The 1,153,433-nt window shown below is 41.1% G+C and overlaps 1 protein-coding gene across 14 annotated transcripts; it reads left to right on the top strand.

Moving 5' to 3' along the window:
* Nucleotides 1-387,697: 387,697 nt before the first annotated feature.
* ADGRL3 (adhesion G protein-coupled receptor L3) lies at nucleotides 387,698-877,412 on the top strand. Of its 14 annotated transcripts, none has more exons than XM_030948012.1 (27): nucleotides 387,698-388,517; nucleotides 476,605-476,671; nucleotides 562,156-562,400; nucleotides 614,180-614,200; nucleotides 614,936-615,149; nucleotides 668,435-668,544; nucleotides 702,416-702,430; nucleotides 704,191-704,991; nucleotides 734,672-734,752; nucleotides 772,575-772,880; nucleotides 774,568-774,671; nucleotides 784,241-784,426; nucleotides 787,121-787,159; nucleotides 799,720-799,903; nucleotides 800,722-800,844; nucleotides 802,114-802,322; nucleotides 803,019-803,192; nucleotides 812,617-812,826; nucleotides 813,329-813,549; nucleotides 820,337-820,403; nucleotides 821,830-821,921; nucleotides 837,990-838,158; nucleotides 840,910-841,035; nucleotides 843,644-843,740; nucleotides 859,313-859,441; nucleotides 862,834-862,851; nucleotides 864,915-867,344. In XM_030948012.1, the coding sequence occupies exons 3-27, from the start codon at nucleotides 562,346-562,348 to the stop codon at nucleotides 865,718-865,720; spliced, it is 4,557 nt and encodes a 1,518-aa protein (XP_030803872.1). In that variant the 5' UTR covers nucleotides 387,698-388,517; nucleotides 476,605-476,671; nucleotides 562,156-562,345; the 3' UTR covers nucleotides 865,721-867,344. The 14 variants fall into 14 exon arrangements, with proteins under 14 accessions (XP_030803872.1, XP_030803870.1, XP_030803883.1 ...); XM_030948010.1 differs by having other exon boundaries at nucleotides 803,016-803,192; XM_030948023.1 differs by having other exon boundaries at nucleotides 803,016-803,192; nucleotides 862,834-862,885; nucleotides 864,915-865,118.
* Nucleotides 877,413-1,153,433: the final 276,021 nt, after the last annotated feature.

The following is a 1,153,433-nucleotide window of genomic DNA, read 5'->3' as shown; positions in this document are numbered from 1 at the left end:
CCCAAACAAGGAAACAAGCAACCAAACAAAAAACCTCTAAATGTAAGCTGTTCCAGTCCTGAGTCAGCTCACACATTCATAGATGACTGAAAACAGCATTTAAATCAGCTTTTTAATATAAAATAGAATTTCTTTTTGCCTCATTTCTTTATTTATTTCATGTGTTATTCCAAAGTCACCAGCACTGGCTTGTGTCACTGAAGTCAGCCCAGACAGACAAGAATAGTGTCCATGTCAGGTCACAGTTGGATCCTGTATTCCCACTCTACTTTTTCCAGTCCTGCTGAAAAGTAGTGCTGTGGTTACTCCATTCCACACTATTACAGCACCAATTCTCATGTCTCACAATTGATTGAGCAGAAATTCTGGCAGCAATTTCTGTTACTTTTTTCTCAAATCTCCAGCTCCTAAAGGCCTGCAAGAGAAGGTGCTAGGGGTTGTGGTATGAAGCTGTAGGACAGGAGCAGCTCTGAGAAAGACATGGACTTACTGAACAGAATACACAAAAGATATTAGATTATCTCTCCTATAAGGAAAGGCTGAAATAGGACTGTTCTTTGTTGAAAAGGAAACTTTTGGGGGGATTATTATTAATGATTGATCTAATCAATCTTATTAAAACTCATTAAATCTTACTAACCTTATTAACTGATTAATCTGACTAAATCTAGATAATACCTGAAGGCAAGGTATAAAGATGACGTGGCCAGGCTCTTTTCAGTGGTTCTCAGTGACAGGATCAGAAGTGGTGGACACAAACAGAAACACAAGAGGTTACTCCGGAGCATCAATAAACACTTTTTCCCTCTGGGGGTGGTGGCCAAGCAACCAGCAGCTTACAGTGTACCACAGCCTTTTTTCTGTGCTCTTTCTGTGGAAATAGCAGCACTCTAAATTCTAAAGATATCTGAATCATAAATCAAGCTAGAGGTTGCTCAGAAATCCCTCCCCCCAACCCCATCCCCAAATCTCAGTTCCCAAGTAAATATGCATTAAACTCTGGCTTGTGATATTTGACAGATTGATGTGAATCCTGACAGTTATATTAAAGATAGAAGAAAGAAAGGCAGTTAGTTATCAAGCACTGAAAACTGACACAAATGTAGCATAAACTGGCAAAAGTTAGTCCTGAAGAGAGGAAAACAGTGTCCCTGGTTTTCCGATCCTCTCTTCACCATTCACAGGTTTTATTGTTGGCCAAGAAAAGAGGAAGAAGGGAAGAACAAAGGCCATTGGAAGTCAGGGGATGAAGAGAGAAGAGATAAAACTGAAGTGCGGAAATCACAAGCCTCACTTTCAGCATCTCAAATTCAGAGTCAAAGACACTTTCCACTCTATCACAACACTTCACAGATTTAACTTTTTCCATTAACCCTTACATTAGCTTACATAACAAAAGTGGTAACAGTGCAAAAGCCTTGTATTGTGGTCCTAACTCGAACTGCAGTCAGCTTGTGGCAACCTGTTTACCTGTGATTAAAATGGCAAAGTCCTGACCCTTGTCCTTACTGTCCTTCAGCTTTAAAAATGTCCTGTGTCACTGGCATGCTCTAAGGATAAGCATTTGAAAGGTCATGAAATACTCAGATTCTACCACAATAAAGATAAAAATGGATTTGCAGGCAACATATTCTGTCTTCTGTTGTATTTTTAGTATGGATAGAATTAATTTTCTTCATAGTACCCTTTAAGGTACCATGTGTTGGATTTTTTTGCTTTGCTTGTGTGCACAGCTTTCACTTTACCTCTTAATCTGCACCTCAAACCATTTTTTACACTTTTTCCATTCTGATCCTCTCCTCTATCTCCCTGTGGAGGAGAGGCTGAACTAGTGTCTATGTGAGGCCAAATTCCCTGCTGGGGTTAAATCACAATCAAAAGCAATTATGTAATCTTTTTCAATTAGGTATTGATGTACTGCCAATAAATAAAAAACTGCTTTTGACCACGGACTGTAATTTTTTCTGATTTCATATGGCTTGCTTAATTAAATTAGCATCGCAATTTGCATTTGTTGGATACAGTCAGTTCCAAAGTCCTGCCAGAAGGAAAAATAGTAGCAAGTTGTACCTCTCACAGTAGGGACAGCAAAGATTTCTTATTTTTATTTCACCTTGACCCAGTGTGAGTAGCATTCCCCAGCAAGCCTACCATTACAGCAAGGTTTAGAGGTGAGAAAACATTAGCAGTTGCAAATTCTATCCAAAAGGCACTTAGCACTTTCTGCACAAATCTGGCTGTGTTCTTCCTTCACTTGCATCCTGCAATAAAATTCCCTGAAATCAATGGAAAGGCTTCTTCCTGTATCCTGAAATGTATCCTTTCAGTCAGCTGAAATCTATTCATAGAAGATCTATTACATTTTGTGAGCTTCCCTAAAAGTCCCTGCAACCGTGGAGACCTCTTTGCCCTAGAATTTTAGAATTGTCTGCTGCATTGTAAGAAAACCAAACCTGTGAATTCTTCCATATCGTTGCAGTATCTCAATATCCATTCATCATCTGGCATTCTCTCCTGGAAAAAAAGACTTCAAGGAGCCCACACTGTGTCCCCCAGTTAGGCCAACACGGCCAAGGAGGCCCTCCAACCCCACAAAGCATGAGATTCATTTATGCCTTGTAGCCTGTTGGCAGCTTCACTGATAGGGAATAGTGTGTGCTAGCAGGGTCCAGGGGATCCCAGCCGGGGGTACCTTCCCTGCTGCTGCAGAATTGTAATGGCTTTGATGGTAGGAAAGTCAGTAATATCACTAGCAGCCAACACAGAGCCAGTTCAGAGCAAGCACACCCTGATTTTGCACTACATTTGCCTTACTGTTAATTGTAGTCTCAGTCTGAGTGCGGGGTGGGAAGTGAATTTCAAAGTCTCTGCCCAGCACGTTCCTATCTCTTGCTTCTGACTTGTCTATTTGTTGTGCAAATTGGTCTTTCCCAGTATTTTTCGAGTTCTCTCAGCCAATGCATCAGAGCACTCTGTAACCTGCAATGTGTTTACCCTCACAGCACCCCTGAGGGCAGTAGAGTGCAATTATCCCCGTTTTACTGATGGAAAACTGCAGTATAAAACAGATTAAGCCATTCACACGAGGATCAAGAGCTCTTTGCTCTACTTATTGTGAGCAGGTCATCTTGCTGCTAGTTTTCCATTTGGCCTGAATCCCAGTCAGCAGCTGAGCATCACATCCAGCCAACCAAACTCTGCTCCAGGAAATCACCATGAAACCCCAAACCTTAATAAGACAATGAAGGTGTAAGTAAAAGCTTTCTCTTGGGAATATTTTGAGCCCATGAATGCCACAGAAGGCAGTACCTGTTGCAGCTCAGTCTCTCAACCATGGTAAAGACACTGTGGATGAGCTGTCCTAGGACATGAAGTTGTTGTTCTGTGCTCCTTTCCCAGCTCACACTGCTGGCCCCTGGTTCCAAGAGGGCACGGTTCTGGTGCTGGTTATGGGACTGACCTGCTCCAAGCAGAAAATTCTCATTACTGAGAGCAAACAGCAGTGATCTGGTTATCACACACAGCCCTGGACAAAGCAGGAAACACCACAGAGCTGCTCCCTGGTCTGTCTGTCAGAGAGCTATGAACTTTATGTATTGGGGATATAAATTAAATCTTATGCTGGAAGGATAAAGTCCATCACACATGAACAACCAGGAATCAGTGTCATATGGGGCACACATTCTGCTCTAGAATCTCCCTCTAAAGCATCTCTTATGGGCCTTTGGACAAGTTTGCCTTTCTAGAAAGCTTAGTGCTGAACCATTTTAACAGTTTTGGAATTTGTTCTGCTTGCTATGAACATTTTGATTCGAGTTCTCTGTAAGACCACCAAGAAGAACCTCATGGGTCAGGAACCAGAAAAAATGAAAAGCAGATTTTCTGCTGAGGAGTGACTAAACAGTAAATTGTCCAGAAGCAGAACACATATTTATTAGTTTTATTTATCAGTACCATGGACAGAAGAATAAAATGTTCATGTAAAGAAAAGTCAATTTATTCTTCATTGGGTTTTGCTTTTTTTTTTCTCTCTTATTTTCTCTTTTAACTTAGTGCTGCTTAGCACAAGGACATGAAGCTGTGAATGATTTTTTTTGCTGGTCTAAATCAACAAAGAAAGGACAGTTTAGATGTGTTAGTAAAATCTTCATCTCAGTCTGCTTCAGTGCATAATTATAATAGGAGTTGTGACACTGTTTATATCATAGAGAATAAATTTTGCTTTCACATCCCAAACATTTCACATTGTAAATCTTTTCACACTGTAAATCCCTTCACAGCTTGCTTCGTGTCCTGGTCTCAGTCACTCAAGCTCTGCCATTCTGAGTTAGACCATGGAATCACTGTGTGACACACACTGGGAAAGGGGTTTGTTGTTAGCACTCCCTGTGCAGAAAAAAAAAGGAGGAAAATAAAGGAGGCAGTTTTTACCCTTCCAAACTATGTATGACAATCTTGCATAAAGGACTGGAATTATTTTCATGAAAGAAGGCATCTGTGGCCCACGACCTTATTCTCATTTCCCTTCCTCCCTCTGTTCATTTTCATCACTTCCCTGCTTTCTTGACAACAATTTCACATCTAGAAATAGTAAACTGTGTTCCAAAGCCTGTTACAGATGTGAGCTGTGCCTGGTCTTGCTGGGGTAAGATTGCCTTAGAAGTCATAAAACATTTCCCACCTTTTCCAGAAAGGAAAATTTTTATTCACGTTTAAACACTAAGTTTGTGCTTAAGTGCTTTCCTCAATAAGGTAGATTTATGAAGTACCCAATTGCTTCCCTGGTTCGAGGTACTAAATGACAGTAATACCTGCATATCCACTCTAAAAAACACCCAGAAAAGAGTTTTCCTGTGAAATTCACCTCATTGTTTTGGTTGGCATCAAATTCCACACCTGATAAAGAGCTGATTCCTTTTCCTTTGGGAATTGCACGGATCAATATTTGCTGTATGAGTTTCTTGCCATCAAGTTGGCAGCAAGTGTTCTAGTTAACTGTACCCAAGCACAATTAGGTTTCAGACACACTCTAATGCTATTCTTTTTTTCAGGTCAGTGATCAAACGTGGTAGAATGAGTTGAAAGGCAGCAGATCCAAGTCTTTTTCTCTAACTCAAGATTGGCATCTATTCCCTTGCCCTGCTGCAAACTTATGTACAGCAATTTTTTTTTTTGGTGGACATTAATACTGTTACAATTGCTACTTCAATAACAATAGGAATGACCTTTCCCTCATTCCTCCATTCATATAAAAACCTGGTTTTCTGCAAAGGATCCCCTTCACTTCTTTATGTGTGACAGTGGAAATTCTTTATGATCTTTCTGTTCCATGAGGAATGGTAGTAATGCCTGCACTCCTCTGCCAGCAAGACAAACACACTGATTTGCTTCATAAGAGGTATTTTTGTGATTATTTAGGACCTTGCCCAAGGCTTTTGTGTTTTGCATCACTGAGAGAAAGGGGAAATATTTGTGTGAGTTCATATACGTATCCAAGTGGAGAGCTATACCCCTCTATTTTAACCTCCAGTACTACAGAACTATTTAATATGAAACTAATTTCTGACCCTTGGTGCATGTCTACTTACACACATGAACACCTACTGCTATTCTGTGCCAACAGCTGCTCATCTTCTCTTAATTGTTTATGCATTGCAAAATTAGACCATAGAGCTTGATGCTGATTTAAATCTCAGTTTCTGTAACAGTCCAAGGAGCTGCAGAGGGAACAGATTAATGAGTAACATCACAAAAAAATATGCAAAACCAGAAAATCTGAAATAAAACACAACACTGAAAATGAATGCACACACTATCAGGGGTTAAGCCATAAACTGAACAAGGAAGTAGCACTGGAAACCACAGAGCACTAAAGGTGACATTTCTCATACCTTCAGATATGCACAGCAATTCCTGCACATTTCAGACTTATAAAACAGAGCAGGTTTGTGCAGTAGGCCTTCATCTTTATTTCAGTAATTTATAAACACAAAATTGGAGAAAAAATAGTTTTTAAAAGTTTTGGCAAGACTCATTCATTAGCAGTAGTTCATCCTAGAAAAGGGGCTGTGCACAAAGAGAATAAATTTGATATTCTGCAAGAAATATTCAAGACAGCCACTTTGGAATGGAAAATGCATTTTAATCCCAGTAAATACACCAGCTGAAAAGTCACTTAAAAGGCCTTCTTATACTTCTGAAAGTCCAGTGAGTCTAGTAACTTCTAAGCTCATGTTGAATTCTGGAGTTTATCCTTTAATGATTTTGATTATGCATAGGAAGATGCAAATAAAAGGAGCAAACAAAGCCAAGCTGACCAAACACAAAACTTTCTTTTAATTTTAATTCAATTTTTTAAAATTAGTTTTATTTTTTATTATCCTTTATTTTTTATTTATTCAAAATTTTAAATTTTATTTCAAGTTTAATTTAGTTAAATTTTTATTTTATTTTATTTTTATTTAGTTTTATTTTATTGCTTTTAAAGTTAATTTCTTTACCTTAAATTATTCTTATTTTTATTTTTTTTACAAAATCTCATAAAATAAAAATAATTTTAAACTAATGAAAATAAACTAGAGGAAAAAGGAAAAGAAAAGAAAAGAGAGAAGAGAAGAAAAGAAAAGAGAAGAAAAAGAGAAGAAAAGAGAAGAAAAGAAAAAGAGAAGAGAAGAAAAAAAAAAGAAAAAGAAAAAGAGAAGAAAAAGAGAAAGAAAAAAGAAAAGAAAAGAGAAGAAAAGAGAAGAAAAGAAAAAAGAAAAGAAAAGAAAAGAAAAGAAAAGAAAAGAAAAGAAAAGAAAAGAAAAGAAAAGAAAAGAGATAAAACTAAAAATTGAAATTAAAAGAAAAAAGAAAAATAAAACTAATGCAATTTCATAGAAAAAAATTAAAGTCAAAGCAAATAAAATAAAAAAAACAAAAGAAATGGCTCTGGGATGCAATTGCTGTCATCCTTCTCAGTCTCTTCCTTAGCTGCAAAATACATTTCTCATTTCAATTTTTCAAGTCTGTTATTCTTCCCTCCATGATCATCAAATATTTTCTTCCCTCATCCATTTTCGGTCAGCCTTCTCTTTCAACATCCCACTCCTCAAAATTCACATCTGTGTTAGAGCCATTTGCTCAGTTTCACATCAGTATTAGCAAGTCTTTCCAAGACATGGAGATCAACAATATTTCATTTCCTCTTTTCTCTTCACACTGCACTAAGTGGGACTGAAAGCCTTGCTTTGTCAATCAGTAATTTCCAAAGTCCAAATCCCACTGATGTGACCAAAGTCAAACCACTTTGCCACAGACTTATTAGCAATATTACCATGATGAGTGAAAGCATGATGATTTATCTGGGAGGTCAGAACGTGGCATTCCAGGACACTGGAATGTAGTTTGCATCTTGGCAGATAATAAAAATGTAGATGAAATGCAGACATCAAGTTTACAAATCACCTCAGCCTGACAAGATTTTAAAGGCTGATCCGCAAAAACCTACTCCATTAGCTCTAATAACAAGCCCAGAGTGAGAAAATGCCTAAATGGCCCCCTGAAGGAGTTCAGAAGAACCTGAAATGTATTTAAAAATAAGTAGATCAGTACCATTACTTTCAGTGCAGGCAACAAAACTCATGGCAGAAGAGAAAAATCAATTCCCATGACATGGATTATCCGAAGACATTTCTGGAGAGCGCAATAGTCGTAACCTCAGTTGAAATAAAAAGCAACTTGGTCTGAACTGTGGCTCCTTTACAGTCAAGTAATATTGAAATGCACTTAACTTAGAGAAAGACTTCAAAAACTATAAGGCTTCACTGCACAGAGAGTGAGGTAGGACAGGAATGAAAGGAACAGAGCAGAAACGGGGCTTGGTTCCAGCAGCTTGGAACTGCCAAAGCAGCGCTCAGCTGTGGAATGCCAAAGTTCTCACAGACATGGATCCATGCTAACTGGGAACTGCATGTATAGAACCAAGGAAACAGAGGAGCTCTGGCAAACACCTGAAGTTAAGGACAGTTTGTTAGAAGAAAGGGTAATGAGGGAAGAGGGTATGGTGTGTGTGTATGTGTGGGGCCCAGAAGAGGCAGTTCAGTCTCATCCTCTGCATGCAATATTAACATCCTCTGTCAGGTGTCATCATTTAAGTCAGATAAAAATTATTAACTTTGTGCTTTTTCTAGTTTGGATTGTTTTGGGTTTTATTTTTTTGGCTTTTTTTTTTCCTGAAAAAGTACATCATGCATGCCTGGCAGAGACCTTAGTTTTGACACAACCTTTTTTATCCCAATGCAACAAAATGAAAAATACATGTCCAGGGCTTCCTGATCTTTCAGTGCTGATAAAGACTGAAAAATTCATCACATCTCTCATTCACTATGATTGTCAGCTTCTGTAAGTGAATAAATTAATTATTTCATTCAATTCATAATTTAGTCTAGCCCTTTATGTCTTTTTTTTGATCCCTCTTGAGCTAGGATTTTGTTTTGCTGTGGTACACTTCAGTTGGTTTGAAGATGACGCTGAAGCCACAAGCAACATTAAAAGCTCCAACTATAGTAGGCTTGCTCTTTTCATGTTTGCTGCAACTTGTTTTATATTAAAATTCCATTTGGGCATTACTGTCTCAAATCAAATGAAAACGCTTCAGAATCACCTGAGTGTTCTGCAAGGTAATATTATATTCCACATGTAAATCCCTTTCTTTTTCTTTTCCCCTGGATTTTTCTAGAAATCTCAAAGAAAACATTTGCCTTGCCTCAAAGTAGTTAAAACCTATAAAGATTGCCTTTAAATTATTTATCTACCACACTCCCATTTTAAAAACTTCCTCTGTCTGAAGGGTTCTGTGAGGTCTTAAGGGATCATATATAAATTACCCAACAGCAAGAATTTCAAAAACTGATTTAAAAGCTGGAGAAAGCATGGTTTCTGTTCTATCCAGTTTCTATGTGATAAAATAGAAGAATAAGATATAAACCAGTTGGAAATCCATCAAAGGGATTCTAGAGCTATAAGTGGTGGTTCTAGATTGGAATTCTAGAGCTGATTCCCATCAATAGAAGTATTCTCCTCTGCAACCTTTGCATATCCACTGACTCTAATTGTTAAGACTGTGTAAGAAGCGTACAGGTGATAATAGAGCCTTGGGAAGTTGTCACCATGACTTAAATTGCAGATTTATCAGTTAAAACAAATTCCAATTGATGCTTGCAGATTTGTGACCTGGTCAGTCAGATCTTATACTCCTATGCCTGTACAGCAGCAACCAGAGTGGCACCTACCTTCAACAGAGGTTTCCCACACTCTGTGGAATTGTTCATGATTAAGAGCACAAGTTCCAGGAGCTGTTCAGAGGGATCTCTGCTTCACATGAGCATGCATTGTATACGCACTCATGTAGTGTAGAAAAAAAAGAAGTTATCAAATTTGGGAGGAGAAGAGGGATTCTTTCACTCTACATTTGAGTGACATTTTCACAGTGACATGGGTCAAAACAAAAAACAGAAAAAGAAATGAAGATTTTTAAAATGACAACATGTTTTATGTACTTCAAAACTGTCATTATCTTTACGTTTGTTATTGCCAGCTTGGCGCAGTTTCAAATGCAAAGGAAACTGGTTTGGGCAACGTGACTGCTAAAACTTTATTTGATGCTTCCTATCGTATGCTGCTCCTTCTTCCTTAACTCTCTGCCCCTGTGCTGACTCACAGAAGTTATTCTCTCCCTCCACCTTGCCCTTTTGGGATGAGAAGGAATAGCTGTGGATGGGCAGCCACTTAAAAAACTTAGTCCAAAACCACACCACTGCAGCATGATAAACAAAGCGTGCCGTAACAACAGCAGAGCAGATCAACACAATACCTTGCACATAAATCCTAAGCTTAGATCCTCTGCAGCCAATCAAAACCTTTGACAATGCTTTAGAATCACAGCCCCACATGTTTACCTGCACAGCACTACATAACTGCAGACATGAGATTGCCTTATAGAATCTACTCATCTCCTTTGGTCGTGGCGCTGCATTATTTGTAAGGATAAGAAATGCTATGGAGATTTTCCTGAATGATTAAGTAGAACTGGAACTAAATGTAAACATACATTTATAGGAATTAATTTCTTGTTTTGTTCACACTGGGAGTTTTCATCTGAATATTCACACTTATTTTTAAGCACGCTCTGTATATTATGCACTACACAAGTCATAGACAAGGAAGACCTGGATAATATTGATTTCAACAGACATCTGAATCCTTTCCAGTCACATAGAAAAAGCAAAACTTAAGATCATGGAAAACATAACCATAATTTCTTTATTATTTGTAGTTGTTCCTGTGTCACCTATATCAGGTGAGTCTGCCATGGCAAGGGGTTGGATGAAATGATCTCCAGAGGTGCCTTCCAACCTTAATGATTCTATGACTCTGTAAACAGCAAACTTAAAAAATCAGAAGATAACTTTAAAAAATCATCTAATATGGATAAATTAAAGCTATGTATATTAACATATAATCATGTTCGATACCATACTACTTCAATTTGAGAAAATTTTGTTGCCTAGAAAACTGATCATAAAATATTGAAAATACTTCATATTATGCTATAGATTTCAAATAGCACAGGCAAAACTCAAATGTAATTATCTTGTGGTAGGCCAGCTGATACAGCAACCAAAACCAGACACAATTTTGCAATTAGTGTTCTCTCATAAATTCATAGAAAGAATAGAACAATCCCCCTTAACTGCAGGTTAATGATTATAACTCTTAATGTGATCTAATTACATAAATCAATTGGACCACTAGAGAAGGGGGGTAGTTAACCTCTGTCAATAGAGAGGAGAGGAAGCTGTTGGCATCTGTGCCAAAGGGAGCCAGCATGAAAATTTCTGCGAGCAATAAAACCAGTGTCTCTGTCTTGTTCACAGTTTTAGTATCTTTGTTATGAATTAATATTCTAAAATTCGGCTTTTCAAAGTATTTTATACCACCTATCTCCAGTTTTCCTGATTTATGTCTTTAGACTATTGGGGATTTAGTGAAATGATAACACTGCCATTTTAAACTCACAGTTCTGGAATAAGACACCTAACACTTAGCTTTAGTCCAGACAGATTATTGAAAGACCAAAATCCTCCTGGACAAAGGAATGGATGCTACCAAATGCTATGATTAAAACAACAGAAAAAATGCCACATCATTTGATTACCTGAAAAAGGAAGCAAACCTAAACACTGCTTACCAAGCAAAGGCCAGGAAAAACTGAACTGTAAAATCAAAGCAATGGTTGCCATCATAATTTGCTTGAACTTTTGCTTTTCTCTTCCTTGTCTAAAAGGAATTGTGTGCTCAAAAGCTTGTCTGCTTTCCCTGCAATCATATCAAATACCACTCTTCTAACAGAACTTCATCTTGCTTGTATTCCCACATCACAAAAACTGCAACAACCTTACTATCCTGAACTTGATTTTTTTTTTCTGAACCATCTAAATTATAAAATAAATTAGTGCAGATTCTATTAAAATATTTTACAAATATGAAGCAACATAACTGCAAATGACAGTATGTGGCAACAGTACCACTCCACTTCTAAAAATGTTTTCTTTCCTCTGTCTTGCAGGCCAACTGCTGGAACTAAAACCCGAGACTGTTACACATGCTCCAGGCTCAGGAATTATGACACATTTGATACTTAAGGAAGTTTTCCAAGGAACCTGACTGTGAACTTTAGCTCCTAAAAACAGCTTGCTATGCTAAGACTGTGAAAGAATGGTACCAAAAAGTATAAAAAGTCTAAAAGGCTATGAAGTAGGGTTTATGCTTCACAGAGCAGTGTATAGACACACAGAGAAATCATTATACCTTTGCTAATCCTCACTAAACATTCTGTTGGTTTTCACAGCAGCAATGAAGAGGACTGGACTTTGAACACCAGTGAAAAATACCCTGAGCTTTCCTTACATTAGACAAGACCACCTTACTCCCCTGAGTAAGAACCACCCTGCTTGTAGTACACTTATAGCCTGGTATTAGGCATTTGCAAACTGAGAAATATTGAAGTATTAGATATGGTTATGTGCCAGTACTAATTCCATTTTTCAAGGTATCCTTAAGGAACTTTATACTTAATAAGAACAGTGGCAGAAACACTGCCCAGAGTAACAAGGTACACCTATCACAAAACTATGAAATGAGTCCACACAGTGCACATATATGAGCATTCCATAAATTAGGGATCAAGAGAAACTTTATTCCAAGGTGGCACTGTCAGCACCTTCTCACCACTTTCTAATTCTCTACTTCATTGTAAATATAAAACGCTTTAATATAAATAACTACTAGGAGATTTACTTCTTAATTAATATAGTCTTAAACTAAGTCATTGTTATAATCCTGTCTACTAGAACAAGTTATCACTTGAAACATCATTTATGAAGACTTGATGGAACATGCTAATGTTAATAACAAATACTTTGCAAGCAGTATATCCCAGAGTGCCCAATATCCACAGGAGCACATCTGACTATCAAAGTTCGCTGACTGACATATCTTCAAGAGTCTGCAGCTAAGTCAAAATGAAAGTATAGCAAAAATTCAGAAATTATGCTCTAAGGATCTGCATCAGAGATAATAAATTTCTGCACTTGATATGAACTCTCCAAAGAAAAACATTATTCCATTTCAAAATAAAAACCGAATACTTTTTACTGAATAGAATGTCAATTCTACATGTAAAACAGAATCTTAACTCGTCAAATTTAGCTTGTTTTGGAAAGCAGATTAATTTTTCAGTTTCATTCTCTAATCTTTTCATAAGCTATTTTTCAAAATCCAAAAACATGTAAAAGCAGATGAAATAGAATAGAAACAGGTTTTATTAAAAAAAAAAATTCACCCACCAAAAAGCAACTTCTTGCCTAAGCATCTACCTGAGTATATAAATGAAGGTAATATAGGAATTAACATTCCATGGTGTCATACTCAGAGCTAGCTAAGTCTCCCAGGGTAGTGCCATTCCCTATCTAGCAGCAGGGAATGCTTCCTTTGCCCTCTTCTGTGCTAGCCACATCCAGCCACAAAAATTTTCAGTTTAACCCAGTGTCACCCTGGTTTTTTAAGATTTTCTAAGCCTTCTGATGTTGACATTCTTGTAGTGAGCTTTCTCACACACTTTCTGTAAATAACTCATTGTTTTGCATTCCTTTATGGAGGAGGAGAGAGTTGATGGACTGTTGGTTTGACCAGTGTCATTGGAGAGGTGTCACTGTCACCCTCCAATCCGCTGTCACTTTTGTAAAACTATAAATATTGGAGTCAGAAATAAAACTTCCCTTTTTCCCTTCACCTTGAGAACGGTGTTGTGTTTGTGTTCTTTTGTGTCCTATAGCGACAAACCCAGATAAAAGTAAACACACAACTTTTGTATCATGTTAGGTCAATTTATACCAATAGACCTTTTCTGACCAGCTCCACTTTGGAAGTCAACCCACGCCTGTGCTAAAGAAAACGTGTGCTCCTAAGTGTCATTTTTGGATGTATTTTTCTCTTCACACATCAGTCCCCAGTACATAAATTGAAACAAACATCCTTCATTCCTCTGTCTTGTCAACTAAGATTTTAATTTTCTGAGTGCAGTGACTTACGTGTATTTCCAGGCCTCCCTGCAGAGAGCTTTGAAGTCAGCTAGAGCTCTTGGATGCTGCTGGGGCTCCATGGTAGGTGTCAGGCACACAAAAGCACAGTGCAGGATCCAAAGCAGAAGTGATTCATACTGAATTAGAGCTCATAAGACCTCCTCATTAAAAAATTTCACAGTGGCTCTGCTTACCATGCATGTCATTCCCTAAAGTACTTGCGTAGCATCTGCCACCCACGAATAATGAACTGCCTAAGAATGAGCAAGTCAGATTGGCTGTTGCCCCGTGTTCTGCTGTTAAAGGGATGTGGAAAGGGTAAAAACACCAAGGCAGAGCAGCAATTACTTCACCACACAAAAGCACAAGGCAGGAAAGAATGTTTGCACCTCAGCACTGACAGAGCAGATGAACACAGCGACCACAGAGCAGCAGTATCAGCTCTAAGATTTGCATTTAAGCGCATATTAAACTCCCCCAGAGCTTTCCCGCCAACACAAATTGTGCTGGCTTGGCTACAGTGGGACTGTCAGAGTTCTGCAGCCCAGTCCACATGTCCGTGTGGCTACAGGAGCACGAAGATGCTCACACAAGCTGACACAAAGTCACACAAGGATAAGGGATGGTTACAGCAGTGAAAACGCATCCAGCCTAGCACAACCGTGCTGCTCTAACAGAAAGATCACAACTAGAAGCAGCATATTTTCACACCAGCAACCTGCCTTTCAGAGAACTGATTTGCTCAGTCAACACAATGCAAAGGGGCTCAGAGAAATATGAAACAATGGGATTCTGAAATAGGAGCAGCAGCTCACAGAAGATGAAAAAGGGGAGGCACTGAGTGCAGCCATTATAATAAAGCCACCATATTACTGACCAAATATTATTGCATTAAAGCTACAGGGTGTCACAGAGTCTTTTCTTCGGCTTAATAGCTGCTAAAAATATAGAAGAAAATGATAAAAAATATGCAGAGATCAGATCCTTGCAGAGAGAAAGAAGACATGAAACATTCCCCTTACAGTGGCAAATACCTTGTTTACATATTGGGAGAAACAAAACTGGAAAACCAGGATATAGTGTGAGAGAACAGTTCTTGTGTGTAATACATTGGTAGCACCAGGCCCTAGCAGTTCAGTAAACACAATCAAAGCAGCACAGCTGGAATTTGTAGCCCACTGTGTTATCAGTTTATGAAAAGCTGCTTAATAGAGACAGTGCCATCTGGGCAAATTACAGACAGCACATCTTAGGCAGGATGGAAAATGATTCCAAGTCACTGTGTTAAAATTCAACATAGTTTTCTTTTGTCTTGCTTTCCCTTTGATTTTGCCTACAGAACAAGGAGCAGTAGCAATGACTTTGGCTTAGACTAAACATACTAAAATGTTCGGGTAATTTCCTATCCACTTAATTGAGGGGATTTGGATGCAAAGATTTATAAGGGAAGAAATCAGCATAATTTTCTGAAAGTTTCAATATAAAAGAATAAATCTCAATTTTGGGCTTGTCTACTCCCTCCCACATTATATACAAAGTACTTGGGAAAAAGCAGACCAGTTTTCACTTCTTCACTGTATTCAGATCACATGGAATAAATAAAAAGAAAACATGCTGTAATGCCAACAGCACACCATTACAATAAAGCCTATGCGATACACCAGAATAAAATAGAACTATAAGGATATGAATATTATTGCACTCCTGATGCCCTATTTGCCGACATTTTGCATTAGCACAACTGACACATACTTTATGTCTTTTTGTTTGCTTTTCTTCGAACAAATTCTCCTTAAGCAAAACTAAATCATACATGGGACCTGTCCTTTGCACTCCCAGCAGAACTGTAATGTACGCTTTGTCCAGCATAAAACCAATCTCTGTTTAAGAAAAACATTAATGGACATAGCCACCAGGTGACATTTAAAGGAATTTATTCTGGAAAAAATCCTATGTTTGAAGTGTCCCATTGGTTGTAAATAACTTACTGGATATTCAGCAGTAAAAATTTCACTGGGCTGCATAAAACTACTTAACATCCTAAGGGGGAGTTATCCTCTCTGCAGAGAACACTGAGATCTTTTCCATTCCTGTGAGGAACACTGCAAAAAGAGCAATGAATCCACAGAAGTTGGCCCTTTAACCCCCCCATGTAGCTGCTATTGAAGGCTGCTCCTTTTTTGTCTCTAGCAGAAGACACAGCAATGTCATATGTGGTAGATATGCTCAGTACATGTTCAAATAGGTACCAAAAATCACTGTGAGTAGCTCTGAGCCTTCCTGTTATACAATTGCTTCAGAAAAGTGCTTCATTCCAGTACTTCAGTTAGAATTTGTAGGAACTCACCTGGCAAATGTAAAGACAGAACTGCTCAGCAGGGAGCTGTTACCATCTACCTTCCATGATTGGCTTTATAAAATAATTGCTTCTTTCATTACTCTCCAGGAAAAAAAAAAAAAAGAAAAGCTAAAAAATTATGAACGCTCCTCTCTTGCAGTAACTTATATGACAACAAATAAAATCTGTTTTTATTATACTGAGTAAGGTTTGTGTTGTTTAAATTTATAAGCAAACAGGCACAAGGAGGGTATAGAAAAATGACGGGAGGCAAAATTAGAGAAAACTGGGAAGTTAAATTTACATTCCAACAGAAGTTATAATAGTAAGGGGATTCTAGGGTGAAATGTAGTGGCTAAATGCAATGCCCTAAACCTCTGTGACACTCCCCACACATCACATGCTAAGGGAGATTAAACAAAGGTGGAGCAGAATGAGGACACCATGGCCAGGTTCTGTTTCAATCCCTGCAGGAATGGGAACTTGATGTTCCCAGGTAGATGATAAACCACACAGCAGCTGCCAACCAAGGGAGAGAGATGTCCTGCTGCTGAACCAGCAACTGTGATGAAATCACTCTCCTCAGGTGAACTTTGTTCATTGTATTGTCATTGTCAAAACTAATTCACACCTGCATCCCTGTCCTAAGGTGACGTTATGATGCTTGTATCCCCATTTGTGTGTTCTGTTTATGCTGGATATTTTGTTCTGTGCCTTCAAGACTGGCTCTGAAGAGCAAGTGTTTTGGTTTGGTTTTGTTATCAGCCTGCTCCCCCACAGCTGGTGGGACACAGAGATGGGGCAGGACATTTGCTTGGCTTTTTGCTTTGCTCTTGCTTTTTGCTTCTGCTCATTAGTTAGTTTAGCTAAGCAGTCCAAATTTTTCCCTGGACTGTTTTTCCTTTCCCTTTTTTTTGACGTACTCGAACCTGCTCCAGACTGGGACCTGGGAACACCGAGAATTTTCACCCTGTGGCTGCAGCAGCTCCCCAGCACCAGAGGAACTCATAAAAGAGTGACTACTCCCAGGAGAGACTTTCTGAAATTGTCATCTTTTTCAGAGCGGTGAAAGAGTTTTGTCATCTAGTATTGTTCGTTCTGTGTGCTGGGGGGTGCTGTGCCTGTTAAATAAACAGGTTCTTTCCACTTCTCTCCAAGGAATCCTTCCTGAACTGGTTGGAGGGAGGGGCCATGTGGGTTTGCTTTCTGGAGAGCCCCCTTTAGAGGTTTTCTCCCAAATTTTCCCTAAGCCAGGACAATCCCAAAGATCTCTTCAGTGGGCATGTGATCTTTATTTTATTGACTGCACATCTGAGAGCCAAGGGAGAGATTTTTACATCTTTAGGCTGCCCTCTGCAGGGTCCCCATGAGGGGACATAGACTGGTTTGGCACAGGGGTCTCAGCTTTCCTGAGGCACTGATAGCGCATCAGACACAGAGGGTTTGAGGAAATTCTCCCTTTCTCAAGACACAGGGCTCCTGTTATAAAGAAAAATTTCATTCAAAATAACTTGATGAAGCATCAGGACACACTGATCATTGACTGGGTAACAGAACAGCAGAGAAGTAAAATCTCACAGCGCACTGATGGAAACATTTCTGGAAGCAAACACGTATACAGAAAGACACTGCTTTATGGTAGCAAGATATTTTCATAACCAGAACCATTAGATTTAATCTTTCATTTTGAAATGAATATTCTAGTTGGATGTTGGTATAAAGCTGAACCCAATGAAGCACGAAATTACAGGAAGGTATTCTTATTCTATTTGCTGCTTAAGTGCATCTGCATTTTTTCACTGAGAGTACTCAAATTACTTTATAAATACCAGTACTCTATTTTACAGATGAGGAGACTGAGATGCTGAATGGTGATGTTTGCTGCAGAGGAATAACAAGCAGTTTAGCAACAGAGGTTTCACACCTAGTGGGGCTCAATTCAAACAGTGCTTTCTCATGAGCCATGCTCCCAAAGCATGACTATGCAAATAACTTCTGTATGTTTTTGTTTCTCTGGCAAATCCTCTCTCTAGTCAGAGACTTCTAGGTTGTCAAACAAAGAGCAGTAAATTCTCTTTGTTGCAATAAAAAAGAGAAGTGTTTTTTCAGAGTTCAAGCTAATCAAAAGGAGGTGGTTTTGGGGTGTTTTTTTTTTTTTTTTGCTTTTATGGGAAGGGAATCAAAACAACTTAACCATAGAAAGAATTAAAAAAAGGTTAAGGAAATTAGAATTAGTTTATTGGAGACCAAACCTTGAATTTAGTAGCTAGACACCCTGGGAGCTGGGGAAAATGGAAAGAGTCACATTTAGAGTCCTTGCTCAGGGACTCTTTTCACTGATCAATCTTTTACTGTAAAATACAGAAATAGCCCCAGGTTCACAGAGCAGAACAAAACATTGATTCTAAGTTTCTGAATGCTATCTGCTTTTGAGCTTTTTTCAATGCTTTTTGAGGTCTATAAAGATTTAACAGATAACAACAAAAGATATAAACAAATAATCTTTACATCCTAAGACAGAAAAAAACCCCTACCTAGAATTTTCCCAGCCTAAATCAGTACTTTTCAGAGCTACATCTTAGCAGTTTATTTTATAATTAACTTAAAAGTTGAGGTATACAACGGCATAGCAAAATGAAGGAGATACCTTCTTTGCTGGTTAATTTGCAGAATAATTCATAATGGTGGAAGAAACTTTGTTTCCTAAGAAAATTTCATGTCAAAAATATGTTAAATTGGAAAAATATCTGGAGAGATGGAACTGCAGTGACTGCATACTGAGTGGAAAGACTTTGGGATTAATTAAAAAACTACTTGCTATTTCTACCAGCATGCATTCTCAGACATTGCAAAAATTCACCAGATATTATGAAGTAGCAGCGGTAACCAAGAACAAACAAAGCAAAAATTAAAAAAAAAAACACATCAAAAAACCTCCTCCCCATAGCAAATATTTGCATCTAAAAGAAGTGTAAAAGCTCAAAGTATGAGAGAGAACAGACTTAAAAGAAATAGAATTTTACTTCAGTAGATTTAATGAAATGTACTAAATATCAAAAAAAAATTTGACCAAAAAAAGTTATCAGTAATGTTTGTGACTGTCATTTTAGTGGAAAAAGTTGAGTTCAAAAATGTGAGTTTAGGATAGGAATTTCACTTTATTTACAGTATTATTGGTGTTTCACGCTATGAAACAATTTATGCTATTATTATTATTTTTAACCTACATTTCCCCCAGCTGGAAAATGAATGCATCTCCAGTGCCATTGAAAATCTTCAATCTATTTTATTTCAATCTACAGGTATTCTAATTCCTGAGCATTTCCCTCAGTTCCTCATATGAAGCTCCTCCATCAGCACTTTTACATATAATTTCTAGCTGATCCATCACCTTTGGTAGAGAACAAGTAAAACGTCACAACAGGCAAAGAAATCTTTGCAAAACCTTCAATCCAGTACTTTAAAATTTGGGATGTCCAACTAAAGAGACACTCAACTTCAAGAAGTGTTGGGGCCTGTGTGATAAAAAGAATTAAAAACTTCCCTGAGTAAATTCTTATACCATCCTGAACTTATATAATCAGGATTTTTAGATCAGGAGAATGGCTGGCAACTAAAATTTTTAAGATTCATTAGTCTCCACCTCTGCACCCTTTCATCTACTCCTCTGTGCATTGTCAGTGAAAAAATATGAAATTTATTAATTCTTCCTTGAGAACACAGCGTAAATTCCTATATAAAATAGGAGAAGCATCTACCCAGAAAAGGATTGCCTTTTTTTTAACTCAGAAAACAAAAATTAATCTCTTATGAATCAGAATACTCATCTTTCAAAACATGGCATTAAAAAGTAGGTTAAATGTGCTACTTCTGTTTGTTTGGGTTTTTCCTTTCTAGCAGGAAAAGTAGCAGGAACAGGCAAATTAAGAAATATAGATTTCTTACTTTGCTCTACAACAGAGGAGAGCAAACTGAGGCATGAGTTAAACTCACACATTTTATATACAAATAGCAACCAGGCAATGACATATATTTTGTGTTAAACAAAGACAAAACAATAAATCTATAGGAAATAGGAAAGTACTGTATTTGTGGGGGACAAGGGTCACCTTATGAATTCTAGAGACCAGACGGAGGAGATAAAGCAGCTTCAAAGACAGTCTGGTAATGTTTTCTCAGCTAGTCCTGTCACAGAAGGTCTTCCAGTAGAAGGCTGCCCAGGAAATACAAGTTTTATCTGGGACATGAACTCAAAGATCCTTACTGGTCACTTCCAACTTGAGATATTCTATCATTTACAAAATTATTGCATTTTCAGTATCAGCTTCAGCAGGCTACCCTGGAGTTTTATGACACCAGTCTCTCTCAACATAGTACTTTCATTTAGACTATGGTAAGCCCATAGCCATGCAAAGGAAGAAAATCCCAGATTTTATTTCCAGGGGGAGTTCTTAAATCAAAAGAACCCCGAGCAGACTAAGATCTCAAGGGTGCAACAGAAGGAAAAAAATAATTTAAATTGCTGCTTTTAATTAATTAATAAACTAATTTTGAAAGTTCTTTGATTAAGCAAGGCAACTGGTTCATATGAAGTAATCATTGCTTGAAGGGTGCTGCTCAGCAACAGCATGTCAGTGTCCAGCCTGGAGCAGCAGAACACTCAAGCAGTGGCAAGAACATCTTCAGTACTGCTCTCCCACACATCCTGAGAAGTCCCTTTGACGGAAGATGCTGCAGCACATGGCAGCACCGTGCCTCTTATTGTCCTTGCCTTACTGGTGCCTGTTCTGCAGCAGTTTAGAGGCTGGAGACACAGGCTGAAATAAAAGACCTGCATATTTGTCTGCTGGAGCAGGCAGGTTTTTGATCTCTGATGCATTTGGTAAAAGGAGCACACCACAGATGCCCCCTCAAGGCAGCCCAGAATTCCTCTCTGCCAATGGCACATAAGCTTTAATCAACATATGGGAAAGAAGGAGGGAAAGCATCTGCTGACCTGCTCTAGCCAAAACACAGACAATTTCATTCTTCTTAAGATAAAGTAGCTCAGCAAGCAATTCCCTGTTTTATTATGGGGGAAATGCAAGGCAGCCAACCATCCCTACTAAATCAAGCTATCCCAAGCTGCCCTCTGAAGCTGCAATCCTTAGGACTGGAGTTTGGGATCTGCCAAATTAAACCATTACTTAAGTAATCACCATTTTATAAATAGGAGAACAATTTCCCCTGTAGCCAGATCTCAATATGTGAGACAACAAGCAAATGTTTCCATATTTTAAATATTAACTCTCTTATAGACACACCTCATTTAAGATGGTATCTTGTTAGCATGCCAACTCACATATCTGCACTATTAGAATATTGGCTTATATCCTCAGCTCTGTAAGTCATTGACTTCAATAGAAATAACTCAGTGCACAACAGCTACAGATCCAGCATGCTCTTTTTTGCTGAACTTGCATAGAAAGAAGTGCTTTGAAAAATATGATGTCCCCATCATGTATTTCAGAAATCTATTTTCAGGATAATCTATTTTCAGGATAACTGGTCAAAGCTGGCTTTTCCCTTGTATTTTCCCCGCTTTAATCGCAGCTATTATGGGCAATTTTATTTATTTTAAAATGTTTGTCCTCATCCTTCTTATAGGCTCCCTTTGAGCTTGGAAAGGTCACAAGGTCTCCCCAGAGACCTCGCCCAGTCTCTCGAGCTTAAACATGCAAGAACCCAATGTGCAGCTGGTATCCAAAGATGACTATAAGTCAGTCATCTTACTCCATAACTAGGAGACAGCCTGGTGAACCCTCCAGCATGGCAGGAGAACTCTCCATGCACACCAGGATCTCCCCTTGACTGGGGAAGCCTCTCAAGATTATTCCTTGAGGCAGCGCAATGCCTTGCAACTGATTTGAGTTACAGCATGTTAAACTTTGAAATCTTAGATAAATTGTATAAAGGGTGGATTGTAGACATGTAATCCTTTAGACACAAACTTTTGACCAAGTCTCAGACTAATTCTGGATCCTGCTTCACCCAAATTCCCCTCAGAAGGGAGTTTAAAAAGCAAGGGAGTCCTTTCTGAAACTAATGACTCAGTGGGGGGTGTCTCCTGCAGTTTTATCTATGCAGTAAATTATTAAGTGTACCTTGCCACTGGGTCTTATGAAACCCCTGCCACATGAACAACCAAACTTTGTTAAATCACTGTTTTATATCAATAAATATGTCGCTACTTCTCTGTTACAAGAGAAGGCACAGCTTCATCCATGACATCTGGGCGTTAAGTTTCAATTACAATACCTGTTTTCAACAGATTACCTCCTGAGCAATTAATTTGCTAGAACTTTCCTGCCCAGCCAGATGGATATCTTAAAAAATATTCTTTCAAGCATCTGCAATGAAAATGTGGTCATGTGAATGTGTGAATCAGGAATAGGTGTAAAAAAAATACCACAAAAAAGAGAGACGTTGAATAGGACTTTCACCTAAGAACTATGGATAACAAACTCAGTTTTGACATCTAACTTGGTTTCTTTTGCTTAAGCTCTCATGGGGACCTTTCAGCTGGGGCAGAGGTTCAGACTAATGGTTCTGACAGTAATTGGCTGGGACAAATAAATGTTGAAACTGAGTTTGCCTAACAGAGAAACTGTGCCTGAGAAAGAAGTAAGAGGGTTTATGAAGGTGCTTATGTGTAAAAATAATATTAAAAAAACACATGGGCAGTTTTACTTCAAAGACCAATGTAAAAAACGAACAGCCAAAGTACAGCAGAAAGTTATTGTGTGGCTTCTTTGGTTTTCTTTGGTTTTTTTTTTTTTTTTTTTTTTTTTTTTTTTTTTTTTTTTTTTTTTTTTTTTTTTTTGGTTTTTTTTTTGTTTTATTGTTTAAGTAAAATTAATCTAGGGACAGGGAACAAAATGAAGCATAAGCAATAAGTTCAACACAAAAATGTTTTTCTAAATAAAAGGGCAAGTCTCCCAGTAACCCATAACTTTTATTATTTAGACTGTGTAAAATTACAAATAACACTGATTTCCATCCAAGGAGCTACAAAAAATAATAAATCAATGGACCTTTTTAAGGCAAGCATTGTTACCTTTATTATAGTGGAGGACAAAACACTGCACAGCATGATAAAGGGACTATTCATATCCATCCAATATTTACATAATATCTGATAATGATGAGTTTTATCAGATTTCAATGTGTGTCCAATTTGCATAGTCATAAAAATATCTGAAAATACAGCCCCAGTTTATGGACTATTTATGGACACCCTATTTCCTTGTTACACACAAACAAGTCCTCCCTCGAGCGCACACAATATGCACCAAGGGTGGGTGGAGAAACAAGCCACACTTGGTACTCCAGGCTTTTCTGTATGCAAGTGATAATATCTTTTAATTCATAATCCAAAACATAGGAAAACACTCCTGGTGTGCAGACACAAAGCTGATTAAAGAGTCAGATTGTCAGTGGAGCAGCTTACTGGCAATTAGTTACCTGAATAAAAAGAAGGTGGTCACAACAGAGCAGCCTCCTATGAGTTACAATCACCTTTGTACTTGGACTAAATTTGCAAAAAAGCACAGAAATATTTCACAGTTTGTAAGAAGAACTTGCAAGAGTTCGAGGGCTACATTTAAGGAGAGGAAAACTATGAATTCATCACCAAGTGTAGACACTTAAAAGCTTAAAGCTTAAACACAGAAGGCAATAAAACCTCAGGAAGTTTGTGGTGAAAAAACTACTATATAGATATAGATACAGATCATATAGATATATTTTCTCAAATACTAGCCCTGAAGTCTAAGAAACAATTCACTGAAGAATGCCAGTTGAAGCATACCACAAATCCTACAGAGTTTGTGAAAAAAGGGCCAGTGGAGTTAAATTGCATATTTTGTACCAACAGCAAAAAATGCTAAGATGCAGAATATGAATGGTAGACAATTTTGACAGAGAAAACAAAAATATACAAGAAAAACAAGCATTCAAGTCCCCAGAAAATCATGTATTCATTATTGGTGAAGTAACAAGTTTACTTACTTAAGTTTCCTTAAGCTGCTTAATCTAATTCATACAGAGACTAAATCTGAACTGTCACAGCCTGACTGCAGAACTACCATGAGGTGATGGGAATGACAGATTCTGATTACATGACATCACATCTTAGATGAAAAGAGGGAAAAAAAAGAATTTGAAACTTGGGCCAAAACGTTCCCGCTTGTGTGCCTTAGGTTGTCACCAAGAGAAATCTGTACTTTGGCACCTAAGTTGAAGTGTCTTTATTTCATCCCTCACAGCTTCTAAATAAAGCCTTTGATGTGAGACCCATAGAAGATTCACCACCTCCATAAATCTCAACATTTTGCACACCTATTTTCAGTATAAAACCTTAATGAAAAAATCTCCTGCAAAAAGGGAAGTGCAATTGTCCACATTCATATCCAAACATATCATGCAGTTAAAAACATAAAATCCCCATGCATGAAGGTATTTTGTAGTACTTATTGCTTCAGAGACAAATACAGAAGTCAATTCAGGGCTCTAGGTGAAAAATCACACTGAATTAATTAAATTTCAAATGTTAATATGTTAACATGTAGCATATATAGGCTATAAAGGATTAAAATAGTCCAAATATTTCAAGACAGATCACAATGCATTAGACATAAAGTAATCTCTTAGCTATCCATTACACAGATGGAGTTTTCTTGCTGGAAAAGCTGAAACAATAGTAAGAATCAACCAAAATATATAACTCTAGATAAAATCTATTTTTCAACAATAAAAAAACCTGCTTAGCTAAATAGGGATTCATCTAGATATACACTGATATTTTCTTAATATCAAATAAAACGTTACATAACTCCATGGGGGAGAGAATATACATCTCATTTCAAAGTGTTTTGTCCATGTACAGATCCATGTTGGTCATAGTAGACAGGTTTCTCCTTCCTTTCTGCTTTTGATAAATCACAGTTAACTTTTACAGGATTATTTCTCTATGCACTGTGTACTATTAGAAGCAGAGGCAGTGACATCTCTCAAGGTACTTTTGGCTGCACAGGAAGGAGGAAACAAGAGAAGATTTTTTTTGTCTGGTTTTGCATTCCAAAGAGGTTTAAATACCTGTCTATTCAGATAGGCAGGTGCTTAGCCAGCCTTGCCCTGAGAATGGCTGGTACATCTCCCTGCAGTAATCAGAATGCAGAGTTTAGAACTCATTTGCAAGGATCATAATTAATACAGTAGAAATCTTTGTTTAAACGTTGTCTTGGCTGAGCATGTTCAAAATTAATGTCACATTGAATTCTTGCAGTTGATGCTTTCATTTACATTTGATCTGGGACTCAGATTCCATGTAAGAATTTTGGAAAAGGGTGTATGCATCTTCATTTTTTGAAAAAGCTCTTAGTGTTCAAGGGTTGTTCCCTCCAAGTTTCAAACTTGGCAAGCAGTTGCAGGTGTCTCAGTGATTTCCATTTCAACATTTGATTTATTTAAAACACCCTAGATATAGTTTAATTTACTTGCAAATTTTTTTCACCTGTCCTTAAATGGAAAACCTATGCACTTGAAAATTGTTTATTTCCACAGCAGCATCTGTGAATATCTGTGTAATGTCTGTTGAAATTCTATTCTATAATTTATTGCAGCAGTATTTCGTCAGGCACCATAGCTGATATGCTTGTAACTTCTTTATTAGCTGCTTTAAAGGAAAAAAAATTTCTTTGCCTCTCCCAGCTCTGGATAAAGAAAAGCCCCAATGTCACTAAGTTTTCCTAAATAATTTTCATTGTGTATTTACTGATAAAGGAAGTGAGGAGAGGGCAATTGTAAAAAGATTGTTCTTTTTATGATGTAGCAACATGCTGCACATGTTGCTTGTGTCACAGAGACATGTATTATCACAAAACATTTCTTAATGTACACTGTTGGGAATTCTCTGGGATATTTAATTCAAAATGATAAGGATCTTGCAATCAATAATTAGTTAAGGCAGTCTAAAATGAGTTCAGTTTTTTGGATGATAAAGTTCTCATAAGATCAAAACCTTTCTAGTTTTAGTCAAAATACTGGCTTCTCTTGGCTTAGAACACAACTTGAACCCAAAACTCTGTAGCATGTTCAGATCCATGTCATTCAGCAGCTCCCTAAAAAGGAGGGTTTATGAGTAACTTGAAACAGTGATTCATTCCTGTAGTGCACAATCAGAATACTTCAGTAACTGCTGCAAATGTAACTCTCAGGTCTGTTTTCCTGTGGTCCTGGTAATTGGGTAATCAAAAATTAAAGTTAAAAAATGCTCATTCTTCAAATTATGTGTTTTTAATGATAAGTACTATAACTGGATAGAGAACCTCTCAACCTGTGTGTTGTAAAGTTCACAATATTTGGTGTCCATTAGCCTTCAAATAAACTTATTTTCTGTCTGCATTTGTACATGCATGCAAATTAGGCTATGACAAACAAGATGAATTCTATCTGATGAAAAGTGGTCTGCACGGAAAGTTATGCTGCAGATATTTTCCATATGAAAATACTTACCAAGAAAAACTTTCATGAAATGTACTTTGCATTAAATCCAAAATATAAGAAATTGCTCTGATAACTTCAGCTGAGAAAAATCTTAATGATTCTTCCTATGTAACATCAGGAAGTATTATAAAACACATTTTATTTATATGTTACTGTTTTGCCAGACTATCTATTAAATTGCTGATTAAAAAAGAAAAAAACAATTCTAATTTACTAAGTTGCAGGTTAATAGTATTCTGAGTTTAAAACACATTTTAAAGAGAATGAATTCTGATTAATAAATTTCTATCAAATGATTAATCTCTTGATTATTTTAATTAGAATTTGCTAAATGTACATTATTTCTACTACTAGAGTAGGCAATAAATTATATATGCACTTAGTTTTATATGGCTTACAGGCTTGACAAATTGCTTATTCAGGATGACTAACTAATCTGTCACTTTTTTAGCAAAGAGTACAAAGTATAAAAAGAATCCTAATAAATTTACTAAACACCGTCTATGTACAGAATGAAATTAAACAAATTAAATTAAAATTTCATTTGCACACACAGTTAAGCAGGAGAATGTTCCCAGGTACTAGAATCTAACAATTAAATGCAATGAGCATAATAACTAATTGTTTCCATGTTCTAGAAATTTCTGCATTTTAAAGTAATTACCAGCACAAGCTCTTTTTGCTTTTCTGGGACACTTGTTCAATAAGAGCAGCACAAAAGACAGAAGGTACTCCACCGTAAGCCTGCAGTGCAGGACTGCTTTAAGGTTTCTGGAGAAAATGAATTTATAATTTCCTGAAAATGAAGGCCAAACACTGCAAAGTTAACTCATTCATGCACAGTGGCTGCCCTGGGGTGGCAATGCCACACTGCCAGAACCTGACCTGATATGACAGCCTTTAGGCCATTCAGCCTGCCAGGCTTAGTGGGCTCTAAACTCACACTGCACCAGGTGCACTCCCAACCACCAGCTCAGTGTCTGCCAGCAGTCACTGATCCCACACATTCTAAGAAACTTACAGAGCTTTTCATCTCCCGATTTCCATTTCCAGTGCACAGCCCAAATTTATCTGAGCTCTTCTTTCTGGGGGTCTGACTGTGGAGCCATGTTGATGAGAAAAGAAAGTTTTGGATATGTTCTAAATCATAACTGAACCTGTGGTTTTTTTATACTTTGTGGATCTCCTAATGGCTTCCTCAAGAACCTGGTGAAAAGTATTATACAGAGAAGTCATCTGTACAGCAGGGGAAGCGGAAGATTTCTTTGTGGTATTCACATTCTCTAAACAGAGGGAGACATAATTCTCTCTCCCAGGACTTTTCCATGTTCTCTTTAACATGGCTACACAGAAAGTTCAGAGAGAGAAGAGAAAACAATTCTTATCTCTACTTGCTGTTCCTGTTTTTTGGCACATGTGGAATGTGTTATGGAGATTGTTTATTGAGAATGATTTGTTAATTGGACTCTGCTGATGTTGTTTGGATTGATTGGCCAATTGGATCAAAGCTGTGTCGTGACTGTCTGAAAGGGTCACGTGTTTTTCTGTAGTATAGTTTAGTGTTAGTGTAGTATAGTATGTAATATAATATAGCTTAATAAAGCATTGTTCAGCCTTCTGCAATCATGGAGTCAGAGCACGTTATTCCCTGGAAGGGGTCACCTTGCATCGATTCTTCTGCACTACATAATTCTCACCCAAAGGCCTGGGTTCACATTTCCTCTAGGTCCATGCATGAATACCCACTTATGCAAATTGATTCTGCAAGGAAAATATAAAAATGCCCCTCCATCACAGATGCTTTTCCTTTGTGGCACCTCTGGGTGGGAATCACCCTTCAAAACATCCCATATTGTTACTTTATGGTTACAAAAAGGGTTCTTAAACAAAGATCCTTGCTGGTGTCTGCAGAACTGCAGTCAGGTAGGAGAAAAGTTTTCAGACACTTTTGCAGCTTACTCCAGCCTAGATTTAAACCAGCCTATTTTGTACTACAATATTAGTAATTACTGTTAGTTTCTAACAGCTCTAGAAGGCTGAACCAATAAGGGAAGGCCTGCTCTTCTGTTCAAGACAGCCAAGGCAGTTCAGCGCTAGCAAAAACACAATTGGTGGTTCTTGTGAAAAAATGCAAAATATCAGAAGTCCTTTGAACCTTGATCAAAACTTGATGTCTGTCAATTGTTCTAGACTAAAATGTGTTAAGATTTTTATTTTGTTATCAACTTCTGAATAAAACTAAACTAACATTGACACCTTTTATTATATAAATTCCCCAAAATCAGAGGTTAGGGTGAAGACATTTACATGTTTCATCTCTCATGTTAGCACTTCTGTTTTTGTTTAGCCTCTATAATTTAAGTCTCAGTTCAATGCCTGTAATCATGTAAGCTGTGAGCCCTAGATCTCAGGCTAAAGAATAAAGAACCATGACACAGCTGTCATCACTGGAGTCTACAGGATTTTTAATCTTCTCAGAGTCTGCCTAATAACTGTTGTCTGCTTCATTGTCTCAGAGCTATAATTTGGCCAAGCATATGAGTGCAATTTTGACATCCACCCCTTAAAATCCATTATCTCTCTTCAACAGTGTACAAAACACTGAAGCATTCAAAGCAGGAGGAAAATCAATAACAGCCCTATAATGATATTATTCCAAGGATCTATATTAAGTCTGCACATATCCTTTTCCATCCTCAATTTCCTATCTGTTGTTATCAACAGCCTGCTGAATACCACAGGAAGTGGGAGAGTAAAGATGATAAATGCATACAGCTTTCTCTGTAAGCAGGCAATATTGTGAACATACTGATGGAATAGCACTGAGATCAGCAGGCCTCTCCATTGCTAAAGATTTTCTTGCATGTTTACAGAACAAGAACTGATGGCAGTGAATGTTTTCCACATTCTGTAACAGCAGTCCACCGCAGTATGTATTTGTGTAACTAGAAAAATGTATGTATTTATGTAACTAGAAAAAAGAAAGCTTAAAGTGTTTATCAAGTGTTGAAACTTGCTTGAAGCTTCATGGGAGAGTGGTTGATGAAACAGTTTAGGATTGAAATAAACAAGTTTTGTGTAAAAAAAAAGGGAAGTGTAATTGTACAATTTTAAGAGCAGAAATCCTGTCTTAATGACAGACACAGAACCTGAAGTTACAAGAGGAAACTTCAGCTCCATGCTTATTCTTTTTTCTCTCTAGAGACAGACAGCTGCTGACATGGTTTGACCAAAATATTAGCAAAAGCACGTGCAAGCTAATTGCCAAGATTGTCCAGACATCTGCCTTTTACAGAAACAATTTTGTTTCTTTTTATTTGCATACCTCAACACATTCTTAGATAATTAAGTTTATTTAGAGGACATAGTCTTTTAGACCAAGGCTTTGCCTCTCACAACTAACAAGGGATCCATTTCTTGAGCATTATTTTTGTACTCCTGCCAATCCTCAACCTGCAGCAAGAGCTTCACCTCCCCACAGTGCCTTTCCTCAGTGTTTTCCTCTAAAGCTTGGTGATAGAAAGAATAGTTTTCTTTTTAGCAGCTCAGTCATCAATGGCCAGAGTCCAAGCACGTTTCTGCTAACTCACTTCTTCCTTCTTTTCTTTCCTAGGTACAAGTTTTTGCAGCACCTGGATGCTTCCTTACAGCTTAGGCTCCCTTGCACATCATACAGTGTGGCTTCCATGTTCAGACAGCTCTCTTTAATCTTTGCTGTGCAAAAGGACCACAATTTTCCTTTCCATTGCATTTCTCTTCTCAGCCTTTGGCTCCCCTCTGCCACTTATTTTCTCTTTTTTTTATCTTTACTTCCCTTGTCCATTGATGTTCAGCAGTTCTTGACACATTTCTGATGCACAGAAACCCCATATTCTGTCTTTGGATCCCAGTTTTGTGAAAATATCCATAGAGCTGGATGACGCTGAAGGTAATAAAGGCATATAAACAAGGTGCAGAAGGGTAAAAAGAAACTGCTTGTTAGTGCCATTTTATGACTGCTGTGTCCAGGGAAAGGAGGAAAAGCTCCAACACAGTGGTTTTATCATCCAAAATTATTTAATGTTTTACCATCCTTGGAAGATGGATTTAAGATACATTATGTTGCACATTGTTATGTGTTAGCAGTATGCACCCTTTTTACTAGGGAGAGTGGTATTCTATTATATTCCACTGGTGAATAGGCACTAAAATTTTCCTTTCCCAGTTGCACTGCATGTGAGTGTGTTAGACCCACTATATTGAAACCCTAATTCTTTTGTTTATGGAGTTAAATACCATTCATCCTGTCTGGAAATTCCCAGTTCAGTCCTTGTTGTTTTGGCCATCACAGTTCAGCCAATCTGTGCATGATTCCTTGTATAAAGGAGGCAAGGGTTATAAGGAGCTGTGGTATTATTTTTAGACCAATTGATACATCTACAAGATGTATCACAGACTGTCTTTCAGGGAGTCTTTAAATTTTATCTTAAACTTTATTTTCCACAATTTATCTCAAGTAGGATATCCTTTCAGATGTTTTCTTGGTTATATCTTTAGAACATCTTGTCTCTCCTATTTCTACCACACCAAACATGAAACCTTCATGCCCAGAGGAACATGGGCAGGATAAAAAAATCCTACTGTTTAAAGTGGAAGTGCATTTTCTTCATGCTTGTGTTCAAAGAAGAAGAAAGCACCAGCTGGAAAACAAAATTCTGCTAAGCCAGCTTGAAACATTTATATTTTGTTCTTTGAAAGTGTGCCATCTTGGGAACTCTTACTGAAGGGATATAGGAAGGAAGGAATAGAGCATTGGAAAATAGACTAGAAGGAAGATGAACACATCAGTAATTTATAGACACATGTTTAGTTTAGCCAACTAGCTTGGATCCAAAATTTCTGCATGACAGTTGTTCCGTGGAGGGCCTATGAGTCTGAAATCTGAATGTGGAAAGGAGAAGATTCACTGCTCCATAAAATTGCTATTGCCTCAAAACTGAGTATCTCCTCATGTGAAATAAGAAGAGCAGGCAGAGGTGCTCAATTTCTGGAGGCATAAACCATTTCTGAGTCTGGGCAGGTTTGTGTCTGGTCCCCTACCACCATACTTTTGAATATTGCTATGCAGAGGTTATCCGTCAGCCATTCAACTGGTTTTACATTGATACTCTCGTGACATCTGCACATCTCCCAGACTTTCATATTCAGCTCTGTGATGCAGGAAAGAACAATCTCCAATGGGATCACAGGTCCTGGCAGTGCAGGCAGGTTTAAATGGCTTCCCAAAGATCAAGCAGCTCTGTGGCAGAATAGGGATAGTTACAAGTGGAGCTTTCCAGAAGAGATAGGTACAAGCAGGAAACAGGGATCCCTGTTTGTAGCATTTTGAGGCACTTCCATGTAGCCTAGAGTAATTGCTTCAGGAATTCTGTAACCACAGAACCCCATGAAGACTTGCCAATCAATTGGTATTAAATGGTCTCTCTTCAGGATTCAGCACCGGATGCCAGTGCATACTCTCTGAAACATAAAATGATTGGAAAATGTTTGGGTTTTTTTTCACAGAGGAAACAGGATCAACCTAATTAAAATCATATGAGTGAGGGGAGACTAGATCATGAGACCCTTTCACAAAAGACTCCTTATCCTTTCAAAAAACATATTGAATTAATACCCACTATTTCAGAAATGTTTAGTATCAAGCCGTGTTTTTGTTTCAGTCTATAGGACAGGAAACTCATCACTGCAGAGAAGTTGCTCATCATCCAGGGAAACAGAACTCTGAAAATTTATTTAAATATTTGGGGTGTTGTTTGTTTTTTTGTTTGTTTTTTTCATAAAAAAGTCCATCATAATAATTTCTTTTTCCTAACTGTGCAAATGGCATAACTCACTTGAGATATTTTTTTAGTTTAACACATATATTATTCCCTTGCCCACTGTTCCCTTCCTCAAAAACTTCCTGTCCCTAAGGAAAAGCTGTGTTGCAGTGTTAAAAGAGGTGTGAAAAGTACACTATTTCTAATGAAACATTTGATTTTGAAGTATATTTAAAAATGCAAAATCCTTCTTGGAATGGAATTATAACCTCTTTGAAGCTGTGCTGGATTGGGCAGATTCAGGTAAAAATTAAATTAGCCATCGTAAGAGCAACCTTTCTGTTGAATGCACTGCTTAAAGCAACTCTGAAAGAGCATAACAAAGAAATAAAGACATCTCTTGCTTCAGAAGGAGGTGATTTAAAGCCTGTTTTACTCCTTCAAAGCTCAGCTCCATGTAGATTTGAACAGTTCTGCCATGTGTGGAGGGAGCATCCTTGACATCTACCAAGTCTTAAAGAGAGCAGGAGAGATCACTGGCATTTCAGAAATGAGCACACCCTTTCTAAGCAGAGACTTCAAAGAGGACAAGACAGAATGCTTTCCCTTCTTTGAAATATTCAGCTGCTGAAAGAAACTGTATTTCTTATTGATTTTCATCAACTCTACTCATCTTACAGCTCAAACCTTGAGCATAAGGGCTATTTTGGAAACCATTATTAAAGACAAAAATCCCCTGGAGTGTAAGAGTGCATTTTAAATTATTGCAGTTATTTATTTCTTTGTCACTGTGTCTGATTTTGCTTTCTGTGAGGTCTTTCACAATTTTATCAGTTCTTGCCTTCTGTAGATTTTGTGCTTTTTCCAAAGTTCGCATGAATGTTCGTTGCAATATTCAAATCTTTGTTGAAGGTTCGAATCTTTTCAAGTCCTGTTCTGGCACCCCTGTATTTAGTGGCACTTTCAGTCATGCAAACACTGAAAACAATGTTCTGTTGTTCATGGCTGTGAAGAAGGTTCAGAAGAGACGGCCAAGGGAGATGTGTCTGTGAATCTCAGTTCATTGAAACAGTGTGACTGCCCTGGCTTATCTGGCCCACAAGCATGGAGTCATTTTGTGGCTCCAGACAATACAGAGCATAAAATCAGACCAAAAAAATTTGGAACAGAGCAATGGCTTCAAGCCACATATGTGCAGCATCAAAAAGATGGACAGTGGGAATCACAGTGATATTGTGATTAAATTCTATATTGTGATTACTGTGTATTTTTCTAAGTGTAACTTAAAATAATATTGTTTTATGCAATATATTCTATCTTTAAATAAGGTAATGTGATATTGAACATTACACCCTCCACACGTTAAATGCCTAAAAGAAAACTGATCAGTATTGAATTCTAAAGATGAATCTAAATAAGCAGATGAGAAAAACCCCAAGAGGTTTAAAAACAGTTTAAAGGAGTTAAAGCCTAGAAGAAAGAAATGTTCAAATCCTTCATTTAAGATTTTATGGTAATTAAATTAATGATTAACAAAATTATTAATAATAACATAATTTTTTGAGGCATGAATGATAGTCCTGGGGAAATAATCTTATGCCTGGTGGAGTCTGATTTATGGATATGTCATTTCCCCACACCATGAGAAGCAAATGGGACAAGAGAACATGCCACTTTTAAATTGATTCTAAATTATAATATATTTTCAGAGGCACTCATACCCCCTTTATGCCTACTAAATTTTGTGTATTGTATCATTAATATTTTTGTCTATATTGTATTATTAATATATAATATATTATTATACATTGGTATATTTCTATTTTACCAGAGCATTACTGCTTAAATAACAGATGGCACTGTAACTTCAGGCATAAATATGTTACCTAGCTAATTTACCTAGCTCTTTATTTTATTCCTTGGATAACTAGAGTAATCTAGACAGATCTGAGCAGAAATGTTTGTGTGCAGGGTCTGAAGCAAGTCCTAAGCAAATTCCACCACTTTTCAAAAAAAAAAAATTTATGGGAAAAATGTCTCTGCATGGCCTAGAGTTATTGTTTATTCATTTGATTTCTTGCCAAGTAATGGGGCATAATTAAAGTAAGTTCTAGCTTGTTGTATGGGAAGGGGAGAGTTTGTGAACTTCGGATTTGATTTATTTATCACAAGCCTGATAATTAATTCAATATCTAATGCAGGTCTTCTTATAATATTCTTAAAAATAGCTTAAAAGAAAATTCAAAGTCTGTTAGACAGTTGAACAAGGTCCTCAGCATTATTCCATTGAAGTCAATGCAGAAGAGGGTCAAAGAGGATTTGCTATCTGTGACTTGGTTTTCATGTAAATTCCCACCTCTGTAACTAGCAGCACATACTGCTCAGGGCTTTTTTGCTTATTTGGTTACTCATACCAATTAAATAGAATGGAACTAGAGTATTTTACATTGTTTTGAGAGTGGAACATGGCCTCATTCTGCTGAGACCTTTGACTTAGCATTGGTTCAAATTAATTTCATGGTGTGACTAAAGTTGATTCCTAAAAGGAACATGAAAGAGGTAAAGAGAAGTGACTCCAACTCCTCAAAATTCTCGATTTTGAGACCACATCCCAGACATTTGGACGGTGCTGTCACTGCTGTCAACTTCTTACAAATACATCCTGACACAGAGAGACTGTGATAAGGGAGAACCTTATCACAGAATGCACACATCTCTTGTCAATATGGTACCCCAAGGGAGTTAGGCTGCCTAAACATTTGTGGAAGCAGGATTTTCTGTTGCTGACCATTTGTGAATGGTCATGCCTTAAAAGAAAATAAATGGAAACCAAAGGTTGTCATTATAGTCTACTTTCTGCCTTGTCTATTTATCTGTAGGACAAAACAAACAACATTAAACCTGAGAACTTGTCTAGTTTCATTTAAGGAAAACAAATACTCAGCACTGCTTTTAGTAAGTAGGTCAGAAAACTCTCCAGGGCATCCAGCACGCATTTTGTGTAAACATGAGTTGTTAGGCAAATGAACTTAAAAAAATGGACACAGAAGATTTTAGCATTTACGTCATGATCTCTTCTTGGGATTAAAAGGAAACAAAAGAAGCTGTAAGAGTCTTACTACTATCTTGGCTCAATATTTCTCTTCCATGATGTGAAAAGATGTCCCAGAAATCTTGGACTTTGTAAGCTTAGGTGTAAAACCAGTGTGCATTTATTAAAGCTTTGACTCTGTCACACCTCACCCCAATTGACGCAGACTTGGGGTATTAGCAGCCCATTTGAAAAGGGATTGAGCTCAGCTTTCACACCCAAAGCACAAGGACAATTTGTGTTCCTCCAGATGCTCCTGGGTTGTTAGTTCAGGAGACAGGGCAGAAATCCTCAGGCTTTTGTATCTCAAGTAAGGACTATCAGTCAAACTTCTCAGTCTCTCATACAGTGTAGGGTTGCCACTGGATGGTAGATACAGGGGGTTGGATGCTTTTTCCAACAGCTGGGTATTGTGTGGTTAAAATGATCCTCTTCTTACTCCAGAAGAGCTTAATGAGAAATGTTTAATGAGATGAATTTCAAACTATGACGCTCCCCTCAAAATGTTCCTTCTGATTTGCAAGGTCTTTGGGGTGATCCAGCTCTCTTTGGATTTGGTTGCTGGAAGTTGTGAATTCCTCATGGGCAGTCCATCCTGACCTAGCTGGACTGAGAACTACAACTTAATTATTGGAATGAATGGAGCAATTAATCATCACCAAAAATTTAGCTTTTTTCTGGTAAGTGTATTGTCAACAAGCAAGCTGCAGTTCTCTTGGTTGTATTTGGTATTAAGCATAATTCAGTAAAGAGATTTTGTGGGTAATTCTGGTTTTATTATAGGTGATCCCCAAGCACTTCCTAGTGAATATTCAATAGTTGGAAGCAAAGTTGTTTTGCAGTGGGTACTGAGAAAATGTCTTTCTGGGCAGATGAGTTCAGTTCTCGAAGTTGATTTTCAGTGTGACTACTCCATTTCACTTTATTTTCTTGTGGATGCACAAGACTTAAATGTCATATCATTTTCCAAGCAATATGACATCAATATTTACTGATGTCAGCCATTTACTAGGCTTGTTCTACCAGCATTATTACTTTCTGGCTATCTAGAATGATGCATTTAAGCACAGTTTTAAGTTCTCCAGGATTTTTAGACATCCACAGTTCCTTCTGCACCATTGCATAGATCAGCAACAGAGTAGTATGTCAATAATTACCCCATCATATTGCCAGAAAAAAACATGTGTGTGATGGATTGGAAACTCATTACATAGTTCCCTAAAATTAAGTAAAGCTTCTTCTAATGGAATTTAATCTCATCAAACCTGCAGAGAACTATTGCCCTAATAAACCATATCAACTGTAGTTCTGCTCTCTAGCATGGAACTCCCTCCTCAGTGTTATAATAGGTTTGCACTGTTATTCATTAGCTTTATTGTCATTGACCTGCTAATTGAACCCTTCGCCAATTGGGAATAATCTGGTAGCTAACTCATAAAATACTAAATGTTCAGAAAGACAATAGGATAAAATATATTTTGTCTTGGTAATGAAGCTGTAATTAGGCACATTACAATTCCATATCTATTCATAATAAGGGCATATAATGACAAGCAAGCTGGGAAATATACCAACTTTAATTTCCAGACAAGTGTTATCTGTCAGACATTTTTTAAGCATAAATGCAAAAAACAGAGAGACATTTTGTAAGTATGCAACTTGGGTCATTACTGTGCTCTTCCACCTCTTTCATGTTTACTTCCAGAATTTGGTTTTTAGAGGAAAAAAGGTTCCCTTTTATTTTAGGGTAGAGATTCAATCCTAGCTACTGTTTGTAATATGCTTTTGAGACACTTGGAGAAAAGCTAGTTTATAAATGCTAACAATTCCTATTTGTTTTCTTTGTTATTGTAATATTTCCCACCACTTTAGAAAACCAGCCACCTTTCCCCACTGAAACAAAAGGTTCCCTATTAAATGTATCTATTCTATGCTTAAAAAGCATCTAATATTCAGGGAAGAAAAGAATAGAAATGTCACAGCATAAAATACAATCTCTTCTTTGTGGAAATTTCTGTCATATTTTATCTGCATCCTACATCTACATATGAATGGACAAGTATTCATCGTGAAACCATTAGACCTTCACAGGATGAAAGGAAATATAAATAGTTTGAAAAATGAATACAAATACACATGCAATATGTGTGCTTTTTCCAGCATGATGTATGGTATTTTTCTCCTCTGCATTAGACCAAAATGTGAGCACATTAAGGGCTTAAAGAACTGGATGTGTTCAAAAATATTCTGATTGGAACCAGAACTAGATCAGAAATATGAGCAGGCTTTGAGCTACTGTACCTTAACTCCAACCAAACTCAATAAGCCTTTTGTGAGATCATTTAAAGTGCACGTGTAAATCCCTGCTTGCCCAAGTCAGTCCTAAGTAGCCAGAATTATAGATCCCCTATCTGCTTTTCATCTTGCCCAGACCAACTCTTTAGCCCTCTCTTAAAGAAAAAAATTAATATTTTTCTTATCCCAGATCTTCAGAGCATGACTTAACAAGTGTCTCCCCTCCTTTAAGCTGTGTCCCCATAGCCGTACCATAGCTGCAATGCAGAAGTGATTTTATCAAAATATCAGCACCCCATCTTACCTAAAAAACTACATCAGTCTTATCTTGTTCTGAACTCTAAATAAAATGTGTCCAGCCTGTCGAAAAAATTTAGGTCAGTTCTTCTGTTAGAAAAACCTTTTTAAAGTATTCATATTAGTGGATAGGTGTAGGGAATTCAGATGGTTAAGAATCCTACCCTTTAATTGCTGTAATATTTGTGTCCATTTCCCTGGTCAATGCTCACAGTCCTACTAATCTGGAATGGATAAACAGCAGTTGATTTTACCTCAGTGATTTTATTTACCATATTTGAATATGGAACACATATGAAACAATCTACCACCTACTGGGAAAAAATAATTCTGAGATAGTCATGCACAACATCTGCAATATGTAAGGAATAAGAGTATTATCCTCTAAAATATACTGCCAGGTATATGAAACTGAGATTCACTGTGACCTTTTTACAGCTAAAAGTTTGAACTACCTACAATAATGTGTTATCTGATCTTACATGGCAATGGTAATTAGTGGTACTTGTGTAAAGATTTTTAAATTATTACTTCATAGTATGAAAAAAATACTTTCCATAAGGTGCATTTGAAATCTGGCCTAGGAATTAATACAACCTCCAGTGTAAATAAGCTTGATTTTCTGCCTGCAAAGGGTGCTCTCTAACCACGATTTATTATCTCCTCTGAGAGATTAATCATGTACATGCTCTTCCTACACTTACTTTTTTTTCTGGGAAGCAATACATCTATGAGATAGTGGTCAAGAAATCCAAGCTCCTTGGGTTTGGTTTTCTCAAGCCTGCAGCACTGAAAATCTTAACTGAAAGCCCTCCTTAGGGTTATGCAGGGTGTCCAGCATAAGAGATCTCTAATATTCCTATTTTGTGGACAATGTGAGCCCAGAACTTAAAACACCTGAATCCAAGTCTGCAAGAACATAGGTGTCATACATCTTACCAGCTAAAGAATTGCAGGTGCTAAATACAGCAAACTCTTATTTCACCTAGATCACGAGACAAAGTTTGGCTCTTTACATCTTTATCTGTTAGCAGCAGAAAGGAAGTTGTGTTTCAAATGTAGCATTGTGCTTCTGTTTCCTTGTGGATGGAAGAATTCAAGTCCTGGAAAATAATTCCTTTGTCCACAACCTTAAGCTTCTTATCAGGCATCCTCTTGAAATGTGTTCTTGCTTTGTCTCATTGTTGCTCCTTCTCCCAGGTGTATTTCTAAAAGCTGTGCAATTCCCTCCTCAGCATCTGGGGTTTGGGCAGAGCCTTCTTCTGTGTTGAGTAACTGGTTACACAGCTGGGAGATCCTGTACAGAGCAGCTTTCTGTTGTTCCTTAGTGGAAAAGAGGTCTTAGACTTCCCAGACCACAGGCTCTGCCTCAACCCTTGCACTCAAAGAGTGAAGAACAGTGTCAAGGGTAACCAAGCATTGGAACAGGCCACCCACAGAGGTTCTGGAGCCTCCTTCTCTCGAGGTATCCAAAACCTGCCTGGATGTGTTCCTGTGCAGCCTTCTCTAGGTGAGCTGGCTTTAGCAGGGAGGTTGTGCCAGATGATGTCCAGAGATCCCTTCCAACTCCAGCTGTTTTTTGATGACTGATTCTGCAGATATCTTAATAAGATCTTTCCCTATTGCCCCTGAGATGAAGTTGTTCAGCCCATTAGAAGAATCTCCTTTTCCCACATCTCTAAACAAAGAGTAACTCTTTTGTATCTTTATAACCAACGCAAGGAGCAAGTTCCTGCCTGCAGTTAAAGCTGAAATATTGATTTAAAACAGGGGTCAGCATTGTCTGGCATAAAGAGACTTGGTTTATCCTGGAACTTTGATGATGTAAGCCAGACAGCTCTGCAACCTACCTATTATAGTTTAATTCTGTTCAAGGATTTTGGAAGATATGTGGGGAGGATGATGAGAGTTTTTTCTCAGTCAGTTTTTTTCAGTTTTTTTTCTCAGCTGCAGTTTTTTTCTGTCTTTCTCAGGATATCAAAAGCACATGAGGTCAGCCCTCCTTGCCATAGTAAATGGAGATAATGAATGGACAGTGCATGTGTGTGTGAAAAGAAAATTTAAATAAAGCTACATTGAGATAGTAATGGGAAAAACTTCAGGAAAATAATCTCCTCTTATACTGTGTTCTGAAAAAAATATAAAGCATTCTGTTATGTGTGGCTTTCTGCTTGTTAATAAGAATGCTCAGATTACCCAACACAATCAAGTCATAGCTGAAATGTCAACTGTAAGAAAGAAATGAAAATTTTCCCTTCAAAGAAAGTCACTGGTCTCACATTCTGATTTTGACTCAATTACCATTTCTCCATGAAGGTCTGGAGTGCCAATTCCACATTTTCATTAATATGCTTCTGTACTTTCACAGTATGTTTCCATAGCTTACTTCTACCTAGCAGATTTATGTTCCTCTGCCTTTTATATTTCTGCTTTGGGGTATTAGCTTTGGGGTTTTTTAGGCAAATGTTAACATGTGCTGAGAAAACATTCATTTTCCCTGCTATGATGGTGTCCTATATGCGCCCTTTTTTGCCTCAAAGATTTTGGAGGTGAAGAGTCCTCTGTCTACTGGGGAAGGGCTGGAACCAGCTTCACAGCATGCGCAGAAAGCAGTGAAGGAGAAAGATGGTTCTGGACACTGAAGTGCCTTGGGCTCCCATGCTGGTGCCCTTGGGCACAGTGTTGAATTTTGCCACCCGTTTGCTCTGTTTCTGTCTGCCTTTCAGCCAGATGTCTCAAGGCCACGAGGAATCACAAGGAATTTTGTGCCTAAGGTGTTCAAGGGCATAAGAATCAAGTGTGGCCCTTGTTCTTTTAGAAGCATGGTCCTACCCCTTACTGGATTAATCTTGCTGAACTACTAAACCTAGGATCAAATGGATTTGATGGGTGTCACATTTGTCTTCTGAAGTTTGCTTCAGAGTAATATTGCTCTCTTTGCTTTCAGTTAGCTTTCTCTTAGAGAGCTAAAACAGTACATCAGTGAGAGACCTTCAACCCCCAATAAACAGGAATTGTTTCCTCCCCTGAGACTGAATGAATCCAAAGGCACTGTAGCCTTCAAAGAGCCTGAATTCTGAATCCATATTGAGGTAATTCCATCCTGCCTGCTTCCTCTTCCTGGGATAAGTGTAGCCACATGGGAGGAGTGGTGGTAGTAAAGACACGCATATTATTATCATCCACATATGCTTGAAGAATATTCTTGGTTGCCTGTGGGGAAGAATCTGAAATTAGACTGTTTAGACATATTTAATGCACTAGACTATTTTCTGAAATGCTGAAAGAGATGTAGGCAAGTCATTTCACCCCTCTGTGCCTCTGAGGCACCTCATGCTGTCAGACATTTTTAGACAAATGGGATGCATTTCATGCCAGTGCTAGACTTGACCTTCCTGTTGCAGCTAACCTGCAGGAATCCCTTTCTTTCTGATGAATTACAGGATCAGGAAACCATTAAACTATTTGTGGATTAAAAAGAAGGCATTGGAAAATCTCACAGAAGGCACTGTTTTCTGTATATCAGCTGGTTCACGGCTGAGATCATTCCTACTGCTAACTGGTCACCTCTGCATCCTGAGCTGCTCCATAATGCTCCACTGTGTCTCTACCCAAAGTAATGAGTTGATAGCTTTTGAGGTCTCAAGACACTGACAACTTGTCTTTGGAAAGCTGTAAGTGTCTAAACTTATTCATCTTTCAGGTAATCTGATCTGGCTAGCGTAATTTTGTTCCCTTGGTCTTTTTGTCCATATGTCTCTGTATTCAGCCCCCTGGCTTGGTTTCCTGTCTCACTGTCACTTTGAATTAAATGTATCCCCTCCCATTAAATCAGTCATGTTTGTGCTGTCATTCTCCTGCACGTCTGATGATCCTAGTCTTCACTTAACTTGATTTGCCATCCACTCTGGCTTTTATAGATGAGCTTTCCTGCCTTCCTTTGCAATAATGCTCATACAGGTGAGAGCACATGTAGCTGCTTAATGGCACTTCATTAATGTAAAGTCTGGAGGCTCATGTAAATTCACAAGATTCCCTGTTTTCACCACGTTTCCATCAGCTTATGTCAGATGAAGAGCTAGTTGAGAGTTTTTCTTCCCACCTCTCTCCTAAAAGCCTCTGGAAAATCTCTTGTGTGCAAGTCATGAAGGAACACCTCACATTGTTACTCTTGAAATTGCTGTTTAGCATAGACAGGTGACAAAAAAGGGAATGTCTAATTCGCACTCCTAAAATGATGCAAGAGAAATACTGCTTCCATATGTGAGCTGACTCAGAAAGAAACTTAAAGGTGGATTTTAGTTTCATCTTGAGCCAGAAACTCCAAAATCTGGAAACCAAGCCTTGCTGAAAGTCTGGGGGACTGTGGCTCACAACACTGGGGTTTGTGAGTATTAAGTAAGTGAGAATTAAGCCTGAGTTCTGCTTTGTTTCAGTATTGTCCAGGCTTCTCTTCCACACAGAGCCTCTCTATTACTGAAGTAGAAAATCCTCTTAAAAACAACAGAAATTATTCAACAAAATGTTTACTTTAAACGTATGTCAGAGTCCTAAAATTTAGATGCAGTCAATTAAATCACTTGCAAACTCTGAAAATCTGTGTCTCAGTGCCCACTGAACAGATTTTTGTCTGACTTAAAAATCACAGTGAATACAATCATGGAGTGTAGCAGTGTGCATTTACATCTCTGTGTCCCAAACCCACTTTCAAACCATAATGGTTCCATCAAAATTGACAGAGTAGATGATGTAAAAATGTTTTATTTGGCATCTTCCATGAAATTATGGGCTTAGGCACTCAAGAAAGAGCCTCCTAAAACCTGCAGGATGGAAACACAGCAGTACCCTTTCTTTTCTGTTTTGAAATACTTAGAGAATACTCCAGAGAGGAGACTCACTGAAGACATGAGACTTCACTAGAAACTGGAACTCTTTCTGCAGCCAGAAATCTTGTGGTAAAATTAGGCATTTAAAAATGAAGGCACAGGCCTCTCGAAACATTTCATTTGCATTATTCCTGAGCTCCGCTGAATACCTTGGGGAAAGAGTTGCTAGATCTTTCTGGAAAAAAGTGCTTCTGCAAGTATTTAAATATTTACTCACTGAAAAGTGATTAGTTAACTTTCTGGGATTTTTTTCTATTTGGTGTAATTTACTGTAATGCATCCATAGGACAGTTAATTTAGTGACACAAGCACAACAAGAAGAAATGCCACGTCAGCCAAAGCTAGTGTCTTTCCCTACCTTATGCTGGAGATCACTACTGTTTACAAGATGAATAGTATTTACCAGAGGATGTAGTGTCAGGACAAGGGGAAGTGGCTTCAAACTGAAAGAGAATAAGTCAAACTAGATATTAGGCAGGAACGTGTTTCCCCAAGAAGTTGTGGCTGTCCCATCCCCGGAAGCATTCAAGGCCAGGTTGGATGGGGCGTGGGGCAACCTGGTCTAGTGGAAGGTGGCCCTGCCTAGGGAAGGGAAGTTGGAACTAGGTGATCTTTAAGGTCCCTTCCAAACCAATTCATTCTAAGATTCATTCCATAATCCATTCTATGATTCCTGGTTGTTGTGGTCCCCAGAAACACCACAGCTCATTGAGGAAGCAGAGGTGCTCACTGACCAGTGCTTGAGTGCTGCTTGACTCAGACCCCCTGGCTTAACTCTCTGTCGCATCTGTGCTTCGATTTATGTATCTAGGCATTAATTACCACACATACATGAGTTTTATTGTTCTCAGAGTTATTTGGTTGCTGTCTTCCTTTAGTTTCATCTTCTTCATAATGGCAAACAACGTTTCTTCCCTCCTTCAACACCCCATTAATATAATTTTTCCAGAAAAGAATTTTGCCTTCTGCAATTTCTTTTTCAGTTGTTGAGAGGAAATATAATTTGTCTCCAAATCTATCATCTTACACTCCTCTTAATTAATGAAAGCACAGTGGCTATGAACTGCCTTCTTGAATAGCGCATTTTAGCCTTTACTTCCTACATTTTCTGAGGAATTTTGTAGAATGATGAATGTGAAATCAAAAATAGGACAAAAGTTGGACTGTTATCACATTGCTTTGCTTATTAATAAAAACTGGCAAGGCAGCCACTAATATGTTTTAAACCAATTCACATTTTGGAAGTGTTTTATAGCTGGAAAATTCTGTTTCTTTTTGTGTAGTTCAGGTGCAACATCTTCAGTGAGTTGAGTACAGACTAGAATGCTCTGTGTAGCCATTCTGAGTGGAGACAGCCAGAACAGAAGTCCTTCAGAAGTTGTCCATTGCCTCTCTCTTTGGAGGAATGATGCCAGTGTCTCAGTTCTCCAGGACTCTTGCCTTAGTGCATGCCACGACAAGACCTCCTTCTTCTCTAAGCAATGTCTTTTAAACGGACTGAAAATCACCCACAGCGACAGCTCCTTTATTGCTTCTAGAAAGTATGAAAATACATACCCTTAAAAAACAGTTCTCCTGTGGTGCTTTGAATAATGTGCTTCTACTTTACAAATGGTTTCCAGATAATGTACCACAGGGGACACCCTTTATGCCCTTGAAGACATATCCCTTGCATGCTGTATATCAGCCCTGAGATACATAAAATTTTTAACAGTATTCCTTGTGCTTAAACTTTCTTCCATTCACACAGCATTTCCTTATTACTTACTTTTATGGGCAGTGAATTTGTGGTGTCCATTACATAGATCAGTGTTTACTATCCCTCTTAATGTATTTCATTTAGACTTCAGCTTTATAGTGCATCTCCTTTTTTCTCTCCACTGTCTTACTATTAAATACTGCTGTTTGGCCTTTGTTTGTCTATGCATCTTTTTTTTTTTTTTTCCCTTTAAAAAGCTTTCTAACAGTTGTAATGTCCTGCTTTTTAAAATACATTTTTCCAACACTGTAAGTCAGTTTTCACACGAATTTACTGAAAAGATAGGTGAAAACACAACTAAATGCAATTTGTGATGAAATGGTGAAATGTCAGGCCTGTTGTACTGTGCTAGAAATAGTTTTCAGAAGTTGAGAGCAAAAGAACTTACAATCCTAATGTGAAGAAGCTGAAAAAGTGAATTGCAGCACAAAAACCTCCCTGTGTGTGGGCTGATGTTTCCTCTCACCACATGCTGCTGTCTTTGTATTCACAATCCACTAATCTGGTTGGCTGAAAGAGGGATGTAAGTGTTAATATTTACCTAAGGAAAGTAATGATTTGTTCATATTTACATTATTTTAAACAAAGAATGACACAAACCAGAGATAGTACTACAAATGCAGCTAGCCACCCAGCCATCATGGGCATGGAATTCTATGAAATAACTATGTGCAAACTTTGAGATATGAATGCTTCTGTCTGGTTTGAAGCAATATGCCTAGAGTAGGTAGACTTTTCCAGAAATGGGAACTCCCACTTTCCACACAGCTGTGCTGGCTTTCTGCTCCATCACATTCTCTTACCCTGGGGTAGAACATCTTGTTCAGCTGCTAAATCTCTCCTGAATGGCCCAAAGTCTGTTCTTTGACACAAGGTATCTCAGGATATTGCTATATTTTGGTTACAACTGTGAAAATGTAAAGCCAAAGCATTTTCTACAGAGAAACAACTTTTCTCCCAGTTGCTACTGTGGACACCAAAAAAAGCACATTACAGATTAAAAAAACCAAACCACAGCCCTACCTAACTCTAGACAGAACACTAATGTGAGGACTGGAATACATAAAAACAGTCTAGAGCAATGTGTCTGTAGAGTGAATTCATCACTGAAAGTTGTACTATGCATATTTATTACTAGCAAAACACAGAGTGAGTTAATAACTGCCAATTTTGCTATTTATTAAAAAAAATTGAGGAAGTATTTCATGCCTCACTTTGTCTGAAGGAGCAGAAAGTGCAGTGTTAATGTGGTAGTATAGGAGAATCCTGAGAAGATGACGCCCAGCACAGCTCTGTTGTTCCGTGTAAGCTAGAAGGTGTAAGACCTTAGGTGACTTAAGGAAAAAAGACATCTTGTGTCAAATACTACTCTCACTAAAGGACAGTGTGTTGGCCTGGTCTGTTGTGTATAAGTTTTGGTATAAAACTGGGATATGTCCTGTTATATACTTGTTAGCAGAAGAAGAAAACTTCTGATGCCATTGTAGCTCCCAAAGCCTTTCCAGAGGCTGTAGTAACAGCAATGGAATCCATCTAAACTCCTTTTTTTTGCCTTCTGTGATGGAACAGGGAGCAATATTAACACCTTTAATTATTTCCTTTAGTTTCTCAATAAGACTGAGGCTTTGGAGTATTCTCATCTTTCACTGGAAAATTTTCTGTTGGAAAGTTTAATGACCAGCTCCATTGCCTATCAGCGCTAATGTTTTTAGTGCCATTATTAATGAGTTTGAGAGTTTCTTCTAAATGGAAGGACATAAAAATCTTGTCAGTCTAAGCAGTCTTCATTTTGGGTTTACCAGATTCTCAACAGCTCATCAGCTGGCAAACTTTTTCAAATAACCTCTGAGATCAAGATCAAAAGATCTGAAACTGTAATGTAGATTCTAATTAGGCTGTCAAAAGTTATGCAGCAGGGAAGGCAATTCAGCAATTAATCCGCATGTATCTAATACTAAGAAAAATATATTTATTCTAACTCAGATCTTACTACATTTCCATTGAAGTTTTCTCCACGTTTTCATTTTCAGTAAAATGTTCATAGCAAAATCAAATAATTTTAGGGTGAATAGTTCTCATACTTTAACTAGGACTTAAAGTATTCTTTAATACTGCAATTTTTCAGTTTTGAAGAACTGTGTGTTTCAGTTCAGTTTCAGAAGAGACAATCAGGATAAAAACTATCTGTATGAAATGAAATTTTAAAGATGAGAACAGAAAAATTTATTTTAAAAACTGATATCACCCTCTAAAACAATTGTTTTTGAATGTCTACACAAAAAAAGTGTTTTATGTTTCAGTTCTCTTTAAAAGACAATGAGTTGTGAGATTTCTATATACTTATTCATGTAAAAAGCCTCACTTTAGCTGCCCACAATTGCAGCTAGTATTAGGCTTGAATTCATCCACTGGTTTATGCACGAAGTTGAGATATTGAAAGCAGAGGACCAGTCATTTGAGGCTGATTCCATCAGCGCAAAGAGATTCACGTATTCATTTTCATTTCCCCTCTGTACATGCCAGACTCTCTCAACTCAGTTTCTAGGAAGCTGAGGACAGATATTTTTTATCAGCTGCCTAAGCCTATATCAGATATGTCTAGTCCTTGGTCACCTCCTTGGTCTTGGACTTGATTTTTTAGACACCCTTTATGTGAATACCCAATTCCTAATACTTGATTCTGTTATCAGCCCCTGGTTTTTGCTGGGGCAGGGTTTCAGTATACAAGCTGATGGGTGAATTAAGGCCCTTTCTGTTTCAGGTTAGGTGAAGATGGTCCTGTCAACAGCTTCCAGGCAGAGTCTAATTCATTTGCTAGGCTGGAGAGTGTTGAGAAAGGTTTAAAACAGTCTACTCCTTATCTGAACGTTGTCATTAAATTTGGCTTCCACATATTTGTTTTAAGACTGTCCAAGCAGCCTTAAAGCATAACCTGAGAGCATGGAGAAAAGGCAAGAAGCTCTCCTGGCTGAGGGAGAAGGGTTACATGCCTTGGTGTGTAGATGCGCTTTCCTGATCCCTGCCTTTGGGAGAAAGCAGAGGATAACAGCCTGACTACCAACTTCAATGCACATCTCTTGCTTGTTTAGTGGTATTAAGGTTCAGCTGGCACCTGCTGTGTGAGCAACCAAGGTCTCTAATGTCCATCTGCTGTTCAACTATTTTATTTGATAACATCTGATGCCAGACTCTGGGGCACCTCTCTGGCATACTCAGCCTTTGAGCACAGAGAGTTTCCCATAAAGAAAAGAACAGAAACTGGGACTGGATGATGAAAACAGATACAGTGAGTCATCAGCATCCTCACAGAGTGAACAAAAGGCAAACCACAACTCCCTGCAGATTGCAGGTGGGCCAGAATCCAGTGGTCTGTGCCAGATGATAACAGAGATTTGGAGCCAGCTTGTACTTATTTATTTCTTTTAAGATGTGCTGAATGCTTCATAGAATCTGAAAAATATTCCGTGAGAATGCAATTCAGCTAACATACAGCTTTGTAATTAATTGCTCTCACTTGCTTTTTTTCCCTCTTAAATGGACACATTTGCATGCTGACAGCATCTCTCTTTATGTAAACCCTTCTGTTCCTACCAATCACTCAGCTGAAGCCATAGCCCTTTTTTTGTGACACCAACATGGGTTGCTGTGTGATTATGATGTTAAGGAGAGTACATTATGGCTCCAGGTGAGGAATGAACAGCAGGGCCAGACAAAATTGCAACTCAAAAATATACTGCTTGCATGCAAATACTGACATTGTCATATCACAAATCTCACAGCGTAAGATTTGCAGAATACAGGACATGCAAATAAATTGTAAGCAGAGTGATTCTCCAGGCTCTCCAAAGTTCTCTAGAAACCATTTTTTTTTTAAGGTGAATGTGCATGATTTCTTTGGGTTTACTGACTTGTTTTTCTCTACTGTGAGGAAATATCTCTTCTGTTCAACTTTTTTAATTTCCCATGTGTTCCCACTTCTGCAGTTACCAGTTGTTAGCTGTGTGCCTCAGTCAGCAGGCATTTTGGTTTGAACACAGCCTGGCTGCTCAGAGTCTTTGCTACCAGTAAGAGTTCTTAGAAATGAAACTTCAGAAACCAAGCCCAACTTCAAACAGAAGTACATCAGTGTGTTGGGTGTTTGGTCATTCTTGCACACAGAAAGTGCAGGAAAACTGTCAAAATTATTTCAAATGTGTGCTTTTTAAGATGTGTGACAGGGATTTTGTTTCAACTGTGATGTTTTGATTAACAATCATACACCATCTTGAAAATTCAGGTCAAAAGGACCTCTGATGATCCCTTACTTAGCTGTCATACACTTTTGATCCTTTTTGTCATATTTCCTTTCTATCAGTAATAACAATTAATAGAAATAAATGTGACTAGAAAGAACAAGGCCTCACTTCACTGGATACAGAGAAAATAATAAATTGTTGCCTTAAATAATTTAGGATTCTGAGGATACCAGAACAACAAGAATTTACTACAAAAACATTCTCAGCTGAGGTTGAGGTTTTCTGTTTTTATTCCTTGACTTTGAATTAAGGCCAGTCTGAAATCTACACAGCTGGAAAATACAGCTGGTGAGAAAGTCAAAAGGAATAGGGTCTGTTCCCTGTCCACTAGTGAAACAACAAAGATTTTTGCCCCCTCATGTTATCTGGATAGCTTGCAAAATACTTGCAAACAAACTGAAAAAAACCCAAATGAACAAACATGAAAAAGTCAGCACTTTTCATGTGTACTTGTAGTCCCAAAAGTTGAGTGGAATAAAATACTTCTACCTTTAACTTTCCTCCTCCTTTAGGTGAACTGCAAGTGTTCTCCACATTTAAGCATTGTGAAGTGACTCTCTTTTTGCAGCAATACTCCTTACTGAGTTGAGAAGCTCAACATGAGCCAGGACTGCATTCTTACAGTCCAGAAATCCAACTGTGTCCTGGTGTTGTGGTTGAAGCCCAGGTGGAAATTAGGCAGCACTCAGACACTTGCCCCCGCCACCCCAGTGGAAAGGGGAGGAGAATCAAAGTAAAACTTGTAGGTTTAGATAAAAACAATGTAATAGTTGAAAATTAGGTAAGATACAGTAATAATGGTAAATAATGATAATAATAATTATAATAAAAAGGGTAAAACAAGTGATGCACAATGCACTTGCTCACCACCCACTGACCAATGCCAGACTCCCCTTCTTGAACCCACATCAGCCCCTCTTTCAGGGTAGCTGCCCCCGGGTTATGTACTGGGCATGACATCCCATGGTGTGGAATATCCCTTTGGTCAGTTGGGGTCACCAGTCCCAGCTGTGCTCCCTTCCAGTTTCTTTTGCAAACCTTCCACTGGCAGAGCATGGGACAAGGAGGAAAAAAACCATCCTTAACTTAGGATAAACGTGACTTAGCAAGAACCCAAACCATCAGTGTGTTATCAATACCATTCTCATTCCAAATCCAAAACACAGCACTGCAACAGCTCCTGAGAAGAAATTAACTCTGAAACCAGGGCACCTGGGCTGCATCAAAAGACGGATGACAAACAGGGATTAAATCTCTCAACTCTGCTCTCATAAGACCCCACTTGGAGTTCAGCTCTGAGGCCCCCAACAGAAGGAGGTCATGAATTTGGTGGAATAAGTTCAAAGGAAAGCTACAAAGAAGATCAGAGAGATGGTGCATCTGCTATAAGAAAAGGTTGAGAAAGTTGGGGTTGTTTTTCCTGGAGAAGGGAAACCTCTGGGTAGACTTTCTAGTACACTTTCAGTACCTAAGGGCACCTACAAGAAAGCTGGAATCTTTGTCTGAGGGCATGTAGGGATACAACATGGGGTAATGGCTTTAAACTTGAAGGATGTAGCTTTAATTTAGATATTTTTCACATCAGATTGGTGTGGCCTTAAAACAGGTTGCTAGAGAAGTTATGATACCCTGTCCCTGGGTGTGTTTTTAGGTCATGTTGGACAGGGCTGAGCAACATGGTCTAGTAGAAGGTGTCCCTGCCCATGACCAGGGGCTTGGTCTAGATGGTCTTTAAGGTTCCTTCCAATCCAAACCATCCCGTAATTCAATGGTTCTAGGTTTGATTAAACCAGAAATTTTCTCCTGATTCCTTGAGGAATCTGGAGGAAGGCCAAGATTTAGTGTTGTGCTAGGATGTCTTTAGCCTCCTACAGTTAATATCATTAATTTATACCTTTTATCTAAGTCAGAAGTAGCTTCTTTGGAGGAAAATGCATAATGCCTTAGATGCCTTTACCCATAAAGTCTCCAGTATTAATATAACTGGACCTGTGATACAAAGTATGCTATTGCTTACTCCTGCTGTTAAGATATATTTAATCTCTTTATCCATATATTAGACACCCACCATATATCCCAGTAAAGACCTGGGAAATAGGATCTTATGGGAAATACAGTTCAGGGATCATTAGGTGGTTGAACTATAGCAGGCAGGAGGTCCCACAACAGCATTTCAGAATCAGCTCAGGTACAGTTACACAGCAGAATATATATTTATAAAAAGATGTATTCATGATTATATAGAGAATATTCATTACTCAGGGTCAGTGACTTTCTATAATCTACCAAAAAACCCTATCACTGAAACCTGATTTGCAAATGACCTGCCAGCAGGACTGGACATAGGGCAAAAATATTTGCATTTAAAATATATTCAGAGATGGTTAGCTCATGCTTTCCTTAGCTATGTAATATTTTCTTCTTGTACAAATATTTGCTAGCCATAGATGATGGGGATTGGTATATGTGGATGTGTTGCACCATTGGATTAAATGTTAAATAGACCTCCTCATGGGTGTGCTCAAACTAGTTTCAGAACTGAATAGTATCTACATTTTCCATTTCATTGGGTGAGGGTGTTAGGGGGACCAGTGTGGAGATGAGAAGAATGGTTATGGCAATGCTAGTTATTTTTCAGTTGGAAGGAAAGGAAAGAAAAGGAAGTTTGTTGTGGAGACTGAAAGGAAAACTTCTCCCAGCTTGACTGAGCTGTAATGCTCAGATTACAAAGGAGACAGGACTTAATTAATGAATAGCTATATTCTTTCTTATTATTCCCAACTCCTTCTGGCCTTGAATAGCTCCACTATTTTCTGATGCCCCTTGAATTGTGTAATGGAGAAAAGAATGAGCAACTTTCAACTTAAAAAAAGCAGAACTCCCATTCAGCTATACTTTGAGTAAGTCACAGCAAATGGGGTGAAAACCTTTTCAAAAACTTCCTGGGAGAATCTTGTACCTCTTCTTCTCCAGTGGAGAGAAAATATTTTTTCCTCTAAAAGAAGCGAAGATATCTACAAGCTAATTGAAAAAGTTCCATAGAAGACAAAAAAAAAAAACCCCAAAACAAACAAACAAACAAAAAGACAAGGTTTTTCCCAAGAGCTGCTGGAGAATTAATGTTTTTTTCAAGTTGGATGAGTTATTTCTGTTTCTAAGCACAGACTGTTGGGACATATCTCTTGGCATTTCCTTTGGCTTCCTATGGCTAGACAGAACAGCAAGCCTAACCAACCAGAGCTGTGGGATGGTTGGGCAGCTTTATCAACTTGTCTTGAAATTTCTGAATATAACCTAATCAGTGCAGCTATGCAGAACATTGAAGACCTTCGGGGCTGCTTTTAAAAGCTATGAAATTAATTTTCTCTTGTTGTTACTTGGTATTTTTTCCAAGACTTTATATCCTGATTTTAGTTGGGGTCAGTAAATTCTGTAAATTGGGATAAATCTGGCAAAAATTGGAAGATGAGCCATGTTGTGTGAATTAATAGGCTGGACATTTCAAAACTAGGTTTAGATCCACAAGATTTACATCCTAACTTCCTGTCTACCAACAGTCCTGGTTAACTGGAGATGTCCCAGTTGGCTGGAAGTTAGCAAATGTAATGCCCACCTACAAGAGGGATTAGAAGGAGGATGCTGGGAATTGAGGCCTGTCAGCCTGACCTTGGTGCCAGCAAAAGTTATAGAGCTATATAGGCTACAGAGAAGGTTATCGAGATCATCTTGAGTGTCATCATGTAGAAGGGATAACCAGGGAAGCAGGGGCAATCAGCATGGAATAAGAAAAGGCAGATCTTGATAATTTTTTCCTATTTATTATTTTATTTATTGTTTTATTTTCTATAAATTGCTGACAGGTCTTTTGCCCCAATTCCTGTGGAAGCTTACACAGAGCAGCTCTGTTTAACTTACCTCCTTTTCTGCCTCTTGCCTGAAAGACTCAATTTGTTGTCTGTCTGAAGTTGCCTAGAGGACCTGGCAGTAACATTCTCCTTAGTTTTCATAGAACCATAGGATCATTAAGATTGGAAAAGACTTCTAAGGTTGTTGAATTAAGCTAGCTGCACCTTGTCCACCACTGAATCATATCCCAAGTGACACTAGGGTTTAGAACGGTTCCAGGGTTGGTGATTCCGCTGCTCCCATGGACAGCCTGTTCCAAGGCCTGACCTGACCACACTTTCAGTGAAGATATTTTTCCTAATATCTGATCTAAACCTCCCCTGGAGATCATTGCTGTACTGGTTTTTTTCACCTGGGAGGAACACATTCACCACAGGGCTTGAAAAACCAGCTCAGTTGTCAGGGTACTCTGCCATGTTAGGCATAGTTGCAAATTGTCCTTTTCCTTCTTCCTAGCTGTAATATGTTTGGGTAGACAAAAGGTGTGAGAAATGGTTATAGTGGAAGCAAAGTACTTGTTTTCCCATAATTCAAGCCAGCTCTGTGATCATGACAATTGGTTTTGTGAGAGTTTGGATCTGCTTAGAGGGAAAATTAATCTTTCAAAAGAGAGCAAGAAGAAATGCAAGTGGCATTTCAGGATTAACCTTTAAAGGACTTATTATAGATCAGTATAATTAAAGTTACGGTAACCAATAAATAAAATTATTGCTATGCCCTAGACCTCCTCAGTCCTGAGAAACACAAATAATTTCTCTAAAAATAGACCTTACTTATTTTAACTTCCTTCACCTCACCTATTTAGACTGATGATTTCGTTTCAAAATAAGACAAGAGATACTTTACACTACATCATTAATTTAATACTTATTAGGTCTCAGTAACTAGCAAATACCTACAGAAAACATGATATACTCAGTGCCCAGCAAATAAAAGGGAGTTGTGGAGCAGCCAATCTAATTACTTAAATCCCTCTACCCAGGGAAGAGCCTTCCCATCCTTCATTAGGTTTCTGAGCCACGTCTGTAGCCTGAGGAGAACAAAGACATGAGATGAAGGGGCAGTGAAAGGAAAGTAGGGAAGTATAGACAGTTCTTTATTTTGCTGAAGGAAAGGAGGATAAATGACATAGCCAGGAGCCACAGAGGTCCAGGTGAAAGTTGTATTCTGTCCTTTCTGTGCCGCTGCCACTGTGTGCCGCTTGCTGTTCAGCACTTCTCTTTGCTGTCATTTGCTGTTGTCACCTGCTCTGCAGCTTGCCTAGGCAAGGGTGTCACGCTGGAAAAGTGCCTCTTGTGCAGTGACAGCCTTTGGCCAGTGAGTCCTACCTCTGCACAGGCAGTGGGATTATGGCAATTCTTGTGTTTTCCTCCCAAATCTTGTATCATCCTCTCATGGCCCCTTTTTAGGTACCTACCATGCTGTCCAGCAAATCCTGTTCCCCTCTTTCTCTTGACTAGGAAGAGGTGCATGCCCTCTCTTCAAACAGAATCCACACACTGAGTGTCGCTGTATCTGACTGTCAAGTTGTTGGCAGCATAAAATTCCTGTCCTTTTCTGAACGCATCTGTGCAAAGGAAGACCTACAACTTGATAACAAGGCCCTGAGTTGAGAGAGGACAGACAGATGTCCACTGTACTGATTTCAGTCCTACTAACAGATGAGGTGCCAGGAGGGCTGCTTAGATGTGGAAGAGAATAGGTCTTCAATCTTCCTTGCAGAAGAGGAGAATGGCTAAGTGGGATTTAGGAAACTGGAAATCTAAGAAGTTAAAGCAAAGGAGGACATGACCCAGGATATGGAAAACAGATGCCATCTGTCCTGGGATCCAGAACTACCTGGATTATATGCACCTATTCCATAAAGAGCATGCATGGAAAGGACTTTAAATTCCTAAAATTATCGTATTGGATAAGAAATAGGGAAAATTCAGATGTGCAGTGTGAGATAAAAAAAACAGTGTAAAGTTCCTTACAGAAACACAGTTCAAGGCCAGCATAGCAGCTCCCTGAGCAGACCAAACTCCACCAAGTCTACTCAGGCAAATCTGAGGCAAATAGACAAACATATTAGTTTCAATCACATAAATTTCTTTGGGACTATGAAATGTTTTCATAAGCCTATATCCAAACCACAGGTTCTTGTCATTCAAGCAGTTGTCACTGGAATAAATAATTGTACAAGTACAGAGGACAATCCTGAGGGTTATTTTCTGAATGGAGAACCTACCTTGACATGCAGGAGACTAAATCTATATCTGTTAAAAGGTGTAATTTAGCCATTGATCTTGAATGATTGATCCAGACTCCCACATTTTTGGTTTATGACCTGGCTCATTTCATAAGGATGGTTCTCCAGGAAACCTGGGCACTGAGCCAGAAGGATCATATTTCACCATCCACACAGAGACAGAGAGATCAGGAACTTGATCCCAAAGCCCAGCACAAGCATCATCATGTTAGTGAGAGGTTCTGGGGAACCTCTCAAGTGTGAGAGATGGAAAGTAAGAAACTCAGGAAATATTGAGGTTGAATGTCACTGTTTTTCCAAGAAGGTTATGGTTTGATGATTCCATTCAGATGGATTCTGAATGACTTGAGAAATTGGTCCACCCTGTGCCCCGTGGACTGTGAGAATCCTCCCTCCTTGGTGCTGTCTGTGAGTCTTCTCTGATGTAAGAAAAAAGAGTAGTATCTCTATGGCATGTGACTCTTGAAAGGATTTAAACAAGTAAATAATTTTCTGTAGTTAAATCAGTGTTTTTCAATGTGTGGGAGCTAGGATTTTCTTTTCCTAGTCAAGTCTTTAACAAAGGGAGCATGAAACAGGAGGAAAGCTGGCTTGCATCCAAGAGCAGGGCTATATAAAGTTCAATATATTTGCAACTTTGGTGCTATTCTTGAATGACAGCAGTTTTTCATATCTATTACTTTCCTTTAACTAAATAACCTTTGCATTACATCCTACTTAATTCTGTATAAAAAGTTCTGAATAATATATTATGTCAATTATTTTTAAAATAAATAAATCAAAGTTAATTTAAATAAGTAGATGAAAAGACAACTTGGTTTCCTTTTTTAAAGCTTTGCCAATGACAAGAATTTTAAAAAATATTTTTGTTTACAGAAAGACTTAACATTGAATATAACTGCTTGAAATGTATTGCTTGTGGGTTCTGAAATCATTACAATTTTATTGGCAATTGTGTAAAATGCACCTGTGCTGAAGGGTTAACAAATCATTACAGACAAAATGACTGAAATAGCTATTCATTGTGATTGCAGGGAAGCATGGAATTGCTTCACCATCCTTGAAGAATCCATTTTGTGTATCTGTGGGACTACTGGGAGCACAGAAAGTGCCAAACCTGCTCTGTCCCTCTGCCTGGCAGTGCTTGGTAGCAGTGGATTCAGAGCACAGTTCCCAAAACCTCACAGTAGGGAATTGTGTGTTATCAGGCAGTTAATTGGTGGCCTCTGAGACTTACACTGTTCAGGACTTGGAAAAATCATACTGTAAAGCCACAAGGTGATTATCCACATGCACGTGCCTGCACTTTTTTATAGGAATCATGGAAAAGATAATAAACATATTTTTAATATATTACTCATCTCTAATTTTTTTTCATATGTATTTCCTCATTTAAATTGTCTTTTTGACAGCAATGGTGAGCCAAATGATGAGCAATGGTGTTGCCTTTGGCGTATATAATGGAATCTGTGGCATTGAAGTACATTCAGATGATTAAAATCTCATATTAACACCATGGAAATATCTCAAGACTGTCACTTTCTCTACTTGAAAGTCTAAAATATGTGTTCATTGCAATTTGGTTATCCAGTCATCTGTTTGGTCTCTCCAGGGTTTGGCAGTGTGATTGAATTGCTCCTTGCAGCCCATAACCAGGCTTGGAGCACCACTGGCAAGATGCTTTTGTGCCAAAGGCTGAAAGAAGCTTATCTAAGCTCAAACTCTTCCTGGTAAAGCATTGGAAGGTGTCAGAATCTTCTTAAGACTGATGGAAGCCTCTGGTGATGCTGTTTGGCTGCTTCCTTTTGGCTTCCCACATGGGAGTTTTGCCCTTTCAAGAATCTGCCTTCCAGAAAGGCTGGAAAAGGAATTGCAAGGCTGTGTTATAAAGTGAGCCAGGACATACAGCTGGACAAGATAACGGTGCTTGTGCTGGCAGCAATCAGCTCTCCTTAAAACATTTTTTAGTCTTGTAGTGAAGATACAAAAACACTGATGAGTTTCTGAAGAGTTTGGTTTGTACAGCTGCAACAACTCTAACTGGTTTTGACTGTTGATTAGGCTGATTTTTTTCTCCAAATAGCCCCATATTATTTCACTCATTTCCTTTTCTCCATTTCCTTGACTAGTCATCTTAACAAATTCCTTGAATAATGTAACAAAGATTTTTATCTGGTCTGTTCCAGAAAGGATGTTTTTCTCTGCTATAGTTCTTAATGCTGTTCTTGGACACTGTAATATTTGAACTTGTCCTCCTTGCAATAAACTATCAGAATAGTGGTTCATCCCACAAGAATGTAAAGAGCAAAACCTTTTAATAATCTTTAGAATCCTACACAGATAGAGGTCTCAAAATTGATGGTGATGGATCAAGGGGTCCTGCTGGATTCTTTCTTCATCTTGACAATACTACTTTAAATGTCACAATTTCATTGCCATCTCTCATTTCTAAAAACCAGAACTAAGTCTGATAAGCCAGTGTTGTCGTATCTTTTTTTGCTTTTTTCTTCTTTCTGGTTTAGCTACTTGTCTGTCTTGGTTTTAGGTTTGAAGACTCTGCCTGTGTGTGTTCTCCTCCCCCAAAAGTCTCCTAAATTAAGTGAGAGATATTTTGTCCATTGAACCTCAGTTTATTGCTTTGACTCAGAAGTCGTATTTCTCACCCTTCTGATTCTGACGTGTTTCTCCCTGTGTACCTTCTACATGGACTGGGGAAAAAAGAAAGGAAATTCAGCCACTTTTCAAGACCTTTATACAGCACTGAGGCAGAACCTGTCTTGAATGGAACAGCAGCTTAGGGGTCATGAATGTCTGACACTAATATCCTGTGGAATCTGGACACGTTGGTATCCTGGATTTCCCTTCCTAGGATTAGGGTTAGGGGTTAGTGGTAGAGGTTAGGGCCAGGGTTAGTTAGAATAAATATTTGGATTAGGGATTAGGTTTAAGTTTAGGGCTAGGTTCAAGCTGAGCATCAGTCTTAGGATCAGAATCTGGGTTAGGGTCTGGGTCTGGGTTTGAGTTATGATTATGGTCAGGGTGGCTGTTGAGTTAGGATTTAGAGTTAGGACTTTGGCTTCCTTTCCTTTAGCAACAAAAATTGTCATTTGCTTTAAAATCAGGTGGCTTCTGGTTGTGGGGTCAGCTCCATGCTGTAGGCAGTAAAAGTGTTCTTCATCTGGGTAGCAAGGTCTGTGGAATTTCTGTGTAATAGCATATCCTGTGGGCAAGTCAATAAGGAAGTTTGCTTATAAATCCTTGTCCAGCTCAGATCAAGGAATGTTTGGGCATAAAGGTTGAGTAAAAGATGCCAGTCAAGCACGTGTATACAGTATGGTGGTCATGGTTTGGTATCCAGTGCTCATTTGGACTTATTAATACAAGATATTAAGAAAATTACTGTAAAAATCAACTTTTATGAATTTACTTCTTGAAAAAAAAAGAAGAGAGACCCCAGTGGTTCTGTTTGGCATGTCTGTCTTTTTTGTTCATTCTTGCCCCTTGGATTTTACCACTCCACTTATGCTGATGTTGCAGAAAGTAGCAGTGTATATATCTGTGATCAAAGTATCACAGAGGGATAATCTAAATGCTTTAAAATAAGTGGCAAATTACCTGCACTTCATTTGATATTGATTGCAAAAGCACTAATCATGTTGAATTTTTTGCTATTATGCATTTGGATGTAAGAGATACTTTCATCTTAAGCACTGAATAGTTCTAAGGATAAATAATCTAAATACCATCCTGATTGTGTCTCAGAGCTCTGTACTCAAAACACAAGTATACAGCAAAGAAGGAAGAATAAGCTTTAATTTATTGTTTTTTAGCAGAACAGCAAAATTGTTTTTGCTGTCAGACTAAGCTGTTCATCCGCTCTGCTGATACACAGGCTGAACACTGTTTTCCTTTCCTGGAGTCTGTTTTTGTTGTAATAGGATGCACTTTCATGTAGATGACAGGAGAGAGGTGTTAAAATGCTATACATGACTGTGCAGCATGCTCGTATTTCCTTCTGTTAGCCAAGAACATCTATTTGGCAAAGCTGTTTTGGCAGAAGTTTCTTACTCAGAAGTCATTTCAAACAAAAGGAATGGAGTAACACGGCCCACTTACATCTCAGGGCACTTCTAGTGAATCAAGAACATTCCTTTACACAGAATAATCATCTCTTTCCTGAAAAGCATGGGATGCTGAGGATGGTTGCAATGTATATGCTTGCCCACTGGGGAGCAAATCCCTGAGTGGCTCATTCCTAAACCTCATGCTGTTTTATCTCCAAGTGGAATGAAGTATGGCTCTGCTGAAACATGAACACGCAAATGATACCAATCTCCAGTTCTCAGTGAGCAAGTGCATGAGAGGAAAGTCCTGTGCAGCAGTTTTCCCTGGCTCTTGCTGCTAGGTCTCTGCATTAGTTAAAAATGCTATCTTTTAACCATCACAAAGCAGAGCTGTTTTAAGAGCAAAAATTCTTCAGAGCTGTAGAAATTCAAACTTAAACCTGTTCTTTGACTGGCTAGCATACACCAGGCAGCACACTGGGTCTGTGTGGACTGACAGGACAGCAGATCTATGTGCTTTCCATCCTGTCACACCTCTGTTACTGCTGCTTGTGTCTGTAACACATTGTAACAGCACAGATCATCATCAGGCGACAGCAGGTATAGGCCATAGCTTGAAATTCTTGAAAAACTGATGTGGGATATCCCAAGGGAAGATATTTATGTCAGCAGTTGAAGCACTTCCAGCAGCAAACCACTCTTAGAGGTGCGTGGGCCAAGTGTAGCTTTAGCTTTATTGCTTCATCCATAATCTCAAGGAGAAAGTGCGCTAGGCTCTCTTACATGATTTCTGACTGGTTGCTCTGTTTTTCTTCTCAAGTTTTGAATAAAGCAGTTCTCAAACTTATCACCAACACTATTAAGCACATTTAATTTACAAATAGTGTCCAGACAACCTGTTTATTAGCTGTCAAACTCCAGTAAACTCAGCAACTAATTAATTTAATGCTTAACTTCAACAACAGCAATTTAAACTCTTGGTTTATATGGATGATACGGTTTGGGCAGGATGCAGGTCAATTAATGTAGACATGCCAATGGCTGTAAATGCTCTGACATAACTAATTTAGATAATTCTGGCTGTTGCACTTCTTTAGGCATGCTCAAGCAATTACTATATCTTCTTTTGGCTCATATACTTACCAGTGTGAAGTGTCATTTAAACTTGTGATGCTGAAACAGACTTGGGTTATGGAGTTTTGTACATAAACTTTGTGACTCTTGACCCAAATTTGCTATGAATTTGCTGCTGAGGCATACATATATGTACATAGTACAAGCATTGGGAAGTGGTGCCATGAATCACATGGCTGTTTACTGTGCTACCCTTTTCTGAGCCACTTAGCTGCTGGATAAGATACACTTGGTATTTTGTAGCTACAATTGAAAAAAATGTCATGGATGAACTGAAAACCCCAACATTTTCCTATTCTTCTGCTGTGTCTGAAGGTGCTTCCATACTTTATAGCTCATTGGGGTTTCTAGTAGGCTGCTTGTTGTTTCCAGATTCTGAGAGAACAAGTGAGGGAGAGCACAGGTGTGCCAATCTGTGTGTTGTGAAGATGTTTCTCATTTTCTTTTGAGAGCATGTGTCTATGGATTTGGTTGGATTTCCTTAGGGTAGCAATGGAAACCAGCAGGCATACAAGTACCTGTCTACACAGCACAAAGTAGCTGCTCTCTGTCACCTCTCATGCTTCAGGTATTGTCACCTCATCTCCTGGGACCTGAGTACAAGGGAGAGGTCTGACCTCTTCATCAAGCTCTTGTAGATTTGCCTTTGCAAATAACTAAACAGAGATGTGAGCTCAAAGTTTCTCACTTACGAAATTGAGATTATAAGGCATGTTTGAACCCTGCATTCCCAGATATATTGATCCTGTGGGACGTTCAGAGTGAACTTCCCGACATGTAGTACTGAAAAGTAACTGCAGGGAAGATGGAAGACCTTATACTGGGTTTCTTAGTACACCAGAGGAAAATAAGTGTCACAAAGAACTATTTGGGGAAATAAATTCAATTTACTGCCAATCAATAACAAAGCAGTAGAATAGCAAGAAATAAAACCAAAACTTCCACTACTCCACCATGCATAAAACCACCATTTCCACCATGTGTTTCCACCACTTCCTCTTCTTGCCAGGCTCAACCTCTCTCCTAACCCAGCAGGCAGCGCAGCAGGATGAGGAATGGATGTTGTGGTCTTCTCACAGCACTTCATCTCTGATGTTCCCTTCTCTCCATGCTGTTCCTCTACTTCAGAGTGAGATCCCTCACGCAGGAGACAGTCCCCCATGGCTGAAGACCATTGAGGGAACCCGAAGGTGCACAAGTCCACGGGACCTCCTGAGAGAGCTGGTCAAGGAAGTGGCTAAGCCACTGTCCATCATATTTGAGAAGACATGTCAGTCTGATGAAAGTCCCATTGACTGGAAAAGGGGAAATATCCTATTAGTGCTGTGAGGGAGACATTGCAGAGTGCACTCATTTTTTATAGATGCTATTGGATTTAAGTCAGGCAGAGATGTAATGAATACTTTAAATACAGGAAAAGCTTACCAGAAAATTCAGCAAAGAGATGCAGGGCCAAAAGAACCAGATTGAGATGATTCAGTCCTCATAGCAATATGTTTATTTTTGGAGATAAGTAAGCTGTCATTTAAGTTTTGGTTAGAAACATTCACTTTATTTGATAAACAAGTCATCATTCATAGCCAAAAAAGCTCAAAAATACTTCTCTATGAAAACTAGTTTTCTGTAGAAAATTGAGACGCTTTATGAAAAACAATTTCTTGTTGGTAAGACACCTATTTTGACTGAATTTTCATTAGAAAAAAAAAATAGGATAAAGTCCCTCATTGCCTTTGAGTCTGAATGTAAAAGGTGGAAACCTGAATGTTAGGAAAGCCATAAAAAGACAAAAGGATGCAGAGGATGATGAAGGAAACTGAATGGAAGTAGGAAGGGTGTGTCAGGTTGAGAAAGAAAGAACTTTGATTTCTTCTGTGTTTTGCCTCATTCTGACATATATTTCATTTTTAGAATAGAAGATCTGAGCCATATCTTCCTTATGATATGTATAATATGAAATAAAAATTCAGCTCAATTCAGAAGATAACAAGTCAAACTTGGCAATGGGAATGTTTTTCCTGTTTAAGTCTCCTGATTGTTGCCTGCATTTATGGAAGAAACTTGAAGCACCCAAGTTGATTGCACAATGTGGCTGCAAGTAAATTGCAAACAGCCTGAGCAATCCACATGGAGACTACACGGTGAAAAAAAAAGCCTTTGGACATAGATAATGGAAGCAAACTTGCTCTCATGAGCAATTATCCTGCTGATCAATTTCCTCTAGACATAGAAGCTTCATTTGGGAATCATATTTATGTCCAGATTGGCTTGTTTGTTTGTTTTGTCAGAAAAGGTTCATATGTTCCTTACAGCTTTATAGGTAGTGTAAGGCAACAGATTTTTTTCAGCCCACACTGCGTCCCTGGGTGAAGAGAGTTTGTAATTTTTATGGTTGTTTGTGTCTTCATATTCGATGTCTATGTTAGGTTGTTCAGGTTTCAAAAACAAATTATATTTGCAGCGTTTTCTGTTTTCCATGGGAGTTGTCACCTGCTAATGAATCTTGCCTCATTATGACTCAAAATCAGTCAGAACTTGGTCTAACCATGACACTTCAAGGTGTGTAGATTCCAAATGTCCAGAAAAAGATCTGTGGCCTGTCCCATATATATGTGTGTGTGTATAAATATATATACACACATCCTTTTAAATTTTTTTTTTATATATCTAGTAACCTCCATTGAGTGAACTTATGGTTAGAGAGGCTTGCTGACATGGAAACTCACCTACATAACAACTGGTTCCTGGTGGAGCAACCTACTCATGCTGGATACTGGTCGTGAATGAGCAGTGAGAACAGTCCAAGAAGCCCAATGAACTCTTCGCTTCACAATTAGGTTTCCAGAGTTGTAAAAGTTCTCTGAGATCGCTACATTTTACGTGATTGCCAGTGTAGTGCAGTTGAACGTACACTCCTGGGCTACTTGATATATTTAGTGCAAAGATGGTGTCAGAAGAGTGAACCTTGGACCCAGATCTGAACAGGGCTTTTAAAGGAATTGAGAAATGAAGAATTGTAATTGGCATCTGTCATTTAGGTTATTTTTCTTGGCTTGCCAATGAGATGAAAGGCAGTCAGAGTGCAGAATGGCAACAGACATCTTTGAACTAAGTATCTTGGAGGTAATACTAGTTCTTTTGCCCAGAAGATGACATTTCTATTATCTAGGCCACCAAAAGATGTGATATTTCTTTTGGAGGCCTTCCTCCCAAGCAGAACTTCTGAGTAGTATTTAAAACTAAAAATACAAATGTATCTGTTTGTAATAAACACACTTTTCTCTCTCAAGCTGTAATGTTTTATTAATTATTGAGAAATAGTTTTATTCACCCATTTTCATACAAGAAACACCAATAAGTAGATGAAGCCTTTGAGAACTGCTTAACAGTGAAAGTTGGATCAGGCTTTTATATGTTTTCCAGGTTATGAGAAATACCCACATTCAAACTGGGGAGCCAATCTCAGGCCCATTGAAGGTTGGACGTTTTAAAGGGCTTCATGTTGGATTATTGTTGCAGAGGAAATTCCATCAAAGTGGGATTTGGTGTATTTTTTGTTGATGAGTCAACAAAAGAAACTCCAGCCAAGAACTACAATGGGAAAATGGGAAGGTATGTGATTAATGAAGTCTCCTGACTTTGATGAAGCAGAGGGAACTATCTCACAACAGAGGCACTGTCTCACACACCACCTCTGACACTACAGCAGTATTGCTATACTCCTTGAGCTTCCCGGGAGCTGATTTCAAAGCGCATCACATCAACAGTTAAAACCTGAAATTCAGGCCAGAAGACCAGAGTGCTGGGACTGGATTAAGCCACTTTCCTCTCCTGCAACTGCTTTTTGGGAGGAGAGATGTCCCAAGATCTCTATATACCTATGGCTGTGGCCTTCCAATGGCTCACGTACTTAAACATCTTGAAGACTGATGCTTTCTTGTAGTGAGAGGGCAAATAGCTATAAAATACCTTCACAGTTTCATTAAAAAATCTTCTTCCAGCATTCTTCAGGTGCCTTATCTTGCCCTTAATTTACTGTTGACGGTGAAGGACATAGCAGTGTCAAATTTTAATTATTTATTTATTTAACCCTCTGGCAAGCTGGCTGTGGTTATCTGGAATACATTTCTCCCTATGACAGCCACTTTTAATTTATTTGAGTGAGTGATCTCTCCTTTCTGATGCTTTTGCTGTTTGATAAATATGATGCTGTGTGATTGAGGAGGCAATGTAATTAGCCATGGTAGAGCCAGAATCACCAGATTTATTTTTTTTTTTTAGCTTTACACAAATGCAGCTCTTCCACTTTGGGCCTATGCATCTCTCTGCTCAAGTGCTAATTCTAATGTTTTGCCTTGTTGGGTTTTGTTGTTTTTTTTTAATGAAGCTCAGGATTGTAAAATACTGGAATGTCACAAAAATATTTTTTATATATATTTCAGTAGTACAACAGTCTACCTTGTGTTACAGGACAGGAGAAAATCCTAATTTTTAATCATTCTATTTCAGAAAGTTTCACCAATAAAGTTTGAAAGAAAAGATGTGTTATTCTATTCAATGTTTTACAACACTGAAGAGTAAAATAGGCAGGATTCCTGAACACAAGTTTGTACGTGGATAGGAATAAGGGTGTAATTACCTTTATTCTGACAATCTCCTGACTGGATGTCTCACACTTCGTGCTACAACACTGTTCTGGTCCTGACAGAAAGGTACCTACAGCTACTGCTCAGAAACTTGCCTCTGCCATGGGGATGAACAAGTGCACTTTGTGATGAACGTATAATAAAAACAAGAAACTTTTTAGGACAAGAACATTTTAGGGTCTGATTAATCTAGGTAAAGACTGGAGTAAGGGGAAGATGTTGAAGGGGATTAATCCATTTCAGTGAATATGCAAGACAATATTGCTGAAGCTGATGAAGACAGCTTTATATTTAGAGAGATCAGGATTCAGAGCACCTTTTGTGACTTATTAGGCAGAGAAAATTATTACTGCCCATTAAAAAATTAAATTTCACACAAAATGGAAAATCTGATTAGTGCACATCAGAGTGGCTAGCTTCTAAAATTATAAAATTAATGAATATATGAAATATTTAATTTCATACATAAATATCTGTCAATAGAAATTAATGACTGCATATGATAAAAGTCATTTATTGCACATAGAGGAACAAATGTTAAATATGAGATGAAATAAAAATGTGAGCATTTTCATTGCTTGTATGTAAGTGATTTGCTTCTCTGTTGAAGATTTTTTGTTACTGTATAAACAACATAGATCAAACTCAGCAATAAGATAAACTCTCTCTCTATTTTCAGTGTCTCTCAAATGGTAATAAAAGAAGTCCTTGTTCATGGAGAGGATCACCTGTGAATGCAATTGATCTCAGATATCATTGGGAGTGCAAGAAGTTAATGAAATGAAATAAAGTATGTGCTTGAGAGTTCAGAAAACCTGTGCTTACATCATAATGAATTTTCAGGCTATTGGACTATGAGAATAAGTACATCATCTGCAGCTTTTGCATCTGTCCCAGATAAACAGCACTCTCATATGTTGATTTTTGATGCACTGATCCTCTGATCTGGCAAACACATATTTGATATCCCATGATTTGCATTTATCTTTCAGCCAGCTCCTGTGACTTGCACTGGATTTAGTGGCTTCTTTATTGTGCTTCACCTCATCTCCCAGTTTTCCTCTACCTTGTGGAAACTTCCTCTGTGTCCATGCAGCCAGGCCATTCACTGTTGTAATCTCGTCAAGCTGCAGCTTCTGCTGACAGTTGTTTTCTCCTCCTGGTTTAAGCTTCTGGTGCACCTGTTTGACAGCAGAGTATGACAAACTAAAAAAGCCCTAGAGCCAGAATAAACATTACTTACAATCCAAGCATCAGTGTGTTATCAGGATTCTTCTCATAGCAAAGCCAAAACACGGCACTGTACTAAGAAAATCAACTCCATTCTGGCTGAACAGGTGTCTAGGTGAAAGTTCCCAGCTTGCAGCCTGAGGCTTCAGCAAATCCAGCTAGTTGTGGTAATCAATTAAAATGAAGCAAAGAGCATGTTAAATCCCATGGTATTGTAACTGTGCAACTCATTCTATTTAAAACATACTTATTTAAGCTGAACAACTGATATCCCTCAACAGTAGATGGAAATGTGCAGGAATAAGGTAGCATTCTTTTAAATAGTTGAAACCAGGTAATGCTGGTTAATGTGTCTTGTGAAATGTTGAGAGGCATTGGTAGGAATGGCATGTCCAGCTGTATTTAATTAGCCATGTTATTTGGAATTCATCTGTGCTAGTGTCATCCTTTATTGTGTCTAACAAAACAACTGGAGGTGGAAATAGATACAATGGTCTAACAAAAACAGAATTACTGGCTGAAGCTACTCAGCATTCAAGGAAATAGCTCATTTTCGGGAGGAACAGGATTACAAGATGTCTGATTGCTCAGGGAAAATGGATTTACTGGGGTGTCCATCCTCTTCTGAAGTAGACAACAGAAAAAAGGCTTTGAAGGTTGTTAGCAATTAATAAAGGAACTGCTAAGAAAGGGTGATTAGGGTGGGTGGCAAAAATTGGTAATTAACAGCTACTTTTAAGCTTGAGGGTAAAAACCACTTAAATTGTAGACTGTACTTGCCCAATGCTCTGCTGCCTAAAGCCTTGGAGGTCCCCTTTATAAATAAATTCATAAAAATAAATAGTTTCTGGCTGTCTTTTACTTAAGAAATCTAAAAAACCACTGCTGATTTGGATGGTATTTGAATAATTTTCCAGATTCATCATTAGCCTCTGCAACTTAGAATAGATAAATTATTTGCCTTATTGACTGATGGCAATCATATCCTGAAACTTACTTAATTAAAGTCTCTCTGAAAATGTTATAACATACTTCCAGTCACTGTCTTCAGAGGACAACTTTGGCTGTACTTAGGAGCTGTCATTTGAGGAGTTGCATGAAGTCCTTTTTTGAGTGAGAGACACACCAAGTATCACAGAATGCTAATAACCTCTGTTAAAATTACTATGTACAATTGAAAGCTAGCAGGAAAAACACCCTGAGAAGCACCAAAATAATTTTTGCAAGTTCTTGGCATAAAGCAAATGAGACCAAAATCTCATTTTTCCAAGGTGTGGTTGTGTTCTGTGGTAATGCCACTTTTAAAGGCAACTTGAACAAGTCATTTAAGCAAACTTTTTGACATGATCTCAATATAAAACCTTAGCTGTGAGGTTTTTTTTTTTCCTGAGAATAGTGAATTATTGTCCTGATATATAACTTAAGAGGATTATATCCTACAAAAAAGCTGTCATGGCAGAGAGTTGTTCTGCTTCCATGATCTGCTTTTTTGATGCTGAGCTCAGAACCCTTGGATGGCAGACATTCCCTTAGGAAGTAGCTTGCAATGATTCTCATCCGTGCTTAAAGCAGTCAGTGGTGGTGGGTGGTCATACTGAGAGTCCTATAAATACTGCTTTACAAATTTCTTGCCTCCTCACAGCATCACTGAGCTTCAAACCATAGACAAGTTCTGAGGCTAATTTTCAAGGAAAAGTTTTCCCACTCTCTATTTATGAATTGCTAGTCTGAATCATTAGTGCAGTGAAGAGAAAATATGTATGGATTATTGCCTCTTGGCAGGGATGGGGAGATTTGGGGATAATTCCTGCAGAATTGTCATCCAATTCTTTCAAGAGGTGATTCTTTATAGACAGTGGTGATATAAGAACTGTTTTCCCATACTGATAAAATAGAAATGAAACTTGTTACCCCTCTACAGAAGTATCATGGTGTCCTGAAAGAAATGTTATCAAAATTTTCAATTAAATGTCACATTACTACAAATGGTGGAAAGGTATCAAGAGGTAATCAAGAAATTCAATGCTGTGTTATTGGAAAAAATAGCCTACAATATAATGCAATCTCCTTATTAGTTTATATAAATTTATTGTGAGCAGTGATTTTACAGAATATCATTTCAGGTTCTAAAGTAAATGTTACACTGAAACTTAAGGGGTTTATTATAAATATGAGGAAGAGGGTTTGATTAAACCTGGAGTGAAGTGAGACAGGAAATGGCTTTCCCACCTGGAGTGCATGTCTGCAGGAGGGAACCAGCAACTGCCAAAACACTGTGGAAGATCTCTCCCTGGAGTGCCAGAAACTCAGGGATTAGCATGGTTACCCACTTGCCTTGCAGGAGACTTGATTTCAAACCATGTTTTGACAGGCTTGTCAGGTGGAAAAAGACCAGAGATTGCACAAGCTTGCTTTCAAAGCTCAGTTTCCCTTTTTTTTTTTTTTTTTTTTTTTGTTTATTAGTTTGTTTTTTCAAGTGGTGAAACACCAAGCGACCTTAACTCCTCTTTTCCTCCTTTTTAATCCATTCATAGTTCTGTTCTGTTTAAGAGAGCTAATTCTTTAGGAAGGGGATTTATTTTAAACTACATTTACATCAGCAACTGGACTATAAACCTGCTTGTTCAAACAAGGCATTGAGGGAATCAAGAACCCACTGACAGGGTCAGTGAGTGAGGATATGGCCATGCTGATCTTCCTGATGATATAATGCAACCATGACCACTGGGCAGAGAAGGTAATTGATGTCTGGCCTTAAAATCTGAGGGATTTTAATCAGAAAGTTGATCTTAGAGGATTAAGTAATTGAGAAAAGAATGATAGAGCTTCTGCTATCAAAGGACTCAACATAGATTTGCCTTTTTAACTGTTTTAGGAAGCGTGCAGACATAAAAAATTAGACATCCATGTGGTTTCAGGTTGCTCAATACACTGGATACTGGTTTGGGACTTAGAATTTCAATCTCAGAGACACTGAGAGGACTCATAAGTACTGATAAATGCAGCAAGGATCCCCAGTACAGTGTCTCATTGGGATGATGCAAGCTTTTGAAAAGAGGTTGTTTTATAAGAGATACCATTGCTGACATGTAAAACTAACTGCAAAAGGCCCGCAGGAATAAACAAGGCTCTGACTACTGATACTGACCATGGAAATGCAAACCCAGTGGCCTCCTGGAGATGGATTTAATCTCTTTCTTTGCCCTTAGGTTTGTCTACTTGCATCTGGGATGACTTTCAGAGCAGGACATCTGAAAAGACTGTCCCAGCAGTATTGGAAAGGTTTATACTTGCACAGTGGTTTGTATTGCAGGGATAAAGCTATGCATACCATTATGGTTTCATGTCAGCTAAAAGTCCTCTGATCTAATGCCATTCTTCTCTCTGAATCTGGAAATTATGATCTTTGTCATGTCTTGTTAGAGAACATGAAATTGTATTTGCAGATACTTATGCACAGTATAATAGCTCTCTGTTAGTAAAATGTAATGCAATACAGATTCCCTCTCACACCCTCCCTTTACTTTGAAATGGACTCAGCAAAGATTCAAGAGCAAAAAGAATCTCAGGCCATTTCACTTGCAGTTGTCTGCTTCTTAAACTTGGAAAGCAACAGACATGTATGATTTTATTAACACCCTATAGATACCATCTATGAGAGGCATTTCCTATATGCATGCCTAATCAAATCCTACATGTAAAATAAAGCTCAGTGAGGGATGATGAAATGCACCTCTTCTGTGGCATTCACATTCTCTGAAAAAATTTCTTCACCCAGGTTTTTCCCCTGGGAAGCTGAAAGGCAGAGAGAGGCCTCAGAGAAAAGGAAAACAATTCTTATCTCATTTGTTTCTCCTCTGCTTTGCTTGCGTGGAATGTGTTTGGAGATTGTTTACCCACAGGTAATTGTTTCACTGGATTCTGGTGTGAGTTGTTTTGACTCTTTGGCCAACTGGGGCCAAGCTGTGTTGGGACTCTGCAAAGAGTCACGAGTTTTCATTATTATCTTTTTAGCATTCAGTAAATGTCTTTTCTGTGTTCTTTAGTATAGTATTGTATAGTATTCTTTAATATAATATAGTATAATAAAGTAATAAATTAGCCTTCTGATAAGATGGAGTCATTCCGTCCTTCATCAGGGATGCCCTGCAAATACAATACTCTTCATTGCAACCATCTGCCCTGCAGTGTCTAGCACATCCCAAATGTGATCTACTACTACAAAACGAGAAGTACTGTGTAAATGGCATGAAACTGAGTCAGGAGAGGTTTAGGTTGGATATCAGGAAAAAGGTTTTCCACCTAAAGAGCTAAAAGACAAGCATTGTGCATTAATGGGTTTAGACCACACTTCTTGTGTCCACAGTGAGAGTGAAGAGAAACCCAAATTTTATTTCCCTTTTATTATTTGCGCCTGGTGGCAGTTATTTGCTATCTCTTCCTTTTTTTACAATCACATACCATAGCGTAAGTGTGGTGGAATTCACTTACTTCTACTTCCCTGATTCAGGACTTCCTTCACTGCAGGCTTTGGAGCCGTGCTGGCAACTCAGGCTGTGTGTACTGACACACAGATATTGCAGTTAAATAGCGCTATGCATTTCTAGATGTACATAGTAGCCATAATGACCTCATGCCTGAGTTGGTCCTAGAATTTGCATGTGAGATTCAACTACAATTTAGAGATGGCTTTTGCTCTCTCTCCCTTCCTACTTCAAAGAGATATGTCTCCACAAAGAATGAACAACCCTTTGAAGTAGCTTGTTGAATTCTCAAATATGTTACACTTCTGAAGAAGAAGGAAGGACATTGAAAAAGGTCACAGCAAAATACTACAGTCTATCACAGAATCATCAGCCTTATCAGAAACTTGTAAATCTTACTTTGGTGCTTAAACATTTGCTCCAAAATTAGCAAATAATGCTTCAATATTGAGCTCTTCAACATTCAGTCTGTGTCTGAATTGTTCAGCAACTCGTTGTTCAATATTTAGGTTCCTTGCTTTGTAGTTTGTTGTTTTTCTTTTCTCCAAGAGGAAGATCTAAAGCATCCTTCTTTTTCAAAGGTAAAAATCTTCACACAATACATGGAAAGAATGGAAACTGAAGCCCTTTGCTCAATTGTTAAATACGTAAAATTAATAAAAGATGAAGTGTTTGCTTGCCTGAGCCTCACATAATTACTGCCTATGTTGTTTCCCTTATGGCAGCTGCTTAGAGGATTTAAATTTGTTTTTATTAGAAATTGTGGCATTAGTTATCAATTATGTCAGGTATCAGGGCTTTGGTTGGAGTTCACTCTTTGGGTGGAGTTCACTCTTTGGGTGGAGTTGCAATGAGATTTTAATTCATTACTCATGTCTGAGTTTCTGTTTGACTGTCACATAGCAAAAGTGTCACATTAAGCACTGAAAGCAATATGGGCATTGGAGCTCCTCCTAAGCCTGGGTTGCCATGTCCCCCCAGTCTCTTGCAGACCTGGGTACAATTTTTTTTTCTTACAGATGATTTGTGCAAGAAAAAAAGACATTTACTTTAGGACTGTCTCAACTCCACATTCTCAGAATGACTTTGAAAAACAACTTGTATCTATCTCATTTATGTTGATCTAAATCAAGAGATGTGATATTAAAACAGCTGAAATCAGAATCTGGCCCTTGGCATGGGGAAAAATATCATGGCTTTCTCATGAGTTTTGTGAGTTGTTACAGAGACTGTCCTTCAGAGCATAACCTGACCTTTTTCCTTGAGAAATGTTTATGCAGCATATGACTTATATACAAAATTATAGCTACAATGAAATTGTGCACAGAGCTATTCATTTGGTTGAATACGTGGTAGACAACAATAAATCTAGCTGACATTATGAGACCCTGATAATAGTCCCTGTTGATGAGTTGCAACAAAAAGGTTTACAGGCTTCTTCATTAGTAAAAAGTCACTTAACAAATAAAGCTAAGTAAACTTGATACTCGATTCTGTTTGGCTCAGATATTTGTGCTGTGTGCTACCCACTGTGTCTATTCATTAAAAAGGGAGAGAAAACAGGGTTCAAAGCCTATTTTACAAGCCAGTGCTTACTGCTGTGGGAGTATCTGTGAGCAAAACAACTTTTTCTGAAAGGGTCTGTTGACTCATTTCTTTCATCAGTGAGAACAACAACTGTACACTTCATTTGCACAAGAAGTTTCACATTTTAAGACTTTCGTCTAATAACACATTATACTTCTCTGTAGAATGGCTTGGGATGTTGAATGTATCTGTTGTCTTGAGGAATGAAGTTGTTTTCCAGGATGGGCATAAACTTGGTGTACAGATTTGCTCAGGAGCTACACAATATGGAGGAGCATTTGTGTAATAATTTCCACAGCTGGGACTTTTTGTATTTGCTTCAGTTTTTCATTGCAGTTCTCTGTTCTGCTCAGCCAATGATGTGAAGCAGCTGGGGCATTAGAGATGTTACAGAAATTAATTTTTCCCCTTTTTATCTTTTCTCCAGTTGTCCTCCCTTTGCCCCACATTTATATAAATACTTGTGCACTTGTTTCAGCTAGTGCATATCCTGCAGATAGGCAACTGCTGCTTTCATCAAGTAAAACCCTGTGGTACTTTGGTTTGTGAAAGTATCTGCCATCACTTGATATCAGAACTTAACTCCTTCTGTTAGGGAGCTATGAAGAAACAAACCTTCTCATGCCTAGGAGTGCAAAAAGAACTAGAATTGCCACAGCAAATGGCTGTGGAGTCTGCATGCTTGGATAGAGCCCTAAGCCATCTGTACACAGTCCTGAACAAGTTCTAAATTTGTGTGGCTCTATATGGTCATGCTTGAGCAGGGGGGTTGGACCAGAGGACATCCAGAGTTCTGTTCCAACCTTAATCACTGAGATTTTGTGATAACCTGCCTCTGGATCAGAATGAAGAAGGATTGGGTATCATTATTGCAATTACAGTTAGGAGAGACAGGAAGAAAATGTTGGATATATTTATAAAAATATATATTCATATACTCAGGTTCAGTTAAATCTATACACACTTATTTTCTTTTTTTTTTTATTCATAGCATCATAGAATCACCAATATCCAACACTGAGATAAATGAGTAAAATAGTTTAGCAGCATGTCTTACCCTGCTCCTGGGTTTAAATATCTGAATGGTTATTTTGTCAGTGATCTCAGTGATATTAGATGACTAAGTGCAACTTTGGAAGTCTGAAACCTAAAGAGTTTTGGATTTACTTTTGAAGGTGTAGGTTCTAGAATTTTTAAAATTATGTTTCTTCAAATACAGGTCCTACCTTCAACTGACAAGAAGTTTTTAACCTAGTAAGTACTATAAAGACAGTTAAAAGCATTACAGGAAAATATCCCCAATATTCTTTTTTATTCTCTGTGGACTGCTAAGACAATAAGGGGCCATGCCCTCATTCCAGCATCTCTTTTGTTGTTGGCAACACTGTATACACCACTGACTGGAAAATGAACACTGCAGGAGTCAAAATGGATGGTGTCATTGCAAAATGTTTGGTGGTTTGAAGTTTTGTTACATCTGGTTTTATTCCTCCAGAAAGAAAATGGACAGGTGGTCACAAAAGTAGTTGTTTGATGTGCCATCTGAATTTGTGTGGAATAAAAGTTGGGCATCAGTTGCATCAGGTTTTAGTTTTCTGTCTAGAAGAACATATTTAAAAATATTTACTGCTGTGGGGAAAGAAACATACCTAGTTGGTCCTCATTGCAGTTTTTCACATTTCTGTCCAACTAAGGCAAAGTAATCACAGTAAATCACAGATTGCAGTGTTACTTTGATATCATTGAGTCTTCTTTGGGAGCAGTCACAGAGTCAAATGCCAAACCTTGATTGACACAATATGCTGACTGGCAATGTCATAGAGTCTCATTGCATTTGCTGGATTTGCTCTGATGCAAATGAAGATACCTGAGACTAAAAATAAAAACATGGCTCTGCTGTAGCCTCCAGCCTTCTCAGTTTACTTCAGTGAGACACAGAATGTGAAGTTGTTAGTTGCAGAAGGTCAGACCAGGTCCCCCCCATTACTCTCTTAGCATGATAGCACAGCATGGCATGTTGCCACAACACAGTGAGATGCCTGCCTTTTTCTGTCACAAGCCTTATAAAAGCCCTATGAAGGGAACTTTCTGTATCTATTCCTCTCCATCTTTTATTCTTTGGAAACATTGCCTCCTTCAGCAAAGCAATGGATTTTAGATGAAAATGTCTTCTAGGACTGTGGATGTATGACAATACACCCTATATACATGTGTATGAATGTATGAGTACATACATTGAATTTATATACTGTCATTTAAAGTAGCTTAATATTTCCTGGTATGCATTTTTCTCTGGTCTATCAGGGCTACAGACTGCAGCGTGCTAGAGGCTGTAGAGTGATGGATATGTAAAGGTGACCAAGCTGCTCCTTTCTTCTTTTTACATCTTAGCATGATTTCCTTAGATAAACTCTGAAATGAAAGGAGGTGTCTTGTCAATGGATTATTCTGTACTTAGCTGAGGCCCAGACAGCTCTGTTAACAAGTAAGGGGAAGTGTTATAAAAATAAGCCAAGGAAAAGAAAGCTTCACTAAAGTGGCTTGGTTGGTTGAGGTTTTAAAGAGATCTGGAGTTACTGGGAATTACTTAGGTACTGCTAGTGATGGGTGTAGGGGCGCAGCATCTGTTCCATCCTCACAGTCCCAGCCCCCTCTGTGCCTCGTGCCTGCTGGGTTTTGTAATGCTCAAACCTGTCAAGGTGATCTGCTGCTTCTGCCCTTTGGGGAAGCTGAATATTTACCTCAACACTTCCACTGAACCTGACTACCAGCTCTGTGTCAGTGCAGGACACCTTTTTAATCAATCTGATTTTCTCAGTGAGAAGCGTTCCCTATTAAGTTTACAGGATGACAAGAAAAACAGATTTATTAGCAAAGTTAATGTTGTAATTTCTGTGGAGTAAAAGCACTATGGCTAATGCTATGATGAGGTATCACTCACAGCATTACTAATTATAACTGCTGCAAATTTATAAATAGCTGAAAAATATCATTAAGCATGTGAATCATTAAGAGCTAGCTTAATTGTGTCTTGTCTTGTTATCAAAGAGAACTCTTTGACTAATACTTAAAAGTCCTTATCCATGAAAAACATCAGGATTTCATTACTTAAATATTTCAGTACTGATGCAGTGTAGATACTGTGGTTCCTTCCTCTCCTTCCTCTGCTCTACAAATGTGAGCCTTGTTTTTATACATTAATGTACAGATTAGCTTCTGTTTCACACAGGCTCTCTGAAATCTTTCATGCCTCAACTCCCAGCAGTATCCTTTGCCTAATTTTGTTTCATTCACATGAGAGGCTGTGAATGTGGTTTGCAAACACCCTTCCAATGTGTGTCTTGATCTCAGTAGGGTTTCAAAAAGAGCCTTAGATGCAAATGTGATACCAAGATTGTTATTTGCCTGACTGCTGTTCGAGGTTACTTTAAAATTTGCCCATGGGCTTTGGGATTTATTCAGTGTATATCCTGCATTGTTCATGAGCTCCTCGGAGCCAGCCAGGAAGTAGATTGCAGGATCATTTACACTGTAAGTACAAAAGACAATTTTAGATCTTTTCTGTGTACAGCAGGAGCTATTTGGTGATAAGCAGGGTCCAATAAAGAGTTTGGTTTAAGGTTGTAGTTAATATCTGAATTTTTTATAAATGTTGTTCGTTTTTTTCCTCTTTTCCCTTCTTTTTTTTCTTTTAAACTCTTTATTATCTTTAAATATACTTTCCAATGGCTTCTAGTCTTTGAATACCTGCTCTGAGATTAGGATATGTCCTTATTATGATTATTTTTCATTAAAAAAACCCAAAAAGATATGTGAAGGACAGGCTGGGGCTGCAGTTACACACTCTGAATTTACTGTGCAGGCTGATTCACAGTTACAATGTATTTCCTGAAAAACACTCGTCTCAATGTCAACTGAGGCATTTCCACCAAGAGCGCAATTTAATCCAGCCACCATCAAAAATCTTGGTCAATACATTTTAGAATTATGAAGCAAAAGCTGCTCTGCTATCTTGGGGCTGCTGTCCTGGAGGCTGAGCAGTCCCTTTAGATGGGACCCTTCCTTAAAATGACTTCCGCCACCTAACCCTGAGCAAGTCAGTGAGAAGATTCATGGTGATTTAAATAGAAGGCATGAAAGCTCTCTCCTACAAATCAGCTTTACAGCTCCCCTATTTATGAACTTCTCACCATGTATTGCCCTTGTGGTAAACAGACTCTTAAAAGAACCTGATGCTGGCAAATAAATTACATACAGACAACTATCTGATGGCATTTTCCAGTCTGTTCTTTAAGCCTGGAAACACCACACTTTATGTGGTTTATTTGAAAACTTCAGAATGTTTTAAGATTCAGTGTCTTCTCTAGCAAAGTAATGATAGTCACAATTCTGAATATTCAGGAATTGAAGATGGGAAAAAAGAAGAAAACCAGACAGGTTTTTTGTATAGACATTGCATCCCAAACACAGAGAGCTTTGAATAAAATGTGCCCTGTGGTCTGGGAAGAGAGAAAGGCTTCACACAACCAAATATCATTTGTGTATTTGCACTAATGCCTGTATCATAAAGGGTGGAGAAGTGGAAGTCAAGGTTTCAAAAATCTTGTGCTAAATGATCATTTAGCATCTTTTTTCAAAGACTTAATCTTTAAATGCAACCATTGTCTCAAAGAAATGAGAATGATTATGTAGTGCATAGATTCAGTTCACAGTAACTTAATTGGTAACCATCTTTCATACATATTGTGCCTGGTAACAAGTTCTGACAGATTTTTTGCTTTACTTGCTACAATATAATTGTAATTTTGCAATTTATATATATTTACATTTTGATTTTTTTTTAGAAGAGTGACTGTAATCAGTATTTTTTTAATAATTGCTATGGAAAAAAGATAAAATATCTCGGGCAGGGCATTTGGTATCAATATGTAATTTGGACAAAACCATTGACTGTAACCTGAAGATTTTGGTCTTCTTCCTAACAAAGCTTTTAGTGCTGCTGACTTTAGTAGCAGAACCTCCTGTCCCCCTTCTTTTCCCCCAAGCCTGATGTTTTTTCATGTAAGCACTGCAAAATAGGCTCTGAGAAACTCCAAGCCAAAGAAATATTCCCATTCAAAGAAATACAGTTGCGCATGCCACACCCCCAGCCTCTCTGGGAAGGAAAGGATTTCAGGGCTTGGCAGTCATGTGAGTGTCCAATCTTTGCGCCTATTTTGAAAGAATATCTGTTCTTCCCAGACAGTAGTTTGGATTTTGCTAGACATGCTCTTTGAAAGTAAAAAAAGGAGAGATGCATATTTTAAAAAGCTCCAAGTATCCTCTCAAAGCATTTACAAGAATTTGAAGCTCAAGAGTCTGAAAGCATTTCATGCGTGGCAAAAAGAAATGTAACTGGCTAACTGTAAGCATTATTTTTTAAATATTGATATAGCAGAGTAAGCAGGCATGATGCTTAAGCACATGAAAATTTAGGTTTTTAAGAAGATAGATTTGAAAATTAATTTGCACGCTATAAATCTTTTCAATTTTTCAATTTAAAAATATGATTGAATTCACACTTGTGATCTGATCCAGAATATAGAATTTAAGCCTCAAAGACTGCTATATCTTCAAAGAGCCTTAGAACCCAAAATTTCCACATCCTACCTCTAAGATCCAAGCTATTGTTATTCTCAAAATTGCTAAGTCTGAAACAACTGTATCCTTTCTTCTTTCTCATATGTATTCTCATTGATGGCACAGAAGAATTGAAAGGCCTCTAAAGAAGTTGCTTGTGTGGGTTGCTGCACTCCTTTTCCAGGCTGATGAATCTAATTCTTAAGTTGTTCCTGCTGCTAAAGCCTTTGCTCACTTGTCACCATCTTGACCTCTCTTTGTGTTGCTCGTGTCTTTTAGAAAAGATTAGAACTCTGCACAGTGCTGCAGATTCAGATGCTGCACACATTTAATGCCATAATCTGCTTTTTGCTCCTTTCCTAACAGTTCCGAACTTCTTTTTTGCCTACTGAGTGTCACTGAACACTAGACTCATATTTTCATGTAGTTAACTGTTTTTGCCTTATGACTCCTTCCTAAGTGGTACCAGTCAGCTCAGAAGCTGCCTTTGCACATTTATATCAGGATTGTTTTTTCTTGTTTCACCTTACACTGAACGCTCTCTGCAATTTCAGTGCCCTGACACTCAGTGTCATTCCCCCGCTCATTCATTCCTCAATATATAATTTGATTTACAAGGCTGTACTTATCAGAAATGGATGTTGACTGCAAAGTGCATTCCTTAAGTACAGGCTGTGTGCCTCTAGATGGAGTCGGGAGCTTTCATCTGCGTCAGGCTTAAAAGTGCAGCTGAGTTGTTTTGCTTCCCATAGTTTTGGATATGATGCTCCCTAGGAGGATCTGGACACTGAGTGATCTGAGCAGATCTTCTTTTGCCTTTCATTTCTTCTACTCCTTTTTTTGTGACCTTTCATAAGAACTGGATTTGTGGAGAGAATACAGGTTAAGTTTGGAAAAGGCAGGGTAGATGTTCCAACACATTACTCCGGACCTCAGATGTAACTTAAAGAGGATTAGAGCTCTGAATTAGAGCTGCCCTTAGGGGCTTGCCACAGTCATCCATTTCCATCTTAATTTGCATCTCATGCTTCTTTGTTTCTTGTTATCTCAAATTGCAAATTGCAGTAGATGGGCTGAAACTTCCACAGTAGGTGTGTCTGTAGTGAATTTTTTGTCACAACGATAAGTTTCCTTACCAAATTATTTTTTAAGACCAACTTTCAAATGACATTTTCACTTAAAAGTATCTAGTTGGAGGCCTGTCAGTAGTGGTGTCCCCCAGAGCTCAGTACTAGGCACAGTGTTGTTTAACTTATTAATCAAATATGTGGATAAAGGGGAAGATTCCTCCTCAGCAAGCTCACGACGACACAAAGCTGGAAGGAGGGACTGATTCCTCAGAGGGATGCGCAGCCCCTCAGCAGGATCTCAATAGGATGGCGAAATGGGCAAAGAACAGTCTAAAACTCAGCAAAGATAAGTGCAGGGCGTTGTTCCTGGTGAAGAACAACCCCGGGCACCAACACAGGCTGGAGCTGACCTACTGGAAAGCAACTCTCTGGAGAAGGACCTGGGGGTCCTGGTGGAAAACAAGCTGTTGTCATTTTCTGCCTTTGGTTGTCTGAAAAATGATGGAAACTTTTGCATGAATTTTCATAATTTGCTACGTTTCCACAAGGAATAATAGTCCCTGTGCTGTTTCAAGCAACGGTGTCTAGATAGAATAATGCTAATTTCCTCTGGGATTACAGGCATCCTCAGAACATGTGGATTTAACACATTTATTTAAAGCTGTCAATAAAATATTTCCTGTCAGTGGAAAAAAAATACTTGACATTCATCTGTGTTTGTCTTCCCTATTTCTGTCAGTGTATTCTTTTCTCAGTCCTGTGTCTTTACAAAGAAAATTTGTTCAGATGAACCCACTTTCCTTTCATAACCAAGGCCTATAGCAACATTAAGACATCCACAATTAAATTAATTTAGGTAATTGACCTAATTCAAGGAATTAACTAAAAGTACTGATGAAGCTGCCTATCTAAGGATCACTTTAATAGGAAGACTTGTGTGCTCTGACCTGTGGGTGACAAGGGCAAAGTAGCATCTCAGAATACTTGCATTGTCAGAAATATCTTTGCTGTTTTATACTGAGCCAAAGGCAGAAGTCAGATGCTTTTCTTGAGCAAGACACTTAATCCAAGGTGTGTTGGTTTGCAGACAGAAAACAGAACTCAGGAAGTCATTCTTCTTCTTCAGAGAATTGCCTCTAACCAGTTTTTTGTGTCTTGCTTTTGCTATTATAAATTGTCCACACACCATTTTTGAATATTATTTAGCTGCAATTCATTGAAAATATGTGTCTGTACACATATAAGTACATATAAAGGCAGAAGGCAAAGAGAAGGTTTGGTGAGACACATGATATTTTTCTCTTTATTGCTCTGCTTTCTAGCCCTCTCACCAGCTTTGGTATCCTCTGGATGCATTCAGGGACCTTCACACTCTGCTTAAACTCTGGGGCCTAGAAACGCACTCAGGGTGAGGCTGTCTCAGCCCTGGGATAATCACTCTTTTGATGGGATGCTTGTGCTGGGTTTGATGCACCCCAGGATGGGGTTTGCCCTTTTGGCTGCTGGTGCACATGCTGCTGGCTCGCTCTGAGCTGCTGCCAACCAATATTCCCAAATTGCCTCCTGCAGGGTTCCTTTCCAGCCATTCCTCTCCCCATTTACATTTCTGCCTGGCCTTGCTTTGTCCTGGATGCAGAACCTGGCACCTGGACTTGCTAAATTTCATGCCATTAAGCGTGCCAGTACAAGAAGGCTCAATTTTACTTTACCTTAGGGGGTCAGAAGATCCAATGAGTCTTCAGGTTTGGGGTTTTGGCATTGTGGGTTTCTTTTGGAATTTTTTAAAATATTTTTTTTCTAAAAAATCCACATTGTTTCAGGTTCTTGTACCAGCCCAAATATTTCCACAGGTGCCTCAGGCAAAAACAGGCAGCATACAGTAATCACCAGTTTTATACCAGCCACTGCAAACAGCTTGAAATTGCTTATTCCAAGCCAGCCACACTACAGGGAGGCAGGAAAGAGGAGCAGAAAGCAGCCAGACATCTTTTGGCAACTGGACCTCAGCACTGGCCACATTGGAGACACGAGCAAGGCTGGTTTTAAGCATGTTCTTACTGCCTGTCCCCAGCCAAGGGCAGATATCTGCCAAGCCTCTGAGAACAAGAGCAGCCAAGAGCTCATCCCATTTCCCATCTCCCTGTGGAGATGACAAAGGCAGGCTGACAGGTTGGTGCTGTGACATGGTGACTCCTGTAGCACTGCAGATACCGGGATCAAAGATCCTGAATATTTCAGCGGTGTCCTACCTAAGTCCAGGCCTGGTGTATGGTCTGGAAATCTAAGACATGCAGAGTGTCAGTAGAAGTTCTTCTGTGACATTCTAGGAAAGGGCAGAATGGGATTTTCTAATCCAAAAACATTCCCTGGAAAACCAGACAAAGTATGCACCAGTAAAGTAATGAGCACAATAAATATTCATAGACTAATAAGCAAAGGCTTTCTATATCATGAGCACATTACAGAAAGAAATAGAAGTTCCTTAAGAGTGTCTATAAAGAAAATAAAAATTAATTGTTGGATTAGCAAACAGAGGAAAAATGTTATACACCACACTTACCGAAGTCTTATTAATGACCTAGAAGAAAAATCTGGCAGAATCTAGTGAAGTTAATGAAGTTTGAGAATTACGCAAAATTACTTCACAACCTTCTTACTTCCCCAGATACCAAAAGCCCAGGAGGCTGGCTGTTAGCTCTCTATGCTAATATCTCCACAGACCCCTAGGCTTTGGTTACTGAGCTGCTCAGCTGATGAATCAACACTTTTGATGCCTTGTGTGTGAGAACAATAGTGAGGGAACCACGGTTGTCCCCACACATGATCTTATTCAGACATCCTTACCCAGTGAGAGCAAACTGAAAAAGATCAGTGCTCTGCTCACAGGAACATAGTCTATGAAATTTATTAAGTTCTGGTGTTGCTGTTGCTCCTGAAAGTGTTTTAACATAAAGCAGCGTTTGCACTCTAGGAGAGTAGTCTTGGCTAGTCCAGTTTTAAACTAGAACGGATTGAGGAGCTCTTGTCCTGCAGCATTGGATGTTTTGAGCCTTCAGCTGCCTTGCTGTGAGAAGTGCTTAGCTCTGGGCAGTCCCAAAATGTACCAGGCTGCAAAGTCTGTCTTTCTGAGCTGTTAAATTTAAGTTTCTGCAGCCATTAGTCAGCTTCTATTTGGACTGCGTTATCAAAATTATTACTATAAAGAGAAAAGCATGTGGGAGGGTTTGTATTACTGTTTTGTGAGTGTGTGTTGGGTTTTGTTTTCCTCAAACAAAAGTTAAAATTTATAGGGCTGCTATAGATGGTCACTGTAGAAAGGCCTCTCTTTCCTCACTCATGCCTGCCTCTCTCTCTATACATGTGATTTCTGAGATATATAATGGTCCTTTCACACATTTCCCTTCTTTGATTTTAGAATTAATTCTTTTAACTTTTAAGCATTTGTGTCAGTCCTTATGTTGACAACAGTGAAAATTGTATTTCTTCCTACTGATACATATATATTTATTCTTCCTGCAATATACTTTATTTAAAAAAAAATGTAAAAGACAGTTCATCAAAAGTAAAGGGTTTTCTTAAATTGTTTCCTGAATTTAAAATTGAAAAAAACTTTTCAGAACGATGATGTTTTATTTTGATCTTTGTGGAACAAAACTTTCTCATCTTCTGTTTTGAAATAACTAATTTCAGTAGTTTCTTGACTTCATATTTATAAAACAATATAAAGAAAAGCCTAAAAAATGAAATTGAATATATTGACTTTTCAACACTAAGTACATTACTTGATAGACTTTTCAGTTAACAGAATATTTACATGAGAAACTTTTATTCTGCTGCTGCAGAAAAGGCATTTCAAATTTGGGAAACTTAGCTGAAGACATGGACACCACATGGCTTTAATGAATAGACAAAAAACGTGTTATAGCATCAGGAGATTTCACCAAGTGCTTCATGATTCTAAAGCTAAAAGCTGATGGCTATTTAATAATGAATTTACCAGTGCAAAACAGCTAATTTTGTGTCTCACAATTAGTTGTCCATCCTCTATAAGCATGTCAGTTTTAGGAACTAGAAAGTTTTAAGCACTTAGATTGCTTCTGTGAACTGACAGCCTATGCCCAACAGGTGCTTTCAGAGTGGCTGTCACAGAGCAGTGAAATCATAGCTCCTTCAGCTGTTAATGAAATAGGGAAAATTCCAACACATTTTTACATACATAATATTATTAGTAGTAGTTATTTTTTAAAATGTTAGTCTTCCTCTAACTTTTGTGAAACAATTTTTTCAGTCTCATACAAAATATGAAGATAAAAGCACATGGGAAAGCTTCTCTTGGATCCATGAATAAGACACCACCTCTGCCAAAATCTGACACAAAAGTTGATCTTGTGACTTTGCTTGTTGACACAGCAGGGAGAACATCAGCTCGCTTCTCCAGCTAGGAACAATACTTAGAAAACAAATCATCCTGGCTTTTGAAAGGCATCACTGACAAAAATCACAAAAAATCTCAGCATATGCATAATCCTGTAACACGGATGATGGTAATGCTCTCTGTCTTCATCTTGAATGGAAATACATATTTGTGTGTAATTTCTATTTGAGAATGGTGTGGTATGGAGGGTGGGAGACCTGAAGACCAAAGAGTTATACTACTAATACAACAACAACAACAACTACTACTACTATAAGAACTAACAAATACTAGTATCTTGGTGCATTCAAAAGTGTCTTATATTTAGAGCTGTAGTAAACAAGTAACCCCCTTTACAGCACCTAAAGTTGAGAATTCAGAAATCGCTGTCTGCAAAATTGTTATTCTGTTCAGAACTGGCATGAAAATTTGCTCATTTTTGGAATAACAATATGAAGCTTAAAAAATGAAAAAGATGAATTCTTTAAAAAAACAATGAAAGGAGAAAGAAAGGCTCATGGTCTGCTGGACTACAAAATGCAAGCAACAACTGCCTATATTCAAGATGTTGGTCTGTGTCATGTTTTCTGTAGCCACGACACTGGTCCTTCAGAATGATTTCACTACAATGGAATACACCTTTTATTTTTTAATCAAGCTGAAAACACCAGAAAACTAGCGAAAAACCCATAGTAGCAGAAAGCTGTTTTACATTGTCATAGTAACAGAAATTTAACAGTAACCATATTTGCCAGAAATTTGTGAAACATTGCTCTGGGCAAATTTACATTGAACAAATTTCTAATTTCTTGTATAATTATGAAATAATGCTATTCAAATATAATGAATAATGCAATTCTCATTCATATTCACTAAGGACTTAACTTTTAATAACTCTCATCAGTCTGGACAGTTTGATTTTTGGGGCAGACAAGTAGGAATTAATCTGAGAATTTTTTAAGTGTTTTATGTTCTGGAATTCAGGGAAAGGGAAAATAATGAGAGTCTGTGTTATCATGGAAGTCAGTAGCAGAGGCTTAGACAAAAGAGTACATAATTCATAACCACAGTCTTTTATTTAGGATGAAATGTTCCTCTCTGAAACAAAGACAACAACAAATGCTTTTAGCCATGAAAAAGTCAGACAGCTTGCATAAAGAGCCCTCTTGGTCCAATTCTCCGCTGTGAAAACAATCAGGAAAAAATTCTACTCCAAAGAAATCCAGTGACTGTTTTGTTAAATAGGATTAGGATTGGGATTAGTGCTGTAACCTCAATTTCTATCCATAACGTAGAAAGGCAGTTCTGACCAAGTCAGGGATATCTAGCTATTCCAATCCTGCTGTTTACTGTCATGCTATCACTCCCCTATCAGATCATTTTTCCACCTTTAGGGGCCTCTTCCTGTAGTGAGAACGTTTCATTTCCTCCTGCTAACTGAATTCTAATTTCCAGATAGCAATTTGTGTAGGACAGACAAGGTGTAAGACAAGATTCTGCCAAACAGAGGCACTTCAAGGGTTTTTGTGCACATTTTCTGGGTGCATTGCATGGATTTAAGGAAACTCAAACACTTTCTTCCTCACAGATAAGAGTGCTGAGCTTTTCTGGGTGCAAGAAAAGGAGAAAAGGAAGTAAGGGAGCATTGGATTTAGCTAGTGCATGATCTGTCAGTTATGGAGGAGTTATGGAAAAACATGGCCACTTTCTTTCCACCAACTCATTAAACTTAAGGTGAGATTGCAAAGGGCTCAATATCTTGTCTTAAAGATGGAACTGAGTCAGGTGCCCATGGGATATACGCAAAGAGTGTGGAAAACACACCTTACCCAAGAGAGGTTACAAGCTCAGAGGCACAGCCATCCCCTGGGGTAACTGGTGTGACAGTGGCACAGTGGTTGACATACAAGGAGATGGAGTGCACTGGGAAATCCTGGCAAATCCTGGACCAGAGGCAAAACAAGCAGGAATACCAAGAAATGGTATTGTGCATGAGTGAACCAGAGAAAGGCTGTTGTCTTCACCTGCTTTCTGGGTGTAAATTTATTCACAGGTATTAAAAAATAAATATTAAAATGATTTCCACATCTGCATACCTACCCGCTACGGTGGGAACAGCTGGACATCAAGACTTTTCCATAGAAATCTCTCTAACTATTTAGATGTTAAAAATATTTTTGTTTCTTATCTGCAACTTATATTAATTTTCCTTGTCTACATTTCTTTTATAGAAAATCAATGGGCCTCAGCACATTGCAAACATTGTAGCAGTTTCCCTTTAAGCTTGCAATATATTTCTTAATCATCCTTTCAATTAATAATCCTTGTACACATACAGTTAATCAATATTTAAAACCAAAACTGTAAATGCAACATAATGCCTTACTTCAGCTTACAACTTGTACAAAACCAAAGTTGCTTTTTTTCAAATCATTCAGCTCTTTTAGGATCCATTAAAAAGTACCAATTATTAAAGACAATTATTTTAAGCTTTATTATGGCTTAAATATTATCTTTCTTTACATTGAACTTTGGAAGAGAAAACCTGTAAAATAAAACTTGTGTTTTCCTCTTCTGTTCTTCAGCATTTATAAACAGAAGAAAGGTATCCCCTTTACGATAACAAAAAAACCCACAAAATTTTAACCAAAAAACAAAATTTATCAGCATTTTTTTAAATCTAAACACATCTACTCCATGTGTTTTAATTGTATGATCTGGAGAAAGATTATTTCTTATTTTTAGGAACTAGAGAGGAAGAAAAGCTAGTTAGCTCTTCCCTAATTTTCAAGAGTCGTTGTCTTTATATGACTGCTATCCAAATTTTGTCCTAGCAACCAGATGCTTATGAATCTGTACATCAAAAGTCCCTCCAAAAGACTTCTGCTTTAGATATGGATAATTTTAGACTGACTTTTGAAGCTTCTGAAATAAATCATCACCTAGTGTCTAAAAGGGACACTTTAGGAGAAGAGCTCTTTATCCAGAAGGGTACATCTCCTTTTCCACTTTATCCTAGTAAATCACTACATGTCTCCATCCCTGACATTTAATTGCAGCTAAAGCAGGTGGAGAAGGGGTGTGTGTGGGGAGGCAGGAGGTGTTTCCATTGCAATAAATGGCTATGCTTCTTTTTCTACACTTAGTTCTTTGAAAAACAAGGAAGGCTAATTGCCTTTGAAAGAAGTGCCTAAAGTTATTTTTAAGCTAAATTTAAATGTATTTGTTGAAATGTGTCACTCTGCTGATCTGATTCCCTCTTCGGATTTCACACAGGTATGAAATTATTTTTTTTCATGCTCTGTTACTATTCTAAAGGGAAAGAAAGCAGTTTTCAGCATTTGTTTTTCCTTCTGCAATATTTGGAGAATATATTTTTGTGGCAGGTGGATATAACCTGTGTCCTAGCCCTGACTGAACCCAGCCTTCCGAAATCCAGAACAGGCTATAATTACATTAGATCTCCTCACACGTGTGAATCACAGTACAAATGGGTTAAATTTAATTAGCCTGACATCCCTAAGATGTAACACGTGTCACTGGCCTTGTGACATCTGTGATAATTAGTAGACAGAAACTCACTTATTTTGCTGTCTCATTCCTCATGTAATAGCGTTGGATTGTTACTGCTTTAAGAGAAGGAATTGACAAGTGGTGAAATATACAGGGTGGCAAAAATTGTAACCATATTATCACAGAATGATCCAGGATGGAAGGAACATCTGGTCCCACAGCCCTGCTCAAGTAGGGCCAGTTGTCCAGGATTGTGTCTAGACTGCTTTTAAATATCATAGAGGATGGAGATTTCACAGCCTCTCTGCTCAACCTGTGCCAGTTCTTGGTCACCCTCACAGTGAAAAGGTGTTTCCTGGCACTCAGGAGAAACCTCCTGTGCTCCATTTTGTGCCATTGCTTCTGGCCATCACTGAAAAAAGCCCAACTTCACTGTGTTTACACCCTCATGTCATGTATTTTCACACATTGATAAAGCCCCCTCCAAAGCATTCCCTTCTCCAAGGTGAGTTGTCCCAGGTCTCTCAGCCTTTCCTCATATGGGAGGTGCTTCAGTCTCTTCACCATCTTTGCGCAGCTTCACTGGAGTGTCTCCAGAATATCCTTGTCTGTGTCGTACTAGGCATCCCAGAACTGGCCACAGTACTTTTGGTGAGGCCTTAAGAGTGGGGAAAGTAAAAATGATATTGCACAGGGGAAGGAAAACATAATTTCTGAACTTTTAATTCCTAAATTGGATTAAAAGGAGGGACTCTCTCCACTTTTCAAGTTTCTATTTAAAACCGAGGAACTAATTTTTAAATTTTATTTGCCTTTTAACAACTGCAAGAGAGGTGTTCCTTTTTTTCCCAGTGAAGAGAACTTTTTTCATCACACTCTTTCCTAAGATCTATGCCAAAAGAAAAAAAATCTTGTTCTTTAAAAATAACTTTTTTGAGAAGATGAAGCACATCCTTTTTCCAAGACATTAACTTGAGGTGCCAACAACTTCTGCAAGCCAACCTCCACGCTCACGTAAATCTGCCCCATGCTCCTGATGTCAGGAGAGCAAACTTTTTATTGCTGGAATCTGCATGACTGATGTCCAAATTCACTTGGAAAAAAGAAAAGGACAAAGAGCACAGCAGAGAGTGAGGATATTCAGCTCTGCTGGCTGTGCTGACATGGGGAATGTGCTTCCAATGATTGTCTCAAAATTGTTGGCACTTCAGAGCTACCTTTTATGGCTTGACAGGCACAGTTGAAGGAATCAATACTTTTGGTATTGATAATTTTTCAAAACCAAACAATTTAGCCACTGAATTTCTGCATGGTGATGAGATTTGTGGCACCTCATCTCTTTATCAGTAGCAGTGCTTCAAAATACACTCTTTGCACATGCATATTCCCAGTCCTCATCTTCCCTCCTTCTCTCCTTCAGGTCATTCAGTAAATTTCCAGACATTTGAGTCTGACCCCAAATCTATACTCATCAGTGGATCATGTAACACCTGAAAGTATGCTTTATTCCTCAAAGAATACAGCTAAGTAGGGAGTAAATTGAAATTCCTGTTTTCCAGTTTAACCTGACCCGTGACAGCAAACAATCACTTCTGAGAGGGTTAATTTTGTTTGATTTGCAACTAAGCCACAGAGAAAATAAAGCATTTCCATAAGATCCCGAGTGCTTGAGTATCAGTGAGTTGGGGCATTTTCCCTTGCCCCTCTTCCTGAGTTAATGTAATTTGTTGAAGTTACAGCATGCTCCATGGAAAATAAGATGAAAATATTTTCCAGCAAAGAAACCTTTATTTCAGGGTAAGTTTCTTTAGGAGTTTTTATTAGTTCCAAGTGTTCACTGAAGTTATGGCAGAACTAGCCTGACTTTACTAATCATCACTTCACAGCAGATTGAAATGCTTCAGTTTTGTAACTGAAATGGCAGCTAAAAGGAGCATCTGAACAATGGTATAGATAAATATTCTCAAGGGTAATTCCCTATAATTCCCTTCAATTTATGCCTCCTCTAATGAACATACAGAACAAAAAAATAAACTCTTATATTCTCCACCTCTTGACTTTCCAGCATCCACACACTCTACAAAATAAGATGTTAGCAAATCACCTATTTGTCTTCACATTGAAAAAAAAAGTTTTTCTTTATAATTTCTTCAGAGTTTTTTGAGTTCAGGGCGCATTTAGACTAAGCTTTAAAAGCTTTTTTCCACAACAAAATTAAAATTATGTTTGATATAAAAACCAAATAAAAATAAATATTATTTGCAAGAAATCACCTGATATCCAGGTTTTGGTCTTTAAGGTGGTGTGGCAGGGAGAAATAACGCTTTTGCTTGAAACACATCCAAATTGCCAAAACCTCTTAAGATGCATCACTAGGAAAGGAAGAGATTCTCTCATTTGCAAGAGACTCTCCACAAACACAGAAATTTAAACTGTAAAGCATGGTTTGATTGTTTGTTTCTTTTTTATTTGGCCACCAAACAAGAAAGAAAATGAAGAAGAAAAAGAAAGCCACTGTTCACTGAGCCTGTCTCTGCATTTCTGAACTTCCAGCTTCACTTCATGGCCCCAATACATTTAGCACAGCATCCTGTCTCCTGCACGGGCTGTGGGTCAGCTGCAGAATGTGAATGGTATATGTGTTTGTCTTTTTCCCCAAGGTCAAGAATAAGAGGTAGTTTCAAATGCAGGTTTACAATGCTATTGTCCTTTGTGAAAAACAGAGCCATTTAATCTCCCTAATAGTGACTCTAATTAAGGATGCAAATATTCAATTAATTTGGAAAACGCAATGGGCTTCACAATTGAGTGAAATAATATGAATGAAATAATTGGCCTGGGACCACAATTTATCTTTATACTCTCTCCATTTCACAAAGGCATTACTTTGCTAAGAGTTATGTTTTATTCACACACTTGAGTACCAAAGCCCTGGGGATCTGGGATATTTAATTACATCACAGCAGCACACACAATGGTTACAACTCACAGGATATGTTTTCTATATTCCCAGCCCTGTCAGCACACAACCTCCTGCTTTGCTGTCCTGGGAAAGAGGTATATGGAAGGAAATGGCTCTGAGGAATGTGTATTTATGAAGTGCTTAGAAGCTTGTATCTCAAAACAATCTTTTTGCCTGAGCAACACTGGTAAATTATCGTCACTCTGAAAATTCTTTGTAGTAAATAAATTACGCAACGTGCCAGGATGGAGAGAAGCAAAACAACGAGGAACAATTTACTGGTGGGAAGATGCACAGCACCATGCAACAGGCCCAGACCTACTGACTGGGAATGAGGAGATCTTAATTTGTGCTCTGTTATGTTGTATGAGCTGTTGGATGAATCTCCTATATATCTTGCAACTCTGCAGTGCCTTGGTGATTGTTGGAGCAGTTTCCTTTTCCTCCCTAGCTCATTGATGCTAATGACAGCCTTTCCACTCATCATCTGGATCTTGCTCTGGGTCACAGTGGAGACAACTCATTCCAGGTGTAACACAAAAAACCACCTAAAAGCCAGAACAGCTCCTTAACTCACCCTACTCTGGCCACTACCACAGGGAAAGGCCTTGCAAAATAGGCTCTCTCATGGGAAAGGATTTTTGTACAAGACTAGCATTTTAGGAGGGTTTTTCCCAAAAAATATACAGGCGTCTTCAACTGAAATACCAGGATAAACTCTCAGAGTACCCCATCTCACTGCTTACTGATAAGAGTTAAATAGAATGTCTTGTCTCACAGCAGCTGCTGGGTGAGGTGGTATCTTTTTCCAAACAAATAAAGAAAATGTCTCAGGAGTTCTCAGTCAGAGATCTGTTCTGTCTGTCTGGAGCACAGAGCCAAAAATCTGGCTATAGTGCCCAGGAAGAGGCACATTCAAATGATTGGTAAGTGCTAAATATGAAGTTCCAGGGCATCTCTCACCACCTTAATGCCCTTTCACCTCCAGTGCACTGAGAAGTCCTTATAAAGGATAACATTGTGTGAACTCTGTCAGGTGATGCATCCCCTCATTTTCTCTTAACTACAAGGCACAGATTCAGTATTCCAGACTCAGCATCAGAAATCAGAGGCTGGACATGAGTTGCCAATGTATGCCCATAGCCCAGAAAGCCAAATGTGTCCTAGGCTGCATCCAGAGCAGTGTGGTCAGCAGACCCAGGGAGGGAATTCTGCCCCTCTGCTCTGCTCTGCTGTGCTCTGGTGAGACCCCACCTGGAACCCTGCATCAACTCTGGGGTTCCAGCACATGAAGGACATGGACCTGTTGGAATGAGTCCAGAGGAGACCAAGATGATCAGAGGGATGGAGCACCCCTCCTATGAGGAAAGGCTGAGAGAATTGGGGTTGTTCAGCCTGGAAAAGAGACCTGACATGACTGCAGCCTTCCAGTACCCAAAGGGAGCTGACAAGAAAGATGGATTTTGTGTGCAGATATTTACTTTGTTTGTTTTTCTCAAAACTGTCTCAGCAGCAGAGCTAAATTCAACTTTGATAAAACCTGTCAAAGGATTAGGGTTGTAACCTGTAACCTTGTCAGAGTAGCATCCTCATATTTTATGTCTTAAGGTTGACACAGGCATTGAAATACTTATGCTGTATTTCCTTATATTTTTTCCGACATATTTTTCATAACTTCCCTTGCCCCCTGAAAACTAATAGCCAAATTGTAGCCAGGTGCTTGGCACTCTTGCAACAGCAAGAAAATGTGTTCTTAAAAAAAGCTGAGGCGAAATCAATTTCAATAATAAACCATATTTCATTTTCAAGTTCCTGAGATGTTATTAAAAGAAGGAGCAGAACAAATAGGCAAGGAAACATGAAAGATATGTTGACAGAGTTCTAGCAAGCATTCAGCAGGAAATTTGAAGTTAAACTGATGCTCGCATTATGCCTTTTGTAATGGCATCCATTAAGGATTCCCTGGGCAGGATTTTACTTCTTCCTGAAAGCTAAAGATTACTATAATTTTAATTTAATATGTGCTCTCTCTGGTTGTAATGTCTATTTAGAATGCAAAAAGTCTTACATAGTTACTTCCCTTTCTATTTAGCATTGCATCAAACAATTGAACAAATAACACAAAAAATTGTTCTTAAATATTAGGCTTGCAATATCAGGCTGTTACAAGGCAAAACCATCAGAACTTATTTTACCCCCATTATGTACTGGAGGATAATGACAATGCCCAGGTTCATCTGACTGCTTTCCCTCAGAAAGCCTCTCCAGTTCCTGCAGAGACAGAATAATCTCAGAAAGTGGCAGGACCGAGGAAATTTTTTGTTTTGTATCAATTGGAATTGCATTTGAGGTAGCACTTCTCTCTTCATTTAGCAGCCTAAGACAACTGCCCAGCTGCCTTAGCCAGGTCACATAAGGCCACACAAATACTCTCCATATCTGAAGCAATGGAAGCTGCAAAGGACACTCCTCTGACAAAGATTTTCAGAAGTTCTGTTTGCTGTCTTTGCTTTGGCATTGAGTTTGTATCATAAACCTCAACTTTCTTTTGGAGGGTCTGCTTAATCACACCTCACAATCTTCTAAGCTGTAGGAGAAAGGAAGGTCAGTGGACACAAGTTGTTATTTCAAATATTCTAAACTGGGATAGAAAGGCAACTCTGGTTATTTCATAATTTCTGTCTCTGAACGTGTCTTTTCTCCTCTGTAATTGCTTGTTTATTTTTAGTATCAATAATTCTATAGCAACAAGCAGTCTGTACTCCATATACAAATCAGGAATACTTTAAAATGCAAACATCAGCATTTTAACAAGCTAAACAAGGGACAGCGTGTTAATTCTGTATAGGATTTTCAAGTGAGCTATCCTCAAAGGACCATATAATCATTAAAACAAAGAGGTTTGAAAAGTGAAATTAATATTGTACTTCAGCACATCAGAGAAAATTCTATCATGGCTTAATGTATTTTCCCTAGCTCAAATAATCTTGCTTACTTTCCTATGAGTTTAACAACTTGGCTTTAACTTGTTATTTGTTGTGGCTATTAAGTTCTTTGATAATCACTTGATTTTGCTTTTAAGCTTTGGAGGCAGGGGGGCTCCAGGTGAAGTATAATAACTGTCAGAAAGCTCAAAGGAGAAAAAAGAGACAAGAATAACATCACTGGCAAATCTTTAAATATAATGTCTGGTTCCAAGAATACCACCTTTTCTAACTGAAAGATTAGTGGAATTTGCAATTTTACTTATCATAAATGCCAGACATATTTGGATGGGACAATGAAAAACACCTGGGGAATTAGATACTAAAATATCATTTAAAAAAACCCCAAAACCAAAAAAACTAAACACCCCCCCCAGAAAAAAAAACAGTTTGGTTATTTTTTTTTAACCCTGTCTCTCAAGCTTAAAAATAAATGTTTCTATTTGGCTTTTCTCCAGCTAGGTCCTGCAAAATATTGTGTATGTGTATGGCACATCATAACTAAATCATACAAAGAAAAAAAAACCCCAAAAATGAATAGAAAATCATTTATGTCTTCTGGAAAGGCCTAAAGGGGACAGTTCTCCATCTCCAGTTTGCAGTGAACTGCAGACACCAAAATGCAGCCAATCCAGTGGAATTTCTATCTTTTGTGTTCCAGAATTTCTGGATTTTCCAGCAGCCTCTTCAAGCTAGAAAGTCCCAGGCAGTTCAGCCTCCATATATCTAATGGTAACAGAGTACAAATGTTTCACTTGGAAAACAAAGATGTGGTTAGTATTATTTCAATAGATATTGCCTAAGAGATAAATTTAAAAGCTTGAATTTTTCAAAATTACTGTGCCTGAGAAATTAATTTATGCAGAGATAATTAATTTTTGGTAAGACACCCTAAAGAATGTATTTGCTTGATTGACTGGTTGGCAACATTTTTCAGACCCATGTGGAGAAATTCCTGGGATCAGACATTCAGCAAAGGAAAAGGGTAGCTGTTGGACAGCTCCTTCGGTGGTATATTCAGTAATCTTTTGTGAACTTTTCATGAGCTGTCATCATTCTGAAATCAAAGAAGATGTCTGGGGCTATTTGTATATCTATATATCTTTTGAGGCTACATGAAAAGATAAAGAACCAGCAAATTTTCTTTGCACACTCAAGTTGTGACCATCCAGTCCAGTTACCATTTGCTCTGCCATCTAAACTTATTATTCTTTGAAACTTCAATACCTGTACTGCTTTACTATTTCCTGTTTCTTGTATTCTTCTCTTTTCACCTCCTGTAGTGTATCTGTCTCCCTGCTGCATCTCTTTTCTCCTAGTCTTTCCTGAGTGTCTTTGCTGAAGTTATATATACATATATATATATATGTATGTATATATTTGTATGTATATATATATATATATATATAGCCTAAGATAAAAGAGAGCCCATTTTCAATGAAGGCAAGTTTTACCTTGTTAGAACCAACAGGAGAGAAGCTGTTTTTACCTAGAGACACACTGAAAACAACAGCAATCTGACCCCATGGTGTTGTGGCAACCATGAGCCAAGTGACTGATTGGGGTGCAGTGGAAGAAAACCAGCTCAGAAGAGGGAGGACAAAGCAGGCTTGCCTGCCATTTATTTGCAGCCCTGTCTTCTGCTTGCACACCTCTGGGTGAGTGAGGAGTTTGCCTCCTCAGCTGAAAGCACATCTATTTCTGTACACTTTTATTAGAGCTGGCAGCTTGTCATGCCAGTGCATCCTTCTGTTGCAGTGCATTGCACAGCACAACACAGCAGCGTGATGAGATGAAATGTCAGAGCCACATCAGATATATTTAGAGTTATATGTGCCTGTGTCCAGCAGGGGAAAAACACTGTTAGATCACAGAGCCATTTCATTTCAGGTGGTACATGTGGCGAGGAGTCGCTTTTTGCCAAGCTCAGCTACTCCTATCATAATGGGAAGCTCATCTTTGTCGTTTACCTCTTCGGTGCCACAAAATCAACATGAAACAATCAGATAATTTTGTCTGTCTATCATTTTGTCACCTGCAACATGGAAGTTGCATAATGAATGCATGGATTGATCCAGACAGCAAATAAGATGAGATTTCAATCTTCACAGCATTTTTATTAGGGATTTGCAAGAAGCTGAAGTGCAAGAAGCATTTTTATTAATAAATTGTGCCTTGACATCATTTGGGTAGATTTCAGTCACAGGAACACCAGAATGAATGAGGGTTGCACCATCTAGCATGTAAATCTGGTCTCAGAGAACTTATTCTTTGTTTCTCATTCAGCTGGTGACCTGCCCTGAGGTCTAGAAGAAGCCACTCAATTTTCTGAGAGGGAGATTCAGTTGCAAAGGAAATTTTATCAGTATTTTTAAAAGGCATTTTTAGTCCATTTGAGAACCACAAGCCCATTTCTTGATAAGGATTACATTTTCTTATTTTCAACAAAATATTTTCATGGGATCTTAATGTTTCTGTTGGGATTTTTTATTTTCTTCTCTTTTGATTTTGAACAGAAGCAAAATCGTATTTTTCCAAGTACCTCTATTTTCCAGCTATTGAGACTGCAAAGAAAGTTTTGCTTTTTATAACTCCATATGAGGACCAAGCATCAAGACATTCTTTCAAAAATTATTGTAATCCTTCAGAAGACCACAGCACCCAATATTAAGAGTGGGGATGAGTAAGGAAAATACATTTTCTAGGACAGTTGGACATGTGCCTTCCTTCTCATCAATGGCTATAAAAGCAGAAAACCAAATTGCATCACTTATCAATTGTAAAGATTCATTGAGGACACACCTACTTGGCCTGGTTGATGAAGTTCCAGCAGTTTTATATGTGCTTAATTTTCATTTTCCAGGAGACAGCAGGAAAAGGGATGTGCTCCATCCTCTCCTTAAACTGTGGGGTTTTTTTTGACCTTCTGGGTTACACATTATCTAAAGATACCAGATTGTGTAAGAAGAAAAAACATTAGTATTGTAACATAACTCACTAATAGTATCACATTCTTGAGAGTTTACATTGTAGGGGGGCTCAAGTTACAGACAGACCCAAAGAAAAGGAAATAATGGAAATGGAAATGGAAATGGAAATGGAAATGGAAATGGAAATGGAAATGGAAATGGAAATGGAAATGGAAATGGAAATGGAAATGGAAATGGAAATGGCCTCACTGGGCCCCATATACTTGCTTGTGCTATCCTGAGAAACATGGATGTTTCACCTCTAACAAACACTTTCTTTTCTTAAGAGGTAGTGGTTCAAAGGTCTTTTTCTGCAGACATTTCATCTTGACTCTGTGAAGGGAAATGACAGTTACTATGTAATAGCCAAAACCTGTATAAAAAGGAGTAGACAAAAGTATGTCTAAAAGTAAGCATATTCAGAAAAATGAAACTACAGGATAGCAGAATTCCAGCACTTTGGAGTGCCTTAAACTCTAACATTTATTAGCTTTTCAACTTTGCAAGTCTTTTGGTTATAGATAAATAGATTGTTCCATTTTCCCCTTCTCTTTCAAATTTAGGTAAAAATAGCCAGCTCACTCCTCCTAACCTTCAGATATAAAGATTTCGTATTTTAATCTCTTTGCCATAGAATGTCTCTGATCATCACATAAATGCCCCAAGGCATCTTGTGCAAGTGTATTTATGTATGTGTCCTATTCTGAACTGAATGGAGTGCTTTGAAGATGACAAACTTGGGAAGCTCACCCAGGACATAATTTCATAGATTTCTGTATAAAAAGTGTTACAAAACAAAGCAAGTTTGTATATAAAACAGGAAAAAACTCACTCCCCTGATTCTCTTTTCTTACAGATGTAAACTGCATGCCTTTCCATTATTTTCTCTTCAAGAGAAAACATATTTATGGCAGCATTAAATTTTCTGTCATTTCTGCAGTCCTTATAAATGAAAAGCATGCACGGATGTAATTTAATAGGGGATGCATTTGTCCACAAATTCTTAATTATATCAATAATGAAAGGCTTCTTGTTGATCATGTTCTGTAAATATGGAAGTGTGAAATTTTACTGACTTAAATACAGTATTGGTAGATATCAAAAAATTGATGTGGCTATGCTCAAATTTTCACCAACAAAAGTATTTTTTGAAGTCGGGTTTGTGAAATTTTCACTTGTATCATGCTCATTGCTCACATAAGCCACATAATTAAGGAATTTCATATGAAACCCCATAGCAGAAGTGATTAATCAACTGACTATTTGGCAGTGATTAAAAGACTGAATAATTTCAAAAACTGGATTACAATCCAAACTCCAAAGATTTTCAAACATCTTTGAATATTATGATGATAATGGATAAAATATTGGAAAATATAATTTGTCCAAAATCATATTTACTGGTAACTTTTGCTTTCCTCAGCTCACAGTATGTAAATGGAATTTATTACCTGCTCTGAAATCAGAGTAGAAAGGTAATAAATGCATGTTTATTTGACTTCATTCAACTCTCTTGTTCTTTTCAGTAAAATGTTTCCCTCTTAATACTTTCAAAGCAACATAAGGAAGTTAGTTGCAATTCCATTAGGTCCTTTAAAGTCATAGCATATCAAATAAATAGATATTAAATTCTCAGGTCTTGGTAGCTTATGTCAGTTTTGTAATTTCCCATTAAAAAGAAACAGAAATTGTTTTTAAAGAAGCATGTCACCCTGAGAGCCACTGCACAGCTCATAAATCCAGTCCTTGTTTTAATTTAGTGTGTCAGAAAATGACTCATTTGTTCATTACACCATTAATCCATTCAGAACAGTACTTTGTCAGGGAAGTGCAGCTACTGTAAAACTAATCATCTCAGACTATCTACTGTCTGGAAAGACAAGGATACCTTCTTCTCAGGATGAGTGGAAGCATACCTGGGTTTAAAAAAGGCTTATGCTTTCAATTGTATTGGGTTTAATATACAAGTATTCTTAGAACCCAACCAAAAAACATCAGTGACAAGTATTCTTGTCACTTTAGACTAACCTCCCCTAATGAATTACCCCAGTTCATTAGGGTAGGTTAGTCTAAAACACCCAGAGTATTCACAGAATCACAGAATGGGTAAGGTTGGAATATTTATATCACTTCCAAATATTTCTAAATATAGAGAATGAGGAAAAAAATTTGTGAATATTGTCACTTCTTTGCCTTTACTGGGGCACAAGGTGCATCACTCACTGGGGTAGCTACTTACACTCTGCTAAAAATCTCTGCTTCATGAGGGCTGCAACTCCAGCAGCTATCCCTGTGCAGTGCAGTCAGTTGTGGAAACCAGAGCTCATGACATGGTAGTGCTGAAACTACTCAGTTCCCTTGGATCCTCCTGCTTACTAAACCTCCAGTGTTAGGGATCCCTTATTCTTCATCCTATATGGTTGAATTGCCTGGTATGGGAACTTCACTGTCAAGGGTATCAGACCCAAGTGCAAGCAAGTGAAAGGACAGTCCTGGCTGTTAGAGTGAAGAATGGACAGGACACAGAAATTTATAATTTCCTAGGTTATGGATTCAATTTTGGATTTTCCACTGCCTTTGATGTTGTTTATATAGGCTGTTTATTTATCTTAGAAGAGCATCTACGCATCTCAGTTGGGGTTAGAGCTTGTTGGTGATACATGGAGTACATTGGAGTGTTGTTGAAGCTGGTGACCATCTGGTTCTGCTTGTCAGAAATCCAAATCATTATCTCCACAGCCACATTCTTCTGCAGCTACTTGGAGCAATTGTGAAACACACCAATAACTTCTACCAGAAACACCGAAGAAAATGCAGTGTTTTCTTTGAAGAACTCTGAAAACAGTTTCCTGAGTGTCTGTCAGCCCTTCTAAGTTTCAGGAGCCATTTTTTCTTGTAGATGAGGAGAGGTTATCTTCTTCTGCTTAAGGGTTGTGGGTTAGAAAGGTTTATTGTTCTTATTATTGTAACATATTTGTATTTCCAATTTGCTTAATTTGCCTGGAGAGTTGTGAAGGGCACTCTGCAAATCATGTACTAAGATTTTTATATTAATTAATTAAAGATTATGGCAAAGATTGTTTTCCTCTTCTTCTTCTCCCACATTGATTCTCTCTGCTCACAGTGCTACTCTAGTTCCAGATATATTTGAAAAACAAAAAGCTGCATGGCTTGAAACAAAGAATAGGAAGGAGCCTGCAACAGTTAGGGTGATGAAAGAAATGGGTTTTGTCACTAAACAGGATAGTTCAGGCTCTGACAGAGTTTCATTAGGTGTGTTCCTGTTAAAGAGGTAAGTGCTTCAGCTGAGTTTTTATATTAAGAGTCCTGAGGCTACTTTTCTACCTTGTTGTAAATTCAGTCATAATGAAGATTGTAGTTTATGTTGACAAAAGCTGAAATTAAGAGTAGACATGGTTGTGTATCTTACATTCTAGGAATTTTCAGGGTTTTCTTTCAGTACAATAAGGTAACGTGCAGAGACAGAAAAGAGAGATGAAATTAATTTTTTTTAATGGAGTATTTCTAAGACTGTTCTGTATACATTTAAAAAGTGGGGTGTTTTTTTTCTTCTTGTTTGACTTTGGTTGGCTTGTTTGTCAGTTTGGTCGATTTAGGGGGGATTATCTTCTTTGCATCATTAATTTCTGTCCTTGTGCTCTTTGAAATGTATTATCCAGGACTGCTTGCTTTTATTGGAGGCCAGTTATTTTCATACTATTTCAGAGCAATGGCATCCTAACCAGAAGCAGACTCAAAGCTAAATCACAGATCCAGCCACTTCCTCTCTACTGTGGATATTTAGTATCTGAATATTCTCCTACTAGATGAGCCTTCCATTTTTCGGTGTATGCATTAACCTTGAAGGTGATTTTGAATGAAAAAACATATAAATATGCCATCTAATTGAAGTCTGTCCTTCAGAGAATTAATACCTACATTTGAGTGTTAAATGACCCAATACAATTTGTCAGCATGATGTTTATTCTGCAGTAGTACCGACTGTAGCGAAATCACAGCAGAAGTGAATTTGCAAATAAGGGCTTTGTTTAATTCTCTGAGTTGATGTGATGCCAGATTTCAGTAGCATTAGATGGGCTGTAATGGAAAACATGTTTTCCTATTAGAAGAACTATATTCTGTAGCTGTAGGATACAGGAGAAAGGTGGTCCCTCATTGCCCCTTGCTACAGATAAATCCATGGTGTGTATTCACTGGAGTTTATTCATATTGATTTTTCATTTTATAAATCACTTTACCATTGCAGCACCTTGACAAGCTTACATGTTAAAGCACAATACATTAATATTTACTTGCTGCCTAAAAGCCACATACAGGCTCTCTTTGCTTTCTAATGATATTCAAGCACGAATGAAAAGAGTTTGCAAAAAGTGATCTCTACAATAGGAATGCATCTGATTTATACCCCAAAATGGGAAATTATTGTAGCTGTAATAGTATACTTTCACATAAGCTGTCACAAGTGGAGCAAAGCTTGGCCAACAAAGACCCATTTTCTGAAATGGAAAAAGTCAAATGATCAGTTCTTCAATGTCCAGCCAAAAGGCAATAATCAAAACTTGGAAAAATTTCCTCAAGACTTCAGTGAGCGGGGAAGGGAAGCTGCTTAAAGAGCCCAGTGTTTGTTGTGCGCCCATGGGGAGGGAGTAAGGAAAGATCTTATTCCTCGATGTTTGCATTAGATATGAGCTGTGTCTAAAATAACAGATGGAAGATTTATTTCCCTGGAGCTTGCACTTAGCTGTTTAAAACAAAATTGCACATGGCACAGATACACTGAGTGTTGGGACACTTAGGCCTCAATGAGGCTGGAAAGATTCTCCAATTGTCTTCTGGAGGATTGTCTGTCACTCTCTCTTGTCAGGGGCTGAAGGAGGTTGCAGTGGTTTTATTGCTCCTTGGTAGGAACGATTACACATTCCTTTCACCAAGTGGTTATGGCCTGGTGAGGGGAGTGTTGTGGTCTGTTCCTTCCTCCAAGGAGAGAAAGTTTGGCAAAAATGTTGCCTTTTGCGCTAGGGCATAAGGTAAGGATATCTTCTGGGCCCAGAGACAGCTCTAAGGATTTCCAAAAGCTTTTGTGAACATGTACCCAAACTATTCCCCCACACCTTTGTATTTTAAAATTACTTGTGGATGTGGAAGGTTTATTTTGAGTCTGTGTTAATGCTTCTGTGAAGTGAGTGCTTTGCTCTAGAATGATGTGTATGCTCTTGGGAAATGTAGGGGTTTCTCTTTTTCAAGTATGTAAGGGTTGCAAATTAAGCAGTTGGATTGAGATGCTGCTTTTATTTGGTGACTTCTAGCTATTTATAAATTTGACAAGATTTCTGCTTCTTTGCTTTTGGGTTTTTTTAATCAGTACTTTTCTCTCTCTTGGCTTGCTATGTATAAATGAATGAAAATGTAGTTTTAATGAAATGGTGTGAGTGGTACTATGGTTGAAAGGACTGTGAAAGGCTTTGGTTAAACTGATAACAGTGGGGTCAGATCTTTGTAAGCCCATGGAGTACTGTTAAAAAGGGTATAAAGTGCCTGGACAGAGTGTAAGCTAAATCAGACACAGAGATGGCACTCTTTTACCCCCTTAACTGAGATTAGCCCTGCCTGAAGTTTGTCTGTCTTAGACTCCCTCTGCAGCTGACAAATTAGGACAAACTCTGTCCAGAGTGCAATTCCTTCTAACCATGCAAAGAAATTTGCTTTTTAGTAAATGGAGGAAGTCTAAAAGCAGAAGTTCAGAGACAGAAAGCTTATGCCACTAACTTGGGGAGCACATTTGTGAAGCAGGAGAGTGGATGAAAAATCTGCTTAGGAGCATGCTTTTCACTTAAAAGGTCCTTTCTTATCTATAAAGCTAAAAGCACTTTTAAAAATCTGTGCTCTGTGGCTTTTTTTTTTACCAGTCTACATATGCAGAGAGCCTAGAAGCAATTTGTACAAAAGCTGTGTTATAGTGAATAAAATCTTTCTATTAACTTGACAATCAAGCTCTTATTACCAGTCCTGTCACAAATTTTTGGCATCATCTTTGATGGGGTGTTTGGGGCCACGCTCTCTGCAAAGTATACTTCCCACCAAAGCACTTGAATGAGGTGATTGCTGCTCATTCTCTGCACCCAGCAAGGATTTTTTAGAAATATTCTCAACTTCTTCTGCTTCCTAAGAAGTAATAAAGTGCCAGCTGACCTACAGCTTTTCTGTCTCTTCTGTCTTGCCCTGCTGGGAAAAAAATATCTCCTCGCACAGAGAGTTTTCAGGCTCTCATTTCTTCATGAATAGCTAGGTCCACAGGGCTCTTTTATGGCATAAACACTTTTTTATATATACTTTTTTAAAATTAAATCTCTGCAATTACAGGACTTTTATTGTGGGTGCTGTCAGCACTTTTTATCCTTCCTAGATGCTAAAAATGCTCAGGATTTTTCTCACAAGTGTTGTGATCCTGGTGTTTTTCATTCTGAGAAAGAGGTCTTGCACTCTGGAAACAAAGAAAAGTTCCTGCTGCCTGAGTTATCTGTAGTTATCTCTTTGATCACTAGAGGTTGTTGTGTACATGCAGGCTTAAAAACTGCCTGCTCTTCAGAGATGCCGTGGAAGGGCTAAGGAATTCAGGGGTTGAGGGAGAAGAGGAAAGGGATTTTGTTCATATGGACTGGCAATCCTGGCCTTTGGGTCAATGCTCAGTAACACACTCTGAATTTTGTGTTCCTGTCCCCCAAGATTGAAATTCAAGCTCCTCACCTCTTTGTTGACACATAACTCTACCAGAGCATAAACATACAAGTTACAAACTCCAAATTAGCACTTGCTTGCTCTAAAAGTCCCTAGATTTATAAGAACTCAGTGGGTTTAAAGATTATTTTCTCTAGAAAGGACCCTGAGGCGTGGTGTTTCATTACTCAAGATTGAAAATATTCTTCATTAGTCACAATTTCTTGTGCTTGTACCAGCCTCTTGTGGACTCTCCTCGATTAAGGGGAGAGATTGGATGTGATAACATCATTTCAGATGAAAAGGTTAATTTTTTTCTTAATGACTAATATATTGAGCAGTAAATTCCAATTAGTACACAAAAAAAAAAAAAACCACCAGAATCCCCCTCAAACCTGCATTCTCATCTTTCCATACACTCACTCACACACACTCCTAGGCAGAATATAGACATATTACATGCCAGCCTGTCGTGGAAACCCAAAGGTCAAGACTTGACAGGGGAGAAGCTTTCATCCATTAATGGGGAAAAGACAGATTCTGTTGTCACGAACTGGCACAGGAACAAGCCATTTGCAGTGATGTGACAGGCTTAATCTTTCCAACAGTCAGAGGGATCTACCTTTAATGTTGCTGGACTTTAGCCCTTCTATTCTTTTATGTTTCCTCCCACCATAGGCTGGTGTTTCTTATTTAGGGGTAGGAAGAGTTTAGGAGCTTCTGAGGAAGCCTGAGCTAAGGAATGAAGTGACACCTGGTCACCAGAGGAAGAACAGCAAGAGATCTGTGTCCCTCCCTGAGCTTCTGGCCACACCAGAGTTGTCACCCTAGCTCAGTTGGAAATTTCCATTATAGCTATCAAAGCAGGTGTCTCTTGCCTAATATTGAGAATGGATTCACTGAGAGCTCAGCTGCAGCCTCTCTGAAAGATTTTTATTAGATAATGGTTCTGATTTGTGGTTTAATTTAACTAAGTTGGATCAACACCTAACAAGGCTTCCTCTGATTTTTCCCTGCAAGTACAGCTAGGACAGTTTCTGTCCTGTCTCTTCTGAGGTGTCCACTTCACTGTGCCAGGAAGGGCATGCCTATTTTGCAATGCCAAAAAAGCCCAAACCCAACCCAAACCAAAACCCCAAGCAAAACAAGCAAACAAATAAATTAAATTAATAAAATAAACAAATTTAATTTTAAAAAAGTCATTCATAGTTCTTGCTTGCAAAGTGAATGACATCTCAGGAAAACATCTCATATTTCAGAAGAGCTGTGCCTGATCTCTGAAGAAATCCTTCTGTCTTGCTCAGGAAATAGGCTAATTTTTTAACCACTTTTGTGACTATTGGGTTGCTAATATTTATAAATGTTTATTAAAAAACTAAACTAAGTCTTACCAATGTCTGCCACTTCAAAGTGCTATCAAAATTGAAGGTCCTTCTTTTCCATACTTAAACTGCAGGTGTTGGGTAACAGAAAGAAACATGGAGTAAACTTGAAGTGAATGGTGACTGAAGAATGCCCACAAAATAAAATAAATGTGGGAGTGAAACAGGGACATAACTCATGTGGTCCTCCCTCTACTTGCCCTTGCTGAAACTAAGAGGAAAAAAGAGACCAGATTAGAGTTTTTGTTCAGCAAGGGAACAGGCTGCCATGTGTTATGATGTTACTTTGACCTTGCTCTGGCAAATTGAAAAGAAACACTGTGTAATGAATATCAGGTGTCTGTATTTTGATGCAGTTTGCACACTTTTGCTTCACTTTGGTTTTCCTTATAAAAACACTGCTCACAGAGAAGAGTGTATAAAGCATGATATAACTTATATGTGGAGAAATGCTCTATATCTCAATCTGAATGGTAAATCACCCTTCTAAATCAACAGACCTTATAGTGGACCTAAATTGGTATAAAGGATCTTGCATTCTATTTTGTGTTCATTTTTATTAATGCTCTGCATAATAAATGCCTCCTTTAAATCCTTATGCTGTTAGTTTATACATGTTTAACATTTTAAATTTCACAGAGCTTTTTGTGATTTTTGGTCCTTTAACTGTGAAGTAGTCAGGGGTTTATGTAATTATGAAGCCTTGTGTTTCCTGAGAAAACTAGGACACAAGTTTCCCAGGAGGAATTAGCAAATAATTAAAATACTGAGGAAAAGAAAACAACAGTGAAGCATCAGCCAACTGGTTTACAGATCTCTGATCTTTGACAGAATTTTTGTTTGGTTTGGTTTTAAGTATTTTGGCTAAAGGATGTCCTGTGCTTGATTCTTGGGCTGCTGTGTTGGGGTGAAGGAAAGTAAATGCAAGAATTGGACCCACTGAGTTCTGCCCTGCATCTGCCAAGGTTAATGCACATGCATCTGCTGCATAATTTGTCATCTCTCTCCTATTCCATGTTGTTCTTTTGTCCTCCTTTTTTTTTTTTTTGCCTCTTCCCTTTGTCCTCCCTTTCCCTTCACTTTAGACAATCAGTATTCCTACCATTGTTTGATACCTCCTGTGCCTCTGCCAGAGGCAGAGTGACACATTTGTGCCAGCTTTGGCTTTCCTTGTGTCTGTAATTCCAGAAAATAAAGTCAAAGGTGACCTTTCTTCCTCCGGAGTCTGAGGTCTGAGATCAGCCTCGTGTCTCAGGGAGCAATTTTCTCCCCCAAAGTTCGGCTTCCTTTTTGGAATTCTTCCCAAGGGAGAAGAGGGAGCAAAGGCTGGAGACGTAAGACCTCTGAACTACAGTCTCCATATGCATAGAAATAAACTGCTACCTTAAAAGTGCAGCTCTTGTACAAAACTTGCTGTGATTGTATACTTGCATCTGGGGGTTTCTTTGCTTTGTTTTGTGGGGTTTTTGTTTGTTTTTTGTTTTTTTATTTGTGGAACCGAAGGTCATTTATTTAATCTTTTTTTGCTTATCATATTATACTCGGTAGTGCTTAATTTCTGTAGAAGTAGAGGGAGTGGAGATCAATATTACAACACTTACACTTTGCTGAAGAGTGCTTATTGACTGCCTGTTCACCTAATTACATGTGACCATCTAGGCTCCATCTTAAAAAAAAAGGGAAAGGGAGTTCTTAATCCCATTTGGAGATGGCAAGAAAATATCTTCCCATGCTTTGCAATGGACTTCATATTACCTGTTAAACCACAGCACATCTGTGATCAGAAGCCATTTGAAAGGCAGTTAAAGCTAAGGGGCCTGTGTCTGTACTATATATAAATCTCTGAAGTTGGCTTTTGTGCCAGGAGTACCTTTCTCCTCGAAAGAATTATCATTTCAGTGATCACAGTCTAAGAAGCAATAAACTTGAAGAGCAGGCTCAATTAATGACCTTAATTTCTAAACTGAAGTGTCTGTTTAGGAGCATATGAGTGAATTATGCTTAAATTTAGTTCTGAACTCAATATATGGTATTAACTTCTGGAAGCCAACCTGTCAAACACCAGCTGTGTGTTTTCATGACAGGTTTTGATAGGAGCCTGGAGCTTTTTTTTTAACAGATGAATTTATTGTTCACATCATGGAAAAAGGGGGTGTCCACAGCTGCAGCATTCATATGAGAATGCTGCTGGTCTTCTACTTCAGTTGTGAAAATTTGTACCTGAAGCTGTATTACATGTTTTAGTTGTCATTGTTTTTTGTACACTATTGAAATTTCCTTGTTTCAATGTTTTTTATAATACCCCGAGTAACCATTGTTAGGAAGTTGAATTAAATTTTTCCTATATCTGAATAATCTTTGAAATTCCCTCCACACTAAATAAAATCCAGCTCATCTTGATTCCTGTCTGGATTATTAATCAAGTTGGTGAAAGAAAAAATGGCTCCAGCTTTCATTGAAAGCTGTAGGGATTCTGACATGCTGTAAGTAAAGCAGAGAGGAATCTGCTTCAGGGGCCTGATAAAATGAATGCTGATTCACTGTTAGCTTTGATCTCTGGCTGGTAAGGTTGGTTTATTCCTTACAAACATTCTTTTTCATCTCCTTTACAACTTCTTTCCTGAAAGTATGGCTGTGAGTTCTCAACTGAGCATAATTGAGTTATGGTGACTTTAGAGGTGCTGTCTGTGACTAAACCTTGGTAACCAGCTGTGTGATTATTCTGCCTTAGCTCCAGTTCTAGGGAAAAATAGTGTTAGCCCTAATGACATCACTGTTTTTTGAGATAAATGCAGACTGAATGTAGACTATTATATCCTCCTTTTTGTGAGCAAGGATACCTACATGTATCCTGAGGATGTGTTTTATGTGACAGTAATTGTGCAGCCCAGGATGGAAAGAAAGGTCTGCTGAACTGCAGAGAACTGTAAGAACACCACTGAGGATGCTTATGGGATGCTAAATCACACCCTGCATGAACATCCACTTTTTGATTACATAAAACTTAAAGCATCCTTCACCCCACTTGTCTTTCCTTGACATCTGCTTTTCCCACATGCTTGAGCAGTGATATGTATGTCATCCTGAATTTTTTTCTTCCTTTTCTTCCTTCCTTCCTAATCAAATGCCACAAACTACCATTCAGGTACTGGTGATCTCTGCATATGAACCTTCTCCTGGTGTACTAGGTGTCCTGTCAGGAGTGGTAAGGGAGTCAATGTGGGGGTGATTTTTTTTGTTTTTGTGCTGTCTCCTCTGATATACCACTACGAGTTTGTCCCATGCTTCATGGAAAACACGTGGTCTTGGAATAACTCTCAAAGTTGTGTGAAATTAAGGACTAGAAGAATACCTGAATAATTAAAAGAATACCACCAGCACCTAGCCCTCCAAAGCAAATATCAGAAAAGGCAAAATATCTTAATTTATGTTCTTGCTACAAAACATCGGGTGCAGGTTATTTGCTTGTGGACTTGCCAGCTTCTGGAGGAAGAACTGTGGTAGAAAACTTGGAGCTGTTGCAAACAAATATGACAGCACCTAGTAGAAGCTGATGGGATGCTGCACAGCTGCGGCTCCAGTGCAATATTTGGAGTCATTTACATTGAAAGATTTCCATGTAATTAGGGGAATGCAAGACATTTAATGGAGTCTGCTACTTGTGAAGTCCTGGGTAAGAATTTGAATGCCAGCAAGAGATGGAAATAGCTTTCTTTATTAAAAAGCTAGTGAGTAATGGGAGAAGTATTTCAGAGTAATTATTGTTTTCAAAGGCATCAGTAGGGCTACTATTTGTATGTCCTGGATGAAGATATATTTTAGACAATAGAATTCAGTTTTTGTTATGGAATCCAGTAATGGAGACAACAACAAGGCCTCCAATGAGAAAGTCTGCCATCTGCAAGAAATGAACTTGTTCAGGTATTGTGCAAAGCAGGGTTATTTTTGAGGACATTGCAATCCATAAGCTGGTAGTGAAACATGCGTTGCCCCTGGTCTGTGATAGTCAAAAGAGATGGTGAATGAGAAAAAGTTGTAGCAATTTCTTTTTCTGCTTCTTCATTAGAAGACAGCACAATAAATCTCATCTTGCCAATCCTCTCACTCTCCAGAAATTAGGTTAGTGTTTCCTTGGCTTTGGTGCTGTCTGGTGTAGAAAGTAGAAACTATAAGAGAGCAGACCTGAGGAAAATACCCCTACAGTCTGAGTGGTAGATCTTTTGTAAAAAAAATGTTAAAAGTTGGTTGGAAAGCAAAAAATAAATCACCCAGGTTCTTTTCAGAAACAGCTGATATTTGCTTTAATGCCCAGTGTTTTATCTTCCTGTTCTTACCTTGTCCTCTGGTGAAGACCTCTCAGGGTGTCTAATATAATAATACTTCAGAATGGAAGTAGAAAGGGCAAAGAAAAATATGAAGAACAAGGCACCAAATTGTATTACACTTTCTTAAATGTGTTAGGAACAAGAACAGAGTCAGGAGATTTTTATGTTACTTCAGAGGCATCTGGATGAGCAGGCAGAGAAGAGGAGGGGGTGCTTGCTCTCAGCACCCACTGAACTGAAGATCCAGTGGCTTGCCTTGAAGACAGGAAAGTTTCAAGTTTTGCTGTATTGGCTTCAATTCTCCTTTTGAAGGAACCTTAATTTACCTGCTTTAATTTCAGTAGTACAGATTAAGAGCCTAATTACAGACACTAATGACCTGTTTAAGAAAATGTGTGGCTGAGCTCTGGGCACTGGGAAATATATCATAGTCCTTCTGTTGTCATCATGTGGAGTTTCAGAATGGTGGCATTTTGGAAGATTTAGTTTCAGTCAGGCTTTCTATTTTACCTGAAAAGGACTCTCTGGGGGAATCCTTCAAGATGTCAAATGTGGACAATTTTTGATCTATCTGCTCTGATTGGAACTGTTTTCCCCAGGAGACTGACTGGATGACCTCCTGAAGTCTGTTTCAAGCAATGTGACTGTATGATCATGTGGGGTGTCTCCATTTTTTTGTATTTTGGGATGGGAGAAAAGCTTACAGATAGCACCAAGGGATAGATAAATGGGAGTAATGGCAGGAGTGAGATATGGTCTCCACAGACCTCGGCTGTTAGGAGCCAAGACTTAAAGTTTCCTGGAACTTGTCAGTCTCTACCTCTGCCTTACTAATTCTGCAGGCAGAAAAGCTGAAATTCCCCTCTCAGGAGCCAGTTTTGATGGTGATTATTGCACTGTTCAGACTTGTCTCTAACGCTGCTCTCAAGTGCAACATGGCTTCAGATAATGTCTTTTTGGGGGTCCAAACAGCTTTGCATTACATCACATTGTGCTCTAAGAATTTGTTTCTGAACTGAATACTCTCCACAAAGTGACACAGAAAACCAGGCAAGGGGTGCTATTCCTACTATGAACACAAGTGTTTGTTGCATGCATAAAAAGATTTAGGGTCTTAAATTCTTGTTTTTAAGCTTGATCGTACCCCTTGTTGTGGCAGGCCAGATACTTCATACAAACCTAAAGGAAAGGAGTCCTCCTTTAGACCTCCTATTTTTTTTCTGAAAGGAAATTAAACTGTTCAAGAGCACGAAATGCCAATCTTACAGACTTCTAGATCAAGTTAGAAACCAGTGTTTGATGTGAAACCTTGAATTTGTCTTTTTTCTTCTTCCCCTTAAGCAAATGAATGGCAGGATGGCAATAATGCAAAGCAAACCAGTTTCCTTATTTCCATACCAGAACTAAGAAGGCAGGAGATCATAATAGAAATTTGCTATCATTTTTGAAATCCTTTGTGCTCCTGAACAACTACTTGCCATACTGCCTAGTGGGTCTCTTTCCAACAGATACAAATTTACATATGTTTAGAGTTTAAAAATATATAATTTGGGGTTCATAAACCATCAAATCATCTACATTCATCTGCCATGTTCCTCACAATCTCAGACTGTCTTCTGCTTCTGTGACTTCCCCATTCTCCTCCCATCGTAACTCCAGTTATGTTACATTTTTGACCTTATGTGCTTTTTCTCCCCCAAAAATATAAAATATACGCAGCTGTCTACCCAACCTTGTACTAAACTCCTGCTTTACCTTGAGGCAGAGACTAATATGCATGTGTAATGCATTCCAGGGCTGAAGCTCCTATGTAGTTTATACTCACAGCCCAACAGTGTTATGGAGCTCTATTTTACAGGGTGTTGACAACTTTATGAGTTTGCATTAGTTTGTATTCCAATGCAGTTGCTTAAACTGTGACTTTGCCTTGTTTGCCTACAAATAAGCAATTTATTTTTTAAATGAACTCTTTTTGGCACTTTACTGCTATTCCCTCACTATGGTGTGCTTAACGTCTGTCGTGGTTTCATCTTGCTATCAGGAAATATCATAGGAGAGAGACCACTTCCTTAAAATAACAGACACCAAGATGGCCATTTGCAGCCCCAGGTCTTCAGCTGACTTCTACTTACTTACATAAGTAATTTGATTTCAAAATACATAAAGAAGATAGTGCCCATATGAGTGTTTACATGGCTCAGAATATGATTAGGTACCCCTGCAAGCAGTGTTATTTTTTTCCAGCTCCAGTTGCTGAAGCCACTAATTGCCCAATGAGACAGAGAATTGTAGAGCAGACCTTCATAAAATATATCCTCCATGAAAATATTCAAGTATTATATGTGTGAAAATCTATAATAATGAGAAAAAAATAGATTCTTGGTTCTCTCCTGAAATGTAAAACACATTTTGAGACATCTGGTTTTCCTGGCAATACAGAATAAAATCTTAAAATGCATGGATGTGTTTCTTTCAATAACATCCTAAATGGGATTATCAAAATTAGAAATTTTTGGGAAAGTTCTTCTGCAGTATTAGGCACACTGTGCTTGACATAAGAGCTATGCTGATACAGTGATTGTTTTTCTCTCTATTTATTTCCTTATCAATACTAAAGATTGATGTGGAGGCAGGGGAATAACCCTTAGCAAAATCACCATTCTAGGTAAAACTGGGGTCATGCTCAATCTGAGTTAAGACTCCCTGAACTTTGACAAAAGGGCCCATCACTGGCCTTTGATAAACTTGCTGCTCTGAAAATGGTAAAAGGTTAATTTGCTGTTGCTGTATTAAGTCAAATACAATATTGCCTTTCCACACAACTTTACTTATCCTGAATTGGATTCTGTCTTATCTTTCAGCTAGAGTAAACTTCACATAAACTTTGAATTACTAGTTTGGCTAGCTAATGTCACCCTTGTGTTTTATATGTCAGATCTGAATCAAATGCATATTGGAAATGCACCTGTTGGAGGGTCACAATTACAAAGGGACAGCCTGGGAATGGAAAGGATAAAATTGCTTGTTGGCAATATCAATCCTTTTTGAAATCAAATAAGCAGGTGATGAAATGACTCAGAGATGTCTGATGATGGGTTTATGCCAGGCCCTAGGGGAGTTACTAAATGCACAACTTAGAAGTCCTTGAATTAGTCCCATTCTGTCAAGGGACTGCCTCAGGCTGGGTGAAGTAGTTTTGTTTCATAACATTTCCGGAGTACTGAGCTCCAGAACTTGCTGATCTGCAAGTTGGTGAAGGAAATTAGAATAAACATACACAATTGCCTGCATACTTCTGAATTACTGTGTGCTGCACTGAAGCCAGGAGATCTCCTCCTGCTCCTTCCCAGCCCCCTCACTGTTCAACACTTTATCCTGTGTTTTCTTGATTGTACCAGCACAGCTGTTTGTGCACCTGTATGAAGAACTAGACCCAGGAAATTGCTCTCAGTGAAATGGTGGGAGGAAAGCGTCTGAGTGGGTGGGGGGTGTGCTGTTTGTGGGATTGTTTGTTTGTTTATTTTTAATGACCCTGCTTTGAGTAAATTCAGCAGTCTGTTCAAAATGCACAAGTGACTGAGAGCAGTTTTGCCAGCTAAAAGAACAAAAACCTAGAAGCCTTAAATGTTGATTGATCAAGTGAAAGTTGAAGATGTCATATTCTCTCAGATATAAACAGTTTGTTAAATGCATTTTCCCTCTAAAGGATTGAGGATTATTATTATTAGCTTAAAACTCGACAAGTGGCCAGCTACATTTTAATGTCAGTAAAGGTGATGTACAAAAATGCAGTCATTTACACAAAATGTATGGGGGTGATTTTAGTTTCCTTCTGTCCCTCACTATCAGGAGGTAATGGCAGCTGATACAGCTGCTAGGAAATGAAAGGACCATTTAAAAGCAAGCTAAGTAACCTGCAGCTACCATGTACATGAAAAGAAAGCACTTTTTACTTTCTCATCACTGTTAAAAGCTCAGTATTTACTTGAGGTGATTTTTGAATTCTGGAAGCCTGTTTAGTTTGATTTATTTGTGGCTTGAGAGTTCAGATGCAAAGGCATATTTGTCATTTCATTCTTGCTTCAAGGCTTGCCAAATACCCTGTGACTCTAATGAACCTGGAGGGGGACTTCTTTACTTATGAACATGCTTTAAATTAAAAGCACCAACTGGCAGCTGAATTTTGAAGGTTGAGTGCACAACAGGGGGAAAGAGCAAATGGTAGAGCACCGCTCATATCCACAATTGAGGACAGTTTTCCCCTGGAAAGGTGTGCCCTTATGGAGATTTCGAACAGCGTTTTCTCCACCATGCTGCTCCTTGTCCTTTTTCCTGAATGCCAGAGTTAAAACCCAGCTCTATTTTTTCTCCATTTTGATGTATGCTGAGCACCTCTGGCAGTATACGTTTGGTTGCCAATGCAATGGGGAGCAGAAGGAACTTTGGAAAAAGCTGGAAAATAATTTAAAAAAAAAGGGCTCTGGAAATCATCTTCCTTCTAATGATCTATTGAAAACCAGAGCAAAACAATCCAATCCTAGCAAAGATACAGGCAGGGTCCTCTTTGTGGGCAAATCTGGTAAGGTCATGTTTCCTTTGGTAATTATTAGCATAGAAATTACTTCTCTCCTAAGGCTCACATAATAATGCTTCCTCTCTGCAGGGCAAAGACTGAACACTTCTTTTCCTCCCTTCCCCTTGTTTGGAGCTCCACCTTGAAGGAAGCTTTAAAGCATGTGCTTGGTGCCTCTTGCCTTGCGTTAGCCCTCACCGAGGAATTACCACAGCATGAGTTGCAGTCAGGAGTATTTGCAGGCAGCAAGCCCTGTGCCCAGCTCCTGCAGTGAGGCACCTTTTCCTCTCCTTTTTGGAGAAAAATTCCTTTTGGATTCTGGCTGCTCCTTTGGGCTGCTGTGGATCCCAGTGTGCATGCAAATCTCTGTGAATGTACTTCGACCTCTTCTGCCTCCCTGGAAGGTGCACTGAGCTTCTCGCAGCACAGCAACCCTCCCCACTCCCAGAGGGGTCAAATGGTCTTTCTGTGCTTCTTGAAAGGAATTCAATGAAAACATTGAATTTTTGCTGTTGCAATTCAACAGCATAGTTAATATAGTAGATCTATGATGAGGAGGGGGAAAAAAAGATGGTAAAGAAAAAAATAATAACTGTATGGATAATTAATAAAACAGGGATCTTTGTATCAATTTACCCCATGGTTTCAAGGAGGGGTTTTGGGAGTGTTTCTATGTTAGTGTGTGTTTGTTTATTTGTTTTATTCCTTTACTGAAATGATGTTTGTAAGCTTAAATCACAATTTAGGTTAAAGCCTCTTCTTTCCCTTTATTATAAGGAGTTATGAATGAAAATTAAGTGGCTGGTGAGCTGATACACATATGAGGTTAGAATCTCAAATGCTCTGTGCTTCCCAGCTTGAACTGGAAGGAAGTGGAATGACAGGGGAAGCTCTGATACAGTTTTCATGGCTGGAGAGAATTCAGCATAACAAAAAGCTGAGCCCTTGGAACAGAGGAAAATGGGATTAAGTTGCAGACACTTTGCCAGACCTGCATACTTGTGGTTTAAATGAGGCTTTCATTCATAAAGGGGTACAATTTTGTATTTATTTGTGCATTTTTCATAAAAATATTTGGGCTTTAAATTGAATAAATGCCATAAGTTTGAAAGCAAATGTGGGTGATGTAGAATATATTTTCATATAAACTAGCATAAAGCAAATCCTGAAATCTCTAGATGTTAACATGTCAAGACAAATAAAAAACAGCTACCATTGAGTGTGATAGTATCCATCCTTTATTAAATCTGTCTACGTTTTTAATTTGAGGCAAAAGTGAACAAGTGAAGACATTGGGGAGAAATCTTATTTTTTGGATGGATGTTGTTTCTCAGTAACAGTTAAGGGTAAGATTAACTTGTACTCTGCTTGAAGTCAGGCATTCTAATGGCCTTTAAATTTAGGGACATTCACCTTCATCCTGCTAACCAGGTTCATATTGCACCTGGATTATGGCCTGAGCAAGCAGTAAGGATGAAGAGGAGAGTTTTGCCTCACTCCTGTGAAGCATTTCCTCCTCCATCAAGGCACTCTGGTACTCCCAAGCAGCCAAGACCTGGCCAACAGGTGATTTTCAGGGTCAAGGTGTCAGTTTTGCAACACTAAAGAACAGTAGTGAGGTTGTGCATGCTTTGCAGCTTTCAGATAAACATTTGGACAATGAACTGAATTGTTAGTAGCCCCTCTGCACTTTCTGTTGTACGAGAGGCTGTCCTGTAAAAACAGACTAGGTTGCTACCTTTTTTCTCAAAGCTGGTGGCTCTTAATTTCCCCCCTAACTTGTAATAGAAGAACATCTAAAGAGTTGCATCAGTTGTCTCTATGTGATTGGTTGACTGCACACAGCTGATGAATCCCACTTTTAGGGACAACAGGATCATCTGCAGACATTACTTTCCTGCCAATTTTCATCTGTTCTATTTCACTGTAGTTTCATTCATCCTCATGCAAAACAGTAATTCTGTGTTTTTTACCATCAAATATCCCAGCTTCCAAGCATCCAGCTCAGATTGAAAGGCATAACTGAAATCTCCAGTAAGCATTCTGTGGAAGAAATACAGACACATTTAAGTGGCTCTAGGAAAACTGCCTTGTGCATAAATCTTCACCAGATGCAAAACTTCCCATTAAAGATACTTAAGGCTACAGTAGTTGCAGCTTCAAAGACAGGGAGGCATGAGAGCTGAATTATCCATTTCCACGTGCTCCATTTGCAGTCTGCTTCCCTTTAACATGCTATGTTACCATCTGGGCCTGCTAATTGTGCTTCATGAATGCACATTGTAACTGACTAGCCAAAAGCCAAGGTATTAATCTCTCTAATCTTCCACTGAGGTTTATGTTCCCAGAGTTGCACTGAATTTCAAATTGGCTGTTGTGTGGCCACAGTAAATGGTGGGACAGAGATTGTCTATGAACTTTTACACAGATTAGTAAATATGGAAACTAATCTATTGTCCATGAAAACAGCTACTAAACCAATTACTGCTTTACAACCTTACTGAGGTTGGTCATACCTCATACAATTGATCTTAGTCCCTCAATCTGGCCGGTCCAGTTCCCTCTGCAGAACATTCCTACCCTTCAGCAGACCCGCTTGGTGTCATTTGCCAAATCACTGAGGGTGCATTCAATCCCCTTGTCCAGATTACTGATAAAAATATAAAACAAAACTGGACCTTTCAGTACTCAGCCATTTCAATGCAAGGTAATTGATTGTTCTAAAACACATTTATAGAATCACAACCATATATAATTTTGCATTGCTGACAACTTTTCCTCAAGGTGTGAATTAAGGAGTTTTGAAAACCAAGGTGCTTTCTGTTACAAGTTGGGCTCCATTCCTTTTAAATTGGGTTTTAAATATGGAGATCTGCCTCTGCCTGTGTAGATGATGAGCAGAGCTGCAGCGCCACAGGTTAGAATGTGAAACTTCACAGCATCCACTAAACTAAGGACAAGCTCCCCCCCATCAAACTTCATGGGGCCTGTAGTTTCACTGATGCCCTCTTCATAAATTCTTTCTTGCCTTGCAATATGTTGGTGAGGTTCAGCATGAGACTTTTTTGCTTGTTGGTTTTAATCTGGTGCTAACCTTGTTCTTTGACCCACAGGATCCTTCTATGAGAGGTCCCTCAAGCAGATATGAACTTCCTCAGGACTGCCTTTTACCCTACTAATATAGAAATCTGCATTACTAACAGGCAGGCAAAGAAGCTTGTGCTGTTATGAGCTCATCTGGTCAGTAAGTATTTAATTCCACTGCTGAACCTCACTTTAATCTGCTCTAAATTATTTATACATGAGAGCTCATGATAGAGATCTCCAACAAATTACAGACAGTATTGAGGGCTGTTATGCCTATTTGTCATGTACCTCCATTTATCAATTTATTTCTTCTGAACAGCAATATTTTACATCTCTGTTTAGTTCTCTTCCTCCCTCATGCACTCTCTATTTTCTCTTATTTATTTTCTTGCCTACCCAAGAATCTTCTCTGTATAAGAAAATGTACAGTATCCATGTCTCTAGTCATAAGTGTCTGCAGCATGAAAGAAGGATTAAGATATTTGGGAACTCCTCTTTTTGTGCATAGATACAGCATATTTACTTTTCCTTTTTGAACTTTATTCAGTTCTCATGGGCTCACTACTCAACTTTGTCCAGGTCCCTCAGGATGGCATCCCATCCTTCTGTTGTGTCAACAGCACTGCTCAGTCCCATGTCAGCAGCAAACTTGCTGAGGGTGCACTGGATCTCTCTTTGTCATTGATGAAGACATTAAAGAGCACTGGTTACACACCACAGCCCTGAGGGACACCACTCATCACTGACCTCCAGCTGGACATTGAGCCATTGAGCACATCCCTCCATCCTTATCCTCTGAACAGCCTGCCCTTAAATTCCAGGTCTCTCCAGAGAAGGATGTAGAGTGACAACATGGTTATGCTGAAGGCCCTGCAGAAGTCTAAATGTGTGACCTGTTGCTCTTCCCTTGTCAGTGGTTACCATCACTCCATCATAGAAGGCCACAAGATTGGTCAGGCAGAATTTGCCCTTAGTGAAGGTGAGCTGGCTGTCTCAGAAAAATGGGAGAACTTCTTGGTAAAACTCCTGAGCTAGTGCTCTCGGTGGGGTAACAGCAGAGAAGAATTGAAGAGGAGGTTTTGCATATCCTGGAAATGCTCCACTGTGGTCAAACATCAATCATGGCACTACCCACATATTTTTTATTAATTAGAACTGATTTTATACCACCAGTCAGCAGGAACTGCTTCATATAAAGAGATGTGAACATCCATGTTCTAATCCCATTCTCTGCTTTACACATCCTCAGCCAACATGGCTCAGTTGTGCCAAGGTTTTGGTGCTAGTACTGAGGGCTATCATAAAATCCCATGGGAGAAAACATATTACTTTCCAATATCTGCTTTCCCAACAGTCCCAAGAATAGAAGTAAAACAATGTAATTAACGCATCTGACTGTTTTATTTCCTTTTAATCACTTCAGAAATCCAAGACCAAAAAAACCTTCCAGAAGGCTTCAAGGACTGCTAAAGAGAATGAATAAGAACTAGCTAATTTTTGTAATCCAGGCTGGATTAGCTGTTAGGTTTAAATCAACAAGGCAGACAGAAGACATACCCTGTAACACACTTCTGCACAGTGGAAGAGGGAAAATTTATCTTGAAAACACACTAAGGTTTTAGACAAGAGAATGTCTAGAAGTTTCTAATGTTAGAAACAGAATAATTGACAGCTAAGAGGCTGAGGCTTTTTGAGAGCTGAAGGAATTTATTCATATTTTGGAAAGCCTGTATTTTGGCTGTAAATTTTCAAGGAATCATATAGATATATATAGATATAGATATAGATATAGATATAGATATAGATATAGATATAGATATAGATATAATAGATATATATGGCATTAAAGCAAGTAAGGTAATTTTTGCTGTGAATCTAAAGAACGGGAGGGAAATTGTGGAGGAGAGAAATGAAGTGATAAAAGAGATGAGGATTACAGATTAAGACTGTATTACTTCTGAGGCTTTCCTGTGCTTCACACCTTGTCTTTTCTGCTGAAAAATAAGTGGCTAAGTGAAGGAGTTAGCTGTGGAGACATGGGCAAAGGCTGAAGGACTTTCACATATTTCCATTTTTATTGTAATTAATAACTATTCCACACCCAAGGTCTGGCTGCATGTTTTATGCAGTCTCATGTGTTCCATGCACCCCACTAAAGGGAATAGCTGCAACAGCCATCTGTAGGAGCTTTAAATGATGTGTGTTGCTGGATGCTTAACTCGTCCTGTGCCACTGTCAGGAGCTGGCTGAGATCCTTCCCCAGGATGAGCTGGATATAGCAGGGCTAAAAGGAGCACCTGGTGTGCAGCAGCACTCTGTGCACTGCAGCCAGCTCCTTTCCTTGTAGCTGATGATAGCCAGCAGCATAAAGCTCTAGGAAAAGAGTGTTGTGCATGGGATTCAAAACCAAAGGGCAACAGGCAATGATAACCTGCATGGTGCATTTTCACACTGAAAATGCAGATGAAAACCATGCTATCTGTGCATTTTTCACCATTTTAGTGAGGGGTAGGGAACTAATAATTCCCTCATGTGCAGGGGTTGAGGATGATCAGAGGACTTTCCTCCCACCTGTCCTTTCAGCCTAGGTGTGCTTGAAGGAGAGACAAGTATGCTGATCCCTGGCAGAAGGGATTATCCATGTGAGGACAGGTTTAGTAATCTGAATATGGAATTTAGCTGCTAATTTGTCCTTCTTGGAAGAAAGTAAATTGGATGACATTCATTCAATATCATAAGATCTGGTAGTTGAGAAAGGGACTGGATCTTTCAGTATACATCATGAATTGTCACAGCTAAAAGCAAAGCAGTTTGGAAGAGATGCCAAGCCTGGAGTTTGAGTCTCTGTTTTTAGGTATCAGCAAACAGAGACAGATGTGACACCTAAATCCTTTCACAGAGTAATCCAGTTCTGTCTCCAGGAGGAAACTGTACACACACACACAGAGAAAAAAAAAAAAAAGCCTAGGCCAGGCATGTGTTCAGTGACTCCAGCTTGTGGATTTACCTGTCTGGCAGGAAATCCTTGACATTATGTTGAAAACTGAGGAATGGTGAATGCTTCTGCCCCTACTCATCTGGTTGTTTCAGCCCTTTCTTGGGGCTTGATTTTTGGTTTGATATTTATCTTCACCTGTATTGCGCTGTTGGTAGTCTTTGGAAGGAGGAAAGTTCTTTGGGCAAACAGATCAGCATTAATGGTGGTTGATGACTGCCAACTTCTAATAACAGAAATTGAAACAGAAATTCAATAACACATTCTTGTAATCACTTTTTCCAAGTTCAACTACAGTATTGATAAAAAATGTGCAACTTCTGAGTTGTTGAGGAGAGTGATGCTACTTTTGATCCAAAACTGCACACCAGTTAAACACTTCTGAAGTCTGCAGCATAAAGTCCCTTATGTAACTGTTTTTTGTTTTTCCTTGCAGGACATAATATTACAATGGAATAATTGGATAATCTTGTACCTGAATATCACTGTGTGCATCACGAAAATATAGATAGTGGTAACTCTGTAATTCTAAAGCACTCATCTTATGTTTTCCTGCAATTTTTCATTAACATACAATTTGAAAAATTTATGTAATGATCTTCACATGTAAATTCTTCAATAATATCTATTGAGGAAGAATAGAAAGTTGATAAATGGTATTTCCCTCGAAATACTGGGGTTTTTTAATAAAAAGTGGATAGATTGGTTTGGTCTTCTTTCTGTACAAAACCCCTCACAAACACCAAAATACAATAAACTATGCTATCTCTCAGTAACCTGGAGCACATTTAACATTGCTCTTAATTCAAATGTAAACTTTAGGAGTACTGTACCATGCCTGTTCCCCAGCACATTTCTGACACTGAATGGGCCAGAATTCAGCTAACTTTCCTACAGTTTTGCTATGATGAATCATTCCTCCCTTCATAGCAGCGCATTTTTGGACAATGGCATGTCTTTCTCCATGGAATGTACAGCTTTAGGTCCTGGAGTGCACCTCAGGCACAGATCAATCTGGACTTAGCTTGAAGGCTGTATTTCTGTGCATGTGCTGCTCTCCAGGTTTATACAGTTATTGTAGGATGGGTTAGAGATGCCAGTGTGCAAGACAGTCAGCTATCTTCTTTCCACTTGGCTCTCTCCCATCCAATAATGTAGAATTTATGGTTTTAATTAACTTGCAGCAAATTCATTTCTTGTCTATCCTGTAAAAGAGCAGTAAAAGGGTGCGGATGTGCACACAGACGAGGCTTTGGGTTTTCTCAGAAGCCAGAGGAGTGTTCATTGCAAATTTGTAGGAGCTATGCATCTACCTGGCATGCTTTCAGGAAAGTTTATTTTAAGTGTTGCTCAGTGTTTTTTTCTCTAGAACTTGAGGTTTCTGTGGGGTACAACTGGCAAGATGTCAAGCCTGTGGCCATGCCTGATGCCTTAGTGTTGACAAAACCTGGGATATTCTCCTTTATGATATGAGCTCCATGTTCATGTGTCAGATTCTTTTTAAAACTTCATACCCCCCTTCATGTCTGTCCATTATAAGTAATCTGATTAACTATTTTAATTAACTCTGATTTCTATGCAAAGACAGCACAAGTGCATGGATTGTGGACTGGATGAGAGGCCCACCAGGAACTGGCAGCTCTCACGAGTGAGGGTGACACGGCTTGGGCATTGCCATGGGCAATTTTTGTGTAGATTGCCCAATGTGACTCAGATGCATGAGGTAAGTTTTATTTTGCAACATATAAGCTAGAAGACAGGAAATGTTGCATATCAGTATGCATGTGGATGTGTGTTTGTAGAAACATCTCCATAGATAGGTACACACAGAAAATTAACAGAAGAATCCATGCTATAGGCATTTGTCAGTCCTGAAGTGTGTTAACACTTTAAAAGTATTATACAATAAATGTAATGTAATATAATATAATATAATATAATATAATATAATATAATATAATATAATATAATATAATATAATATAATATAATATAATATAATATAATATAATATAATATAATATAATATAATATAATATACCTGTAAAAAAGAGTTTAAATGGAGATTTCAGAGTGTTCAATAAGAATATTTAGATGAGTGTTGTATCCAAGAAAATATGGATATGACAGATCATGCATTACCTATGAAAGGCCTGAACACATCATGGTCTCTCTAAGCCAATCTAGGAAGCCAAATTAAGGATGAATAAGAAGAGTAGAAAAGACTGCATTGAATGAATGAATGAATGAAGATATGTTATCAAATGTCAGATTATCTCAAAGAGGCTAGGTATTGAGCTACCATGTCTAATATTTTTCTAGCTTATACCTAGTTGAGAGATAATAGCTTATACCTTTTGGAGATAATGATCTCATAGGTTTTAGAAAGGCTGGGAATTTCTGAAGAACAGGAAGACAAAGAAAGATTTTTTTTTTTACTTTGTGGAGTTTTTTTAATCTAATATTTTTGCCCTGAAGTTCAATTTATCTGCAACTTGATTCTTCATGGTATGAGGGAAAGCAAGAGGTAATAATAGGTGACTACTTGGGCTTAGCTGTCTTGTGGTGGGACAGTGTGCAAAACGCCCCAATTCTTTATATTTGCTGCTGAAGCTCCAAGGACTATTCGCTGGCTGTAGGTAGCTGAGGGCACATATTTTCTGGACTGCTAAATCAGTTGTAGCTAGTTGTACAACTTAATTAGAATGAAAGACCTTGTGGTACAGTGTAATTTGTGTGGTGGAAAGAGCTTCTCTGGGAGTCAGGTGGAAGACACTGAAGGTGACCACAGATCTTGCCAAAAGTGTGGAAATATCCTTTATGTTTGTTTTGAAATATTTACTTGGTAACCAGGTATTTCTTGCAATCATGGCAATACCATCTGGTTCTGTGTCCTTAAACTCCCCTGGGTACTGGTATGAGAGATCAGTGGTTTGTTTTGAGCTCAAGGCTAGAGTAACTGCATCATTTCATGCCTGAAGTGTCATGAAAACTAATAGAAAGACCACTGGATTTCAGGAGAATCATGATAAATTCATGGCCATACTACTGTCTACCCTGTGTACCTCGTCTGTATTCTGTGCTTCAGTTATCCCACCAGAAACAGCCTCTTTCTACAAAGCCTTTGAACAGCTCTAGAATTAAAGGTTCTTCCAAATATTGCGTGTTGCATGCAGGTGAACGTGAAGCTGAATATTTGTTTTCAAATAGCAGATTATCACATTCCATATAAAGGAATGTGATTCCTTTATATGAACCTAAGGCAGAACCTCTTGGGTTGTTCCTGTGGCATAAAGTTCCCTACAAAGAGAAAGTAAGATGCTCAAATGGACCCACTGCACAGGCCACTGAGTGGATAAGCTGAAGCACCTCATGCTGGGGTGCCCATCTAAAATAAATGATCTGACTCCAGCTCTGGAAGCACCAGTTTGTCTCTGCTGAGTAGAAGGGATTCTAGAGGACTACAGCAGACATTCCCAATGGTGTTTGCAGTATCCTCATTTGTATCTTTGCTTGACACTTCCTCCTTTACCTGACTGTAGTGTAATCCTCCTCTTGTGTCAGTTTTTACTCTGGAGTTAATTTCATACTAATGTGAAAGTCTTGCAACAGAACAGAATTCAAGGGACCTCTGTGGTTTGAAGGATCAAAATCCTACCCTGTCCCCTTACTTTGGCTCTGTCTGCAGCAGACAGCAACACCAAATCTGAAGAAGAAACTGGACAAGTCTTGTCTTTTATAATTTTCCCCTCTGGGAGGGAAAGAAGGGTGAAGACCAAGTTCTAATAAAATACAGGTAAAATTTGAGTGTATAAATATAGGGGGAGTAAGATTTTTGCTGTTGTGGGAGTTTACATATGTGTGCCACTAGAGATTGTTTTTCCAAGTTCAGCAGTCCCTTACAAACATCCAAAATATTATTTTTGCATGGTGTTGTGTAATGAAAGATGAAAACTTGAGGATGCATGTCCATGTGTGTTCTCAGAGCAGTTGTCTGCATACCAAGGCTATGGATTGGATGCCAAACTACTCTGGTATTTGATGCCTATTGGTGTCTTCAATACAAGAACAGCAGTTCAGATTTCAGTAGGAACAGTGCATGTATATATCCCTGGGAAACAGTTGTCTCTTGGGCTATCAGAATCTATTCTATCCTGTCCTCTCTTCAAACCAAAACAAACAAGTGCATCAGGGACAGTATATATGATATTCTAATAAGAAGAATAAAACCAAATCTGTGGCTTTGTGCTCCTTTGCTAAAGTATGGGCTTCAGAAAGAAATTAGAATTGATTTCTTTAAATGTCTTTGTCAAGAGACATGTAGGTCTTGCATACAGGGGTTTTGGGTCTTCTTTTTCTTGTAGCTCTTTTTATCATCACAAACCAACACTGAAGTTTCTCCCAAATAACTTTGATAACTATGTTAAAGGCAATTTAGTAGGATCTATATTGCTAAGGCATAATTTTTCCCAGCAGTGTAATTTCAACTTCATCTAAGGCACAAGACTGCTCCCTTGGGCCTGCTGAAAACAAATATTGCTATGCTTTTCACTGTTAAAAGAAGAAAAAAAAATGAAAAGATGAAAAGGGAGAAGAAAAAGGAAAAAAAAATCACTGTAAGAAACTTAACCCCTGCTTGTGGAGCTTTTGCCTAGGCAAATAGGGTGAATAAGTTTCATTAGAAGTAGTTGCAAAAAGATTGCCAGAGGTTCATGGGAAGGTAGAAAGATAAATGGAAGGACTGTATAAGGAAGATAAAGTAATATTCTTTTACCTCATGTAACAGTTGTTGCTTCTGCATGGTGTTTGAAGGAGGAGGACTCTTATGGAGGGGTGGGAGGCTGGGAAATGACAGCCTGGATGAAAATACTGAGAGCAACTTGGGAAGCTGATGTGAAATGGCTGCTTAGAGTGAAGAAGGAAGGATGCCCTGTGCTCCAGCCCTGCAGGCAAGGACCACTTGTGAATGAAGTGATCACCTCTACTACACTTGTGTTGATGTGCAGGTGAAGATTTCATTAAGCTTTACATTCTGATTTGGGTGATTTTTTTTTCCAGTGATAATGTTATTTCTATAGGGATTTTAACAATGTGCATGTTTAGATTTTCTTATGGTGAAGGTAGGCATTTGCATGAACCATTCAAAGAGCTGAGACAGGTATTAAATGTCTTAATTAAATGAACACATATAGCAACATATCACTTATGTAAATGCTATAGGGTGTCCCAGTCATTAAAGAGTCACACTCCTAGCAGTGTGTCTTGGTTTGGAAAGACAGGAGTCTGCTAAGGAAGGCAGGAGTCTCCCCTGAAATGGAGAATGTAAATCCTCCCCACCCCTCCGAATTGCTATAAATTTTAAATTAAGGGGCTCTCGGGCAAAAATATGGGAGCAGGAAATAACAGTTCTTTAATAGGGAAAAGAAAAAAAGGATAAAATAAACAATGCAGTCCACTAGAACAACACTGACAGAGTCAGAACCCAACCTGACACCCTGTGGTTCAGGGTGTTGGTGGCAGTCCAATTGGAAATGTGGCTGCAGTCCTCCTGAAGTATCAGGTGTGGTTCTGTTGGAGCAAGGGGAATCTGTAGAGAAGGATGTAGTCTTCCTCTGAAGATCCCGTGGAGGAAGAGGCAGCTGCTGCTCCTCTGGGGAATCCCGTGGCGAAAGCCGTGCTGATGTCTCAAAAACTCCTGGACTATATCTGGGTAGCAATGCTTGGCTCCTCCCTCTGGGCAGAGCATCTCACAATGGGATGTTATAGTTCTTATCAGTCATGCACTGATATTCAATAGTCTGTTATCAGTAATGTCCCCTCCCGAGGGAGGTGTGAATGTGGCCACTCAAAGAGAGAGATAAAGCAAACTGCCCACTTGACAAAGTGTTGAAGATTGCATGCAAGATGTTTTCCATTACCATCTGTATGGCTGATGATATTATGCTACCCCGATATAGTCTGAGATTCTAAAACTCCAGCAGAGCTTCTCTCCACAGGATTCACCAGAGGAACAGCAGCTGCCTTTTCCTCCACTGGATCTCCAGAGGAAGACTACATCCTTCTCTACAGATCCTCCTTGCTCCAACAGAACCACACCTGATACTTCAGAGGACTACAGCCACATTTTCAATCGGACTACCACCCACACCCTGACCAACAGGGTGTCAGGTTGGGTTCTGACTCTGTCAGTGTTGTTCCAGTGGACTGCATTGTTTATTTTATTCTTTTTATTTCTTCCCTATTAGAGAACTGTTATTTCCTGCTCCCATATTTTTGCCTGAGAGCCCCTTAATTTAAAATTATAGCAATTCAGAGGGGTGGGGAGGGTTTACATTCTCCATTTCAGGGGAGGCTCCTGCCTTCCTTAGCAGACTCCTGTCTTTCCAAACCAAGACACAAAGGTAATCCACCCTACAGATGGTAATGGAAAACAACTTGCATTGCAATCTTCAACACAGTGAGAGGAGAACTTCTTGCAGTCAGTGATTTAACCACAGTCTGTCATGTACAGTGGTTGGCAAAGATGCTTTAGCACATATTACCATTTAGAGGCTAAAATATAAGCCAGCTGACAACTGGAGTAGCAAATATACTTCCATTATGTGGTAGTAGCAGCAAAATTATCATCTTGGAAGAGCCTCACAAGCAGGGATACTCATACTAGAGCTTGTACAGTCATGCATTCCAGCACTGGTTCTTACCCCCTCATCCTTTTCAGACAAACTCCAGAATAAATAAGACACAAACTTTTAGACCTATTCTGAGGTCAGCCCTGAAGGATATTTTCATTAGGAGAGCAGCAAGATCTGTCTCATTGAAGTACCTCTCAGCCAGGCCTTGCTCTTGTGAGCCTGAGGGCTGTTAGGTTTAAATGTCTCAGCAGCTGCTAATTGCTGCAGTGCAGCAGGAGGAGAGCCAGCCTCCAGAGCGCTGCTGCAAGATAAATACTAGTGCTGATTGTGGTGTGTGAAATAGCTAGATGCCAAATCAACACTAGGGTTTACCTGCTTTGCAAGTGTTAAGAGGATGGAGTTTTTCAGTTTTTTTTTGGCTATGATTCTGGCATTAACTAGGAAAGGAAAAAGTTCACTGTGTTTAACCATGACTGTCTCAGCATATATAGATTTATATCCATTTACTTGGAAAGTGGCGCTTGCAAAAAGCCTTAATTCTGGAATTTAAGGTTTTATTTCCCTAGGAAATGCCTGTACTTGTTGATTGTTGGGTCATGGTGAGAGCTGACCTCTACTGTTATTATTCATTCATTGAGCAAATTAGAATTAATCATTTTGTCTTCAAGTCCTAAATGAGCCTGGACTGATTTTTGTGCAAAATCCTGCTATTCCCTGACATGAGAAAAAGATGTGAACTTGTTAGAATGAATCCAGAGTAGGACCATGAAGATGATCAGAGGGCTGGAGCACTTCTCCTATGAAGACAGGCTGAGAGATTTGGGGCTGTTGAGGCTGGGATGAGAAGGCTCTGGGGACACCCTATAGCAGTGTTCTGGTACCTAAAGGCGGCCTACAAGAAAGCAGCACTGGGACTTTGTTCAGGGGTATGCAGTGATAGGACAAAGGGTGATGGCTTTAAACTGAGAATAGAGATTTAATTTAGATATTAGGAAGAAATTCTTTACTGTGTGGGTGATGAGACACTGCAACAGCTTGCCCAGATGCCCATTCTGGGAAATGTTCAAGGCCAGGTTGGATGTGCCTTATTTTTGACAGAAAACTTTTGGAGTTACTCTACTGTGTACAGATTTAAAAGCTTAACTTCACTGCTGTGTTTTACAGTCTTAACTTACATTGTTTCTGAACTGCCTGGAGGCAACATGATAAATATTTTTCATTACTATGTCCAAGTATAGTCCTGAAGGATTTCTTTTGTCATCAAATTGTTTCTAGGAATATTGCTGACTGAATTGTATAATGTTAGGTTGATACCATGGCTTTCTACAATCAAATACTGTCTTGCCGAATAACTTGGGGTTAAAGTTAACTTTGAGAGCAAAAACATACAATAAGTTGCAGATTGTGTTTGAATGAGTCCTGAAGCTCAGGCTGTAGTGTTTGGCAGATTGCTTCTGAAAAAACAACTTGAATAAAATCCACCCAGGCTTCTCTGAGTCAAAATGAGCCCTGGCCACTTCGGAAAGCTCTTCTCAGCAGGCTGGATAATGTCATCTCACACTGTTCCTGGGAGGAATTAGGGAAGGAATTTAGATACCGTCCTATATTAAACCATTTTCTAATGGGTATTAAAAATTGCTTTACTCATTACTGTTATCGCTTTGGAAAATACTTCGTGATAGTTGTAACTTTGTCACTGAATTCTCCAAATTTTTAAGGGCTGGATTCTCAGCTCTGCCTACCTGCACTGCTAAATGATCCATATCGACAGTCTGGGAACACTCCTGTGTTTGGGGTTAAATCCCATGCTTGCTCCATTCATTTCTGCTCTAAGGGATCAATTAAAGAAGGTTTTACTTTAATCTACAGCTGACTCCAGCCCTTAGGAACACATGCATTTGGGTACTCTTGGGCACAGATGTACCTAACCTAGCATATAAGAGATCTGAGTATCAAGTAAAATGAATTTTCATTTCCAAATTTGTCATCTTTGCTAATTAGCATAGCCGCAGGCAAACTCAGATAGATCTTTAAGGAAACCTAGAGAAAAATCTCAGAAGGCATAATCATTAGAGAGACTGTGTCATTCCAGCTAATCAGGGTTTAATTTCCCTCCCCTCCACTTCCTAACCTATTAACTGAACTGTGCTTGTGGATTATGGTTTTAGAAGTCGGCCTGTAGTCAACTATATCTTGCCAAAAGAAATCCCACTCAGTGTACAAGAAATTCTGTTTGGAGATCACATTTCTGGATATGGAGTCTTTGAAAGTGCAGCTATTACATATTTAACAGCCAGTTACTGTTACCTGGATGCATTACCATAATACACTGACTTTGATTCTGTCCCTTTACATTGCCTGCCTACTTCAAAGTCTGTTGTTTTAAGGCAACACAGAACACCAACTGATGTGAAAGTGATTTGGAATCTTTATTGCTCAACTGTCACACAGGAAATGACCATAAATGTGTCATTCAAATGGGAAATTTTTTGCATATTTTTCCAGAATACTACACAATATGTAAGTGATAATTAGCTTTGATGCACAATTTTTTAATGGAACAGCTGTCCATCACCACTAGTGTTATTCAAAGTAATTTTCTGATGATGAAGCAATGAAGTATTTGGAGGATTCTCTGATGCTAAGTGACCTGTAAACCAGCTGCACCTAGCATATGAACCATTAAATGGGAAAGGAGATAGTGCTTAACTTCAGTAAGATGTGTGCTGCTTTGTGAGCTGTCAGCCTACAGAAGAGAGCAAAACAAAAGGCGCACGAAAACAGCTGCTGAACAATGCTACAGGGAAAAAAGTTCTCTGCATGTGCAACAAAACATAGGCACAAAATATCTTTCCAGGTCCCTTCTTCCTGTTTGTCACCATATGACATTTTCATGTTTAAGTGACCCCATCACGTCATGGGTTTCACTTCACAGCATCTGCTCCAGGGGTCTATTTCCTGGTCTGAGATATGGGAATGGGCTGTATCCTCCTACACTTGGTGTAGAAGAGGCAGGACATTAAGACAACCATGTCACCACCCTGATGTGAGAGTTTGCTGCACCTCTTACTGCAGGAACAACTAATTGACCTGGGAGGGGGCCTCCCAAACACGCTGGTACCTGTGGCTGTGCCTCAGAGGCAGAGCAGCTCTGCAGTACTGACCAGGCGTGCTTCTGTGTTTCAAGCAACCCCTGCAAACTGCATCCAGTGGCTGCAGTGCTGAAGGAGGAGTCTAGGAAAGCAGTCTGACTTTCTAGGTTTGACCCAAGCTTCCTCTGTGGCCTCAGTGCTGTCTTTGAGACCCAGATATTCCAAAGTGTTTGAGAACTTAACGGGCTTGGGACAAGCTGAGCTCAGTCTTCATTCACTCTTCATCCAAATGGCGCAGGATCAAAATTAGCTATTGTTTCCCTTTACCTTTCTTGGCACACCTATTGTAATGCTTGCTATTTCCAGTGCAAACTGAAAGCTTTTCACTGAGGAGGACTCACATTTGCCATTCTTTTCTGTTTGCCAAGAGACAGCAACTAATGCTTCTGGAGACTGATTTTTCCTCTTCCTTTGATATCTACCCTGCCTGAAGTCCTGCAGTCTCCCCAAGCAGGACAACACACAAATTTGGATTTAAACTCTGACTGCTATATGACAGGTTCAAGCAAATGTTCAGACTGCTTGAGTAGTTCCAGATGCAGGGACTGCCTCCTGTTAAAATATATAATCTGCAAATGATCAGTGGGGTATGGAATTGACTGGGCTGTCCCACTGGGCCACAATTAGACAATAAAACAATACATGCAGAAAGAGAAAAAAAGGTAGATTTTTTTTTATTCTCTGCTGTTGTTCTTGCTGTGATTTCCTCTTCCCCACACTCCACTCATCTGTCCTGAGCTGACTGCACAAACTATGACCTTCTATTTCTCTAAGCAGATTTCAGTAGACAACTGCATGAAAAGGCAGTGTGGGAGGTGCATGACATTCCTTTCTGCTATGGTGACTCTAAGAGCTAAAAAAAAAACCCAGACACTTTCCAATACATCTTCAGCTGATGGAAATTGGAAGAAAAATGCCCCAGTTTGCTATGTCTGGTAATCTGGGATGGAATATGAGCACTATTTCATCCCAGCTAGCCTGCTTATATATTCATTCCATGCTGAAAAGTAGAATGGCCTCTCTTCTTTCACTAGAATGACTGCATGGAATTCCCAGTTCTGGCAAAAGTAGTGATCAGTTCTTTAAATGTCTGTAACTGCATTTGATGATGGTGAGAATAATCTCATTCTCCACAGTTTACTTGTCAGACATGTTCGTGTTGGGAGCAAAGGAGAGCAAAAGTGTTTTGTGCTTCTCCCAAGAACACATTTTTGTGCTAAAGCAACATCTGTGTATTGATGTCACTTTCACTGCTCTCCTTCTCTGTAATCATCAGATCAGGCTGTATCTGGCCTTGTAATGTAATATCAAATTATATTGGTTCATAAGACTGCTTAAGTGATCTAACTTGCTTGCCTTAAAAAAAGACGAAAAAGATGAAAAAGATGCTTGATTTCTGTGGTCACCTTTTCTGATCCATGACAAAACCTACAGCTGAGTAAGAAATACCTTCCCTACCACTCAGAGACAGGGAATGTTTTGCTTACCATGCCAGCAGCCCTGCTAAATAGTTTCCTGCATAGCTGGAGCAATTGGCAAGCTTGGTGGCTTGTGCTCACTCCTGGTGCCTCTTGAGAAGCAAGAAGATTTGCAATTCGGAAACCCTGTAAAAGGTAGATGTGTGTAAGTGTTATGACTGGCTCACTGCTCGTGTAGAGTTGTTGGACAAAATGTATAAAAAGTATAAAGAATAAAAAATGTAATTTTATTCAAGCCTAATCCTTTCCCTAAAGGAAAAATAGCTTTGGATCTTATACTACAGATACCAGCACAACTCTATAAAAGTGTTTTGATTTAAAATAACTTAATTGTGCCTGTATTTCTTTCCAAAAAGCACCCCTCAGCTTTGTGGATTAAACAACACAACACATACACACAAAAAATAACCCAAACCAAAAAATCAACATTTTTTTCCTAATAACCCCTTCTAAATGACTCGAGGAGGAAGCCGTAGATAATCAGCTAGATTGTTAGCATTACGTGAATACACTGTGTTCACATTGCTCTGCAAGCACAGGACAGGCAAAATCCTCCCAGTGGATTACTGGGAGCCCTGGTAATATGTTTTTACTAGAGTTCCTAGGTCTGAGCTGACATTTCAGTCACCTTGGCTGAAGAGTGACACAGCACCACTAATTTAATGTAAGTTACATAGCTGTAAAATGTGAACAAACCAATGATGACTCAGAGCTCCTATTCTAGCTAATAAAAGTTGGACTTTATAATGAGCTTTTGGGGTTTTGGAGGTTTTTTGAAAGGAACATAAGAAATGAGGTCTTCCAGTTAGTCAAGGAACAAACAAAAAAGTTTCATCAGACTTTCCTGTCTAACCACTCTCGAAAGAGTAAATGGTCACAGATTTGTACTCAGTAAATACAGATCTATATTCATTTTCTTATATTAGAAAAAGATGTCATTGAAGTGAAGCAACTCTGCTGTGTAAGTGGTCTGAAATCAGTTTTGAATGTTATCTTTTGATTTTTTGTTTTGAAAAAATAAATGTTTCCAAGCTGAATCTGAGTGTAGCAGTAGTCAGAGCCCTCAAAAGGAACTGTCCTTAATTTGTGTAGCATTGCAGGGGGCAGTCAGTGGTTTTAGATCAATGAATCCATTTTGAAAGTTTGCTGCTCTTGCATGTCCCACGGGGAAGCATGGCCTAGAGTCAAATCCATATCCTGGCACATGCAGGAAGGGAGCAAGCCGCTCTGTGGGGCTTAGCTGCCTCCTGGGGTGGCTGAACCACGGCAAGCAGGTTCTAAGATATAGTCCACACAATTAATTTTGCCTTAGTGTTCATAGTTACAGCCAAAATATCTGACACTTGAGGTTTTTTTGAGGGTAAATTTATTGAGTATTGAAAAATGTAGACCAACACAATAATGTTGAAACTATGCTTGAATCAGGAGCCCTTTTGTAGTGCTACAGGAAATTCTCCCTGGCTGTGTTAACTGGGTTTTTAAGTAGATTCCCATAAGGCAATACCTGCTGGTGTCCTTTGAACTGGATTAGACTTTGTGTCTGAGATACAGCTCAGTAAGCTTCACACTGCATGGCACAGAGCTTAAACACCATCCCATGTGCTACCGTGTTGCCTTGCATATTCATAGGGTTTAACACCTTTTGGGAGAGGCAGGTTTTTTATGGAATTGGTGACATCAAAGCTGTCCCAGGACTTGAAGTACTTGCTGATTTGAGGTGGTTCTGCAGTATTACCAGTACTGGTAACAAATTAAAACACTTTCCTATATATGTGCCATTGTTAAGGGGACTTCATTTGCTTTCTTTCAATGACTTCCAACTGTGCTGCTCTCACCATGCATTATCCATGTGCAATCTTGTAAATAGCTTCTAGTTCTTACAGCACTGATATAAATCAGAGGGCCATTTTCTCTAGGGGACTTCAGCCTTAAGCTCTACAGCTTGTTTTGAAATGAAAACCGTGTTCAATTAAGGTGATTTGTTTGCTGCACAAAGATTTAAGTGTCTCATACTGCCATTTATAGAGAGGCAGAGCTGGGAGGATATAAACACAGCATGAGTATTTCTTGTGTGCTCTGCTTTCCACTTCCACCTATCTCTTTTTCAGATACCTCCAGCTGAGATACAGTCTGCTGGAAGTGGGGTGTGATGAGAGGGCTACCAACAGTGTAGGCTGTGAGATTATCTATTCATAGATGGTTCTGTTCACAGAGTGGAGAAAAGACTAAGGTGCATCTCACATACACTGGCTTGAAGTTAAGCTCCTAGATAAATAACCTTCTTTCCAAGACAGCTTGCTAGATACAAACCAATTTTTTGGCAGAAAAAAATGCTTTTTTTTTCCCCCTGCTTTTGAGCAGGAAAAAATGCTCCTGAACCAAGATTCTTGGCTTGAGGGGGGATAACATATACAGAATTGCTTTGAACCAAGATATTTTCTTGGGGGGTTTTGTGTGTCATTCTCAGAAGGAGTTAGAAGGGTATTTGGCAAAACAAAGTTCAGAGTGCTCTGTGGTTTTGTGTACTCATGATCCCATATGGGTCTGTCACTGTCATATTTTCTGAAAAATCTCTTTGCCCAGGATTTCTCTCCTGGGAAGCTGAGAAGCCTCAGAGAAAAAGGAAAACAATATTATCTCATTTGCTTCTCCTGTGTTTTGCTGCTTTGGAATGTGGTTGGAGATTGTTTATCCAATGTGTGAATTGCTTTTACTTATTGGCCAATCAGGGGCCAAGCTGTGTTGGACTCTGAAGAGAGAGTCACAGGTTTTCATTATTATCTTTTAGCCTTGTGTCTGTATCCTTTCTCTATTCTTTAGTATAGTTTAGTGTAGCATTCTTTAATATAATATAGATCATAAAATAATAAATTAGCCTTCTAAGAACATGGAGTCAGATTCATCATTCCTCCCTTTGTTGGGGGACCCCAGAAAATACCACATGGGTCCACCCATAAGGTTTCTGCAGGGACTGTGAGTGTCTTAGCTCATTGTCCTGCTTTGCACAGCTCAGCCTCCTGTACTGGCCTTGCTCTATATCCCTCTGGTATAACTTCTGGCTCTCATTCCTGTAAAACTGGTCAGGCTGACACCACTTCTAGATCTAGCCCCAGTAAAAAAGCTTATTTTGCCGAAAACAGTTGAATTTCTCTTTCTGCAAAGAGGCCAGGAGACAAGAAATGCTGCTCCTGCCACAGGGCACATCGGGCCTGTGACATGCTGTGGGATGGGGGACACATCTGACATGTCTCCCTGACATTTTTCTTTGCTATATGAAGACTTTTCAGACAATACCATGAAGATTACCAGAAGAGAATCCCACATAGCTTCACTCAAACTTTCAGCAACCCTATTCTTGGCTCTCTGTGGGCAAGCTTTTTGCTTCTCCTGCTGCAGTGGAGCTTGGTTCTCTGTTCCATTTGTGCCCTAGTGAATGACTGCTCTGGGGTAGGGACCAGGGAATAGGACCAGGGTATCTCCCTGTACTAACCTGTCACAGGTGTGATCTCAGGGCCAGACCTTCAGGAACTGAAGCAACAAACCCTGAAGGCTTTCACTTCCCCATTACACATATCCTGTGGGATTTACTTCTGGTTACATTCTGTTTGGTCCCAAACTTCCTAATTCAATATGTTTTCTGGAGCTCTCTCAAGGAAAACCATCCCACGAGTCTTTACTTGCTCTATCACAGAACACAGTTTGAGATGTTCTCTGAAGTGCCACATGAAGATGTGTGATACCCTCAGGTAGATGAGGGTATCACGCATCCATCCATTGAGAGCACACATCCATCCCTGCTGATAGTGCCCATGCTGAATTTGGACAGCATGTGTTGTTTTGTGTCTTGAAAGGAAAAGTGAAAGACTTAATCCCAAAATTGTATCAGCTCATCCAGAATAGGCAAGGAATGATAAGAAAAAAAGAGCTGAGAGGGCACAGAGAGAGCCTAGTAAAGTAAAAGGGAAGAAAATCAGATCAGGACCCTGCCATGGAAAGGTGATGGGGCCTGAAGACCCAATTGCAAGGGGGGAATTATGCATGAGGAGGCTGTGAAAGGTCTGCATAGCAAATGATTCTTTCAGCAACTGGTGTAGAGAGGTCATAGTGTAAGAGAAATGAAGGCTGAACAGATATGGGGTGAGGGGAAGTGGGAAAGGCAAGAAAATCTCTTGTCTGCAAATTTCTCAGAGTGGGTGATGTACCTTGAGAAAGTGTTCCTACAGACTTTCTGTGTTCTTAAGCCTTTCCAGTCATTCATTTTTGGCTCCAGCAAAGATGTTTTTCCTTCTCTGGAGGAAGTGGTCATAGCATGGCATATACAGAGGTAGCATTGGGATATACACGCATAAAACAAGAAAGGGGATGACCAGATTATGCATCAGCAGAGAAATGAGGACAGTTAAGGTGTGAAGATGGTGTCACTGGAGGTGGAAAGTACAGAAGTGGATGGTAGGATGCAGAAGAGAAGCACATATGATGGCCAAATACTTGGACAAGTTTCTCTCTGTATGCTGGGAATAGTGAAGCTGTAATATTCAGGTCACTGTTGCAGTCCTGGTTTTGCTCCTCCTGCTGTCTCCATTTGCTTTGTCTTTGAATTTTTTCTTTCACAAAAGCAGCCAGCCTGCATCTGGGGGAAAAGCAAACTGACCTTTACGGCCAGGGCTGCTCTTGGGGGCTTCTTGTACTTCTATTCAATTGTGCAGTGCTCTTTAGCTAACAACAAAACTGAATCATAGCAAAATTAATTGCTGATACAGTGCAAGGGAACACATCACTTACACATGCAATTTCAACGCTGAAGGTTTTTGCAGAGAGAGGAGAAAAGCAGTGGTGTGCACAGCTCTGTGGCTGTAGAGCTGTTCCAATACTGTTGCAGCCTGAGTTGCTCCAAATCCTTTGGGTACATTTTCAGCTTTTTCACAGTTGTGTGAACACTTGATTACTGTGTTCGTGCAAACCTCCAGTTGAGAGAGAGAGAGTCAGTAATTCTGGGAAAGCAGGACAAAACCGGTAAACTGTGGGAGTCTTGACAAGGCCATTTATTGTCATAGTCCCAGGAGGATGATTGTGGTCTAAGACTAAAAGGGTGCAGGGGAGGGAGTGGGGGTAGAGAAGGAAAATGTGAAGAGTTTATTGGGGAAATGCACAGATGGATAAGAAGCTGGCTTATAACTGATATATAGAATTACTACAGAATTACTGCCTATTGTGTGTTAAAAGGAAGATAATTAGAATCCTGTAATTAAATATGTATTACACATATGGAACTGGTATTTTATCTTTCAGTAGATGTGATAGATATGAGTTTAATGAATATGTTTCTGTGAAATTTTGCTGTCTAGATGAGTCATGGTGTTTATGTATATGTGTATGTATATTATCTGTTCTGTGTTCATAATCTCATTTACATGACCAAAACTTATAAACTCCAGTCAGGGACTGGAGGAAAATTTGTAGGGTGCTAGAGTTTGTAGAGAGCTGAAGGGAGTTACAATAGAGTGTAAAACTCCCTGCCCCAGGGGAGGTCCCTGGGCATTCCCACCCAAACCTGTGAGTATATTAACCCATTGAACTCAGTGTTTTGTGGGCTTCCCTCACCCCTGAGGGATCAAGACTGTGACCATTATTTTGACCAATAGCCATCAAAATTGCAACAAGTCTTGTCAGGGGATACCCAGGTGGTCACTGCATACCTTTCCAATCTTATTCTATGTTTCTCTTTCTTTCTTTTCCCTTATACTTTTCTTAGGTGTTATTTTTATGCTTTTATGCTGTTGCATTCCTAACCAAAATGACTACATTTTCAAATTTGCCACGTGCCTTATTCGACCTTAATGTTCTAAAATGTGCAAGCAAAAGTTTATCAAAGCTCCTGAGAATTTTGTTGTTTCTTCTGCACACTGCCCAGAGTAAATTGAACAACCTTCTGCTAACCTGAAAAGTGGACCTGGGTATAACAATAGTAGTACTTCTGTATTGATGTATATTCTACCTTTAAAAAGTATTGATGCCTTCAGCTTTAGACAATTGCCTCTAAAACCTGACATGTTTGAGAAGGAATTTCTAAGAGAAGGAAAATCCACAGTCCATTTTCAAGTTTGCAATAAAATTGTGCTTATTTTCAAGATTTGGAGAAAGAAAAATGACAGAAAACAAGAGATTTTCATTACATATTGGTTCCCAGAATCAAATTATGGTCTGTGCTGTATTTCTCTTTTCCTGCTGGTTTTACAGGAATGTCAGCTGTAACTGCACAGCAGAATTTGTTTTACTTTTCTAAAGAGTAACTAACTTAAAAACCAGAGGTTTGCATTCATATGCAGTACATCTTCACATATATGTCTGTGAATACGCACATATCTAGATTCACACGTTCTGCTTCGTTTTATAAATGGAGTTTTAGAATAATCTCACTCACTGACTAAGATAATTGCCACAACACCCAAGGGCTGGTTCAGCTTTTTCTGTGGACATGCTTGCTTTGAGCAGCTTGACCTTTAGGTGCAGAGTATTACCCTCTGACAGGGGAAAGGAAGATAAATTATACAGAAGCACTGCTGGATTTCAGCATGAACCATTTGAGTTCTAACATTTTAAGCACATAACTTAAACATCGCTGTCCAAAGAGAAAATAATTTGGTCATGTCTTACATTTCATGTCACATTCATAACTTTAAAAGGCAGCTGCTTCCTAACACTGATGAGAGCTCAGACAAGTTTAGTACAATCCCTGTGCATAAGCAGCTCTTGTCAGCTGTTCTATAGCAGGTGTCAAAACATTCAGTGACATCCTTTGCAAAGGGTAAGTAAAGTCTGAACAAGAGTCCCTGCTCTGAATCTGGCCAAAGCAAGCCAAGGAGAGGATGAGAAGGCCAGGCCAGGGCCGTGCAGGTAGCTGGCAGCTCTATGCTGACAGCCTGAAGTAGCTAATGAGAACAGCTTTGGAAGAACTTGGTCCAAAGGAGACATAAACATCCCTGCACAGGAATATTTCTGGAATGTTTAATGGCATTACTCTACAGGAGCCTTCTAAGGTAGAACAAACTGGTCTAGGAGGGCTGCTAGAAAATTAACATAACATTTCTGCTTCCTTTACAGTGACCAAGGGGACGCCAGGGTGGGTCTGTAAGGCCATGGTGCCATTTGATGTCAAGTCCCATAGTTATGATGTTTTTCTGCAGATTATCACTCACTCTGATTCCAAGGCTGCCATAATTTAAAGGGTGATAATCCATTTCTACACCATAGGTGGCCTAATGTCCTGACAGCTATTTTGTCATTGATTTGTGGTTTGTGGTTTGTTTTCCTTCTGAGGGCTGATGGATGGCGGGATGGGACTGGGGTAACAAGGTGATTCCTACAATAATCAGAGATCAGGTTCATGACCACCTGAGGAACCTGAATGTGCATGATTCAAGCCAGAGTGCTAAGGGAATTGGCTGATGTATTTGCCAAGACACTCTCCATGATATTTGAAAAGCCATGGCAGTCAGGTGAAGTCCCAGGTGACAGGAAAAAGGGAAGCTTTGTACCCACCTTCAAACAGGGCAGAAAGCAGGATCCTGGGAACTACAGAATTACTGTCAGCCTTACCTCTGTACCTGGGAATATCATGGAACAAAACCTCCTAAGGCACATGGAGGAGAGGGAGGTGATACAAGTGCTGCCTGGCCAACCAGGGGCCTTCTGGGATGAAGTGATTTCCATCAGTGGACAAGGGAGGGGCTACAGATGTCTTTTATTTCGACTCCTGTAAAGTCTTTGACAGGATCCCCAACAACATCCTTTTCTTTACATGTTGTTCTTCTACTGTTCTAGACCCTGCTTTAAACTGGAAGCTTTTGTCAAAACTAAGAAAACCAAAAGTCTTCCTTTTATTAAATTATAAAACAAACTGTACTGAATAAATATTTATTTTAAAATAAGCAGTACCCGCTTCATTGCATTTTCCTGGTAAAACTGACTTCATTAGTTTTATTGCACCATTTTTACTCATTAAAATTTAATAACATTTGTTGATGAAACAAGGGAAGCTAAATACATTTTAAAATAATACAGCACTAACTTACTCCCACTAATATATGAAGATGCTACGTTGCTTTCTGGAATATTTTGAGCTTAATTCCTAAAGGCATTTCAAGATTTTAGTGAGTTCTCTTGAATTCATTTAAGTAGGAGTTTTTATCCTTCATTTAGGCCTCACTTTGTGGCTGGTTCCATTAAAATATGTAGTCTCTCTAATAAACTTCAAATAAGAGATTGTGCACAAATATGCTATGTTGGTTGAAAAAGGGCAATGTAGGATGTTTTCAAAAAGGTCTACTTATTAATTAACTCTCCTGCGTTATTAGTAATCAGTTATGTTGCTTGTTTAGAGAACTTGGGTTCCAACATGGCAGGATTTGCAGAGTTAACAGTGTACACTTTCACTTTAAGTGAAGCAAATAGGGATGAAAATTGAGGTAACAACATGAGGTTGTTATGTTAACTGGCAAAACTGAGTCTATTTGCTGGGCCTGAATTTAGATCTTTGGAGACTGACAAACACTTCTAAATTAAAGAAAATGTAATATTAAGTTATAAGGATTTAGAGGGACTCAAATGCATTCTGCTTATATTATTTAATGCCAGTGGCAAATTAACAATTGTGTTTCTGGCATCCAGGACAAGTGCTGCATTATTCTAACTGTTGTATTCTAGAATTCAAAACATTTGGTAATTTTAACAAGACAATTTCCATGCAGGCAGTGTTAGACCTTCATCAGTGCTTTGAAATATGCTCTTTGTTTTCTATTTGTTTAGACAAATCCACAGGCTTGTGCACTAGAGTTCTGGATATCCTCTGAGGGTGTTGAGGTGACTTTTTTTCCCCCACTTCTGTGAATGCAAGACATGGCAAAAAGTCTATAGGTGGCAGCCACTTTCAGCCTAGAAGGGGCCTCCACAATAATTCTTCAATGAAACATAAAAACATTAACAGAGTTGTGATGTTGACATGGCTGTGACACCATAAAAACTGAAGAATTAAGTCATAAAATCTATGGCTCTCACCTCAGGCTTTTCATTTTCATTATGAGGAGACCTCTTGAATTAAAATAGTTTGAAATGAACCTCTGCTGTGTCCAGAAGAGTAGATCATCTGGAACTAATGACTACTAGTCTACTGGATATTGCTACTGCCAAAGCTTTCAGGCTGAGCTCTGGGTCTCTTCAGGATGTATTTTACAGCTGACTGCTAGTACAGTCACTGCTTTGTCAGGGGCCCAGATCCAGGGCTTACTGTGGAAGTGTCCAAACACCCTCATAAAGGGCCTGCAAATGCATTTGGTGATGATTTTTCCAAGCACAGCAGCAACTTCATTTATTGTCTTTATATTGCAGAAAGGTTTTATTTGGCATTACTAAAGAAAACAGGTATTTTATCTCATTTTCCTCTGTTTTCCTTTTGGTTAAGAACAAAAATTCTTATACTTTTGAATCAGTAATTAAAGATCTCCTCTGCAAAGACCCCTGCTTCTCCCAAATGGCTGTAACCTGGCACAACTAAATCAAAGCCTAAAACTAATTTTTTTCCTCTAGCATACCATAGTAGATATCTGTCACAAAATTTGAAGGAAAACCTTCCACAAAGTGATGTTGTCTTACTACTGCTAATCCAATAATACAATTATACAGGCTCCTGTTTCAGAGAAAGTGATAAATTGCAGCTTGTGTGTCTGAAAACTTTGACAATTAATCTAAAATTTGATTAAAGCTGAATATTAATATTTTAAAGCCAGATGTTTAAGTGCATAGTGATAAAATAACTGGGTGCCTGGGTACAAAGCAGATAAAAAATAGGTTTCTTTTTCACAGATCTTAACAGGTATTGAGTGCTGCTGAAAATGTGGCTCCACTGGGGATGGTAAAAGGCATTTACCATCTGGCCCATGAAGATATACAGAGTGCCCTGGGAGGCTGGGAAGATCAGGTTTTTCTTTCTGTGCTAGGCTCTGGGTAAGAACCTGCATTGCTTGTTAATGTGCTTCCCACCTGCAGAGCCAGGGCAGGGGGAGGGAAATGGCCATTCATCCCCCTGGCTATGCTGGGGAGGGGACAGTGGCCTTGATCTCCTGGTGTGGTGGTGCTGTGCACAACCTGCCCTAGGATGCAAGGCTGCCTCTTACGTCTGTGGTGGGTTGTGTGTCTTTTCTCCAGAGAGGTGATGTCCTGCAGGGGCAGATTTAAACACATTTGGGGTGTGCTGAGTGATGGCTTCACATCAGATACACTCAACTCAGGTTTTACTGAGTCTTCTGGTTGCACTAGAGGTGGACAACAAAGGAATCGTGGCATTTAAACTCATCTGAGATGGGAATTTATTAAAAAAGGGTCAAAAATAGTGAGACAATGTAGCCTGTACAGCTCATCTGTCAGGAAGGAGCTCTGTTAGAAGATGAGTGTGTCTGCCAGTGCTTCAAATCATACAATAATGAAGATACAAGTGGTGAACATGGATGGGCATTGCTATACCATAACAAACTGTGTAAGTTTTGATCTGGAAAGTGCTGGGGGCCTAAGCAGTGCTGCACAGGTGTATTTGAAAGGTAATTCAGTAAAGCAAGCCCACTGTTGGCAGACATGCCCTGCAGTGATTCACATCTCCACTGGAGAAATCCTGTGAACTGCAAAAGTTTGAAGATCAGAGCTGCAGTAAGCACAAGCCAGCTTAGGATGAGTCTCTGCTGGGGTTTGAGATGTGGCTGACTTTGTGTCTCCACTTCTGGCCTCCTACCTGAGAGCTACACAGAACGTAGCACCCACGTTTTGAAAACCTGCCTCTGTGGGCCTTGCCACCTCACAGTGTCTTCCTGTTCAGAGTGTTCCTGGGATTAATATTCCCACACTGTGCTGCTCCACACCCCTCCAAAAGATTTACTTCACTGTCAACTCACTCACTGCCCATCTGTGGTGAAAAGTTCCTTGGATGACAACAGGAGATGTCATCAAAAATACACTGACAGCACTGCCAATGGCTCAAGATATAACAGCTTTCTCATGGATTATTTACATCATTCTCAACAGCTCAGGGTGCAGTTAAATTTTTTTCTTTTCTTTACTATTTCTTTACTTTCTTTACTTCTTCTTTACTTTTTCTTTACTCTTTTTTCTAGTATTAATTTAGACTTTTGTCTGGTGAATATTCCTACAATGTCCAGCTGCCCTTTCACCTCAGCATCCTTGGAAAATTTGATATACAGGAAGGGTAATTCAGCTTGGTGGGGAATATTTTATATGGACAGAAGACATATGAAAGAAGGGGACAAACAATTGATATCAAATATGTATCCTTTAGTTGGTCAAGGCACTGGATCATGTTTTTCTGAAAACTTTCCACATGCTGCAAAACAGTTTTCACTTGAAATACTGAAGGGGGGGGTGGTTTGTAAGCCAATGCAAATTTTTTTCACTTTTAAAAATTATTTCTGAGATGAATTGGAATTTTGGGAGGTTTTGTGTATGTTTTATAGTATACTTACATTGGCCATCCAAGAAAATAAGTATTTAACTCAAATGTAATATGTTTCCTGGGAGCTATGGTTCTATATTCCCCATCTTTTTTTCAGAGTTCTTCCTGAGATCAATTTTTCTGTGCCTGTCTTTGATGCAAATGTCCTGTTGCTATGACTGGAATTCTGCCTGCAAAAGTCAACAGCAGATGACACTCAAGCCATCTTGGTTCATCAGATGCCATGTGGCAGCTTTCTGAAATGACTGCTTCAATTTTCAAACTAATTGGGGGTTCAAACTGTCACTGGAAAGAAGAAATTTCTGTTCAGTACATGGAGAAGCAATTTTTTTTTCCAAATGGTTTTAGTGGCATGAAAGCCATACAAGTCATTTGGATTTTGACAGCTATAATTCTTAGAGAATGCATTAGCTCTTACTGTAAGACTTCCCCCCACCTCTGTTTTGTTTGGTTTTTTTTCTCATTTCAGAAGATGTCCATAACAGTTTGTGGCAGTCTGGCTGAACCAGACTTATCTCTGAGAGTGTTAGCAGGCATTTTTCAAAGGCTTCTTTTTTTTTCCTGAGAATGTGACCTTTAACACAGGCTCCTCATTAACTGCAGTCATTTAACACAAAATGCCAGTAGCAGGGTATTTTTTCCAGTTACCATAGCAATATCATAGGATATCAGATGGTGTCAATAAACAAAACTCCACTGAAACATTATCGTTTTTGAGCCACCTCTATTAAGACAGTTTAATTTATCTAAGATCAGGTGGTAATGAGTTCAGCTTATATTTTTGTACCTTCATGTGACATTTGGTTAGTTTGTGCATGTGTGGCCCTTACATTTCTTGCCTACACATCCTCCTACTCCCCTCAAGGACTGCTGTGCTAAAGTGGGTTTGCAAAAACTCATCACTCCCCCTGCCTTTTGGCCACCTGCAATCTCTGCAGTTCTCCTGCCTGCTGGCAGGGAGTGTCCTGGTGAGGGGGTACATTTAATAAACCTTTTATTTCCCTCTGCCACTTAGCATTTTGTAAGTTCTTTTAACCTGATGAAGAAGTAGCTGTCTGTGCATTCCTGCAGACCTCATATCTCACCAGGGCCCCAGGATGCTTTTACCCTTATCATGACTATACTTGTCTCTTTTGGTGTTTATTTTGGTGCAAGACCACAGACCTGCTTTTCCTTCTGGCATATGGAAGAACAAAGATAAAAATACCTGTATAGTTCTCCATATCATTTTCTCCTTCCTTCTTCACTGGAAGAAGTGAAAGGAAGAGGGTTATACCTTTTTCCTTGAAAGTGTTTGAGCCAACACATCTTCAGCACAGGCCCTCTGACAGTGTCAGTTCCTATATCGGAAAAGCTGTGCAAAAATTTACAGAAGTGACCTCACTTGTTTTATGAATATTTTCCTTGCCCATTGACTGCATCTCATAACACTTAGGGTCTCATGGAAACAGAACTAATTAAAGCAACACTCACAAAACCCAGTGTACATCTCACATTTCAATGAAAGCATCCAGTACATGGATACAAAACCACAAACAGAATTTAGACTACTACAAAAAAACAGGGGCATTTAATTTTAATTTTCTGATGTGCATGATGCTTGGAAAGAAAAAGTCACTGAATAACTAAAACTGATACATGAGTTCCTTATAGACACTAGATGTTCTTTAGGAGAAAGTGTTTTCCTCCCACTGTCATAAGGCAATACCATGCTCAGAAATCCTAATTAGTGGTGGGCCATGAGGCAACTTCAGTATAATTTTGTGTCCACCTACTCCCAGATATCAACTAGTTCAGTTGCAAAATCGTGATGCTGAGATCATTTCTACTGACTTTCCAACAGAAGTCCAAAACATTAGAACTGTGTACATCTGCACCTTATTGTCCATGTTTCTACCATTTTCCTACCTGATCCACTTCATTTTCTGTATTCTAGATGTCACATTTTCAGCTCATGGGAAAGGTGTAGCCGATTTTTCCACTACTTTACATGTGCCTCTTTGAATATAGAGGGACAATATCCCCTCTGAGACAGAGTTTATTGCCAGCTTTTGTTTCCCTAGAATCAAAAATTTCAGTTTAAGAACTTTAAGTCTCTTGAAGTACTATCTGAATGAGAAAGTTTTGTCCATTTGCAAAAATAAAATGCTTTTATTTTGTATTCTAGAAGTTTGTCTCATGGTGCACCAATATAAACAGGGAAGAACTTAAAATGTTCTTGTTCAGAAGTGTGCATGACTGTAATACAATGGGGCACAGCACACAGCAATTAAAATGAAATCCTCTCATCACAGCTGGAAAGAAATCCTAATAGTTTAGGACTAGGGGTTAGAAATAAAAAAAAGCTCATTTTCCAGTTAGTCTCTAGATCCCCCATGTGTATTTCTTGCCTGTAGATATATATATAAAAACAAGCATCAATAACAAGCAAATTGCCATACAGATAATGTGTAGTCAAAACACTCTGTTATTGTTTAATTTGATCTGGAGAAATATTTGGAATTCAATTCAAGTGGTCACAAGTGGTTTGTGTTTCTGCAGAGAAGTGCACCATTATGACTTGAGAAAGCCTCCCTACTGAAAGGTTGAATAAATTCATAGTTTGAACTCAAGCTGGATGAAATACTAAACAAATTGTTTTTTCTACAGATAGACTAGAATATTAGTCTGCTCTTGTGTAAGTAAATTTGCAAAAGTGAGCTCCATTTTTTTCTTTTTTTTGGTGTTTTTTTTGGGTTTTGTGTTGGGTGGGTTTTTTTGGTTGTTGTGTTTGTGGTTTTTTTTTTTTTGTTTTGGTTTGGTTTGGTTTGGTTTGATTTTTTGTTGGTTTTTTTTTTTATGCCTGCTTAACTGAAGAAGAAATAAGTTGCAATTGAGATTTTAGGTGGTCATAGAGTCATCCAGGGGAGGACTGAAAACTGATCTTCAATTGTAGTTGACTGAGTTAATTGAGACTGTCATTTATTGAACAAAGGAATTTGGAATCAGTGTCACACAAATACTTGAACAACTTGCCACTACCAGCTTTACACAAGTGCAAAGTTTTCTGTCAGGATTAGTTCTTCCAGGAGCAGTTAGTGTTTGGTGAGGATGGCCTTTTCTTGGCACATAGAAGGACAGCAACAATCATAAAACAGTGCATTCATGGTAATTTTGTGTGTTCGTAGTATATAGGTTTTGAAGAAGTAAGAGAATGAAAAAAAAAAAAGGATCTGCTCCTTCATTACACTCTTTGTTACATTTCTAGTTCACTGAATATGTCCTCTAAATACAGAGCTAAGAGAAGTACAACTCACTTTCCCTAAAACATTCATGGGCAACAACCACTTTTTATGCTTCTACCTCTCTTCTCTTGTTACTTTAGTTCTTTGATGTGAAAGAGTCCCCATATGACCTTCTTCAATGGTTCTCCAGCTGATTTAATCCCTCTTTTCAGAACCTCTTCCGTGTCTGCCTCTTCTTTCTTTTTTTTTCCTCCCTGTAGATAACCATAATTGAATGGGATTCCCTCAGAGAATGCAATCTTCATATTATCCCAATGCATTAAATAATTTCACTATCATTTTCTGTACCATTTCTGTTTCACAGTCTTGGAATATAGAGTGAAAATATATTTTGAAAAATATGCCCTCACTGTGTTTATTCCTTCTGTTCCCTTCTCCCTTCAACAGTCCTTTATTGAACTGTTCTGCCAGTTCATCCCACCTCCACCTAATTTTGCCAGCTGCTTCTAGAATTCATCACAACTTTTTCTGGTGACTAATCTGAATATACTGTTCCCATCTGTTTCTGTGATATGACATGACTATGATAAGCAATAACATTTCTATACACTCTTTTGGTGTTTATCTTCCTTTCAGAAGAGGTGATCTAATGCTACTGTATGACAAAACAGCTGATGTGAGACCACAAGGGCTGTGGCCAGTAGATTGAGGGAGGTGATTCTCCCCTCTCACTCTGCCCTTGTGAGATCCCACCTGGAGTACTGCATCCAGCCCTGGAGCCTCCAGTATGAGAAGGATGTGGTTCTGCTAGAGCAGGTCCAGAAGAGGCCATGGAGATGACCAGAATCCTGGAGCATGCATCCTACAAAGACAGGCGGAGAGAGTTGGGGTTGTTCAGCACAGAGAAGAGAAGGCTATGAGGGACCTCTTTGTGCTTTTCCAATACTGCAAGGGAAATTTATGAAAAAGAGGTTGGACTTTGATGGTATTAAAGGTCCCTTCCAACCCATGCCATTCCATGATTCTATGATGGGGAGACAGAAGACTGGGAGAAGTTGTTCATTCTTTCAAAAAAAAAGGGAAAGGCTAAAAGTCTTCTATGAAATTGCTACATACAGTAAGTTTAAGATGAAGGAAAGGGAACAGCTTTCTCTGCACAATAGAGTTAACCTGTAGAACTCCTTAAAGAACAGCTTAAGAATAAATCAGTTCAGGGAGATGTAGGCCATATCCAGTGTCCATGAGCAGGATGACCTGAGTCTTTGTCCCAGGATGACAATATAAGCTGGTTTTAGGACATGAGACAGCACAGGTGAGGAAGGATCAGCTATGCTTATCTTAAGAAACAACACCGGCTTGGACTAATCTTTGATTTCAACAATCAGAGGTATTCTTGTATTTTCTCATCCTGAACATGGACATTTGTATTATTTTTCTGTACTTTAGCCACTGTCTTTAAAATAGAGGAATGATGCCATGAAGATTCCCTTCAAATCTTGCAGCTGAGCTGTGAGCACAAAGGCAGTGCAGACAGCTATCCGCTGCTGCACAAAACAAACAAAAAAAGAGCCACGAGAATTAGATGTGTAAGTTGACAACTTATTTCCTGCCTTACACATAATGTTGTAGAGAATCCTCTGAGTCATAAAGATGCCGCCAAATTTGTAGCTTTACAGATTGCTTAGGATGTGCCACCTGTCCTCAGATCTGTAAACATGCTTCTCACTGTGGAAGAGCTTTGCATTAACATAAAGATAACAGAAAATATCTTTACATGATACAGGACTTTTTTGCATTGCTATAAAGATTGTACATTCAGATATGAACATTCACTGAAGGAGACAGGCTGTACAGAGTTTTCATATAAGAAGTGCTGTCATATATTCTGCTAGCCTATAGACAATATCCAACTGACTGTATCACTTTATGCCAAGGAAAGTTTCAGCACATGCATATTTCTTCCTATCTTCTTTCCCCAAAGAAATCAATTTAGATGGATGCTGAAATGAATAATTTCATTGGGGAAATCATTGTAACTGCTGGAAATCAATCTAGGTAGACCTATAATTTAATTCTTAGAGTGACAGTGAATCTAGTTACATTATTTAATGTAAACTAATAGTTTATTGTAACCATAGGGATTGAATGGGATAACAATAACTATCATACAAGTAACTATTATTGTCTGTGTGCCTAAATCAATGCAACCTATTATTTCCTAAAGCTATAAAGCTGTACAATTATAATATACCAATGATATGAAGTAAGAGAGGAGTTAGGGATTTTCAGGTGCAAAATGTGGGAAGGAACACTAGGGGTGCCCTCCACCCAATAAATGTATTCAACAGAAAATTAAAATATTATATTCCATTTTCTTTCATAGAAACCCTTTTATTGGTGAAGGTAATAAAGGAGGCATTCTGGCATTCAAGAGTATTGTCCATCAGCAGATGTCTAAACTGTTCTTGAAAATTAACCATGGAGCCTGAATAGATGAGCTGGAATCTCTGCTGCTGTTCATGATGTCATATTTAGAATTCAATTACTATTTATTTTTTATTTTTCATGCTACATGGGCATGATCATCATACACACATTGATTTTGTCATGCCTTTGCTCATGCTTCGTGATTATGTTTTGTACGATTAAATAAAATCCTTTTCCTATGTTATCATGAAGACCCAGGTTTTGTGGACAGGCTTTCTCTCTCCTGATTTTCTGGCTAACATCTGTCCAGGTGCTCTTCTGTGGTCTATGTGAAAGTATTCCAACAGATAGGTTAAAGGCAAATTGCAGGAGCTAGAAATGTGCCCACGGGGGGCCCTAGGCTCTGGTAGACCACACATCATGGCATGAACCAGGAAAACAACTTTTTGGGCCCAGAAGAATCTGGTTCACTGTAAGAAGCTCTAAGTCTGAATGGAGGTGCCTGCCCTGCCTGAAGCCAATAAACTCTGCCACACAGTGTAGTTCATAAACAAACACCAACCAAACAAACAAAAGAAAGCCCTGCTAAAAGTAGCTATAAGTGCTGTTAAATGTCAATGGCTACTGCACCTAATAGTGAACTTTGTTCTGAATACTTCTGTGTCTGCTTGAGCCTTGAGTCCAGACATATCTAAATTGAGTTATTTTCTTAATATTTATGAAGCTGGACTGCAATAATTAATTGCTGTACTGTTTGGAAGAAACAAGCTGAGCAATTTTCCTAAGATTAAAGTAGGGTCATAGCAGGAAGAAAGGGCAAAAATTCAAACCTACATATCAAACATTAAGCTACAGCTTAAATAATACAGATTTTCCCTATTAAGAGATATCACTTCCCCCCCCATCCATTTAGGACAGTCTGAATTTTATGTTACATTTAAAATTAAGCTCAACCTTTCACATTAAACTGAAAAAACTTGCATCCTCCTCAATTTACAACCCTTCTCAGGGTGGAATTAACTTCTTTTAGAATTTACAAGTAAGCCATTAATTAGTTTAGGACTGAAAATTGAATTTAAGTTATGTCTTTTAAGAAATTTAGCATCTGTGCTACTGGGTTTTTTGTCCTGAAGGTTCTTAGTTCTCCTAGAGAGTAACCAAATTTCTTCAAGCTATTCACACCATTAAAAATAATTGAAAGTGTGTATGGAAGTTATATTTAAGGAGGAAACTAGCTTGCAATTAAGTGAAATTATTGATGATAATTTCTTGACTGTGTAATGATGGGTTTTAGGACATACATAATGTCTCAGTAATGTTTTATTTTTACCCTTAAGTTAGTCTCATCCTTAAAACTATCTTAGCTTTATTTGTGTGGTAATTGGCACTGCAGGGGAATTTGAAGTGCATCATCCAGTTGAATTTGCTCCAGGCCCTTCTCTCTCTCCCAGAAATGATCACAGTACTTATTTTGGGGTTTGGAGTAAAGGTGGATTCATCTGCATAATACTCCCTCCTGTCCTTTCTTCCCCTAAGCAGCTCTGGGATGCAAAGCCCCACGTTCTGCTATAAGGAAAACAGGCTGGATTTCTTTCAAGTAGCTTAACAACAAAATAGTCTGCTCCTTTGTAAGCATAAGCTTGGGCGGATTACTTCTATGACAGGGTTTGCACTCAGTGTGCTGAGACTTCCCCCTTGTCCTGCCCTACAACCTTGGGTTTGCTGCATAAAGGGTTCACAACTTGACACTGAGCTTGCACTCAAGGTTCTGTGCCTTAAAGCATGTGACTGTCACACAGCCAAACCCCTCAGGAAGCTGAGTCCATTTGGCCTCCTGGCACACGGTGCAAGCCAGGACTTTTCAGCCTGTCATGCTGAAATGAGGGTGATCTTTCAAGGGTAACCATGGAGGAGCTGCCCCAGACAAAACAGAGCATGTTTGCTGCTGTGTGCTTCACAAGCCCCCCACTGAATAACGTGAGGAACAGAGGATTAGGATGGGTCTGGTTGCTCCCACTGAAAAGCTGGAATGAGGAAGGAGCCTTTTACCACCTAGGAGGTACAGGCCAAGGGAAAGCAGGAGCTGCTGCTCTCTTTCTTGCCCCAACACCACAGAAACATTTTCTCAGGACATGGGGGCTATAAAGTGTACAGATTTTCTTTGACATTAGGAGGTTCAGTTAGTTGGCATGACTGATGCACAGAAGTTTCTGCTACAATTCTGAATACTGATGACCATTTGCAATATTGCATCATTACTGTTCCCCTCTTACCCACAATATCAGCTTCAACTGGGTCAAGAGAAGGTGGCCTCTAAGAGAAATTTGAAATTTGGGGTGTTTTACATTTCACATACTTGAAATCCTCCAGTGGCATGGCTCACCTGCTTGTTAAAGGTGAATAAAAGCCAAGGCCCATGTTGTTCTCAGCACAGATATGTTTTACAAGACCCACATCACTTTGCAGCTTTGTTTTGTGTCACAAAATGTCAAATACAGCCTCTCTGACTGTTAGATGCATTATCCTTATTGCAGTGGAGTACTTAAGAAGCCACTGTGCCAAGCATCTCCCAAGCTTTCATGGATCATTGCACCCATGAGGATGGAGCACTGAGTGATAGACCACTGAAAATGGAGATAATTTGTATCTTTACCCCAAAATGCTGTGCCAGTGAAAATAGCACATTTGGGAGATTTACAGTAGAGCTGAACCTTTCTTTGCGAGAACACAACTTTGCATCGGAAGGTTTTGGGCTAAGGGAAGACTTGTCCCAGGTCAGAAAGCTCTCTTCCTTCCAATAAAATATAATAGTGGTAACAAGCGGAGTGCTTAATCTGTGAGGGTGGGCCAAAGATTAAGGGTAGTTTAATTATGACATGCAGACCAAGAAATTTTGCCTCAGTTCTCTCTAAAGACAGTGATGAAAGCTCATTATGAGAGGAAGAGGAAAACAAAAAGACCAGGGAAATAGAAATATTTGCTAATAGAAATCTGCTATATTCAGAATGTATAGGAAGCACTAAAGTTTCAACGATTGTATGGGGTGCTCAGGTGTTCACCATCTCACACCACACACTTCTCCACTACCAGCAGATCTCAAGAATGGAAGGTCCCCTGAGGAAGATGGAGACAACACCAGTGAAATACAACCCAATTCTGACTCTAATTTTGCTATTTCTTCACATCCCTTGGAGCTGGCTGCCCCCCCACCCCACAGTGTTAGGAGAGGTCGCTATATTATTTTTTTATAGCATTCCCTTATTTAAGCATTCCCTTATTTTTTTATACACAGTTCTGAACACCTGTTTGTGGCTAACACTGCAGGGGCAGTGCACAGGGGAAGGACTCCGATTTGCCCTTAAACTGAGGTGTGCTGTGACTTGTGGCTTTCAATGGGACAACATAAAGCAAAGTAATGCATCTCCAGACAAAAGGTGACAGATTCGGAATTTAGGGAGTTAATCTGTGGCGTGCTGACATGAGACATACAGAGAAATAACAGATTAGTGGAGGAACTCGCTTGAGACTAAATGTAGGATGGATGGTTGCATCGAGTATATCATATAGTGTCTTATCTAGATTTCTGTCACACCTGTGAGCACAGTACTTGAAGAAGGCTGTAATTGATAGCTTAAAAACTACAAGTATGCTGTCAGCTTGCAGCTTCCTTATGCATATCCAGCGCTAAGGAATGAATTTTCTAGAGTTTCTATTTTTTTCAAACCATTAAAATAGTCTGGTTTAAGAAATAAGTGCCCATGCCAAAATGGTGAAGAAAAAAGCCGGTTGAAAATTATCTATAAAATTAATTCCAAAATTAGGACTTCCACTTTAGTGAAAAGTTGTCAAAGTGCTCTGAAATTGATCTTGGTTGATGCAGTCCTATCTCCCCAAAATCTGAATTACTTTTCAGTGAGCAAAACCAAATTTCTAATGAATCCTATGAAAAACTTTTGACAGGCTGTTTCCCTAGAACCATATAATTTCATGCTATATCTTTCATCCAAAAACAGCAACACATTTGAACTTATGACATTGGATAAAAAGCACCACTTTCAGCCAGTGAAAGATATTTGAGCATTGTGTTGTATTTTTATATGTCTTCTCTGTTAACACTAATGATTCCTATTTGCAAGAAGGCTAAGAGTATACATTTGAAATAAATAAAGAAGCCTGACGAAGAAAGAAGTCTGAAAGGCTCTCTGAGAGCCTTTTAGAGTGTTCAGAAAAACTATAAATATTGCTAGGCCTGCAACTGAACTGTGATAGTTAACAACACTGGTTGAGTTTTTTCTCTCTTGGTGCTGTGATATCCAATGTCCTTAGTGCCCATTCCATCTGACACATGGCATTTTTTGCCATAAAAAGGCCATGCTATGAAAGCCCACCATCTAACCCCTGAATGTGAGTCAGTTCAGAGTTTAGAGCTAGATGTCTTGATCTAAAGCTACCTCAGGAAGACGGTAAAAACAACATTGGTTTAGAAGAACAAAGCAAAAAATAGGGGAGGTTGCCCATAAGGCTGTCGGTTCAGCTGAACTCACTTTTCACTTGCCCTGAGACCTCACAGTTTAGTACAACTGGTACAAAGTTGTACCAAATTGTGGTACAAAGCTAAATAGACTTAGTTCTGGTTTTACACAGGTAAATCTGATAACAGCTTACAAAAGCCAGAAGACCCTAAACATCCTCCATTATCAATATTGCAAAAACAACATAAAGGCAAAATAAATTCTGGTGTTAGAAACAGACAGTTCAACTTTCCTAACCTTTCTAACCTATGTAGGATGTTCTTAACAAAAACTTGGGAGATATCTTTCTTCCTTGTGTGTAGGGATTTTCACATGTATCAGGCTGTTTTCTCATCTGGAATAAATCATTCTGGTTGCCCGAACTACATTATTACATGCGGAGGCAGAAAAGGGTCCTGCAATTCTTCATAACAGGACATAAAACTTTCTGTTTATGCTGGAGTGTAAACATTTGATTATAGGGAAATGAGGGAGTATATGCTGCAAAACTAAATGTACTCTACACCAACAAAGAATCACAGCCAGTTAACAGCAATTGCTGATGCTCAATTTGGTGTCTTCAGGTAATCAAGAGATATTTGTATCTGGCCTTAGCCATGCTTCTGGCCAAAAAACATCTCTGATCACTGCTTTGGATAGGAGGGGCAGAAGACTGCTAAAAAATATTTCTCAGAAAACTCAACAAAAAATAATAACTCCTGCAGGAAAAAAAAAAGTGGATGGCAACTTCCTTTTCCCACTATTGTAGACCTGAGCCTTACCAATGAAACAACATCTCTTTCTCTTGCTGGATCTGTGGCTTTCTGTCACAATCTGCAGTTGGCAAAAGAAACATCAATATATAGTCAGGGAAAATTTTCTAAATACAGATAGATATTTAACTCAGTGTTAGTTTTATGCATAAAGTTGGTTCTGGAAGGGTGGTTCTACTACACCAAGTGGCTTCACAGTCATGCAAACTACAATAAGTACATGCAAAAAATTTAATTCTAAGCCATTGGGGCTGGTGATGAAAAGAATAAAATTAGATACTTGAAGTAAATATTTTTCCTTTCTGAGCTGTGAGATGGAAGTTTCAGACTTAACTTATAAACAACACAAGTAGGAGTGTTACTATTTTTTGGAGATGTTAAATTTGGTTCAAAGCTCTAAGTGCAAGAGCTGGGTTAGTAACTGATGCATATAGAAAACGTTCATCTTGTAAATATTTCAGTGACAATAATGATGAAAGTAGTTTGTAGTTATCATGAGGCTTCCCTAGGAAGGTCTCAAGGATCCTTGACAATCAATAATTAAGTCTAGTAACAGCCTCTGTGCTGCTTAAGAATTTTACTAGATTTGAGAGAAGGAAACTGAGATAAAGACAACTTTCTCCCCAAACTTCTCTGTATCCATCCCTTCTCTCCTGCCATGTTGTAAGGACACTAGAGAAGGGCACATCGTCAGAAGATACTGTGGATATTAATTTGAAGGAATAACACTCTCTGATAGGACAGAGGGGTTTTTTGTCTCATTTGACCTGATGGAGATTTGTGTGATTACCCAGACTTTGTACCAGAGAAATGAGCTGCCTGTGCTATGCTGGTTCCGGCTGGAATATAGTTAATTTTCTTCCTAGTAGATGATAAAATAGTGTGCTTTGGATTTAGTACGAGAATAATGCTGATCACACACTGATGTTTTTCATTATTGCTAAGCTGTTTCAACCAGAGTCAAGGACTTCTCAGCGTCTCATGCCCTGCCAGTGAGGAGGCTACAGGGGCACAAGAAGTTGGGAGAGGACACAGCCAGGACAGCTGACCCAGACTGGTCAAAGGGATATTCCATGCCATGTGACATCCCCTCAGTACACAAACATGGGGGAAACTGGTTGGAAACCACTGCTTGGGAACTGCTTGGGCATTGGTCAGTGAGCGGTGAGCAATTGCATGGTTCATCACTAGTTTTGCATATTCTACTTCTTTCATCACTATTAGCAGTATTGTCATTTTCTTCCTTTTTCATCCCATTAAACTGCCTTTATCTCAACCCATAAGTTTTCTCACTTTTCCCTTTCTCTGCCCCATCCTGCTGGGGTCAGGGCAGTGAGAGTGGCTATGGGGCTTTGCTGCTGGCTAAGCCAGCAAGCCCATTATATAAACTCAATGGAAAGGAGACATTTGAAACAGGCCAGAAGGGCTAAAAGTGAATGTTCTTCCTCACTGACAACTAATATATCTAGATCAAAACCACAGATATCTAACTTTTACACATATCACACAAAGTAACACAACTTCCACATACTAAACTCCCTCTGTCTTGAAAGTCGTTGTTGTTGTCTGTAAGCTTTAGTGGACCTCAAAGTAATCCTATCTTACACTACCAGGGAAGAAGAAGGTGAAAAAATACTGAAACATGGACCAGAGTTTTTAAAAAATGCATTGCTGGTAACTTTTTCTTGGCCCCACTGACACCATGGGGAGTTCTGATAGTGACCTTACTGGGGTCATTAATTCTCAGTGTCTCTGGAGACAGAGTCTGTACCAGCCCAATTTAATCTAGGTGTACCTGATTGAGCACAGTCTAGCACAGCACATGGCCATCTATCCATTGCCAAAGGGAAGTTCCATTATACACAGAACAGAGATGCAAATTTTATTTTTCACTTGAAACTTATTAGACAGAAATATCTTACTTCAAAACCAGTCCAGGTCCCCTCTCAACTCTGACACTGCTTGTTATTATCAATCCTTTTGACATTTTCCAACACTCGATTTACCTGCCCCTGCTGAACTGTAATTAAGTCAGAAGTAAAATGGTATTTAAAACTTTTGATAATTTTAAAATAGCTTTTTTCAGGTCCAGTAAAGAACATAAAGCTTATAGGGGATTTGATAAATAAAAATCCATCAAGGCCAGCCAAACACTTTGCTTGACTCAAAAGTGTCAGTGTGGTTTTCACGGGTCATCTCCTGAGCCCAACAAATTTTGGCATGGCCAGTCATTAATGTTTCATTGTAATCTCTAAAAGCTGGGAAAGGGCTTATCCTCTGATTCGTGATGGCTTTAATGCCTTGCATGTTCAGGGTTTTTTTCTAACACTTGACCTCACTTTCACCATTTTTTTCCCTTTCTTGGTCACATTCTACATAGCAGTTCAAGGAGTTGCTGTCATCCTTGTTTTGCAAGTGGAGACTTTGAAATGCAGTTATCAAAAAGAGAGCAGCAGCACTGAGCATAGGCAGACTCCCCAGCAACTTCTGTTCCCAGTTAGTCCAATGACCCAACAAAATGTGCAGAGGGGACTTAAACTAAGTTTACAAAAATTGAGCACCTCACAAAAAACAAGGTATCTAGTTGTCATGGGAGAATTTACTAAACAGGGTTTTAGTATCTAATGGCAGTTAGAGGCTGTAGGATAGTAGTATCTCAGAATACCTAACATTTTCTGTCATTCTTTTGCCTCTGTGATGCTGATCCAAAGCAGTAATACTAATTTTAAAACAGAAGCATCCTTAAGGATAAAAACGCAGAGAAAATTTCCAAAGGTAAGAGGAAGAATGAAAAGAGAACATCAAGATGGAGGCTGGCTATCTGGCAGTGCTTTAGGAACTTGGGAGACTGGGCTTTCTGAAGAGCAATGGAAGTTTCCTTTTTTGATACCATTTTCTTTCTCATTGGTACTTTGAATGAAAACATGCTGGAAGCGTGTGCGTAAACAAGCTGCAGCAAGAGAAAAGTGGAGTATGGTTGTCAAGGCAGGGATTTCCAGTGTCCTGAGAGTTTGTTTCAAACTTTCCCTTCAGTGGGGAAATATTTACCAAGTTTAAAAGCTCAGAGGCTGTGGTCAAGATCTGCAGCCCAGACAGCTCACCCAATCCTAGTCCCAGTGTAGGAGAAGTTCTGAATGTGCCAGAGGGTTAAGAACCACAGCACAGTGGTGCTGTGTGCTCTTCATCTCCCTGGGACATCTCAGAGCTGAGGATTACCAGCATCTGCAGCCAGGAGGGTTTAAATTCATTTGAAATAAACCTGAAGGCTTTCCCCCGAGATATTTAGGTATTCCCTCCAAGGAAAAGCAGCTTTTGCAAAACGCTTGTGCAAAGAATGATCCCTTTCTTGGAGGAGAGGGAGAGAAATGTTGAATGAAAACATGTTTTATGGCCAAAACAAAAGCAAATTTTCTAAGCTTCTAGCTGTCTCTGGCCAGAAAGGCTTTTATGGGTGTTTACCTTCTTGGCAGCTGGTAAATAAACTGAACAGCTTTATGAGAAATTAAATTCTAAATGTCTACAGATTTAATATTTCTGCTGCTGTTATCAAACTACTATTTCAGGCCAACTTAATTGAAACTTGATGTGATAAGAGTTTTTACTTCAAAAAGAGTATTATTCTGTTGTTTGGGGGGGTTTCTTTTTAGACTGCTGTCAGCCAGGAATATAATGTGGAGGGAATTTAAATTAAGAGGAAACATGCTTTCACAGGGATTAAGACAGGGAGGAGGAAAAAAAATGTTGGGGAGAAGTAGAGTTAATAACAGCATCTATATTAGTGTTTGTGATTGGAGTCTAAAGTTACACTTCCCTGCTCTACAAAAAAAAAAAAAAAAAAAAAAAAAAAAAAAAAAAAAAAGAAAGAAAAGAAAGATTGGCAATAAGGCAATGACAGAGCAAGAAAGCAAGATAAACACAATGAGGTACAAGTACAATTTCTTTAAAGTAGACTGCAGATTTAGATAATTTGCAGGCATCTGGGCATTGTGGCTATCAACACAAATATCTTAATTGCTTTCCCACAGGTCTTACACAGTAGTGCTTCTTCTTTATCTACTTTTTCTTGAAGGCATCTTGTTGAACCTTTCCTAGCCAATTTTCTTTCTACCAGTTTGGAATATTTTGCACTCTTAAAAGTTATTCAACTTTCTACAATCGCTTAATCCAGTAAATTTTTTGTTCTTCATTCAGTTGTTACTGGCAGGGGAAAAGCTCACATTTGTGTGGTCCATTTATCAGTCTGAATAAATGAGAATTAATTTTCTACAGGTAATGTGTCTGCAATTATTATTTTCTCTGCTTGAAGTTGTGAATACATCACAGAAAGAATCAGATCATGTTGATCATGAAACCTTATTTCTTCTACTGAATAAAGAGCTGAACAGAGAAAAATTTCTTAGCTGTAACAAACCCCCCACAGAAGAAATATAGAAGTGCACACATGAAATGTGGCTGACACCTATTCCATGTCCTTAAGTGCTCTTTGGGTTTTGTACCTTGACTGCTGTGTGCTGTGTTTGTCTGAAAAATCCAGCTACTCTACTGAGATGAATAAATATGGAAAGATTTCAATGGGATGTTGGAAGTTTTGTTCTGTTTCTGTTTTCTCTTTGTATAACTGTGCAGTGGAATGGAATGCTACTGGAATGGAACTGTGGAATGGAACTGTGTAGTGGAATGCTACAATTTTTGTGTGCAGTAATGCTGGCTCAAAAAGATGTTAATTATTTGTTAGTTTTGTATATGTTTGTGAAAAATGTGTGGTTTATACTTGAAAAAAAATGTACCAGATGAAATCCCTTCTTTTTCATTTGGTGCATTTTTTTGTGTGAAAAAACACAAGAAAGTGAACATAGGGCAATAAAATTTTCCTCATCCTTGAAAAACAGAATAAATTAATCAAAATTGTTAGTAGAAATATTCTTCAAAGTCACTACACTAATAGAAACATTCAGTAAGATTAATCCTTCCTGTCTCAGCCCAACATGATGGAAAAAAGACAATTAAACTGCTGAGAAATGTCACAGCATTGCTGCCTGTGTGTTTGCATAGGCAGGGAAACAAAAGGAGCTTGTAAAGGATTCTTGCATATAAATGTTGAATCAGAAAATATGTGTCCTTATAGTGAAAGCATCAGAGAAGGCAGAGGCAGGGGCTGACTGGAATAACAGGATTTCTGTTCTGTGAACAAGTGCTCAGCGCTTGTTAAGAGATGGACAGCAGCTATTGGAATACTGGAAATGGTGTTTTGGCAATGACAGAGTCAGCTTTCCTGCTGGTTGGTACTAACCTAGAAAGGACAGTTCTGCTTCAGCATTTCAAATGAGCTGCATTGCTACTGCTGCCACCTCCTCCTCTTCTCTGAACCAGGTTTTCTGACTATTCTCTCTCACAGGCATACTCCCATGTACAACCTTGTCTCATGAAGACCAAGTAAACAGAATTTGTGTCAAAATGCCAATTTTGCTCAGTATTTTCTGCTTTCATATTTGCCTGTTACTCATTCTTGATACTTTTTGTCAATTTCCATTCCTTGTCTTCTATGTAAAAATAAAAATTAAAAAATCTGTTAATTGAAGAAAATAAAAGAAAAAGGGGAGAATGATTTTTGAGTGAATATAACAGGCTTTTATTCAGTGATTGAGAAGACCATAGTAAAAAGCCTGATCTTCTTGCCAACAATTGAACTGTGGGTGAAAAACTATGTTTGCAGTGGAGTGGTGTTGTATAGTGCAGCAGAGAAGCTGTTATCCAAGGGGATGATATTACAGCAAAAGAGTGTTTCCATCAAATGATGTGTTGTCATAAAACCCAGTGCTGTCTGTATGAGCAGCAGTTCATAATAAAAAGTAATGGGTGTATAAAGTACTTAAACCACGTTTTGATTTTGAAATGGGTTACGAACAAATACATGGGAAGGTATGTTCAGCTTTGGGAAGGTATGTTCAGCTCCACAACAGTTCTATAAAATGAAATGGGATTAATTTAGTGGCACATAAAGCCACGCCACCAGGATAGGATATGAAGAACACCATGTTCATCTGAAATTTAGGTTCCCAGGTGGTTCCCAGGGATTCCCAAGATAGATTGGGTGGTGCCTTTGCAGCTTTGTTTTACCAGGTGCGTGGAAATCCTTTTTTTGTTGTCCTTAATCTGGTGGGCTTGAGTTGGATGCCATAGACCTGCCTTTCTTCCCATGAAAGCTGACCAGTTTAGGCGTGTGGGGAGCAAGCCCAGAGCATCAAGATCTGACCCAGGTGTTTTCACTTGAAAATATGCTTATGAGGGACCTAGAAATACCCAAACAGAGAGAGCAAAATTGGCACCTCTCTACTGGAAACATGGTCCTAAAGAGAAATGTTTACTGTATGAACAAAGTAACAGGAAGAAAACCCATATCTGGCAATGCCAGTTGTTATCTAAATGACTCAATAGCAAATTTCCAGACTTGCAATGCTTCACTCAGCTTGCTTTTAGACAGATTTTTTGCTGCTTTGAAACAACTCATAGTCATATTAAAAGGTTATTTAATTTTTTCAAGAATTGTTACTGGATTCAAAAATATTTGAACCATGTTGTGGTAAAGTGGACTTATTTTCAGTCCCAAACCATGGCAGAGACCAGATGTGCTCCCTTGAGAATATTTCTGTCAAACTCTAAACAGACAAAGCAATCCTCAAAGTCCAGGAGTTTCCAGTGTTGAATGACACTCTTTTTCACTTGGTCTCACTAAAAGAAGGCCTGCAGTTTCAAGGGGGGCCACCATTTCCCACCATTTTTGTTTTACCCTATACTTGGCACATCCAGTCCTGCAAAACATTTTCCTACTTTCAGCCCACTCGGAGGTGGTAGCACACATCTCCAATGCACTCAGCTAATGCACCATTAGCCACTGGCATAACTACTGAGCAGTTGCTGAAGTGCTCTGAGAATATTATATCCTACAACATTTGCTCTGCCAAGGCTTTTGCAGATTCAGTTTGTGCCTTTCAAGCCACTCAGCAAAGGGAAAGAACCTCCCCCCCCCCATTACACGCAGAACTTTTTAGGTCTCAGAGAGCAGAAACGACTCCGGCTCTCAAGGGACTCATTCTGTCAAACACACACACCACCATTACCATTTTGATATCACTACTGTGGTGCTGATTAGAGTTTTTAAGCAACTCTGGTGGTTTTAGCATCTGTGACAGGGAATTTAATTGGTGCAGCAGTGCTGTGTTAAGCAGCTGAAGTGTCCACAAGGGACTGCCTGGCTCCCAGCTCTCTGTGAAGACAAGGAGGAGATCCTCAACAGCTTGTCCACAGTATCTGATGATCTTATCCCTTATGTTCAGGTTTTGCCAAGGCTTATTGCTGTGGGCAAACATGATGTTTCAGCTTCAGCTGTGCCTTGTGAACAGGATACTTCCCTGAGTCTGAAGGAAAGCTTGTGAAAGGTTTAGCTAAGGACGAAAGTGCAGGCCAGAAAATAAAGCCAGAAATACAGCAGCCACACGACAAAAATGCACTAATCCAGTTCCAATAGTTTGGCCCTGCGAGCACAGCTGTAATGTCAGATCAGGTCCCATCAGCTGAGGGGAAGCAGTGTGGTGCTGCTGCGTGACCCAGCAAGATCCTGCCCTTATTCTGAGGACTTTGTGTCAGGAATAAAGCTGTGATTCCAAATCTGTTGCTGGCTGCATGGTTCATTATTTTAAATGTAAAATAAGTACAGAAATCACTTAAAAAATAAAAGAAAAAAAATCAGGCCAGCTGTTGAATGTTTCTGCTCGTATTTATTCCATTCTGATTTTCCTGAGACCATTAAAAAGTGATTTTTCCCAGCCATGAAAAGGTTTTGCTGTAGATCAGCTGCTTTTTTCACATCCTTGGCTTTACCAAATCATCAGGTCTTGAGGGCATTGCCCTGTGAGAACAGCTGAACAGGGAAGGTGAGCTCATACACACCATAGAAAGCTCAAGACCAATTCCCTGGTAAATAACAGTTGCTGACAATTTCCCATTACTACACTTTTTCACCACAGGGGATTTGTGTGAATTTTTTCTGACTGTGCAATCAAGTAAAACCTGCAGTCTTGAGCACTTGGTTAATATTGTTTCTTTGGCATATCAAATAGATAAATAATTTTTTTTCTGCAAAATTCATGTTCCAACATTATACTCTCACTTATGATATTATTTGTAATGTGCCTCTTAAGCAATTGCTGTTCAGTTGATGAGCTAGAGACAAATTACAGTTTTCTGTGTCTTATCATTCTTTAAATTTTCTTTCCACAAAAAAATTAGAGGGCTGAATAATCTTTTCAGAGTCCTAGCTCAGCTTCCATTGCTCTTCTTTCTAACCAAGTATTTTAACAAATACTATAATCAAGAAAATATAGGTGGTTTGCACAGTGCAGCCTCCTGTATGATCACATCTCCTTTATGGATAACAAATGCTGACAGGGCCTGCAGGCTGTTAGACCCCTCCCCAGCTATTTCTGTGCCCTGGCTTCTTAAGTGCTGTTGGAGCTGATTGCATACCCTTTCCTGACATGAGATGTGTTCTCTTCTCCAGCAAAGTGCGAACCACACAGAGGAAAGAGTGTCTCCTGATGTTGCTCTTTGTTGCATCTTTTTTACATTTTTACTATAGCAAAACATACAGTGAAACAAGCATCTCAAAGATGGCAAGGAATTTCAAACGAGAGAATTTTTCAGATTGAAAAATCAATGTTGCAATGAACTAATTTTCAGAATATTTTCTCTCATCAAAGAGAAATTTTTTTTGCTCTGCACTTTTTTTTCCCAGAAATGTGATGCTCAAAGCCTTTCTATCTTATGTTTGAATTGCTGGATAAAGGGGTAGTTTGGAAAGTTGTAATGTTTTCGTATGATTCAAAATAACTTGACAACCTGAACCTCTAAAACCATGAAATAAAGCAAGATCATGGGGGGATTCTTTCGTCATTTTAATTTTTTTCCTAATTCAAGATGGCCTCATTTCTCAGCAACTTTGGGATTTGTGATAGCCTGGATTTTGATCTCTCTCTCTTCCATCCAGTAATTTTCTTCACGCCATAATTACTCTTGTGTGGAACTACTAATTTATTATGTGGACTACTAATACTATTTAATATGGAACTACTAATTTATATGAACACATAAGCTTGTGGCCACATTTCTCTTCACAGAGAAAAGCAAAGCACGATTTTTCCCAAGGATTTTCTGGGAAATGACAGAGAGAAGCCTCAGAGAAGAGAAAAACAATTCTTATTTGTATTCTCTGCTCCTGTTGTTTTGCACATGTGGAATGTGTTGGAAAATTATTTACCTGAAAGAATTTAGTAATTAGATTCTGCTGAAGATTGTTTTGTTTCCTTAGCCAATCACACAAAACTGTGTCCTGAGTGTCAGCAGACAATCATGAGTTTTTCAATAGTTGTTAGAAGTAAATATAATGTAGTATAGTATAATATATATATCTTTAATATAGTTGTAATGCAATATAATATGGTTTTAATAAAACAAACATTCAGCATTCTGAAGACTTGGAGTCAAATGCTAATCATTTCCTGCCTTGGGGGCACCTACAATTATTATATAATCTTCTGTACTAATCACCAAGACTTGAAATGTTTCACTGCAAATCATTCCTGCTCTCTCTGCCAGCAAGGAAGCCACACAGTCCTTTCGTCTCTCCTACTGAAGCAGAAATGGTGCACATTACAAGATGGTGCTCAGCTCACCCTGGGTCAGGAGCAGAACAATTTGACTTCAATCAAGGAACTCTCCAAGCAATCCTGCAGCAGAAGACAAAGTTCTTGTAGCTCCAGTTGTGTGTCTGAAATCTCATCACCACACTCTCTGGCAGATCTTTGGCAGATTGGCTTGCAGGTTTAATATGCTGTTCTCCCTCTTCCCTCATGGTATGTCTTGCCCTCCTGCCTGGGACTGCTCCAGGAAGACCATTTCCCTCTCTACATCTTCCTGAAAGGAGATTGTAGACAGGTGGTGTGGTATTTTCTGGGTCCCCTGTCATAGGAAGGAAATTATGAATTTGACTTTATGTTTTTAGAAGGTTAATTTATTATTATATTATACTATACTATACTCTACTCTACTATACTATACTAAAGAATAGAGAAAGGATACTTACAGAAAGCTTAATAAGATACTGAAGAAAAACTCATTACTCCTTCCAGAGTCCTGACACAGCCAGACCGTGACTGGTCATTAAGTCAAAACAATTCACATGAAACCAATAAAATAATGACCAGTTGGTAAACAATGTCCAAACCACATTCCAAAGCAGCAAAACACAGGAGAAGCGAACCAGATAATTATTGTTTTCCTTTTTCTCTGAGGCTTCTCAGCTTCCCAGGAAAGAAATCCTGGCCAAGGGATTTTTCCAGAAAATGTGACAAGGTGGGGGTTGGCCTCAAGCTGCACCAGTGGAGGGTCAGTTTAGAGACCAGGAAGAATTTCTTCGCCAAAAACAGTATTAAGCATTGGGAAGGGCTGCTCATGGAAGTGGTGAAGTCACAATCCCTGGAATTATTGAAGAAATGATTTAAAGAGGCACTTAGTGCTGTGGTTTAGTTGATATGGTGGCGTTTGGTCGAACATTGGTCTCAATGGTCTTGGAGATCTTTTCCAACCTCAGTGATTCTCTGAATCTATGATACTTGTCTTTGTGCCACGCTTCCCATCCCATGATTCCCACTTCATAGGCCAGGGTGTGGTGTTCAGCCCCCACAGCATGAGGCACCATAGTGGATCTGTGGGATCAGGGCAGGATCAATGGGGGGGCAAATTTGCCCTGCACTGGTTCTTCCCACCTCTGTCTGAAGGATCTTGTTGGATGTTGGCTGCTCTTAAAAAGAAAGGATGAGCTAGATAAATGCAGCCTGACATATCCTGTGTTCACAGACAACATTGTTTGTTAATGAACAAAGCTGGATATGCTGTTTGTTCACTTTTCACAATGATTTATCATTGGGGATGCATTTTTCATGGAGAATAAAAAATTGAAAACACCTGAGGCATTTAGACAGGCTCAAAGCTCCAAAGAAGCCTTTTTACTTAGATGTTCTGCTAGCTGAATTAAATAGAGTAATAGAGGTAATAGATATTAATTCATACCACAGGGTGTGCATGCCAGGTTGCCTCCAGGTATTTAGTGAAAAACACAAAATTCAGTTAAATCCAAACTCACTTGTGTAGAGGCAATCCATATACCAGAATCTCACAGATAACAAATCAAAAGTAAAAGACTTGATAGTAGTTAAAGAGGGCTTTTTCTGCTATGCACTTGCAGTGTGTTTGAGGGTGTTGTGATGGGAGTGCCATACAACTTCTGAAAGAAAATTGACCTCTTCCTGACTGTTTGTGAGGCTTTAGCATTGTTTACTCCCCTCTGAATCAGGTGCCTGCTGTATGGACCTGGTACATGCTGATCTCAGTGCTACTTCTGGAAAGAGGAGGGTGATAGAGGAGGGAAACTCTTCTGAAGGTTGAACCAGTGCTCAGACAAGCTCGTTGTGTGTTCTGGAGGAGGATGGCTGCTTTTCTTTGCAGCCATCATTGCAGGGACAGTGTCCTAATCCTACTGGTATCCCTCTGCTCCAAAATCCTCTCTTCTATTTAATTGAGATTTATCCTAAGCTGGCTTTGTGCCCAGGTCAGGCACTCAAGGAAAGAGTTTGCAGCCCAGGCTGCACCCCAAATGTGATGAGCAGAATTTGGCTATCTAAAAGTCATCCTGCAAACTGGATTTGTCCCCAGTTTCTTTTCTATCCTGGAGGCTCAGGTCAAAATCTCTGAAGTTCCAAAGGGATTTAAGGAATCCTGGGTTTAAGCTATGTTGGTTTGGAAACAGAGCAGGATCCACATCCTTGTGGAGCATCAGCCTGATGTTGGGTCAGGGGTTGCTTTCAGTTTTGCTGTTCCAAGAGAGTTTGGGAACTGTTTGAAATACATTCATAGCCCAGGCCAGATGAAGATGCTTTATTGTGTGTGAACTATGATCACATTTCTGCTCAAGGGAAAAAAAGATGATTTTTTACTACATGAAATTGCTTCCAGCAGTAGGACACTGGAGATGCAGATTTATGCCGTGTTGTATTTTGGTCATGACTGCATGAGGAAAAGTGAGGAAGAACATAAAGGGATCACATTTTAGGACTAGGACAGATGACACAAATTTAAAAAAAAAGAATACTTCATAATATATGACATCAGCTCAGATATAAAAAACAAGAGAGTGACAATGGCATCCCTTCCTTCAAATGTGTCATCCCCAGCTCTCTGTTTGGTATTGTCAACAAACTCTCTGAGGGTGCACAAAAGAATGTGAAAAATCAAAATATGACATCAACATTAAGTACAACTTTTTTGAGTTGAAATAGAATTTCATCCCAATGATGCAGAAAAAAACCAGCCAAATCAGTTAAACCAGTGGCATACAACCATTCATATGAAAATGGGAACCCAGCTGCTGATTCCACTTAACCATGTCTCTTCTTTGGAGAAATTGGGAAATCTGGATACTGTAAAAAGAGTCCAGGAGGGCTGGGATAGAGCTATGTGTGGAGAGACAAACAGCAAAAGAAAAACTTGCCTGGTTGAAAAGCATTTGGTTCAGCTTAAGCTCATCTGCAGAGGACTTTTTGCTCTCTAGAGAGTTATGAGAAACTGTGAGGAAAAGGGACTGAGTGATCCTGTGAGAAACTGAACGCACATCTACACTTTTCAGGAAGGACTGTTTTTCTCCTCTCTCTCTTACTATCTAGGTGATAATTAGAATACATCTATGCAGAAGAAAACTTCTATCTCCCTGAATAAGAGGAGCCTTGAAATCCTGGGAATTCTTGAAAGTGTTAAACAACCTTAATGTGACACAAAGCAATTTTTAACTTGTCAGTGCCTATGGGAGGAATAAAGCCTGAGCACTTATTTTTGATTTCCTCAAAATTAGTATATTCTTGCAGTTATTCAGAACACTCAAAAGGATGAGAACCAAAGGTCAGGATGATCAAAAGTTCAGAATGTCATGAAGGGATGAATAGGGATACTACAAGTGTGTTTAGGAATGGCGGTTTATTGGCAGTGAAAATAATGGTAGGGGATGTCTTAGCTGGCACATAGAAAGAGTGTTCTGTGCTGTGACAAAAACTTGTGGGGCCAGCCTCAACTGAGAGCCACATAACAGCTGTCACTCTGCATGTCTGCCTGACTGGATTTCTCAAGACTGAATTAAACAGCCCTTGGCCTATGCTTCCATTTCTAAGCAGCACGAATATTTATGTGGCAGCTTTCAGACTCATCTCCTGCAGCAGGGATAGCCTGTAGGCAGGCTCACTGTCATGGGGGAGTGCTCTTCATCCCAGCAGCAGCTCCTGCACCAGAGGGAGAACAGCCCCCATGCTCAGGAGGACACTGCACTGAGGCAAGGTGAAATGCAAGACTTTCAGTCTTGCCACTCAGCATGTTTGTGCCTATTGACCTGTCAGTTCATTCCAGCAGCAGAGTTTCCTAAACCAGGCATTAACTCAAGATTTCAGGTGGGTGACCTGCAGGTCATAACCTAGATGTGTGTGTTTTTCAGAAATACCTTTCATGCATTCCTGTTTGGTAGGCTGGCAGACTGTCTTTTATTACTACCAATTGCTTTTATGGTGTTTTGTTTCAGCTGTTCTGTCATACCAGGAAGTTTTTCTCACCTGGCTCAGGAGCGACGGGAACTCTGTTTGAAACAGTCTGTGACAAACATGCAAATAACCTCAGCCAGACTTGGATGCGAATTTTCATCTCTCAAAAAGGCAATCTTCTTTCAAACTGGGGCTTTTGCTCTGTCCTTGAAAGAGACAGGAGCTAGCCGCAGAATGCAGATCTGTAGGAAAGTTTTCAACATCCTGCTGTGTGATGGCCTATACCTTGGATTTAATTTCAGGTCACTTTCTAGCACTGGGTATTTAATTTCTCATCTGTCCTATGAGTCCTACTTTACTTTACAATTGTTGATGCCTCTAAAGCTCCTGCCAACAGTTTGCCATCTGTTTTAAACTAAAATCATTTCGTTTCTCTTGATGTGAGACAAAACCATCTGATACGAAAATATGAACAGTAGGTGGCCAGCTTATCACTTTTTAATGTACATGAAAACTCACAAACAGTATGCAGGGGCTTTGTTAATGTTCACCATCCATAGATCCTTCCACAGAGCCTCATTCAAGGCTCAGTGCAGTCATCTCCTAGATGTGCAGGATTATGACTCCTCTTCAGCTCAAGAGACTGTTCTTTCATCATCACCACTCTTCATCTAAAATATGTGTGAAACTGTGAGAAAACTTTGTTTTCTTGTTTGAAAGGATTATAACTTTTCTTAATGTATGAGTCTTTAAAATGTTTGTGCTTTGTGCTCCTGAATGTTCCTTAAGTGCCCCTGGTGTGAGTGGAGAGGGAAATGACTGCTCATTATGCCTCTTATGAGGGAAATGAGGATGTCAGGTGAAAATAGCAGGAGATGGATTAAAAACAAGAGGTCGTTCTTGTGTGTGGCACTCCTGGCCAAAGCTTGGCTGCAAATAGTTTAGGGGATTCAAGTGGAGGCAGGAAAAGCTAATGAAGAGAGCTGCACTGTGAGGCTTTGTTAGATGTAAAAACAGCATCCATCTTAGGAAGATGGAGGCTGGGAAGCACATGATGCAAATGCTGCTGTGTGTTTGACTGCTAATATTTCTCCTTAGGATGTCTCTTCTGGCCACTCTCAGGACCCAGAGGTCTTTGTACGCTAGCACAAACTAGAGACAAGGGGTGGGATGCTGAACACATGGAATGTGTTATACCTTTGCTATCATCAGGGTGAAGAAAGTTTTTCTTCTGATGAACTGACAGTGACTGCCATGTGACAAAGAAATACCTTCCAAACCTGCATAGACTGAAAGCAGTCTTGGTTTTCAAAAGTGCCTTTCATTACTTCAGGCCATTTTCTCAAATTACAGATCTAAAATGGAGACACCAGTGAATCACCTTATATCAAAAATACACATTTCAGTTGAGATGAATCAACGTGAAGCAGCAGAGAAATCAATAATGATGCATCATAAGAGCCAAAATCTGTAGGAACTCTGTTTTGTAATGGAGCTAGTTTTTAGCTGAAATTTAAACCACTCCAGCATTGCGGGAAAAACCTCAAAGCAGGTCTCAAATGAATTAATTTTGCTGTACCTCTTATGTAGGACTACCTGCTGGTACAGCTGGAACAAGAGGCAGGACCAAAGCAGAATGTGAGGAGGGCACAAAGGCAGCTGAGGATGGATGAGGGAAAGTTAGGAAACAGTGACAGGAACCTGGGATGGAAGATAAGGAAGCAAGAGGATCAGCTGCCTAGAAATTTACAGAGAAACAGAAAGGTTTACAGAAATGTGCTTGTTCAGAAAAATAATACATCCAGGAAAAGTAGCTGTATAAGAGAAGATGCAGATGAGTCTGTATGTTGGAATGGAAAGGCCAGAGTTTGCAAACCCTGGTCACTTAGGAACCAGGTCAGACCTGTGGTTCAGCATGATACTGACCTTTATACTTTTTAAAGTGATCTAATGACTTAAGGGAATATTTTTCAAGGATTGTGGGGGGGGATTTAGGAGTACACAGCTCAGTTCCTCTCAAAGACTCTTATACTCCCAAATTAAGCTCTCTTGAAATCTCCCTAGTAACCATTATTTATAATACAGCCCAATTCTAACAGTTGCATCTTAATTTTTCCCTTTCATTTATGAAATATTAGTGATCATTTTAGCTGCTTGAAAGACAAAGTACAATGGTACAAATTGTATTTCTTCCAACTTGCTTTTTTATAATTAGTTCCCAGCCGACCTTTTTCATCATTCCTGAAATGTAGCTGAACCAATGATAGAGAGAAGAAGGAAACAAAGGAAAATCAAAGCTGTGTTTGATCAGTATTGGATTATGTATCAATCCTAAACTAAATGCTTCTGGCAGCTTCCAAAAGAAGGAATACAAAGAAAGAAATTGTATAAGGGGACAGTCATCTGCAGATCACTGTTAACAATAATTAACAGTACAAAACAAGGGATTCTCATGGGAATATGCATCTTCCAAAGATAAGGTAATGGTGTTGTAGCTCTAAGTGATTACATGAATTGATGCCTTGATCACAGCACTTCAGATAAGGCACTGACAAATCAGTGCTGCCACTGGCACTTAGGAGAAAGAGGAGCAATTGGTGCAGTTTCTGGGACCATTCTCAGTGTACAGATCCTGCACAAATATGACATCCATAAAAAGTTTTCTAATCCAACCCAAAACATACCGGGGGAAAATGAGAGTGCCCGTGCAGGACAGGGACCTTGCCTTGTTTTATTGGAGCTTCCACCCAGAAAAAACTGAGAACCAAATTGGACCAGACACCACTGTGACTGTATCCACAAGTTTTTAGTTTAAGAGCAGTATATAGACTCTAAAAGAAGAGACTAGCACTTCCCAAAGGAGCCTGGGTGGCATTAGAGGTCAGGATTGAAAATGTTTTAACTTAAAACCTTGAATACCACCCCACTAGGAAACAAAGGAAAGCTTTTTTGTACACTAAGGGAAACTTTTTTTAAAGGGAAATTTTGTTTTAAAACAGAGAAAAACTTTTTACTGAATTTGGGGCTGCAAATTCATTGTATTTTTCCAAGACATAGTATTTTAGTCAGCCTGGTGGTTGCACCTTACTTTGCTGGGTTTCCCATTTGGAAAGAGGGTATATCTTTCCTTACATCTGTGCAGAACAGGCCAGACTTGCAGTTGTCTGCACATCACATGTCCTTCTGTCTGGTTATCCCAGTTCATTCCAGAGGAAGTTCAGGTCTAGTACAACCCTATGCAATCCCTGTAGAGAGACTCACCTATTATTAAATTGTGTGAGTGGAAACAAAGACTGATTCAATGTAAATATGGTCCATAAAATTCATATTGATAACCACTTTCATGTCAAGCTAGATTATTTTCCCTACATGTAAATTGAAAGAGTTGGTTCTGCAGCACCTTTTCATTCACTCTCCTTTAGTAGATGAAAAAATAGTTTGTTCTGATGATTGCAGTATGAAAGACTCTTTTTCCAGTAGGCTTTATGCGTAATCTCTCCAGATGGCCACTCTGTTAGCAAAGGGGAATAAAGTAGGAGTTGAAGGTAGGATGTGAAGTTCAGCTGTTTGCCAGCTGGATTTTCAAAGCACAGGCTGCTCCCAAGTTCACCCACCTTTGCCTTGACACATTTTGTGCTGCACCTCTAAAGCTTGTCATCCACAGCTGCCATGCCTGACCTCGCTGTACAGTCAGTATGCAAACAGCTTCCTAGAAAACAGTGAAAAGGAGTGAAAAAAACCACCTCAATTTTCTCATCATAAGCACATTTCAAATGAACAGTTTTGCTGAGGGTATTTGATGAAAACTTCACTCTTAAACTCATGCGACTATTCTCCCTTCCCAGCACTGAGATCATATTGAGGACTAATTTTTAACTGCTTTAAGCATTAGGAAAAAGAAAAGCATGAAAACGTGAAGAATAAGGCCACAAGCCTTAGCTGTGCTTTCTTGTTCATACACATTCATGACACAAGTTTTTCAGAAAGGCAGAGAGGCAGTTTGTGGTGCAGGATATTCCACCTAAGCAAAATCAGGATACTTCTGAAAGATTTCCATTTGGTAGTTATGAACTGAATTGCAAGTAGTAATTAGCTAGGAAAAAAAAAAATCGAAATTTAGGCGGCTGCTTCTAGTTAGATAAAAGTTAAGCATATGCTTAGATTTAATGGGATACCTTGAAAAACCCACTTGTGTCAGCATGAATGCTTATATTATGCATATATTTACATTTAAAAATATATTCACTGTGGAACAGAAAACTTCAAGAAGTTCTTTAAAGTAAATTGTGATCCCATGAAGAAATAAAAGTTCTCCATGTGAAAAAAGTGGTAAAACTCCCATGTGTTTAGATTTGCTGCTAAGGCAGAAAACTGTCTTTCTGCAATATCACTACTACATTGAATGTTAAAAATACCATGTAATCACCTTAATTTTCAAAATGTCTGTGAAAGCATCATAGTGAAGACATGTGGGAGGAAAAAATCTGGTCAGATGAACACTCAGTTTTCACTTTACACAGAATTTTAAGCCAAACACTTTTTGGAGGTATGCAACACAAGGATAAGAAACAACACTTTACAGACTGCAGCACAGGCTAATAATTATGAGATGTAACAAAAAAGAGTCCTGGCAGTGGGAGCAGCTGAGAGCTGGAGCAAGCTGTGGAGTCTCCATCCTTGGATAATTTTGTAACTAATCTCTACTAGAGAAGACAAGATTCTGCAAAATCTCATTTGATGAAGCTGCGCTTTGAAAAAATTTGAATCCAAGACCTCCAGAGAGCCCTTTCCAACCTGAGTTATTTGGTGATTGAGATGTTAACATCAAGCAAGTAAGAGAGAACCAAGTGAAGGAATGAAAGATAATGCAGTAGGAGTGAGTAAAACCTTGAAGGTGGTGGATTGATGGCCATAGACTTCATTATTGAGAAGAGCATGAGATACCTGAAATTAACCCCTTTCTGAAGAATTTGGGCTCCTCAAACTGTGCAGTATGTTCCAGGTGGGATTTTCTAAAGTACTTAGATGTCTTTTGCTGGGATTCATGCCAAGGGGCCCCTCTGCCTCTGGGTCTTTCAAATGTCTTTAAATGTATTTGGGATTCATTATTCATTTGGGGACTGCTGGAATCTACCTTGCTCTTAGACTCAGGTATTGATAAAGCATAACTTGAAGTGTAGGAGTAAACTCAAGATTGCTGACTTTGGTTCTTTAACATGAGGTCACACACAACTAAAAGAGGTCCTAAGGATGAGTCTAGAGCAAATTTTCACCATCTACAGAGGTGTTTCCCAGGATCATTCTGAAATGCTTTTAGGAATGACCCAAAAAAAGTTTTACCATAAACTGTAAGATGTTGAGTAATGGTAGGAAATAATTTTATGAATCTCACTTGAAGCTTTTATTTTAGGATCAATTGCTCCTGGTGAATTAATGTAGAAAAATACTGGGAGGAATTTCCAAAACTGAGAACAAAACTTTGCTCTGACCTTATTCACATGCCTTTTGATTTATTAAGTCATAAACCAAATCTATGCACGTGTCCATTAAAAGCTGGTTTTTAACTAAATCCACCAAATAAACCATCCCAACATGAGCATAACTAATCAGTATTGCATCATCCAGTTGGGGAAACAGAAGCTGAACTGTGTTACCATGGTAACTGTTCTGTGTTTGACTACACACTTGGGAGTATCACATTTTGAAAAAGACTATTTGCATAATTTTTGGCCCAAACAATCCTCTCTTTTCCTGTTTTAAAAAGGAAAGTTCTTATATTTAATGCAAATATGTCAAGAGAAAAGCTGATGCTACCCTTCTAAAGTGGCCTCAACATCACATCGGGTAGGCTTGGACACAATTAATTGCAAGTGGAATGTGAAGGAATGGCATGCCAAAAATCTTTAACATAATTGCTAATCCTGCCTTATGCCAATCTCTCAGTCCTGCCAGTGTAAGCTAATGATCCTAGGGATGGGATTTGATGTACTCTGGCACCTGAAAGGAACTGTCAGTAGTTTTTGGAAATAAAAATGTGAGAATTCTTAATAGAATTCACCAGCTCCAGGATATCACTTGCTGAAGGCTGTTTGACAACAAAAATCAGTGCGTGCTCCAGGAGAGAATGGCAGCCTTATCCAGAGAGGAGACAAACCATCCAAGTCCCAGACATATCCCCACCTGTGTTTTACTGGGAGCAAACTTTCCTCCTTTTATTTTCTCTCTCTTACGGCAGTCCATCCTCTTGCTCCCTTGAACAGCTGAATGGTCAGATTCCTACCAAAACTGTGGGCCTGGATGAAATAGCCATGGCCTGAACCATCAGACAGGTTCTTGAATCTGAAAATCTGCTCATTCAAGTGGACATCCTGGGTAGCAGAGAGCAGCAGAGCTGCTTTGGAGTCAGGACGAGAGCCTGGATCAGAATAACTTCTCTGGAGATCTAATCCCTGTACTGCACAGGTCAGGATTCAAACACCCTGTCCAAAAATGGTGTTGGTTTTTACTGAAGGGGAAGCCATGTGTGTGCTCAAAACCACATTTCTCTCCTTTTTGCTTAATATTGGGGCTCTGTGTTTAGTCCAGTAATGATGACATATCCCAACATTCAAGAAGCTGGGAAGCCCAGAAGGGACCAAAGTATCACTTCCCAGAAGAACATCCTGAGCTTGAACTGACTCAAGACTGCATAAAAAGATCACATGGACACTAGGGATGTTTGCCTTGCAAGCCATCCACCTCTTTTCAGCATAGCTGTAGCCACTATGTACACCAGAAAAAAATTAGTAATTCTCATCAGTTTTGTATGAGTTCTACATGGTTGTCTTCTTAGGTTTCTCCCCCACTTTCTGTCACAAGCAGTCTGGCTCCACATTTTTTGTGATAACTCCTAAACCTTAGCTACAACTCTAGTGGTGACAGCTCCTGGGGAAATGGGAGCCACTGTCACAGGGGTAAGCCAGCACCAAGGAGAGGGTAGGTACCTTCTGCACCACCATGGCAACTCTGGGAGACTCAAATAAACCACATTTCCTCTAACCCTACCTCCCATCTTGTGACATTAGACACCCAATTGGGAAGCTCTCCCCAGTTAAAAAAGCATAAACACTTCATGTCCCAGGGCTCTCTGAATATAGATGAATATAGATCTAATAAAACTGCAAAGGAAGAGGTAGTTGATGCACAGCTGATAAAAACAGGAACTGGAGCAGAGCACTACAATGACAAGAGCCATATCTGGTTCAACTTCTGAAGCTTAAAGGGTTCTGAATATATCAAAATGTGGGACATCACCTGGCTCATCCTTGATAACACCAGCAAGATACCCAGAGAGTTCACTTTTTGCCTAATTGGCCAGACTGGTGAAAACAGATGTCCAGGTTTCTATATGTGGATATCTGTGGCTACATTTGCTCCTGGTATGCAGCCAGCCTCAAACCTTTCCTCACTAAGTAGCACATGGCCCCTGGAGCACAGGCTACCAGCTGCACCCTGGTATATCTTAAAATACATTTTTAAAAAAACTCAAAGATCTATTTGGCAATACAGAAAAATTTCCAAAAATTTTCTCAGCTTTTCTGAATTGTTCCTGTAAAAATAAAGTAGAAAAAACTTTTTAACCAATATCCATTTTGTAATTTTTAAGTGTAATGCACTTATTTTTCTGTTTAGAAGAATTTTGTCTGCTAGAATAAGAGGAAAAAGTCTAGTGGAATGTCCTACATGGGGCATCAGGAGATAGTTGCCCCCAAACAAGGAGGAAGGCAAGCCTGTTTGGCTCTGAGACTGCCCCAAAATGATATTTTTTCAGCTTTTTTTTTCCATGATGGTATAGAAGAGCATGTCACCCTATCATCTGGCAGAATATTGAAAAGTCCTGAAAAATATCACAGGCCAATTTTTTTCAAGGAAGTTTCTTTCAAGTGTATCTGACAAAAACTTTTTTACATCTGGCTGCTTTCTAAGGCACGTGTGAAAGTATTCTTTTGAAGATCTGTCCTTCAGCCCCAAAAGAAAGAGCTAACCACTCAGCCAGTATCAGAGCTACTTGTACACAGCAAAAGAACACTAAATTAACCATTTGCTATTTTGAAATCATGAGCAACAACCTTACCAAGACTTCTTAGGCTTGATAAAATATTTATTTTCAATTTAAATTGCATCTCTGCTCATTATCTCATTTCTCCTCCTTGTCACTGTGCAACAGATATTTTGCCTGTTGAGGCAAATCCATCAGCTCCTGGTGCTGCTCATCTTCACCCTCATTCACCATGCTCACGGTGACTCAGTGCTGAGTTACCCTGAATGTAAATAAAGCTCCTTCACTCCTGTGTGTTGATGAATTTCTCTGATATGCTGATGATGTGTTATCTTTCTAGTCACTGTGGCATCTCACATGATTTTATGTGCTGTGTCTCTAATGCCAGCCTGTTCCCACAAGCATTGATGACAGCCAGGAACAGGGAACCTGTTTGCATTAAATCAGGAGTGTGTTGAAGTCTGTCACTTCAAGTGACTGAGACTCTTGGTGCTCTCTTCTTCATGGAGTGTCTGTTTGAAAATGATTGGTCTTGCACCATGATACATCAATGAAGGGATTTCAGTTCTGTAGTTTTACCATATGACGGTTTTCTGGGGCCACAAAAAGTTTTTGGAGGGAAGTTCCTTGTCTTCAAAGTAGCTGTTAACTGCAATGGCCCACATATCGTTTTTATTTTTGAGAAATATTTGTGCTCTATGGCTACAATTTTGATGAGCAGATGAGGAAAGATCAAGCAAGCAGCAACACAAGGTTAGGATGTTAGCCTAGAGGGGATGAAGCCTAGATTCATTCCTTGTCCCAGGAAAGATTTATTTGCAATTTAAATAAAAGACTTTGAATCAAATGCAAAACAGGAAGGATCTTTCTCTCTTTAATTTCAGGGTCTCTTTCAGTATGGCTCTAGGTCTGGTCCAGATAATACTCTCTAGTGCAGCATCACCCTGGGGGAGGCCCAAATTCTGCATGCAGACAGAACCCAATAGGACTGAGCACGAGGTGGGTGAGGGGACAACTACTGACAGCTGCAGAGAAGTCTGGAATTTGTTGCTGCTCACTCAGTGATGTATGTAGGGACTGGGCAAGTCTTAGAGGGAAACAAATCAGCAGTTGTAGAAATGTTGCTCCCGGTTTTAAAAATCTTGACCTTCTTACTAACTTCCAGTTATTTTGATTTTCCTGGGCTATGATTCTTGGGCATATTTGCTATACTGTAGAAAGTGTCTCTGTGCTGTTTCAGGTAGTTAGACCATGTTGTGCCCTGGCTTCCTGAATGCTCTGAAGCTGTTAGTTGTTGTGCTGAGCCTGAGGTTTGTAGACTCTGTATCAGATTGCCTTTATACACTCTAGATGTGGTACATGAATGAGTTGAAGAAGACTGGGAAAATGATATTTTACATTCTAATAGGCTGTGAAATCCAAATCTAGCATGAGAGAAAGCACAAAGACTGAAAGCTTGCAAAAAATATGGTTCCTTGAAACATCTCATCTTCAAAAATATATTTCATTTTGATTTGAAGATGATTTCATCTTCAAAAAAATGTTCTATACCATTTCAGAAGAAATTGTCATCAGATATATGATAAGAGATTAACTTTTGCTGACTTCAGTCACAAAGCACTGTGTTCCCCTAAGCTCAGCCTTGCTTTCTTGGTTTCCCTCAGATCTGTAGGAATTGGTTGAGACAAATGCATTTATCTGACTGTTCCCAGTCAGACCATGAGAGTGTGTATCAACAGAGACTATCATGTAAATCCTCATGTAGTCTTTCCTCAGCCAGTGATAGCTCCAAATCAGATTATTGTACAAAATGTGGTGCTTTGAAATGCTTCTCAATGCTTCTCTACATGGCTTATGTTAATTCCATTATAATGGACCACAATCATGCAATTGTGATGGTAATATTTTTCACTGCTGTTGAAGATAGCTTGGCACAGGCCCAGAAAAAATGCTTCTCCAGACAAAAACAGATACCAGCTCTTACGTTCTTGATAAGAATAAACATTCTAAACCCTTCCATAAAAATGTAGCAGTGAAAGATTGTTGAGACAAACATTAGAAACGGCTGTAGGTTTGGGGTGGGGGAGATCTTATTGAGTAATATATTGAGTAAGGATTGCTTTCATAGGTATGTGAGAGAAAGAAGCCCAGATAGTGAATGAAAATTCTCTTTATGCTGACAGAGAATGAGAAGACTGAAATAACTCATATGGTTTATAGTTAGCCTGAAATAATGTCAAAGGATTTTCAGGAGTCATCAATACCACCTTCACAAGGGACAGAATCCGATTGTGAGCTACACAAAACTTCCATGAGACAGTGAATTAATATTGAGTGAAGAAAATAACACTGTGTATTAAATTAAATGGAGTTAAAAATACATAACCTGCTTTTATATTAATGTGTGAGAATATGTCACTTCATACACTTAAATATTCTGTGACGCCAGCGCCTTGTTTCAAAGCCTTTTCAAAATGAGGAAACTGAGGCAAAGTGAAAATCATTTGACTTGTCCACGGTTATTCAGTTGTTAATTTCAGGTCCCAGGCCACTGTTGGGACAACAAGCTTTCTTCTGAAAAACCCAGGGTATTCCTTTGAAAGACTGTCACAATTTTTATTAAGCTGAAACACTAAAGGGAAGCATGCACATACTGAGGGCACAAGCCCAGGAAAGTCCATGTCCTAAATGGGGTGATGGCAGAGATAAGCAGAGTTTGGGGCTTGGGTCTTTCAGTTGTGCAATTGGTCTTTTGCACATTGTCTCATTCTGGTTTATCTTTCAAGGATATTCCATGCCTGATTTGATTAAATCAGTGCAAGGAGAATATGAAGAAGGAATAAGAAGAATAGGAAGAAATTAATTATATTTTTTCTATGGGAAGGCTAGACAATCAGCCTGATAAATCCAGGAGAACCTTGGGAATAACACAGAAGCAGCTAAGGTTATCCATATTAAAGTCCATGGCTACATATCTGCTGTCTGGTGTGTGTGAAAAGCCAGAATGCTTTGCAGACAGGTAGGGTATAAAACCAGATTGGGCTATGACAGTCACAATTCATGTTACGTGCATGTTCCATCAGCTCCTGCTGGAGGGATTAAGAAACCTTCCTTCCTATAACTTTGCAGCCACACAACTTTACAGTGAAGAGTCAGCAAATATGTGGTGGTCTACTGTTATTTGTCCTGGATATAGCACACTCAGCATGTCTACACCACAGCTGATTTTTTGTGTTTCAGTCCGTGCAAAGGGGTAGCAGATTTCTACTTACCACTTTCATGCTATGAAGTTTTTATCTTGCCTTCACTGCTGCACAGTCAAGGTTAGGGAGAAGTAACGTCACAGGAGTGGAGATGTTATCTTAAACTCTTTGTCCTTCAGTCCTTCTAAAAATGCAGGCCTGGAGGAGTAGGAGAAGTGTGATTTGATCCAAAAGATGATGTAAGACATGCATATATTTTCCTTAGGTCAATAGATGACAGGTTTTTTAGACTATATATATGACAACTGAAATGGAGAGGGGCAATAACAAAAAAATGGGGAACATTTTCCTTCTTGTGCTTTAATTTCACAGTGTTTTGCCTGAAACGGTGGGTTTCGTGTTACTGTGATCAAGTATTGTATAACTGTACAGCTATACTAAAACTTCCATCAGTTGCTAGTGGAATCCTTAGGAACTGTACAGCTATACTAAAACTTCCATCAGTTGCTAGTGGCATTCTTAGCCAAGAACATGTTTTCAGGGCCTTTTTTTTTTCTTTCTTTTATTATTATATTTCTTAATCGGGTAATTGGAGAGGAAAGCCAGGTCATCTTCCTGCTTGGGCAGATTGGGAACACTCTAAGTATCCTGCAGATGAAAACTGCTCCTCACATACACATTGATATTCACCCTGTCTGGAGTCTGTAAGTGAATGTGTGTTTCTAAACCTAACAGTAACAGAGAGTAGATGCAGTCTGCCCCTGAAAACGCCACTGGTGTGGTGGGCTGGTGCTCAGGGAGGAGGTTGAGACAATGGATCAGTTATACCCCTGTAGCTGGGAGAGTGGAGGGGGAAAGCACTTGGAGCTGTTTTCCCTGTTATGTAAGTCCAAGCACACTGGAGACTTTTCTCCTTGTGGCAGAACCCAGCTGCTGGGAAAAGCAAACCTCCTCTGATGAGCAGTCAGTGCTGGAAACAGCCTTTTCCTTGTTGATTTTCTCTCAAAACTAAGCTTCCTTGCTCTCTAAGAACAAGAACCTTGTGAAGATTTTAGGAAATGGAAGGAGAAGAAAACCTCAGTTGGGCGCGAAATTTCGGGCTGACAAAATTTAAAAATCAAAATTAAATCGCTGGAGCAGGGTTTCAGCAGACTGAAGGCAGCTGGAAGTGAGGTAGCAGGCAGACTGAGCCCAGGAACACGCTGCTCAGGGACTAAATTGTGCTGCGTTTAGCTAGGACTGAGCTCTGAAGAGAGAAAAGGCCATCTGGGATACACCCTAGTGGCGGGATTTTGAATACTTCCCTCCAGATTGCCAGAGAACCTGCATACATTTATATTTTGCTGGCATTTCAAGATTTATCTATATAAAGACAAAGACCATGTACGTACAGAACATCTTAATGGAAAAGGACTCCATGAAAAAAAGGAAAATCTTCATGGTCATTAATTTCTTTTGAAACTGTAGTTAACACTGGTTCCAGCAGCAAAACTGTGACTATATTTACTTGAGGAAACGAAGACTGTAAGAAAAAGTAGACATGTATCATTTAGTAATTAAATAAATTTTCAAAATGCTTGAAAATGTGGCTCTCCTAATAAACTTGGAAGGTCAAATACTTCTTCCAATGATTGTAATTACAGAGTAAGGATTTCATGTTACTATTTTTTTATTCTTAAATGGTCATTGTTTTCAGGGTACAAATCAAAAAAATTAAAAGCCACAATGAATCAATTCTTCTTCTATAAAGTAGAATAATTCTTATGCCTAAAATGGGATAGAAATGTAGATATTTCAAATATTCTGACAAGTCAGTTTGCAAATCCTTAGCAATTAATTTTTCTCATAATTAATCTCTAATTTTTATCTCAAATTGGAAAGATTTTTTTTTCTTTTTGGGAAGAAAGCAATCTGAAAAAATGTCGGTTAAGGAATTTCAAAAACTCTCAAGTGTCTTCTCTTTGAAAGATTGAATAATCTCAGCAATACATGATATGTGAGGAATGTGGGTTGTTTTCCGTTTGCTTTTTTTAGCAAGGAAAAGTCCCTTTAAAAGAAGTTATACTCATGGCTCTGTTTGTAACACTGAAAAATTATTCATATTTCAAAGTCTTGATGGCTTTTGAATGTACCCACCCTTTGTTAAAATTACACCTTAGTGAGCATTGGTTCACAGCCTAGCTCTGTGTAAAATAATCCCCTTCTCCTAAATTATAATCCCTCTTTATTCTTTCATGGCTTCTTTCAGGCATAAGGGGTGAAGAAAGAAACTTTATCTCATAAGTGTAAGTGACAGTGAACTTTCAAGCTGTATCTAAGAGAGAGATCGATCAGAAGTAGGTCAGCAGCTCAGGAAAAAACCCAACCAAAGAAACAGAAAATCCCACACCTTGATACTGGATTCCCTCTCTGGTGAACTGGGGAGTCCTTCTTACTGGCTGCTTTAATGTATTTTGCAGATCTCTGTCTTCCTGTGTGGAGAGTTTTTATCATGCATTAGTCTTCTAGTGAAATATTTTTCTTGAATTGCACTGATTCTCATGTCTCTAATTTTTCAATGAGCTTCTGAAGTTTTTTTATTAGTTACTTCTGATTTTCTAACCAGAGAAAAAATGAAAGAATGAATCCAGTTCAAATCCAAACCCAAAAAGTCCTTCACTTAACTTCAGATTTGCAAAGAAGGTGAGATGGTCTGGATCAGGAAAAAAACCACACCCCCGCCCAAACCAAACCCTTTGTGACAGATTTTACCAATGTCCTCATTGAGTATTCTTGCTGAAATTGGGAGTATTCTTGGTGAAATGGGAATTTACTGATTCAGAATCTGACTCCAAAAAGAGAAGTAAAGAGCAGCTGAAGCAATTGTGACTTTAAAGGATGTCTCCTTGCATTTCCTAGAGGTTCTTTAGATGTTACAGCAGATTAAATTGTAATGTATGTTCCCATAGTAACCATATTTTTCTTAGTCAGTTTTGTCCCTGTGTACATTTATTAACTTTCTGAGCTTTAATGCAACAATAATGAAATATATTATACCATTCAAATCTAACTGTGGGAGAGGGTAAAAAATATTTTTAAAAATGTTATAAAAACAAAGGGAGAAGAGGGACAAAAACAAGGCAATTTTAGGGATGGGCAGCTTAGAGAAAAAGAGTTGAACATATAAACATATGTCATACAGCATTGTGAACCTCCCACTAAGCATTTTTAATGTGCAAATTGCCAAAGGATAGCGTGGGAGCAGGACAAATCATTGGTTTTAGGAACAATGGGATTTCTTACTGTACATTTTGTATGTAAACAGCAGTTGATAGAAAGTAGCAAAGATGTGCTTTTGGACTTGGTAGGTCTAGTAAAAAGAATAATTAATTTATAGTTCTGAGGAAAAAATAATGCAGGGCTTTTGCATCCTTTTGGTATCCATAGAGCTTGGTATCATTTTCAGTGCTTTGTAGCATTCAACACCTGTAATATGAGAGAAAAAGACAAGTTCCTTCCACTCAGTAGCCCCTAAGTAACATTGCAGGTCACTACTATAAAGCTGTTTTTCAGTTGTTTATCTTTCCCTGACATGTGGAGGATAGTGCTAGGAAAGTGTTTAAATAACTGTTAAAAACATTTTGCTTCTGTTTCGTTTTTTACTTTCCCTTTGAACTCTGAGTTTCCAAAGGCTTTTATATTGTCCTACATGTCAAAACCAAAATGTAAAAATGAGATATGTTTTCTCTCAAAAATAAGCAAATCTGAAAGCCTTGCTTTTTTTGCATTGAGTTTGCTAACATTCTATATTTCTTTGAACATTTCTCTGTTCAGTAGCAAGGGAACACAATGTAGAAGCTATGCCAGAATGCTTTACTGAAGTATGAAAAACAAGGCAGTGGCTTACAAATACTGACAAAATGGTACCCCATGTCTCCAAGCTCATAAACAACACAGCCTTCTTTAAAATTTACATATAAATCGGAAAATAAATCTACATTTACCTGATGCAATCTATGAAATTAATCAAGTGAAAAATGCTCCAAGCAGGTTAGTGTGCCCTTCACCCCAGAAGATGCAAAATTAAATATAAGAGATATTTAAATCCCATGTGTTTGCTGGTGGAACATTGCTCTATGATGTTTCACTGGAATAAGGCAAAGACAACAGTGATTTACATCGCCCTAAATGGTACCTCCCATTTCCCTTGTTATTCTTTCTTCTCTGTGCTCATAACAACACATTCCAGCATCATGTGAGTGAGCTGAGGACATGATCTAGGACCACTCCACCTAAACCTCACCTTTCTGAATTTCTTGTTAGATACAGGGTGCAACAGGACTGTCAGCTTTCTACACAGTTGCCCAGGAATTAGCAATTGGTGCTTGGGACTAGGGAGATTAGGAAATGGGTAGGGACACAGAGAATTGTCCCCCTTTGTCCTGGCTGGCAGATTGGCCTTGTGTGATGTGCCACAAAATATACCCAACAGCACCACTGAAAATGGCAAGCTCTCAAGGACAGAGAAGCAGTTTTGAGGTCCTCTGGGGCAGACCAAATTCCTGCTACCTGGTTTTCTGTGGTAATTTCAGTTATTTAAGTAAATATCTGTGGATGGCACTGTAAATTTTTGGGTTCTGTTATACTTGTGCGTCTTTACATATATATATATATATATATATATATATATATGTATGTATGTATGTGTGTGTGTGTCTTTGTATCCATATATGTGGTTGCTCAGCCCTTCAGTGTTTAGTAATGCCACAGTGGAAATTACTGTTGCAGAATGTTGTGCTAAAAAAGAGTGTGGAAACACTTATATATATGTAAATATACGTCAGGGAAAAAAATAAGCTTGAAACATTCCCATTCATATTTAAGGTTTAAGAATGAGAGCTGAGCATTCTCTCCTAATGTTTCAAGGTATCACATCTAGATTTAGTTGAGTTAGGCTTTTATTCCTACTGATTTTCAACCTCTATTAGTAACACACAGGCAAGTGGTGTTGTCACATTGCTCACAGTACTAAAAAATGAGTCATTTTATGTCAGTGGTTTTGTTCTAACCAAGCACCTGTTTCTAGACAAGAAACAAATCAGCTTACCTACAAAATCTGGTGCACTGAGTTCCCTAAATTAGGCAGACATAAGTATGCATGGCCAGGCCTCCAGACTTTTTCAAAAGCTCACATCATCCGCTCAGCCTCCTGCGAGTTGAAAGGCTCTTTACAAAAGCACTTGCACCCCTTGGGACTGACATTGAATCAAAAGGCCAGAGAGCTGGCACACAGCTTGGAAGGTATTAGGCGGGATGCTCTACAGAGCACAGAGTCAAGGCATAAAAATTCTGCCTTCAGCTGATGGGAAAACCTGCTGGAATCTCATCCTCTTCTGTACTCTTCAGGACACTCACTTTGTACCAGGTAAATTGTGACACTAATCCAGAGCCCCTGAGACTGTAGCTTCACTCCTGTGGCTGATGGTTTGTTACTGTGGCTGAGGGATCAGGTATTTTATCATCTCTTTTGTATAGCTGTAACATGACATGCAAATAGAGGAAAAAATGGGATATCTTCTTCCTGTTTAGCATATGCAAACGCTGTTTGCACATCTTTCCAAAACTTTCTGGTTTTATTTTTTTTTAAGTTTCAAATTGCATTCCCAGAAGAATGCAAAAAACAGTAAGCTGCTTCCCTGCCCCTAGCAGATAATTGTTTCCAGACCAAAGGTGGTTATACAGTAATTACAATCTTTCTGTCAATAAAAGTTTCATATCCTCTAATGAGTAGGTGGACATGTACACAGTTATGTTCCCTGCATAAATATGAGCATTCCTATCCTGCCCCAAAACAGGCCAATTAGTTTTGCTTTTGTTTTTTTTCTCAGCACATATGTCTGTTTTAATTATGAAGCATCCTTCAGGAAATCCCTCATTTTCTTCATAATTTTATTTATCAAGTGTTTCTTTGGTATCTCTTGGCTGTAAAACTCAAACCTTTTTCCTGATGTTGGTGCATTTCTTTTATTCTATATTCTGATGGTGTCTGCCATGGCAGTGCCATAGATCATGACCATGCAGCATGTGCTGCCTTTGCAAGGGACCAGTGGGAAAGCCATGAAGCTCATGATCCAAGCAGTGGAAGTGGAAGTGCTGGAAGTGGTGCAAGCAGTGGAATCAGTGCTGCAAAGCGCCCTTCTAAGGCCCACAGGAACCACTTCTGACAATTTTCACAGGGTACAGGTCTTTGAGCACAGTCCAAGGACAGCACTTTTGCCTTTAGATGGCCAACAGTAAATAATAAACAGTAAATAGCACAACTTCCATGCTGTTTTCAGGTAGACAGGGGTAGATTTAGAGCAGAGATTCTTTTCAGGAAGTCATTTGTCTTTGTGGAGGCCAAAAATCTCAAAGGACATCTCTTGTCCTGCCTAACCAGACAAGGCAGCTTGATGTGGTGCATGGAGCAGGGATCTTAGGCCCTCAATTTAGAGGCCCAAATTCAATACTGGGAGAAGAAGGGGGTTTGTACAGCCAGCCAATAATTTGGTTAAAAGTCTTGCATGGGGCTTACCCTAATTGATTTGCCCAAAATCAATCAGTTTTCTAAGAGAATCCTCCAAATAAATAAATCTAAGCAGTCCCATGATCATTACACAACCACCTCTGCAATAAAACACCAATACTACAAAAGATGAGAAATCAAACAGTACTTCAAAGAGTATTTTCCTCTTCCTCTGCAAGAAGACTGTGACTAAGGCTGAGTAAATAATTTATAATTAATTTATAAATGTTGGCTGGTTTCCATTAGTGAAGTGTTCACAATGTGAAGACAATTTTCTCAAAGGTACTCAAAATTATTCACTGAGTAATGTCTGCAAATAATCCTTAGTCTTTAATATATTCATAAACACTTTCTTGCAAATCACAGATTTCAGAAAATAGAGCAATTTTGACTGGATGTCCCTATCATAAGACATGTTCCTCTTTGTGGATAAATTTTTGGAATACTGAGGATTTTTTAAGGAAACTATGAAATATTCTGTATCCATCTGATGAATATTCTGGTGCATTTACAATTCTGAAACATCAAATTTTGTTGCAGATAAACTGATTTGCAAGCCAAAATAATGTCCAATTAAACCACTGGAAGTCCCACTTGTTTGGAGTGTCATCTATGAGATGGTTCCTAGCTACCAGCCGATGGGTGTGGAAAGAGCTGGATCTCCTGTTGTGACAGACAGTGAGGAAAGGGTCAGGAGAATCCACTGATTCCTCCTCCACCTTTGGATAAATCAGAGCTTCCTTACACTTCTAAGAAACCTCAATACCTCAAAGAAGGGGCACTTCATTGATATGCCCCAGAATGAAATGATCTGGCAAGCTATTAAAGGTCTGGGTTCCAGGAAGAAGAGGTGGACAGCTTATTCTATAAGCAGCTGGAGAATGTTTCAGGATCACCAGCCCTTGTTCTTGTAGGTGACTTTAACCTACCAGACATCTTCTTGGAACTTAACATGGCAGAAAAGAGGCAGTCCAGGTAGTCCTTAGAGTGTGTGGAGGACAACTTTTGTCACAGCTGGTGGGTGAGCCCACCAGGGGAGGGACTGTGTTACACCTGCTGTTTGCAAACAGAGATGGGCTGGTGGGAGATGAGGTGGCTGGAGGCCACTTGGGGCACAGTGATCATGAAATTACAGAGTTCTCGATATTTCGTGACATCAATAAGACTTTTACATTGGACTTCCAGAGGGCAGACTTTGGCCTGTTTAGGGGACTTATTCAGAGTTTCTTGGGAAGTAGACCTCAAATACAAAGGAGTCCAGGAAAGGTGGGCATGCTTCAAACCAGAGATCCTGAGGGCAGAGGAACAGACTGTCCCTGTGTGCTGAAAGATGAGTTGATGAGGCAAACCTCCAGTCTGGATGGAAAATGAGGTTTTTAAGAAGCTTAGAAATAAAAAGAGGATGTATCATCTTTGGAAGGAGGTTCAGGTCTCTGAAGAAGTATTTAAGGGGGTTGCCAGGGCATGTAGGAAAAAAATTAGGGAGGCTAAAGCTCAGTTTGAACTTAATTTGGCATCTTTTGTAAAGGATGATAAAGAATGTTTTTACCAATATATTAATGGCAAAAGGAAGGGTAAGACCAACATTTGTTCTCTACTGGATGTGGGAGGGAACTCAGTAACTGCAGATGAGGAGAAGGTGAAAGAGCTTAACTCTTTCTTTGCCTTGGTCTTTAGTGGGAAGACAGTTTGCCCTCAGGACAACTGTCCTTCTGGGTTGGTAGATGGTGTCAGGGAAGAGAATGGTCCCCCTGTTATCCAAGAGGAGGCAGTCAGAAAACTGCTGAGCAGCTTGGATGTTCATAAATCCATGGGACCAGATGGGATCCATCCCAGGTGATGAGGGAGCTGGCAGATGAGCTTGTGAAGCCGCTCTCCATCAGTTACCAACAGTCCTGGCCCACTGGTGAGGATCCGGATGACTGAAAGCTGGCCAGTGTGATGCCCATTCACAAAAAGGGTGGGAAGGAGAATCCTGGTAATTATGGACTAGTTAGCCTGACCTCAGCACCTGGTAAGTTAATGGAGCAGTTTATACTGAGTGTCATCCCACAGCACTTACAGGATGGCCTGGGTATCAGACCCAGCCAGCACGGGTTTAGGAGGGGTAGGTCATGTTTGACCATCCTGGTCACCTCTTATGACCAGGTAACCTGCCTGGTGGATGCAGGAAAGGCTGTGGATGTTGCCTATTTGGACTTCAGCAAGGCCTCTGACACGGTCTCCCAGAGCACACTCCTGGAAAAGCTGGCAGCCCACGGCTTGGACAGGAGCACTCTTTGCTGGGTTAGGAGCTGGCTGGGTGGCTGGGCCCAGAGAGTGGTGGTGAATGGTGCTGCATCCAGCTGGGGCCAGTCACCAGTGGTGTCCCTCAGGGTCTGTGCTGGGCCCAGTTCTGTTCAATATCTTTATTGACAACATGGATGAGGGCATTGAGTCTTTCATTAGTAAATTTGCAGATGACACTAAGCTGGGATCGTGCATCAATCTGTTGGAAGGTAGGAGGGCTCTTCAGGCAGATCTGGAATTGTTGGATGGATGGGCAGAGTCCAATAGGATGAAGTTTAACAAGTCCAAGTGCCGAGTCCTGCACTTTGGCCACAATAACCCCCTGCAGCGTTATAGGCTGGGGACGGTGTGGCTGGACAGTGCTCAGGTGGAAAGGGACCTGGGGGTGCTGGTTGACAGTCGGCTGAACATGAGCCAGCAGTGTGCCCTGGTGGCCAAGAAGTCCAATGGCATCCTGGCCAGTATCAGGGACAGTGTGGCCAGCAGGAGCAGGGAGGTCATTCTTCCCCTGTACTCGGCACTGGTGAGGCCACACCTGGAGTGCTGCGTCCAGCTCTGGCCCCTCGGTTTGGGAAGGACTTTGAGATGCTTGAGCGTGTCCAGAGGAGGCCATGAGGCTGGTGAGGGGCTGGGAACACAAACCCTGTGAGGGATGACTGAGGGAGCTGGGAGTGTTTAGCCTGGAGAAAAGGAGACTCGGAGCTGCCTTTATCACTCTCTACAGCTCCCTGAAAGGTGGCTGTAGTCAGGTGGGGGTCAGTCTCTTTCTCCAGGCAGCAATTGACAGAACCAGAGGACACAGTCTCAAGCTGCACCAAGGGAAATATAGGTTGGATATTAGGAAAAAGTATTTTATGGAAAGAGTGATAAAGTACTGGAATTGTCTGCCTGGGGAGGTGGTAGAGTCACCATCCCTGGAATGTGTTTAAAAAAAGATTGAATGTAGCACTTGGTGCCATGGTTTAGTTGAGGTGTTTGGGCATGGGTTGGACTTGATGATCTTGAAGATCTCTGTCAACGTTGTGATTCTGTGTGATTCTGTGATTCTTTGTTTCATTAGTGAGAGACAAAGAAAGCAGTTAACTTTGAGAAAAACAACTGTACTTAAACGTGGCTGTATTTTTGAGAGAGAAGAGAGCCATGCTTTTGTAGTAACACCTAGTCAGGCAGAGTAGAAAATTATGTTTTCTCCTTGGACTCTGAGGGTCCAGGCTTTAGAAGGCAAAAGCATTTTGGCTCCTTTCCATAGCAGGGAACAGAAAATGATTACAAGTAAAACCTTGCCTGTCCCTTTTCATGCCAGCACAGAGCTCTGCAGATAAGATTTCCCTACTGACCTAATTATCTGTTTATCTGTGCAGAAAAAAAAAAAGCAAACAATGAAAAGTGGTTGACCCCTCAGGAAAAGATTCAAGAGATCCTTTGGAAAGGCTAGACCAGTTCTGTAGCATTCTTTAATCTTACAACTCACCTAGTCATGTCTGTCCGTGCTTTACAACACTCTTGCTTCATGACTCTTTCCAAGCTTACACTGACTTAGTAACTAAGTTCCTTTCATAGCCAGTCTGGAAGTGTTTCTTTGCTTTGCTTTGCTTTGCTTTTCTCATCTATGTTCTTTGAAAGTGTTGAAGTGCTTGGCTGGAAATTTCAATAAATGAGTTGTTGGGAAGGATGCTCCTTTTCTGCACAGAGAATTGTGTCAAAGCTTGGCATAGCCAGTGAGAAGTGTGCTTTTGGCCGAGGTTCTTAGTGGTGAAACCTAGTCTGTTCCAGTGAGGTGACATGGCTGCCAAGCAATCATGTAAACTGATCATTTGGGTCACAGAACAACGCTGACAGATAAAACTGCATCCTTCTTATTCTGCCACTATGACAGGCCACTGACCCTTGAACAAAGTTGAAAAATATCTTGGTAGAGCAGGTGGAAATTTGTGTGGTTTGGTTTTTTGGGGGGAATTCTGATCAAAAAGAGGCCTGTGGCAATGGTATTTCTTCCAATTACCTTTATTGCAAAAGAACTAATGTTCCTTTGAATGCCACTGATTCGCCGCAGCATTCAAAATGAAATAATTTCAACAGTCATCCTTTGCCCTTTATGAATGTTTTTGCTTAAAAATTAAACCAAAATAGCTCATTTTATCTCAGCTTTTCATTTCTTTTCTTGGAGAAAGACAGCCTAACAATGGAAAGGTATTTAAAGAAAAAGGAGTAGGTCTTGCCCATTAAAACAAAGTGAGCCATATTTAAAGAACCCTTTATGAATTAAAAACTTCCAAAACTCTGAGCTATTAATTTTCTATATAAAATTTCTTAACCTTTTTAAACTACCCTTTTTTATTTTTTTGAGTCAGTGAGGACACATCAATAACTTTCTCATTTCTTAGAAGTTAAATGAGGAAAAATCATGTTTTTAGTATTTACCTGACTTAAAAACAGATTTTTCAGAAAGTCTGTCTGCCCTCCAAATTTTAATGTGTACCTGTCATCAGATGAAATAATTTGAAATCTGTATGGAGCTGCAGGATTGAAGTTACCAAATTGACATTATTTCTTTTTAATTTTTTTAATATTTATATATATAAACATTTGCATTTTGCAATTTTGTGGGCGGCCTTGTGAATTGCTTTATTTTTCCACCACAGAATCTCTAAATATTTGCAAGTAGCCCAAGTGGTATCTCCTAGGGATGTAAGCAACAAGGGAAGTTTTGGTGACTGCCTAGAGTGGTAAATTGTGTCTCCCTCCTGTGCAGATCAGCAAAACTGCAGTGAGGTGAAGTTCTCTGTAATGTAGAGAAATAGCTTGGATTTCCTCTCTTCTCTAAGCAGAGGTACGATGCTAATTCCATTTGTTCCAGTCTGCAAACACTAAAAATTGTCCACTTTTAACAACATATCAGTGCTTCACTAATGGCTTACTGTAGAAGGAGCTGAAACTGACAATTCATCTTCCAGCAATTTCCTTTGCAAAGGAAGAGTTGATGAGGACTCTCAACAAAGTAGACAAGCTTGTCTTTTAAAAGACAACTATCTCCCCCTTCAAAATTTTCAGGCCAAATATTTCCCACTGATGAATTTTTACAAGGGTATCATGACTATTTATGAAGCATCATTACATTTATGAGGGTCTCATGAAAGTAGCATTTACTCTGCATCTGTTGTGCTCCTTGCTGAGAGTGAAGGAAAGAAATAAAGGAGCTGGAATAAAGGAGCTGGAAAGGGTGCCCCTTCCTATACAGATATGGATTTCCCCTCCAGTGATTTAAATGTTGGCATGAGTGTGGTGTAGCTACGGATTGAGGAGGATGTTCCCAGGTTTTTGTGGTAATGTGCATACACCTGGGTGACACTTATTAGAACAAAGACATTGAGGAGCGGAGCGTGTTCAAAGAGCAGCAAAGTAGGAGAAGGGTCTGGGGCACAAATATTATGAAAAGCGGATGAAGGAACTGGGATGAATGAGTCCAAAGGGAAGGGGGCTCAGGGGAGACCTTATTGCTCTCTACAGCTATCCAAAAGGAGGTTGTGAAGAGCTGGATGTCATTCTCTTTTCCCTGGAAACAAGCGATAGGATGGGGAGAAATTGCCCCAAGTTGCAGCAAGGGAAGTTTAGATTGGATACTATGAAAAATTTTTTCACAGAAAAGGTTGTCAAGCACTGAAATAGGCTGCTCAGGGAAATGCCTGAGTCACCATACCTGGAAGTATTTAAAAGACACATAAATGGGGCACTTGGAGACACGAGCAGTGGACACTTGCTGTGTTTAAGCTCAGCTGGAAATTAAGCACCACACAGCAACTCACTCTTTCTGCCCCTACTCTAGTGGGAGGAGAATCAAAGTACAACTTGTAGGTTGAGATAAGAACAATTTAATAGTTGAAAAAAAAGTAAAAGACAGTAATAATGGTGAATAATGATAATAATAAAAGGGAAAAACAAGAGATCCACAATGTAATTGCTCACAACCCACTGGCTGATGCCAGACCATCCTTCGCCAGCTTAGATCAGCCACTCTTCTGGGTAACTCCTCCAGTTTATGTACTGGGCATGACATCCCATGGTGTGGAATATCCCCTTGGTCAGTTGGGGTCACCAGTCCCAGCTGCGCTCCCTCCCAGTTTCTTTCGCAAACCTTCCACTGGCAGAACATGGGACAAGGGGGAATAAAAGTACTTGATTTAGGATAAACATGACTTAGCAAAACTCCAAACCATCAGTGTGTTATGAACACCATTCTCATTCCAAATCCAAAACACAGCTCTGCAACAGCTCTTGAGAAGAAATTAACTCTACCCTGCCTGAAACAAGGACAGCATGGCAGTGTTGGCTTAATAGTTGGACCTGGTGATCCTAGAGGTCTTTTTCAGCGTTAATGATTCTGTGATTCTATGGCTGTGGTCTCCATATTTGTGTGTTTTCATGGGTAGGAACAGATATTGGTTAAAAATAACCCTGCCAGAAAGCCACATGGCCCAAGTTGTGGCCCCATGCTAGCTCAGCAAGGGATGCAAAACTAATACCCTGTGTCTTGCTGTCTGGTTTCCTAGGATTGTGCTATTTGTCAGTGCTAATTACAAAGATGGTAATGTTAAATTCATTGGGAGATAAGAAAGGCAGATGGCATATTCATTTAATAAAAAACCACTGACTCCTACTTTCTATAGCTCTTTGTGCATTCATTAGGATTTACATTTTAAATGACACCTGGTCTAATAAACCAGCGTGGCACCTCATTATCAAGGATGCATCTTCAAGTCTCTACATGAAGGGACAGTTGAGGATTTTTTCTGCTTCATATCCCTTGGTTTAAAAACTTGCTGAATTGCTTTATCTCAGTTTACTTCAAACTTTCCAGTTGTGTCGATGCAAACTTGGCAACTTGGCAAAATGCAAATTCAAAACTTTCTCCTGATTCCAAACAGTATGCAGGGAGGAAGATGTGGATTTACAAAGCTCTGGCTTACTCAATGGAAGTGTTTAATTAGCCATTAACCAAATATCTCCTTTTGATGCCTAGGACCAGAAAGGAGGGGAAGGCAAACAAAGCTTTGTAGGCTTACAGCTTATTCTGGAAATCAGTGGAAACACATTTAGTTCTTTTCTTAGACACATGCAATAACATTAGTTATGACTCAGATACGAGATGCTGAGAGCAACAGGGGAGGGTGGGACTATACATGTTCTCTGCAAAGATCAGGTGCAGGGCAATAATTAAGGCATAATCAGAGTATCTTCCTGCTGCTTTTCAATCACCACTCAGCTAATAATGACTTTATAGATTAAATACCAAGTTGCAGCTAAGTTAGGCAAGTGCAACATAAAAGCAATTCTGATGTTTAAAGAAATTAGGTAAACAGTCAATGAAGCATAACATCTTCCTTCATATTAATCTCCAGCAGAGACCTGGTTGTTCCAGTCACTGATTCAATCATTTGCTTGCCTAAGTATTTTACTTCCCTCTGTGCATTCCCCATTACATTCTTCCCTTCAGCATTCACCTCCTTCCTCTCAGGTGCTCCCAAGGTTAAACACCTAGCCCTCAGCCCCTCTTCCTCATGACAGTTTCTGTATGAAAGGGGTTAACTGGAAATAAAAAGAAAACAGCAGCTAGAAAACTGCCAGAAAATATGTGCGTACACATATACATGCACACATATACACATATTTATATTAAAAATTATCTGCAATTAGCTGTTAACCTCTCCTATCTCTCTGTGGCAGAGCTACAACCCTGGCAGAGGCTGGCAGCACAGTAAAATGCTGCTGTTTTCAAAGACTGTTTGATAGTTAATCCTGCTGCAGAGCTCCACAGCAGATTGGGCTGTGCTGCCAGGAGAGCAGCTGGAAAATCAAGCATGGTCAAAGCTGGGCAGGCACAGGCCCCCAGCACTGTCCAACTTGTCCTTGCACAGGCTATGTAGGATAATGGGGAGCAGCTCAGAGTGCAGAGCAAGTCAGCATTTGCACATCTCATATGCACAAGCCCCTTGCTAAGCGCTGCCGTAATCCAACAGCATGAAAACAGGCAACTACCAAAATCAGGTTAGTGATTGATTGGCATGTTCCTTGCTTCTCTTGTCATTATTTTTGCTTCTTCAGTAAATGTACTTGGCAAGTTTGTGCAGGATGTCTTCTTGTCAGGCAGTAGGACTGGGAGCAACTGCACACGACTTTTAAAAGGACACAGTTCTTTGGGCAACTATCAGGGACCAGCCTATGGGTATGGAGGCTCAGTTCTGGCGCAGGTCCTGTTAAGGAGCACATCACTTCCACTCAGTCTGTGCTGCCAATAAGGCTCTGTAATTACAACTCCACGCTCTGACAGAGCAGTGGAAACATAAGAAATATTAAGAGGTCTTAGCTCTGAATGCCTCCCTTTTGCTGGTTTAGATACTTTGTTTTTGTCTTTGAACTCATGAAGATTCTAACTACAGTCAGAGGATTAGGAAGATTGGTGACACTCAAAATAGATGTTATTGAAATGTGAGCGGTTTGAGAAGAATTACAAATTGTAAGAGAAGATTCGCTCTTTCTGCCATCCTCCTTTTCAATATCAGTCTTCTTGTATGTGAATTGTACCAGTGAGGACTTTTTTTTTTTTTGCCAAGAGGAAAGAAATTACACATAAGCAGAAGTAAGAATGGCATTAAATTAGCAAAGATAAAATATTAATTTTGTGAAAATGCAAAGCAGGGAGAGAAATCAATTGTGAGGAAACAGCATAAGAAAAGAACCTCTTAGCCTCATCAGATGCTTTGTGGCACAAAGCCTTCAATCAGAAATGTGCTGATACTAAATTATCCCTGGATCTGATCTAGCTCTCGTAATTGAAAACTCCCACTGCTGGAATAAAACCAGTTTGCTGAATGAACACTAATTTCTCAGTCTGGATATTAAGTAGACAAAGCTGTTGCATGCATCTAATCAGATTTGTATTTTTTTTTCCATGACTACATCCTACACTGTTGTGATGTAAAACTATCACAGCCTGCCCCGTGACATGCATCAGGGAGAGTTGCATTTTCTTTAGCACTTTCTGTCTTCACAGCTGTGATTATAAATTCTGAAAGCAGATTTTCAGAAAGATATATTAGAAAAGGTGTGCAGATTAAATAATGTTTTTATTGAGTGCCTTATTAACTCCACCATGCCCTAGATTTTGTAGTTGTGTCTGTCACATAGCTCAGTATGATTTTGCAAATAAGGCTTGCATGTGAAGAGCACTATTTACTTTCTCTCCTCCTGTTGTTTGTGTGTATGGTTTCCCACATCTCTGAAAAAGAAAGGTTGCACTCTACTAAGTGGGGTACCAAGCCATCTGACCTGACTTTTTCTCTTTCTTTTTCACCAAAAGGAGAAATATGCTGTTTGAAAGACAAACTGTGAATTTTGCTTGTGAAATAATATGTAGGAAAAGGGAATAGAAATAAGGACAACAGACCAAATTAAAACCTTGCTCAGGGTAAAATACATTTAAAATTCATTAAATATTTTACCTACAGTGACTGTATTAAAATGATAAAATTTTAGTAAATAATTATTACTGATGGGGGACTTGGTGTTTATCGTTTTTCTCCCCAATAAGTTGTTTTAAACGTTTCTATAATCTTTTGGCTTATTCCCTTGGACTTACTTATTGCTTATTTCTTTGGGTATACCAATGGCTCTTGTTGCCCAGTGTGGTCACTGAAAATTGTCCAGCATCACCACTTAGAGCTGGATTTGTCCTTTGTGTCCCTATTCAGGGCAATATATATGCACAGATATCATCACAGATCGGTTTTAAGGTGATAACTTTTAGCACGTAGTTATGTGCATGTCTGACACTGGGTAGCCTGGCTGGATAACGATTTGAGGAGTGTATTTCAATGACATTCTTTATTCAATGAAACACGAATCTACACTGGAAAGCAGTCTGGAAAACAGGACATCAAGTACTGCAGCTGAGCAAAACTTCAGTGCTGTAGCTCAATACTAAAGTGTTAAGACTCAGGAAAAGAGAAGTAGTTTTCCATCAGGAAAACTACTTCAGTGCTGGTTTCTGATTAGCTGGTTTCTGATTAGCTGGTTCTTTGAGGGAGTTATACACTTGCTACTAATCCTCCTAATGTGAGTGGTTGAAACTGGGGCTTTATTTCACAGCCTAGCAAGAGACTCTCATTTGAAAATCCTTTAGAAATAAAGTTGTTTTCTTGTAAGAAATTTTGTACAATTGCTTGATGGACAAAAAAGAAAAACCCTCTCTGTCCATGAACCAAAAAGATGAACCAAACCAATTGCTATGCAATTGCAGTGTGAGAAAATCCATTCAGGGTTTGCCCAATGGTGCACAAAAGCAGAGTTCCCAGCATCTGAAAGGATGTAAAGTTTTCTATATTTATCTATCTATCTATCTATCTATCTATCTATCTATCTATCTATCTATCTATCTATCTATCTATCTATCTATCTATCTATCTATCTATCTATCTATCTATCTATCATCTATCTATCTATCTTTTAATCTATTTTATTAAAACAGCAGTTTTATTAAGCCAGCTGCTGTTGGACCTTTCTAACTGAGATCCGGGAAGAATTATTATCATCATCATTGAACCATCACAGCGAGTGGTTCGGGTGAGAAGGCACCTTCAAAGACCACCTAGTTCACACACCCATGGCCATGGACAGGGACATTAGAGAGGGTTTCTCAAAGCCCCATCCAACAAGACCATGAACACTCTCAAGAATGGGTCTTCCACAACTTCTTTGCTGTGGAGAAGGTGTGTTCCAGTGTCTCACTAGTTTCAGAGCAAAGAATTTCTTCCCTAAGTCTAAGGTTTAGACCCACACTATTTTGGTTTAAAGCATTACCCATCATCCTATTGCTATAATCCCTAGGAAATCCTCCCCACCTTTCTTGTAGACCCCTCACTAGTACAGAAAGGCTGATGTAAGGCTTCACAGAGCCTTCTCTTCTCCAGGCTAAACAGTCCCAACCCTCAAAATGTCCTCATGGAGGAGGTGCTGCAGGCCCCTGATCATGCCCATGGCCCTCCTGTGGACCTGCTCCAACAGGTCCATTAATTTCCTGCACTGGAACCACAGAGCTGTTCACAGGACTCCAGCTGGGGTCCCAGGAGAGCAGAGTCAAGGGAGGGAATCGCCTCTGTGGACCTGATGGCCACAGAAAACACTTGGCTTTCAGGGTTGTGAGTGCACAGTGCCAGCTCATCTTAATGGGTTTTTTAGCCACCAATATTCCAAAGTCTTTCTCTACAGGGCTGCTGTCACTCACTGCCCAACCTGTTTGGGATTGCACTCTTTGTGTCTCTCACCCTCATTCCCATCAGTACAGGACAACCATCCTCAGGGAAGTTCTGCTGAGAGCATAAGAAACACTCCATCATGCTTTCTGGCACGCAGCAGAGCCAAAATAAAATTTAATTATCAAATTTAATTTTAAAGTTAAATGTTACTTGCTACTAAACTTTTATGTCAACTTTGATAAGCACATTTTTCCTTAAATACTCAAAGGAACGATTCATGACTACAAAGACAGCTTTCTGAACCGGCATTTTTTCACCTGCTCTGCAAAAGAAAGTAGTTTAAAATAAATACAGGGCATAAAAATTATACAATCTTCTAACTTTTCTGCTTAAGAAGCATGACTCTATCAATGGGAAATGGAAGAGGGTTGCTGGCATGTTCTTGGCACATGGCTGTTACAAACTCTGTCTGTAGTGTGTCTACTGCGGCTGACAAGTTCCAAAAGCCCTGTCCATTTGATGTTCTCCCAACCCGTACATGGAGGCCTCTCTGGGCCTGACCAGTGCTAAACCAAGGCACAAAATTAAAACATATTTTCAATTCCAACTGACATCAACACCTGGAGAACTACAGTTTGCACAGAGATTAAGTCTGGTCTTTACAACAGATTTAAAATTATCCCCAGGATGTGATGTGGCTGTGCCTGGATGTCAGTTGCTCATGTAACTGGAAACATTTCCCGCTGAAGAGTGATGCATGGAGGAGGCAGAGCACAAGAGGCAGAATATGCACACAGAGCAATCAGCAACAACAGTTATGAACCAATGCCTAAAATCTAGGCTCTAATTATGCCTTTGCTGCAGTCTTGAGTGCAATGACAATTGTGGTAATGAGGGTCAGCACTTGTGAAGTTACATAACAGCCCTTAAGCCATGCCCTACATCAGCTGTAGGGTTTTAGAAAAGCCTCAGACCCCTTAGCTCCAGGCTGCTGAGTACCCCAGTAAGGGCTTGGTTTGTAGCAAAAGCCACAGAGCTGTTTATATTGGAATACTGAGGCTGGAATTAAACAGAGATGGAGGAACAGCAGCAGGGTATCAAACAAAATTGAGCTGTTACATTTCATCATTTTCCCTTTTCTGCTCAATAGACCAAATCTGCTCCATTTGTATTTCTGCTAAAGCCTCTTTGCTGGATGAAATGCAGATAATTACCTCTGCAATGAAAGTAACTTGGCCATTTCATTCCATACCTTGGGGGACATGCTGAGGAAAGGGATAGTACTGCATAATGAACTTCTCCTGTGGTGCCAGGGGAGAAGGAGTATTCAGAGCTTGAGATGGTACTGGATGGCTCAGGCTGAGAACAGATGCATGCCTCCAGGGCCTGCCAAGCTGGAAACTGTCCTCCTCCTTTATCATGGTTCAATCTCCCACATATGTAACATGCCAAGGCTGCTTCAGTTTTATGTTTGCCAGTTGGTAGAGGTGAGGCCACAATTCTCTTTCAGTCTGTGAAGCTGATAAAAAGGTGTTTTACTTTGATTGACAGGATGCTAATGGCACAATCTCCCAGCACAACTACCATTATAATTTGGTCTATCAAAAATACAGTTGCTCCTGTAATTCTGAGCAAACACTGCCCTGTTTGCTTCTCTGTTGAGTGCAGAGCTTCAAGTGACCAGACAGTGGGAATGTTGGAAACTGTGGCTACTGTAGAGCTAGCCAAAACAAGGGGCTGGTGAAATGGGTCCATCCAGGCTGGAGGTTTTGAGAGATGTTCAACAACTACTGCTTCATCTTTACCCTGACCTCCATCATGCTATTCTGCCTGCTCCATGAGGAGATTCGGAGAATAAGTGGTGCATGGAGAACTGTGTAACAGTAGCTTGTGTGATAGTGACCCAGGTAGATCTTCTCTGGTCAGTTCAGGCTGGACTTGGTGGGGTTTGTTAGGTAAGGGATTATTCCATAGCACCATATGGAAGGTACTGAGCAAAGTGGAAGCACCAGCTGATCCACAGCAGGCAACGTAGCAGAGTTATTGTCACACTCCTGGGCCTCTCTGTAATATGGGGGTGGCGCCATCTGTGAGACAGAGCTTGCAGCTGGGAATGTTGGGTGACATTCCTTGTGAGCCAACAGCTAAGCAGGAGACTGGATGGCTTCCTCCCTGGGAAGCTCCACATGCTCCACAACCTGCAGCTCCAAGATGGCCCTGTCTGACTCTCTCATTCCAGAAATCTCCGTGTTCTCTGAGCTTGCGGACGCAACTGTGCTGCAAGATTTCCCTGTCAACAAACCTCTGTTCCTTATCACAAAATGTGTCACTAGAGCCACAAGTGTTGATTGCTCCAACTAAAAATAAGCCATTTTGAAAACTCAAAGCCACTGTGGGAAAAATTTTTCTTCATAAACTGGAATTTGAGCAAGTTAAGCTTAATAAAATTTTGAAAATTATTTCTTATACTCCTTCTCACTTTGACTCTTGTGAACACAAGGTCCTTCATATTTTACATGCAACATTCAATGTCAGCATCCATTTCTCTCCTTAAACATTTGAACCATTACTGCCCATCTATTTCTAGACACTATTTCTCTAACGTGACCTTTGATGTCATGAAACCTAGCTATGGGAAAATAAGGAAACAAATCTCTGCCCCACAGCCATAAAATCAAACCCAAATACCATTTTTTAAATATCAATTTTCATCTTTCCAACAAATTATATTGTTCATATCTCAGGATCTGTTAGGCCAGAAGGACAGAAGGAAGAACACCAGAATATATTGCCAAATATTCCAGGAAAAATGGTTCTTGCCAGGTAAACATTTTGAATAAAATAGCAATATAGCTAATTGGGAATTAATTTTTATAAATTCAGAAAATATAAGGTTTAGAGAAACAAGCAAACCTTAGTGTCCTTTCTGATGAGGACTACACAGAATTGCTGAGGTTCTGACATCAACTAGCTTATCTGAAGAGTGGAGGCCTCAGGAGAAAACCAATCTTCTTAATAATGTCAGTCCAGTATTTAGTACAACAGGATGCCATCAATTACTACAGTACAGATGCATTAATTAATTTATTACTGATATATTTTTATCATCATTTATATTGTTATTATATGTATCGTATAAAGCTATCTCAAGCGTCAAAAATAATAAAGTGGAAGTGTTTCATAATTCCACTGTGAAAATCAATGAAAGCTACAAAATGTTACTTCCTAATGATTTAGAATGTGTCAGATCATATCCAAAAAACAAAGCTTCATCACTATCCATGGGATAAGTGCCCAGAGTCCCCAAATAATTTTTACTGTGAAACTTTTTTCCACACTGTGATAATACCTTGCTCTTTAAGTATCTGGGAGCCCAAAGTTGAGGAAAGGACTGCTAGTCCTTCAGAGTGCCATGGGATAGTAATAGGAATTGAGAAAAATAATGTGTGGTGAACTGCAAGGTTTGTGTCTTGTCAGGACACAGCCTTATATTTCTTTGTTCTTCCTGCAACAAATGATGAATAAACATGGTATTGTTGTTTGCAAAATCGCCAAACGTGGTAACACTGGTATTAAGCAGTTGACAGTCATGCTTTGTTTCCAAACCAAGGCTCCTCTTTTCGTGATCCATTATTACTATTCATGTCTCTGCCCTTGATAATGGATTGGAATTAGATGATCTTTAAAGTCTCTTCTAACCCTAATCATCCTATGATTCAATAAGATTGCACAGCTCAATGGATTCTTTAGTGGTGGGGAAAGCACCACATCCTGCAGGTGTTTACCACTCCTAAGAATTAGCACCACATCTTTAAACACTCCTACAGGTGACAAAGCTCCTCAACAGATCTGTGAAAAACAAACTGGCTGTGTATCAGGATGCTCTTTTGTTGCTTATCAGATATGCTCTAACATTTTTTCCTTTGCAAGAAGAATTTCCCAGCTAGGAGCTGAATACTGTAATCACGGTCATAATTCATGAAAGTCACTTGCTTTGAAAAAAACAAAAACGTTATCATAATTGTCAAAATGATGGTTCAGTGATCTAGGAATGCTTGTTATCTTGCCGGCTGTAAGTTGTGGACCTGGTCCAAAACGCAGGAATATAAATGAGAGGCTTTTCATTGGCCTCAGCAAGTCTTGGATCAGGCCTTCCATTAAGACTAAGGAAGGAAACAGCCATTGCTGTAGTGCTGAGACAGGGTGCATGAATAAAGAACAAGTGCTAACATCAGAGAAGTGGTTCCTGGACGCCACATGTGGAGTATAACAGCATCCAAAATGGTCCATCAACACAAGGCAAAGTTACTATTCCAGATATTACTAACTGGGTTTCACAGGCATCTCTACCATTCATTGGATGTGCATTCTGCTTTCTGGCAGCATTTTAAAGTTCATTTAATAGAATATTAAGCTAATCATGATGAATGATAAGCCAGGTTTTGTTACGTTCTGGTTAATTACAAAATCATATCTACCTAGTCTAATAGAAAGCAGATTAGTTGAAATGCGATGTGTCTTCACTGAATAGCCATGGAAGGAATGAACTAAAGAGAAAAGACAGGAGGCAAATCACCTAAGTCAGTACAAAAAGATTTAGGTGCACCCTTTTGCTGTGACCCATAATAAAACTCCCCTCCCATCAAATATCAGGTGAATGTAGCTCTTTAAAGTCTGAAACAACCACTCATTTTTATACTGGGATTTGGTTTTATGACTGTATCCTAATTCAAGCATTTTCTGCACTGCCATTCTGCTGATTTATGACTGAATTGCTATTTATTTAGTGGAAAGGCATCCTATTAGGAAATGATTGTGTCCTACTCCGAAGGAATCAGCAGACAAATCACACCAAAACCTTTCTTAGCGATTACTCGGTAACACTTACTAGTGAAATTAAAATTCATGAGAAAAGATTTTGATAACTGCTGAAGCAGCGGCTCACATTTCCAGATGGTCTGCACAAAAGTGACATCCTACACCCCTCGTGATAATACGATGTGTTGGCAAGTGATTGTGGACATTTGCTTATTTAATTAATAGAGAGTTACAATCATTCAGCAATAAAGCCTCTGTGCTCAGCTCCACCAAAAGTCATATGTGCTTCGAGCAGGGATTATGGAGGATTTAGGCCCTACTGTCAAAACCTGCATTCCTCAAAATCATATCAGCTCCTATCTACCACAGCAAAATCCACAATTTTCAACTGAGGGAACAAGGGAACTCTTCTGGCATCACAGATGGATAAAAAAACATTTTAAAGCACAGGAGGGGATGGACCCCATTAAAAAAGACAACAAAACCCAAAACCCTAATCTGGGTGCTGGAACATGCATATTTCTGGTAAGAACCCTCGGGTACACAAATTTCTGTGCTTTGTTGCAGTCCAGCCACACAGCCACTCCCTTTTAGGTGTGTTGTTTCCTTACAAAAATGCTTTTTGCCAGTGTTTCCACTAAAAATTATTGAAGCAGTTTGCAAGCTGCCCATAGACACACACCCCTAGTGAGTGGAGTAGACTTACAGAAGAGGGAAGAGTGATATATTTTGGTTGCAATAACATGTGTTATGAGATAGTGAAGAAAAACCTGAGTGCATGTGCAGCTTCCATCATAGCTGTATCAACGGCATGTACTTCCACACCTGTTTTTGCCTAACAGATATCTTCTGTTCCCTGTTCCTTTCTTTGCTCCCCTACTTCACTCACATGTACTGCACAGTTTGCTTTCAGTGAGTTTTATGTGCTGGGATTTTCAAAGTGGCTTGAGGTTATTGACTTTCAATTGGATTTGGGTAGTTAATTGACTTTTCCTTTGTACTTTACAAATTCCAGGCATAGCTTTTCTGTGAGTTCATTTTAGTCTTTTATGACTGAATTTCCTGAAATGTTATATCCCTTTTGAAAGGGAAAAAAAAAAGAAAAGAAAAGAGAAAAAATAGTGCCCCTGTCTCTTTTTAATGTAAACCAAAGGAAATAGTTGTCCTTTTTCCTCTAAAGGTCCAAAGCTCTTGGTCTCTTATCTATTTAAGTTAAACAGTACAGACATCAAATGCATTAATTCAAGTCTCATTGAGTTCTTGATTGCAGCCTGGCAGCTGATCTGGGTGACAAAGATTCCCCATAAACCCTTCTCAGTGTGTGCCATGCAGTGGTGGCCTAGAGCCTGTTAAGGGCAGTGAGAATGCTGAAAACACAACAAATAGCCTTGGGCCTGCCCATTCAGGAACTTTGGTTTCATTCTTTCTTACCCAGCCTGTATAAGTCTGCCAGGGCTGACATGCAGCTCTGACCCCTGGCTGTCCAGAGCACCTTGTCTTTTGTCTCAGTCCTGTGGTCAGCTCTGGGTTGACAGCAAAAGGCAAGAGATGGCCCATGCAAAACAGAAGCAAGCCATTCACTTAACACAGCAAATAGGCCCATAAACATTAAAGGAAAAACAGATAGATATTTTGTAATGGTAGCAGAAGTCTGCCAAAGACGATCAGAAAAAACAGAATGAGTGCAAGGAAGAAGCAAACTGCAGCATGAGACTTTGTGGATGCTACCTCAGCAAAAGTGAACCAGGCAGATGCACAGCTGAGAGAGCTACATGTAGAAAATGAATTAGGAAAAACCAGAGCTCATAGGTAATGGGTAAAATGCAGGGGGAGAGGGAGAGAAGCATTAGTCGCTGGTTACAATTTGTCCTTTTTTCTGTTTTTCTGTCTCTTTTGAGTGCATGGACTCTGCTCTGGCTTCAGGCATCTCAATGCCCTTCTCAGCAAGGGGTGGGAATAACTCCACAGAGCAGGTGTGCTGTAAGCTGTTTTAAAAGTAATTTACACACAAGGAAACTTCACTGGAAATGGAAAAGAAGTAGGAATCGAAAAACAAATAGAATATTCTGTAGCAGCCTTTTTTGTCCAAACAATAGTGCTGTGTGACTGTCAGAAGAAGCATTAGGACAAAAGCACCTCTTTTAGAGATTAAAAATTGCTTAAACTCCTTCAAAAAAGGTGCTAAATAGATGTAGCAGTTTATTAAGGTCATACTAGCTTTTGGAGGACATTTGCCTAATGAAAGAAGCTACTGAGCTTCCAAGATTATTTTGGTCAGTACACCTTCTGTCAGCTATAAGTTTATTGTTTCACCTTCCAAAATATCTCCAGACACATGCATCTGCAGGAAAGCTACTGTACCTGAACCTGTGCCTAGAAAAGGCTCTCCTAAAATCCAGCTACAGTGTCAATACCACTAAAGGATGGGTATGAGCTGTTGCTAGATAAGTAAATACTGATGTCAATACTGGCTCCCTTTCACTTCCAGGATTTCCTGAGTAATGTGTCTCAGGATTACTCCTCATAAAATTTGGGGTCATGGTTGCTGCTTCTCAGCTTCCCTAGGCACAAAATGTGACTCTTGCTGATTAAGGTATCAAAGGAATTTCTTTAGAGTTCCTTATGCTTTCTAACCACTGTGACACATATTCAGGAAATCATCTGTATTCAGCAAAGTGTGGTAGCCCTTTCTGGCTGTGTACTTCTTTATTGCAAAGGTTTCAAGGCATGTATTTCCAGCAGAACTCCACAGTCTGAAATAAAGAGCCAGATTCTTGTCTGCTGGGTTTATCACGGGTTTGGAGTTCTGGCAAATTAAACTAAGAAAACAAGTTAAATACATACTGCTTGGCCTTTTACAGGGCAAATGTCCAGGACAATAGAAGCTCAGCTAGGGGGGAAAAAATTGGAAAAAAACTCCAAGAAGATACCAGTTAGAAGATAAAAGCCCAGGTGTTATACTTTGCATTTGGACTTGTTGAATTTCATTAGGTTCTTGCTGGCCCAGTTGTTATGTCCATCAGACCCCATAGACTTGTGGCTATTCAGATCCATCAGGTGGTCTCAAACCTGCTCTTTGCTTACTGTGGGAGGCACTTCTATCCCCCAGCCACCACCTAGGAGCCCAGGGACTCAGAGATGGGGGAAGCCTGACTGCCCGTGAACACTGGGGCAAAGTACCTCAGTCTTCTACCTATTAGTTATCGCCAGCTCTCCCTTCTCATTTATCTCCTTGGCACAACAAGGAACATGGATAACTGCTAGGCTAAACTTATTCTTGAATCAGAGACACTTTAATACCAGGAAAGGTCCTGTAGTTTCTGCTAAGTGAACTGCAGACAAGTTGATTGCACAAAAAACCAAAATCAGGTACATGATGTATAGCAGATTTCACCTTGATATTATTCATGTTGGGAAAAAATGGTCAAAGATAAGACAAAACAAAAGCAAAATAGTTTTCTACAAACAAATATCCCCAGGTTATAAAGCTCACCTTGAGCTTTATCTATTATATATATATAAATACTATATATTATATATATTTTTATATATTGACACAATTTAATTACATTATTAAGGAATTTCTTGCAAATCATTGTATACATAGGCAAAGTTGAGTAGTTAAGTCAGCAATTATCAGCACAAATGCATTCATAAGTTGCAACCTAATTGTTTTATTGAGTGCCATTGCTCTATATTTGGGAAACTATCACATTCCAGATAATTGTAATGTGCCATCGTGACAGAAAACTAATAACACATGTAAGCCCATTTCTTGGGTTTTTTGCAATATTGTAATGAACTATGAGACTAGAAAAAGATGATAACCATTTCTTGGTTTGTGCTCATGTATTGCCAATCCATACAATGACAGTAAAAGTAATTCAGGCTGTTAAAGATAGACCTGAGCAACTCAGACAGATGAAACTTCTCTCCTTCATCCCCATTTCATCTGTTTCAGTCGCTTAGAGCATCTCTCTGGAGTTTCATGTCTCCTCATCCCCATGACAGCTTGGGGCAGGAAAAACACCTCTACTGGCACTCACACAGGACCAGTGGCTCCAGGCTGGTCCATGTTGCACTACACACTGCAGAGCAAATTTTGTCAGGGAGGCTGTCAGGGAGGTTTTGAGTCACTCTATTTTCAGCTCTAGAGTCAGCCCAGCCTGCTTCCTTGGACAGCTGTGCTGAGATGTGCTGCATGGAGAGGAGGCTTAGCAAACTCACCTTCTCTCTCTCCCACCACATTCTCTTGCTTCCCAGTCATTTAAATGTTACTGTTCAGCCTTTCAGATGAAATGTTTTTGTAGGACCCCTAATAAAAGCAAGAGAGCACAGTATTTTCTCATGAGTAAACAATTGGATTTTTCTCAGGATGAGTTTCTGAGGAGGGCACTGTAAAGACATCCTTGTACTCTTGTGGAATAGGGAAATTTTTCTCCAAGTCACTGAGTTCCAGCACACCATAAATGCAGAGGATATTGGAATCCTTTTTGTTTTGGAATTGTCAAGGCTGGCAGGAGGGACACTTTAATACACAGTCACCCAACAATATTTCACATATGAGGACACCAAATCCTTAAGATATATTTGAAAGTAAGAAATTAGTTCTACAGGGGAAAAACTGAGTTTCAGAGGCCGAACTTATATAGGGACAGTTAAAGGCTGAGGGTAGGGGCCAAGACCAAGCCTTCAGTCACAAGTCACAGTCTCATGATTTTCTTAAAAAACATTGTTTCATCAAAGTAAAATAAGCAGTTATTTCCTCTCAGTTCAAAAATGTTTCATGGGAACAATTCTTTTTCCTTGCCAACAGAACTATACAGATGTGACCAAAAGTCAAACCATCTCAATCATGTGAATCGCTTTAGGTTACTTGGTTCTATCTTTCTCTTTGCTTTGCTTCTTGGTAGATGTCTGCCTGACCTCTTCCAATCCTCTGATTTCAAATAGAAATTCTAGCAGTGCCCCACAGAGGCCAATATTATTTGAAGATTGCAGGAGACAGGAAGGATAAAGCTAATAAAATTGTCAGACTGCAAATAGCCACTTGATGTTATTTAATGTTTCTTCTGTTCAAAAAGGTCACAAGGATCATCTTCCAGTTCTCTTAGGAGGAAAATCAGGCACTAAGGGAAGGAACATTTGTGTCAAGTTCACTTCACTGCTGAAGTGCAGGAAAAAAATGCAGAAAATTCCTATCACTGGTTAATGACTGCGTCATACTTTGTTGGACTCTGGCTAAAAATAGATGTCTTAAAAAAATACTCCTAATAAGAATCAAAATGTAAAGAAAGCTCTAACTCCTTTCCCTCTTCAAAAAGGTAAGAAATAAGAAGGTGTCCTCTGACAACTAATCACCACACAGCTGCTACTTCATTCCCCACCAGATGTGGTGGGGGAAATTATAAGAAGGGCAAAACTGAGAAAACTAGTGGATTGAGATAAAGGTACTTTAATAGGTAAAGCAAAAGCTGTGCAAGCAAGCAATATATAACAAATTCCTTCAGTATTTCCCAAGTGCTTGGCCATCCCTAAGAGACCAGGGCTCAATTTTCAGCACAAATCCCTAACATAGCCCCACACAATCTACTATGAAGAAATTTAAATCTTTAATCTAAAAGTAGCATTTCTACCTATAAAAATAAGAAAAAATAAGCTTGACTTCCATATCCACTTTTTTATTTTCCTAGTTTTTTAAATATCTTCCACCATATAATGAGTTTCTACATGGTAACAAATTGTGATTGCATCTTTCAGCCCAGGGGCAAATCAAAGTCCAAAGGTGTTTCATCTTCAAGGCACTTAACATGCAAATAATCTGATTGAAGTCTAAGTTAGGAAAAATTACATATATGCTTTGTGCATTTCTGACCCTACCCAAAATTTTTGATCTACATATGCCTGCTACTTACTCAAAATCACACATTGTCTTTATGTCAAAAAGCATTTTCATTAAAAGTCTGAAACTTCTATTATAGATATGCCACCTTTGTGTCTGCAGGCTGAAATTAAAGTTATTTAAAGCGGCTGAAAAATATGACTGGAGATTTTACAAGCAATCAGAGGCAGGTAGGAGGTGTAAATTAGAAAGATTATGACACAAATCACTGTAAATTCTTGTACTAACCAATTACCAGCATACAAAGTACAATCTTTTTTCTGTACTACTTTCTGCAGAACAGTATCAATGACCTGGCAAAAATTTATGCTCTAGGGAAAGGTGTATTGGAAAGATAATTGCAGAGAGAGAAATATTAATAGCCTAAAAAATCCTCTTCTGTAAGGCTATGGATAAAAATTTGGTCCATGATCAGCTGCCACTGAAAAGATATTGTCAGGTTAGTAATGTTCATGGACATTGTAGTCTTCAGTTTATTTCCTGGAAGTCATTAATTAATAAGTCTGCTTTGGAGAGCTGAAGAAAAAAGATGAAAAATGTAACTGGAAGTCAGTCAGGGACTACCTGGCTACTCCAAACAGGTTCAAATCATACAGATATTAAAGAAATACTTTGATAGTGAGTTATAAGTACTTCAAGACCCATTTGACATCCATCACTGCCACTTTCTGACGAGAACTTGATATTTGTATTTGTCTAATGAAGTGTTATGCAACTTTGAGGACCAAAAGATCACCTTCACATGAAGACTGTGCTTTATTATGTAGCAGTATCTAAAATGGAGTCTCTTCTCTGAGGACATTTATTGTTCCATTTTCCATTACCATCACTACACATCTCTCACACTTCTTCCAAGGATGGAGCTCTGATTGTAACTTTCATATAACTGGGTAATGCCAGACATCTGATGTTCTTTGTGAAGGAATTGGGAGTTTGTTCCAAAGTGAAAATTCTGCCAGTTTTCAGAAATACTTAAATTATTATAATCTTCCTGACAATTATTTATTGAACCAGGAAAGATAATTACATCACCATTTGTGTCCATAGTTCTCATACCTTTTTAATAAAATTTGGAAATTGGATGAAGCCTAACAAAGGTAACAAGGGATATTGAAACTCTGGAGCAGCTCTCAAGTAAGGAATGACCAACTGAGTACACTGAATTTCTCCACTCCTGGCAAGGGACAGCTGAAGAAATGTTGGATAAAAAATGTCAATAACGTACAGAGGATAGAGAATGGTCAATTATTCACTCTCTTCCAGTATAAGCATCAAGAGTATTAAATGAGGACAGCAAAGCCACAAATTAAAGGAAGTGGTTCTTCAGGCAACAGGTGGTACAATTACCTGCTCAACATCCTTCCAAAGGACCTTGTTTCTGAAAAAGGTTGTCAGGATTTTAAGGATAGATGGATTGAAAGGTTTGGAAGAAAGAACCATGAAGACCTTTGTAAACAGACAGACAAAGTATGTCAGGAAAAGCCCTGCTCTGCATGTGGTCTAAAAGCAGGGAAATGTCATATATGCTTTGCGGTGGCAAAATGGCACAAGATTGGACCCTGGGGCAGAACTAGTACAGCTGTGTTTATCAATGCTTTCTATGCTCCATATCTCTGTATATATTTCTGTCCATATAGTGATACTCCATCATTTTTGGAGAGCTCAAAGAGCATCTCCATCAAAAAAAGCCACAGGCAATAATCTTTGCCAGGTTTCAATTTAAGCTGTTTTGCCACAGTGTTCTTGCTTACCCCTCTCAGAAAGAGTGCCACAGCAAGGAGATTCATGTGTCCTAAGACCTCCTGAACATGTGTTAACTCCCTAACACCCTGGTCAGAATAAATACATTATTTTTATTTATGATGTTGATCCCCTAAGCACTTTGTTCATTGGAGGTCATTCCCTTCCACTGAAGTAGAGTGGGGGAATAATCCTGTTTGAGGTGATACAAGAAAATATTTTTTTATTCTTACTAGAGGATGGAACAAATAAAAGTTATGCAATATTAATCAGTTATTACTACTATTATTATTATCAAGTGTGCTCAGATTTTACCTCAGGCACTTTTCAGAGACTCCTTTCATTCACATTTTGCAAGGCTAACAAAGCACAATTAGTAGAATTCTACAGTAGTAGTTTTTCCAGATCTCCAGATCTAGAAGCTTGAGTTGGTGCAAGAGCACAATGGGAGAATCTTTTGATGTAAAAGTGAGGGAAAATGGAGTAGATGGATGCCATTAGTTCCTAAAGCTCAATGTTTTTGCAGAACATGCCCAGCATCCAGTTCCTAATGAGATATGCAATGCTTAACCTGAATTCTAAACATAGTGTCGGGAGGGCAGCTGGATGTGTGAGAATAAATGTTTTCATAGAAGGTTGTCCTGTCAGTCATAAATTTCTTCACATGCTCTTTGATCATGGCCCTCTCCTAACACATCCAGTTTTAATCAGCTGTAAAGGCTAATTAACCTCTACATGTTTTGAAGAATAAAGAGAGTTTAAAATAGCACCTGTGCCAGTCCTGTCAGACACAGGTTTCTTGCTCAAAACTGAGTTACTCCTGTTGAAGCAGGAGATAGCAGGGGAAAAAAAACATGGACAGAAAGAGCTCTAAACCATGTGTTGGACAGAACACCCCCCTTCCAAAGTGTAGTGGTTACCAAGTGTAAAGGGGCTACAGAGGTAAATGGCAATGAGACCTAAAAAACATGTGTTCTCCTGTTCATCCCCTGATGAACAGAAAAGGAGCAGTAGAGCAGCTGAAAGGAGTAGCAGGATCCTGGTTTTTATGGGAAGTTTGAGTGGTCTATAAAATCATGTTGTGGAACACAGAAGTTACATGTGGAACACAAGATGAGGTTTTAATTGTGACAGTTGTGATTAAACTGCTGTAGGACAGAGACCTTTGCTGACATACGTGTTAATGCTGTTAAGCTCTACTGACAAATGTGTGGAATCTTTCAATGTGTTGTTTTATAGTTTTCTTTGTTATTTCTTAATTTGCCACTCACAGCTTCAGAATTCATTCTGGGAAAAAAATTACCAGCCATGATAACTCCTCATTTTATCAAGGTGCTCATCCTTGACTATTTACCCTGAGTTCCTGGATTCATATATTAGCTGAAGACTTTTTTTTTTTTTTGTTATCAATAGAGGGTTTTTTTGTAATCTGGTGACAAGATTAAAAAAAAAAAAAAAACAACAAACCTGCTGCCACCAAAGAAAAACTCACTACACTTTGAAAATTGGCATAGAGAGACAATTGAATTCCTGGGCACTACTATCCAAAAACAGGAAGCATGGGAGCTGTCTTCTGTAAAATGTTCCCCATATTTATATATTCTTACATATTGAAGTACTTAATCTATTATTTCCTAAACATATCACATGGATGAAGCTGCACTTCAGGTTTTTTCAGGAACAATTGAAGAGATTTTTTCCCCCTGAAACCTACACACTGTATTTGCAATGAAGATTCCTTTCTGTGAACAGGAATTTAGAATAAAACCTGTGTGCCACCAGTTGTCATGGTGCCAGGATTTGACAACTACAGCTGATACAGCATAGTATCACTTTCAAGCCAAAGTTTTTGTAGAGATGGAAGAGTCTTCAATCAGGAAACCTGATGAATTGATTCCACTGTGATACGTGGGCAGAGAGTGAAAGCAGCAATACCAGCCATTACTGAAATGAGATTGTGGAGTTAGAGGAGATGAGGTGGAAGGGAAGAGCAATAAAATCAGGGAAGTTAAAAAAAGGAGGGGATGAGTGGGAAAAGAGAAGGAAGGACAGGACAGCGAGTGTTTGTTCAAAAAGACACAAGAAAAGACCAGAGGGAAAATAACAAAAACAAACAGATGAAGAAAAACAAGAGAATGAGAAGATAAACAGAAAAACAGAAGAGGAGTTTACATGAGCATAATTTTTTAAATTTTACAATTGATCAGAAATTATCAGTTATTTACAGTGGGAAATCAGGAGTTTTCTGCTTTTGTTTTGTTTGGAGGAAGGTAGGGGACTTTCTCTGTAAGGGAGTAGAAGCCATGTGAGTATTTTTTAAAGTAGGAGTACACAAGTTATTTAATCACATCTATTTCATAATAAAAATAAGCTTCAAATAAGCTTGGCTTTTCTCAGAGCAAAAAGATACATTAATTATCCTTAATTACAAACTCTCAAAACAAATCTAAAACAAATTCACATGCATGTGTTCAGTGGGGCTCTAAATTAGGGCTGCATCCATCCAGGTGCTTCTATCTTTCAAGCAACTCAACCCAGCTCTGGGATTTGAAGCTGTAATGTGCCCAGTGAAATTAAATTACCCACTGATAAATGTGCATCCAGTTACTTACTTGAAGGAGCAGCATCAGAATTGTCAGCTGGGGTATGAAATATGTGTTGCTTTGTGCCCTCTCTCTAGCAAGTCAGCATTGGCTCATGAGGTACCACTGGCAAGTGTGGCTGCTGGTTCTCACATCTGTCTCAGGCCAGTGGCCATGGACATGAGCTGAAGTTCACTGCAAGGGAGGATGTGCTTCCCCTGGGAAATGTGTAGATTATCCTGGGAAATGTGTAGATTCAGGGGAAATCAAAGTCCACCCAGACAAAGCAGGATATGCTGAGGGACAGTGGTCAAAAACATCCTCAGCAGAAAGCCAAACCAATTTCCAGTGAGGCATCTGGAGTGAGGAAGGGTTTGTGAAGCACATGGACTTGATTCCTAAAGGAGTTTGAAAGGTAATAAAAAGAGTCATAAGGGGTTGAAAACTTTATTGCAGTCTAAGCTGAGACATTCTCCCTGCATAAATTAGAATAAAGGTCACTCTTTCTTTACCAAACCCTTGAGACATGTACAAATCAACTGCACAGCATTTAGCTCTATGATAATTTATATTCTGATATTAAAAGTAAGAAGGTTAAATATACAAACAAACAAACAAACAAAATTTCCCCTGAAACCCCCGAAAATGCAACACAAAAAAAAGCAATGCATAAAAAAGGGCTTCCAAAAAGAAATTGGAGAAAGGCTTTTCCAGGGGATAGCTCACCATGGAAAACTGAGTTAATAAATGAACTGAACACACATCCTTTGTTTTAAAGTATATATTCATTCCATATTCATCAGAGAACTTAAATCTGCATTACGCAGTGATTCAACAGAATCAAGGTGTACATACAAGATTAAACATGGGTTCAAATGCTTTGCTGAATCAGGGCACAGTTTAGGTATCAAGGAACTGTAATTCTGCTCTCTCTGCGCTTGCTAAATTTGATAGTGATGTGCAAGTTATACCCCTTCCATGCCTCTTAAATTATCATCTGTGGGAGTACCACAGTGTGACTCTGACATACAGAGAACTAATGAATACTTCATGAGACTCTCAGTTATTATTTAATCACAGCTCCTTTATGAGCTGATGGAATTTGTGTTGATATGAAGGCAAAATAGCACAGCACTGAAATGCAATAGTGAAAACAAAGCTAAAAGTAAATGAAGTTACTATTAAAAGTAGGAGAAGCACAGAAGAGAAATATGAAGTAATGATTGAAAACACAGATATTTGAAAGATTTCATCAAAAAGACCAATGCAAAAGAATAGACAAAGTGCTCAGTTCTATGGTATGACACTACAATTCATTCTTATGTAAAAGTTCAATTTTTTCCACAAATGTCCCATTAAATAATCTGAGAATCAGGGCTAAACTAATCTACAAGTAGAATGCATAAGAAAAAATAAGCATTTAAAAACCTGGACTAAACTGCCATTTTTTAAAATAAACCTTTTTTTTCCCCTAAGAATATGTGCAGCAGAATGGAAACTATGGGTAGTCAAAAATGAAATCTTTTCTTTGCCTACTAAACTGCTACCACCAAACTTAACATCCCAATCAAGATTATTAACTCTAAAGTTAACAACATTAATAATTTTGTTACTTAGATTAATTGTGTCTGAGATTTCTTTTTCCAAACCATTGTTATTATGACCAATTTTGTGCAGAACGAGTCAATATTCCAGATTTCATAACACCCATGTGCCAAGTCCCAATTCTCTGTGCTCATGCTGCATTATTTATACTGTTGTAATAAGGTCTGATCTAAAGCCTTTTGAAGTAAATGAAAAGACTCCCACTGACTTCAAAGGACTCTCTATAAGGCCCAGAGTATTTTCATTGCAGGGCTTTTGTACTTGATAATATCTGATATGGCAAAATTTCTGCCTCCTCTCTCCCCTTCACCCTCACCCTGGGTGCTATTTTCTATGTTTATAGGTTGCTTATTATCTGGACAATCATTTGTTTTCAACAAGGATAATTTTTAATGAAGAATAACATTTTAAAAGCAAAAGATTGAAAGTTGAACTTCAAGAGTGTCAAATTCAAATATTTTGGAAATAAAAAATTAATTTTGTGAAGATGGAAATATTTTAAATTTTCAGTAAAATATTTACTCAGTATTTTAGGCTCTTTTTGCTGCAGGTCTCAATTGGATTTGAATAGGTTTATCTTCCTCAAACTATACTTTTATTAATGAGTTTTCAATGGATGCTTAAATCTAATGCTTAGCCATAAAAATCCAACTGCTGATAATTTCAGAAGAAAACAAATTTTTGCAATTCATAGAAATCATTGTCCCTATTAATCTTATTGCCTATGATAAAGATTTTGAAATAAATTTCTCTGGATCTGCTCCAATTCCTGTGTATCACGACTGAATTTTATAAATTTTATATTTCACAGTGACTCCACCTTTGTTTGAGACCTTTTGGATATACAGCCCCCTATCTTTTCCTTCCCTTCTTCTAAATTAAAGTACAGGATTCACAGTCTTCCACCTTGTCTCTCTTTTTTCTTTTGTGTAGTAAGATGTAGGTGTTAGCAAGAACATCTAACTTCCTCTTTTTATGCAACTAGGCCCTCCAAAATAATTTGGAACAGTTTGTTTACCATGAAGTATACATGTAATCTTCATTACATTTTCATTATTTTTCACTCATTAGAGGATATCATTGTTCATTAGCTTTTTTCGGGCCAGCAGCTTCTGGTTTGGGTTTTCCTCTCTGTATTTCCTCTCTTATATACAAAATCTTGAGCAAATGCAGATCAGTTCTTTTAAGATCAGCAACAAATAACTATGTGATAAATAATGACACTATGTGGTTTGTTTTCTTTTACTTTCACTAGATAGACACCTGAATGCCCTGATGTTTAGATCAGTGTGCTACAGTTTAAAGGGTGTAAACCAAAGTGTACTGAAATCAATAGAAATCTTTCAATGGATCAAAATGAAATTTTGGACTGAATTTACACATCCAACAAATTAGTTTTACTTACTGTCAATCTGATACTACAGATTAATTTCCCTAATGGGGAAACTGTGAGCTGACAATTTCAGTTTGAATTTCTTCAAAGATTTATATATCATTTATAATGAAACCATGACTACAAGGTATTTATAACAGAAGATGAAAGTCAAGAAAGAGATGTAAGATTTCACAGACCCTTTTGGAAGGTAGTTGCCTCTGGGTAGTGAGCAGTGTCGTGCAGATCAAATGGCACAAGAACCTCAGTTTACCTCCACTCCCATGCTAAAAGCAATGTCAGATAAAAGGCACCCTTCAGAGCACTTGCAAAATAATGCTGAGCCCAGCAAACTCCTTAAATAGAGCAAAGCAGAGGAGTGGAAATATGGATATTCAAGGACTCAACAACCCCACGTGCTGCAGCTCCATCCTGGAATTAACTAGAGCCCTCCTTTCTCATGCCCTTAGAACCTCACAAGTGTGCTGGCTTCCAACCAGCATGGTGCCTCCTTAACTTGGAATGCAAATGACAAGCAAACACTGTTTCCAAACTGTTCCTGTAGCACCAGCTGAAGGAACAGTGCTTGAAGCTGGAAACCATCTCTGATGAACAGACACACCATTCTGGTCATCTGGCTGGGCTGACACCAACTGATTCAATGCCTTTGAAGGATTTGAAGATGACAAAAGTTTCAGTTCTTCAGTGTATTGATATTATTCTCTGTCCTAAAGGCTGTCATCTGGAGGGGAATTATTACAAGCAGCCAACCTAGAATTGCATTTGAGACTGTGGAGCCTGATATTTGTTCCTGCTGAGCACCAGGACAGTGCACACTGATTCATGGAAGAGAGAAATGTCATTATTCACAAAGGGTTTCCTCCAGCTGCATATGCCATTTATCGCTTTCAATCAGTATTACTCACAAAGAGAGAGAGCAAGCTCAGGACATGGCCACCATGTTCATCCTTTTAACAATTTCTAATTTGCCAAACACAAGATATTTGTTCCTACTTTACAATGGCCTTGCGGTGAAGCAGGCAACTAAAAGCACTCATTTCATGTTAGGTATTTCAGGACCTTAAACGACTCTATTATCATCACAACAAAGGAACATCAAAAGTAACTTGTGGGTACAAAGAGTTGGAAAATTCAGCAGAATAGACATATCCATCTACAATACCTGCATGGCCACACAAATCTAATAAAAACAGAAATATATATAGGGCTGGCAGAGATAATTAAATGCAGGTCTAACACCTGCATTTGCAAAAAAATAATGCCCAAAACCATCTGCAGAATCAAACGATAACTGAGGTGGGAAGGGACTTCTGAGGTCATGTAGTCAACCTCCCCTACACAAAGCAGGGTCAGCTAAAGAAGGTTGCCTAAGACTCCATCAATTACTTTTTTTCAGATCTCCAAGGATGGAGACTGTACTATCTCTCTACACAGCTTGTCCCCATGTTCAATCAGCCTTAGGATGACAGACTTTCTTCTTTGCACAGAATTTTCTATATTTCAGTTTGTGCCCATTGCCTCTTGTCCTGCCACTGGATACCTCTAAGAAGTCTCTTGCTCCATCTTCCTTAGCCTTCTCCATCAGGTGTTTATACACCTGTCATCCCTTATCATATCCTGTCCCTTTTTCGAACAGCAAAGCCCCAAACTAGAACGGGATTTAAACTAGGACCTTGCTGCTACCAACAAGAAGGAAAGACTTATTGAGAATACTCTCCATGTGAAATCCCTTCGTGGAGCACCAGATGTGTCCTGCTAATAGAGCAAAGACGGAGAGCCTTCAAAAATGAGCAATCACCTGTTGCTCTGGCTCATGAAAGAGATATGATATCAGCATGCACCCGTACTTTCACACCTCTACATGATGAGGAGGGTGTCAGTTTTCTGAAAATGCATGGAATTTGAGTAGAAGCTGCTTCTAAAGCACCATGAATCACTTTTTTTTAAGATGAGCAATCTCTCATCCCTCAGAATGTTATAATGAGATGCATCTCAGTCAGTGCAGAAATACAGATTAGCCATCACAGACATCTTCATCCTTCCTGAAGGAAAAAATATGTTCATTATAAACCCAGTTTACCAATCCCTACATAAACTAGGCAGATTAGCAGCAGAGCGCCCAGCAATACAAACTATGTCACACATATTGCAAGACTCCAAGTACGTGCAAAAACTCATTGTGGATATCAGTGGTTAAAGAGATCAGAGCTGGAGTGGGCACCGCTTTGTTTGGTTGGGGGTTTTCTAAGATTCTGATGATGAAACTTCAAGCCCTTCTGCAACGGCACATGAAGATGAGACCACATCAATAAGAACAATCTTGTCTGTGAGTGGGTACATGAATATATAAATACCTTTTTACTTTTTTTTTTTTTATTCTCAGACCCATCTAACTCGAGAGTGTTTTCTAGCCCAGTTTTGAATAAATAGAGGAGCAACAGCTATAACACAAGTGATCCTCTCCATAAGCATGAAAGTGACTCCAAGAAGAGTTTTTTGTGTCCCATTGAAAATACCTTCACCTTTCTCATCTTGACCCACAAATTTGCTTCTTCAGGTCCTTTTTTATGCCATCATGATTGTGTCCTTGTATCATCATGCACTGCAGTTTTTATAGTACAACCTTGCAAGATACACAGAAAGTGAGTTTCCCAGGAATAGGATAAAGAAGGAATGCTCTGATTTGCATGTAATGAGCTGGAAAGGACCTTGCAGAGAGTGTCAAAATGAAATACTGCTTGTCCAAGTAATATGTTTTTTCTTTTTCACCCTGGCAGTGAAGAGGAAAGGTTGATCCCATTGTCTCCCATCACAGGAGAATATCAGTTTGAGACCACCTGAGGAACTTGAAGTTCATAGGATCCTAGGTGCCAGGGCCCTGAGGGAATAGGATTATATAGTTGCCAAAACACTCTCCCCTGTATTTGAAAAGTCACAGCAGTCAGGCAAAGTCCCTGGTGAATGGAGAAGCAAAAAACCCCACACTCATTTTCTAGAAAAAGTAAAAAAGAACTACCAGCCTGTCAGCCTCCCCTCTGTGAGATCATGGAACAGAAACACTTAAGGCAGGAAGGTGATTAGAAAAAGCCAACAGGGTTTCACAAAGAGTGAATGGTGCCTGACAATGGAGTGGCAGCATCAGTGAGCAGGGGAAGAGGAACTCTGAATGCCATCTACCTGGACTTCTGTAAGGCCTTTGAAGTGGCAATCCACAGCAATCTTACCTCTGAATTGGAGCAATACGGTTTGATGGATGGCCTGTTAGATGGATAAGGACTTAGCTGAAAGGCTTCATCCAAAGAGTTAAAGTCAGCTGCTCAATGTACTGGTGGAAACCAGATATAGAGGAGGTTCCTCAAGGGTCCGTACAGGGACCAGGGCTATGTTCGTCTTCAAACCAGGTAATGAGACTCAGGACGTCCTTGGCAAGCTTGCAGGTGACAACAATATGCATGGTGGAGTTGATTCCATACAGAGAAGGGGCTTTCAGAGGGACTTTAAAAGGCTTGAGTTGGGCCCGTGTGAACCTCATGAAGTTCAACAAGGCCAAGTGCGAGGCCAGGTCGGATGGGGCTATGAGCAAGCTGGAGTAGTGGAATGTGTTCCTGGCCTTTGCAGGGGTTCAGGAATAGACGATATTTCAATGTCCCATCCATTCCAACCCATTCTATGATTCTAGATGCACAAGTTTGATCTGGCCCATGTTTTGATTTATTTCCTTCAGGAAAACTCCTACCTTCTGTTTACCCACATGTATTCTAGAAAACAGGATTTTTAATGAGGAGAGTAAATGTGACATATTTGTGTTTGCAGTAACCAATCCTCCTCCACAGATGAGATGGGGACAGTATTTAAATGACTTTTCTGCATCAATAATTTGGATTTCTGTAGCAGAAAATTAATTTGTCTCTTCTCTGTTGAAAATAACTCAATGCATATTCCTGTATCCCAGCTGGACTAGCAACAGAGGAGAAAGAAGTAACAGCACACCTAGATGAAGAAATAGGATACAGAGCTCTTCCAAAAGACAATTATATTTTCATCAGATCCTTATGTGTATTTCCCTGTTGTGTTAAACACAATACAAGCAAAACTTGGAAGACAAAGAAACAGAAATAGTAATGAGCAAAAATAATTATTATATTCATACAACATGGGAGAGTGCAGTGCAAGTAAATAACAGAAGTGGTGTAGCTTTTCATCTGATCCCTGTAAGAATATCTTCTTTCCTCTCACTTTTCATATTCCTATGTAAATATCTGCTGCTGATCAGTAGCACCCAGGACAAAGAGAAGAATACTGGCCTAGATGAACCTTCTGCTGTGAGCCACTCATATTTAGCAAGACCATGTTCATCCTTAGGTGCAGAGTCATGGCCATATGAATAGTTCAGTTCTCTTTGAATCATGAATTAACATAACAGACATATTCACAATCCTGCTCCCTTCCCTGTAGGGATCCTACAGTCCAACTTCTGTTTCCCAAAATAAAAGAAAAAAGGAATCACACCTATACTGGCAAAATTTGCACCCAAACCTTTTTACCTGGGTACTGACTTGCATTTTCAAAGCAGAACCTGTGCTTGCAGATGTCTATCTTGTGATTACAGTCAGAACATAAACTTAAAGCCACACTGCTTGGCATTTCTTATTCAAAGCCTGGGTACAAAGCTACAGGTGCTGATGCCAGTGGCACATAATTTGCTCCCGCAGTGATATTGCCTGATTAGCCATCTGCTACTGCATCAAGAATTTTGTTACCTTCAGTTTTACCATGTCATGTTTTCAGCTGATCTGCATTTTGGTTTATGAAGGAACAACTGCAGCAAAAGCACTAGTGGTTTATAAAGCTGCTAAAAACAGTGATAATTGTAGCAGGAAACAAAAAATGCAAATGAAAACATTTCCCTGTTTTCTGCTCTCTGAAAATGACAATACATTTAAAGGTGAACACTTCCTATTATTTCTGCTCATGTAGACATCATTACTTGGAAAGGGGTACTTGAGGTTTCTGTAAAAATTAAGCAAGTTCAGACAGTGAGTAAAGAATGCATTTGCTTCTGATAATATTCAAAAACAAGGGCAAAATTCAGACTAGCACGCAGGTAGATACCTCATGACAGGGAGGTATAGCACAGCCACAAGGAGCCTAAAGAGATTGAGAAAAACTGTCCTGTCCAAAGGAACAGGAATATTAATGTTCACATCAGAGTGAAGTCAACCATTTTCTTTGGTAGTTTCAGCTATCCCTATAGCCCTTGCTTGCCTGTAAATTTACTCATATTGTTGAACATATTTGTTTCAAACCATCTGCTTAAGAGCAGGGGCTAATGGAAAATAGAAATGGCCTTGGAACAATTAATGGAAGGCAAGTGCCATTAAACGAGAAAAGACTGAGGAGCCAGATGGCTGGCGTCGACGCTGACTTACAGCTACAGCAACTTGCCTGACTTTCCCTGCAGAGAGGAGTGATTAGCTCTGGTGAAACTAGATTGTTAAATGTTCTCTCATAGCCTGTGTGTGTCAGAGGGGAGAGAGAAGAGACCTGTGTAGTTCACCCTAGATTTAAGGACTGTTGTGTACTTTCAGAGCTTAGCAGAAAGTCACAGACTAATCCTCACAAGGTGGATGAGCAGCACACTGAGCAGAACATACAGTGCTCAGAAGAAAGCAAAGCATCATCACAATTTGCTCATATTTACCTCACACTCTTCTTAAGATATAGGTCATTGTAGAGTGGTAGAGAAGTTGGCTGCTCTCAATCTTTACTAGCTGAAAATTCAGACTTTATATTGGACCAGATCCTTATGTGGACACCAATTGAAACCTTTCATGACAATTTGAGTTGTATTGTCTTGCAGGTAGAAAACCCTGTGTTGTTTTCAGTCCTTTTGGTAGAGCAAATTCAGAATAAAACCAAATCCCATCACACAGAATTGCACACTTTTTTCCTACTTTTTTGAACTTCCTTTCACTTTTCCTTTTATTTTTTCATAAGATTCTCAAATGTCCTTCCTCTGGTCAAAAGCAGGGAAAAAAGATCCATAACAGAGATAGTTCAGACAACAGAATTTGTCTCCCATCGGGGGCATTGAGGTACCAGAAATCCAAACTGTTGCTGCTGCATGCTCAAGGAGATCCTGTTTGCCCATATGTTTCAATATGAACATTTATTCTTCCACTCATAAGATTCTGCCTGAATCTTAAATACTATTTATCATTCTGCAGGGTCCATGACTGAAAGGCAGATTATAGCCTACAGATCCAATAAATCTTTTGGAAAAGAATTTTAACTGCATAAGAAATTTAATATAAATACAGAAGAATATATTTTTTCATATGTGTAATGAAATTAAGATTTCACTAAAAGAAATTCTGTTACCTGGCAAGTACAATCTTAGCTATTAATGTGTCACAGAATGTGTTAAGATACAGATTAGGATTCTTATGCAAGGAGGATAAATTTTACACATTTGTGTTCATAGATTTTAAAGTGATACCTGAATCAACTTGTTAGGCTATGACAAAATTTCCAGCTGGATTTCAAACACATCCATTTCTAGAATCAAAAATATGTTCTTTAAATATGCCATGGAAAGAAATATAAGGGGCAAAATAAAAAGAAATAAGATTTTTTTTTATTTCCAACAGAGAAGAAAGACCAGGAAAACACTTGATTTTTTTTTTTCCAGTAATGCAAACATTAATATTACAGAAGTGGCAAGAAGGTAGTCACTTTTCCCATGGGTAAAAAGGAAGAAGGAACAGAGGAAGGAGCCCAGAAGAACCAAATTGATAAACATCTCTAGCTACTAGAGAAGTACTGTAAGCTAGTATAAGCTATTAGCATATCTAAAGTATGTCTTCATGGGGAAGGGAATCCATTTTTCTCCCATGCTTGACCATCTAATTGAAATACCAGCAGGTTAAACAGATATGAAAACAGAGAAAATAGGAATCTACCAGGTGCTGCTCTAAGTAAATATTGGTCCAGTGAAAATTTGAGTAAATTATTCATGTACCTTTGTCATGACCAAAGGGCCACAGGAACTAGCAGTGCATGCTCTGGGTGTCCTTGTGTTCCAGGGACAAAATGATTTTCATCTGCCACGTGATTTTTAGTCACCTGATTTTGCTCACTAGCAGTGATCAGCAGCTACCCTTGTGGGAAGCTGAGCTGAGGCACTTGGAGTACCTGAACATTTTGGCCTCCGTAGTGGTATTTATGCCATAGTAGGCATCATGAGCAACAGCAGCAAGAGACATGATATGTAGCTTAGTTCTTCCAAAGAACAGTTTGAAGGTCTGTGGGGGATGTAAGGGAGACTCACCATGCTAAAGCATGTCTTACTACCTTCAGTTATGTGTAGTGTGTGCCTTCATCCACAGCAATATTAGAAACCACCCACTGCAGATCCTGAGGAAAAATACCATGGAGATCATGAAAGTATTCCACCAAAATGCTCTTATTTTTCCTCTAAAAGTTGAACCCTCTGAGTTATATTTTAATGGTTCCAATGACATGATTCCAAACAATCTCTGTTGCAAACTTAGCAGTTTGAGTCCCCTCAATTTGCCTGGGCCAAACCCAAGAGTCTCAGCAGAAGTAAGGGTTTGTAATTGCTAGTTGCTACAGGAGCAAAATTAATGTCTTCTGCCATGCCTGCAAGACAAGGGAACATGGGATGAAGGCAAGGGCAGCTTAATGTAACCTGTAAAGGTGAGGAATTGAATCTGCTGTAGCTTTGTCTATTAACAAAGGAAATGTGACTGATTTGAAAAGAATCACAGCATCATAGAATTATTTAGGTTGGAAAACACCTTCAAAATCACAGAGTCCAACCTAACACTGCCAAGTTCACCAGTATGTCCCTAAGTGTGACGGTGTTCGCAGGGATCTTAGGATGAGGGAAGAGACGAGAATGTTGACTCCATGTTTCAGAAGGCTTGATTTATTATTTTATGATATATATTATATTAAAACTATACTAAAAGAATAGAAGAAAGGATTTCATCAGAAGGCTAGCTATGAATAGAAAAAGAATGATAACAAAGGTTTGTGACTGACTGAGACAGTCCGGACAGCTGGACTGTGATTGGCCATTAATTAGAAACAACCACATGAGACCAATCACAGATCCACCTGTTGCATTCCAAAGCAGCAGATAATTATTGTTTACATTTTGTTCCTGAGGTCTCTCAGCTTCTCAGGAGAAAATATCCTAAGGAAAGAATTTTTCATAAAATATCATGGCTACACCTAAGCGCTGCCCCTACACATCTTCAGGGGTAGTGACTCAACCACTTTTCTGGACAGCCTATTCTAATGCTTCTTAACATTTTTGGTGAAGAAATTTTCTTAATATCAAATTTAAGCCTCACTTGGAACAACTTGAGGCCTTCTCTTCTTGTCCTATTACTCGTTACCTGAGAGAAGGGACCAGTCCTGACCTTGCTACAACCTCCTTTCAGATAGTCCTAGAGAGTGATAGGGTCTCCTCTGAGCCTCCTGTCTTCCAGGCTAAGCAATCCCAGTTCCCTTTTCTGCTCCTCAAAAGATTGTTCTCTAGATCCTTCACCAGATTTGTTGCCTGTCTGCGGATGCTTTTTTTTTTCTTTCTTTTTCTTAAACTTGATTTGAAGTGCTGAAGCTCAGCCAAAGAAGTTCATTACAAGGATGGACACACATGGAGGATGCATACAGGAAGAAAGAAAGCTGACTTTGGTGTTAGATGTTAAAGATTTCAGAATGGACAGGATCAAACAACACTATTTGATATGGTCAGTGCTATCTAAACCAGAAGTACTTGAAAATTCACTTTGACACAAGGAACTCAATGTGCTGAAAGAGCTTTGTTCCAGGAAAGAAAAGAAAACTCATTTACTGTGTGTGCATACAGGTTTGTGGGTATGCCTGCACATTTGAGGCACATTTGTCCCACACACTTCAAACACAAGTTATCTGGCCAGTTAGCACTCACTTCATATATTTAAATGCCTTTATTTATATAGGTGATTTTCAACTATGGTTGTTATAGGAGGTACCAGAAGAAAGTATTACAAAAACATTTCTTGATTCCAATTCGTAGCTTGCAGACAAGTTTTGATTTTTCAGCAGACTTGTTACATTGCATTTTTGAGCTCTGATAAAACTTTCAGAAGAGTGAGGCAACACTATCAGTGGATTTTTCTCCAAGCTCTGACTTAGTTAATACTCAAGGCTGAGTTACTCCTGAGAAGCTACTGTTAGAATAGAGTTTAAATTCCTGGAGGAAAAGATTACCCTGTGTCGTTCTGGACTCTTTTCCTTCCTTAAGTAGTAGTATCTAGCCAAAGCAGAACAAAGCCCCTTCAGGCATTAAAACCTTTAAAATCACAGCAAGTATTTTACACACCTCTTCAGAATTGCTGGATTCTATACAGACCTCTTATGTGGAAAAGGTCTTTGCTATGGAGAGAATAAGCCCACAGTAAACTGCAGAGGTGGTTCAGCTGCAGGATTATTCTTTTAGGTTATCTTCAGCCTGTTTGGGAATGGAACAATAGCATTGAAAATGGAGAGAGAAGGAAGGGAAAGTTGAACAGGCACAAATAACCACAGTGAAATTATTGGTTATAATTTTATTCTCAGACAGGTTTTTGCATCAGTCATAGATTTTATCAATGCAGCTATGTTAAGGTTAAAACAATTTCTGCCATAGATTGTCTGCTGAGGTCCCATATGTGAGTAATCACCACCAATTTTACATTGTGGTGTTCAAATTCAGTGTGAAGAGAAAAAGTCTAGTGTGTCTGGCATGGACAAACCATAGATATTTTTAAGTAGTATTAAATATACAAGCATCAATACATTGAAACAAAAATAATTTGAAACACTTTTGACCGCTAAGAACAGCAGTGCCTTTCAGCAGTGTACTAGCCTTAGAGCTTTTTCTTCTAACACCTCACAAAGTCTTTTCTAGACTAAGTCAAGACAAGAGCAAAATTAAAGCCAACTGTACACTGACCTTTATTCACCTCATCTCAGTGCAATATGATAAAAAATTATTTTGTTTGAATAGCAAATGATCCACTGGTTTTCCTTCTTTGTCAGCCCTTCACAGAACATTGTGGACATTTTCTCCTAGATTTGTTCTTGCAAAGGACATAAAAGTTTTCACTCCCAAAGTGAATTCTCTTAGATCAGCAGAAAGTTTACCATGTGTTTTAGACTATGAAGGCATCTATCTTCCCAAGACTGAATTTCCTGGTTAGTATTCATTAAGGTGGTCTGAGGAGACTTCCAGAAAACATTTTTGAGGTCTCTAAATTGGATAACAGTGTGATCCTTCCTACTTTTCTTTCAACTTACCGAGTTTACAAAAAATCAGCAAATACGTGGGGGCGTGCAGCCACCAGTGGAGTATCTGGTAGGGCAGAGAGAAGCAGACCAGGAGAATGTGAAGTGGTGAGTCTGAAAAATTAAATATCTCCAGAAAACCTCATCTGTGAGAGTGAACTTAGTTGTGCCCACATCAGTAGCAGCCAGGCTCAAGTGTCCACTTTAAAGAGCACCTCTGGGCTACAAGAACCATCAATTTAAGCCAGTGAAAAAATTCCTATGGGAGTTCTATAAGCAAAAATTATTACTTCACCCCTAAAAGGAGAGCTGTAAAAGATGAACTTGAAAATGTTCCACTGGAAAAATACAGAAATTTTGCAAAGTTCTTTTCCCTTACTGTGTCTAAAAATATAATTGAAGCTTGTGAAAGTTAAAAAGGGATGGTTTTGAAGGATTTTATTAGAAACAATTTATCAGTTTGCAGCCACGGAAATTAAAAATTTAGCAAATGCTTATTAACATGTGAGGAAAATTGGTGGAACATCCATTAACTGCAACTAAAATATTAATAAAATGCTCATAAACATCACAAAAGAGTAGAGTATTACCAGTGTCCCTTGAGTCACACATAAGTATAGATAAAGATGTCCTCTGCAGCAGGATTATTGGGGAACTGTTCAGATTCCAACTCCATAAGCATTTTACCAAACACTACTACTATTCCAAGGAACAGATCATGTTTGAGAACACACACACTCAGACCCTTCCATAAAACATTTATACACACCAGCTTTTGTTTTTGCTTCAGATGGTTTGGATCACTGTTCTTAGTGTTTGTGTAGTTTCTCTAGTACTTTCTCCTAGACCATAACTCATTTTTTGAGAAAACTTTCTTCTGTTTAATTTGACCATCCAATTTAATTTGATACAACTTTTCATTTGTAATGTTTGACTTTCAAGCTATGTGCAAGCAAATAGAAATGAAGTTAAAATCCCCTTTAAACTTGTACGCTCAGACATTGTATGAGAAAGTTTATATTTTTATATGTATTTTTATATATAGTTTATATTTTATATATATTTTTATAGATATTATACACTGGATTTCAAGTAACACTACTTAATGTCGTATTCTCCATTTTTTCATGAGCATGAATATCTGTCTGGGAAGAAAGACTTCCAGATTTTATACCAAGGAATAAACCAGTTACATTTGCTCAAAACTATCAAGCCAAATGAGTAGAGAAACAACTACTTAGGAATGTAGTAAATCCACACTGAGATCCCTGTAATGAATCAGGCAGAGGTAAAAGTTGACACTGTCCTTCACCCCAGATGAATATACCAGGCGTTCTAATCACTCTGCTTCTTCTTGTCTAAATTATTATTAATTACTTATGAAATAGGGCACAGCTGCAACAGGGAGACAGAAAAAACTCATCCTACAGCAGTCAGCAGTCCAGTAGTTCAACACCTCCAGGGAGGTTTGTGCCCTCTGAGTTTCCAGGTGGGTCTGCCATTTCCTCCCTGGCCTTCATCCACGCCCATCAGATCCTCCTGCGGAACACGGTATGGAAAAATTCTCCATGGGAATTTTTGGTTTGGTGTCATTTAATGAGGTCTCTCAGGCCTCTCTTCTCATTATCCAAACACTCAGCATTTGGAGAGACAGAAGTCCGAGATACAGAAACATCCTACTCCACCTGCCCAAGCTGCTATCCACTTTTTCTTACAAGGCATATTAATTTCTAGGCACTGAGCCTTGCCTGCACTACTGTTTGTCAGCACAGTGGAGGATGAAGATGGTCACTCTTTCTTCCCCACTGCTGTGACAAGGAGGAGGTAGTATCACACAACATGGTGAAACAGAAAGCCCTTTTCCTGAGCAATACACAGGTTTTGGGGTGAGGAGGGGCAGGTCAAGCACCATTTCTCAGTTCCTGGCATTTCTACCATGATATCCAACAGGTAACACCTTCCACAAATCATTTGCTAGGGTTCTATGACCACCAGCTGCTCAGAAATATTACTTAGAGACCACATTTTCAAATTCCCCCTGAGACTTCCCATGTGAAGCTAAGGGATCTGTTAAACAGGCAGAACACATGGATTTCCTTAGTCTCACAACTTGCATTTGTGAAATGTCCTCATGCAAAGCACTGATGAGATATCACAAAGGAGCAATGGCATATATTTCAACATAAATAAATACTAGTCACAGGGAACCAGAAACAACCTCAGAGTCCCAACCTTGCATGGCCAGACTGGTGTTACCAGAGACAACACTGAGTGGCAGTTCTATGAAATTATCTAGTCAGACAAGGTATCTTCAGTGCCATGGCATGAAATGCAGAGGCAGACTGGTCACTCAGACCCTAAAGAGATGGACAGGTCTGCTCTTGAAAAGACTGTCTCCACCTAGCCTAGTCAGTGGGCTCTAAAGCACACCAAGTCCTGGTGAAGAGAAAAAGTGAGCCTTAGGTATGTAGAGGCAAAATCCCACAAGTCTGCTGAGTAAGTGGATCCTTCTGCTGCAGAGGTTTTCCCCAGATTCATCTAAATTAGGCTACCACTTTCCAGATTTAGGGAAAAATATTGACCATTTCCAGCAGGAGTAAATTTCATACCATTATTGTAGATGCATCTGTATTTTAAGAGGTGTTTACTGAGTGCATAAGCTATAGCTGTATGGATTTGGGCAAGCAAATACTGCTGTGAAATGAAATTTCCATTTTACTCCCTGTCTTCCTTTTATTCTTTCCCCACAAAGAGTAAAGCTGAGCTGTTTGAGGGATGCTGCTGTCCATCAGACATTATAGCTGGAAGCATGCTTTCCCTTTTTGATAAAACTGTTGTGAGGAGGTTATTGCAAACTTTCTGAGTTTAGTGGAAAATGGCAAAAATAGTAGATCATAGGAAATAGCTAAAAAAACCCCAAACCTGCATCCTGGTCTTATTTGCCCCTTTCCTCCTTTACCAATATTTTTTTCTCCCTTCCTTTTTTCTTTCCCTCCACCTCACCCCTTCCAGTTATCAAATAAATCCTTTCAAAACTATCCCTGAGGTAAGCATTTACTGAATAGAAATTTCCTGTTTCAGTGGAAACAGAATAATGAATGACCAAGGAATTGCTTATTTGAAAATACAGAGAAGACCCTCCAGCTCTTATGCACGTGGGAGATTCCCATTAGTATTAATGGGCATATTGTGAGTGCACTGAAAAGTGACAAAATGTCTATAGTCACTCAACTGCTAATTCTTCCCAGCACAAAAATGGGAATAGTGCTGAAACCTCTTTAATCCTATGTCCTGAGCAAGTGGATTTCTAAAACACTCAGCCCTTGATAAGTGCATGTGGCAGGCTGTAAAGCACTGATCCCATCTTCTGGGCGTTTTAAGATCTACTCTTTGACATTCTTTAAAATGGTAAAGGAAAAGAAATAAATAAGAAAAAAAATTAAGAAGACTCTCTACATGTTGTTCTTCTCTGTAGGGAAAATGGCCATTGGTTTTCTGAACTGTCTTTTCAGTTGCCATTTCCTCAAAAGAATCTTTACCAAGGCATTCAAAGAATTATCAAGGAAAGTTCTCTATTCACTATGGAAACTGGGAGTTAAGTACTGCTTTATTCATTATTTAAAGATACAACATCTATCTAAAACACTAGACAAGCTGTTTTGTATGTTCCTGGAATGGATTGCTTAGAAACATTGGTTTCTCTGCCTTTTTTTTACATCTTTTTGCAACTCAAAGGTTTTTCCACTCCTACTTTGCTAAAATCCTCAGGGTATCAGCAGAAACGAATGGAACATTGAATCATTTCCCCCTGAGCAACAGAAACTCTTGTGAAAAGAACAGGACAGGCAGTCTAAGATGCAGAATCCAGATCCACTAAAGGTGTGCTGCTCCACAGAGTCTGCTGCCAAAATATTAGACCGATAAAGCATAGAAAATGCTGGGGGATCCTGGGTTTTGAGGCACTTAGCCCACTAATGTCCTACATACTGGGAACTTGCCTGGCTCACTCCTATCAACAGTAAAGCTACTCTCTGCATTAATCTTCAAGCCAGCCTGTGCCAAAGATGAGAAAGCCTATTCGCCTCAAGGAATGCACGGTTTACTAATTACTTATTCAAACAGAACAGAGGTGAACACTCGATCAACTAAAAGGATATTAGCAATGCCAAGAAGACAAAAATGGTAAAAATTCCATGGAGAGAAAGCTGATTTTGTTATTTTGGAGCACTCCAGTTAAAAGTATATTGATCCAGTAAATCCTGTGTCCTGGTACTGCACTGTTAAACTTACATTTATAATCATGGGGTGGCTTAAAGAGTAAACAATCACATTGACATAATCCTTACCTCGAGTTATATTAATATAAAAGAAATAAAAATATTTATTTAGAAAATTGCTGAAAGAAAATACAATTGTAAAAGTTCCTGAAGTCACAGGAAGAGAAATCGTAGAGCTACTGATCAACTTAGTAAATTTGTCCAAGCAAATTTTTTCTTTGCTGAAGGCAGGTGATGACTTGCAATGTCATGCACACATTCACTAGAAGGCATTTCCAAACCTAAACGACTATGTTTCATCTCAATGGGTTTTTTCCTGTCTACAAGCATGAGATGGTATTTGTGTCTCATTATTGGATCTTGACAGAAACCAGTCAGGATCAATTAACACAGATGGGATCATGAAGATCTTGGGGTGAATGATCTCAACCATGGTTCTAAAGAAAAAACAGTAATCCAAAAATGACTAACCCAGGCAAACTCACATATCTAGAGAAGAAATAATGATATATAAAGAAATGAAACCACGGGTCCCAGATTATTTAATTCTTTTAATGTTTGCAATTGTTGTATCTCCATTGAACTTGATGAACACTCATGTGCCTGTGAGAAAAGACAGTAGGCTGTCATCTGAGTCAAGATTTGAATCAGGTCCACTTAGTCTTTAGGTTGTTGATCTTCTTTTATAATCAAAAGCCCTTCCACTGCAGGAGTTGCTCCAAGAGGCTTATCAAAGTAAAACCTCAATACTGGAGTACTAGGTGAATTTCTGTTCCTACATGCACAATTCTGTGAAAGTTCTGTGATTTTCACAATATCTGCAATTCTGTTGAGGGTTTGAAGCCTAAGCATACCATCCCTGGCATTAAGCAGCAGGAGAAAAGCCAAGAAGCACTCTGCCAAATAAGCAACCTCAAAAGAAAAAAAAAATCATGCAACTTTTAAGTAATCTAAGGCAAATCTACTGTAAGCTTGGGATATTAATGTATAGAATATGCCTCTGAGTGCATCTCAGATTTGCAATCAAACCGCAGCTCTGAAGTGCGTTGTCATTATAACCCAATCATAATGTCGTATATGAAGAGTTTTCTTAGAGCAGCTTGGAAATAATTTCCCCCTTGAGTCTTCAAGCTCCTTTGGAAGCATTTCAAACAAGGAACTGTGAGGAACCATCTAACTTGAGTAACAGAGCACTCCTCTGAGACAAGAGCAATACAAGGCAGCCATACAACGTAAAGAAGATGAAGATTCTTAATGTTAAAACTGAGATGCTGCAGCTTTATTGGAAATGCTGTAGAATAGGTGGGCAGCTGGATCAATCAGTTATTACTATTTATATACTTCAGAGCACAGAGAATAGGGGGGCAAGTATATGTACAGTGTTTATATATTATGGTTCTGAGGGTGAGGGTTAGACTCTTCACTGGAAATCTCATGTTCAGATGACTAAATGGAAACATTTTTATCTTTTTTTTTTCCTCAGATACCTACAAAAGGGAAGATTTTGTAAATATAACATCAAAGAATTCGTTTTTATGGAAGATGACAACTTATTTAGAAGCATCACAGAATCACAGAATCACAGAATTTCTAGGTTGGAAGAGACCTTTAAGATCATCGAGTCCAACCCATGCATACTAACTATTGCTTGAAGTGGAAAGTTGGAGACCAGAGAAGAACCACCAAATTCCACAGCCACATTCAAACTCTATGGTGACATAAGATAAAATGTTATAAGAAAACTCAAACATTAAAACTTGAGATAAAGAGTAAGATGGAATCTTACCATACCAAGACACGTTGTGTATTATTGATTAATGAGTCTAGTCCAAAGAATAAATGGTGATAAGAAGGCATTTGGCCACATTCAAATTCCCTGACTGATATTTTTTCCACTGTGAGGAAAGTTATCTTCCTAAATTATCACAAGAAAAGGACATTTCACTGGGTTTGCCTTCCATGCTTCTAAAATGGCCACAGAAAAGTCATAATCCCTGCAGAAGGCACAACTACCCTTGTTTCTGTTACGTCTTTAGCTGGATTGCATTTTTCCAACACGATCATAGACCTGGAAAAGGTTCACTAAAATTCATTAGTAGCTCCTTTCTTTGGGATAAATGTATAGAGCATGCAAGCTGTATGACTGCCACAACTTTTTGGGATACAAAATGCCAGCTTTGAAGACAAGAGAAAGGTGGCACCTCTAGAACTCATGAAAAGAAATCACACTTACAACATCTAGACCAAACTGGGAAAAGAATGAGAGCTCTTACAAAAACTCTTTCCCACCTTGCAGAAACTCACTTGCATTCTGTAATCCCATTCCAGAACACCAGCTGGTGTCACTGAATGGCATTATCAATTCTGCAAGCAAGGATGAGGAGCTTGGCTCTGAGCAGCTTCTACCTTGCAAACGCTGCAGCAGATTCTAGCACGTACTACACATGTGGCATGCAAGTCATCGAGCAAGGATGCTCTGTCTAACAAGCTGTGGCTGGGTGATTGTTGCCAAAAAGGCTCTGAATCATCAGCAGACTGGGACTACTGGCACCTACAGTCATTGCAAACTTAACAGATGACACTCCTGTGGAGGCAATGAATGTACATGTGTTGGGGATGGTCTCCTGCACAGACTGTGGAAGTTACAAAAGAGTGCTCACCAAAACGTTAAGGTTAACTTTTTAACACAGTGTGCAAGGTCCTTTCAATCGATGTTTTGAGGGACAAATAAAAGAGATTTATTATGTAATTTATAATAATCTGAATAGGCTGGGATTTACCTCCCTGAACCTTAACTTTAGACTTTAGAACTTTAGATGGAAAAAGGCATTAACCCTCCAGATGGTGATTCATCCCATCTCTGTTGAAAGGGAATGAATCAACCTCTGGTTTTAGTGCTTTCTCTGTTGATTACAAGAAGGGCTGAGATGATAAGCTTATACTTACCACTCTTTTGAGCACAGGTTAATCCACCCATTCTGTGTTCCAGATGCCATACAGTTCATCCAACATTTTTTCATTATGGAAAAATACTCCTCATGTTATCTACATTGTGCTGTACAGAACCATTTAGGACAATAAATGTATTCCTTAAGCAGCAAATAATGAGACAATAAAATAGAGAACAAAACATTGTCTCTGCTCATCTATTGTTCTACAAAATTTACTCTGGCCAACAAAAGTCAGGTTACAAAATGCCTTTGAAAGCATCATGGTGACTTCATCTCAGGTGGCACAAACAGTTAAAATTTCTTGCATGGGATCACTGACTGCAGAAGTACATAAATTCAATAGTGTTTCATCCCCACAGAGAGTCTGGGAATCTTGAAAGGTGCTTCATTAGCAGCCATGGTCACTTGTCTTTCCCTTTTCTACCCCTTTCAAATTAGGAGTTCAAATAGGAGTTCAGTAGGAATATCTCCTGTAGGAGGCTGGCAAGCGTGATCCCAGCAAGTCACCTGCATTGCTCACTGCAATTAGAAGGAAATGTGTGCCTTTGAAAAAAGTAAACTTCTTTACCTAAGCAGCAACTATTGGAATATCCTTTTCCAATTTTTGTCTATTCTTCTGCTCTGAATAGTTTCTATCTCAATATTTTCCATATTTATTCAATCAAGTGTTATTTTATCGAGATTTATGGTAGATAAACTAGTTATACTGAGAAGAGCATGATTGTTTTCTCATGGTTTAAAGCATTGCTGATTTTTATCATACACTCTATATAAAAAATCATCTCTCTATTGTGAACATACTCAAGTACTTGCTTTTAGTTATTTCCATTTTTCTCCTGGAGTTTAGGATGCATCTCCTCAAAATGGATGACATTTATTTTCTCTTCTTTTCTTCTAACTTAGTTTTCCACTTCAGCTGCACCTACTGCAATGGAAATTTGAAACAGAACAGTGAGAAAATGAAACAGAATATATTGAGCTTCCTGCTATCTCACCTTTAGGCTCCCTCTCTAATTTCTTTACAAAAGGCAGGTCTTCTGCTCCATTATTTAGTGGTTTGCACAGAATAGATTCATCATCTCTGAAACTGGTTCTGCAAAATAGGCATTCCTCAAAAAAAGTCCTCCATTAAAATCTCTTATATAGTTTTCATTCTGTGAGACTTCTTGACAAGTAAGTACTTAGGAAAAAAAGCCTTGCCACCCATTCCAAAGCTCAAGTTACACTGCAAAAGTTGCATCTTCCACAATTCACATGGCCTTTAAAGAGGATTGAATTAGGCCACCTATAGAGACAGCTATTGTTAAGCAATACCATGGGAGTTTGTATATTTACAAGGTAAGGAGAACACAGGCAGTTGCTTCTCTTTCCCTCTGCCCCTACCTCCTTGGATTCTTCTCCTTGAACAATTTTGAACTTCCAATGAGATATGGTGCCTTACACATGTGGAATGTGGCAGGAAGAATGTGGGAAGAACATTTAGGAAAGAAAAACTCTCTTTAGTACTTGGGACTTTTGTTTGGAGGGCTTTTTCAGGTATTTTTTTGGTGGTTTTTTTTCTGTTTTGTCTTGGTTTCGGGTTTTTTCTTAAATTCCCCTGGTTGTTGAGGATAGATATTATAGTCCCTCTGATGTTTCTGCATGTGCAGTTCAAAATTAAAAGTTTCCATCTAAAAGTCTGAAATGTTCTCACTGGAAAACTGCAGTTGTGCTGGAAAAAGTTTTTATCTGAGGATATTGGAATCTGGCAGGTTGCTATCTGCAACCTTGATTGTTTCTATTTTCTTATCTATGGACAGACTCCTGGAAAGTCTGTACATCATGCTCTATCTTTCTTCAATGTAGTTTCCAGGAGAAGGTGGAAAAAGGCATACAAAGCCATGAGAGTCAGCATTTGTCTCCTGGAATTTGCCCATGGATTTTTATTTTCTGTTGAAGAGTGAAAAGGCAGTAAGTTGTAAACAGAAATTGTTTGAAAGCTTTCTTAAATTTAAATATGCATGTGTTTCATGCATATTTCACAACTTTTTCAATTAGCTATATTTAGCTAAATGGGGAAAAATTCACCTTGATGTAATGCCATTACTACCCCAGAGTTTCTGCAGTATTGAATTTGGCCCCTAGGAATTCGTAATTCTTTTGGATAGATGGCTGCAGTTTATGAATGACACTTTCAATGTGGTCTGGAGAGTATGCTCTACGTAGTTTGGTAGGCTATCTCCCTTTAAACCCAAAAACTAGACAAGTCCCTCCATGCAGTGAGTGTTTATAGAATCAGAAATCACATAAGGTTATGTTATTCACTATATTCAGCCTAAATTCCACATATGCGCTTGATGATAGACTTTGCAGTTACTTGAGAGGCAAAGCAGTGCTAATGATTTTGCCTGATGATTTTAGAAGAGTTGCTCAAAACTGTACAAATCCATGAGGCTGTTAAAAAAAAAAAGCATTCCCATTTTCTTACATTTTCATTTGCTTTTTCACTCCATACTGCTTTGTGCAAAATTTGAAGCTGTGACAGTGTGACCCTAAAGTTGATTGAGCTGTGCTACTGACATTGCTGGCTCAAAAGGACAGGAATCTACGTGGAGTCATCTAGTACACATGAGGTAATGTAAATGAGTTTTTGATTGGATGGTTTTCTCTGAATCAGAGAAATCAGATTTTATTTTGAAATATCTCAAATTTCTGTTCTTAAATTGAGGCTCCACCCCTCATTTATTGTGGAGTTTCTCCTTCAGTTATAAACCAATCTTAAACTTTTTAATTTAGTCACAAGAATAAATATTTTGTTCGCATCTTTCTAATCCTGATACTCATGCATACTCTAAGGAATTTTTTAATACAGCTGCAATACAGAAAGTCCTAATATAAATGTTGTACAAGGTAAATTCTGTCCCAAACTCAGTGCTTCCCTCTTAGTGAAACAATTCCTAAAAACGGGATAGCAACTACAGCAGAATATATGTATCTCTAAGAAAGAAAATTGAAAGCAGACTCTATATCCTGTAGTCTATTACTATTTTCTGAGGAAGTAATTATGATGAGACACCTAGGAGCTTTCATGTTTCTTTTTTTTTTCCTTGCTAAGAACAGCTTCTCTCTGTTATGCTACTTATCTGGTGGATAGAGCTAGAATAAGGTGTTCAATGAAAATTGTCTCTCTAGAGGAAAACACTTCCTTAAAAATCTTCAATTCATTAAATCTTCTACTTCAGGGCTCTGATCACAATATAAAGTTGTCCTTGTTGGCACAGCTGCACCTGTTGTGTACACAACACAAATAGGCATAAGAGGGAGCTACAAAAACAAACCATCTCTCCTGACCAGTGTGGGAGACAAGCAGCCCATTACACAAGCTGCTAAGCATCTTCTTTGGACGGGCCGCATTCACAAGGATTCTTTTCTTAAATGCTTCTGACTAGCCCTATTAAAATTATTCAATAAAAGCAAAGGGCGACATGAAGAGGATGAAGAGGTAAAATTGGTGTCCTTTATTACTGGGATCAAAGACCCAGTTTCACAAAGCTGGTCTAACAGCTTGTTCTCCCTTCTTTATTCACAGCATCCTCTCCTTGGCAGACAGTATACACACATTTTAAAGGTATCATTTTGAAAATGGTTATATCCCCTCAGAGACACTCTCTGGTACCTTTTCAGCTTCATACTAAATTAAAACACTATATTGTCATATGTGTACCACTATATACACATATATAGGAGTATTTATTGCATGGAGGAATATAAGTTCTTGTCTGTTCATCTCACTTCCATATTAATACTACTTGTAATTTCACTAACACCTTATAAAAATCTCATAGAACCTCAGCATCAGAACAAGTACAAAACAAATTTGTAACTGTTTCAAGGAAATGTTTTCACTGTGCAGTTTTAAGCGACTTCTAGTCCAATAATTCTACATACCTCAAGGCGGTCTTGCCTTATCATCCCATTGAAATAAAGGAAGAGTTGCCTTCTGAATCAATGACAAACCTTTACTAGTCAACATATACAGCCTCCTTTCTACATTTTGAGAAACCTCCCAAACAGCCAGGCCTCCTGAGGATCCATGTCTTCTTTACATGCATTGCTTCAGTGCCAAATTTGGCAACCAAAGAATGGTTTGGGTTGGAAGGGACTGTACAGTTTAGCTGGCAGGTGCAACACTACTGGATGTGATAAGGATTTGCCTGTATTCCCATATTGTCCTTACAATTCAGTACTAAAAATGAAAAAGAAAGAAAAACCCAAACAAATGCACAAAATCAATCAAAACCAAACCAAAGCACAACAGGGAATTGATCATGTCTGCTATTTTGTTTTTTGTTGAAAGAGGCATAATTCTGAGAATTTTGATTCATTTCAGTGAATAAAGCAGTACTATAGAAATTTCTCACTGGCATCAGCTTCCTGCCCTTACCTAAGAAAGATAGGCCCTTAAAGACATTTTCCATAATCCTTATGTTTTCATGTAGGCCTAGTTTCACTATATATTGTCTAAGAAGGGTAGTCATCACAGTGGTTGCAAGAAATGGCCAATTATTACTAAATTTGGGCAAGGAAACAACCCTTACAAAAGGACAGTAACATTTCCAAAATTTTTCCTGTCATAAAATCTTAGCATTTCTGGGCAAGGACATATATGTAGCAATATACAGAAAAAAGACTCTTAGAGGTGGCCAGTGAAACAAAGGAGAATGCTCCAGCCATAATTAGCCATAGCTTTTTTCTTTAACTGTAGACCCCAGAATATTTTTTCAAAGGCAAATCATCATCACTGCTATTTTCCAGGCAGGCAAACTAAGGCAGAGCTATGTTAGGTGACTTGTCAGGAATCAATAAGCAGCTGAGTGAGACACAGGTTTCTCTGCCTGATCCTTCTACTGCCAGGGAGGGACATTATAGGGGAGATACAAGTCCTCATCAAGAGTACCAGTGGGAGAAATATGCCTGACATACGACTCAACTCTAATATTAATTCTGTACCTCAGTGTTCTTTCACAGAATATTTCGTCTTGCTCCTGATAAAAAACAGGACACAGGGCTGGATGGACACTTGATCTCATCCAGCTTCTCTTGGGCTGCAGTCTTAGACCCACCTTCTTTAAAGTTTAAATTTAACAGTGTATGACTACTTCATATTTTAATAATCACAAATCTCAAAATCTTGAGACCCATCTATTCTGATTTCTGGGAAAATGCTAGTAGCATTTAAAGCCTGAGGAGAAAAATCAAAACAGATTCCTCATTGCAATGAAAATAAATATAGAAATGGACTTAACAAAAATAAATTCCAACAAAGTGACATTTCTCCCTGTGTTTGGTTGTAATCTGTATAAAAGAGAAGGTAATTTTTTTTAAATCATCTCAAAATAGTAAAAAAAGGGTAATGGTAAAGGCATGGGTTTACTCTGAAGAGTGCCGATTTGGTCTGTGGTGAAGACAGGACCCTGGAAATACATCTCATGGTTTCATTATGTCACAGATTTTGGGTGACAAAAAGGAGTCACTCGGTTTGCAGCAAGCCTTACTGATATGTTAGAAATAACCATGAACTCAGATGTCTGAGAGCAATGCAGGCCATTTCTGGCAGGTAATTTACAAGGATGGGAAGCTCAGCTTGTGTTCAGGGATTAGATATGATATTACACTTATATTAGCTATACAGTGCTTCCTAAATAGTACCAGCAAAGTGCTTTCTTTATCAGGAATCTCAGCTGATAATCTGCCCTAGTGCTACTTTCTCGTTTCAGATAGGAGCAAACACAGTGCTCTTAGTAATTTTTTTCACTCATTTTAAGTGGGTATTTTAGTTTTCACTCACCCTACCCATTGCTATTTTACCTGCCGCAACACCTTTTTGCCCTGATCCTGCACTGCAGGGCAAGAGCAAAGGGCTGTAGCCTCTTTTATTTTGGCCCCGAAATTCTGAAAGCTATTCACAAAAAAAGACAATGCTTCTTCAGTCCCTATCCTTCTGCCTTTTTAAGTGCCCCTCCAGCCTTGTTTCTGAGCGGCTGCAGGTACGCCTCCCACCCTAATGGTGGCAGAAAAACCCTGCACTTCACTCCATTGACTGCAGATAAAGCAGGCTGCCGTGGGGGAAAGAAACGGGACACATCCTGCCACAGTGCAGGGGAAAAAAAATAGAGAAAACCATCGACAAAGTGAGAGATGCTCAATAGATCATTGTGCAGGAAAAGACTGCAACTGTTTAATTTAGAGATGAACTCGGAAGTTGCATAAAAGACTGAGCCAAATCTATAAAGGATAAAATCAAGAGGGCTTATTGCTCACATACCCCAGACTAGGGGTAGAAAATGCTGGAAGAAATGCTATAAAATCCTTTCCTAAACCTTGGAATTCTCTGTCAGAAGACTTGGTATTTTTAGCGTGAAATAACAGCAAAACAGATTTGGTATATTTGTGGATGTCTCCTAAACAATTATAGTAGAGGTGGAATGAAATGAGTGTATTCGTATAACTGGCTTAGAGGTAAAATGGGATTGCTTAAGAGCCAAGCTAAAATTTGGGTAATGTTTTTGAAAATTCACTTTCTTCTAGTAGACAATTATAAAATTCCCTTGGCACAACCAGCTTTGAGTCAGCCAGAGCCAGTCATGCATCTCCTACACTTATCCTATGGTTACATTACACAATCTGACAAGTTAAACTAAACTGGAACCACATCAATCACCTGATTCTAACACAGAATATTATTTTTAAAAGAATACCAAAGCAAAACAATGTTTCTGATTACAAGTAGCAGTCACAAACTTAAGGCTCTGCTATAATAAATCAAATGCATCATCCTGTGTTTCATGGGACTAAAAAAGAACTTTTTTTTTTAAGCAAAAGACAGTCCAGCATAAGCAACTCAGGAATTTGCTTGTTTTAGATCCACCTATGGTGAAATGCAGTCATCACTAATTAATGTTAGTAACATTTTCATTCCTCCTACTTCCTAAGTGTGTACATCTGTCAGAACAATTGATCCCTTGCAGCAGTGACAGGAGGAGCAGTGAATTTTCTCATCATGATCAAAATACACCGAGTGATTATAACTTACCACATCTGATACCAAGCCTTAGCTCCTCAAAATTTATTGATATGATTTTTTTTCAGAAATGCTGAAAATGGGTAACAGGCAATCAACACAAAACTGGAGCCCCTTCACATCAGTGATATGATACTGCTCCTGCAATTCTGTGAAGACTCTCAGAATTCATGAGTAAGATTAAGTTGAAAAAAAAATTAATTTTTTTCAATTGAGCGGAATGTAAAGACAGTGTGCAAAAGAAATCTTTGTCCTCTTGCCTGGGTAGTATCCATGCTGCCATAAAGCCCATGCAACAACTCTATGACATGATGAAACACAGCATCAACTAAAAAGTTACTTTGGAAGGGATTTCTGGAAGCTGCCCAGCCTGACATGGGACACAGTGTTATACAGATTGAGTCATATTTTTTATTCCTCACAGTTCCTTTTCTTCCAGATAATGCTTTCAAAACAATCATCTTTACCCTCTTTTTAAGTCCATCCTATTTTTTACTGTTTCTGCCTCCTTTTCCATATCCCACTTACTAAAGGCAAAAAATTTCACAATTAAAAACCACATTTGTGAAGTGGACAAAACGGTTACCAAAGACAGAAACAGTGCCAAGGCAAGAGTCAAAAAGCACCAAACCCCTGGAAAACCCCAATCTGGTTTAAACATACCTGCTACTGTAGGTTGTCTTAGGATCACTGGACAGGAAATAGGCATTTGTCTCCAGTCATGGCCGTGGGCAGAGAGAGCCCCCGTGCGTTACTGAGCAGGAGCCTGCAAAGCTGACATCAAACAATGCCTCACCCGTGTCTGAAAGGTGCAGACAGGGGTCAGCTCTGTGACTGCCAGGGGTGATTTAAAGCACATGTGTAATTGGAAACACAAATGGGAGCTTGTGTTGTTTGGCTTTAACAGGGAGCTTTGGAGAATGGCACCATGTGACTGCGCAAAGAGCAAAAACACCAATCAGCCCTGCAAAGAGTTACAGAATGGGACAGGGGAGTTTTCCTCCACTAGGCTGTAGAAACTCAAGAGCTCCTGGCAGATCCAGAACATCCAGCATGAGCTCTTGTCCTTCGAGAGGGACTGTCACCTTACATGTAAGAAGACACAAAGAAAGAGGTAAATTTGAACCTTAATAATATTTATCCTCATCTGCCATGAAGAGGATGTCAAATGCCTCAAGGTCTGAGTGTTTGAAAGATGCCTGAAGCCTTTACAATCTGATGCTGCTTTAGAAGTGCCACTGCAGCTCAGGTTCTTGGCTTTCTAATAAGGAGGCCGTTCTTCTCCTAGTCCCTGAAAAGGCTGAAGGCCTTCAAGCTTCTGATGGTTGTGAGAAGCATAATTTAATGTGCATCTTATGCAGAAACATTCATTTCATCAGGTGGTTCAAGCTTACTTGCTCCTGTCTAGAGTTCCTAGTTGCTCCTCTGCCCAGCACTTGCAGGTTTCCCCTTTATGATATCCTTTTCTTATTTTCTGTGATTTTATTGTGTCACATTTGATTGGTTTGGCCATTAATTTTGTTCAATTAAGATCAATGGCAGTTTCAGCATTATTATGAATTGCAGCAGTCACACACCTTCTTTGTAAGTTTAAATTTATTCAACCACCCTTTTTATTAGCATTTTCCCATACCCCTCTTCATTCTTGTTGAACCTCAATTAATTCTGCATTATCCTTTTAATGATTAAGTACCTAGAACTGAACATAGCTTTTAAAGTAAAGTAGAGCTACTAATATAAATAAATAATGGCACTTATAATTGTTCCTATAATATTTTTATCCTCCTGCATCCTCCTATTTTTTTGTCTTCTCTTACCAAAGCTGCAGATCAAACAAAAGACTGTATGGATATGCCAAAAATTCTTTGGTTAAATTGTTTCAAGATTTCATTCTTCTAACTTTACCTCATAGCCTAAGGCAGAATCTTTTTGACTCTGAATTCCTAAGAGGACCCCTAGACAGCAGCCATATGTAATGTTGCTGCAACATTCGTGCAGAAGATGGACAATAGAGTTGTACAAGCTAACCACAACATTTTGAAATATCATCCCTTGTTCCATATGACTAGAGTAGAGGCTGCCAAACAAGAACAGAGTGTAGGAGGAGGATCTTCAAAAGCTGTTAGCTTTAGACTGAAATCCATAATACCCAGTGGGAAGCTCTTATAAGTGAAAGGTTCTCCATGTTTACTGCACGCTTCCAAAGACTTGCCAAACGAACATGCTGCTAGAAAGACAGAAATTTGTTTCTTGAGTTCTTTCCTCTTTCAGGAAATAGCTCTGTTAAGGTCAGGAAATTTTCAAAATTCAAATCTAACTAGTGCTTTCTCAAGGGACGATACTAAAGAATGCTGTTTTCTGAAAAGATAAGGAAGTCTTCTTCACCAAGAACTTGATGGATATTACTGTTCAACACCAAGGGCTTTCTCCCATCTCACAGTTTTCCATGAATGTGAATTCTTGTCTCAAGTCACTTGAGTACTTTGGAGAGGAAAACCAGACTGAGTATTAATTTGGCTTCTCCAGGCAAGGATATTCTTCAAGTATAACTTCCAACACTGTCCTGCTTTCTATTGGTTTATTTTTGATCTGAATAAATCAAAGTGATGTACACAGTTTTATACCCCTGGCTAGCTTTAGAGAAGCCCAGTGCTTTGCTCAGCCCTGCTGGGATTTACTTTTGTATGCACACTTGATTTTCCTGGAAATTTGAATTTCTCTTTGTCTGATACAATTTCATGGCTGTGGCAAACCCACACAGTTCAGCATGAGGTTGGAAACTGTTGCTATCATAGTGCCAAGAGATAATTAGCTCAGCAATGTTAACACACATGCTTGGCATTCATTATCAGACAGGGTGGGAACAGAATGCAGCAAGATTTCCACCACAGTTGTCCCCTGACCCTGCTGTCTGCTCTGTCCCAGCTGCCCACGCTTCCGCTCTTCCTCTGCAGCCCTGGCATCAGTTTGCGCAGGTACCAGGTGCCAGGAAGCTCTAAACACATGCATCCATGCTTCTTCCTCTTCCCCTCTGTCCCCAACATCTCTGCACTGCCCAGCTCCCCTTCTATCCGTGCTGACCAGCAGAACCCTTCAGGCTTGTTTCCTGCTTTCTAGGAAGAGCAAATGGAGCTCAGAAGGGTGCACATGGATATCTCCATCCTTGAAATGAAAGCTCACTGACAAGGCCAGCAGAGGTGATATTTAAATGCCTGTGTTACAAAAGCTCTGTGTTGGAAAGCCACTGTTTTCCATGTTTGGTGCATTTGACCAAGGAAGACTGAAGAGAGTTGTCTAAATCAGAAAAAAGTTTTGCACACAGGGTGTCTAAATAGCTGGCAAATATTTCATTATTGACAAAGTAAAGCAATGCCAAGTGCCTCAGAAGGGCATGAAATCCACCTTCTTGGAAGCAATACCTGTGGGGTTTACGGACTCCAGCCACAAATCTTTCCTTCCAAGCAGCTCCTTTTAGCCCTTGATCATAATGTTAAAAATCCCAAGTGAGGCCTGACACAGTAATTGTTATTAATTATCATTATTTCATCTCTTTATGACCTTTTTCTCTGAGAAAATGGCTGCCCATTACTCGGTGAATATTTCAGATGACAGTGCAATTTCCTGGACAGCCTTGATGTTGTAACAGTTACTTGAAAGAATAATTTATGTACAGTTCTGCCTATCTGGAGGACATTTTATACAGTAGAAAGGAAGAAGATGATTCCTTCAAAAGAAAAAAAAAATCACAAAACCCTACAACAAAAGAAGAACATCCTCACTATTAAAAAAACCCCAAACCAAAACCCCCTAGCCTGACATATGTCCTTGAACGGAAGATATTTGATATTATTTCCATTGGGACTGTGGTAGGTTTGGTTAATCCTTGTGAGTATTTCATATTATATAAACAGTTGTTATTATTACACAATACATTTTCTAATACATCCCAATTAAGCAGTTCCCCAAGGGAATAGAAAGAACTCTTTCTTACTTGGAAGTACAACAAGTAAGCCAGATTGAAAGTCACATTATAAATCTCGAAGCAACAATATTTTTTAAAAACAACACACAACAAACCTTCTCTGGCTCGGGAGCAACAGCAAATATGTTAATATATAACAGCAAGTATGTTACTATGTATGGGAGGAAAAAGAAAAAGGAGAATAAACCTAATGCTTCTGCAAAAGTTATGTGGAAGATAGATTTTAAAAAACATACAGCAGTCCCAGAAATTCCAATGTTAATTTACTGGGCTAATCTGAAATACCATTGAAACCCTTTGGACACCCAGGTCTAAATGTTTGTGTCTGATATGTTGGACAGTTATTTCATTTGGAAAGTCAATCATAAATCCTAATTTTTGAGGCTGGTGTGCACCTACAGGTTTTACTTACCTACTTTATCTTGGATAATGAAAGTGTGCTTGCAATTTAACTCTTGCACATCTTTGGTTACCGAAGCAATGACTGCCAGTAAACTCTGAGCCTAATTTTATCAATATTTTTGAACAAAATGTACAGAAGTGAAAGAGATTCATAACATCTCAAAGAAACCAACCCATTTATATTCATGTGTTTGACTGTCTTAACCCTATAGAACTAATATTTACTGCTGATAGAAGGAAGAGAGAGAATTTCAAAGTGAAAAGGGAAGAATTAAAATGCAGAAATGGAAATTACTCTTGCTTGTGTGATGAAAAACATTCTCACTGCATGTCAAGAAGGTCAGTCTAGTTACCATCAGTATGTGAAAGATTTGGAACAACTGCAAATCTTGTACCACTACCTGTAGGGCTGAGGCAAAACAGAAGTGAAAAAACCCTCTAGTAGTAAATCCACTGCCATTTTATTTGCAGCGCACCTTCTTTAAATTCCAAGCAGATACAAACAAACTGCATGTTAGTCCTCTCTGTAGGAATATTTGTTTTGGAGTGGGATCAGCAGTATTCCCTAATCCCCATTTTTATTAGTAGTCCACAGAAAAATTTCAAAGTGACAGTTATAAAGTACTGAACCCCACTACATCAGCAGAAAGCACATCAACACACCAAGGAGCAATTCTTCCCCTAAAGCCGCACTGCTTTATGTAGGAGACATTTCCTATTCAGGCAGCCCCTTAGAGAGCTGGACAGCATTTGGGATAATTCCCAAATATCAAATACAAAGTAGGCAGAAGTTAAAGAAGACAGTCAGCCAAAATATTTCTCTTTCTTTAACCCTGAGAAAGAATCCTTTGAAAAGTGCCAGGGCAGAATCTGTCCACCCTGATTATTTTGAATAATCCTTTGTTCCACTGAGCCTACCCATTGAAATGAAACTGGAAATACTGAGAATCTCCATTTACTCTGTTGGGCTGAGGGGAATAAATATGAGAAGAAAGAAGGAAAATCGTGTTATAAACTGTAAAAAAAATCCAAAACAAACAAACAAGTAGTGAATGGACCAAAGACAAATATGTTACAGGGTAAAATAAAATGAAAATCATCTTTCTTTTCATTTTTTCTTTTCTCTACTTCCTGTATTAAAAGCAGAAGGCTGTTTTTCCACTCAGAAATGCCTCTTTACAATAAGCATGTCCAGACCCGATTAGAAAACTGTTTTTCCCAACATCATTTGGCTTTAGTTGAATTGCTATGGTTTCCCACCCTTCCTATGAATCAGCACTCCTTTTCCATCATCCATCACTTTCCACACAGTCTGCACTCTTCTGGCTACCCAGGGCCTAAAAGTAATAAAGCACTGGCTTATACATCTGCCTTTTTATGTGGTCATTTACATCCACTAAGAAATGTACATCTAAAAGAGCAACAAGATGTACTTTTCTTACTTTGGAGAAGTTAGGACATGTTGAATATTAAAATATTTTCTCAGAGCTATGCAAAATATCTTAATGTTTAAATATTTACATATTTTAATAGAACTCACAAGTTCCAAATAAGTTTTAGAGATCCTTAGCTTGGGGCTCCATATGATGCAGCCAAAACACAAAGGGAACGCCATAGAATATCAAGCAATTGATGGATGGAATAGGAAAAGTAATGAAAAAGAAAATAAAAATTTATGGAAGAATAATTGGAATGCTAGTGAGTTTAAAACCTTGTTCTTATTATTTTTCAGTACTCTGTCCTTAACAAAATAGCACAGAAATAGAAACAAAGGTATGGAGTGGATTTGTGGCATCTGTGATCCTGCCCACAAATTATAGTCAAATGAGAGAAGCAATTCAGAGGACAGGACAAACTGAAGCAGAATCTCTGGAAACAAGGACAAAGGAGATTAAAGCTTTTAATGGAAAGGAGAGGAAGTAGAAACAGCAGAACAGGTGATTTTTCCTTATAAAATTCATCACTGGTGCTGCCAGGGTGAAACTCTTTCACCCTTCACAGGCTCAGCCAACCATAACGAGGACACGGCTCAGCCTGTGAAGAGACCAGGAGCAGAAATATTCAGTATAGTACGGACTGACTCTCTAAAGGGCTGAAACAAAATCTAGAACACACTTGGGTCTTGTTTTAGCTGAGTGCTGACTGCTGCTCCCTGAGAAGCTCAGACAGGGCCCCAGATTGCATCCTGCAAACTTCAGTGGGCAAGAAAATCAGGATGTTGTGAGAAACACAGCCAAGCATAGGATGGGTTAGACCAAAATGAGAATAAAAGGGGGGCTGTACCACAGGGGGAGGTTTCAAAGAAAAGAGCATCCAGTGTGCCACCAGGCCCCTGTACTGCTGAGGGCAGAAAGAGAGAAAAAAGCTATAGGTCAGCTTCTACAGAAGTAACAAATGGCAGTAGCTAGAACAAAAGAAAATAGAAGGCATAAAGAGGTAAATAAACTCTCTGTAAAAATTAAGTCAGGCTTGGCATTCAGATGTTATTGCTGAAGGCCATGCTACTGACAAAGGCCACTGATAGGCATCTTTTAAAATTTATCTGTTTCAAGTTAAAATCACCATTAAAAAGCCAAAATACTGTATTTTATTTTCATGGGGACCTAATAAATATCAATATGCACAAATATCTGAAGGAATGGTGCAAGTTAGATGGAGCTAGGCTCTTTTCAGGGGTACTCAGTGACAGGACCAGAGGCAGTAGACACAAACTGAAACAGGGAGTTTTTTACCCTCTGAAAACAAGAAATCTCTTTTCACCTTGATTGTGACAGCAGTAGCACAGGTATCCCAGAGAAGCCTCTGGAGTGTCCCTCTTCAGAGATATTCCTGATATTCCTGTCTAGAAAAGATCCTGAATCATCTGCTGAGGCAGGGGGGCTGGTCCAAGATGACCTCCAGTGGTTCCTTTCAGCCCCAACCATTCCATGATTCTCTTTTACAATAATGAATCAGTTAATAACTTTCATTTTGCAGAACAAACAGTAATATTCTCAGAAAATCCTTCTTTGTACCTTTAAGCAGCTTGTTACTTAACACAAGTTGCCTTTAGACTCCTTAGTACTGAAAACAGAGACAAAAGAACATGTTCAGAATGGATGAAAGAACTGACACTAAATGCCTACCCCCACAGGTCACTGGAATTTTTAGTTCATATATATTTTCACATGGTGACTGTGCTGTCTTTGCTTTCACTACATGTTGCAAAGAAAATCATAAATGCGTTTGAAGGGTTAATAGTTAGTAAGCAGATATTTTAGGGCATGCTACCAACAAGAGCAGCATACGTAATGTGTGTTCATGAAAATGTCAGTGGGAAATGTTACATGCAATTATAAGCAACCTATTGACTTCTTGGAACTTAAAACAACATATTAAACATCTATGAGTAATTATTATCTTTAAATAAATTATTTCTGTACACTATCTTAATGCCTACTTTCTCATACCAATAGGTGAAACAAACTTCCATTTCTTTTGACATCCTCTACTCATTTCATGCAAGAGATTTAAAATAAGTGTTTCTAAGTGGACAGGTGAATACCCCAGCTGAAAGGTTTTTCACTTCTTTTCTTTTCCAGACCTGGTAACATTATACTTCCAGTGCACCCCCAAACCAAACGCAACATCCTTGAAAAGTGAAACAGGAAGTAGCAACTGTCCATTACAATTATGGACAAAATGAAAATACTGTGTTAAGTATTACTCAAATATCTTCCGCTTTTCCTTTTAAAAATATGTTAATTTAGCATGACAGCATTGAGAACTGCTAGAGTTTTCATGATGCTTCATTGTATCTGAAATTAATAATAAGATGAAAAAGTGTTTAACCTTTCTCTTTGGTGAACATAGATCTTACTGCCAGCTTTAGAAGCAATAAAAATATGATTTTTCAGTGAGCTTGATTGGTAGTGACAGAATACAGGAATCGTTGGGGTTGGAAGCATAGATATTGTGTGAGGTTTAAGGGGAAATGATTTCTAAATTAAACTAGCCAAGGTGACAAATATTTAACTAGTCATCATCTAACTGATATCCAGGTAGACAGGAGAGAGGGGGGATGTGGATGAATTTTATGCATAGAATCTAAATAGAATAAAGCTGATCCAGGCATTGTTTTGAACATTATCATTTCATTCTTTCCTGATAAGCAGGACAGCTGGGACAATTCCCTCAAAACCTAGAAAAATGGGAATGCTTCTTTTCTTCAGATGTTCATTGCAGATAGAGGTACCCAGGGAGAGATACAGATGCATAAATGTACTTACACATAGAAACTCACAGAGAAAATATGTGATAAAGTGGTGTGATAGAAAATGTTGAATTCATATGCTACTCCCACGTGGCAGACACCAGCAAAGTGGCCATAACATTCCAAACACATGCACACAGATTCCTTATTCTACATAAGTCTCATTATGAGTTCTGCATATGCCATCCTTTTACAGTTCATCTATTTTAAAGAATTTCAAGCAGTTATAGCTATTATGTGTCCCTCTGCTTAATCATCAACTGCCTTTGTTACTATCAGTTCAGATACTGCAGCCAGGCAAACAAATATCAGTCCAACATGTTTTAGACATCTCTGACTTTTTGACACCTGGCTAATCGGTAATGGTGTGAACATACCAAACCAATATCTTCGATGCTGACAGGGTCAAAATCATATGCAGTGTACCTGTGTGTGGTGTGCACTTCCACCGCCTGTCAGAAATCCCTGCCCTTAGCATTTTGGCCTTTTGCTATGTTACTAGGCAAGGAGCAGATTTTGCCTGTCTTGGGCCTCAGTGAGCTTTGGAGGGAGAAAAAAGGGATTAGAAAGAAGCTGCAGTTGAAGCCACTGTGAGGGAAATGTCTGGGTAGATTTTAATTAGAAATGTTAAATGCAATTATGCAATTCTTCTTCTGGCAGCCTTGCAGCTCATCATCTCAGCCATTAACAGAGAGGGGTACAACCTATTCCTCTAGTTCTCCATCTCCAATTGTCTCTCCCCACAATCAAATCAGGAAAGTAAGGATTAAAGTCTCTCTGCTTTCCATGTCAGTTGCCAGAGATTCTCTGGCAGCCCTGTGGAGGAGTAGCCAGGAAAGTTTTGTTCAGCCCTGCATGTCAAAGTGCCTCTTTTGGGCCGCTTGGAAGGCAGATGGAGAATTCATATACCCACCCCTCCTTTGGCTGTTCCTGGGGCACTGCCCCTGTGAGTGCCCAGAACAGGGAGACTCCTCAGGGGATTGCACTGCAGCACACAAGGAAACCTCTATCAAGCTCACTCCAAGGCAGATTTGTCAGACACTTTAAACTTGGACACAAAATTTGTCTGAAACACGTCTCTCTGAGACCAGACAGCCATGCTGTAAGTTCTCTTCAGAGGCACAAAGTGCAGTTTTTCTGGGAACAGCTAAGACTTTACAGAAAAAAAGAGGAAAAAAAGGCCACAGAATTAATTCCTCCCTAATTTAATTAATCATTTTAGCTGTGACTTAAATATAAGGCAAATGTAATAAAAACATCAGGTTGAGACAAACTGCTGTCAAAAGTGTTGGCTGGAGGCCTTAAAATGTGGCAAAGTTGCTCAGAGCTGAGTATTGGCAGCTGTACTTGTTGTGTCTGTTTATTGCACCACTGTTCTGTACATCACAGACATTTTAGACAACTGCTCGCTCTGTGCCCACCACAAGCTCAGCTTTTGGAGGCCTGAAGCCTTTCCAGTCCTGAAATCTCTTAACAACAGTTCCCATGGAGCAAATATGTTTTTGAAAGTGGAAGGCTGTTTAAAAATTTCCAGAAAGTGACAATCCTCCTGATATCAGCCATGCAGCCACCTTGAAAATATTTGTATTCCCACTGAAATAGAAATCTGATCCCTGAAAATGCATTTTTAACAGCTAAAATTCCTGAAAGTAACAGGAAAATTTAAAGTGTGTTAAGACAACTTGAGGAAGAGACCAAGCAAACATCAGAGATTCACTGTAATTATTTCAACTTAGGTCTTATAAATCCGGGAAATTAATAAGTAATTTTTAATTCAAAATAAGTAAGCTGAGTTGTGGGAATGCCCTCCCCAACAAAATAAAAACTGACTGCTTTTACTGAAACTATGACATAGAAAGGAGGTGATGATTAATGTACAATAAATACTGTGACTTCTGAGATCTGAATACAGTTACTGTAAATGATACATTAGATTAAAATAAAATTATAATTTTGCCCCATTTTGACACTAGAGCTTTCAGTGAAGTTGAATACAAAGAACATTTGAAGATGCATAACAGTATTTATTTTTCTGGCTAATAAGGTACTGATGCTTAATGATACATCTAGAATGCTGCATCCAATTTTAAATTAGCTTCATCAGATAAACATGTTCATGTATTTGTTTAGAATTTAATGTAAAATTTGTTCTTTGCCCAGTCTTAGTTGATATTCCAAAGAAGCAAGATATAGTCCTCTTCATTAGTGGAAAGACCAAATCACTGTTAACCACACAAACTCATCTCACCTTAAAGAAGAACCAAAAGTTTTTAAAATTTGAAAAAGTGAATAAACCATCACATGAAAAAAATGTGATGGTCCCTTGTCTATATCAGACTTTATCAGTTTCCAAGACACATAAGCAAACTAAAAACCTGGGAACTGCAATGGGAAGGGAAATTCAATATTGACAAAGTAACATATGCAGTAGGAATAATTTGTATTTTTAATAGGCTTTAAATTTGCTATTTAATCCTTGAAAAGAAAAAAAAAGCTAGACTGTTCCCCCAACCCAAGATAAGCACAGCTAAAATAATTTAAAGATAATTAAGAAAGCCTATACTAAAAATGCTACTTCAGAGGTGCTTCTTCACAAAGAACTATATGCCAAAGATAGAAATTGCCTCTGAGAATTAACTAAGTGTAAAGAAATGTCTCTTTAAGGAGAGTCAAACATTCATGTTATTAATTTTAGAAAATAAAAATGCAGAATCTGCTATGAAAAAGGTACCCACAGTGTCCAAATGTGCTGTAAAGGGAAGAAAATCTTCTTCACAAACAAGACTTGAAATCTAAATATGGAAAATTGAAAGCTGATCATGAGAAAAGCTTTCCCATCCTACACATTCCCTTATGAAACTCCTTGCTACAAAGTGTTGTTAGAATCAGTAATTCAGAAGCATTCAAAGATATGGATATGGAAAATGCTCAGGGTTTTATACCATATCAACAACAAAGTGTTTTAGAAGGGATATAGGTCTGACTGTCTGTTCATTAGCCTTATCTCCTGGTGAAATAGAAAGTAAAAGCTGCTGCTGAGTGCAAATACAGGACTGAATGGAGAAATCATCAGATTCAGCTCTACAAGACAGTGCCCACACTGCCACTGCTTCCCTGGCACCAGTGGCCTTCCTTAAAAAACAGTTTTTTAAAGTAACAGTAACATTCACAGTAACATTCTCACCATTCACATATTCACATATACCTTACATATGAGACTAATTTCTCATACTGATATCTTGGATTTTTGACATGCTTGCAGCCTATTTTTAATGATCTGTCATCTAAAGCACAAGTGTAATGGGGTGAAGCCTAAAGTTTTCCTAAAGTGCATCACAATCACAGATCTGCTTCTTAAACAAGAAGAGACCATTAGATAATGTAGATAATGTACTTGATTTATTACACAGATAGATAGAATCAGTAGGAGCCTGTTTTGCAGTCCAGTTGCCTTTTTTGGTTCAGACAACTCTCATGTTCACAGAAGAGTTTAGCATATTTGGATATTGGCTTGTGTTAGTTACAAGCCCATTTGGAGAGTTTCTTTTCCTTTGATATGTGTATGGCCCAAGGCTATCCTGAAAGTAATAATCTTGCTTAACAAAATATATTTCAAATTGAAAGAGGAAAAATATAGGTTAGATATATGGAAGAAATTCTTTACTGTGGGGGTGGTGAGATGCTGGAACAGGCTGCCCAGAGAAGGTGTGGATGCCTCATCCCTGGCAATGTTCAAGGGGATGGGACATTAAGCAACGTGGTCTAGTGGGAGGTGTCCCTGCCCACATCAGGAGTACTGGAACTGGATGATTTTTAAGGTTCCTTTCAACTAAATGGGCACTCAGAGCCCAGAAAGACAAACATATCCAGAGCACCATGGTCAGCAGGGCAAGGGAAGGAATTCTGCCCCTCAGCTCAGCTCTCATTCTATGATTCTATGACATCCATATTTGAAAATTGTTTGTGAAGAGAAATTTAATAGAGCCTTCAATGTTATATATGAAAGAAACTTGAATGACCATAAGAATAGACATTTGTCTGTAAAACTGGAAACTTAGATTCAGTTCCCTGCTTTAAGTGATATAAGATTTCTTAACTTAAACTCAGAGTTATGCTAATGTGTACATCTAATCCTCAAGAAGCTGGTCTCCTAGCATGGATTCCCTGAAATTTTAGACTAACTCCAAGACAAATAACCAGCCTCTCTGTGATGGGCTTCTACCAGTGCCTTATTTTGATGCCAATAGAACTGTAAAAGTGGGACCTGTGGGAGAAGCAAATTCAGAGAGCACAGCTAAGGTGTCTGGAAGAAGAGACACTGCAGGCTGCCTGCCACAACCTTGTTGCCACAGCACCTCCCTCTGAAGGTGTGTTGGTGCACCCAGGGTGAGAATGAATCAGCACTGCAGCATCAACAACCTACCACTTCTCCTATTAGGGACACCTGTTGATAATTTAACAGCCTGGAGAACAGCTGAAAAATGAGTCTCAGTGCTGGCAGTCAGCACATCTATTCAGCAGCAAATCTTTCCTCTTCAGCGGTTATTCAAGGCTCTTGCTCCTACACTCTTGTTTACAATGGCTTAGCTCTGTTGGTATTTGTGTGTGGAGAGAACACAAGAAAAGAAGAAAAGTAGGCTGTGTATTGTCACTTAAGGCAAGAGAAGGCTGCCTGCCTCCGTGGCACTTCAGAACTAGGATTAATCACACATATGTAAAAACAAAACAAAATTAAAAACAAAACAAACCCAACAACAATTTCTGGAAAAACCTGTTTTCATTAAAAAAAAAATCAACCAAAAAACCAGAAGATCCCTAATAGATATCTTACATGGAGGACAGACTGAGAGGAAAAACAGGATACTTTCCATCAGAAAAGAGAGAGCACATCTAATCTTCTAGTCCCAGACGAGAGAGAAGTGGACATGCCTCTTTTACTGGGGGCTAGATGGAAAGCATCGAATGGTTTCACTTCAATTCAAAGGTGCAATGAGAACATGTATGAAATAAGCTTCAGTTCCTTAATGCTGTGGACATGTTTACCAGTTTATCAGTTTTCTATCTCACCAGATGAACAGGGGGCTGAAAGGCACCTGAACAACCCCACCTAGTTGTAGCCCTTCACGAAGATCCTTGCAGTTGTGTCCAAGAGTAACAAAAATGCAGTCCAAATATGGTATCTATTTGGAGGTTGCTGTTGTGGCTCTAAAGATGTTAAGTTAAATCTAACCAGATTTAATCTCTGACAATTCTGGACAAATATGCTGTAACATTTCACCAGAGCAGATTTTTGTGACCTAAAGGAGGGAAATTTATTGTACAGATAACAGTGAGGGAGAGAACACTGACACAAATACTCAGCAATAATGGGTGTATATCATGGCAATATTTGCTTGTGATTTCCTATGTCAGGAGGGAATCATTGCTCCTCTTCTTGAAACCATCCTATTTCAAAGGACACAGCCACAAATTTCATCATGGCAATTACAGTCAGCATTAAGAAGGTCTGAACAGTCTCTGACATATAGCTGAGTTTAGAAACAGAGCACTAAAATAATATCCTGCCTAAATGGCTTTTTGACAATGCTAGAAATTGTTGTCTATTTATGCAGTGAAATTAAAAATAAACAAAAATATTCATAAAAGAATACTTGAAACACTTTTCAAAGCTTTATAAAAGTCACAGTTCCAGCTCTCACATATAAATCTTGGTGATTTGACGAAAAAAATGAAGAAAAAGACAATACTTCAGGGAGTGTTTTGCTCCAGCTGTTGTGATACCTTCAGATATATCCCTGTTCTTTAATATCTCTTCGTGATAGAAATTATTTCATCCTCTATTCAGAGTATGGGCTCTTGGAGTGTAGACTGGTGAATTTCCTCATTCCCACACACTTTGGACCCTCTCTTTAACTGTTTGTTCTAATGAAGAACAAGGACAAATTTCATACAATCATGGCATGGAAAGGACTTAGCTTGGAAGGGACCTTAAAGATCATCTAGTTCCAGCAGCCCTGCCACGGACAGGGACACCTTTCAGCAGTCCAGCTTGCTCAGAGCTTCATCCAACTTGGCCTTGAACACTTCCAGGGATGGGTCATCTACAATTTAACTGGGCAATCTGTTTCTGTGCCTGGAAAAGAATTTCTTCCAAACTTCCCAACATCTAGTCTAAACCTACCCTCTTTCATTTTAAAGCCCTTTCCCCTTGTCCTGTCACTGCATGCTCCCAGAGTCACTCTGCATCTTTCTTGTAGGCTCCCTTCAGGTGCCGAAAGGCCATAATTAGATCACTCAGAAGTCATCTCTTTTCCATCCTGAACAATCCCAGCTCTTCTTAGCCTTTCCTCATGGGAGAGGTGTTCCATCCTGTGAGAGTCTGTCCGAAATCCTGCATTTTTCTGCCTCACAATTGCCAAAAAGACCACCGAAAAACCTGCTGAGCCAGTGCAGGGTGGGGAAGTTGCGTGCCTCGTAGCTACCTAGGTAGTTACCTGTCGACTTCATGGGGCATTCTGCCCCCTGATTCCAAACAATGGATCTGGACTCCCCGCCTCTCGGCCTGGCTGGCTTTGGACTGTGCCTATGGCCCCTTTCCAACAAGGAGACCCCCCCCGGCCTGCTTTCAACCATCGTGACAAATAAACAGAGATGCGGGCTTCTTCATCGACGGATCAAGACAAGAAGACCCTGTATCACCAGACCCCCATGTACCTTCTTCTAAAGACTGGGACTGAACTACCAAAACTTGACCCCCCCCGCGCTCGGCGGTGGGGAGGGAGAGCTGTGCTGTTGGGAGGGGGGAAAATTGCCCAGAACCGAAGCGCGGGCACTGAAGCACGAAAACAATGGTACAATGGTTTCTGTTAGCCATCTGGACTCTGAGTTTCTGTTAGTCATCTGGACTCTGAGTACCTGTACCCCGAGTTCTGTGTTCCTTCCCCCCCTTTTTCCGTGATTTTCGGTTGTGAAACCGCTTCCCTTCCCTCAACGAACAACGGTATAATTAGGGTCCCTGAACAGCCGTCCTCCGAGATCTCCCCAGGACCTGGTACCCTGCTGAACTTCCAACGGCTGGACCGCGAGGATCAAGACCACGGTTTTGGTAGCTATAGCCCATATCCCTTCCTTCCTCCTTCTTTTTCCTTGTCTTTTCCTCTTCTCTCCGGTTCCCCCCTTTCACCAACGCCATTCTGCTGTGATTTTCAATAAAACTGTATCTGATTCGTTGCCGTAAATCCTCTGTGCCTTTCTGGTTATTTTGCACCCAAAAAATCAACCCCATCATCTGCACCCCCCTGGGTCGGATCGGGACACATCCCTCTGGTCATCTCGGTGGTCTCCTCTGGACTCACTCCAACAGGTCCCTGTCCTTCCTGTGTGGGACCCCAGAGCTGATGCAGCCCTGCCGGTGGGGTCTCACCAGAGCAGAGCAGAGCAGAGCAGAGCAGAGGGGCAGAATTCCCTCCCTGGCCCTTCTGGCCATGGCACTCTGGATGTGTTTGGCTTTCTGAGCTGTGGGTGCCCATGGCTGGGTCATGTCCAGCCTCTCCTCCACTAGCACCCCAAGTCCTTCTGGGCAGGGCTGCTCTCCATCTGCTCATCGCCCAGCCTGTGCTGAAAACAGGGGTTGCCCTGACCCAGCTGCAGCATGTTGCACTGGAAACCCCCAACAGCGACACAAAAATGTAGTTCTTATTTTCTGGACAGCTTTTCTTGTAAAACAAATTCAGCTTAAAATCAAATCCAAGAAAGAAAAGAATTTGTCTCAAAGGTAGGACAGCACACACACTGGCTAAAGACATTTACAGATACACTTACAAGGCCATGGTTTTCAAGTAATGTTCTATAAAGTTTTGGATTTCAGACCTCTGAATATTTAAGCTAGGAAAGAAACAACCCACAGCCCTCACTATAATGGAGAAATTGAGGGTTTAGGGAAAAAATAAAGGTAGTCAAGACACTCAGTATGCAAGAACTATAGAAAAAGCAGTGTAAGAAGCTGTTTCTTCTTCCACATCCAGGTAGAGGTTGCGAGAAGTCTGCTTGGATGAGAAGCAGAGGCCATTATGATCAGTGATGGGTTCAAAACCTTAAACCCTTAACTTAATAAGATCACTGAAGATTTAAAGAAAAAAAAAAAAGAGAGAGGGAGGGATAGAGGGACACAGTGAAAAATTTAAGTATTAGAACATAAAGACACCCTGATTGACATCTATAATTACATTTTGAAACCCATGCCAGAGCAGTATGTCTACTCATCTGTAGCAAGGTCTGTATATTTAACTTGGTAACAGGGATTTTATTTGGAATGTTTTACTGTGTCCCTAATTGGGTTTTATTTAATAAGCTTTTTCTCAAATGGCTAATCTTAGAGGAGTAATTGTGATTTTTTAAATCTTTTAACTTATTTTATATTTTGTCATCTAATATTCTAATTGGATGTTTTTGATTGAATCATGAAGAACTGAATTAGGAATGGTTTAGTCATCTTGAATATGCTGTGGTAGTCCAGGAAGAGGATAAAACAGAAAAAGTTCCATTTTAACATACTTTTTAATATTTTAGAAGAAAAATATTCTAAAGTAACATTGAAAACTGGTACGTCATTGTAGATAATGATAAATCTTATTCCTGCTTATTCTCCCAACAGAAGTATATTTTTTTTAGGAATGTATGAAATGAACTGTGACCCATTTGAGTAAAATGGAGATGCGCCAGTTTTAATAAGTGGATTTTGTTCCCTTCTTTCATTTCCATGAAGACCATGAAAAATTGGACCAAAATAATTGGCTGCTTCTTTTAGCTGGATTTCTATGCATGGAAAGGATAAATAGCACTTATGCCTGGTACTAGCACAAGGCCTGAAGCTACAAAATGAGCTCTTATATGTTTCCATTGGAGGCCAACACCAATTTAAACATCAATGACCTCAATGGATTTTTGGATCAGACTACTTGGAAAGAAAGCATAGAATTAGTTTGGACTATCTCTGTCCAAGCTAGAGTGAGCACATTTTTCACCACTCTTAAATGGCAGCAAAGGGAGAATTAGGAAGGTAAACAAGAGCTTTTTCAATGATCCCACCAGTTTTACAAAAATACCTCACATGTTTGAAGACACTCTTCATATAAAGTCACATATAAAACAGTGACGAGTAGGTTTACTTCACAAAAGTAAATAACACCATTTAATAATAAGAGTTTAAAAATACTCTGGAAGACTCGATGCAATTTGTGCTTGTTTATGATAGGACTCATGTTGTCAATCTAAGTTTTGTCATCTGAGAACTGGTGTTTTGCCTCAGCTAGACACTCTTTGGACACTTGTTCAAGGAATTTTGAAAATTACAGAGGTAATTCAGCCTGCTGAGGCATGGTGGGTTGCTTTGTCCACAGACCTTAAAATTAACAGGAGAAAGGAATACTTTGGATAAGATGGCTAGCATTCACATTAACACAGAAAAATCATGTTAAGCAAAAAGAACCCAGTTCTCCATGCAGAGGGAAAGGCCTGCTTGAAGGTGCCAAACAGTTACAATTGAACTCCTGTCTTATGGTTGTGCCATTATAGATGAAATGGAATAATTAAATAATAATACAGGAAATTATAAAAGTTCTTGGAAATCTTTTTTCAGTCTGTTCTTGTTACAGGAAAGTCTGTTATCTCAAGCCATTTCAAGGCTTTTAGTAATGTACAATTTATGGATTGCCTTGGGTCATGAGGATACACACCTTAAAAATAACTAGTGAGAGACAGAATTGAAGCTTACAAGCATAGGGGAAAGAGTTTCCTTCTGATCTCATTACATAATGGCCTGTTTCAATTTTGAGACTATTCTCATTTCTAGACACAGAGACAAAAGCCTTTATTGGGAAAGTGGAAAAAATTGACCATGTGGAGAGTTCTGCCAAGAATAAACTTCTCTTTCCATCCATACCAGGATACGAGGAAGGAAACTAACCTCCAACAATGGGTGGCTGTTTGCAAGAAATATGAATCTCTTCAGCCGTCACAATTTGTTCTAGAAGAGAAGTGCTCACAGCACTATTCTAAATACAGGGCAAAGGAATTTATGGGTAGCAGCAGAAAATCAAAGATTTGTGTTCAGTGGAACAAATCACATGATTGTGACCTCCTTAGACGTGACTTGTATGAGTAGCTGTTGATAGGAGAGAGAAATTATATCACTAAACTTAGCATAGTTGATATTAGTCACCCCCTATTTTACTTATTATTATTATTTCTTCAAAATATTTTGTAGTGTTTCCAACAGAAGATTTTCAGCCAAGACAATAGAGTATCAATCATAGTGACAAAGAGAACAAGTTCTAATTAGTCTCTCTCGAGTCAAAATTAATAACATCAAAATTATAATTTCTTAAATAATTTCAATATAACTTCATGGATGACTTAATGATGATTGTGTTCTAGCAAATTTTACCATGCATGCTGCTTCTATTTGAGTTTTGATATGGTTTATACCATATCCTCTGCTAACTTCTGTCTGGGAAAATAGGATTGATAGTGTGAATCCTGAAATATTAACAGATTGTTAAAAAAAAATGAAAGAGTAAATGAGCTTTAGACAAAATAAAAAGACCAAAAATACACTGAAACTAGGCAGTTCATGATGAGCTCCAGTCCTTGGGAAAAGCACAGTAGGATGTATATCTAGTGAAAATATGATACAGTGAAATGGGCTGGTGAAAGGTGTCCCTGCCACAGCAGTGGGGTTGGAACTAAGTGATACTTAAGGCCCCTTCCAACCTAAGCCATAATACCTGTGGTGATTCTGTGATGATCCTATGATAGTTCTATGATGATTCTGTGATGATTTCATGATTCTATGCTTCTATGGCATAATACCTTCTTCCACATTAACAGCTCCCTGGCAAGTTATTACCATCTGACCTAGAAAAGAGAGCAAATAATGCTCTGAAAGAGAAAGAACAGATAAAAATGAGAACATCCAGGCCAATACTAACATCAGTTTTTCTGGCATTATAGACAGAAATTTCTCTAGTAAATTGAAATTAACCCTATGACTTCACATTCACCAGGGTCTCTGGTGGAGTATTTGCAAGCCAGAGGTTTTCCACGCTGTGCAACCTCCTGAATTTAGTGGCAGTGGGGCACTATAGCCAGATTAGACTACATTTGCCACCCCACTGTATGTTTGTCTAGGCAACCACAGAACTGCTTTGAAACTAATGGGCAATGACAGCTGTCTCAAAGGGTTCTGCAAAACCACAATCCAGGTATGACACCAGGATGGCTTGTTTGCACAGAAAAGTTGGCAGTTGTAGCTACTGTGAGTGAGGAGAAAACAAATCTGATTCTATTTTAGTTATGCTGGTATAATGTCCACATCAGAGAGTTCTATTTTACAGAAAAAGTCACTCTGTTCAGCAGTGACAACACTTTACCTCGCTGGAGTAAAAACAGGCCAACATCTGTTTTGCTCAAATTGGAGTGTGAAGGGCTTTCCTTGCCACTTTTGTTATTTTTCTCTTTTTGAAAAAAGAAACAAACCAAAAATGGTTCTGCAAGTTCACCAAGAGGGAAAAAAGAAGGGGAGAAAAATGGATTTTTTCTGGGTTCTTGCCCTTGCACCCACACACTAAATAAAGGAATACAGAGGACAGACAGTTCTAAATCATAAGAGAAAAGCATCAAATGTAAAATAAAATCTTCTGACTGAATTGCAGTATTGCCACTTCCCATGCCCTTTCTGGAACACATTGGAATGAAAATGTTTCATTCAATTGTTCGGGGGTTTTGTTGGGGTTTTTTGTTTTGATTTGAGGATTTTTCTGGTCGTGAACAAAACTGACAGGAATCTGGATGGAACATTTTTCCCTTGGTGGCCCTGGGCCAGTGGGGGTGATGGGGCAACCACAGGTAGAGAGGAGAGAGGAAGTTGTGCCCTGAGTTTAGTGTGCCACCACATGTTGGTAGCATCCATGGTTATACACAGGCAGTACCCCTTGGATGTACAGTCAGTGAGGAGGGAGAGGAGAGAGAAATGCATGGAAGCCCATTTAATATATGCTGGCTGGTCCATGCTGGCTAACTAACAGGCCAGCATTCCGATGGAACACGGCGTACAAAGAAGCTGTGCAGTGAATGCATTTGCTGTGGTAGTGAAATTAGGGTCACTCATTTGATAAGAGGGTCTGTTAAGGACTGCATGTCTCCCTGATGACAGTTCAGTTCTGTGGGAAGCTAGAAAAGCACAAAACTGCTGCTAAGAGTAGCTCTGACAGGAATAGGTAAGTGTGGGTAGAAGCAATCATGATTCATGATTAACTTATGGGAGCTAATCAAAAATCCTGTGGGCAACCCCCGGACCCCTACTGTCTTCAAAGCCTCTCACAGCAGTCTCTCAGTATGAAGAAGGGTATTACATAAAGATGGAGAATGATTTTTAAGAGACCTGAATGAGAATTTGATGGAATGGGCTCCTGTGCATTCCTGTGGTTGGCAATATCGTCGCCTTTCCCGTGACATATGCCTGTGATGTTGGCTTGCTTGGTGAGTCTGCTTGAGCAGGTTAGGATATCCTTGCAGACACAAAACCAGATCTGAATAACAAATGAGAATTATTAGTACTCGTCAAAAAATTCTTGCCCTGGCATGCCTAAGAGCAGAGAGATGCTGAGGGTCCTGTCCTTCTCCTCCCACTTCCCTCCTCCCCTGCTGCAGCCAGATGCATGTGAAAAGTAGATATGGTCAGACAGAGAGGCTCCATGTGGGTCACAGTGGCAATGCTCTTGAACTGGGCAATATTAAGGTGATACAGCAGGAAACAGGAACAGCAGTTTTAATTTAATCATAATCCATATATTTTCCTTTGAAACATAAGAATCTGATAATACTCAGTGCTTGCTGAGCTTCCCAGTTTGGCCACAAAGCACACAAGGTTTATGTGAATCACTGTCAGAGGGCAAGTTTAAATTGTGATAAGTAGCCTATATGTAAAAGCAGTATTTCTGCATCAAGTAATAAGGCTATGTTTCCTGGGAAAGGAGTGGTTGGAATCCATCCCTTGTCACACAGTATCACGAACAATAAATGTAATTTTAAATCCATTAAAATGCTGCCAAATACATTAAACAAAAATATACAGAAGATTTATTCACCAGAAGATTTACAGATTTCCTGAGTAGTACATCATTATCGGAACTGTCAATTTGAAAATAAAAATTGTCAAGCCATCATTGAAACACCGTAAAAGCTGTGACAGAAATAGACAATAACTACTAAGATTTTTAAAAATAAAACCCTCACAAAACCCACTCTACACACAATTATCACCTCTGTGGACTACCAAGGAGACAGAAGTTTGGTAGCATCAGCACTCTCCAACTATTAAGTGTACTGTTGAAAAGCAGATTGTTGTGCATTTAATGATGTGATCCAGAGGAGCTAACATCCAAAACAGATAAAATCCCAGCTAAAAGATGATCATTTGTTGTCACATTGCTGTGGTTTGGATTTGGACCCCTCACTGGGCTCCTGACTGGTCAGCCTCACACTTGTTAGCCTCCTTGGTTAAGCTGAGACAAAGACAAGTAGTTCTGTCACAGTCTGCAGGTGATTATTAAATAGGAGGCTTTTGGTAAGCCTTTCCTACTTACAAGCTTACGTGACTGTTGCGTTTGAATTCCAAGAAGCCAGTCCCATGCTTTGCTTTAATTTGAGAATGCCAAAGTGCCATTTTTCCCTTCCACATCCTTTATGACCACTCCGCCCAATTATTTCCTGGTAGATACAAGATTACGTTGCAATATTGACCCACAAGTAAACTCTAGGGCTATCACAGCCTCATGGTCTAGCAATTTAAGCACACCTTTTTCACCTCCCATATCTTGCAGGTTCTCCAGATTTATAAATTGACCCTCAAAGGACACCTGATAGTTAAAAACGGGCACAGAGCCCACAGAAGTGATTCTATACATAGCTGATCTGAAACCCATCTATAACATCTATTCTGTGCTGTCCTATTTCCCTGCTTCTGTTTCTTCATCATACCTGTCCACTTTCTTAAGACAGAAGGAGCCTAGGATCATTCACTTTGACATAGCTCCTTCTTTGCACCATGTGAGCTCTCTTTCCCAAGAAGCCCACTTACTGTCTTGCTCACTAGCTGAGTTAGACCCATTTGCAACAAAAGTATGCCTCACTTGCCTTCCCAGAAAATGGTCCCTTATCACATCTTTGCCATTTTATTTTTAAGGTGCTACACCAAGTAGTGTTTACAAAGAAATCCTTGTGCTGGTCCTTTGCAGGGAAGGTCTGTGCTGTTACCATCTCACTACTTCACAGGGCTTCTGCTTGCATGAAAGTCATTTACTCCATTATTCTTCATGTTAATTACATGTCCACTCTTGATAAGATTTCACTGACCGCAGATGTAAAAGATAACAGAGAAAGTAGCCAGTGTTCCATTCAAAATGAGTTTGCAGTTTCACACTTGGAAGCATAAAGAGATCTGAATAGGTGGCTTATTAACAGATCAGGAGGAGTCTTAATGAGCTCCTATGGCTGAGAGATGAAGCAAGACTATCCCAGATTAAAAGGAACACTTTATACACTAAGAAAACTTAACCCTTTAAATGACTTAGCAGGGACCATGATTCTGTGCCTTTTGAAATCTTCAAATATCTCTGTTGGGTCCTCTTCTCAAACTTATACTCAAAAGGAGAAGGGACTGATTATCAGAATACTTCCTAGCTTAAAAACAGTACCTTTACTTTATGGAGGGGTATGGCAGTAGTTTCACTGCAAAAAAAACATTTCAGAGGAACTTGGTTCTTGGATATCATGGTGCATCTTGAAGATCAACAATGAAATAGAGACACCCATAGAGAGCTTTCCTACTTAATGACTGACCAGAGTGAAAGAGAGTGAAGGGAGTGGTTTTGAGCCAGTATTTCTTCAAGATGGATTTGAATGTGAGGGTCTTCATTCTGGAATCTGATGAAGGTAACATTGAATTAGGTGTCTCCACTGAATCCCAGTGTTGGGCATCTGGAGTTTTGAAGCCAGTGACTAAACCTGCATTGGCTTAAATAAAACGTAGCGAGAAGTTGGAGGGCTTATGACACAAAATTGAATGGAATTAGTGCAGTGTAGCAAGATCATTGTGATTTAGATTAATGCATTAGTTTAATGCATTTTACATAGTATTTGCTGGTGGCAAAGGACGCTGCTCCAGTCAGTTCCTGCAGCTCTGCTGATGTCATTAAGCTGCGGTAATTCATTTGTCTATCACCATGCTAAGCTTTTCCCGGCTGCTGGTGTACCCTGGATTATGATCAGCTCTGTATTATTAGATGGCAAAAACCGACCTTCTGTTTGGTTGCACCTTTATTCAGCTTTGTAAAATGCTATTTGGTCACTTAATACCATGCCTTGTTAATATGATCCTTAAGCTGTGGTACTCTATAGACTGATTTGAGCTGATGCCCTGAATGTCCTTAGCTGGTCTGATTATTTATTCTTGCTGGATCTATACCCAGACATCTTTCTTTGTATTTTGCACTGTTACCCTTACAGTATTATTATTTATTAACCTTATTTTGCAGATGGTGAAGAAGTGAAATTGAAGAAGCAATAATGAGTGAGACTTTGAAGAACCCTGCAAACTCACTCCTGCTTTAAAAAGGAAAACTGCAGTAGGTATGGTAACAAAACCAGACTCTCTCAAGCACAAACACCACTTGTTTATGTTATTGGTCCCTTTTGCAAAGGAAAATCCCAAAAGCTGAAATAATTTTTGCAGTACAAACATAATTTGGCTTGATTTGCTCGTTGTTGTCCTTTTGAAATGCTGGCAACAAAGAGATAGGTGTCCTGCTTTGGCTGTGGACATCTGGTCACCCCCAAATGGAGCCAGTAATGCTAATTAATTCTAGCAGTACACAATGCCTTGTTCTGTACTGTCATAATTCACTGAAGGCAGTGAAAGCTATACCCCTCTCTGTGAGGTTGCAAGCAAGCACGTGATTGGAATATTATTCCATCTGTATTTCATGTTCTTCATTAGCCCTCATTTACTGCAAAAGAAAGTTCAATTGCTCATGCTTGGGAAAAACAGCAGGTTAATTTAACTTGCTGAATAGACTTTTTACCACTAGGAAAGCTTAGTATTTTCTGAAAACACCACCAGTTTTGTTTATTGCATATTAACTGCAAAATAGTTTAAATAAACAACTATCTTTTCTTCCCTTATCTTCCAAAATCTCACAACTAAACAAAAATCCAAGCTGATACCTTTCAGTTCCAGTGAGGTTTAGCTGTTTAATAGCCTTTAGTGCCTTTGAAAATAGCCTGTTTAATGGAAGAAATGTTATAATATGAGAGGTTACAAATACTTCACATCTGCAGAAAAAGATAGCAATTTAAGAGTCCCAATTGCTTTACTTTAAGAATCTGGGGGCTAAGTGACATTTTCAGTACAAGTACCAATTATCTATGTATTCAACTTCTATATATTCTTCCATCACTGGATTTATCTCCATTCCAGATTGTTGCATAACATGCTTTTAAGAGAAAATGTCATCGAGTGGAACCCAAAACTAGATGGCAAGGCCCAGAGTGAGATACTAGATTTGGTGGGGTGGGGGTGATGACAATGGGGGGGACTCAATAAGTGCCTCTACAGACTTCATTCATATACACACCGGATCATATCTTTAAAGCAAATTTACTGGCTTTCCACACTTTTCCTGTTGGATATCACCAGGTACTGTGATGGCAGCAGCAAGGGAAGGTTGAGTAATAACTCAACAGTAATTTCCCTAGTGCCTGTAAATAACAAACATTGTTAACAAATGAGTGATAGAGGTCAATGGGCCATAGAGTCGTTAGATGGTTTAATGATATGCTGCAGGTTATCTCAGGGCACGGTGCTCTAATGACATTCTCAGCCTTCCCTGCAGCAAATAACCTCTGCAACCCCAGATAAGCAGTTGCATTGAGCAATACAGTACAATATCAAATGACCCCAGCAAGAAAATTTCTCTTTCATTTAACATTTAATGTGCAAGTATCCATCAAAATCTGTCCTGGGAAGAGAGCTGTCCTACTTAAATCTGGTTTTGCTAACTGAGAAGCTATTAAAGGGCAGAACCCAAAAGTCCTCAGACGTGTGGCTTATGGATAGGAGGGTAATAGTTGGAGAAGAATGCCTAGCAGGAAATCTCTTGTCTTGCTCTCCTGGCGGTTGCTTGGTCTTTGCAAAGGCTTTGTCCATTGAGTAAAAGTTTGAACAATATGGTTTGTTTCATACTGGCGGTAATAGTTGTCTTGGTTTAGGGCAAATTTGGGAGAAAGCGTCTAAAGCGGTTCTTCTAGAAAGCAAATCTAAGTGGCGCTTCTTTCAACTGTTATAGGAACAGATTTTCTTGGAGAAAAATGGAAAAAACCTGTTTATTTAACAGGCAAAGCATTCACCATCACAAAAAAAATTAAAATATTAAAAAATAAAACCTTTCTCTGCTCTGAAGAGGCAACTAATTTAGAAAGTTTTGTTCATGGGCTGCAGCTAGGCTCACTCAGTCTCTTATCAGTCCCTCCAGCACTGGAAATGCCGCAGTCCAGGCCCAGCCTCGGTGGGCTACAGGTGGGAGCTCCTGGTGCTCTTCTGGACTTTTAGTTTACAGCAGTTTCAAACAGTTCTAAGAAAAACAAAAACTACAATCTAGGGAACTTCTCTGCTTCAGCTAGCCAAAAACTAACTAAAAGTAAAGGAGAGCTCCTCTCACTGTCTGTACTGCAGACAACACAGTCCAGGAGAAGGATGTGGGGGAGCAAGTGCAGTTCCTGATAACAAACTCTGTGCTTCTCCTCTCCCCACTTTTGTTCTTGGAACCAGTCTTAAAGGTGCAAAACTTATTTCTGGGCTAAACAGAATGAATGGGGATACAAGAATCATAAAGTCACACCAGGACAACAGTAAAAGGTCATAGCAGACTGACTAACCTAAGTCTTTGAATTTATGAGATCTGCTGGGTCACTTGTCAATGGGAGGTTTATGCATACGATAGTAATTTAAGTTATCTTGATTTGACATCAGTGTGTTGTCGCAGACATCTTTTTATGAAAATCCTTTCCTTGGGATTTTTTTTCTCCTGAGAAGCTGAGAGGCCTCAGGGACAGAATGTAAACAATGATTGTCTGCTGCTGTGGAATGCAACAGGTGCATCTGTGATTGGTCTCATGTGGATGTTTGTAATTAATGGCCAATCACAGTGCAGCTGGCTCAGACTCTCTGTCCGAGACACAAACCTTTGTTATTCATTCCTTTCTATTCTTAGCTTAGCTAGCCTTCTGAGATTAAACCTTTTCTTCTATTCTTTTAGTGTAGTTTTAATGTAATATATATCATAAAATAATAAATCAAGCCTTCTGAAATATGGAGTCAAATTCTCGTCTCTTCCCTCAACCTGAGACGCCTGTGACCACCGTCACAGTGTGTCACGTAAGTATAAAAGGGTAAGGAAACTTCAGTGTTACCCCAGAGCTTAAAGCAGCCCAAAACTAGGTGCCAGGTAGTGAAATGCTGATTTTTTTCAGCCTGACTATACCACCAGTAGCACCATACTGTGTGCATAGCCAACACTGAGCTTAAAGCAGCAGACCACATTCAGTATTTTCTCTTTGTTAACCTTCTGTGCCAGTACAGAGAAGTGGTTGCTCAGACCCTCAATTACTGAGAATGGTATAAGATAAAACTAGAGATGTAAAACCATGTTAAACAAAGGCATGCATTACATTTTGTCAAAGAAAGGATAGGGCATCACAGACTTGCAGTTTCTCAGAAGATACACTATAAGTGAAACAGAAAATATTCACCTGAGCTTTCCCATGGCAAGGAGTTTAAATGTAGACAGTATAGCTATTATTTAGTTCATTTAAAGTTTAATCGTTATTTCATAAAACAGTGTTTCTTAAGCATTAAAAAGTTTGTAATTTAAAAGCAAAAAAAAGCAGTAGAAAAAGTGTCACAAGGGAAATGAGGAGTAGAGGCTGGAGCACCGCTGTGAGAGTTCCAGGAATCCCCTTTCTCTTGGGAAGGCTAAGGCAAGGTCATGAGCTGGGAGCCACTCACTTCATCTGGCTTGTTACTCTGTTATGACTTACTAGTATGTCAGCTTTTAATCTGGTGATCACTTTAATGTATGATTGCAGTGGTATGAGTTCCTACCTATTATCTCTGCCTCACCACCCAAAAGTATTATGTATATATAGCAAGGACACTTAATAGGCTGCAGTAGTTGTTACCACCCTAAATTTACAACCGCTTAAAACAAGACTAGAATTGTGAATTTGAATATAATTGTGTCAAAGTCTTAAAATGAAGAAGCAGTATTCTGATGATGAAATACAGTCTTTGCTCAGAACATAAAGGTACTTTGAAATTTCCTGAGCTCAGATTACTGGGAGAGCCAAGCAGGGAGCATTTCTACAGTAGCACTCTCTGTTACCATCACCCTGATTAACAATTATGTGAATAATGGACAAAGTTGTAACACAGGTCATCTATTTTTGATAAATATTATGTTAGAACATTGCTGGTAACACCCATATGCAATTTGCCTGACTTTCTGGGAGGAGAATCAGGAAAGGAATGTGCTCACACAACATTTTAAACTCAGAGAGCTGGTGAGACAAATATAAAGAGGACAAAACTTCAAGTGAAATTCAGCATGAACTATGGAGCAGATTTGTGCATTTATCAGGCTTCTAAATGGGCAGGACTTCCAAAGGGATCAATGGCCCTCTCATTTAGAATAGATGAACCACTTCCCTTTGGGTCAGATAATGTGCTTCCTTTCTTGAATTCTCAGTTGATTCATTTGATCGCAAGCCTTTGAAATTTTCCTGAATACACCAAGTAAAACTTTTGCTGCTTTTTTTTTTTTTTTTTTTTCTTCTAATGGCACCATAAATTGACAGACCAGCCCATCCTGGGCGCTGTTGTGCATTTGTAAGACTTTGACTTCCTCAGTCACCCTTCACTGACATCAATCAACATGTACAAAAGCTATCAGAGGACAACGGACAAATAGATATGGACTGACAGCATGATCACCCAAGTCTTGCTTTCACAGGCTGACAGGCTGCAGAGTTGAAGTCAGGCGTCTGAAAGCTAGAGACTCGTATAACCTCTTTACAGGGCAAAAGAACTGTAGTTCTCATACATAACTGTAGTTCTCAAGCATAACTAGCTTTTTCTACTCTGTTTCTTAGCTATTCTGAAGTTTTAGAATGCAGCACACAGGGGCACTCAAATCACCACTGAAAATCAGAGGCCCCCAAGCCACAAAGCACCTTTCAGGGTCCATTTTTTAAACATACAACAGACTGGGGACATCATGAAAGTCCTGGGGTATTAAGTCTTGCAGGATTAATCCAATTACTTGAAAAACAGCTGGGAGCAGATGAGAATGTGACTTCTAAAATAAAACCTGCATCATGTTTGTGGTTATGCACTGTCTATCTCTCGCAAGTGAGATTTCATCCTACTAAAACTAATGAGAGCCAGCAAAGACTCAGCATCAACAAAACATTAACATACTGCAAGCAGGTTGCCAGCACATAAAATAAGGGCTTAAGGCTGGATAGTCTGCAAGCATTAGACTGCTTGGCATGGGAAGTGGAGCTTCCATGTCAGAATACAAGCAGGGAAGACACTTAGACACACCCGTCAAAACACTTAGCTCTCAGACCCAGGAGCAGCCTGCTGCAGAGAGATTATTTCACACTGTGATATGCACAGACACCACCCAGCTCCCCTTCGCCTCTCCCCTCACAGACCTTTACTCTGACCTGTTTTTCTCTGTAGATAATATAAATCTTTCAGAGGCTTCCAGAGCCATGCCAGACCTCTGCAGAGCGGGACTGTGCCCCTGAGAGTGCTGCTCTTTTAACACGCCTGAGGAGTCAGGGGGGCCTGATCTACACCCAATGTACACCACAGCAGAACAGAGTGCAAGTGGATGTTTCTTACTTCAAGAACCAGTGTGCAGCTCTAATTATGTGGAACAGTCTTAGTTTTAATGAAGTCCAAATCCTGGACTTCACCCAACTATCCAGTCACAGGAATGAAAGGCAAAGGTACCTTGAAGTACCTGTTTTTAAGTGCTAGAAGTTCTCTCTTTCCTCCCTCCCCCATTTCTCATTAGCTAAGGATGGGGCACCAAGTGCAAGACTTGCTTCAGAAAGGCAGATTCACACTGTGTACTATGGGGTTTGGCACTTTCCAGGACACAAAGTGAAATCCATTGAAACAGCCACAGCTTAGGAAGAACAGACACAAAAAGAGGGTTTTGTTTCTGGATGATGATTGCTGTCACTGTGAATGGAAAAGAGGACAACCCAGTGTGAGTGACACATGTATGAGACAGTAAACAGCGTAGTGCCAGCTGTAGCTGTTTCTTCTAGTTTGGATGGGATTGGCTACAATAATTTGCTGTCCTGCCCTGGAACTTACTCCTTCTTCTTTTTTTTTATTTTCAACTTTCTTAGCTGCAGGCCTTAATTAACTGGGATTTTATTTGGGGCAGGGGGGAAGAGGGAGATGAAGGAGGAGTATGAGGAGTTGTCTTAAAAGGGAGTAATTCCCTTTAAAATCTGTTTTACTCTACAGCAATCACTCACATAATTATGTACGATACATTCTGGTGCAACTCAACCTTTGGTCTGCTCTACACGGGGGAAATTAACCAGCAGAGCTGTTCTGTAATAACTTCTATTATTGCTATTTTGGTATAATTTAACTATTCTGGAATACCTCCCCAGTGCAGACATTCAGCTCCAGAATAAAAGCAATTTTACTCCAGAATAATTACTCTGCTTCCAGGAGGGAATAATCATTCTAGAATAAAGTCACTTTTATTTCAGAATCAAATATGCAGGGAGTTCCTTGGGCATAGCTCCCCAACAAAGTTATTGTGGTGCCAGTTAATTTTCTCATGTGTGCAGAAATGTTAGTAGCCTTCAGCAATGATGTGTCTTGTTACATTTATCTGTGTTTATGTGCTAATCTCCATAAAATTAAGCAGTAAGATCTGGTGGAGAATGTGTTAAGCTACATGAATTTTCTTTTTTACCTTGTCTCACACACAGAGAGTTCAATGTTTTGTAATAAACACTATCTCATCTGAAGAAAAGAAAGAATGTTTGAATACTTTCCTCTGCATAAATTGCATGACATGTCAGTGCAATCTGAAGTTTATTTCCAACAGTTTGCAAAAATACTCAAACAAAAAACAAGTATACATGCACACACAAAGCTATTTTGAATTTCAGAATTGACTTGCTAAACATGTAAAATGACGGCAAAGGCAACTTTAAAGTGATTAAATGGAACAGATCTTCCTGAAAGCTGTGCTAAGGCACATGGAGGATGGGAAGGTGATTTGAGACCCCCAGCAAGGCTTCACCAAGGGCAAATCCTGCCTGACCAACCCTCTGGCCTGTGATGGAGTGACTCCATCAGTGGGCAAGGGAAAAATTATGGATGCCAGCCCTCTGGACTTCTGTAAGGCCTTTGATACTGTCCTGCGTGCTATCCTCCTCTCTAAATTGTAGATATATGGTTTGATGGGTGGGCTCTAAGATGGATAAGGAATTGGATAGATGTTTGCATCTGGAGAGCAGTCAACACCTCAGTGTCCAGAGGGACATCAGTAATGAAGGCTGTCCTTCAGGGGTCTGTGTAGGTATCTGTACTGTTTAATACCTTAGTATCTGTTAAGATAATTAATGTTAACTTAATATCAGATTCTAGTTCAGACTACAGAGGGTCAGCAGAAGTTTGGAGACACTTCCCTACCTGGTTAGGCAGAGACTTCCTCTGAACCACTTTGATGTCAAAAGAAATGTTCTCATTGCATCTCAGTCAAATCCTAACTCTGGGACAAGATGCAAATTAATAAGCATTTCATGAGAATTTTTCAGTTTCAGTTATAGGAAACTGAACATAAAAGCAAACAAACAAACCACAATTTTACTTAATCTTTAACAATTTTTTGTCTATAAATTCAAAGATTAAATACAAAAAAATTAGAAAAACTATAGGACATGTCATGTATAAACAATGCTGTGTTGTTTCAATTCAGATCAGAAAGTGAAGTGGGTAAACTGGTATTTATTTGAGGTTAGGAATGTTCTTTCACAGTTATTCTGCTGTCTGTGAAAATCATCTATTTTGAGTAGGATCCTGACAGTTTCTGAGCTTCTTCTGTCAGGCATTCAGCACCTGTCAGAAGCACACTCTTAGGTACTTCTTTTTGATACACAAATTTATATATACTCTATGTTAAGGGCGTTGACAGATAGACAGACTGGTATGTATTTTCAAGAAATAGCAAATTGTTCTTCCACAATGTAGTTGTAGGCTGCTTTCATGGTCATTAAAGCCTATTTTAACTTTATCCAATAATTTTCTTCCATTTGTATTGGAAAATCTTAGACTGGAAATTGTACCAATCATGCTGAAAATGAATAAGGACACTTCTGCAAAGTCTGAGAAAGGATAGTTAGGATTATTCTGGATTTATGGTAATAACTTTTGCCTGGATTTTAACCATCTGTTACTTCACATTTTAACTTCAGTTACTTCACATTTTCAGTCCCATCATCTTGGGACGAAGTGACTGCATTCAGAACACAGAGTTTATATTTAAATTAATTAAGGAGCTTCATTGGATTTGTTTGGGGTCTTTTGAGGGAGTTGATTTTGGGGGTGAAATGTCCAGCTGTATGTCTGATGCCCAGCTTCTTTTTAAGTTTGTCAAGACACGGGGCACACTACTGCCACATGACAATCTAAGTTGATTTGAAGCACAATCAGCTCCTGGTCTCCACATCTAATCTCGGGCCTGTCTTCTGCACATCTGTCATTATATAATTAATTCAAAGTCCATTTCACAATGTCCCACCTGGAAAACATGAGACAGTAAGCTGATAAAAAAATCAACACTTTATAACACAAGGAGATTTCCTGTGGATAATCAGTAGAGTTACAGGAGTATGGAAGAATGTATGCATGTGCATATTTAAAACTATTTACTTTCTAATCTATTTTGTTCTGAGTTGTTTTCATTTGACAGATGGAGAGAATTTTGTAAACAGTTTTTGAACCAGCAGTATGAAGTAGTGCTTTCTGGCTATACATTTTGGTGAGAGTAGACCTGCAAAACAATCTTTATGACATTATTGTGCTCTCTCAGAAATAGCTTTCTGAATGTTAAAAAAGGAAAGCTAACTTTCCAAATTAAAAAAAAACTCAACCAAAAACAACTAATAAAGCAATAAGATGGGCCACTCCCTTGTCAAATTATATTTTCTGTTTTTCACAATGAAGTCTGACACTGGCACATTTGTTCTGGTTTTAGTTCCATCATTCAAAAATGAAAAGTAATTTCTTTTGAATTTTTTAATTGTTTTCATTTTGCCTGGGAATTTTGCATGCCCATTTCAAGTGAGAATATGGAGTTTTATGCCAGATTTAAGAGACAACTTGAAAAAATATCATTCTTGCTGCAATAATTTTACTTTAAAGCTGAAGTAGCATTCATTACCTTTATAAATCATTATTTTTACAAAGCTTGATATTAGCTTGCTACGCCAGTGAGAAAAGGTAGCAAATGTGCATGTACTGAGTAGGTGCTCTTAACAAAGAGAAAATATAAATTTTAGGGCAAAAATAGTGAAAAATCTAAGGCCTGATAAGGGATTTAGGGCTCTTTTTAGACATATGGTTTTAACAGCTCACTCTAAACAGTGATCCTGCCATCTGCAAACACAGTCCTGCACTTAGACCTGCTAAAAAGCACAACAATTCTATAATCCTTCTCTTTCAGTAGCTTGCCTGAAATATTCCTGTGCATTTCCAAAGATAGCAGAATTGCTGCATTTCCAATGCATGCTGATAGTGATCCTAGAGTTCAGTGAAGTTGTAGAGCAGACACACATATTCTTCCAATGTTTTCTGTCTAGAAATATGTTCTTGTGTTTTGTACTTTCAAGTTCAGTGCTTTGTGAAGTATCTGATTTGCTGTGTTGAGAGCACTACATTCACAGGAAATCCCAAAAATGGATTATAATGCAGTTACCATTTGACCGGCATTTCTGCATGACCAAAGTCAAGCCAGAGCTCTGCTGATGTGGCAAGTTGATGGGATGCTAGCAATGCCAGCCAGCGTGCCTAAACTCACATTTCTCCTTCCAAATGGCCAAAAATTTCAGCTGGAAATAAAACCTAGCTATGTCATTTAGAAATATCTGAATGTTCCGTATCCAAAATTCATGAGTTTGTATTATTTAACAACTCTTCTTCTAAGTCACCATCATTCTTGAAAGCTTTGAGTCAAGCCATGAAAATATATGTGGTAAAGTGAGGAAAAAAACCAGATGTAACTAGATGGAAAAAAAAAAAGGAGAAAAGCTAGTCCAGAGACCAGAAAGATAAATCCAACTCCATTCAGACCACACAAGAGTGCTCCTTTTCATCTTTATCACATTCAGATCTCAAGTTTAACCCACTCAGTTGTAGGTCGTGGTCATATGTTCATAGTGCCTATGAATGCTCACGGTCGAAGTGTGGGGCTAGAGGTACTCAGACAGCAAATAACTGTCTGATTTCTTCCTAAGTTTCCCCTAAACTCTTGGCAAGGGATATGGGGTATACTGCTGGCTGATATGGCACAGCTTATCCAAGTGCTCTCTCTAATAGAGGCAGCACCACCCTTGCTACACCTGCCTCTGAAAGCAATCAGAAGCATAGAGGCACAAAAGGTATTTAAAAGTGTTTGACAAAGGAATCCTGAACCTTGGACAAATCATAATTTCTTCAATCCCACCTCCAAAGCCTATCTGGATACGTTACAGGTTGAAGAATGGAAGAGACTGGTCTGGTTTGGACTCTGCTCACTGTGGATATTTTTCCCTCATACTTTGGAAAGGATTTACAAGAAGGAAATTTAGCAGCTGGCTGGAGCTGCATTATCACAGCAGTGGGAAATTCGGTGGGTATCATCAGATTTCTGTGAACTAACGTCAGGCTCCCTGAACTGCTGCTTTATTTGTGCCCTGTGGGAATGCAGCCAATATTGTCGTGGTATCACTGAGGCAAATCACAGAACAAAACCTGCTGATGATTTCCTGTTTCTCACTCCCTGTATGCCACCCTGTTGCCAGTGATTTCATGAAAGAGATACCACAGCCCATCCAGATGCACTGGACTCCTGATTTATACTTCATTACAAGGCACCCCTGTCACCCCATCTACCTGCCTTGTCCTACCATGCATGCATTATTTCAATTGAAAAAAAAAAAAAGAAGAAAAAAGATGCTCCACTTTCAAAGGCACTCTGCATGTATGCATTTTCAGGCAGTTTGCCTCTTAAAAATTTCCACTTATCTGCACTAAGCACACCTAAAAAATTGGGACCTTATTGGGGAGAAAATTAATTTTAGATATTCTGGTCCTGTATAGTTAAACCCCAGATGCCCCAGACTGTGGAAAAACCACCCCCAAGTTTTCGATTTCCCTATCTAGTAACAAGATTTTACTTTTGCAGACTGCCACACATACAGTGCACCTGCCTTTGCTTCACATCCTGACTACCCTGGTGAAATTAAAATGTGTATTTCCTTTCCTCTTGATGCCTCTCCCCCTGTGACAATTTGTCGTACTAGTTGAAGAAGCAGCCTGTGCAATAGAGAGTGACATAGAATAATGTGTCATGTCAAATATATTAAGCATTTTGAGGCATCACAGACCTGGTGGATTTCAGATAAAAAGAAACAATTGTTTGAATACTAAAAAAATGTTACAAAAACCACAGGGAATTTGATATTTATACCTGAGCTTTCATAGAGCCTGTGATTTCTGTTTAAGGTGGAGGTATGTGCACAGTTGTGGCTGTAATGTTAAGATTGTAATTGCCATCACCTTTTTAGTAGCATTGTTTTGAAATACCAGATGTAACATTTTATGCTTTGGGGTTTTTTCCACTATTTTTTTTCCTATGGACATTGATGACAGCAGCAGGGTTGAGCCAAAATGAATCAGTATCTTCTGGCAATCACCTCTATCAAGAGACAGTGCAATAGGATTTTCTTTGCTTTAGTTTTGTGGGCTCCCTGATTGTGTTGTGATGCTCTGTCACTGCTGAACACACTGAGTGCTGGGGGCGGCTGCACAGTGGAGCTCTGGAAAGATGAACCACCTAGGTTTGAGGTTTTTAACCCAAATTCATGTAGAAGTATGAAGGTCAAAGGCCTTGTGGTGTCCCAGTAACTTACATGGATAGGCCAGAAAACTCCCACAATATTTTCCTCTTTCTTTTTGCCAGGAAATTTACTCCCAGAATCCACTAACAACAGCACCAGTTTTAATTAGAGTAACTAGGAGACAAAGCCACATTCTTACCCTTTACATTTTTTTGGTTGGTTTTTATATTAGTGAATCTGCTGCTCTGATGAAGACTCATTTTTATTGTGTGGTAAAACCCTAAATCTTGCCACAAAGACACTGCCTAATCACAAGGAAGAGAACCACCAGGGAGCAAGAGGTGAGGAGAAGTTCCAGCGCAGCTGTAGAAATCCACTGCTTGTTCGGGTATGAAAATTAATTGATGTTTGAGAGAAAAGAGGATTTGTTAAATTTAGCATTATTAAGGCACTTCCACTGGATTTGTTCAACAGCCTAGCTGAGGTAAGAAAGAACAATTCTGTTTATCAGATGTGGGCCCCAAAATTTCCTGCATGACCAGAAAGAACACCAGCTTTGAGAGAAAAGTTTTGTACATGAAACCAAAGCCTTTACAAAAGTCCAGGGGTTTTACATTTACACAAGACATGTTACTATAAAGGTGGAGAGTTTGCAGCACTCATAATTTAACATTAGTTGCCCAAGGACTGTTGAGAAGGCATACAGAAAATATTCCTAGATGTCATTGACTGAAGCTTAGAAGAAAAAAAGTGAAGTGGTGTCAGTTTGCAGAAAAGAGATAGGTCAATCTCAACATGTTGGAAACAAAGCTCAGTGCTCAGTGGACTAGATTATCAGATCACAAATCACACAGTGAAAGCTGTGAGGGCAGGAGAAACCTTAAAAATTCAGACAATACTGGACTAGAGCAAGGAGCATAAGAGACTTTTTTTTGCTTCTTGCACTCATCTCAAAGAAAAGTAGCATCCAATCTTGAGACAGGGCTGAAAACACATCTTAAAAAAAGCAAAGGTTGTTGCTTCCGTAGAATATGGAGGAGGGTGAAAACATGCCTGAAATCAGGCTTCATAGAGATGAAATGTACTGTAGAAGGACAGGAATCCACATTAAATAAAAATCAGACAAAAGCACAACAAATTGTAAATCTGAAAATAATAAAGATACGGCAATTTTCCAGTATATATGCAAGTGCATAGGGAGAAGTCTTAAAATAAATGTTTCCAGCATGAATAAAGTTTTGGAATCAGGATAAAAAGGAGAATAAAGAACACACTAAGATTATGTGCATAGAACTGTGCTGAAGAGAATACAGGACCCATGACCCAATATTGTCAGATGTGTGTATGTTTTGTAAGGTCCCTGCAAGGTTTTCCCAGCAGCTGGAGTGACACCTGAGTGTGAATACAGGTGCTTCTCCTGGAGATTTGCCTTCTTTGTAGAAGCAGCACTCAGAAGAAGGGAAAGACTTCAGGAAGAAAAAGAAATGTCTTGTGCTTCTTCCACAAGGCAGATGGAGAACAAGGGTGTGTTTCCTCTAGCCCAGTCTCTGCTTCCCCAAAAAATAAATTGTCCAGACTGAAACAAAATGGATTCATTCACAGTCAGTCCTAGGGAAATGCATAAATTAATCTGTGAAGAGAGGCACCTACCAAACTTCCTTGACAACAAAGGGAACCTAGAGGACATCTTAGGTTGTGTATATAATATGAAGATGAGCAACATAATCTGGGATCAATCCCATGAAGAGTTTTGAAGGTTCAAATCTCATGTAAGGAGCCAAAGTATCAAACAGCATTGGCAGAGGTTGCCTACCAGAGCAGTATGGGACTGAACCCCACAAGTTTCTTCAGATGTACCCAAGAGTGATCATTGCATGAAAAATATTTCTGTACTAGCTTTCACTGCTAAGGGTAAGTGTAAAATAATTCCTCCATTAAAAGCTTAAAAGATTTTGATTTGAGGCAGTAGCTATTAAAGTTCCAACTTATTTTTTGTGCTCTAAAATAAGTGAAATAACACATGAATCTCCTTAGTTATCATCCACAATGAACAAGCCCAGCAAATTCAGCGTTAAACATGAGAAAGCTCAAACACACCAAGACTTGGCAGTGCATCCTCTTGGCACAAATGAAATTTTAACTTGTCCCTTTGGAATATCATGCAATACCACTGTCATTTCAACAAGAGCTCTTGAATACCTTTGGCCCAGATTAAACCAAATCACTTTGGTAAAGACACCATGGTTTATTTCCCTGTCTTCCACTGGCATCAGCAAAGAGAAATTATCTTGCATGGCTGCTCTAATTATGCATGCCCACACCATGAAACTTCCCTGTCTTTTAAGTAGTCTAGTTTAATTCATTGGAACACATAAACTAATAATTTACTTGTAATGCCTTGAAAAATTCACCCTGTGCCCAGAGAATAAGTCTTGTCAGCTTGCAGAGGTTTCACTGTGGTTTTACAATCCCAGCCCTTTGTTGAGAACAAAACGCAACTGCACGATGCTGTGAGCGAGAGCCTCCAAAGTCTCGGGCAAGGTTTCTGTGCTCAGAGTCCACTGCAGTGCCCCCTCCCCGAGCCTAATATGAAAGAGTTTATTTTCTGTAAGTCTTTTGCTGCTGTTGACTGCCCATGCCATGTCTTCATTTAATAGCTGTGGCTTCCACCACATTTATTTACTTGCCCCTGAAGCTTTGAATGAAGGACCGCTTACATTTAATTACTTTCTAATGCAGCTTGAATAGTAAATGTGTGTCTGCTAATTGATAGCTCCTTCTCAATGAGGCTTTTTCTCTCATCCCTGCCTGTCCCCTCGGGTGCCCTGGGTAGCTTCATTGTAAATCAGGATTGCTGATTCAAAGAGAAAGGGTACAGGAAATTCAGATTCTATACTGTACAGTGTAGCTGAGCAAATGTGATCCACATCTGATTTCTAGGGAGATGTGCTCAAAGGGGAATAAACAACTGTGCTGAAAACAGAAGCACATGGATTCCATGTCTGAGGCTAGGTTGCCATTGCTTACTCATCCTTTACAAAATAACCTTTGTTCAAAATAGGTGTGGGTGATTTATTCAGGTCAACTGAAGACTGAAGCAGATGATCAAAAGTTCAGCACCCCAGAAGCATTCTCAAGGGACAAACTGTCCAACAGAAGAAACACAGTGTGAACTTTGCCACTAAGCTGAGAAACAACAAGACATTGCAAACAAAATTTTGGAATTTTGAAAAATTCTCAACCACAGATTGGCTTTTTTCAATATACACAACCATCATGGCTCTACCCAGGAAATGACTGCTGTTTTCTACTCCTGCCTGGGATGGGGCCCTCTCATACCTGTCTTCTACTTCCTAGACTACACTTCTACTTCCTGTCTACACTGGACTTTAGGCTGTTCAGGAGCAAACAATCTCACCAATAGTTTTGGAAGAGGGAAGATCAGTACTGCTTGGACAGAAGATAATTAATAATTTCGGGCCCATGCATATGGCCAGGTTTTTGCACAAAGTGAAATGATCTTGCTGAGACAGAAATAAGCCTTGTGCATTGTTTAAATGGGAACTCAATACCTGAAAATAAAGTCTTTGCTGCAACAAGTCTGGGGAATTGTTCAGGTAGAGGCAGTGGCTGCTGAGTGATGTTTCAGGATATGACACAGCACCCAGGGACTTGGATGAAACTTTTCATGTGAAGTGCTAGAGATGGGCTGTGCAGTAGCAGAGACAGACTATTTAGTATGCCTGTTGCTGCTACAGGACTCAAAATGTTTTCCCTTTGGGAAAAAAAAAGAAAACCAAACCAAACCAAACCAAAGAAACAAAAAAGTGTAAGTTTCTGGACATGTCACACAGACAAGCAAGGTACATATGTTATTCTTGTACTCTGAAGTTTTGGACTGAATGCTTGATAGGAATACTTTAGGAAAATCAGAAGTGCAAATATAAGCCTTACAACAATTTCCAGATGACTGAAGGTATCGTTCATAGTTTCACAGAAAGCCTATTATGTATTCCTTGTGTTATTCCAATAGATGTAAAATCAGCATTGTGCCAGGCATTGAACTAGAGATTATTCAAAGGCAATTGTCCAAAGTTATTTGGGGGATTGTCATAAATTGCACTCTTGAAGAAAGGGGAAAAGCTTGCTCTTTGTGTCATAATATAAGAAGTAGCCTGGAAATTGCATCCTTATAATGTGATCACAAGCTCCAAATACATGGCAGTGTATCCTTAAAGTTTTGGAACCTACTTCCTTTACACTGGAAGTTCATAGAGATTTATGTAGCATCCTTTCTTGAACTGAGCATAACATGAAATATTTCTGGTTTGCTAGAGCAACTGATAAACAATACCAAGTTTCCATTTGTATATCAGGATTTTCAGTCTTCTATGCTCATGTACAGAAAATTATTACTGCATAAGGATTTAACCAGGCAACATTTTCAAGCAAAAGCAGGCATACATTCTTGCCAGAGATCAAGATTGGTCAGAAACACACTCACAGTTTATTTTACTATCCTTTCTAAACTTTCTGCAATTCAGATGAATTGCCAGGCAAGTTTCTGTAGTTCTTTTTTTAAAAAGCTGTTCTTCAAAAGCCCTCTTTTTGCTTTGTAGTTTCAGTGAAGATAAAACAACTGTGCACATCTGTGCTTTTCTAGTTACTGTATTTATTTGTTTTGTTCTTGCATTTCTTTCTTATTCTTTGCATATCGGCCTGAATTCTGATAGAAATTGCTGTGCTCAAACAAAACCTTCCTGTCTCCTTGTCTTTCTCTGTTTATCCTTTTCATATGACCTTGGCATATTTTCTTCTCTGTTGTCATTCCTAAATATTGTTTTCTCTTTCAGGTTCAACTTTTTTGACTTCTTTGCTCCCATCATCACTTTTATGATTCTTATTTTAAAGCCCATCATAAAAATCTTTGTTTTCTGTCTTATGTCTCTGTCTTCCCTTTCCTTCTTGTAAAAACACTGACTGTTTTCTTGGGAAGCTATTAGGTGTCATTTATTTTCCCTTTGTTTCCCCTACACTATAGCTTTAGATATCAGAGGATATGTAACAAAATATACATGGTTTTAAAACAACTACATACAATTGAATTAAAATTACAACACAAAAATGAGGGGAAAATAGATTCTAGTGAACTACAAGACAAAGGGCAGATGCTATTCGCTTGCTTTGGTATTGGACCTCACTGAGATCTAACTTTGTAGGTCTAGCCTTATAGACAGGAGGCTTTGCAGCATTCAGCTCTTAGAACTTAGCATTTTAGAGCTCCTGCTGACAGCCTCTCCTCCATCTACTCTGGTTTTCACCCTCTGGTTTCTGAGCTGTAGTTATTGCTCAGTCTTTCATTTTACACTGATCATTATAATTAAAGGATCTCTGACACCAACAAAGCGCAGTCACAATAAATCACAGGCATTGACCCTTTGGTCAGAAGACACCAGAAGCTTTTGAATTCATTCCTTCCAGTGGCAAACATCTTAGCATGTCATCCTCAGAACATATCTCTATCAGAAAGTTAAGTTCTAAGAGGACACCATTTCTTTTGTTACTAGTGATCATGACTGGATAAATGGAACAGAGTATTTCAGATGGGTATTCAGCATTTGCAAGGATGTCTTTTGATTGTTTTCTAACACAATTTTTTTCTACACCAATCATCAGAAATGGTGACAAATGGATTGGAAGGAAAAGGCATGTTACATGAGTTGGGATTTGCTTTGTTTTTGGGTTTTTTAATTTTTATTTTCAACAACTAGATGAATTTAAATTGGACCTAGAGCTCAAACTGTCACCTGCCCTCCATTAAGACCCTATTCTCCAAGTGGATCTACTGGAGTGGATAAAGAAATGCAATTGAACAACATAACCCAAAGTCTAAAGCTCAGCATCATGTAAAATATTCAGAGTCACCACTTGAAAAGTAAATATTAAGCAAGATTTTTAAAATAGCATTAATTCATTAATATTTTCTGTAATCTAACTGAATACTTTCTAGTAATCAACAGATTAAACATTACACTTTACAAACTGCTCCACTTCCTGAATGAATCATTACATGAAATCATGCAAGCTAGTGTACTTCATAAGCTCTTAAAATTTCACTTTCATGGTATTATGCAGTGATTGTTTACTGTAAAAAAAGAGAACATCCTCACTTAGAAAGCCTGCACCCATTCCCCAGCTGCTGTACATCACTCAGCATTAGCTATCCAGGACAACTGCCTGAACCATTACAAGAGAAGGTCACATCTGATTTCAGTTTCTTTTATCTGGTCAAAAGAATCTTACAGGCTTTGCTGCATAAAGTGAAAAAACCCCAAAATATACCCAAAACAACAACAACAAAAAAGAAATGGAAAATATCCTTTAATGTAGAGCAGCACCTTTCTGAAAAGCAGATAGCCTGATGGGCATGCAGCTCTGTTGGGCAATAAATGTTTAATATTCATCAGCATCTTCTGCACTCTGTGGCATTCTGTACACACTTCACAGGCATTTGATTCTCTCACGTTTTAGGGGGCTACCTGGTATACTTCCCCTTGTGAATCTTTGGGGAACTCACACAGGTGAGTACTGATCTCAGGACCAGGTTTAGTTGTGACAAGATAGGTGCCCTATTCAAACAAATCCATCTTCACTTTCCACATATAATTATCCCCTTCTGATTTAGTCCCCTCCAGAGTCCTGGGTTTCTTTTTTTTTTCCTATGGTGATTGGTATTTCCTGGCACAGGAATTTCATTTGCTGCATTGTCTATTGCCTTGAAGGCCTTCGTTGAGCAGTAAAAGATCACTCTGCATGCACTGAAAGACTCATTTACCTCAGCTGAGCTGTACTGCTTTGTGCCAGCTGAGGACCTGACCTACCTTTAAGAAGTGTAAGTTGACAGGAGGCACTCTTTTAACAAAAAAATAATAAAATTGTTTGTTACCTATCTGTACACTGATAAGTTCTTTCATTTCTGCAACTGACATCTAAACATCCGAATTCAACACCCAGAGATAACACAGGCAGTGATACTAAAAGGCTTTATGTACTCCAAGTAGTCCCCTGACATAAATCTTTGAAGGCTCAGAGCCCTAACAAATACAACTGATGTACATGTATTGGTTCATAAATTCTGTTTATTACATCTTTGGCTGCCCTCTATTTGTTTTCCATACTCTCCCCTGCATACTGAAAAAGATGTTCCCCTACAGCTTGTGCCTGCTCTGGTCCATTTTTTGCTGTAACAAACTGAAATACCGGAACAGGTTTGGTAGCAGCGATTTTTTGAGTTTTGTCTTTGCAGTGACAACAAACATCCTAATGAATAGTCAAGTAAGCAGACATAAATAATTAACAGATTTTCTTATTATTTTTAGAACATGCTAATTCTGGCTGGATCCTGGCATATAGAACAAGGAAATGCTTTGTAAAATCCCCTGTTGTATTACAGAAATGTTACAGAAATGTTGCAATTTTTTTTCTTCTTGCTCAACTTTCAGATTCTTATTCCCTCTTGAAGAGCAAGACAACAAAGTCAACGTACCACAGCAGAATTTTAACCAGTGGTTAATTAGCCATTCAGCTTCAATTTAAAACTAAATTGCTTTTCAAAATACTTTTGTATATTTCCTGAATTTCCTGGAAGAATTTTTCCTTTAAAAGAAAGGAAGGTTATTTAATTGAGCACCACAGGTTTTGCTTTCCAGGTTCTTGTAATTTTTTTTTTCTTGGATATGGTCTTACTTACAGTGGTAACTGGCAAGCAATCCTGTCTTAATAAATCAAAAAGTACAGCTAGGTGCCAAAAGAGAACACTTGCAATGAGTCTCTCCTATTGAAACCACATGATTTTAACTGGAATTGACAAGCACTACATTATATCTTGGTCGAGAAAATTTAGTTAATATTGAATCACACACCCAAAAAATTAAAAATAAAAAAAATAATTTTAGAGATCCCAGTGCTCTAGCGGTGACAATATTTCTACCTTCACACATTCTAACAATTACCCAAAGGGGCGCATTTGAAGGTAGTGTGAGCAGGACACTGATATTTAATAATGCTGGACTCTAATTCTGACCGGCTGTCGAGATTTCCTTTTCAAACCCCTGCCCATCTTTCATTCACCAGTGCTTTATACACTTTGGAAAATAAGAGATGATTGAATATATGACATCATTGCTGCTAAGACCAGGAAACAAAAGAGGCCCATTTGCATGAGAAAGGTGGCTTTTGTGCAGCAGGGAAGGGAGGGAGGGTCACAGGTTCACTGCTCTGTTTTTGGGCTATGGATATTGCTATAGGCTTACCGTGCCTCACACTGTGGGGCTCCCATCAGCAGAAACAGCACCCAGCCCAGAGCGACTACAAAAACCCCATTATCCCCTCAGAACAGTTGTGCTGTCTGTGACTTTTGCATGGCACTAGGAGTTCATTTCATGTTCAATGGCTCTCTGAGAGGAGAACAAACCCGTCTGCCTCTTCTTTGTACGGGTTTGTTCTGTCAGGGCAGTGGACCAAGAGCAGGGGAAGTTGTTTGGGGACTGCTGCTGTCAGCAAGTCTCCCCCACACAGTTACTAACTTCATTTGACCTCTTTATGGTAGCAAACGCCATGCACATGCTGTGCAGAAATTAAAAGATGAGTCTTTGGATCGCAAGAGTTCCTCAAAATGCCACAAAGCCCCCAAATTAATTCCAATATATTGTTTCCTGCAGCTCAAGAGGTCCACAGTATACATAACCCCACATTAACAGGGGATATTTTGACAATTAAAACATATCAGAAATCAAGTTTTCTTTGAGTATACTTCTTCTAATACAGAATTTTTGGCTGACACAACAGCTTTAGGGCAAAAAACCCAAACACTAGGATTTTGCTTTTGATTTGAAAAAAGAAGCAATTATCTGAGAGTACAAAGTTATGGATGTCTGGAAATATTTTTACATCACACCACATGCTCTTCTTAGTTTCAGGGAGAAAGTGGGAAGTGTGTTTTTCCTCATGATGACTTGTGAGACTAGCAGGAAGGGGAGCACTTTTGGAGATGCTCTGCAGGCTCAGGGAGTATGTTCCCTGGTTGTGGAAATAAGCAAAATAAGCCACCCCACTCCTTTCAGCAACATCAGTGTGATTGATTCAGTGTTGCACAGGGTATATTAAAAGGACTCAGAGAAATTGCAGAGATACATCTAGGCTTTTTCTATAAAGTGAAATAGCTAATAGGAAGGACTATAGATCCTCATGAAATTATAGATAAAACCAGTGCTATTTCTTTAAAGAGATATTGAACAGATAGGACTCTTTTAAAGTTCAAATCAGGGAGCTCTAAACCATCAAAAGACTAATCTCTTCTTCCTGCTTACTCTCACGTGCTGGAAATATCTGTCTCTTACTTGCCAACAAAATGGCACAGGCCTTACCTTACCTAAGGTTTTTAATAGATAGCTGGCCACAGAGCAGCCCAGAAATTGCTGCATCAGTAAAGCGCTCTGAAAGGGACACTGTTATCTTAAACCAACAAAGGCTGTGTCTAAATGAAGGGGCACAGAAATATTGTACTCTAGTGTCTCAATGAAATAGCATCAGCGATTCCTCCCTACGCGCAAAAATCCGAAATGTGCCACGAAATCCCCTTGCTTTGCCACTGCAGCTGAGGTGACCCTGCCACAACAAACCAGCTCATGTTGTTGTTGCTGGAATCATAAGCAGCAGACAGACTGTTTCACAGAGCAGGATATTTATATACCCAATGTGTTCGACAGGCTGCTCAAAAGAGCAGATGAGCACAGCATTCCAAAACACTGGGTGTGTTTGTGTGATATGCCTGTGCATGTAGCCAACTCAAAGCACTATTCTCTTGAACTCAGACAGTTTCCAATATCAATTTATCTATTTATTTATTTATTTATTTTGGTGATTATTTGACATTCCTTCTTAAGCTTAGAAAATTAAGCCTCATGCTTCATCTTTCAACTCCCTCCCAGCCATATGGTTGCTCTGATTCATCCCAGCCATCAGCTGGTACAGTGCACAGTTCAGGGATGTTTTAAGTTTTACCATATTTAAGGGCAGGAGGACTTAAATGTTGCTCATCTTTTTGATATTCTGGACTTGGATGTGCCAACTAACAACACTCATCACTGTCTGAATTAATGATATTCTTTTTTCTTTCAGACAACCAAGCTTTCAGTCAATGCAGGAGATGGGAAGGGGAATAAGTATTTCAATTCCAATTCTCCCATGCCCAAGGCTGTGAAACCTGTAAATGTAATGCAGTGTACTTTCTCTCTTGCAAATTTAGCCCAATTCCCTCACAGCAAGTGCAGATACATTAAGAAAAAAATAGACCACATTGTGTACAAGTGATTTAAGCTGCAACTGCTGGGCTTTGGTGTTATATTTATTCCCTGAAAGGTTTATCCAAGTGTGTTTGACATGTAGAAAATTGATGACATTAGACAGCATTATACACTGGCCTGCCCTTTAAGTACCAACAAATCACTCAAACAAATAGCTCTACAGAGGGAAGCACAGGCAGGAAAAGCATTTTTATGAAGGCATAAGACAGGGCATTCCCACTATGGAGCCTATACCCACAGTTTCTCTATTCCCCAGAGACAAGAAGACACTTGTCTGCCAAGCCTCAAAAAACCTATAACCAGTGCTACCACCAAGGCCATCCCCAATATCCTCAAGTAAACAGTAACTAACAGATAGACCCACCTTTGTACCCACAGCTGCTTCAGATAAATGTTGAGCACATCTGCCAGCCACAAAATACACAAGAAATCAAAATACATTTTAACCAACCCATTACAAAAACATCAAGTTGACTATATTGGGCTTTTTCTTGGTCATGAAACAAACCACAGAGAAGATAGAGTAAGATGGATCAGAACCAAGCAAATAAGTGCAACCACTGGAAAAAAATGTGTATTTTCACTCTATTTAAAAGCATAGGCCACAGGCAGCTTTATCCAATTTAGCAAATTGTTTTCATGTTCAGAAATATTTACAAAGGGAAGTCTAATTTCTGGTGATTAAAATCTGTTTGAATGGTGTGATGAATAAACACTGTGTAACATTTACACAATACTTTTTACATACATTTGAGTGTTTAAAAGGTTGGGGTTTGGATTAGATGATCTTCGGAGGTCCCTTCTAACCTTAACTAATCTGTGATCCTGTGGCTTGCATGTGTTAAATTGCATCTTATATAACTGACTCTAAAAGAGCATTCCTAAGCCAGGCAAGATTTGAACCAGAAGGAGGTTTGTGTTTTGGTGGTTTTCTCAATTACTGGCATAGCCAAAACAGAAAAGCTTTCAAGTGTACAGGCTTTTCTTCAAGCTTGAAAGAAAAGCAGAAGTCTTTGGAGTTTCATGGAGTCTGAGAACAACCACTTTGAATTTGTTAATCAGTTAGATCATTTGACAGAAAATGCAGCAGGTACCTCAGAAACATCTGCAACAAAACAGATTATGAGATAGGTATCTCCTGTGAGAAAAGGAGAGGGGTGATTGATCGTGAATTGAACTTGAGAGAATTAGCAGTCATGGAAACAAGAAGTGCTATGAAATGTGCTATAAAAGTAATATTTTGTCTAATCAATTCCTTATTTCCAATAGTATTATGAGTTCTAGTTCCCACATATTTATTCTGAAACATTTCCCAGGCTTCCCTTCAAAAACTGAATAGGAAAAAACTAAACGAAGGGTTTGTAAGAAATATTCTTTCTCAAATCTTTGAGCGTTTTCCATCAGTTATTCATTCATCCTGGTGTTTGTGTGTTGGTTGGTTTCACATGCGCAATTTCCTTGTGGATGTTCCATGTGCTTGCTAAAGTATATTACACACTGGATATGAAAGCTCCACGTCCTGTAATGATCCAGTGGAGGACAAGGCATTGTAAGGGTGGAGATGTGTGGGCAGTGCTTACAGGTGATGTTCATATGTTATGAATCTGTTTATGTGTGTTTGTCCCTCAGAGTGCTGCTGCAGTGTTCAGTAAAGACCCACACTGAGGGCTGGAGGGCTGTTAGAGGCGACAGGGACTCATACTGCATTTGTGGTGGACTTCAGGGAAAGAATCCAGATGATAAAGGTGTCATTTCTATAATCTGAGGTACAGCCTAAGTGTAAGCAGGAGCATGATGGAATAGACATTAAAATATCTTTTTCAAGGTGGCTCATTACAAGACTAACATACTGCAAAATCCTCTGCATGAGGCAACTGTGCCCTCACTGTCAGATACGGAACGTGAAGTTATGTGTGAAAATGAAAAGGAGTTGACTGGTTTGGATTTCTGAGGATTACTCTCTGTGTTGTACATACTCAGGGTAGTCTTGGAGGCTCCCATCATGTGTGGTGTTGGTATGTGAACAGGTAACACATGTCAAAACCACGCTGGTCCTGGCGAAGTTGGCTGTGTGGTTTATGAAGGAGGCTTTCTCTGTCCTGCAGGCAGGAGAAAAAGGATTTCCTTCAAGTTCCATCACCCTGTTCAATGTAGTCTTTGCGGATGAAGACATTCTAGATCTTTGTCTTTAGGCCCAATCACAGGATTGATTGAATGAAAAGGACTGTTTTAAGCACTGCTAAGGGACGTTTTCAGAAAGACACTGTGATACCACATTTTTATGCTGAATATTTAAATGATCATTCTTATCCTAAAGTAGTTATTCTAGCAGGCCCACGTGGGATTTTGGCTCACTTGTCAACCAGGTTCCTTCTTTAGACTATGGAGACATTTCCCTGCAGAGGCAGACCATGCCACTTTGTGTAAGGCAGGTGGGATGTACCATTTGATGATATCCATGGTACTCCCCTTTAGTTAATACAAGGACTTGAGTTTTTTATCAGACATTCCCTTTCCAGTCAGCTTTTTCACAAAATAAATGAACTGTTGTTCCTTCACGGGGTGCGATTCACAGGTTTCTTTTTCCAACCCATTGGCATGAAAATGTTTAATGGTGGTATTGCTACAAACTCCAAGGAATTTCACAAGAAAATGCAATTCTTCAATAATTTCTGATAATTAAAAAAAGCTCTCAACACTCAAAAGTCCACCAGAAAGAGGACTGAGGGAAAAATTGACACAAAAAAAGAAAATGCAGGAGTAAATTCCTTCAGCTCAGCCATTCCTATAGTTCCAGAGAAGTGAATGTTTCCAATACAGATCTTGGATGAGTTGGGCAATCCATCCACAAATATTTACTAAAGATGTGCGAGCTGGCACTGGTGTTTGGGAGTCAGTTTCTATCCAGATGGTCTTGCTTTAATCACTGGACCAGGACTGTTGAATTTCTCTTAGTTTACAGCAGCTAGAGTCAAAATAGGACAATAAAAGTTTCCTGCTCATTTTTACATCCAGGCTCTCTATTCCTGTTCTTGCTGCCTTGGCTCAACTGCTCCTGTTTCAGCAGCTTCCCAGCCAAGAGCTTCCTCTTCTGGTGGTCTCTTGGGACAGAGTGAAAGCAATGGGCAGCTAAGCACAAGCAGCTCAATCACCACACTGTTATCCATGACAGATTATGGCAGTGTCACCCCTACAAAACACTGGCACCACACAGAGCTGTCTAGCTCTGCCCTGTTGTCATGTCTGTGCAATCGGACTGACTGAAGCATTGCCCAGCAGCCCATTCTGGCCATTTCAGGCTTTCTGCGGGTTCAGACAGCACCTAATATGCCTAGACGACATGTTTTAGATTTTCTGGATAAAATAAGACAAAAATCTGACTGTTTTGCTTTCAAGGGAAGGTGAGTTGAAGAAAGAGATGTAACCTTAGGAAGTGCAAGGCTTCTGAAGGACCTACAGTTTATATCAATCCAACTCAGCAGATCATAATTTCTTTCCAATGACCATTTCTTTAAAAACCTGAGATGCTCTAGAGGTAACAATGTCAAAGTAATCTTATTCAACCTATTCTGCATCAAATGCTTACTAAATACTGCTAACCACAAACAAATTTTGCCAGTTTGTCTCACTATCAGTGATCAAGCTGCTAACACAGCAAGGCACTTGAGTTCATTAATGCTGAATATGATACTAACAAGTACCTCAGGCAATTAAACCAAGCACAGCATTATATTAGGGTACTTGCTGCACTTTGGACAGCCTGGTGAATATGTATTTCATCCAGTCCATGCAGCAGTGCCAATGATCCCAGATTGAAAACCAGCTATATCTTTGGTGCTTCTCTTTCTTTTTTGGCAACAGAATCCTGTCAGGTCTGCGCAAAAATCTGCTGAACACAAGCAAAAAAGGTAGGTGGGTGCTAATAAGAATGGCTTGAAAGCCTGTTAATATAAAATCCAGAAGTTTCTTATTAAAGAATTTAGAAGTATTCCCAAAGCTAGCACCAGCTGCCAGTGCTGCTATGCCACAATTGTTTAGATGCTATGGTAACAGACCATGTGAAAAACACTGAGGCAGTTTTACAACACTTTAGTTCATCTGACCATTACATTTGCTTTAAATTCATATGCCATCCACCTACCTGTGGATGTTTTAGGTTGAAGCTCCAATGAATTCAAAATCTGAAAAAAAGCTTAGTTAAAACGTCCATGTTTCACTCAGTTAATACAGAAATGAAGCATACACTGCCAGTCTGTGCATTATCTCTTAGTCACTTTCATCCCCTTTTCCTCTAACCCAAACACAACTTTTTTATAGCTTCAAAGAAACCTCACCAGAAGTTTTGATAAGTGAGTGTGAATGAAGACATGATTCCAAAATTAGGTCAAACAGTTCACAGAGACCTAAGAACTGTCCTGTTACTGTTCTACTAGCAAAAAATAATAAATAAATTGGAAAAGTTAAAAAAACCCCCACCAACAAAACAATAAAACTTCACACATTCTTCCCTAGGTATATTGATAGTAACACTTTTGCGACAAGTAAGGATTGCACATATCCCAGATTTTCTATATGAGGCAAATTACAGATCAAATATTTACCTAACACCTCACCTTCAGTATCTGAAACTAACCCCATCATCCCTTTAGCTCTGCCTCTGGGGACTAAAGAAAGGCTCTGTTAATAAAACAAGAGCAACTAGGATAGCTGCTATCTACACTCAAACAGGACTAAATAAACATATCAGCAATGAGGTTGGGTAGCAGCTACAATTTAAATTAGATAAATGTGAAGTGATATGGAGTGCAAGAAAAAGCCTAATTATTTTTCACACACTGCTGGGATCTAAATTACCTAGAGATCTAAATTACCCAGAGTGTTTCAGGAACAGATCTAGCACTTATCATTTGCAGGCTGGCGTGCTGCTGAGATTTCAGAACAAGGAAGTGATTGGGCAAAATTATAAAAATTGCAAGAATTGCTAAAACAAATAGTGGAGCAGACTAGGATTTTATGATTTGGTGGTACTTCCCTCCCCCTTAATACTGTGCACAGGGTAGTCTGTCTCCAAACTCCTGTGTGCCACAGATGGTAAAGTTTTGCATGGACAGGAGATAAGAGAGTGGAAGAGAGATTAAATTTTGAGAAGAATTAAAACAACCAAGGCTATTTAGTTTAGGAAGGAAGAATATAAAAATGACCACCCAAAATAATAGTTCAGGGGAAAGAGATCTGGTATTCCTCCATAGCCAGTCCCAGCCCCATAACACAATTACAAGAGACAAGTTGATTACATTGACAGGCAGAAAATGTGAAATGAACAGAAGGGAAAGTGTTTTAAAGTAGCACATTATCAGTCCATGGAATTCAATGTCACAGGAAATTGTTGAGGAAAAGAATTTAACAGGATTTTAAGAGGGTTGAGTTATTTATATTGACAAGTAAAACTTTTATGCCTACATGAATTTAAGAGTGTGAGGGACTTTAACCCTTCAGACAGCAGGAAGCTGTGGGCAGGGGTTTGCACAGAGGCATCAGGATGCACAAAGCCAAGGGGAATTCTCCTTCCTTGGAACTTCAGAGATGGCAGAGTGCCTGTCAGAGCAACCTTCACATTTACAGTATTTGGTGAGGAAGAAAGAGAGAAGAGGGCACTCTGGCATTTGTTCAGATTTTGATTGTGGTCAGGATAACATGTAAGATCCATGTGGGTTCTTCCTAAAACACCAAACCTCCGGCAATATTTAATACACAGGCACCAGAATGCACTGGACATGGGGTGCTTGCTTGCAGGAGCTGGACAGCTGCTCACTGTAGCGCAGTCCCTCCCTGCTCTTTCCTCAAGCAGTGACCATGTGTGCTCAGCTAAAGCACTACTACAGCTCTCTACTACACACTATGAAGACTAGACACCTAGATTATCATCTTTTCAAATGTTTTTCAGCTTTTTCAGACCAGAAAACAATGAGAAAAGATAATGCAAGTATTACACAGTGCCTCACATTCCCTTTATCCAAATGGAGCTACAATGAACAGATGTGCAACATGTTATTACACAAATCATATGATACTTATTTGAATGGGACATTTTAATAAGGAAGCATTTATAAGGAAACAACATTGCTGCTGCTAGAAGGTATGTGACTTATTGAATTGCAATGTTTGGGTATTTTTTTAAACCAGCTGAAACTAAGTACATTACCAAGCTTAGAAATCCTAGCAGGCAGTGTGGATTGCACCATTAGCTGCCTAAACACCTTAGCACTGTGTTGTTTTGGTTCTCCAGAGTTATTTAAATGTCTAATTTCCAGTGAAACTGTTAGGATCAAAGGTGCCAGGTTCCCTGCAGTGCAAGGATAATATTGTCAAGCCCAATAGGCATATTCACAGCATACACCCTCTTCCACATCTGATGCATCTCAAATTAATGCTTGTATTTCTCATATTGCTGTGAACTTAGGTGTGGATTTAACTCCCAGTGAAATCAGCAAGGCCTAAACTCAGACCTCGGGTTAAACACATGTGAGTGGATTCTGAATGAGATGAGAGTATTGAGTTATGATGTTATGACATTACAGAGGGATAATGACCTAGGCAGTACCAACCAGCAGCTTGGTGGGTTTTCATTTCTGTTTCCAAATTGTTTGATGCATTGTCAAAATGTCCCTTTTAAGAGCTCTGGAGAAGCATATTTCCCTGTTTTTTCAAGAGATTGCTTTCATCAGTTCCTGCAGAGTTTCTCTAACTAAATCAGTGTCTCATTTTAATACATTTGACACAATAATGCTCTGCAGCTGCACACAGAAGGCACGGATAAACAGAGCAGTAAATTAACAGGCCTCTGAAAACTTCCCAGCTAAAATTCTTGTCAGATTTTCTCAGTTACCAAAAAAAAAAAAAAAGGTAAGAAAATCTCCAAAACCCTAATAAAACATCCATCAGTGCTTTATCAGGCATTTAAAATACAGATCCAAGCAGGTCTTGGTTTTTTTATCCATTCTGACTTTCTGAAAGGCATTTCATTGATATTTAACTTTTTGATACACATTTAAAGGGAAAGTTCACAATTGGGACATTTCTGAATAACAAGAAAACAGCCCTCATACAATGCTTGTCTTTGTACCTAACTTGCTGAATACCCAGAAAAGAATTGTGGCATGTTAAACAGTTAGAAACCACCTTCAGGTAAGGTTGTGCCAAGGTTGAGGTTCCAACTAAAATAATATCTTTATATTTAAATGTCTTCTTTTATATCACTTCAAAGATCATATTTCTGACCTGAACCCATCCACTGCCTTTGCTAAGCTGTTAAATATTTCCCCAGCTACTTCCAAGTCTGAAGTCCATCAGGGTGACAAGTGCTGGGGCAAATCTTTATTACTGTAAGAACCTAATTTTTCTTCAATTTTGTTAAGAAATTTTGTGAGAAAACTTTTTTCCTATTTAAAATAGCTTTTAAGTTAAATGGAAAATTACCACTAATTATATTTTTAGTCAAAGCACATCAGGTTTATGGCAAAAGGCTCATATATATCAGTTGCAATTGGCTATGAAAACAAAATAAATTGCTTTTGGTTGAGACTTTTGCAGAAGAAAAACATTATTTCCTAGCTATTGCTAAATTTGCTCCTGATCTAATAAGGAAAACACAAAAGAAATAAAAGCCAAGAGAATATAAAGTTTAGCCATTGATTATGCACATGTAGTTGCCTGACTGGAAGGAGGAATAACCTGGGAGATGCATGTCAGATTCCTTTATGCACAAATTTGCCAAATATCACAAGGGGTGTAGCACACAAGCCTGTGTAAGAAACTTTGCCACTCTTGCAGAAAGCTGCAGCACTTTAATGCAACGTGCTAAATGAAATTTTATGCCCAGAAGATTCAGTTAACTTCTGAGCAATGTACTCTCAGCAATATTTAAAACTCACTCTGAAAGTCTGCAGCTGGCAGCGATTTTCCACTCACCAAATGTATTTCCTTTTTCCACATTTTAGGTAACTTTTTGCTTCCCTCTCTATTCTGGTAGGTCACACCATATGATTCTCTCTCATTTCCTGACTTTTTCCTCCTGCTTCTCCTCCAGTTTTAGACAAACACCTGCAGCCATCCACTGGCAACCTTCCCTCCCTTTCCTCTTGCTTTGACAGTCTTTCATTCCCAGGTACTGCTTGAGCTCAGGAGCCTATGCAATGTCTGTGACACATAATATGGAAGAATCACATGTTTTTACAGAATTGGTGCTATTGTGGTTCTTGCTCCTTTAGTGTGTGCTTTCATTCCTGCCTACGTTGGTCTTTTGTCTTCTGCTATAAAATAAAAGTTTATGAGGGAATAATGATAACAGTTCTCTATCCTCCCATGCATATAAAATCTCAGTTTTCTTCCACTGTTCAGAGAGGAAAATGCACACCCTATGAGGTTTGGGGATGAATGCTTACCAGTCCCTAAAATCCATAACTACCTGTCCTACCTATCCTGGCAGGGTCACTTTGGGCCTTTATTCTGCAAAAGTAGGTAAACAGTGATTTGGGATCTGCCAGTTCAAAAGTGATACTCTAGTTTCTTTGTGTGGATATTAAACTTCTCATGAGATAATAGCAAGGAATGGAGAATCATCTTAATGTTCTTGTTCAGAGGCTCAGCTGCAGACACTGTCCAGTAACTCAGCAACTGATGCATGTCAGAGATGCCAACACATTTCTGCCAAGCAGAATGCCCTGATGCATTCACTTGTTAATCAGGATATCCAAGCACTCCATGTATAGCCTGAGCACATTTATACTCTTTTGTTTGAAAGATGTTAGGTGAGTGTGCAATGTTTGTGATGACAGTAGCATTATGCCTCTAAAATTCCTGTTTAGGTTTCCATTTTCCAAGGAAATGGACTCATGCAAATAAATGGATTGTAAGGCTGGAATTTTCAGAAGCACTTAGCATTGGCCTGCATCAGCTATTTGAATTCCAGAGGGAGCCTGCTCCTGACATCAGTGCCAGCAGACTCGTGACAGTGATGAACACTTTGAAAGATCCCCCCACCATACACACACACACTTATTCAAATTTATTGTGCCAAGTTAAACTGAGGGTGCATGTAGCAGAAGCACTCAGCACCCACAATTGGGAGCAGCCTCTTTACTGAAATCAATTATCTTAAATAATAATTGTTCCTGCTACTGGAGTACCTAGATCCCTTTCTGCCACAACATCCTACAGATCCTGCCTGAGCCATGGTTAAAGATAAGATATAACTCCTGGCTTCAGCGGCTCAGAATTGGACCCAGAAAAAAGATAGTGCATGACTCCAAAACAGACAAAGCCTGGCTGGAAACAAATCTGTCAAACTCAACACCTGCTGGCTCCTGTTCACTGAGCCAAGCTAAAACAGGGCTCTGGTGCAACTACCTGAGGAAATGAATAAAGATGTAAGCACACGGCAGTGTATCCATATGAATCTTTGGTCACTGTTTTTGTGGGCAGAGGTACAGAATGATTGCATGTCTTTTTCACAGGAATACAAGGGAACAACTCTGCACTCATCACAAGCCATTAAAAATAAAAGCCTGCATATTCCCAAAATAGCATTGACCACTTGTATTAGAATGCTTTTATTTCTTGATCAATTTTTCTTTTTATTTTAGCTAAGAAAATTTTCTTCATTAAAGATCACATACTGACCAATCAGTATTTGAACTTCTTAAAGAAACTAGTCTGGCTCATAAGAAACTCATTCACTAGAAACTAGACCTAAATAACAGTCTCAGAGCAAGAAAATACCTACCAATTGTCCCCTATGTGCAGAGATGATCAGTCTTTTCAAACCTTAGTATGAAAATTCTAATCTTCAATTTCTTCTCCCTGTCCTCCTGCAATTTAAAAAAGAAAAAATCTGAGTAAGAAAGATGCTAAAACGTGTTAGAGTGTGTTAGAAATGAAAAAGAAAGAAAGACAAAATCTGACACTGGTGAATTTCTCAGCAGAAAGGTTGGTTATGTAAATCTAAGCTTAGAGAAACCAGTTCCTGGCTATATCCCCCAACTGCAGGGTAACACACTTGCACTTTCATGTTCCTCACTGGGCTCTGTGGAGCAGTTGGACGTTTGGCCCAACTCCAGAAATGCATTTGAGCTCTCCTTTTGTCAAAGCAATTTCGGAAATATTTCCATTTTCACTTTCATCCAGTAGCAGGGGATTGTCAAGAAGTGAGGGAACCTCAGGGATCCCTGCAGGAGCCCCCAGTGAGCACCTACAGGTGTCCTGCTCTGGCTGAATCCCCAGTGCAGCTTGTTTTGTTTGAAGGATGTATCCTTAGTGCAGTTTCTATGTCCCACGCCCTGGCCTCTTCCCAGATGCCCGTGTGGCACATCCCACAGTGCTGATGGAGCAGAGCTAGAGCAAGGTAACTGCAGCAGACACCAGCCCTGCACTGCTATTTCCAGCCCCTACACTGTGGCAATCCAGCTCCTCTCTGAGAGAAGCAGTCCTTATTAATTTGGTGACATGTGCACGTAAAAGTTCCGGATTCCTAAACAACTCCCCCAGCGCCTCCCCCACGAGCTGAATAATAACCATCTGGTGGAGCAATTTTTGTAAAGTACAGAGATGCCAGGATTTTTTTGGCAAGGTTTTAATCAAATTGAAGAAGGCAAGCCCACAAACAACAGACTCCTTCAATCCACAAGCCTGATCCATCCACAGACATTATCCCTCCTGTGCTTTGGAGGAGTCTGGTGTCCTGTGGGGGAAAAACACCACAGCATATCATTGTTTTGTTAAAAATCACGCTTACTGAGGACCAGAATAAATTCCACAGATCCTTGTGTTTCTAGCTCCATTTTTATCAGGTTTATCAGCTTATCAGCTCCCTTTTTTTATCAGCTCTCTTTTTTTGATTCTGAAAACGTCTCAATCTTTTGCATGTTTTGTGTCTGTGTGAAACTGTAATTGCCAAATACTCTCCAAGTTTTATTTCAGTTTTGATTTTCTGTAGTGCACTTGCTTTGCAAAGTTTCATTCCGTGAGTTTCTGGGTGAATATCAACTGTTCAGATTTGGAATTGGGATGTTTACATGCAAAGTCCTTTGACAGAGTTTATTTCTCATGGTCATGAGAAGAAGCATAATTTTGATGCAGTTGGGACCGTGCTCTAGCAGTTGGAAAAGATGCATTGACTCTACAAAATGTACACTGACTTTAAGGCCTTACACTTTAAAAATGCCCTTTGAGCAGCTCATATGCGAACTATTCCGACTCCTTTCCCAGGACAAAGTCTTGTTTACTCTTTTATAGTCTTTTATAAGACAAAGTCTTGTTATATAGTCACCATTGCAAAGATTTTTATATGTTATCAAAACAACTTTGAGAGAGAAAATTCTACCATGCTCTGTAGGGCTTGGCACCTCCAGAGCTGCTCCTACACTTACACAGGCAGGCGTCTGGGGTTTCCTTGTGCTGCTCCTTGCTCTTGAGCTGGAATGGGGATGCTGTGCTCCTTTATCTGAATGGACAGCACCTGTTTTCACCCTGTAAGGTCAGTGCTGTGGAGCTCCTGCCTGCAGACTGGCTCCACCCAAGAGCTGGAGCTGGGCTGTGTTCGTGCAAAGGCAAAAGGGCTCCTCCACACCAGGAACAATTCTCCTGTAGAGTGGACTGGGGGCTGGAGCAGTCATCCATCTTCACTTCAGCTCCTCCCTCTGCAGCTGCCTCTGCTGAAGGATGGCAGGCAGGCAGCTGAATGAAAGCAATGGCTAGTCTTTAGTAATTGGCAGCATTTCAATAAATACTACTGCTAGAAAAGATGTTGTGCTTGGCTGAAAGGTCAAGCCCCTGCTATCTCTTTTTCTTGATTATCAAATTGCCAGAGTTTGCATTTCTGGGATTTTAATCTCTTCCTTACACAAGGGAAACAGTATTTCATTTAAGATAGAGGCCCTTCTTCAACGCCTCTTCCACAGCAGGGTGTTGATTTCAATACCACATGTCAGAAATAATCAATCTGGTTTTATTTCAAGGTTAACTAGAGGAATTTTATTGCTTTTGAGTAGAGAATTAATATTACAGAGCAGAAATAGCATATCCACTCAAAGCAAAAGTGCTTTGGCCTCTGGAGTTAATGGAGAGTCCTCAGCAATCTGTGACAGATATTGCTAAACTTTTGCCTAAAATTAAAAGAATGTAGAAATAATTTCACACCTAAATCAACAAATGGGGTTGGCCCCTTTCTCTTTTTTTTGCTCAGCTTTGGGAGATGTTTGCTCTGAGCAACTGGATTCAAAGCTTCTCTTAATATTTAACTTACATTAAAAAATTTGCAAGTAATTATGAAGTGTTTTCAGCAAGTCCAATGAGTTGGCTCATGATCTTATTTACCTCATGCAGTAGCTTAATAAAGCTCTATTCGTACAGGCAGGAGCACAACTCTCTGATTTTGTACTCCTGCAAAAAATCAGTCTCATTTGCTGCTCAATCCCTTCCACCTTGTTCATGCTTAGGTACAGTGGCTGCATTTCTGAGAGTGAAAGCAGAGAAACTTTTGTTTCAGTGCCTTATCTGAACCCCAGACAGGAAAACCACCTGCAATTTGTATTTTGTAAGTGCCACTACTTCCCATTTCTGCCTCCACAATCACATCAGCATGGTGTCAGACGGGAAGATTTTTTCCAGTAATGGGCCATCTGACAGACTTATCAGGAAACTCCAAGCACATCGTTAACATTTTCTACCAGAGAAGCCTTGACAGTGTCTATGCTCATTCATCTTTTTCCTTCACCCCACACCCAATTCATCACACTGAATACTCATTCTGCTGCACTGCTAAGCCCCTGATGAAAAACAGGGACAGCCCAGGTTGCTTCAGGAAAATGCCTTAAATTCATTTGTTACTTGGATGAAGAAAAGGATGTTTTGTTTGAGGAGCTAAAGAGTGAGGGAACATTCCAGACACTCTGAAAGGAGTAACCAGTCTTTGGTTATGCAAGCTGAGAGCATCCCAGTGAAATCAAAAAAAGATCATCCTTTTCATCTGTTGTTGACATGCCTGACAAAGTGATACCTATGTTTTCACAAACATCTAATGTGACAGAGATTTTCAGAGAGAGATTTACTGTGACTGATTACAGAACAGGGTAAGAGATTTGTACTATTACAAATTTTCCTTCTCCTTTCCCATAATACAGCTGTATTTTCAATGCTAAGTGGAGCCAAATGCTACTAAGGGAGCATCTGCCTTGCTAAATATAACAGCCCCAAGTGGTTGATGGCCTTTTGTGTTGTACTGCTCATGGCTGTGTTTGCCTACTGTAAGTGATAAGGGTAAAAACCTAGGAAATATTAAGCATATAAGGTGAAGAGGGGGAGGGAAGGGGAAAGGTGTTTCATTAAAAGATTTTTTTATGAAATATTTTTAGAGGAAGTGCTGAAGAACTACATCTCCATGTGACAAGACAGTCTGGGACTTGGTTCATGTAATATCTGATGTTTATTTAAAAGATTCAGCTTTTTTTTTTTCTAGTAGTAGTAGTAGCAGTAGTCATAGTACTAATAGCATTTCAGTCTTTTGGTTTGCTCTTGTTCTGCTTTGGTTTGAAGTCAGTTTTATCCCTTTCTTAGTCTAATACCAAATCAGACATTCTCTATGCAAGCAGTGCAGTCAAAATGCTTGGAGGGAAATCAGCAAAACCCACTTTCCTTCCTGCAGTGATATCCTTCTCCTCTTCACAGTCAGTCATAGACTGAAAAGGACTTGTGTCCCAGAAAAGATGAAAGAATGTTATGTGTGCCATAATATTAATCATCCTTCTAATATTATAATAAGATTTGGAGAAATTCCCATAACACTGGATGACTTCTAAATGAATATGTTATTTTTCTTAATAAGAGCTTTCATAAACCATCATTCAGCCATTATCAAAAACTGAATACCTGTGCATGCTATGAATTTGGTCTGCTGCAAAAATGTTGGGTTTTATTGACTGATAGACTATATGATTGAAAAATGTAATTCTTTGCATAAGAAAACTTTAGAGTTCAGAGTTTCTATTTCGAGCTTGAGCTGTAGTGCTAATAAAAGAGAACTTTACAGAAGAATTTCCTCTTTGGCTTTATGGAATCAGCAGAAACCAAGCCCTGTTATGGTGGCTGGCATAATTTCTACAGCAAAACAAAAGTTTCAAGCACTCCCTCAGAAGTTGGCTGAACCCCTGAGCTTAATTAGCAAAGTAATTGGTCTCTGGCTCAGATGGAAGAATTGTGGTATGGTCGAGATGCAGCATGGTACAGATGACGTTTAAATCAGGTTTCCTAAATATGCACATTTAGTGTACTTAATTGACTGTAAAATAATTATTCTGTGCTGTATAATTATGTTGTGGCAGAGACCAAGGCTTCTAAACATCACAAAGGCAAATGTTTACAGGCCCAGAATTAAGACATTATTCTCTCCTAAAATATACAGCAAAACAACAAAAGTGTTTTATCTCCACAACGAGGTCTTTGCATCAGACTTGAGGCTATATTTAAGATTCTCTCATTCTTTTCTTCCTCTAATTTTCTACCCTTCCTCATGCTATTTTAGTTTAGCAATTCAGGTGTAAATAGACATCAAAACCATGGGTAGCAATGAGGATTAAAATCTCTGTATGGCATCAGTGGCTTCAGCTAGAGCAGAATGTCTAAATCTACTCAAATGAATATTTCAGGTGTTAAAAATTAGGCACCTCCTTCAGCTTGGTGTTGAAGGTGGATGATGGGACAATATCTCTTTGAGTGGTGATCTGTGAACAGAGCAGTGTTAAAGAGGGAAATTTGGTTTTGTTTCCCTCCTACTTGAGAATTTTAGCTTAACCCTGGCTGGGGGAGCATGTTGCAGTATGAGGATGTTCTCTCCTAAGGGAGAAAAGCCAGCTGGGAGCACTGAGTGCAGTTATATTTTGGGGAAGAAAAAATTAAGTACCAACTAGAAGCCTGACTTTCACAGCTATCCACCTCATCCAACACTGCTGTTTATTTTCAAAAGTATCATCAACACAGTGTTTCTTCAAAAAGGTGTTGCCTCTATAAAAGGTTCATAAGGTCTTGTGTGCTCTACCTGGATGCTTAGGGAGAAGCACATTGTGTGGAGCAGTTGTATTTTCAACTTGCTTTTCAGAAACAGGCACTAAGTCTTTCCAGCTGGAAATCTAGTAGTGTTTCCCAGCAGTCCCATTTATATGGACCCCATCATTCTTCCTCCAAAGTTTTTTGATGTGATTTGCAAGACCCACTAACTAATGAGCCTCATGTAACTAATGAGCCTCATGTTCTGCCCATCAGGAGATAGTGAATTTGCGGAATTAGGGCTGCCTCTGCTTACCATGGGCAGAGAGAAATCTGCATGCTATCATCATGTTAAGAGGATAAAATTCGTGGCTGGAGCAGTGGGAACTGCAGATGTGTTCTAGGTTAGCATTATTCTGTTAGCAACATGGAGCATTGAGCCCTGAACCAGAGAACACATCTCTCCCTTTTCCAGAGAGTTAGATGTAGAAGTGCTGAAACTCTCTAAAACCCCTCAGGAACAGAAACATCTGGAACTCCACTAATAACAAGATGAGAGAACTGCAACATTGGCAACCTCTTTAAATAGCAAAGGATTGACATAGCAGAGGAAAAATGGATTTATTCTTTTGATTAATAATAAATTCTATTGCCCTTTCAGAAGGCATCTTTAATTCTTAATATTTATCACATATCTTAGATAATAGAATACCCCAAATACAGCCCATTAACTTTAAACACTGGAGGACATTAGCAGAACGGGCTTTTGTATGTGTAGAAAAAACGGGAGACAGATTTGATAAATTATTGGTCATGGAGAATTTGAGCAGCCCATCTTCTCTATTCTCAAATGCAATAAATTTTTTAAGATCAGAGTGTATGTCAAATGGAGTTCATAAAGTGGAAAATGACACTATTTACTTTCATCAAATAAAATGCTGTCAAAATTTATGGCTCTGCACCTCAGAAATCTGTCTGAATGCTACTGTTATTTTGTAACACTTAAGCAACCCAAGCTAATAGGGCCATAAACTAAGTTATGCCAGCAGAAGTTCCTAATAAATTTGATTTTAAAATCTTAAATTCATAAACTGAAAGAATACTCCAAGTTTTTGACTGCTGTGTAAGGGGAAATGTTGTAAGCTTATAATTAGCAGAGATGGGAATGTCATCTGAAGTCAGCTGAGAAACCTGACCTATGTCTTGACCATCATACACCTTGAAATGAGATGTAATGGCTTTAACCATCTTAACCATCTTATGCAGATAACCACATGTAAAGATAATAAAAATGGTCCTGATCCAGTTTTGCCAGCATAGTGTTTAATTGCACAGTGTGAGCTGGATTTCTTTAATGTTGATACAGAAATCACTAGAACAGTAGCATGTACTGCACCCCTCTTTCAGCTGCACTGAGGCAAATTGGGCTATGAGTCCCCAGTCTCATATTTCCAACTAAAATGATCATTAATATTGTGATTATTTGGACAGTCATCTTGATCCACCACAAAACTATTTTTTGTGTTTTTTCTACTCTCCCCAGTGTAAGGAGTTCACAATTGCCTGTCTCAAACACTCTCAAGATCACAAATTCCTGCTGTGGCAAAGCGTGTGAAGCAAAGATCACCCCGAGTTATGGGACAGATGTGGTGGATATCTGAGACCACAAAAGCTGCTTCCTCTGTTCCCCCTTCTTTCCCCTGACCCAAATATGTCTCCATGGATTCCTGGAACTCTTACTGGCCATCTGATAGGAGCTTGAGATAAGAGATAAGATAATGGTGGTACTATTGTCTGAGTGTTATCTCAGACCAAGGAGGAGGTAAACAAACCCGGGGGTACACTAATAATGGATACAAAGAATCCTCAGGGAAAGACAACTCAGCAACTGTGCTGAAATCAGCTAATTCCAGCAGGAGGAGAACACAACTCATCGACTCAGCAAGAGAAACCCACTGACACAAAAGAAGAAAAGGACTGAGCACAGTTTTAACAGGATTAACTAACATTAGAAGTAAGGGAATCATTCAAACAATAGAATAAAAAAATTGTGCAGCCAATGAGGATTAATTCCTCTCTGTGCTAATATAAAAATTGTGAAGTTTCCAACGATCTTGGGACCCACATCACCTCTGAGGTCTGGAAATGGATACATCTACTGCAGGTATGTTTTGGAATGAGGCTTGGATGCTCTTATAATAGTAGAAGCTGTGAAATAACTCCCTTGTAATAGGGCCAAGGCACTTATCTTCTGCATCTGTCCACAGATCCCCTTGTTGCTTTGATTGGAAGAATCCAGCTTGAATAGAGGTTCATCTAGTTAAAAATCTGAGGTGTAGAATTAATACCTTTGCCAGTAATATTCTGATTTCCCTTGATAGATGCAGCAGCTTGGTAAAACATCGGTAGAAGTCACAGTTAAAAATTTGTGCCCTGTATCAGAAGGATAACTTAAAAATACAGTCATCCATACTTGTGAGGGGTTCAGCTACAAAGACAGTCAATGTTCTTTGATGTTTCTTCTATAAAGTAAAGCACTGAGCAGCTGGAAATCCTTAAAGGGCTAAATGGTGACTTGGCTGGTTTTTTTCCTACCTGACTCCGACTGTATCTCCCATTTCTTTCCTCCAGTCTGTAGTCAGAGCATTTACCCATTAAGTGAGCAAAAAGCATCAGGCTGGGTTCTGTGACCTGACCTTCCCTCCAGTAATGTATATTGAACAGCTACAAGCCCAGAAATTAAATACCGCTTGGCCAAGAGGCAAAAGAAGGGGAGCAGTGCAGCTTGCATGAATGCAACTTTCAGTACAGAGCCTCCAGCAGCAATAGCTTCCCTTGATGTTAAACATGAACCAAAGCCAAGTTAGGAAACACACTGGGGTTTTTTTTTCCTTCCTCTTAAAACAGTTTGGACTGAGGCCCATTTTCTTTTTCCATGCTCTAGCTAGGAATTCTCAGCATTCCTGCTAGAGGAAATATAATACCTGCACTTCCTACTGCTGAGGAGTCTGGGCAGAAATGAGCCCCAAGCTCAACCCCCACATAAACACACAAATTCATCTTTAAACTCCCTCTCTAATTTGAGTGGTAATCAGCGTGGGTAGTCACCATCTGATAATTATCTGGCATTGAGATGTTGTTAGCCAGATTTCTCCCATTTCAAGACGCTTTATAGAGTTGCTTGATGACAGGAGAAGGACGAGAGCCAATCGTGAGCCCCAGAGTGCACAGCATTCCCTCTCCAACGAGTCTGACATTGGCAGCGCAACAGGGTGCGGAATCTCGAGTGTGAGCAAATGAGGTCGGGTCCAGGAAATATGGGCCTGTGTGATCCAACAGCTTACACGTTACACCAAACAGATTGCTGCCATTAATATTTATACAGGGAAACTTGAGATCTGGGACTCAAGAAAGGACAGCAAGTTTATAATAAATCACCACGCTGTTTATAGCTCTGCAACAGAAAAGTAAATGAAACGTCTCCTTTCCACACACGATCTTTGACAATGATTATACTTAAGAATGAACATCCTAGGAGCCTTTGTAAACTAATGCCATGCAATAAGGACTTTTCTGTTTCATGTTGGGATTAAGAGTCAGCTTTCTGTGGTGAACCTTCTCAGCAGCACTTGAGTCTGAGACAGGGGAAGACTCAAAGCCTAATTTATCAGACTACAATCATGAGAAGAAATTTAAGATGCAGAGAGCTATTAGCTAGGCCTGTCCATACACTGGCATAATGTGCTTCATGCCCTCCCTTCAGTAACTGACAGGAGTGTTTAATATAATCTCTTATTTCTCAAAACCAAGGCAATCCATGCTGAAATTAGTATGGCTTTTGCCCCGTGAAAGCCCTGGCACAAGGTACTCCGGGCAAAAGTACAGGAGCAGAAGAATGCTGCCACAGGTGTATATAACACCCCTTGCTCAGCTGATGCTTGTCCTCACCCACACAGCTCACCAACAGACCTATGGAGCAAAACTTTCCTTCCTTTTGTAAATCCAGGGGGTTCTCATCTGTACTTCACAAAATGTAAAACTGTATCTTTTCATCTTATTAGTATATTGCATGAAATTATTTTTGCAATTATCAGATGTTTCAGATTCACTCTGACATTTAATCAACTACAAACGCAGCTTATTGCTTGATGTGTTCAAGTGCCATGAACATTATCCCTTAAATAGAACATGTTTTGTTTTATGGTTTAATTAGTTACTGCTAAAAGACATTATCTTATTGCATTCATGCTTGTCTAGATTTTCTATTTGCTGTAATTGGCAGATAAAATACAGGTATAGAGTATTAGCAGAAATCAAGTGTGTATAATTTCATGCATTCTAAAAATTTGCAAATAAAGATGTTTCTGAGGGTAATGAAAGGGTATGAACAGGTTTAGAAGAAATTGGCAGGCTCTAATGTTATCTTAGAGCACAAAGATGGAGGCAAAGCAAAGAGCATTTTGGTGGTTTTGTTTTTTTTAAATCACAGCAAGGCAACTGTTCAGTTGTACAATGTGTTGGCACCCACTCCATTTCTCAAATTCCTATGAAGATGTGTGAAATGGAGATACTCTGCTCTTGTTTCAGTGATGGACCACAGTAGGTGGGATTCTCTGCAGTGTTTTTCTGGTTCTATCTAAATCTGCTCCAGCCAGCTTCAGGAGAGGTCTCAGGCTTCAATAGCCTTGTCCATCAAAGTGGCTGTGTGTTTGCTGCTGCCTCAGCAGTGTGTACAGCTTGCAACTGCATGGTTACACTCACCAGGCATGGTAAAGCTGGGAACGCAAACACTGATCTTCTCTCCTTATGCTAGAGGTGATGTCTCCAATCCTATAGCTCCTACATGTTGTGCTTAAATACAATTGCAGCTTAGCCCAGCTGGTCAAAGTGGACCACAGACTTGTTCTGCTCAGCTCACTTGTCCTCTGTACTGCAGCCATAGGGGAATCCGTGGTCTCCTTGTCATCCTTGCAGAAGGCAGTTTAAAATAAGCTGGTTTTCAGTAAACTAAATTCATCTGACAGAGACCCACATCTCCACTGTAAAATCCAGACGTAATGAAACTCAGAGATAGAGGAAAACCAATTCTGGATGGGCCTCCTTGAGAATTGCTATCCCTAGAAACTGTTATAACCAGAAGTGCTTTCTGGAATACAACAGTGTGGTGGATGCCTGAAACTTGCTGTAACTGCAGTGCATTAATAAAGTTTAGGATATCAATTCAGCAAACGTGCATTGAGACTTGAAGGATGTAGATGTATTCTTCATCACTGAAGTCTGAAAATACAGCTGGGCAAATTCTTTTCAGAAGATAAAAAGCTCAAAAATGTGATTTCATGAATTTTTGGGCTGAAGTTGACAAAATGTTTTGAGGAAAAAATTGTAGGCTGTAACATCAAAGTACTTCAATGTTTTCTTAAGCAGAGTTTTCCACTTTTTACTTCGGAGTGCTGTTCATAATTCAAAATGGGGAAAAAAAATCAACAATCTGAAGCCCTAGGAGGACTCATTTACTTTAAAGCTTGCCAACATGTTATGAATACACTCTACTCTTTCCTTTCGGATTTTTGGTTTAATAAAAGTTTGTTTTTTATCTGCTCAAACCAACACTTTGTTTTCTATTTCATCATCACCACCACCACATAATTTCACTCTCTGTTCTCTTTTTTCATTCATTTCCACTGTCTTCATGTTGCAGCCAGGACATAGTAGATTTTCAAAGCCTGTCAAGTCACATATGAAAGTCAAATATGCAAATGCTAACATTAATAATTTTAAGACATTTGCAAGCAGGATTAAAATTCAGCAATTTCTTTGACAGAGGAAAAAAAGGCTGATCAATCCCCGCAGCCAAGCTTAGACCATGAGCTTTTTTAGGGGGTTTTACTCAGCAGTATTCTCTTGCCCAGGCAGGCCAGAGACATTCCTTGCACTGATTTCCCTTCTGTCCCTTTCCTCCCCCAGCTTCCTCCCAGCTCACATCACAGCTCGTGTCTGGCTGCAGCGGCCGCCTTCTTGTAAGGCCACGTTTGTCACTCACTGCCCACCTACTGGACTCGCTTCTGTAGGCACAACTGAGTTATTAATTAGAGTTATCTACAACTACTGAGTTATTAATTAGAGTCATAATTACAGGGGAGGCACAACTCATCACTGCTCCCTGTTCTGGGAATTCACTGGAGAATAACATCCGTAACCAGACCTTCCAGAACAGGCACAGTACTTGAACGGTAATCCTTGCATACATTTTTCTCTCCCACAGGCATGCTGTTGACCTTCAAAATCTAGATTATTTATCTTATATTATTTACTAGTTCTGCATGCCATTGATTTTGTTTTGTAGCAGAATTCTCTTTGACCTAGTGTAGCTCTGATGTAGGAAACAGTTTGTTTTCCCCCTTCCAAATAGGAAAAAAAAAAACAGATGATGATGTTTGAGAGCTTAATGAAGTAATTAAAATAATCTTTAAATAAATACATTTTAGGACTCTGCAAAAAGAAAAAGAGAATAAAAACAAATGAAGAATGCATTAATTGGAATATTCTAATTCGAACTGTATAACTCCTGCAGATGTTGACAAACCCTATTGTAGACAAAATTAGCCAATTTATTATCCACATTATAATAATCAAGGATTACAAGGTTAAGGGTGTGAAATCCCTTACAATCTCTGTTGTGTTCCAGGGTATATTTATTTCTATTATTTAAATCTCAGAACCAAAATGTACTGAGCTTATTAAATCCTACTAAATAAACTGCATATGGATAAAGGGGAGATGTGCTAGACAATAAGAAACACTAGTATCTCTTCCCAGGTCTTTCAGGCCTTTCATACAACTCTCCTAATTTGTGTTTTAATGAGAAGATTTTCTCATTATGAGATTTGTACAGGATCAATGTCCTGCATAGGAAGCAATGCTGTGGAAAGTACTCATGTTCCTGATGCAAATGTATTTCTTTCTCCTATCACTGGCATACATTTTTTTTCTGTAATGAATTGATACTTGTGTTGTGTTACTTATCTAATGGCACACATTTATTTCAATGCTTTCATTGTCTGACATGACTCAAATTTCCAGGAGCATCTATTGGACCCCCAGACCATAAAAAGGGGTTTCAGTGAGGCACTTTGCAGAAGATCCTCAGAGGTTCTACCACAATTTTAAGTGATTCTGGAAATCCCTAAGCCCCAAATTGACTATACCTTCTCAACTTCACCACACAAGAAGTCTCTTGAGTCTCAACAGCCACATGGTCACAGCAGACTTATTCTTGTATGCATCTTATTTGGAAAACATCTTTATAAGCAAAAACTTACTTGTGCAGATGTTCAGAGATACCAGATATCAGAAACTCTGAATATCACTGCAACCAATGGCCCATGAATACATAGAGAACCCCTTTCTGCCTTCTTGCTTTCAATTTCCTTTGACACTGTATAAAGTAAATTTCATCAGTACCCTCAGAAAGTCCCAATGGCAAAGCCACAGGCTTTAAACCATAAAACACTTCCAGTCTAGTGTCATTTCCACAACTTCACCAAAGGCTTCTTCTGCTGATTAACTAGTTTATCACTTAATAGACCACAAAGTCTGTAATAAAATGCTCTCCTGGCAATTATTATAATTAGGCATACCTGTCATTTTAAATCTGATTCTGCATGCATCTCCAGAGATTTAATAATTCAAGGTAGATCACCAAGTAGCTGGTTGAGTTAATTATTTGAATAATCTACAATTCAGACACTTACTATTATACCTACATATTCCCATGTGTGCCTGCATTTTCTGCTCATGTCTGCAGAAGTTAGGCAACGCTGAAGGGAAGCTTTGCTGTGGGTTGTAACAGTATAAGATAAGGGCATTGTTAATCCATTGCTGCTGTGGATTCTTCTGTCCCCAGATGAAATGGGTTGGCATGAAGAGTCATGTGGATCTGGGCAGTCAGACCAAGGCACAAAATCAAGAGCTGAGGCACTTGAGCTATGTAAAGTTGAACACACAAGTTTAATCTTGACTTGTCACTTTTAGAGCTATGGGGTGGTTTGGCCCTGGCTGGATGCCAGGTGCCCGCCAAAGCTGCTCTTTCACTCTCCCTCTTCAAATAGATGAAGAGAAATTTTAAAAAATCTTGTGGGTCAGGAAAAGGAGATCTTATGGACTTGGGGGAAAGCTGCTGGCCCTTCCCAGAGAAGCTATCCCTGTAACCCTGCCCCACCACTGCAAAAAACAATAAACCCAATAAACAGTGAAAATAAAAGGAGCCTGGGTCTTATTTACAAGTCCTAAGGACAAATCCAAGATCCCTTCAGGTATTAAGCAAGAATTTTTCAGTCTAGCGGTAGAAACTGGAATTAAAATGTGCTCAGAAGTGTATGAGAACAACCATTTAAAGTATTTAAAGGAGCTCAGTGAGACCATCACTTTAACTCCCTTATTTAATGGTCTCCACTCTAATACCTCCTTTTAGGGAGAAGAACTGATGGCCTAAGCCATTTAACCTAACAAACACGTGCACCACTCAGTCTGCTGAAGGAAGAAATTACCCAAATGCCCACAAAGTCCTTTTTTTTTTTTCTGAGAAAACTTGGCTGGGGGAATAGCACTTAAAGATGGAGGACATGAAGGCCACAGAGATTTTTGGCTGTTACAAATCAGGAATATGCTGCCCTGGCAGACCTGGCACAGGCTCTGCTGCGACTCAACTACTGCTAGAGTTGAGCAGCATCAAAAACACTGAAAGAGCTTTTAGTAGCCTCAGTTGAAAACTTCAGTGTCCTTCCTCACTCTTCTTCCTCCTCTTACTTGTAGGAGAATCAGACCTGCCCTTCCCTCCAGAGAGGGATCATTGAGATCAGGAACAGTCAAGGCAGCCCCTGAACAGTAACAAGGAGCTTTGTGCAGAAGGTCCAAGACAGCAGCGGGAAAATGAATCCCTAGAAGTGAAGGGAACAAATAAGAATGCAAATCTAGTCTATCTAATTATTCTATCTAATCTAAATCTATTCTATCTAATGCAAAGAACTGAAAACAATAGTCCTCATGATCTCTGTTGAGGGGGAAGAGGACAGCTGACCTCTGATCTGTAAATTCTAGAGGTTGCTGCTCATCCTTAATCTTCCCTTTCTTTAAGAATTTCCAAAATAAAATATGAAAGAAGACTGCAGCTTTCTCCCACATAATAAAGGCAGTAAAACATGATATTCATAAAGGTCACTGTGCCTTAGCAGAGGAGGAGGGATGGATTTCTATTACTGGATTTCTCTCTTCTGTCTGCTTTTGTATGAATCACATGCTGACGTAATTTGAACTTAGAGGACACTTGATAAAAAGATAAAACATTTGTTTACCCCACAGTGCTTGCAGACTACACTGACAGAGGCACTGCTATTTACAGAGAGGTGGGTGATGCAATCCACCTCTGCAGATTCCAGGAAGTGCTCAGGAACTTTGAAGGGGTTGGGAGCATCATGAGACTCTCCCCTCCTTTAACCTCTTGCAGTTGGGAGCAAACAAGTCTGCCACAGCCTGGTGTGCACCTTTCCTGATCTGCACCAACAGGGAGGGCAAGGGCTAAGCTGGGAAACTGCAGAGGGCTCATCCCATCCTCAGGTTGTTTACGTGTGTCCTTTGCAATGTGACTAATCCTGGGGAAAGCAAGTGCCTATAAGAACCCAGCCCTTCCTCACTACAGAGCAAAAAGACCGTCTTGTAAGTTGCCATATGTGAAGCTGTATTTTTTAACAAGTGTCTAGCATAAGATTTTTCCAAGTGGTGATGTGCAGCAGGCAGTTCATTAAGATGTATCTTCATCTAATTGAGTGTTTTTCCACTTACAGTATCATTTGGCCAAAAGCCAAATGAGAACTTATGAGGTAAGGTACGTGTCGTGTTCAGCACATCCCAAATCCTGCAATACACCCACAGAACTCCAGACTGCAGAGACTAATATGAGCCTGGGAGATGGCCTCAATCTGAATTGTGATGATCTGCATTTTCATTGCCACCTGATGCACTCCTGAGGCTGCAGTCACATGGCTCCCATCAAAGGAAGTCTTTGCTAGTGTAAATTTATTTTGTGTCAATAGTAGTAGATAAGAATAATACACATAGCACCTTCTATTGAAACCATATGTAAAATCAGGTTCACATTTTAATAAAAATGTACATCTCTAAGGAGAAATATGAACAGTAAAGGTATTGTTTAGCACAAAAAAGGTTGGAGAAATTATGGATGCCACCATATAAATGGCAGTTCAGGGAAGTTCACTGAGCCTGAAATGTTGCAGCACTCCAAGTTTAATCCCTGACCCCTGGAAGGTGCATTCTTTACAGTTACTATATATCCATGAAAAATTGTGTTTTCTGTGGAAAGTGTGACTGGCTTCTTGTTGCACCTTTATATTTTCTTTCCCATAGAGAAAAAGAAATAGAGACTTCCCAGGCTAGGATTTTGAAAACAGCCAGCAAGGGTCTGGTCTGATCCTGACAAGGCAAACAGAATTCTTACATCAGATCTCTGGAAAGAATCAGAGCTGCCTCTGCACTGGAGAAAACACTGTCCTGCTGTTTGCAATCATGCCTTTACAAAATAATCATCTATATTTTATGTTCTACATGTTGTTTCACAGCCTTTGCCAAATGATCAGGAATTTACCTGACTTGTATTTTCCAAAATGGGAAAGAAACCTTCTAAAATACAACATGTCTAAATTAAATAATATTTCAAATTTCTATTTGTCTGGGTATTCAGTTGATAAATGGTCAGGCTTACAAAGTCAAACACTCATTTGCATGTGTCTGCGCAGATAAATCCCATCAAGCCAGCTTTTCAGGGTCCTTGCTCAAGGAGCTCAAGGCTTTTTCCTGATTCCAGGGAAGGTGACTCTCAAACAGGGCCCAATGCACTTCTATTTTCCATAACTAATGCCTTCAAATTGACAGCCTAGCATCTTTGAAAACAAAGATTCCATCATTTTTTCACAGCACTTGCTAAGGTAGCTCTTTGTATAACGTCCAATAGAATTTATTGCAGTATAAATTTTGAGGTACAGAAAAACTTGTGAGAAATAAAATCTGTTCCTTTGCCTCTGATCAAGCACAAAATACCTATTATGTATTTCCACTTTCTCTGTGTGCCAGGCTATTCTTTGCTTCCAGCTTTCCCTTCAAAATTATGCATGCAATTCCCAAATAATGTGACAGAAATCTGTCGGCTCAATGGGAATCAATGAGCAAGGAAAAGGCATCAGTCTCAATAGGAGCAAAAGGTCTGATGGGAAAAAATGATGGCTCTGTTTCTCGAAAAGGCCAAAAGGGAAATCAATGGCACAGTTAAATGAACACTGTGAAGAGGAACTAGACCAGTCTTTGACAACTTATTTTTTGCCATCTTGTCCCCCCTATCCTCCAGGAAAAAACCCCATAATCTATTTTAAGTGTCCTTTGGACAACTAAATACTCCAGTTTTCCCAAATGAGGGATGTGATCATCTGAAGCAGTTCTGTTGCTAAGAAACTTGCTAATATTAAAGCCAGGACAATGTATTAATCAGCCTCCTGCATTTGTTAAGGCAACCTCCCAGGGTCCTGTGCCTCCTGTGCTCTCGTGAATTGGCTGGAGGTTGAAGTTAATAAACTGATTCCATGCTCTGAAGAGTTTGCAAACAGCAAAGTAAACATTTCACTTCATCACAAGCTCCCAAAAACAGGGCTGGCTGGGTCAGTGAAGAGAAGCCTTGGCTTCTTTTAATAGGGAGTTGACCCAGAGTGAACAGTATTGAAAATTACTCTGTAGTTATTTCAGGGATCTTGCACTAAACAGTCCTGCTGAACTTCAGAGTTCTTTGCTCTGTAGCTGGACAGAGCTCCATGCAGTTCATTCAGTTACCTATTTTTATAGAGAATGTAACTTTTTAAAGCACAGTATTGAATTCCAGAAATAATGAAAATGCATATCCTGGGCTGTATAAAAAGTTTACTGAAAGGTAATACCATTTCCCCTAATAGTACTGATTACTGTGGCACAGGTTCAATGAGTTAAATGATGCATGCTCAAAGAAATGGCAGCTGATTTTTCCAGAGAATAAGTAGAATACTAGGCTTTTGAGGCTGGAGAGCTCACTTGTGTAAGTCCATAACTGGAGAAAAGCACTGGAGGTTAGTAACCTGAGCACAGAACTGGTCACCAGGAGTGCTTGGTAAAGGTATATTTGCACAAATTTTACTTTTTTTCTCTTAGATGGGGGTGGGAGATAACAAAGGCATTGTGAACAAAAAAGCATTGATAGTAATGCATTTCAGTCCACATAGATTTTTCCAAGAGAAGAGTGATGTTCTTGAATTGGCTGAAATTTGGACCCATTTCCAATTATTTCCTGTTAGTAAGGTATTGTATTTCTCTGAGACTGATACACACTGACCTCTACTCCTGCCTCAACATATGGTGTCCTTTTCCCATAGAAACTCAATAGCACCAGAATGCCTTGTGATTGATCTCCTTTGAATGTTAACAAGCAAAGAACATGCCATTAATAAAATCCAAAGTATGAAAATCTATCTGTCATCAGTATGATGAATCTAGCCCATAATTCCACAAATCAAATCCCTCTGTGAAAGCAATGGCTGTTCACAGATCAATTTGTGGATTCAGAGTAAATCAAAAATGAACTGCCCAGAAGCTAAACATTGAGTCCATCTAATTTAAAAAATATTCCAGTTGCTAGGTCAGATTATTCACACAGAGTTAGTGTATGGCTTGCTTATACCTACAGCTGCAGATTGGGAGTCACCATTTTAAACACTCTTTCCAGCCAAAAGCGGGTTAGGTGGCAAAGCTGTGGAAATGAGCCATCACATAAGAAATGAGCTGGATGTGGACATTTGCTGTACTCCCAAGTTACAAGTTACTGTGGCTGATTTTTTCTTGTTGTTTTTTACAGATGAAGACGTAGGAAATATTGCCTTACTTTCTGGGGGGAAGGGATGATCTGCAATAAAGAGTCCTTCAACCTCTAGGCTGATCACAAGTATTCAATCATCTTTCACCCTTCTTGTGCAATGGCTTTCTTTATGTGTGAACATGATAAATGAAATCCAGGAGATACAAAGGTGGCTCTTGTTTTCCAATGGCTTTCCCTATTCCCCCTAGGAAGAATTTGGGTTCCCAGGCAGCTATACTTAGGTTGATTAAATAGAGCAGGAAGACAGGTGTAAAACTGAAAGCAGAAGAAAACCTATACAACTTTGCTGTTAAGAATCAGTTTTAGGAAACAGTGTCCTGGGTTTGTTTCAGAAATCCTTTCATATAAAACTTAGAATTATTTCCATGAGGACAGACAATACTTGAATCTTTGCCACCTGAGTGCTCTGCCTGCTATGCCACCCTCTCTGTTTCCTCTCCTGCTGCAGCCAGTCCCTGGGACTTGAATTCCCTTCTGCTAGAAGAAAATTTTCAGCAGCTCAGCTACTTCAGCTCAAACAGCCTCTTGCCAATTTATTAAGGAAGTTTCCAAAGGGAAAACTTTCAGCTCTCCTTCTCCACTCTCTGCTGTGTATCTTTGTTGACAGCTCTAACCTCTACACTGTCACAGAAATGATGAGCTAAATGTCTAGCTTTTGAAGGAAAAAGGCTGGACATTAGATTGTTATCCTTATCCTGAGTATGAGATTGTTTTCCTTCTTTCTACCTTTGCAGATGCACCTGATAAAAAAGTGTTTTCCTGTCAATCCCCTCTCTACAGTGTTTTGGTATTAGATGGTATAAGCATTCCTTGTCTGTGCTGCATAGTCCCAGCCCAGCCATGGCTTTCCTTAGTTCATGTGTGCAACAGCCAGGGTACCCTGTAGGTCATCTCACATGGTTCAAGCTGAACTGTATCAAACCACACAGGGAACATCCTGTCCACTCACTGTGGTGATTAACCCCAGGATGTTTGTGGACTGAGCAATGCCTCTGGCACTTTTGAGCATGAAGTGCCATTGGCTGGGGGAAAGAGCTGGCAGGAGGACAGGAAACAGCACTCTGCCTTCTCTATTTGATTGTCACCATATTTTGTTCCCTTTTGTCTGCAGAAACCACCTAATTCAATATGGATACATAGCTAAGAGCAATAGGGAATCAGAATAATATTTTACAGATCAGGCACCAGTAGAACTGAACACTTACATAACTCTGTGAGGTTCTCACATGTCAGTCCGTGTTTGCCAGAAACAAAGAGTAGGATAATCTCCAAAATGGAAAGCCAGTGTCCAGTTCTGCCATTAAAATCTGGCAGAAAAGCAGAAAAGTTTGTACTGGAAAAAACCACCTGCTAGAGAAAAGAGGAATAAGGCAGAGGAAAGGAGAGCTGAGCCCTCAGAAGCAGGTTTTTAGGTGTCCAGCACAGAAAAAAAAAAAAAAGGAAAAGCTTTTACTGTCAATAGTAAACAACTAACCCAGGTGATCAGGGAAATGCAGGGATTGATAGAGAAAAGAAGAGTGTATGAGGACAATAACCTTGTAGATGAAACACTAACCTCGTGTCAGTCAGGGAATACAAGGTACAGCCTTAGCCAACCACCAGTGAAAATGAAAGCAGGCCAGCACAAGCTGTGAAGACAAATAAAAGCTTCTGCAGTCATAGAAAGCAGTAATCTTGCTGAGTGAACACTGTGGGCTTTGAAAGACAGGGTAAGCATACAGAACCAGAAATCTCAATGACTTCCTTACATCTATGCTCACCAGGGAGATGGGAGGAAGCAGGAATAATTTTGCTGCATGTAAACAGGGGGAGGAGAAAAATAACTAGCAAGTGAGGAAGGTACTGGAAGAATCAGAAAGGAATTAAATCTGTCCAAAAAACTCCAGATAGCTTCTGCACTTGAAAAAAAAAGGACATTTTCAATATTTTAATTGATATTATCTAGGGACTAGAGAGAAATTAATCTGACCTCCCCTGTTTTAAGATGTTAAAAAGGGAGGAACCATGAAAATACAGCCCTTTACAAAAAGGTTCACAGGTTAATTCAAGTGAAATAATTAGCTGATTTTGCTCTTTATTAATGAGATACAAATCAACTATTCTGTTTCTTTAATAAGTAAATAATAATATCTCATAAAAATAAACTTTAGAAGATTTAGAGAGATTTTTTGTCAAAATGAAGGTCAGGTGTTTTTCCCTCAACTGTTTGGCTGCTGTTGTTTCAGAAACCTCATCTTTAACAACCAGCCCTCCGTTCAGCTGGAGACTGCAATGAAGTCACAAATCCACAATGAGGACATCAAATTGTTTCTACAGAAACAAAAGCCATGACACAGATTCAATATCAGCAGTTTTCCAAGATTCAGAAGAGGGCAAGAATGTCTGTGGGAGTGCCAAATCTTATTGAAATCATGTCCTTCATGAACAGGTATATGAAACAGTAGAAGATAACACTGTCACTGTTAATTCAAGACACTTGGATATTTAAATGTTGAGGCCCCACTAAAATGCATTAACTGCCATGAAACACGACACAGCCCTGGTTTGTCTTTTTGTGGGGGAGCATAAATACCATCAAACTTGTGCTTGAATGCTACAAAAGAAACATGCTTTGCATGTTGGATCTTAGGTAGATATTTTCTCTGACACACTGATGACATTTTTTTTGCACTTACATTGCAATGTGTGGGATTTTACCTTAAAAATTAGTTCCTGCCAACATATGGCTTTATATTAATATCACATATTTCACTTAAAATGGATCTATGAGGACCAATTTGAAAATATGAACCAACAACACTCTCATGGAAAATAAGGATAGTCACAATCTTTAAGGGTTTGTTTTTTTTTCAAAATATCTCACTTGCCTTTTAGTTAAATCACGTTTTCACTAGGACTGACTTCTGTCTCTTTTGCTTGCTACTAGCAAAACTGCCTGTATGAATTAATGCAAAAATACAATTTGAACATTACAAATAACATGGCTCTGTGGTCTTTCAGTCACCAAAGATAGCAACTGACATTTTTCAATAAAGTTGCTTTAATTGCTGCACATAATCTTGTGGCTTGGTTCTGTCCTTCTGTGTGACTTCTCTAACCTTGGTGGGTTGATGTGATGTATAAAACCTGGTGTATAAATCCCAAATAAGGAAAAAAGCATTTGGGCAGACATTTGGAGCAGTAAGCAGTGCAGTGTCTGCTCGGATGGACCACAGAATGGTCAGAAACAGGGTAGTGTAGAGCTACATCCCACCAAAACAACACTTTTGCCCAGGTTGAAGAACTTTCCCTGCAAACTTTAAGGAATATTGGAGTGAAACAAATCATTGTTTCATAGCGGATTTGTTGTGGAGCTAGAAAGACACTGTGAATGTTCAATTTTCAATACTGATGTTCCTATCACTCCCAGGATATCCTTCAACCTCTTCATAATGATGGAAGAGACTGTATAGATTTGCCTTCAAAAACACCTTGTTGCCATAAGTAGGTCCCTGAGAAAAATAGTTTCTCAACTCTTCTGCTTCTGTTCAAATATTTAAAGGCTTTTAGGAGTTTCAGTAACAATGTGATGAGCAAGAAAAAAGTTGTTTGCTCTAACTACGTCACACACAGAGCCCCGTCCTTTCCCTCTTCTGCATTGTTTTCTAATCAGTCTTTCAAGGATTTCAGTAGTAAAGCTCACTGGGTTTCAACAGGCTGGACAGAGCATCCAGTGCCAGACTTTGATGGTTTTCATTTGTATGATAGCTGTTCTCCACACTGCAGTAGTATCTGCACTGCCAGATACTATTGGCCACTTGGGTTTGGACTTAGCAGAAAATGGCAGGCATGTCCATAACAAAACAAGTTATTATCATTATTGTTGCTTGTTGTTATTATTATTAAAATTATTATTATGATATCATCATCATGGTTAGCATTATTATAATTATCAACATTAACTGAGAAGCTGTTAAAAATGTTAGTCTAATTAAGCTGAGGAAAATTTTATTTTCCGAAGTTGTGTTGGAATCCTTTATCAGTTTAAGTGTGGGGTAAAAACCCCTCAGTCTGAAGGCACATTCTGCAGTTGCAAATTTTGCCAGCCAGGCCATTGGTGAATAGTCCAGGAATGTATTTTTAGCATCTTATTACAGAAAAAAAGTACTCAGAATGCACACAGACTGGAAAACTTTATTCCATGTGCTTTTCTGAAAGTTTGGGGGTGTTTTGTTGTTTTTTTACCAATAGCCCTCAAACCAGAGAATCACAGAATCATTAGGTTTGGAAGAGACCTCTGGAGATCATCTACTCATACCCCCTTGCCAAGAGGGGAGTAACCTAAAGCAGGTGACACAGGAATGTATCCAGGTGGGTTTTAAATGTCTCCAGAGAAGCATCCATGACCTCCCTGGCCTGCCATTCCAGTGCTCTGCCACCCACAATGTAAAGCAAATTATCCTCATGCTGAGGTGGATCTTGTGTTTTAGTTTATGGCCATTACTCCTTGTTCCTTCACTGGGCAGTCCTGGAAAGAGTCTGGCACCATCCTCTAGGCACCCACCTTTGAGATATTTCAATGTATTTATGAGAAAATCTATTAATTGATGGTTTAGCTAGTACCTTAGATGTGCTGAGGTCACGTCTTAAATCACTAACTCAAATGGGTACTAGTTTTTCAACATCCCTAGCTATATGCATAAGGTACATATTTTTTTCTTCCACGGCTACTTGAAGACTAAGCAACTTGAGAGGCTTTGGAAAAGAGGCAAATCTATCAGAAACTCGAGTCTGCCTAGTCAGAAGTGACAAAAGAGCCAGGCTCTGAGTCCTAGGGAGTATTGCTGCATTACAGCTGTGCTGACAGAATCCCAGAAGAGCAAGCGTCAGATCTGTGGGAGACACAAAATCAACCAATAGATATATGGAGAGAATACAGCACATGGAAATGTGGTGAAACATTGTAACTATTAAATAAAAGGCCTGTGCAATCTATTTTAACATTTAATCTGCAGAAGGGTATTCAGCTGTACTAATTTCTCCCAAAGCTTTGCATTTAGGAATATGTGTTTAACATTAAGTCAGACTTTCCTATGCCAAAAGTAAAAATTGACATGGTTTCCAGATGTAGATTTTAGTAGATCATGTCTCAGATAATTAAGGGCTGTCAGATCTGAGTGGGTTAGTAATTGAAGCTGTATAGAACACAATTTATTGTCAAACAATACCAGACCTTCAGTGTAAAGCAGAAATCACTTCTCTCTAGCACAGGCTTTTCTTTCTGGGAATAAGCTTGGAGGTATGCATTGAAAACATGAGATTTTCTTTCCAAATGGAAAAGTTAAAACAAACATAAAAGCAGTTCCCTGGAACATTCTTTATGTGTGCTGTGTTATTTGTCTCCCCACATTACCACGTTTGCTTCTTGTTTTTTTTCTGGGAAACATGTATAAATTACACAGTTTCCCTAACCTACTCTGCTTAGTCAGAGGAGACAGACCTGAACATCAACTGTTTGTATTCAGCTCACTGCTGCTCAAAATAGTTTATAGTTGAGAATAAACTGAACCATCAGAAATACGATCTCAATCCTTTGAAATGTCAGCAGATCAAGTTCACTGTACAAGCAGGAGCTGAATTTTCAATCCAGAAGGCTGCATCATTGTCAAAACCTCAAGATTATTTAGGTGAGCTGATTTACTAACATGGCAACTAACGAGATTTGTGCTCCAAAGTTTGATTTATACTTTGGATTCATCTTGTCAGACCAGCTGTAAATAATATCTGCTAAGAGCAACATTTTATGTGGTCCATTTTCAGTTTGCTCAGATTGCTGAGAAGCCCACAGTAAGTCATCTCAAGCACCAGACTCAAACTCTGCTTTGTCCTGGGCCACCATGCAGGAAAGCTAAAAGAATATTTGCAAATGGGATGTTGGGTGCTGTTAAGAACCTGACCCAGAATCTGCAAAGGCTAAGCAGGTCTCTCTGTTCAGGATAACCCTGTTCATCTCTTCACAAGTTGGACAGGCCCATGGAGGGAAAGAACCAGACCAGGGGCTGATCTCCCCTACATCTCTTCACTGACATTTAGGAGCAGGATTATGTAATACTGATAGCATTAATTCACTGGAACCAAGGGCAAGATGGTCCTTAACTACCATGAAGACTTAGCAGGTCTTTCGTTTTAAGCTAAAGGAGAGAATAAAATGCACACAGCCTTCTCTCAGTCTACAAAAAAATAAAAAAAAAAGTGACTTGGGCAATTTTGATACATCAGTGCTGAAGATAAATCAGAGAGCCGAGAAAGGCAAAAAAGGCTCTTGCTTTACAAATCCTGTCAGGCAGCTTCACAAAATTGTTCTTTCATAGCATTCACACCTTTAATCTTTTATTGTTGACTAAATCTGAATATCACAATGAAAAAAAAAACAACAGAAAGTGTTGAAGAACCTTTTCATTTTTTCCTTTTATATTCTAACTTTAAAAGTTGTTTGGAATATTAATGAACGAATAAAATAGAACCACATTTCTATTAGAAAGAAGGCAGTGTGTTTTCACTAAGGTTTGGAAGTACAAGTTGCAGTTCAGGTACATAATATGAACTTCAAGTAATGATCAGCAGACAGCTTCCCACAGGGAAATCAGTGCCACCTATAACAAAGCCAGTTTGCTACGCGCTTGTCTGTCTTCAACATGCTTGGAGTTCATCAGAACACAAAGAGAAAATGCAGCAAGGACAGACAAAATTCTGCAAATGGCAGCATTTTAAAAGGCTGCATGTGTCTTCAGAACGTGTCCCCCTTCATTTTGGGTCCAGTGGCCAACTGGGTTAAGCACAGGGAGTGTCTATGCTTCGTTTTCATACCTGCACTGGACTCAAGTTTCCATAAGGAGATGCCACATGACATCAGACAGTGGCTCCATTTCAGCAGGGACAAGGACAGGTCCTGCATGCAGCTCCTGGATGCTGCCAAGCTGCAGCAACCCAAGACAGGAGGGGCTGTGTAACCTCCAAAGTCTGTCCCCATGTAATTAAAACCAGAGCTGGGGCTCAGCTTCCCAGCACAACCCCACACTCCAAAACAGCTTCCCTAGCAGAACTCAAATCCTTAGCACAAAGGAGTCATTGAAAAGCAAATAATTTTAATCTTGGTATAGAAAGAGGTTCTGCAGCCAAGCTGACAATTCTTGCTCTTTAGTATTGATTGAATGGTCATTTGTTATAATGATGGCTAGAACAGCCAAGCAGATGCTACAAATATTGCTGTTTTGATTTATAAATGTAGAAAACTATTTGTCTGCTTGCCACAGAAAAATGCAAAACTTCACATCCTCTGTTCTCCAAACACAGTTGTCCAGGTAGATTTTCTGGGGTATTTTTCCTTTTGCTTTTCATGTTTTAATAACAGAATATTTCACAGACCAATGGCAAATTTGTGGAGGCTAATGCTGTGGATCTATGCATCTACCTCAAATCTCCACCTCCAGTGCTGGGGAAGATAATAACCCAGGATAACTCAGCAGGCTTGCTAACTTAACATGTCAACAGGGAATGTTTATCCTGCACATGCAGGATCAGTTTTACCTCAAGAGGTTTGGCACAGAAGAGCTGATAAATTCACAGCATGTATTCAAAAGCTGTTTTCAGCAAAACATTTCCACTTTTATTCTGGCGATGCTCAGATGTGGCTGAAGAAATCTCCATGAAGTGAAAGAGGAGATGGGGCCAGGAAGTACAGATTGAAGAGAAATCATAGCTGAATTGTGCTTGATTTTTCAGCTGCATCAGATATCAAGGTCTTGCTCATTGCACAGTGGAAGGAGGCAAATGTATATGGCTATAACATGGACAAGGTCTGGACAACAGTAATGAAGATGACTATAGCTAATAAAAGGGAGCAGTACAAATACAAGTAAGAAAATTAGCATATGGAAGGTAAAAGCACCATTTCATCATGCCACACCAACAAAATTACCCCAGAAAATTGAATGTAGAGCTCTAATTGATGCAATTGAGAGAGACAGTGAAGCTAATCTGAGTACTTAATGACTATGACGGGAGCATCACAATGTAATTGCCATGTACTTTTTGCTCCAATGTATCATCACACCACCTCTGTTCCTCTGGAACAAATACATTTATTTGAATAGAAGCACTTAGATCCCCAAATCCCTTTGTTTCATGACAAAACCTGCATGGCATCTCCCTTGTCAAGGAACTGTGGTTTTGGATACCTGTGGTTGTAGCACAGTGCTTGTCTTGGGATCCATTTCATATCTGTGCCTCTGCATAGCCAAACTCACGAATTTAGTTAGTTTGTTAACTTAACTGCTCCAGAGAGAACTATGGGGGCTGTCCTGCAAGGATATGATACTTCTTCCCCAAATGCAGCCTCCTCATGTATAACAAAACTATCTTATTTGAGATATTTGATGCCAAACCTCCTCACTGAAGAGGGAAACTGATTTTTCCCTCTGCATCATTTAAACACTTCATCTATCATTTTCATCATGTGTAAAATGAAAACAATACCAGTCTTCTTCCCAAAGGCATCATTAGACCCAACTCACTAGTTTCCTCTAAGAGATTCCCCAGATTACAGTAGAAAAACTTGTCATTATTATTATTATTGTTGTTATTATTATTATTGCTATTATTTCTTCACCACTATTAAGACATTACATGCAGTCATAAGACAGACAGCAAAAAAAGTAAGGAAGAAGCCATATAGTTTTCTTTGGTATATTTTTCTTTTCTTTGGTATATATTCTATAACTGGTCCTGCCTCTGTAAAGCAACAGACCTGCTGCTGCAGTCTTGTGACCTGTTACATTACTAGTGAAGAGATGTGGTTGAAAATACCTTGTTTCTTGCCATATTTTTCAATGGAATTTCTTCCCTCTCTCTTATAGCAACTCGCTAAAGATTGCTATTGTCCCCTTGGGGGAAATAAGAAAGAAAAAGCAAATCCTTTCCTTTTTCTTTTTCTTTCTTTTCTTTTTTTTTTTTTTTCTAGAGAAATGGTTACCTTTGAAAGGATGTTAAGACATTCCTGGATAATTTCTGACAAGGTGCTTTTTTTCCTATTAACTCGATATTTTTTTCTTAAAAAGGATTTTCTGTGAAGGGGACTCTTAAAAGAAACAGATAAACTGAAGAAGCAGACAAAAATGTTTAACCTGCTTTGCTAATGTGCTACTATTAAAATCAGCAGCATGTGTTTTTAATGCTGTGTGCTATTTTTCATTAAACCCATACATACACTGCAAATCATTTCTGTCGATCAGTGGTTATCTTTTAAACATTTGTATGTAAAATTAGGAGGAAAAGTAAAAGTTAAGGACAAGGAGCCCTCAAGATGTGTACTGCAGCCATTCCCAGCCAAAAAAAAAAAAAAAAAAATTGAAGCAAGGGTTTCCAGCAGAATACAGGCATCAATAAGCAGAAACAACCTATTCCCATGGAAACAGCTCATCTAAAACCTGGACAAAGAAAGCAGGTGAGTGCTTACCTGACTATGTGTCATCTTTAACATGAAGCTGGTGAGGTGAAATATCCTCTTGTGGAATCTGGCTGGCTCCCTGGAGCAGAAGAATTGTGGTTCCCAGCTGAGGACAAGCCATGGAACAAGTTTGGGACGGTGGGATCTCCATTCCAGTGTCCTGGGCCCATGGGGGGTGGGGAATTAAGCTGTTATTGTAAAAGGTATGCAGCACTAGCAGTATGGTTTTGTACTATCCTTGTGATTCAGGACAGGGAAACATGCTGAAAGGTGTATTAATCACTGCAAATCAGCTGGATCACTTGCCTTAACAATTTTATCCATTGGATAGAGAGAGATGCAACTGTATTTATCACAGTTTCAATGCTACTGGCACCCAGAGTGAAGATCACCAGCGTGTTTGAATGATACATTTTGTATTAGCACTTTTGTTATTTCCTCCTGAATTGGAACTTTTCTGCAGAGCTAGAGCAAACATAGAGCAAGTATAATAATTCCTATTGCAAATGTGAATACATGCTGTGTTAGAGGGGGAAAGAGTGCACTTCTCCTGGTGTTTAGACTAATCTTCAGTTTGTAAGAGGTTTTATAGGAAGTTTGCAAGAGCTGGTTGCCAGCGGAACCAGCTTGGCAAGGGAGGCATGCCTAGCTGAGAAAGCCCTGTGGGGATCCTGGTGAAAATGAGCTCAGATTTGGCCAAGTGAGGAGTCTTTGAGAGCAGCATTTTGCATACATGTGGCAATGTTTTTTCTTATTATCTAACAAAAGCATTCAGAGTGAATACAAGCTGCTCTCTGCATGCACAAACAGCTAACTGGCAGGGAGGCCAAGCAGTCACACCTTCTGAGGTACATACTGAGTCAGCCACGTTCTTCCTTTATTCACTGCTTAATAAAATGCACATGAAGTTCTCCACTTGGACTCCTGCAATGATTGGAAAATCTGGTTAAGCAAGTTTGGGGGAGCACTGTGATGATTTAGAGGTTGTTGCAGGCCCACAAATCTCAGAAGGCCCTGCTGTTTTCTCTCTGGATCTGCTAAGTGCAAGCCTGCAGTCACCCGATATTAAGGCAGCAGGAGGTGAGAATCTTCATCCTCTTTAAAAGCAGAAAATACCAGGAATGCCCAACATGTGGCCTCAAGACCACAAACTGCAAGATTCAAGCATGTACCCTGTCATTATTTAACTTCTTGTGGATTACTGGGATTGCCAAGTGCACAGGACTTCAGCTTGCCGTAGTCTTTGCGCTTAAAAGACTTTCTCTTTTTCCCACTTCTGTGCTGGGTGTACTAGAACATGACTTAATCTTTGTGAGATTCATTCTGGATTGTGATGCGCTTGATTATGCAATTTGTCAAGATGTACTACTTAAGGAAAAGCAGGTGCTCAGTACAGATTCTCACATCAGAGTTTAGCAGCCTGATTCCCAATGCAGGAACCTATTTTGTATCAGCTGAAGGCAACAAAAATAAAAAGTGATACTTCCATTTTTGGGCCCAGTTTGAAGTGTCCAAGGCAGCCATTTTTCGGCCCGGTTTAAAGTGTCCAAGGCAGCTTTTTGCAGCTGATTGGATTGCAATGTTCAAGCTGCTGATGACATCTGTGTGAGGAAATAGGAAAGGAGGGATGCTTCCCATGGGAGGTGCTCAGGGAAGGAAGTTGTTGTAGGTGCTGAATGCTCTGTGTGTGACCACTTCAGGCTGTTGGGATTTTGTTGTTCCTCATGATGCTCTGGGAACCAACAACCCTGATTAGATATATTTATGTGTTCAGTGTTGCATCCTTTTCTTGTAACAGTGAAGGCCAGAAAGACAAAGGAACTAATCCCATCTTCTGTCCAGCGTGTGGCAACACCTGGCAGTGCTGGGGCTTAGAAAGGCATGGAGAATCAGGATATTTGGAGGTTATTTTCATAAATTACTCCAGGCTTTCACACACTTCCTGACCAAGCAAGCTGCTTATGGAAACAGACTTTCATACATTTCCAAGAATTCTCCATAAATGTTTAAGCATTATCTCCATTTGGCTAAGGGTGTAATTCTGGGGCACTCAGAGGCTGAATGTGCAGTCCAACAGCACTGGTGGCTGTTATTACTATTTGTTTTCATATTGTATCACCTTCAATGAAAACCCACTCTTAGGTCAGTTCCGTAGTCACTGCCCAGTTACAAAACTAAATGACAGTTCATGCACAAATGAACTCAAAACCCAAGTAACAGCATGTTTTAACAATAAATGTATTCAGAGCCTCTGTCTTTCATGGTTAACCAGGAAATGAGGCTTTTTTTGCCTCTGTCAAAGGCCTGGCAGGAGTCATCCTTCATTTGGACACCTCCATAACGAACAGCTCTCCCTGACACTGACCACAGACAGTACAGCAAAAAAAAGAAAAAAAAAAAAAAGGACCTGGCTGCCACATTTAAAGTTACTTTGGGGTGCAGGGAAGCATCAGCCTGTCTTGCTCAGCACTGCCAGGGATGGTTTTTTGAGCTCTAAACCTTGAGCTGCCTCAGGCTCAGCTCTGCTTTCACCTGTCCAGCCATGACAAAGACAGGGCAGGGAAAGCAAAAAGAAATTAACCTAGTGTCTGCAAAAAAGCACTGTATTGTTTTTCCAGAAAAAAAAAAAAAAAAAAAAAAACAAAAAAAAAAAAAAAAAACAAAACAAAACAAAAAACACCAACCCACTAAAATTCTTAATGTTACTAGTTCATATTATCACAGGCAGGATGATATCTTAACATTTGTGTGCGTTGTGCCAAAAAGAGAGACAAAAAAGAAATCCTAGGTGGCCTTGAAATTAAAGAGTGTGTGCGCTGCAGGAGCTCTTAAATTCCTGTGCAAAATACTTCACATCCTGAACAAAACCATGTATAAAAATAGGCCCATAAAAGATATGTGATGGCATTGCTCTGTGTGAGTTCCTGTGCATTGAACAAACACGAGAATCTCCAAGCAAACTGAAGGTTTCATGCAAGATACTCACAGTCATTTACTTTTTGTGACTGATCCAAGTTCCTCTCTTACCCTGAAAGAGAAAACATTGATAGATCCCAGAGCAAAGCAATTGTTTCAACACAGTAAATTGAATCCAAACATGAAAATAAGATGGAAGGCCTATTTTCCAGAGTTGTAGACACACCTAATTAGAACTCTCAGCTGCAAACTCTAGAGATTCTAAATGCATGGGAAGGACATATTACTAGAAGTAAAATAATATGAGCAGGAAGACATGGCATAATTTAGTTCTAACAGATTATGTGAAGCCATGTAAAGATTATACAACAGTTAAGTGATCCACCAGTGCAACCAGAAATGTTTAAGCACACTGCTGTCCTCCCAGGCACTGTAAAATCGCAGTGTTGCTGAATAATAACATAACTTCCCATATGAACACCAGCTGGCTTGCACAAATGTTTTAAAGTGCTCATGACCAATACTTTGCTGTGGTATGACAAGCTTGCAGGATCAGACAGATGAGAGCTGCAGATTTGCAATGCTACCAACCAGTGCAATGAAATATTTTCAGATCTGGAATGGACTTTTTTTTTTGCCTGATTTATTGAAAGCACTATAAGTTGTGAGGCACTATCAAGAGTAACACTATGCTTATGGCTGTGATATGAGCTCTCTTGCAGCTGGCTTTGGTACAGGACTGAGACCTGGTTCCTGTGAATGCAAACTTCTTGTGAGGCTGTTCATGACTTAAAATATACATAAAACACTGGGCAAAAGAGACATAGAAAATATGAATAACCTTTTGACAGATATTTTGATAATTTCAGAGAACTGCTCTAGGAGAAACACATAAAATGGCTGCCTTATGAGTCTTCTCCATCCTACCTTCCCTAATCTCCTAGTTAGGCAGTAAAGGTAACAAACAATTGTCTGCCAGGATGACCATGATAATGCTACACAGTGCAGCTAACAATGCAAAGAAGAGCTGAAGTCTGCCTGAAATAAATGTCCAACAAGAAAAATATGGGGTAGCCCCTGATTTCTCCTGAAGAACAACTAATGCTCAAAGTGGATGGAGTGCTGTCACAGAAAGAAATTAGGAGGGAAATATTTGCAAAGAAGGAACATGAAAGTAAATAAATGTAGCTTTAGTCCATTTTAGAGGGATGACCTAAAATCAACAAGAAAAATGAAGGTAAATTAAACTAAAGCTAAAGTCTAAAGGAGAAATGATGAGCTGACCTAAAATTAATAGACTAGTATCTTTTAAAGGCAAGGGAGACCAAATAATCATCTAATGTGATGTACTGCTCCAGTGAGCTCCTCCTTGAGGAGGACAGGATTCTGAGATTATTGACATCCGCCTTTTTTTTAGTCAAGACCTAAAGCTGACTATTTGAAAATTCCCCATGAGAGAAAATGCTGAAAAGGCTTGTCAGAGCTCAGGAAAATGGACAAAACCAAAGAAAGAAAATAGCAAAATAGTGGAAATTTTGTCTGCTTCACCAATATTATTAAAAAATAAAGACAGTATTATAGAATGCAGCATGAAATGGTTTTCAGAAGGAAAACTGACATTTGGGTTTGACAACATTAAAATTATAAAATGTACAATTATGAGTTTTTCCCCTCTCAGCAAACATGTGTGAAGTGAGCTTATTTGCACAGCATTAGGGATTTTTTGATAGTAAATTTTCCCATGAAGAAAGGTGCTACTCATATTCTTCTAGGCTCACCTTTATACCATGTAGGTCAGACTAACCAATTCTACCCAAAGCTCACATTTTCCAGCTGTGCAAAGGTAGACTTTAAAAAGTATATCTGGTCAGGGCAGAAGAGCATTGATGGATAAAGAATTTGTCATATTTTCACCATGACACTGAAAGATTATGAACCAAAAGCTTAAGAAGCAGTCCAGGAGACCAAATGGATCAAAAAAAGACTGACTAAAACAGGGGAAAATTGTATCCAACTTCCAGAGTCTTTTCAAGAGGAAAGGTACTAATCAAAGAACAGTGAAGCATTGGACCAGGTTGCCCAGAGAAAAAAGGTTATGCCATCATGAGTCAAGGAATATAGCCCTAGGATGGTGCAGAATTCCTGGTGAGTGTGAGTTTGTGCTTCATTGATTTTTACCCCCTCTGTTAAAGACTGGCAGCAATAACCCATACACAAAGTTGTGGACATGACTTTGGGATGTGACTGCTGCTGAATTCCCAGAGCAAGCTGATGCAGCAGGTGACGGGAAGCAGGGTCAAGAATTACAACACCAAAAGCCAGGTCATGTAAAGATCCATTTTGGAAACAGGACACCTCAGGAAGAGGTATTACAGCAGGCAAGCTAAAAAAAGCTAACCTGTTTTACTTTGCACATAAACAAATGAGAAGCATCCACACTGATGCTGCACCTACATGGAACAGTAAGAGAGGACTTTTTAAGTCCTAATCCTCTTAAATGAGATTACTGTTACATACCCAAATGGGCACCTCACCTGCACAGGGTTTTCTGTAGATTTGGAAAGAATATTTCCCTTTTAAAAGCTTTTTCTTTCACATTCAGCCATTCTTCCAAGTTGTTTAGTGCAGGAAGAGAGTAACCAATCCAAACAAAACCAACCAAACAAACAAAACAAAAAGTGAAATGCAAAATAATTTACATTTGCATAGTGGAGAATTTAGAGGGGTGATGGTTCTCTAGAGTCTCTGTGGTTTTGACCCATGCTATAATTAATTACAGTATAAAATGTGTTCCAAAATAACTGCAATCAGGTTAGAAAATGTCAGTTGCTCACCTGCGCATTCCAAAGAAGTATCTGGGTTGTGTTTTTAAAGCTACTTGAAAACAAACTCAGCTAAAAACTTTTGCAATTCAAAATATTTAGCTGAATGACAAGAAAACTAATCCTTGGTTTATTATTAGACATGATAAAAGATTTCTGAACATCCTAGATGTTCATATTTTTCTTTTGCTTTTTTAATGCAGTGCTACACTGAAAAATGACTTTGTCAAAAAACATAGCTGAGTCTTTTGAAAGTGAGAAGTGGTTGTTGAAACAGAAAACAAAATGCCTCAAAGAGGTCTAATGTTTGGAGACGTGTGCTCTGCTCTTTCTCTTTTCCATTCCTTTTGAGGATGGCATCAAGTCTGATGTCCAAAAATTGAGGTGCTCAGAATCATTATCTTCCCCTGAAACACCAAGGAAGGAGAAGCTGGGTCAGGTTATCTGTCCTTGGTGCAAAATCATTTAAAGCCAGAGGCTTATTTCAGACCTTGACATACGTTTTGCTGCTCCCATTAGCTCCAGAGCATGAACAAAGCAGTAGGAGAGTGCAGTGGATGCTTCTGGTGTATACATTACTGATTGAGCACACTGCAAAACAGCTGAAGCACTTCTGATTTTGACTGTGGAGGCTCCTGATCCTGTCCTGTCAACCAATGTAGGGGGATACAGTATGGGTAAATGAAGGTGGCATAGAATGTAATCTTATCCCCCAATGAGTTGCAGCTGGACCAATTACTAAAGATTAAGAGCAGGCCTGATCTTAACAGGCCACACCTGTGGCCAATAAGAACCGTGGTATAAAAGAGTGGATTGGTGGGATCAGGAGTCAGATGGTTACTGCAAGGACCAAGAGGAGCTAGTGCTTAGAGGAGCTGCCTATGAGAAACAGCGAGGAGGTAGGAAACTCTGGTGGTATGGAATCCTTGCACTATAATGATAATAGAACTCTTGATATATAAGACAACAAACCAAAAGATTTGTTAAACTCATGGCTGGTACCTCAGCAGAGGTGACAATGACATTAAGTTCCTGAAGGCCAGACTTTGACCATGGGACCAGCTGCTCCCATCCCTAGGGAGGTGTGGATGGCAACAGCCTCCCTTTCCAGCCCTGGAAGTCAGATCAAGGAAGTTAAAAGCAGGATTGTGGAGGAAAGCAGAGGGTATTCCTGATCTTATGTGGAGGAAAGCAGCATCCTAGAACATGCCAGTGACTGCATTCATGAGGCAATTAGAAGCAGTCGTGAGACTCGGTGGAAATTCATTACTCGCTTTGATGTGTAGAAAGGAACAAACAAATTATTCACCAGGACCAGATTGCTATCAAGAGAAGCAGCTGAGGGAAAGGAATCCTTTCACTTGTAAAGGGAGCACTGGTGATGCAGGATTACTGAGGTACAGTCAGTGAAAATAGTCCTCCAGAATGCTAATTTGACAGATCAAATTTTTGGAATGAAATTGCATGCTAAGTGGCATGCTTAAGCAGATGCTGGGCTAAATCAAATTAGGGCTGGATTTAAATGATACTTTGAAATTACTTTAGTGGTTCTTATTGATTAGGAAATGTAATTTTACAGGACAATATTGTGTGTAATCAAAATGCAGTCATAAAGAAAAAGGCCTGGATATTACTGAGAAATGGTCTTTTATTTTTGCAGTAGTTAGTGAAGACTGAAAACAGTAAAACTAAGCAGCATTTCCAAAGCATGGACTACTATGTTCCCTCAATTTGAATAAGAGAATTTACTCAAACCACCAGGAGCTGTGTGCCTCTTCCCCTTCTGTGTACATTTCTGCTGATATAACTGTGGAATTTCATGTGATCATCTTAAGTATTTTTCTGATTTCATTTTATTAGGGAGCAGAGAAATTGCGTTTCATCATATTTTGGACTGAACAGTCAGCTGATGAATGCATTTTTCTTCACTTTATTAATTTTGAATAATTAATGGCCCCAAATTGGAAGTTTTCCCAGGTTACGAATCCACTTAATAGGTACCTCAATCAGAGCAGCTCTGATTTTCAGGGACACAGCAGGAGGAGCAGCAACATATTGGATGGATCTTTGTTCAACCCCTTTTCTGTATTTGTGCTCGTGTCCCCTAAATTTCAGCTGGCATCTCATAGATCATATGTACACACTGAGGAGGAGAAGGCAAATCCTCTCCTGAGGGAGTCCTAGAAATCAATCCATGATGGGAAAAATCCAGGCAGTGGTACATTCTGTTGGGTTCAAACTGGCCTGAGAGACACAGTCCACCTTCCAGTGGCAGAAGTAGTGGCTTTCACAGAGAGGTCACAAACCAAAAATGCTGGTAAAAATGAATTCTGAACTTTCAGAAATCATTCATCTAGATGGCTTCTACTCTGTTCCCTCAAGTAGTATGGAAACATCCCGTTCAATAATAAAAAAAAATTTATTTTGATAATGGCTGAATTGTGTAATTCATTAACAAAATTATATGCTGGATACATGTAATAAAGGAGGTGTGTAAATTCAATATTATCATTCCTATTTTATGATGCCATGCAAGCTGAAACAAACAGAACTGGAAAAGTAGAAACAAAATGCATTCACATTATTGAAATGAAACATTCATGCCTTTTCAAAACCAAACAAGAAAATAGAAATGGCTCATTTAAACATTTTCCTGTCAAAAAACAAAAAAAAAACCTCCTAAAATTGACATCCTCCCATGAAATGTTTTTATTTTAAAAACTGTTATTCTCTGCTGAGGAAAAAGTGTTCTGCAGAAAAATGTCTGCCTGCTCTCACTGCCAAATACAAGCAGTGGAGCATTGATTACATTGTCTTTGGAAATGGAGATCAGCCCTGATGGCAGTGACTTGTTCCCAGCCTCTCCTCTCCAGTTTGGAGGTGCAGGCTAAGATGGCAGCAATGTCCTTGCGAGAGGAGACTCCTAAAATGGCACATCTGGACTGGTCAGGCTGTGCACACAGCAGGCCCTTTGCAAATAGCCTGAGAAGGGATCTCAGCCTAAAGCAATGGTAAATTACAATAACTATAATGCAGGTGATAGCATCTTCACTGCTCAGAAACTACCTGGCACTAGTGAGCAGAATCACATCACTCCAAAACATGTTGCTTCCAAGTAATGAAAGGTCATTTTCTGCTTCCTGACTTGAAAGCACCTTGCACCCTAAGAAAAAGTGATAAAGACATGTATGTTTTTATGTGATGCTTGTTCAGCCTGCTACAAACCTGAACATAATCTTCCCCAGCTGTGTCCTATGCCAGCCTGATTTCCCCATCCCCTTGGCTCATTAACACCAGGTGAGAACTATATCTAATCAAATATCCAGGCTGATTGTCTGAGAGAAAAAGCTACTTTGTTCCTCCTGAGAGTAAATTTCTCCCAAATTCATCCAGAGAAATAAAATCAACTGAATAAAAATAAGTAGGAGTGCATCTGACAGCTACTTGTAAGAGCTCCATAAATTCACTTATTTCCCATCACTTAGTGCACTTCAGGAACAGTAAAGATGAATGTGCTTTTCTCCCCATCTGAGGGGGCTTGCAGCTATAATTAAGAGGGTATTATTGCTGAAGTCTAATTACATTCTTTAAAGTATGCTGATAAAGGCAGAAGAGGAATTGTTTTAAAGCTGGATTCCACCATTGGTTCTTTTATCCGTGCTGAAACCTGTCACCAAATAAACAAAATCTGGTGAGAACAAGTTTCACATGATAGTATTTTTACCACTCTTCCCAGCAGGAAATGTAATGAGAAGGAGGACCAGAGAAGTTGGCAGAATTTTAGGTGCATTTTTTGTGCAATTGAGTTTACACTTTGGTGACTTTTTTCCTACTGGAAGAGCTTTCTCATTTCAGTAACAGTGGGGCTATCTGTGTTCATTTCTTGCTAATCCTCACCTGGTTACTACTCCTGAAGTCTTCTTTGACCTCTCCTTTTATTGTCTACAGGTGTGACCAGACCATAAGCAGTTTGGGACCAGGGCAGCACATCTCCTCATAGCAGGTAGAATATGAAAGTTCTACCTCTGATTAAGGTTTCCAGACACAATTGGAGCATGGTAGGTCATTTCCACAGCCTTTGCCATCCGGGTGGGTGGGATTCTGGATATTTGTTTGTTTGAACCCTTATTCTTTGCACTCGTTGTTCTCAGACATGCCCACAGAGTTGTACTGCAGTTTATCTCTTTTTTTACCTTCTCTTTTCTTTCCTAATGAAATGTTTCTTTGACCTTTAAACACTAGTGAAGGCAGATGACAATGTGCACAAAATTCCTGTCTTAATTGTTTTGAGTGATGTGACTTCATTATGAAACTTCGTCACAAGCTTAATTACTCCCAGTGCTGCATTAACAGCAAGGGGAAGGTATCAAATGAGACAACGAAGGGAGTTCAGTGGTTTTGATCTTATTTTCTGAAATGGAATGATCTCATGCTCTCACCACTTATTAATACAGATCATTTCCTCCCATTTCTCACAATCGAATTGAGTCGCTGTTTGCATGTAGATGGGGCAAATAAGTGGGGAGCTGCGTTTGTCACTGCCTGGTAATGGATGGGAGCTGCTTGTTCACAGACAGGCAGCTCCTCTGGAGGCCCTGTGATTTGCCAGAATATATTACATTTTTCCAAGATTATTGCACAGCAGATGATTAATATTGCATGCTCAAATGGCCTTTTCAAGGACTGAGCAGGGAGTGTGGGGGGACTGAGGGAAAGCCTCAGAAGACTAATATCCTATCTGTACGTTGTGATAGAAATGCATAATTGCAAACAGTGCTTTGTAACTTGCCACTATAAAAGGGGAAAGCCACTGAGCAATGTGCAGGCAGAGGAAATATGTCTTCAGTTGACACTGAAAAGCAGCAGAGCCCTGTTGAAATCAATGTGGCCCCACTGGTTTGCATCAGTGAAGAAACTTGCCCAAAAAGATTACTAGGGAGGTGCAGCAGGGCCTTACCACAGGTGAGGCAGTGGTTTTAGCAGGATGAAGAAAGGCAGTCCTGAAATCGAGGACAGCTTCTGGTGTGGGATCTACAGGATTATGCAGCTGGAAGAAGGATGCCTAGAGAAGTTAGGTGGTGTCTGCTCTGTGGTAGTAAAGGAGTGTGCTGCACCTCAGTCTGAGTGGGAGGGTGAGGAAGAGCTGCTTGCTCTTTGCTATAGGGACTTTGTATGGACTGGATGAAGTGCTTCTGTTGGTATAGGGTGACTGTGAAATGTTTTAAAGATGTGCCTAAGGCTACGTTGGCATTTGCAGTCAGCAAAGAGCTCTGCAAAGCCCCTAGCACAGGAGCTAATGCTGATGGAAATGCTTTAACAGAGTTGAGTGGCGGAGGTGAGAGAAGGTTGCATAAAGCATTTATCAGCTCTTGCCTCTCTGATGTAGCTTTGGTTGTATTTCCAGTGCTGGAAAGCAAAGCCTTGTGTAAATGCCCCCACACAACTGAGCTGGGTTTGGATGAACTTTGGTTTTTATGGCTACAACAGCAGCAGTGGGGCTTCTCTTAGTCCCAGGAGCTTGAACCAAATTCAGCTGTGAGCTTAAATAATGTGAGAAAATGTCTAAAATTATTCACCTTCCCTTTCTTTAGCCTTTGCAGGAGCACTTTTGGCAAGCTGCATGTGTCATGACTCAAAATCCTGGGAGCACATCCAAACTGGAAATGCTTCCCTCTCCTTCCACTCACGTGTCCTCCCAGCTGTGTTCGCTGCAGGCAGGTTGTGCTATTCCTGACAGGAACAACTTTTTGATGCCACCTTGTTTTGGCCACTGTTTTCTGTGTGTATTTGGCTTTTATTTCTTCCACTCCCTTACTGCTCCAACAGAGGTCCCCTCTAGGATGACACTGCCAATGTTTTCCTACCTGTGAGAGAAAGAGGGTGTGGGGGGATGCTGTGCTGGGGGACTCTTGGGTCTGTTACTGGTGCAAAGGCTTCATTTCACATTTGCTATCCTGAAGAGATCAGCCAAAATCACACTTAATATATAGACCTGGATGAATGCAGATGGTGTCCTTACCAATTTCCTCTCAGCCAGATAGGGTCTGATAGCATCTATTCAGCATTGTTTATGCTTCACCTATGCTGCCAGCTGTGAGCTGAATGTAAGGCCACAGAGAGCAGTTCAGCTCTCACACTTCTTGGTTCTGGATTCTCAGGGAAGGGTTGATAAAAGGCTGAGCTCGCCCTATGTGCAGGGATATTCTTGTTAGAGCTTTAGTTTGTCCAATTGTGCACTCATTGCACACTAAGTGTACTTCTACGTGGGTCTGCCCAAATATGATTCATATCCCCTCTGGCTTCATCAAAGCATGTTGCCTAAAGCAAAAAAATGTTGCTCAAAATTTTTTTGTTAAAAAAACTTGTTGACCTCACTATGTTTGTGGGGAGACTTTCAGAAAGGGTTGGTTTTGATTTATCTTTTTTTCCTTAATTAAAGATTCACTTCCTAGTACTGTGGGTCCAATTTTTCCATAGAACTATTGGTCTGGAAATCAATTTTTTTCTATTTGATGCTTAGACTACTCACTTGTTCATTGTCCCAGGAAGGATGCTGAAACTTAAAATACTACCAAAAAGACCCAAGAAGAAACCAATTGTAGCATATGATGAGTGAAAAAATCCGTGTAGCCTGGGCCCTTTGGCTTCCTGATAGTGTTTTTGTATAGCTAAGTTTGAAGAGAGTTTTTGTCCCCCTTTTAAAAATCCACACACATAAATTGATCGCTCTGAGACTGTTGTGTTGCATCGGGGTAGGATGGTAATGTGGGAGAAGTGTTGGTTTATTTCCTTGCCATCAATTATCTGGTAAATATTTGGGAACAGTGAGCATTTTCAATAGGAGTTAGGTGGGTGAATGAGGGTAGAAAAGGTCATGGCCCAGGTGATTTATCTGCAGGAAATAATTCAGCTGCTTCGTAAGACCACTTCTGCATCTGGTCCTTTGATTGCCAAACTATTCATTCTTCCTAATGCATCAGATAAATGTGTATGTGAAGAAACAAAATAAAGAGCTGCTACAGTAGAGCAGAAGGCAGATAATTTAAACATGGAAAAGCTGCGATGTCATGGGAGATGTACATAAGCATCCCTTTGTTCCTTTGTCCTTCTCCTGCCTGTGGGAACAAGCCAAGCTTTAATAGCAAGTGTGTTAATTCAGTTTCTAAGTTAGCTATTTGGGAAGAGGTTTTGCACTGTTGTGTGGCTGACCCAGAGGATGAAGTCAAAGCAATATCACAATAAAGGGGGAGGGGGGCCATAACACAATTTCCGCGGCGGGTCTGTTCTGTGCAGATCAATAAAGAGGCTTCATCACTGTCAGCCCACTGGCAGTATGGCACCCAAGCCATGCTACAAACTGCTTGTGAGCAGGGCACATTCCTTCATACTGTATTTACATAGCTTAATGGAGTTTTAAAAGGTCAGAATCAAAGCAGTGTACACTTTGGAGCATTAACTACATAACACAATTGTGTTGCTGCATTCTTAATTGCATCTTCTTCAGAGTACTGGAGTTTTTTCTTTTTCTCTTTTTTTTAACTGTGAGGCTTTCTGAGATGAGAACTGTCCCTTTTAAAATTTATAAGTTGCAACAGGGACAACATACCCCACAACTGATCTGACAGGAATGCTTTAAATCTCTGACTTCCTTTGTTTGCAGTGGAGGTAGGTGTAAAGGCAGTACATGTCCATCATTCCAGTATTAATGAAGTTAAATAGCATTTGTTTCAGAGCTACAGGAAAAGAAGGCAAGGAATAGTGCTGATGGATAATTAAAGACAAAAGATTGATTTTTGGTATCCTAAAGCAATGTCTATTTTACATTGGTTGTGTTGGTAGCTGGCTGAAATATTTTCTGACTTGTTTTGGACCACATCTTGGGACTACAAGACCTTTACCAAGCCCTCAGGCTGTTTACCTCTGAAGGGAAAGTCTCAAGCTGGTCAATCACCAGAGGACAGAGCCACACATATTGAGTTACAGTACAAAGGCATCAATTTCTTTAAAGAGCAGGTGTGCAGTGTCCTGTGTTTGCTCTGTCTGATCAGGGTGTCCTGGAGCTGAGTACACTTTGTATGTTAAACCCTAACTATGGGATGTCTTAATGTTTCCAAATGACCATGTCCAGCACGGAGGGCACTGCATACAGCAAAATCAAACTCAGCTCTATCAAAGGTGTTTCTATCAACTTTTTCCCTGGGCCTAAAATATTTGGTGTATGAGCTAGTAATGAATCAGCAGCCCACACAGATAAGACATCAGCTCATATTTGTTCTTGCCAATAATCCTTAGCCCTGTAATTGATTTCCTTCAGCACAGTCTATGCACAGACTAAGCTGTTAGCTCAGAGAATTCTGCCATGAAGACCCTACAGCAAGTCCCACAGACCCCTGAATTATCCCAGTAGGTCTGATAAGGAGATACAGTGATGGAGAGGACTTTCTGTGCCATTTATTCCTTTTCCAGTCATCCTCCACCTTCATGGGTTCCTGCCATGCTCAGAGCACAGGTTTCACATAGGCACTTGGTGCTGGTCTTTCTCTGCTGAGCTATTTTCCAAGTAGAAGTGGAAATGTGAGCATTTATTATCAGTTTCTCATCACTTGTTGCTTGCTGTTAGAGAAACAATTATATGAGGGATTTGAGTTGTTTATGATATCTGGTCTCTTAGGTCACTGACAAATGAGGGTTCATTTCAGCTCTAGGGTTTTGATTGCGTTACTTTGGTAACTGTGGGAGCAAAAGGCTGCTTTGTCCTACTTCAAGGAATAGAGGCTGGCTCCCCAATTCAGGCTTTTGACAAACTGTCCAGGATCTTTATGGAGGGTATCCTGCATCCCTTACAACTTTGTAATGGCTCTGATGCATAAAATATGCTCTTTAAGTGCTTTGTCCTCAGGGAGAAACTGGCTGGGAACAGTCAGGAGAATAAACTGGTTTTGCAACAAGCCTCAAGTGATTCCATGGGCATAACCATCCTGCTTAATCTCACTGTGCTCTTGCAGAGGTGTGTGGCTTCCCAGCAGAGCTCGCTTGGGAGCTTGCTGTGTTGGGGCTCAGCAGATAACAGGATCCAGACAATGCAGCTGATGAAGATATCATGAGTCAGCCCGTGCTATGACTCCTACTGTAGCTTCTTCCTCCTCTTCCCCTTTTTATCCCCTGTTGACAAGATGATATATTTTTGCCAAACATGGCAAAGTGGTGTTCAGTGAAACAGGCAGGTCATGATTCTGCTGAAACATCTATGCTGACTTTTCAGCCAAGACTGGAAGGCACCTCCTCCTGCTGGGTGCAGCTCTATTCTAATTCTTCCTTCCCCAAATCAGGATAAAACTCCTCTTATCAGTAAGACCACACAGGTGGTGCTAATGCCAAGAATTCTTCAATGGCTCTCCTCTGCAAGGCACACCAGGGAACAGGAATGTCACTTCAAAATGTTTTTTTCTGCTGTCAAGCTGCTGGAGCTTCAAAGCAGTTTCTTGCTGCCTGTGCTTTCATGCAGTTTGATGCCTGTGCTTTTAGGGTTTATACATTAATGCTTGTTTCAGGCACTCTGCAATATCTCATTCCACACAGGGCAAAACCCTCTAAGAAATAGAAGACCTTTAGTTACTCGGACTTAATTCTGTTCAAAACAATTCTTACAAGATAAGAGAGATCATTAGTTCTTTGGGTTCATGAGATGGCAGGAATTAAGAGAAGTTGCTCTGCTGCTCTGTGAACTAGCGTAAACAGAGCACTAGAGAGGGGCAGGGGTAAGAAATGAGCTTTTCTGAGCTGTTCTCAGGAAAGAATTATTTTCTATGCACAAAATAGAAAATATCTTTCTCTTGGTACTTCTGAAAATGACTAGTGGAATGATTTAATGCCATGTAATGAAGGGCAAGAGTGAAGTGAAACACATTCTCAAATCCCCTTTCATCAACTTCTTGGAGATCATAAAATGATGAAACTCCAGAGCCTCTTAATGCCAACTTCAGCTTCAAAACCACCCCTATTTCGACACTTAAAATGGCAGGTTCCTGCCATCATCTTGCTGTGTCTGTACCCTGCCATCGTGTCTGGAGGAGATGGGACACTTCCTTCTAAAGGCTGCATTTAATCTGCTTTCTAAAGGTATGTTTTTTAGCCATTAACCTCTATTCTCTGATCAGAACTCTTCAGAAACAGCCTTATTTTTTTAATCAATATTTTGCTCCAAGGACAGGAGGAGTTTAAATTGTGAATTTCCTTTCCTAGATGTCTCCATGCCATCTCCACTGAAACTAAAGTAGTGGGTCTGAGTCATCTTTGAAGTATTCCAGTTTCATGCTGAAATCAGTTGGATACACAGGATAAAAATGCAGTAATGCAGGAGTGAATCATCTCAGAAAAAACTTGGGGTTTGTAGCATCCACTTCTGCAATGCTCCATGGAGTACATGCTGATTAAACTATGGGTGCCATTGCTGCCTCCTACCTTAAATTATTTTTCAGAACTGCATGAGGGATAACTTCCTCCTGGTTTTCTTGGGATAGCAAGGAAGCAGAAGAGTAAAAGTTCAATATTGTCCTTATTTATTTTTAATATTTTTCCTGTGATTTATTATCTGAGACACAGGATGTTTCCCTGAGAGCTATGATTCTTTGACTGTCTATTCAATATTGCCATTTATTTGTTTAGGCTGAGAGATCTGAGCTTACAGTATCTAATGTTGCAGTGAAGTTCTTGCAGGCTCAGAATACTTGTAACATGGAAACTCCTCCTCCTGGTAAAGGAATTCTGCTTTCTTTGGAAGAAATGACAGGAACACCTTACTGCCTTTTTTTTTTAAATCAAATTTTCCTATTGAAATTTTATTCATTTTACCTATTGGAAACTGCAATGGTTTCATATTCTGAATATTGTTTTTTCTGGTCTGCAGAGGTTAAGGGAGTGATCAGAAGCTATCACATTACCAGAAGGTATTAAAGTATTAAAAATATGGAAGGTGATGAGAAGGGCTCAATGTAACTACTAGCAGCATATAAAAATGAAAAATGTGCAGCTTAACAGTTTTGATACTGGTTCTATTTGCCTTATCTATGAAAGATACAGCAATCCTCTTCCTTGCCAGTTGCTACTCTCATCTACCCCAACTCACTGCTACTTGTCCTCTTGGCTTCAGTCTCCATCCCCAGCCTTTCCCACAATGTCCTGACTTACAGTAAAATGGGGGAAGGGAGAAAAAAATTATCAAAACCAGCCAAAAAAATCCCCAAAGTTTGGGGGAAATATTAGAGTTCCCTGTGCTCCCAACATGCAGAGACAGGAGGTTGCTCAGGGTCTTATGTACAGGCTGTTCAAAGATGCCGTGTCGAGTCCAGGAAGAACATTGATTTAAGTCTCTGCCTCTGAAGAACAAAGATGGTGAAAAATTCAATGCAAAATGGAAGGCAAATGCAGCCAAATACCACTTGATGAATCACCAGTGTAATCCACCAGTATCACAAGCCTCTTGCAAAAGTGACAGCAGATACTTTATCCCCAATGGCACAAAAATTATGGATGTGGTATTCATAACATCTCTGAGTAAGTAGTCCTCAGAGTGGTCAATATGGAAAAAATATGAGCAGTCCCTTGTTAAATCTCTGCCCTAAATATTTATTTATTAGCCTGACGAAATGGATCATGTGGTGTGCATAGATGGCACAGAGCATACTGTCCTTGCTGCTCAGCTGGAGGGAGACACAGGAAGGTTACTTGGGTTAGTAACCAGGTCAAGCAATCAGCCAAGGAGCTGGGAACAACAACATTATGTGCTGTCAGACCAAATCTAACCTGCTAAAAATACAAGCAGGGCAGGCAGTGATCCTGCCCGCTAGTTCAGTGCCTCTGTTGCTGCTGAGACACTGCTGAAACCCTTTATCTCATTGAAAATATGTTTTTTTCAAAAATATAAACAGAACCCAATCCTGTAGAGGAGAACATGTTCAAAAAGAAAGTCAGTTATTATATTGGGAAATGTTAAGAAACCTTAGTTGAGATAGCACAGAGTGAAGATTTCTATACCAAGCTGCAGATACCACCAGTGACAACAGTGAATGTGTTACCTAAAGTTTTATACTGCATTTTAGCAAGCTTTTTTTTTTAGTTGGAAATGTAAAAATATGTTCCTTCTCTCTGAGTAACAGAAACACATTATTTTAAGGGTTAATATGATTTGAATTTTTTCTTTGAGGCGGCTTATTTGAATAACACTCATTATTGAGTTTTGTTTTAATATATATATATTCAACTCTTCAGACCTGGCATTACCTCTGAAGCCTTCAGTTTCAATTTGGCCATCTTCATGTCTGTGTTGTTGAGGGAGGAACATAATTGTGAAAACAGGCTTTGCAAAACCTCTCAGTCTTGGTTTTTTGCCCAGTGATACGCTGGAGGACTTGGCTATATGAATGTGTATGTTGTGGAACATCAGAGATGAAGAGAAATGGAAATCAGCATTGCATTTTTCCTTCCCTACAAAACCATAATATGCCATAATATGATCTCCTTTTGCTGTCATGCCAATCAGTGTGTGTAGGATGTGTCTAGCCTGCTTCAGGTCTGAAGAAGGTGTCATAGACAGGAGCTATCAAGGCTCAGCTCCTCAGATCTGCAGGGAATTGAATTTGATGGATCAGTAATCTCATCTGGTTTTTCAATCCCATTTGCTTTTGCCCCATTAGAAGGCTCAATGAGCTAAAATGTCCCTGACCTGTCAACAGTGGAGTCACCTCTGCAGCTGGAATAGATGGACTAGATGGCATGGATGAAGGCTGCTGGGGCAGTCTTTTGGTGTTTTCTTCCAGTCTCACCAAAGTGTTTTGAAAATACCAAAATTTCCCACAGAACCTATCCAACAGAAAACAGCTATTTTCATGTGGATTTATCAGTTGGATCCTGTGACAATATTCATATAAAATGCTCATTCTATGTGTGTGTGGATGGTAGGGAATGCTACTTTTAAGACAAGAAGAAAAAGCAGTGGATAGACAGAGTTTTAAGATTTTTTTCCCAACAGGAAAGAAGTAATCTTTCTTTGGTTATATTTTCTTTGAAAAACACCTCATGCTTTCTAAATTAAAAAAGTTCCTTTCTGTAGTTTTTTAGCTTTCTTATATGTTGTTTACCAGGATATTGAAGGATGGAGATTTTCAGGTGTTTGAAAGCTGAGACTACTTTTCAGTGAAGTCACCAGGAGCTTCATGACTAATTTTAGTAGTGAGGAGGAAGGTGAGCAATCCTTGCCACCTGACATCAGACAGGAAGCTGAATACCTCCACAATTGCTCATCTGCTGACAATTCAAGAGTATTTTGCTATCTTTAAATAAGTAACATAAAAGGTCACTTGTAGACTTGCCTCTGAAAACAGGAGGAAAGGGGAAAGTGGCAAAAAGTTTCCATGGCTGCTCTGCTTTTACTTTTCAGTTTTTTGCTTGGAAAAACTATCCATCGTTTTCTTGTTCTCCATCCCCTGCCACGTCTGTCCTCATCCTTCTCTCACATACCTGTGTATGACTAAAGGTCTTTGGTCCTTTGTGATCCAGCTCTTTAAACCACAGAAGTGCTGAGTGGAAGGCACCTCTCGAGGTTATCCAGTCTAACCTCTCACTCACTTTCTTCTCAAACAACATTTGTCTAAGAACCTTAGGAGCATCAATCTTCTTTACCAAGTGACAGCATCTTATGAAAAATCCAGGCTATCTGCAGCTTTGTGACCCTTCCAATTTAAAACCTGTTCCTCTTCCTCATCTCCTCTACTTTCCTGTGGCTATGGCAGGTTGCCAAGCCTTTCAGCAGGACACTTCTACATTTTGTTTTTCCCTGTGTTCCTTTCCTCTGCCACCGAGTTGTCCAATTCCCTGTAAATTTGAAAGTCTTACCAGCTTTTCTTTACAAGTTAATATGGCCCTGTTGGGCACACTTGGAAGAAGCCAATAATCAAATACCACAGAAGATGGAAGTGCTTTGTTTGTCATAGTGCTGGATCACTTGACAATAAAAAATCATTATCCCCTGAGTCATTCAGTACCTCTTTGAGTAACATACACCAAGATAGCAACTGGAGTGCCTGGTGACCATGGCCATAAAAAGAGGGTGAGAAATACTGCTTGTTCTTTCTACCCACCTCAGATTACAGGATAGCCACACCATGAGTTTTCTTTGGTTTGAAATGCCTCCTCTTCCCTCTGCTGAGGGAGGCAGGGAGAACAGACTGTGGCACGTGGGAAGCAGCAGAAGGCCACAGGAAAAAATGCACTTACTGCTGCTGAGTTATTGATGGTGGACAAGTGCTGCTGAAGCAGTAGGACAGGCATGTGGAAAGGGAAAAGATGTGCTGAGAAGGTAGGCCTGGGGAAAAAGCCCAGAGCAAAAGGAATGGGGGGGGTCTCCTCTGCCAGGGAGCTGTGATGCTGCTGGGCTTCCAGACAGAGCAGGATGGCTAAGACAGCAGTAGAAATATTCATTAAAATTACTGTTTTAGCTTTTTGGACAATTAGCCTGATAATTACGCCACTTATTTATTATAATAGCCTGCAGTTAATGGATGCTTTGCAGGGGAATGAATGTCTCCAAATTATTTTAGAAATACCCTGAATATGCCATCTTTATAAATAATAATGCAGAACATCTCTGTAGGATGTTTAAATAAGTTGCAGATTGCTGTGTCAGGGCACCCTGCTACCCAGACATGCTGACCACCGTTCCAAAGCCACACTTGCTCCTCAGAAAGTCAAACACACATTAAGGAAAAATCTCTTGCTATGGGGCTGGGAGCAGGACCCTGAAGCTGTCCTGTGCACTACCAGAGCAGGGATGCTCTGCAGCTCTGTAGCAAGCTCTGTACACACATCAAGGTCCTGCTCGTGCTTTGCTCCCAGCAGCAGCAGGATAATACCTCGCCTGCCTCAGCCTTGCCTTGGTTTGTGCCCTGCCTCTTTGTCAGACAGAGATGGTGCCTTTGCCTACAGGCTGTGGCAGGCCTATTTATGATCTGCTCAGCACAGCCTGTCAGAGGCAGTTAAGATACCTTCACCTAAGCAAATGCTACTTGCTATTGCCTTGTTATAAAACAAAGGTCGTTTGAACTGAAAATACCTCTGTTCCTAACCAGAGTGGGGGAGAGCTCTGTTTAGCTGGCTGCTGAAGCAGCACAGGAGCCATGAGAGTGGGGAAGGGAGCAGAAGCTGGAAGCTAACACAGCTATTGCCAGAGCACAGATGATGTTGACTGGGTTTGCATGGATAAAACAAGCAGCCTCTCCAACCCTCAGTCTAGGTTTGAACTGGCTTATCCAAGACTCCATGTGGAGCAGTGCAGCTGTGTGACCTTGCTTCATTTCACTAATTGCCATTAGGATATGATAAAGTCCATGAGATAAATGATATGTAAGATGAGAGAAAGAGATAGCAGGTCCAAGGATTCAAAATGAGAAATACAGCTTTGATAAAGGCAAAAAAACTCTAAGGAAAAAGCATGGAAGAAAATGACAATTGGGCTATGTCAAGCATCAGCCTTCTCTCATGCAGCAGCACAGATCACCATTTCCCTACCCAGCATGCTGGAAGGGATGTAGCAGTTTCCTCTTGGGGTGGGGAATGTGTCCATGTTAGCCTGTGCTGAACAGCCAGAAGCTTGGCCACTTCAGCACGTGTCTCATCCCACTGCCCTGCCTGCACTGGTTTCATTTTGCAGTCAAATTCCCATTTCCAGCTCCTTCTTCATGCTGGCACAGCAGAGAGAAAGGAGTGGTCCAGTAGTGGTGGCTTAGTGCCACACTGCTCTTTTCAGATATCCACAGCCTGTGTGGTGAATGTAAAACTCCAGGACTGGAGCCTGGATCTGGGAATCCTAACTCCAACAGCTACAGAAGTACTGAAGCCATGCTTCCCAGACAATGGGTGATTTGCACTGATGTGCATGGAGTAAATCAGCTGTACACATAAAACTGCAATATTTAATACCTCCATTAACTGCCTTTATATCAAAGGGGCAGGATGGAGCCTATCTTTATGCATACCTTGGTTTTGTGACGCTGTGCCATATTTTTAAAGAAGGACAAGATGTTCTGTTCTACAAGCAGCACCTACTGAACGATATGAACTAGCCAGGTACTTAAAATTATAATGGTAGCTAGCCTCTAATGGACTGAAAACTGTGTAAACATGACAAATCCCATAAAAATGAGGATAATTATGCCTTCTGTATCAGGCAATTTTTTGAACATGAACAATGTATGTTCAGGAAGAATAAAGATTCACTGAAGCTACAGGGGAAATAATGGCAGCTAGCATTCATGGGGCTGTAACAAAATATTGTTTACAGATCTCCACTGGTTGTGAAATTATCTCTACTGAATAAACTGGATGTAGTCTAAAGCAAAGATTGAAGGAGCATAAAACATGTAATATTGTAGTTACAAGGCACATAAAATCTTATTGGATCTGTGATAAATATTTGTGCCTGAGCAATTTTACACTTTACAAACTGCTTTCCCTGGAGGATGGTTAAAGAATACAAGGACACCCTATTTATCAGTTTCAAAATCAAGGAGCTAACACCCTGTGATGAGGGGCCAATATACCAGTGTTCAAAAGTGTCCAATTAATTGTTTAGTTTTTTATTGAAAAGACTCTCTTTTTTATTAAAGCTGCTTTCAATAGATAGGGGTATCATCTTTGGGCTACATTAATAAAGGCAGAAGATGTCCCTAAAGGGATGCTGGTTTGGAATTGAAACCATATATTAAACTCCCCAGGGGGGATGAGGAGTCCACAATGCAGAGTTAAATGGAAGCTCTGCATTCAGCTGCTGTACAACATTTGGAATTTTTCTGTGGGACTTGGAAAGGCTGTGCTGTACATTTAAAAAGGATTTAGCAAAAAATGCAGGCATGTACTTTGTGAAATTTGTGGATGGGGAGGGAGGGCATTTGAAGATAAGATTCCCGAAGTTGCAATGACATGTTTTCTTCAACCTTGTATTTTAAAATCCATAAGGACCTCACGCGCTAAGTTTGTATTTTCCTTTTGACTTGGCCTTTTATACACTGATAATCCCTTAAGCATATTTCTGTTGTTCTTTGTTGATTGTTCCTGGGTGTAGCCATTTTTTCCTTGGGAAGAAGTCTCCACCTTTTTCCATGTGTGGAAGGAATTTAAAATATGAAAACTAAAATAAGTCTTCTCTGTAGATTACTTTCTCTTTTCCCACATCACTTTTTGTTCAAATCTCAAGCTTGCTTCTAGTTCAATTCTCCGTAGGAAGACCTTACCTTAACCTTTTCTTAATAGCATCTTATTTGTCAACTTCCTTTTTATTCACTAACCAGCATGGAGGTTTATCCCTTATTCTTGAAAACAAGTATTTCCATCACTCCTCACAGAGGTGCTTGCTAATTGCCAGGTCAAATAGTCTCAGGATGTGGTTTGGTGTCCTCATTGAGTCATCCGTGTGTTTTCTGAATAATTGATTTGGAGAAAGCAGAAAAGGGTGCCAAGTCACCACAATTAGACTGGGGAGAGCTAACACCTCTGAGCCTGGTGCAAATCTGTGCTGCTGAACAGCTGAATGACAGCAAGTAAAAAAACCAGAGAGATTATTTAAAATTGTGTCCGCCATTGTGCAGAGTTGGTGTAGGGCTTGTGCTGTGTGATACAAGAAAATATTAGTAGTATCCCTCTGAACAAAAGAAGCCTTCTCTTCATCTTTTAGGGAGGTAGGGGGTAACATTTTAAGGAATTGCTGTATCTGCATTGTTTCGTGCTGGATGTAGACTGGAACAGCAGTATTAGAGGGAAGGTGTTTCTGTTTCAGAAGCAAAGTCTCAAGGTAATATTCAGCAGCTAAATATCTACCAAAATGGGAGCAGTGGAAAGAGGAAGAGGCAGGTGACCATGGATCTCTTGCAGAGCAGTTCCATGTAATGTATTTGTATATGCTTGTACACTTACTTGCACCCCTGGAGCTGTTTTGAGGGTTAGAACAGAACATTTTTTATTATGGAGTAAGTGCCACCACACATATATTCTGCCTCACATAATTCTGGAACTGGGCAATGTAGCAAGAGGATTTAAGTAACCCAGCCCTACCCAAAATGATCAAAAGCAGATGGCTTTGACTAGGTTGCTTTTCAGAGCCATTGGTGGGCACTGGGCAGTTTTACCCATCTGCTGCAGTTGGGTGATTTGGACAGTGAACATGTTTGGAGAGCTAAGTGCCAGGGTAGAAAGCTCAGTGCCACATAGCTGTAAATAACTTCAGAGTATTCCATATGATTAAACATCTTTAACTGGTTGATCACTTCCCATTAGTTATCTGGCTAGGACTGAGATTAAATTAAAGTCTTGCAACCTACTGGGACAGCTCTCACAACTACACAAGCTTACAAGCAATTTGGCTACCAGGCCACTCTAGGCAGCTCACAGGAGAAAGAGAGTTAAAGTCAATTGTCAGCCCTCTCACCCATTTAATTTCTGGAATGGTGACTTAAACAGACAAAGGTGTCTGTAGGTAAAGCTGAAAGCCTGGATTGAACGATCAGACCTGCAGCACGTCAAATGGTTTTTATTTTTGTGTGATACATCATAGTCCTGATATTTTTCATTTCTTTACCGGTATTAACACACCACTAGGGAAAGCCCTTGCCTGTAGCTGCTCCAGATGCACATTAAATTAACAAATTTTCTGCTATCTTCATAATCAGAAAAAAAGTAGCCAGAAAGATAAACAGGAGATGTCTAATCACATCCAAGTCATCACTCTATCTTTCCTGATCTCCAGTAGCCTAAGGAAATAGCAACAGCATTTTGCATCATGTCCTGAAAGTCATCAGTCCATATCCACCACAAAGTGGTGTAAAATGCTAGCAAGTCTATTCCCAGCAAGCAACCAGAGTCCAGGGTAAAAGTCCCTGAAAAGTGCAACCTGTGTAAGGAAGCAGTTCCTTCCTGCATCCCAGTTATCAGGAGCAGGAAGCAGGTTGGTATCACCTCTCCAAGGTTTAACTTGTGCCTCTATTTGTGCTTTGTCACATGTCTGTATTTCTTGCAGAGAAAAGCATCAAAATCTGAATTCCCCATATTGCCATGTTTATTAATTCCATTCATTTTTTTGTAAGGCAGGAAATATTAAAGTGTAAGCTCAAAGGAAAATGTGATTTTTTTTTTCAGTTTAAATGCATGCTTTGAGTCAAAATCAAAGACAGACTGCTAGACCCACCTTTCATCTGTACAAAATAGTTTTTGTCAGCCTCCTTAATGTATTTGATGCAGTGTTTTCTGTGAATTGGCTTCTGCAGGAGAAGGCTGTGTCTTTGCAGGGTGCAAAACCAGTTTGCTCTTTTGATTTGTAGTGGGGAGAGAGACATGTATAAATCTGTTCTTCAGATACTAAAGTTAATATTCTGAGTCAGCTGATAGAGTGATGGAAAAGCCAGGGCTAAATCCTGGGTCTGTACTTGAGCTCCAGTGCAGTCAGTAATGCAATGCAGATTGCTGTTGAGTGGGGGGCTGATGCCCACCCCTTAAACTGTGCAAAACCTGAAGCTGAAATATAGGAGGGAAAGGCTGGGGTTCTTGGTCTTGCATCCTTGCTCAGCTCACATCTCTAAGGCATCACTGGGGAACAGTTCTGGCAGCTATTTGATTTCTTGGAGGGTGGGCTGCTTACCATCCTCCCAGTACTTCCCAGTCTGGAAAGCAGGGAAAGTGTCTGCCAAAACTGGGGAGAAATGAGAGTGCCACCTGAAGCTGACCAGCTGCTGGAGCAATGCTCATGCTCAGTGCGTGTGCAGCTCCAGCAAGGATTTCCCTCCTGAGTGTCAGAGCACAGGACATCCTGTCCTGTAGCTCATGCAGACCCTGGCAGCCTTGTAGGCAGCCCAGAGGTCACCCACACAAGCATTTTTCATCATGTCTGGGCAAGCCAGACATGGTATGAGGTCCAAGAGGGGCATTTGTTCAATCCACCATGCTCTGGTGTTGTGGAGCTGGGAAAAGCTGCTGTTCAGGAAGGCATTGCTGAAGAGAAAATATAACATTGCCTTCCCCCAAGCTGTCCGGCAAAATGCCCCTCAGGGTTGCATCTCCTTGCTGAGATTGTCACAGAGGCTCATCAGAATTATACAGGGGTTTTTTTGATACTAAATTGAAGTCTGGCTAAACTATTATTGCTTCTACTCATTCTCTTTCCTTAAGTTTTATTGAAGGGAAGGGCAAATATGAAAATGTTAATTTAGAGTAAACTACTGAATTTTGGCTGTTGCTGTCATGATCCCACGTGTAGGTCATCATTCCATTTTGTTAGCACTGTTCTGAGAAATTGCTTTGATGAGTTTAACTTCGTGGGCACTGGTATAAACAAGCTGATTGGACATCTTGTCCTGAGCATTTCTCTTTCCTGGACAGGAGAAAAGAGTGATACAGGAATATAGCAAGAAAACATGTTGGAAGCAAGGGACTGAGATTTCTTCCCTGTAGGATATGATGTTTCTACCTGTAATCATTAAGCAGAAAATGAGCATTTTCCTTAGTGCCCTACAAAATAAAAGAGGGATGTTTTCATCCATGTTACCAATAAGAAAGAATAAAGGAGGAGATGATCAGAGCCACCAAGTTTTGAGAACACCTACAACAAGCATGCTGGGAAGACAGAAAACCTGTCACAAAGTCTCATGTAAGAGAGACAAGCCATGCTTAATCAAAGCTGACACAAAATCAAGACTTTTCAAGGCATACCTGCAGTACAAGATAAGTATTCAGACACTGTCAGTCTCTGCAAACATCTCCTGGTGCCACCAGGTAAAAAAAAAAAAGATCCTCATCAGTAATATGTGATTTTCATTCCACTATATATGTCACCAAACCAGCCTTTCTCAAAACTTGGCTGCAGAAATTTTTGAGGTAGTGAACTATCCAGAGCTTTGGCTCCACAATAGCATCTCCAGGGAAAAGCCACATGAAAGCGGGCAGAGAGGGAGAAACAAGGTTAGGAAGAGGTGAGATACCAGAGTACAATTTAGTAAGACAGAAAAGGTCAAATTGTGTCCTTTTTTTCTGAAAGGAAATTGGAATTTCTTAATATTCACCCCAATAGATTTCTGCAGCACCGGAAAAAATTACCAAGAAAATAATGTGTCCACAGTTTTGAACTATTTTAGGAGAAAGGCAGGCCTTTAGTACTCATTTAAAGGGGAACTCATCTAAAGACTGAAGATAGCAAATATAAGCAGTGGTAGGCTGTGGGGCAGAGGTAAAATAACCACTAGAAACCTTTATTCTTTTTGGTCAAGTTGCTTCTGAAAACACATCCTGAGTGCTTTGGTGCTGCCCATTGCTGACTTAAAATCAACACATTGACAGAGTGCCACTTTTAGCTTAATAAAGTACATGTATTGTTCAAAATGTTTATTTTAAAATACTCAATCATTGTTTCACATGCCGCATGCTGGGTGATAACAGGGGAGGACTCATCTGTTTTTGAAAACAAATAAATGGACCAAAAAAAAATCCCTTTTGGCTATGAAAAGAGCAATTTATGAGACTGCTATAAATGTTTTAGCTCTTGCTCCCAGACTCATCACTTAGTACCTTCTCCAAACTGTTGTGCAGCCAGTGCTGCTTTAGCCAAGATGTTTGTTGGAGACCACATCTTTCCTTTAATGACATGGTGGCAACAGTGTATTTAGTGGTTATTTCACATGTCTGTATTCTTACCCAGTTTAAGTACATTTTCATTAGGGAATTCTTAAATTTTCCAATGCTATGCGCAAGAGACAAGCTTCTCAGAAATATACAGTAAGAAAATACTTTCTATTTCTTTCTATTTCTTCTGCTGTTTCATTGCTGTCCTGTTTTCCAAAGAAACTGTCTGTCTGCTATCCTCTCCTGCCTTGGGTCTCACATATAAGATTATCCTGCTGGCAACTGCTACCAAAGAAAAAGTTCAAATTTGTTTTGCATTTGTCTTTGGGGGAAAACAATTTAGTTATTTTCCAGCTTTTATGTGCACAGTTAATTCTGCAGAATTGGATGGTACAATGAAGGTCTGAGTCTGAGTCCAGCTGAATATTGGCTGCCTGTACTTGGGAGCAATGCCACTTCATCACTGGGCTCCACAAACTCCTTTGGGTTTTAATAGCTGACTGACCACTGAGCTTTCAAGTGATCTTGTTCTTTGAAAAAGAGACTTGATAAGCTCTTAGCACATTAAAGTGCAAAAGCACCTGATGCTTTTTATACTCCTTCAGAGGCTTCACTTCCTTTCTTTCAAAGTATTTGTTTCTCAAAAGGAATTTAAAGATAGTATAACATGTAATTTGTTTGATTCACAAATTCACATTCTGTAATTATTTCTACAAAAGCCTGAGATGCTGGATATGTTCATGTACTGAGGAGCATTCAGTTAGCATCTCTACTAACATTCAGATGTTAAGTTTCTCATGTGTTGCTTAGGGAAAGAAGCATTTTGGTGGCCATCCTTTGAGAAAACATATCTCTTTCCTGTTTATGAGCTGGAATAGGAAAGTTGGTCATTTCTTTGCACACACATCTCAGCTGACCTGTGATTCTGCCATGCAGTCTCTGCTGATGGCAGAATTTTAGACCCAGCATCTAAGAAAGATTTAAAGTTTGTTCCTTTTTTTTTAACATCAATTACTGTGAATAGTTACACAAAACTTAACCCTTGAATAACAATGGCCAATGCATTTGGTACTATTTTACTCCTTAGATATTTTACTGTGCCTTTTTTAGCTTCAAGAAGTTGTTTGTGCCATTTTACTCCCCCAGGCCAGATGTCTGTATTCATGTTCTGAAAACAATATATGATCAAAGCAATTTCAGAAACAATGCAGAAGTTTATTACATACTTGCTTTTAAACAAGGATTTCTAAATGCAATTTAGAAATAGAACCTAGAATAAAGATCTCTAAGCAGCAATGCCTCTGTTAATGTGAAGTAGTGTTCCATGACTGCCTGCCCAAGAGGAGATCTACAGACTCACAAACAAGTTCTAGTGTGGGCTAGATGTTCTTTCTGTCTTACCCACCTTTTTCTGCAGAGAAAGTTGTGCCCACAGGATGGCACAACAATAGGTTGGGGAAATATTATTTTCGTTCCTCTGGTAAGGAAAATCTTACAGTAGGAAGTACGTATCAGTGGTTTTGCCATACAGCAGTTGGAAGCCTTCATTGCTAGACTGCATCCTTTACTGGTCTTTAACTTGACCTAACAATGTCTGTACATGGCTTTCTAAGTGGTGATGTGGTTATTAAACAGCTCCAAGTCCCACTCTTTGCTGTCTCCATTCATAAACTTGCACCTCTATCCCACACTGTATAATGGACGTGAACTTGTCTGTAGACTTGCAGCAAAATTCTGTAGGCTGATCCCTGGAGTCTCATAAGCTGCCTGTGTTGTAGCAGTGTACCTTTCAAACGAGAGTGTCGGGTCTGTGATCCACAGCCTCGCCCTCAGCTGGCTTCTAGACTTCCCCCCACCCCCAGCAGAGAGCTTATTGAAGCCACAGGCTGTCAGGCTCAATTATTTGCACAGCATCTTAATAGGACTTGCAGTTTTCCTAAAAAAAAAAAAAAAAACAACCAACATGCCACTAACAAAAAAAATGCCACTAGGGTCAATTGTCCTTTCTTTAAAACTGGTTTTATGGAATTCATCTCTCCCTGGGAGATTTGAGGCACTCCTGGAACTACTGCATAATCAACTCATGTCTTCTCTGGGGACTACACTGCTATGAAATCAAATAATGCTGTAATCTCGATGTGAAAACCAACTTCAGTCAGCACCTTTGATCTCAGAGGTTTGAGAGTGTCACTGAAAGAATTACTTTGAGCCTGATAGTCTTCCAATCAAATTGCAGCAAGTATTGACTATGATCTCTCCCAAACCTGCAACCCAAGCAAGAAAGGGCCTGGGCAGGTCTTAATGAGAGGCTGCCAAAAAAGGCTCACATGACATGAGAGAGGTATTTTAGAAGCTATTGCTTTCCTCAAGGGCTTTCCATAGTTGTAGCACTGCAGTGTGGTTTAGTAAGAGCAGAGCTAAAGGGATTACTGGTTGCACTGCTGAATGTGACTCTGGTCCAGATCCTTTGTGCCCTACAGCTGTCCTGTGGCCTTATTTAGAGAAGCTATCTGGTAACTTTCACTCAAAACAAGACTTTCTGTGTGAAATGGGCTTTCACTGGAAAGGCATCATTCTTGTTTCCTTGTTTTTTGGAAACAGATCTTACAGAAAAACAAGATAGGGGGAAATGCACTTTTTTATTGCTTTGCTCAGTCTTTTCTGTTTTCAGTTTCATTTTTCATTGGTAACAAAAAAGGCTGTTTTCAATGGCATTTTTTAAGATGAAAAACTTTCCTATGAAAAATAATTGGTGTTTTTCAACTGCCTCCATAGGAGAGCCCTATAAACTCTAATCCTGCAGCTGGAGCTATTAACCCATGCTTCTGTACCCTAGCAAAGCTGTAGTGAAATCAGTGGAGTGCAGAGCACAACAGGCAGCAAGAATGGTTTTAAGATCAGTGGCCAATTAGGCAAAAAGACAGCTCAAGACTGTTATGATAGTGGGAGCTAAAGCACTGCCTTCTTAGGTAACAGAGATAAATCACTGAAAACAAATCTACATGGCTTTGTAGAAAGGCACCAAATAAGAGTTCAATATTGTAGTGGATCAGCTGGGAAAAAAAAAATGTCTTTTTGACAATGTTTTGCAGTGGTTTCTTAAATTATTATATCTGGAGAACAGAAATACACCACAGCTTTTTGTACTCAAGTTAATATTGGGGTGAGGAAAATATTTGGTTTTCATCTCTACCAGTTTTACTGCATACTGTAATTGCATCTTGTGCTGTACCAAGGGACACATTCAGTCTGCCTTGCCAACTTGCTTCCACTGAAGTTATGGGAAGTTTTATTTGATTATCATGCCAGATAGAGGAGAACATTTTCATGCAATGTCTGTGTTTCAGGCTCTTCCTTTTAAGTATTCCTTTGCAAGTGGTTAATGATGATGATAATTTGATAATTTCTTTATGATTATACTTTCCTGTAGAAAGAAAGGCTAGGCAGTCATGCAGTTTGTCTGTGTTCTCTTTCTCTCCAAATTTTCTGGACCTTTTTGTCTGCTCTTAAGCAAATCTGACAGGAGGCAGAATTTTAATTTTCAACAGGGCTTGTGGAAGGAGGGAGCTGGTCTCCCTGGAAATGTCTTAGTAAAGGCGATTTGGGGATGAGCTGACACTTTGTCAGTCACCACAGCCACGGCACAGGAGGGAGCCACCAAAAACAACCTAGATGTGTGAAAAGCCCCAGTTACAACTTATGTTTTCTTGGGCATCAAAGCCAGAGTGCTCTCAGATGCAGAAGCATTAAACAAGGCTTGGGCAACTTCATGCCCGCAGACATTAGAGCAGATGTTTACAGGATGCAGGAAACTGTGTTGCTGTGAGTTTTGGGGCTCCCTGGGGTTGCAGTTGAAAGAGCAAACACTTTCCATGCACAGGGGAAAAAAAAGGAGAAAAAAAAAGAGGTCAAGTTATGAAGCTTAGAAAGTGATCAGTAATTCATTAGTGGAGCTGTAAGTGTTATTAGCTCTGAAGAAGTCATGATCTACTCACAGACAGTCTGCAAGTACAAAGAGATGAAATACACCAGATAATTTATCTGTGTATGGGAATTGCTTTGTTCTAGCCATTATTTTTTGCTGTATAATTTCTTTCTCTATAATTTCCTTTCCCTTTCATATTGTTTCTTTATTTTTAAGATCACTTTGTATTTGTCTTTTATTTCCTCATTTAATTATGTGCATAAAAAGAATAAAATACTGAAATGTTTAAACAACTCATTAAACCTACTTGTTATCCTCTGCCTGGGACAAAAACTGCTGCTGTGTTCAATAGCCCAGGATACTGTAGCTTTATCAATCTTCTAAAAATCTTGTAAATCACTACCTGAGGCTATCTCCAGTTTCTTGTAAATCAAGTAAATCTCAAACTGGATCTCTCAAGGAGATTGTCCAGACACGTTTAAATGTCTGTACAACTTCTGTCTTCATCCACTCCTGCAGTACAGAGCCTTTAGTCCATAATCGCTGCTGCACACACAGCCTGGAGTTCCACTGAATTATTGGAAGGTGAGAGCGAGGCTTTCAGAGACAGGATTTTCATGCTTATAAATTTTATTGGTGTCATCTTGTCCGCAAGATATATGTAAGTCTCCTACAATATCTGTGACATCCATATCCTGCCTTATAATCACACTGTGCCACAACCATCACAATGATTAAAGAGATTACTTTTTTTTTCCCTTGTGTGGCAAGATTAGGGAAGTTCAGTTAAATGGGAGAAGAGCAATGAAGGAGCACAGTTCTATATCAAGATCAGTTCCAGGGAGAGGCCTTTAGAGGAAGCCTCCTGTGCCCCTGAGGACTCAAGGGAGAGTGGGCATCTGCCTCCCACCCCCCTTCTGGGACAGCTTAGGAGTGCATCCTGCTTTAGAAGCAGATTTGGTCCTGCAAAAAAAGCCTGCAGCAAGACTACACAACCCACCAGACAGATTGGACATAGCCACGAGGTGACAAGGGACAAATCTGATGGTGGCTCTGGGAGGGGCAGTGGCTGTGCCCTACAGCGGGATGGGGAATGTGCCCTGGTGGGAGGCTCCAGGAGAACACACCTCTCTCCATCCCCTTGCACCTATCAGCCATCTCTACCCCTCCCACCTCAGTGGTACTGTCATTTTGCACTCAAGACTCAAAGCTTTTTTTTTTTTTTTGCTGTTCCTATTTCTACCCCTACGCCGGTTCTCCTCTTCAGTGTGTCCATTTCACTTCAGGCAGTGTTTGGATTGCATCTTTTGAGTCTCCTCTGTGGTTGTAGGAGAGACAATAATAGCCTCTGTGTATCTTCTGTCTATAGTTATTAAAGTAGGATGTGGGACTGACTGACTTTATAAAGAGAGCAGGGTGGGTGTGCAGGGACACAGCTGCAGGGCCACAACTGGGTCTTAGGGAAGTCCCAGTGGCCCCCAGTGAGCCCATGGTTCTTCTGTGTCCTTTCCTCTGAAAGTGAGGCTTGAATACACAGATTACTATGAGACTTTTGGTCTGCTGTCCCACACAAACTATTTGTGAGGATAAGCTTTTGAGTCAAAAACCACTCAGTTTAAGTTTTGCACACACCACAGCTTACAGACTCAAAATGAAATACTGCAATATTTGTGGTTAAATTGGATTGGAAAATGAGGAAAGTATTTGCGATAGTCTTTGTCTAATTTCAAAATTACCAGGGCACCAAAGACGTCTTAAAGATCAGAGAGGAAATTCTGAATTGGAAATGTCGAGTTGTCCTTAATGTGTCCTGGTTTTCCCAGGCACAGTATGTTTCCCATTAACATGTGGTTGATGGAACAGATGGGCTGCAATGCTTGAGCAGGGACATGGCTTACAGGGAGGCTGTGAGACACTGACTTCCACTTGAAACTGTTGGCATTGTTTTAGTGGTACCTCTTAGCTGTCTTGTTTTAAAGGGCAGTGAGTCTTTGTAATAATGCCATGTCCTAAACTGCTGGACAAAGGGCACTCATTTCCATGTGGTCTTAGCACTTTGGAAAACACTGCAGCCCTCATAAATAGAGACACAATGAGCCATCACCTGGTTTTATTGAAAGGTCACAGCAGATGAGGATGTCTGAAATCACAAATCACAGCACCAGCTTCTTGATATTTCTGCCTCACTTTTATCTTCTGTAGACCCGGACTGGTAACAGCTTCCTGTCTAGCAGGGGTGCTGCAAAGATTAATTATACACCAGATTATGAGACAATTTAAAGCATTATTTTTTTTTCAAAGTAGCACTGTTTATATCATGACAACCTGGGAGGGCTAAAGTGGCTCCCTATCCACCATCTTACACTTGCATTCACTTTTAAGGTAGATCACCTTTATCATCTTACCCTTGTCCCTAATGTTACCAGTCAGGTCACAAGTGTGCTTTTCAAAAGCAAATTTCTGAGTCCTGTTGTCAGCTACACCTTGGGAAGGAATTTGACAGGGAAGAAAGGGACCCCTCTCAACTTCCCCATCCACCCTTTTTTTCCAAGTTTCCCACGTAGTTTTTCTGCCTAAATTCTATTACATCCCCTGCAAAGAAAGAGTAGGCAGTATTTTGCATACTCCTGCTAATGAGGATAGCAGAAATACTTAAAGCTACCCCCAGAGCTGTGGAAACAGAATCTGAGCAGCAGCTCTTCCTGGAGGCTCTCCTTGTCCTGCTAGCTGAAAACTCCAGAACAGTTTCCTTTACCCGCGTGTCTGCTGGTAGCAGGCAATTTTCTCTCCCCTTACCAAAAATGTTCCGGTAAAACTTCCCTTTGAATTTACAGGAAGGTGTTTTAAACGGGTGCTTTCAGTCTTGGCAGCGAGGCCAAGCTTGGACTCTGATGATTTCCAGTCGCTCAAAGGCATTGTCCAGTAGAGGGAGCAAAGGGAGCACTGTGGACACCACACTTGCAGAGGCTTCCCCAGCACAGGCAATCCTTAAGTGCTGCTCCCCAGTCCACCTCAGCGTGCCACTGAGCCATGCACAAGCAATCCCCAGGAAGAAAAAAGCCTTTGGATAGCCAGGTCCTGCAAATGAAGCCAGACAGAGCATCAGCTGCTGGTGTCCAGGCTTATAAATATTTTCTCGACACTTGCTTCTTTAAATTCTATATAATAATTTATTTAAATAATATAGAGCAATTAACATCTATTATTTCAATTAATTATCAGGCAATTAGTGCATAGCAATTCATAATATGTAATTATTAATATAATAATTAATATAAATAAGATTTAGTAATAATTACCCTTTGACAAATTTGGGGGTGATTCCCATGAATGGCATCCAATTTTCCCTCAAAGGCAAGCAGTGTGCAAGGCTTCATGAGCAGCTAGAACATGCTTAATTCTGCTGCTAAGGACCATTTCCACTCTCTTGTACTCAGTCCTGTGAATTGGCCCAGGGATGTGCTGTACCAAGGCCCCAGTGTCTTGGAAATTGGGAGATTTTCTTCTTGGAGGTTGGGTTTCCTCACTTGAGGTGGGATTGGTGCTGATAGCTAGCTGCTTAGGCTAAAACAGAGAAGCCCAGAGTGAAACAGAAGGAAAAATCTCAGTGTTGGAAGACAGCACATCGATTTTCTGGTTAGAGCTAGTGCATATCTGCATTTCCCCAGCTTAGTTATGACTGCCTAATTCCAGGTAGCGCTTATTTTCTAATTAGTTTGTAAAAGGTTATGAAAGCCATTAGGTGCATATTCAGAATATTACTTGATGTGTTTACTAAATAGGAACATTAAAGATAGGATCAGATTTTCCTGTAGAGCATTCTGGCTCCATCAACACAAATCCCCTCCTGTTACAGTAATACCAAAAACATTCGTGGTCTTGTATTTAGTTAAAAGTCTGACTTTAACGTGACTTTTTTGCCTTTTTTTTTTTTTTTTGAGACTTTTGGCTAAATAAAGACCATACTTCTCCATAAAATTTGCATGTCACAATGAACTGAAAAACTATACCACATCTTATTCAAAGACATTCAATGAGCCGAATATATTTTGTCTCTGCATCATTTTAATGGCTTTAATTTTTTTTAAAAATTACCATAAAGAACATTCATGCCAAAAGTTTAGACTTTCATTTATTTGAAGCAGCAAGGAAGGAATATTTTTTTAAGTTTTTCAAATAGCCCCTTTTTATCTGAGTGACAGAAAAAGAGAAAAAGTACAATTAAAAATCACACCCATAACAAATACAGAAGAAATGTTTAAAACTTACTATTAGGTTAAGGTATCTTTGGATCAGTTTCCAAGGAGCAAGTTCTGATTTGTTCCTCTCTAATTTCAGAGCGATCTGTTTGTTACTAATTTGTTTTATTTCAGCCTAAATATGTATACAAGGTGGACCAGAATAATAAATGGAAGGGCATATAGGGAAGCTAGACTATGTTTGTATTTGTGTCCAGCAGCAGTAATCCAGGAGCATTTCATATGAGAGGCATGCTTATAAAACAAGTTAAACAGGCTGAATCAACTTTCAAAATCAATAAGAACAGAGCATAGAAAAAATCCATGCTATTTCAATTCCAGCAATTACTGGAGAGTTAACTGGCCTCTGAGAAAAATGTTATCAGGATTGACACATTTCCAAAGTGTATTCTGATTTTTAGCTAAGCCTTATCTTCTGACAGAGAAATGTTCTGTTGGATTTGTTCCAGCTTGTTCTTCACGTTATTAGGTTTTTAATTCTTGCTTTTCTTAATACAATGTTATTTTTTTTGTGTGCGCTGTGGTAATTGGAATAGAAGCAAGAGCGTGCTATTCTTCTGGCAGTCATATTCCCTTCAGTGGCTTTCTTTTAAGTAACAAGACATCACAGCAGTGAGAACCAAAAGGCTACACACAGGCACCTCAGGTGGCTCTGATGATTGAGGGCAGGCTAACAACGGGTACCTTATTGTGACGGCTCGGCCGCCACCACTGCGAACACACCAGTGCATTTAGAATTCCCTAAAGACATGCTCTGTTTGATCTGCAAGGGATCTCTTCAGGTCTCACAAAAGCACCTGGCAGAAAATACCTTTGTTCCCATGAATGGCAGCGGGTCTGCTTTTCTGCTTTCCTTCTCCCCTGTGCTTTTATCTGCAGCCATTTCAAGCCTGAGCTGTTGCAAGTGTGATATTGGGTGAGACTCTCGTGTGAGCACCCTTGACTCCTGCAGCTCTGGTGTTTTGCATGTTTGAGGCCTCCACGGAGCTACCACCTAGAAAATAAACAGTTATTAATAACTGCCTGAGAGGTAAAAAAACCCAATATCATGACAATAATCAGAGCAGCAGCCATTAGCTCAACACAGGGTCTGAAGATGTGTGATGGTCCTTCAGAAACCTCTCTTCATACACGGCATATGCACAAGTATTATTCAAGGCACATCACCTTACATGCACAGTGGAGTCCTATCCTTATCAGGAGTATCCCTATCCAACAGGAGTTGGCCATTTCTCCTGTGCTGGATGTGTTTTGCTGCCATGGGGTTCCAGTTGTGTCTGGTATCAGAGATGCAGCAGAAGAAAGCCAGTTTTGCAACAGGAAGTTTTGCTACATGCAAAACACAAGCTAGAGTCCTAATTAAACACTATCAGGCTCCACACTTCCTTCAGGAGATGTCGGGCCTTTAGCAGAAATAAGCACTGGTGCATGGAGAGTAATGGCAGATATTTGCTACCTGCACAATTAGAAAACCCTGGGGATCCTGAAAACAGCTTTGTGAAAATGCAGTTTCAAGCCTTTTTTTTTTTTTTTTGCCATTTGACTGCTGGGTTCTTCCTACCATACTAACACACAGTACAAATATGTGTGGTGTGCTGAAATGAACTGGAGGCCACAATTGAAAATAAAAGATGTGGAGTTACCAAGTGCTGAGAACTGGCTCTTGGAACCTACATACTAAGCACTGAAAACAGCTTGAAATCTTAAAAAAACCCTCAAACCGAAAAACAACATCCAAAAAACCACAACCCCCACACACACAGAACAAACCAAAAAACAAACAAGCAAGCAAACAAAAACCCTAAAAATGTAAAAGAAGCCACTGGGGTAAGAAAAAAGCAAATCATGTAGTTTTGGTTTTGGCTGATTCTGAGGTGTTAGCACACAAATTCTTTGCACAAGGCCAGGAAAAAATAAGGAAATTACAGGTAGCAGGGGGGAAAGCAATGCAGTCAAGGGAAAAAGACGTAAAATCTCAGTTTCTTTATGGATTCCTTCTGGAATCATGGAAGCAGGCTGTCTTAGTGTGTATCCTTTGTAGTGGCAGAGGTACAGGAGAGCCTGGGCAGCGAGCACTGCCGTGGCTCCTCTGTGCACTCATCTCCCCCAGGGAAAACCTCTCAGTCCTGGTGCCCCACAAGGCAAACAGGCCCTGCAGCACTGCTGGGACCAAAGCTCACAGCTCCTCTCTGTGAGCTGATACAATTCTTCCTTGTTAAGCACAAGAACGTTCAAAGCCATGATTTCAAGCTTGACCGTGACCCCCTATGAAAACAGGCCAGGCAATTAACTCATCATGAAAAACATTCCTTTTTTTTTTCCTCCCTCCCTTATCTCTTCTAAATCTATTTTAACTTTATGGTGGGATTAGATACCAACACGCCTTGTGTTGATTCCTTGTGTCATAGACTCAATGAATCCTTCATTTTCCCCTTTTCCACTTCATCCAAGCTCCATAAAATGCCCAGGAAGCACTACTTTAACAGTGTGATGACAGTTTAATTAGATCAAGACTGCAGCAGAAGGGGGAGCATCAGGATTGAAGGCAGCTGTGGGTAAGAGTCAGGATGTTTGCGGCTCAGCCCTCTTCCAGCCCACCAAAGTAAGGGCAGCTCAGGGGCAGCTGCTGATACTTGCATCTGGTTTTCCCCTCAGGTACTGTGTCCCATCTGAGGGCCAGTGGCAGATCTATATGACTGGGTTACAGTATCTGCTGGGGCTTTTAAATTTGATTTCCATTTCTGAAGCTTATGATACCAAGTTTTGTGCTCAGTGGTATCTGAAAGAGCAGCGAAGAATAATAGTGCAGGTACATGGAAGGCACAATCCTGGTGTTGGTAAAATTCATGGCAAGACTCCCATTGACTGAAAGAAAGGCAAGCTTTCACCTTCAGGAAAAAAAGTAGGAAGCCCTTAATTAGGAGGGCTCTAGAAGAAAATACATTCTGGTATGAACAAAGTGCCTTTCCCCACAAAGTCCATGGCTATTTGACTTGGAGTCTCAACCTCTCTTGTGAGAGACATGTACTGCAGCTGTTTTACAGCTCTGTAGAGTATGATGCAGAGAAATGGACGTAGGTGCTCTAAGGAATATCAGGGAGTAAAGTTTAGGCACTTTGACTCCCACTTTTCCACATTTTCTTTTCTCAGATTTTAATGTGTTTTTCAGCACTGATTTTTGTACAAAGGTACACTGGTTTCTGTGTGCACACTCAGGATTCCCAGGTGGGAGCTATTTTATTGACCTTTTGACAATATCTTATTAACAAAGGCTACTTTTTAGCTGGCAATTTACTTTAATAAAACACAGATATGGTTGTCCTATGTTCTATTAACTATTTGGTAACATTTGGTTAAACACATGTGTTTCAAAGTATTCTCCATTCTTTTGTATTTCTTTTCTAACACTGATATATGCACAGATAAAGCTTTTTTTAAAGAGTATGACTCTGAAGAAAAACCACTGAGATAATAATACCTTTTTGTCTCATGCCTCCATCTGCTGTGTCACCTCTGCAACACAAATCCTCGTCATTGCTATGTAATATCTTCTAGAATAGATCTTTGATCAAATCTTGCTCTAACTCTTGCATTAGTGAGGAAATATAGTACAGGCAAACTCTTTCTTACCTTTAGTATTTTCAGCCTTCTATGATTAGGTTTCCTTTTACCTTAGTGTCACGTGCCTGACCTTTAATGCAACAATTCTCAGTGCACCATCATCAAGCAGAGAAGTGTTATGCATCCTGTATTCCAGATGGGCAGCTAAGGCCTGCTGAGGTCACACTGGACTGCTTGTAGAAGATTAAGGACTTAACTCCAAGTCCTTCACACACCAGAGAACTACCTCCAGCACCAGACCCATCTGACAGTTCAATTTGCTGCTGTCCAGGCCCTGCCTGACATTTAAACAGCCTGTGTCTAGGACATCTAATGGAAAATGCACAACTCAGTGCCTGGGGTCCTCCTATACTCTCCACTAAACATACTAGCCATTTAGCCAGGTAGCATAAGAAATTCAGATTATTATTTCTGGTGCAAGATTGGAGATATTTTTCAGCTGGGACCTGCTGGATTTTCATGTTTATTAGGTTTACATGGCAAGATTTTGGTAGCAGGGGAGCTGTAGGGGTGGTTTCTGTGAGAAGATATCAGGAGCTGTCCCCAGGTCATAAAATTCCAGATAACTCTAAGAAGGCCCCAAAGCTGGCCAAAGCAGAGCTCCTCAGTGAGCTTGCAGAAATTAATTTTGCCAGAATCTATTGTGCCCAAGACAGTGATTGCCAAGTGCTCTCCCCATCCTTAACTCAACCCACAAGATTTTTGTCATATTTTGCCCCCTCTGTCTAACTGAGGAAGATAAGTGATAGAGCAGCTTGGTGGACACCTGGCAGCCACCCAAGGTCAACCCACCATAATATAATTATCATTGCAACCTGCCTTGATGAGAGCACTGACATTACTCCACAGAGGTTCTGTGGGTATCTGGGCTGACACATGTTCTTTTCTTTGCAAAGATGAAGTTAATTGAATTAACTCTTGTATGCCACATTAATGCTGCTAGAACTGAAGGGAGGATGTGCCCTGTTGAGCTTGTGTAATTTGTGTTTTAATGTGGGGCTGGTTTGTGAATTAATGCAGAGCACTTGTTTATATGACACTTCCTAGCAAAAGAAGTAATTTTATCTTTAACAGCATCTAGTTTTAAAAGAATCCAATAAACAAGGCAGAAAGTAGAGAATTTAAGTGTCTTACCTATATGAGTGCTCTGAAGACACTGAACATCAAGGAGTTTGCCTTTGTCACCTCTCTGCCACTGCAAGTCACCCAAATAAAGTTTACTGTAACTGAGCTAATGATAAAAAATCTGCAACTCTGAGAGAACAGCTTTCTATCTTTAGGCTTCAGCTATGCTTTTCTTTTGTCTGTATAGCCTATTTATGGAATGCTGCTGTTCAACTTGAATGCAAACCAGAAGAGCGTTCCTGCTTAAATTGTCTATAAATACCTCCTGGAGGAGCTTAGGGGCTTTTACTGTCTGTATTTTTGTGAAGTCCTCAGTGTGCTTCCTTGGTCAAGTATTTGTTTATTCCTCATTCAACATTCATTGTCTGTCTTCAAAAAGTGTGACCTCCTGAAATGTATACCCCACGTCTGTATGAGGCTGCTATTTTTAAATAACCCTGAGAACACTGAGGTTGTATGGGCCTCCATGAGGCAGGAATATACAGAAACCTGTGCGTGAAAATTGCCATTTTGGATGCACCAAGATGCAGATAAACACACAGATTATTTAGGAAACTAACAGAGGAAAGGATTTTAGCAGAAATAATGCTGTAATCTACCATTTTAGATTAGACTGTTTGCTGGTCCCATGTGCCCATGGGGCATCCAGAATAGGATGCAAATGATGACAATAGAAGAAAATGCAGAGAAAAAGTGTTAGAGGATAATTTGTACCTAGGAAAATTTTCCTCATTAATTAGGCACAGATTCATGCCCTCAGGCAGAAAGCTTTCAAGTATTTTCCAAATCCTGAGCTCTGGGTTTGTCTTGGTGGGGTTTTTTCGTTTAGTTGGTTGGTTGGTTGGGCTTTTTTGTTTTCATTTTTTTTGTTTGCCATCCTCTGTAACAATCTCAGCTTCTTCTTGCTGGGGGATCACTTGCAAACAGATTGTATAGGATGGTCCCACACGTGATTTCTTTTAAGAAAAAGAACACGTGATTTCTTTTAAGAGGTATGATTTACCTGTTTTTCTAACTCTTTGAAACTCTTTGGAGCTTGAACTGGAGGTAGGAAGGAGTGCACTCCTCTATAAAATTAAGAACTTCTCCTTCCCTATGGCTTGAAGAAGAAAGGGGCAAGGATAGAGTAACAAGACATCCTGCACAGTTCAATCCAAGCTGCACAGAGCATTACGATTGCTTTATAGTTTTCCCCTCGTTGTGATTATGGTTTTATGACATTAGTGAACACTCCTCTATCTTGTGATGGGATTGTGGCCATTTCTTGGGTTGCTGCCCTCACCAGCCTCCAGCAACAGTGGGGATGTCACCTCTTACAGCTCCCCCTGGACACCCAGGACTGGAAGGACTGTCCTCATCATAGCTTAGCAGCCAAATTACAGAGTATTATCCCAGCCCTGGGGCAAATACCCAGATATTGCTTTGGAAAATGCATGTGAAAGTGCAAAATTATATTTACACCCATGCAAATGTATGTGCTTTTCCCAGGGGCTTTGAAATAGTGAAAAACAAACTCGAAATAGGCCAAAAGCAAAACAAATTTGCTTTTAAGTTAAAAAAAAACAAACCAAAAACCCCAAAACATTCAAGAGAAGAAAACTACAGCCTACACTGGGCCTCATTTGACACTGGAAATATGAACACTGGCCACAATTTTGATAGCAGTAATGTAGCATACTTAAATTTGCTTGGGTAACCAAACATAAAATTCCTAAACCTCAGTAGAAAATTGCAAGTTAAATATATTACATTTAAATTTAAGTTGCCAACCAGCAGCCTTATTCACACAATTCACTGTTTTAATCTATTGTAAGTCAGTCCGTTGAAAAACAGAGTTTCTACATGTCTTTTCTGCAGGAATTTATAGCATTTTGGGGGGAGGGATTTCACCTAAAAATAAGAAATACTTTGCAAACCCAAACTTAGAGCTGCTTTGGTGTATAAAAATTGATATTTTGTTTTGGTAATATGTGAATCAATTATCACTTTTACGTTTGTTTAATGTTCCATAATGTAAAATACTTTTGCAGAAAAGTTCCATTCCAGTGAAGGTGAAGCAAAATAGGAATTTGTCAAACCAGAATGGTACTTGGATTTATGCAGCTTAGAGCAAAGCCTGAATAATCAGAAATCAGAAGCAAAAAATGAAACGCTGGCTTTATAAAAAATGAATGGGCCATATGCAATCCAGAAAACAATTCGCTCAGTTTTACAAGAACAAAAATGTTCACTTATAAAGTTGTGCAAGAAGCTTAACAGGCTGACATCACCAACTCTTGGGTAATATTACACTACAGGTTTGTCTGGTTTGGGTTTTTGTTGGTTTTGGTTGGGTTGTTGTTTTTTTTTTCCCTCCTTATCCTACAGCTCAAGTCCAGCAAGTACGAAATGCTTTGTGAATACCCTTGTTGATGTGGCACTCAATTCTTTGAAGCTGTAAGTGGGTGGGGAAGAGTGAGTGTGTGTGGTGCGTAATACACTCACTAATAAATCCTTGGTGCAAATCAAAAGCCTACAAGACTATTGCACAGTGTTTAAGCAATAGACTGAGTCTTCTGGTTGACAGTTGGCTGAAGCTTTATTAGTCTTCCCACCAAAAGTGCCAATTTCTGGTAAGGAAATAAACTACTGTTTATATCTAGAACTCATTGTATGTGAATTTTGGAGTAGGCTGCAGGACTGGAGGACAAACAAAGCAGCAATAATAAATAGACATGAAAGGGTGGCATAAAATTGGGGTAATCAAAATAGCATGACTCCCTATGATGACAGGACCCTCCCTAACTCTTTAGCTGCTTTCTGGTGTGATTTAAATTAGCAGCAGAATTCAGTTTGTCCTTTAGATTCAAGGAACATGGCCAGTGCCCTCGGGGCCTAGTACAGGTCATGTACTGAAATGCTTAGACAGGCTCAGGTTGCCGGCTCAAGACCAAGGAAATAAAATTCCTGTCTCAAAACCCATCTCTCGGGCATTTTGTTGCTACAAACTTGTTTGTTTGTTTGTCTGAACTGCTTTGTGTCTAAGCAGAAGGGAGGACAAAACCTTTCGGCAAAGACATGGAGAAATGTATTAGGAACATTTCTTTGAGTTTTCAGAGCAGGTAGAACCCCAAAGTCAGATGTGAACTGTAGTCTCACACATCTGTGCATCCTTAGTCCCACAAATTCACCCAAGCAGGATTTTAGTTTCCCAGAATTATGTTCGTGTGTGCTTGTGTCTCTTCCCCTTGGTCCAGGCTCGCTTTTCAACGTTTTGGTTAATTCAGCTGCTAAGGCTCTGTGCTGAAGTTGGCCAGAGTGTGCAGATATTAATTCAACTGCCTGGTTTCTGCAATTCTATGTAGAATTGAATGTACATAATCTGAGCAGTACGATTGATTTCACATCAGTGTGGGAACTTTAGCTTTCACTTTTCATGAATTATGTGTTTGAATTTTGAACTTTAAAGCTGTACTAATGTAGACATTTGCATTTAATGGCATATCAGTGAAGCTGAATAGGCCTGCCACCTCCTAAACTCTTAAAAGTTTTAGCTCTGTGGAAACCTCTTGCTGGAAATATGAACAACAGCTGGTAGATTGCCTGATTGAAATGCTCTAGTCTGGATCATGAAAAGAGAAGAAACACAGCATCAATAAGATCTCATGAATCTTTTGACACAGTTTTATGGCCATTGTCTTAATATATCTTCCCCCTTGTATCTAGAGGCTAATAAAACTTAAAGTTAATTATTTAATATTCATATTGAAACATAACTATAGAAAGATGTATTGCAGAATCACCAAAGAGATGAGATTAATATAATTTTTATCCCAGATACTTTAAGTGTTTGTGATTTTTAAATGCATCAACCAAATTATGTAGACAAATCTGAAGGAAGATATCAGAAATATCCAAAGTAGTCTTGCACTAACAAGAGCAGCAAGAAGCACATTTACCAAGGTACTTTGATAATCAGTTCCCAATGATTTCAGCAGCAACAACAAAGTTGGTTGAGGATGTGGGAATAAGTTCCTGGAACTGTCAGTATGGACATATATTCTGACCTCTATGGAGGCATTGAAACAATGCAATAATTTATTTTTCCATTCAGTGTGTTTTAAATCTAGCAATTGTAAATTTCAAGTGATTTAAAAATATTTAGCTGAAAGAAAAAAATTAGTCATTTTAATAATATATAATCATGATTTGATATCTGATTGCAATTGTTTTTGAAAAAAATTACTTCAGTACATTGTTCGGAATTTTGCTTCTCCTCAATTTTTTGGTCTAAACAGTCCTGGCTTTATCTCAAACTGCTGTTGTCTTGTCTTTAGAAAGTAGAAAATAGAAAAAATAATTAGCAGAATGTCCCATCTTTAAAACTGACTTTTTTCAGAAAATGACTTTGCATTCAGCTAAAATTTAAAAACTCTTTTCCACATGAAAGTAGCTTTCGAAGTTCAAAAATACATTGACTTTAGTTCTATGTTTTTGACAAGCTTTTATAATAAGCTATTTTATTGCATGCATAAATTAGTTGTTTTTTAGCCTCATAACCACCTGGAACATACAAAACTTTCACAACAGAGACAGAGATATAAATGTGGAATATGGAAAAAGGAAAATACGACTCTCAAAGGAATATCAAACCTTTCAGCTTGAAGGTTAAATATGGGCATTAAAAAGAATCCAATTAAATTGAAAACAAGGGTGTACTAAATTGCCCAATTGTAATAAATTCATTATGTATGGATAAAGGAAAACATAACAATTCATAATAAATATATGGTTTCTTAAGTACAATTGCTTCTAAAAGTAATTAGAGTAGATCATTCTTTGTTCCAGACCCGTGTTCTCAGTAGTCTGATGGGTTTAGCAGTGCAGAGGCACCAGTACTGCTTGGGGAAATGTGCAGGAGCAGTAATGTGCAATGGGAAAACAATCTCATATAAAATTTAAGTCTTCTGCATAAAAGCGGGAAATAAAAGTAGGAATCGGATGTTTTTCATTGTTAAACTTCAAAGACTATACCTTGCATTTCTGTAGTTTTATAGCTGATTTAAATGCTAGTTCGTTGCTAGCTTTTAGCTCCCCTCTTGTACCAGCATGATGTAATAACTGGAGTTAGATTATCCAAAAAATGCTATCTCCCCAGTTCAGCCTCTAAACAGCCACATTGTCAAAGCAGCTTATTCCTGGCAGTTTCCCCCAACAGGAAGGAAAGGAAGAAGGAGTCCTTTTGTTCTGGTATCCTAAAAAAGTCAGGCTCACCTTTGTTTTTCAGCTGCATAGCCCAAATCAAGTAGGAGTCGTGGTCAATCATAAGATTCATAAGGCTGATAAGGCTCAGAGCTGCCTGTGGAATTACATATACTAATATAAATTAATGTTTTTAAAGTACCAGACAAAAGACTGGTTGAATGACCACTGCCATGTTTCCTCTCCTTGCTCCGGTTTCAAGAGCTGTTTTTCACAATGCTGGGAGGAATATGGTTGCTGTTGGTTACAAATTATATAGTATCAGAAAGCCAAAAACCCAGGATCAACAGGAAAAACAAACCAAATAAAAAGCCCAGCCAAAATGGCAGTGAAGTTGCAGACCAGGAGAGCTACTGACAATGACAGCAACCTGCAGACTTTTTACCAAAAGAATTCAGTGTGCTGAGAATTATGCATGAAGGATTTGCATGCAGGCAGTGTCAGAGGGCAGACTTACACAGTGATTGGGATTGCATGAAAAAGCTGATTCATTAAGGTCCGGTGCATTCTTAAGGAGAAAATCTAGAACGAGTGCCATTATTTAAGAGTACATTTCTCACTCACTGAGTCAAGATTCCCAGGAGCTATGAAAGGCAATCATGCGGTTCTCAAGTGATTGGAAATGTCATTATAATGTAAAATGCAGAAAACTTAATCCCTCTAACTTTTTCCACAGCTTTTTTCCTGCCTGGACAGATGTTCTTTGTCAGCCTCTTAAAAAATACATGGACCATAATACAGGCTCACCATGGTCACTGTGAAGTGGTGTTAGTCTAAGTATTAGTTGAAGGCAAGAACAGGAACAGGAAAACTTTCACTCTAAATAAAACATGTGTCTTTTGGCCAGTTGAGCAGAGAGGTATTATAAAACCCAGGAAATTAGGCAAAACCCCCTATTCTTGTGTAGTAGATGGTGTAGATGTTAAAAAGCCATGTTATGATAGAATTTTAAATAAAGGGCTAAGACAGGCTATGGGGCTGAATCCAAGTACCAAGACCTCAAAAATCCTTAGATGTTCATTTCAAGGAACATCCTGAAGAGCAAGGTAGACCACAGGCTTCAGATAGGTGGCAAAACACGTAGAATCATAGAATAATTTGGGTTGGAAGGGACTATAAAGAACTTCCAGTTCCAATCTAGTTCCCTTGTATCCTTGAGATTTTAATCTGCTGGGTGCAATCACTTTCCAAAGTTTGCCTTAAGAGGGGGGCTTGGCATGATGAAATGCATTGTTTTAGCTGTGGAGCTGATACCATGAAATTGTGCTTGTGTGTATTGCTCTTCAGATTTTTGAAAAATACTCAGAGTTGGATTTTCTCAATTCCCATTTAAGGCAGCCTGCCTTCAGGAAGGGAAACAGGCCAAAAGTTGGTGTCACACAGGTGCCCCCTTATAATTCTTACAAATCCGAAGTCATAGTGATAATCTCTCATTAATTTTTCTATTTAGAATTCTTATAGTCTACTACATGTCAGCCTGAACACTCCTACCAGGTAAATGCTTGTTTCATTTGAAGAGAACAAACTACATAGGACTTGACCCCAACTTGGCCATATTTGGTTTCCCAGGCTAGTTCATCACAACACAAAGGAATAGGTTTCTACAATCAGGACTATGAGTTACTAAATGCAGCATGAATTTTTTCTGTGGTAACCAAATGCCATTACCATTGGTGGGCTAAGTCAAATAACTTGCAATCCCTCTAATTCCTAAAGTGCAGGTATTGACATTGCACAAAACAACTGTACTTTAATCTCTTTCTTTTTGGAAAGCTCAGGAATGGGTGGCATGGATTATTAATTTCCCTTACTGAGAAATTGTGGCTCCTTTTAAATGCTGGGCCACTTTTGGGCAAGTTCAGAGGAGTGGGAAAATTTACAGGATTACCTGAGAATGAGATTGTATCTGCACCAAGGAAATATGTTGTAAAGCAGAAGTTGTGCTGCATAAAACAAGCCAGAGAGTCTTCAAATCCTTGAAGGCTGAACCAGAACTTGTCAGTCTCTGCTACCACCTATGCAATGGCTTCCCACACCAGGTAAAGTTCTGCTCTGTAATATCGGGGGAGTTTCAGTAACCGTCAGCAAAATTAGAATTATTTAATTCCTGCTGGATTACGTAAGTACATAATACATTTACATAGGATAGGATAGAATAAAAGTATATACAAACATAATATACAAAATATAATAAAAATATAAATCCTGCAAGATGTAATTCCTATACTAACCGAAGCTCTTCCCCTTACCATCACGACAAAGCTGATTTCTCCCATCCAGAATGAATCATCTCTTGTTGCATGGCTGTGGCAACAAGAAGATCTCTCCACAGAGAAAAAAAAAAAAGAAGTAGTAAAATAAAAGGAATCCCTCAAACAACAAAACAAGTTGAAACTTGAATTCCCAACTTAGGGTATAATCAGATAATGATTTTTTGACTGCCATGGGAATGGAGCAAGAATTAGGACTACATATACACTTCAGCCTGAATAAACCATATAGATAGGGAATGACACATTTTAAAAAGTGATTGATTGAAAAATGATAAAACAAGCAGATATTATCACAGATTCTTTTTCACAAGGGAAACATACTTCTTTACATTAGCCTCCCACAGAAATGTATTGTCTCAATTTGCTAATATAGGTGTGCTTATGGATGCTTCTACAATGTTTTGTTCCTTTAGGTATGTTTATTTTGATGAAGTAATCTTTTGTTGCCAGGATAACTCTTGACTTATTTTTCTTTTTATTTATTTTTAAAAGTCCTAGTCCTCAATATAGAACAGTCTTCCATTCCTCCTCCCTCTAAATAATTTATCCACAGAAAACTGAAGCTTCCATTAACACAAGGCTACTCATGAGTCTGAGTAAATTCCATGAACTGAGACAACCGAATGCAGAGGCAAAACTCAAGTGCAAGCTAAAGAACAAGCAGAAGATGGTTAATTAGTAGTTCAGTTCTCCAGAGAATCCAGTGGTTTTGTCCATCCACCATACAAACAATTTGCCAGCAGGCAACAGTGGAAGAGTCATATTGCAGAACTACAGCATAGAACAGCCAGAATATAAGAAAATGGGTAGTGGATCAGCTGATCACTCCAGTATCCTCCCCAGTGAAATATGGGTAAGGCAAGCACAGTGGTACTTCACCAGAGGGCTCTCACAGGTGCTGCAGGGTGCATTGCTACACCTGGGAGGCTTGGCATTTGACAACTCTTAGAGCAGTTCTTGTCTTTGAATGTGCCCCACTGCTTTTTCACATGTGCATGAGTCACCAGCAGCTCCACTGTTCCATGGCCTTGAGTCCTCCACTCTAATGCCAAGTGCTGTGAAAAAGGATTTCCTTTCTCTGCTTCAAAACTAGCCTTGCCTTGCTTCATTTGATGCCTTCTAGTTCTCAGATTGGAAGAGACAGGGAACATCAATCCCTCTTCCTGCTGTCCATGTCTTCTGGTGACTTTATGGTCCAAAAGCAAACCAGAAAAATAAAAATGTGACCCTTTCTAGGATGCTTTTTGTTACTTGCAGCTACACTATAAGGTCTGCACATAGAGAGCAGTTTATGGCAGCTGGGAGGATTTTCATGGCTAAGGATGATATATGGTGATCCCAGCTGAACTGAAAGGCAATGGGTCTTGCACACAAATCACTTATATGCCCTCTTTTCCTCCCAGAATCAAAATGCAGAAGTTCACTCAAGCAGGATTTTAATTTCCCAGAATTATCTTCATGTGTGCATCTAGTATAGCTAAATCCTTAGACTTTGCTGCTTTTCTAGCTGAGCAGGTGGTTCAAGGGTTTTGACACAGCCCTTCTCAGTTTGGGATTTAATGACTTACAGCATGGAGCTGAAGCAAAATGCCACGCTGCATAACTGATTTCAACTCAGCTCTGACAGTTTGCACAAGCCAAGGATCCATCCCCAAAGAAGGTGGTTGCTAAATTCATATTTTTCTAAGAGCAGTCACAAAGTATTTATAAGTTCTCCAAGAGCCTGAAAGCAAATGTGAGGGAGCCTCTCTTTTCCTGGACCTCCACCCCATGCCAGGAAAAGCAGCTTTGCCTTAGCTTGCAAAAAGACCAAAGAAAAAAAAATCACTGCTATCAGTAAGTGGGAAGGTTGATTATCCCATGCTGTTGTGGGGTGGAAGGGAGAAGTTTGGCAGTTAAAAGACTATCAAAGATACAAAATCACACATCTTTTTTTATTTTTTAATTTCATTAGAGTTTAAATATATGTATAGCTCATAATACATGTATTTTAAACATAGATTAAATTTTAATAAATAATTTAACACATTGGAGCAATAGCAAGATTAGTGGTCTGACAAGTTGTTACCAGTTGGGTATGGCAGTGAGGTTAAAAACTTAATTTCTAAAAAAATTTAAAAGCTTGTGTACAGTAGCATGTGCCCCTTTCCACTGGGCTTTCCTAAGGCTGCTGTGTGGATGACTAGTGACTGGAGTAGGAACCCCTATGGAGGTGGATGGTTTTTTTTTTTCTTTTTTCTACCACTACAGCTGCTTTAGCTGGTTTTTCTAAGTGTCAGGTTTGAACTCTACATTTAAGCAGGTAAGTTATCAATGGAAAATAGGATTGTCTTGGAAATTTTTTCCCTAGTCATGAAAAAGTGGGCTCTCCTGGATTTTCTGTTCCTATACTCATGTTTCTCAAAGCACAGCTGCCTCCCAGTTTCTTCAAGTGCCTGATCAAATACCAAGAATTTGGCATTCACCAACCAAAATCAAGAAGATAATGAGAAGTAAAACAAATTCCTCACAGGGGAAGTGAAGGGGCTGGCACTGATTTATTCTCTGGCGACAAGAGCTGAGGGAATGACATGTCAGGGGAGGTTTAGGTTTGATATTAGGCAAAGGCTCTTTAGCCAGAATGCGGTTGGACACTGGAACAGGCACCCCAGGGAACTAGTCACAGCACCAAGCCTGACAGAGTTCAAAAAAATATTTAAAAAACATCCTCAGGTACATAGTGTGACCCTTGGAGTGTGCTGTGCAGGGCCAGGAGCTGGACTTTGGTGATCCTCATAGATCCTTTCCAACTTAGGTTGTTCTATTATTCTATGATTCTGTGAAATCTTAAAAACACCTTCCCTCCCCACCACTCCCTCCTGCAAGACAAAGAGGAAGTTTCTGGCAGCTTCTCAGAGAAGCCACCCCTGTACCCCCTCTGCTTTGGGAACTCTGCCATGCAAACCCAGTGCAGCCTCACACCCAGCATTCCTGCAAACATTTACCCTTCAACAACAGCCTGTAGGCTGCCACTGTGTATTTGCATTATTCTACAAATACTTTTTGTTGTGAATAATGTAAAAATCATTGCCTATTGTGCTTCAGCTTCTTTAGCACCTTCTGAAAATAGAACATACACTGAAGTAGTGCAACATTGTGCTTCAAATCTGGGTTTTGTTTGGATTTTAGGCTTGCTGTTGTTGGGATTTTTTTTTCTGTGTGTTGTTGGGATTTTCTTCCCCCTGCTATTTTTCATCCAGTTTGAACGATCTGGTGGTGAAGCATCTGTCACTTTATAGCAACCTTTTTCACCGACATTGCTGCTCTTAGGCACTTGAAATGAAATGTCCTTTTCTCAGCAGAAGGCTGGGCTGTGGTTACTGGCTGATGTACAGGAATTGTTCCACCTGCCTGTGAGAGGCAGCTCTTTCTGTGCCATGACAGACCCACTTCCTAGGAGCTTGTGACTCTAAGGTGATAAAATAAAAATATTGCATCAACCTGAAAGTGCAGGGCAACTCCAAATGGGCTGAGTGTAACAGAGTTCAAACTGAGATGTATTTTTCCCAGTGTGCATTGTATCAGTTTATATTATAGAGGCTTCAGCAAATTTTTGCTTTTTATGGTAGGGCATAAATTTACTGAAAGGAACACGAATGAGAAAAAACATTTTAAGGAAGAGTCCTGGGAACTAAGAAATGCATGTATTAATATTAGAGTAATATACATACATATGCAAATCACTGGTTCTGGATATCTCAAGGTATTATGATGATTTGCTTCTCACCCAAGTAATACAAGAGGGGAAAAACCAGCTAACATTGTAATTTTTTTCTGAAGAATCCTTGGAAAATACATTTTGTTTGATAAACTAAAATCAGGGACAAAACAGGACAAGGACAAAACAGGGACAAGGACAAAACAGTTAATGACTGAATAGATAGTTTCTTTAAAAAAACATAATAAAAATCAATTTTCCAATGAGAGTTGTTTCAAGAAAAAAAACAGTCTGATTTTATACTATAGCAATTACTACTGAAAACTGAAAACCAACCAGAGACTGACCAATATATTAGTGAAAAGTGAATATGGGATTCATTTTCAGAAGGAAAACCAAAGTAAGAGATAGGACTGCTTCACACAGAAATAAATCCTTAAAAAATGAAAGAGCCAGTACCAACAGAATTATCTCTGAACACATAAAGGTAAAAGAAATGTGGCACCTCTGGCACATCTCATAAAGAATAAATCTCCATGGATATTTTATATATATATATATATAAAGAGAATCACATCATAGAAAGTATTAGTGTTGATTGTATTAATGAACTTTGCCAACAACCCACACACTAAAACATGTTTGCTTTAAGTGTTCCTTGAATGTTTTCAAGTAAGAAACGAATCAGTAACAATCAGCCTGTTGATACGCATTTCATGCAGGAACATAAGACACAAATTAGTTAATAAATTATTCACCAGCTTTGCTCTCAAGTGTATTGAGAGCTGGCAAGATGTCCACGGCTCAGGGTGTTGTGAAATAACTGCACATAAACCAGAGAGGCACTGTCAGGTAGCATACACAGAGATTACTGGCAGGTCTTGACTTAGGCAACATTCTCATTAATGATACTAAAGCATAAGTAAACAGAAACATAATGAAATCTGTTGGTAGCTGGAAGGAGCTGCATGCCAGTGTCAAAGAAAGTGGAATACTACAGAAGACGTGAAATGCCTGGGTGTCAAATAAAAACCCACTACATCAAATGAATAAAAATATTCCATTCATATTTGAGAAGAACCACAGGCATGTCTCAGATTACTTTTCCATCCATCACCAGGCACTGGTAGCCAGACAATCAGAGTAGTTCCACAAAAGTCAGTGGAAACAGCAGTGAAGATTGAAGGAAGCATGGACCTGTATTCCCCAGCTGATGAGCTGCTTCCTAGGGAGAGTGGCAGGGAGAGCAAAAGGTGATTTTTGGTGCTGCATGGTGAGGTGCATTGTTTGTGTTACAGGGAGACAGTAGCTCTTCTGACATAACCTACAGCACCCCATTGATTATACTATCAGTATTTTTTTTTTAATCTGTAAAATTGTTACTCCAAATGTTTAGAGGTGAGGGGGGTGAATAATACCAAAGGTAATTTCATAAATCCACAAACTTGAAAATATGTGTCTTAAGATGATAAATTAGTAAATGATTCAAGGAACCTTATTTGCTCTGGATACCTCACAACCCGTACTGAGAAAAATGTTGTTGCTGAGGCCTCAAAGTGCTATTTTGCCTGCTGTTTTCATTAGAAGCCATTCATGTTTTATTTAGATGGCTTCAATCAATGTGTATCTCTGTTTTATTTTTCAGTTAAACCCTGCCAGTGCAATCAACCTTGTCTGCAAATTATTCTACATTGTCTGTAAGTAAATGCCTTCTAGTACTGTAAACCTTGTGTAGCTAATTGTTCTTAGAGAATAGGGGAATATTTCTTGATAGCAGGGCAATCATTTATGTGACAAAGTGTTGTGTTTATTTTGAGTACAAAATTCATATCACACTCTTGGTTTTGCTATTTCTACCTTTTGGTGCCTTACATGTCCTATTAGGGCTAGTATAGAGGGAAAAACACCTGCTCTGATTCTTTAAAAGTAGACTGGGGACAAATGGAAATGATGGATCAATTTAGCTGGAAAAACTTGCTCCAGTAAGGGGAGGTGCCTGAATATGTTAGTAGTTGAAGACTAAGAATGCAAGTTGTAGGAGTTAATGGCTGTTCTTGAGGTGGATGGAGCTCACTGATGGAGTCCCTAAAACCTGTGTGTTAGGAGCTGTGCTGTTCCCCATGTTTATAAACAGTCTAAAGAAGGACCAATTGTTAAAATAAAAAAATCCCAATAAAACAAAATAGTTGGTCAAGCTAGTGAAAACAAGGGCTGGTCAAAGATTTACCAAGTTGTTTTTGAAGGTGGAGAAGCTAGGTAATAAAATGACAGGTGCAACCCATTGGAAACAGATTTAAGGTGATGCACCTTGGAAAAAGCAATCCAAGACTCAAGTGAACAATGTGAGCTCTAAGCTGGCTGTAACTTCCAGGAGCAAGACCACAAAAGTACCAGCTAAATTCTGGAAAATGCTGAGTAAAATCATAGGAGGTTTTACAGAGCAGGTAGAGAACAGAAAATACTGTTAGACCCCAGTACAACCACAAAGTTCATCCCCATTTTGAACACTCTGGCTCCTTCACCTGCAAAGAAAATATGATGAAAATTCAGAGCAGAATGACAAAGGTGATGAAAGCTATGGGACAGCTTCCCCTTGATAAATGAGCAAGTGTTTTGGGGCTCTTGTTATGGACAGACATGACTTGAGAGGAGATGGTAGCTTTTAGGAGTTATGGTCACAGTGCTAGATGGAGCCAGACACAGAAGAAGCCAGAGCACCATGGGGTGGTGGGCTGCAGCTTCACCTGGCTTCACTAGGGCTGTTTTTATGGGTGTTCAACATCTAAATAGCCTCAAGGGAGAAACATCATCAGACTGTGCAGCAGAAATCCAGAAAGCATTACTAAGTGTGAAAAAAACCCAAAACCCTCCACATGTTGAGAAAGTTCTTTAATGGAAAGAAGGAGTACTTGGGGAAAAATACCACAAGTGTTTGTGCTGTTGTTGCAATGTGTGCTTAGGGGGACAGCTGGAGCACGTGTGTGGTGGCAGGGTGTGTGTGTAAGCTGTTTATATCCTGAACATGAACCATATGCTGCTTTTAAATCTTCCCCAACTAAGCAGCCGTGTCTCCCTGATCAGACCTTATCTCTAAAATGATGACCGACTTCTGGGACTTTCTTCCATGCTTGCTTCCTGCTGCTGTGAACCTGAACAGGCTCTTGGGAAGCATTGTGGATTGACAACTTCAGCAACTACAAAAAATAAGACATGATAATCGCTGTCAGAGAAGGACTGGAAAGAGAAACTGAGAGCTTAATTACGGCTGCAAAGGAATGGGCTCTTTGTACAGGTGATGATAAAATGAAGATAGAGGGAAGGAAGTACAGAGCATAAGAGCTGCAGTCAGCTTTTGGAGATTATTAGCAGTTCAGTTTATGATCATAACAATACGGCTGGAGATTTTTAAAAGGTGCAACCTAAAAGGCTGTCAAATTGTGCACCAGGCATTCTGCAAGAGGTACAAAATACAAGTGGCTCTATCACAATATGAGAGTAATAGGGGATTTGTTGCAATCTTAGTCCAAATAAAAATCCCCTTGAGAGTTTTTTTGGCTGCTAATGGCCATAAGGCATATGCTAGGAGATCCAGCATGGTGGGCTTAGAAAGGAAGGAAGGAGACTGTATCATCATGGGCACTGCTTGTCCACTTCTTGAAAATACCAGACTGAGAATGCAGCATAATACAAACACACACGACTAGCAATGACGCAGAAGGCATAATTACAATTACTTAAAAAATTATTGGGAAAACCAATATAAATATAATAGAAATAAATAAATAAAAATAAATATAAACCAAATATAAACCAATACTGTGCACACCACAAATATAAACAATGCACCTTCCCAAAACCATTTGGTTTTATAAAACACAATAATAGCATCCAAAACTCACTGATAGCTGGATTTGAATTGGATCCCCTGAAAACCTGGATGGTATGACAGAAAAAGAGAGACAACAGAAGCACTAATAGTGCCCTCTAGATATTGCTAACACATCTATAGAAATATATACTCCTGATTAACATTTATATACTACAGATAAAAACCTGGCTGGTTTTGATGAACATTGAGGTGTTGGCGTCTGCCACACAATGAGATCCAGCTTGATGAAGTGGGTGGTCTCTCCTTGCCCAATGTTCTTTGCACAGGAAAACTAGGCATGAAGGTCAGCTAGGTACAGATATGGCCTGAAGAGGTGAAACACAGGTTTCTGCCTTGGCCATTCCATTTCCTTCAGCTTTTATGTGTAGGATCAGCTTTGCAGCCTGAATGGACTATTCTGCTCCAGCCTCTGTTTAGGCCAGGGGCTGGGATACACAGCCAAAGAGGAAAATGTGAATCCCCATTGGAGGGCTGTATCTTACTGCCCTTCCTGAATAAAACAACAGCTTTGTTTCTTTAGGGATGGTACTTCCCTTTCAACACACGTGGTAAAGTAAATACGCTTGTCTTCAAAGGTGTAAAAGACAGCAATTGTATTTGTAAGAGGGGGATGCTCAAGGTCAGCAAAAGAAAAGGCAGCAGTCTGCAGGTGTTTGGTCACAGAGCCAAGCAACAGACTCTCCACCTGTCAGTCCTTGGAGGGACACCAAGGAGCATGCAACCCCACTGTCTTGAACCCTCCAAGTTAGAGGACAGCCACAGAAAAGAGAAAAAATAACACCTCAGGTAGTTGATTGATGATGTCAGCAGTTCTAGCAGGAATCCTTAGTCCAAGACCTGAAATACAGAAAAACATGAGTGGGGACAGCTAGTATTTAACAAAGCCAACAAGGCAACGAGTGGAACTAATTAAAAGTAAATAAAACTACATAAATAAAAGAAAATAACTAGGGTGAACCCCCCCCCAAAAAAAATCAAACAATAAAACCTACAAAATAAAATAATGAAAAATCCAACCAAAAAAAATCCACCACAAATAAAAACAAAACAACAAAAAAATGGATACATCACAATGCTGTGGTATTTTGACTTGAAAGAGAGCAATGTGGGGCCAGTGATGTTACACTGCCCTCAGACTGACCATGAATTTCACAGGGAGAGATGACTCCTCCCTTCTTTGCACACAAAAGCTTGCAATCTTCAACATGTAAGTGCATGTAAACTACAAGGAGTTTTATAGACCCTGTTAAAAAAGGCTATTCTGTGTCAGTGCTCCAAAAAGCAGAAGGCATGCAACTTATAACCTAGATTTAAATTTATCATAGGCATCCTGGATTGACCACCATGAAGCAGGAAATTTGCTGTTTGCATTATATTTGATGACGTTCTCCACTGCCACATCCAGGCCATCTAGTGCCCAGAAAATGTCACAAACAAGCATGTGGCACCAGGTAAGCAGCACTGCAAAAAACAGTTGTACTGCAGTTCCCTCCTTGCACAGATTATTTGAACAAGCTAAAACTGAGTAAGATGTACCTGAGGAAAAGGGTGTACTGGATAACACAGGTAACTGGGAGCTCTCATATACTAATAATGTTAATGATATTTAGCTGTGTTCTGTGAAAGAGCCTTGTGATCCAGGACACATCAATTTGCCAGTCAATTTACAGGGGCCTGGCATTGGATACAAATCCCCAAAATATATTGAGGGTCACATCTGGAAAGCAATTCCAATGCTTGAACCTTATTCCCTACCTACTGCTCTAAGCGTCTCTTCAGCATAATGATATTCATATTTTCCAAATCACTATGCTGCTCTCATCTTGGCTCACTGAGAAGCTGTTGTGTATACTAATTGGTGTGGTATGTCCTATACATTAGGGTGTCTGGCTTAATTTGGAAATCTTCTTAAAATTCATACTTGAATTATTGATTGTACGGCTTGGACGATGAAATGAGATGGGGTGGATTTTAGAGTTATGAATAATAAACTCCTGCTCAGCCAAAGCTACCAAGTGATGAGTTCAAGCTTTAAGAGACGCCACCACTACACATTTTACACATGATAGTACCAGGCTACCTACAGACCTCACCATATGTTTGTTATTTTTCTTTGTAGCCATGCAAAAGTAGGGATTATTGTGTAAGGGATGTTAGAACACAATTCCCACTGGTCTCTGCTGAGATTATGCACCTGAAAACCTCTTTTGAAATCTGCTCCAGATATTGATTGCTGTCTGATTTTCATTTGGCTGAATAGGCGAGGTCCCTGACCCCCTTTTCTTGTGTGCTGGTTGATAACATTTGATAGTCCATCCTGTTATCCTTCATGAAAGTATTAGGTACATCTTGCTTGCTCCTCTTTCCCTTTCAGCATTTGTCTCAGCAAGACCTTTCTTCTACAGCCCTAATGAGCACAAAACTATCTGGGTACATCTGTAGCCATGCTTAGGAACATTCAAGACTACCTGGCACTGTCACCCTTTTTGCACTGTTATGGTATCAGTACCTTGGTAATGGACTACTCAGCATTTCACTCAGCCCTCAGGTGGGAGTCCACTGGCCCTTCCTGCATTTCAGTCATCTCTTCCTGTTGGGTGCCTCTGCTGGTACACTTTGGTGTTTTGTTTGCTTTATCTTCGGCTGCCAGGCACTGTGCTAACTATCTGAGGATCAGATTGCCCATTTGTCTTGGATCATTTTCCTGTGACTCAATCAGAGGAAGCATTAAAAGATTTATGAAATGAATGTGTGAAACAAGGACGTGCCAATCAACTGTACAGTAGGGGGTAAAAAAAGCCATTACTTCAGTGACTGCTGCTATGCGTTAAAAGAAAACTGAACTTAATAAAAAAATCATTCCACTGATTTCTGAAAAGGAGTCCAGAAGGCAAAAAGGTCATGTAGAAGACCAAAAAGATCAATTGCATGTGTCTGCACAACCACCCATTTCTTAAAGCTCTGATTTTTGGTATAATCCCTTTGTCTATACTTTGACCCAATCTCATTTAATTTATGTTTTTTATTCATTAAATTGTATGCATGAGGTATCAGCTCAAGACTGAGCCTTATGCATGTTTCACTGAAGGGATTTTCTGTTGTATTTGATACAAACCACTCTACCTAGTTTTATTATTTGAAATCTTAAAAATCTATCTTTGCATTATTGATTTCTTTCTTTTTGAAACCTGATTTACCCTTAGCAATAGCATTTAGTCTTAAAAATAATTAGGATCACTTTACCACTGCAGCATAACCTCAAGTAAGAAAGTTAATTTCCTGTTCAGTTTAGAATTTTTCCATTAATACCTTGAATACTAAATTTATACTATGGCAGTCAAAGTCCTCTGAGAGTACCTTTAAAGCACCAATTTCTCAGCTGTGATAATTTCCTACTTTTGGTTCCCAAATGGCTCTAATCCTCCCACAGAGCTGCAAAAAGACCGGTATTTTCCCTTGGTTTTTTTCTCTCATATCCTGCTTGCCGGGAGATAGGTATGATAAGTGTTTACAGATGATATCAGCATTACAGGATAGATAGTTAATAGCACCTGCAAAATAGTTAGTAGCAACTGCAAAAGCACTGTGCCTAGCAGTCTCCAGGGCCAACACAACATTTCTCCCAGTAGCTCAAACTTCTCTCCAGCCCAGCAAGCAATGTGAACTGGAACCTTACCTTCTGGGCATCAGTACAATTCATCCTTCATGGTAACACTGTGAGGGGTGCTAGTGGTGGATTTGCCACTCTTCCTCATGGCTGGGACAGGTTGGTTTCTTGCAGTGCCTCAAGGCTCCATGATCCTGGCTGGTGGAGTTATGCTAAGCTGCAGCATGCAATGAATGTTTTCAAGTGCCCTATAGATAGATTAAGGTCAGTCCATTGGTTTCCTGAGGAGTATGGGCACCAATATCTGTGTGTTGTTGGCTTGTTTGTTTCAAAGAACATCTGATTTTCCTCAATACTACAAGAGTAAATCAACAAGCAGCCCAGAAATTACTGTCCACCTTTTTGGTCCTAAAAATCATTCTGCTTCTTCTCCTTCTAAACCAAGCCATTGCTTTTGCTATTTATTGGGGTTTTTCCTGGTTTCCCTGAACTTTTGTGACTTTCACCAGCAGCTGCAAGCAACAAACCCCTTTGCTTCCAAATTTGCTGTCAGTTCCAGGGAAACCTCTCTGATGGCACAGCTTATTTACTCTGCTATTTCTGCTTCCTGTTGTTTCAGCAATAACTGTGTGGAAGAGCATTTAATTGCTCTTCCCATTTAGCCTGGCTGAAGCATGCTCAGCACACCCATCTGCTTTAACATGACTTCTGCATCAGTCCCACCCCCACTCTACAACAGCCAGTTACATCTTACAGCCTAATTTATCCACACACAAAAAGAGCCTTTCTTTGAAAATAGAATCAGAGCTAGTTCTGAGAATTCATGGGTTCAAATTAACAGGGGGAAAAAAAGCAATACAAGTTCTTTAAAGTGAAATTCTAGTGACAATTTTTATTTTCTCCCACATTACATTTGTACTAAAACAACAGAGACAGGTCATGCTTTCCAAACAGTTGAAATAACTTGGAATTGCAGAGGAAGTCTATATTGTTAGGTTTCAATTAAGCTAAATTATTAATGATTTTTGTGTCTAATTGCCTTATTACCTTGACTACAGACAGATTCAAGTCAACAGTTCAGACAGCTTTTATGCATGGCCATTTTGCAATCCATGTCTAAGCCACCAGTCACCACCAGTGTTCCACAGTGGGTTTGCACAGCCCTCCCAGTTGGACTAAATACTACACTTTTCAGGGCAACACCCTATCTATGCCAGGAAGTCGTTCCATGTCCCTACTGCCTCTGCTTCAGGAAACACTGAAACAGTACTGACACCCACCAAAAGAGTAGGAATACCAAAAGAAAATCAGGCATATTTCTGTTTGTCATCTTTTACCTCAGCCATCAACAAAGGCCCATGCAAAAGCTCACTCACTCCCCCACCAGTAAGACTGGTGAGAGAATTGGAACAGCAAAAGCTAGAAAACCCGTGGGTTGAGATAAAGACAGTTTAATAGGAAAAGCAAAAGCAGCACACTCAGGCAAAGCAAAACAAGGAATTAATTCAGTGTTTCTCATGGGTAGGAATGTGTTCAGGCCATCTCCAAGTGAGCAGGGCACCCCAGCATACTTGACTCGGGAAGAAAAACACATTCACTCCAAATGTCCCCCCTTCCTCCTTCTTCTCCCCACTTTAAACACTGAGCATGATGCCACATGGTCTGGAATACCACTCCGGTCAGGTTGGGTCACCTGGCCTGGCTGTGTCTCCTCCCAGGCTCCTGTGCATCCCCAGCTGCCTGCCAGCATGGCAGTACAAACAATAGGAGAGGCCTTGGCTCTGTGCAAGCCCTGCTCAGCAATAACAAAAACATCTTTAGATTATCATCGCTGTGTTCAGCACAAATCCAAAACACAGCCCAATAATAGCCTCTGTGCACAAAATTAACTCTACCCCAGCTGAAACCAGCACACTGTTATTGAGAGACTGAGAACCCATCTTCTGCTGCACAAGGCATTGGATGTGAGCAGGCTGCAAGGAAATATGTTAGCTAAAAGTTAGGAACCAGACATCCCATGGCACTTTCTCTCCTTTAGGCTTTTCTATTGGTGCCATGGTACTGCAAATCTACTATGGCTGGCCAGTGTGCTATGGCTTAAACAATCCCTTAAATGCAAAGCATTTTCTTGACAGCCCATGTTTTCAAAATTAAATCATTATCAATTGCATTTTCTATATAATATGGGAGGGGGTCTTCTGTTATTTGTTGAGGTTATTCTTGCACCTAGAAAAATTAAGGTACATCTTAGGAGGAAGAGACTAAAAAAGTCAGACTAAATGTGAGCCTTGTCACTGATTTCTGCTTTTGAGTTGCTCCTTATTTTGGAATTTTGCTTGAGTCCAGTGCAATCAATCCTACTGAATTTCACGCCTAAAAATGAGTGTGGGAAAATTCAGCCTGCAAAAACATGAGGTGCTTCCCTTGCAGGGAGGGATCTTACAGTGCTTCCCTAAACCAGGACCACAGAGGAGATGATGATGGGGGAGAAGAAAACACAGAATGTGGAGTCTGTCGAGATCTAATTCAGTGTTCCTATCTATCTATCTATCTATCTATCTATCTATCTATCTATCTATCTATCTATCTATCTATCTATCTATCTATCTATCTATCTATCTTATATTTGAATTGTTGTGATTTTCTGATGGAAATGTGGGTTTATCAGAGATAAGGTGAGTTTTGCTGGATCTATAACAGAAGTCAGTGATGTCTATTTGTATCACTCCACAGCATTTGTTTTTAAAAAATCATGTAGTTTTGTCATGACAATACTTCAGATTGGAAAAAAAAAAGGTGAAAACCAACCATAATACTTGATCATGAAGTAAAGAAAACAGTGTATGTTTTGTTAAGGACAACTGGCAACAGTCCTGAAAACAGAAATGTGTATCCATGAATTGCTCCAGATGACATGCATCTTTGAGAATAAGGTAATTCATTACAGAATGTAATGGCTCAGTGACAGTTGTTTATGGAAGTTAATGGAAATATGAGAGAAAGAGAGAAAGCAAATAGAACATATCTTCAGAAAAAGAAAAAAGAGAAAATAATCAAAATCACAGTCAATTACAACTCAGTAAACCCACTTTTAAACCATCTCAAAATAATGAAATTATCATTAAAGCCCCACATCTACCTGGGGGATAATGGAATAATAAGCAACAAAAGATGCAGACACCACGGTGCCAGGTTGGTATGTGTGACAAATCCTCCTGAAGTAAATTGATTGGGAACTCAAAATCCTGAGTGAACAGATTCAAACAATACAACTTGAAATGGAGTTTTTTTGTGGGTTTTTTTTTTTTGAAAGAAAGTCTTCTGGAAACCTCTCTAAGGTTGCAATTTGGTTCTGTTAGAGGTTTCCCAGTGTAAAACACCACACTGAATTTCAAGGCCTCAAGGCTGTCTGCCTATGCAAGTAAAAAATATCTGAATGCCGGGGTGATGGATATGGAAAAGAATAGGAGTAGATTATAGAGTCTTACAAAATGATAGAGCAGCACAACAAATCAATGCGCTTTGGGGTTGCTGGTGAAGGTAAGTTATATCCTCAGACTGCACAGAATAACTGCTCTTTATGTAATCACACCTGGGATATGTCATTAAATTGCAATACCTCATTACCCGTCCTCAAAAAACATGGAAGAGTTTCAGGGAATTCAGATCTGAAAAAGAAAAATGACCAGACTCTTGGAAAGAGTGATACACAAGGAGAGATTAAGTAGCTTAAATATATAGCTTATCTAATCAATAATTAAGCAGGGGAAGGATAATGGCTTAAAAATATGTAAGAGAAAGACAATTATTTTGCATGATGCATGGTCCCAATTCAGCACAGTGCTAAAACACATGCAGATCCGTCAGCCCTGCAAAATACCAATGTCCATGATTTCAGTGGAGCTTCAGAACATACCTAAATTGAGGCATGCATTGAAGTACTTTGATTAATTTGGGCCATAACCACAAGTAATAGTATGAAATTAAGAAATGCAAAAATGTAGGCTGAACAGCAGGAAAATCTTCCAAATGGTGAGATATATGAGACTAGGGAGTAATCACTCAGGGGAATTGGTGGAAACCTTATCCCTGGACACATTTCAACTTTTGCTGGACAAAGTACTGGGAAAATATCCTTTGGGGAATAATCTTGCTGTTGCCTCTGGAGACAACTGTACAACCTACTGCAACTATTCTGTGTCTAAGTTTTTCTGGGCTGACTCACAGCATTAAGTCTGAGACATGATTTTTAAAAGCACCAACAGCGCAACAGGCTGGTGGCATTTTGAAGCTCTTCCTTGCCTCCCCCCACAATTTATTGGGTTTTTTCCATCTTCATTATATGCAATGCTATGAAAGGGAAAAAAAACCCCACACCACCACACTTTAGCTTAGTGGGTTTTTTTGTCTTTTTGTTACTCACTGACTGAACATTGATTTCATTCTCGTCTCCGCATTAAAACAGAGCTTAAAGATATAGAGGAAATCTAATTTCAACTTGTAGGGCTTTGTTTCATTCCCAGAGCATGTATGGTGAATATCATCAGAGAGGTAATTGTATCTTGAAGAATCTCATATCTCATATCTTTGAGCATCCCAGCAGAAGCAGTATTAAAGATTTGGGGGTTTTGCTAGTTTGATTTGGGTTTTTTTGGGGGGGTGGAATTGTTTGGTTGGTTGGTGTTGTGGGGATTTTTGGTTGTTGTTTTGCTTGTTGGTTTTGTTTTTGTTTTTCCCCTCCGTGCAGACACTGGAAGAAAGGCTGTTACAAAAAGGATTTTCCCAAAGATGAAGCAGTAGATTCTCCAAGGGCTTTTTCCACTGGGAATAATAATTTTGGTGAGTCAAATGCAAAGAACAATGGCTTTTTAATTGCTTTGAAATCTACTTTTTCTTAAATCAAATTATTGTAGAAGACTGAGCATAATTCACTCGGACATGTGGCTATTCTGCAGTGATGTAGGAAAAGGACAGGTGTTCTCTAACAAGACTTTGCAGAGATCCATTGGAAATGGAAGTGGTTGAGATAGATTTGTTAAAAATTTTAGATTTCCCTTCCCTGACCACAGTCGATATACTTTCTTTATTTTTGCAGTGTCAGTGAATGGGCCCTGGTTTTATTATTGGGAAAACAGCACTTATGTTTATTGGTACTAATTTTCCACTGAACATCAATGCATCCAGAATAGCAGTTCTTAACCTTAAATAAACATTTCTGTGCCTGCCTAAATAGCAATTCAGCTAGGAACATGTGTGAGCATCTTCCTGACTCATGGTCTGAGTTAACAAACAAGGTTACTTAATTCCCTTATCCCATTTAAAAGAATGGCCTTGCAAGGTCTCCATCATCAAGGATACTTAGGAGCTTGTTAAGGAAAAAGCTGAGCAGGATAATTAACTGAATGGATCTTCCATTGGGTTGGACCAGGAGGCCTCATTTGGGCGCTTCCAGCTCTCTTGGCTACAGTCAAAGCTGGGAGTGCAGCAGCAACTCCTCAGGGAGGTCTGGTCACTGGGATAAAGTGTGGTGTGTTGCACTCAGGCAATTAGAAAACTTTGATTTTCTGAAATCTACCTTTCGTTTGTGTTGTTGTTAAAAGAGCTTAATTTGTTTAGGTCCTTCCCTCACAAACCAAAACCAAACAAACAATTTGGTATGTGAGGGAAGTGTTTAGCATGTTCCAGCCAAGCACCATTATTTCTGGAGGTCCCATGTAAGCATGTAAGATTACAAATGTTAACATAAACACAGGCTTCTTATCCCTTTTCCTGTAGGTTCCTGACTCTCAGGAGACGAAGGGGTTCATGTTTCCCACCTGCTGGGGGTGCCAGGGCAAGGACAGAGTGTGTCTTGCTGCCACAGCTGATGCCAGGCTGCCCTGAGCCCCATCCCTGTGCCGGGCAGCAGGGAGACCATCCTTGACCAGCAGGTAGGGTCGGATGGGCTGCTTGGATGCGGACAACAGGCTGAGAGGCCAACGGTGAGCGGGGGAATCTAGCGAGGAATGGGTCTGAGCTGGAAACATAAGCTGCCATTGGCTTTCTGGGAGGGCAGCGGCGGGCAGAGCACCCAATCGGGGCTGAGGGAACCGCACCGGTGATGGATCGGTGCCGCAAGGGCAGGATGCAATTGGCCGCTCGGATGGGCACAAAATTCCAAGCGGCCAATCGGGACTTGGGAGATCCAGTGTGCGGCGGGGTGCGTGCCCTGTGTGGAGGCTGCCATTGGTTACCTGCCAGGGGAGCCACGGGCAGAGCGTCCAACCGGGCGGTGCGGGATCCTTCGGGAGGGGGCTGCGGGACAGGTGGTGGCGGCCGGGGGGCTGGGACCGCAGCGGGTGCGGGCGGTGTGGGGCAGTGCGGGCGCGGCGGTGCGGTGCGGTGCCGGCCGGCTGCTAGGTGGAGCCCGCGTCCGCGCAACCCAGATCCGGGCTCTCGGCTCTCCCCCGCCCCTCGGCTCGCCGCCCGCCCGGCTCCGTGCGGCCGCCGCCGGGCAGGGCAGCAGCGCCGCGCCGCCCGCCGCCGCCTCCTCCCCGGGGCCCCGTTCCCCGCTCCCGGCCCGGCCCTGCGGGGGACGCGGATGCCGCGGGTCCCGGCGCCCCGGAGCGCGCTGCCCGTGTGTGGAGCGTGTGCGCTGTGCCGAGCCAAGCCGTGCCGAGCCGGCGGGGCGGCCATGCGGCCCCCCGCGCCCGCTGAGCACCGCGCGGGGCGCGCCCGCCCAGCCGCCCCCTCCGCGCCCGCGGAGCCGCCCCCTCCGCCCGCCCGCCCGCGCCGAGCCGCGCCGCGCCGGGGCTGGCGGTCTCCGCAGCGGGAGGAGGAGGAAGAGGAGGAAGGATCCAGGGTGTCTGCGGAGCGCGGGGGGCTGAGGACCACCCGCCTCCCTCTGCGCGGGCGCCTTTGTGTCCCCCAGCCCCGGCGGAGCGAGGGGCCGCGGGCAGGGGAGCGGATGCGAAGAGCGGCTGGTGCTGGAGGGGAGAGAGAGAGAAAGGGGGATGGTGGAAGATTTCTCTCCTTTTTTATTTTTTTTTTTTTTGGTGGTCTCTTCGGCAGCGGCTGTTCTTCCCCAGCAGCAGCAGCAGCAGCGGCGGCGGCAGCAGCGGCAGCAGCAGCACAGGCAATGACTCTGCCGCATCCGAATCGCCTGGCCGGTGGCGCCGGCTCCGGAGACATCACCTTGCTCTGAAGTTGCCCACCTGGAGGAGGTAAATCGGAGTGGGGCTTTCGTCCAGAGGGGTCGGCGACGGCGGGGAAGAGGAGGGAGTGATCGCCTCCCCCATCCTCACACACTCGTCCTCCGGGAGGAAGCTTGTGTAGCAGAAGAACACGGCAAAAAAGGAAAGACTTTTACTTCTTCCTTTTTTTTTTTTTTTTTTTTTTAATTTTTCGTGTTTGAGGGGGACGTCTGTTCTTCTCGTCCGGCCCCCTCTTCATCCTGGCTGGGGGCTTTGGTACTGTGGCCAGGTCTGCTTCCTACTCCCACCTCTGGTTTTAATGGCTGGATTGTGGCAGCAGCTCCCTGCTGCAGGTTGTTGAGGATCTGATGGGGACTCGCATCTCAGGAGCCGGAGGTGACTAAAGGTAACTAAGGAGCGGATGGATGCTCAGCAGCCCTTGCCTGGCCCTCAGTTGCTCCCTTGCCCGCTTGCGCTGGGCTGAAGGGTGCCGGCCGCCCTGGGCGCACGCTTGGATTGAATTATGCTCTAATAAGGGTAGTTTGTCTTCAGGGGGGCTGGATCCTCCAGGTAACGGGGGAGCATCTCTCTGGGTGTGCATGCTGGGCGACAGTGGAGACTAGGGGTGTGCATCTTGTTTGGAAATGCCTTGTAGGCTCCTGGTTTGGCTGTGGGCAGCTAGGGTGGCAAAGACAGTGAGGAGATAGAGGGGACCCGGTAGGTTTTGTTCTTGCTCTCTCTTGGTCTTTTTCTATGAAAGGCACTACGTTGTACCGGGGGGTTTGCTGGTGTTACGCTGAGGAATTCGTGAGTTTCATTATGTTTCCTCAATCTCTCCCCTTCTCCCCCTCTTCCCCCGTATTCATGTCCACTCCTTCGTGGATCTGCGTTGCCGTTTAATCGCTGAAGGGTGCCTCGAGAAGCGATTGCTTTCTTGGATATCAGGGGGCATGAGTAGGGGAGGATGTTGCCGAATTGGGGGTGTGTGTTGGGGGCTGCCTGTGGGTGGATGAGGGGCTGGGTAGAGGTGTGAATCCGGCAGCCCCGGGTTACAGGTAGACGCGGGGAGCTTCGCCTTGCCGTGCAGCCGGAGAGCGAAGCGTTCGGTGTAGGTAGGGATGTGCGGAGCTCCCACCTCCTCCTGCCCATGAGGCTGCCTTTGCTGCCTCTTATTAGTATAGGACTGGCGTTTGTTTTGAGCGAGGGCCGATATGTATAGCTGGAATTGAATTTTTAATGCCTCTTTCCTTTTAACCCTTTGTTTTATTTGCTCCCTTAATTATTTATTTGTGTTCCCCTTGCAATCATCTTTTTGACCGCGTAACTTGGAGGTAGCGGTTGTAAGGCTGATGGCCGGGAGGAACCATCAGCCGGAGAGCAGCCCTGTTTCCCAGTTTAAGGAGCCTGCCTCCAGCTGGTGCCCGTTAGTGCTAATGAAGATGTAGCTACACTACCCCAGAGATGTGCCCTGGGTATTTGGGGGATTGTCTTCAAGGACTGAGTTTGATCAGCAGACTTGCACCCGGAGTTGTCCAGGGAAGTAACGCTGACCTCCAATACATTTAGTTGGGCTTTTTTCCTTACCTTTTCCCCTATAGACAGGCAGATGTGTAGTTTTGCTTGAGGGGTGGCGAGGTAGGAAAGGAGCCTCTCTTTCTCTCCCTTTCCTGATAGGCATGAGATTCTTCTCTGCGGTAGTTAAAACAGCTCGTGTTTTGGCCAACAGCAATGTATTGTTTCTGCTTGTCAACTGTGGGGTTCATTATCGTTTTAACTAAAACAACCCATGTCTATTGTATTTACTTTCCTGTTTAGATCACTCCTTAGGAGTTATTGCCATTTCCACTCTCACAGTTCTGGTTCCAGGCAGCCAGCTGCTTAGAGGGAGTCTGAGATGCAAGGGAAAAGGCGAAAATGCCATCTGTTTCTTGATATAAGGCAGAGAGGTAGTCTGCCGGCTGCAGTTTCTCTCTGTATTACAGCACTCATTATTCCAGAGTGTAGGATCAAAATTTTCGAAGCTGACCGAAAGGAAATCTTCCCTGGAGTTGAAAAGAAATAAATTCCATTTTCATTGTGGAATGCTGCCTCTTAAGAGCGCAGCCAGTGCTGCCTGCTTGGTATTGAGTAGTAGCATGTGCTTTGTAGAGCTCATTTATCATCATTTCCAGGGGTTTGCAATACGAACAGGCTTCTACTGTGCATTCATTAGGAAGAATTCTTCCATGGAGCTTTTCATGGGAGTAAACCAGGTGTTACAGGTTAAAATGGGCTGCTGTCAAAAAGTCTGCAGTCGTCACTTTAGATCCATGCCAATGTTGGGTGACAAAGTTCAGGTTAGGGCTCCATGGTAAAGCTGTATTTGTTTCCTAAAGATTAAACTGCTCTGAGAGAACAGGAGTCAGACCCCCTTGTTGTGGTCGAGGCTGCTCTGGTTCCTGCTCTTTAAGAGTACTTTAAGAGTACTTTTTCCTTATTTAGGCTTTTTTTAGGCTATTTACTATAAAGTGATTGCTGTCTTGTTACCTGCTAGCAAAAAATAAAGTGGATAGAAATCTCTGGTGTATTTATTTCCAAAAGGATTGAAGTTTTTGTAAAGCTAGTAGTCTTCACCTGTGAGTTCCAAATAATTTCTATTATTGAAAAGTATGTATTTTGCCTTTTCTTCTTGGGGTGGTTAGGAGAAGGTATGTTTAGTTTTGCATTGAATTCCAGAACAAGATAAATGACAGTGCAGATTGATGATAGTGAAAACATTGAGTGCTGCTTTGCGGGCAGTGAGATTTTAGTGGTATTTATTAAGTTGAGGCTACTGAGTCCTCATGGAGATGTGTTTTTGTGACAAGAGTGGGAGCTGGTGTTTCAGACTCTTGGTGCCCTCCGGAGATGAAGTAGTTTATGTCTTAGCCTAGGATATTTGAATTTGTCCCTGTGCCATGCCGGATCCAGCCCTCCACCCCCCTCCTTTGTTTGCTTGGCTGTTCATCCCCCAGGTTGGGATGCCGTGGGGACCACGTCTGTCCTCCGAGTCGGGGGTGATGTGGCAGAGGTGCTCAGCTTGCCTGTCCAAGCACTGATTGCAGGAAAGGCTTTTTTCCTCCTGAAACAGAAAGCAAATTGCCCAGTGCCTGCTGGTGCAAACATGAAGCTGGTGCTCGTTGCTGGGTGGGAGGGAAGTGCAAGCAGGTTTGTAGGTGAAAATGCAGGCATGCACATCCAGCCAGCTGACTGATGAGCTGGGCATCTCAGCCCAGTGTTGCAGGGCTGTTAGAAAAATAAATAAATAGATATTTAGAGACAGGTAGAGCAAATGATCAGCCAGGACTGAACAGGAATGTGCATGACCTTTAGCTTTGGGCAGCACTCAGCTGGAGGGCCTGATGCTGCCGTCAGGGTTTTCACATTCAGAGCATGAGTGGATGCATCATCAACACATTTATGCATGCACACGGGGGATGGAAGTCTTTGTAAATGAAGAAGTCCTAGGAATGGGTGATTTATTAGTAATTTTACTACTAATAGTGTTGGGACTGGTGTAGATTGACTAGGAAGCAATTTAATGCATGACACGATATAAAGGATGGGTTAAAGATTGATGAAAGACGGAATTCAGGGAGCAAGAATGGATCAGGGAAAAGCTAAAGCATGGAGAATAGGCATAAGGATTTCTATGCTTTAAATAAGTTCCTTTTATTTTTTCCTTTTGTAATTATATTACTTGGTGATTGTGGAAACAGCTGAATGCTGCGATAGGAGTGATTTTGATAAAGATTTTCATTCCCTAGAGACTTCTCACATATCACAAGAGGTTTGTAAGAACAACTCAAAAATAATTTTTTTTGGAGTGCTGATCATCTGAGAGATAGACATCACAATATTGATGGGTTGATGAGGACAGTACTGAAACATCAAGACAGCCCTGCAAAATAAACAAGGTTTTGTCTGCCCCTTCTGATGGGCTGCTTATTGGGGTAGGATGTACTGGTGAGCATCAACATTCTGAAGAGATGTTTATGGACGCCCATTTCTTCCCTGCTGGTCCTTTTCTCATTCAATAGATGCCCTCCTGCTGGGATGAGAATATGAAAAATGCACCATGATGCCAAATTCTGAGTGTACATCCACACTTCAGTCTCTGCTATGTCTTCAGGCAGCGCTTTTAGTTGCAGGATGGAGAGCTAGAAATTGTCATTTGCAGGAGTTCAGTATGCACTGGTGTGTTTGTAGGAATGTACCTGTCCCAGTAAGGGGGTGTGACATGCTAGCCTCTGACTGCCTCATCTCCTGGGGTCATGCCTGCCTTGCCAAATGTTTGTCACGATCCTCACCAGCACTTCATGTGAGGCTCCTTAAACCCTGCTTGGGATGCATGTGAGTATGTCCTGTTTCTGTAGGTGTTGAGATGCTCCAGCACTCCCTGATCTCATCCTCCTGCTTGGTGGCAGTGGGAGCTCCCAGAACAGTCTGATGAAGTAGAAGGAGAACTTTGCTTTTAAGCATCTACTTTTAATTCTTGCCTACTTTAATGGCAAGGAAACCACCTCCTACTCAAATCTGTGATGTGATTCTATCTAGGACGTTATCTCATTGCCTGGTTTTGGCCCCCAGGTTTGCAGTGTAATGCTTGCTTTACATTCCTCACTAGATGATCTCTGTAGTGCAGTCTGAAATTCCTGTCTGCAAGCTAAGTGTTCATTTTTAGGACAACTTCTCTAAAGACACCTTGGCACTACAGCTTTTACTTCAGCAGTCTTTTCAGAGAGCCTTCTGATTCTGCCTGTAAGGCAGATGCTTTTACCAGTCATTGCACCAAGCATCTGTAACTACAGCAAGGTAGCTAGTCTTTTCAGGCAGTGGAAATGTCATTTTAAACTGTTGTGGACCACAGTTTTACTTACTGAGTGGTGCTCAGGGTGGGATTTTTTTCAGCCTGCCTGAAACCTCTGTTTTCCTCTATCTGAGTCTTTTTTTCCCCCTCCCTTTTTGAGCTTTTAATCTCTATTTCTTCGGGCCCACTCCCATCCAAGGGAGGTACTGCTGCATCTGTGATGGGAGCTCCCACTGTAGTCAGTGGAACACTTCTGTTGGCTTCCCTATGAGGGGAAGATGCTCAAGAATCTCACATGTGGTATCTTCTGAAGAGAAGCTCCAGAATCTCAGATGAGGTATCTTTTCAAAACCATTCCCCTGCTTCAGCATCAAGTTTCTACTAATTGTTTTGTAATATCTTTGCCAGAGGTGGCATTTCAGGGCAAACAAAGCAGTGAACACAGAGGAAGAGTAGAAATCTGTGTACACTTCTAAAATGTATTTGTGAAAACAGTCCAAAATTAAAATCAAGACACTTTTGTTTGAGACTTGACAGCTTTCAGTTTCAAGGGTCATGAAATAGACACCATTCTGAGGAAAGCAAAGAGGAGTTTGGCAGCTGTCCCAGTTAGGCAATATGAAGTTGTAGATTTCATTTAAATGCCTAAGAGTAATAAACCTTTACAGAGCATCCATTGGTGCTCGCTCTGCCAGGATTTTTGAAAATTATTTTTTTAAAGCACGTTAATCAACATGTGACTAATTACACAGGAATTATTTCAGTGGCTACAAACCTAATGCTTCAGAGGCCTGTAGCACAACTCCGATTCATTACAGTGGGTACCTGTCAGGGAACAGCTTTGAAATATTATGCACAGTGTTTTGAGTAGTTTGGATTATAGCTTTGCTACTATTAATTGTGAGAGCTTTACTGATTTGATTGCAGTTTGCATTGATTTATATCAGGTAGAGTCATTGATTTTGAACTTTGGAACGGAGCTGTGCATTTCTAAAACTTAGAACAGGGTGTCATAAATACAAAGGACCAACATGAGTGTTTTCTTACAGCAATGCAAAGTTAAAATAAAATTAAATAGGACTCTCTGTGCTTTTGTAGAAGTGATGCTTAAAATTTAGCCGTGAATTGCCCTACTGCAAAATCCTGCTCAGAGGTGCCAGCATTGCGCAGCACTGTTCTGAAAGGAGGTCTAGTCTAAACCTGGCCCCTTTGGGTAAGACTCTTAGTGGTTTTATACCAAGGGCAAGTAATTCATTTGTGAGAGTCACTGCACACAAAATATATGAGTTTTTACAGTAAGTCCCTTTGCCAGTCCCTAGAAACCAAGAATCCACTTACAGAGGTGAGGCCAGTGCATCAATGAACACTGTTTAAAGTTTGGGGAATAGGAACGTTCTGACTAATGCAGTCTTAGAACATCTCTTTATCATGGGCAGGCACGTATGTTGACATAGAAATACCATGATTTGGGGAATAGACCCAGTTCTGATTTTTTTTGTCAAAGTTGGGGAAATGAAACAGAATTTTGGCTTTAGGTGAAATCTGAGAATTGCACCTATACCCAAAACATAAATGTACCCGCATGTGTATGTCCATGTGTGTGCATACACAAGTTTTGTTTGTGAAATGATGGCGCTGATGCATAGAGTTGTGGGGTTTTTTTGTTTTGTTTTTTTTTTAATTGTCTTACTGGAAACTCTCCCTATTTATTTTCTGGTTGTTTTTTTAGTAGGTGCAGTAATGGACAATAACTTGTGCATGGGCCTGCAGTTGTAAAATTTTAACTGAGTTGCTTGGTTAATAGTCCAACACTAAAATAGAACAACCGCATTTTCAGATGTGTTGTGCAACCACATTTTATCAGAGTCAGTTCTGGTCCTTGCTTATTTGTTGTAGCAGGCTTTTTCCATTCTGAAGTTGCTGATCCCAAGCCTGCCTTAATGAGATTTTTTTTCATTGCCCTCAGAGTGAGGAAGAGAAGCTTCAGTGTGTTGCAGAAGTGCTGTTTGCAGCATACTTGGGAAAGTCAACATTTTCCTTTGAGCAAGGAGTAAGGGGCACGTTAGCTACAAGTATGGTGCCTAGTTTTGGGCAGGCCTAGGTTGGATGGGGAGTTTAGCTCAGAAGACCCCAGCACTGGGAGCTGCTGAGCTGTTTACTGTTTTTTTAGTGCTAATGCCAGTGTGTTGTGTTGGAGGACTCCAGGAGACGAGGGAGGCGCTAAGCAGAAGCAGTGCCCCTGTTCTGTTTGATCAGTGGGTCTCTGTTTAGGAGCCCTGCAGAGACACTGCCCTGCATTGCTCTTCAGTGTCACAAACCAAGCCTTGGCTCAAGCCCGTGAGAATAGGGGAGGGACCCAAGCCCAGTTTTTGATGTTCTGCATGGGTGGGTACCTTGAATACTCAAATACATTCCCGTGACAGCTGACCCTGTAAGGACATTTTCAGTAGCTGTCTGGATTTTTTCTCTTTTTTTACCCTTCCTTCTCCCCCACAATTTTATTTTATTTATTTATTTTTATTTTTTTCTGTTCCAAAGACTGCTGAAGGAAATAAAAAAAGCACCCTTTGTAGCTGTCTTTTTGAATACATCTCACTGATGGAGACAGTTGAGAATTTCAGGGATCATGTTAACTCCTTTTCTTTTGCTCTGCCTTTGCATGTGCGTGTTACTGTCTGAAACACTGTGATTTCAAAATGGTGCAAATTCCCACCACTCGCTTCAAAGGGCACAGGTTTTTGTTGTTTGGGTGTTTTTGTTTCAGCAAGATGTATGTTGTGGTTTTTTTACCCATATGTGCTGTGTAATGTGAATCCTTACTTACCACTTCTGTTGCTGCGTTCTTTTGCATTTTTTGTTTGGGTTTGTTTGTTTGTTTGTTTTCTCTCCCTCCTTTCTTTCCCTGCATTTACAAAAGATTTTGGGATTCTGTCCTGAATGTTTTTTTAATGTGAACTTTGTCTGGAGGTACACAGTGCGGGTCTGTAATCCTGTAGTAGATGGCTTATCTGGAGTATCCAGAGAACAGCCGTTCCTGTTTCCAGCAGACCACAGATTTCTATACTGGACATTGTTTATCAGCTAAAGCTTGTTGGAACTGTGTATGTAATCTAAAATGTCATTCCTTTGGATTTTGGATATTGCAATCACAAGCTGTAATAGTTGGAAAATTTGATGTATCTATCCCACTTCCTTCCGAGGGAAATTATGATGTGACTACTGCACTTGCAATTCCCACAGCACAGACTTCTTCAAGAAAATGTCATTTTGGATTATCTTTAATGGATGCAGGTGTGTGGAATGTCTGTGTGTCTTTTCTTTTTTTTTTTTTAGAAGAATGTAATGTTACAATTGCTGCTTTATTTGGTACAACTCCAAAATGACATATACTTCTTTGAGTAAAATTCTCCCTGATAGGTATTTGAAATATAGCAATTATGCTGCATAGAGGGATAACTTGTGACCTTCTGACAAGGGACCCACAATTACAATCATAATGCACTTTATAGATCTCCTTAAGTAGGTCACCAATTTGCAATGAGTCTTTCTAAAGTCTGTGTGAGGTCTTTCAGTTGCAGGAGTGGGGAGCCTTGTTCTGTACAACATCACTGATATTCAAAAGGGAGGCTGAAATCACTGAATCACAGGACGGATGAGATTGGAAGTGACCACACTGGGCCATCTGATCCAACCTCCCTACTGATGCAGGATCATCCTAGAGCACGTTGCACAGGTTTGCATCCAGACTGTCCTTGAATATCCTCAGTCAGGGAGACTCAGAATCTTTTTGGGCAATCTGTTCCAGTGCTCTGTCACCCACACAGTAAAAAAAGTTCTTCCTCATGTTCAGGTGGAACTTCCTGTGCCTCAGTTTCTGTCTGTTGCCTCTTGTCCTATTGCTTGGCACCACCAAGAAGAGCTTGGAAACATCCCCTTGACACCTCCCTTTGGATACTCACAGACATTGATGAGATCCCTTCTCAGTCATCTCTTTAAGACTGAACAGGCTCAGCTCTCTTAGCCTGTTACTTATATCTCGGTAAGAGAAGCAGGATCATGGAATCATAGAATGGTTTGAGTTGGAAGGGACCTTAAAGATCATCTCTTTCCAAACCACTTCCATGGGCAGGGAGACCTCCCAGCTGGACCAGGTAGGTCAATGCCTCATCCAACCTGGCCTTGAACACTCATTGCCTGGGCATCTACAGCCTCTCTGGGCAACCTGTGCCTGTGCCTCACCACCCTCACAGTGAAGAATTTCTTCCATAAATGCTCCAGTCCCTTAATGCTCTAGGCTCCTCTTCATCTTTCTTGGCCACCACTGGACTTGCTCCAAGAGTTCCATGCCTCTTGTCCTGAGGAGCCAGAACTGGACACAGAGTTCCAGGTGAGGCCTCTCAAAGGCTGAGTAGAGGGGCAGGATCACCTCCCTTGACCTGCTGGCAATGCTGTTCCTAATGAACCTCAGATACCATGGGCCTGCTTGGCCACAAGACATGGACACCTGGCTGGGTTGTGGACTTGTTGTCCACCAGGACCTCCAGGTCCTTCTCCATCGAGCTGCTTCCTGACAGGTCAGCCCCAGCCTGTGCTGGTGTGTGGGTTATTCCGCCTCAGGTGTGGGACCCTGCATTTGCCTTTGCTGATTTTCAGATGATTTCAGATGATTTCTCGTGAAGAGCTGCACATCTCTCTAGGGAATTGGTCACTCCTCCCTGGCTTGTGTCATCCCTGTGTTTGCTGAGGGGGCATCTGTCCCTTTGTCCAAGTCACTGATTAACCGGGCCCAGTATTGAAGTGTGGGGACAGCGCCAGTGACAGGCCTCCAGATGAACCCTGTGCAGTGACTGTGACCTTCTGGGACCTGCTGTTCAGCCAGTTCTCAATCCACCTCACTGTACCCTCATCCTTTCCACACTTGCTGAGCTTGCCTGTGAGGATGTTGTGAGAGATAGTGTCTACAGCCTTGCTGAAGTCGAGGTAGACAATATCCACTGCAACAAGGGAATGATACCTATGTAAGTAACCTTGTTTTGGTGAGAAATACAGGCACACATCACTGAGCACATGAGGATATTCCCAACTGAGCAGCCCTGTGTTTGCAGTGGAGCTGAGACCCTGCGTGAAACTCAAGATGTTTGAAACATGTAGAAAGATGTTTGCCAATAGACTCAAGCAGTTGTTTATGCCAGCCTAAGCTAAGCTGCAATTTTCCTGTTCAGGGGGAGAATCTGGACCTCCGCAGTGTCTGCAGGGATGTTTTTGACAGAGAAAATGTGGTATGGTGTGGAATATACCTCAGAGCTGCCTCACTGTTTGTCTTAAGATTTGGCAGCAGCAGATGGGGGGTTGTCTTCTCCAATGCTTTTATGCTTGGCTGCTCCCTCATCCCGAGGAAGCAAAGGGCAGCCCAGCATAACCTATGAGCCAGGCTGTAAGGGTGAGGATGCCAGCTTTTGTTTGACCCTTTTCAAGCTGCAGCCTTGAGCACAGCAAGAGTCCGCAGTTATCCCAAGTTCATGTAATTTGGGGGTGAAGCCTATTTCAGCAGTTGTCATTGTGGTAAAGCTGATTACTTAAATGCATAAATAAGTAATTAGTAATAGACAAGTTAGTGAAGAACACCATTTAAGTCTGGTCTGTAGTAATACAGATGTATTTTGCAGTAACAGTAACATAATGCTGGATTTTTGAGCTGGTTCCTCTTATAACTACAATAAAATGAAGGGCAAAGTATATTTTGGCCTAGGGATGCCAAGTCCACTCCCAGTTTCTAACTCAAAATAGGTCTGTGCTGTAATGCAGTAGGAGCTATAGTTAAACATCAAGCAGATAATCACATTTTGGGTTTTTTTTCCCCTGTAAATCACTTTTACTTTTATACCATAGATATTTGTGTGGATGATTGCTTGTTGACCACAAAGTTGTGGTTTGTGTTTCTTTCATTTGTGTCCTCTATTGAATTAGCAGAGTTATGCAGTTTTGTCTTCTGTACTTCGGTGGGATGCTGCAGTGATTTAATTTAAAATGAAAGAGAGATGTCTTCATTGTAGGGAAAACCATGGCTAAGTGGTGAGAGTAGGCAGGTCCTCCATTACCAGAAGCCCTAATTAGAAGAAATCCCATGTACGGTTGACCTTGACTATTGAGACAACCCTCAAAGAAGAAAGAGCACTAAAAATTAGTATGCTGCCAGTGCTGCACTTTTATTATTTGACATTATTAAGCAAACTCGGTGTGTATTTCTTTTTTGAAGCGTTTGATTAAATGTGTGATCTTATCTTGGTGAAATGGCTTGCCGCGCTGCAGACAGTAGTGTTCAGAAATGAAATTTGTTTAGAGCCTCTGAACAGACATTTATTCAATGAGACCTTTCTTGAATAATAGATGTGACAGTGAGACAGCTGTGCAATGTGTTCTGGGGGTTGGACTTTTTTTTTGTGCAGAGTTTTGCAATGTGATTGGGGGGAGAAGATAGCACAAGAGCACAGGTGTGAGAATAGAATTTAGGGTATTATCTTATGTTGCAGATTCAGGCTCTGGTTCTGCTGAGAATTATTTTCAGATCAAGATTTACACACTTCAGACTTCCCTGTTGACATATGGTTTGGCATATCAAGTGATGCATGTATATATCTAGCTCTGTATCAATAATCTTATCCTTTAACTAGAGCTTTAAGATGCTTAAATTTTGTAGAAGTGAAAGAAATCAAAACACATGAATCCCCAAGCAGGGATTTAACTCCTGTGGTCAGTGCTGATGTAGTTGATAGTAGCTGACTCCTGTCGTCAGTGCTGATGCCCTTAAGCAGTCCTGTGTTTTATGATAATTCCAAGTCAGTGAGATGAACGGAGACTTCACCACAGGGTGTTTAACCTCTTGTATTGTGTCCAACAAGGAGAAGATGTGAAATGTGGGTAAATATTCTCATCTTACATGTTTTTATCATCAGTGCACTGGTTTTGGCTGGGCTAGAGTTAATTTTTTCGCAGTAGTTGTTGTGGGGCTGTGTTTGGGATTTCTGCAGGAAACAGTGTCAATAATTCAGGGGTATTTTGGTCACTGCTGAGCAGCTCTTACACAGTGTCAAGGCTTCTGCTGCCTCTCACCCCACCCCACCAGCGGGGAGTCTGGGGGTGCACCAGGAGCTGGGAGGGGAACACAGCCAGGACAGCTGATCCCAGCTGACCCAAGGGATATTTTATCCCATATGGCATCATGCTCAGCATTTAGAGCTGGGGGAAGATGAAGGAAGTGGAAGACATTTGGAGTGGTGACTTTTTGTCTTCCCAAGTAACCACTGTGTGCAATGGAGCCCTGCTTACCTGGGATATGGCTGCCCATGGGGAGTGCTGGATAAATTCCTTGTTTTGCTCTGCTTGCCTGCACAGCTTTTGCTTTACCTGTTAAACTGCCTTTATCTCAACCCATGAGTGTTCTCACTTTTAGTGTGAACCATTTGGTTGTGGGGAGCAAGTGAGCAGCTTTGTGGGGCTTGGTTGCCAGCTGGGGTTAAACCATGACAGTTGAAAGCACCATGCTTTTTTATTGGGCACAGCTACTGTGCAACCCTTTTTTCCCTTCACCAGGGAAAAATATTCCACAGGAGCTTTCAATTTTGAAACATTATTGGACATACAGTGGTATATATCTGTTTTTCCAACAAAACAGTCAACTTCCTTGTTGTTTTCCATACAGCTCACTGGGATAAAAATTCATTGAATGTGTGAACTGCACAGGTTTTTCAGGTGCTGACACACAGCTACATGACTTGCTTTTCCCAATGTGAAGCTGAGAACATGAGTACCTGGAAGTATATTAATTTAAACTTTCTTTTTCAGTAGTGGGCTGTGGTGACTTTGAAGGTTGGATGTGTGAGTTTTCTGAGTGACTTAGCCTTCCCCTGCAAAAGAAGGAGGAATTCCACTTTTAAAGGAAAGGAGACCCAGAGGGCCTCTGCTGCAAAACTGGGTTTTGATCAATCCCGATCTGTCCCACTGCTTCCCTGTATTGTAGAGCAGCTGTCTTCACATCAGGATAGATGGTGATGAAGTGATTCCTCCTTCTAGAGGTAAACTCAAAACCTTTCCTTACAGGAGTTGAGAGAAGATGTGAGTTCCATGCCTTAATGGTGTCTTGAGGTGCCAAGCTGCCCACCTTCCTTGGTCTTGGGTTAAGGGGATTGTTTTTCCTGGGAGCTGGACAGCTCTCAGGACTTTCTAATAACTTAGAATTATGCATATATTTTTTCTCCCCTACTGCACAGCTAATCCCAACAGATACCAAATGCAGATTTTTTGAGGCTGGATGTGAAGTACAGGAATTCATGTGTCTGTGAGCCCTGCATATTTTGCCATGATGTTTACCTGAGCTTCAAGAATAGTTTCTCCTTGCAAGGTGATTTGTGTATATGGTACCCTGAGGAAGAATATGGCCTGTAAGCATGTAGCTGACCATCATATTTAATATCTTCTATATCTGCAGCCGGATAGGAGTTGTCTTTTTAGCAGAGACTATGAGCCCAGAGCCATGAGTCAAAGACCAGCAAACATGATTCTTTTTGAGCATCCTAGATGGTGTCCCCAGGGCTGGCTTGGTTCTGAGGGTGGTGAAACTGCCTGCCATGAAATCATCATCCTGGGATGGTGGCAGACAAAGAGGAAGGGTAAGGGTAAGGTCAAGGAGAGCTGGGTTTATAACCATTTTCCTGGTTGCACAAGGATGGCAGGTGTTCTTGGCTCTGGTTGGAACTCAGTGAGGTGCTCAGATAGGCTTTGTTTCATCTGGGTCCCTGTGTGGAAGCTGGGTTATAATCCAGCCTTAAAAAAAACCCAAGTATTTTAAAATGGTCCTTTATGGAGATAAAATTTACATATGAAAGCACAGCCTGCTAGAAAAGTAATGGTCCCATTATGTTCTCCTTAAGCTAGAAGTCAGACAGGAAAAGGAAGATGGAAAATTCACTGGACTGAAGTCTACTTGACATCTGCTCTTCTATAGAGTTAACTTGGTCCAAGTAACTCCATATGTATCTGTTCCTGAGCTGAGTCTGATAATTTATTTCTGAACTGAGAATGACATCTTGTTGTAATATTTAAAATTTTTGTTCTTTTTTTATGTAGGTGCTGCAGAGCTATAGCATTTCCCTTAATTTTGAACTTTCAGTGGGACTTGAAAATGAGCCAAAAAATCCACCACCGATAAATTTCTCGGGTGGCTGTTTAAAAAAGGGAGGTGGCATTTTTTACTAACATTTTGTTGCTCCTATAGGTGAACTATTTTTTAAAAATGAAAATAAAATTTGCTTGCCACATGTGCTGGGTGTGCTGGTTGGGTTTGTGCACATTGTGAAAGCACCAGTGATGTTTCCATCCTGAGAAATGTGATGGTCCCTGACAAATGTGCATGGAAGCAGAAGGTATTTTACAGTTCTTTCCTGTCTGGAAGTCACCTGTGCAGAACTTGAGGACTTTGTACAGTTGTGTGGACTTTGAGGCTGAAGATCCCCGATGTGCCAGCGCTCTTGGTGGCAAAACCCAATGCTAGGCAAATCCCATAAGGAAGGGAACGTTCCTCCTTAGAGCTCAAGGGAACCTCCTTTGCCAGATACTACAAAACCTGTGGGAAGGGGATAGTGCCCGTGTTGGAGGCAGCACAAGGTGTCCAGCTGCAGTGCATACTAATTATTGCACTTCGTAACATTTCTTGCTTTCTACTCCTTTTGAGTTTTTGCCTAATTTTGCCTAGGACGGCTAATTTGTGTTAGGGAGTAAGGGACTAATGACAGCCATACAGTTAAACCTGTGTGTGTATGCAGTAATAAGGTTCAAAGGTTGCTGTGTAATTATGTTAAGTTTTCAGCCTCCTTGCTAATTTTCTGTTGATTGAGGGAGAAAAGAGGATCCTTTTGTGCCCTGACAAAGTGTCTTCCCTTCCAGCAAAGCAGGGGCTGATTCCTGGCTACTCCAACTTTTTCCTAGCTGGATGCCAACTCCATTTTCTTTAGTTTCTCCACTTTCATTTCCAGACTCATTATGTCCAGCATCCAGGGTACGTAAAGATGATCAATGTGTATCTACTGGTGCTGTTGTAACAAGGAGCAATTATTTAAATTAATCAGAACATCTTTCATGAGCAGGACGGGATAAAATAATAGCAGGAGCAACGCTTTGTTCAATGCAGGCCTGTGGTCTCAGTATCAAGATTTCAGCTGCTGGCAAGACACTTCATCATCTGGGAAGACCTGCTGGGAGCCACACATAAATCACATTGTGAGATCTTGATGTAGCCTTGCAATGTTTGCCCTTTGGTGTTCAGCTCTAGGTGCTGGTGTCACATCCTGGCAAAAGCGGTATTGGTGTGTGTCAATGGAGGAGGATGAGCAGACAGCCTTGTGGTTGCCTCCATTTTCTGGGTGCAGTGAAGAGATTATGAAGGGATGAATGGGGCCTTTTTTTAAATTTCTCCTTCCCTTTTGAGTTTTCCACCACCTTGCTGATCAGTTCTCATCTTATTTACATTTTAGGATATCAGACCAGTGAAAAATGTGTTTCCTGTTTTTTCATATAGGTATGATTTTGTTGTGCTTGTCTCTGTCCTGTTCTTGTCAGGTAAGGGTATGGTAAAGAAACAGTTTCTGTCATTAAACTGAGAAGAAGCTGTCTTTCCCTTATTAATTTGGTTTTGGCCAGTGCACTGAAATCTTCAAAGTGATATGGAAATGTCCCTTAGTTTGCATGCTTGGATGAAGGCCAAATGAGGTTTTCTTGTGTGGGCTTGCTTTGTTTGTTTTCCTCAAAAACTCTGTGTTGATTCAGGCCAGTTGCTGCTGATACAGTCTTTGGGTATAGTGTTTGTAGCTAATTAAAAATGGCCTCTAATTGAGAGCTGAATGTTGTGGACTTGAATTTTCCTGCACATTAGTCATGTAAGAGGTTGCCTGAAAAAGTAAAGGGTGAATCAGCTTAAAGAGGCTTGAAAATATCTGCTTCGTTCAGTGTGGGGACATCTTTGAAAAGTTATCTAGTGGTGACTCGTAATATTGCTAAAATATGGGGGAAATTAAAGTTTCATTTGAAAGTACAATATCTCGTCACTTTATTTTACTGATACCTGGTAACATAGAGGCTGTTATGCACCTCTTATGTATTGTATGTGTATTATAATGTTATGATTAACAGGACTGTTGCCTGCAGGACCAGGCAGCAGAAGAATTGAGTTCAGTTGTATGAGTGTGACAGGGTATAATCCCCTTGTGCCCCATGATTCATCTGCTGAACTGCCTTCAGCCCACGTGCTGACCTTTATCGTTTCATGTCTTTTCACTTTGGACAGCTCTAAGTATGCCACTGATTAAAAATGATATTTGAACACTCCAGTGGGAAGTTGCAAGTATACAGCAACTTCACCAAAATCACAGTGTGCCAAAGCCTGTGAATTTTGGAGATACCTTAGATGATGTTGCTGTTCCAGAAATAATACCTGTTATAGTTAAGATATGAAAAGAATAAAGATACAAAACTTTTTCTTTTTTTGAATTGCTTTATTCAGAAATAGTGGTTGCTGCTTGGATCCTGCCTGTGTATATTTTTCTAGTGACAAATGCTTAGCTTTTCCTTACAACTAACCTTGGCTCCAAATTTCTTGAGCTTATACTGGCTGCTTTTTGATGAGTATGGCACTCTTGCAACTTTGCCTTTTTCTCTTCCTGAACAAAATTATTTGAGCTGGTCAAAGATCTAGAAGAAGGTCCCAGTGACCTTCTGACGACAGCCTGCCTTGCTCTCGTGGTATCTTCCCAGACACTGAGTTGGGCTGAGCTGCAGCTGGGGAGCATCCACTGGGACATGTTTGGTGGTCGATCAGCTGGTCACTGCTGTAGGCAGTGAATAAGCCTGGTGTGGTTAACTGGCTCATTAGTGAGCTTTTACTGCAGTGCTGAAGTGTGGTGGGCAGGAAGCGGGCATTGTTCTGCTTTGTTTGAATAGCTAATTGGTATTTTTATAACTTCATTCTTTTATTCTGCATCCCACTTTTGCCATGGGATCAGCATGTCTGGCTTTTGTGGTCTTTTGTTTTGATTTTGGGTTTTTTTTTTGGGATGGGCTTTTGCGTGGGTTTGTTTGTTTGTTTGGGATTGTTTTTTGTGAATTGTGTTTTGTTTTTGTTTTGTTTTTAAAAGTGAAAAGATGAGGTAAGTTTTGTTTATCTGGTCTGAGATGTCTGTATGAAAGTTAATCATTTAAACTGACCTTCTGTCTAATGGAAAGAGGCAGGCACTTTTGAGACATGATTCCTTTCCTTTTCATGTAGACCTTTAAAATATGTCAGATGAGTTGCATCCTAAAAAGATTATTTCTCTTCACTGGCTGTAAAGGGAGCCTAAGGTGCCAAACTCAGATAGAGACATTTACATTGCAGATACCTTAAGATGGAGAAGGTGAATCTACCCCAGGAAATTACTCTCCTTGGCTTGCAGTGCATCTCCAATTCAAATGTGAATCTGTGTGATAAGCTGGTACCTGGCACAGCAAAGCTGATCCATCAGGAAGCGCATGGAGAGGAATTGAAATGGTCCCTGATCTTCACAGAGCTTGTGCCCAGGAGGAGCTCTCACTTCAGCTGGTGTAAGACATGTACCTTAAATATCACAAAAATACATGCAAGTGTGGTGGCACATGAGTGATTCCTCCTATTAGAGCCTGTGCAGTTCTGTATGTTATGAGTGGGACTCCCAGCAGGGGCTTTTGTACCTCCATGACTTTTTTTTTCCTCAAGAACATGGAGTAACCTGCAAACCTGAGCAATTGCACCTCTGCTCTCCCGTTTTCTTTCAAGGACTGCAAACATAGAAGTCTGAAAAGGCAGATGCTGGGAGATGTGTCTGCCTTGACTTGTGTGGGAAGGCATCCCTTGGGTAGGTGCCCTGGGATGCTGAGCCAGTGGGTGGGAGAGGAACTTAACAGAATGCAGCCCTAAGCTCCTGATTTCTGGCGAATTAATGATTTATTTACAAAGCTATGTCCTATGAATAGGGTATATGTAGATCCGTCTAGTCTCTTCAAAAACTCGGGGAAAAAAAATATTTTTTTCTACCTTCCTTTCTTGATTCCCTGAGAACTGCAGTTTGGACAGATGTTCCAGTGCAAGTTTTGACTGCTTCCCCTCCACCCCCAAATCAACCCTCTTCATTTCCCATCTGTTTCTGTGGCTGTATGGGCAAGCAAGCTGGGAAATGAAGCTCTAATTTTAAAATCTCTGTTGAATTTGTAATCTTGCTGGGCTGTTTTCACCTGGGATCAGCTTCCTGGCTGGTTTACATCTAATTTTTTTGTGACTGCCTAGTAGTAGCACAAGCTGTGGGACAGAGCAGAGCTGCTCAAAGTGTGTGTGATGTTTGCTCTGTGGTGCTGGAATCTCTTTCCTGTTTCCAGTCTCAGGTGATCTTAAGGTCAGTCCCCAGTGTGTTGGTTGTCTCCTGCTCTAGGGAACACTGAGCATTGCAAATATGTGTGTTACACAGGAGTATGTGTGAGTAGGAATGTATACATACATACGCGTGGACTTAATGCCTTCTTTGCCCCAGTCTTCAACGTCAGGGCCAGGATACCCAGCTCTCAGAGCTGGAAGTTGGTGATGGGGAGATGAGCAAAGCCCCCAGAATCTGTGAGGAAATGATTAGTGGCCTGCTCTGCCAATTAGGCACTCGCAAGTCTGTGGGCCCTGATGGGATCCACTGTCAGGTGTTCAGGAGGTGTCTGGATCTGGTGCTGGGTGATGATTTAGTGGTTTAAGGGTTACAGTGGCAGTGTTGGGTGGATGGTTGGACTTGATGATCTTAAAGGTCTCTTCCAACCTTGATGATTCTGTGGTTCTCTAGATGTGTGTGTGTATATGTATGGTAACTTGCTTAGCAAGGTGTGTTCTGTTCTCTTTCTTCCTGCTGTTTCTAATATAGTGCAGTGAAAACTAACAGAATTGAACCTCATCATCATGCAAATTCATTTTGAAACTTGCACAGAACTTTGGAGAAAGAGAGGTGAGAGAGCAAGCTGCATCTTGCATCTCCAAAGCAGAGCTATATATGCATGGGACATGCCTGAATCCATCAATATTGCAGATACATAGCACTAAATTCACTCCCCTGTTACTAATTACTCGGTGCTGGTTTCTTCTCCACACTATTGGTTTTAATTTCTTAAGCAGGTGACTGAATCCTTGAGCAGCCCTGACTTTTGAACTGGATGGAGATGGGGATTTTAGGAGCATACAGTAGCAGTCTCACACTGGTGGCTGAGTTTTTTGTATTTTTTTTTAGCAGCTGGTGAAGTTCTGTGGTGCCGTTGGATGATTTTGCCCTCATTAGAGGTCCAAGGGAAGATTTCTTTGTTCTTTAGTCTTGATGGAAAATGGTGTATGCTGCTTTTTCTGAGGAGAGCTGATCGAAGTATTTAAATACAGAATAACAACTAGTGATGGAGCATTTAAAACTTCTGTTGTTCTGAATAAGTTTTAATGAACAATGAAAGCAAAGCAGATGTTGCTGAGTGTTTACTTCAGTGTAGCTTAAAAATAATTTATGCTTTATGGTAATAATTGTCAGATTTAATTAAAAAATTGGAGGAAAGCAATATGGAGTTAGATCCAATGAATGATTTTGTATGACTCATTACCTCAAAAAATAAAAAAAAAAGAAAAATAAATTAATAATATTGCTTGGAAGTTTTAGCCACTTCATCTGGAAATGAACAATTCTGATTGAGGGGATTGAGAATGTTCTGTTCAGAGTTACTTGGTAGCCCTTGATCTTGGTCCTTTTGTCTCAAGTCACTGATTATCAAGTATATTCATGCCTTCCATAGTCTTCTGAAAAGATATGTGTGTTTCATGACAGTTTTTTATGATTTTTTTTGGTCTGTTTAGAGCATAGTCCTGTTACTTTGCTCCATTTGCTGGGGGTTTATCAGTGCATCAAACACCTCTACTTACTTTCAAGTCAGCATTGTCCCCTAAAACTCCAGTGGCCGAGTGAAATGCTTTTGCACAGACCTCTTCCCAAAATTTTCTTGAGGGGTCACAAAGACATGTGTGTTCATCTTGAATAAAATTAATTAGCATTAAAAAACAACTTGGAGCAGTTTGAAGGCTATAGATCTGTAAAGCTCCTAAGTTTGAGTTCAAAATCTCTATTACTCTCCCAGGCAACACTTCCTGACTGAGCCAGGGTTCAAGGGATTTAAACATGATATTTAATTTTATCTCAGTTGAATTTTATTTTCAGTGATTTTCCTAATATTTGTGAATTTGAACTCTGAACAAATCTTTTCACTGGAGAAAGCTGCATTTCTGGTTAGAGCTTGTCATACACTAGAGGCTCTGCTCAGTGCAACTTAGCATCTGCCTCTGTAAGAACTGATTGAGCCTGGATGGCATTGAGGTGTTGCATTATGAGCAGCCTTTCCTACTGAAGGACACACTTGAATAGACAACTCCAAGCACAGGCTGCTTTCTGAATACTATTTTGTATTTCTGCAAATCTGCTCATCTCTTGTTGTGAAAAGCTCAAATATTATTTTAATGTAGGCTTGTGTTCCCACTGGTTTTACAGCAGCTGTTAATATAAACTGCTAGTGAAGCTGCTCAGGCTTCTGTAGTGTCATGTTAGGTGGGAGGTTTTTGTTATAATGTCTTTAAAGATTGTCTTTTGTTTGTTTGTTTTTTAAAGCATGTAAGTTTGAAGCTCTATGAGTAAAAATGGGCCATGGGGATTGGCTGGCATAATGTATATGAAAGGCAGTGTAGCAAAGAAGCAGCTTGTTTACAGAACAATGAAAAGTTACAGGAAGCACTTCAGTAGCTGTATCTGCACTTCAATAGCTGTATCTTGGCAAGATACCAGTTTTGATTTCTATATCGGTAAACTAGTATTTAGATAGCTTTTTCTACAGGTGGCATTTTTAAAGCTGAAATTCTGAGAATGTGCGGTGTCTAAGATTCATCCTGCTTGAATGCATTGAATGTTTTTAATATTTGGGTTTTACAGCCACAACTGCTGTTCTTGTGAATGGTTTTTAGCAGTGTTCAGGAATTGCATGTATGTTTGCTCTCTTCTTGCAGTAATTTATTTTTATATTTTCACTCCTTTGTTTAAAAACAAAATCTTTAAAAGGGGTATGATAATTACCAGTTATTAACCTTCATTTGCCATTAGTTGTGTTGAAAGCTGGCATCAAAAATGCTGTGAGTGTTAAGAAGTGTTTTAATTAGGTCATTAGATCCTATGTGATTTAGTGCTAGCCCAGGGAGAAATGATAACAGGAAGAGATGTAAACTGGCAGAGCCTTAATTCAACAAAGCTTTTACACAGATGCACTAATAGGGCTGAAATCCTTCCTTTTAGCTGAGCATTGGCTTTCTGGGGTTTGAGCCTAAAACCAGATTTTCACCTCAGATGGGGAGGGCTGAGCATCTTGGCAGAAGTTGCTGCTGCTGTGCCCCTGGTGAAGTTGCTCAGTTTTGGCTCTGTGGGTACCAATTCTGTGTTAGCTGGACGTGGTACCACACATTGGGAACATCTGCCTCAGAACTTCCCCTCTGCTGTGATTTCTCCTTTGGGAGTGTTGTTAATCTGTTGGGAGAAAAAAAAGGAAAAAAGAAAAAGCAAAATAAAAAAAAGGGGTCAGTGTTAAATTAGTACATTTACCTCAAACTGGAAAATGACATCTTGTTTCTTGTTTGCTGCCTTGAGCTCCAGTGGATGCTTTTCACTGTGGTAACATAAATGTGTGTGTTTTTATCAATACAATTTTTGTGCTTGGGGGTAAAAATGTTTCCTGAAGGGCCCATTGCCTGCCTGGCTTTTTGTCTTCCCAGTAAATGGCTTATAGCAGGAAATACTGGGTTGATTTCAGAAGTCAAAAATATTTGGCATTTAATTAGGGGAATGTTTTTTTTGTCTACTTTACTAAAAAGGGAAAAAATCCAACATAGTAATTTTGAAGAGATGTTTAGTAGCCACAAGCTGTCACATCCTCTGCAATCAGATCCTAACCTTTTTTTTCCTTAGAGCACAATCAATAAGATTAATATTTTATCACATATTCCCTTCCTGCCTTTAAAAAGTGATTTGCCAGGAGAGAAAGCTTATTTAATGGTTGTACAGGTCAGTGTCCTCTATGCCATGCCCTGGTAACTTTTGAACCTGCTGCTGAATTTGATTACCAGAGGAGGAGAGGCCTGAAATTATTTTCTTTGAATTCTGTGCAGGCTGGTTCCAGGTTTTTCATAACCTCAGGTTTTGTTTGCTTTTTACAAGTGGAGTCTAGTGAGACCTGAACCTCAAATGATGTATTGAGACAGTGCTTATAGCACCTTCAGTGGGGCTGCAGTCTATTTATACCATCTGCAGCCTGGCTTTAATTGATGGGGTTTTGTACCTTTTTAGGTGAACATAAATTATATGAACACTTCACAGTCCAAAGTAATAAAAAATCTGAATTGCCACCATTTCTTTCTAATCGTATCACAAGGCAGATTCCTGAGTAAAGTATGCGCATAAACTTTTAGCCCATTGAAATATGCATATATAATTTAATTTGCATATATTAAATTCTTAGTTTCATTAATGATTTAAGATTCTTTTGCAGTCGGAAGTCTCTGTCACATTTTTTCTTGATTGAATTGCCTATTCTATTCAAATAAGACTTGGTAATATTGCATGTGCATTACAGAGTGATATTGGTGACTTTGTTAGACCTTTTATCAATGTGATTAATTTATAACTGGCTGCAGTGTATTATTAGCTAAAGATATATTACAGTGTAAGACTTCACCAAAATGGAAATTTTAAAGTGCAGGTAAGATGGCAATTGCAGGGCATGTAGCTAAGAAGGGAGGAAACCTTGGCATCTTACAAAAAAGCATTTTCATATTAACACTGTTAAAAAGGCAGTAAACCTGATTTCTGGTTTCCTCATAAATACAAATATTAACTGGTATAAAAAATTTAAAGTGTTTTTTTTTTTTTCCTATTGAGCTCCAGCAAAATAAATGCAGCTTATTTTAAATAAATTTTGAGCAGCAGCATGCTAAATGAATGAAAAACCTTATTTTCCTTCTTGCCCAGTGCTGCCTTGGAAGCTGTCGTTGCTCCATGGGCTTTTTCCGTTACTGGAATGTCTTTCTTTTGGAGGGTTGCAGGAGTATTGACCCACTAAGGCAAGGTATTTTTTTTTGTTTGTTTTGAGGTAACTTCCCATTCCTCTTTACCAATAGGTGTCCTTTTGGCACTTAATAATTTGGTTTTTAAAAGATTGCTCTGTAGGAGACTGCTGTTGTTGGGATGCCATTGGGTTGCACCTTCTCTTCATCTCTTCAAAAGCTCAATTTTCTTCTGATTTCCTTGGAAATTGGGGTAGTCTGTCTGGTTCTAATGTCCTCATAATCTGAACTCTGAGCAGAGCTACTTTGTCTGTGGAGCACCTGTACCATGGTTTCCAAGCACTAAAGAAATTAATCAAAGAAGCAACCAGCAAGCAGGGTCTGGAAAGTAGCAGCTCAGTTCATGGAGAGAGTGAAGATACCGTGCAGGAGGGCTCTTCTGGGTGAAATGGATGGACATCCCTTACAGGAAAAACAAGGACTGGGGACAAGATGTAAAGCAGCGTTTGAGGTAGGAATGGGTGAATTGAGGAGCCCTGTGTAGACTTTTTGGTGGGGTTTTATGATCTCAGTCTTTATTTCATGGGATGGATGCATCCTGCTTTTTATCCTTTTTCTCTGCCTACTGTGTCTGCTGAAATGGGAAGCAAATCTGGGCTGTCCTGTCCAAGTCATTGTTAGTGAGTGTGTTAATGGGTTGTAGCTGTCCAAGACAGCCCTGATCCTGTAGGTCCATTTGTTAGCTGTAGAGGAAAGTGGTCCCATGAAGCTGAAGTGGGACTTCTTAGGTATTTGAATATATACACATGTAGATATTTGTGCTTGCCTTGGTTTGACTGTGGGATGTTGGTATGGGCTGCTCTTGGGTTTATGAGGTGCTCTGGTTGCACAGAAGGGAGGATTAAAGAAGGTGTAAGAGAGGAAGTGGACAGTTACTGAGAACAGAAAAATCACACAGTGCTGAAAGTTTTCCTTTTCACCGAACATTAGATATTCCCAAAGAATGTACTGACACTTGCTCTTGAGTACTCCCAGTTTGCACTTTGATATTAATTGAACCAAGGACTAAAATTCCTGCTTTGTTGATTGATTTTTTTTTAAATTTTAAACTGATTAATGTTTTCATTTGAATAGCACTGCTGACTCTGCAGAAGATGTGATCTTTTAATTAGCAGATGTCAGGATTAGCATTAGTGTTGAGCTGTAATTAGCATTTGTACGCATAGTAAAAGACCCAGGCTCAGTTTGGCAGCAAGGAGAATGAAATTATAGGTAGTGGTGTAACTTGGCACTTGCCTGCATATCTGTAATGGGTTTTTTTGGAAAAGTGAAACCCACGAGTACCATGATCAAAGCATGTTGTCTAGCGGATTAATCACTGATTAAAAAAATACATATAAATTATTGGTATTGTTCTGTTAGCTAAATCATAAGTTTTGTTGGCCTAACAGAATTTAATATATCTAATTGTCACACACTGATGCTCTTAAATTGAGGGCTGCAAAGTGCTAACAGTTTCTTGGCTAGATGCAGCAGCATGCGTGGACATGGATGTCTCTAGGTATAATATTTGGAGTAGAAGAGAGCTATCTGAAGCAGGTGCCATTTGAGGCTCTTAGAGTCCTACTTCAGCTTAAAGAACAAAGGTGCCTTGCCTTAATGCCTGTTTGCAGAAGTGAGGGTTTATGTTGGAGGAGTTGTATGTGAATGTAGGAGGAAGCAAGACAGTGCGTGTATCGGAGGTCAGAAGGACCCAGGTACAGGAAGTAATGTAATCTGGATTACAGTCTCCTAGGAATGAGACCTTTCCCTTCCTGCTGGTGAAAGGCAAGCATGACTCCAGGTTAGTGAAAAGAGAACATCACGGCTAACAGGAGACTTAAAACCTGGTTGTTGATTATTGTGGAGAAATCTATCCAGTGGCATTGTATCCATGCAAAGGGGAAAAAAATATTTTTTAATCCTGCTAAGGTAATTGAAGACAATGGTGATTTCTGTGACTCTTAGTCAAACAAATAGACAAAAATCAGTAGTTCTGCCTTCTGTACATCAAAGGAAAGTAAAAGGTACTTAATTATAGGTATTACAGGAATGGAGGTTGAGAGTTCTCTGGTCAGTGGTGCTTGGGGGGAAAAAGGGGAGCCTTCTGTAAAGCATGTCTGTGGTAATGGCCATAGTGTTATGATATAGAATGAGTGCTTCCATGGCTGGTAGGAGAGCAGGATTCTATTTCTGCCCTGTGTGTGTGCGTCACTCTTCCTGGTTTTGGTCTCCTTATTGCATCTAAACCCCAGTAAAATGCACTTAATGATTCTGACGACCTTTGTCAAGGTGCTCTGAAATTCACCCCGACAAGTGCTGTTTTAGGATGATGAGTTATTTCTGCTTGCCACTTCCTTGTGGTTTTAAACTCTGTTGGAGTTGAAAAAGACAAAGGAAAAGACAAATGTTATGAAAGTTAAACTATAAAATGATGCTTTAAAAATGAAAATCTTTTGAGAGGAAACATATAAATGAGCCTTGAATCCATATTAGTATTTTTTTCTCTCCCACTTTACAGCTGAATATTTACAGGTAACAAAAAATTCAAATGCTTAAAGCAGATGTTGGGTTGCTCCCCTCTTGCATTTCCACCAGGGAGAAGCAAGAAGGATTTAGCTGTCATCTTGCATGTATAAATAATGCTTATAAGCATAACCACCCCCTGCAAACAAACGCTCTCTTGCTTCCAAGCCCCTGCCTGCATCTCTGGAAGCAGCCATGGAGGATCCCAGGCACTTAACATATGCTGGTTTGTGTTGGTTTGTGTGGTTGCATTTGAACTTCCCTCCAGTGCTTTATTTCTGAAAGGAAAAAGAAATACCATCAAAAATGAAGGTTTTTCGAGGTGTTAGCTTTTTGAGGGAAGAGCCTCTTGCATATGTGGCAGTGTAAACCTGCAATGATCATTCCATAAAATGGCATTAAGAGCAGTGGTGTGTCTGATTTGTCAAATGAAGAGGTGGCACATCTCACCTTCCTGCTGAATAAATACAGCTCATAGCAGAGGGTAATACTGTCATCATAATATAATTGAGATTATATTATTCCAATGTACAATTCAATAAAACTAACCACAGTAGTGGTGTTATCGATTTAAACTCAGTTAAAAGCAGCTCACATATTCAGTTCAAAATATTTCTGATTAATATCATCAGCCCTGGTAATATGATTTCCTTCATTCAGTAGCAGAAATTTTTATCAGCCTGAAATATCAGATAAAATATTAAGAAACAATTTGATTTTTGCACCATTGACCTAAACAAACTGACTCCTTACCAGAAAGAGCTCCTAATTTTTTTTCAGTCTCTGCATTTCTGATACATCCTCAGCTTTTAGTGTGATAAAAAAAAAAAAAAGATTATTTAATGGCACTTTTTCGGAGGAGGGGTCCTTCTGTGCTGGAAGCAGCCACTGCTAGTTGTAGGCGTGATCATTTGTCATGTAAATGAATGTCTCCGACCTCTTCTGCACCAGAGGAAAGAGTCTGCAGTAATTACTTGGGTTTTTCCTAGTGTAATTAGTGAGTAATCTGCTGTGACATCTAAGTACAACATATGTAGTCAGCCTGTGAGTAAATATGTTGTTTAGTGAATTGTAAAGCAATGTCACCCTTTTTTAAGTGGTATTGCAGGAAAGCCTTTTGCAGATACTGGGTCTCACAGCAATTTGTTCATGGATCTTTCTGCTGTTTCCAAAGGGAAGCAATGGAGCTGGGGAAGGGTCTGGAGCACAGGAGTGTCTGAGGGAACTGGGGTCGTTCAGTGTGGACAAAAGGTGGCTCAGAGGAGATATTCCAATTAAATCTAAACAGACAGTGAAACCAATAATGAAAGATTCTTTTATTAAGGTATAAATATGAAGATGGAGATCAGCCTTCAGCATGTTTTTGGCTTGAAGTTTCCATTTCACTCTTCACCAGTCATAGAAGAGAAATCCTTCAGATAAAAGACAAAGAAATAGGAGTTAGTAGACTTATGGTTGAACAGACGTGGGAACAATAGTATTTTTATTTATTTAGAGAAATCTGTTCAAATATCCACTGGAATTCAAGTCCCCATTCAGTGTGTATTATTTGGTAAACAGGATAGATGCAGACACAGTCGGGAATCCTAAATTCTTCTGAGTTCTGCCTTGTGGATGTAAATTCCTTTGGAGGTGGTAGTTTGACCAATGCGGGTCAGTTTGACCTGCATTATAAGATGTGTATGTATATGTGTATATATATATATAAATAGGAAATAAGGTAGTTTGACCTTATCACTCTCTACCACTACCTGACAGGAGGGTGTAGCCAGGTGGGATTTGGGTCTTTTCTCACCAGTAACAAGTGACAAGACAAAAGGAAATGGCCTCAATTCGCAGCAGTGGAGATTTAGATTGAATATCAGGGAAAAAAAATCTTCATCAAAAGGATTATAAAGCACTGGAATACGCTGCCCTGAGAAGTAGTGGAGTCACCGTTCTTGGAAGTATTTAAAAGATGTATAGTTGTGCTTAGGAACATGGTTCAGTAGTGGACTTAACAGTGCTGGGTTGAATTTGATCTCGGAGATCTTTTCCAACCTAAATAATTCTGTGGTTCTAAGAGGTCACTGAAATATAAGGATGCAAGAGCGTAGATGATTTCACGGGAGGGGAGATGAAAATATATAGGATTGGCATTTGCTTCTTGCTTGTGGCAGGATCAGTACTTCAATCCTAAGGCCAACATTGCTCTTCTTTTTCCTTCCTGTTCTCTTCTTCCATTCCTTCCTGTTTTAAATCCACTTTTAAGAGGGCCTTAAGAATGGTTAATACTTTGAGAATTTAGGTCTTGCAGTAAGTGTACTAGTTTGTTAGTTGTCTCTGGCTTTATGGTCAGAATAGCTGTCAACTGTGTGATATCACTTCTTTTCCAATGGCAGCAAGAGAGTCTTACAAAAAAATCCGTAAGATTCTTTCTCCCCCCTGGCTTTCAAGAGCTGTGTTCAACTCTTTCCATTTTATATGTAACTTCTGCCAAAAAATATTGACTTGTATATGCTCCTTTCGTGCCTACTTGCTCAAACTACAATACTTGTTCTTTGCTTGCACACATCTCCCTGGTTTGTGGCAAGTGTTTTACAAAACCTTGTATGGTAGGAGCAAGCCAGCTGTATGCAACCTGCTGAGCTGACCTCAGGTCCTTGCTTTGTCTGACTGCTTTGTCACTCTGAACCTGAGATGTAAGACATATTTCATGTTGCTTCTAAATATGATGGCAAGGAAGTCATTGATAGCTGAAAGCACGTAACAAATCTTTACAACATTTTAGTTGGAGTCCTTCATTTCACTAAACTTAACTTCTCCTGTTTTGTGTGTTCACAGAGACGCAAACTAGTTTCTTCTATCAGCAGCACATCTAATCTATTTCAGAGTGAGGAAAAAAGTAAAGCTGGAGCTCACAGTGAATGTTACTCCTGCTTGCAATGTCCTGAATACTTCCATTTATTACACCATTCCTATTAAAAGGAAGGTTGTGGGTGTAAATAAAGAAATGGACAGTGGCTGCACTTGCTCGTGTTGTTCATTAGGCTACACCTAATTTTCTTTCACCTGTCATTGCTTGGGTTGATGGTTCCCCACCTGCACCCACACAGCTGCTGCCTCACCTCCTTTGCTCTGTATAGGCCAGGTAGTACTGGAAGTGGTTTGGGGGGAAGAACTCCAACAACGAGATAAAGGGTTGTCCTGGAAATGGATCTTGGCTGGTGATTTGAAGAGGTTCAAGCCCAGAGTCAATTTTCATAACTCATCTGCCCCTAAATACAGCTAACCTGTAGTTAGGAGTGTCAGATTGAGTTTGTTGTGTAATGTCAGATCATTTCTCAGTCACAAATCACCACTGCTGAGTTGTCACAATTAGAATTCTTCCCTGTCTTCCCCTCACTCCTGAATTGTTACAAATTCAGGAAGAACATTTTGAACAGCCTCTAGCAATGCTGCTGGTGGTACTTCACCGATGCAGCATCCTACCAAAATCTCTTACAAAGATTTAGATTAATTGAATGTGCATTCATGGCTGTGCTCAAATGTTGCACAGTTGCTGAATTTCATCAAGTACAATTCAGTTGTCGTCACATTGTTCTGAGTTTGAGATTTTAAAAAGTGGAGCTGATGTGCTTGTGAATCTTTTTGCAGGGTTGTGCCATGATCCTGCTTGGTACAAGCATCAACAGCTGGTACTCATTGAAACAGTAACAGCAGAAATCAAAATGGAGCATTTGGTATTGCATTGAGGGGAAACGCTGCTCCTGAAGTAACAGCATACCCAGAAACTTCCAGTGATTTCAGTGTCCCATCAATTTAGTCTTGTTCATTAATGTGGGTGTATAGAAGTCAGTTTTCCTTGAGTGAATGAGGGTGGTGAAGTTGGCTTGGAGGTGCAATGTGTCGGGAGCAGAGATCTGGAGGAGTGGTATCATGCAAAGTCTTCTGTCCTCCTGCAAACCCAAGGATGAAACAGAAGCAGAAATGAGCCCAGCAAAAAGAAGCCCGTGGTGTGGTGTGAGAATGGTTTACTTGGGAGGTGATCAGAATACAGAGGAATTAGTGTATCTGACCAGATGAGCTAAGGTTTGACTCTCTGAGTGGAAAAAAAAGGCTGCACTTACATAAACTGCATGTGTATAAGCTGTGCTGATTTGGCTGCTTTCACCTTCTGGGGCTCAGTTATTTGAGCAGGTGGCGAGGAGAAGCTCTCCTTGCGGTGTGGGTGCGTGTGGAAATCCATTGGCTTGGGAAAATATCCCACGCTAGCGCTACTGGGATATTTGAAGAGGAGCTCTGACCTTTGCTGCATTTCTGTGTGCTGAGCCCTCGCAGGAGCAGTCAGCTGGAGGGGTGCTGCTGCTGTGCCCTGCCAGGCAAGGCTGGAGGGCTCTTATCTCCTTCCTTCCGCCTCGATAACAGCACTTGTCATCTCGCCGCACATGTGGGTTTTACACAGCTCAGCGTGCTTTCCAGCAGACACCAAAATATTAATTATAATGCTGTAAAAATTAATTGAAACACAGCATAATCTCTGTTAAGTAAGGTCACTGAAATTGTCTGAAAATAGACTGCTCAAGAAATAAGATGAAATCTCTCTGCAGAGAAGCTTAGCAGATTTCCTGTGCCAGTCCTCTTGAGATGCTTCTTACTGCCGTTAAAGTGCATTCAGTATTTCTGTATTTTCCCTGAGAGTTCCTGCCAGCTTTCCTATCCTGCTTATCTCTGCTAACCTGTTAATAGTGTTTTGGCCTCCTTTGCCCAGATGGTGATGGAGGCCAAGCACTGACTGGTGGTGTCTTTGTCTGAGCATTGACTCCTTGGGAGAAGACATGGGCCTATGGAAGGTGTGGATGGAGATGCAGTCTGATGATTCTTTGGTTCCTATTACTGTTCTAATACTTGTGCTGGTCCTGAAAGATCAGGGCTGCCACAAAACATTTGGTTGTTAGTGTGTACCCAGTGCCTTCAAAGTTGGTTCAGCAAAGTAGGTAGAAGGATCAAATCCTATCAGCTTCCCAGTGGCCCCAGTCCAACTGTTTTATGGCTTTTAGGAACGGCAACTGTGTCTTTTTCATCCCATTTGAAGCCAGACGGTACTAAATGAGGTTAGATTTGGAAATAAAGTGCATGTTTACTCTAGAGATTGTTCTTATTTCATTGAATTGGCCATTGGAAATAGATGGCCCATAAATTCAGTGTGACAGTGGGATGAACGCGAGCTGGCATTTTAGTTAGGGATGCTGCCAGTGATGTCATTGTACCAAGAAATTCAGGCGGCCATGTGGTGTGATAAGCCTTTACTTTCAGAGGCTGTGTGAATGGGAACACTGACAGTTTGCAGTTTCTGGTGACATCTGCTACATTTTATTTTATTTTAAGGTAAACTGCTGTCTGGAAAGGTAAAATTACCACCTGCAGTCAGAGAAGGACCTAACTGGACCAAACAAGCTTCCCGACATGTAATAGTGTGACCTTTTTCCAGCTCTGGTTTTCTCTTTTGCTGTTGTAAAGTCCTTTTCTCTGACTGCACATCAATGGCCTGCAGAAATAGTAACCTTCAAGTGGAGAGGGGAAAAAAAGAAAGAAAAGAAATAAGAGCTTCAGGTGAGCAAGATGAGAGCACATGTGGAGGAGCTGCTGTGTTGTCTGGATGCTCTGATGTGCTGTGCATTCCAGCCCTGTACTCCAAAGACAGGTCCTTCTACAACTGCTGCTTTTTTTTTTTTTTTTTTAATTCTTTCCTGTTGACCAAATCCTGGGGAGGAAATAGGTATGTGTGAATCCAGCTGTCTTAAAGCTGACAGAAAGAAGTTGCTTGGACATCACAGCCAGGTGAGAAGATAGCTCTTGGGCTTTGGTGGGGAGAGGAGGGAGCTCAGAGCAGAGGCAGCCTGCACTGCCTTTTTTTAAAATTTGTTTTTGTTTTCAGTAAAAATCACATGTTTTTGGAAGGAGCCTTCTGAGGGAGAGAGGATAGCAGCATTGTGTGTGAGTTTTTAATTCACTCATATGATAGAGCTTTGAGGAAAAAACTGGATGGCACTTAATGATTTTCTGTGATTTTGCATGATATTAAGATAACTTTATGTAGTGTGAACTCGAGGCTGTCATGGTCTGTGAACCCATGCAGCAGTGGAGAAAGGAATATGTTACAAACTGTGGTGATTAATCCTAGCATTTGGTTTGTTAGGCTTCATGGAGGCATGCCTGGCCATGTAGAAGTTGAAATAAGTCATTGCAGTGGAAATCTGAAAATCATACAGGACCCTCCTCTTAGATTTGACTTCATGTGAGGCATCTGAACTGCATTAAATCCATACTTTTAATATTTGCGGCTAAACTTTGCAAGAAAAGAGCAATCAGACTTCATGTTATGATGACAAAGGGTGGATCCAGTGTCAGAGTGATTAGAGGTTCAGGCTATCCCCAGCAATTGCCGTGCTGTAAATATTCAGTCCTCCTTACCCTGAAGCCAGCAGCCTATAACCCTTTTAGAGAAGAAATGCAATGAGGTTGTGAGCCAGCAGACCCATTTGGAAATGTATTCTTCCTGCGCTGTTGGGTGTTACAGCACTAAAAATAAATTAAAAGGCACCATCATAGGATATTACTACTAGCTTATGATACAACTTAACTGCTGATAGACAGTCTATTATACCAATTCCTCTGGCTGCTGACAGCTCACCAGGTGCTTGGAAATGTCAGCCCCTGCCCCAGGATATATGGAGAGGTTATGGTTTAATTTTCAGGTCGCCCATGCTTTCTGTGGGTGGAGAGTAGCACAGAGCTGGCCCCGGGAGTCTTGCATCCAGCTTGTGTTTTTAGTGTGTACCTGAACAATGGTCTTGCAGATCTCTTTGTTCTGTCAGACTTGTGGGTTTCGGTGTGTTATCACCTCCTATGCTGGTAGTCACTTTTTTTTTTCTTCATTGAAACCATCTCAATTAGTTCATATTGCTGCCACTTTTCTTTTTTTTTTTTACCCCCACTTAAGGAGGGACCCACTCAGCCTTCCTGGTATGTTTGGTAACTGTATAATTAGAAAGCTAAAAATAATGCACGGAAAGCAGCAGTTTCACAGGAGGTGTCCCAGTTTGGCAACAGTGGGCTCTGAGTCACACTTGCTTCACTGAGAGCTTCACTGGAGACAGCAGTGAGTATTGTGCACTGCCTGTCTGGGCAGCCAGGGTTTGCCAGTGTGTGGTGCAGCATAGCTGAGGTCTGGCCATCCAGCCCAAGTGCTGGCGGTGCCAGAGTGCCGTGGGTGGAGATTTATTGCACTCTGTGTTCGTTTAGGATGTGTTATGATGCTGACCAAAACCCTGCTCTGAAGTACCTTGGTGCATGGAGCAATGATACAAATAAAGGAGTGAATGTCCCCATCTTTGTCTGACAGCCAGCAGATCTCAGCTCTACCAGTAGGAGTGCTTTTATTCTTAAAGATAGTACTGCAAGCAGTATCCAATTTTCTCTTAATTATTATTTTTTTGCTTCCTTGCATGCAGTGACAAAGCCATAAATTTCTCCTCCTCCCGTGCTGCCTTTTATTATTTATTGATAGCATGTTAATTCCCAGAATCTGTACTCCAGTTGGGACCCTATTGATTCTTTACAGACTCACCATAAGAAAGGAGGTCTCTGGAATACTGTGGAAGCCTGTTTTATACCCTTTCTTTATACTTTGATTACTTGCTGTTCTAGGATAGAGCTTGAATGAAGGAAATTGAAAATTTCATGCTATGCTGTTGCACCAGGTGAAAGCCCTCTTGTTTCCAATTTATCATCATTTTTATCATGTATCTCCCAGTGTACACTCTTTTTCATCAGCCCTGTCATTTAGATTTGTGTGGTCCCAGGGGAATCTCAGCACATTGGCTGCTTCACCTTGTAACTGCCTGGGCAACTTTTAATTATGGATCTTAAAAATGATGGCATCCAAATACAAGTGAAAAGACTCCCAAACTTCTTGTGTTTAGGCATTTATTACTCTGTGAATCACTCACCTGGTTTTCCTGGGGGCTGCTTCATGTCTTTCAAGCACTGAACACCTGAAATGCCATTGGGGTGGAAGGAAGTCAGGACTGACTGCACAGAAAGCTCATAGGGATTAACTTAGTTATTTATCCCTTTGGTTCTCACTTTAATCTTCTTTTAGTAACCAAATTCAGTGAACTGCAGAGCTGCTTAAAGGTCTGCCTTGTTCTGAGCAGTTTCTTTCAAACTTTATTTTGTCTCTTAGGTGAAATAGGGATTAAATTTACAGCATGGTTTGTGAGCCATGCTTAGTTCAAATTACAGTAAATCATTAAATGTGCTGCCATTGGTTTTAGAGGAGAAGCAGATGCAGCCCAGTACTGGGACCATTAAACTTCCAGGAAATGGTGGATACCAAAAATAAATAAAAATGCATGAGAAACAGATTTTGGCTGAAAAGTTCTTCATTACAAGTGCTTTTTAGAAACCTGAGACTGATTTGCTGTCTTTGGAAGGAGCATACTTTGTCTTGTCTTAGGTAAGCTTTGGGGAAGAAAAGGGGGGCTGCTGTGCTAGATGCAGGTGCCCCAGTAGGCAGGGCTGGGCACTCTGGATCATGGCACACAGCCAAAAATTGGCATTTCTAGCCCTGCAATAGTTTACCTTCAATAAGTTGTAGGAGTTTGGATTTATTCTTATTGAGTCAGTGAAAGAGGGTATAATAACTGTCTCGGGGAGGGAGGAAAAGATGTGCATGTAGATTTGTTTATCTGGGTTGCTGTGGGTCGTTTATTCATTGCTGAGCACAGTGTGGCTCTTGCACATATTTATTTACTTGCTAATGAAAAAGCTACAGAATTTTGGAGGAAGGGCTGAGAACACAGATTTGGTATCTGAATGCTTTCCATATTCATGCTGTGTGCAGGGAGATATTTCTTTATACCCCATTTTAAAATTCTAATCTGTGATGCTGTAGATGAGCTGTGGGATGGTGGCTGACATTTCAGCTCATTTCTTATCATTTTAGTTTTAATCTGAAGCTAGTGCTCAACTTTATATAAACACAGGTAAATCAACTTCACTGGTCTCACTGAATGGTAATGAGGATTGTGATTTTATTATTTGTTATATGAAATTTTGAACATTAAATTTTGACACAGCAAACTAATTTCTCAAGAATTCTTTCAAGAGTTATACAGAGACACATTCACATGAACCCAGGGTCATGGCTGCAATTGACAGGAATCAAATACTTTTGCCACCCAGGTTGTAGGTGAGTGACTGACCTCACAGAAGAATTCAGTAAGATTTTTATGAGTGATTTTGCAGTCTCTGGCCTCTGATGTCACCAGGTTCCTTAGAAAAGAGGAGAACTTCAAAAGGAGGACTGTATCAGAGCTCTCATTAAATTACTGAACCTTGTCCTTACCCTGTTTTCCAGATTGATTTGTAACTAATCTTTTAACAGCACACAAAATCTGCAGGCCACCTGCAAGAAGGGGGGCCATTACCATTTAATAATATTTTCTCAACAGAGATACAAAAGAAATGCCCTGCAGAGTTAATCACAAATATCCATTGAGAATAAACATGCAAAATGTTACATCAACAGAGTTCCTACGTATTCAGCACTCCAAGCTCTGCTGCTATTAATAATATGTTGAGAAGGCATGGGTGTGTAAAGGAATGAAGATATTATATACATATATATATTTATATATACCCACCAACTGTATAACCTACATGCTAGACTTTACATAGCACTGTATCAGTTTCATCTTACTGCTGCCTGCAGGACTTCCCTGGACTTTAATTACAGACTGGAAAATCTTTGCAGCATCAAACAGTAGATAGGTTATTAAAAGGAAGAGCTTGGCAATGGCACAAGCTGCATTCAGGAGTTCTCACTGTAAAGTACTGGATGATGACTTGTTTTTGTCCAGCTTGTGTGCCACACGTGCACCCCAAACTGTCCTGGCTGCAGGTGGAAGTATAGTTAGGTCATCAGAGGGAGGGATGGATGTGTAGCCATCCCTGAAATTTATTTAGATAATAAACAGTTCCAGTACAGAAAATAATCCTTAAAAGCTGAGTCCTGGGGATTTCTTTAGAACAGAACTTGCTTTTGCCCCTAGGAGCAAACCAATTTGCTTGAGAGAGCTGGTGAGCAAACTGCCTGCTGCTGGCTGTGAAAGGAGCAGTGCTGTGAATCACTGCAAAGAGTAGAACCCTGAAAAAAATTACGTTTTTACAAGTCAAAGCTGGGTTACTTGGTTATCTGGGTTACCTGTATTACTTGGGTTGCTTTTGGCACTACAGAGCTTCTTTTGCCCCATCCTCTCCCTCCCTTATTTTATTTTCTATCAGACAAGGCTCCTGCCTGTGGAGAAGATTCACAGTAATGAAAGCACACTTCTTGGTTCATACCTGGTCTGCTGGACTTTTTTTGCACTTCACAGTTTTATAAACAGCCAGGCAGGAGCTCAGCTTTAGGTATGTCCTATATAGAGCTTTAGGTATATTCTGTATGGAGTTCTGGGTGTGTCTGCTTTACAGACAGGTGCAGCTCTGGCAGTCGCATGGGAGCCAGTCCTAATTTATTTTTGGGTGATTTTACTGGTGAGATGAATTACCTGTGTTTGACTCCTCTGATAGAGGGGAAAGTTTTCTGATTAGCAGCTTTTAATGCTTTGCTGCGCTGGAGAGTCAGCTCATATCCCAGTGTGGGATGTTGGAGCTGGTGTTTGACTTCAAGGCAGGAGAGGGGGGGCTATTGAAATCATCCTCTGCCTCCCTGTGCTCCTGGCTGGCCACATTTTTCCTCCTGTTGTTTGGCATTCATCAAAACACTTGGTGCTTGGAGAATGGATTTGCTGTGCTCTGCAGGAGTCTCCTGCAGTGCTCACTTAAACGAGGAAGAGCAGCAGTGTCCCACTCTGGCTCAGCATGGGAGGGTGCTGGGGCTGGATCTGTCTGGGTGTCAGGGTGGGTGGACCTTGACTTGACACCTTAGTGCCTATACTTGATGCAGATTAAAAAGAAATAAATATATATGTATATATGAGTATTATCTACTTAATGTGTGTCCTCCTATACTCATATGTACACATAGATATATACACATCTGTACTCAGGAGCATATATACCTTCCACTTCCTCAGCTTGGAGTGATAACATTGCTCTTTACACACCTGGCTACGTGCATTGCCTGTACATGTTTGCAAAACTAACAAGAGTAGGACACAGTTCTGTCTTCCAGGGAGTTCTGTCCTTCCTCTAGGGGCCCCAAGTTTACCTATTTGCTTTGTAGGTCCCAAAGAGGTAACTTAAGATAATATCACTTTCTGGGCAATTTGAAATGCAAATATTAGTCAGAAATTTGAAGTGTATGTTTCTGGGCGGGAGACAGGATGCCAAAACCAACATTTATCCATTAAAATCAATCTTAATTACAACAGACCTAAGTATTTTGATCTGACCACAAGATTTGCTTTGAGTTTCCTTTTTATTATTTATTTTTTCCAGTTTATGTATTTCTAGTAAGCCACATTCATACTTACTAATTTTTTTTAAAAAAACCAATTTCTGATTTTTTTTCCTTGGGGGGAGGGATTTAATTTTGCTCAAAGTGGAAATGCAGAATTAATAATTTTCGCCTTCCTTTCCTTCCTTTCCTTCCTTTCCTTCCTTTCCTTCCTTTCCTTCCTTTCCTTCCTTTCCTTCTTTTCCTTCTTTTCCTTCCTTTCCTTCCCCTTCTTTTTGTCCAGAAATAATAACTTTTTCAGAGCCCTCTGCCTGCTTGAAAGGCTGTATCTACCAGCTTGATCAGATTCCTCATGTAATCACCACAGATGTCATAAAGCACCTTTCTGCTCCCTGGGTCTGAGGCTGTGGTGGTTTTAATGGGTTTAAAGACAACTTCAGCACTAATAACAGCAATGTTCATTTATTTCTATTGCTTCTGACAGGTTATGCAGATGTTGCAGTTATTGTAACGTTGTGTGCTTCAGATATCAGATGTACTTTGATAATTTTACAAGATGTGTTTTGCCTAATTATTTCATCCCTGTTCAATTCAGGTTGTCCTTGATGTCAGGGCAGGGCCAGGCGCATGTGACGTGTGTTCCTGGGATGGGATTTAAATTCCTGAGCTTGCTGGGGCTTGCAGAAATAGCTCCTTCTTGCTTCAGACATCAACCAGCCGCGTCTCTGCTGTCCATGCCTCAGCCAGGTCAGGGGTCCTTGGCTTCTGCTCCACCTCAGCTCTTCCTGGCCTTGGCTGGATGGTGGCTCTGGCTTTCCCTGAAAGCCACAGGTGACCCCAGGCAATGCTGCTCCAGCCCCTCCCTACACTCCTGAGGTGAATCTTCAGCTTGTAATGCTGGAGGATTTCCCTTGAAAGGGCTTGAGAAAGGGAAAATATTGTGGACAGGCCAAGAAAAGTTGCTCTTCTTACAGATATAATGCATTAACTGCAGTCAGCAGTCAGACCATGCTGCTTTTATTGCATTTAGTTGGGTTTTTCTTATTCTAGCAAGCACAGTGGGGTTAAAATTAATTAAATTCCTCAATTTTAGTTTCCTTAAATTCTTGGGGCTTTGTTGTTGTTTTTATTTATTTATTTAGTATTTATTATTTGTATTTTAAATTAGAGCAGAGGGTTTTATTTAAAAGGACTGCACAAAAAGCAAAGAGTAGAAAATAAAATTAAAATGTGATGGAGGCAGAAATTAAGAAATTAATCAATTTAAATGAAGGAAAAAAGTGGACTTCTATTTTTTTTAATGATTATTATTTTAAGGGCATCACTTTTTAAGTACTGCAGGTGGAAATAGGCAAAAAGTTAAAAAAAAAAACCAACTCTCTCCTTTTTACCATTGTGCTGGATGCACCCAGCTGTGCTCACAGCAAGTTTTTCTGCAGTGTGGAAAGTCTCAACACGGGACAGCACTGTTTTTGTTGTTCCCCAGCACACCTCCTGCATACAAACAAGACTTAGAGCTCTGTGGTAATTTCAGGGCTGGAGAACCAAGTAATTGCAGCCAGGAAATTTTTTTCTAATTGCACTGTACTGAACTTGGAGAGGAGAGATTGTCTCCAAGGCAGTTCCTCCTACGAGTTTCCTGTAAACCCCTGTTTGTGTGTTAGGCCACCTTTTGGGGTAGCATTGGTGCCACAGGGAGGAGGAGCCTTTCCAAAGCTCCATCCTGGCATTACTGGCAAGGTTCTTGGACAAAAGAGCACAGAAAATCACTTGTGCTGCTCGCTGGTGCTGATGTTGCCCTGAAAGGTGAGGCTGGTGCATGCCTTTGATGCTAAGCAGGCAAGTAATTACATGTGAGGGATTAAAAGTTTTGGAAATTTAGGTGTTTTGCTAATTCTGGATAGAAATTATTAATAAAGAAGTGAAGGACACCTTATGTTGATACCCAGTGAATCTTAACAAGGTTTTGGGGTAATTGGTGGCTCGATTGCAAATGAAGTATCTTCTTTGTTGTGTGGTTGGTGGGCTGTGCTCCTTGAGTTGCTCTTGAACTGAAGGAGACGAAGGTGGTTATGTGCAGAAACATCATTTTACAAGGAAGGAAAATTGTCCCAATCATACTTATTGAGTTTGTTGCTTTTTTTGGTCAACCTGAAGCACCATGTATCTTTTTTAAAAGGCTGAAATTACTCAGAATAACTGGATTTGTAGTTTTGAAAGTCAGTTGTAAAGTAATTTTGTGATCATTTTGCTGACTGAGACAGCAGCATGTTATATTTCTGCTCCTTTTGTCCCTTAAGACCTTCATAAAATGAGATCTTCTACCTCATGAACCCGTCAAAATGACTGCATTCTAAAGTAAATATGAAGGCATCAGTGAACATAATTTTCTTTGAGTTCAGTCCTGGTCTAATGGCTTTGACAGAACATCCAGTTAATTTTCCTCTAGGCTTCTGCTGCAGTCTATCCTAAGGAAATTACTGGGGATGATCAGTTTTCTTTGTTTGTGAGAGGTGTATGCTGCTGAGTTTCCTGCTTGTTGGTGTGGCCACGAGCTGGGGTTGCTTTTCCAGAGAGCATGCACAGGAGCACGGATGCACACACAGATGGAGAGTTCCTCCAAAGGGAGGAAATTCCTGCTGTCTGCCACTCAGGCTGGCACTGCAGGTACCTTTAGTAGGACATTGGCTCTCTAAATGTGCTTTCACTGGCCTGCAGTAGGGGCGATGCCTCAGAGACCTCCTCGAGTAGTTGTGGTGCCGATCCCTCCTTGCCCTGCCAGAAATGTACTCATCCTTCCCGTTCGCAGCTGACAGGCACAGCACAGTGCTTTCCCTGCATTTAAATGGCCCTGGGTGAAAGTCAGGCGTTAACCATTAAGCCACTTGGGCTAGCCATATCTACTGGCCCTGTTGCATGGTGGAAGGTCATTGCATTCTGTACACCAGCAGTGCTTTGCATGGGCCAGCAGAAAAGCTGATGTGGAACTCTTGACCCAAACATTTGGTACACCTCACAGGTGTTTTGCATATAAATATTGGCAAATGGATGGCTTGGTTGCCATCTTGTAATTCATGCACAGGGTCTTGCCCTGAGTAGCATTTGTGTGTTCTTGGGTGGTGGTCCAGCTGTTTGAAGTTTACTGTTAAAAATACACCGAAAGTTTGTGCACACAAACAGCAAGAAAAGTTGAATATCGCAGAATGGTTTGGTTTGGAAGGGACAATAAAGATCATCTAGTTCCCCTCCCCCTGCCATGGGCAGGGACACCTTCCAGTAGACCAGATTGCTCAGAGCCCCATCCAGCCTGGCCTTGAACACTTCCAGGGATGGGGCATTCACAGCTTCTCTGGGCAACCTCTGCCAGTGCCTCACTACCCTCGCAGGAAATATTTTTTTTCCTAATATCTAATCTAAATCTGCCTTCTTCCAGCTTGAAGGGATTCCCCCTTAGCCTATCAGTACATACCCTTTTAAAAATCAGCTCCATGTAGTGGAAGGGAAGCAAGAAATAAAGCAATGTCCATTGCTAACTGGGAGCAGGGCTCTTGCAACAAATCCTGACTGAGGCAAATTCTCCTCCTCCTCTTTGCTTTAACACAGCCATGCTGCCTTTCCCTCTTCCCAAATTGGTCCTCCTGCACGAGCCCTGATCTTGCTGAGTACAGAGCATAAATACATAAAAATGTCCTGTGTTGGTAGTTTTGCAAACAGAATCAAAGAGAATATTCTGAACAAATTGGTACAGGAACTGTGATCTGAAACTACTGTACTCTTGCATTCTAAAAGCAGTAATTTTGGACTTTGAGTCTCAATTTACTCTTAAAAGAAAAAGGTTGTTTAACCTTAAAAGGAATAAAATGGAGCACAAGTTTACTACCTAGCTTTTAATATCTTTGCAGAAGACATATGTTTTGCAATAATGTCAGTGTTTTTAAGTTTTGTTTTATCATAAAATAGGCTTTTTGAGTAAATTGTTTAATCAGAAATGCTGGCAGTAAAACACAGTTTTCATTTTCTCCAAAATAGCTTCGGTTGTTGTTTTTTACACAGAATATTTATGGAAAATCTTCCTATTTTATGTTTTCTGTGGAGAAAAGTTTATAACTGTTTCAGTAAATTATTTCATGCTTTCGCTAGTGATATCACTGCATTTTTAAATGTTAGACTTTAAAATTCATAGTCAGTCCTTGGAGGAGGTAGTTTTCCATCTTCCCCATTGCTCCAAGCCTAAGGAGGATGAGCACAAATCCGGCTGTGCCATTCCCAAGTTCACTCAAGGGTGATGCTCCTGGGTGCTGCTCTGAGCCAGCTGAGCTTTTCTGGGCTGTTGACTTTATTCATCTCCCTGCATATCCACAGGGCAAACATTTAGCCAGGAATGCTAAATGTCCCGTTTTAGAGCTGGACAAAGCCCTCCACCGCCCACCCCTTCCCCACCGTATTTACTGCCTCAGTCGGTGATGGTTTGCATCACAATCACCCAACCAGTTCTCCAGGAGCTGAAAGACTTTATCTTAGGAGTTATTGAGGTATTTGTTTGTGCTGCAGCCAGTTGTTAGGCAGGGTTTGCAGGCAGTCCTGGAGGTTGGGAAACACTCAGTAGATGCCATATGCTGATTTCCAGCCCTCCCTGTGCAATCACAGACTGAGCCATGTGGGTTGTGCTGCCCAGCCAGGTATTTAAATCCTCTCAGTCAAAGACAAAATCCCCCATTTAAACACTACCTGTTATGGCGAATTCTTGCATAGGTATCTTTATTTTTATCTCAAAAAAAAAAAAACCCTGCAGCCTCTTCTGAAATCAGTGTTTCCTTTGCTTCTATGAAAGAAGATATTTCGATGGGAGGACTTGAGTTGCTGGTTTCTGTGTTGATGAGACCGAGTGAAGAAACCCTAGAATATGCCGGTGAAAAAGTTAGCAGAAATTATAAATTTAGATATTTTGCTTAGTGTGTTAGTGAGCTTTTTAAACCTCTCTATGATTTACTTTCTGCTTCGGAGTTTTGCACTTCCATTATGTTTCTTAAAATCAGTAATGCAAAGAAAAACATTGCTAGAAAAAGAGAAAATGGGGGGTTTTCCTGGTTTTTTTGGGTTTTTTTTTCCATCTCTCCTTTTTTTTTTTTTTTTCTTTCTCATCCATTACAGGCTAGGAACTGAATGATCAGTTTAAAAAGTCTCCTTTAAATAACATGAAAGTTTAATTGTTCATTGCCCTTGGGGAGTATTCTTGAAGGTCTGTGGCTAATTCTTGTTGATTTCAGGATGAAATAGGAGCCTAAACACCTTTTAAAATTCTTTCTGGTAGCACTTAGGGCACTTTATAAGTCAGTGGGATTTGTGTGCTTATGTCAATGAAGGACTTAGAGAAATCATATTTAGCAGTTTCAGAGGCAGACCCACCAGTGGAAGCTGTGGGAATTTGTTTTTCTAAGTTGCTTAGGTGCTGCTGATAATCTGAAATGATTGCTGGTTTCCTATGTACAACTTAAAATTCACTTCCTTTGGCCCAGGATCATTTTCCACTGCCTTTTCTGTTTCATAGTAGAAACCATGGAAGCTCTTCATTTTTCTGAAAGTAAGGCAGCCCACAAGAAGGTGTGCTTCCCTGAAGTGATATAGAAATCTTAATTACAAAGACTGAGGAAAAGAAAAGCATTCTGCAGTTAATACAGCATGTATTATCACTCGGTAGGCAAGCAGACAGATCAATTCTTATATGACTATCAAAATAAATTCACACTGAGAGGGATCCAAGGCTCTTCTGCAGGGCTGGTTGCATCCTGCTTGCTGGGAAGGGCTAAACCTGCCTCCAGCTTGGTTACTGCTGACTATCTGTGTCAAGGTACATGTCTGTAATGCTTTGCATGCAGAAAAAATCCAATTGCAGTTTCAGGTGAAGCTGTGATCTTGGCACACATTTTTTCCATCTCTTTTTAAAAATATTTTTGGTTTGTCATGTGGTTTTGTTTTTTTTTTTGTTGGGGTTGTTGTTTTTTTTTTTTTGGTTGGTTGGATTTTTTTTTTAAGTGTTTTGTTTGCACAAGCCCATACGTTTGGGGCAGGAGCAGCAGTAAATCTCATAGCAGTGGGTTTTAGAAGGGTTTCCTTGGAGAAATGCTGGATGAACTTTCAAAAGGCAGGATGGTGCCTCATTGCAGGAATGTTGTCTGCTGAAGAGTTACATTGGGTGAAAATAACTCTTCCCTAAAACAATCCTCATCTGTCCTTTGCTGTCTCTGCTTTCTGCCAGCTTCCATTGCTGCTGATGGGGTCCAACCAGAAAAACCATTAAAGATAGGCTGGATGGGAGATGGGTCTTTTGAAATCTGCCTCTAATGTTAGAGCAGTAAAAAAAATACAGCTGAGTACTTGCTGTAAGTAAGTAGTGGTACAGAGCATGACTACCATTTTCCATTTCCATTAATCTTCCATGGGAGTTCATTGGTCTAGCTTAAGCCAGGGTTAAAGCTAGACATGTTCCTACCCTGACTTCTTACCTGGAATCACAGCCTCAGTGTGGCAACAATTTTAAACTTATTAGACGGTTCTGAGTGCCTGTAAAAATACTTCTGAAGCATTGCTTTCCTGGGATAGAGGTGTATAGATGAGATACTGCCCTTGGCTTCATGTGTTCTATCCAGAGGGGGTCTGAAATTTCCTACTGGTTTGCGATTAAAAGTAATCTATAATAATAAATGCTGGAACAAGCTGAAATAAAAAGTGGGGGGAAAAAATCAACCTAGGGAGCCTGTTTTGGTTCTAGGAGTATTTAACAGTCATTAGACCTTAAATATTGGAATTAAACGTTTGTTTTCTGAATACTGCTGCCAGCTAGCATGCTTTGGGATGCTGTGGAAAAGCTGAGGGATTCACCTGCTAAATTTAGCTCTTCTTCACTCAAAAATCTTTTTTTTACTTCTTTCTGAAGGCATTTCTGAGCAGATTTTCCTGCCTTAAAATACAGGGTGGCGTAGAAGATGTAACATAACCCTCCTAAACAAACATACACACTTATCCCGTCTCTCACCAGCTTTATTTACAGAGATCCTCCAGACCTCTCCAAGTCCCTGCACGAGGTTTCTTCAAAGGGGAAAACTTTCAGAGAGTTAAATACTTACTTTGAAACGGTTGTAAAGATTGCAGCTTCTGGAGCAAAGCCTAGCTTTTGCAGGAGTCTGTTGGCCAGGTGTGAGAATCCGTGGGCTGCTGGCCAGTATCAACCCCATACATCAGGTCTGTGGGCCAGTGTAAACCCAATAAAGCATCTTTGAGGTCTTGCAGCTTTGAAGTTTGGGAAAGGAGTCTTGCCAGCTCCAAAGAAGGAGGCTCTGAAGTTGGAAACCACCATGATTAGTTCAGGAAGGATTTGCTGGCTTGATGTTTCGCTGTGGGATGCTGCAAGCATCTCTGCAAAGAGGCTGTTTGCTGCTGCACTGAGATTCCTGATTTCTCTCCTAACTATTCCTAAGTCTCAAGTAATCGTTTGATGAGTGATTTTTATAGCACTTCTGGTTTATATTCCAGACCGTCTGGTGGTATCAATCTCGATTTCCTGTGAAATATCAGTTGATAGTATAAATGTGTTTTTAAGTAGCAAAATGCCATTGAGTTTAATATGAAAATGAAGCCATATTGGCAGAGGCTAAATTACATGCTGGATTTCGAAAACAGTGTGAATTGATCCCAAGCTGGTGTGAATTCCTGAGGGTGGTTATTGCGTTTATTGCTAAGGTGGATGATGAGTTCATGTCATCTCTTTTGCCCTGGGAGCCAAGGATAATGTGTCCCTCGGGAGCTGGCTTTGATTCTTGTTTTCCTACTGTAAAGCTCTGCATCTGAGCATGGACCCAAGATCTGTCCTGAGTTGGGATAGGTGTGGTTTCAGCTGAGTTCAGTATCTTGTCTCCGAAAGTATTGGCCAGCTTTGTACAGCAGGGAGAGTTTTGAATCAATCTTTTAGTTTTGATGAACCTTGCCTGTAACAGCAAGAGCGTTACTGGGTGAGGTTGCTTTTGACCTTTCCAAAGATTCTTCTGGTTGTCATTAGTCTGTCTGGGTGAAGGGAGGAGTTGGGGGCCTTGGCAGATCCCCAGCTGTGCTTCCTGCTCCATTTGGAGACAGAGGTGCATGCACCAAAGTGGCTTTTCATTTCTTCTCTTCAACTTCCGTGGCTCTCTGCTCCCCAAGTGCTGATACAGTAAATCTTCGCTTAGGTCTGTAGTTTTCTAAACTTACGTGTGATGCATCATCAGGATGGTGCTAAAGCAATCTGTAAAAAGATGCTTGCTGTGCAGGTAAGCATTTCTTGTTTGTCTCCACTATCAAATAAAGTGCAATATTTTAATATATTTTGCATTTATCCAGCTATCTTGGTGCATAAGTGATGCAATTCAACTTGTAGTTTTCCTTGCAAGAAGTAATACAGCTCTTCATTTTAAATACAGTCCCCTTTTGTGAGTAATTTGAGGACCAGTTGGTCCTGTTCGTATTACTGTCTAGTTTACTGTGAAGAGAGCTGGGCATCTGAATTTTGGCATGTATCAGGTTTGGAGCTGCTTGACTTTCACATAGTAGATGATGATGGTTCTGTCAGACAAACCCTGTTAAAACTTGTTCATTGCTCAAAATGGAAACATGAACAGCTGCTCGTTGCTTGACTGTGTCTTGGCTAATTTTTAGGGATGGGTTCTCATTTAGTAGCAGTTGTATGATAGCTGTCAAAATGTCTGATTATTTATAATTTATAATAATAATTTATTAATTCTGCCTCAGTGTTTAATTCATGTATCTAAATGGCCTAACGTTGCTCATGAAGTGTCAACAGAACAACTTGCAGCTGATGAGGAAGTACTATTACTATGAAACAGAAATTGGAGCATCCCTGGATACAGGAGGAGCCTTTTATTGTCTGCTTGTATATTTTGACCCTCTTTGCTGTCACAGCTGATCACTTCATGAATTTTTGACATGGAATTTTCCTTTTCTGTTGTCTTACAGGTGTGGAGCTGGGGCATGGTGATACGTTGAGTCATGTAGGTGCCCTGGCTCCCTTCCCATTTGGCTCCCCCTGAGCCATGGAAATTGTGTCTGTGGTTGCAACATTAGTGTAATGTGGTGCGAGTGATGGAAAGTGTGCTTGCTAATTGATAGAAGAGCCCTCCACAATTTATAGGATAATTACTTGAGCTGGGTGGGCAGAAACTGAGGGCTCGTTCCCCTCCCAAGGCTTGGGGTATCATGAGAAAAAACATAGAGGTAAAAGAGTCTCTTGGTCTGCCCTTCATCAAGGGCTAATAAAACACTCAAAAAAGCTGCCACTTTCTTATCAATGGGTCAGTCTCCTTGGCTTTCTAGGAAACTTTTTGCTGGTACCAGAAAGTGATGCTCATATTCCTGAGCCTCTCCCCTTCAAGACATCTAGTCATAGTTGTTCATGTGTGAATAAGTTCTTGGAGAATTTTATCTCCCAGTTAAATGCTCTACGTGGTGGATCTGATGATTTTAATTTTTTTTTAAATTTTATTTGTTTACTAATGCTAAAACAAAGTAAGACAGGGGTTTCCTAGTAGCATGATAGTTTTTGTTTGCATTGCTCATGAACGTAAGCGAAAAGCCACTTAAGCAGGACTCAAGTCACCTTGTAGAATAGAGGTCCTGTTTGCATCTCTTCACGCAGCCTTGCAGTAAAATAATTTTATGTTTTCCTTTAGATATTTTAGTTCCTACATGTGGGCAAGATGAATAGGTCATTAAGATTTCAGCAGCCCTCACAGACCCTGAGAAAAGGATGAATTATGGAGATATTGGAGGGAGACGCTATGATCTGAATCACGCTGAGCTGTTGAGCAGAACCTCCCAGAGAAGCTTGTTGATAACCTCCTCCCTTTGCTCAGAAAACAGCTTTGCTGATGTTTAGGGTATGCACACAACTTTATCCCGTGATCCAGGAGGATAGGGAGGAGGTGAGGGGCAGAGGAAGCTTGTTCCCTGGCCCAGTCAGCTTAATAGCTGGCTCATGGTGCTGTGTGGGTGAGCAATCTTGGTAAAGGAGGATCAAAGGAACAAGATTTTAAGGTCATTGCTGCTGTACCAGCTCCAAGCAACAGCCTTGGCACTGAGTGAGGACGTCTGTTTTCAGGGCCACCTGGGAAATAGCCCTGGATTGTTTTTCCATCCCAGTAGTGGCAGAGCTAGTGGGTACTGATAGTGGCTTAAATAAACCCTTGCCTGCTTTGGAGATCAGAAGGGTTGTGGCATTTCTCATTTAACTCGATTATTGTAGCCTGTGGTTGCGAGGGAGTTTTGTCTGTTTGACATAATTGTAATTCTCTAAATTTTAAGCTCATATAACTAAGGCTGAGCTATAGAAGTCTGCTTTTCAATATCTTAACTAGGAATAATTTGTATCCAGAGGAAAAATAGTCTAGAAATGCAGGTATTTAGGTGAGATACAAGTGAAATACTGATTGTGTTGTGTTGGGCAATTTATCTAAGTGCTTTTTACCTTGGAGCTGTGCAGGGACTGACACCCCTGTGGGCTCCAGGCTGACCTCTTTGGTGGGTGCTTAAGATGACATGCAGGGAAGGAATGTTCACTTGATCATTTTGAAGTTTTAGAATCCCAAGTGTGCATAGCTGAGGCATCATTATGATAAGAATCTTGAAAATTTAAGAAGCACTAAGCAATGTATTTGTACGAGATGAGCAACTTTAAACATTCACTTTTTAAGGCAAAATTATTTCCAGAATTTATCTTCTTGACCTGCTGTGTAACTATAACACATAGTTCTAAATATAACATTTTTATAAATGACCATTCCTGTTGCCAGTAATAGGTCTTATGCAGTGCATTGCTGTGACACCTGACTTGCTAGAAGTACAAGTTTTTATTAATGGGCAGATGAAGTTGCTGTTGCATTGCATCTTGTGGTCATTGCCTCCTGGAGTATAAATACACATAATAATGTTGTTTAACGTGACACATACTGTTTCACCGTATTGACATTTCCATTCTAATGCACTATACCTGTCTGGTGAGGCTACCTTTAATGCACACCACGAGCATAAAAATCATCAGCAGAAAAGAAAAACAACCCACTTGAAGAAATGATAGCTCGTTTAGTATTGTATTACTTCTGGGAAAGTTTTATTTGTATGTGAGCAAATGTTGCAGTTTTTCAGAGAGTGCTCCAAACCTCAAAATGTGTTGTGCAACCAGCATAATGAAATGGTGATTGGGCCATAGGAAAGGTGCTGTGTCTCCCAGAGGGAAAATTGCTCCTTCTTACTCATTTAGCCTATGGCTGTTCTAAAGGAGATGCAGTCACAGAGTACTGAAGTTGAATTATGCACAGCCCTCACTTAGGGAACTCTCCATTTTTATTAAATTGAATGGAATATCTTCTACATGAAATATGGAGGGAGGAGAGGGAAAGTGTCTAGAGATGCCAGGGGAGTAGAGCTAGAAAGGACCAGGGGGCGTGGGGAATAGGACTCCAAACACAAAGAAGTGCAGTAGAATCTACTGTTTTCATCAGGGAGCAGAGCTCATTTTGTTGTTTTTTATTTTGCTCTAAAATTTGAGAGAGTGGAAAACCAGTGAGATACTCCTTTTTTAGTACTCCTGAAGAGTACTGGGAGAGTTCAAATTTACAGCATAAAATTTAATAGACTCCTGTTTCATAAGGTAAAAAATACTATCCTTAGATATCTTGGAGAAATAAAATATATGCCAGAATATTCCTTCATGCTGAGTATCTCTTTCCCCCTCTGCCCTGTGGGTACTGCTTTTGCACTGAAGTAACAAGATCAGCTGGAGCTTCATTTTGCCCAAATGTTTCACATCTTCCTATGGAGCTCCAACAAAGTAAATTCATAAGTTTTTTTTTCCTTTTTTTTTTTTTTCCCCAGACAAGTGGTGCTTGTGCTTTGGCAAGAGTAAATAAGAAGTGACATGGTCGGCAGGAGCGGCTCTGAATTGGCCCTTGTCTCCCATTGTGTCCCTTGCCAATTAAAGGTCATGCACAGGGCACAGCAGTGGGGACATAGGGGCTAAACCTATTGTCCACACGTTAATGTTCACTGAGATCAGAAGCAGCTGAAAAATTCAGGGACTAAACCCAGTTTTTTTGTATGTTGGCAGGGTGATGCTGGGAAAAGAGGCACATGAGCATTCCTGCCCAAGGATGCACTGCTGTCACCAGCACCCAACTCTGCTTGATTTTTCCCCAAGCTGCTGCTGGCTCTGTTACTTTCCTCTGTGTCTCTTTGGGACAGGCACTCAAGCTTCTTGTTGGTGTCACTATGCAGGTGGGATGCTGAAGGTGCTGGCATGGTAAGAGCAGACCCACTTCCCAAGAGTGTGTGGCTCCACTGCTTTCTTCCTATGCAGCATTTCTTTGGAGGATGTCAGGGCTTTGAAGGCAGTCATGGTTTGAACCTTGTGACACTCTTGTTGGATGAGCAATTAGGGTCTCTGTTTTTGGTGTGGTGGAACCAAGTGTAGAGATGTTTTTGTTTCAGCATGATGAAATCTCTGTTGGATTTTGGTAGGAGATTAAAAGGGTGGTGTGGAGCGAATGATGCCCAGTGCAAAAAAATCAGTAATAAATGGAGAATGTTGAGCTGGGAGGACCAGCTCTGTTTGGGGGCATCTTCTCCCATGTTTTAGTGGTTTACTTTCAGCCAGGTTCTTGTCTTTTCAGTACTTCTGGTGTGCTTATTTACCATTCTGGCAATTTTAGAAAGCAAATAGTGAAAACTTTGTTTCTCCACTGCCTTTTTGGTGGCTTAATAGATTAAGAGAGCGGAAATGAGCAGCTAAAATACAGTTACTGCCATGCCATATATCTTTGTCCATAAATTACCATTTGTGAAGGCAAAAGGCTGAAGTGGGGTGGACAGGGAAGGATGATAGGCCTGGGACTGGAATTAGTTTTCCTAAACAGAGTGTATTGGAGATCAGACAGCTACAGAAGCTTAACTGAGTAGCACCACAGATCTTTTGGCCCTGGTACAGTGAAAGCCAAGGGAGAGATAAACTCAAGGCAAGAACAGAAGTGAAGACATCATGTCTGGTCACTCTGACCCCCTGACGCTGACTGCTTTGACAAAGGAGGATGCACCAAGGACTTTACTGGCAAAAGAGATAACAAAAGACATTACTAGTGCAAGAAGAATAATTAGAAGATTGTGTTTCTAAAGGGGACCGGGACAAAGGGGTCAGAGTGGAAAATTTTGTACGAACATAGTGACCTATAAATACTGGTAAACTGTGTAATAAACTGGCTTTGCTTTGCCAGCATAAGCAGAGTCCATGCCTGTCCTCACAAGAATGGAATTAGATAGCAGGCTTCCCTTTGAACTTACAGGATGGGTTAACTCTGGCTGTGCTCCTTCCATGGGTTAGTGCCAGGCTCAGGTGTGATCCTTTGAATTTGTAGCTGAGACAGAAGAAGAAATGGTGTAAATGTGCCAAGGCAGCAGGATTAATAACAGGTGTTAAACAGTATTTCAGGAGATGTCAGTACTCAGAAAACATACATCTCCAGCCACCTCAGCCCTGCATTGTTTTGTAGGGGCTTTATTTCATGTTGGGCATGACAATTCGATAGCGGATTTTCTTCACCTTATGTTCTCTAGGCAACTTCTCAATGTGGCTGTCATATCTTGTTATCTTTTTTACCATGAATCACGTGGTTTAGTTTTTGGGTTTTTTTGGTTTTTTTTTTAAATTCTGGTTCAGCTCCTAGAATAGGAATATTTAGTACTGATTTCACCATTCATTAAAAAAATAATTTTCAGCAATTATATTTAGCACCCAGTGTCAGCAAAGGCGCACCGAATTCTTCAGAAAGATATGCTGATGAATCCCTCTTGTTCTCTGAGTACTGCCTAGGGGACTGAAGGAGGCCAGCAGCTGAAGATGCTCTTTAGCCATGGGTTTCTGCTCCATTTTTATTGTTCTCTAATCAGTGTTTCCTTGGAGAGACAGGATGAGCTGATGAGGCACCTGTAAAAATTAATGTCAGGGCGACTTTTTCTTCCAGGTCTGAGTAGCATCCCAAGGTGAAAGCCTGGTTCCTTTGAAAGGATTGCCAAGTTCACATTGACTGGAGGCAGTCAGTGTAGCACAAGCAGGTTTTATTGCACTGCTTGCAGCTACAGCATTATAGCAATTGGCAAAAGAGACACCCCAGGTACTATTGACTTTGGCTGCTGCAGTAGGAAGTGCATGGTTTAATAAAATGAATGCCTAAATGCAAGGAAAGATAACCAGTGTAGTCATCCTCTGCGGGAGTCCTTGATGTTATCCCTATGTGTGTGTCATAGCAGGGTTTTTGTGGAGCTCATCCAGCGGGCAGTGGAGCCTGCAGGAGGTCAGACCCTTGCCAGCCCCTCAGCTGATGGTCCCAGGCATGAGGCAGAGGGAGCAGAGCTGGATGTGTCCCTCAGTGGGTGTTGGTCCCTCCTCCCCTTGCCCAGGAGTGCCGTCCTTCTGATTTATGGTGCCCGCCTTTGGTTTCAGCATCAGCATTGCTCCCGTCTGCTGTCTTAATTTCTCATGCCTGACAACCTTCACGGGTGAGCTGGCTTTCCACTCCTTGATCCAGAACACTTCTCAGTTTATTGCTCACACCACAGAGTCTTTTAATTGAATTTATATTTGTTTGGATAGCACTTGTCAGTGTGGCATGAATCTTCATCAGGTTCAATTGTCTTTCACTGAGCTCCTATGTAATCCCCACAGTAAGTGCTTCAAAACTGGAATGCTTCTTCCCCCTTGAGGGGGAAGGAAGCTGCTTTGGAGCAGGGCTGTCTTTTTCCAATGCCCATCCAGTGCCTTGCACCATCAAGCTTTTGTCCCGTACTGGAGACCATTAATAAGGATGCGAAGCTTGGTTGGTTGTTTCTTTTTTTTTTTGTTGTTGTTGTTGTTTGGTGTTTGGTTTTTTTGTTTGGATTGAATATTTATTTAAGGTAATTGTAACTGCACTTATTTTTAATACTGGTGAAGAGATATGCCAAGGCATCATGCTGGAAGCTGTGAGAGGAACGGGGTTGTGTGGTCAGGTGCTTCCCCTTTGCACAATGGAGGACCAAAGTCTCTTGTGGAATAAGCAGCTCCCCTTTTGCAGAGTCTGGGTTGAAAGGCCTTAAGGCCTTGAGAATTACTGACACAGGAAACATGGTAGCAGTACTGGAAAAGGGATAAAAGAAACAGTACCGTAGTAATTCAGTTAACAATATATTCACAGAATGCATTCATAACTTCCTACTTGGGGACACAATTTGCTTGCTGTATTATGCCAGTAGAGATAACCCCTAATTCCTTTCGTATCCTGTTTTTGAATCATTTTGTTAAACAAAGGCCTTTGAGTCCTCCTTTGTTGCTGAGAACAAATGGTGAGATTTTGGGGACTGTAGCTACTTTTGTTATTCACAAATTCCAGAGCCTTTCAAAATTCTTCATCATTCACATTCTGGGCTTCACCACACAATCATTCATTATGTCAGCAGCTGCCCGGGGAGTCTCACTTCAGCTCATTCAGCCAAATAATAAGCACTGGGACAACTGCTTCTGCATTAAAATAATAATAAAATAATAAATAGAGGTTCTTGCATGTGAAGAACAATGTTGCTATCTTCTGCTTTTTGACACATGACTGTGTCGAAGTCAGTGATTGGTTTTGCTCAGCGTCTTTTGGAATGAACCTGGCCATTTGGGAAATTAGGTTTTTGATGCAACCAAACACTTCAGTTCTGCCCAATTTTTGGTGCTTTTAAAATATGTTTTGTTTCTCAGTTGTCTCTTCTGTATTCCATTCATTTGACAGGAGGATTTGGGATGCTCACCTGCCATGCCTTTGCAGGTGTATTAGCATATATGTGTGTAGCTGTGGAGATAACACAGCCCAGCAAGCACAGAGTGGTTATTTGTGGTGTGGAAGCAGGATTGCAAATGAGTGACCAGCAGAGCGAATGTGTATCTTTTAGTGCAACTGCTTTGTTTTTTCAAGTGAGTGCATCCAAGAACCTAATAATAATATTAGTGTGAGGCTTCGTTCTTTCTCTTTAGTTAGGATAAGGAATGTAATTTTCAGAGTGAGGCAGGATTATTCCTTCCATCTCCTGTGCAAACAGGGTGCTAGCTGGCGTCCCATGCAGTATGCAGATATCAGCATCCCATCGTGCAAGGTATCTGTGCTGCAATCTGCCTGGTAGCAGACTAATCCAGGATGGCTTTATCCAGATGTCATTCTGTCCCGAAATCTGAAGTGATACACCCTGCCTGTGACGTTGCCTCATTCATCTAAGTGAAATTTGCATGCTGATTCAGCTGAGCAAAGGGAAGCCGCCTTATGGCTTTTCAGGGATATATAGCTTTCCATACATCAGACGGGCTGTGCATGATGTTGCCACCTTTTGCTGAACTCTTCCCGCCTACACAGATAGTACCACATGCAACTGAAACCCACTATTGATTGTGTGGAAGCAGTTCTGTCTGTTAGAGGAAGTCATTTGGATGCTTATGGGAGATAGGTAGAAAAAAATAAACTAGTTCTTTTTTTTTTTTTTTTTTCTTTTTCTAAGTGAGTGTGAGAACAATATGGAAGTGAACAAATGTTCCCAAAGACTGGTGTTAGCCAATTTTAAGACAAGGTCTGGAAAGGTTTGGTGAAGATTTTCTCTGTGAGCATGAATACACTTTCTGGACACAGGTTTTTTCTCCCATCCAGCTAGCCTCGCTCCTTTCCCTACATATGCTGGGCAACAAAAAATAGGGAGAAGAAAAGCGTTTAAATTGTATTTGTAGCTGTTGTTCTTCCTGGTGAAGGATCCAGAGCTTGTATTTCCAAATGACATAATTTGTTTTCAAATATTAGTCCAGCAACAGGAGCTCCTTGTATCCTGCCACCTCCCCTGTGCCTTGGAGATGGGGGTGTTGCTTTTCCAATGTGGAGCTGAGCTTTGATCTGCGCAGTCTCCACTGTGGCTCACCTCAGCTGTGCTGTGGCCACTCCATATTTATGGTCAAGCACTTTTTTGTCTATTTCTTTTCCTTCTATTTTTTCCTGTTTCTTGGGTGGTTTTGGTTTTGGTTTTTTTTCTTTTGAGTAATGGAAAATGTCCTCAACTGTTGCATCTTTGGTGAAGAGACTGTGTTTTCTTTTCTCCTTGAAGAGCTGCTAGCTCAAGTGAACCCCCTCTTAGCTCGGTGTTCTGTGGCTGGAAGTTATTTACATATTACATGTTTTGTTGGCCTTTTTTTGGAGGTGGTGTTGATCTGAGCTTCCTAACCTCTTGTGCAACTCTAAACCCAAACAACAGGCCTTGTGAGCCACATTCCTAACTTGACATGTAGCAAAGTGCCTTATCCTCCCTCCTTCCACACCCCCTACGCCCCAATTTGGCTCCCAGCCTTATTCCTTCTATTTCTACACCTCCCTGCTTCATTCTCTTTAGAGGATGCTCAGCCTACGCTTTCACATAGCTGAAGCATCTCAAAAGGGCATGGCTTTGATGACTTTCAGGTGGCCCTGGGCCCCAGCCTCCATGTCCAGCAGCTTTAGCCTGATTATTTGTAAAGTAGTTCTTAGTCACTCCCTGGCTGCTCCACCTCTTACTTATTTCTCTGCCCGATCTTAACTTTTAGAATGTTTGTCTGCTTTCTTTGTGTTCATACAGTAAGCTTGGAAATGCCCTTTTTTCCCCTCTGACGCTTGCCAGGAGGAGAGTCAGAGAGGTGCTGTGGGTGATGGCGCTTCTTGGGTGAAGTCAATGCTGGGCTTCACCAGTGGAGAGAGGCAAAGGGCTCTTCTAGCAGGTCTTTCAGGCAGCATTTGTGAACCTACATAAAAAAACCCCTCCTATCTTCCCCAGAATACCCAAGGCACATTGTAAAGTGAGATGGGCTGCAGTCTTCATGGCCAAATCTAAATGTGTCTTGCAGTAGAGCTAAATATGCTCGGTAAAGAAAGACATTAAAAAAAAGCAGAGGCAATAGATTCTGATGGGGAAAGTTCCTTTGCAGAATTTGAGTGGCTGGAAAGCTGCCTGGGAGAAAAGAACCTGGGATGCTGGGAGACAGCACAGCTGAACATAAGCCAGTGTGTGCCCAGGTGGCCAAGAAGGCCATGGGTGTCCTGGCCTGGGTCAGCAACAGTGCGGTGAGCAGGACCAGGGCAGGGATTGTCTGATTGTCTGTCTTGGCAATGGTGAGGCTGCACCTCGAATGCTGTGTCCAGTTCTGGGGCCTTCCCTCTACAAGAAAGACACTGAGGTGCTGGAGCATGTCCAGAGAAGGGGGCAGAACTGGGGAAGGGTCTGAAGCATGAGTCTAATGAGGAGCAGCTGGGGGAGCTGGGAGTGTTTAGTCTGGAGGAGACCAAGGGGGATCTTATTGCTCTCTAAAATTACCTGAAAGGAGGTTGTATAAAGGTAGGGGTCTGTCTTTTCTCCCAGGTAACATGTGACAGGACAAGAGGAAATGACCAGAGGAGGTTTAGATTGCACATCAGGAAAAATTTGTTGGCTGAGAGGGTGGTGATTCATTGGAACGGGCTGCCCAGGGAAGCAGTGGAATCTCTATCACTGTAAAAAGTTTGAAAACTCTGTTTATGTGGCACTGAGGGACATGGTTTAGTGGTGACTGTGGTTAATGATTGGACTTCTATACATTTTAGAGAGCTTTTCCATCCTTTATGATTCTATGATTTCCCACTCTTTTATTTTTCCTGGGTTACTTTGAGCTTCCTAAAAAACTGTAGTGGTGCCTGTCTGTGCCATAGGTTCCTAGACCTTACCCAGCACCCTGGTGCAGTTTCAGAGCTCTGTCAGCAGGGCAGAGCCTTGTGTGAACACTGTCTGCAGAGTCTGCCTGCTGAGGTGTGTTCCATCTCCCCTTTCAAAGTCGGGAATGCAGCCTGGACGTGAAGGGTGCGGCCTGATCCCCTTCATCTGTTTTACTGAGTTTAGCTGCTGGGGCCCTCTTTGCAAAATTAAACAGAAGTCTGAGAAGAAGCATAATTACATCTTTATGCAATAGCTACACAAGTTATGCAGAGGCTGTGAGGACAAGCATCATTTCTGCTGGCCTGCCCTCTTGGCAAGCACTTTGCTTTTTGTACATGCTTTTTGGACACTTCTGTCTGGGTCAAGATGAATCACTCTCTGAATTCCCCTGACTCTATTTACTCAATCTCTGCTGCCTATAAAAGGAGCCTGGTGAGTATTTAGGCTGCTGATGGCTCCATTTTAGCCACCAGCCTTTGAGCAGCTGAATCTTTTGTTTAAGACTCATTAGCCTGGAAAGTGCTGGGAAATGATGGTCTGGATGCCGGGAACCCCTGCAGCTGTGCCACCCCAGGAGGGGGACAGGCAGGTAGGCATGGGGGCTGCAGCCTCTCCCTTCTCTCCAGCATTTCACTGTGCCCAGTGGACAGCTCCTCCTGAAGCCTGTGCCCCAAAATTTGGTTTCCCTTGGGCAAACCTACCTGTCCATCAGGGCTGTGCCTGCAGGTCAGTTAAGTAGGATTCTCCGTTCACCCTCTAAGGGTCCCTGCTGTGGCCTTCTGAGCAGCTCTTGGTCCTTGAGGGGGTCTGGGGCTACAAAGATGTATTGTGTCACACTGGCAAAGTATCAAGTTGCAACAGCTTTCCCATGAATTAAACTTTCTTTAAGTGTGGGAGCAAATAGCTTATTTTGCAGTCTCATTACTAGAATGGATATGCCATAAGCATTCCAGAGATACACTCTTTAAAGATATATAAAGAAGACTGTGTAAAAATCCATATCTGTTCAGTTACAGCGTGATGCAACACGCTATGCTTTCAATTCCAGCAGGCTGGGAGCTGCTGGAGAAATGGTTGAACATGGGGCAGGGCTGGCAGCACATTCCCTGGGTTTCCTGCACTCCAGCATCCCTTTTGCATCCTGACAAAGGCAGCAGCTGTTGCTGCTGTACACAGATGTGGCAAAGTCCTCCAGGAAGGGGAGAGCTGCCACTCTGTCTTAGGAGCAGCTGCTCTTAAATGGTTATTTTCCTCTGTGATTTCCCCCAGCTCTGAGTCTCAGTGATATCTCCTCATATGGTGCCTGCCTCCTGCAGCTCTCAGAGTACTTCTTGCATGTCAGGGAGGCATTTCTACTTTCTTCTCCTTTTGAAGAGGTAAGAGCTGAAGGCCTTGCTTCTATTTTTGGAAGCCTCTCTGCAGTGTATCCAGATTAATTTGGCTGTAGTGTGCTTGGTGACCCATCAAACCAGGGATCCTCCTCTGAACAGCCCCTCCAAACTCAAACTCTGATGTCTCTAGATCTCGTGTATCTGATGCATTTTGATTATTTTAGTCCATGAGTTTGCATGTTATTCAGAGAAAATTCCTTTCAGTCTTGTATTTTGCACTTTACTTGCCCAAATCATGTGTTTTTCCTGTTACCTGCCTTGCATCTAGATACCAGCAGAGTTAAGAAGTACCACTTTGACTTTTTGACTTTTGCAATTTGTTCATATGAACTTTGATTCTCTTTTTGCTTTCCTACATCTGCTTTACATTGGATTTCTATGTGCCTTCCATGCCTCAGTCATGGCTGAGGAACTTCACCATAGTGTAGGTATGGATTGAGCTTTCCCATATTTCTGCTTCTTTGCTCCTAGGAAATCCTTTTTCTCTAGCACAACTGGTGGTCTTTGCTAGCTTGTTTCATTCAGGAAGGAAAGGCACACCTCTACTAGTGTCTTTGCTAATCAGGCATCTTGGATATAATTTTCATTTGACTGAGCACTATTTTGAGATAACCACCTCGTGTACCATGATCTAGAAACTGCCTGGCAGGAGTTGTGCTTTCAGGTGGCAACCCCCTACTTTAGTGGGACCTGCACCTTTGCTGTGTTCCCATTCAAGTACCTGAGCTCGCTCTTTTTATCAATGATTTTAGAGGTACTGTTCCTCACTCCAATATCCTTCACACATCCTTCTACTGACCATGTTATATTTCCAGGTGGAAGATTATTTTTCAGAGAGGAAGTAATTTTGTGGAGAAAAAGCCCTTATTTTTTAAATAAGTTTGGGGGAAGGATAATTGTTTCACTTTCTCTAAAATGTCTTCGTAGTCTTTTATTGTTGCAAATTCACAAAATATCTTAATGTGCATAATCATCTTTCAGTAATCAAGGAGTAAATGAGTCATTATTTGGGTTAATGTATTTTAAACACTAAAAAAACAGGTTTGCCTTTTTGCATCCTGTAGCTCTGTTGGACTCCTGTGCAAGTTTAAGAGCCTGAAGAGATGAACCTTCTTCTTTCACTGTCAACTATTTGCATTCAAGCACTTGTTTATTTTTTTAAGCAAGGGACAAAACGGAGCTAAAACCTTGAGCAGACTTTTTTCTTTGACCAGAGTGTATGAGCTTTGGCCGTAAATCACCAGGAAGGCATTTTAGTTCAACTTTCTGTCTCAGTTTTCCTCAACAGAGCACAATAATGACGATTTTAGTTTTGTCAGTACTCTTGGGTTGACCACATTCCTGCTGATTTGTTGATGGTCACCAGTGAGCTCAGAATGTCCTCAGTCAGTGCTGGATGACCCTTTGCTGAGACCTGGCTCCTTAGGCTGCTCTTAACCTGTTGGTTTGAGTTGCTTCTAAAGCTGTGAGAGATCTCTGTGAGCTGCAGGTACCATGAAAAGATGCTGTATGTCTGTTCTCAAGGACAAAAACCATTTCTGAAAATGGTCTGTGTGCATTTGGCCAAATGAGAAAATAGCACTGTGGTGGTGGTCTCAAATCAGGCTAACAAGAGAGGAAGTCAAATTCAAACATATAGATTTCAAAGGAGCAAACCCACACCACTCTTGCAGTCCAGGGCACTTAACATCTTTCCATTTAACCTGCAGACCTTTGTGGCCATATTTATTTAATCTGCTGACATCCAGGGACGGATGTACTGACGGGGACTCTGTGATCTTAAGCTTTGCAATCAGGAGTCCTGTCTCCTGCCCTGAAGAGATGCTGGAGGCACATCCCCTCTCTTGGGTTGTGGGGCTTTCTGGCATCTCTCACGCTGAGGAGAAGGTGCCATGTTTGGCCATATCTGTGCCATCCCCTACCTCTTGCCACATTGCCTGATGGTGTAGGTCTGATTTTTTTTCTCCCCCAATCTCAGTGAAGGCAGTTTAATGCTAGTGGAAGGCTCAGTCAGAGCTTAGCAGCCCCTGGTTTATCATCCATAATACTTAGAATAATGTGACAGCAAGGGCAAGGATGGGAGCACTGGAAGAGCTGCTCAGTCCGAGTGTGCAGCTGGGTCAGGGTGTGACCCCCACTGTGCACAGCAGTATGTAGGACACACACCCTGGCTGTCAATAACCAAACTGGTTTTGTGTCCTGACTTGAATAATAAATCTCTCTGAGGGGTGGTTGCTCCAAATGCTCCCTGTTGGCCTGCATTCCTACTGAGGGCTATGTCTGGAATCACCCCCTACCCTTTCAAGCTACTGATAGTCCTTTTACTTCTGATTGCAGCATTAAGCTAGAGTGAAATAATTTTGCAAATCCTGTGCATCACCACTAACACGTCTTTAGTATTACCCGGCAAGGTGTATTTTCAATTGTGATAAGCTTTCTAAATGCAAACAAAGCAAGCAGCAAATTCTTCCTTTCAGCTGTAATATTATTTTTATTTGTGTGACGTTTTGTATGTCAGGAGAAACAGTTTCCTTTTTTTCTACTTATGGCACTTAGTGCAGAAAAGATGGGAATTCACAGGGTAGTTTAATACAGATGTCAAAAACTACTATAGGGGGGAGTAAAGTGGTCACAAAAGAACAATATACAAGGTCTTTGGAAAAGGAGAGCCCGAGCAGCAGTGTGTTTGAAAGGAAACCTGCACAGGATAAATTCCTCAGTATAAATCCTTTCTAAGTTACTATTCTTGCAGTTAGTGGCTTTGTTTAATATCAGATTGCCTTCATCTTGTGGGCTTCTGCAACTGGAGTTTATCAGGATTGAGTGACATGAAAGTGTTTGCATATTCAAAAATTAGTCTTTTTAAGACTTCCCAGTGGGACTTTTAACTATGCTTAGTCTGCTTATCCATTCAAATCCACCACTAGCCACAGTGTTTTAAAATCATAACTGCATCTGAATTTCACCATGAAATAAAATATTGTAAGTGAGGACACATGTTAGCAATCAACACAAGGTCTTTCAAATGAACCCTTGTGCTGCAGGACGGGAGGCTGTTTCCAGGGAAGTATTGACAGACCCTTGATCAGTTGAAGCCCGGGGCACTGAAATCCATCAGTAGGCACAGAGGTTAATGCAGAACAGGTTTTGGAGGTGCTCAGTGCTCCTCAGCGATGGACCAGGTTGTTTCTGTATCTCAGCCCTAGCTGGCTGAGCTTCATCAGGCTAGCTGTAAATCATGTCATGGGGAAGGTGCAGAGGTAACAGCCAGAAGAAAAATCTGCTTGAATTGTTTGTGTGGAGCAATCACGGCTTTTTTGTAATCTCCATGTGCCCCCGAGTGCTGACATCTTGACTGGCAGTAAATTCTTCATGTAGAAACAGGAGTTGTCTTGGATTCTTGGTCTTATCTCAGTCCTTTTCGTTTTCATGCAAGCTTTGGCCAGTCTGTAGGACTGCTGTTTGAATTTGTTCAATTAACAGAGACTTTCATGTTACAGAAATGAAAATTCTTATTTTTAAAATGTATCTCTGGATAGCTAAAATGGCCAACTGTGGATGAACTTTTCAGGAGATATGAAACAATTAAAGTTGAGTGACATGGCTCAGTGATTTTCCAGCAGACTGGAGATCTTCTGAGTCACACTTGTTAGATGTCCAACTTACTCTTTTTAAATATAAGTTTTTATTTTTAAAGGACAAGTGTGCAGCATTTAAAAAAATATTCTGATGGCAAATTGTTGTGCGCACTGAAAGTAGTTGTTTTTGAAACAAGCACGTAGATGACTAAAGATGCTTGTTATAGTAAGGAGAAGTAGAAAAATCCCAATATTTGGTCCATTACAATACCAGGGGGAAGCCCTGGGGAAAGTGCTACACCATAACCCAAAGCACTGCAGAATGGAGGAGCTGAAAATAAAGGCACAGGAATATCTTCTGAAAAAGCTGGTGTAGTTAGGAAAGTACAAACACATCCTCTGTTATTTGTGAGGGCAGAGGTCAACTTGTAAAAATAGCAGGTAAATTTCTCATTTAATATTTTAATGAATTCTGTGATTTGTAAAGCCCTAGGCCATGTTTATATGTATATGTGTGTGTAGATATATATTTATTAAATTGAAATTATTTTTCCCTCTAAGTCGCTGTGAAATTCCTTAATTCATTTGGCATGCCTTGGCCACTACAACAGCAGAATAATAAGAGAGACCTCTGATCCTGGTGTGTGCACATTATACTCTACTGTATAGCAGCCTGCATTTCCTAGCAGTGCTCTTATCTCCTTCTCCTTTAAGGCAATACAATTTAACTTTGCAGGCCCTGTCATCCAGCAGTAATTTTCTGTCACTGCAGGATACCAATCCCCTGTTTGCAGCTCAGATGCATTTTAGCACTTCACCCTGTTAGAACACATCATTGTTTGAGGGCTTATGTAGATGAGGGATCTGTAAGCTGAATCTCTTAAAACTGAACTCACTGTCTTGTTTCAAGCATTCAGCACTATTTTTTACCCTAGTTACTTCATTTTGGTCCTTGACTTGCGTTTGCTTTTTGACAGATTGGAGAATAGGCAAAAGGAAAAAAGACCCAAAACCATCCTCTGACATCTCCGTATTTTAAATTCCTGTTGGTAGTTCTTGTCTTGTATCTAGGTTTGCATGGGATCATTTAATATAGTTTTCCCCAGACCACTGTTATATTTCTTTACAAATTCATGACCAAATTAGGTTTGATTTTATGTTTAACTTATTAAGACTAAGGGGAATAAGACTGTAGAAAACCCAAAAAAGACTCCAGAACTGTTAAAGGTTGAAAAAAAAAAAAGGTAAGTTTTGCAAATAGGAGGACTTAATTGGCTTACAGAACATAAGAAGAAAACATAAAATGAGAGAGTAAAGGGAAACAGTTGGATCTTATGCAGAACATTGAAATGCTCCATGTGTATAAGCTCCTGCTTTTTGTGTGTGGATGTGGGAAATCAACTCAGTAGAGCTGCTGACTTGTGAAGGATTGGAATTTAACCTGCTCTAGCTGTGAGTTTCTCTTGGTTTTTTATTTTCTGTGTAAGGCTTGAGTACAGACTGGTGGAGAAGTTTGGAAATTTGTCCTTCCTTGCTACACCACAGCTTGTTACAACACAGTGGTATTCAATGACTTTGTAAGCAGTTTTGTGGTTGCTAAGTTCACTTTTCCTGTGATTCAGTGTGATTTTTAGATTACCCATTTTCAAATTTCTCTTCCTTTTTAAAAGACACACTCTATTACTGTTCTTTGAGCCCTGTGGAAATATTAAAATAGGTGCCATAAATCATAGATGAGTAAAAAAAAAATCTTTGTTAAAAAAAGTCAAGAGTTCCTGATCTCTACAAGATTAAGCTCTCTTCCCTTGCACACTTGAAAAAAACCCAACACCCTAAGATACTGTAACTTTTCAGACCAAGTCCCACACTTGTTCCTGATTCGCAGTTTCTCCCCCTGCAAGTGAAACACGTTTTGTCCAGCTCGAAGCCCCCTGCTTCCTAACTGACTTGTCATATTCTGCATTTGCACAGACATTGCAAATTCTCCCATCCAGAAGGTGCCTGTGGAGATTTGGGAGCACCTGTGCAAGGTTCCACGTCTGTTTTTGCCCCACTGCCCCTCTCCCTTCCCACTGTCAGTGATGCTGAATCCCAGCATCCTCCTGTGTGATGAAGAATGCAACCAGGCACTGGGGCCTGGAGGAGCAAGGGAGAAAACAACTTTTAGTGCAGGTTTTTCCTAAGTGAAAGCTGTTTTCCTGGGAACTGGTACTTGGCAAAGAGGCCAATGCAGCTGTATGTCCTAAAATGGGCCCTGACCTTCTTTTCTTTGCCACAGAGCTGGATCAAGCCCTGGTTCTCTTTGAATGCTCTACAGAACTGGTGATCTTGTAATATACATGACAGTGAGCATAACTGGGAAAGGAATCCCTTCTTAAGCACCTTTTTCTTTTTTTTTTTACTATTTTTAGGATATATTGTTATTTTTTTACCTCCTTTTTTCTTAAAGGCATGAAAGGCCAGAAGTGTCCAGCAATGCTTGACAGCATGGGGGTTTTCAGGGAAGACAGCATCACTAGGTGTTCCCTGTGTACAAAGATTGTGGTGGTGTGGCGTCAGAGCTGAAAGCTGTGGTTCCTGGCACAGGAACCTGGCACTGTGGTTCCTCTTCCTATGGGTAGAGGTGGGAAACACTGTACTGCTGCGGGCTGAGTCACCTGCAGCAGGAAGGATTGTCATTACCTGGCTCAGAGAATTTGGATTAAGGAGAGAAGGGATCAAAGGAAGAGCTGTTTGAGCAAGTTCTCTTTTGTTTTTTTTTAATGTGAAATCACATTGACTGAAATAAATTTGTGGTGGAGAAACCAAATGGTAATTTTAATGATGCAGCAAAAAGGTAATGATGAAGCATAGTTCCTCAGGCTCTGTTTCATCATAGCCTGTATCTTTAAAACCACAGGCTTCAGGAGGCAGAGATTGTGGCATCTATCTGTTCAGGCTTTTATTTGACATGGTTGGGTAGGCTATTGAATCCTTACTCCCTGCCTTTAGCTTAGCTGTGTACTATATGTTCTCCACAATACCTCAAGCTGAAAATTGATCTCTGGTCAATACAGTGTGATGATTTGAACCACTCCCGTAATCAGCCCTGCTCGTCGAATGAAATTCATCGTGGGAGGCCTGATTATTGTCTCCACCAAGACTAACCCAACTGAAAGGGCTATCAGACTGTCTGAATTTGGACACTTTGGACGACTGCCATCAGGAGTTATCTGTGCTTCCAGAAAGGGCTAAATTGAGCAGAGATGAAGCGCTGGTGTTTATTGATTTCCTTTTAAAAAAAAAAACAAACGAACTTTTTTCTTTCACTCCTCCTGACTAGGTAGAACAGAGGCAGCTTTAGCTACATGTTCTAGCTGTTGAGATAGCATTGCTGCAGTGATTATGTATCTTTTTTGACCCCATGTCAAATTGTCTACAGCACACACTGGAAGATTCCAGGGATGCTTTTTAAGGCAAGACCTTTTGTCAAAAGTGCTGAGTTGTGTAAAAGAGCCTCGTGGTCCTCTTGGGTATATGCTGTGGACCAGGTAGAACAAAAAATCACCACAGATGAGGCTGAGCACTTAGCAGTTTGTGTATCAGCCTCAATACAGAAGTTCTTGATCTACTGGAACAGGAAAGAGGAACTGCAGCCTTCAAGTAAGTGCCTGGTTAAAGGGATTCACCCTGCCAGTGATTTCTGTAAGGTCGTTTCGTGGTGTACCTTTGTCTTACATTATGAATCTTTCTGATGCTGTGTCAGCAAAAGGGATATACTATACCAGCACAATGAGTTTAGTAGCGGCTAATAATATTTAAACATTTGGTACTTGCTTAGAGAATGCTGTTTATTTTTCCTATGCTATGTTCGGGAGTACAGAAGGTGGGTTTTGGATTTTTTTCTCCCTTTAGTAGTGTAGAAAATGTCAGTAGTGCTGGTGTGACCTGTATTGGGAAACCCCATTTCATTCTACAGGAGCACATGCCACTGATCTTTATTAAAAATGGATTCAAAATAGCAATAATGAATGAAGTGCAAATACCATGGCTGCATTTACTTCGTGGAGTGTTCTTAAAGCTAGTGTGGATTAGGGCATGCCAAGCTTTAATCATGGAAAACCAGAGGGTGAAACCACACTGCTGTGCAGTGTTCCCTGCCTGCTCAAAGAGCTTTATGCAGTAACAGTGCATGGTCCAGGCTTGCTAATAGCACAGTTTGTCTTCCCAGTGACAACTCCTCTGCCTCTGACTCGAGGACCTGGACTGAAATCTTAATCTCATTGCAAAGCTCTCATTGACGTGTATGGACTTTGCTTCAGCTCCATTTGATGGAGCACACTGGAAGCTCTAAAAGCATTCGGGCCAAAGTCTCTTCACCAGGGGCATTGTGCCTGTTTGTCACCAGATAACCCTGTGTCTTTTAATAGAGTTAAAGCTTCGTGGGCAGGCTCTGCCCTTGTTTAATGCCATGGCATTGTTCCCATTGGCTTCAAAAGTAGGAGGCACTTAGACTGGGACTCTCAAAGGCCCTTAGGACCCTGAGTCCCATTCATTTCCTGATTTCAGTGGGACTTAAGAGTTCTAAATCCCTTTGTGAATCCAAGCCATAATGCTCTACTGTCTAGGCACAAGTATTAACAAGAGTTCTCTCTTTATCCTCTTAGCATGGTAAGCCTGGAAAGTGGAGCTGTGTGTTATCATCCCTGTGCTCCTGAAATAGGCTGAGAATTTGTGTAGCTGTTTAAATAAGGAAGTTATCTTCTTATTTGAGTCTGGGTTATCATCTCCTCCAGAACAATAAAAACAAACAAGTCTGATTGACCAAGCTCCTTTTTGAGCTGAAACTCTGCAGGATGGGTGCTAGGGTGGAGAATGGGTAACGTGGGTGAAGGGGGAAAAGTACATCATGGCTTTAAGCCCTTTCTGTCCTTCTCTCAAGCAGCTTGGTTCCTTGGGATGTGCACGAAAATCATCTATGTGACAAACCCTTTCCATACTGGTAACCATGAAGAAGAACCCCATGCCATAGTATCTACAAGCACTTGATACACAGAATCTGTGGGGAAGCTAGATACTCATTAGTGGGACCATAAAAAGCAAACCTTCAGTAGGAAACCTTTGTAAGAGCCTCTTACAGCCGCTCTTTCAATGCCAAATGAGTTTTTTGCATCTGCTTGCTCATTTCCAAATCTATTGATAATGAGCTCGGTGTTCAGCTGATGCAAATTAGCTTAGTGCCACCAAAATCAGGTCACTGCCTATGTTGATTTAAGTTGTCTCAGGAGCTGATACAGACTCTCTGGTTCTTCTGGTGTTAAACAGCTTTCCCTCTGTAGCCATCTTCTTCCATTCAAGAGCAATGTGAGTCTAGAAATGATTTTTGAGTAAAAGAAAAAGCTATATGATGTGTTGTGTCAAAAGTAAATAATGTATAGGCTTATAGAGGATCTAATGATTAGTTGTTGGCATATATTCTTGATAGATTAGGAATCCTTATCCCATTAATGAGTCAACTCTTAGCCTCTGTGATAAATAGCTGGGATTGACAGAGAAGGAAATGATGAGGTATATTCTCTTTGCTATGATGATCCTAAGAAGCAAGGAAAAATCCTTTCGCCAATGTGTATAAAACACCCAGTTGATCTACAGTTAGTGCAGGGAACAGCTACATAGATGCCACTCAAATCCTACCATTTACTGTAAAGTGTGTTTGCAGCAGGTAAGGCTTTAACTTTACTGATTTTGGGTCAGTTTTCAAATCCCTGAAATATCAGGACTCACCATCCTCCACTGTTCCAGAGAGGAATGGGATATTAATAGTTGTGCAAGTTAATGGGAATAGAGAACATAGCATGCTCTAGCATTTAGGGGCCAGGGGTAACAATGCTGCTGGGCTTCATTCTGCTCCTCCCCTAGCCAGCCATCCTGCTGAGCCAGGATGAGCTTTTCCAGGGAGCACTACAATGTTGAGTTTCTTTCTCCTTCTGTTGTGGATCACTGTGGTTTTAGTGGCTTGTGCCGTCATTTTCTCTGCAAATGGAGCCCTTCCTACTTTTAGGTAATTTTGCTACAAATGAGCGAGTCTCAAGTGTGGCACAGAGTTTTGTAACTGGAGAGAAGCTGTCAGAAGTTGTCAGAAGATTTTGCAACCCTCTAGGGATGTGTATTCCTCCACACTTGGTAGCTGTTTCACTATGTCTTGTATCAATTGAGTCTGAAGATCCTGAGAGGGGCACAGAGCACAGCTCTGAAACATTCATTTTTCACAGGGTGTTCAGAAGGATTTCCCTGCTGAATTCCCAGCTCATGGTAGCATTCCAGGAGGATGCGCAAAGTGCCTAAGCACAGCATTTAGCAGTGCTGGCCCAGACATCAGAGTGGGGAGGGCTGGCCTTGCAGTGGACTCCAGACTGCAATTCAGGTGACCTGTGCTTGCATGCCATTGATTTTTCATCTGACCTTGCAAAAGGGGCATAACCTCCTCCTGCCCTGCTTGGCCATCTGCACCGCAGGGACAGCGCCACTGCCTCTTTCATGGTCTTTGTCCTCAGACTTATTGAATATATATTGTTCAGGGCAGAAGGGGTTTTACTTTACCTGTGTGCAGTACTTAGCAGGCTGGAGCTTAGGACTCCACTGGGATTTTTGGGTACTCTGGTAGTAGTAAAATAACGAATGATAGCTCACGTGCTACTTTCCTCCCACTTTATCAGTATTGCCATCCTGACCCTTTCCTGCCTATACAGTTCCCATATTGGCTTTGAAATGGTCTCCTGTGGCTGTCAGTCTCTGCAACAATTGATGGGTAATGTGTAACTTACTTCACCAATATGCATTTTGCATTTTTACTTCATTACTGTCTGCAGGTGCCTTGATTTGGGAACAGTCCCAGTCTGTAAACTCATTATTTGCTGAAGCTACGTTAAAAATTTAATGGAGTAGCAAAAAACCTAACCTGGCATACCCTTGAGAAGTTTGAGGTGTTATTCCACCATCAGGAGCCATTGTTGAAGCTTCCACAAACTTTGTTGCATCCTGGCTTGAACAGATATACTGGAACAAAATGCCAAAATGTTTGCTTGAAAGTCTGCAATTAGGCTTGCTGGGGAATGGTTATAGAACATATTAGACTGAGTGGCTCTTAAATAATCTTCTTAAAAGCAAATTCATCTGGTTCTTTGCTTTCTCTAAAGTTGCCAGTTACCATGACCAACAGGGCTCCAGTGACTCTCAGGAATGTATCATTTGTAAAAGTGATTGGAGATTAATAAACAGTGTTTTTTCATCTGATATAATATCTAAAACACACACTTGCTTTGTGGGAAGTTGGCAATGAAGGAGAGATACATGTTTTCAGTGGCCACAGGTGCTGCTGTGCATTGGGGAGGCAGCACGTTGCCCTTTCTTGTCACTTGGGCAACTTCCTCAGCTCTTCTCTCCGTGACTTTGGTGGTGAGGAAGAGCAGGGCATGGCTGGGTATTGCCTGGGGCATCAGGGACCTTCCACTCAGGACAGGAGGAGGGGTCATGGTCCCTTTCAAGAGAAGGCCAAAAATTGTATCCTTATCTTTTGTGGTTTCCCTGGGTGGTAGCTTATCTGATAACGAGGGACTCAGAGATATCTATTTAATCCCAGGGTCTAAAGGATGAAGCTTTTCGTTTCTGAATTAGCATAAAAGGAAAAAAAATGAGATGCCTTCTGCATGTCATATTTGACTTTCACTGGGAGCTTCTGTTTCTCCAACTGTTGGTTGCTAAAACGTGTGTTTGTTGTGGGTGGAAAGCAGGGTAGTAAACACATGAACCTCTCCAAACATCAAGAAAATTTGGTGTCTCCCCCCACTTCCTATTTTGAATCACAAATTTTTCTTTAACTCCTTGCAAATAATTTGAAAATCCGTGTTGTATGCCTGTGAAGGATAAGTGTAACCATGAGATCCTGTGAGCTTAAGCTTAAAATCTTCATGTTTCATTCTTCGAATGGTACTTTGCCACATACCTTTCTTTAATTTTATTTTTAAAGTAGATATTCCTATTCTGCCTTCCCCTGGAATTAACAATGTCTTTGTCATTAATGATCAAGGTAATTCCAATAAGAAGCAAAATCACATTACTTTTAAAAATTGTTCCAATTCATGCTTTCCTTCTTCTTTTCATCTTGCCCCATGGAAATGATTATAAATGTTTGAGAAAATGTGTGGTTATGGAGGTCAAATTATCCTTCAACAATGATTTTAATATTTTGAATCTTGCTTTAATACCCCTGTGTCGGAATTTTGTAGTCGCAAATTTACTGATTCTAATGTCACTTCATTTTCAGGCTACAGGAAGCAAGTGTAGCCCTCAAACGGCAGGAGCAGAGAGGGTTCTGTAAGCACAGGACAAGTCAGCCAGGATGCTGCGTGCCTGTTCAGTGTGCAGGGCGTGTGTTGTGACAGGCAAGGGCACCAAAAAAAGCGTTCTTGGTGCATCCTTGCTGATACTCCTCACTTTGGCTGTCCTGTTTTTCCTGGAGCATGAAGAGCTTGCGTGTGGCCATGTCTTGTGTTCCATGCTGTGCCACCCTCAGGAGCTCTGCTGCTCCCTCGCATTCCCGAGTGCTGGCTGAAGCGCTTCCTTGTGGCACTGCATCCCACCACTGCATCGAGGAGGCTTCTAGCAAGGTGCTGATCATTTCATGGTGTCCCTTATTGGCCAAACACATGAGGTAGTCAGACCCCTTCCAGATCTGTTAGAAATCCTGTAGGAAAAAAGGTGGAATTTCTACCCTTGGTGGAAAACTGTCTGGGATCACCTGCTGTAGCAGATGAACACCATTGTCCTGATCTCAATTCTTACTGTAACTTCTTTTTATTAAGATCTGAATACAAAAACCAACTTGGATGGTTATAAGATGTTAATGTGCAGTTTATTTCTCCTAACCTACTAGAGTGTATCCTTGCCCAAGGCAATACAATATGCTGTTGGATTGTCAGAGTGGAGTTGTACCAAACATGAAAAAGAAAGGCAAAAAACCCACCTTTATTTTGTTCTGGCCTTAAATGCAGCAAGATGGTGAAGAAATTCAGTGTAAACCTTTAGGCAGTCTGTGACTTTATTGCAGCCTTTGAAAATTACCCAGTAAACAAGCAAACAAGCATAATTTGGAGTGAATGGTGAAATGCTGTGTTTCTCTTTAGTCAGCTCTCTGCAGCCTTCAAAGATAGGTTAAGTGTCTGGCAAGAAGGAGGATGTGTGGTGTATAGTCAAAGGGCCATGCTTTATCCTTAAAGTGACCTGATTGCCTAATTATTATTTGTTCTCCAACCAGCTGCAGTTGTAAATACCACCTAAATATGGACTGAAAGCGTTGGTATCTGGTTTTACATTGCTTGCTTTGTGTTTCTCCTCTGTCCTTCAAAGATTTGCTGTTTGTGGCTTTGTGTTTTCCTCTTGCAAGCATAGAAAAAAACCCCAAACCAAATAGTTTTATCAGAGGTATGAGAACCTCAGTGTCAAATTGCAGACTTGGTAGTAGAATATTTAAAATATTTTCTAATTTAATTTTTTAGAAGGGTACCTGTCAAGTCAACAGTGCATCCTTTTAAGAAGGCCTAATGTTTCCAAGTCCTAAGACCATGGTGTGTCAGTTGTTCTGAATATACATGCATGCACGTATAGATATATATCTATGCATCTAAATATGTGTGTGTGAGTGTGTATGTTTATATTTATATTTATATTTATATATTTATATTTATATTTATTTTATATTTATATTTATATTTAGTAGGAAATTTAAGTAAATCACGTAAGTAATCGTCTCTCCTCTTCCCTGGAATCATTCCCTCTCAGCAAGGCTAACCTACTCAGTAGCAGAGGGTAAATCCTTTCTAAAACACTTCCTGAGAGCCAAGTGCTCAAGTACTTGAAGAAAAGCTGAATTCAGTGCACTGTGGGGACCTCAACCCTGTCCCCTAGTAATTCCACACTGCTATGTAACTTCACATCCTGAGCCCTGTCCCACTGGTGTAAGAAGGGAAAATGGATATATAGTGATCCCCTTTAGAGTATTTTGTGTTCCCTTGGCTGTTGGCCTCATATTTAATACCAGCAAAGTGTTGAAATGCTGAAGATGCACTTACCGTAATTTTGACTCCTTTGTGCTGTTAGTTTCAGATGTATTGCTGTGCTCCAGAAGTGATGAGTTTATTTTCTCCTGACTATTGCAAAATATCTGTCTGTTTATCTATCTGTTTGCTTGTGTGACTCTGCAGATGGGGAAGTCAGGGTTGGAGAACTCTACCTGCTGGCTTCAGGTTTGGGGTCAGACCTGCCCTCATAGAGAGTGTTGTGCTCTGTTTATTTGAAGCACGAGCTCCCCTGACTTCAGTTCTGGGTTTATCTGCACTAAACTTTTGCAGTAGGAATCCCCAGTTTTCACTTCAGCTTTCCTTTATCTTTCTGGAAGTTCACCTCTTACTTCAGCTTCTCAGATTTACTCCTGTTGTATGGGGGGTACCCAAAAGAGAAAAAGATGCTGCTGCTGACTGGGAAGGCACAAATGCTTTGAGCACCTTCTTCCTCAAGACAACTCAGGTCTTCACAGAAAGCTCTTGGCAATTTTTGCATTGAGTGGAAAGGAGCAATGCAGACTGCCATTCAGGATGAAGGAGAAAAGGCATCTGAGAAATAGCCAGCATCATTCGTATGGGAGCATCCAGTTTAGGAAGGCCAGAGTCATGGATCAGTTCCCTTTGCCAGGGACTGCAGCAGAGAATTGGTAGGTTTCCCCTTAAGTAGTCCTGTGCAGGGCTAGGAGTTGGACTTGGATGATCCTTGTGGGTCCCTTCCTACTCAGGATATTCCATGATGCTGTGGTTCTTTGAAGTGCTGCTGAGTGCCCTGTGCCTCCCAGCGCTTGCCTGCTCTCATCTTGCTGGGTGCTGCCAGCTCTGCCTGCTGGGCTCTGAGTGCCTCCCAGCCCTGCCATATTCTGCTGAATGTGCTTTTTCCTTGCACAGCTGCGTTCATTTTCCTGCAGTGGAGTCCCTTGTGAGGCTCCCTGCCTCAGGAATTCGTTCATCAGCCTGCAGGATTCAAAAATAGCATCCAACCTTCTGCAGGGACTCCCTGGCTGGAGTAAACAGAGCAGCCCCGTGCCATGACTCCACACACTTCAGTGGCCAAGCATCTCCTCTGGGCACTTTGCTCTTATTTACCTGTGAAAAAAAAAGTAACTGGCACTTGGGGTTCTTGATTTCTCCAAGGCCTTAAGCTGCCTTTGGCTGACTTCCATGCACAGCAGAGGAAGGAAGGGAAGCCTGGCTGAGCAGTGCCTGCTGACCTTGCCATGGTGACTCTCTTGGGGAGGGAAGGCATCTTTGGTTCCAGATGCAGACTGGCTCCACACAGCTTGCTGGGGCTCTGTGGCTGCCTCCCAGTCGAGTTGAGAAGTTATGTGAGTCCAGTTTCCCCACAGAGGAGTGCAGTGCTGCTGCCTTCCTGTGCCAGCTCTTCCTCCCTGGGAAATGGAATGACTAAAAGGTATAAAAACTTCGTGTGGACTCTGGAAGCAAGCCTGTGTTTTGGGGTCCCACTGCTTTCTCCCTTTTATGCCTTGCTGGTATTTATGGAGATTTTTTTGTTGTGAAGGAATTGGAAAGTCCGCTCAGTCCTCCCTCTTAAGTATGTGTTCCCAGTGTTGTCTCGTTTCCAGGCTAAGGCATAATGTAGTTATAAAAGCCTCCCCCTTGGGCTCACCAAGCAGTGTAGCATATTTTTGGCCTTAAGCAAGGGGAACAGATGATAAGCTGAAGCCTAGTTATCCTTGTGTTGAAAGTGCCAGAGTGGGGCCAGCAATCCCTGCTGCTGTGGGTATGAACCTGCTGCAGACACTTCACCTTCCATTATTCTGTGCTCTGTGCCAGCTGCTTCTTTTCAAGGCACTGCAGCATCCTAGGAAGTTACTCTGCAGGGGAAATGATCAGTGTAGAGTCCTGCCTCCATGTGTCCTTGTGAAGCAAAATGTTAAATGTCCATTTCTTTTAGTGGTGAGAGATGGCATTTTTCTCCTCATTGCTTGTGTGTGCATAGTTTCTGGGTTTTCTTTAGTTTTTATATCAGGAAAAGTGCTGACTGACAGATACAGATCTCCATCCTAGACTTGGCTTTCAGAGGGTCCTGAGCATCACTGGTAGGTGAGAGTGCATAGGTATGGTGCAGGTCAGGAGAAGAAATAGGAGAAAAAAGATCATTGCTATGTAATATCTGCAAATCAATTCTGTTTTCCCTTTTGAGGGTTCAGCCAAATTGCTGAACCCTTTAGCTTCTGTTCCCAACAAAATATGAAGGTGAAACCACTATGCTAGCCAGGAGGAGCATACCTGTGGGAGGAGCACCAGGTGCACCCAGCAGCATTGTCCCTTGTGCCTCACAATTGCCTGTAGGTGTCTGGAGTTCCTGGAAAGCTGTCTGTGCTGCTACTCCTTGCTGAGGCTTGGTACTTGCAGGAAGCATGCAAAATCCTACTGTGACAACTCTAATGAACACAGGGCATTATTTGGGAGGTTTCCTGCCTGCTGTCAAAAATCCCAAACCTCTTGGCTGCCCTCAAAGACTTGGAAGCCTTGAAGCACTTTCAGGCTTTCCTGGTGTTGAAGGAAATTCTGTCACAAATATCCCAAAGACAACTTCAGAGGAGTATGGCTCTGATTGCAGCACAAGACTATCAAGTGGTTTCCTCTAACCCTATGATTAATTTTGCCCTTTTTCTGGAAATGGGGACCTGTGCCTTGCCTGCCCTCCATCCAGTCTAGTTCAAGTTCCATGGGAAATACCAGCAGCATTAGTGCTTTCAGAAAAGCAGGGTTGTCCTTTGGTTTGTCACAGTTCAAGGGAGTGCAGTTGTCTTTTCTATGTTGTCTTTTCTATATTCTTGTCTTTCTAACAAGTGCTTGATTTTGTGATCCAGCCTCCTATCTTAACACCCTGGATTGGGAACCCACTTGGACATAGGTTTATATGCTACAATATAGGAAAGACAAATATTTGGCAGATGTCAGAAACTCAGTTTCCCACGTTGGAGTGATACTAAATTCTCTACCTTTCCTTTTAATGTAGCCTCTGTTTTACTCATTCCTGATGATGTGAGATGTACCAGCTCCTTTCTGGGCCATATCCCTTGCTGTATTCCTCTTGGTGTAGTCAGCAATGTGCAAGACAATTACGATTATTTACTCTCCAAAGTGCTGTGATTAAAAGGGAAAGCTAACTCGTAAGCATCTTGGAGGATAAGTCCTCCGTTATCTGGGGAAAAGAAAGAGGAGCTGCTAAAATGCTCCAAAAGATATTCTCTGTAAAATATTTTATTTATTTGGCTTTATCCCCCCTTTTCTTTGCTATTTAGGTGGATGTAATAGTATTTTATGAGCTGCGTTAACTAAATCTTAGCTGAGATGTGACACCAAGGTAGTGTCTGCTATGAAACATAGATGAACAGCAGCAGGATTTTATTGCATTGTGTCCAGAGCTGCTGCTGATGTGAAACACTTGCAGCTTGCCAGTGCTCAGGTGGTTGTTGGCTCACCAGGGTGCAGGACTCAAGCTGAAGGATGTAGATACTCAGGAATTAGAGGGCTGCAGACCCGCTGAGCAGGACCACAAATCATGCATTAACTTGAATTTGCACAGTGCTCTGAAGATGATAAATGCTGCCTAAATGTTCACTTGGGCTTCAGCATGAATTAAATCCAATAAAAACATGGTTTGGGTATTATTTTTAAAACATTGCAACTGGACAAAGAGTTTTCATAATGGTTTTATGGTTTTGTTTATTTAAATATTTATGAAAAGTAGGGGGAAAATGTTTCATTGAGAAAGAGATCTTGCAGTATTCAACTGAGATGTCTTCATAGGTAGCTCTGTGGTGTAACTGCAGTGCCAAATCCTGCAGATTCCTGTGTCTAGGGTAAAATGTGCTTCTGTGGCTAGGGTAAAATATGTATGATGACACTGAGGAGGGCAAACACAGTGAGATGTAACTCTCCCCTGACCCTTCAAATTTTGCAACAGGAGATACCACTAATTTCCCTCTTCCTGGAGTGGGGCACAGACTGACCAGCAGTGACTGCACTCACTGTGGCTGGAGCACTGAGGCGATTCTTTGGCTGGTGTTACACAGAAATCCAGAGCAGCTGAGCCATAAGTCCTTTCCAGCCTGGAAATGGGAGAAGCTGGGACAGGATTTTGGGGAATGCTGCCCAAAGCTAGGCTTTAAAAAAAAACCAGCCTTGCAAATCTCAAATGTGCTTAAACCCCCAGTGGCTCCTGTGGATGTTCAAAGCTGTATTGGAAGTCTTGGCCACTTTATCCAGGTGACTGAAGGCTTTAGGACCAGTTTGGGGAACCTCAACCTGTGTTTCTGGGATGATCAAGGCCTGACATGCAAGGACCTATAAGATCTTAGTAAATTATATAAATATATGAGAAATTTGTTGGGTTTTTTTTTCCCCACTCCCAGTAAGCCTTGCTGGGTAAGACAGTCTCTCTCAGTTTAATGTCTTTGTGCTCTTCATCCTCCTGCTGTGCCGTGCAGAATCTCAGCCTTTAACATTTTTCACCTTGTTGGATTCGCTGTGTTGTCTATTAGTACAGCGGATGAGTCATCTGGCATAGTTAAGTGCAAACCTTGGGAGAAGATAGCTCTAAAATTGCCTTTTCTACTGGAATCTGATAAGCTCATTACATATGCAAAAAAGGATACGTATATCAGGCAAAGCCAATATATGACTTGGTAGCCAAGACCAGTCGGAAATACAAAATATATGTAACGATGAATTTAAACACCGTGCTAAATCACAGCTATGCTGTTTTATTAGACATTCCTTCCTCAACTATGAAAGCTTTAGCAATCATATAAATCTGTCTCTTAATAGTTAGCAGTTACAGTTCTTTATAATTTATTTATAGGATACTGCTCAGCAAAAATGCACCTTCCTGTCAGCTTCCTTTATATACTACATTCTGTTCAATGCTGCAAGCCCAGATTTTTTGCTGTGTTCTCTCTGCTGGTGCCATGTGAATGACTGAAGTACAGTCCAGAAGTTGTGAAGACAGGTCTTACAAAGAGCTCCTTGGTGCTGCTGGCACTAAGCAAGGGCTTGAGACGGGCTTCTGCAAGCAGCTTCTTGCATTTACCCTGGGGGACCATCCACTGCTCAGGGTTTGCTTAGCACTGTGGGCACTGGGACCTCTGACAGCAGTTCAGAATGAACATGAAAAACGTACATCAGCCATCAGGGGTTGCTGGTATCCCAGTTCAGACCAGTTGCCATCATTTTTGTCACCCTAATGTGATGTGCTTAAGTGGAGTCACTTGTTCCAGATGTAGGAATAGGTGTGAATGTGTCTGATGAGCTAATAAACTAGCAAGTAAATTTGAGGATGCTGAGCATGAGTTGTGGTGCTGGTCAGGTGTGTGTACAGACTGCCTTTCAGGGTGGTTCTCCCTCAGCTTTCATAGTTCCCCCAGCAATCTGGTGTGAAGCAGCCACTGACATCTGGGACTTGCCATAGGTTTGTCCATCCTTCTTTACTTTTAGGTCATTAGTGTCTCACCAGCACTTCCAGTCAATCAAGAGAGTGGTTTTCAATCCTAACTTAACCAGAAGTTTTAAAATTTTTCTGTTCACGGTTTTTACTGACGAATCTAATACTGGATGAAAGCATGCTGCTTCTAAATATTCTGCTAACTGACTAGCAATTTTTTTTTGTTCCTCATACTGTTTAAACAATTCTAGTGTCCTGTTATTCACTTGATAATTTTTCAACCAATATTCTTGCTCTGGCCAAATGGTTTGGATACTATGTCTCTGTTTATACTTGTCCATATCAATGAAGAAGCACCAGCAGGAATAGGGTTCCTCTGCGAGGTTCAGCAGAGAGCAGATTCAGAAGATGCATTTCTCTGTGGTGTTCAGCTGCTGAGGCTTTTTGACCAAATGACCTCTGTAATGGTTAATGCAAAAAAAAAAAAGGGAAATTTAAAGCACTTCTTTGTTCTGATTACTGGAGGTCTGCTTTCTTCATTGTCAAACCATTAGTAAGATCTTCTCTTCCATGTTAAGGAAATCCTGAGCAGTGCTCAGCTTGTCACATTAAGAGTTGATTGTTCCTTTCATATATCTAGACACAAGCCAATTGTGAATAAAACTGTGCTCTCCTTTGAGACCTCCATGTGCAGAATGCCCTTAAAGGCTCACTCAAGAAAAGTGCACTTTTTCATGTCTTTATTAATTTTTTTTTAATTTGAAAAAGGGTTAATAATTTATGTGGCTTGTGGAAAACATATCAGCCAAAACCAATATGCTTAGAAGGTAGTCAAGTTTTTACTATTGGCTTCAACTGAGCGCAGTTTTCTAGAAGTAGAAAGTATCTGTAATTTGGGTTTGGAATAGGTAAAAAAAACTCCCACCCTGTTAATTGGTGCTTTTGTTATCAGGTATCATCACACAGAAGTTTTGATTTACTTGAAACCAGTGTCTCTGCCAGTTCCTGCAATAGTTTTTTTTCACAGCCATCCCATTCAGTGTGTCTCTGTAATTTAAATAAGTAATTTAGCTCCTTAAAAAAGCATATGATTACCTGGAATACTTTCCTGCATTTTTAATTTGCTTTTGCTCGTGTCAGACTACTGATGACATTGCAAAATGAAATGAATATTTGATTGCAGAGTTTATAGCAAATGCAGGTCTAATTGCTTAAGCCAGTCATGTTTATACATCTGATGCCATCAAACTTCTTTTGGAAAAATACAGCAAGACCCCAGTCTGGCAAGGACCCTTAACCACATACATAATTTTCATCCACACAAGTTTTATGGAGGCTGCTAGGACTTCTCAGTTGTTTGAAGCTGAGAAGGATGCTGGCTTGTTTTCCTCACGCAGGAGTAATGCTGAGGTTTACACCCTGTATTAGGGATGGTGTGGCAGCATGAGCTGGTGGGTCCTGGTATCTCAGAGCATATGTAGAGTTAAGCTCATACTTAAACTGTGCAGTTGGTTGTTTTGCTTAGTGAAATGCACCCTTCAGCTGAATGAGAGGTGCTGCTCTGAGCATCCATCTTGTCTGAGATCCAAGGAGAGGCCAGGAAAGCAGCGGTCTCGCTGTTTGGTCAGGCGTGGCACACGCCAGTGGCAGCTTGGCAGCAGTGGGACTCTTCTGTCACGGATATTTAAGCAAGTTATTAAAAAACTTATTCTTGTCCTTTCTGTGAAAAATTGTGGGGAGTAGTTGAGAGATGATTTGTTTATGCTGGCTAGCTGCAAACAAGACTTTATCATTTACCTTTAAAAAAAAAATTACGGTGGAACCAAGAAAGGACATTTAGAAGGTTAAAAAAAAATTAAATCAAATAAGCTGTTGAAAAGCAGTGGGCTTCTCAAACATACAGAGAAAACGTGTTCGTGAGAGCTGGTTCTGTGCTACGTCTGGAAAACTAACAACAATTAAAATACATTCATCTATTCCAAAGGGAAACCCAAAATTGGTTTGCTTATTAATTACCCTTTCTGCATAACGGCACATAACTTGAGGCATTTGCTCTGAATTCCAGAAATTTTTGTGGAAATGGAGCATTACCCAATTGCTTGCTTGGAGTTGAGCAGGTCGTGGCACAACACGTGGTTTAGTTGAGAGCCCTGTATGGTAGGGAGATGCTTCACCTGTGTGACATGGGGTGACACATGTGAAAGCCAGGCTTGAGTGCCTAAACCTTCATTAAAGCTGTTGCAGGGTGATGCAGGAGGATAACTCCTGAGGATTTCAGTGGGATTGCAGGTGTGTGGCAGATACTGTTGGAGTCACACCATTAAAGGTATGAGCACTCCATGCCACAAAAGTTTCCTGTACACCTACAGCTGCTCTTGTTCCCCTTTGGCTTGGGATGTGTCTGACACTCGATCCTGGAGCTGCAAGGAGCCAGGGTCCGTCTGCTTGTAATCTGTTCCACTTTCTGGTGCAAAGAAGAAAACACTTCTAATGTGAAATCCATTTTGAAACACACATTAAAGAAAAAAAAGCCCCTACAGCTGTTTGAAAGCTGTTCGGAAGTACGGCATATTAGAAATAGTCCCAGCTGAAATGGATTAGCAGGCAGAGTTCAAGTGAGGAGGTCAGATTTGTAAACCGAATGCAATTTATCTTGTGGCACTGCAGTTTATCACATGGTTGCAGGAATAAAGAAATGCCACACACATGCACATATTCACACATAATAATTTAAGAAAACTGGTGAAGGTCTTAAAAGACATTAAAAGGCTTCTGATGACATCATGCTGTCTGAGGTAATAAAGCAAAGATGGTTGAAGTCAGTTCCAAAGCAACTGTAGCCAGAGATGTCTTTATATGCCAGTCTTTATATATCTTTCATGTCTCAGGAAAAAGGTAATTGAATCCTAATATTGCATAATAACTGTGTGAGGAGACACTGGTTAAGATTTTTCCTGTCATGGATTTCTTCGTGCTACTTCTCATTTATTTATTTTACATTTACAGAGAGTCTTTAATGTGCAAATTAGCTGCATTTACAGGTCTTTAAAACTTGTGGGATGGTGTGCCCTGTAGAAAATCAAAAGAAAACTTTTTCAAGGCGTAACTGTGTAGTTTCCTTGGAGCCCCTCTTTTTGGGAAAATTTTATTTTCTGCTTTAGAAGGAGCAGGAGCCTTTATTTCCATCCTTTTTAGGATCTTCATCATGAGCTGGAAGGTTTCTCATTGAATTTGTGTAGCGGATTGTTGGATAGTTGATTTCATGAGGGTGTCTGCATAGGGTCCCTCTGCTTTTCTGGTGGCTCCAGGTCCTGGTGGTGCAGAATTTCCAAGGCTCGTGCTTTGTCAATGCTGTAAAGCTGGCAATCTTCACTGTTTTGTTCACATGTGGTATTTTCCCTGACAGGGTGCAAAGCTCATTGAATGAGCTTGAAAATCTGGGCATATTGGGACTTTTAGATTGGACTGTGTTGTCTTGAGGCAAAGCAGCTTGTTAATATTTTTTAGTCTTGGTTATGAGTTTCGTCTAAGCTTGGACCTTTGTGTTCATTGTGCTCTGATGTGGGAAGGTATTCTTCTGTCTTTCAAAAGAATTTCACTAATGTCACTAAAACAGAAAAGGTGGTGGGCCTCCTTTTGGAGGAGGACTGTGATTGTTAAGCCACTTGGAATTAAAAAAGGTCAGGATAATTCTGCACTTTAGTCACATTTGGTGCTAAGTTTAATGATAAGGACATTTTTTCAATGACACTTTAGGTGGTGTAAACTCCAGGGAAAGATGTTAGTGTCACATTAATAATAATTATTTAGAAGTGTGACAAACTCATCTTGAGCAGCCTCTATTAGACACAATTTCGAAATGAAATTTAAAGTAGAAGGTAATTTCTAGATGCAATTAAAAACTTGTCAGAGTGGAGAAGCAGCCACTTTCTGTCTCATTTTGATGGTAAGCACTGTAATGAAGTGGCTCAGCCTGGCATTTTCCTGCCTGCAGCTTGATCATGGACAATCCTAGTGCAGTATCTGATGCAGCTGCATTTTTAATGCATTAAGCTCTAAATGTTCTCAGAGGCAAAATACCCCAGACTTGTTTTCTATGATAATTTTCTTTTAAGGGTGTTTTTTAAAGCAAGTCCCTGAAGCATCAGTACCCCTTATTCCAATTACAGTCATTTCAAGATGTGATCCCTGCAGAATACTATGGAGTTGGTATGTTTGCAGCTTTTCCTTATCCTCACATGCCAGTTGCTAGAGGGATAGTAACTGGAGCGTGCAGCCTTCCTTCCAGCTTGCCTTTCCAGGCTGCATATTTCCAAACTCCTCTTTTGCTTTTGCCTACTTATCTTTTATATTATTGAGGGATTTGATATGTGCAAAAAAAGCTTCAACCACAGCCTCGGGGCTTCTTTGGTTTTAGACCAAACCCATCGTGTTTTGCTGTTTATGCATCCCCATTCACCACTTCCAGTTACTCCAATCTACTTCTAGCCCAGACAGCCTCTGTAATTTGGCCATGGATGGGCTTTTAAATTTTGACCATCTAGCCCCAAGGATGAATTTCTTTCTTCCCCAGTCTGGTTTTGCCACCTGCATATCTTAGAGCCTCATTACAAGTTAATAATCTTCGGTGAATGGCATTAATGCAAGAATATGATGGGCCTAAAATACCATTGTATGCTAGTGTCCATGTTTTCATCTTGACACTTCTCACAAGCAGGACATTGAATAGCCAATCTATGAGTGTTTTGTCTTGATTTCTCACCAGGCTGGCTTTTTCAAAGGAGCTGGTGGTGGCTAAGCAGAGAGAGCTCATTTTAAATTGGAATTATTGAACTTGATGTCCCTCAAACCCTCAGCACCACTGACCATGCTTAGATAATGTCTCAGTTGACATGAAGTGTGTGACCTGCAGTGAGATCCCGATAGGACCATCCTGTTCTGGTGCATTTCCATGGTTTAGGATGCCCTTGGGCTGCAAATTGTGGCAGACCTTCATGAGTGCCTTCCCAGTGTCAGCTGGGGCTGACAGCAATACCAAAATCAATTTAGCATGGAAAAAAAGGAAACCAATATGTCCTAAGTTTAGATGCTGGTGTCTGGTGAGATTTTTGATTTGTGTGTGTTGTTTTGGTAAAGACTGGAAGAGTTATAAGTTTGTGCAGTGCATTTTATGGCATATTTAAATGTCTATAACATAATTCGCTTTACCATCAGAAGGCATAAATGTCAGCCTATTGACACGTTATAAAGACACAAATGGAATGTAGCCTGGCAGACTGGTGCTGGTTTTGAGGTTTAATAGTACATCTGTATCATTTATCCCAGCGGGAAATAACACAGGATGTTGCCTTGTAATTTTTTACTACTGTATAATAAAATGTAACCACAATAAATGGTGTCTAAGCAAGTAATGCAGCCGATTCTGGATTTTGTCCAGTGTGCCTTTACTACTTAGGTTAGTTTTGCCCCCCTACAGGTTTAGGCAAGATGGGATTTTGACTGGATACAAAGGGAATGTGGATCTCTTTAATGTGTTACATACATATCTATAGAGACCTTTCTCTGCATTCCACCTCTTAATTGGCTGCTGTTAACAGTGTGCCGGTTCATTCCTCTTTAAATCACTCCCATCCTAAGTTGAACTGTCCTTGAAAGGGTCTGTTCTGCATTTCTGCACTTCAAGAATGTCTTTGCAGGTTAATTGCTTTCCCAAATGTCCTCTCTGTGATACGGTGTTATGTGCAAGCAGGCTTTTGATAAAAAACTCCAGTGGCAACATTTCGTGGAAGTGTTATCGGACTCATGCAAATGGAGAGCAGGGATTTTGTGTGTTTGTGTTGGTTGAATTTAACTTATGGTACATTCCCTGCTCAATGCTAATGGGGCATCTTGCACACCTTTCAGCATCCTGGAAGGTGCTGTGTCCTGCCTGGTGCTGGTCCTTTCCTACCTTCAGTGTCTGGGCTGCTGCACTACTGCAGGCTGGGATTATTTATTTTTTTTTTTAATTAAAGCCATGAGAAGTCTGAGAAAGGAGTCAGCACCCAGCTAGGCACTTCTGCAGGGGCCTGATAATGCAGAAGAGCTCTCTGGTTGCTTTGTAACATCTGTACTGCAATGTTCCAAGTGAAGAAAAATATGAAAACATTATTCTGTGCGTATGAGAGGGCTGCACATTTGTAAAAAGACAATTAACATAGAAATGAGGGAAGCTTTTGATTCATCAAGTAGATTCAACAGACTGTGTCATTTCCTTGATTTTCATTTTAATTAGGATTAATCAGTTTTATCTCCTAAGGTCTTTGCAGAGAATTTACACGAAACAGAAGATTTTGGTCAGCAGTGTGCCAGTGTAATAGCCCCTACTTGAAGAAATCCAGCTGTGGCACGTATAACCAGGATTAGATTTGGCAGGGCTCCAGGCTCCCCTCTCCTCTCTCATTAAATGCCTTGCTGTTGCAGGGAGCTCTCTGGATCTTCCAATATCAAGTCCTGGGTTTCACATAGCTGCCTGGTTGCTTGCTTCAAAAACCACTTGGAACCAGTATATTTCTTGGAAAAAAAAAATCTCAGGGATACCAGCTTGAAATAATGGCTGCTCTCTGCTTCAAAGACAGGCTCAAAAAGTCTCGCTTAACCCCTGCACCCATTGGTCCTGACAGCTGGGAGCTAGAGCCAGCTGAGACAAAATGAAGCTGACCTTTCTCTCCTCAAACTCAATATATTTAACAGAAGCATTTGGGTTTGGATGGAGCTTCAGATGCATTAGAAGTGGAGAGTGAGGGAAAGGAGCCAAGTAGTTCTGTAGGAAGGACAGCAGCAAGTCAGTGGCCTCGTAGGGGAAGCAGCAAGGTTTGAGTGTGTGTTCGGCATCCTGCACAGAAGAAGCAGGACTCCAACATGCCCTGGGTGAGTGTTGCTGTCTTGGTGTTGGGCTGTGTTCTCTTCCTTCTTCTTTTTCATATTTTTAGAAGTCTCTTATCCCATCAAGGGAAAAAATGAATCTTTTAAAATGGTAACAAAACCAAATGAAATCTTTCTGGTTTAGTTATTAGATGTATTTCTGAGTGGATGAATTTCATAATGGAAATTAGAATAATTTGCAAACACGAGGAGCAGTTTGTTATTATTTTTCAGTACCTTAAATAGATATCTTGCTATGAAAACTTCCATATTATGTGAAAGTGAAAATTTAGCTTCCAGTTTGTTTCTTTAGTGGAGAAGACATAATTGTTCCAAAAAACATAAAATGTAAATGTTTTCCTGTTAATCCTAAAGAGAACAATATTTCATCCATGTGTGTCCTGCAACAGTAAAAAATCAAGTGTAGGCTTTAAGCATCTTGTATACTCAACAGATTTTAAAGCTGTTAAGTGTATGAACAAGAAGAAAATGGAGACAGAAGGCAAAAAGTGCTGAAGGGAAAATCCTACTGAAAGCTCACAAAGCATTTTCAAGCTTACAGAAATGACCTGCTCTGTTCCTGTTACACAGAAGTGTTAAAATGAGAGCAGGCGACCCCTTTCCCCCAAATCATTCATCTGTTATGTCTGCGATGTATTTAGACTGAATCCTTTCCCAGATGCTGCAGCTCTGTCGGTTCCAGGGGAAATTAATGGGATTTTACCATTTGCTTTGAGGAAAAGAGGACTGGACTTTCTCCTGCTGTCTTTGGCAGGAAGGAGCAAGGAGCTTTCCTGTCTGCTCTCTTTAAATATTGCATCTTTTTAAGCTTTTTTTTTGCCAGATAGCCTAATTTGTGTTACTGCAATATACCATGTTGGAAAATTACAGAGGTTAATGTACAGCACTATGATACACAACCATAATGGTAGACTCTAATGTTTTTTAAATGGTAAACCAAAGGCATTTGTAATACGAGTTGTAGTGAATTGCCTGCACTTCTTGCCCGAGATTAGTTTAGCATTGCTTTTAATATTTTATGCACTGAAGTTGTTAGCAAAGACTAAAAGCTTCGCTCACTTTGCACACTTGTGCTTTGTTCTGTCCCTGTACAAAGCACAACAGAACCACTCTCTTGATGATTAATTGTATGTCAAGAAGTTCTATCAAATTACAGTTATACTGCATTGGTAAGATTTTTCTAGTAATCAGTGAAGATTACATCAGATTTATGGTGTCATAACTGAGCCAGGTAGTTAGAAATCTAACCTTTTGTAATAGCACACATTGCATATTAATGTTCTAAATATCTAAACCACACATGAATGATGTAGGACGTTTTTACTTTAAATGTTACTGTAGAGATTTGACGGTACATAATCCCATTAAAACAGAAGAGTGCAAGATGAAACGATTCATTTGCAATTATAATGATGCATATTGAGATTGACCATTCTTTAAAAAAAATTGGAAGTGCAAGGTTGAGAAGGGTGCTTGAGCAATCACTCTTGGTTGAGAGCATTGATGGAAGAATAAAAAATTGGAGGGGGATTGATTTGTCAGTAATCTGCATGAAAAAGTATTGGAAGCATTTCTTTGGAACGTGAAGGGGAGGTAACCCTTTCACTGTCATGGTTAGCTTTGCTTGGAGAGCCACCTCAAAAAGATACGATCAAAAGCAGAACAGCAAGTAACACTGAACTACTTCACCTGCTCTTGACACTTGATAAGTAAAGACTATCAGTTGATCAGCTTAGTATTGGAGAGTCAGCATGGCCTCGTGAGTACTCCAGAGGAGGTGGGTTTTGTTCTAGCTCTGTCAGGGGCCTGCTTTTTGACCTTGAGCAAAAATTTTTTGTCTCCTTGCCTTTCTTTCAGCTATTCCTTGATTGCCTTGTCTTTGTGGAGGATGAGCTCTTCAGGAGAGAGATTTCTTTGCACTGTGTTCTGTGAACAATGAAGCCTGAGCCTCGCCAAAGCCTCTAGGGGCATCTCTAAAAGAAATTATAATTGTTAGCTTTAATCACTTTCATCAAAAGAGCTTGGTAATGGAGGGTGTCAGTGTGGAGGATTTGGAGAAATCTGTAGGGTGCCTGTTAATTAAGTCACCGTGGGTGAAAGCTGCTGATTGGGTTTCCTTGGGCTGATGCAAAGATGCTGATGCCCGGGAGCAAGGCAGTGCTGCTCCATGCGGGTTTTCATCCCCAAAAGCATGAAGCTGGGTGCTCACTCCTCTGCTTCTGTACAGCCAGAAGCGAGATGCTTGGTACATTTTAGCAAACAAGGCTTTTTCAGAAGCCTCCTACTGGTTGCCTAAAATTTCATATTCTTTTTTGTGGGTCCCTCTGTTGTGAGCATTTACAACAGAAATTGGGCTGCTTGGCTTTTTGCAGTGAAGACAGATCCTTGAGGGTGAGCCATTCCGTCTTGATGGATTCTCCTTGTAGTCTTTGCTGTTGCCAAAATAGTGTTTTTCATTGCTCTCCTTATTAGCAGCTTCTGGTTTAGGATGGAGGTTCAGCAGCATGCCAGTTTGCAGATTAATTACCCTTCTTGTGTCATCTTGTGATACAGAAGAGCAATGTGCCCTTGTCCTCTGCATTATTCACCATAGCAGAGAATTTAGAAATATTTAGCCAAAACAACACCACCATCAAGTTAGTAAAAGTGGGCTATGTTGCAGTATCTCCATTATTCATTTAGCAGTAAACTTGGAAGGTAGAGCTTCAGGGCAATAGGGGATGAAGCAAGGGAGAGAGGTGATTTCCCCTCTCCTTAGCAGCCTATGAGACCACTTTCCAAATTGTCCAGGTGGAGTATGACCAGGGGAGAGCTGGGGAAGAAGCAGCAAATGCTTTCTGAGAAGCACTGTAGGTTTGAGGGCAAGCAGGTTAGTCAAGAGATGTGGGGAGCAGTAGAAGAGGATCAAACCAAGGTTCCCTTGCAGGAGCTTAAAGGGCAGGAGCTCCACTGCTCTGAGTATTAGTAGGAGTCAGAGGTAGAGCAATGCCTCTTTCTTTAGTGTGTTTATTCTCTGTTTTAGGGCTGATGCCAAATCCCTGTAGTTCCTGCAGTGCACCACTGCCAGTGAGCGTCGACTCTTGAACAAGTATTTTGCAAGATCTTTGCTCTTGCAGGAATCCCTGTATGGTTCCCTTCCTATTTTAATACGAACAAGAATTCCCCAGTCTGCACTTGAAATCTGCATAGAAATATGCATGTGACAGAGGCCAACTCAAGGTTACACATTTGGCATTTGGGAAGGAAAGGCAAGAAAAATTTACCAGTCAGTACACTCACATTATGATAAAATAAAGGTGAGCTGGGAGAAGAGCATGTGCTGAATCCTGAAGTTACACAGAAGAGCCATAAACCACAGTATGTTGTGTTATCTCTAGTCCTTTATGCTTCAAGCAGAAGTGAAATGTGGGGTATCATAAATGAAACAAAGATCTTGTTTTAATTTTATTTTAAAAGCCATTGCAAGGCAATAGGGTAACAAACATTAACTTCTTCAAACCAGGCAAATTTGTCTGCTCTGTACTGCTGCCATCAAATGAGAATTATTCTCCAAAAGCCTCTTGGAACCAGGTAAAGGTTTTGCTATAAAGCACAAGTAGAGTAGTCTAAACAAATTGCATTTTTCCTGGAAATAAAGTATATGGATGTCCTTATGAGGTGTTGCCTGGTCTGCTCTACACTACTGAAACTGTATATATTTGGTCAAAATCCAAGGCTAAAAATGGGTATAGTCTGTACATCTAGATACTTTTTCATTTGTACAGTAAGGAATAATAACTGGCCTTACCCCGAGTTTGCCTGTAAATTTCCTAGATGATCCAAAGCCTGTTTATTGCTTACAGAGGCAATTTTGCTGACAGTCAAGCTGGAATAGGTCTCTTTTTCTTCCAGAGCATCCATACTTGCCTATTATAGAGAAATCACTCAAAAAGCAGCATGCATGCTGGACTCTCAAGCCTTGTTTTAGGTTTTAATTTACTTGTCTGACTTCCAAGGTTACTGAATGCAAGCAATTGCTCCTTCAGTACATAAATAAGATGAATTATGCGTTAGGGACCAATGCCTCGGCCTTGTTCTTCTCATGCTCTCAGGGGAGGATCTGCTGAGGAGTGCTTAGAGCTGGGGCGCAACTTTCTTTTTCTGTCAGTGAAAATTAAAGCAAGACCATTCTGGATTGGCTCAGATGTGAAACTGGAGCCTCAGGACCATTTGTTTTGGTCTGAAATTTTTGAAGGTGTAGGGTGGTCCAGGGAGTGGAACCATGGCAGCAGAGTGAAAGCTGTGCTAGAGCCCTGGTTGGGAAAGGCTTGGCGACTCACTGCTTAACTGGAACAATTGGCCCCAGTTTAACACTGGGTCCTTTTTTAATCAGCCTTTAATGTTTTTTTCATTTCAATATACTTCTTTCAAATAACATGACCTGTGTCCTCCCCTACAGGTTGCAGGAAATGAGCTGGGTTTGTAGTTGATGTTGGAAGCAAAATGCAGGCAGGACTCATTGCTGTTTCCCTTGCGTGGGTTTTTAATTATATTTTCTAATTGTTTCACTGAGTTGGGATAAGGTCCTGGGGTCCTGTGCCATCCAGCTCTGACAAGACTGATTCTCACTGAAGTTTCATTTGTGGCAATCCCGACTGTGAGGAGCAATTTTTCATGTGTAATTAATCCTTATAAAACCAACACTTCCAGGAGGCTGACCTGGATCCATCCATTTCATTGTTTTGCCAATTAATGTTATATTTAGCATCTAACACTGTAATTAGAAGAAAATACTGAAGATGTAAAGGGACAGAGAAATTTTAAGTTGTAGCTGCCAAGGAAAAGGAAGTAGAATCCTTGCAATCATAATTTATTTTAACTTCTTTTCAGACTAGGTGTTTTCTATTCTGGTGCAATGACCTCTAAAAAACTCTGAGAAATTGTCTGTTTTAACAATAGTTTCTCCAGATCACATTGGAGCCTGCTGTGTGAAGAGATACTCACATACCTGCATGTGTGTTGGATATCTATTTGAATCTCTAAGGTTTTTTTAATTATTGGCAGTGGTACTGTCCACTGATTTTTCCTCTGACCATTGTTTTGTATGTGTTACTACTGTTTTCCCATGCAGACTTCTACTTCATAGACATTAAAAATTCTTACTTTTCAAAAATCAGTTCTGCTGACCAAAATCAGTTGTTCATTGCTCTATCCTCTGGTAAATGCACAGCAGAAAGTTCATGAGTGCCTGATATGTCCCCAGAGCCCAGTATAAATTTTAAAATTGTTTTCTTTTTCTCTTTGTTTCCAGAAATGTTGAATGCAGTACTCTGCAAAAAATAACGTGTGGATTTCTCGAACCTGAAGAACAAGAAAAGGTAATTACTGGACCATACAGTCGAGCCTCATTTGTTTGCTGTGCTAAAATATTTAGACCTGATCACGTTGCATGAGCCTCCAGCACTGTGTCTGCATATGGGTTTTGTGTATTTTCAGTTATGTAGGCGCAGTTGTTTCATGAGAATATTCCTTTACGTAAAGGGAACAGGGGAACAAAAGCAGCAGAGCATGAAAATGCTGAAGCAAATGGTAGGGAAGAGCATACTGTGAATATTTTCAGTACATATAGAAGTGAAAAGGGTAAAAGGGGGGAAAAGAGGTATCAAGGCATACATGTGCTAATGGGAAAAGGGCTGCAGGCTTGGCTGTGTTTGCAGGACTGCCTGGTGGAGCCTTGCAGCCTGCTGGGCAAGTGTCGGAGGAGGCTCAGTGATGATCAGTGTTACAGCAGCCTCCTCGTGTTTCAGTGACCGAGAGTGGCTTGTGGGGTGGTGCACCCTGCTCCAGAGGTTGTGAGCTCCTCTGCTGCCTGCAAGCCTGCCTCTTGCAATCGAGTTTCTCCATCCTCCTGGGTCGTGACATTTTGTTGGTGCAACTCAGCTCGGCAGGGCTGTGGCTCAGTTGCTGGTGTTAAACAAAATGCTGTTCATCAAACTTTCATGAGACACTTTGCCAGGGGCTGCATCTTGAAAGAGGCTCCAAAAAGCAGTGAGTAGAGCTGTGCTGCTCCGTACTGCTGCCATCTCCTGTATTTTCTTCTACCTTCTTTCCAAGGCTGAGAGGTGAGCACCCATACAGGGCCCTGAGTGGTTTTGCACTCTTTCCTCCTTGGAGGAAAACTTGGGCAAGGCAGGCATGGCCATGCTGAAGAGTGGTGGCCCTGGTTCAGCTGGTACATTCCTTCAGCTGTGTGGTGATCCAGAAGAGGGACCAGGAGCTCACCTCTGCCTTAAAGTCTGTGTTGGGCATAATTCTTACTGGGGCTAAGCTGAGGAATCTACATAAGCTGAGCCTTTCAGTAAGTTTTTGTTGTAATTAATATAATGACTTTAAAGTAAAAACTGTATCAGTAGATATAAGTATGAAGAACAAAATAAATATATAATGTGAAGGTCTGTAAATCCAAGTATAGCAAAGCAAGCCTAGTGAGACTTAAAAACATGGATATGAAGAGAGGAACACAGCAGATGTTGCTGGGGTCAGGAAGCTTTCTGTATGAACAAATGACATGTTTTTACAAGATGCTTAATTTCATTGCTTGGGTTTGAAAAATGCATGTGAGTGACATCTTGTGTTCACTACATCTGCAGTGCCATACTGCTGATAATTAGCACGTGCATTTTTCAGGCAGTATGAAGCCAAGATGAGAAACGCAGACAAATGATAGGGTGGAACAATTCTGCTTTCACCATGTATCAGCATTACCATTTTCTGAAAGTCCATCTTTCCACCCTACAAATAGAAGTGTAGTCTCAAGAAGCATGTTGAAAAACACTTCAAGGGCCTAAATTTGCAACTTGTGTGGAACCTTGTGTGTTTTTCCTGTGGTGGTCTCTGCATGCATCAGTTGAGTGCAAAATTAGGACAGCAGAGGAAGAAGAGCAGACAGAAGAAGAAGCTCTTGGAGCAAGTAAATGCTTGGTCAAAGTGCATTAAACTTTTGGAGAACTACATTGTCCTGTATTTGGGGTCAAATTGTTTAGAAATAACTTCCACATGCGAACAAATGGGATTAATTTTGTTGGATACTTCCATTTGGATTTTTAGTGTCATTTAAACCTCTGTTATGCTTTCTGTCACCCTTACCAGCTCATTTCTCTCTTCTGGGACTGTCCTGTTTGGGCACTTGACATTTCTAGGAGATGGAGGATAACTTTGCTGGGAGTCAGACAGTTCAATGCTCCGAGTATAAATCTGTTTATCCATGTCAAAAAGAAAGGTTGAAAAATTGGATTTCTTTAAAATAATGAGTTTTCCAAGGGGAATAATGGAAAGGTGGTGCAGATTACAGTATGCCACAACGTGTTGGCAAAGAGGAAGACTGCCATACTGTTGAGTCTCACTGGTATTTCACTGCTCTTTTATAAGAGGGTGAAATATTAGTCTAAGTTACCCATGCAATTTAAAATTATCTCTATAAGTTCAGTCATTTATGTTTATTTATGCTTTTGGGACAGTTGTAAAGAGATTTTTGAAAAAAGCAGTATTTCTCTTTTGCAAGTAAGAGATTAAAAACATGCCCACATTCATCATGGCTACGTGCTTCCCAAGGCCTTGAAATACAGCTACCCACGCTATTGCAATGTGGCTCAAACATGGGAATTATTCCCACTGGGTTTCTTGAAAGCTATCGGTGTTGTTTTAAAGTTTCACATAAGCAATATTGTAAGTAGGTAAGGGTATATATGCAGCAAAAAAATGGCCACTCACATTGTTGTTTTTGTTCTCCTCTTTTGTGAGGTCAGGTAGTCACACACAATTTTTTTTTTCGTCCCTTGAACGGGATCCCACAGAGTCATTTAGCTCTGTCAGCTGTGTGAGCAGAACAGCCATGAGCTCTTTTATTCCTCCAGACTGCAGTAGTGTCTTTTTATTTGGTGCTGCATGGCACTTGGTTGCAATGGCTGGGCTAGGGATGTATCAGATATATTTCATTGCAGAAGACCCAGGAGCTGCTCTGCACATGAGTCAGCCCCTAGGAAAGGCTTTGCCCCATCTTAGAGAGGTAGTGACCTTGATGGGGATGTTCACCCCCATGCAGTGGGGCTTTTTGCAGATGGAGTGGATTTAATGCTGTGCTGCTGTTAGCATCAGTGAGCAGAGTCCAAAGCTGCAGAAATTGAGACTGTGCTTTTGCTTCCTGCGTGGCCAGACCAAGGAAGAAATCCCAAGGCTCAAGGGCATGAGAAGCGCTCTCTTCTTTTGTTCTCTGTGTCTTTTTTTTTTTTTTTTAACTGGCTGGCCATGACATTAAGATTTCTAATTAATTTAGAAACCACAGGCAGTTGAAGAGAGTGAGCAATGTAATAACTTGGCCATGGGGCAGAGTAAAAGCACATCAATTATTCAGGCAGTTGCTGCTGCTTATTCCCTTCCCAAAGCTGGGCCGGCTGTCATCGTGTGTCAGTGATGCTGCTAATGCCCTTCAGAATTTACATGCATAAATAGTGGCCTTTTAAAATCTGCATGAGGATAACTGTAGTATTTTCAACAATAGCTTCCAGAAGCATGCTCTGCCTAGCGGGCACCAGGCGCTCTGACCAATATTCTGGGTGCCTTGTTCAAAACTGGGATCTTGGCAGGTGCATCCTCCAGAAGCCTCTGCTGTGGAGATGGTGCTCCTCAAAGAGGTTGAGGGGCAGCCTGAGCAAAGAAAGAAACAGTCCTGCTTTAAAATGCAGGTGGTGTCTGAGAACATTCTCTGTGTGGGTGGGTGAGTCCAGCATCTCTTACACATCATCATCCCCTGCTTCTATGACTGTGATGTCTCCAGAGCACACTCTGTGAAGATGCCTTGGATGCCACTGGGGCTGGACCCAGTGCAGTTCCTCTTCATGTGGAGGATCAGGAAGCATCCTTTCTTCCTCACTGCTCTGGCTATTGCAGGTCCTGCACTTTGAGCAGCTGGAAAGCTGAAATAGAGGAAGGTTCTCTCACTGCCAATAACTACATTTACAGGGCCATCCCTGATTGTCTTAAATGAGTGCACCTCAGAGTCTCCTGTTTGGGATGCCACAGGGAGCAACACTGATTCCTGCATTGAGCCAGTAAGGGGAGTGAAAACCGGGGGACCCACTGGATTTTTCTGCCATGGACTACAAGTGGATGACAAAGCCTTATTTTTCTGTCTGGTTGGCGTGGTTATCCCTGCTGCTGGAGGCAACCACCTTGCTTTTTAAAAAGTGAACTAATTTATGAAGGCAACGAAATAAAATGAGCCTTGCTAATTATGTGTTGTGCCGGCGAAATGACCAGCTTGGGTTTGGAAAACGCTGGCTGTAATTAATGGTGAAAGGCTTTTTCTCTCATCTGTGTAGCCATTATGAATCACTTCTCCCCATGGAAACTTTTAAATCTGTCTCACTGGGAGCCTGAGGAGGAACAGGTAAAATGGATTTGCCTTAATAGCTGCAGTTGTAACTTAAACACTTGAAATGATATTAAGCATCTCTCTCCATTAGCATTTCATGTTGATTCTGATGATATACCAGCCGAAGCTAAGACAAGATCAACGTTCATTAGATGGAAGAAACTAAGCTCTGTAGACAAATGCTTTGGCTAAATGGGGCCTTCATTGCACTGAGAACAAGGAAGCAATTAGCTGAAATGTTTGTTTACAAAATCTAATTCCTGGGGAGTATCTTCTCAGATTGCTGCTTACATCTCTTCAGCTGGTTTTGTTACCAAGGCTTGCAGGTTGATGGATTTTGCAAAGCTTGGTTGTAGTACGTCTATAACAGATATTTCAAACTTTGCATGGTAATGCTGAAACCAAGTGAAGAGCAGGGTCTAAGCTGTAGGTGTGCCAGAGTTTATTTGTGCATTCCTCACATTTATTTTACAGTTTGCTGTTGAGTGCAATTAATAATAATTATTAGATGTTCCAGATATTAAACAGTGTAGGCTGAAGAGAAGCTGGAAAGCAGCTCAGAGTGCTGTTACTGCTGTCTTCCTGTCCCCCACCTGGAGCCTAGCCCAGGGGAATCACCGATGGGTTCCAGCTGGGTGAGGATGTATCTCTGCCAGGATAACTGCATGAAGAGCCTTGTCCTGGTTGGTTGACAGACATGAACACCCTCAGAAGGTGATTTTGCCCATCTGCAATGCACGTCGTGCTCTGGAAGTGCTGCTTCTCTTTGGGTTACAGAAATGGCCAAGGGCAAACATAACTGCTGCCATCCTGGTATTAGAGCAGATTTTGTCACTGCATAGTGTTTGTGGAGCGGGAAGGATCAGGCATTTGAGCCTGTGCTGATACCACCAAAACAGCTTCATACTAATTGTAAGCATGCAATAGTGGCTTTGGTTTTGTTGCAGTTTTTTCTAGTGGCTCTTTGCAGCTGGAGAGTGTCTGCACTTACCCATGGGTGATACTGGGCAAGTAAGCATTTCCTGGACACATTTCCATCATGTACCTGGTGGCAAACATAGAACAGTTACCAACATAGTACCTTTTCTTCCCCACTTGCTGAATAAAGGATATTAATACAATAGTCAGTGAAATCTGTTTGGAGATGGCAGATACTCATGTTAAATGATGGGGAACAGACTAATGGTGGTTAAGAACTACAATTTACCAAGCCTGCAGCAATTGAAGTAAAACAAAGTTGTTTTTACCTGATGTGCAGAGTGGTAGGTGATGCACAGAGTATGTCTGTGCCCATTGTACTGAGCACAGCAATAGAGTGAGGGAATGAGCTCTGAATGTCTGTCAGAGTTCAGGATGGGAAAGGACTGCTGCAGAGGCTCCTGACGTGGTTGCAGGAGGTAAAGTCTCAAAAGTCTTTCAGATGTCTTAGCCATGACTTGTTAACAAGCTCATTGCAATGTTGTGGATCTTGCTGCCTCCTCCTGTGCAAAGGATGCTCCCCAGCAGTGCTTCTCCTTCAGGCAGGGAAAAGGGAATTGCAGGAGTCAGCGCTGGGCTTTGCTCCTTGAAAGGCACTGCTCAGGAGGTCCCTTGGGAGTCTGTGCTAATACAGCATTTAAGACACTGCTTTTTCAGTGTCAGCACTGGAAATGACAAATGCTTCCCTTAATTTGAGAGAAGTGTGCCTGATATTACATGGTTATATGTGCCTGAGAGTCTATTCTCAAGACAGTACATGGGCCTATCTCCTATGAAAGCTAATTGCACTATTAGGAGAAGATATCCTGCTAACTTAATAAGATACATTTATTTGTGTCTTAGAGGATTTTTTTTCTGAGGTGGAAGAAATCCTGAATGGTGCCAAATTTTATTTGAAGCGTATTGTTCTTCACTGTCCCTTCCTCTCTCCCCATGTCAAAACTGTTCTGCAAATTGAAAATATTTTATAAGTTCAAGGCACACCAATATAATTGACGGCAGGCAGCACTTATGAGAGCTGAAGGGGAATTCATCATGCAGATTACTTGAGGCTGATTTTTTCCTGTGGAAGGAAGAAATGTCAGTAGGAAGCAGCATTACCAACAGGGCTGTATACATTAAAGGATAGAAAACTCAAGTGAACAGAAAGAACTGTGGCCAAGATGTCTCCCTCTGCCCCTGCTCTGATGTGATTTTATCTCTACCATAGATGCTGTCAAGAGTCTGGGGCAGATTGAGAGTTTTATTGCATGGGCCTCCTATGGGGTGGAGGACAGGACTTGGGGCCTGAGTGACTGTATCTACCCCCTCCTCTTGCCATCCTGCAGTGAAGATCATCTTTGTCTTCTCTGCAGAAGGCAGTTAAAGCATTAGGAGCTGGGCACTGAGATTTTGTACCAGCACGATTTGAACTTCAGTCTAATTTAGACAGATGTTTAAAGAGCTCTCTCCCCTGCCTCTCATGCAAAGTACACTGGAGAGTCTACATGTGCTGTGTCTGGCTTGGAGACATTTCCCTGTGGTTTATTGCTTTGCTTTTATTGATGGGCTGTGTTTGCTTTCACACAAACTGATTCATTTGGACACAATGATTTGTTTCGCAGAAGTTGTTTGCTTAGGGATGAAGGCTGAATTAAGGGGGTTTTATGGGGTAGAAACTTTATTTCCACAGACTTCTTCAGATCTCGGTTCCACTCCCTGAAAAGTTTGTACAGACTCAGATAAGTGGCCCTTGGCCAAACTAGGAAGATGCAATGTGCCAAGTAGCTGTAGGGAGAGCAGAAGGATATGTTAAATTAAAAAGAGCTTTTGAAAATTTTAGAATGTCCTGCAGGAGCAAAACGATGGATCTTGTAAAAAAATGTAAGATGATCTGATTCTGCTTTTTAATTTCCAAAAATAAGAACAAAATTGGAACAATCAATCCAATTTTATTAAAGTATGATGATATGCTAAGTACAGCATTAGATATGTATTTTTTCACTATAAATACACCCCCAAGGAATCATTCTATTTTTAAGATGAACTTGGTATTATGATAATGTAAAAGAAGTCTATAATTTATAATTCCAGTTGGAGGTGAAGAAATTTAACATGTCAGTTTCTCTATTCATTACTCTAGCAGTCAAGACTAACAGACTGTTCCTTCACCTTTGCTGTCAATCATTTAGATAGACCAATTATGGATTCGGTTAAAAAATATATATATCAAAAGAGAAAATGCAGCAGATGATAGTTCCACATACTAATTAAAAACAAACCCAAAAACATCTCATCTGTAAGAGTACATTTAGTCCTACACTGTATGAGCTTCATGGCCAAAACTCCTCAACTATTACTCTGGTCTTTCGTCTTTCTGAAGGCACCATATGGACTAAGTTGAGAAATGGCTCTCCAGTGTTTGTGTGTTGGAAAAAATCTGGTGACAGCTGACAGTCACTTCTTGTACCATTTAGACACACTCACTGCCTGGCAATTCTTTGGGAAAAAAAAAGAAAAGAGAAAAAGAGTAGGAGAAGGTGAAAGATAAAGTCCTGTATTGGTATTTAGATCTTCGTTGTTCAGCACCACTCATGTATGCTAAAAAAAAAGTGCATTCTGGCTGGCTTGAGATCTTTATAAATTTTAAGCATTAGTTTTGGAGTTTTGAGCCTTAAGGTCTCCAGTGCAGTACTTCTTTAGCACTCAATTTAGAGGGGACATAATTGCATTGACCTCTGTTCTGCCAGTGATAAATATTCAACGTGCTCCAAAATAATTCCACAGATCTGAAACTGAAAAATCAGATTCTTTACTGAGATGCATAAATATAGTTGCAGGTCTTGTAATCTTGTATTAAAGCAGCAGCATTTCTTTGGGGTAAATTTATTATTACAAAATATACATGGCCAAACTTTATAAATATAGTTAACCTAATATGATGAGACTGATTTGGAGCAGAGGTAGGTCAACACTAAGTGCTTTTGAAAATCTCATCCCAGCTCTCTGGAGATTAGGGCTATGAGTGCAGAGCCTTAGCCTAAGCCATGCTGAAGAGGCAAGAAGGAATGTTTCTCAGTGGAGAGAGGCTTCATTTAGACAGCAGAAGCATGAAGCAGACTTGGGAAAGAGAGATCTGCAACCAGATGGAATAATATCCAGCTTTGCCCAAGGCACAAGGCTTGGAAGTTAACTCACGTGGATGGATCTTTGAGTGTCTGCTACTGGCCAAGTGTGTACATGGGCAGCCTCCCTGGTTTTGGGTGGGTAGGGGCATCCTCTCCTCTCCTCTCGGGTTTTGATCAGTACTGCTGCACCAAGGGAGTACAGAAGAAAAGCTTGAGGCTGATGGCCCCAGTTTCTCTTTAGTTTTACCTTTTTTTAAAAAAAATCCTACATTCTTACAAAGGTAGTGTCCTTGCGATTTGTAGCACTCGCTGGAATCTCACAGCATGGAAGCTTATTTTTGGTGTAATATTTTAATTTAAATACCTAAAAGTTAAGCACTTTTTTAGGCATTTGAGTGAGTTGCATGTGGGAAAAAATTTGAGAGCTCTCCCTTGTATCTCTGTGAATGGTGCATGTGGCTGATTTAGTGAACAAGTCAAAAATGTAAGGTCTGCTGAGGCCATGGAAGGAGTACCCACACCCTTTGTGTGCATGACTTCCCACTGAAATAAGTGGAGTTGTGTTTTTTGAAGTGAGCCTGATTTGGCCCCCAGATCGTGTGGGTATGATGAGAGGTGTGACCAGGTCCAAGTCACGCAGTATTGGTCCCTTTGTGATCAATGAGATGACTCACTCTGATGCCTCATCCTCAGAGATTACTCATTGCTGGTGCTTCATCCTGCATGTGTCCAGCTGGTGGAAGTGCTCCTCCCATCAGCCGTGGTGTCCCGACATCGGATAAGTGCAGTCTGCAGGTGCCTCCTTTCCTCTCTTTTTTCTTGGACCACATATCTACAATTTTAAGAGCAATTTCTGCTCTTAAAAAAAAAAAACAAACAAAAAAAAACCCCATAGCATAAGCAGGAAGTTTAGCCTTTGAACTGCAGCAACACAATGCCTTTTGTAAAAGCACGCAGCTTCTTATATATAACTTTTGTGTGACTTAAATGTCATGGGTTGCATTCCATGATCTACCATTTTATACAGGAACACACTGAATAAGTGGGTCTAAACCTGTTGAGACTAATCCTTTGAGAATGACTTTTGCATGTCCTTATTAAGTCTGCAAAAGACTGAAGACATTTTGTCAGTGTATCCCTGGGCTAGGCCTGACTCCAAATAAAAGAAAGAAAAACCTGCAAATGCTCAAGGCAGAGGATAGGAAAGAAGCAGCAGGTTGAGTAAACAGATGGGATGGGCAAGCATTAAGAGCAGGATGGTTATGGTAAGTGTAATGTGCAGAAGTCACAGTACATCAGCTGGCTAATCAGTGCTGAATGATTTGTAGGCATCTCAGCAGAGGTGAGTTTTAAGGAGGTTTGAAGGAGAACAGCGCCGTGGCTCTGCAGATTTGTACTCTTCTCCTGCAGAAAAAGGGACTCTGTGAAAGGCATGAACATTATTACTTCAGTGCTGTGTTTCTGCATATATTCTTCTTTTTCTGCTTTCTTTTTCTTTTTTTTTTTTTCAATTCTTTTTTTTTCCTCATTTGCTACAGAGTCTCTCTAATGAGCAAGGGGGGTTGTTGGCCCAGATGCTGCACTGCAAATGCTATTTTTTAAACCAGCTGAGAATCTGGCCTGATATTTAGCAGTCACTTAGTACTTTCATCTTCAAAGTACTGTGCAAACATTAATTAATTCTGCTGGGGAGCATACAAGAAGGTACTGCTGGAATAGTTATGCAAACTGCAGAGCCACAAGAGATGGCAAGGACAGTGTTGCTGGGCTTGGGAGGTCTATGCTTACATACATAATTCAGCAGAGCACAGCACAACAGGTGCTTTCATGGCAGAAAAATCTCTTTTAGTTACCTGTTTTTTCCATTGAGCGGGTGCTTGGTGTTTTCAGTGGAAGAATGTTGCTGCTGCCCTGCTTGGGTAGATGGGCAGCCTGGGATTTCTGTTTCCACATCTGCCCCTGCAGATGGGTTCAAGCTTGCAGACACAGTACCTGAGGAGCCAGGCAGATGCTGTGTGGATGCTCAGTGCTGAGGCACAGAGGCTGTGCAGAACTCAGGGCTGCAGCTGCACGCTTTTCACTTGGAAAATGAATAAGCCACTTGCAGCACATGCAGATTTGGAGGTGCACAGAGCTCTACACTGGTGGCTCTTTGCATGCAAAAAAACATTTTGCCCATGCAGATGTTGTCTTGGGTAGGAGTGAAGAAGCTCAGCAGAGCTGCAGAAATGACTGTAGGAAAGCCTTCCATCTTCTCTTCAGGGCAGCGTCAGCAGCCTTTGCATGGGCTGCAGTAACCTGCCCTGGAGAGGGTGAGGACAGTGGCAGCTATGGAGCAGCAGCAGCATTTAGAGCTGGCACAGTCACCAGCATCTCCCAGCTGCACACCTAACACGCTCTGGCATGAAGCAATCAACTCTGCCTGTGCCTTGAGACTTGCCTGGAGCTCTGCTTCTGAGGGAAAACACGACTCCAGACACTGAATCCACTCAACCAGGCATTACATTAAAAGGAGCTTTTAAAAGAGCGTACCTACAGATGCCGAATTATTAGCAGAGAGCCACATGAGCCTTATATGACTTTATTCATGCTGTATCAATCCAGCAGGCATCTAGGTGTGAGAATGTGTGTAATTTTTTGGTATGACAGGGGTAAGTCAGGGTGGGAGTACTGATGGAACAGGGAAGGCAGAGAGATGCTTGATGCCAGAAAATAACATGTCTGGAAAGAGATTCTGCTCATTGCATGTGAATCTGGGCACCAAAGCCCAGAAAGCTGAAGGCAAGAGGTATCTTCGTCTTGAGTGGAAACAGGTCTTTGAGCAACAGACAGATTCAGGTTGATAGGTGGGGAGCTGGGTTTTGGCTTGGCTTTGCTGACCTTGCTCAGCTGAGCAGGTGGTGGTCAAGCTTTAAACTTCTCACACGACCCATTTAATAGCACTTATCACCGTGGCAATTTCTGGAAGCTGTGCAAATATATTTAGAAAAAGTGTATTTCTTTTAGCTTTGCCAAAATAGGTAGATAAAATTCCCCTGATGGCAAGTTTGCATTCTCTGAGATCCTACTGATAGTTTTCTGAATTTATTGTTCATGATGGTGAGTTAAGGAGCCAAGAAAATAGAGATCACCACGACTGAGACAGTTGCTTTTCCAGTGTGCATGGTCTATGCATTTAAGATAGTAAAATTGTATCTAGAACTGCACAGTTTTAATTTCCCGCTCTTCCTAAGATTTCAATAGATTAGCATGCTCAGAAATATTTCTTTTTAATCTCAAGATATTACCATGCCTAGGTTTGCATGAAAGGCAAGGCTGGATGTCTTGAGGCTTGAAAGCTATAATCAAAGATGTTTATGTGAAATTTTAGTGTTCGATCATATCTTACCATCTTGGGAGTGAAAAAATAAACTTAATGAACCTAGATCAGACAGATTTGTGATGAAGTCCCAAAGAAGAGAAAGGGCTTGCAAGTAGCTGTGATTTTGCTGTGTGATTTTAATTTTATGGGCCCCTGTTGTTCAACGTTTTCTTCAGAGTAACTAAGAGTTGCATTAAATATTAAACAAACGGTGTGATGATTCATAAAGAGGGTCATGAGCTCCATATGTGAGTTAGAAATTTAATCTCCAGCTGGTTTCACTATAATCCATGTCATATGTCCAGGATCAGAGAACTCCAGTGTCTTCAAATAATTAGTTAGTGATCAAAACAGGAAAAAAAAATCCATTGAAACAATTTTCTCTTAGAAAAAGCTGTTTCTTCAAAACAAAATTGCTTGTTAAAGCTCATTAATTTTAATGGGGTTTTCTTTTGAGTGGAAGTAAGACAAAAATGATTTAGAAAATGTCAGGATGTCTTCTTGATAGTTGCAGAATTGATAATTTTTTTTTGTGTTCAATGTCTTGCATTTAGAATTGTAACTCTTACTCTGTTTTAATAGGAAAAGAGGAAAGTTAGACTTTTTCTTTTCATCAAATGTAACTTATTTTAATTAATCTAAAATACTTTCTGTCTAGAATGCTGTTTCACCAGAAAGGAAAACTTGATTAGCTTTTTTCTGATATGTGTATATAATTTTAATACTAGTTCAGGTATGGAAGAAAGAATTAAAATCTTCAAGTCTTTTATTTGGATTAGGAAATTAATTTTTTTTCCCTGCTTCCCCCTGGAGCCCTAGAAAAATACCTGTCAGCCTTTCATTGCAGAGACAAATATGCTGAGGTTTTCCCCAGGCCTTGCTGAGGTTGCATCCTCCTTTGCATGACAATTATGAAGGGATGCTGGGGGATACCAGATGAGTGAGAATTCCAGACTTGCTTATCCTTTAGAGGAGCTGTGTGCACACACAGACACATGAGCCCAGTGCTCAGCCACAGTTTTCCAAGATGTTTTTCTGTGCTCAGCTTTCAGCCCGCACATGGAGTTACTATCTCAGTTGTAGCTTCCCTTTGAGCTGAAAAAGGTGGTTTTGGGGTGCATTTGGAGGTTGAATATTGAATCTACACCCAAGAAATACCATGGAGGCAGTGGAAGTGCAGGCCCTGTTCCCGTGGGTGGGTTATTCATGGCTGGTGCTGCAGCGTGGCTCAAAGGAGTGTTGCTGTTGCATTCAGTTGCTCAGCTCATGAAGTCAGTCACAGCACATGCTTGAATTTAAAAGCAGGTATATGGATGCACGAAGAATTTTAGTTGTAATGCCTATAATGGCTGTAGAGCTCTGAAAGCACAACTAGGCTTAGTCTCTTAGGGAGGAGGGCTGTGTTTCTTGTGTGTGGCTTGGGTTTTACCTCTTAGTTCAGAAAGAAGTAGGGTGTGCTGTTTCCTCCCCTGTGCCAGTAGGGCAGGATCTGGAAGTTATAGGAAAGCTTGTGGGATGGGATCTGTGGAGTTACTGGTCCAGTCTCCCATTCAGGGCAGGACAATTGTTTGCATGAGACCAGCTTGATGATGAATTCATACAGCTGTTATCTTAAAAACCTGCAAGGCTGGAAGTAGTGCTGTCTCTCTGATGACCTACCAGTACCCAGGGGAACGAATGCTTATTTTTTAATCCATCTCCTCTTTTCCTGGGAGAAATGTGTAGACATGAACAAATTTAAGGTAAGAAAAAGTAAGCTAGATTTAAAAAATAAAAAATGACATCTGCTTAACTGGGTTAAAAACATGTAATGGGGAAGCATGCAAATGGTTATGCAAGCAGGAGTTTGGTATCTAATTGTAAATTAGATAGACAGCTGCAGGGTATCAATAGACATATGGCAGGAATGTAAATAGTTTGCTCGCACTTTAGTGACATCCTGGAAAGCTGTGTGTAAACTTTCTGAAGTGAAGAGAGAAAAGACGATTTCCTGGAAAAGAGGGTTTTCGAGAGAAATAATTGCTAATAAATAATCTGTGTCCCTCTGGAAGGCGAAAGTTTTATTTTGGCACTCGCTGAAAAAGCAGCCTCTAATCAGACTGCATTTTCCCGTTTGGCTGACGAGCACCAAGCAAGCCGAGGAAGGTGCCAGTTCCATTGTGTGGTTGGAGCTATCATAGATCAGTGCAGCTCCTCCATGGTACCTGCCTGCTGATTTCAGCATGACCTCCTGGCAGATGCTTCGTGTCTGCCAGGATTTAGGGAAGATGACAAAGAGGAGGGTAAACAGTTGAGTGACTCGAGAGAGGGTGTCAGATTCCAGAATGTAAATTTGTATGTCAGCGGCCAACACTCCTAGGTCTTCCACCAAACAGAGTACTTGCCGGTGTCCCAGCTGCAGAGATTGCTGCTGCTTATAGCCACCTTTAAAATAATATCCTACTGGAGTGGAATGCTGTGAAGCACTAATTTTGGCTTATTTTACAAGCCAGCAAAGCAATCTAAATATTTAATGCTCTTTCTTTAATAGCTGGCCATCACATGTTTTGCTTTATATTAGGTGATACTATTGAGGCCATAAAAATTCCCAATCTAATGATAGCTAAGGTTGGTTCTCATATTACCTAAAAGATATAGCAAGGGTAAACCTCGAATAGCTTGCTTGATTTCTGGATGGGTGTCTAGTGACTTACTTCTTAAATAATTCTTGTAAAGTTTGCAGTGGGCCAAACTCTGGTGCTTTTGAGGTCAACAGTAGCTATTCCAGTTTACTTTGTTGGGTTCGTGTATCTGCCTTGGGGACGCATTTCAGTCCCATAGCTTGTTAATTGTAATTTTAGTCAAAGGGCCAGACTTATTTAGGAACTTCATTTAATTTCTTTTTTTTGATTTTGATAAGACAATTTCTGAAGGATGCAAAGAAGCTTTTATGGAGTGGAAGCAGTGAAAGGAGAGCAAGGAAAATCAAAGAAATCCAGACATCAGTAATGTTTCAAAAGTACATTTCACAAGGGAGTTTTCCTTAACTATCCTTCAAAGATGACATGACAGAAAATTTGGTTATTAATCAATGGTGCTATCTCTCTGTTGGGTTCAAGAATGCTTTTCAGAAATTAACATCTGGTTTAGTCCACAAAGAATTTTTAGAATTGTAAAACTTTAAGTAACCATAAATTACTTAAAGTGTGTGGAGGATTAATATAAAAAAAAACCACTTCCAAGCATTGTTCTTTAAGAGGTGAGCTTAGCCTGTGTAGTCATAAGAGTTATGTCATTGGTATATCCTTACCAAATAATTGCAAACATATAGCCCAAATCAGTCCCTGGAATCAGTGGACACACAAATACACTATAGGGAGTTTTATTACAGCAGAGCTTGAGAATTGCAAAACCAATTTTCCACAGAAAAATTGCTTTCATATGATCTGAGTGCCATGATTTGGTTTATTTGAAGCACTGTAAGTCAAGCTCTTCGCTGGTGTTCCTAGCAGGCCTCTGTAATTCTACATTTATTTACAAAGGTCTAATTTAGAATATAAATTATTTCCACTGTTTGTAGATAAGAAACTGGAATATTTCTTACGTGTATGTGTGTGTTTAAGTGTGGATAATTTTCCACTCGTGATGTAGGAAGGCGTGGCTCATAGCAACTGCCATTGCTTTCCAAAAGTCACTCTGAAACATGAGATGTGAGCTCCATTCTTCTCTTTGATTGCACCACATTTCTGATTAGGTTTGCAGCAAGCAGAGGACCTCACAGTCAGCCCATGGCCATGATGCTGTGGATGTTTTTTTCCCTGTTACTGGACTTTGGTATTTCAGTAGCCTCCAACTGCTTTCTCAAAGCACTTCGGTATTCACTTAAAAATAGCAGCAAGTTATGCCCCTGTTAGCTATGGTGACATTTTAGCATTTTAATGACTCTGCAAGCGCAGTTCTGCTCCAGATGAGTCTAGAGAACAACATGACCAAGATCTTTTCACATCCATGTTGGAAATAATTTGCTGTGAAGAGATGCCTGGTAGCATTAGGTGTCTTTCTGACTGTCAAAACCTTGCAGTATTTTAGTGCTGAATGCTGGGAGCTGAATAGGCCAGGATTTTAAGTGCATAAAATGTCTTTTCTTCTTCTGGAAAGATTGGTCAGTATCTTTGTAGGTGGGTTTCTCCAGGAAGGCTAGGTTGAACTTCTTGTAGGTAAAAGAAGCCTGATGCTTTCTTTCAGTCTTTCAAAGCCATAAGTAACTTCTTTTCTAGTGTGTGGTTTTGCACTTACATGGCTAAATCACATGCAGCAGATGCTGAATCAGGCCTTCAAAGAAGGCTTAGGAGTGAATTCCTAACATACTTAAACCCGTTTTTCATCAGCTGCAGATGGATAGAGCATTAATTCTTTGTATCCTCCGTGGGCTTCCCTGTAGTGAGACTTGCCTATATTCCCAGTCTCTTGTTTTCCATCAGCATCGATATTTGGGTCATTATCTCCTCTCTTCTCATCTGACATCCATAGTTTCCTTCTCTTCAAATCTCCTTGGTCCCAGGTGTAAGTGATGGCAGCTCTGTGAAAAAATGAAGGTTCAGTTTGAGTAAAAGTGTTGCTGATTATTGCTTGCCTCTTTTAAAGCCCCTTAGGTGTTTTTCAGTGCTTCAGCAAATATGCAGTCATTACAATCTTCTTGTGGCTTTCTCTTCCTCTTTCTAGTCTGAGTCTATTTCAGCCATACCTGAGGATAATGTGCCATCCCAAGGAGCCTGTAGGCCCCGTGTTCCAATGGGAGGATTCTCTGGCCCCAGTAAGGGAGGTGCTCCCTGGTGATGGGCTGTGATATCTCTGGTGGGAGATGTCCATTTCTGCCACAGCTCCAGCCCTGTCCTGTTGGGGCTGCTGTAAGGCGTGTGAGCTGAACCTGTTTGCCAGCAGTGGAAAGGTAGAAAGGGAAGAGGATTTGGCTGCTGCAGAAAATGTCAACTTTTTTTCAGGGACAAATTGGAAACATCAAAAAAGGAAGGCCACTTCTAGTGCAGATCATGCAGAAGAATCCAACACTGTTAAAACCTGAAAGTTTGGCTCACTCGTCCTGAGTTGGCTGGTCCTTCCCAAGTGCTGCATGACTTTTCCACAGCCAGCTGAGCTTCCTGCCTGCCTGCTTCCTCTGGGTGCTTTCACTGGTAGATGAGCAAAGAGGTTTTCTATCAAGGGAAAATGGACTAGAGGAGAAAACAGAACATTTCAATCCTTTCAGAAGGACTGTACTGGACCAGCTAATGGAAAACTGTTTCCAAGATAGCTTTGACTTGTTTTCACAGTCTCTGAAATAGTGTAGGTTTCCTGGGGGGAATTTTGTTTTTGCGTAATGCTTTATCTTCTTGGAGTTTTGATTAAATGTCAAAATGTGTGGATCTTTTCCAGCTAGCTCAGTTTTGCCCTTCTGGAAAAAAAAAACAAGGTAGAGAGAAAAGCAAAGTTGGAAGCCTCATCTTGCTTTTTTGAAAATGAGAATCACATAGTCAGATTTAAGGGTGTAAAACCTTTTTATAAGAGTTTAGCATTTAGAAACTCCTGTTATTCTTGCTATCTTGGGTAATATGCTCACCTGCTGGGGGAGAGGGAAAAAGAAATTAAAGAATATCTTTGTCAACACCCCAATGTATAACTCTCTGCAGTGCCAGCTCCTGCTGGCTGGTTGCCTTGATTAACATTTTCTGGATTGGTGTAACTAAAGTTTGCATTTAAATTACATGCTTACTAATGTACATTTTTATTTTCCATTGTCTTTGCCTGGCAGAGGCTTCACCCTCTGGGCTTGCTGTGTTTCACTCTCTGACATATTGAGGGAAGCTCAAAAGTCTTTCCCATACTTGTTCTCCATTTTAAATGAAAATATTACACCCTGAAGTTTGCAGCTCAGTCTTTTTTAATGCAATATGCAGTTTGCACTCAGATCACTTGCTCCTGATATAATTTATACATGAATCATGAATTATGTTTGGATTCTCAGGAAGCAAAAATAAATTGGGTAGAGCCACATCCAATTATGTAATGAATTCCTCACAGTAAAATTTACAGCAGGGATGTTGCAAAGTGGAACACTGATAAGAGATTTCCAAAGGATTTGCTGCAGTATCTCCTGATAAAAACCAACCTGTGTCCATTTAAGGCATAGTAGAGCCATTTTGATTCAAACAATGAAATATTTAAAGGTGCATGGGATTGTTTTTCATTGTAGCTTAAGTGCCAGTGCACAGAACAAGGAGGAAAAGAAGTACTTGGTGCAGTCTCACCAAACAAAAGTTCTTTCCCAACATGTTGTAAAGAGGCTGCTTCATAACTCTTTTTTATGTCTCTAAAAGCACTTTCTGTGCTGCATCTAACAGATTATATTTTGAGGAGCTATTTCCTGACCCTCGACTTGACTTTTTTTAAACTCACTGCTGAACCCTGCCTTCCTGGGCAAAATGTGGCTCACGAGCTTTTGTAAGGCGAGCAAAAAAAACCAGTGGCACTGGGAGAACCATTGGTAATTTCACCTCTGTTTGTGGCATTGATTTCTCTTAAAGGCTTTTTGTTTGTATTTCCTTCCACATGTTTCTCACTGTGCCTTGACCTGTTGCTTTTGATTCATTTTTCACTCAATACTCAAGTAGCCCAGGCTTGGGTCATGTTGTGCAAGTGTTTTCCTGAGCAGGACTTCTTTGTGCTTTCCAGTGAGTTGTTCTTCTTCAAACACATGGCTCCTAGAAGCTGCATATCCATCTCAGCTGAAGGGTGAACAGGTGGATACATCCATGGTGTTTGTATTAAACAAATCTCCTCCTGGTGCTGCAGGAACTGAATTAGAAAATTTTCATGACAGTGACCAAATACCTCTACCATGTAGACATCGAGAGCTATTAAGGGAACATTTTCCTGTCTTTGCTTGGAGTTTCCTGTCACAGCAAGTATTTGTGCTACTTTGCACCAAAAAACTCACCTGTATGTGTGGTAGGGAGATGTTTTTGTGTGTAAATCAGGATAGTCACAATCTAAGAGCTTTGCAAGTAGAACATCTTAGCAACTCCCAGTACCATTAATCTACCATTAATACCATTTAATTGATTAATGTATCTACTGGATTGACGAAGAGAAGTGTTGAAGTACACCTATACAAGGGAAGAGCCTGAGACCTGGGGTTCTCATTTCCACAGGTTTTCAGAGTTCCCTGTGGTGGCTTTAATTTTCTGAAAGTTTTAAGTACTGAAAGTACTGTCTTGGCCCACTCTCAAGGTGATGACAGAGCTTTGCCATCATCTTCAACAGGCTGAGGATTTCCCTGAACAGGATTGAAGGGGATGTGTGCCCTGATAGAGTTCGAGGTCAGAAAGGGAAAGAAAATGCCCTTTTTCTTACACAAAAGCAGCCTTAAACTCTAATTTCTGCTGCCCACATGGCTGCATAGAAGGGTGCAGGAGACATGGCTGGGTCAGCCTCAGAGGGGGTTTCTAACCAGAGAGAGTGGTGTAAGCAGTCATTTAGGTGACCACAGTCTGTGGTTTGCATCAAGGGCTGTGTGGTGGGAGCACTGCCAAACCAAAAGGCATGTCTTCTGATGGGCTCTTCCAAAACCCAGGCTCAATTATTCCATTCCCTTGGTGATGAGACAAATCCAGTGTTTTCCCCTCTGATCAGAGGTATGTTTGGCAGTGCTTCAATACATACCCAGTGCTGATCATACTGAGTTTTGCACCAAGTGGATCCCAGTTGTGCAAGTCAGAATAGAGCTGGCAGGAGATGGATGCTTGTGCTCACAGCTCTGCTCCAACCATAAGCTTGGGGAGGCGTCCCAAGTGAATGCTTTTTTAGACATCAAAAGCCATGACAAAGTCAAGATGAACTATAAAGTTCCTGAGAGTTTACAGCTTTCCCCATAGTCTTAGCTAAGCAAAACTTGATTTTTCTTTCCAAGTGCAAATTCAAACTGAGACAATAATTAGCATCCTGTTTGTTTGTTTGTCACCTCGAAGGAAGAAAGGTCAAATATAGTCAGCCTGAGAACTACTTTGCCTTTCCCCCTTGAAGCATTTAATTAGGTTTCTCATGTAATGTAAAAAAGAAATAGTAGAGAACTTGCTGAAACGACTTATCCATTTAAGACTTTTTTTTTTCCTTTTTTATTTCTTGCTGGCTTCATAGACCAATTTATAATTCTTCTGAAGAAGTGACAGGTTTAAACACTTAAACCTTCTTGCAGAGAATAGGCAGGGTTGGTTTTTTCTTGTTTTTAGAAGGGACGGCTGTAAATCAACACAATGTACAAATAAAACTACTGCTGTATAAGGCAGTAAGAGACACTTTAGAAAATGCCCAAAATGAATGTCCTACAGCTTTTGCCTCCCCCCTGGAATGCATACATAACTGCTATATGCATAACTATTTAAAAACAGACTAATTATTTCTTGAGTTTTTCCCCAGTATTTTTTCACCTGTGTCTCCTGGGTTTGTTGTTTTGTTTGGCTTTTCTCTCCTTTTTTTATTTTTCTTCCCTCCCTGAGGACAGGATTGCTAGATAACTGGAACTGCCCATGTTCGGTTGTGAGCTTGGTTCAGTGGTTTTCAGGATGCAATGCAATGGCAGGGAGGAGAGAGGCTGTGTGGATTGCTGGGTTACAGATCAGGATTGCTGTGTGTCACAATAGCTGAAAAACCCCTACACATTTGTTTTTCCCTCCTTCAGTCATGTCCTGATTCATTGGTGTTACAGCTGGAAGGATGCTTCCCTTATTCTCTCTCCTGCAGTGCAGTGTTCCCTCATGCCTGCAACAGGGACAGCCACTGATTTTCTTTAAAATCCCAGTATAACTCCTTTCTGTGCCCACCCACAGGACTGAGCTACCCTGTGGGTATTTTTTACCTATGCAGATACTCATTCAGTGCTTATTAAAGTGCAGATATAACTCCCCCCAAAAAAGAAATCAAAACAGCAGAGTGGATTTGCAGTATTACCTGTGTCATGGTATTAAAACTGGAATTTTTCTGAAACTTCTTTCCCCTGTGTGCTGTCCCATCCATTTTATCTCCCAGAAAGCTGAAGTTTGTAACCACTTCTAATCCAGGTCTTTTTGCTGTCATAACTTTAACTAGTAATGCAAAGCCCCAGAGGGGATTAGCCAACCTGAACATTTCAAATTTTAAACTTCAGTAAGTTTAAAGTAGGAAGAGTTATAAGTAGGGAGAAAAATCTTTCTCAGTCATTTTCAAATCAACCTACTATCTGCCCCACCATACCTTCCTCTCCTGCAGAAACACTGCATTTTTTTGGTGAATGTAGAATGAAAACACTTAAAGGGAAAAATTGTGTTCATCCTTCCTCAGCGTGGAGAGGTAGGTGGCAGAGCCTGGAAAATGCCAGAACACAAGGATGATTTTTCAGTCTCTCCTATGTGGAGAAATGCTCCTGTGAATTCCATCCCTAACCAACATGCAGGCACTAATTTCCCCTCGCTTTTAGATTGGCTACCTAAACCTGCTGACTATAGAGAGGGAAGAGTTGGAGGTCTCAGGTTTTAAATCATAGAAACCATTCTACAAAGGGGATACCTTTTTGCAGAGGTATCAGGAACCAGCAGATCTCTCTGGATGTACCAAGAGCTACTTGGTGGCAAGTTAATAAAACAAAAAAACAAAAAAATTATGATGTTTTCATTTTGATTTGAGTATGTGTATCATGTCTGTGAGGATGCAGGAACATGTAGAATTGCTCGACCCTTTCCCAAAACCTTCCTCAAAAATGCAGCAGTACTTGGTGTCAGAAATGAAGACACATACCTCAGCAAATGCCCATAGGCTGGGGTCTGTAAAAATGATGAGAGAAAGACAGATTTACTGCCACACCTGGAAGGAAAAAAAAAAATCTTAGAAAGTGGAGAAGACAATTATAGGATTACTGCAGTCAAAACAGTCCTATGGAGTGGGGTTTTTTGTTGAATTCTTTGGGGTTTTTTTTAGTGGTGGAAATAGATCTATTTCTGCACAGCACATTTTTATTCATACTGCTTAGACATGCCATTAAAATAGCAATTCAAAAGTCAATATTATATTTAAATGTCAGACAGTTGAGATTTCAGTTATTTCTTAGCAAAAGGGCGCCAACTGAGAACATACCAGCCCATAGTCTTGTAGGTGGAATTAGCCTGTAGTGGACAATTATAAACCAAATAGGCAGAACTATGTGGTATCTGTTTTATTTGGGTTTTTTTAGAATTATTCCACATTTCAGAAACAATAACAAGAAAACCCATTGATGGCTAGCTGATTGCCATATACATTTTGTGTTTGGTACACTAATTAGTTGAGATTTTGTAAAAGGTGACTGTTTGGCTGGTTGCGCTTTAATTTTCAATTAACTTCAGTAGCTCATCAGATTGATGATGAGGAAAATGTCTGGACAGGGTAAAAAGTAGGTGGAGGAAGATCTAGGTGATGAAATCTTCTTGACTTGGTTGTGGAATAAAGCACATGCATTTGTTACAGCAGCCCCTCACCTGGCTTTGATCCAGATTTGTTTCTATTGCAATTCTATTCTATCTTGGTCCAAGAGAGGGAATTAAGGAGTCCCAGTTGAGTAGGAGCAAAGTATTTTAGTTAACAGGCCTCTATTTCTTTAGAAGGAATTTTGCATACTCAGGAGGGATTTTATTTATTCTGGAGAAAAACAGGATGTTGAGCAGTTTCTTGACTGTATGTTGAGAAGGGGTGGCAAAGAGGGTGAGAAACAGTCTTACGCCATCCTTGGTCATCAGTGCAAATTAAAATGTGGAAATTAACAGTGCCACCTAAGAGCCAGATTCAAATGTGGCATATTGTTAGAGTCACAGCCATAATTCGCTTATGATACATTAAAAACCAGAAGCACCTCAAGCTGAATTAGGTAGTGTTGATTGCCAGTTCCCTCCTGCATAAATGCCATTAGATGCCTAAAGTTACAAATTGCTTTAATAACTTTCACAACTGATTGGTAATCACCCTGCAGTTAATGAAATAGGGAAAACACCTCTTGCTAAATTCATTGTCTTCATTTCCTCCTGCATAATTTCCAAGGTGTAGAGATAACTTTCGACAGATCCCAAGCTAGAAAGGTCATCTGTTAAGTTTTACTTAAAATCACATTTTTGTCTTCCTTTTTCAGCGCACACTACTATATATCCAAGCCAGCTTTCCCATGCCCTGTTGTCCAGTGCAGCTTTGTGCAGCACACTCCAGCATTTGGCTGTTCGTTATTCCCAGGGATATCTTTGCATCTCAGTGGAAGTGGTGCTGAAGGCGAGTTTGCCAGAGTTGTTCTCGCTGTGTGCCCATCCAGGCAGCTGGAGAATCATGCTGTAAACCCCCACAGCAGTGCACTTAAAGCCTTATAAAAACCATGTGAGCTGAAGAATTGCCGTTCAGGATAGACTGGTTTGATGCAGTTGAGGGTTTTTTGTGTCCTCCCAAAGTAGTAAGAGTTACAATAATTGGTCTCTGGAAAAGTCCCATAAAATTGTGTTGTCATTTAAGGATAAAATTAGTGGCTGCCAGTTAATGGTGCAGGAATTATATACATGGCACTGAGCTGAGTGCAACATTTTACCTCTTGCTAGATTTCAGAGACATTAATGTCCCTTAACAAACATCTGAAGGTAATTTCAAAAGGTGGGGGCGATTACAGAAAAGAGCACAGCAGTGTTTTATAGTTGAGATTACCTATGTATTAGACAGCTCTGACAGAGCGTGTAATTAATTTTTTAAGTGTTTATATTAAAGAACAAATAACTAGTAATACATATGGCACATTATGAGTGTTTCAAGTGTGCTGTAGTTGGGCTAGATGTTAAGTTATGGCTTTGTTGTGGTTTTTAGCAGAACCAGCATTGGTAAAATTGGCTGCTTAGGGTCAGGTTTTCTCAAGTGCATTTAGCACACACTTAAGAGCATAAGTACAGTGGCCTTGTTTTGGAAAAGTTTTCACATCCACGCTGTGTATCAGCAAAATTCAAGAGTGTGATGGTGGTTTCTGCCATCCCCTTGCTGTCCTCAAAAAAAAGTCAGCTGATTTCTCCAGCAGTCCCTGCTGACAGCTAGTATCTAAATGTGTGCTGAGCGCTTCTGAAACTCTGGTCCTTAGCTTTTTATATGATCTATAATTTTATACGCAGTGCAACTAAAGAAGAATATGTATGATTCATGCACACATACAGGAACAACACAGAGGGATCATTTTAATATAAATCCCAGTGCTGTTTGTTATGTTCTGAAATATTGCATAGAATAATTCAAATATTTATAGATGGCAGTTCAGCTTGTGCTTTGCTTGCAGCATTTGCCTTTTTTCATGTCTCAGTTGAACTGTTCTTCCTTCCTTCCTTTGCAATGTAAACATTGCCCGTGCCCAGCAATGCTGGTCCTTCTGCTTCTTCCTCTGGAAGCTCAAACGTGAAAAACACCCCTTGGATTCTGGATCAGGGCTGCATTTCTTTGTCACATGCTCCATTAGGAATGGAGGACTTTGCTTTCTGTAGAGTGGGTCCTTTTGGGGCTCCTAAGGCAGAGGAGTTTGTGTAACCATTCTGTGTATATAGAATAAGTTATGACTGTGCTAGATGTGAAATGATGATTAGAAGGGTATTAACATCTGCATTTTTGTGCCGACCACACACCGTGGCTTGGCCTGGCAGTCCCTCCCTGGGGGGTTCCTTCTAAGCAGCTTCTTTGCACTTGTGAAAAAAAAAGGTTTTTCTTCCTTACCAGGAAAGCCCCAAGGTGCCCCAGGAATCCCTTAGGTTAGAGATGTTCCTGGAAAGAAGGTTTGGTATAATTTCCCATACAGATTTGCGTCTGTCATCAGCACTGGAGGGTAATTAATCTGAATGTATGAAGTTGCCTGTTTAGGAAGTTGCACATTTTGCATGTTTCTCCTTTTGCTCGTGCTTTAATTCTTCACTGCCTGGCTGGGAGACAGAGAAGCAGTAAAGTGTCAACATTGAGAAGTGTGGTATGATATTAAAATGCTCCAGTTTCCATTGAACAGATGATGGTAAGAAGTTTCTTTAATGGGTTTGTTGAGAATTGTGCTTTCAAAGACTCTTTAAATTATTGCAGACTGTACTGCTGGGATATGTATGGGAAACAGCCATTTTAATCAGGAAGATACACTTGGAAATGAAAAGTCATTTTTTAAATGTAATTTCCTTTGTGAGTGTTTTACTGACCACTTGAATTTATTTACCATACAGACCTGGCGATAAAGTAGGTATTTATGGGTTGATTTTTAATTAGAAATAATGGCTGGTAGAGTTTAAGTGATTAATCATCTTATCCTTATAGGCTGTGGTAGTCCTAGTGAAAGACAGTTGTATTGGCAGTTTAGAGAGTGATCTAATGGTGTGTTTTGTCCTCAAACACCACCACCACCAACACAGTCACCTTTTGGCATGAAAGAGGAGAAAACAGACTCTCCTACTTCAGTGAACTTCACATGGGGATGACTGAAGAAATACGTGACAAAGCTGGGGTTGGCCTTCTGGGTGTCACTGACATCCAAATAAGAATAATTAAAAGAGTAATCCAGTGACGTGGCTTTGTTTCTCCATGCAAGTGGCGCTTGGAGGGAGTGGACCAGGGATGACAGATTTATGGAGAGAATGCTCATGACAGCAAGCTTGCTGCTGGGCAGATGCAAGTGAGTGTTGTTCCAGGAAGGATCAGGGATTTTCAATCAGCCTTTTCTTTCTTGGTAGAGAAGCATGGGGACAGAAATTACAAGAAACCCAACTTAACAGCTTTAATGGCCTCAGCAGAAAGAGGGTAAGAGTTTGGGGAGCGTAGCACAAGGAGAGTTTTGCATGTAATGCCAGTTAGCTTTATTGAATCATACATTTCCTTTTACCCTCTCTGCCTGAGGAGGTTTCTACTCCATATTTCAAAATGCAGCGTGTAAGAAACAAGAGCCAGCGTAGGGTGCAGTGTATATTTTAGCCTGGAAGAGAAGACATCCAGTGCATATAATTTTCTGGGAGGTAATGAAGTGTCATGGAAAGTGCATGAAATGAATGTGTTTTTATGTACTCATTTTAGAAATCAAGTTAGGATAATATTTGCCTTTTTGTTAAAGAGTCTTTGCAGAAGTCTGCATCCATATGGGAGCTGTGTGACTGCAGCTACCTGTTTTTCACACTGGAGTTATGCTAATTATCTTTGCCAGGATCAAGGCACTTTCTCCCTTTTCAGTATCCATAGGAACCCATTGGGGATGAAAAAGCCTGACATTTTGATTCCCAGCTTTTGTTTCCCTAATCAAAAATAAAGGTATAATGGACAAGAAGAAGCAATTTCATTTAGTCTTCTCATCACAGTAGGTTTTATTATTTGCTTGAATCTCACTGCATTTTATTAAATTATATTTCTGTTTGAGTTTGCAGCATCACTTTTCAAGGAGAGCCCACTGCAGCCCATTTTGTAATAATATGTGTTTTCTTAAAAGCTTAGTGTTCACTAACTAAGCTTGAAATTTCTCCCTGGCCTGCCTAATTTCTGAGTTTGGTGCAGAAACCAAATCACTGCCTGCCTGTTTGTTGCCCCCTGCCCCATCCTGCAGCTTGGAGCCTGTCCTTGCTAATGTAGGCAAAACAGAGGCAGGGCTACATCGCATTGCTGGCTGATTTTCTTAACAAAACAGGCTTTGCAAAAGCTGCTTAAATTCAATTTGCATTTGTAAAATAAAAACACAGCGCAGCGTGGTCCGCTGGGAGATTTTTCATGCTATGCAGGTATATTTTCAGAAGTGGTAATCAAATATTCTGGTGCCGTACACAAACGGTTTCTGGTTTAGCTGTGGTCCTTTTGTTTTGTTTAGGATGAAAGTGAATGACTGTTGTTGCTTTCCCATTGAAGAAATCCATTCACAGGACAACAGAAATGTAAGCAGCTCTGAAAGTGCTGTTTATAGACTTGAAAACCGGTGGAAAGGCAGTTTTGTCATCCTCTAAACCTTCACATGGTGGTCCATGTATATGGCCAAAGCCCCTTCATCTCTGAGGGAGTCCAGGCAACTGTGAGAGAGCTGCACCATCACTGGTGAGATGAAAAGACATTTACTTTGTATTTGTCATTTTACTGCCTGCTCCTCAGAGCAGACCTCTTTGTGAATAGCAGAAGTTCCAGGCATCAGGGGGAACATACAAAAGCTGGTGGGATAATTCAGTAGGCTTGTAAAAAAAGTCTCTTGGTCCTTACAGGACACAACTTGATGCCTGTGATGTTGGTAAGGTATTATATATTGAGGTATAAGTCATATTTATGCATTTATTTTTGTTCTATCTGAAGTTGTCTGTGTCTGCCTGTAATGTTTTTCTGCTGACTGTAGGCTGAGAGCTTTAATTTACCCTCACAGAAACCTTCTCAGGAAGAACTTGCTGGCACTTCTTTTCTGTAAAGGGGCTTTTTTTAAAGGAGACATCTTGCATGACCATTTGGACTAAGAGACCTCTCATTTCCAAATGTGCAGGGTTTCTCCTCTTTCTCCAGAGCACTCTGAACCCAGTGTGTAGGTGGCCACTGATTTGTATGGGGGTGAAGGGCAGGTTTTGGTGTCTCCTAGCTGCTCATGTGGCCACGCAGGAGTGAGTGGCCTCACAAGCCATTTTCTTTTTAAAGGTCTTTAAAAAAATCTGCGAGCAAGACTTAATTTATGTATTAGACAGAGACCCTATTTGATAGTTTACAGCCAGTGTGTATGAAGTAAGTATGGCTTTCATTAAAGAGGAGACCTGTATTTTAGCTCAGCTGAGGAATGGGGAAATGTGGGCCATAAAGACAATATTATAATAGAGTCTCCCTTTTTAATACCAAACTGTGTGCTGCACTTCTGAAAAGCCTGGATTTCTGGGGGCTGAGCTGATCAGAGCTCAGCATGCTTTTTTTTCCGCCTTGCCTTATAACCCTTTTTAACTTTTCAACTTGTCAAGTACATGGTGGTTTATGAAATTTTAAAGCTAACAGTATGCTGCGTGGGGATGTCAGCGATACGCTAGACTTTTGAGTGCATCCTGGGATGAATAAATCATGAAGTCACAGAAAGTTGCAATTAAAGAAGCCAAACCTGGATGCTTGAAATATTAGACCGGGGTTCATGTGACTTTAAACAATAATCATGGCTGGAAGAAGTCCACACTTGAATTGTAGATCAGCAATAAGAAGAAAGGTATCTGTGAAATATGTGTCTCTTCCAGGGCATCAGACTGATGGTTACTGACCTTAAGTGAAATTATTATTGAAGGAGTTGATTCCCTTCAGCTCAAACAGGTAGATATGATCCTACCTCAATGGAGATGGAAATTGCCTGGCCTGGTTTCCTCCTGATCCCGCTTCTTTATAAATTAAGATAATCCTTCGTTTGATGTTTACTTAGTCAGTGACCTTCCTGTATTTTGCAGAGTCTCTGTAAAGATGCTGCAGGTTATATTCATTTTTGCTAGAATCCGGTATGGCTTTAGCTGCTACACTGTGACTGTGGGTCAGGCAAGGGTTGCATTAACATTTCATCTCATCCCTGGCTCCTCAGTTGCTTTTGAGATATTTCTGATTTTCCACAGACTTGAGATGAGCAGCCGATGTGTCTCATGCTTGCATTGCTTCTTATTTTAGCTCATACCTTGAAAAAGTGTGGAAAAAAATTTATCATTATGGCTGTGTGTTTCAAGAGGGTCTCCGTGGGAATCGTTCATTGTCTGTCAGTGGGGACACCCGGTGAGTCACGTCTTTGACTCCACAACCATGAGTAATCTCCCTGACTTCAACAGGATTACCCAGGTGTTTAAAATAAAACTGTGTTGTAGAGGTCTATGGGATTACAGGACCAGAAAGATTGGTTGTGTGGCTAGTCACCGAGATTTTCTTTTATTTTCTCATTTTATGAGTTTGAAAAGTCAATAAAAAATAATGCAAAACACATGCATGATTAAGGCAGGGGCTTAGCTGCTGCTGTGCCGGGAAGTTCACAGTTAGGGTTTCTGGAGGAACTCTCTCATGGTTTTTCTTCCTTAACGTGTTTTCGCTACAAAAAGAAAAGTGTGTTATGTGTCCCCATATATGGACTGATAGCACCCCAGTTAAGGTCATTTTTAACTCAAAGCAAATCTGTTTGATCAATCTGAGTGGTTCAGGTGGATGCACCGCTTGGCCTTGGTTTCGTGTGGTTTTGTTTTTCTCTCCTCGGTTGTTTCTTGGTATCACCCTTACTGCTGTGGTTTCCAAATAGCTTCCAGCAGTGCACATCTGTACACGCTCTTTCATCTGCTCCCCAGGGAAAGACGGATGTGGAGTTGAGTGTTTTGGTTGTGAAGGTTTACATAACCATGCACATGCTTATGTGGGTAATGTGTATGTATGCGCTGTGCTGGAGAAGGGAAGTGCAAAATTACCCTTACACCCCAGGCCAAAGGTTTGTCCACCCTGAGCAGCTGCCAACAAACCCCTGCCCCCTCTGTGAGCAAACTTGACCCACTGCAAATTTACACACCCCCACCACTCTGACCTGGGTGAACTCATAAGGGCATTGAGGACCTTTTCTAAAATATATATAGAGCTGTACTGAAGCATTCTAAAAAATTTTTTGCAGGCTGAAGAAGGTTAAAAATCACCATGTGACCTGTGTGTATATAGAGTCCCAAATGTATTCATCCTGAAGTCCTCCCTCCTTCCAGGCTGTCCTCTGTTTCTGACTGCCTTGTGCTGCTGTGAATGTCCTGCCACCATCCCTCCCCTTCAGAGGCTAGCAGGGTCCATTTGTAAGAGTTTGTATGAGAAACATTAATATGGGGAAAATGTAGTTGGGAACAAAACCACTAAGTATATGGATTTTTATCCTAATTTCTGAAAATTGATTTTAGATTTTATTTTCCCTCCCGTGAAACATTTTTAAAAGTATAAGAATATCAACCTGCTAGCAGAACTTAGTTATTTCAGTGAAGATGGTAATTTTCTCATGGCTGGAAGCTTATGCAACTGCAAGATAATGTAGAGCTCACACATGTCTAATATTTGATTTAAAAAAGAAAAGCTGTGGAAAACCTATTGTTAAGATTTGAGGATGTTGGTGGCATGAGATGTATGTATGTCTTAAATGGACATCAGCTGGAAACAAAAAAGAAACATTTGGTTTTTTATTGGTTCCTATCAGCAGTGCAGTGGCAAACATAAAATCCATGGTAGGGATGTAGGAATAGTTCTGTTTCACACAAAGCGCATAAAGGACAGGGAGTAGAGGGCCTAGATTCTCTTCTTCCATGGTGTTTTACTTCCATTACTAGTGTGCCAGACCTGGTTTCACTGAGATGTTCCTTACAGTGAAATAATTTGAGCATGCAGTCATTCTGCCCCTGTCTCTCCCCCCAACCCCCCCGGCTCGTCAGTAATTGCATCCTGGTTCACATTAATTCGGCACGCTAATTGTTAGAGTTAAGAAATAAGAGGCTTGCCAAGATGCAGAAGAATTAAAGTGATTGCCCTTTTGTCTGCAGAAACAGTGGAAGCTAATAATTATTACTCTTATATTTTTGTTGTGAAAACTTCTCTCTCTCGCTCTCAGTTTCCCAGACCTGTGTTTTTCCTGTGACAAAAAGCGATCTGATTTGATGTACACAGGCAGTACTTGAGAATCCATCACTCACAGCCACAGCCTTCCCAGCCTACTGTATATTAATAAGCAGATGTGTCATCCTGCAGAATGCTCAATAATAGATCTTTTTAAAAACTGCTTTTCCTTGGTGTAGTTCAGGTACTCCAGAACTAGAATTTAAGCACTGCTTTCATTTTATATAGAGATATCAGGAGATACTCAGCTTAATGTAGAGTTGTATATTTGCATTTGCAGAACATTTTGTCTTCCTTTATTCTCTTTGCAGACACAAGGCTTGGAATGCCAAATAGCTCATCAAGATATACAGCGTGCAGAGAGAAAATAATTTTGATGTCTAACTGTATGTGGGTTGTTTTTTTTTTTTCCTTTCCCAAAATTACTTCCTTACATTGCTTTGGAGGGAGCCTGAGGAACTCTGAGGTACATAAAGCCAGTTTTCCTCTCCCTGGGATGCTTGCTCCCTGAGGATGCAGGGATGATGCCCTTGCTGAAGCAGCCCTTTGGTCTCCTGGGCTCACTCCTACGAACATCCCTGTGACTTTGCTTTGCGCTCCTGCAAACCCCTTGTCAAGTGGTTTCTTCTGCCCATGCTGGTCAGAACTCCGTGGATTTTGATGAAAGCCAGAAATCTCCCTGTTTTCTATTAAACTGGGCTGCTCCTGCCTTCTGCTGAAAATAAACAGGGCAGGAGGTGAGCCAGCTGGGAGAGAGCGAGGATATAAAACTGTGTTGGAGGAGAGCTGCTAGGAATGCCAACCAGCTCTCCTCAAGTTTTTCCCCTGGATTCTCAATGATTTTAAGGGAAATCAGGCTTTCTAGGACTCTTGCAAGACTGCAATGTAGAGATAGCAAGGAGCAAATTGAAGTAACACATAAGGCATGCTGACGACCACAAAGGTGCCATAAAACAAACAACAGGGCATGTTATTGTTATTATTCAAATATTATCCAGTTCCTGTAACATCTGGGAAGCCCAGACATGGATCAGAACCAGATGTGCTCTGTGCTTTACGGCTGCAGAGCAGAGAGGGACACCTGCCCCAGAGCCCCCTCGTTGTAAGGCAGCATAGATAGGGTGTAGGGATGCTGTGGGCCAAGGATCCACATCAGTGATCTGCATGTCAGCCTCAGCATGCCAGAAAGCAGAGTCTATTTAAAAATCCACCAAATAAATGCAAGTGGAGATGCATGTGTTGATTTTAGTGAAACTCAAAAGGCCAGGAGTGGTTTTTTTTGACCCTCTAAAAACAGATGTTGGGTCTATCTTTGGCATTGCAGCAAGGGGAGGGGTTTAGAGAAGGACCAGAGAGAGTTTTCCAGCAATGAGTGTCTCTTCTCTGCATGCCAACATAAGAGAAAACATGTTTGGTTTTCAAATATGAAAGTTCAGGGGAAAAGGTGCCATAGCAGAGTAGAAGTACATCTTGGTAGGAGTAGAGGTGATGTTCAAGTTGGAGGTAAGCCATGAAAAAAACCTGGAGCTAAAAGCACAGCGTTTATTCTGGATGTGTGAAACAGAGGTAACCGCAAAAGAAAAACATGGAAGTGGGATGTGGTCAGAGCAACAAGGTGCAGAAAGGATCTTCATGGCAGCGTTTTGAAAGAAAACAAATGTGTCAGGATGATTTTCTGCAAGGCCACAGGAGAGGATGTTGCAGTAACCAAAATGTGAGTGCTTGGAAAGGAAGGGATAAAACATTCTGTGGAGTTGTGAGCTCCATAACAAGCCCCTTCTTGGGTACAGCAAGGAAAATGTGTGTATGTAAAGCACAGCCTTAGGAATCCAGGTGCACCCTGGCTTTTGGTGAGCCTAGATAACCTGCTGGGACCATGCTCAAAGCAGAATTACAGCAGAGTGTAAGCAGGACCACAGTGAGGAGGCCAGCAGTGTCCCTGCGGAGTAGAAGGGGGAAGATAAAATGGGAGCAGGAAGAAAATGTCATCTCGGCTGCTTCTTACATACTGATAAATGTTTTTGTACTAAAACCTTCCTGGAAGGAGGGAGAGCTGCATGGCCTGGCTTCCCAGCACAGAGCAGCATCACTTGGAGCTGCAGGGAGCCTGGTTTTATGAGTTGGGTTACGGCACTCAAGCTGATTTCAACAGGAGACTTCATGTGCAGTGTGTCATAGTTCCTGTTCTGTTTAATCCTGTTGTTTTCATTTTCAGGTAAACATTAGCTTTTAATTTTTTTTTTACTTGCTTCTGCTAATTAGTCACCCATCCACTTTCAAGTTGTGTCCAACAGCTGAATTTTACCTGGCTTTCCCTAGGCAGCAGTTTGATTGGCACCTCTTCTTCTGTCCAGCTGCCAGTGTCCACAAATCATAAAGAAATCCAATTTATCTTTCTACCCTTCTTTCAGATATGATTGAAAAGAGCCCCTGGATTCAGAGGCACAAGAGAGGGAGTGAAGGTAATTAAAAGAGACCCAAAAAAGAGTGGTTGCATTGCTCTTGCTTCCTTAGGAAACACTCAAAAAAAGCAGCACTCCAAAATCTGGGGGAGCTAGAGAAAAAGTGCTTTTTATTTTAAACAAATGTCACTGTTGCTGTGGGATGGGCTGTTTTTTGTGGGTTTTCTTTTGGGATGCTTGTTTTTTTTCCTCCTCCCAATTTGATATAAATCTGGTGAAAAGTCTGCTGAACGAACCTTCAAGGCCATGAATTTGCCTATGCAATGTCATTATATTTGTAATTTGATGGATTTTGAAGCCAAGGAAGTGCTGCCTGTCTTCTGCCAGTCAAAGGACGTTCACTTGCAGTTGTGAGGGAGGCGTGCAAAGCACCTGGTTCGGTGCAGAGCTTCGGCGGTGGAAAGACTCCTTAAAAATTCCTAATTGATTCTAAAAATTAGGCCATTATGTAAATGTTTGTAATTCTGGGCTGCTACGAGAAGCTTCATTAGTAGTAATACAAGAGCAGGAATTAATTTTACTTATGTGTAATGAAGAGCGGATGGGACCTGAGGAAAGGCTGCAGAGAGAAGGAGGGAAAGGGATGTGCGTTCCCCCTTTAGCAGCTCTGTTCATGAAGTGCCATTGCACAGGGATTAGCTTCCTGTTTGTTTTTATTTTATGGAGGGGGGAAATCTGTGAATATATGGCATGAGATTACAATTTTATTGTCTGCCATGAGTCCCTCGCAAGGGTAGGACAATGTGGAAGTACGCAGCCAGTGTTGCATTACAGGGATGCATTTGGGGTCTCTGTCTCTGCCAGTAATGACCAATTAATGACCACTGAGATAAGCAAATGAGAAGTCAGGGCTACTTAGAGCTTTAACTCATTATTTCCTGACCACCCATGGGCAAAAAGGCTAATATTAAATATTAGTATTGTTTTATTTAATGAGTATTTCAGAGGAGCATGGGATGGGATTCACTTCTGGCAGGGGGGCTGCCTGGACGTTTTGCTTCCAGCCTGTGTCATACCTTTATGAAATCACATAGCTGGAAGAAAATCCCAGATCTGTGTGATGGCTGGAAGAAGTTTGTTCAGTTGCTGCTCAGCTGGGATAGGCTTGTAGGATTTCCAGGAGGACTTGGCGCAAGCTTTGATGTTGATGCACTTTAGGTCAATGGAAGTGAAATTTCAGGCGTACTTGTGCCAAATTTGCTGTGCAAAATGAGCCACAGAACATCATGTATGTATTCTCGCGGAGTGGAGTTCACCACTGTTAACCTCCAGGGGTTTTGCTGGGCCAAAGCAGTGAAAAAAACAAAGAAATAGACAAGGTGGTGACAAAAGAGGTGTACTTTCATGTCTGTTGGACATCAGATTTTTAAATCAATAGTGAAATAAGAAATGCTCATTTATTTCAATAATTAAGGTTAGAAGCAGGGACTTGAGGTAAAATCTTGGCTCCACTTGAAGGCGGGGGTGCTGCATCATTTATGTGTCAATAAGACATATTTTGTACTCCCTGCATTGAGTTTTATTGGTTTCACTGGGCACCTGGTCTTGTCTCAAAGCTGGATGTTTAATGACTGGTACTAATAAAAGTTTTTGACAATCAGGATGGCAGAGAAGGCTTGGAATGAGCAAAGGAGGCAGAGAAACCTCAAAAGAGTGAAGACAACTGGGTGGGATTGGAGAGGCAATGCCATTAGCAGTGAGGGCAGAAGGGTGAAGAACTCCACTAAAATCAGTGTCCAATAGTAAGAAATGTCCCAACCAACACTTGTGGGTGGGACCTTCAGCAGCAAAAACACAAGTGAGGGGGAATATGCAGTACCTGAGAATGCTCTTCTGGCTGGACTCTACAGAAATTGCCTATTTCCTGACCTGCTGCTGATGTACTTCTGTTGACAGCAATGGTTGCTGCCAGTGGGAGCCTTCAGCATCCTCAAGCAGAATGTGTCCTTTGCTTTGAGGAAAAAAAAAAAAAGGAAGAAAATCCTGCTTTTATTGCTTCATCCTGCACAGCGTCACACAATGTGACAGTGTGATCCCTCCAGGTTTTATAATAATGGGCTCCCTTTGCCAGGGCTTAGGGGGAGAGTGGTGTTATTAATGAGCTCTTCTGTGTGGCTGCTGGGCAGAGGGTTAGGAAAGAATAGGGGAATGTCCTTTTGTATTGCTCAGACATCAAATACGAATGGTTTGTAATAACAGAAAGAGACAGACAGGGGAGCCCTTGTAAATACATTTAGAAGAGGCTGTGGAGGTGGTGCAGATGCAGGTTTATATCTGTGGCTTTGGGAGGGAAGGACAATCAGGTGTTTCCATGCATGCCCCTCACTGCTGCTTTTATTCCTGCATCCTGGGAGCCTTGTTGGGTTTCCAAGCACCCCTCGAACACACACAGCACATAAGTCCTCAAAAAACCAAAGAAAATGACAGTGACCAAGAAGTTGCTTTGCTTTGGTGTCACAGCTTCAGGGAAACAGTGGGGAAGTTTCACTACTCATCAGTGCTGAATTTGGGCTCCCAGCCCTGCCTTGTTAGTCGGGAATGAGGCATTATGGCTCTCAGCTGTGGAATCAGCTGTGCCTGGGGAGGAGGTATTTAGCTCTTCTCCTCTCAGGTGCTTCCCATCTTGGGTGCTGGAGGGGAGCCTGTTCTGCAGCAGCTTGTTGGAGTGCTGCTGCTTGGTCACAGCGAGAGGAGGCTGCTGGAGGTGATGGTGAGTGTGTTAAGGGTTTAGTGATTGATAATTCTTACCAGTAAAAAGATGAATGGTTTTTTTTAGGGCTGGTTTTGTGAGGTTTTTGAGGGTTTCTTGATCAACAGTAGTGGAATTTAGGTCAAATTAAGTTGATGTGTTTGCAGTAAGGCAGTGAGTCCTTGACCACTGGCTGCATCTCTTGAGTGGTGTGCAGTGGTTCTCTCTGATCCTCTCCACTCCTGCATGCTGTTACTGCTCCTCCTTTTGCCTAAAACACAGATAATGCCTTACACAGTGTTTGTCTCAGATATTCAATCCAAAATGAGGCCATGCTCAAACTTAAAATGTTTTTAAATGTGAATTAATAGCTCTTAAAAGGAGTGTTCCTGGTGGTGGCAACGTTTTTCAGCCAGAAGTGAAAAGGAGAAGTGAAAGATGAAGACTGTGTTATTTGAAGCCTCATATTATTGCACTTTGAAAGGGTTTATGGTGTTCTGGCTGCTCAGGGAAAAGCAGAGGCAGGACATGAACAGGCTGCGGGGAGCTCTGTGTGTCTCCGAAGCCCTGCCTTCATTATTATGCAGTGCAAGTGGCTGCTGGCACAAGAACAAATTCCACTGTAAATTATGTGTGATGTACATGAGAAGCTCATTAATTCTCTAACACTGGATTTAGATGGTTTCATTTGTAAAGGGTGTCATTTTAAACACTGCTCAAACATATTTCCTCCTATCTGCTGACTCAGAGTGTGTGCTGAGAGATGATAAACAATAAAGTGTGTATGTGTTCATAAATACATGCACACAGACACACATTAGAAAATGGAATCAATTAGAAGGTATGCTTTGTGTTTAGCAGTGCTGCCTGTGATACACAGATTGGTTGCCTATTTTATAGTTTTGTCTGCCTCAGTGCTTGTGTATTGTGGACCTTGCAGGGATTTTTTTTTTTTTGCATGTATTGGTGCAGAGGTAAGTCCTTTTAATTTTGATTTTTAGTATTAAGCTTATATTCTAATGCTTATTCTGTGCTGCTGCAGCCCTCATTTTTAAGGGCTTCCCCTTCCTGGACAAGCCTCTGCCCTGGCTTCAGGAGCAGCAAGACTCAGCATGAATGAGCAGTACAGTTCTGTAGCATAAGCAATAAGCAGAGTGTCTTTTTTTTTTAATGTATACTCCTGTTTTTTCTCAGCTCTACTATAACTCAGAAGTTTGGCAAAAATAGTTATCAGGAGGAAAAAAAGAAAAATCCCTCAGTGGAAATACTTTTTTACTGGGGGCTCTACCTCTTGCTTCAGGACAGACATACTTGATGGGCACACCAGAAGTGTCTGTGGCTGTAGCTCACATGTTGAGGCAATGTAGTCCATAGTTTCATTTAATGTTGCTTTTGCATTAAGCAGCATGACCCTTCTGCATTAGCTGAAAGAATTATATGCTCATTTTCAGCTTGTACTTATTGTTTTAATCCAGCATCTGGAGCTATGTGTTCTCTGATATAGGGCTGATGTCGCAATTTGGATGATGGTGTAAGTGTTTTATCATACATTCGTGTGCTGTTCGGGTTTAAGTTGCAGCTTATAATTATTTTAAATGGGCAGTTGCTCTTTAGAAAATCTTAGGCTTGACGCAAACAATAAGTGCAGGACAAGCTGCCAGACTCACCTTTGAAGTCTCTCTGGCCTAAGGAAACTGTTCCTTGACATCTCATTACTTTCCTTCTCTTATTAGAAACAAATGTGGATTTCCTACACGTAGATTAAATATGGCCTGAATTAAGAAAGCTGAGTTAGGCAGCAGCAAAAGAGGAGAAATTATGCCATGCTCCGCTGCGGTTTTGTTTATCAGGACATAAGTCTGAATTTATTATTTTTTATGACTTGTAAGTTAGTGCAAGGAAAGAAAAAGGAGCAGTCATTTTTTACCTACGACAATCAATCTACTGTTTCATACGCATTTAAACAATTTTGCCACAGGGAAAAGAAAAACATGCCTGTCTTAAGTAACCTAAGCATCCACCGTGGTTGTTCTTCTGCACGTAGCGGGGCTTTCCTTGCTCAGGGAGAATTTTTTTTCTGTTTTGCGGAGAAAGTGATTTTGACTCACAAGGTATGGGAAAATGTAGCCAGGGTTTCAGTGGAGGAGGAGGGAAATCCTGTAGCTCTGGTACTTGTGAACAGCACGTATCAGACCTTCCCTGACCTTTTTTTTTGGGCTCCAAGCTGAAGTTTTATGTCATGACCTGTCTGCACCACTTGCTAGGACTGGATAAACATGTTTTAGAAAGTAAGAATACTGACAATTTTTTTTTCTCCAACAAAACTAGTTGCATTCTCAAGCTCCTAATCTAATTTATTAGAGATAAAACTGGAAGGGGAGGGGGCAACCAAATGGAGAAACATTGTGCTATTTTCATTCGTCTTCAACAACTTCTCAGAGCAGCATGGGTACAACATTTTGTTTAATGTTACAAGAGTTGCAAAGGTGGTGACTGTGCTTTGCCCTTCTCCCCACACTTGCTCTATCTTGAACTGGACATGTGTTGGGAAGGAGGTAAGGTGAGAAATACACGGTTATGGGTTGCACACAGACAGAAATCCTATACCCAAAGCCAGCACATGGCAGAATGGGTCACTCTTCAGGTGCTGCCACCTTATGTATATTCTGTATATATAAGCCATTGAGTGTAAAACCCTGGGTTGGCTTGATGATTTTTTTCTGTAGTGCTTCTCTTCTGAAAGTCCAGTGCTTCTGCAGACACAGGATAGGGTTCTTCCTAGCTTGGTGTTGCTTTCGATTGGCTAAACTTTAGGTCTGGAAAAGCATTTTGAAAATATTCCAGTTTTTTCTTTTTTTCTTTTTTTTCTTTTTTTTTCTGAGGGAACATGTTTAGGTCAGTTCTGTTTGAACTGTCCTTAAAGTATTTTATCCTCCTTTAGAGGCCATTTGTGATTTCAGCCAGCTGTTCCCTTATAGACTGAGAAGGAGGCCTGTGCCTGGTGCAAATCTGTGCAATATTATTGGAAAAAAAATTACAGGAACAGTGCCAGATGACACCAGCTGTTAATGGCACTCATTAAGCATCATGTTTTAACACAATGCTATTTTCCAGTGTAGATGAGCCCTCAGTGAACTCTCCCATTCCTTTCCCCAAACCCATCATACAATATTTTTAGTGGAATATTTTAATTCTTTGTAAATTTTCATAAAAAGTTTTTCTTTGTAGTTTAAAATGTAAGCAGAGCACCTAGTGGTTATTTAACTATGAGGTTGAAGGTGAGAGGCTCTTAGTTATAAACAGCTTCCGTCTTGAAAAATATACAGCTGTAGGTAGGCAAGATGAACAAAAGGTGGGAGAAAAGAATTACCTGAATTCGACAGGTCTGCTGAGGCAGAAAGGGAAAACAAAGATCCCTAGTTTTGTAGACTTACAAGTCTACAATGTGATCTCATTTGGAGAAACACAGTGGAATACAGGAGTGAAACTTACCTTGTTTCTCTAGGGTAAAGCTCCAAGAACATTTTTTAGCTTATGTTCCTGGTGCATAAGAGGCCAGGCCAACTATTTAAAAAAAAAAATTAAGAAACATTCTGCCAGCAAACTGCTCTGTGTCTGTGTATATATTCATACACACACACATATATATATATTAAAATAAGAAAAGTCTTACCACATCTCTTCTACATGACGGTGTTTGGGCTTGGTTTCTGCATGGTACTGTTCGTACCAAACATGTATGTAGGTAATTTTGTTTCCAACCAAAGCACTAGAGAAAATCAGTACTTAATGCTGTGCAAAGTGGAATGAGGCAAGCATGTCACCTGTAATATGACAAGGTATTAACTTCTTAAGTCAGAGAAATTTAAGTGGACAGGCTGGAGTTTTAATCTGACTCCTGAAATTGCTGCGTCAATAAATTTCAGCTAAGTGATGCAAGTGTTTATAATTAATTTCAGAGTGGCTTAATTTTTTGCACATTAAGCAAATTGGTATCTTGTTTTAGACTCTGAAGCAGGGAGGCAACTCAGCATGAGTCTGTGTGTGATTTATTTAACAAGAGACCAGCTTAGGGACTCTGAAGTCATGCTTGGAGTTGAGCTGGTGCCCAGCATTCATGCACTGTGGCATTATCTCTCAAATGGCAGCTTCATGGTGTGGCAAACTCAGAAGTTATAAAACTCAGAAATTCACAGACAAAACTCAAAGTTTATGTGCCTGTCTCTTTTCTTTTTGTGGTGCTTTGGTGCTGGCATAACTCTAGTGACATCAGGCACTTAAGGAGTGACACTGCTGTAATAAAGACCTGGAGACTAATGGTGTTTGCAATACCATTTCTCATCCAGTCTTTGTCTGCTGCTAAAAGCTCCCTGTTTGATTCTGCTCACCCTTTTCACAGCTGAGCACACATCAGTTGACCAACAACAGTTTCTGCCTTTGGTGCTCAGGATCCCAGTCTATTCTTCCTACCCAAGCAAGAGCCAAACCTAGGTCAGCTCAGCTTCTGAGGTCAGACAAAATCTGGTTTATCACCGTGGGCAGGAGCTCTAACAGTGATAATGTTAATTTGCAAAATGAAAGATCAGTTATTTTGAAGGCCAGGGAAACTTAATGCAGCACAGGACAGACATTGTTGTCCTTTTGGTGGTGCTGTGTACAGTTCTGTATAGCTTATGTTGTTCTTTGTCTTATCTCCATTTTTCTTTTCTGAACCGTGGCCACTGAAGGTGCCACCTTCTTGCTGGACCCTCTCCTGCAGTTTATGTCTGGTCTGCCCACGCAGAATGGGATAATGTTTTGTTTCTAAGTTAATGTGTGTCTTTAATATTGTTTCTCTTAGGGGCTTTCCCAGTGCATTATAAGGAACCTGTGTTTGTCTTTAAAGCCTGGTCCCCCTGAAGCTGAGAGAATAATTGTGGAGGAAACATGCTAGTTCTTAAAATGCTACAAGTAGTGTTTCATCCCATCCCTCCCCTCCTGCCATGCTTTAAAATCTTTAAGGACCCCTAAGTAGGCACTTTTTAAATCAAAGCATTAAGAAACAAAAGTGTGGTGCAGAATTATGAGCCAGATGTTGATCCTGGTAACTCAGGTATGCCATTCCCTCACACCCACTCAGCTTTCCTTGTGGCATCTCCCCAAAGAGGACCCCGGGGTTGGATGCAAGCTGAGATCAATCCTCAGCCTGTGGCATCTGTTTGCTGAGGGCTGGAGCTGCTTATTGAGTTGAAGTCGTGTGAACTGAGGAACGGAGACAACGTGATGTTGGGAGTGAGCCTGGATCTTGGGAACACATTGCTTAAGTGACCAGAAACTAAGCTGCTGTCTGTGTGCCAAACCAAAGTTAAAAGCCATGTGGATTTCAGAACTTTCTTTTTTTAAGGAAACCCTTGTTAAGAATAAGCTGCATTCAGTGATTGATTGCTTGTTGCTCTTGCCCAGCTATTTGTACTCTCAGCTTTGACTTATGCCGTACACCTGAGGCCTTGCATTATAGGGAGTGCAGTATGCACAACAGAGGGCTGAAAGTTTGGCCAAAATATTGATGTCTTGGAGTGCTGAATTGAGGGATATTTCTGGAGGAAGTAGTGCTGCTCTGCTTTGTTGGATCAGACTAAGAGGGAGGAGGGATTTTTCTCATAGCAGTTGTTTCCCCTGGCTTTTCCAAAGTTTTGCCTGGGACTCCGTCTGAGGTTGCTTTCAATGTTGCTTTAAGCATTTTGGTTCCCAACTGCAGGTAGGTGCTGTTCCATGTCTGTAGCTTGTACAGAGAAAAACTAGGAAATGAAGGAAAAATTGTTTTTAATTTTTTTGACCTGATAGGTGGTAGAGCATGGAAGAGGAAGGCTTTCCATGTGGAGCAGACGAGGAAGACGCTGGGTGTGGAAGAGGGCTATGCTTTTATTTTTATATTTCCAAGACCCCAACTTACCTTCTATGCAAAGAAAGACAGAGGATGGTGGGGGCAGGCATAATTCTGGGACATCTGGCCCCAGTGAAGCTCTTGCTGGTGATTAGGTCCATCTTGAGATCAGCCTTTCCAGCTAACGCATAATTACTGGGGTTTTGTTCCTCCTTTGAATGGTTAACATATGATATGTCTATACCTTGTTTTTCTTGCAGCTCATTTTTCCCCTCTCGTGTGATTTGCAGGATTTACACACTTGGTTTGTGTTGATAGTGTCTCTCCTGACAGTTCTTTGTATAGAAAGGTTAAGGCAGCTCGTGGGTTTGTGAAGACAGGAGTATTATGCTTGAGCCCGGCGTTAGTCATGCTTAGCTGCTCGCATACTAATTTGGTACTGAATCATGACTTCTTTTTCAACTAGATGCCACCATTTTAGGCAACTCTACTTGTGCAACTTGCAGTCAGGCTGATGAACCAGTCAAACATGATGGCACTGCACAGCTTCTCCCTTCCACATATGCCCATTCTCCAAATGTGGTAGGAGGACTGGAAAATACAGCCAAGTGAAGAGAAAATGTAAATTGGCTTCATATTGTTTCTGGAGCAAGTAGCTTTCCCTAGGAGGAAATCTGAAAAATTTAAAATATGCTGCTAAAGTTTGCATGAGAAGTTCTGCATCTCCTTACAAGAAGTGAAGTAGTGCTCTCCTGGCAAAGGTGATTGTGAAGAGTTACATTGCAGTTGGATTTCTCTTGATACTGAACCTGGATAAAAAAGGTGATAAATGTTGCCACACTTGCTTTCTCCTTTTGTCTTTGGAAGCTCATCAGGCAGTGCAGAGGACAGCATCAGAACTAGAGGAGGTTTTAGCTGTCTCTTGGGCTCAAGCCTTCTCCAGGGAGAAGGTTGTTCATCTTTGTACGGAGGTGGGATCATTGGCTTTCTCATCTGCAGCTGTCTAGGTACTGTCTCATACCTAAGGGGAGTTGCTGGATTGTTTTTCCTTGCAGTTATATTATTTTGCCATGAGTGTGGTTCTCAGTCTGAATTTGGTGGAGCTGAAATCCACTGACAGGGCAAACAATGAGCAAGCATTCAGGGCATCTCCTGGCCGACAGTTTGATGAAAGAAGTGGGCAGGACTGTATTTATGAGCCATTACACCTTAGCTATTTTCATGAGTGTAATAAAAGGTTTCTTTGATTTTTCATTTTTGCCTTTGCTGCTTGTTACGTTAAGGAGCCCCATCAAGTAAAAAAAAATCACTTATCAAAATCTGCTACTAGAGCTGAGAAGTTAAACCATGGACCTCAGTTGTCAATTTGGTGCGTGGTTTTTTTTCAGTGTTTCTCTTTTTTGCCCTTTCCATAGCTCAACCTTATATGCATATGACTGTGATACCCATAGTCAGTTTATGGTATCCAGAACAAGAGCATGTTATTTACAAGATTTTTAAAAAAAATTAAGATTACTTAAAGATACAAGTACAGCAAATAACACAGTTTGATTTATGACTATCTTGGGATATCCCCTCCCCTTCTCAGCTTTTCTGCAGTGACAGATGGAAGAAAATATCTTTCCAATTTTAAGAGTTAGTTACAACTGTGCACACGGACAGGCACCACGTGGACCTCAGTGGGAAGTAGTTTTGATTTCTTAAATGTGGATCATGTTCCAGTCAGCTTCAGAAGAGACCCCCCTGACTGATATTTTTAATGAGCTAGGGGAGAGTGTTAGAACTGCCTGCCTATCTACCTACGAATCCTCAGGGTAGAGAGCTAAATCACTGTGAAGCATTAGAAGTAGAAGAGGTTATCTAGCTAGGCATTTTCTCTGGTGTAAATGGAATTAATGCATGTGCATATCACTTTTTTCTTTTCAATTTCTCTATTTTCTTGTAAAGCAGTATGAATGACTGTGCTTCCATCAGCAGCCTTTATTAACTCTTGTCTAGGGGACAGCCTGAAAACATTGTAGTGGGCACAATTTCCTTGCGGGCTTGAGCCACTGAAACAAATTCAGTCTCCTTTATATTTTTTCTACCCTAAAGCTATTGAAAAGGGGAGTGTATGTGGAAGAATAAGTGTTTGTGTGCATGGGGATATGTTTGTATGTGTGTATTTTTTGTATGGGCCAGTAAATGTCTGGGTTTACCTGGAACTTGAAGGAATACCTGTGAACAGGGTACTTCATAGTGAAAATAAATAGAAAGCCTTTGGTAGCAGAACTTAATGGAATTAAGGAAAATATTGGATTCTGGGTGCTGTTTCGAAGTCGTTTTCATCAGAATGGAAGTGGCATAATCAATATGTAGCTCTTTGGCTGTTAACTCTTCAGATTTAGCTGAAATCACATTAAATGGAATAGATTTTATTTGTGGCTCGGGCAGCAGGGTTATATTTAACTGAACTCTCTGGAAGTCAGCTATTGGGAACTGCCAGCTCTTCACAGAGTGAGGCTGTCTGTAGCTGTACCCAAACAAATAATGATATCATTCTTTTGTCATTACTGATGGGGGTCCTGCTTTATGAACACCAGCTAAACACAAAAAGTTCTGGTGGTGTGTGTCCTGTTTGCTCTTCCTAATTTGCCCATTGATTTCTTTCCCCATCTGGTCTCAGGTGAGCTTTGTTATTCCTTTCCTATTCCAAGGCAATTTGGCCAGAAACAATCTCTGTGCCATTGATTTAAAAACCTCTCCTGCAAGCAAAATTCTGGGCCAGAGTTTTGGGAACATGAGGGATGTGGGCTGAGTATGCAGCTGTATGGAGCATCTGTAGCCATGAGAGATGTCAGCAGGAGCAGTTGTATTTACCACTGCTGAAAATGACACGTGTTGGTTTTAAGTTCAATATTCACACAGCCAGTCTGTAATAGAATCTGCAGGTAGGAAGACAACAATAATTATTTCTATTAACTACCAAAAAAGCTGTTAGTAGATTCATTTGAAAAGCTCTAGAAGCCAGCATTTCCAATTGCAACACGCTCTGTAAAAAATTATTTTTGTGTCTTGCGAAGAAATCACCGTACCACACAAACAGAATCCAAATGAAAAACTGTCTTGTGTTCTGGAGATGCTGTCATGAGAAAGGCCTCCTATGTAGCATCTGTTCACACTTCCCACATATTGTGTAAATACATCCACTTCAAGTATTTAATCTTCCCAGAAGTTATGCTTGTCTTTCTTCTCCAAACAAGAAAGCTGGAATCCCTTCCCTCCTTACAAAACCCACCTGTAGCTTGGCAAACTACCAGATTAAGGTTGTTTGGGTTGGGTTAGTTTTTTTTTCCCCCTCTTTTTTTGATAATGCTCCAATTTCAAATTTTGCATAAAAGCTGTAAATGTTTCTGGAGTTATGACTGATCTCATTTCCCCCTTTCCCCCATTCCCTAGGAACATTCCTAATAAGTTACTCAGTCTCTCTTCTGAACAGGGAGAATTTCAGCCATAAATAAGGCAACACTTGAAATCGTAAATAATGTTTGGACAGCTTGTGCTGAGGGCTTCCCAAAGGGAAGGAATGGTTTTGTCGTGGCAGTGTATCATGGGGCTGCCCAGTGTCATGCTTGGAAGCTGATGGTGTTCCTTTGGAGCAGGCTGCTTCTTGTGCACAGTGCCTCCAAGTCTCTGGGAGATGGGTTGTGACTCTTGGAATAACTGGCTTGTGGGATAGCAAAGTAAATCACACTGATGAGAGGAGAGGAGGGGGGAGAACTGAAGCCAGCAAATACTAACTGGTGCTAAGAAATTCCCTGCTAAAGCTGAAACTGCAGCTTTATCTCATGACTTGGTGGGGAAAAAAAAAGGCAGGAACATATGTCAATGACAGATTGCCAACCTTAGCGTTTAATTCCGGGCATTTTGTGGGTTTATAGGATTTGCTGACAAAAAGATGAGGGGGAAGGGTTGGATGGGATGTAATTTCCTGAGTGTTCTTCTTGAAGGGGGGGAAAAAATATCTCAACCCATCTTCTTTTATTTGAATATATTGGAAACAGCCTGAACAATCGTAGGTTTTCATTAGAGTAAATACCTTTGAGTTATGACACTTTCTCTGCTTTAAAAGCAGTTTCCAAAGCATTGGAGAAGTATGCATAATTAAATGCTTTCCTTATTTGAACTTCATTGGGAGGCAGTCTATTTCTTTCTTCGTTTGACACCTCTGTGCTGTGCAGACTCATGGTCTGTTGAAATGTGCGTGCTCACAAAGATGTGAAGAACCCCAGTCTGCCTGTTCCACAAAGATGTATAATGAGCAATGTTTTGAACACTTCTGAGAAGCAAGACAGCAAGGATATTAAAAACTGTGTGCTGTATTGCACCCAAGTGTTTATTTAATAGACACCGAGTAGCCACAGTGTATGGAAGTTGTGTGTACTCTCTTGCTCTGGCTTTTTGTGTCTAATCTCTATCTACCCATGAAATATCCTTGATCTGAAAGTCTCTAACCTGCTTTTGGCATGGGCCCTTGACAGAGAACCTTTTTAAACAATGCAATTAAAAGTCCTGCTGAACTTTTTGAAATTTCATTTGGATACTCTGAATAAGATATACTGAGTGGACAAGCTGGAGGAAGTTATTAAAACTTTGCAGGAAAACCATGAAGCAATTGGAATATAATATTTATTTTTTTTTAATTTTGTTTTTCCCTCCAGACCAATTCCTGGAGGAAGGAGGTGGGAATTAGAGGGCTTTTTTTCCTGTGGGGGTATGACATGTTTCTCTCTTGACCAAGAAATAGCTTGGGAAAAGGAGAATGCTGTGCTGATGAAGGGCTTGAAACATTTTCAGAAAAGACTTTTAGCTGTGTTTAAGGACTTGTAATATTCACAAAGGCCCTATTTAAGTGTACATCAATCTGCTCCTGTTTTTCTCATTCAGCAGAAGTACATGGAGACTTCTTTCAGGGTTGGGTGCCAGTTTGCAAAGTACTGGGTTGCAATTTTTTCCCTTTTTGCATCAGCATCTAAGGAGAAGTCCAAGGCCTTATCTTTTGGCTCTGGATTCTCTCAGTACGTATTTCAGTGAGTTTGAGGTTCCTTGGCATTACAGAAAGAATATATGTAATAATTTTCCTTTTTTTTTTCCTGTTGCTGATGTAAGTTTTTGCAGATTGGAACCTCTGTTCTGATTATGGTGGGGTTTTCCAAACGTGAGCAAATTTGATACTACAAGATGTGTGTGGGTCTGAGTTGGTTGATGAACCTTGTAAACCCCATGGGTGACACCTCCAGTGGAAATTAAAAGACACCTTGAGCCTGTTGTGTTCTGATTTTTCTGAGCTGACAAACTGCTCTGACAAAATTATGTTTTATGTTCTCCATGAGTTACTTGTTCATTTCAAGGTTCATGAAATAGAACAGGTGGACAGGCCAGTCAGCAGTACTTGTAAAGCCCATGAACTTGTCTTTGCTGGTTGAGAGACCTGAAAATCCCCAGCAAAGTGTGGATGTCCATAATAATTTTTACTGATCTGCCATGAAAGGCTTGGGGGAGTTCACAAAATTCTCTGGTAAACCAGAAGATCATATAACCACCCACAGCATGCCATTTCTTGCAGTATTCTCTTAGGGTCTTAACATGCTGAAATCCATCCCTCTCAGGCCCATGAGGGTTACAAAGCCTGTGGGGATGGCAAGTGGTGTTTTTAATCCTGCTCTGAGGCTCTGTGGATTTATGTCCTTCTCTGCTCCATTTCATTTCGTTTTGCCAGCAAAGAGTTTTTTATTCTTGGTAGTCTTTTGTACTGCAGATTGAGTGATTTAAGCTTGGGTTTTGACAAAATGCATCTCTCTGAGCAGGTAGAAGCCCTGAATTAATGAGATTAAGAATGTGTCTCTTACCTGTGTAACAAGTTTGAGCATTACATATGTCAGCACATGCTGCTGGTTCATCCAGCTTCATGGCATACATGTGAGCAGAGAAGACAGAAATGTGTGGTTTAGTATTGCCTTGAAGAAAGGCAGAAAATAAATATTTGCTTGCTTAGTCCTGTGGCAAACCTGTGATGAAAAGTTGAAAGTGGCTGTGGTATTTGAGCATGTAGGCAGGGCAGTTTGTAGGGTGATTACAGACCTGAGTGAAGTAAATATCAAGAGGGAAGCTCTCTTGCCTGCCTTTCCAAGAGTGCTTGTTTTAAAGGCCTGAAGTGCTAAAGACCAGGCCTAAAGTCCCTCTTCCCCTGCCTGGGGCAATGGTAAGGTAGCATTCTTACACAGAAGGGCTCCAGTCTACAGGCTGGTGCTACCTGGGCTGCCAGGACAGGGGGATTAGAGCATCTCCAAACTTGATTCTCTTTTGGAATAGAATGGTTCCTGTGTTCTTCCTGGAGAAACATCTGCCTGATTGTAATCTTTTGCCTCAGACTGTAATTAGGAAATGCCCCATTTTGACCATCAAGGACTGAGTCCAGCCCCTTGCAGTGGGATTCTTTCCCTAAGAGAAATTTACTGAGTTGCCTGGCTTATGTGCGTGCACACACACATCTGTATGTGCATACCTTCTATGCAGTAATTTGTTCTAAATTGCTGCCAGCTTTTGAACTTAGAGGGGAGAAGGGAAAGGCCAAGAACACCAGAACAGCAGAGGGAAAAGCCCACCCTACCTTTCAAGTGTCTCTGCTTCTCTTAACAAAACCTGCGTGCTTGCAGGGCCCATTTGGCATTAATGCAGCCCTTACTAATATTTTTGCAGCTGGATTGGTGCTAATGAAGACAGTTAGTTTTGGAAAGATCTCCATGCAGAACTCTGTGTTTCTTAATTTCAAGTCCCTGGATTGCTTGAGTGTGGGAAAGCATGTGGAGGGCTATGGCTAAATGGTTGTCCTATCCTGGTGCTCTGGGCTGGGCATCCACTATAGATGGTGCTTAAAGACAATGGCATGTCAAGCCTAGGATGGCTATGTGAATCACAGATGCCTAAAAGTAGCTTGTGGTTTCCCCTTGAAGCTCTTGGGGCTGAAATGTGTGGTGTTCTCAGTTAAATAAAAAGATAAGAACATACCCACAAGCGTGAGGGAAGTCCAGGAGAGCAAGTAATTTGTATTTTGCAGCATTTAAAACTGATGGTTAAAACCTAACCAACCTGTTGTAGTTACAAAATGGGTCACAGCAGCAGAATTGGTGTGTTGGATACCCCAGGAAGCAGGACTGCAATGGTCCATGTCATGGTTTGGTGTTCTTGAAGCCCAGTGCCCCCAGCTGTATATGACAGGGCCGGAGCTGCAAGAGGAAGATGAAGGGTGTAACAGTGCCTCCTGAATGCTGTTCATCTGCTTAGCGTGCAGCTGATAATTCAGCCTTGATCTGAGTGTTCATGTCTACCCATAAAATTGATTTCTTACTGAAAACAGCAAGACAGGTGTGTTTTTTTATTTTCCGTCCGACATCAGCTCATACCAGGTGGTGGTAGAGTGTTTGTTTGTAGAAAGAAACAACCAGGTTGGGAAAGAAGAGCTGCTTGGCTTGCTCTCCATCTCTTGCATGTCCCGACTTTAGGTTTGGTGTGTGTTACATAGAGGGTTGTGACTTCATATTTGCCCCTGAGCCCTGGAAGTGTTGTATGTCCCACCTGAATTATCTGCCTTGAAGATATTTCCTCTTAAGGATATTGTCTGCCTTTATTTTAGGTTCTGTTTCCTTTAAACTCTTCTAAGAGGATTGCACAGATAATGTTTCATGGAATAATTTTTTTTTTTCATTTGAGGAAATAATGTAAATGTATGCAGGCAGGATGTTATTGTGCAAGAGCTGTGATGTGTTTATATAAGGTGGGAGGGCTTGATTTATAACACTGAATATTTAATGGGAATAAGTCTGGGTGTCTGAGATCTCTGCCTCTTTGTGTGAGCTGGCAGATAGAAGGGTGGCAGGTCAGGTTTTTCTGTATGCACCTTGTGGATTTTCACATGCTGGTGTTTTACATCATCATGTCAATTTAGTGAAGCAAAAGAAAACATTTTTAATTTGGGTTTTGAAAGCATGGGGAATAGGAATTTACTGCCCTATTTGCCTGTCCCTAGTTCTTCCCTAGTTCTTCCCATTAGTTCCTGAAAGCAGCCCCAGCCCTTGTGCCTGCAGGAGCAGTGTGTTCCAGTGGAGTTCCAGCTCCAGGATGTTGCTCACTGGCAACAGTGCTACACATACTGGGTGGGGAAGTAGCTGGAATAGCCAGTAGGATAAACTACAAGGTGGAAAAAGTTTTTAAAATGTTAGAAGGTAGCTGTAAACTATGCACGCGAAGACTGATATTTATTTATTCACTTTAAACCTGAAGCTGTGTCTGCAAAATCAACGTGCTTCTGATCTACAAAATATCCCCACTGTTCCCAAAGACAGCTAGGGAATGTGAGGGAACATTCAGGTGCCCAGCAGAGGGGATGCTCAGGCGTGTGCCAGACTGGCTTTTTTCATGCCCCATTCCTAACGTTGGCATCTAAGGGATGAAAGGCAAATACATCTTTGAAGTGTCATTTTGGGGACAGGAAAATAACACCACAAAGGAAAACTTCAAAATTTCTGGTTTAAGAAAAATTGAATTAATGGTTTGTGGTTCTGCCCCCCCCCGAATTGAATTCAAGACCAGGTAAATAAGTAAAATGTTGATAATAGGTTCTGAATTTAGAAAAGCATTATTATAGCAGGCAGAGTTAGTGATGAAAGACCACATGGTGATTGGTAAGCCTTTGGAACATTAGGGTAATGTGCTCTATCTAGATAGATGGATGCTTTGCCTGGGCTAATTTTCCAAGGATGCATTGATGACACTCGGGAGATGTCAGAAAAGAAAGCATCCAGCCTTGAATGGCAAAACTCAGTTGTTTTAGACACAATTGATAGTGGCCAGTATTGGACTCGCCCTAATGGTTGCTGAAATTGTTAGATTGGCTTTTTTTGTCAGATCTCAGATTTGCCCTGACAGCAGCAAGCGTTTTCTATCAAAGTGTTGGTTTCTTCCCCCTCCCCCCTTCCCCCCATTCTTTTTTAGTAATTTGAAGTCATTTGACAATAATTTGCTACTTTGCTTAGCTTTTTAGTCAGTTGTCTCCCACTCCGGAAAGCCAGGTTTCTTAAGTGCTTCTATGATGCCAAGTTAATTGCCCAAAAATAAGTGCTTGAAGATGTATCAAGTATTGTCTCATCAGCATTCAGCATCCCTGCCAGAGCATGGGAGGGGGAAGCAAGGCAAGGCCAGGAAGGTTTGAAGAAAAGAGATGGGGAACAAAGGAAAGCACAACTGTCCTGAAAATGGCCGTGACTGTGGCCAGGCAGCAGAGCTCTCCCTGGATATGGCTGAATCCCTGATGTACTTGCAGGTTGCTGAGTAAAACATCATCAGCACTGCAGTGTGGATGTAAGTGGGATTGATCTACCCAGCCCCCAAAGCAGAGGGGGACTGTGCTTTTGGGTGGCCCCAGGCTTCAGTCTTCCTAAGGCCAAGTTGAGGCATGTCCCTGCCTATTCAGTGCCTCATTTTCTCTGCCTCTCTATAGAGCAAGGGAGGAAAAATGGCATTCCTGGCTTGTCATTATGGTGAGGATGATTTCTAGATAAATGAGCAGTCTCAGAGGTATGCCTAAAATGCAAAGATACACAAGTGTGTTGGTGCAAGTAAGAAGTGTGGAGGGCAGAGGAGAAATCACAGCTGCTGCCTGTGAGTCTGCCTCGCTGCTGGTATGTAATGCAGTCAGCACAAGGCAGGATAAAGCACAGCACTTCTTTCGTTTCTCATGAATAATATGGGGAGGAAAAAAAAGGAAAAAGATATAGCTACTGCAATGAAACAATTTCATTTGAGGCAGGGCATGAAGGATTTTATTGATGAAGTACCCAGCAACCCCATTTAAGTTTGCAAGGGACTTTGAACTGATTGCAAGTTGGGTCCTGCTGAAACCCCTGGTGTATCAGCTGTGGGTGGGCCTGTGGCTCCTTGAGAGAGCACAAAAAAGTTGGGATATGACTGCTCAGCCCTGCTTGTCATCTTGAGTTGTGTTCCCCAGATGTGGGGAGAGAGAGGAAGAGGACTACGACCCTCTCCAGACTTGCCAGCACTGCCAGTGCTTTGCTTTATCCTCCTTTGCCAAATACAGCCAGGGCTGCTCTCTGGGATTTAACAAATCCTCTACTATTTCAGGGCTTGAGGATATTGGCAGCGCTCTTGATCCCTCCTGCCCCATTCTTCCTCTGACTGCTTATGCTTGAGCGCATTGGACTCTGTGTCCCGAGAGATTTCTTGCAGTCCTCTCTTTGTGGGACACTCTGGGCAGATTTGCTCTGATGATAGCCACATTTGTATCAACCCCCTTACCTGGCCTCAGTGAGTTTCAATACCTTTCTGCTCTCCTTTAACGTGAGAGAGCTGCCCTGCTCTGGAGAGGGAGCAGGCTTTTATTCTGGTTTGTGCGTCGTCAGCGGATTTGTTAACTAAGCTTTACATGTAAAACATTTAATAAGTGTGATGTCAATGCTTTAGAGAACCTGCCTGGCTTTCACATACCATTGGTGGGGCCTGCAGTCAGAAAAAACTTGTTCTTGCACTAGGAAATTTGATAGATGTATGCAAATATGTGTGTAGTCTGTATTAGTCACGTTGGAGAGCACACACTTTATTTGGAAGCCTTCTCTACCTTTCAGCCCTCTTCTTGAGATCAGAAATGTTGCAGTCCTTTACTTGATTAGGCAGGACTGAAAGTAAATGATTGCAGTTGAAAAGCACTCTGAAAATTACTTAATATTGCTTTAATAAGGGCTCTCCATCTACATTTGTGCCTTTTGTCAGATGCGCAGCCCTCGATTAACGCCTCGGTCTTTCTTTACCAGTCACCTGTGAATGTTACCCCATTTATCGCCCATGCTTCTGAAGGACCTTTTGCTGCCGTGTCTCTGCAGCTCTTCCATGTCTCATTCACCAAACAGGTTGGGGCTGGCAATAACCAGGAGTGGATGTAACGAGCCAGGGAGAGCCCAGCATGCCTGGTGCGTAGATTCAGCCGCATCCCGGGTGATGAATTCTCACGTACGCCTTGGTTGGTGCTCACACAGTAATGTCAGCTCAGTAACAGCCCTTCAGGATGCCAAGGTGGATTTTACATTTATAATGAATGAGGATTTCATTGTTGTTGTTGTTCTAGCAGCCAAGAAGTTTAGTGACAGTCCAGTTTTCAGCATCATGAGAAGCAGAAATGATGAAAGAAACATTGCGGCATTCCTCAGCACACATTTGATCCATCAATCACCCAGACAAAGCGTGCACTCCTAAACCATTAAAGTGTGACATCTTCTTCTCAGACTTTTGAGTTTACTGACTTTAAAGCGGCAAGTCAATTAGGAAGCCAAACCTAGGCTGGGAGGAAAAGAAAAAACACTATTAAAATACTAACTTGACATGCTTAGGTTTGTTTGATAGGCTAACAGGCTGCTAATATTTAATTTAAAAAACCTGGATGCTGTCCAAAGCAAACTTATGAATAGTATAAGTCATATTAAAGCAAACTTTCATTAAGCACCAGCTTTCTCATAATTAGTTTGAGCGGAATGATACAGTTTCAGAGAAACTACGGCATTTCTTTTTATAGGTAACAGAGCTTTCTGCTAAAGGTTATTTCCAGAGGGTTACTCATCATGTGATGTGATGAATTAAACGGGAGATGGAAAAATCCAGAAAACCTGGGCCAGGAGTCCTGCTCCTGTTTGCTTCCTGACAGTCTCTTGAACATGAACATTGCAATAAAATTTACCCTCTATGAGCAGTCACCAGGGCTTACTTGAGAGGGCCACAGCTCTCTGTTGGAAGTCCCACTGTTAGTTACCCACTCAAGGACTGGGCAGGAAGAAAAGTAGAAAGAAATGCAGCATTGAGTGGTTCTGAAATGAGATTGTCTGCTTAAATGGCAGGCCAAGGTAGTCAAATGAGTGTACTGAAAATAAAGATTTAACTCATGTGTGAGATGCTTGCAGCACTCTCATGCTTGCACCCTGTCCTGTTGTGTTGCTGTGACTGAAGTGGATCATATGTGTCCCTGCCACTGAAAGTCCTAAAGTTTTGTTTCCAGAGATTGCAGACTGGTGTAGGATTTATGCTTTTCCCTTTCCTTTCATTTACTGTATTAAGTTAATTACTTATGAGGGAAGGAACATACACAGAAATATCCAAATGGAGCTAAGAGCCCAAATTCTCTTGCTCAAGTTGTCTTTGATTCCTTAACTAGAAATACACATGTGCAAAAATACAAAATGCATCCCAATATAATTAGATAGACATTCTGATATGTAATTAGTGACTATTATTATCATTATTTTAAAGCTTTTGTGCTTTCACAGTAGTTCTAGCATTTGGCCTAGTAAAACTCCTCGATGACCAAGAGCAAGGGAGGATTTTTTTACTCTTTAGCATGTGTTTGTTTTCAGTGTCCATGCCTTAGAAGCCATAATATGTGTGTGTGACAAGTGTTTGTATTTCCTGGGTGAGGGGGTTGAGTTGTGGGAGATAAAGGCGTCAGCAAGAAGTGTTGAAGGTGGCCCTCAACACAAGTCCTGCAGCTGCTCCTCAGAGGCATGGGAGTTCATGTTCTTGACAGCTTCCTCTCCAAGGTCTTCAGATTGGCTCTTAATTGGCAAGCTCATTAGCAGGCTCACTAACAGGAGGGAGAGCGAGCCAAATTTGTATTCTGTCAGCGCTTGCTGTGAGGAGTCAGTAATCAAAACAGCTTTTTTACAGTGTCCTTTTTGGTGTCTACTTCTAATGGCTCAGGTTTGTAGGTCTGCTATAAACCCCAATAAATATAACAGCCATTAATAACTGATTGACCAAAGGGATTTATGTAATCATGGGATTACAGCTGCTAATTCTTTCCTGCAGTCATGTTTCTGCATTTCATTGATCGGGGAACTGGCTGTAGCACTGATTTAAACTAATGGCATGACAATGCAAGGGTGGCTTTATGCCACTTGGATGCCAAAAGGTTGCTTGGGTGGGGAGTGATGCTTAGGCTGCTTTCACAGAACTGGAAGAGGGAGGTGGGAAATGATGGTGTGTTGTGGAGGGCAGTTCTTCCAGGAACTGCAGCCAGCTCACTTGGTGGTCATCTTGGAGGAGGTAGTGGTGTGAGGCTGGAGTAAGCTTCCTCCTGCTCCCAAGCTGCTCCCATGACTATCCTGCATGTCTCCCTACTGTGTGCCACCAGCTGGCCATCCCACTAGGCTGTGTCACTGTGCCCTTACCCTAACTGGTGTGCACTGGTGAGACTGACTAAGGCCAGCTATCAGCTCTTCCATGTATTTGAAACTCATGTTCTTAAAAACCCCTTCAGGTCTCTTCCAGAAATTACTAAGCAGTGTTTCCTTTGAGGATACTGCCTGGGTATCTTAACTGTCCAGGTCTCTTGTCAGAAATTTGGCTCGAATTTTTCTCTTGAAAACAAAATTGATATTTTTTTTTCCAGGTGTAACTGAAGCGAATGCTGGTGGCAGGAAGGTTTGGGTGCTCCTGAACTAGTAAGGCAGAAATTCTCCAGGTTACAGAGGTGCTGTGGGTAGGGATAGGGTGATGGGTAGACATTGTAAGGCAGCTCTTACTGGGCTGGCTTGTTGCTATCTGCTAAAAAGCTTCAACTTGAGGTGAAGCGATGAAACCTGAACCTATGAAAATGTGTGTCAGCTCATCAGTGCTTTTAAGCAGGCTGTGGGAAGTGCCTCTAATGAACCATCTCTTTTCCATCTTAAAGTAAATGAAATTAAGCTGAAAAAAAAAAGCTGAATAGAAAGCATCAGATGGCAGTGGTAGACAGTCAGTGTTTGTAATGTGAAAAGTGCTCTGGATTCCCAAGGCATAGGATGCAGGTGGTGCCACGTGTGCGATGCCTTTGAACGCCAAATGCGCCAGCTACATCTGAAAGGTATCAAACCCAAAATCTGAGCAGCGGTGAGTGGTTATCAGTTCTGTCAGGCAAAATCCTCTGTGAAAAGTGGCTGCTGGTAGAAAAACAGACAATATGCAGAGATGAAATGCTTTTCATCTGTGTTTCTGAACTGGATGTTTTCCCCCAAGCTTAATTTTTTTTCTTCCTTAGAAAAGCAGCACTGACAGCTGAATAGTTACTGTGAATATGAAGAAAACAAATAAAAAGTAGAAGCGAGCTTGCTGGGTTGATGCCCTTGCTCTCTTGTGTAGTGGTGCACAGAGCAGATCTTTTTGTAAAGGCTGTGGATGATTTTCTGCTGCACCCTTCCATCCAACGGCGGCAACAATTCCCAAGGGTATCAGGACTCTTTGCCATCCAACTCTGAGGACAATAGCCCTGTTGTGCTGTTTTGGTAGGCTACAAGAAATGAGGCCTTTCTCAGAACAGGGGTTTCTGGACAAGCTGTTGCCATTTCTGCTTCCACCCTGTTTCTGGACAATTGTCTTCTCTGCTTGAGCTTGGTGCACAGGTGGGCACAGCCAAGGGAACTGTGTCCTTCCCCAAAGGGAATCTCACTTTGTTTCTGCCCTCCTAGGACTTAGCTGGTATAAGAAGTAATACCACAACTTTGTGTGCCTATTAATCTCTATCTTCTTTTTTACTTTTTTTTTTAATTTTTCATTTACCAGCTGCTCAGAACTGAGTGTTGTGACTTAAATGTTTTATCTGGGCTCTCTTTCAGGGGACAGCATGAATGAGCAGCAGATGCTGGATTAATGTCTTGCCCTAATCTCCTTTTATTTGCAAATATCCAGTTTCTTGCAGATGGCTCTGAACAACAAAAAGCATACACAGCCTGCCTCTGGGGAAAATTAGGTTGTTTGTGGCCACTGCTGTCTGCGCTACAATTCCTGCTGGCAATTTCTTCTTTTGTCACCAGAGCAAGGGTTCAGTGGCACTTTGAAGGCATGGCACAGCAAGGTGGTTTTGGAAGCAGCATCCCTTTAGGCTCTGAAGCAGGGAGGTAAGAAGAGAAAGGAGTTTCTCTTCTTAGAGAGCAGGTGGTTGCATTTGTTTCTTCTCATCACTACTTCACCAGTGCCATGGGAAGGGGCTCAGGACAACCAGCTAATGTGAGCTTCTCTCCTTGTAGCATGAGATGTCTTCCTGTGGCCATGGGCTGACTCTGGAGCTAATTTCAAGACAGACTGTCAGTTCTCCATCTCTGCTGTCCCTAAGCTTAGGTGATGTGCAGGAAGGCAGTGCTCATTTGTGACTTTACTCTCAACTAGTCAGAGTTTGACAAAAGAGATCAAATTTGATGCGATGAATTAAGGGCAGGGCTGGGCAATAACTGCTCTCATGAAAGATGGAGGAAAAAACTGCTTATCAGGAGATAATTAATCATGAAAATAAAATTACCAGATTAATCTGTGACCTGGCTGTGTATCAAATACTGACAACAGAAAAATGCAAGAATCTTCCATAAAAAATAGGTGGTTCAGCAGAGGAAATGAGCCTGAGGTACTGTGTGAGAGCAGGGGTACAAGGTGGTACTGCAAGATTTGACACCACTAACTATACAGCAAGGAGATTGACATCTACAGTGCAATGTCACATTTTTAGCCCAAAGTGGAATGCTTTTTGATGCTAAGAAGGCAGGAAATTGCAGAAGATAATTAGCTCCCTATGATGTGTCACTAAGGTACCTGAAGCAGCTTGCTGGATGCTGCCTACGTAATGTAGGAACCAGTTTGAGTTTTTTTTATTTATTCTCTTTTTTAACATGAGTTTTTGTGGGTTTATGCTGTATGGGTTATAGAGGTGGTCTCCTCTCTTTTTATCTCTTTGCTGGCACCGGCTGGGGCTGCCAGCTCTGCCAGCAAGCCAGTCCTAGGAGCATTGTAGCTCTTGGACCAGCACATGAAGGTGAGCTCTGAGCCAAAAATGGCAGTGGCTGCAGGCACTTAAGGAGAGAATCTGATGTCTTTGCCTTCAGAGCAGACAAAGCCCCTCACACCTTCAGTTTGTGGCTGCATGCCTGTCAGGACTGGCAGCTCCACTAAAAATAGTTGAAAATGAGGTTTCTCCATCACTTAAACACCTTTAAAAGTGGGATTAGTTAGGAAGATTTATTCTATATCAGCTTAAAGCATATTGAAAGTCTGTGAAGTACAAACATGCTAGTGCTGTGAATTGTAATTATAATTGTAGTGTGAGACCTACTTTTCATCAAATCTATCATGGCAGCAATAGCAGTGAAGCTGTGGTGGGACAAGACTCCCTTGTCACAAATTCTGGCACTTGAGTCAGGTTGATTAAGCATCCTGCAGGTATGCAGACATGTTAGTTGCACCTCTGACAGAAATATGTCTGTGCCTTGAGGCTCCTGCATTTCTGAAAGTATGGGGTTTATCTTATTTAAAGCCTAGAAATTGAAACAAGTTATGTGCATTTTTTTTCACTTTAAAAGCTGACAAAATCGCTCCAATATATAGGCCCTTTTCTAAATCCTCTCCATCACTGCGTGCTTCACCAGACCTGAGTAGTCAATAGGACAGGTCTGACTAGAGACAAAAAGCCTGTCTCCTAATATGATGCTTTCAATGTAGCCTTTGCTCCATTTCCCCCCCTATTCTCTTGATTGGCATTTTTTCCCCCTGTAATTTCATTGAAATTTGCAACATTTTTGTGGCTGAATTCATAAGAAAGGCTCAGCCAGATGTGCTCTCATACACAGGTACTTCTCTAGCTATGAGGGTGTGAGTCATCTGAGTGCCCAGTGCATGCCTTTGTCTAGGCTGGGCTTTTAGGGCAGGAAGACTGTTTGGTTAAATCAAAAAAAAGGAAAAAAAAAATTGCTGTTTCCAGATGGCAATTAAGACATGTCCAGCATTTGTGCCATGACATTTTGTTCTGTCATAACTGCTTCCTTATGCTGTTGCTTTCTGATCCTCTCATCTTTTCATGGCACACTGCTGCAGGTGGCTTGGCCCAGGTGTAGCATCTCAGACAGATGACTTGAGGATCCTCTTGAAAGGAATGTTTTTTGCAGTGTTGAACAGGCTGTACTTCTTAAAAGTGGGTTAAGGGAATTTGAAATATCTCCAACACTTTGTCTCTGAATTCAGGATGTTGACGGAGGCTTTACAGGTGAATGCCCTCCTTGCAAGGAGATTTATTGTTTTTTGTCTCGGGTATGGGACATTCCCTAGATTTGGACAATGGTAGTGACTCCCCAGGGGAGAAGGAGCTGCAGTATAGTTTTGAATGGGCATCAATGCTTTGCTATTTACTCCTGCTGGTTTGGAGTGCTGAGGCACATCCCTAGGGAGGAAAAATACCACAAGCCGTGTTGTGGCATGTTGTCTGAGCCAAAGAAAATAATTGGGCTTTGGAAATCTGTGTGTGCTCGTGCTGCAGGGTGGGGTCCAGGCCCTCACAGATGTCCAGCTGATGGCCTTCATGTGGGTTTTGCGTGATTTGGGGAGCAGAGGAGGCTTACCTTGTCCCCAAGCCAGCTGGCATTGATGGCAGAAGAGGGTTTGTCCCTAGATGAGCAATAGCAGTTTGCTGCAGCCATATGACCACTGTTCCTTGAGCATCATTTCTGTTCCTTGCTGTCTGTGGAAGTGTGTCTGGAAGGAATCACTGCAGACCAGCCCTTGTCACTGTGGTGTAATCCCATCTCTGCTTATCCCAGGGTGTTTCTGGCATTCCTGCTGGGAGGTGTGTGCTCATACTGACCATTGCTTAGTAAAAATGCCTTGGCATTGGTTTGTTGTAGGGTTTTTGGTTTTGGATGGTTTCTTTTTTTTTTTCCTCTTGGAGCAAACTGCCACTGTCTAATAATACCAAGGCTGATACATCTGCAGTTTGGTACAACAGATCAAGGCAGTGCTGCCAGCTCTAAGAATAATGCTGTCTCCAGAGCACATGGAGGAGCATTAAACGGTTTTCCAGCAACCTGCTGCCATCTGTGCAAACCATTTCCCAAAATACGCTGGTAAATGCCTGTGGGAAGAGCTGCGAGTCTGGTTGTGTTTGCAAACCAGGAGATTAGTCACACGTCCTGTCAGCAAGGTTAGACAGACATCAGCAGCCTGGGTGGAGAGGCAGCATCAGAGAGGGCAGCTGCAGAGCCAGGTGTGTGGAGTAATGCAGATTCCACTAAGGTGGTGGGGAAGGACACGTGGCAGCACCAGAGAACTGGGAAGTTCTGAATCCTTGCTCAGTAGAGGTGTCTCCCAGAGCATCGGTGTCATTAAGCAGAGATTTGGTCTTTTTGAGCAGGACAGTGATGGTGGTGTTATCATCAAATAAATTCTGTACAAGTGAGAGGCTGCTATTTCTACTGATTCCCTTTGAGCCAGATTCTGCAGCCTTTGCTTGCATTCAGCAGCTTGATTTTCTGAATCCTGTTGGTTTTGAGGAGAGCTATTGAGTTCTAAACCCAGATCAGCTTGAATATTGGTGGAATAATCTGGTTTTATTACCCCAAGTGATATATTGAAACTCTAATTAAAAGGGGGAGAGGGATCTTCAAAGCATCCTGCTTTTCATGTTGCTATCTTGCCTAAGAAATGTATCTTTCTGGCAGAAGCTTTCCCACTGAAGTGTGCATCTCTGCAGAAGGAAAAACAAATACTGACTCTGACATAAGCTCTGTTCTTCCTTGAGGCCTGTGAGATAGCAGCATAAAATGTGACATTTAACATCAGCCTTTTCTAAAGGCTTCTAGATAATTGTGAAGGATTCTTTTGTTCAGACCAGTCACTTTTCACAGATCCTCTGAAAAAAACTCTGGAGGCGAATATCAAAAGCAGAAACTTTCCACTCTGATCTGGAAAGCACTGCGTTAAGAGGTCTGTTTTTAGCATTTGTCTTACCTTAAAACTGATAAGGCTTTAGACATCTTGCTCTTGCTGGAAACTGGTGGGTTCATGACCACGAATTCAAAGCTGTTATACTGATGCTTGTCATGCTTGAAATGAGTCAGGACTGTGAAGAGCCCAGTCATGAAAAGGATCCATTATTCTGATGACCTGTGCTCTATGAAGGCAGGATTAGTCACTAGAAATTATTTGGTGTCCTGCCATCAGCTGTTTTATATGGAAATTGTGAGCTCATTGAGGGTTGAAGATTCTGGCTACTTGATGTTGCACCACCTAGGGCAGTGGGGCTCAGAGCCAGGATTGAAATCTTCACTCAGCTAAAATTATTCCAGAGAAAACATTCTGGTTTGCAACTGGAAAACCCGAAAATAAAAGTAAATTCTTTGAGTCATAGTCAACAAGGTCTCTCTTGACGGTCCCAAGTACTTTTCTGAAAGATCAGGAAGTCAACTTTAGGCTTCTAAGTAAACTAGAATATTTCTTCTTTGGAAATGTGACATTAAACAAAAGACAAGCTTTAGCACAAGTACGTCAAGGAGGCTGGATAATGACATATCACAGATGAGTTATAGAGGCATAAACAGGACAGAGGCTCCCAAATCCCTTCTTCCTGCCTTGCCCCTCCCATTCCATGGTACTTCTCATCACCAAGCAGGGTAGAAGGAAAGCTCTACTTTTGGTGGGATATGTCAAGCACTTAAATTGGATGTGATGCTTAACTTAGAGAGCTGGAACATGCTTATGGATTTGAGATTTTGTGCCCCCTCTCTTCCCTTGGAGGACTGTGATTTGCTGCTCTGCATGCTTTCTGTGAACATCAGAGCTTGAGTTAAGACTGTTCAAAATCACCCATTTACATCTGGCTTCAAGCTGAAGTTATAAATACTCTGCTGGCACCGTGAGAGAAAAGCAAGCAGGTTATCCCAAGTCACAACCATTATTAGGGTGGTGCTGACACTTCCCTGAACTTTTCTTGGGGGCTTGAGCCGAATTTCAGATTTGTGGTGAAACCTAAATGCAGGTCAGCAGAGTGCTGCCTCAGACATGGTAACAAAACCCCCTTGCTTGGTGCTTTTTATAATCTTTTAATTTGTATTCTGGCCTGCTGAGCTCTCTGGGGACTGAAATAATGGTGGCTGTAACTCAGCTCCCAGCAATGGCCCATTTCCAGCAGGGTTGCTCTCTTCTGTAGCTATTGAGTCCACATTAAACAATCCTGTTGACCTGTCTTTCCCCCTTTCAGAGGGGCCTTATGACATGGTACAAACACAGTGCTTTTAACAACCTGACCAGCACAAGCAGGAAGAAATTTGGTATAGTTGTGCTTCCACCTGGAAGGCTCCCAAAGCTGAGGCTCTGGCAGCACTGACCTTCCCTCTTGCTCTACATACCATTTTGCTGAAATCAATAGGCCCTTGGCAGTGTGTGTGTTGTGAGGGGCTTAAAAATGGAGCAGAAATATTGGAAAGTAATGTGAACAAGGAATAAACTCAAAGCAAGATGTCTGTGGAGTAAGAGGAGCTATAATCTAGTGGATTAAGTGATAGCCAGTGAATTCCTCTGTTGTCTGCCACCAGTCTTTTTCCATGTTTCTACCTTTAAAACCATTTTGTGCCTTGGTGCCTTGTTTTATAAAATGTAGTCAACGGAGAATTATTTGCCTGGCACTTTGGATTTAGTTATTACTGGTTTTTACAGCTAGGAGAGACTATTTTTTTTTGTTTTAGCTTCTAGCACATCACAATTCCTTTTTTTTTCCAAGCTGCTTCTCTCTGGATTCCTGTAGCCTGGGTTTTAGGCAGTCCATAAGCATTGCAGTTATTCCTACGCTTCTTTGTACTCACGAATATGTTGTTATAACTCTTACGTATATTTGAGCAGAACCCTGCCAAGGAATCCTTTCCTTCTTCTCCCATTATCATTAGGCTTTACAGTAGTCCCTGTGCCAGGAGCATGTCTGAGGATGGGCGGTGCTGAGTTTTCCTTCTCTGGCTCTTATCCCTGTACTTCCTACAGATAATCTTGTATTTTGTGGAGGTTTGTTAGTTGGCTGCTTGTTTCTTGGTGTTTGTTTGGTTTTTTTCTCCCCTCATCTCTACCTGATGACTTTGAAATGTGATATTATACTGTTTGTTTTTAGGTGGCTCTTTGTGTGGGGTTTTTTTTAAACAAAGAATAAAGTTGTATGGTTGTTATTTAGATCTGTGGGGCTTTTTATGTTTGTGAAATGATAATATTTTTACAAAGCACTTTTGTTAGTAGTAATACACATAGACTGAAACTGACTGATGGCCAGATAAACAAGAGCTGTCTGTTTTTCTTTTAGGTAACTAAAATAAGCTAGGGAAGGGGACTGGTTTAGGATTTTGCGCCACCCTTGCTGGCTGCAGTTCTTGATAAGGAATTTAAAGTGTGCTTTCTCCCACAGGCTGTGCCTGCAGCTGGGTAGGTGCCTCATTCGTGGGCAGGTGGCTGTGAGAAGCTGTGCTGGTACGCTGGGGTTTGTGGCACACGTTTGCTGTGGTCCGCAGGAAGGAGCAGGTTGAGATAGACCTCACAAGGGAACACATGAGGTCCTGCTGACCATGGAATTAGGTGTGTGTGCAGATTCACCAAGGAACATGATGTCTTGTTTCAGAGCAGGGTATTTGGGACAGGTGAAGCTCTAAGGCTGGGTTTGTGAACAAGTTGCTATCACAGGCAGCATTGCTCTCCTGCTTGCAGGCCATTTCTGTTTCGACCTGATTTCCATAATTTTCTTCCCCTTCAATCACAGTAGAAGCAGTTTGGTCTCTGCAAATAGGGCTTTTTATGTTAAAATTTATTATTCTAATTAAGGAAGCCTATGATGTCCAAGATAATGTTTTGTGTTTGCAGCTCAGTTCCTCATTTATTAATATCTGTGAGTACTTTTCTGTTGTGGCTGAGTGCAGTTTGGATGAGACCATAACACAGCACTTGAAAATTATGAAAGAATGTCTGCTAAGGCTAAATCCTTGTCTGTCTAAGGCAGTTTCGTGGTACTTGGGTCTACTGACTGTTTTGGCCTTGAGCACAGCTTAATGAGAAAAAAAAAAGTCAGCATTCTGGTAAAAGGAGGCATCTCCCCTTCTCCACACTTGAAAAACCTAAAGGATAAAAAAAATAATCCGGTCAGTCCTTAAGGGGTGTGTGTGTGTATTTTTTCTCCCTAAAAAAATATCAATCCCAATTTTTCAGGCAAACAGTAATATTAGAGAGCAATGGTATGTAAAACAAGCAATTCAAGTGCATTTGGGGATGACAGCACTGTGGAGAAAGCACAGAGAATCAAGGTAACGTAGGCAGCATTTGCCCTTCTTTTATTTTTTAATTTTTTATCTTGGCTTGGTGTCAAGCATGGAGGTTTCAGCTCTTGGAACCTGTCTTCTGATACTGCAGGTTTTTTTGTGTTCCTGTCCCATGTTCATGCTTCTCTGTGCATATATTATAAGCAGGTGAGTGGAGGCATTGCAGCAAGCAAGAAAAGTCATTAAGTTTGGCCTTGCATTTGTTACTCTGGTGTTTCTGCATTAATGGCAGTCTATGTTGGCTTCCTTTAAAACTGTGTTAAAGTAAGAGGAACTTAAAAAAAAGATGCAGGCGTACATGCATGCTGTTTACTGTGGGTCAGCAAACCCTAGGGAGAGGTGTTTCATCATCTACTGGCTGAGAATTTAAAACCAACACATCCCTCCCCTGTGGAGATAAAGCCCTTGTGAGCACTTAGTTCATTATCATAGGCTCTGTTTTGCTCCCAGGTTCTTTCCTTCAGAGAATCACCCCTTTAACAAACCTCCTGTGAAGGGCCTTGGGAAGATGAGGCGTGTTTTGGGCTGGCAGTGGGGAGGGGAGAGCTGGCTGTGTGTGCCAGTGCTGTTGGCCATCCTTGGCACCTGTTGAAGGGAGTTCCTGCAGGAGGTGACCTGTTGTTCCCCACTTCCCTGTTGGGAACAGTGCTGGTAACACCATGGGATGGCACCTTTTGGTTGTCTGCTCTCTCTGCCACCTCACAGGTGGCTGGGATTTGTGTTCTGGGGGAATAAGCATGGCCTTTTACACAGGCAAAAAAAAGAAGAAAAATGTTTGTGTGCCTGACCTGCATTGGTGGGGTGTCTGGCAGCTCAGTTTTTCAGGTGATGCTTTGATGTGTGTATTCAGAATGGCTGTCGGACTGTGAATAAAGGACAGTGACTGACCTGAATTTTGGTAAAAAAGCCCAAACAAAACAGGCAGGCAAGTGAGATTTCATCAAGTGCCTGAAGAAATAGATGATAGACTGGCAAATTATTTTTTTTTAAATCTTTTAAACTGTACAGCTCTCATTTCCCTGAATGTGGTTTAAAGTTGTTTTCCCCTTCCACTGTAAATGATAAACTCTTCCAAGGAGGGGAGTAACCATTTCTACATTGTACTAAGTGCCAGGACACATTGGTGCTTACATAAAGAACAATGGTTTCATCTTTTTTTTCCTTTTTCTTTTGTGTATGTATGTCTTCCTACCTGTCTGACATATCTTTTTTTGGCATCCTCCTACCTGTCTGACTTAATGAAGCCTGTTTCTACAGAGGCAGTCTTTTTGTTGCACTGTCTTCTACAGCCATGGGTAGACCGGGTAGAAGTTGATAACTCTTTAACAGCAGCTGGGGAAAAGTAGTGGGTAGGTGTCCTGTGCTGAAGAGAAACCTCTGTGCATAGAGTCACGGAATCAGGTTGGAAAATACTGTGTAAGATGGAGTCTAGCACTTCCAAGTCCACCTCTAAGCCATGTCCTGAAGAGGCACACCTACGCATCTCTTTAAACACCTCGAGGAATCCTTCATTTCCCTGGGCAGTCTGTTGTAATGCTCAACAACCATTTTAGTGAAGAAATTTTTCCAAAACTCCCCTGATGCAACTTGAGACCATTTCCTATCATCCTGTCATTTCTTACCTGGGAGGAGAGAAAAACCCCCACCTGGCTACAACCTCCTTTCAGGGAGTTATAGGGAGTAGTAGGGTCTCTCCGCAGCCTCCTCGTCCCTAGGCTAAACAACCTCAGCTGGTTCTCAGAGGACTTTACCCTCTAGACCCTTCATCAGCTGCGTTGCCCTTCTCTGGACTCTCTCCAGCACCTCGATATGTTTCTTGTACTGAGGGGCCCAGAATTGAGCACAGGATTTGGAGTGTGGCCTCACCAGTACCCAGTACAGAAGGACAATCCCTGTTCTGCTCCTGCTGGCTGCACTATTGCTGATCCAGGCCAGGATGCCACTGGCCTTCTTGGCCACCTGGGCACATCTGGCTCATGTTCAGCTGCTGCTGACCAATATCCTGTGGGTTCTTTTCCACTGGGCAGCTTCCCAGCCTCCCTCCCCCAGCCAGCAGGGCTGCAATGGGTTGTTGTGGCTCAAGTGCAGTACCTGGCACTTGCTCTTGTTGAACACCATACAGCTGGCCTTATCCCATCAGTTCAGCTTGTCTAAATTGTAGGCATGTTGGTAGCCAATCTGAGGGAAATGCTACCAGCTCCCTCCTCTTTTGCCAACCTACTCTATCATCTATTTTCTGAGTTTTCTCTGATGTTAAGTGCTGTTGCAAAGTTCTGTCTGGAGCCTGCCTTCCAGGCAAAAGGAATAGTTGACTTCTCCCTCCTCCCATAGACCAAATGTCCACGATTTCACTATTGCAGTCCATCCAATGTTCAGGTGAAGATGATGCTGGGGTAGCTTCCCCTCAGCTTCATGATGGGTGAAGGTGACTTTATTTTTTCTCTCTATGTGCCTCCAAACAGTGTGATAAGTTTTGGGCTTTTTGCCCATCTGTGAGCTGAATTCTCACTTGAACTTCCATCTTCAGCTTGCGAGACTGCAGATTTGTGCTGCCTATGGCTACTCCCTCGCAGGAAGTGTTGCTTACAGGATGCAAACTCCAGAAGCAGATTTAATGTTGGAAAGGATTTTCTAAATTATTTTGTTCTCTTCCTTCCAAGGACCACATGGGCATTTAATGCTCTTCGTAGTCCACAGGAAATGAACTCCAGGTTGACTCAGAGGACATCTCATGGGAGCTCAGTCTCTGTGAAACACTGATGAAAAGTAAATAGTTTTTCTGGTGGGATTTTTTCTTCTTACTGTGGAACGCACATCCAACTCCCTGTTTTAAAAAGAGGGAAGGTTTTTGTGGTGTCTAAGTACTCCAAACGTCCCCTTTGTCTGAATGCAGAAAAGGAAGCTTCTCTAGGTATAGCAGCACTTTCTTGTCTCATATAATTGTGCACTGTAACATCCAGCTGTTCTACCTGAGTGTGCAAACATGCACAGAGCCTGCATGGCTGATGAGAGGGCCTTCAATTCATCTCCTTTTCTGCTGCTGTCACCTCTTAGTTCTGCTTTTGTGGGTTTTGCCTGGTATTTGGTATTTGAGGTCAAGAACCATGCCTTTTAATCAAGGCTGCAAATCACCTGGTACTTTTTGAGAACTGTGTAATAGTGATTTGCTGTCAACCTCTCAAAGCTGCAAAGAAAGTGAAATTCTTACCAGAACAAAGGGTGATCACCTTCTGATGAATAAACTCTCAGGCAGTTAACATAGTAACTATAATGTCTGCAGACATCTGTCCGCTCCCTTTTGCCAGCTCTCCATATGGCACAGACTTTGTAGGCAGAGAGTAAAAAGGCAATTCCCCATGAAAATTGTCGCTGTGTTTCATGGGACCATTCCCTGCTCAGCCACTGCCATGATCCAGCCCTGGAACTGGCTCCTGATCATGTAGAATGTGGTGGTGCTTCATAAACAAAGCACTGCAGGGCTTCAGAGTCCAGGAGGTACATGCTGTCACAGCAGTGCCCAAGGCTCTGCCAAAGATAAAGCCAGTTCTGAGGGAGATTTTGCCACTTGTGGAGGACAGTTGGGGTCTTTTGGGTATGTGTGCTGGTTTTGACTAGGGTAGAGTTAGTTTTCTTCACAGTAGCTGGTATGGATGTGTACTGAGACAGTGTTAATTATTAATTCAGGGTATTTTGGTCACTGCTGAGCAGCTCTTGCACACACCAAAGCCTCTTCTGCCTCTCACCCCACCTCCACCCAGTGAGGAGGCTGTGGGTGCATGAGGAGCTGAGGGGGGGACACAGCCAGCACAGTTGATCCCAAGTGACATTTCATCCCATATGGCATCTTGCCCAGCATATAGAGCTGGGGGGAGAAGGAAGAGGGAGACACTTTGAGAGTGAGTGTGTTCCCTTCCCAGGTAACCATTGTGCATGATGGTGTCCTGCTTACCTGGGTATGGCTGAACAGTTGTCTGCCCATGGGAAACTGGGAATGAATTCCTTGTTTTGCTTTGCTTATGTGCACAGCTTTTGTTTTGCCTATTAAAGTGTCTTTATCTCAACTCATGTGTTTTCTCACTTTTACCCTTCCAATTCTCTCCCCCTTCCCACCTGGGAGAAAGTGAATGAGCAGCTATGTGGGGCTTGGTTGTTGTCTGGGATATAAAAACATGACGCTAGAACACATCTGATCTCATGCAGAGGGGGCACTGGGGGTGTTTATTAAGGAATTTTCCTTGAGGCTTTTGAGTTTAGTCTGGTGTTCCAAAGACTGATACAGGATGTGCTGTGCCTTGAAGCCACCACATCTTTATGAAGTAAAAAGGTTTTGAAAGTCACTTTTGCTTTAGATAGCAGGAAGAATGTTTAACAAAAAAAAATCTAGAACTAATTAAGAAATAATGTAGGTAGGTGATGAGATTGAAATTGAGAGAGAAGAGATAAATAAAAGCTTGTTTGTTTATTTTTAGTTGTTAACACAGAAGTCATCTCTGTGCTTTTGTTTGGATGACTTCTGTTGTAAGTTTCTCAGGGGCAAAAACTAGTTAGAATCCATTTGCTTCCATATTGCCAACTTGCTATTGCAACAAATGTGAGAGTTCTTGTGTGTGTGACTTTCTTCTCTCATTTCCTTAGATCCTGAGCAGCAAAGAGATTGCCAGATTGCCTGATAAATAGTTCCAGGAGAACCTGGTCAGAGGGATTTTGTGAGCTTCTGAGGATTAGGGTCTGGGATATAAACATCTGCTGCTTTTGTGAATTGGCTTCATCACCCTCTTGTGGCAGCAAGTTTCCTGGCTTAGGTAGGACAGGGGAAATTTCTTCAAGATGTTTTGATTTACTGCTTTTTAACACTGCTGGGTGACCCTTGATCCCACATGGAGGAACCCAGGCTAGCCAAATCACTTTGCACACTGTGACTGATCCCATGGCTTTACGAGCATTATCCAAGTGATGTGTTTCTGTCACATGCAGGACGTAGGGATGCAGGATCTCTCTAGTTGGTCTGGTTTTGGTGAGCCAAGTTTTGTAGAAGTGAGGAGGCTTCTTGCTACCATGGAATGTGATAGGAACCCCCTTTGAGGTTGTAAAACTGCTTGTTAAATTAATCCCAACTAGTAACTCAAGGGGTGCTGTGGGAGACACAGTGGGCAGCTCTCTATTTGTGGCCCTAAGCAGTGTGTTGGTTTTACGCTGACTTTTACAACATGAAAAGAAAGGCTTGACATGCTGATAAGGAAATTAAAGCTCTGGGTGCTGGGATGGGGGAAAAGCAAGGAAAGACAGGATTTGAATTGGGGGCAAGAAAAGGGAAACAAGTGACTGCTGGCTGTGTTATAACTCTATTTTGACCCAAACTTTCTGTAGGTCCTCTAAGTGTCTGAAGTCCTTTCATATGTCTTTGAATAGGTCAGCAGTATCATAGGTCAAAATCCAAGAGATTGCTTTGTTCAGCTGGAAGGGGGAAGTATTTGAATCATGAGACTGAGCACAGGTCATTAGTGCAGAGAGGGGATAAAATAAATCGTGGGAGCCATTAACACAACAGTGATTAAAATATATCATAGTGGTGCCATAATTGGTACCTCAGCTGAGTGAGAAGTGAAGTACTCCAAGCCAGTTGTATTAAGTGTTCATTTCTGAGAGGCTGACAAAGATTTATGGCTTCTTTTCTGTAAGTCCCATTTAGTCTCTGTAGCACTACATCTTTTACTGATGCACATAAGAAACAGTTACTGTTAATGACTGGACCATTTCTCTGAAGGGTATGTTTAAAATCTGATTATTCTGGAGGAGAGGGAGAAGCCTTGTAGACCTTGGGCCAGCTTTTGCTAAGGCGGTGTTGTTTTTAGAGTACCTCTGTAGGTGCTGCTTGACTATTTAAATGCAGTCTGTCCCCTTCACTTGCTCAAGGATAGCAGCCCTGTTCTCCCCACACTTTTTGCCAGCTGGGGCACTTGGGGGCTCTGTGATGGCTTCAAGGCATTCAATCTCAGATAAAGAATCTTCTGCAAACCATTATTCCTGTCTGCCTGGCCCAAAAGCTGTGTTAGCAATTTAATGGCCTCTTGGTCAAGGTAATAGGCCCTGGACTGGGGTCTGAAAGCAGTGTGAGGGACCTGTGTCTGCTCTGCTGGGTCTATGAGAGCCTCAGCACTGGGGTCACCATGGAGGCTGAGCACCATGTGCTCATTGTGGGGAGGAGAGTGGATCCTTGAGGGTCATCAGAGGGAAGCCCTGGGGTCAGGAGTGGCCGCAGGGGCAAGGGACCCTGGTGGTTGGAGGGTCCCACACCATGTGGGGATGGTGTGCAGCCCCAAAGAGAAGGTCCTGGTGTCCAGAGGTGCTACTGCTCTCCACCAGGAGGGGAGGGAGCAAGACCAGGCAGTGGTCACAGTGACCACACAGGGCTTGCTATTCCCACTGCTTCTGCCAATATCCCTGAATCTCTGACTTGCTAAGGAAATCCCTTTGGAGGCCTCTGACACCAGGTCTCCTCATCAGCACCCTGTGGGGATGCACTCTGCCATAGGAAAGTAGTGGTAAGGTGCTTTCATGTTCCAGGACTTCTGGAAAAAATTCATTTAAAAAGGTTAAAAATTAAAGTTTTGTATGAAAAACTGTATCTATGCACAACATATATGAGTGTGCAACTTGCATATACTTTTCAGAAGGAGCAGTGCATTTTATCTGTCAGTACTTGCTGCTGCTGTGGTCTTTGAACTTGTAATCTTCCTAAACATCTCCTGACCCTCCAAGCTGTCTAGCTGGTATTTATTGTTTTACCGATGTGTTTATCCTCCAGTTCTTTTCTAATCCTGCCCTGGTTTTCACCCTGAGACCAGGGGAGCAATGGGGGAGGGAGAGGAAGGTAAATATGTCCCCAGAAGCCTTTCACCTGGCTGGGAAGGAAGACAGGGACATGCAAGTCTCCAGTGGCTGACAAGCTTATCCATCTCTGGATGCACAATAAAATAAGCCCAGGCATTAATTTTGCCTACTTTTGTCCCCACTTAGCAGCGTGCTTTGTCTGCACTCCTGTGTGCTCAGCAGGAGCAGCTTTCAGGCAGGCAGTGCATGTCACAAGCCCATCCAGGTAGTCTTACTGAGTTGCCTGAGGTTGTTCTAGCTAAGTGTTCAGCCTGATAATTTAAAGAAAGCAGAATAATTTAAAAATAAATTTTTGCTCTTAATGTGTTTTGATAAATGTTTAATGCTACCAAGGGTCCTTGTAATTGTCTGATTTTGACTTCAGGTTTTTGGGAAATATTAATTAGGAGTTACAGTATCCAGTTTTACATAATGCAAGGTGATGGAAATGTTTCAGAAGGTGAAGAAAGAAGCATCAAAGTGTAGCTGTACACAATCAATAGGTTCACATTGCTGCTCCTTTGGTTAGTGGCTTCCCAATATTGCCCCTGAACAGTATTGATTTAATTTTCTCACTGTGGATGCAGCATAGCTTTACTTTACACCACAGAGACACGAGTTTGATGTTTTCATTTCATAGTGATTTTCATGCAGGCTGCCTTTGAAATTGCTGGCCTTACAGACACAATTACTGGCTTTGTGAAGATGAGCTCTGGCTTTGCTGCTTATCCCTACAACTGTTTCTGTCCTGCCTCGGATAGCCATGTGGTGGTGTTCCTGAGCATTCCTCTTTGTCCCTTTGCTTAATATGGGGAAAACCTTTTCAGACACTCGGCGGTTAAGAAGATAAAGGAATGTGTTTTAAGGGTTGGAGCTTGCTCCATTTCACAAGAACTTTGCTGTTTTAAATTACAGTGAGAAAATGTAGAGGCACTGAAGGGCTATGGGGACTGCTAAGTCCTGGTTTAGTCTTAAGTGTGGTCTGCAGGTATTCTCTGAAACTGTGGACGTGACAATGATTTCATTAGGTAGGGTGAACCAGCCTGACTGACATTTTCTCTTAAACTGGATAAAAGCCTGCTGCTCACTGGAAGATTAGTAGTCAAAAAAGAATCAAAGGTGCTGGCTGTTTTTGCAAGGAAAGGTAGCATAAATGCTGTGGGAGAGGGAGGCACAAGGAAGTCCTGTGGATCCAAAGTACTATGCTAACCATTTCAGGATTCACTTTTTTTTTCTATTTTTGAAAGACAGCCCTGAGCTTTACTCCCAATTATTTCTAACATGAACTTTTTAGCTATAGTGTTTGCTTGGCCAGGGGTGCCATGTGTTGTAGTAGGGAAGGCTCTGCCTCTCCTCTCTAGTTCCAGTCATTTGTGGATGAGAATAGCAAGGCCCAGAATAGGTCAGAGCAAGATCAGTGAAAGAACACTCCAGTCTGGCACCTCACTTGTCTGAAAGCGAAATGGTGGCGAACGTATTTCATGGCAGGTAGGAAACTCAAGGATGTAGGGGGAGCTGAAACCCAAGAGAACCTTGCAGAGAACAGGGCTTGAGCTAATTGTGTGGCACTGCACGATGGCAGTGCTGGAACATGCTCCACTCCCTCGATTCTCTTCCCTGGTGCCTTTTTGCACAAGGAATGCTGAAGTTGGTGGGGAAGACCAAAGAGGATGTTGCATTCATCCTTACTGCTGGTACCTGTGAGTTTGCCACCAGGGAGCAGCCCCACTGTCTGACTTAGCTGTTCTGGTTTAATTGTGGCTAACTTTGAATTAATTATGATGGGAATTCTAGGGACGTCTGTGCCCTCAGCTATTCCCCACCTTTTAGTTCCTCTCAGTCTTGCCTTACAGTAATGAAAGGCTTGAACTCACAGCAGTGCTTCTGAGGGAAAAGTCAGTGGGTTTGGGGCTCAGCCCTGTGGGGTGGAGGCTCTAGGTATTTGAAAGGTGGAGCATATGCAGGCTGAAGTACATTTGGTGGCAGGAAAAAGGTGACCTGAAAATGTGTGTGGATTTTGCACTGGAGGAGGATGAGGAAGAAGGCACTTGCCCTCTTTCTGAGGGGAGCACAGCAGAAATGGTGGGGGAATCAGGGACATGGAGAGCTTTCCAGCCCTCATTTTCAGCAGCATGGTGGTTCCTCCTGGTTCTCTCAGCTCATAGAACTCTGTCCAGTGGTCTGACCATTTTATGCAACAGTGATCTGAGTCATCGCATTGCGCATATCTTCTCTGAGTACAGGGAAAATTGCTTTAAGTTATTGGCAATTTTGAGGAGAGGGAAAAAAAAAATCCGGGGATACTATTTTCTCCAGCAAATTGGCTTTCTTAATCAAAATCATGTATCAGCCAGGATGTTTCCACACAACTGAAATCTTCTGTTAAGAGCACCTTAGCACCTTAGTTTCTTAAAATGAAGTGCCATGGATTGAAACATTATCAGAAAAAGTAATTTCTAACCTGGTAATAGGAAAACCTAATTTTTATAAAATATTGAAATTGATAATTATTTTTAGGAAAATGTAAAATTCAGAAAAAGTCATTTGGATCAGAAATGCTTGGGTAAGAGTAAATCTCTGTCTTTTGTGTTCTGAAGGGAGAACTTACATAATTTTAATTCTCAAGGAGGAGATAAACGTAACTTTGTCAGGATTTCCCTGATATGTGCAGGTTGGTTGAGAAGTCCTGGCATACCCAGTCATGTGAGCCCGAGACTTCTGGTGCCTCAGAGGGAAATTCAGTTCTGCTGCTGGATAACCCAGCATGATTCCTTGTGCCTGAGTGATTAACTCCTTCCTCTTGTGATGGGTCTTGTAAAGACTCAGGCTTGTAGAACCACCTGATTTTTTTGTGTTGGGAGTGGACTGTGTTATTCTCAATATTGGAGTTTTTTAAAAACAAGGTAGAAGAGGGGGAAAAACTCTTGGAGGTTTCCCAACCTGATTAACATGAAAAGGGAAACATTTTTGTTTCTGGCTGTCAATATGTGACTGTGGCACTCGACAAGCCCCTCATGGATGAAGAGGATGTCAACCTCTGACATGAGTGGAGCTCTCTGCCAAACATTGCTTTCTCCCTCTAGCTGTGACAAGGTGCTGTCCCCCCTTCACTCTGCCAATCTGAGCCCCAATCAGTGGGTTTAATTCCCAATGCAGGAGGAAGAAATAATGCATGAACTCTGATAAATTTCCAATAGCAAACCTTCCCGTTTGGACTGGCCTGCTCTCTCACCCTAAGGCTATCTACAGCCTGAAATCTGGCATGCAGTGCTTTGGCTTTTCACATGCAGATTTTGAAGCATTTGCTGCTAAATTGTTCCTGGTGATCGCATCCAATTTAGGATGCTATTTATGTTTTCTTCCATAATGAGACAGGCCTGGCTGGGCCCTGGGTCTCTGGGATTGTGTATGAGCTGTACTGGCTGTGTTTGCACTGCAAGTGAGCTTTGGGCAAAGGCACTGTTGGATTGTGTGGTCAGAAGGGACACTCATGTCAGGGAGCAATCTACCCCTCCTTGCTCTCAGAAAACAAATTTGAGTCTTCTCTCCATATTGCTGTAACCAGTACAGGCAAAGCTCAAATGGAAAAATGTTATTTTGGGGAAAATGAACTATTGAGCTTTTTCCTTGATGGTAAGTTTGGATCTTGATAAGGAGGTCTTGATCTCTCTCTTAGCTGAAATACAGTTCTCTTTCAATTTGGGCACTGCCTCTTTGGGATCCCTTTGCTTTGGAAATGAAAATGTAAATGAAAGGTAAGCAGTGAATGAAAGGACCTTAATGTTAGAATTTTAGCCATCAGTTGGCTCTTTTACTTTTGATAGATTTTCCCATCACAGGCAATCTGTGTTCTTGCTTGCTCAGATCCGCACTGATGCCAAGTACTAAACAATGACGCTATCTATCTTTCTGCACAATTTGCCAATTTTGGTTACTTTTGAATCCTAGTGTTTCTGCTTTAGCCTTGTGAATCTCCCTTATAGGGAGAACAAAATGAACAGAAGAGTGATTTCTTTAGCAAAATATTTAGGGTTGATGTCTCTCTGTCATTATCCCCTTGTTTTATAAACTACAGTGCTTAGTCCACTTACAGTAAAATAAGTCAAAGTAAAGATGTAGTAAAAAGTTGTTTGTTGTTTACAGTGAATTGCCTTTCAGATAATCAAATGAAGTACTTTATTGCAGTTTCACTTCCAGCTATGACCTTAAATAACAAAGGTTTTACTTGCTGCTTACTAGGCTTAGGGTGATGTCTTCAAAAGCTCTCTCTTGATTGTACATCTTCCTTCAGCAATCAGCAGGACTTTGCCAGTGACCTCAGATGAGCTGGCATTAGAGCAGCAGTGCTTTTGAAACCTTCTTCTGCAGAGGAATGAGGAATGGGGTCTTTCTTTAACAGGGAACATTTCAGGAGTTACCAAAATTCTCCCTCTTCCCCCCCCAGATTCATGTTGTCTATCAAGCATAGCTACATTTTGGTGTTTACAGAGTCCCCAGCAAAATATCACAAGAGACAGGCCCATACACCAGATTAATTATCTTGCCTTCTAGTTGCCAGAGGTGCTTAATTTCTTCTTTGGAATTGAATATGACTCCTGCAATTAAGTGTTACTCCTCGACTACTGAGACAGCTCACTTTTTATCTAGGTGGAAGCACGGCATTAAGAGCTAAATCAGAAGTGGACTTTGATACCACAAATAAAGGTGTTACTGGAAATTTTACAGCTGTTATACTCAGATACAGGGAAATGAGGTTATTCGCTGTTCCCTTATAAATAATGGAAGCTGAATAATTGAGTTCATTGCAGAGTTTCTAGTGGCACAACCAGTCTGACTGTATTAGATGGTATTTGATTTTGCCAGATAGCTGTGACTGAGTTAAATGTTTAGAATCCTTTCTTGATTATTCTAAATTCAATGCATACTTTAAAATGTAAAATGTTATGGAAGATTGTTGCTTCAGTTGGACAAGCTACCAATGAGAGCATTGTTATTGAATGCAGTCACTCTTGTCCTGCAGTAGTTTAGCTAAAAGAGAAGTTGCAATTCCATGATTTCAGAGGGAGTCAAGTAGGACTCCCAAGTTCAACTGGGGAGAAAAGGCATTGAAGAATTTTCTGGGTTTAATTTGGGGTTTCCCCCTTCCTATTCTTTACATGACTGCATCATTTTCTGGGATTTAAGATAGCTTTCTGTAGTAAAGCCTGCGTTCAGTTTTCTGGTGGCCCTCTCAGTGGGTGTTACTATGTAATAGGTCATTAAGAAATATGTTTGAGGCTTACAGAAGCAGGCCCGTGTTATACTGGCAAATTTCACAAGAGGTGCATTTTCTCTTCAGGTGGTTGCTACTGATCCTCAGCTATGAGGCGTGAAAAGAGGACAAGTGTCTCATAGTCCTTACTCAGCGCCCAAGACAATTCTCTTAAAAAGCACGTTTGTCCTGATTGTCCTCACAATTAATTTCTGCTAGAAAGCACTCAAGGAATTAATTAATTTTAGCCTTTCACTCATCCAAGTATTTTACTGTTTAAAAACTTGATAGTACCCATTAAAAAAAGCACACATGCTTACTGGAGTAAGATTTTCTTCTGCAAAACTTGTGTTTCTTTTGCAAAAAGCAAGTATTTGGCTTTTAAAAATACTTTTTACAAGAGTTAAGGTGCTAGTCACTTTGGAGAAGAGCTGGTTGCCATATATATATTGCGATGCTGCCAAGTTGGGATGTGAGAGCGGAGGCTTCAGCTGGAAGCTCCTGGTGAAATTCCATTCAGGTTTAAATGTTCTGTTTAGTTAAGATCCCTCTTGTAGTTTCAGCTGGAAATATCTGGCCTTTGTTTCGCTTCAGAAGGGAAGAGAGTGTGTGTGATCTGTATTATATAAATATTTTATCCATGCAGAGCTTCTCATATGAAATGTTTTCTTTGTAGTACCAGGAGAAGTGTTGACTCTCAGCTGTAATGCAGTGGCCCTTTCAGTTTTGAAGTCACTGTTGTGTGTAGTGATGCGATGCTCTTCATTAGGAAGAAGATCAGAGAAACGCGTCAGTCTTTCAGCTTGTATTTGAGGGGTATTTTCCTCAGGGGGTGGAATGGGTGCAGTTCCGAAGGGCTGCTTCTGCAGGGGTTAAAGAGATGTTGAGTATTTATGACTAGTTTTCAAAGTTGGCTGGAAATGGTCCACTAACTGGCTGAAGCTTGATTTCAGAGTTGGAGGGCACACATAGAAATCCCCAGCCCCTCTCTCTCTACAGCTCTGTTCTCTGCAAAAGAGTGTTTTCATGCCATTCTTTGTTGTTTGGAGAACATGAGGGAGGAAGGGGTAAGGAGGAAGAAAGCTGTTTTTTACTGTGAGAATGCCCAAGACCTTTCATAACTAGGCTTTGGGTGAGATGGTGACCTCTGGTAGTAGAATATAAGTAACAACAAAAGTATCTGTGCAGAAAATGAGTGCAGTAATTAAATCTCTTTCTTTTTATTTCCCCCTCCAAAGATCAAAGAGGTTTGACTCTTGATTAATGTGCAACAGAATTCATTAACATAGTAAAATGTGGAAAACCAGGTTATTGGTTATTAGTACACAGACATTTGCTTTAGGGAACTATAAATACTTTTTGTTCGCTAATTTGCCCTATTGCTTTTGCTATTGTTTCTGTGTATGCAACTCACTTGAGAATACCACACCTAGAAATTCAGAGGCAACCTTTATTCTTCTGTATGCATATCTTTTCCTTTTTTTTTTTTTTTTAAAGTGGTGCAGAATGCTGCTTCTGTGTTCCTGCCTCACTTTCCCAGGCAGTGTATGCAGGGCTTTGCTTCGCTTGCCCGCTCTTTTTATACGACACCAAGTGCTGTTTATTTTTCTCCTAGCAACCCACTGGGCTGCTCTTTGTCTCTAGGTCTAAAAAGAAGATTTTTTTTCTTTTTTTTTTTTTTTTCTTTGTAGGTATGGATGTTTAAGGTTGACTGCTTTGTGTTGAAAAATGTGACAGAATTTCTCACCTACTAATGCTTATTTTTGAGGTAGTCCCAAAAGAACAAATTCTAGCTAAGATTTTTTTCCAACACAGCAAGGTCAGGAGTTTTTCATAGATTTTACTTCAATCCAGAGTCTTTTTTAATTTGCATTATTTGCTTGAATAATGTAGCCCTCCTAATATTTTCCAAGCCACTTACACTTAACTAATCACTTACACTTATCTTCAGCATAAACCTCATTGATTTTATTTCTCATTGAAAACATCAGTAGTAGCAAATAGAATCCTATTGGTTCACAGTCTATTAGAAATAAAATTATATTAAATGTCTTGTGAGGTGTGAAGAGGTTAAATCAAGGAGAGTCATCTGAGAAAGTCATCCTGGTACGCAAAACATAAATCTGGTTTATATTTAAACTACGTGTCACCCACCAGCTAAAAATAGCAATGATCATTAAAAGCCAATTTGCTGCTAAACATTAATAGACATTTATTACATCATAACAGATCTGAAAGACAATTAAACTTATCTTTTTCCTAGATAACTCTCCTTTAAAAATGTGTTATTCACCTGGCTTTTGCCATTAATCTCATTTACTAGTGATTTGTGTTCCTCTTGATGTTGTGCATGTATGCACAGTGTTGTGTGTAAGGTTGTTGTTGGTGTCTTTCAAGAGCAGTACATTTTCAATGGGAAAAGTTATTATCCCTCCTTATACTGCCTGTTAACTTCCTAATCAGCACAAAAAGTGAAGGAAATTTACCATTTCTTAGAGTAAAACAAGTCATATCTGCTACCATCCATTTGAGAAGAGAATACTAAGCACGAGCAGGATAAAAAATGTGGTGGGTGCACATTTTACACGTAGGAAATAGATTACTGTTTTCTGGCTGTTTTCATTGCAATTCCTCAATCAAGTGGTACTTTTTCCCTGTGTTATTCTTGCATATAGTCCTATTTGCAAGTAGCGAGTGGAGCTGGAGCAAGTCAGAGGCTGAGGAAACCCAGCAGTGTCAAAAGTATTGCTTCCTATGAGGAATGCAGTCAAGATCCTGATATTTTTGGTTCATGTGTTGCTATCTGTCAGGTCCCATGAAACAAGCCATCACAGAGAGGGGGCAAGGCTTTGTGCTTCAGCTCAGCATTGCTCAGTTCTCTGTGGCTGTTGATGTCTTTTAACTGTGCTCTTTAACCCTGGTAGCCAAAGAACTGTGGGGCCAACTGGGCTGTGAAGGAGAGTGCCGCAGGGTGGGCACAAGTTAGCCCTTTCCTCCTTTTCTGAATTGCAGGGCTCACAAAAAGTGGTCCACTGTCATCTTTGTAAGTAAGAAACTTGTCTGACATATTGCCACTTTTGGGGGAGCAAACAGCTGTCCTGGCTGATGCATAGAGGGAAGGAGGCCACTAATATGAGCTCTGGGCTGCCTCCTGATGGATTCAGGCAAAAGAGAAATGGATTCTCCCTGCACACCTCAGCAAAAAATCCTATCCATGTAGTGCAGGTAAATGTCACTAAACTTTCTCTCTGTATATCTGCAGCTGCTCGTCAGTCTGGAGCAATGCAAGTTAAAGAGGTCCTTTCCTGCCAGAAAGAGGAAAGGAAGAAAATTAAAGGTGGTATGAAGCAGACAGCAGGAAGGGAGAGATAGGGAGGGATATATGAATATTGAAAAGTATTTTAAAGGCTGCATCTAGAGGCATTTAGGAGTAGTCCTTCTCTGGTCCCAATATCCGACTTCGCTTCCCCTCTTTGAACTCTCATGGAATTTTCTGTCCCTTCAGTTGGCTAATTTTCTCCTTGGAGGCTGTTGCTTCCTCACGTTAAAGCAAGACCCTGTGCAGGATCTGTGCCATCACAATTACAGTCATAGTAAGGCTCTTGAAGAAATGTGGCCAGGATGTGTGGGAGAGGTGATGCCTCAAAACATAAGCTGAGTTTATGGTAGCAAAGGGAAATTAAAATTATGCTGACCCTGGTGATAAGTTTGCATTTTCAGTGCACGCACCACACGTGTTTTATTTGTCACAGAAGAATTGCCGAAGGCTCTATGGAATGCAAATAAGCATTGTGAGAGTATTGTCAGACCCAGACTTTCAACATCCTCTAACATTCGCAGGAAAAAAAAAAACCACAAAAAACCCGAGATTTGATTAAAAGTCATGCAAATTTCAAATCAAATATGTTGAATTATGTTTATTTACCACTGGTTTACTGAGCCTCTGAGCTGTATTTGGATCCTTTTTTAAGCTTCTCTGTGCAAGGAGAAATTTACTTGAAAAGAAAGCTGAAATTTTTATTATTGCAAGGAGCTGCCACATATTGAGTTTTGCAATGAAATCATAACTGTTGGCAATACTGTGAACAGTGCTTGCTTATGCATTATTTTCCCTCTGTAAAGATGTGCTATCAACTAAAACATTTGAGGAAGATGGGTGTATTATGTAGGTATAATAAATTTCTGAGAAAGATCTTAACACCTCCCTGAAATTTTCCAGAGGATTGTTGCAATGATTGCTGAGTACAGTGATGACATCGGACTGTTCCAGGTGGTCAGAAGTTGAAGGTGCTGTGCAGCTTGTGTGAAGAGCTGCATAGCTTTTCCCAATACTTACAGGGTTTTTTTTTTTTTGCCCTGATGGATTTGGAGTGAAGGGACTGACATGCTTCTTGCCAGCTGTGATCTGCTTTAGCAGGTGGTGCTTAACCAGCGAGAGTACCAAGTTTTTTGTAATCAGTTTTCAGAAAGCCCGTTGATCTGGGGTGGTAATGCAATACAAACATTTGCATATTTTACCACATCCTCACATGATACTCTGCACCTTTTGAAATTTTGCATGTGTTATCATATATTTGCACACACACAGAGACCTTGTGAATGGTATACTTTCCTCTTAAATCTGTGATGAATTATATTGCCAAGGATAACCAGCAGGCACTTAAAGAAAGTCTGGAACATTCAGTAGCTGTGATATTCAGATGTACAATTCAGTACATTCTTTCTAAGCTTCTAGACCATATTTTCAAGACTCTTAACTTTTCTCTCTCTGTTACTTCCCCCCATCCTTCCATGTGTAGTCACAAGATGTCTGAATGGCTTCACTGTTAGTATAATTATAATTTTCTGCTGAAATTGCTTTGATTCTGGATTGAATGGGAAAACCAAAAAGCAGCTGATAGCTCAAGTTCCCCTTTTGACCTCTGGAACAGCACAAAAGCCTCTATTTCACCTATACAGGAAAAAATCCCCAAGACCTACTATATTCAGCTGGTCTGTGTTTGGGTGTGCTTTCATCAAAGGCTTGATTAATCTGAAATGAATTAACTCAGTTAACACTTGAGAGTTATTTTGCAGCAAATCCCGCAGAACATCTAAAGAGCTCTTTGTCACTTTGAATTATAGCCTAAACAGGTGGTTGATGAGCCTGGTTTGAGCTGAGAGTGGCTCCTTGCTGCCCTGGCCTCTCTCCTCAGGGAAGTGTAAGTAGCACTGCAGTGATACCCGAGAATCCAGGATAAACACAAACTTATTAGACCTTGTTGTCATTGTTGCATGTTTTTAAGGTTTTAAAAATTACTTTCCAGAGTACTACATCAGGTGTAAGGGAGAAAATAACAAGCAGAATGGTCTTGGGTTCTCAAACAAGATGGATGAAATGAATATTAATGTACAGGAATGGCAGTTCAGTGCAATAGAGGTGCGAGTGCTCATTTTAAATCTTTCTTGGAAGAAGTGACTTAGAAATACCATGTCATTTTGCACATACTGGGTGAGAGGGTTGAGTCATTTCCTTCAGGGTCCACAGCCTCAGCAGAGGTGTGAGAGCAGAAGCAGGTACATGCAGTACAGAAAGAGAACATGTAGATGTGAGCAGTTTGAACCACAAGCTGGTGTGTCCTGTCACCCTAAGAAGGCTCCCTGGCTCTCTCGCAGTGCTTCCTCAGATCTGGCAAACCTGAAAGTGAAGAGCTAAAAGCTGTAGACAACTCTAATTATTTTGAGAAACAAAAGTGGTTTTTTTTGAACTCAGTGAGAGCCCTGACTTCATAAGTATTTGTGGTATAGGATGAACATTCTCCTGGGCTGAATGCAGACAGAGATAAACATTTACAGACAATTCAGTTTGTCTCAGAAACGTGTTCCTGACTTCTTAAAAATGCACACAGAAAAATCTGTCCATCAGTACCATGTAGCAGTAATTTCAGTGAGTGGCTATGAGTGAAAGTGTGTGTGTAAGTGCCAGGAGTGCAGCTTGCTCCTGCCCTGCGCCCCCTGTGTTACACAGTTGGTAATGTCTGTGTAACCTTTCACATAGCAGGCTGTGTTGCTGCCGCCATAAAGTGACCAGGGAGACGCATCCTGGGTGCCTGACAGGGAAAATGAATTGAAATAGGATAAAGGTGGAAAGAGACTGGAGGAGCAGAACCTTTCCTTTTTAGCAATGTTGCAAAAAATAAACAAAACAAAACAAGTGTTTTGCAAACAACTTAGAGCCAAATGTATTGAAGAAATTTTTTTGTTTAGCCGTTCATAATGGGAGTGGAAATAGAGCTCATTCTCTTACTTATGGAAATTTTCTAACATTAAATTGCAGTTAATTTAATTTTGCAGATATTGCATGTTTTATTTTTTTTCTTGCTGAGTTATTTCTCTTCCCTCTCTTAACAAAATTCTGAATATGTTGCCCGAAATAATCTCAAGTAGCAGATGCTGAGAAGGGGGAATTAGACCCATGGTTCCAGCTTGGACCATCAGCTTCAAGGAACTTAATTACTTCCAAAATTTCCCCTGGTAAATAGTGAATTTAAACGATATTTGTTTGAAACATCAAACTTATTTCCTACTTAGTAGATGACTTTTGCCAGAGGAGGAGAATAAGTGCTGGAATCTTTTCTATAGAGAAATATAAAGCAATCCTTGTACTCTTGAGTTTTTTAAGCTAGTTTTGCTCTGCACATTTTCAGGGGTGGGGAGGAAATTGCTGCAAGTAAAACTGGATAAGAAAACCCCAGCATTCTTATCTGGCTGTTGCTCATGGGCCCCTTTGTAAGAGACTCTCTCCCCTCCCCTGGCTGCCTAGAAAATGCTGGATACCTGGAGTAGCTTTTGCCCTGTGAGAAGGGTAGGGAGCAGCTTTGTGCAGGTGCAAATGCTTGTGTTTGGAAGAAGGCAGTGATTAAATGGAGTTCTGACAGGTTTGGCTTGTGCTGCTCTGAATTCTACTTTGAATTCAGCCTATCTGTTCACTCACCACATGAACTGGTTTCCTTTTCTTTTTCACCCTCCCTGTAGACTGCTGACAGATGAGCTCAGAAAGTGCTCCATGTGCTGCTTGACATCAACTGCTGAAGAACAGACTTGGGTAGATGTTGAGATTGTCAGTGTATCTATAATGCTCTTTTATGAGCAACACCTTGATGAATACTTCACTGCTCATGTCTTCTCTACGAGGCCTTAGTTTCCTTTATTTAGCTTTCTCCTATTCTGTCAGTAGCACTTTGAGCTGGATTTTTGGGAACTGCCAGCACGCAGTTCTGGTTTGGGTGATGCAGCAGATCAGTCTGTGAAGGTGTCAGGGGCAGCCCTTTGGGCATAAAGGTCAGTGAGCAGAAGAACTTTCTCTTAAATCAATGCAGGCTGCATCATCTTTGTGGTTTAAGTCCAAACCCCTTAAGTCAAGCTCTTAAATTTTTCATTGTGATAGTGTATCCCTTTCTTGCATCAATAAATGTAACACTCTGCATTACAGTTCACAGATAGTGAAGTGTTTTCTCTAGTTTCTCTCCTTGGCTGTACTTTACCTGGAGGTAATCCAGCGATGAAGTGAATTTTGTTTTGCAGGCCTCTTTCTGCTGCTTGTGGGAGTTGAGTGACCATTAAGAATAAGGCTTGTTCCACTCATTTCCTATGTAGCTGTTTCCCTGCAGATACCCAGTTCTCAAACAGACTGTGATTATTTGATTACATGAAATACAAACCCACCCAGAATTTTGCAGCATTCCAATGTACTTGGTTAATCTAGTGGTGCCCTGTGTTGTTAAACACAGCTGGCATGTCTCCAGGCACATTGTGTATTTGGTAATATTCGTGTGTGAGCTTGAGTTGAGGGCTTTGCAGAAGTTTAAGGGCAAGGTTGTGCCAGCCAGGGTGTGCAGACACCACCTGACAGGTCACATCTCCGGTGTGTTCTCCTCTGGCAGGAAGGATGGCAGGGCAGAGAGTATTTGGTCAGATTTACAACTGGAGTAAATGGTGCATAATGATGAGCTAGTCCTGTTGTCTCTCTTGCACAGGAGCTTTGTGACTCAATAATGTGCTTTCCAGGAGGATAAAATGTTTGTTTGTGGCTCTGGTGGTTCCAAGACATTAGTTCTCAAAAATTAGTGTTTGGACTTTGCAGAGGGTCTGTGAATGCTTTGCTCATTCAGCCTCAGCCTGTGAGATGATAGGAAAAAAAATCCTCGAATCCTATAATGCAGGAATGTATAGACAGATAAAAAAATTTAAAGGGCTCTGTGTAAGTATTTTGCTGACAATTATCCCTTCTCTGGGATAGAGAGCCTAATTAATTTGTGGCTTCTTCAGTTATACCCAACCCTTTAACTGCACCATAATGTTATCTCTTTCTAACAGGCTTAGATTATTCAGAACTGATTCAGTTTAAACAAATAAAAATCGAAAACAAACCTTCGCTCCTTCACTGCCTGACTGAGCTTTTGCTTCAGGGAAGTGTACCTGTGCTTGGATAGCTTTCACCCATCTCTGTATGCCTTTTCAAATTTCGTAGCACAAAAAGCTTCTCACTTTTAAAACTTTACAGAGGATGCCATAGAAAAAGCATGCATAAATAACGGCAGTGCTGTAGTTTGATGTGTACTGGTAGCCTACTAAAATATAAATGGAAAACTTGATCACTGTTTAGAATGTACAATTTAAAATATTCATGAGGCTCTTCCCTATCTGAAAAGCAGACTTTTAATATTATCAGTGACCATTTTGATTAGTCCCAGCTCGAGCAAAGTTTTAATTTCAAGGATGTCCATAAAGAAGCCACTTGACTTCAAATTGACCTTGGATTTTTAGTAACCCCACATACAGAGATGAGAAAAAAAACTATGGAAACTAAATGCTACATTTGAGTGAACAAATTGCAGGGACAGACTGGGGAGGAGAGTCAAGTGAGAAAATAAAATCTTGGCAGTGCAAGATATATTTATTAAAAAAAAATGCAGCTTCTTTATAGACTTTGGTTCTGAACAATATGGGGTTTTATTTAGTTGATCAGTAAAGATAGGAAGCAAAACAAAGGCCACTTTGTCATGCCAGATTTCAGAAATATACCCACATCACAATGGCATGCAGCACAGTTTTTTCATACAGCTTTTTGGCTCAGACTTGGTTTTGGGTAAGAACAAAAGTTGGCAAAAACAGCTTCTGTGCTCAGAGAAGAATAACTTCTGTTGATCAGAGATTTTTGGAGAGATTTTTAATTAGACCAGTACTGTGAAGACTGCAGAGTCTAAGGAGTTCAAAACAGATATGTAAAGTACTTTTCAATTCCTCATATTTCCTCATCATTTCAGAGTCAGTGGGGAGCTAAGTTTCAAACTGCTGCTGCAGTTTAACTCTGTGTAGTTGTTTTTTTCCTGCCAAGTTTGAGTCACCGTGGCCATCTAGCCCCTTCTGGAGAGATTAAAATGATGGAAAGCTGGAATACGTTCTCCGCTTAAATGAGCGAATGTTTCTATTCAAGCGCGGATTCAGATTTCCCCGCGCTTTCCTGCGAGCGCGTGGGATGGACGAGACCATTATTTTTAATTCCTCAATAAATAACTGCAGGGCTCGACTAGCAGTGACTAGAAAGTAGCTGGTTGCAGGATAAGGGTGACTTTGGGCTCTGCTTGGGTTCAAAGCCTGGTCCAGATGCGGTGATTAAAAGCCATACAGGTCGCCCCAGACAAAGAGAGGCTTTCTGGCATATCATCAGTGGAAATGCTCCCGAGCTATGTTACTAATCCCACTGCCTGGCCTGCTATCTTGCCGTTAGCATCCATGTCGGAGGCACGACAGAAATGCAAAAGGGAGGGAAAAGTCTCAGCTTTTTTGTTCAAAACTGCTGTCTGGGGCCCTCTTTTGAGAGAGAAGGCAGAGCACTGGTTATACACCAACTGGTTCTCTTCACAGGCATAAGTTTTAATTCCTGTTATATGTAGGAATGTGCATGCATCCGAAGGGCCAGGGAGTGGGGAAGACACATTTGCCTTTACAGCTGCTGGCAGCAAAGAAATGCAGCAAGACTTGATTGAAAACATCTATCTTACTGTTTTACTAACTGCAGGTTTTTTTTCCTTTCTCATTTGTAGGTCACAGACTCTGGATACTGGCTGTGGGATTTTTTTTTTGTTATTATTTTTGTTTGGTTTTTTCCCCCTTTTTGGATATGAACTGAAGGCCAGCAACAGTTGAAGTGTTGGAAGCAAGTGCGGGAGGACACTCACCTTTTTTATTTGAACCCTTGTTTGCTGGGATACTTTCAAGCTCTCCTTCACAGTCATGTGGTCATCACAGCTGCTGTTCTTCACAATGCTCTTAACACCGTTTGCCCATGGTGAGTGAGAGATGCTGTAAATGTGCCTGGGGGAAGGGAGGAGAAGAGAAAATAGCAGAGATTTTGTCTGTCTTTTCCTAATGGTGTGGGTTTTTTTACAGGATGTTGTTTTATCTCCCTGCTTGCACCTCATGTCTTTGAGATTCCCAGGTTACATTATGACTTAACTACTGAAACAAAGAACTCTGGTGACACATAAAGGCTTCTTTTTTGGAGTTTAGCTGCTACACTAGACAGACTTTTTCTTCCCTTTTCTTGGGGAAAAATGGATTTATTACCAAAAAAATCAGAGTAGGTAACAAGAAATAAAGGCAAATTGTAAAAACACTGTCCCCCCCACCTCCCTTCTTCCTGAAGTGAACTTATTCCCAGTTGTCTCTACCTGCAGCAGTACAGGGCACAGGGAATGGGAGTTGTGTTCAATTCATCACATCTTGTTTCTACTGCTCCTTCCTCCTCAGAGGGAGGAGCCCTCACATTCTTCCCCTGCTCCAGCATGGGTTCCTCCCATGGGGTCAGTCATCCTGCCAGCAAACCTGCTCCAGCCTGGGCTTCCCTTGCCACAGAGCCACAGCAAGGGTGCAGGGGCACAGCTGCTTCACCTTCAAGGGCTGCAGGGAAATCCCAGCTCTGGCACGTGGAGCACCTCTTGCCCCTCTTCCTTCGCTGACCCTGTCTCCAGAGCTGTTTCTCTCACAAAGCAGCAGCTTTGTCCCCTTTTTTGGGTATGTTATCCCAGAGGCTCTACCATAGTCCCTTGTGGACTCAGCCTTGGCTAGTGATGGGTCTGTCCTGGAGCCAGCTGGCAGTGGCTCTGTCACACATTGGGAAGGCTTCAAGCAGCTTCTCACAGAAGCCACCCCTGTAACCAGCCCCTCCCTCCCCAAAACCTGGCCATGCAAATCTAACACAGAGCTGTAGCAGAAAAATTTGATCTCTTTTATTAGCCAGGAAACTCTTAAGTGAAATGTGATGCCTGCAATTCTTTGAAATAAGTTTTTGAGGCCTGTTAGGCTCTTTTGATATGAGAGACCCAAGAGTATGCTCCAGAAGTAAGCTGCCAGGTTTCACAAGTGCTGAAGGGTTGAGGAGCTCCTATTAGCAGTGATGGTTCCTTAATGCTCAGGGCAGAACTTTGGAAAATCTGTCTGCCTGATTCTTCTGATGCTTAAATGGAAGGTGAACGCTACCAAGGATCTCATTTTAATTAAAGGCCAGTGGAAGCATGTCTGTAAATGACATGACTCCCTGTATGTAAGCTGTGGGCCCTTGCTTTTAAAATATTCATCAGGCTTTTTGAGCTTACCAACTGATCCAGTGGTAAAACACTGGAGGAAAGTTTTACAGGAAAGAAGGTGATGAAAAAAATGAAAAAATGTGATTGGCTGAACATGTCTATAGAGCACAACCTGTCTTACATAACCTTTGGGGACAAAGGCTATCTGTACTATTGTTCTTTAAGCAAGACTCCTCACTGACTTGAAAATTAGAATGAGTGTTAAAACTGAGTTGACCAATTAGGGTGGAAAAAAAGAGCTGTTCAGAAAGGTGCTCTCCAATCCTCTCCAGGAAAGTTAAATGCTAAATGTTTTGTAAATCTTTATAATTAAGTAGTCTTAACAGTGAAAGCAATTATTAGTTTAAATATGCCTCTGGCAGTTTTGTTGAAGATTCTCAGTGCCACTGTAGCTGGAAAGTCCTGCCTGATAGTCCCAGTAAATGAAAATGTCACAAGTATCTTTGGAGTCATATTATAGTACAGATGAGCAAATGCCAGAGGTGCAGGAACTATGTCTGGAAATATTTCTACCCTTTATGCTCCTCTCCAGACTAAATGTGCAGAGTGTTTGCTGTGGTGGTAAGTTTGACCATCACCCACCTACCCAACACCCACATTATCTGCTCAGCTGCTGGTGGAAGTGTGATAGCTGTCTTTGAACAAGGGAGGGAGAACACCATTGGTCTGAGCCAAACAACTTCATTTGGCTTTCCCTATTCTGATCTCTGAGTGGCCAGGATGCAGCTTCCATCTCAGCACTGTGGCATGCTGTTTAAACACATGCCACAACCTCACCTTGCTTATAAAAAAGCCTAGTTAAGCCCTGCTTTTTAGTTTTTGTTTAAATTTTCTCTTCTAGTAATCCCTTTTCCCTGCATGCAGAAAGCATTCAGAATTTATGCTTTACAGCAATCAAGCATTTGAGCTCCTCTTTCATGATCTGGAATGACTCCTGTACTGTAGTGATTGCTGGGGATGATATGAACTACTTTTTCAGACTGACCTTGCTACATCTCATTCCCTTTTTGAGTTCCTTGACACAACCTCTTCGTCCATAGTGGTAGCTGCATTACAGACAGATTTCTTAGACCAGTGATCTCATAAATTGGAGAGGTGGGGGTGGTGTTTTGATGTTTTGGGATTTTTTTGGCGGGGCTTGGTTTGTTTTTTTTTTTGCTTTAGCTGTATCATTTCTTGGAGTAGATTGTGTGTCTTGGGCTGTGATGACAGGTATGGAGTCAAAGGGTGTATACTTCAGTGATCTGCAAGATGAAAGGTAATCTTCCAGAATAGTGCCCTGGTACAATGTCATCTTGTTGATAAGCTGTAGAAATCATAAAAGGGGAAAAGGTCGTGAGTCCTTGCATTTCCTCAGTGATGATGTTCATCTGCTGTATCCAAAATGCACAGGCACAGCACTGTCTAGTTTTGCTCAGACTGCTTTGAATCATAGCTCACCAGAAAACTGAACCATGTGAAATACTTAAGATAATAATAGATTTGTGTAGTGACTGCTTTCTTTACTGTTACCCTTGACTTGAATGGGAAATAGCTTCCAACTTATGCCACAACCTGGAGCAGTATAGAAGCCCCCCCAAAATCTATCCCCACTGCTAAGCTGCAGCAAAGCCTGTAAATCCATTTGTTGCCTAAAACTAAACCTGTTATACAAAATCAGAGAATTACAGAAGATAGACTGAAATAATACCAAGGAATAAAATAAAGCCATCAGCAATAACAATAAAAGCAAAGCCTTTTTCATCCTTTGCAAGGGCTCTGCTGAGGGGACAGGACTTTTGCATCCCTGCCTTCTTTTTGCCCCCCCTTTGGAAGCTTTTCCCAAAGCATCTGAAGGTCTGGACCCTGGGAAAGTGCTGCTTGGTTTGTGTTTCCCCCCACGTACACCTGAGCAAACGGATCCTCTTTCCCTGTGGCAGGTGGATTTCCAAGAGGCATTTTCTGGAATGAGCAGCTGTTCTCTTCCTCAGCCTTCCTCCCCTTGACCCCAAACAGAGCAGATTTCTCTTCACCCACAAATGAATGTGTCAAAAGTTCACTTGCAATGAGATGGACATGACAGGCAGCAGCTCAGTTTGCAAGCCTGGAGAGATGTGCACCTGCTCTGTCACATTGCTGTCGTGCTCCTGTGTGGCTCAGAGCTGAGATTTAAGACTTCCAGACTGCTGGACAAAAATAATAATAGAAATAAAGGGATTCAGAGCTGCATGCTGTTAGGAGCAGGATGGGAAGGATAGCACAGTGATCGCTGTGGGGTGAAATTTTGCACGTCTCCAAACAAGTAACTTATTTTAGGCTCTGGAAGAGAGCTGAAGGCCTGTTGTATGGAAAGATCTTTATCATCCTATCAGATTGGTTTATTATTATTTATTTGCAAATTAGTTTTTAAGGATTGTACTGCGTGTCTAATTATACGATGGGCAACAAAGAATGAGTTAATTGTTGTTACTCTGCTTCTTTTAATAATTCAAAAAGGGACAACCACTTCTTTTTCCAATTAAGTAATAATCCAAATTGCCCAGTTTCTGTTGGAGATTGTTACAAGTGCAATAAAATCAACAGGTGTGACTACCTACCTGTTTTTTCTGTTGCTTAGCTCTTGCCTTGTGCTTGTGACATGAGAGCAAACTGTCAGCATCCTGGATCCTGCTTGGGCAAAGTTCTGGGGTTTGGTTCCTCCTGGTCTTGCAGCTGCTTGGGATTGTTTTGTATATATTTTAACCTTGTATTTATTAATGGGTTGCACACTGTTGTCTCCTGATGATCCATGGGGTGGGTTAGTCATTGCTGTGATTGCTTGAATTCCTTAATATTTTCTTTGATATACAATGTGATTTTTGGGTTAGAAACACACACTTGGCCAAAACTAAGCAAAATTGAAATCAGAACAAGTTAAACAATAATGTAACCAAAATGTGGCTGAAATTACAGGACAAACAATAGGCATCTGTGACATGATTTAAGCCCAGCTAGCAACTAAGCACCACACAGATGCTTGCCTACTTCCCTCCAGCCTCGTATATGAATGTGATTCTGTATTTTCGTGCTGAATCCAAAACACAGCACTGTACCAACTACTAAGAAAAAATGAGCTCTATCCCAGCCAAAACCAGGCCAATCTGACATTGCAGCTAGGACAGACTAGACAACAGTTATCTGATCCCAGGGGAAGTTGCAAGTGCAAGCAAAGTTTCTCAAATAACTTTGGAGATTAGAGCTAGGTTTAAGCTGAAATAGGTTGTAGTTCAGACAAAGGCTGTCAAGTCCTGGAGCCTGGTTTTGTTACAAAGCTTAAGGCCTAATACTGATACTTGACAGCACCAAACTGGCAGGACTGCAGATGCTGCTGGCCCAGTTGTAAACGTAAAAAAATCTGGTTGCCTCCAAGAATTCATTTATGCAGTCTTGTGGTGTAGCTGTGAAGTGACCTTCCTGCATTTAGGGACAGATGCCATTTTGTCCCTCCATATGAGAATTAGTTTGAGATGGGGCTGAGCTAATTTATCATTCGCCGAGTAGGAAATGAAATTTGAAGTCCTTTCAAGTCATTGCAGCTGCAAGGAAGAGAGAGGGCCTCGTCTGCTGTCCTGTTGCTGCCCTCTGAGCTTCTGCTCCATCTCTGCAATGCTTCTGGGAGACAGCCGTGGCATGGCTGTCCTCATCCTTGTGAAAAGATGGCACTCCAAGGTCAGGCTGCTCTCTCCAGGCATTAGCAGGTCCAGATGCCGAGCCAGTTTCTGTGGGAACAGTGGAAATATTTATTACTGAACAGCACTGGTAGTTGCCTGGTGACAATGATTCTGTTAAAGCAAGCTGCATTATCTATCTTGGGGGAATATATGATGCTAGCAGGCTGGTCTTTGGTGACAGAGTGCTGTTTAATGTGAGCTGAACATTCGCCTCACTACTATTTTAATACGGTGAAAATACTGTCACTGCTTAAAATACATACTGTGTTTCTTTTATACTTGTACAAGTGTTATGTTAGCTAGTGAATGGTGGATAATTGCCTTTTACTACGATACTCTTTATACAGTCACAATGAAATACAAGATACATGTTTTATTAGTTGTGAAATAGCCAAGTTGACTTCCAGGCTTCTGCCTAACTTCAGTGTTTTAAAGATTAATCATCCTTGAAATATTTATAATGTTTGCTATTCTTGGCAATTTGTATTACCTGCAGCCGTGCCACCTTTTCCATAGTGGAACAAGTGATCGAGGAAGGCTTTTCCTGATAAAAGGGGGTGGCTGTTCTCTATATAAACTACAGTGCTTTCATTAGCAGCATTACACTAAAATTGAGAGTATTAAGTTCCCCATCTGATGACAAATCAATCTATAAACTGATAGAGGGTGAAATTCAACCTTTTTAAGACTATCCACTATTTAATTCTTGTTTAAGCCATTACGCAATGCAAAGGTCTGCGTGCAGACCCAATTCTTTCATGTCTAAAACTCACAGTAAATAAGGAGGGAGATTTTAAGCAGGTTTTCTCATAATGGGGGGGTTCTTCAGTTTTTGGTAAGTGTGTCTGCTCAAAGAATCTTTATGCTATAGGGAGGAAACAAGACCTTTTTCTCCCAGGGTTCCAAATCAGGACTAGGGCTGTTTAATATCTTCATCAGTGGCCCAGACAAAAGGATCAACTCGCTGCATCCTCAGCAAGTTTTCTGTTGACACCAAGCTGTGTGATGCATTGCTATGCCTGAAGGATGGAATGCCATCCAGAGGGATCTGAACAAACCCAAGGGAAGGGGCCACAGGAAGGTTGTGATGTTCCACAAAGCCAAAGCGTTCCACTGTGAGGGTGGTGAGGCTCTGGAACAGGTTGCCCAGAGAAGCTGTACATCCCATCCTTGGAAGTGTTCAAATCCAGGTTGGGTGGGACTCTGAGCAACCTGGTCCAGTGGGAGGTGTTCCTGCCCATGGGAGTGAGGTTGGAACTGGATGATTGTTAGTCCTTTCCCATCCTAAACATTTCATGGTTTTTAACACGTATGGTGTATGGCAGCAGTGCGTGTGGGTTTCTTTTTGTACTGTGGCAACAGAAAATGTGCTTGCTCTCACAGCAGCAGGAGGGGGGTAAGCTGTGTTACCTTTCAGGCCTGAAATATCTGATGCTTCTGTCATTTGTAACAATTTCCTGACAAGACTGATTTCTGTTCTCTAGTGACCAACTCTGAGCTCTGATTTTTTCAAGTGTTAGCCAAGCCATAAGATGTGACAGCATGTGAATTACAGTGCAGTAATTCCCACCCAGCACATTCAGACACAAAGATGAAGGCCAAATGGCCTCTGTGCAGTCAAGTGTGAATTATTGCACCATAATTTAATTCCTATTATATTTTACTGTGATTGTAAAAATGTTTTTATTAGTGAACTTCTTTAAGAAAAGTCAGTTTTTAAAAAACAGAACTGAAAAGTGCAATGCTGAGCTTCTCACAAAGAGGTGTAAATAGCTTTATGCAATGAGGAGTTTGGTTAAATCCTGAAAAATTATATTTGTGTAGTTAATAACCCTAGGTAATGAATAGGAGTCATGGTGCAGATATCTGCTGTCTAAAAAAGCTGACCTAACTCTAAGTATTCATTTTGTATCAGCTGCCAGGCAGTTGCTATGTAGAATGATTAGGTTTCTTTGTTTCTGACCTAGTCTTGATTTGATCTGGAAACCCTAGCTTGCAGCCAGTCTCTTGAGCCTTCCAATCTTCTCCCAGTTCAGGCTATGCAAATGTGATGTCTGGTGCATTCGGGTTTTGGTCATTTTGAGCAAGTGCTGAGCAAATAGACGAGGTGGTTTGGTGGCAGCATTGTGGAGGAGCTTCAGAAAGGGATCAGGCTGATGTGCTGGGGGAAAAATAAGCCAACCTGAAAACAGCTTGGGTGGTACTGGAGAGGAAAAACAAAAGGGCCATGAATACCTTAAAAGTCTTTCTTAGTTTTCCTTTTCCTTTGTCTTTCTGCAAACTTTAACATCCTTTTTTTTTTAAAAATTGAAGAGAAAAGTCAAAGCTCATGCAGTTAAGGGGGCTTAAAGGTTACCAGGCTAAAACCTTCTTCCCAATGAATTGTTTTGAAAGAATTAAGAGAAGCCATGTGCTTGAAATGACAGGATCTCAGGGGTATTGTCTGGCTTGCTCTTGGAATTCAGGAAGATGATGAAATTATCCAACCACGCTGATCCAGGTCTGTCTCTTTTGTAGTAGTTCCTGGCTAGCAAGTACTGTTAGATAGCCCTATTCCTCACTAGTCCTTGTCATAGCTAGGCACAGAATAAATATGGGATTGCTATTAAAAGTGGGTACTTTCAAGGCAGTTACTCTCTAAATAAATTCTACTTACATTCTAAGCAACTTACAGCTCATCAGGTTATTGATGGGGCCAAAGCTGTTTCACTTCTGATGGATATGAGTATTAAGATTAGCATCCCAATGAAAAACCACAGTGGTGTTCCATGTAAGTGATGCAATTACTGTGGTTTGGCATTAGATGCAAATGCTTGGAAAAAACCAAACAAAACCAAAAAAACAAAAAAAAAAACCCAAACAACCAAGCAAAAAAGCTTTCCTGACTTTTCCAATTCTTCATGAGAAAGATCTCTCTATACATCCTTTTTGGAGTTAATAGTCCTTAAGGAACCAAGACTGAAAAATGTAGTGTCTCAGAGCTGACTGAAATGGTCCAGGCATCCCTTAAGCCAACACCCAGAGGTGCCATGGAGCACCAGGGATGTTTTCACATCTGCAGCTTTCTACACATGAGAATTCACGTTGTCCTGGGTCTTCCTGGACAGGCAAGATACTCCAAACGGACTGCTTTTTGGGACAAGCTGAGGTCGAATGAGGCTGGTGCAGTTAAGAAAGAGCAGCAGAAGCGAGCAGCTTCTCTTTCCTTATCCTCATGAATAAAGGAGATAACTGCCCACTCATTGCCTATTTGTTTTCACCTAAATTTGGCTCATTGCTGATTCCTATCTACTTTGTTAAGGCTAAGCTTCCACATAAAGCTGCTTTTCATGAAAATGACAGGAAGCTGCCAGGGGGTGGAGAGATCCTGAGGTTCTGGGCTGATTGAAGGGGTTTGGTGGGTGAGGCCATGCATCCATTCCCCCAGTGAATGGAGAAGTGCAGGACCGAAGGACATTTTTACAGACAAAGCAGCTGTGTAGTGCTAGGGCAGAGACACCCCTTCCAGCAGTGCAGGTGGAGGCCATGGCCAGGTTTTGTAAGTGCAAAAGCTTGCTGGTGCCCATCCTTTCCATGGAGCTGGAACACCTCTTTTCTGGATGTGGAAATTTGTGGGGTTGCTCACAAATGGGTTGTTATTTCTCCTTTCTTTTTCTAATAACGCCAGCTAAGCTTAAACTGTTGGAGTTGGATAGAAAAAAAAACTTCTGAGAATTTTCTGGCCGTAGTTGTCTCATACATTGAAGCTGGGCATGTTGAAGTATGCTAAGCTAAAATGAGAAAAGAATGACAGTGAGGGAATGAATTACGGCCACCTGCATTCTTGCACCTCCTCCTCAGCTGCTGCTAACCTGCTCCCGTGAGTTCTGGGCATGCCTGCTGTTTTCCTGTTAGGGAGAGCACCCTTTGCCCAGATAAAAACAGCAAGAAGCAGCTCTTTATTGCAAATGAAACTGCTGATTCCCCAGAAGAGATCTCTAACATCCATTTTATCAACTCCACCATGTTAAATGAATATTAGAGCCATCTGATGTTTATTACCCCATGGCATATTTACTGTTGTTCAGTTGTTTCCTTTATTGATCATGATTTTTTTTGCACTGGATATGTTTGATGATGTGGTTTTTTTTGAATTGGGAAGACATTTCCTGCTGCTTAATGAGCGACTCATCTGGGAAAGATGCTGTGGTGTGGGAAAAATTAAAAGCATGTCAGAGACTTCAGTAGATTTTCCTCACTTGGAATTTCCCCGATTTCATCAAACAGTTTTATGCTGGGCAGCCTCCCTGGAATATTCTTCCCAGGGCCTGGCAGGATGATCCCTGTTCTGTCATGGTTCTGCTCCAAGCTGTGGGATGTGCAATGGGTTTTTGGCCAACACCACACAGATGCTGCAATCTGCCCATTGTGGCAAGCGTGGGCCTGGGCTGGTGGGTTTTTAGTTACAGTGTAGTACTGAATGCATCCCATAAACTCAAGGAATTATGATCAGAGCAGTACATACTTCTGTATATTGCCTTGTGCTTTGCTGTGTGGGGCTGCTTTCTGCAGTGCCTGACAGTGGTGGGTGCCTTGTTACACACCCTGAGGTGTAAGTCTGTTTCCTGTAAGACTCACAGGTGCTAAAAAAGAGTCTGTGCATTAGAATAGGCAGAGGAAGAGGTAAGGACTAGGAATGTGTAATTTTGTTACTGTCACTCCCTCCTTTACCATAATCTATGGAAACTGAGATACCTGATGGATTTTTGAAGCTCAGTCAAATTGTCACCTGCTCTTAAGTCTCCAGAATGTGGAGCCATAAATAAATACAGCATTTTAATACTGAGTTCCTTTAATCACAGAATCTATGGGTTGGAAGAGACTTTCATGATCATTGAGCCCAATCCATGTCCTGAAGTCCAACTCATGCCCTAAATGTTTTTAGGGTCTGATCCAAATCCCATGGCAAGTCAGTGCTTCTGTGTAAATGCGCTCTGAATCTGGTTTGCTCAGCCCAGAGGGGTTACCCTGGGGAAAGCTGGAGTGTAGCATGGAGGAGAAGGTACCCTGGGTTAATCTCTCAAACCTTAGTGCTTGCAGTGAGTTCACCAGATTGTGGGCTGCTCCCCTGCCCTGAGAGTTACAGCATTGTGCTTGGTCCTTATTCTCCTGGTAGGCTGATCCCCTTCATGCTTTTCTAGGAACAATCAGAAGTCCATCAGTGCTGCTGATTTAAATGAGAATGTTAGGGTTTTTCTCCCTTCTGCAGCTCTTGTTGCTGAAGATCTGTCTCCAACTTTTAATTCACAGTGTCTTGTTTCTATTACTGAAACGCTGGAGGCTGCAGTAAGGGCTGATTTAGTATCAGGGGAGAAGATGACAAAAAGGAAACTGGCTTTGGTATGTCGGTCTCGTGCAGCACTTCTCTCTGCAGTGGGGGGAGATGTGCCTGTTGGCTTATGAGCCAAGGCAGTGTGGCTGGCTGGGCTATTTTTGTCAGGTTGGAGCAGAGCTGGGACCTCCTTAGCGCCCTTCCAGCCAAGGATGTGGATGAGCAAATCCATGTGGCAGAGTCTCTGCAGGCAGGGAAAGCCATGGTGGTGCTCCACAAAGCCAGGGGCTGGTACTAACCCAGCCAAGTGCTGCTTGCTGTGTGTTTCTCCAGAGGCATCCTCTTCCTCCCTCCAACGTGTCTGCTCCTCTGCTGGGGCAGGGCAGTGGGGCTGGCAGGTGTTCCTGGGAACAGGAATACCCTTTATTCCTCCACTCTGAAAGACAGACTCATGGCCAAGTCCTGTTTATCACCTCAAGAGTGTATTTGCCCAGCACTGCTGCTCGATTCTGTGTACTTGTAATTGGTAGTGTGTTTTCAAGGAAGAATGCTTACTTGTAAGAGTTGTAGGAAAATCCAGTTCACTTGATTTTATTTTTCTGTGTGTGTTTGTGTACATATGAGGATGTCTATGTCCTTTAAATGTAATTTTCATACTGTATATATAAATAAATCCATAGTGAGCTGGTCTTTCTAAACTTGGAATAATGCTAGGAACATTTGACTTGCATTCGTGTCTTTGTTGTGACTTGAAATCCAACCTGTCATCACAATTCGTAATCTTACAGGCATGTGCAATTAAAAATCTTACCATTAGATATTGCTCTGGGGGAATTCTGAGGACTAAAAAAATCTAATAATGTTTAGTTGTTTTCCTTAATTTGATTTGGGGGGGGAAAAATGGCCTCATGGCCAAATGCCAAATACATAATGAATTCCTATCACCAGCAGACACCTTAGCGTTTGTGAGCCCTGGTCATGAAAGTGCTTGGAAGTCATGTGTTACAGTATCAGCCATAAGAAAAATGATTGCAAAAAAGCTCCTACTTGCTTACCTTTTTTGTAAAAAACAAGTCTGGGCCTAAATTTTGAGAGCTCTTATTTGTAAGAAGCTGTTTTGGTCTTCAGCGTCTCAGCGCTGCCAGCCCTCCAGACACAGAGCAGTTGTCGCGAGGCACTGCAAGCACGTCCTTGCATCCTGACAGCTACAGCCCTTGTTTCAGATTGCGTACCTGAATTCACAGGAGCCTAAGATTAAAGAGCTGGAAGACAGTAAGATGGAGGAGATGAGGCACAAAATGGATGAACCTATAGTCTCTGTGCAGTGTCCTTGAGGATCTTAATTGAAAACAGGATTGGGAATGCTGTTTAGTAGAAACCCAAACGGCTTAGACTATTTGCTCTCTGCTCTGATTTGTGGCACTGGTGCCAAAATGTTCCTAGCGGGCCCCAGAAGGTGGGACTGCTCTATTTTTATGTCTGGCTTGATGTGGATTCCCACTTTGTCCTGTGCATTCTGCCCTGGCTGGCTGTCCCCTATTCACCTATGTAATATATGAGCTCTTTCTGCCTTTCTCTCACTAGGATGTTGAATTGTGGTCTTTCTCCTCTAAACAGCCAGCAGTTCTTGCAAAGCATAGTAACTTAATTATTTAGGGCCTGCACTGATTAGCCTCACATCTTGAGGCTACACAGACTCTCAGCTGTGGAACATCTGGTGACAGCCCTGTTTCTCAGAGCCCTAGCCCTTGCACAAATACAGTGCCTCTCTTTTTTGGATAGTAAATATATGACAGATGTGAAATTCTCTAGCTCTTGGGGGAGTGCTTACATGTTGAATTTCATTATCCCTTGTTGGCCAGTTGGCAAAATGCAATCAAGAATAACTTTTGAGGAGGGCTGGTGTATCCAATATCACTCTGGAACGCTATTATGGTGAGAAGCTTAGGGCACAGAAAAGTTGATATAAGGAGGTGAGATCAGTCTCTCTAGCACTCATGAAAATGCATTGAGTTAAAAAGGATAAACCCAGAAGTCAAAAGGAGCTGTGGGTTGTGAACCTCTCTGAGAGTTAGACTCACAACCATTTTAGGGGCCAAGTCCACTTTAATGTTTCACTGCAGTGTGTGATTTTTATTTTTTGTTTTATTTATTTATAGGTTTGGTTTTTTTTTTTTGGTAGTTTGCAGTGGGATATGGCAATCTGAGTATCTTGTGGAAGTGGTAGCAGAGCTGTCAAGTGTTCCTTAGTTTTTATAGATACCTTCATTGGTGGTTATGTAGTAATAATGCTTACGCCTCTAGAGCATTATGTGTGAAGCCAAATAAACATGTGAAATGGTTAGTAACCATAGCTATACTACCTAGAAAGCAATAGAAATAGCAGCTGAAGCTGTGGGAAAGAGCTAAGTAGAGCTGAAAAATAATAGTAACAAAAGGTATTTTTCCTGGGGAAGCCTGGGTGAATGTTTGTTCGTAAAGCAGAATACCTGGCTTTGACAATATTAAACAAAAGTCTGTTTTGGCACAGTTTGCTGTGATGCCTCTGGTGAGTTCTCGTTGCTTTGTGTGTGTGGTGCTTCCTCCTGGTTGGGCTCCCTGTCTGAAGAAGAGAGGTGTCTGAAGGCTCCTTGTCTGCAGGCTTGGCAAAATGAAGACCATTAATTCAGGGTGCTCAGTTCTAGAGCAGAGAGGTTGACTGAGCTCTGCCTTTATTGGATTGCAGGGCTGAAAGCAAAGTCTAGGAGAAAGTCATGCCAAGAAACTGAGACAGCTATTTATGTCCTGACAGTAAAAAGATGCTATTGTATAGTAGAGGGATTGATGGGCTTTTCTTATTATAAAGATCCTGGAATAAGTTCCTAACGTTATTTTTCCTTCCTTCACCTTCATTTCCCTTCCTGCTTCCCAAACAAGGAGTGGGGAAGTCACCACGCCATCCCCCCCTCTAAAATACCAACCCAACAGATCATCTTGTCTGGGGAGAATTGTCACAGTTCCTCAGAGACTGTCTCCAGGGTAACTTTGTTTGCAGCGTCCTCCCTCGAGGGGCTGCCGCCCTTCAGATGTTGTTCTGGGAAACAAAGCTTTTGCCTGATGCCCTCAAATACATCACATTATAATCCTTTGAATGTATCTGAGCACTTGCTTGAATCCTGCAGAAGGCACAGGACTGCCTGCCAAAGTAGGGCAGGACTGAATAGGTGTCAACAGGATGTCTTGCTAGCAATGTAGCTGCGTATGTGTTGAAATAGATGTTCAGTGAAGCAAGATAGTGGCTTGAACACAGAGGTATCCGGTTTAAAAGCACTCTTTGTTAAAAGAGCTGTGCTGTTCAGACCAGTTCCTCTCTTGGTATTGTTCCTTGCTGAGTATTAATTGATGGGATGTTAACTAATTGACTCCCTTTCAAATAGGGGACAGTAGTAAATAATTTATTACTTAACTTGGAGGTTGTGTGATGGCTGGGATCATTGGTGTGGCACTTTCAATCTATCCCTCGACATCAGGATGTCTGGCATACCTGTGTCCAAGGCAGAAAGCCCTGATAAGTCAAAAATTTTATCAGTATCCATATTTGCAGAAAATAGTAGAGACTTCTGTTGTGGCCCTTGAGTAAGTTACTAGTTAAATAAACTTTATCATTCCAAAAAGACAGCTTGTTTCATGGGCAAAAGAACTAAGAGAGACAGATTTGTATTTTGGATTGTTCCCTTCATTGTAGAAGGTAGTGTGGGGTGTTTCCTCCACTGGCAGGCTCCTCACTTTGATGAAACTTGCATAAATTGAATTATTCTCTCTGTCCTTTTTTGCCAGGTGGGATTCCAAATGGAACAACAGGCTAAAAGTGGTTAGGGGGATACTGTGCAGCAGACAGGATCTGCAAGATTGATCTATATGATCTCATATTAGGTCCAGTACCCTTGGAGAACAAAACAGAACCAAAAATCATCCCTTCTGGTACTCAGTTGGTTTGTCAGTGCATGCTGCTTGCTTGTGTGGGCGGCATCTGCTGGCCCAACTTCTCTGCATTAGCAAGGTTGGGGAGAGCTGTCCTCAACAGCCAGAGCCCTCTCTGGCCTTGAATGTCAGAAGGCAGCAGTGAGGGAAATGTGGGCTGTCCGTGTGTCCTGGTTTGAAAAGGAAGTGAGTTTTTTAGGAGTTTGTGGTCAAAGAACCTGTGCAAGCAGGCAGGTTCTGTCTGAGGACCTCGTACAGCCGTGTGCTCCATGTGGCCATCACAGCCTGGGCTGTGTCACAGTGTTAGCTGCTGACAGGAGCAGGGATGCTGGGCAGTCTTTTCATGGAGGTGGGGGTCTCTGAGACAAATGCTATGGCACCAGTACAATTACATAATAATGCTGTTGAAATAAAAGCCTATAGGGTGCTATTACAGATGGGGCTTCATTTTCACAAAGTTTCTGGACTCGACACCACTTTCCTTAATTTGACACCTTTTTTCCAAACAGAATATCCAAATGGTCCTTAAATTACACTGTGAGTGAAAAGCTTTATAGTAACCATGCAGAGTAACGTGTTTAAATGAAAGCACAGTGTTGTTTCAGTCTGGGGTTTCAGATTTACCTTTCAAATGCTTTTAATCTCTCTACTGCAAATTTGACAGATGCCTTTTATTGGTAGAAGACTTTTCATCTACCTGACCTAAAGGACACAGCATTTATTTGCATTTAGGCAGGAGTTTGCAGCACAGTGAATTAGCAGTAAGCTGATACTTTAGTTCTTGTGTTTTCTTTGAGACTGCCTTTGTATTCTTTTGGATCATAACTTGAGTGCCTTAAATTTCAAATATGTAGAATGTATCAATCAATTTGCAATGCAGACATGTGGTCTGCAGAGTACCTTATGGATATGGTAGGTACTATGAGTGTTTGTATCCTGTGCTATTTTTATTTTCTTTGACCTTTAATTCTGCTGCTGGTACAAGGTTAAATCTACAAAGGTTATAATGAAAAAAAAAGGGAAATTGTCTTGCCAAAGTGTCTTTGGCGTGTTGAATCTGACTAAATATCCCACAGTGCTGAGGTGCTCTAACTTTATCACAGTTGTACTCTGAAGACTTAAGAGCCAGGGACAGCTTGCTGGATAATTGTGGAATATCTAGCACAATGTCTTGGCAGGCTGGGTAGTTTCTAGTATGTTTCATTTTAAATTTCATTTAATCTTCCTAGTGCCAATGTCTGTACCTGTCAGTCAGGTGTTGCTATTCCATTTGCTTTGTGGCGGTGGTGGTATGATCAACTTTGAGAATTGTGGTTACAGCTACAGTGCCTCCCAAAGGTTGCTTAGCTGCAGGATGGAAACAAAGAATGCTGTAAATCTGATGCTGTAAATCTACCCCTGGGGATGCTGCACAGCATCAGCAGGAATGGGCACTGCCCTGTCCAGTGGATGAGGATTGATTTCTGAATGCATCAGGATGTGCTTCATGTGGGACCCTTCTTGGTCACCAGGTGCTTTCTCCTGTGTCAGTCTCCAGGGAGTGGAGAAGGCAAAGAACAGCAACTGTAAAACTCTGATGCCCTGGCAATTTCTCTCCCTTTTCACCTGGCCTCAGAGGATTTATTTTTTCGTTGATTAATCCATTTATTTTCAGAATGGACTGCCTACTTGTTCTGGCTGCTCTTGGATGATGATAAATTGAGGAGGCAGTCATTTTCAAAATAACATTCTACTGGCATAATTCCTTGCTCTAGGTGATGCTTTTTTTTGCCTGGTGAAAAGAATGGTGTCGAAATAAGAGCAACAGCTGGTCTCTGTGTGCATCACTAGAGATGGGAGAGGCATATGGTACAGGAGATACCCTTTCCCAAGGAGCTGGGATAAAATCTGCTAAACATGACCTTGTTCACAGCATCCTAGAGCTTGCTAAGGTCTAAGCTATTCCTTGCTCTTTTTTGACCTCCATGGAGAATGTTCTTTGGGTATATCCAGAAAAATAATCCAGGAAAAATATTTAAATAAATCCTTCTCTTAAAGGTTTGTATTAAGTAGTATTTCCCTAGTTTTGGATCAGCTAATTTAGTAGGTAGGTTTGCTGTCAGAAATAGTGTACAATCACAGATCCCTGTTAAGATACAAATTGTTACTGCAACTCTTGATGTTAGAGACACTATGAAAACACTGGAACCATCCACACAAGGAATAATTCACTTTACTCATTATTTTAATTTTAAAAAGCCTAATTAAAACCCCCCTCTGTTTTGAGGTTTGACATTTTTTCTCCTGCAGCATGATTTTTCCCATCAGAGCCAGCTGTTGTCTGAGTTTTGGTGGAGACATTCAATATGTGCTTGTTAAGAAAACTCTTTGTCATTGTGAGGGCTCCTGGAAACCTCTTACCTTTCTTTTGCCCTCGGTGGATGGAAAAAAGAAAATGCACATGAAAAATGGAGTTTTAGTGTTTGATGGCCAGGCCAGATTTTGAGCAATATAGGAAGAAAATGTGATTTCTTCTCAGTCATTTTGGGATGGGAGATCAGTTTTCTAACTGAAGGGATGCTTCTAACCAGAGGAAAATGCTTGACTAAAACTAGCTTGGATTAAATTGTATTTCATTGTGAGTCCAAATGAAATTAAGCATTTAATTTTTGCCTTTTAGGGTTGGGGTTTTTTTGTGAGTTTTTTTTTTGGTGTGGTTTTTATTTTGTTAATGTTTAAGCTTAATTTTTTCTGGATTGTTTCAAAATAAGCTTCCAGAAGGTACTCAATGACTTCAGGACTACTTTTAGGTGACTAGAGTATTTAAATGAAAAAAAAAACACCCAAAAACCAATAAATTAATGTTTTAGGCAGAAAAAAAATCATCTCCTGCATCACTGAATTTGGCATCACTGAATTATATCTTGAGATATTTTTTGGCATGCCTCCTGATATGTCGTGTTTTTCTTAAAAGATCCACTTTGTAGAAATAAGTGACTACCTTAGACTGTCAACTTCTGTTTAAAAATAAAAAAAAATCTGTATTGCCCTCAAATTTAGTGCAGGGAGCCTTTTGATAATGTGTTTTAAAGTCACTGCCTCTAAAACAAATAAGAATTTGACTTTGGTGACTACAAACATGGATGTTCTATGAGGTTCTCCTCACACAGTTGTTTTGGTTTCCCGTTTGCTTCTTGTGAGATTCACGCTACTCATTAACTGAATAACAATGAGGGTTATGTGGGAAGGGTTGTGGTCCCAGGAGAGAGACTTCCTTGGAGGCACTGCCTGCATCTTTTTAACCTGAGTTATATTGAGTAATGGTTTAGGCTGTAAAGAACAAGTGAGGTTGATAGTGAATGCACTTAAGTAGTAGAAAAATCTTCCTTACAGAGCTGGTTTGACTGGGCTATTGTGTGCAAAACTCTTAAGCCTTCAGTCACTTTTCGTGCTTCTTGCCTTTTCCTTCATTGCTGTCTTCTCACTCTTCTTCAGTGAGCCCCTTTACCTCTTGCTGCTCCTTGAGGGGCTGCTGGCAGAAATGTGAAGGGGCTCAACAGGCTGAAACAACCAGGAAAAGTGATGAGCTTTGAAGGAGATTACAAGGTTTTGAAAGAAATTAAAGGAATGCTCAAATACATTCAGTTGATTTGACATCATGGGGTAGTTTAGTAAAGGAGCACGTCCACCTAGTAGTGTTTGATGCCATTTGTTGTTGTCAGTGTATAGCAGGTTTTGGGGAGCTAGAGCAAAGGCAAGAAGAACATACGATTGTAGTGACTGTAGGGCAACTCTTTCATCAGCTCTAGTTACACACTAGAAGACAATAAATAGATTATAACTGGGCAGTAGCTAGAATCAAATATACCTGAGGAGCAGACATGAGTGTTTGGGGATTTTTTTTTTTGGTTTGGTGGGTTTTTTTGGGTGGTTGTTTTTTTTTCTTTTTCTTCTTTTTTTCTTTTTCTTTTTTTGCTTACTAGGCAGATTATTTTTCAGTCTTGACTGCTTAGGCTGGTGCGTACAGCAGGACAGGTTTTACAAGCGCAAGAACAGCTTGTGTCTTGCAAAGAGGTACCAAGCATGCAGACCCCTCGTCTTTGTGGGTTTCACATTTTGTGAGGTGATTTGCCCAGATTTCATTTCTAAATGTTCTTCTACACCAATTGTAAGACAAGTTTGACCAGAGTGACTTAGCCAGAAGAACGTATGGAGTGCAGAAGAAGGCCCCAAAGACTTTTACTGGTCTGCAGTGCATGATCAATATTCTCCACTGTCCCTGGGCACCAAATGCATTCTTCCACGTGATACACGAGATGTAGCTTTGGGTGACTCGGGACTGTTGTGTCAAGTGACAGCCCCTGGCATGTAAGCAGTACATCTAAGCTGCACACTTAAGAGACACACACAAAAAAAATCTGAATAACAATTTCCTTTTTCTTTTAATGTATTATTTCACCCAAATTCTGTTGTACAGCTGGCTGCAAAGTACATTTGTTTCAGCATGCATCTGAATGTAGAATTGTGTTTGTGCTGCTAACTTCCTCTGTCTTGAAATATCTGTATTTATTGTAACTCACAAACAGTGGGACAGTCAGATGCTGTCAGAAGACTCATGGAAAAATGCAGGTTTTTAATGCTAACCAGCTTGTTGGAAAAAAAGGTGTGGAAGCACCTTGTACATCAGCATCAAAGGAAAGATGTCAGAAAGGTAAAGGAGCGCAGCCTGTGTGTATTTGTCAACATAGATGTCTCTAGAAGTCTATTATTAATTAGAAAAGTGTTCTACTGCAAATTATGAAAATTAGCAGGAGACTGATTTCAGTTACTCTTGTTTGTTCTCATTAACACTTTAACATAATGTGCACTTCAGTCAAATAAAGAATAGAACCTTTTTGGTGCCTTTTGAGAGTGCCTCAAAAAGGACCTTGATTTATACTTTACTTTTTTAGCCTAATTAAAACTGATGATTAAAACATGCAAGTCCCTTAAGATGACTGTGCTAAACTGATTTTTTTTAATAAGCTGAATAATGTTTAATGTTCAGGGTAAAAGTGTCTGAAAATAGAATCACATCATCTCATTATGTTTTGTATTTAAACTTAAGTAATTAACATCAACGCCACCACTGATTGTGGTTATTATTGTGGAAGGTCATACACAGTTACTAAAATCACATGTGAATGACTGTTCAGAAACATACATGGCTGGCATCTCCCAATACCAGGTAACAGGGTGCCAGGCCTTGTCTCGCTGCGTGTTTTCCCAGGATCTCATCAGACTGGATTGTGTGCCTGCAGTTGTGGGGAGTTGCAGTCGCTGTGTGTGCAGAAGGGCCCAACTGAGCTCTGTCTCTGTTGGGTCAGCTAGTGATGGGAACGAAGGAACTGTGACAGCAGAAGGTGATGTGACATCTTGTGGTTTTGGGGACTGGACATTGTGCTCTTCCAGGGTAATTGCCAGACTGAAGCCACCCTTACACACTGATTTGGGTCTTGATGTATTCTTTATGAGAATTTTTTTCCACCTCTCATTTTGGAAATCTCAAGTTTGCTGCTGCTGTATGAAGATGCAGCCTTGTTTATGTCTGTCTTATTGTTTTTGCTGCTCCCCCTTCAAGCGCAGAGGGGCTCACCCTGCCTAAGCAGGGCTCCCCTCCTCTTCTGCACACCCACAAGGCCTTTGCTGTGTAACCAGACTACTCAGAAGAGCAAAGGGCAGTCAGGAGAAGCTGAAATTTTGGGATGAGGATCTGACTGTGTGCTGATCTTTGATCTCCTTGATGATGTTTTGATGTTTTTCCTGCACTTTTTGGGGCTGTACAGGAGGCTTACCCATGGAGATATGTACTTAGGGGGGCAGGAAGAAAGCAGGCCATCCTACATGCTTTCCCCATGGCATGCTACAGAAATCTGCACAAATGAACCCTTGGCAATATGTTCCAACCTGTGGCTTCTGTGCAGGGTGAAAATGTGTTTTAAAATGCTGCACTAGCACTCCTGCTTTTTATGCACTGCTGTTGCATTATGTGAGATGAAGGGCTCAGTTTGGCTCTAACACTTAGAGTGTGTGATTTGGTCTGATTTGATATTGCTTACTGATTTAGACAAGACAGATCACATGACTTATGGATACAAGAAACCTTGTACACCTCAGTCCTTTGAGGTGCTATAAAGCAGCATCCTTTGCCAGAAGCAGAGTAGTCTCATTGCTAGATTATTTTTATGGGAGCTCTGGGCAGCTCAAATCTCACAGTTCTCCTCAAACTCGGAGGATTACAGCCATTATTCCAAATTTTCGAGGTATTGCTCTGGGTCACATTATCTACATGTGATGAGGGAAGTGGGTATAGTTTGTGCTTGGGGAAGCAGAGACAAATATCAGCTCTGTTGCTATTTTATAAAAGCTGTTGCAAACCATCACTTGCAAGAAACATGAGCACACAGAGACATAATGTCAAAAACGTGTGGTGGACTGTAGGAGAGCCTGATGTCCACAGCACCTCCAGTGATGTGACAGGGTCTGTATTTAACCTGATGAACAAGAACAGTGCCTTACCCTTGTCAAATTACGTTGAGAATTCACCGGGGGAATGAAACCTTAACCTTTCTTGCTGCATTGCATGGGGGTGTGTGAAGGATTTTAAATGAGTCCTGCTGAAAATAGTTCCCTTGTATAAACAGAATATAAATGCTCTGAGTGCATGGCTGGTCTAGTCTTTAAGACTGCTTTAGCTTGTCTGCCTGCTCTGAGAACTGTCTTCAGCTTCTTATATCCTTTACTTACAGAAATTGCTTACTTTTTCATTCTTGGGCAGAAGTGATCAGATCACCACTATTTTGAGAACAGCAAAATTCTGTGTACTTCAGGGCCTTACATTGCCTTTGCCATGGTAGTGTCAGAATGCTTGGCAGCGTTTCAGGGACTGTAGTGGGGGTCAGATGCACACTTTGCTCAGGAAATGAACTGTGGTGCCCTTACTCCTGTTTGACTGTACTAGTGCTTTCTCTAGCTCTCAGGTGGATGGTGTGACCAGGCTTCTTCGGGAAGAACAGGCTGGCTGTCCCCAGTTAACTTACAGGACATGGTCCTTGGTTTGTCCTAAGCCCTTTGCCTTACCTAGATGTTGGCAGGAAGTTGTTGCTGAAACCCTTCTGAGGACATCAGTTTGTGTGTGGATGATCATGTGCTGTTCTTTGTGGCAGTGTCCTGTCCTTGTTCAGTTTGCTAGCAGAACTGTAATGTCAGGGCTGGAGATCCTTGGGTTTTACTCCAGCCCCGTGCATGAGTAGCAGTATCCGGAGCAGCTCTGCTGTGCTCTGCTCTGGCTGGGTGAGCTGTGCCCTGCAGCTGTTGATTGACAGCTGCTCTGAGACCTCGGTGTGACAATTGACACTACATCGAGTGGCACTGAACCAAAATCCCCAAAGGAGATCAGGAAAGATGATCTGGAGAGCAACTGGTCGCCTGGGTCGTGTCTCTTGGGCTGGGCTGGCAGCCCTCCAACCAAGGGACACTCTGATGAGGGGGGGACATGTCACCCTTTGGGTTTGCTAGCAGAATCCTCTCTCTCTCTCCCTGGGGCACAGCTCCTGCTGTCTCCTGTGTTGGCACACCTGCTAATGGACTCTTAAAAGGTCTTGGGTCGTTGTTGGAATTGCTGGTGCTATGAGGAGGACAGAGGGTGTGATACCACCAAAGGAATGAAGGCACTAATGTGAGAGTGGGTTTTTTTGAGAGATATAACCTGAATGTTTTCACACTTCACTTCCTTGAAAAATAGAAGGTTTTATCCTTCTATGTTTAATAGGTTGCAATGAAATGTAGACGTGGGTATCAAATGAAACAGAATTTCTAAATTTGCTTATTTGAATTATTGTCCTTGAAACAAATTATGTTTTTACTCTGTTTTAGATTTATAAGAAAAAGGTAATCCCTTGTACATTTATCTGAAAGTGTAATAGCCTTTTGTTTCTGCTACTCAAGTCTTCCTTCAGGGGGAAAATAGCTGTTTATTCTGCCTAGGTTTTTGCAGTTGCTTACAGTTTAGTACTCCTTTGTACAGCAAGTGTTGGATTGGCTGAAAGCCTAGGCTTCATTGTTTGGCACTTTGGGACACGGAGGCACTCTGAATAGGTGTAAATAGCAGTTTGTGTGCATGGTGAATGTTGGGAAGCTGGGATTACTGGGAAGCAGTTTCAGAAACTTGCAGTTTATTTTAGCTTTGCGGTGCACCTGCCTTGGCTGCTCCTCTCTTGACTGTCCCAAGAAATGGAGGGACATAATGGGAGTTAAAATGCCTCTCTCTGGTACTCTCTGGCTTAGCTTCCTCAACATGATGTGTGGATCTTTTGACTTTAGTACCTGGGTCAGATCCCTGGAGGCAGCTTACCAGTAGGTTGGCTCTGACCTCAACCCTCAGGACTAGGGATCCTGGAGATTTGATGCTCTCCAAGAGTTAGAGAGATGTCAGTTGTTGGGATGTCTTAGGCAGGGCAAGAAGACCTGGGAGGCAGAGAAGTTGAATTCTGGAAGTGCAGAAAATGCCTCCTATTCTAGAGACTTGCTGTACACTTTGGACTACAAGTGGTGCAACGCTCGTAACTGAAGAAACAGCTATTGCATGAGATTTATTTCTTTTCCTGTTTTGAAGAAAGCTAATGATTTAATTTTCTTTTCACTCTTCCTATACATGGCAGATAAATAATTTAGTTGTTTTGCTTCCTTATTGGAGGAAGTATCCGATTTAGAAAAAAACTGGATGTGCTTTTACATTTAATTTTCCTAGTAAAAGGAATGTGAAAGGAATTTCACTGAGTCAATGAAAAATAGCTCTATTATAATAGCTACTAAAGGTGAATCTTAAAATTTATTTTTTAATGGAGTCATGAAAAGCATTGGCAATATTAACAGTGTGCTTAGGTCTCTTTCCCTCTTTTTTTAATTAAAAATAAATCTTCCTCTTCCATTTATGTTAATGCACTTAGTAAATAATTTGGTAAAGAAAGAGCTGCAGGAATGAGGCTTGGAGTTAACAACCAGAAGGGGAATGCAGTGGACTTGCTCAGTATTGTTTCCAAAAGACCTTTTTAAATGTAAGAAGCTCATGGTCCTTTAAGCAGATCTCCCCACTCAAGGTCGCTGCAAACCCTCTGTGCCAGGAGTTAAATATGCTGTGGATTCACTGAGATTGTCTTGACATTTTGAGCAAGACACATGAGGATGCTCTCCACAACAGTTGCTGCTTCTCATCAGTCTCTGCTCTGGCTTTCTCTTTCTTCCTGCATTTTGGTAGAGATTCTTATTTTCTCCTGCTTTATATGTCACTGAAACATTTCTTTCTTCTTCCTTACCTACTCCCCTCTTCTTTCCAGCTGCCTTTTGTGCAAAACGCCCTTGGATAGCTTCTTTTTTTCTCTCTACCTTTTCTGTTGGTTTCTTTCCTTGTCTCCGGGGTGACCCCTTGCCCTCCAATGCTTGAACTGTGGCTCTTTGTCTCAAGATATGTCAGGAATTAAGTTCTCTGGGATGTCTGTCTGTGTCACCTTTATTTGCTTGGGAAGGGTGCCGTGGATGTTTACGGCAATGCAGCTGTAGTGATAGTAATGCGAAAAGAACAGCTCTGCCTTTGCTGAAACTTTGTCTTTTTTATAGTTCTGATGAAGCAGCCGGGATATGGGGGAATACTGAAGGTCATTAAAAAAAATCATGAAACGGTGTTCCTTGCATCCCTGCCTAACAAGATCTGATCCTATTGGCATTATATCATTGGCAGGATGCTGAAGTGCCATACTAATGTCAAAAGCATTGAGATAAATGACAGCTCCATTAATTGGGTAGGCATTTGGGCTCAACTTGGGAATATAACATTTTATAGGTGAGCTTGGGGCAACAGGAGGGGGTAGCGTGTTGAAAAGTTCCTGGGCTCGGATATTTACTGCTGGATATGTTAATGTGAGTGCCAGCATTGCTCTGTCTGGAGCTTGCACTGCTGGAGAGGGCGTTTAGGGATGCTGGGCACATCGCCTGGAAGGAGGGAGACTCTCTGCATATATCTGGTTTTTTCAGCTGCAGTCCCTTAGCACAAGGGGAGCTGTGCACAGGCAACACGCGCTGCCTACTGATCAGGCACGCAGCTCCTGCCCGGGCGGGTGTTCTTAGGGAGCTACAGATTGATCCAGAAAAGCAGAATTAGGCACTTCAGCTGACATTGAAATCTGTGGGAAGAGAAGAAGTATCATGTTAGAACTTTGGTCATTTTGTAGATATCTGTGTTTGTTGTTCAATAGAGCATAAACTTTAAAAAATACTATCTCTAAACTGTGCGTGGGTTTGGGTTTTGCTGTGATGCCAGTGTTGTAGCAGAGGTACATGCAAATGTTTTCTTCCAGCTCAGTAGTCAATCAGTGACAGAGGTGGTGGGCTCTGCCTCCAGAGATAGCGAGGAAGAAAATGTATCCTTTGCATCCATTTCCCAGCTTTAAACAGACTGCAGAATTTGGTTTCTCAGGAATCTGTGGAACAGAAATGCTCTTTTTGATGGTTTACCTGCTGTAGCATTACCTTTCTCGTAACAAAATTATTGCTATATTTATACCTCAAAAATTCCTGTTAGTAAATGAGAACGAGGAAAGGTGGTTGTTTATCTTCTGTATTGTAGAAAACATGGCTTATTAAAATTTTTTGTGTGGATAGTTACACTTGTGCAGCTCAAGTAAATGCCATCAAATTGTGCAGCAACAACTGCTTTATTTGCCCAAAGAACTGTTACTTACAATAACATGCAAAAAAAAAAGAGTGATGTATCCTGTGCTGAATTTCACATTACAGGCTCATTTTTTTCGGGGGACTGGCAGTGAGGCATTGTTTTCTGTTTTTGTTTTGTGAAAGAGCCCAGAAAACCTGCAGTCTTTGTGTATATATGCCATGCACATTTAATAAGGAAATTACAGAGACAATAAAATTGGAGCCCTGACATGCCTTTTCTTTACTTCATTTTTTTAACAAACAAACAAACCCAAGCTGCTTGTCAGAGTTGAATCACACTTGCAGGCTTTTGCTGCAGCATTGCATGGTGTTGGTTAAAGAATTGAAATTGCAGGTGGCTCTGGAGACATGCAGGTTTTGGGGATAATGACATTAAGAGGATCTTTATGGCTTATCTACCTTTGCACAAGTGGCAGCCAGGTTATACTTATATTAACCGACGTTTGTGCTTTAGGTAATTTTACATGCCAAGTAGATCTTGAATAAAGTTTGAAATCCCTTTGCTTTTTTATTTCATGGTGTTGATTAGTTAACAGGTTGCTGTTAATAAAAACAGGAGTTTCAGTTTTCTGCTCCATGCTCAACTGACAGTGTGGACTTAGCCCCAGGCCAAGTGCAAAGCAGTGAGGGCATTGCAAAAATATGAGGCAAAGCTTGCAGTAGTGGGTGATCTCATTTCCCAGATGAGATTGAAACTTTCTCCCTGTGGAAGGTGGGAGACTGCAGGGGAGTCAGCTCAAACTGAATGCTTTAGCACAGCTGGCATTGGAGAGTCACACTAGTCTCAGAGCTGGAGGGGATGGGGCTGAGCCAAAAGGGAGGTAAGCAGCAGGAATATCAAACCATGCATTTATTAAAAACATCTTTACATGATGCTCATCACATGAGTAGCACTGACTCTATCTTCAAAACCATCATAAAAGCAATAATGGCTGTGGGGGCAGTTTATCAGCAGTAACAATAACAACCCAGGACTCAGGTTTTCAAGGCACAGTTGGGTGCTCAGCAGCGGTGACCTGCTGGAGTTGCCCACTGCTGTCACTCTCAGGGGCCAGCTCCCGTGTCACAGCCCACTGTGACCACAAAGGTCACCTGCAGAAACTGGTCTTCAGGTGCTCCCCATCAGCTCTGCTTTTGCCACCTCTCACCTTCTTATTTTAAAAACAATACAGTGAGTTGTTACTATGGCTGTCATAAATCCAGCTGTTGCCAGGCTTTAAAATGTGTGATGATCACCATGGTTCTGATAACTCATGCTCCCCAAATTGACAGCCTTTTGAATGGTGATTTTTATGGTGTACCCTATCTCACAACTATCCAACTAGGCAAGGCCCCAAAATAATATTTAAACTATTTGACGAAGAAAAAAACCCCAAACATTCAGGTAAGAGAATAAAGTTCTGCAAGACCTCCTGGTAGTGCTGTCTTTTCTCCATATGGTTCTGATGGAGAATGATCAGGTAGGTGCTTGCATTTCAGATTTTCCCTGTTGAGTCAGTGCTTGACAGGAGCTGGAAAGGAAGTTGGTTTTTTTTCAGATGTCTTGAATGTCAGGAGCATGGGGTAAAAATGGCAGTGGTAATTTTAGCTCGCAGGAAAAAGGTTTTGCTGGTTTTGTAGCTGTAATGGCTTCACTTGAGACCAGATTTTGGTTTTGTTGCAGTTGTTGTCAGAGGTTACGCTCACCAGAAACAGAAATTGGATTCTGAATTCCTATGTCTCAGCTGAGTTCTAAAATGTATGGTTTGTGGCAAGATTTTGCTATAGGCAGTGGGATTTTTTTTCCTGATGTTCTCAAAGAAATTGAAATTTATGACAAACATGGCTGTTTTTCTTACACCATCTCCCATTTCTCATCTTTAACATTCATTAGAGATGGTTTGTTCCATAAAATCCTAATCCTAAAGGAACTCAGTAGAGTGTGGCTGTGTGCATCACTGTGACAGTACAGATTCCCTATCTGCTAAGAAAAGCCAGAGGCTTTTTTGATCATGCCAAAATAATTTTGAGGGGGAAACAGAGGAAAATTTTCCCATCCTGACTGGAATGTTATTGTCTCCAATATAATCAGTGTATAATTTGGGAGTGGGGAAAAGGGCATGAGAACTCCTCAGTGAAAATACTGGATTTCCAACATTTGGAAGCACTGTATTTTAATTTGAACTTTGAAAAAAGTTGATAAAAAATAAGCACTTTAAAATGTAAAAGCATTTAGGATTAGTTTAATCTCTTTATTGAAAAGATGTTTAAATCGGGCATTCTGACAATTTGAAGTTTTTGTTTTGCATGCATTTTTCTTCTTCCAAAAAGACTTCTCAGAATTTCCCTTCTTCTCATGAACAGATTTAGTTTTGACAGATCACCATTTTCTGATGAAAGAACAAGTTTTTTTCAGAACGTTCTCAGCTAGTGCTTCTGGGAGCTGTACATAGTGAACAACACCAACCTGACAAGCATAATTTCTTAATCCACCTGTGTGTCAAGTAAAGCATAAAAACAGGCGCATGTTATGCTAGAATAAAATTGTAGATTCTGTGGGGGTTTTATAGTTTTTGGTATTACTAAGTAACAGTGTGACTTAAACCACAGAGCTTTGGGTTTAAACTCAATGTAAAGCAGGTAGTGTTTTGTGCTTTTTCTGGAGCAAGACAAATTATGTAATCTGGTTTAACGGTAGCACACTTTTTTTTTGTTAGTGTATTGTGTTGTCTGGCATGGAAGGCACATGCAATAACAAATTATTTTGTGGGGGAAGCATTTGTGCACATGGCAGACCTTGGAGGATGCACACTCATGCTTCTTTCAGAAAAAGCTGTGCTTTTTTTTCCACCTTCTTTTTCCCCCATACCCAGAAAGAGGTATAACAGACAGCACTTGTTACGTGGGTCTAGAGCTCTAACAGGTGAGCATAGCAGAAATACATCCAGTTGCAGTAACCCATAGGTCTCTGGCTGGCTGCTGGAACCAGGGCTTGGCCTCAGCCATGGTCTCTCATTTGCAGGTAAAAATATAAGGGAAGGCTGATTTCCTCCAGCCCTTGGTCACTGGTTCCTCTTCTGGGTGGGGACTTCAAAGCCAGGCAGCAGTGGCTATCCCAAAAAACGAGTTGCTCCTGCAGCTGATGGGGTTTCAGCTCATGCTGGGGTTTCAGCTCATGCTGGGCTCTCCAGCTGTTCAGAGTGGTCTCTGACAGCCGCCTGTGACTTCTTGTCAGCCTTGGGGCTACCCCTGTGTGCCGCCGGGCCTGGGGAGCAGCAGCACGCATACAGATGTTCACTTCTCACTTTGGTTGACTTCTTCTTGGATACAATTTTAGCCCCTGAGCGAGTCACTTTGTCCTCAGCCCGCTTCTGAGTGCTTGTCCTGCAGAGGAGGAGTGAGGTGTTCATCTAAACTTCACTGCTTGAAAGGAGATATGGGCATAAGTGGTCTGATCATTTGGGATGCCTGGACTAGGTAATGCTGTCCTGGACCAGGCTGGAAGGTAGCAGTTCTCTTGCTTTATCTTTTGTGATTTTTTTTTAGTATCTGTATTTCCATTCCCTGCACTGAATTTCAGAGATAATATTTGTTATTTTTTAGAGAGTACATATTTTTCAGTGCCCTAAAATACAATTATTCAGAAACTTCAAGCAGCCTGAAACCTGCAATTCCCATTTTCTTTATGGTAGGATATAGGAAGAAAGTTTAATGAAGTAACCAGTTATTCAGGCCTAGATATTATTTTCAGCTGAATGCTGATGTGCATCACTTGATTTCAGCAGCTTCTGCTAAGCAGAGTGACTCTTCTGAGGTTTCTTTGGCTGACTTGTTTATTGTGAATGAAAATAATTGTTTCAGTGATTTTCTTCCTCTGATGGTTCTGAATTGACTTTGTTATTTGAGGACTTTTTTAGCTACTTTCTGAAATTGATTGTTATTGTGACTGTCTAGGCTGCTCTTGTATTTCACTACAGGTCTTTATTTTCATTGTGTGTATATATTTATAAATATTTGAAACACATAAAATGGCATTACACATCTGTGCCACTCTGTAAGCTTCTTTCCCCTTTTCTAGTAGACAAATCTTGAATGGCACTGTAAAGTAACATCTTGTTAGTTTTATGCAACCTGCAGATTTGGTTAAAATGTGGTGGAAAAGTGCCTATGGTACCTATGAGGAAGTGAGGGCAAACCATTCCTGAATCATTGTGTGGATCTCACATGAGGCGTGCTGGGAGAAGCTGTAAAAGCTTAGTGATGTGTATTAATAGAACTGTGCTAAAGATCATGGGAAAGTGTTTTATTATATTCCAGAAATATTGTCTCTTTTTTTTTTTAATGGTAATTTGAAATGGCAAGAAGAAAATGAAGTCTGGAAATTAATTTGACTGTTACAGTGTAACTTTGCTGAGAGCTTACAGTAGGGCCCGTAGCACAATTCTTCTTATGCAGTGACAGAGCTGCTTGACAGCTGCACCATCTGCCTGGGTGTGGGATAGATGGGATTTTATCCATATTTATTTTATAATTAACCCCTAAAGTGCTGATCCACATACAGGAAGGAAGAGGTTTAGAAGTTGTTGGTTACTGCAGGGCTGGAAGCAGGGTGTGGATTGGGAAAGATAATTTGGTGACTGGGAAGCAGAGCAAGAGCCCACTTTCATAGGGATTGGTTCTTCTGTTGTGGTGGGATATCTTGAGATCTGAATACAGACTTTGGATTAACTGGGCTTTGCCCATTGCTGTGTGCACCCAGCACCTGTAGGAGTGCTTAGCAAAGTGTATATACTGAGTGTACTGGACTCCTGTGGTGTCTAGTCTGGGCTGAGCTGAAACTGCAGCTTCTTCTGTACTGATAAGTTTTCTTTCTTTTGCTCTGTTACTATTCTTACTAAACAGTTAGGAAGGTAATTGTTAGCCAAGTCTCTTTTCCTTGACTTGAAGGGTGCTGACTTGGTGGGATGAAGAAATACAGACCTGTGTGTAACAATATTATACAACTATATATATATATATATACTCCTATATATAACAAGACTAGCTATGCCACAGCAGAGTCTGAGGATATTCTGGAGCTGAGGTCTTCAGCCTGCCCCTGTTCCCAGTGATTTTGGGTGGATGGCAAGCCATGCTGTACTCCTGTGATTGTACTTGGCTTTGGTGTGAACAAACAGCAACCAGAGCTGTTTGTTCTGCTTGAATCATTAGGTATTAGTGATAGAGGCAGACAGTGTGTGTAGGGTTCCTGCTGAATATTTTCCTTAGTGATTTTCAGCTTTAGTTGAGGGATTGGCATGTGGGATGTGTTCTCCTCTGCTGTCATTACTACCTCCCTTCAGGGCTATCATTGAACTCAACAGGAGTTTTAGCACAGAGTTCAGGGAAAGTGTGGGAGGCCAGTGGAATCTTTGCAAATCTGTTTTTTCAGGAAATAACTTTTTACACTGCTGTAATGATATCTTTCTTAATGGAGCAATATGGTGCAGGGGAGACAACAACAGCACATGTTCTTCTCCCTTTTCCTTTTTTTCCCCCTGCACAATAGATGGGTAAAAGTTAGCTTAGGTTAATTAGCTCTAATTTCCCCTTCTTTCTCAAAATCATTCATTTTTGTTCAGGAGATGATAGGAGACACCTTACTCTTCTGTTCCAAGCAGTGAGAACATCCTTAGAGAAATTATTGGGTCAGGCTGAAGACTTGCTGACCCAGTGTATTGTCTCCAGCAGTAATTAGCAACAGATGTGGTGAAGGGAAAAGTAGTATGAGAACAGTTGCATGTTTGTGATCTTGTGATGTAAAGACTTCCTAATCTGGAGATAACATCTGGACTGTCAGGTTAAAGCTACTCATGCACCTTGTGCCATGGGAATTTTTCTAGTTCTTTTTGAATGTCTCTGGCTTCTACACCATCCTGCTACAGTGAGTTCCCAAAGACACTATAGGTTGTGTGCAAGAATACATCACTGTGCTCATTTTTGACCCTTGTATCTGCAAGTAGTTCATTGACTTCCCTCATTTGTGGTATTAGGAGGAGTACTGAATAATTATTTCCTATTACTTGCTGACCTTCTTCATACTATTACCAATGCTAGGCATGTCAAAGCTCTCTCTTTCTCTCTGATGTCTTTTCCAAGTTGAACTTGCTGCTTAATAATGGGGCTTTGTGCCTGTGGGCTCCTTTACCTGCACACCTTGCAGCAGGATGCTGCCTCTGTGCACTCTGACCAGTCCTGAGGGCTGTCAGGGGGGCAAGGGGAGAGACAGAGCAGTCACTTTCTTCCCCCCAACATTTCCAGCTCTCTCAGCTGGTGAAAACAGCTAAGCTGGGGATCCTGCTTTTTGCACTGACTTGCCATATGACCAGTGATGAAATGCTTGGGCTCTTTTCTGTGTGTCAAGAAGCCCCCTGAGATGTCAGAAGAGTGGGACCAAGGTGCCAGTGTACTGCTATGGCAGCAGTGAGGGAACCAGAGGTTCTGAACTGCGGCTTGTAGGGAAGATGCAGCACCAGAGTGAGTATTGGGTGTTGGCTGAAGTCCCATGTCAGTCCTTGAACCAAAGGTCATGCTGGTTCTTCTGACTACTCCTTGGGGAGCTGGCCTATAATCCCTTCAGACCATGGTTTATAGGGTGAGGACAGGAGCACTGAGCTGTCTTTCATTGCATGGCAGGCAGAACAACCTGAGATGTGCCCCAGCACTGTGGGAACTGAGCCTGCATAAGTGTGTAAAATAGCCTTGACTGGGCACTGCATTTATCTTCAGGCTCTAGTTAAGATCCTTACATAGTCCTATCAGCATGTATGATGGAAATAAGATAACAAGGTCAATAACCAGAGAAGTTCAGAATTTCTGAACCAGCCTGTTCAGAAAACACCAAACAACAACCATGCTCTAGCATTTGCTTTGAGGAAACTAAAGCAAGGCATAATCTGGAAAAACTGAAGCAATCAGTATAGTTACAAATAGCTGTTTTCTGATCTCTTTTAGACCTTGCTTCTCTTCATCCTCTTAGCATATTGGTGATAAATGCTGGCAGGATCATTGAACAACCTTGAGTACTGCTATGAATGGAGTGGATGTTATTTGCTGCTGTATTTTCAGAATTCTTTTTTTCTTTATTCTTTCTTCACTTTCCTTGACTTGTGTGCTCTCCTCTGTCTTGCCCACACTTCTCTTTTGGTTTGAGAGCCACATGGGCATCTTGGAGGAAGTGTTGAAAGCCTGTAGTGATCACTTAAAGAATTCTCAACAGCTCTAAAAGGGAGGAAAAAGGTCTTAAGGTCCTTTCTGACTGCTGGTTGTAACTGCTTTGTATTGTGGCACACATGAGTATAACTCTGCTTCAGCATCCTGTGTTGCTGGGGTGCCATTCACAGGGGCTGCCACCACTGCAAAGTCCCTATGCAATGTGATGGGAGATGTGATGCAGAGCAGGAATGTTTTAGGGTCTGGTCTCTTCATCAGTGTACCCTCAGGTAAAGGTTTGGGGGAAATGGATTTATTAACACAAAAGATACATCTGTTTTCTCTTCCATGCCCTTCTCCATGCTTTGTGTTTCTTGTATCCCTTTTTCTCTTTGTTTCTTAAGAAATCTCCATAGCAACCTCCCTGCTAGGAGGAGGAGAGAAGCAAGAGAAAGGCAGCCTGTGGAAATAGCCTGGGTGTGTGATGGAGTTGTAGCTTTACCTTTACTAATTCTGTTCCTGAAGTAGCTGTTGGGTTTGGGCTGTGATTGAGAAAAAGAAGCATAAGGTGTGGTGGTGCCAGGGAGATGCACAAGGGGCAAGAATTACATCCATGCTGGTTTGAAGAGACCTCTGGAATCTCTAGTCCAACTTCCTGCTCAAAGCAGAATTGTTGTACATCAAGCGAGAGTGTGATAAAAAGGAGAAGTAAAAGAACACCATTCTCACCATCAAACTGAATTACAGAGCTGTATGCAAGATCTCAAAAGCACAAAATTCCTTTAATTTTGAACGAAATTCCCTTGCAAGAGCAGGGTGATAGAGAAAGGTGGATGTGAGTTTGTGCACAGACCAGCGTGGGGGATAAAGATAAGAAAACAGGTGTAAAATTTCCTTCTCAGCTTTTGGGAGAATGGTGACGCTGAAGGTAGGACAGGGAAGCTGTTGCTGGAAACAGTGCCCAAGGCTGCCTGGGGTTTGTATTTTTGTCATAGGATTATACCCATGCCCGGCTCCTGTTGCCCAGAGCCAAAGTTTGTGAGAAGGCTGCCTTGACTCCTTCAGAGAGGTGACAATTCTCACTCTGGCACATAATTTCTGGAGACATTAAAGGCTTTCTAGCACTGAATCCACATCGCGCATGCAGGTTAGCAGGAGGGAGGGTGGAGAGAAAGCTGACTCAAACACCCAGTGAAGGGCTGAAAACCTTGTGCAGAAGCAGACCCGGGCTGCAGGAGCCCAGAGGGCAGGAGGTAGGGACCTACTTCCCCTGTGTGTGTGGTGCTAGAGGAGGTTGCCAGACATTTCACTGCCATATTTTACAGCTATGCCCTGAGTCAACAGCCTGTTCAGTTTGCTCTGGATTGCCAGGCCAGCTGCTGTATAATCCCAGCCACGCTGATAAGTGGAAAATACAAGCCTAGGGAAATCTGACCAAGCCTTGGTGAGATACAGTGCAATCATTCTGTGCCTTGCAGGCAAATGCAAGTGTGTTGTGATACCAGGCCCATGCAAGTGGAGAGGTTTTTGCCTGGAGGTTCATGCAGCTGACACACAGCAATACCACTTGTGGCAGGGCATGGGTGTAATCCTAGGACAGCCCTGGAGCAGGGGGGCAGAACAGATATCTGGGCCCTGTCCAGTATTTGAATGTAATGTGAGAATGCAACTGAAGGATTTGAGTGTCTACAGGGCAATGTAAGGATAAAAATAAAAAGAAACCTCTTGTCTCGGCCTTGTCTCCTGCTCCCTCCATCCATGCTTCTGTGTGGCTTCTGAATGATAAAGCGCTGCTGGTGGAGAAATCATTCACAATCTTTGAAACTGCCCCATTCTTGGTGTGTGGCTGACAGCATCAAGAGAGCCTTTTAGCTACCTGAGGAGTTCATCCAGTCCAAGGCCATTAAGGAAGATGCAGAAAAGGAGCTGTTATTGTTGCTAAGTAGAAAATACAGCTGCTTAACTTGTGACTAAACCAGCCAAGCTGACCTGGATGAGTCCCTCAGCTTCCTGACTTGAGGAGTACTGTGATGTGTCTGAATGTCCTCACCTATGGTGGGGACATGGCATTCATACAGCAGGAGCACAAAGATGCTGCCAGAAAGGGTCACTGGGAAGGGCTGTACCAAGGTCTATGCATTCCTAGAGGTGGCACCATGAGAGTAAGGGCAGGCTTACCCAACAAAGCCAAGCTCTCCACTACTGATAGCCTCCAGCCTCCTCATTTCCTGTCTCTCTGCTCTGTACCCTTCCTGAAACAATTAAAGTGGGGGAAAGGAAACAAAACAAAACCCCAAAGCCCTCCCAAACCACTGTGTGGGATTCAACTAAGCTTTTTCGTTGGGCTGGAATGAAAGGTTTCCTGTAGGTTCTCTTTGTTTATTTATTTTGCATAGCTGTTTTAAATTGCATTTAAAGAAATTAAAAAAAAATCTTTGTAAGGAATTTGTTTTGTTTGGAAGATATTTCAATGGAGACAGTGTTGGCTGTGTGTTTAAAAATGAGAAGGGGAGATATTGTTTAAATGTTGCTTTCCAGTTCTGGTGTGCCTTACATATTTCTTTGTTCAGTGTGAATCTGGATAAATAATACATTTGATTTAAACAACTGCCACAAACTCCTGCCTGTGGCTTTGAAGTTCAGTAGAATTGTAGCACCTCTTTTTTTCATTCTGCTAATAAATAAGGTTTAATTTTAGAAACATGATGTTTTGTCATGTCCTTGCCTGGCACAAGATACATAGAAATAAAATAAGCTCTCAGTATTTACCAGGTTCACCATGCTTTGCATGCATGTGTTGAAAGGGATGGTGATGCAGTAAACATTCACAAAATGGCAATTGCTCTATAACCTAGGGGTCCTGGACACAAGCCATGCTAGGAGGAGGTGAAGCAAGGATAATTTCCAGAACTGTCTCCATGTGTGACAGATTCATCAGCAGGCATCAGAATAATTTTATATTTGATCCTGTTTTCTTGTTGCCACTGGTGAATAAGGGTGGAAGCAGAAAAGGCTGCTCATAAAATGTCTCATGTCTGTCAGCAGAGCCTTTGGAAGCTTTTTCCTGTACTGCTCTACAGATGTGATTTTTTTTAAAAATTAGTCCTGTCTCTCAAGAGTCCCACCCTAGTCTGGAAGAGCCTCTGCTGGGTGTGTTCTGAATCTGTCAGGCTTTGTGTCTGCTAGGCTGGCTTCTTGCATAGTTCTGTGGCTGGTCTTCAAAGATATAACTGCAGTGAGAGATATGGATGGGTGGTGACAAGGCAGGGAAGACTGATGTGATGTTTTCCCCTCATGGATGTGTTGTGTTCAGGGACCTCTCAACACACTGCTGAAGCTTTCCTGTCCCCTTTGGTTTTGGAGCAAAGGCAAAGACTGAGGTAGTTTCTAAATTTGGCTGGTGTTTGGTGTCCCCTGCAAGGCATGTGCTGGAATCCCTGTGTGAGAAAGAAATGGAAGAGGAGGGGGTGAGCACCTTGCCTTTAGGTAAGGAATGGCACAGTGGGTGAAAAAGCAGTTTAAAGTTGGTGTGACAAGGTGCATTATAGGCAGGTTTTCAGGAGCTGATCTTCCACGTTTTGGATGGCTCATTTGTTTAATTCTAGTCAGCTCAGTGAATTAAACTTTTTCGCTTCACCTCACTTAACTTCTGTGTGCAGAGAGGCCTAAGCAATTGATATGACTTTTGCTTTTTGCAGCTGTTATTTTCTCAGGCGTGTTTTTGATTACTGTTGTCTCTGTTGCAGTTGTTTGTTCTTCTGCAAAGGGTGTAAAGCACTCATACTCTGTATGTATTTTATTCCTTTGTCCTCACATGCATCAGTTTGAAAACAAAACAAAATAAAGACAAAGAGGAAACTGAGAGAAGCAGGGTTCCCTCCTTGTAGACTATTCTCCTCAAGGGATGGCTTCTGATCCATCTCTTAAAAGATATTAAAACCAGAAAAGCAATATGTTACTTTGGATTTTCCCTCGAAGTAACTTACTTAGAGATTACAGGAGAGTTGTGTCATTGAGCAGCTGAAAAAACAGCGATGCTTGTGATACTGCATCTCTGCCATTTCTGTGCTTGGCTTTTGACAGAAAGCCTGACTTGCCCAAGGTGTGATAATATTCTTGCAGGACACGTGTGATGTGTTATGTTGCACTTGTGTGATGTGGATCTGCAAGCCAGTGATGTGGTGTGGTTTCACCAAAGTAACCATAACCCAAAAGCCTTTTTCCCCTCCTCATTTCTGCCTGTAGCAGTAAACAAACACTTTGGATTTGATTTCTGTAACAATATTATGATGCGCCCATCTCATTCCAGGCTTCTTCTGAAGCCTCCTGGAGTAGCAGCTGACGTGTTATCTGCAGCCTGTGTACGGAGGTAGTGGCGGGGCTGATTGGCATGCTGTCTTCTCCCTGTCTGCTGCTATTAGTATTCATATCAAAGAAAGCTGTTTGCTTCCTTTCTCCTGGGCAACTGCAGGAGTCAATCACTGCTCCCTGATGTGAATGGCAACAAAGAGAAACTGTTCATTGATTCAGAGCAAAAGAGCCCAAGTGGGTGCTTTGATTTCACAGAAACTCTGCCCTGCAAGGGATCTGCAAGGTTAGGCTGCCAGTGTTTTCGCAAATTTTGTCCAAATTGTGACTCCCAAAGTGTTTTGGCAATAGAGTGAAAGACAGGTGGGCAGGCCTCATGGATAATTTTACGTTAATAACTATGACTTATGTGTGCCAGTGTAAGACCTATGATTCCACTGTGAGAGTCAGACCATAATTAAATATCTAACTCTGTAGTGGGGCTGTGCTGGTGGTAAATAGGGTATTGACTTCTGGCTCGTATTTTGACTAAAACTACAAACACAATGTAAGGACTTCAGCAAATCCCAATGCCTAAGGTGGTAATGTATTCTGTAAATCAATAATATATTAGTAATAAAAATGACCAAAGCATGCATCCATTAGGAATTCATAATAGAAATTTGTTTAGGTTATATAGTGTATGTATTGATTGCTACTATTTAAAGATGAAGTATGACTTTGAAGCAGAATGCTTATATATGTAGCTGCTTACATTTTAAATTCATTTATTTTTAATATGAAGATGGACTTGATAACATGGGGAACTATGTATGAATAGAAGTCACTATTTTATATTGCAAAGTGTTATGGGAATATAAGTGTGCTGAGAAGCCACAAGTAGATGTCTAATGTTTCTGAAACTTAAATCTTGGATTTCAGCAAAATAATAAGCAATATATGTGGCAGCCACTATTTGCAGCTCCAGGCTTCCAGGTACCTTAACTTTTTCTTGGCTTGGTGCCTTAACATTGAATTGCTTACCTGTCCGTTTTGTGGTAAAATGTATAATGTAACCGGATATAATATGGGAATGATGTGTGTGTGTGTGTGTGTATATATATATATATATGCTGATTTGCCTGACTGTCAGGGACAGAGCTGCCAGCAGAACACAGACCTTGCTTCTCTGCAGTGCTGCTGGCTCTCTGCATCTCCCACAGCTGGCACCAGGGGCTGCACAGCCAGAGACGACTCAGGGGACAATGCCAGGGCAGGGAGCACCTGCAGCACCATGACTGAGAAGTAGGATTTAGGGAATAATGCCCCTGACCCATGCCAGGAACATCACACCGAGCCCCTGCATGTCTCTGATGTTGATTTAACGTGTATGGTGTACACTAGCTAATAACACTGAGAGGCCAGTTAATATCCTTTACAGAATTACACAAATTTATTAGATAGCAATAGTGGAAGGCTGAATTAAAGGAAAACAAAACCAAAAAACCCCAAGACAGACAAACCTACTAAACACATAGTACCATACCTACACTTTCATCCATCCTTCTAAACTTTGGCTGATTTTTCCTGGTCCAGTGCCATCTGCATTGTTACCTTCTGTAAGGACGAAGGGTGGAGAAAATAATTCACATGCCATTACTGCAGTCTTTGTCTCACTGCAGCAAATAAAAAATGTTTTAGATTTCACAGATTATGGTTCATTATGAAAACAAAGTAAGCCTCTGATTGAAAATCCCATCTGTTGGTTTGCGTTAAGCAATTCCCTTCCTCCTCCTTGCCATTTATTATTCCTGGGCATTCAAAGAAGCCATCCTGAAACGTTTATTTTTTCTATTTACAACCACTAAAGGCAGTATACAAACCTTCTCATTGTGGATAAGCTCAGCAGCTCTGTATGAGAGCTTACTGGAGGTTTTGTGTTGCTTGTTTAGGGTTTTTTTGGGGGGTTGTTGTTGAATTTTTTAGTGTGGGGTCTTTTTTGGGTTTTCTTTTATTTTTTTTACTCTAAGTTAATAAATTCAGTGAGTGCCATGCAGCTAAATGCCCCCTTCCTCCCAAATCTACATAGATCCTTAAAATACAATGGAACTCCTATGATCAACAAGCCAGACTGTTTGCACAGTAGAGATCTCACCCAGTAATTTGTGAATCAGGCATTGGTGTGTTCCAGAAAAATACTCAGTCATTGTTTAGATACTTCAGCTGATAAGGAACAAATCATATATATAAGTAAACTGTTTCATGGTAAATTGCTGACATGGTTAAAATATTACCTTATTTCTATCTCCATGTATCAGACTTCAGCTTCCAGATATTGGATCTTGCTTGCCTTTTTCTGCTAGATTAAAAAGAAAAATCTTCTCTTGGTAGCTACCTGCAGACCAGAATAGTCTTTTAGACCATTTAAACAGGCTAAGTCATTTTGGTGGCTCACTTGTTGGACTGGCTTTCCAGGCTTTACTTGATTTTTTTTTTAAGTTCTTTTGCAAACCCTTTCAAAGTGTCTGACAAACCCTCTGAAGTGTAGGGTACCGCAATGTGTGCATTTTCCAAGAATGAATGGTCTCATTAACGCCATATGCAGGGCAATTTCACCTTCCCACTTCTACTTATTATTCACCTCCTCATACTTGCAGAGATCGTGTCTGCCCTTTGAGCTGCTGCATGTTGTTCAAATTGTTATCAGTTATGGAAACAGTCTCCTTTTCAGAGTGACTGCTCGCAAGTCTGTGGTCTCACATAATGAGCACTTCTTGTATTCTTACATGGACTTGGATTTGTCTGTGTTCAAGCGTGGTCTGCTTAGGTAGTGTGTAGATCAATCTGCAAAACTGACAAGGTCTGTGTCGTTACTTAACATTTCATCAGTTTTGCACTGACTGCAAATTTGGCAAGCTCTGAGTTTATTTTCTCTCAGATCATCGAGAAGTATGTTGAATGATTCTGGACTGATGAGGTTCTTGCTGAACTTCCAGAAATGCTTTGGTTGAGATGACAGTTCCACATTTACATTAGTTTTTGTGAAGCAGCAGCTAAAGCATTTTTCCTGTATGCAAGTGGACTTAGGTTCTGTTGTTCGTTTCGTGCGTTTTTTGTTTTTTTTTTTTAAATCTTGTTAGTAGCAAAGTGCCAGTGCCCAAAATCATGCTAAAAACAGCAGGGGGATTCCTAAGAGAGTTGTGGGTTTCTTGCAAACTCCCATTCTTCGGAGTGAATATATTGGGTGTTTTGCTATTATTTTCCAAATATCTGCTAGAACAGAAAGCATCTCTTTTTATCACTGTGAATGATGAATAATTCTATTTGGCTCTTTGTAAATACAGATTGGAGAGAGTTACTAAATATTTGTAGGGAGTTCAGTTTGTGCTTGATAGCTGGTTGTCTTTGACCCATAAACCGTACTAGTTTAAAAATACTGATGCTTCTTTAAAAATTATGCAAGCATATTTTTTTTTAGTTTTATGGTCTACAGTTATTTAGTTTGTATTTTGAGCTTTTAGCGCTGCATGTTTGTGTTTCCAAACTGTAATTTGTACTTGTTAACTACACTGCTGCAGTTTTTTTTAATTAATTTTTGTAAGTGAGAGTAGACTACTTAACAAAAGAAGCCATTTCTCATGATTGCAGAGTTGAGGTTTTTGTCATGTGGAAACAGACTTCTCAGTTTACTGTCTGCATTTTTAATCTTAAATCTTCCTTTCTGTTTAATTTTGTGCGAAATATTTTAACTGATGAGGAGCCATCCTGGCTAAAACACTCAAATATTTGTGTTACAAGTCAGGACTGTCATCTTTTTTTCTTACCAAGTAAAATTGGTTTGCGGTTATTTGCTCATAGACATCTGTGTGTTTGTTGATGTTGGTGGTTTTGGTTTTGTTTGTTGTTGGTTTTTTATGGGAGTAATTTTTTGTTTCTTTGTGGTTTTGGTTGGGTTTTTGTTTGTTTGGGTTTTTTTTTGTCTGTGATCAACACAATCGATAAGGGCTAATATTACAGTGCGTCAAAAAGATTGGCTCAGCAATAAACTTGTTTAGTGACCTTTTGTATTTTGCCCAGGTTGTTAGCCCTTGAAAAACTGTTGTTTTTTTTTTTTTTTTTTTTTTTTTTTACCCTACAGTTTGGGGGCCTTTACTATAGAATAATGGAGGGCAAGTAGCAAAATCTGATTTATTTTATGAAGAATTTTCCTTGCGCTCTAAAAATTCCCTTGGAGGGACAGTGGCAGCAGAATTCTTTCCTCAAATATGAAAAGGGAGCACAAGGTGATGGAAATATGTAACAATTTTATTCTTAGAAAAAGCAGAAAATTCTAGATGTGAAGTATAAATAACTCTAGAAGAACAATGCTTGAAACAGGTACAAAAGGAAATGGATATTATAGATGGAAGAAAAAGTGCTTGAAATGGATCCTTTGTTAGCTATAAGTCAGTTTCTATTTAGAAAGTGCACTTAAATGTACTGCAACATAATTACATTAGAAATTTAATTAATAATCTCCCAGAAAGTTTTCTGGAAACCTTTCTCTGATGCTTTTTTTTTTTTCAACTTGAAAGAATCCTTCAAAACCCTTTAGAGGCAAATAGCGCAGGGAATTTACCAAGTGCTAAGCAAGTGCTTGGTTTTCCAAGACCCCTTTCTGTGCCCTTCTGATGAGCATCCTCTGGTGTCACAGCAGTGCTGGGGCTTGAAAAAAGTCCTCCTCTCTTTGATGCCTTATTTATAGGGTAAGGAGGAATGGACTCTTTCATCAGGTTATTTTGTCAAAAATATTTCTTTGCCTTTGGGCCCACTCTCTCTCTCTGATTAGACTGGGCAAACATATCCTGGTTTTTGCTGCCAGAGAGATCACCAAAAGATTTACTTCTTTCATCTACCTCTTGAAGGAGGACAATTTGAAACAAGTCTAGTGATTGTGTTAAAAAAAAAAAGGCTAAGAAAGAAAGAGTCTTCCATCCATCACAGTTGTTTGCAGTGGTTTTCTCCTGAAGCAACTTAGATAATTTTTTTTTCAGCCATATTTTCATTGAACTGGTGAGCATTGTGCCCTCAAGTGTAGCATCTGCACCTGTTTGTTATTCATGCTGCATGACTATCCTTTTGTGTGTCACTGTAGCTCCTGTTCCTAACTTGCACACATTTCTTCTTCTCTTTAAAGTGTCCTTTGGGGCACAGACCCTCATTTTGTTCAGCCCTGCACGTGGGTGTCTGCAGGAGCCCTACAGTTTCCCATAGAACAGGTGATGAATCATGATATTCAGTGCTTTAGAGGCTTCCATAAAGCAGGGCTGGCTTTCAACCAGTATGAGGCTGGTGTTTTGTTGTTTGGTTTTTTTTTAACTGAGCACAATGTCTCTGTGACTACTCACACTTGTTATTGCTGCTCTTTAAAATGCTTATTAGGCTGTTGTGAACCACTTTGAGGGCTGGAGTGGAAAATGAATAGAAACTTGTATCCTGGGACATCTCCACAGCTGGTGGGGTGTGGGAGGGCAGGATTCAAAGTGTTTTATTGCAGATAAAAATGTAGTAAGGTGAGTTTGGCCACACTGTTGTGCCCTGGCTGCCCCAATCTGCAGTGAGAGTCCTGGTGGTACCACAGGGTAGCATCCCCTCCCTACTACAAAGCCCAGAAGCTCTCAGCTGTTCACATGACTTTTCTGGGAGCAGTTGATATGTCCAGGGCATTTCTGGGAGCCTACAGCTGAGCATTATTTCAGATTTTTTAAAAATTATTTTTAGGTGAGTCACCTTGAGATGGGGCAGTATTGTGTGCATGTAAGTATTATATCAGCACACACCCATATCTAGCTGTACAGGCTTTCTGGAGCAATATTTGCACAGGTTCTGTTAGGTGGGGAAAATAAGGATAGTGCTTGCTGTGAGCAGGTGGGCACGATAGGAAACTTCATCATTCAAGATTATAGTTGTGTTTCCTAGAAGGTGAACCATTTTCTGGAGGTAATTAATTAGTTTAATGTTTTGCTATTTTCTACTGAGGAGAAAGAGATTCTATGGACAAAAATATGTGAATTCCTTGAAAATCTGCTTTTACTTCAGGTATTTTTTTTACCTGGAGCAAGTGTGCATGTTTCAGTTCATTCCCCAAATCTAATTCTCCTACTGTTCTTTATTTTTAAGATTGAGGGAAAGTAAATAAAGTTGGCCACTGTTCAGATGAACGTGAATGCTTCTGAAAAGCTCTTTGAAGCTGCTAGTAACTTCAAGGTGAAATCCTTGATATTTTGAGGTCAAAGGAGGAGGGGGAGTAAACATAGAGTTTGGGGAGTCATGATTCAGAGGACTGCAAAGAATGGCTTGGCACAGCCTACTTGTAATTCTTGTTAGTGTATCAGCAAAAAAAGGATCTTGGATCTCATGCCAGTGTTCCTGGCATGGAGCTCATCTATGGCGTGCTATGGAAAACCTCACCCAGCATCTGGGGACCAGGTTTTCTTTATAGATTACTCACAGATAATCTACACTAAGAAGCACGCATTGGTTTTTAAAAATGCAGTAGGGACCCCCAAATGTCACTTTACCGTGTAGAAAAACTACACTTGCCATTTTGCCTGTTTCATATGCACCATGCTTTTCTGAAAATTTAAGAAGTGCATATATATTAAAAAAATAATGGAATGTAATTCTGAGAAGTCAGGATCTTAAGGTAGTCTCAGAGTTCTTTATAAAACTTTCACAGTTATGGCTAGTGGAAAGAACAAATTCCCTGTTGCTGTTTATGGCAGAGACTCAAAGGAGCGGTGATGGCTAAAACACAAAGAAAAATCAGTTATTAATGATCTATGCTTTAGCCATATTACTTCCTTGAGATGGCTAGTCTTTGAGGTCTGGGAAACTTCTTGTAAAATGAACACTAAAGGTGTCATTTTTGGCCTTTGATGTAAAGCAGTTGGTTTAAATGGTAAATATTTGGGGCCCCAGATTTTTCTGGAGACATTTGAGTGTCAGGCTCTAACATTTTGGTAGAAATTCTTTTTTGCCTGCCTGTCTTTTTCTCTGGACAGTTCTCGACATTTCACATAGGTCTCCTTTCTAGGCATTACAAACTTAAAAATAGATTTACTGCTCTGATAAACAAGTCTGTAAACAGCACAAAGTAATCTCCGCTCTGCTGTTCATCATTTCTGTAATAATGCAGATATTTCTACAAGAGCTTTAATGTTCCCCTTCAGAGGCTTTTCAGGGAGCTGTAAATCAAAATTAAACTTTAACTTTGCGAAGGTATTTCTTGGTAGGAATCTATTATTTGTAGCTCTTCAGCAAAGCTCCAGATACATCCAACCTGTCTTAATTTTCAACAGCCTTAAAAGAATTGCTGAACCGGCTGAGTTCACCTGGTCCCTTCCTGACTTCTTTGTTTTTTGGGGTCGGTTAGTTACTTTGGTGCAGTTTTATGTTTGGGGTTTCCCCCCTTCTCTTTTTCTCCTGCCCCCATTTTTTTTCTCCTGTGGTGAGATAAAAGTAAAATTTGGGCTCTGTTTCATCTTCAATGGCAGACTGTCTCCAACTTTTGAGAATACATTTGTGTCTTGGCCTGCTGCAGTTATCCTTGTCCTGCTTCCTGTAGCCCAGGGCTGCCACCTCCCAGTTCACAGGGGTACAAGATGCAAAAGAGCATTTGGGAAATATCCACCTAGGCCACCACTAAATCCTGCTGAAGCCCATTCTAATGGCAAACCTAAAATAGCTCTGCTGGTAGCAGGAAAGCTATTCTAGCTTTGTGTTATTTTAGAATGGGTAGGAATTTCAGCTAGTGTTTTAAATGGGAACAAAAACAAACTGTAATTTTAAATGAACTTATTATATAATATGAAATCTGAAAATTATGATCAGATTCTTTTTACTTAATGTTCTTAGACTAAACCCTTGATGTTCATTTATCTAACTGGCTCTATGATTATACCTGTTACGGTGGTTTATAAAGGTTTTTATATGAGATTAAAGATTAACCTTACTAATGGCTACAATTAAAACCTACACTGGAGTAATTTGAAATGGAGCAAATTCTGTTATTACTCAAATCTTCTTACTTCACCACATTAATTTGTGCTGTATTAAATGTGAGATACCAAGGTTGTTCAGCAATGCCAAAGTCAAAGCTTCTCTGGTTTTGAGGTTTTTTTGGGTTTTTGTTGAAGACAGTTGAGTGCCTGTTGCAACTTTGAGTTGGGTAAGAACTACATGGCATGTTTTTTATTGCTAAGGACCCCAGTGAAATTTGTGGTGTATGGATCTGTAAAAAGGACTGGTCCCTGTGGCTCAGAACCTAATGCTTCTTTTATTGAGAATACAAATGTCTCAATGTTATGGCGCAGGATATAAAAGCTAGATTTTTTAATAATGTCACTGTTAGGCTGGAGGGCAAGTTTACCATAAGGGTTGGTTATAGAAATTAAGCACCACAGTACACGCCTTTAAACTCTGACACTTTCCCTGTCTGTGCACAGCTTTCCTACACTTGAAAGGTAATTCACATGAAAGAAGCCTGTAAATTTAAAGAACATTTTTATTTAATGTGTGCCTTTCGTTACAAATTAGATGATCCACTGCAAAGGAAAAGATACTTGGGAATAGCTTTTTTCTGTGATAGGGCCTAAATATTAATGTACTTGCATTCAACGTCCCCTTGGAGGCCACATTTTATTTGTCTGTTGTTCTCAACTTGTTGCTTCTGCTTTAATTAAATTCATTAAAGTGACATTTAGCTCAGCCTGGGACTATGCTTCTGACCTCTGATTTGAAGGTAGGTTGTCATGTTTTTTTGAAAAGCACTCTAAATTCAGCCTCCCTTCCTTCTAAAAATCTTTTGCTTTCTCCCTATGACCTGAGCTAACCTTTTCTGAGCTGATTCAACTCTATCAGCCCAGCAGAAATCCCCCCTTTCCCTTCTCCTCTTGCTGGTTTAGTTTCTTGGTGAGTTACTGACTTGCCCTGCCTCATGAAGGGGTGCAGCAAGCACAGAGCTTGGATGGATGCACATCCAGCAGCAGAGCCATGGCTGGAGATAGGAGGGTTTGTCTTGGGCAGGAAGCAGAAGCAGGATCCCTTTTCCTTCCAACAGCACTCGCCTGGCAGGTGCTCTTACCCCAGAGCACGGCCCCTTCAGCAGCCTGGAGGGTGGTGGCCCTTGGTGACACCGTGCCCTGCTGTAGAGATCAGCTCCAGAGGGGTTCGCCTCTCCATGATAGGGGGAGCTAAGTGAGGATGGGGCCTTGCTGAAAGGCAAGTTTGTTGCAGTTTTCAGAGTTTCCCATCTCTCACTAATGAGGCAGCAGCCCCTGAGTCCCAGGAGGTGGGAATGGGGAAGGAGAAAGGAAGTGCAGTATTGCTGGTGCTCTGCTTCCTCCCACTGGCCTGGTTTGGGTCTCTCTGGCTCAGGCTGTCCTCACACAGTGCCTCAGTCACCTCCTCCTGTCAAACTCCTCCACTCAGAGCTACCATCTTGATTCTGTGGTTTTGTTCTTTTATCACTTCATTTTCTTCTCTCCCAAGGCTTTGCAATGACCGATTTCCCTTGTGCGCACTCGCCCCTGGGTGCAAATGCATCCACTTCACTGTGGTTGTCTTTTTCTAGTGATCTTCCACAGTACTCTTTGCCCATGAGTTTTTTTTCTCTTCTCTAAGAAGATACTGAGAGATTCTAAGATAATCTAATGCTTCTTACTCATAAGGAAAGCTCCTCCATACTTGGGTAAGGGTTTGGGAATGTGAGGGGAGAGAATAAGGATATTTATCAGCTCAGCATGGCAAAGAGGTGAGGGAGTATTGGTGGTATGAAGAGTGAGCAGTAGAATTACCCCAGGATGTAGCTGCCTGGTGCTTAATCCTCTGGCTGCTGTCCCTGGGCTTTTTGGGCATCCAGAGGGTGGTGGAAAGAGCCAGTTGCTTGTCCATCCCTGCTTTGAGATCTTGCGTGCCTAGAAATGCAGAAAGAGATCTGCCATGGAAATAAAAGGTGCTTTCCATGAAGCTTGTGCATGGAGACAGAGGCTTGCTTCAGAGATACTAATTTTAGGACTTGTGTAGATTTTGAAGTTTTTTGTGCTCCTGCTTGTATCCATAGTTGTGTCACCTTGGAAAATTCACTGATTGTGTGTGAATTTTGGCAATCCCTACAGAAAATCTGCTCTATGTTTGCTACAACCTTCTGTGAATCCTTTTTAATTGTGGGAGAGGGCATCAGATATAAACTTACAGATGAACATCTCTTCTATTTTCACTCATAGAAGCTGGGAGCAAATCCCTAGCAGGTGCCCCTTGCATGCTATAATAGAGTAAGCAATTTATGGAACCATAGGATAGTTGACCTCAACCTCCACATAAACAGCACAGGGAAGTTTATGAGGATTGTCTGGTTTTTAGCTTTTCTTTGGTTGCCTTGGCTGGGGTGTTACCCAGCCTTCTGTTTCTCTTCTGTTTGTTTGGTTTTTTTGTTTTTTTTTTTTTTTTATACTCCATCCCACCATGTAAAAAGATGCTCTTTGAGTTTGTGAAGTCTGTTCGTAGCTGGCTGTGTGCTGGCTAAGGGGGATCAAGGTGAAGGTGACCAAAGGAAAGTTGCAAATTGCTTTTGATATTATCTATAAAATAAGAAAGCCCGAGACAATCTAGGGAGGATGTGGGTATTTGATTCATGTGGGGAAGCCAAAGCTGAAGCCACATGCATCACTTTCTGAGGATGCATCTAATTCTCTTCTTCCTTTCCATGGCAGATTTTAGAGTGCTTAATGGGGGAGATAGGATCATGTTCCCATTTTGATAGATGAGACAGCAATCAGCTGAGGCACATAGGGGAGAGCTGGGAATGGGGACCAGGACTGTCCAGCCTTGCACTGCTGATGGCTCCAGCTCTTCAGCCACACTGGCTGCCTTCAGTCTTCCATTCTTCCCCGGGGGAGCTGGATATGAATGTTGCAAGCATTTGCTGCAATGTCTTGGCACCAGCCTTTGTCTGGATGCACCTTTCTTTAACCCCACTGCAGGCTGAGAGTAGAAGAAAGGCTTTTCCACCCTGTCTCTCTAGAAAAGACATTGTTTGTGTTTTTCTTTTTTTTTTTTTTTTTTTTTTTTTTATTTTCAGCAGCTGTAGAGAAAGTGGGGGAGAAAGAATGGTATTTCCATATTTGTATATTAATCATAAGATTTCAGAGAACTTTGGACCAACCAAAAGCTTTCTTAAGCTTGTCAGAACTTTGTTAATATTTCTGAAAATACGGGGAAGTAGGGGTATTGGATGCTTGAGAAATGTTTGTTGTCACCATCTTTAACTCCAGGTTTTGCTTTCTACTAATATTGCTCTTGAGATCAGAGGCCAGGCATAATTTGGATTAAGGAAAAGAGAGACAGAAGAAATACTGAGCAATGTCTGCATGCAAACAATTTGTGCACTAAGGAGACTTTATGTCCTAATAGGGAAAAGTAGGGCCCTGGTTTAGAAAAGCACTTCAGAATGTGGAGTGAGCCCTGCAAAGCCCATTTGACTCATTGACTGAAAGGGATTTCCACTCCTACCCACACCTGAGTAGGCTTGAGAATAAGAGGAGGGGGACTTTTTTTCTTGTTACTTTAGGATTTTTTCCCCCACAGAGCCAAGGTGAACTGTGGGAGTATTAAATACTGCAAAATTACAAACACAGAAGCATTCTTCCAAACTACTAGGAAACCTCTTCCCCCAGCATGCTCTGTTTGCACTTGGGAACAGTAAGTCAGATACTTAGCTGGGCAGACCAAATCATATACAGGGCTTGTGAAAATAATTATCTCTACAATTCCAGCTTTTGTTTCACGGCCCTTAAATATGCACTGAATTTTCACTCTGAAAATTCTGAGCCAGAACATGATTTTGCTGGGAAAATTGCATATAAAACCTAATTAAAAGCATCAACCCACACTTTTCTTTTAAAAGTACATCTACTACCATCATGCCTCTAAATGTAACAGAGCTCAACAAGTCTCTAGCAGCCAAGGAAACACATAATTTAAAGGCTATTTCGGCATTTGATTAAGCACACAGTGATAACTACAAGCCCGTGCCCTGCAGGCATGACAAGAGGCAATTATGTTCTGAGGTCAAAAGCGAGGGGGAGAAAAAGCACAAGATTTTGATGACTTACTTAATTTTCCAGCTCCTGAAATTAGCAGAGACAAAGGAGTTCTAAATCGCCCAGATAAAATCCTGTCATTATCTGTTGCCTTTTCACCCTTTGCTCTCACTTTGCCCTGCAGAAGCTCAGGAGGATTATTTTCCACTGAATGGCTACATTTAAACTCGAGTTGGCACACATTTAAACGTTGAAGAATTTGAAAAACACTTTTTAAGTTCTGTATTTAGATGACTGTCTGCACATAGGATCCTGGAAAAAGACACCTGTTTTTCAAAGTAGTGAGCAGCCATCAGCTCCTCTTGACTTCAAGCCAACAATTAGGTCACTTATTTAGGAGATTAAATAAGGAACTCAGTGAGAGACTGTGAAGATAGGGAGCTGCTCAGAGAGAAGTGTATTAATGAATTAATACAATCGTGCTGTGTATTTCACAGATGGGCTTTGATGTATCTTGTTTCGCAGCAAAAAGCAAAACATCTTTGCTTCTTACAGGAAAACCAGTAAAAATGATTAAGTAAGATTATCATATAGGGGCACAACAACAAAAAAAGTGTTTACAAGGAGATAAACAGCCAGGGCTCTAATCTCCCTTCGGAGTATTTATTGCAGATAGTGAGGTAGGAGAAAACACCATGCAAAGGGAATGATTTGGTGGTCAATGGCAGGATGGAAAACATGCCTATTGCTTTAGGAGAAAGCATGATAGGAGAGCATGCTCTATTACAATATTTAGCTGCTTCTAGTTTTTCCAGGGTGTTAAATTTTTTATGCTTTTTATCCAGAAAATAAATGTAAATGTTGACTCCATGATACCACAGGGAGGTGTCTGTAAGTGAAAGCTGTCCTTCTTAGAGCAAGCAGTCAAGTGATTATGTGAAAGGCAAAAAGGTGAATTCCAGGAAGGTTAAAGCTGCATTCAGAAATGTTTTCATCTGTCCAGAGATTATTTACTCGATAGTAGAACATGAGCTGTTATTTTGAGGAAGGGGTTTGGAAGCTTTGATTTGGGGTGTTTAGGGGGCATCCTTGAAGCTGATATGCATCCAATTTTAGTAGATCAATGCTTTAAAGTCTCATGTACAGGAGACACACCCATGACACTAGAAATGTGTTCTCATTTGAGGGAGAGAAATGTCTTTAATGGTTTTGTAAATTGCTGTTAGTCATTCTCAATGTCTTTTTTCCAGCATAACACAAGAGTCAAGGTTAGCTGCGTTTGTACAGTATTGCTGTTTGACAACTATACCAGGTTTTTATGAGTGAATTCTCAGGCATTTAATTTTTTGTGATTTTAAGCAGGGTTTTCCTCAGCCTCATGTGTTCAATTGGTATAGAATACTTACTAAAAAAACACCCCAAAACATAGGAATTAAGAGCAAAAATATACTTTCTGAATTGTGTGGCTCAGAAGTTTTGTTTCCTGTAGTGAGAACTGTAAAAAGTAAAGTAGTATTACCAACTCTCTTTGCCCTTTGTATAGCTTGTGTTAACCTTCCAGAGAAAATGATCCAAATTGCCCAAGGACTGGGCAATACCATAGCTCCAAACAGCTAATATTGCCTATAAACCTCATTTTGTCATTTTTTTGGCAGTTAAGAGGAGTCATCTAAGCACATGGCAGGAGGAGGGAGGGCCCTTGGCCTCAGCACTCTGCCAAAAGCTGCTAGAAACCTTCTGCCTCCCATGTCACCAATCTGCTCAGGTTTAGCACAGAACAGGCTTGAGAGGAGAGCTCACCACAGCTCTTTTCCAAAATCAGAATCCTGGCATCAGAAGTTTTTTGGTCAGCACTGGCCTTCTGCCACAGAGTCCAGTGTTTGACAGAGCAGAGCCTGCTGCAGGCTTCTGTGGACAGACCGCTGTAAGCAAACTTAATACCTCTTGAAGTTGTTTTAGGGCAGGCTAAAATTGCTGAGCTTTGCTGACTCTGCCTTTCTGGCTGGCTTATCTCTTCTATCAAATGTTGTCTCTAACATCGTCCCATCCTTCTTCCACTCACCTTTTTGACTAGTGGTATCAAGCTAAGGGTAAGAATGAGGCAGTGCACCTTAGAGGTTCACGCTTGTCCTCCTCGTTTTCCTTCTCTTGTAACAGGACCAGCTGGTGGCAGTGAGAATTTATGGCATTACACAAATGTATGGTGCAATTTGAGCCCAGGGCAGAACGGTTTCTCCAATCTCAGGGAAGGAGGAGATCTCAAGTGATCCAAACCCTAAAGCTGTGCTAATTGTGCAAGCTATTATTCAAGAATAAGCACACGTCTGTCTTGGGAGTTTGGCAATTAGTCCACAGCTCTGGCACACCAGGGAGGGTCTGATATCAAAGTAATCCCTGCTGATTTACAGAAATCAGAATCTAAGAATCTGTCCAGTGATACGTAAATGGGACAGCTGACAATAATGGAAGGATTCATGGAAGTCAGTGTGTTGGATTGCTGCCTAACAGACAGGGCAGCCTTGATATAGTCAAATGGTATTCTGAGACACAACAATATAATCTTATTTTCCATAAGGAAACTTGGTGTGCATGTACCATGGGGAAGTTTTATGGAGCAAACCAGCAGAAGATTGGATGGTATTTTTGGTTTGGGGGAGGGTATTTTGGTGTTTTTATAATGGGGGCAGGAGGAAAGGGAGTTGTTGAAAGATGCCTGGTATCAGATAGGCCATGGATCTACTGGAGGCTTAAACCTCTCACCCTCACATAGAGACAGGCTTGGGTTGTATGTTGAGTTTTGTGGTTGGAAGTGTACAGATGTCGCTTGGAGGGCACATCATCCCTGTATCTGGAAACCTTTATGGTTCCTTTCATTCTTGTGGAATAAAGGAGGAAAGGAGTTGGCTTTTATTTCAGGTTGTGACTGGTGTGCTAGGCTGGGAAACAAGTATTTGGTTCCTAGCATCACCATGGCTTTCCCATGAGATCTTCTGGAAGCTGCAAAGCCCTTCTGCGGCTGAGTTGAGAAAGACAATGTGTAGCTACTTCATGTGGATATTTGGGGATTAATATATTCACGTTCGTCAAGCTGTTTAAGATCTTTGGATCAAAGAGGCTATAAAGATGGGAAATACAATTGCTTGTTGTCAAGTGGCATTGTTTACTAATACTTTAGGGCTTTGTTTTCAAGGCATCTCAAGTGTGTTTCTTTTTTTTTTTTTTTCTTTTGCAAACTGTAGCCTGGATTTCTTTTAAAACAGGTAAGATTTCTGAGAGCTCTTTAATTTCACAAGTATTTGCCAGCTATTTGACTATCTAGACAGATCCAATGCAGAGCTAAGACTGGACTTAAATCATCTAGTGTCCCATAAATTGGCCTTTCCATGGAAAGTAGGACCCTGCAGGGCCTAAACTTTGGGATGGTTGCCAGAACCTGCAGGCCATCCTCTGGCATGCTGCAGGCTACAGCAAATGCCATTAGGATCACTTTTTCTAAGGGCTAAGAAAAGGACCAGGAGCAATACAGATGTTATTACATCTGCTGTAGGACAGGTGCAATCTTGCTGAGCAGGTGGGATCCTGGTTCTTGGATAGCTTGTTATCATAAAATTTTCTTTGCTTGTTCAAGTACAGCACAGGACTGTAATTTTGTATATCAAAGCCAACTAGTTTTTCACCTGGTAAGTAGAAACAATAACAATGCCATAGTTGCTATTTACCTGTTTCAAGAAGGGATTTCTAAAGCCCTGTATAAAAGGGATCTATGGCTTGTTTTTAAAATGAGAAAATCAAGTCACTGAGTGGAGAAGTGATTTCTCTGGGCAGCCAGCAAGCCAGTAACCAGACCCCGTTTCTGCAGCTCTTATCTGAATGGTACCGAAACTATCTCAGCACAGCATATGGGTAAAGCCTTCTGCTGAACGTGATTCCGCTTTTAATTTTAGCCTCAGTGTGGAGAGCCAGTGTTGACTGTGTTTCTGTGTTAATCCTTGCAGCTTTCAGCCGTGCCCCAGTGCCCATGGCTGTGGTCCGAAGGGAGCTGTCCTGCGAGAGTTACCCCATCGAGCTGCGCTGCCCGGGAACAGATGTGATCATGATCGAAAGTGCCAACTACGGCAGGACTGATGATAAAATCTGTGACTCTGATCCTGCTCAGATGGAGAATATCCGCTGTTATCTGCCAGATGCCTATAAGATTATGACTCAAAGGTATAGTGCTTAATATTCTTTGTTTGCTGACTGTCGATTTTTTAATCCGGAGTGTACACACCAGTTTGTGTGTGTGTTTGCATGAGGAAATGCAGGTGCTTAGTGTGGATGTGTGTGCGCAGAATTACAGCTATCATTGCTAAACTGTGGGTTTAACCAAGTTGGTTTAGCATCACGCAGTATAAATAATGTTTCCTGTAAGTACTGCTCATCAGTCATCCTGATTCTCTGTGTCCCAGTTTTCCCTCTGAAATACCTAAATATCAAGGCTCTTAATGAATGTAGAAGTGAAATCTTTCTCAAAATGCATATTCACTAGTTCTTGTGCTGTGTTCAAACAGAAGGCCAGTAATCTCCTTGAAACAATCAATATTTTGTGTTCAGAATAACATTTACGCTTTTCAAGACAAAAAGAGGCATCTGCATCCTTCCTGTGTTGCCAGGCTTTGTTTTAGGGGAGATCTGAATTTCTAGTCAAGCATTGGTATTCTCATTGATGAATTGCTGAATTTCTGTATAATGACTGTAGCTGTTAAGTGTGGCTGCTGTGTTTGGAAGTGGTAGCTGAGATACAGTCAGACATGTAGACAGACTGCTGTCTTGCTTGCAGAGCCAGGGCCTAACAGTTTATTCTAACACAGAGGTATCTTCTGTTTTAAATGTTGCTGAATTTTTAAGGATATTTTCTGGCACAAATGGTGTTGTGGGAAGGATTCATAAGTCACAGCTCTTGACATGTAATTTAATTCAGTAATACATTCCTAATGCATGAAAAATTATTTAGTGCATTTGACTGTTAATTAGTAATAGAGATTCGTATTTCAAGGTATTAATAATGGCATTGGCATAGGCAAAGTGTTGCTAATTGATGTCATGACAACATGTGTTTGGGTCCTAACAGTGACCTCATGGCTTAAAGCAGTGCAGAGTTTTAATGGAGCATCTTGCTGTTGTTTGCTGTGAAATGCTTTGCACTAAAATGGACTGGTGTGAGCAACATGAGTTTCAGCTGTGTTTCACATGCAAAGTGCTATTTTTGACTTCCCTTTAAGGAGTCTTGTGACAAATGTCCCCACTACTGCATGTGGCCCCTCTAGGACCATTCTTTAAGTTGTATCTCCTTGGGTAGCTGGTTGAATTCTTGTTTATAGGGTTTGTGCCAGCTGCATTTTCGAGAGAAGTGGGAAGGGTAACATCATGCCATCAGCCAGTGCCTTGGATTCCGTGTGGTTTTAGTGGAATTACTGTAATTCTCCTGTTCAGGTTGTTAGTGGCTTCAAGCAGAAACCCTTAATCCTCTGCATATTGGCAGAATAAAGCCATGTCATCCCCTTTGTGGCCTGTTACAAAGTATTAATATTTTTATATATATATATATTTATTAGTGTCCTCTAGGCCACGGCTCCCAAGCCAAATGCAGAGCTCTGCAACCTTCTGGTCAGCCCCTACATGTAGCAAGTCTGCAATAAACATTGGCCCTTGGGTCAGGGAGGGCACACAATTGTCTTCTGTGCCCGTGGCACTGCAGTGAAAGCTTCTGGTGATTACTGACCTCCAGGTATCATCACTGCAGGCTCAAATGGCTTAGCAGAGAGTTAGCAGGGAAGCTCATCTCTGTGGCAAAATATCTCTGTTCTTCCTTGTGGGTAGCAGAAAGTGGTGCTGAAGGGGGGGAAAAATGTGCAGTCCTATTATTGGGTACTATTGAGTTTCTTGAAAATATAATTCTGGCGTTAAAAGACAGGTAAAAAAGGATAAAATATTCTACTTTGCATTTTTGTCAGTCTCATTTCTTTTTTTAAATCTCCATTAATTCAAAGAGTTGAAACAATTTAAAAATAAAGCCATTAAAATGAAATATGTTCTTAAGATGCAAACCAGTCTGTCAGCTCACAGTTCCGAGTACACTTTACAGCTGAGCCTCTGAAAAAAGTAGTTTAAAAGGAAAATTGTGACAGCCTAGTAGCTGTGGCACTAACTATGGCATTTTCTTCTGAAAGCCTCTACCTTCAAAATTAATCAATCTAGCAGTATTTGGGTGGGTTTGCAGATGAATGCAGACTCTGACACAGTGAGCTTGTCTTTGCTAATGCTGCAGGGTGGGGGAGCAGCTGCTGGGAACTGAAGATTGTCGTGACAATGAAACCTGCATGGTGATTGAAGCTGTCTGTGCATGGAAAGAAGAGTGGTATGCGCAGTGTGTGCTTATTATGCATCAATTAATTATTGCATTCATAAATACACAGTCCCCTTGTAGGCTCTATAGTCGGTTGTCTCACTACTGGCAAATTTTAATCAGCAACACTGCACAGCCAACTCAGACTTATTCTGGCGTGGCTGTAGGCAGGGAGAGAGGGAAAGATGGGAAGGAAAGTGTGTGTGAGACAGAGGTGGTGTTGGTGTGTGAGCTGAGGCTGTGAGTGAGCAGATTTATGGTAGATATTAGTGACTGTTCCCCCAGCCCACCCCCACCAAAAAAAACCTGAAAAAAACCACCAAAATCCCAACAGCCTGAGCTAACATGTTCCTTTCTTCTGTGTGCTTATATAAATTAATTTTTGCACATGACTACATGAGGTTATTTTGAAAGGGAAAGGCATAAATCTTATGGTGTGTTTGTGGAGCCCCCTAAGCAGAGGGAACACAAGGAGTTCTTGCTGCAAGTATTGCCCTGAAACTCTCTACAATCTGGGGAGTATTGCTTGAAGTAAAGGGCATTTAAAGAGCTTGTAGGGGGCTATTTTATAGGACATTAAATCTCTGAGGCCTATTTTAGTTTTTTTTTCTTTTTTATTTAATTTTTTTAAATTTTGCCAGCTCCTCCTTCAAACATCCCAGCAACTGTTGTCTCTAATAGCTCAGAAAGTGTGCTTTATGAACTGAAGTTTTTCTGATGTGATTAGAAAAAAATGTATTTTGTAGCATGTTTTCTTTGGAGAAACATCTTTGCAAGGCCTGCAACAATTAATTAAATTTTAACCCTGCCCATTGTAAATTGTGTGCACTGTACCATGGGAGACTTCTATGCCCTCTCTTGAGTGACCGTGCCACAAAATGAACATATCATCCATTCCAACAGCCAGGGTTCTCTGTGAGCAATAGGGAAAAGTGGCCTCCTATTCCTGTAAGAGTTACCTTTGTTTTTTTAATGTTAACACAGTTTAGTATATTAAAAGCACACTAAAGGAAAAAGGGAATAAAATAGCTTTTGGTGTTCTGTCTTGAATTTCCTGTAGATGCTTCCCACCAAGGAAGCATCTTGGGTTGAAAGTAAGGGAAGGAAGAAGAGGGGATCAGGTTTTTGCATGTATGTTCCCAGAACTTTGTGCTGTCAGTACCACCTTTGCATTTAACTTTGAAGTTTGGAACATTCTTTTCCATAGACTTTAACCTCAAATGTTGAAAAGGGGGGAGAGAGGGAAGTCCCAGTAGGAACAGTAGGAAGTACCTGACATGTAGGTGCACCTACACAGAGCACTTTGATTTTTTGCTCTAAAGGCAAGAGCAAGGCTTTCCTTTTGCTTTTTGGATCCTTGTCTACCTCAGCCATCATCTGCTACTCTATTCTGGAGGAAGGAAAGGAGGGATGGAATAATGAGGCAAAATGACAAAACCAGCAGGCAGAGCAGAAGAGACGGGAGACATGTTCACAGGTCTCAGCAGTTTTTCTCAAGATCAAAGCAAAATTCTTTCTGCCCTAGAAGCGGTGGAAGGCTCTTGCTGGGGAACTCTCATCTCTCTCAACAACCAGAGAGCTCAGTTTGCAAAGTAGGCAGTGTTTGCCTTTTGCCACAGCAGAGCCATGCAGAGCTCTTGTATGCTGCCCTTACCACTTCTGGCTTGGGGATGAGGGCTGCTGAAAGCTGCTCAGCTATCTCCTTGCTTTTGCCCTGAAGGGAGGCACAGCTGGGAGCTACTGGATGTCCTGCTGGGCCTGCAGTAGCTTAGCTGAGCTAATTTCCTTTAGGTTTCAGTCTGATCTGCATGGCTTGTCCCTGTGGTTTCGGTGTTGACATCATTGATGAAGATTGCAGGTCAAGACTTAAAGGGGAAAAAAAAGTAGAAAAAGTGCAAGACTGCAGGAATGTACGACTGTGGTCAGCTGCTCTTAGATTTCTCTTTAGTTTCATCAGAGGGTCTAATCTTTTTATGTGAGAAGGGCACTCAAAATTCTCTTGGTAGTTGGAGGGATGGTAGCAGGCACTTTGCACAGTGTAGGGGAGAATAAATAAATTGAATGAAGCAGCTTACATTACACTGCAAAGATTTTTCATCTCCTGAAGGGCTATTTTGCTAATGTTTTTGGTTGATGACCTGAAAAATGCAGGAGTCTGAAATGAGTGCCATTATTATTGTAATAATATTGCATCTCATGGCGTGCTGTTATTGATGTTATCATCTCCTGTGATTTTCAAGACACTTCTCAAATGTCAGTGATCTGCACTTGCATTGGGAAATAAAGAGGCAGGATTACCTGTATTTTACAGATAGGATCATTCACGTTGGTCATTCATAAAATGGCTGCTGGTTTTGAACAGACTAGTTTTGGGATGTTCTCGTAGAGTCATGTATGTTAAGTAGGTGGTTGCAGTGCATGTGGGAAGGTGCAGAGGACAGGAGAGCTGCAGACCTGGAGACTCTGTACTGCCAAGGCCATCAGCAGGACTCAAGGGAATGGCTTCAGCTGAACTGCAGCACAGTTGTGTCAGGCTCTACGAAATTAATGGCATATTTCTTAGAAAACAGCCCCCTGCTTAGATGCTGTCATCACCTCTGACTCAGATACTGAATGCCCTATTTGGTAGGAACCCCCCACCACCCTCCTTTGCATCCTGAGCACATTTTGCTAAGACTGCCAAGATACTACTCATTTTTCTAAATTTGTTACCACACAGATGGCATGAGAAGTACATTTCTGAAGGACTGAGATGCTGCAATGGGAAGCTAGGCTTTCTGGGAAGCCTGAGTCTGGCGCTTTGGGATCTCCACGTGAAAAGCATCAATATGGAAAAATACTAATGTTTCAGTTAAACACTTTTTGTAACCAACAGAAATCAGTGGGGTATAGTGAAACTCACGCTCCCTGGATTCTGATTTTAAAGGTTAGAAAACAAGCCTCACCACTTGGTTAAATCATCTATTTTCTCACCATGTGGAAAGATTTTAAAATGAAGGGCATTCTGTTAATCTCATCTGAACCTTGACCCTGGGACAAGGGTCCATGCTGTGTTACTAAGACAGGGAAAAAATTGAAAATAACCAAACAACAACAGTAAGTCCTAGTGGGGTTTTGTGCACTGGGCTGTTGAATCACTCTAAAATAGGTTGCTACTTCCCAGCCTACACAGTCTTAATTTATCCTACCTCATCCTTTCCTGAAATGATGTTGAAGTAAATTCTTAAAGTGACAGCCCCTTGGAATTGCCCTGGTACCCTAGGAAATCAGGGTTTGCCAGCTCAAACCTCTCAGATCATTGCAGCTGCCATGGTAACAGATGAGGAGGAGGCAGTAGCTTCTGAAGGTAATTAGGTTCCAAACCATGGAAGGCTCTGTAGATCAAAAATAGTGCTTTAGGCCTCCCTGGGTACCAACTGGTAGCTGTGGCCAGCTATAAAACACCACACTTACAATAAATAAATAAATAGATGGTTGCATTGTGCTGTGGCTGTCAGGTTTTGGTTGCTGTTAGCATGTGACTCCAGCACATTGCCATTTGGGAAAATCCAGACTGGAACTGAGAAAGCAATGTGCAACCAGCAGCTCCTGTGGCCAAAGGGAAAGGCCTCCTTGATGTGGGCATGCCGGAGAAATTAATCTTTGCTGTTCTCTAAGTTTCAGTTTTTCCAGCTATTTTGTTTTGTTTCTTTCCAGTTTCCCCCCCAGCCCTGGCCTTAACTGCGAGAGAGAAGACACAGGGTAATCTCTTGGGTAAATCATATCTTGAAGTGGCCTCAGAATCTCTGAACACATGATGTGCTGAAAACCATGCAGGAAAAATTCAGGGTTATTACTTAACTAGTGTGAAAGTGGCCACCTCCAGCCTGTCAGAGGGAAGAAACTGGCCAGCTCTTGGCAGCCTTTCACATGTAGCTTTTTCCACTGGGAGAAGACCTTTGTGAAACATACTCCTGTCATCTGTTTTTCCTTCAGAGTGTTTGAGGCTTGTTGAAAGCATCAGCTCAATTGTTAACGTGGGAGGAAGGGTTGAGCAAGGATGGATGTGTTGCTGGCAGCAGAGTCCTGGATGCACAAGAAGGATGCTCAGGGAAGATGCAGCTTTAGGCTCTTGGGTGTTGTTCTCTGCTTTGGCTGAAACGTGTTTTGTACTATGCAAGCATTATCCAAAGTGCCCAAAGAGCAAAGTTTAAAGGCAGGCATCTGCATGTGGTATTTCAGGGTCCCCCATGGCAGGAAGGAAATGACGAATCTGACTCCATGTTCTTAGAAGGCTAATTTATTATTTTATGATATTATATTATATTAAAGAATGCTTTACTAAAACTATACTGAAGTTTAGAGAAAGGATACTTACAGAAGGCTTAACAAGATAATAATGGAAAACGTATGACTCTCTCCAGAGTCCTAACACAGTTTGACTGTGATTGGTCATTAAGTAAAAGCAATTCACATGTTGGATAAACAATCTCCAACCACATTCCAAAGCAGCAAAACAGGGAGAAGCAAATGAGATATTTTCTTTTTTCTCTGAGGCTTCTCAGCTTCCCGGGAGAAGAAATCCTGGTGGGAGGGATTTCTCAGAAAATATGATGGTGACATCTCCATGCTTCCTGTGGCACCTCCTGTCCATTATCTAAGTAGCTGAAGTGATAAACATTAAAGATGCTTTTGCTCAGTCTTCCTGCATCTTCCATCCACCTGAATGTGGCAGTCATGTGAGGCTGTCACAGGAATTGGCCTTCAGATGCTTGGTCTTGTTGTCACAAGGCTTAAATCTGTGCAAAGCATTGCAAGATAGTCTGCAAGGTTTGTTCAGGCTAAGTGGACTTACACTATCTTAAGATAACAAAGCAAAAGTTTCTTTTGATTAGAAAGATGTATGCACACTTCTTCTCTGGTTGGTTTTCTGGTTAGGAATAATGTCTGAAGGGCTGTGAGGTAAGATGGCTTTGAAGTAATGCATCTATATCACTTTCTTTTGCTTCTTTCTTTCTTCATGTACAAAAGAGCTCAGTTAGTCTGTGCCTGAGGTCGAAATTGGGTTTATACACAGGGGACTGTCTATTCTCTAGGACATTTCAAAACTTTCATTCAGCACACTTTTGACTGCATCATTTGTGGAATCTTTGGAGCTTGAGTTCCGTGTTCTGTTCCAAGATATGTAAAACCAGCACTGGCTTATACCACACCCTTTGCGTGTGTGCCTGGGATTTCTGTGCCTCTCTGCAGGGCTGGAAGCGCTCTCTGCAGACCTCCCTCACCTTTGCACGCTTGCAATTTGGCATCCACAGCTTGGCTGTGCATTTTGTGTGATCACTCTGCTGATACCAAATGCAAACAGGCAAAAGATGCCCATTAGACACAAATAATTTGCTTGCCAGCATCATAAATACGGACTGATGCAGGCAGTGTTCCTGGATGATCAGTTCAATGTGGTCCTTAAATTTAGGTGTGAGTTTTGTTAGAAGGATAAACTGAAGTTTATTTCAACCTCTTTGGGAAAAAGAGGGAAGGAATGACAGTTACTGGAAGCGGTGACCCAAGAACAGGTTTTGCTGCCCATTGTAATTCAGGAGAAGGATTTTATATATCAGTGAGTGGAGTGAATAAGAAATGCCAGGCCACATTTGTGATGTAAAGAAAGGGCAGGATATGGAATTTGATTAGAACCATCTTCTATGCATTATGTATAAGATAATACATTGGTGTCAGTTATATTGAGTAGAAGCCTTAATTCAGCTTGAGTCCTGCTGACATCGTAAACTGGGAGACAGGGAGTGGTTTATGGGCAGTAGTGGAGTCTCCAGACTGAATTATGGCCTCAGCATTCAGTCTGTTACCGAGAGTTGCAGCTGGTAGCAGGCAGTATATTACATGCTTTTACCCAGAGTAGGGCTGGTGACAAGGAAGGGAAAAACTTTATCACAGAGACACTGTGAGAAATGGAAGACTGAGTTATGGGCAAGACAACAATAGAGAACTATAAAATTAATGCAAGAGAAGGGAGGATTTTGTGCTGGCCAGAAGGAAAGATGCCAGAAGGGGAATAGAGTTGCCCCATGCAGTCACTGGTTTCCCCCTGTGCCTGCTGTCCTGCCTACCTCAGGGCAGGATCTGGCATCCCATAGTGGGCAGGGACTATTTCTGCCACTCCTATGCCTTTTTTTGTTCTTGATCCCTCATAGTTAAAGATTGCCTTTCACCCCAATGCCCAAGATTTTTGGTATCCCTTTAGCTTTTCCGCCATAATTTTAATTGTGAATTTTTTCTGTCTGTATAAATGGTCAAATCCTTTCTGAGTCTTGTTAAGTCCCTGGTCCTGGTGACTTATAAGTGCTCTAAGTCCAGCAGGATAATAGCTTCCTGTGTCAAAAATTAATGTTAGATCTTATTTTTTTTGCCATCCTTCCTCATTGTGGAGACAGAGGCATCCAAACCACCTTTGCCATTTCTGTTCCTTAGCTTGTATTCATTTGTCATATGGCTTCTAACCTTTCTGTTCTCCAAGGGAGAACATGATGATCTTTCAAATATTTTCGCGGGAGCTGGTATGGATTTTTGTTACAAGTATGTGAAGGTTCTTGTTGTTCTCCCTGAATACCCTTCATTTTTAAGCAAACCCAAAAGGACAGAAGAGGGAGAAAAAAATGTGTGATAAATTTGAGAGTTTGAGGTCATTTCTCTCTGTAAAGCCTGGTTCCGCTCTTCCTTTTCCCAAGTGGCTTTGAATTACACAGAGTGTCCCTTTTGACTCGAGTATTACACCCACACAAATACAATTGCATCCTTCCCTAAAAGGCCTGCTCTGCTCCTAATAAATTATTAGTTCTCTTGGTTGCTTGGAACAGATTGTTCCACTTAAACGATTACAGTGGTGCCAGCTAGTACTGATGGAAAAGGAGAGTCTGGTCCTTGATACTAGCGAATGTGTGGAGTAAAATACCAGGGTCCATTAGGTTGGAGGGAGCAAGGTTAGTTCTGGAAAAAGGATAGTTCCTGTTACAGGCATCCAGGGTCTCAGTCACACATAGTGGAGCACTATAACCTTGGTACAGATGTTGGTGGACTGGAAGTGTGCTCAAGTTGGTATCCCAAGTGATTTTCCTGTGGGTCATGGAAAATTTCATGTACAAATGAGATGAGTCATTGTCATTATTGATATTTCAGGGAGCAAAGAAGACTTCTTTTAAAAATCCCAAGCCTGCCAGTGTCAGAAATGCACCTCAACACCCTTTTTAATTATTGGCAAGGTTGCTGAGAGCTGAAGACAGGTATCTACAATCCAAGACACCTTAAAAAGACCCCGAACCCCTTAATGATACATACACACAAAGAATATAGGTCACCTTCGATGCAGTGGATTAGCTAGAGCTCTGGAAAATCAATTTTGTTTGATTAGCTGCACTTGGAGCTAGATGGAAAGAGTTAAAGGCAGGCACCAAACAATGCAGGGGAGTGCCTGTTGTGGTGGGCTGCAGTCCAGAGAACACTTGGGAGCCTGTGTAGCCGTGCATGTGACAGGAGCTGCCTGAGGTCAGCATGGAGGTACAAGCCTTCCAGGAAATCTCTGCTCAAAGAGAGAGGTCTCTCTTTATTTTTGTGGCCTGGATGGCATCCAGGTGGTAAAAGCACCCAGTGGTTCACCTCACCAAATCACTGGAAGTCAAGGGCAGCTCACCCACCACCTACTTTGCTGCAAACCACATGGGTTGGTGAGCCAAGCGCTATAATCACTGCTTCCCCCGTGTCTATTGATTGTGGGGGGAAGCCTTCTATGCCCAGAGGTGGCTGAAGGGATACTGAAGTTGTAAACACTTAAAAACCAAAAGTACTCTATAAAATAGAGTAAAGGGAGAGAAAGAGGATGGAGGTTTTGTTGTATAGTGCTTAAAAGGCACTTTGTTGCATCAGCTAACAGATTCAATGCCGGCTGACACAGTGTGCCCCAAAGATGTTTTTTATCAGGAAACTTTGGTTTGGTGTAGAAACCTTCTATACATAAAGTATCCTTCAGAATGACCCAGGTATTTGTGCTTGTACTGACAATAGATGAAATGAATTCCTTTATTCCTTTCTCCATAGCTTAAATTTTAAAGGTTTAAAAGCACTTAAAAGCACCCATTGCAGCCAGGAGCCTGACTCTCACTGAACTGGCATGAGTCCTGAGGTCTCAATGTCCAGAAATTTCTTTTCAAAATGGAAGTTCACTCTTAAATGGCTCTACTGCCTTTTAATATTTTGCTCCTGATCTAATTTGGATCTTAAGTATACCAATTTGGAAACAGCCTGCCTGACATCAAGCTATGAGTTTTTAAACTCATATGGTTTAATAAGATTAACTTGCTGCAGTTCTGATACAGTCTTCAGTGAAAGCTTATTCAAATTAAGAATCAGTCAGAGGGGAAGTAGCCTCAAGCATAAAGTAGGAGTGAGGTGGTGCCAAAAATCAGGGCTCCGAGAAGCTTTGTTGTCTCAGACTTTGCTGAGAGCAGAAACCTTTACTGCCAAATTAATGCGGTAAGAGGGGAGGGGGAAAAAAGCATAATTAAGAGATTAAACCCCAATATTCCCTTTTCCAGCTGTCATCTTTGGAGATGTACACAAATATGCACCCATAGAAATGGATACATAGTTCAATTTTTATTTTTATTTTTGAGACTCCAGAATATGTATTAAAATATGTGGGAACTCTCTTACATGTCTGCTTGAATTATGGAGAATAATTCACAAAGTACAGCAAGGCCACTAAAATTAATGAATAAATAAGCAAGTTTGAAGAGTATACCTGCCAAATCTGTGTTTTGGGGCTCTTCTGCATAAAATAATTAATTCATGTATTTTAATCATGTTAGTTTCTTCCAGTGTTTGCTTGCATTTCAGCAGCAGAGTATCTCCGCCATGAATTCACTTTCCTCACTGTTGGTATGGGAAGTCCTGATTGTGTAACCTCTTTTAACCTAAGGTTACATATTAATCCCCTTTCTCCCAGGGGGACGCCCTCAAGTTTGGCAAATACTGTGTGATTTCCAAATGTGCACCATATTGATAACATGTATATGGAATCGGGGCCCTTCTGGTTCTGATTTGAATTCTGAGCATGTTGTGCATTTTGTCATCTTCCATGAAGAGGAAAACTCAGCAGAGTTTCCATGCATAATTTCATTCCACTGTTTCAGCAGGAATAATGCAGCTGTGAAAGAGGAATGTGAAATCCAAGAGCATACCACTTTTTGAATATCACAAATTTTATTAGGGGCATTACAGGAAAGAGGAAATCTGTAGGACAGATTGGTCACAGTCCAGTGTTCTCAGTAAGAAGATAAACAAAGCTGCAGTGCCTATGGTGCTAATTTAAAGTTGTGTTTAGCATTGGCTACAGGAATGGCTGAAGGGCTTTAGCTGTGAGTATGAGGCCCTGAAGTAAACACTGGGTAATTTTGAAATCCCTGTGCTGTGAGAAGAACCATCATCAGTTGCTGGTGGTCCATGGGAGGGCTTAACTAGAGCAAAATCATACAAAACCACGTTGACCACACAGGAAAAGAAAAAAAATTGAGACACTGACATTTGCAGGGGTATATCTTTTGTAAAGGTTATGAAAATGTGCCTGTCCTGTCTTCTGTGTAATTTAAAAATACACTGAAAATAAAGGTGGTGGCCTGCTGGAGTTGGTTGCTGTATGGCATAGCTTGGTTGTCTTTATCTGGGTAAAGCTATTGCAGTAATGGTTAACTTGCAAAAGAAAGAGTAGCCGGAACATTTTCTTTCTGGAAAAGTGTACAAAGTCTAGTTTGGTTACATGAAGTGTTTCTCTGTGCTTCCTTCCCTCTCCCAGATGGCTATTGGCAAAATAGACAGGATGCAGTATGATGTTTTAAGTATATGCATTTCTTTAATGTGCAACATTTGTCATGTTTGTATATACATCTAGAGTGACTGCATATATGTAGAGAAGGATGTGCATATGAGAAAGTACAGCAACATGTGCACAGAAAAATAGCAAATGACAGACTTTTTAAAAGAGAAAACAGCACAATTCTTGCCTTGCACTTGCACAAAGAACAGAACTGATTTGATATCAAGAAGGAAGCAGAAGCAACACAGAGTCTCTTCGGAGCTGATACCAGGAGCTGGTAACACCCACAAGACCCCAAAGGTATTGCAGCAGACTAGCAAATCCAAATTGTATTATGATGTAGATGTTGGTCATTTGGGTTTCTTCAAAACTGAAAAGAAAGCAAGAAAGTTATCCTGCCCTGGGTATCTGTTAAGCCCATGCTTCTACGTCACATACAATGCTGAAAAATTTCTGCCTTAATATCCTACACAGGTGTCATGACTTTCAGCTTGGCACCTCCAAACTTTTATGACTGCTGATCAATGACCTCACACTGTGACTGTATATCCCACTTCTGCCTACTGTGTGTAAGACCCCACAGTAGGCAAATGGGGTCCAAGAGAGCTGGCTTTGGAGCATGCCCAAGAATTTAGCTTTTGACTTCCAGCTGCTTAAATTTTTCCTTCTTGCCCAAGCTTTTCATTTGATTATCATGTTATTATCATCTCATTATTCGGCATCAGAGATAGCTGTAACTCTTGCTTTAATAGATTCCATTTTCTCCTGGCTTTACTTTCTGCTGGACTTTTTCTTTCTTCATAGGCGCTTCTCAGCATCCTTTTCCTCCCAGGTGATCACTGTGTTCTCTCTGTGCTATTATTGCTTATTTCTAAGTAATCCTTATGTCCTTTTTTAAAAATATGGTTTCAGGGACTGTTATTAGCCTGTGTGGAGGTGTAGGTCCTGTACTGACCTGGAGTGAAGTCAGAGTGCCCTGATTTGGAGGTGCTCAGGATCTGCTGTGTTCCAGAGAGCCTTTCTGTGGCTGCACCAGCAGGTGCCTCCCATCGGGACAGCTCCCCCAGAGAGAGCATTCCTATTTGCAGTGTCTTCCTACTGCCAGCAATATGTGGGGAAGCAGGTGGGTAGGTAAAATCCTTTTTGCTTGTCCTCTTTTGGCACTGGAGAGGCAATCTGTATTTTGCTGGGGAGCATCATATAGCTGGGATTTCTTTGATGTTGCACAGTCAGCTGGTATGGAATTAAGTTAATGTTTTACAGTGCTTCTGTTCTGTGGCTGTGTCCAGCCCCTTCAATCTTCCCAGCTCCTAATTAGGTGAGTCCCCCGGCTTTTGCTGGTCTGTGCATGTGGCTCTGCCAGTGCTAGCAGATCAATCCGTGTTTGTATTCCTGGCCTTGAGCTGTGCTCTGAGATGGCAACAGCCCTGGCTGTGGAGACTTTTGCTGCCATTTCAGCTCAGCTTTGAGCAAATGATCATGCTTTGCTGAGGCTCTGAGCAACCTGAGATGGTGTGCAAGGCAACGTGAGCAGCAGAGCAGGGTGAAAAGTATAGGGCTGCGTGCACTGGAAGCAACCCCAGGTTTGTTTGGAGCCTGGGTGTGATCAATGATGTTTCTAACAGTGTTTTTGGAGCATGGAGAACCTGATTCTGGAGGGTCTGGGGTAATGCAAAGCGCTGTTGAGATTTAGTAGCTCAGTTCAACTGAGAACACTTCCTGAATCACGGTGGTCATCTCTGCAAGCAAATGTTAGCAGGATCCAGGCTATCACGTTTGCAAGTCCCCTGCTGCAGCTTTCAGGAGGCCACAGAAAGGACAGAGAAATGTGCTGGGCTGTAGGGAGGATGAGGAGCATTATACAGTGAAACCTGGTTAATTCGAGGAATTGGCTTTCTCCATCATGTAGTAAATTCATTAGTCATGTAGAGTGAGGAAGTTGATTTATGGCTATTAACTATATTGAATGGACAAAAGTAGCTTCTTGATATTTAGTAGCCAAAATTAAGGCCTCTCAGGCATTAACAGATTAGACTGCTTAAAACAATTTAATTATTTATCCTGTGCAAATGGGATAAGATATTTCTAGAGTGATGCCTGTACTGCTTTAGACATATTTTAGTGTACTTGTGACTAAAGGTCTGTTTGTAAATCCTGCTAATTGACTATTGGCACAGAGTGGTGGAGGAAAGCAAGGGCCTTGGCTGAGACTTAATAATTTTTAATTTTGGGAATTTAATTAAAAAACCAAAAAAAGAGAAAAAAGATACCAGTCTGGTTTGAGTTAATGCTCTTTTCTTCTGTCTTCTGCTTCCCATGAACTCTGTCAACATCTGTTCATACAGGAGTTAAAGGAGAAAAAAGGGAGGCTATTAATAGCACGGGCTGCTATTTTTATTGTGTAGTATGTGGATTAGGTGAGGTCCCATCATGATAGCATCTGCACATACATCATTCCCCACCTGGAGACCTTAAAATACGAGTGTATTTTGGTTTTTTGTGAGTGATCATGGCATGCAGTCGTATCATCTCCAAAGGAAATGACTGTGCTGGAAGTGGCTCGTCCTTAAGTGCCATCCTACCCAGAAAGAGAAGGAAATAATTAAGATGACATGAATTATGTAGAACAGACTTGAATAAAGAGTGACAGAAGGGCTGGCTTTGACAGCTGGATGTTAAATGAAATTTGTTTCTGTTGTTATAGATGCATAGCCTGTTTTTAAATGTATAATTTATTTAGATTTATTTAAGGGGTAGAGGAAAGAAACAAGAAATCCCTGATGCGGAGAATTGAAATAATGAGTTGTTATACAAACATAAATAGTCATTACAAAATATTTTATTGGTCTATTTTTTTCTGTATTTATAAGGGCATTTTAAGACTCTTTGAGTCTGCATTTTACATGCATGCAAATACATTCTACATTTTACCCTGCAATCCTTACTGCGTGCTTAATTGAGTTGATAGCAAAAAGACATGAGTACTCCTGACTGCTTCAGCTTGCTCTGGGGAGAGAATGAATTTTTCATCTTCTCCAAGACAGAATTTATCCTGAATGGCTGTTTCTCAGATTGTGTTTTATTACTCATACCTGTGAGAAGGCTGAAGCTGTAGGTGTGGGAAGGCTTTCTACTCTAAGCTGTAGAACTTCAGCTGTGAAGTTGGAACATCTACAAAGAAGTACTTAATTGTGTTGTAATTGGGGGTGTGAGTGTGTGTGGACATAAGGGTAGGGGGAAAAGGCTGTTTCCCCCCCAGAAAAGCTTTCAAATGGTTGGCTGGGGTAGAACTGATCCTCTGGTTAGGGGATGGTATAATGCTTTATTGATGTGTCCAGCAACACTGCTGACCAGGGATTTATAGAGGGATGGGAGGAATTATTTCTTCTGGATTTGTTAGACCAGGTCACATAGGTACTCATTTGCTATTTGCTCATGACTTTTCCACTTATGCTATATGCAAATACATGCTATTACTATAAATTTTAATTTTTGTCAAGATCTTTTTTTTTTCCCAAATTGAGTGTTCAGCCAGCCATACTTATTTTATGGAGATTAGGCTGAAGGAGTGCTTAGGACTCAGTAGTCCTGAAGCAGGCAATGATAGTAAAACTTGCCTTTAGAGGAAATTCTTGCCTCCTCTCCTCTGATTACTTCTGTCCTGTTTTCCTGTTTCACCATATATAAAATTATGCGTGTTTTTCTCATTTTTTAAAAATTTGGTTTGTTTTTTGGTGTTTTTTTTTTTTTTTTTTGGGGGGTGGGGGTGTTTTTGGTTTTTTTGGGGTTTTTTGTGGGGTTTTTTTGGTTTTTTTTTTTTTGCATCCTGATATTGTCTTAGAGCTTTTGGGCACCTCTGGGGAAAGTAGTGAGGTTTATTTTCTCCTAACCAGCAGCCTTGCCAGCTCTGTGCATTTACTTTTCTCAGTGTGAACACCACCTGGGGTTTTTAAGGTTTATATATCTGTTATGTGTAGAAAGAGATCTCTTCCTGCCTGTCCATGGCATTTGCTTTTCCTGTAGGTTGTTTGGAATCAATTGATGTCACTGATCTTTCTTCTGCTGCTGCTCCTGTTTGTTGCAGATGTATTTGATGCCTTTGATTACTGCTGACAGCAGGATTCTCTGATAATCTAAATCTCTGGGTGATTGCTTAATTGCCTCTATGACACCCCCAGTAATATGGTCTGGAATTTGTCACTTTGGTCTTGAAAATCATACACTGTGCAGTTTGCTCACAGGTGTTTTGTGGCACTTACAGAGTACTCAAAATTGAGCCTCTTTCTTTTCTATTTTTTGTATAGACTCCCAAAATTGCTCTCTTGCATGGTGAAGTGGAGCTAGTTTGAAGTTTGGGAGGCACACAGGCAGCGGTTCTGAGGGACAGTGGGTGGCATGGCCAAAATCTCTGATTCCCTGTCCCATGCAAACATGCTATTTTCAAATTCAACAGAGTAGGGAGGGCAGCTTCCCACACCCTCCCGCCCTCATCCCAGTTCCACCCAGAAACGTGCAATGTGTGGGTCATTGAATAATTCTTATTCTTTGTTGCCCTAAAATGAAAGCTAGAGACCTACTCAGGTCAAGAATTAAGTTGCAGAAAGGGTAATTCGTTGTTATGTACCTGAGTACCTCAGTTGCCTGCACTGGGTGAGTGAACAAATGAGAATTTCAGCAGGGCAGCAGGAGCAGAGTTGTATGGTCAAAGCCTCTGGCATTTCTTATGTTCCTACAGATTTTTCTTGTGTGCTTTCTTAGAAAAAGACTGAAGAAAACAAATTTTCTCTCAGCTGAGGAGTGCAGCAGATTCTGTTTTCTGAAACAAGAAGCAATGCCATTCAAAAAGTCGTTCCTGTGATTAAAAAGTTGATTACCTCTTTGTCTGGATCTATACCTTGCTTTGGAGGATTGATTGATGTGCGAATACAGCATGAGAATTATTCTTTAATCATTGTTTTCCTGATTACGTTATTCTTTGATGAAAACTGTTCTTTCAGCTTGTCAGGAGATAAATGCCACCTTGAGATCACAGCCCTGTGGGCAATTCCCACAGGGCTCAAGGGAAGACTGGGTTTCTAGTCATGAAATGCAGAGACTGTTTCCAGAGATTTTTCCCCCAGTGCCCTTTTTCCACAAGTCAGTGAGTTCATTTGGAAGAGTCATGGATCCTTCCCATGCCAGAGATGATGACTTTGTACTAAGTGATCACAATCAGTGGCCCTGCCAGCAGCTGCTCATGAGTAGCACAGGGCAAGGGAGATCCTCTCCCTTGCACTGGAGATCCTTGGCTGGGCCCAGTGGCTTCATCAAGGCAGCAGGAGAGTTTGGGCATCCTCATGGAAGGAGGGTTACTGAGCCCAGACTGGACAGGAAAGCTGGGAGTGACAGGAATCTGCTGCATTGTGTGTGAAGTTGTAACTCGTCCCTTTCCTCTATCATTTCCAGACACAAGGCTTTTGCCCTTCTGATATGGCAAGTATTGAACAGAGGAAAGACAGGGCAATTCCTCCTCTGCAAGCCATTTTAATGTGTGCTTTGGATCAATAGAAAGAATGAAATGCTTGTCAGGGCAGAAATTCTGGGAAGAATGGGTTGGGAGGACTGACACTATAGATAGTAGAGGAATAAATTTGCCTCTTGGCTCTCCAGAAGCCAAAAGATGCTGTGACTCAATGAACATAATTAAAAAAAAAAGTACTAGCAGGTTCCTTTCAGATTACTGAAGATGCCTTTTGTGTGCTGAATCACTGTTGTGAGTATGGAGAAGTCCCCTAGATAGATGTTTGAAACTATTACTGCCAGTAACTTCTTTTTCTGCTCTATTTTCTGCTTAGATGCTGCTTGATGTGGAAATGGGTGCTATAGATTTATTTTAGCATTAATTCATATGGGAGAGGTTACTTGTGAACAGTAAATAAAATTCTGTTTCCGAAGAAATACTAGAAAATTGGATGTTTGTGACAATCTTGTGTATTAAAATGTGTGGTTACATCAATAGATGCCAAAGGAACATATTGGATAATCTGTAAAGTTCACAAGGTATCCTTTTTTACCAACATTTAGAAGGTAATGGGGAAGAATGACAGTGTCTATATTAGCAGAATCTTAATTTTAATTAATAGTTGTGATTTTTCTGCACAAAAAGGCTTGCATCTGTGTACACAGCTCTTTGGTCTGACAAGTACTTTTGCCTCTTAGAGAAATTTTGATTCAAAAAAGATACTGTAAGCACCTTTGAGAGAGAAGAAAGGGGCATAAAAGGCTGATGAACAACAGGATCATCTTGTACAGTGATGCATGGTTTGGTTTTGTTGTTTTGGAAGGTTTTTCTGGACATGAAGGAATTACTGCAGGTGCTACCTGCTATGTGTTGTGTACTAGCAAACTGAATTTAGAGAGCAATGAGGGAGCCAAGGCATGTAGCAAGCACTGCTTGGAAGCAGACAGGTTTGCTCGCTATGAAACTGGGGGATAGCAAGGATGGAAGGCCACAGCATGGCTGAGAGAGATTTCTAGGAAAGTATTTTAGAAGGGAGCTTGGCGAGGTGATCTGAGTAAGAAGAGGAGGAAATTTTGTGGGTGAAGGCAGAAGCGCTCATTGGTAAGGATGCAAACCTTGATGTGGATCATCAGGCATCTAACTCAGTGATACTCTGTGTCCTCTGGGGCATGGAAGAAAATGGAGGCTGACCCTTACTTCCATCACATCCCAAATTAGATTGTGCCCATGAGGGAGGTGTAATTTAATTAACTCCGAGAACCTCAGCATTACTGAGACACTGGAGTGGCTTCGCAGGCATCCCTATGACTTCACTGTGCATTCGTTATCCCAGGCTGCTCTCCTGTCACGCCTCCTGCTTTCCAGTTGATAAGAGCCTCTGCCTTTCCATTTGGTCGATTAAATGCTGTAAATTCTGCAACGAGGGGCAAAGCATTAAATTTCTCAAGCGTGTCTGTGCGTCTTATCATGGAGCCGATTCCATGTTGCTAACAGCATTTGATTCATACTGAAGGAAAATTGATGACCTGAATCCTCCTCACATAAGAGCTTCATTGTTAACATCTCTTGTCTCAGCTACCTCCCAATTTTTTTTTATGCCTTCCCATTCAATTTATCAAGCATGCTTTCAGCAATCAAAGGCTCGAAAATCGCTTTCATTCTCGAGCAACATATTCTGTGTCATTTTATCAAGATGCGGAGCTCCTAATTCTCTGAAGAAAAGCTAAAGTGGGAGCTGTAGCTTATCACTGTCTCCCATGTCACGTTAATGGAGGATTGCAGCCAAGGTGACAACAGAGCATTCCCAGTAAAAGAAGGCTCCCTCACATGCTCAGGGAGCCGTGGGTAAAATAACCTTTCTCATTGCATCAGTGTTCGCTGCCAAAACACACGGCCTCAGCTCTGGCGTGTGGTAAACTGCTCAGGGAGGAGGCTTTGAAATACCTGACCTGGGAGATGTAGAAGGACTGTGTGTGGATTTAAAAGAATATCAAGGGAGTTGGTAGATGAAAGAAAACAGGCAATTAAAACTGGTCAGGCTGCATCAACACAAGTTCAAATAACCTCCTGCTTTACAGAGGGCAGAATTTCAGGTGGGCTTTGTAGCCTGAGTTGTCTGGCTCTTTGTGGTCAGGCTGCTTTCACCACTACTACTTACCATATTTTGTTAATGCTTTTAAGATTACTTCTAGCTTTTTGCTATTGCATTATACACCTGGTATTAGTCCCCTGTTTGTGGAGACTCACAAATGGGTTCAGCAGATTTAGGAAAACACAGGAGTAGTTAAGGATGCAGTTAGCTGTGGAATGGACCCACACATAATTTTACTGTGTGTTCAGGAAGTGTCTCTAAGGCATTTTTGATGTTGTTCTTTCTTAAATGGGGCTGATAGATGAATAATCCAACTAAACCCAACCTTTTTTTGCTGTGTGCTTATAGTGACAAAACATGTGACTCTTTAGTGTTTTGAGAGATTTGCAATTACAGTTTGTACAACCTTGACTCTGGATGAAGAATGGTAGAAGAATGGTAGCATTGGTTTGAGTTGTGTTTTGACAACTGAAGAGAAGGTGGCATGTAATTTTCAAAAGTAGCTTTGTTGGGGAATAGCAGTGAGACGTGGTTTTGCCAGACCCTTTAAAGATGGGCTGGTTCACCTAACATCTCTGAACAGGAGCTGAGCCCTTTGGAAAATTTGGCCCAGGAAATGCAACAGTCATTATTTATAACCTGGCGCTGGATATTTCAATTTTACAACAGCAATACTGTTTATTGGGAAGAGGACTGGGGGGAAAAAGGCAAATAAACTTAATGGAGAGCATCAGTCTGCTGGTCACCATTTCAGTTTCAGTGCAACTGGCAGGTCTGCCTGCTGTATTGCCACTGTGGTGCACAATGGGAGAGGGTGAGATGGCAACTGATGTCAATAGTTATGGTAGCAAAAGAGGGGAAAAGTAAGAAGGATGAAAGGAAAAATAAGTTTTTCACCATCTAATTTAAATACCTTTGGTTATCTCTTGCTTGCCTACTGTAACCTGACAGCTTTCACTCTGTGGAAGCTGTTGTCTTGGTAATCCCAGTAACAGTCAAGATCTGTCCCTTGAGTTGTCTCTCTTATCCTGGGTGCTTGACATTGCAGTCCTCCCAGAAAAGCAGAAGAAAGTCCTTGTAATAAATTATCCATCACCCTATATGACTGACTCTATTTTTGTCCTACTCTTTACTTTTTTTTTCCTCTTTTAAGTGCACTGGGTATTTCAGCCCCTAAAGAGAAACTCCTCTGACACTTATCACTTTCCACCCATCCAGATATTTCATCTGATAGGTAGTACAGTTGAATAGCTTGAAGATGTATGACATGGAAATTACTGGGAAATGGTCAGAAATTGCATTTAGTGGTTTGCCAACTGGGATTTTTTCCTTTAGTCCATTTGGGTTTGCCATGGTGATTTTGTAGCATTTGATTTCCTTCTCATTAGTGATTTTTGGTTTATTCAAAAATATTTCTGACATTGTTTTGAGATTTCAATTGCACTTAAGCTGGGGGACAGGGAAGCCTATGTATCTTGAATAGTCTTCCAGATGCTGTCATTAATATGACAGCAATTTAAACTAGCAACCTTTTCATTTCTGTAATGTTTCAAATTAAAATAAACAGATATTGATACTTTTTCTGTTAGTGCTTTCACCCTGTTTTGTTTTCTGATAGTCATAACAGGCAGCATGTACATTCTGCATTAAAGTTTCTTTGTTTGTGTCAGTTTTTAAGTATTTCTTGCTAACTGTTTAAGTTGCAGTGGTGCTCTCTTCAGAATATCCTGGGATCCAGGGTCTGATCCAGCCCAGGGTGCTGGCTTTTAATCCCTTCACACAGCTAATTTCTCTCACTGTTTTCAAGATATCAGAGCGAATTACCCAGAATGTCCCTTATCATGGACATAATTGTGCTAGAATGCTGGAGAGAGGGGTGGTTCTGGTGTGCGCTAGAGAGCACTTAAGATGGAATTGAAATAAATTCTCTCCTGAAACGTTTTCCCAGGACGATATCACCCCTATCATGGGTCTCATACTTTGATATATTCTTGCAAACTTCAAGTCAGGACCCCAGCATGCCCCATTTTCTCTGTGGGTTTCCATGTGTTGTATATACATGTGTCTTTTCCTCTGATGCAGGTCAGCAAGCTGAGCTGTCAGGTATGTCTTGTTATGAGAGAGTCACTTGTTGGAGCAATGAATTGTCTTCAGTGAATTAATTTTCACTCCAACAGGGTTTTCAATGAAAGTTTACAGACACTATAGTTTAGGCAGGCAGCCAACGCAGAAGGGATTTCTGTTTGTATTTCTTTATTTCAGTGCCAAAGGAGGATTAGCTTGTGCTGAAAGGGTTAGAGAGGTGAGCCAGAAATGCTTGACCTAGTCTTTACTAGACATTTGCTCATTATTTTCTTTTCAGCATTCTGAAAGGTCTTCTTCACACGTGTGGGCAAGAACAGGTTAAAAACCATGTAGACCTGCCAAAGCTTTACAAATCTCTTTACTGGCTTTATTAAACCAAGCTAAAAGAAAACCTCTGTATCTTTTTTTCCCTTTTATTCCCTTAACACTGCCCCCCCCCCCCCAGCCCTCCTCCCCCTTACCCCATAGGATTTTGGTTTTTCTTTCCAGCCCACACATCTGTAAGTGCCTGCTAGGTACAGGAGACACATTTTCATGGTTCGTTAGCTTGGCTTTCCAGCCCTGCCTTGTCAGTGCCCCCGACTCTGCAAAGTGTTCAGAGCTTTGTTGGGTTGCTTGTTGACAGTGTTTGGATGAGTGCTGCAAATTTTCTGTAATATATCTGGTAATTTACTTGAATGTAGCGCAAGCTGGAAGATGGGAGTGAGCTTTTGATCTCTGACATTGTGATATCAGCAGGGGAGAAAATAAAAAACACCTCAGAGTCAAGATGTGTATTATATTAGTTGGAAAGTAATTGACAGAGTTGCCAACAAATATATGATCACTAACCCTTTGAGTAAAGTGTGGGTACCTGCAGTGGAAAGCAGTTTGCCCTGAAGCTTTTGTCTAAGAAAACTAACTAGTAATAGTAAGAGCAAAGGCTTAGCACTTCCATATCCAAGAACTTCTTGGGGCACATCACAGCATAGCCTTAAGAAAATGGAGGTTGTTAATACAGTAAGGAAGTTGTCACATCTTATTTGGAATTTTAAACTAATTATTTAGGGCTCCATCCTCAGCTGATATCCTGTCAGGCTGTCATTTGAGCAAAAAACTCTTCATGTCCTTCTTTTTATAAATCAGTTTGTTTTCCTATTTTCCTGAGCTATGTAGTAAACACAATGTAGTTCATTTAAGGACCATAACTTTGCAGACTGCCAACACTGTCAAATGGACTAGCACAGGAAGCCTTTGAAATTTCTGCAGTATTTTGATGATAACATACCAAGTATAATTATCAAGCTACACGGATCCTGAAAAATCCACTGGCCCTCAAACCCAAGGGAAAATGCAGCATGTTTCCATTATCACCTGTCAGTGTGCTGGGAATCCTCCCTGCTTCACCCCTTGGAGGAATGTGTGCACTGTTAAGATGGTCAATGCATCCTGTATCATAAGTTACTAACTTAATTTCTGTATCCAGTGGCTTTTATTGAAGTTTCTGAAGCGGCTACTTAACAAGCATGCATTGAAATCCTTTTAAATCACTTCCCAGAAGTTTGTCCTAGAATCCCTTCCCAAAAGTCTGCTCTCAGGGCAGATCTGAGACGTGGTCTAAATAACTTGTGTGCGGGTTTCTTCTGCACAAAATCTGACAGCGTCTTTTTGGGAGCAGTAATGGGATGGTAAATCCTGAATGCATTGCGACAAGGAAGTGTGGAACAAAATGGTATAACTTAAATTTAGGCCAGGAAGCCAGAACACAGCAAGGAGCAGCTCTGAGTTAAGGCAGATGTGCTGGACACAGAGGAGAGCAAACAGGGATGGGAGGCAGAAGGAAGATCAGCAGTTAAACCGCTTAGACGAGTTGTTGCTTCGCAGAGGAGCACATAGGATGTGCCCACTCGTTGTAAGCAGTTCATGTGCTTGGTTCCCCCTCAATCTGCATGTGTTTATGTTTTCTTCCCAAGGATTTCTCTCTATTTAATAAGATCAAACTCAATTATTGAACTATGGGCCTCCTTCCTTAAAACTCCATGTGCCCAGATTTCCCAGTAGTCTGCCTGGAACACAAATACCTGAGTAATTTAAACAGGTGGCCATTTGCAGTGCAATTACTGCAGTTGTTACTGATAAATAACAGCCTCAGCTTGCAGAGCCCAAGAGTATCTAATTTGTTTGCCTGCCTGCAATGGATTGTCTTCTGTGCAGAATATAGATGATCCTGCAGTCACAAGCCAGAAAAAAAGTAAGTTATTTCAATTCATCCACTCTAGTCCTGGAAGCACTCACAAGCTATTTGCAGGATCAGGGCCATCATTTGCTTCTGTGAGGGCAGCTGGTCTGTACCAGCTTTAATGATATCCTGGTTTTGCAGAGAGGAGAGGAACCCTGGAGTAGCTTTCTAAAGTTTCCAGTTGGTGATTTTGTTTCCACCTTTATCAAACTGGCCATTTTCTTCTCTTTAATCTGTAGCTGATGAAAGCATTTAGGATTTGACCATTTTGATTTTTTACAATAATATTTTTACACTGCATTTTTCAATGCAGAAGTGGGATTTTTTTCTTTGTCTTGGTGGTTTTTTTTTTTTGTGAAATCCTCCTTAAGGTATGAGAGATATTGGAAAAAAAAACCAATTTCTAATTTTCACTGATAACTAATTTGAGTTTCTTTATCATCACAGTACTAATCTTAGTAGGGCTATGCTCTTATGTATAACACTCATCCAGGCATGGAGTATTGACAACTTCTCTGAGCAAACTGTGCAGTACCTCAGCACTTTCACACTAAAGAATTTTTTCCTAACATCTAATCGAAATCTAATAATCTTCATCCTAAAGCGATCCTCTGTTTCCCTGTCTCTACATGCCATTGTAAAAAGTCCCTCTTCAGGTCTCTTGCAGCCCCCTTTAGGTCCTGGAAGGTTGCTGGGTGGTTTCCCTGGAGCCTTCTCCAAGATGAACAGCCCCTCCTCTTTCAGCCTGTTGAAAAGTTACATCAGACAGTTGCTCAAGAAATGTAGTAAAGGACTTTGCCTGAATTTGTATACATCCTTTACACCATTAAAGTTTATTATATCATTGCTACTGCAAACTTGCATTGGCATTACCGAATTTCTGGGTGTCAGCTTGACAGAGGCAGAGAGAAATTTGGTTACGACTGCGCTTTTTAAGCATGCCAGCCAAAACCGAGAGAGAGAATTCAGTTGAACATTAATATTTTTGGGTTGTGGGATAGGAAGTTTCTTTTCTTTGGTCTTTGAAAACCTGTCTCCCAATAGATATTCTCAGATGCCTTCTGGGGAGCTTGGAGTTGTAAACTTTTTGTCTGCCTAGAGACATCTTGAATAAATCATACAGCAAAAAACCAGCAAAAATGCAACATAGCTTTGCATACAAAAGCTGAACATCCATGCTAGACCTGTATATATATCACACAAAATGAGTCTTGAAGGAAGTTAAATCTAATAATTTTTAGACAGTTAAGTTGTAAGCATGTTTTGATACTGCATCTGATATATTGCACATACCAGTGTTAGTGAATACAGTCTTTATTTTGAAGCCTTCCAACTATTTGATGATGACATTAATTCATATTTGTTAGAAAACTGCTTTATCTAGTAAGTTTGAGCTGCTGAACACTGAGGGCTTGTCAGGAGACTTGGTAAGCAGATTTTGAGTGATTCCAATTTTCAATATATTGTGCAAGACAGCAGTGTGCAGATGCCTTTGTGGAGAGCTATCCTTTGTTAAATATTTCAGCTGTATTTTGTGTTTTTGACTAAACTCCCATTGGGCGAGGACTGCATATTGAAATTCACCTTGTGGTTTGAGCCTGATCTCGTTCTATTTCTTGTTGCTCTGCTCACAGCTTCCAGTTTTCTCTTCACTATCAGTCTGAGTCAAGAATACTAATGATCTGGCACTCACTAGAGTTGGAAAGCTTTGTAGGTAGTTATACTGTTATTAAATCCATCTCCTCAGGGTTTTTGCCATCTGAAGAACATGATATTCTCCACTTCCTTTAGTGACAGAGATGCCACCGTCCCAGTATAGCTCCACTGTTTACCAGTCTCTGTTTCAGGGTCTTTCATATATTACTGGCCACACACTCATTTTTAATATGTCACAGAGTAGATCCATGTTCTGTATCTCTTGGATGAAGCTACTTTTGGTCGTATCCAAGCAAGCTGCCATTACAAGCTGCCAGATCATGGACTCTTTTTTTGGACATATTTTGTAATGGCTTAAGAATTTTGGCATGCTGTGTTGTAGAGGCTGATGTCAGTCACTGCTGTCTAAACACAGTAGATTTCCTATCAATTACACCACTAAATCTTTGACAGATTCTGCCAGTCTTTGGGTAAATGCTTCCCAGTTCTTCATTTTGACAGCCAAAAGAGGAGAGGGAATTGAGAGCTACTTTGCAAAGAACATAGAGTATGAGGGGCGTGTCAAAGTTTTTTTAGCTGACTTTTTCCACAGTTAAGAAATCTATGCTAGGTTTTGGTTGAGGTGCACTCTCTTCAGATGCCTAGCATCAGAAATGGCCTAGTATTGTGTTTTGATTCTAATTTAACTTAGTATAGCTGTTGTTTCTTTTTAAAACTTTTTTTTAAGTGGATGGTGTATTGAATTTTGTTTTCCCTCTTTAACCAAAGAGCTATTTTTGTGGTTGAATAAAAAAGAAGACAAATGTCGGTCTGTGTAGCACTGACAATTTCCTTGCCTTGAATACTAAGGTATCTCTGTCCAAGACATCTTTGAAGCAGCGTTTCAATGAGAGTGTAGGGAGCTTCCAGCTTCGTGTCCATGACTGTCTGCTCATTTCTTTCCCGCTCAGAAAATCAGCTGGATGCTCTGTCAAAGGGAGTTGCCTCATTGCCTGCACCTTAAACGCAACATTTGTGTAAATTACTAGATCCTTTGTGCCTGTACTGTGCGGTTTCACCTGTGTGTTTCTATGTTATCTGTGGTTTTATGTGTGTGTATTTTTTTTTTAAAAGATGTCTGCATTTATATACATATGCCTATACAATAAGTGTAGTTATTCTTGAAACTAGGAACTTAGTGTTAGCATATACCCCTGTACATATTGCTCAGTAAAATTAAATTCTATCATTAAGAATGTGATTTTATACAGATGTGGTCAACATTTGAACAATAGTGGTTGAAATATTTTTCCTGTTAAAATCATTAGCTGTAGGCACTACCTGTAGGTACTCAGGAATGGTACTTTAATAAGCACAGATAAACCATTTGAAGAAAGACAAAAATAATTAGGGAATATAAACCTGATTTATTTTATCAAGGCTATTCTTTATTAGTCCTTAAAATAAACATATTTTAATTGGCTCACTGCAGGGTTGGGTGACCACTAAAGAGAGGAGTCAAAATTCATTTTACCTAGCAGTTCATTGTGGCTTTCAATGCTGCTGTTACTTGCTTTTTGTGCACACAGCAGTCAAACATAGGCAAATTAATGGAACTGGAGTTGTTTTGGAATAGTTATGCCAAGTGGAAAGAGACGGCTTCTTTTCTGACTTGTCTGAACAGAATGTTTTTTTCTCTTTTTGCCTGGAAACCTAGACCTAATGAAGTGTGCCTTAATGTGGGCTTGTGGTTCAGTATGTTCCTTTCCATTCTGCAGCCCCCTGAGATGTACCGACCCAGCTGCACAAGGTACTGATAAAGTGCCAGCTTGTGCAAAATGAAAGGTTAACACAGCCTTCATGCCTCTCTCCTAGCTATTTGCACCAGCCTTTGAGAGCCCTCTCGCTGTTATTTTGCTGAATATTCCCCTTTGGGGGTGCTGGGGAGCCCAAAATGGGCAGCCTGAGCGAGCCCGTGCACTGATGTGGAGGCATCTCTCTAGGCTGTGCCCTTAGGACTCCCAAGACCCTTCACAGATCCTGGAAAAATAGGCTAAAGTTTAAATGCATGTTCTTTCCTGTAAATTAATAAACTGTCATTACTTTGTTTTCAACAGCTGAATGGCTTTAACATTCCTTTTTGACAGAGATCTTCAGCGTCTCCACCTCCCATCCAGTCCTTTCTTTTTAAAGAAATGTTTTCTTTGGGTTTACTTCAGGTTGAGGAATTTGTGCTGTGTGTGGCTGTCGCTTACAGCGAGGGAATTCTGTTTTAATCCCTTAACTATCAATGAACAGAGAAGGAGTTTGTTCTTTCAAGTTGATGCAGGACAGCATTAGTGGTGATAAAAGGCTATATTGTTTAAAACAGCTGAGAAAAGCTGCTGTCTGTATGGCTCGCTCTACCTTCCTTATCCATGATGGGCTTAGGAGGGGCCTTCACTCAGTCTTTGACCATGGAGGTCTTCATTGTGTGGGGCAGGGGGAGAGAGAGGGAAAAGAGGGAAGAGAGCTGCTATCATCATTTTGGAGCCTGGTTAATGGCTCCCAAGGTTGGGAATCCTGTGGTGTACAAAGAAGTTAGTTAATGATCTGCACTACAATGGGATTTTCTGCTCTTGATTGTCCAGTCCTTTTTTTTTTTTTTATTATTATTATAAGGATGGCACTTCTCACTTCCTGCGAGTTAAAGCATCCCCAGTCAGTGGTTAGCCATGCAGACATACATTCATGAGTACACTGAGCATCCCCAAAAGCATGATTTGAGTTGATAAATACAACACAGTACAATACCCAGTGCTTCTCCAAATCTAAGCTTTCAGCTTTCGAATCAGACTTAATGTAAGCAGATTCTTCACATCTTGGGATAACTTTTGGAAAGAGAGGTTTTAACAAATGGGGCTGAAGGCTGGGGCACGATTCACTGTTTATGTGTGGATACTAAAGGAAGCTGACTTTGAAAGTGGTCTCAAAGTGGAGAAAAGCCACTTAAAGGGCTATTACAATCACCCCTGGTGCTATAGCACTAAGCCAGGGATGCCTAGAAATGAGTTCTCGTGCCCTGTGGGTTGCTGGTCGGCAGAGGAATAAAAGATTAAATGGAAATTACAATCTGTCTGGAAAGGATTTGTTATCACCCAGGATGGACTGGAGTCAACAAGGGATTTTATTAATTCAATTAATAAAATCTTTTTTCTCATCCTGCTGAAAAAGAAATTAAAAAAAATAGATAAAGTGGCTGAAAAATAAGGTGTCAGTGATGGGATTAGAGAGGTTCCTGCAATTTTGCAGTCATTTGCTTTGAATTAAACATAATTTGAATTTTCTTTGGGGCACTAATGCTTCCCCCTCCCTGCCCTTAGTTTTAGGCTTTTTGTAGCCTTTTTTTTTTCCTCCTCTCTAATCAGGCCTGGCCTGTGCCCCTAATTGTAACTATGTGGAGGCTACTTTTTTGTAGGTTCTATTTCTGGTAGTGTGTTTGGGTGTTTGCCTCTGTGTGCCCTTGCAGCTGCCTCCCTGGAATTAGAGCTTTGCTCCTCCCAGGGCCTGACCTGCCCCTCCTGCCCCCTAAACACCAGTGGCTTGGATGTGGCTGGCTGTATTCACATGACTCTTCCCACTAGGCTAAGACCCACAAATTGCTGGTTTTAGATACTCAGAGATTTGTGCTTTTATTTTAAACGATCTCCTTATCAGCAGGGCACACACTGAACTATCTGGGAGATGCATTAAGAAGTAGGTTTTAGGTGAAAGCTTTATTTGTTCCATCTGTAATTAAGTGATTTGTTCCAAACTCATAAATCTCTCTTGGCTCCTTCTTTTGCCACTAACTCACTCATCCTTTCAGCTTCATGTCAAGCACTCTACTCCCTGTTCCCCTTCTAGATCAGATTTCCTTCATTGCCTCCTTTCTCCCTACACCTTGTGGTGAATTGGATTTTTTTTCCTAAAAAATGCTCCTTTTATTCTTCCTAGCAGCCTCCACTTCCACGGACTCTTTTGTGAAGAAACTGGGTTGTCTTTTCTCTTTGCCAAGCATCTTCCTGTCAAGTCAAAGCTCCTAATTTTTGCCTGGCTCCTGACCCTAGCACAGCTTTGGCTGTGTTAGTCTCTTGTTGGCTAAATTAGCTGGTTCTTCCTTCTCCTCGCAGTTCCTTTTCCTTTGTGCATCTCGCATGTCCCCCATCAATCACCACGTGCCAGAGTCTGGCAGGAGCAGCTGGCACCTCCTGCTTCCCCCTGCAGCCGGGGATCCCCTTCTGGCCCGTTCCTTTATCCCTGCCGGAAGGACTCACGGCTTTTTGGCTTTTTCTGTGTGCTTTGTGCCGAGCTGGCCCCGCTCCCTCGCACACCTTGTTCTGCCCTCGAGATGTTCCTGCTGTGCAAGCCACACTGAGCTCTGCTCTGCTGAGGTGGCCTTCAGCTTCCCTGTGCTCAGGGCTGGCGCTTGCTGTGGCCTGCTGTGCCCTCAGTTCCTGAAAATCTTGTTCTGATTCAGACATGGTTGGGAAAACGTGTTTAAGCTTCAGGGGACACCCCTGAATTTGGGCTCCCCAAAAGAGAAGACTTCCATTATGAGGAGAAAGAAACATTTGGAGGGAAGAGGGTGGTAGTGCTGGTGGGAGTGACAAGGTTGAAGTTGCTGTGGAAATCTGAGCTGGCTCTCTGGAATCAGACACAGCAGTGACACTCCTGAAGATCCCTGTTGTCCTTTTGATCATCAAAAATATTGAACTGTCATACTGCCAGTCCAGAATTGTGGAAGAGCTCCATCCATTGAAGAGTCCTGGCATTGCCGCTGCCTTCCCCAATACATCTGCCTTCAATCCCTAACCAAGTGTGAGCTCTGCTTAGTGATATTATCCAAGCAGGGCTGAGGCTTAGGTGAGCTCTCTGACTCTCTGTGTGCTATTTTTAAATTGTTCTTTGGAGATGAATGAAGGAAAGATGTGTAGCTGATACAGGCAGTAAGATGTACATGTTTTAATTAGTAAGCACTGTTTGAATCCTTGGCGATATGCTGCAAGTCCACCATGTCACCAGCCAGTGTTAATGTGCTCTTTTTGCCCTCTTATCTGTGAATCACTGGAGTAAGTGTGTCCAGGTTTGTTTACCTTTTACTCAGTCATGGTCCATGCCCTGTGTGCAGCCAGTGGAGTCAGCCTTGACTCTGAAGCAGCCTGCCAGCACTATCAGCAGCTAATTAGAAATCTGCTCTTGTGGTCAGACTTTCTTTCAGCGTGTTAATTAATTTTCCGAACCTCTGTTATTTGGAGGAATGGGACCACCGTGGCAAGATAAGGAAGACCTGGGTTCCTTTTCAGCTCTGTTACACTTCTGGATTCCCATCCTCCTGCATGCCAATCAGGCCAGTGATAGCTGGAGTGGGGACATGAGCCAGCCCTAGGAGAACATGCTCCTGCCTTTCCCCTCTCCATTTGATATTCTCTGTGTGTCCCCCACCTTTATTTTGCATTCTCTTGCAGTATCTAATTGATTCTTTATGAGACCTTTGTGCTCCATTTCTTTACCGTGTAAAAATGTCAGCGCTGTTCAGCGTTGTTGCTCTGTGGCAGGAGTCCTTGGGGTCAGGAGGCAGCTTTTGGGTTCGTGTCCTCTCTCTCTCTCTCTCAGTGCCTAAACTCCCCCAGGGCAGTCTGTGACCCCTTTTTCTCATGCAACTGGGCTGCTCTGTGGGGTTTTGGGGTTTGCACTTAGAGCCATGAGCTGGGGGAGGAAATGACTGTAGCTTCTAAATTCTGCAGCATGTCATGTTGTTTCTCTCCTTCCACCTGCAAAACAGAGATAACTACTCTTAACCCATCTATACCAGAACAGTGTTGAGAGATTTAATTAGCTGCTGTCCACGGGGTTTTGAAAGGTGTGAGATATATCTGGAGTATTACTAAAGGTCTTACTAAGATTAGCCTTGCTGAGTTCTGCTCTTTCCCGTACAATTACCAGGCAGATGTACACAGTGTGTGTGCAGATATGAAATGGTTAAGAGTTTTTGCATGTCTTTTTAAAAATCATCCCATTAAAACAAAACAACACATCAAAGTGAATCAAGTCCTTTTGAAATAATTTCTTACTGTATGTGGTTTAGGACCAGCTGAACCATCTGAAAAGCCAAAGCAGGCAGCGACAGAGGGTGAGGAGGAGAGAGAAAGACATTTATTTATGTGAAGTCTGTACCTCTGTTCGACTTTGTACAGCCAGAAACTAAAAGAAAGGCTTCCCTAGTGTGTCCAAGTTTCTGGTGAATGGCTCCTTTGGGTGCGGAAGTGAGTGCTGCGGATCCTTTCAGCCAAAAGGAACAGTTAATGAGTGTTTCTCTGTTCTGCCCTGCTGGAATGAGACACATCCCTCTTTCTAGGTCACTAAGTTAATCAAGTCAAGGATTTCTGTCCATTGTCCTTCTTATCAGTCACAGCTGCATTTGCATTAGGAAGCTTTCTGTTTCTTTAAGCCTCATTCATGTACTGATTAAATTCCTTCCCAAGTCTGCAAAAGCAAATGTCTAATGTATTATATAGCCATCTCCTGACCTAAGTAAAAACAACATACAGTAGAATATGCTTAAAAGCAGAAGAAAGAAAAAAAAAATTCACTGCTTTGATTGATCTGATCTGCAGTGATAAAACACAAGGGTAAAACAGGTGGATGCTTATGTTTCTAATGTGTGATTTTTAACTTGATGCCTGCTAGCATCAATATCAGTGTGTACCTGAATAAACAATCTAAGGTGGGAAGTGAAATTGCTCTTATTGAATGTTTGAGTAAACACTGCTGTAGCATCTCCTAATGAACAGCAGTAGCTGTTGCAATGTGTTAGATAATAAATTGGTCCTGGCAGCACATTTCCATTTCACAAGAATGACTGAAGGATAAACTTCAGAGAAAAATGTAAAATTACTACCTTTGTAACCAAACAGTTGTAACCCTTATTCTTAAAAAATTTGCAGTCTGTCTGTACTTATGCTTTGGTTTCACCACCAAATCATAGTTTTGATGTTTGGAGGCATAAGCTAAAATGTCTGTCCTCTTGCTTATGAGTGCAGTTTTGGGCAAATTGATAAAGAATTCCTTGTCGTCTTGTGCCTGCTGCAGCCTTCCAACATCCCTAAGGGGGCATCTCATTGATTTGATTTTTTGGTCCCTCTGGATCTTCTGAGTTACTGGGAGATGTAGACTTTAATGCTCTACCAGTACAATTCTTGCTTTTAACACTTTAGGAAAAATGGCCTTGATAACTTTTCTTACCTTTCCAGTGGCTACTTCTCCATTTTCCAAACCTCTTTTGACATCTTGGGAAATACCTCTTGGATAACAACACTTAGACTTTCATTTTGTTTGTAGTAACATCATGTAGGATTTCGTGCTCAGCCGCTCTGTTTTACCCTTCCTCATAGATTTTCCTGCCAGTTCCTTCACAAGGGACCTCTCTTCCACCCTAAACAATGCCCTGAAACTTGAACCTCTCCATCCTCCCTCATCCTGGTAAGCATGTACGAGTTCAAGTTCTTTGCAGAGTAGGAAGGAGCTCCTTTGGCTCACTTGTTTTTTTTTTTCTTCTTCCCCCTCTGCTGTCAGACAAATATTTAATTCCCCTCAGCCCTGTGGAATTCAAGTGCTGTGTCCTAATCACGGGGCTTCCCTCAAAAAGCAGCCAGCAGGAGCAGGATGTGCCTCAGAAACAGTGTGCAAACCGCTGATCTTAGAAGTTGTACCAACCTAAAATCTTTTTCTCATCAGCCTGCAGCCTGCAAAAGGCTTGGATTCTCTCTGGCTTTTTTCCTCCTAGGCTGCAGTTCAATCAGTGTCTCATGTGTGTTTGTTTTTGCATTTTAATGCCCATGAATCTACTCAGCCAGTTTTCTGAAATTCCCTAAGTGTTGAGAATTGAGGACCAAGGAAGGGCTCTGGCTTGCCAGTGAGTTGGTGAGGATCAGTGGCTGTGTAGTAGCTCTCAAAAATATGCAGACACATATTCTGAGGGAACCATATAGTGATCTCACATCAATTTGAGATAGCCTGGAAGATGGTGAAAGAGGGCTATATTACTTGGCTTTTGCTGAGAACACTCTCAACTGCTACAGGAATTTCTGCCATTGCAATGACAGTGTAAAACAATTCTGAATCAACACATGATCAAACATTTGTAAATTGTCCAGAAGACTGACTTTCTGCTGAAAGAAATGTTTGTAGAATCAGAATATTTTGCTTTTCAAAGCTATGTAATTAATTTTAATAAGAGCACATAAAACACATTTTAAACTGGAAAGTTTTTTCCTAAATGGCAATGTGAATCAACATATTCCCACACAGCATTTTGATTCGACAGTTCATCATTTTCCAAGGGAAAACAGTGCCTCAGAAATATTTGGCTGTGACAACCCTTTGTATTTAACTGCATTGATAAGAAACAATGCAGTGGTTGTTCCTGTGGATGCATGCGTGTCTGAAGAAACATGGAGACTGGAACAGCTCAGACTTTGGAGGCAATAGCTCTGCATTCATCAGGGATCAGCAATAGTTCCATAGGATCTTTATTTACTGAGTCCTGCTAAGGATCCAGCTCGCTAAATACACAAGATAAAAGTATCTCAAACCTTCAGCGTACATAGGAGCTGATGACAGACAAGCTACAGATTATTTGAGTGCTTTAATTATTCTTATTGTTTGTCCACATTAACCTGTGGTTTCTGGAACTGCAGTTTGATTAAAGTTCCTTGATTAAACAGACAAGTTGACAAGACAAATGTTCCTTGCAGCCCTCTGAATCGTGGTATGAAATTAGGAACCTTTTCCTTGTTTGGTTTTTGTTCTCATTTTCTCTTCCACCCACAGCCAGGTGGATTTAGGATCACTCAGTAGGGACCTAATCATATATTGGAGGAGAACCACTTATGCAAGAAAGTGTAGCAGCAATATCTGTACAAGGGAGAGAATGGAGTTTCTTAGCACCTTGTGCACTGTAATTTTTTTTTAATTGGTCAAATAATTACAAACTTCCTAGTTTCTTTTTTAATATAAAAAAAAATTGAAAAGTCAGGCAGAGGCCTTGATGAATACAAATGCTCAGTCTGTTCAGGCTGCATCTGAACAAAGTTGTCCAATTCCCTTTGTGTAGCTGTAATCAGGATTTGCCTGAAATGGAGTGAAATATGGGAAGAGGCAGGCAGTGTGAGAGAGGATTTGGAGTGGGTGGTGAGGGATACTCCAGCTTTGTGCCTTTGTAATTATGCTGTGAAGTAATGCAAGGGATAGTCTTAGGAGCAGATGTTTAAGGATATATTGGCACCACAGGAATCTCGGTCTGAACAGGATTTTCCTGACATGAGGCAGAATCCTTAGAAAACACCAGTGGACACGGATCTGCAGGCTGCTCTGCACTAGATGTTTTGCCAATGCAGCTGATTAACAGCATAGGAAGAAGTTGTGCCATACCAGTAGGACTCCTAATTTCAGCACAGACCTGTCAGTAAGTAATTTATTTTGCCTGGGTAACTGGCTTTGCAGAGAGGATGAAGAAAGCTCTGCCAGCAACAAGCCCTCTCTTACCAGCCTTGTTTACTTCATGAGGTTGTTGCATAGGTTTGGTTTGATTATGGCTATGCCAAAAAGAGGTTTTGATGAAGCAAGAATTGTTTTTATTAAACACAAATACTAAACCAGATTCATCCTTATTTGTGGTACTTCTAACAGAGACAGTTAAAGTGATTTTCTGGCTTTGTTCCCAGTGCAGACCTTGGACAGAGGCTGACTCCTTCAGACAAGGTTCTCACTCTCAGATGGCACAAAGGTGCTGGATGCTTCCCTGATTTCAGAGCATCATTTTGAGCATCAAGGCTATTGCAGAGTCTGCCAGCTAGACAGCAAACTCATCAGGTCAGGGATGGTGTTTTAAAACCAAGGGGGAAGTTTGGTCCTCCGGTGGGATCACTGGACTGATTTAGTGAAAATAATTGTCCTTGTTGGAACAGGTTATGTAATGAGAAATCTGATCAGATTTGATCAGTGTACAGCTATATTTAAGTGACACAGTGATGTCAGACCACCCGTGCTGCTGAGCCAATGTGTCATGTGGCCCATTTTCTACTTCCTAAGATTTACAGATGAAGGTTCCCCAACAGGAACAAAGAGCTTTCATTTTCCTCTTGTTTGTCTGCAAGTTTCACTTGGTGGAACAAGTTCCAGGTGAGCAGGAAAATGTTTTTTGCTCCCATGTTTTTGTTAGGTGCAACCATGTTTTAGCACTTACATCATTACTAGAAAGTGCTCACCATTTGTCACATCCAAGAGGAATGGGAATAAAAATCTAAAGCAGCCTATGACCCAGTTTCTTGGCACTGGGCATCCCAATACCCTTTAGCACAAAGGTGATCACAGGGGCAGAACCACAGGGGGTTTGATTCACTTCAGTGTTCCTGCACTGGGGGACTGCAATAACTGCTAGAATCGATATTGCTATTCCACTGTACAAACAGAGCCTTACCAGGATGAAATTCTGTCCTTGGAAACAAACTGGGCATGGATTTACTCACCTAGTCTGTAGTGCTCTTAATTTTACTCACGTGAGTAACTGTTCTTGGCAGGGGCGTAATAGAGTTTATGCTTGTGGCCTACAGAAATTATTATGCTTTTCCAGTAGAGCTATCTGCCTTCCCCTGCCCCCAATTTCCACTGGAAACTGCCTTGTTTGTCACAGGTCATCCCACATCACTGTGGCTCACCAGGGAAATGACAATAATTCAAGTGCTTGGATATGGATGTTGAGCTTTTCTCTCCCTGTTGTTTCGTGGAGTGACTGATGTTACTTTGCCTTGCTTGAAGGCAGTAGTTAAGAGGGCAGGATGAGCAAAGCTGTGATTGCACGAGATGTAAATATACTTTAGCTAGTTCATTGTTAATACTATTCTCTGAGCAGTGTAAGAGTGCTTCAAAGTGGAACAAAGGGAAAGTGGAGACGAAGGAGGAGCAGGGAAGGCAGAAGAGAGCAAGGTCAAAACACCAGTAGCTGCCCCTGGCAGTGTTTGACAGCCTCATCAAAAGCAAAGGACTAAACTGATCTTGAAAATACTATCCCTAGATGGTAGAAGATGCTGAGAATTGCTGCAGCAACAGCAGGATGTTTGCATCCTTGTTGTCATTTCCACTTTATTCTTGCTGATGAAGAGAAGACATCTATTGTCTCCTCTACAAATAGGAGTTACTCATGTGCTGTACTGGAGCCCTGCGAGTCTCTGACCTGTCTTTCCAAAGCCTTTACTGGCACTGAATCATCTTTGCAAATATATACAATCAAGAGGAGAAAAGGATGGGGCTGGATATGGTTTGTTAGAGACCCCAAGGAAAAAGGCTCAAGATGTGATTGCCCTCTGCATTATGAAGTTGAGAGCAGGTATCACTGAAGCCAAGTTAATATTATGGTGCTCAAAGAGGAGAGAGGGACAGGGGTTTGCTTTGCTAGGCACAGCAGGTCCTCTAAAGGACAGTGCTGTGATGGTGTATCCAGGCTCCAGCTGAGTTACAAATGGCCTGTGTAAGCCCCAAGGGCCACTCCTCGCTCCCCACACATCAGCTGTGACAAGTGAAGACTGCAGCTTGAGGGGAAGGAGAGGGCAGAAAAATGGTAACATCCTATGGTGAAAACCATCCTATGGTTGCCCTGGAGTGTTTTAGACCACTTCCGTTTTTTTTTTTTTTTTTTTTCTCTTCCATCCCTAGCATCGCTTGGAATTAGCTGAAGTTGTGGGTTTAAATTTGTGTAATTTACTCTTGCTTGGAGACACGCGTTGGTGTTTTAATGTACCTTACTCAGTTTGATCATAAGTCAATTAGGAGCAGGTAGAAACTAAACTGATTCTGTCGCGCTTAACCAGGGTTTGTATCAGCTTAACTAAATTAGTTTAATTAAATCAAGCACTACTGCATTCCTCGGTGCTCAAAAACAGTGTCTGTGCTTGTGCATGTGTAACGCCGAAGGTGCACGTGTGCTGAATATGTATGACATCACATGCAAGCAAATTTCTGAATAACAACCTGCATATCTGTTTGGGCATTTATACCTTGTCAATTTCTCTGATGTTGTGTCTAATGGGGAGATGAAAATCCCCCTATAAATTCAGCTCACTGCTTTGGCGGCTTTGCTGACAGACTAGTAAACAATTTCTATGCAGAGTGCGATTTTCTAGTTTAGGAATGGAGCCACTTAGATTAGAACTCAGTGTTTTAGTGAGAAATGTCTAAAACGTTTACATAACCTATTTACATATGAATACAAACATTACAGGCTTTATATTAACAGCCCTTGTTGTTGCTCATTGCTATGCACAGAAAAAGACATCAGCATTTCTAGTAGCATCTACAAAATTATAAATATGTGATAGAGTAATTACTGATTTGGAAATCCAAATTATATTAAAATGATTGTAGCATCTGTGTCTCCAAAAACCTCTCCATTTGTGAATTCTAATCTTCTATTGCTTAGGCAATAAACATGAGTCTGATGCCTATTTACACAGTTTTGTATGAATCCCCCGCCCCTTGAAATTTAAAAATAAAGTGGAAGGAGTGGTTTGATACCAAGGTACCTGAAATTGGTCCATAGCTGTTTCTCTCACCTTTGCTTTACTCCCACCCACAAAAATACAAGGATTGATAATAGATGTTGCAGATTTATCTGAAGCAGCCAGGAGCTGCCAGGAAGATCATTCTGGAGCTGATTAGATTCTGCTCACACAGTAAAAACTGCCAAGGAAGTTCCTCCCAGAAGACAAAGGGATCAGTTCAGGGCTGATCCTTTACTCTTTTTACTGCAGCCCTGCTTGTGTCAAATAGTTATGAAGGGCCAGGGACACATTTGGTGTGCTCCATGGCATGAGTGAGCTCAAGTCAGGCCTTATTGTGGTGGCTGTGATGCAAAGTAGAAACCAGGCAGAGGTTTTGATGTCCTTCATTGTAACAGACCTTTGCTTCCAGAAGAGACCCTGTTGATCTCAGCAGGTTTGGGCAACAGGTTTCCCAGGCCAGTAAATAGTTGTAAGTAGTGTGTGTATATATATATATATATATATATATATATATATATATATATATATATGTAGGTATATATATAAAGGTTTTTCTTCCATGGCTCCTGAAAGACTTTGCAAGGAGGTCAGTGTCATGCTTCCACTGGTATGGAAGAGCAGAAGTGTCTCCCATAAGGTCGCTGTTCCTCACAACAGAAATCTCAGTAAGGGCTCCTTTGCCACTTCTCTCTAGGCTTTTGGCCACTGGAAGACACCACCCAAGGGAATTTATTCATGGCTGATAACTGGTTATTTGTAGGAGTGTCTTCTTCCAGGTTTTTTGGTCCTAGACCAGAATTCTGGCAGAGGGAGTCAGTGGGAGGTGATTTGCTTGGAGATAATGTGCTCCCCAGGCAGAGCAGTTGCTGATGTCATGGGTGCTCTGATAAGCTGGGCATGAATAGACATTGTCACGCTGACCTTTACGAAGGTCTTGGGAACTGGTCCATGTTTTTCCCCTTCCCTGATGATGGAGAGTGAATGCTTCATCTGAAGTGGTGTGTTTTCCCTGGCAAGCATGTCCCAGTTTTAGCTGAGCCATCCATGATTCCCCCTGTGGCTATAATTACGGCGCTGCCTCTAGTTGTCATCTGTCTTTACACCTTCTACTTGCACCACACAGGGACTTAGAGGCTTGTATGTGCATAGTAACAGTTCCACGAGATGAAATGCTGCTGTATAAATAAAGCATTCATCACACCTGCAAGGGAGGTTTGAATAAAATCCCACATAGTTTTACTGCATGAGCAGTGAAAGATCAGAAATGACAAATGGGTTGACAAATGGTGTGCAGTGCATAAATAGCATTATTTTTTTGCTCAGTTGTGTCTGAGTGAGTGAGGTGAGGCTCGCTGGTGTTTTGAGAGAGTTGTCAGGGTATTTGTAAAAGCAGAGGCTGCAGGATCAAGCCCCAGCCCCTGGCAGTAGCAGATGGGTAGCCATTAGATGGAAAACCAAAGTGTCTTTTTTCCCAGGCTGCATGATTGCAGGGAGTCACACACAGGATGAGACTGGTTGGGACAGAGGAAATTTCCTAGTTGGTCAATATTTTAGGGTTTGTCTGTCAGTCTGTTCACACTGAACTTTCTCAGCCCTGTCCATATGTCTGTACTGGCTGATTGAGTACAAGGAGGGGCATTGGCTCTTTGTACATGACACTTCAAAAAGCCTGGAGTGAGATGAGGTCTGCCAAAAGCACAGGTGAGGGAAAGGCTCATCTTCTCAACATTTGGAAGAGAATTAACTTTTGATAGGTGCACTGAGAAAAAGAAGGAAGAATTTGGATACCACCTGCATCTTAACTTACACTAACAAAGAGAATGAAATGTGGTTACTCACCTATTATTTTACTGCAGTCAGGGTTAGCAGAAGTGAATATATGGAGAGTTCTGTTGACCCCAAAGGCAAGTTGAGATGTCCTCACCCCTGGCTGCATATTCTTCAGCACCTGAGATCTGTTCCCCACTTGCCCCGTATTAGAACCAAGATGCAATGTAAATTACCTAAGTATGGCAGGATTTTAAGTCACCATTCAGGAAAGCAGAGCCCCTTTCAAGGAGAAAAGGTTTGGACTTCACCAACATAAGGATGCCCTGCTACAGACTGGAAAAGAAGTCTTTACAGCTGTCCATGGAATTAAAGCAATTTTTTTCAGATCCACAGAATGGAATCTGTGGCAGTGAATTACTTCAGAGAGCAGAGACAGAGTAGCAGCAAGCATCATCAGACCAGTGTGCTTGCACTAATGGTCCTGACAGTGCAGACTTCAGAGCCTCATGTGATTTTAAAGTCTGGGAGGTGTCATGGCATTATTAACAGCTGCTTGCTGTGAGTTGCTGAGCTGATGCAGGGGCTCCAGTGTCACATGGCTGGGGGAATTGCTTCTTGGTGCGTGGCTGTCACCTCTGTACCCATGCCTTTGTCTCCTGGAGAGAAGAGGGAGCTTTAGAAATAAAAATGTCAGTAGGGCACATGGGGAATTGGATGTGTCAGAACATCCAGGAGTGACTTCAGGGTCACAAGAACCCAGCACAGAGTTCAGCAGGGCCAAAAGCCAATTGGCAAGTTACTCTTGGCTGGGAAGCACGGCGTGAGTCGGTGTGTTCAGAAGTCATTTTCTGGTCATGGTGCCAGTGCTGAAAAGCTGCTCGAGCCATGGCCTGTGCTCAGCAAGTGACACTTTTTGGGTTTTCTCCCTCACCAGGGAGAAATTTTCCCATTACCTCACCAAAGTTTGTCTGAGCATCCACAGTCGGTTCAGTCAAAGTCCAGAGTCTGAGCAGCTGGTTAGTGTTTTTGTCTGGCTCTTTGCACTTCAAGTGCTTGCTTTCATTACTTTTACAAAGCTGGGGACAGATTTTTCTCCTCAAAACTGGATCTTTTGGTAAGTCAGAGCAGAAGAGCTGTTTGTGTGAGGGCAAAAGGAGGGCAAGCTGAGCATTCTAGGGAGAGGGTGGTTAGGATGTAGCATGTGGCTGATAATCCTGTAGAGAAATTGGATAGAATTACATATGATGAGTGTGGGTCACATGTATGGCATGGTCCTTTCAACAAATCTTTTTCAATCTTTCAAAACCTTAACATTCCAGGCAGACTTTGGGTGGATGGTTTGGGGGAGTCTTTCTGGTGGCATGAGCTGGTGAAACTCTTCACATTTTCTTAGTACAAGTACAAGTACCCTTGACTGTGCGCTCCTGCTACCCAGCTCAGACCCTGTTCATGGTGTGGGGTGCCTGTAAAGGACTGTTCACCCTCTGAATTTCCTAGGGTGTGGATCATGCCTGTGGGCAGCTATAAGGCCAGCAGCATGTTTGGGATCATTCGTTTTTTCCAGGAACAGGTTGCTTTTCTGGCTTGTTGCAATAAAGTGACTAGTTGATGCCTTCCTCCTGGCAATGCTGAAGCACTCAAGACCTAGCCCATGATGTGTTTGGGAATAGACCATGCTGCTCTGGTGTCCAGTAGGTCTCCTAAGATAACAGGGCGGGTGTCAGTGGCTGTGGTCCTCTCCACCCTGGTGACAGCTGGCAGAGACACTATAGCACCCCAAGGAGCATTAATGCATGAAAATATCCTCCATCTTCTTAGCCTTCAAGTGCAGGCAGGAGGAATGTGATAGTGGGAGCTATGCTCTCTTGGGAAGCCCCACTGACAAATTTGAGGGCTTTGCATGGCAGAAACAGTGCTTTTATTAAGTAACAGAAGATTAATTAAGTTTCTCCTGAATGTAATAAAACAATACAGCTGAATGTAGATCAGTCCCAAGTAATTGTTTCACTGCTTTAGCAGCTGTTTAACTAATGCTCCAGTGTTAAATAGGAATGCTGATGCTGATATTTTATTTCCTTTTTTTTTTCTGTTTTAGAAGGGGCTAAGTGGTCTCTTTCTCAGGGGACTGTGAGGTTAGCCTTGGCCCTTTGAACCTAATTAATCAATGGTGAGGCTCTTCCAGGGCTGGCTGTGGAATGCTCTTTAATTGCTCACTCGTGCAGTCATTTGTTTTGTTTAACCTGCGAGGGATTAAGCTCGGTTACAAAGGTCCTTGCTTCTGTTGTAGAACAACTCCAGCCATCCAACAGCAGGCTCTCTGCTTGATTCCCGACCCCGCCGGGGATGGAGCAGGGAGAACTGGAGGGATATCACTCCCTGCTCCCTCTCTCCCCTCTGCCTGGACGCACTGGCATCTTTGTGGGTCCCCCCATCACTGCCAGTGAGTTTCCCGGGGTGTGCTCTTGGCAAAAGGAGGATCATTAGCTGTCAATATAACCCAGCAATTCTCCAGATATCTCCCTCGCTTTCTTTCATTAAATGTGAAACTTTAGAGACAGAAACTTTAATGATTTTCTGTGTGTGTGCATGGGTGTAATCCTGTATGCTCCACTGGGATCCCTCTGGCATCCCATGTCTCTGAACAGCTGTCAGGCAGCTCAGATTCTTTTCCAAACTGCCAGTCTCCAAAAATATTTCCTTCTCTTCTCAAGTGTGGAATTTCGCCCTTGAGTCAGAGAGTCTGTGCAGAGCAACGGCAGGTTCTGGTGACAAAGCTGCCCAAAACATTAGGGTCAGAAATAAAATCTTTTAAACCAGTTGGGGTGGTGACCAGGACTGTGAATTTCCAGGCTACAGTGAGACTCTGCTTTCTCTTCCAGCCCCAGTGATTGTTTTGAGACATTGTATTTCTTGTAATGCTTGCCATTAACATTCAAAAGAAAGCTAGATCATTTTAACATGTTTCAAAAAGGGATGTTAAAATTTATCTTCCTTTTTATTAGATCCACTGCAGCAAGGCACCCAGTGGCTTTAGAAATGTAAGTAATGAAAAGCAGAGAACAAATGTTAACTATAGAAATGATTTATGGAGACATCTGATGAATTTATCCTGCATCTTCACCCTTTCATCCATCTCCCTGGACTTCAGCTAGTGTGTCTGAGCAGCATCAGTCACATATTTTAAAGCTGACTTGCCAGAGACATGCTCCATGCTCTGGAATGTGGATTTCCCAGTTTTTGCCCCACCTAAGGCTCCCATATTAATCCTGTGCAGGCTTTTTTTTTTTCCCCCCCTATGGAACTCTCTGGGTTAGATTACCAAAGTAGGCACTCTGTGACACAGCCTGCTGCCTGAAAAACGCTTAATAGCTGTCAGCTTCAACTGCTGCTCATGAGAATTGAGGAGTCCCAGGCCATGCTTGAACAGCTGGGCCTTTTTGTAGCTCCTCTAGGAAGAACCGAGCTCTTTGGAAGAATCCAGCCCTGGTGGGAGGCAGAGGCTTTCTGGAAAACTTGGCTTTTGTGTTTAGCTTCCTCAAAGGAAGCTATCTTACGTACAACAAGTTTAATTCTTAAATTCTCAGGCGGGCTCTGTATTATGAAATAGTGAATCCTCTACTAACAAAGTATTTTCCATATAGTCACAAAGAAGACTTGAGGTTTTGCAGAAGCCCTGTTCCTCCATTCCTACCAGCTGTTGTCCTGCAGATGTTCAGAGGCCCTTTTCCTATCAGACTTTTTCTCAAAGAAGTATTTTAAGCCAAATCTGGTTTTTTTAAACACATGTTTTAAAGTTGGATAAAGTATGTAATGAACATGTCGTGTCCCTTTCAGGATGGTGACCAGAGGGTGAGGAAGGAGAAGAGCTGGTGTGCTTATGTAGCTTATGATTGATAGATAGATAGATGGATGGATGGATGGATGTGCTGAAAACTGCCCTGGGAAGGACAAGTGTGGAAGGAATGGGGGTGTGAAAGGATAGAGGTGTGTGATCAGACTTCGCCCAGCCTAGTGCTGAGCACATTGTAAGAAACCCTCTCTGAAGCTGCTGGACATATGTTTTTAAAAATGCTTCCTTCCATCCCTTCTTATGTTGCTGCATGCAGCCACAAAGTGTTCAGTGCTATGTTTAGACATTTTGAGCAACTTGACAACTGTGGTTTCAATACATTTGATATTTGGCTTTTTTTTTCCCCCTTGGTTTTTGCTTCTGAATATGCTTTGGTTGGGCAATGCAGAGCTGGGAAGCATATGAAGGTTTTGTGACACTGTGATTTCTCTGGAGCTTAGAAATCAAAGTGCAGACTGCCTTTATTCAAGCTTTGGGCTGAAGATCAAAGAGGCAGCATTGGTTGTGTTGGAATAAAATAAAAAAAGAAATCACTTTTGAATATTGAATAACATGCTTAGTTCATTTCAGGATTATTTTTTGAGAAATTTCTTTTTGTTTCTGATTATTATTTGTCTTGCTTTAATGCCTGAGGCACAGAGAGGGCCAAGTCTCCTTTGCACGAGGTGCTGTACAAAATCAGGGACGTGAACAGATTCTGTATTAATAGCACACGATGTGGCAGGCTGTTGGAGACTGTTTCTTTACTCACTAATATTGTCTTTTTGTCTGAACTACTTTAGCCATGGTGCTAAAGTCACAACCTGTCACATGTTGATCCTGTTTCATTTGGTCAGGAAACTTACTGTACTCTGCTGTTTCTGTCCCCCCATACCAAGAGGCTGAGGCCCAATTGCCACCTAAACTAAAATCTATCGACCTTTTCTTAAAAATCACCTCAGTATCATGCTATTGGCAAAAGCAGTGAGGAGAGATGCTGCTCTGGGTTATAGAAGCAGAACTGCCTGTGTGCCTTTAGTTCACTCTTTGGTTCATCAGGGAGTTGCCCAGCCTTGACCTTCTGTGCTGTTTGGACATGTTCATTTTTGTTTCATTCAGTTATTATGTCAAATTTGAGATGGAGTGCAGTACAAATTATTTTGGCCCCAAACCTTTCTTTAACCCTATTTGCAGAGGTGAAAGGCTAATATATTAAACCTACCAGCCCATGCATACTGATTACTTCAGCCCCTTTAGAGACAATATTCTCTGATTTCAGTTTTATCTTTTGCAGCAACTGTTGAGTGGCTGGGATGGGGGCACTGGGTGGTGACAGTAAATGGCAGCAGTAACGTGACAATTAGTAAAGAGGGATATGGTGAAAGTAATACCAGATTTTCCTTTGAAAATAGGGTGGAATATTTATTTATTATTTTTTTCTAATATATTTAACATGTTTCCAAGTGTTCATGTTCAAATTTGCTTCCTGCTCAGCCAGTGCTGAGCAGCAGGTTTGTACCTCACAGTGCTACAGAGCTGCAGCACCTTGGTGTCAGGCGGGGCGTTGCTCCCTGGGCTGCAGGCTCAGGGGACAGGCGGGTAATGGTACACTGAGGGTCTGAACACACTTTAGAGCTGTTGTACAGAAAATAACCTATTTCAGCTTGCTCTGGCTATCCCAGCTCTGGGTAGCTGCACTAAAGAAGGAAAAAATGGGCTTTAACTCACATTGACTTCTGTTAAAATGGCAATGAAGACAAAGTAATGTGGAGTGCCAGCTGAAATTCAGCCCAGATCTCCCTTAGCCTTTAATTTGGCCTCCTAGCCCAAATTAAAAACCAGATTGTTTTCTGTTCACAGTTATTTTAACTAGTGTTAAGTCTGGCTAAACTGATGAGCCTTTTATTGGTTGGTTTGTTTTAGGTGTTAGCTCTCCTCTCCAGATACCCCGACAGTGTTTTGTAAAGTGGTTTTTTATTAGGCTGCTACAGAAGTTTATGGAGTTGGAAAAACTAGAGTACCTGTAAAAGGGGAGATGTAGTTCTTTAAAAGATGAGCTTTACAGTCTTAAGGCCTGGCTGGTGTGGTGATTAGCCCTGAGGACCATCCAGTAATGTTAGCCTGCATTGCAAACCTGGCCTTGCTCATGTCCTCATCTCCCCGCAGCTGGAGCAGCACCGTGACTGCTGGAGATGTGCTCAGTGCAGATCTGTTTTCCATGGTGACCCAAACTCTTTGTCCAAATGCACCCAGTGGCTGGGGCACATTGTTGTTTTGCTGTTCTTGCTTTAAGGATGAGAGTCTCTCTCACCAGGCTTGTTTCCTGTAGCTGCAGGGCTGCTGCACCCTGGCACATGGGCACAGGGTGCTTGGCCAAGCTCCTCTGTTGCCCTGCATATTCATTGCCTTTGGGGGTTCCACCTCCTCTCCTCACTGTGCTAATTGCAAGGAGATGGGGCAAAAAAATCCAAGGAAACTGTAAAATGTAAAAGACATTACATGACGAAGCACAGAGGAAAAAGCTTTTGTTGCTTGGGGGAGCTCTCGTCTGGAGGTTGATGATGAATCACATCATCCCCGCTGGCAGGTCCTGCCCTAGACCTCAGATTACTGGCCTGGGGTGTCCCTGGCAGCTCAACAGGTAAACCATGTTCAGGGGTGCCCCAAATTTTTATTAAAAACTCTTAAATCTTGTGAATTTGCTATTAAATGCCTCTTGTTAAATTTTAAGGGCCTTATCAATGAGTTGAAACACTGCAATTACTTTTTTTGGTTTTTAGTCTGTAAAACTGGTATTTAATTTATTTCCAGGACCTGTTTTCCTTCTTGCTCCCAGGCTCTCTATAACATATCAAGGTAGTCCCTTTGGTGACCTTTGCAGCTCATATTTGGCTTGGCTTTGCAAGATTTTTCTGGTGTTTTGCTGGCTGGGGTTTTGGGGTGTTTTTGGAGGCTTGTTTTTCTTCAATTTTCCTTTGTTCAATAGATAATAATAACAAGGGGAATTAAATAGGTTGGAGCTATAGAAAGAAGACTCCTTCTCCCATCAAACTTTATAAGATTTTACAATAATCATAGCAGTTTAAATGTATCTCATTGGCATTTCTGCACAGAGGCACTAGGTGAGGCTGCAATTAGAGTGCTCTGCCTCATCCTGTATTAGTTTGATCACATAAGAAGCAGCCTATCTGACAGCTCTAGCACCTGGATAATTAAAACCTGTCAATAAAACAACAAAATGCACTGTGTAGTGGGACTCGTCTGTGCTAGCATTAAACACCGCAGATAATTATATTGCAGCAGAGGTTGGAAAGCCAGCCTCTCAGTGCTCTGAAAGATCAATAAAAAGGCCCATTCATAATGAAAAAAATGCTAGAGAAACTGGATTTTCATCTCCCTGTCATTAGATGCTTTGCTTTTAAGGTTTTGCAGAGGCAGAAAAAGATTCTGTTGAGGAATTCTTTGTTTCTGGAAGCTAAACAGGTGGGGGATTTAGCTTTGCTTTTGTGCAGCACATTACTGAAAGCAAATGTGCTGAACCCAAGTCTTTTTTAGGGGCTTACAGTTCTGTTCTCCACTGCCTCCCTTTTCTGCTTGCCTTTTTTTTTTCCTTTACCCCTTATTTCCAGCCCATCATGTGAGCTCCACTTTTTAGTGATATTTCTCTTTGCTTCCTGTTTACTTTCTCCAGGGCTTTTTTTTTTCTTCCTTGGCTCTTCCTAAAGGGCTAATTTGGAAATATCATATATTGACAGGGGAGAACACACTCCTGGGTGACTTATTTGCTGTGACAGCCTCTTTCTTAAAGCACTCATCCAGAGAGGAGATTTTTGTGTTCCAGGGAAGGAAAAGGATGTCTTGCAGCATTGCCATGAAGGATAATGAATTAAGTCTGTCTGTTACTGTAAAACCATTAGAAAAGCATAACAGACCTTGAGGAAGAGGGTTGGATATTGATGTCTCGGCTATATTAGCGTGCCTGGGCACACGATGGCTGCCTCGTCTTTGCAGAAAAAAATGAAGTCTGTGTAAAGTAGGTGTTTCAGCTGAGGGCAGGGAGGAAGAGTGCCTTGGTTTTTTGGCAGCCAGTGCTCATGAAACACAGGTGAGTGGTTTGGTTGGCGCATGTGGGCATTAAGCTTCCTTGTTGGAAGCTGCTCTAGGTGGAGGGTAGCACAGCTATGAGCAGGGTGTGTTAGCAGAGCATGGGCTGGATGTGGCAGCTCAGTATGTGCCCTGTAAATCTAAGTGTGTGGACATGAAGTTTTCCCATCCTCAGGGTGTTTGACACCCAGTTTGGACTCTGACAATTTTGGATTCAGAGGAGGCAGGTGGCTTCCCCAGGTAGTAGCTTCCACTGTGCCACGTTCACAGGAGCTTCTGTGCTGCAGAAATTGTTGCTTCGTCTCTGAAGGGCTTGTCTCTGGAGGATAAGGAGAAGGAGGGTGTGTTGGGATGAAATCAGTGTTTGAGCCTCTAGGCTTGTGGTGGAGCTGGGCATGGATTCTTGTTGCTCTTCTCCTGATGTCCCTAGCACAGTAGGTGCCTGCCTCCATGGTTTAGGCACCTGCTTTTATTGTCTGGTCCCTCCTAGATGGGGAGTTGGTGGTATTGCACCTGCCATGATTAATGCTGAAAGGCTTTTGTTTGGAATTGATCTTTTATTTTATGCTGCCTTTGCATTTTTGTTCTGACGAACATATTACCCCAGACACGTCTAGCCTGATGTTGTTGACATGTCTATGCTTTAAAGGTTTCTGGAAAGCCTGAAAATAAACTGCCAAACTTTTTTTTTTCCCTTTCTTGATCTCTTACTAAATATATTAACAATGTCAGCATTGGAAAAAAAATTTAAAGATATCACAGCAGGAATAAGCAGCTGTTTACATCTAAAGTGTTTCTGTTTCGTTGTCACAAGATGACCTTGTCACTTACAAATCATAAAAATATTTCCAGGGAGAAGAAATGGAAGCTTGCTGAAGGGGAATGAAGTTTTGGTGTTGTTTTTAGTTAAAGTCTGAACAGAGAGTTGTAAGCAGAGTTGAGCCCTGCAGCTGGTCCTGAACTCAAATGTTTCCTTCAGTCCCACTGCTATAAATGCAAAACAAATGACAAATGAAATACTATTCCTGTTTCACATTAAAACTCCTGAAAGTCGTTTTCCACTGGAACTGGGAGAAGTTCTGCAGAAATAATCCATGTTTTCTGTTACGGTGTATTTGTTACACTGGATTGACACCTCGCTTCTAGATTAAATACTTTTCCACATATCCAGATAGAGAGACAAAATGGGGGTCTTAACTAGTAGGAATAAATACAGCTGGAAAGAATTAATAGGAAACTCCCCCCCCCCCTCCCTTTTTTTCCCTTTCTTTCTGATTTCTTTTTTTTTTTTTTTTTTTTTTTTTAATAATCTTGCAACTGCAACAATTTACACTTTTCCCAGTAGGGTGATTTTTCCTCTCCAAAACATAGATGTGAATAACATGAACTTACGTTTATGAGATGATGGATGCTTAAAGGCTGCCAAGTACCTTGGGCTGACTTCTAGGAGGGTTTGGAGTATTCTCTTTTCCTGAACATACAGGAACAGACAGGAATTGGTGTCTCAAGTTGGGCTGAAAATGCTGATCTTGGGTTTTGCTTTGGTTTCTGGTCTCTTGGTTGGTCGTGCTGAGCTGAGTGGACACTCTTGGTTCAGGGAAAGTGTCCACAAATCCCAGCAGCAGTTATGGAGGTGGCCCAAGACATGGGAGGGTCTTTGAGAAGCAGTGTCTTTACTCATGTGCCCACCTTGCACTTCAGGGCATAAGAGGGAAAGTGGAATGATGGCATAAAACAGATCAACACACGCACAAAAGGATGGCTATAAATTTCTTGTCAGATTTCATAATAACAAACAACAAGGTGAACTAAAACTACTTGAGGGGCTACTTCAGTTCTCTTGTGTCTCCAGAACATTTGTCTTTAAAATGCTGGGCAAACTAATAAAATGGAAGCTATTTTTTTAATAGCATAAAATTGTCTATCTGGTCCCCTAAATTCACAGAGTCTTCTCACAGTTCTCTTGTTTGCTGGCATCAGAACATATGGAGAATGAGGAAATACCTCAAGAGGCCAAGAATTGTGTGGAAAAGTTGTAGCTTGAGGGCAATGATGGGGAAAGAAAAGTGGTTTTCTTTGAAGGAGTTGATGAATCAGTGCTGGAAATAAGAGGTGCTTGTGTAAAGGCATTAATAAAAGATATAGGTGGGTGTGAAAAAGGTGACTGTAGTTTTCTGGGGTTATGATAAAGCCAGCAATGCAAGCTGTTCCTGCGCTGTTGGAGATAAATCCAGCATGATGCAGAGCTCCTGTGGAGCTAAGGGAGGTGTTTCTGTGATTGATTGCCCAGGGGAGGAGACACATTGATACCTACCAGCTTCATACCAGCTGCTGCAGTTCCAGTTCTCATTGCAAACTGTACCTCCAGTAGCTGGCAAAGATCTTCCTTCAAGAAAAGAAAAGAAAAGCGAAGGGGCGGGAGGAATGGAGTGGGGTGGGCAGTGGTAGACGGTTCCCAGCACTAAGCCTCACAACCTGCAGGAGTTTGGAGCAAGTATTGCCAAGACCCAGGTGCCAGGAAATCCCAAGATTCCATGTAAAATCCTGTGATTTACAAGGAAGAGCTCATGGCCTGGTTTGCTGGAAATGGAGTATAGCAGGAATACATTATGAGTTTTCTCCCTGTCATTTTCATTACAGATTCATCATCTTTTACACATCTCCTTTCCTGTGTCACTTTTTGCATGCCACTTAGTGTCACCTGGGCCTTTAATCTGTCTGGAAAGAAATATGACAAAGCTGAAGGGACCAAGAAGCTGTTGTAAAAGGGATAAAATGCATGAGCAAAAGCAGAGCAACCAGAGCTTTAATGATGAGTGGTTTTTACCTCTTTTTCCCCTTAAAATTCCCATAGCCTGATGTCTGACAGTAATAGTTCATTGAACAGGCATTAGGTTTTTTCCTATGGTTTTTAGTGTAAACTGCCATCATCCCTTAAATGTGCTGGAATGAGAAACCTGCATGGTTCCACCTGGGATGATAAAAGGAAGCTCAAAATGCCAAGTACCAGGTTCAGTTTTGCTGCCCATAGAAAAGGAGTGTGAAAAAGAGAGAAGGTTGAGTTCTTCTGGTTTTCATTTTTGGGTCTTTTTTTTTGGTTTTTTTGTTTTTTTGTTTGGTTTGTTTTTTGGTGCTTTTTTGGTTTGTTTTTTTTTTTGTTTGTTTGTTTGTTTGCTTGCTTGTTTTTGTTTTTGTTCTGGTTTTTCTTTGGTTGGTTTTTCTGGTTTTTTGTTTTGTTTTGTTTTTAATATGAACCCTTTTTAAGTTAATTTTGCAAGTTACTGACACCACATAGTATTTGTGATTTTATTTGAGAGTTTTTGATTTGGTTTTCTGTGTTTCCTCCCCAAGGTGGCAGTGATAATTTGATCTCACCTTCTTTGAAAGTTCCTGTGCCTGGTAGACTTTGCCATCCACCATTCCAGGAAAGTGTAGCAGGGCTTCAGGATGTCCTAGAGCTGGGGGAAAAAGCTTCTGCATTTCTGTGCATCCTGCATTCCCCATTCAGGCCCTTGTATCATGAAGCTTTTAGTCTCTCTGGTGATATTGCAGAAGGTAGCATGCATTTGAGGAGGTTAAAACTCTGCTGTTCACAGACAACTTTCCAGGTTGTGTTTTCACTTCTGTTTTATGTATCCAAGTTCTTGCATTAAAAAGAAAGGACCACAAGGAAATGCTCGACTATTCAAAGCAAATGCTTCCTTGCAAACAGAAAGAAAACACAACACAGATGAGCCCTAAATGTGCTTGTTCCTCCCTCCACCTCCAATTCCTCCTAGTTCTGGATCTTTACTCATGATTTTGAAAGGTATCTTTGATCCATTGCTGTTATTCTGTGTAATGTGGCCAGTGCTGTCCCTTCAGCCAGGAAGACTATTGATTAGACCAGTGAAATTGCTTTTTGAAAGGCACATTGAGCCCAGTAAAGGATTTTTGTTGAAAGTGAAATTCTGGATGATGTTCAAAGCCTCTCCTGGAAAACTGCCCACTTGCATGGTCCGAGCTACCTGTGATATCCCAGCATGGGTGAGGACAGTTATCTTTTTTGTTAAGGAAATTATTTTTCTGTCTATATAACAAAACTAGTCACTTGCTGTGATAACTGTTGTCTTTCAGCTAGAAAACAGGAGATTTTCCCAGCCCTCTGGATTATCTGGTATCCAGCAAAACAGCCTGATGAGCAAGCGTATCTGATCTTATTATTCTTTCCATAAAATTAAAGAAATTATGGAGCTTAAGGCAATTGCTAATGAACCAATTTTAATTTACAGGCTCAAATAAAATCCGCATTAAGGCTGACAAACTGTAGCTTCAGGTAAACATGAAGCATTTCCACTGCAGACCTAAATGAATTCTGTGCTGGATGTTACAGCTTCTGCCAGAAGAGCAGGAGGGTCAGGGGTCCCATTTCATGTCAGAGGAGGCAGACTCCTTAAGAAAATGCAGTGGTTTAGCCCATAGGAGGTCTCTTTCTGGCATGCAAAAGCAGAAAAATCAAAGACTAATAAAATCCCTCTCTATTTTTTTTAAAATATTTTTTATTTAAACAAAGAAGCAGATTATTTTTCTCTATAGAATCACTGTTTGCTAAATACTTTTACATCACGAATTGTACATTAGAGGTGTTTGTCCCATGAAATCAGAGGCAAATGTGGGTTTCTACCCATGCGCAAGCCAGTACCCATGGACCAGTATATGCCTCAGGAAGAGCATCTTGCAGAACCCAACCTGTGTGTGTGTGTGCGCGCGCTCTTAAGCTGAAGGATGCTCACTGCAGCAGGCAGGGTCAGCTCCTTCTGTGTCTTCTTCATGGAGATCAAGCTTTTTGGGAAAAGTACCTCATTTCAGGAGGTGCATCCGTGCTGGGCAGAACGATGGAATAAAGCATAGCCATTTGTGCCTAGTGCAAGGATGTTGTCTTGTGAATGATCACACTGGGAAGTTTCTCTGACAGGCCTGGTATAAAAACATTATTTTGGTTTTTAGGCAGCTTATTTGGTGACTTTTTTTTCTCTTGCTCAAATGTTGCTGTTTCTAGTCTTTGCTTTGGCTTAAGGAGTGTTATACAAGATAACTGGTTTTGTGGGAACACTTTATAAAAATGTTGCAAAACATATTGTTATGTCTGCTATAAAACATGCAATGATTCTTTTTGCTGCTGTTGTTGGTTTAGTCCTTGCATTTTATTTGTGAGGGTGCTGGTATTAAAGAAATACCTCCTGGAGGGGAAGGGTTGTGCCGCCATGCCTCTTCTCTTTTGGCAATAAGCTGATGGAGATGTCGATATTTGCCACCAGCCTCTGCGTGCTCACTGCTGAGCTTCCCCAGGTGATGCTGGAATCCTGGCTCCTGCATGTTTTTGACACTACAGGGGCCACTCAGCTTCTTGACCTGTCCTTCTGTCTGGTCTGTTTCCTGACTCTCATCTCTGTTGCTTTCCAGATGCAGTAATCGGACCCAGTGTGCGGTTGTTGCCGGCCCTGACGTGTTTCCAGACCCGTGCCCCGGGACGTACAAGTACCTGGAAGTGCAGTATGAGTGTGTCCCTTACAGTATGTATCCTGATATATTTGCACTTGTTATTTCAGTAGAGATTTATTGTGGAGGTTGGGACGGCCTTGAGCCTGTCTCTTGTTGCTCAAGGGCGAATAAAGCAGCCCATGTGCATCGTATGAGACTGAGCTGATAAGATATGAAAAATGGTTCTCTGTGTCAGGTTTGTGCTCAGGTTAAAAATATCCTAATAATGTCTCCCGTGTTGTACAGCATAACAGTGACACATCATCTTTTGGAAAACACTTGGGAAACCCCATTAGAGAAAGCTGACCAGAGGAACGAAGCACTACTGCTGCCTTATAGCTTTTCTTTACAGAGGTTTATGCTTGTAATCATACAGCAGTGTGCTTCAACTGACCTATGTCCATGTAACTGGTGGCATTTGATAAGTGTCTTAAATACAGGATTGTGTCACCAAGGAGGTAGGAAGCTATTGTTTTGGGTAATTTGATGTTTCATGGTAGAAAAATACTAATTTATAAGCTTCCAAAGTTACAAAGGCAAATTACAGGCAAGCCATTTTATACTGAATTTTTAAGGTTAGAAAGCCAGTCACCTGAGATGACAGCAATATGTGCCAAGTGGAAAATTCAGAGCTACAAAAAGTATTGTACCTCAGAATTTGCTTTCTGTAGAAACCAAATTTGTTACATGGAGGTAAGGCCCTACTGCCAAAAAGGGCGTACCTGAAAAAGGAAATAACAATGATAATACGAGAAGTGCACTTTTTATTAGCAGTTGTAGAGAGCTGAATGGTGAATAACAGCACCATTTCCAGGTTTTCTGTTTGAGCAGGCCAAAGCTTATTGCAGCACACCCCTCAAAATAATAAAGCAGGTATGGGAATGTATGCTTTCAACCCACAGTGTTGTATTGAGAGAGCAGCAGGAGGCATCAATCTGCTGAAACCCAGAGTTTGGCTGGAGGACTAAGACCATCTTTGTTGCCTCAAGCAGGGGCTGCAGGAGAGCAGACGTGGCTGAGCAATGGCAGGTGCCCTGTCCAGAGGGGAAAGCAGAGCTTACAGCCCCTGGGGTGGTCCCCATCCCCCAGGCAGGAGGTGCCCACCTGCCTGCTGCCACAGCCTGGAAAGACTGTGTGGTCTTGGGTTTCTGTGAAACTCCAAGACCACCTCTCTGTGTAAAGGGGATCTCTCTGTTGAGGGACTCAGATACTCTGCTGGCAGCAGTCTCAGTGTGTCCAAATTTGATTTTTCTAAACATAACTGTGAAGCTTCTAAATGCAGCGATGGAATACTTTTTATGGGGTGAGCGATTAAACTCATGGAAAGATTGACATCAGGGCTTAGGATCTACCCTATGAAGCAGAATATACTCCAAATTACAGTTTAGAGTTATTCCACTCTAAATGAGGCTTTTCATTTCAGAAGCAACACTGTGCATGGCAGGGGTTAGGGAAGATTGGTTTCAGCTTATCACAGCAGGTTGTATTTCCCTGTGATTTATGATTTGCATGAGGGTATGCTGTTCCCTCCAGAGACTGGGCTGGTAAAGCAGCAGTCATTACCTGGTACCCCTCCACAGCCTTTGTTGCACATAAAACAAAGAGGAATAGTGGTGCCTTGTGAGAAAGGCAATATGTCAGTATTACACCCCAAAGTGTTAATTGGCCCTGTGTACAAGAAGTAGAATAACTCTTGTGAGAGGCTGCTCAGTAACAAATGTACAGTAGGGATTGAGTATTTTTTAATGATCTGAATGTAGGGAGGAGAAGGAAGACAATTGACATGCTGCTTTTGCAAGTAAGGTAGGAGCTTTGATGGCTGCTTCCTCCATTTCTTTATGAATCAAATATGGGGCCTCTGCAAGTAGAGTTAGGGGGGGAAGACAAAGGGCAGGCACATGATGAAATAGGGTCCAGTCTTCTGAGGTTGTTGTTGTGTGTTACCTAGGAAATTTTGGGTCAAATCTTCATGTGTTGTTATCCAGTGTAGCATCTGTGGGCTAGGTTGTTTAGGCAAACTGTGTCCCTTCATGTGCTGACATGGAGTGGGAAACCTAGAGCTCCATTTTATTTTTCTCCTGCCTCAGTCTCTGCCTGGCTTTGTTGCTGGCTCTATTTCTTCCCTCAGAATGGTCAGATTCACTTTGTAGATGTTCCCCACCTGGGCTCCACAAGTGTCCCGTAAATGAAAGCCATCCAATTGATGGGAAAGGTGTCAGCTCTGGGCAAGTAGGTCAGCAAAGGCATGTCTGGACCAAAGCCACGCCTGGTGGATGAAATCTGTTCCTTCTTTTCTGCCCTGTGATTGTCAGAGGTCAGTTCTTGTCACTGAGCCCACATGCCTCAGCCCCTGTGCAGCCAGCCTTTGGGGGTGGTGGGGTCTGCCATCTGGCCATCTGCTAAAGGAGCACCTCAGCTGCATCATAAAGGAATTAATATTTCAGCAGGCAGTTGTACTTGTGTGCAATTCCAGCTTGCCTTTGTCTGGTTGGATGGGTTGCTCCTCACAGTTTCAAATTATTCTTTATGGGCAGAGAGTGGGTTTACCCAAGTGTTGGCTGAGCAGCAGAAGGGAGGGTATGTGCATCTCAAGAGAAGAGGATTTGGGAGTCATCTTTAACAGATGTTGTTAGGACTGACCCTAGGCACTTGTGCTTAGTATAGTGCTAGTGTATATGCTCCCCCAAAGAAAAAAATATGGAAGGTTTAAAACCCCATTCATTAGCCTGTTTCTCTTTTTATTATTTTATTATTTATTTATTAACTCTTCTAACACTAGCTCATATCGTTTTCTAGAGGAAATCAGCCCCCTTTCATCTCAGATGGGGAAAATCCAAGTGTCCTCTATGAGTGTAGCTCATATATTGTAAAATCTCCTTTACATTACCCCACACATTCCTGTGTGTTCACTAGGTACCCCTGATAAGGAGAGTTTTGTGAGTTACTCTCACCATGTGGACAAGATGAGAGATGATTATGCAGATAGCCCAGTCCTCTCCTCCTATTACTGATCCTGTAGTTGCTTTATTGGGTAGCAGCAGCCTTCTACTAGAATGGACAGTCATTCCAGGACACCTGGGCTTCTTAGGTTGCCCTCTGACAGTGAAAAGTAGGTGATATCAGCAGGTAAAAAGATAGCAGACCTAATTTGCCAGGCTTCAGTAGCATCAGTTGTCCTATTTTTCTGGTATCAGAAAAAATCATCCAAATAATTTTGTCTTTCTCAAAGCAGGCCTTAGCATGTGGCATGTATTTCTCTTAACTAAACTTGCTTTAGGTACTGCCCCTTTTCTTCTGAAATACTTAATTTACTACTCCAGTTTTCTTAAATGGAATTTGCTTTTAATAATTACTGACCAAGAGAGATTTTCCATGGTTTTCAACTGAATATGTACTACTGCAAACCTGCAGTCCGCCACTGCCAGAGCTGTGGACGTGTTTCATAGTGGAGAGGTGACTGAGCTGTTTTGTGCTGTGTGTGAGTATGAGAAACCTGACATGGTGAGGGTCCCCTTGATCCAGCAGTCTGCTGTTTCCTACTGCATTCCTTCCCTCTGCCCTTCTCCCTTTACAGAGCAGAGTTAAATGGGTAATGGGAACAGCAGTGGTGGAGGTGGTTTTGTACAGCTAGGTCAACACTCACTGCAGAAACACTTCACTGTCATCTTCTGGTGCTTGTACCATCCTGTTGTCGTGGTGCCAGTACATCTAGGAGTGAAATTTTTCTTATTTCACCATTGTAATGTGCTAAAGGCCTTCCTGTTTTTACCCATGAGCCAGTGCAGAAAGCAGATGAGTGACTTATCCAAAGCTGTATGTGAGACCAGTGACCAGCAAGAGAGCCCAGTTTTGCAGGAGCAGTGGTGTTGGAAGAGCTGCCCAGCTAGCTGTCACTTTCATCAGACACATTTTCTATCAACAACACAAGAAACCCAAACCCAAACTTTGGTTTTGCTAATGCTGCCTCTGTATGTACATGACACCTCACAGCTCAAACTATCCATGTTTTAGTGGTTCTGCAGGTATTTTGGAGAAGGAGGAATGGCGTGAACAACCCAGTTGAGGCTCCCTTTTCTCTCTCAAGCACATGTGCTCCGTGGGACGCGGCAGTGGCACTGCTCTTCATGGGTGGCACTCCAGATCAGAAGAGGGGGAAATTCCAGCATGTGAGCAGCTATTGCCCACTGGCTTAGACTGAAATTTAGGGATTGTCTGCACTTAGTTTCTATTTGGGTTTTGAAAATGGTATGAGTTGAAAGCACTAGAGATATTTTGGAGTGCTTTCTTCTGTTCATTTCCCTGTAGAGACAACCTTGCAGGCCCCCAAGGATCCAGCACAGTGTTGAAACGAGGATTTAGGTGTATCTGAGTCAGATTTACTGTCGCGTTATCCTGACCTCCCAGTTCCCTTAGGCTCTAGGTTTTGGAGGTCACAGAATAACTTGTGCACTGTTGTCCTTCAGAAGCAGTCTGTTTTTTAAAGAGGAAATTGGAAAATTTAAGCTGTAGGATAGGGCAAAGTGCCAAAAGGGTGGTGACTCGATGAGGACAAGCCCATTGCTGCATTGATGGAAAGGATGGCAGCAGCAGGAGGGTGCCTCAGGCATGGCATATCCCACTGTGATGATAACCTGCCTCACACCCAGGCCACCAGCCTTCCATCAGCTTTTAATATTGGGGAGATCTGTTCAAAGGGATGTTTCTTGCAAGGGAAAAATGCTCATGGCTTCCAGGGAAGGATGAATTGTTCTTTCTTTCCATTCTGTTTCTTTTTGTGTGGGCTAATGTGAAGGCACCACATATCTCTGGTGCTTACAGAGAATTTCCTTCTTCTTTAATACTAACAAGAGGAAGGGAGAAAAAAAAACACAAAAAACCACAGCACATGAGCATATTTCATCCTTTCTTTTCTTACGACTTTTTTTCTTTTTAAACATGGAACCTGAAATCACATTTCCCAGTTGCTGTAGTGATGGAAGAAAAGGTCATAGCCTTGCTAGAAATATTCCTTTTATTGCTGATAGAAGAGTAGATGGGCTCACGTATCAATAAAAGTGAGGGATGGTAAGTGTGATGTGGGAACAGAATTCAATAAAGTTTTATTGTATCACAAGTGGACTGAAGTGCATTTAAAAACATTAAATGAAGGCACACAATATCTGCTCTGCTGGACCTTAGGGCCAGTGAATAGACAGATAATTGAATAATGACATTTTTAAGAGAATACAAGCACTAGAAAGCAAACTGATATTTTCATTGCTCTAAGATTGTTGGTAGAAAGGGAGGGAGAAGGGGGAAGATGGGACAAAATTGCAATCTGAAAACAGTTTAATGAGACCACTTTTCCCCAGAATACAGTTCTTAATTATTTCTGGAGTGCTGTAAGGCCATTATGTGGCCTCTAGGCTTTCCCTCTGTGTTTTCTTGCTGCCTTCTCCATTGGTAGAGAAGCAGTGTTTGCCCACTGAGAGCAGTGCTGTGTTTTGTTAAACAAATGGACTTGGAGCTTCTCTGTTTTCTTTTTCCCTGGGTTTTTATATTTGCTTTGTTTCTATTTTCTCCCAAGAGAATTTGATCCCTCAAGGCCCAGCAGGGAAAATGGCAAATGTTCCCAAGGGATTAAGCCTGTCTGTTGGCATTTTGGCCAGTAATGAGTGAATTCCCTCCTGAAGCCAGGCCTCCTTTGTTTTATTTGTTTAATATATTATTTTTGTGCATGGGTTGGGAAGAATAAGTAAAACCAAAGAAAAAACAAACAAGAGAACCCCCAAACCAAAAACCCAACAGCAGACATAACTATCCATTATGATTATTTCTGAGCAGAGAATCTTTGTCTCCTGCTGACAAATTGCCTTTCTTCCGATGCTTACAATTTCCTGGCATTGCAGTCAAAAAAGCCTATTTTTTTTTGTACTCACTGAAATTCCCAGCTTTGCTTGCTATTTTTTTAATATTATTTTTTTTTTTTTAATCCAGAGAGGCAGAAATAAAGAATATATTGCTTCCCTTATCAGTCTTCTTTTACTGGGTGTTTGTGGGGAGAGTGCACCTACACAACAGCCCACTGGAAAGCACTCTTAGTTAAAATAACCTGATATTTTGGGCCTTTGCAAACCTGCAGGCTGACCTATCTGAATAGTTGCATGCATAATTTTCAAGAAGGGAAAGAAAGCTAAGAGCTAGGGAAATAAAGGTATTTGAAAACTCAAAGTAGCCTGATGCAAAGGGAAATGAGCATTTTTGTAAGGCACACTGAAATAAATGGTAACATGGTTAATTTTTGAATATGAGATGGGTTTGGCCTAAAGTAAGGAAGTTAGGTGGTTTACTGTGTGTCTGTAATGCATGTTAGTTTGAAGGTCTGCTCTGTCAGCAGGAGCATCATGGATTTCCTTGTGGGGATAAGTTGGATACATGTTAGGCAATCTCCATAGCAGGAAGGCCGTCACTACCTGGTGCATCTCTGAGTTCCAGAATGAAAAGCCAGCTCCTGCTGCCTCCTGTCATCTCTGTCCTTTCCTCTAGGTAGAGGGACACTTCTTCGTGTCTTCCACCCATGCCAGCATAAGCCTTTGTGTGAAAAGTAATTTTTTTTCTCTTGCTCTCTCCTGAGTGTTTAGCTGATTGCCTCCTGAACCAGCTCGCTGCTCCCTAGTCCTAGGCTTGAAGTTTTGAAATGCCTCCATGCACTGATGCATTCTGTCTTTAAAATATGCAGTGGTTCTGGAAATCTCCATGAACAACAGTTTTTGCTCCCATATGTCTTGGAGTTGCACAGGCTCTCTTTATCAGGAAAGTAACCACAGTGCTGTGCTCATCTCCTTTAGGTCTGAGATGCTGCAGTGGATGAGAGCTGGAGTGTGGTACAGCCTGGGTAACCTATGAACTTCTCAGATGATCATGGGATGCTTGATTGCACATTTGTTGATATTTTTATTATATTTTGAAGCTTGTACAGCTGGGAGAAATTGTTTTGGGTTTTTTTTTAAGAATATAAAAAGGTTTCTGTGGTAGAGCACAAGAGGCAAAATTCACATCTCTCCCCACCATCACCACACTCTCAGAAAATTTGCAGTGTGGAGACCCAGACTTTAAACAAGTCAAAGAATTTAGTGTAGGTCTGTTATGTGTTTCTCACATAGGCTGTTTTTCTTGATATAGAGCCCTGTCAGTTCTCCTGAGGGCCTCTATAATTGGTTTATTATGGAAGTTGAAGGTGGAAAACTGTGATGCGTAGTGTAAGTTATTTTATGAAGATTATGAATGTAAGGGGGTAACTTAATTCCTTGTGTGACTTCTATGCACTATTTATTCCTTTGCAATCCTGACCCATAGAAGCTGAATTTTTAGTGAGAAAGTGTATGGATTTGGTTTGAGTCTACTCATTTAAACTAAAAGGTGCTTAAAATCTTGTTGCTCGACTGCCTTTGGCCTTTGAGTCTGAATCAGAGGTCATTCAGTTGCATGGAAACTTTCTTTCAGTGTCAGCAAACTTTGGGTCAGGTTCCTGATAACCTGAGGCTGTCTGAATTCATTAGCTTTTTTCAAGAAACTCATCTTTGTCACACCCATTTCTAGTATAGTAAATAACTGATATTGTCTCAGCCAAAAAGGGAATTGTAGTCAGTACTGCATAGAAAGAAGAATGAAAATAAGGGATATTCTTCAATAAAGTAATAGGCTGCAGTCCTCCCACCTTCTCAGCTGATGGTTCCATATCTAAATAGTGAGACATCTTTGTAGTATCTGAAATAGATTGTGCTTGAAATAGATTTGTACCTTAATAATGATGCTGACAAAACATAGGAGCCTGACCCCTGCAAACCCTTTTCTGGAGCACCAGTGGGAAGAACCCCACTGGCTTTAAGACATCTGTACCAAGCTGTGTTTTTCAATTCTTTCTGACGTGACACTTGTAGATATTTGCCACCAATTTGCTAGCTAAGCATGAACCCACACTTCCCAATTGTCTCTGAACAAGTCTGTCATCATTTAGGGAAATATATATTTCTTTCCATTTTTAATAAGTGATTGCCTAAATTGTGCTATTATGCCAAGCACCCTCTGGAGATATTGATATGGATTTCATATGTTTTATAACAGATCTTCATGGAAATAATATTTATATTTCCAGGTTTTATTCCTATTTTCCTTTAATTTCTCTTACAAGAAGTATTGCAAAGGTTTCTTTCATTGGTGCAAGCAGTGTAAGGAGATTAAGACCATCCTTGCCAGGTGCTATTATAAATCCACAAAAGAAATGAAATACATTTATTGGGTTTTATTCTGGCCAGTAGGGAGAACAGAATATGTGTATCCAGTGGCTAAGTTGAGGATTGAAGTTCATTTCTTCTAGCACATGAGGGAGGAGGAGGGAGGGGGGAAATTTGAGTATATTAAGGCAAATCCCTTTAGTGTGTGAAAGACGAAAACGCATCTTTCCAGATCTAAAAATACAACTTTGTTGAATTTCTTTATATTAAAAGGGCTCCCAGGAAGAGAGCCAAATACATCTGAATGTATTACTTCTTTCCCTCATTTCCTCCACTTTTCTTCCTAACAACATTTCCAGTCAACTTTTAACAATATCAGCCTGCATGAAACTACAGTGGTTGTATGCACCTCAACTCTGGCAAAGGAGACAAACATGGACTGCATAGTATTTGATATTTGTTAGCTTCTGTTTCCAGAAGGAGTAAAATGGGAGGAATTGTCAAGACTAAGGCAAAAGGGCCTTCCCCAGGGTATCCTTTTGAAAAACAAAACACCAGACAAAATCCTGCAACTTATTTCGAGAGGTTTCTTATCTAAAAGTAGTCATGGCATGTCATTTACCTGGGCTGATTACCAGACTATGCAGAAATGTTCTAAAGAGCTTTTCAAGGTGTATATTTTTATTTATTTTTTTTCTTTTGTGGGGGGGGGGCGGGGGGGGGTAGGTGGGCAGGGTGAGGGGGTAGGGAGTGGAATGATGACCAATTCAGATTAAAAAATATTTATTCCAATTGATTTCACAGATGAGTGTATTGCTGAGGGTCTAAACTAATCTCCTCCTCCAAAGTCCTTTTTCACTCCATGGGTAACTTAAAAATGTCTAATGTAGTTTTAAAAAATGCCTTAATCTCATTTATCTTTAATTTCTCTGTTCCACTCTGCAAGCCCACATAAAAAGATTTACAGTGGGTATTTATCCCTTCCAATATCAAAAGCAAATTCCCTTCCAGATCTCAATTTTCACTGATAATCCTCAGAGATGTATAATTTTAATTTACCTTGCAGATGACGTCTACCTGGTTTCTCTCTCAGCTTTTATGAAGGTATTATTCAGCTGCACCTCATTAACTCTGGTTTGTTTTTTTGGTTTTTTGGGTTTTTTTCTCTTCTCTCTTGTGTGTCTTGAACAGTGTCTGTGAGTGGAACTATTGTCTTGTCCTTTGCTGGAGTGCACATGCTGGTGCAGCTGGGGCTGGCATGTCACCACGTAATCCAGCTGAGTCCTTTCTTTTTATCCCAGGAGAGGCAGCGTCGGGGCCTTGTCCTTTTTATTTCTTTAAAAATTAATAATCTCACATTTTTCCATTTCATCCCTTACAATGGCTTGCAGGACCACACAGATGCACACTCATGCACCTGAAAGCTTCCCAAAACCTCAGATGTTCAGATCTGCAAAATAATGGTTCTGCTAAACAGAACAGGAACTATTGTGCTCTTGGGATTTTGAAAATGAGTCTATTATATTTAGGTGCCCTAATGAAAGCTGAGCTTCCCTGGAAATCTACCTTTAATGTCTGTATAGGAAACACTCTGGCGTCATTCCACCTATGTTACTATTTAAAGCAGCAAATTGTGCATTTAAGTGCTATTCTGAATGCAGCCCTAAAAGATGGTTCCATGTTTCTGCAGCAAAACTGAAGGGGTGGAAGGAATGTAAAGTCCATGGAGCAAATGCAGACTTGAGCTTGAGTATTTGAGAAGAAGAAAAATCAGGAAACAATGTATAGATGGTGTTGGAGATATATTTTTATTAGTAAGACGTGGCTCAAAACATTGAAATTGTGAGATAAATGAGTTTCATAGTCTAGCCTCGTGTGGGAGAGCAGAATGGAGTGGCTAGTGACTCTCTTTGGTATGAAATTACACTGTACCTCTACTGGTGGTCTTTTCCTTGTCACAGGCTGAAATTAGTCCTGCTTCAATATAATCGCATTTGTATCCTGCTGCTGCTTTGGGTATTTACACTCAGGTTTGGCAGTGCCTGAAACAGGAAAAACTTTCAGTCAGTAATCAGTATGGTGCTGAAGGTGTGGAGGCAGCAGCTACTAAAATGCAGCAGAAAAAAGATGCTCCTATCCCACAGGCACCCCTGAGCCAGCTCTGATGCGACCATGGCATGAGATGCAGAGGCACAAGCTGTAAAGCAGGGATAAATTGGGTAAATTTGCCACGTGGGTGTTTTGTACAAGGCACAGTTGTACCCCTGGTTTCACTTGGCCTTTCCCATTGGCACCACTGGGACACTCCCAGCCAGGCATGTGCTTAAAGGTTTTGATGGATGTCCGCTTGTGTGTTTGCATCTTATATATGGTGTATGCAACTAACAGAAGCCTAATTTGGGGGGTCCTTTATGTGCTCGGGCTGGGGTTTCAGAGGAGAAACAAATAGGCCTTTGTCCATTTAAAGACTTACTCAGAAGAGTGAGCATGTGCCATGTACATTTCCAGTGAAGTCAATAATTAAATATGTTCCAGATGACTCTGGTGGGGGAGGATATTAGTAATTACCAGAAAGTGACAAATCTACATTCTGTGGCTGGTACTTTGAAAACAAAAGGTCACTGTTTCTAATAGAATCCATTAAAAATATGACCTGATTCAATTGTCATGTTTAAGTTAAAATAATGTCTTAAGTTTTGGACGGTATTTTCTGTTTGTTTTTTTTAAACAGTCTTAATAGAGGTATAGTAGTTGTCTTTCAGCACATGCCTTTGATGAGAGCCCACGGAAACACTTGGGAGTTTTCTTGTTGAGTTGGAGGGAATTTGGATGCAGAGAGTGAAACTGGACAGTATTTAAATCAGTGCAGCGTTGCTTATTAAACAGCTTGAGTCTGAGCCTTCACATTTGGGAGAAATTTGTGGTGCAGTGATGATAATATGGAGAGATTTCCAGAGAAAAAGAAAAGTTTTTGTTTCTCAAAGAGGACTGGTCCATTCTGCCATCTTGTCTCAGAAATGAAATTAAGTGGCTAACAAAGGCTCAAACCAGTTCTAGAGTATACAAAAACAATCATTCACATTTTTCCTTGGTAAAAGGAAGGTCACAGAGCTGTGGTTTGGGCATGCAGGGAGAAAACAGGAAAGGCCAAATCTCAATCAGAGTTGAAACTAGACAGTGTTGTGGCAGATAACACAAAGCTTTTTAAAAAGTACTCTAATAGCAAGAGAAGGTCTAAAGAAAGCACTGGGAGTGATACTTGTTTAAGGTGATCACCCCTCTAATGGAGATAAAGAAAAAGTGGAGGCATTCAGTGTTATTTGGGTTTTGTTCCCTAATTCTTTAATAATCCTGGTAGGCCTTGGGCTGCCTGTCCTTTCAGTGGGAGGACCATAAGTGTGTGGGAGCAGTGACTTTCCTTTTGTGAAACTGTAAGGGACCAGCTGCATCAGCCAAATGATGAGAAGTCTATGGTCCCTGGTGGAAATGATCCCAGAGTGCTGATGGAACTAGCAGATGTTATGGCAAGACCCCTCTTAATCATTTACCAAGTATCTTGGGAGTCTGGGGAGGTCCCTGTTGACTTTAAGGTAGCCAATTTATTCCAATTTATAAGAAGGACTGTTAGTCTAACTCCAGTTCCTGGAAAGTTATGAAGTAGATCATAGTGGGTTACTATTGGCATGCATTTAAAGAACAGTCTAGTTGCCAGGCACAGTCAGCCTGGGTTCACATAGGCAGATCCCTGTTTAAATAATTTGGTATTCTTCTATGACAGGGTCATTTGCCTAGTGGATCAAAGATCTGGATAAAGGACAGGAATGCACTGTTAGCAAGTTTGCTGATGGTCCCAGACTGGGAGTTGCTTTAAACTCTCTTGAGTGATGAGATGCACTGCAGAGAGAGTACAGATAGATTGGAGCATTAGGCCACGATTAATGGGACAAAATTTGACAATTGCTGGATTCTTTGCCTTGTGTGGGGGAGTGGCAGCTCTGCAGAAGGGGATCTGGGTGTGAGGGTTGACAACAGCTCAGTGTGAGCCAGCAGAGTGCCCTGGCAGCCCAGAGGACAATCCCCATGCTGGGGTGCATCAAACACATCAAACACAGCATAACCAGCCAAACAAAAAAGGTGATTATTCCGCTGTAGTAAGCGTTGATGCAGCCTCCACCTTAAGTCCTGTGTGCAGTTCTGGACCCCACAATATAAAAAGGATGTCAAGGTGCTCTAATGCTTCCAAAGGAGCAGTGAAAGGGATTGGAAGACTGCTCCTCTGAGGTGCTGCTGAGAACTTCGGATTTGTCCAAATTTGGAGAAAAAGAGTTCAAGTGACAGCCTCATTGCTCTCTATAGATTCCTGAGGAAGGGGTGTGTTAGAGGGAAGTGCTGAGCTCTGCTCCCTGACATCCAGTGATAAGACACATTGGAATGGTTCAAACTATGCCTGAGGAAGCTTAGTCTTGGCATTAGAAAGCATTTATTTACTGGAGGAGGCTTCCTGGAGGGGTACTTGATATCCCAAGCCTGTCAATGTTTAGGAAGCATTTGGTCAATGCCCTTAATATTATGCTTTGGTTTTTGGTCAGCCCTGAAGTGGTTGAACAGTTGAACTCTAGGTGGCCATTCCAACTGAAGATAAACCATTTTTGCCATGGGAAGATGCTGATGCTTCCCAGTGAAATGATAAATGGGGTTTCCAGAGCCTCGTGTGAGAGCCTGGAGACAGTTGGACATTGTTGGTGTTATGTGTGGTAACAAAGCTCAAACAAATTGCTTTGCAACACTTTTTCATCTGAACATCTACACTCATGTGGAAATGGGTTTTTGCAGTCAAACACAGCCCGAATCTTATCAATTATGAATGGCTGCAACAGATGGTATATATTATTGTTTATAAGAATAAGTGATACGTTTCAAACAAGAAACACATGCTGCTCAGCAGCTTTAGCTGCCACTTCTGAGATGGGAACCAAATCCCTGACCTTGTCTTCCCCTCCACTTGTTGGATAACATCCTATTTTAATAACCAAAAAACGAAGACCGTGAAATATTGCACGATGGAAAACTGTGTGCAAACACCAATTCCGGTGTAAGAGGATCCTACTCTTTCTCAGCTTGCTGGGAGCTGCACCTGTCTGGGCAAGGGTGAAATTTGTGTTTGCAGCACAACTATCCATCAGCCTTTCCCAAGGGTCCTTGGGACAGGGAATTTCTGCAAAACTTCTTACTTGAAGTTTCGAGAAGTTTGTGCAATGTTGCTGCAAAGAACTAGCTGGAGCCTGAGATCAAGGTATATCATGATGATGTTGATGAGTGCTTTGTCAGATACCTGGCTTTGCAGAAAATACTGTGTATTTCTTCAGTTTTTCTTTTAATCTCCATTTGTTGCATTGCCTTATTTAAAAAACTGAAATAATTGCTCTAAATACAGCAGGTGAAAGGCTTTTGGGACTAAAAGCCTGGCTCTTGAAGAGCAATCCAGATGAAGTGTAGCAGTCCTTAGAAATTGAACCAAAAGTCTTGGAAACTATAATCCCTTCAGCGTGTGCCTATTTTTGCTATAGGTATAAAATTCTATGTACATGCCTTATCTGGAAACAAACTGTGTAAGCATCTGCAGGATTGGTGCCTAATTTGGTGGAGAAAAGTCCATTTAAAAATCTTCATTGCTCTTACACAATTTGCTACAAAAACATTTGCTGTTTATGATGCAGAATCTAGACACATAGCCAGAACAAATGAGCCAGAGGTATTTTGTGGTAGTAGCCATTCAAAAATAGAATCACAATAATTTGTTTATTTTCTGATTTATAAAATTGCTACATCATCTTGGCTGAAACTGTGGGTAGAAAGCGTGTATTTTCTTGCTCTGGTGTTTTAAAATTCTCACTTAACATTCAGAACACAGCAAAATATTCATTTCTGTGTCTTTAAAACCAATCATATTAGTTATTCCCCTGCTGAATTTAGTGCTTATTCAAATGCACTCTCTGCTCTCCTTGAAAAGGAATTTTGGCTGAATTTCTTTAGTGCAAAGCCCTTCCTTAGTGCCTTGATAACACAGTGTTATCTTACTCTGTAATACTTCACCATACAAAGCAATCTCAAACTCAAGGAAGCATGCCAAGAGACACTGGGCAAAAAGCCCTTATGTAAAGTTTGGACTTCTTTCCCTTAACAGTGCAGCATTTGCACAACCTTCTCTTCAGGCAAAGAAAATAAATAAATCAAAACAAAGCTCTGAAGTTAACCAAAAAGTTTTTTTAAGCAGTATATTTGATATTTATTTTAATGGGAAGAAATCAACTTTATGTTACTTTTATCAGACTAAACTAGAGTAATTCTGCAGTGCTCTTTGCTGATAGTGGGACAAACTCCTTGTATTTGCCCAGATCTGTATGTAAAAAGTTTCAATGCAACAGCCTTTTCTAAAGTAGAATTTGATGCCTTGTGGGCCCTGTGTGGGAGTGTGGTGACAGTTATGCAAGGCCTAAGGGATTTTTTCTTTTTTCTTTTTTTTCTCTGGAGCTCCGGATAAGAAAAGGCAGACTTAGGTACTGAGGGCCACCTTGGCAAGAGTTGCACCTCCTGCTACCCAAATTGTGCTGCTTGAAGATGCACAAGAGGTGTACCCTTCTCCTTCTTCACTCCAACTTGTGATCATCCTTCCTGTGATCCTTTTGGGCCAGCGCTGAGTTACTGCATTTAATGTGGCATTGGCTCTCTTTGCCATGCAGTTTGTGGGCTGCATAAATCTGAGCAGGATGACAGTCTCATTGGAACTCAGGATGTGTGGGAAGGAGCCCCAGGTACTCAAGGTTTGCAGTCTTTCTCATGGTATCACAGTCCATGGAAATTAGGTGCATGGATACCATTAAGTAGTGTCAAGATGAGGGTTATCTCCAGAGAGATTATTTATCACTATCCTTTCCCTCTGCCTGAATTCAGGGAGGTTTTTATTGAAAATTCACCTCTCATCTCCCCTTTTATTCTTTCCACTTCATTTCTCACATTCCCGCTTACTCTATCATAAATAGACCTGCGCAGCTGTGACTGTAGCTTTACAAGCTCCAGCCTCTTAAACCCAAATGCTGTTCTTTGCAGGTGATCTCACATTTCAGGAGCAGAGGCTCTCCTGGAACATGCCAGGAGGATATTGGCTAGTAGAGCATTGGATTTACAATTAATCAGTCAACTTAAACTTTTTTTTTTTTTTAACCACCTTTTTCTAATCACACCAGTAGAGAGTCCCAAAATGTGACCTCTCTCAGGAATGCAGAATTAGCCTAACTTAGAGCTCACATGGCTTTGTGGTACCAATGGTGTGTTTGTCTTTGGTCAATCAATAGGGTCAAGAGGCAAGAGTTTGTCTGGTTTATGTCAGTGTTTGCCTGAAGTCAAATAGGTAGCCAATTAAATTTTCCAATATTGAATGAGAAGAGAGTGGTAGTGTCAGCTCTTCTACAAATGCCTATTAAATTATACGATGCAAAAGTGGCTAAAGATGATTCGCAGTAATAATTTGACCCAGTTATATGTTTATTGCATTTAAAAGACAACTGGGGGCTTGATTTCACTGCCAGCTGTGTGGTAGTTAACGATCAGTAAGAAAGCATCAAACTGAGAACAACTTCTGTTTCTAAATACAGCCTGCCGCGCTGAATTTCAGACATTCCCAGAATGAATTGTGTGTGTGTGTGTAATGGATCTAAAAATAAGGAGAAATATGCTTTTATTGGAGACTAACAGTATATATTCACTGCAAAACCGTTCTTAACTAACAAAGAAAAATCATATGCAAAAATGATGGACTTGCTTCTAAATGGACATAATTGCTCTGACCTACAGCTGTATGACTCCTGATTAACACTGGCCATAAATGAATGTCCTAACACAATTTTCCAACCTGTGTAATTAGCAGGGGAAGACAGAATTGTTACTTCCTTTTCAGAGTGACATTTTTACTGCAACCATTAGTTTTAAAAACATCAGGCAAGCTCTCTGCCTGCATGGTCTGTCCAGTATCATTGTTTAAAAATTCATTTGTGGAAACAATTGCACATATGATAAACATCAGTTTGAAAATTTAATTTACTGCATAAAGAATTTGGGGGCATAGTTTTTCATAAAGCAAAATAAGTCAATTAGAGCCTTCTTTTCACAGACTGCAGGTTTTCTTTAAAGCAAAATAACAGTGATTGGGTTTGGTCTATAAAAGTGTAGGCATTAAAGCTCCAAAGACAATGTGGTACAATAATGTTGAATCGAAGGTGCCTAAGAGAAAATGAATGTTGCAGGGTTTTGGGGTTTTCTTCCTTTGATTTTAGGTTTTATTATATATTATGTGCCTTGTTAGTTCCATTTAAAGAAATGAAAAATGCAAATATCTCTTGCTCTAAAACATACTTTATTTGAAAAAAACAAATTCTTTCATGAATTAATTAAAATGTAGCAGCAGGCTGGTGTCTCTCTTCACCCAGTGCTGCAGTGGAGAAGGTTCTGTGGTGATGTGTGGCAGCTCTAAGAAAGCATGGCAAACTGGGTGATGCTCAGGACATCACACAGAGAAACTTGGCTTCACTCGCTTATCTTTCTAGTTGAGAAAGAATCCATTATGTGGTCCTGAATTTTGGACTAGTGGATGCTCCCATTGGGCCATTTGGACAGATTTTTGAAGTGGGGATGGAGCAGAAAACAGAATTTTGGCACTGCTTGTAGCCATACTTTCAGCTTAAATCCAAACAAAATTTGGTTTAGTTTCTCAGCCCAATCAGACTGTTCAGAGATGATGTTTTCTTAGCAGCCCAGTACCTGAGCTTTTCCAGCATCATGGTCTGCCAGAACCTGACACCTGGACTTAAAAATTGATACCAAGGAATTGCTGGAAATCCACATACTCTGTTGTGTGTCCCTGAAATATACAATTGATCTAAAAGCTGTGAATATTTGGGGCTGGGCACACAGAAGGAGTTAAGTGTTTTTGAAAAGCCGGTCGTGTCTCTGCAAGGCTTAGTCTGCAGGAGTTGATTAATGCAGCCATGTCTGATGCTTATCCTGCTCGAGGTGCTTTGCAGTGGACACTGCCTGCTGCCTGCACTATTCCTGGCTGCTCAGGCAACTGCCTAATTGCAAAAAGATGAGTGAGAAAAATAGCAAGCTTGGCATGTAAGCCTTGCCAAGGGAACTGATGATTAAAAAAAAAAAATCAGTTAAAGGTTCAGTTGTAATTATTAAGAATTTTTGAACACACTTTCTCTTTTTATCCTGAAGAGCTAATCCTTGATCCTAATCCTCCCTGCAAAAAATGGAACTCGTTGATACCAATGAGGAATACTTGCCATATATCATTCTAAGGAAGGGCAAGCTCTCTGTAGTTCTGTGGGACATATGGACCAGTGACATGTACATGTTTCATTCTTAGTGTGGGAGTGTTGCGATATGTGGTGTAGGGAGGGGAAGGCAAGACCAGCAGGGCTGTTCATCAGTCCTGTTTTCTCCTTGCTGATGACCTGACTCCCTTGTGTTGGATTTTGGAAGGAAACATTGTCTTTGCTTTACAGTGTGATGTTGGTGCTCCAGACTGCATTTCTATTCCCTGGGTATGAGATCTCACTTTACATTCCTCTGTCTACTGGATATTACTTTAGAAAACTTAATAAATAGAGTCCACATTATTCCTGTTTAGATTTGTTTGGTCATAATGTATCTCCTTCCTCCTACCTTCCCCTGCTGTCTTTAAAACGTCCAGTAGAGGTCTTTACCTGACATGAACTAATTTTTGGTTTGCATCTTTCCCATCTCCAATTCTAATCTTGGACTAGTTGAAAACTCTCTGTTCCTTCTTTGTTTGCCCTAAAACTGCAGGGCAATACCCTATGATGGTGCTAAAGATGATGTTAATTGTGGTTTATAGTTACTGAGTGTGTGTGGTGCTAGGAGATACTTTTCCTCTTAAAAAGCTTCATTTGTACATGTGTTGCTTAAATGCACTTGTGGGGGGGAAAAATATTTTTTAAAGAGTTTCCAAGCACTTCAAAATTATTTTTTATATATAAATACAATTTTTTCTCGTTCTGTTTTCCTTTGAAATGTGCAGTGAAAACTGCTGAATGGCGAGCCTCGCATTTTCTGTGTGGATACTGTTCTGTACAAGAGACCTCATGTGTAACAGTGTTGAAAATCTAATCAGGAATGCTTCATGGAGCTGCAAAATCATTGCTGGATAAAACATTTTAGCAGGGAAGCAAAGCTATAATTTCCAGAGAAGGTCATGATTGCAAATTCTGTGTTGGCTGGATGTGACCTGGATGAATACTGATGGTCCAGGAGGAAGCCCAGTTATGCCCTAACCTGATGGCCTCTCTTTTCCATCTCAGTTTTCCTTTTGTGAAGCGTAGCTGTTTTGTGGCTAAAGGTTGGAAAACAAAGCAAAATTGTGATTACAGTCAACAAGCTCAGCATTCTCCACACTCAGGTCCCAGATGTGATGACACTGTGTGCAGCAGTGCCATTTTCCACTATCGACTTTGTGAGCAGGAGCTTTCCCTGACCTGCTCTGTAAAGCCCATGTTGCATACAAAAACCCAAAGTCCCCTTTAGATTTATTAACAAAGAAAGCAACAAAAACTGGAGTGTGGAGCCACACCTGGGGCTCCTCCCCAAGGATTGCACTGCTGAGAGCTGGAGTCCTCTCTGCACACCAAATACAAACAGGGGAGGCAAGATGTGCTTTGCAGAGCTGCTTAACCCTTTCTGGAAGGAACTGCATCTCACTGTCTCTTGGGAGAAGCAGGGGCAGCAAGGAGAATGGGGAGGCAGTTTGGTGTTAATTTTTATCTCAGTCCTCACAGCATGCTTACCCTACATGACTTTTTGTATAATCTAATGGGTAGATTCCTGCTGTTGTGAGTAGGAAAATTCAGAGTGGAGGGTCTTGTGACTCTGAAGCCATTGTGTGCATGTCACACGCCTCACTGCATTAGGCTGCCCTTGCAGTCGTGCTCAGGCAAAGCTGAGAACATAACAAAGGGTATAACTGTGCCCTACTGGTGCCTGTCTATCTTGGCATTTATTTTCCTTAAGCACCTAAACATCTAATTTTGCTCTTCCCTGCAGTGAATGCCACCCCAGTGTGGTCTCTCAGTGATCCTGAACTCCAGCTCTTGCTGTTGTGTTTTCCACTTTCTTGTGGTTCTGGTCTGTGTGTTTTTGAAGGTGTCATTTTTGAGATCCTTGGCCTCTGCTGGCATTGCTAGGAAAGGAAACAGTAAGGCCTTTATTCAGAGCCAGTGCAAGCTGGTGCAGCTCTGGTAGTGGGTATGAGCCATGTTTCCTCTCCCAGTATGGCATCTGCCAGTCTGGTGTAGCTCTACAGCAAGTGTGTACGTGCAAATCTGCTTTCAGTTTTGTTTTACTTTGCCTTCTGCTGTGCAGACATCAGAAACTGGGAAGAAAGGCCATCAGTAAGAACACCAAATGCCCTGGTGCTCTGTTGTTAGAGACAGAAAGGATGGTGACAGCCGTGGACCATTTGTAGAGGGACTGTGGTTCCAACCTCCTGCTGTTTGCCTGTGTTTGGTGCCCATTGAACAGCGTCCCTGTTCCATCCCCAGCTGCCTCAGACCTCACTGACAATGGTTCACTGGTGGTAACAATGCTGGTGGAGATGAAGCTGTCACCTCCTTGGCTATCCCTGCTCGTGGGATGGGCACCAGCAGCAGGTTCATGCAAAGACAGCTGCCCTGACCACAGGGTGCTGGGGTGAGCAGCTTCTGAGCCTTCGCCAGCATCATGGAGGGTTGAAGTGTGACCAGAAGGCAATGGGGCCTTAGGCCATGGTCTGTGCTGTAGACACTCCTCTTGGGATCTGACTTGTGTAAAAGAGGAGCAGCTGTGTTGTGCACCAGTTTTAAAACGATGGCTTTCCAAAGTGCAGCCTGTTCTGGGAGTTTAACTTTGGAAAGACTGAGGCCAGACACAGCTCTCAAAGGAATATAAACAGCTTTTGATGTTGCTTCCTCTGAGGGACACAGAGGGGCATTTCTTACACACTTTACTCCCTCCTGCTGCTTGCTGAATTCAGGCGTAGAGTCAGATCCATGGGGAGGCTGTCACCAGAAAGGGCTTGGCCGGTTTGCAAGCCTGCACCTGAAAACAGTGCTGTAAAGTAACAAACCACCTCAGTTCCTGAGAGCAGATCTGTCTCCCTGTGACCAGACATTCTCCAGCAGACTGTGCTGATGCAGACAGGCACCCAGATGGGTGGTACAGCTGAGAAGATAGCTCAGAGTTCATTGACAACACTGACTGTGTTCAAAGCCTGCATCCTCTCTCCTGAGCAAATGTGATCCACAGGAGTTCACAACACTGCCCCTGTGAGACTGGAGGAAAAGAAAAATTCTGTCTTACACCTGTTTACTGTCTGTCTAAAGGGAGGCCACCATGCTGTATTCTGCCAACTATCCTTAGAAAGACCTGGGCAAGGTGACCTTGCCGGGCTGCACACAGCACACTGGAAGGATGCTGACAGCTGCATTTGCCGTGATCATCCCTTGAGGAAAGCATCCGTGCTTGCTCCTTATGCTTGCAGGTTTTCACACTTGATGTTGGACTATGGTTGAAGCACAGGAAGCCAGTTTTGGCACCATTTCCCAGCTCTACTGCAGCTTCCTTGGACAAAGTGGGTAATATTTTCCTGCCACTGTTCCCAAATGGAAATATTAATCAATCTTTAATTAACTTGACTATGTTGTTTGTTTAGCTTGCAAGCTATTGGGAGAACAGTCTTTTCTCACTTAGTGGACTGCTGTCTATTTCTGCTCTGGCCCTGGGATGTTGCTGGGATAAATACCATCAAAAAGAACAGGACATTTCCTCATCTGGTATATTTACTGTCGTGGCAGTGTCACCCACAGTGGAAATATTATCACTGTCTTGTTGATCCACCATTTTGACTAAATTATGAATCCCAGCATGCAAACCAGGAGCATTCAGATATGCAGTTTGGCAACATCTGTGTTACTTATGTTTAAAATAGGATTAAGAGGAACAAAACATAAGGTATACCCATGAAAAAGCCAGCTTTCTTCCCCAGTGCTTTAGAATTTTTTACATTACATATAGTCTTTTCATTAGTTTTCTAACTTCAGGCAAGTATGAACAAAATGCTTTTTATTTCTCAAGGCCTTTGCTTAAGGGAATCCACATGACAAGTTGAGAATATGTATGGAGTTTTTAAATTAGCAGTTTTTTTCCTGTGAATGTAAGTAATGAAGTGATTGTTTCATGCCTTTCTTTAGGAAAATGAAGCCTGTTCCTTTTGGCTGTTATTTTCCCTCTATATTTGGTTGTGATGCAGTCAGAGATGACCAGAATTGTAAGCAGTGAGATACATTTTCTGAGACAGAATTACAGTTCTGATCCAAAGGGGCATGTGGCTTTGGATGGAAATTGTGGATGATTTTAAAACACCTATTTAGGTAGTGGTTTATGGTTTTAGTGGCTTTTTTGGTTTTTGGTGGTTTTTTTTGTTGTTTTGTGGTTTTTTTGTTCATTTGTTTGTTTTATTTTTTTAAAACTTACTCTTAATTTTCTCACCACCACCACCCCTGCCCTCCCCCTCAAAACATAAAGAGAATGGAAAGAGATTTAAATGTGCCCATGCTGTTAATACTGTGGATGTTTTCTTCTGTCCCCACTTGTGCTTCAGGAGGAAATGAGACATATTTAGCAAATGGAGGTTTATTATGGGACAGGCAGATCTCTGAAGAGCTCTGATGTACCAGACTTGTCATCTTAGTTTTTCATTGAACATATTTTTCCTGTCCTAGTGTTCACACACAGCTGTGCATATGTCAAACACAGTTTGGTTTTCCTTAATTCACTACAAATTGTGCCACAAACACCTGGTCCAGTTTTCCTCTGGCTTTGTGGCATGACTTGGGAAAAACTGCAAAAATCCCTGATATTTCCATTTTTGTCATCCTGAAAACTTGAGTGATAATATTCTTAGAGAGTTTGTGAACTAAGAATTGCTTTAAGCTAATGGACAGTGAATTAAACTCCTGGCCAGCTGTTCCAGGCCACTGCTCCTTGCTCTGTCAGAGTTTCAAGGTATTGGCATTTGTGTTGGCTTCCTTATGTGTAAAATGGAAATACTACTTGCTTGAGTTTGAAGGGAGGAGCTGTGTGACACCTACTCTTTGCATGGAACAGGGAGTCCAGAAGCCATCAGTCCAAGGTGTATTTTTCAAACTGGCAGGTCTGCTAAAGGATCCAGAGGCCAGCAAAGCTGGCTGCTTCCTGCTTGCATTTCTTGCCTGTTGGCCACAACAAGACCAATGCCGTTGCCTTTCCCGGAAAGTTCCCCATGGCTTGACAACACATGCAGCACCAGAGCTGTCCCATCCACCTTCTTCCCTTTTTCTATGAGTGTGGTACCAGAAGAGACAGCACCAGCTGCCAAGAGCCCCCAACAACTCCCCTTGAGCTTTCAAAGAAGGGCAGTCTCTCAGACAAAGTAATACCTACACTTCATCCAGTCTCTGTGTCTCAGGTCACACACAAAATCTGATATTATCACAAACATTGGTGGTGAACCGAGATATGGGCCATGATTTCTGTGAAACTTCTGTTTGAGTACCTGCTTCTTTAAATCGGAGAAACATTTTTTAAAATGGGTTGGTCTTCTGCTGATTTAGACTAACATCTGTGGAGCTAAAGATGAGGTGGTCTACCTCAGTCAACCCAGGTAGAGCTGTCATGGGGACTTTCTTCTTATTTCTTCTATTTGGTGCATTAGCTCTAAGAGAACATAGTAATGCACTGAAAGTTGTTTAATTTTTTATAGAAGTATGCATTTGTGAAAGATTCCACGCGAGCTCCTGGCAATGGAGTAAGCTACACAGAGCTCCTCACCGAAGGCACTCCTCTTGCCCACAGGTTGTGAGGGAGATGCACAACATTCCAGGCTTTCACAAGCCTGCTGAGGCCAAACAGTGGACTAAACCTTTGTTGGGTTGTGCCTGAGTATGATCTGAATTTGTGCTGTGCTGTCACTGCCAGGAACACATGGGTTGTTATCCTGCCGGTGTCCTCTATGTGGGAGGTGGACATGGAAAAAGCAGACCTGGTTAGCAGTGAGCTGTGGTGGCTGACGGTTGAGATGGGTGTTGACAGATGCTCTCTACGTTGTGTTTCCATACTGGTCTTAATGGTGATGCTCCTTGAGCCGTTTCACTTCAAATTTTAGCCGCTTTTCACCAGCCTTTGTTATTGTACATCTCCTTGGTCCAACTCTTTTCAAAAGCCCTTCCCTCTCACCCTCAAAGTTATTTAGGGATTTGGTGGGAAGCTGCATCTCCTCTCCCAGGAGATGCTGTAATCTGTGCTTGTGCTGTGTGTGGGTTCAGGCCATGGCACAATCCCATCAGATCTGTTGGATGAGTCCTCCTGAATGCAGACGAGAACAGGATGCAGTGAAAGGAAAGGGCCAAGCCCTCTGTGTCACCATATAAGCATGGCCCCATTGATGCCCCTCTGGGAACTTCTGGCAATGTGATAATTTGATTTTTGAGGTTTTGCATCATCTAAATTATCCAAAAGAGATTTCAAGAGAGAAAGGGCATTTTTATGTGAAGCAGGCATAGCCTTGGCATCTGGCTCTGTCCCCTAGATCTGTTAAGCGTTCCTTTTAACACTGTTTCCTATTTTCAGATTACTAAAAGCTGGACTGAAAACTGAACCTCACCCTTAATTCTTTTGCCATTTTGAATGTAGCAAGATAAGTAAGTGTTGTTTTACATAAAAACCAAGCCTTAGCAAAGTAGACAGTTTTATTGAATTATCTCATACCAAAATGAGTGTGTTTCATTTCACTTTTTTTTTTTTTCATTTAGCAGGATTTTTTTTTTTTCTTTTTTTTATATCTATTGATGCCATGAGGAAATAGCTGCATTGGCTATGAAGTAAGGAGGGCACCACACATTGATCACTCCAGTCATGTGCACAGTAAATAATGTGCAAGAGCCTCAAGGATCCTAATTTTTGAACTGGTAATACATTAGAAGTTAAGCTGTTGCAAAAGCACACAAAAGACTTCCCTCAACCTTCATAAATTCTTATGCTTTAAATTAGAAATAGTCTCTTTTTTTGTGAAATGATAGGTCTTAGCGGTGCCTAATATTCAATTCATTGCAAATAGTATGAAATTTCTACATATTCACTGCATATATTTTATTGCTGTAATTTGTGGTTCTCCCAAGCAGAATAATATTTTTACTTCACTGAATATACCTGTGCAAGTTAAAGGTCTCAGATGTATTCCTTTAAAGTGACAGTTCATTCCAGCTAAGTTCCTGCTTTATATCAGTACTTTATTCATTAAAAATAAGCATAAAACACAATGTCATCCTTCTTAGTTCTATATCCAGGCAGTGGGGAGCCAAATTCTGAAACCCACAAAGGGTTTTCTGTTCACCCTTGGGCTCAGAGCACACATAAGCTGCAAGGTACTCCCTTGATGGGTTTAGCTGTGTGCTTCCTTCAGTGAATCCCCCCAGCGCAGCCCGTGCCGGTGCGTGTGCGGCAGCCCCAGCTGGTGGCAGGCTGGCTTGTCACAGCTGTCCCCAGAGCACTGCAGGGACTCCCGGCATCGTTTCTGCTGCTCAGTCAGCACCTCAAATATGGGGGGGTGGGCAGGGATTAGTGAGTGCTTGGAGAGGAGGGAAGCTGAGGAGGAGGAGGATGCTGGTGCACAGCACAGAGGGCTGTTGAGGGGGGACACCCTGACATTCAGTGTCACCTTCTGCTCCGTGAGGAGGTGACTGTGCCTGTCTTACACTGCAAAGGCGTGCGCACAATCCCTCCCAACCCCCAGCACATCTGGAGCATGAGCTGGAGAAAAGGCATGGGAGCCTTTCCCAATTCATTAGCACATGATCTCCTCTGAAACATCTGCCTCTCAGCTGAGGTTTGGTTGACTCTGAGTATTGAAGGCTGAAGCAAAAGAGAAGATGAAGTGAAGGCTCCCAAGCAGTTTTCTGCAATACTTGCTTTAGCAGTCTGTTGATGGGATGTGTCAGAATAATTTCTCTCAGAGTGTTTTAGGAATGTGCCTCAAAGTGTGAGCTGTGCCAGTATCTTTGCATTGCACATGTGAGCGTATGTGCGTGTGACACATGCTTGGGTTAATTATTTAAATCCCAAAATGCTGGAAGCCACTCCTCTGCATATGTGCACATATGTGCTCACACACACACATACAGCACACTTGTGTTAATTACTTCAGCCTAAAAATTCTAGAAGGCACGCCTTGGTTCCTTTTTTCATCTTCTCTTTTTAAATAGCAGATGTTGTTAAAATTTACACCAGATTGTAAAATCTGTTCCAAAGGACCGGTCTGAAGTCTTAACATCTCCTTCCCCTGCTCTTCACTTGCTCTCCAAAGTGGTTGCAATGAAATCCCATCTCTCCAGTTACTTTGTAGGTCTTTCGCCAATTCATTGAGGGGAAAACAAACGTGTCACTTTGTTTGTCTTTGTGGAAATCCTTTTCTGATTTCGATGGGCATTTTACTACAGTATCCAGTTGGAGACACTTAAGAATAAGTACTATTGACAGAGGCAATTGATACAAAATCCTTCCTGACCATTCTCTCAATAGCTAAAAAGTGGTGTTTTACCTACCAAAGCGTTATTAAAGGAAACTCAGCCATAGCAGCTGCTGTCAGCAATATGCCTTGCAATCAAATGAGAAATATGGTAGATACTCCAAGACATGAGAGAACTGCCAAGGCTTATTGCAGAGCAAAGAGCTTTTCAATAAATGTTTTCTCTGAAGAGCATCAGATTTCACTCACTTCTCACAGCTCAGACATGCCTTGGCAATCATGATTAGCCTCATTTGGGCCTGTGGAATCTATTATTTTATAGCTAGTCTCATAGCTGGCAGGGTGACAAACAGTTTATTCCTCTTTGGAGAGAGATCGGACTGAAAGACATGGAGCTTTAATTCAGTGCTCTCCCACCTAAGATATTTTTCCTTTCCCACCTATTGCTTTAGGCAAGACATCTAATGTTTGCCTTGATGGCTCTGTCAGGCTTTTGACATCCCAGAATTAGCTCTCTCCTGGATGAGGACAAATCTTTAAGAGACTTCAGGATTTCTTTCATTTTAAAGTCAGGTAAGGAGGCAAGAAATATATTTTTAAAAGCCATGCAAATAATTATTCCTAGTTAGCTGCATTTGCCACGTGATATTCCTGTGAATTTGAAATCCCAAAAGGAGGAACAAGTGGGGTGGTTATCTAGGTCTATTTACCTGACCCAGTTACAATGGCTGAATGAGCAAAGGGAGTAAGACCTAGACTCAAACTTGATTACAAGAGCTCTCTGGGGTTAGATTTTACCAGACAAGGTTATTTGTTTCCCAAACAGCTGTTTTGTTGTGGGTCTTTAACCATTCTGTCAGTTCGTCTCTCCATACCCCGTCTCTGAGCACTCCTGGGCTGAGCCGGCAGCACTGGGAATTAGATGTACATTCCTTCCATGAAAAACCACACTTAGCATCCCTGGAGCATCAAACCCTGCTGCTAGCACCTCTTGGTCCACCTCTATGTGCACAGAAACCTTTCTTGATGGAGGGGAACAGCATCTTGATACTCAGTTTGCCCCCAGACCTTTTTCAGAAGGGTACTATTAAATAGATGTCGTGTGGAAAAGCTGAGCTATCTTTTTTTGGTGCTGTAAGTAATGCACAGATGCATCTACCATTTTATAAAGAAGCTTAGAGCCTGGATGAGGTCTAATTCATGTCTCTGTTGAGGAGACTGAATCTCTGCATCTCATTTGTCCTTGACTGCAAAAGGCTGATGGGTGCTCAGCATCAGACTCTTCCCTGGCAGCAGGAGCCAGCCACAGAATGAGTGCTGCAGAGGGTCAGCCCTGCAGTGCTTACCTCCTTTTCTGGAGCTGTGCTTTCACTTCTTTTGCAATTTTTCTTTCTTTTTTTTTTTTTTTTTTTGTTATGGGAGAATGATGTCCAGGTGGCTGATTCTGCTGTAATTTAATGGTGGCTCGCTCATCTGCTGTTGTGCTGGAAACAATACCAGGCCAACTGCCAGGGAAAGTTTGGCTGAATGACCTGTAGCCTTAATTGAATTTTGCACAGTACTTGTACTGTATCCTTTTTTTTTTTTCCTTCTCGTGCTGGCTCATCTTGCTGCTTCTTTTTTAATTGGTGAATTTCAAAGGAAAATTCTGGTGCACAACAAGTTGAGAGCAACTTTTCTATTTGTGAGGGTAGTGAGTGGTGGCCAGTGCTCCAGCAAACACACTGAATAGCATAAACAACTTTTTTGTTTTCCAAATTCAGGGATGAATTTGTTTTTCAGGTCGCTTTATCTTTGAAATGGTGCTCTAAACATAAAATCTCATCTACAAAAGAGATTTATACACATTAAAAAATCAGATATTCCTTCTGAAGATGAACCTTGAATATAACAATTCCTGCTTCTTCTTTTCTTCCCAGTGCAGTATATTTCAGGACTCATTATATCTTAAGTGAATTATCTTTACTTGAGAAAAAAAATATTTATCTCTTGGAATAATACATTTAGAAGTGCAGCACAATCACATTCAGTATCTGCTGAAGCTGATTAAATGTCTGCTTCTTCAGAGAAGCCAGTCACTGTGACTGCCACCTGGAATAATAATGAGAGGAGAGAGGCAAAGAAAGAATAGAAATTATTCACAGAATTTCAGGAAATCCAAATGTTTGCAAAATCATTGAGAACCAGCTCTCTGTTTGCTCCTCTTGCAGGGCCAGGCACACAGCATGGATCTGTTTAATCCCAAAACTCAGAATTCCCTGAGTTTCATTTGCTTTCTGCTGGAGAGATTTTTGGTTCTCCCTTTACAAAATATTTAAAGTCATAATTTTTTTGTGTGCTTTTGTAACTAAAATTAGGAAATGAGGTAATAACATTTAAGCTTATAGAAAATTTGCCTCAAGGGGACAGTGCCATGGAAAAGCATTTGTTATTACTTGGGTTTTGTGGGAGAGTCCATGTGAGAGCTTGAGCCTCTGATGCCTGTCATCCATTATGTGAATGTCTTAACAAAATGATGGCTTTCTCCCAAAATAGCCTGAAGTTTGATCTATAATACACAAGGCAATTTTGTAGGAAGCCATAACTTTTTTCATCTCACAGAAACCTCTAGTGGACAAGACTTAATGTATATTAGTGGTTTCCTGGGTCCTGATGACTTTAAGTTACACTGGCAGGTGTTTTAACATTAATAATCCTTAGTTTTATTTTAGTGAACATCTATTAAACTTAGTTATTATGTATTAAAAAGCAGACTGAAAGCACTGACATTTTAAGGAAGCCCAAATTAATGGTTTGAAAGGTTTCACAAATTTATCAGATGAATGGAAATCTAAGAAGGAAAAAAAATCCACTTATGAGAAATGACAGCTTTGATTTCTGCAGATCTATAGATACCATATTTAAGGATCTAATTTAGGTTGTGGTTCATGAAAGCATAGATTATTGACATTTCCAAGCTCTGTACTTCACAGCAGAATTAATTAGGAGGTGATAATTTCGGGAATGTGATACATGAAGCCATTGTAGCTCAAAGTACTTGTAGAGCCCCTTTTTTTACTGATACTTGCATATTATATGAAAAATGTAATCTGGAAGTTAAGCAAGTGAGATTATTTCTCCCTTTCATTAAATAAAGGATTAACTCTTCATTTGCTGTAAAATGCAGGCACATCTCCTGTGCAATAAATCCATTATTTTCCCCCCAGCTTTACATGAGGGAGTCTGATGTGCACACATAGTCACATACAGCCAAGAAGAAGGAAGTTCTCTGTTTACTGAGACCTTAAAATAATGTTACAGACTAAGTTTCTCCCACCACTGTAATAGTTTAAACCTAAGCAAACTTTAAAGCTTAGGTTGTGGAATAATTTTTGTCTGGTGGAGAACTCCATCGGAGAGGCTTGAGGTTGAATGTTCTTTCATAAGAGAAACTGTCAGCCACAGGGAAGACAATTCATGGTGATATACTTGATAAGAATAATTTCTTCATTCCTCTGGCTGGAGAATGAAAGTCTGAGTGCTTTACATTCAAGTGTCAGGTTGCTCTTGGACTGAAAATTCCAGTAATGTTAATGGGGTCTGTTCTCCATTTAAATGTGTTCTAGAAAACCCATCATGTTCAGGAAAAAAAGAAAAATCAAAGTAAAGGAAGACTTGGCGACAAAAAATGGAAAAATAGCATTACTTGTATGTATTTGTAAAATAGTCTTAGAAAGCCTAATTCTTCCATTCTTTGTGCTTGCTCCTGAGCCAAGACTCAAGAGGTTTTCCCCTGTTGCAAGTTCAAATTTTTCACATTAAAGGCTCAGAAAATGAGTGTTTCTCTGGGACTGACAGGACTGGAGTTTAGCTGTGACTTGGGGACGGCTTGATGTGGAGAACGAAGGCTGGTCATTGTGTCTTCTCTAGAGAGGACAGTTGCATTGGAGGCAGTGAACTCAAAGACCATTGTATTGCTGTTTGGTTTCCTTTGTGGAGAGGCAAAATATCATCTGACTTGCTGCTGGTGGAGCTTGCTGCAGTGGATGTGGCTGTGTTCCCATTATCAAAGCATTTGGGCTCTGGTGACCGCCTACCTGCACTGCAGTGGGACTCCAGGCTTTCCTAGAAGGAGTGGGCGGATGAGAGAAGTGGTGCCATGTACTTTGTTTTGTGTCTGTGCTGCACAGAGTGAGCGCTGAACTTGGCTGTGTGGTCTCTTTTGTCACTTTAATTATGTGTGGGGAGAAGAAAAAGAAGCAGAGATGGGTACTTCTGCAGCATGTTGAACTTCAGGTTGCCAGAGCATGTCATATAAATGCCAAGCTAGCTCTCTTAGCTTTTCTTCTGGAAAACCATATATGGGGGTTGAGTGGGTTTGAAATGCCTTTTTTTTTTTAAGTATTTTCGTGCTTTAATGAGGCTTGGAGCAACCTGGCATAGCTGAATGTGTCCCTGCCCATTGCTGGGTGGTTGGAATTGGATGATCTTTAAGGTCCCTTCCAACCAAAACCATTTTGTGATTCTGTGATTTTCATTCCCTCGATTTAGGTATATTTATTTCAGGTATGCTTGCTGCTGCCCTGAATTTTCAACATGCCTCTTTTTTTTTTTTTCTTTTTTTTTCTTTAACTGTGACTCCAGGACTCAACCATGCCTTCAAAAAGAGCGTTTTCACCTGTGAGCAGGCTCTACATGGGTGTGCTTTGGGGTGCCTTGTTAGATTTGCAGCCTCTCAGACATATCCCTGTTCAACCTAGGACCCACAGATGGGGCTGTGTGTTAGGGAGAAACACATAAATTGCTTTTCAGCTTTACCTGCCTATGTATGTGGTCAGGTTGGTTGTGGATGTGAGATGCAGCAGCCACATCTGGAATGAAAAACACTCTCAGCATGGCTGAGAAGCTGCAGCTTGTGCTTCTAAGGTCAGCCTCAAAAACCTGGGGTTTTTAGTCCTTCTCTTTCATCATTAACTATGTGTTTAGTGCTGAGTGTATTAATTATTAGTCTGAGTATGTTAAATCAATCAGATCTGTGAAGGACAGGGGCAGGGAGTGGATGACACTTAGGCCACTATTAAACATCTGCTTTGAAAAAAGAAAAATTAAACAAGCAAAGTACAGGGCACGCATTTTTGCACTGCTTTTGCAATTGCCTTTTAACATTCCCCTACTCACATATTTTTTTCCAGGAGTTTTATGCTGCTGTTGTGTGGGTTTGAAGCAGTGCCAGGGAGACAGCTCTCTATATGTCTCTGCCACTGTGTGCTTGTGCCTTAAATAGTTGAGTGCAATTCAGTGTGGCAGTAAGAAAATGAGCAGTTAATGTTGTTCAAGTGTTAATTGTGCCAGAGTGTGTTTTCAGTGCCTCAACCCAGCAATAGTAAGAACAGTTAATTAATGCTTTTGTGCGATTTCTTTGAGCGGATGGCAGGAGTCTGCTTGGGGACAGGCTGTAGTGGCTCATGATTGTGTGTTGTCCTCAGTTTTCCTTCCATCTGAAAAATCATGAGAAAATCAGTGTATGTGGAAAGTCTTGTTAATAACTCTCCTCAGACACAGCAAGTGGTCCTTGATTTCGTTTTGGCCCCTGACACTGTTGAAGTCAATGGCACTGGCAACCACTGTAGGGAATCAAGGTGATGTTGTTCTCCACCCATGCAGAGACAGCAGGAATGGAAGACCTCGCTATAAGAATCAAAGTTGTGTATGCCTGGTTTTTTTCTGTAGATCTGTGTAGGTAAGGTACACCCTGTGCTGTCATCAGTACTTAAATTCTGTAGACTGGTACAGGCATTACAGAGATGTAAAATTGTTTGTAACTGGGAAAAATTAAAAATAATTCTACCAGTACTTTATGAAGACAGTTTTGCAGTGGTGTGTTGTGTAACTGAAGGGATAATCAGACTCTAACTGGACCCTTTCTTTTAATATTGTCCAATGATCTAAATCCTCCAAGCTTCTCATGGAACCTGTCTGAAGAATATGTTACCCCAATGTAACCTGAATAATTATTGGAATTCAAAAGCATTAAGTCTTAAATTAGCAGAGGGAAAATAGGTGTTTGTGACACACACAATGGAAGCACTGTTCAGAAGGTCACGAAAACCCATCCATGTTTGGAATTATAAGAGAGCTGGATACAGCACTGAGTGTTAATAACACATATGAGCTATTCAGGATAAGGGTAATCAACGCTTCAGGTCACTCAGATCAGCTGGTCACAAATATATTATCTCCTCTAGAAGCTTCTCTCTCCCTGCTTTACAATATCATGCTGTTGTTTGAATGCATTACAAAAGCTTTTTCACTTTTGGAAATGTAAATTACTGCCTTCTGTGCTGCCAGAGGTACTGTATACCATCAGCCAGGAGAATCAGTGTGAAGCCACACATTTGGGGATCTGTCACATTGCCTTCTTGCTTTTGCCAGGGACATTTAATGCTTTTCTGAATACCTTACTTAACTGTGACCAACCACAGCCCAGGATGGGGAGAACAAGTGGTGTGTGGGTTTCTCTGACTGCTGTGTCTGGAGCCTTTTAATCTTGCTGACTCCTTCCCTTGCAAAACCAGACTGCACTCAAATGCATTGTCTCTGCTCCCTAGAGCCCTGACAGCCACATGTTGGAAACATTTGCCTTTAACCTTAACCTGTTATGAGGTAGAAAGAAGCCTGAATCAAAGCCCAGGTAAAAAAGGCTGTTGGAGTTTGGAAACACTCGTTGTGGGAGCTGCAGTTGGCTCCAGCTGTATGCCTCTCTGGACAGGGACGTGTAGATCCACATGTCTAGCCAGAGCATTTGCAGCCCTGCCCTGAAATTGTTCTCCCTCCAAGCCTGCAATTTCCCATCCAAATGAACGAGACTTTTGAATGCAAAGAGTTCTGCAATGCCAGCACCAGAGGACACTTGGCAGGTGTCTCGGCCTGGAAGGGACTGGAGTGAACTCTGGGCAACAAAACCAAAGCATGTGTGCACACCTTTGCATTCCTGTCTCACTTCTCCAAACAGAGATCTCTCAGCTGTCAAAGCCATCCTGGTTTGCTGGCAAGTTCTCAGTTCTCCCTCTGTTATTTCATGGGGCCTGTCTTCTCTTACACCTTCAGGGAAGAGGCCCCATGGAACCAGCAAACCGCAGGGCTGGGGTGCGGAGGCTGCTGGGTCCGGTCCCCTCCAAGCTGGAAGAAGCCAGGGCCTGTGCCACAACTGCAGGAGGCTTTTGGATGAGGACCCCCAAACTTTCTTGCAGGAGGTTGTTAGGTATAGAAACTAGTACTGAGTAGTCAGGAATTAATTAGTGCACTTCATTTATTTAGTCCATCTGAAAGGGGCTTTGTCCAGTCTCTTCAGCAGCATTATGATGCACAGTGAATAATTCACACTAAAATATCCAGCAAGTTCTGGGGTTGGGCTTTGAAAATAGTGCTTACATATTTTTGTTAACACTGTGAATCTTTGGGATCTTACTTATATGTGCTACAATGTTTTCAGTGCTTTTTTCCAACTCTTACTAAAGTCTGTTTCTCCAAGACAAAGGACAGGACTCTACGAGCATCCACGGACATGCTTCATTTGACTCTCCTAAGTTGTTTTTTTTTTCCCCACGTCATAAGTTAATATTTTCCTATTTTAGGTAGGGATCTCTGTTTTACAGGATTTTGGCAAAACGTATGAAGATGTGTATTATATAAAGTTTCTCCCTGGAATTTTTATTCTGTACTTAAAGCTGTATCAGTCATATTTCACTTAATGGATATTTCATTTTGCTCTATGAAACTAGTCCAAGGTTGATGCTGACAAGGTAGAGTCCAGGGGGCTCATTACATCCCAAGTGTTGGGCTTTTTTTTCTTCTGCCAGATTTTTCTCAAGTTAAAATTAATCTGTATTTTGTTCAGCTTGTCTGCATATTATCCAATGTATATATCAGAGGAAAGGTTTATATATATATATATATATATATCTAAATGTTCACATACCAAAGTAAATTAATAAATCTTCCTTTTCTTATGAAAGAGGTAAAGAAAAGTACCTGGCCAATACAGTACCATTAATCTATTCTCTTTTCTCCTTTCTCTCTTTACCTCTCTCTCTACAATAGAAGTGGAACAAAAAGGTAATTAAATACCTTTCAAATTATATATATATTACTTATGTATAGGCTAAGTTATTTAACAGTTTAACGTTTTAGTTGAAATACTTTGTCATTAATTCTCACTACCTTTTTGTTGAAGTTTATTTAGTATCTCTGCTGCTCAACTTCACCAGATAACTCACGTTTGCTGAAAAGTTTTTAAGCGGTGCCACCTTTTTTTCTTCCTCCATTAAATTTATATTCAAAGGCTTAGAGAACTCATTTTCCTGCCCCAAAGAATTTGGAAGGTGTGCATACATATGTATGTGCATAAGTATATCTAATTATGGCATAAAAGCCTCTTGGAAATGGCACCCCTTTTTCAGCAACTCTGCGTGGTTACTTAGACTCTATTGGATCGATATAATTTTATACTGGTTATTAAATCTGATTTTCCTCCTGTCTTGCTCTCCAGACAACATTACCAATTTCTGCACTTTCAAAAAATAATCAATTATGCTCCGAGCAGGAAGTGTGAATGTGGGATCCCATCCTGCCAGCCCCGTGCTGCCGGAAGCGCGCGGTGGGATACTTCTTCATGCCTCCCTGCCGCCCACCCCATCGTCACGGTCACTGTGCGGAGATCAGCGTTCCAAATAACCAACCAGTATTCTCCCCCTGAAGGGTGTGCAGCGCCTCCAGGCCAGGAGGGTGCTGGTGGGGATGGCCAGGGCCAGATTTGCTCCACAGCATCCCTTCTCTTGCCTCCCCATCCAGCCGGCTGGCCCCTGGCCGGTGGTGTTCCCGTGGGGCTGAGGTCAGCCGGGCAGTGGCTGAGCCTCTTCCCAGGTCTTGGGTGTGCCCTGGCCCCTGACAGCCCCCCCTCCCGAAGTCTGAGCAGCAAAGCATCCCAGTTAGTCAAACTGCTCCTCTGTGCTCCTCTCATGTAACAATAGAAGGTATATGTTTTAAGTTTGAATTACTACTATATTTAACAGGACATTTTTTAACTGATTAAAATCTAGACATTGGGTTCCTCTCCAGCAAACTTTATTCCCTTCCTTCCTTCTTTCCTTTCTTCCTTTCTTCCTTGTCTTTTCCTTTCAGCATCCATATGTCATTCGTTTTTAATTGTGTGGACTGCATGTTTCATGTGTCCTGTAGCAGCTTGGAAAGTCTCATTCCTAGTTATACTCCAGATGGGTGTCCCCCCCACACTCCCTTTGCTTTAAATGCTCCTCTGAGTTGCTAAGGGATTCACCTCTGCTTTGCTATTGGTATCCTTTAAATATTTAATATCACTTGGGCTGTAAGGATGGGAATTTCTTTCTCTTATTTCCATTTCTAGGCCACTCTTCTGTGGGCTGTTCAAATAAATATGTGGATCAATTCCCTCGGAGTTTAGCCCTTCACCTAGTAGGTACAGATTCACTGCAGAATATAATTTGGAAACACAAACCCAGAAATCCTTTGGGGGCACATATTCATTTCAGAGTTTACAAAAGCGAGTGGTCCAAGTAAGTATACCTGTAAAAATAGATTTGAAAAGCAATAAGAAAACGAGCCACAGCTGATAGAAAAGGCTGGGGGGGAAAAAAACCCAGTTTGATGGAGCAGATTTTGTTCCAGAGATATGGTGGGCAGGAAGGGTAGTCTCCAGCTCCAAGACATTGCTCTTGGGTTTCCTCTCATCACGAGTGTCCTCTGCTCCAGGACTAGAAGCTGTTGAGGTGCTTGGGCCAGCCACCCCTGAACTGTCATTAACTTTTGTTTTTCTTTCAAATTCTTTTCCCCTACGACAGTTTTTCTTTGCCCTGGACTGCTGAAGGGAGTTTACCAGAGCGAACACTTATTTGAGTCTGACCACCAGTCGGGCGCCTGGTGCAAGGACCCTCTACAGGCTTCTGACAAGATCTACTACATGCCCTGGACGCCGTACCGGACGGACACACTGACGGAATACTCCTCCAAGGACGACTTCATTGCCGGCAGGCCGACCACCACCTACAAGCTCCCGCACCGAGTTGACGGCACAGGGTTCGTGGTGTACGATGGGGCTTTGTTCTTCAACAAGGAGCGGACCAGGAACATCGTCAAGTTCGACCTGCGGACCAGGATAAAGAGCGGGGAGGCAATCATCGCCAATGCCAACTACCACGACACCTCTCCCTACCGCTGGGGGGGCAAGTCCGACATAGACCTGGCCGTGGACGAGAACGGGCTCTGGGTAATCTATGCAACAGAACAGAATAATGGCAAAATTGTCATTAGCCAGTTGAACCCTTACACGTTAAGGATCGAAGGGACGTGGGATACTGCCTATGACAAGAGGTCAGCTTCCAATGCCTTCATGATCTGTGGGATTTTATATGTGGTGAAGTCTGTGTACGAAGATGACGACAATGAAGCCACAGGGAATAAAATAGACTACATATATAACACTGACCAAAGCAAGGATAGCATGGTGGATGTGCCATTTCCAAACTCCTACCAGTACATTGCTGCTGTGGATTATAATCCCCGGGACAACCTCCTCTATGTATGGAACAACTATCATGTTGTAAAATACTCCTTGGATTTTGGCCCGCTGGACAGCAGAGCAGGTAAGGGGTTTAATACCAAACCAAAAATCTTTCTGGTTTTTTTTTTTTTCTTTTAAATATTTATTTTTGTGAAAATTGAAATACACTCCTGTCTTACTGATCTGGCTGAATTTCTGCAAATAAGCCCCACCACAGATGTATAATGATTATTAAGACATTAATATGTGCAGATTTTTTTTTTGGTCTTAGTTAAAATGAAATGAATGAAGGAGTATCTACCCATAGTAGCCTGAAAGAGTTTCCAAATGCCCATGCTTTTGTTCACAGGGGTAGCTGTCTTTTCTTCTGAATCGAATTTCTTTTGTACATGATCAGATAATTTTCCCTTCTGCAGGAATTCTGACAAAACGAAGCGTAGAAGATGATGTTGTTGCAAACAGCTGGAGGAAAACTGCCTGCCAGTTTAAATTACTTTGTTTCATTAAGCTGGGGGAGTTTTGTCTTTTTAGAGAAGTTGAGACTAATTGAATATGTGAGTGTACACCCACGAGCATGTGTCTGGAGTCAGGAGGAGAATCAACAAAATCCTCTAAATTCTTGCTTTATTTTCTGTAAAGTTTCTCTTTCTTTTTTAAAGCATTTAATGACTTACTGTGACTTACTGTACTATGATCTTAGCGGATCATCTGGCCCCCAGAGTTTTCCCAGCTTTTCCATCTTTTTCCTGTTAGAAATGTGCTGGTAGTTACTTTAGGTATAGTCCCTTATACATAAGGGAACTCCATCATCATTTTGCATTTATAAAGTTGCCACTTTACTAATAACTGGACTTAGCCTGCATTGTGGTCAAACTTGTATGATTTGCAAGAGTTTCCGAACAGGATTTGCTGAGTGGTTTTAAGTGGTTGTTACTGTACTGATGAAATCATAGTATCAGGTATTTCTTGTGGTTGACTGTGTACTTTGAAAGGCTGGAAAGGCAGAATTAATATAATTTGGACAGTAAAGTATTCAACTAATAACATGGCTTTTTCTGAAATATTTCCTTTTGTAAGTAAGAAACTTGAAAGTGGATGAGTGAATTCAGGGCTTTAGATTGCAAAAGAGAAGTGAAAAAGTTTCTGTTGATGAGATTTTCTTTTCCTGTATGCAGCCTGTTACCCATATAAAATGAAAGTGGATGAAGAGATGCTGAAAGAAATTATGAGTATGAAAATCTGGGGAGGGCTGCAATAAAAGTAGTAAACTGGCAGTGAAATTGTGATTTTTTTATAAAAATGTAATGAAGGGGAGAAGAAAAACTTGAAGAAGCAGATGAACAAGAACTGAGTGACTGTTAAGGAGTAGAGATATTTTCAATGATGTTGACCTCTGCAAGATCTCAAATGAGTAAAAAATAAAGTAGTAATTCTCCTTCTCCTGACTTAATGACAAGCATGTACTTTCTGGGCGGTGGAGTGAGGCAGAGCAATTTGTGAGTTATTGCTTATTCCCAAGGAGTAGAAATCAATTGCACCCCTTCCATTTCACAGAGTTTCTCTCATTTTTGGTGAATTATTTCCAGGTATTATAACGGACTCTTTGCTGGTGCTTGTTCATGTGGTGACCATTGTCAGTAATAGCATCCTTAATAAAAAAAAAAATCTTTAATCAGTGAAAAACCTAAAATAGGGAAAAAAGGAAATTGTTCTCCCTTTTTTCGCATGTAAGATGGTGAAATGGGAGAGTAGGTGAAAATCTTGCAGGGGGCTGAAAGTGTGTGAAGTGTTGGTTTATCTATGAGGATTTGGTTTATCTTTGTGTCACTCTGGTTTAGATAAGAATTTAGAATCCCCTAGTGCCTCAGATAGGAAGGTGAAGCAGTTCTTAGCTTTGAACGGTGGGCATGAGAGAGTTAATCTGGTATTGGGGAATCTGGTGAGCCTTCTCTGACATTCCCTGCATGCAAATTTTTTACAAAGCTTTGTAATATGGATAAAAGGCTGAATTTTACCTGCGGTTTTCTTCTCTGAGAATTATCAGGATTTCCTTTCTGGCAAAACTGCATAAGAATCCCATTACCTCACTATTTTACAAGTTTAGAGGACTTTTGAGAGGTCTGCTCTGACAGCAACTGAATTTTTTGATGAGAAAATTTGAATGGGCCAAGACATTTCAAAGAGAAGAGAAAAAACTTCACTAAGGGAATTTACTGCTCCATTACCCACATAGCCTGATTAGTGGGAACAATTTTTTGATGAATCAGTGAGATAGAAGCACTGATTTTGAGTTGAGCAGGTGAGCAAATAGTTGCTTGACATCAGGCTTTTTTGCAGAGAGGAGGAAGGAGACCAGGTCTGCTTGGTGCTTTCTCTTCCAAGTTCAGTGCAACCCATTTTTGGGATAGCACCAAATTTCATGCTGCATTGCTTTACATGTAACACTAAATATCTGGTTGGTATAAACCCAGCTCCTCCACCAAAGAGGAAGAACTGGAGCTGATACAACCCTGGGAAAGCAGTTAAGAACCAGGATATTTTAATTTGGTTTCTTTTTAGAGGTTTTTTAGTGGAGTGGACTGTGGGCATGTGTCTTTCTTCTCTTCAAAAATCACCAGTGTTTCTTTTTATTAGAGCCATATTCAATGCAGGCATTTTTTCCATGGTGTTACAATTTGAGTAGCAAAATTTGTAAACAATATCAGCTTAATTAGAAAATAAAAGAAGGATTGTAAAATTGATGGGTTGAACATATGGGTTGTTAAAAAACAATTAAGGGTGAAGTTTTAGAAGAGCTCTTAAAACCAAAAATTGATCATAACAGGAAAAGTGAAATACTTAACTACTTAAATAGCCAGTAGCCCATTGGAAATCACTTGCATCATACATTTCAGGAATATCTAAAATAAAATACAGGTTTTGGGGGCTGCAATTCTCCTAGAATCAAGCATTTTCAGTCTTTTCCCAAACTGTTCTGAGAAGCTGGGAGCTGGCAGGGGTTGCTTCATTTATAGGAAAGGCGGGGCTCGCATCCTCTTGCTGTTCACAGTGTCTAAGCATTTTCTGTGATTTTTAATTAAAGATCTGTGCATGTAGGTTTGGAACATACTTGAGACCTTCAGTGTTGCAGAGCCTCTCTCACTATTTAAAAAAATGGGCTTTTACTCCTTGGAGAGAGTGAATGTCAAATCCTGGAGTTTCTCAACTTCTGCAGCAGTTGAAGTTACTGGAGAAAACAAAATATTTTGAAGTGCTAAAAGCTGAGTTTAGCTGATCTTGAAGCAATTCAAGGCTCTTGATGGAATTAAACCCAACTATTCATTTTTCTCAGAAATGAGAAAAGCTGCATTTTAAGGTTTTACCCCACTCTTTTTGTCCCCCCCTTCCATCTGGGGTTGTTTTCATTTTTCCCAAAAGTGGTTTTGACAGCAAACCCTCCTCAATGCCTGCAAGTCCCAAGAAACCTATCATTAATGTCTGCCCTCAAGAAGTGAACTTGAAGATACCAAAGCCTTTGAAGTGTATTTTCTTTGAGCTGTTTGGCCTTAAAATGAGCTTTTTGGAGGATGCTTCTTCATAAATGCTCCCGAGGTTTTGGGTTATTTCTTTGTAGCTTCTATTGAGTTTGTGAATTTGAAGTGTTAGTAAGGATAGCTCTGCATCTCTTCTCATTCTTCAAGAAGTTAAACCCAGAACAATATTCAGGTTATTTTTTTATGTGTCCTACTAGACATATGCAGAGAGGGAAACAGAAGGCTGTAGTGACAGGCTGAAAATTTTCTGCAACCTAATCAGTTGATATTCACCAGAGTTACCTGTTTTAATCATCACTCACTTATGATACATTCTGTGCAAATAAACCCAAGAAAATATCAACAAGTCTTCCTCTCCAAAAAGGTGAAGTGCTCCCATCCTGCTTCCCAGTGCTGTGCTGCATGCAGGCACACATCTCCTGGTTCTGTGCCTCAGCACCTCCCTGAGCAGGCACTGCTCTTGCCTGGACACCAGCCAGGGGTTCCTGGGCATCACAGAGACCACAAGTTCTGTCTTTTAAATTCATTAGGTGCCCCAGTGCTGGCAGCTCTTGCCAGGGCTCAGGATATGCTGGCTGAGCATTTGGGTACTTAGGTGGGGACTGGAGCATGCCCCATAGTAGAGAAGTCCAGGGAAGAACTTGAACCAAGTTAAAGATCTCTTTATGCATATTTTGGCCTTGGATGTCCTGGTAGCCATTCCCAGTGACATGGGACACACAGACCTCCTATTTTCAAGAAGATATTTTAAATTTTGTCCAGGAGATCCAAGCATTATCATATGGGCTGTTCCATGGATGTATGAAGTTAATAAACAAATATGCCCAGTACATAAGGAAGATGCTGATATGATCTGTAGGACTTCTAATAAAGCCTAAATGTGTTTAAGTGTCTTCTGCACATTTCATATTAGCACTGTGGACTGCCATTCTGGTTATCAGATGTGATACAGAAATTACATGGGTATCTCTGGTATTTTAAGAATCCCCGAGGGTGCATGTCAAACTTTTATCTTACACATTTTGTCAAGTATTGTGGGATGCTCTCTTGACGTGTGATTGCAAGTATTTTATTCAGTCAGAATGTTTGGGTTGTTTTGTGCTTCTTCTTCCTGAAGCAGTTTCACAATGCAGATAAGGTGAACCGTCTGTCCTTATAATATGCTAATTAAGTGTATTTGTGTCTTGGGTAAAAGATGTGGCAGTATGGTGATGAATAAGGACTTTAAACACATATGACACCTCGTTAAAATGTAATTTTCACATCATAAATCCGAGGCCTTTCCTTTGACAGCTGAGTAATGTGGGCAGTGGGCAGAGGAACCTGAACATTTCAAGGCTGCCACGTGCTCACAGGTAGCTGGGAGCTGCTTCCTGCGCTGCTCACCTCCGACGCCCAGCTTCCTTGTCCAGGAACGCACCAAAAGGGCTGCAGGATCCTAAATCCCACTTGTGCACAGGATGTGAACTGCTATCACTTCCAGAACCCCTTGTGATAAGCCACGTTTGCTATCTCTGAAGTTGAATCCAGGCTGCATTTTAAAAGGCCGGCTGAGCCCTTCTGATGAGCAGCTCTCCTGGTGGACAAAGGCCATTTTTAGGAAGCTGCTGAGTTTTTAATTGCTGCTTCTCCTGTGTTTTTACTTTCCAGTTGCTTTCCTCCCATGTAGGAGCATCCCTGCCTCTCTCACTCCTGTTCCTGCTCGTTGCTTACAGTGACAGCTGCTGGTTGCACAGTGTTGCTGGAGGCTTTCAGAGAGATAAGCTCTTGCTTTCAGGAGCTTCTGCTAAACGTGTATTTTGACTGGAGCCCTGCCTTTTACCCACCAATATCTGCCCACATATTCATGTTCCATTTAGGCAATGAATATTTCAGTCCCTTTTTGCTGTCTCGGGCAGAAAGGGATGTCCGAGTTTGGAGGTGAAAAAAGCAGAACATCTTTTACAACAAAGCAGGCCTTTCAGCCTACATTTGTTGGGCAGACAGTACCTTTAGTTCAAAGGGACAGGAGTACAGTATTGCTTTCATACTCCATTTTAAGACCTGGTCTGTCTTCTAATTTTTATCTTGTTTTAAATTTGCCCTCTTTGTAAAGCAGTGTTTGAGTAGAAAATGATAAAAAAGCATCATACCACACTAGACTTCTGAAATTAAGGGTTTCTGCTTTCTGCCTGGAAAGCTGGAGTTTGAGCTCTTTTGTGTACCTTTTCACAAAAAACCCTTAAAAAGTGCAGTATTCCTCAGCTTCAAAATTCCGCCTTTGCAGAGCATGTCATGAATATTAATACTGTTTGGTTAGCACAGTGGGATGAACTTCAGTGTCTCTTCAGTGCGAATAAATATGTGGTTGCTCATCTTTCATAAATAAAACTACCATAGAAGAGCAGATCACTTTAACAGAGTTGGAGCAGCCTTCCTCTTCCTCAGTTTACTGCTCCTGCTTTGAGTCACCTGTTTAAACCGCTCTGAGAAAATGGAACAGCAGAACTAACCCATCCATGAGCTAAACTGGGGTACTGCTGTATCCTCATATGAGTTCAATTGTTGCCATTGCCCATATCCATGGGCTGGGGTCCTGTTCCCATGGGAGTGCTTGGGGACTGGGCTGGTGGGCAGCCAGGATGGTTGAAGCAGGGGAAGGGCAGGAAGAGACAAAATGATTAAACTAAAACTTCACTTTCAAGCTTCAAAACAAAAGGAGGCCTGAGGCTTCGGCACTTCATAATCCTGTCAGACACCATGAGGGGGAAAGGACCTTGCCAAGAACGTGTCTGAAAAGCTGAGCTAGCTGATTCTGGCAGCAAGCATGGGATGCAGATAGGGGGGTGATTGCATAGGAAAAAAGCATTAACTGCCAGTGAAGGATGGTGGCTTTTCCTCTTCTGCAGTGAGCTTCTCAACGTGAGGAATCAGCCTCAATAGTGATTAATTGTTATTTCATTGAGTTCGAGACCACTGAGTCATGCTGACATCAACCATGGCTTATCAGTCCACTTAGCACCAAACCCAGCTGTGAATGTGCCAGCACTTTGGATTAGAGCTGTTTGCCAGCATCAGGGAGCAAGAGGTGACACATAGCAAATGTCCAGGGCTGCTTTTTGCAGGAGAAAGAGACTGCATTGTGTACTAGAGACAGCCTTTGAGTGTTGAGTTTTTAAACATGATTTTAGTGATTAGTCCATCATTGATCCCTTGGCCAGCAGATTTAGCTGGCTTATGTGCAGTGATGGGGGTCTGCATGGGATTGGAGCTTTAGCCCAAGAAGAGGCTCCTGGATGTCCCATTTTTGAGCTGTTGCCTCTGCCAGCTCCTTTCGTCCCAGGCCAAACCAAGATTATAATGTGCCAGGCTTTTTCTCAAGGCATTGCCCTCTCCATGCAGGTTATATTTGTGCACCTTGAGGCCCTGTGTGGGGCAAACACCTTCTGCTCCTTGCAGTTCTGGTGTGGCCTGGCTGCAGAGCCACTAGCCTGGCTTGGGACATGGTTATCCTGGATTTGGTTTTTTGCTACTGCGTTTTTGAAATGAGCAGCCTTTATTCCTGTTCCCCACTGAAAATACCTCCACCACGGTAGCTCACGGGTCTGGATTGCTCTCCTCCCTTGTCTGTCGCTGATTGTGTTTGTTCTGGAAATGACTAGTGCAGTATTTTTAGCAACACTTATTAAGACTCGTCTCCTAAAGTCTAGTTCAGTGTTGCTAATTAACTTCTTCAATGCCACCAGCACTCTGCAGTGCTGCTATGCCAGGTTTTCTTTATTTTTCTTCTATTTTTATTTTAACTGAGAAAGCAGTTACGGATGCCCTGCCATATTCTGCTTTAGAGTCAAGGCAATTAGGGGAGGCATTGGATGCCCTTCTTTCTGCCTTCATACTCAGGCTGAAGGAAGAGCAAGAAACTCTTCAGGAGTTAGCTACAAAATTGCTGAATCTTTAAGGAGAAGCTTTAAAGAGCCTTCCCTTGACTTCAGGCAGCTGTAGTGCTGTCCTTGGCAGGTCCCCATCCTTCAGATCCAGCAGCAAGTCAGCTTTCCAGAGGTATATCAGTGCTGATAAGAAGTACCCCAAGGCATGTATGAGGAATGGAAGGGTCAGCATTATCCTCATAAATCCAGCTGAACTCTTATGGTAGGGTTGGATTGGATCAATTACTGATAGGAAGGGAATATAGGTTGAAGGAGCAAAAAGAATCTTGGTAGCTAGTTTGAAGACCTCCATGTTCAGGGAGAAATGGGACCAGGCATGAAGGGCTGTGAAATGCCCCTGAAAGGGGAACACAGATTAAGGAAAGAAATAAGTAGTAGGCACTTCAGAGCGCTCCATCTCAAAGTGCATTTTGTTATTAGTAACTATGCTAAAGCAAGAGAGTCGAGTTGTGAAAAAGTCAAGAAGTGTTGATTTCTTTCAGGGGAGTCCACCAGGTGTGCAAAAGTAAAGGTTGATATAATGAAAAACTTTCTGGGACAAAATCCCAGAAGACTTTCAGCTCAGCTTTTATTCAGATAAACTCTCTGAAGCTGGTGGGAGTTTGGGTTAGAGGCTTCAGGAATGAGTCTGCAGTGGATTGCTGTTTGCTCTGGAAGGAATTGCATTTTGCCAGTGAGAGGCCCTTTGACATCCTTATTTCTGTCTGAAGCATCCAAAAAGAATATATAAATTGTAAGCTGGAACAAATGGTGAATATCCATATGAATTTAAGGTATGAATTTAAGTTGCAATATCTGCCTTACATTTTAATGTTGAAAAGGTTATTTTTTAAGGGTGCGCTCATGATTGGAGGGCAAAGGAGACAATAAAGGTTTAGGTGAACGAGATCTGTCCAAGAAAACAATGTCATGATTGTTCACTGTAACGGGATTCCTTCACTGTAAATAGGATTTTTGCTTGATTAAAATGTGCTGAGAGGAAACAAGACTTAAGGGAAGTTTCACTGAAATACAGGATTCAGTTTGAAGAGACTGGCACTGAAGAGGCAAACTGGCTGTTTTATGTTATGGAGCTCCTCGGGTCTGTTTTCACAAAGTACCACCTGCTTGAGACTCAAAAGGGAGGGGGAAAAAAAACCAAAGAAACATCAGAGCTAAAAAGTATAGAAGTTATACACTGGTCATGACAGAAGATGGGAAAATCAGCTGCCTTTATACCAGTTTGAGCTGGCTTACTGGGGTGTCATTCATGCTTCCCTCAAATAGCTGGAATAAATTAATGCAACCACTGGAGAGATGAGGCGTTAGGCAGCACTGAAGTTCTTTTTCATCTGTTGATGTTTGGGACAGAGACAGGGGAAGGACTGTCTAAGCTGCAGGCAGAGAGAAAAAGTAAAGGCAACATCAAGTATAGACATGCCAGCAGAGATGAAGTCCCTATCCCACTCCTAAGATCTTTCCAACCTACCATGTGAAGAAAAGCTTTTGTGAGCCCCCATGTACTGGCCTTCAGCTGCTCCTCTGTGTTAAATTATTCCCTCTGTCCAAGGCGTGCTTGGAGGATGCTGTGGCTCACTAAGGTTGATCAGCCTGGATTCATGTGGTGCTTTGCACTCTTGTACTGCCAAATTAAACAAATGACTGGTGATGTTAATGTGCGCATGGAGGCTCCAGGAGGAGGGAAATACTGAGGGAAAACTGCATGAAGAAGAAAAGAAAAACGGGAAAGAGAAATTAGGGAAATTTTTCCTTTTTTTTTTTTTATTTTGGAGGAGAAGGAGGATCAGGGATAATAAAATATATTTGCTTGATAGGAGCATATTGAGTACCTTCGTAGCATTAACAGCAGTGAATATTTTTGGCCTTCTCCTCATAAGTGCTTGCTTTTCGCACTGGACAGTAACTGCCAAGTATTTTCTTGATGCAATATTGAGTGTGTTACAAGTTATTAATGAGAAATATCCTCGGAATGACTGGAACAGATTTTCTTGATGAAAGCGTTGTGCTCTTCTCTGTGGCAAGTATCAGGCTGAGTGAAGGATGCCATCGCCCAAAAAACCAAGCCAAGGTGGAGAGTGCTCTGGCAAGTTTCTGGTTGATTTGTACAGTTTAAGGTGAACATCCATCCAAGATTCTGTTGGGAGAGGTGCCTGTGGCTGGTGCCTTGCTTGTAAATGTTAAGTTCTCTTTATGGATAATTCAAGTCTCCTCCTGAGCTCGGTGGGGAGTAAATGAAGATTTTGGGTAGCCTAAAACTGCATGGTCAGAACAGTGTTGTGTAAGGCTGCTGTAATGTGTTTTTTTCATATAAATGAGTTCAAATTGACTCTGGTATGAGGAGTAGAACAGAGAATTAAATTAGATTAATAGATTTTTTTAAGACCAGAAGGGACCATTAGCTCATTTAGTCTGACCTCTGTAATGCATTCGATTGGATTTCATCCGCTTCGTCTTCTGCTGAGCCTAATGACTTGACTTTAACTGAAGTGTACCTTCAGAAAGGCACCCAGACAATCAGTGCCTCACTTCACTGAGTGCTTTTCTTGGTTGGATATTCTCTCCCTCAGTTAAGAGGCAAAATAACATTCGCATTATAAATGTTTTGATAGTGCCTATTTGCATTATCCATAAAAAGGTAAAAATGTGTTTCTTGGGTTGCACTGTTTGGACCTTGCTCAGACAGTGCTCTGGAGATTGCCTTCTATGGGAGCTAATGGTAGGTCTGATTTTTTATTTTGTTTTTTTAAGGATTTTAGAAACTTGTTACTGCAGTGGGAAATTCTTGAATAGACCAAAATAGCGAATAATTCACTAGCAGTGAGCAAACAGCTTTCTGGGCACTAAAAATCAAGAAAGCCTTTACTTTCAGATGTGTACTTTATGATGAGTGCCGCTAAATGTGTGTGTAAACCCTGCTTTCTAAGTAGAAGAAATTACCAGTCTGCAGAGTTTTCATACTGCTCTCTTAATGCCACTTCCATTTTTGTTTGAGCCAGAGTGCTAGGGAGTGACATTTAAACCTTGGAGTTTGTCATCAAGTTCTAATTTTCTTCTTTATGAGAACATCTGTCCATGGAAAAGGGCAAAAACTTGTTCCAGCAGTTTTTGCATAGGGTATTGAATGATTTAATTCCAAATGGGTGTTCTGATTGTTGGCTTGTCTTTTTCCCCCCGCTTTTGTTTCCCATACTCTTTTTAAAGGAGTGTTCTGGAAAAAAATTTAAATTGTGTTGATCATGCAAGGAAATGAACTGTAGAGGATACAAGAAATAATTGGGTAATTAATTAATTGTTAAGAGTCTTGTTAACACTAGTTTTTCATGGCAAAATACACTGACAAATTCTGGTGAAAAGGGGTTGTGATTTTCTTAATATGCAGACATAAATTTCCTGCACTTATCAGTGCCTTAATTCAAATTGAAATACGATTTTCCCTTCAAACACCGTGTTTTGCAATACTTTGGAGAAACTTCACTTTCAGGCATTTCTTTATGGTTAGTAACCACCTGAGAGAGGCTTTATCAAGGCTGTGGCTTCATTAGATTGAGCAGTGTGAGGGTAGGCATGTATTCCCCCCTTTTCATTGGAGAGGAACCCTTTAAATGGGCTTGTATCAAGGAAGGCTAGGGAAGTCCTGTCTTCCCCTTTACAGCAGAATTTGTAACCAAAATGGTCCTGTGCATGTTTGGAAGTCATTGCCACAATGTTCTTGGCAGAGTAAACATCAGCTGTAACAAAGGAAGAATTATTGGAACTAGCCAAAATCACTGCAAAATTTCTTTGGGGCTAGCTGGTATGAGGCAGTGCCAGCGGGAGTTTTGGTCTGTGGGTTTCCAGACAACCTGATTTGTAATTGAATGTGGCAAGCATCACCTTGCTGAACCATGGCCCCTACGTGTTTCATTAAATCTCCTCCTTGTGATGTCTTGTAGGGCAGGGGGAAGTGACGTGAAGTTTCCTTCTACAGCTGGTTAACAACTAGCAGTGAGGAATGTCTTTTCTTTAGTGAGTAAAGCCACAGCTGTAAAAGCAGGTCCTCTCCAGATGAAGCTCTTGTTCCAGTGGCCTGGCCGTCCTCTCCCTACTGCAGTTTGAAAGCTGATTTTAATATGCCAAAGGAATAATCATAAAACATATGACATGCATCAGTGCATTTCTCTAATTCATCTTCCCTGGAAACATTTGGACCCTTTTCTGATAGGTAATATGTTAGGAAAGATGATATCAAGGGGAGAGGAGGACTAAGGAAACCTTTCTTTCCACTTGGAATCCACAGAAAACAAATTAATATTTTTTTACCTGAAATTAGAAGAAAGGAGAGGTGATCAAGTTTTTGGAACTCTTTAACTTGCAAGGCAGAGACTCTGGCCAGTCACTAAAGGTGATACTTCCCATAGCTGGCATGACTGATTGCAGTGACATCTTTGAGGCATTTAGTAAAATTTGGAAACCTGTAACAAAATCCTTTGGATGTTTCCTGGCATGGTGTTGATGTTTTCTTGTCCCCTCAGTATCTTTATAAACTTGAGTTGTTGATGATAGAAATCTGTTTTACCTCTGCTGGGCTTGTCACTCTCCTACTGCAAGAGATTGATTATTGATTTTTTCAATCATTATTTTTTCTTATTATTGCATATTTAACAATAAAACTAAGTAATGTTCTATTCCCAGCTGAGTCTCCAAAGACTGCAACTGTTTCTCATTATAAAGGGGGGGAAAGTAATTAAATTTTGATTATTTTTCCCTTTTGCCCAAATATCTTCACACAGTGCAAATTAAATAAAACTATTTAACCATGACAAGCACTTCTGCTGATTAATCCCTGAGAAGTGAAGCTGGAAAATGTGTGCCACACACAGGCAGGCAGTCACACATGGATGCCTGGAAAAAAGAAACCCAGAGGAGTCTAAGACAAGCATGAGTTAATCAGCCCAACAGAGCCATGAATGGGAATTTAAGCAATGGTGACGTCCCTACCAAAGCTGATATGAGCTCTTTGAAGCCTTTTTTTTCCCTTTTTTTTTTTCTCTCTTCCTGATACTCTGAAGAATCTTTTTCCCTTCTGGCTTAATTGCTAGAGATTAATTGAAGTTCAAGAGCTCAGTATTTCTAGTAGCCTTTATACTGAAATTTAAGATGGGTAATTTAACTTTGAATTGATTTTTTTTCTCTTCAATTTGAGCTTTTAGTATGTGCATATTTTTATCTTGGCTACACTTGGGTTTCCTGAATTACAGGCAAGCTTACCAAGAGATATTCATTAGACAAATGTGTTTATTAGCAACATAAAATTTGTTGTATTGAATGCCTGAAAGATGGATCCCATTATTAAAAAGGAAAATATTTTAGGCAATTCCAGAGCATCAAAGAAAAAGTTGGTCTTGTCTACTCAGATTTTTATATGCCTGGTTTCATTACCTATTAAAAAACACTGGTGCTTTTTGCATGGGCTTCCAGGTCAAGGTTAGCCCTGTTCCTCAGCTTTAGCAGATTAAAAGCCTATATTGAAGTCAGTGGCCATGTCCCCAGGAAGCAACTCTTTCCTCAAAAAACCTTGCCTGACTTTTATGGGGAGGTTCTCAGGCATCTGGAGGGCCTGTGAGGTGGCTGCTGGCTTGGTAAAAGCCATGCCTGCATCTCTGAGATGTTCATTTAGGTCTATTTGCTGTTCATCTTCTTGTATCTGAAATCAAACATTGAGTGCAGACTTGTCTGAAGCGACTGCTGCAGGGAGCACTATTGACAGTAGTGCTGTGCACACTGTAGATGTATAGATGGATAGATATTTGTGTGTTGATGAGATTTATTTGAAAAAGTAGGATTTTCATGCTAAATACACATTTGTTCTCCCTGAAGACAGGGACATAAAAGGGTTTTTTCTCCTTGGATGAAGCTGTCCCAAGCAATTCACATAGATATCAACATTTGATAGGCTTCCCTGAGTCAAGACATCAAGATATTATGCAGACCTAATTAATTTGATTTTGCACATCACTCCAAATGCAATATAGGGAATTGATATATTTCTAGCCCTTTATCTATTTTCTGTCTGATAGGATCCTCTTTTCTAGGCAAGACTACTTGGGCTTTGGCAGAGCAGTGAAGGTCCTTGGCTCTGTCAGACAGCATCAGCTGGTCAATACCAAGCTTAGCAGGAGAGGAAAAAGGCCTAGACCAGACCAGAGAGGGGCAGCAAGATTGTGAGGGAATTGAGAGGTTCCAGAATTAGGCAAAAATTCATATAGTTTTTAGTGAAGCAAAGACTCAGTTCTAACTCTGACAGGGTTAGGCTGTCTGGATTTGTTGGGCAGTAGTTTGCAGCCTCTGATGTTGCCAAGTACAGATGTGGCTTTGAAGAGGAAAGAGCATCAGCCTGATGGAAATTCAGAGACAGATTTTCGCAGGCTGGAGAGGAGTTGGCCAGGTGGCAATAGTTGGGGCATTGCTGCTCTCAACCTCCTCCTTCTCTTTTAAGGCTGAAGGTTTTTTATACCACCCTGGGGATTAGATGTAGAAAACTGCACATTTAAACATAGAACATTTTAGTATTGCCCAAGGGAAAAAAAATAAAAAAGCAGTTCTATGGAAACGAAAGGTTTGATGTCCCTTGAGTCAATATTGTGTGAAAGTCACAATCCTTTATAAATTTCAGTCTTTTCTTCCAAGTTATAATAAAAATAGACCTTTGCACATCATAATTTCCTTTGGTGAGCAGGTTTTTCTAACCTGTTCCTTTTCTGGAATGGACTGACATTATGGGCCCTTCAGCCTTATGCTGTTGATTTGAGCCTTGTATCCTTGACTCATTGCATTTTTAGACAGAGCAGGGCAACTGTAGATTATCTACCTAGAGGGGATGTAACAAGGAATATTCCCTGCTTTTCTAGCTATTCCTATGGCTATGTCATGTTTGTTTCATACTCTGCCCTTTCTCATAGCTCATAACTTTCATCTGCAAGTGGGAAATTTTGGAAAGACTGGGCAGTGCTTGCTGAACTGCCCAAGGAGTCTTAGGTTTGCTGACCACTGGGTAATAAGATGAATCACACATCCTGCATTTTGCCTTGGGAGAAAAAGGAGCAATATGCCAAGCAAATTACTGGGTGATTTACTGATTTGAAATTCTGGGAGGGAGTCTTTATCTTCATAAATCTCTTGTTAGGATACATTTTGTAACTGTGCCCAGTGGTGATATATTTGTCTATATAAAAATCAGTGCCTTAGCTGTGCACAGGGAGCAGATCTCTGTGCTTCACCCTGGCTGGGATTGATATCCAGAGTTAACTAGGATTGCCCAGTGTTTATTTATCTGCTGAGATGGAGCTCTGTGTTTCATCTGTGTTGCTAGATGCATGGGCTGAGATTCAGCTCCTGGCTGGAATGGAGGGGTTGGCATTTAGCAGGGACCGCATCCTGTGCCAGGTTTTCTGATGGTCGGGTGCATCGCGCTAAGAACAAACCAGCAAAGGGAGATGAAACACGCAGGAAAATGTCACATGCCAGGGGTAGACGGATGAGAGAGAGGTAACCAGTGGAGTTAACTGTCAGTATGGCCTTTTTTTGTGAAAGCTAAGCACAGAGGACTTCAGTTAAAAATCACCCTTGGTGCCTTTCCAGGGTATCTTTCCAGGGAATGGATCCAGGCCCTGCATCTTCTTGAGCTGGGCTGAATTTCTTTCTGAATTTTTTGCCACTCCAAGAGCTTGCTTTTCCGCTTCATATTGCGGGGTCCTCCTCCTCCAACCAGAGTCTCACCTGAGTGCTTGGATGCTCGCTGTTATCCAGTGATCTAAGTCGTCTTCAGACAGTCATGATATTTTCTTATTTCATTACACCCCACAGTAAGGTGATAACCTGCTTTTCTCTGTGCATATTAGTGCTGCATTCATAGTATTTTAAATTGAATTCTGGACCTTTGATCTGAAACTAGATGTGGACCAGGGCACGAAGGTTTTGCTGATATCAAAGTTTGTCTACACAATCACTGTCTGCAGCTTATCCTTGGGTTAAACATACTGATCAGTTCTGATGTTTCCAATGCATTAATTTGCCTCTGACAATTTTCTTAGCTAAAATTTGAGCAGCAGGACTGCTGACCTAAAAAGACCCTTAGTTCTTCATCTTGGGGACTTCCTATTCAATGAAATTTTGGTAGATGATCATCAGCTTGGGGAGATTATAACAGAATTGTAGTTCTCCTATGTCCTGTACCCACTGAAAGTGTAAGGTGCATGAGTTCACTGAAAAGTATTATATTAGTTCAGAAAAGATCATAAATAGGCTAAATTTTATGAACAGCCTTGAAGACCCTTGCCAGCTTCTGGTGGGCAGAGGGTAGCACCAGGTACCTGCCTGACTACCTTTTTGCCCAGCTGCCCGTAGTAAAAGAGTCCACCAACAGCTTGAGAGAGGAAGCCAGCGCAGAAGATGGGTGCTGCTGCTGGCCCATTGCTGCATTGCAAATCCCTGTAGAGAGTGTCAGGTTTTGCCTTCCTGCACCGTGGCTGCTTCCCAGCTGAATGCAGTTCAGTACTATTTTTATCACAGTCCTGTCTGAGGCTGGCTCCGCAGCTCACATGGAAAAGCGCAGCCCTGCTGAAGGCAGCAAAGTTGCAGCCATTTGCTCCGCCAAAGGAATTGGTCTTTTGTCTTGTCATCTCTGCAGCCACAGGGCATGCTGCTCCTTGCTTGCTTAATTGCCAGTTTAATCAAAACCTGACTCGCTGTTTCAAATATGATTTCTCCTGATGAACACCTCAAGCTGTCTCAGCAGATCTGTGTGTGTGTCCTGTGCACACCACAAGCAGCTAAAACGTCTGGCTCTGGTTCAGGGTGCCATGAATCCCAGCACGCTGCAGCTGCCCAGGTGCTGTGGCTGTGCAGTGATGTTCCTAGGCCCAACTCATCCCTAACCTCCTTGAGAGGTTATCCCAGCATAGCTGGTAGGACAGAGCACATGGGTGCTCATCTGCTCCAGTGCCAAATCCAACAGCCTGACTTTGTTACCAGATCACCACTGGAAGTTTGGGCTTCTGGGAATGTGTTCTGCTTTCATTTTCTGAATGTCCTCTAGAATACACAAATTTCACAAAGACAGCTCTACAATTTGCCCTCTGAAGTGTAACTTCAGGGCTGTCTATGCTAGTGACTGCATTGTTGAGCTCACGTATGGTTTATCCAGAGTCTCTATGATCACAGGATTTTCGGTTCTGTTGAAAAGTATAAAAGTCATCTTGCATTTTTAAGTGGGAAGAGAAGCTTTAAAGTATGGGTCCTGAAGACTTTGAGGCATGGCAAAGAAAAGCCTAAATCTGTAATATTTATTATTTCTTGTGGGTTTTATTTTCCTTTGGTTTAAAAGTCCTTGGATGTAATCGCAGAATTTAGGGCTGCTGCTCTTGACTTGTACACGCCTGAGACTGAACGTGAAATGTCTTCCCAGCACTGACTTTTGAAGAATGTAATTTCAAACATCTGAAAAATGAGGCTTTTTCACAGGTGTATTTTTTTTCTTAGCTGTCCTGGGTGCTCTAAGCTTGTTCCAGTCATTTGTAACCTTTGTAATCAGCTTGACTGGGTACCTGGGGACAACCTGCAGCCCTGCTCATCCATCTTATGAAGCAGATAGTGTAGGCATTTGCCCTCAATCCGCTGCACAGATACTTTGTTGCCTTCCACTTTTTCATTCTTCTTTTGTTCCCACACCTTAATGAAAATCTTTCAGTGTTTTCTAAACCTCTGCTTATCCTGAGCAGAAAGCCACCTTTGTGTCAAATAACAGGCAGCTTTCAATCTGACTTCTCATCTTTATGAAACTAATTGGAGATTTTTGTCTGGCATCTTGCAAAGGAAAAGCTTTCAGAGAACTTGCTCCCTGACCACAGGGATACAGGATTGGGTGCCAAGGTCTTCAACCTGCTGTGAAGGTGTTCTTGCCCTTTTTGTGGATGCATCAGGGCATGGGTCCCTTTCTTCTCCCCCCATCCCAGGACATTTTCCCCCCTCTATTCCTCCCCTCTGTCCATCTTTGCTTCTGTTTAATTTGCCTGTAAATAACAACAGCATGATTCCTCAAATTCAGTAACTTGAGAAGGAAACCCCATCTCTAATTAGGACATCCCTGGAGGGAAAGCACAATGAAAGCTTGAACTCCTGCACAAAGAAGTCACCTGTGCCAAGGATCTTTAACACACTTTGAAATGGCAGACTGGCATAGGGAGCAGCACAGCCACCTTCATCTGTGGCATTCTTTTCCGTCCATAGGGGCTGTAGAAGGGAGGTGAACTTTTGGCTGAGGCTTTCCCAGTATTCAGATGCCTTGCTAAAGGGCTTACAGCTAGATTTAGAAAGCTGAATTTATACTGTTCTGAAGGTGTCACTGCCATGCTGGGGTCACAAGTACTTCCACACTGGAAATTTTCTGTCTTTATTTCTTCTATTTCTTTTCTTTAAGCAGATTATACTGCATTAGAATCCCTCTGCAGCAAGTGGGCTAGTTTGTAATGCAAGTTACTGAAAGCAAAATATTCTTTTATCAGATGCTTGTGTACACACAATTCTTGCTGTAGCGGTCACCGAGCCATTCGACCAATGTTACTTGAAACTATGATGTCAATCAGAGTTGGAATGGCTGATATTACTGAGACTGCCTTCAATCCCAAGGTGCCACCCAGAAAGCATACCTCCCTCCGAGTGTCCCCAAAGCCACTGAGTGCTGTTAGATATAATCCTACAAAAGAAGGATTATGCTCTGTTCTGTCTCTGGTCCCAGTTAAAAAAACCAAAAACACTTTTCCATCCTGGGCTCCTAAACAATGAGGTGGTCATTACTGGGGTTCACTGTGAGGCTAATTCTGTAGAAGTTAGAATCCCACATAGGGTCAGAAATATGGGTGTTCTTCCTTTCTTGCTTAGGTCACAGGAGGGTGAAGGAAGAGCTTCTTGTCCCTCATAAGAAGCCAGGTTGTCCAGATAATTGAAGCTTGGATTTGTCAGTTCTTCAATCAAGAGATTATTTAAGAAACCTAAATGCAAAGTTAAGGGTTAGCCTGTTAGAGGAAGTTTAGCTTGAAGTGGTGGTCAGGGCCAGTATATATGAATATGTAAATCTGCACATTCATTAAAGCAAGTAAAGGATTGTAGTCTAAAGGGAAGAAAATATTTCTCTTGCATTGAGATATTGGGTGATTGTGTTTCAGAGGTGATGGAATGTATGACTAAGGACAATTTGAATGCTGTCTGTTATAAAGGAAAATACCCTAAACTAAAGCTGTATATTAAGTTTATAGCAGCATATTTTACTGCAAAGAAGAGGAGCCTGAAGCAAAACAAACTGAAAGAGTTTTCAACTGGGCTGAAATGCACAACCTTTTGGGTGTACTTTTCAGACTCTGTAGTCTCATATTCAGTCATGCTGTATGTTTCCTGTAGTCTTTTGGAGGGTCTGACAGAAGTGATGTAGTGTAACAGCCTCTTCCCCTGCACATATGCAGCTAGGTCCTTGGGATCAGGGAATTTGGCAGTGCCTCGGGACCCTTGCCCCAGTGCTGGCAGACAGAGCAGTGCCCCAGCAGACCTGTCTGCTGCCCTTGCAGAAGGCAGACATCAGCATGATTCATCCAGGGCGAGGGAGGCTCAGGCGAGAATTAATTAGTATTATTCAAGGAGTACCAATCAGGAGCTTATTGTTCTAGGCAGTGTGCAAACTTATAATCGAAACTGTCATCCAAAGGCCTACAGTAACATCATGGGAACGAAGATAAGAATAATCCTGAGACATGCTTGAAGGGCCTTAAGGAATGCAGGTCCCAAATACAGAATATCTGATGCTAAAAAATTATATTTGACCTTGTATGAAACATCTGGTCTGTAGATGTTGGCTGTATGAACCTGTGTTCTGTGCATAGTTATTCAGAAGTCTGTGAGCTGGGGCAGTTTCTGACCCATTTCAAAATTCTTATTCCCTGGCCATGAGGAAATAAATAAGTGTGGAATGACAGCATGAAGGGAACAGACAGTAAAATCTTCTATGTCATTCCTGACTTTGTGAAGCAAAGAAAAGGGACACAATGAAGTTTATAAAGTCCATAGTTGGCTTTTCCAGAAGCAAAATTCATGAACTACAGACTTCAAATCTCTTTGAATCTATAAGCAAGTAATTCTGCTTCAGAAGTCTTAAAAAAATTTTTAAAATGGCCACATTGAGCATGAGTTTCCTCAGATGGGAAAAGAGGAGAAATGAACATCACAATGTTTTGATACTTAGCTCAAAAAACTGGAGAAAGACCCTATAAGCGCAGCAGCAATCACCAAGTTATAAAACTGTGTTATATGCAAAGGTGAAAAGAGTGCAGAAACAACAAAGCACCAAATTATCTTTGCTAAGCACTCTGGGCAGCTTGGCATTGCTTCATTTTAGAGGACTGGAGATTTCTGGAGCTCCCAACCGAGGTGATAGGAAGAGATGCTCTTTTACTGACTGTGACAGGAGCATGCTTAATCTTTCCTACAAAGTGGTAAGAGTGCTCCCAGGATTTGGCCATCAAAAATTGTATTCAGAATTGTCACTGATGCAGAAAGGTTGCAGATATATTCACAGCTAGGGACCAGGTTTAAAAATGCTTTGATTTCATTTTCTTTGGGCTGAGGAAGGGGAAAATTATTCCTAATGATTATTTAAAAAAAAAATCCAGTAAGGCTTTCTTTGGATGGCTGATCCAGCAGTTTGCCTGTTATTGGCATTGGAGATGAACTCAGGCCTATAAGCTCAGCTTCCTGTGCTGCTCATGTCTGCACCCAAACTGTATTGACTCTGTCCTCAGTGGCAGGCAGAAAGTCCTTATGCAGTCACTATATATATGAATTAGGGAAACTGTTGTGTTCAGACCCTGTGTCTGTGTACAATGGGGAGGTGCAGGAGACTTCTGAGACCTTCCTCTTCCTCTCACAGGTTTCTTCATCCAGCTAGGTTAATGATGAACAGTGCAGCAAAAGCAGACGATCTCCCCTCTTCTCCCCCTTTCCCTGACATTGAACTGAAAACATGGATTCTTTAGGAGGCTTTTGATTGAGAGAGAAAACATGAAAACAGAGAGGAAGTCTGTCAGAGCTGGATCAATTTGCCCAAACAGCTCAGTTTTTCAGCTGACAGCATTTTAGCACTCAGAGGGGAGTTGTCAAAATCTCTCTACAGGCAGTCATGTCCTTCATGCTGAGAAATACCTTATATTATCTTGAAAGATAAGAAAGAAGAAAAGAAAAAAATAAAAAAGAAGGAAAGACAAGATGGCTTAGATTCCTGTTCTTTTAGGTCACGGAGCATAATACCCACTCTTGTTTCATTTCTTCATCAAATCATGTTGTGTTAATCTCGTTTGCTGCTTGATCACTCCTTTTGAGATGGAATCTGTCTCCTCTTGCAGTGTCCCACTGCATCACTGCTGAGGCTTGGCAGCAGGCAGGAATGCAGAGCCAGGCAGGCAGCACTGCCTGTCTCAGGGCTCCTTTTGCAGATCAAAAGAAGTGATTAATGCAGTTAGGGTGCACTGACCCACAGGGAAAGCAGATTACTCATCTTTGCACTTCCTTAATGAGAGCAGTTGATTAAAAATACCTGTAATGAAGACGATCCTTTTATGCTTTATTGTCTGACATCCCTTTCTGGGCTGCAGTCACAGTCAGGAATAGTCACAGAAGCCCATGGGAGATAAGATTTAAGGTTTGCATGGTGTATTGGCCACATAGCAGTGGAAGATGGAGCTGATGAAGCTGGACAGGAGGATGCAGGTTGAGAGGCAGGGAATCAGGCTGTAATGAAATGGGGGCTCACAGCAGAAATACATGCAGTACTAGGGAGGTACCATTTGGAAATGGAGAGATATAAAGGTTGGAAAATAGACAAAATTGGAGGGGACATCTGCTGTAGGCTATCACAAATGGAGGCAGGGGAGAGTGACAAATTCTTGGACCACATCACACAGTATCTGAAACCACGAGACACTTCAATTACTGTCTCCAGGCTGGTGACTCACAGATCTACCTGTCTGCTCTGGACTCATCTCCTACCTCATAATCCAGCATCTCAGCTGATTTCTCTGACAAACCCCCTGGATGCTTTGCCACTGAAATTTAAGCTCAGCATGGCAAGAGCTGCTGCCTGATTTCTTCTTCTCCCCCACTGCTCCCCTTTCTGCATGAACAAGAGTGGCATAAGTAAGAGAGGGACAGCGCTGTGTCCCAAGCTCTGCCTGCGAGGAGCTGAGTGCTGTAACGCATATGGCTTTCATTAAACCCCTTGACCTGGAGCTGCTCTTTAAATTATGCTGGCAGGTGAATTTAAAGCTGTCTGAAAGGCAGTGAAGGAAGGTTGCAATTGGTGGGAGTCTCCCTGGGGCAAGGAGAGAGTCTGGTGTGAGAATGGAGGGGCTGTCCAGATACAATGCCACTCCTGTTCCCAGGTGTGGCTGTATGTTATGGTTAAACTGATAGTTGTCCCCATCCCACCCCTGGCTCTTCTATTCTTGCCCTTTCCTTTGCTTCAGATCTGGCACTGCTGCCGCAGCAGCCTGAATTGGTTCTGCTCATTGAGCCAGTGGAAAAGTAGTAATTATTGTTTTCAGTGGGGCATTTTCCATCAGATCTGCTCTGCCTCGCTCTGTGCTTGCCTTAATTGCCAGATCTGCTCCAAGAGAGGAGATGGGAATGCCTGGCCATGTCACAGGGGAGAGAGTGCTGTGAAATGGTTCACTCTAACAGGAGGCTGCAGCCTTGATTAAGAGCTGCACCCAGCTACAAGAGATGGGGAAAAAAAAATAGTCAGCAATATTCCTTCCCCCCAAAGAATGGGAAAACTAAAGCAAAATCTTCTGATTATGGGATCTGCTGCTCAGCATCTGATAGTGTGAGGTGGACAGCCCTGAGGAGATACTTTTCAAAGCAGTATAAGGAATGATTTTGCCTCTGCAGGAGATAGACTGGATGGCTTTGGCTGGGTTTTCCCTAAACTTCTCTATCCCAAGTATTTTCAGGCACACCTGATGCAGAACAGGCTGGGCTTGACCCACTGAGGAGGTTGGGAACATCCTGTTTGACTTTTGGGGCAAGAACAGAGTAAGGACAGCAGGAACTGGCACAGAGCTCTTCATATCAGATTCAGTCTCTGAGAGGTGGCTAAAAAATCTTTCTGGGTTTTACTGTATTTGCCATTGCTAAACCTGCTCTGGGTGGTTTGTGACCAATATTTGTCATCTGCTCCAGGGCTCTGAGGACTGCATTGCTCCAAATCCCTCTGATTCCTCTGCACCAAAATCCTCCTCCTCCTCTCCCATGTTTTTCAGTACAGGTGGCTGATAAATCGTATTTCATAGCACAGTGAGCACATCTGGGAGGGGAGGAAAAATTCAACATGTCATGTTTCTTTAGCCTGCTGGGCAAGCCTGTGGGGAGACAAGCTCAAAAAAAAGTGCAGCCCTGGAGGTCAGGTCCCTGCTTTGGGCACTGGAGAAAGCCAGGCCTGGATGCAGCCTTGTTGCCATATGGTGGGGGGACAGGGAAGACAGGAGATCTTTAACACAGTTTAATTATCATGGCACGTGTGAAATATTTCCCAGGTTTTTTAGTTCTTCTTCCTTCCCAGCCTTTCTACCAGGCTCTCGTACCACAGTGTAGATTTTGGGGTGTGCACTGCAGGGTGCAGAGCATCACTGGAGCCAAGGTGCTGCTAAATTCAAATGTTTTGAAGTCCTTAATAGAAGGATGCGGTTTATCCAAAAATAAGTTATGATGATCGCACATCAAAATGAGGAATCTTGGTATGACTTTAAGAAGCTCATTCACCTCTGGCTTCAGCTGGAACACGAGCTTCTGAGTCCTAAATACTCCTTGGAAAATACACATCTGCCACTAGTGAAAAGCTTCCAGTTATTTTAGTTGCTATAGTACTCAGGTTTTAGCCCATTCCTTTGGCATTATTTTTGTCCTTATTTTCTCCTGTATCTCAAACCTAGCCTTGGTGCTCTCAAGTAATGGCTGTCACATGGGGGACAGCTTGGTCATCAAAAAGGGTCACTTTGTCCTTCCTCTCATGGGTAGAACTGTTTGTTGTGACAAATTAAAAACAGGAATAGTAACACCTCAGAAGAGTCTGGGCCAGCCTCTGCTCATGCAGGCATGCTGCCAGATGCTGCTTTTGGATTTGCATTTTCTCTAAAGCATGAGATGCATGTGTGACAGGGACTTAGCCAAACATCTCCCCAGTTTACCCCTTTCCCCGCATCCTTCTCTGAACTTTATTCCTCGCATCCCAGGTTTTCTTTGCATTTGCCAGCTGCCTTGACTGAGCCTGGAGTTTGCTTTAGCACTGGAAAACTCAGCCATAGCCCACTGAAGTTGCTGGTGTTGGTACCCTCTTTTTTCAGCAGGCAGATGTGACAGGAGCCAGCTGTCCCTCACAGAAGCCACTGCAGGTACCCTGCTCTGTCCTGCTGCAGTGCCTTTAAGCTTGAGATAGTTCCTGGTATGAAATACAAGAGACAAAATGGCAAGGGAGCAGACATAACGTAGCCAGAGAGCTCCTCCTGGAAAAGAGGGTTTTCTTGTACTCATAAGCAGCCAGGGCTTCGAGGGAAGCACAGGGAAATGACCAAGGGAAGAGGAGGGGAGAGCGTGAGTTGCTGCTACCCTAAGGAGTTAAAAGGGCATTGAGAGATGAAAGAGAGATGTACAGATGAAAGAGAGAGACTCCATAAAAGGCCATGAATAAATGAAGCAGTGGACAGAATCTGTGCTAACTCTGACACGTCTGAGGAAGAGAATGGCTTTATAAAAGCTTTATTTAAAAAGAAGGCTTTTAGTGCAAAATGGAAAAGGGTGGGCAGTGAGGGAATGGTGTTTTGTAAATGAAAGGCAGACAAAAAGGCTGCCAGGAGAAGTCTGAATATTTGCAGAGTAATAGGTCTGAATTAAATTTGTTTAATGGCATGTCAAAAGGGTTTGTTAACAAGCCCACCAGCTTTTTAATTTCTCTTTTCATATGTTTTTATATATGCCTACATATTATGGGATTCAAAAAGAGGGGAGAAAAAAGGACAAGAAAAAAATTAACTAGTTTTGAAAATGAAAGAGGATGAGAGTGATGATCCTAGGAAGCTACACTCCAACAAAGTATGTGTAGTCTTTTGCTAGAGAATAATTTGGATTTTTAAAAAAATCATGTTAACATTTACAGAATTACATAAATGTTCCCAAAAAGTAATGTTGTATTTTATAGATCAGATCATCACAGACAAACTAGACTGCTTTTAAAAAATATTATTTTCAGTTACATGGGGAGAAAAAGCCACAGTATGTAAAGAATATTTTATCTGTAGAGCTGTTAGTAAAATTGTCATTATATTTTCCAAGCATTTTCCTCAGAATATGTATTTTGCATACCTAGTATGTGTCCATCCTATTGTTATTTTTTTAAAAAAGTAAAAATCTGTGAAGAACTGAAATCAGAGGCTCAGGAATGGATATGTGGTTTCATGGGTATTACCTAATTAATGATCCAAGCAAATGGACTAACAGATGAGGGATTAAATCCATGGAGGTGGCTGCATTCAGAGGTGCAGACAAGAGGGGGTGTAGGAGAGGCAGTACCTGGGAACACGGGTCATCAGAGATACCAGCACGAAATTAAATTAAATCCTCTGCATGAAATGCTGACTAGCTTGTCTAAAAAAGGATCTTGGGAACTGGTGAACCTGTGGAAGACAAAAGAATGCTAAAATAGGCTGGAAAATGGGTGGAAATCTGAGTAATCTGACATGACAGCAAAAACAATGTGTTGCAGTGATCGCCTCTGGATAAGGACAGCAAAGAAAAGGGACTCTCATCCCTTGAGAACAAAGAGTCTGAAGGATGTTTGTTTAAAAAAATATATATCTCCTGGTGGCTTCTCACTGCTGCTGCTGGATCTGAGTCAGGTGTGGGGCAGAACTGCAATTCAGATGCACAACTATCCATACCCACCGTGGGCACTGAGCAAAGGAGCAGCAGGGAAAAGGAAGAGCCATTCATTCAGGTGACTGTGGTTGTCTCCATGCATCACCAGGGCTTTAGGAGATAAGTCACCAAATGTTTTAAAAAGTTTTAAAAGGCCTTTTAGCCTGGTAAATGTTGGTAGTTTTTTTCCTTTGCTTTTGGGGGTTTGAATCTTTCAGTCTTGTGTTTTCTATTCAGGTTTTTCTCTTTGATAGTGAACCGGAAAAATCTCAGGTATAAAATGAGCAGGGGCCAGGCACAAAAGTTTCCTAAGTGCACACATGACAGTATGCATTGTATCTAGAAAAATCAAATGTCACCAGCCCTGGAAATTTGGCCCAGGATCAGGAGGAAGGCCTTCCCTCTCAGGTGCTACAAACAGTGGGTATCTTCCAAAAAGGATCAGAAGGAAGTGGTTTTAATAGATACACGCATGAGACTTCTTTGTTGCTACTTTTCTTGGTTAGCCCATGCATTTGCAGATTTTTTCTGTAGTTTTATATCATTGCATCTGTAGATGACTAAATCACTTAGGGGCAGATTTTTGAAGATGTGTGGATGTTTATTTTCTGTCTATGAGCATCCAGATCCCTTTTTTAAGAAAACAGTAAAGAAAAAAAAATCCCTTAGGCCAAGCTATTATGTTTCCTTCAGTCTTCACAAAACATTATCTTTGTTCTTTTAAGTTACTGGCTTTTTAAAATGTGTTGTATCTCTCATGTGTCAGACCCGAAAATAATGGCCAGTCAAGCACTTTTTCTAATTCACAAACATCTTTCTCATTTCCTCGACCTGAGGAGGGCATGTCACCAGATAGACTTTCAAGGTCATATCCATATTGTTGCTCCCAAAATTGTTTCTACCAAACATGGGGGTTTTTTCACATTGTCACAGCACATGCAGGTGGCCTGGCTGCTGTGAAGACTGCTGGTTTGTGGCTGCCTGTGCCACACCTGTGTTTGCCCTGTCTCACCCAAGATGGGGTTGATATTTAGGCAGTGTTGGCCAGCCCTGCATCCCTGTGTGGTGGTGCAGGAAAAGCAGGTCAGGGACGATCCCCAGCTGTCTTCCAGCCATGGGCACAGGCCTCTCCGGGCAAAGAGGGATGAAGGAAATAGAATGCAACCTGAGCTGGTAGGTGCAAAATTGGCAACTTCATCAACTACTTTGATGATTACATTTGATTGCTGTTTACTTTTCTACCTGGGAGCTGGCTGCAGAAAGGGCAGATGGGTAAAGGCAGGGTGGGACTGGGAGAAGGCCATGCAAGCTGTTCTGGTACAAGGCATGCTTCACTTCCCATCAGCAACAGAGACATCTTGACCTTTGGTATTTTGTCAGAAGTCTCTTTCTTCTTCTTGCGCCACTGTCAGCTCAGACTCAATGTGCAGAGAAAACAGCTGAAGGACTGGAGAGACAGGTGTGGAGTGTTGGAGTGTTTGTGCCTTTTACTTATTTATTTTTAAGGCTCTCACATCCATTTTTTAAAGTGCTTTTCTACAGCAGCTGGAACTGAAGAGAGGGAGTCCCTCATTCCTAGAGCTGGGGCTTGCAGTAAGCACCTGAAACTGCAAAACTGACTCCACAGGGACTGGGAGTTGGCCTCACTTGGGAAAGCTCATTCTGTCAGCCTTTGAGATCAACTTGACCTGTACCAGTGATATCAGTCTCAAAATCTTTCATAGGTACAATAGGTTTGGGTTTTTTTGAATTGAGTGAGTGGCAGCCCTTTTAATGCCATTAAAGCCAAGAAGACCACGTGCTTGTGCACCAGCCCCATTGCCAGGTCTGTCTTCAGACACTTCCCCTTGCCTCCCTTCCCTCAACTGTCTCAAAGGTCACCACTAGCAATAATGGTAAAACCAAAGCAAAAATGTGATTCTGTTGATTAAAAAAGATTCATAAGGTAATAGTGGAGATGCTTTGTTTCTCCAGTTTGAACACACTGATGAATCTGAATAGCAAGTGAGCTGGCATTCAATGCCCAGAAAATGAATCACATCAATTGTTTGCATAGCTTTTTTTGGAGAAGGAATATTAAAATCCAAAGTTTGATTTATTAGCATTGTGAGAAGTGTGCAATGTAACAGAAGTCTAGGTTTTTTTTAGTAGTACGTAGTAGTAACAGAAGTCTGATTTTAATTTTTTTTGGAGTACTGTTTTGCATCAGCAGCAAATAGATAAAAGCTTTCTGCAACTTGCTTCATTTATCACTAGAGAGCATTTGATGCTACTGCTTCCTCCATATAAAGTAAAAGCCTTAATAAAGCAATAATAAGCTTCTATAGTTATTACTCAATTGTAATGAATGTCTAAACAAACTCACAGATGTTTTTTAGTCTTTCATGTAATGTGGGTGTATCTTATTTACTCCAGCCTAGCCCTTTAAGCCTCCGGAATCATTCTTTATTTTTGGTTTGCTCCCAGGAAGACCAGGTGATTTTAAAAAAATCCCAACCAAACAAAAAAAAACCAAAATGCGTGTGTCAGCAGTGTGCCCAGAGCAAGTCCAGCAAAGGGCCATAATGATGATAAAGGGATTGAAGCTTCTCTTTGTGGGGATGGGCTGAAAAGCTGTGAGTATCCAGCCTGGACCAGATCATCCAAGGGATCTTACTGATGTGTATAAGTACATGATGACAGGGAATAAAAAAGATGGAGCTAGGCTCTTCTTACAGGCAGATAATGGAAAACCTTTTCTGCTTTTTTCTTTTCCTGTGAGGGTGGCAAGGCACTGGTACAGATTGCCTAGAGAGATTGTGGAGTCTCCGTCCTTAGAGATATTGGAAATCAGACTGGACACTTGCTATGGGCTCTTGCTGCCCTTGAGCTGGGCTAGGTGATTTCCAGAGTTTCCTGCCAAGCTCAGCTGTTTTACATTTCAGTGGCATCTTTGATGCAGCAAATGAGGAGACTGTTCTGTGTTATAAGGGCACTGATCATCCTGCACACTGAGCAGCTCGGAGTGAGAGAAGAATGTCTGCTTGTTTCTGCTGCAGAACCGAGCAGCTATTAAATGATGACTTTTGCTCACTAATGACATCAAATGGGTTTTTAACATGTAAACGAGGAGAGGAAAGCAGTGACTTGTTGTTTGCTATGGGTTTGCCTGAAGCAAATTTCCCATATTAAAGCACTTAAAAGCAAATACAGAATTTATGATGTCTTGGTAGATTTTAAACCTGAATTATGTCCAGTTGTTGTAATGGCTAATAATGCAAATTATCTGAGTCATCCTCAGTGTAAAGCAGTAAATATAACCTGCACATTCAGACACACTTCTTTTTTTTTTTTCTCTCCTTTTTCTCATTAATATTTTATCTCCCTGAAGAGATGTTTTCAACATATTATGTGCACCAGCATACTGTGCTTGTGGTATTCCTGGATGTCATTACAAAGAAGCCTGAAGACTGTACTGCTGCTCCTCTGCCTGTGACGCTAGCTTGGAAATTGCTTGGAGCAACAACAGCAAGTGTCAACAGGGAGCTGTATTAATTATTTGGAATGTGTCTCTTAAGAGGAATCAACTGCTTTTATTGCAGAATGAATATTACTTGAAATGGGAAGGTTACTCTAACTGTTATCATAATCTATGTGTCATTAACTTCCCATGTTTAGAAGAAGAGATTAACAACCCTGTAAATTGGTCCAGTAAATAGATGAATTATAAAAAAATGTTTTTATTATAAATAGAAGTTTCTCAATATAGTTACCTCCAAATTGCTGGAGAAGGATTGAGTCTTTAGCAACTGAGAAACTGCATGATGGTGTTGAGAACCAAAAAAATCTTCCACTCATGTGAAAGCAATGCTGAGCTCTGAAAAATGATATGTGTGTCTCCTGCAGGTGGGACAAACAGGTGGGATTGTGCTTCATACCATGCTTCCTTCTAAAATGGCTGTGACATAGGAACACTTGTTTCCCTCCTAAAGTGAGATTAACAGATTGAATGGGTTTGTGTGAAATTGGGTTCTCTTCCATAGCATATATATATAGAGAGAGAAAACGTTTCAGGGGAACATGGTGTAAAGTATATGTAGTAGTGGTAAAGCAGGTGTAACTAAAGTTCACCAGAGTACCCCTGTCTGCAAGGAAGAAGTGAGAGATGGGGAAGTGGTTTCAGCTTGTCACCAGGTGCTTCCATAAATGGAAGTTCATTGTGAAAAACACACAGAACAAAATACTTGTGAAGCTGTTTTGAATCCAAATGCTGTGTATTTGACTGTAGCCCTGATAGATCTGTGTAGGAAACAGCAGAACTAAACCACTTATTTGTCCACAGGGCAGGCTCACCACGGGCAGGTTTCCTACATTGCCCCACCGATCCACCTGGATTCGGATCTGGAGAGGCCGCCATCCAAGGGTGAGTCCGTGGGACAGTCTCCATTCCCTTGCATTCCAAACTAGCCACAGCCATGGGTGGATACCACTCACTTGTTCACTGAGCCTCCATGGCCAAACTGTCACCCTCCATCCAAGGACACTCTGGGGAGCAAATTAATTCCTGCAGGAGAGATGTATGTAGGATGACCGTGTCCCATGTGTCCCATTACATAGCTTTGAACATCCCATCACTTCACAGGGTGCTTTGCTGTCCCCAGTGGTTCACTCCTGCAGGGACAGGTTCACCTTAGGTCCTGCCCTCTGTCTTGCACCTTTCCTTCCTAATGGCAGTGCAAAGGCAAAGGGAGCTGCTGGCAGAATGCAAAAGGGCAGATTTCCACTGCCCTTCAGGTGAGTGAAGGTTGTACAATGGTTCAAGCCTAGATTCAGTCCTCATTTCTCTTCCTTGAGGGGTTTTTTTCTAGACTTGGTGAGGAGATGATCATTACAGAAGATGAATTAAATTTTAGGTGGGCTGTGATTGCCCTTGGGAGTGAGGCTAGTAGCCAATATGTACAAAGTCCAGAATAGCCCTGCTAAGACAGGTACCTGGCATGGTAGGTATGGTGCAAATAAAGCAATATGAATGCAAGCACTTGATTCCTCTGCCCCATTTGGAAGATCATTCCCTAGTGCTGAGCCCCCAGTGTTTGCTCCTGAGGCCTGGGGAAATGAGGCTGTCCCCAAAGCAAGCATATGTGGTGGTGCAGACTTCTTACACCTCCCTTTGCTCCTTTTGGTTAGGCTGGCCAATATTCAGGCATGATATCAAAGAAAATAGCTTGTTCTTCTTGGAATAAATGATAACAAAGCAAAAATCATACAGGATTATGAAGGGATTTCTTGGTCAACTCTGCAACTGGATATTAACATCAAACCCAGGGAATGTTGTGGAAGAAGAGAATGGGAGGAAGAGAACAGCCAAAGTGTAATAGCATGGAGATATTCTATACCTTAGGTTTAGGGTTTTTTCCCTTTTTCCCACTCTTCAAAGGGTGCTACAGTGGCAGAAAGAGTACCAAATCCACCTGTGTGGTGATTGTCACCATTCTGCCACAACGCTCTAAGGCTGTTGGTGTGTGTTTGTGTCTGCACGTTTCCCTAACTGCTCTTAATTGAAAGATGTGAGGTGGAACCACGTGCTGGGTGGTGCGAGGATGCCAGATTCACAGTTCTCTCTCCAAATCTGGTCTTGCCGTGAGTCAGGCTGGTTGTGCACAATCTTCTGGCAGTCCACAACCTCCCTTCAGCTTTAAGTTAAGTACCTTGGGGTTTGACATGTGCATTTGAGATCGTCAGCTTCTTCTAAGTCGTTTGAAAACCTCCAGTTCGGTGGTAAAATTTACTGCCTTGCTTTTATGGCAGAGCACTCTGGTGAGGCAGAGACAGTTATGACTTGCAGGACCTTCTTGCTCTAGTCTGTCATTGAGGTGATGAATCAGAGCTTACTTAGAATAGGTCAATGTAAATCTTTGCCTTGGCATCTGAACAGACTGTAGAATATTGAAGGATGCCGGAACAGCAGCAGGACAGAGAACCTGTGTTTTGCTTTCTCCAAGCTAAACGACTAACAAAACTCTTCAGTGATCTGCTGTTCATGAGGGCAGAGCTACCTCCACAAGATAAATGGCAGTGCCACCAGGAGCAGGGCAAAGTGGGTCAGGCAGAACAGCTGCAGTGCTTGCAGAGAGGGTAAAATGGAGTTTGTCCAACATAAACTGCTACACTGACAGCTTTCACCAGGGCCTCCTCCCCCCTGGTTGAGAGATCTTAAAGAGGAGCTGCTCATAGTGGAAGAACTGATATTACTGCTGCTGTGTGCTGGTAAAAGGACTTGAATACTCTTGTGTAACTTAATAGGAAAGGGCCAGAGAGAAAGCCAGCTCTGGAGGTATCAATCTATTAGCTGGTGACTAGGGGCTGTTAAAAATATAGTAATTGGCACTGTCTCCTGGGGGAAGAGCAAGGCTTTCCTCTGGCCCTGGGATGTGGGATGTGTAGCTCTGCTGCCTCATTTCTAGTCTCAGCATCCAAAATCCATTAGAGTATTGTAATAATGTTTTTTTCCCCCTAAGTATATTAGGCTCATAATTCCTTTTTGTTTGTCTGCTTTTTGTGACACCTTACAACATGCTTGGGTCACGTTCCAAGCTTCATCCACAAGATCTGTTTTAAACAAAGGAGTAAAAAATACCTGTCCTTAAGCTTGTGTTCCTCCATATTTCCTGTACCTGGGTCTCCAAAACTAGAGCAGCATTATGACTATCAGCATAAACCATTAATGCTTCTGGCTACTCCTTTCATGCTCTTCATTTCCCCTCCCCTTGCATTAAGCTGAGCACCTGGTGCAGGCCAACTTTGCACTCAGAGTGGCGAAAAGAAGCAGCCACCATACAGTTTTAATTGTAATAAATGGAAATAGAACCTGGGTAGGACGCTTTAAGAGAAGCATCTTTCCTTCCTGTATTGTCAAAAAAAGATACAGCTTTAGTGCTCCTGTGGGTCTATGCAGTTGCAATTCTCAGCTGACAGATTTATTTGTAACTGCCTCTTCCTTTTCCTTTTTAAAAATTTTATCGCTGGTGACATTTACACACATTGTTTATGCATGCAGGGGATTTTTACCTGCCTTTCAGAGTCCTGACACTGGTGGTGAATAGAGTATAAACTGCAGTAGTTTACTAGTACATTAGTGTCACTGTGCATTACAGGGTAATTACTCTGAGCCACTGCTCTGTGCAGCCACCCGGTAATGACACTGTACATCACTGAATAGAAATGAAGCCTTGAATCAGCATTTTTCATCAAGACACCTCTTAGTCCCCACCCGCTTTTTAATTTGAGGCTGTTGTAAATTTAGTTCTGTGTATGAAGCACTGTTAACTACCATTTTTACACCTCCTTTCAATCCGACAATTGGATGTGACTACATGATTTTTATGCAAGTGTTTACACCCTCTTTGTACAGAATAATTCCAGGCACAGCTGAGACCTTAGGTTGTGATATCACAGACTGAAGATCAAACCTGTGTTTAATAATGGTTAATGACAATAGCAAGGAGTTCCATAGATGAGAGTCACACTGATACTCTGGCTTAGAAAAGGATTTTATAGAATTATCATATCTAGCAATAAATTAAATTAAATGTTTATTTAATTTAAAATTAATTTCTCATATTCTGCCAGGTACTAAAACACGGTAAAGAAGTGAATTAAACACACCAAATATGTGCACTAAAACGATTTATAAAGCTGTGTAGAAGCACATCTTAACCTATATGTGGAATCATATTGAACTTGAAATGTATGCCTGGCATGTAAAGCTAGGCAGCCTGAGAACTCACCTGCCCTGTTGAGCTGATGTTTTGTAAAGGTTTCCTTCTAAGCTGAAGTCCAGAGAGTAGTTATCTTGGAGATTGATATGCTCGAAGTCAGTACATTTCCTAAACACTAACTGATAAGCAAAACTTTGGACTGGTCCCCAGTTCTAGAAATAAATAGCAAATAAAGGAGGCACAGGAAGTTCTTATCCTTCTGTGCAGATTTCTCTAGCCAGGGAGATTGTTATGGCACCATGTTAAGGCATTGTGGGAGGTTTTCCTGTAAACCTCAGTTATCAGGTTCATATTCCATAAACACAGAATCTGGCCCTAGTCCTTAGACAGCAAACAGGAAACCAGAGGTTTTACTGGGTTTGCGCCTTTCTTTTCCATCTTAGTGGAAGATATCCTTTTGTGCTTTCTTTCTTCAAAACCTGGATCCATTCTGCCATTTTCCCCCCCTTTGCATTTGCAGTCTTTGTGGGAGAACCTTTCCTGAACACAGCAGAAGCTCAGTGAAATCCTATAACCAAAAATAGAGTAGGCTTTTTATAAGTGTGAATTCTGGGTCTTATTTGTTTTTCCCCTCCCAAAGGTCCCAAGAGGGTTGATGGCTTTGCAGATGATGTAGGAGGATCTGACAGCTGGGCTTATTGCACAGCCCCAGTCCTCCTTCCCAGGTCCAGAGGAAGGGGAGTGCTGGGCAGCGAGGCCCAGTGGCACTCCTTGCCTTAATTCAAGCTGACACATGGGGTCACATATCCTGTGCTCACCCAGCCCTGAGACACCAGCTTGCCTGCCTCTCCCTGCCCTGGTCCGGCACTGAGAGAAGTGCTGTCCAGGACTGCCTGCTGTGAGCCAGTGCTGGCCAGGCACCTTCTGTTTCCAGGCTTTTTTATTTTCTGCTGGAGTCCCCCTGGGGAAGGCATTCTCTCAGTTTGGGAGTCCTTTACAGTGTCCCTCTGCTTTACTCATCTTGCTCCTTCTGAGTTAGTGATATGTTTCCAGCTTCTTAAGGCAATATTATTTTCCTCACATCATTCAGGTGGAAGAGTCCAGGGGAGAGGCTAATTTGATGCCTTTAAGCCAAGAAAGGATCATGCAGTGAATGCTATTTGGGGTCTCCTGTGCTCAGGACCCTCATTCCCTTTTCCCTATGCAATTCTGGGGTGCCATGTTGTGTCCTGCTCCTTCTTGGTCATGTACTTTGCTTTTGCTCAGCCTTTTTCTCCAGGATGACATCTCTCAGGGCTTCCTCTTTGTGGCTGCCCTGAGCCCACTAGAGCATCCCCCTCATTCCAGCGTGGGATGTGAGTGCTCATTGCAGGCAGCCAGCACTCTCCTGTTATCCCAAGTGGCTTTTAGGAAAGCAGTGTGTAAGAGGCATGCAGGAAACTGGTGTTGCACCAGTTGGGTGGAAGGGAGGTGACTGTCACCACACCTGCACCATCTGTGGAAAGGTTTTGCGATGACTACAAGCCTCATGTGTACTGTGAATTTGCAGCTGCTTTGTTTCAAAGTCTGTTCTTGAATCTGTCTGCAGAGATTTGCTTGTTGTGTTCCTTTGCTGTTTGTTTGCTTTTCGTTGGAGTTCTGGTTTTTGGTTTTCCCCTTGTGATTGGCAGCCTCATTCAAGGCTGGATCTCCATCTTCAAACAGGTCAACATTGTAATGTGATGGGTTTTGGGCAGGGTGGTAGATGTGGATGCAGGAGGATACAGGAATCTGCTGCCAGATATGGAGCTTGTTTTGGTCCTGAAAATGGTGGAGGAATGGATGAGCTCTGATACAATGTTTTTCTCAGTTTTATGCAGAGCTCTCCAAAAATCTCCCGTTGTGGCTCAGGTCTGTACTGTGATGTCCACCTTTCTGGACTACACTGATGTTCCTAGGGCAGGCAGCTGCTTTGAACATGAGCCGTGCTCCATATTTATTAATTTGTCATTAGGTATCATGTATGGGGCTAACAAGTATCATACCAGAGCTCCTGGAAATCTTGCGGCCAGCCTGACTTCTCTTTGCTTGTTGCCATCAGTGAGGTCCCACCTTGCATCCTGCAGCTCTCCACAGTCAGAAAGAGTTAATTGCACGCTGCTCACCATTTGAGTTTTCACTGTGGTGCTGAACTGTTGCTCTGATTTCTCTGGAATGTGTGTTTTCACTGCACAGGAGCACCTTGGGGCATTGCTGTTTATTTATAAGATAACAGCATTTGCTCTAGCAGAAAGCTGGAGCTAACAAAGTCTCTCAAAAAGGAGTGCTAACTCCTCTGTGCTGGTGGAAACTGTTCAAAGTATTTACACTTGAAAATATTTAAGGATTTTGGGGAAGGGGGGAAGAACACTCTGAGTGATATTTAACACCTTTTCCATTATTCTTAGTTATCTGAAAAAAAAATTATAAAAGGGCACGTTTAAGAACCTTCTTTTTACAAGCTAGCCACTGTCTTGTAAAGGAGTATTGCTATGGAGATCAGCCTGAACTGTGATTCAAAGATGCCTTGAAATGTTACTCTTTGTAGGCCGTTTGAAGCCACTGTATGACCTGATTAAGCTCAAAATGGATGTGAGAAGCAGAGCTCACTCTTTGAGATTTTTTAAAAGCTTAATAAGGGATAAAAATGAACAAACACCAGCGCTGAGGTGGTTTTGGCGATGGGCAAAAAACCACACGGTTAGCTTAAAACAATGTTCTCTAGACACTGTTACATTACAGAGCGTACATGCATATTCATAAGAGGATATGCATATTCAGATATTCTTGTGAGTTTAGGTGTTCCATGAATTCTTTTGCTTGGTTTTAACCTTTGACTTGTCTGCATGCCATCCTTCAGATTAAATCAATGTATTTTATTTCTTCTCATGACTCCATCCTGTTGTTTTTACACTCCCTGAAGAGTCAGTAAATTCTTCTAGTGGTGTTCTGGTTTTTGTCACTGTTATCTTATCATAAGATAGTCCACAAATGTGAGGAGCCACCTAATTACCTTACACCATTCTCTGAGTTAGTTACATGAATAAAAGCATTTTAACATCACATAGTCTCTATTTTAATGTTATGCTATGGCCTAAGATATATTTATCAAACTACTATTCATATAAGCTATATGGTGCGTACATAAACTGAAAGATTGCACTGTACCAAAAAGCAGTTAACAGGAAATATAAATTGCACCATATCAAAATCTTTGTTATTAATAATGATATGCAAAAGCTAATACATAAATGCACTAGCCAATGCTCTATTGTCATTTATAACAATGGACATGGACATGCACCCAGGAGATTTTTTTGACAGTGGCCTTTGTTTTCTGCTGCGCTGGGTTTTGCCACTTGCCATCAGTGGTGGAAGTTTTCACCCACCTGACAGTGGCAACAGCTGGAAAGTAGAGTCAGCTATGGTGGTGCACCCTCAAGCATCACTAATCTAAAGTGACTGTCCTATTACCAGCTTGAAAAAAAGCTGTTGAACCAGTTCAATGTGAAAAGAAGAGTGTAGTGCTGCGTACAGGATCAGACCCTTTCTCAAACTCTTTTTTTCCTTTTCTGCCAGACTAATTTTTGGCTACACTTCTCTTCCTGAAATATTTATAGGGCAAATAACTGTTTTAAATGAGCAGATGGGGGAGACATAAGACAAGCTGTTAAATTAATAAACATGTGTGGTGCTTTATCAGTAAGGGAGCCCATTTTGGCATTTCTTCTGGATGATTTGTATGGCCTATCACCATTGCACCTGGTGCAGGGACAAGAAATGGGCACTTAATAACCAAACAATGTGCAAACTCCTTCCATTATAACTTCATTATGTCAGATATAATCGTCTATAACTAGATGTCAAATACATAATTTATGTCCAGCTCCCCTGTGGAATAGTGGGCATATGAATGAATGGTCCCATTAATGGGAAGGAGCTTTTACTGTAACTTTTCCCCTCCTGGTACATGGTCCATTTTGTCATCTGGTATTAATTCTGAATCATTTCAGGGCTGCAGAAAAATGCCTGTTATATTTGTATTTGTGTAATGGGAGAAGATGGCAAATAAATCATATGAGAGATCAAATTTCAGGTTCACTGATTTCCTAAGCCACATGCCTGTGTGAAAGAGACTAGGATTGGTCTGCAGTGCTTTGATTGAGAGGCATAACTAGCCTTCATTTTACACATCCAGAGATGTTAAAAAGGCACATGAAGTAAGGTAGCACTTCCTGTGGGAGCCCCCTGCCACAAGGAGCTCAGCCCCTGGAAAGCCAGGATTTGCCACTGCAGCTGTGCTGCTGGCATCCTTTGCTGTGTGTTGTGTCATCTCTTGCACTGTGCCATGTGGGGCCTGTCTAGAGAAGGGCTCCATGACATAACTGGATTGTGTCATCATCCCCTGGAAGGATAGGGGATATGAAAACCCTGTTTTTCTAGAGGATTCTTCTGGAAACATATGGCTGTGTTGGAGTGGGACATAGGATCCCAGTTGTTCAGTGGAGGGCTTGTGTATGTTCACAAATAGGTACAAATTCAAAGGATCAGGTTGGCAAAATTGCCTTTTATACATTTTTATTATTGTTATAATATGTGATACTGTTACAATGTGTTATAGTGTATAATGATCAGGGGTCTGAAGCAGCTCTCCTAGGAAAGCAGCCGAGAGTTGGTGTTTGTTCAGCATGGAGAAGGGAAGGCCTCCAGGAGACCTTCCAGCACCTTCAGGGGGCCTACAAGAGAGATGGGGACAAACATTTTATCACAGCTTGTTGCAACAGGACAAGGGATAATGGCTTTAAACTGAAAGAGATACGAGAAACAAATTCTTTCTTGTGAGTGTGGTGAGGCATTGGCACGGGTTGCCCAGAGAAGCTGTGAATGCCCCATCCCTGGAACTGTTCAAGGCCAGGTTGGATGGGGCTCTGAGCAGCCTGGTCTAGTGGAAGGTGTCCCTGCCCATGGCAGGAGGGTTGGAACCAGGTGGTCCTTAAGGTCCCTTCCAACCCAAACTATTCTATGAGTCTCTGATTTTCTGTTGCTGTTATTTTTCACTATGTGGATGATGTATTCACAGAAAGAAAATCACCCTTACAAAAGAAATGTTAAAAATGTTCTAGTTAATGACAAGTTAGGAACAGCAACTTCTAAAGACCTGGGCTATCCAGTGGTGTAGTCTCTCTGTCTTCCAGTAAAATGCAGAAACATAGTTTACCATGTTCTTGTAGAAGTTAATCAGCAGTGCTGTAGAAAGGCAGGCAGATGATTTCCCATACAAGCAAATCATGTTAGGCTCAAACATACTACTTTTGACAGCATTGAGTCAAAGAGTTTTGTGTTTATTTGATGGCTCTTCAGCCGTGCAGGGGGATTTTCTGTAGGTAAGCAGGTTTGTTTTGTTTTTTTTTACAGCAGTTTGCTCTTGGAATCATCTTTGTCTGAATAAGGTATTATTGGAAATGAGAGATTTCCACCAGAGACAGCGATCTGATGTTTTATAAAATGTCTGGTTTTCGAGCCTGTTTTGGCCCCTGGATTTCCTCAAAGTGAATTGTTGAATTTTGATTCTTTTCTTTGTGTCTTGTTTGTTGCAAGGAATCCTAGTGGTGTGATATAATCCATTCAGAGGGAAAGTTATACCTGTGCCTTGTGTACCTCACTCTTAAAAAGAGCTTTTGGAAAACGCAGCCTTAATAAATGCTTACTAAATACTGATTTACTGATTATGGAACACCATGCTAAGATTGTAACTTGGCTCCCTCATAAGAGTCCTCATATTTTATGATTTTCAGCCAAGTAAATTTGGCTTGAAACCCACAGTGTTTGCTCAGAAGAGAAGGGCTGCTATCCTCTAGTTCCAAATGGTTTGTTGCTGCCTTCAGAGTGACTTGATGTAGTTTGCTCTCCTTGAAAGCTCACAAGAAGCAGTACTTGAAAGATCTTACTGCTTGTAAGAACAGATAGAAAGGTTGATTAGCTGTAATGATAAGGGTTAGAGGGCCAGCATGCGTGAGGGTGCAGCAGCCGTGGGGCTGTTGGCCAAGGAGCTTTCAGGGATGGAGAAAAACAGCTGGACTTGGGGCAAGAAGAAGACTTTGCCCTTACCCAGCCTGGGATGCTGGGGTTTTTGCAGATAGGAACAGGGAAAAGCTTAGAGATTTATCATGCTAATTAGCAGTAATTCACTGCAGCTGTTTGTTTTGCTGTTGGTTTTTCGATTTTTTTTTTAATTTTTTTTTTTTTGAGAAAATTGTTTGGGCTTTATTCTTTAGAAAATGACCACAGCTATGGATGCCCTCATGGCAGTCTCCCCTTTAGATTTTCTCAAAGTCCTAGGTTCATGTTTATCTCATTATGAACACTGCTTCCCACAGATGAGTGTGTGTGTGACTGTATTATGCCCACAAATTTACTAGCAGACATGGAGCAAAATAACACTGTTACTGAGTAAACAATTACATTTCATTTTCAGGAATAAAAGGGAATGTGTGCCCATAAATCTTCTTCTAAATAATCTGTGTTGGAGAGTAAAAAGAAGATGAGGTTTCTAAATTCATGAAGGCCCTTCACAGTGGAATCCTGTGTGCCACTGAAGTGGAACAAGCTTATTTATATTTTATTGTGCTTCTAGATCAAGCTGTATTATTATGGGCTGCATTCCCCTGACATTATAGCTGTTGCTAAGGAAGAGGTACATTATGTTAATATTTTGTGACCATAACTATGCAGGCTGGGTTATGTGCATTGAAGAAGTTGGAGTGAGGGGAGAAGTTAATGCACCATTTTGATTAGAGTCTCCTCAGATTGTTGCTCACATTTAGAAGTGAAAACTAAGCTTGAATTTGAGAATAATTCACACAGAAAATGGGAGAAAACCAAACAATTGAAACAATTTGTTCACTGAACTTTAAAATTGCTCAGCAGTTGGAATCTGGAGCCAGTGCTGCTAAGAGGGAATCTGGCAGAAGCAAGCTGAATGCTACAACCAAACACGCACAGTGAAGAATTTCACAGCTTCCTCACGCCTTAATGTGTTTGGATCATGTAAACAGAGCATTCATCCTTAATTCCTATTTCCTGACCATTTCCAATGCTGGTGTCTATTATGTGGTTTTAGTACTTTCTCATTCATTTAGCTTGATTCACTAAGAGCCTGCAGTGTGGCCAGCACCACGCACCAAGTGAAATGGCAAATGATCCATTAGCTCCAGTGTAGGGAGTCAGATAAAAGGCCAGAGTCCTGGGCAAGATACTGATGTCCATGCTGGTTATTTTAACAAATACACTCTACAGACTGTATTGATAAGCATTATGAAAATGTTTACACAACAAGTAAAATAAACAAGGAAGGATCTTGGCATTTCTCCTGAAGGAACGTTCTGAACTGAGTTTCCCCTTTCAAAACTGTTTTCTCATTAATACTGCTGCCAAGGCATGAAGCAGCCACAGAGGAGGACTGGATGGGTACGAGCTCGTCTCGATTCTGCTGTGCCTTGTACCTCACTGGTTGAGCCAGGACAGTGTCCTCAGGAGCATTCTCAGGGTTATCATGGTCATGGCACCTGAAAATAGGTAATACTTGCCTTGTACTACTGCCTCACACTTTCAAACATTCAGTGCAACAGAGCTGGGTTTGCACCTGGATCAGTTGGGTGAGGCTTATCCCTTGCTAATCTCATCTCCTAAATCCAGGGGCGCTGAGCATGCAGGTCCACCCAGCTGAGATCAGTCCTGTGTGCCAGAGCTGCAGCAAGGAGTGGTCCTCAATTAGGGCAGGGAAACCCATCCATGCTTGCCAGCATCCTAACTCTGTTAGTGCTTTTTAACATCAGCTTCAGCCTCTGACCCTGCTATGATGAGCACAGCAGCCTTTCCTCCCTTATCCTCACTGTCCTTTTTTCTCAAACCTTGTGCAGTGTGATTTTGTGACCCTCAACAAGGCTTTAGGGGCGTTAATATTACCTTTCCCTAGCTAAGGCTGCAGTAATTTATGTTAGACCTTGTTGCATGCACCTGATCATAAAATCCGTCTGAAAACTAAGGTGCCTGGCCTGGGAAGTGTCTCTTGGGCAAATGAAACATAGTCTGAGACAAGAGCAGAATGGAGGGGTGAGAGGGAGTGGAGAACTCACTCCTGAGAGTCAGTGCGTGCTTTATTCTGTGTTCTAAAGAAGGAAATGGGAGGAATAAAGAGTAGCAGCAGGAATAAAGAGCAGAAACAGGTAGCAGGGTCTGTGCACCTGCTATCTGTTGCTGGGTGGACATGGGAGAGCTTGTTGGGCAAGCTGCATGGCTTGGAGTAGAGGAAGGCAAGATGGGGTGGAAAAAATGGGGGGAGGGATTTTAAGAAGGTTTTATGTATAGAGAAATTTAGAATCCTTTAGCTTTAGACAATTGAGACTTTCACTGCCTCCAGCAACTACGCACAGACTAATCACTATAACATTTATATTCCTTCTTTCCTACTCCAGGCACCTATTTCTATCTGCTTGCTTCTTTCCAGCTTTTTTGCTTTGAGCTGCTGCAATTTAACAGCAAAAATCCAGATATTCCCTTCATTATCATTAACTACTCCTACCCTGTCCTCCTAGCAGTAATATAGAGCTCAGCCTAAATGTCAAGAGCAGCTCAATGTGCTCATCCATTTTTGCAATGTGTTGAAGTCTCCTTATCCTGGCTACCCAAATCTTCAGCTCCTGTCCCTTTCAGATTGGTGTGGCTGTGCCTGCTGGCTCCTGAGGCCATGGGCTGGGATATTAAAAGTCCATGTTGTCCCCATAATCCACCCATGGTTTTAAAAAGTGTCCCCTTACAGCCTAAGGTTTGTGCTTATCTTCACAGGACATTGTTCCTCTCATTGTGTTTGGTTAAATAACCACTCCTTGGTGTAGATATTTTGCATATAAGCTGACAGGGTTGACATTGTGAGTATTTTGCAATCATTTGTTTAATTAGCTGAAGCTCTCTGGGGAGAAGGATGGAAATGGCATGCTCCCAAAGTCTAATTTAAATCTGTTTTGCTTTTTTCTATTTATTTTTGATGGAGGGCTTGTAATGCAAAGCATTAGAAAAGGTACAAGTGAATGGAAAGCAAGAGAAACCCTTTTGTTGATGGGCAATGCCTCAGCAACAAAATCGTGCAAATACAGAAAGGAAATTGGATTGAGTAAAATGACCTACAAGAGGAAAAAATGGAATTAAGTCTATGCAGCTGTCTTGTCTTTTTTTTTTTTTTAACCTGCACTTCCTCTCTGTTTTCTTTTAGTGCAATGCTTAATTAAGCTTCTCCTTTGTTTGGAGGTTAATTCCTTTTCTAATCTACAGCTATTTGTACAAAGGTGTTCATTACTGGAGCGAACAAAGGCTGCAGACAGGAGAGTGGCAGGGAAGTGGGAAGACATTTTTTTTTTTTTTTGCTCACAGTGAAATCTCAAGGCCCTGCTTTCAGATGCAGGATTCCTGTGTCAATTCTCCTCTGCTTGCTGCTTCCAGTGAAATGGTTCCTGGGGGCAGCTGAAGGTTCTGCTGCAGCACCAGGGCTGTGCTGTCCTGGCTGCTCACTTAATGCACTTAATGCGAGATCTTTGTGCTGAGGCAGACCCTCAAACTCTTACCTGACTTACACATAACGACCACTGGTTTCTTTTTGATGCTTACCTGCCCATTGAAATCACCAAAAAATTAAGATCCTAAACATTTAACAAGATCCAGTGCCATCTTCTTGAGTCCCCATGGAGCAGCGAGTTCCTGCATGCACAGTCACAGCCTGTCCTCATTGCTCAGGGTAGGCTCTCCTGCTTGCTGGCATCACAGTGGTCAGAGTACCTGAAGTTTCTGGTTTTGCTGCAGTGTTTGTAGAGCACACATTCATCATATAAAAGTGTTTATATTGTAAGAAACTGCTGGAGCAACACTAAATTTTGCTGCTGAGCTGAAGTGCTGGGGAGCAGGTAACAGTGATGGAGTAGGGACCAGCCCACCACAGGGCTGTCAGTCTGTCTCTCTTGCTTGTTGTGCTTGCCCAGGCAAGTGGAATTGAACACAAGAGCAAGAGCTAAAACGGCTTTTAGAGGAATAAAGTCTGTGATTTCTAAAGGAATGACAGAATGCCCCAATAGTCAAAGCAGGATCCCTCTAGCTTGGGTAGCTCTGTTAGGAGCAATGTGGCCAGTCCCATCTCCAGGCATTGCTCTGCCCACACAGTCCTCCACCTTCCTGTGGCATGGTTTTAATAAAGGACTGCTCCTTCCAAACAGTGGGGAAAGCTGAGCATGACCTAGGAGCCAGTGCTTGCTGTTGGGAGACCAGATTTTATTTTTACATTTCCTTGTGCTGGTTGTGTGATTAGTCATTTCATGCACTCACACGTATATCTAGTTTTTGTAGAAAGTGATTTTTTAACTGTGGCACACCCTAACCTTGTGGCTGTTTATTTTCATGTACTATTCTGACTAATGGGAAATGTTTTTTTGGTTCTTCAGAACTTCTAGGTTTGAAGGGAAAGAGAAAAGGCAATTGCAGAGCTGGGCAATTATTGCTGACACCGCGTAATTAATGTACAAATATTTCCAAAATCAGCAGCTAATGACAGAAATACACGTCCTGTCCTTGCCATGCAGAAAAGAAATGGGTTTATACTTCAAAATGCTTTTTGTTTGTTGCACTCTCTAGGCACCATGGTTGATAATCTACACACACAGGTAAAATATTTTGCACTTTTTGACATTTTATTTTTTCAGAAGAATTGTCAAGATGAGAAATGGCACAAATGGCTCAAGGAGTATTGACTTTTGCAATCAGTAGCTAGTGAAATTAACATCTTCCTTCTGTTCTCTTTGCACAGACAATTATAAATTAGATTCAGAAAACATGTTCCCAGAGGCGTGGGTTTGGGTTTTAAGAGAACACTGGCATGGGAAGGAGGGAAAACATCTTAGCACAGAGCGTTTTACCCTCATTTGTAGGTGGCTCAAAGCTACAAGCCTTAAAAAAAATTAAATTAATAGAAGAGGAAAAGAAGAAAAATGTGGGTGGAAAAGCAGCACAGGACAAAACAAGAGGCTGTTGCATTCAGTTGTGCAAGAGGTGCTGGGAAAATACAGAGCACAGTGTATGAGCAGTAAGAATGGAGGAACTCCATCCTCAAGGTTCTCCCATCCATCAAAATTGTGCCTTTGAGCATTTCCAAACACAGAGGTAGAAAAAGCAGAGCAGAAGGGGCTCCTAGTGAAGAACACAAGTTACACTTAGAGTCCTGGGGTTTTTCCACAGCCAGATCCCATCAGGGATGTGGTGGTATTTCTAGGGTGTTTTCTTGACCCCCATTTCCAGCCTGATCTCCAGCATATTGTCCACATACAGCCTCTTCCCAGAGGCACCTGGAGTGGTGCCGCACAGGGAGAGAGTGTTCTGTGAGCACCTCAGAGTTGTTAGTTGGATTTTCAGCAAACCCAGTTTCTGCCCCAAAATCCTCACACCCACGTCCCCCTCCCCATGTGCCCCAGAGGGCCTCAGTACATAAACCTGCATCTCTTGGACTCAGATGCCAAGGAAATGTAAGTAACAGCAACTTTTATTGACCATAATTGCACTTGAATTAACTAGATGCCTGTGTAGTTGATGGCTCCTGCAGCCTGACATCCCTCCTGCAGCACAGGAAACCTCATTGCTTTGCCTCACAACACTTCCTATGCCAGAAAGCTTCAGAGGGCACAGCTCTCTTGGCATAACTCTAAAATAACTTGGCAAGTAAGCTCCGGAGGCTTAAACTCTTGTCTCAGCTGGGATACATAATTATCCAACTACCTGCTTCTTTGATCTTCCCTTTGTTCTCTTTTTTCACAGAGCTATCATTTGCTCACACACCCCCAAAAAAAAAAAAAAAAAAGGGAGGGAGGCAGAAATAGGAGGGAAAAAGGAAAAAAGGAACAGGATTGAACACACTCCCTGCAATCTGCAGGCAGGGCTGAGATGCAGCCTTGGCTCTGCTCTTTGTGTCCTCAGGGTGGTAGTGCAGCTACTGCTTCCCCATGCACTGCCTTGCCCGGCTGGCAGGGAGGAGGAAGCACATCCTAACGTTTAATTTGCTGTTCAAAGCTTTGTTGTACCTACATCGCTGTATTTAAATGACACGGATGCATCTGCTGTGAGCTTTGTTTCCTTAAGCTCTGTCAGGGTTGCTGGGGTGAGTGGCAAAAGGGGTGGGTTTGAGACTGTGCTAGATGAGACGGTTTGGAGTTGGGGACTGCAAATCACTGTGAGATCAGAAAGGATTTAGCAAAAATTTCTTCTGCCACTCTATTGCAACCTCAGGGGATGGGCAGCTAGGTGGGTGAAGAATAAAGAAATAAATATATAGGTACCTTTTACTAGGTCCAAAGATACTAAGATTTTTTTTTTCCTCTGTGTCCAATAAAGACCAATGCAGTTTGTCAGAAATCTATAAAGAAGCTGCTATTACTGACTGGATAACTGAGAGTTTTTCATGCAGCACTTTTCAAAAGGCAAAGGAACTTCACACAGTTCCAGCAGCAGCCGCAAGCAAGAATGAACCACTGCGTAGTTATTGAGGCTGCATCCCTCAATGCTTCTTTTGTCCTTAAATTTCTTTTGTTGGGGTTTATTCACGATGCTGGTGTGCTGCTATTCTGAAAAGTGTGGTATTACAGGAAAAGATAATCGGATGGTGGGATTTAAGCTGTTGCAGAAGGGAGTGTAGAGTACATGATCCACTTAAAATTAAGAGGGTAGCTAAAAATCCACAGAATTTTACAGTGCACAGACCATAATATACTGCAGGGCATCCGTCTTTAGCAGGAGGGGTTCAAATCAGTGGAGGTTTTCAGCCTTCATCTATGAAATCACTTTAGTGTTTGGGTTTTTCATTTGGCTTTCTACTCAATTTGATTGTGGCCATGTTTAAATAATGTCAGAGCGGAAATTGGTTTTATTGGACTTAATTTTGTCCACAGCAAGATGTACATTGCCTTGAAATATGATGTAATTCCCAAGCAGAACGAGATGGGCTTCTCTTCAAGTCAGACCTCAGCTCTGGTGTCTTGGTTTTAATACACCAGGCTGCAAAGTAGCAGGAAATGGTGGAAATTGCAAGGTGGAAGTGGGTTTAAATGGCAGTAATCTCTACCCTTGCTTCAGGCAGAGAGCTGTAAATTGCTACTCTGTCTTGGCTCTTGCCCTAATGCAGGTTGTTGCTTGGCTTTTGTTTGATGGTATTTCACCTTTAAGTGGACAAAGGTAAAATAAAATATTGAGAAAAGAAAGTTATATAGCACTAGGAGAAAAAAAACAAAACAAAAACAAAAAAAGAGCAGTCCAAACACCTCATAGTGCTGGATGTGACTATTTCTTAGATGGAAAAAACTTCCAAAGGTGAATGCACACAGATGGATATACTGGCTGTGAGTGAGGAATAGCTGCAGTCTTTGATTAAATGCAGTTGAGTGAAAAAAACCAAAGAAACATGGTGCAAGATCTCCCAAAGCCCTGAAATTATTAATGGCTCATCCAGCAGCCACGTTCCATGTTGGCGCCTCCGAGGCACCACACTGTTATCTTAAAAAACAACACAGGAATTTCAGCAGTGTGAAGAACTATTAAAAAAAAAAAGAAAAAGAAAAGGGGAAGGAAAAAAAAAGGAAAAAAATTGCTCACATTTTCAGGTTGCCATGGTTTTTGGAGACGGTGGTATTCACTGCATTCCAGATATCGAATGTAGACAGAGCTAATTTCACCTGGAGGAGTGGTGGGATTTTCTCTTCTTTTTAAAGGGAAGATTTTGTCTGTTTGTTCTTGACCTACAGTTTCTGTGGGGCTGCTTGTTTGTCTATGGATTTTGTGTGTGTGCATGCAGAAATGTCGCCAAAGGAGATCGATAGTGAGTCTGTTGGGCTCTGCTTAATAATGCTGAGGTTTAGCTGGCGTAGGTGTGCAGTAACTCAGTGCACTGAGTGCCCCTATCGAAGATAAAGGGTGGCAAGCCAATTTCTGGCTAAGAGTCACTGCTTTCTCAGCAGGCAGATTCAGCAGTTGGACCAATCTGACAGTGATGCAAGCCCCTGAGCCTGAGTTTTTGGCACAGGGGCTGGAACAGTACCAGTTGGTTCCCACAGAGGTCAGAGCAGATGATTCCCGGTGCCTTCTTGCTTTAAAAGTCTGCAAAGCAGTGTGAGGAGTTTCTGTGTATATTTTTTGAAGAGGGATAGTTTATTCAACTGTGCATACTGTAATAGCTTTGTGCTGGGCTGCATTATCCTCACTGGCTGGCAGGAAATGACATTTCCCCTTCCCTCTTCCTAGCAGTACTTGGGATTTGGTGTATATATTCAGCTTCAAAGAGATTTTTTCATTTGCACATGGGAATATTTGTCTTGTCATAATAACCGTGGCCTCAAAATTTGCCATTAACTGAAAAAAGAAAATTGTCTCATTGCTGCACACACACTTTATGAAGATGTTTCTCTTATCCTACACAGTGTTTTTTTGGTTAAAAAATTTATAACCAGAATCCAGGAGAGGCTGTGCAAGTCAGAACATGGTTTGTTCACTCTGTGCTCAATCCCCCCCTTGAGCCCAGTGCAGTTTGTCACTAATCCAGGTGGATTTGAGCTGCAGGCTGTAATGTAGGAAGAGAAATGCACAGCAGGGTGCATGTCCTATCAGGTAAGAAATGTGAAAGAGTCTGTTCCAACACAGGGTTGCAGCTGGGACTGATGCTCCTCCTGCTTTTCTCTAAATAGCTCCTGGTGGTCGCACACTACTTTAAATGTGAAACATTTGATGCAGAGGTAGAGAGGTAAATATGGTTTTCTGTAGACAAAGCAGTGCATATCCACACACGTTATCTGGAGACAGCAGTGGGGATAGCAAATTCATTTCGTTTTTTGTTCTGAATATTCGTTTTCTCTGCTAAAAAGCACATTTTCTTTTGCCTTTGACACCTGTAGCCATTTGCTGTACCAGTGGAAATGGAGGGTAAAAATATCCCTATGATAATTTGGTAGTACTTTATACCAACTGTGCCATCACTTTGCACAGGCATAAAAATGACTAGATGAGGTACAGAAAATCAGTCTGTAAATCCATAAAAATTGTGGGGTTTTTGCATCTACTGATTTTCCATTGTCTGTATTCATTAACAGAGAGCAAAATGGATGAATTAGTGTTCAGTTCCAGGCAGCTGTTCATCTAACTTCCCCAGGCTGCACATGCTGAGGGTGTTTAGGATATTTTCACTTACAAAGAAATTTTAAAAATTCACCAGCTTCTGTTATCTCTTCTGCTTTCTATGGAGCCATCTGAGGCCAGGGAGCCCACTGCTGTGTTTTGTGCTTCCCTGAGGCTTGGCTCTGATGGTGTGCCCACCTTCTAACAAAGATTTCATACCAAAGAGTGGCTTTTGCAGGGATCCTTCTACTTCTCTGAATGCTTCCCAGACCTCAGCCACCAACCTCTGTTTTGGAGCTTACGTTTTCCATTAAGAACAGCCTGGGAGGTGCTGAGCTCTGCTTGCTATGTTGGTCCTGCTGGAGTGCATAAAGAAATAGCTCTAGGTTGGCAACAGGGGATTTTTGAACTTGGAAGAGCAGTGGGAAAGCTTTGAGCCTACAGTGGCAGTATAGTAAAAGGACTGTAACTTGGATGTGTCACTTACCAAGCAGTAGAAAGGCTTGATTTCTTTTATGAGAAAGCATTGTGCTGTCCTGCATGTTTACAAGCATGGGGAAGGCTGTGGATTAGGCACACTTTGGCAGCCGGTCTGTAAATTCGCAGCCCACGGGGAGAAGGGATTTGGAGCAGTGTTGGGGGTGTCCCACTGCTCCAGGCACAGCTGGAGCGAGAGGCCAAGAAGCCAGGCAAAAGCCAGGTTTCCTTGCAATCAAGAACCTGGTGTGTGCTGGAAGGAGGGTGAAAGGAAGCTCTCTGGGATTTCAAAAGGAATATTAGCCCTGTTCCCTTTGGCCTGACACATGCTGAAGGGCAGAGAGACAAAAGGCCTGCTCACAGAGCTGGGCATGAGAGCCCATCCTGGGCAGGAGGCTGAGGAGAGGCAGCCAGGAGAGGGGCAGATGCTTGGACCTGTCTGGAAAACACGACTGAGTAATTTGGGATACAGATGGCATGTCAGAGAGAAAGACTGCATAGGGTATTAATATGGTGAGTGGCTTTCTTGGGGGGGACACTTCTTAAGCTGTTATTTTTCTCCCTTTCTCTGGCTCCGTGCTGCTGATCACAAGAGGAGAAGAGGGTTATTATAGATATTAGCTATTTAGACACTAGAGATAACTCACAATGCTGAAAACTGAACTTACCTCTGATTAAAATTTAATTGCTCCCAAGCTTCCACTGGTTACTTGCATTAAGTTTCACACCATTGGAAAGTGCTCATCAACCAGTGTTGGATTTAACAGGAATTTGGCAGATGTTAGTGAAGTGCTGGAGGAAGTCCAAACCACAAGATCTGTGGCATATCATATGTTTGAAAATTTGTTGGCAGCTGAAAGAAAAATCACAAAACTGGAAATAGCAAGGACTGGACACGGATCTCTTCTCATCAAACAGCCAAAAAGTTGGATCATCACCTCCAGCACCTGGAAGACAAGTATAGGTCATGAAGTGCTGTCTGCCAGGTGTCTCAGTGAGGTGTAAAAGCAGCAGATATTATATTATTGGCTTTTGGAGAGCTTTATGTGAGGAACTCTGGTATCACCATGGAAATCTTCATGAAAAAAATACCAGTCTGTTCTGAGGCAATTTAGCAAATTAGCTGTGTTTTATAAAACTTATGTTTTCATTGCAGATTTTCCTTCCTCTTGAGGGCATTTATTCAGAAACAGGGTCCTTTTTCATTAAGAGACTAATTTATTTCTGTTACATACTTCTATGCTATTGCTCTTTGTCTGTAGCATTGTACCTTCAGCTCTGCTTAGCTTTTTGTCACCAGGATGTGCTCCTGATGCAAGGAGGGGCCAAACACTAACAGGGTTTGAGAAAGCTTGATCTATTTTTCGTAAGTATATAAAAATATCAACTTGTGTGTGTGTAGTATTAGGAAAACCTTAACAACTACAGCACAGTGAGGCAGCAGAGGAACTAGATGCCTGTTTTAGACAAACAAGAGCTGATTTAAAATTTAGAATGATGCAAGTCTTTTTCAAAGAAACTTGTGTTTGAAAAGAAATATAACACAGTTCATGATTTAGTATCTGTCATCTTTTAGTGCATGCAAGAGTCTTGACAGTGGTTGTGGCAGGAACTTCTATGGAAAAAGTAAATCTCACCTTAAGCCTCTTTCAATTGAAACAATGTTTGGAGGTGTTTGTGTGAAAGATTAAGTCAGATTCAGACTTTGGTGGGGCTGAGCTGATGGGGCACAGAGATAGACCAGGATCAGTCTTGTGCTATTGCAGCATTTGATCCTTAATATATTATTTCATTTGTTCTCTAGTGTATAGCAAAATGCATTTCGCATGCTCTCGTCCTCTGTAATGTGGCCTGAGGTTGACAGATCTCTGTTGTTAGGTAAGCACTGCTTGGGAGAAATGCTGGATCCCTCTGTAAGTCCTGCCTCATCTTCTGGTGTTCATGTGGTTTTTTTTTTCCGTCTACTGGGAAGTTGAGCAAATGAGGATTTAAAAGTTTGTGTCTCTGGCTGTGAAATGAGTTAAATCCATGCTAGGCTCTAAAGCATAAGTCTAGATATAAAAGCTGTACTGATTTGGGGACTATGTAATGCCATGCTCTGCACTACCACATTAACAAGTTTGATATGTGGTACTCCATGTCCTTAAGTCATGTGTTGTATTATTACTAATGATTGATACAGTTTTTATTGTAAAAAGGCAAAGCAAAATGTTTCAGGCTGTCAGTCTCAGTTCAGATGCAAAACCCATCAATGCTGCATTTCACATAATATTTTTTTAAAGATTTTTAGAGTACATCCTCTATATTCAGAAATATATGGATAGAAATTCTTTTTGCAGCAGTGAAACTTGTTCAAAAGCTGATAAGAAAGGAGATGATTTTTCCCCCCCCCCAAGCACCAAAGACAGTCAATTTGGAACTCGAACAGTGACGTGGGAGGCAGAAGGTACACGTAGGCTGGTGCAGGGCTCTCTGCCAGAGAGTGGGGAGAAATAGGGCAGCACAGGCTCTTTGGGTGTTTCAAAGCAAATCTGGAGCAGGTGTTCCTTAGCCCTGAGACACTGTTCTAACCACGAGCACTAATCTAACTTGACCGTAATAAAGGCTATCCCTGCTTCTAATTCTGTCCAGCAAATACAAAGAGACGTATACAGAGGTAGCAAGCCATGGGAGGGATTTAAGCCATCTTGAGCTATTTAAAATTTGATGGGCTAAACCATCCACTGCGCTCCCTCCACCACCAAGGGAGAGGAACACCTTCAGACAGAGATTAGGAAAAGCACCTTGCAAAATCAAGCATTCCTGGAGGTGTATGAAGGGGATGTTTGTGGTTTACTGGCTATTATAGGTATTTGAGGTGTGATGTAAATACATCACTCACTGCTTGCTATGTGCACTCAGGATTTCCCAGCTGGCTTGAGTGAACTGGGAGTCTTATTTTTTTTAGGGTTCATCTTAGATCTGATCTCCAATGTGCAGCTTCATTAGATTGGACTCTTGAGTCGGTACTGAGTCTGTGGTATGAGAAGATGAAGCCTGATTTGAAAGTAAGGCTGAGACCCCTAAATAACCTGATACTCAAAAAGGCCAGTGTTTGTTTAAGGCAGTGGGAGATACTGCTTTCCTAGTGTTTTTAAGAATCAGGTCACTTGTTCAGAGACCAGCATCGGGATCCTGTTTATAAAAGTCCTGACCTAAATGTCTTACCCACTGTGTTTGCATTGTTTTTTCCTATGGGGAAAATAATGAAGTGCAAAAATGAAGAGAAAGGGAAGTCTGCAAAATCCTGCCTGACCCCCTCGTAATGGCACAGGCTGCACAGGGCTCAATCTGTACTGAGCTCAGCCCATTCCCCTTGCATCCCCCCTGCTGTTTTGCTCTCAGTGGGACAGTGGTTTCCTAAATATTCAGTGCCCAGGCAATTTTCTTTATTTGGTTAGGACTGTAACACTTCAAAGGGACTAATTGCAAACAACAAAAGCAACTAAACTTGTCTCACAACCTCCTTCACTGGCCCATGGAGCAGAAGCTCCAACAGGGAGCACACACTTGACTCTCTCTCCCTTGGCACATCCCTGTCTCAACTTATTGATGTTCTCAGGGACAGCATTTGAGTAGCTGTCTCACTTTTCAGAGGTCAAATACTTTTTCAGCTCTCCATGGCTCTTTCCATCCTTGGCCTCCAAGCCTGGTAATAAAATGAACCTTTTTTTACCTGAGAGCTCTTGGAGGACGCTGTGATATTGCCAGGTGTGTGGTGATGTTTTCTTCACCAACACCTCATGCTACCTCCAAGAGTGTAGGGCTGGAATAAATATCCAGCTGCTCCTGCTGCATCCTAAAGCTTCTGTGCATGAATGCAGTGATACCAATCATTATCTGTGTCTCTGACTGGCTGCCCAAATGATGGGTCATGTTGGCTAAATCATTACCTGTCATCATTCATGCCATTTCCACGCCTGCTGCAGTTGGCCTAACCTCAGCCACCAAGGACAGCAGGGACTGAGCACATATTTCACTGAGAAAACTGAGGATGCCCTGCAACATGGAAGGTTTAATCAGGGCTTTGTTGTGCTTCCATCTTGCTGCATGGCAGAGTGGGAAGGAGAGACAGGCAGTGTGGAAAATTTCGCTGACACAGCTGTTATATTGTCAGCAATTAATTAGAAAGTTTTGTTCAATAAAATGTATTCTGGCCTAGGAAGGATGCCCTTGACTTCAAGTTGGATTATTAGAGAACTGAGTGTCTCATAAGATACTTCTTTTTTTTCTAGTATGCTTGCTTATCATTGGAAAAACCAGATTTTTGCCTGCAGTTCTGATTGAGCGCAGATAACTTGTAGAAGGTCAAATCACAAATGTTTTTATGGGTACCAATTTTGGTTTAATTTGTCTATTTAAAAATACCCAAACCTTTAAAAGAATGCCAGTTATAATGAAATAGGTGTTTTGAGTGCAAATCTACTATGATGTCCTTTTTCATGAGCTGTTTGATCAGATGCTGCTAACTTTAAATGTAATTTGCTTTGTGGAGGAGAAAGAAGAGTATGTACAAACACGTCCACACTAACACAAGTGGTTCATCTGGCAGTTCTGGGTGTAGGGAATTGAATGAAGTTTCCACCCTGCAACCAGACTTTAACATGTCCCTGCTGGTTATGGTTCTCCAAAGGCGGAGAAAGTGGTAATTCAGCAGATATTACCACTGGGATGTGGCACATCAGCCAGAAGGATGCCACCCCACACTGCAAGTCGTGCCCGCTGGACTTTGAGGGGGGTTGTGGGGTAGTGTCAGATGTCAAGTAAAGGAGATGTCCAAAATTGTTTACCTTGAGAGAATCCTTCATTTTGGAGTTAAGGGAACAGAGAGCTGAGAAGCAGGCATGAGGCTGAGGAAGGCTCCATGTGAGGATGTGTTCCCTTTCCTTTTCTGGGAAAGAAAAGCAAATGGAAGACAATGGAGAAATAAAACTGGAAGGAGCAGTTCATTACCCAGGGGACAGATGTAGAAGTGGTTTGTAGGCAATGACAAGTGAGACAGGCAGGGGTTAGTTTTGGAACTGACCCGGGATGAGGAAAAGAGCTAAAAATAGAGATTTAAGATTCCTTTTAGTGGAGGTGAGCCAGCACTGTGCCCAGAGAGCTGTAAGGCAGGTTCCACATGAATGAGATTTTATTCGATGTGCAGGGAGAGAAATCTGGATAAGAGGGAGACTGGAGGTTTTCTGAATGTTAGCCTGAATTTCCAACAGGGATTCTCTCACCTGCAAGGGCTTGGCCTCACCACTGCAATGTTTCTGTTGGCTGATGAAGGAAATTCACCACTTGGAGGATCCCTGCGAAGAAATTGTCTCCAAAGAAAAAATATTCAGTAACGCTGACTTAACTCGTACAGCTTTCATCCAGTCAGGCTGGTTTTAAGATTTAGATACTATCAAAAAGGAAAAAGCAACCTAGAAAGGCCCAACAATTGATTGTAAGGGGAAGGAATTTTTAAGTCACCTTGGTCCCTGCATTTGGCTTCTTTCTCATTTTACACCCTTTGCATCTGCTTTCCCTTCTTCTTCATCTCTGCCCCATCCCATCCAGCATACTCTTGGGCTGGCCTGGTTCATGGTTTTGTTTTTCATTTAGGCAGACACCACAATGTGAGCTTGTCTCAGCTTGACAGAAATGGACAGATAATATTCTGTTGTGTTGCTAGTGGAGTCCTGCACACCTCAGGTGCCAAACAGATTGCTAAACATCCTTGAACAGTCTATGCTTTGTGTGCAAGAGAGAAAAGAAATCTAATATCTGCTTTTAAATTCAGTCCCTTCCTTATGCATTTTATTTGGTTTTCTTTGCACACACAAAGTTTCCTTTCTGCTAGAGCATACCCTGTTTTGCTTAGAAGATTTTAAATCCAGTGACCGCTTGGTCTTGTTTACAAGCTGACTTGATCTAGAGCTGGCTGTCCTCCTAATTTCTACCCATTTCCCTCAGAGGTGGTAAATGGCAGTGGATAGTACCTCCTCTTGGAGCTAAACATCCCTATCCTCACATAAATCAGCAGCTGCCAGTGGATGAAAGCCATCTGTGGCAAATAAGTGTCGGATCAGGGTACCCGGGTAGGGAGCAATGTCTATTGGCCACTCTTGGAGATGCTCTTGAGTCTTCAGTGCAGTATGCACATTGCTATTACTGAAGAGAAAAGCTCAGCTAGGAAGCACGATTCACATTGCTGTCCCTGCCCTGAAATGATTCATGTTGCTAAAATAAAGTTGCATCTCCCTTAGTTACAGCTCACTGGAGTCTGTTTGACCAGGCATCTTGGTCTCTATGAGATTTCTGTGCGCTCTGCTCCGAACAAGAGCTGCAGACAGTGAGCGTTTAACTGAATCAGTGATGCTGTTTTAGCTCAAATCTGATGTTTAATAAGGGAAAATAACAGCTTAATTTGGAAAGGCATCTTGTAGGCCAGGGGGACTGACCTTGTAGGAGTGACTGCTGCCAAGAGGATTAGGGAGTTGCATGTTGTGCTCAGAAGTGTACCGTGGACATGCTGAGCTTGGCACAGAAGATGTGAAGACTGGTCCCTCAAGCCCAATACCTTGTCTGAGCTTCAGGCTTTGCAGAAAGAGATTCCTCATGGAATAACCTGGATCAAAAGAAGGGCTCATTCTTCTGCATTAGCAAATAATTTCCTCATGCAACAACACGGGAGGATCAAAGCCTTCCCTGTCCACCTCTTCTTTTACTGTAATCCTTGGCACGTCTCAGCACTTCCCAGGAGTGTGTTGTGGACTGTGATGAATAATGTCCTCTGCAGGAGGAGAAGGAAATAAGGACATCAGGTTGGCTGTTTAAGGTGGAGTTTTCCCCTGCCTCTTCCCGCTACTCTGTTCTTAGCATCTGTGCCGTAGTTCCGGATTTTCTGTTTGTCTGTGTAAAGGCTTAAGCCTTCCCCAGCACCATGCAAACACCCCAAGGACAGGCAAGCAAATAGTTGAGATGCTTGCAGTTTCTTTTGTAGCCTGGAGATTTGCTGTAAGAGACACTGAGCTTTTCAGGGTTGCAAAGTCAGAAGCTGCTTGCTGATGGATGGCACAGTTTTCAGTCGAGGCTTAGGCATGGAGATGTTGATACAGTGAAGGCAGTGGCATTGCACCAACCTGTAGGCTCCTGCACCTCCAAAGAGCACCTGGGGTCTCGGACAAATTGAATGGCTTTTGATGCTACCTTTTATTGTCTATAAACTGGCTGACTCAGCTTCCTAAATCAAATCTCTCCCTTTTTCTTCAAGTAGAACCACATTTCTCTCTGCCTTGGAACAATCTCCATGGCAGCTAAATGTAGTGATTGAGCTGCTTGCCACTGAAGGGCCTACACTTGGAATTTGTATTTTACTGAGCCATCTCCAGGTTGAATGCCATGCCAGTGAATGCCATGTCTGATCCATGGTCATTTACGCTCTAGCCTCTAAAGAAGAAAAAGCAGCAAATTGTGCCTAGCATTTATTTGAAGATATAAACATTTCTTGACTTGCTTAGTGCTGACCATGAAGGTCTATCACAGGTCACCTTCTTCCTCTCTTTTCATCTTGAGCCTGACCACCACCCTAGAAAGTCTGTTTTTTCCTCCAATTCTGAATGAGTTCAAGGTTATGCTCAATTTTTTTCTAGTATTACTGGCATGACAGATCTCGTCTCATTATAAATTATTCTGTCTGCTTCAGCTGTATGGTTTTTCTCATTTATATTTAAGATAATGGAAGAAGAGTTGCTTTTGATGACATAAGTGAGCTAGATTTTTGGTTTGGTATTATTACAAAATGAGAGTTCTGGCTGGATAATGTAAAATATTAGGGCTTTTGAGTTTTTAGTACCTGTGAAGCACTGCAATGACTAGAAAAACTAATATACTTCTTCCCTATAAATTCATGAAACTTTTTGATGCATGCATGGAATTTGAAAGGCTCAGGGCTAATAGCATTACAGGTCTCAACACATGTACTAAGTGGTCTGCTGTAAAAAATTTACAAAACAAAAACATTTGAACATGTTTGATACCGAAGAGAGGGAAAACTAATAATCGCTGTAGACTGGTGTATTTGTTTTATGTTACCTGTGAGAGCTGTAAAGTGAGGTTTGGGCTGTGTGCTAGAAGCCTATAGCAGCTCTTTGGCCATGCACTGTAAGCAGTAGTTGTATCCTAGATTGAAAGTAAGAAAACATCTGTAAGTATATATGCATCTCTGCTGTATTTCAGAATTGAATGCATACTGCTTGACTATTTTTTTTCCCTCTGGTTTTTCTGTTACGCTTTTGAATTGTGCTGTCCTATGGAAATGCATTCACATTTAGTTAAGTCTGTGTGTCTGTGTTTGTCTATAAGACAAATATAGCTATTTAGCAGTTATGTTTTTAAGGCATGTGAATTGGACCAGGTCAGATTTTCTTTGTCTCTCCTCTCTCTCCTCTTTTTTCACATGTTGAATATGTCTATTTTTTTTTCCTTATGAGAGACATCATTCTTTTGTTCAAAGTATGACATTTATGCTTTGCAGTGACATCAGGTACAAGATTTTGTACCTTCATTTTATGGATGTATATGTTATAAAAAGGCAAGGAGATTACACAGCTTAAAAATCTCTAAAGGATACAATTTGCTTTTTTCATTTCTCTGTCATCCTCTTTCTTTTTTTTTTTTTTTTTTTCTGCCAATTCCCAATTTCCTGAGATTTCTGCTGTTGCTTGTGAGGATCTGCAATGCTTTTGTTGGTAGCCCAAGTGGATCAGGTGCAGTTTAGGCTTCCAGGCCAAGAGTACATTATGGAAAATCCCTAATCTGGCACAGTAGCACCTGGACATTGCTCTGTGCATTTGGTACCTCTGGTTTGGACCAGTAATTCCCCTGGGCATGTAAACTTTAGCACCTGACTGCATGTAAAAACCACATGCCAAACCTGGGGAAGCAGGCATACGACTTTGACCTAAAATACTTGCTTTTCACTACTCGCATTCACTTTCTTGTAAGTTTTTTATGTCTTTTCTCTTTTGTGGGCCCAGTTCTGAGTCTTAAAAGGTCAATGGGTATATTCTTTGGCTTCATACAAGAAAACATGCTGACCTTGCAATGTGCTGGTCTGAGCTACCCATTAATAAGGATAACCTGAAGGGTGACAGATGTAAAGCTACAAATCAATGTTGAAAGTTTTTCCATCCTGGGATTATGTATTGTCATCTTGTCATCAGCCCCTTGGCTAAAAATCTGAAACTACAGCTCAGCCAAAGCTGACTTCATGAGAGCTGGTAGCCCTTAATGTTTCTGAGAAAAATTTACTATGTAAAACCTCCTTTTCTGATGTTTTGGAGCTTGTTCCTTCCTGCCTCTCGGGTTTCTGCTGTGACTTTTCAGCTGAGATGGCTGGCCATGGCAATGCCTCTGGCCCTGGAGCCTTCAGGGTGGAGATCTGAGATGCTGACCATATGAATGAATATTCACATTGCTACTAGCACCCCAGTGGCCTCTCTCAAATGAAAAATTAGCTTCTGGGACACGGGTGAGAGCTGCTTGCATGCCAGGCTTTTTAGGATATCAGCATGGACTTGATAGTGCACCCAGGTGCCTGTGTCCAGTACTCAAGTCTGTTAGGAAAACTGGAGTTCCCTGAAAGTGCTACCCAGTTCATTTCACCTTAAAACACCCTGTAATGGCACAGTTTGTTTATTTGTTATAAATCTGCTTTGCTGAAGTAAATGTGTTTTTCATAATATTAATGGTGCTGTCATTGTTGGAACCCTCTGCATAAGTCAGATATCTATAAAACAAATTTAGACACCAGTGCTGTAGTTAAGGATTGTTTAGGCAGATCTCTGAGCCAGGATGAATACAGCTATTAGAATTGAGCTTTACAATATATTGACGTTTCTACATAAGTAATCAAGAGTTTAGAAAGGGAGCTGAGCAGCATTTTATGTTTTTTTCAGGGAAACTGCTTTATTTCTGAAAGTAGCTGAATATTGATATTCTTACAAGGGAGTTTTGTCAGCTTCCTAGGATTGGTTTATGTGAAGTATTTTTTTTTAGCAGAGGCTTCTTTCTTCTCTCCCTCCTTTCCATCTGGTAAGCAAGCCACTGGTAAGTTTGGAGAGAGGATTGAACTGAGCTCCAAACCAAGATGTGGCCAAGAGGCCTGAAGCTGTGCCTGCCCTCTGACTTTCAGGAGGGGTCTTGACAGCACATCCATACCAAGGTGCACCAGGACATGCTCAAAGGATGAGGAAAGGCAGCCTTTCTCACCATTTCTGTATTTCTGGTGGTTTCAGTGGTCAGTTCTCTCCACAGTTCAGGCTGGTTTCCTCACAGGAACAAGAGTAAATGGAAAAAATAAATAAAATAGAAGCCAATGCAGTCAGAGACTGAGCAGAGCAAATACCCTGTAGAGAGGAAGCACCTTTGGTGGCTTTGGAGAAGGATTTTGGATTTTAAAACAGGTTTGAAATAGCTAGTTGGTAGCAAGAGGAGAAAATAGATGGTTTTGGTGAAAGGCAAAAGGTGAGGTTGTGCTGGCAGGTTTATAATTCCTGTTGCTCTAGACTATGGATGTAAGATGTACTGTACAGCCAGCAGGGCCTGCTGTCAGGTCTCCAGTTCATGTCTGGGAATGCAATATGATCTGCATGCCAGTGAAGTCAATCCTAACGTGGGTTAGAGGAAGAAGGCTGTGAGCAGCTGTAACTCCACCTTTGATATGTTATGGTTTATTCCTTTTCCTCTCTTTGATTTCAGCTGACCAGCCCACCCTCAGAGAGTGTTTACACTTAAGACATTGGGCATGGGGGCTGATTTGGAAGCCCAGTACATGAATGTGATAGGCACCTCAAATCCTGAGCCCCAGAGAAGCTGGGGCCAAGGGATAGTGGTGCAAAGGGAGGTGAATTGTAATGCAAAAATAGCCCTTTTTCTTTCAATCTGCCAAGCTGGACAGGAGAAAGTGGGACCAGGCAAATTTTCATCCATCTCTCCCTGACAGCCCTTGCACACATATGTGCTGTGGGGCCAGGGAGCTGACTTCTTGTAGTTCCAGTGGATTGCCTCCTTGGGCTCGATTGTACTGTGGCCTCATCCTCAAGATAGCAGCATAGTACAATCAGGTTCTGAATATTAATACAGAGATCACAGGAGTGTAGCTTGGAAACACAGAATACCAAGAATTGAAAAGTCTAATCTGTCCTTTTTGAAAGCTGTCCAATTTCTTTTTTATTTACAGCATTTGAACCATTTCACAAATTGGAAGGCAACTAACCAGCCATTTCACAGGCAGATTATGATATGTTTAAGAAAGTCCAAGGCATTTGTCTGAATGCAATTGGCCATCTTGCTGACTAACATGTAGATTGGAGATATTACACACACAGTTGAACAGAGACTATTTGAAGATGATGGTTTTCTTTTATTAAGTTGTGTTTGTAGCTTGCAACCGAAAAAATGTTTTGGACAGTGGTATAAGCTGACTGCCTGACTGCAAAGGGCTCATCACATTGATTGGGTAGATGAGAAAATGCTGGGGCGTGAACAGTCACTTTATGATTCCTGCGCTCAATTCCATTCTTTGCAAATGCAGAGGTGGAGAACTGCTGGAGAGAGACTGGCTCCATCTGGCACTGCCTCTGCACAGTGCACACAAGTTGTTCAATTAAAGATGGAGAAGTGCAGGCAAAAAGTGGGAAACACAGATTAGATGAAGCTGCATCCGTTGCCATACAGATGGAAAAAATTGGGTTTCCCTCTTACCAGCTACACATTTGCTTGTTCTGCCTAGAAACTAAAAGGTATGTTTCAGCCTGTGTGGATAGAGCATACATGGTTTAATTAATTAAAAGATAAAAAAACCCCAAAAAGCTGGCAATCCCAGACTCCAGTCAATCTCTTAAAGCTGTGAATATGCAGTGCTCACGTGTCTGTACCCTAATGTGGTCTGAATGAAAAACTGACAGCACCTGTTACTCAAATCAAAAGTGATTTCTCTAACAATGGGATACTGGGGAATTCCTTCCAAGCTTCTCTTTAATAGAGTTTGAAGGATTCAGGTTGGAAGACAGTGCATAAGATCTGCACCACTGGCTCTGATGGATGTGAATCATGCCAAGGGACAGTGATTGTTTAGGAGGTTAGAAGTTCACTCCATACATCCAGTAATAACACACAGCTGGTATGTCCTTAAAAAAAAGGTTTGTATGCTTCTTTTTTCCCCCTGTGTGAAGCCACATGTGGATTGGAAAAGAAAAAAAAAAAAATCAGATTTTATACATTCAAATCCAGAAATTCAAAGTAACTGCAACCACATCTGACAGTATTTTTGAGAACCAGAGTGAATTGAAGCTAGAGTGCCTAAAAATAGCCCTTGAACTGAACTCTAAAAACTATTAGATTTGTCCACTTATAATAAATCCTGATCTACTGTCTATTAGATCATCTCTTCTGTAATCTTTTCCTATAGGCATAGTTCATGTGCATTTCTAAAAGCATTACAGCATGATGCTGAAAGAAATACTCAATTTTTTTGTGTGTCTTGTGCACAATGGTTCAGGTAAATTTCTGCATTCAGAATCAGTTGCAAAGTCTGGAACAAGCAATAAGGCTTTAATACTCTCAGTGGATGGTTGCCAAAGGATACAAGAGGTTCACAAAGGTGGATTTGGCAGAGGTCCTGGGTGGGAAACCAGAGATAAGACTTTAGGAACTGTCTTCTGATAGAAGAGGACTATGGTGAAGACAACAGGTGATGCTCCTGTGCTGTGCCCATTCATCTTCTGGTGTTGCTAGATATGTGCTGTAAAATAACAGTTAAAATTTTGTCTGATGTCTCTGAAGTTGCATATTTTTAGCAGGATCCAGTAGTTTCTTGGAGAAGAATGGGTCAGAGAGAAAAAAAAGAAGAAAATAAAGATGTATCTTCTTTTATTCAAATGACAGCTAAATTGGGGACTTGACATTAAGAGCTGTTTGGAGACAGAAAAAGTATTAAGTGCTGACACATGCACACCCCCACAAAAGTCCTACAGAAGCCTAAAAGTTGATATTTCACGAAAATGCAGTCAGGCTGCTGTTTGGGTTCTTACTTTTTTCAGGCAAAACCTAGAAATTTTCAATAATACAATGTTTTTGACAGAACAGCCTTTCTGTAGCAATCCAGCATGTGGAGTGAACTGTTGATCATTGTCAGAAATGCAGAGTTTTGAGTCAAAAGGGCTCTGGTCTGCATACCTTTTGCCTGTTGAAAATAGGTGCATTCAGTGGTTTTTTGGTTGTATTAACTGTCTTGCTGAGAGTGGTGCTGCAGTGAAAAGGACGAGCTGGGGCAGTTTGAGTGAGCTTTAGCCTGTTGTGCTGATTTCTCCCACTTTGGCTCTCATTCTTAGTTGTTTATGTTAAATGCTGAGACTGAGACTCAGAGCAAAATCCCAGCGTGTTAAGTGATTCCAGCTTGAAGTGCCTTGAAACAACTGAGTCTGCACCATGTCTTGGACTGCTGCTGTAGGTTTCCTCTTAGCGCAGGAACTCAGCATATGGCCCATATCCATTACAGCATCTGCACAAGCCCAGCAGAGCAGTCATATGTGGGCAGAGTAGCCTTGGGCACAAAAACTGATCCCCTGCTAGAAGAAGTAGGAAAAAAAGAAAATCCAGAAAGTGATTTTTCCATTTGTCAGCTGTCCACAAGGGAATGACTCTTCCCTCTCTCAGATCTCTCAGATGCAGCATCCTCCTCCTCCTCTGCTTTCCCTCATTCCCTTGTGTTAGTTAAGAGGCAGGAAAAGGAAGAGCTGTGTATCATACTTGATGTGCCTTTTTCACAGCACAGGGCTGTGTGCAGTTGTGTTGGTGGAGACAACGTGCCACGTTGAGCACTCTGGAGCCACTGCATATGTAATCTTTCCATCAATGAGTTTTGCAAGCCTTTTGTCAGTGTCAGTAAATAAAGCTCCACAATCCCAACTTCCCCAAAAGCAGCATGTGAACTTATGTTCACACGCAGGATTCTGGCTCAGCTTCCCAAAATAATGGCATGTGTGAGCAGAGGGGAGAACTGTTCAGATGTTTGATGTGAGGCCGACTTGGCCTTCGCCTGCAGTAAAAATAAATCATAGTTGCTCTCAAACACGTGGAAGGAGCTGTACATAATTTAGGGGCTAATCTCACCTTGTCGATTCCCGGGCTCGCAGCTCTGGAGTGGCACCAGCATGTGGCTTTTGGTCTTCCAGAACACATTTACCATGAGAAGGTTTTGCAGGGTAATGTCTTTAACATAGACTCAGTGTAACTTTGCAACCCAACAGTGTGTTAATGAGTTGGTGCCGTCTGTGTCGGTGCTTCTTTTCATCATTCTCCTCTGTTACGTCACGTGGAGTTCTCTGAAAAAAACACAAGGGATTTAACGGAAAACAAAAAAAAAAGGCGAAAGAAAGTGGGAATATACTTTCTTTCAGATACTACTGTTTTTCTAGGGAGATTCAGAAGATGTTCTGAAATGTGTTTGAAAATGCCTGTAGAAAATTAATTCCCATGAGATGCATTTATATGACAGGGAAGAGAAAAACAGCTGTGATATAATCCTCCAATTGTATTAGGTTTGTGGGGTTTTGTGATGCTTCTTTCAATGCATGCCTAAACCTTCTTATTTGCTATGTAAATACAACTTGTACCATCTTTCAGTAGAAGAAATGATAAAAGGGATGCTGTAAGCAAAGGATGTGGTTGCCAAATATGAAAAGGGCAAAACTAGAGGGAGGGAGGAAAGGGAGAGACTTCCAGGTTTTGTGCTTCTCACAGCCTACCCAACTCCTTCAGTGCTCCATTTACCTTTGTGCAGCAGCAACATGTGTAAATAATGGAGTCTGGACGTGCTCAAGAGAACGCTGGCATTGCTGCTGTTGAGCTGCTGGATTAGTTGTACCTCACTTGGTCCAGCCCTGCTTTAGGTGCAGCACAGGGAGCAGGCAGGGCCTCCAGGCTGCCAGCACCCCATCCCTTCTCCTTGAGCATCAGGCTCAGGAATGCAGGACTCGCCAGAGAGTGAAGTCATCGTGGTTTGCTTGGACCTTGAGCGGGGAACTTGGAGTGCAGCCTTTCCTTCCAATTACGTGAGCAAGTGCTGGCTCGTAGCACGCAGCCTGCAGGCTGAACCTTTGGATTGTGACCCCAGGGGGACAGCTTGATGGATGTCTCCTGTCATCCCTTACCCCACCAAAGCCAGTGAGCCTCACCCAGGAAATCCTCTCAGCAATTTCTGCTCGAGGGCCACCTAGTTATCTTCACTCGTGGGACAGAAAGTGCATGATGTCTCTTATAAAGTATTATTGAGTACACCGGGTCATTGGCTGGAGACTTAGGTGCCAAAATTTAAGAAAAATGAGAGAAAAGGTAGCAAATAGCCTTTCTTGCAATCAAAGCTGCTTTTGTGATAGGAAAACACTAGTCAGAGTCATTTGGGAAAGCAGTCTCCTATGTCTTGGTGCACCAGGATAAGGTGAGCAGAGCATCTAACCACATTGTGGTTATATGGCATGTGGTGGATTTTCTTCATGACAAATACAAAGTGCTGGTCACTTGTCATGTCACTACTTCAGGAAGGGGGAACAGAGAGAAATGGGGGAAAAGACAGTCCATTATTTATATGAGATTTTTCCCTATGAGCAAATCTCTATCATGATTTTCCTTCCACCAAGCAAAAATCTGCCTCCACAAGCCTGAGCTCTAAGAGGAGGCTGGAAAATAAAAGACAGAAGGGAAAAGCCTAAAAATTTCTATTTTCTTGCTAGTCAAATGTGCCCTGAGTAGAGAGAGGCTCCTCTGGGAGTTGCAATTGCTCCCTTGCGGATGCTGGAAATGTTTTGGGGTTTGTTTTTTTTATGACTGCAGCTTTAATCTGAATGATGGCAAAACTTAGTCTTCTGCTATTACTGCCAGCTCTCTAGATAGAGCAGGAAAGAAAAAAGTGAAGTATCACTTTGGGGTGTTTCTGGGGAAGAAATGTTTCCACAGCCATAAATTGCTTTCTTGGGAGCACTGAAAATTCCTATCCCAGTGCTGTGCTTCATGGAATGAGAGTCAGCAAAGTCTTGGATTTGTAAGGAATGAAAACTGAGTCTTATCCAAAAACTTTAAAGTCTTGATGTGGGAGTGCATGGTAAAACAAACAGTGAAAATAAAATAATTAAGTTTATACATTTCTAGTTGTAGTAGTGTTGGAGTTTTTTAAAGATGTTTGTCTTGGAGCAAAAATTATCTTGTGAAACATTGTTTGAAGAATCCCTCTGTTGAAGCAGTGCTGCAGTGCTGCTTTCCCCCAGGTTAAAAATTCACCATTTATTGGCAGCCTGAGTTAATCTGGAGGTTTGATCTCTGTTCTGTGCTGTAGGATTTAGGTGCTTTTACACAGGTTGCAGTCTCTTCATGGTTTTGCTTGGATTTGAGAATCATTTATATGTAAATGATCCTGATCCCCTGTTCTTTACCTCCTTACCAATTAGCTTGGTTTTTGAAGCACACGGTTGTGTGAGCAAAATTGGCAAGTGGTGCTTCCTGGTGAAAAACTGGGTGGTGTTAGCATGGTGATCATGATTGCTGGAGCTCATTACCAAGTTGACTCTTTGAATAATCAAACCTTTGAACTCAGCTCAGTGGTATCCCATCCGTCTCACTCCGTTAGGCAACTCGGAGGCAGCTCTTTCATGTCGTCTTACAACTTGTCCTATGTAAATGGCGGATGTGTTTATTTTCAAAAGCAGCAAGAAAGCCCAGTGGAACAAGAAAAAAGTTGGAAGAACAAGCCCTCAAAGATTTTGACACTGGTGCCAGGGGGTTTATGAAAGATAAAACAGCTCATTTTTTTTATGGCTGAAGGAAAATGCCGTTAAATCCCTTGTGCCTATCTGCTACAGTAAACTTGCCAGAGCTATTCATAAAACAGCATGCCGTGGGATATTCAATGATTTTCAATGAAACCTAGGCTTAAAAATGCAGATCTCCTGCATGTGGATCAAGGGGAGCTCCAGGGTGCTCAGTGTATGTTTCTCTACGCTCACACATGACTGTAAGAATTATTTTAAACAGGGTTTGCTAGCTTTGACTTTGAAACTGCATCCACTGTATCTACGCAGTTCCTTTGTGCATGGCATAGGTAATTTTGCAGAAGGAAAATAACTTGTTATTGTAAGAGTAAATGGGAAAAATTTTACAGGTTGCTATCTACCAGGCTAATCTATATTATGAAGAAATAAAACATACTTATATTAAATCCTGCTGCACTAGAAGTGTAATATTTGCTGAAGTTCTCTACAAATTGTAGTCCTCCCTGTAACACTGAGGGGAAATCATTGTTCAGTGACCTGGTGCAGCTTTGGGCAGAAACTGGAAGAAATCTGAAAGAAAATATCCTGCAGAAACATGCAGGATCTGCATGTTTTTTGCATTATATTTTTCAGACTCAGGGTTCATGGTGAAAGGGAGGTTGCAGAAGACTGGAAAATCTGATCACTGAGTGTTGGAGACCTGTTTTTAGATTAGTGTCCTGGTGCTCAGGTGAATTAGTGTAGAAACTCCATTTCCTGTTGCTGGACATGGAGCAGCAGTGACTGAAGGCTTTTTGGACCCTGAAAGAGGTGGGATGGTAGTGAGGTATTACAGCATGGAAATTAGAGTGGGAATGGATCAAGACAAGCCTTTTTATATTGCTTCCTTACCTGCATTTCACAGTCAGCCCCAAAATTTTCTCAGGCAGGGATTGAGGGGGCAGTTGTGAATATCTGGCACTGAACTGGAGTAAAAGTTTTATGCTGAGAGAAGCTGGAGGGTGCTTATCTTTGAGAGAGGTAAAGGAGATGGGAGAAGCAAGCTTTTCCATGAGCTGTGTGTGACATGGCAGGGGTGATGGGGGAGCAGCTGTGGGCAGCCTGCTTCAGTTCCCCCACCTATTTCAGGCCAAGCCATAGACAGATCCCTCTGAAGCTCCAGTCTGTGCAAGCACCTTGGTCTAAACAGGAGGTTAAATAAGGTAATTGTAAGGTGGGCATCCCTCAATATTCCCCACACACTCAGTACTTGGTGCAGCTATTGCAGGATGTACAGTGGGTTAATGCACCTCTAAAGCAGGTTCCCCACCTCTTGATGCTTGACTGCTCATTGCAGGTTTTCAATGAATTAGCCCACTGAGCATTAAAGTCTCGAGGATCTGGCTGGGCTGACGTGCTTTTCTGCTTGTGTCACGTGGCCTCCAGATCAAGGGGCCAGGCATTGCTCTTGGGATGGTGCAGCAAAGCATGAACCTCAGAGAAAGTTGATGGCTTGCTCAAGAGTGCAGCCTTGTGTTCATCCCTCTGTGCACTTTTGATTTTGGGAATGGATTTGTGGTTTGGTTTTGGGGTTTGTTGATTTTTGTTGGTTTTTTTTTTTTTTTATTACACCATGGAATACGTTTTTCTGTCCAAACCAGCTGGGTCTTCAGCAACACTTAACAATTAAAAGCACTTCTTTGCTAGGTGTTCCCTAAAAGATATGAAATAAGATTTTTACATTAAAATGCCAGGAAGAAAAATGGTGAGGGCATAAAGTGCTGCTTTATTTTCATCAGATTCTAGTGCTTTTGGAAAATCAGTTGTGCTGCAGTGATCATTACCCCCTGTGTGCTTCTCTCACTGTTTGCTCCAGCTTGTCTCTGAAAGGCAGCTTGTGCAGAAAGCCTTGCCTTAGTCGTAGCTCCAGTTACACCCTGCAGGGCCCTGGAGTCATCAGAGGGGACATCCTCAGGACCTAGGCTTGAGGATCCCTTCCTCTTTCTAACTAGCTCCGCCTTGGTTTCAGGAGTATCCACCTCGGGGGCTCTGGGCCCAGGGAGCACCGCTGCCAGCACCACGCCACGCATGGCCACCAGCACCACAGGCCGCACCACCACCACGTCAGCCTCGGGCAGGAGGAACAGGAGCACCAGCACACCGTCCCCCATGGCTGATGTTGCTGATGAAATGACCACACACCTGCCACCTGCCTCCTCCCAGGTGCCAGCAGCCGGGGCGGAGAGCTGCGACCCCATGGAGGCCCGCGACATCATGTGGTCCCGGACTCGGCAGGGCCAGCTGGCAAAACAGCCGTGTCCCTTGGGCTCCATAGGTGAGTCAGGGGCCGGGAGGACACAGCAGGCTGTCTTCACTTTCTATAACACTTTGTCAGTGTGCAACCAGTACTAAAAACCCTTGGGAATGTGCTGGAAGAGCCTCTGCTTCTGGAAGTTGTGTACGATGCTCCTTGCCTGGTTTTGCCTGTATTTGTAGCCCCCTGGCTCACTGACTGATGTGTTGGTGGCTAATTCTTTGCTTGTTTTGCTAAGAGAGGGGACAGGGGAGGAAATCAACAAAACTTGTACTTTGAAGCTCCTGAACCAGTGTGAGTGATTTTTTTAAACTGCAGCCAGCATCCAGGATGATCAGCTGGGAAAGTGGGGGTGGGGAAACAAAGCCAAATATTTCAAAATGGTTTATTGCTTATTGGATTTTGCTCCTTTTCTTCTGCTCTTCCCACAATTGTTTTCTTGAAAAACGTTGCTTTTGGAAATTTTCTGTTCAATTTGAAACATAATCGCATTAAGAATGGGTTTTGGCATACAGTTCACTTTGCTGTGGTTTAACAAATGCAGTTTTCTAAAAATAGTTATTTTTCATGCTAGTCTTGGTGTCCAGCCCTAAAAGTTCTCTTTCAAATAAGAAATCTCAAAAGTGGAGGAAATTGCCCAAAAATGAGGGCTGAAGGGATCTGGCTGGCAGAGGAGAGTCTCTGTGTTAATTCTCCCCTCCTGGAGAGCCATTCACACCTGAGTATATGAGTACTGACTCAGTCTGGAATTTGGTGAGGACAGACTGATAAAATACATGTTAAAGTATGAGGAGCATGGAAAGGTATCAGGGGTGAGAATAGGTAAAGAACGTTTTGTCTTTTCCAGCCCTGTTTGGTAAAACTAATGCCAAAAGTATGATGTGATTCCCAGAGAGGGGAAAGGATAGTGTGAACCAAAGCTGTAAAAAGGAAAAGAAGATGGAAAATGAAGGCTGGATGCAGGGAGTTCTTTCCTAAGCACAAGAGCTAAGGACAGGATGAAAATAACTAAGGGAAAGAGCCCAACTTATGGATAGTGGATGGCCAATAAGCCTTTCCCATCTCCCATTTCAGTGATTCACACAACATGTTAAAAGCTGTGATACGTTAGCAGTGATGCACTTCTCTTTGTCTGAAAGGGTCTGAGGTATTTTGCTGTCTTTTTCAGCAGGGATTGGGCAGCACTTCCCAAACAAAACTCTCCTCCAAAGTCCCTCTTGACAGCTGGGGGCTGACAGTAAACCCCAGCCATTATATCTTGGCGTCTGTAGCATTCAAACTTTTGTGTGTTTCCACCCAAATGTTGTAATGATGATTCAGAGCCATAAAATCTTCATAAAGCAGCAAGGAAGATGAGGCACAGGGTCTGATCCCAAATCACCAGTGGTGGGGCAGACCACTCAAGGTGCTGGCTCAGTGTTTGCGATCTACTTCTGATTTCTTAGTACCTGGTGGCTTTCCTGCAAGTCCTCTCTCTGTAATTGCTGTTTGCCGAATTGGAAATTAAATTCCTGCACAACATCGTGGGTCTTTTATGTCTTAGGGCCCTTAAAGGACCAAGATGATGGGAGACTAGGACACTGGGATGACTCAGAAGTCTGCTACTCAAGACCTGAGCACTAATAAGCTCCCAAAAGCTCTCCAAACATGGAGTTCCAGGGGCAAAATGCAACCAGTCACACTGAGCACAGCAACTTTCCTATTACAGGTGTTGCAACTTTCCGGTGTCTCGCGCCTGACGGAATCTGGGAACCCCAAGGACCTGATCTTAGCAACTGCTCTTCACCCTGGATCAACCACATCACTCAAAAGGTAAAACTCTTCTCATGTGTTGACCACTCTGAGTCTGCGCAGTGAGCTTGCTCAGCTCCCTGCTTTTCTCACACAAGGAACCCAAAAGGATCAACAGTCACACATAAAGCACGAACCATGCAGACTAGCCAAGAATTTCAAGGGGAAAGCAAGTGTCTCATGGAAATTAAGGCAGAGAGGGTAAGGGAAGGCAAAGGAGAAGGACTGAAGAGTGGAATTAAACTAGAGTGAATGACATTTCTTGTTTGTGGCAAGAAGAGGGAGGAGGAGGTGGGTGGACATATGGAAAGTACTGAGTTGTTGAAAAAGGAAACGCCCTTTCATGCATCCTCAAGGATTTTTTCATGTCACGCAAGCACAGGATAAACCCCATAGTTAAGAAATCTTTACCAAAGAAAGGCAGGCTCAATGTGAAATGTTTGTTTTGTGCCCCTGACTTTCTGTTTTTAACTTCTGCCCAAATTATAAAAGAACTGGTGGAATAGAAAACAATGCTGCAGTAATGCTTATCTTTTGACTTTAAAGTCCCTTGATGAATGTTTTCTAGCACTTCATCATTTATCAGTGTTAAAAGTGCATTAACACATGACAATAGAAGTTCAAGACAAGCAGAGCTTATTTGGTAGCAATATGTTGAGCATTTTTGTTATTAATGCACAATGGTGCTTTCAGCTGATTTCATTACAAACAGAGACCAGATGTGTGTTTATGCCACAGAGTCTGTGGGCTGAATCTTTATTATAGCAATTTGTGGGGATTTATTCACTCCTTTAGCCAGAGTGAGCAAGTCCTGGCATTGCAAGTGAGCTGTGCTGCTGCACAATAGTGACACAGATCTCCCAAAGAGCCACTGATCAGTGGGATGGGGTCACTCCAAAGACAAGACTCTTGGACATTCTCCTCTCTGCCCCCCATCTAAACTGAGACCTAATAATCTGTGAATTGCTAGCACTGGTCATCCCTATCTTGCTTCATCTGTGCTTACACCCATCCCTCCACAAAGGAAAACATCAATTGATGTGGGGCTGCTGTGATATGGCACAGCCAGTACAAAGCCCGTGGTCCTTCTGTCCCTCTCCTGGTATACACCCAGCAAGCTGATGAGCACAGGCTGCCTTTGCTGGCATTAGCAGCTGTGTGCAGCTCTTGTTTTATGACCTACGTATGTACCCTGGAGGGGTTAATATTACTTACTCCAGCCAGGAGTAATTCACCCAGGCAGCTGGGAGACCTCTTGCTGCTTGGTGAAGATGACTAGGCTGTTAGCCATTAGCAGAGGGAAATAATAGCCTGCACTGATGAAATCTCCATCAAGGTTAGGCTTATTTTATTTGAAACCCTAGCTATCATTTGCGTAACAAATGGGCCCCCTTTAATTTGTTACGTGCTTTCAAAGCAGGCTAAAATTGAACAAGGCAAGTTTTGAGAAATGCCCAGCAGGTTACAACTGGGACTAGATTTATTTTTTTTTCTGAAGGAATTTAGTTATGTTCAGCATTAAATACCTTCTTCCAGTCGGTAGAAAGGACTTGGGGAATCTTTGAGATGACCGTGGATCTAAGATTTTGCCTGAGTGGGAATTCATTGGGATCTTGAGATATGTGACCCAGCCTCAATGACAGCTGTTACAAAACATCAAAACTTTTCAGGAGTGTCTTTTGAGGGGAAAGCCTTGCAAGGTTCGCCTAGGGGTTTGTGTTGGGGTTGCAATCATTGAAACATTTGTATTGGAAAAGACCTCTAAGGTCATTGGGTCCAACCATTCACACAGCACTGCCATATCCACCACTAATCCATGTCCCTAAGTGCCATGTCTACATGTCTTTTAAATTCCTCCAGGAATAGTGACTCAACCGCTTCCCTGGGCAGTCTGTTCCAATGCCTGACCACTCTCTGTGAAGAAACTTTTCCTAATATCCAATATAAACCTTCCCTGGTGCAACCTCAGGTGGTTTCTTCTTGTCCTATCATTTCTTACCAAGAGAAGAGACTGACGCCCACCTTGCCACAGCCTCCTTTCAAGTGGTTGTAGAGAGAGATAAGGTCCCCCCCAAGCCTCCTTTTCTGCAGGCTAAACACCCTCAGCTGCCTGAGCAGCTCTTCATAAGCCTTGTGCTCCAGACCTTTTCTCAGCTCTGTTGCCCTTCTCTGGACCTCCTCCAGTGTCTTAATGTCCTACTTGTAGTGAGGGGCCCAGAACTGGACACAGCACTCTGGATGTGGCTTCACCAGTGCCCAGTACAGGGGGACAATCACTGCCCCAGCCCAGCTGGCCACGCTGTTCCTGAAACAGGCCAGGATGCCATTGGCCTTCTTGGCCACCTGGGCTCACAGCTGGCTCTTGTTTTCTGCTGGGCAGCTTTCCAGTTACTCTTCCCCAGCCTGTAGTGCTACATGGGGTTGTTGTGACCCAAGGGCAGGACCTGCACTTGGCCATATTGAACCTCATACCATTGGCCCTGGCCCATCGGTCCAGCCTGTCCAGATCCTGCACATGCCACCTGAGGGCACTCAGCATGATCTGCTCCATGATATTGCATCGCATTTTCAACTTCCAGTGCACTAGGACACCCCCAGTTAGCCAGGGCTGCTGATAAATGATAGAAAGTGGCTCAGTAAGCTCTTCTGCCAGTTCCCTCAGTACCCTCAGGTGGATCTCATCGAGCCCCCTAGACCTGTGGATGTGTAAATGGTGTATCAGGTCACTGACCATTTTTTTCCTGGATTGTGGGGGTTTTCTTCTGCTCCCCATCCCTATCTTCCAGCTCTGGGTTCTGGGTACCCTGAGGACAACCTGGGTACCCTGGTCTTGCTGTTAAAGACTGAGCCAAAGAAGGCATTAACTACCACCTCAACCATTTCTTCATTTTTTGTCACTATATTTCCGTCATATCCATTGTCTTTTATGGCAGCAGACAGGCAAAGTTCTAGCTGAGCTTTAGCCCTGCCAATTTTCTTCCTGTATAACCTCACAACATGCTTGTAGTCCTCCTTTGTTACCTGCCCTTTCTCCAGAGGCCATAAGCTCTCCTTATTTTTTTTTCTTATTCTAGCCAAAGCTCTCTGTTCAGCCAGTCTTATTCCCCACCAGCTCATCTTTTTGGTGCATGGGTATGTCCTGCCTTTAAGATTCAGTAGGATACTTATAGTAAATACAGTTTTAAATTACATATGAAATAACCAATAGCCATTTGGTTTCGCTGCCCAAGCAAGAGGCTTGAAAATCATCACTGCACTTAAAGATGGAGGCTGACTCATCCATAAATCAAACACTGGTTTCTAGCATCCCTGCTGTGAATGGGATGCTTCCCAAAGCTTGCAGATTTGCTCCAGCACCTCTCTGAAGATGAAAATGGAGCCTTCTGCCTCTGAGTCAAGGCAGCTTCTCTTCCTTCTGCTGTGGGGACAGCTAGAGGGAGCAGTAAGCCAGCTGTGCTGTGAGGACAGGGCTGGTTACACCCTGCATCCCCAGCTCTCCTGGTCACTCAGCCCACTGCAGCTGCAGCGCAGCTGACAAAATGGGTAAAAGTACTTCTTTGTCAGCCAGGGTTCATACCTGGTCAGCGTGTCTTCATTCCTAATCTGCTTTGTCTCCCAAAAATCTGACATCTGCAGGATCCAAACTGCTCAGGAAGAATGGGGATGGGTCCCCTGGAGGGATTTCAGCCAAGCCAGAAGGGATAGTAGGGAAATTCTGTATTGCTTTCATATCTGTGTAGTGAAGTAAGAATGATTACTTACTTCTTCTCCTTCTCCTGCTGTGCTCAAACTGTAGATTGGGTGTTTGCCTGCTTGCATCATGGTATTAGGTTTTACAGCCGTTTCCTAGCTTCCATTAGAGTTATTGTGCTTGATGGAAGATCAGAACAAATGTTCTCCTCAGCAATTCATTGGCCTCCTGACGTTTACTTTAACTTTATTGTTGGTGCCTACCATGCCCTCGTAACGGAGCGGGAGAATGAACTTGCCAGTGCGATTGAATTATGCACTGCTACCCAGCTTATTTCTAGAGTCAAGCAGCAACAGGAAGCAAAAAGGTCAGCTTTGGATACATTGCATCATCCTGATCATGAGGTCACACGTTCAGTCTCAGCCTGTTTGTTTTGTTTCTTGCTTTTATCAGTGCCATCCTTAGTGCAGCCTGTGGCTTGCCTGAAGACGTCTCTTCCTTGCTGCAGCTTTCAGCTGTGGGTGCTGCCTGGGAGGACAGGCACTGCTCTGCTCAGGTTCAAACCTCTGGAAGAGAAGAGGCCTCTTTTGTAGCAGAACAGAAAAATTTGTGCCCTTCACGAATGCACAGAAAGCCTCAATCTGTAAATCTAAAGTTTGTGCCTCCCATGCCCTCCTTAGTGGCCTGGATCATGTACTCCCAAAGAGCAGATGAACCTTAGGATTTGTAGCACCTTCCTGAAGTCTTGTAGATCTGCTTGGGTGTGTGTTACAGGGAGAGTGAGGTTTTGTGGAGGACATCCCCACATTGTTGTGTCCAGATCTGAGGGTGTAGTTGCAGTCGTGATGACAGTACAAAGAAATCCTCCATCCAGGTTGCTTTTGGTAGTCGTTTTCAGAGCACCATCATTAATTGGATGGAGTAGATGCCACAGAGGGTGGCTTATTAAAGGGTCATTAAATGCAGTTTAAGTTGGTTGAATACCGTAGTTTCATAGCCACTTTTTCAGTTCTCTGGGTCTGCTGTACTCTATGGAGAGCATTGTCTCTTCTCCCAGACAGCTGGCAAAAGGAAAAGAGGACACAAACTGCGCCAGGGAAGGTTTAGGGTTTTGCATCAGGAGGCATTTCTTCGTAGAAAGGATGATTAGACTCTGGACTGGGCTGCCCAGGGAGGTAGTAGAGTCACTGTGTCTGGAGCTGTTTAAGGAAAGGCTGGATGTGGTGCTCAGTGCCAAGGTCTTTCTGACATTTTGGTGTTTGGTCATAGGTTGGAATTGGTAATTTTAGAGATTTTTTTCCAACCTAAATGATTCTGTGATTCAGAAATAAAAAAGGAAAGGATGGTAGATATGCTCTGACTCTTTTCTCTGAATGCAGACACATATATTTAAATTCCTACCAGGGAAGGAAAAATGCCATGAAAGCTTTGCAGTGTCAGAAGTTAGCCCACAGCCCCTCTTACAGGCTTGCTACCTGACTGCTGGGAGCTAATGGTGCCTGGTGAAACCTGTCAGATGTTTGTTCCTCCAGAAAACAGCATCAACTTTGTGGTCTTTCCAGCTGACCAGTCCATCTCTATGTTACTGTTTTTAAAAATCATAGTTCAGTCTTTTATGCCATCTTTTTATTTTTTATATCAGTTTGCCTCTTCAGAAGACTGCAGGAAAATACTTTTGCCTTTATGACTACTGGTGTTTTTGTTCATCTGCTCCCTTCGCAGCATATTTCTTATTTCTTCTGAATTTTCCTCCCTAAATACTTATCTTTTTGCAATTTCATTTTTATTCTACTGTTCTCTCCTGCAGTTGGGTTTCTTTTGAGACAGGTAGGGCTGAAACAGCAAGCTCTGCTGCAAGAGAGTATTTCTTTGTCTTTCCAGACAAAACTCTCCACTTCTGTTTGTTGGAATATATAAAACAGGCAGGAAAGTATGTCCTCTCCAAAAACTATTATTTCACAGTCCTTTGACTCATGAAAAGGTGCAAGATAGTGGCACAAACTTGGAAAACGTTATCAGAGTGTTACACAGAGGGATTTCAGGTGCGCCAATGATCATTTGTAAATCTGGCCTGAATCCTGTCCTCCCAAATGGAAGAGGGGAGCAATTTTTTTTGGCAGACCTATAAAACTGTGTTTTGTATGTTGGCATTATTGGTAAGAAACATGTTTTCACTCCTTTAAATTAGCATTCCAAGACTGGTTTTAATCTGTTTGTAAAAGGTAAGAAAAAATAGACCAAAAAAACACAAAACCCAAAAATTTGGTATCAAATTTGCTTTTAACAGAATATTTTCTTTTATCCCAGAATCCTATTTAGATTTTAAATTTAATTTTTTCATAATCAGGGTAGAAAATGTTGAAAAGTAGTCTCATATCAGAGAGAGATGTATTATTTTTAATTCCCTTTATTGTTCTCAAGCCTCACAGTAGAAAGGTCAGATACTTACACGTATTTTCCCTACTTCTTAATTGCCTCTCAATATTGGTTTGAGCCATGGAGAACCTCCAGGAGTTGTTCCTGTATTCATATGTAACTATGTCAATGTTTGGGTTAAAGAGTATTACATGTTTTGAGAGAAATAACATAAATAGCTCATCTTTCATGCGGCAATAATGAAGAGAAAGACGTGGAGAAGTATTATAGGAAGGAAGTAAGTTAGTAATGCATCCTCTTGGGTAGCAGTAAGCTTTGCTGAGCATTACGTAGAATTAACAAAAAAAAAAAAAGGATTCAGTCCTGTTGTTATAAGAGACCAGATACTTACCTGGAATATTCAGTCCATTTGGGACTCATAAGAGAAGCTGGGTTTGACAGCACTGCATAGGAGACACTTCAGTTTCAGTGGAAAAAGCTCAAAAGAATTGGTGAAATTGGGATTAATGTGTCACACAACCATCATTCTAGACATCCCTCTCATGCCAGAGTGGAAAGAGTGTCTCAGCAGAGCTGTAGTGACTTGTAGCTGCACATTCTGTGTGACCGTGTGTAGGTGCAGAATTGTCAGTGCTAGGATGTAGCTTCATTACCTGCCAGCCAAAAACATTTTCCCAGAAGAATGGCCCATATGTATTTTCTGGAAACCTGGGTCTGTAAGATAACTTTGGGTAAATACTTCTGTGTCCCAGGAGTTCATAGACTCTGAGCTTTAGTCTGCCTTTTTCTTGGCCATTTCTTCCATTGCTGCCTATTTTTTGCGTTTATTTGGCTACAGTATAATTCCTCAAATTTACAGGCTTTTGGGTCAGTCCCAGAGAAAAGGTAAAGAGATAATTAGTGACCAGCTTTTATCACTTTTGCAGACAGATAGGAACAGCAGCAGCCTGCAGGGAAAGAAAACTCTTGTGTTTGCCTTTGTAGCAGCTGAGCTGCATTTTCTCTTGAGTGTGCCAGTTTGCATAGGTGTGTGGTCCAAGGGAAAATTTGAACATCAGATATTGGGTAGTGAGGTTTTGGTTTTACTGTGGTGTATCTGTAAAAAATATCTTGAACTCCCACAGTTTTCTGCAGAGCTTACGTAAACAATATGTCATGATACATGCTAAGCTTCAGCAGTGAACTGCAGAAAAATGTTGAAATTGATTTCTTTATGTAAAGGGATTTGATGCAGTCATTCTTTGAAGTTCTGAGAGCCAACAGCAGAGGTCAAAATTCAGCCTCTGTGCTGATGTGTGGCTTCCTTCAGCTGCTTAGGAGAGCAGGCAGCTGTAAGAATAGGGTCTGGTTTCTATGGCATTAGCCTTCAGTGTAATAAGAAAGAAATAATTCAGTTTTTGAATATATCTTATCATTGCTCTATTGGGAAGAACAACACATTATCTCCTTTATTTATCTTCTCTGTATCATCATATGCGTTAATTCCCTGAAGACGAGCATATGAACATCTTGAGTTAGATTTCATTAAATCAGATTGGCTTTTGCTGTCAAATTGATGGAAGTAAGTTATTCATTTATAACTCTGCTAATTGATTTACAGAGGTAGAAGCTCAGCCTATAATCTTTCCCTAGAATCTTGCTTTTATAATAAGCACCAGAAAGTGAGGGAACGAGAGAAATATCTGATTTCTAGCTGTTGGTAGATAAGACAATTGAAAATTCACATGAAAAGCACAGCAGAGTTTGCCATTGAGTCTGACAGAGAAGTGGGAACTTCATTTATGTGTCATCCTGTATAATTTCTCCTTGTCCCAGGCATATTCCACATGGATTTGCATTCCAGATCACAGACTGGTAGATAATGAATAAAAGACCAGCAACCTGCAGTGGTATTTTTGTAGTGGGATGTTCATAAAACGGAGATGGGGCCAGCTGCCCTGTCCCAAATCCCCATAGCACAGAAGAGGAAAGGGGTGCCAGATAGGCAGAGCAAAACAGAGCAAGAAAGGGGGAAAAGCACAGAGAAAAAGTGAGTTTCTCAAATAATTACACAGTAAATTTCCCTGCAGGTTTTTTGTGAGTTTTGTGGCTCAACTGGATGGTACAAGTCTTTCAGTAGAAGATTCAGCCAACTGACCTGCTGGCTTTTCCCTTCTAGGGAACCTCTGCTTGAGCCTTTTGCTCTAGAGTTAGGATGCTTTTACAGGTGCTGAGAGTCACTAGTCTCATTATCAGTCGCTAGTGTGGCAAGTGATGCTAAGTGATAATTTAGCTCCTGGTTATTAAATCAATAGGATGGAAATAGTGAACATTTTGCTCTTGTTTCTCTGGGTTACATCATCTATTTTTGCTCCTTTTACAAGGAACTCTTCTGTGCAGAAGCTGTAACAAAAATCATCTCTTTGCCTTTGCATAAAATTCTGGAATCAGAAACTGCTTTTTCTTGATAGGAGAGGCTACTCACATTGTTTTTTTCAAGTGGCACAGTAATCCAATCGGACAAGCTAATTAAAGCCTTCCTTGGCAAGGAAAACCCATGGAAAACAGTGCCCAGTGAGAAGAAATTGTTGAAGCCACTGTAGTTGACTAGAAAAACTGTACTCAAAAAATTATTCATGATCAAACCACAAAGAATCTTGTTGTAGTTGACTTTTTGGGAAATGCTTCTATTCCTTCTTCCTTCTCCTTCTTCTTCTTCTTCTTCTTCTTCTTCTTCTTCTTCTTCTTCTTCTTCTTCTTCTTCTTGAGAGGAGTTGAGCTGGTTAATGGTGTGGGGTTGGAAGGCACTGGAGTGACATGTCACCGGCAGCCAGGTGAGACATTAAGGAATTTAGAGATTTTAGAGCAGCTAAGATTTTAGTTAGAGATAAGCTTTATTAGAGTTAATTAAAATAAATGGGTAGGCCTTGATGAAGTTAAGAGTTAGTAGTTAACTAATAGTTGATTGCTTGTCAACACAATGTTTGGTTAGCTGGGTTTATAATGAAGAATATAGAAACTGATAAATAACTTTTAGGAACATAAGACAATTGTAGGCCTCCTCTGTTCTGAAACCAATTGAAGACAGGGAATGGGAGTTCTACCAAGAGTTCATTCATCATATTTGCATTGAAAAGGTAGAGAGGTCAGAACGAGGAAGACTTCATTTACTTCCTCATGGGACCCCTCCCCATGAAAGGGACCACCAACCCATTTCAAGGAACAAACTACACATGCTTAATAGCTTTTGAACTAATTACCATACGAAGTGGGGAATGGGATGTACCAAAGGTATGAATATGTATTTCTATTTTGAGTATTCAATACTTGTATAGATAAAAGGACTCTGCAATCACCTGTAAATTGCGGCGTGTATTTGGGAGCTATCCCGCACGCTGCCTGGCATCGCAATAACCATACACTTTCTAACTCTAAACTGTTAGAGAGCCTTTGTCCGTCACAGCTGGATATCAGTGCTAGATCAACATCCATATTTTTTAATAAATCCCAGGAACAACCTTTCCCTCTGCTTTGTGCCCCGCAGATGCGGTCGGGGGAGATGGCCGCCAACATCGCGCGGGAGCTGGCGGAGCACACCAGGAACCACCTGTACGCCGGGGACATCGCCTACTCCGTGTCCGCCATGGTGCAGCTCGTCAACCTGCTGGACGTGCAGCTCCGGAACCTGACTCCCGGTGGGAAGGACAGCGCTGCGCGCAGCTTAAACAAGGTGAGAGCCGCGGGGCCTTTCTAGTAATAGCCTGTCGCTTAGCCCCAGGAGTGCCTTAACTGCATTGCAGCAGGGTGGTTTCTGTGCCCGCGGTTTAAGAAGAGTTATTAGTCCTTTTGTCATTTCCAGAAGTAAATGGAATTACTACATAGCACTAAAAGTGCCAGAAGTTTCCAGTTGTGGGAGAAAACATGAGCTGTGGGCTCTGTGAGAATGCATTTAAAGCTGAAGGGTTCCTTAGTGAAAGGCCCTCTTCATCACTGAATCTGATGTAAACATATGGAATAGAACTTACCTAGCATTCTGTCTGTGAATTGTGTGGGCCTGGTTGTCAGGACAAAGAGCAGCTGGACCCTGGTGTCTATGAGCACATGGTTCTGTTGGCCACCCAGTTAAAAAAAGACACAGAATTTTGTTCTCAGCTGCATATCAGGCTCTGACAGTTCTGGCATTCATGTAAGCATGAACAGAACTTGGTCCCAAGATTACATGAGCAATAAGTGATCCCAGCTAAACCTGAAATTTTTTAGGTGTTTTATGAAGACAAATGCTTTTCAGAGATGTAACAGGGTCTTTTTTCTTCTAAGCTATTATTGTAGACTGATGCTGTTTTAAATACAAAGATCTTCAGGGTTGTTCGAGATTTCAGTCACACGGCAGCTGAACTCCTGCATCTCATGTGCTTTGCATGTGCTGTGAATTGGGTTATCCTGATGCTTTTAATTAGTGCTGCTTCTAGCCATTTTATAACAACCTAGGTGATAATTGTATTAACTGTTACATCAGCAAAACATTATTTGTTATAATCATACCATGGTTCTTTGTTGAAATGATGGTGATGTCTGACAGTATTAGGTAAAGCCAGCAATTAATGTCACTTACTAACAGGTTTCATGGTTGTAGTCTGCTTGTTCTTCTGGGTGCATCCCAGCCACACCCAACATTTCGTCAATTCAGCTTTGCAAGCACATATTTTTCATCTTTGTTTTTATCTCACCTTATGATATTTGGTTCAGTTACATGAAGTGGGGCTGTATCATGGGGGCAGGAATGAGTTACTGAGGGGAGGGGACAACTGGGCCAGGCAGAGCTCCTCGGCTCAGCTGTCACTTCTAGGGTCCCCAGTGCAGGTTTGTTGCCCCTGCCATCAGCTTTGCACAAGCAACACATACAAATCAATTGCATTCCACATTAAAATTCTGAACCACGTGAAGTCCTGCAAAACAGCGATGCGACTCAGTGATCCAAATGACAGGCTCAGTAATTTACTTGCTCTCATTCCCCACTTAATTCTTTAGAAGAGCAACTGCTCTGTGTTCATTTAAGAATGCATGAATTCAACTTGGAAATAGTATTGGGCAAACAAAAGGCAGCAGAGTTACTGCTCCATTTTCCCCTTCACTGATCAAGAGTATTTTAAAAAATAGGAAAAAAGTAATTTGCAAAGAATTTTGTTTAGTGCTGTTTAGTCAGAAAGAAGAAATAAAGTAAGCACTAGCTATTAAATATCCTTTTAATCATTAAAGGAAATGTGCTGGGGATCCGAGAGTAATCACCTGTGCTGTTTTGTACTAGTGGGTTTTTTTACAAGCTGATGTACAATGAATTGAAATAAACTGACATAATCAGAATTTTTAAAAACCGTCATCTTTCAGGAACCACTTTTCTGTCAGTAAAAGCTTTATGCTTTCCACTGGATCAGGCTTAATTAAGGTGATAATTGTTCCATTTCAGACTGGGAAGACCCCCGAGTGGATAGCTCTGTAATTTTCACCAAGGCTTTCTTTGATCTCCATTTGTTTCTGTAAAGTTCTAGTACTGGCCAGATTTACCCAGAGGAAGATTTCTACTGTTCCAAATTGATAAATTAGAAATTGAAATTAGGCATTGCATGATACCTCGGTGTATTTTGTTTATTTCAGAGCCTCAAAACTCACGAGGACAAATTTGGCTCTCAGCTGCACTAATGGGATGGCACTGCTGTGTGTTGAGAACACAAGTTGTCCTGAATCTCTGTTGACGTGCAATTTCCAACCAGGCACATCAGCAAAAACAAACCCAGCCAAGCCAGTGGCTCTGAACAGCCTGGTTTCCTGAGTTCTCATTGCAGTGATGCAGATCTCACCAATTCCAGCTCACTGCTGCAGACTGCCTGCCAAGCCCCAGGTCTGTCAGGATGGGTCTGTACAGGTCCAGGCTGTATCAGTGTGCAGTCCTGCCCAAGGCTTGCTGCCTGGGGTTGGTCCTGCTCATCTGAAGCTTGGTTATATTTCACTGTCTGACTGCAGAGCCCATGTTCCTCTTATGCGAACAATCATCAGCCTCATCCTTTCCAACCTTGTTTGACATGGAAATGTCACGTGTGATCTCCAAGCTGTAAGGAAAACATCATGTCTTGAGTATCTCTACTAGAATTGAGAGTCTTCTGCCATCTAACAGCTGCTCTTGCAAAGTTGCCAGTCTGTGCTTCACTTCACTGAAAAAGGACTAACCCACATTTCTGGAGCCAGTCCTTCCAATTTTCCACTGCTGACTAACTCACTCTCACTCCTTTAGTTTGGTTGGTTTTTCAGGAGCTGTTTCAGAGAGAAATGGGGGGTTTTTCACAGGCATTTTCTTCATATTTTTTCCCTTGTTCTGTCACTAACTTGTTTTTTCTATTCCGTCTTTAATCTGCTCTCTTTATGGACTCAGCTTCAGAAAAGGGAGCGCTCTTGCAGGGCCTATGTCCAGGTATTTCTTGTGTTTTTAATACACCTGTCCAGTTGTTTGACTGAATGACTGTGAAGTGGGTCTTGTCTCTGTGAATAATCTGATTATTACCACCTTTGTGGCAGCAAGTTCTAAGGTTAAGGTTACAGGATAATAATGTCATTTTTTACCTCACCGACCTGCCCCATTTCTCTCAGACTTGACAAAAATTTGGGACAAAATCTCTGGATCAGAAAGTGGAAAAAAAACCACAAGAGAGATCTGACAAGTTTCATCTCACCATCTGAATGAGCGGGACAGTATGGAGATAGGCAAGTAAAGAATGCAAAACTACTGCTCACAGAGGTGTCTCCAGACCAACTGGATTTTGCTTACAGCATGTCATTCATGCTGCTGCCACCTGCATTTCCTTAGTTTTCCTTCTTCCCCTTCTACACTTATAAATTAAGAGCAATTCAAAGTGGCAGCACTAAGCAGGAGGGAGGAGGTAGGATTGTAATGAAATGCAGGGTGTCTCACAGAGAGATGTTGGAAGGAGGAGAGCGCTGCAAACAGCGCATAGGGTGAGGAACATAACATCCCATGGAGGTCACCCAGGTCTGGCCTGACTTTCACAGGCTTATGTTGTGTTTGACGTGAGCAAAGTCAAGCCCCAGCATTCTGGAAAGTTCACACTTCTGGTCTTTTCAGGAGTGGGACCTCAGGTTATTTTATTAATCCTGTCACCTTGCCTTATAGCATTTGCTCAAGTGTTTTTTAATATAAACCTGTTCGTATACTGTAGGTCAGTTAATGCTGCTCTAAGAAATGTGAATGTTTTACCTTCTAATCTCTGTGTTGTGCTTGTGAATGTTGATATTGTTCTTATGGGTGGTTGATCATTATTTATATGCATATGTGAAATGTGCATAAATGAATTCTGTGTTTCTGGAGGGGGCTGTCTGTACCTGCATTTTCCTGCAAAATTCCACTTCCTACAGTCTGTACTGACTTTATTTTGTGAGCACAAATTTCATTTAGCAAATGGGATTAGATGATCTGGATTTCTAGGTTGTCAGAAATGAAACAGTACCCCTCTGTGCTGGTAGGCTGTCTTCCCTTTGGAAAATGTCACAAGATAAAGTCACATGTTCCCTTCCATATACATTAATGGATAAAGATGAGTTATGGAGTTACATATCCCTTGTCTGGGATCCCAGAGAAAGCAACTAGCAGGCATTTAAAGGAATTTAGGAAAGTTTGCAGTGCTCACTCCCAAGCTAGCTACCTTGTGTACTGGTACCACTGGAAATGTGGTGAGGCTGTTCTGACTCTGGGCTGCACAGTCCTGTTGGGGACATTGGGTGCTACCTGATCCATAGCTGTCCTTTCCCCTGGCTGCACAGGCATTCTCCACAGAGCCGATGCACACTCCTGCTCTTCTGTCTTTTTTTCAAACAGTAGTGATTGGTGAGTTTAATACACCCTACAGAAAGCTTGACCTTGGTAGAATAAAGCCTGAATACTCTGCAAAAACTTGAGCTTACCCTTAATTTCAAGGACTCCTTTCCTTTCACTTGGAAAGGTTGCTTGCATGTTTAAGCATTAATCATGCATCTACTTCTTCAGTAGATAAAAACTGATGAAAGCTCATTACTTGAGCTGTTAAGTATGGGTATGGACAAATCTGCTATATATATTGAAGGGGACAGTCCTGTAAAAGAGGGCTTGAAGAATGAATTAGATGACCTAATTGAACCTTTCCAGCTCTGCTTTGTACTCTATGGGGTAAAGTAACGTATCTCGACATATTTTCATACAGTATGCTTCCATGTGGAAAATTGTGTGGCTAAAGTCATAAAAAATCTAGTGAGGGAGAGGTTGTCTGTAATAGCAATTAGATGTGACTGCAGATAGTCCTGTTACAGGCTACTCATCCTTTACCAGGAAGTGAAATGTCTGGGCTGGCTGGGGGAATTTAGCGGAGATTTTTCAGCAGATCTTAAGAGGTGACCCCCTGGGCTTTGGAAAGTCACTGGAACATGGAAAGTCACTGGGACATGTGGCGTTGATGGCAGAGCAGTAGAGTGTTCAGCTTTGTTGACATGATCTCCTCATGCTGATCCCATTATTGTGAAGAGCATTCCAGGCTGAATTTGGCTCAGAGGGCTGGAAGTGTGCCTTCAATTCTGTGCTCCCTAGACAAAGGAAGGTGCAGTATGAAGTTTATGCGAGAGATGTCCGGGAATTGTGGATATCAAAAGTGCCATTGAGGAAAGGTGGTTTTTTTTGAAGGAGTAGGGTGACCTGAGAAGATAATTGGTAAAATCAGTCTTACTATTTTCTTTGGGCTAACCAATTTAAGTAGCCAGGACAGACCCCCTGTAGTGATTGGTGTGTAAAGTCCCCTTGAGCCCAAAATAAATTACTATAAATAAATATGCAAAGTGGATGGAGAAATTTTGCAAGTTATTCAAACATAAAACTGGGAATGCATTATCAGATTATCACCTCATCTCTTTGGGTGCCTTTAAAACAAACATGGATTTAATTTGCTCACTTTCACAGTATTTGTTGAGTTAAAAGCTCAGGGATTTTATTGCCTGGAGATAGAGGTTACAAATGCTGCTTTTTAGTTTCAGATGTGGTAAATGATCTTTTTTTGTCTCAAAAATCCAGGAAGAACCAACTCAGCAGGTGGCATGATGAATACCTGTTAATACAATGACTGGACAGTTGCTGGAGGATTTTTCAGTCATGGTGATAGCTAAGAAACTGCTAAGTGGGTTTTAATTTGTGATACTAATTAATAGTCTGCTGAAACTGAGCTGACCAAGGTGTGGCAGAGTGGCCTCAGCAAGGTGCTCCATTGGCACAGAGGGTGGCCTTCTAGAGAGCAGACATCCACATCTCCTATGCCCACCTTTCTGAAGTTCTTGCACTCTATTTTGGGAAGGGGATGGAAAAGTCATCATGTGGGAGAATGAGTCACAATGGGTGACGCATTTGATTAGCATAGCTTGGTTTGGTGGCTGGTCTGTGATATAAGCTGGTATGAATTTTCTTCAATTTTTTCAGAATTGGTGTTTGTTCATTTTCCAAAAGTTGTTAAGCTGAAGCACTGGAGTTGTAGAAAACAGAAATCACTTGCCTTTTGGGGATTGTGAAACTGGGTTTGATGTCACAGATTTCTTCCATGCCCCTCAGCAAGTGTCATGTGCTTGGTATTTCTCAGCTCCCCAACATAAAATGCCATGGAGGCAATTCTCCTGTCCTCTGGGAATGGAGGTGGGGTAGTAAAAGGCAGGAAAAAAGGTTAAGTACTCACATAATATAGTAAGTGAAGCTGTATTAAAACCGAAAACTTAAACATGGGGAAAAAATCAGAGAATTTTGCTGATTTAGTAGCTGGAAACACAGGTTTTATTAAAGGCCCATACCATACCCGTGCTTGCAGTCTCTTTATCATGTTCATGCATCTGATTGCAAAGTCTGAGCTCACCTGCTTGCTTCACTTGGATTTGTGGGCTGCAGCTCTGAGGCATCAGGAGGCCAATGAATTTCCCTGCAGTGCCAAACCAGAGGCCTCTTCCTATGTGAAATTGCATGCTGCATTTGGGATGAGGATCTTGGAAGACAAAAACTTCACAGGGTTCCCATTCTTTTGATTTATTTTATAAATTCAGTATGGGTGGTTTTAAAGCCAGAGGCTGGTGAATACAACAGATAGTGTGAATGGCAGCTTTGTGGAAAGGGTGGAAGGAGGCAGCAGAGGGTTGCTTCTGCAGCATCTTCCTCGTCTAATGGAGTTCGCTGCTCTTGGTTCCTGCCATCCTCTGAGCTGCCCTGTAAGTCAGCTTGCCCTCTTTTGTAGCTCTGCACTGGTCTGGATAGCAAATGGCAAAGTTGATGGAGGTGCCACCTGCCCCTTGGTAATTACTAGAGCTTCTGGGTGCAGGTGTCATCACAGCCACACATGAAGCTGGTGTCATCAGAGGATGGCAGGCTCCCGGTAGCAGACAGTGGCAGGAGGTTGCAAAGTTGTCCTTCTGGTTCTCCTGGAATTTTTCTGAGCACTTCTTGTTTGAAACATGAGCTGTTTGAATTGCTGCACTAAGCAAAAATTGAAAGGCTTTCCTCAGAGGATTCAAGGCATTAAGTTTAGACCTGAGCAGAAGAGACTTTTTTTTTTCTTTGCTAACCTAGTAGTTCTCATCAGATAAAAGGTGCATCTGGGACCTAGCCAGTACTATTTAAAGTGGATTAATTCTGTTTGTCCTACTTCTCTCTTGCTTGCATGATTGGTCGCAGCTTCCATGAAGACTAAACGAAAGAAACTTGCAGCTCTGAGAGAGAGCACAAATTGAATTATGCCGCGTTTGCTTGTGTTCTTGTGACCCCTCTGAACAAGAAAGACTCTAACCTCCATTTGTATAAAAAAGAGGCAAATTAATGAAGGTTTTCAAGTTCCTTGTTTGGTCACTTAATTGGCTGTATGACAAAGAGCTCTGCAGTGTGTGTCAAACAACTCTGAGAGTTCTCTGATGATTTGTGCATTGCTTGACTCCTGATGCTATTCTGCACAGCCTGTCAGGCGAGGTATCGTTGTTAAAGTGGCTGGAATAAATTGGCTAGCAGTGAGCATACAATGTTGTATATTAACTATAGCTACAGGGAGTACTTTTAGCTGCTTTTTCAAGAGATCGAGATGTTTGCCCATCAGCATCAAAGTGCCTAAAAACTTTCATTTAATATAATTAAAAGGACATCTGAAAGAAGTGTGACTCTCAGTGAGGTTCAGTGGTTTGGTAGTCCTTTGTTAAAACTCTGTGAACTTAATATACTTCACAGCTTGAAAAACCTGCACTTGATTTGTGTCAGCAAGAGTGAAACTAGAAATCCTCACCCTGCATGTTTCTGCTGCAGTGAGCCTGTTGTTAAGGGAGAGGAGGATCAAAGCCGGAGCCTTGAGTTTGTGACCAGACTCCAAAACTCATCGCATAAATGTTAAAAAGGAAGGTGACCCCATGTTCATTCACCTACAACTCAGCTACACCTATGGTTACGTTCTCACATGGCAAAACTGAGAAAAAAAATCTAGTGTTTTCTATGTTGCTCTGTGCTTACTCTCTGCTTGAGTCTGAGTCACTCTTGGTATCTGGTGTCACTAGTAAAAAGTCTGAATGTAAATTGGCATAGGGAGCAGCAGGAGATGTCCCTTTGATTTGAACCACTGGAGGAAAGGATGAGCCTCACAGACTCCAGGAGTTTTCTTGAAGGCAGTGGATATCCTGTCAGAGGCATTTTCCTTTCTTGCTACAGCCTTGCTTGCTTCCCTAGTGTAATTACTCTACCAGTTGCCTGTATAGTTTCAAATCCCAAACAGTAGGGCAGCAAATACAGATGATTCATAAATGCAGTTCTCAGCTTATTCTGCAGGGAAGATCTCATTAGATGAAATAGATCGTATGTTATTTCCTTCTTCCCAATCAATTCCTTTTATGTCAGTTCTACGGATGCCTTCTGACCTTAAAATATTCTTCCTCCTATAGTAAGTAAAGCAAAACCATAACCTGTAATTTGTAACCTTGTTCTGTTTCTCATATTGCCTATTATTTTTTGCATGCTCCCATTAGGAGATTATTGGTAGTTCAAGGCCAAGATTGCAAACCTTGCATACCTAGTAATAGACCATTAATTCCATAGTTAAGCATTTTGTAGATGGCCTAATTTTAATAAAGGTCAGTGCCTTTCTTCTCACTACAGTGAGTTCTCAGCACTGCTGGAATTCAGGCCATTTCTGAGTCAGTACAGTTCCTGTAGCCACAGCATAAACATTTTCTGTGTAGTTGAAGAGAGAGGGTTGCATGCTCTCTCTTGGGAGCCTTTGCTCTCAATCTGTGGAGCAATTTTAGTAATTCCTCTGCATGGTCATGGGAAGTTCTCTTCTTGCCTTTGCCATGAGTTGCAATGGCTTTGTCTCAGTTCACCAAAACTGATACCATCTGTTGCCAATCACCACTCTGGTACCAGATGTAGGCTAGTGCTTCTGGCTTAGTTTTGAAGGCAGAAGCAAAGATTAGCAGTAGATATTCTAATGATTTATTTATTTTCAAGCACTCACTGTGACTGAGCTCCTTTCAGTCTGAATATGTTTGTCCATTCCACTGAATGTTTCAACAGTTTTGTGATGACAGTGTTGGTTTTTAAAAAACACTAGACAGTGGCTGGACTTCCTTGTAAGAAATTGTCTCCATTGTGCTTACTGATGCTTTGACCAGAGACAAATTTTGATTTTGAATTAAAAGAATAAATGTCAAGGAAAAAAATCATCCAAGAGTGAAGAGCCTTGTCAGACAGATTTGAAGGCACTTTTCAGCTAAGAAGTAGGATTTAAAGCCGTCATGTAGCCAAATGACATTTTCCTTGTTTAGGAAGCTTGAAGAAATGACATGTGCATCTCTTTTTGTCCTCAAGTCCCACACAGCGGATGAGTGTAATCATTTGATTGATTAACCCTGTGTAGTGGGATTGAGGTGCTGTTCATTTGCCATTCTAAAAAGATATGTCATTTCCTCAACTGGTCCCTCTCAATGCAATAACCTTTCCAGAAGTATTTGTGTTCCCACATCCATACTTTCATGCTGGCCCTCTCCTCCTACTGTACCAGGTACATTCAGAGTTAATGGGAGTTTCTCTTGTACTGGTGCTTTTTCTGGCCAGAGGCAAGAATCAAACAACTTCCAGCAGAACTTGCCGGCAGAATTTGTCGTCAATGGCATTGATTGTGCCTTTAACTCAATTAGTTTGGAGGCTTGCAAATATTGATAGCTTGAGGAAAGGGTTTGTTGTAGCACTGGGTGTTTAATACGAATACAGAGCAAAACCAGGTATTCTTGAGCAAGGAGACAAGTAAGCTTTTTTCAGGTACCACTGCTTTCCAGTCAGGAAAAAGGAAAAAAGAGCATAACGTTGTGATCATTGTACCATATGAACATTTCAGTGCATCTGCTCTCTGATGGGTTTTTCATTTGCACTGTGAAGTGTGGGCCTGAAAGGAGTTTTGTGCTTTTTTTCTCTGCTGATTTGCCATAAAACCTCAAACTGTTATAAAAAGTGGGTGAGTTACGTGTTTGCATTTTTTAGATAAAGACAACGCATTTGTTTTGGAGCTCTGTGGGGAGACGTCAGGCAGGACCAGAAACTCAGGCCTTAAGCATGGCCTGAGGCTGCGCCTGTGTGATTGCACTCTGCAGGTTGAGCACTGCTGTTCTCAGGAAGGGTGAACAAATCTCTTTATATGAGTCTGCGCTGGCAAACCCCTTTGGCACAGGGGTACCAAAGCGCTGCTTGCTCCATGCACCAGCCATGATTTTAGTCTGCCTATGCAAAGCCATGTGGCTGTAGCTCCTTATATCCTAATTTTTGAAAGTGTGCTGCATGAGATATTCCTGTGAGATCAAGGAAGTGTCAGCAGTATGAGACAGGGCTTTACAGGTTATAAAATTCAGATGTTTTAATTAGAGATGTCGTTGCAGAAGTGGTACTTTATTGCCCTGTGCCACCGTCCTTATTCTCCCAAAGCTGCTATAGGAGGTGAGTCCTTGATGTAAGTTTCATGCTAAATAAAGTGTGTTCAGTCTCTTCTTAAGGAGATGCTCTTTTGTAAGGAAGGACAAACTGCATATTTGAAAATTACTCAACAGAAGGATTCAACTAATATTCCCTGTAGGACCTGCTGGTATTCACTTGCCATAAAGCAGTATTTTCTCCAGCTGTAGGTTTGTTGAGATTTTTGATCTTCCATCAGCTGCTCAGCAAGAGGCCAAAATGAACAATAAAGGTTTAAAGAGATCCTAAATCTAGGAAAGCTGCTGGTTTTCTAAGGTTAGGGTTGCTGTGCTTAAGCACCGTGGCACATTGCAGTCTGGTGCCAAATTTGGCAATGATCTGAGTACCTCTAACATCTCTGAGTGATTTTCAGTGTTGAGTCCCAGTTAGAGAGATTTTACATTGCAAAATTCTTTTTAATCAAAGAGTGATGTCTTGGATGTTGGTACAGTGAGAGAAAATTAAATAGATATGGTATCGTTGGATATATACAGAGTTCAAACCTCCTAGGTTTTAGCTTTGTGCCACAAGCCAGGTACTCTCACCAGACATTTCTAGAGGGAAGAGGAAGAGGAAGAGGAAGAGGAAGAGGAAGAGGAAGAGGAAGAGAAGAGAAGAGAAGAGAAGAGAAGAGAAGAGAAGAGAAGAGAAGAGAAGAGAAGAGAAGAGAAGAGAAGAGAAGAGAAGAGAAGAGAAGAGAAGAAGAGAAGAAGAAAAAGAAGAAGAAATGAACAAGCAAAATTCAGTTTAATGAAATGTAGCAGCTGTCACAAAGGAAATCAATGGGATACGTACAACTGGCCTTTTAGTAATGCATAATTACTGTAAGGCTTCTAATTAATTTCCTTTTTACAGTGCATCTTTTAATACAAATTTGTAAGTGTCTAAGAAGGAAGGTTTACATTTTGATTCTTCTTTGTAACTTCAGGATAGACCCAAAAAACCATGAGCATATGCCCTTATTTGGAAAAAACCTCCTTCTGCAATTTATTAACATTTATTTGCATTGTACATACAATTTGTGGTCTATATAACCACATAATGAAAGGCATCACCTTCATGGGATTTGTCTTTTGTGCTCAGCAGGGTCTTGCTCTTCTCTCGATGTCCAGTTGCAGTCACTGCTGGGGACATGAAAGTTCCACTGTGTCTAAAATTCTGTGACCCAGGATGGTTGCTCCTTACAGGCTGGTAATTAGAGGGCTTGGCTTTGCATGTATAGATACCCTGACATCACAGAGAGCATAAAGCTGTGCTGTGTATCTTAAGCACAGAAAAATGGGAAGTCTGCCCTCTTGGCTCCCTTCTGCCATGCTCTTCTTCTCTCATTTGATCTTAGCCTACAAACAGGCGAGCTGTGCTTTATGAAAGTTTTCTTTTGATCTAATTTGAGTTACTTTTGTCCTTCTCCTGGTGCATCTGTGTGCTTGTGCTATCTACTCTTTAAGTCCAGGCAATCACAGCATTGGTTTGGTGCCATGAGGTATGTTTGAGCTCTAAACCCCACATTTTTATTTGGAGCTCAGCTGAGTTGCATTAGGAAGAGGGATCAGGCAGAGGAAGAAAAGAAAACCACAGGAGATGTAGTTCTTTAGCTTGGTAAGCAAGGACAGGGTCTTCAATCAAGGTCATGCAGCATCCTGTAACAGATGTTTGGTTCTTTATGGATGGATTTGATCTCATGTGGTTTTGGGTGAAACTGTCCTTGGGGTAGTTTCCTCTACTTTCAGTGGGGAGAGAGAAACTAGAGTGTATCTGGGCTCCCTACTTGGCTGCACATTAAATGCTAGAAGTGGGATGAGATGGAACTGGGTTAGAACTTTCCCTCTGAAAGTCCTCACTTTGATCAGGATCCCCAGGGATCTCAGGTAAAACCTATCAAGCCATCAGCTCCCAAGCACACCTATCCCATGCCTTCTGCATTTAGAAGGTTCTCTCTCAGGGCTAAACCTCCTCCAGCTGGTCACTGAGAGGTTTTCCTGGAGGTTTGGCACAGCTGTTTCTTCTATGCTGGAGCTTCATCAGACCACAGAGTCAATGGAGCAGGTGCCAAACCCTCATAAATCACAAAGGCTCAGCTTAAATGTAAAGACATAGGCCTATGCTTGTCATGTGTGCCTGCTTTCCCACAACTCCCACTCCCCTGCCCAACTTTTCCCAGTTGGCATCTCTGTCTCACAAGGCACTGTTGCTATAACAGCTGTTTTGTTTCATTTAAACACCTACCTCAGCTCCTGTCCAAAACGCAAACATTTCATTAGCACCTCATCTCCTTGGCTTCAGCCCACAGCACTCGGCCATAATGAAGTGCTGCACTCAGAAATATAATGTGGGGAACACTTGATTAATGCACTGAGACAGGTGAGGGGGATGACCCTCTGGGAAAAGCTAGGGACCAAATTAATCTCGGATGTAATGCCAACAAAGACAGTCTACCAGCTTTGTTCAGATACATGGCAAGGACGTGACCCAAAATCCTTGGAAATCTTCCTGGAGCTTTTGTGTTTGACCCCAGACCCAAAGTGATGTGAAGTGACTGGTTTCAGGTTATCTCTTCAAGAGGGTGGATGCTCAGCATTGGGTGAGGAGTCTACATGGTGCAGGAAGTGGTACATTAGGCTTAATTGGTGTTCTCTTTCAAACTTGCATGCACACATATGTGCACATCTAAAACAACAAAAAAAACCCCAAAAACTAATGCATTAGATAATTTTTTTTCTGAGGGGAAGTCTTTGCAGCAGATGTTTCACTGTAATGCAAATATTTCAGCATCTGTTTCATATTCTGATGAATAGACATTACCTTTCTGTCCAGAGCCAGGAGCTGGATCTGCTGCAAAGACATTTTCCACCATTCAGGTATTGATAAAAGTATGCAGGATGTTGTTTTAGCAGAGAATTTAAGACAATGGTAGGAGCTGAGCTGAATGGAGGTAAGGCAAATTGTGTGATAACATTGAAAGGGGAGAAAAATCCTCATTTTCTGCTTTCCAGGCATGAAAGGTCTTTACACCATTTTGTATAGAAGCTGCGCCACAAAATAATCAAGCTTTTTGGTCGCTGGAAAAGAACACCACCTGGTTTTTTTTGCCTGTGAAGAGATAAGCTACCAAAGTATACTACAGAATTTTATTAAGAGCTGCAGAGATCAGGCTTCCAAATTCTAAAACACAGAAAAATATCAGATTTAAATGCTATGAATTTTTCTCTTTCTTCCTGGCTACTAATTTTAACCAGCTTGTTGTAAGGGCATAGCAAATGTGTTAAGATAATTTTTAGACTATTCAGGAAAATCAGTTTAATAATCAGTTAAAAAAATTGCTTTATGCTTATCAAGTTCCACTTAAGACCAAATGAGCGAGTTATTCTGTTTATGGTATAGTAGAAGTATGGCATAAGAACAAATGAGTTAATTGACCATGAATAAATGTAACTGTGAAAGTAGGAGCTTTGTGCTGTCAGAGAAGCCCAATTATGGTGCAGTCTCCCAACAGGAAACCTGATGGTGTGAGAAACCTTCCATACTCAAAGAAGGTATCTTTGCTGGGATTAAAAGCACACACAGTGGCAATTCTAGCTGCCTTTTTTCTCCTTCAAACCTTGCTGTAATTGAAATGCCTGTTAAGGTCGTGTGGATATAGCAATGAATTCTAGTTTGATGTGATCGTATCCTCCCATTGCTCATTTGCACCTGACCATGACTGGTGAGTGAGTCAGGATTCTCTATGCCATGTGTTGCCATTGTAGCACTACTCCTGAGGGATTTGCTGCAGAATGGGCTATGCCACAGCTTCTTTCCACCCATGGGTTTAGCAACAGTATCAGGAATAAATAATGAAGTATTCCCATGACAGTGAGCCCATGGGGCACACTTTAGGCTTGGAAAATGTTGAAGTCCCATGGGACTGTCATCAGCTTGCAGAGCAGAGGAGTGAGTTTGATGCCTATGTGCTCAGCATAAAGAAAATCATTACAAACAGCAGTTTCATCTTGAATGGGAGGCTGGTTTCTGCAGTCAGCCTGAGTTGGCAGTGGAGGTGTTTCTCTGTGGGGTAGGCCTGCCTGGTGACTAGACCTTAACCAGCTGAAGAAAGTATGATCAAAGTAGCTTATTTTTTATCCTTTTCCTCTGCACAATCAGTTCTATCAACTGGTACAGTTGGTCTTATTAAAAAATGTTCACTGAAAAGTGGTTGAGTCAGCTCTGGTTAGTAACAAAGCAGAGGACTTAGTTTGAGAAAAGCCTTCAGTTTGGGTAAATTCTACTGCAGTAGTTTTGCAGTCATGAGACCAGTGCAGTTTTGTGTGATCCTGTATGTGCATCCAGATTAACCTGTGGGAAGTTCTCCATGGGAGAACTTCTTGTGCGTGACAGGCCAGGGCAGAAGGTGCACTGTAGGAGGGACTGAAGCAGTTTCTGCAGGGCTGGCTCCTTCCTGAATGCGGTGATTTGAAATGTAGTGTCTTATCTAAATCTCTACTGGCACCTGCTGCTGCTGCTCTGGATGAATGGTGTAACTCAGCTATCTCTGTGTCTTCATGGCTGCCTGCCAGAGGTTATGTGCTGGGAAATATTTTAGGGAGCATAGCCTTTGCAGATACCAAACACCTTCCTTGAGTGCCCCGGCCCTGCTCTTGAGTGGGCATGGGTTTTTCCTGCATGTTTCCTTAACCGTCATCTTCCTCCTACCCCTCCTTCCCCACCTGCCCTAATTCCTCCTTTTTCCAAGCCCAGAGCTGATGATTATGGAAGCAGAAAAGAACCATTCCCAGCCTGCATTTGTGATAATATCAGTATTTCCTCCCTGTCCCATCTGATGGTATAGAAGTTGTCCTGCTCCATTGCAGGCTTCCCTAATGGGTGGGGGAAGGAGATGCTGTCATCCCCCTGTAAAGTGATGTGTGTGGAGGAAGGGACTGAGCATATGTCAGAGGTCTGTGGTGCTTTGGGTTTGCTGGAGCCTTTTCTCACTCCATCCCCCCACCTTGCAGGCCATGGTGGAGACGGTGAACAACCTCCTGCAGCCTCAGGCTCTGAACGCGTGGAGGGACCTGAACGCCAGCGAGCAGCAGCGTGCGGCCACCAAGCTGCTGGACACGGTGGAGGACAGTGCCTTCGTGCTGGCTGACAACCTGCTGAAGACAGACATCGTCCGGGAGAACACTGACAACATCCGTAAGGGGCAGATCCCATAAGTACCGGGAGCAGCCAGTGGAAGAGTAAAGGCTGTGAAGCCTGGCTTTGGTCTTGGTCCCTAGATTAATTGGAGAGTGATTTGTTAGATATGTCTTGGGCCTTTGTCTGAAGGACTTCAAAGTCTTTCCAAAAGAGCCTAAAGGAATAAGGCAGCTCTCTACCATTGAAATCCCATGGAAAATGAGCGCCTGACCTGTCTTTATTACTGCTGGCTTTGAGGGTATAATCTGTGCTAGAGCAATGAGAACAGGGCTTCACAGGGGGATTGTTCATCGTAAGGCAATTGTATTTCATTTCATACAAATTTGTGTCTTTATTCAGCTGATTGTTGATTTTAATTAAAAAACAAGCATGATGGAAAGCACCAGCACTCCCACTGTGCATATGTAAAATGAGAACAACTCTTCTTTCTATTTCCATGAATACAGATCCTAAGCACTGATAACATTTACAGAAAGTACCAATCGCCAGTGGCAAAGAACTAGTATTCTCAGATTTTCATTTTAACTGTTGTCCTTAATATCCTGAGGTTCTTGTTTACAAGAACCGGTTGTCTTTTGTCTTCCACAGAGAGTAGAATTTATTTGCGCCCTTTTTTTTTTAATTAAATTTAAAACTTCTTCAGGGCAAAGATTTAAAAATAAATAGGAGCCCAAACACATTCTAGCATGCAGCATTTTAAGTTAATTCCCCTCCTCTCAGCTGGTCTGGAATACCATTTTGTAGCTTTGAAATATCGTGTTGAAGATTATTTCAGCAGAGATTTTTTTCTTAGTGTCTGTCTCTCCTGCACACAGAGCTGGAAGTTGCGAGACTGAGCACAGATGGGAATCTGGAGGATCTGAAGTTTCCCCAGAACATGGGCCATGGAAGCGCCATTCAGCTGTCAGCAAATACCTTGAAGCAAAATGGTCGAAATGGTAGGTCTGGCACCTCAGGCCACACCAGCCTCATCAGTCAGTCATGCCTTAGGCATTGTTTTGTGTTTAACCATTATAAGTAAAGTATTAATTGCTGTGTTAAGATTTAAATTAACAGTGGTGTCGTTTGCTCATGCCCTTGACTGCAAGCTACGTTGGCTGACTGGGAATGTATTCTATTGCTAAGTGATTCACAGCCTTCAAAAGTATTTTGTGATGGTAAAAATGCATCAGATCCTCAATTTATGGGGCTTCTGGGGCACAGTGCTGAATCTAGAGAAGTGCTTTTAACTGCTGATTTCTGCAGTAGCAGGCTTCAGATGGGATAAGAGGCTCATTTGAGTAAACTGCTTCACAGCAGGGCACCATACAAATATCTGAAAAAGTACAGGGAAGAAACAATGGTAGGAAATATTAATAATGAGCCAACATGGCAGAAAAGGTTGATTAACTGTTATGAGTCTAAATCTTTAGTGCCTTTCTGTATCTTATGAACCTCCAGGTACAGCATAAATTTTAGATGATGTTATATGTGAACAGTCTTCATCCTGCCAAGCCATTTATTTCCAGATCAGGAGTTTGAGCAGACACGTTTGTTGATCTCTACAGCCTCAGTACAGACCAACTTTAAACTCATAGGCTTCTATTGGTGGGCCCAACATGGTCCTGTTTCTGAGTTCCTTTAAAATGTAATCTATGTGCAGGGGACAACACTCATGTATGGGCTTTGGTCACTGCAGGCAAAACACAGAATCATAGAATGGCTTGGGTTGGAAGAGACCTTTAAGACCATCTGGTTCCAACCCCCTATCCTGAGATAGTCTTAATTTATTACCAGACTAAATTATACTTTTATACTGCATCTGTGCAACATGTCAGCTTGAAACATGTTTCCCAGGTATATCCAGGAGAATAAAGTGATGTCAGGTGGGAAATGGACCACCTGGCCTCTTTTATTCTGATGCCAGTTACACCTCCTGATGCCAAAAATAAGCCCACCTTCCCTGTCTGTCTTCTGCTCATCTGTTTGCTTATAAAAGTTTCTTTTGGAAGGAGGAGTTCTGCCCTTCTTATCCAAGGACTGCTTGCTGCACTTCTTGGTGCTCACTGGAGTTGGCAAGAGATGAGTTTTCGTATGCCACATCCTGGTCCTTTCACATTTTCTCAGAGCAGTTTTGAAGTTGGTTAAGAGAAAAGATTTGCAATCTAAAAAACAAAAAGCCACCCCAGTGACTCAGCCTGGCTGTCTAACCTCTTACCTTCTTCTAGGGGAGATCAGGGTGGCTTTTGTGCTGTACAACAACCTGGGCACCTATCTCTCCACGGAGAATGCCAGCATGAAGTTGGGAACAGAAGCGATGTCGACCAATCACTCCGTCATTGTCAACTCCCCTGTCATCACGGCAGCAATAAATAAAGAGTTCAGCAATAAGGTTTACCTGGCTGATCCTGTGGTGTTTACTGTCAAGCACATCAAGGTGTGTGAGTTCAGAAAGCGCTTCTCTTTTTTTTTTTTTTGTTGTTGTTGTTGTTTCTGAAATGAAATGATGCAAAAGTTGGCTGCTGTGAGGCCCCCAGCAGTCCTTGATTAGATTTTGAATTATACTTTTGTTCCTTTGCACTTTGTGTTATTTATGGAGAAGGTGTCTTTTACATTACATTAATAGAAGTAAAGAAAGTGTCTCCTTTGAGCTGATGCCCATTGCTCGGTTGCTGACACGCATCATTCTGTAATTAAAAACTGCCAATAATTTAGAATAGACCATAATGTTATTTTATCATGGTGGCAGGGGATGTTAGAGGGAAGTGGAATTACAGTGAAAGAGGACAGCTAGTCCTCCTGCTAGCCAAGCTCGGTCGTTGCAAAAGTTGATTGCTTAAAGCAATTAATTTCTCTGCTCTGCAATGCAAATGAAGCAGTCTGGTTTTGAAGAGCTGGATTTAGTCAATGTCTGAAATTAATCAAGAACAAAGAAGTAAGTTTGCATTAGCAAAGAGTGCAGCAACAATCTAACTTTCTCTGGTATTGGCAAGTAATACTTGACGTATAAACCACTGCTAATTGTTTATCTAAAATTAAAGGGTGAGAGTTACAAAGAGCCTCAATAGTGCATTTAGAAATCTCTGAGAGCTTATCATTGTTACTGCATTTATTAATTTCTTCCTTGCAGCAATCAGAAGAAAATTTTAACCCAAACTGTTCATTCTGGAGCTACACGAAGCGTACGATGACAGGCTATTGGTCCACCCAGGGCTGTCGCCTCCTGACAACTAACAAGACACACACCACGTGCTCCTGCAACCACCTCACCAACTTTGCAGTCCTGATGGCACATGTGGAAGTTAAGGTAGGCATTGCAGATTCCCAAGCTGCCAATGCACTGGGCAGGAAATGTGGTCAATGTGTGGCACCATTTTGTTACTACTAATGGAGCTGAGCAGGGAGGTTGCTGTGTGACAGTAAGTCTGAAAGTAGCAACCATCTGGTGTAAGTCTTCCTTCTGCTCTGTGGTGAAACGGGAAATAGTCACACCAATGCAAAGCCTGTCTTGGGCTCTTGGCATGGGCAGCTCTGAGCTGGGGATAGTGAGTGAGCAGATTCGGCTGTTGTTATGTCCTTTGCTAGCTAGTACAGAACATCTCCTGGCTGGGTTCCTTCTCATAGGGTCCTCCCTGTGTCACCAGGGAGTAGCAAGGTTGGGGGACAGAAGTGTGCAGTCCATCTCATGGGGTGCAAGGTTGGCTGTCCTGCTGGCAGCAGCTGAAGGTACACTGCCACACGTGTTTGTGTGAGGTGCGTGTGTGGAGCCAACAGCGTTTTCCTCCTTCCAGCTAAGGAGAAAATACATTGTCTGCATCTCACTGTGTGATAGAGAGGTGTAGAGTGTGACACATGAGAGGGAAGCTTCTGATACCATCCTGTATAGACTGGGCATCTACTTGAGGCCAGTACATGACCAGCCAGTTCCCTTGCCTGCATTTATGTCCATGGTGTAAATCTGGCTTTTCACATGACTAACCCCAGAGGAGCTAAAGAATTTAATCCTGAAATTAATCCATGTTCCTCATGGTAGCAGTGGTTTTGGGAGTGAAGCACACATTTGGGATTTTACTCAAGAATAAGAGAATGACTAAGATCCTCCATTTCCTGAGCTGTCTTGGCTGTCTTTGGTTGAGAACAGTCTAAACTGCTGGAGAAAGAAGAGAAGGCCCTGATGCCCAAAAGATTTTGGCCTAGTCATTTTCTTTATTGTGCTGTCTCCATTTCATGTGCCTGGCACAGGAGCAAAATCCACAGCTCTAAGCTGGATGGAACTGGCATCTTCCATGCAGGGAGAACTTTTCAGATTCACTTCCATAACCAGCATAACCACAAAAGTTATTATGGTTTTAAAACTGCTGTTTCTCAAGTAGTCTTCTGCTGTCACTGCTTTGTGTATTTCTGTTCCACTTAATAATCGGAAGAGGAATGTGAAGAGCTGCAATAAAATATGTATTAAATAAGCATCATGTATGACAAAAGTTCTGCAAAAAAAGAAATGGGAGCCTGAGGGTACATTTCACGCAACAGCTGGGTCCAGCTGAGAGGGGCAGGATATATCTGTTGCTCCTGCAAGTTGTGGTAACCACTTCATTCTGCTGGAGTCAGTCCTAGTCCAGGAAACATGCCATTAAATGTTTGTGCCATTGTCCTGGGAGATGCCTGAAGAAAAGGCCTATTCAGAGCACACATTTACAGCTTAATGGCATTCTACAGTCCAGGTCTGGTTTTGCCAATTCCCTACAACTGCTTGAATTTTCATAAGAAATGTTGTTTGGCTTGCTGTCACCCACCTGGAATTAACAGATATGCCTGAGTCACTGAAGTCAGGGGTTGCAGCTGGGAAGTGCCAATAGAGATCCGCTCCACTAGTGTGAATGGGGGCAATCCCTGCTGTGTGGTGCAGATACAGGCCAGTGCTCAACAAGCCTCTTCTCAGACTGCAAATGGGTCAGCCTTGTCTGCACTTCAATCCAAACCTCCTGACACAAGTAGAGCTGCTGTTATCTCAGCTTGCAGGGAAAGTATGTAAGACCCTTCCTCGCCCATGTTCATCCAGCAGGTTGGAAAGAGCTGCAGCTGGAAGCTTCCCGAGTGCCAAGCCAGTGTGCTGTTAGTTAGTGGCTGTTCCTGGGTGTTAACACTGCCCTCAAGACTTTCAGGTCATGTTTTATCATTTGGCTGCAGCCAAAGTACCATTGCTGTGAGAGCCAAATTGGCTCCACTTTGTTGACTCTGATACAACAGGACAGCTTCCTGGCATGTCCACCTCAGTGATCATCCTGGCCTGAGGGCAAAGGCAGCGCAGGGTTTCCTCACACATAACACAGGCACATATTTCAGATATAAATATGCAGACATTTGCAACTTGTCCTGCCAGCTGCTTGTCACCTTGCTCTTCCTGGTGGCACAGTGTCGCTCCGTGGTGGAGGTGACCATGTGGCTCTTGGCATAGAAGGTGGCTTATGTGACGCTGCTTATGCCATTGTAATGAGTTGATTTTAAAGTCTTGGCAGCACAATACCTGCTGGTTTGGAATAGTGGAGGTTTAAAAACAAATGGGGGTTGTTGTCATTCATTGACTCATGCTCACTGCTGATAGATATGCTTTTGAGCCATTTTTTAATCTTGTGGCTGGTTCAAAAAGGCATTCCTCAGTCATTCCATGACCTGTTAGTCTTCTTGGAGGTGGAATGATCCTTGGAGAAATGACGTAGTGTGTTTCTGCAAGACCTCTTAGACCAGTGTTCTGGCAATGACCAGGATCTCTCACAATAATTAATAATATTCTGGGAGTTTTGCAACAGAAACCATTTTCTCCCATGATTGAGATTTATAGTTTCCTGACTTCAGTTGTTTGAATTTTTGGATCCGTAGGAAGATCCTTTGCCTTAAAGAGTATCCACAGCACCCTGCCTAATGAGACTGAAAACTGGGCATCATGGGGAGCAGACATCATCGTCCTGCTAATCAAAAACCAGCACCAGTTTGACAAGTGTCACATCTGCTCATGAATGATCTCCCTGCCTGGTAACATGGCACAAGAGCATGTTCTCCAGAGGGGGCCTCGGTGGCCGCTCTGGGAGTTCTGGGCTGAGGTGTAATTATTAGCCGAGTGTGTGTGGCAAGGTGGAGCTGGAAGGTAGAATTGCTGAGGAGAGGTGATTGATGGCCATCTGGCTCTCCAGGGTGAAAAAGCAATATATCTTTGTGCAAAGGGACAGCAAATGCCACCAGCTGACCATGGCAGCAGGGATTTATTGGTGTGCTTGAACAGTAGAAGTTGCTGGAATCAATTCTGGTCTGACTAGGACAGTACCTGATTAAGAGGAGAATTTAATTTGAAGATGCTTTCTGCCTGTTAAAATAAGTTGGGCTCAGAGTTTCTTATTCACCCACTGGGGTAAAATAACAGCATCCCAGACCAAGAGCTGTCTGTGTACACAAGCAGGATGCACAACTGCTGGGAAGAGCAGTGGACCCTCACCTGCAGGTCCCCCTCCAGCCACTGAAAAAAAAATGTGGTGGCTCCCATGCTGCGGAACAAATCCCATCGTTAAATAAGCCATCCTACCTATGTAATTGCTGTAGAATTATTCAAAATTTACAAGTTGTTTTTTATAAGCTTGTGCTTTGCATCATACTAATTATAGCAGATGCATCTTAAATGTATCATGGGAAAATTATGCAGCCAGAAAACAAGTTCAGAGCTGGTGGGAAAATGCAATTAAAAAAACCACCCAAACCAGAACAAGCAAAGGTACCCCCAGGGTAGATAAATGGTGCCTATCAGTATATAGTGAGTGCCAGATCTTACTCTTCTTTTTTAAATACAAATAGAAAGGAGGAAAAAAAGAAAGGTGTTTTACTGTTGCAATTATTAGGAAAGTTTCAGGTGTTTTTCTTTACCACAAAAAGGTTACACTGTGCTAATTATTTTGGGAGTGGAAGCATAAGGCAAGCTGAGGAGAGAAAGGAATAGAAATACATGAAGTCTAAGTGGAATGTAGTAGTCCATTGCCTAAAGCAGTAGAGGAGCAGGCTGGAGTTATTGCAGGGTGATCCTGTGTTCTAAACTTCATGTAGCTCACACTGGCAAGTGCTGAGCCTTGATCTGTGTCTTGCTGCCCCCTTCCTTTCTGGCCAAGAGCAGGGTGAATGTGAGGACCAAAGCAAAGGTAGTGGCCGTGCTGTGGTGGAACTGTGTCCCAGCTGTCTCTCGGCACTGGGCTGAGTAGGACCATCGCTGTGACAGCAGAGGCTGATGACACTATGACCAGGCTTTTTCTAGAAACTCACATTTGTGGCTGCTTGGCTGGATGGATGTCTACACAATGCTTGGCACAACTTCTGTAGCTCATTTCTTGGGTTGGAGATGCCCTGTGAGTAATCAGAGCTGCCTAAATCCAGCCATCATGGGAGAGCAGCATGATGGATGCAATTATTATTCCTAAGCCTCACCTCCTCTCCACGGCTGAATCTGACCTTAGCTGCCTCTCAGTTGCAGTGGGGCTGGTGAGTACAGGGGAAGTAGTGGGCTCTTGCCATGTGCTGTGTCTGCAGTAGTGTCTGTGACACATGGTGAGGTGAGGTCTGTACCCATTTCTCTATGCGCATGTGTCCCCATACAGCTTTGTTCTGGCCACGGGGGTTTCTAGGACTTAGAATGGCTGCTGCTTCTGGCAGTCACGGGAAGGCTGTTGCGTTTTTAGGGAGAAGTTTGTGGGACTGAGTCCTGCTAGGAGGGTTTCATCTTGCTGAGGAAGGCAGAAGAGGACGAAGCTCATTTGTGTTGCCCATGCAGAATATGCAAAGGCAGCTTCGTGGACTAAGAGAGGCAAGGAGAGAAAAGATGACTAAATGACTCTGCAGGAACGCTCAGGGATCTGAGCCTTGTTGTGAATGGCCAAAGTCAGAAGACATTAATATTGCACAAAGGCTTCAGGTGGGAATTTTGCTCTCTTTATTCCTGGGTTAGGACCTGATGGTGCCAATGATCACATCATGTTTGCAGAGCCCAGAGGAAATGCGTACCTGGTCCATGGGTGCTGTATTCACTGTGGAGCACAGCTGCCTACCTCCCTGGGTGCATCCTTGGGGAAGATGGAGAGGATGGGTGCTAAAGCAAAGGGATCCCCCCAGCTCATAGTCCTCTTGGCAACAGAAGGGGAAAATCTCCCTTGAAGCCTCTCATGCTTTCATAGCCACAGCAGGTGATGCCTTTAGCCAGCTCGGATGCACTTCAGGAATCCTTGGGGTTTCCTCCCAGTCCATGTACCCCAGCTTGGTGCTTTTGACACATCTACAAAACCATCTGCCTCTTCAGTAGCCCCTTGCACATAGCCAGCAAAGCATTACAGCCAGGTCATAGCAGTAAATCCTCTCACCACCAGAGATGGGGGGAAAAGGGCAGAGAGACCCTGCATGGCTCCAAAGACCTACAAATCCAAGAAGCAGCATCAGCAATGCACAGAAGTTCAAACCTGTCCCACTTGGGTTTCTGCCCAGCCCAGCACTCTGCCAGCTCCCACCAGGAACAGAGCGGTCATATTTGAGCTAGTTTGATGACATTGTGTTTTTATTTACTGCTTACTTATTCTTCCACCCCCAAAGATATTACTTCTCCCATTCCTGAAAGGACAGATTAGGCAAAGGAATGTGTCCTTTGCTGCTGGCAGCTTGGTTTGGCTGCTGTTTTCTTCTGCTGATGTTTTTAATAAGGGAGGAAATGGCTGTTCATCTCAGGGAGAGCCATTCTGTCATAAGCTGACATTCCCTGGGATTTGTTTTTATTAGCTCAGCTGTGGTGTGCAGACACTGCCAGAGCTGCTCATTGATTTTCCCAGCCTGGATAATATTGGGGCTGCCTGCTCCCCCTGCTGTGGTTGCTACCAGTGTTCCTGTAACTCCTCCTGCACAAATTCCTGTCAGCACTCTCCTCCTACTACTGCTCTTAGCCCCACTGGAAAAAAAACAGGTCTTTATCCCAAAGCCTGAGACATCTCTTTTCACCGGGCTTAACATTTTCTAAATCATAAATGTAAAACATACTTACTATAGAAAGCCTGTCACTGAAGTGTGTTGTTTTTTGTAAAGAACAACTTAGTAAGTTGTTCCTCTGCTAAAAATAATCTGTGTGTCAGCCTATTCTGTGAAGTGTGTAGCTCAGTGGTAACAAACCTCAGTGTCTTGCATGCTATGCCATGTAGCACCAGTCTGGAGAGCCATGGTGCATTTGGGCAAGGAGTTGTTTGGTTGATGCTGCCAGGAATTGTCTCTTAGACTGATATCTCGTATTTCTCATGGGCTCTGCTGGTTGCCCAAGTGTTTGGGAGGATCATTGAGAAGCAAGAGGTGACTGTAGTCAGTACACTGGTGGTCTCAGATGTATGTTGCATGCTTTAGAGACCCTAGGGCTTTCATTGTGCTGGAAAGATATTCCTAGGGATCTTCTGGGAATGGCAGATCCCAGAGGGTCGTGATCAGTGGCACAGAGTCCAGTTGGACCTGAGCAGGGAGGTTGGACCAGGTGACGCCGGTGGTGGTCCCTTCCAACCTTCACCATGCTGTGATTCAGTGGTTAGCATGCACTCTGAGCTGTTTTATCCTCAGTCAAGAACAGTTTTGAACTGTAACAGGTAAAGAGAAAATTTGCTGTTCTTGCATTTTTCTGTAGTTGAGACCAGGCTTGAAGGCTGACACCTACATCCAAAATCTTGGTGTTCCCTGTATCATACTTAACCCTGCAACTCCGTATACCAGCTGTGTAAGCCAGGTTATGCTGCTCCTTGTTTGTCGCACAGAGATCAGGTGATGGCAAGGAAAACCTCATGGCATTGGGAGAGGTTACCACTGTTGTTCCCTTTCCCATATTATTCTGATTGCTGTAACAGTGCAGTAATTTACAGGTTTCAGTCTCCAGCAAAAGGCAAGTTGCCTTTCGTTGTACTTGCTGCTGTACAAGCTCTGGATGTGCCTGCCCTGAGGGAGCAGTTGGCACTGCCATGGGAAGGATGCCAGTGCTTATCAAGTCTTTCCTGATCCATTTGCTCTGCAGTAGCACCTGAAATTGGGCATCTCAAACAGGCTGGAGTGTACCCAGCCTTTAAAATTCAGCTCACTTCTTCTCTTGGACTTTACTAGAAAAGCTACAAATTCTTTTTTTTTTTTTTCCCCGAGGTGTTTTTAAATTGCTCTTGTTCCCAGTTCATTGTTATAATTCCTTTCTGTTTGTTCTTCTGTGAGTTTGTTGAGTTTGGGGAGGGAGTTTGTAATAATGGAGAAGTTGTTTTTATGGTTGTTTCCCGGCACTCCAGGGATGAGTGTTACATACATAAACTCAGTATTATCTTTACGATTAATATTAAAAAGAAAAGCAGTAAGAGCGATAATAGTAATAATAATAATGATACAGCAATGAAGTATATTTACTGCTAAGCATGGTCAGCTTCTTGGGCAAGCAGCCCTTCCCTGGAGAAGGCAAAGAACCTAGATGGTAGGATCCCTCTCCAAGAGCAAAACCACCTGTAATTCCTGCATCATGTCTTAAATTCAGCAGAGTTGTGGTATTGTGATAAGAGGTGCAGGAGATGGGACCCGTGAGAGAAGAAGTCTTTGGAGATTTTTGCCTGCACCATGCTAAATTTGTCTTGGGCTGGATGAATATGCCCCCATCTGGGTGGGGCTGTGTACATCTGGCCAAAGTCTGCCTGGTTTCTTTCTCCCTGCATCCACCTGCATTGGCTGCCTTCTCCTGTTGCCCAGGCCAAGAGCTCTTGGTCCATTCAGCCTGGCAGGACAATCTAATCAGACAAGGGCTTGTTCAGGGAGATGTTCTCCTGCCATCCCTCTGCAGCCTCAGACAAAAGAAAGAATGATCTGCAAGGTGCAAGGTTTGCATTAACATTTTTCCGCAGAGTTAAGAGGGATGGATGATCTGGAATGACACTGAGATAAAGCAATGCGCAGCTGCCAGGGAAATGATGTGCTTCATCTTGTCAGGTTTCTGCGCGCTGCTGGATGAGCTGGCTGGAATAGGCATTTCTGTCATGAGCCACAGAAAGCACACAATGATTTCTTGTCTCCCTGTTGGACTTGTGACCTCTAGTTCCTTAGGTATTGGAAATAGTTGGAAAGAGATGCAAGGGGGTTTGGGCAAAGAAGCCCTCCATCTCTCCACCTCCAAGTCTTCCTGGAGACAAAACTTCCAGCATGAAAGGGATGGAGCAGAGAATCTCTCCCCATCTTTCATTATCATTTGATGCCTTTCACTCATGCTGGTAAAGCCAAAGGGCTGAAAGGTTTGAGATGCTTCTTGCGTGTGCAGACATAGCAGAATGTATATTGAGAAAGGCCTGACATTTGATGCAACTTTATCACTGGCAAACAGGCAAAGAAAGTGGATAAATTGATCACCTTTTCCCTCCATCTGTCATAAGCTTTTATCCCATGGAGAGAAAAATGTTTCCACTTTGCCCTGGCTTTTTGAAGTGTGACACTATTGTATTTGCCAGCCTACATAATGCCCAAGTCATCAAAATGCCAGAAATGGTGGAGAATGTGATTACCATTTATAACACAACCCGGTGGATCACAAAGCTGGGCTTTGAGGTGCTCTGGTCTTTGTGAAATGCCCCCAGAGATTTCCAGCCAGTCTTTTCCCCAGCTCATTGATGCTAACTACTTACCCAAGCAGTTATCTCATGGCTGACCATGTATTTCTTGTGTTTTATTTACATTTTGTTAAGCAATGATATCTATAATTTCACCACATCTGGTGGAAGCTTGGGGATAGTGGACGAGTTTTATAGCCTGAATAGGGAAGTGCAATGCTCTCACCAGGAGGATCTCATCATGTGCCTCCTCTTTCCATGAGGGACATGAAGTGTAAGCTCAGGAGCAATGCAGCAGTGTTTTGTCAGCAGAGCCAAGGCTCACCTATCCTGACTCTCAGAAAACTTTGTTGCCTAGTTTTACACTGGCTTTGTTTGCATGGCTTTGAAGTACATCCATGTTAAAAGTTCATCACAGGGAATCAGTCACTTTCCAGGCTGTCTTAAAATCACTGTTCTGTTACAGTTTAAAAGCAAATTCGTGTTAAAAGGTCTGTCTTTTTTTTTCTGGGTAATGTTCTCAGGATCAATCTGACTTCCTAGGAGTTCTAAAATATAACTCCAGGGTTTGAAAAAGAAAAATCAAACTTCCTTTCTCCTTCCCCTGTGGAAAAGGAAAAAAAAAATCAAGCAATCTCTTTCTTTCGAAAGCCTCCAAGCTCATACATCTCTGAACATTTAAAGAGAGTCTTTTTTCACTGTTGGCAAATGGTTGTAATGGACTTGCAGTTGTTGGACATGATGTTGTTAGCATGAAATGCTTTTTTACACTTGAATCACTCTGTTCAATGGTTCTGTTTTCTGGGTGTCCAGGCACTCCTTTGCCATGCTTGTGCAAGATTGAGCTGCACGCAAGACCAGCCCTGATATCTCACTATTTTCATCAACAGCATTATGCTTCTGCAAGGTTTTGGGGCCTGAGTCTGTCCAGGGCACCTGCAGCTTGCAAGATGCTTTGGAGTCTGTGTTTCAGGTTGCAGCTTTCTTGCTGCAGGGCTCAAGTTTAGGTGCATTTAATCTTTTTGCTACTTATGCCTTGTGCCACAGACAACCTTACTCTGTGTGCATTAGAAGTCATTCATCATGCACCTGATGAGATTTTTTGGTTTTTACCTTCAGCACAGCGATGCAGTCCATGACCTGCTCCTGGACTTCATCACATGGGTTGGCATCCTGCTTTCCCTGGTCTGCCTCCTGATCTGCATCTTCACCTTCTGCTTCTTCCGTGGGCTGCAGAGCGACCGCAACACGATTCACAAGAATCTGTGTATCAGCCTCTTCGTGGCGGAGCTCCTCTTCCTCATCGGCATCAACCGGACTGACCAGCCGGTAAGAGACAAAACACTTTCTGCTTCTGTCACAGGCTCTTGTCTCAGTGCATCTGCTGTGTTTGACCAGTGAGAAACATTCCAGCGCTGTCTTCATTCCATGCACGAGTCCTCACAGGGCTGGGCCCCCAGCTGATAACTGGGATTCACATACTGATGCCTGCTGTGATTTCAGGGGCTGTATGTGTGTTGCTTGTCAATGTGTGTGTATGTTTAATAAGCAGGTCATTAAAATGAGCTTATACCATGTACATCTTCATCTGCTTATTTGCATGATTGTGTGCGTGCCTGCCTTTGTATCTTTTAGTATCACTTATATATGCTTGTACTATTTTAAAACAATTCACACATATTTCCCAAGTGAAAAAAAAGTTCTTCCTTTGGAGAGGGAAGATAAGAACACCCTCATTTTTATTAAGCCTCCAAGTAAGAGTACTCCTGACTGTTGCATTAATTAATCATGCTACAAACACCTTCCCTTGCTCTTTTCAATCCTCACGCAGATTGCCTGTGCCGTGTTCGCTGCCCTCCTGCACTTCTTCTTCCTGGCAGCTTTCACCTGGATGTTCCTGGAGGGTGTGCAGCTGTACATCATGCTGGTGGAGGTGTTTGAGAGTGAGCACTCCCGGAGGAAGTATTTCTACTTGGTGGGGTACGGCATGCCTGCGCTGATTGTGGCCGTGTCAGCAGCAGTGGACTACCGGAGCTATGGCACAGACAAAGTGTGAGTGACCTTGGCTTTCCCTGGACCTGCTCAGGAGAGGTGGGAGTGGGGGCAACAAATGGACATGAGGAGCCCAGAGGAGTTGTTCAGGCAGAGCTCAGCCAGGAGGCATGCCTTGCCTTATCTCTGTGTTTCTTGCAGGATAAATTCCCCACTATGAAATTATTTGCAAAGGTATTTTCTAGGGAAGCCAGTCGAGGAAAATTTTGTCATATCATTGCATAACAACAGCAGAGGTGACTGTTCCTACTCTCAGTTTGGTACTATATCAGCAAGATCCTCCTTCTCTAACCAAAGACTGTTTCTTATTTGGATGAAGATGCTGCTTTCTTCCTCTTTTTTTAAAACTGGTCTATCAAATTAACAGAGCCTGCAGGCAAAATAGGTGGTGACTATGGAATGCATTAGGCTCTTTGCAAATCAGAACAGCTATATCATTTATCATTATGAATATTCTTAAGTGTTTTCAACATTGCTGAAGCTGGTATGAAAGCACAAGTTAGATTATCATGCAACACCATCAAATGGAAAACAAGGGGAAGATTGAACATTTGATTCTCTTTGCCATCTTTGCTACAATAGGATTAACAGTGTGTTTTTATTGACTTTTTTTTTTCTTCCCTTATCAGTCTGCCTTTCTAGTCTCACTTTAGCTGAGTTAAGGGCTCAATATGAAGGCATATATAGTAAAGAGCCATTGGTGGTTCTGAAGCTCTTTTTTGGCATAGATCAGGTTCGGCCATGGCAGCATTTGATTTTCTGTTAGGTTCAACTGCAAATTTTTTGCCTGAAACCTTATTTGTATATATGAACCTTTATGTTTTGAAAAAGCAGATCTGTAGAGCAGTGGAACTGCTCATGATCCATTACCATGCCAGCAGGCAAGCTTGCTCCCAGATGGATATTTGTGTTGTGTTCCTCCCATGAGTAGGAGAGCAGCGACCTGAATTTGTATAAATGTCACACTTCATGGAAAGGAAAGGAAATCTCCTACAGATAAGGGTAGGAGGGTGTAAGTTTTTTAGGATCTCTACCAATTTATCCAAAGTAGTTTGACTGACTTGTACAAGCCTAGAGGGCAAAGAATAGGTAACACAACAGCTGATTGCCATTTTTGAAGGAGATTTTCCATCAGTTGCCACCTGCTTCCTGCCCCAACAAGCTTTTCTATTCACTCCCCCTCTTGAACATTATATAAGCACCTATTAAATCAGGTATGGAAACAGTTTGCCTTGTCCCTTTAGACAAATTTATTCTTGACTGCGGTGTTCCTGTGGAGGACATAGCTCTTCACAGTGGCCTGCATCAGGCGTGTTGAGCCTCAAACATATTCCAGCAGTCTGGAAAGGACAGCACATCTGCCATTGCTGGAGCACTGTCCTAACCTGTCCAGTTTACAGTGTAGTATTTTGTGGCTACTTTCCACACTGTTCACCCTTTGGCTTTTGCAAATAGACCTTGGTTGCCAAAATGTTTCCATGCCATGGAAGGTACAGGCAGAAAGTTTGGCTGAAATTCCCCGAAGGCAAACACTTCACTATCTTGGCATTGAAGAGGCAGCAGTCCTGTGTGTGTGCCAATAAAATATGTCTCCCTCACCACAGCACGAAGTGGTATTTTAAATGATTACACATGTATATATAATATTTTGCAAATAAATATTTACAGATATTTGCAAATCTAAAATATTTATTTCTAATTTTTAATTCCAGAATGTACAATTTTATCACGTTCTCACAGAGGAAAATAAAAACCATACAATATGTTTTGTATAACTATCATGCTCCATCTGGTTGATGGATGATGATGTATTTTTCAGTATAATGTTATTAGAAGGGTAGAACTGATTAGAATTTGTAGTGAACTATATGCCAGGCATACATAATTTGATTGCAAGAAGTTGCTTGGTTTTGCCAGGTTTTGTAAAACAGCCTCTGGAATATATTACTTGCCTCCCTCCATTATTTACTGCATTTGTTTAAGCAGGACTTATGGAACTGTTAGTGTTATTTGTTTTTTGCCTGGCACTTGGTGCCACCATTCATACATCTCAGAATGATTTGCTTAAACACACAGTGTAGGGTTTTCTTGATTTAATTTTCCTTTCTAAATCCAACCCTCCTGTAACACATGCCCAGATTACATAGCCAGGAACAGGCAGTTGTTCCTCCCTCTATAGCTTTACTCATCACTTGGTGCTTGTGATTTTCTTGAAGTATTCCGTGGCCTATTATTCAAATTGGCATTTTGGACTAGCTGCTCCATAAAGATACTCTTATACACTTAATTAATTCAAGGATGGGGATTGGTCCTTTTCCTAGGTTTTTTTAGTTTTTTGTTTGTTTGTTTTAGAACAGTTCAAACCCCTTATATTAGGAGATTAATTTGCTTTTGTGAATAAGCAGCAGCATAGATTCCCTTTAAAGATCATCCCATTCAGGCTAGCTCAACTGTGTTTGAGATAAATCAGAAATGTTCTATCTCACCTTATTCAGATTCTAACCTCTCAAATGAAAAGCAGGAAACCCCACTGCAGACAGTGTGGTTCCCCCACATTGCCAAAGAGATTCTGGCAGTGCTCTCATGAACTTCTGAGTTACCATTTCTTACAGACCATATCTTCAGCTGCTGGGTCTTAAATGTCCACAGCTCAAATTAGGCTGCAAAAAAGAAGATACTGGGATTGTACTTAAAAAAAAAATTAAAAGACAAATCATTTGCCTTATCCCATGTGTTAACCAAGTCCATCCATCTCCTCGATGGATATGATGTCAAGGGTCATGGTGGGCAATGCTGCAAAATTCAAAGAAAATAGTACAAAAAATAGTATTTGCCTTTGTAGTTAGTGTTTGAAAATAACTTGCATCTAAAATTCAGTAAAAGCTCAATTATGGCTTTTGCAGCCTTTGAGAAGACTCATGCTAGAAGCAGGCCATCCCAAATCAGCAGCAAGAAGCTATTCCATATTTCCATACTTCCCTGGGTTTCATATCAAAGCCTCTCTCAAACTGCAGAGGAAAGCAGCTATGCTTTGAGTGATTCAATATATTTTAGAATCTTGTAGGTATATTAATTCACTGGTGATCAAATCCATCATGGCAGGGATCTCTCTTTTGTTTCTTCCCCCTTCTTCCCCATCTTTTGGAATGCTATAAAGCAAGATATACACAGTAAGCAATCCAGCTGTCAGAAAGCAAAATGAAAGCCCTGTGTATGTACACAGCCTCCGAGTCCATCAGCCAGGCGCCGACATGTCATGCATGTAAATGCTGCTCAGAAAATAGCATCTAACAATGTGGTCTGTCTTGGGTGGCTCCACTGAACTTGTTTTATTTGCAGTGCTGCTGCCAGTATTTGGAGGAGGAAGCGTGAGCTATGTGGATGCTGAACTCCATTAAGCAGAACCTATATTGCACCCTTGAAAGGCATGTCTGGTGCATACATATCCCATTGCTGCACCCTGACAAGGAGGCTGTACAGCCACATGAAACAAACCACTGAGCTCCCATGAACAACATGATATGTTTAGGGCTCTTCAAATTTTATGGTCCAATGGCAGCTAATGATTGTTTATTGGTTATATTTAATGCACACCGGGGATAGTTTAGTATTTGATTTCTCTTCATGCAGAAAATAGAGTAAACTCTTTGTAGTCTTTATTACTTGGGCAAAGCTTTAGGTGAATATTGTGAGTTGCCACTGTGGAAAAGGAGGAAATTAAAAAGTAAAGGAGAGCAGTGCCACGGAGCTTGTCACGAGAACTGAATGCACTGGGGTGACTCCTAGAAGAAGCAATGGGGTTTTGAGCAGTATTCCCTACATACACACATTCCTGATAATCCCCTGCCTTGCATTGAGGCCTAAAGAAGCTTGTTTGCTCTATGGCAGCACAGCCTAAACTCATAATGTGGCAAGTCTGCGCTCACAGCGCAGCTGCTCGTGGAGGGTCACAAGTAACTCAGCAGCCCAAGATTAGCAACTCTGGGAAGTGAGTTGCCTGATTGCTTCCTTGTTTGGAGGAGCTCATTTATGCAGCTCATTGTGCGTGTGGGTTTTTGTCTTCTAAGGCAAGAAAAGCTCAGTGTGGTACTTGTCTGATTAGCAATTTACAGCTCCACAACGCAATTGGCGGGATGCCTGTGTTTTGATATTTTGGTCTTAATTTGCATTTTTAATGAGGTATGACTTAAACAGGTTCAGAGTTTCATCTCTTCCTGATGACCACCAAAAAACCCACTTTTTTTTAAATCCTCCAAGACTGAGTATCATACACAGTTTCATAAAAAGGCAAATTTTCTATTCAAACAAATAAAAAAATGACATGGCATTCTTTGAAGTGTGCAGAGAGGCCTAAAAAAAGCCTTCTCTGTTTTTCACAAGCTGTGCTTCAGCTTAGGTGAAGCCATGTCTCCTAGGGCTCCTTTTGCTCCATGCCTTTTGCCCCATGCCCCACTTATCCTGATGGCAGGATCTGGTTCCTCTGTTCCTCTGCTGTTTCTCATCCACAGCATCTCCGTTGTTTTTTACAAATGAAGAGACAGATATTTTAGGGGAGTGGGGTGGAAAATTTCATTCTTTTTGCTGTCTGGAAAAGGTACCAGTTGCTTTGCTCTTCTTTGCTGAGCCTGGCACAGCTTTTTACTCATTCAGTATTTCAGCTTTCCCTGGTTTTCCCCATGTCCCAATCTATATGCATTCAAAACCAGCTGCAACAGATGTGACTGAAGGGTGATCACTGTGCTTCAAGAAGTAAAGAGAGGGTTTATGTTTTTCCTCTTCCCCAGATTTTCCAAGATCCAGGTCACTGTTTATGCTGAAGAAAAACTAAGTTGATGGTGACTAAAATACAGTGCTCCCAACTTCTGGGCAGCAGGGGCTAGGGGTTGTTTTGAATGTTAAACCGTCAAAAAAAGGATTTGAAAATATTTTCATTTAAAAAAAATAAAACCCCCACAACCCTCTGAGTCCTCTCCCACACACCAGCACTCATTATCAGTAGAAAAAAAAGTGATGGGGCTGCGTATTCTGTGATTTATATGCAGCAGCTGAGGCATAAGCACCAGTTACTCATTTTTCCTGAGGGGGATGGGGTAGGTATAAAGTCTGAAACGCCGTGTAAATATGTGAGCTGCTGCTATGCGGACATCCTTGTTCAGGAATGGGGGGGCACTTTTTACAGGGACTTCATTATCCTTGAAACCTCTATTCCTTTGTCAAATCTAGTTGCAGTTGGGTGACATTTCAGATGGTATTATGGGTGATACACAGATGTCATGATCACATAAACCTTTTCCTATAGGGAATCAGACTCAAGTAGTTTCGAGTCACTCATGTTATTCCATTACCAGCTGCATCTAAATCACCTTGAACTTCAGCAGCCACGGAGGAAACAAGATTTCCCAGCAATTGCTCTGAAAGCCTCTGTTTGCCTCTTGCATTAAGATTTTGCTGCTATCACGTGAGGATTCTGGATGAGCAACTGCAGAGGCAGTTCAGGAGTGACAGTTACGGAAGTGACAGTATTTTAATTTGTGACAAATAGCCTTATGAGTGTGTGTATATATATCAATACATCTCCAACACTGATGAGACCTGAAATTTATATGGTCAGGAAGGGAAGTGAGAAGTTTTCTCTGCATATTTGAATTTATTCATATTTTGGCTTCTCCCAGCCACAGAGGTTCAGGGCATGCTTTATTCTCTTGTCAGGCATCTCCTGCTGATCATCTCCCATGGGGCTGCTGGCACAGACCTTTCTGCCTGTTGCAAAGTCCATTGGAAGGGAAAAAGCATTAGGCACATACACTAGAGCTGTCATTTGTGAGAACTGCTATCTCCACCACCATGATGAATTCATATATACAGTTCCTGTCACTTGCCTAATCATGAAATTCTGTCGGATGTTTAGTAGAAGAGTGGTTTTATGCTTTCTCAGTCCTTTGTGTATAAACGGAACTGTGATTTGCAGCATTGCAAAGACGACAAGATATTATTATTTTAAACATCATGTGGAACTTTCTTGGAATTTACATTTGTCTGTCTTGTAACGAGTCACTTCCATTTTTATCTTCCTGTCGCCTGGAATGAACTAGGAATGGAAATGTAATTTCCCAGGGGCTTTAAAAAATGTGGGGAGTATTAAATGCGGTTGAAATTAAGCGATTAATAATTTAGTTTTAGGCCATGAATCAACTTCTTGTGATAGCACAGACCATATGCAACCCTGGAAACATTAGTGGAAACAAAATACTCAGGAGGTTCAGGGAAATAAAACACTTTAAAGGGGAAGTTGCTGAACCTAATTAAACCTCAGCCTTCTGTTATCCAATTCATGCTTCCTATTTGCACCAAAGTTTCTCTGATGTACTTGCTAGAGAAATGTCATCTTGCTTGACAGCTGATGCATCAGACAGCTTGCATTGCATCAGAGCTGGAGAGCAAAGAGGAGCACAAAGCAAAGAAGAAGCTCTGTGCATGTTCCTCAGACCCCTTCCTTGAAAAAACCCCACAGTTTAAGGAGTTTTTCCAACAGATGCAGAAAGCCTTAGCAAATAGGCCTTGTGCCATTTTCTCCCTGCTTCCTCTAGAGGTAATTATCTTACTCCATCAATAGTGCTGTCAGAAATTGGGCACATAATTCAGCATTTAAATGAACAAGCAATGTAATATTTCCTGTCTCCCACCGGCATGTTTTGCAGCTCACATTCTTCTCTGTCACTCTCTCACTCTTGATGTATGTCCTGGGTGCAGTTCTTGAATGCCTTCTTTCCCCTGTGTTTCATTACAGATGTTGGCTCCGACTTGACACCTACTTCATTTGGAGCTTTATAGGACCAGCGACCTTGATAATTATGGTAAGAACTCCTAATTAACTACTCCATCTCTCAGGTCAAGAAATAAAACTTTTGCTGTCCCTTTTCTCTTTATCTTTAATTTACACAGATTAATTTGAGAAAGGCATGTTCTTCTTTGACCCTACCTGGCATAGCAATTAGACCCTCATTATGAGAGGCTCTTGGCATTGCAAAACACTTGATCAAAATGGACCAGGGAGCTTCAGAACAGGCACTTGCAGAGTTTGGTTTTTACCACGGGACATTTAGAAGTGCCAAACTGTTTTCATGCCACTCACTGCTCACACTCCTTTCAAATTCCAGAGTGAAATTTTGCATTGATAATACAAAAACAAAACAAAACAAAAAAAAGGGAGATCTGGGAGCAGGGGAGGGGGGAATGAAGAAAAGTCCGAACTGGAAAAGAAGTTTGTTGAGGGTTTTTCCTAACCAGCAGAAGTTGAAATTTGTGTGACTTCATGTTTAGCACATTGCCAGCTTATCAGCTAACACAGCAACAAGGTAGAGAACCCAACTTCAGAGACAGCTGGAGTTTTCTTATACTTTAATCACTACAATATGGCTTAAATAAACCATCCTTTGTTTTGACTAGGCTACAGTTTGGCTAGCACAGAAAACCAGGCACTCTCACTTCAATGCAGACATTGTCTCTGCTTCTTCTGCTTCTCCTGCAACCTGGGAGCTGTTTCAGCAGCCTTCCACATCAGGAAGGGGGCCATGCCACCAACTACAACTCTTGGGGGTTTTTTTCCCCCTTAAGCAATTCATGCATAAAAAGATATCTTCCCTTTTTGATTATGTCTCAAATCCCAGACTGGGCTTTTTGGGAAACTCCTTTCCAGGAATTGGCTGCCTTATGAACACTGAGGCCTGGAAACATCTTTTATGAAACATCACATCTTTTATGGAACAAATCAAACCCTTTTTGATTTTTGTTTATTCAACTTTGCATTGTGTTAAGCATCAGTTGTGATTTCCCTACCCACCTTCCCCATTACAATGTGTTTAAAAGGTGTATTCACCAGAAAAAGATGCTTTTATGCTTCATTACAATGGGGCTGGCTAAGTAAGATGCTGGGAGTGACTTTTCACGACTGTACACCTCTCAGACACAGAGAAGCTCTTACAGAAAGTATTTTTAATTTTCCATAATGCTCCTTGAAGCACTACAGTTGAGGTTAGAACCAGCCTTGTATCAGCAGTGCCACAGCTGTGCTAAGGCTATGGCATCACCAGTCCTGTAATCTACAGGCCAGGTCACCTTATAAAGTGCTTAGAAATTCTCACTGATTCAGTCACTATAAAGCTGTTCCATGAGCTAATTTCCTACAGTAACCCATCTGTTACAGAGAAGGAGCTGACTTTCTCCCCATCCTGTTGTGCTGTGTCACATAATCCTTTTTTTTTTCTTCCCCCTCCATTGCAGCTTAATGTCATCTTCCTTGGGATTGCTCTCTATAAAATGTTTCATCATACTGCCATACTGAAACCTGAATCTGGATGTCTTGACAATATCAAGTAAGTGGTTTTTCTCTTCCTGTTTCTGTCTTTTGCTGTTTATTCCCTCATTCCTCTGAGGTGCAGAACAGGGGAACCAGCTCTGGCAGCAGCAGTGCTAACCAGGGATAATACCTTGGGCTATGGCACTGCAGAGTGGTTTCTAAAAGACACCAAGTGGCTGATGATGAAGCGCTATATTGGGATTTGGCTGCAATTGTTGGCATTTTCTGTTCAATTTTGCATGAAGGAGGCAAAGCTACATTTTCTGTCCTTGAAGCAGGTAACCTTCTAGTCTAGTAAAGGAAATTGTGCCCAATAATTACCAGCTAATTATTGCAGTCTCTACAGGGAAGGTGTTGAAACAGTTGATTATTACTACTTCTGTGTGCTCTGAGGGCAGCTGCCTTACGTGTTTTCTGTTTGTTTTGGCCCTGACAGGTTCCATGACCCAAATTCTCCCCCAGAGTCTTTCAGCAAAGTTATCCAGGATTTTCCTGGGGGTGCCCACATCAGCAGGTGGATGTGCTTGCCAGCCAAAGCATGTTTTGCCCTTGCACTGGGTTAACATCTGAGCCTGGGCATCTTACTGTCTAGCAAGCTGCTTCATTATATTGGTAGGGTATTAGTCTCTGTCAGTGCGTGTTTATTCAACTACCTCTGGCTTTAATTACTCTCTTCAAAAACACAAGCCAGATTTCAGGTGCAGCGCATGATAAGACTGGGAGCCTGCTAATTAATAAAACCATCTAATGAGCTTCAGGAGGAGGAGATTGTTGGGAGTCGGCACTTTATTGCTCACCCAGGAAAGGAGAGCATGGTGCAGCACAGCTTGAAGTGGGTTCTCCTCTCTCATTCGTGGTAGGAGAGGGTGAAGAGGTGTAAGGGGAGCTCTCAGCAAGGCTGTTGTTCTTACTGCTGAGCTGCTCTTGCAGATGCAGCTTTAATTTGAACCAGGTCAGGGCCCTCCCAAAAACTTTCTCAGCAGGCAAGGCTTGTAGTGCCATTGGTGTGTCATGACCTGCATGGTTCTTTGGGTGAAGTTTTAGGTGCAGCTCCTCCCTCAAGGGTTGGGAGGAAAGGGAATTGGAGTCTGCGCAAATGCAGGAGACCCATTGAGCTCAGAAACCCTCAGAGCCCTCATTCACCCGGGTTTTAGGGAGTCTGCTTTGCAGGGAGCCTCAATTTCTCCTGCCATTGCTTGGCTATAAAATGAAATTAGAGAAGCAATCCCTTCTGGATGTCCAGGATTGATCCCAGAAAGATAGTCTGTCATTTGGTCTTGGATGAGGTATTAAAGGCATGGTACATTTAATAACATTTATTAATATGGCTACTTGTCATGCATTAGTGCTATAGGATTGCTCGCTGAGAACAGTCTCTTTAAGGTTACCCGCACAAAATCATCTTACAGTATGACATTTAAATATAAAACTGGGAAGAAGAAAAACAACAAAACCCTTATAATTAAAGAAGAAATAATAAATGCCTACTGAATAATCATCTTGAGCTAATCTCTAGTATCTTTGTTTAAAATGCCAGGAATTTATACAACCAGTTGCATCAATTATAATGTCATTGTAAAATATTTTATAGGTTCTTTGGCAGATGAGTGTCTATTCCTGATTTGACTTCATTAAAACGTTTTGAAAACACAAGCAATTAAAATACTTTTAAGTATGTTGCTGATACTCTTCCAAATGCATTGCTTCATTACAAATTACTTTCTATGCTTGAGAAAATAAGAGCAACATAATATAAACTCGGGAAGACCCCTGGCTCACCCCAGGAAGTTTATCAAACCAAGCATTTCAGAACAGACTTGATTGTAATTTCTGAATACGTAAGCAGGACATCATTAACTCTCTAAATTCAAGACATGTGTTGTGTCAGTGTTGGATGTGCTCGAGTTAGGAGGAAGTGCACATTTGTAACAGAGAGGGGAATTCACCTTGGAGGGAGTTTTCCTAGGGAAGAAGGGGTTTGCAATCTTCAGAAAAGTTTTCAGTAAGATCATAGTTGTCTTCTAGATACAATCATAGTCTTGTTGCAGGTAAGATCGTGGTCTTCCCGCACAGTCACTGGCTCTAAGTCAGTTGCAAAACATGGATGTGTTACAGCAGCTCTGGAATAAAAAGCCACAGAATATTTATTTCACAGAGGACCACAAAGATCCTATCTGAGCAACCCTCCATGGGTCTACAGGGTTAGTAAAAAGGGACCCAGGTCCCAGAGCCTTGTGTCTTGTTGTATCAGTTTATATTTAATAAAACAAACCAAACCAAGGGCCTGCATTGGAGGGCCCCTTGCTGCCATCTGCATGTGACAGCTTTACAGCACATGGAGAGCTGAATGAGAGCTTGTTCTCCCAGCTCATTTCCTAGCATTACTCTGTGTTAGGCTGTGGTGAAGCTCTCGCAACATAAATCCTGAGCCTGTTTAACAACAGCAAAATACTTGATTCCCTATGGCAACGTAAAAATAAAGGCCATAAAATATTTTAATAGGCTGTTAATAAGCGCCCCTGCAATCTGGTCCTTGCCTATGTCACTTTAAAGGTTAGAAATACATTATGAAGTATAGAAAATAGAGAGCCGAATAACTCCACTTAAATTAATGAACTTGATAAGGGATCAGGTGTCACCTGGGATACCTTTAATTACTGCACCAACAGAAAAACCATTCAAAGGGCAGTGCCTGAACCAGATGTTGTGTGGCTGATAGATTTGTAGGCACTGTGCAAAGTTGTAAAAATAAACTTCCCTAACCTTCAGGAACAGTCCCTGGATTATTGTGCCAGCATGGGAGATTGTGACATTCCTGCGGTGGGGCACTGGTTACCCAGGGGTTACCCAGAAAGAGATTTGATGAGCACAGAGCTGGTTTATTTTTGTCCTTGTTAACTTTTCTGGCTTAGCCCAGCATTTCAAGAGAGAAGTAGGGTAACCACATATGTGGGTCCTTCACCCTGTGCCAGTGGCATCCTCCCTATATGACAGGTTGGTACTGAGCCAATCCAGTGGGTTGTGCCCACTGAGACAGCGAGATTCGTGCTCTAGTCCTGCTTTTGAGGCATGTAGCCAGGAAAAGATGTGAGCCTGTGTATGTGGGATATGTTGTTCAGAGCTGTAAGAGTTTTCTGTGCTGCCACTGATGCCAGGAAGATATTGGCTTCCATTTCATAAGAGGTACCATCCCCAAAAGTAGCATGCTTTTACCTAGGCCCTTATGAAAGAGTTCTGTTTGATGTCTTCCTTCAATATATTTACACAGAATTTTTAAGGATTCATCGAGAGTGGTGATCTCTTCTGCCCCTTAAAGATCTTCTTTATGTATGAAGTGACACAGACAAAAATGCCCAAACAGCTGCCTCTTGGGTGGTGTGTGTAGCTTCTCACCATGCCTCCCCAAACACACACTCGGGAGGGGATTTTCCTTTCCAGCCCTTTACAATGCCTTTTTCTGGGTGCTTGAAGTCCACTGTGGCCATTGCTCTTTCATCTGTGTGTGGCTTGTTGGCAAACACAGGTGAGCAGAGATGGATAGGAGCATTGTTTAGTCCTTGGCAGCTCTGCCCACATCACACATACCTCACTCCTGGCCCATCTGAGGCTAAGAGTGGGATGCAAAGGGTGCACAAAAAGGCTCTTGAGCACAAACTAATTTACTGTCAACAAATGTACCCAGGAAGGTGTTGTTTTGGAAGATTGATTCCCCCAGCCTTTACAAGCTTGCAGGGAAGGTACATCTTTCAAGCCAGGGACTACGTAAACTTTTTGGATGCCGAAGGCCTGCTGTGCTGCTTGCACCTGTAGCCTGTGAGGTGGAGGCTGTAGGCATATCAGCACAGTATTGATGCACTCTTGCTAGCAGATGGCTCCTCATGAGGATGTGTTAGCAGCTGGAATTCTTTGGAGCAGCTGTGAGGCTATTTCACTGGAGGTTGCTGCTGTGTGGAGTGATTTCTGGAGCCGAGCGGCTCAGAGGCTCTCCTTCATGCTTTTCCATTGTACTGGGAAGATGCTGGATGTGCAAAATGTTTCAGATTGTCACAGACAAGACTGCACTGAATCTTTTTCCTATTCACATTCCTGTGGGAAGCCTTATGTGACAACAGAAAATACATTGTATTTGAATAGTCCAGCACAGCTCTTCCGTTTTCCATCCATCAGCTCCTTTCCAGGTGGTCAGGTGTGCACTGTGGCAGCTTGCACACCAGGTTTCCATCCAACCCATGCCAGATGCTGCAGCACAACAAACCATCCCCATTTCCAGATGCTTAACCACCATTCTCTGTGCAAAACAGGATTTCAGGCTAAGCCTTTGCATTGCATGGCAGTGCAGTGCTTGTTCTGCAGCCATTTAAATAATGCTCATTCAAATCATCTTGGTTATAGTGAAGGGAAAAAAAGAAGAGCTACACTGATGGTAGTGAAATCTGAGGTCTTTGGTGCAAGCTCTCATTGTGTACTGTGTGGGGCTCATTAGTTAATGGCATGGAAAACTGCTGGAAAATTGGGAGGGGAGAGAAGTGGTTCAGCTAACAAAATGCAAGTCCTACAAGCAAACTAAGAGGGTTCATCAATGGGGGCCAAGCAGCTGCTACACCTGAAGTGGACTTTTCCAAATGGCTGGAGGGGAGAGGATCTCTCTCAGCAGAGACCAGAAGCCGTCATTTTCTTTTCCTTACAGACAGAACCTTCCCTTTGAAGTTCCCACAGGCATCCATCCCTTCTCTCCCTGGTGCTGTTAGTGTTTCCCCAGGCCAGACCAGACTTCCTGACATTCTTCCATGCTGTAGTATGTGGCAACTAGATTTTATTTTGTTTACTTTGGAAGAGCCACACATCAGCTGTAGCTGCCAAGAGCAGTTGCAGACCCCCGAGAAAGAAGTCAAGAGGCAAAGGGCTTTGCCAGTTTGTTTCCCTTTTTGTCTCATTTTATTGTGTTACTGTTTCAGTCAGGGTGTAGCTTGGTTGTGCCACAGACCACCTGCATGCTCTTTAGAAAGCACAACATGTGGGGACCCTTTCAAAGAGGAGTGTGTGAGGCTGTAGTCCTGGGTTTGTTGGAAAAACTCATTTAGTGCATTAGAAACTTGCCTGAAAGTCATCCTGGAAATTTAATTTTCTTTCCTTCAGACAGGGAGGCCCAGGGTCTTAGATGGGAGCACCTTTTGTTGCTAAAGAGGCGCTATTAATTAGAGACCTTGAGATAGTTTAATCCTGGCATTAATCACTGTAGTTGTGCTGCAGTTTTCTTCCTCTTGTGGAAACCTGCTCCCATCCCATCTTCCACAATGGAAGATTAAAAATGAAATGAAATTGAAGATGAAAAACATGAAATTCCCTAGAAAAACATGTGTTTTTTCTGAGCACACCGGAGATACTGAGAGACTGTTTTTAGGCATTGTGACCGCATTCACAAGAGCACATGCTCAAATCCCATTAATAGGGACGAAGCAGAAGTGTCCTGCATTGCAGCCTTCAGAAATCAATCCTCAAATGACCAAAACAAGCCCTCCTCAGCTTGCTGGCTGCCATGGAAGTTTCAAATGGCCACGGCTAAAGGCACACAGCCCTGAATTAAAGACTAAACAAAATCGTATATGTTCTCTCAAGTTTCTGAGTGGAAACAAAACTCACACCGTACTCCTCTATTTTGTGGATTTTTTCCATAGAAGTCTCTTGCTCAAAGGCTTGCAAGAAATAAATCTCAGAATGCATGACTTAACAGCCAAAAGTAGGAGCCAAACGTAAAGATTTAACCTTGATTATTACTATATAAAACCTTGCAAATCTCAGTCTGGGCTCTTTCAGGGAGTCTGGCCCAGGTTGTGGGAGGTGAAGGATGGGGAGCACCAGGAACAAAACTGAGAAGCCCCTTTTGAAGATATGCCTCTTTTAAAACTGTTGCCATAGCCCTCTCTCCCCATATGTTGTATGGGTGTAAGTGATTATCTGCTCATTTTCGTGCTTCAACATATGTATTTTATTTAAAGAGACATGACTAATCCCAGCCCCCAGATTAGCTTGTTGTTTCAGTCCTGTGGGTTTGCTTAAGCCATAAAAAAATCCTGAGTTAGGTAGAAAATTGAAAACAAAGGTTAAATAGAACTTCCAAAAATCATCTGCAGAAATGTTTAAATTAAATCCTTGATTCAACACAGCGGTATTGTGCTGGCAGGAACAGAGGTTTACCAGTCTAGTTTTATTTGCTCAGCTGATTGAAATGCAGAAAAAAGTAAACATCCTGGGTTTGGTGCAGTGGGGAATGAGTTAGACTTTTGAAAATGCAAGATTTTCTTTTTCCTTCTTTGATATGAAGAGCTTACATTACCAATGAAGAACAATAATTTGTAGGAGGTATGCTTTTACTAGTGGAAGATTAATTTGTGCTTTGTTCTAGCCATTTTAGAAACAAAACAAAGTAGGAGACAATAAGGATTATTCCAGCTTTTTCTATGGAGATTTAAGATCCTCTATTGGTTTCCAGATCTTCCTTGTTTAATCATAAAATGTTTGTGATGACAAAGGGTCTGGAACTGAATATTGCATTCTGTTCACCCAGAGGACTGGACTTGCAGAACAGCAACACTTAAATCCTTCATTACCTCTGGGTTTTTGGTTGCTTGGGAGTGCAGAGGGAGGACACAGTACAAAAAGAGGGCCCAGTTCTTGGGAGCTTGCCCAGCACAGCATCTAGGTGAAAAAGGTGCGTTCCTTTATCTTCAGAGTTCTCAGATTCATGGAGTAAGGGCTGAGAGTCTGGCAACATGAACACTCCCTGCTAGGAGCAGCAGGTGTGGAGAGGAAGTTTTCATGCACCCATGTCCTGACTAGATATCACCTATAATTTAAATAAAAAAACAGTGCCTGTATAGAGTGAGATTTAAATATTTTTAAATCTCTTTAAAAAGATTTTCATACAGCCCTACTAACAAAATAGAAAGATTAACTGACTGGGCTGTTCAGGAAGAGGGCATTGAAATATCTCTCCTTCCCACCCAGCTGTGCTATATGCAGTATTTTTGGACTCCTCTGACTTTTGGGGACAGCAGGCTCAGAGTACAGCAGTTCCAGGGATGGCTTCTGGAAAGGAATCATCCGTGGAGAGGATAAACTGATCCTAGGGAACCAAGAAGACTCCCAAGCCAGCATTGGGGTCTGGATAAACTTGGATGAGAAGCAAGTGTGTTTAAAGAGTCCTTGGGACATGCAGACAGCACATTCCCTGTCACCAAAAATCTTAAGAGGAGTGTTTTGCAAGGATAACCAAATTATCTGGACACTTTGGAAGATGAGGAATAGCTTTTTCCTCCTTTGGAAAACTTCCCCCTCTGCAAAGTTTAGATATCAGCCATGGAGAACTGAGCTGGGCATTAGAAACATCTTCCCTCATTTTCATTGTTTCAGAGCTCAGGCCATGATCTCTATATTTCATATGGCCTTTAGAGAGAGTACCATGTCTTCACAGCCTGATGGTCATAGATTTATAGAATATCTTGAGGATCATTGAAGTCTAGCTTGTGATTCTACACAGAAGACCCAAAAGGCATTTTCCAAAGGCTTCTTGAGGTCTGTCAGGCTTGGTGCTGTGACCATTTCCCTTGGGAAGCCTGTTCCAGTACCCAAATCCCCTATGGATGCAGAACCTTTTTCTGATATCAAATCTAAACCTCCCCGGACACAATTTCTGGCCATTCTCTTGGGTCCTGTCACTGGTCACCACAGGGAAGAGATCAGTGTCTGCCTCTCCTCTTTCCATCATGAAAAAGCTGCAACTGCAGTTGTGAGGTCTCCGCTCAGCCTCTTCTTATCAGGCTGAAGAAGCCAAGAGTTGTCTCAGATCTCCCTGGATCCCATGTAAGAAAGCACCCTGCCTTTTAGTCTCCTGGTTAACTCAGTGCTGCTCCTATGTAACCTTCATCTGCATCTCTGCATGAGCAAACTTGAGCAGGCAGCCTAGAGCAAACCCAGAAAAACCACTGGGAGTTGGCACAAAACAAATTATGTACAAGCTTCCTACCAAGAAAAGGTATGGCACATTTATATTTTGCCCCAGGGCCGAGTTTATGAGCACCTCAGAGGCAGAAACCCTGCCAGTGCTGGAAAAACATCTGAGACTGCACTTTTGTCTGTGTGCCTTTTTCCCACAGAGATGTTGATGGCAGCATCTGATTTCATTTGTTGCAATCTGCTGCTGTTTGAGTTTTTCACAGGAGGGTTTGGTTGATATCTGATTGTTTTGGTTTGGGGGTTTGGTTGTTTACCTGTGTTTTTGTGATGGTTGTGTTAATGTTGAATGGTGATTGTAAATCACTAATCTTCCCACTGACAGGTGTTGTCCTTTCTGAATCTAAAAAAAAAAAAAATCAATCAGTGGTTATTGATTTGAGAGAGTGTCCTGGAAGATGTTTAATACCTACAATCTTTCTGTGAACCCATAAATCATGATTATTGTTTTAAAAGGCCATGCATTTTAAGCACTTTGTCAGCAAGCCCTGCTGGTGCTATTTGGATAATACAAATGTGTCTAAAGGCTTTGCTGAATCCATATAGTGTGGAAACAATTAGATATGTGGTTACACATCAGTGTGGCTTGAATAATTGTGCCATGCCTTTGCAAAGTGAGGAGGAAGGAAATAAACAGGGTAAGCAATTCTGAGGGTAATTAATTACTTACAGAAAATGAGATGAACTTAAGAGAATTGCTCTTTCCAATTGCAACAATTAAGGACAAGTCTGAGAGAGCAGGACATGACTTCCCTGGGTGACTTGAGAAGAAAGGGATGATGCTTTGCCTGTGGCAGAAAAGTCTAGCCACTGGTTGCCCCAAATCATAGGCTTAAGCATCACATAGGGCCAAGGAAGGTTTGGCCTCATTTGTGTGATTAACATTTGCAGATCTACTGGTAGAAATCAAAAGTGGCTATGGCTTTCAATATATATAAAATTACCCTTATGCCAGGTCTTCAAGGCATGTAAAGGCAGGAGTTTCTCCTGCAAATGAAGCTGTGGCAGGCTCACTGACCCCTGAGATGGTTACAGATGTCTTGAGGGGACTGGCTACCTACTGTCAGAGACAGCGTGGGAGCCAGAAGATGGGACTGGTAAACGATGACTTGGAAGGCTGTGTGATGAACACCAGCAGCCTAAGGAAGGAGATTAGGAAGTCATTTGGCTTCGTGCCATCAAGGTGGTAACTTTGTCACAAAATGCAAAGGCAAAATCCTTTAAGCACTCTTTTATTGCTTGCTATTGATTTTTCTTGCCATGAAGATGCTCCTTCACTAATTAACGATGAACCCGTTTGCTTTATGAGGGGAGTGCTGGACTTTCCAGCTCCTTCAATAAATCAATCTTTTCTAATCCTTGGAATTTCAAAAAAAAAGAAAAAAAGAAAAAAGGAAGCAAAACATCCCTACTGCTTCATATTGGCAGGTAGTAGGGAGACACAATAGCACACTTTATTTTGTGTTTCCCTCCTGCTTGCCTGCAGGAAACATCTGCCTCTCTGCTTTATTTGCACCATGTTAAAATTAATTCCATGGGTCTTTCTGAATGCTTTTGTGGGGCCACATCATCCATCTGTTTTTATTTGGGTTTCATCACCCCTAACAGCTACTAAAGGTCCTGTATACTCACTTTGGTGTTTTTCCTTTCTATCCAAACAGTTATTCTGGGGCTCAAGGCATCAGTCCATGTGCTTACTGAGCCTTTTCCTACTATCATAGACATAGGGAAATACTTGGAATTGTCAAAAGAGTGATAAATTCAAGTTAAGTAAAGTTAAGCTGTAAAGGGTTGTAAAAAATTATAATATGTAAAATCAATTAGTTATGTAGGGTCTTATTAAAGGCCTAGAATTATTCTAAATAGGGCTCAAAACTTCAGTTTGTTAAATTAAAAAAACAAACAAACAAAAAAGCTCTTCAAAACATAAGAAGACCAGCCATTATTCTTTTTAAATGAGACCTGAATAGCTGCTTTCTGAAAACAGACTTTCTCTGTTCAGCAGCATTTTAGAACCAATATTCATGTGAAGGTAAATTCTTGACTTACTCTTCCTGCTGCAGAAAAAGTGAAAGCTTTAACATTTAATGATATTGGTAATCTAGGTACATGAAAGTAATTTGCTTCATGTAATACAAGTTGCAGATTGTCTGTGACTGTTTTGGGCTGTCCATGTGTATGCCAGCAATTCAGTCTCCTGGTGACAAAAAGGTATTTCTTGGGGTTTTAAAATGATAGGCAGTGCAAAAGGGGTTGCTGAGCTTAAGTGATTTTGAAATTCCTTAAGCATCTAAACAAGGATATAAATAGCTAATTTTAACAACTTTTTAAAAATAGTATTGGTCTGGAAATGTAGACCAAATATAGGAATGTAGAAGGTAATGTGAGCGATCCTTTCTCATCACTGAAGCAGAAGGTACTCTGGGAAATTGAAAGACATCTAACTTAAATAAGATTTTGAAAGAGTTTTACATGATGTGTAATTAACCTTAAGAAGTCTTTGCCCCAAGGTAAAGTCAGGGCTTTTTTAAGATTAGAAAATGAATTAGGTATTTATACAGCTTGGTAGACCATCCGCTATCCATCATCTGGGCTGCAGAGAAACACAAGGGAGGTGAGGTAAGATTTCACAGGTTCAATGAATAATGCAGCCACTAAAGATCAGCTTTTTACCTTCAGGTATTTGAAAGTGAAGCCTCCACCTAAGCCATCATTCAGGTTTCCTCTGCAGTCTGTAGAGAAATGCATTTCTTCAGGGAATGGTGAAGCCCCACCTGCCTTAAATACCTGTTCTTGTAAGGGATAAATTCCTCTTTGGGGGTACTACTCTGACATTATCTGGAGGGGAGCAGGGTCACATAATTTAAATGCAGTGGCTTATATCCCTTACTGCCAGCTATTGGATGAATTTAACCAAATCTGGAGATAGCACTTCAGATGCAGCATCTCAGGCTGTGCTAGGCTAGATTTTCCAACAGTTTCTGCTTCAACTATTACTTGCTTTTACTACTAGTGAGTATCTCAGTTTTCCAGTCAGTGCCTCCATTTTTTCTGGGAACTGAGGCTCTTCCAAGACCTTTCTCTTGTCTAAGTGATGGGTTTTATGTATTGCAGATAATGACACAATATTCAGCATTGATAGGTTTCACAGACTTCACCAGGAGTAAAAAAACCCAAAACATTCTGAAGTAATTTTTGTCAGAAGTTGTTGCTAACACAAGAGGTAAGCTTCTTACAACACCTGAGTTGGTAAAATGAAAAGGATTGTATTTCATGAGAGCTACAAGACACTAAATTCTACGGCCCCTGTGTGCAGAGAATTAAACTGGGAGTTAGGCATCTTTGAAAATCTCACTTCTTTAGGCACCTGTTTGCTTTGGGCAGCGGGTCCTAGACACATCCATGTTGGAAATAGGGGAAAAACTGCTTAGGTCTTTTTGGTGGTGTTCTCCTGACTGCTTACAAGTATTAGCCTCAAGCTTAAAGGGATTTTGCATTTTGTCTATACAAAGATGAAATGGAACCTTCAGCTGCCTTGAAGAAATGCTATTATGGGTTGCTGAAAAACTTTGTGAGGGTCTGGACAGTAACAGCAACATAAAAAAAAAACTTCTAATTCTGTACTTTCATAATCTAGTGCTGGTTGCTTTTCCGTATAAAGTCTTTATCGTAAAACCTGCATGCTTGTGAACACAGCAATAGAAATCCAGGCCCTGTTCCTGCCCACGCTGCTGGGCTGACAGCTCCAGATTGTCTCATATCTTCATTTCATTTAATTTCATTTTAGGGGAGCTACAGGTTGCCAGTATTGACCAAAGAAGGTCTCAGCAGGATGGACTGGCCCTGCCTGTGTTGCCAGGGGTAATGAGATGAACATACTGAGCCATCCTCCATCTCTGGCACCCATGGGGGTTTCTGTGAGGGATCTCAGGTTCAAAGGCTCCGTGCCAGTGGGGAGAGGAGGCCTGGGAGTTGTTGCACTTTGCCTGCCACACAGGCAGGGCTAGGCACACAGCCTGTCCCAGAAGGTCAGGGAGACTCCCCATGGAAAATGGCTGCAACTAATCTTGTGTCCCCACAGTGACAGGAACTGAGTGATCCAGCTTGGTTTCTTCATCACTGCACTGAGCTGCTTTTCACTCTTGCCTGGCAGAGGCATTTCTTTGCTCTGCCCCATGAAATGGTAGTAAATAGATCCATGCTGTGTCACTCAGGGCTTTAGGAGTTCCTGATCCCATTACCTCAAGAATGCTGCAGTCTGACTCACAATGTGGCAACTTGGAAGTTCCAGTTTGGAAAAGTAAATGGCAATCAAGATACTCCTGTAACATGCTCCAGCCCCACAGGCTTCAGTTTTGATGAACTGAACATCACTTGAACATGTGAAAGCCGCCTGTGGTGGCTATGCTGGGGGTTCAAAACTTGTCTTCTCCAGTGACAGCCGTGACATTTGGAAGATATTTCAAAGTCCATTGATAGCTGTGTGATGGTGGCCAGGAGGGGTAGCTGCACCACACAGCTAGCAATGCCTGCTTCTGTGCATTAAGCCAGCATTCCCAGTCATGTTTCAATTCCCTGGGCCAGCAAGCCAGGCTGGCTGGTGTGTTCCAGGCACACCTGGTGCCAGGCCACCTTTGGTTTTGGTGATGGCTGGTGGGAGAAGGGAGGGGAACTAGCAGTAAACTCTATGTCATTATATTTCTAATGTTGGTGTTCTTGTCTTTATGTCTATGCATTCTTTAGCTATGAGGATAACAGACCCTTCATCAAGTAAGAATGACCTGAATGGCTGATAAATTTCATTTATCAGTGTGGTCTCATGAACCAGCTGTCAGATCAATATTGAAAAATCATTAAAGCTTCTGTCATTCGCTTTTGAGGCAGAAGAGCAAACTGTGCAGGAAAATGGTCAGGCATACAGCTAAGGTGCAGAGTAAATGTGCTGCATGTGTATTGCCAACCAATTGTCACCTTATTTGCTTTATATTCTTTAATTGGATGTTACTTAAATTCAAGGTGAAAGCTCCCAATTTAATCCTGCGTAGTACAGACTTGTTCTACCAATAGCAGCCTCTGGTCCACTGTGCTGTCACTGGGATTGCTTTATGGCAGTATAAATACAGAAGCAAATTTTCAAAAAGGTGCATGGCTGCTATTCCCCATTATTCCCTTTCTAGTTAATGGGAGTAGTGCAAGCAAATCTGTGTGCATTGGTGGCTCCTTATTCATTGGAGTACCTCCTAATTGTCCCTAATTGTGAACCACTGATTTTCAAAGGCATCAAAAAATGGATATTTTTTCCTTTATTGCAATAAAATTCCACTACAGGAAAGAAAAGTCATGGAAAAGCAACAGCAAGTCTGTACAAAGAGCAAAATAAAACCTCAAGCTGCACCGAAAAAAAACCCAAAAAAAACCTGTGAAGAAAGCCAAAAATGCCTAGAAATTATATACCTTAGGGCATCCACGCTCTTTCTCCTGCAACCAAAAAATTAATGAGCAGTAGCACAAAATAGAAGCAAATCAACTTTGCAATAGACTTTCAGTTTGTTCTTCTGGTGAAGAGTCCTTTGTATTCGTTCTTTCAGCACCATTCCCATGTTCTCTTTCATCGCTTGGCTCTGGTTTTTTCTGCGGATGCAGGATGGAGCTATTCACAGTAATCTCCACATCCTCTTATCACCAGGTCTTGTTTTCTGAGGCACAACACTGTTAATGCGTGCAGTTTGCACTGCTGGGGGTCTTCTAACCTACAGATTCCTTTCCATCACTGAAGGTAGCATATCTTCACTAAATAACTGTTTCATTCCTGCACACCTCTGCGCCCAAAGGCTCTTTAATCAGATTCAAGAATGGGCTGTGCTTTAGAGCAGAATACTTTTCTGATTTCCAGGGAATTATTTTGAAAATGCTCTGGAAATGCAGGAAGCTTTTATCTGGGGATGAGGAAAGAGGGAAAAATAAGGGGGTTTTCCACTTAATTGGTTCTCTTTTTTTTTGGTGAAAAAGAAAATTATTTGTATTTTATTAATTGGTATGCAACTAGGACAATAGCATGCTCTCACTGATGGTGGAATCTTGGGGAGAAAAATATCCCAAGCAACTAAAGCTGTAAACTTTATCTAGTGACTTCCTTTCTGAAGGATTGTGAGAGTGTATTTTCAATTTGCATCACGCTAAATATTTATTAGTGGGATTGACTGGAAATGCTTCAAAGGAGCTGTTCTGGTCTGCTAGGTCCATAATAGTGATTTTTAAAGAACTGTCTTAATAAGCGGTTACCTTAGGGAGCTCTTCTGGTCATGTGGTTAAATAATACATATTTTATAAACTTCAGTGGAAGACTTAATGCTGTGTTTTCATTCTAATACCTAAAGAAAAAAAAAACAAACAACAAAAGACTTGAATACAACATTGGTATGTTTTTGTCTGTGACAAGCCCTGCTAAAAGGAAAAGGATTCAAGGCTGTAGCTGCCATGGCATCTCCATAGCAGAGATTGTCTGTCTGACCTCCTCAGGACTGCTTTGTCCCCCCAAATTGCTGCTGCTTCATCTTTCTCCCCCTTGCCCCATGCTCTGCTTAGCAGATGGAAGCCCAGACATGCCCAAACCCAGGCCACATTCCCACAAGGCTGAAGGGGCTTGGAAACATAGGCAGGTCTTTGTCCCTGCGAGCCCTCCTGGAGCACCTCAGGGGGCCTTGGGGTAGACAAGGAAGCAGAGGTGCTGGCTCACTGCAGTCTTGTCTGATTTGGGATATAGAAGGGCTAAAGAGGAAGGAAGGGGTGCAAAGATTGGATATCAATGCATTCATTTTCATGATGTTGCCCCTAATGATAACAGGGGATGGCAGAAGAAGACCAAAGCCTTCAGGTAAAAAGGGCAAACAGATATTCAAGGTGCTGCTTGCTTCTCACCTAGAAGTCGACTCCCTCCCCTGTGCAGCAGCAATTCCTTTAAAGTTGTAGGTAATGCGTCATGTGAAAACTAGGCTAGGAGCAGGACAGAGTTCCTACACTGCTTCTCACACTTCTTCTCTTGTCCTGGTGTTTGAAGATCAGTCTTTAAAAGGGTAATTTAGGAGAAGACTAAATGTTATTTAGCGGGGTAACATGGAATACTCCTCCTGCCATCCCAGCAGAGCTTCCAGCTTTCCTGAAAACACCCAAAAACCCTAAGATGCAGCAGCCATCCCATGTCCCCAGCTCATTTGTCCAGGTAGAAAGTCAGTGGGAGAAGGCAGGCAAACCTGCTCCCCCTATTTGTTGGAACAACGTTTGGGGCCAAGCACACCTCTACTACGCCTCTACTGCCACTACCCTCCTGAGGTGCAGCAAGTGATAATCTTAGTTTTACAGCCCATGTGAAGAAGGATTGCCCCTCCTTTTCTCCAGGCAGAAGTGTGGCAGCAGCTCCCACGTTAGCAAATGTGGTGTGTGAGTGCCTGTACAAGTACACACACTTCCCCTCATCGCAGGGTGGAAGAAGTGTGAAGCAGCATTGCAAGGAACATCCTTGTGTGGAGTGGATCTGGCAAGCAGGGAAGGCTTGCCCACCTGACTGTAGCTGTTTATCTGGCTTACAGGCATATGGGAGACTAGCTAAAATGCAGCAATACATGTGTCTTGGTGTTAAGTGTAAATAAAGAAGCTAATCCAGCTGGCAGTCCTGTGAAACCAGTGGACACTAAAAAAAGTGACAATCAGAGTTGTCATTTCATTTGGTTTATTTTCTTTCCCTCCATTTGCAGAAATAACATCTACATGTCATTTACATGCATACTGCTTTTACATATTTAAAAAAGAGACATTGTGGTTACAAATGTGCTTTGGTTATGATAAATTTCTATGCTCATAACACTTCCATTTCCTTGTATTTCCTCAAGCTTGAAGATTTGTAAACTGCATTCAGCTTGAAGACAAAAGCTCCTTATGATATATTTTGAAATGCTGTTTTCTTCTTGCTAAAACCAGGGGCAAAATCTTCCTGCCTGTAGACACATGCCTTCTTTTGTGTAGATGAAAAACCAATCCCATTCTTTTTTCTTTTTTTTTTTTTTTTTTTTCCTGACAGGTCCTGGGTTATAGGTGCGATAGCCCTACTCTGCCTATTAGGACTGACCTGGGCATTCGGACTCATGTATATTAATGAAAGCACAGTCATCATGGCGTATCTCTTCACCATATTCAATTCTCTGCAGGGAATGTTTATATTCATTTTCCATTGTGTCCTCCAGAAAAAGGTAAGATGATGGTTCCCAGCAGCAAGAGAGGTGGTAACGAGGTGTTTTGTTGCCTAACAACCACAGCATAGCATCGTCTGTGTGCCCTGAGTTCGTATCACACAGGTTTATCTCTGTGCACCTAATAAGGGTGATATTTAGACTGGAAGCCAGTGAGCTGCTGGAGAATAAGGTTCTAACAAGGACATGTGACAGTGGCATTTCAGCAGCCAGGGCTCTGGCAGATGTGTCAGAGACAAGGGAGAAGGCAGCTGTCAGTTTACAGGGTCCTGCTGTCAGGGCTTTTCCTGCTGTCAGCCAGATTCTCCTTCCTTGCATGCCAGTGTGAGAGGGGAGAGAATCCACCAGCATCCAGAAAGTGCTCCTGTGGCTGAGTGCTCACAGCAAAGTGGAGCTTTACATCCTCATTTGCAGCCCCTGCAGGAAATTGCCCCTTTCCATGGCAGCATATGTGGGTTGATGGGATGTAACAGGGGCTGCTTCCCCTGCTTTTTTAAGAAGTGAAGGACCTGTGTTCTGCAGTGGTTCATTAGCCTTTGTATTGCTTGGGTCTGATGCAGTGTTTTGGAAATCTTCCTCAAAGCAAGCACAGCAAGTGCTTCTTGGTGGAAATTGAAGTATGCCCCAATTAACATTTGCAAGATAACAGTGGAGTAACTTAGATAAACTCCAGGGGGAAAAAGTAAACACAACAGAATAAAAATTCTGTGTTTATGTAGATCAAATTTACAGCCTCTAACAATCAGTAATAAGTATTTTTAAGAACCTTTTTGTTCTCCACTTAAATTTTGTTATACAGAGCTCTCCAATTCTGTGCATGTCTGCTGATAAATTGCTATGTACATTTTCATTTCAAAAGTTTACTGAACCAGTAGGGAAGATTTTATGTGGATACACTGGTGCCAGTTTCTCAGGGTAACCAGTAACTTTTGGTGAAATAGCTTATTGAGTAAAGTCAGGTCTGTGTTGAGATCTGTCCTCCATCTGAAAGCCACAGGCCTGCTCCTCTGTTACTCACATTTTCCTATACAGGCAAGGGAGATCTGACCCATGAGAACATAATCAAAATTATAAAAAGTGAGCCCTGCAAGTGATGCCTTCATAAGGATCTACAGAGCTGTGTGCAAATGTCATTCTTGAAACCAAAGGAAGGCTTTTGGGGTTAAGAGTTTTGTCCTTGTTGTTGCATCACAGATTTGTCCATCTTAAGAAGCTTTAAAGCTTTATCTAGATGCAACTTCCTGCTGATGATCCCAAACCTTTCAGCAGGAGAGTTTCCAGGCAAGATGATAATAAGAGTGTAGGAAGCATCACCATTGCTTATTAAACCTGCAGGTGTTTCTCTGTGAGGAGTTTGAATTTCTGCACCCTTCTGATTGGTACATCTTCTCAGCTCCAATGCACCCCACAAAGGGTCAGTTCCTAACCCAGCATCCCTGCACTGTTCCATGGCCTCCTTGCCTCATAGGGTTCTCAGTCAGCATGACAGAACCATTCTCTTTTCTGTCTTAAGCCAATTTACACCCTTAAATCACCACTGATGATGTTGGAATTGTTCCTGATTTACGGCTGCACAGAGGGAAGGACAATGCAGCTGGTACCTTGATGTGGGGTGGATGCACCTCTCTGACCTAAGAACTGAGGGAGGTGTTATTTAAAAGGAGAAAAAAATTTCCTTTCCTATCTATCATGGCCTAGAAAATCGGCAAAGCGCTGCAGAGAGGCGAGCAGTGGATGGCTAATTAAAGCAATTGAATTATTTTCTCTCAGCAAAGGATTGATTAGGCACTCGAGCACATTGGGCACTTGTGGTATGTGTTTGTCTCAAGCGCTTAAGGAAGAGCCTAATGGAAAAGCTGTAATTTGCTTATTTAAACAGTTGCTTCACAGAGTTGTGAAATGCTCATGGAGAGTTTGGCAAAATTGTACAGCTAACCATGTGCTTCGAGGAATTTCAACTGGTGTTTTGGACATGCATGATGGTTTGGGGGCTTTTTTGTGTTAGTGGGTATCATGACCCTCTTTTGGCTCTTCAGTACAGTCTGCTCACCTTCAGCCCTGTCCCATCTGGTTTCTGGGTATTGCTGCCCATAAAAAGTCACACCTGAAGCTTGGTGGAAGGTTAGATCCTGTCCTGGCATAAATCCTCTGAAGCAAAGGAGGTGGCATGGGTTTGACTGCAATGCCCATTTAAAACATGACTGGTTTGTACAGTGCTGTGGAAAAGCAGGCTCCAGCCATCCCTGAGCATTGGGAATATAATCTCTGGTGCTGCTGGTTCTACTGTTTCTTCAAATTTCAATTTGACTGCAAGAAACTTTTTTTTTATTAAAAAATCAATAGCTTTCATATGTTTCTCTTGGAATACTTCTTTCTTAGTCCCCTGCCAGAAGCAATAACTTTTAGTGCCTTGATGAGCCAGTATGCTAGTTTATATCAAATCTACAACAACATTAATTTTCAGTCGTAAATAGTGTACCTGCACTTTCTCCCATGCTCCTTTGATGTGCCTCAGAGGATGCTGTAGCTGGCTGGTGCCCACGAGCAGTTTTGCTGCATGGGAGCAGTCTCTTGTGGCATCCTCAACCATGAGCTCAGCTGCAAGGGGTACTAGACTGCTTTCCCACACACTGCAGCAGGTTTTGTTTTAGTGAAACACTGAGGAAAAACCAGGGGCTGTGTTGAAAATCAGAAGGCAGTGGGCTGGAGGAGGAGCTGCCCGCTTACCACCACCACTCTTTCCTTGGCCAGGTCCGTAAGGAGTACGGGAAATGCCTGCGCACACATTGCTGTAGTGGGAAAAGTACAGACAGTTCCATCGGCTCAGGAAAAACCTCGGGGACAAGGACACCTGGAAGATATTCCACAGGCTCACAGGTAACCCACGCTTTTTGTTTGTGTCCGAGGCCATGCCAAGTCCCTTCTCAGCTATTGTGGAAGGAAAGCTCCTCTTGGCACCAAAGGAGTTGCCCTAGGCCACTCCCCAGTGCACCTGCAGAGATTTCCCTCACTTCCAGACCTGAACTCAACACAGTGGTTTCCTCTGAGATGTGATGGGAATTAAATGCCTCTCCAAGAACCTTCTGAATAGTTCTGTTGGGAATGAAAAGTGCAGACTTGCCTTCCAGAGGCAGGTGGGTAGTTATCACCTGAGGTGTCCTGCCTACTCTCCATGGGGAGCAGGAGGTGGGAGCATTTTGTCGGCTGTGCTACATTCCAGTACATCCTTTAATCATGAGATGAAGGTTGTCACTATTAACTATTAACATGTACAAGAATGATGCTATAAGCCCCGAGTGTCTTTCTTGTAAAAAAATTTAAAGGCTACAAGTGACTTGTGGCAGACTTCCCAGTGAAAGAGCTGGCTTTCTGACACGCAGTGGTTTGGTCTGTTCTGTGCCTCACACAATTTGTCTTAGCTTATAGGCCTCTTAGGGCAAGCGATTGGGGTTAGACTGTCTCACTAAGCTACTAGATTTGTTGCCTTTGTTCACCTGAAAATTCAAGTTTTGTGTAGTTTGCACACTTAGCAGTTTTGAAGCTAACTTGTGTGTAGATATGCAGATTTATGGATGAAGAGTTCATATAAAATGAAGAAGCTTATTTCTTAATCAATAGAAACCAAACACAAATTTATTCAGTATTAGTAATGGAAGTAATTATACATGACAGTTCCACTATTAAATTATAAAAGACATGCAGCGAGTAACAGCTTATAACTTTCCAGGAAAACCTAATTTGCAATTTATGTCTTGGAGCAAATCATTATTTATTTGCGGTGGTTTCCAAGATGTCATCCAAAAGCTCTGCTTCGGTGTTTTCAAAGGTCTGGTAGCTATGCAGAGCAAATAAAAGCAATAGAATATAGAACCTCTCTCCAGCAGGCCATCAAATCCCAGTAATGTCCAAAACTCAAAATATCCAGCAGCATTTAGGTGGCTGATTTGAAAGCTTCTGGTGTTACAGAACTTAGCTGCTGTGCTGGTGCCCTCCTCTCCAAGAAGGGTTGACTTCAATGGTCCCCCCCTCTCACCAGTCCCAGCACAAGAGAACAAGCCCTTTTGAGGGTGAACTGAGTCTTCTGGCAGCAATCCCCTTGTAGCAGGTGAGGTCTGAGGCACCAAGGAAGATTATTTTGCTTGCAGAAGTTCCAAAGGCCTATTGTAGCCAGGAGAAACCTCATACAGGTGATAGAGAATAGATGGAGATCAGCCTGAGTTGTTGAAAACATTGGCTCCTAACTTTAAAATAGAGAAGACCAGGAGGAGGAAAGCTTCTAAGATCCCTTTATTCTCTGAGAAGCACATAGGAAAAAGAAAATTAATCTACAATGGCTCATGTCAAAGAAATACAATAAATTAAATGTCCAGGTGAAAAATAATTACTGTAAAAGATCATGGGCCTCATGTCACATGGTACTTCCATTTATAGAGGGCTAATACATTATTAGGAGATGCTGTTATTCCATGGTTAATGAGTAATCTAGGACTTTTCAGTCTGGGACCATTTGATTAGGCCATGGTAAATTTCTCATGGCTCAAATCTCACTATGGAAACCACTGGATTTTTGGCACTTAAGAAGAACGTGGTCTGTCACAATGGGAAAAAGGCTTCCCAGTCCCCCAGACCAACTACCATCACTTTCACACAGCCAGGGAAAATGTCCATCAGATTCACAGATGTGAGGTGAGGGAGAGTTTCCCTGGGACACCTGGGTTCTCTAGTCACCTTCGTGCAGGGATTGGGATTGAACTGCTCACAAGATGCATTTTGGCTGATTTTTTTATATTGTTTGCAAGGTCTGGTTGGGGAGGAGTGAGACAGTGATGTAAATGCCACAGAGGCAGATACTTCACAGCGTATTTGAGGAACAAAACAGAAGGCCAACATATTCAGGACACTTTTGCCAGTAGCAGAAGCTATACCACAGATGGCAAAACCATCACAGATTTTTCAGTATGGGAACAGAAGTCATTCATTTGTGGGGAAATTTTTGCCCCCCTAAAATCCCCAAGATGGAAAATAGCTATAGAAAACTTCTGTTCATTCAGGGACACCAAGATACAAATCAAGTCTTCTGTTACACTTCATAAAAAATAGGAAACAAGTTGTCTGAGTATGAGAATCACACATGCTTCTGTGTGTGGGTTATTTTTTCCATTATTTGGTGCTATATTGATAAACCTGCAGTTGGCATGGGGTCTGAGTTTCTCTCATGCATGTTGTTTTTTTTTTTAATAAGATGTAAGCCATTCAATTCTACACTTTTTCTTTGAGCTAGGCATTTGTGTTACGAAGTAAGTCTGACAGGGTCTGGCATGCATGAGGCAGGTTACAACAAAACAGCAACTGCTTGCTTACAACTGGCTAGAAGCAAGTCTTATCCTGAGCTAGACATGCCAGTAGCCATCCTTAGTGAGGCAGAAAGAAACCTCTCTACAGCTGCTAAAAATTCATTGCCTGCTGTGCTTCAATCCCTCTTCAGAGCCGGATTCGTAGGATGTGGAATGACACAGTTCGAAAGCAGTCCGAGTCTTCCTTTATTACTGGAGATATAAACAGTTCAGCTTCACTCAACAGAGGTAATTATAAACGATTTTTCATATCTCTAACTCGTCTGATGGCTTTAAGGAGTCTGAAATATATTGCCTCTTTGCCCCCTGCCTTTTTCTCCTCACCCCAAACATCACTGAACCCTGTTCTACCACCCAAGAAATGTTACAGTGATAAATGGGAGGAGATTTTATGGTAGTTGTTGCCTTCTTTTTCTTTTCTTTCTTTATTTCTACACGTGCATTTTCAAGAATTGTCATTTCTGGAAGGAAGTTAGAAAAAGTGGAAGAGAGAAATGAAATTAAGTTGAAATCTCCCCTTTCCCTCAGAAAGCTGCTAGTGCCAGAAGCTGCTGACGTGTCAGGCCTCGTTGCTGACAGTGAAAACGGGCCATTACAGCACTGTACAGCCTGTGTTAAGCATCACAGGAGTCCTGATTGTCCTGCATATGTAGCAATACTGTCATCTTTACAGAAGCAAAAGTGAACAGCAGAACATAGACGTAAGGAAAAACTGTGCTTGGAACAAAATTGTCTGTGTTGGTGTTAATATACCTAGTTTGAAGAACTGACTGATGTGAACTTTATAGACATCTGTGGAGGAAAGGCTATCAGAAATGGATATGCCAAACAAAATGTGGTGTCTGGCACAAGGGGAAATATGAACAGCTTTTTTAAACCAAGTGTTTTTCAGGGAGTTGTAGGAAAGTGGTGTTAACAGAATACCAGAAAAAGAGCCTCAGAGGTTGTTTCCTTTTTCTTCCATACAGCTACTTTATAAATTAACCCTGAGCAACCAGATGCCAAACTCTGTTTTGTGTTAACTGTCCAATTGATGCTGAAATTAAGAGAGGGTAGAATTAGGATTACTGGGCCTAGCTGTTCTCTCATGGTGATGAAAATCAAACGGATTTCCAGTCCTGATGGTTGGTCTGCAAAGCTCAACTGAGAATTGAGTTGGGACTTTGGTTCCTGTTCAGTCTTTATTCTCACCGAATTCCCACTGATTTTAGGGTGAGTTTTGCCTGAGGACAGGCTTGAAGGATTTTGACTGTGCTGAGCAATATTGAGTGCTGAGTGGTGGGGGAACGAGGGGTACGTGATTCTGTTCTCTGAGCATTATACACACTGCCCAAATCAGTGCAATAGGGGGAAGGCAGTGTAACATGGAGCTGTTCTGTTCTTCAACTCACTGGTCTTTTTTTTGTGCCAGGATATTTTCCCTTTGCACTGAAGATTCATTAATAAAGTTGACTATAAGATTCCATTACTGCAAATGCCTGATTTATCCACACACATTGCCCTCACATCTCTCTGTGTCTCTGCATTAAAGACTGCAGAGCAGCAGTCTGGGTCTAATGGAGGGGGGAATTGGTTGTCACACAAAGGTTCCAGCAAGACCCACTGTTTCCCTCAACCATCCATCCCACTGCTCCATGTCAGTGGCAAACCAAAATGTGTTATGCATTAAATGTTTGCTCCTTTAGTTAGCACAGAAGTTGAACTTGCTCTCTGGTGCGGCTGAGGTTACCAAGGGGTGTGTTTTGGCAAATGGCATCTCCTGGCCTTGTTACCTAAAGAAAGGTATCTCTCCTTTATTGGTTGTGCACTTTTTTCTGTGCCAAGAGGCAAGTATGTCAAGTGGGACAAGTGAAGAGGTTTCAAGTGGACAATATTCATCCCAGTGTGGTGAGAGCCTGTTACAATATGTGCCTGTTATTTAAAGGTCAGTTGGGAAATGAACTGGCAGGGAAAGCATCTTCAAAGCATGTTTCCTCCAGATATTTTCCTTGTGTAACACTGGATGAGGTGAATCACCTGAAGGGCCTGAATCTTTCTACTGGCTATAGAAACAGCCTGTTAAGTGTCTTAGAAGGGAAGCCTTTTAGGTGGAACACTGAAGTGACTTGAGTAAGTTTTGCAGTTCTACAGTCATCCTCCCTCTTTTTCACACAGGCAGGCACAGTATTTGTTGTTGTTGGGTTTTGGGGGATTTTGTCTGGTAAACAGAGGTATTTGTGAAGTGAAGGTTAAAAATATGTCTATGGGAGATGGCATCACCAAAGCAGCAGGTGGTCAGTTCCACATGGAAAAACACCTGACATCAACAGTATTCTCTCCAGGTAATTCTCCCTTTATCCTGTTTATTTCAGCTGAAAAGCAACATTCGAGGTCTTAGGGCTTTCCACAAAGAAAACTCTCCAGAGAACTGCAGCCTGAGCAGACAGTGGGGCAATGTGTTTTTCACAGTTCTTGTCTTACTCTTAATATTTACATATATATTCATCTTTAAAGGAGCTGTTTCATTAATGTTTTATTTACAAGCATGCTATTGAGACTCAGAGGATTCAAATGTGAGCCTTGAACTGTATGGTCAGTAGCTTTCCTTGCCTGAGGTTGATACAACAGGGTCTTATTTCTGTTCAAAACTCCAACTCCAGCCCTCCCAGCCTAGGCACCTTTTGCACAAAATGATCTGTATTATCCCAAGTTAAACATTCTATGTGTGCTGGCATTTTCCCCAGAGCCTTCAGAGAGCAACCTATGTTCTAAAACAGGAAGAAAGTCTTTGTCCCCAGAATTGTCCTAGCATCCAGGTCTTGGAGCTTAACTCCACTTCTCCATGTCCTGGGCCAGCACTGAGTTTTTCTGCTGGGGGAGTAGAAACTAGCCCTCTAACTGGGGTACTCTCTCACTGAAACCTGTTTTTTCCCTGATACCATTCATCATATTCACAGCCTCCTGCCACATGGTAACATCCCAGGCAAGACTGATCTAGCTATCCATATTTCCTGTATGATGACCTTCATTTCTGTATGACATCTCATCCCTTCTTCCTTCACGAACCTCCTGGGCATCAGTCTGGAATATGGTGTCTGTGTTAGTGCATCCCTCCTTTAGACATACAGCTATGTCCTTTTCTGATTTAGCAGGTAACACACTGCTTATGGCTCTTTCAGCTTCATATTTTCTTTTATCTTCTATTCCCCCCTCTCCCTGCCAAGGTAATTGACCATAATGTTACTTATTTGAATTTATCACACCAGGAATTTCAGGCATAAACCCAAATATGCCTCATGTAATGTGTTCTGTAAGGAAAACTTTACTCTGTCCTAAGGCATATAAGACTATTTCAGATATTTCCTGAAGGTAGCATCTAATTATTGATTAATAAAAAGTATGTCTGCCTTTGTTTCCCCTTGCTGCTCATTATGGCTTTGTAGTGATGTGAATTTGGGGTTGTTATACCACTGAAATCAGGAGGAAGGGAAGAGAAACTGGCCGTGGGTTTCCTTTTTTACTGTCGAATGAAGAGCATGCCTGTCCAGCCCATGATCCTGGTCTCAGTTTCAGGATCCAGGGGGAATCCTGCTCCTTGCATTCCCACTCTGCAACCCTGTCCAATTTTTCACACCCTGGGTCTGGCTGCATACTTCTTCCATGTATTTCACATCCAACCTGTGCTCTACATTTATTTTCCTAGTGCTGAAAACTTCAGAGGTGTAAAAGCTGAAGCAAGCTGATTACCTCATAAGTAGGAAAAAGAAGTTTCCCTTTACCTGCAGGGTGTTTGCTGTGTGATCTTAATGCAGGCACTTGGATGCAGTGCTGAAAAAGTAGTACAAAAGGAATGCCTATAGGATGGACTGTTTGGTGGAGTTCAGTACTTTGCAGGCTCAGAAGTGGAATGTATGAAGGAAAAGCAACAGAGCTTGCCTGAGCTTTGGGTACATCCAGCTGGCCACCTCAGGATCATGAGGGGTGGGTCTGTTTGTACCTTTGGTGTGTTAATGTCAGAAAGCTCTGGGATGGCTCAGCCAACCTTGCAAACAAGCAGTCATAGCACGAAACAGCAATTGTGACACCAGCCTATTTTTATCCATGTCTTAGGTGAGAGGCAATTCAGTAATTAATGTCTCTCTTTGGATATGAGACAACTGGGTGAGAAAAAAAAATCTTTATGAACTGTGGGGTACTTTGTTACTCTTCAGGTTTTGAAGATGGGGGAAGGGAGGTGGTGGTATGATTTTTTCTTTTCAGAGGAAAAGTGGAAGTTATCTGTTAAAGCAGGGCCTGTTCCTTGTTTTGGTGAGGCTCAAGAGCAGCAGAGACAAAGGACTGTATCACTGGTGCAAGGCAGTGTTTTGTAAAAGGGAAATGCTCAGATGGAGTTGTGTATATCAATTCAAGTTAGCACATAGCAGTTTTTTCCCTCTTCAGGGAAATAACTGTGCTAGGGGTAAAGCCACCAGATTTCATAGAGAACAGAAACTACTCCAGAAGTGTGTTGTGTTGGGTCAATTGCTGTTCTGCTGTAATGCACTGACTCTTAGTTTATAAACTAGACAGCAAATTTAATAGTTTATCCCAATAGCAGTCCTGCTATAGAAACAGGAGTATGTAGACCTCCTGTCTTTTGGCTATATATATGTATATATGTATATATGCTTCTTTGTCCATCCACCCCCAAAGTACTGCTCACCATCCCCACCATCCTCATCCATGGAGGTCTCCTGGAGAGACTTCTTGCTGGTCTGCATGGCTGCTCCAGTCATGTGAAAGAAAAGAAACAGCAGGGAGCTGTAAGAGCCGAGCAGTGTCGTGAGGGAGGGCACCTGGGAGCTGAGGGAGAGTAAAGCACCATCCAAACCCTCAGTGATGGTCCATTGTGCCACAGGGGATTAAGCCTGGACAAGGTGAGGGGATGAACGGTGTCCAGACCACCAGGAGATACTGGCAGAGACAGGGCTGGAAAGTGAGCTACAAGGCAGGTCCAAGGTCCAGCCAGGAGGCAGACACCACGCAAGGGCTGGGTGCCCAGAGCCAGCAGGGCTGTGGCTTCCTGGTGGATCTCATCAAGATCACCAAGGCCTATGGGGGTCATAAGGACCTCAAAAGCTGTTGCAGATTAGAGCCCAGGACCCCTGGCAGCTCTTCCTGAAGGATGGTAAGTCTTGAACACAAATTGATCCATGTGGCCCTAAGGGTCCATTCATGAGGGAGAGGGCCCTTGCCAGCAAACCCCATCAGAGTCATCACAAAGCCCTCGGATCCCCAGTATTTGCACAGCAGATATTATCCCTGACTAGGAAAGCTGTGTTCATTCCCTGTTTGCTGCCATGCAAATGGGCTGAAACGGGATATGGAAATGAGGATATTGTTTGTCACTCCCCCTTGCTTTTTCTTCCCAATGCATAAATGCTGTTGCATGTTTCCTCTTCTGGGTAGCGTTCCAGAATAAATATATGATTTCCCTTTGCTTTATTATTTCTCCTCTGTGTTTTTATGTCAACCACAAAGACTTAATCTGAAACACACACAGGAAAAAGAGAAATTATTGCTACTGTTTTCAGAGGTAAGCAGTTTAATGTCAAATTCATGTGGATTTCTTCATAATGAACAGAACAAATTGAGCTCAAATTCAAACAGTGGGAATCTGAGTCAGAGAGGAAAATTAAAATGAAGAACATTAATATCCTGATTTCTAGCCCAACTGAGACCTGATTGTTTCCTAAATAAAATCTCCCATCAAATTCCTTCCACCCACCCAAAAATATAATTAAGCTGTGACTTCCAGGCTGAAATCATATCTGCAGTGTGAATTCAGCAGGGACAGCTGTGTGTGTTGCAGAATTGTTTTCAGGTGGATTTACTTTCCTGCATTTTTCAGAAGCAGTTATTTAGAAAACACCAGTAGAAGGTTAAATTCTTCCTTTGGTAGGAGGCTGTCACTCTGGAAGACAGGAGGTATAGGTTAGCCCTGAGACACTGCAGTAAGTCAGGTTTTGGTCACCAAATCTGCCCTTTCTGCTGAGAGATGAGGGCTGCTGGATGTGTCTCAGTGCTGCAAGATCATGAAGTTTCAGTTTAGCTGTCTGCAGGGGTGGTGGGTGCCATGGTGTGGGCATAATTGGCCAATACAGCAGTGAAAACAGGGTGGAATTTGGTGTGGTAAAAAGCACAGGCAAGCAGGGGAGGAGGGGAAAAGAAAAAAAAAAAAGGAAGGAGCAGAATTTGGATTCCCCAGGGGTCTCAAACCCTATCCTTGGTACACTTCAAAGTGCAGTTGCTGCTCATTATAACCCATTTGCCAGTGCTGACCCTTTGCTGCCTAGCTAAAGCAGAGAGAAGGTGGAAATTGGACAGTGGAAGTGCTACTGTTGTCATACATCAGCCTTTCTCAAGATGTTTGTTTGCTCCTTGATGGATTAATGTGACCAGCGTGACAGAGATTTCTGCTAAATTTATGTTGCATAAAAAACAAATAGCCAAGTTCTAAGAGAGGTGGAAGTGCCTCTGCTCATCTTGATAGGATATTCAGAGGGCACTACCAAATGCTCTATCACAGTCTGTCTGCACGCTTTTACCTACTCCGAGTAACACCTATGGCTTTTCTTGTGGCATGAAGATATTAGAGAATAGATACTTCCTCCATTTCCTTTGCATTTGTTGCATTTTTTACACTTGGCAGCAAACAATGGCTCAATTTCTCCTGTTAAGTCAGTTAGCTTTCATGTCATTTCTTTCAGAGAGATCATTTTAGGGTATGGGGGACTTACACATTTTAAATTAATGAGTTGTGGATATATGAACATGCATGTTGGCAGCAGTGTTAATGGTCACTTTTCTTCCCATAATTTCTTGTTCCAGTTGTGGTTCTGGGGTAAGCAGGTTTAGTGCAGAGGACTCACAGGATGTCCAAGGTGCCTGCAGTTGCTCTCCTTGTTCATGAATGCATCTGTAGATACCTAAAGGGAGCTCACCAACATATTCATGGATATAAAAATACACATTATTCTTGGTTTCTGAGCACTTAACAACTCAAAGACAATTGGGCTACAGAGAAGTGTCCATCTTCTGCAGACACTTTGGTCTTGTGAGTACCATCACTGCACAGTTGGGTATGTGGTGTAGAGCAAGAGCTGCGCCTGTTAAAAACTGAACACCCCCTGCAGATGCTGTAAAAGCTTTGAGCTCTGTTTTCAGTCATGCTCAGGGTTTGATGGATGTAAATGCAGAGGAATTATCAAAGCTGAACCTGGGATGGCCTTTGGCAGGGACAGGAGCCTCAGTGACCATTCAGAGACCATCGTCTGTCAACATGCAAATCTCACTTCTTCACTGTCATTGCTTCAAATCTAAAACAAGGCACTCTCCCCCCAACCTGTCCCTTTGTGCAGAGTGCTGAGAGGTGTCAGTGTCTAATGTTGTCTGTGCTGACCATTGCCGAGTTGGCAGGGGCAGCCTGCTGCATGAACCTGAGGGATGCAGCAGTCCTTGCCCTTGAGCATCATCCTTCACATTGCAAAGACCTTAGTCCTGGGAAATTTATTCTGTGTTTCAAGGGGTCCATCGGTCCTGGAGCCTGGAGGCCTCAGGTTTAGCCACAAACAGCAGCAGCAGTGCCTGTCTCTTCCCCCTCTGGAATATGATTAGATGTTCATTTTCTGTTTTTTTTAAGTCAAGGCTGCTACTTGAGAAGGGGGGTTTTTGTTTGGTGGAAATCAAGGGGTAAGAAGCAGGGTGGAATCCCTGACAGCACTTCCCTGCTAATGCAAAGGCAGCCTGTGGCCTGTTTCCCAGCATCTCATCCATCCACAGCTGCTCGAATGCTGCAGCTCCTACTCTTCACTGGGCAGATTGGTGTTCAAGGGTGCTCACTGGCACCCTGGGTGCTTGTATTAGTGCTCACACCTCCAGGGACAGCCTGCAAAAGAAATAGCATAGTCAATTTATATCAGGACTTCAAAACTCCCAGTCTACCCACTGCAGGAGGCTGTTCCTTTACCTCCCCATCTCCCCACCCCCATTAGGCATTTTCCTAATGAAGCTCTTTGGTTTCATCCCCCCCACCCTTCTGCTTCTTCTGTTCCCTCTTGTGACTCCTGCAGACACACTTACCCTCCCCTGACCCCATGGATACCCCTTCCTGGGACCCATTGCCCAGATGGAGGGTGTATTTGGAGGGAGTAATCCACGTGCCATTGCACCAGTTCTGTCACAAGGGATTGCTGTTTGTAAGCAAAAAAAATCTCTGCAACTCTGTTAAGCAACTGTTGGTTTGGCTAAATGTCAGCAACTGGCCTGAAAATGAGCCATCCTGATAATCACATATGAAGTAAAGAGAAGTTCCAAGTAGGTGACAGCAGAGGAATATTTTCTCTTTGTAAGGGAAAGTCATCAGCCTTTTGGACTAGCAAATTGCTTCTGGTGGTTTCTTATCTGCCTCCCTGCCCCCCAATCAGCTATACATTTTATGCTAGAAAAATTATGATTTTCTGCATCAAGGATCAAAACTTAGGGAGTTTAACTCTTATTTCTGCCTATGTGCAAAATTAATCCCATTGTTGATATTCTCCTGGTTTATTTTGCCTCTCTGCTGCCTGGGAGTGAGTTAGCTGAGATTTGTTGCAGTGATTTCAGTGAGTGACATGACATTCTTCCTCTGGGAGATATTATGAACTGGCTTTGATTTTAGGATTGACAGCCATATAATTGGAACTTCAGTCATTAGGTGGATCAGCTTTAAAGAGGAAAAGTAAGGGCAAGGCAATTTCTGAAATCAGAGCGGGCTTTGGGGAGTATTAGATCTGGAAGAGTATTGCTGCAGAGCAGGCTTAATATGGTGACTGTGAAGGAGGAAGGAAGAAAGCATAGCTGCTTTTATAGATTCCTGGAAGCATGGTCCAGTTTTCACCACAGGCAGGGCTCTCTGCACATCTTGGGTGAGGCCTCAGGTTTAGTGAGAAGTAATCATGGTCAGGAACAATTTGGGATAATGCATGTTTGTATAGTCGAGATACAATGTGGTGTAAACCCTTGTAAGGGGTAGTGGTGGTATGAAGAAATGTCCCATCCTGGAACAATGTTTCTGCTCCAGGCAGTGAAAAAGTTATTAACAAGTGAGCAAATACTTATAAATGCATGTGGACTAGCTGTGTGTTTTGAACATGGCCCACAGATTATAATCCAGCAGAGGTTTGTCATCTGAAATCATTGCCAAAGAAAGGAAGGGGAAAAAAAGAGACAAAGAAATACTTTCACTTCCCTGTCTCTGCGTAAAAGCACGGGATGTTTCATGTGGCAGAAGATGGCCCAGAGCTTAACAACTTCATTTGCTGAAACTCCATTTCACTGCAGTCAGTATTAATAGCTTCACAATGAATAGATTAGATGCTGCAAGTGACAACAAACCTGTTTGAGAGAAATTTAATAGGGAAGTTTATTGAAGTTTATTAACTGAATCCTGTTGGCTATTATAAGAACAGAGCTTGATAAATCTAAATGTCAGAGCATTTGTTGGAAGGAACTTGGAAAAATACTGAAATACCTGTTGTCCTCCAGCAAATGTGTGAATTTGCTTGTCATAATTGCATTTATTGTTAGAACAAATTTTGAACACATGGAAGACCAGGATTCATTAAATACTTGAAAGCTCTACCTTTAGAAAAGAACACAGTGGAATGCTGGTAAGGAAAGTCTCAAAGAAAACTAGACCTTTGACTCCTAAAAACCTACTTTTGTTTCCCTGGGAGCAAAATGGAGTAAGTTAACAGTGAGTGAAGTATAAAACCAGCCAGAATTTACAAACTGAAATGACTGCAGAGAGGCCATTCCAGGGACACTCAGGTCTGAGCTAGTCACTGCACTTTGGGTAAGGCAGACTGTGTTATGGGGTTGTTTTGGTGGACACTTAGAGGAAGACTGAGCTCTTACCACATCATTTGTGTCCAAGCTAAACCATGTCTCCTGATAGCTCAGGAACTGTTCTACCTTCAGGGAATGGTCCATGTTCTTCCTGGCTGTCATTTGTCCCTGCAGGGCGGTCTGAAGTCAAGGACATGACGTGCAAGAACCTGAGGGACCTGGTTCGTGCTGGATGTGAACCCCAAGATAAGTTGGGTGTTCCAGGAGTCAGAGCAGCCAGGAGTACAGCACTGAGCCCTTACCTTGTGGAAAGGTAGCCACATTGCTGGCAAAATAGGGAGGAAACAGGATTGAGATTGATTGAAAACACAGCAGTACATGAAATTCCTCCTGAAGCAAACAAAAAAAAAGCCCAAGAAAATCTAAATTTTGGAATTGCTGGGTCAGAGGCAATGAAACATTTTGTTATGACGCAGATGTGCTTTTTCTAAACTATTTGTGTTTCTACTCTAATAAAAAGTTGAAATAATACAAAAAGTCAAAGTCAGCTTTTATACCAGCCACTCTTCTCGTACAAAAAGTGAAAACATTTAATTTGGAAAATACTGATTTTGTATGGACATTTTTAAAGCATTGAATAGTTCACCCAATTAAATTTGTAAGCTGGTCCATTCTCCTCTCTCAGCAAAACTGCTCTTCTGTCACATCTGCTCAGCAGTGGGGGAATCTCTCCAATCGCCTGCTAAAATGCACATACCAAAAATATTTTGGTATGCAATTGAAAAGACCAGAAGTCAAGGAAGATACATGGTGGTGGTGTTGCCTGTGCAGACAGACGATCCTAGTTAAAGCAGTGCTGCTCAAACCCTTTCAGCCAGGCAGAGCCATGGTGAGTAACAGTATTATTCAGAAAATCTGGAGGAGCAGTTGAATCCATTTCCCTTCCAGCTGGGAGACCATGCAGATGATTCAAGGTAACCTGTGTGGCTTTGTCAGCCAGCTGCCCACAAGAAATTTTTTGAATTTTATTCCTGACTGATGCAGTCTAGAATCTGGCAACATGTGCTTCTCATCATAATTTTCATCCTTTGCTTTCAGTGAGTGAATAAGCCACGCTTATGTTTAACAAGGTGCCGTTTTCCCATACAGTCATTACACAAATCTCTTCCAAAAATTATCTCTGCATTCAATGTTGTCCTGCATCAAAGACATCAATTTCTGCCTTAGAAAGGAAAGAAAAAGGTTCCATTTAGTTGCATACTGTCATTAAAATAATGCCTGCTTTCATAGCCACAGAAAGCAGCTAAGTGTTGCTATCGAATCCTTTGTGTCTGGTTACAGTGATGTTAAAACTCGTGGGGTTTTCATCTTCTTTGTCCTGGTTGGTTTTCCTAACAGCTTTTCTTAGTTTGCAAGTCAGAAGTGCAACCCTCTAAATCTCCCCCTGCACCCTGAGCACAGGCCATGGCTTCTCCTGGCCTTTTAAATCCAGCACAGCTGGATCTGTGATGCTTGGATCATGAGGATCACCAGTGCTGTGAGAGGAGCAGGAGCATCTGTGTGTCACCCAGCAAATACTTGCCTTCTGAAAGACCATAATTTCTTTCTACTTGCGATCACAGCCTGCAAATCCTTCACTTGAGGAAGTCTAGCCTCAGGAAGCCTTGAACTGAGACTGGCCTTTCCAGAAACCCAAATTTGAATGTAATTTTGGATATTAGAGCTGACCTGGTAGCTGTGTTTTGCTCCGAACTTTGGTTGAATACCAGTGGAAACAAGGAGACTTGGGACTGTAGTTGTACCAACGTGGTTGCAGGGAACATTTTTGTAGAGGTGTGAGTTCTGCTGTTAAATGTTTACTGGTTGGGATGATGTCATCATGCTGTAAAATATGGTGAACCTGTGGGTTTGAACCCATCTTTTTCCCATGCCCCCACACATATACAGCATGATAGGGGTTTGGAGACAGAATTAATTTGCTTTCAGTAGGGTGCCTTTGACTAGCAGAACTGGAGGTGATTCAGCACAGCTGGATAGAAGGCAGTTCCCCTAACTAAATAAAGAGTGGTGGCTGTGGGCTGGGCTTAGGTGGTGCAGCAGATGGCAAAGGAGGGATTCATATAGGGGCTGCTATTGCTGGAATGTAGGAAAGCAAGGATGACACAGAGCCATGGGGTTTGCTGGGAGAGGTCTGTGTTGCACCACAGATGCTGAGAGCCAAAGATCCAGCAGTAAGTGAACAAATAAAAGTAAGTGATGATTACTGCTGCCTGCTGAAGATATTAGGCACATCGCCAATGCCAGGCCTGACAGCTGCCAGGGAGCCCTTCCCAAGAGTGCTCTGACAGGGAGGAGATTCCAGGTGGTCAACAGGCACTTACAGCCCTGATCTTTCTGTTTTTTGGGCCCCTGGACATGCACTGACCTTTGTATTGCAGCCCCAGTGATGCACACCAAACTGCAGAATAACCCTCCTTGCTGTCCCCCATGGTGTTTTGGGAGAGCATGCTGCTATGATATCGTGCTTACTTTATTGGGGTTTTGTTGGCTTTCTATTACCAAGGCTATTTTCATGCAAATGAGGTCATACTTCCATAGTCTACCTGCTCCTTCTGCTCCTGCCTCATCTGCAGACCTAATCCGCTCTTCCTAATAGTCCCCTTGGTTGCTATAGCAATGATAAAGTGGTATGAAAAAGCCAGGATGATACTTAAATGTATGTCTGGTATTACATTTTTCATTCTTTCTCCTGGAAAAGAGAAACCAAATAATGAGAGGTTTGCTGGGGGTTTTTTTGGTTGTTTTTTTTTTTTTTTCTTTTGGGGTTTTTTTGGTGTATTACTGTTTTATCAAAAGCTTTAACTGTGGGCTTTTTGGACCCTGGATGCAATCTTCTCTCAGCGCCCTTTTAGGCTGGGAATTTTGCAACTCAAGAGCAGGTAGTAAGAAACAAGAGCCCAAATTTATGAATACAGGGTACATGGAATTTTGTATTTAAGATGCCAAAGTTATTTATTGTGTCGTGCACAGAGTAAGAAGTTTGCCACTTCATCACAATGGGAACCTAAGCTGCAGAGTGCTTAGGGCCCAGTTTGGTCTCTGAATGTATTGAAAGATATCAGAACATGTTAGCAGAGGGTTTGTTTTGGATTTGCACCAGGAGACTTACTCAGCACTGCCACTGAAAGTGGCATTTTGAACAGTAAATTAAAAAATCTTACTGAAATCAAGGGAGAGGAAAGCAGAAGATGGAATATGTTTGCTCAATTGCTGCAAACAGGAATGGGTGTGGCTGTAGCACCAAGCCCTATCTTTTACACACCTGAGAGCAAAAATTACTTACTTATTCTGTATTTTCAACTTTTTTTTTTTGCCAGTGGGGAATCGTGGATATGTATTAAAATCAGAATCATGGATATGTATTAAAAGTTGGCTGAAAGAGCCATATTTGTGTGAACTCAGCTCATTCCAGAGCCCACCACATTGGCAAATGTAAGCAAGCAAAACCTACATTTAAGTGCTTATACAGGTTGATTCATTCTTTCTTGTCACAGTCTGAAAGCATCCCTCATGCAAAACAGCTTCTCCTGCCCAGCCCTGGTGGGATCAGCTTGTTGGGGTTCACTAGACAAGATCAGGGTGCAGATGTATTTCTAGCAGCTGGCATTTAAAGACACCTCGAGCTAAACTGCTCAAAAGCCCACCATGGGTATATTTTTCATATCAATTCTCATAGGGACTGAGTTGGAGATTGGGTTAAATCTCAAATGGGAGGATTATATCACTTCTGAGTTTATGGCTGGCATTAACTCTGGACTTTCTCATTACTTGTATAAAAGTGAGCCCCTTTTTGAATCTTTTATGGCCTGGCTTGATTAAAAGTGGGATGAAAGCAGAAACAATTTTAATGGCCTTGGTGCTCACTGGTATAAAACTAGCACAAGGAGAGAAATTGTTCCTACAGTCCCTCATCCCAGATGAATGTGAGATTGAGGGAAAACACATTACCAGAAAGAAAGAATTGACTCATTTACCTATTAGTTACATTCAAGGTTACTTAGTTAAGCGTTCATATAATGTTTTCTTACAGGAGACAGCTTTGTTTCCTTATTTTCAAACACAGCAGCTCATCTTGCTTTCCATCAGCATAGACAAAAATATCAGGTGAGAGAAAACAAGTTGTTTTTTTCCAGCTGCATGTGTCGAGGAGCCTCCCTGGCATGCAGCCCCCATACAACACTGCCTTCTACTTTGTCCTGTGCTCAAAAGACCGATTCAGTGACCTGCTAATGCCATACGCCTGGGGCTGGGAAGTGCTGGGGGATGATGGGGGAGAGGCAAGAAACTGTCTGCTCCCTCCTCTACCTGCAGAGACATGGGGAAATGTCATCCCAGGCCTGCATACAAGCACGGCAGCCTCCACCTAGCCTGAGGTTTGGCCAGTTTTTGCCTTTCTGTAAATAATAAGTAGGTGTGAGCTTTCAGAGAACTCCCTGCTAAGGGGATTTGTACTAGCCAGAGGTCCTCAGGGTTTATATATCCTCAGCAACCCCATCCAAAGAGATTGTACCCAGTGCCCTACATGCCCCACAAAGACAGCCTTCACCTCGGCACGGGGCCACCTCCACATCTAAAAGAGGCAAATGGGGTCTCCATGCCTCAGACACTGGTAAAAGCATTCCTGAAAGGGTTACTGGTTTTGAGGATTGGCTTTTCAGTTACTTCTTTGGGTTGAGGCTATCGGATGTTGGTGGCAGCCAGGTCATCTGAGCCCTCTGACAGTCCTGTGCTACCTAGCTCTAGCTGCCCCACCAATGACATACTTTCCTGGTGGAAAGGTTTTGTCTTTACAGTTTAGTCCTGGAGGCTAAAAACCATTGTCATCCCTCCTGCTCTAGAACTTTGTAGGAATGGCCCTGAAGAGCAAGTTTTTTTAACTCTGTCATGTCTCTGGAGATTAGAAGAGGTTCAGAGCAAGGGCTTAAGGGTTTTTCATCCTGTAGGTCAGCTAAAAGGTAGGGGCAGACTTTGCTTGCTGCATTGATGCCTGCAATGGGAATTGAGGTAGGTTTTGGCAGCCACCTGCCAAGCCATGATGATCCCAAAAAGCACAGGTCCAGAGGCTGCATCTCCAAGGGATAAACCAAAGATCAAAGGACAACTGTTGACTGAGTGCTTGGAAACAGCAGCAAAGAGGTGCTGGAGTGGTGAAACAAGGTGTTTGTGGGGCACACAGAAAACCTTGAGACATGCACTTCGTGGCCACTCTCGTTCCTGATAGACATGCCTGGCAGAGCTGCAGTGCCCTCACCTTCCAGAATGGATTCAGGTGGTTGTGGATGCTCTTGATGGTGATATCAGAGAAGTAGCTGAAGTGAAACTTGCCCTCTTAGACATGAGAAACAGCTGCTGTCTGAGAAATACTGAGAGCCTTTGGAGAGGCTGCATTCTCCATCCTTTCTCTTTAATTCTGCTTTTTTGATTTAGATGTGTTGCGAAGGTCTGGTAAAAGAGATCCTAGCACATAGTGGGAGTTGAATGTGCTGTTGTCTGTTAGTCATTATATATATATTTTTTTTATTCATTTGGCACTTTCCGGAGAGTTTTTCCCCCCACATTGTGTAGGCTGCCATCTTCCTTTCTTTCTTTGTAGCAAGCATGTGGGCGCAGCCTTGCTTACACTCCGAGCAACTGGGGAACCACCATAAATGTAGCTTATCCGCTTTCTGATACATTTTCTTTTGCGTTGGTTTGGATTTGTGCATCGTCAGTAACATCTGTTCTGCTTTAGTGGCATACAGTTTTCCGAGTCTAATTAGCTGGCTGCTTGTAATCAGGACTATTTCAACTGTTGTCATTCTGAATGTTCTTTTTCCCTTTTTTTTAATACCACATTTGCCTGATTGACCTTTTTTGTTGTTTTTTTTCTCTGTCTTTCTATCGGGCTGCTCCAGGAGCCATGGCTAATCATCTTATAACCAATGCTCTGCTTCGTCCTCATGGCACTAACAACCCTTATAATACATTGCTCGGGGAATCGGCGGTCTATAACAACCCTTCTGTCAGCATGTACAACGCACAAGGTGTGCTGGAGTTTCTCTCTAATTTTTCTAGTGAGAATTCCATTTTCTGTGGCTTATTTTGGCCCATTTCTTTCTTTTTTTTCTTCCTTTTACTTTTTCTCTCCCCACGCACACACACTTTTTTTTTTGGAACTGGGCACAAAAAAAAGATCCTCTCCCTTCCCTTTCATTTCAATGCATCTTTCCATCTTCCAGATGCTATTTTTCCATGAGCAATCCAATTCACTTTGAAAGACTTTTGTCAGTTTTACTCAAAGCATTCACAGTATTTTGATTTTGATTTTTTTTTTCAGTCTCCTTGCTTTTGTATTGTTTTGGACGTGTGTGTGTGTGTGCATTTTGTCAGACACATTCATTCCTCTCTTTGTTGTCAGCGCATTTCCTTGTTAAACCATTCATTTCAGAAACAGGAACACCGCTGAAGGTAAGTGAAGCTAAACTGGCCTTTGCCACCAAAGCTGCTCTCATTTGAAATGGCCTGCAGAAATGTGGCCAGCTGTGTGCTGGTTTGCACAGGGAGTAAAATGCAAAATAAAACAAAACTGCCCTTGATCTCTAAGAAAAATGACAGTTGAAGCAAGAAGTGTAGGCCAGCTCCAAAGAGCAGAGCTGAGATAAGAAATGTTTTGCCGTTTGCATTTATACATTTTATCTGTGTTGTTAGGGGAAAAAAATAATCAAAAGAAGGTGTAGTGAATCTAGATAATATTTTATATCCTCCTTTTGGCAACAGAAAAGAGACAGGCAGAGTCAGTTGTACCTAATGGAGGTTTCTGCTATGGAAATCACTCTCTTGTCACCTACATGTTTGTCTCTGCTCTGGCTTCTGTGGGAAGGGACAGTGTTTGTAAGCTGATGTCCTGGTGCTTCTGTGAGGGAGAGGCAGATGTGCTTAAGTAGGGCCTGAGGAGGAGATGGGGAGTGTGAGACAGCTCCTGTCTCTTGGTGGCTCCATCCTGCTCTGCCCTTTCCATGGGATTTTTTTTTTTTGTCTTGCTTGTAAGGTGGCTGAATCACCACAAAGTAGCACTGCATTCCGGTGCAAGTGTGCCAGCACTCTGACAGCTCTCTGCTCTCAATGAAGGCATCACTTCCCAGTAAAGGATATCCAAGAGAGGGAAAATAATGATGGTTATAATGCAAGCAGGAAAGCCCCCTTTGTACTCTATGGCAGCATGTTGTTTATGACAGAAATAGATGTTGAACTGTATCAGTAGGGTATTTGCATTCAAAGCACAGGGAAAGCACACGTGTTTGACCTTTTTCCTGTTTATTAATTTCCTGAACTATGCTAACTTTGTGCAATAAATTTGTTTCCAAGAATGCTTTTTCGAAAAGGGGCTACTGTTAAACATGAAATGCTCTGAATTTTAACAATTTCAGTGTACTGCAAATGTGGAAATGACATTTGATGTTCTGACTAGTTTCTTGCATGATAACCTTGAGGTATGGGAGTCTATCAAATGGCAACAGGTAATGCTGGGTCAGCATTTGCCTTAAGAGGAGTCCTGATGTTCAGGTCTGGGTGCTTCAACTGAACCCAGGCAATATGGGCAGAAAAGTGTGTTACATGTATTTTAATAATTTTATGGTCTTCAAATTTTTAATACTAGAATCTGATACAGTTATCTGAGCTAACAGAATGTTATTCACAAAAACAGCATATTTTTTTTGCAAGTGCTATTCTGTTCAACACAGTTTGTTAAGTAACAGAGAAACCTGTCCAGGCTTCATCCATGGGATGTGAAGAAAGAGAATGGGACCACCCTGGTCCCATTTAAGCTCCTGGAGCTTTGCCATTGACTTCAGAGGGAGCAGAACCCAACCCATTCTTTTCAGGAGGCTGTGAGTTCATTAATGACCATGGAACTGCTATAGCTTTTAGTTTTCAAACTGGTTAGGTCCCTGGACAATTGCAAACTGTGAATATTAGGAGATCCCATGGCAGAAATGAAGGGTAGCAAAACCAATCAGGCCTAGTGGTCTCGGTGGTCCTCTGGGGATGCTGCACCAGCAGGAATGCTGAAGCCAGGAGAGTGCATTGTAAAAGTAGATGCTGTCATCATCTCTGGGTATGCCTTGGCTGTGGCTGGCATGCAGTGAGCATTGTTAGCTAACACCATCCAACTAACTCATTCCACATCACTAAGGCCGTGACTTTTTTTTGCACGTTCATTTACCACTTCTGGTGCTGGCCATAGGTGGGGCAGGACACCCTAAGGAACAAGGAACTGATCTGGTCCGCCTGTTTCTTTTCCCCTCCCCAGATACATCTTTTAAAATACTGTCTCTGCTTGAGCCAAAGCTGCCACATCTGTGGCAGGCAATCACCAGGGGCAGGAAGTCCTAAAAATTATCCTTGGAAAGAGGTGGGGAATCAAACCCTAAAAGGCCAAAATCCCATGTTCCAGTGGCATAGGCAATTCCTTGATAGGACACAGAGTGTAGAGGAAGGGGGAGGTGGTAGGCGAGGGGCTGAATGCTCACTGTCATTGGAAGCTGAGGGACATACACTGGCTCAGTCTCTCCAAAGCAGGAAAACATCCCAACACCTTTGGTCAGAATTAATTTTGAGAGAAAGTGTTCACAAGCATTAATGAACATTAGCAAGCTGTGCTTAAAATCCAACAGACAACTGAGGAGTGGGAAGCTGAGCGTTATCACTGCCTCTTCATCTTATTCTCTGACTTTTCTTGTTTTAAGCCTTTCTTAGTAGTTTCATTTAGCAATGCCATTATTCAAACTACTATTCCTCTTTTTGTTTGTTTGTTTCTTTTTTGCAAAATCCATGTAGTTTGCCATACGTTTCGTTAAAGTAAAAATCAGATTTACCAAAGTTTGTAAAATGCCAGCAGCCCCATGATGAGCAAAGTCATACTCTTACAAAGCACTGCTGCAAAAGATGGACGGCAAAACATTTTTAGCAAAGAATCAGAATTCAGTTTCAGCTACCAGGGGATATTATATCTAACAGTAAGTAAAGACATTCATTTTAAGACTTTGGAAGTGACATTGACGGTGCCTGTCTTTTCAAGCATGACCGTTACCAGCTTTAGACTTTTCTTAAATTTCCTGGCATTATTTCTTCATTTGTGTTGCACGCTGAACATTTTATAATGGCATTGGAAAACAGTTTAAATGTGATAATTTTTAAAATAAAAATGTAGAGTATTGACTATTGCGCGTAAAATATTTTTTTTCTGTCTAAAATGTCAATATTTTTAACCTGAAATAAACCTTGTAACAAATTCATGTATTCTGGGCAGTGGAAATTATTTCCGTTAACTCTCTTTTCTGCATATCATCAATTTGCTTTTTACTCATGTTTCTCCTACTGTCGCTGTAAGCTTACTTGTTGTTTTTTCTTTCCTTTTCTTCATGCTGTCGTTTAGAGCCCTACAGAGAGACAAGTATGGGAGTAAAGCTAAACATTGCATATCAAATGTAATTTTTTTTAGTTCACTTTTATTGCATCACATATAGATGATGTAGTTAATAAAGGAAATTAATCTCACAGTTTTGAAATCAAAAGACAATGAATAGACATGTATATATATGTGTATGCGTGTGATTGTATGTATATATATATGTGTGTGTACATATATATATATAGATGAGATTAGATGATGCTTCCTTTGTTTATGTCTCATTTTTATGGTATCGTTTACCCAGCATAGTTTCTCGTTTAGTTGTGTATGCTTTTTTTTTTTCCCCCAACTTCATGTTTTAATTTGCGAGGTCATGGCATTTTTATATGGTGTGTTTCATTGCAGCCCCCACTCTGTTCTTACCTGCAATGCCTCCCATTTTATTTCTGCACCAAACCCCAGATCCATGCATTGGCAGCAGGAGCACAGTGCTCAGTGCCTCAATGCATACCTTACTCAGCGTAACCATCAAACAGATGCTGTTGTACCTATCACCCATTACATACAGCCCTCCCCCAGAAATGCTCACTTTTCATTTCTCCCCAAGCATCGTGACTCGGTTGGAGAACTTTCACCGTGAAAATCAACGGCTTTGCTCTATGTCTGTGATGGCTAGTTGATTTTTTGGCATAGCTCCCTCATTTGCTGGGGAACCCAGGATACAGCAGCACCCTCTAAGCTTCAGAAACCCAAAAGGTGACCGACACATTTGGGGCATTTCATTCAAAAGCAAGAAGAAGCCTTCAGTAGCGCTTTCCAGCCCTTGACATACAGCAACTACTCCATCGCAGATATAGACTGAATCCTGTATTTTCAGAAGGTACACATGCCATGTACTAAGCATGGTATGAGCAACTGTTCATCTGAAATTGTCCGTTTAATGGCTTCTCTGATCCACTGTGCCTTGCTGGGAGTTGCTTGCCAGTTTTTGGCAATGCCTGAAGCCCTTAGCTGAGAGGTCGATAAGTTATTTCTTGCATCCCCATGCCTGCTCTCCTTCCAAGGAGACCAGTGATCCCAAAAAAGAAAGCATGGTGGCTTAACTGCTGGGCCTGATTTTTTTCTCCCTTGCCCACCCATGCTGGCATTGCTCTCACAGCACTTCCCTGCCATCTCCCGTAGTGCTTTGGGAAAGAGCTGACCTCCAGCCTCACATTGTCAGCATTGAGACACCTATGGAGATGCAATGGGCAGTTAGAGCGGGGACACCCTGAGACCCTGCTGCTCCTCTCAGGTTCCCATGAGCCCACAATACCATGGCAGTGATGGTACTTGCTGTACCCTCCACTGAACCCACTGCTTTAACTTTGCAGGTGGAATAGGAGCGATTTTTAAAGGCTTCATAAGACCCCAGAACAGATGCCTCCAACATCAATTGTTTCAGAAAATCCCCACCTGGCCAGTGTGGAGTAAATAATTTTGGTTGTGCCCTTAAGCCAGAAGGGGTAGGGCATTTAGCCTTGTTCCAGAAAATCCTGGGCCAGGAAGCACTTTGTGCCTCCCCCTTGCTACTCCCTGAATCCTGCCATTCAGTCCTTATGTCTTTATCCTGACAGCCTGCCCAGGAAAAGGGGAGAGCAGACTTTTTTTCCTCTAGAAAGGATACACTCCCAAACAAAGTTTTGGTAGTGATTAGCCTGGGCTGCAAATATTTTTTCCTCAGCTGGGAGGAATTGCCCCCTTCCTCCGAAGTTCCTAGGGCCAGGGCAGTTGGGACCAGCCCAGGGTCATGAATTTTTCAGCTCCCTCAGGAATACATAGAGTGCAAGAGCTGTAGGAGAATACTGGCCAGGAGAGGTTATCCTTCCAGCTGGATGTTGCCACATCAAGTCACACACTTGACAGTGCTTTCCATTTTTTTTTGTTGGGAAGCCCTGGACCACCAGCTGGTTAGATGGAGCTGCGGCCTCCCATTTTGGCCGCGACGCTCTCCTTGCTGCCCAGCCTCAGCAGCTGCGGCAGCCTAGGAAGGGGGTTTGAGTGTGCACATCCCGCATGAGTGTCCTGTTTGTACAAGTCACCCTCTCTTGTGTAATGTTTTTCAGAGGGGCTTCTGAACAATGCCAGGGATACAAGTGTCACGGATACTCTACCACTGAATGGTAATCACGGCAACAGCTACAGCATCGCCAGCGGCGAGTACCTCAGCAACTGCGTGCAAATCCTTGACCGTGGGTACAACCACACGGAGAATGCCCTCGAGAAAAAGATCCTGAAGGAACTCACCTCCAACTACATCCCTTCCTACCTGAACAACCATGAGCGCTCCAGCGAGCAGAGCCGCAACTTGATGAACAAGCTCGTCAACAGCGTGGGCGGCGGGAGCGAGGACGATGCCATCGTGCTGGATGACGCCACCTCCTTCACCCACGAGGAGAGTCTGGGCCTGGAGCTCATCCACGAGGAGTCGGATGCCCCGCTGCTGCCTCCCCGGGTGTACTCGGCGGACAACCACCAGCCCCACCTCTACAGTCGGCGTCGCATCCCGCAAGACAACAGCGAGAGCTTTTTCCCTTTGCTGACCAACGAGCACACGGACGACCTGCAGTCGCCCAACAGGGATTCTCTCTACACCAGCATGCCTGCGCTGGCTGGCATGCCCATGACGGAAAGCGTCACTGCCAGCACCCAGACCGATCCTCCACCAGCGAAAAGCGGCGGTGGCGATGCCGACGACGTTTACTACAAAAGCATGCCCAATCTTGGCTCCAGGAACCACGTCCATCAGCTACACACTTACTACCAGCTAGGTCGAGGCAGCAGCGACGGTTTTATAGTCCCGCCAAACAAAGAGGGAACCTCTCCGGACGGCAATGCAAAAGGACCCGCTCACTTGGTCACTAGTCTATAGAAGATTCAGCAAAAATTAAGCAAAGAGACAACTAAAAGCCTCTCCATAACACTCGGTTTACTGTTCTGAGTTAATCCAAACAGTGGTAATATTGTGTGTACTCCTAAATCTTCATGCTGTTCAAAAGGAAATTCTCAGACTTTTTTTACTGGAATTTTTAGGCCGGCCTGGAGAGGACAGTAACTGCTGTGCCCCCCTTATCTTCCCATCCTTCTTCCCTCCAGACAGACTTCATTATGTTAATGAAAGAGATAGATAACGGCACACTTCGTGGCCTTCTCAAGTTATGCCGTGTTTGTTTAAACAATCCTTGATGCTGTGTTGCTCTTAATTCCAAGGACTTGATTTAAGAGGGAAAAAAAAATAATAAAAGGCCAAAAATGTGCATTTGAAACTAGTAGCGATGACGCATCTAGGTGGGAGCGCTGCGTAAAACAAGCTAGCAAAACTCTTTCTTACCAATCCAGATCACACCATGGGTTATGGTCACTCACAACTTGGTTTCACTGCAGCACCCTTTGCTGCGGGAGCAAACAAAACGTAAACAAATTTAATGAGACAGAAGGGAATCCTAGAATCCTGTGCTAAAGGCATATTTTACATTTTGCTGTATTAACGGATGATAAAAACTAATGGCAGAAAAAGAGAAGCGAACAATTTCTATGTAATGTACAGATACTAGCATTGCACATATAGTCTGCTTTCTGTTCCTCCAGAACTTGCGTCCCTGTTAATGTAGTGGAAAAAAAAATAAGAACTTTTTTCTGTTGTGCTGGTCTTGTAAGTTTGTCTACCAGTAGGAGCAAGGTTTTTCATAATTCTTTCCTTTTTTTTTTTTTTTTTTTTTGTTTTGCCTCGTCCACTGCTCCTTCCCTCTGTCCCCTTCCCATCCCAGTAAAAAAACTCACTGGGCAAAAAAAAACAAACCCCAAACATCACTTTCTAAGGACCATTTTTAGTAACACCATCACCACTTCTTTTCAGCCAAGGCAGTCTTTTAATTTCCTCACTGTATAACCTTTTTCGGCCGGCATGTTGCCAGCAGACCTTTTGGCAGACTAGAGCAGGGCAAACTTCCTCATTGTCAGTGCACAACCTGATGGTGACGATCATGCTGTGGAGCATCTCTGGCCAACAGCCCCTCATCCAGGCCCTCGGGTCGCATCCAGGGACTGAGGAGAGGTTTTGTAGTTGTAGTGGGGGTTCTACAGGAGACTGCCATTTCCCTGGAGGAGCAAAGGGCCTTCTCGGCTCAGTCTGGTCCCCGGTTTAGGCATTTGTACTGCAGTGGTTTAAGAAGAAAATAGATTGACGCGTAGTGAGCTAAAAAGTACTTTGCGGTGATTTTTAATTAAAAAAAAAGAAAAAAATGTCCTCTGTTCATTATTTTTCCTAACAGGAAATTTATTTATTTGACCGGATTTTTAAGTAACATAGGCTTTCTGGAGGTAAATTAGCAGCACGGAGTATGAATTCTTCTTCTTTTTCTTTTTCTTTTTTTTTTTTTTAATTTATGATCCATTTTGTACGGTCTCAGCAGTTGAATGACCTCATTACTAATATTTGTTGTAAAAGTGAAGCTTGTTTGCCAACCAATAAACAACTGATCACGATTTAGAAGATACTGTATGTATGTACTGTACAATTAATCTCTCTTTTTTTGTCGTTGTTGTTCCTCTCTCCATTAATGTCTTCAGTATGAGTCTCCACTCCTTTACAGCATGGGTGAGCAATGTCGAAGAAAGGAGGCCTAAGCTGAGAAAGTTAAGCACAAAGGTTATGCAGCTGTGGCTGACTAGAAAAATCAGGCTGGTGGTACTTGTTTAGGGGCAAGAACAACACTGGTTGACATTTGTTGCAGGTGATTCTAGGTCTGTTTTGTGCCTACTGTATAAAGTAGCCAATGACGCACATATGATTTGAGTATAGTGTTTCACGTGTCATATATTTTAATCATTGTAATTTTTTTCTTTTATTAATTTTCTTCTTTTCTTTTTTTTTAATTTGGGTTTTCTGAGATTAAAAACTGCTGGTAGCATGTCAAAGAGTAAAACAAGTCCCCGTTAGGCCTTCTCGGTCGTTGTTTGCTGTCTCTTTATTTTCCTGCTCCGGAAAGCCAAGCGCCCTCACCATCCTTGGCCACATGGTCCTTCCCACCCCACCTCTGCCAATGGCCCACTGGCACTTCGCTGCTCTCCTCCAGCCTCCCCCTTCAAATCCCTTGAGTGCGATCAGGAATACAGGAAGCCACAAAATAGCCTGGAAAGGTTGACAGGGGAAATAACCACCCCTGGATATGATTGGTAATGACTTTTCAGTGATTTTTCACAAAGCCCTCTCATGGCCGGGGCTTAGGGGCTTGGTGCTGCCTCCATCTAAACTGTGCCTATCCAAGTCCTGTCATGCTGGGTAAAAGCCAAAAGGCTTGGAGCAGGTGGGTGAGGCACCTGTTGAACAAGATATTCCCAGTGCTGGAGGATAAATGCAGCAGCAGCAGTGGATCAGTGGAGCAGTTCCACCCCATCCCGGGGCTGTCCTCGCACTGGGGCCGTGCTGCTCGGTGCTTCTCAGCAGAGTCTGGTTGGGCAAGAGAACAAGGGGTGGTGATGTTTGGTGATATTCATGGCTTTCTGGTTCAAGCCACCTGAGTCCTTCCTGCAGCCACTCTGGCCTAAACATCTTGGGGAAGAATCTCCATGTGGGACCATGCACTGATCACAGCAGTGCTTCTTGCTGGGTCTAGGTTTTGACAAGGGAGCATTTCCATTTAGAATATTGGAGAATCACCTGACTTCATATCAGAGTAGCCACTGGCCAGCCAGGTTATGCTCTTGCTCTTGATGCTGCCTCCCTGTTTCATTTTATTATCTCTACCAGCAGCGATGGAGGTGGATAGTGCATGGTGGATCCACTCTTGCAGGTACAGCAGGTTATTCACACCCATGTGGTCACAGCAATCATGTAGCAGCCCAAGAGAGGCTGCTGAGGCTTTAAATAACTGAGGTACCTCTTATTTTGGGGAAAGTAAAAACTCTTTTACTGTATTAGACTCAAAAAATAGTTTTTCAGGGGTATGGTGGGATTGAGTATGTGCAGAGGGTAAGATACACCCTGGCAAATACCATCATGATAAAGTGGGAGGCAGGTGGATGAACATGGCATTTACCAGTGTTTCTGAAACTGCAAGAACAAACCAGTGATGGATTTGCTATGGGATGGTTTTGTCTTACTGAAAAATCTTTACTTTCTTTTACTACAAATGGTTATTCTTCCGCAGCCCTTTTATGTATTTCAGGTTTATCAGTGTGCAGGCTTTTTTTCCCCTCTTCTCCATCCCTTCTCTTTGCCAGCCTATCTATGCCTATTAGCACTTTGATTGCAAAAAAATGCTGTTTATTTTCAGGCTGATTATTTCTGCTCCCAGGCTGCTCTGACATCACAGGATTCACTGTTGGTGTTTCTTATGGCTTAGGAAATAGCTGAATCACAAAATAGAGGGAAAATATATATTATTAATTTTATTAAGCCAAAAATGGTTTAAGACTGTAATATAGTGAGGATGTTTTATGAAGGGGAGCAGGACACAGATTATTTTTGGCATTTTCTTCCCCTTGAGAACAGATTTTGTTGTCAGATAGTTGATTATGGGCATGGTGAGGGTTGTTGCTTGTTGATAAGTAGCTCACTATGTACAATTCTGATGTGACTGGCAACCGTGTCTTCTGTGCAGACTGCAGCATGTGAAAACCAACTCACTGTTAAGTCCTCAGTGCCTACAATGCTTCTGGGGTATGAGGGAGAGCTGCAAAACTTCTAAGGCATTTCTTAATGCTGAGCCAAGGCAAGAATGTGAGAAAAAAGCTTGATGAAAATGCAGTAGTGATTATGATGTTAAATCCATACTCACGCTTGGGGCGCATAACTGTGCAGGCTGGGTTGAGGGGGATAATCAGCCCTGTACTCAAGGGATCTTTTCTAGGGCTCCATTTAACAAAACAAAGGAAAGAAAACCAAACCAGATTTGGCTTATAGGGAGAAGATAAAACTTCATCATTCAAGTGCAACAAGCATCCCACTTTCAGCTGAAAATAGACAAAATAGAGGCAAATAGGTAGTGCTTGAGCTGATGACAACATCAGCTGATACACAGACCATTTTCTGAAACACAGAGCCACCTTTGGGAAGCTTGAGCTGCCAGGCATGTTTGGAGTGAGGATTGTTAATTTTAATCCATTGATTGAGTTGCCCCTTTATAAAGCCTTTCTTGCAGGTGGGAAGAGTGGGATGGAGAAGTGCAAGGCTCCATGCTTTGCATTTTCCTGAAAACCATCTTAGGATGCTTTGCAAGTTATGAATCCCTTTTTTCACTCACTGCTAATTTGTGCAGGACTGGCTTCTTTTTCCGGTGTAATCCCATTGCAGACCACCCCATAGAGAGCTGATACATCAGCTTACTGCTTAAGGACACCTTGACTACAGCAGGCAATTCCCACCCATTTTCTGCAAGCAGAGACTGTAAGATCTCCCTGAAACATGAAGGAGAAATACAAGGCAAAAGACATGCCAAGAAAGACCATGTAGGCTGGAGGGTATGGGGGCTATTCATCACAGCTTTGGAGGCACTGTGTAGGCAATAGTGCTTACCATGGTCCTGTTCATTTCTGCCTGTTGATTGCTTTTAATTCCTTGACATCCGTAGTTGTTTACCAATCTTTTTCCTTTCTTCTTTGCCCCAGGTAATAAGCAGTGGGATACCCCAGAGGGCCAGGGGAAACAGTAGTGATGGGGGGAGGCACTGAGTTCCTGGGGGTCCTTTTGTGTCTGTATGTCCCTATTGCCTGCATCCCCCTTCCCTGGCCAGCTGGCCTCTCTGTCACACCCTGATGTGCCCTTGATCTCACTAGGTTATGAAGAATGTAATACCCTGCAGAATTGCCTAGTCAACAGGGATAGAAAGATAGCTCATCTTATTAAAAACCTGTCTCAGGAAAGCCTAAGAGCACAAGCTTGGTCATCTGTCACACTCTGATCTCCTTACCTTTAGAAAGAAAAGTACTTTATTTTTAGCTATCTGCTGCATTCAGCTACACTCTATGCAAATTTCATTTAATGAATATTTTAGGGTTTAAATAGTCTGGGCTCATGAACATTATATAAATGTCATGATGTTGCAGGCTCTCTGGTAACGGCGTGGAGGACATCCTGCAGTGTGAAGCTGAAGCCAGATAAAATCTGTGATTAGTGCTCCCAGGGAAGGCAGCCCTGGGTTGTTCAGTGACTGTCCTGGGTGGGGGCATTAGCAGTGCAGTCAGGGGAGGTCACTGCAGTGTCCCTGGAGGCAGCACTCCCCTTTCCAGACTGAGGGACATTTCCTTCAGCACAGGTAGCTGGCTTAGGGCCACTTTTGCTCTTCCAAAGGCTTTGGGATGCATGGATCATACACCAGATCATTTATCATCCCAGTTCAGAAGAGGCAGTCTATTTAAAGCTGAAATATCAAGACTTGCCAGGATAGCTTGGAAATCCTCCTTTTTCACATCAAAATAGCTTTTTACAGGTGCTTACTGTTTATTGTACTCAGTACGCCAGACAGATGGTGATAGTCTTCTTCAGGAAAATGCCAAGAACAAAAAAAAATAATCCTAACTATTTTCTGTCTTTTCATTTCTTTACCCTCCACATATTTTCTTTTCTTATATTTCTACTCCTTAAATACACTGTGCACATGTAAAAACCCAAGCTAAAGCCTCAATAAATAAACAAAAAATGTCGGTATACAGAGCAATTATTATGTATTTTAGCAGTATTATTAAAACCCCAAACAGCAACTTTGAAGACACAAACATAGCTGCTGCACAACCTCCTCAGCTGGTGTGATGGCAATATTTGTACAGATGACCAAATATATCAGACTGCCACTTACAATGGACTGCATCTTGTGCTACAGCTTTGGAAAGGTTATTTCCAGCAGAAGGGTGCTTGGTGGGTAAATTATAGCAATAATAAAACTGTTTTCAGCCTATCTTCTCCCACTTCTTCTGGAGGCATCTCAGGCAGAGTTAAATTTGGGTCCCTGTGGCAGAAAACCTCACTCCAGACCATGGCCCTGTAGCCTTTGTGTCCTACCAGTAGCAAAGGCTTCACCTTTCAGTGTGCATGAGTCTGTGGCAATATCCACTGAAAAATGGCTTTGGAGGATGAATGGTGAAAACCAAGCAGTCAACAAACTGGGTGGAGGATGTCTGTGTATTCCACTTGGGAAGCAGAAGCACGGTGCCCCAAGCATCTCTGAGGATTGGTTGCACAAAAGCTGCAAAGGGGATGTGGGAAAAGGGACTTCAGGTGGGAGTGGTATCAAAAGAAAAAGCCCCAAATTTCTGGCAAGGCTTTGTCCTATGGCCGAAATATGCCAAAAAGAGTTTCTCAGGTGCTTTCTGTAGGCAGCTGGAGAGAAGTGCAAGGTCATGGGGAATTAGAACCATATGTGATGGAAGGCATATTTGAGGCAAGCTAAAAGCTTTGCTGTGGCTATCAGATGCCTACTCTGGCCAGTCCCTGGTTTCCTCCCCTTAAAAAAAAAAAAGTTTAAACCTTTTGGGTTTTTTTTTTTTGTTTGTTTGTTTTTTGGGGGTTTTTTTTGGGTTTTTTTGGAGAGGGTCCCTTCCTGATAAATAGGAGTTATTTTTTCCAGTGCAAACACCTCAGCTCTGCCCTTTGGTCACCTTCCCCTCACCCACTTCCTTGCTTGCTTATTCAAACTTAGAGGTAAAAGGCCTCATTGCTTAAGCTGCTGTTGATATCAGCCAGGAAGAGTGCTACATATTAAATAGGTGGGATTTTTGATTTTCTTTACACACTGTGCACCCAGGCATTTTCCACTGCTAGCAGTTTGAATTGCAGTGCAAAGCAGCCCACTGAGCTAACAGCAGTGGAAATGAAAGGGGAAAATGCATCCTACTACTTAGGAAAAAAGAAGAAAAAATAGATGAGCAACAAGGAAAGGATGAAAGTCCCTCCTCCTCAGAAAAACCCCAAAAGATCAGCCAAAATGGCCAAGCTGGGAGATGCCTGAAAAGTTGCTGGTTCTTCCCCCACTGCTTTGCCTTTGATGCCATAGAGAGCAACATATATTTGTGAGTGTGAGAAACAGAGTGAAATTATTTATGCTTAGAAAATGTCTCCAGAATAACTCTTGATTCTTCTTGAATGTCATTAGCCTACCTTAACATCCCCCTGAAATATTATTTCTAAAAAAGCCTGCATGAGCTCACCCCAAAGTGCATGTGGCTGGGTCCTCCCGATGTGAGCTTGTGAAAGGAGATGCTTTCCCCCCTTTGGCTGTAGTGATTATAAAGGCAGCTGTAAAGCAGAGCACTCAGGATGCAAAGTGCCTTTCACATAATGTCTGATATCAAAACAAATCTGTTTACTCTGCAGTCATTTATACTGAATATTTATTATTAAGAGGTGAGGGGGACACAACAGAAAATGCAGTTTGCTCAAACAAGCCCTGTTGTGTTGACACAAACTGGTGGCTGCAGCTCAGTGATGTGCAAAACACAGAGGAGCAAAGAGACACCTCGGTGTCACTCTTCTTCTGCAGAGCAATGGGCAGCAGTGGTTGATGCTGCTGTACAACAAACAGCTTTGGCTCATGCAAATTCAGCAAAAAGGTTGGGAGGAGATTCGCAATGGGGTGCTCACCCATAAATGCACTCACCTTCCCTGAGCAAGCCTTCCTTTTCAAGGCAAGCAAGGCATCCTCTACTTTGTCTGGGGATGGGAATGATCTTGAAAATAGCTGGTATTGGTTGCAGGGTCCTGCTCCGGGGATTTACCCGCTCTCCCCTTGTTTTTCACAGAAGGTGTAAGGACGCCCAAGCAGGAGCCGGTCTTCAGGCGAGTCACCATGGAGGACAGTGTCATCTAGCACCTGGGGACACCTGAGCCTGCCCCAGCCAGCCCGTGCCAGTGCACCACCTCAGCTCCTCTGTGCCTCAGCCCACCCGTCCCTCACTTGGGATCACGCTACAGGAGAGGCCGGAGAAGCTGGCCTCGACCAAACCCTCGGCAAACCCTCGCATCCCCAAGGAGAGGGCAGCCCGGCTGAGATTCCACTGCATGGCAGCACCCTGGGATGTGCCCTCGGTGTTTGGCCGCTCATCTCTTTTTTGAAGATGAGCAGAGCAGGTGAAAATTGTCTTTTGTAATAAGAAATGAGTTTCACCTGCTCAGAACATTGACTTTGTGACTTGATAACACTTAAAAAATGGCTGAGTGTGCTTGATCCACCATCCTGAGCCTCTCTCCATGCTCTCAGGCTGGGCTGTATAAAGGGGAATCTGCCAGATCCAGGTTGCTGTTGTAAATACAGACCTGTCAGTGCGAAGAGCCAACAAGGGAAGGACCAGAGGGACAGAGAAGTAGTCCTTACGCCAGGAGAAGCTGAACGTGCCAGCAGAGTACTGTCAAGCGAAGCTGTTGCTTGTAAATAGGGACCGGCGCATGTGTCCAGCAGCAGCTCCACTTGGCCAAAGCTTCTCGGGGGAAAGCTGCTCAGATTTTATTGTCTTGTGTAAATAGAAATATTTTTTTGAGGAAAAAAAAAATGGAGCCTTAGTATCTTGAAGATAGCGTTTCTCAATCAGCTCAGCTGGGGATGGATATATGGGAACCCACGGGATCTGCCTGCTGGATGCTGGCGTGGGCTCTCGCAGCCAAGCTCTGCCATCACTGCAGCAGACACCTGAAGGAGGATGGACCTGCCCAGCAGAGGATTCAGCAGATATTTCTCCCTAGTCCCTGTCAGCAGGGTGAACTCATCGGTCCCATGGTCTCCGCTGATGTAAATAATCAGCTACAGCCCACAGAGGACTTGGACTGCTTGGTGCAGTTGTGGGAGGGGGGGGGGTGGGATGGGCAGAATTCATCAGAGGGATGCAAACCCGATCAGCGTGGTGATCCCCAGGCTTTTAGCATTAGTTTAAAAAAAAAAAAGAAAAAAAAAAAAAAAAAACCAAACCCTGAAGGCTTATTAATGGCTTTAGGCCAACTGTTCGGCTGGGTAAATGGAGGCATGCCTAGACATGTTCTGTGTTCATGTCAGCCAGTGCCTGTCTGTGCAGTTCTCTGTCCGTGTAAACGCGTGTGCAAGGCTGTGTCTGGTTCGGGGGGCTGCCAGCCACTGCAGGTCCCTGTGTCTGTGTAGCTGTGTCCATGAGAGAGGAGAGAAAATGGATGTGTGTGTTGTACTGCCCTTTATCCACCCAAATACATTCCAGCAGTCATAAGTAACGCTGCTGGGTCCAGCTTCAGTAGCAGGAGTGCAGAGTAGTGTCCACACCTCTCCAGGGAATGAGGCTTGGCAGGCAGGGGGATGGTGTTAGCTGACTGAGAGCTGATGCATCTCTGCTCTGCATTGAGTTGTCATCCACTGTCCCCTGCTGTGGTGCTGGCAGGATGCTTCCTCCTGGAAGTTGGACAGGAGCTTTGGAGATTCCCTTTCATCATTCACCACCCAAAGCTTACTTATGCCTTATTTGCTCTAACTGTTCGGATTCAGTGCAGGGAAATTAGGAAAAGAGAATGAAATTAGAAATTGAAATTAGGAAAAAGCCCATACATTATATTTTTGAAAATTACCCCCAGTAACTTTCCCTGGACATAGAAGTCTCTCTTCAGCTTAGCATTTTGCAGGAAAGCAGTGCCAAGGTGCAGTGTCTTCCCCATGAAAAAGCTGGATAGCACGAAACAACTGTTGCACTATTTAGCACAGCACTGGGGCCAAAGCCCCTTTAGCTTTGCAAGGAATGGGCAGTGGGCAATCAACAGAAATTGGAAGCTGCCTCAAATTCCTGAGGGGTGTGGGCATCTAGAGTGGTAATTTGCTTGCAGTGGTCCAAGGTGAGCTGCAGAGAGTCTTTTCCACTTGAATACTTGAATACCTCCTGTCATCCAGCTGTGTGTGTTACCATTAACACCTAACAACTGCCAGTGCCAAGTGATTTATATATTTATCAGGACATTTTTTAATTTATCAAACCAGTGCATGGGAGGCACTGTGCTTCATCTGCCACATGTGGACAGCTCTTCCTTTGCCCGTTCTCCAGCCTTGTATAGTGTCCCCATGCAAGGTAACCATCATGTTGGGGATGTGGTTTCCTCCCCAGTGAAGGCTGTTAACCTTTTTTCCAGGGAGAAAAATAGTGAAAGATATGAGTAACACACCCTGACTTTGTGCTGGAAATGTGCTGAAAGTCAGCCAGTGTATTAAGCAAATAAGTAACTCCAAAATGTTTGAAAGTTCACGATCTATGAGGAAATACAGAAACCATTCTTATGGTTTTAGGGCCCCAAAGGGCAATGCTAAATCCTGAACCCAAGGCTTCCTGACTCTGGGGAGGTTTGAGGTGCAGCATGGGGAAAACTTAGGGGCAGCAATTACAGGAAAGAAGATATTCCCTGGTTTTACTAGATTGCAGAAAGCAGAACTCCCCTAGTTGGGTTGAGTGGTGGATTTTTTTCCATTGGAGAACTCACTATTAGTTCTCTTCACAGACAATCCCATCATCCTGTACCTTAAACCCTTTCTTTTATCTAGAAGTTAGGAGTTAGGAGACATTTACAACAACCTTCAAAGTTTCTCTCTCTCTCCAACCCTAAAAGAGGCTGACACCCCACAACTGACAGTAGTGAAGATGAGCCAGACCAACCCCAAGTCCTCATAAAAATGATGAATCCCATCCACTCCATCCATATTGATGGCACACAGGTCACACGTGGAGATGAGCAGTGAGGAGGGGAGGCAGATAATCACTGAAAATTGCGTGTGGGAGGTGCTGTTACCAAACCCACCTGGCAGAGTTTTGATTTAATCCAGCCCTGAGTCAATACTGATTGACATTTCACTCGCTTTCCATATCGTAACTGGACTTCCTTATTCCTCAGGCATGGAATGAATCTTAATACATTGTAATTACTGTACTCCTGGTGGTGAACGGTATGAAAAGCTATCACAGAAAGCATTAATAAAATGTACATTATGAAAAAGAACTCGGCATTGTCTGAAATTAATAATGCACCAGATTTTTCTCATCCACGCCTGCTCATTACAGGCCTGCCCTTGAGTTTTCTATTAAAATGACTTATTCAAACTACTTGTATAGCTGTGTTCAGCGTGAAGTTATCTGCTGTAGGTTTGCATCCCAGTTAGATGTACCGCATGAGGACTTATTAATCTGTTATATCTTTCAGGCATTGATTTTGGTGACATTTATATAACGCTGGTATGACTGAAATGAACTGATTGATTCATGCGTATGGATTAGTTTGCCTAAGACTTTAAGGCTAGGTAGCTTTATCATGCACTGTAACGCCAGAATTCATCACTGTATTATTTACGAGAGACTGAACTGGCTGCATTTCAACAACTGAAGAGATCTTCACTGTTTTATTTATGTATAAATGTTTACTTAATCAGCCGCCAATTTTGTTTAGCAGAGTTTGTTCACAAATGGAAATTGTAAACGATAACGTGGTTTCTATTTTAAAATTTACAGGCTTTCATCTATAGCAAAATCCAAGATGTCCAAAGTGTCTTTGTCTACTGGCAATCAGCGAGCTCTCTTGTATATGCTTTCTGGTAATTGCAATTAGCTGCTGCAATATTTCACATAAAAAACAATGCAACCCTAATACAGGAGATCTGAGTGGTAGTGTGTCTCAGTCAACATAAATATCCCAATGCTTACAAATGCTGGAGGTTTAAAAAACAACAAGGAGCCACCTGCCAGTGCAGAGGCAGGAGCTCATGGACATGTGTGGTGATTTCTGCTGCCTTATCTTACAAGAAAATCCCAGTTCCAGGTAAATTGTGTTTCAATCACATTAGCTATATCCCCTGCTTGAGGAGAGCCTGGTCAAAGGGGGCAAGAAAAACATCTGCTCACTGTGCACTGCAGCTGGGAAAGTGGCTGGGCTACCATGAGTGTTTAAGGGTATAACATTCCAAGGAGGCTTAATCCCAGGTTCCCAATCGATTGCACGTGTTTTCTTTGGACCACGCTGCTTCTCCTGGGGACCAAGGAATAAGGAGACATAAAGGATTTATTAAATGAAAGCAGAGACTTTCCTGTTAGGAGCCATTTAGAAATATTTTTAGTGCAAAGGCACAGAAGAAGTGACATGTTAGAGACCTATAAAATAATGAGTAGTGTCCAGAGAAGGTGAATTGAGTGCTGCAGTTCACCATAGGTTATACAGCGAGTGGCACTATGTGGAGCAATGAAGAGGTGAAGTTTTAAATGTAGTTATAAGTAATGTTTCATTACCCATCATGGGATTAACCCACAGACTCCCTGACCGAATACACCAGTAAGGTGATGTACAATGAGCTTTATTAAGATATTATGCTGTTTCACAGTTTAAAGACTGAAAGGGGGGAAAAAAGTTTAAAAAAGAGAAGCCTGTCACCTACAGGCTCTTGTTTCAGGGTCAGAAGGAATTGCTGGCTCCCCAAGGAACTGCAGAAACACCCCTGCTGACTCTTCAGCCATACTTCACACTTGTGATTTTTTTTTCCCAACCATATTTTATTAACATAAAAAATTGCAATAGTATTAGGTAGGCCTGGAATATTACTTGCCAGCTGGCAGTGTGAAAAGGGGAGTGAACTTTGCATGTCAGGGCCCTGGGCTGCACCTTCAAGAGCATGGGATCATAAGAGAGTGATGGTGAGGGGTTACTGTGCCTCACAACCATTGAACCCATCACTGCAGAACTAGTGGCAGCAAATAGTCCTTCTCCATGTTTTTTTTTGGCTCTGTCAGGTACAAGAGGCTGCTATTACATTACTCCTAAGCTTTCCCTTTTACAGGCCAAACAAACCAAATTCTCTCACTCTGCAGGTTTTTTCATTATTCTTTTAGAGCAAGTAGGAGAAGCACCTGACAAAGGCTAGGGGGGAAGAAGTAAACATGACATAAGTATGTTGTATAAAGGCTAGGGGGGAAAAAGTAAACATGACATAAGTATGTTGTATGAAGGCTAGGAGCTGCTTTAATCAGCTCTGTGCCCACCTGGGTGTAATTCTGGTTCCTAATTGGAGAAGTAACAGCAACACCTGTGGATGTTGCATAAAGGCTGCTTAACAGGCTCAAGGGGCTGTGCTGAGGAGGATTTCCTTCATGCAGGTCAAAGTGATGAAGCTGGTACTGTTTGCAGCAGTTTTATAACTCCTGGCTGAACTGGAGATTAAACTTTAGGAAGATGTTTCAAGAGTGACTGGAGTTCTGAAGAATGATGACTCTGTTGGACCCCTTGGTAAGACACCCCACATGCTAAGTGTTCCTGTTGATGTGCAAGTATGGCAGTTTGACTCGTGTCTCAGCAATTAAATTTTATTTCCTGTCTTACACTCTGTTTATCCATGCTAATAGCTCTCCTAGATCTTCTTGGATAACACCTGCTGTGTAGGAAGGTATAAAATTGTAGGAAGGGCTGAATATTTGTCACCGTAATGTCATCAAAATGGTCTCGACTAAAAGATGTTGCTGCAGGAGTCTGATTTTTTTTCTCAAACTTCCCTCCATGTGTATGAGCTTTTAGTCATGTTTCAAAAGAAGATGAAGACATGCTTTTTTTTTTTTTTGTCATCTGTAAAGCTAAAAATGAAGCTGTTACGTGCATGCTTCCTTCTGCTTGGATGCACTTGCCAGCATCTGCTGCTGTGGGAAGCTGGAGTCACTGATGGTGAGGCTAAATTAAACCTCTCCAATGTGTGTGTTGAGGGGGCATAAACCAACATCTGCAAGGTGGCTTTGGGGTAAGAGTAGCTGACCCTCAAGCTAATGTGCCCTGCTTAGAACTTTGTTGTCCTTGGGGCACAGCAGCTGCACAAAAAGGAGACTTGGAGACCCTGGTTTTCTTTGCAATATCCTTTATTTACCCTTACATACTTATTATTGTATGGTATGCTCTCCCTAAGCCCCACCTGTGAGGACCAGTGGCTGCCTGCTGCTCTGCACCTCTGCTGAATATTAAGCAGCTTCCTAAAAGCAATGAGGCTGTTATGGCTGAACAGCTTCACCATGTGCAGGCTACGCAGATATCCAGGAAAGAAATCAAAGGCATGATGTCACCAGTATTTCTTATCTAAAATTAAATATCTGTTTTAAGTCCCCAGACACACAGAGACTTTGTATTAGAAACATATACTGAGAGTTCAAACTCTGAGTCATCTCATATATATTTCACTCAAGCCAAGGGAATAGCAGTGAGAATAGACCTGCAAAAGAGCAATTCTCTATTCTAGAAAGATGAGGGAGAAAAAAATGTTCAGGGAAAATGCTAACGGGTTCACAAGTGAAAAAATCTTGCCAATGAAATTGTGTCTCTAATATTCCATACTTTTGCAGTAAATTCATGATTTGCTGTGGAAAATGCAGCAGAGAATAAGTGGTTTAACTTGTGCTCGTTAATGGCAGAGACAGAGTAGGTGGCATTTAAAACAAGTCCACTCAGAGGGAAAGTGACAATTTTTATTCTGAAGGCATCAAATGTTTGTTGTCACAATTGGATTTCAAGAGCAAGTCACAATGCTTTGGGGTGCCATTGTCCAGGCAGGGTTAAGCCAAGCTCTGGATGTGCTGGGGCCAAGGGTTGCATTTCTGCTGCTGCTGCTCTTCACTGCATTGCAGGGCATGCTGAGTGGCCACTGCTGTGCCCTTTCTAGCACGTGCCTCAAGTGTTCCAGCCCAGTCTTCAGGGGCTGAATTGGGAGACATGATGCTGGAAATTACTTGGCCCCACCTGTGCTAAGGGGTGAATTGTGCCAGGCTCTATATCAGCCCACTCACACAGCAGCAGCTGCACTTGGGAGCAGTGAATGTCTGTGGATCAGGAGCACTTTTAATATCCCTCTACCTTTTTGTCTCCTTATTGTTTCCATAATGGGCCCTATGTAGTCCGGTGGTTCATCTTCCCTCATTCATCTCAGGCTGTGCTGATGATTTTCTTCCCACCTGGGTAGGCTCACACATTGTTGCTACACCTTAGCTCCTAAATAGGTTTCTCCAAGGCGGATAAAGATGTTCCCTACTCTACAGAAAGGGGTTGTCTTCTCCTGTGAGCATTCCAGTCATGAAGGAGCAGTGCACTGGGTTCTCTTGGATTCTGGTGATGCTGCCCATGCAGGAGGGCATGGGGCAGGAGGAAGCACGGAGGTATTTCTGGAGTCACAGTGGAAAAAACCCTGCACTAGGCTGTTCTCCAGCTTCTACTGGATTATAGCCCAGACCTGAGACCCAACAGATGCACTGTCAGGTATGAAGAATTGGCCCAAGATTCGTGCTGGCTCTGTAATGGGAACCAATTCCCCTCTCTAATGCACAGTTGTTGCATTGCATAAAGATCATTATTACACATTGTGAAATCTAATTACATTATTGCACACTGTGTATACACTCTAATAAAGGCAGTGGAAGCAATAACACTGCTAGTAATACACCATTCTGCTGAAATTGCTATTGCTGTCAATTTTACATTCATTTTTTCTTGATTTAACCTGAAGAGCAAGGCTCTCAGCCTGCTTGCTTTGGCAGGTGGATGAAGTGTCAAGACCTTACAAGAACTGCAGAGCCCTACAGGTCCTATTGAGGTAGGGAGCATATGAGGGGACTACCATGCCCCAACTCTGATACCCAGTGGTGAGACCAGGCCCTCCTGAGGGTTGCAATGCCGTCCTGAGATGGGTCCAAAGCCATCTGGGCTCAATTTCCCTTGAAAGTGCCCCCTCTCTGCACTGATTGTAGATCCTTGGGCACCTGTGCTCTTCGATGTCTGAAACAAGATCGGCTCTAATGTTGTTCTGGTGTGTATGAAGAAGAGGAGGATAGGTGCTCCTTTGTCAGAATTCAGACATAGATATTTGCCAGTGATAAGCTGAGAGGGATTTAGGTCTCAAAAAGGTTTAGGTTTTTTCAGTTCTCTGCTTCCCCACTGTTACCTTCTCCTCGTAAAGCTTGTGTGACGAGTACGAACTGCTAGTGCCAGCCTGCTGGTTTCCTGCATTCTGCTCTCCTTGCAAAGCTGTCACACAAGCGCTTTTTAGTAGCGGAAGAGATGAAGAGGTGCTCCTCAAGCACCTCAATGTCTTCAACCCTTCATTGCAGGGTTACCAGCCACTGCAATACTGTTTGCAGTGTGCCCTGAGTCCATCAGCTGAAGAAATCACAGTGGGAGCTGAGGAGAGACTTGTAGGGGTTGTTATGATCTTCTGAAGATCCCTTCATTTCAAGTGTGGCAAATGAGCCCAGGGTTCAGCCTCTGAAGAAAAGAAGGGAAAAGGAAAGATGTCAGACCACAGATTGAGGAAAAGTAAGACTTTGTATTTCCTTTCCTAGACAGTTTCAGGACACTAAAAGCTGCTGTTCCCATCACGACCTCTTCTGAAGAGGAGAGCTTGAGCCCACAGTGTTTCAGTGTGTCTTTACTTCTAAATGAAATAGAATGCCAGAAGCTGGTCCCCAAACAACAGCTAAGCATTTTCAGGTGAAAAAACCTGGTACTGCTCCAGTCTCCTGCTATGCCTTTTTGGCAGGCCAAAGGCTGTCCAGGGTCCTGTGGTGGAAGCTGAGCACAGCTGGGTCATCACTTTTCCTAATGTGCCAAGGTTGATCCCTGGCATGGGGTGGGCACAGCTTTGGCTTTTTGACAGTGTGGGCCTGTCTTACATTGGGTAATACACCACTCCAGGAACCCATGGGATCATCTCTCTCCTATTCTGGCATACAAAGCATCAAATGCACCATGTCAAGACCCAACTGCTCTGCTGACCCTCTCTCCATCCATGTTTACCACTGAATCATCTTGTAAAGCAAGCGATTCATTCAGTCTGTCCAAAAGTGTCCCATGTGTTAGCTTTTGCCTTTTTTCCAAGAAAACCTGCATGGAGACACATAAGTCTGTGGAGCACCTGTGGATCAAAACGTGTAATTTCCATCACAATGTTCTGACTGTAGATGACCTCCCCCTCTTTAATACTGCAAACTGTGTCTTACAGATGTCTTACAGAAAAACATTCTACACAGTTGCCAGCAGGTATGAAATGCATTCTGGCTATAGATATTACTTTTCTAGTTTTTTCTGTGCTGCCAGAGGCTCTGCATGGAGAAAGCTTTAAGGGAACATAGGCAAGCAGAAAGAAGGTGCTGACATGAAGGAAATTATGGGAGACTATCAAGGGAGAGGAAAACTTTTATCTTTACTGTAGGTATCCCACCAGTTATCAGACTGCATCAGGTAAAAGACATGTGCAGGTAAGCTTTAATTTAGTTTCAGCTACTGAGTAGTTTTTCTTTTTAATCACCATAAGCTTGTAATAAGTTAATTAAAAATCCCAGTCAAGTATTCAGCAGTCCTCCACTGGGAAGGTATGCCTGAACTTAGCTATGTCCTCTTGGTCCCCTGAATTGCTGTTCTGCATGCACATTTCACATTAAGGATGCCACCACTCTCTTTCTGTCTCATGCCAGTCTCAGAAATCACAGATCTCTGTCTCTGGCAAGCTGTCTGGCAATCCTTCCTTTGGGAGGTGATTTTTTTTTTCCCTTCCTTCTCTTGGACAAAAGTCTGGAGAAAAGAGAAGCGCCAAAAGCACTTCTATTCTACTATATATGTAAAATCTAAGAGAACCTGGGAGGCAATGAGGAGGGCAGTGACAGGTGAGGAACAGGAGGAAAACACCACAAGCAGCCCTGCCTTCCTTTCCTGTGGGGTAATAAGGTCAAGCTCCCTCAGCATACAGCTGAGTACTGGTTATATCTGTCACGTTTGTATCGAACCTAACACCTGATTTCTCCCTGTAGTAAATTACTGTGGAAGGCAACAGTATTTCTGCCTTTATTGCAGAACCGTGGCTATCAGATACAGGAGAGACAAAAGGGTTGCTTTGATAAAAGCCTCTCCCTTGATGCAGTGATTTATGAGCAGTACCAGCTTTCTGGGCCCTGCTGTAGCAGATATTGCCTGGTCTCAGTCTCCCCGGCCTGGAACAGAGGTGTGAATATTGTTGTGGACAAACAGGGGCTTCCTGAGCCAGTTTAACTTCATAAATCATCTGTGCTGTGTTGCAGTAGCCAACACCAGGCAGTCCAAGCATGGAGGATGTTAAACTCCTGGAGACTGGGAATGGTCAGGAGACCTGGGATCACAGCTTTGGCACATGACTGGTGTACAGCAGTAATACTTTAGAAACAGGTGCCTTTATTTTTCTTTCTTTTTTGATCACTTGCTGACTAATCTGGCTCCACATTAATGGGCAATAATGCACTGTTAGTGGAGATGAACTGCCTTGCTAATGAACTAGACTGCAGGATTTGTACAGACCATAACCTTGCCATATGTCTTGTGCCCTTTCCTTCCTTCACCACCACATCCTTTAGTGATTGTAATCTTTTTCATATTAGTTTCTAGCCTTTATTTTTTTAAATGGATAATTCCAATTAGTCTCTCATCCTGCAGGTGCAATTCAACACTCATAAAAAGACTCAATATCCTGTCAGTCCCAAAATTCAATGGCATCCTTCACTAGGGTTATGATGCTGGGGAGCAGTGATGTGCTAAAACTTTGCAAAATGTTCTAGCTGCAAAGTGGCATGAGTGGCAATCCCCCTCTGTTTATATCTGTCACAATGTTTGGAGAAAAACAAGAAAAATCTGGGCCCCAGGTAGAAACCTGAACCTGTTGAGGAATTAATGAAACCACACTGTTTGGAGACTTGCAGATGCTGTTCTGTTGGGAGCATGCTGAGGCTGCCATTAAATCCCTTTGGATAAGACTCAGTAAACATCTGGTAGTTGTTTTTTTTTTAATAAAAAACCTGTAGTTGTTCTAGGCCTTGTTGTTTGCCCACGCTGGTAATGTGCCTGCAAGGTCTAATTAGTTGACAAGTGACAAAAGAGGCCACTGTAGAGAAGGGGAGGCTGGGTGCCAGGATTGTTAGATAGGTTGGGCAAGAGCCACGAGAGCCAGCAGGTGATGGATGCAGGAAAGGTGTATTATCCCCTGCTTTGTTACAGATGCAGGGACATGAGGAAAGGAGGCAAATGGATAAGCCAAAGGCTCGGCGTTTTGCTATTCATCTTATGTAAAATTGGATCTGCAGTCCTCTGTGAGTAGGGTGGTTAGGGCCTGTAATGGCTGGTCAGTGCTGAAAGAGCCCTGACCTTCTGGCTCTATTAAGTACCTTTCAATGCTCGTAGAAATAAGATGGAGAGGACTTGCACTTGAGTCCAGCATGGGCAAGATCAGTAAAAGCTGATGTAGCTGGATTCCTGTTTGCTATCAGTGGTAAAATCCCTGCTCGCTGTCAGCAAAAGCTGAAGTCATTCAGGACAGAAGAGAGTCCCATCTGCTCCTATAAGGGAGTCTGTGGGACAGGACCATTAGTTGGGCACTGTGAAATCTGACTACCTGCTTTGCTTGTGCCTTCACCTTGAATTGTTGCTGATTCCTAAACTGATTTTAACATTCATCATATTTATTATTATTAGCTATATATTTATGTGGATAAAATATATTAAAGATGTTGCCTTTCCAGATTTGGGGTGGACTGTTTCAGTTGGTATCTAGCTCCTTATCAGTGTGAGGACTGCACTCTGCACCAGAAGTGGACTTGGCAGTGCAGGGATGCCCAGGGTGTGTGAAGCTGTGGGTGCCATGTGCAATTCCTTTTCAGTCTGCTAGTCCCCATGTTTGGACTTTTTAGTGCTGCATCCATGGCTAGGCTGAACTCTTTCTTGTTCCTTAGCTGGGCATGTATGGATCTGGAAAAGTATTTTTAAGTGTTTAAGCACTGCTTAGCACATTATTTTAGGGTTTTTTTCTTGAGGAATTAGATCCTCTTCATTTGTCTTGGCTCCTCTCAAACAGTTCCCACCAAAGGGGGAACAAGATGAGTCATGGGGACAGAGTAGTGGTGGGTTATGAGAATATCTCTTGGTCTGTGCTTGCCAGCACCCGTGCTGAGATTGCAATACTTTTTCCAGGTGTTGTTGTAGATTTGGGGGTCTCACAGCTGTTAGTGTCATACCTACACCAACATCTGGCCCATCACTGCTAAACTCGCCAGACTGTGCTGCTGGAAGTGGATTTGATTTGTGCTGAAGTCGCCTGGAATCACAATTACCAAAGGGAAGGAGTGGATGCATGTGAACAGGCACAGAAAAAATTGTGCAAAGGACATCCCCAGAAGTGAAAGCAGATCACCAAAATGTCTGCCAGCAAATTCAAAGTCATTAGCTATATTTATTTCCCCATACAGCCCATAGCTCCCTTCCATCTCCCCATTGCTCCATAGGGAGGATGTGCCATGGACAGTAAGGAAAACCCTACCAGGGACACCCACCCTGGACATTCCACTACCTCCCTCTCCTCCTGTAAATCAGGAATAACTCTACTAAAATCAAAAAGGACTCCCCAGGGTAGAATTTTGTAAATGAAAAAAGAAAAGGTTTCACACTCATTTTCTTCTGTCCAGAGGCCCATGAAATTAAAATTTTTGCATTTAAATGGTGGCTAACCTTAAAACTGTGTTCAGTATTATAAAATAAAATGTATAATATATATTGCAAAAATTGTAATATATTACATATAATATGTAAAAATACCTATCACATGTATTTACATATGTATATATATATCAAAACTTCCAAGTTCAGGTTTTGGCAGCCAGTTGAGTGTCCTAGTTTGGTTTTGGTCTAATAAATGGGTGCAAAAGAAGTGATTGAATCTCCACACCTGGAAACCCCATGTGTTGCTCCAGATCTTGGCTGAATTTATCCACTCTGAAATGCCATTTAGTGAAGCCCCCTCTGCATAAGATATTACTGTGAAATTTTAGGACAGACAGAGGAACAAGAGAGTGGGAGATGGATGGAAGCAGATAAAAATACATTAAAATATTTTTTGAAAGAAAGGCTTTGCTCTTTGAGAACAACAACAGTAACGCGTGCTACCCAGCTGCCTTTAAAGTTTCAGTCCCTTTATTCCTTTGGAAGCAGGGGAAATCCAAAACTGAAACAAGGCAACAACACTACACTCTTCTTGCAACACAACACAATTCAAGGGCAGAGCATTTCCGTTTTTATTTTAAGATCACAGGTAAATGAGTTGCCATCATCTTTACATTCCTGGCATGACCTGCTTCTCAAATGAAAATTCGGGATAATGATTATTATTTATAAACAACGAGGATGACAAAGGCAAAGTAGAAAATGCTCTGTAAATGCAGATAAAATTATCCTGGCACCACCTGCACATTTGTACAGGTATATGTGTACATAAAAACAGAAAGCCTACTGAGTTATTGAATAAAAATGAGATTGGCAAGAAGTGTTTTTCCCCAAGACACTGCATATTCCACAATTCTGTTACAAAAATGTCTTTCCTCCCACCTCTGACATTCTATTGTTGCTTTTGAACCAAAACAAAGTGAAAAGAGATGAAAAGATTGAAGAGGAAATGGTAAGTTATTTTCAGAGGTAATTTCTGTTGTGTTGTTTTCAGTCGTGTGCTGGCAGGGTGACAAAAGTTACCAGTGTGTGCTCAGAATGATGTTTGGTGATTTGTTTTGCTGGTTGGTTGGTTGTTTTTTTTCTTTGTTTGTTTTTTGGGTTTTTTTTTCGTTAAATATCAGCAATGATTGTAACACAAAAATGCCTCTTTCCCAGTTTCAGGAGCTCACAGACTGAAAAGCAAAGAAAAAATAGAAGAAGAATTAATAAAATGCCTACTTTGGACGTCCTAGCTGGTACCAAATGTCCCACCTCCTTGAGCAGCCCTTCACGCCTCAGAAACGAGGATCAGCAGCAAAGGGATGGATAATGTTGGTATAGGCATGAGATGAGCAACCCCAAAATTGGTGTTCACCCTAGTGGTGCTGATGAGTGCATGTGGGATGCCCAGCTAAACCCCTGATCAGTGCAGGATTAATCCCTGCTTTCTGTTTATTTTCCAGTGACTTCTGCAAGCAGCACCTAGAAGAGCAAGCTGCTGGCACACACATCATTAGCAAGCACACTGGTTTAATTTCCTTTTGTTTCAGTGCATATTTTATAAGATTATCTTATTTTGGAAAAGTTTGCCCTAAGTGGTGCTTTTTGTTTTCACACATGTTGCAGCTGCAAATGCAGGCAGGGTTGTGCCGCTGAAAAAATGTCTTGCTCAGTATTTTTTTTTAATTTTTATATATGAAGAAGTACTTCCAGCTTTTTAATCCTTTACCCTACCTCTTCTAAGCAAATGCTTGCTTACCAAGAACTAGCATAGCCTGGTACTTACATAGACAATTGTGACACAGAGAAGTACATTTATCCTTTCTTCTGCTTTTGTGTATGGTTTTGCAAAGGAGGCATATGCTCCTCCTTGGACTTGAGGTTTTTAGGTCCAAATAGAGGTGTTAGTTGCCTGCCCCAAAGCCTAAAATCCCAGGGAAACCAAAAGAATGGAAGAGCATCCTTGGAGTGAGATGTGCTAGAGCAATTGCCTTAATGACAGCTGCAGGTTCCAAGCTTCCTCAGCTATAAACATCTGCCAGTTCAGCCCTGGGTCTTCACAGGTTTGGCCATTGTGGTATGAAATCTCCCCCTGGAAAGCCATTGAAGATGAAGGAGACCAAGTTGCTCATCTGGGGATGTTGATGTGACCCCAGCACAAACCTTTTAGCCTTTGCTCCTGACAGAGGAGCTGCACTCACATGGAGTGAGCCCTCAGCTGTGATGGTCCCTGTAACTCCAGCACCAGGCTCCAAACCTGGCTTTGCCCTGCAGAGACTCGCTGGCAGCAAGCACATCCCCTCCCTGATGTACATTCTGGCATTTCTAGATGCACTGCTGAAGTATCCAAGCAGGAAATGCTCTCATGGGATAGAGAAGCTGGTTTGTTAGCCCACCAACAAGCACACATCAGTATGACTGGGATCACCCCAAAACTACCCACACTGCTGGAAATGGACCTTGGAGATTTGGAGCTCAGCTGTGAGAAAGGCTTGTTGTATAGACCAGGTGATGATGAATCACTTGAATCTGAAATCAAATGGAGGTCTCTTGTGAGGGAGGGGATGAGCCCACCTTTATAATGGGAAGCCACCTTGTTTTCTGAGGGATTAGATCATGGGAACTCTTTTTTTCTCTCAGCTTTTCTCAAAGAGATACAGCACATTCAGTTAACAGTTTCTGTCCATCTGACTTTTACACATGTTCATGCCTTAAAGAAAGTATAACAGCATTTTATAACAATACTTAATAGAGATTATGCCTAGAAAAGAACTCACTGTAATCCTGTTATGTAAGAGCAAGAATATTTTGCAGGCTATAAATCAAATGCTTCCCACAATAGAAAGCTCCTTCATTACCTTTTAAGCCAGATAAATGCTCCAAAAAAGCTTAACTATAAGGTATGTATTGTGATAAATAATACACAAATCAAAATTTAATTGCTGGTAGGCTTCCCGTTTGCTCTCAGTCATGCAACCTTTTTCTTCCACAACAGAGCATGTGCAAAGCCCTTAGAAACTCCACGCATTAAAATTGCAATTATGGAAACAATTTATAATCAATACATGCTTACTAGGGTAACCTGCATGTATGGGATATTTTATAGCAATTATAATCCTGACAGTCCTTTCTGAGAGCAAAATTTGAGTCTTGGTTTTTCCCTTTCAGGTTTCAGTCCCCGCAGTGCCATCTACTGCTGAGATGAGTTTGAATGCTGAATTTATTATTTCTTTGGGGGAAAATTTTCAGGGACCATTATCTGCAGGTGGAACACAAGCTCATAGGGAAAAAATAAATGGTTGCAAAAGCCCAGAAATCTGACTAAAATCTCCCTACTCATATGTACGGCTGAGACTGAAAGAGGAAAAAAAATCCCAAATGAGGATCTGTCACTTGTAATCTTATGTTACTGAAACAAAATGTTTCTTTGATCACTCCTCATTCACTCGTGACAATTCATTACTCAGCCAGTGGGAATTGTCTCAGCTCCAGTGAAAACCATGGAATTATACCAGCTGCTCTTAGCTGAACTTCTGGCTCAGTACTGTTAAGAAAAAGGTATGCAGATTTGCTTATTTGTTTTGGAAACAAGGGTAAATTACTTTTGCCAACCAAACCTACAGCCTTGCTTATTTCTGAGTGATGAGAAGTCACTTCACTCTTCTAAGAGTAATTATTAAGTAATATGGCCAGTGAAGGACAGCTGAGGTAGGCAGCTTGGCATCTATAGTTTTCATTCAAAGGATGTCAAAATTGTGGCATGACTTTACCAAACCACTGATAGCAAGGGAAGAGGTGTCTAAGGTAGGCTTTAAGATTCCCAAAAATAAAGAAAGAGTAGCAAAATATTGGGTTAAAAAAAAAAACCAAACTGATCATTTTTTCAGGTTAAAATACATCTTCCTCAGGTGGTACTTTGGAGGTGTTTCATGTCTTATTCTTCTCTAGTTCCACATCTCCTTCCTATAAAAATAGCCTGTGGACTGGACTACCTCCCCCAGGAAGCCTGTTTTCAAGCCAAAAAGGACATCTGGCTCTGCTGTGCTCTGCCAAGGAGCTTCAGCTAATGGGGGAAAGGGTACAAAACCCTGCACTGTACCCGAGACTGAGGGTTCCTTCCAGCAGGGAGTTTATTTCAGGGTAAGCAGTGAAAAAGAACAACCATTGCTTGGCTGAGAGTGTCAGTTCTGCAAACTATTTCACTGTTAAAATAAACTTTGAAAAAGCACCACTCTGGAATTTATTTATATGTTCATTGAGGTGAAGAGAGCGGTTTCTCCACAGTTCTCTTCACAGTATGCTGCAGGTGAGGTGAAGTCCTGTCCAACCTGGCAAACACTCCTTGTTTATGTAGGAGGAGTCCAGGTGTATTGAGCCAGAAGATGGCTGTAAGAACAAGATCATGACCCAAAACAGGGTCACCTGAAAGGCTGGAGAAACAGATTTGGGTGAAGAGGTTCAGCTGGGAGCTGACAGCAAATGCTGCGGAGTGGTCAGGATTTGGAAGGGCTGAAGAGAGAGCAAGCATAACTGTGGAAGCAGTGAGTAGAGGACAGACTGCAAAATGAAGGCTGGAGAGAGGATGCTGTGGGTCAAAGTGACAAAAAATAAAGCAGGAGCAGGGATACCATCTGTCCTATAGGACCAACTTTTGGTAACATATGTATTGGGCTTTATGCAAATCTCTATGAATAATTCAGCATAACCCATGTTTCTTCCCACCCACCTTAGGAAGCATCCTCCATAACCAGTCAGAAACAATTTTATGAAGAGTAGCTAATGGCCATTTGTCTTTTTGAATTACTTTGGTGTCATGATTTTATTTATTTTTTTATTTATTTTGTAGCTGGGCAGAGAAGGATGAGGTGGAACAGGAGACATGAAGGGTTCTCACCATCACTGGAAGCACCCAGCTTAGGAGCCTGGGACAATACTGAGTGCATTGACCATCTTTAGAGGTGCTCACCTCCTAGAAAGGACCACAAAGCCTGGAAGGGTGAGTCTGCTGTTTTACACAACTCAGAGCAACTTCCCACCTGCTTGATGCTACAGAATGATGCCCCTCATAGAAACTGGTGATGTTCACCCCGAAGATGCTTTTTCTTGACATTCTGAGCATCATCTAGACTGCTCATTTTTCCAGCCAAACTAGTCCTTTTCCTTACATTTCTCAAATGAGACCCTTAGTTTGCCAAATGAGAGGAAAGAAAAAATAAAGGATTGATGAGGGAACTCTTTTCTGGGCTTCTTACAAGAGTGAAGCACTAAGTGAAAAAAAGTAAACTTTAGAGCAGAAATTGCCACTGTCCTGTCAAATCTGTTCATCTGGCCCTGGCTAAATATTTCAACTCAGAATAGCTCCAGCTGCTCACTTGTCTGTGAGAGAACTTGAATTTCAAAATACCCCCTTGATACACCCTGTGGCTCTGCTGGGAGCCCAGTTTGAGTCTGAGGGATTAAATCTGGATGTTATTAAATTCTGCTGATCAGTGACAGAAATGCCTTCAGAAAGCAGCACTGAGCAGCTGCTTAATACTGTGTTCATGGTGGTAGAGAGGCAAATGTCTCTTGCGCTGGCTAGAAAAAGCAGTTTGTCTCATTCCTAGAAGCATTATACTGTAGAAACATAGCTCAGAGTCATACTTTACAGGCTGGCTGCCAAAACTTCAGCAGAAACAGAAGAGCTTCAAATAATTAGCTAGACAGTGCCTAGCAGGTGTCACTTTGGAGTTCTTTGGTGATGATAATCCTCAAAGATTGCAGAGAGGTGATTTGACCAGACAAAATAGATCCATTACTCACATATTCCTTCATGAGCAGCCACTCTCCTTGCTCATGCACCAGTTCTGATAGGAAGCAGCTTGACAAAAACATCTGCAATTTGATCTAAAAAGAAAGAAAGAATAAATTGCTCTTTTAAGTTGGCAGAAAAAAAAAATCCCCCCTACCCCCAAACAAATCTATACTATGTCTTGAATTGGGAAAGGATGCTGTGTAATTGGAATACAGATCCTGCATGAAACCCTGATTCTAATCTGAGGTATTTAATGCTTTCTGCCACAATAAAAGAAGAGAATTAATGGACTCAGTGGGAAATCTAGATGGTATTTAGCTCTGAATCGGACTATTATTTTACACTTGGCATTGATAGGAGTCAAAATGAGGCCACAAGCCCAAGACTTTCTCAGCAACCTGCGAGTGCCAATTCCCTTTATATTCCCATGATCTCTGCTTGGAGGCTTCCCTTTCTCCAGCTCTCAATCACAGCAGCAGCAAACTGAAGTAATAAATAATGAAGCCACTTCAGGCTAAATGTGGGTAAAAAATGCATGCATTTTCTCTCTTTTTAAATGTGTGACTATTGCACATACATGTAAGATGTATCTGACAGATTATGAAATATATGGTAAAAAGACAGACATTTATTACAGAAAACTTGTTCTATGACTGCATGCTTTCTCTATAAAAAGGGATATTTTTCTCACACTCTGATCTTTATATCATGCATGTATATTTGGGATTAATTAAATAGGGAGCGGACTTCCACAATTTTTTGCACTTTCTAGTGACAAAAAAAATGATAGATCTTTGCGATCTTTTCCCCCCCAATATTAAAAGAGCATGTGAAAAATGGAGCAGAGGAGGGAATGTCATGAATAAAACAAAACCACAGGAAACTCTCCAAGCCCATCCTAGAGTCTCTTTCCAAGGACAGGATTTATTTGGAAGGCATCTTTGCAGTGGTCCTCAGGATTCCTTGGATGTATCAGAAGGGCTGTGTTGCCCTTTCCAAGCTCACTGTGGTGCTGACTGCAAACCACACAATACTGTGTGTAGAAGCCATTATTTATAAGCATGGATGTCTGGTGAGTCCAGGTGATGCCTTCAGAAGCGGATGTGTAAGGTTATGGATATCTTGCTCCGAGCCAAATGGCAAGCAGGGAGCAGAAATGAGGCTGGGATTCGAGAGCTCCCAGTTCCCATGCCTTTCCTACAAATCCTGTCACACAAAGATGAGGTGTGAGAGCAACAGCACAACAAGAAAAATGCTGCTGATGATCACCAGGTGCTGTGTACTCATTCTGATGGTATTCTGGATGCTTCCCTCTTGTCTGAAATACCTAAGGGTTGGCCTCAGGTGTTTGGAAACCAAGAGGTACAGCAAATAATCTGCAATGCACTTGCCAGATCCCACAGAGCAGGGATGCCTGGCTCAGCAGGGAAGAGGAGGGGCAGTGAGGCACCCTCCAGCAAAACCAGATGATGGACAGTAGGAAAACAAGGAGGAACCCTTCTCCTGCAGGTCTTGTCAAAGAAAGGGCTGTGGGACTGCACTGGGTAACAGAGAGCCATGTGAGCAGCTTGTTGGCTTTGGGCTCAATGGCCAGTTTCATTGCAAGCATATTTTTCCCTTTTACTTAGAAACAGATGTCTAGAAAGACAGATGAGGAAACGTGTTTGAGAAAGACTTAAGAGGGGTTTCTCTCTCCTTCCCCAGAGCAAATCCTCATAACAGAAGATTGCATTGTGGTATTGCTGGAGCCACTGAAACATTTTCAGGCTAGGGAAACCCCATCTGAGTGCTGAGGGGAAGGGCTCAGCTGCAGGGCTCAGGTAACTCAGAACTGACTAGCTCCTTTCAGACCTGCAGTGTTTTATTTCACAAGCCAGCCATGCTCTGCAGAGGCTTGAGCATAGCTTGACAGAAGAACAGTGCTTTTGTCCCATATCTTTTCTACAAAATGACCTTTGCCTTTGTAATCTGATGGGCTCAAATGTTTGATAATCTCAGATTTGTTGGTAGTGGATATTGTGTGTTAGCAATCCCCAAATTGTGCAGCCACATTTTAAAAATAATTGTGCTGAAGTGAAGATAAGCTATTGTCTCCAACTACAGACTTTAATAAAGCCTGTGTATCAGAGGATGATGATCCAAGCCAATTTAACCTAATTGACCCTCCTATGCCTCCTTTCTTATCTAAAAGCTCATCCTTTGCCAGTCAGGCTCATGATACCTGTGGCTTGAAAAGTGTAATTTTTAATGACCCATTATCTACAGCATTCCTGATCCAAATAAATAAATGCAGGTATCTACCTCTAGGTGGATGATTGATTTAGTTACAGTGGACACTTTCATTTAGGGAGAAGCAGCCTGCTAAACCCAGCAAAATGAAGGTGAGATGGAGGGGGGCTGAGCATAGGGCTTACCCTGACAGAGGAAGCAATTTCAACTAAGGGAAATCCAGTGTTGCCTATTTAATACTCCATGGAGTATGAAAAGGCCTTTCAGAAATAATTATTCTCTCTATAGAGCATTGTAACAAGGAAAGATTTAGTTGTTGCGAAAGGAATTCAGAATTTTCCTGTGAGTTTTGATGGCTCATTTGGCATTAGCTTGTGGAAGTGGAGAAGGAAAGAGCATGCCATGCTGATCAGCTTGGGGCTGGGTGGCCTGGGAGCAGGCTGACAACTAATCCTGCTGGCTACATCAGGAAAAAGGCCTCCAGCACCAGCACAGCTCTTTGCTTTTGTTCTCTTGTGTCCTGCGGTCCAATGGGAGTGTTCAGACAGCAGAGGAAGTGGGAACACAACTCCAGTGGCATGATGAGGAATACCACATAGCTCAGGCAGAGAGGGAATTGCAGAGCAATGCTGGGAGCAGGTAGATTAATCCATCTAAAGGGCACACAGTGGTTTGGCTGGATACCTGATGTGAATGCAGAAGAACAGATCTGCTTTTTGCTTGAGTGTGAATACAAATGAGAAAATCAACTCCAACCACTTCCCCCTATTAAAGACAGCAGCAGGACCCACTGCTGCTCCACCAAAAGCAGAAGGCAGACCCAGCACAGCACCAAGGCTTGCTGGGAGCCTTGGGAAGTCTACTCACTGAGTATTTTACTAGTTTTTTGTTGTGGAGGTTTGCTCTGCTCACTCCCATGGGCTCTGCTGGCAGTGGGCAGCTGTTTTGAATCACTGACCCCAGCTGGCTGGAGCAAACATCTGCCTTTCATCCAGGCACAGCTGCTTCTGGGGTCAGGACTGCATCATAAGGAGGAGGCTTGCCTTCAGTTAAACCTTCTGTTGTTGCATTTAGGGTGAGGAGTGGAAAAGGAGCATTGGCCTGCATTTAGTTTATGTATTCTCTGCTTCTGTTTGAAGCCTCCCTGTGGAGGGGTCTCCATTTTGCTGTTGCCTGGAGAGGACAGCTTAGGAGATGGACAGGGATGTGTCCCTCCCTAAGCACTTACAGGGTGAACAGCTGTTCCTTGGGACTGATGGCTCAAAGCCTTGCTGTTTCTCATGCTGTTCGCAGTAACACAAGAGGATGATGTGTGCACACACTCACACACATGCATACACTCACCTGCCTGCATGCACATGTTGTACCTACAGAAAAACATGCAGGCTTCCTTCTGCCAGCTTTTGGGCAGCATCCTGAGGGGCTGTGTCATGGGGCTCTTTCTGTTGTTGGCTCAGGAATCATGACCTTTACTGTTCCTGCCTGGTTTCAACACCTGCATTTCCAAATGACCCCATGTCAGGCAGGCTATTCACATTGGGGTCAGTCAGAGAGAAAATTTGGGACCATTGCATGCAGTATTTAGCAGGACTCAGCTGCAACTTGCAATAAAAAAATCACTTTCTCCCTTCTTATTCTCCTCAAAACACACTATTTCTGCAAAGCATGTGGAAGAATTTGACTCCACAGGGAGCAAAGAAGAAGGGGCTGGCAGGACTCACACCTTTGTAGCATCAAAAAATACCCTTGGCATTTATTCTTTTATTCTTTTTACTATTCATATTCCATGTATGACTAATTTATCTACCTATTGTTGCTCATCCTTACATGCTGTCTGTGTCTGGTGGAAAAGAGTAAGAACTCTCTGGCCATCAGCAAAAAAACTGAAGTAATGACTGTATTACATGGAAAAAGTATGGTTGTGACAGGAGGAGCCACACATATTGCCCTAGGTGCCAGACTGTAGCGAGGAATTTGCTCTGGGACAGTGGCAGGACCCACCCACCACCACAGCAAAGGTGGTCTCCTAGATCTCAGCCACAGTTTTTCTGCTCCAGCCTGAAACTGTGGCTTCTGCAGCACCTCCTGCCATATTTAGGCTTTGAAATAAAACGTCCGAGCTGTACGAAGCTTGTGCACCATGTGTAGAAAGTTATCAGGGCACCATGGCATTAATTAATGGGCACCTAATTGCCAATTCCAGCTTCACCTGGGTCTCCACCTGCATGTCCACCCATATCACCCACTAAAGCTCTGGCCCTAGCCGTGGCTGAGGGTGCTGAGGAATAACTTATGGAGCAAGATGAGTCTGTAGGAGTATGTATTTGTCTCCAACGGGAATTATGCAGGTTGAGTAAGCCTTTAATGGCAGTGAGGAGAGTTCAAGAGCAGCTGCATTTCCTCTTGCTTCTGGTGGTGTGAGAGAGTGCAAGCCAATGCTACAGTCCAGTGGCTGAACCTCTGGTCTGCTGCCTGCAAAACAAGCAGAGATTGAGGTAGGAACTTCTTTGTCCTGGGTTTGTAGGAAGCAGTTGTTCTGTTTGTGAGTATGATGTGATGTATTGTGGTGTTTGTGACCCAAGAATAATTTGCAAGTGGTTGCTCCTTCCCTGGGATGCTTGTTGGGGAGAAATCTGAGCCCTTTGGGGAAGCTGAAGTCTGCAATGTAATCTCAAGGGAGGACAAGATGTTTTTTACCAGGGAGGGTCAGAGAAGGGAGGAATTAACTGTGTTGGGCAGTAGTGTGAGATTGGGTGCTGTGATGAGAGACTAGGTTAGGCTGCCTAAATTATGGCACTTGACTTCTTGTCTCTAAAATGAATAGTCCAAGTGAATCAGATTCCAGCTGTGCCCATCCCATGCTTGTCTCACTACCACCACTTCAGCATGCTACAAAGATGCAAGCAGTCAGCAGCTGGTGTTAGTCAAGAGTAATGCTACCCTACTACCCTACTGCAAAGGAAGTGGAGGAAAATATTTTTGACAGTGAGTGAAACAGAGCAATTTCAGTAGGAGATTGTCCCAGACCAGATCCAGCAGAGAGGGAAACGTAGAGAGGCAGCCCAGAAATCAAATTGTGTGGAGGAGTATAAATGCCAGGTATAAATGGCACTCTGTATGTAAGGAGAGATGTGGTGTTTCAAAAGTGTGCAGTGAACTAATGTAGATTTCCCCTGTGCATGTATGTATTTATTTAGCTACAAAAATAGAAAAGGTGACATTCTCTCTTTTCATGGTGCAGCCCACCTACAGAATTCAATATTGTAATATTAGAGAAAAGCCATTAGTATGGTCTTTAATAAAATACTTGGACCTGACAGGTAGGTTATTGACTATTATAAAGCTGTTAGATTTAATATGAATCTCCTTGGCAAACCCTGGTGTTCATCACATTTTCATGAGTAGAGAGAGTTTGTAGATATTGCCAGATGTGGTCTCAGAGTGGAGAGCAACTCAGATAAAAATTGCAAAAGCAGCTAAATGATGCATGGGCTGAAATCCCACTTCCAATCAGACCCAGAGCATGCTGTGAAAAGATTTAGTGAGTTGCCTCCCAGCAGTTTGAGAGTCTTCTGAATACTTTATCCAGTTGCCTTGGGAGAGAGTGGAGTGGGCAGAAACTGGTTAATCTGACCTTTATATTAATTTTATCATAGAGATTACTTTAAATCCTGAAGCAGAAGGTTATATAACCCAGTTAGTATTTGTTGTTGCAGCTTTGAAGTGCAGCACAAGTGTCTGATCCCTGATTTTGTTTTGACTTTTTAAACATCTTACTGTAGGCAACATCCTAACTCTTCACTGTGTGACATGCTGCTCTTTTTAGCATTGCCTTCAAGTTTACAATTTCTCAATAATATCTTGTGCAATTTTGGAAAAAAAAATCTCCCTTCTACCTTCCCTGGAACACAGTTTGGTCAGTCCTAATTGATATCCCAGAGAGGAGAGGGAAGGCTGCTGTGAACTTCCCTGTTTTCTCTTCTGTAACTCCACAGTTTCTATATTTGTGCTTAAATTTATTTTGAAGTCATGCCCAGAGATGTTGCTGGTGAAAGTCTTAGTCTTGTTCCTCTAGGTACTGTACAAACACAAATAATAAACCCCACATCCTTGGGAACAGGAGCTGTGGGGTTCCTAAACAGAAGGGGCAGGTTTTCAGAGAGGGGCTTTGCCAAAACTGATCCAGCTGCTGCCCATGGGAGACGTGTGCTTTTGCAATCACAAAGCAAACACGTATCATCTGATTTCCCTGTGCTGGGATCTTCTTTCTTTGTGTGATTTGGGTTTTTTTTAAGCTAAGATGCTATTGCACAGCCTCCCTGCTGAGCATTCCTGTTGTCCAGGCTTGTGCTATCGAGTTTTGCCTTTGCCAGCTGGCTCCTGTACCCCACGTTTCCATAAGTGTGGTGTGAGCTGTGAATACTGTTGTGGCCTCCTCACAGGCTTCTGAATCAAATCAAGGGGTTATTTGAGCACTGAGGGAATGAACACATTTGGCACAAGAGATGATAAATAAATGGTGACTAAAACAAACAAGGAAATTTTTTTTGTAAATTGAAGGCAATGGCTGAAAAACTTTGGTAATGTTTTTGAGACTAAACTAACTGTCTGACAAATATTGTTGTCCTAAAGAAAGCATATGTAAAAATATGCTGTCCTAAAGAAAGCATATATAAACCTAAATATGCTGCGTGGGCAACACTAGGACAACTTGAAAGAGTTAACATCTAATCAGAGATTTGGTTTCCTTGATTGACAGACAATTTTCAAAAAGAGTGCGGTTTGTCAAGAAGTCATTCCCTTCTTCTTCCAGAAATCTTTCTTTGAAACCAGGGCAGGCAATTTCCTGCCTGTGATGGCATTCAAGACATGAGATACCCTTGTGTTTGACAGCAAAGGACACTGGTTTCATTTGAGCTTTTTCCTTTATCACTGACAACAATAAAATTGTCAAGTGTGTGATTTGAAACATCAAATTCAGGATGAACTTTTGTGTAAGCAAGGGACATTGGACATAATAACTTTTTTCTCCCATCTGTACTGATATATGGGACATCCAAATTGACAAATGGTAAAAATTGGCTGATGTATGCGTATGGTAGCTTATGTATGAACTATCAACAGACCAGCAAGGTTATAATGAAGTCATCTTCTGAATTTAATAATAAATTCCCCTTTCTCAGCATTGGCCCAAGGTAATGAAGTGATGCTTCTTAGCAGTGAAGACAAAGGAAGGCTTTGTAGCTGAGGAAGTGCCCATTTTGATTGCAGGTATGGAAATAGTGTCTGTCAAATCATGGTAGTACTATTTTATTTTTATAGAGAAGCTGGATGCATTTGTACCTGACCCAAAACCCCAAAGCTATCTCTTTTCATTTGGAACATATCAATCATGTTAAACAACTGATGATACTGAGTATTTTAGTTCTTGAGTGCCTAAGCAGTAAGATTTGAAAGTCACCTGCATTTTAGATTTGCTAACTTCAAGTCTGTGTGTTATGTAGAGACAAATGAGATCTTTATGCATCCTTCCAGATACTGGCCTTGATTTTCACTGTGTTGAAGTGTAAGTGCCACAGGGTGTGGCTGAGCTGGTTCATGGAGAAGAGAGCAGACTTTGCCTTGTGAGCCATGACTTCAGTGTGAAAAGTCAAACCACTAATCTTTGTGTGATATGTATCACTGTGTGGTAGCTCTGGCCAGGTGAACTGTAAATATTAGTTTTTAACCCTGCAGTTGAGATGATGCCTTAAGTTTTAGCTTTCCTATTTTTTGGATTCTGTACTGCCTTAGTGTGTAACTCCAAACTTCATATAAAGTGTTAGCAAGTTCTTTTCACAGTTTAGGTAGACAAAACAATCCTCTTCCAGCCTGAGAACCAAGGACACCGCTGCAGCTACAGGTCCAAAAGGTGTAAACAACAGCAAATTGAGGAGAGCAATCTGGGAGGATGGGACTTCACAACCTGAAGCAGCTAATTAAGCCCAATATGTAAATGGGCTAAAACTTATAAAAGTGTGAAAACTTGTGACCAATCGTCCATCTTGGGTGGGATGGACACAGCTGGGCTCTTGTACTGCCCAAGGCCTCCTTTGAAGGTCTTTTAATAAATACCTATTTTATTCCTTTAATTCTGTCTAGCCTTTGTTCCAGGTGGCCTCTCTGGAGGCCTTAGAAGGTTTCAGCTTGTCATAGGTATGACATACTTTTCAAAGTTTTGTGGGCTTTTTTGTCTTTTAAAATAAGTTGGCATTACCATGAAACTACACCTCAATACCTTTTGAAGTCTTTATAGCGTGAATTATCTCAAAGTGCAATTATTGGTCTGTAGACTGAGAGCAGACAAATCCTGAAGCCAAAGTTGCTTGTGAGGAGCAGGGGCAGAGCAAAAGGTTAACAGGAGTCAGAGCTTACATCAGCTGTGTAAAAGCTCAGAGGAAAACTAAATGGGCACATGTTTAAATGTGATAAACTCACAGCAGTGCATGGTCTGTGCTAGAAGTCACTCTCCATACTTGCTCTTTTGCCCATTCCCAGGCACAATAGCCTGCATTTTCCCTTTACCATTGGGGTTAAGTGCATCTGTGGGCATGGCTGGTTATAGGGTTGGATCTGGCTGATGGTAACAAGGTGTATTGCCATAACCCAGTTGCATTCAACATTGTGCCTACGCCCAAAATTTGACCAAAAAGGAAAATTGGTGGCACTGTGCTGAACTGATCAAAAACCTGTGGGGTCCCACTGAGGTGCTCCAGAAACATCACTCATTTTTATGTTAGTAGACAATGGGCCCCAGGCCACAACAATGTAATGGTTTTAACTCCCAGAACTCTTTCCACTCTTAAATTACTATTGCCTCCAGCCCCCAAAGAGCAAAAATACATGATGCCACAACTCCTTTGTAAGAGCAATTTAGCTTTTGGTGCTGAGTGGCATTGTTTCCAGCTGAGTTATGGGGAAAAGCCTGAGTCTAGCAGGGTATTTATTTTACTTAGCAAAAATTATCCAACAGTAAAAGCATAGTTCCTGCCATTAGAAATATGACTGTTTGAATAAAAGTTATGGCAATAGTAAGATTCAGCTATGGTATGCTAATTTGAATGTGCAGTAAATCTGTCGGGATTGCAAGTCAGTTTAAGAGCTAAAATATAATTGTTGTAAAACACTGAACTGCAATTTATATGTATTTTTCCCAACTGCTTGTGGGCTAGCAATATTTCAGTTCTACAATCACAATTTGAACCTTTTAAAAGGTTTTTTTTTATACAAGTCAGCAGAAGTGGTATTTTATTACTTTTCTGTTCGTGGAGTTCTTTGAATGCAATACACTTTTGGGGAGGATAATGGTTTGGGGACAAAAATCAGCAGAGAATACTTTACACTTGCTTCTCCTTTCTGAAGGATAGACGTGTCTGAATGTGCAATGAATAATTTGTCAATCAATTTGCAGCTCAGTGAAAACAACTGTTGAAGTGGGCTTTTGTTATTTAGATTTTAAATGCCATTTGACCCTGCAGATATGCTTTCTGCAAGGATTTTCTATGATATTAGGTAGATATGTTTTTAAAATAAAAACCCACTAGTAATCTAATATCCTTTTTAAAAAATTACCTTGCTTGCATAATTGAGTAGGAAAAAAAAAATCCTATAAGCTGCTTTCATTTTGGTTAAAAAGTTAAATTAATGTTCTGTCAGCTTTCAGTCTCAGGCATCTTCAGGAAGGGTGTTTCATGGCACCCTTGCCTGTTGGTTACTCAGGATTTGCTGCCCATCTCCTCAGATGAGCTGTGTTGGTCTCTGAGGAAGCAGAGGGGCATGAGTCAGGGTGCCTGCATCATGCCTTGAACATCTGGTTAATATTAGTTGTGTGATGATCCTCATATCCTCATTTGAGAGCAAGTAACACATCTGAGGAATGGTGTGTGAGCATCCTCCCCAGCAGAAACTCCAAGGGATGATGGAGAAGAGGTTTTAGAGCCAGCCCAATCTTCAGCAGGCAAAGGGCTTAGAGCCTTCTGGGGTGCATTCACATTAAACTCATCTTCACCTGGGTTTTCAAGAGAAATGTGTGTGTATATTGCCTGGCACCCTCAAGGGAAAAAAAACAAAATTAGTTAGAGAGTGTCTTTTAAGCCCTGAATGTTGGTGCATGTACTGTAATTAATTAAGGATGTTCTCTGAGCTTTTAGAAAAAAACATCAGTGTTGGACAAAGAGATTTAAAAAATTGATATTGTCTGTTCACAAGCAAGAGTTTTGGGGGAGAATTCCCCAGGAGCCAAATGCCTTGCTTACAGGAGATAAACCCATGAAGGTTTGGGGGGACTCATGGCTTTGGGTCCTTAGGGGTTAGTGGTGAGATCTGAGGCCTTGGGATCTCATGTGGTCTCTCACTTGGGCTGTGCCATGCTCCTGAGAGAAGGGGTTAATGCAGAGAGTGTGGTGGTGTGGTGAGTTCAGACCCACAAAATCTCCTCTGAAGATACCCTGGGAGCTGCCTGAGGAGAAAAAGAAGGCAGCCTGTTCATTTATCCTTATTAGGAATTACTTTTCAAAAGCTTGTAAAGCTTCACTGCTCCAGAGGAAAGTTATGTCTGCTGATTGAGTAGAGGAAGGGAAACAACAGAACAAGTTAGGCTAATGTAGCCTTTAGAGTTTTGCAGTCAGATGAGCTTGAGAGATTAAAAGGAAAGAGAAAGGATGGTGCATATGCTTAAGAAAAGGATAAATCCTTCTTTGTACTCGTTACTTTGCTGTGGTTTTGCATTTTAGTTCCTTAATTTTGGAGGTTTTTAAAGCATTAAGGAAAAGGGGACTTGACAAATCTTTGGTAGACACGAGATGAGCCTGAATTAGTGCAGTGAGACCCATCTGCATAGCCTGGGCTGTGGACTTTGAAAGCTCACACACTTTACATTAGTATGGTGTGATGGTAAGAGTGCACAAAAAGTGAAAACCAGGGATAACTTTTTAAAATTTTCTTGTTACTTACGTGAAGCATGGCATTTCCTGCTTGCTGCCAGGAAGGGGCCAGGTGCTGCTTGCACTGAGGTGCACATCTTGCATTTAAATGGCTCTCTAATCAAAACCTCTGGGCAGAGAATGCAGAGAATACCCATCCCCAGAGCATCCACAGACCACTTCAAAGACAGGAGGAAAAGGCAAGAAGAGGCAGCATATGGGGAGCAGAATCCCAGTAGAAGTCACTCCTGGCCCCATATCCAAATGAGGGAGTTTTGTGAATCCCAAGCAGGGATAATTGTCACCATGTGTTTAATATCACACTGGTCCTTCCCCCGGGCATGAAATTCCTCTTGTTGCAAGCCTGGCACCCTTAAACAAGCAATTCACCCTTTGCAGACACACTCGAGGCCCTGGCAGGGCACCAAGGGTGTGCCAAGGTCATGCCCTGCATGTTCCCTCCACCAGCAGGAAGGGCAGGTGCCTGCGAGGGCCACTGGCTGTAACTGAGCACCTGAACTGGTTCTGGCTGACAACTGCCTCTCTGATTGCATGTGTTTTTCAAAGTCAGGAGATTGCTGCATATAATGGGAGAAAAAGGCCTTTCAGATGCTGTTTGTGGTCTTTGGGTTTCAAAATCAAGACATCATCCATCTGTCAGCAAACACAGCACACAAAACTTGCAGGAGAATCCTCTCCAGTTGCTATTTCCCTGTAACAAAACAACACAAGAAAGAAGAAAAGGCATTTTATTGTGAAGTCTCTCAGGCTTGCAAATGCACTCTGCCATCTCTATGCCTCCTTTTGTGTACATTGTACTTGGCTTGGCAGGAACCTGCTCTGTTATCCTTCCCCACCCCTCCTGCTCCAAAGCAAAGCTGCAAACCCCGTTAAGAGTGAAGTGCAAGGGGTGCAGAGCTTTGAGCAGTGGAAAGAAAACAAGCTGAGAGAGGCTGCAGGCATAGGTGCTCATACTGCATAGGTTAAGAGGGAGATGAAGAGTGACAGGGCCCAAGAGCAGGATTTAAGGGACAGGAAAAACCCTCCCTGGGCAGGGGGGTGTGTAGTGACACCATGAGACAGCCCAAGCAGGTAGCTACTGTTCAGAGAGACTTTGTGTGGAGCTGCAGAAAGCAGGTGGGATGCTCTGCTTGTTAGACGCTGAGGGCTGCAGCAAGAGGCTGACCAGATGCCTCCTCCCCAGAGCTCTCTGGAAAAGCACACAACAGCCGCTGTCCTTTCTTGCCATTCCTCCCCCATTTTTATCTACTTTCACATCAGGTAGCACACTGTTTTCCAGGCATTGGCAAGGCTGGAGGCCATGGAAGTGGAGCATGCCCAGTGTCAGGGCCAGCTCTGCTGTCCCTGTCTAATAGTGTAGGAGCAAGGCATCAAAAACCCCTGCTCCTGCCTGTTTGGCCGGACAGGGCTGAAGTCATTTCTCTCTAAATATAACTCTGCACACATGGTGGAGCCGAGCTCTGCTGGCATAGCAAAGCACAAGGAAAGGGAAGGCCAGATGGCTAATTCATGCTGCAAGGCAGCATGAGGCAGAAGAGAAGACAGGCAATAACTTGGCACAGTTACCAGTTCCTTGGATGCTTTTGGAGAGGGCATTTTACCTTTCTGTGCCACTTAACCTTGGCTTTTCAGGTTTGTTTTTTTTTTTTTTTTTTTTCCCGAATGGTGATACCTATTTGTAAGGGACTGTACCTCCCAAAGGGGGATAATCATGGCACAGAGACTTCAGGCATATAATATGTGAGATATTTAATCAAAAAAGGAAAGCAGGTGCATCCTCATGGAAATCCAAATCATCTATTTCTGTGACTACAGCAAGCCTTGGCAGGTAAGTATGGTGGTGACTTCACTCATTTGTACCAAACCTGAGTGCTGTAGGATCTCCTTGCCATACATGAGGTTAGAGTTCCCTTAAATCAGCTGGGGAGCATGATATCACTTCTGTGTTCATTTTAGGAGGACAGACAGCACCTGATCCAGCAAATAGTCACTTGGGTTGGAGCTAACCTCTGTGGATTTGTAGGTTTTTGGGTTGTTTTGGTTCTGTGAGCATGGACCAGAAAGCAGGCGGTTAATGACCTTGGGTTTAGTGCCATTTTTTACTGAGTTGTAAATAAAGGTTTTCCTTCTTGTGGAGCTACAGGCACACAGGTATTTCTCCGAACAGATGCTGTTACAGCAAATGTATGTTTTCTGCTCCTAAACAGAGTGAGTAGGTGAACAGGATCTCTGTTTGCTTAAGATTCAAAAATTGTGTATTTTATATGTGACTTTACTCTGAGTTTACCCAAGTCCTCCCTTTTTGTATCCAGTCTGCCTGCCAGAATGGCTTTCTGTCCTCTGGTCCTCAAGCCAGGGGCTCTCTCTGTGTCCAAATGTGCAGGTTGTCCATCCTGCCTATGGATGCAGCTTCATTTCTAGAGATGAAACTCTGAGGGCTTGCAGCCTACTACTGTAGCTCTAATTGCTCATTCCTTGCCCAGGAACCTTGAGTGCTGATCTGTCCATGGCTGGCTTAGATGTGTAGGAACGGGAGACAAGGGAGTTGGAAGGATGCAGTGACTCCTCCCTGGATGCTCACATGTTGGAAAAAGGGGAAGAGAGCACTCAGACAAAGTTTCTGTCCCAACACTCAATATTTGCCTGGGCTGTTGTGTTGTTTGGGGCAAAGTTCTCTCATCTGCTTTGGCACGTGTTGGCTTTGCAGCTGCTGCAAGAAAAGGTTAAGGATCACCTATCTCCTGCTCAGAGTGCACTTAGGAAATTACACTGTGCCACCAAATGAAATGCTCACAGGTATTTCTTTCAGTGTATGTGTGGTTCATATTTACCAAGAGTGGACAAACTGATGCCATTCCGTGCCACAGGCTTCAGGTGACACAAACAATTACAGGTGATAAATTAAGTGCAAACACTGCAAATTATCACCTTCTTTGTTTGCAACACAGAAGATACAAACCAGTTGACCAAAGTGGCACTGTGATTATAGAAGCCTGAAACCAAAGCAAGACAAAAGGTACACCTAAAACCTCTGCTAATAATCCCTGTCAAAGTGAAACTGGGATTTCTCCTAGGCTGGGGAAAATGAATGCAGTTAGTTATTGGCTACTTGCTGAACATCCACAAGTGGGATGTCAAAGTAACTCCAGCCTCAGGGCTGCAAGGTTTACTGGGTTGCTATTGAAACAGAGTAGATGAAATGAACCCCCCCAAAATTTGGGATAGATTAAAATATATAGAACTTCAAGGCCTTCTAAGCATCTGAACAGAAGCTGACAAATAATCTGGAAACTTGATTTAGTAACAGCAGGAAAGGTGTAGAGAAAAGTGTCACAAACCCGAAGCTTACAGCAGTCAGCCCAGTTTTATGGGGATTTAATCTGTAACAAAATTGTGTCAAGGTGTTTGAGCCATGCCTAGTGAAATTTTTGTGGCCCCTCGGATCCTTCCCCATGCATTTGGCATGGTAAGAGGGATGGTCCTGCAAAGAGCCACATTTGGCTCATGAAAATATGGTGTTGGAAGAGGTAGCATGGCAATGAGTGTGTGTTTGCTTCTTGGCTGTGTGTTAAGAATGACATAGGGGAGAAACAGAGAGATTCTGCAATTTTAGCCTTAGAAAAAACCGAAGTCAAACAGGGACAGGACTGGCACAGAGGCAGTTGAGTAGATCTGCTCTGTACTGTGAGTGGAGGCAGAAAGCCTGTATTCAGGTTCTCTGGAGCTGGGAGAAATGTTGCTGGTTTACCAGGTGATTGTGTGAAACTGCCTTTCTGCAGGAAAATGAGGCCTTTGAGTAGCTCCTGTGCCAGCTGCTGTGGCATTTAGAGTATATTCAAGCAGAGTCCTGAAGCACAGTGTGCTGGCTTGTCTAGATGTTGAAACCAGCTTTTCTGATGATCTCTGGGCACCTTGGACCTGCCCTGCCATGCCTTTCTCACAGCAGGGGAAAGTCGATTATGCTGTAAAGTATCTCTGCCATTCCCTTGGAGTCTAAAAGAAACAGATAAAAGATGTCAAAATCTCCTCTGAAGCTTGCATTCCCCTGCCACTGGGCGCACAAACATTAGTGGGATTTTAGACTCCTAGATTCCAGAAAGATTGAAACCTGGCTCCCAGGGCAAAAGATTGACTTGGTTATTTGAAGAGAATCAGGCTGCCAACCTTTTGCAATCTCTGCAGAAGGAAATAGCTTCAGTATTGCTTGCTTTATTCATCTGCCATGCTGAGTTAGGAATGGCTGAGCACAGGGCTGGCAAAACAGGATCCAGGCTGTGCTCACACATCCTGCTCCAGCTGCAGCTTTATGGATGAAGCCATTCACTCCCCCATCCTGGGCTCCCTCCCCTCTCTTCACCTCTTGCTGCCAGGCATTCATTCTTTTCATGCAGCCAAGGCAACCACCAACCACAGTGTAATTGCACGCAGTCAGGCTTAGTAAAACATACAGATCAAGATAAACCTGTTTACCTGGTCAGTCTCTGATGGCCCAGCCCTGAAATGGTTTGGGGGATGATGATTTGAGACTGCTGGAAAAATCAAAGGATCTCGAGACCAATCTGCCTGTGGGGTTACCCAACACCAGCCAGGTCTGGACAGAAGCAGAGCCTCCCTTCAGTCTGAGCTGCCAGTGAGGAGTTTGGAATGGGGAGCTGCTGTGGAGTCCCATATTCCAGCAATTCAGCAGGAGAAGACACAGGAGGGCCACGAGCCATGGGATGTGCATGTTTGTCTCCATCTCCCTGGGAGCCCCTCAGGAGCCCCAGCCAGCCCTGACTTGGCAGACAGAGGGGGGACGCTCTCTGGTGCCCCGAGGGTGCTGAGGGCAGCCTGGCCAGTCGCCTTTGCAGCAAAAGAGACACCAGAGACATCGGTAGAGGATAAAAGGGCCGACTCTTAGCAGGGGTTAATCCAAGGTTTATTTCAGGAGCTCCTGGGAGCCCCTACACCTGCTTGAGAGTGCCAGGAAAGGTGCCAAGGTTACATTTAAAGGGAGGTGGAAACATAAAGGAGATAACATTTTACTGACCAGTAAGAAAACTGAAGGTATGAATACTGGGAAATGGACATTTAGGACAGCATAAGGGGTAATACTTGGGGGGCTGACCCCTAGCCTCTGGCTGATCACTCAACGTCCTGGACTGAAAGTCTAGATGGAGAGGATGGGATGCTGAGTGACTGACAGAGAGCAACGGTGGGGGTTTGGGGATGATCTCGGGAAAGGAAAAGGATTACACAGATAGAGGGGATACAATCTGGGGTAAACCATTTGGGGAAAATAAGGGGATATAAAGAGAAAACCATTATAAAACATAAAAACACACTACAACACACGTTGAGGGTTAGAATGCCATCACCTCGCTGGGCAGGGCGCAGAGAGCTGCACATCTGGACTGTGTGGGAGCTGTGCAGGCTGTAATTACAGGGGTATGGTACACTGGGTCACTGTGCTGGCTGCTGAGCTGCTGGAGCTGCTTGAGCCTGGACTAACTTTGGTGTGATTCATGGTGTTAATGATGCACTTTCTTTGCAGTGAAGGAAGAAAGGGAGAAGCCTTTTGTCCTTTCCTCTTTGTTTCAGGATGGTTTTGCTTTACATCTGTCAAATATTATTATTTTGTCTCCAGTTTGTATTAATTTTTGCAAATTGGTCCCCACAGTGAGAGTCTGTACAAAGGTTTTGTGCTGCATCTTCTAAGCCTGCCTTAATGTCAGTGTTTATCTTTTGAAGCTAATAATTAAAAGGGAAAAAATACTGTCTGTGGATTTCTGTCGTGATGCCAGTTGAGTCCATTTTCTCTTGTTGGTAGCTATCAGATCTGACTTGCACCCACAACAGACTCTGTTTGGTGGGGGGAAGAGTGTCACTGCTTTTATTTCATGTCTGGCCTGACAAGAATAGTAATGAGAGCAGCAAAGCACTTGGATCCCCAGTTAGCCAGCTACAAAACAGGCAGGCTGAGTCCTCGATGTACTGTCAATTCTGTGTGTTGTGTAGGCAATTAACATTGATGCTGAATTAATTAATGATGAGAAAACATCAAAGGGTTGGGGTGCTTCAGTTCACATGAGCACCAGAAGCTCAGATTGTTATCAGATTGTCTAGGAGTTGTCTGAGGGGATCTTATAACCAGTGTTTTGCTGCGTGCCAGAAAAAGGCTGGGGCTTCCACCCTCTGTGTCATGTGTTCAGACCTCTAAAATGTTCTAGGAGACATTTTTATGTAGGCTGAGCATTTCTTTTATATCTATTATGACCTGGTTTGTAAATATCCCATAAGAAGTCTTACAATTGTTCTGTTTTGGAGATACACTGCAGGGTCTTCTAACAATAGGTTATTAGTCTCAATTTGTGCATTTTTAAGACTTCTTATAAGCATGGTCTCTGGAACAAGCATAAATAAAGGGGAGAAGGTTGGCAGTGAGGCTACAGGTAGAATTTACCATCTAAAGCAGCATTTATATTCCCCTGTTTCTGGAGACAGAATTAATCTAGATATTTTCTGGAATTATAGTTACTGAGCTTGCCTTGTTGGATGGATCAGAGAAACACACTGGATTAAGTTTGTATGACAAGGTTTTGGTAGCAAAGGGGATACAGGGGTGCCTTCTCTGAGAAGCTGCTAGTAGTTTCCCCTGTGTTGAAACTAGATTATCTTTAAGGTTCCTCTCAACTCAAACTATTCTGCCAGTTTATGGTATGTATGGCAGTGTTTTTTGGTCCCATCCTACCATCATAAATATCTATTCTTCCTACAGAGCAATGCAAGTCACTGTGTTAATGACTGAACTGTTGGCTGTAGGAAAGCATGAAAAACAAAACTGAGCAGCATGAGACTCATTGAAGGGAAATCCCACCACAGTGTGTGGATTGTGGCATAGAAGAGCTGCTGGTGGACCACAATGCAGAATTTCTTCCTGCATTTCTGTCCTAAGAATATAATTAGGTGCGTGATCCCACATGTGCACCTGATAAAGTTTCTTACTGACAAGAATAGTGAAGTTTTAAAATTAAAAAAATATGAACCAAAGGGAATGAAAGTAGTCAATGTTTTATTATCAAAAGAGAACTTTGATGTAGAAAAGTTGCACACAACCCAAACCATCAATTAAATTCACCTCATCTGTGGCCTGCTTGATTTCAAAGGCCTTTGACAAGACTTGTACAAAGAAAGTTTTAAAAGTTCTTGCATTGTAGTTAGTATTTAAAAAATCATGACTTCTTTTTTATGACTACACATACCCCATGCCTCTTCCTAAGCTAGCAAACCAAACATCTGTGTTTTTAGGCTCAATGATGCTTGGATCAGGATCAAAGGGAAAGGTTGCCAATTAACCCACACGATCACCCCACCATGTGTGTTTGATGCCATATTTTTTCCATCTGATTTATTTCATCTAAGCTTGATATTAAATCCCTTACCAAATTCAGATTAGCCATGGCTTTCCCATTGCTCTGACAACACATCAAAGCTCCAGAGGACCCAGAAGATTGAATTAGCCACTGTCTGAGTCTTCACTGAGCTGCTCTTAGAGACATGTATCTGTGTGAGCAGCAAAGAGAATAAGTGATATCTCTGCTCTGAAACTTTCAGAAAAGTTAAATGGGTGTAAGGTAAGACTAAGCTAAATTTAAACAAGAACTACTATGCAGAGTGAGTTATATACAATAAAGCAGGCTTGTATTCCTTATAGAAAAATTACTAGAAAATAAACAGCAACAAAGCTCCTGAATAACTTGGAATAATTTGAGTACATATTTCATCAAAATAGGATGCATTTTGTTACTAAAGGAAATATGTTTGCTATTTGTATTAAAATAACTTTAGAAATGGAGGGAGGAGCAACAAGGCACTGTAAAAAACACACTGTACTCTCACTGCTTATTGCAATTATTAGTTACCTTCTCAGGGCTAAGGGACAAACACTTCAAGTCTGTCCCAGGGAGCTAGGATGCTGCCAGGAGCATGCAGCAGTGAGGAAACCTGAAGGTGGTGCTTGGGAGAAAGAGGGTAAGAGTTTGTTTAGAAAGGGGAGAAAAATAAAGGTAAAAAAAGGACTGTGAATTTAGCCTTTAGGGCTCAAAAGACTTTGTGTACACGACTGCCTTGATCTCATTGCCCAGGTAGGAGAGCTGAACCTCATCTCCAAGGCTGAGAGTTTTTTATTTTTAAGAGGCTGCACATGTCCCTCACGCCTCAGTGTGTCTAAATCAGAGATAAATGAGCTGGATTTTGTCCCATGCCATTGGCATTACAACAGTGACAGTGACCAGTAGGTTGGGCAGGCCTTTGCTGTCACTTTCTGGGGCAGCTCCCTGCACATCCTTTGTGAAGGCACAGGTAGTGTCAGATGCCATGATGTCTATAAAATTACATCTAGTCTATTTTGTGGGAGAAGGTGCAAAATCTTGGGGCTAGCAGTTGGAATTAGGATTCTGTCCCAAGGGTTGTTCAGATGTTAAGGAAGACCAGTACAAATCTTTGGACCTGTGCCATGCATTTTTTGGTTTCTCCTTCAAACATATCTGCCACTTCCTGATGAGACAATTCAGAATTTTTCCATTTAGGAGACTGTGGGGAGTAATTTCAGAGATGAAGCTCAGGCTCAAAGCAGGAAGAAAAGAGTAAAGGAGGGAGCTGTGGTTTGCTGAAAGGACTAGTCAAGATGTGGGGATGAGGAAATCATTTGAGGCCTTAAGTAGGAGCAATGCAGGATGGGAAGAAATGTCTGTGTGGGTTTTATTGACTCTTCCTTACAAAGGCAATTGTGTAAAATAGTAAAGCATGACACAGTAGCACTGGAAGGGCATTTCTTAAAAAGAAAAAAAATTCCTTGTTTGAAAAGAAAGGAGAAGGTCAGAAGAGAATAATATAAAATACAGAGTCAGATGTGGTCACTCTCACACAATGGTTTGAGAGAGGAAGACTCTCCACTGTAAGAAGTGTTAGGTAATAGTTATGCTGCTTAAGGAGGTGACTGAGGTCAGAGTTTGGACCCATGTTTTGCTCTCAAGCCTTGTCTTTAGGATGTGCTGTGTGGCCAGGTATAAAGGCTGTTGTGAAGAGGCAGGAGATGAGCTGCTCTCTGTGGTGGATGGGAGAAGGAGAGACAATTTTATATGGCAACAAGCAGAAATATTCCTGGCAGCTGGCTAGTACTGCCCTAAACTTAAACCATCTGCAGGAGCCTTGGAATATGAAACCTGAGGTCTTGCTCCACTCAGGTATGTTTAAGTGCATGTGTAAAGCTAAGTATGTAAATTAAGCCATTTGTTTTCAGTGTGTAATGACTCCAAGAATGTTTATTATCTACAGCCTTTGAAGTCTTGGTGTATACTGCCATGGTTGCTGTTAAACTTATGTGCGTGTGGGTGGGTGGAAGGGCAAATTCTGAAACAGGAGAATGTTGTTTTTCAGCAGCTGATTGGCATTATGGGCCAGCAATGGCCAATAATATGCCAATACTTAGTTAAAAAAAATTCCAAAACACTTACAACTACACAGCTTCAAAACCAGACTTATGATACCCATCAGCATCCAAAATATGAGTCTGATGTAGGAATGTTCAGCAAAGATGCTCAGGAATTTATATACTCACATCTCTAGCACTTGGAGTTTAGTTTTTCCCAAATGTGCCTACTCAATGCCAGCAAAACTGTTTTCCTTGAAAAAGATACTTAAACAAAAAGGCTTTTTCTCTGTCCTGAGATCACGTTCAGCTGTACAGATGGTTTTGGTTTTGTTGTAGCACACTCTTACCTACATCACTAACTTCCTTTCTAAAATATCCCTTCCTTTCCCCTGCTTTATTTATAGTAGCTGTTGGGTAACATGAATCTCAAAATTTTCTCTTAATAATAAGTGTCTCCAAACAGTTTATCTTTGGACCAACCAACATTCATAGGCAGATCCTAAAGTTTTCTTCCAGAGAAGTGTTGGAAATCTTGCGCTGTTTAATGGTGAAATGGGCTTTGTTTCTTTTAAAATATTTTTTTGGGCCAGAACAATTTTTTCTTTACAGTGGAGTGCTAAAAAAGCAACACTGAAATAGTAACTGAGGTATGAAGCCCGGTTCTTCCCCCAAGTTTTCACATAGGCTGGGAAGGACAGGAATCCATGGGAAGCCTTTCAGAAGCAGAAGTGATGAGGGTTTTAAGTTGCTTATGGTTATTCCCTTTGCCATTTTCAACCCTGGATCTGAGCAGGCAGAAAGGGGAGGGCACTTGAGGAAAATGGGATGGGAGAGGCCCTCACAGCCAGACTATTTTCCCATGATGCATGTCTGAAGTTGATAGTAGAGTTGGTTACAGAAATACAGATACTCAGAGCTCAATTTTCAAAATCAGGTTTTTAATTCAGCAATTAAACACCTGCACACTGATTATTCAGAAAGCCTGTCAGCACTTACCTCTTACAGTGGGTGTCAAGTGCCAATTTTAGGTCTAAGTGCAGATGTAGGTGCATGAACAGAGGGCTTCAAGATTGGAAATCAGGCTCTTAACAACAACAGGTTCATCTGCCTGTGACTCCTCTGCACTGAGTAGCAAAATCAGCTGAGCTTGGAGGGGGAGAAGGCTGAGAATAAGGAGCACAATCCAGCTAATAGCTGCTGTTATGGAGCTGTCCAAAGATGACTTACTGCCTGACAAGGAAAGTACTGTTCTGTGGGGCAGGGCAGCAGGCTCTTCAGCTCCACATCTACGTTTCCTTGCTTTGCTCCCTTTTAGTTTCTGAACTGTTTTCCAGTGCCTTGCCCTGCAGACTGAGCACGTAATTTATTTAATCTATTTAATGGAGTACAGCACCTTCTGAGCCCAGAGAGACTGGCTGCTGTTTGACATCCTTCTCCCATGGGGTACAGGTAGTGTGCTAAGGGGCACCAGCATACCCTACCTGCCACAGGAGTGAACAAAAAGCCTGAGCGCTGGAGTCTGAAGGAACAGAGGAAAAGAGTGTAATGAAAGACAGGATGCAAAGTGAGACATTGAAGGCAGCAGGGCAAACACAGCTCCTGTCATCAGGTTTCTCCCTGATCTGGGGACAGATGGCCTATCATTCCTAGCTCGTGCTTCAAGATCCCCTGGGAGCTGTGATCAAGTATTTTCTTTAAATCCGGGCTAATACATTGATAGTGTGAGCCACGTATATCACAGATTTGGGGTGTGGATTTCTGCTTTGTTCAAAGTAAACCCAGCAAGAAAGGCAGCCTTGTCAGCCTTGTGCTAATATCTGTTGGGATATTTCTTGTGCAAAGGAAAGGAATCAGCTTCAGGTTGTGAAAGAGGAAGCTCCATTTCTTCAGATACCCAGCCAGAAGCTGACTGAGAAAAAGCAGCAATATTTCCAACAGCGTGCAAGGCTCAGGGCAGGGACAAAATGCCATGAATATATTTGTGCAGGACTTTCTAGAGGAAGCAAAAGAAACCCACCAAATGAAAGACCTCAAGCTGGTATAAAGAGCCTTGCAAATGCCAGTAAATGGAGATAGAGCCTTGCCTTAAAAAGTTTAGCTCTTTGAAAATAAAAACCCCTTCTCAACCAGAGCAGGATTGCTCATTGAAATGGACAAAAGGCTGAGGTGTGCACCTGAAAAGGCAAATTTACTGTGGTCCTGAAGGAGGTAGAGGAAGCGCTCTGTCAGTGCAGTCTCAAAAGTAAAAGTGACTGGACCCCAACCTCTTGCTCCCTGTGGGTGGGAGAAGGATGGCAAGAGCTAATGGTCTTCCCACTATCAAAGGAAGTGATGCTGCCTCCCATGTAATTGTAGCAGGCAGAAGCGGCATTTTAGAAAGATGCCTGGGTTGGCCGTGGCCTCAGGACAGTGCTATAGTTCAGTGGTGCTGTGTTAGGAAGACAGGAAAGTCATGAAGCAAATGCTGCTTGGGTGCCGTGGGCAGCTGCAGCTCCTGCAGCATGGAGGCTGCCACCTCTCCTAAGGATGGCAAAGGTGAAGGGTCCTGTAAGATTAAGATTTAGAGCACTAATAGCTGATATTCATCAGTTTGCCATCAACATTTAATATAATATCTAACCAGTCTAGACCAGAGCCAGCAGACCTTTGATTTTATTTTCTCCCTTTCCCCTCCAGTGTGGAGTAAATTAATCAGGAGGACTTCTTCTCCTCTGCAGTTCATTTGTTCAGTCTTTCCTACCCCCTTGTCTGTTCCTTGCCTCTGTTCTGAGTCTTGGCACTACCTGCTTGGAAGAAGAGTGCATGAAATGGACAACAGCTGGCCAGAGCTGCTGGGGCCTCAAATCCTTTTCTCAGCAAATAAATGAGGAGCAACCACACCCAGCAGGATTGGTGAAAAGAGGTAAATGATTATTATCAGTGTCTTAGCAATGTCAAATGATGCTGTCAATAGTAGAGCCCCAATGTGCCTGATGCTCCTGTGTATCTGTTGTGGGAACACTGCCTCTATTCAGAGAAAGCAGGAAAGAGTCAGAGAGGGGATTAATTATCTTACAATGAATCACTGCAGGATTAGAGCATTTGTTTCTATTTGCACTTGGGTCTTCTTGCTCCAAATCGCATAACTTATTCTAGAAAAAGCACCACCTCCTTGTCTTGTGTCATGTTGGTGTTGCTGAACCTTGAGTAGATGCCCCCTCATTTGAGATTGTTGGTGCAACAAAGCTTTACTGATTTAGTTGCTGGGAATTAGAAAAATTAAAAAAGCCCCCAGTTATTAGACTGCTTGTTAAATCCCACCATAGCTAAATAACATCTGGCTTTCTATAAATACAGCAAGCCAGTCATTAACAGTGGGACTATTCAGTGTTTACAGAGCTGCATTTGAAGAGAACCAAAATGCAAAGTATTTGCTGAAAACTGCACAGCATCTGTCTGCAATAGACTTTTGATAAACCCTGCCTTACATTCCCATCATCTTCATATTCCACTACTTGGATATTTTGTGTATAACTAGCTGTCTTTTTCTCCATAGTCACAGACATGTTGCTGCAACAAGCACATGAGGGTTTCTAAAGTGCACAGAAACTTCTTGTGCTCAGAACAGCAACCTTGGACCCCTGCTTCTATTTAGGTCTGTGAAGACAATTCATCAGAACCAATCAGCCTTTTATCCAGGTAAAGCCCTTTGCTAGATCAGGCAAAATAAACACAAGTTGAGCATTACACTGGGGATTTGTAAGAAACATCTTAGTTGTGATCACACTGCAAACCCCAGCCTCGCAGCTGTGTGTTGAGAAAGCCAGAGGAGGTGTGCAGGAGTTAAGGATCTCCATCCACTGAGGCTGAGCATCTTTATAATCCACAGGACCTGTGCTGCACTGTTAATCCACTGACACTACAGTACCTCCAGGATCGGGCTGCCCAGACAGACCATTGCAAATAGGTATATTAAACCAGACTTCTTTGCACATGCTGAAAGTTAGGAAGCCTGGTTTCCACTGCCTTTTTCCTGTGCAGATATGCTGATGCTTAATAAAACTCATTAGACGTTACCCCAGGGGCTAAGGAGAGAGGAATTTTCCCATACCTACAACCCAACTCCATCACACACGTGTAGGAGCTAAATGTGTGTGAGGGATCCATTTGTTGTGTGCAGCTAAAAATTGCCAGAGAGGTTAAAAACCCTTGGGTAGGCAGGCAAGGGTATGCACAGTGAGAGCCCATAATGATTCCTTTCAGGGAAAAATCATACTGGAAGGGGATGTTTGCAGTCAATGACAGAAGTGCCTGGCACCGAGGCACTGGCCCTGTGGTGAATTCACATTGGTTTTTCTCTCAGTGGGGCTGCTGCATTAATGGTATTTCCCAGCATGATGCTCCAAGGAGGTGACACTGGAGGGCCAGAGCAATAATTTTTTGCTGTGAGAAAGGCCTGATAGCTGGCAAGGATTTTGCAAAGGTACATTCACACACGTCAGGATGCACAGGCTCCAGCACGTGTTGTAATTATGTTCAGAAAAATCTGCTTCCTTTTCATTGTGAATAGACATGGGCATGGATTCTTACACCTTTTCCTGCCTGCTTCATGCTTCCTTCGAGTCTGACCTCCTCTGCTATTGTATTGGTGGCAGGAGTCTCCTGGGGAGGAAACCTTTCTGAAGGAGAATGAGTTGTTTTGCAATGCATCAGAAAATGGATGGGTTTGAGCTCTGCTGTACCCATTTTGAGTTTGAATTTCAATTTTAATTTTTTGGTATGATACTGCCATCCATGGCTTCTAAGTGTCTTCCACATGATAACAATTAGAAATTCTAGCTGGTAATTTTATAGAGTCTGGTAGATAAATATCCTTCAGGACTGTGCCATAGGGCCGTAGTTTTCAGTATCATAATGGCAGTGCAAGGCACAAAATGCCTCTTTGTGGAAGCTGCTGGTGGTATATTTTCTGATGTTATGGACTGTACATTTGTGGAGAACTGGAAAGAATATGATCATGAAGAGTTTCCTGGATGGTCCTGTGGCAGCATTCCCAGTCTATCCACATACACACACCAGTACATATAGCCTGAACATTTTTTAGACTTTTAAGAAAAGGATGCTTAGAAAAATCTGCTCAGCAGAAATACAAACAAACAATTCTAAAGGAAAAATAACATAGGTTATAGCCATTCACAAAACCTGTACAACAGAACTCCTGAGTGCAGAGCATTCATGGGGTGAGAACTATAGGAAGATCCCATAATTTACTTTTTTGCCTGGGACACCTAGTGCAGTGGGTAAAGTGAATACATCCTCCTGCTTTGTGTCAGCCCAACAAAAAAAAAAAAAAAAGCAGAACCACTCTGAGTGACCCACTCTGGTCAGAGATAGGTTGGTTTATTTATTAACCTGTGCTTACCCTTGGCTGTATGATGGATCATGAACCTGCTGAGAGCTGTGGTGGAAAATGTGACCACAACCCAAGATCCTGTAGGCTGTGCTCTCCTCTAGCACTGTGTCCAAGAAGTCAAATGTGGGGGAATGTGGGGGGCTGCACACTTTGAAACTGAGCTCAGTAACAGCAAGTGCTATAGAATATGCACGGTTTAAATATTGTCAGTAAACCACGGAAAGCTGTCAGACATTGATGTGACTTTTGATGTTCAAAACAGTAATGCAATATGGAAGGAAGAGATATTTTAAATTAAACAGGAAATTGGCATATAGTGATAATAAACAGTAAGTGAAGATGGTTATGATGAGATACCTTCAGTCTGTGGGACTGTGTCCATGCAACATGTGAGCAAAATTTCTTGTTGAACCATTCATGTCATGTGCCTAGCCCAGAGAGAAAGAGACATGAAAGGACCAAATTAGAAAAGAGGCAAGGAAGAACAATCTGGACTTCAGATATACTCTGCCATTATCTTTAATTATCATACCATCCATTGTCTGATCTTCAGCCTACCAGAGCTCATGGAGGCCTTGGTGTTGAGTATATCTTATGGTTTTAGAAACCATTGAAGGATTTAAGTAGCTCAGGTCCCACCTGAAGAGAGTGATATCCTGAGGCTGAGATGTAAAAGTGCACACAGAGGCAAAGGCAAAGCCCCAGGGCCCTCACCTCCCCCAGTAAAAGCAGAGTGTTAAAATCAAAGCAGCGGGGCAATGCACTCCTCTCCGTGGGCCGACACTCCATGCCAGACAGAGTGAGCTCCCCAAAGCACCTGCCTGCTAAATCCCCTGAAACCACAGCTGTGTTATTCCTTCACAGAGATTGGTGGGACATTCTCAGCCCCAGATCATTTAAATCTTTGGCTGAGGTATTAACACAGAGCAGGAGGGGAATGAAATAAAGTGTGCAGGGGACGGAAATGCCCACTGGGTCTCCTGCTGGCTCCTAAGGTGAAATCCCAGTGTTGACCAGTTTATTGTGGCCATCTGGGGTGTAGAAGATGCACACACTTGCAGGGCAAGACAAAAACTTCCCTCTTCTTTTCTGAGAGTTTTCTCCCTTCCATAAAGCTTGCTAGTGCTGTGTCACCCTGCAAAGAGGCTTAACCCTTCCATGGGGACATGCATCTGCAAGCCCTTCTGGCTGCATAATTATCTACATATAACTAATCTGGGATAAAAATGACTCAAAGCTGGACATTTTCCAGCTTAATAAATTTCTTTAAAGCAGGGAAGCCCATAAACATAACCAGTAATATATTGTGGGAAATACTCTTCAGTTTTAATTTGAAATATTTTACTGCTGGCATAAGCATTAGAATGGCTTCTAAGTGTATTTTATCTGGTCTTTCTATGATATAAACTCTTAATTAGTCATAATCAATGGAAATTGCCAGAAATGTGTACACCATGTAAAACAAGAGTTGCACTGCTGACCTATGCCAGCCTTAGGGAGCAGATGACAGTGGATGGTAAATGCAGGTCTTGTAATATGAAATAGCAAGTTAACTGATTAGTAATTAATATTGCTAATAAAATGAGCCCTGAAATTGGTTCTTTACTGTGTCAATAAATTTTTGTGTTGCTTTTCTCTGTAAATGTTACAGGCTTACCATGTTGAGATGTTTCCCAGCCATAAACAAGGAGGCTGAACATGACAGTGGTCCCACCCTAAAAGGAGGAAGGTTCTGTTCCCCACAATAAATTCCCCTAATAAAACCCATCTCCAGTGCTTCATTCCTCACATAAACACTGCAGCGCCAAGTTGGCACTAAACTGGTAGGACTGCACCACATTAACGATGCGGGAGCCCTTGGATCTGGCCAAAACAGTGGGAACCATCTAACCTAATATCAGCCATCTAATAGTACTGTACCCCATGGGCCTTTAGGCTCCCCATGTGATTGATGCAAAGTTCAAGGCACCTCTGAGAGCAATTGCTGTGCAGCCAAAAGTATGGTGTGTATGCACAGGGGCACAATTTGGATCTGCACAGAGATGGCTTTGTTTGGGTGGTAACACCACCAAACTGTGTTACCCACAGTGTTACTGTGACTGGCCCATTCAAGTCTGTCTTTCCTTGTTTGCTGACCTGTTCTTTATCTTCAACAGCATTCAGAGCTTATCTATCCCTAGCAGCATGAAAAGGTATTTATATTTTTTTTCCTACAGATCTGTGCCTCATGAAGGCCCCCCAACCCTCCTTCAGAAAACCAGGATCTTGGTAAGATATACCCTAGCTTAAACCACAAGCTTCTAGAGTGTGTGAATATGTATTTAAAACAGATTTTTGGAGGAAAATGAGCCATTATTCCATTTTCAATTCTCCCTGCCTCTGCAAAGAAAAAATGTGGGACCTGTGTTATGCACTGCATAAACGAGGGATGGAGGGCAAAGACTGAAATCGGGTGCAAAGGCATCTGTCCAACACCACGGAACAAGACACAGCAGAGACACTGGGAAAATTCCACAGTGGAGGTGGAAGGGAGGAAATGAGACTTGAAGCAAACTCAATTAAAAAATACACCCTCTACCATTTTCTTTTTCTTTTTTTCTTAAACCTAAATCTACCTGGCATAGTGTTAAGCGCTATTCCAAATGAGTGTTGTTATAAATAGTGCTCTGCAATGCAGCCTTCACATATGACTGTGTCAGCCTGCCGACAGCAAAGTGTGTCTCCATTTATAACCTCACTTTCTTACCTTGGTTCCTCACCCTAATTTGCCACTGTTACCCGGGAGCTGACAGCTTCCAATTACAGTCACATTTGCATTCCTGACAGGAAGCATCAGGGTCTGTGTTTTAAAGGTTTGATCTATTCTTTCCTGAACAAGTGTTCTCCCTGAAGTCCACTCAACAGCTTGTTTCTGAGATTGCCATCTTCTGCACAGAGGTGTTTTGAACTCTAGTGAAGTGTAACCTGTGTGGATCCAATGTAGTTCTCACTAGAAATGTTATCTACAATTATTGAAGATTCCAGGTGCTACTTTGAAAGTTCTCTGCATTTATTTAAATAAAATCACCTTTAAATTTGAATAAAAGTTTTCTTTAGAGATTTTTGCAGGTATAAGCTGCTACATTGCTCATTTAAAGTGGCTCAGTGAGTAACACACTGATGTGATGGCAGATTTGGAAAGAAGTCATGGAGAAATCAAGGCTGGTGGTGAGTGAGGTGTATTGGAGGAAAGTGCATGGGAGCTGCAGCTGCTCAGGAGACAAGTACAAAGCTTGAGCTGCCCTTCCTTTGATGTCCAGACACCGCAGGACTTGAGACCAGGAAGCCAGATCTTCCAGCTCCCTGTTCCCAAATTCAGTCTTTCTGCCCTTTTAACCAGCTTCTGAGTAGGAATGAATCAGGGAAGAGGAATGTCATTGATAAAGAGACATTCCCCAAAGGGGCTAAGTACTGCAGGCTCTATGGAAGCTGGTGAAGCATCTTGGAAGTGCTCTGGCGAAAAAAGATGCCTCTTGGGAGAACATTTGTGGCACATCAAAGATGATTTGTATGGCTAAAGATGGATCTCAGACCTGATCCTCAGCTTTGCTGTTGTCTGATCGCTGTGTCACCCTTTATGGCCCCAGGACATCAACCAAATAGGGTATGTCCAAAGTAGGAGCTCCTGCATCTGAATGATTGATTTTTTTCTTCTTCAAAGAGCTAAGTAGAAGATGAAGCTAAAGGAGAGACGAAGGGACTCCTAGATGCTGGCAAGGAACACGTCAAACAAGCAGTCTGAAACTTGTAGCTATCTCAACAGAAATCCTGCTGGTAGTTGAGATGAGAGAAACAGACCAAATTTTCCTTTCAAATGTGTGACAGGGGTTAGAAATGAAGTCTCTTCCATGTTAGTTCTCCTCTCAGCTTCTGCTGATGCCTGCTGACAACAGACGCCACAGTTAGAAGGACACAGTCCAGGAAGGAAAGCTGGTGCATCTGCCACCTCCTGGTTTGTGTCTGTTGTTCAAGGTGCAGCCATCCCTCCTCTCTGTATTTAGTGGCCTCTAACAGAGCACTGCCTCTCTACTCTGCAGGCAGGAGGCAAAAGCAGCTCTGAAATAAATGCCTTCTCCTCAGAGAAGGGCTACTTGGGAGTGCTGCTCTCATCCTGAAGTGAATGGAGAATCCTTGAACTGGGAGAAGTTGCACTGGGCATGTCAGAGACAGCCTGGAGTTGCTGCTGAATCTTGCTTTTGTACCTTCATTTCACCCCCTAGCAGCAGGTTTGAAAAGTGGCATCACCTTACATTCTTCACCCATTATTTAGTACTTTACAAGATTAAATAGAATCTCTTTGGGTTTCTAAACAGGGACAAGGCACAGGAAACTGTATAGCTTTCTATCCTGCTGGGATCTGAAAGTAAATAGATCTGCTTTTTAATCACAGGGTCATCTTTAAAACACAGTATAAAGGGCAATTCTCTCCTCTTTCCAAAGGAATTAATTTTGTGGTGTAAGAAATTGAGAAGGAAGCAGGAAGGGACTGGTGAGATTGTGTTGGCCAGAAGTCATATGCTCCAAGCAGCTCCCTAGTGTAGTTAATACAATTTGATTACAATTAGTTTGGTTGTTTGTTACACTAGTTATCATGGAAGATTGTTCCCAGCTCTGAGAACCCATCCTTCTGGATGCAGGAGGAGCTCCAGGAGCATTTCTCTGTCCTGTGAGCAGAGTGATCAGTTATTCCCAAGGGAGGTGGGCCAAGGCAGCAGTCACAGAGTAACTGCAGGATGGATTTCACCATGGGCAGGATGGTGTAAGAATGCCACAGGCCCATTGCCCTGGTGAAATCCCTGAAATGTCATGGGCACGTTCTAGAAAGGACCCAAGACACTGCTTTTCAATGTGCAGGGAAGATTAGTCTGGTCTGATTGATCTCCAAAGTGAAATGCAAGGAGAGAAGGGAAGGTGCCTTCCTTGGGGCTTTGGATCCCTGAAATAGAAGACCACCCTCTGCAGAGGGTGGGACCAACCCCTTCTGTGTGTTGTTCCTGAGCTTTTCCTCCATGGTGATGCTGGGGCTGTTGCAGGCTGCACCACACACACATCTGCTGTTTCCCATCTAAATATCGTGCTGCATGGGTGAATAACAAGCAGAGACACCTGTGCCTGCACTTCAGTTGATCATTTTCCTAATTACATGACATTTTTTCGTGGGTCAAAACATACTAAAACAACCACTTAGTGGAAAGCTGGTTAGAGGTGTGTGACTCACTAATAAAACTGCTGTGCATTAGTAGCTGGCAGGAGAGCCCAAAGCACCTACTGGATTTTGAGCCTGATTTTCTTTTCCTTTTCACCAATGCAATTCAGGAATGATCCCTGTCAGTCATTGCCCATGTATAGACAGACACATGAAGGCTAAGAGGAGGAGGAAAGTCCTTAAAGGTGGATGGGGAGATTAATTGTATGTAAAATGCCCTAGACAACTTGGGTCACCCTATTTGCAGCTGTGCAGTGCCACAGGATGCAAAAAACATGGAATAATGAGTGTACATTCTGGGACTTCCTAGGACATTGCTGCCCAGTACTTGAATCTGTCTACATGAGATGGAAAAGAGTTTACCAGTTTGGTGATAGGATGAGGGACACAACACAAAGAAACAGCAAAGCAGTTTGATGGCAAAATACCTTTAAAAAAATCTGCATTATTTAGAGGGATGAGGTATTGGGCTCTCCTTTCTGAAGTTCTTGAAAGTTGCAAAATGCAACCAAATGTGCAGGACTGGGAGAGATAAAACACCACAAGTGTGTGTGAAAGAACAGATTCCTGAGGCACCTGTGGTCTTGTCCACACACAGTGAATTGCTGTCCTTACCAAGAGAGGCAGTGGGGGAGAGAGTGCAAACAGGGAGGGAGGAACACAGATCTTGCAGAAGGGATTTATTATCCACTTTGGAGGTGGGGACACACAGAATTCTGGGAAGCTTTCATTATGTGCTTTTGTCATGATTTCCACACGTGCTTCCAACCATGTTGCTGAGCATCCTGTTGTGCTAAGGTGTTTGCATTGCCTTAAAACCCTTTATGAATCATGTCTGTGCTGTGCAGGTTTTATGTTTTGAAGAGCCAAGAGATCTAATGAGACCTTTTCCTGTCTCTGGCATACTGCAATTATTTATTGGAAGAGAAGCAGTCAGGTATGAAATGAATGAATTTCATAAGCAACCTTTTTTAAACATGTTCTTTCAGTTCTTTTTCCCTTGAGACTTCCCACCATCCTGCGCCTGCTTTCCCCACTTGATCCGTTGTGAGAGAATTTATTTCCAAAGAAAAAAATCCAATTTTGAAAGACTTTTCTGAAATCATAACTGACTGCAGGGAGACAATTTAATAGGGGGAGATGAAACTGGGACACTGGAGATAAGAAGTTAATAGGGGATTTAGTCATATACACAAAACAGCACCAGACAGGTGGATGTAAAACATCTCTGATTTCCTGCAGAGTTTGCTGTGGTGAACAACACGTTCTCTGAACGTCAGCAAGGATACCCCTGTGACCATCCCAAATGTAAGGGCCACTCTTGCAGGTTATAAGATCCAGGTAGCTGGAGCTGGAGAGAAATTATACTTGTATATTCATGCCACTCAATTGTAGAGAACCCCACTATGTTGAAGCCCATGAGATCAGTGTCAGAGGAAGATAAAAGTATAAAATATGTAATTATTTCACAGCAGAATTCTAGAATTGTTACCCTGCTATCTTCTTTTTAAACTACTGCTGGAAATAAACTTTTAGATGAGGTGTTTCTGAGGGCACCATCAGTTTTATTGCGAGGGTCTGCAAGCACAACATGAGTGTTCATACTTAAAGCACAGTGTTGCATGTTTTAAACAGCAGCATTAAGGATGTAAAATATCTGCAGAATTAAAAAGTTATATGGAGCACCTCTAAATCCCTTGTGTTTGCACGGAGAAAAAAATCTAGCATTTCCCTAGTCTGCAGAGATTGGTTTCTTCTCCCGGATGGCTTGGAAATGGCAAGAACTATTCCAGGGTATCCCAGAACTCCCATGGTCCCAGACAATTGCCCCAGGAGTTCAACATCATTAAAACACAGCAGCACTCTTTGTGTCCCACTCTTTGTTTCCACTCAGTCCAAACCCAGGGCTGCAGAATAAAAAAAAAAAAAAAAAAAAGAACAAGTGTGGAGGGAGCCCTTCAAATCTGTAAATTAGTAGGAATTACTGCTGGACAGTAGATGACTCTTTACTGTCTGAATTCACCCAGTTGTTTAGGTGTCTAACTCCCAACAATTTAAAAATACTTGACAGCCTACCATTTTATTTCTTTTTTTGGGTTTGGTCTTTTTTTTTTTTTTCATGAATTTCTCACCTGTGCAAGGAAGGAGTAATAGCTTTCCTTTACATTATGGGGTGATGTGAGGTTAAATATCAAAAGCTGTCAGGCTTGGTTAGGGCACTGGAAAGGACAGAGCAAGCTCACTGCACATCAACAAGTATGTGAGCTATCAAGCTGGCTTTAGGGCAGAACTGTAAGGATCTAATCTGTGCAAGATGAGGAAAATAATTTGGATCAAGTTACTGTTCATTTACTGTTCACAGCTCAACCCAAATATTAAAATATGCACTCAAATGTGAGGAAGATTCTGTTAATTTTTTTTTTTACCTTAAAGGTTAATATTTCTCCTATGGTTTCTCCTCACAGAACTGACCTTACTGGCTCAGTGCCACAACATGCCAGTTTACAGGTAACCTCAAAATGTAAAACTCGTGAACATGTACATTGCAGCTGCTTTTCACCTCTGACAGCCAAACCAAGCACAAAATCAGTGTAGACTTGCCCCATATGTGCCACTGAAGTCCTTCTACAGGTGTCATCACCAACCTAATTAGAAAAACCTTCCAATCTTCCTTTGCCTCCTTCATGGCCATATGGAGAAGGGGCACCAGCAGAAGCCTTCAGCTGTTACAAGCACTGCTTTGGTGGCTCCAGCTGTTTTCAATACCCACTGATTAGAGCTTCGCTCCTGCTGAGGCCAGGCATGCACCCCTTTCTTCACACTGCACCCAGGGCTGGGCTCTGTGGCAGCCCTTAGAGAACCTCTGTGAGTCAGTGCCCAGCACAGTGAACATGGAGGAGACTGTGATGGAATTTTCCTACCTTGCAATATACCTTTGTAGGTATGTTCTTTCTCTTTTTCTCAGAAAGTAGAGGTTGGTGGGGGGTTTTTTTGAGTACTTTCACAGGTTCTGAGTGTTTCTGGTTTTTTTCAAAGCATGATGCTTTAGTTTCTGTTAAGGCTGTTTTATTGGCATCACTGGAGCTTTGAATCAGGTATGACAAATTCCCCATGATGCAAAACCAAGTTGCACGGGGATAGGGAATAAGACTATATTTACTACTCTAGGCTTTGTGTCTCTTTCTCCACTAACTTTATTTCATTGACCTCTGCACAGCTGCTCTTGATGCCTTCCCCTGTAGAAAGAGAATTACTCTCTCCCTTGAGCTTTGCAATGCCTAAGAGATTCAGAAGCTAACTGGAAATTTTCAATATCAATTACACCTTTACTGCTGAAATACAGCTGCCTGAATAGTCATGGGTTTTTTACTGCTAATAGGAAAAGAATCTCTCACAGTTGTTAATTAACACTGCTCCAGATTTATCATTATTTCAACAGGATAGCCTCGGGATGGATTTAACCCCTTGCTCTTCTGGAAGCAATTTAAATGACTTAGTCTTATTCAAGAGCATAGGATGAATTGTTGACTGGGATGTTTCAAGGGATGGGACTGCTGGTGGAGGCTGCTGCCCTGATGCCACTGAAATCCAGCAGGATTTTGGTGTGGCTTATCCCAAGATTTTGGTGTGGCTCATCCCTGAGGTCAGACTCTGATTCTTGCAGTAATGGGCAGCAATTACCAGGCTCCCAGTAAGTTGCAGAGGTCTATCATCAGAGAGTTCTGATTGCCCAGAGCGAGAAGGAATTGCATTTCTTGACCCATTAGTGATCTCTAATTTTATGTGAAGTATTGCTGCCTAATTCACTTATTGAAGTTCATATTGAAAAGCTTTGCTTATGTCGAATGCTCTTCCTCTTACCATTTGCAATTAACAATGGTGCAGTGGGGAGAAGTGAAAGATCAATGAAGCCTCTCTTATCTTTTAGTATCCACCTTGTGAGGTGAATTTCTATTCTCTTAGAATGCCACAGTGTTGGGTTCATTCTGAAGATGGATGTTTTTGAGATTGCTTGGCAACTTTCCACCACTTGTATGTCAGACTTGAGCACTAATTCCTGCCTCTGTCAAAGGTTAATAGAGGACTGTTACGTGTGTAATCATGTCTCACTGAGGAAAGGGGTCAAATAGGTTTATAGGGATGAATCTCTATTGATTGCCAGGAGTATTTAAAATAATTGGACTCAAGCAATCAGATTAGCCAGTTATGGTTATGAGATGGGTCTATATGGGGTAATGTACATGCTTGATATAGATTGCAACTGATCCAGCTTCATTTGTCTTAACATGCTGAATTTAGGTATCAGTACATAAAATCAACTAGAAATTCATAAAATAGTATTTCTGTCTGGGGAATAAGTAGAGAAGTGGGCCTTCATTCATAAATGAGGGAATAAACTGGGAGTTACAAGCATTAATGAAGTCAGCCAATGATAAAAAGAGTGCAGGTGTCTCTCAGAGATACCCATAGAACATGCCTCATTCTCCTGTCCTTGTAACTATTTTCCAGAGGGGAAAGAAAACCCAAAAAAACCACAAACAAAAACAAACCACAGAAATTATGAACCTAAGTCAGAGGAACACACTGCAAAAATAGCTTTACCATTTGGAGAGCGGAGACTGGCAGTCGTATCCACCAGAGGCACCTTTTAAAAACCTACCTCCCCCTTAAGGATTCCCACATGTCTCTGCAGTCTTTTAGGAATGCTACAAGCGCAGACAGGAGGTAGGAAGACCCAAAGCTTAGGGGTTCTGCTAGCCAGGGGGCTGCTTTTACACTGTAGGAAGGAAATTCAAATATATGATTCCAAAATGTTGATGTCTAAGACCGATAATTCAGACAACCCAAAATGTGTTGTTTTTGAAATCATGCCCTGTTTTCCTGATTCCAGGAGGACCAGCTTGCTGTTTTAAACATGAGCTATTCATGACTTCAAATTTCAATATAAAACTCTGCTGTTGCTGCTGGGAGACATTCAGGGTTACAGTGCTGAGGAAGCAAGCAAAACCCTCTTGCTCTGCCTTCACAAACAACACAGAAATTCATCTTTCTAAGGCTTTCAGACAAACAGTTGCGTTATTAACAAATCTCTTTAAATTGTCCTTAAGGATGTCAAGTTCCCCCAACTTTATAGGTTACACAGGGAAGCATTTACATTTGTACACTTCTGATAAGCTATAGCCACTGCCATGTACTACAGAATGAATGCACGCCTGTGCTATAACCCAAGACATCAAAACTGGAAAATCTTCTCAGTTAGTTAAACTAAGGAAAAGATAAGGCAAATTTTGAGGCATTTGGAAATTTTTTTTAAGCCAAATCAGAAGCTCGGTGACTTTTGTCCTGTCTTGAAAAGTGGAAGAACTGTCCTACAGGGTGAGAAAATAGGTCCACCTGACCCACTATCCCAATTGAAAAGGAAATGGGAGGAGAAGATGAAGAACCAGACTTGAATATAGTGGTGTCTTCCCAGCTAGTACTCTAAGAGTTAAGACCAAAAGCCAGAAGTTCTCCAGTTAAATAGCCATAATTTGATGGTAGCCAGTGCTATATAAAAAAGCTGGGTTGTTGTCATGATTTTATCAAGGATTAACTTTCATTACTGAGTGAAGTTTACTTTAAAAAAAAAGGAAAAAAAAAAAAGATAGAAAAAGCTTGCAGACCTGGCTGAGAGCCAGGCTCCAAGTTCATTGCTATCAAAATGAAGACACTGTGAAGCAAAGTGGACTTTTGAGTCAGTAAAAGGGAAGAGCAAGCTTACTGTTGTATTATTAAATTGGCATTACCATAATCAGTCCCACTAGTATAATTTGGAGGTGAAGAGTTCACTTTTTCCTGCCATCCCAGCGCTTCTTTTCATAGTGCAGACCCACAGAGTTAATTGTAGCATGCCATCCTTTCAAATGCATGGCTCATCAAAGGCAACTGTGGCAACCACAGGCTGCCAGCACCGAGTGGGATATTCTGTGTCAGGTACTGAAAAGGTTAAGGCTGTTGACACTTTAACATTATTAATTAGGTTCTAAAAACCTTGTAGGTCATTATGCTGGAAAGCATAGGTGGAAAGTTTCTATATCTATTATCATGGTTATTTCAAGATTCAGAAAGTTATTTTCACAGGCAGAAACACTTTCTTTAAGTGAAAGTTTTCGTGCTGCAGTAACTGGGATATCTGTGAAAAGATCTCAGCAATGTCCAGAATTTCTACAAGCACAGCCCCAATTATCATCAGCCCCATGGTTGCCTGTAGAAACAACTCTAAAAGTTACAATGGAAGAGGGGAAAATTACACTTTAAAAAATTTGATTCTCTCTCCCTTCTGTGCCTTGAAAAATGTTTTACCAACATTTGCAGACTACCCTCTTCATATAGTAAATTTTAAGTGCTGTTTATACAGGTGGGTGAATAAATTAGAGGGGGATGGAGAGATCTTCCCATCCTCTGGCAGATCTTCTTTATTCCTTTTCAACCCTGCTGGCCATGTGTTGCTGGGAAGAGCTGAAAATCTTCACTGGTAATTTTTCAGTGAAAGCAGTTGTCTTGCACAGGATCTCAAGTTTTTTGTCTTGGAAACAATTGAGGTCATACCTGCAGGGGAAATTAGGAATTGATTTCCAAATCACCCACGAGCAGGGGCTTGCCAGCCCTCATCAGTGTGGCTTTTTGCAGCTCTGGGTTTCAGGGTGGCTGGTTTGCCCCCATGCTCCGTCACCGTCCTTGTGTTGTCTTTGGAGCTAATGAGGGAGAGAGGCTGGAGAGTTACAGGACTCAGGTTCACCAAGTCAGCCACAGGCACCTTGCAGCGCCCTTTCCAGGACATAAAGACAGCCCTGGGAGAAAAGATGAGCTGTGCACAAACTGGTTCCTGGAGGATTCTCACTGAAGAGCCTGGGATGTGACCTGGAGCTGTGCTGAAGGGGACACCTGGCTGCGAGGCCAGGTGAGCTGAAGCTTTGCTGCAATGCTGTAGTTCACTCTGTGTGTGCAGAGCTGCCTCTGGCAAGCACCTGTAGGGTTGGCAAGGAAAGGCAGTGGTTTTTTGATTAAGCAAGACCCCTCTACTCCTCTTACAGAGCAGCTCATCAGGGAAGCATAGGGCTAAATGGCCATTGAACTGTGTAGGACCATGACACATTTTCCTATGATTTGTGTTAAGAGAGTAGTGATTTAAAATCATGCCATGGTCACTTGTTTTATTCCTTCAGGGCTCGTCAAAGGTATATTCTCTAGAAGCCAATTTTCCTAGGAAAAGCTACTTTTGCCTAAGGACAATCTCAGCTGAAGTTACTGTGTCACACATTTGAGGGAATTTTAAGCGAAAGAGTACGGAAAGCAGGGGGAGAGGGGCAACTTCATGAATTTTTAAGAAAAAAAAAGAAAAATACCTCTCTTCTTTTTCTCTCTGAAAAAAAATGAAGGTTTAAAAAAAGGAGAAAATTGAAATTTATTCTGAAACTTATCCCATCAAAAGGCCTTGGTTCCTCTGAAACACCCACAGTGCTTTAATATGGGTGTGCGTTACCCCTCATCCCTAGTGCTGATGCTCATAGCACCCATTGTAGGGCAGGACCTCTGCCTGCCCAGTGCTGCTCAAAAGCAGAATAAAAGGATAGTCTCTGCTGCAAGGAGTTTAAATCCCACACTCTTATTCTTAATCTTTCTTGGTATTTTGAGTCCTGCAACAGATTTTGTGACACGGGTGCTGTCAGCTTGCTGCTGCTGAGAGGTTTCTGCAGCAGGCAGGCTTTCCTTCACAATGCTGTATTAATTGCTATTATGTTTTGCTTTCTGGTTGTGGCATGTCAGTAATCTGCTACTTACAAATGTCTGCTCCCTAGGGAGAAAATAAATCACATGTATTTTTTGGAACCAATCCTGCTTCAATACTTAGGAAATGCGTTTGGTAATAATATTGGCTGTAATCCTCCTGAGAGAAATTAATTATAAACATGTAGCAAGGCAATCAGGAAGCTGCTCTTGCTGTGACATTGAGCAAAGAACACCAAAGCAAGCAGAAAGGTTGGATTGAATTAAAACTGAAGCGTGTCATGTTCCCCCGGGGTCAAGTGGGATACAACCCTGTGTTTAGGAGCCCCTGGTACAGGGAAAGGGGAGATGGTTTGGACAAAATAAGGAATTGTAGCATGGTGTTGTTATGAGTGCTGGTGTGCCAGTCCTAAGGCGGAGACTGCTTCTGGCAAGGTGGTGGATGCTGGCCTTGAGTTAGGATGCAGACATGTGCCCAAGTGCCTGTGCCTGCTCATGAGGAAAAATTCTTGTGTGTAATGAGTAAAAGCAAAACACCTTGAGGGTTAAAATTGTGTCATAATCACTAATGTGTTATTGCACTGCCTCTTGTGTACGGCTGCCTCCTTGCCCTCATCTTCCCATTCATTCCTGGAGCCTCGCAGACCTCCATCCATTCCTACCATCTTCTCTTTGCCTCTCTCCTCAAGCTTTGCCCTCCCAGGTATTTGAAGGGCTGAATTTTGTTTTGCTTCCTCTTTGGCCTTTTTCACTCAGCATTTCCCAGCACTGTAACACCAATTTATTCACCAATAAAACACAAATGAATGTGGTTTTCCTGAAGCAGTTTCGTATGAGGGCAAAGAAAAAACCAATCTGCTTTTATCCCTGTATTTTTTTTTTTTTTTTTTTTTTTTTATTAGCAGCAGGACCTGTTCAATTGCCTGGAATATAAGAAGTGTGTCCATATATATTGGATTAATGGGCTAAGCATGAGGGAGGTGGTTAAAAGTACAGGAGAAATGCAGTTTATCCCATGACACATATTCACCCTACCCCCAGCCACCCAAGCACAAGTTATAGATCTCTGTGTTAAACAGTGCCACTGTTTAACTTATCACAGGGACACTTTATAGCCTGAGAAAGTGAGAGATACAAGAGTCACTTGAAAGTATAGGGGGGAAACCAAAGCAGCAGCTCTGTGGTAGAGTGGTTTGTTCACCCTGGAAAACCCAGTGGGGCAGGGCTGGGGGGATGGCAGCTCCAGAAGGCTTTGGCTCTACCCCTACATAGCTGTAAATATTTTCTGAGCTCACCAAATCTCTGAAATGGCTGTAATGTTCACCTTCAGGTAGTTACTGCAACTGACCTAAGTTGTTTTCTGCAACATATAAGCCCTCAAAAACTTCCAATTCTGTTTTTATCGGTGACCACGTTGTTTTAAACAGGCTGTCTAGCCATCCTTGCCCTCAATCTTCATACAGGTCTTCTTTGTCTCCTTTCTATCTCACCTCTGAGCAATTACATCTGTTATTTTAAAATAACTTTTTTGAGATCTGAAGTATGTAGGAGATGAAAAAAAAAACAGTTCAAAGAGAAGCAAATACCAAAATCAAGATACTGCCACTGTCTTTCAAGAAATGAAAACATTGCCATTTTTTCTCTTTACTTCTGAGAGATTAAAACTAAAAGCACTGATGATGCAAAGACTTGCCTGTATTTAGCTTTCTTAAGTAGTAACATCAACATAATTTGGATCGCTTCCACTCAGTGTATTTGTGTTGCTTTTAAATAGATCATTGTCCTTTAGAAAAATCATCCCATCTTGCATAGTTCATTCTTCCAGCTATCTGTTTAGGAGGTCTCATTTTTCCTTTGAAATGTATTGTGAAATGAAAATTCAAGGCTGAAATCCTTCAAGAAATGTAATTTGCTGTGGTTGAATGGCCGGCTTCTAATAAGATGACTCCTTTCATGTGTGAGGTCACTGACTTGGCAACATATGCTGTCCCTGATCTCCAGAAAGTGCCTAATGACCACGCTTCTTAGAAGCTGGAAAAAAACCCCCAAGGTCTGTGCTGAAGGCACAAGAGTATAAAACTTGACACTGGTGCTGCAAGGTGCTGGTCTTTACCTTTTAAATTAGCAGAGTCCATGGATTACCAGGTCTCCCTGAAGGTCTGACACTGTCTGCCCTTTTCTATTTGAAAAGGCCTGGATACAAAGAAATCCTCTACATGGCTGCAGCCTCCTTTGCTTTAGCTCCAAGTAACAGCCCAGGGCTGAAGGCCACCAGGCAGGCTGGGCTGACAGGCATCTGGCACACAAACAGGGAGCCAGTGCTGCCAGAAGGGAGAACCAGAACATGCCAGGATGCTGGAGGGTTCATTATTATTAGTTTTGTGTCCCCATGAGCCTGCCTCCCATGAATACTTGATAAAGCCTGAGAAGGTCACTACAGCTTGTTTACTCTCCATATGGCACTTCTGCATGTCCCTGCTCCTTGTGCGTGTGCATGGGATTTTTATCCTTTAGCCCATGGCACTCATCCAGATCCCCCTTTTTCCTTACCTGATTAATTCATGGGCAGGAGAATAAAAGGACAAGCTCTTTATTATTCATCACAGGTGAAAAGCTGTATGTACTCTGAGCAAACCTGAGGGGAAGCTTTCCTGTTTCCTGTTGGTGTGTGTATGCATCATTATGGAAGCCAATTACCCAGGAATGGGTCTCTGAACACCCTGGATGGACTGTTTACACTTCAGTGGGTTTTGCCAGTTTAGGCACATGAGTTAAGTTAGGCTGGCAACCCCCTCAAGGAGAAGCAAGCTTATTCAGCAGGGAGTAACTAGCCAGTAGAGATTAAAGAGGTTGCCTGGATGGAGTGTGTTCAGCTTGCAAAGGGAGTTTTGCAGAGATAATTGCCTCTGTGTTTGCTTTTGGCTGGAAAGAACTGGCTGTGTTCAATTTTCCTATTTCTCTGTGCCATGCAAACCAAGCTGAGATAGCTTTACTAAAGTGTGCACGAGGCCAACAGCCTAGGGAGGACAAAAGCTGGAGACTTGGGATGTGGTAGCTCGCAGAGGTTACTGGTCTTGGTGCAAAGTGGGCAGAAAGAGCCATGTCCCTGCCCCTGCAGTGCCCTTCCTCCAGCTAGGGGTGTGGTGAAGCAATTATTGTCCCTGTGGGATGGATTTGTGTTGCCAGCGTGGCTGATGGGATAGCACAGCTCCTCCTCTGACAGCACTTGTGGGTTGGACAGGCTTAAGAGAAGGGGCTTGGATTTTGCAGTCTTGCTCAGTCTTTGGCTGTGGCTTGACAGCCCTTTTTACACATTACATAATTTCTGTTACTGATAAGGAAAAAAATGTTTTGGTATTCCCAATGTAAGTGAGGAAACTGAGATAGTGTGATGATTCACACCAGAAAAATGAGTCACTCCTCTGTCATTAAAAATTCCCTGTCTTCTCATGCAGCTGCAACACAAACTTAATGGAAACCGTTTCAGTATTTCCTTGTCCTATCAGAGATGAACTTTTTGAAGACCTCTGGAATACCAAGTCCTGCCATGTATCAAATGTTCCCTGGTTCCTCATGATGCCAGCCTTGTTCTTGGCCTCCCTTTGGTTACCTGCACAGAGTTACGAAGGCAAAAGTCTTTTTGCTGTCCTGGGAGATGTGATCCTGAGCTCATCAAGTGGCTGATGCCTACCTAGGCTGGCTGGTGAATCTGTCTGTCTTAAATATTAGGAACAGGCTTATGTACTTTAGCTTAGAGGAGAGCAGGTGAGAGTTTTCCTCTTTAAACCAGATCTAACCACATCTGCATCTCTTCTAAAAGTTTTGGCACATGGTTTTTGGAGAAACATGGTGCTTGGCACATTGCAGTGGACATGCAAGAAATGTCACTGCAACCAATACCCACTACTGCCATGAACGACACTGGGAGGTACAGAGATGAGAGAAAACATTTTGTGATTACAGCTGTTTTTCTCTCCCCTTCGTCAGGTGTTTAAGGCAGAAGACATTGGGTGTGGACTCTTAATAAACTGTGATGGTTTTAATAAATTTAAACATGCTCAGTAGATTTCCCATAAGGGAATTACTCACAAGGAATAAAGATGATTAATGTGAGAATTTAGCTGGACAAAACAGATGGTGCAGCAAAGCGTTTCACGTGTTTCTAAACTGCTCTTATTTGGTGCTAATGAAGAGACTGCAGTCTCCTTGTGTGTTAACTCTCCACTGATTCTGCAGCATCTTTTTGATCCCTGTTCCCTCCCTTACTCCCTCTCACCAGGAAGAGTGCTGTCCCCAGTCCATGCTAGCTAATGTATGATAAGCAGCCAAATAAAACAAGGTAGGCTGTAGTTTTTAATGATGACAGTGATCCACAAGTGTCCAGAAATTGAGACTCACCTTGTCTTTGCTAACCTGGTTTTAGCACTGGGCAAAATGCCTGTCAAGCTGCCTTTCTCCTAAATGCACGTTGATAGCATGTGCTGTCAGGGTTTTTTCCAGTTAATAGAGTCTCACACATGTGACTTGCCTTCAGCCACCCTTGCCTGGCAGGACGTCTTTGATGCAGGAGCATCAGTGGGATGGGCACCAGCATCTCTGAGCCACATCTGTGTAAGACAGTTGCAAGGGGAGGATGGGGACAGCAGCTGCTCTATAAAATCAAGCTTCCCCGGGTGCCTGAGATGGTCTTTGTCCTTTATCCCCTGTATTAAGCCCTTTCTTCCTGGTGTCAATACAAGTCTTCTTATCACGTTCCAACTGATCTGGCTTGTGCCTATGCCTGCTGTCTGAAAGAAGAGCAGTGATGGCCCCTGGGGCCAGCCCCCAGATGCCCTGCCAGCTCCTACAATTGACTCCCAGTTTGGCCACAGGTAGCTCTGCCCAGCCCTGGCATGGAGCTCGGTGCCGCCCTGTGCAGTGACTGGCCAGAGTAATCCCACCACTCCCTTCTCCTGCCATGGGGAATCCTGCTAATCCTCTTCCACAGCTGTCTGAATTGGAGGAAAGGAAAAGGCAGCACCAGCAGGATCTCTCCTGCTTCCCCAAAAGTGGCCCATGAGAAGAGCTGTGTGATGGGGCTAAAGAGGCTACTCGAGGGGAGGAGTCCCCCCAGTGGATTTGGCTGGTCAAGGTGACCTTTGGGTCACCACATCATTGACCTGACACAATCTAGATGATACAAACCAGCATTTATTGATTTTTGTGTATGCCGAGTGCTCAGATGTGCTTGGCACGCTCTGGTCTCTGGGCAGGGAGCAAAGAATTTTGCCAGTGGTTTCAATGGGAATCAAGAGAGCAGCAAGAGCTAAGTGGCTTTGAAAAATCCTACCTTCAGTTTACTTTTTAATGCTAACAGAGAAAAGATGTACTTCCCGTGTCAGCTAGAGTTTTGCAAAAGATGAGAGATGATACCAAGATCAGATCTTGGGCTTTAAAAAGTCTTGGAGTTGTTTTCTTTCTTTCCCCACAATCACTCATTTCCAATTGTCCACACTGGAGAGCAATGAATTAATTTTTTCCTCAAAGTTCATGCTTTAATACTGAACTAAATAAAAAACCAATTAACCACCAGATGACTGTGACAAGGTTAGGGGTTTTTTTCTGACCAATATTTGAACACTAGAAAAAAATTGTTGGAGAAAAGAATTATTCAATTCCAAAGTGTCCTCGTTTCTAGTATTTAATTAAATGATGTTCTAAATGATAGCACATCTTTACAGCAGACTAGGGCAAGGGAAAAAGCTTTCTTCCACTCACTGCCATGAATATCTCTGCTAATTAGAAGAACAGTACTTCTATGCAACAAGTATTATCTTGTTTTGTAGAAACTCTTCCTTTTCTTGTGTCTGGTGAGGGGAGAAAGAAATGTTTGCATAAACAGGCAGGAGCACACATAGAAGTTATTTTTGATTCACAAGGTTTTGGTCCACACTCAACCCAGTTGCTTTTTATCTGAATATTTCATCATAGGTGCTGGGTTTCCTCATGTGATGATGTCCAAATGGTGTTGCTTTGTGGGAGGTTTTTTTGGGTTTTTAATTTATTTGCTTGCTTTTTTTAAGATTTATTGGATGGCAGTAACACCAGGGAGAGATGGGGAAAGGGAACTCAGAGTCACTTGTGATGGATTGCTGGTACCAGGATGACCTCTTAGACCTAAAACTGAACCTAGAGGCAATTCAGGCAGTTGCTGGAAAACATGACAGAGGCTCATCTACCTGCTGCTTGGTTTAATCACTCGTGCAAAACTCCCCAGTGTTGTCATGGAATGCTGTGGGGCTGATTACATGAATGAATAACTCTTGCCTGCAGCTGCCAGTCAGCGAGGGGACACTCAGCCTCACCTCACCCCCTCAAGCGCTCTTGAGATCTTTTCCACAGATACTGCGTGTTACCTTTAACCAGCAAGACAATTTCCTCTGAATGTTACTTGGTCAGATGCCATTCCTCATGGTGAAGAGCCAGGGAGGGCTGAGGTTGCCTGTGCAGGCAGGGAGGCAAAGGGGAGTGGGGATGCTTTCCCCAGCTCCCCTCCTACAGGGAGGGAAGAGTGCACAGGACTCTGAGAGCCCTCAGCAGCTGCTGGTAAGGGAGGAAAGGAGAGGTTTGGCCAGGTTTGGGGGGCTGGTGGAGGTGACAGTGATGCTGCATTTCTTGTGACACACTGCACAAATGTGCCTATCTGAACTTTCTGCAGAGGTTTTGCAGCTGAGTCACATCCAGCCAGGTTCATCTTCTCTTGGGATTTCTGGCTAGCAGGGAAAAATGTAAACTTTTGCATCCTCGCCTCAAGACTGGATTTAAAATGACTGGCAGAGGGAGGGAAAGGCAATAGTGTTTTTCCTTGATTTTTAGGGAGGACTGATTCTCTCAGATATTCTCTTATGCTGTATTCCTACCTTTTTTCCCCCCAAAATTATTTGTCAAGGTCATGCAGATTATTGTCAGACTGAAGTCTAAATGAATAGTAATAATAAAAGGGATTATGTAGACAATAATCATTCTTCACTCATAGTTTACAAAAACTTTCTGCTCCACGGTATAAGATCATTTTTGATTTATTTTTTTAAGTGCTAAGCAGATGCTCCACTGTAATGAGAGGAAACAGAAGTGGAAAACACAGAGGCTCATACTTAAACAAATGAACAGATGCAAGGAGTGGAGAACAACAAGGTAAACAAATGAGTGCTTTGAGTAAGCAACCTTAAACAAATAGGAAAAAACCCACAAACAATCAGCCTGCACCACTCTGGAGATGGTATTAATCACCTCCCCAGAATTTTTAGATTTTTCTTTTTTTTTTTTAATGGAAGTTGAAAATTAACTTTTCTAGCAAATTTGCAGTGTACCTTTGTGTGGAAATCCCTACCAATGCCCCAGTGCTGGTGCTCATCTCAGAGTCCAGACAAGGCTGCTGTAATGCTCACTGCTGCCTTCTCATCCCCCTGAAGCAAACTGAGAGCTGGGGAAGGCAGGAGACATGCTCAAGGTGTAATCCAGATTCTGCAGGAGTCAGATTAGGGACTCAGCAGCTTTTGAGTGCTCTGATGGCTCCTCTGAAATTGCAGCTTGGCTGCTGAGCTCCTGGACATGGAAGCTCTCTGTAAACTCTCTCACCTTCCATCCTAGGAGACACACACAATGTACTTGTTATAGACCACAGTAAATAGCTACCACAGCTGTACAGTTTTCCTGGTGTCTGTTGGATGTAGGGACTTATGGTATGCTCTGCACAGATGCTGACACTGGTATCAGTGCTTCTGCCGGGGTGGGCAGAGGAGCAGGAGACAGAAGTGCCACTTCAAACTGGGCAAAAAAGTCTAGATGAAATCTGTCTCTTGCTAGATGTCAAAAGCCCTTCTCAGTCCAAAACACCAAACTTGGGAGTTTTCTGTTTCCAGAGATTGACACTGGAAATTTGGATGTGACAGCTTTTCTCTCTACTCCCTACATCAGATGATGAAAATCGCTTTTCCTGTGTCTCCAGCCTCTGCCTGGTCTTTCCTTTTGCCTCTGCTTAAATGTGCATCCGCACAGAAAGGAGCTAGACCCAAGGCTTTTTTGGGTCTGCTTTTCTGCAGAGCTGCTCTCCTGGCTAACAGACTCTGCTCTGTTCTCCTCTATTAAAGGGCTTTGCATAACACACAGACAGCGTTTAGGCAAAACAAGTCCCAAACACAGCTGCTGGTGCATCTGAAAAGGGGATCGGTGTTGAGCATCATGCCACCAGCTCCACTGTTTTCTTCCTCACTGCTGAGGGAAGTGGGATCTTCCCTGGAAGATTCCACTGCTGCCTGGGATCTTCCTGTGCAAAACTGGGGCCAGCCCAGCCTGGACAGACCGGGCCTGGCAGTGGTGTGACCTTGTCCTCTGCCTTGGGGGTAGCTGTGGCAATGGCAAGTGGAGACAAAGGGAATGGTGAGCTCCAGTCCACACCGTGGCAGGAGACCAGCTGTTGCTTAACTCAGGGCTGCACAGCTTTTTCTGCTAGAAAACCCTTCAGTACAGAGCACATGTTGTAAGTGGCTGATGAATTTCACTCCCTGACATTTCTGCGATAAGGAAAAGATGGGCAGCACCTAATTTCTGAAAAACATTTAGACATTTTTGCAAGTGCTTACATAATTTTAACCCAGTGTCTCATTACCTGCTTTTGAACAAGGTTATTATTCATTCTTTATAAGATCTCCTCCTCTCTCCCTGTCATCATTTATCCTTCTTAATTAACAAATGGCATCAATTAAAATGTCAAATACACTCTGCACAGAACATGCCAAAGCCACACTCCATTGTATGTTGAAAGGAGAACATCCCCCCGTGGCTCGGCAGAGATGAGGATAGAAAATCTTGTCTGAAATGCAATTCAGAGCCCTGCCTGTAAGGAAGGATGGCACTTGTCTTGCACAGAGAAGCAGACCTGACAGCTGCAAACCTCTCTTCTGAAAATCTACTCCTTAATTGAGATGGTTGGCTACTTGGGGTGGGAAAAAGCTCATTGCCTGGCACTCAGCTGAAATCAGCCCCAGGGCTGGTCAGTGCTGAATATATGGGCTCCCAGGAGAGTCATCGGGAGCTGAGAAGGAGAGAAAAGCATTAGCAGAGCGTGATGCAAATCCCAGGTTTACATACCTATTTTAGGATAGGATGAATCACCCTCTCCTGTGGTGAGGCAGGTAGCTCTGAGGGAAATGAAGCCTGCCTGAGCCCTGAATCTCTCCTGAGCACAGCCTACCCCAGTGACTGCTGTGTCTAAGCAGTTAATTTTTTGACAGCTGAAATTAGCTGAGCTGTTCCACAGTGTTTAGTGTGGCATGAGGGCAGGCTGCCTCTTCATCAGGGGATTTATCAGAATGCTTAATCAAAATGTATTATAGTAAAGGGCGTTTAGAGGGCATGACCATCATTTTCTAGGAACAAATACCACTCACCCACTAGGGCCTAATGGTAAAAGCCCTTCACTATGAATACTCAGCTTATTTCAGGTCCATTGTATGAGGCAAACTCTAATTTCTGCTCATGCAGATGTAGCAGAAATGCAATTTGTGCAGCCCAGAGCAGGCAGGGAATGTTCTTCCCTTGAGCATTAGTTCATGATGTGACTCTAAGTGAGCCCCTTACTCCCACTTACCTGTGGCCCTGCTCTCCCTGGCAGTCTGCAGAAAAGCATTGCCAGTTTGGCAGGACCTGTTGGCTGCCCATTAGGCCTTTGAATGACAGTTTTTACCTAAGAGCTGAGGTCAGGGGCTCAAACCCTGTTGCACTAGAGGCTGTAAAAATGCACAGTACAAAAGGACTTTGGAGAGAATTTTGGAAATAACAGTATTGTTATACAGTACTGGTAAATCTATAGATGCTTGTTCAAAGATGCACATATGTAACCCAATGCAGGCTTCCAGCTGCCAGTCACAGCAAGACTTTCCCCTTTGGTAAGATTTTTGTGTTTTCTGTGCTTGCTGCAGCTGTACCATGGTGCCAGCACTCTGAAATCCTGCAGGAAGACCTCTGCCCCTGCTCCAAACTGGGTCCCAAAGCAGAATGCAGTTTTCCATGTCCTGGGCAGTACAAGAAGACCAGCAGGAAACAGTTCCCTGTTAAAACACAAGCTGGCAGATTAAATGGCTCTTGCTTCGCTCAGCCAAAGGGCAAGCAGAACTGCAGGGCAGCATTCAGGCTTTATTACTGACTTATCAGAGGAAATCTAAAACTCAATAATTACATTTTTTTAAAACCATAAGTGCAATTCATAGGATGTGCACGCACCTCAAGCGACTCCTGTGGCAGTAAGCCAAAGTCAGAGGGGCATTCTCAAGAGAAATGCTGATGTTTTATCTCAATTCAAATTTGGTAATGGCAATGGGTGTGCTTGATGGGCTGCTGCTACTGCCTTTCTCTTCCAGACCTCCCCTTGGTCTGCATCTCTTGCTCAGTGAAGCTTGACTCAGGTGAAGCACAAATAATACAATTCAATTCACACATAGGAAAAATAAAGCAGTGTTTATGTTTGCTGGCAGAAAATAATTCTGATGGACAACTCCCACATCTGCTTATTTCTTAAGCTATGCACACACTCAACCCATTTCCAGTAAGCGAAAGCCCAGGATTTAGGAAATCTCCTTGGTTTGTTTGGTTAATTCATGTGATAAAAGCTTTGTTCAAGAAGGCATCTCCACTCAGCAAAATGCCAAAGTTTATACTTAAATTCAAGCAAATGCAGAAATCCTGCTGAATAGAAAAGGATTTGTTAGGTGTGTAATGGTTGCTTTGTGCTTAAATATTTAGCTAACTAGAGTGGTATTAAACAGATGCTTGCGTGATTTTCTTGAATGGAAATCTGAGAGGGGACTGCAGTAGGAAAACATCCCAAATCTGGGTTGATAAGCTGTCTGGAGCACTGGATGGGTGCAGCTGTCTGTCTGTGAATGGCTTCTGGTCTGTATTAAGGAGGGACTGATATGCTGCAGATGACAATTTGCCAGTTGGGGTGACTCAAAGCCTTTTTTTCTGCAGGACGTTAAAAACACATTGGAACCAACAGCATGGGGTCAAAAAAACCTTCAAAGATTAACACATGTAGTTGTGGGCTCTAAAGTCACTGCCGCCAGTGAGCAAAGAGGTTTTAGAGCTTCAACATCTGCTCAGTCCTCGTTAATGGTTACGCTAAAAATTATTAGGAAAAGTGAATAGAAAATCCCCCCAGGCTGCTGTTTAAATACATGGTGTTTTTACATCTTGAGTGCTGCATGAAATTTGTTTGTCTAGCTCAAAAATGATCTAGCAGAGCTGGGCAACCTCCAAAGCAAGGCAAGAAGGAATTTCAGTAGTATGGAACAGCTTTCTCTAAGGGGTGGTTAAATGGTCCAAGGCTGCTTGGTGTGGGGAAAAAAAAAGGTGTCTGGGGGGAAGACACATGGGAAAATTATAGAAGTAGTTTGGTGGAAAGGGGAGAGTTGGTTGGTCTTATAACTTAGGAGTCCAGAACATCAAATGAGATTACAGAGTAGCAGACTTGATACAAAAAAATGAAACCTTTGGAACCTTTGGATTTTTTTTCTGACAGTGGTAAATTATGTTGCCAAAGTCACTGCCAAAATGGAGTGAGGTCTTGAGCTGTCTTTCAAGCCGGGGAGCAAAAACTGAAGTTTTCAGAGGGAAGGATCCTCTAACAGAAAAGGGCACAAAAATGTCCTGAGCAACCTAGGAAAGTTCTCACCTTTTTCTGTTAGCAAATTAAGTAGTTAAGTAGTCCTTACCCTCACTTCAAAGCTGATCTTGTCATCCTGATAAAATTCCTGATTGATATTTGCATAACCCGTTTATGAAGACATTGAGCAGAGAAAACATCCACATTGCACTTGGCAGATGCATGCTGGTGTTTTGCTTCTCCACCTTTGCATTCAGGAGCAGAGAATGTACTTCTTCATTTTTAACTTCAAAGGGGAGAATTAAAAGAGAATGTGGAAGAATGAAAAAGCTTACTCTCTAGCCATCTAGGCAAACCAGACAGGAATAAATACATAAAAGGAACAGTCAAAAGGGTCAAATTCTTGGATTACAGCATAAATGCTTTAAGTAGAAGCTCAGAGTAACTGTGTGTTACCCATGAGGAAAAAAAATTAAACGGATTACAGTCAAACAGTGCAGTAAAAAAACCCACTAAGGAAAGCTAGAAATGATGTTTCAACGCTCAATATACACACACAAAAAGACATGCCCAAATTCTGGAAAGTTAAATGCTAAACCCTGAGAAGAAGAACCATGGGGAAAAATAAAGGAGGAGAGGGGGTTGGGTGTGGAGCTGAGCCTGCTAAATGCACTTTCCACCTCCTACATACATCAGAAAAAGGGATGTTGTTGTCAGTACTGAAGGATAATAAATGATTGAGGCACAGTCAGGGGCAACCAGAGAGGATCAGACTATGTAATAAAAAGGCATTAAAAAAATTCATTTTGAGTAAAGTGAGGGAGCTTTCTGATATTGGAACATCTCTTTCTGGGGTGCTTTTTTGACAATCTAAATCTAATTAAATTACTGATGGTAAAGGTTTCCAAGTAAATTAGCAGGAAGAATAGTAACCAATTGCAAAAGCTATCTAATATTCACACAAGAGGTGTCAAGGAATGTAAGTATGAAAGTGTTGACCTACCAGCTCTGTTCTTTTCATGTACTCTTTAAATAGCTCTTGGTACCACAGGGATGGAAAGTGGTAAATATAACAAATATTTTTGAAGTAAAGTCTTGGAGCATCTGGTGTAAACTGTAATTAAGAATGGAATGAGTAGGCATTTGGATAAATTAATCCAGTAAGGAAAAAAACAACTGTGCAGCTTTTATAAAAAGAAACCATTACCATACAAATCTATTGAAGTTGTCTGCAATGTGTGTATTAATAACCAGAATCCTATCAATACAAAGTACCAGATTTTTAAAATCTTTTGACAGAGATTCTCTGACCAGTCTTTTAAAGTTATCAGGGGTTGAGGAAAAAGGTTACTTAATTTGTTTATCTTGTTCCTACATATTAATTGTTTGCAATTCATTTCTTCCAAATACATTTTTTTTCTCTTAAAAGATAAGTAACTAAGTGAAGAGGCAATAGCAGTCTATACAATGCTCCTAAACCACAAACCTGGCATGTTCTGCATAGCCACAGGTGATTTCAAAAGGAGTGATTAGGAAACAATAAAATTTCCTGGTATTTTCATGCTAATCCAGAAACACAAATCTAAACTTGCCATTGAAATGTTGAAGACATTAAGTGACTGGCTGATAAAACTGCAGACAGAATCCAGTGTCAATAAAGGCAATGTAATACAATGGAGAATGGTGCTAAGTATGTGTACATAATAAGGGGCTTAGGTGAAATATTTTCCAGGAAAAAGAGGTTGAAATTATAGTGAGTTCAATGAAAATAACAGCCAAAACCTTTTTTCACCTCCCCTCTCCCACCGAAAGAAATGTTACAATATTTTTGTAGGAAGGCTGTAGATCCTGGTAGGTCTCAACTCCTTCCTCCAATATCCTCCCTGTTATAAGAGTGCAGACCCACGGTATGGCAGTGCCTTTATGTCTGGGACAACTCTGCGTTTTCCTAATGCAAAATGCTGAGCTCTTCAATTTAATTGACTTCCACATCTACTTTCCCTAGTTTATCAAAATTTTCCAGTCCAGATCTGGACACAGAAAACTGTAGATGTCAAAGTGAGACACTCCATCTGGGCAGTGGAAGTAATTAACTGCAGGGAGATTGCCCAAAGGTGACAGCAAACCATCCCTCACATCAACTTTTTTGAGTGGGATCGAACTCCTCTGCTCTGAGGTCAGTGCTGGTTCATAAGCAGGACTTTGGGCTTGACACTGGCTGAACTCCTGAGCTCCACAGTCCCCACCTCAGCTCTCTCAATGCCTCTTTCCTCACCATCATCTCTACTGTACATGCACTTCTCCCCCAACAAAACGCTGCTCGAACCGTATTGCATTTACTAATTAGGATAGCAGTTACTAATTAAGTTTAAATTCCAATGTACCAATCAAATTTTATTTCCTAATTGTGCTACATTATCACTAATTAGAATAGCAGTTTTTACTTAATGGATTATATTTAAATTAAGATGTCTCCATCCAATGTTTTTTCCTACTTACATTTGAATTAATTGGTACTGCAATTATTTAGTTACATTGAAATTGAAAATATATCAGGCTGGTAGGGAATCATATGGTAGTTTGCTTATGTCGGTATGATACTAGTAGGAATGATTAAGATATAGTCCAGCTAATTAGTTCTGGAATCAAAATAATTTCCAAAGTGTTTGAATAAGAAGTGAATGTATGCTAGTCCTTTGCCACAGCATTAAGGAGGAGCTTATTATGGGCTCAGTAAAAATCTATCGTGGTTATGGGTACTAACCAGCTCAGATTCTAACTGCAAATATTTGGGCTCAGCTTCAGGAGGATATTTAAATATATACCTGTATTTAGGCATGTCTTTATTGGTCATCCCACATTTCTGAGTCAAAGTCTTTTGATTCCTACTTCTCAACACTTTGCTGATTCTGAGATGCTGTGATTTAAGGTTGGAAGGGGCCACTGGAGGTCATCTGGCCCAACCTCCCTGATACACGTCACAATCCAGAAGAGAGGCCTATTACCAAGCTAGCTAGAGCACGGAGGGGGAATCATCACTAAAGGAGTTGTGATTCTTGCTGTCTGGTTATTGTGACCTTAAAGCAGTATGTGGGGGTCTGCATTTCAGATTGCAGCAAATGCCATGAGCTGGGGGTTTTAGTGCCACAGCCCTGCGGAGAAGCACGACGTGCAAGTTGCAGGCCATGCTTGTCCTTCCCAAGTGCCAGCTGACCCTTGCTGCTAACAACACCTGAGCTCAACAAGAGTAAGGGACTCTGTTCTTGTGAGCACTGCACATGGGGGTGAAGAGCTACAGCCTTGGAAAATCCCTGGGTACTTTCCTTTTAGTGCCGTTGTGAACCTAGAGAGGAACGGGGTGGTGTTCTTACGGAAACTCTGCCTTCTGTTTTTTGTAATCCAACATGTAAATCTTGACTGCTTGAAAGCAGCCAGGCAGTTTTGTAACAGCATCATGACAGAAGAAAATATGTGGGGAGAGAAGTCTAGAATGACTTACTACCGATTTCAGAATTGCAATATTATTAAGACCAGGTGAGGATGGGCATAATGACTCAACTGATCTATAACAGGTTAACAACCTTCCTCATAATAGGTGATGTTAAAGAGAAATCAGCTAGCTAAAATAAATAAATAAATAAATACATGAGGTAAAATGAGAGTTAAATTAGAACAAGAGGTTACGGGTGCTTCACAGGCAGAAAACATTAAAACATGTCATTCAATGCAAATTTTTGCATTTATACAAAGTTTTTGTATCACTGAGGTTTTAGAAATATTTCAGCAATATCAGCTCATCTCACTTCCTCACCCTAAGAGAGGGTAAATTTCAAAAAAAGTCTCATATTCAGCAATACCTTCCTCCTCCTCTCAACCTGTGCTTTCTGGGCTTTACAGAAGCGGACTGGAACTCCAGAGAAATCCATTAAGTGAAATCCAGTGCTTTCAAAAAGCCTGCACCATGTAAGGATAAATGCAGAAGAAAAGATACCAGAAAGTCAGATTTTCCTCATATGAAAAAAGATGGAGTTTTGAAAGTCCTGTAACAGCCAATGTCATCAAAAGCTCCTGGTGTATTGAAAAAGAACGGAAAATGTCAATGGAAAACTACTTAATAGAGGCAGAAGGATCAGTTTGAGAGGTAGGAGATGATAAGCTAAGCTAGCAATGTATGTTTGAGAGACTGATTGTGTCCTTCATTGTAATGCAGCTATAGACATGAAGGCAGATGCTGTATGATTATTCTTTAACAGTGAACTATGAGGGCATTTTATCCATTTTATTTCTAATTTACTCTGACTTTGTAAAACCGTGGTACTCCAAGCTGTGCTCCAGCATGCTAAGGATTCCTGTCTGTACAACGTGAACAAATGATGAAAGACCTGGGCTGTATTTTTCCATCTGTGTAACTTATTTTAAGGCAGAACGTGGAGTCTTTTTCCCAACACACCTGGATGGTTTTAAGAGTGTAGCTACTTTTGACTGAAATGGGGAACCCAGCTGAGAGTCGCAGCCAGGCAAATTTCTCAGAGCTGGGTCAGCTCCAAATGGAAACTACAAATCTGCCAGTGGGTGAATACCCAAGGGATGTGGGCTACTCATACTTAATATAATATACACTCCACCCTCAAAATATTTGTGTTTCACCCTCTGGCTAAATAAGTAACAGAAAGAAGGGGACACCTTGGGTTAGATACACAACTGATAAAATTGCATGGAGATATCTTGATTTACTGCAGTGGCACCTGTGCTGTACCAAAGAAATTCTTTCATGGTCTGCAATTCAATAACCACCTTTGATGCTTACAGGAGGTGCCCTCAGCCAAACTATATGGGGACCAGTAGGAACATTTCTGATTGGCTTAGTTGCTGTGAGAATATGATGCATGCCACATCATAACTTTTTTGAGCTATGTATTGTTTTTAGTGATGTTTCCACATATTTGTTTTCTTAAGCTCATGGGGTTCAGCACACCAGCTTTGGATGAAAAAAAAAGAAGCAGGTTCATACCCTTGCCCTCTGTGTTGCTGTCATCCAAAGAGAAAAATTGCCCTGATTCAGACTAAAGAATAGAGAGAAGACTTAGATGAATGCTGTAGTTATAAGGCTGCATGCAGGAAGAACTTAAATTTTGTTTAGTGTGTAGGTGAGGGAACCCAAAACAATGGGATTCCATTTTTACAAAAGTTACCTGGTGGGTAATGTGGTCATGCTCCACACTATGGCTCAAGACCTTCAGACCTACCATGAAATGTGTACAAGCTTCCTGTCTGGTCGGGTTTATGTTCAAAGCATTATCTAAATCTAGTGTACAATAGTGCTCATGCTTTCTTGTATAAAAGCATGGAAGGTACAACTGAGCATAAATGGTATGAAATCAGTAGGGAAGCCTTACTGTTAGCAGCTCTGATTGCAAAATCTGAACTTCAATGTACTATTTTTGTTCTCAGTAATTTAAAAAGTTAACGAAAATTATACAAAGCACTGTGTCTGTGTGTAACTGTGATAACTATGACAAACTAGCAAAACTGAGGAGCTGGTGTCTAAGTTGGACAGACTGAGTTTACACCAAATTTTATTGAACTGTAATTCTGGTGGAGAAATATCTTCTGATCCTTCTGTGAAATTGTCCAGCACAGCCCTCACCCCGCACAGATGGGAATTCATTTGCTAAAAGGACAGTTGGCAGCAAAGACCATCCTGAGCTTTGTGGGCTATGTCTCTTCAGGAGACATTATTATGGCAAACACTCCCTCTGTGCTGAGACATTTAAACAGTCTTCCCGGCAATGTTAAAAATGTAAGGTGTGCATGATTATGAAATATAACTATACAATGACTTTCATATTTAAATAGCAGCAGAATGTTTTCCAGCTGTGGCCAGTAAAGTGTCAGAGTATGATATTACTCTCAGCATTCATTTCTGAAGGCAAAACTATTCCTGCTTCCCTCACTCCCTCTCTGAAGTGTTTTCCTCCACACCTGTTGGTCTCTGTTGTTTGAGGCAAGTCTTCATTATTCATTAGCTTCTGAAACTGGCTGAGAAATCCAGACCCAGAAAGCAGTTCAGCTCTAGTGAAATTTCTCCCATTTCTTTCACAGGGACAGCATGCTCATAGGTATAATCTAGATAAAAATCTCCTGCAGTCCAGATAAAAATCTCCAGGGCAGTTTTGCTGAAGATAAGAGAAATATTCCTCATAGGAATGCAGCAAATACCTGCCAACTTTCTGACTGAGCAGAAGGTCATAAAGCAAGTATAACTCAGAAAAGCAGAGGCATGTATAAACATCAGAATGAGAGGTGAGAATTAAAAGCAGCTTTTTGTACATATGGGAGTGGAAAACAGCTGAACAAAACAAGCTCCACATTACTGCTAGCATGGTTTTCTGCCTAAAATGCAAAGCCATATGTGTGGAGCAAAAGAAAATGGCCGCACTGATTTCCAGAGCTGGAAGAAAAGCCAGAAGGAAATGGAAAGGAAGGCGAATTGGGAGCAGCAACGCTGGATGCTGCCAGGATCTCTGAAACCATAAAGAACGCGGGAAGATGTGGTGGGACAAGAACAAGAGTGCATTGTCATGTGTTTGCCTTCAGTGAATATTCAAAGTAAATTGAAATTCACCCAGTGACACAGCCTTGTCACAGATGGGTCAATACTTTTGCTGTCATGGATAACAGATGTTCTGTCCAAAGGGGCCAGGAGCCATCTGCTTATGTCCTGATTTACAAAGCTCCACAACCTGAGAGAACAAAGAACCTGGGAGCCTAAATTGTTGCCTCTCTTGTTCTTTAAAAGTCTGACAAAACTTCCCCTGGCAAGAGCAATTTCTCTGGGCTTCTCAATCCACTACTTGGTTGTAGCTGCATTTCTGTAGATTAGTCTTTATTCTTGTCTTTATTTGTCTTTATTCTTGCTTTCTGCTGCTGAAGGCTTGTTCTTCCTCACATCTGGTTTATCTGTATTATTTTGGACTCAGTTATATTGTGTTCTCTGTGGTTTCCTTACTCCAAAAGTGTGTGTTTGCCTTGCTCCTTGCTTGGTGATTTTAAAGATCCCTGACCATTCCTGACCATTGGACACCCTCAGGCCATCCTTATTGCTCAGACTTCTGGCCTTAGCTGCACCTTGGTCAAGTTATTGGATTTTCTTCTGGGTTAGAAGGTCCTCACTCAGCTGCAATCTCTCCATCTTCCCTAGTGATCCTTATCACATAACTCCAGAAGCCCTATCAAATTAAATGGGTCAAAAGAAGAGAGCAGTGAAACGAGAGGCATCTGCAGTAGTTGGAAATTAGATGAAAGGCCCCCAAGATCCAGGAAGATACATCCCATATTCTTTCTAGCTGTCAGCTCTGGCAAGTAGTTTGTGTAACTAAATCTCAGCAACCAAAAAAAAAAAGAAGAGCATCTTTTTTTTGTGTGGCATCCAGTGCTTGTTAATGTAATATGTGTGCTTTGAGTGTTATGATTATTTATTATTGAACTGAGGGAAACATTGTGTGAGTCTGTCAGACTTGCAGGAATAGCTTGCACTCTTGCACATGCCTTTCCCTTATGTACAGTTTGGCACCTTTGAGCGCATTGTTTTTGTCTGTGCTTACTTCAAACTGAGAAGCTTGAAGAAATGCAGTAACAGTCACAGGGGAAAAGGGAAACCAGTTATTTATAGCATGGAGCAGTTCAGCTTTCGGGATAGTTATGAGCCTGTTTAGGGGGAAGCAGTGCCCTAATTCTGAGAGTGCTTTAGGATGTCCTGCACTTGACACATCAGGGCTGCATCTCCCCCATGCCACCAAGGCTGTCTTTGCAAGGATGTCTGTGCTCAGAACAGATGTGTGAGTTATGAGTCTGGGCTCAGGCATCACTTGATGTACCTAGAGACCATCCAAGACCCATCTGGGTGCCTCAGCACAGCTGGCTACTCAATGTGGTGTCAGGATAGCGAACCCATGAGGAGGAGAGCACCTTCTCCTCCATCTGGATGGACAAGATGGTCTGCAGAGTGCAGAAGGGCTTGCCTGAGGGTGTCTGTTCTGGGGATATTTGCAGATATGACACTTGTCTGAGATGGTACAGGGCTACATCATGCTGCCAAAAAGCAGAATGGTACAGGTAACTTTTGAGCTTTAAAAAGAGGGTATTTGTCATGTGAGAGAATCTGTGGAGACTTTGTAGCAAGTGGTCATTAATTCTGTCAAGTTGGTTAAGTTCTAGCCATCAGGGATTTTTCCTATTTTTTCTGTCTTATTGTCTTATTTCTCTTATTTCCTTATTTCCCCTTCCAGTACAATTTTGTCTTATTTTTTTTTTAAATGAGAAATGTTTTTCTTGCATGCTCCACACATGTGCACTGAAGGGGAATTAGTGTTCAACTGATCCTGTTAGCACTATGAAGAAATGCTGATCCTGACAGACACTTTGATGAGCTAAACTAAATCCCAGCAGGCACAGGTACCAAGAGGAGCCCTGCAAAAACACAACAAACAGGCCATTTTTCATAATTGGCCAGATTTTTTTTTTATTGTAATACATCAATATTTGATTAGCAATAAGTATTTCCTCTGATCTCACTCTTGCTTCATAAGACTGAAAACAAAGGTAGATTGGGATCTGTCCAAGTTCACTGGTCTAGTCTCAATCTCTTTTTGAACTCAAGGATATAAAGCCCTCTAGCACCAGTGGGAGGTAAGTTATGCCAACAGTAAACACTTTTTTTTTACATTCTATTGCTTATAGGTGCCAGAACAACATAGGACATGGAGCTGTATTTTACTAGAGGGTAACAGCTGTGGCTTAATTTCACCATGCCAAGAAGGTTGGGTCGATAAAATATTTGAGAGAAATTTCAAATCAGCATGTGAAAGAACTTTTAGCAGCACAGTAGAGTGAAAGTTGGTTTTGCCTTTTAACACTTATAAACTCCTCATTTGTCACACATTATAGTCCATGCTAAGAACTACATGATTATCATTACATGGGGTATCTGTAGCAAAGTTTCAAATGTGCCATGTGAACATGTCATGGGCCTGTGATCCATTCCACAAGGGTCTCATCTCTAAGATGGGTCTTCCAGAACTGTAGGTTTAAAGGAACAAATCCCAGGCACATCCTGGGACTTTTATTTTCAGCTTTTAGGCTTTGTTAGATGTAGGAGAAAATTCAATCGACAAAGTTTATAAAAGCATTTCTGACCTGTATAGGATGTTGTTGCAGAGGGTTTTCTTTCTGGCCAGCAGCTTTTTTGTTGCCTCTTGGTTGCAAAAAGAACCACAAAGTTCTTTTCTGTGTCTTCAAACATTTTTTCTTTCAGTTACTTTAGTGTCTTCTGGACTTTCCCTGCCACCCAGGACTCAGAGTGCCAATAGATCTTTGCCCTGTGGTAGCAACCCCTCACAATCATTCCACTGATTTTTGGAAAACTTACCATTATCTTAGCACAGCCCTTTTCAGAGGGAAGGAGAGGCTCAGAGAACAGCAACTGTACCTCAGCAAAAGTGCACATCCCTCTCTGCTTCCCCACATAATACTTTGGGAGATTGAAGGTAATGAAAATAATTTTAACCCATATTATCCACTGCAGACCCACTCATGGTGAGCAACAGGTTTAGTTTCCTTAGCTGCTGTTTGATTGTCCATCAGTTATCTAGGAGACATTATGTCTGCTCAAGAATAATAGTTGTCATATATATGTGACATTATTTCAGTCTAACTTCAGCCTTAGAACTAATGGTTCAAATATCCAATCCACAGCCAGTTGTTTTGTGGTTTGTTATAAGCTCTATGTTGCCTGCTTTCTTCCCTCTTGACAGATGCAATTTTTTGAGTTCAGGAGATAAATAAATCCCATGTAATCACACAATGAGTCAGCCACAAATATACATGGCTTCAAAAACGTTCACAGCATTTTTATTTCTTCCTTTGTGCTGCTGAAGAACTTACCTTTGCACTAATAAACGCTGGACACAAGAGTTTTGGAAGTAAATTCAGAGATTTACTCCAGAAAATATTAGCCTATTCTCTTTCTTTTTTCCTTAATTTTCTCTTTCTCTCTCTCTGTCGAGTCCTAGCCACAGCTCCTAAAGATGAAGGAGACTATTTTAAAATAATTAAAAGTTTCTGCCTTAGCATGGCTTCCATTGACACCACATCTGCCTGAGCGTGCCAGGAAGCAGCTTCAAGCCAATTAAAAGGAGATGGGTGCATTGTACAGCTCCCTTCTCTCAGTGAACTTTTGACCAAGAGGGCACTGTATTGATGAATTTCATTTCTTCCTAATCTGCTTGTACTCTGCTTGATGGCTTGGGGCTTTGCTCTCTTCTGCTTCAGTACAGTGACCCTGCTCTTGAGAAAGCTGTGGGTTCGAGGCAAAGATTTCAAGTTATTACAAGATGTTGAGCACACAGATCTCTCCTTGGCTGTCTGAAAAATGTTGCCTGAAAGTTGAGAAAGGCTCTCACCCCAGACAAGAAGTAGTAAGGCATTATTTCACAGCTTTTAAGGCAGTAACAAAGAGTTTCACTCCGCACTACATAGATAAATAGACTAAGTCCTTCAGGGTGAATATGTGAAAGGGGCAAACTAAGTGCACCTGGGGACTGTGTTAGTAAAAGACATGAGTTGTATGAGACTTTTAAGAGCTGTTCTTCAGGTAGGTGCTCACATGCTGGTCAGGCAAGTCAGAGGTCCCCTTAGGAGTAACTCTACACATATGACAACAAAAGGACATTTCTGTACGGCTGTTTCTGGGATGGTACCACAGGTATTTTTGCAGAGATCTCAGGCTGCAATTTTGCCAGCCTTTCTGCCTGTTCTGTAATGGCTTGTCTTGAGCACAGTCTCATGAACAGGGCCAAAGGTGCAACGTTGCAGGATCCATACTCCAGCCTGCTCGCTATGATGCTAGCCAGACAAAATGGGTTTGCTTTTTGGTCTTGAGCTTTGGTCAACTAAGAGTGTTGGCCTCAAATATCAGCTGTTCCTTGAATAGCCAGGAGAGGTTTTTTTTATTAATTTCTGCTAATTCTTGGGTGTTGGATGTTGATTAAGATACGCAACAGCAGAACAGGGCCACAGATCACTTCTTGTGAGCAGAGGATGATGCTGAGAGGAAAGCAGATTACATATCCTTCAGGAGAAAAGCAGAGGAACAAAAAAAAAATGAAGTTCTTATACATAGCTACAAGGAAATACCTGACACCTACATCTTAATTTTGGAAAAGTCCTTTGCTGTTCAGAGACTGTACGTTCAGGATCTAAGTGACAGGTGGAAGTAACATTCTGAAACTAGTACACCGCGAATTTCCATTTCCTTAGGAATTTAATATTTATAAAGTGGCTTAGGTTTGAATTGCTATGACAGTATCACAGCATTAAAAGACTTGCCTGTCCTGATAATATAAATGTAACTGCTTTCCCCAGGAGCATTTTTGACTAGTCCTTTTCCAGACTATTTTATTTTTCTTCAGTTATGACACTTTCCACACATACAGAATGTGCTCTTGTGGCATGGAAAGAAAGTAAGCATGACCTTTATCAAATAAAAAATATTCATTGCTTCTGCAACAAAGACTAAGTGTAGATGAAGTAGAGAGACTTGTATTTACTCAATATCTGGAAGACAAATACTGACCAAATCTTTTTATCATCAGTACACCACTCCAAGTTAATTGGAAAGACAGAATGACATCACAAAATCTCATCAAAAGGATTTAGAGATGTCAGTCTGAGTTCCTAAGCTTACAGTGAATTTGGCACCTATTTTTTTTACCTAGTCTTTTGGACTTTCAGGATAATAGAAAAGAAATAATGGAATGGATAGCATAATTTAGGAAGAGATTGTGTTTGAAACCACATTATCAAATAAATCACCCTCTGTGGGAGAAAACAATAGAGTGGGACCTTGACTTTACTGGCTGGATAAAGATAAGTATTCAGACAGAGACAACTAAAGCTTAGAAAGATAATAGCTTGTCCATCGGGGCAATGTTGCCAATTAATGTAAATAGCAGCATATAGATCTCCTCAGGATTGCCATTGGGCATGCTGGGAATATTATTAACACCTCTGTGGCCATCTGTTATTGAGGAATTGGAGAGGCAAAAGGAAATAAGAAGACAGGATCAGCTTCTCATTGGAGATGCAAGGGTTTCCTCTTACTTAATTAAGCAGCATCTTTTCAGGTCTGAAACAGAGCAAGAGTGTCTGCATTTATTTATTCTGTGCCTCCTTCACAAACATGCCACATTTTGAAACCCAGGTTTCAAAAGCTATTTTTTCCAAGAGGAAAGCATTGTTTATGCTCCTTACAACACGTGGCTTGAGTAGTTTGTTAATGTTACTACTTCTTCATTGTAAGTCCATTAATGTTTCAGATGAGGACAACTGTCTACTCCTCACCTGGACAGCCTCATAAAAGATAAAAAATGGCTACTGTCCTGGAGGCTGTGATTTTTGGAGAACTTACCATTATCTTAGCTCAGCTCAGCTTATCTGCTTGAAACTAGAGGGAAAAAAGCTTCTATAATATTATATATTCTAGGCAAAGGAAGATTGTGCCCAGAGCTATTTATTAGGACTGATTATAAAAGTATTGTGGTTTTTTTTTTTTCAGCAAGATTATTTTCCTCCCCTGTGGAATATGGTGTATTAGAATGTTCTAGTGAGAAACAGAAATATTGTGGCTTAAATCCGGAAGGAAATTAATTTATAAATACTCTTTTGCCTTGTGGAAACTGCATTTCTGGGGTAAATAGGAAAGATCAGATACAGAAATTACCGGGCTTGATCTGTGTGGCCACTCCTGACTCCTGAGCAGGGAGGGAGGTCAGCGGCATCATGAACATCCTGACCATGGTGCCTCATAAAAACTAGCTTAGAGCTTTTTCTGCAGAAAGAGTGACAACCCACTGCACTTGAACCATAGGGTGCCAAAATCCATACAAAAATCATTGCCAAATGCACACCTTTTTCTGGTTTGATTAAAACACTTAGTTTTCATGGAGACTGATTTTCTCCCTGGGAGGGGGGAAAAAGAAAGAGGAACTAGGTGCTGTTTGTGATCAATAATACCTAGTTTAGTTCCTCAGGTGGTATACACAGGTGTTTTTGCATTTACTGTTATCTGATTGAAGCAGAAATACCAGGAAAAGACTAACAGAACACACCTTGTATCAATACAGTAGCAGCTGCAACAGATTGCAAAAGAAGTGGAGAATTTTAGAGTGCTGCCAATAAAGTCTTTTCATCTCAAGTCTGAGCTTACAGAACCTTCTGACTTGTACAACAATCTTTTCAAAAGTCATCTCTGAAATAACACTCACAATTAATGTATGCTGGAAGAATTTGTGTGGGTTTAGTCCACTCCCAAAATCAAGATTGGCAATGGAAAATGGTTCCAGCTAAGAAACTTTTAGCAGTCTTAATAGTCTTATGAAAACAAACAACAACAACAAAAAGAGCAGAGATATAACAGCGCAAATTCCAGGTAACAAAGGTAAGAGCATTGGCCTGACTGACAGACTGATGGTGGGAGATGCTTCTGCCCTGTGTGTGTCCGTGAGCAGCTGGGGGCTCTGACTGCAAGTGAGGATTTTGCAGAGGTGGCAGTGAATGTGTGTTTGTAAAGTCCCGTGGCCTCAGCTTTCCACTACTTGACTGAGCGATGGGCAGATTTACCCCACTGCCAGCGAAAGGCAGGGTCTGCCAAAACAGCACTAGGGAGCCCTTACTGATATATGTCCTTTTTACTAAGACTTACAATGAAATGAATTTTTCAGGGTGCTGGCCACAAGCTTGAGAAAATTGAGCTTGTCCCCTCACAGCACTAATGAGAGCACACCAATCAACAGCGTGGCTAATTGGCTCCTCAGCTCACTGCTTCACCTTCCTGCAGGTAAGGCTCTCCTCCCTCCTCTTCCTATTACCCTGTTCTGAATTTCATTTCTGGCCTCTGGTTTGTGAACAGGGATTGCATCATTGCATCATAACTGCAGTTAATTAAGAATGAAAACCCACCCAAATCGATTACAACAAATCAAATTACTCTAAGGACAAAAATGCAGCAATGACTATTGCAGTGAAATATATGAAAAAGCTGTCTTGATGGTTCAGTATTTATAGTGGCCAGCAGCCACTGTAAATTCCCAAGTATAACAGGAAACAAACAGCATGTGTGAAATGATCTCATCTCGTCAGGGTGCTGATTTTATGAGCACTTCTGTTGGTGCTTATCTTCAGACATGTAGATAGATCTACATGTGATCTGAGCACAACAGTTTTGAAGACAGCAGGAAGAGAAAAGCCCTGAATAAATGCAGAGGGGGGGGGGAAGTAAAGGAAAAAGGAAACTGTCAGGGAAATAAAGAAAAAAGTTAAGGGGCAAAAAAATCCCTTTGTTCGGTGGGTTTTGTTTAATTTTTCCTTCCCCTTGTAATTGAGAGGAACTGTCCCCTAGTAGCATCATTTTTGCAAGCAAACTGTGTTCTCACACATGTGGTCTGACAGTGAGAGAGATCCCAGCAAGGCTTGTGGTGTGAAAGGGCAAGCTCAGGCTGGAGACAGAATTGAATGTTTTGGAGAGCCAAGATTTTTATGAAGGATGCACAGCAAAGAGGTGATCGAGAAGGCAGGAATGCACCATTATTTTAAGCCAAATAATAAGACCTAGGATGTAGTATAAGGTTTTAGAGTTAGGTCTCTGCTCAAAGCCATGCATAGTATGAGGTATGGCTGGTAGAGATGCCCACTGCTCAGGTCCCTTGTAGACTTTCATTCACATAGAAATACAACCACCAAATTAAAAGAAAAGATTTAATGTACTTTACAGGTCTTTGAGGGTGAAAAATTCCAGCAATGAACCATTTTCAAGTTCACCTGATTGCTGAGTTCCCAAGGAAGAAGAGGCAAAGAAAGACAGAGGAGAGATGAGCAGGGCTCCCTTCAAGAGACAGGTGAGTTTGGGCAAAGGTGAGACTACAGGGAAAAAGGAACAAAAGAAGGAAAACAGACTCTTGCAAAGGGACTGGGGGGTACTGGGATGCCAGGGATGGCTGAGGGGTGCTGGTGCAGAGACAGTGGGATTTATACCTGCAGACAGGATATACCTGGATGAGAAATAGTCATGTTACCACAGGGAATTTCTGAAGCTTTTTACCAGGAGTGTGTTCTTAACAGCACTGAAAATATGGCTGGATGGAGCAAGGACAGCCAGCATAAATCACCAGAGGGCAGCTAATTAACACCAGTGAGGGACACAGCCCAGTATTTCAGCTGTTGTAAGGTGCTGTGCTTTATCTAGCAAGGGGATTAAGATACAGTGATGAACTGACACTATTTAAAAAGTTTCCTTGTTTTTCTTCATGTGTCTGTTGGGATGGGCTGGTGTGACCACTCTGACTGATCCTCTGAAAAGTAAATGGGTTTGGAGGGCTCTGCCTATGTTGGGGGAAAATACTCTTTCTCTGTTGAGAAAGCCCCTGAAAAAGACTTCTTTTTAAAAATCTGTGTGTTGAGGATATGAGGCTTCTTTGCCATTTTTTTCTATGTCTGACTCCCTCCTGTCCTTCCCCAAGAACGTATTTCCAAGCTGGTCAGACTCACACACATGTGAGTGAGGTGGCAGATGTGTTAGGATATGGGTTTCATGGGATGTGGGGGGCCCAAGCAGGGGCAGGAAACCAGTGATGAACTTTCTTTGGAGCATGTGCTTTGCTAGATACCAAAGAATTAAGTCATAAGGTTGCTGCTGTCTCTGCTTCCCAGACAGGAGCAGAAAAATTTCCACTTTTCTTAGGGAAAAAAAAAAATAGGATTATAATGAGGATGCTGGAAAAGGTGTGGGTTGTCTAATCCAGAGTTTCTTCCCATGCCTGAGGGAGGGTGAGAAAGGATGCATGTCTTTCCTTGAGCAGTAATGCCTAGGAGCCTCAGATAAAGCTCCCATTTAATTTTCTGTTTATGCATCAAATGGCTGCAGGCTTCATAAGACTTTGAGCATCCTTTAAGGAAAGGTGTTTATTTGGGGCAGGTTGTTTGATAAGGCTGGTGATTCGGGTTTTTTGTGAGATGGGGAGCAGCAGTGTCCAGAGGATCAGAGATGCTGGCAATTTTAAAGAACAATTGGACTGAATGCCAGCAATGCTCACAAGTGCAGCTCCTAAATGCACGTAAATGTTTGTGGAAGAACTTCAGACTAATAAACACAAAGTGCTTGTTTGTTTCTTTTTTTATAAACAAAGAACACTAAAGGAAAATTAACATGATTGGAGAAAATAAGGAGATGAACTTGAACAGCTTGCTGCAGTAAATGGATTTTGTCAGCTTTAATGTATGTGCCAGTGACACTTCAGGTATAAATGAGGACTTGAGAAGCTCTTAAATCTGAAGATGGAAGCTGATGAAACGTGATATTCTTCCTGTATTTAAATTAGGCTTAGCAACTACTAGATGATCACTTAAACCCTATCTGAGCCATCATTCCCATGTCTTAATAGCCCTTACTTTCTCCAGCTATTTTGATGGAATTTATTGTCCTATTAAGCACCTTCACCGAATTCATTTTTGGGTTAGCATTGGTAACTTTGGATAAAGGTAAAAATCAAAATCTCTATGTGAAGATAAAAGATGACCATATTTTGCACACAACAAATAAATAAAGAAAAAACCTCACATGCAGTGTAAACATTTCAAAGTAATTTGATAATAATTATTTTTGCTAAAACAAACAAGCCATCAAGTATTGTGTTATATGTGTTTTGCCTCTATATGATGTCTTTATGGAGAACTGAATATTTTCCAGGCCTGCTCTGTTTAGTTCAGCTTGGGCTCCACTGATGGTGAGACCTTTTATTTTTCACAGATATTTTCTTTGCATTCATAACACTATTCATGTCTTTGAGGAGAGGCAGGGAGGGGATAAATATTTGCTGCAACCTAAATGACAGCACGGTTTGTTGGTACAGTATAAAAGCCTGAAGTTTTTCAGCATGCAGTGAATAGATCAATGAGTATTTAGAAGCAGAAAGAGCCTCCCTGGTTATCCAGGCTCATCCCTGCAGGCTGTAAGTTTGAGTGGTTCAGCTACCTGTCCTTCTGGTACAACTTCTTTTTCCCCTGTTGCAGTTAAGTCAGGATAGGGGACTGTTTGAAAGCATGATGCTTTTTCACTGCTTTTTGGAGACAAATGCCTGTTGGCTGACTGGGAGTGTGTTTGGGTCAGCCCCTGGGGCTGCATGTGCTGCACTCAGAGATGCCAGCCTGCCCTGGTTAATGCCTCTCCCCCCTGGACATCACTGTACCTTCCACCCCGCTCCAGCCAAGAGCAGTATGGTCAGCAAAGGGTGGCCACTCACACTGTGCTTAGCTGCAGGATTGCCCCACTGGGGAGAAGGAGGGGAGGTGAAGGGCTCTAACCTCTCCAGACAGCAGAACTGCTGCCAAGAGCTGATGTGCTAATAGGTCCAGGTGCCATGGCCATGCTCACTCCTCTTTTGAGGCAAACAACAGTGCATGTCCAACACAAAGGAATTTTTCATATAAGTGTACATAAATCTGCCAGGCAAGAGGATGAAGAGAAACTTTCTCTCTGAGATCCTCACTTAGGAGCAGGATCTGTCTAAGGCATTGGCATGCTTCTCTAGAGAAACGTGCCTCTTGCTCAGCTAAATAAAACACAGGGATAATTCCAGTGCAGTGCTTGGGCCATTGTTCAGATCTCAAACACTTTTTATTAGGCTCTTTGGTCTGGATTTAGAAACTACAAACTCCTTGAATGTCCATGTCTTAGATGGAATTTCTTCCCCCCCACCCCCCCACCCCCACCCCCACTATTTCTCTGATCCCTAAATATCACTGTCTTCCAGGAGAACTGGTTGAAATTTTAAGTTGCTGAAAATAAAGGATAGGATAGTTCTGCTGCTTGGCACAGGCTGTGGGTTGCCCAATTTATGCTTCATGCTCCCTAGGGAAGTGGCAGCAGGTATCTTTTGCCTGTGTGACGGAGCTGGGAAAGATGAGATGCTCCTAGTCCTGAAGAATTGAAACAGGGAGCCAAAGATAACTGAGGGTTTTCACCTTGCACTCTCTGTACACACTCTCCCAATGCTGTAGAGAGAGTTTAGAGCAGGGCTAGATGAACTGAGCTTGTGGAGAGTCAAGATTTAATTCTGAGCCCAGCACAGGGTACATTAACCATGTTCTTTGCTCTGTAATAATTTCTAATTACTAGAACCATTCACTCTTAGTCTACTTGTTAAAATTATTGGCTTAGAGCTCCTCTGTTACAAGATGGTCCTAGAAGAATTATTTTACTTACAGTTGCTTAACATTAATAAACAAATTACCTGTCCCTGCTCTTTGCAATGATAACCTAGCAAGGACAGCATTTGCCATAAACTACTTCTGTGCTAGTTGCTTTCAGTAAGACTTTCATCAGATTAAAGGATCAAATGAGGTTTTGTTCTGTCAGCAGGAGGAGTTAAAAGAAACTGCCTTATAAACAATGAACAGCTATGCTGGGAATTAACTTCCAAAGAGAGGACAAACTCCTTCAGAATATAACCAGGAGGAAATTAATGTTAGGCAAATGGGTAAAGTTTCTCACAACCATGTCCAAGTCAACCAGAATGCTCAATTTCCCTTGTCCATGTTGCAGTTGAAATTTTTACTTCTCTTCCAGGAAAGCTCCAACATGTCAAGTCTCTGCTCAGTATAAGCACATGGATTTTATGGCCTCCACAGTATCGCCGTTGCTTTTTTTTTTCTTGTTTTAAGAGTAGAGGAAAAAGGAAAATTGTGAAGAAGGAGGCTAATTAGAGAAAATGGGCTTAATTTGGGAGCCACAGGTACCTCTTTTGTAAGCTTTTGTTGAGCTTGTGCCCACAGTAAATTTATACAAGCTTTAGAGTGATGGTAAATCTCTGTTTGCTATGGCCTGCTTTAAATGGGGAGCTTTCAGCACTACTTTGCTCATAGCTAAGGACACAGATGAGGTAATAAAACCAACAAGTCCTGGGAAATACCCACTCAGCTGTGAGAAACATTTCCTTGAACCCCCTGGTTTTTTGGATCCATATAAAACAGCTTTTATTGTTTCAACAAGATGCATGGTAGCTACATCACTGTGGGTTTAACAAGGGCTGTTGTGAGGTTTGATTCCTTGGCTCTCTGCTGCCTTCTGTCTTGCCAGTTGGGCATTTCAGGCCTCTTTGGAAAAGAATGTCATTTGTTATCACAATTTCATCTTGCAGGTCCTAATTGTGGAAGGTTTCATTGTGAGAATTGAACGCTGATTGAACTGAGCCGCCCCAGCTGAACGAGGCATGACCTGTGTACGCCTCTCCATTGAACGGGAGTCACTCAGGTGAATTACTATTAAAACAGGAAAAATCAAAGCAATGCAATCACATTTACAAACTGTAGCTGTGTTTGATGGAGGTATCTAATTAGACAACTAGAATGTAGTGTTGTGGCTTACACAGTGCTGAGGTGGAGCAGGAGCAAACTCTCCTGACAGGCCCACTTTTCAACAGGGCCAGTTCACATTGAATGTGATGAGTGTGTGGGTTCCTCTGTGGCACAAGCTCAGCAAAGAGGGGTGCCAGGAGCAAGTCAAATTGTGATGGCCCGCTACTGCTTGCTAGCAGCAGCATGTGTGCTTTTACCCCAGTTAGGGACAGGAATAATGTGCCATGACCTGAAACCTCAAACCAGGCTACACCTTTGGCACCCCCGCTGTCCAAACTACACAGGAATTACGCATCCACTTGGTCTGGAGAGGTGAGAAATACCTGCCACTTGCAGGAGCTTCAGCTGGATGGTGAATGTTTCTGCCTGGATCTCATTGCTTAGGAAAAAGGCCTGCTAATAGTCTTAGCTGATAGCAGTCATAGCCTAGCAGCTCTGGAATTACCATTTTGAGAGCCTCAGTCAGGTCTCTAGTGTCACCCTAATGACTAACACATTAGCAGCTCTGAAAATCCATGTGCAAAGGAATTACCTGCCTAAAGAGCACTGTTTTGGGTTAGTATCCAAGAGCTGAGACACAATTACTGAATGTTTAGTGTCTTGTCATCTCTAGACCACCACTGTAAAAGCAGAGTAAATTATAGCTGCTGGATAAGAACGCATGGATTGATTGAAAAGGGTCAGAGGTCTCTGTGTGGTTTGTATTAAATTTGTTATGCCTCTTAGCAAGCATGCTGGAGTTGCATGGGAAGCAATCTTGGCATGGGATGGGGATGACCAATGGCACTTCACAGTCTTGTGCCACTGAAGAACTGAAAAGTTCTTTCTGCCTGTAGAAGAAAAAGCCACAAACCCTAAATCAAAATTCATATCCCTGCTAAGTACTAAAATTCCCCCTCAGCCTAGGATGGCAGTACCAGCTACCAGGTAAATCTGAATGCTGAAGAAAAGCTCTGCCACTGAACTTCAGCCCTCCACTGGTGTGGACAACTGAAATTCCTTTATGAGCAACCAAATGGCTGTGCTTCCCTGAGACAGGGGAGGTGGCAGTCTTCCCCCCACCAAAAAAAAGAGGTTTTAGCATGTCACTGATTTTATTAAAATATTTGGCTCTTTAAAAAAAGTTTATCAGCCAGGCTTGAGCCTAAAAAGCAGATGTGGTAGATATAAATGAAATAGAAATAGTAAAGAGCTCAACAGTGACAGATGGGCTGAGCCCAGGCTCTGGAGGCAACTCAAAAAAATAATCAGATTGAAAAGTTGAAAGAATTAAGACTTCTTACATTTGCAGACAAAACTGGAGTCAATCAATATATTTCTTTATTTTTAAAATAAAAGTTCGGTTAATATTTCCATACCTTCAAATAAAAAATAGAAGCTGCTCAGGTAGGATTTTTTTGTTTTGTTTTTGTTTTTTGTTGTCTTTTTAAATAAAACCTCCTTCTCTGAGCACAGCATTAGTAACTGCTGTAATTCTAAAAAAAAAAAAACATTTGAGGAAATGTTGGTAAGGTCTCAACAGACTCAAGGCAAGATTGATTTGGGGAAATGACAAATGGCCATTAATCCAGGAAACTCTGGCCCTTTAATGAAATGGCTTAAAGAGCAGCACAGGAAAGGATGATCAAAGGCAGATCCTTTCTTAGTAACTACAAATGTGGAGCAGAGATAAGAAGAGTGAACAAGTGTCTGATTGCCTTTTACAATGAGATTATTACTGTGTGTGATCATTAGATATGAATGAGGTCTTTTAATCACTGTTGCTAGGTCTGGTCATTGCCCATCAGCTGAATTCTAACAGAGGTGTGGTGTAATTTATTTAATATTAATAAAGATATTCCCTCCCTCACCAAATAACTCACTATCTGTTTTGACTTGCAGACCTTGCAGAGCAATGGGATGGTGCTGTCTGCCAGCTTTTGGCCATTGCTTTTGGCTAGTGAATGAATAATGAAACCTTTACCACTTTGAAATTTCGGCAGAGCAGCAATTTGCAATTTCCTCATTGAGCTACCTCTGTGCAAATCTCATCTTTTATCCTTCACTTCCTTGAACTGTGCATTTGCCACAAGACACTCTGTGAAATCTTGAATTTTGCCATCATAAGCTGCTGTCCACAGTTGGGCTCTGTCACACTGGTAACTACTGGTGTATCAGGCACTTCTGGATTTCTAGGTGCTATGGGGTCCTGCCCCATTCTCACCTTTCCACTTTGCAGCTGCCCAGATTTTCCTTACAACTGGCTACTCCACCATCTCTTTGCAGCACCCCATGTCAGTGTGTGTTTCCATATGTTGACATTCTGATGCACATGACAATGTGTCTCGTGCACCCCTCTCCTGGGCCTCTGATGGATGGCAGACATCCTGATTACTAATTTTTTATCCAACTGCTATTCAAATTCATTCTCAAATGCCTCATTATATCATTTGCACAGCCACACTAATTAACATGATACTTCTCATGGTTTCCAAGCGTCAGTTTGGCATGTTCCACTTCACTGCAAAACCTCTCTCTCATCATGCTGGTCTCACTGCTGCCATCCCTGTGACTACCTTCAGTATTTCCTGCACTTCCCAGTCCTGACTGAGCACCAAACTTGTTGAATCTGTCCTGTAGTGGAAGTGAGAGAGATAATGGACATTGTCTCTGCACTCCTGGCTTTTGACATTTTGTGATAACAGCTCCCTCTATCAGCTACCAGAAGGCACTGAAGAATAATACTGGGAAAAGAGCCATCCCCTCTAAAACCTGCAAAATTATCCTAATAAAATCAGTAATGAGATCTAGTTTTAAAATAACACACATCCATCTCCTGCATACAGATAAAATGCAGACCTCCATTGACATCCAGTGCATGCCAAACTCATTCCACACTGTGGCTTGAAGATTGACCTTAAAGCATTATCTGTTGCTTTTCTTGGGGTAGTGCTCCTCATCTTTAAATTCTTTTGGAGCACCTGACCAGAAAGTTAATATGTTGTGAAAGAAATGCAATATGTAAGGGTTGATTTAAGGTACAGAATATAAAAATTATTGTATTATGGATACTATTAATTAAAAGGATTATTGACAGCAGTGGTTTCCAAAGAGGAATTTCCAGTTTGAGTTGAAAAATTGAATATGTTGGTGGAGAGAAATGCTTTTTTTATCATGAAAATTAATAGCAACTCCCCTGATGTAGCTGACAGTTTGCCTTTACCTCCAAAGATAATTGTGTTATTTTGCATGGCTGTACAGAGATAGTTACACTGCTAAGCACAGAGTTGCTGTACAGGTTTTCTAAGTGCTCACAATATAAAATAACATTTATGCTAGAGCCCTCTTTATCTTGTGCCATAGGCAATAACTTTTCCCTCCAAGTGAGAGTAGAAGTTAATTATTTTAGGAAGGGCCAACTTGACCTCACAGATTGTAGTCACATTGCAGCATTTGGAGACAGATTTTCTATTGTGGCTGTGTTCTTTTCCCTGAAGTAAAAATCATTCAATCTTAAAAGATAAGAAATAATTCTTTATTCCCCCCCCCACTGATAATGTTTTAACACATCATCTCTGAGCCATGTACACTTAAATAGAACTGGCAAATGCATGTAGGTGTGATGTAAACTTTGGTGTTAAAATCTAAAATCTGCCCAAAATGTTTGCCCTTGCATAACATAGGCTGCCTTAGAGTTTGACTACAGTCTCTGGATGGCTATTATTGAAACCATTCAGGAAAGCTGGAGATCTAAATCCATCAGAGAGTTTTGGAAGCCCCAAAGAATTTCAAAAGTGTGAGGCTGAGTTCAGACCCAGCACAGAGCTTTATGCTGTTCATCCACCCGTGGAGCAACTCAAGTTTAGATGCCATGAGATGGCTCTGTTGTATATTGACATCAGGGGCTGAGACAGGGAGGGCTTAACCTGGGAGTTTCTGCACATTAACCATCAGGGTTAATGCAGGGATTGATGCAGCAACACCGTGTGCTGAGCCCACAGAACTCACTTCAGTGCAGGCTCTGTAACAAGAGGGCAGGAGAAAACATTTATGTTGTGCTCTCTGCATGCTGCAGTGTTCAAAGGCAATGGTATATATGTTTCTAATCCTGAGTTTCTGTTGTAGAAATTTTTGTGTGTATTATTGGGACAGCTTGAAGGAAAAGAAGAGGGTGATGTATTGTATGTGACTGTCATCTGCTACTAGGATGCCATTTTTATCCTCCCTTTCATCTCATGGTCATTCTCACTTTTCTTTCTTCCACATGGTTTTACCTGCTCTTTTTACATCCTGCAATTTAGGCCTAGTTCAGGTATCAAGAAGAATTTCAGTTCTAGTTCTTGATTAAGAACTTTAGTCCAATTTACTCTCAGAAAGTGATATTATTTCTAGCAGCATTTAGACCTTTTCATATCTCCTGATGAACTGGAAATAAAAGTTTCTTCTGTTTCCTTGTAAAACCTACGCCTAAGAGGTGTAGCTTGAGTCGCTGCAAAATACACAAAATGAGAAAATGGTTAATCTCTGGATGCAGCAGCCAACATACTGTGAAATTCAACTCTGTGATGGCAAAAATATAATTCCATAACATTACCACTTTTTATACAGATAAACTTTTTAGTAACAGTTCTGTTCTAGTTATACCAAAATCATGTGTTAATTTTTCTTAATGGAATGACCAATTTTTCAAGTGAACAGTATTTTTGTTAGGAAAAATACTGCATCTTGATATTGAGCAGTAGTGTCTGTGAATTGCAGATCAAATTTCCTTTTCCTGAAGAAACTCTGCTAATGCATAACTTTTGGAAGAAATTCACCCCATGAGGAGTAGCAGGAATGAAATTACTACATAAAATGAAACAAAATTAGTCAAATGAACTTAATCTGTTGAAAATGGAAGGTGGAAGTAAACCACCTCTTATCTGAGTTTTTGAGCATGTCTGAAACTTCCCCATGGAGCTGAAGCAGAAGTGGGTGGGGATGGACATGGAGTCTGGGAACGCTGCTTTTCCAGGTGTGCTCAGTTCCCAAAGGCTACAGCTCATCCTGTTGTTATGCCTGGAAGATACTCCCAAACCAACAGTGTTTCCACTTTGAATACAGAATTAAGTTTTTCAATAATGTAAAAAGGAAATAAATTTCAGGTCACTTAACTCAAAAACAGACAAGAGGAGCCCTTGAGGATTTAGTTACTTCTAGCACAGCTCTTTTGCCCAGAGTTATCCAGATAACAAGGCTCATCAGATCTTCCAGTGAAATTCTTATTTGTGGATGTGTAACTTGTGATAAGCAGAACTGATGAAATCTTATTTTTACCTCATCTCAGGCTGCCCTGCATTATAAATAAGTTAAACTAGATTCCTTCCAGACCTCTCAAGCGCTAGGATTCATCAAGGGCATCGCTCCTGCAGATTGCTTTCACCTGACCTTGATTGTGATCAGCTGGTGATCCCAACAAGGGTTAAGATTCATCAAGGGCATTGCTCCTGCAGATTGCTTTCACCTGACTTTGATTGTGATCAGCTGGTGATCCCAACAAGGGTTAAGATTCATCAAGGGCATTGCTCCTGCAGATTGCTTTCACCTGAACTTTAAGGTGGTCAGCTGATGGTCCCAGAGGCAGAAGAAAACCCTGACCAGGTCTCACTCTAGTGCCTGATGGTGTGAGGCTGAGAACAAAGGCCTTATAAAGCAAAAGTTCCTCAGTCTCTGGAACATGGAATTCTGCTTCCCAACCAGCTTTGTGTCTCCTGTGGACTTCTAGAGGATTGGACTAATCTTTGCTTCTTGTTTGGCACCACCAGGTAAGGTGAAATGAGGATATAGATTTCTATTTGATGCAAAGGAGGCTGTGTCTGAATTGACTCAAAAAATCTGAATCTAGCATATGAATAAAGCTTGCTCTAAAAGCCAGTTAGGTATCAGCGCTCTTAGCTGTCAGTTTTGATTGCTAATAGTAATACTTTGGATTTTAATGTAACTTCTGCATCCTGCAGTGTGATTTTTTTAGGTCTCTATTATAATGTCTTGTTCTTTGGTCTCCCTTTAAGTCATCTCTTTGGCCTACACTAATAATTTGAAGATGTCAATTTAATGTGTGTGTGCCACAGTGCAATTGTAGCTGCAAGCTCTTGCAAAGAGCTCCTGAAAGTTTGACTTAACTTGGAGTTCCTGAGTGTTAACCACTCTGCTGTTTGCTGTTAGAGTGGCTGTTTCTGCCTTCAAGGCAGAGGCAGACTCTTGCTGTGGCTGGAAATTGGAAGAGAGAAAGGTTTTGTGTTTGTTTTCCTTTGTCCCTAGACCTCTGTCTTCTCCGAAGTTGTTCTTCATGTCTTTGCTTATTTTTCACTGTATTTTGATCTCCCTATCAGCCTGCTTGAAAGCTCCAGGTATTGTGTGTCCATTTTTCCAGAATTTTTCTCTGATGTCATTAAAAGAGGTTTATCCCCCTGCAGGGGACCATCACCTGCAGGGGTGGGGGGGTGGAGTAAATCTGTAGTTCAGCCCAACAGGCACTAAAAAACTAGACAACTAGAAAAATAATTTCGAGGAGTGCAATGGGTTTGAGATGGCTTCAACCCACCTTCTCCTTCCTGGTGTTCAGGGATGCCTGTTATCATGCCAGCTGGCATATTACAGAGATCAACAGTGGGAATCATTTTGGTATTGTGACTGGACTGGGTAATGCAATTGCTATAATTTGCTAAGTGTAACATACATTTGTATTATTTTGTATTGTATTTGTATTTTCTATTACTCCACTAAATCAGAAATCCCATGTGACACCAACTATATTCAAACAAGTACATTTGAAATGAAATATTTCTTCTGCCATGTGTGGGCTATCTAAAAGAATCTAGTCTCATGGACAAAAGGAGGAAAAAAAGGCAAGATCAGGATTTAACCTTAGCACTGAATTCACACTGACCTTGTTCTGCGATGGTCATGATCTCCAATGGTAATGGATCAAGGCAAAAATTTAGTCTCCAGTTCTGTGATTTCATATGGTAATGTATCAAAGCAAATACTTAGTCTCTAAATCCACATAACATGAGGTACAGCAGGCTTCTCTTTCTTGGCGTTGGGGACAAGCTAAAAGAATCCCGTATCACAGGTGAAAAATGCCTACTTAATTTACTGGGAAAAGCTAAGCAGGGCTGCATTTAGGGTGAGAACGAGAGGCTTGCCCAGACAAGACTGGGAATGCACATACCTCAAGGTTAAAGATGGAGCACTCCTTTAAGGGCAGACATACAGTGTTAATTTAACTGCACAAAGTGATTTTGTATAAGTGGGAGGGCAAAGGGACACCAAGTTCTCTTACTTTGTCATTGGGTGATACAATGTACTAGCTGGAAACCTGCTAGAAACTTATAATTAAAGGTCTCTGCAGAATATATGAGGGTTCTGCTGAGCTTCCTGCATAATTCTCAGTGAAAGGAGAGGAAAAATTCCTTTGAAAATACAGGAGGCAGTGAATCTGTCCTCTCTGTGTGAGAGAGCTCCAGCAGAGCTGCTGAGGGCTGATGTCACTGAAGGCATGTAATACTTGAAGTACAGTATGATCAAATAAAATCTGCAGAAACCAAGCACAGCCTTAGGCTCATTTCCTTTTAAGCAAACAAAGAAAAAAAAAACTGTAAAGATATGGCAGGGGAAAACAACACAGGGAAGAAAGCAAACCTTTCATTCAGGAATTTGAGGTACCCAGAAGTCTCTACCATGGCCACAACAGGATCCATTTACCATATGAATGGATATTATTTAACCCAAGTTATGGACCACGCTCTGGGGTAGCCTCTGTGTTTTTGAGGGTGCAGAGCATGGTATCCAGAGCTGTCTGCTCAGGCCCTGCTCTCTCAAATTGATTGCTGTGAATGGACCTAGTTGCCTGTAAAGAATCTCTGTTGCATTTGTTAGGGCTGTTTGCAGGTGTGGTTTTACTGTGTGCCTAAGTTCATCCCTTCTGGGGAAGGAAGGATAAATAAAGCTCATTTGCCAGAGCATCCCTCATTGTCACTGTGAACTGATCTCCCACCAGTGGATTCAATTTCTCAGGCATTTTTGAGCTCAGATGGAAGTACTGGTGGACCCCTTGGGGGGGTCTGTGATCCCTTGCCATCCAGACATTAACTGCAGAAGGTACAGCTGGGTGGCTTGTGCTAGTGAGCAAAATTGCACCTTCACCAGATGCAAATTGGTCTGGTGTTTTGATCTGCTCCCTCCCCTCCCACCACACTCCCCGAGTTTGTGGTTTAAAAGCATTGTTTCTGTCTGGCAGTTCCTGTGCTCTGATAAGCCTTCTTGTCCACTAGTCTTTCTGGACCAGAATTCTGTCTTTGATCTTCCACAGAAACTGGATAGATGGATTAACATATCAAAACAAATAGGCTTCTTTTATTACCTTTCCCCAAGTCAGCTAACCTGGATCTTTTCCAGGAGCAGAAGCTCCTCCATTTATTACATCTTTTTATGCTGATCAAGGTTTGCCATCCTTGTGTAATAGGACACAGAGCTGGGAATAGAAGAAGATTGTTCCTACCAATTTCTGTTTGATCTTCTCTTCACCACACTGCCATTGAAAGATTTTCCCCACCCCTGCAGTTGGCTACAGTATAAAATCACTTGCTGCTAACAGTGCTCTGCTGCTCTTTCTCAATCTTTCTGCGAGGTTTTTCTTTTTTTGGCACTCAGCCACAGATAGAGTTGGTTCAGCCCAAGAAGTTGTTGGTTTAGAAAAGTAGAGGAAAGACTTTATCCCAGAAAGATGCAGAGGTTAAGGATATTTCTTTTCCATTCTTTTCATTTAGTTTGTCTCTACCCAAGATAAGGTAAAGGACGAAATATAATGTCACAATGTTCTCATACAGAGGGGTTTTTTTTATATTCCTGGAGCATAGCAATAGGAATTGTCTTAAAGAAGACTGAGGAAAAGAAGAGGACAAGCTTCTGTGAACTATCACAGTCCCCTGTTATGGTTGCTGACTTTCTGGATTGTATGATGTCTCAGTAGTTGAAGGTCAGCTCAGTATTCCATCTTCTTAAGGCAGGTGTTTCAGTGAGCCTCTGAGCTTTCATGTTTAAAACAAGGCAGCCCTCCCAAATCCACATTTCCCAACCTGCTGGCTGTGTAAGAAGTGGTAAAACATGTTTTGCTGGTACCAGGAACTTCAAAACTGCTGGGCATTTTTAAATCACATGCTGCTGATCCTCTTTCTCTGAGTGAAATAGTAGCACTTCCCACTTTGTAGACAATGGGAGTCTTATCGCTGCTGTGTTGAAAGCAGACCAATTCCAAAGCTGAGCTGAGCTGTTTTGAAAATCCCTCCTTGAATTCCCAAGCTTTAATCTCCTGGTCCTGCAAGTAAAGCCTGTACCTTCCTTCAGCCCCTCTCTGGCTTTAAAAGAAGTGCACCTTCTTAGTAAGCTTGTGCCTCAAATGTGAAGTGATATGGGGATGAATGAGAAGGGTTTACATGGACTTGGAAATCACCATTTAGTTTTTTCACTCTATTGTCATAGGAACAACAACCTTTCCTTTGTGTAGTATAAAATTATCAGTATATGGTAGCTAAATTTTACAGAGGAGGATGTGACATGGTTTATCTGGAAGGATGACAAAGCACGAAAAATAATCAGGGTAACTTGAAAACCCAAAAGTGCAATTTTGTGCATGGTGCCATTTCTGATTTGCATTTCACTGTATACCAATGGCAGGAAAAAATACATAATTATTGTCATAAAGCATGGACTTCTAATCCTCTTGAGAAACACAACAACCCCTTCTAGAGTTTTAGTTGACATGGTGATATTTAAAAACAGCAATATAGAATCTTGGAAGCCATGGTAACTCTTACTGTACAGAGACACTAAAATGTAAAGCACCCTGTGGTGAGATAATGCAAAAGGTGTGTGTTGGCATTGGAGCTGCCCTGCTGGGAAGCACTTATCATGTGGAAATTGTCAGGGGCAGATGGTGTTTGGTACCTGACTTCATGTCTCTGTGCTCATGAGAATTACCTGTATTGCCCAGTGCTGCCCTTCTGCAAAGCTGCTACTATGGGGTCACCCTATTGACCCAGCATGTGGGTCTTGTGAAGGAAGGTGGTCTGCCAGGCAGTGCAGCAGGGTGCAAAACCTGGAGTCCTGTGCTCTATGTCAAGCTCCTCTAGAGGCTTACAGCGTTGTGTGGTTTTCTCCTCCCTGTTTGGGTCAGAGTTGTATCTTGGCTCCACTGAAATGTGCCAAGCTTTCAGCCAGAGAGGCTTGCAGCAGGGATTCTGCCTGAGAATACTGTGCAAAAATTTAGTGGGGCTCTGATCTTGCTCAGAGCTTCTAGATTGCTAAAGCAATATAAAGGTTAGCAAGAATAACTCATTACAGACAGCCTAGCAAAGCTATTCCCACAAGGAGTCCTAGAAGGGTCGTCTCTGAGGTGTATTTGACTGGCTACACATACTTCTGCCTAATGCAGAGCTGTACTTTCACACCAGTTTCTGGCAGGCTTGAGCAATCAGTAAATCAGCTCAGGTCCTTAAAACCACGACTGCCAGATGTCCTGTAGCCAGAGGGAAAACTGCACTCTCTGAATTGTTGTGGTGTTTCCCACCTTGGGGAAGGTGGCTTTTGTTTTTCCTACAGTATTCAAACAAAGCTAAGTGCTATTAGTGCATTTTTAAACTTTTTCTGGCAGCAGGTGATGGTGAATGGATAAATGCAGTTATTCCAGATGTTGGGACTTATACCAGTGTGAAGCTATAATGACAATACCAAAAAAGTCGGCATATTTCCAAGTTTGGAGACAAGTGATAGCTTAGTATTACTGGGTGGTTTTTTTCTGTTTATTTGCTTCTTTTAGACATTCTTTTAGACCAAAACACATTCAGCTGTTCCCAACAATATTGGATGAACCTCTAAAATTTTTCCAAACATACAGTACTGGTTGACTTCATACTGGTGATCCAGTGGCTGAAGAGACTCGTGCTGCAAACCTTGTAGAGGATTTTATCAGATTTCATCAGTCTCTTAAGGCTCATGTTTTACTGTGCAGATAATTGTGTTTGTGTGCTGTTGTCATGGTTGCACAGGTATGGACTTTCCCATTCTGGAAGATAGAGAGGAAATTTAACAGCATGTCACTGAGCAGGTAAAACCACACAGGGACACATGCCTGTTGAAGCAGCAGGATTCTGTTCTTCCTCTTATCTTTTCTCCAGCCCCTCTTCCGCCAGTTCTGCACTCTCATTTTAATCTGTGTGGCACATTCCCTGCGAGGAGCTCCTAAGCTCTTTACCACTAACCTAACGGTTGATATTGGTAAGAGCACTGTCAAAGAGATAAACAGAAGGGCCAGACCAGTCTGACAGTCTGCCTTCCATCTCCCAGCTGTATAAATCTGCATGGATTTCAAGTTTTTTTCCCTCCTAGCACGATTTGTTACCCATCTCCTTTTTCTCTGCAATGTTTACATCCATGAATCTCCGGCCCTTAGACTGCCTTTCCGTTTCTGCTTCCCAGGGGTCTTTACTGATTTCTTTCTTTCATTGTATTTGTGTCTGCACTCAGAGGAGAGGCTGGGTCAGGAAGCTGTGTCAGAAGAAGGGAAAGGATTAGAGGAACTGTCAATGTCCTAGACCAAAGTTAGACCTCTGGAGCTGTAGATACCAATTCTGTCCTCCTGATCATGGACAGGCTTGAGCAACAGCTGGAGGTCAGCAAACCACCAGACTCTTCTGTCACCATTTGTCTTTGTGTAATGAGGACTTGTTGTGTGACAGGGCTGCCAGTGGTTCCTCTGTGTGGACCTTTTTGGCAATTTTTTTTGTCTGTTTGTAACAGAATAAGTGTGACCAAGCAGATCTGTAGGTACTGCATTGACATAGGCAAGGCAGCCACTGAAGATGCCCATAGCCATGGTACAAATGCTTCCAGCGAGCTGGATATCTGTTTTGGTGACTAAGGAGGCTAGTGTGGTGTGCCCAGCCAGCAAGGGACTTACTGGTGTCTGAGGCAACAAACTGGTTCTGCACTGGAAGGGGAGGGGAAAGAGGTGGAGATTTAGAGCAAGTGCTGAAAGCCTTCCTGTTTTCTCTCAGAAACTAGTACTTGGCTAATGTGCCAAAACCTACTTTGCTGCTATTGTGTCCCTGTTGGATCTTTCAAGGCAGTACAAAGACATTGGCATTTGCTGCCAAGGTGCCTCTGCTTTGTTGTGTAAACACATTCTTAATGTTTCTTGGGATGTATGACTTTAAGAGCTTGGTTTTCTTTGGGTTAGCAAAGCAAGTAATGGGAGTAGCTGTGTCCTGCTGCCACTTTGAGGGGAATGGAAAGAGACAGAAAGCAATTATTCAAGTCAGAATGCGTGCAGGGCATTTTTATTATTGTTATTTATTGTTTTATGGTCACACGAGTAGTGCTACGCTTCGGAGGAGGCAAAGCAAGCCTTCAGCACAGCCCGTGTAAATCACCACGGCTCCATGACACCTCTGGATTTACACCAGCTTGCTTTCCCTGCATCCTGGCCCTTGGTTTCAGCCTCCAAAAATTGCCTTGTGCATTTTAAATGTGAAAAATTGGGACAGCAGGCATGATGAACAAAAGAGAGGGGATGGGGAGCGAGCAACCCAGCTCGCTGCCTGGTGTGAGATGAATGCACTTGGGGGACCAGGCATGTTATAAATCCTTGAGGTGAAAATAGCTAAACCAGCTAAATTCCTGTTTGTATTAAAATATATTGGTTTGCCTGCTTCTCTGTCTGTTTAGCTGGCAGAAGTATTCTTATTTCTATTAAACGTGTAGGTGAGTGTTGTGCTGTTTTACACATGGAAGCTGCTGCAATGCCTGAAGGTTCAAAGTGAGTAACTCACCCATTGGTTTGGCTTCAGCCATGATTTAGAGCCTTTTTTGGTTGTTGTGGTTTTCCCTGTCCACATCTCAATGCTTAAGATTTCCCAGGATAGGGAAGTTATGAAAAATCATGGAGGTGGTTGTAGAAAGTTGGTGAGAAGTTGTATAAAAAGAATGTTTTTAGGGGAGATGTGTGTAAGGTTTTAGTTATTTATTAATTTCATTTTGAGGAGGTGGGAATGAGGCTTTCTGACCCCTGTCACTTGGGAAATCTTCCTGAGGCCCCCTTGGCTGCTCTGCTCTGTGCACCTACCACCTTGGGGACCCTGGCTGAGTGGGCCACCAGCTGCCACTGTTCCTGCAGAGCACAGATTGAGAGTGGCACCACATGGGCTTGCCCCAGTTCCTCCAAGCAGGTGCCTCTGGAGCTGTTGCAGGAAAACCAGGGAAGAAGTGGGTTGTGTGGGCTGGCTGAAACCAGGGCACTGGCATGGTGGTGATTGGGTTCCTGAGCCTTGCAAAAGCCAAAGCACTCAGTGCTAAGTCAAGATGTGTAGGATAATAAGACAAGGTAGCTTACAAAATTTAATCCCGATTAATTTCCATGGGTTTAAAATTAGGTTAACCTTTATAATTAGCAAAATAAGGCTTTTAATAATCATCCCCAGGGAAAAAGGGACTTCTAATAAAAAGTAGCAACAGAAATCTACCTTAGTTTTGTTCCATCTATCCTATGCTAACTTCTTAGGCACATTTTACTGCTGTCTCTTCCAAGCAGACCAGGTGAGGTGCCCTGTTCTGCCATCAGGCAGTGCTCTCTGCAGAATGTCTTTCTGACATCAGCAGCGTTGCTGTAATCCACCTTAAGGGTGCTTATCAGTGCGTTCACTGCCAAAACAACTCTGGCAAGCTTTCTAAAGAACCTTTTTAATGAATCCTTTTAATAAGTTGTGATGTCTGTATTTTCCACTCTAGCTGTTATCATAACATTGTAAGTTTTTCATTTCAGTTTGATTATTGTAGCTCATGAGTTTGGCTGTGTCTGTATCCTTGCAGTCTCAATACTGTCAGCGACCTAACTCCAGTTAAAGTGAAGCTAAGCCTGCTGAGGTTTCAGACCTAAAAATGTCCTGCTTGCATTTTTGCAAAGCAGAAGTCATAACTTTTCCAAGCCTAATTTGCAGCTCAACTATGCAAAGTTGTGAAGGGCTGTATGGAAAGAAACAGAAACTCTCACAGAATTGCAGATTTCTTTTCTCTTAAAAAAAATGCCTAAGCCACTCATTGGTCTGAGTGGAGAAATTTTTATTCTTGCATTTTTTTGTGAAGCAGGAAGTGCAACCTTTTTGACAATCAAAACCTGGAAAAAGTATTAGGTGAAATAGAGTTTCAGTCAGTGTAATGAAAGGGAAAATTTTGCACTTTACCAAAGCCAAAAAGAAAATACTCCTCAGAGGAGAGAGAAGAATTCTGGATAGAAATATAAAAATGCTTTATTTTGAAAGGGGTTTGTTTGAATGCTTTCATTTCTACTTTTACCTGGACATACCTGTTAGCTAAATTTAATTTGAATTTTCAGATATTCCTAGATAAACCAGAACAATATTTTAGACTTCTTTTGCTTGGTAGTTAATTTTATATTCATATGAAGACTGTTGTCTAGCAACTATTAGCATAACAGAGCTGAGGTATGACCTCCAGAAATAACCCCTGAAACTGAAATTTGCTGTGCATTTGAGCCACCTGCATCACCAAAAGTGAAGTCCTTCCCTAGTCCCAACTCTTTCCCCCACCTCTTTATGCTCCTTCTGTCCCAGAATGAGCTGTGTTTGGTGGTGTGTGAGGGATTGGGTATTGATGCAAGGGACAAACTTTTACTTTTGGCATTAGAGAATTACAGAAGTTTGGAAAGGACCTTGAAAGATCATTTGGCCCAGCACTTTGAGGGAAGGGGAGCCTAGATGAGACCATCCAGCATGCTGTCTGATTGCACCTTGAAAACCTCCAGTGATGGACACACTGCCACATCCCTAGGGAGGTTGTTCCAGTGACTGGCTGATGGTTTCACTGTAAGAAATTTCTTGCATCAAGATGGAACCTCTCTTGGTGCAATGTCTGCCTGTTGCCCCTTGTTTTGCCCATGTGACCCCTTGTGCTGAATCTCTTCCCTGTTACATGCATATTTGCAGGAACATGGTGCTTATATCCCATTCTTCAGGCAGTGAAGTGCTGGGAAGGGAGGACACCTCGGTACTTTGCTAGGTAGAGAGAATATTGATAAAAATTGCAGGTAGGATTTGTGATGAGCTTCATGGAGTTTGGATGAAGCTGTAGAAAGCCTAGAAAAAAAATTAAATAGCTGAGAGAGAAGCAGAGCTAATGAACGCTAATTTCCTGCGTTTGTATTTTGAGGAGCACCTCCCCGTAGGTTTGCTGGGGCTTGGTCAGAGGGAGAATTCATGATACAGTCTTCTCCCAGCCTGGATCTTACATGCTATTTTCACTTGCTCTCCTGCTAATTCCTGCAAAAAACATGAATGTTCCTCAGGGCACTTCCTCCCTGCCAAAGGCAAGGGAAATTGGCTAATGAGCTCAGAGTCAGCAGAGGGAGGCAAAAAGGCACATACAGAGCATTTAACTGCTTTGGAAGCCAAACCACAAACTTAATCCTTGGAGAACATAGTCACGTGATGTGAGGTGTTGAATTGCCAGTGGGTGTGGGGGGGAGGTGAGGGGTTTATTACCCTAGCATGCATGGGGATGCCTCAGTGTGTGGGAAACTCCTAAACTTCAGCTTTGATTGGGAAGTTAAATCAGTTATTAGAGAAAGACTGCTGTTCTGTAACTGCTTTGCTCCATCTTGTGTCCCATGGTATGACTAAGGGGCCTTGTCAGTCAAGAGGGAAACGGAGAGTCGGACTCTCAGACAGTGAAAGCTCCCTGAGGCTGTCAGCACTCCAGGGCCCTGATGCCAGCAGGGCTTCCAAATTGATTTAGAATTAAATGAAATAGTGGGGAGTGAGAGGAGGAGGCATAAATATTTTTCCCTTGTAAACTTATTTTCCCCTTTTGTGCATGAGCTAATGTGATGGAAAGCCATGCAGCTAAAATAAGTGCATTTGTTGGGAGCTGCGTGCTGTGCTGTGAGTTATGGCTGGAAATCGCTCACTGGCCAGTCCATTCCTTTCCTGCTCTGTATCACCATGTGCTCGCAGCAGTGCCCGAGGCAGAAGGCCCCTGGGAAGTGTAATGAATGTGGTGGGGTGACAAATGCAAATCTGGTCAGCAGAAAGAGCAAGGGCCAAGTCATGCAGCTGCTTTTCGTCATCGTGGTTCAGCACCTCGGCCCATAAAAGTGAGAGATGTCACCAGTCCTGGGGCAAAAAGAGCAAAAGGGCAGACTTCTAGCAGGGCAGGTCATGGGATATGCCACTTCCTTCAGGAAGCAGGAGGGCTGCTCAGGGTATGTGCACTTCTGAATAAGGTTTTGCTTCTTACTTCTCCTTTTGCCACCTATTCAAAAGACTCTCTATGTTGCATCTTTACCTGGTCTGCAGCATGTCTCCACAAACATTGTAAGGCATTTCTAGCTGTGAAGTGCCTCATGTTTTCCCATGGTGCACATCTCCTGCAGAGACTTCTCCCTGGCCTGCATGTTCTAAATGAAACTCTCATTTTGATGCATCTTCCATCTGCTGAAGTGTTGGCCATAAATAACAACATACTACAAAATTGCCTTCTTGTCAACACACAGATTGTTTATGTGTCATTTCCTCTATCCTTTGTGTTGCTGCAGCTTCCTAGGAAAGGAGGATTTATTGGTACAGCAACATTTGGGAATGGAACCAAATCCTATGAAGTATGAAATAAATATAGTCAATTTTTGGTACTACATTTAAAAAAATTTTTCATGAGACATCATCTTTCCTTGACGGCTGTGTGTCTCGCCATGTGGCACCCACTAGCTTTGCCATATCATCTGTTGTTTAGGGTCTTATATTTCCAGAGTATGTTTGCAAGCTGAGTGTAGAACTGTGAACCGCAGTCCCACGGTATTTTTGACTGGAAGCTAATCTGGAATTTCCACTTTATGTAAGGTAATCTTGAATCACCACAGCCTCATTGTGGCGCCAAATTGAGAGAAGGGCTCTATCAAATTTAAAATGCAGTTGGGAGGTTGGTCAAGGGTCATATTAGGAAAGAAACAGAAGATTCTGTTTTCTATGATGTCTAAATCAAATAGGCTGTAAGTAAATACCCTTAAGTATTGCTTTTCTCATGCCAGTGAATTGTTAAAGTTCTTCCATTCAGAAGGCAGTGCACTTTCTTGCGGGAATGCTCCCCTCCCTAGTGGCTGACTGGGCCTGATTTGGGGACCAGCTGATATTGCCATTGCTCCCAATGCAGAACTTTACAAGAGCTCACAGTTTTCATGTCGAGCACTGTTGGAATGCTACTCTGTCACTTGGAACGCTGAAATGTTGTTACTAAAGCTGTTAAAGGCCTGTATTGTCTCAGTGATAGGTGCTCCTGTCCCAGTGAGATTTACTGTAGGTTCAGTGGATGCAATGTGTGCCTGATCTTAGACCACTGGGGTGGTGCAAGAGGACAGCTGGGTGTCCATCCCTTGTGGCCCTGGGCCAGCATTAGCACCCCTGTCCTTGATGCTGGATTATGCTATTGCACATTTGTTTTGCAAAAGCTTTGAAAAGGCTTCTTGAATTCTTGCTTCTTGAGGATAATTATACATGTGTTGTGTGCATGGCTCATCCTCACACGCAAATGTATTTCTGAGCAGAGTTACTTCAAGATGGAAATGCTTGTCTTTCTTTCTTGCTTTTGTACTAAGATGCTTTTATTCCATCCCCCAGAGGAATGGGGTCTGGCTCAATAAGCCAGGCATATGCTTTTGAGGGAAAAGGCCTCATCTAAGCAATGGATACTCGTGGCTCTGGCTCTAGACCACTCAGTTGGACCTGGAGAGTTTTGATGATGACTCAAGAACAAAAGCTCTGCCTGACAAGGCCTGTTGCCATTTCTGTGTAGACATAAGTCAAGTCTGAGACATGCTGCTAGTCTTTTTACAACATATGTGACAAAATTCCCAGAATCTGCTGCTCTAACTTTTCCAGAGGGGCAGAATTTGGACTGCTTGTTTGCCTTGAGGTTTATTAGATCCTTTGGAGAACTGACAGTGTGGTTTAAAAAATGGTTTCCTTTAATCTCCGCTGAGCTTTCTTGGCTTTACTGGTGCTATGTTTTACAATTAGCACTGGTGGATTTTGTGCTGTAGAGATCACTGGCTTAGCTCTGTTTCTGTTCAGATCTGCAGTAAGCCTCCCAGAAAATCCCCCTCTCCATTTCCCTTACCCAGAGCTTGCTTATACAAATGCATACAGAAACTTACCTTTCCTTGCATGCATGAATCAGTCACTTAAAAAGAGTTGACACTCATCTTCCTTGGAGAGGAAGCTAGAAGGCTTCAGGCTGCTGAGAAAAGGGAAGGTCACCACAGGGTCTGCAGGGTGCAGGGAGGAAATGCAGAATTCAGCTTTTGCTGTGACAGGTGGACACATTGTGGGCACCCCAAGGCTCACGTAGAATTTGCAGAGAGCCTTGGAGGTTTGGTTGAACCCCCTGGAGACATGCAGTGAAAGCAAAGGAAGCAGAGGGATTATTTATGATCTGCTTCTCTTCAGGATTTTTCATTCACTTTTTTTATTCCTTCAGATGAGAAAGTTGGCTAGTCCTGCTTGTCTCCAATGAAAATTTGTCTTCAGAGATGTAAAGATCTCTTCAAATAGCAAAAGATGTTTAGTCTTTTTGGGGCATTTGTTGCTAAAAGCAGAACAAAAACTTCTGGCTGCCTTATGTTTGTAGCATGAAATGGCTCTGTTTTATTCTTAGTATAAATATATCTTTGTCTTATGGAAAAAGATTTCATAACTGATCTTATGCTGACCAGAAAATAAGTGGCATTATTCTAAGAGGCAAAACCCTAATGTGCAAATTTCTTTCTTAACAATAGTGAAAATATTATAGTTTTAAATAGGGTGGACATTCGCCAGAAATTATTATTTCATTGCCTCCTTAATCTTACACTGGGATTCTGGGGAGATGTATTACAATTCCCAGGTATATTTCTCCACTTTAAGGGTAGTGATCATTATCAGAATATCAACATATCTGAAATAATCTTCCTTTTAAAGAAAGGAGGAAACTCGTTCGCTGTACTGCAGGTTTGTAGTGGGTAACAGGGGAATTTGTTTACATTTCTGGAAGAAAAGATTAAGAAAAAGCATTTCAACAGAAAAGGACAGGGGATTAGACTTTCTGCTCAGGATCTGAAGTCTCTGTGGCTGCTCTTTAATTGCCAGTCAGGCAGAGACATTGATCAGGAATGACACGGGCAACACTGAGCTTGCCTTGAGGTGAAAGTTTGCCCTGTAACTTCTAGAGGTCCCTTCCATCCCTGTGGGCGCATGATAGTTCCAAGCACTATGGGCTTATCTTCTTGACAGCTGTTGCTTCTCATTGGAAATGTGTGATTTTTGTCTCCCTATACAGTGAATAAGCTATATGTTTAATAAACTGATTAAAAAAGGAAATAAGGAAAAAAAAAAGGGAAAGTGGATAAATTCCCAAATCAAATTCTAATTAATTATAAACCTCTCAATTCTGCATGGGTTTATGTTGATCTTTTGTCCTTTTCTATATATATTTTTTCATGGGGCTTTAGCTGATCTAGCTTTAGTGTTCTTCCTGTCTCAGCCTGAGCAGTGCTTGCAGAACTGGTAGCAGCTTACTGTTGGTTGTTCTTCATGCTCAAAATCAGTTCCTGTACATTCTCCACTCCATCTGTATCTTGCTATAAAAACAAGGCTTCTTTATTTTCCATAAGTTACTTCCAGTGTTGCTTCTTGCAGTAGTACTGACTAATCGGTTAAATAATCAGTGAGTGCAAGTCCCTGTTATCATCTTCACCCTGCACCTGAGATAGAGTCAGAGAGACAGACATGCTAAAATCAGTAAAAATGGAAATTCATTGTTTCAATTCAGTTATTTGATTGTGCAAATTCTTATTTTCTGCTGTGGTGTCAAACAGCAGTCTCTAGGACACGCAGAAGTTTGAGTTAGTTGCTGCTCTTTGACAAGGTGGCTCAACCTGAGTGCTCAGAAAATGAGGTTCACACTGTTAATGATCATGCAAAACTTTATAGCTGCCAAACATTAGACATATAAAAATGTAGTGTCCCAAGTCATGACCTTCATGCTCTCTTTTTCATGCCACTGAGGTCCTACTGGACAAAAATGAAAGAGCCATGACATGGGTGTTACTGTGCTTTATTTTCCTCCTAGTCCTGAAAAGCAGCTCCAGGGAAAAGGTTGATATCACCATGTGTGCCATTTCGTGGGTGGATGTTCACAGCCAGCAAATTAAAGCAAAGTCACAGACTGAAGCAAAACATGGGGAATACAATTGCAGTGCTATTTTTCAGTACATCTAATGTTAGACTTGCTAACAAGTCTCTGCCCAGTGTTCACTGCATGGATTTTTTTTTTCATTGTTAGCTACTTTCTCTTAGGTGTTTGATGCTGTAGGAAACAGTGGTGTTAGCACAGAGGCTTGTCCTCATGTGTAACTCATGAAAGAGTGCCCTTTCTGATGTAAGATTGCAAGTTCTCTTACTACTGTGACTAGGTTCTGATCAGCTGTCTCGTTGAGCAGAACTTTTTTCCCCTTGCTTCATTTCCTGTGTTCTGTTTATTGAGGTTTCTCTGTGTTTTTGTGGGTGGTCAGGGTTTGGCCCTCCTACTCCTGCAGTTAGAGTTCCTGCATGATAATGAAAAACAACCTAATAACACTTTTACTGCCTTGGGATGGAGGCAGAGATGCTGTCCTGGGGTCCATTTTGAGCATATTTTATGTACAGTTATGAAACCTAGGCTGCTAAGATTAGTGGAGCCATCCCCAGTGTAGCAGCCAATGATTTTGACTCAGTAATTTCTGTAAAACAGAGTTATCAGACATTTTCACCTGCTTTTCTTTTTAGTATTTTAAAATTGTTTCTGTCTCGGAGAAATGTGTACAAATGGGCCATCTCATTCACTTGTGCAGAGACAGCTCTTAAGATGACACAGATCACACTGTTTCACTGTGCAAAGATGGGTAGCATCCAGAGGCCAACATATTCAATAAAACTGTTGCTTTATTGCTATTTAGACCTTTACAGTCCATTGCTATCCTGTTTATGAGTTATTGGCTGAGCCTTATGCTTGCCAGCAGGTTCTGTGGTGTTCCTTGCTGTCTCCCCACCAAGTGGAGTTATATTTCTGTGTGATACAGAGGTGAGGATGCTTCGTGAACGATGATTTTCATCTGTGTGTGGTGGCTGCTGTACAAGAGAAGTCTCAAGTCCTTGGTCCCCTCTGTTGTAGAGCAACCTGAATTGTGGGGCTGTGACATGCTAAGTACAAGGGCTGTCCTGCTCTGGCAAAACTCGAGCTTTAACAAGCTGCTTACCAGATAATGTGTTGGTGGAGTATTTTCTGTGGAGTTCCTGACCTTTTAGCATTTTTGGTAGACAAAGCCCAACAAAGTTCCCTGCTCTACTTAATATCTGGCAACTAAGGAAATTTATAGCTTTATTGCTGCTTTCTCCTGTTATTCTGTACTGGATTGAAAGCTACATCTTCTAGGAGTGCTGCTTTGTCTTTGATCTCACACATGAAGCTGAGGGTAGAGGACCTGGAGCCAGCACTGGGTACACTGAGAGCCAAGTGAATGGGAGCAGAAGCAGGTTTCTCTGTTACATTTATTTCCAGACAGCCAGTCAGCTTCAGGACTTCAGAAAACTCTTGTTGTTCTCTTCTGACACTTCAGAAGTGGCTCCACAAGAGCCATTACCATTCGAGCATTTGATAGGAGTGAGATCTTTACTTATGGGCTACTGATGCGTACAATATGAAAGATGAATTTTTTGCTCAGACACTCCCCAGCTTATTATAGTAGAAAATTGTGTTCAGTGCTACATTGTTTCTTTTGCTGTACATTCTGTGTTATATTTCCAATGCTTGAATTAGTGTTACAAATTTCTAGAGTTACGGGATGACAGCATAACCTTGGAACTATTTTAAGACAGCGTGGCAGGTAATAGAGGCCCCAAATTTACATTTGGTAATAAAAAATTGGCTTCTATAAAATTTAATATGGACATAGAAATATTGTTATGACTTCGCAAATCATTGCGATGGAAAAGCTCCCCTGCAAGGTTTTCTGTGCAAAGGCAGCACTTGGCAGTGGTGGTTTCCACACTTAGGTTAAATGTGCCATTGTAGTTTTCAGGCTTACAGGGTGATGGTAACAGAAGGAAGTGGTAGCAAAAATAAATTTGATTTTTATTGTTGGCTTTGTTTCAATAATCTAGGAAGTTATTAATAACCGCAGCTACTTTTAGTAATTTATAAGATGCATCTCTGGGTTTTTTTCACATTAATTATTTGATCATTTCCCCTGATTATTGTTGTTTTGTAATTACAGTGGTGCCTAGAGGATCAAATTAAGTTGAGGGTCTCTTACTCTGTCTGTAAGATGGAGTTCTTTCCTAAAGGAGCTGCAGTCTAAGTCTCTGTGATAAAGAGAGAAGAAAACATAAAACAATTTGCTCAAGGTTATAGAAAAGTCTCTGGCAAAGCCGAGTTGTCATCTTGTTGGAATCCTTAATGCCAAAATCACAGACTGGAGGTTTCTCTTTAATACCCAAGATGGTGGTATTTAAAAGAACTGAGAAGTCCAGAAGGAGAAATTAATAATAATCCATTTTGTGCCAATGGGAATGAATCCGTGAAGGCTTGGATGTGAGGGCTATTTTAACACCTTTTCCTGAAGCACTTGTCTGTCATAGCTTGACCCCAAGGCATAGATTAGAGTTCTCTCACTCTATCACATGAGGTGGTTTGTGGGTTAAACTCACCAAAATTCAGTATAATTTAAGATTCATCTGCATGCTTTCCATTGCCCTGACAAGAAAAACTGTTGAAATTGTCTAATTACATTTCTGTGGTTTTATATTGCTTACTGATTTAACTTATGTAGTGTTTGCCATTGTAGCTGAAGTTTGAGAATTCAATAAATTATGAGATTGACTTATTCCCATTAAAAAGGTAATTTTGAAATAAGATTGCTCCTCTGTCATGCTATAATTGAAGACTGAAACATAATGAGAACAAACAATTGTTCTTTTGTGGATTTCAACAAGCCATTAAAACAAGGGAAAACCCCCCAACTTTGAAAACTACAAACTCACTCTCTCTCTTTTAGTTTAACAGCAAATTCAGAAATATAGCTGCTCACTGAGACAAGTGACTTTGTTGTGTTTAAGACCAAAGAAACAGAATTGAATTAAAATATTTTATGGGTAAGGTAATTTGCTTGAAGATGGAGAGTACTGCATTGTTCTCTGCCTTTTAGCATTACAAACCTTTTCCAGTTTCCTGTTGACTTAGTCAGACCTACAGAGATCCTTTGTGCTTGCAGGTAGATTTTGGTGTAAGCCAGTGAACAGGAGAGATCAGTCCCAGAGGATGATTCAACCTCTGTGTCTTGTAAGGCCATGAATCAACTGAACTTTGGTGTAGCTTTTCTTTCTCCATTAGACCACCTAAGAGTAGAAAGTTGATCCTCAGGACATGAACACTTAAGACAGAAATGTCTCATATTTGAGTCTTAGGAAAACAAGGAAAAATTTCTGGAAAAATAAATATTGCACATGTAGGGTCTTAAATTTCTTTTTCTGGTAATTGCATGGAATCCCAGAAAAAATGTTCAGCGATAAATCTCAATGGCTAGTTACTCATTTCCTCCTATTTCTCTCCTATCTGAGAGAGAATATATTTGTGAGATTTTTTTGGTGCACATTTGTTTGAAAACTTCTTAAAAACCTGCCAGCAGCCAAGATTCCAAATACCACAGAATAATAAGTTTCCCTGTTTTGGGGATCTCTGGCACCTTGAAGATCCAGTTGCAATTAGGAAGATGGTCTTGAAACTAAAAAGCTAACTTTTGCTTTTTTTCTGTGTACTTGTGCCAAGTTTTGTAATTTGTAGAAGAACCAGCAGGCATCTATGTTGTAAGGGATTCCTGGAAGTGTTTTGCTATTGCAAAGAGATTTACTGTAAGTACCAAGACAGAAGACTATCCAATTCTTCATGTCTCAGTGTTTGCAGGATTAGAATTCAGGTGCATGGTGTGTTGTTGTGTGTATGTGTGGTGTTTCATTTTGGTTGTGTTTTAAATACATTATTTTGACATTTGCACATTCCTTGGCACAGGACCAAGGTTTCTTTGCAGCCTGTGGACAGGTATTTGGATATGGAAGCATCAGTGCTTTTAAGGGGAATAGTTGCCTTATTTTAGGCAGTAGTGGAGACTCACCTGCCTGTGTCCAGAATGGTATTACTGAGGCTGACCTGTGATTAGTAGGAATGCAGGAGATGCCTTGAATCCTTTGAAATGTATAACGTTAGAGCTGTGCCAGAGTAAAAATCAGTTTCCTGCTGCAGGACCTGGAATCTGATCATCAGCTCCTACAACAAAACCGGTGAGCCTAAACCTTTGTGGCACCTGGGTTCCCTCCCATTAGGTTTCATTGATTTGTCAGTCACACCTTTTCAGCCTGCCTAGCTGGACAGCTATTCACTCCATCACCCAGAGGGAAAGTGGCTGGCTGGGGGTATGGTAATGAGTGACGTAATTACAGAGGTCACCAGGCAGCCTGGCTCTGCATCAGGACACGTGTGACTTCTTGATTATTCCCAGGTTACCAATGTTTTAGGTCTGTTTATTTTCAGTAAAACGTTATTGGTGCATGAAATTACTGCTAAGATCTCAAGAGGCTCCAGAGGAGAATGTTAATATTGTTAGGATCTCGCACTTAGAAAAGGAAGCTGGGAAAAGGTGCACAAAGGTAGGGAGGCAGGGTCTAATTATAAGCCAAATTAAAGTATCTGTAGGAATACAAAGCATAGTCTAAGAGGTAACATAGACAAAACAGAAAACAAATCCATCTCTGCACTGTGATTTCTGTGACAGAAACCAGATTGTGCTCTGGTTTTACAAGAGCATGGAGATTCCTTAACAAGAATTCTTGGGAAAAGAGAAGGATATAAAGTAAACCCATTATAGAAAGGGTTTTGTGTAGTAATCAGAAGGGTGGTGGTGGAATTGTGTGCACAAAGCAATAGGGAGAAAAGGTTGGTTTCTAGGCCCCCAGACTTCCCCCCAGCTCCACTCCCAAGGCCAGCTGGGCTTTTCTGTGCTTACTTTTTCTTAGCAGAAATAATTGTATATGTGTAGGACCCTGAGCGCTGGCTCAGCCACTGGAGCTGTGTGATGCAGCTGAAGACCAGAGTTAACAGCACTGAAAGTGTCAGACATGTTTTAAATGGATTAAACAGAGTGGAAGCTGTCTGTTTATGCATCTCAGCAGGTCAGGCTGAAGCTTAACAAAATGTTTAATGCATGTGCTTAAATCCATCCCTCTACCACAGAGCAATGGTAGTCCATCTGTAACACTCAGTGCTTCAGTGGAGGTGCTGTGCTGACTGACTTACAGGTCCTGGGCTCACTTGCTGTTTTTAGACATGCATTTTCCTTTCTCCTTGCATAAGCCCTTGCTATTTACTGTGCTGGTTTAGCTGAAGTGCTGGCATCAACCAAAATATCAGGGTGTTTGCTGAGACTGAAGCTCGCTGCCTCTGACAGTTTGTAGATACAGATGGGTGTTTCACAGCTGAACCCGAGGGGTAACTGAATCCCTTTCTGTTTGGAAAGGTTGTTCATCTGAAGTGCCCTGCAGCTAGATCCAGGGATTTGTTCTACTTATTTCTGTGGGTGTCATAGAGGATCACTTATTCACAAGGATCCTAGTGTTTTCCTGACTTCTCAGGAGGGTTGCTTTTTAAATGTTTATTTTGGTATTAATGTTAAAGGTGGCATTGCATTCACCCGTGTCTTCATTCATTCAAATGCATGGAGCTATTTATTATTGTTATTATTTATTTATTTATTTAACTACCCTTTAACTACCCTAGCTCTGTAGTGGAAGAGATTTCTGGACTAGAATGGAAGTTGTTTTCTACCTTCCTCTCAGCGAGTTAAATTTTTTTCCCAGAGCTTTTATTTGTTGTTCTCGTCCCTAGCCTTAGCTACTTAGTAGCATATTCCACAGAGGAAAATAAATTGTGAAGCACAAGTTTTCTGCACAAAAAGAAAGATTACAGAGTGGATAGGTAAATTTTTCAAGGGAAAGGAAAGAAAGAAAAGGGTAAAGGAAGGCTGGAGTGTAGAAAAAGATGGAGGAGGAGTTTCTTCAAGAAATGAAGATAGTAAGTCAGGCTGTTCTCCTGGATCAGCAGTCCATAACCATCTCTTATCTTCTAGAATTGCCAGCTGCATTTGGGAAGTGGCATGTTTCACTTAAGGATCTCCTTATCTTGGCGAATATGCAGTTTTTCAGGAGCGTCCTGGTACTCTTTGGTCCTTGCCAGATATGAGAGCTGAATGTTCAGTTGCTCTGAGGTTCACGTGGAGCGTCAGTAATTAAACATGTGTTTCACAAGCTCATTTAAAACACCCCTTTATTTCTAGCACCCCTTTGCTGAAACATGGTCACTATGGCCAGCACAGCCACATTTCAAGCTGTGTGACTTGTGGCAAATTGGAATGGAAAGGCCAAGCACTGATGCTGTTTGTAGGATTTTGTGAGACATTTATTGGAGAAACCAAAGGAGAACCCTGCTGCAGGGTAATTAGACACTGTATGATTTACTAAAAACTTTGGTAGAATCTCTATTCCTGGACATTTTTTAATCCCTACTGGATGTTTTGTCACAAGATGTCCTCATTCAAGTGTACTTTAATTTAGAAGAATAGCTTTCTAAAGGTCAGGTACAATAATTGTTGAGGTATTTCATGGCTTTGTTTACATTTCTGTAGGCACTTAAGTAAATGGTTTCAGGGAATGCCGAACACATGAAAGACATAGAGACAAGAGGATTTGTGCTGAATGAAGTCCAGACTAAAAGCCACTGAAACACAGTTCTCCACGATAATAGTTGTGTGTACCTGACACCATAAAGTGTTTGTGTCAACCGTATTGTCTCTGTCTCTCAGCTGCTAAAGAAAGTATAGATTTTTCAAGAGTTTGCAAATCAATAGTCAAGAGACATTTCCATTCAGAAATGCCAATATAATAGTCTAACATCTACATTGTGTGCAAACTGATGACCTTGGTATAAAGCCTAGAACATAATAAACTTTGAAATAGGTGGGAGGAATGTGATTCAGGAATTACAAGCTATTTGGAAATTATATGAGAATGCATCTGCATATTTCAAGAAAGATCACAAGTTTCATGATAACTATTTAGCATTTGTAGTAGCTCAGTATAAAAACAGAATCAGAGGTAATTTCTTGATTTAGCAGATTTTTTTTTCAGAAGCAAAACAAAAGCAAGAAAAAAAAAATGTTGGTATCTGGTTTGTGTTTTTAATTGTGAAGTGACCACAGGAGGACTAGGGCTAAGCTTGACCCCTTTTTATTTCCAGTCCTTCATATGCTGAGCTCTTGCAGCAGTTGTTGCTGGTAGGGTACCCAGAATTGCAGGCTTTGACACAGGAAATGTGCATCCTCCAAATTTTTCTGGAAATGGAAATAACCATGCAGTGCTCCTGGTAGCAGTCAAAAAATAGCATCTTTAGGTCCTGTTGAACAAGAACATCAAACAATGCTTTATGAAAAATAAACCTCTCTATTTCTGACCTCCTGTTTTAATCTGGCCAACCTGATCTGGCCACTGGTGCTTTTCTCAGTGCATTTCTTTGATTTGGAACCAAAGTGAGGTATCCAACTGTGATGTTTGCTTTGATGGAGCCACTGAATAGAGCAACAGGCAACCAGTTAATACTGCTGTCCCTAAAGCAGGGCTCTTTCACCCAGTGTTCAAGAGCCAATCTACAAAAGGAGTTGAGAAATTTGATTTAATTGTCATTCTGCAGAATAGGGTGCCAGGCATCTAATGCTGCCAGCAGGCCTTCTAGGAAGTAGGCAGCCTTTTATCAAAAAAGGGAATAAAGAATGAATAATAGAGAAAGAGGTGTCTGGTCTCTCACAATGATATAACAAAATTCTTTATGTGCATGTGGTGGGCTTGGTCTGGTTCATTGTGCTCTCATTTGCATATATAAATTTCCCTTCATGTGTGTTTTCTAGCATTGCAATAATCTGGGGTAACTTGAGAGGTTATATTTTCATCCTATCAGCTAACACCAAGTTATTATTTAATCATATACTCAATTACAGTTTCTGCTTGAGTCTATTTGAACACTTAATTGTCAGTGAAATAAGGATTTATAATATTCTGTTCCTGGGGACTCTTCAGTCTTCCATTGCTCTGGTACACTGTTGTCATGGTTTCACAACCAACCCAGGGTTACTGTGAACTTCTCTGTGGATTTTTAACCTTAGCTGACATCAAGTTCTCCCCCTTTGAGACTTATGGACATATCCACAGAACATTTCTTAGAAGTCACACCCTGTGTTTGAAAAAAACACAGTTAATTCTGTAACCAGAAAGAACACAAACGTATAGATTTTGATTTTGTGATAGATTTTTGTGCATCATTATAGTCTTTAAGGGCCCTACAGCTGTCTGTATAACCACCAGAGCAATGTAAGGTTGTGGTCTCTTTTCTTTCTGTGGCTCCTCTCTCCAAGTGTGGATATAAAGTTTCCATCTTGTAAGTTGTGTACTGGCATGGCCGGGGGCTCGCTGGCTGAAGTGCCCATGTAAAGATGATAAAATGTGCAAAATAGACAGCAAATAAGCTTTTATCATTCCTTCCCCTTTAACACGCACTTGATTGCTTCAATTGCCCAATGTTTTAGCTGGATATGACTTCCCCTGCAATACTTCAACAGGACTCACTCTTTCACTGACTCGTTAAGTGAGTCTCATCAAGGCAGTCAGCAAGACATCTACCCATTTGATCTGAATTTCCTGCAAAACTTTGAAAAATTTTGTTGTTGTTTTCATTTTCAATCATGCTCTTTACCATACTGCTAGACTGCAGCCTACAGAGGGATGTAAATCCCATTAAACTGCAGAAAATCTGATGCTCCTGGGACATCTGTTCCCATGTGAATTTATTCATGTAACTTTTTGAGAAGGATCTCATCATTTTAGCAGTTCTGAGAATGTGTTGGAGTTCAACCATTCTGATTTTGTGTTTTGTTTTCTAACATTTTGGTATTTCTACCAATTGATTTTTCTTCTTTCATCAACATATTCCAACAAAATTACATTGTTATTGTAACCTTGCCATTGTTCCAGTGGCAATGTGTTTTTGCTAATGCATTACCCATCAGAGTAGAGCTGTTTTCAATTCATGAAGTGGCACAGTACAGAACAGCAGCACCTTCCTTCCCATTATGTGATTCTCTGATTTGAAGGCAAAAATTGTTTTTCTTTGTTGTCTAATAGGATTTTAAAAAAAAAAGTACCTTTTAAATCCAAACCAGTAAAATAAGCATTTGTTTCTGGAACTGAGGCAGTCAAAGTGTAAGAAATGGTATGGTGGGGTGTGTGTGTCTGTGTATATATTCATAATTATTTGGTTTATGACTCTTAACTTCTGTGCCAGTCCATATTCCTGAGAATGAAGATTCTTTACTGGTAAAATAGGCCTATTTAATTCAGACTGATACTCCCCAAGCAGTCCATACTGCATGGCAGTATTTATCGAGGGCTCCAATCCTTCACACGCTTCCAGTCTAATAGGGTATTGATCCACCCTCACTGTTTGGGCTCCTGGCTTGAGCTCTGCTTGAAGTGGAGTTCATGTTCCCTGCTTTGCCTGGTTTCTCTGAAACCCATCCCCCAGAGGGATTACCACATTCACAACTGGATCTGGGATGTCAGTCTCAGGTTCACACGAGGTCTGGTCCATCAGTAAACAGATTTAAGCCTTCTGTGCTGTTTCCTGTGGGAAGTATATCTCGTACAGACTTAAAAAAAAAAAGTTTTTTGAGCATTTAACTTGCATCCTGACAATGGAAAGGACATCCTGGCATATATATATATCTATATATAAACTCATAAGGCAATTGAAGGTCTTCATTGTACATTTTGTAGGTTGCCAGAATGGCTGCAAAGTTCTTTTTCCCATTGCTCCAGCCATCAGTATTGTGACACTACTTACGGGCCTTTACTGCTCATTATTATTGGATGTGAGGCCCTGCTGCCTATTAAAAGCTCTATTGCTTTGTTCCCCAGCTTTATTGGAAGTACAGGATCTGCTGGGTAGGCATTGATACTTTCCCCCAGTCTCCTTCCCTCACCAGAATCCTCCAGCATCGTAATGTTAACATGCTCTAATTGACCCTTACTGCCTACAAAGAGCTCATTGATTCAGGCTCAAGGTGGGGGAGGCCTTTTGGACCCCAGAATCTCTGCCTGTCCTTTTGCGTTCTTTGATATCAGCCTCTTTTCTTTTGCAATAAAAAGATGTTCAATACAGTCTGAATATCTCCCCTCAGTTAGGGTCGTGAGTCAGTGTAATATTTTTCTAGACGTTGATACATTTCTTCTGGATTTTCTGGATCCTCTGAGTGTAAACAGACCAAATCAACAGGTCTGAAGTATTAAATGGGACATTTACAAAGAGCCGGCAGATCCTCTGTGACCACTGATTGTCTTAGAGGTACCTTAGTCTCTGGCTGAATATGCCCTCAAGTCCTGCCTGCCACAGGACTAAAATTTTCATTTCCCATAGCTCAGTGTCAGTCTCTTGCCTCATCCAGAGGGTGATCTTGGTTCTGAGGAGCAAAAGAGGGATTTCCAAGCCAATGGAACTGGAAAGACAGGCAAGTCTTTCTTTGGCTCTTGCCCAGTTCTTGAGGTCAAATGCTGAGCATTCCAATAGCAGGAGTGCGAGTGACAGGCTTGTTTTGGTTCTTGATTCTCATCTCAGTCAATTTTTTATATGATGTGTTTTCCTTGGGAATGTATACTACTCAATCCATGCCTCAGACGTGAGTTACTAGAATCTAATCGTATATCTTCAATAGCCATGTAACTTTTTAAATATAAAATTTTAATGGTTTGTTATTGCAATGCATGTGTGGGGTTTTTTTAATTGTGGTTTTTGGTGGGTTTGTTTTGTTTTGTTTTTTTGGGGGATTTTTTTTGTTAATTTGTTTTAACTGAGCTAGGTGAATGGCAGATTTTTTTCAGATACTGTCCCAACTTGGATAAGGAGGCTTCATTTTTAAGGGACCAAATATATTTTCTGTAGTAAATTTACTGATGCTGACTTATTGACGTCTTTCTACTTCTGGCTCAGAGATGAAGGGCATAATTTGTTATCAAGTGCTCTGTATGCCATGTAACTTAGGAGCAATCAGTGATCAGGAATGATGGGTTACAGATGACTGATTGAGGACTTGTTGATGTTTAAGATTGCATTCCCACAGGTAGGATGTACCCCTCCTCCCCCTGGTCCTCTCACCAACACATACGTCAGTGTTCCTTCTCTGAGAACTGGAAAAAGCTGCTTCTTTCTGTTATCACACTTCTGCAAACTTAGAGCTTGAATAAAACATGCTAAACAAGGGCTGAAATAGCTTGGATACAGATGCAACTTGCTGTATGCTATGCTCCTACCTTGGAGACTGCCACATATATTAACTAGCAATAATAAAATCCCTTCTGTTAGAAGACTTACGGTAAAAATGATTTACAGGCTGCAACTGTTTTGATCTAAATAATTCAAGCATGTTGTGATGAAGCAGTGTTGAAATGTCTTAATTCTTCCAGATTATCATGTCCTGTCAGTAGCAATGACCTGAGACTGGTGATGCTGGATAGATGAAGGCATGCTTGCATTTTGGAATCCTGTGTTAGCTGTAATTATCACTGCTGGTGATTATAACCTTATTACCCTGTGGCAATGCCTCAGGAAATCTTCTGTAGGATTTGTTGTGGTGATAATTATCTTTTCTCTGAGTAAGTCTCTCTTGTGCTTGGCAGTGGTATTGGGCAGTGAATTTCTGTATTTAAAATACAGTCCTAATTTAGGTAAAACCAAACCACAGCTGAAGTGATCTAAGAAATCATTCTTAGCTAGATGCTTTTCAGTGGTGTGAAGGCTCTAAAATTAACTGGACTCTTGTTCCAATGTCTGATCTGAGACAGCATTGAAAACACCAGCTTGCCTCCTTTTAGATCCCACAGTGAAAATGATACCTGGCCTACATGGAGATGGATCTGCATGCAGTGCATCTGACACTGGGATGTCCTGCAGGAGGCTGTCTGGTGCTTAGGCACCACCTCGCACAAAGTGTGAGCATGTAAATGGATTAGAAACAGAAACAGAGCCATGGAGACTCTCATGTCTAGTCCTTCAGATGCAGTTCTCTGGCCTTTCTAGCAGTGCTACTCATTACCAAGTTATAGTCTATGGAGCCCATATGTTGGACTTGATAATGATTTGCTCATCATCTCACATAGCTAATCCACACAGAAATGGTCTTCCATCTGCTTGGGGTAGTATGAGCAGCCTGAAGCCCACAGTAAACTTTCCCAAAGTATTGGATATTATTGCTGTGTTCCCTGTTCTGATCCTCTAGACAGATCAGATGGGTCCTCCACCTGAGTGGCCTCTGCTGTGTCAATGATGGGGTCCTATCTTTGTGGTGTTTTGAGAGAAATTAGCCTTTAAATGCTCTGCATTATAATAATGAGGAGTCAAAGTGCATTTTAGAGTTTCTTGCCTGCCTTATTTTTATATCAGGAGTGGTTAAGAGGCCAGATTAAAATTCTGATTTTAATGATGAGCTGCTTAACTTTTGACATTAACCATCTTCAGTTAAAAAGGGGAAATGTGTCCAAATCTGCTCTACAGCTAACACCTCAAATTTAAGTCTCAATTTACCTTTCCCTTTTGAGGAGTTTGCACAACACCTGCAGTGTGATTTTTCTAGTTCCATCAGTATAAATCAAGCCTCATAAATCAAGCTGTAACTACAAGCCTTTTATCTGTGAATTTTATTTGCAGTGAAAATAGGAGGCTTCAGGAGGTGAAACTGCTGTCATATGAGCTATATTCACCTGCCTGGGGCAGCACACAGACTATCCTGGTCAAGAGAGAGCCTTGTTCTTGGAACTGATCTACAAATAGACCTCCAAGCTAGGAACCTTCCACATGCTGTTGGCACACACTGGAGCTCCACAGAAAGACAGCACTGTACTTCTGGCCTTTCCTTGGGATATTGGCATTTGCCCTTGCTTTGGCACAGATTTCTTATGGATTGCAGGTGCTTTGCTTGGACTTTGTGTGGGAAATTGCAGTGAGTGATGTGTGAGTAGCCAAGGAGTGAACAACTGTGTTAATTATCTTGCAGAAAAGCATGTGAGAACCTTTGCTTTTTATGTCCCACAAAGGTTTTTAAATGTACCAGTCATGCTATTAAGTTTCCATACCTTCTTGATCCTAACATGTGGACAAGTTTGCTGGATTTTTTTGTGTGTGTCCTTTGCCCCATATGAAAAAGGGATAGCAGCTCTCAGTTGTTTCACAGACGTGTCAGAAGGACAGAAGCTTGAAAAGCTGTCACTTGTGGGGATTGAATGTTGTCTCTTCCCTGGTACAACAAATGAGAGTGGGCTTGGTTGTGGGTATTACTCAGCCTCTCAGAATCCATGGCCACAGTTTGCTGTATAGTTGGGCTTCAGCTTTCTGTAGTACTCTGCTGTTGAGGTGGGAAGTTGGAAAGGTTATGGCTGGGGAAAGGTCATCTTCTAGTGTCTAACAGCTCCTGCTGCCAGAACATCCTGCCTTTTGAACTGCAGTAAAACTCAGAGCACTCTGGTCTCTGCTCTGAGGCAGCCCCAGCTGCTAAATTGTGAGTGGATTAATTCAAATTGGGATGTAATTGGGGTAGGGCTGTTTTCCATGGTTGTTCAACTAGCTCTAAAGGGTGACAGGACACAGCCTTTCAGATTATTGAATCTGGTTTGTCCCTGAGAACTGGTTTCATTTCATTCAAATACTTGGATTATATGTCTTGTGTCTAAATGAAGAATGTGTATATTTCTGATATTTTTAAAAAATCTCATTGTTTTTAAAAACCCAGATCAAATGACTAATGCATTCTTCAAAGTAAGGAAACTCCTGTGGACAATTTTTCAACACTTGACACCTTCCCAGCCAATTTACTTGTTCTCAGCAGAATAAATGGATGTAGCTTTTCTCTGGCATGACTGCTGGCTATTTCACACAGCTACCTTGATGGTCTCTAAATGGAGCCCACAGAGAAAGCATTGCAACAATAGAAGAAGGGACTGAAGTTGCAGGGAGCTCATTAGTTTGCAAACATGGAGGTTGTGAAGCCTTATTTTGATTTCAGACAGGTAAGTGAACTGGGTTTAGAGAACTCATTTAGTTATTGGTGAACATATTTTTCCTGACATCTGCTAGCATGCATTCTGTGGATGCATAGTAAATGTAAGAAATGGCCAAGTGAACTTATCTGCTAGCTCTGAATCTTGTCTGACAAGTATTAAGGAGTGGTCAGCTATGGGTTATTTTGAAGGAGTTGTTACAGCACTCCTTGCTGAAAATTGCATTTAAGTGCAGCCACACCATCAATTTTTGCCATGCTCTTTCTAGATCTCCTTGTATAAAGAAGCTCTTGCTTTGTTTTTTGCCTTTGTAAATTGATGAGTGGTACAAAACAATTACCTGAAGCCACAGAGAGGGTCTGAACTTCAAGGCATTCAGACATTTGTTTTCTGTTCAGACACATGTGATCCCTTGGAATCTCAAAACTGTTTGGGATATGGAGTGAGGAGAGAGAACCATCTCTTTGTTTTATTTGCATATTTGTTACTGGAGGTAACAAGGTGATGCCAGTGCAGGAAATGCAGTTTTTAATATTCTGGAATGTTAACAGGAGTGGTTAAATGTCAGGTGTGAGAGGTAGTTGAAGTTACTCTGCTATACTTGACAAAAGTGTGAACCTGTTTGTGTTACTGGTTTAGATATTCCTGAGAGCATGGAGATTCATCTTTAGAGTTCCCTGGTGATTCCTTATCATTTTATGCCAGGAATTATAAGCTGTAAATGTTACCTTTAAGAAGAGCAAACTACTTGTTCAATCAAAAAAAAGTCTCTTTCTATGCATAAAGAACTTAAAAGAGAAGGCCAACAAACAATGAAAAATGAACCTCTCTTTGAGGTTAAGCCAAGAAGTAATTAATCTAATTGGAAGCAATAGAGATCTTAGCTTGATATTAGGAAAAACTTCTTCACCTTAAGCACTGAAAGTATGTTGCCTGCATGCTCTGGCAGAGGAGTTGAGTACCCTGCGCACAAAGAGGGACCATATTTTATCATGTCTCTAGGTTGGGCATATCCTGCAATTCTCTGATTAGCTTTGTTTTGGAAAGGGCATAATAAGTGAAGACTTCTGGTCCTTGTGGCTTTGTTTTGCTAAGGACAGAACAGTACACTGAGATCCTTACAGAATGTACATGAAATTGTACTGCATGCCACAGTCAGATTTTCTCTCTTCTTGATTATTTGGTCTCTCATAATCTTTCTTGCAGAGCGTGCACAGTCACCCTTAGGGAAGGAAGATTCCTTTCCTTTCTAAAAAGGTAAATTAGATGCAAGGGAGAGTTCTGAAAATAGGCAAAAATAAAGAGATTGTATTCACCTTCGTGATAAAATGTAACCAAACATATTAAGCACTTGTACTGTTTGCCATGTAGGAGCTGGGAGCAGTGACTTGTTGAGCTCCCTCCACACTCTGTGATTGCCCTTAAGGATGAGATGTGAGTTGGATGAGATGTGAGTTGGAGTGTTATACATCCTGTTTGGACATAGGTGATCCCACTAGTCACTCATACAGTGTTCATCAAAATGTTCCTATCTCAGAAAACGCAGCACTTCAGTGCAGCCTGTACTCTGGCTGATAGATGTGTGAAACTGCACACTCCATAGTTCTGGATAAATGGAGCGCTTGCTTTAAAGACAAAGTGCAGGGCTCGTGAACCTGTGCCTGTACAGTGTAAATAGTATTCAGTTTCTAGTCTCTGTGAGACACCAGTTCAAAATTTTGCTGTGGTGTCAGTGGATAAATGAGGAGTACCTTAAGGGTTCCTGCATTCTAGAGTTAAAGTGCTCATATGGAGAAAAAAGAGCATTTCACACATCCACTTTAATTTTGATAGATGAAAAAAAAAACCAGCAGTCAGACCTTCTTATGTGGTTTTCTCAGGTATGGGTTGAAGCAGCTGACATTTATACCCTGTGCTGGGGGCTGTGGTTCCAGAGAAGTCGACTGCAGATAACAATACTTTTCTAATAAAGTGATCACAAATGATGTAACTTAGATTGTATCCATGCTCTGATTTATCTCCTTGGCTCGACCCCAACCTATCTGTGCTTATCCATTACTTGAGTTCAGTTCTGCTATGCAAAGAAAAGGCACATTTGTGCTGTTGAGTCCGTGTGTACACTGCCTTGTTTGTGCAGAGACAGCTCTGGAAAAAGATTCAGCAAGAGATTCCATGTGCAAGTGGTTTCAAAGGAGATTTTTCAAGATGCTTTTTATCTTTTTAAAAATGCAAATCTTCTTTGGCTCCCTTTCAGGAATCCATTCCCAGCCCTTTCCCCACTTCTAATCCAAAAGCCTTAACCAAGACACTTATGTCCCAGAATAATAAGCCCAAGGTTCTTTACACTAGTTATGTATAGGAAGGGTTGGTGGAGTGAAAGATCATCAGTGATCAGTAGGAATTGCACAGTGTGTTCCACAATTGAAGACTGTTTCTTTTCCAGCAGTGTACCATTTTGTTCTTCCACAAATGATATAATTACAGGAGAAACACAGGAGAAAGGGGCAATGTGGGAAGTGTGTGCACCCACACTATGCTGGTCTCTTGATCAAGGAAGGTGGATTCCAGGACAAGGAGGCTGGAAGGAAAGAACGCCCTCATTTTGGGGAACTGAAAAAGTGACTTTCTAACCAACAATATTATGATACGGAGAAAAAAAAAAGATCTAAATAGCAGGAGTTAAATGCTGGGGAAAGAAATTAACCACTCAAGTCCTATGACAGCAGCTGGTAGTGGGAGAAAAGCCCATAAGTGCCCAAAAATTTAGCTTAGACTGGAAACTGGTAGAAATTTTGATATAGCAGAGGGAGGGGAATGAGCTTCTAAAACAGCTTCCCAGTGAGTATGTTTGTGTAAGGGGGACAACAGGCTTGCTAAACCACTTCTAAATGGAGCTGAATCACTTAATGCCACTGTGTTTACAGTGGCAGAAAGCTGGATTTGATGAACCAGCTGAGAAGGTCAATGCAAACACTATTCTACCTCCACACTAACATATAAACATGAACTGATTGAGTTATTAGATTTCTTCAGGAGGCAGGAACATCTTAAGTGCATTTTGCAACCACATGCTGTGGTTTAGGGCCTGACACCACTGAGGCTTTGCTGCAATTAACATAAATAATGGAGTGTATGGATGTTACCTGGCCATTGTGACTGTGAGCTGGTCTGTCCTGTGTTGAGAGTGTTTCCATTTAACAAGAATTGCCACTGTCCAGTTTACAAACCTACCTGTGGAACTGGGAATTGGGATGGCCTCTTGGACAGATTAACATCCCAGAGACTAAACAGCAGCTACCAGCATTATCTGTCTCTTCTCCTGAGCACAAAATCCATCACAAGAAAAGCAAGCAATTTCTGATGCTTTTTAAATGAACTGTCTCAGAGAGAGAGAGTGAGAGAAAAAGAAGTATTTGTTCCTAAGTTACATGGCAAAAAAATGACTATAGAAAGCTCTGTTATTTCTTTTGTGCTTGCTTCATAGTTTGTAATACCACTAGGATTGCACTCTGAAACTTTCTAGCTAATACTACAGCCTCTTAAACACAAACATTGAATCTGGAAGCAGGCTTATTGCAAACACTCGGAGAGCAAAGAAGATAAACACAAGAAAATTGTTTCAGTATTTTGACAATCAAGTTTGAGAGCTTTTATACATTGACTCTTGACAGTTCAAGATGTCACAATACTGGAAGTGAAGGGTAGTGACAGGTGGAAGAAAACAAAGTGGGAATCCAACCCCCACAGCAAAATAATAATTAAAAGGCAGATCATAGAGGAAAGATGTGATTTTTTCCAAGGTGCTGATGCAAGAATACAAGATTTTGTGTGGTCAGGGTGCTCATGGGGCTTCATTAGGGCTTTTATGACTGCTGCTATTAACAAACCAATGGTGTGTCCACTAAAACTCAACATCAGCTGTTGAGTATCAACATGGGACCTATAAAAGCATAACGCTAATTTCTTCACATCTGGCTTTTCTTCTTTGTCTATAGTCCCTAATTGCAGTCTTGGGTTTGGGGTTGGTTTTTTGAGTAGTGACCTTCAGTTAGATTAAGGTTTGTTTGTTCACAAGATTGACAAAATATATTAAAGTTTGAAAGTTGCAGTTCCTAAGAACTTCAGTGGTAACACCACCAAATGAAGTATTGGAGCTATAATAATCCTCAGTAGCTTTTTTGTCTTTCATACCAATTTATATTTTTTTCCCAGAGGACATTTCCATGGCTGTTCCTCTGCACCCCATTTATATAAAAGAAAGTGATATTTTCTTATTGAACAGAGTTCTGCTTACATTCCTCATATCAGTGCATGATGCCTAATTGTTTTCATATCTCCAGGGTCATCTCTTAAATTGTATGTATGTGCATAGTGCTGCTTTGTGGTTTTTGTGCTGTTTTGGTTTTTTCTCTGGTAGAGGACAAATGGGATTTTCAATTTGGGGCTGTACCTATGTGTTCTTGTGTTTCTTACCTTGCTGCCCATGGGATGGAATCCAGTCCAGCAGAAAAGCTGTTGATGGATGCTGAGTTGACTTCCTCAGTACCTGCTTAGATCTGTGTGACCTCCTGACACAGGGAAAGAGTGGAACTGAGGTATTGAGAGGCTTCATGGTGTACCTTGGTCCTTATGCACTCCCAGTTTCATGCAGCAAGGCATTCTTGTATTCTCCTCTTCTGAACATTTTTGATATATTAGTAGAAACATAGAAACAAGAATTTCTATTAAACATGCAACCTTTAGATGCCTTTAAACAGGAGAGGACTAAAGATATCTTTTTGAGCTTTTTAACAGATTTTCACATGTGCAGCTTTCATATGCACTTTGTCCAAGGCTAACATTGAAGTTACAGCGCAGAGGGTGAATCTGTGCGTCTCAACATCTGTGGTTCTCAAACATGTGCACGTGTGCACATGCAAACACAAATGTACGTGCTCTTGTTTGTCAGCTTCTCTGCTCTTAAAACTCTGCATGACACAGGCTCACAGTTGAATTCAGGAAGAATTCCTTCATGGAAAGGCTACTAAGCACTGGAACAGACTTCCCAGGGAGGTGGTGGAGGTGTTAAACTAATGGGTGGATGTAGCACTCAGAGCAAGTCTGGTGGCAAGGTGGTGATCGGTCAAAGGTTGAACTAGATGATCTTGGAAGTCTTTTCCAACCTAAATGCTTCTGTGACTCTGTGACTTGGCAGGCTTTAGATATGGGCCTGGCAGCAGGCAGTGGCGTTTGCTCAGAGCTGCTGATGGCACTATGTGAAATTGTGGGTCAGTTGAGGAAAATTGCTGAAGCTCACATTACAGTAAAGGTTGCAGAATTGCTGCTGCCACTGCAGCTATTTTCCTTTTTGGATTGTGAGGTGTTTAGTCTTGCAGAGTAAAAAAAGGAACACTAAGCACCTCCAGAAAATACCTTAGGCTGGATGCTGGATCAGACCATGTAGGTACAATAAGAAGGATTTCTAATGGAATGGTTTGTCCTGCTGCCAAATCCAGATTGCTTCTTTAAAACAGTCTTCTTTTGGGCACTTTGTGTAAAGGAAGAGATTAAGCATCCACACAGTAGTATTCTTTCCTGTTAAATTTTACAGAATGTGGAACTCTGCATGGAAAATCATAGTTTTTTCTCTTGGTGATGTAGAACTGGTTTTTAAAGTGAGCTCTGTGTCTTTACAAGAGCTCACTACTGTTCATATGACAGTCCTCTTTGTAATAAGATTTCCTCTTCCACTTCTTACTGTGTGGGAGAGGGGTCTGCATGCCATACTGGTCATTAAATAAAGATTGTGAACATACTACAAAGAATGTCATTGCTATTATAAGCAGTGACAAAACTAGGCATCACGTGTGATATCAAAAGTTTCAATTAGTAGCACTGGTAAGTTACTTCCTGGGAGATGCTGTTTAATGGCGTCTGTAGAAGTGATCTTGGACCATTTGCTTATAGGTGGGTGACTCATGCTCAATATGAGGTGCTGTTGCATCGTGGGCTTGTATTTAAAGACTTGGAAATTGAGACAAATGAGGCAAGCTTAAATGACGGGTATTCCTGCTTGTATGTGCAAGGCCTTCAGCCCACAAATCACCTTGGAAACCACAGTACCTCTGGCCCACCAGCCAGCAATGAGTGTAACACAAAGCAAGTAGTCTGAGAGATTGTAGGGGAGGCTTCCCATGTCCCTGAGCTGGAGAAGCTTAGCTCTAGAGAACATGCTGGCACCTCTTATGCTGCCAGCATGAACAGACCCTCTTGTTGTGCGTTGATAACACAGTACCGTGTTTTTTCAGTCTTCTGAATCTAGTCTACTTTCTGGCTCTTCTTAAGGTTTCCCAGGATAGGTCTGAAGTACAGGATCAACCTCCTTCTGCCTCCCTCTCAGGCTCCTTTTGTCATGGTAACTAGTGGTACATGATATTTATGTGACTTTTCTCTGTCGCTGGGCAACTTGACAGGGATGATGATTCCTAGAGTGTGGGAGGGGACCATCCTTGTTACCATCATCTAGCAATAAATGAGAAAAATACCACGTTGCAAATGTGTACAAAGCATCAGTGAAGCTCTTCTGTGTGATTGAAACTAAATTGTGTGTTGGGGCAAGTACACTCGCTTCTTGAGGTTATGCTGAAATTTCATGTACTGCTGCTTCAGAGAACTGCAGTTTGGGTAGCTCTATCTGCCTCGTTGCCTTGGGTTATGTGTTGTGTTTTGTTACCAGATAGAAAAGCCCTTGGGAGGCAGCAGGGAGTAGCAACAGCAGCTGCTGCTCAGAGGAGAACAGAGCAATTCCTTGTTCTGCTATTATTCCTAGTGTGGCTGAGAGAGGGCAAGGAGAGAATTCTGCGGGGTTTGGGAGGTGGCTAAGAGGAGGAGGAAACCTTCACACTTAGTAGGTGCTGTTAGTGTTGTTCTAGTGGTGGGGAACTTCTGCCCATCCTCCTACTTGAGTAGTTAATGGGAAATATCTCTGCCTGATATTTCAACTAAGGGGACCATAAAGTCTGTGCTCACCCTGGAGTTATTTGGAGGGAAGGAGGCTGTGTTATGAGTCTCCACAGTAAACATGTGGTGCTGTTATCTATAGAAGCCTATTGGGTGGATAAAAACATAGGATGAGGTCACCAAGAAGGTAGTGGGACCTGCAGTGCCTGCTCTAAGAAGGAAAACTGTAGGTGGGTAAAGGCCTAACTGTGTAAAATGATCATCTGAGAATGCTAGAGAAGAATCCCAAAGACTTGAAGGGGGTATTGTCATGGAATACTGCCTGCACATTTGTGAGTCCTGCCATTTACATGATGCAACAATTAGTTGGGGATCCTAAGATGCATTAGCTGAAATTATGCCAAATGTTGCTTTGGTTCTATAACATCTGTCACATCGCAAAAGTTATGCTTTTTTAAAAAATTCATCCTTCTCTTCTTTTGCTTGTTTCTATGTAGACAGTTAAAATGAGATCCTGTTGATTAGTTATACTGCAGTGGTCTTCAGCTGGCCCCTGCTCCACCTCTTCTGGCTCATCCATTTATAGTAATAGTGGAGGAGTTCTGTGCTTCTTATTTCAGCAAAAATCAAACAAGCTTCTTGTTTTGAAATACAGCTGGGAAATACTACCTTAAGTATGTAGCTAAGTCCTTAGAATAGATTAAGAGTCTGATGTTTCTAATAATAATAAATTAGTGAGACAGTGCATTTTCTGCATAGTAACTGACTGGAAGGCAACAAGATTACTTTCAGTGTTTAGCTTTAAATATTAGTTTTCTCTTCCTTAAATTGCATTAGTTATATCTAATTATAGGTACTGTTTGTGGTAATCAATTTGAAGCATAACGATGTGAGTTACCTCTTTCTATAAAGAATATATTTTGACTTGGAACATTAGAGGTATTTTGAATGCTGTGTGATTTTCATTTATGATTTGATTACACAGGTAATTGAAATGTGACAGACTCTGATAACATTTTGTTGGAACAAATTGGTGAGTTCAACTTTTTTTGCAGATATATTTTTTTGCCTTCATAAAGGCAAAAGAAATGTGAGTTTTCAGCTGCTTGACATACACATACTTATGAGGATTTTAATCTCTTTGCACTGGGTCTTAATTTTTCTTCTAACTGTTATGTCTATTGGAAGGAAAAAACAAACAAACCTAAATTTCCCCAGCTAATCAATCCAGCAACAGAACTGTTGCTGCCCAGTGACAATAAAGCAGAATTAAATGCACTTTAGCAACTTAGATGTAGATTATAATGGGCTTATGCTAGCTCAAAACTGTGCCATTGCAATTATGACATGGTAGTATTTACAAATAAGATATCTAGTAATTCTTGGCTGTGATGAATTGTAAACCTCTGCAGGCACCTAAAAACTCCAGAGTTGTACAATATTTGGTAAACCTCTGTAAATGCTGTTACAGCTTTTTCCAATGAAACAGAATGACCAAGCTTATGTGAAATGTCAGTTAAAATAAGTCCTTTTTACTTCCATCTTATATTATGTCTGGGGACTGATTGGGCCACAGCACACAAGTCGGCACACAAAACCTTTATTCAGAAATAAACTACCCAAAATAATTCAAATGCTTTATATGCAGAGATATTACAAGCAATTAGATTGTACCTAGCCAAATTTTTGCCTCAAGTAACCTACTTTTAGACTCCAGTCATGTAAATGTACAGACCTAGATTTACTTATGAGTACATTAACTGCAGCAGGTTGTTACTTAATAATGAACTAAAGTGTGCATAAATCCACTCAACCTTAAATATGTTGTGATAAATTGGTTTGTTGGAATGGGTGAAAACAAAAAAAAACAGGCTAACCAGAAATTGCTGTTTCCCTTCGGTGGAGAATCTGAGGAAGGATAGAGAGGGAGAGTAAAATGAAAGCTGTTCTTTACCTGCTGGTAAGAAAAACTTGACTCTCAAACTTCCCACAGAACACAGATATCCAATATATTATTTCAGGACTACTACCCATATTATTATGGGTAGTATTAAAGTGTTTAACTGGGAAAGTGTCTAAAATTGGATTTACATAACATATTTTTGGATTTGTGCATAGATATGTGTGAAAATATGCTCTTCAAGCATGAGTGCCGTACCATATATAGTATTACAGATACTCTTCTAATACCATGATTTGCAATTTTTTTTATTCTTCCTTCTGTTATTTGTAGATTGCTAGCATTTCTCCATGGGAGCTGTGGGTCCCCATGTGTAGTAGATTTAAGCTCTCTAAAAACAAGTCTGCTCTTCTTGGTGTTTTTTGGAATTGTCACAGATTTGCAGAGAGTCATAAAGTTGGCAGCAGCTTTGAATTACGCGTGAACGTTTTGCTAGTGGCTTTATTCTTTTCAATTCATTCTTAGCAGTGTATAAAAACAGGAAAACTGTCCTGATGATATTTTTGCAGGATGTGTGTTGTTCTGTGTGAGTAGGCTTAGTGTGATGAAATTGTAGAATGAGGTAGAAAGGCTGCCCTATTGAAAGAGATGAACCGCGGGCTGTTCCTGAGGTTTTCTGTGTGTGCCAGCTGATTCTCAGCATCCTTCCGTGGAGCAGAAGTTTTCCTGGCTCTTTCCATAAAGTGTCCTTCCAGTGCCACCTCTTGGTAGGTTCACACGCTGGCTTTGCTGCGGAGTTAGTTCCACCAGAGAGGAGGTCAGAACACCCCTCGCACAGGAACAGCCTCTGTACCCTGAGCTGCCTGCTGTGCAAGCTCCAACCTCGTCTGGTACCAGGACTCCACGTTTATTAGTTGGAAATACTGTTGGTCTCATAAAAAGGAGCAGTTGGCTGATGTACAGCTGCTGGGTTTAAAGTGTGTTGCTACAAAGGTTTGCATGCATTTGGATTTAGCCCAGTGAATAAAAAGTTGTAAAGTACCATTTTCCAGTAGGTTTTTGTCAATTCAGTGTGTCTCGTGGCCTGGATTATAGTGCTGAGTGGTCAGCAGTTTTTACAGCTGATGTGAAAAGGAGTAGTGCTTTCTGTGCATCAGGGGTTGCATAACCCCTTATGTGCTCTGAGGAATAAAATAAAGCAGCATGTTCTTTCTGGACTTCTTTCTTCCTGCTTCTCCCAAGATATCCATAGTACTTCAGGTTTTATGGAGGAATATTTTCAGGTGGGTAATGGCAGTGCACATTCAGCTTCCTGAAACAGGATCCTAGAAGGAAAGAACAAAATGGTGTGGGTACCTAGCACCAACACTCCAGATATTTTAGTTTATTCATTCTGCCTCAATTTTATCTCTTTCCCCTTTCTTAGGCTGCTGCTTCAGATTTTCTGTTGATTTCCACAGCAGCATAACTCGTAAATCTGCAGGTGAACAGTGTGTGCCCTCTAGCACTTGCATGTGTGGGCATGCTTTGGCACATCAGAGCCCCTCATATCAATTTTGACCTTTGGTTATCTTGTTAACATCTCTTCTTTATGGAGATGGCATTGGTGGTTATAGTGCTATAATCAATAGCTCCCTTACCCTTTATTTTGCTCTAGACTTGACTTAAAAGAAAAGCCAGGGATGAAGAAACAACTTTAGGGAGCACTTCATAATGATGCTCATCTAATATAATAATATAGACTAAACAGAAGAAGAAACACTGAAAAGTGCTATTAAAATATCAAACAATGCCAAAGAAAGCATCCCACAGAAGTGTTTTGCAAGGATAATTAGGAAAGAAAACCACTTGTAACTGTACATAATCAAATGAGAAAGGGAGCATTTATATCAGCAGACAGGGTGAAAAGATTAGTTTTCCTTTCAAGTTTACTCCTAATGAACTTGTGGATTCCTGACTGACAACTGAGCCCACAAGTCCTGCTGCCAATCTCTTTCTCATTTTAACAGCAGGTACTTAATGTTTAATTGCTTCAGTATTTCCAATTGTTCTCCCCCCATATGTTTTGAAAGCCCTTCATAGAGATTTTTGCATTGTGACATACTCAAGCATCCTCACTTTCTCTTGGTGCCACTGGCAGGGAGGAACCACTGGCAAGGGACAGGTCTTTAGGTCCATAGAAAATTATTTTTCTCTGTAGTTTAGGTTAAAGATGTTTCTTTTTCCTCTTGAAAATCAAGATTATGCTGTTTGACTTTCTCAACTGACTGTCCTATTAAAAAAAAATCACTAAGCTTTGGGTAAATGTTGCTAGGTCAGAAAGAAAAGTTGAAACATTTGAGGCTCTAGGCTTATCAGCAGGACTTTCACAGGAGACACAAAAGACTGCACTACTCGGAACGTGGTGTTTTTGTAGAACTGAATTCTTCTTGAGATCAAAATGGAGTTAATTCCATTGTGTGTAGGTCAATGAGAAGATGTTTTTTGCAGCTCTCTGCATGATGATTTTGTTTGAGTAGTTCAAAATTTGAAGTTTTGTTGGCTCACTTTATGGGTGAAGCAAGTTATGTGTTTTTCACTGTAAAAACAGTGGGCAGCAAGCCAATCTTCCGAAACCGTTGCTTAAGCATGCCTGCTTTATATTACTGCAGTATATAGCAGCTTTATAGTCATTCTGTATTTAGTCCTACTAATTTTAGATATTCTGAGTAGAGTGGAGTGTTTCTGAAGTACCCAAACCTGAGTAGTAGGTGTTTGTAACAAGGCTTGAATTTCTGAGTGCAACCCCTTCAATACTGGATGGAAATCTTGGTCCCGCTGAAGCTGATGCAATTACCTCCTTTTTCCTTGAAACCAGCTTTTCCAGCCCTTCTGCTGTGTCCAGAGTGTCAGCATATGCCTCTGTGTACAGTGCTAATGATCTGCTGTTAGGAATTATCTGCCTTAAAACAACCAATGAAGGGACTAAAATCAGGCTTTGATTCTGCTGTCACATTCAAATTTCTGGGAGAACTGACTTGATCCAGAAAAATTTCCAATTAGGGTTTGATAAGGATATTTTTGTGTCTCAGTTCCATCTGTTTTTCCTTGTGTACAAGGCCTGCATCTCTGACATGGCCAACTGCCTGTGCTCACTGTAAAATCAACCTGACAAGCTTGGAGTCCTTGATGTCTTTCTTTGTAATTCCGTGTTGTGGAACACAGGAATTACAACACAGCACAGCTGATCTTGGTCAAATGTGGTGATTTGTCCCATAGTATATTTTACAGGCAAATGATTACAATGCAAGTACTTGCAACTTGAAAGGGGCAGTAATACTAAAAACCATTAATGTGTAGTAATAACTGAGATATATGGAAACCTGCCTGAATAACTTCTATATTTTTGTGTCATGTATGCGTTTGCCCTTTATACGTTTTTTTCCTTATAAGCCACAGAAGTTTTAATAGAATGTGGGAATCCCCTAAGGCCTCATTCATCACAGGCATACTTATTGAAGTGTGTCTTTATTTTCCAGGAGATGGTCTGCAAAGGTTCTCTTCTCTTAGTTTGATTAGTGGGTGGGAGGAGAAGGGTGCATGGAGTGATTAGAAGAGCGCACCTTTACTGCCTTGCAAAGATGCACCCCTAGGCTTGTGGCACAGGGAAAAACTGCTCTGGAAGAGCTGAGTTTTCTGAAATGTGGCATGGTTTAGTGTTAGATTGCATGTAAGATTAAGTCATTAGGTTTGGTGATGATATTCTGATGCACTGGAAAATTGGTAATGGCACTGTAACAAGACTGAACGAAAGTGTTGTTCTTGATGTGAGGTGATACTTCTACTGTGAAAGCACACAAAAAACTCCATTATTAATGCAACTGGTACAGTGATTTTAAATGCAGTCAAAGCAGTAGGGAGTTTTAACAATTTTCAGGATAAGTGAAGGACTGCAGAGGTCATTGTCCCCTTTGTTCACTCCAGACTCACACTGAGGCATGTTGAAGAGCAGCTGGAAAAGAGCTGTACTACAGGAAAAGCCATTCTCCTTTCTTCCCTGCCCTAGGAATTGGCCCATCAGTTTTCTGCTATGGTGGCAACAGATGGTCCCAGCTGATACTGCAGGAACCAGGGAGCCCATTCAGCCACCAAGAGTCAAACTGATCTCCCCTAGTACTGGTCACGTCACCTAAGCCAACAGGCAGGGCTCCTTCTGTGGCTGAGGGAGTTTTCTCTTTGTGCAAAACACATCCAAAGTGCATGAACTTAGCTGGCTTTTGGTGACACCTCCTTGGTTCCTAATGGGGAGCTTTAAAATGCCCCAGAGAGGGTAGTTCTATCTGACAGCAGTCAGGTCTCTGTCTGCAGGAGATGTGTATCAAAATTAACTGTTGGCTCCAGCAGTTGCTGGGAAGAGGTGAGGAAAAATAGAAGGTGAATTAAATAACAGAGAACTGAATAATGCATTTGCTTAGCTTCTTAAGAACTTGATCACTCTCTCCTTTTGCATTTACTTGTTATCTGAGAATTGAGCACTATTTACAGCTTTATTCCATGCTGGCTTATTACATCTGCTCATTATTCCAAATAAGAACTTTCTGTAAGTCTTTATCACAGGTGAAGAAATCTAAATAAATTAAGCACATCTGCAAACAGAACTACTGCTATATTTCTTATGAACAAATAGACAAATGTTAGGAAAAATAGTCTCAGCTCTCTGCTGTGTCAGTGTGTCAAATCTCATCAGGATTAACTTCAACCCCTGGGTATCTGTGTATCTTTCTTCACAAACATTTATGATTTCCTGGCACTGGTTACCCTGTCCTTACAAACAGAGAGACTTTTATGCTGAGATGAGTTACACAGATTGAGCAGAAACATTAGCACAGCAATTTGAAATGATTGATATGTGCAGCGCCTTGTCTGCAAAGCTAGTTACTTTGCTACTTTTGACAAGGCAATTTAACAATAGAAAATTGTTGATAGTGATCAAAACAGATTGCTGTGTGGAGATGGTGGGTTTTTCAAATGGAATCTAAGCTTTGTAAGACTCCTAGTTCTGCCAAAAGCTATTTACCTTAAGTTACACAAGTTCTTAAATTACTTAAATGCTTTGGAAACACTGCCTCTAAAAGGGGGCTCCAGAGAATCACAAAACCTAGATTTCATTTAATTGTCACAAGGTAAAATTCTAAAAATTGCCCAAGTAGGAATAGGATTTTTGCATTCGTATATCTTTGAAGTCTGGCTCTAGAACTTCAAAGGCAGACTGTGGAAATGAGCTCCAAAGATAAAGAGGTGTGCTTTGGTATTTCATCTCCAGATTTACTGTTTAAATTCATGGATTTGCTATACAAATAGGACGTTGTGGTGTCGTCTAGATGGGCAATTTCTGAACGTCGTTGTGCCTTCCCTGTGTTAGTCCTGAGCTGCATGTAACCTCTGGTTGGCTTGTGCCACTCTGATGTGTAACAGCAGAGCTCTTCACCTGAGGTGCATTTCCTTCTGCCAGCCCTCAGCTGCTCCTTGTAGCTTTCTGTGCTCGTGTAATTCCTTGTATCTCAGTGGTGCTCACACACTCCAGCCGGGCTTGTTGAGCTTGATGCTGAAGGAGAGGTCCAAAGGGATAAAAGGTAGGGACAGAGGGGCAGGAGCACTTGGAAGGACCTCCCCAGGAATATGGTTTCATTGCCTTTGTTTTCCCTTATTTTAGTTTCACCAGGGATGTGAAGGTCATGTCCATTGGCCTGGGTGGTGCTTCTTTGGATTAGCTCCAGCTTCTGTCATCTGCTGTAGGAAGTGTGTAATGGCACTAAAACAGCATGACAAGGGGATAGCAGCCCTGGTACTTGGCACTGCTACATTTTTCTCAGCCATGTTGAGCTTCTGTCAACAGATGACTACACTTTTATCATTGTTGTTCAGCTTCAGGTCACTCCCATGATCTCATCTTTTATGAAAAAGAAAAATCAAATTAGTTTCTAAAAAAAAAATTTAATTGATAAAATCGTTTATGAGAGTAGACTGGCTTCCTTAGAGCAGCAACTCTCTTATCAGGATCACAGCCTGAGGAGCTCCACAGCCTGTTTGTTTTTATGGTAATCAGATTCTTTCATCCCAGAATCCAAAATGCTGTTGGAGCATATTTAATATTCTAGCCATTCCATGGGTCAAACAAACATTTGGGCTGTATCTCAGGTGGAAAACAAAATTACATGGTTTTTCCTCTTCCTCTGTATGGCCACCTGTCTTTACTCAGGTTGGTGAAAGGATTTGCCTGAACCCAACTATTGTGGGGAAAGGTGAAGTATCTTGGCAGTCACAGGAAAACCTAAATTTGTAAGCCATTTGTTAGCATCTCTGCTGCAGAACAAGTAAGGAGAGCAGGAGATTCTGAAAGCCACTTTATGATTGATGAAGATATGGGTGGTGCTGGAGGAATTTTCCAAAGCAAAAAATCCAGAATTGACTCTGAACCTCTTGCCATAAATTACTTTGGAAAACCCCATTTGCAAAGTGATTTTATAAAACAGGCTGGATATAGAAGAAGAGCTGTGAATGTCAAGCATGATTTCTTGCCCAAAGCAAGATTGTCTCATGCAATACAGTGCAATCTATGTACCTGTCTTTTACAGACCTGATTATGAGGGTAACTGATATCTTCTTTTTCCTTTTTTATTTTTTTTGGAAATTCACCTAGAAACTGTCTTTAAAATCATAGCTCTTCTTACCCACATAGCAAGATAAGAGACAATGTGCAGACAATATGCCATAGATTATTTTGCTAGGTGAGAAGGAAAAGCAAGATGTTCAGAAGACATATTATTTAATTTTTAAAAAAGGTAGTTAAATATATAAATCTTTCCTCATAAATTCTCCCTGAATGGTCCTATTTGGAAATCTATCATGTCAAAGTACTTTAGTTTCACAATTCATTTTTTTCTACTTTATATCTTTAAGTTGAAGATTGATGCCTGATTAAAACATTTTTCCCGCACCAGAGAAATTTCCAATTAAAAAAAAACCTCAGCAAAAAGGAACATGTCAAGAGAGAAAAATCACAGCTACCTGCTCGGTAGGTTTTCTACCAGATACTGACACCTGAGCTCTTTGTAGACTACAAGAATAATTACAGTGCATTTGCATAGGCTGGTGCTGAGTTCCTGCAAAAGAAATCCAGGAAAGGATTAGCATTCTTATTCACATATCTTGCATGTTATACAGTGGATTCTTGAACTAATTGTCTTCTCTCCACCCCCACCACATTCCTCACCTCCTAATTTTGTTGTTGTGTAATGTTTCTAGCTAGAAAATTTTAGATAGAAACTGACTATACTGGAATTTGTGGAGGGAACCAAGCAGAAACAAAATCAGTTTCAAGTAAATATTGGCTCTGCCTGACTTTCTGCAAGTGCTCTGTGAGAGTGGGACCTGTGTATATCACAAGCGAAAGAGGATTTTCAGCCAGTTGAGGCCGGTCAGGATTCTCCAGCTAGGGTGAAACACCAACCTACACTTTGGGGTTTTTTTTTTGCTAAAATGGCATCTAGAAACACTAGCTAAATATTGGTATCTGAGTACACAAGGAAAGCACTTCCATCACAGGACCTAGAGGAGTAAGACCCTTGTCCTACCTACTGCATCTTCTGCTGTTTAATTTCATAGGTTCTTATGTTTCACTGTGGAGAAGGAATATTCTGCCATTGGTGAAGGGAAAGGGTTTCCCTGCAAAGGGAAAAAATCAAGGAGAGCTGTAACTGTTTGCAGGTTTATGAAAGGCTGCTGCACTGATTGGACAAGCAGTGATAAGGCTGAACTTGAAAAAGGATGATTTAGATAAGATGTGTTAGGTGAAGCACCATCACAATAAGACTGGTAAGAGCTTGTGCTGCCTGGGTATGATGCAGACTCTCAGGCAGCAGAGATACTGTAGGAAAAGCCTGGACATGCTTTTGCAGAGTATAAAAATTACTCTAGACATTCTTCTAAGGTGTCATTCTTCTTTTGTCCTGTGTCTCTGCCTTTCTGAACCTTCAAGGAGATGATGCCCTCTCTATCAGTGGATAGAGCACTAATGGGTGCATACAGGGGCATGTGTTTTCTTGCAAGTTATATTGCTAGCATGCTGCATGATTTCTTGTTGCTGCTGATCAGGGAGACTGCAAGAATTTTCTCATGTGTCTCTGTTACAGGGACAGGACACTGCACAATCCCTCAGATGGTAGAAATGCCCCTATCTTTTTATGGTAATCACTTCTTTCAGTAAACAACTGCTATGCTTGAAGCAATTCTGCAGGCTTATACACTGTATTTCAGAAAAAAAAGGTTTCAAAATTTTTTGTTATTTCTATTATTGTAGTGTCTCAGTATTACTTCTATTTATTGCAATTTGTTTCTCAGTACTAAAACTGCCTTGTTACTTTGCTTAAGAGGCAACACTAAATAAATAAATGAATAAATTATTTACCCAGCTTTGGTGTGAATTACACCCCTCACTATAATTCACATGCATTGCAGAAGTTATTTTTGAACCTGCAAATTGAAGGGGTTTTGAAATTATGGACTAGTCTTTTGGAAGTGCTCATAGCTGCTCTCGCTCAGAACAAGGGAGAAGAGCTCCCCCATCGAGAACAAAGGGAGCTGTGAGGTGCTGAGCAGTTTTGAAACTTCATCCATACAGCTTTAGACTGTGCATTTTGTTAAGGATTCTCTCTGAAGGTTACAGTAGAAAGATTTGGTTTCAGCAGGCAATAACACCAAGGGATTTGAATTGATGCTTATTTTTCCTCACTTGGGCAAACTAGGGCATCCTGGAAAGTATGCCTCCAAGAATCCAGGACCTGAAGGATTTGTTTCCAGACTGAAAAATTATCTCTGCTGCTTATTACAGGCCTGCTGCATTCATACCTATTTTCAAGCCCCGGCCTTCCATGTATTTATATTTCTCCCCAGTATTTGCACTCTGACATGACAAGATCTTTGCCTGCTTTTCTAGCAGTGAACCCTACCTTCAGTTCTTGGTCCCTCTCATTTCAGAACTCTTTCTTTACAGAAACTCTTGGGGCTGACTTTTCAGAAATAGTGATATCTTCACCCTGTTTTCCCAGCAACAAAGTCTTGTGCTAAGGCAGTAAATGCTTTTCAACACTTACTTTCCTGTGAGAAAGTTGAATGGTTGTGGTTTAAAAGCAGATATCTGCATTTCTTTGTTGCCTGTTAATGTCACAGTATCAAAGTGCTTCAGTACAGACTCTCATATCTCTGAAAAGCAGAAAAGTGTTTCTATATCTAGTTTGCAGAAAAGATGGAGTACAGGCATGGTATTGCATGACATTTTACTTAAGAAGCAGAAATAAGTAATATCAATATGGTCGATATTAAACAACTTATAATGAAAGTGTAAATCTAAGATTGTTGGGTAGGGGCTTGGATGAGTTAGTCCTTGGCTCTGCCTGTATGACATTTTCATCAAACAAAGCTAAAATCCTTACTGATAAAATCTACAGATTACATTAAGGCTAAAGGAATAGCAAATAAAAAAGAAGTGGAAATCGTAGCAGTCTGCATGCAGCTTATTCCAGATCTGCAAACATTGTGCATTCCAGCACTATTTTGTGAAAAGGCACAGAATGCTCCCTGTACATGCGTGGGTGGGGGCCCTGTCCTAGGACATCAGATCTCCAGAAGGTAGCTAGGGACTCTGATGGTTTATGAATGGGATATTGAATGATGGATGCCCTACAGTACTTATGAGTCAAGATACTTACATGAATTCCAAGTGTATAAAGATCAGTTGTGCCACAGGGGTACAAGGCTTAAGTTGTGCTTTGTTGCTGTTGGGACCACTGCTGGAATGCACCTTTGATTTTCATGTTGATAGCAAAAGAATCAGTGAGAAAATTGAGGAGAACTCTGAGGAAGATAACTAAGGACCTGAAAACCAAGCTGTTATTTAAAAACATGCTTGTTTATGAATTATATTTCCTCAAAGAAAACCTGTGATCAGTCTGATCACAGTGTAGTAATGTGTCTTTGAATGTTTGAGAAATACAGTAACAGGTGTCCAGCCTTCAAGCAAAGGAACAACAACATACAGTAATGAAAAGTTGAAAGCGCTGCTTCATTTTGAATGATCAAGATAATTAATGACTGAAATATTCAAGAGTAATTACAGATTCACTCCACACTGCAGATTAAATAAGGAATATTTGCTGGTGTGTGTTGTACCAGAGGTGAAATTAAAAGGTAGAATTGGTTCTAGACAGCTGTAACACCTGAGTCTTGGGGGCAGTACTTAACAAGTAGCCCCCAAGGCTGAGACTGCTCAGTTTTATTTTCCTTCCCTTTTTTTTTTTTTAACTTTCTGGATGTAGAATGCATCGTGCATTTCCAACCCTACAAAACTGGACCTATCGCAGTGCCCTCAAGACTAGCAGCTGTGGTAGTCTGCCATATCTGCAGCTTAAGAAACCAGGATAACAGGTAGAAATAGAAGGAACTCCAGTAGGAAACTAGGAGGCATCCCCTTTCTGCAGTGAAACCAAATTTACCTGTATGCTAGGTTTAGGTGATTGCTATGTGAGTAGTTCTGTACCATCCTCTTTCCTATTCATTCACACCTGCTTTTCTCAAAATTAATTCAAACCTGAAGAGTAAAATATCATCTCTAATGCCTATTTCATTACATCTAGGACTGAAGCCACCAGTTTCAATAAAATATATCCAGAAGGGCACTGTGTCATTTTCCTGAGCACTGCAGGAGACATATTAAAATGTGTGTGCTAATTGAATGTAGGGAAGCAGGATTTGAAGGTTATGAGCTCTCTCTTGCTTTTCCTATATATTCAGTATTTCCCTTATTTTCATGTCAGTTCCCTGCCAACTTCTTTTCTGTATGAAGTAATCATATTCAGCATTAGATTGTAGGATAGCAAGAATAATAATAATAAAATACTTTCTGAATATTTTAAACAGCATGGCATATATCCATGCTCAAAAAAATTCTTTGAATATGACCATGATCTCATTTCCTTCCTGTTCTTTCACCATCACACATGCACTGAAGTGAGGGACAGCCATTGCCAATTTCTGAATCGCATGAGATCCAAGGGGTATTTTCACTTCTTTCAACAGCCAGGCTGAAGTGTTCATTGCAACCATAGTAAGGTCCAATAATGTGCACATTGATGAGAAAACTGCAGAGCAAACAGAAGCATGGCAGCTCTTTGTATTTGAGATTCAGCAGGCACACAAGGCTGAAAGCGTCTCTTCTGCTTTGACATTATCTACAGGTTCAATCTACAGTATGCTGATTCTATCATAATACAGAAAATTGGTTAATTCCCTCTGGAAATTTACAATAAAAATAATTCTACCCTTGAACTGCTCTTGCTTCTTCCTTTGATTGGATGATGCTATCACCTTCATTCTTAAGTGGGGGACAAAGACAGCATTTATACAGCCAAGTATGTGCATTTATAGAAAATCTGCACACTTTATGCACATACTTTACACTTTCTCTAAAAATATTGGCAAGTGAAGATAATTAATCAAACTTATTTCCAAGTCACTGGGACCTGTGCAAAAATTATGTCACTTGCAGTTTTTATCAAATCACTGTTAAATTTTTTTTTCCCTCCTCACAACTTGGCTGCTTCTTTTCTTTTGAGTGTTGTCCTCATCCAGGATGTCCAGTTCAGCACTGGAATTACAGGTCACCATGTCAGCTGATAGAGAGATTTTATTATCCCAATAGGAGCCATTTTGCAAGTAGAATGCACTTTATTCATTCACATATGGAAGACAAAAAAGCTTGGCAACAACAAAAAAAACTGATTTGAAGTTTACATGTTTCTGCAGAACACAAAGTAGCCAGAAGCTAGGAATAAGGCAGGCACTGTTTTGGCAGGGAATGTAATTAAGCACCAGCACAACTTAACTGTGCTGTGGATGAAGTCTCTAAACTTTATAAAGTAGCAGCTAAGGGTCTGACAAATGTCAGAGCAGTCATGAGCTTGTCTGGCTTTAGGAGGTGGGGGCCATGATTGGTGGAATGAAAAAAGATCAAATGAAGGAGATGATCACCTTCTTCTGGCTTCCTTATCTTAGACACTGTGCATTTCCTGAATTTTTATGTGTTTATAGGTAATGTGCCCTTGAAGGTCATGTGGCTCTCCTGTGAATGCATAGTGACACAAGCTATACTTAATGGGAGGCAACTCCTCTTTTCCATGTGTACCACTGTGAAGCTTTAAGGTATCTTTGTGTTCTCCTGAATTTTATTACAGGTGAAATTCGCATCTGATGAAAGGGGTTCTCAAAGCAATGCCAGCTGTTTGCCTCCTGACACAAGTTAGCACACGCTGGGTCTGACTAGCAGTGAGCATAGATGGGTAGGAATAGATCACCTCTGGGAGCTGATCGAGTGGGACTGCCTTGCCAAGCGTGTTTTTCCCCAAAAAGCACTCTGAAAAATGACAGGCTGGCTGTGTAGTGTGTAGGAAATACACACCTTGATAACAACCAGTTAGAAGAATTGTAGGATAATAGTAGACTGGTGGTGATCTCATATTTTTTGTCTATTAATAGTTCTCTTCTATTAGTGCTTGCTGTGGTAGAAAACACAGGTATAGAGAAGCACAATTTTGTAATATACCTCTGCAGACTTTGAGGCATGTTTGCAAATACTGGAATACCATACACATGCTGGTTCCTAAGCTTGGAAGGCTTTGTGAGAAACTCCCTGCAGCAGAGAGTTTCTTACTCTCTGTGATTTCTGCTTCCTGTTGAGATTTACTGACTTGCTTAGTTTCCCATAAAACATAGAAAGACGGAATCCACTGGGTAACATACTTTTTTTTCTCTTTTTCAAATTTATTTATTTATTTGCAAGAAGCCATTTTATGAGCAATTAGGGTTTTTTATTTGCCCCAGAGTAATATTTTTGTTTCTGATTTGGCATATCTTTATTAGGCTGAATAAAAAAGCCCTGCTTAATTTCCAGAAGACTGAAGAAAAATAACTTGTCTGCCAAAGACATATCATGTTCATAGCCAGGCACTTAAGCTTGATATTGGTTCAAGTTCAGCAAAAGTGCAGGGAGCAAGGGCTGGCTCTGGCCAGAGAATTGCCACAACCTTTCCACTGCCTTCCTTGATTATTCTAAATTTTGGGAAAATCATGCTACTGGCCTGTGACATAGCTAGGATGGAGTGGAAGCAAACTGGATCTGGTTTTGAGTGGGAGAAGAGAGCAGTTAAAACATCTACAAACAATGTTTCTGAGAGCAGATGCAGGAATAGCTGGCCTGGGTTTCCATTTTGTTTTACTCCCATGAGAACTGAGCAGTCTTCTCCTGTGGCTGGCACAGGCAAGGCTGAGGCAATTTCATGGTCTCCTGAGAAATTGTACCATGTATCAGCAGGAAAACCGGATAAAATACACAAGTGCTCAGTCTCCAGGGAAAGGGAAATGAGACTGAGAATCTGGATGGTTTTTAGGGCTTTTCTCCTAGATCTTCTTCTTCTGAATGCAACAATCTAGTATTTCTACTTCCCCAAAAGGGAAGGGATATGTTCTGAGCTGGCTAGAGAGCTAAGCTGATAGAAATGAAATTAAGGAAAGAGTTTAGAAATATTTTAGTTGCTTGCATTAATCAGGATTTTTTTTCAATTAAAAGTTATCTCAATAGAACAGAGCTTTTAGAAGTAGTTAAAGAATAATAAGAAAAGCAAGATTTAGTTTAGCATTAGACTATATATGCAAATCAATTTTTTGATTGTTCATAAATATTAAAACTATTTTTTGAGAATTCCTTTCCTTCTATTTTTTTTAATAAAACAACTAAGCAACCTCTTATTCATAGGGAAAACAATCTGTAAATGCTGTATAATACTTATGCCTGTAAAGTGGCTTACCATTATTTGTTATAACATATTTTAGACAGCTTGCTACCAGTCAAATGAGTTTATTATGAACAGGTGAGTAAAAGAATCATTCTTGTTTTTTAACTGTTTCTGTAACTTAATAGAGGAGTAGTGAGCTGGAACATTTCCTGCTGCAAGAACACACTTCCTAAATAACCTCACCCTTAATTCTACCCTGCATAAGAACGATGCACTTTCCTAGTTTTGCATTAGAATATAAACAAGCATCCTAATTTCAGGATTGATTGAGTTTTCTTTTTAGAGCAAGAGCTTACGAAAAGAAGACTGCTTTCTAGAACCTAACAGCTTTGTGTATCTATTAGGTAGAAAGCTCCTAGGCAAAATTAGACAAGATAGAATAGGATATGTGAAGTGCTGTTCATTTATGCCTTTTGAAATGGATATATATTACATCACTCTCATGAAACAAAAAAAGGCAATGTCATAATGGTCTTGTTATAAACACTTTGGAAGTTCCAAGGCATGGAGGAAATTATCTTATTTCAAGTTGCTACTTCCTGTTATGACAGAGGAAAGGGAATGAAAGGGTAAACTGTAGATTCCTGATGGATGATCCTCACTGCAAAGTATCAGAGTAACCTCTTGCTTGCTCAACAGTCCCAAATTTTGGTCTTGCTGAGACATTGCACATGTTGCATTGCTGAGACATGTTGCACATGTTGCAGCTGTAATAACTTTCTGTTGTGCCTCCTGATACCACAGTCTCTTGATCCTTTAATTAACCCAGATATGTCTAATAAGCATGAGATCACAACTTTTACCAGTCAATCCAAAATAACATATACTGGAGAGAAGATTGTATTGCTTTGACTACTTTATGTGTTGAGTTTCTTAGAGGAGAAAGTATTGAAAAGCAAAATAGGAATAATAAAGAATTTTATTAATGATAGGGAATGAATTGGGAAACCAGTTCAGATACAATTTAAACAGTTAAAGGAGAGAGGGATGGTTTTGCTGATGGTTGGCAGTGGCATCTCAGCAGCAAGAAGCCAAAATTTCTGTTGGCTCACAAAACAAGGGAAAGCGAAAAATGTAAAAATAAAGAGAAGAAAAAATCCCATATGTCTGTGTGATCCTGATGAACCTAGAAGACACAGTTTTGGTAATCTGGTGCCAATGCTGCCAGCAATAATTCAATAGGAGCCTCTTAGTGATTAAATATCCTTTTTAACATCAGTAATAATTACTGTGTACACTTAAGCAATAAATTAATTCCTGACTCCAATCCCTTATAATTAAGGTTAATGAATTGAGTTGTCTTTAGTATTAGATAGGCCTAAACATTTATAAAACTACAAGGAGAAGAGATAAAACAGGAAGGTTTTGCAGGGATAGTGTAAAGATAATATGACATGCTCATTCTTTAAAACAGAAATATCTGAAATTTAACAAAACATGTATTTATAAAATAAAAAATGTCAACGGAATGGTCTAAATGCATTTTTAGCTTGTTGTTGCCCTCAATCCTCTGGTTAGGGAGGCTTGTTGAAAATTTTCAGAATTCTGACAAATATTTTCATTATCCATTCCTACTCTCTTTTTGGCTCACTTTCTCATGTTAGTACTGAAATCATTGTAATGGGAAAGTATTTGGATTATTCAAGTAATTACTAATGAGCTGGATTTTCAGAGCTCTCAGTAATGGCTTAATTCTGTTTGCTATTCAGCACAAGAAGCAGCAGTGTCAGGGCCACCTGAAAACTCCAGGGTAAGGACTAGAAAACTATTCCTTCTCATTCAGTTCTGTGGACTTGTTAAAAATAGTAATAATTAACAAATTTTTAAAAATATTCTCCACAGAATCTAATAGCAAAAAAACCGAACTTACATTACTCCAAGTTAGTACTTCTCTTAACATTTCAAGGACTCAGCAGTAAAAAGAGGTATTTAATTCCATCTTGACAGGTTCCTGCATGTGTTTAGTACAAGAAATAGCTGAAAGTGGTTGGGGGATGAAAAGGGATGCTTGATCCAGTCGATTCATCTTGTGCTATTAGTACCTGCTGTAAGGGGGAAGAAATACAATGAGGTTCTGCCTCTATGCCTTTGCTTGCTGATCCTCAGTGCTGAGTGATTTGGAACCTCATCTTTGTCTGGAATGCATGGTCTTTGGCTCTGTTGCTCATGCAAATGTGAAAATGCACTGGGGCCTGTATCAAAATCTCAGCTGGGATAAACTGATGCCAGTGGACTTTGGTACAAATCAGTGTAGCCCCAGAAGACTGACAAGCCTGAAAATATCTGGATCCTCTGCAGGTTTCATGTGGCTACATGCACAGTTTAATGGCTATTTAGTGTCTTTAAAATGTCTGATATTTGCTAGTATTGCCTTTTCTGGAAATTCCTTTAGATGGCAGTTGGGCTGCCTTTAAAAAAAAATATCTGACTCAAGTCCCTTAGGCAATCCCCGTTAAATGAAAATGTTCAGCCATTTCAATCTCAATGGGAGATTTTTGTCTGAGACAGAATTTAATGTGGTGCTCATTCACATCTGTAGGAATATGTTTAAAAAATCAGAATGACCCAATGTACTAAAATGAAGCACATAAATCATATTATGGCATTAATCAGATTGCCATATGCAGTTGCCAGCCTCTGCTTAATTTGACTGGGATATATAAAAACATAATGCATCAAGTAAAAGGTATTTTTAAATGGGCTGAAACTAGCATATACTCCATTACCATTCCTATTTTTTATTACCATTTCAATTTTTTATTAATGATCAAATGGAAAAAGCTCATTTGTAGTGTTGATAACTTGAAAACTTGGCAGTCGTGTTTTTGTGTTCTTCATGAAATAAAAAATGTGAGGGAGTATGTGGGCCTCAGAAATGGCACAGGTTTGTGTCCATACATAAGTGTTTTCATATTAATATAATTTACATAATCCCATGTAAGGGCTTTTTTACAAATGGGGCAATGGAAAATGTCTTGAGTGACACTTTTCTGGAAATCCTCTGTACTTTCAGTGAATTATGTAAAGGTCCAGTGAATCAAGTGCTTTATAAGGAAAAGTGCCTCTGATTTTTCCACTCTTGATGCATATGGGATTGAGTGTTTACTTTTCGTGACTCAGACAGAAAGCAACTGAATTGCAACCAACTGTATGATTTTAAAGGTCTTTTAATAAGAGAAGGCTTTCCCCTTTTCCATTCTGCATAGCACTTTCTCCCATCAAGATTTGGCTGGTTTTTTCACCATTCTCATCAGAATTTCTCTGTCTTTTATTTTTCAAGAGTATTTTCAAATTGAATCAGCTCATTGTGGTTTTTAGTTCTTTCTGAGTGTGACATTCATAATGAAAATCTAAAAGTGTCAGTGTCACTTCCATGCTGGAAATTGATATAATGCATGCTAATGAAGACTTCAAAGGAGGAACTGTTTTTATTATTTTAATTTAAAAGTGATGGAAATGTTTTGTTGAGTCAAGCCTAAAAAGCACATTTGAGGTAGATCAGTTCAGGGAAGAAGCAGAAAGAGATAATAATTTGTGAAGTGAGCAAAGCTGCTTCTTGCCATCTTTCTTCCTGAACTCTGGCAAATTTAGGTACCTTTCTGATGCAAGTTTCTGTATTAGTTGTACACTATCTCTTTCTGTGGATTTGAAAGTGCCACCATTGTAAACAAATCATAAGCATTGAATAAAATGTAAAAATTAAGTACTATGTTTAGGTGAAAATTTTAATAAAATCTCTAGCTGTGGGAAGAAAGATAAAGTTAGTTACACATACACTTTGGTCCCAGCCTCAGAATTACTGATGTGATTTTTGAAGGGATGAAGTAAAACAGAGGTTTTTTTTCTTTTCTGAAATCCATGTTGTCATTGCCCTTGTTTAAGGTAACATTTCCTTCTCCTGCAGCTCATTGCTGCCAATGCTTTTGATATAACTACTTCAGAGGCCCATGCTCCTGATCTTTCTGCATCCCTACTTCAAGCCATTTGCTTGTGTGATCTGCAAATTTTTAATGGCCTGATGAATGGGTGTTAGGTATGGAATGGGAAAGAGGGAAAGAAAAGGCACACAGGGGCTGCTTTTGAACTTTTCACTTCACCTCAGGCTTCAGCACCATCTCTTCAAAAGGCTGCTGCTGAAACAAGATGGGTGACTGTGCAAGCCAGTAAATGGTTTTCCAGTTTTTCCTCCGGTCCTGGTTCAGCTGAAGCTGTACTTGCAGAGCAGCAGGGCCAAATCTGGCTCAGTTTCTGACCCCGCTCTCTTTGCCCATCTGATCTCTGCTGCTTTCTTCCTGAGCTGCATCTGCTAAGCACTATCTTGCTCTATCTTGTCTCTGATACATTTCTCAGCTGTATCAGAGGGCTCATGACTAAAACTTGAGTCTTTTTTATCTTTGAATTACAGGTTTTTCAACATAGAGTTAATTGCTGCGTGCATTTTTCAGTGACAAAAGGTTAGGAGTTTATATTCTGTGTATGCTTTTCCCTCTCATGTTCTGTAGCTTGCTCCATATTGCATTTGCCAGGCTGTTGGGTTTCCACTGTTTTACTGTTATTTTCTAGTCCAAGGTGCTCCTTTAGGATGAGTTTTCTTCTCAGCATTCTTGCATGCCTTTTGCAAGAGCTGTGCAGGGGAGGTGGTAGACTCCAGTTCCAGCCACAGCCTGAGCTTCTCCAACTTGAATTTCAGAACTGAAAACCAGCCTTGCTGATAACTTTATAGTTCTACTTCAGCAGCTGCAACTTAAAAAAAAAATAGTACTTTGTTTTGGATTTTTGGCATCCCATATTTAAGAACCCTGTCATCCAGCCTCTAGAAACTAGAGGTGGAAATGTAGGAAACAAAAGTATAGACCTTTGTGGTGACTTTCAGGGCTAAACAGCAGTTTAGTCTTGAAAATTGCTTTTCTCTTCCTCTGTGGAGCTGTGTACAGAGCAGGCTACATTTCCCTCCTGCGCTGTACAGCATTCTCTGCTTGTCAGGGGTACAGGTAACTTTCAGCTTGTCATTTGCTTGACGTTTCTAGTGCTGCAATAAGCTTTCATATGCGTGCATTCTTGCCAAGTATATGTCCCCTCGTCTGGCTCTCTTCCTTCTAGTTTTAAAGCGTATGTGCCACATTAAAAACATTGGTGGAATTATCTGCTGGGAGATGACACTCTAAGCTGAAAAAGTGAATGATAAGTAATGAGGGAAGAAGTGGGAAGTAATGTATAAATGCAGAAGTTTTATGCTCTGAAAATTACTGTAGCATCCAAGTCCCTAGATGAGTAAAACAATGCGCCAACATTTCATCACAGACTCTCATCAAAACTTCAAATAGAATTTTTACATCCATACACTATCATGAAGTATTTATAATTATTGTGCCAGGAAATCTAGCTGGTGATTCTCAGAAATCAAAGGATGAAAAATAAAAGATACATAAATGAATAAATAATTACTGACTTTCTCTGTGCATTCTCTAAACCTAGAGTGTCAAAGTTTTTCTGTAGCGGGGGATGACTGACATTTTCAATTCAGCTCCCTAGGAGAGAAATACAAAATGTGCTAGTGGAGGAGGGAAGGCTTCACTATACAGAGCTCCTAATGAAATTGGTAGGAATGCTAGATGTACAGCTTCCTGTCTATACCCTGGCAATTAGGGGTAGGTATCTTGCAGATATTTAGGCACATGATAAATAGGCAACAGTTTGGTATCTAAATATCTCTCAGGGTGTGGCCCTTGTACAAGTGAATTGAGATGTTTTTCTGCAGCACATAAACATTGTGGTATGCACAGAACACTGCTGTATCAGGATTTCCTTAATCTGATTGAGGGCTTGCGCTTTCTTCATTAGGATCATAGAATATTGGAAACGTTTTGGTTGGAATGGACCTTAAAGTTCATCTAGTTCATGGACAGGGACAACTCTCACTAAACCAGGTTGTTTAGGGTTCTATCCAACCTTGAAGACTTAATGACGGGGCAAACACAACTTCTCTGGGAAACTTGTTCCAGTGCCTCATCACCCTCACAGTAAATTTCTTCCTAATATCTAATCTAAACCTACTGTCTTTCAGTTTGAAGCCATTGTGCCTCTTCCTGTCACTACATGCTCTTATGAAATAGGGGAAAACAAAACTGTTTTTTGGAAATCATTGAGACATTGAGCTCCTAATACAATCAGGATGGAAAGATGGAAGAAGTTTGAGGCTTCTAGCTGAGTGTGTGGGCTGATGCTTGTGTCTTGGGGCTATCGAGCCAAGGTGCAGAGAGAGACACAGGTGGTGGAAGACAACAAAATCATCTTGACCAGCAAGGCAGTGAGGGAGATTGAAACCACTCATTTTTCCTGCTGATGTGGCAAGAAAAAGGCATAATTGATTTCTGCTCAAGTTTTACCTGGAGCTGAGTAGACCCTGTGTGATGGTAACTACTCTGTGCTGAGCCCAAGGCAATGCATCATGCTGGGATAGCCTGATAGCCTGTGTCCCTACCTGGATGCCAGCCAGGCTGGGGCAGGGTGCAGGGTGGGACTGTATCCAGGGGATGCCCTTTCTGCACAGAGAGGGCTTCCTTTTTGGGAAGTGCCACATGGGCATTGTCCTGCTGGAGGAGCATAGACCTGCTGCCATCTTTGCTGCCTCCAACTACACAGCTGTGATAGAGGTAGCTAAAGGCACTGGCATGACTTGTAGGAAGTGCCAAATAACACAGAAATTACTTTTTTATTTTTTTAATAATATTTTAACAGTTACCTGAGCCTTACTTGGCATGTTGTCAAAAGAAGCTCAGTTTGTGGAAAATAAAAACTATCCCAAAATGGACAGACTGGGAGGGGAGAGAAAGAAAGAGAGAGAGAGAGAAAGAAAGAAAACAGGAGCATGTCAAGAATCCTGGCCATGACTCATTATCTAGATCCAGCACTTGGCTTTACCCTGCTAGATCTTAGTTTTATAGGAAAAGATTCCATATTCTTTTAAGGTCTAGCATGGCAGCCTTACATCTTAACTTACACATTTTTCAGCTCCCGCTTGGATTCAGTTGTTCTACACCCACTGCAAAGCTGAATCAATCTTTGTGCCACAGTTAAATACTGGATGATTTAGTGTGCCATCAAAAACTGCATAAACAGCCTATTAGAAATGGATTAAACATGCAGTAGGAAATTGACTGTTCACATATCTCCTTGCAGTAACAATACCCAAATAATACAGCAGTCATTAACCAAATTATCTAAACTTGGTTAATTATACAACAATGTGATCATGGTTTTGTGACTGATGATTTTGATTAATAGAGTGCAAGAATAAAGTATGACAGCTACATTTGAAAAGATGGGGCTGTGTTTCCATGAGTAAATGACAGGGAAATATTTGCAGTGGTGTTCCTTAATCCCTACCAGTATCTAGACTTCAGACCTGTGACCTTTTCTGCAGGAGGTAGATCTCTGTTCTAGTAATCACAATTCCAGTGGTAACAGTAATGAAACAAATTCAGACCACTTCATGTTAATAGCATGAGTTTACTTTGACAGATTTATGCCAAGGAGAGAAACAATTTTTCAGATATGCTAAATTTTTGAACAGAAAAGGATCTGAAAGATCCTTTGAAAACCAAGATGATAACATGTCCTGACAGTGGTAAACTTTACTGATGGAGTAGGGTCGTTGGTTTATTATTATTCACCCCAATAACAGAAAAATCCCACATATTAATCTGTATCTTACTCTCATTTTGTTATGAAATTCTGGATAGGAAGTCAGGTCTAATGATTTCAGAATGTCATACAGTTTATCAGGGTGCTTAGAAATGTCTGACACCATTTTGAAACAGATACTGCCTTTCATATGGTTAAAATACTGAGAGAATATGTACTTATCATCTAGACTGAGGGGATCAGTCCAAAGAGATGATGGGGCAGAAAAAAAGCCTGTTGATTGAAAGATACCATGAGGATACTCTTCACCATCACTCACACATTGGATGAGGCTGTGGATACGACGGCCAGAATTAACTGTTCTCATCATATCTGGCATTTGTAGGAAATTATGTGGAGCACTGCCATGACTCATAGCTTCCCTCTAAGCCTCATTACTTCCATCATTACTCCTCTAAAAGTCTGTCTGCATTTTCAGAGTATTTCTGTGCTTTCATTTTGAAAGCACGGAACAGCTGGAAAAGAAAAGGAGTTGTTTGGAACAGGAAGCATGCCTTGAGTTAAAAGGAATGCAGAGGATATTTAGAAGAATTTCTAACATCATAAGGGAATTAAATATTTGCCCTGAATTGCCAGTGTGTCTGTGGAGTGAGGGAATCATTAAAAGGAATGATGGTACTCTCATTCAGACTGATTTATGGTTTCACACTCTCTAAGCAGGGAGCTGACTGATTTGTCTCCAATATGTTTCAAGGGGTACATTTTCTTGTGCCATCTTTCCCAGGGTTTAATATGATGCCTTGCCCTCTTACTGTCTTGCAGATTTTCCTGAGGTGGAAGAGTAAGTCCTTCTCATATGAGAACTGCAGGTTCTCAAGGAAATAAATTTTGTCCATGGTTGGGCTCCAGACTCAGAAGATATCAGAGCCTAGAGACAGGTTCCCCGTCCTTATTTGGGGTCTATAAAATTGCTTTCTTTGCCTAGACCCAAACTTTATTTTCAAGTCATGAGAATGAAAGGGAAAACCGCATGTGCCCATAAGGAAATGCATTGGAAATGGATGCAAATCAGGTCTGCTGCTGATTCTGGCCATCTTGTTGGGAGGCAAGGATGTTTTTTTACAAGATTTCTGTCGTAGTCCTACATTGTAGGCAAAAGACTTGAAATATCTCCTCCTTTTCCTGTCTCTGTACTGCTCAGGCTTTTGCACCATCAGAGGAATGAAAGTGTTTAACTTTTAAACATGTTGTTGAAATATTAAACAAAGTTTTTCCCGCTGATTGTTAATGCCGTATCAAAGCAGGTTTGAAACGGCTTCATAATCTCTTACATAATGCTGTCATGCTGTTCGTGTCACTGATACTATTTCATCCTGATAGCTGCCACTGGCAGGAGGCTCAGAAATGTGATTGTAACCATTCTCAAATGTATCTTAAATACATTTCACAGATTGCTCTTGGGGAGAGGTGCTTTCTTATGCTACAATTTTTTTGGTGGAAACCAAATAGAAGGTTCCATTACCTCAGTCTCCTTGTCTGTGCATTGCAACACAGATAATCCTCCTCTTCCTCCCAAAAGGTGGATTGCACTTAAAATAATTGCCTTTAGCTGGTGTAGGGTTAAGGAGCTAGAACAGAAACTCTTCCTGTACATTTTCTTCTTTCATACAGTTGGTTCGAGGGTTGAATCCTGTGTGGTATTTTCCATTGCACCTAAGGCTGGTGCAAGATAATCCCCTTGTACGCAGAGAGGAGCCTGTGAATGAAATCAAGAAGTGCCTCCCATCCTCCTCCCTGCAATTGCTGGTAGCTGATGAAGGGATTGATTAATGTGGGATGAGGAGATCCTGCTTCATCTGAGTTAGATCAATAACTTGGGTAGTGTCTTTCCACATGAGTGGCCATTTCAGTGTGCCTGGATAAAGGAAATCTGTGCTTCTTCGGGGAAAAGAAAGAATTCTTCAGAAAGAATCCAGCTTAGCCTTCTATGGAATGCAATACATACTGAAATAGCAAATGTCTTTTGCCAGTTAGGAAAATGATTTAGATATGGGCATGAGAATTTTTTAAAGATTATATCCTTCAAACCTCAGTGTAAGAAAGTTACTGAAGCATGTAATGATGCCTTTTGGAGCAGGCACAATCTTTACTGCTTCCCTGAGACAGAATGCTTCCTTGCAATTAGCCTTCAGGTAAATATATCTTTTGGCATGTTAATTTCTTCCTGGAGCCTTCAGGAGCAAATAGGTATTCATGGTCCTCACTTGGAGAATGGTACAGAATAGTGTGTGTTAGGTATTTGTCCTGGTTTAGGGCAAATTGTCCTCACCCCAGGACAGTGAGGGAAGGAAAAGAAAGAGGAAAGAGCAACAGAATATGGACTCCTCCCTGAATCCCCCACCCCCCCCACCCCCCTTCTTCCCATTTCCAATTTGGTAGAGTATTTTCAATCCAAAATAAAATATAAACCCTGAGATATTTGTGCTGTGGTTTAATAAAAAAATTACAATTGATGTGCCCCAAGACAGGGTGAACCTCTTCAAGAAAGCACTGTCATGTTTTTTGAAAATCAGACATGCTGTTTCCCTAATCAAAATTTGTTCAGTCTGTTTTGGAGCAACAGTGGTCATCTGGAAAGAGAAAAGTTCCACTTTGGAATGTCATAGGAAATTTTGATCTAAGAAAAAAAATCACAAATTCAGTGTTCTTAAGGCACAGCTGCCAGAAGGGAAATTCAGAGGAAGTCCATGAATGCAGTATCAGCCAGGGGGAAGGAGGACTAAGAGACTGAGAACATATGTGTACACTGGGAATAATCAGGAAAGTCTCCCTGGGATCACAGTAAAGACATTTCCATCAGAGTCCCAAAGCTTTGGCAATTGGTCCACATTTGCATCTCTGTTGATACTTACTAGATTTGGCAAATTGTTTTGATTTAGTGGCTTATTGTAGCAGGTGTCTCATGGAGTATGGAATAAGTAGTCTGCTAAGTGCTAAATCTAATCTGCTGTCCACTTAGTTCAATGGGAGAACTTCCTTCTGGATTTGCAAGATGGTGGAACAGGTTCCAAGCAGTCCAGCCTTTTGAGGGCTGTAGGTGTGTACACAGCTTGCTGAGCTGGTGTCAGACTCTTGTTGCTTGGATGTTTATCCTTTCTAGAAAGCATTTTTTCTCTTTTCCTCTTTGATACAGTGTTTTCCCCTGCTTTGTTATTACTGCATTGATGAAAGCACACTAAGTTTTTGCAGTTCAAAACCCCTACCGAGCAGAATTTGAGTTATCTGAGAAGAAGAGTATTTTTACCATATAGGAATGTATTGAAAACTGGATTACTGCTGTTTCTGCTGCACAGAGAAGCACTGTTTGTGAGCTTACCATCGTGCATGTGAATACAGCTTTATAGGATCAGGGCCTTAAGAGCTGAAAAGTGTTTTGGAAGATTTTTTGAATGTACTCATCACACCTAAGAGTTAATGATAACAAAACAAGACCATATCTAAACTAATGACAGGAAGCTGTCAATCCATGTATTTCTCAAGGAGAACAAAAAAAAAAAACCCAAAAAACCAGGACCTTTAAAAAGAACAGTGAATTTTAAAATATTTTAAATACTGCACAGGTTACCTGTCACTATACTTCATAGTGTGATATTTACCATGATTTTTCTGTCTTGATTTTTCTTTTTGCAGAGGAAATCCACAGCAGAGTATTGTTTATTCAGTGTTGGGGTGGGGTTTCCAGCCCCAGCAGAATAGTGTCTCACTGTTAGCCCACTGCTGATCACCAAGGACCAATGCCAGCCTCACAATTTGCTGCTTTCTGCACACACACTGGGAAAGCACAAAAAGTTCTCAGGCTCGTTCCAGCTATGCTTTGAAATCTATCTGGAAAAGATTCTTCCCCTTCAGCAGTCCTGGTGATTAATTAGCTAGCACGAACCTCTGCAACAGCTCAATCACTCTGAACAAGTGGTGTCACATTCCCTTCCTAAATGTGATTATTGCAAATGTCCATGACATAGCAGCAGGCTCCTTCAGTGGGATCTTTCACTGCTGCAGAGATTACAGAACATTTGCTGCTTTCATTTGCCACCAGGCACCAGAACACCTCAAACAATTTCAGCTCTAAAGTCAGGGAATACATATGGAGTTTTTGGATGTATTGGAAACTTATCTGCACTATTAAAAATTGAACACATACAGGATCAAACTGGACTTACAAGATAGGTAATTTGGAGATTAAGTTTTATGATTGATGCTTCATTTTGAAAATGTGATTCTATTGCTTGTTCTTGTCTGCTACTGCTTGCTTGCAGACACCAACCTCTTCTCATACAGAAAAATGGTTTGTCACCAATTGCACAGGGCAGATACTCCCTGAAGATATTCCCTATGGCTCCCCCACTTTTTGGCACAGCTGGCCCATGCTTCCCTCCTAATTCTCCAGATGCTCATATCTAGGGAAGATAGGCACCCTGTCCAAGAATTTCTGAAACCAGAAATCTGGGGTTAACTACTAACAATACAATTATATGATTAGCTCATAGTAGTGTCACTGGTATTTGTGCCTGAATTCTGAGCTGGCTGCCATGTCCTCCTTATTGTAATTTCAGCATGTCTCAGCAGGATCATCCTAACACCAGCATTTACAAAAGAATCTATCTTAAACCCTTAAAGCTTTTATCGTGGTGCTTGTTAAAAGATAAAGAGGAAGGCCATACTAGAGGAACAAGAGACCAACAAGTGTTTAACACCAAGGCCAGCATTACACTGGACCCAAAGCAAGGAGAGAACTGGGGTCCTGTGCATCCTAACCTAAAATTCTCCCAAATAAACTGCATTGCAAAAAAATGTAACTCTGAGCTCAGGATTAAAGGACAAAGCAAGAACAAAAAATGTTTGCTTTCCTGTGTTATAGTTAAAATCTTCCCAGATGTAATCTTCCTGTTTCTTACTAATACATTTCCCTATGGAAGATAGTGAAATTTTTTACAGTGTGGTGTGTAGTAAAGATGCTCTGGTTGAGAATCTTTTCAGGCTTTTCTGACTTTTATTGTTCTTTTTGTCAGCTTTATAGAAAGTTTCAGATAAATTTTCTGGTAATGCTGTATCTATTCTGGAATCTACCTGCTCTGATGCCACTTTCATTAAATCTATTTACATCCTGATCCACAAATGTCACATGCTGATAGTTATTAAAACTGGAGAGAGGGTCTGAGCTGCCTAGCAAAGGAACCAGCAGGAGATTAGCCTCTGTGAGTGCAGCTCCGGACTGGAATGCATAATTCAAGTGGAGATAAGGGACAAAAAATGAAAGGCAGATAAATCCAGTTTCAGTTCACAGGCAGTGCTCCTACTTCAGACGCCTCTAGGAGGGACTTTGTTGGTTAATCAAGAAAGGTGCAGAGCAAGACCTCTCTCAGCAACTGCTGTGAGCTTAGTAATGTGACATCTTGCCTAGACACAGTGAGGACAGGCATCTCTGGCATGTTCCTCTTTGGCAACCTCCAGGATTTGATTGCTGCTCAGACAGTGTGTGTTTCCCTCATGAAGTATTTAGGGAAAAAAGAAGTGCTTGTATGTCATGTAGATATTACCATTAGAATAGTAAGGTCCCTGAGCACTACAGGGCAAGACACTGCCAGAGGAGAGGAATATGCAGTCATTCCTGCTCTGCAGATGTTTGGAAGTGAGGTGTGTTAATGTAGAGATCATCACCTGAGAGTTACACTCCCCTGTTATATTGAGTTGCTCTTCAACCTCCAGGATGACATCTTCCTTGCCTCCTTCTCTCTCAAACCTTGCATGTGCACACAGCTGGGATTTTCCCCTCTTGCAAGGTGTGGAGTAGATGCTTTTCTTTAGCTGTTTGGTTTACACACCTAAGATGTGTTCAGAATCAAGACTGAGGGACAAGAACTTGTGTGTAAGAAAGGAACTGAGTTTTCAGGCTGTACTTATCTCTTTGTGTTGACGCTAGAGAGCCTCACCAACAGGAACCTGCACCAGATATCTAAACTCTGTGTGTCCAGGGCTGCTTGGCAAGGTGTCTTGCAAATGAGACAGAGAAAAAGTAATGCTTTTAAAAGTATGGGCAAACCTGGTCTCAGGTGTGTTGTTAAAGGTAACAGATGTTAATAGTGTACCTGGTAGTACTAGACAGCTAAAGAAGTTGTTACCTTTCAGATGACTCCCTGTATGTTGAGTGATTTCAATCACCCTTACAGAAATTGGGTTATTAGGCTTTGTTTCCTGAAATCCTTTGTTTCAGAAGACATTTATTCTTGTAAGGGTAAACCGAAAGTTAGGGGCATCATGGTGTTTAAGTGCCTCCTTCTTTTGTAAATGCTGCCAGTAAACCCTTGGCCTCAGTTTCCACAGCAGAAAAAAGACTGATATACTAATGCCTACCTTCTTCCTGTGAGTCCTTTTCTCAGATGTGGCTAATTCGTTCCTATGTTCAAAGCACAGTGGGTTGCAAAATTATGATTATTAAAGCCAGCTATTAGAGTGTTGTCTCCTTTAAGAATATTGATTTAATCACATGTCTCTCTGTATTTTAAGTCTGAAGTGATATGATGTGGAAAGATCAATTTATTCCATGTCTGTATCTAGTGAATAATTGTGGAGTCTTCTCTATTCTTTCTGTAATGAATAAAAATAAATTGGCTTAGTCAGAAAACACAAATGAGCATGCATGACAAAGGAAGCCCACCAGGCCGTGCTGCATCTGTTTCTAACTTCATTTTCTTTGTCCAGATGTATTTTTTCCTTCTTTCCTCCCCCTCTCCCCACTTCTGTTCTAGTCAGAGATACAAGAGGAGTAGATGCATTGCACTCTGTTGTGTTGGCCTTGTACCATGTCTCCAGACGAGCAGGGCAACTTGGGAGACCACACTCTGCCTTCTCTCCAAATGTAGGTTTGCTTATGACCAGGTTACTGCCTTCCTCTCTGTCCTTGTGCTGTTTCTTGCTATGGAAAGAAACAATATACCTCTGTTTCCATAGCTACATATGGATTAAATCTTTCATGTCACTGTTTTTGAGGCTGTGTCCAAAAAGGAAAGAGATTTATAATAGAAGGGCATTTATCTCCTTGAGTACTCCCTTGTCTCTGGTAGTAAAAGCTCCAGCTGCAGTGAAACCCAGTCCCCATGAGAGCCTGGCTTGTCCTTCTGGGACAAACATTACCAAATTCATATGAATGGCCTCGTTAGTAGGGATGTAAGACCAGTATCACTAGGGGCTGACCTTCTTCTACAAAGCCACTTCAAAACTCTGAGAGATTGCAGACAAATGTTCTTGTTTGTTGTTACTGGCCATGCTGCCTTCTCTGTGTTTTATGGCTTAGACTGAAAGTAGATGTAGAAAAGAAATTACCCTGCTTCTCTTGAGCTGCTTGGTTTTTTTTCCCAGGACTTTTGGGGTCCCTGGGTGAAGAGCAGGCAACTTTGAGAGATGGCAGCAGACCCTTGTAGAATTGATCAGCAGGGGCACAAATCCTCAGCCCTGCCTGTGTGTGCGCATGGAGCTGGAGCTCATGTGGACATCTTATTTTTCTGTGAGGGAGAAGGTTGTTTTCAACTCAGGCTTAAACCCAGTTTAAAAAGAAATAGAAACCCACCAAGTATCTCTACTTTCCAATGCCAGCCCTTAAAGTTTCCTCAGCTGTCAACACTGTTTTGGCCAGCTTTCCTAACAGCAATTTTGATCTAGCCTTAAAGAGAAGATTTGAAGGATTGAAGCACTCCTTTGGGGAATGAAAAATATTTTCAGGTCCAGTGAGAGCTGATTTGCTTTTATTAGATTCACTTCTCTGTTGTAATAAACTAGGGCATGATGTTGTGAAATGCATGTTACAGTATTATCACAAATAATGTCAACACTATTAATATAATACCTGTAATTCACTGCATTGTGCCTCATTATTTCATCTCTATAGATTCTTCTTGTTGTGAGTATAATAATTTTTATGTTGTATTAAATTAACTCTCTAAGAGGTCCAGCACCCTGTTATTATTTCCCCAAAATAGAAGGTACTAAGATATACACTGCCTCAAAGGTGTTGCATTTTTATTGCAAAGTCATAGATAATATGAGAAAAATCTCCCCATTGTATTTCCTTGGGATTACAGTGGCTCTTGCATCTACTGCTTTGTGCAGACCCTTTTGGGCAGGACACTGTAATTATGTTATTGTCAAAGTAGAAGTTCCTTTGTGTCTTGCTGATTATCAGAAATCGTTTTCATTTCTGGGTTTATGTTAGCAAACTTGCTTGCTTTATGTACATTCAAGGATGTGACATGAAAGATAATTTTGTCTCAATTTTTTGACATTGAAATTATTACATTTTGCCCACTTTATATGGTATGAATATGTCCAACCCTTATTTAACACTAATTTCTGACATTAGGTGGCTGAGGTGCTTAGAGTGTTGTGGGAATATGTTAAAGCTGCTGTAGGGATGTTGGACTTTAGCCAAGGACATTTCAGACTGCATTAGGGATATAAAACAGGTACTTGGGAAGCTCTGGAACTTGCTGGTCTGTTTGTAGCTAATGCTAATACCGTGTCACCTTTCTGAAAAAATTAATGTAGTCCATGTCTCACAGTTTCTGGTCTACAGAATTGTTTAATTTGAGGGTGGAGTTAAGGATGAAGACCAGAAAAAAATGTACTATTTTTTGCCATTTATTTTATTTGAACTCTATTTGTATTATGTGTGGCGGTGTTTGTCTTTATCACTACCAAAGTGATGCAACTGATGAGATGTTTTGCTTTTATTACAGGTCAGGGTTTGAAAGCCTTCCTGCATTCTGGTTAAAATTTTTCGAAAGAACATGCGTTTTCAACCTTTCTCCCACACTCATTTGGACTAGTCCCAGCAGTTTTTCTGGAAATTTTCATGGACTAAGGTATACAGAATGATATATACTGGAAGTAACAATATTGTGGAAATAGAAACACATTGTATGTCCTATTGAAAAATGTGCATCTTGTAATATTGCATCTTAAACTGAACATAGAGTTTCAACAAGACATGGTTTCCTAAGAGCTAGAGATGCTTTTGGCCCTTGTCTTGTTTCTAGACTTGAAACATAAGGAAGTCTATTCCCTTTAATACATATGAGTGCAAAACCCACAAGCTTGTAAGATTTGAAGATTATGATAAAGTGAAATGGAAATGCACAATCCTTTAAAATATGTGGAAGATTACCCAAAAGCCTGTGCTTAATAGTAGGTTTCTGTGCATTATATGTACTCCTCCTCAAGTGCACTTTTTCTTTTAAAGACATAAAAGTCACTGTGGAAACCTACTGCAGCAGCTTTTGAACCATCAGCAATGTATAAAAGTCTGTTCTGAGAAGGGCTGGTGACAAATTAGGTGAATTAATTTCTGATAATGGCACAGCAGAGCTGGAAAGTAGGAAAGAGCAACAATTAGTGTCTGTAATAAGAGCCTTTGGGTTCAAAGAGGTCAGTGGTTCTCTTCTACAGAAACTAGTAGCTGAAGTTTCATTTACCAACTTCATTTCATAATGAAATTTCCCGTAGTGTCCTTAACAAAAGCAAAACTTGTGAGGTGGAGCAAAGAGATTTAGTATTCAACTGGCTAAAATTACTTTTTCTATGCAGCCAGGAAGAAATTTTTATTTACTGCTCATTATTGTTTATGCATGCTACAGCTCTGTATGTAAAACAAGCAATCAATGTTTTTTGGCCTTTTTCATCACTGAATGTTTGCAGGAGAAACAGTTTCATTCATTTCACTTAAACAAATAGAGTTACTGTGGAATCCATCCTGAATACCTGAAATTCATTTTTAATAGCAAGCAAGACCAGTCTCAAAAAATAAATAGCAAGGTAACGAGAACAGTTGTCAGTTAACTTCATCACTTCTTCCCAGAGCTGACTTTTTCCTGCTTCACTTTGACTGCAACTGAGGCAGGAACCAGAAATGCTAATGACTGCCTGCGTATTGGGAATACAGCAAGTAGTCCTCATTTGCAGGCACCAATTACTCATAAAGGAAATGCCATAACACAAGGGATTTTTTCGTTCTTTCATTTGTGATTTGATTCTGTCATCATTATTTGATAGTCATAGGCGTAGCAGGATGCTGCTCAGGCTTTAAAAACAAAGGGAAGTCAGCCTGAAGCAGATTGCCTTGCACACTGGGGAAGTTCAGAACTGACTCCTCACCAGGCTTGCTTTCCCTTTTGGATATGATAGGAGAACAAAGTTTCCCTCACAGGAAAAACTAAATGTTTTGAGACTTCCTTTCAGCATATATGAGGATGAAAGCAAATCCCTTGACTCTGCTTCCTCCCTCTTCTCACCAGCCATGCTGTTTCCTACATCCCTTCAGTGCTTCTCTCCATCAGTCATTGTCTTTTCTCTTTGCTTTCAAACATGTTAATGTCTCTCTCATGCTACCCTATGAAACATCCCCTGTATCCCATCTGCTTCCATCGCTGTTGCTTCTTCCCTTGTTCCTGCCTCCCTCTGTGTTTCATCTCCTTTGGCAAACTGTACCATGGCACACTTCCCTGGCTGCTCACTTCCATGATTGGATTGCCTCTGTCCTCTACTTGCTGTGTGGGCTCCCTGCTCGACACTGAGTCCATCCTGGCTGTTCTTTGCATCCTGATCCTAAATTGCCTGAAGCTCTAGGATAAAAGGCTGTGTTTCACAGCTTGCTTCCTCAGGAACTTCTTCCTCAAAGGATGGAGTCTCTGTTCATCAGAGATGAAGTTTGCATGCTGGAGTGCAGATTCACTACCTCCACCTTTCTCCCTGCTACACAGATCCAGGGGTTAAGAAGTGTGTCTAAAAGTCTTCATTTTTTCCCCCCACTGTAAATCTTGTCTCTCTTCTGCTATTGTCTCAGAAACAAGCAAGGAATGGAGGACCTTAAATATATCTAATAAGACTTTTATGGATTAATTTTCCAGTTGCAAAGGAAAAGTGACACAGGCTATAGGTGCCATCCTGTACCTCTCCTGTTCTGTTGGCAATGGTGTGGCTTTTGGTGTTTTGTACTAAAGGTCTGTACAAAGACTGTTGGGGAAGCTTTGGTTTGCTTTGGTGCTGTCAAGTGTTCTGTGACATGTTTAGTGGGGTTCTCAAGCACTTGCTGGATTTGTGTTCCACGGTGAACAGTTTCTTCAACAAAATGACATGGATGAGTCAATGAAATTGTTCACTCCTCAGTCCCCAGACTGACAAGTAATGATTTCTACTTGTACTGCTGGTGCTCTTTGGGCATGAATCTTCAATATTGTGTGGGAAGATAATTCCACTAGGAAGAGCCAGCTGAAGAGCTGTGTGGAGTCTTTTCCCCTATGTGCTGTAGATGCTCCTTCAAAATTTTAATTCACTCCACTTCAGAGTTGAGTTCAGAATCCAAAACGTGCTGGTCTTTTTCTGTTCTCATTTTCCCCAGTGTCTATCTTGCCTTCATCAGGAGGGACTTCAGTTTTCTCATTGAGTTGTCCTTGAAGACTCTGCCATCTCGTGGTGGTCTTCTCTGGTGACTCTACTGGGAGTTGCCCTTTGGGTGGGATAGATCCAAACTATGTTGTATGTGAATTCCCCACCCAGATGGTAAGACCTAACAAGCTGGAATTCAGAAAAAAATTGTATTGTCTCCACATTTTAGTTCAGAAACTAAACTGTGAGAAGTGAAATAATGTCCCTGTTTCTGCATGGTGAGAACTGGTTGGGAAAGTGGCCACACTGCCTCCTTTCAGCTCTAAGCTTCAGCTTCTAATGCCGTTTTCTCTCCCTCTCCCTCCTTTTAACAGCTCTACCTTTTTTTTTTTCCCCTTCCATAAAGAAGGAAATACTTTCTGCACTGTTGCAATAATATATATCTGAAATTCAAAGAAAACCCAAACCCAGCTTTTCTTGCCCAATATTCTTGGCACTATGACATCATAACCCCTGTGTGTCCTGTCACTAAAACAAATGTATGAAACAGTTCCACTTCTCCTCTTTAATTGGAGCTAGCTTGTTTCAAGGAGCTGAAGAGGCAGACTACTAACAAAGGTTAGTGTGGAGAAATACATCATTGTCTTGCAGGATGTTCTAAGTGGGTCTCTTGAGTATCAAGGTCAGAGTTTATTTAGCAGCAAGTTCTACTGGTATGAATCATCAATAGCATTTCTTACACAATTTATCAATGCCTGGCAATTATACTTTATTCTCTACAGAAATTCTACACTTTTTCTCAGGGAATGGTGCATATTTTTAACTCTTCATTGTCTTCATTGTCCTTTTCAAGTACAACTTTCAGTTTCTTTGACACAGAAGAATGGAGATGATATAGCACTGTGCTCTTTTGAGCAGGTTTTAGCTCAAAAGTCAGTTCTGCATCAAAACCAGAACTTCTTAAAAAGGAAAATTGAGCCAGACAGAATTAATTTTCAGCAAAGTTCTGTTTTTCTTGATTTTCTGTACTTTAAAAAAATCACCTTAGGGCAATAAAATAATTATATACATACATACATATATATATATATTTAATTTCTAATGGGGGAAACCACCTTTTTCAGACTGGGAAATGAATTTTTTTGAGCAGCTTAATCCATGCTTCAGTGAAATTCATAACCTAGGTATTTCTGAAAATTCAGGGTGGCTTTTATCAGTTTGGTGAATGAAGCAGAATTGACTTCTTTTAACTGCTAGACTAAATATGGGTGGATTCTCATGGCTCAAATGGCTCTGAAATTCCAGCTGCTGGCACCTGTTGTCTCTAGAAATGAGCTGAAGCACTTGAACTGGGGATGGATCCCATAATTGCCAAACATGGGTAATAAATCATGAGCTCCAGCTCACTGGCTTGCCAAGATATTTTTCTGCAGTTAAAGGAACACTGAAGCAGGAAAGGTAACAATAATGTAGGCAGAATTTTGCAAAAAATGTAATTGGATCTTGAACTACAGTTCACAATCTCTCTAAAAAAACCCCCAAAAAACAACAAACCCAAACAAAAAACCCCAAAACTCCAAATCCAAGCAAATACCTAAGCATCCCCTGCCAAAAAATCCCCAAACAAAATGAAAAAAATCAAACCAAATAAATCAAATAAACATACTCCACACCCATGCCTTGATTACTGAGTAGAGGAGAGGCACATTTTTCAAAGAAGGCTGTTTTTCTTTTTGCTAATAATACCCAGTGTCACCGTCTTTGCCTTCTGGGAGCCCTGGTACACAGCACTCATCTGTTACATGGTGCCTGAGTGACAGTGCTCCCAGACCAGCTCCTGAGCTTTGCTGGAGCATACAGGATGTGGCAGGGCTGCATGTGGCCTTATATTGCATTTCTGGCAACACTCCTTGCTTCTAATGTACCTGTTTAGTCAGAGTTTCCCAATATTTGATCAACACCTTATTTCTTTATTTTCTGCTCTTACAGAATCCAAAGTAGATGACTGACACAAAATACTAACCCGCTGAAAACTCATCCTCCTCCAAACCATTTATTTATTTATCATTTCTCTGACATTTCAAACTTCAAAATATGTCTTCAAGATTTCCCTGCAATTAGGCAGACTAGCAGCTTCCTTTTTGGGATAAGCTCAGATTCCCGTGGAACTGAATTCCAGGAACTTGGTCTTCAGTGCAAACACTAAAGATCACAAGACTCTGTGGAAATCCATAAAATCAGAGGGTTTTGGGAAAGCTGCAAAAGGCAGGCCTCAGAGACAGCAGAACTGTGAGTAGAGCTAAGCAGTAGCCATGAGATAGATCAGCAGAAAAATTATGTAAGTAGAAAAGCAAGGGCAAATAGAACAATGGTCTGTGTATTAACACTTGTCTAGAATAACTCCCTAAGCTACAGAAAACTTTATCTAGCAAGATATTAGGAAGTTTGAAGCTTAATAATGGAGCTCTGTACATTGTGTTTTAAGACTTACAAACAGGTATTGTATTTGAAATAAGCAAGCATTTTTTTAACCAGAGGTATGTGGGCTTATAGTGATTGGATAGAACTACTGTCAATATGCTTTTGCTTTGTGTGATTGGTCCAAAAACTAACTTTATAAATTGTAACATTAAGTTCTTGATCTGCTGCCTGAGATGTGAGCTGCTGGCATCTTCCCATTGTCATAACCACGTAATGAGACTGATGCTGAAAAATAAAACAGCTCAAGGCACATTCCTCAGCAGTCCCATCCTGTTTGTGATTGGTACATAGACTCCCGGCCGGCGATAGACTCTCCATGTTTCTGTGGAGTGCCTTTCCCAAGCTGTTCCTTGAACTGCAGTTTCCCCAAGTTATTTGTGGAGATGAGGACTGCTGCAGGTTGGATTGGGTCTGTGTATGGCAGAGAGGCTCTCAGGCCCAGGGAGCAGGAGTAGCTGAGATTACCAGGGAGGCAAATGCAGGTATGAACTGTCACGTAAGTGGCAGAGCCACAGATCCTCATTCCTTCCTATCCTTTGTGAGACTCAAAAGCAGTGCTGGCTGAAGAAGCTGTTGTGTTTTGGTTGCACAGGCAGGGCAGAGCCAGCATTCAGCCCTTTCTTTCAGCATGTAGCTGAATGTAGAGTTGAGATGAGAGCAAAATATTCTGCCCTGCAACCAAGGAGGTTCTTTGTGTTCAGTAGTACTGGGGGGATATGCTGCCTTCTAATCTTTGCTCTCTTAGGATTCACAGAAGTGTTGATAAACTTTGGGTGTTAAGTGCATCAGGTCAGCCAGAGCTGCACTGTGAGCTGGGTTACAGGGTGAGAAACTCACTTCCGTATTTGTATTCTGCCAGGAGAAGTTTGGATTAGATTTTATGAAAAAAGAAAAAAAAATCACCGGAAGAATGTTTAGGCACTAGAATAAATTACCCAGGCAACTGGTGGACTCACTGTCTCTGGAAGTGTTCAGGTGCCTGAATGTGGCGCTCAGGGATATGTTCCAGGGGTGATTATGATGGGTTTAGGTTGATGTCTTGACTGGGTAATCTTGAGAGTTTCTTCCAACCTTTTTGATTCTGTGATTCTGCAAGAGCTGTACAGATTATGCAGGGCTCTGCTGAAAAGTGCATAGGGTGGGAAAAGAAGATTAATGGGGTCTGTGACTGTACTTTTCTAGTTACCCAGTGGGGAGATTTGTTTCTGCTATAAGCCATCAGGAAATAATAACCTCATTGGAGCAAAAGGAAAGGGGGAGAGAGCTGAGATGCAGGAGTCCTGGGATCTACATATCTCTTTAATGTAGTCATGTCTCAGAGGAGAGTGTCTGCCCATGAATTTTGGTCAAAATTGGCTCATTCCAGCTTGGAAGATATGTACTTGAGCTGATTTGTGAACTGCACTTAGACACACACTTTCTTTTTTGCACGCACTTGATTGAACAATGAAATATTTCACCAGAAGTAAAATCAAACTGGTATGACTGTGTGTTGGCAGATGCTGGACACACCTTCTCTGTGCACAAGTTGTGAAGCAGAAATAAGGAGTTAGATTTGACAGACCTATCACCAAGTCTGGAGGCAGTACAACCATGTCAGCATAGCACTAAACCTGGAGGCAGAATTTATGTTCTTTGGCTCCATGCCATGCTTTTAAGGCAGTATCGAGCCAGCTATTGAATTAGCATCTCCTCAGGGACTGTGTTGTGCAACTGAATGTGTGCAAGACAACAGTTCAGTGGTGTGGGGGGTTGTTTTGTGGCTTTTTGGGTGGTTTTGCTGCTGCTGTTGGTTTGTGTTTGTTTTTAAAATGTATTATAGTCAGCAAAGCAGGAGAAGGAGGCTTTTTGGTGCTCTTGGCTTTAGACCTTGCTATGGACCTTGTTCTCTTCATCAGTACAGGCCATTTTGTCCAGGCTATGAGGTGACTAAGCTGCACTGAATTTTGTGGGAATGCTTTAGGAGTAACCTGAAGTAAGGCTTTAAACTTTCATACAGGTCATGCTCATAAGAAAAAGCTTTTAAGAGGAAGAGGGAAGAGCTGCGGTCTTTGAGGTGGTCACAAGGAGTTTAATGTAGAAATAATAAACTAGGTTCTTCTAGAATGTTCCAGATATCTGTGTACCACCCCAGTCTCCAAGGCAGAAGATGTTGATATTTCATATAGTGAATGTTCCATCCCAGATTATCCTGCAAGCCTTGGGTACACAAAGCACAGCAGGGTTTACTAGGATAGCACACAGTTTGACAAGCATTCATGAATTAAAAGAAGGCACACTCTGTTCTCAGGCTCCCTGCCCATGCCCTTTTTCTTTTCACAGAAAAAAATATTATTAGATGGGAAACAATGTGAAAACTTGGTAGAAAGTGTCCTTTTAATTTTATTTGCTTATGAGTTATTGAGCCAGCTCATTGCCTTTCACAGAGTTTATTAAAACTCTGTGATTCTGATTTCATCAGAGCCCATGATAGCAGAGGATTGTAGTCTTGGTTTTGGTTTACTCTTACAGGGCACTCCTATAAAATGCATGAAATGGTCAGATGTGTTGAAGTACTGCATGTTGCTTAAACACTGCATTGAACAAGTAGCACTGCTGGGGAAGTAGCAACGTAAAATGGTGGTGGATCAAGTGAACGAGGAGCAGTGGAACAGAACACAGGGAATCCTCTTAATATCTTCTTATTGATCAAGTTTTCTCCCAGACAGCTAATAACTGGTTCAATATGTTCCCACTGCTTGTGAGTCTTCCTCTCATGACTCAGCTGTGGCATCACAAAAATTCAGTGGACTCTGAGTTATCATAATTCCCACAGCGCAAAGGAATTACCTGGGAATTGCAGTGAAAGGTCACCTTAAATGCAATTCATGGGCATCTGGAACACCTGGTCTACTTTTTTTACACAAAACGTTACTTCTCCAAGATTCTCTGAGGATAAGCTGTTTCTGGTACAGTTTTCATAGAGATGATGGCTCTGATACATAGCTGTGATATGCACCATGCTCTTTGTGGTAAATCTCTGAGGCAGAAGTTCTGCCCTCTTTCACTGCTAAATCTCTGAGCTTGCTCACTTACCTCCCTCTTTTTTACTCTCATTTTTCTCTTTAACTAGGGAAATTTATAGACCTAGGTGTTACTTTTCTCCTTCAGTACTGTTTTGTGAATTGCTGATAGCACAGAATCCTTAATCTGTCTGGGGACGCTCTGGGACAGAATTTTATGTTCATAGTGCCCTTGGTTTGGGGTAGAACTCAGCTTCAAAGGATGTCATCTGTCTTCTAGGTATCTTAAGTGGAAGCTGGAGGTTGCATATTTGAGAGGTTCATGCAGATTGCTTAAATAATTCAAGCCTGCAAACCTGATAATCATAGAACCGTACTACTGATTAGGTTGAAAATGACCTCTAAGATCATCAAGTCCAATCATTAACCTAGCACTTCTCAGTTCACCACTAAGTGGTGTCCCTAAATCTACACAGCTTTTTAAATACCTCTAGGGATGGTGAATCAACCACTTCCCTGTGCAGCCTGTTCCAGCACTTGATGATCCTTTTCTCAATAACCAATTTAAACCTTCCCATGAGCAACTTGAGACCCTTTCCTCTTGTCCTGTCATTTGTTACTTGGGAGAAGTGACCCACCTCCACTTCCCTACCCTCTCAGGCAGTTGTAGAGAGTGATAAGGTCACCCCTGAGCCTCCTTTTCTCCAGGCTAACCCCAGCTCCCTCAGCCACTTCTCATAAGCCTTGCGCTTCAGACACTTCCCCAGCTCTGTTGCCCTTCTCTGGACTCTTTCCAGCATCTTAATGTCCTACTTGTAGTCAGGAGCCCAGAGCTGAACACAGGATTTGAGGTGTTGCCTCAGGCCAGGATTCCATTGGCCTTCTTGGCCACCTGGGCACGCAGCTGGCTCATGCTCAGTGACTGTCAAAAAAGCACCTCTAGGTCCTTTTTGTCCTAGAAGCTTTCCAGCCACATGTGTCAGCCTTTAGCATTGAATGGAACTGTGACCAAGTGGAGGATCCAGCACCTGGCCTTGCTGAACCTTGGACAGTTGGCCTTGTCCCATTGATCCAGCCTATGCAGATCCCTCTTCAGGGCCTCCCTGCCCTCTGGCAGATCTGTGTCTCTCTGAAACCTCTCTCAGGTGCTGTCTAATAGGGGCTGAGAACTTATTCAGGGTAGTAGGGACAGCCAGTGTGACTGTATACTTTTCTGCTCCTTAGGGCATGGAGCAAGAAAATAACACATTATAATGAGATCAGTCAACTTCTTTGGCTCACTGTGTGTAAACAGAAGGCAGTGTCTTTGTACCAGTACCTTTACAAAAAGGTATGCATTTTTGAAATATTTGTTTTTTAAAACTGGAGAAGGAAAAAAGGCCAATATTGTTATTTGCCTACTTCTTTTATGTGACATGCTGGTGTTAGTGACTTTAATTTCCAAGAGGCACATATTTTACCACTTTTTTGATTATGCTCAAGATCTAGGGGACATACATGAGGGACTGTGACTCTAGCATTATGGGAACAAGAAGTAGATTGAGTGTCAGAACTCTTGGGTGAATTGCCCAGATGAAGCCTACATGACTTCTCAAATAGATGGTCTAAAGATCATCTGGCTGTGCTGTGAGTTTTCCTGGTGAATTCAGACATCTTATTGTTTTCAGGCACTGAATTCCACACTATAACTCTACATTCTCTGTTTGAACAGCTCAGTAATTTCATCTTTGCCATCTTCGGCAGAATACAATGTTTTGGTTTAGTGGTGAGATATTCTATTTGAAAAATCATTTTTCTGGGAAATTAAATTTGTGAGGTATTGGAATTTTTTGTTAGATTTTTGGAACAAAATAGTTTGACAAAAATGTAAATGTTGTCACATTAATGATTTGGATTCAGTCATCTGTTGTCTTTGCTCTCACTTCTCTTGCTGTTGTTATTTTCTTTTCTTATTGCAAATAATCTGAAGGGAGAAGTCTGGAAGAAATAGTCTTGCTTGTATTTCTTGTATTATACTCCAACACCAGAAACCTTCCTCTCTGTCTCTCTCTTATTTCTGATGAATTTTCGAAGTACTTTAGACATTTTTAAGTGGTCTAGTTATGAAATCCTTCCTATCCCCTCTGTTTTGTTATCTGAAAAGCAGGGCTCAGCAGGCTGTGTCTGTGCTGTGTGCCCATCCTCTGGGTGCAGGCACACTGGAGAGAAGCCCTTTACCATGCGCTTGCCAGGGAATATTCCGTCTGCAGCTGTTGTGTTTCCTTCTTGGCTGCTTTCTAGCAGGCCTAGGATGACTCTGTGAATCCAAAGAATTAACCCTGTGTCATCACAATACAAACATTTCAAGTGACTTCCACCCACAGAGCATATGGACTGGTCCCACATCTTTAGTTCTGTGTGCTGTTCTAGAACAGCAATTCCACATAATTATAAATAATTGAAGGACCCGACCACTGTTGAGAAAGGACCCTGTCTTAGCAGCGAGCACAATTTAAATCAGGCCCTCCTCCCCAATTCCTCTTATTACCTCATCTGTTAAGTACCTGGAGTAAACATGGAGATTTTGAAGGGAGTGCAGTGTTTCACTATTCTGTGGGATACCATAAATGTCTCAGCTTTAAATAGAGGCTCTTCTGGCCAGTCAGTGAAGAGTGCTTTTCCTCTATGCAGTTTGCCTTGTCTGAAGTGAAAGGTCCTCTGGAAAGTCATTTTTCCTGTTGTCTTTCAAGACCCTGGGAAGCTTTGGCTTTCTGTAATGATGCTTGGGATGGGATTTCTTCTGTGCTAGTGCTTTACATGTCCTTGGCACCTGTATGCTGCAACCATGGCAAATCCAAATTTTCATGGAACTATGCTATGAATAGCTACTGTAACATGGATATTGTCAATCTGAATTCCAGACAGGTGGCAATTATGAGACATTATTGTTTCTCTAAACATTGTTTCTCTGTTCTCTAAACACGTTTCTCTGACATTATGGTTTTTCTAAAGATACAGTTAAAGTACTTACATAGTGCAAGTAAATTGCTCTGAAGATACCAAAGATATAAGTTAAGGCAGAGGATGCTATTGTCATGTGATAAGCTAGGGATATTTTGCAATTTGCCGTGTTGATTCCTCCAAGATTCTGCAGTGGTTTTGCTCATCTGTATCAAGGGTTGTTATCAGAGTCTCCCGTTATGCAAAATAAATCAGTAGTATCTCTCCCTTCCAGGGAAAATGTGCAACAGTTTATTGCCTTGTAGAAGGAAAAATAAATTAACAATGCTGACTGTAACTGGAGTGAAACACGAGGGAAATCAGTTTGCCATGAAAACATCTGTAAAGGAATTATCTTGCTGAGAATCAGGTACCAGAGTTGCCGCTTTAGTGCGGCCAGCTTAGATGAAAAGCTGAATTGCTGAGCAGCGTTTCTCATACTGTGAAGTAATAGAACATATTTCTAATGCAAACACATGAGCTCAGGGCCTACTTTATGATACCTAGAGTCCAGATTCTTGGATACTTGCCTAAGCAGAGCTGAGCTAACCACATTCAGCAAAACTCCAGGCCCTGTGGTTATTAGGAAGAAGACTTACTCTTCATAACATGACAAGAGTTGGAGGGAGGAGGGTTGTGCTTGAGAATTGGAGGAACTTCCTGCCTTTCAGGAGAAACACAAAAGAGAATGGGTTACCATGCAACATGCAAAAAAGGCAAATGTTGGGCCTGAGGAACAAGTTCTCCTTCTTTTAGGCTGATGGGAATAAATCTGGAGCCTCCATGTAGGAGCTGTGTTCTCAGTGGCTGTGGTAGGGCAGTGCCCCATGCTGGGAATCTCAGGTGAGTGACCTCTGCTTCTGCTGAAAACCACCTGCAGCTCATCTGGCTGTGAACAACAAGGCATTGGGGGTAGGGCATCAAGGATGAGCTGTAGTGCTGGTCAGATTTCTCCATTGCTATGGAAACAGGTATTGCACTTGCTAACCCAGTGCACCAAGTAGGTATGGGTAGATCTCTGACCCCTCTTCATTTCACTTTCTTAAGCTACTGGAGGAACAGGAGAGAAGAAAATGTGTGCAGGAGGAGGTAGTCAATATTTTGCTCAGGGCTCAGACCTGAATGAAAGGGTGTGAGTTTACTTGCAGAAATTGACTGGATTATTTTGAGCATGCTGCAGCCACATATATGAAGTATCATTAAAGTGCAGGGGTTCCCACACCCCACCTCCTTCCTGAAAAGATTTGCATATTGGCATCACCTGGAAAAGAGGTGGGAGTAGACACCTTATTTATCTTATGCATGTCAAAAAACCCTAGGGTGATATAAGTTCAAATTGGAATTGGTTGCAAGATTTCTCTGTAACCTGAATCCTGGTTCATTTCTAGAATTATTTAATGTTTCCATCTGACAAAGTCTGTGATATTACAAGGATTTTAGTGATTCTTGATCCTTTTTAATTCTATGTCACTTTCTACTTAAAATTTGTATGTACTTAAAGTATTTATATACCATGTTGGGAGAAATTTTCTGGCTTGTGAGATTTGGATGGGAAGGAGGAGGAGTCTGGACTAATTTCTGCACTGGGCCATGCTCAACCTGGTAAGTCTTGTGTTGATGCTTGAGAAGAACTGGGCTTAATATCTGGTCTGATCATTTTATGCCTCTATGAAAGTAATTATGTTTGCATATTGTGTGTGCATAAAATGCAGGACTCTATCTTTCCCTAGACTGCTTGCTTGTCTTTTTTCTGTAATGTGACTTTGCAGAGTAACTCAATCCAAACTCTTGGGCTTACTAGGTAGAGGTGGGACTTTACATAAGGCTTTTGATGGGAAATTATCTTTTAAATTCTCTCTGAACTCATCAATTGTTAAAATAATTTTAACTAGTCATTAAGTGCTTCATTAGTGTGTTTTCTTCTTAAGCTGCTTTAGTTAGATTAAAACTGAATCGTGCCTATTTCTTATTACTCATTTTTGCCCTCTTTTTTCCTAAATGGACTTTGGCTCATGTATTTTTGGGGTTTAATATCAGTTCAGCTGAACGCTCTTGAGTTTCTGAATTAATTCAGTCATTTTGTCTTAATGACCATGAAGAGTTTTGTTAAGCTGGAGTGCCATTAAACTCAAGCGCTGTAGTGTTTAGAGCTAGTGATCACTTGGGGGAAGCTTGCAGGTAGAAAATAAGATTGGAAGTTGGACAGAACGCATGAGGGGTTCATTTGCTGTGAATTCAGCAATAAACACCTGGAGAATATATGCTCCAAAGGGATGGAAAATCAGAGATTTGCTGAAGGAGAGTGTGCTAATTCTTTTGGGATGGATTTTGATCTGGAGCTCAGCTCTGCATTTTCTTCCTGAAGTCTGACTAATACTTTATCTGTTGCAAATAAAAATATATGTTGGAAATATGTTTTACATAGGCACTCGTTAACTCAAGAAAGCTCAGATGGCCTTGGCATACTTGACACGTTCTCTTCCTATTCATGCTGGGGGAAAAAAACAGACAGTTTCTTTTGTTGTCATATCTGCACCCATTTAAAAGTAACTGAATTGAATAGAAAGGTGTTATTGTTTTCAGGACAAACTGCATTTTGTCTTAGGACAATCTAAAATTAAATTACTTTTTTATCTTTGAAAATGAAATGAAAGGAGTTTTGAAACAAAAAGTCATTGAAAATATAAGTTATTTCTCTCAAATTCTTCTGATTTTTTTCAATCTTTTACTCGAACACATTTCTAAACATTTTGACATTACCCAATTGATATTTTCACAATGAAAAAAACCCACCAGATTTAACATGTTAACCTAAATCTGGTTTAATTATTTGTGCTCAAATTGTGCTCTGTGGATTATATGAGCCAATGAGAAAAACTTCCCAGGTTGTACTACACTAGTGACTGGTAGGAGCCGCCCCTAGGAGACATGGGCAATGGGAAAGTTGCTGGTTTATGCCAATCACAATGAACAGTTTTGCGTGTACTTGCACGAGGCAAGGTTTTCACAAGTGGTGGGCTTTGTGCTTGCTTTGTGCTCACTGAAGTTGTTGGCATTAGCAGCCCCAGCAGGCTGCAGATGAGCACTGTGAGAAGCCCATTTACACCAGCTCTCAAAGTAGAATGGCTTCTTCCCATTGCTGACACGTGTGTGCGGTAGGTGGGTGGTGCTGTGGAGAAGGCAGGATGTTCTTAATTTAAGCTAGTGAACCCCACTAAAAATCTCAGCAATGCCAGAGCAGTTTTTAACCTTCTCATGAGTTTGCAGGGTGAGTTAAAATGAAGCGTTTACCTTCATTGAAATGTGAAAATTGTGGCTTGCTTTACTCTCCTTCTAAAGATAAGCTGTTGTAGTAGAAAATTAACTGTCCCAGGCTGAAAGTGTTTAGAGGACCTGTTGGGTTTCTGTTGGTTTGTTGTATTGTTGGTTTTGTTTGCTTTTTTCATGTGTGTGGTTTTTTGTTTTTACAGCGGAAATATGGCTTTTGCCCTTTACCCTAAAAGCACATCAATGATTTTAAACTCTCCTAGGAGTCTCAGTTTTTAGGTTTGCTATCTGATACCCCACTCCCTGTCAGAGAGCTTTCATGGCTAATGGATCTCAACATAATTTGTTTCTCCTTTGAATATCTGCTGTGAATGGTCACCAAACACAGACGAATATGTTTGCCTTCACAGAACTTTTAGTTCAGCCCAAGTTAAAATCTAAAGGAAATGTATCTATATTAATGAATGCAAATGGGGCACAGTCAGTGTAAATGGTGTTCATAGTGACAAAAGTGAAGAAAAGGAAAAGAAACAATATGGTACTTTACTTACTCCAAGATCACATTTGAAAGATGCTTGTGGTAAGCCTCTGGCTCTCCCTGTGTCCACCTGGCAAACTTGGAGCTCATGCCAGGCTATGCAAGGCAGGAAGCTTGCTCCTACTGCATGCTCTGTCTTCTCTCTTCAGTAAAGATGCTTGGCTAGAGCAGGAAAAATATGCTCAGAGGGGTTTGTTCAATTTCTCATCCTTTGCTCCAGATTATTGATTCTTTCTCAGCCTACACTTTTGACTTTTCCCTCCCTTCTCTCTTACTACATTTTCCTCTCCCTGGAAGGGTGACCTGGTTGCCCTGATGCACACATATCCAGGACATGACTGAACTGTTGAAAGGTGTTTGCCTGCTCTCTTCCACTTGTAAAGCCATGTGTATGACAGTCTTTCCCTACCCTAAACCTAGAGAATCTCATCAAAGTAATTAAACAACTTCATTTGGTATAATGTTTATGGTAGTTGAGGATCATCCATGGCTCCTGTTTCTGACCAGACCCTATGACATCTCTTAGGCAGGAATGGGGAGGATTTGAGGGAAGGAGGAACTAACTCAAAATTTGAGGCTACTGCTATAGTCCACTAATCAGTCTGCATGAGGGGCCTGTTCACACCACCACTATCATAGTTTTTCACTAATGAATTAGTAAAATAGGGTAGGCTGGTGGAGAGGTGGAACTTTCTGAGCTGTTGTTATTTAGCACATTCTCCTTGAGACCCTTAAAAATAGGTGTAGTGTCCCCCTTCTTCCTTCTTGACTGACATGGACATCATAAAATGCAGGCAGAGAGCTACTTTAGCAAAGATTGCCCATGCTTAACAAGCTACTGTGCACTTAACAGGTGTACTTCAGCTTTTTTTGAGAGCTTTGGAGTAGAACAAGGGTTGCTTTAAGTTGGACAGCTCTGCATCACTGCAGCACGTTAGTACAGTGTGAACATTCTATATCTTGCATTAGAATAGATTCTAAACTTATCACATAAAACTGGCAGTAACTAGGTATCTTCATGTACTCTGAAAGTAAAACTAGGGCTCCAGAAAATGTTCCACTACCTGTAAAAGATACCCAGCCCTATATTTTTGGGCTGTTGCATGACAGTGCCATTCACTAGACAGCACAGTAGAGGAGAAGCTTCTCCTTGCTATAAAGGCCCCAGAAGCTGTGCACTTTATAGTCTGCCTAAAGCCACGTGGGAATGGGGGAATATCTAGCAAGAAACAATACGTAAAAGCTGGAGTGTCTTGCAGATTCTGTGGCATACCTGACTGGAAATGCTGGCAGAAAACTGGTCTCACTTTTGGTCTCACTTTTGGTCCACACTAGGTGGAATTGCCTTCAGCTTTTCCAAACACTGAGATATCCTGACAGGCTCTTCAGGCTGCCAACACTTCCTAACAGGTCTTTTCCTTACACCCCATGCAACTCTCCGCTTCCCTTGTTTTCTGCCAATATCCATGGGCACAGCAATGCCAGAAAAGTTTGCCATTTACCACAGACTGGTTAAGAGTGCTTGGAATGCTGTGTCCCCTGTCACTGTCTTTCTGATGTGTTTTAAGTGAATCTGAAAATATCTGTATTCTCTTGGCTCTCAAACCGCAGGCCAGAGAGATTAGTTCCCCTGGATTGTATTTGAAAATATGCCAAGCTGTGGAGAGATGCTATTAGATGTAGGTAAGGATGTTTATAGTGAGTTTTGGGGGTAGGTGCTTTTTCTGTTCTTCTTCAATGCCCGCTAGAAAGAGTTGCTACCTCTAATTTATAAGTGCAATAGAAAAAGTCAAAAAAGATCATTGCAGTGCTTGAAATGTGAGGGGTCAAATAAAGCATAATCAGCCAATATTACCTTTTAGCTTTATTTTTTCTTAGGGCTGTTTGAGAGAAATAATGCTTTTGAAGCCTTTGTTAAATTAAAAATTGAAAAAGAACACAAAATAGGTGAGATGGGCTAACACTGCAGGAATTCTTATTCTTGAAGTACGATCATGTTTCTTGGAAGGAATTAGAAATAAATGCCTCTTAAGGGGCTAAGATAACAGCAACAAAAGAGACAAATTTGGTTTCTGCACCTGGTGTTGGCTGTAACTGGTAACTTCAGCACCAGGGAAATGGGCAGAAATGTTTGTCCATCATCCAAATAAAGATCAGACCAGCTTCTGCTGGGGTGTTTAAAGTTTTGCTCTTTGCTGTACTTTCAGCCATTGGTTTATAGGAGTGTTGCAAAAGATCCACCTGGTTTGGGGGAGGCCATGCCCTTAATGTGGAACCGTAGGTGAGCAGTAGGAAACTTCTTCTCTTTGTCTAGTCCCTTCAGTCTCCCCCTTCATTTCTTCTCTTTCTTTGCCTTGTAATGAGATCAGACTCGGTGAGACATCTGTAACAGAGAGAGAGGAGAAGTACGAGAGTTAAGGTCTAAGAGAATAAACGGTGCTCTTTCTCCTGTCCTCAACTTTATTTCCTCTTGCCATCCTGCTTGAATTTTCCTTCTGGCCTTCATGAAATGAAGAATGATGAAAAGAGGTGGTGGTAAACAGGACCAACATGTTTCTTTGCTTGTAGGTGCACCAGTTAAGTCTGGCAATACTTCTGTATCTTTTGACTCAAGAGATCATGTTGTTCTCATTCAGTGGCTGTGATATCATCTGAAAGTGGACGTAGGCAACATTTTGTTTCAGCTAACTGAGCATTTCTATTTTTAGGTACTATTTTATGAAAATGGGATGTCTTATGAAATGGAGTCTTACCCCTTGGACATTTTAGAATATAGACATTTCCCTGATAACATCTTTACATTTTCTCCGCATGCACTTATTAGATAAATAGCAAATACTGCCATTTAATAATGAGCAACATATCCAGCTGTTGGCATAATGAACATGTAAGCTAGTGAGTGTTTCAAAAATAAATAAAGTCTTGCAGTCAATTTTGGATAACGATTCTGCCATGGGGGAAGCTAGTAAGAGAGACAAAATTCCTCAAGATGTTGCAGCAGCTGGCAAGGTCTCCATGGTTACATTGGCATGAGATCTGGGAAACCACCAAGAGTAGCTCATTGCTTGACAATAAAATACCAGAGAGGAGTAGTCCTTGGTGCATCTGAAGATTGTATAAAAGAGAAGCTTTAATTAAATAAGAGGAGAGAGAAGACACATGGTTTGTTTAGGGGAAAAATGTTTAAAATTGAATGCAGCCAGTGACAAAGATGTGTCTGGGACACCTTTAATCACAGGTTGTGGCTGCAATATTTATGTGAGCTGTTGTCTGTCTCTGCCTATTTCACATATTCATGCAGCCTGACAAGATCAAGGAAATAATCTTGTCTGAATGCAAGCAAATTGTCACAGAAAGAGTAGCTATTCAGATTAGATTGTTCCTCCACACATCGTGGGACTTGAAATGTCCCCTGCTTCATGCTCACGGATGGGAAGGTTCTGTGAGATTTCAAGGTGTTGCACTTCTCAAAAAAATTATATTCTGTCTTGAGAATGCCAAATTTCAGAACAGTATTTTCTTAATAAGAAGGGATAGCAAGCTGCACCTGGTTTTAGGTGGGATGTAGATCAAAATCTGTATATAAGGGTTTCTTTGTGAGAATGCTGAGAACAGAAGGAAAATGGCCCTTTTTAAAAGCCATCGTGATTTTTATCAGCATTGTGGCCAATATGCAGTATAGTACAGTGAATTACCTCTTATATTTTCTAATATTAAACTTATAAAAAGTAATTTTGAGCATCACCTGGAGTCTGAATTTCAGGTAGAGCTTTGAGCATATGCCTATGCATCCATATTAAATACCTATGTTTTTCAGCCCAGCTGCAGAGTTTCAAGGTCTAAGTCACAATCTGCTGCCTCATGACAAGAATATAGAAAGATATCTCTCCCAAGGAGATATAAGCAGCATTTGAAGAGAGTGTCACAGTTTGAGCAGTCTGGGATATATTTAATGAAATTAAAAATACCGATTTGCCAAAAATATTACTTCGTTTCATTAGTTTATCTACTTTGGATAAGTTTTGGAGGGATAAATGCTTCTGAAATTCAGGGCTGACAAAATTTAGCCAGATGTTGAAAGTCAGACGCTAGGATGGACTGGCTTGGGGTTAGGGAGACCCAAACTCTGAACCAGCCCTAACAAGAGACTGAGTGTGGGATGCACCCATCCTGTAAGTGTTCCTGCAGATTTGGGCAGCTGGTGATTTTAGACATGAATGTTTTGACATCTCTTGTCAGAGTTGATTCATCTTGGACAAATGCAAATTGCTGGCTTATGGGTCCTGCCTCTGCGTTTAGTGCTAGAGCATCCACCCAGCTGGGATGTGAGAGCCTGGCAGCCCTCTCCCCATTATGGGACCTGGCCTCAGCCACTTGGCCCCATCTCTCACACAGCTGCCACAGAGATGGCCTCGGAGCAAAGCTGGAAAAGCTCTTAGTTAAACACATGGAATGCTTTTTGTTGCCACTCTTGAGCCTAGCTCACCCTGGGGAATTGAGATGGCTGGGAAGGTGACAAGGGTCTCCTCCATCAGCAGTGACTCTGCTCAGTGTTGCCTGCAGAACAATTTCCAGATCACTAGATTTCTACTTGAAGGCAGTGATACCTTTTTGCTAGAGATAAGCAGGTACAGTGTGCTTGTGCTGTGCTTAGAGAAGAATCAAATACCATTCTGGTAGTAAATTAAAAATAAATGATGTTTTGCTTTTGTCAGTGTTTCACCTTTAGAAAAACACTTAACCTTTAACCAGGTTACTGTTTTTGACTTTTATAGCAAATGAAGCGTTCCTGTGCTGTCTTAGAGGTTGAATACATGACCTGCTCATTTGTTTCTGTCAACGCAGTCAAAAAGAACCCCAAACCCTCAACTGATGTGTTGCATCCTTCAGATCAAATTCCATGTGTCTAGCTTGTGGAAAAGGCAGCCATTAGTGCACCCAGCTTTCCTTGAGGGCTACATGTGCCACGCTCATTGCTTGCCTGCCCCTGCCAGAGGGAATGGCAGGGGAGGGGAAGGCACTGAAATGGGAAGAGAGGGGTGTTCTTGTTTTCACCTCCTTCCTAGTCTGCCATATCCGCCAATCTCGTGATCTTTCACAGCCTGAAAATTGTCCCAGAGATTCCTGACTATGGGGAATGACTCAGACTTTGGACTTGGTGGCATTAGAGGAAAAGTAATCTGAATAATTCTGTGTGAAAATAATCAGAGTAATTCTGTGTGAAATGAATTAGTTTTTTAAATCTACTTGTTCATCTTCAAAGGCCTTGGGTTTGAGCTGGCCTAAATGCAAAAGACATTGAGTTTGTGCTCTCTGTCAGCAGCTGAGGTTTTTCTCACAGCTTTTGAGGGACTTTGTTTCTCTGAATTCTTCACTTACCACTGGTGCACATTCAACAGGGAGGACTGAACCTAATAGTTTGCCTGTTTGTGTACTGTCCAGGGATGCAGTGATAAGCATTCATCCATCACTAAGCATCTTTTGATCTCATCAAAAGTCACGATAGGCGTATTTAAAACCACAACCTTAATATTCTGTTTACAATCTGGACTTAAGCTGGTCTTAGTAGTTTTGCGGTACCTGGGCAGTGTAAAGAAAAATGTGGTTTAGCTATATCCTGCTTTTATTGCTCTGAAGGCACCTAAATACTATTGTCTTTCCCCTTCTACTTAGCCAGGGCTCTTAATGAAACACTTTAAGGCGATGTAAGTATCCCCCGTGGTGTGCTCAATCCACCAAATGCTGCTGACAAGTTTGTTCCCTTGGGTTTTGTTGCCTGTCCATTGCCCACCTAACAGATTACACGTGGGGCAGGCCCTTTCCCTCTCCAAGCTGATGACTTAGCTCACAGAACTCCTCACCCAGGACTGGGGATTAGAGGCAGTATCACAGAGCAGACTACAAGAGATAACTAAACACTAATTTTTGCTTTCTGACTTTCTCTTCCGAGCCTCGTTCTGAAAATCATTAAAGTGAAATGAAACCTCATATTTATTCTTTCCATGACTCTGAGGGAATAATAAAAATTCATACAGAAAATTATTAGTCCCATGCAATATTGGGAATGTCTCAGCTGAATGCCAGTCCAAACTTGCTTTCTTTCCTCTGTATAGTGGTATCTGAGTCCGCTTGCCAAGATTGCTCAAGCATTTTCATTTAACAACTCCCCTGCTACTTCAGAGTTCTTAACACTGGTGGGTAGTTTTGACCTCTTTTGCTCTCTTTCTGCTGTGTGCTGTAGTTTTTGAGGCCTAACTTGTATGTGTGGAAAGGCCAATTTAGTTGTATGATGCTGGGGAGGATGGCCCTTGCTGCTGGTGTGGGCCTCCCTGGACTCAGTAATGCATCTCATACTGATGACAGGTTTATTATATTAACATTCCTTTTTCCATTTCTGCTGTCCTGGGTTAATTCCAGGTCCAGAAACAGAAGTACTGGAACCCTCTGAATGAGGTGATGTGGCTGTGACTATTACCAGTTCTCATAACAGCTCTTCCCTAGGAGACCTTCAGGGCAGATCTATTAGTTCTCCTTTGCAGGAGAAGTGGAACTTTCCATACTGCCTGCCTGCGTCTGACCATGCTGATAATGAGATTTTCTCTGGAACTGAAGCAGCCTTTGGATTTGTTTTGGAGAGGGCCGATTCTCTTTTTCATTTGGCACCAGTGCCAAGGGCAATGGCCAATCTCAAGAGGACTGTTCTGAAAGGACTGGCCGGTTATTGATCTTGCTCCTTTTGTAGCCAAAGACCACCTTGGAGCTGTGTTCTGGCATGGATTCGGTGACATTTAAGACACTTACATCTTGTGGAAGCCAAAGACCTCTTTTTTTTTTTTTTTTCAATCTACAAGTTTGCAGACAAGTGAAAGCTGCAGTTGTTCTCTTAGCAGAATTTCTGTTCAGAAAAAAACCCAGCGAATTTCTGAAATAAAACGGACAGGGGTATCCACTCCCTACAGGATCTTTTCCTGGACTGATGGAAGTTATTGTGAGGGTTCTTTATGGGGTGGTCAATACAGAGCAGATAGATTCTACCATCAGTATTGAGTATATATGTGTTGGGTAAAGGAAACATTAAATACACAGAGCCCAGTCTCACCATCCTTACAGGCAAAAGCCTGGAAGGTTTACAAAAAGGAGAAAGAGGATAAGCCTCTTTATGGGGAATCAGGAAATGTGACAGCCTACACTATAGATTGTCCTTCAGTCGTATCTTCTGGGCTTTAATAATTCAAGTGGCTTACCTATGTTTTGAATAAACAACTAAATTCTCCGTTTGGGTTTTTTTTTAAGTCTAAAGTTATGAATCACCATCTGTCTGCTTTTGTTTTTTGCTGAAAGCCACTAGTGTGGCAATTTCACCTAAGCAGGACAAACCAAACTAAGTTGGAAAGGCTTAACTATCTAGATCCTAACTCTCAGTAGGGGCTTATGGAACACTGGCTTATTGAATGACATTTTGCAAATGTTTGTTTTGATATTCCCAATTAGAATTAGCACATTATTGGCAGTCAATCCTGTGTAACATTTGGAGCATGATTGCATAACTTGCCTTTGGTGCTTTGTTGTGCATCAGGTATGGGAGTTCTGTCAGGAGAAGCAGCAGCCTAAATTAGGAGCCAGCATCCAATGTCTGCTTTTCCTTAGCTCAACCTGTTAATTTCTCTGGGTGTTATTTCTTTTTCTGATGTCATGTAGACAAGCCCATCTGCCACAGGTGTAAAGCCAACCTGTAGTACTACCAGTAGTAGTACTGGGTTGCTGAGTTGATGGGCAAGGAGTGTGTTTCAGCAAGTAATGCAGTTCAGTATTGTCATAATGGTTCTCACAGCTCTCATTCCAAAGTGCTGTCCTGCTTTATCAAAGCAGATCTGAGATAAGATTTGAGGAACTAACATATATCATATATGCCATATATCATATATGCCTTTGAACAGGTAATATTATCTCAATTCTCTTTTCATATCAGTCTGCAGCCAGGCATTACATATCCTGGACAATACAGCCGAGTTACCCTTGCCATAGCACTCCAAACTAATATTTACTTTCTCTCTCATTTCTCAGTAAAAGCACAGGTTAGGCAGGTCTTTTGCTACCTGCCTACTTGTTGACCGACATAATTTCTTTTAACAATAAGTTGATTTCATAGTCTGATACTCAGAAAATGGGTATTTTTGGAAATAGTCAGCTCTTGGTTTTTGATGTTTGAAAAATAGACTGAATAATGGGGAGGAAGTGTAGCAGGGACAAAAAATTCTGAGAGACATGAAGGAACTCTAAGCAGAGTAATATTAGTGTGTCCACTGTAGGGTCTGTAAACACGTGTAGCTGGAACATGGAACATCTCCCAACAGCCTTCTCCACAGCCAGTCTCATCCTACAGAGCAGGAGCACTGTTGTGCTGGGAGAAGCTGAGGAGACAGAGCAGATGAGGTGCCCAGCTTCCAGTTGCAGACAGTGTTCTCCAAATCCTCTTTTCATCAACAGTGCAGTGTTTTTTAGCTCTGGATCTTCTGGTCTCTTTGCATAAGCTGTGAAATTATGTTACAAGAAATGCAGCTCAAGAACATTTGTCACGAATATCTCAGCCATGTGGATGGCTGCACAGTGAACCTCATTGCTGACTCTTGAGTGCTCCAGGGGGATGTACAAGGGTGTCCTATTAGCCTCTGCTGCTGATTTAGATATTTTATTGACGCTGGTATTAAAATGTGTTTATGTAGAACAAGAAAACCGTGCAGTGTACCATTCAGAATAGACTTTGATGTCTTGCCTGGTTGTTGAATTCATTATTTGGAGTGTCAGTGCATTAAGCCCCAAGCCACAGTGGAAATAGGCAGAGCAAGAAGAGTTAAGAAAAGCAATGCTCTCCAGACCTGGCCTAAGTGAACCATTCCAATTATAGCTCGGTAATGAGTTTATTAAAAAAGACAGATGAAAGCAGTAAGTGGTGAGATGGCAATTGTTTTTCATAACTGACCTTAGCTAAGTGTAATTTGAATAGACATACATAATGTTAACTTGGAGGTTTTAATTTTGGTTAGGATAATCACAGTTTGAGCACTCTATGCTCTCCTAATTGAAGATATTAATATATTCCATATTTTCTTAAGGGCCTTGGACATAAAGTTTAGCTAACAGATGTGCAACAGATTGACTTGGGAACAATCTAAGGGTAGTCAAAAGAGCTGCTTTGATTGTAATTTATAATAGGCGTATAGTTTCAAATTTAAAAATGTATAAGTCTGTGTGACTTCTAATGCTTATGATTCACAGGCAGTTACCACCAGTTCCCATTAATGGAAAATGATGATGATGATTTACATAATGCTAATATCTATTCATTATTTAAATCCTTAATTATGTGTGCAACCATGTGGTGCAGTAAAATAATAAAAGCATAAAAAATGCAGGAAGTAATGGTTCTTTCAAGCAACTGGGAAGTCAGGTGGCCAATACATTAAAAAGAAAGAAGATTAAAACCATATTTGTACCACCTTTTGATAGTTTTTTTTTTTTTAAAGGGAAAGCTTTTGTTAATACTGTCTTAATATTTGGGTCCTAGTTCTACCTCTGACTTTTGCAATATAGCTTCAGAACTCAATTTTGTTTCTCTTATTTGAAATGAAAAATTTCTCAATCCCATATGAAAATTGTTTGTTTTCCAGAAAATCAAATCCTAACTTGTTCTTCCCCTGATAACACTGCCTACTTGGAGAGTTCAAAAGTTCACTTGTAGATTTTCCTTGCCTGTGGTTCTTCTTTGCTGCTTTGGATTTCTGAATGAACATCACAGGCTACAGGGTACTCATTGCTGGTCTGCTGTAACCTTTTCCACAAAGTTTATATAAGGTTGTTCCCATGAGGACACACTAACAATTGATTGCTTTGCTATTTTCCTGTTAACCTATTCTTGATTTATACAAATTTATGTGGTACTGAATCTTAATCTCAGTTCATATCCAGTGCTGAATTTTTATATCTGCTGGAGCTTGAAAATTGAATTTTGTTTACTCTAGGTGTATTTTTTGATGGCAGAGTTCAACTGACCTTTGTTGGTTTGTTGTGGGTGGTTTGGGGTTTTCTTTTTTGGGGTGGTTAGTTTGGAGTTTTTCTGGCGTGGAGGGTCAGGTGATAAGCAAGAATATTTCTGAGAATGAATGCTGGAATATTGATCTTGCACTAGGTTAATGCAGGGATGCTGTTCCAGGATAAGAGCTGGGAGAGAAGACATTAAGATTGGAGGGTAAAAAAACTCCCTTAGGCAAAGCAAGAGATGGTTTAAGAGTTGCCCATCAATTTTCAACACTTCAGTTTGAATCCAAAACATAATAATGAGCAAGTCTGTGCTTATCAAATATTAATGATCAAAGTCATGTCCTCAGATACCAAGCTACACTTGCAAATTAATAGATTAATAACTTTCAGGCTGTTAATGATAGGGGTCTGCAATCGGTGCTGCCTTTTGAATTCAAGGCTCTGATATGTCACTGATGTCAGATGCAAAATTGCTGTTGGTATTCCTGCAATGGGATCATTACCTTCTTACCCTGCTGCACAGCTGAGAGAGATTGGTCAGTGCCATTTTGTATGTTGTTCAGGCAGCTACTTCTGCTGGCCTTGTCCAGACCAGGAGGTGCTGCAGGGTCTGTTTCCTTTCAGTTTTGGGGGAAGGGGAGGGAGGCCTATGGCATCCTTTTGGTACCAGAGCCTTTTGTGCCACTGCTCTCTCCAGGACTCTTTGTTGAGCCCTGAAATAGCCCATGAGAATGATGTAGCAAAGAGTTTCTGTGGCAGCTCTGCCTGAGGATGTGCCTGGGCATGGTTTATCTGGCACTGTTAGGCACATCAGATGCAGTCATGCTCTCCAGTAACCTGTGTGTCTGGAGTAGGTTTCAGGAGAGAGGGATGGGTCACTTGAGTTTGATTTGTATGCACCATTACAGTAAACTGCATCCTGAGGAATGCCTTTCTTGGGCTCAGGGTGAGAAAGCAAGATGCAATATTGGGGCCCATCTTTTGACTGCTCCTGGCCTCCTCCATTGCAAACAGAGCCCTGCTCACAAGTGCTAATTCCTAGCAGCTACAGAGTCACAGCAGTTGGAGCAGGATTTTCCACAGACCCTGCAGAGACATCTCTAGAAATCTGTCCCACTCTGAAAGCTTGACAGGTCTGTGCTTTTGATGGTGTTGCATGAATAACCCATGAACTGACCCTAAAGCTGGGTAGAGTGTAAAGGACATGTGCAGTGGGTGTGCAACGCTTCTGCATGACAGATAATGCAGATGCACTGCAGTTGAGAGGTTGTTGAATGCTGCAGGTTGTTGAGAGCTGCAAGTATTTCAGTCTTTTTGTGCCATGATTGCTATGTATTACATATTTTTTGCAGCCCTCTCAGAGCCAATTGGAGAAATAGATGCTATAGGCAACTTCTGTTGGTTTGATCACATCTCCATAGGACATTGAAAGTGCCAGACAACTCTCAGTAGAAAATGGTCTCAGAGACTCTAAGCTTGCCTGTTACAAATGGAGATTTAGAGTGACAGAGGGAACAAAGTCTATGCCACTGCAATAATGCTCTGAAACTGTCCTCTGTAAGGTGAAAAAAGAAACCTGAGGCATTATTAGAGAACACTGCTTACAAATGGCTTGGCTGCAGCAAATTTCCATTGTACTTTGACATAACCCTCAGCTTTATTGTGGTTGCACTGGCTGCAAGAAACCTTGACAGCAGATTTGATGACTGATATTTCTGTTTTATTCAGACATTTTATTTTATGCTTGCTCCAATCATCCGTTGAAGAATGGATTAAAATTCAAGCACCATAGGATTGCTTGGACAGAAATAGGAGTTCAATAAATGTCATCTTTCATGGCACAAAATTGACTGTTTATAGGGCTAGGCCTTTGATTCAACCCTTTATTGAACCTTGGTTTATGCTGATTGAAACCTTTGCTGAGGACTTGGTATAGAGAACATATGTAATGGCCAAAGCTTTCTGATTGCCCAGGGCTATTTATAGAAGTCTCTGTCCTATTTTGAAAAGAGATCTCTGCAGCAAGCACTCTGAAGTCCTGATGTCCTTCATGGAGCCTTGAGCTGCCTTGTGTCACAGAAACAGCCTCTTAATATGTTTAGGTGCTGAAGGCAAAACTTCACAGTAATTCAGGGATCAGAGCCCAAAAACGTCATTACAAAAAGCTGCCGGCTGAATGCAAGCACCAAAGATGTTGCTTCTTTAAGTAATGGCTTTCTTTTCCCCTAAGGACTTCAGGGAAGTGTAGCTGTGACTCTCATGTCCAGGACTGACCCAGTTCAAAAAACTGTCCTCACTTCACACTTAGTCCTCTTAGATCCTTCCTAGCTTCCCTCAGGGTTTCATGTGCACAGCACTTGCTTGGCTGCTGGGAGACATAGTCAGTCTTTTCCACTTTCAGGGGGATTTTAATTCCTGGGTTTGGCTGCCTGAAAAATACTTTGAACAAACAGTTCTGTCTAAAGTTTCTTCACCTTCTGTGAAGAAAGTTATATTCTCAACCCAAGCCCACTCAAAATACCCCCCACTGTATTTTATATTGTAGTGGGGAGCCCATCTCAAACATCCTGACAGATCAGTGGATTTTTCCCAGCTCCCCTGCAAATTTCTGCACTCTTTCTTGCCCTCTATTCACTCTGCCATGGTGAACTTTTAGAGGTTGAGCCAGAGGATTCTAAGCTTTGCTTTGGGGCATCTTGTCTCTTTCCACTGCAGCATAAGAAGATTTTAAAGGTCATTTCACCAAGATGCTGTGGCCTGCATTCTCCTCCAGGCGTAAAGATAAAGCATAAACAGTGAAGTCCATTTGCAATGCATTTACAGGTTGTAGGGCTCTTTATGTTGTGAATGAGGGAAGAAAGATGTTAACACTTCTGGCTGTGGATGTCAGAGAGGCTTCCTTTTCATAAGAAGATATGGCCTTCCACATAGTTAAGCCCTGAAGAGGAACTTACCATTTGAGCTTAATTTTCTCACAGCCATTTACGGCAGCACCAGAGAAAATGAGAAGGGATTGTCTAATGGAATCCTTCCCAGAGTCTCAGTTCCTGAGTTGTGGAAAAGAAAAATACATTGAACCTCCATCATATACTGAGGTTAGTCTAAGAATATAAGTCTTCCCATGAGTATCTTGATGCTTTATTTTTCCCCTGAGCTCTGAGGCTGATGCTTTTGAGCTATATAGACCCTGCTGCTTAAGTCCTCTGTGCCTGTGTGGTAAATATGGCATCAATGCCTTGAGGTAGCCCAGCTGCAGCAGGGCATTGTCTCTCACCAAGGTGTCTCTGCAGGATTGGATAGTGAACTGAGGTTTATCTCATCCATTGCTGCATTCTTAACTGGGAGTGCTTTAGCTAGCAGTGGGAGCACTTCTGCACTGCTCTGCTCATCCTTCCATTAACATAGAGAAAGCTGAACTGCTTTTTGTGTCCTGTTTCTTTCTGGCCATTTCAGAGGGTGATTCAGCGCACCATTTTTGCTCTTTATCTGCATTGATTCTCATTTAAGTGGTTTTAACTAAGCACTTGATGTTTTATAGAATAAGTCCAGGTCCCAGTGTCCTCACTTTTCAGGTGACATCTACATACCATCCTGCAGAGCCTCATCCCCCTCCCAAGCCCTAGACATTCTGTTGTTACTCAGGCTTATATTCCTAGCTGAACATGTTCTACTGAGCAGTGCTCCTTTTACCTGTTGGCACAAGGATCATCCAAAATTGCCTAAAAAGCATTTGGTATCCTAAAGATCAAAATTTTTAATATTATTTCTGCTTCCAAAGACAAGCTGCTGTTAGATCAGTTCCTGAGATCTCACACAGTGTTCACATAATAGAGAGACAGGGCAGCCAACAAGAATAACAGAACTGCATGTGTGAGTATTCCATTCCATTGGCAAATTTGAAACTCCCACCCGGATTACAGCCTTTTATCAAATCACCAAGAAGGGAAACATATTGATTGCAGTAGAGAAGCAGAAGTAGGAACCTAAAGCTCTGAAAAATTTCAGGCAGTATTCTTGCAAATATTTTTAGCAAGTGAAATGATGTTACCTCTACGAGCTCCTCTTACTGTTCTGGTTGAAATCTGGGGAGCAGAAGCAGTGGGATTCACTGTTGGGTACTTTGAGATGCTGCTAACTCCATTTCCTGCAGAATATCGTCAACAAACTCATCTTCCACTCATTCCTGCTTATTCATTGTTTACTACTTTCTCAAACAGAAGAGAGCTCAGTTCTTGAGACCAGGCTACAGAATTGCACAGGTGGCACATCCTATGTAATACAGTTCATTATTCAATTGTGTCTTGCCCCTTGATATCAGAAAATGTTTTGTGAAGGAGACAGTAATATCACTTCTTGTTAAATTGCTCCCTTCTAAGAGAGGCTGAGGTATTGTAAAGCAATGTTGGATTTTTATGCTATTACATGTAACAACCAGACAATCCAGGGAGCTTTCCTGTTGTGCTAAGTGTAGGAAAAGCATCCTTGTTCCTTCTCCTGATCTGCTGCTGCCCCCAGCCAGCAGGGGAACCTGTGCATCAAAAACTGTGTTTGCCTGTAGTAGTTCAGTGGGGGAAATGGCACTATTCATCAGCACTTTTATTGTTTCTTAAATATTTCATTATAATCCTGTTCATCCAGCTACTTGCAAACAGAATCCAACAATTAGGAAGTGTGTTCTAGAAAGTCTGATCCTGATGTGAAAACTAAGGCTATGGAATAGGTAGACACTAGTTTAAGAAACAGAGCATAGTTTTTTCTATGTCACAATTTCTGATAAATACTTGAAACAGGACTCCCAGTACTTAGTCTGAACACAAATATGAAGATATGCTACATTGAAAAAAGTAGAACAGGACTCAAAAACCAAACACATTAAAATCTGGAGAAAGCAGATCCTCCAATGTAAACTATTCACATTGTTCAAAGCTGTGTCTAAAAAGGTGCCAAGAGCTTCTGTGCTAGCTAATGAAACACAGTGAGTAAACACTGGAAAACCTGGAGGGATGTACTTGTAGGGTAAGAAATGCACTGCAGCGCAGTACATTGCAAGGCTCTTCACTAATTACAATTACCTAAACATAAACCTTGTTCAATTTCCCTAATAACAGATTCCTTTTAAGTTAGCATTTAAGTATTCATGAAAATTGGCAAAAAAATGGAGAAGATGCAGGAAAGAACCACAAAAACAAAAAGAAAAGGGCCGAATGTTAGAGAAAAGTTCTGGTAGTGAAAGTTTTAAAGAACTCCATCTTTCCAGCTTACAAAAATGAGTTGGAAGTAACCTGATTTCCAACAAAGGACTTTTATGGGAAAGAGAAACTAGGCACTAAGTGGACTCTTTAATCTTGCATAATTGATTTCAGTAATGTCTACATCATTTCTTCCCAGCACTGTAAGGTAGCAGAATTAAAACTGACTGGAAAATTTCTGATGAGATGGTTTTGAATTGACACCTGGAAGGTACTGTCTTTGAAAATTCTTTTGATGAGAAGTTTCTCTAGCTCCAAAGAATGTTTCAAGCCCAAACTAACGAGTCTTCTGGAGTGCCAAAAGAAGTAAGGTAATTGTATGGGGTATGGAAAGGAAAGTTACATGCTGTCATAGCACATAATTCATAGGAGTTTTCCTACTGCCTTGTCAAAGGGAATGTGTCATCAACTAAGCTACCTGCTGGTCTGGGAAATATATCTTGACCCTTTTACTCTTTTATTTTCTCCTCCTTCTTTTCTATAATGATCTTCCCCCCACCCCCCTCCCCATCATTGACACCTTCTCACAAAAACAACTTTTCTCAAAACAAAAAAGACCCTTTCAAAACCATCCATGCTGTTCAGAAACAGGACAGAAGATATCTAAATTCAAGAGGGTCATAGGGTAGAGAGACTATTTCCTGCAGAGCTGTAGGGAAAATGCCAAGGTAGCTCTTCATGCTGGTTGTTGCATGGTTTTAGTTGGAGCAGATGGATTTTCACTGCTTATGATACAGGCTGGGAGGCCCCTAAGGCAGGTGCAGTTATGTGAAGTCATGCTCATCCAGTGAATTTGGTTACAGCACCAGTTGCACTCCTCATGGAACAGCATTCTATAGAGAAAAATTTCCTATTCAGGTGGCTTCTTCAGCAGTTTATTTATGGGCAATGTTTCAGCAATAATCTTGCTTCTCCCACATTTTAAATAAGGCATTTTTCTTGTAAATAAAATATTGATTGATCTAACAAGAAAGGCTTGAGTATATGTAGCATAGCAGCTCTAATAGAGAAAAGAATGTCTGTGAAAACAAAAATAAATAAAAATTACATGGTATTTATATGAAAAGAAAGGTGTGACATTCAGTGAACAGCAAAGACCATCCTTGGGAGAAGACTGGCAGCAAAACTAGTTATTTAATGTATAAAACAGTGCATGCAAAACAGGACAGATTTGGATCTAAATATCAATTTAATGTCTTATTTCAGGAGGATTTTGAGCAATAAGGCTTGTCATCTGTAAGTTAACAGCTATCATGGGATGATAATTTTTTATAAGAATTTATGAATTATGAATTTTCCCTTTTGACATCATGAGTTAGAACACATTAATCCTGTTTCTTCCAGCAGTAAACAAGGAATGTTTCTTTCTCCATTTAACTGATGTATTGTAACTTTGTTTTTCCATTGCAAAGGCTTTATAAAAGGAAATTTTGTTTGCTTGTTAGAGCACCCCAAAATAAAGGAGCTCTGTGCTGTACTTATAATTTAGTTCTCAAAACCTTATGCAGTAAAACACAGTGACTATCTAGGTTTTATTCACTCTACCCTGGTGAAGCTAAAGTAGCTATGAAGGATCCAGTCATGTTTAATCAGCCAAATAGGGATGGGAGCTCAGGATCAGTCTGGGCTAAGCACACACAGACCCACCCTCAGTTCCCAACAGGTTTTGCAGTTTGTTGAAGAACTTTCAGTTCACAGTTTTGCTGCTAGCAGGGAGGAGCTGTCGCTTCCTGCAGGTCTGTGTTTTGCCCAGCTGCAATCAGTCATGGAGCTTATCACATTCTGAAGGAATAAAAGAGTAGCCATGAGGGTTTCAGCAGAGCTGCAGCATTCTGGTGATATATGCCAATTGATCTGGTTCAAGCAATATCTGCTGGAATTTTTCGAGGAACCTAAAGGAATTAAATGCCTGAGGGCCATCCGAGAGTAGTTAAAATAGGATACTTGTGATCAAGAATTTTCCTAAATTTTTTTGTTTGCTGTTTACCTTTTCATTAAACATAGCACACCTATCTGATTTTCCCCTTGTTGATCATCCTGAGACTTTATTGTCCAGAGTGCTCAGTTTGGACTGCTCAGTCCAAGACAGATGTGTTGACCCTGCTGATAAAAATAAGCACTGGTTTAGTCTCCAAACTGGACTCTGTCATTTCTGAGAGGAGCATCACAGGAGGCTTTGTTTGACAGCAGAGTGACCAGAGCTGCTTACAGTCAGTCTGCTTGCCAAAATATTCTGGGAAAAACTTGCCCCATGCTGCAGCTGATTGGCTCAACAACTAAAAAGTCAGGCTACTCATTGGGCTGTGACACTTATGTGCTTAGACCACAGCAAAGTGAAGCCTTTACCATCAAGGAGAATGAAGCTGTATTTTATCTTGCACTTCCCACAACCTATTGTCCTGGTACAGTTTCTCCAGTTCAGCTTGTACATGGAAATTTGGTGGATCAAAATGCTCAGTTTACTGTGTTTGCACAAGGAATTATACAGGAAAAATGTTTCTGTTTGATAGCATCTGTAAATTTTAGTGCATTAAAACTCCTCTTCCAAATGCTGTGAGGTCCTTGATGTCCTGAAATGTTTATGTTTCAGGAAAGGGGTTGGCCTTATTTGTAAATGCTACCTTCTATCCTGGATATGGTCTGAGAATCCTCAGCAGCTCTTTCAAAGGAGTGTTAATCAGGAATTCTATTGCCTTGTTCAGGCTGGCTTTACCACAGAAATGTGCTTCCTTTTTAGTGCCACTTTGAAACATTCCCTTGCAATTGCACTGGCTAAGGTGTGTATGAGGAGCTGGGTTTAAGACAGTTTAAATGGGTTCAGCTCCACTGCCTTGCTAAGCTTGTGCCTGCTTATCTTAACTTGGATTGTAGCAAAACCATAGAATTTTTTTTTCTTGTTTCTTATTTATTTTCACTGGTAAGCAGTATTGGAAAATAGTCTGAAATTAATACTTTTGCATCATACAAGTTCTGCATATTGAACATGCATTAAAATAAACTTACTGTGAGATCACAGGCCAGTTTAAAGAGAGCTTTGCAAATTAACAAAACCTCTGAGAGCTTTTTTTTTTTCCCTTTCAATTGAACTCCATTTTTACTTACCCATTGCAACAAGAAAGAGATATACCACAAGGAGGATGAGTACCTGGGATTTAGTCATGGTGGCATCGCCCCTGGCATTTTTCCTTCCTTGATGAAGTTTTTGGTGTTTTTTTTTTTTTTTTTTTTGTTTTGTTTTTTTTTTTTGTTTGTTTGTTTGTTTGTTTTTGCTTTTTTGTATACCTGTCAAAAGAATTTAAAGCAGATTTCTCTTGGGATTGTTTATTGCTTTTTTTTTTAAACTAAGGTGCATATCTTAAAAACATGGCAATAAATTTTCTTTATGTCTTAGCAATGCCCAGTTGCCTGCAGCCCTTTCTTTTATTCCTGTTTTGCTGTGGAAAGTGGCTGGTTTGGTTTTAGCTTTTTGCAAGTATCCTTATTTCTGAATGTCCAAACTAATCTCCTATCAAAGCTGACATCCTGTCTTTAAAGAAGTAGTCTTTGGAATTTCAGTGTTATTATGGGAGTAAAAAAAAAAGAAAAAACTTCTAATGAAAGTATTTCAAAGAATTTTGAAAAACAGTGCAGTGGGAATCTTTGTGCTTCTCTAGCAGTTTTCTTTCATCTTCTGTACCAGCCTCATTTCCAGAGCTGACGATAATTGATTACAGTCTCCATTTCTTAAATAGCCTTAAGAAAATATACTGGCATCCCTGTGCCTCATTACAGGATTCACATCAAGGCCTGGGTGACCTTGTCACTTCTATCTGTGTTACAGAGACACTCTCAACTGTCAGGGAGATGAAAGCTGCACAATAGAGAAGAATGATTCCTGGAGGGAATGCTTCCATGAGATGTTTTAGCATCTCTGAATAGGAGTGGCATCTTGGAAGGTCTGGAGATGTGCTTGTGGCTAGTGCATCTGTCTATGTGATTTTGGACAGGAGACTTAGGGCAATGTGTTCCACTGAGTGCCTTGGTGCAGATTCAATGACTGTCTGGCCTTATTGCTTTCCATGGGAGCAGAGGATGTGTCTTAAGTGTGTATTCTGTGCTGCATGGCCCCATAAACCAGGAGATATTGAATGATTTCATCAGTAAATAGATTTAAAAGTGATTCTGAGGTACTGCTGCAGTAGTCAAGGTGTAGGACAGAGGGTTGCATTCCATTTGCGTTTCAAACCCTTCTTGGAAAGGAAGGTGGAAGGAGCTAGTACAGACCTAGAGGCATCAGGTCCTGGTGTTTGGGGTAAAATCTGCATCTCTGGAAACAAGACCTAGAGATTTACACAGGCCTGGGAATAGCAGCACTGAGGTATTTTGCGAAGCATAGGTACAGTTCATACTGTCAGCAAGGCAGACTCTCTGAAGGTGATCTCGAGTGGGCTGGTGCCACAATGAAATGTACAATGTGGCAATTACTCTAGAAGGATATTTAGAAGTCTCTGCTTCAAAATAATATTGGGACTATACCTGCTTTAGTCTGTAGAGTGCTCGGCTTTCTGGTGATGAGGAACATGTGGCTAGAAGAGCTAAATAGGGCTTTAAAGCTCACATCACAAAGGTCTTGCAGCATTAGAAACTGCTGTGCATCCTGAGTGATGTCTTAAAGGGAGATCAGATGTTTAACTTCCTTCTCAGTTATCTATATTTGTATTCCTGATTGGAACAGGATAAATGTTAAGAACAAAGACAGTGACAAGACAGTGAGGAATTACGGAAATACTTAAATATAGCCTATGTCACTTTAACCACTTTTACAAGAGAGGAGGTTTTTTTTTTTTTTTTTTTTTTTGTTCTTAAATGTCATGTTTTCCTGCTTTCTCTTGTAGGACATCTCTTCTTGGACTCACCTTTTGTAACATCTAATAGCGTCAGAGCCCTAAGAAGCAGAGTCCTCTGTCCCCACTGTCCCAAGCTGATCTGCATATGTCCAGGGCTCTACATTCCCGAGCGGTATAGTTCCTTAGGCTGGGCCATTGCTGTGGAATATTCCATTGCTGTGGAATGCATGTTGTGCAGGTAGCTGGGTGTGCAGCTGGAGTGCAAGCTGCAGGTTGTCCTGAGGACGTCAGGAAGTGACTGGAGCCCATGGCAAGGAGTCAAGACCTGTCACTGACCCATTAACAAAGAGTAAGAAAACCTGACTGTGTGTGTGTGTGAGGGGTGCAGGAGTCAGGCAGGGCACCCATCACTGGAGCCTCCCATGGCAAAGGGGCCTCAGCCCCAATAAGGACAGTCTCAGGTGATTGGAAGGTGACCGACAGAGTAGATCCTGAGTGCTCAGACAGGAAGGCTCCTTTAACAGGCAGGTTGTGGTGTAACAGCTGTGGGAACAGAATGTTTGTTTTAGGTTGTGAGAAAATGGCTCTGAAATGACCACAGCATAGATATGGCTCCTTGAGCTGGCACTGCTTTACTTCCAGTCACTTGTGTTCAGAATTCACAGCTTTTTAAAAAAAAAGCAGCTCGAGTTTTCAAAGGTTAATACCCACTTAATATGTACATGACTTTCCATACAGTCCCGCTTTCTCTTTTTCTCTGTCACCTTTTTTTGAACACAAAAGTGAATTGATGAATTATATTCTGGTTTTGCACAGTGAGAGAAAGGGAAAACAACAGTTAGACATTTAGGGCTAGTGGGTGCTGCCTGTATGCATCTTCTTTCTTTGCTGGTAGACAATTATCTTTATTCCACAAGACTGCTCTCCAGCTGTGAGGCACAATCCAAGCAGGGACAATGGAGTATCATTCTTTATGGTGTGTTAGCTGTTTGTTTCCTTTCCAGTAATGTGCTGTTTTCTATGAAGAATTCTGTATTCATGCAGACCTGGTTTTAACACTAAAGCAAAGCTGCATGGTCTCAAGACTCCTTTGTTCATAAACCAATTTAATAACTATTTTGATTGTTGACAATTACACGTATATTTGAAACACATCTAACCCTTCAGAGCGACAGCATGGCTGAAGGACAGCTTGAGAAACTCTGAACAGTCTTTTTTTTGGTGTGATATGAAGGTTTTGGAATGCACTGTGAAGCTTTATGAATAAGGCATTTGAATATAATAAGAGTTTTAGTGCAGATTTACTTATGTTATAGCTTTCCTGATTTCCAGGTGCTGATGATAGTTCAAGGAATAAAGCCAGTTTATAAAAGTACTGGCTTGGCATTTCAGAGATTCAGTGAGACCTGGATGGAAGGGTCTAAGGATCAGTCAGCTTAGTGGCAGTGGGAGGGCTTGGACATGGATAACATCTGTGACTGTGATCCACAAGAAACGGTGAATATTTTGAATGTGGTCTTTAATGTATGTATCAAAGTTTCCTTAACAGTATTCTGTCACAAACTCTGAATATCTGAATGCTTGTGATGCCCTGTGCCATATCAGTAGCTGAGTATCAGTGTTTCTGTGTTTTTAATGAACATCCTGCCGTATCTACCCGTAGATGAGTGAGAGTGAGATGAGTGAGAGTGAAAAAGAAAAAAAAAAGGCCAGTCGGGGGGGACAGATTTCTCTTAGTTAACATTCAAAGTGGTCAGCCTCTTGTTATTTATATGGGACATTGGGTTGCTACAGATGTTATTTTGGTTTCTTTATTCATGGAAGTACTTTTTGTCTCTCTCTGTAAAGTGTTGTTTCGTGTCCTTATCTTCTAAAACATGAAGGTAGCAGATACCTAATGAAACAGGAGGAATGTGTCAAGGGTAGGAGGTGAGGTGAATTGGATAAAAACTTGTTGATGAGGAGAAAATGGTATTCTGGGAGAGGCTGGGGAAAAAAGGGGAAATCAAAGCTTCTTTCACAATATGTAGTAACTTGTATGTTTTTCATTTTCAAAGGGTTATTATAGACTTTCCAACCCAAGTCTTATAAATATGGCACAGTGAGTTCGTAACTTAGAGCAGTTTATACCTATCACAACATGAGCAGACGAGAAATGGGATTACTCTGAGCAAGGAAAATGTGCCTTCTATACTGGCATTCTAAAAAGCTTTGTTTATGTACTTAAAACATTACTGAGCTATTTGAAGCATGGGAAGTATAACACATCTTTTCTCTCAGAAATGTATATTGTTTAGGAAGTGGGATGACTTATTTTCAATGGCATGTTATTTTTTTTAGCTGAAACATTGGATTTAAGCATCACTGTGCAGAATCAGTTTGGGTGCAGCAGAACCCTTGCACTTCCACATCTCCCTCATGAGGAGCTGTCCATGCCAGAAGATTTTTACAAAGGTCTTAGAGAAAAGAAAATGTGACCAAGGCCCTACCTTCCCAGATTGTGAGTTAAAGCTTGTTTGAAGCACCAGTGGTTTCCAAAGGATTTATTTTTAAACTTTGTTTTTTGTTGGTGTTTTTCTCCAAACTTCAGGCGTTTGAGGCAAAGCAATAACCCTTTAAGAAAATGTTTCCAACAAAGAAAAAAAATCTGATTTTAGCTGCTAGGGGATAAAAAGTAAAAGTAGAAGCGGAAAATGAAAAACCACTAGGCTGGGATAATTTTAATACCAGCTTGATCAGTTTTCTCCTGTACTTTCATTAAGTACACAAGGCCACCTTTCTGACTTAATAATTGTCTAGTGAAGCAGGGGCTGTTCTGCAATGAAAAGTATGCAAAGTCTTTACTGTGTACCGTGCCTATCATGTAGCCATTGTTAGGTAAACAGCAGATAATTGTTAGGTTTATTTAAGATCTGCATTTAAAGTGTCACTGTAATAACTAGGGAAGAGGAGACCGGGCTGAGTTAGCATAACTTTGTGGCAGGGGTTCTCTACTATTGCAGAAAAATTAAGTAACATTAGTCCCACTCATGTATTGATGGTAGGTGAAGAATGTTATTAGGTCCTGTCATTCATTCAGAAGTGTTTCTGTAAGGAGTTCTTTAACAAAGATTGCAGAAGTGGTTAAAGGAAAATAAAAGGACTCTTTGTTCCACTTAGGAAATTGCAGATAGTTTTTTTTGTGATGCTTGTGAAACAACAATACTGTATTAGAAAAAAAAATTGGATTTTAGACCAGAGGTTTAATTAAAAAAACAAACAAGCAAACCCAAATAAAAAAAAGGAGATGAACTGCAAGGATAGTAATTTTCTAAGTCTTGAGCTTCTAAAGAGAATCTCCTTCTTGATGCAAGCTAAAGGCTGTGTGGATGTTAGCCTTGTAATGGTAGGTAGAATGTTCTGTACCCATTCTGTTGTTTTGTTGCTTTTTTCTTTCACAACAAGCCTGAAGACACTGCAGTAGCAAGTTAGCTATCAAAAGATTATGGGGTGGGTTAATCTCTGGCTGGGGCTTACGAGCAGCATGCCATTCTCTGACAGGTATCAGCCCTTCTCCCAAACCCCCTGTGCTGGCAAGGGCAAACAATGACAAGGGAGATGGCACTCACTGAAAACATGTCTTGGAAGCGTCTGTGTCAGCTGCAGGCCCTCTGTATGCAGAACGACACTGACACTTCAATGTCTTCAGCCCATTTATTGTAACTGGGCAGGCACTGTACATTGGTGATTTGGGCTGTTTTGGGAGCTGCTCATCTGTCAGGTTGCTTGAGCGACAGTTGTTATGCAGAGCAGCAGGGCACATCTGCACTTGTAATGTACAGGTAGTACACTTGTCCTGCTGTCCCTGGCTATTATGCCTCCCACCCTGAGGTTGCTGTGCCACTGCAGAGAAGCTGCAGCACTTGTAAAATTACCTGAAAAGTTTAGATTTTACCATTTAGTGCATGAAGACAGAATAGCACTGATTTGTTTCACCATAACTGCTGGCACAACATAGAGAAGGGATGCCGTTCAGAGGGACCTGACCTCAAGAAGTGGGCCCACAAGAACCTCAGGAATTTCCACAGTGCTGCACCTGGGTTGGAGCAATCCCAGGTGTAGGTACAGACTGGGAGAAGGAGTAAATGATATAGATGTGTCATACTGCCTCAGGATGAATTTCAGTGGAAACCAAGTTAATTCATTACTGTGTGTTTTGAAAGTGCTGTCTAAATATGACAGGTCAGTGGCTGGACACCAAAGCTAAATACATTTAGAGATTTTTCATGCAAAGGTTCCTAACTATTGGAAAAACTTACCTTAGGAACATGCTATCACCCAAATTATTTGATCAGGATGAGGGGTGTTCTGAAAAGCATGTTGTTGTCTAGCAACAAAAATGAAGGATTATTGAGTTTGCCCCAGTGTTTAAGAGATCAAATGAAGTGGCCACAAATGTATTTTCTGTGCTTGCCTTGCTTATCTCCCTTAAAAATGTGATTCTTTGGCTGGAGATTGAAATGGAGGACACTAAGGGAAGCTTTTCCAAAGGACAAAATAACAGGAGGTTTACTTTACTCAGAAGGTCTGTGTACTCCCAAATGTGAGATGTACCCAGCAGATGTGACACCCTTCCCGAAGCTGGCAGGCAGAACAGGCTGGGCAATCCTGCCAGGGCTAGGCTGCTCTGGTTGTGCTTGAACAGGCTTCCCTTCATCCAAGAGCTTTTCTCCTGCAGGCTTTGTGATCTGCTGCTGCTCTCCCTGCAGGGAAGAGCTTACAGTGACAGTGCTGTCACCTCCCCCAGCCCAAGGCTTTGGTTTGGCTCGTGTTGGTCGTAGCAAGCTGAGCCAGGGAAGGCCTTCAGAAAGGAATCACTTGATGGACCTGTACTGGAGAGAGGCTCCCAGTTGTCCCTGTGCTGAGTGGGGAGCTGCAGGACAAATGCCCATCTGTAACCCCTCCTGTTGGCTGGCTCTGAGACTGCTGACAGCCTCCTGCTCTCTTTTAGAGGGAGCTTTCCTGCATGCTGCCCTGTCCCCTCTTGTGACCCTCCCTGAGCTCATCTGGCAGGTGCTGAGAGTGGCTGCTGATGCAGTGGGTTGTATGAACCTTGCTTGCAGTAGCTCAAAAGCAGCATTTCTCTGCAACAGACAACCTCAGATATGTCTTCTTATATCAACTGTGGTTTTCCAAGGTCTTATGCTTTGAAGGAAACGTTGAAAAAAACAACCAGTGCTCAGTAAAATTACTACTCTCTTTTTTTGATAAGCCAAATGGGCATAAATTAGAGGCAATGTCTGCCCCATGTTTCAGACAGCTTCCTGAGCCTCTGTGAGAGAGGACCATGCTTTTCATGTGGCATTTGGGAGGGCAGGAGGAGTGTAATACAGGCTTTTCTAATGTAGTGATTTGGCCCTATCAAGTAGACCTGTATTTAGCAATTTGTTCCATGAGGTATAACAAGGCTGTCTGCAGCACTTCAGTGTTCCTAGATGATGTTTGGACTATGCAATCGGAATGTGATTAGGTGGCTTACAGTTCAGAAGCGCTCTGACAGCTGCATTTTTGCGGCTGTAGTGGCAACAGCAAAGGTAGTTCTCAGCAACACCTTTTCTGACAGTTTCATCTTGCAATTAGTATTTGAACTTTGGCTAAAGGCCTCACTCCCAGGAAGGATTTGTGTGGCTGTGTGCCTTAGTAGTCTGCCAATGACTGCAGGTGTTTGTCAGACCTGCATCCCTATAGTGACTCCTTACCTGCTCTGTCACTGGGCACCTGAGCCCTCTTTCCTTGCATACCCTCTTTACGAACCAAAATACAGTTTCTTTGGCCTGAGAGCAGGATAAGTAAAGCCCTGTCACACTCCCTGTGCTGAAAACATCAGCAGATTCCTATCAAAACTCACAGTAATTCTTGCTTGGAAGAGTACAACTTGGTAATGTAGTTCGCTTTTGTCCTGCTGTTGGCAGCATCAAGGGCGATGTAATACCAGCCAGTCTGCTTTCTTCATCTTGTGCTATAAAAGAATAACCTCAAAATTTTAACCTTGTAACATTAAAAAGCAAGTGTGTGACTTCCATTCAGGGACTCAGGAGACATCTGATTAACTGCTACTATTATCATTTTCTCTTGATAATCGTTTTTACTGTAGCTGAACAGTGGTGCTGATTCTCGAGGCTTCAAAGATGATTTTGTTTTTTATTGGAATTTAAGTAGAGCCTTTGAAAAGGCTTCTTGGGAGACAGACTTCTGGCCAAAGTTTCCTTTTTGGAATGAAGGTCCAAGTTTACCTTGTGTATTTTGCATCCTTGCTTTGGGAATTTTTTTGACAAGGTGGTAGTCAGATAGGCTGAGGGAAGCACCCTGGAACCCCTAAAACTTTTCAGGGTGCTATTTGCCAAACACTTGGCTTTTCTGAAAACTGGAATTAGCTTCAGACACCCATTTAATTAAAAGCATTCTTTTCTTTCTGATGACGGCCCCAAAACTAAATAAAAACGCATGGTTTAAGGCCTGTTCTTACTGTAACACGACAAAAAAGAGTTCATAGAAGATCCTTTGAAAATTTTATACAATGTCCTCAATCCCAGTTGTCTCTATGAGAGAAACCTCTTAAACCAGTTAGACTTTTTATACATGATGGCTCTAATTCACATCAATAAATGGGCTGTTTTTCGCACAGACTGTGGAAAGATGGAGTCAGTGTTCAGTTGTATTATTCCACTAATGCACAACTACTGAAGATGCAAAGCATGATTTAAAGTAAAGCCATTTATTAACACTCCACAAGTCTCTGTTAAGAAAAAGATAAAAACATTCCCTTGTATTTGCCACAGTTTAAAAGTATCACAGTTGCATTTGATAATAAGAGCCCATTTATAAATATTTTATTGCGGTTCAATAATTGATAAAGTGATTTACAGCCACCTTGGTATTACATTAATGCTTGCAAAGTACATTATGCTAACCATATTAGCTGAAAATACGTTTTGTAATTGTAGTGGTTTGTCGGTGCATCATCTGTTAAGCTTTTATTGCCAAAGCCTTTTAATTGTTTCTTTGGTTTGTTATTTGAAATTACTAGCTATTTATCTGAAGAGTGTCTGGCCTTTCTGCCTTTTTTCATTAGTGTGTGTGTGATAAAAGTGCTCCTAATAAATGCAAAGTAGCAGGTTGTTACAACCTTTCTGTGGTCCAGCATCACAGGGTTGGTTCTGCATGAACACACCTTGCTTTCCCATCCTTGGAAATACTGCCTCAAAAAAAGCCCAGCAAATTCAGAAACTGCTCAGTCTAAGCCTTTTGCTTTCCAAGATTAAAAGGCCCCCAAAATGAGTATCACAGACTGACTTCTTCTTGTCATAGGCTTGTCATTGTGCCATGAAGATGATACGTGCAGCCTAGGAGCTGACCACTGAAAAGCCTCCAGGGTCTCCACAGAGAGGATTTACCTCCTCCAGGAAAGAATTTTTTTCTCTGTTATAAAGCTGTGCATAGGCCAGCAGAATTTTTGACACAGGAAGCCATTGTAACAAACATGGCAGAACCCTATATGAAGGCAGTAATTTCTTTTTATATCCCTTACAAAACCCATTTTGTCAAAAAGCTGATAGGTGACATTTTTAACAGCATTAAAGACAAACTGGGATTTTGTGGGGATAACTGTGTTGTGTACCAGTGAGAGAAAATAGTAAAAAAATGAGGCTTTTGGAAGAGGGAAAGAACTTCTACAACAGGTATCATCATCTGTCTATTCAAAGTTGGGAGGATGCCATCCTATAAGTCCATCCAAAAACCTTCTTTGCATTTTGTTCTGAGAAGCCTGGCATTAGCTGCTGCTAGAAGTTGGGCATAGGACTCAGTGGTTTAACCCTTTCCTGATATTTTAATCAGACCTTTGAGAGAGTTTGCTACAATCCTGTTCTGCCTTGTGTTCCTTTGCCTCTGTGAGCAGGGCCACAAAGGCAATGACTGATGCATCTGAACAGCTCATTGAGAAGGTGCATCTTTGTGTTCACCATTGATTTAAACCTTAAAATAACAGGTATACATACTCACAGGGTTGGCTTCTCTAGAGAAGATATTTTTAGTAATAATAGTGCTTTCAGTGCAATGTAATTACCTAATTTCTCATTATCATCTTCAAACTGAACAGGTTATTGCAAAGTCAATCTAAAACTATAGCAGATGTTTTTTCTCTGTCTTTGGTTCTTCTTAATCAAACTTAGTCATCATCTTGGTGGGAAAAAGAAACAGTGCCATCACACAATTCACTGAGTATTTTGTTTTTCTTTATAGGGGTGAAACACTGGCTGGAGAAGTGGGTTTTGTATGGGCTGGATAGTTATGTTTGGGGCCAGCCTGCACAATGCAGTCCCCGCTGACAGTAATTAAACTGTGCCAACATTTTCAGACTTGGCTTTTGTGGCTTTCCAGAAGATCAGCTGGGAGCTCTCAGGTGCTGAGCGTGTTTGAGGAGATGATCCTTTGTAAAGTTTAATCTGGTCTAATTTTAGGTGTGCCAGTCAGGAAATTTGTTTCTTGTTTCCTTTATGAAATTATTACATAGCATTAGTTTTCAACTGATATTAAGCCTACATTTTCAGTACTGTAGCATGACCCATTATTTGCCGTAAAAGCTTCCACATTACTCTTTAGCTGTGTGGTTTCATACCTTTGAAAGAGTGCTGTGGATCATCATCCCTCTCCTCTTTTTTGTCTCCTTTTTCAGATAGAAGTGCCCAGTTCTACAAACATCTAATATGGTGACTGAGTTCCCAGGCTGGTAATTCTTGGGGCTCTCTAGAGAGCTCCTTCAGCTTGCTTATTTTTTAAAGACAGCTTTATTTCCTATCCAGGCCTGAGTGAGCTCACTTTTGATTCTTACAGAGGTAGTTTGAATCAAATCAAGTGAGCTGAACATTCTGTGTACTGAGATGTTCTCAGGCTCATCTTAATGTCCACCCTAGTCACACCTCTCCATCCAAAGAATGAGGGACTCTTGTCATGGCTGTGTGCACACAGTTCTAGAAACTCTTCTTCTGTATGTGAGGTACTTGGAATATGATGTGAAACTTGAAACTGTTGATTTTGTAAAGTTGCTTCTTATGTCCTAAAGCTTTCATCAAACACCTGTAATTTCATATGCTGATTTGAGAAATGTTTGTTGTGAACTGTTCCTCACAAGGGCCCCCACTAAGGAACCTTGGCTTTAGGCAATAATCTTAGACTTGACAGGGACCTAAAAGGGTCTTGTGTCTACTCTGTATTGCCCAGCATTAACCTCTGCAGAGTTAAGCCGTGAGACAGCTGTAGTAGCTGGGGGCTTTCTGTCACAGAATGTGACAGAAATGTCTGAAGAGGTAGAGGAAATGAGCTTTTGGAAGAGACTTTTAAAAAAATGTAGGGTAAAACCTAAACTTTAAAAATCCCCAACAGAGCAACTGAGAAATGTCTTAATTGGTTTCTTAAATTATATGAAAACACCTTCTGAGGCAGTGTGAGACAACATCCTCAGTTTCCACTGAAGGGTGTCTGAAACACTCAGCCTAGAAACCTACAGAAAGAAATAGTTTATCCTAAAATGCTCAGAAGTGCTGGAGCACACCAGGACTCAGCCTGTAGGAAATCTGGAAGTTGTAACACCCATGTCTTCTGCCAAAAAAAAATCTGCCCCTGGCATTGTACTGAGGTTTCAGCTTCTTTTAACTTGAAAAATTAATATGATTCAGCCTTATGATTATGCAAGATTGTAGAGAAGTGTTTGACATGTGTAACAGAGAGAGTTTGTTTTATCTGAGTAGGTTTTGCTACCCAGAAAGGGCAGGTCTCCCAGATCTGTCTTTTATTTGTCAGATGTGAGTAGATGTTTTTGGTACCTAGGATGTGTTGTGATGATGATCACCTGGCTTAAGGAACCTGGGTCACACCAACAATTAACACTAAACACTGAAGTTTATTCTAGAGCTCTGGATATAATATTTTTGGATTAAAATTATCAGCAGGTTTTAAAAAAGGGAGGTGAAGAAAACAAAAAGCCTGCTAAGGGTGTTAAAATGACATTATCATAGCACAGAAGTATTCAGTTTACAAACCTGGATCTCTGAAAGTGTAAATGAACATCTGGTGCTAATTGCAGTGATCTAAAGTAGGTGACAGTAATTTTGGAAAGGAGAGATTAGCAAGGCCCTGCAGCAATAATATTGATGCCTGAAAGGGGTAATTTTAGAAGTGTTTCTCCTTGCATGCAAAGACTTTTGGTGTCTACTAACTTTTAAATATAGCAGCTTACTTGCACACTGTGCCTGCTCTCCTACTCTTGGCATGGCTTTGGTGTTTAAGATCAGTGTTGATAGAAGGACTATTGATTTTTGAGACCCTTTGTTTTGTTTTGTTGTCTTGTTGGGGTTTTTTGGTTTTTTTTTTACTTTGTTTTGTGGTTTGGTTTTTTTTTTTTCCACCGGCCAACCAGAGAAACCAAAATGGCAAGAGTTCCAAATTTCTGAAAGCTGAGTTCCCCTTTTAGGTAAATTGTATCAATTGCATCTATCAATCTAAAATATATTCAAATATGGCAAAAATTAGTTCATTTTAAAGACCCCTATGTTTTGATTCCATCTCTCACTTCAGCTAATATCTCAGGTTTAATAATCATGTATATTTTTTTATGTTCAGTCTTCTGCAGAACAGTTAGTTTTATGCTTTTAGCAGATAAGGTAAAAAATTCATCAAACACCTCTCTGGTGAAAACTGACATTTGTCTGTCATAAGAATCCCAGCCCACACTTTCCTCAAAACTTTCTCTTTTAATTTAACCTTACTCATTATGTGATTCTGATATAATTTCTAACGCTACTGTTTTTGTGTGTTTGAAAATATTAGCAGAAATGAGCCAGACCTCAAAACTCTCTCTTCTTTGGAGGATTTTGACTGATTTACAAGGGGCTTGTATCACTTGTGCACGTTATGATTTATGGAAGGATTCCATTCATACCTGAGAGTCTGAATAGAGCAGTTAAACCAAAAAGGCAAAGGAAGGAGGTTGAGGTTTTGGTATCATTGGTAAGACTAATTATCTTGTAGAAAGGAGACTAAGGGAGCATTGATTTCAAACCAAACAAACGTGGTTTTCTACACACATAATCTACAGACACATATTATTCAAGCAATATTTGTGTCCTTTCAAAATAACACAGGGGGCACTGATTTGATTACTCTGTTGCTGTGGAGACCACAAATATACGTATCTCAGAAATTTTCACTGCATTCCTGTTCTTAAGGCCATGTGATTTCCCCTCAGAGTGACAGTCTCAGAAAGGAAAGCTGCACCCTTAAAATAATAAAATCCTGTGAGCAGGGAATAGGGCTGATGGCATATGGAGAAGCAACATCTTCTCCATTAGGAGATTAGAAGTTACACCTGATAAGTGATGTCTTGAAAAGGTTGACTTAAAAGAGAGGCCAGACAGAGTTAAAGAATTAAGTAGGTATTTATTAAAAGGCCTCAATGGATACACCTTGGGCAGCACAGGAGTCCAGCCAGGGCTACACCCAAGATGGTCACAAAATAGACAACCAGTCACAGGGTCTCTCACTTTTATAAGTTCTGCTCCATTTGCATATTGGAGTTAACTGTCCAATAATAGCTTTAGCCCATGAAGTCCCATCCTTCTTGTTTTTCTCTCTTTGGTCCACCATTTTTTATGCTCTTGGGCTTGAAATTTGGATCATTTGTCCTTGGTCCCCAGCTAGAGAAGGAATTGTTTTGTTTACCTACCCTGTGAAGAGAGCTCACCATCCCTAAATATGAAGCTCAGAAGTGCACACTAAAGCAGTATAGAATCAGAAAAACATAAAAGCTAAAACCTAAGGTATCACAAGGATAACTAATGAAAGATGAAGAGGATTAATTGAGCTTTCCATTTGCCTAGTTGCAGTAAAACTACTTTATGAAGAAATACTGATGAATTTGGTTCATTCAGGGCATTGGGTGGCTGTTACAATCCTGAATGGAACCTGCCTTCTTGGTAGATGGGATTTACTTTAAGTCAGTGCTCAGCAGCTCATGTCCTTCCAAGTATTTCTGATTTAGCTAAGATGAAAAATAGAAATTCAGAGAATTTGAGAAACATGTGAAGGAGACCTGAAGGCATCATGGAGCAGTCCAACCCTCAGATGACATGGCTTTTAGGTCCTGCGCTGGTGAATAAACTCTCCAGAAAAGAAGGCAGCCAGATGAGCAGGAGGAAGGGCTGCCCAAGTAACCACAGCTCAGGATGATGGTCTAACATTATCATGTAATGTGGACACACACCCAGAGACAAATCTCAGCTGTTGGAAGGAGATAAATTATTGAACTGGGAATCTATGAGGGATGCAGGCATCAGGGTGTTTAATGCCACTGTGAGCTGTGCAGGGACTCACTTGATATGTGTGTGAACACGGCAGGCACAGACTTTAGGTCATGTTGTCGTGGAGCTGGGAGTTGTGCTTCCTGTGTGTTCCCATTGTATGGAAGGAAATGATGAATTTTTGCATGTAATGGTATGATTTTAGGTTTGAAACAGGAGTCTATGAGACAACATCCTCTGACATGCTGCCTGTGTCATGTGCAGGGACAGATGGAGCTGGGGAATCTCAGGTCATAGCTCAAAGAAAAATAGTATAGGGGAAGGATATCATATCCATTAGAAAACTAGGAAAAATTGGAATGGATAGAGGCCATATGGGGAGAGAGAGCCAATGCAGAGCCAGACAGACTGTGCTTGAAATGGAAATTAAGAAAAATTCTAAGAGAGTTTTAAAACCAAAGGCAAGGAAAAGCCAAGTGTAGACTTGTTGAGGGGAGAAACGTCTTTTCAAGGAGAAGTTAAAGTTTCTGGGCAAAACTAGGACAGAAGTTGGTAAGAATAAGAGAAAGAATAACAAAAAGTTTAAAAAGGTGAAATCTCAATTTATGGGGACATGGAGACACAACCAACAGGACCTCAGATATATGTGGCCTTCCTGAGAAGACTAGGAAGTATCTGTTATAATTAAAGGAACTGATATAACAGCTCTTTTGGAAAGTTGGTAGAATATTTTAAAAAATGGGACACTGCTATCTTTAGGTATAAGGTCTATAGAAATGATAGAGCACAGAATTCTTTGGAAGTGAAGTTGCATGTTAAGGAAAGCTTGCAGTGAAGGAAGAGACTATCAAGAAGTATCTTTACGGATTAAATTTCTCCTGAGAATGGAAAGAAATCCCTGCAAAGCCATTGTACCAGCTAGTCAGAGTATCTGTGAGATACACAGATCACAGAGCTGTGGAGGAAGAAACGCCATGATAATGGGAACCTACATGGAATGCACAGGGAATGACAGCAAGACAGCATTTTTTGCCTTGGTTAATAAGTATAGGAAGCAACTACTCTGCTGAGTGTTAAGGGAGAAAATTCTTGCTATAGCCCCAAGTAAAGCAGGGATTCTACTTCAAGTTATAAACTTCCAGTATTTGGAGGCAGAATTATTCAGTGGCAATTTTTCCACAGAAACACCCTCCCCACACACACATACAGACTAACACAGGGAAAAATAAATCTAGTGTTTAGCTTTTAAATAGAAATGAGAAAGCTCATTAAAAAGGAGTTTTCAGATAATGCTCAAAACAGGTGCTTTGTCTAGGTAGAGGACTGAAGAATAGCACCAAATGTAAAGCTGTGAGGCTTTTCACTGCTTGTTTTTTTGTACTGTAAAGGAAATGTGTGACAAGGATGCCTTTTTGCAGGCACTATATCTAAATATACAACAAAAATATGGTCTTCATCCTGAAATATTGATGGTTTGAGGGGAGAGTACTAGGGAAAGAAGAATATTTTAAATAAAAATGTTTTTTTAATTAAATGAACACATGGACTTGGAAAAACTGGAGCTTGCACAGGGTTCAGTTAAGGTAGAATAGATGTATCACAGAAAATATGTTCTTTAAAAATAGCAGAGTTGCTATCCATGGTGACGCTTTTCACCTTTGCTTTCTGAAGTATGAGTTCCAGAAAACTTTCTTAAATTGTGTATACATTATAAATTGTACCTGTATGAGAAAGGTCACGTTCAGAAGTGGCTGTTATGCTGCACTTGCTGTCTCATGATATAGCTCATAATGCTCTATTTGACATGAAACAAACCTGATAAATTGTCTCTTGCAAGGAAAGGACAAAAGACTCGAGGAAAAGGAACCCATAAAAAGTAAGATACCAATTCTCATTTTGCAGATGTTAGTTCTTTCTGTGCTGGTTGGGATGACACAGCTATTCTGATCAGGTCTGTCCATTTGTGACTCCACACAGCTGCCTTTTAGCTAAATAACCCAGATGCACAGTTCTGAGCTACAAGCTATGATGCTCATTATAGTTTGGAGTTCTTCCATCTAACTGCTTTCTCAAACAAAATGTATTTGGTAGGGTTAAGTATCTTGTTTTCCAAAGAATTTGTGTGTGCATTCTTCTGCAGTGCTGAACAAGTAATTCATACATCCACTAAATGGATGGTGCTGTGCAGGTGACTCACTCTCTTGTTTTCTTCTGCAAATCCACCCTCCACCCACCCCCCACAGTGCTGCCAGGTGAGAAAGGGTCATGGTTCCTCAAAGAACCTGTGCTTTTGATGAGAATGGAGGCTTGATGGTCTGAACCTACAGTCAGGCATAGACTGTGCTTTCAACTGAAGTGATTTGTGTTTGGCTTTTAGGCTTGACTCTGTGTGTGTGTATGTTTGCCAGAGGTCAACTTGCCTCTGAAAAAGTGTTTCTAAAATGAAATTAAAGAGTTTAATGTGGAGGAAAGGTCAAGAATTGCTTTTTGGGCTGTGCTGAGGTGAAGTAACTCATAGAAATAGGCTGAAAGAGAATCAAAGAAAATGTCAAGTAAGATTTCCTAACAATGAGGTTCATTAGTCTCTCCAGGGAATGATAGGAACCTGTGTTAAATCCTTTCAGCTAAAAATGAGGAAGATATTCAGTCAGTCCTGGTTTTATGTAATTTGGCCCCTTTTGCTGAATTTAATTCTGTTTGTAAAGAAAAAGCCTCCTGCCTACTCTTCATACCAAGGACTTTTTGGGGGTTGAAGCTGCAGATAACAGGAAATAATGCTACCCTGTGTGGGGTGCAATCTGTATTCTGTCCCTGGTCGTCATTTGAAAGTATAATGTATCTTTCCATGTGGAGAAACAGAACCCCTTGGAGGTGGCAAAACAGCTAATAAGACTAAGATTACAGTTTAGCAGTGGGCAGTTTAGCATTGAAGAATAAAAAAATGTTTACAGATGGTGCAAAAGAAGTTAACAGGTGTATAAAATGATACTAAGTTTTTCTGGCATTTCTAGGCTACCTGGATGTGACACTTCCACTGGTACCAGTGTTCACCCTGTTGGCCAAATCTTAAGTCTTGTGGTCAGCTGGGGAACAGATTGTTGAGGGTGTGCAGCAAAAAAAAAAAAAAAAGGATGAAGCAAGAATGCAAACAGTATAGCCAGTAGTCATTTTCTTTTATTATTATTCAGTCATGTGTGACTTGAATGTAAATTCTTCACTTGAAATCCAACTGGGACATTATGCACTGCGCTCATTTTTAAAATAATTTTCTCCTCCTTATACCTCTAATGTCCTTATGCTGAAAGGTGAATTTTACACTAAACACATGAAGACAGCATAAGGATTATAGCAAATCCAGTAAGAAAGCAGCCATGGCATCATCCAGAGTTCATTTGTCAGGATTTATATATGGCATGATCCCACAGAACACTATTCCCTTGAGACCCTCCAGCTAATAATGGGTAAACTCTGCTTGATCACTAATGGATCTGTCAAGAGAAGTGAAAAAGAAGTAAAGGAGTGGCTTCTTGGGAATAAGGTTGTTTCCTGTTGTATTTGCATAGAGGATGTTTAAAGAGGTGAAGGGAGAAAATTATAGAATGGGTAAATACAGGTAGCATTCAGTACTCTTATTTGGCTTGACATAGAGTGGATATAAATTGCCACTACTCTTTTAAGTCAGTAAAAACAAGCTACTTATGTTTGTGGAGAGTGTAATCCAAAATGTACGTCCACATTCTATATGGGTTTTGTGAGAGGCAGGAAAAGAGTACTGGAGACCACTCTGTTTCTGTATGATTTTTCTACTTCTACACGCCTTCCAAAAGGATTCTGCCTTTGTTTTATGCTACCCCCTAGTGTATGGCATAGCCTGACTCCCTGATGATTGAAAGAAATACTACAAATTCTGTTCCAAAGTGCCAAATGGGGGGTTACAAATCCATATTAATTAAGCTTTCACCCCTCAACAAAATAAAGTAATTAACATCTTGTTATAAAAGAGCTTTAGCAGCTGAGGATTTTACCCAGCTGTGATTTTTCTGAACAAGATGAAGTTGGAGTAGGTGATTAATGCACTTTGCATGTAAAGGAATGACCCTTAAACAATAAATGTTACCAGACTTCTGAGAAATCTCTTAATAAAACTAGCACCCTTATACAATGATGCAGTGATTGAATTGTTTCTCCAGGCATGATTTTGTGTAAGGAAAAAATAACAACTGAAAGTAAAGCCCTGTGTTTTTTCTCTCGATGGAAAAAAAAATTATGTTAATGAAGAAAATACATCTGGCTTGTAGCTGTAGTTCTTAATTCAGTGAAAGGCTTGTTTTAGGAGAAAGCAAGGAAAAGAAATATTGTCTTTAAATATCATACTCAGTGTTACATCAAGCTCCTCAGTTTTCACTATGTGACTTTTTCTCATCACCAAGGCTTGAAATCTGGGCACCATACCTGGGTGATGTGACCATTTTGGCATTGCAAGTGAATCACAAAATAATAGTATGGTTTGGGTTGGAAGAGACCTTAAAGATTGTCTAGTTCCAGCTCCTTTGCTGTGGACAGGGACACTTTTCACTACACCAGGTTGCTCATAGCCCCATCCAGCCTAGCTTTGAATGCATCCAAGGATGGGGGATCCACAACTTTCCTGGGAAAGCTGTTCCTTTACCTCCCCATCCTTGCAGTAAAGAATTTAAAATCTGATCTAAACTCGTATTTTCAGTTTGAAGCCATTCCCCCTTGTCCTGTCACTGTATGCTCTTTCAAGTGGTCACTCTTCATCTTTCTTGTAGGTTCCCTTCAGGTAGTGGAAGACTGCAAATAGGTCTGTCTGAAGCCTTCTCTTTTCTAAGCTGAACAATTCCAATTGTCTCAGCCTTTCCTTATAGGAGAGATGCTCCATCCCTCTTGTAATTTTGGTGGCCTCCCCTGAACTGTCTCCAACAGGTCCATGTCCTTCCTACGCTGGGGAGCCCACAGCTTGGATGTCTCTCAGTAGGCTGTTTTGTTTTAGTTTTTTTCTTAGGGAGGAGGCTCTGTGCAATGAAAGTGATCTGTATGTCTGACCTGGGCGTGATTCAGAGCATTGTTTGAATTGCTCATTGGTCTTTCTGGATTTCTCACTATATGGGAAATATTGCATCCATTATATCAATGTGAATAGCACTACCATTGCTGAAAACTAGATTCTGAAATGTCCATGTGCCATCTAAATAAATTACAGCATGTGTTTATTAGCTTATGAGTATTTATGCCCTCTGTTCTTCAAAATGTTTTCTGTATGCCTGTGCTACTCATTTGTATGCTAATATATTAAAATTCTGCACTCCTTGAAAAGGCCTGGGTGATTATTACATCACCTGGTGATTCTTCCTTAACTTTATGGTACCAAATGGTTTGAGAGGACAAGCCTAAGCATTTCAGCCACTGAGACATGCAAGTTTAATGTTTGTTACTGTGGTGGAAAAGCTGTCCCCAGGGGGAATGCAGGAATGAGAAGGGAAGACAACTAAGATCACTGAGCATGAGCTGCTGGCTTTTAACTCGGCTTTTATATACTTAGTGGCTTGGCTATCTGAGGGCTTTGGCTGACAGAACGAACATCTAGATGTTTGAACTATATTGTCCAAAATAAATTCTGGTTTCTCTATGTGCATATTTCATATTTCAGATGCACTGTTTCCATTCAAAGCCATCTTGATAAACTACCTGTAAACTTCTACATCCACAGAGTTTTTTGTCCCCATTGCACTGGTTTCATTGTGTTTGACACAATGCTGTCACCATCTCTTACAGGCAGGTCCTTTGGTTTGAATTTAGCAAGTCACAGTTAAGAGCTGACTGTCACAAATCATCCTTCCTCAGCTGAGGGGCTACAGGTTAAAACTCATACCCTCATTTCCTAACTAGCCTGATGGTGTTAGCAAAACATGGAAAAACTGCCAAAGAAAAGATGGGAAACAGCAATATCAGAAATATTTAATGGACAGTTTGTTACTTTATTTACAGTACAGAAGTTGTGGAAAATGACTGGTTAATAGCAGGATTTCGCTAGGAAAACCTTAATATAATGGATTTGAAAAACTAGCAGCACTGTTGAACAGTAGAACTGCAATAAAGCAGGCAAGCAGGAAGGTCACAGGGCCATGCCCAATGGTGGAGTGAGCAGTACTGAAATGTTGCATATGACAGTATGCACAGTACTTATAACCAGGAATTGCCAAATCTGATGTTATTAAATGAGGTGGCTATACCAAGAAGGCATAGTAAATAGAACTGTGCATTCTCTGTGATATCTTCTCCTGAGCTGATTATTTGTGTTCCACCAGAACAATTCAGTTTCACTCTGAACTTGAGAAGCTCAAAAGAGAGTTTAATTGATGTCATAGGTTAAATATTTAACCGAACAAACTGAGCCTGTGGTCACAACTAGAAAAACCCTTTGTAATAATGAGGGATGCTCGGTAGGACTGTAAATCTCAATGGTATTAGTGTGGGGACAGTGCTATGTAAACAAAGGGGTTTCATATATTTTTATGGTTTGATTTTTGAGAGGGTTTGCTTAGACAATCCAGTGAAACTTTCTTGTTTAAGCTGTGCTTTTTACATGCAGAAAATGTTATAGAACAGGAGTCTAGCCCTGATTTGCTGGATCCTTGCACTGCTGGCTCTTTGGGTCTCTCTTCTCACATGCATGCTCTTTCTCCTGCTCCCAGTATCTTCAACACTCCTTCTGCCTTTGTGCACATACAAATGTCTGAACCAGCCTTCTAAACTCCCCACCTCAAAGTCTGGCTATTGAAGAGCTTTAATTTACTTAGTGATGCTGTGTTTTCCCTAGGGCTGGTTGCATCTCTGCAGTGGTTTCTTGACCTTTCTCCCATGGTTGTGGTGAATAGGTCACTTCCTTTTCAGCAACCTCTAGTGTATTTAGCAACATCTCCGCAGCAGCCTAGACATGTATATCCTTGCAGACTTTCCTTACCTGTTTCACACCTAGTTTTTATTGTCCTCCTCAGGCCTTCTCCTGCTGTGTCCAAATCCTTTCTAAACTCTGCTGGGTGTTTTTGCTGTGGCCTTGCTGCTGCTGAGATCAGAAGCTTCCCACCTATTTGGGTAGTCTCTCTTTGCATCCCCTGGAGTAGAATTTGCCTTACCTGTTCCTGTATTTTGACTTATTTAGAGCTAGTTGAGAGTCACCTTATATTACTGATAAATATTTTCTTTTGAATTCTGCAGGGTTTCAGAAAAATACTTTGTATTCTGTTGCCTAGGTTGCCAGTCATAGCACGGGATAATTCAGGAATAGGAAAGACCTTCCTGGGAGTCTTCTCGATAACCTGACAGTTTGGCTGGAAAATGACACTGAAGGACTTAGAGCAGTTTTCTGTAGAGAAATCTGGACTCTGAACAGTCGGTTTTGAGCATTTCAGGGCTGTCTAAACATTCATCTGAGGCTTGAAAAATTTCCTATATCTTAACTCCTTGCTTCCTTGAAAAAAAACAACTTATTAGATGTTTACTCGCATTGTGTTTAAATTTACCTTGAAAGGTCATTTGAAGTCATACATGAAAATGGAATCTACTTTCCTCAATAATTTGTGTGTCTTGTCAGGTTTTATAAAGGTAGCTTTGCCATTACTGCCAGGGCTGATCCAATATGCAATACTTCAAAACAAAAAAGGAGATGAATATTGGACGCAAACTTATTTACTGAAATTTGTTGGAATTCCTATAATATACCTTATTGCAACCAATAGAGTCAACCATCAATCTGCTCAAATCTTCAGTGGAGAAGGTGCTTGTAAATAACCAAGTGTAAGAATTAGTCATTATGTGTCAACAAGTGCTCTTTCTTGTGCCTGGTTTGGTCAGTTTATAAGGCAGTACACAGAAAACTAGCAGGTTTTGGTGACATTAGGTGCCAAAGAGTTAAAGTCCCTACAGGGACAGCAGACTTCTCAGAGAGCAGGGGTCAGAATACAACCTTTATATCCTCTCTCAATATGCTTATATGAGTTTAAAGAATGTTTATATTGTCTAAACCTAAAAATTACTGAAAGAAAATGAGTAACCGAAGGTCAAATGCTTTACTTGAAAAATGCATTTTTTTCCCCAGTGTGCTAAGATACTGTTCACAACTTAATCTATAAAGCAGAAAAACGGAAATCATTATGCAAAGACTTATCCTGGCTGGGAAGAAGCTGAAATTTGAAATACCCTGTCTTTTTATAAGAGTGTTCTGCTTCAGGAACACTATGGAGAGCCCTGGTGCTTTAAGCCCGTGAAACTCTTGCAGAAAATTGCAGCTCTGTCCTAATTTGGAGAATTCAGTATCCCTACCTGAGGCACATGGAAACTGTATCTGCTGGGGATTGGACTATTGATTTGTTTCTCTGGAGCTCTGCAGTATTCTCCTTGTCACACAGACACCCTACACTGATGAAACCTGCAAGTAGCAAAAGGAATGTTTTATGGAAAATACTTATTTTTTACTGTGATGGGAAACCCCTGAGTGTTTAATTTTTTTGGTGTCATTGTCTTTGTTCAAGCAATATTTAAGTGATCCTCTGTTGCGTGCTTTGCTGAGTTTTTGGGGTATTTTTTTCAATGTCTATTTATTTCTGTAAGTTTGTTTAGGAAAAAAGAATATTTAGAGAAAAAAGTAGCACTGAAGTGAACTGCTATTACATACTTCTTCCAGAATAATCTATGAGGGTGAATAGAGTATTTTATCAAAGTACAAAGGAAAGAACATTTGACTGTGAATTTAGTATTGATATCCTGGGAGAGATAAGAAAAAACAGTGCTTTTAATGGAGTGCCTAATTTCACCAATTATCTTTCATATTAATAACTGACTTGAAATGAAGAAACATTAATTGTATGGAACTAAAAATCATGGATAGTTTCGAAGTAGAAGGGTCTCTGTGGAATGTTAAGTCTTGGAACTATTTCTTACATGAAGCCCTAAAAATATTGAATATTGTTCATAAAACAATTTAACAATGAATCCTCTATGTATGTTCTCCAAACGCTGGGGAGAACAGTAACTTGTTTCCATAACAGAAAATAAGGACATTTATAGCATTCAAATAGGTCAGGAAAGCTCAGGTTTTTGATTCAATTTTCACAGGCATCAGTGCTAAGTAGGGAAGCTTTAACACTCTTTCCATGTTCTGGTAGCAATAGTCTTTTTCAGCTTTCCCCCCTTAATGTGAAGTTTTCTGGATATGAAAAGTGCAAAGATTTTATTTTTTAATGCATATTTTTATTAAAAATTGCCTCTCTTAAACCACAGTAGAAAAATGCAGTAATGTTTTAGAGTATGATTTTGTGATAATATCTGCTTGGGGGAAAAAAAATGAGAAAAGGAAAAGGTTTCAAAAGGCTTTGAAATGTTGAACTAATAGTGTAAAATTCCCTGCTATTGCCATCACAGATGAGAAGGAAGGAAGTTTCATCCATTTAATTAGGTTTCTGAAAGAGGGCAAGGGGCTGAATGTAGTTCCTCTCTCCATAATCTCCTTAAAGGGTTTAATTTAGGAGCCTGGCACATTTCAGACGGGATAATTTGGAAGTGTAGGAATAAGGAATAGTACAGGAAAGCCCCTCAAATTTCTTCATGGGAGATCATCGTGTTCCTCTGCACAAAGCAAGGCAGGCCCAGCTGATCCTTCCCTTGCCATTGTCAGCCAATGTCTAAATAAACATTGTTTAAAGTACAGGCGGAAAAAGCATCACCTCAGAAGGGACTTGAGAAGCACCACAAGTCCCTGCCAGAGCTCCTGGCCTTTCCAGGACACATAGACATGAATGAAGTTTCTTCCAGTTCCCAATAAACTTCTGGGATTTGAGGTCTGTCTCTGCCACCTACTACAAAATGGAAGGTGCTGGTTTTACTCCTTTGTAGGGGTGCAGCAATAGTTGTTGAGTACCTGTGACTCAGGCTTCACTTCTTCCACCAAACCTGTGCATTTTTTTACCTGGAATGGTGCTATTTGGCTGTTCACATCTGTGCTGCCTAATTGTGGTTATTTTATGGATCTAACACAGTGGTAGAAAGCACAGGGCTTTGAAGACTGATGTTTAAACAGCCAGGGAAAAGCTGCAGATTTTCTTTTCGTTAATCATGCTGGGCTTGACCTGTGCCTGGCTTATTGTGTTGGAACTTGAGGCTTTTCAGGTACAGTGAACACACTTTGGGCTGACTGTATAAGAGGCAGGTATCTGCCATCTGCCTTTGCAGCTAAGGAGTCACAACACTCTGCTGAAGGATGTGTATTAACCTCTTCCAGCACCCTCATTTCCCTAAGGTGTAGCATGTGTTTAATTTTAATATAGACATGTGCAGTTTCTTGTTGTATTTATTTGAAGGGCCAGACTTTTAAGCATTCTGAGATGTTAAGGACGCATTAGTTCATCCTATTATGAGACCCTTTGTGAGACGTTCTGGTCTCTGTTTCTTGGCTCCCAAATCTACCTTGGCTTGTGGTACCAAGGTCAGGAAGGAAAGTTCTGAACTTGTTGAGTGTCAATACTTTTTGATTTTCTTCCTCTCTCTGTAGCAGATTTCTTCCAAAACTAAACATTCACCACGTGCATTGATGTGTATGGGAATTCATTGTCAAACAGGACACAGCTCTCACTGAATTTCTTCCATCCATGTTTACTCATGCAGCTTTGGTTGAGCTGTTTTGGCTCTTATTTAAACACTGTATACTTGTGATAATGATTATTCCCAGGCTTTGCACCTTGTTAGTTTCTCTGTCACTTGGACAGGGAATTTATCTTCAGTGCTTCCAGGAACCTCATGGATTGCTTATACCCTGCTGCATTGTCACTCCAGCAGATATCCAGGTGGCTGAAGTACCTCAGGAGGACCAGGGCTGGTGGACATGAGGCTGCTCCTCTCTGTCTGTAAAGGATTCATCTGCTCAGTCTTCCTGAGTGGGTGGCGTGTAGCAGCTCCTCACTACAATGTCACCTGTCCCTGCCCTCCCTTCGGTCCTGACCCACAAGACCTTGGTCAGTCCCTAATCCATCCCCAGGTGGAATTCCATGCACTCCAGCTGGTTATTGACACAGAGGACAACAGGCCCGCCTTGTCTCCTCTGCCTGTCCTTCCTAAAGAGCCCATAACCTTTTATTCCAACACTCCAGCCATAGGAGACATCCCACCATGTCTCCATGAGGCCATGGTCCTGCAGGTGTGCACACATCTCTAACCCCCCATGCTCATTCCTCACGCTAAATGTGTTTGCATAGAGGCGTGTAAGCTGGGACATGCATGAGGCTGACTCACAGGCTGGAGCTGCTGAAATTCCAACGTGCTGTTCTTCAGGTGCTCTCCTGCTGACCTGTGACCATCTCCATGCTCTGGGAATCCTTCACTGTCACAGGCATCACACTTGTAGGAGTGAGATGGGATGAAGCTCAGCTTCCTTAGCAACTGTAGTTTAAAAACCACCTCACCATCTGGGCAAGCCTATGAATGAAGATGTTCTTTGCCTTCTCTGACAGATGGGGCCTCATCAGCCCCTACCAGGCCAGGTTTCTCCAAGCAAGTCCCATGGCTGAACCCTCAGCGTGGCATCTGTCCTATATCTGTTTGTTACTTGCCAGATTTGACTGGCTCTTTCAAGCCCCTTCGCTCTGATTGGGAGGATTGATAAAAAAGCCCTCTCTGCAATCCAGAGCTTCTCACCACACTCTGTAATCCTCCAATTTCTTGGTGACCTCCCTGATATGAGCCCCAGTGAGCAGCACAACTCCCAGGAGTGTATTGGGTCTGCAAATGGGTGCTGATGGACCGCTCACACTGTACTTGTTGTACATGGATGCACTTCAATCATGTATAATATACAAGACCTTTGCCAGTAGATTATACAAGCAGGCAGTGTACAAACTATTGCTCTAGTCCTCTCCCTTGGATATGAATTGATGGAATCAAATCAGCATCACTGATTTGGGAACTAAAAGCCCCAGGGTCACTCATCTGCCACTGGCTGGAGCTCTTACCTTTAGCAAAGCACTTCTTCCCTCTATCACCAGGTTTGTTTGGCTGGTCAGCTTTCTGGAACAGGGCTGTTCTCTCACATAAGTGAGTAACTTCTGCGAGGCTTGTCTCTCACTCTTTTTTTCCCCTACATCTGTGCTTTTTTCTAGTATTGACTTTACAACCCTCTCAATTTGCAGATCATTGGAATTTTTCCAGTGCAGGTGTGGACTCCAGTTGAGTAAATTTCAGCCTTCTGATAATGGGCTTTCTTTTCTTCATTACCTCTGCTGCCATAATTAAGTGGTTTTGCTTGGTAGAAATGAAAATCCCCAAAATGTTTGCTTAGTTCACAGCACCAGCAATGCTGGATTCAGCCTGTTCCTTTATGTGCAGTGCTAAGAACTGTCTTAAGAGTACATGAAAACAGAAAATGTGTTCCACTGACAAAATGATCTTCCCTTTTCAGACTGGAAAAATGCTTTCTCAGAAGAAGATTTTGGTTGTATGTTTATTTCCTCCTATAAAGACAGCTGCAGGAGATGTATGCCATTAGGTGTAAAACATTTTGCAAACATTTCTAATCCTTTCCAAAAATTTTTGCTAGTGATGTTAACAGAGCAGAGCACAGGAAGGGAATTCATTTGTGGCTGCATCTGATTGTTGCTACTTATTTCCATATCCAGGTGGGCTCAGTCTGGGGAAAGCACCTCTTGCTGCTGTGGCTGTCCCAGCTGGATGGGAGCTGGAGAAAACATGGCAGTGCTTTGAACTTCTCCACATGTCAGAGCTGATCCAGCCCTTCAAGTGTTCCTTGAAGCTTCTGTCAGCCCGAGCTGATTATAGGATCAACTGGGCATTTCCATGTCAGAAGTCTACTGATGTTGCCTAGCCCTAGGAAATGGTTGTCATGCTCAGTTTCACCAGCTTTGCATAGAAAATGTTTTATCATTTTTGTGGATTGTGATCTGTTTTGTTGGGCATCTGAAGTTAACCTAGCGTGGTGGGTGGGAGGTATAATTTGGATTTATATAAAAATATGTTTTGAGGACTCTTCTGAGTGAAGTGGCAATGCCAATGTTTGCAGTAAGTGAGGCACTCCTTTTTGTCCTCTTCCTGTTTTGACACAGCCAAATTACCTGAGCATTCCCTCTGTGGTCACCTGCCAGATCCAAGCTACACAGTGCAGGAGCACTTCTCTGCTCCTGGGTATGCTTTGACTTTTACACTCAGCTCTTCAGTGTCTGGACAATTGTAACTCTGTGTTTATTTGTGCTGAGAATCAAAGTCCTTTCTTTCTGAGATAGTGCTTTTTAGGTTATAATTTTATTTGGGGAAAAATCAAAAGGAAAGGATTTGTTTTGGAGTAGTTTGAAAAGAGTGTATTTCTGGGCCTGAGCTATTGTGGTGGCATTGAGCTGTAGTCCTTAAAGCTCCTGCTGTTTCCTAAAGCCTGACTTATGGGTTAACTGCAGTCCTCAGTGCTTGTCACAGTGGCAAACATTGCCTGTGGTGCTCTCAGAAGTCCTAGAGAACAGAAATTATCTGTAATAGTACCTTGTAGAGCAAAGGCAGTGTCACAAAAGGGCCTTATCAAGGTTGCATTAAGAAGCTTAACGTTTTGATTTTGAGTGCTTGACTCAAAAGTGTGTTCATGTGCCATTTCCTTAGCTTTGTTTGTTATGATTATTTATAGTGCTACAAAATACAAAAATTCTACAGAGCAGTGATGAATGCTGGGTGAAAATCACAAGATGTTGCTGAATTTCTCTAAGACTCAACCAAGTATGTTACTTCACAGGATCTTTCTTTCCCGTGACATCAATTAAAACTTCTTATTTTCAGAACTTGAACCACAAAATTGTGAGGTCCAGTTCTGCAAACTTGCAGCTCAGTCAGAAAGTTGTTCAAATCTGATTTGCTTATTTATTTTCAAAAGAAACAAATGTGTGATTTGTAAGAAAATGTTTCCAACTTTTAGAAACAATGGAACAGGTTTTCTTTTCTCTGAAGCCCCATTCCCAAGAAAAAGAAAACAAAAAATTCCCAGCCTGGGGTAGACACCAAGCAAAGGAAATTGCTGGCCAACCAGTTAATTTGGCAATGCTCTAAGTAACTGAAAACAAAGTCTTACCATGAGCTATGTCAGACCTCTGTAAACATTGGTGTAACTGCCAGCTCCTTCTATATTATCCAGCATTCTGTTCATGCTGCTCTAACCTTTTTTTTTATTAATGAATCCAGATTTTTGCCTTTCCCACTGGCAATGGCCTTGATTTTGGTGTTAGAGAGTGGAAGGAACTTGGAAAAGCATTCACTTGCCCCTGACAAGCATCCCCACCAAAAATCCCCAAATGTAAGGCTAAATCATAATGTAAACAGAACCAGTTGGTACCGTGCTGTTTTGCTCTTGTTCAGATGTGATAAGCATATGGAAATGATTATGTAACCAGAGACCATTGCCAAAATGCGTGGATAAAAGCCTCACTCGGCTTTCACAAACAGAACAAATGCTTTCCCATGTCTTTGCAGGCAGAGACTTAGGGTTAGGTGTGGAGCAAATGTTTTTAAAACCAGTTGTTCAGCTGTGCTTCCAATTCCTTTCAGAATGAGCAATAAGAAGAAACACTTTTTTCCCATGAATGCTGTTTTCTCCTAATGAAACTGTTTTCCAGATTAGTGCCCCATTAATATTTTAATAGTGTTTCATCATTTCATGCTCTTTCAAAGGGAATTGCATTTTTATGGGTAATAAGAATGTTTTAACTTATGTTCTGAAGATTTTTTTTCATATTCTTAAGGAGAGTTTGGGGATTTTTCCTCTCCCTGCCTGTGTTGGAAGATGATGATACATTTAGAGACTTGCTCTCCCTAGGTGGAGAAAGCAACTGATTCAGAGTGGTTGAGGGGATCTAATTCCTTCTCCTGCTTACAATAATTTGTAAGGAGGAAAGTGCTTCTCCTATAATTTGTTTTCCCTCACTGGCAACATGGACTGGACTGAGTTTTGTTACCTGCTTTGAGTACTGCTAAGAAGAGACAATATGCATGAGAGTTTGCTGCATCTTCCTTTGAAGTATTTTTCCTTTTTTACGTTATCAGATGTAACTAGATTTGATTTAGTACAGAGCTTCATTTATGCCTTGAATAATGCTCTTCATTGTTGAAATTCATATTTGGAGATTACTTCAACACTTCCAGATCAAGATAAAGAGTTTTCCTGAGCCTATATTGGCAGCTTGGGTTATTTAACAGTCACTTAATCAGATAATGCAGATATAAGCCCAGAGACTGAGATAGGAAGCACATGAAGTAAAAGCACTCTTTTCAATTTATCTAATCTCTTGTACAAAGTACTGGTGGTGTTGCTCTGAGAGTGGGTGTTCTTGGCAGACTCTTCTGCTGAGTCTTTGTTGAATGACATCTTTGTTGGCACAGTAAGCAGTGGTACCATCTCTTTGATAACACTGCACAGGCCTGCCTCAGAGGTCACACGCTGGTACTTTGCATCCAACATTTTAGGTACACATTCTCATGGGAAGCTGCTATGGCAGAGGTTTTGTGAGATGTTTGCTGTCAGAACCCCAGGCAGAGGTTTAGAGAAGCTGATTCCTTAATCAGAGCAGAAGGATAGGTACAGATGTCAGCAAACTGCATTGCTGTGTTTAGGAGTACACAGGGCTAGTCCTGATAAGCTCCTGTGGCCCAGGGTCAAAGAGGCTGGGAATTTGTAGGTCACCCAGCAGTGCAGCAGAGGGGAGAATTTGGAGATAGAATGTGGCTGTGAGATGATTGTGATGGGCTCAGAGGTTGTTTAAGCAGCAGAGGTTGTTTAAGGGTAGCAGTATCCAGGATTAGGGAAGGGAGGTTGTCATTTTGGTACAGAGAAGACTGAGGGTAAAAGAATTAAGCTCTGTTAGCTGATTGAAGGTATAGAGAAGATCAGTGTTGCTATCATGTTTTAGCTAATATTTTGCATTTAAAAGAGTCCTGAGCACAGACTGAGGTTTTTATAGTGGTAGGAAAGCCTGGCCTTTGTGTCTGTTCTAACTTCTGACTGGGTTCAAACAGATGGTATTTGTAGTCCCAAGATGTTCTGTGCTCTGAGATACAGCTTCATGCAGAGCCTATATACAGCCTATGCTCTTCTTCCCAGGAATAATGTTTTGAGGTGCTGCTATTCCTCTGCTTCTCATGTTCAACCTTCTTTTGTGAGATATGTTTCATAACATGATTATTCCCATCAGTAGGGAGAACCTATTTGCTTGTAAAGGCTTCAGTATATCTGTAGGAGTGGGGAGGAATAAGCAGAAACAGTTACCCTGGCAGTTGCCTACTGAGATCAGGATGAAGGAGATGAACGTATTTTTCCCCAAGGGATTTGAAATAATACCTCTTTTCAAAGGCAGCTGGTTGACTTGGCTCCACTAGTTGCTTTGGATCAGATCCCTGAGATATGCAAAGCAGTGAGCTTGATAGCTGGTTTGGGCTTTTTGTTTTTTCAAAAGATCATTCTCACAGGGTCTCCAAGGGGAGAATCCACCAAGGGGATCACTGAGCATGACTGTGCTTCTGCCACTGCCCTTGATTCCCGGTCCTCCTGTGTGTTGTCTGCATGGATAAACCCTGTGGATAGGTGTGCTCTGGGGAGCCTGGACACAGCATTTAGCTGGGCTGAGCCTTCTGTGCCGCACAGGACTCCTCTTCCATGAGCCTGTCACCAGCTTTTCTCCATCAGGCTGTGCTTCCTTTGCTGGTATAGGTGGAGATTTTTTAAGTCAAGACATATTGCAAAGAAACAACACTGCTGGGTATGAACAGTGTTAGGCCACAGCATTTTAAGGAGCATGGATTTGACAGACAAATCCAACCCTATTCAAAACAGGGAATTCTTTTGAGCAACTACCAAGCCTTTTCACCTGTGCTATACATTTTGAATGCCAACACTCCAAACTCTTTCACTAAAGTGTTGAGAAAATTTTGTTGTGTTTGAGTTGTGTTGGCTGTAGATTCTTTCATGCTACCAAAGTAGAAACTATATGAATGAGCAGGGTTTAGGAAGATTTTTATTGCCTTCAGCAAGCTAATAAGCTCCTCTGAGCAATGCAGTGACAAGCAGTGGCAGCTAGAAATCCCCAGCCATGAATCATCTGAAGATTTGGTCTCCACTGCAGGCAGTATCTGCTCCGAAGCCGTTGAAATTTGAGGTGGAATACCTGGAAGAAGGATGTCTTGGGGTGCATCAGCAATCTTCTTAATTTTTTCCTTGCTTGTCACTCTGTGGGATATGCATGCCTTTGCCAGTAACCAGATTAATAAAAAAAAACCAAAAAAAAAAAAAAAAGGGAAGAGAAGAAAGTGGATCTCATCCTTAGGCTGCAGGAACTGTTTGGCAGGAAGAGTGCAACATAAAATGCCTGAAGTGAAAACAGATTTTGGTGATGGCAGCAGCATGTCCTCAGGTGTGAGGGTAATTGAGAATGGCTGCGTGTGACATGCACACTGGTCTCACACAGCTCTTCCCTTTGCAAGCTCTGTGTCACAGGAGCAGTCTGTGCTCATGTGAATAACCCCTTTGCTGCAGCAGAATTTCTCCTGCCAGCAGGAGTGGCTGCCTGCCTGGCTCAGGCCCCTCACTTGGGCTGTTTGCCCTTAGCTCCATTCAGGAATGCAAGTAGGGAGTGCTCAGCAGGGTGGTGGGTTAGGGAACTCCACAATCACCCTTGCTGCCCCAGAATGCTGGCCTGGACTTTGCAGGGTAGCAGGGCTCTGCTGCCCATGCTGTGTTGAAGGAATACATATAAAAGCCTTCTTTCCCTTTCCCTGAAGAGCAAACCAGCAGAAGTAGAGAAAAACAGGAGATATTGTCCTCTTCCTGCTTCCCCAAAAAACAAGAGGGGGCCACCAAGGAAAAGCAGTTGCAGGTAAATGGTGAATGAATAGGGTGCTGATGTGGCTTTCTAAACTACAATGGTCGCTTCCTTAACCCATCAGGAAATACAGATGACTCTAGGGAATAGGGGCTAAGGAAGGGAAAGCTGTTGCACAAAGACTAGCTGCAATCCTTCCTGCTATTTACAAGAGGGGCTCAAAAATATTTATATGTAGTGATGCTGAAGTACCCTGATATTTAATTGAGAAGAGGGGAAGATTTTCATTTTCATGGGCTTTGAGCTACTTTTTCCTTGTCTGTTGAAGAGAGAAATTGTCTTTGTGTTGGACAAAGGACAGAACTGTAAGTAAAGTTTGCAGAAGAGATCCTTTGTCAATGAGAGTTTTGGTTTTTTGTGCAAAAGGTATTTCAAGTGTTTTGCCTGAAAGATTGAAATCAGTTCTGCAGCTAACAGTTATTTCTGCAGAGCCCTCTTGTTTAGTGTTCACAGAATTGAGCTTTTTGTATGCTAGACATCTCTAATAGTGTTTTAGCCTCCAGTGGCATTTTTCTTGGAAATTCTTTCTTTGAATAATAAAGCAAAACAGAATTGTCATTGTTGCCTTCACACTGTGTGCAGCAATGCCTTGATTTCAGGCTTTTGATGTCATTTCAAACAGAATTGTTAAGCATAAAACTGATTTCTGAGTCATAAATAGACACAACTAGTTGAAAATAAAAATGACCACCTCATTAGCTGGCACAGGATAATGAATTCTTGCCTTATTAATATTTTTTTCAGCTGATGTATTTATAAAAATATGTACAAATTCACATAATTCTGTAAAATCAACTCATATTTCTCCACAAACGGACTATAAGCACCCACTAATATGTTTTAAATTAAGAGCCATGAAGTACATACTGCATGATACAGTGCTTGAAAAATTAAATCATAGTGTTTTCATGCAAAGGTCCCATACCTGAGAAGAAGAAAACATGAGTAATGGGGGTAGAAATGAATGCTTAAATCTAAGAGAGATCTAAGGCTGAAAGCCACTTAAGAAGGGCCCCATTTTGTGTTGTCCTTACAGGGGTATCATGCGCTCCTGCTGTGAGGTGGAAGGCAAAGGAATAATACCTTCTCTCTGTCAGAACAGCACTTGCTGGAGTGTGAACAGTTTTTCACTAAGCCCCGGCTCGTAAGAGTGCTCCGGAGTAAGGCTGGCAGTAGGAAGGTTTCCTTTTAGGTTTTTATACCCTTCATCTTTGCTGGGTAGCAGTGAGTAGTTTGAATTCTGATGGTTGACATAGGTTTGTGGCATCTCCCTGACACACAAACACAGCTGACCAGTTTATGAAGCAAGAACATGGCATCCCACACATCCTGACCTCCATGTGCATGTGCTGATAAGTTTTTCATGGCCCATTGATCAGTGTTCTTTGAGGCAGCATGTGTGAATTTCTGCAAAATGAGGCAGTGAGCCCACCTATGCCACCTGTGCATTGAGTGGTGTGGAATTAATAGGTTTATTTTACAATGTGGTCTTTTTCTGATGCCATTGTCTTGAAAGACTGTTTCAGTCTCTATCTCATGTTGAAGAACAAAGGTGATAGCTCAAAGCCTGCACGAGTTAAGTCGAAACCTAGTGATGATGTGTTTCTCAAAGAAAAAAGGGTTTTTTGGTGAGTTATGGTGGTGAGAATTAAAGAAATAGCTGCAGGTTAGGCTTCAGGAGCCCTAGGAGGTAAGGGTCTCCACTCCTACATAAAAGGAATGTAAATGATGCAGATTCTGTGTTATTTATGTCCACAAACCTGCCACTAAAACCAGGAGAGTTGTAGATGCTGTCTCTAAAATCAAGACTGCTCACTGGGACCATTAAGTCTAAGCAGCCAAATTTGAAACACTCTATAGCCGTGGTCAAAAATATGACAATAACTCTGAGCTGTAGTCTTTATTAATTGTATGACAGCTTTAGGATTATTGTAGCACAAGTAGAAGAGAACTAGGCTCAAGAGACCTAATTAATGAAGTGCTTTGTTGCTTGGGAAAAAAAAAAAAAAAATTACACCTATGTAAAGATAGACACAGCAGTTTGCTATGTGATGATCCAGAAAAGTAGCCCTGCTGTTAATTAAGTATAAAAAGTGAAGACTTGTTAGGCTAAAATCCATACAGTCTGAGTTTAAGGATTGTTGTAGTACTCAATGGTTTTATTAGAAATTTGCAAAGTTAGGTTATTGTAGTGTGACAGTATGCCAGTACAGCGCTGCCACAGAAGTAACCATGGTGTGGTTAGCTCCTAGGAGGGGTGATGTGCAGCATGTGAGTTGGACTAGGTCATAAAAATGGCAAAGTAGAAGGAAAACCTGCTGGCACTTGTTGACTTGGGGCACAGAAGAGAAGGTGAAACCCGTGTTTGGGCTGAGTAGGATGTCAACGGGGTGAAGGCAGGAGCAGAGCTCTTCTGAGGCTCATCTCATTTCTGTAGAAGCCTGCAGCACTTTAAAGCTCCTCTGTGTTATGGGGGCTCCTTCTCTGGGCATATTTTGCCTGGATTTCTCGCATTTTCTTTTTTCCATTTCAGATTATTTGCTTGTCTCTTGCTCCTTCTCCAGTTTCTCAAAGTGTTCTTGGCCAATGTAGTGTGTTTTTGTATCGTGTTTTGAATCACAGCAGGGCAAGAAGTGGTTGACATTTTGTTTATACCAGTGCTATTTTGTTACCCCTTTTTTTTTTGCTTGAGCCTCTTTTACAACCAACCAAATTTACTGCCTCCTCCTTGTTGCTACTTTCCTCTTTATTGAATTCCCTTCTCCACCCCATTTCTTCCCCTGTGGCTCTCCATTTTCCATTGTCTTAGTTCTTTATTTCCCCCCTAAGATCCTGAAACAGCTCTTGGAAGACGAAGCATTCAATCTTATTTTCCATCTCCAGCTAGCACTTTATTAATAACCCATATTTATTTAGCATCCAGAGTCTGCCAAACACACACATACATACACACAAAGCCAGTCACCAGTGTTTGCTGTCAGGATAATGTCTTCCTGGAGGCTTACCTCCCTCTGCCAAGCCTAGCTAAATGCCTCTTTGTGGAAGGGAAAGAAAAGGCTGCTCATGTTGAATGATGTTTATGCTCCAGCATCTTTCTGAAGAAAAATGAGCGCTGGTCAGGAATGCTCGTGGGCCCTGCTATTGCTGCGGCAGAGCGTGCTGGCTGGGAGGATCTGTAAGATGAAGAGATGAGTTAGAGCTGGCTGCAGAGCTGTGATCTCAGCATTCAGGGCTCTGGGCAGAGGCAGCAAAATGTCTCAGTGTGTTTCATGGACCCACCCAGCTGCCTTAGGAAATGCCTGAGACCTTGGCTCCACCAGGCCAGGGAGGCTTCTGGGTTGCAGCTGGCGACTCCCTACCATATGTCAGTGAGGGCAGAACACAATTACCCCCAGGCTGCTGCCCAGATCGGCACAAAGATCCAGGGCATAAGGAAGCTGGGTGACTGCAGTCAGCTCAGACTGCAGCAGACCATAGAAAAGTGCCACAAACCCCACTTATATGGCATCATTTGTGAATGGCTAGGTCCATCCCAGTAAGGGATTCTGCAGTCTATTGGTGCAGAATTATTAACAGCAGCTATAGCAGTGATGACTTCAGACCCCTTTCTTGGGCTTTTGCTCACATCTAGAGTCTTGGGGTGAAAATTTACAACAGCTGCCTGTGCTCATTTTCTGTCCCTGTTATTAACTAGGCTGGGGTGAACTCCCAGTAAAGTTGAGGGGCATGGCTCAGTTCACAGTTTGCTAAATTTTCCTCTCTCACCATATTGGATGGCCTCATCAAACCCACCAACAGGTCCTGATAATGCCCTACTTGTGTCCTGAAAATATCTGGCACAATTCTAACTGGCCTGGCCAAATCCACGTCCAAGCCATTCCAATAGCTGCACTGTGTAGAAGGTTCTGTGTCTATGCTGGGGCTCTGTTTCCTTTGGTGGCATAGATACTGCTGCTGAGTCCTGGCTTCCAGAGCTGGGACAGTGCCAAATCCTGAAGCAAAGCGCTTCCCAATAGGTCTTAGGAGGCTGGAGTTGAGCTTCACAGAGCAAAATCAACCTGACATGGCATGCTGGCCATGCCTGTGTATAGCATGATGAGCTGTGTCATTCTCAGGGTGTTCCCCATCAGTGGACAAAGCCCTTTCAGAAGGGAGTGCGAGCTGTGAAAGAGCTCTTTGAAAAATAGTGTAAAAGGGGTGTCAGGCAGCTGGCTCAATCTGTTACCATGGAATCATTCAGGTTGGAAAAGATCCTTTAGGTCCCTGAGTCCAACCATAAACAAAACAGTGCCAAGTCCATCACTAAACCATGCCTCTGAGAGTCACATCTACATGTCTTTTAAATACCTTCAGGGATGGTGACTGAAGAAACTTTTCCCAATAGCTAAACTTTCCCTGGTGCAGCTTGAGGCCATTTTTTCTCATCCTGCTACTTATTAATTGGGAAAAGAGACCAACACCCCTTTCTAAAGCATGCCTGTTGCATGGATCAGAGAAGCTGCTGCCTGAGTGTTTATGGAACTGCAAAATAAAGAAAAGCTAATCTCATGTGAGATTTAAATGTCTTCCCCTAATCCAACTAGATCCCACTGGCTTCAACAGGCTTTAAATGGTAGGCTGAAAAGCTGGTTGGTTTGTGAAGTTGAATCAGGTTATTTTCCATATGTCACTGAATACTTGTTCTTAGATGTCAGTTACTGTTGGGAAGTTGGGAAATTGTTGAGAAATTTCAGTCTCACCAAAGACTTTGGTTTCCCACTGCCTTTCTTCACTCTGATTTTTTGAGTGAGACCAAAGTAATGGCATTTTACTTGTTTATCGTTTTCATTGTAAGTAACTTTCAGAGGGAGACAAAAAAATTAAAGAAGGAGGGAAATCAATGCTTGATTTGCAGTGAGAAGTGCAAGGGAGGCTTCTTCTAAACAACCTTGATGATCCAAAGATCAGGCTGGTCCTATTTTTAAATTAGACCTTTATTTCAGCAGGAATGAACATGAACAGTTTCACTCCATTTGTTACAAAATTCACTAGACATCTGATTCAGGTAGGTTTAAATTCTCTGTCAGGGACCTAGAAGCCCAGAGCTGCTGCTGCCTTTCTTGTGGAAACTTATTTTCTCTTGCAAGTACATTTGGTGCCGCCAGAGAGCAATAAGGGTCAAAACAGGAGAGAATAACAAATGAATAAATAAGATACATGAACTGAATATATGTGCTGTGAGCAAAGCACACTTGTGCTGGAGCAGTAGGACTTCCAGACAAAGCAGTCTTTGCTCTGAATTCAAAGATAAGCATGGTTCTTTCTTGAGTTGTGCTCAAGTCAGTGATGAAACTGAATGGAAAAGCAAGAAGTTTGGTTGGGTGAAACTATCTCTTTTTTAAACCGTGGCACACAACAGAGGGTTCTTCACAGCAACGATACATGTATTTTTCATATGTTCCTGTTTGATATATAGTATGTTAGTTCCAAGAAATTATTCACCTTTTTCCTGATTCTTTTGGCAGTGGAAGGTTCATCATAACAGCCTGTTTGGACACATTCTGTTTCAGAGATCGGATTTTATTTTCCTGACAATAATCATCATATGGTAACCCCAGTGAACAGAGAGACACTGTATAGAACTATGGGATAGTTTTTGTACTATCAAATGCCTAAAATGCTTTTATCCATCCACAATGAGCTTTCAAGTTCTGTTCTTATTACCAGAGTCCTAGAGCTGTTTACAAGAGATGAGCCCCACAGCCTTAGCCGCTGTGTTATCAAGAGCAAAGTCTTGCACTGACTTCAGGGGGTGCTTAAGGGGAGAGCAATACACACCCAGTGTGTGTACAACAGCCCTATTGTGAGATTCAGCATTATCCAGAGCCCAAACTGTGGGTCTCTTCACTGGAACACAAATGCTGACTTACTGTATGCATGTTTGGCAGCTCCAGACCTGCCACTCTATAGCTGTGCTTAGGGCATGTAACATTTGCAGTCAGTGTCCTTCAAGCCTTCAACTTTTAAGGAATTCTTTTATAATGAACAGTGCTGTTTTGTATATGGCTCATGAGAAAAAGAAGGTTATCTTTCAGTGTGGATATAACAGGTTAATTTTCTCTAGTACATTTAAATCCCTTTTGCACTGGGAAGCATTGTGTTGCCAGTACTCCAAGGAAATGCAGTTACAGTGAAGGAAAAAAACATTCACTGAAATTCTGCATTGTATCTTTTTTCTGCTTTTGTCTCTATATGGCGTGCTCCTACAGAAGGAAATCATTAGAAAGTCAATGTAGAGCTTTGAAATGAGCCCAACTGCAAAATTTTCAGGTTAGAAAGTTCTGTACAAACCTTACTGGAGTTACTGACTGAAGTTTTGGAGGATAGTTTCATTACTATGACACTTGAATCCAGATTAGCTGTTTCTCTAATGAAGCTGCTATCGCCTGCCAATTTCTATTGTGTTGAGTCTCTCCTCTCAGACTGTGTTGTTTTTCTGTCTTCTGAGTTCCTGAAGCCTGTTGCTATGTTAAGTACCTCCACTAGATTGAGATACTTAATTGAGATTACTCAGGGTGGGGAGTTTTTTGAGTTATTGTAGTTAGCACTTTCTGTTTTTCTTGTCAGTCACTTGGATAATTTTACTGAGGTGACCTTGGTAAGATTTCCAGCTGTGGAACAGCAATTAAAAAAAGTAATAATCACTTCCAGGGCTATTTAAATTCACAGTGTTGCTTTTTGGCTTGCAGACAGTCTGCATAAGATTGGTGTTAGGAATGTAAAATGTTTTGTGAAACACAAAAAAATCCTGGGTTTTAGCCAATGGGACATTTCTGATTTTCTGGGGATGAACCTAGAACCCATCTGAGATTTATAAGTGTTTCATTTTTTGACAAATCCTCATAAATTAAGCACTGAAGAATGGCAAAAACTCTTAGGAAATGTATTTGTGACGTCAATAATTTACCACATGTATAAAATGATGATATCGCCTTTTTTTGTTTGTTTGCTTTGTTTGGGAAGGAAGTTCTTTTTATCTCTTCTGCACAAAAACATCTAAAGATAGAAACAAGTGGTCCTACTACAAACAATTAAACAAGTGGATCCCTCTAAGGAAAACCTATGGAGATCTTACAACCCCTTCGTCTTTTCAGTAACTGGGATAACTGCATTTTGCATCAGAATCTGATCTTCATGATTCTTATATCCTGTCATGTAAGTGATCTGATGGGGACCTAGGTCCCTGAACATGTGTACTGTAATTCTTAAACCTCCGATCCCATTATAGGATTCATGCAACTGTGATTCCCAGGCTGTTTGAACCTGAAATGGTTTGGGTTGTTTGTTTTATTTTTCTGATAGTATTAGGGTTTGGATGGCTTTAGACATTTTTAGATGTGTTTAATTTTGAAGACAATTCAAATAGTGTAACAGACAACAATGAAGGGAAATATGAGATAATAACAATTGACCATCCAAGGTTGATTGAACACACAGCAATTGAACTTTTCCTCAACAAACTGCAATAAATCAAATTATGAACAAATTTGCAGTCTGTTATAAAGAACATTTAAGCTGTTCTGATCTAATTAATGTTTGCTATTTCTTTATGCTGGGATTTGGTCTATTTTGCATCAATCCATTTTCTGGTCCATTACCAGCTTTTCCAGACAGAGGAGAAAACAGTGTCATGCTGAGCTGGCAGAGCTGTGATTGTGGCTAGTTGAAAGCTTTGCCAGCTGGAATTGTACTGTGGAGACGAAACAGAAAAATTCTGTCAAGGCATAGGTCTGCCACTATCCAGGGAGAGACTAGAAGTTCATGTTGGAGAAACCCCTGTTGGTAAAGGGAGCAAGTTTGAGGAGTGAAGATGTCCGTAACAGGATTTATGGAACTATAAGTAAAGATTCTGCATGTGAGAAACGTCTCAGATCAAGGTGTAGGGGATTTTTTTGTTCTGTTTTCTTCTTTTGCCATAGCATTTCTTGGTTCAGTGAGTGAAATTCTGTTACTCAGGGTGGCAGATTTTATGAGTTCCTAATCTCTATAGACTTAAAACACAAAGATGTGTTTGGTCTCTCAGCTTTCTAAGCAGACTGCTGCTACACTAATTTCCATAGGAGAGGTGTTAGCACTGCCTAATGTCCTTAGGGTGAGGGATGCCCAGTCACTCTTTTGATATCTTCTCCCTTGCCCAAAGAGAGCAAAGTAGAGCTGTAGCTCCAGTGCTTTACTCTTTTCCGTGGGAATTGGTAATAGAGACCATTCATGCTTTTGAATGGTCTCTATTTGCTTCAAAAGCTTTTAAATTGCTTTAAAAAGCAATCAGGAAGTACTAGAACAATTTTCTTCTTTGTCTTCTCACATTTAAGACCTCTTAGAGGGAGCCTTGGAGCTATAGCTTGATGATTTATACCAAAGCTTTCCCTAAATTAAGAGAAATTAGAATTAGAGAGAAGGTTGGTATGGCCTGGTAGAGACTGGTCATTTTGAGAATGAGAGTGATTGAGGTAATGAACCATTTGTGTATTATAAATTCAGCAAGAACAGCATTTTGCCCCTTTAATAGCATTTTTGCTGCTTTGTTTCTCATCTCTGGCCAGAACTCAAAACAGGAAAAGGACTGTGAAGGTGAATAAAGCTGATTGAAACCAATTTTTCCTAGCTTTGTGGAAATCATAATAAGCTCAGGTTGCATTTAATTGGCAGTTTGGACCAAGTTTCTTTTGAACATATTTAATTCTTCCTAATTAGTGTGTAGTCCTTGGCTGAGTAGATTATCATTGAAGAGGAGCTGTACTTGCTGATTTCCTTTGAGGTGGTGTGATGGTACAACTCATACCTTGTCCCTTCACCAAACAGCTTTTTGGAAGGAACAGGATGAGTTTAATCTTCTAGCAAAGGTGACATGCTTGTTTCCTATGTGTTTAGATAAATAAAACATGCTGTATCAATGAGGCAAGAAAAAGAAAGTCTCTTCTTCTATGAGATCATTTGGAAGCAAGAGTTAAAATGTATGAAAAGTCTTGCAAAACAGCTGCACTAAGATTAGACCTGCAAATATAGAAACCTCTCCTAATTGCAGAATTTTTTCCTTCCAAATCTTTTGTGATGAATGCCTCTATATGGAGTAGGGCTGTTCACACTTTGGACTCTTGAAGGTGTGATTTACAAAACAGGCTGCCTTAATTTTGGCATGAATTTCCCTAATTTTATGCACCATGAAAAGAAAAAAAAATCAGCACACACCTGTTTATAGAAATCTTTCTGTTTGTCAGACTGTCCTGGGCATCTCTGCAACCCCATCCTGTTTGCCCACCTGCACAAGTAGATTGCTAGAATATGGTTATTAGCCAGAAATTGCAAAAGCAGGTTTTTGTGTGTGATTAGTGGTGTGCACTTGAACATGGGGCAGCAGAAAATGATAAATTTTAAAGGGTGTGTTTGAAATTTGTCATAGTTTTACCTGGAAACTCCCTGTTAATACATTCTGTAAGTAAATTTTTGTTTGGGGGGCTCTTGTTCACTGATGAAAATGTAGAATTCCTGAAAAAAAAATCTAAACTTTCAAGTTGAGAAAAGGTGCCTTTCAACAACTTAGATTTTAGACACTGAACACTGGATTAAATGATCATGGTCCTCATTGTAGGGAGAAATATTTGAGACATTCGGAGATGGAAATCTGTTGCAGAGGCGGAATTTTGCATCTTCTACTTCAGTGACAGTTAGCTTCCAGAGTCTTGAGTCTGTTGATTATAAATACCTGGTGTAGTTCTGCTACAACCTCCTTAACAGTATATGTGTCTTTACTTCTGCTCCATGAACTAATTATACAAATTGCCAAAATTTGGGGTTTTCCTGAAATGATGATTAAAATATGGTATCTACTGAAAAAAGGAAATAATACTTTTCCCTCACAGTCACAGTTTTCTTTTATTTTCTTTGAGGTTTTTGACAGTTTGATTTTCCTTTAACTAGCAATTCTTACTACTTTCTTTCAGCTGTATGTCCAGCAAATAGAAAAGCTTTCCTGAGTAGCTTTGCTTTTCTTTTCTGGTATGCTAATACTAGCTGATGAAAACTCAGCTGTCTCTTGTTTTATTATACTTTTATGCCACTGTGGTTCTGTACAGTGAGGATTTTGCTTTTCTGATGTAGGAACTGAGCTTTCTTTCCCCTTGCTCATGCCTGAACTCTGATGACCCCTCTTAAAACCTTTTCTGCCTATTTACTTACCTCCTCTGTTTTCTCAGTGTAAGCAAAGAGAATTTTGTTTCCATATTATTAATCTGGCAGGTATTCAGAGGTAGTTTTTGGTTTTGTTTTGTTGGCTTTTTTTAGTTTATGTAGTGTCTAGTTTATAAACACTTCAAAAACCCAAGCCCAGGAAAGCACAGCATACCTGATTTGTTAATGCTTCCTTGTTTCCTTGTTAGTTTACTGTTGTTTTGATTCTGTTGACAGAAGTCAAGAGGTTCTCATGCTCATGCTCCTTTTCATGACAGTGTGATCACATTCTACTCTTCTTGTTTGTGGTTCTGTACCTCACTTTTCCATTATGGCTGAAAAGGAGACATGATTTGGCAGGCAATGCAGCATAATAGTACCTATGGAAGAAAAATGCTTAATTCCTTCATCTATCCTGTATGTCCAGCATGACCCTTGGCAAACCAATTATGCCTTTTCTACTTTTAGGAAGCACCTTGCAAAGAGATTTTTTTGGTAAATTTGTGGCCTCCACCTTGGTATATTTATTCAGACTCAGTGATCTTACAGGTCTTTTCAAACCTAAATGATTCCATGACTTAAAAATGTACCCTTGGCAGCATGCAATGGTTGCACCAGTGATAGAGAACCATAGAAGGAATCCAAATGTAGATAAGGCCTTTACTACTTGCGTTTTGGTTTCTTCAGTGCAAATTAAAACATTTTAAATTATTAACAAATTAATGGATTTTCTCTTTTGTATATCTTCTGCTCACCACTTCTGGATACAGAAAATTGGGGTAGTTAAACTTTCGGTGTGTTGCTACAAATGTTGCTTCTGCTTACAATGACAGATTTTGAGGGTGAAATTTTTTGATGGTTGTTATCATCATCATTGGCATTTCTTTACTTCAGTCTTCTCTGCATCTTCTGGTGTTACTGCATTAGTACTGCTTACAGTGTGGTGAAACAGGAATTCCCACTGCATGGAAAATCTGATAGTTTGATTTCAAGGACAAAGTTTCTTAGCAGGAGGAAAAATATCCTTTGAGAACAGAAGACCCGAAGGGGTACCTAGAGAAAATAAAAGATATTCATTTCCTTTTTTTCCCAAGGATTTGTAGAGCTATTCAGAGCAGCCTGCCAGGGAGCAGAGCAGCCTAGAGAGACTGATCCTTGCAGTTTCCCAAGAGTACACTGAGATGCACTGAGCATCCTCCTATTAACTCTTCTTCCAGCAACAGGGGAAGCCTGATTTAGTTCTTTAAATATGGAAGATCTTGTAATATCTGGCTCAGTCTTTTTGGGGGAGTCTGTCAAGCTGCAGCGCTAGCAGGGAGCAGACTGTCAGTTTTGAAGAAATTGTTATACTGAACATTTTCTGTACTATGTGACCATATGAAAGTATGCACTGTAAGTGGTGAAGGTTCTTAGATTTGGAACCCTAATGCGCAGTCAGAGAAAAGGAGGGGTGGCTCTTTCTTAACCACAGAGAGTACCATTGCCTTTACATTTTACTTACCAGTCCCCTGCAACTTCTGGTGCCAACCTGAGGGATTTCAGAGGCTGCTGTTTGGACTCTAACACTATCTTCATCCACACTGCAATTGTAAAAATACTGCAGGAGTATGAGGAATATCTTCTGTTCATCAAGTGCACTGTTTGCAGCGTACATCATAGAAAAGTGTTAGTGAGACAGAGTCTTTTCAGGATTTTTGTCCATCTCCCCATTTTTTTTTTGAAGGATTGGGCCTCTGGTTAAATAAATTTGATTCCTTCTGTAGAAGGAAAGATTGTAGACATGAGAAGCCCCAGCCACAATGGGTAGTGTGTGACAGTTTCATCTTTCTAGCCTATAGCTTTGTGATGTGACTGTCTTTAATAACAGTCCTTCAGAGACTCATAACCCTTTGTGTGATTTACTGTGATTATCCTGCATGGCACCTGTGCACCGTATTAATTAAGACCTGAAAAGACAGTGCCCTGAAGCTGAAAAATTCCCTTTGACAAAAAGTAGTGCAATGAAAACCAGCAAACCCTCACATGCAGTGATTAGAAAGTTCTTTTGGAGTCGGTTTATGACTTTTTCTCCCAAGAGCTGGAAGGAATATGGCATCTTAAAGATAAACTTGCAGGTTCAATTGCCTGCTTCGATGTACAATCATGCATTTTTGTCCACTTGAATTAAATGTGCCTAAGAGACTGGGTTTATTTTCTGCATCCGTTCAAGCATACGATAGAAATAAACAGCATGGTCCCAAACATAGCCTGCTAGCTATTAATCTACTAAGTACCCTATTAGTACCTGTCACTTTGGATTAGCTGAGAGTTTTTTATGTTCATCATGTATTTAAGTATACTGACTTTTGGATGGCTTAAATCTTTCTTATTCAACTAATTCCCCAAAAGCATCCATCTGGAGAACTTTATGCCTTAGAAGTCTATTTCTCAGCTATAAGTCTAATAAGATGGCTTTATCATCCCAGAGAGTCACTCAGGATGAGGTAATGGGAATAATAATTGGTTTATTCAGTTTTAAGTTTTTCCTGCTAGAAATCAGCTCATACTAAATCAAAGACAGATATTTCGTTTCTGTCAAGCATTTAAATTGTTCAGTGATTGATTAAATGTCAGGCAACCTAATAATTAGTGTATCTGAGAATCATTTAGAATGTAAACTCCCTGGGTGGGGATTTTTCTTCTTCCTTCTTTCTGTATAATCACCATTTCAAGTCTCACAGTGCATGATTTGAACTCCTTAACTGCTGTCATAAAAGAAATAATAATGTCTGCACAACTCCCCAAACTAATACCATATTCTCTAGTGATAATCTAATCACTGCATCTCTGAGGCACATCAATGTGCTATTTTGGAATGGAGCTTAAAAGGCACAACTTGGAGGTTTATGTCATCATTTTTTCTACCCCTTTAATCTGGTGTGCATATGAAGTACCTCTTGCCAGGGCTCTGTTTAAGGTCATTGATTGAGCCGTGTTACTCTCACCAACGTATTTTAGTTATCAAGGTCAGTCCTTGTTTTAACTGAGAGGTGTGGAGCGTAGATAGCAGACATAAAATGAATACTGCAGACTTTATGGCACTGTCAAACAATTTCCTTCTCGCAGAGAAAGCTGGAACAACAGACCTGCAGTTTCACTCCCTGCTTTCACACAAACAACAGAGGCAAAGTGGACTGTGCGAGCGAGGACAAGACAGCTGCTGTGCCATGCAGCAATCTGCAAAAGGAAAATGGGGAACCTCGTGGCCTGTTTATTTAGCTCTTGGTCTCTCTGCTGTGTCTGAAGCTGTTGGAATGGATTTTGATAGTGTTTCTGTTAGTGATCTCAGTAAGAAATATCCACCAATCGATTTTCTTTGACTGGCATCAAAGAGCCATTTCATAACGTTTTCTCAGAAAAACCTCTGTAATTCTGGGGAGCCAGAATCTCCACAGAAAAATTAAGTTTTACTGAAAAATGTTGATTTCTTAAGTTTGAAGTGTCTGGCAGTCACTGAAATGTTGGTGAATCAAAAGCAATTCCTTGAGGATTTGGGGCCTTCGACAAAGAATATTTTTCTGGACAATAATCAATACCAGGAAGAATTTGTGGACACCTTCCTCCCTGTCCAATATTATTTTAGTTTCTCAATAGAAATCCTGGTGTTTGTTTTGTGATTGGAATTAGAGGGAACCAGAAAATCCATTTTGCTAATCAATTTGAAGTTCCTAGGGAGCTTCTACTTCCCTCAAGTTTTAGGCTTTGAGTCAATGAAATAGAAACAGTATTTTGTAGAAAATAGTTTCCAGAGAATCAGCAGCCATGATTTTTGACCAGTTAAAGTTATACTACCAGATCCCATGGTGGGATGAGAGACTTGCCCTGGACATGGTGCTGGGTCTGTGTTCTACTCTGGTGTGTTAAAGTCTGAAATAAAGTTTCTGTTGGCACATTTGCAGACTATGTGTAATTCCAGCAAAGCAAGGTTCCTTCACTGTGAATCCTCTGGCCAGCAATAAACCCCATGCCTCTGACAGACTAATACGATTGCATTCTCCAAATTAGTTGTAACACCTAATCTAATTTAATTAAGGGATTAAATTTTGTCAGTAACTTGAAGGCTTAGGAAACTGAATAGTAACAATAATAAAAAAAACTTGGCATTTTCAGATTTCCTTCACAATATCCCCATGGATTGTTTTGTTGCCACTTACGTGCTTGCTGCGTCTGCATCAATGGCATGCTTTGGGTTGCAATCTTAAGGGTGTTCTGACTTTCTGTATCAAACAGGTCTTTTCTCTCCTACCTGATGTATACAATTTTCTATCATTTACCCATTCTAGTCAAGATACTGTATAAATATGCAAATGCTGCATTTTGGGGATAACTTGATACATGTGTTTCCTCAACCTCCAGCAAAATAAGTTTTCAGCCAATCTGAAAGCTAATTGCACCCTCTAAAACACAACAAGTACAATGTATTCCTCCCTAGGCAGTCTAAATTTCTGCCACATTGCTGGCTTTTTTGTTAGGGTAGTACATGGTTTCTTAATTGCTTAGCACAAATGCTCAATTTACTGAGCATTTTTAGTAAAAAAAAACATTTAGTTTTTACAGTGAAGAATAATGTATTAGAACATTAGACCATCCTTTCTTAGATTTGTTTTTCATGTCCTGTCACTGCTTCTATCCCATTGTTCTTTCTGTGTGCTGTTTTTACAGGTTACTTGGAAATTGTGAACTTGCAGTAGAGACCAAGGCTGTGATTTTCAAACTTACTTAGGGACAAAACAAGCCCAGTGAATGGTGGACTGGGTCAGAGATTACAGATGTGTCCTTCTCTAATGCTTTCTTTCCTCTATAGTTTACAAGCTGCATGCATATGGCTCTACCCTCTAATGTATTTATGGAATGTCTAGTACCAGAGATAGAATACGTAGAAGACTTTGGAATAGGACAGTTTGTTCCGTTCATCTTGTGGTTTCAGAGCTTCCAGTCTGAATGTACAAATATCTAGGCTCACATCTGGTATAAGCTTTAGCTTGTATTTCAAGATCAGTCCTGAATATGCATCAGGAGTGATGTCCAGTGAGGGGTATAAGTGCCTTAAAAGTCTGCCTGGCATTTGGAATGGATTTCAGAACCACGAGCACAGCTCCTGGGTTGCCAGAAGAGACGTAACTTGGTGGCATGGTTTTTTGTTATTTATTGGATGTTCTGGTGCATGAGCAATTATCTTGGCATGATAAACCTAATCCTGTGCCTCCCTGTGCTGTCTGGGATCACTCTGACAATCTTCAATGGCACAGCTTCTCCTGCCAGGGAAGGGGTTTGGGCAGAAGGAGTAGGCAGCAACCAACCTGAACCACGTGTTCAGGAGGAGGCCCCAGTCAAGTAGATAATTTAATTCTAAACTAAGTTACAGAATTAGGTAATTGTGCTGAGTCCTTTTTCACGGTGTCAAAGTTCTTTCTTTGATGTAGTTCCAGGTGAGGTCTCAAATCTTCTGCTCCTCATATGTTGTGATCACCTCTAATCTGTCAAGGACTGCACCCTCACTGTTTCTACTTTTATGGTCTGCTCCTGAATAGAATTTCATGAAGTTTTAAATTTTCTTTATAGCACCCTCCTTGTACTCAGACCTGCAGATCCAACTCTGTAGAAAGCTACAGAAATATTTTTAAGAGTTGTCTATGTCTGGTTGCTCAAGGAAGGGCAGGAGAAATATTAGCAGCACATGTGTTAGCACAATTCATTTCTCCCCAGCATCAGTATAATCTGGATATAACTCAATTAATCTTCCCTGATCAGGCACTTCCTATTCTGTTTTTTGATTAACTCTCTAAAACGTTATTATCTATCTGATCCTTTGTTCAGTCCCAAAACAGCTTGAAAAAGAGATTTCATGTGTGTCTTGTTGGAGATACCATGGCTTTTGGCTGTTTCAGAGCTTACAGTGATTTCCACAGAGGAGAAATGGACTTAACCGGACTACTGGCATCAGTGAGATATTTGTTTGTTTGAAGGATTCATTTACAAATGCTTTGGGGACTGCCCTGGCAGCTGTTCTAATCAAAACAAGATTGACAGGCATGAGCAACTTGTGGCAAATTTGAATGTAAGAACATGAGATACTCTCTTTACACATCAGTTGTGGTTATGGTTCTTTCTGTCACACAGCTTGAGGTATTTTTTTGTCTTAATTCTGCCAGCATTGTGTGTTTAAATTTCAGCAGGGCAAATGGATTATGATTTCTGCAAGAGTATGGAGGGGAATATCTGGACTTGAGAGTAAAGTGATTTGATTTGCTCAGAGATGTCTCTACCCAAATAAAGGTGCAAATGAGAACATATGCCAAAGTCAGCAGTACAGATTTTATTTAACTATAAAATGTGAGGGAGAGAAATAGAAAGAAATAGAAAACAGGAGGGGGAGAGAGACACAGAGAGACAGAGATAAAGCAGAAGGTATTCACTGCCCACAGATCCAGTGGCATTCTGTTGGTCCTTCTTCACCCTGGGCTTCTCAGTGGTGGGGGTCCTGAGGTTGCTAAGAACATTTTACTATTTATACCTTTTAGCAAACAAGGGAGTTAAGGAAGCACGTTTATCTTATTTTATTGGTGAAATTATTCTCTTGCTTCTAATGCTAAATAGTCCCATCCTCAGTCTTTCTGTTCTTTTGAGTCACTGGGTTTCTTTCAGTTGCTGGGTTGTGAACAATCTTGCACTGCTGGAATTGCCTTCAATTCCATTGGAGCTGACCTCAGCACGGCAGCTGAGGTGCTTTTCCTTGTGGGTTCTTTGCAGTGATTCATTCCTCTTCCCCTCAGCCTAGGGTAACACTCATATTCAGAGGAGGCAGGTGGGGGGTTCTGGTGGTAGACAATGCCATCTGTCCCATAACCTGGGTGCCTTGTTTGACTGCTGATGGCCCCTGCACACAGTTTGCCACAATGGGAACCTTGGTCTGGACGCATTGCCCAGGATGTGCCAGCCAGACTGAGCCAGGCCTCAAGCCAGGTCACCCTGCCTTCCATTCTGTGCTTGTCTCACAACAAAATCCTTCCATGGTCCTAACAGCATCTGAGACAGGCAGTTGTGAAGTCCTTACAGATGGCAGGGAGCTATGGAATCCTATTGGATTTGACAGAGATCTCTGCCATTGGAAGAGAAGGCAGAGATGTGGCAAGAGTTGACAGAGAACACAGAGACCATAAGTTTTTGTTTTGTGGATATGTTGGTTATTCGTGTGGGGTTCATTGTTTGGTTGGTTTTTTCCTCGGCTGCAAAGTGGTTATTCTGGGTTAAAACTCTGGTGGAAAGTATGAAAAGGTTAACAGGAGGGAAGAGATGTTTGTGCTTCCATTTCAAGTTCACCTGCTGCATGCATATTAACACAATGTAGGCAAGCAACACCAAGCCGGGCTGATACTATTACAATAAAATGTATTTCAGCTCGTGTTCCTTTCAGTCTGGTCACTGGAAAGTTCCAAGCCCATTTTTCTTCCTTGTTAATATAAATCACTAAATAAAAATCACACTGTACCCATATGTAGCAGCAGGAACAACAACAATCTCACTCCAGCAAGGCCTGATCTTTCCTTGCAGCAAAAGCAATGAATTTGCTATCAGAACTGCAAATATTTGATAGCTGTAATAGCTATACTGAAGGAATTGACTACAGTAATAATGTTTTGTTCTTTGTGCTCAGTTTTTCTAAAGCAAAAGAAAATGAGAATACCAGGCACTACAAACACACACCCCACTCTCCCCTCACTCCAAAATGAAAAAAACATAGAAAAGAGGAAAAGACTAGGGCAAACAAAGATAGAAAAGATTATTTATTAGGAAACTCTGACAAACACCAAAGGAGAATGGTGAAAGCCCATTGAAAGTTTCCCTGTATAATATGCTAAAAAATATAGCATAGAAAAGCAGGAAGGCAGCAAAACCTATCCTGTCTTGAGACTGACCTGTCTTAGGTCAGCCAGAGAGGGATTACACCAGGCACTTTGTACCACAGTGATGGAGCTTACTCTTGTACCACAGCCTGCCCAGGCAGTAATGTCCTCTGTCTGGAGTAGCTGGAGGAGTTTTATACAAGGCAGCCCTCAATCTGGCTGTAGATACATATTTGTGAAAATTCAGCCCGAATTAACTCAATGCCTTTGTTATAAGGTTAAAAAGTCTTTCAAAATCGGGAACATCCAGGTGCTTGTTGGCTGCATCCAGCAGATGTGGAAGGGAAAGCGCTTTTCCTTTCATTCAAACACATTCACTAATTAATTGTAAAACCAACCATAAGAACAGAGTCAGACCTTGATAAGGAAAAACTAAATCATTAGCTATTTTCTCTGATGCTCCAGAACCTGGAGTGCCATCTTAATGACTAACAACTGAAGTGTCCTTTAGCTGTGAGATTTCATATGATTTTGACTTTTTGTTGTGGTTTAACCCTAGCTGACAACCAAACTCCACACATCTGCTTGCACACTGCCTCCTACTCCTAGTGGGATGAGGGAGAGAATCAGAAGAGTCAAAGTGAGAAAACCTCTGGGTTGAGATAAAGGCAATTTAGTAGCTAAAGCAAAAGCTGCACACACAAAGCAAGGAATTCATTCACCTCTTCCCATGGGCAGGGTGGTGTTCAGCCATCTCCAGGAAAGTATGGTCCCATCACGTGTAACAGTTATGTGGGAAGGAGAACACCATCACTCCAAATGTCTTTTCCTGCTACCAGTTTATGTGCTGAGCATGATGCTAGATGGGATGAAATATCCCTTGGGTCAGCTGGGATCAGCTGTCCTGGCTGTGTTCCCCTGCCAGCTCCTGGTGCACCCCCAGCCTCCCTGCTGGTGGGGTGGGCTGAGAGGCAGAAGAGGCCTTGACACTGCGTAAGAGCTGCTCAGCAGTGACCAAAATACCCCTGAATTATTGACACTGTTTCCTGCACAAATCCCAAACACAGCCCCACAACAACTACTGCGAAAAAATTAACTCTAGCCCAGCCAAAACCAGAACCCACTTCCATTAGATCATTTAGAAAAAACTAGCAAGTCCCTTTTAATGTTGTTTTAAGAAAAAAATGCAATACAAAATAGTAGCTCAGGTACACAGGAAACAACTACTGAGTTGAGAGATTTTTACTCCAGTTAGGTACTGACTTAATTTAGTTTTTCCCTTGGTCACACAAACTTAATAAACATAAACTTGTGGACACTGTAGCACAGGAAAAAGAACAGCAGTAAATCACCATAAAATTTGTACTTGAATTATGTACAATTTTGGTTTTTAACACAATCTTCTATGGTATGGTCTGGTCCTGACTGGGAGTTTCGGGATACTAACTCAATCCTAATGTGCGATAATAGCAATACATGCCTTTCTGAGGCAGCATTGACATTTTAATTTTCCAAGTGGAGATCAAATAATAGTCTAAAGAAACAGGTGCATTTCATTTCTTAAATATATTTCCCAGCAGAAGATGGAGTTTTACTGTCATTGAATGTACTTAAAAACCCTAATGTTTGTTTTAAAGATTTTTTTTGAGATTTTTAAGGAAGGCAATGAATTATTGTTCCAAATGTTAATGAGTTGTTCCTGTGAAGTACAAGACATTTCCACTTCAGTAAACAAAGTCATAACAATGAATTTAAGCATTTGTTTACTCTAAAACAATCTTTGCAGTTTAGACTGGTTTGAATTAACTGGAGTACCTCTAAATGTTTTACAGAAAACTTTTTTTCATAAACTTCTTTTTCTCCTATCCTTCTTTAAGAATATTAAAAAGAAACATTTTCAATACTTTATTTTAACTGGAAGTCTTTTGATAACAATTTCCATTGCAATAAACAGGAAAGTTCCCTGGCAGAATGCACTTCTCAATCAGTGTTGGACAGAGGCATACCCACCTTTGAAGCTGTAAACATCCAGGAAGTCCATCCCAGAAGAACATCTTTTTTCAGGTAGGCACATGGCAAGATCTTCATTGTTATTGTAAAAATAAATGCCCATTCTTTTTTTTCTGACTTTAGCTCATTTGTGTTTTGAATGGTAACAAGTAGCATTTCAGTCTGCACAGAATTAAAACCATGCAGTCATTAATGATGCTTTAAGCTCCCAAATAAAAAGTTTAGTTCTAGGAAGAGCAACTACTGACCAAATAGCAAAACAGACACATTTAGCATAAAGGACCATGTAGAAAATGAACCTTTCCATTTAGACTTGTCATCATCAATGCTCCTATGAGCAATAGAGATATTTCTATCTAATCTTCCAAGATCTATATTTTTCACATGCATATTGCTGTTAATACTTTGATAAATTTGTGCTCTGTATGCTTATTCACATTACTGGTCTCTCTAGCACTCACATGCTTCCCATTTTAATATTGATTTCTGGGAATCTAAGCCATGGTTCAATTACCAAGACTGCATCTGGTAGCCTCAAAATGCCAGGAATGAAGACTTCTCAGAACTCATTAAATGTTTGCGTGGCTGAAAGAGTATGAACCAAACATGTTTTGCAAAGAGAATTGTTTGGGTTTTTCTCACTAAGGTTCTTAGGAATAGTTTACTCTCTCCCAAGAATCCTCCCTGATGAGGACAGGGGGGAAAATGTAATAGCTCAGAAGTGACTGTATTCTACTTTGCAGTCTTACAGTCTTGTGTTGGAGGTTTCTTCCCAGAGTACCATTTCCCATTTTGCATTCACTCATCTCGCTTAAAAGTTGATTCTGGAATTCAGAGTGACTTCAAGAGGACTCAGTGCACCAATGCTGGCCATTTTTAAAACTTCCCCCTCACAACATTGGATAACATTTAGCTACCTCAATGTGCCTCCCATTGCTGTGAGTCAAGAATGTCCATGCAGAGTGTGACCTGGCTCAAAAAGGGCCATGGAAAAGCCTAAAAGCATCACAGACAGTAAGAAATCACCATGGAGCTCCAAAACCAAGGACTCCAGTATGATTCTTTTGTAGCCAAATTGGTCTACTTGGCTCTCATGACCAAACATGCTCCCATTTCTTGTGGCATCCTTCTTTCGTTCTGTGGTGTGAGCAGCAAGGGAATTCCTTATTGTCTTACCGCCCAGGAGCTCTTGCCACTGGGACTGTCCTTTTCTTTGCTCTTCTGAAATAAGAGAAAAAGGACAGGATCTGAAAATGCTACTATGTCTTGCCAATCTTTGGTACACAGATAGGTGGGAGAAAAAAATCATGAGGGGTAGGTGTTTGTTTGTTTATTTAGCTTTTTTGTATTTGCATACTTGATTTTTTCTGGGGTGGCATTCTCAAAGGCTTAAAGTGACATTTGGGCTTATATTCACATTGAAAGCTACTGGGAGCTGACTGAGCATACATTTTCTGCAGCTGTCTAAGAAAAAGGCAGCTTTTATAATTTTGTCTTAATTAAATGTGCTAAGTGTGAGGTATAGCCTGTACCTCATTCAGGTTTCCCATCAGCGGTCTGCAGCAGTGCCAGTTTTCTCTGTGCATAGGGATGGGGAAGTTGAGGAAGAGTAGTTCAGACACTTGCTATCTCCTCGAGCCCAGGGCAAGAGGTGAGGCAGCCCAGGCTGCACGTCTGCATGGCACCAACCCAGGGCCCAGCTTGCTGAGGTGTGTATGCAGCACAACTTGGGCAAGAAATTGGAACAGATGTCCTGGGATGCAGATTAATGAGATACAAGACTCTGGGTGAGTCAAGGCACAATTTTTCATCCCAGTGACTCTGGGGACTTGAATGCAGCCTTCAGGCACCTGACGCTGGTATCCTTTACATCCTCGGGTTGTACAGGGGGCAAAGAAATTCCAATATGTACAAAATTACAGAGAACTTACACAGGGCCCAAAGTCTTCTTCTCTGGCTGGTACCAGAGAGGCTTAATGCTCAGGGCTTTTGGCCTCCTCTGACTTCAGTTTGTGCTTGTTTCTCTTAAGATTTTTAGGCCACTAACGTGACCAGAATTAGCTGCAGAAAAACCCTAACAATTCATATTTTATAAATTGCAGTTTTCTTATGATGTGGAGGATCTTACAGTGCAATGAAATACCTCCCTTATTGGTCTACTAGTCATTAAATAATTCCTCCAACTCAGTTTATGCCTTTCTGTTGCCAACTTTGAGACTTATACTGCTTTCTCGGTTAAATCATCGGCTCCTAATGATCCAACTGAATTTTTATGTCCGACCTATCCCCCAGGAGACTTTTATATACACTGCAATGATACTGGTTTGCCTGGGCCCAGGCAGTTAAGTGTTCTAGCACCTTCTTTTACAGCCTTTGATACATTTCTGAGAAAGCGAGCGCTTAGACTATTTATGAGAAATCAGAATGGCAGTTGTGCTAAGACTGCAAACACAAAGCACATGCTGAGCTCTATTTAGATGCTCCAAGCTTTGCCTGAAATGAGAATTCTCCCCTGTACTGACCATTTGTTTTGTCATTGCTGTTGCTGCCTTGGTTACTGCAATCAGCACGAGTGAAGGCACTGAGAGTTTGGCACTGGAGAGGTGTCTCAGCATCTCAGCAGGAGGGAGCCTGGAGGGTTTCTGACCATGTACCTTCATCTCTCAGGCTCTTTGGGGTGTCTCACACAACCTACCTGTTGTACTTGATGCTGCGTCAAGTAAACTAAAACTACAAAACGAGTGTTTTAGGCAGTTTAATTTTTGAAAATCATGGCATTTCTGGACTATGAGAAACAGAAATGCAAACATAAATAGAAAAAAATCCCCATGTGATTTGAATATTTTCAGAACAAAAGATTATGCCATTGAGTTTCAAAATATTTTTATTTCAGCTTAAGGCTTAATTTGTTTAGTTTTTAATTTAAAAAGTAAACAAGGCAATTTTGGGATGAAGCTTAATATTTTCTTACTTTTTACATTAACTCTTGAGGAGAAATATTTTTAGTGCAAAACTAATGGTTTTTTTTTAGGATCAGCATCTTTCTGCACAGCTCTCACATACCAACATTTTCAGAGGTTTCCAGTCCAGTTATTCAACCAAAAAAATCAATTACTAGCTGAGCCCTTGCTAGGAGGCAAACTAGTTGAGGTGAGGGCAGCTTTCACAGCTTTGCTTGTTTCTTTCTCTTTTTGCTCCGATTCTGGCTTCCACCTCAGGGCCAGGTGCTTGTTGTGGGGGGCACTGCTGGGTATCTCCTCTTTCTGGCAGGGAGACCATCCTTATGCATCTGCTGAATTGCTTATCAGGCTTTCTTCTCCCTGTTGTTCCTTCTGACATAAAACTCAGGTTGTACATTCATCTCCCCTGCCATGAAGCATCCAAGGATAGGACGCCTACATGCCCTGCTTGCAAGGTGCCACTGCAGCTTCTTTGGGGCAGGTGACCCAAACAGATCTTGCCTCTCTGCCTGTGGAGGGCTGGGTAGCAAGTAGAGAGCAGAGATCCATTCAGGCAGCTGAGTTCTGGTGGGTTGGATGCCCCTGTGCTGCTTGCAATGGAGTTGGGACAATGGCATTTCTCCCTGCTGTGACAGCCCCTGCCAGCCTGGTGCAGAGACTGGCTTTTTTTTTCTTTTTGTTTTTCAGTTTTACACCAAGACTCCAAATCCTGAATTCAGCATGAAACATTTTTCCCTGCAATCCAGGGTTGTAAACCTGGACACTGTAGTCCAAACCAGGAAGATAATGTTGTGCCTATTTCTGATTTCAGATATCTCTGTTTCATTTGGGGGAGGAGGGGGGGCAGGTATATATTATGCTAAAAGTATTTTTGTTGTGTTTTTTAAAATTTTTACTTAAAATCCTTGGAACTGGTTGTTTCTTCTGAATGCTTCTTCCTTCAGAGCATCGAGATCATTCTATGAGACAAATCTCTCTTTTGGAGCCTGAATTCCTATGCAGTAATGCAATTAAGTGTGCCCATAATTTTGAACATACTGGGATGTTACAGAATAAGGCATTAGCTGAGGAAGATGGCAGAGTTTGAGGGAGACATGTTTTGTTTTAGGACAAGAATGTGTGTGCTGTATGCATGCAAACCAGTAGTAATTGGTGTTCTCTGCAGGCAGCAGGATTGAGATTTCTCTGAATAATTTAAATTTCTTTTTAAAACTCGTTATTTTCCCTTTCCTTGTCTTATAGTTTGCTGTCTTCATTTAGTTGGTAGAGTTCCTTGGTGTTTTGAGAAATGCTGTGTAAATAATAAGCTAACGATTCCTATTCATCAATTCTTGTTCATGCTGTTTGAGACCATTAGGCGGACACTGAGCCCCCTCCTACCCATGTCAAATTGCTGTGTGATTTCTAAATAATGATTTTGTGTCATATAACTTAGGTTAACAGAAACTCCTGGACTGAAAACATGATACTAATACTTTGGTATTGTAAACATATGTAGTAAAAGGCTGCCTTATGTAGTGCAGTTTCTCTCATACTGCATCTGAAGATTTTATATGATTTGCAATCACCATATTACAAGATCTAGGAAGAGATTTGTACAGCATCAGTGTCATGCTAGTTCCCATTAAAATCAAAGGGAGTTTTTCTGCTGGCTGCAATTAAAGCAACTAGACAGCAATGAACCACAGGGTTAGAGGCACATCCTTCCAATTTCAGGTAGCTCAATCAAACCCCTTTGTACTCCTGTTTGTTTACTTATTAAATGGATACCACACGGGGCTCTGTGGAATCCCCCCCACCGGGGGAAAGAACAAAGCAAGTCAAGTTCATAATCTTCTGTCACTCTGTGCTGTGGCATAGCAGTTTTCTGTTTATTGGCATGTTCTGGGTTTTGAAGTTATGCCACTGCAAAATGCCCTTTTAAATATATCACCACAGTTCATTGAGACCTTAAGTCATAATTTAATGACCCTAAGTCATAATTTAATTACTCTAATCCAGAAACTGCCAGAGGAAGCTACACTGAGGCTTGCAGCTGTATTTCCCCACCTGGTCTGGAGTAAGATTTCAACCTCAGTATGTGCAGTAGGTTTCACTCCTCTGATTATTCAGATACCTGCAGGTAAATTTTCAGGCTTAGTGAGGAGAGGAGAACTTGCCACACAGGGAAAAACTTGAAAAATAGTGTTTAAGCTCTTTTGGAAATTGCGGACCTTAAATTGTGGGCCCAGAAGGAGCATTTCTATGAGAAAGAGGCTGCTAAACTATGAATTCTTTAGTTTGAAAATGCCTTAAGGTGACTTCTGCACATGCAGTTTCATGCAGGAAGGTGACAAGTAAGTTCTATTCCCTTCTGAAAATTATGAGCCACACCATTTCCCAAAAGCACTGGTAGCATTTTGTTGCCACTGTCAGATCCAGCCCTTAATAATTGGCCAGCTGTACTGTCATCCAGAAGGCGGAGGGGACATGGTGACGCTGACTGGTTTCTCCAACTCAGACTAAAGGTGCTAAAACAGACCAGACTGGTTGCAAAAAGAAATGTTTCTTGGAGCAAGCCATGATACCTTAGCAGCTGCTGACCACATGGCAGTGTGTGTCTGTCTGCCCCTGTAAGGCCTGTACCATACAGGACCATCCTTGCTAAAATGATTCATCCAGAGCCTGGTACCACAAGTAGACATGGGCTTGCCTGCTCCCTGCCTTTCAGCAAACCTGGAGAAATACTGGAAACACAGCAGAGCCACAGGCTGCTGTGAAATCAGAGGGTGACAGGTCTGACAAAGGGTGCAGGCAGGATGAGGGAAGGCAAAGTCCCCCTTCTGAATGGCAGCAGGTCCCTGAGCCACACTTAGGAGCCGCTACCCAAAGATACAGGGCTCATGTGGCCTTATCTTTCCCAAAGATACAGGGCTCATGTGGCTGCACAGGCTGTTTGACTCCCTGCTCCCTCAGCAGCGTTTGAATTTGCTTGCCACTTAGAACCAAAGTTAGCTGAAGGGCAGGGATTTGAAAATGAAATGTTCCTGAAACATAACTGGAGCTCGTGATGTGGCGGAGGAGAATGACTTCCAAATTGATGCCTCCACAGTGGAAAAGAGGGCAGCAGGAGCCCAGCTACTTTAATTAGGCACTGGAGGATGTGGATGGGAGCACGCTGCAGGAAAGCAGGCTGGGAAGTTCACAGACTGCTTGTTATTAGGAGGGCAGCCTGCAGGGGCTCAGGGCTTGCTGCCGAAGGTTGTTTATAATGCAGCACATTCTTGCAGTCTGCTGTAAAGGAAGCCTGGATGGGGCTTAGAAATCAAATTTAACTCTTTGCTGAGTCCAGTTCAACCTTAAAACACACAGCAAAGCTGAGGCTTTGTTTTTCTCCTACCCTTGCCTGCTTGCTCTTGCAGCTTTTCCCCGTCTCTGACCTGAGAACTGTTTCCTGTGAGTGTTGTGGGTCACACACACTCCTGTGAATATGATTGGATTTGTCAAGCTGTCTTGTCAGAACAAAAGAGCTACATATGGTCAGAAACTTTATGGTCTCCAACCTGATGGGGAGAGATAGGGCAGCAAAATCTCCCTATAGGTAAAAGATCCTGCTTCCGTGAGGTTTTGGAGCTACTTCTTTTATTTTTATTTGAATATAAAACGGATTTGAATGTGAAGAGGCTAATCAATCATTCAGGCATCTGTGATCCTTTGGGGTGAAACAAAATTAATTTTAATCTCTCAATGTTTGTATGAGAGGGAGCAGTAGTATTTATTTGGCAGGCGTGTGGGCACGCTCCCTCTGAAGCACGCAGTAAAACAAAGCATAACAAATCTGTATTTACAAATCTGAGGAAGCCTGCACTGCAGTCAACATATTAAAGTTCTTTCAGCAGCTTGAGAGATGATTTGCATTGAGCGCCTTAGCCCAGGTTTACTGAGACAGAGGAAGGTGTTGACACAATATGTGTTTGAAACATTGCTTACATTTTCTCACATGAAACTTCAGCTGTTTCTTCGAAGTTTGCCACATGCTGAGATGAAGCAAGAAATACTAAAAAAAATATCCTTGTCAGATGCTTTGCTAGATGAGAGAAAAGATAGGAAAACAAGTACAAAAATGCAGAGGAATTATTCCCACCCATTAAAATCTGGAGTTTGCAGTCTCTTATTTACAAATTTAGCTAGAGGGAGAAGATCCATTTTAGAACTCAGGTAGCAGCATTAGTTGTTGTATGCTTTGGAGGAATCAGGAGCTGGACTTCAAAATGCTCTTTATTTGGTGAAGGTTATACCATTTAAGGCTTAGAGAATGCTGCTTAACAGAAAGAGGTAATTGGAAAGGAGAAGTAAATGCCACTGCTCCAGCAGCATGGAAAAGTGTAAAACACCATTGCCATGTGCATCAGGCTGCAAAATGAGGAAACCCATCTGGGAAATAATGGTTCAGAAAATCACTATGTTAAGGGATAATGGAAGGGCTGCTGTGCCCTCTCGTTGGTCCTCAGGAGGTCAATGGAAAGACAGGTGAAAGGAGAAATCAGCTTAAAGATCCCCTGCATTCCCTTTGCAGGCAGGAGGAAACAGGAAGCAAGCATACATTCCTCTTGGGTAGGGAACAGCTTTTCCTCCTCTCTTTGCTGCTTTTTTCCCCTGGAATCTTTTAATGTAATCTCTGAATAGAGGTTGGCTCTTTTCCATGAGATGTGCATCAACTCCTGTAGAGCCGAGGGTTTGGTAAAGGCACAGAAGATCTCTATTACTCACTGGGACAGATGTGATGTGCACATTCTTTCAAGCTATCACAGTTTCAGGTGAAGAAGCCTAAGAAAAAACTCCACAGATAAAGAAATAATGTAGATTGTGGCCCCTGCTCATTTTAACTAGCACTGTTGGCTTATTGAGACTTGGAAATTCTGACTACTAGAATTTTCTTCCAGTGGAGGAATGCCCACCTAAATCGTGCTTGCAGGAAAGATGGAGCTGACATACACCAGGACTAATGGAAGACACCGGTGGTGTTTTGTCCCTTCCACACCCCAAGATAAATCCTAAATAGACAGTTTGAAGAGTTGAAATCAAGTCAGAGAGATGGTGGTGAGGGGATTCTCTAGTCTGAGAAAGCAGGTAGAAGGGATGTCAGCAAGAGATCTGCTTGTCTGGCTCTATTGGCTCCCTGTTGTGCTAATCTCCAAAAGAGCTAGGGGGCTGCAAAGCAGGCTGGATAAGGCTCCCCACAGCTACTGTTGTCCAACAAATCAGTTCTAATGGAACACAAGGACAGAAAGTTGTCTTAGGAGGAGAGGCCTGCTCCTGGAGAGAAGAAGAAGATTTACAGAGAGGTACACAGCTTGAAAAGTTGTTGGCTTTTTGCCATCCTTCTACACACTCGCTAGTGAAGCCAGAACAAAGTGAATGAAATTAACTCTCATTAGGGTTCTGCTGCTTTTAACTAACCCAGTAGTTATGGCAGCTCTGGGTTTTTTTGTTTTGGTTTTTTTCTCAGAAGTGTACCAACCCCACCAAAGGAGGCTCAAAAACCACCTGGCCTCCAAGGCTGTGTTCAGATGCTGGTCCCTAAATGAGCCCTTTCTAGCAAGAAGAATGCCAGCTGTTGTAGAAAAGAGTGACTCTCTTCTCCACACTCAGCACCAGAACATGTGGTAAGTGACGCTGACAGGAGCATGCTGCCCTTGCTGCTAATCAGAGGAGTTTTGCTCTTGATTTGTATCTCTCCTGTATTAATCAGAGGAAACATGATATGGAAAAATATTTGGGTGGCTGTTTTACATCCTTATTCTCATTTCCCACCATTCATAAGGCCGCTGAATTATACAAAAAAGTAAGTAGTGCTTATATTTTCTCCTGGTGAAAAACAGGATTGTTCTGTTGTCATTGAGGTTTCCCAAGCCTAGCTAGATTTCTACAGGGAAGGAAAAACAGGAAAGTTTAGTGAATTTTGAGAGCTCCTCCATCTAGGCAGCCTTTTGAATAAGATCTTTGTATGTGTCAGAGTTCACAAGACCTATCTTGCTTTTTTATCCTTCAGCTTTTTAAGTGCCCTGCAAGAAAAGCTATGTGAAAACTATTGAGTACTACCTTGTGTGGCTTAATTTGGTTTATTTTGGTCTAAATTTAAATCATTCCAGGTGTTGATGTCACTTTAACTCTGGTCCCATCTCTTGCTGTGAATCCAATGCAAATGTTTCCTTGGTGGAAAACTTTTCTTTGTAGTGCTTTGCCTACATGTGTCACAACAGATACAAAAGGTGATTATTTTCCATCCAGCTCAACTCTATCTCATTTGAGTTTGAGTGACTTAAAAATGCTAAAAAGGGGACTATTTGCTGTTTCCCCTTTTTTCCAATGACAGTCACAGCTGTTGTGGTTCCTTTTGAGCACCGCATTTTACCAAGGTCCATCTTATTTCCTTTTGCATTGCACAGCATTCCACAGCTTTAAACTGCACTGTCATGGGTGGCGGCTGGGCCTGATTCAGCTCTTGTGGGATGTAAATAAACCTCAGTATGGAGGTTTCTACAGTGTAAAAAACTATGTTGATGTTTTCCACAAATAGTCAATAGGACAATAATGCTTATTTGTCACAGTGCAAAGATACCTGTACAAGTTCATGGATGCTCTTCTGCAGCAAGGCTGCTTCTGCCCACCTGCCCTAATTCAGTCTTCACATCCTCCTGTGTTGAAGCAGAGTGTTCAAGTCACCTAAGAGCCAGGCCAGCAAGTGTGGCATCTCTTCTAGGCTAGGCATCTTGGCTTCCACATTCAGCAGAGATTACTGCACCTTACAGGTCCATCTCCAGTGAGATTCTGGGCAGAAGGCTTGCAACAAGGTGGGCCGGTTTACTTTCTGACAACATTAGTATGTAGGATGGGCTCCATCTCCCCAAATATTCGGTTTACTAGCTGTCTAGGTGTAGGCAAATGAGTTCAGGTTCAGGAATAGACCCCCTCCCTCCCCAAAAAAAAAAAAATAAAAAGAAACTCTGTGAAAGAGGTTGGTTGTTTTATGACATGCTGTTGTAGACTTGAATACAAATATTCAGTTTGCCTGGGGACCTTGCAGGATTTGACTTTCAAAGAAAACTTTCTGTAGAATATGCAGGCTTTCATGTTTGCTTTTTTGAGGGTTTTTCTCCTCATTTAGTCAGTCAGAGGTAAGTAGGTTGTCCTGATGCACCATGAAACAACCTTTGAGAGGAACAAAAGTCTTAAAATGCAGATGCTCTCCCCGTACAGAAGCAAAAATATAATCCAGAACTAATCACTAGAACAAGAGCCAGCTGTGCTTGTGAATCTGCAGCCCAGGCTGAGGGGGGGCATGCACAGCAGTGGATTGTATTTGCAAGGATCTGCTAGAGCGGAAGTGGTGGGAATGTGACAAAGTCAGGAACACAAAATTGTGGCGCCTGAAACTTTGATCAGCCCAGAGGCTGTGTACAGAATTCCCTTTTTACTGCAGATCCCAGTAGAGCTTCTTAGTTCAGGAATTGAGTAAAGCGGTATTCCATGAGTCCAAGTGGCAGAAGCCGCCTGCTTTCTCCTGCATGCTGTTACTGTGGGGAGATTTTTGCTGGTAAATTTTAGCCCTCAATGTGATGCCCATGATGTCTGCTCTCTGGCTGCACACACAGCTCCTATGCTTGCAGGTCCCACACCTCAAGGAGCTGCTCCATAAATTGTCCCTGGGCTGCCTCCTAGCACTGTAAGACTTTCCCTGGTGTGGAGCCCAAGAGCAGATGCCAACTCTTTGGAGAGCAGACACTTGGATGGTAAATTCAGCCAACAGCCCAGATAAAACTGTAGAACAGCCTGATTACAATAAAGTTTTAAAATATTCCTGTATCACTTGGATGAATTTTTTCATTTTCCACTCTGAGAATAACCTCTGATCTCCCATGGAAATGCATCTAGCATTTAAATGGAATCTACATGTTTCCCTTGGACATTCAATTTTGGCTAGAGCATTCAAAAGAAAAATAAAAATCAGACAAAAGACACTTATTCTGTGATAATGGTTCTGTTGCAATGGTGTCTTTTAATTATGCTAGCTGGCTGTGTAAACTTAATTGCATTAGAGGCTACTAATTATCTGATTAGGAAATGTTTGGCTGTAATAGATTATTTTAATGAATTGACAATGGATGCATGTGATTTTTAGTTGTTTAGCTGTTACCTCAGATTGTTAAACTCCATAAGCTGCATTCAGTCCACTTTTTTAAACTTTCAATTTTAAATCTAATATGTGAAACAAGAACACATTTTTTGCAATCTGGAATGGTTGCATATGTTTTGCTGCTTGTGCCTTCCTGTAAGCGACCGCATCTCTGCTGTCATTCTTTCACTGTGGTGGGTTTTGTGTGGCTTTTCTTTTTTTTTTTTTTTTGTTCCTCCTTTCTCTTCACCACATTTTTTTCTACTGAGTGACATGGGAGATTTTATTTAGACACTGAATTGTATTCAAGTTGTCTCAAAAAGGAGATATTGGGGTATTCTGCTTCTCTGTAGTGTCTGCGATAGCACAAGGGTTGTCAGAAATTGCATGGGGAAAAAAGATGGTGTTGAGATAGTGTCTTCTGGCTAATGAATTTCAGAGGATCTGGTCCTTCAGATCATCTGCAGGCCCGGATTGTTTGGCTGAATGTAGGCTGTCACATCCATCCTAGGGGTCATGGCCAAGTGATACCATTGGAATGAGAAGCAGAGATGTGAGCCTGACTAATCTCATTTCACCAGCTGCTTATGCTCATTCTTGGGAATGCACTGAATTATAAATCTGTAAGCAGAGTTGTGGCCAGGAACATTTCTGAACAACTGTCCAAGCTAAAACAAGGCATTTGTTCACTTGGTTTCAATTGATTTTCAAGGAGTGATGTCTTAAAACATTTCTTGCCCTTTTGAGCACTTTCTGAATGTCAGGGGGATTTTGGAGTCATTGCAGAAATGATGATAAAGGAGATGAAATGGAAGAAATTTGAGGTGTTTCAAACTCCCCTATTCATTTAACCTTTCTGAAGTGGCATATAACCCATCCATATGTTTTTGAAACTATGGAAAATATAAAAATACTTTGGCATAGACTTTATTTAAGATAACCTTCAATCTTGATTTTCCAGTTCTGGTAATGCTGAACAAAATATGCACTCTCAAAGTGAAATATATATCACGTGGCAGATATTTTTTTTCTGATTAGGAGCCAGAGTTGGTTTGAAAACTGACTGTCCTGCTCAGATGCAGCAGCAAAGTAATGACAGCAACTGGAAATTCATCTTGTTGCAGAGAGAAATCTCAGGAGAGTGCCTCTTATTTATGTACTTGACCCTAACCTGATATTTGGTACCTGAGGAGGGCTGACATCTGGATTTGTTTGCAGGAAAATTCCATTGGAACTTCCCCGTTGTGGTTTAGTCTTTTTCCCATGCCCAACTCTTGCTTTGAGCCCTGCCTTCCTTTACTGTGTGCTTCCTCTTGGATGCATCCAAAGCAGTTTTGGAATATTCCCAAGGAAGAGCAGGCAGTCCTGCTTACTAGACAAGTGGAGAAGGCAGGATGTGACAGCCCACATTCAGCCAAACAATCCGGGCCTGCAGATCATCTGTAGGACCTTTCAACAGATGCTGTTGAATGGCACCCATGCCATCTCATCTCTCCCCTCTGCCCTCCCACACCCGTCTTCTCAACAGAAGTGCCCAGCACAGATAGACTCAATTCCTCATTTTGTATTTATCCCAAAATTAACCATTTAATTTTCTTGTCCCTGTAGTATATAATTCTCAGGAGCTTGCTGATGACTAAATGAAACCTCAGACTGTTTCAGCCTGCCTCAAGAGTGAAGTGGGAACCTCTTGCTCCTCCTCACACCACTACTACTGCAGAGCATTTAGCCCATGTAGGCTCACAGCAGCAGCCAGAAGGAAGATTCTTCTGTGCCCAGTACTGCTGGGAACCTGTGGTGTTGGGAGGATAGAGAGGAGTTGTCTGGGACTGAGTGAAATTCTGTGACATCAGTTCACAGGATCTCTTGAACCCTGCCTGGCTTCCTTTGGTTCTGACTTAGAGTTTTTTTCTTGTTTTTTTTCTCCTCAAATCAAGCAGTGTTACTGAGGGATTTAACAGTTTCTGGGCATTTTTTAAGTGTCAGAGCTGCATATCCTGATGCTTGGGAAAAGATGTGCAAGATGCATCCTCTCTTGCCTCCTTAGCCTAGGATAGGATCACAGCCCCACAGATGGGCTCTAGTGGCAAAGGATTAGGGCAGCTATGAGAAGCATTGCTGTGACAGATGTGTCAGGCTGGCCTCTGCCTTCAGCAGAAGGATCTCCAGACTCCTGCTGAGGTTCTGAGAGCAAATGTGACGATGCCAGGCCTGGAGAGGGGCTGGTGCAGCCTGGCAGTCCATGGAAGGGCATCAGTGGCTGCTCTAGCCTGGCTGTGGGAGGGGATTTCCTGCATGAGCAGGGAAAGCCATGGACAGCAAGAACCAGAGGAGGGGAGAAGGAGGAGAAAGCCAAGAGGAGGGCATACACAGGTAGAAAGAAGGGGTTAAGGTACCAGCTACTGTCCCGTCTTCTGTCACTCTCTGAATGGCTTGTAGAGAGCAATTAGGAGCTGGAAAGCAAACCTCTGTCCTGCTGCAGTCTCAGCTTTTGCTGCCAGGTGCTGCAAGTAACGGCAGGCACTGACACTTCATATTTAATTGCTGTTCCGTGAATAAGCCTTTGGCTTTTTTCTGTTTTCTTATTGCCACCTCCAGAGTCTGCAGGTGGAAGAGCCAGAAGAAATAGGTTTGGGAACTCCTAGAATGACAGCCCTGCAGGGTTGGTGATAAGAATTAATCTCAGGCATATTTAGTTTTCTTCTGCTGCCTTTGGAGAGAGAGGGGAATAAGAGGAAAGGTGTGTGAAGATATTCTGAGAGAGTCTCCTGCTTTTTTTTTTTTTTCCTAAAGGACAAATGTGGCTATTAGCTGTCTGGTGGAAGAAAGAATATAAATGGAGAGGGAAGGAATTACAGTGTAGTTATTTCTTTCAGGGAAAAAAATAAAAAAATTATGGAATTTTGTGGTTTGTGCTTGAATATTTTTTAAGGCACTGGTGCAAAATATACCGGTAGATTATGCAGATTTTAAAAGAGTGTTCTAATCAAAACAAAACTTTCTTCAAATCTTAACCAAGATGGCACAACATAAGCACGTAATGGCAACTAGATATAGGCACTTGCCATGCTGAAGGTAGCCAGTAATCTTTAATTTGCTGAATGTATTTGCATGGCTCTGTTGAATATTATTTCCATCTTCAGAGATTCAGTTATTATAACTATTCTCCTCCCCAGTATCTGATAGCATTAATGCTAAGATTAACTTTCTCTTTTCTTCCTAACAAAAAGAGATTGATGTAATAAAAAGTAAATTAGTATAGGCTACTAGATGGGAATAGTCAGCTATAAATAACCAATGCATTTCCTCTTAATTACAGTTTTGATGCATGCCTTGAAATTTTCTGGTTTCCCTTATAATATATTAAAAATCTGACAGTGACGGGTTGGGAAAGAACCTTAGGAGAACTGCTGATGCTTTTCATTAATTTAATACACGATTTTTTCAGTGTAAGATTTTCAGAGTTTAAAGACTCAGGAACCTTGGTTCTGTGGAGCCTGTGATATCTCACCTCCCACGTTGATGATCTGTAGGTGTGAAACTTGTCTAAAAGGTGTTTGTGAAAGGCTAGCAATGGCCAGTGCAACGATGGTTAGTTTGGGAAGAAAAAAATTATCCGCAGATGTTAAAAGTATGATTAATCGTGTAGAAGTAGATTGGAAATTTGTACGCTATGAAAATCACAGATCTAATTTGTTCCCAGAGGATATATTTAAGTACAGCTCCATTGACTTTAACAGAGTTACTTGACACTTCAGAGTAGTGTCAGCAAGAGGACAATCGAACCCAATTTCCTCAGAGTAAACAAGTGCAGGGGAATTTCAATCAGCATTTTTTTTCAGATTTTGGTTACGAAATTGAAGCTGCACATATCCATCTCAAACAAAACTTTTTAAACTTACTCGTATTTCTTTTTGACTTTGTGATGAAGGGCAATAAAAAGGAAAGATGTTTTGTGTTGAAATTGGTAAAATACAAGGTTTGCACACTTCTCTACTGACTGTAATTTGATACACAGTCCTTTGGGACTGTGGTTGGCACAACGAAAAACACAACATAGTAATGCAGTCTTGTGCTGGTAGCTGATATGTACATCAGGACAGAAGTTACAGGGGAATTTGTGATTTTGCTGATGACTGCAGGACAGTTCCTGGCATCCACCTTTCATAAAATCACACTGATCATTCTCTGGCTTCCCTCTCGGTGGTGCTGCTGGCTACAACCACACTGCACTGGACTGGTCTGCTCTCACTGCCACCCAGGCACATTGTTTTAATTGTTTTAATTTAATTGTGTTCCTGCTGCTGCTGCTTACAGCATGGAGATCCCTCAGGGTTCCTTCCAATTTGATATTAAATAGGTGCTTCTTATCATCTCATACAATCACAGAATGGTTAGAGATGGAAGGGAACTTAAAGATCACATAGCTCCAACCCTCCTGCCACGGGCAGGGACAGCTTCCACTAGACCAGGTTGCATGAAACCCCCTCCAACCACAACCAGTTTTTGAGTGCTACTGTTGCTGAGGCTGAGATGCTTGTTTGAGATGGCTCCAGACACATGGGAGAGGAGGGGGATGTCAGCCTTCGCATTCTGTTTAGCTGTTTGGTGTCATGTAGAGATGAATGTTGTCATGTAAGCATGGGAGATAATGTGTTTTCTGTGTGAGCTGAACATAACAATTAGGTAGCAGGAGGAGGTTGAGCATAATGACTGCAAATCCTGGATTGTCAGGAAAATCTCCCTAACCCTAGACATTTACACAGCTGGAGCTCTATCTGCTCTAGCTCTGTTGGCATTGATCCTGATGTGGGAGAGGAGAAGGAGGGTCAGACTGATTTGTCTTTCTGCCTTGGTCAATGTAAATTTTTGTCTCGCTGAAACATTTTGATATATGGGAATCTTCTTTTAACTCCTCTCGAGATAAATGCTTCTATTGAGCCTGGCTTTTTTTTTTTTGCTGTGTAACATCCAACTTGATGCTGGACTTTGAAATTCCTTGAAGCACAGTACAGGAAGTAAGGAACAGTTCTGTGCATACAAGACAAACGATGAGTCTTTGCTGAAGTTGCAGACAGCCTCAGTCTTATATTGGTTAATTTTGGGTGTGGACCAAGATGTCAGTTCATAACTTTGTGGATTTATTTTTTAAAAGCTCCTTGTAGAGTTTTAAGTAAGTAAAATTTCTATTTGATGAGTTAGAAAATATTTTCTTAGACCTAATTGATTTGTTTCAGGAAACAACTAAAAAGCCTCAAACCAGCTGTGCAACTAAGGTAAAATTCATAATTGAATTTCTCCCCACTTGGAGGTGGGGTGAAATGATGTTTGCAAGTCCTTTCAAAAAGATCTCAAACCTAAAATCTTGTAAGAAAACAGAGCACCTATGGCATGTAAGGCAAACATACGTGACCATTAATTTAGCAACATAAAGGGAACCTTAAAAAGTTATAAAAAGGAAATAGGACTCTGTGGTCTTTTTTCACTGTAATAAAAAATTTCCAGTGGAGCTCCAAAGGGTTTGTGCTGGGATCAGGGCTGATACTCGTTCATATTCATCTATTCATTCTCAATATATTCATAAATGAAATGGAAAAGGGGAGAACTGTTATTAAGGATATGATTTAGTGCTATCAATAAACATTATTCAAAATAGTAAAGATGAAGGCTTACTGAAATTTATAGAAGGACCTTATGAGACTCAGTGGCTAGGCAGTAGATGGGCAGATCAAATTAAACATAGATAAATGTTAAGTGATGCATGGAGGGAAAACAATCCTAGTTTCACATATTATATGATGGGTTCTGGACTGGCCATTAAGTTCCTGGGAGGCAGACCTGAGCTTATAGCAGAGTTCCCTGAACACACCAACTCAGAAGTCAAAAAGCCCAGCAGTATTGGCCTTATTAAAAGTAGAATAGAAAGCAAAACAAAATCATGGTACTGTACAAAACTGTGGCTTTCATTTTGAAATCTCTGTGTGATTTTGGTCGTTTCATCTCAAAAACAATGTGATGCAACTTGGAAAAGTTTCAGAGAATGGTCAGGGCCGGATGGGGTACTGTTGGGAGTGTGATGGTGGGGAACAACGCTGAGTGGTATAGGAAAGATGAGAGAACATCTGGTCCAGGTTCTAAAGACACAAATATAGTTTTGATGTGAGGTTTAATTATGCCTTAGAAGCCTTTGTAAAAGGATGCTATGAGTACTAAAAATGTCATGGTTTCTCTGGAAGACTGAATAATTCATGCAGGAGACAAGCGGTTCCCCAGAGTTCTAGGGAGTTTTCTCAGTGGGGAGAAGTACTACATATGACTGGTCCATTCTTTCCCTTTTACCTGGACATCTGCTTTTGGTAGTGGTCAGTGAGGAGGCTGACTCAGGCAGACCTTTGGCCCAACTCAGTGTTATATTTATCTTCTGAACAGATGGGCTGCAGAGTGTCTCTGATACTTCTAAAAGAATTCTTATAAATTCTTGCTGCTCCAGAAACTGAGGGCAAGAAATAGAATATTATCAACTTCTCTCTAAACTGGAGAGATTTGATGTATATACTATTCAGTGGATGTCATATCCCGAGTTGCATCAAAAGCAGTGTGGCCATAGGGTGAGGAAGGGGATTCCGCCCCTCTACCCCACCTGGATACTCAGTACAAGAAAGTACCTGGATGCTCAGTACAATAAAGATGTGATTTCTTGGAGGAGGGCCACAAAATTGGTCAGAGGACTGGAGCACCTCTCCTCTGCAGACAGGCTGGGAGTTGAGGTTGCTTGGCCTGGGGAAGAGAGGGCTCTGGGGACACATCATAGCAGCTTTCCTGTACCTAAAGGGGGCTTGTAAGAAAAACAGAGACAAATTCTTTTCATAGGGCCTGTTGCAATAAGACATGGGATAATATTGTAGACTAGAAGAAGGTAGATGTAGATTGGATGTAAGGAAATAATTTTTTATTATGTGTGTGATAAAACACAGGAACAGTTTGCTCAGGAGAGCAACAGAGAGACTGTAGATGCCTCATCCCTGGAAGCATTTGAGGTTGGGTTGGATAGGTCTCTGAAGAAACTGATCTGGTTGAAGATGTCCCTGCTTATTGCAGGTGGTTTGGACTAGATGACCTTAAAGGTCCCTTTCCAAACCATTTCATGATTTTATGAAAAAAAAAAAAATCCATCTTAGTCCTTCTCTTGTCCTTCCCAAAACAATTTAATCGTTCAAAGGTTTCTAGAAAAATCTGATTCTGCTATGCTGATACAAGAGATAGATAAACTGGCCAAGAGATCTTATAGCCAAAACCACACAGACTGGGGCATGAGCCCAGCGTGCTCCTCCTGCTCATTTGGGGTACTCTGGGTGCTTCCCCAGGGCTATCTTCCCTTTGCCACAACAGGCATGTGTTTGAACTCCTCCTTGCGCAGGGGACCTTGGTAACATTAATGTCACACTGGGAAGCTAAAATCAAGTTAAAGCATAGGTAAAAATCCTGTGGGAAATCATTCTGCCAGTGCACAACTCTTTCAATCTTTATATGCACGTAGGTATTTTATCTGTGGACCTTCAGTCCCAAACAGTCCTCATGTAGTCAGGCAAGATTATCAGGGGATGCAACATCATTAGCAACTGGCATCCTTTGAAATCTGTTTATGTTTTGCCATTGTGTTTTTGGAAAAAAATCCCATCTACCTCTGACCTATTGCTTTTGAAAATAATCAGTAAATCACCATGGTGTTTTAGCCTCTCTTTGAAGGTCGTGTTTAATTGTGTATATCATTTGTATGTGGCTCTGATCTTGCTATCCCTGAATCTGCAAAGTCCCTGAAAAGACCCGAAGAGATATTTTACATATTGATGCAGAGGAAAAAAATGTCCAGAGATACTTCTTATGACCTCTGGCAGTGACTAAGGAAGCCAGAATCCAGGAGGTAGCAGGGAGGACAAAGGGCAGCCTTATATTTTTAATGAGATTAAGCACAAATGGTAGGGAATTTAGATTTTAATTTATGGTGCTTTAATTAAAATCTTTTACATCAGAATCATGATGTTCATTCAGAGAATCTTATGGGAAAATCTAAAACAAAATTCTGTCTTTGATTTCCTTTTGTTTATGACAAAGCGTCTAAAACGCCAAAGTCTGGGTAGAATATTTCCTCCTGCTGTCGAGGTTGGCTTTATCTGGGTAATAGGTCAAAGCAGAGGCCTTCAGGGGTAGCTTGAAATATATTTTAGATCTGGAATGCACAGCAAAGATCCTTCTTTAGCTGTGTTGTCTCTGCATGTCTTTGATGTCATTATGACAACCTTCCTATCTGATTTTGTCTGTGATTACATTAAAATTGCCCTCCTGGTAAAGTGCACTATAAACTTTAATTGAATTCTGCTAACTTTACCACACTCTTACAGGCAGGAGGAGGCTGTAATGGATTTTTGTGTGCAATGTAGTTATTTCTATTTTCTGAATGCATTTGAAAAGTTGGCAGATGTTAAGAGAAAGGACAGAATGACAGAAGCTGCCTACATTGTGGACTCCTATTAGGACACTTGCATACAAATCATATTCTCAAATATGGTGCCTTTAGATACAACATTTTAAAAAGTTCAAGTGCCTTCTGGCCCTGCCAAAACCCATGGCTCACTATAAAACAATAAGAAAATGTGTGAAAACTGCCAGAAACCTCTATCCCTGTGGATCTTCCTTGGTTCAAAAACATGTTTGTAATCCAGACAACAGAAAATGCCATAAGCTACAAAAGAGGAAAAGTCAAATAAAAACATTTGCTGTTTTGAGCAACCACACACTTTGCAAGGTGTTAAACCTTGAGTGTGCAAGCAAGTGTGAGCAGTGAAGGAAAACCAGCAGGTTTCTGTGAAAGCAAGAGGGTGTGTTTCTGTCTGGCAGTAAAGCCAATGCCTAAGAATCGATATTAGGTACGCCAGATCTCCCTCCCTAGGAGCTTGCAATGGCTTCAGTGACTTCCAGGCAAAGCACCACGAAGGATAGAAGAGAGCACACCCCAAAATGCCAGCACATGAACCAAAGGCCACGGGCTGCTGGTCACCCACATGGTGCTCAGAGAATCTTGTGGGCCCCTTTGCAGGAATTGCTGAGAACTGAAGGCTTTGTGTTTGGATGAATTTCTTTTGAGGAGTAAGGAAAGTCAGAAGATTGTTGGAAGAAGCACCCTGCAGGCATCAAGAAAGCAGTGAAGAAAGACTCATCTAAGGAAAGAAGTCTCTGCAACTGCAGTACTGAATTATAGACAGAGTAGGACTGCTGAACTTCCCCTGGCTTCCTTAAAAGTTGAGGTGCAGTTTGGCTGCTACACTAACCTCTGGAGAAGTGCAGTGTTAGGAGTTAAAAGTCTACTTGCAATAGGCAGATACTCATTCTAGTTTGCCAGTTTAAGCAAGAAATCAACATTTGCCTTGTTTTTGGTAACCACTTAAACTTCAAAGTTAGGATAAGGAGAAAAGATTGTCTAGCATATAAAGCAACAATTCTTCATGGTCAAATTCTTTGCAGAAAATAGTCTTGTTTTTATTTATGATTCAGAATTGTAATAGAGTTTTTCAGGTAATGCTGATCTTCAGCAACCCTCTGCTCTGGTTAGGGATCTCATCTCTTGAAATGCCTCTGTTGAACTCATCAATAACACACTGGCAGTTCTGAGTGCTCCTGTTTGTTTTTTTTTTTTAATTTCCCACGTCAGTCATTATCAATTTGTGCTGTTTGTTGCTTTTTTTTTAGCAGACAAAAAAAAAAGGTAAACCAACTGCAGGAAGTATTTCCCTCTCCTTTGATTCTGAAATTCTCTTTTGATTCCTAGAGCACAGCTTCTTAAGCTGCTAGGACTTTGTTCCGCTTATATTCAGTTGAGTAACAGTCCAGCTGATTCCAGAAACCTCTAAAGTCTGCAGTTTCTCATTTAATAATGCAGAATAAAGTTGCAGATTTACATAATTTTTGTTTCCCTTGTTTCCAGTGCAGTTTCCTGATTACATTAACAAAATCATGCTTTTACTTTCTCACCTTTGAAGTTCTTACTTTGAAAGCTGAGGATATCTGCTTTATTAATTCACTGTAGGTGACATTAGGAATGGGCCATGGCCCATTGTGCAGTGATCACAGGCAGATAAAACAGATTCTCATTAATATGAATATATAATCAGTTTATTAAGGTAGGGTCTGTAGTCTGCAAGGAAAAAGGGCACTCTAGTGCAAATTGCTTTGTTTATTTAGAAAAAAAATCAACTAATAACTAATCAACTGAAGAAGAAAAAAACCAGAAAGGGAAATGGATGGGGGGAGATCACGTATCTGCCATTAGTGAAGTTCTGATAATAGCTGAGACCTCTTCAGTGCAGTGCACTCTTTTCCATTTCATTTCCTTCTTTGTTAAATCCAGGATCTACCTAATGTTTCTAGGTAATTTCAGTCCCTCTATTGCAAAACTGGCTTTAAATTGGAACTAAGAGAAGGTTTAAGGTGGCATTTTGGTTTTTTACCTCCTAAGTTTTATTTCCTTTTGTTTTGCTTGTTAACTTGGGGGACTTTGTTCTATGTTCTATTTGGGTCCTACAAAACAGTAGATTGATGTAGAACTTGATCTTATCTGCTCTGCATCCTACATAGTGCTCCTCAGAGTGACCATGCTCTGGTGTGACTTGCTTGATGTTACTACCTGTCTCTTTCCAGAGGTCCTATGGGGGCTAAAGGTTTAAATTTAACCCTTTTCCTTTAAAAATGATGTATTTTTAATTTATTTATGCACCTCTGAGAACAATGTCCCAACAAATTATGGACTGCTTTTTGAGTCTGGAAACCACTTCTGTTTTCATCTGGTGATTAATTTCCCTTAGAATGAGGAGCTATGTGTCCCATTTGGGTACCACTGTGTCCACGTTGAGAATTAAAGTCTCTGCCTAAGGACATTTGCAAGTGTGAGTTGATGAAATGTAACTGATACAGCCAAGTGGAGCAACTGAGTATGTGTTGAAGATAGTTGAGTCTTGATTTTGGCAGGACATGACTGTAGTTGAGCACAGTTATAACATGATCTGCCTTTCCAAATCTGCAGCATTTACAAAGGTTAAATATGCTAAAAAATACTAGGCAGATGTCCTGCAGGTTGCTTAATAAAAGCTGAGCTCAGCTATCCATATTTAATATTCAGAGTGGACAAGCTTGCAACAGAGAAGACAAATGTTTTCTCTGCAGTCATCACTACTTTTGTCTTCACACCATGTGTTAGAGGCGATCCTCATAAATCTTAAAGGGTATGCAGATTATTTTGCCCTATTTAGCTTTCTTGGAGGTACTATAAACTTTTACCTGGAAATACAACCCTGGCTAGCAATTACTTATTATACACCAGCCATTAGAGCTGGACACTGATACAGAGAATTGGATGCTTCAGCTGTAAATGACCAGTGCTGTACATTTTTGTCTTCTCTATCCCGCCTAGAAAGGTAGAGAAGGGATATTATCAGTGAAAAATCAAGCAAAAGTTGGAGTTATGGTACCACTATATTTTGATATGTCTACCTTGGACCATGTTCTGTCCTGCTGTTTGGAAATATTTGAGTCCATTTCTTGTCTTCCCAGATGTGCGTGCTGAAACAGTTGCTTGTGTGTTGATTGCAGAGTGCTTAACTGCATTAAACCTCTTGGTTTAATGCAACTAGTTTGGTTTTCTTGTGCACAAATTAGGTTAATTTTTCTCCTTTGACTGTAAAGGGAACATTGGCAAATACTCTGTTTTGTTTTTTAGCAGAAATCTCTCTTCATTGACTGTGTAGGAAGCTCAGGGAGTCTAAATTTCTAAATATGCTGGTTTAGGCGTGGAATGTTTGGCAGCGTTCATAGTGTGTCCCCCTTCCTTCTGGCACAGAATGATCTATTAGTGGGAGGCTCAGGGGAAGAAATCCTCCATAATCTATGCAGTGCTGAAGTGCCCATAAAAATATCCTCAGGTGTTCTGAACAGTCTTGTGCTTCTCTTTATATTCTTTGCATGTTCCTTCCCAAGTCCCATACATTAACATTCTCCAGTGCTATATTAAGCAATAGATCTAATATCTCTCACTCACAGCTTATCCTTTCCTTGAGCCAAATTTTACATGCAGGGTGTTTATTTAGGATATTTTTGCTCTTTCTAAAAGAACAGAAAGGATAAGGGTTTCTAGAAGGACCGCAATCAATGTCCAGCCAGCCAGAGTTCCCTTGTTTGAGTCTTGCCCAAATAAGCCAGCCATCTCAGTGGCATTTTGACAGTTTAGGTTCCATGCAGAGGATGGTGTTTATGGGTACTGAATTAGCAGGAATCAAGAAGTTAAAACTTTCAGCCTAGCAAAAGCTTCACCACACTTCATCTGTCTCATTAACCACCAAAACAACTGTACAACCAATGCTCCAAACAAAGCATTGTATTTCTTCTTGTAGCTGAGAAAATACCTTTCCCTGGATCATTTGTTGATTCCCTTGTCAGGTTGAGTTTGCTTTACTGACCTGCACTTTCCACTGTGAACTTGCCGTGGTGCTAATTTCCATCAGCTGTTCTAATGAGCTTGTCTTCCTTAAAATAACAAACAATCAAGCAAAAAAACAAAAACAAAACAAAACCAAACCAGAGAAAAGCTCACACACCCATAACTTGGGCTGCTGCTGTTGCAAGACCCTGAGACTAAAATTGTGCTGATGGAGCATTTTTTCTCTTTAAAATAAAGTTCAAACCCAAGTAAGCAACCAGACAGCTGTCTCAGCTGCTTACCTGTACCTCACACCTTGCTGCATGCATGTGCACTGCCAGTTTAAAGTACATCAGAAGATCACAAAAAATCTGACTTTTCTAACATAGGAATGGTCAGTCTTGAGTTTTCTCCAGCAGGGAAATTAAAAAATGTGTCTGAGCCTGAAGGGTAAGTTCAAACTGTCTTTTGTTGAAAGGTCTGTGTCATAACATTGATTTGCTTGGCTCCTAGTTTCCCTAGCCCCTAAGAAATTCAGTTGTGAAAAGGATATAAAAGAGGCATAAAAGTATATGTGTTTTGCTTCTAGTTTTCTGTTTACTGACATGTAGTATGTAAGCAGAGGGAACCGTTTTGATGCCAGATTCATGAAGAGAAAATACCTAAATTTGTGTCATTTAAGTGCCAGAGCATGTGTTTTTGTCACTTTTAAGGTCAGCTTTTGAGGCTAAAAAAAAAAGGAATGTTGTAAAAATTATGTAGATTACAAAGAACTTAGTGACTAATAGGAAAAATATTACTATATAATACAGCTCTGTCTTACAGAGTTGCAGACTGTGTTTCATACTTAGGTTTCAGTAAGATTTCCAAATAGAGTTAAGCTTGAAGAAAATTCTGACAGTAGAAATACAATTTGTTGGACTCTGTTGATTTCTGTCTATCCTGTGGCTGTATACGGCTTTTGATGTATTTTCAGCTTTGAATTGGTTTCTCCATTCTTACTACCACATACCACAGGGTATAGACTAGGATGAGCAGAGTTAAGAAGCAGTATTAGGAAGAAAGGCTCTCTTGTCTGCCTGGTATCATGCTAGAAACAGGAAAATTGGAATAATTTGGGTCTAAAACTAAAAGAAAAAAAAATCAGCTAAGGATAATATTTTACCATAGAGAATAGATGAGTTCTTTTAAAGCTCATGAATTAGCCTTGGTGGTAACATTTTTAAGGCTTTGTTTGCGACATGGAGGCTACAAATTAAGTTGCATAAAAATAAAACTCCCTCCTCTTCCCATGATTCTCATACATCATATGGACTATCTTACCCATGTTCCCATGGGACTCTTGTCTCAACATAAATGCTGAAACTTTGTGTGATTTTAAAAGAAACAACTGAAGAAATTTATGGAGCTAATATATGCACCTCTGACTCAGGAAGTCTGAATCCCATGAGACAGGGAGTACATCCTGGGGAAGGTGGCTTGGGAAGAGGGTGAGCCATATCCAAGTTGACCTTGAGGGAAAAGACTGTAACAATGTGGTGTTAGTGCTCTCCAATGGCTCATGCTGTCTGGGAACCTGTTGCCTTCCTCCCTTATCTCTGAGATGCCAAACACATTTAAATTCGCTTGTCTTTCCTGTTTTACTTTCAATATTCAGTCCTTGAGTCTTGCATTCTATGGAAAGTGTTTCCTTCTTCTCTGGGTAGCTCAGAGTAGTTCTTGTGCTCACAGAAGCATTTCCATTCTGATTATTTGGGAACTTTTATCTCTGCTGCAGAACAGATATTAAACCATTTTTTATCCAGGCGAATGGATTGATGGGCAGACAGGGAAACTGTGATAACCCAAGGTATATGTAAACACTGCAGCAATTCCCATCACCACACCAGCTCGGCGACAAAGTTTTACACAAACACGTGACCAAGGAAGGAAGCCAGCCAGCATTAGCAGGCCTGTCTGCAGTTTGGAGATGCAGGTTTAGCTTCAAGCTCAGGCAGTGTTCTCATGTGAATGTGAGTAAGTCAGCCTGCCTGTGCTGTAATTCTTTCACCAGCAGCATGGGGATACGAGCTACAGTCCTGCAAGGAAAAAGCAGAAGAGCACAGGGCACCCTTGAACAGTGCTAATGAATGTGTAAGTAACCACAGGCAGTAACAGGCAATGCTACAAGGCTCTCCTGCTTCTTCAATGAAGAGTATACTGTCTGCTTCTGAGTGTGTCTGTGTGCTCAATACCTGCTGAGATGGAATTCTTATACTTAAATTACAATAATTTCACTCGGTAGGTTTGGGTCAAAGATTGCCAGTTGATATGGTGATGATAAATTAATATTGTTTTATTCGGGTGGACTGTTACACTAGTTAGGAGGCTCCACTGATAAGCCCCCAATTATTTGGTTTAGGGCAGCTTGTAGCAATCAAAAAAAGAGATATTTTTGGTGTCATGCATAAATGTAAATTTAGGCTCTGGTTTCAGAAGACGCCTCACTCACTTTACTCCTTTTTATTTTGGGGACTTATTATTCCTCAAAGATAGCTTTATATTTGGTATCTTTCCTGAAAATACTGTGCTGCCACACTACAAATGTGTGCTCTATTTTTAAATAGAGCTTTTAAGGCAGCTGCTGCTCTCGCTGGTGTTTGCGGTGGAACACAGATGCCCAAGCCCTGCTGTGGCTGGTGAAATAATACAGGCACAGCCTGTGCCTGCCCTGCCCTTCAGTTATCATCTCAGCAGCCACAGTAACTTTCCTATATCAGCCCACAGGGACTTTGTGTAGTAGGAGGGTGTAATTCTTTGATCTGGGCTGCTTTTTCCTTAGAACCTCTGAATCCTATGCCATATTTAAACACTCCTCATCCTGGAATGTTAAGGCTGTATTCTGTGTTGTGGTTTCAAAGTCAGAGATTGACAGAAATTAGGACTGGAAGGAATCACAAGAGTTTCTCTAATCTTTGCACTGATGCAGTGCAGGGCCAGCTAAATCTATTATCCTTCACAGCAGAAAAAGAATGGGGGAGCTTTATTGGAGAATATAGACATAGATCTTGAGATCTGTAATTGCAAACTTTATCATGCTCCTGTGTTCTCAGAGCACTGCAGCCACAGCAGCACTGTTGTGATGTTATTTGTGGCAGATGACTCTGAAGACCCCTTAGGTCTGGAGATGCCCAAAGCAATCTGTTCTGTTGCTTACCCAGAACACTCCGTGGAACTCGGCTCCTGGGGATATTGCACCTGCTGCTGCAAGACTGACCTTTGCCAGCAGATACATGGAGCTAATTTTGGGCTATTGAGGAAGAAAGATGATACATTTTGGGTACCACTCACCTTTGCAGACACTGATTAATACTTATAGCAGTAGGTGTAAAAAGACAATTAATGCAAGGAGGGAAAACATCACTGTAAAATTGAGGCTCTGCTGGTTTGAGTTTATCCTGTTCTCTTTGGTCAAGTGGGAATTTGGGTTTGTGTGCATGACTGTTGTGTGCAGCAGGATCACAGACTCCACAAATAAGGTATTTTTTCCCAAAGTGTGGGTGCAGGGTTTTAATTTTACTAGAGGTCACCTTTGGTTTCAAACAACTTCGTTTCCAGAAGAACTGTTCCAGAAGTGGGCTTATCTCTGATGAAATGTTTTTATCAATGTTTTGCTTCTAGAGATGGTTCTGATGATGTAGGTCATAGCCATCCCTTCTGTTTTGCTATTCCACAGATTAATACAGTGTGCTGCACACAGAATGTGCAGGAGCTGTGTATATCACCCTAATAGACAGTGTTTGCAGAAGCGACGGCACTCACAGCAATGAATTAAGTGCTCTTGGCATTTGGGAAAGAAAGCCCATTTGAAATCCAGCTGCTTGCCAGCTGTGGATATTCATAGCAATTATTACATTGGTTGCTTTTTTTCACTCCATCCTTTCATTTTAAAAGTGTAATGAATGATTTTATTGCCATCTTAAAAGTCTATTTATAATCCATTCATCTTGTGATGAACATGTGTATCCGATTCTCAACCTCTCTTTAATACTCTACAAAGTAATGTTGCTTAGTTTAAAGTTTTCTTGGCACAAATGTGAGACAATCACATTTCTTAACAGCTTGAGTGACCTTAGCTTTCACTCCTGTACTACTAGAGAGTGCCTTTTAATCAGTATTTAATATATAACTAGGATTTTTTTCCCTTTACATTTCGGTCATCCCTACCTTGCATTTCTCTTGGCTAGCAATATCTGGGGAATGACTGGGGATGCTTGGAGGCATGGCAACATGGGCAGAGTTTTGTTAATTCATTCTTTAAGGTACCCACTGCAGTTTTTGATGCTTATGTGCAGAAAATAAGGTATCTGATGGCCACATGGTTGTGACACTGTTATTTTAAACCTGTTTCCTCTGGCAGCTGCAGTTGCAGTCATCACTTGACTGCAGCACCATCTTTGTAAGCTTGCACTCTCATCTGTCCTGCTGTGGCACTTTTGCTAACAGTGGCTTAGCCCAGAGTTGATGATGGAAGCAGTCTCAGTCATTGCCATGCTGCTGGCAGGCCTGGAACCTATTTGAAGGAGCAGCAGAGGTTAAATATCTTTAGGTGGACTAGGAGTGGCATTTAGACTCTTGGCACATGGTTGTGGCACTGGGCATTGAAATTTCAGGTATTTTTGGTCTTGTGCTCATGTATCGGCTGTGATCACCCTTCTTAGCTGTCGTGTCCAAGCTTCACACTCAGACTCTGGGAGATTTGGGCATTTGACCTTGTTCTAAGATGATCACATTCTTGATGGGCTGTATCCATATTTGGCATCCCATCCTCTTCTGAGCTGGCTCTGCTGTCCTCTAATTTTCATAAAAATTAGTATTCTGTCACCCTCTGGATAGAAAAGTGAAGATTCATTCCAAAACATCCAAGCTAGAGATGCCTCTGTCCTGTGGCCTGGCAACTTTGACACAAAGCCCATGGTCTGTCACTAGGTACTGTACTTCCTGACCTACTCGGCAGCATTTTGTGGGCAGGGGGAGGAAGGTGGTAGAGGAGGAGCTGGATTTTTTTCTGTGAATCCCTCTTTGGAGGGGCATGCCTGATGTTGCTGCCTGTGTCAGCCTGCCAGCCTGGGTGTCTGAAAGAAGGGCTAGAGCAATCCCTCTCCAGGCACAGATAAACTGTAATATTTTGGAGGTGGCCCTTGCTCCAGTAAAAACAAACTGAAGGCTGTGGGACCTGGCCAGTGGAAGATCATGCCTGAGAACACTGTCTCTGACTTTTAAAGGCTCTTTTTTTGTAATTCCCTACCTAAGTAATGAGAGAATTTTGTGCATACACAAGCATTAAGGGGACAAGAAAAAAACGAAGCTAAATGATTTATGACAGGGAAAGTTTGAAGTACAGGAAAGGGCTCTTAATCAGGAAGCCAGAAACATATCTGTGCCTTGTGTGAGGACACCCTTTTCTGAGGACAGTGGGTAAGATTGTAAGCTGACCTGACAACTTGAGCCTTTCTGTGCACTAGAAGGTCTAGAAAAATATGGTATATATCCATTTTTGCCCTCTTGGCCTCCCAGTTTATTAATATGTAGGTGTGGACCTATATAGTCTTTTCTAATGTGGTATGTTGGGTGGGAGGGGGGGTTCTCCTTCCTTGGCCTGCCTCATTTCTTTTCCATAACAAAATGTGAAGCACCAAGGTCATCCTCTGAGCCACCAAAACTCAAAGAAAGTTGCTCTTACTTGCTGCTTAACAATTTCAGTGTCTGGAAATTACCCTACCACCCAGGAAAAGTACTGACCCAGGAATATCAAGTCTCAAGCAATGAGGACTGTAGAGGCCTGTACCTCTCTGGTTCTGATGACTTCATTTCCCTGAGGAACATAAGGACAGGCAGTGTGTCAGCACTGACCCTCAAATCCCCTCCCTTTCCTGTGACCCTCCTGGAAGGGCTTGGGCTGTCTAAGCAGAGTCAAATGGACAAGACATGCAGGTGGGAAGATCCCAGCTCTTTGCATAACTAGCTCTCAGTGCATCAATCCTATATCTTTAGCTTCTCTCTTCCCCTGCTTGCTGAATGTCACATTTACTGTGGTGAAATATTTGGTAGAGAAAGTTTCAAGCTTTCCGAAACGTTGTTGTTAACTGTACCCAATAGATTTACTTTATCTATTGGTAGCTAGGAAGAGGAGAAATGGCCTGCTAAAGGTAGTTCTAGGGACAAGAATCTGAGAAAGTAAAAGAGAATTAATTGCACAAGGCTTAGCAATGAACTAATGGATTGAAAATAGAGTTGCAAATGCTGGTGTGAGTGAATACTACTAATACAAATAACAGCTGCTTGAGTTCCTGCATGGCTGGAGTCATTAGCTTCATGGAGAGTTCCTTATCACTCTTTCTGCAGCTCTTTTTTCAGTCCTTCTCTGTCCTTGATGAGATTGGACCCCATCTTGCACAGGCTTAGGCCACTTGGTTGTGGTGATGAGCATGGGAGTTGCCTTCTTTCAGCTAGTTAAAATGCAGAAATTAACATTGGTTTAATAGATCATTTAATGACTTTTTACTCTCCTTATACTGTCTTTCAAAACCACACAGGTTACCCCTTCTCCAAAACTGGTTCCCAGTATGAGTGGTATTTGTTGGGTTGAAATGAGAATGTTTAACCTCATTTAAAATACTGTTAGAAAAACTTGAAATTATTTTTTACTTATTCTGCATTTTCTAAAGGATTTCAAATGCCTAAGTTTTTCAAAGCTGTTACCTGTTTTTATGGATTTCCCATATAGGGATGCTTACAGACTCGATTTTTTGCAGAAAATTCTGTGTCTTGGGGGCTAGTTAATGTGGCTAAAAATTCCATCTCCTCCAGACAGACAGCTAAATACTTTCACGCAGATTTAATTTATCTGTGATATTTTTGCCCAAAGCTTCTGTCCAGTACTTAGAAATCCGATCACAGGATCTAGAAGTAATATTGTTTGGAAGGACTTTTGCACCTTGGAAAGTTTTGCTAATAATTGTTGTAAAATGACCATACCAGTTAGGAATATGGTTTTTCTTTCTGATATGTAAAACACACCATGAAATTAATAACCAGACACAGTAGAGCAGTTCTTTTCATTACTTAAATGGGCTTAATTGGAGTTACAGCAAATTTAGATGGCATACTAGCAGCACTATATAAATTAGGTATGCATTCCCATGAATAATACAGCCATTATCCAACTTGCCTTCTTCCTAATTTCATTCTCCTCCTTAAAAGAAGTTAACATTTTTGTCACCTACTTAATACAAATGATATTTTACTCTTAGGAAAGAAATAATAGAAGAATAAATGGTGCCAAACTGTAAGACAACATTGAGAAAGTCGCTAGAAGCAGCAGTGAAAGTATTTTTGACTTTTGAGGTAAAATATACCTTGAATTTGACAGCGGTTTTGACATGACAAGAAACTGTAATGTGCTATGACCTGCTACATTTAGCAGACAATGGCAAGATTAAGAGTCAGCAGTAAAATCTTTTTGTTGATCTTTCTGCTCACTTCTACTCTGTGATTGAACTAGAGACACCTGAACATAACCCCTCCTATGCATCCATTGGAAAAATCCTTTCCGAGGCAGTGACACAGCTCCTATGCCTACATTTACCAAATTATTCCTTTCTGTCCTTCGATGGTGAATAGGTGGTGGGCTGATCTCTGTTAGTAACTTGGAGAGTAAGGAGATAAGCCCTTAAGGTCAGCTAAAATCTTCACAGCTGGATGCAAGTGAGGTGGTTTTGTAAGCCTTGCTCAATCAGCAACAGCAGATGGGAAGCCTAGGCTGCCAGTTTAGCTGATGGGGTGACTTTCACATGAAATGACCGTTGAACAAAACACACTTCTAGCATCTGTTTGCTTAGACAGTATTTTTAATAAATCATCCAGTATCCCTGAGCAGAGTGGTACTCATTTTCCATGAAAGAAAAAGCCCCTATTTTTCAGACTTTAGAAAGCCTATGAAGATGTTCCATTTCCTCTTATCCTTCATTGAAAGAATTGAAACAATTTTTATGAAATAGGAAAATCTCCCTTAAAAGCTTCAATTTCTTCAAAAATGCTTTTTGAAAAAGAGGTGTCTGGAACAACTGGGCAATTTAACTTTTAATTTCTGCTTAATCTTTTATCCAGCTTCTCAAGAAGCAGGGGAAAACTTTTAGGACCCAAAAGAGAATTAGGTTTGCAAAGCTTCTCATCTTTCACTGTAACTTGAATGTTTCTGTCTTTGAACCTTTTAAATATCCTCTCATAACAAAGATGCTGAGTAAGCGTGTTCTTTCAGCTTGATTGAGGGCCAGATTTAAGGGTCAGAGTTATTTTTTAATGGCTGTTTTAGCATCTTTGGTGCTTTCCACTCTCATAGTTATGCAGAAGTGTGCATGAAATGGAAATTGCTTTGAATATTTATCTTGCTTCCCTTTCTATTACTTGCCATGCTTTTTAGAGGCTTAATTTTTCCTTCAGTATTTATGATACATTCTGTCTAACTTCAATTCTGAGTAGCAGTTGTAACTGAGGCTTAATGAAGTTTTTTGATGGTGACTATAGATGCATTCAAATAAAACATTTTATTGTAACATATTCCAAAACTAGCCATTGGTATTAATTGCAGTGTTAGAGATTCAAACAGCAAGGTGAATTTTTAGTTTGTATAGCCTTACAGTAAGAGCTAAGTAAATCACTGATGGAGTAAAAACTAATAAAGTACCTGAATTCTCACCTCATGGCTGATTTGGCAAAAATTTTATTTTTTTTCCTATATTCAATTGAACTTATTTATATATATTCTTTCTGGTATAAACTTGAAATTGTTC

The sequence above is a fragment of the Camarhynchus parvulus genome, chromosome 4, assembly GCF_901933205.1.
Source record: "Camarhynchus parvulus chromosome 4, STF_HiC, whole genome shotgun sequence".
Classification (NCBI taxonomy): Eukaryota; Metazoa; Chordata; class Aves; order Passeriformes; family Thraupidae; genus Camarhynchus; species Camarhynchus parvulus.
Note: the sequence above shows the minus strand (reverse complement) of the source record. Positions and strands in the feature narration are given on the sequence as shown.

Coding starts and splice junctions, on each gene's coding strand:
- ADGRL3 (XM_030948010.1), top strand. CDS start 562,346: ATGTGGTCATCACAGCTGCTGTTCTTCACAATGCTCTTAACACCGTTT. Junction 704,992..734,671: donor CCCGCTGGACAGCAGAGCAG/GTAAGGGGTTTA, acceptor ATTTGTCCACAG/GGCAGGCTCACCACGGGCAG. Junction 843,741..859,312: donor TTCAGCTTCACTCAACAGAG/GTAATTATAAAC, acceptor GGGCTGCTCCAG/GAGCCATGGCTAATCATCTT.